The 1,134,411-nt window shown below is 41.0% G+C and overlaps 5 protein-coding genes and 1 long non-coding RNA gene across 9 annotated transcripts in view; 4 read left to right on the top strand and 2 right to left on the bottom strand.

Moving 5' to 3' along the window:
- Positions 1–22,865: 22,865 nt before the first annotated feature.
- On the bottom strand, positions 22,866–106,215 carry LOC149449997 (solute carrier family 2, facilitated glucose transporter member 11-like). 3 transcript variants are annotated; one of them, XM_089692519.1, is made up of 12 exons: positions 106,068–106,215; positions 60,059–60,157; positions 53,615–53,775; positions 51,920–52,044; positions 47,327–47,456; positions 41,599–41,747; positions 41,286–41,473; positions 33,676–33,786; positions 30,259–30,360; positions 26,285–26,360; positions 26,022–26,149; positions 22,866–23,088 (listed from the first exon to the last, which is right to left on the bottom strand). In XM_089692519.1, the coding sequence occupies exons 1-12, from the start codon at positions 106,107–106,109 to the stop codon at positions 22,903–22,905; spliced, it is 1,497 nt and encodes a 498-aa protein (XP_089548645.1). In that variant the 5' UTR covers positions 106,110–106,215; the 3' UTR covers positions 22,866–22,902. The 3 variants fall into 3 exon arrangements, with proteins under 3 accessions (XP_089548645.1, XP_089548646.1, XP_089548644.1); XM_089692520.1 differs by lacking the exon at positions 106,068–106,215 and adding an exon at positions 104,214–104,231; XM_089692518.1 differs by lacking the exon at positions 106,068–106,215 and adding an exon at positions 65,971–66,039.
- A 70,701-nt stretch (positions 106,216–176,916) lies between these two features.
- Positions 176,917–242,214, top strand: LOC149449996 (tetratricopeptide repeat protein 28-like). Its single transcript, XM_089692517.1, has 2 exons — positions 176,917–177,071; positions 241,930–242,214. Exons 1-2 carry the CDS (start codon positions 177,039–177,041, stop codon positions 242,212–242,214), a joined length of 318 nt encoding a protein of 105 aa, XP_089548643.1. The 5' UTR covers positions 176,917–177,038.
- A 119,027-nt stretch (positions 242,215–361,241) lies between these two features.
- TTC28 (tetratricopeptide repeat domain 28) lies at positions 361,242–1,032,208 on the top strand. 2 transcript variants are annotated; one of them, XM_089692515.1, is made up of 22 exons: positions 361,242–362,060; positions 562,971–563,118; positions 579,764–580,036; positions 592,134–592,264; positions 688,667–689,174; positions 785,220–786,561; positions 787,767–788,290; positions 791,377–791,486; positions 796,073–796,202; positions 800,119–800,337; positions 800,829–800,994; positions 869,701–869,841; positions 941,879–942,023; positions 992,001–992,180; positions 993,535–994,255; positions 1,006,370–1,006,494; positions 1,007,534–1,007,765; positions 1,011,091–1,011,167; positions 1,016,386–1,016,409; positions 1,018,810–1,018,936; positions 1,019,308–1,019,415; positions 1,020,552–1,032,208. In XM_089692515.1, the coding sequence occupies exons 1-22, from the start codon at positions 362,034–362,036 to the stop codon at positions 1,022,132–1,022,134; spliced, it is 7,041 nt and encodes a 2,346-aa protein (XP_089548641.1). In that variant the 5' UTR covers positions 361,242–362,033; the 3' UTR covers positions 1,022,135–1,032,208. The 2 variants fall into 2 exon arrangements, with proteins under 2 accessions (XP_089548641.1, XP_089548642.1); XM_089692516.1 differs by lacking the exon at positions 1,016,386–1,016,409.
- On the bottom strand, positions 657,634–664,239 carry LOC149449995 (uncharacterized). Its single transcript, XR_016315331.1, has 2 exons — positions 663,117–664,239; positions 657,634–659,330 (listed from the first exon to the last, which is right to left on the bottom strand). It is a non-coding gene; the product is annotated as an uncharacterized LOC149449995 (long non-coding RNA).
- Positions 1,032,209–1,059,200: 26,992 nt separating the features above from the next.
- Positions 1,059,201–1,074,077, top strand: LOC149449993 (ubiquitin carboxyl-terminal hydrolase 36-like). The gene is made up of 12 exons (XM_089692511.1): positions 1,059,201–1,059,216; positions 1,061,155–1,061,280; positions 1,063,405–1,063,515; positions 1,065,313–1,065,424; positions 1,067,945–1,068,009; positions 1,068,793–1,068,863; positions 1,070,458–1,070,540; positions 1,071,040–1,071,151; positions 1,071,274–1,071,411; positions 1,072,056–1,072,156; positions 1,072,261–1,072,351; positions 1,073,961–1,074,077. Exons 1-12 carry the CDS (start codon positions 1,059,201–1,059,203, stop codon positions 1,074,075–1,074,077), a joined length of 1,143 nt encoding a protein of 380 aa, XP_089548637.1.
- Positions 1,074,078–1,110,418: 36,341 nt separating this feature from the next.
- PITPNB (phosphatidylinositol transfer protein beta) overlaps positions 1,110,419–1,134,411 on the top strand; it is a 75,502-nt gene continuing 51,509 nt past the window's right edge. The window contains exon 1 of the mRNA XM_089692514.1: positions 1,110,419–1,110,529. Coding sequence (XP_089548640.1) covers positions 1,110,510–1,110,529 — 20 coding nt within the window. The 5' untranslated portion in view covers positions 1,110,419–1,110,509. The remainder of the gene's footprint in view (positions 1,110,530–1,134,411) is intronic.

Here is a 1,134,411-nt window from a genome sequence, read left to right as displayed (position 1 = left end):
ACAGCACTTTGGGAACATCCAACTTCTTTTGCAATTACCTTTTGAGGCTTTCCCTACTTATGGAGGGTGTCAGTGATGGTTTCTGCACAACTGTCAGGTCAGCAGTATTTCCCATGATTGTGATTCCTACTGAACCAGACTGAGAGACCATTTAAAGGCTCAGGAACCCTTTGCGGGGGAGGAGCCTTGTCATGGCGGCATAGGAGAGCACGGAGCGGGTGCTCTCCGAATCACCTACACCATCCCAGATGCCTGCACAAGAGTGACCCGGGGACTTACCCACGAGCGATGGCTCTAGAGCGGATCCGGCGGCCCGGGAGTGGAGAGAGGAAGGTGTGCTGGGCGGCGGGGCTTGCTGCAGGAGGTCCGGACTGAAGTGCGGGGCTGCTGGGAGAGCGGGGAGTCACGGAACAGACACGTGGGAAACCGCAGAGCACTACTGGGAAGGGGAGAAAGCTGGCCGGCATCTGAAGTGAGAGTGAGGACGCCGGCTCGCTCCCCCCCCCCCCCTTGCAACATAAAGGAGAAGACACTTGTTTGATGGATGACCTGCTCCCCGTGTGTGTTAAGGTTATACACAGGGGAGTAGGGTCTGAGGAAGAAGACCCAGAGGAGTCCCCCTGAAGAGAGCAGTGGGAAGCTGAAGTTTGCAGCTGGTGGCTCGTGGCTGCCTCACCAGAAGAAAAAGCAACCAGAGGGTGAGTGTGAGCAGCACGACCTAGCAAATTGTGATTATATGGTGACTGTATGTTTAAAGAGGGGTGGACTCCCTGGGGAAGATTGAGTATAAGAGGAACTAGCAGCCCTGGAAGAAGGAGAACATAGTGGGAAAGTGGAAAATAACCACGTGTTGAAATCTAGATACCTGGTCTGTAGCTGTTAAACCAAGGTGGTTCCTGTATTTAATTGAATAAAACCCACAGAAGAGATGAAGAATAAAAACGTTAAAAGCAGTGGGCTAAAGGGGTCCCAAGTAGGCACGATAAAAAAAATATACGTCTCAAGGTAATGTGACCCCAGAAAGATTTCAAGATATCGGTGATAAAAGCGAGTTGGAAACGAGCTTGGAAGCTAGCCCGAGACTCTCCCTGGGAACAAAGTATAATAGCCAACAAATATTAGAGAATGTGGAGAGGAAAAATCTGGAAAGTGAACTACAAGTACCAAATAAGAAAGAGATGGCAGATATGTTCAAAAGTCTAGAAAAAACAAAACAAGAACTGACAATCATATAGAGTGATTTAGGGCAGTTGCTATTGCGGATGGAGGAGACAGAGGAAAGAATTAAAAATCATGCCCAATCTATCTCTGGTTTAGAAAAAAGGACAAAAGATATTAAGAAAGAGCAAAAAAGACTGTTGTATAGGATGGAAGTACAGGAAAACAGGGAGAGAAGGAAGAACTTTAGGGTAAAAGGTATCCCGGAGTCCGTGAAGGGAGAGGAAGTGAGAGACTTTATCTGTAAAATCCTAAACTCCATAAGAGATAGACCAGAAACAGAACAGGTAAATCTGGAAGAGGTTTTTAGAATTGGAAGGATTCAACATGGAAATGGAGAAAAGAAATCCAGAGACATAATTGTCCAATTCCAAAAGATGTGTGATAAAGAAGAGATATGGAGAAAGATTAAGGGAAGATCAAATATTAAATATGGAGAAATAAATATACAGATATTTGCAGATCTGACAACAGAGACACTTAGGAGAAGAAGATCTCTGAAACCCCTGTTAGAGCAAATGAAAAAACAAAATGTGCACTTTAGATGGGGTATTCCGGAGTGTCTAATCGGATGGAAGAATGGAATTACAGCCTACTTGAGATTTCCTGAGGATTTAAGAGACTTTTGTGATAGACTTGATTTGCAAATTATAGAAATTTCGGGTTGGGAGGAGGAGGTAGGAGATAGTGGGGCCAGAGTAAAGGAAGACTGGCAGTTAATTGGGAGAGGAAGATAGAGGATTTTTTTTTCTCTCTCTCTCTCTCTCTCCCTACTTCCTGTTCGCTCGAATGAAGTACATCTTAGTGGAATCATCTTGAGTTTATGAAATAGACAAGGGGCATCTGGGGGGGTGGGAGGTGGGAGAGGCCGTTCATGGGAGGAGCTCAACCCCAAGGTACAAAATCTATGAAGGGTTTAGATCCTCAACAGATTTATAGGCAAACTATTAGCCTAAAATGGGTGGGAGGGAGGGAGGAGGAGGGGGGAGGGCAAGCCATAGGCCTAAAGCGGAAGGGAGGGAGGGAATCGGAAGGGGAGGGGGGAGAGGGTTTTTTTAAAACTGACATCTGCCATAAAAGAAGAGATAGAGGGAAATGGAAGAAGAAAGGAGATGGTAAAATGGAAAGATGACAAATAAACAAAATATGGAGGAAATACAGTTCATAACTCACAATGTAAATGGGTTGAACTGTCCAAGTAAAAGATTTAGGTTATTTAGAGAACATAGAGCGGCCTCAGTGGTATTCTTGCAAGAAACGCACCTCGAGTTAAAAAAAAAATCTTAAGTTGAAATCTAGATACCATCCGGTTTGGTATTATGCGGATTCCCCAATTAAGAGAGCAAAGGGGGTGGCTATAGGATTTGCAAAAAATGTTAGGTTTGAACTAGAAGATAGGAATACCGATCCGGATGGGAGGTTTCTGTTTTTGAAAGGCAAATTGCAAGATATCGAGTGTACACTAGCAAATATATACTGCCCTAATAGGAAACCAGAGATGTTTTTGAAAGGGGTTTTGAAGAAATTGATGGATTTCTCTAAGGGATATTTAATAGTGGCAGGAGACTTCAACCTATGTATGGACCCACAAATAGACACAACTTCTACAGTGTCGAGAGAGGGAAACAAGTCGATGAGAATATTGAACAAGGTGATGAGAGAGAGCCAATTGGTGGATAGCTGGAGAATAGCAAATAACAGAAACAGAGACTATACCTTTTATTCTAACGCTCATAAAACATACTCCAGATTAGATTATATATTGATAGATCATCGTCTCATCGAAGATTTGTCTAGTGTTAAGATAGAACTAATGACCCTTTCGGATCATGCCCCCGTTGCATTAAAATTAAGATGGGGAGGGAGGTCGTCGGGAGGACTGACATGGAGGCTGAACGAGGCACTTCTCATGGATCAAGATACTGAACGGAAAATTAGGGAGGAGATAGGGAGATTTTTTGAGGAAAATGAAACAGGAGACGTATCAAGGGCTACAGTGTGGGAGGCGCACAAAGTATACATCAGAGGAATCCTAATTGCGATTGGGGCAAAGAAAAAAAGGGAAAGGAGAGAAAGGATTAGTGAGCTTTTAAAGGAAATAGCTGAGTTGGAACTCCTACATAAAAGTAATATAATGAAAGAGAAGAAAAAATGATAAAAAAGAGGGAAGAATTAGAGAAAGTATTGGAGGAAGAAAAAACGAGAATTTTTCATAAAATCACGGGAGAAAGATATAGATGGGGAGATAGACCGGGAAAATATTTGATGAGAACTCTGAGGAAGAAAAAAAATAGAAATTATATAGATAAAATAAAAAATTTCAAGGGAGAATTAGTCCACTCAACTAAAGAAATTGCAAAAGTTTTTAAGGATTACTATAGTAAATTATATAATATTGCCCCTAACGACCCTACAAATAAGATCAAAAAGGTAAATGAGGAGAAAAGAAGAGAATATCTAAGAAATGCAGGATTACCAAAATTAAGCGAAGAATTATTAAACTCCTTAGAATCTGAAATCTCACAGGAAGAACTAAAAACCGCATTAAAAAGCTTTAAGTCGGGGAAAAGCCCGGGCCCAGATGGGTATACTGTGAGGTACTATAAAAAATATAGTGACTTACTACTACCTAAATTAAAGAGATATATGGATGCGTTGGGAGGAGAGATGGAGATGAGACAGGAATCCCTACAGGCCCAGGTGGTTTTGATACATAAGGAAGGTAAAGATATCTCCCAGTGTTCAAGTTATAGACTGAACACAGATACGAAGTTGTATGCAAAGGTTTTAGCGAATAGGTTGAGGGATCTGATGCCAGATTGGATACATGGGGACCAGGTGGGCTTCGTCAGAGGAAGGGAGGGTCGAGATAATGGGTTGAGATCCCTGATGCTTATTCAGAAAAGTCGAACGGGAAAAAATCCAGTACTGTTGCTCTCAATAGACGCGGAGAAGGCGTTTGACAGGGTTAATTGGAGCTTCATGATGGATACGCTAGAGGCTTTGGAACTGGGTAACAGGATGAGGAGATGGATTGGAAGACTGTATGAAGGACCTTCCGCGATGATAATGGTAAATGGAGAGAGATCAGAGTCTTTTTTAATGACAAACGGAACTAGACAGGGTTGCCCACTATCCCCATTGTTGTTTGTTTTGTCATTGGAACCCTTGCTATTAACAATCAGGAAAAATATAGATATAAAGGGAATTAACGTAGGAAAGATAGAGCACAAGGTTGCCGCATTCGCGGATGGCCTATTATTCTATATTGGTAACCCTAGGATAACGCTTCCTAACCTAATGAAAACATTGAAGGAATATGGAGAATTGGCAAACCTAAAAATTAATCCGAGTAAAACAGAGATATTAAATATAAATCTTCCAAAGAGCGAAAAAGAAATGATACAGAGAGAGTTCCCCTTTATATGGAAAGATAGAGAAATAAAATATTTGGGAGTGAATCTTACTTCTTCACAGAAAAATCTTTATAAAGCAAATTATATACCATTGTTAAATGAGATTAGGGAGGAATTGAAGAGAATCGGAGGAGGAAATCCTTCGTGGTTAGGTCGTATTAACTTAATAAAAATGGTAATTCTCCCTAAGGTTTTGTATAAACTCCAAATGATTCCCATTAAACTCCCAGGGACATACTTTAGAACAATTAAGCAAATGGTAACAAGATATATATGGAAAAATAAAAAACCTAGAGTATCATATGAAGTGCTAAGTAGAAATAAAGAAAAGGGTGGGGTGGGAATGCCGGATCTCAAAAGATATTATAGAGCAGTGATCCTATCAAGAATTTTTGACTGGAAACACAATACAAAGAGTAAAAATTGGGTTACAATAGAAAATACACTTAGTGGGAAAGATTTGAGTGGGATCGTTTGGGTGTCAACACAGTTTAGAGAATTAGCTGAGAGCACAAGTTCATACACTAGGATTGTTTTGAAAGAATGGGATAGATTGCACAAACAGAGGAATTGGGATTTTAACTCACTGTTAATGCCATTAAGAAATTCAGAGTTTTTCCCCCCAGGTAAAGAGGAAATCACGGGTAAATGGATTAAGAAAGAGGATGCTCAGTTGAGAGACGTAATGGAGGGGGTAAACTTAAGAACACTAGAGGATTTGAAAAGGGAAGAAGGAGGGATTTTCACTAAGATAGATATATGGAGGTATAATCAATTAAAACAATTCATGGGGAAACTGACGAAGCCCCTTAGAATTAGAAAAGATTGGAATTTATTTGAGAAATTTTTTGAAGTTCGAGGTGATGGGAAACACAGCACTGCTAAAACATACAAAATTCTCACTGATTTAGATAGTAAGGTAAAATTAAGATATATAGAAAAATGGGAAAGGGATTTGGGGGTGGAGTGGGAGGAACATACACAAAGAAAAATATATAGAATGATACATGGAAATGTTAGCATGCGGGAGGTGGAATTGAACTATAAATGTTTAAATAGGTGGTATATCACTCCGATGGTAGAGCACAAAATGAGTGGTGAGAAACAACCTGGGTGTTGGCGAGAATGTGGAGAGGAGGGCACAACGTATCACATGTGGTGGGGGTGCCCAAAAATACAAGTTTACTGGAAAAAGGTTATAAATCAAATTAGGAATATCACTGAAATTGAGATTGGTTTGGACCCTGAAACATGCCTTTTTCATATTACAGAAATATCAATGAATAAATTTAAAGATATGGGTATAGAGTGCTACTTAAATGCAGCTAAAGGATTGATACCTAGGTTTTGGCGTAAAGTGGAGGCACCGAAGGTAGATGACTGGATAGACAGAGTGGATCAGATTGTTAGAATGGAGAAACTATACTATATACAGGAAGACAAGATGGAGGTTTATTATACAAAATGGAAGAAATGGGAGGAATTTAGAGCAAAGAAGAAAGAAGTTACTCCGTGAATAAGAATAAAGATGGGAATCAGACAGATGTCAGGGGTTTATTGAAGAGGGGTGGGAGGGAGGGGGCGTTGAGGGAAGGGGGTTAAGGGGAGAAAATGATTTGCAATAAGTGTTTTTTAGAAGAAATTTGTTATGTTGTATTTTACTACTTCTTGTGTTGGAAATACTTATATTGCTATATTTGAAAACAAATAAATATTTTAATTAAAAAGAAAAAAAAAAAAAAAAGGAACCCTTTGCAGGTGTTATGGCTTAATTAGCTGATTAGAGTGGGACACTTTGAGCCTAGAATATTGCACCTTTTCACAATATTCTAATTTTCTGAGATTGTAGATTTGGGGTTTTCATGAGCTGTAAGCCATAATCATCACAATTATTACATGAAAAGCAAGATAGTTCAAGCCGTGATTTGTCATGAGTCTATCTCATATATTAGTTTCACCTTTTAAGTTGCATTACTGAAATAAATGAACTTTTGCACGATATTCTAATTTTTCGAGTTTCACCTGTATTTATGTAAAAAGGTATGGTGGTTTATCACAATTTTGCAGGCTCACACAATTATGATGCTTCACATATTTATTGTCTGTTTATATTTTTGGCATCTTTTATATTTTTTCCAAAAATTGGGGATGATGATGTGTTTGCATATTTGACATAATAATTTTCATTTCTCAGGTTTTTTTTGTTATTAGTTATTGTAAGTTCCCTTTTAGAAAATAAAATGTTTTGGAGGTTATAATTAATCTTTAGCGTGTGTTTGTGTGTGGGGGGAAGGGGGATACAGTCCAGAGGTGAAGGGGTTAAGCAAGGCCTGTTCATAACATAACCTGATTTATACTTTACCACAGAGCTAAAATTTTCAGTAGAATAGAACTTGCTTAAAACAGAAGATAAGATCATCTCCAAAACCACTGATTCCTTTGTCGATTTTGCACTGCTCTTGTTCTCTTTGTTTTGTGTAAGATTCTGAAGGACATCAATCTAGGACACTGAAAGATGCTTACTTTATATGCTTGCTCATTTCTTGTAAATATTCTCTCCTTGGGCCCTCCCAGATTATTTGGATCTTTTGTCCCAATGGCTTGTTTAGCACTTTGATCTCAGTTTTTGGCTTTAACAGCCTGGATGTTGAAGCCCAGGTTCTGAGGGACAGGGAACTGTCAGATTTGGTTATCCCTTAAAAGCTAGGAAATCGACTTCTTCAAAGTCTACCATCACATCTGGAAGGCATATTTTTCTTGGTGCTGGTCAGAGAAACTATTTTTGGAAGTTCTCCATGAGACACACATTCTTTTCTTTATCTAGTCTGAAAAAACATCCATCCCGCACCTTAAAGTGGTAGTAAACTTGTAAAAAAAAAAAAAAAAAAAAATAACTTTCTCCCCTGAAGGTAAAGGCATAATGTGCATTGCATACTAGCACATTATGAAAGACCTACCTTGAAACAAAGATTTCCAGCAATGAGCTGTCGCCTTTGCAGAGGATTCCATCTTTACCCAGTCTTCCTTCTGGGTTTGTGGGTTGTGGCCTCTTGAATAGCCGAGCCACGATGAGGTCACGCACGGAGCTCTGAAGGAACAGAACAGATATTCCATTCCAATAGAGAACATGTGCAAGTGACGTCACCGGCTGTCAATCAAGCGAATATCTCCTAAATGGTGCAGATATTCATTTAACTTTTACATCTTATGGAAGATGCACAAACACCACAAATCTTAGCCTTAGCGGTAGTTTTTCAGAAAGCATTTGCATCTCACTCTTTAGTGAGTGTCGGTTAAGTTCTCTTGCTCATTCAGAAACCACCTTTTGAACCTATTATGGATATTCTTTTGTCTACCCTTACTTTCAAGGTTTCCTTTCTTGTTGCCATCACTTTAGTGAGATGAGCCATGAATTTGCACCTTGAAGGATACGTTTACCTTTTTGAATATGTTCCAGCATCTGCAGCTCTCCCTCTGCTGCCCTCCTCCACATGACAGCATACCGGGGATCTTCTCCCTGCACCCGTTGCCACTATTTAAAAAGAACGTGTCCGTTCATTTATACCGTCAGCCTTTGCAGCTGATGGCTTGCAGTTCTCAATGTATTGTGAGGGATCTGGTGAGCGCTCTTGTACTCTTTTGAGCTTCATGGACTGCAGTAACTGCCTGCCCATATCAAAGGTATGAACTAACCGTGTACTGACAGCCTGAAAAAGCCTGACATTGACATTGTACAATGTCAATCTGCTGATCGTGGGAGCAATGATTTACAGGCTCCCTGCAAAAAAATGTGCATTTTTTTTTTTTTTTTTAAAGTGAGTTTATCCTTTAACCTATAATGAACCTTTTCTTTTGTTGTTTTGAGGACCAATGCCTATCTTCCTCCCAAGATGTGTTTTTCTTTCAACTTAACCAGAACATTTTTTCTGCCATCCCTCTTTCCTGCCTCTAAACATTTTAAGGCAGTTTCTTTCCATTGTCTGGATGTGGTATGCACTTTTGAAGTTTATCTTTCAGCTACTGCTCCCTTTCAACTGTCTGACTCTTACTTGTTTGCCATTCCTGAAGGTACCCATAGGGGACAACCTACTTCAAGTTCCACTATTGCCAGATGGATTTGGCAGCTCAGCGTTCACACCTATGACCTGAAGAGCAAAGTTCCACCTTTCCCTGTCAAAGTACAATCCACCAGAACAGTTAGTACTTTGTGGGCTTTTCAACATCAGGCATCTGTTTCTTAGATAATGGAAGACTGCCGCCTGGACTTCTGTTCAGACTATCGTTAAGTTTTACGAAGTGAATGTTCAGGCCTCATCTGACACAGGCTTCGTTTAATCGTAAGCTTGTATAGATGGCTCTGTAGGCTTTATTTAGCTAATTCTGTTAATCTGTTGATTATTCTGGGTTTTTTGGTGCTGTCACCATATCTCAATGAACTGCTTTTGAACATCCCAATGTATCTGAATACTTCATCCTGTGTCTCTTAATGTACAAATAAGAAAATAGGATTTCTTTTTTCCTTGCTGTGAAATGCTTTTCTTGGTGTACATTTAATGGTCACAGGTCCCTCTCCCTGTTATGACCCACTACTGCTGCTGTTTGCTACAAAGCTGAGGCAGGCTGGGACTGGAAGGGGTTACACTGAGCTGTCCTTAGTGTCCAGTCCCATGAAGGCAGCAGCATAACCCAGTGTACCTTAATACTTCGTCCTGTGTCCCCTAATGTGCTCCAAGAAAAGGATTTTACGGTATGTCAAAAATCCTGTTTGTCTGCCTTTATTAGAAATATAAAAAAAAGCCTGTGAAGTATTCCCTTCTATAGTTCTCTACAAATCCATAGTCAACTGCAAAATTTTGTTTAACCAAAAGTTCAACGTCAGAGCCTGCCTTTTCCATGGATCCATAGACTACACAAAAGCAGCTGTGCATTGCATAAGCTATTGCATGTGATTACATTCTGATTTTTCATGGTGGTTTTTAGCTGCCCGTGACTGCTGGATTTTACTTCAGTATATAACAGGTTACTAATGCAGTTTACCTTTCTCACTGTTGATATATTGACAAGAAAACATTTTCTGAAGTCTAATAATTATTCTCTACATTGTGTTTATTCTATAGAGTCATGTTGGTCGCAAACGTGTACATGAAGCAGACTCGGAAGCCAGTACTTCATCATTCTCAGAGACAACAACACAACGTGAAAAGAGGGCAAAAAAATAAGACCTTTTTTTGTTGTTGTTGTACACTGTGACCTGTTGTTGTTTTGGTTTTTTTTTTATATAGCAGTTAAGCTCTGTTTTTTATACATTACTTCTTGGCGCAGTTCTATATTTTTCTAGCTGTTACTATGTGTACATACAATATTTCCTGATAAAAAAGAATGTGTATTTTTACAACTGGGCATGTGGTGTTTAATACCTAGGATATAATGTACAGTCTTGTTAGATGGGAAACCCAAGTATGGGTATGTAGAAAGGATGCTTAGATGTTGTGAACATTCAGGGAGCTTAGTGACACATACTGTAGTTCACTGTCCGAGCCAGGAGCATCAACATGTTTTTGTTGTAAATATCCATTTCTGTTAACTGCAAGTCAATGTCCACCTCAAAATCATGCCATTTGAACAAATATAATATTGTAAATCAAGGCTGAGAAAAACAAATTTTGAAAATAATATTTATTACCATTTTTATGTAAAGTTCTTAAAGGTTTGCCCAAAACTGATATATTTTGGTAGATGCTAGAAATATTAAGTACCCAATGGTTCCTTCATCTCTTGGGGACTCTGGTGGTAAGATCTCTGCCAAGTAGTTCCCAGGTATGTCTTGGATTTCTTTACGTATTTTATTTTTGGGGCTAACTCAGCCCACAAGTGTCTAACTATCACGAAAATAGTACTTTTAGGTGGTTTGGCCCTTTTGGATTTGTCACATGTATCTGCAGACACAGCTGAGAGCATCTCTTGCACAGCTGGTCCTAAATTTCCTAAATGCCCATAAACAACATTTTCACATTAGCCTTTAAACCTCGGTCACATCGATCCTGACTTTAAAATTGTGCAACTTCAATGTAAGTTGCACGATTTCAAAGTCGGGATGTCATTGCGATTTGAGATGCGATTTGCAAGACAACTCACACAGATGTCTATGCAAATCGCAACAAAAGTAGTGCATGAACTACTGTAGAAATCAGTGCGGCTCCGACCAAATTGGAACCACACTGATATGACCGCTGTAATTGCGGACAATATGGTGCAACTTGGCATGCAAATTGCAAGTCGCATGGCATGCAAATCGTATGCCAAATCGCACCCAGTGTGACCAGGGTCTTGGGTGTAGTAGATGCTTAAAAGGCTGCTGCATGCTTGATGAAACAAACTGAGTAATAATTACTATTTTCAAATTCTAGCCTTATAAAATCACATTTCCTAAAAAGGTTGCCATATGCTTCAAAGTACAAGGGTAAACAAAAACTTACTGATCCACCTTCCTTGAACTCCTAATCTAACCTAGAATCCCCTTTCTCAGGCCTAAAATCTTCTTCAGCATCAGGTGCACCAGCTCAATACTTCCCCCTAGACCTGAATAGACCATATGCAAAACTAGGGGAGAGAGGGAGGTTAGGTTAGGGCAGAAGAGGTAAGGTCAGTGGCATTGACTGACTCTATCAAAATACAGACACTGCAGTTGTGTTGTTGCTCTCATCCTGCATATTCTTTTTTACCAGGAATATAACTAGGAATAAATTAGAGTACTATAACTTGTATAGATTTTTTTTATATTTTTTTACATGTCCAATTTATGTTTCCAAATATAACCAAACCGAATGTAGAATGTGGTTCTAGACCTCAGTTTGTACAGACCACCGGGTTTATTCACAGAGGCCAAGTAAAGTCATACAAATTGCTGTAACTCCGTGCCATCAATTCAGAATCTTTCATTGCTTTGACCAATCTTTAAATCTCATTACTGTTGGCTACTTGCAGTTTGCCTTTACTCTTTGTATTGCCTTCCGGAATAATTGTGTAAATAAGTTGTGTAAATTTAGTCTTTCACTGACTGCAAATGGTGAGTGTTTTCATAATAAAGCTAGCCGTACATGTAGCAGTTGTGGGCACTGGCCCTGACTTGCACTCAGAAGCAGAAGGCCCAGTCTTTATCAAAGTTATCATACACTAAAATTTCCAGTCCTCCCTAATCAAGCCATTTGGCTCTAGTGTAAAACCTCCAGACTGTTCGCGAAACAAAAACATGTGCATGCTCACCTCATCAGGCACAGGATCTCACAATATGATACACATGCGTTGTGACATACTTTGGTGTGCTGTATATTCCTGACCCCTTCTCTCTGCCCTACCCTTGCATTCCCCAGAAGCTGTTGTTCACAGTGCACATGACTTCAGGGACAGTAGATTGATATCTTCAGGGCAGTATGCATGTATATATCCAGATTCATTGTTCTGACCAAGCTAAAGCTCTTTCTACTTCTAATGTGTAAATAAAGTTATATAATATCATTTCATTTGAGTTCAGCAACTTGTAAAAAAAGAAGAAAAAAAGTAACACCCATTTGTTGTGCCACTAAATGACTGATTTGGAGCCACTTTGGGTGCATCATAAGCATAATGCTCTGCTAATTAGAGCAAATGTGTTTTGTCTGTCCAGTGACTACTTATTTGTCTGAATTCGAAGTTCAACAACCAACAGATAGTTGGTAATCTTAAAGCAGAACTAAAGTCATAGATACTTACCTTGGCTCCCAATGGTCTAGCACCTGCGAGGTCCCTCTTTGGCATCTTATCTATGTTTTTTTTTCCAGGGTTCGTATTTCCCACGCATTTGCAGGAGTTCAGTCATCCTAGCTCACAGGCACAGTGCCAGAATGTATATTGAGCTTCGCATATACAGCTCCGTGTAGGTTTGTTATATTACGGAAGAGCCATTGCATGTCTCTTCTGCAATAAAGAGCCTGCCTGCTTTCAATTAAATAAAAAAAAAAACTAGTTCTGCTTTAAAAGATCAGATCTGCCTCCTAAATCATTTTGTCCAGTCAGCCCATAAACAAAAGCGCCATAGGACAGCTGTCTCTTAAGAGGGAAAAGGAGCCATAAGGCTTAATCCACAAAGCTTTGAAACCAGAAAAAGGCATTCTAATTTAGCCATGTGACTATAATTCTCAAATTACCTTGCAGTCAGCTGAATTGAGCCTAAAGTGACGTAACTGCTGCCGGAGCATGGCAGCATCCCTTTAGAACTGTAACCATGAATATAGGTAAGTCCTCTGGCTGTTCTGTAAAGTGGATGAGCCCATTTGCAATGTAAGCTGGCCCTATACTATACAATTAGATTGTACAATCTACTTTTACCAAAACTATGTAATATGAGGAAAAACCTAAGCAATCCATTCAATTTGCATGTGATCAGGCAGGCCCTACATAGTTGATAGCAGATCTAAAGGAGATTGTATAATATATGTTCACCAGTAGGTCCTCTAAGTTTCAGATCCAAGACAGATTTTGTTGTTTGAGATCTGAATTGCTGTGTTAGATGATGGCATATTGCCTGAAGGCAAACCGTAACTGTCATTGATTTGACTAAGCTAAACCAAAGCTGGTAAGCTGTGAAATCTTTAGAATTGTTCTTTTGTGCAATTAAATAGTGTAGGCCCTAAAATCTGGAGTGTATTAGTTTACTCCCTGATTATACAAATGAAACGCCTAGTGGATGTTATCAAGGATCCAGTAACATAAAAAGTTACTTGTGGGTATATAATAGACCAGAAGTGCTCACGTTGTTAGTGGCCCATAGGGGGAAAAAAAGGTCAAGATTAATAGATCAGTCTGCAATCCTTTTCAGTTCTCCGACAAAACTAGCTTTGTATTGTTTACAAGTTACCGCTTAGGCCTCATGCACCCGGCCATATTAACATTCTTCTGGATTTTTCTGCTTCTTCCTGGCATTGTTTTGGTGCGATATGCACGTTTACAGGCGTATGGCATTTTAAAAGTGTATGCGTATAAACTCCTTTTACTGTCTAGAATATTCAGTTATTCTTAATGCATATTTTACATGCAGGTTTGGGGGACAATGTGCATGGACGCTGGCTAAAATCGAGCTGAGTTCAGAGGCATGAAAATAAGAAATTTAAAAAACTCTAGGAGCCCTTTTAGATTTTGTGTTGACCTCGGGAGAGTAATTCATTGTGTATCGATCTTCAGAGGTCTTTTGACAGGCAGTGAGGTGGTGTTTACATGTCATCTCCTGTTTTAACACCTAGAAACCTGCACCACAACCACATGCATCGTACACAGTTGTGGTGCAGCCCCATCCTTTTAAATGGATCACATTCGGTAAGTGTTACCGTCTGCTGACAGTTGGGATAAATTTTGCTGTGCCAAAATGTACACCACCATCTTCTGCCTCTGCAGCTTAAGGAGGAGAGGGGGGGATGGTAAGAAAGCTGCTCAGTCATGTGTTTTTACCACCCACCATCTGCAAGTGTAAATTTGACCTAAAAGTGTTTTTTGCCTGTGTACATGAGGACTTGTACACTTGAATTCGTGGGATTTGTGGATCACTGTCCAAATGAATGAAATTTACTGTATCCCGTATGCTAGTAAGATTGCTTTGTGGAGGCATGACAAAGCCTTTTAAGGATCATTAGCGATCTCAAACATCAGAACACTTACACCCCCACAGACACTTTCTGTAATGTAAGCAAATAACTCCCTAGACATATATAATGTAATCCGACATCTATCACTAGGTTTCTATTATGTGACTTGTCTCTCTGACATTTTTCTTGTCAGAAAGACATTGAAAAAAATGATGCTTTAATGATGGAAAATAATTCTTCCATTGCATTCGGTTACGCTTGAAACATGCAGATTGTTCTTGTCACACCAAAACAGCGATTTCAAATGAATGCATCTGCCTTCATGTCATATAGCACAAGTTATTGGCTGCTTTGCCAAGTATGCACTTTAATAGCGTAAAGGTTTTTTTTTTTTTTGTATATAGACAGATGTTTTATGTTTTGTAAATGTTTGGCCTCTTAAAGAATCTTGGTAAACACTGAAAATGATATGCAACTTTTAACATTCACCACTGAAAACAAAACCTTCTGGTTCTAGTTCACTGAAGTAAAGTGAAGTGCTCAAATCCTTTGATGTGTGGGCTGGAGGAGAGTGTGTCCATATGTGTCATCACATATTAATACTGAATATTGCTTTCATACTCAAGACAAATACTGTATTGGTGTACTCCTGTCATACCCAACCTCTCCTTGTGAGAATGTTAGACACCTGATCGTACTGATATCAATACTTTGAATGATTTGTATTTCCTCAGGATCAGTAGCTCAGACACATTCCTGAAAATGTACAAGCTTATTCTGTGTCTGTGACTCAAAAGTATTAAAGCCAGGCAAATGGCATTTTGTGCAGGAGGCCATTATTTTAGGGATGCATTGTTCTGAATGTCCAGTAAGGTGCATAATTTAAAGCACTTAAAGTAATATGTAACATGTACTAGTGTGTACAGAAATTGGAAATGATACACCGTTATGTTTCTTGTGGCAGGTTCCGTTTGATACATATTCGGAGTTGAAATGTTCCTAAAAGCTTTTGCATATTTCTATAAACTGCTGAGAAATGTATTTTTTTCTGTTTGATGGCTCTCATTGAAAATATTTTTTTTTTTTAATAAAATGTTGGCAATAAAGTTGCACCTTGTTAAAATTTTTGAGTCTGATGTCCTCTTTACAGTTGTATTTCATTTGAGTCTGATGTCCTCTTTACAGTTGTATTTCATTTATCTAAATACAACCGGTTTTCACCGTACCACCCAGAGTGTTGAGGAGAGTTTTCAACTGAGAGGGGTTAGATCTAGTGTAGTATAATGCTGATGGTAAACAATTGTTACCACTTGCTGTTACTAAATCTCTTTTATTTCTTGCATGTTGGTGGGTGGGGAGGCAAAGTAATGTTTCTTCTGTGTACTTGGATCACTATTAAAGTGGTTGTAAAGGCTAAAGTTTTGAGCCTTCTGTGTGCAGCAGCTCCCCCAGCCCCCTCGATACTTACCTGAGCCCTATTGTGATCCAGCGTTGTGCACGACAGCCTCATCTGTCCCAGGTCTTTGCCTCCTCACTAGCTCAGACAGCAAGCAGGAGCCATTTGCTCCCGCTACTGTCCATCACAGCCAGTCAGCCAATGAGAGAGAAGGGGTGGGGTCAAGGCATGGCTGCGTGTGAATGGACACACAGAGCAGCGGGTGTCCCCATAGCAAGCTGCTTGCTTAGGGGGCGCCCAACAAAAAGGCGCCAGGAGCAACAGCAGGGGACCTGAGAAGACGATCAGGGCTGTTCTGTGCAAAACAACTGCACAAAGCAGCTAAGTATAACATGTTTTGTTATTTTACAAAAAAAAAAAAAAAATAACCTTTTAGTATTTCTTTAAACTCTCTCATATAAATAAACTTGCTGAATTTTTATTCTGCAAATTTGAGTTAACTGGCTGTCATGCTTATGCTGTTTTTGCAAGACTCAGTCCCTAACCTGGAACAAGTATGCAGATGACTTTTGCATTTAGGCTACATTTGCACAGGCATTTAAGCTGGCCATACATGGGTCGAATTCCAAAAGAATTTTCTTTCGAAAACCTATTCTAAGAATCTTCGTTCTAATTTCACACCATTGGTGGGTCACCGAAATGGCCAATTTTCGGGTGGCCATCGAATTTGAGTGATTGGGCATGTTGGAATTTTTTTGAAAAATGAACAAATTTCAAATCAATGATGGGAGAATAATGCAAGAAATCTAAACAAAAAAATAAGTGTGAGCTCTGACCTGGAAAGAAAAGAAAATTCCCAGCCACGAAAATTCTTTTCTGTAGCAACATGAGGTGACATTGAAGGCTTGGTTGGTTGAACTTCAAAATCAATGGTGGCACCATCGGAATACAAAATGCTCGAAATTTCAGCTTTCCTAAAGAAAATTTGTTCGGAATTTGACCCATGTATGGCCTGCATTAGCCACGGTTTTGTGAACAGGCACAAATAGCTGCAGTCATCAACAGCTTGTCATTACAGTGTACAAGCTTGGTGGCCACAGCCATCTGCACACCGCTGTCAATCCCAGCAGCAGGTATTAGAAGATTCCGCCCACTGGGATTCGCACCATGGTCAAATGCCCACACAAATGTAACCTAATTCTCGTTTTTGCTAAATGAATTGATGCTGTGGGTCTGTGGCTCTAAGTACGGAAGCCATTGGGGTTAATTTATTAAAGGCAAATAGGCTGTTTACTTTCTCAAGAAAAATGTTCCTTTATTTTAGTGAAGGTGATGAAAATTCACTTTGCCAATCTAGAAAAAAAAACGCAAGATATTTTTGTTTGTATACAATTGGATGATGGAAGTTAGCAAAGCTTCACCTCATTCACGAAGCTAAGGGAATTTCCTATGCAAAGTGAATAGCCTAAAATTTACTATGTAAAAAAAACTAATTCTCTCACCGCGCTAGAGAAAAACTTGTGTAGATGAAATTAATCTTAACATAAGTTATTGTTGCCACCTTTTTCCAATACCTTCAATCGGGAATCATAGGCACGACAGCGCTAGAACAAATACAAAAATTCTCAAAATATAAAGAAAAGCAGCCAGTGTCCACTGATGAACTTAACCACTTAAAGTCCAGACACTTTCACCCCCTTCCTGTCCAGGCCAATTTTCAGCTTTCACTGCTATCACACTTTGAATGACAATTGCGCGGTCATGCAACACTGTGCCCATGTGAATTTTTTAGCATTTATTTGAGACAGATTAAACTTTATTTTGGTGGTATTTATTCACCACTGGGATTTTTTTTTTTTTTTTTTGCTACCGTATATACTCGAGTATAAGCCGAGTTTTTCAGCACATTTTTTGTGCTGAAAAACGCCCCCCTCGGCTTATACTCGAGTCAACGTCTGCAGATGACATGCCGTCCCTGTCATCTGGACACAACCCCGGGATCAATCCTCGTCGGTGATTGGCCGCCGGAACTGTAGCTCAGGAGAGGCACACAGGCGCCCAATCACCGGCGAGGAGGTGGAGCTTGGAGAGGAGGAGCCGAGCGGCACCGCGAAGATCGAGCGAGTGAAGAGGAGGAGAGCGGCCGGAGAAGGAAGACATCTGACCGGTAAGTGTGTACCATGGGAGAGGGAGGGGGCGAGCGAGCCCAGGCTGGAGCAGGGGTCACCAACGATGGGGCACTATTCCTCCCCCCACTGACACCAACGATGGGGCACTATTCCTCCCACACCGACACCAATGATGGGGCACTATTCCTCCCCCCACTGACACCAACGATGGGGCACTATTCCTCCCACACTGACACCAATGATGGGGCACTATTCCTCCCCCCACTGACACCAACGATGGGGCACTATTCCTCCCCCCACTGACACCAACGATGGGGCACTATTCCTCCCACACTGACACCAATGATGGGGCACTATTCCTCCCCCCACTGACACCAACGATGGGGCACTATTCCTCCCCCCACTGACACCAACGATGGGGCACTATTCCTCCCCCCACTGACACCAACGATGGGGCACTATTCCTCCCCCCACTGACACCAACGATGGGGCACTATTCCTCCCCCCTCGGCTTATACTCGAGTCAATAGTTTTTCCCAGGTTTTTGTGGTAAAATTAGGTACCTCGGCTTATATTCGGGTCAGCTTATACTCGAGTATATACGGTATATAAATGAAAGTCCAAAAGTTGAGAAGTGTTTTTCTTACAAAATTTTGCAAATCTTTCTTCATAATTCTTTGCCAAAATGTATTCATCTATCTTTTTAGTAAAACAAATAACCCAAATTGGTTTATAACCAAAAATAATTTTTCAAACAATATTTTTATATTATTTATGTGTTGGTTTTTTATTTAACATACTGTCACCTTAGCAGTACAGTGTTCCCATAGTGACACTGTACTACTTGTGGGGGGTGATGAAGGTTTTTTTTTTTTTCTTTTTGTACACTGCTTTTACACCCGTAAAGGCTGCAGCCATTGAGACATACTGTGCGAGCTGTGATTGGTCACAGCTTGTCACATGGTACAAGGCTGTTGTGAATAGTCTTGTACCAAGTGACCTCTGTGATTATTCACAGATTTCACATGTAGTAAAACAATATCAGGAAGTGACATCTTGTTTACTACTATTCATGTGAATCACTGATTGGTCAATCAGTGGTCACATGAATCGGGACCTCGCACAGATCTGTGTTCCGCTGTTAGTACCATTCCATAAAATCCTGAGTGCAAGGCTACTTAATGCTCGGACATTAGCTTGTGTATAACAATCTTGGCGTCTCATCCATCCTGTGCTCTGTCACTTTCAGTTGACTTGGACAAAATCGTCATGATGAAACCCGACAGGGCGTGGCTGTACGGCAACCGGAAATGATGCATCAAGCCACGCAAGAAGTGACGGAGGACCAACTGGGCGAGTGCCAAGATCATCGTCATACACAAGCTAGTATTGAGCACTAAGCGGCTTTGCACTGAGGATTTTATGGAATCTGAAATGTTTTTAAGGAGTAATTAACTCTGTGCTTGTGAGTAGTTATTTAAGCAAAGAAAGTGTTTTTAGTGTTGTTGCACTATTGTGGATTTTCTTTTCTTTCTTGCAGGGGAGTACATCTGTTAGATGGAGGAGGAACAGATGACCAACCTGGTTTCCCGGAAGCGATGCATTTAAATAGAAAGCATATTAGGCCGATCATGAGAGGCAATTTGGTTTAATGAACATGTTTCCTGCGGGAAGTGGGTCTCTCTGGAGTATACAGTGAATAAGATTGTATTTTAGTGGAATACACCATATGGACATTTATCAGGTTTATCAAGAATGGACACTGGGTACTTTATTTTGGAGAATTTTTGTATTAGGCCACGCCTATGATTGCAGATTGAAGATGGTGAATAGCCTACTTTTTTTTTTAGTAAATCAACCCCAGTGCACTAGCACCCTGTCACCTTCCTCTGCTAGGAATTTGGTTTTAGGTGCAAGGAAACAGAGCAGGCAAACTAATTACTCTACCACCACCACCACCACCACTAAAAATGCACAGGCAAAAAGTATTGATAGATATGACTACAGTCTATAGATCATTTTGCAATATATAGGGTTGTTTTTACTGGCTGTTAGCTGCATAATTTGTGGGTGGCAATTTGAATGTATATTAAATGCGTCATGTAAAAGGATAAGATATTCCAACTTAATAGGTTTCCATCCTTCTAAACTCTATATTAATCTAATATAAACAGAACATTGGGAGGAGAACGTAAATTACTTCAGTGCTTTGCATGTAATGTTTGAGGATGATTCTCACCCTATTGACTTTAATACAAGCCCTCATTGACTTTTGTAGTTGAAGTGTTATGAAACCCACAACAGTAAAATCAGTCTGTATATGTAGTAAAGCATGCTTGTTACACTCACTGTGGAACCTAAGGGGTTAATCCTCTAAATTGCATAAAGGTATTTAGCAGGTTATATTTACTAAAAGAATTTCATGTCCATGTTCTGTGTACTGTAGAAGACCAGATATAGTGAATGCAGGGTCCTGGGTTAGTAACACTTTAAATCCCACTTATTGCTTGACAAGAATATGTAGAAAGCCTTACTACACTGTGTTCACAATTATTAGGCAACTGAGCTTTTTTACTAAATCATAATTTTTATGCATATTTTATGCATATTGTCCAAGCATATGCTTATTGGTTTCAAGCATATCAGGTGATGTGCATTTGTGTAATGAGGGAAGGTGTGGCCTAAAAACCCTATATCAAGATGTGCATAATTATTAGGCGGCTTCTTTTTCCTCAGGCAAAATGGGCCAAAAAAAGATTTAACTGACTCAGAAAAGTCAAACATTGTAAAAAGTGTTTCAGAGGGATTCAACACTCTTGAAATTGCTAAGATGTTGGGACGTGATCACAGAACCATCAAACGTTTTGCTGCAAATACTCAACAAGGTCACAAGAAACTTGGTGAGAAAAAGATGCAAATTATCTGCCAAAGATTTGAGAAGAATCAAGCTTGAAGCTACCAGGAACCCATTATCCTCCAGTGCTGTCATATTCCAGAACTGAAACCTACCTGGAGTGCCTAGAAGTACAAGGTGTTCAGTGCTCAGAGACATGGTCATGGTAAAAAAGGCTGAAACCCAACCACCACTGAACAAGACACAGAAGTTAAAACGTCAGGACTGGGCCAGGAAATATCTGAAGACAGATTTTCCAAAGGTTTTATGGACTGATGAGATTAGTGACTCTTGACAAACCAGATGGATGAACGTGTGGCTGGATCAGTGTTGAACCCCAGCTCCACTTTGCTTGCGTCTGAGTCGAAGTGGAGCTCTGTGCTCAAGTATGGGCTGGGATTATTAGTACATATTAAACATACTAGCACATTATATCAGTAAAACCAGCCCATACCAGTACCCTACATCCACCTTGCTGGTGTCGGAGTCTAAGTGGAGCTCTGTGCCCATTACTTATCCAGCCACAGGTCCATCTATCTGGTTTGTCAAGAATCATTCTCATCTCATCAGTCCATAAAACCTTTGAAAAATCTATCTTCAAATATTTGTTGGACCATTCATGGTGTTTTAACTTCTGTGTCTTGTTCAGTGGTGGTTGGGTTTCAGCCTTCCGTACCTTGGCTATGTCTCTGAGCACTGAACACCTTGTACTTCTGGGCACTCCAGGTAGGTTGCAGTTCTGGAATATGACAGCACTGGAGGATAATGGGTTCCTGGTAGCTTCAAGCTTGCTTTGTCTCAAATCCCTGGCAGTTAATTTGCATCTTTTTTTCTCAACACGTTTCTTGCGACCCTGTTGACTATTTGAAACAAAACGTTTGATGGTTCTGTGATCACATCCCAATATCTTGGCAATTTCAAGAGTGCTGTATCCCTCTGAAACACTTTTTACAATTTTTGACTTTTTTGAGTCAGTTAAATCTTTTTTGGCCCATTTTTCCTGAGGAAAAAAGAAGCTGCCTAATACTTATGCACATCTTGATATAGGCTGTTGATCTCCTTAGGCCACACCCTTCCCATTTCTCGGTCAGGATCATTAGCATCACTATCAACCCATCTCTGCATGCCAGGGTGCTAGGTGTAGCCCTGGATTCTGAACTATCCTTTCAGGCCCAAATCCAATCCCTGTCCAAATCAAGCTGCCTCAACCTTCACAACATCTCCAGAATACACCCCTTTTTAACCAATGATACCACAAAGCTTCTAATTCACTCCCTGGTTAATGCTTGCCTCGACTACTGCAACTCCCTCCTCATTGGCTTACCTTTACATAAGCTATCCCCCCTCCAGTCCATAATGAATACTGCTGCCAGGCTCATCCACCTTATCAACTGTTCAGTATCTGCTACCTCTCTGCCAATCCCTCCACTGGCTTCCACTTGCCCAACGAATAAAATTAAAAATACTAACAACTTACAAATCCATCCACAACTCTGCCCCCAGCTACATCACCAACCTGGTCTCAAAATATCAACCAAACCGCTCTCTTTGATCCTCCCAAGACCTTCTGCTCTCTAGTTCCCTTGTCACCTCCTCCCATGCTCGCCTCCGGGACTTCTCCCGAGCTTCTCCCATCCTATGGAACTCCCTACCCCAATCGGTCTGGCTGTCTCCTAATCTATCCACCTTTAGACGATCCGTGAAAACCTCTCTCTCTTTAAAGAAGCCTATCCTGCTTCTACCTAGTAAACCGCCATTTATTTCCTCCATCAGCTCATCCCCTCTCCCACAGCTATTACCTTTTGTATAACTCAACCCTTCCTCCTAGATTGTAAGCTCTAACGAGCAGGGCCCTCTGTTTCCTCTTGTACCAAATGGTATTGTAACTGTAATGTCTACCTTCATTTTGTAAAGTGCTGCACAAACTGTTGGCGCTATATAAATCCTGTATAATAATAATAATTACATAAATACACATCACCTGATATGCTTAGATCCAATACACATTCACGTTTATACAGCTTGGGGTTGGACACTGCATAAAAATTATGGTTTGGTCAAAAAAACCTCACTTGCCTAATAACTGCACACAGTGTACAGGTTCCCTTTACATCCAAACAATTCCAGCTGCTGTTCCATGGACCCTGTAGTTTTTTGGGGTTTGTTTTAGCACAGTACTTCAGAGATTTGCACAGCAGGTGTTTTGTAATATTCTTTAATGTATCTAGTAACAATGTCACATCATGGCATCTGCAATCTCTTGGGAATTCTCACGCCACTGACCAAAGTTCAGTTTCTGAAATTCATCTTTGATATCAAGGAATGATTTGTTCTTGGTTTCTGGTACAATGAAGTAAATAAACGTTGCTATTAAGGTGCACACCACAAGGAAAAACAGGAAGCAATACTGACCTAACCCATTCTGGAAAGAAAAGAAAAAAAATATGGATGCAGTATAGTAAAATGCAATTATCAAAATTGTAATATGACTTTTGTACAGGTATGATTAGCTGCTGTAGAGAATATTTCAGGATCAGTAGTTGGAAAAAAACCCCAAAAAACAATAAAACATATTTTGGAAGATGGTGAAAAATTTGTGAAAAGGACAACAAAGTGGTTAACACCCAACTATTTCCACAATCAAGAAAAGGCATAGGCATCACTAAAGCCATGAAGTGTAATATCAGCTTTATTGAATAAAAAAAAAAGTATCCCCTCTAGGGAAACAATTTACATTGCAATTGTTTTAGCAGAGGCATTACTTTTTGTGAGTTTGGAAGAAATTTGTAATTGAAGCGACATTTGACATTAGTTTACAAAATGTAGCAGTTATATATTTTACATCATTTTATAGCAACACATTGAGTTTTTATTATTTATTTGGAAAAAAAGGTACAGCCATTTACTCATCCCCCTGCTCCTCTAATTCACTCACTGCCTCTTCTAAAAGCCTGCAATAAGCCAGAGGACAAAATTCATGGAGTCTTGCTAGAATCTGGCATGGTGTCACTGGGGGAGAAAGCTGTTCTAATTCTTTTGTTTACTAGGAAATTAATCTTTTATCAGGTATTTACATAATTAAAGAGGTGCTGGGGAGTCAGCGTTTCTTAAAGCGGTAGTAAATTACACTTTGCAACTTATACCTGTAGGTAATGTTATAATAAAACTTACTTGTAGGTAAAATGAGTATCTTCTAAACATGCACCGCTTAGGAGATATTCCAGTGAGCAGCAACCAGTGACATCACCGGCACATGCACACTCATGCCATCCCTTCAGAGCTCTATGCCGCAGCTGTGACTCCCGTGCGCATGCACGGGCGTGACGCCATCGCGGCTCAGTCATTCAAAAGACTGGACCTGAGAACCCGAAAGGAAGACTGGGTGAGGATGGAATCCTTGTCAGCTGTGATAGCGTGTTGCTGGAGTGATCTGTTCCATAGGCCTAGTCTGACATAATGTGCTAGTATGTGATGTATACTAGCTCATTATGGCTTAAACCTACAGGGGGACCGTTTCCTTCTATTTTAGTTATTTTTTGTTAACTTTACTATAGCTTTAATACAACACTGGGACTGATCATGCGAACGCAGATCAACTTATGATTCATGCTGATATATGTGCACTGCACTAAAACCTTCAAATATTCTTAGAAATGTGACAAAACTAAATTCATACAAACCCTGCCCAAGGGGCATGAGCTGTCAAACCAACCTAAAGTCTGTATGCCATGTGCACTTAAATGAAAAGATATACAGTTGTGTTCAAAATAATAGCTATGTGTTGAAAAAAGTGAATAAAGCTCAAAACCCTTCTAATAGCTTTTATTTCCATACACAAAAATGCATTGGGAACACTGCACATTCTATTCCAAAAAAATAGCAGTGTTTGTATTCTTCTTTACCAACCCAAACAAACATTCACTATATAAACTGACAAATGTTTGAAGATTTTGCTTTCCTTTGAATCACTTAATTAATATTTAGTTGTATAAGCACTGTTTCTGAGAACTGCTGTACATCTGTGTTGCATGGAGTCAACCAACTTCTGGCACCTGTGAACAGGTATTCCAGCCCAGGATGATTGGACTACATTCCACAGTTCTTCTCTATTTCTTGGTTTTGCCTCAGGAACTGCATTTTTGATGTCACCCCACAAGTTTTCTATTGGATTAAGATCCGGGGATTGGGCTGGCCACTCCATAACGTCAATCTTGTTGGTCTGGAACCAAGATGTTGCACGTTTACTGGTGTGTTTAGGGTCGTTGTCTTGTTGGAACACCCATTTCAAGGGCATTTCCTCTTCAGCATAAGGCAGCATGACTTCTTCAAGTATTCTGATGTATTCAAACTGATCCATGATCCCTGGTATGTGATAAATAGGCCCAACACCGTAGTATGAGAAACATCCCCATATCATGATGCTTGCGCAACCATGCTTCATTGTCTTCACAGTGTACTGTGACTTGAATTCAGTGTTTGGGGTCGTCTGACAAACTGTCTCCGGCCACTAGACCCAAAAAGAACAATCTTACTTTCATCAGTCCACAAAATGTTGCGCCATTTCTCTTTAGGCCAGTCAATGTGCTCTTTGGCAAATTGTAACCTCTTCAGCACGTCTTTTTTTCAACAGTGGGACTTTGCGGGGGCTTCTTGCAGATAGCTTGGCTTCTTATAGGCGTCTTCTAATTGTAACAGTACTCACAGGTAACTTTAGACCTTCTTTGATCTTCCTGGAGCTGATTGTTGGCTGAGTCCTTGCCATTTTGGCTATTCTTCTATCCATTAGAATGGGGGTTTTTTTGCTTTCTTCCACATCTTTCAGGTTTTGGTTGCCATTTTAAAGCATTTGCGATCATTTTAGCTGAGCAGCCTATCATTTTCTGCACTTCTTTATATGTTTTCCCCTCTCCAATCAACTTTTTAATCAAGGTACGCTGTTCTTCTGAACAATTTCTGGAACGACCCATTTTCCTCAGAATTTCAGAGAGAAATGCACTGTAACCAGCATGTACAACATTTGCTGCCTTCCTTCCTTAAATAAGGGCAATAATTGCCACCTGTTTTTCAAAGAATGAATGACCTCACTAACAGAACTCCACACTGCTATTATTTTGAACATGCCCCTTTCAATTAGTGATTCAATTACACAGAATCAGCAGCATGCATGTCATGACCGTTTGGTCTGTTGGATTTCTATTACTCTACTACACCTGCTAGTAAATTATTTGCCAATTAGAAATATCATTTCTACCAAAAACAGTGATTGATCAGGTTAGTGATGTCTGACTGCTATTATTTTGAACACAACTGTACATGTAGCAACTGGAGGAGAACCATATACAAAATTATACTTACTACTATGAAAGGGAAGACCATTCCTATAGCAAAAAAGCTGGCCCAGTTTATAGATCCTCCTATCATGAATGCTCCAGCTCGTGTGGACTGTGTAAATAATTCTGCAGTTAGGGTATTTGTAACTCCACCTGTGAAATTAAAGAGAAAAATATCTTAATGATGTAATAGGACACAAAAACATGATGTATCTGTTCCTCATGCTGCAAGCTCATGGAGAGACAACAAAGTAATTTATGTAGGTATGTATGTGTAGCTTATCTTACCTGGCCCTAGACCAAAGCTCAATATAAACGCAAGTATAGCAGACATACTGAAATACGGCACCGATGAATCAGCATCCTATAGGAATGCAAAAAAGTAGAAGGTTGATATTATATGGTGCTGCAAAATATGTGGCATCACTTTACAGTAATATTGCATATAATATCTTGAACTCAGTGCACATCTTTGTCAACCTGACTGATTACACAAGTGTGAACTTTTCTCTTAGGGTCAAATAGCAGTGAACGTGACATACACCAGATTTACCTGCAGTGAATATTTGGTGAATGTGTTGGAAAGTCCATGGAATGATTAACCCCACGTGATTGGTAAATCGCACATTTGCAGCTTTATAAATATCCCCCCTAAAGTGTATATGTACATCCAACATTTATTGGTTTGCACTAATTAAAAGAGGAAGTTACTTGCTGGATCAGGGGAGTTACTAGCCAGCAGCATCTGTGTGAATGGCAGTAAAGATCCCTTACGGCTAGTAATTCCCTTGATCCAGCAATTAACTTTCTTACATAGATTTACACAAGAAAATCCTATTTTGAGTCCAATCAATTTTCCTACTTTAACTGAAGCCCTGATGAAGAGGGAGTAGTTTTAGCTCCTGAAACACCGTGGAAGGTTTTTTTTAATGCAAACCAATAAATTGTTTTGGACTTTCAATATTTGGTCTGGCGCTCCTTCCATCGGTTACATAGTTAGGCTGAAAAATTACTCTTCCATGGAATTATACCAAAAGCCGATAAAAAACCCCCAAAATAAATACCTGCATTCTCAAAAATCTAAACCTTCAGTTCATCTAGAGGAAGACAAAACACCCTTATAAAGTGTGGTCCAATTTACTCCAATAGGGCAAAAAATCCTTCATGATCCCTTATGACAGGAGATTCTCAACCTTTCTTAACAGAGGACCAGTTCTTTGTTTTTAAGACTATGGGAGGCTGGACTGCGGCCTCCTGTTTCAGTGACCACACAAAGTCGTGGAAAATCTCAATGGCTACAGAAACTACAATACATTTTCTAACCCTTACCCACTTTGTAAAAAAAGAAAAGCTTTAACTGGAGTTTTGCTTTAACTCCATTAGGATAGCTCTGACCTGCTCAAAATGGAGTGAAGATGCTCAGAAGATGACTCAATACAAGCCATACATGTTCATTGTGCAGGCATGGCCTGTACTGAAGAGGATTTTGGCCTGATAAGATCAAGCAATTCTAAGCAAGTCATGGCTGTCCTAATGGGACAAGAGATAGGCTGGGAAGTTTTTATTGCAGGTTAATTCAGGACAACAGGTAAAAAGAACCAAACGACTTCTGTTATATTTATTAGTCAGAAAAACCTCTTCTGGTCCTCTGATTAAGTTTCCCTTTCTTACGGAACCCTTGCTTTCCTGACTTTATGGATAATCCCTTCTGGCTGTCATGTCATGCCACTGTCCAACGGGACTGCCTCAGTGGCCAATAAGAATGTTATTATTGTTGGACAGGAGGGTGACAGATAGTTGTTTTGCCATAAAATTTGGAAAAGTCATGTCCCAGTATAAAGTGAAAGTAAAACTGGAAGGGACATAGAAAGGAACATTTCTGTCTACTAAAGATGGTGGTACCATATTGAAGCAATTTGAACAACACGTATATTTACAGTGTCTTGTCTTCCTCTGCATTATCTGAAGGTTTAGGGTTTTGAGAATGCAGGTATTTAATTTTTTGTGTTTGTCTTTTGGTTTAATTCCATGTCATTTCGGCATCTAACTTTGAAACACACAGTAATAAAGTAGAGCAAGGAATGGGGGGGGGGGGGGGTTCTTTGACATATATAGGAGTTGGACAAAATTATGGAAACACCAGGTAAAAGAATAAAATGGTTCCCCAATATGGTGTTGGACCGCATTTGGCATCCAAGACAGTCTGAATTCTCCTGGCAATTGAGAAATAAAAGTCTTGAAAGGTGGATAATGGAATCTGATACCACGCTTCATGCAAAAATTGTTCCAGTCCCTGCAGAGATGCTGGAGGTTGAAAATGAGCCTGAAAATTGTTCTCCAAAATTTACCATATTGGCTCTATGATATTGAGGTCCAGCGACTGAAGCGCCCAGGGAAGTGCGAGACTTCATCTGCATGCTTGTCATTTTGACATCACCAGCTGTGTAAATCGGAGCATAATCATCTTGGTCTTCAGGAATGTCTGCACCATGGGATGCAAATGGTTGGCCAAAATTTGTACATACTTGCTAGCAATGACTATCTTTCAAGGTGATGATGGGGCCTGCAGAATACCAAGATATGGCTGCGCAAACCATGATTGTGCTGCCACCATGCTTTACCATTGACATAAGACAGTCCTGGTCATAAGCTTGGAACGGCGTTCACCACATGTAAAGATGTCCGGTGGTTGGGAACAGTGTGAAGCTCAATTCATTGGACCATATTGCAGTCTTCCAATGCTCAATAGTCCACGCTTTTTGGGTGTTGCACCACTCTCTCCTCTTCTGAGCATTAATATCAGTCACTAGTGGTTGGGCAATTGTAGCTCGCCCTTGGATGTATTGCTTATGAAGTTCCCTCTGCATAGTTTTTGTGAACACACGCTTTGGAAGACTTAGGCTGAGCTCTGCAGTCCCTTTTGCAACAGTTGTTTTCTTATTCCGGGTCACAATCCTGCTCAATGTCCTTTTGTCTCTTTCGATCAGTTTACCATGTCGACCATTCTTATGCTTATCAGATGACATTTTCCTGGAAACTGTATATGCCATCACAACTTGATACTGTACCTCACGACACGCCAAATAAATTGGCAACTTCAGTCACAGAGGCACCAGCTAAGCAGACACCAACAATTTGCCCTCTTTAAAAACACATTATGTTCTGACTTTACTCTGCATTACTAGCAGCGCACACAGTCAATGACGAAAGTGAGGCTTCCCACCTGTTAGCTAGGTGTCTCATCCCACAGCTGAAGCAAATGAATGTTACATCACTTCGGCTTTGACGTGAAACATGTCACTTTCCCACCTGCAAATCATGTAGCGTTTCCATATTTTTCTCTAACCCCTGTATGTACCCATTAAGGAAATTAGGAGTCCAAACTGATTTATTGGTCTTAGCACTTACTTTTTAAATTTTTTGTACAGGTTCACTTTAATTTCCTGTTGGTATGATCTGTTATTTACCTTTTAGAATCAAATGCTCCTCCTGTGATTTGCAAGCATGTGAATTGGAGCCTCATCCACCCTGACTGTTATCACAGTGCACTATTGTAAGGAGCTCCAATAATGTTTCACTATTACATTCATAACTAGGATTTATTAGGAATAACACAACATTACGATGTTTCTAGAATCATGTGCTCCTCCTATGATTTGCAAGCATGTGAAGCCCAATCCACCCTGACTGTGCACTAATGTAAGGAGCCCCAATAATGTTTATTCTTACTTTTACATTCATAGCTACAACTTACTAGGTAAAAACACACTAGTATGATTGTGTCCCACATATGTTTGCATTAGCCTTATATACCGCCTGCATTCAGTCCTGTGATGCACTATTGGGAAAGATACAATCAACCTTTTTCTTTTTACTTCAAGTTATAGAAAAAAGCTCCTGGGGGAGAATAAGAACTTCCTATCAGAAGCTGCTCATGAGATAGAGATGTGATGGCAAACTGCAATGGGCACATGAAGTAAACAAAAGCAACTGAACAAGCAAATTCTCTGTTCACGCTGAAAAATGGGATAGTTAACTCGGTAAAGTTAAGACAAAATGCTAGTATTAAATATTAGTATTCAAATGCCTTACACAAAGCTCCCAACTGCTACCCATTTGGCGGATCAAGTCGGTACAAAGGAGCAGTAGTGGGGAAAAAACAATTGTGTATTGCATTTTTATAGCCAATACAGTTACTACAACCTGAATAATAATTCTTATTAAGGAATTACAATGAAAATTTATTATTGGAAACCTCATACCTGAAATGTCAAGGTCACGGTCATTAAAATACACCAAAATGCCATCATAGTGTATCCTCCAATTATAAGAAATCTTCTTCCTGCTTTATCTATGAGTAGTCCCTAGAAGCGGAGGACACAAGTATACATTATACATGCTGAAGTCACATCACTATTGCCAGCACCTTCTGAAAAAATATTATCACCCCAACCTGACAACACATATATCATACATGTGATGTGCATTGCATTGGCATTACCCACCATGCTGTAAAGCATTTCTGTAAACATTCTTACGCACAGGCACTAAATATAAACCTATGAGTGATTCTTATACTGACCTGTGATGTGTGTCAGCAGGTACTAAGATTGCTAGCCTATTTCTTTAACTGCTGCTATGCCCAAACAATAAATGTTCTGTGATTCAGTTTTGTTGAAAAAAAAAAATATCCTCCAAGTGAACTGCAGAAAACATGGAAGCTATTCAATCAAACTATACAAAAACAAAAACTAGTAAACATTATTTCTTTTTTAAATTAAAAAAAAAAAATAATAATGTAAACTCCTTTCTCAAACTGACTTCTAAGAGGGCTTTCATAAACTACCACTTGACACGTCTCAGTGTGGTATTAAAAACAGAGCATCATAAGCATCCATTTAACTAAGAAGCAACTTAGAAAGTATCTTTGCTAAAAATGTTGTGCCTTTGAAGGGGATGCTTCTAATTTTGCTAAAAGCTCTGTGCTAACTTCTGCCGATTATTCAAACAGGAAACTATATTTCTGAGGGTGAACTGTATAGAAAAAATGCAGAATTTTCAACAGTTGGTTTGTGTGGCAATGTATATGCAAAACAAACAACTAAAATGAGATGATAATCTCCATTCACAATGGTTAGCAGAGATTGTCATGTAGATACAGTATAATCTAGTCTGCCATGTACATTATTCAAGCTTAACTGACTTGACCTGACTGTATATGACCAGTTTCTCTTTCACAAGGTGATTGGGATTTCATTAGTAGGCCCCCTTTATTATTCAGGGTCTTGGTGTGCAAGATATATATTCCAAACTGATATAATAATGGCATGTTAACTCGATTAATGGGTGTTTATGTTTGCTAAGTTCATCTTTAACTATTAAACAATTTAGTGGTCACTGGAATTGATTTTGTTTAACTCTACTATCCCAAGCACAGATCTTGCATTAGCATAAGGCAGCATAGGCAAAGAGCTTGCAACTGGAGGGCTGCCGGCTGCAGCACTGTGTGCTTCCTCACTGACTACAACAGCTAGGCGAACATTGGTGGCACAGCCAGACCTTGCTGGCCGGGATCCAGTACCCGCACTCCATCAATCTGTCCCTGCACCTCAGTGAGCGAGACAATCCCATCTCCTCCATACATCATCTAATACCCCACCCAATCTCCCCTAGGGACAGGGACCCCATCTCCAGACCATGCTGGCTTTCAAGGCTGGAGTTAACCACTTTAGGGTGCCAGGATGAGTAAAATCTGAAATCACATGGGAATTTGGGGGGTGTGCAGCATTACATGTGTTGAGTCGCTGGAAGCCAGGGGGGGGGGGGCACAGCAGTACTAGTACAGAGTCATTGGAGGATGGAGGGAGGGTACAACAGTACCACTGCAGGGGTCACTGGAGGCCGGGGGGAAAGTACAGTAAAATCAGTGTGGGGTGTCTGGAGGACAGGGAGGGGTCTAGCAGTACCAGTGTGGTGTGGCTGGAGGGCACAGAAGTACCAGCACGGGGCTGATGGAGGCCATGGGGGTACATCAGTACCAGCGCAGGGTGGATGAAGGACAGGAAGGGGGTCTAGCAGTACCAGCATAGGGTGGCTGGAGGACGGAAGGAACAAAAATTCCTCGCACCAGTCCTGCCGAAACACCATTTAGATTAGAAGATCAGTTCAGCCACCAAACATCCATCTGTCAGATCTGGCCATATGCAGTAAACTGTCAAATCTGGTAAAATGCATAGATCTGTGTTAAACACGTATACTCACCTCTCTTTGTTCACAGACAGAAAATGGCACACAACATAAACTGTGTCAAGTCAGACAGTGGCTGATATAACTGTTCAAAGTGCTGCATTTGTAATTGAAAGTAAATGGCAATATTACGTGACCAGCCTCTTGCTCTGGATTTTACAACATTACAAGTGAGCAAGTGGGCCTCTTTAGAGACTTTATTTTATATTTGTTATACATGTATGGTTCTCCCTTAAAGTGGTTATAAACCCTTACATATACCCAGTGAAGTGAATAGCTTCAGGTGATACATAGATATGAAGCAAATGCTCCTTGCATCCTCCTTTACTTGTTTATCTGCAGTCTTCTCTTTTCTACATCCCTTTGAAAGTGCTGAATTCAGATAAAATCCCTCTGCATCAGAGCACAGAGGAGGGGGCATGGAGCTGCAGTTAGATCTCTTGTACAGTGTGAGAGCTGATTGGAGGAAAGGGACACACCCCTTCACACATGGGATGGGAACGAAAGGATGCAGAGCTGTGTTGTGAATAGGCAAGCTGTGTGCTAAGCTCTCCAACCTCCCCTCCCCCCATTACCATTTGTTCAGATTTCATGACTGTTTACAACCACTTTAAGGATTTCTTTGCCTCAGCTACTCCTATATGGGCAAATTGAGATAACATTTATTATTTTCAAGTAAACTGCCAGGGGTGACCTATGATGCAAGGCAGCCAATTGGCACGTTATCTAATCCTCTTAGCTGTAGAAGTTTTTTTTAATTGAAGAATAAACTGAGAAATCTTTCAGGCTATCATCAAGTGTGTGATTTCTCCCTTTGTACAGAGTTTTCAGCAAGTTTTGTATACAGACTGTTTCTAACTTTATCACATGGATGTTTCCGGGCTCTACAGACCATAAAATTAATATGCCCTTTTGCTTCTAAACACTATGCACATTTTGCAAAAGTATAACTTTGTGCACCAAATGACTCCCCTCCTCTCTTATCTGTCAAAATATCTGTCTTGCTAAAGAGTAAAGAACACCACAAAGTTCAGATTTTGGTGGCTACTGAAGAGTTAAACTAGCTAATATTAACTTACAGCTCATATGGACTCCTGGGACAAGAGTCCTGTGCTTGATTTCCTAAAAACCACATACCTGCCATAGCCAGTAAAAGGGTATCATTCTCTCCCCGTTGGGTTATTAATTCAAATTGATAAAGAATGCAGCAGAAGAAGTTGGACCACCCAAGGGCAGAAGGGAACACGAGTCCAAGGTGAGCAAAAAGGAGCAAGAGCTATGGTAAGCCGAGTTCCTTATTAGTGTCCCTGTGTGTAGCGAATTAGTAGATAACTCATCCCATTAGACTCCACTTGTATTGTAAATTTAAATTTGGGGTGAAATTGCCCTTTAGTGTGTTTAAATAATTCAGTATAATAAAACAAGTGACTTACACATGTTAAAGCTGTAATACATTCACAGACTCCAGTTCCCAGTGTAACATAGGGAATGTTGTGTTCCGGTATCCCACATTTTCTAAATACATATTCTGCGTAAAAATAAATCTGTAAAGACAAACCATAAAATAAAAGTTGCACATTTTCTAGTAATAGCATTATAAATTGTATTTCAACATTCTTGACATATTCTTCATTCATTCTCCACTGGGAAATACGTTGCTTCTCGCTCCAAGAGTGAACTATAGACACCTTGGATTGTCATGTCTGAGAATGTGCCATAAATAATGATCGGTAATAGAAGACAGACATGCATAGGTAATAAAAAAAATAAGCCATGTGGAGGAACACAAACCATGTTCAAAATATAAAGTCTGAGGGTGACAAATGTGACCTCTCTCACATTCATGGAGTAACACTAGATATCATTTTGGATTTTTGGATTTGCAGTATATAATGGATTCTGGATTTGCAGTATTTTGAAAAATTAAAATACATACCGCAAAATCCAAAAATTCTAAATGACATCAATGTGTCAATGTTACTCAATGAATGTGAAAGTGGTCACTTGTCACACTAAAGGTCTATGCGCTCTGGCTTAAAATATGCCAGTGCTCTGAGCAGAAAAAAAAACGGTAAATGTACAAGCGCTAAGGAGCATTTAGCAGCATTTTGCATTTTTTTTCTACCAGAAAATCGCTCTCAAAAATGCAAAACAGAAGGTTTTTTTTCTGCCTCTAGACCCTAAACCTAAAATATGCCTCTAAATGACCCACTGACATATAAAATAACACTGAGCTGCTACAACCGGCAAAACGCTAAACAGCTATAGGAGCAGCATTTTTGAAAGCAATGTGCATGGACCCTTAAAATTTATATTTTGAACATGATTTGTGTTCCTGGCAGCAGAGGATCTTGGGACCTGTAGTCCTATAGGCAATACATCCTGTATTCCAAAGTGCTGATTGAACTACAACTACCAGAGAGCTGGCGAAAGAGGATGATCCTGAGAAATATTCTACAGCAAGGGACTGGTTCTCACTCTTGGTACGGGATTCAGGGATGAACACAGGGGGACTGCCGTTCTCCTCCAGAGATAAATTGCTGGCCTACTGCAGCAGGACTCTGCACATCAGTTCAGCACAGCAGTGACACTGATGGCCACATTGGGATCGCATCAGGATCTCTACATCAGGACTGTCACTATCCAGTTTTCACACAGACATCCCTGCTTGCCACGCTGACAGGTGGTAACTCCACACATCCCTGCCAACCAGCCAAGAGCCTAAGCAAAAAACCCTATTCCTAGGAGGCCATGCTGTCCATAGGATTGGTGAGCGGGCAAAGGCCCAACTTCTGTCATCACTCTAGAGACACTGCATGCAGACATCTTTACACCTCAGTACCAGGTGATCTTTGCTTTAAGCAGTACCACAGTCTAGTCTGTTTAATTTAATTGAATTAAGAGTATTCACTAATGTTTATGGGCCCCCACCATTGCTAGCAGAAGACAATGGATACAACCATATCAGGAACTTTAAACATTACAGGACTCAAGTTGAAATCTCTAGATAAAAAGACCTCTTCTCCTTTAAGGCCATTACTATTCAAATTTGGGTACTTATATCTATTCATAGAGGACTATACGTTTAAATAATTCTCTGTGGGGGGCGTGGCTTGGTGCATGGAGCGATAGGCAGCACCTCTGCACAGCTCCCGGCCCGGACCTCCGCTGCAGGCTTCCTCTCTCCCTCACGGGCTCTCCTCTGCCCTCCCCATGGGCAAGAATCAACACCGACCCCCTGGAGAGCAACGGGGGGCTGGTCCGGCGGCGACATGAGCCAGTTTCTGACCCGATCCTCGGCCGAGGCCTCGGGCGCCCCAGCCTCCAAGATGGAGCTGGCACCTCTCCCCTCCTCGTCCCCCCCTAGACATAGGGCTCCCTGAAGTCCCTCATGGGGATCCCATATTGAGGGCACACAGAGGTCTTGCAGCCCTTCTCCAGTATCTCTCTGCTCTGAGGATGGCTGGGATCTGCAGTCCCACATGCGGTCCCTGCACACCTACATTAAATCTCTTCCTACAAAGGCAGATTTTGAGTTTTATGTGAAACATATTGAAAACACGTAGAAACAAGAAATTTCTGATCTTAAATAAGATATTTGTGTACGTCTGGAAGAGAATGACAATACTGCTGACGGTCTGTGTAGTGCCTTAAAATCTCATGAAGAAACCCTTAACTCCCATACGGTTTTAATACAACAACTCATGTACCAACAAGATGACATTGAGAACAGGAACAGCCGTAATAATGTACAGATCAGGGGCATACCAGAAACCATTGAATCTAAAGATTTAGCTGCAGCGGTCTTCAATCAACTACTACAGCAACCTAAAGACACCTACGTATATTGAGTTGGACCGCGTACTTCGTACTTTTGGGAGTTCCAGTTTCATTGTCGGAGGGGACTTTAACATAGCTCTCTCTCCAGACCTGGACACTTCTGTGGGTAAATCTTCTCCCTCCTTATCAGTCTTATCTCAAATTAAGTTGAATTTGCATGAATTACATTTAGTGGATGTTTGGCGCATCTAACATCCTTCGGAGTGAGACTATAGTTTTTATTCTGCAGCTCATATGTCATACAGTCGTATATATTATTTCTTTGTTTCACAGTCTTTTCTAGATTGTCGGACTTCATCCTCTCTCGGTCATTTCTTATGGTCAGACCATGCCCGATTCCATCTTACGATTCAGGACCAACCATTGTCTTCGCGTCGCTTTTCGTGGAGTTTGAACGATATCCTGCTCAAAGATTCTCTATGCATCGGAGGTCGCAAAGACTATACAAGACTTTGTTTTTGACCACACATTGGACACTACTGGCCCTCTTACTCAATGGGAGACCCTCAAATGTGTTCTTATTAAACATGGCTCTCACTTTAAAAAAGCTTGAACTACTGAGATGCGTCCTTGCGCTTCTAGAACCTTCCCACAACCGTACGTTAGACCCGTTGCTCGCAATGGACTTATCTAACGCTCGTAGAGACTTACTCCAACTTTTAGATTCTTCCTCCTTTGTTGCACGAGACAAAGCACGCAACACTCATTACTCCCTAATAAATGTGGCCAACACCTAGCGCGTGTACTCCACTCCCGCCTGTCCCGTCGCCCGATCCAGCACATCAAGGCGCCTGACAATACTAAAAACTCTACCACAATAAGGGAATCTCTTCTGCGTTTGAGCGCTATTCTCAACTTTATAATCTACCCTTGGCGAATCCTGATGCTCCTTCTGTTTCTTCCCTGCCGGCTATGTCTCAATACATTGCAGAGATGCTGTTGCCTATTCTAGATGCCTAAGATACATTGGATCTAGAAGAGCCCTTCTTGATTATGGAAGTTCTTGGGGCAAATAACGCCCTGAAAACTAGTAAGTGCCCAGGACCGGACGGGCTTACCCAGTGATTTTACAAAATATTTGCCGCCCAACTGGCCCCGCTCCTGGCCCAAGCTTTTTTTTTTTTCCAAAAAACAAAGTTTATTGAAAACAAGATACAAGTTATCACACGAAAATGGACAGATGAAGTGTACATAGGACATACAGCAAAGCATGTATCATACAAAGGTAAATGAGGTCCAACGCAAAACCAAACAGTGTGGATGAACTAGGCCACGACAGGGTTGTGCCTGTAATATTTAGGTAGGCTTGTCAAGTGCTAAAAAGAAAGAGACGTTTGGCCTCCTACCATATTGTCTTGCGGTAAAAATCTGTAGGGGGAAGACGAGCAAATACGATACCTAAGTAGAAGTCAATACTACAGAATACGATGATGCTGGCCCAAGCTTTTAATGTTATCGACGATCTGAACGTGCCTTCACCAGTTTTTTTGTCTGCCAATATTTCGATTATCCCTAAGCCGGGTAAAGACCCTTCTTTTTGCGGTAGCTATCGTCCAATTCTCTACTTAATCTGGACGTTAAGCTTTTTGCTAAACTAGCAAACCACCTTTCCCCTTTTCTACCAACCTTGATCCACCATGATCAGGTTGGCTTTGTCCCTGGTCACAAAGCTAGGGATAATACTTCTAAAACAATCTGTCTTTTCTCTTATATCAAGCAATACGGCATAAAGGCTTGCCTCCTTTCATTTGATGCTAAGAAGGCGTTCGATCGCGTTGACTGGAGTTTTCTACGTCTTACCTTGGAACAGATCGGTTTGGGTTCGCAATTCCTCGCTCAGATTATGTCCCTCTATTCTCATCCTTCAGCGTCTGTCCTGGTAAATGGTACGGTTTCTTTGCCCTTCCCCATATTGAATGGGACTAGACAAGGTTGTCCCCCCTCACTTCTTCTCTTTGTTTTAGTAATGGAACATCTTGCAAGAGCCATACGAGCTAATGACTCAATCTTGGGTATCCACACTCCCTCTGCACATCACAAATTATCCTTATACGCAGACGACTTTCTAGGTACATTCAACAGACACTTATTTCCCTCCCCAGTCTTTTCCACGAATTCCATAGATTTGATTTTTTCAGTAACTTCAAACTTAATATCTCTAAAACAGAGGCTTTGAATATTTTTTTACCTGCCCATGTGTGGGCGAACCTACGCTCTAATTTCTCTTTTCAATGGCGACCAAAGGCTATTATGTACCCGGGGGTCATGATTTCTGCTTATCTTAATGCTCTATATTCCTTTAATTTCTTACCCTTACTTTCACATATCCGAAAAGATCTGGCTTTATGGGGTGCTTCAGTGCTGCCCTGGTTAGGCCGCATCAACACCCTCAAGATGGATACCTTACCTAAGTTACTATACATTTTTCAGACTGTACTGATCATTGTCCCTAGAAGCTTCTTCCTCTACGCTCCCTTCCGATTAGATTTATTTGGCACCGTGGGTTCTCAAGGTTAAAATATAGGTTACTTACTTACCCGAAACTTGGAGGCGGAGTTGATTTACCAGACTTTGAGTTATATTATAGAGCCACGTTGCTAGCCAGGATGCTTGATTGGTTTCCCAGACCCTTCTGTAAAATCTCTTGTATGATAGAACAAGATCTTTCTCAGGTTCATCTTCGGGCATTACCATGGGATAGCCAGGACTATCGGCGTTTTCCCGGCCTGTCCCCATTGACTTTGGCTGTAGTGCGGGTGTGGTATAAAAAGGGCATCCTCTTATCTTCTGATCCCTCTCCCTTATCACCCCTATTTGATAACCCTGCTCTTCCTCAAGGGTTGGGCTCTTCTACCATCAGACCCTTTACACGCGCCTCCTGATCCGTAGCTCGAGACTTCATCTGGCCCCAATTGGGTTTTCCGCTCCTTCGGGGTAGGCCTAGGGATTGGTTGACCACTTTACATCTATCCTCATTTTGCAAGCACTTATACTCTTCCTCCTACACTCATCGTCCACTCTCTGAGATTGAACGGCTGTGCTCCCTCTCTGAACCACCGAAACATGTCCTAGCTTCCCACTATAAAGTGCTACACAATGCTGTTCATTCTGTACTCCCTCCCTACACCAAGGCGTGGGCTCGAGACCTAGGTACAGAAATATTGGCTGAGGACTGGTCCACGTCGTTCCACTTCACTCATAAATCGTCTATTTCTTGTTATGCACAAGAGAAGAACATTAAGCTCCTTTCTCGATGGTACAGGGACCCCCTCTCCCTACACATGTTTCCTTCTACACCTAATCTCTGCTGGCGCTGTAATAAAGCTGTTGGTGCATAGCTTCATATTTGGTGAGATTGTGATCAAATACAACCCTTCTGGTGACAGGTCTTTGCTGTATATGACAGGATCCATGGTGAATCCTTGGCCCCTTCGCTGGAAATTTCTCTCCTCTCTATATTACCGGGATCACTGGAAGTGCACAAGAAAGGTTTGTTGCGTTTCTTTCCATCTGCGGCCCGCCAATTGATACCCCTCTTTTGGAAAACAGCCACTCCCCCACCTCTTCCGATGTGGGTTTCTGTGCTTAATAATACCATGCATATGGAGGAAATGCTGGCATTTGCCAATGATACCTATGATAAACATAAGTTACTGTGGCCAGTCTGGCTCCATTTCTCCTTCTCTCCGAGATATGTCTTCTCTATGTGTTCCCCTGTCGTGCCCTAGTGGAGTTGAGCCTTGCTCCCCGATTCATTTTGGCATGTCCACCAGTTGGGCCCTGCGGTCTGCACCAGGGTGCAGGCGGCAGGGTCACTCCGGTGGGATTCTGGTGGAGGGCCACCTTGATTCTGCTTTTTGCCGTTTCCATCTCCCAACCCTCTCTTCTCCTCCTTCACTATCTTTACCACTGGCCTCTCTTTTTTCTCTTCTTTTTATACTTTTTTTTCTCAGTTTGGGTTTATACTCTCGGTTATACGGAGTGCTCTCATTTTGTTCTGTACATCTCACCCGGGGATACCGCCCCGAAACTATGGTTTGTCATATCTCTGTAATGTGTTATTGATCCTTCCATCTTGCTGTTGTATCCCCATGGATCATAGCCACACCTGTGATGTTTTTCTGCTCATTTACTTGTACATGTTATTATTTCTCATGCTTTGTTCTGTTAAATGTGAGTGAAATAGAAGATAAATTTGCCTTTAAATAATTTTCTGTGTTCCCCATTGGTGGTCCAGATATAGCCAGATATAGTCAACAAGCCTTTTCTTCCCCCTCTTGCTGCCATTGTTGCAGTTAAATGGTTGATGCTTACTACTCATGAGTGTATGATCTGTTAAACATTGCCAATTGATTATTCCTATTTTACCAGTGTTTTATTTGTATGCATTAACTGGGGATGTATATCCTAAACCCATTATTTCTGTGGCCAACGTTTATGAAAACAAGTTTATTATAGAGGTGTTACTAAAGAATTGTGTCTCTTGTGTTATTATTCTATACTGTTGAAATATGTCTGAACCCAGAGTGTCAGAGGTGTGGGGAAGTTTGCAAAGTCATGGCAGCCACTGGGGACAAGCATTATCAAGCTGCCCCTGCGGGGTTAACACAACACACACACACACGCACACACACACACAATCTGGATTGAAAGCAAGAATTTGAGCAAATAAAAAGACAAATGCTAACATTTTACTGATCTTGTGTTTGATATCTCAGTCAGGAAAGCCCTCTGTCTTGGAGGCAAGCTGTTTTTGTGAGCAGCTTATATTGAAGCATAAGAACTCCCCTTAAAGAACCATGAACATCACTACTGAGAGTAATTGTGATATTTTCCTTTTTTTTTTTTTCCCCCCTCAATTATTTTTTCCAGATTCTACCCTTTCCTGTACTGCTTCCTGGGAAATGAAAAAAAAAAACCGAAGAGAACTGAAAGTTCTTTATCATTATTTTATTTACAGAATCCCACAGAAACCTGCACTATAAACCTTAGGGCTTGTGTCATCAGTTTGAGACATATCTGAGATCGTTCAAAAATTCATTAACAGGTGTATTTCACCTCCTTCTGACCTGCATTCAAACTGTTTCAAGCATGTTTTGCATTCCCATCAACTTATAAAGAAATATAAAACCCAATTGAAGTGGCTAAAAGCTCAATCACACAGGCCCTCAGATGTTGGCATAAATCCCTTGTACATACTTACTGCATTGATCCCGCAAAGCTGCTGTCCCATGTTGACAATGATAACTGATATAAGCTGCCATTTTATCGTCCGATCGAAGAACAACTCAAGTATTTTTTTGGGTTTCTCACCATTTAAAGCTTGTGATTCTTTTTGTATATCATCCATCTCCATCTGATAATGGGTTGAACCATAAAAGGTTTTCAATGCTAGGAAAAACAAATATGTGGACTTTCAGGCTGTATTATTTTATGGGATACATAGACTATGTTTTTAGGTAATGATCAATAAAAAAAAGATTTGGATGTTTAAAACTGCATGTTTTTCAGTTTACCTTTTTGACACTGATATTCATCTTTTCTGTCAATGAGAAGGTATCTGGGGCTCTCCGGGAAGAACGGCAAGGCAATCAGCTGTAGAAGAGCCGGTATGGCACATGAAGCCAGCAATAAAGACCATGTGTTCTTGCGGCCCAGTATTTCCCTGATAAATACACATGGCAGATACATGGTTACTAATCTTGCATCATGAATAAAGTATTCAGTAATAGTTTTTTTTTTTAACCACTGCTAGTCCGGACACTTTCAACCCCTTCCAGTCCAATTTTCAGCTTTCAGTGCTGTTGCACTTTGAATGACAATTGCATGGTCATGCTACACTGTGCCCAAATAAAATTTTCAGCATTTTTTTGAGACAGATGGAACTTTTGGTGATATTTGTTCACCACTGGGATTTTATATTTTTGCTATATAAATGAAAAAAGACTGAAAAGTTTGAAAAAAAATTGTTTTTCTTATAAACTTTTGCAAATAATCTCTCTTCATAAATCTTGGCCAACATGTATTCTGCTACCTTTTTGGTAAACCCAAATCAGTTTATAGAAAAATAATGAATTAAAAAAATTTTTTACATTTTGTTTATGTTTTTTTTTTCCATACTGTCACCCTAGCAGTAGTGTCACCATAGTGACACTGTACTACTTGTGGGGGGTGAGAAACATTTAAAAAAATATAAACATTTTTACACTGCAATTGTACATACAAATATGGACGCGAACATCCATTTTGGTAAAGACCCACCATCTTGTATCATTTCTCACTCTAAATCAGCTCCCCCTCCCTCTCTGTTGAGTGACACGTGGTCCTTGTTTGCTGGGTTCAGGACACAGTTGGATATCTTTCATGGTTGTAAACCCAATTAGCCGATGCCAGGGTGTCTGGCAAACTCTTGCTCTGAAGCTGATCGTAAAGCCATAAACCCGGCAGTCACTGGACTTCAAAAGCATTCCAGGATAGCAGTAAAACATATATCCCATGTAAAAACCACTTTTTGTAACTTAAAATAGGGAATACATGCAATCGAACAAAGCATATATTCGGATAGCTCAGTTTAATGCGAGTCGCCTGATATCTTACACCCCTAGTTAAAGTCTACAGGAGAGTAGAAATCCATATAGTTCTAGCTGAAATAGCAAGATATGGCATATTTGATGTCTGGACGTTCAAGATATCATTCTGCATATTAATCTACTAGTGGCTAGGCTGCTACATGTACCTAGGGAAGGTTATTGACCATGATATAAACTGGGAGGGATTTGGTCATAACCTGAGTTCCCCGCCAAAACACCCCTCCCCAAATGAGGCGATTGGTTCTCTGCTTTAAGGAGACACCCTGCTGGGTTCCTAGAAAAAGGGTGTTATGCTTGGAGCAGTAAGTTGAAGAGATCTCCCTTTTAACCACTTCCCGACCGGCCGTTGTATATAAACGGCCGGACGGTGGCAGTGCAGGGTCAGGTGGCCATTTATAAATGCCCTCCCCGAACCCTGCTTGTGCGCGCTCCCTTGGAGCGCGCAGCACTGCGGTCCGGTGCCCGCTGTGTCCTCCGGACACAGTGGAACACTGATCGTCGGACGGGACCTCTGTACGAGGTCCCGATCATGTGATCACTGATTGGCCAATCAGTGATCACATGCAAAGTAGTAAGCAAGATGTCACTTGTGACATCTTGCTTACTACGTGTGAAATCTGTGAATGATCACAGAGGTCACATGATACAAGGCTATTCACAGCAGCCTTGTACCATGTGACAAGCTGTGACCAATCACAGCTCACTCAGTACTTCTCAATGACTGCAAGAATGCAGACAAAGAGAAAGAGAAATGATTGCTTTTACATCCTATATGGGTGTAAAAGCAATCAGTGTAAAAAAAAAAAAAAAAAAAATCTTCATCACCCCCCACAAATAGCACAGTGTCACCATGGTGACACTGTACTGCTAGGGTAACAGTATGTAAAAAATAAATAAATAAATTATACAGAAATTTTATAGCACCAATTTGCACAGTGCTTTGCATTCCAAAGGCAGACAGTGCAGTTACAAGACAATAAAATATATGAGGGTGAAGAGGGCCCTGCTCATAAGAGCTTATAATCTAATATATTTTAAATGATAAAAAGGTGGATCCCCCCCCAACTTTGCAAATTTTTTTTTATTTTGATAATGTTGCTGCTTATTCTGACCTGTAAAAAAAAAAAAAAAAAAAAAAAATATATATATATATATATATATATATATATATAATCTAAATTCTGATGTGCAACAGAGCTTACTTGGAAATGAATAAGGCACATGTAATTCACACCCTGCACTTAACTCACCTATATTAATTTGCGTTCTATTGGAGAAAAAAAAATCCAATCCCTATTATTCTACTTTTATCTTTAACAATATACTCATTCTCCATATCTACTGATTCATCTTCATGAATTTTACAAAATGGCATGAATAGTTACAAAGAGGCCTGCTAAAAGGAATGGCACTGCTCACTTTGGATCTACATGCATGTACCAGGAAGCTCTATCAATGATGGGGTGTAATACTCTCTCTACGCCTTAGTCCCCTCTGTCTTCATACATACTGCAGACAAAACTAAAATGAATAACATGTAGTGGTCATTCATCTGCTATTTCATAAATTCTATTTGCTACATCAGGGTCCCTGCATCAGAAGCATTACTAGTATTGGAGTCAAGTCAAAGTATAGCTTTGCTGAAATAACATCACTTTCTTATTTCAGCATCTTGAGTCTGGTAACTTTTTTACCTGGTTGCATTAATTTAGTATACTGTGATTTCTGATAGGATCAAACACTGTACCTCTGTGTTCCAATTTGTTTAGTGCATCCAGACTTCTATCCAGACTTTTATTATGATAAAACACATAGGAAGTGTTAATGCACTGTAATCTAACCACAGTATTGGTTTTCTGCCAAGCCTTGTTCTCTTCAAATGGATCTATCAACAGAAGTCACACTTTATATGAATCAGTAGGGAACCAGGCAAATTACTCAACTGAAAATTGAGTTAGAACTATTTCAGTCTTGAAATGAATTAAATGTCTGCTCCACATGTGATCTACAGTCTAGATCACCTTGTCTCTGGCTACCAGTGAAGGTCGAGTGTTACAAAGCTACTAGTGAAAGCCCAGTGTTCTTTTCCTCCCACTCCCCACAGTGTTCCGGGACACATGACAGAAGACCGTTGGACCATTCACGTTCCGCATGCGCAGTGGGCACCCAGCTGTGAAGCCACAAGATGTCACAGCCAGGTTCCCACAGTTAAGATGCAAAGTGAAAAAAACAAGAAGCGCACCAACCTTGCGCATTACCTCAGTAACCAAAATTTATTAGTAAAGGAATGGTACTCACAAACAGCGAATAAAAACAGGCATGTACCGTATTTTTCGCCGTATAAGACGCACCTGACCATAAGACGCACCTAGGTTTTAGAGGCAGAAAACAGGGAAAAAAAATTCTGAACTAATGGACTGCAGACACATTACAGGAGATGACCAGAGACTGCGGACAGCACAGGGATGACCAGAGACTGCGGACAGCACAGGGATGACCAGAGACTGCGGACAGCACAGGGATGACCAGAGACTGCGGACAGCACAGGGATGACCAGAGACTGCGGACAGTACAGATGACTGCTGACCTTTGGGGAAGTGGGGAGCGGGTACCTGAATTTGATAGGTACCCGCTCTTACTTCTGCAGAGTTTTTGTTTGATCTTACCTGTTCCTCGATCCAGCCGCGCGCTGTCTTCCCGGCTTCTGTAATGGCGCTCGGCATGACAGCCGGGTGCCCAGTGCGTATGAGTGAGAAGCACTTGCACTTTGTGATTGGTCCGGCGGCTTCTGGGATCTGTCATGTGTCCCAGGTACCGCCTTACCATTCACAAAGCGCACCGCTTCTCGCGCATGCGCACTGGGCACCCGGCTGTCATGCCCAGTGCCCACACTACAGAAGCCGGGAAGACAGCACGCCGCTGGATAGAGGAACAGGTAAGGTCCCGCTGCAGAGCTGAGTGGCCGGCCTGGTATTCTGACACGGCCGCGGTGGAAATACCGGACCGGCTGCTCCATATTCGCCTTATAAGACGCACTGACATTTCCCCCCCAGTTTTGGGGAAGAAAAAGTGTGTCTTATACGGCGAAAAATACGGTAAGTCCTCCAAGGGACTTCAGAGACAAGAGGCCAGCGCGAATCCCATCATGGGGGTAGACACTCAGTACAGCTGACGCGTTTCGAAGGTCGTACCTTCTTCCTCAGAGCTGCTCTGAGGAAGTTGTTTGTGAGTACCATTCCTTTACTAATACATTTTGGTTACTGAGGTAATGCGCAAGGTTGGTGCGCTTCTTGTTTTTTTCACTTTGCAGTATTGTTCGGGCTTCCCCAGCTTTGTTTTGGAGCTGCACGACCTTTCATGCTCTGGTGGTCGTTTCGTTTGGGTTTGATTTCACCTACTCGCCACCGGCCTGGGTCCTGGAGTGCAGGAGGAATCGTATTTTTTCCCACAGTTAAGATGCCGGCACTGAGGACGGCCAGTGAACCCGGGTAGGGTAAACACACCACTAGATCGAAGGACAGGTGAGTGGCTGTTTGTTTAAAAAGTCAGTTTTTTTAGCTGCTGACTTATTTTTCCCACAGAGACTGGAGCTCTGCTTTAAGACAGGGAACCTTCACATATATTCACCCTCAGTTCCTAATTTATAGTTTTGCTTAGGTTACCTTTTTACCATCATGTACATCAAAGTATTTACACAACACATGTTCACCATTTCACTGTAATAATTGCTCAAAGTTTATGGGAAAACCCTTTTAAAAGTTGCCCCTTGTTCTATAAAGGGATACTTCCCAGCAAATTTTAGCAATGTTCCTTTATTTGCATACAAAACATGCTACCTAAAGTCCCCCTTCCAGTATACACTGGAGTATATAAAGTCCCCCTTCCAGTATACACTGGGGTAATGGAATTTTTTTTAGGCTTTTACAACTGGATGAACAGAGCTATACATTGATGGACAGACATACCTGGGTGAATTCTCAGGTAAAACAAGGCCTTCTTGGTTTTAGGAAAAAAGTCACACCAACCTTGCAAAACTCCACCTTAAGTAACCAAACATCTCAAAGTCACTGGGGTTCCAACCTGAGTGAATGGGTCTCTCAGTGACGTTGGGCATGGGTTAATTTAACAGATTGATGCCAGATTTTGTTCTTATCACAAACCAGCATTCATAAAATTTTCATTTAAAGTGGCTGCATTAAGGTAAAAAAAAGTCCCAGCAGTTGTATCCGCCCCCTAACCTACCTAAATACTTACCTAAGTCCTATCTTGATCCAGTGCTGTGCCTGTCTGCAGCGGAGCTCTCCTTACAGGATATGGAGGCAGCAGCGGGACCAGGGAGCAGAGCGATGGGGCTGAGCCGCCCTGTGTGTATCTATGAACTTTCACAGCCTGGCTTGGGAGCGAGCCCACAGGTGCACCACAATAGAAAGTGGTTATCTATGGGGGCACACAGAGATGAGAAGGAGTGGAGAGCGCCGGTGGCAAACCCAGAAGAGAAGGTTTGGCTTTCCTCTCTGCAATACCATTACACAGAGCAGATAAGTTTACTATGTTTATTAATTAAAAAAAAAAGGATCATCTTTTACAAACTTATTTAAAGGCGGTACAATACTCTTGAAGAAATGTAACATTTGTAATATGAGACTGTGCATACCGTAAACCAATAACTTGTCCTGTTAGGATTCCACCAGTTAAGAATACATTAATGCCCACTGTAGCAAGGCCTCTGATTTTTTTGGGAGCGATTTCTCCGAGATACAATGGCTGCACACAGATACCAACACCTGAAAAACATAAAATTAACTGAAATAAAAGAAAAGACCTTGTCAGATTCTCGGTGTCAATTTTTTAGATGCAGGTGAGAAAATTTATTTGAATACTGTCTGAAGAAACAGTCCTACCTTGTTTGTCTGTTCCATTTGATTTCATGGACCATCCCAATGAGTATTACAGTACTATTCTGCTTTAATTGTAGACAATATATTTATAAAAGATTGGAAAGAGGTATCCCCAGACAAGTCTGTTCTGTGTTGTATGTGCAGTCCTAATGTCTGAAATCACCAACTTTCAGATGTATATAGAAAAGAAGATTAGGACTGCACACACAACACAGAGGTACCTGGACACGTCATGGGGCTCTCAAATACTCTTGTAAACATATGCAGTGAACTAGACTGGAGAGGTCCTCTTTCTGAATATTACAAAGCTAATAAAATCCCTGATTACATAACAGGCAATGAAATGGAATGGAATATTAACCTGGAAATGAACAGCTATTACCTGCAAGATTTTGTTGAAAATGGATATCTGCCTGTGAAATGTTAAAGCTATCAGGCTAGTGACAGGTTTATTAAACTGCCTGTTTTATTAATGGTAAACAAGGGACACTAAGCAGTAAGTTTAGGAAGGGTAGAGGGCCCTTATGGTGAATCCAGCATAACATTTTCTCAGTTTTGTAAATAAGCAGCTTGAATTTAAGGCATATTATAAAAGCCCAACTCTAGTGTACCTGAAAGATCAAATTCCACATAAATATTTATATATTATATGTCTGTTCAGCCCAAGACATATTTATGCTTTCAGTAGTTACTCATGGAGAAAAATCACCAGTTGTTCTTATCTCTTGGAGGAAAGAGCTGACAAAGCTTCCCCAAAGTATTTCCGGTTTCTTTTACCTCTGTCATGGGTCCCCCTTTCATACCTGGACTTCCTAGTTCTTTATATGGAGATCTAATGGAAGTCTGCAACACCATAATTGCTCTGCAACTGTCATATCAATTGGGTGGGATTAGGAGTTCCAATAGGTTTATCTTCCCGATGGACTCACTGAGAAATGGAAGTCAGTATGTGATTTAATCTTCCAGCAACCACATAACCACCCATCCATCTAAATATCAGACTTGGCTGTAGGCGGTTCTTAAATAATATATTTACAGAGATAAAAGTAGACAATTGCAACTCATAACAACATTATGATTCTTAATTGTGAGTTGCTTCAATTTGCCTTTGGATTGCTTTGAGCTACTTCTGTATTGCTTTTGCATACACTTTGACTTGAGGAAGATGTAAATAAAGGCCCATATACATGAGCCCTTTAAAAGGAGTTGTGTGCCACCTGTACTGTTCTAGAATGCATACTGCACCCTGCTCACTTGCTCTATAGAGTTCAAACACTAGTGTGCATACTCATCAAATTCCAATGATGGCCACTACTCCAGCCTGCAAGAAAGTCAATATATAATCAGGACATTGTTCTTGCAAATCTGATCACAGGATCCCATAGGAGACACCACCAGTTTGATGGTAAATCATTCTGACTCCTTAATGTCATGCCACGATAAGGGGTTCTGGGCAAAATTCCAACAAAGTGTCAGTGCCCACACTAAGTATGAGCACCACTGTGATTGGACCTAAGCATATTCATGTGCTGGCAGGTGACACTCTAGTCACTGCATTTGTGTATGCATTTTTTCCTGGTATCCATAGGGTTAATTACGTGCAGTGGTATGTCAGCTGCAGGTAAGGTCACTTTTCATTGCAAAGGTGAGTGTTCCCCGAGGCATAGAGACTTTTGGTCGGATTGGAATGCAAGGGAGGCCACGCATCCTATGATGTGCTCGTTAGTGGAGAAGGGAGTCCACCTGTAACAAGGAAGTGTTAAAAGCCAGTTCAAGGAATGGGAAGAGTTTGAGCCAAAAAGGTATGCCTCACCATTGTACAAACTCACTATGGAATAGTCTAACCATTTTCCAGCTTAAGCTACCTCAAAAAGAACTGTTTACATTAAGACAGTGGATTCATTGTGGAATATCAGTTGTAATGGAATTGACTGTGTAAATGACATCTACTATGCTGAGCTATGTAACATCTTTGTGTAACCTAGTGAACTAAACTCAGTGAAAGACTTTTGCTTATTCCACAAGTCTGGCGACTTAATAAAGATTAGCTGATGTGTGCCAACACAGTGCATGTAATGCGGGGAATGCAGTTTAATTAAATAAGAGGGTTTCAAGTGTAGCACCATCTACTGTGCTACTAGTATTAGTGTAGGAAAATGTATTGTGGTGCGACTCATGGAAGCTGAGCGAGTCTGTAATTAGGTCGGGTTACTGCAGTTTAGGCAGGATGACTCCACAGATGCAAGTCTCTGGTACATCCCCCTGGGCCTAGGAGTTTGGAGAGACTTCTAGAAGTTATGGGGGTGAAGGCAAGAAGGGGCTGATCTGCATACTTGAGGGAACTTGGCCAATCCCCAGGCAAAATGTCCTGTCAGGATGGCCAGGTCAGCCCTTAAATATGCTGGAAGATGGAATGCTGAGGAGGCTGTTAGTGGCCTAGGAGAGATCCCCTAGATTTAGGGGGTCTTTACCTCCAGGCTGGGCTCAAGCAGGCTTGGGGAGATCTTATCAACAGCGTAGTTTGAGGATGAATCTCGCCTACGGAGTAAAAGGGAGCAACGAGGACAGAGTAAGTACATCAACACATCCAGGGATTCACAAGGGGAGAGACTGGAACATGATGCCAGCTTTCAAAGGACAGTGCTATGCTTAACCATTTATTCATGTCCTGGGAGATCTTCAGAGCAGCCAGGAGGGCTGGTGTTGTCTGCAGGCTGTGAAGCAGGTCTATAGGAGAGAGGAGATGCTTCTGCACGTAGTTTGCAAAAATCTGTGCTAAGTTTCAAAGGGGGCCTGAGAGTTCCTAGTCCGTAAAGGGATTTTGCTACTGATCCATAAAGACTGACCGTATCCAGGGATGAGAACAGTCCAGGAACTTTCACTGTACATAGGAAGGAAGTTGTCCCTGTGCATTGCTTCAGTCAAGTTGGACATCCCATAATCCCTATTAACCCACCCAAGTTATTTCCCTTAACAAAAGAAAAAAAAAAAAAAACAAGCTCAGAGACTATTTCATTGTGTCTGGACAAAAGTAGAGAGAAATGCTTGTGGCCTGGCTGAGCAGGGGAACCAGTTACTAGTGGCACTCAGGAGGGTAGGGTCACACAAGTGCTTGTGTAACATTGGTATGCAGAAGAGAAGCCAGTTTAAAACGGGGATGGTGGTGGCTAGTGAAGGATGGTTCTAGATGGAAAGGTGGTTGCTGTACATCTAAACATGCCCTTTTCAGTGGTGGGTCCCTATTCTACAGAAACAGAAATGTTTTATGGTGTTCCCCTTCAAACCATGGGTTGGAGCAAGACAAGTATGCTGTGCTGAAGAACCGGTGGAAAGTATTCTGCTCTGTTGACCTCAAAATGATCTGTAGTCTGGGGACAGGTAGAAACAGACCAACATCACCAGATGAAAAAGATGCAGTCCTTTTGGTGTGGGGCCTGGTTGGGTGATTTAACATATGGGCATCTGCAGATGGTAATTCAGGATAGGTTCACAGCTCTGCGCGTAGGGAAGGTGCTCCAAACCACATGTGCATCCCAATCCAGAAAAAAGAAACGTGCTGCACTTTAGCCTTAATGCAGCGGGTGCCATTAATTCTTGAAGAATCGGGAACTTTCTTTCCTGATGTTTCTCGTGAGTAGGGCAGCCCATTGAAATGACTGGGCTGCCCTACCTGTGACATGCATGCAAATACGCATGCACATATCTGAATAGAGCCTTACACGCATTATCGCTGTAGTAGGGCAGGCAGCACATTTATTTTTTATTTCAGGTACTTATATAGCGCCGGCAATTTACGCAGCGCTTTTACATTTACATTTTTGCATTCACATCAGTCCCTAACCCTCAAGGGGTGTACAATCTAAGGTCCCTAACTCACATTCATATACAAGGGCCAATTTAGACAGGATCCAATTAACCTACCAGCATGTCTTTGGAGTGTGGGAGGAAACCGGAGTACCCGGAGGAAACCCACACAGGCACAGGGAGAACATGCACACTCCAGGCAGGAGGTGCCGTGGCTGGGATTCGAACCAACGACCCTAGTACTGCCAGGTGGAAGTGCCAACCATTTAGCCACTGTGCTGCCCAACATGCAGCATGGTTCCCCTGTGTCGCCAGGCAGTGGTGCACATTGGTGGCCCTCCCTCTCCTACAACTCGTTTCTTTTTTTCATTTTGTTCTTTGACCCACCCACTTATATTGGCAGTGTTATTGTTGTCATACAGCCCTACACCTGTAATACATTATAAATATAATTAAAACATGACAGTTATGAACAAAACAACATTCTTTTTCTGTGTATGAAATATTCTCACTGCCACTTCATCATGCATGCATATGTGATTTACCTGCATTCAATCCTATAAGGAATCTCCCAACTATCAGAAGCTCATATAATCTGGCCGGTTGTGCAATTCCCATGAAGAGAGCAGCTAGAATTGCTACAACATTATTCACCAATAAAACCTGCTTCCTGCAAAATACAAGAACACATAGTTTAAGCAAAGAATTACAAATCCTGCACAAGAATATATGTACAAACATCTAATTACTGTTTTCAAGTTCTCTGCTGTATGGGGAATTATAATATTTTTTTTTTACTAATGTGCGTCTTGTTTTTTTAGTTTTAGTGATACAGTTGCTTTATTATAACATTGTGGTGCAGAGCCTTTCTAAAATGTTTTGGAATATACATCCCGTGACTTTCTTGAAAATTCCGAAGTCGCTATTCAAGGTATGGGAAAAAATGATATTCATTGAAATGATGGGCCTCCTGTCTCATTTTACATCAGTAAGTCAAATTATTTTGGTTACCTATTGGAGCATAAATCTTTTTTTTTTTTATTCAATATATACAAGCTACAGTATATAAGTTATACTTTGGATTGTGATCATCACCATGGTTAACTAGACTGCAGGCTGGCCAATGCTTTTGTTGAACAATATATGCTCTTAAAGCAACCTAATCACAATATAACAGTACTCACTAACAATTAGTTTAGTGTTACTGCTGGACCCCCTGCCTGTGTTGAATTGGGAATACATATAGCATAATTATGGATTACATATACACTCACTGGCCACTTTATTAGGTATACCTGTTCAATTGCTTGGTAACACAAATTGCTAATCAGCCAATCACATGGCAGCAACTCAATGCATTTGGGCATGTAGACGTGGTGAAGACAACTTGCTGAAGTTCAAACCGGGTATCAGATTGGGGAAGAAAGGGGATTTAAGTGACTTTGAACGTGGCATGGTTGTTGGTGCCAGACGAGGTGGTCTGAGTGTTTCAAAAACTGCTGATCTACTGGAATTTTCATGTACAACCATCTCTAGGGTTTACAGAGAATGGTCGGAAAAAGAGAAAATATCCAGTGAGCAGAAGTTGACATCAACAAAGCATTTTTGTACACACACAGGAGACTGAGCAGACTGGTTGCTGTGACATTCAGATGGTAGGGTCAGAATTTGGCATAAACAACATTGAAGCATGGATCCATCCTGCCTTGTATCAATGGTTCAGGCTGGTGGTGATGTAATGGTATGGGGGATATTTTCTTGGCACTAGCAAGGTGTACCTAATAAATCGGCCGGTGAGTGTACATTATAAAGGATTGCCACACATGTCAACACATTACACATGTTGACTAGGCTAGTGGTTTATATCAAAACTAATGGTCAGAGCATACAAAATTTATACTAACACAATAGAAGTATAGGAATACAAAATATGTATTTAAATGGAGGGCGCTGGATGGACTGGGGGGTCACTGTAGGTTTTGGGGGGCACTGTATGACCTGTGTTGGTAATAGTTGCAGGGCTTGTCAAAGCTCTAATAAAATCTTTTATTCGCTACTACTGTCTCGGTGAGTTGGAGGGTCCAGTTAAGATGAGACACCAATGGGAGCAGCTGGAGGACCCAACAACCAGCAGGCACTCCATAGGGAGCCAGTTCTACATTTGTTGAAAAACTCACTATTTACTAGATTTTCTGTGTGTACTACAACTAAACACTGAGTTACACAAGGACTTTACTCACCTACCAAACTTTGCTGCTGCGTGTCCACCTACAAATGTTCCAATAAGGCCACCAAGTGTAAACACTGAAGCTATAACTGACCAAATAAGTGTCAAGAGACTTTCATCCAATTGGGACTGGTACCGTGCATGCCAGGTATCATTGAGGAAATTGTGTATATGCTGTGAAAAGATAGACAACTTTAATCTGAAGCTACTGATAGGCAATGGCAGGCTTAACAGCTATGCAATAAATATTATATATATATATATATATATATATATTTGTATTCAGCCTTTAAAGGCCTACCTAGATTTACTGACCTGCAACTACTATCATCGTTACAAATGAAGTACAGATTAATCAAAAATATTTTTTTTACACTCCATTGCCAAGGCAGACCTACAGAGATGTGATAAATACACGTCAGAAAGAAAAAAGAGGGAGAGATCTTCACTAAACTAGATGAATTGCGGTATTTTCAATTGAGGTGTTTTGTTGGAAGTTTGCCAAAACCTTTAAGGACAAAAGATAATTGGAATTTGTTCAAAAAGGTATTGGGAACACAAGGTGATGGGAAACACGGGATTACTAAAGTTTATAAAATACTCACTGAATTAGACACAAACACAAAGCCAACATATATAACAAAATGGGAAATGGATATGGGAGTTGTGATAGATGAGGAAAAGCAGAGGAGAATGTATAGATTAATTCACAAGAACATTTCTATGAGAGAAGTAGAGATGAACTATAAGTGTTTGACAAGATGGCACAATAAACCAAATGTAGAAAATAAGATATGTGGAGAGAGTTCACCACTGTGTTGGAGGGGATGTGGAGAAGTAGGCACTATATTCCATATATGGTGGGGATGCCCAAAAATCCAGATATTCTGGAAAACAATAATCCACTTGATAGGAAAATTGACAGAAATAGATATAGATCTAGACCCAGAAGTATGTATTTTGCATAATATGGATATAACAGTAAATAAATATAAAAAATCAGGGATATGGTACTATATAAATGCTGCAAAAGCTCTGATACCCAAGTTCTGGCGGCGAATAGAGATACCGAAGGAAGAGGACTGGATTGAAAGAGTTGAGCAGATCAAAAAGATGGAAAGGTTGTGTCATATCCAAGAAGATAGGATGGAGGCTTATTATGGGAAATGGGAGAACTGGGAAAAAGCTAGATTATATATGAAGTATAGGAAAGAATAAAGAAAACAACAGAAAAACTTCACTTGCTGATATAAGAAGATGCAGAGAAAAGGTAGGATAGGCAGAGGGGATTTGGGGTGGGGGGCGGAGCTGGGGGGGAAATGTTGTATAGAGTAAATAAAGTAGAAATGTTGGATATTATAATATTATAGAATATATTTTTATATATATATATCTACATTGTGTTGATGAAATGTATTTAAAATGGAAAATTAATAAATATTTAAATTATAAAAAAAAAAAAAGAGACTTTCATCCAATTGGGACTGGTACCGTGCATGCCAGGTATCATTGAGGAAATTGTGTATATGCTGTGAAAAGATAGACAACTTTAATCTGAAGCTACTGATAGGCAATGGCAAGCTCAACAGCTATGCAATAAATATTATATATATATATATATATATATATATATATATATATATATTTGTATTCAGCCTTTAAAGGCCTACCTAGATTTACTGACCTGCAACTACTATCATCGTTACAAATGAAGTACAGATTAATCAAAAATAATTTTTTTACACTCCATTGCCAAGGCAGACCTACAGAGATGCGATAAATACACGTCACTTTTGTGGAAAATCAAAGCAAGCTACAGAGTAGAGCAATATTACTTAACTCTTGTTGGACCAACTTTGTTCATGTGTAAAAACACCAAAATGAAGACAGTGACCTATGGTACTGACGGACGGAATCTAATATAATTAAAATCTTTAAAATGTAGCTGTTTTAGGAGGTATTTAAAGCTGAGCTCCATGCAAACTAAATACACCAGTAAAAAAACACACACACACACACATATATATATATAGCTGTCTGTGCCCCCATTAGGGAGATTCACCCTCTCTATTTGTACCGTTTACCATTATCATTGATAGTAAAAGAAACCCCAAATTTTGGGTTGACCCTAGAAAAGTAATATAGGGGAACAATTTCAATGGGGACACTAGTACTGGTGTCCTGGGGGAGTACAAGGGATTCCCTTAATTTGAAGAGATTTTTTTCCTCACTTTCTGTGTTGGCTATAGGACAGGAAGTGAAGGTAAATCTCCCCAATGGGACACAGATGGCTAAAAATAAATTGACAGGGTTATAACTCTCCATTATCCAAAAAAAGTTTTGCCTGTAGCTCTACTTTAAAGGTACTTTGAACAATTCATTTGAAATGCAGGTGATATTGTTTTAATAAAAATACACTATATTGGCAAAAGTATTGGGACGCCTGTCTTTACACACACATGAACTTTAATGGCATCCCAGTGTTAGTCCGTAGGGTTCAATATTGAGTTGGCCCACCCTTTGCAGCTATAACAGCTTCAACTCTTCTTGGAAGGCTGTCCACAAGGTTTAGGAGTGTGTCTATGGGAATGTTTGACCATTCTTCCAGAAGCGCATTTGTGAGGTCAGGCATTGATGTCGGATGAGAAGGCCTGGCTTGCAGTCTCTGCTCTAATTCGTCCCAAAGATGTTCTATCGGGTTGAGATCACCACTCTATGCAGGCCAGCAAGTTCCTCCATCCCAAACTCTCTCATCCATGTCTTTATGGACCTTCTTTTGAGCACTGGAGTGCAGTCATGTTGGAACGGGAAGGGGCCATCTCTAAAACTGTTCTCACAAAGTTGAGAGCATGAAATTGTCCAAAATGTCTTGGCATGCTAACACCTTAAGAGCTCCCTTCACTGGGACTAAGGGGCCAAGCCCAATTGAGAAATAACCTCACACCATAATCCCCCTCCTCAAAAGTTTACACTTGGCACAATGCAGTCAGGCAAGTACAGTTCTGGCAACCGCCAAACCCAGCCACGTCCATCAGATTGGCATACAGTAAAAGCGTGATTCTTGACTCCAGAGCACACATCTTCACTGCTCTAGAGCCCAGTGTCAGTAAGCTTTACACCACTGCTTCCAACTCTTTGCATTGCACTTAGTGATATAAGTCTTGGACGCAGCTGATCGGCCATGGAAACCCATTCCATGAAGCTCTCTACATGTTGTTGTGCTAATCTGAAGGCCACATGAAGTTTGGAGGTCTTCAGCTATTGACTCTGCAGACAGTTGGCAATTTCTGCGCACTTCAGCATGTGCTGACTTTGCTCTGTCATTTTACGTGGCCTACCACTTTGTGGCTGAGTTGCTGTTGTTCAAAGTTGCTTCCACTTTGTTATAATACCACTAACAGTTGACCGTGGAATATTTAATAGCAAGGAAATTTCAAGGATAGACTTGCACAGGTGGCAACTTATCACAGTGCCTTGCTTGAATTCACTGAGCTCCTGAAGAGAAACCCATTCTTTCACAAATGTTTGTAGAAGCAGTCTGCATGCCTAGGCGCTTGATTTTATACACCTGTGGCCATGGAGGTGATTGGAACACCTGAATCCAATGATTTGGAGGGCTGTCCCAATACTTTACAATATAGTGTATATTAGCATTCACTGGAGTTTTTGACAATGTGCCTGGAGTTAAGCTTTAAAAGCACCCAGCAACATTACATTTAAGTTGAACATTTTCAGCTAACAAAAATCTGCTGCCCATCCACATGGCAGGTATTAATTTTTTTTAAAGCAGAACTATACTCCTCTCCACTCCATCGATGAAGTGTCCCAGAGTTCCCTCACCTGCTGACATCTTTGGTCATTTTATTGGCTGGGTTAAGAAGACATCACATGTGCGGAAGTGCACTCATCTTGTCAGAAGCCAAAATTGTGCACAGAGTTGCATGTGCCCAGCTCAGTGAACAGTGTGGAAAGGCAGGTAAAAAGATGGAACGCAGAAAAGACATTGTAACAGTACGTCTCTTCTGCATTAAAAAACTGCATATATTGTTTTTTAAATTAAATATCAACTTTAACATCTGGTGGGTGGTATGGCCTGGCCAGACGGATCTTTCTCCTCTAAATTAAATTCCATACTATTAATTTTATTGCACCATACGCGTGCACGAGATCTTCCTACAGGACTGCAGTCTCTTGCCTTTTGTAAATCTAATAATCTGCTTCAAACATTTGCCCTTATGCAAAAAAACTGGAACAAAGTAGGGCTTCATATACACTAGCCTACCATGACCATGGCAGTGGGAAAACGCAAAACGTGACAAACGTGATTCTTCAATGTTCAGAAGAGAAAGGTTTAACTAACCTAAAACGCATCAGTTCCTAAACTCTGCTAAAAGCCCATGTGTACATGGATACATAGTAGGCTTTTATAGAGTTAAGTTTTAGGAGGTAAAAAAATGCCAAATGTTCCTAAATTCAAGTTTAGATGCTGCTAGTGTACATAAAGCCTTAGACAGATGCAAAAGGTTACTGTCACATGTTAGCCTGCAATTTCTTGTTTGTGCATTCTTACTTTCTTGCTGCAGTGCTTTTCCTGATTCCCTTCACATGTGTGGTTTGTCTGTGCTCACCTATGGGCATCGCCTGCTTTTCTCTGGGTTTTATTTCCTTCCCTTCCATCAGTTCCTGGCCCGCCTCCTAGTTTGTCTACATAAGACATGCTCAGTCTAACCCACTTGGCCTGAGCAAACTGTCAAGCACCTGTGGTAGTGAGCCCTTGTAGATTGTCAACTCGGGGTTCCCCATGGCGTGGAGTCTAAGCCCCAACCTACTTTTTCACCAGAGCCCCTGATGGTGGGGATGAACTTGCAGCAAGCTAGAACCATGTCGCGGCCCCCAGGTACGCCCAGCTGAGGATTCGGAGACCACTCGTGTGAGCAGAGTACACTGGCAGGAGACAACAGGAAATCTGATAGACTAGCCGAGGTTAGGACAGGTGGAAAACAAGCACAGTCGGTGAATGAAGCCAGGGATGGTACACGTGTAGTCAGATACAGGATACAGGAGTTGCAACAAACAGAAGCTCAGAGAACTAAGAAGTTGCTCAGGCAAAGTGGCCTAGACTGAGCATGTCTTATATAGACAAAACAAACTAGGAGGCGGGCCAGGAAGTGATGGAAGGGAAGGAAATAAAACCCAGAGAATAGCAGGCAATGCCCATAGGTTGGCACAGACAAACCACACATTTGAAGGGAATCAGGAAAAGCACTGGAGCAAGGAGGTAAGAATGCACAAACAAGAAACTGCACGCTAAGTGGAGGGACCAATGAATCACCAATCATTTTCTGATATTTTCTAACAGATCTCCAATACCTGTTTCAGAGCTTATCATAAAAATCTTTTTACCCCGTCTATGTACAATATATGTAACTCCACCATGCAGTGAAAGACCACTGCAGTTCTTATGAATGATCTTTAATTTCCTTCAGCATATGAAAATTTTGAAAGGTTTCATATCCTGGTGTTATGCAATGCTGCTAATCATTTATCTTGAGGGTCTCCTGATCAGAGTGGCTGAGAAATGGGAGGCTGATGTTGGTACCTTGACAGAAGACCAATGGGAGATGGCTGTGCAGGCTGTACCACTATGCTCATTCAACCACCCACAGAGGCTTACCCAAATACACATTCTACTAGGCTCCCACTACACCCCCTCAAAGCTCTTCAAAATGGACCAGGTTCAGGACCTCTGAATGCCATCACTGCCATAGGAAACATGGAGATCCTGTACACTTATTGTGGCACTGTCCCAAACCTCTACAGGGAGGGAGTAGTGAACAAGTTAGACTATTCTCTAATATCCAGGTTGATCCAAAACAGTGTTTCTTGGATATACTGGATTCCTTTGAAGATCAAGAATTTCCCAGAGAGGCTTTTACCAGAGCCTTGTTCAGACCTGTAAGCTTAGATTAGTGCTCTGAAAGTCTGAAAATCCATCCACACTCACACTAACTGAATGGATTAAACATGTTGGTGATACATTTAACAAAAAAAAGACACTGCCCTGATAAATTTGAAAAAATATGGTCAAATTGGCAAGATACTCAAGGCCTAAGCCAATTGGATCAAGTGACTGGTAGGCTAGGAATTCATGCAGGAAAGGCTGACTTAGCTTGATATTTTGTTTGCGCCTTCTCTGGGGTTGCCTATATTTAACTTAGTATGCCTCTTAATAACAACAGGTACATGTGTATCTCTACTTTCATATTATTACTTGGTTGAATGCACAGGACCTTACATCCTTTGTATTCTGTATTTTGCTAAGATTACCCTAGATCTATATTTGTAAAAGATACATTTTTTGTAAAATCTTCATAGCAAAGTTTTCTCTGATCTAAAAAAAAATCCACTTTAATGTAAAAACACTGAACACACCTGAAGCTGTGTTTGTTTGACTTACTATTGTAGGTGCATTGATAATTGATAGATTATATCCATACTGGAAAGTTCCTCCTATTCCTACTGCGCATATGGCCCCAAAAAGTTTGCTGCTTGGAAGCTATGGAGACAGGAAGTAAATATAAATGACATAACCTTAAATGTTATTACTATCGCAGTTGCGCTCAAAAGTTTGCATACCCTTGGAGAATTGGTAATATACAGTATGTACCATTTGTAAAGAAAACATGAGTGAGCAAGCAAGACACATTTCTTTTATTTCTTATGGGATTCATATTCAACTGTAGGTCATACCAGAATAGCACAATCATAAAACAAAACATGGCAAAAAGTAAATAAATGAAATAAGCCCTGTTCAAAAATCTGCATAGCCTTAGTTCTTAATACTGTGTATTGCCCCTGCAGTGTTTTGTAATAGTTGTTTATGAGGCCCATAATTCTTGCAGGTGGTATAGCTGACCATTCATCCTGGCCTAATGCCTCTAGGTCATGCAAAGTCTTTGGTCATCTTGCATAAACTGCACATTTAAGATCTTTCCAGAGTGGCTTGATGAAATTAAGGTCAGGAGACTGTGATGGCCACTCCAGAACCTTCACCTTTTTCTGCTGTAATCGTTGGAGGGTCAGCTTGGCCTTGTGCTTAGGGTCATTGTCATGCTGGAAAGTCCAAAAGTGTCCCATGCGTAGCTTTCGTGCAGAAGAATGCCTGCCAGTATTTTCTGATTACATGCTGCATTAATCTTGCCATCAATTTGCACAAGATATCCTGTGCCTTTAGAGCTCACACCCCCCAAAACATCAGTGACCCACCACTATGCTTCACATTTGGGATGGTATTCTTGTTGCTAAAGGCCTTGTTGACCTCTCTCCAAACATAGCTTTTGTGGTGGTGATCATAATGCTCCATTTTGGTCTCGTCACTCCAGATTACATGTGCCAGATGTTGTGAGGTGTGTCAAAGTGTTGTCGGGCATATTGTAACCAGGCTTTTTTGTGGCATTGGCACAGTAAAGGCTTCTTTCTGGCAACTCGACCATGCAGCTAATTTCTTTAAAGTATTGTCATATTGTGCTCCTTGAAACAACCACACTGGCTTTTTCCATGGCAGCCTGTATTGCTCCTGAGGTTATCTGCGGGTTTTTCTTTGTATCCCAGGCAATTCTTCTGGCAATTGTGGCTGCAATCTTTTTTGGTCTAAATAACGGTCACTTCCCCAGTCTATAACTGGCCTTCACAACAAGGAGCACATGGATGGGCAACGCATGTCAAACAACAAAAAAGAAAAAAATTCCCAACTCTAACTTGCCAGCCAGCCTGGAAGGGAGGGCAGGGGGAGGTGGAAGGGAAAGAAAGGGAGGGAGGGAAGGGTGGAAGGAAGGAAAGAAGAAAGAAAGGGAGGGAGGGAAGGGTGGCAGGAAGGAAAGAAGAAAGAAAGGGAGGGAGGGAAGGGTGGCAGGAAGGAAAGAAGAAAGAAAGGGAGGGAAGGGTGGAAGGAAGGAACGAAGAAAGAAAGGGAACGAGGGAAGGGTGGACGGAAGGAAAGAAGAAAGAAAGGGAGGGAGGGAAGGGTGGAAGGAAGGAAAGAAGAAAGAAAGAAAGGGAGGGAAGGGTGGAAGGAAAGAAGAAAGACAGGGAGGGAGGGAAGGGTGGAAGGAAGGAAAGAAGAAAGAAAGGGAGGGAGGGAAGGGTGGAAGGAAGGAAAGAAGAAAGAAAGGGAGGGAGGGAAGGGTGGAAGGAAGGCAAGAAGAAAGAAAGAAAGGGAGGGAGGGAAGGGTGGAAGGAAGGAAGGAAAGAAGAAAGAAAGGGAGGGAGGGAAGGGTGGAAGGAAGGAAAGAAAAAAGAAAGGGAGGGAGGGAGGGAGGGAGGGGAAGGAAGGAAGGAAGGGAGGAAGGAAGGGAAGGAGGGAGGAAGGGAGGAAGAAAGGAAGGAAAAAAGGAAGGAAGAAAGGGAGGAAGGAAAGAAGAAAAAAAAGGGAGGGAAGGGTGGAAGGAAGGAAGAAAGAAAGGGAGGGAAGGAAGGGTGGAAGGAAGGAAGAAAGAAAAGGGAGGGAGGGAAGGGTGGAAGAAAGGAAGTAAGAAAGGGAGGGAGGGAAGGGTGGAAGGAAGGAAGAAAGAAAGAGAGGGAGGGAGGGAGGGAGGGAGGGAAGGGTGGAAGGAAAGAAGAAAGAAAGGGAGGGAGGGAAGGGTGGAAGGAAGGAAGGAAGAAAGAAAGGGAGGGAGGGAAGGGTGGAAGGAAAGAAGAAAGAAAGGGAGGGAGGGAAGGGTGGAAGGAAAGAGGAAAGAAAGGGAAGGGTGGAAGAAAGGAAGGAAGAGAGGAAGGAAGAAAGGAAGGGAGGAAGAAAGGGAGGAAGAAAGGGAGGAAGAAAGGGAGGAAGAAAGGGAGGGAAGGGTGGAAGGAAAGAAGAAAGAAAGGGAGGGAGGGAGGGAAGGGTGGAAGGAAGGAAGAAAGGGAGGGAGTGAAGGGTGGAAGGAAGGAAGAAAGGAAGGAAGAAGGGTAGGGAGGGAGGGAAGGGTGGAGGGAAGGAAGGAAGAGAGGGTGGAGGAAAGGGAGGAAGGGAGGGGTGGAAGGAATGGAGGGAGGGGTGGAAGGAAGTTGAAGGATGGATGGAAGGGTGGGAGGGGAGGGAGAGTAGGGTAGGGGGTGGGAAGGAAGGGAGGGGCAGAAGAAAGAAAGGAGAGGGAGGGGTTGGGAGAAATTAAGGGAAGGGAGGGGCGAAAGGAGGGAAGGGAGGGGCGGAAGGAAGGGTGAAGGAAAAAGGAGGGAAGGGAGGGTGAAAGGAGGGAAGGGTGGGTGAAAGGAGGGAAGAAAGGGATGGAAGAGAGGGAGGGAAGAGAGGGGAAAGAAGGGAGGGGAAGGAAGAGAGGGGAAGGAAGGGCAGGTGGAAGGAAGAGAGGGCGTGTGGAAAGAAGGGAGGGCGGGTGGAAGGAAGGGAGGGAGTGGTAGGGTGGAAGGAAGGGAGGGAGGGGTAGGGTGGAAGGAAGGAAGGGAGGGAGGGGAAGGGAGGGAGGGGTAGGGTGGAAGTAAGGAAGGAAGGAAGGAAGGAAGGAAGGAAGGGAGAGGTAGGGTGGAAGGAAGGAAGGGAGGGGTAGGGTGGAAGGAAGGAAGGGAGGGATAGGGTGGAAGGGAGGGAGGGAGGGAGGGAGGGGAAGGAAGGGAGGGTGGAAGGGAGGGTGTAAGGAATGGGAAGGGAAGGAAGGAAGGGGAAGGGTGGAAGGGAGGGAGGGAGGGGAAGGGAGAGAGGGAGGGGAAAGGAGAGAGGGAGGGGAAAGGAGAGAAGGAGGGGAAAGGAGAGAGGGAGGGGAAGGGAGGGAAAGGCTGGAAGGAAGGGAGGGAGGGGAAGGGTGGAAGGAAGGGAGGTTGGGGAGGGGAAGGGTGGAAGGAAGGGGAAGGTTGGAAGGAAGAGAGGGAGGGAGGCAAAGGGAGGAAGGAAGGAAGGGAGGGGTGGAAGGAAGGGATTGGAAGGGTGGAAGGAAGGGAGCAGAAGGGTGGAAGGAAGGGAGGGAGGGGAAGGATGGGAGGGAGGGGATGAAGGATGGGAGGGAGGGGAAGGAGGGGAAGGAGGGAAGGATGGGAGGGAGGAAGGGAGGGAGGGGAAGGATGGGAGGAAAGGATGGGAGGGAGGGGGGGGGGGATGGGAGGGAGGGGAAGGAGGGAGGGGAAGGATGGGAAGGAGGGAAGGATGGGAGGGAAGGAAGGATGGGAGGGAAGGAAGGATGGAAGGAAGGATGGAAGGATGGGAGGGAAGGAATGATGGGAGGGAAGGATGGGAGGGGAAGGATGGGAGAAGGATGGGAGGGGGGAGGGAGGGAAGGGAGGGAGGGAAGGATGGGAAGGAAGGATGGCAAGGAGGGAGGGGTAGGGTGGAAGGAAGGGAGGGAGGGGTAGGGTGGGATGAGAGAGAGGGAGAAAGGGAAGGAAGGATAGGAAGGATGGGAGGGAAGGATGGGAGGGAGGAAGGGAAGGAAGGATGGGAAGGATGGGAGGGGAAGGATGGGAGGGGAAGGATGGGAGGGAAGTATGGGAGGGAGGGAAGGATGGGAGGGAGGGAGGGAGGGGAAGGATGGGATGGGAAGGATGGGAGGAAGGGAGGAAGTGAGGGAGGGAGGATGGGAGGGGGGGAGGGAGGAAGTGAGGGGTGGAAGGAAGGAAGGAAGGTTAGGTCAAACTTACCATGACTCCTACAGAAGCATCAGAGCTGTGACTGTCGGCTGCTGTATTCAGTTTCCCGCGGCTCCCAGCCACACACCTCTGAAGCTGCACAGACTGGACTGTGGTCGTGCACAGTGAAGAGGCAGAGCCGATTTAGTCTCTCTCCCCTCTTCTCCTATTGGTGCCGAGGATGGAGGGAGGGACGGGACTGCTTGGCAGTGAGAAGAACACAGCAGCTGGAACACAGTGGCGGTGGGAGGAGCGGCAGTGGGAGGGAGAGAGGCGAAAGAAAACCATTCTGTGCAGCGGTGGAGGTGGCAAGCAGTGCCAGGGCTAGGGGTGTGTGGGAGGGGCGGCGGTGGTTGTGGCAGCGATCTCCTGTATAGCTTTCAATGAAGCAGCTGGAAGCTACTTTTCCTCCGCTCCCTCCTGTGGCTTCCAGCTGCTTCATTGAAAGCCATACAGGAGATCGTTGCCTGTCACCACCGCCACCCCTCCCACACACCCACCACCGCTGTGTTCCCAGACTTCCCGCCACTGTGTTCTTCCTACTGCCCAGCCCAAATTTCGAGGCCTGCAGCCAGGGATGGATGACAAATCTCCTCTGGGGGTTGGGGGGTTCAGACCCCCTCCCTTATCTACGCCCCTGCCCTAGTCCCCCCTTTTTTCTTACCCGAGCCAGATCTGACACAGCAATGTGCACAAGAGCAGTGGCTCTAGCCGCTGTCTCCCTCCTCACTGGACAGATTGATAGCTATTGGCTCCCGCTGCTATCATTCAAATGCTGTGATACGACAGTGGGGGCAGGGCCCGAACCACCTGCTGTGTGTCAATGAACGCATTCAGGATGGCTTGGGAATGAGCCTGCATGGGCTCCATGGGGGCACCCACCAAGAAGGAGGGGCCTGGAGTGCTGGCAGGGGACCCCAGAAGAGGAAGATCGGGCTGCTCTGTGCAAAAGCATTGTAAGGTAAACAGTGTGATGACTTATAACAGTAGTCTCCAAACTGCGGCCTGGGGGCCGAATGTGGCACTTTGCTTGCTTTTATCTGGCCCTTGGGGCACTATGTAATTTACTGACACCAATGAATACCAATGATGGGGCACAGTTCCCAGCAATGACACCAACAATGGGGCATAGTTCATCCCAATGATACCAAGAATGGGGCCCAATGACACCAATGATGGGACCCAATTTCTTCCAATGACACCATCAATGGGGCACAAGTCCTCTCACTAACACAAAAGATGGGGCATTGTTTACTCCCACTGATGCCGGGACATTTTCCGGTCCAGCCCCCTTAAAGTCCGTAAGACTGTAAACTGGCCCTTTGCTTAGAAAGTTTAACTTATAACAACGCATGCACAAAAACAAATACCTTATCTAAGGTCATTTGTTTTAAATAAATATTCTCATTATTGATATGGTCAATAATCAGATCTTTTATCCCAATACTACACGCTCCTTGAGAGGAGGTGAACCTACAATAAATGTTAATACAGTAGGCAGTTACCTTATCAAAAGCAGACAAATACAACAAATAGAGCAAAATGAAACAACTACTCAAGCAGAACACTACTTCTGTAAAAACAGTGTCACACTACACCTCCACCTCCCAGTGACAGAAAGGTGCAATAAAATAGTCCATGAATGATATTTGTTTGGCTGAATGGTTCAAATTAGACAGTCAATGAGAGTTCAGTAGCTGAAACCACCACCTTGCATCAAAGTGATCCACACTCCCCTCTTGTCACCTCACTCACCACCATTTTTTGCTTCTCATTAAAATGATTCGCAAAATAAGCTTGGTTCTCCATAACACAGTGCCGGTTCCATCCCTGGTTAGCAATCTCCAATCAGATGATCTTTAATTCTGCTAAAACACAAAGAGGACAAAAAGAATCCTCATAGTGTAATCCCTTTCAAAAGCTTTATTAAAATCTGCCCCTTAAAATAACACGCGCAGAATTTACAAAATATTTTCGCCTGTCATTCACATAATCAGATTCAGACCGTGTGATTAAATGGAAGCCATATCTCACCACGCTACCGGGATCAGTGTCAATTCCTGCAGTCATTGCGGCGTCACTTCATCTTTGCCGTTTTTTTTTTTTTTAAATATTTTTTAAATATATGCTTCAGATTTTTTTAACATAAAAAAAAGTAATTTTAACATATATTTTTACAAATATTTGTAAATACATTCCAAAAATGTAGATTTGTATGATTAAATTTTGTAATAAAACCATATATTATTGTTATTATACAGGATTTATATAGAGCCAACAGTTTGCTCAGCGCTTTACAATATAACAGTAGACAATACAGTTCAATACAAGACGGTTAGGAGGGCCCTGCTCCTTGGAGCTTACAATCTATCTATCTATCTATCTATCTATCTATCTATCTATCTATCTATCTATTGAAATATATTGAATACTGCCAAAATTGTAGCATTTCAAATATAGGTCAATATATTTGGGAAGAATATTTTAAAAATATATTTCAAATATATTTTATTTTTCTTCCATATGGGTACCTACATGGAACACTTGCAGAGATAGCAACAGATCTGTACACCCATGTGAGTGAGGGCTTACACAAGCAAAACATTTTACTCTTAAGCTGGCCATACAAAAAAATTTGTCTGGTTCAGCAGGGACCGGCTGAATTTTGATCCATGGATGGGCACCCTGGTTATCGGTCTACCAATCAATGTCTATACAGGCACATGATAAGGGGGTAATTTTTTTCGTTCAACACGCAGGTTAGATTACAGACTTTATTTTACCTTTCCAGTAATTTACCTTGATAAAAAACACAATACCCTAGTTGTTTGACGTAAAGCCCACCTCACATTTTCTAAAAATAGAAAAGAGGGACATATTTTACCACAAAGTATGCATGTAAGGGACAGACACCTATCATACCCCCAATTATGTGAACCCTAAATAATTTATGGGCAAGACACACAAAAAAACATTCAGTCAAAAATATTTAATTTTCTCATGTATTTATTAATATCAATATAGGTGCCAAATCTATGTATATTTGCCTTGGGTGCAAATTTTAGGCCTTTATCTAAAATTTTAATCTCATCTTGAGTAAGGGTTACCGAGCTAATGTTATAAATGCCCTCCCCTATACATCTTTCCTTTTCCTTTTGTTGTCTCCCCTTGGTTCCTTCCCCTGTTCCTCTGGGCTTTTCTGTTCCTCTCTTCCCAGAGAAAATGGTCTCTCTGTTTCCCTTCTGTACTGATTTGGATAAGTAAAATTCCCCTGTGCCCCTCTCCCCCAACCCTGTTGGTAAAAGGGGTTTCTTGGATATGATCCTGGTGGCCTTCCCCTGTGTCCTCTTGGAAAAAAATTTCCATTCCTAGGCCTGCCACTATACTGTTGGGGATTATTCCAACCATCTAGTGGTTGGAACCTATTCTGAACTGGAATTTGGAAATGATTATTATAGGAGCTCCTTGAGACCCCATTTCCTCTTCCCTTACTCCTCCATGGGGAGTGGTATTGTCCTCTTTGTATATCCATGGCCATATTCCTACCCTTCTCATCTATCTTTTTACCTTTGGAAAGTTCATTATTATGCATGCCATTTTTCATAGGTGAGTTGGCTGCTGTAGAATTTGTAGATTGGCAATTCTCTTGTATAATATCTTGCCACTTATATATGTTATTGTTTTTGTAATCCCCCATATCTCTGATATACTTCTTATGTTTCCTTTTTTTTTACTTCTAAATCTTTTTTGTCCAGTTGCTCATGTAATTTCTTAGATAAATCATCATAATCTTTCTGATCTTTACATCCTTCAATCTTCATTTTTAGTTCATTAAGTTGGGATTCTATTATCAACTTTCTCTTTTTCCTCTCCATTAACATATTAGTAGCTGTTTTTCACATGTGTGAAAAATATTCATCCATTCTTGATTTGATTCCTCATCCGCTAGGCCATCATTTGGGCCCAAATCCCATCTAAGGCGCCTCGGGATAATATCCTCCTCTAAGTATTTTTCCAAGGTTACAACATCACACCATAGCTGTATCTTCTTCTCCATATTATACCCTATTTTCTTCATCAAGTGTTCTAAATTACCATCTGACACCATATGTGCAGTGGAGAATACTTCCTCTAGGTCAACTTCCCTTGAATTAATATAATTGAATATATCCATGACCCACCGTGAAATAATACACTCCCCAGTGTATATAATATATAGATGTGAAATGCGGTATCCCTTACCCTAATAAACTAACCCAATATTCATAAAAAAAACTTTCACCTTTGAAAGTGCCAGTAATCAAATAATAATATGAATAAATCCCCACCTTGTAAACCCAACCTGGGTCTTTTAACAGGTCTTTAAATTATTGTCAGTAGACTCATCTTCAAGTATCAGTGGGCAGTTTTTTATGCAGTGTACTTTCATATATAATGTCCATATAACATTTTTTTTGCTTGCTCTGTACGGTTTAAACATGGTATGAAAAATAACCACTGGGTGGTGCTCCTAGACAATCCTCTTACAATGTATGTTGGTTTCCATGCTGTGGAGTCTGTTCACTCCAAAATCAAATGTTAAAAGCAAACAAAATCTTTCAGTACTTACTAAAAACAAATGTCAAGCCGTCAAATGTACTGAGCATTTTTGTACAAATTCCGTTGAAAATTTATCAGTGTATACCCAGCTTTAGACAGTGGGGGGGGGGGGTCTCTCGCCTATTTATATGAACAAAGGCCCCGAAATGGAGGGACAATTTAAAACTGTGAAAAAAATGTATATACAGTCAGGTCCATAAATATTGGGACAATGACACAATTCTAACATTTTTGGCTCTATACACCACCACAATGGATTTGAAATGAAACGAACAAGATGTGCTTTAACTGCTGACTGTCAGCTTTAATTTGGGGGTATTTACATCCAAATCAGGTGAACGGTGTAGGAATTACATCAGTTTGCATATGTGCCTCCCACTTGTTAAGGGACCAAAAGTATTGGTACAAAATCATCATCATAAATCAAACTTTCACGTTTTAATACTTGGTTGCAAATCCTTTGCAGTCAATTACAGCCTGAAGTCTGGAACGCATAGACATCACCAGACGCTGGGTTTCATCCCTAGTGATGCTCTGTCAGGCCTCTACTGCAACTGTCTTCAGTTCCTGCTTGTTCTTGGGGCATTTTCCCTTCAGTTTTGTCTTCAGCAAGTGAAATGCACGCACAATCGGATTCAGGTCAGGTGATTGACTTGGCCATTGCATAACATTCCACTTCTTTCCCTTAAAAAACTCTTTGGTTGCTTTTGCAGTATGCTTTGGGTCATTGTCCATCTGCACTGTGAAGCGGCATCCAATGAGTTCTGAAGCATTTGGCTGAATATGAGCAGATAATATTGCCCAAAATACTTCAAAATTCACCCTGCTGCTTTTGTCAGCAGTCACATCATCAATAAATACAAGAGAAGCAGTTCCATTGGCAGCCATACATGCCAACGCCATGACACTACCACCACCATGCTTCACTGATGAGGTGGTATGCTTAGGATCATGAGCAGTTCCTTTCCTTCTCCATACTCTTCTCTTCCCATCACTCTGGTACAAGTTGATCTTGGTCTCATCTGTCCATAGGATGTTGCTGCGGAGCTGTGAAGGCTTTTTTAGATGTCGTTTGGCAAACTATAATCTGGCCTTCTTGTTTTTGAAGTACACCAATGGTTTACATCTTGTGGTGAACCCTCTGTATTCACTCCGGTGAAGTCTTCTCATGATTGTTGACTTTGACACACATACACCTACCTCCTGGAGAGTGTTCTTGATCTGGCCAGCTGTTGTGAAGGGTGTTTTATTCACCAGGGAAAGAATTCTTCGGTCATCCACCACAGTTGTTATCCGTGGCCTTCCAGGTCTTTTGGTGTTGCTGAGCTCACCGGAGCGTTCCTTCTTTTTAAGAATGTTCCAAACAGTTGTTTTGGCCACGCCTAATGTTTTTGCTATCTCTCTGATGGGTTTGTTTTGTTTTTTCAGCCTAATGATGGCTTGCTTCACTGATAGTGACAGCTCTTCGGATCTCATCTTGAGAGTTGACAGCAACAGATTGCAAATGCAAATAGCACACTTGAAATTAACTCTGGACCTTTTATCTGCTCATTGTAATTGGGATAATGAGGGAATAATGCACACCTGGCCATGGGAACAGCTGAGAAGCCAATTGTCCCATTACTTTTGGTCCCTTAACAAGTGGGAGGCACATATGCAAACTGTTGTAATTCCTACACCGTTCACCTGATTTGGATGTAAATACCCTCAAATTAAAGCTGACAGTCTGCAGTTAAAGCACACGTTGTTCGTTTCAGTTCAAATCCATTGTGGTGGTGTATAGAGACAAAAATGTTAGAATTGTGTCGATGTCCCAATATTTATGGACCTGACTGTATATACGCCGAGGAACAGACGTATTTGAACACCCTGTGATTTTGCAAGTTCTCCCACTTAGAAATCATGGAGGGGGCTGAAATTCACATTGTAGGTGCATTCCCACTCTGAGAGACAGGATTTTTTTTTAAAAATTCAGGAAATCACATTGTATGATTTTTAAAGAATTTATTTGTCTTGCACTGCTGAACATAAGTATTTGAACACCTAAGAAACAGCAAGAATTCTGGCTCTCAAAGACCTGTTACTGTGCCTTTAAAAAGTCCACCTCTACTCCACTCATTAATCTAACTTAGTAGCACCTGTCTGAGCTCTTTAAAGACACCTGTCCACCCCACAGTCAGTCAGACGCCAACTACTACCATGGGCAAGACCAAAGAGCTGTCAAAAGACACCAGAGACAAAATTGTGGACCTCCACAAGGCTGGAAAGGGCTACGGGGCATGGCCAAGCAGCTAGGTGAAAATAGATCAATTGTTGGAGCAATTTACAGAAAATGGAAGAGGCTAAAGATGACTGCCAGTCTCCCTCAGACTGGGGCTCCATGCAAGATCTCACCTCGTGGGGTATCACTGATGATAAGAAAGGTGAGGAATCAGCCCAGAACTACAAGGGAGGAGCTGGTCAATGACATGAAGAGAGCTGGGACCACAGTTTCAAAGGTCACTGTTGGTAGAACACTACCCCGTCATGGTTTCAAATCATGCATTGCACGGAAGGGTCCCCTGCTCAAGTCATCACATGTCCAGGCCCGTCTGAAGTTTGCCAATGACCATCTGAATGATCCAGAGGAGGCATGGGAGAAAGTCATGTGGTCAGATGAGACCAAAGTAGAACTTTTTGGTCTAAACTTCACTTGTCGTGTTTGGAGGAAAAAGAAGGATGGGTTGCATCCCAAGAACACCATCCCTACTGTGAAGCATGGGTGTGGTAACATCATGCTTTAGGGGTGCTTTTCTGCGAAGGGGACAGGACGACTGCACTGTATTAAGGAGAGGATGAATGGGGCCATTTATTGTGAGATTTTAAACAACAACCTCCTTCCCTCAGTTAGAGCATTGAAGATGGGTCGTGGCTGGGTCTTCCAACATGACAACAACCCGAAGCACACAGCCAGGATAACCAAGGAGTGGCTCCGTAAGAAGCATATCAAGGTTCTGGAGTGGCCTAGCCAGTCTCCAGACTTAAATCCAACATCTTTGGAGGGAGCTGAAACTCTCTGTTGCTCAGCGACAGCCTCGAAACCTGACAGATCTAGAGGAGATCTGTGTGGATGAGTGGGCCAAAATCCCTGTTGCAGTGTGTGCAAACCTGGTCAAGAACTACAGGAAACGTTTGACCTCCGTAATTGCAAACAAAGGCTTCTGTACCAAATATTAACCCTGATTTTCTCAGGTGTTCAATACTTATGTTCAGCAGTGCAAGACAAATAAATTCTTTAAAAATCAAACAATGTGATTTCCTAAATTTTTTAAAAACAATTCTGTCTCTCAGAGTGGGAATGCACCTACAATGTGAATTTCAGACCCCTCCATGATTTTTAAGTGGGAGAGCTTGCAAAATCGCAGGGTGTTCAAATACTTCTGTTCCTCACTGTATATATATATATATATATATATATATATATATATATATATATATACACACACACACACACACACACACACACATGTTGATGAGATCTGATTGGTTTACATTTAACAATTTTTTTAATGAAAAAAAAAGTTTCTATGTATAGTTTGAAAATATAAATGTATATAGGGTAAGCCATATTTGCTCACTATGTACACTATTGCAGATCTATACAATAGCTGTGTTTTACTGCTTCTCACCATATGAGTTCGTAGACTCACTCGAAACAATGCATTTCCTTCATGGCTAACATTTTTCAACAACTGTTAAAGTGGAACTAAACCCATTTAACGGTTTCCCAAAAAAAGTTATTTTCAAGGCATGCTGTGAATGATAACTCTCAATTTCTTGAGCTGTCAACTGTCAAGCCTGCAAGTGGCTGGTGTCATAAGTGATCACATGTGCAGCATCGTGGCAACTGGTCCAACATGTGTCATGTTGCCAACAGAGACTAAGATGGCAGCTTCCTTGGCTGTAAAGTAGAGGAGGGTTTAGTTCCACTTTAAGCAAAAAGGTGGAATGAAGTTCTGTAAATAACAGTCAAATCAGTATTCACATTAAAGTGTTACTAAACCCAGGACCCTGCATTCACTATATCTGGTCTTCCACAGTACACACAACATGGAAATGCAATTATTTCAGTAAATATAAACTGCGAAATACCTTTTCTCTTGGCTTCAATCAGTGTTCATCCAAGCACTAGCTAAAGCTTGTAGGAGGATATTTCTTTCTATAATATCGGAAATACACGGTGTTCCTACTATATATATATATATATATATATATATATATATATATATAAAATAAATACCCTAAATGCAGATAAACACTTTTCACCCCAAAAAGTGTATGAATCAAATATAAATATAAAGTGCTGATTGCTATAAATAAACAATATAATTCCAAATCATAATACATATAATATAAAAAGTTCGATAAGAATCCTTGATAATAATAGTGTTCAAAGAAATAGTTCTCCAAAGAAAAAGTCCACAGAATAACTTCCAGCAAAATGATAATTCCAAAGTGTTTCAGGAGATCAAACCTCAAAGGAAAGAGAACTCACATAGTGTAAAACCATAAATATACATGGGATCAAAAGAACATCACTGCAAACGCACGTGAATCACACTAAACCACACGTGATCACTAATAAAGGTGAGTATTAGTGTGAACTTGTGCATGAGAACACTAGTGACACTTGCATGCAGTGTTCATACTGTGAAAAATGTGTCCACTTCTAAGTATAAGGATTGAATACCCTTACCAGAGCATGGATTTAAACCAACATGTAAAAATCCCAATCAAGAGACCGCCTTGTGGGTTCAGTAAATGGAACACTATTCCTCCATCCATACATAGCTTCACTCAATGCCACTGAACAGGCTATATTGGTGCAGTTCATAAAGACTCATCCAATACTACTTCTCTGTAAAGGCTTTATGATTAAGTCAGATGACGAAACGCATCAAAGGGAAGTGACGTCAAGATGCACAGCATAGCCGGAAGTTACTGGACGGCCATCTTGGATCCTAAGGATCTGCAGAGGGTCTGGCTGTTTTTTATTGCTTTCTATATGACTTTTTGTTATTCAATAAAATGTATCTGGTTAATGATGAGCCTATCATTGCCGGGTTTTTGGTGGCATTATCCAGAATCAATTGCTTACAGAGAAGTAGTATTGGATGAGTCTTTATGAACTGCACCAATATAGCCTGTTCAGTGGCATTGAGTGAAGCTATGTATGGATGGAGGAATAGTGTTCCATTTACTGAATCCACTTCTCTTTCCTTTGAGGTTTAATCTCCTGAAACACTTTGGAATTATCATTTTGCTGGAAGTTATTCTGTGGACTGTTTCTTTGGAGAACGATTTCTTTGGACACTATTATTTATCAAGGATTCTTATTGAACTTTTTATATTATATGTATTATGATTTGGAATTATGTAGTTTTTTTTATAGCAATCAGCACTTTATATTTATATTTGATATTTCTTTCTGCTCTAGGAGGATACAAAATCCCTGACCTCTGTCTGGACAGTGCTGATTGGCCCTGTGCTGATCACATGCACTCTCCTGAGAAAAAAAGACCTCTAGCAATACACACCAAGCTGAGCAAATGCAAAATGCCTGTGGTTCAGTCTGTCTTATCAGGAGATAAGAGGTGGTCACTTGAAAAAGGGGAGGAACAGAGAAGAAAGGATCAAAGGGCCTTTCTAAACAATGCAGAGGATTAACCCCTTAGGTTCCACAATCAGTATAACAAAGATGCTTTACTGCATATACAGACTGATTTTACTTTTGTGTGTTTAGTAACATTTTAAGGTAGAAATATGTCCTCCCATTTCAAAATATGTGCTGCAGCATATACAGTATTTTTTTTCCATTTTGGATAGAGTGAGGTAGAGTTATGTCTGTTTTTTTTGCCATCTGCATCCCATTGGGGAGATTTCTCTTAATTTCCTGTCCCATAGCCAAAACAGGAAGTGAGAGAAAATCTCTACAAATTAAGGGAAATCCTTCAGGACCCCCAGGTCTCCAAAATTAGTGTCCCCCCTCCATTACCTTTCTAAAGTGAGGGAATTCCTTGTTGTCCCCAGAACTATCCCCATTAGAAGATTTCTCTTCTATTGCTGTTCTGAGGACAACCCAAAATTTGGGATTTTCTTTCACTTGGACTTATGGTGACAATGGTAAATATGACAGACAGAAAGGGCGAATCTCCTCAATGGGGGCACAGAAAGCAATAAAAAGGTATGCTTTAATCCATCTCCACTATCCAAAACTTAACAAAAAAATCCATTACTTATACTTAGCCAGGTATTTGGCTAAAAATGGAGAGTTATCTGGTTAACGGTTGTTTCCAATAGGTGGAGGGAGTTAATGAGCAGGAAGAGTTCAATAGACTGAGTCAGGCAGCACTGCACTGTGGAAACTGTAGTCCAGAGGAGAGATTCTACTGTGGTAACCCAGAACTTTTGAACTACATTCCCCAGAGAGAGATTGCCAGGAGGAGGGGAAAGAGCTGCATTTTCCTGGGCTAAAATAACTTCCTTTTGCTATGTGGGAGATGGGAGAGTGCACATTACTGTCCAGTGTGCACTATTGCTTGTTACTTATCAGCAGCCTGACTGGGATCTGGAGTTCTGAGTGTTGATAGCCAGAGTTATCTGGGTGCAGAGTGGAGGAAAGACTGATCGCTGTAGGTGACTGAATTGTGAGCTGCAATATTGCTAGGACTGGTCAGCTGCCGCTACAGTGACACCATTTGCTGCTAAAAAGACTGAGCCCTAGTAGCTTTACTCGCTGACTGCAGGTTTTACTGTGACTGTACTCATGTGCACCACCGGGAAAACTGGGCCCCAACGCAAGCTGATAGGACTGCTGTCTCCATAGCTGCTCCACAATTTTCCTTAAAAAACACACTTGATATATAATATTAATAGAAAAAACAAAGCCATACTTCTCCCTTCTTTTAGAAAGAAGAAGAAAAAGAGATGAAAACCATGTTTTATAAGGGAAAAAAAACATGACATTGCAGTACTAAATGTCATGCAGATCTTGCTTGGTTTCTAAACTGAAAATGGTTTGCCCTAAAAATACTCTGCACTTACCATTTAACAAAAACAAGAAGATGTAGTGTACAAGGAAATTCAAATATTTAAATTTTATCACAATTATCACTGCCTCTGGTCAGTGGACATGAAAAGGTGACTTGTCCGTGTAAATGTAGTCAAAACTGGATCTCCGATTAAAATTTAAGAGCAAATTGAGTTAGAGGGAGGATCCTGGTTGGAGGTAAACTGTACATGAAACTATAAGGCCCCTTTCACATAGGGCAGGCTTCGATTAGGTCAGCCAGGGATCTGTCATCTAATCCACTGATCAGAGCAGAGTGGGCGGATGACAGATCTGTATCTGCTCAGTTTCTGCAAAGCGGACATGGACAGTACCCGCTGTGCTCTATGGGCGGCTCGGAATAAACAGACTCCGCTGTCTGTTTACACCCAACGGCCCTCTGATCCGATCGACCTAGATCAAGGGGTGTGGATCCCCTTCCAGACCAGATCAGATTGGAGGTAGGCTTGTGTACATGGACACAAGTCTGTTTTACACCCACCGGTCCATGGGGTGAATGGAGGGTCCAATTGGATCCACCTAAAGTTATTGAAACAGAGGAAGAACCAGAGTATGGCTTTCATTTGTTATGATGACCACATGGTCAAAAGTAGTTTTGGTGGCAAAAAGTTTGCATCCAGCTCAGGAAATATCCCCAACAGCATACATGTTCATTCCCTTTTCCTGGCAACATGATGCTGAATTGCTCATTCTGTATACAATATCTTTATACAAGGTTGTTTGCACGAGTGAACATGACTGGGCAAAGTAGATTATCTGCAGAATGTAGCTTATAATTGATGTATGTATTTTTGAATGATCGATTAATAGTAGGGATAAGGTTCAGGTTTTCTGCTGCAGCCTAGCATATGTACTTTTGGACGATCAATTAATAGTAGGGATAAGGTTCAGGTTTTCTGCTACAGCATAGCTTCCTGTGCTTTTTGTTTGACAATAGCTTGTTTTTTTACCCTACACATGGTTACAATGTAAAAATATTGACTCCCCATAAACTTCAATGGGGTTCACCGCAAAGTTCACAAACTTTGAGCAAGATCTGCAAAACTGTTCACGAGTCCAGGCAGATTAGCTCATCCCTAATTAATATATGGGTATGTGAAAATTAGTTAACTGTTAACTATAAAATAGGTTTCCAAAATTAATATTAAAATAGGTGTGGGGAAAAAAACTTTTGTATTAAACATACACAATGGGTAAATTCTCATTTCTCATGTTTGTAAAAATATATTGTTTTAATAATTAAAAAAAAATTATTAATGCGATTTTTTTAATTGATGGAAAACTCCAATTTTATATAATTTAAATGTTAATTTTTTAATATATTTATTTAAAAATAATAAATACAGTATGTGGATATATATAGTATTGTACTGTTCTTTTTTAAACTGCAGTCATATATGGCTACAATGGAGAGAGAGTACATTTCATATGATTAGCTCTATTAGCTCTGCGGTTATCCTCTTATTACAACACTGATTGTGTGATTATGGCAGGCAGACACCCCACTTAGAACTCAAGAAGAAAGAAGCCAGTGGAATCCATGAATCAGCTGGAAGAGAACAGCAGCTGGTTTGCAATGAGATCTGCAAAAAAAATCCAAGTATATAATAGACAAAAACAGGGTGTTTTTTAACAGTGACATTATTATTATTATTATACAGTATTTATAAAGCGCCAATAGTTCGCTCAGCACTGTACATTACAGAGGGGGACAGAACATGTGACAGAACAATACCAATACAATGCAAAACATGAGGGGATTGAGGGCCCTGCTCTTTCGAGCTTACAATCTAGGAAGGAGGGGATGGTGGCACAGGAGGAGATAGCTGTGGGGGATGGAGTGGTAAGAAGAGTGGAGGAGGTCTGCAAGTTAGCAGGGGGTTGGGTAGGCTTCCCTGAAGAGATAGGTTTTGAGGGTGCACCTAAGGGAGAGGAGAGTAGGTGATAATCTGATGGGTTGGGGCAGGGAGTTCCAGAGGATGGGTGACACCCTGGAGAAGTCCTGGAGGCGGGCATTGGAGGAGGAGACCAGGGAACTAGAGAGAAGGAGGTCTTGTGAGGAGCGGAGTGTGCATGCTGGGCGGTACTTGGATATTAGGTCAGTGATGTAGTTCGGGGCAGTATGGTGGACAGCTTTGTACGTCAGTGTTAGGATTTTGAATTTGATCCGTTGCGCAATCGGAAGCCAGTGGAGGGATTGGCAGAGGGTGGTGGTGGAAACGGAGCGGTTGGAAAGGTGAATGAGTCTGGCAGCCGTATTCAGGATCGACTGAAGCGGGGATAGCCAGCGGCAAGGCAGGCCAGTGAGGAGGGAGTTGCAGTAGTCGAATCGTGATATGATGAGGAAGTGGATGAGCTGTTTACTGGTTTCTGGGGTTAGGAACGTGCGTATTTTGGCGATGTTGCGGAGGTGGAGTCTGCACGAGTTTGTTAAAGATTGGACTTGGGGCTGGAAGGATAGGTTGGAGTCCAGAATGACACCAAGTACTCTGGCCTGCGGGGTGGGTTTGATGGTGGCATTGTTGGATGTGATGGAAAAGTCAATGGGGGGTGGTGTCCGGGCTGGGGGGAAGACAAGAAACTCAGTTTTGGAGAGGTTCAGTTTAAGGAAGTGGAGTGACATCCAGTCTGATATGTCGCTCAGTAGGTGTGTGATTCGGGGCGGAGACCGAGGGGGTGAGGTGGGGGGTTGAGAGATAGATTTGTGTGTTGTCGGCATAGTGGTGGTAGTTGAAGCCGTGAGAGTGTATGAGTTGGCCAAGGGAGGAGGTGTAGATGGAGAAGAGAAGGGGCCCGAGGACAGAGCCTTGAGGGACCCCAACAGAGAGGGGGAGTGAGGGGGAGGTGGTAGCATTATAGGTAATGCTGAAAGAGCGTTGTGACAGGTAGGATGAGAGCCAGGAGAGAGCAGAATCTCTGAGGCTGAGGGAGTGTAGTTTTTTGAGGAGGAGGGGGTGGTCGACTGTGTCGAAGGCCACAGAGAGGTCAAGGAGTAGGAGCACTGAATAGTGGCCATTAGCTTTTGCGGTTAGCAGGTAGTTGGAGAGTTTGAGTAAGGGGTTGGGGAGAATAGTCGGACGCAGTGAGCCTCGAAGGAGGAGAAGGATAGAGAGGGGGGGTTTGGAAGGACTCGGAAGGTGCTCTGCGGTGACAGGAGCAGACCAACCCCACCACATTTACGACCGTTAGGCCTGGGTGAGTGGGTCCAGGTGAGACCTCCGTAGGAGAGTGCAGCAGAGGAGGTAGAGTCAGTGGGCTGGATCCAGGTTTCCGTAATCGCTAGGAGGTTGAGTGAGCGGGAAACAAAGAGGTCGTGGATGGCGGTAAGCTTGTTGCACACCGATCGGGCATTCAGGAGTGCACATGAAAACGGGGGGGGGGGGGATTTTAGGGAGCAGGGGGACAGATACTAAGTTGCGGGGGTTGCGGCAGGACGTGGAGGCGGGAGGGTGTTGTGCGGGTGAGGGAGGTGGTGGAGGGCCAGGATTCGGGGAGATTTCCCCCGCGGTTAGGAGGAGGAGAAGGGTGATAAAGGTGGCATGGGAGCCGGATGTGCAGGAGCGTGAGAAACTACTAGTGGAGGTGTTTGGGTCAGTGGGAGAGTGGAGTAATAGGAGGAGGTGGTGGGTGCCGTAGAGGGGCGAAGGAAGCAGTGAGGACACAATATACAATTGTTTGGGAGGGGCAGAGGGATATAGTGAATGGATTTTGGGAACGGAGGAGAGGAAAATGAGAAGGAGGAGGCATTTTGGGGAGGTGACGAGAGCAGTAGTAGGGAGATGATAGCAATGAGGGGGAGATGTACAAGTTTTGGGGTGGAGCAGAGGGGTAAAGAAATGAGATTTGGGAACAGAGGATAGTAATATGATAAGGAGAAGAGGGGGCGTATTATATAAAGGTACACGAAGTGGGACTCAGGTATGTAAGAGAGGTTTCCCAGGGTGTATGCTTGCAGTCTGTCCAGCATGCAGTAGAGTTTCTTGCAGTTGTTGTGTCTTCCTGCTGCTTAAGTTCTCCTGCTTTAGTTCAATTGCTGTGTTTAACTGCTTCGCACTCAACTCAACGCAACACTAAATCAAAAGCAGCACCCCCATCAGAGACTGTGCCCCCCATCAGTGACGGGGCACTGTTCCTCCCACTGACACCATAAATGAGGAACTAATTACCCCTCTGGCAACAACAATAGGGCACTGTTCCTCCCACCAACAGCAGCAACAGGACACTGTTACTCTCGCTGATACCAGAAATGGGGAACTAATTACCCCACTGGCACCAACAATGGGACATTGTTCCTCCCACTGACCACCAAACCTAGGGTATTGTTTACTCCCACTGATGTCAGGGCATTTTCTACTCCCAATGGCCACAATCCGGCCCCCCTAAAGTTTGAAGGGCAGTAAACTGGCCCTTTGTCTCAAAGGTTTGGAGACCCCTGTTCTAGAGGAAGCCATCACATAAGTAGATATTAGCTAGTTGTTGTCCTTTATTAAACAAAGTGGAACATAGCCAGAAAAATCCTGCAAGTTTCTGCCATTCAAGCCTTAATCATGGCTTAGGTTGACCCATGATTGAGACTTGAAAAGTTGAAATCGCATTCCTTTTTATGTCTGTATTCCATTTTGTTTGTTAAAGAACAGCTGCTAGGTGATATCTACTGATGTGCTGGCTTCCTCTAGAAGTTTGTATATTGTGCTAGGTTCCCAGAGACCATTCAGCCTGAGCACTGGGTTTTGAGAGTTGGAATTGTTGAGATCCCCAGGAGTTGCAGCGCTGCTCTATTTGTCCCACATTGACAGGCTGGATTGACTGTCCCCAATACCTAGAAATGGCATGGGCGTGGAAAAAAGATGGCACACATAGGTGAATGTATCCCCAATTTAGACGGTAGGTTAGAAGAAAGAGAAGCTCGAATGACAAGTTGAGGAGATTGTTTTCGGCTGGAGATGGGCTTTAAGCAATTGGCTGCTTACATGGCTGCAGAACACAGCAGGACGCAGCAATGTAAAAATGAAAATGCCCACCTAGGGAGAGGTGCATTAAAGTTCCTGTATGGAAAAAGTTCACTTTAAATTTTCTTTCCATGAACAGCATTTATAGGAACACAATATCCATTCACAAATATTATTTTTCACCAAGTGGATTCCTTCTGTGCGTTTCAACAGTTATTGTATTTTCTATATTGTGGCAGCTCTGCATGTACTGGGCAAGTCTGGCCTAACATAGACAATACTGGCAGCACTTAGGAAAGAATTATAAAACTGAAGCTGCTTCCCACTGTCTGCTCTTATAGTTTGTTTCTTTCCAATTTTATGGATGATGAACAGAAAAATCAAAGAGAGGATTCCTAGGGCTAGTGAACGTCAGACAACGAAATGTTCCAATTAAATGCCTCTGTTTTCAAATTGCCATGCAGAGAAGAGAGGCACTGCTCATTTATCTTATGATTGTCACATGCTGGACAGAAATCTAAAGCTCTTCAAGAAATATAAGTATTGTAAAATATATCTGGTAGTATTCTGTATGCTTAGTGTGTGCAAATTAGGAGTTATCATTTCCTTTAAGTGTATGTAAATGCAAACAATGTACATATCATACTGTGACACTAGACGCTATTAAAAACATAAAAAAAAAATAGATATCTTTTTTTATGCCAGTATTTGCTGTGGTAGCGTAATTTCTGCCCCCTTCCACTCCCACAGCTGGGGGAGGAGACTGCAGAAGATGCTTGGTGGCTTCTGCTGATGACATACGATGAGCTCCATGGTAATACTAATCTGTTCTTCTGCTGTCTACCAAACTGTTGAGGCTGGACAGGGACATGGCACCTGAATCTGACTACAGGTTTACAGGCAGCCTTGCATTGGAGTAGCCTGCTGTAGATTCCAAGTCAGGAGAACGGATGCCAACTGACCACGCTAGGATATATCTGCTTCTGTGCCTAGCATGGTCAGTTTGAAAAAGCAACCAAGAGGAACTACAAAGATCACCAGTTATTTAGCAAAAAAACATACAGGCTACATTAAATAGAACTACACTGCTCAAAAAAAAGGAACACTTTGAAAAAACATCTGATCTCAATGGGGAAAAATATCATGCAGTATATCTATACTGATATGGACTGGGTAATAAGTTAGGAATGTAAGGATGCCCCATCGTTTGATGGAAATGAAAATTATCAGCCTACAGAGAACTGAATTCAAAGATACCCAGAAAATCGAAGTGAAAAATGATGCAGTAGGCTAGTCCAACTCAAAATGGTACTCAGTAGTTTGTATGGCCCCCACGTGCTTGTATGTATGCCTGACAACGTCGGTGCATGCTCCTAATGAGACGACGGATGGTGTCCTGGGGTATTTCCTCCCAGATCTGGACCAGGGCATCACTGAGCTCCAGGAGAGGTGCAACCCAGCGTGGTCGGATGGAACGAAACATGATATCCCGGAGGTGTTCTATTATTTTTAGGTCAGGCAAGTGTGGGGGCCATTCAATGGTATCAATTCCTTCATCCTCCAGGAACTGACTGCATACTTTCGCCACATGAGGCCGGGCATTGTCGTGCACCATGAGGAACCCAAGACCCACTGCACCAGCATAGGGTCTGACAATGGGTCCAGGGATTTCATCCCAATATCTAATGGCATTCAAGGTGCCATTGTCTAGCCTGTACAGCTCTGCACCTCTCTCTAAGGATATGGCTTCCCAGACCATCACTAACCCACCACCAAAACGGTCATGCTAAATGATGTTACAGGCAGCATAATGTTCTCTATTGCTTCTCCAGACCCTTTCACGTCTGTCACATGTGCTCATCTGTTTAAAGCACAGGGCGCCAGTGGCAGACCTGCCAATTCTGGTGTTCAATGGAAAATGCCAGTCAAGCTTACCCTAGTACTGCCAGGTGGAAGTGCTAACCATTTAGCCACTGTGCTGCCTATGAAGTTTATTCTTGGGGCAATGATATTTGTTCACTACATATGTAGGCTCTGTTTACTGCTTAGTATAGCTCTACATTGCTGTGTGTTAATCCTCTTACCTTTCTGCAAGAATTTTTAAAAAGAGCCTTCTAATTGGAAACAATAGACTTTATTCACTTTCTAATTACATAAAAAAAACATTATGCTACTCGTAGCCACAGACTAGGCAATGTACGTTGCCTTTGAGTTAGATCACATTGGGATTAGCATTTTTTCCCTTTTTTTTTGTTCATTGCAAGCACAAATTAATAGGCTGACACATGCCATAGTGATTCATACTGGTCCAGAGTCATGCAAACTTTAAATCATCTACATACCCACAGGGAGAACATGCAAATTTCAGGCAGGCGGTGCTGTGGTTGGGATTTGAACCCACAACCCTATTCCTGCCAAGCAGAAGTGCTAACTATTTAGCCACTGTGCTGCACCAATTTAACCTTCTTGGAAGATGTGCCAAGAAAAAGCCTTTGCTGCTTCAAATAAAAACATTGGAGCAAGAGTACAGTTTTCCTTTGAACATACTGTATGAACAAGTCTGTGAATAACTGATACTTAAATTTTACTTTTATCTGGAATGAATATGTACCTACTTTGCTGTATGCTGCTTTTCTGCTATTAAACAATTATTCAAATTTTGAGGAAAACCAATAAAATTATTGTGAAAGAATTTATGAGCAAAGGCCAGACTTCTGGAACAATGTGTTATGAACTGATGATTCAAAGATTTTGCCACAGTAACATGTAGCCAGGTGCTTGGCTAGAGAAAAAAGCTACTACAAAGACACTGTCCTGCAGCTGCTTGTTTGCCTATACAAGACTTCTATGCTGGCTTTCAGTGCCATTCAGCACCCATCCAACAGATGGAGCTGGTGGGCATAGAGGACTTGAGAGTCTTTGATGCATACACTGAACTTTGGGAAATGTAGTGTGAGAAGAGGATCTTGCATAACAGTAGATAAAGTGATGGACTGCAACTCCCAGATACACACTCATAAAGTAGAACCATAGGCAAAACTTTTTTTTTGTTTTGGATAGAGCAAGGAAGGTCCATAACCCCTGGCAGATTTTTTTTCGCCATCTGTGTCCCATTGGGGAGATTTACGATCACTTCCTGTCTCATAGCCAAATCGGAAGTGAAAGGAAATCCCTGCAAATTAAAGGAATTCCTTGGGGACTCCCAGGTCGCGAGAACTAGTGTTTCCATTGGAAAATTTCCACTCTATTACTTTTCAGGGGACAACCGAAGAGTTGGGTTTTTCTTTTACTTTCAATGATAATGATAAATAGGACAAATAGAGAGGGGAAATCTCCCTAACAAGGGCACAGACAGCAGAAAAATTGACAGGAGTTCTAATCACTCTCCACTCTATCCAAAACTAAAACTAAAATTGCCTTTAGTTATACTTTAACCCCTTGACGCCAAGCATACACAAATTAGTTGCCTCACAGAACTGGGCTTTTTCTGTGGGGCCACTAATTGGCTTACCTGTCTTTGTACTGGGAGTGCACCCACAAAGACCGGGTGTCAGTGAGAGCCCTGGGTCTTGTTCTAACGATCGGGACCCAGGTCTCAATGTGATAGCCTCTGACTGACTATCATAGTGATCAGTCACTGTGAAGCCTGCCCCCCAAATAATATTAAAATAAAATAAATAAAAATACCTAGATCAAAGTTTGATCTAGGTCAGTGCCAGGGTTAGTGTTTGGGTCAGGGTCATGGTCAATATTTTTTTTTTTGTCATGATTTTTTTTTTAATGTTTAAATTAGTATCAGTGTCAGCGGCAGGATAAAAAAAAAAAAAAAGCAAAATGCACGCTATTGTTCTGGGCTGTACTACGGATACAAACAACAACTACCATACACACATGTGGTATCGCTCCGATTGTCAGGAGCAGCAGAATTTAGTTTGGGTTGGTTATGGTAGTAGCAAGAAATATACAGCTAAATTAAAACATCTCTTTTACTATTTTGGGTCAGTTTTTCTTTGATAATAAAAAAAACAAATCTGGAGATATTCATGATCATTTACCACCAAATTAAAGCCCAATTTATTCTGAAAAAATGTATAATTCACCTGTATGCACAAAGTAGTTGTGATGATATGTACGGTTTTGCTAACACATGTCAAAGTTGCAAAATTGTGCTTAGGCTTTAAGATTTGTTTACCCTTAGGTGTGAAGGGGTTAAAGCAAGAGATGAGAGAGAGAGAGAGAGAGAGAGAGAGAGAGAGAGAGAGAGAGAGACCTTTCCTCTTGCTGTGAGGGGATGGGAGTATGCACTAAACACTGTTAACTTGTGTGCTGAAGACTGGATTTGCTCCAGGCAGACCCAGAAGTGAACTAACATCTGAGCAGCAGGATTAAAAGTTGCCGTATTGCTGGGGCGGGTGAAGGGTCATTGTTGATCTCTCACTGCTAGCAGAGACAGAGCACATAAGGACTGGACATTTGAATAGCAGCCTTTATCACTGCATGCAGACTTTACTGGAACTGGACTTATATGCAGGGCTGGGACAAGAGGGGGGTGGCAGGAGGGGCAGCTGCCCCAGGCACAGTGTGGAAGGGAGCGCCAGGTTGTGAGCGTGCTGAAGAATCTGTGGACAAAATACTTGGGCTGTTACAGCACTCTATGCTCCAGCTGAAGACTTGCTAAAAACAGAGGCGAGAGTGTGCCAATACCAATTGCCGGCTTCCTTTCTAGGCTGCCTGGCTGGAATGGGGCTGTAACAGTAGGAGCTACAGGACAGGTGGGTGGTAAGCAAGACACCAAACTCTGCAGCCCTGATCACCGTTTCCTGCCCAGCAGTCATAGGAGCTCAGCCCAGGGCAAACTGAGGATAACAAAGGATGGATTCCAGATTGCATATTCTCTTCCTGTGAGCCCCAGCCTGTTCTGCTTTCCAGACTGTAGAAATGGGTGCTGTAAACCTGCCCTACACCTTGCAATGCAGGTTTAATGAAAGAGAAAGTCAAATCTTAAATAGGTTAGAAATATGCTGTGTAATCTTTTAGATTGTAAGCTCCAAGGAGCAGGGCCCTCCTAACCCACTTGCATTGATCTGTATTGTTGCTGTATTGCCTCCCGTTATATTGTAAAGAGCTGAGCAAACTGCTGGCACTATATAAATCCTGTATATTAATAATAAACCACATACACACTATAACTTATTAAAAATCATTTTTTATAAATAAGATATAGTATATATAATATAGTAAGGTGCAGCGTATGTGGAATACATCTAGTAGAGCCTGAAAAATCCAAGTACATTCCTAACCTATTCAAAAATATGAAAAGAAACAGCAAGGAATGTGGTGCCATAATACAGCACACCTCCAGGAAGATAAAAAAAAAAGTCCACCCCTGCAGTGCTGGAGGGAAATAGCTTCTTTTACTTATTTGATTCCATGCTCCATCCAGCTCCAGTGCTCTCTTCCTCCACCCAAAGCCTCAGCAACATCACATAGCACACAGGAACATTAACCCTGTATGGTATGATGAGGCGGCCGGAGTGTGACCACAGCCACTCACAACTTATACAGAAGCTGCAGAGAACAAATCATAACGGTGGAGGGAGCCTACTGTAGCGAGGAATAAAATAAAGCTCAGCACACATGGATCAAAATTCTTACAGTTCAGCAGGGACTAGCTGAATCATGATCTCTGTGTAGCCTGCCTCTTAGACAGAAGCCAATTGTCATATCAGCTTCTGTAGAATGGGATTGCTGGAAAAATTTTGTTCAATCATTGACTTGCAGCCAATCAGCTGCAGCACTGATCTGTATATTCTGACAGCAGAAGGTCCCCACTGTTAGAATACAATGTCTCAGCAGAGAGGATTTCTGCATTGATCTCTCTTGTGTGGCTTCAGGAATCTGTTACTTTTTTTTTAAATTCAGCTCACTTGCTGAACAAAAAATCTATGCATGCGTACTAGGGCACTGCAAGGGTAGATTTTTTTACTTTCATGCAGTTGAAATTTGATCCTTTGTTATGAAAGAGAACATAAGAGAAGACATTTGGGTCATAAATGGGTGGTTCCTATGTACTGTATATATGTGAGTATGTATGTGCATGTATATATGTAGGTGTGAAATACCTCATAGGGCGTACTGCTGAGTACAAGGATGTATATACTCCTGGTCTATGCATGCTGTAGTTTACCCACTTTTAACTCCTGCACAATGTATATAACATATTCTTCACCCCTGTACTCTGTACATTATCCGATCCTGATTCCTGTACTCTGATTCTTGCACTTTGTAATTTATTCAGTCCTGACCTTAGCACTTTATACGTAGATGTAATGATCAGGTGTGGTTATCAGGCATGGGTTGGTCATGATTGGTAATGCAAATTGTGGTGGAAGAAGTTATTTTATTTGTGAAGATAACTCATAACTGAAGAAATGTTTTAAGTGGAAATGAGATTATCATTTGGAAATATTTTCACACATTGATGTTCATGGACATTATATTTATAATGCTGATGATTATGTAAAGCATTAGTATTGTATTTTGGCACATAGTATTTATGAATATAGTGAAGCATGGCACTTTGATGGTTATATATAGAGATGAGCGAATTATTCAAAAATTCGATTCGGCTGATTCGCCGAATTTGCGGAAGAAATTCGATTCGATGCGAATTTATTCGCTGCGAATTTAACTTATTAAAAGGGTTTCTAGGCTTCAGAGAGCCTTTATATTAGTGCAGAACACTGTACCTTTAATTTAAATGCCCTTGGAGTCTGCTGGGGAAGAGAAATAATACTGTCAGTCAGTATGACATGCAGATGAGTGCCGTCGATCTTAGAATCACCGCACACTTCACTCATTTGGGCAGTCACGGGGCACGAAGAAGAAGAAGAAGAAGAAGAAGAAGAAGAATGAAAAGAAGAAGAAGAATGAAAAGAAGAATGAGAAGAATGAAAAGAAGAATGAAAAGAAGAAGAAGAAGAATGAAAAGAAGAATGAGAAGAAGAATGAAAAGAATAATGAAAAGAAGAATGAGAAGAATGAAAAGAAGAAGAAGAAGAATGAAAAGAAGAAGAAGAAGAAGAATGAAAAGAAGAATGAAAAGAAGAAGAAGAAGAATGAAAAGAAGAAGAAGAAGAATGAAAAGAAGAATGAGAAGAAGAATGAAAAGAAGAATGAAAAGAAGAATGAGAAGAATGAAAAGAAGAATGAAAAGAAGAAGAAGAAGAATGAAAAGAAGAAGAATGAAAAGAAGAAGAAGAAGAATGAAAAGAAGAAGAATGAAAAGAAGAAGAAGAATGAAAAGAAGAATGAGAAGAAGAATGAAAAGAAGAATGAAAAGAAGAATGAAAAGAAGAATGAAAAGAAGAAGAAGAAGAATGAAAAGAAGAATGAAAAGAAGAAGAAGAAGAAGAATGAAAAGAAGAATGAAAAGAAGAAGAAGAAGAATGAAAAGAAGAAGAGGAAGAATGAAAAGAAGAATGAGAAGAAGAATGAAAAGAAGAATGAGAAGAATGAAAAGAAGAATGAAAAGAAGAAGAAGAAGAATGAAAAGAAGAATGAAAAGAAGAAGAAGAAGAATGAAAAGAAGAATGAAAAGAAGAAGAAGAAGAATGAAAAGAAGAAGAAGAAGAATGAAAAGAAGAATGAGAAGAAGAATGAAAAGAAGAATGAGAAGAATGAAAAGAAGAATGAAAAGAAGAAGAAGAAGAAGAATGAAAAGAAGAATGAAAAGAAGAAGAAGAATGAAAAGAAGAAGAAGAAGAAGAAGAATGAAAAGAAGAATGAGAAGAAGAATGAAAAGAAGAATGAAAAGAAGAATGAGAAGAAGAATGAAAAGAAGAATGAAAAGAAGAATGAGAAGAATGAAAAGAAGAATGAAAAGAAGAAGAAGAAGAATGAAAAGAAGAAGAAGAATGAGAAGAAGAATGAAAAGAAGAAGAAGAAGAATGAAAAGAAGAAGAAGAAGAAGAATGAAAAGAAGAAGAAGAATGAAAAGAAGAAGAATTCCAGTACAGCAAAAAGTGTATCTGCAGAGAGCTCCGCTATTTCTGACAGTTCTCTGACAGTTCCTTCACATTTACAGCGGTTGAAACATTGTATCTATTTGTTTCCGAATAAAAACATCTGTATCCTAAATGGAAACAAATAGATACAATGTTTCAACCGCTGTAAATGTGAAGGAACTGTCAGAGAACTGTCAGAAATAGCGGAGCTCTCTGCAGGGACACTTTTTGCCGGCTGTAGAAGGGATGAAAATCGGCCGATCGGGAAAAATTCGATTTGTGCATCCGAAGTTTGCTAATTTTCGGATTCGGTGCGAATCAAATTTTTCCTAATATTCTAAACGAATTCCACTTCGCCAAGTTCGATTCGCTCATCTCTAGTTATATATATATATATATGAGTTAATGCATTTATATGAGAGTGTGATTAGTGTGGGCGATTCACATTATTGTTTAGATTTATTTACTGGTAGGAGCTCACAATATTCCCTGGTTTTTAATATGGGCATAAAAGTTATTACAGCACTGAATACCATTGCTGTTGATGTTATCTGTGCCATTGTTTAATGCTGATTTGCATATTACCATGTATAGATTAATCTAAACATATAGATCCTTATCGTAAAGTACTACAATATAGTAACATCTTGGTCAAAGAAATTGTGTTTGCCTTACTCTCTACTTGTTCCCATATGTACATATTGACATTTAGTTTAATCCTTTACAGTATAACTCATTTCTTTTTTCCTAAGCAGCCTGGTGTTTGCTTCCTGATACCGGACTTTAATGTGTACAGGCTATGTATACTTGTGTTAGTAATAGTGATGCAATATGCTTTATGCTTAACCTGGTGTGTTAGAGGGGCTGAGGTCCTTCCATGAGTCGAGGCAAAGAACAGAGAACACAATTTACCAAGCAGCTCCTGCAGTTGGAGCACTACAAAAAGTAGACATGTTTGCCACAAACTGAAGAAACCATTGCAAGAGAAACACCTCATATCAACTGTGAAGCATGGTGGCAGAAATGTTAAGGTTTGGGGCTTGCAGTCATCAAGTCTATGTATTCTGCATCCTATCAAAGCATTTGATTAGAATCCAAGCCTATCTGTCCAAAAAAGGTAAAGTTAAACCAGAAATGGATCTCTTCCATTCAATTACTTTTTTCAAGGATTTATGAACATACATGAAAACAAGTATCAGTCAATGAGGGTGTTTAAACAAGATTAAAATATGATGCAATGACAATCTGGAATTAAGAATGCCATAATTATAGTCTACAGTATGTTGACAATACCATTCAAAGGAAAATCCCATAAAGCATCTTAATGGTGCTATGGTGGCAAGCTAGAGAGGTAAGACGTTAAGAGGAATGGAGGGCAATCTAGGGAATCAAAGAAGCCAGGAATTGCAGGAGAAATCTACAGGGGGTGGACATTAGGTGCTCATTAGCCAGACAGAATAGTCTAGTTGGCTAGAGGAAATATTCGGATGGTCAGGAGTGAGTGGTCAAAGTCCCTAGGTATGTACTGTTCAATCCAGGGGTTTTAGACACATTCAAACGTACACAATTTGTCCTTCAGGATCTCAGACATTTTTGCATTCAAGCGCTACCGTGTAATTTTATTCTTCAGCTGTGCTACCATGCAGTGGAGGACGACCAAGCTTTGGGTAGAACTTGTTTCACTTCAAAAAAAGGAGAGTAAGCAGTGCCTAACACTGCTACACAGTACAGTGCCTACGTTTCAACTTTAGTAGGGCTTCCCTAGGATCTTTCAAAATTTTTTCCCTCACAGAGTGCAGACCATCTGGTATACCCTGCTCCAAAATCTCTTGATGCAAGGAAAGGTCCACAATATGTGGAGGAGTCTGGAAGCCCCTGAATCATAGTACTGACACTGAAGGGGTCATTTTTGCCGGTCACTTTGTGACCATGTACGAACACATAATTAGCATAAGATTCGTTTCTATAGTTGAGGCATTTATTAAGCAGTGGGATGTGTTATACTAGGAAATGGATCTTTTAATACGATAATGATCGGACTGACATGAGCAATCCATCAAGGGCTGGCTCACAAAAAAGAAATCTCATTTCTGCTACAGGGGGCAATGCCAGCTTCTGAGGCAAAGGATGTACATTCTTCTTTCACAGTACACAATTACAGCTAGTGATATTTTGCTGCATAAATCATTCATCAGGAAATATTTCCTTGCGATTTCATTAATGTATATCACAATTATCTGTAGACAATATTTAAATGGAGATCTAATTCTTGCCTGTTCAAGTAAGTAGAAAAGGTAGACAATTTCCAAGTGTACATACTTTTCACAAGACTGTAAGGCTATGTTCACTAATGCGGTTGCCACTGCCACGCCTCTGATAAGTGATCCTTTGTTGGTGAGGAGGCGAGGCGATACACCTCATCTCCTGCTTTAACCCTGTAAAAACCACACCACCATGCTGCAACAAAGTGCAGCTTCCAGGTTATTTTCTTAAAGCTTAATTGAACAAGCTGAAGTTAGAAGTTGATTGGCTAACATTCACAGACTAACCTAAATTTTGTACTCTCCAGTTTTAGCAAATCAACCTCTATGAGACTCTCACCGTTACCTATATTTTGTTACTGTATATAGCATAGCACATGGAAACAACATGCACATATTTTTGTTTTTCCGGAATGATCAACTTTCACCAGATTTTCTCTTTCTTGAAGTTATTCGGAACAGCTGATTCTAGACATTAAATACTTACTAAGAAATGAGATTTCATGTTTTTAAGGTTGGTGATACACAGCACAAGGTTTTTTATGAAGAGAAAAAGGACATGTTACCTCAGAGACATGCAGGGAAGTATAGCAGATAACCTGATATCTCTGATGAAGAATAAATAGAATAACCAGTAGCCTGGACATGTCTAAATGTCACAAATTAATCTAAATGACTAATTTATTGGCTGAAAGACTGGTGTTTATATAGAGTCATGCAGTGAAATTGGTATTTTTCCAAACAGCCTGAGGCCCAGTGTAATAATGGAAACCACAGTTCCATATATCCATGAGTGTAGATCATTATGATGAGTTAAAACTTAACTCCAGGGAAAACCATAATGCTTCTTTGCCCGTGTACTGCAAGCAAAAGCTATTTAGGTGTAGGAGACCTCAAAAAGCACTTGTACTTACTCAGTCCTGGTCTCCGCAGCCTCTTCCCCCCCTACCCATAGCCCTGCGTTGGATGTATGGAGTAAAGATGCCAAGAGACAATCTACTGCCCAGCCGTAGGAGAGCGTTGGCTGCCAGGGGAGCAGAGGGTTGGGTAAGAAAAAAGTGCTTTTCGTGCTCACCAGCATTTAACCCTTACAGTATAAGACAACAGCACTGCAAGGGAGCATTTTTTTCCCCTCATGGAGATTGGCTTTAAAGTGATATTAAAGGCTTAATTTAAAAAAAAAAATAACAAAGACATCATACTTACCTGCTGTGTGCAGTGGTTTTGCACAGAGCAGCCCAGATCCTCTTCTTCTCAGGCTGCGCTCCTTGCTCCTCCCTCTTGTCGGGTGGCCCCACAGCAAGCAGCTTGCTATGGTTGCACCCGCTACTCCGTGTTTGCATTCACAAACAGAGCCGCAGCTTGGCCCTGCCCCCTCTCATTGGCTCACTGGCTGTGATTGACAGCAGCGGGAACCAATGGCATGGGTAAAAAACCTTGACCCTTTTCAACCACTTTAAGGCTGCCCCAGGCATCATAAGCAAATATGCCCTAAAATTGGTGAATGGGCATTGCTGCCCCCAATGCATGCAAAGCTTGACAAACTGCAAATCATAGTAGATGCATGATCTGCTGGCAGGTCTAACCTTCCTTCTATTACTCTATCCAAAACTACAAGAAAAGTCTTGGCTTTACATACATGTTAATATAAATTTCTGCTATTGTGCTCTTATTATTGAATGAACACTAATATATCATCAAAATATAGTAGCTTGATTACCCTCTAATCACAATGTAGTGTAAACATAATACCAAACCCCAAAAAAAAAAATTGTAATCATCCCAAAAATTTTTTTTAAATAAAATAAAATAATAAAATAATAAAAAAATAAAAATAAAGATATTAAAAATAAAAAAACACCATACAAGCACCAAAAAAAAAAAAAAAAAAAAAAAAAAAAAAAGGTCCAAAAAAGAGTCCCAAATTAAGAGTCCCAAATTTTTCCAATCTTTATCTGTGATATCTTAATTCTTCATATCTTCCAACATTCTTAGTGATATACTTCAAACCCGATCTTCATATACCTCAAGAAAAAAGAGCTCAACATGTGTGATATCTTCAAAGAAAAAAGGTATCTAAACAACCGTGCCACACGTGTTTCATGCACATAGAAATAAATGTGCCACCATAACCGTGAGAATAAAGATAACCCTCAACCTTAGGAGTCAATCCACTGCATACCACCAAAGGGAGTTCATAGTTACCCTCAAAATGGTATCAGGGGTCTGAGTATTTCTTTCCACTTTATAGATATTCCTTCAGCCTTTCCAGCCACTTCCCACAGACATTCAAGTAAGATGACATCAGCTTCACAAACGGTATATTCCCAATCCTTCCTCTCCTCACAAGTGTACAGATTGCCACACTATCACACTCCCGAGGGAGGAACGGTTGCCGTGAGTTCCCAGTACCTCAAAGCCCCACGAGGATTCCTCGTGGGGCTTTGAGCTGATGTCATCTTACTTGAATGTCTGTGGGAAGTGGCTGGAAAGGCTGAAGGAATATCTATAAAGTGGAAAGAAATACTCAGACCCCTGATACCATTTTGAGGGTAACTATGAACTCCCTTTGGTGGTATGCAGTGGATTGACTCCTAAGGTTGAGGGTTATCTTTTTTCTCACGGTTATGGTGGCACATTTATTTCTATGTGCATGAAACACGTGTGGCACGGTTGTTTAGATACCTTTTTTCTTTGAAGATATCACACAAGTTGAGCTCTTTTTTCTTGAGGTATATGAAGATCGGGTTTGAAGTATATCACTAAGAATGTTGGAAGATATGAAGAATTAAGATATCACAGATAAAGATTGGAAAAATTTGGGACTCTTAATTTGGGACTCTTTTTTGGACCTTTTTTTTTTTTTTTTTTTGGTGTTTGTATGGTGTTTTTTTATTTTTAATATCTTTATTTTTATTTTTTTATTATTTTATTATTTTATTTTATTTAAAAATTTTTTTTGGGATGATTACAATTTTTTTTGGGGTTTGGTATTATGTTTACACTACATTGTGATTAGAGGGTAATCAAGCTACTATATTTTGATGATTTTTGTACTTCAGGGGAAGGATTGTGTTAGTAACTTGGTGGGGATTCTACTTTGGGAAAGGATAGTGCTATTTCTTTAAACACTAATATATGCATAAAGAAATTAGGTAAAATCCTCAGATTGGACAAATATTATCCAGGTTTTCTGTAACACAGCTATACCAAACCCAAAGGCTGCCTTTTTTTGTGCTTTAATACGTCTAATTTTGCATGATCACGTCTATTCTTGTATGTTAGTGCATCAATATACCACCAACTGTAATGATCCAGTAAACACATGTAGCGCTACCCCCAAAGGAGACGCTTGATAATTTTGGGTTCACTGTTCTGCAACCCAGCTCCAAGAACAACCTCAGTCCCTCTGACACACCTGGTTAAATTAGATAACTGTGAACAAAAGTGCTAACTAATAAATAATATTTTACTAGAGACAGTAAAGTCAGCAGGTGACAAAAATTGTAAACTGCAGGTACCAAATTGTAGGGTTTAGCATGGGACAGAATCACATCAATATGCAATAAATGACTGGAATAATGAACCCGGCTGTAGGGCCAGCAGACCCCAGGTAGACCTGTGATCCCAGGAGCAAGAGGGGAAAAAAAGACCTTTTGTCAGTCAGTTCCCTCTAAGCCCTGATGCTACAGGCAAGAAAAAGCATGATAAAACACAGTATATGAAACCTTGGTAAGAGTTCCCCTTTAAAAAAAGCAATTGCTACATTAGAAGAAGAAACGGGTTAACAAGTGACAGACTCTGCAAGCTGAATCCTTTGAGTGGAGAAGTCCTTGAGATAAGGTTGTCTGCGGTCTTCAGCTAGCTATGAAAGGGGCCAGAGGTATTACTGTGCAATGGCAATCAGCAAAGTGAATAGAATAGACAAGGTAGTTCCCGTCAAAGCCCTTTAAGTGGATAAGGGTGTAACAGTGTCTGCTTGCAGTGTCTCTGAGTGGAATATTAAACAGTAAGGTGGGCCTCAGCCTGCTCACCAATCTTGGAGATATACAGGCTCTCGTAGGAAGCGTGCTCCAGAACAGGCTTTTGAAGGTCTCCAGCCAGATGAAAGAAGCCTGACTGGCAACCTGATGACCCAAGGACTCAGCAATGTCTGTGTGGGTGTCTCTAGTGGTAGCCCAAGTAGCCACACTGCTGATGAGGTGCCTGTGGCTGCAGATCTGCACCTAGTGATGGAGTTTGCCAGCAGAAAGGGTGTCTGCTCTATCCAGGCAGCAAAGGCCACACACCAACAGGTAAGGGGGAAGATAGCTTCCTGCTCCTACAGTTGTGTATCCCATGTCCCCTCTGCACAGTCCTCTCACCTTGGAATCCTCTCCCTGATGGCTTCCAGCCAGCGTGGTCCTCTCTTCTTTCAATCAGGTCACACTCTGCCTCTTCCCCAGAGCATGCTGGGCTTGTAGTTTTTTCTACCTGTGGAATAGGGCCTGCCAGTCTCCGGGATTACATGTTCCATAATCCACTGGTCCTCCCCCTGATTGGTCTTCCTCTGCTCCTTGCTGATTGGTCCCCCTTGCAGCCAATGGGGAACCAACACAGAGTCCTCAGCTACTGAAAAAGGCAGGGAGAAGAGCGAGCAGCAAGTGGGAGTTATGCAGAACCCACAGCCACTCTCCTCCGCTTTCATCTCCTGCTCTGCTGACAGGACCAAGGGGGGCTGAGCGGGGAGACACACTGATAGCAAAAAAAAATAATTATATATATATATACATATATATATATATATATATATATATATATATATATATATACACATACCGTTGTGTTCAAAATAATAGCAGTCAGACATCACTAACCTGATCAATCACTGTTTTTGGTAGAAATGATATTTCTACATGGCAAATAATTTACTAGCAGGTGTAGTAGAGTAATAGAAATCCAACAGACATGACATGCATGCATGCTGCCGATTGTGTAATTGAATCACTAATTGAAAGGGGCATGTTCAAAATAATAGCAGTGTGGAGTTCTATTAGTGAGGTCATTCATTCTTTGAAAAACAGGTGGCAATTATTGCCCTTATTTAAGGAAGGAAGGCAGCAAATGTTGTACATGCTAGTTACAGTGCATTTCTCTCTGAAATTCAGAGGAAAATGGGTCGTTCCAGACATTGTTCAGAAGAACAGCATACCTTGATTAAAAAGTTGATTGGAGAGGGGAAAACATATAAAGAAGTGCAGAAAACGATAGGCTGCTCAGCTAAAATGATTGCAAATGCTTTAAAATGGCAACCAAAACCTGAAAGATGTCGAAGAAAGCGAAAAACTACCATTCAAATGGATAGAAGAATAGCCAAAATGGCAAGGACTCAGCCAACAATCAGCTCCAGGAAGATCAAAGAAGGTCTAAAGTTACCTGTGAGTACTGTTACAATTAGAAGACACCTATGTGAAGCCAAGCTATCTGCAAGAAGCCCCCGCAAAGTCCCACTGTTGAAAAAAAGACATGAGCTGAAGAGGTTACAATTTGCCAAAGAGCACATTGACTGGCCTAAAGAGAAATGGCGCAACATTTTGTGGACTGATGAAAGTAAGATTGTTCTTTTTGGGTCTAGTGGCCGGAGACAGTTTGTCAGACGACCCCCAAACACTGAATTCAAGCCACAGTACACTGTGAAGAAAGTGAAGCATGGTGGCGCAAGCATCATGATATGGGGATGTTTCTCATACTACGGTGTTGGGCCTATTTATCGCATACCAGTAATCATGGATCAGTTTGAATACATCAGAATACTTGAAGAGGTCATGCTGCCTTATGCTGAAGAGGAAATGCCCTTGAAATGGGTGTTCCAACAAGGCAACGACTCCAAACACACCAGTAAACGTGCAACATCTTGGTTCCAGACCAACAAGATTGACGTTATGAAGTGGCCAGCCCAATCCCCGGATCTTAATCCAATAGAAAACATGTGAGGTGACATCAAAAATGCAGTTTCTGAGGCAAAACCAAGAAATAGAGAAGAACTGTGGAATGTAGTCCAATCATCCTGGGCTGGAATACCTGTTCATAGGTGCCAGAAGTTGGTTGACTCCATGCAACACAGATGTACAGCAGTTCTCAGAAACAGTGCTTATACAACTAAATATTAATTAAGTGATTCAAAGGAAAGCAAAATATTCAAACATTTTTCAGTTTATATAGTGAATGTTTGAGTTTGTAAAGAAGAATACAAACACTGCTATTTTTTTTGTCTAATATTCACTTTTCTTCAATTTTTTTAGAGGAACAACACACGTTTGATATATTTTTCTTCATGTTTTGATTTGGAATAGAATGTGTAGTGTTCCCAATGCATTTGTGTGTATGGAAATAAAAGCTATTAGAAGGATTTTGAGCTTTATTCACTTTTTTCAACACACTGCTATTATTTTGAACACAACTGTATATGTGTATATATATATATATATATATATATATATATAATAAAGGCACATTTATTTGCAGCAAACAAATGTGCATTTATTATTTTTGTGCAATTGCCAAGCTCCTTTGACTCTTCCTCCAGCTTCTTCTATGTACAGACTTTCAGACTTAGACTTTAGAGAGCTAGAGAAAGTGTCAATGGTCTACAAGTGCGTTGAACAGTCAACTTGTGTTCAAATGAGAACTACAAAATTTGTCTACTGTGGTGGCAGACAGCACTTGCAGTTCATTCTTTCACAGATCTCTGTATTCAGTCACTGATATCTGCAAATTTCAAACGTGACAGCTACTGCAGGGGAGAAGAACCCCTGCACGTTGTCACGGGGAGTGGTGACTCCCATTTGCACGTTACATGCTAAATACAGTGGAGCAAGTGGACTGACCCTTTTATAAGGGATGGTTACCTTTATAACATTCCTTTGGCATTCCAAGCTTTCTGTGCTCCATGAAATACTTCAGTTGAATTACTAAAGGTAAACAGGCTGCTCAATTTGCAAGGCTTTTCTCTCTTTGTAAAGCAAATGATCCCATAGCTTAGTGAATCAGTTGAAACTCTGCTGACTTCCATCATTGAACTATGTGTTTTTTTCTCTCACCTGCACTTGCATATTCTTTGCAAAGTACATTTTTGCCACAATCACTAAGCTAAGGGAAGATTTCCATGAAGTGAACAACCTATTTGTAAATAAACCCCAATGCATCCATTTGGACCCCTCTTGGCTGTGAAAGTGTTCAACTTGAGTGGCCCTGGCCCTGCCATGGCACCACCTGCCTGGAGTTTGCATGTTCTCCCTGTGCCTGCGTGGGTTTCCTCCGGGTACTCCGGTTTCCTCCCACACTCCAAAGACATGCTGGTAGGTTAATTGGATCCTGTTTAAATTGGCCCTAGTATGTGTATGTATGAATGTGAGTTAGGGACATTAGATTGTATGCCCCTTGAGGGTTAGGAACTGATGTGAATGTACAATATATATATATGTGTATAAGCGCTGCGTAAATTGACGGCGCTATATAAGTACCTGAAATAAATAATAAATAACTTGACTGCCAGTGAGTTACCACTTGGGATGCAGTAGCAGAACTGTTGATAGGAATTGTTTTCAGCGGTAGGAAAAACTGCAATAGTGGGCAAAGCTTTTGGAATTGCAATTTATAAGCAGTTGAAGACGGATTCATCAGCACTAGAGGTCTTTTGTACTGTAGGTGTTTGGTGAGTGACTGCCAGGCAGCTGACAATGACTGTATTCTGACCATCATATGTCAGTTAAATGTAGAATTGGGAGTATCAGGGAATTCTTTGGTTATCTGAATGAAGGCCAAGAACCCTTCTTCTGAATGACTGACCAACAAACTCCAGCATTCATTAATCCAGACAGGTCCCTTATTAATGAGCCCTTTCTATATTTCAAACAGAGGTTATCAAAGGAGCTCATTCCCTAAAGCACACACACAGAAAGCAGTATTTCTTCAGGGTCAATTCATTTTCCATCTGGCTAGTCGTTCGTGTGATAGTTTCAAGCAATTAATCCTAGGATCTTGGTCTAATTTCAGAAATGAAAAGTAATGTCTACATTCCTGACGGATTACTCACTGCAGTTATATAAACCAGCAAGTGGAGGTACAGAAAAAAGACTGTATAACGTCTAGTAAGCCATCACTTTAGTGAAATATTAGAAAGTTAAATTAATTGTATTTTTCAAGGAAATAACTGGCTGTGTTATGGCAGATTAGCTAAACCATCATCAGGGAATTTTGGATAGAATTTGTTAGATAACATTAGTTAAATTGCTGTGAAAATTAAACATTTCCCTTGCATATACAGAAAGGAAAAGGGCATGGTGAATATTATAATACAATTTCTGCTTTCTCTGCAGAGCTACAGTGCGTATTTCCAAAACAGAAGGACTATTGACTGCTATCGTGGACCTACATTATAGCACTAAAAGGTACTTTAGAACTACAGTTTGGTGCCTGCTGTAAAGCCACCCTCAATCCATGTGTATGGTTTGCCATTGCAAGAGCTATTACAAAGAACTGCAAATAACCAATTTAAATTTAAAGTTGAAATCCAGTGCGTCACTGTCACGTGCTCCCTGATAAAGTCAAGTAAATGTAAGTGCAATATATTTTTAATAAATGTTTGAAGTTTTATCCACTTACTACACCATATGAGGCATATTCCCTTTTGGGTGAGATAACAATTACCATCCTAAACGGTGGAATCTTTAAAGCTATCCTAACATCCAGTAAAGGAAAGGAAGAGTGGACAGTCCCTAGTGGTTGGAGGAGATAGAGACTAACAATGGAAATATTTTAACTTACTTGCAGTACAATACTAATTGGAGGTGAGAGTTCTGAGAGCACTGAGGTGGCACTATGATGTATGAAATTCACATGAAGAACGGATCTATATCATATGGTGTTGGATCACGCATTTCCTGGAATTTAATTAATTTTATATTTATTTATTTTTTCCTTTGTTATTATTAGGCACATTGTTATGAGTTTATTCACTATGGCTTTTTAGCATTTGATTGATTGATGTTTTATGCTTTTATTATTTACATGTTTGTATTTACATGTTTGTATAATCTCCTGCTAGCAGTGCTAATACCGGATAATGGATCATCCAGCAAACAACCATCAGGCAAGCAACTTTTAGATTTTGACTGGATAATGACTAACTATAGCAAGAAAATATTCACATGCATTCCTGAATATTAATGAATATATATAGGTTCTTGGTTGTTGGCCATTTCATCCACAAGTAAATAATCAAATAGAGAAACTACCTAAGTATCAATATATCAATAGATAGAAGTTATTACCTTATGCTAGTTATCTTAGATTGTAAGCTCCAAGGACCAGGGCCCTCCTAAAGCGCTGAGCAAACTGTTGGCGCTATATAAATCATGTATAATAAAATAATAATAATCAAATCAGAAGTATTATAAATAGTATTAATTAGTATTATTATTATACAGGATTTATATAGTGCCAACAGTTTTCGCAGCACTTTACAATATAAGGGAGACAGTACAATTACAATACATTTCAGTACAGAAGGAATATGAGGGTCCTGCTCGTGGAGCTTACAATCTAAAGGGTATTATAAATAGTATTATAAATATTATTGTAAATTGTGATGTTTACATACACAGATATCTATACAGGCGTACATTGGTTTACGAACGCCTTGGTTAACATAATTTTCGGTTTACAAATTAAAATCCATTGAAAATAATGCCTCGGTTTATGAATTTTTTTCGCAATACAAACGGATTAATTGGTTTTCAATGCATTTACGATTTTTTTTTAATCATGTCCCTGCACAGTATTTATGCCTTTAAAGTACACTTTATGAAGAGTTTTTAAAAGATAAAATACTTTTTTTTTTTTAACTTTTTTCTGACCTCTGGAACAGATTAATTGATTTTCAATGCATTCCTATTGGAAACCGCGTTTTGGTTTACAAATCTTTCGCAATAGGAAACGTCCCGCAGAACGCATTAAATTCGTAAACCGAGGTACACCTGTGTATGTATGTATGTATGTATATATATATATATATATATATATATATATATATATATATATATATTAGAGGTCACAGAAGGTAAACATATGTAAATTCACTGGAACTGTTGTTATTACCCTAATGCCGATATACGGCCAAGAGTCATATTCATTGGCATACTATTGATAGGCGTTTCCTAGCCAGGGGCATGCAGTGCCATATATCTTAGATAAAGTAAGAGTATGCCAGGGTTCAATTTACAAGGACAATTTATCCTAGTAAATGACAGATACAGTATATGACTTCATGTCATACTACTAACACAAGAAGAATATTATGACTAGAATGCTTAAAGGAGGTAGATAGTGGAACCATGTTTTATTCCAACAAATGTGACTGCTGATTTTGTTGTCCAGCTTGTATTGTTCAGATGATATCTTTATCCTATATATGTTTGGGATGCGTAATTTTAGCACTATAGTGGAGAGTTATACAACAGCCGTAACCTTACCACACACACACAGGCCAGCATTGTAAGGAATGCATCTTATCAGTAACCTTTATTAAAGAAATAAATGATCAAGAATGCTTAATTTTTTTTTTTTTTTTATAATCTTTACGGTTTAACTATTAGGGCTCACGTACACTGGGAATTGGAATGTCTTCTCTGAATGCCCTGGCAGGAAAAAGCCACGCATTGCACACACATCCAGGCATTTGAGCATTTATGGTTTCCACTGGCCAATATATTAAATTATTCTGGCCATTGAAATGAATGAACGCTCAAGCGCTAAATGCGTCTAAAGAGAGTTTAGACACATTTAGATACAAACGCTCCTCTCCTGAATGCACCTGTGATGGGTTTTTTTTGCCTGCAAATGCTTTTTCTAATACACCTGTAAAAGCCTATGTGTGCATGGACACATGGGCTAACATAGAAACATGTTTATAGGCAGAAAGGAAAAAAGTCAAACACCTGTAAAGAAGTGTTTTTCAAGTCCTCTGCGTATGAGCCCTTGGTAATGCTACATAAATCTTAAAGCTATGCCTTGTACACCCTACATGCACATGTATAGTTCAACCCATGCCTATTCAACTTTCCATTGAGGACTATGGAGCTGTACAGTACAATACTGACTTGTCCCAGCACATCAGCCGAGTTCAAACAGAAATGTTTTTAAACCAATGGATCACTCATGGTACTCGTTCCCTGATGTTATCATTTATGATCAATAAATAGATCACCTAAAAGTGGTTTTAAAGGTACAAGGTTTTTTTTTTTACTTTATTGCATTCTATGGATTAAGGTCTGCGTACAGCTCCTCAGCACACAGTACACAGGAACAGAGCTGAGGCTGTCAATCACAGGCTGTGTGCGGGCCGTCCCCCATATGTCACCTTTTTTCCCTTGGTGTCAGGAAAACGCGTCCGAAGAAAATCATGCTGATAGCAGAGGAATAATGCAGCAGACAGAAATTACACTTAGGGGTTTATTTACGAAGGCTGGTTCACTCAGAATCGTGTGCAGCTGCGCATGGTAGCCAATCAGATTCTAACCTCAGCTTGTTTAATTAAGCTTTAGCAATAAAACATGTAAGCTGATTGGTTTCTATGCAGAAGTGCATGAGATTCTGGGTGAACCAGCTTTAGTAAATAAACCCCTTAGCGCTCGTAATTGAGACAAGTACACACTATATGCTTTGTTCATATTTCATGTCAGAGAACTACAACCATGTTAAGTCTCTAGGACATTCATTTTAACTGTGAAACAGTCTCCAAGCAACAGCTGATTAACTTTCTTTTTTGTAAAGGTCAGTTGCTCAGTTAGAAATATGTACTATACATCTCTACAATGTGCACTTGTAAACACAATTAACACCTAGGTAGTATATGCAAAAAAAAAAAGATCACCATTGGATGTATTACAATTGAAGTACTGTGCTTAATATACAGTGTACACCAAAGTGCTGACACAATTTTTAATATATAGTATACACCAAAATGCTCACACAATTCTTAACCTCCCTGGCGGTATTCCCGAGTGTAGCTCGGGGTAAAGTTTCAGTACCACAAACGGTAACCCCGAGCTACACTCAGGAATACCATGCGGTGCTGCTCCACGATCCCTCGATCACTTACCTTGTTCTGCGCTCCCACGATGTCCCTCCTGCAGTGTCCCCGGCAATGTAATCCGGCGGATGCCGGCATCTGTCATCTGGTTTCCGTCCCCTGCGAACGTCGGGACGTACGGGGACGGAACGACAGGAAATTTGAAAATGACAAAAAGTGACATTCACTAAAATCACTAAAATCACATAGTAAAACATTACTGTACCAACCCATTTCACATACATTTTGTCCCTAGTGCTTTGTCCTGCGCCCTGCCTGCATTTTTACTGTTCTTTCTGCCTGGAAACTGAGAAATGTCCATGGCGTCCAAAAAGCGTCCCTTTAGGTCAAAAGACCAGCTAGAGAACAGCGATAGTAAATTAGAACTACTTGCAGAATTGAGTGATAATGATTTGTGGGGAAATTCGTCATCAGACACTGAAAACGATTTTGCGACTTTGCTCAGTGATGTGCGAACTTGGCGCTATATCTCAAATTTCAGTGTTTTGGTTTGATTATATTATTGAATTAAATGTATTATTATATTATTATTTTTTATGATTATTTATTAAATTATAATTTATGATTTCGTGTTTCAAGTTTTATCCTACCCGGGATGTTTACTAGACTCTTTTTCGGACAGATTTCTGTGAGTTATTCCTAAGAATTACAGGCCTACAATATAAAACGCCAAATTTCCATGCAAAATAATGGTACTGCTTTCAGCACCAAAAATCTGAAATAATCATACTGCCAGGGAGGTTAATATATAGTATACACCAAAATGCTGACACATTTCTTAATATATAGTATACACCAAAATGCTGACACAAAATTCTTAATATATAGTATACACTTACTTAACATACAGTATACACCAACATGCTGACACAATTCTTAATATATAGTATACACTGACTTAATATACAGTATACACCAAAATGCCGACACCAGGGGCGGACTGACCATTCAAGTGTATGATCCAAACGCACACGTTCCTGCGAGACTCCGAAACGTTGCCTTGCTGTAACTATGTGATGGTTTATTAAAACCTTTGGACCCATATTGGTGATCCTCGGTGTGCTGGTGACATTTTTCCCGGACTGACCATTCAGGCACTGCCCGAGGGTCTGGGGTTAGTAGGGGGCCCCATGAGATTCCCCTTGTACCTTTCATAGGCTTTTTTGGGTGTGGTTTGAGTGTGGGTAAGGACACAGGGGCCCCATGATCCCCTATTGCTCGGGGGCCCCATGAGTTATCAGTCCACCCCTGGCTGACACTATTCTTAATATATAGTATACACTGACCTTATATACAATATACACCAAAATGCTGACACAATTCTTAATATATAGTATACACTGACTTAATCTACAATATATACCAAAATGCTGACACTATTCTTAATATACAGTATACACTGATTTAATATACAGTATACACCAACATGCAAGTATACACTGAATTAATATACAGTATACACCAAAATGCTCACAAAATTCTTAATATACAGTATACACTGACTTAACATACAGTATACACCAAACTGCTGATACAATTCTTAATATACAGTATACACAAATGCTGACACTATTCTTAATTTACAGTATACACTGATTTAATATACAGTATACACCAAAATGCTGACACAATTCTTAATATACAGTATACACTGACTTAACATACAGTATACACCAAATTGCTGACACAATTCTTAATATACAGTATACACAAATGCTGACACTATTCTTAATTTACAGTATACACTGATTTAATATACAGTATACACCAAAATGCTGACACAATTCTTAATATACAGTATACGACTTAGTATACAGTATACACCAAAATGCTGACAAGTCTTAATATACAGTATACACTGACTTAATATACAGTATACACCAAAATGCTTACATAATTCCTACATATAGTAAAATTGTGAAAGCTACGGATAAAATGATTGAAAATATATATGGAATGTAATGCGTGGGCTTTAACATAAAGGCTACAATAAATAAAATAAAAGGGTATATAAAGACCAGATTCTCCAAACGTATTCCAATGTTTTGGTTTGTTTTTGCTACACAGCTTTACAGGATTTCAGAGTGAATGATGGTTCTCTATGTGAATTGTTGATAATAAAATATGTATTATATTGTCTGTGTTACCTATAGCCACCAATCCATCACTTGTCATTTTTCTATCCTGAGATTGAAAATGACAGCTAAAATCGGAATCTTCTGGGCAGTGCAGGCATTCTAACATTTTCATGGGTAAGGTGATTGTAGCCTTTTGTAACAACACAATTAAATACTGTTTTACTTGCATTATCAGTTAATGTTTTTGGGACAAGTTTTTGGAGGTTTATCCCATTCTCTTTGTTGAAAGCACTACTGAAAAAAGGTGTTGCATACAGTCGTTAACTATGTTGGCCCGGTTTCTTAGAAAACAACTCTGATGAGCGTGCTTTGGATACGTATTCGAGACATAAAATAGGAACAAGACAGAAATCCATGTGTGTGAAATGAACAAAGGTCTAGAATATGCTGAATATGACTTCCAGCTATAGCTATAAATGGTAACTTGAGATAAACCATCACTCATTCATCCATATCTCCCATACGGTATATATCCACCACTTACCTGGCTTCTGCTCCTCTAATGTATCATAGACTAGGCGTTCAGCAATCCATGTGTATGAGATAAACACGCATCTACAATGAACACAACTTGACTTCCAGCTAGAACTGTAAATGGTTCCTTGTGATCAGCCATCACTCATTCATTCACATCTCTCATACAGTATAATCGGCCACTTACCCGGCTTCCACTCCTCTTGTGCATCAAAGGCTGATACTCCATGGCTGGGGACAGTGTTGCTTCAGTGCTACTTCTTTATCTAACTGGAGAAATGTCTGTGCCCTTCTCTCTCTTTTAGAAAGATTTCACCCAGTGAAAACAATATCCAGTATTATACTAGTGGAATAAACCATGCATGTTAAAATGGATCATGCAAACATAATTTAACACAAGATGCTTTGACAACAACAACCAAAGCATGTTATTTTTTAAGTCATTTGAGTCTGTAAGGATACATGGTTAATTAGTTCCAAAAAAGAAATATATCATACCTTGATTATACCCATCTTATTACAGGATTGGATGTGACCTTAACAGCACATGTGAAGTTTTCATGTGATAGTCACTGCACAAGGTTTATCCTAGGGCTATTTTTTTTTTTAAACCTCTTCAGTTTCAAAGTTCATGCACAGGGAGGATAGTGAGCCAACTTTTTTTTTTTAGAACTGTGATCATCATTTTAGATGTCTGTGAATGATTGAAAGATGCACAGCAGAAATATCCAAACTTTTAATACCGTCCAAAGTTTTTGAATTACTCCCAAATCATTAAAACCTGAGAAAAGAAAATTAACACAAAACTTTAATTACCAATTATGTTATAAAAAAATATCAATTAAGAATTTTTACTGGTTGTTGTGGGCAACTGACCCATCTTTGTTTTTTCACCTTTCAACTTTTTTCATGTCTGGTTTTTCTTTTCTCTGGTTTTATTAATCAGCGTAAGGTAGAAAATGGAAGATGCATAAAAGGCCCTGAGAGTTTTATCTTTAGAGAAAAAACTTTAGATGGAAGTTATCTTTTTACCTTTTTTTGCTAACTTCAGACACAAATTGAGAATTGGTGTGCTCCGAACTAACTTATGAAATATTTTTCATCGATCACTGACCCTTTCAGGAGGCAGGAACAGGAAAATTTCCTGTTCCAGTAAATGGACTCTCTATGGATAGACCCTCCTTTCTGGACCCTTTGCGTGGGTGTATGGTCCTGGCCTTTGGGATTGTTGCCTTGCTAAATTCAGGGCTGTTCCCAAGGGTGACACCATTGCTGTGCAACTTTCTTGCATATACAGTAGATTCTGCCTGACTTTAATCTGTTCCCGCCCGGCCAATAGCAAAATGACAGCCAAGCGGAACTCTCGCCAATCCGGGTGGGCGTCATATGACATCCTCCCCAGATCGCACTTCCTGCGTGCCCTATATGATCGCACCTCCTGCGTGCCCTTGGGGCCGTGTTGTGGTGAGATCTGTCACTGGCTGTGTTCCTTGGACACAATGGATGACAGATCTGTGTACCGGCCCGTTACCAGGACCATATGACCAATCACAGCAGGTCACATGACCATTGTAAACAATGGATAGCTTCCCTTCATGCCATCCATTATATATACAATTGTGTCACTAGCTGTGACTGGTCACAGTAATCACATCATACAAACTGGGCCAATCACAGCCCATCTGTGTCATGTAATTAGCTGTGGCCAATCACAGCTAAACACAACAAAAATACCTAAATGAATCGATTCCATTCAGTTAAATGCTTGCTTATAGCAATGAAATTCTTTGATATAAGCAATGATGTGTTAAAAAAAATGCTGATCACTTCCTCAGAGTAGTGTAATGTTACTATGGTAACATTATACTGCGCTGGTCACAGTGTGTTATGAAAAAAAAAAAAAAAATTTTAAAAAATAGTAAAAGCATTAAAAAAAAAAAAAATTATTATTATTATTTTTGTACTGTCACCAGTCAGTCTCCCTGATCACCGCCATACCAGCTATATGATGAATACCTCAGACTGTCTACTTTGCAAAAAGGGGTCATTTGGGGGATATCTGTATTGGTCGTAACATTTTTGGGCCTCACAAAATTAGATTGGCCTTCAGAAATTCAACTTTGGGAACATGTTACATACTCCAACCATTAGTAGGGTGGAACATGTTCCCACCACTGCAGCTGCTGCTCACTGGTGCAATGCTTTCCAGGGTAAAAAAAGTAAATGCACATTTTTTTACATGCAAAAAATTGTGAACTTATCATTTAATGCATTTTATTGCCTCTGAACATGCAGGCCCTGTTTTCTGTATGGCAGCTTCTGATTTATTAACCACCTGCTGAAATCTCAGTGCTCTGATGTGGGAGGCTGCATTGCTTGTATCCCATTAGTAGTAGTTAACCCTTTAGGGGTTTCATACCAAAGAAGCTAAATTCCTTTTGCACTAATTTTTTTTTTAATGCTTTGGGAAACTTCAGCAGCTGCAGTTTGAAGTTGAAATGTAATTTTTAGTATCTTTAAGGGCCAGTTCACACTATAGAAATGCAGTCCAGATGCTTTCTGGGTGCATTTCTGCATGCACGTTTTCGATTTTTTCCCCTCTCTTTTTCATGTGTTACAGTGCAATTTTGATGTGTTTTGCCATGTTCCAGTACTGTTCAGTGCAGAAACAATTCAGCATGTTCTACTTTTTTTTGTGAACTGAAACATACCGCACTGGCATAAACTATGCCATTGGAACCCATATAACCTACTGTATTTTAATGCAGAAAAAAAGCTTCACTGGGCTGCAACTGGTGTGAACTGGTCCTAAAGCAGTGTTTCTCAACTCCAGTCCTCATGGACCCCCAACAGGTCATGTTTTCAGGATTTCCCACAGATGAAACAGCTGTGGTAATTACTAAGGCAGTGAAACTGATCAAATCACCTGTGCAAAATAATGGAAATCCTGAAAACATGACCTGTTGGGGGTCCATGAGGACTGGAGTTGAGAAACACTGTCCTAAAGGATGAGTTCACCTGTTATAAAGCAAAAATAAATGCACATTTTCTTGCAGGTAAAAAAAATGTGCATTTAGTATTTTTTTTACACTGGAGCCTGTAAAGCATTGCTAATCGCGGGTGCAATGCCAGGCGCCTGTATTTCCCGTTAGGGCAGGCAGTTACTGTGCCCTCACAGTTTGTTGAGAACTACAAGCCAACAGTACTTATAGATCATTCCTTCACAGAAATATGTGAATGAATGACACGGCCATATGGGCAGAGCCCCGCATGGCCACTGTGTTTTTCATTGTGACAGCTGGTGCACTGTCACAGGGAGGGGGGCAGGGAGGGGAGAGGAGGCAGGAACTGGAACACGTTAGTGTTCCACCCTAAATACAGGTGGAACATGTAGCATGTTCCAAAGGTGAACTTGGCCTTTACATTTCTTGATGGTTTGAGCAGCAATTGTACATGTTATATCATTTTTCTTAATGTAGACTTCTTTAAACTTACTGAGCATCCCTGTTTAACAGGGATTCATTTTTTACTGCAACTGGTCTTGTGTAGCCAGCAGTCTAATCTCTCAATTCTATGATTGCTGTGATGCAGATAAGTAGTTGATGAGCTGCTGATGAAGTCCTTGTGTATCTAGCAGTCCAATCCAGCACAGTTCAGAATATGCTATTTCTGCTGCTAGACCCATATGGAAGAAAAATATATTTGAAATATATTTAAAAAATATTCTTCCCAAATATATTGACATATATTTGAAATGCTACAAGAGATATATATAAAGATATATATATATATATATATATATATATATATATCATACACATATAAATCACATATACTGCATGCTGAAATGCGTTTTTATTACAAAATCTATCAAACATATTTTTAAAACTACATTTCAGACATACTGTATGTCTTTAAAAATACAAATCTACATTTTTGGAATGCATTTACAAATATATGTAAAAATATATGTTAAAATGACTTTTTGTATGTTAAAAAAAATCTGAATGCCTGATATTGCCCAGGACCATGGTCTCAGACTTTGGGCACTCTCTGTCCATAGGGTTTTTCTCCAACAATAGACATGCACCACACTATCTCACATGCAATGGCGGACTTAAATGGCAGACTTAGTAGAAAATCTGATCAAAAGTCACAGAGCGGCTTCATACCGTCTCTTCTGGAGTCCCCTGCTGACACGGTTTGCTACTCCTTTTCTCTGAGTTCAGCTTGTTATGGGGTCACTCATGCGGGCAAGCTTACGAGCTGGGCTGTGTGCATCCCTAGACACACACAGCATTGCTTGGCCCCACCCCTGCTCCCTCTTCACAAGATTTGATTGACAGCAGCAGGAGCCAATGGTTCCCGCTGCTGCCTTTGTATCCTGGTAATAGAGGAAAAGAAAACAGCACTGCTGCAGATGGGCATAGCACTGGATCGAAAGAGGAGCCAGGTAAGTATTTAACGGGGGCAGTAGCTGGGGAGGAGCTGATCATGAAAGATTTTTTTTACCTTAATGCACAGAATGCATTGGGGTAAAAAAGCTTATGTCTTTTGATCCACTTGGCATGGCATGGCAGCATAGGATCCCTTCCAGGTTTTGAGTAGGCTAGTCATAGGACATGTGGACTGGATCAGACTCAGAATTTATGGGAGAGGGGTCCTATGGGGTAAATCAGGAAATATAAATTGCAGTTGGTATGTTTCAATGTAACAATTTTCCACCGTGGTGGTTTTAGTGGAATTTCAGTGACAGCTGATAGTTACAAGGCATAGCTACATTTGCTTTTCATTTAATATAATCCATTTAAGGGGGGTTACTTGATTGCTAGATATTCTTATGGTAGCTGACACAGGACCAGCAGTTGCTGAGAAATTACCTGGGCACATAGCAGTGAAAACATTTGTAATTAGGGAAAGGTTAGAATCTCTTTTAAGCTTTTATTGCTATCTGGCAATGGTTGTCACTGTAACAAGAATTGAAGGGAAATTCTCCAAATGGGGGCACAGATATAGAAATCCAAGGCTGGCTATACATTATACCATTTTCTTATACAGTTTATCCTTTAGATTTACCAAAACCATATAATATCATTTCAAACCTAAACACTTTCAATTTGTATGCAATCAGGCAAACCAGTTGAACTACATAGTTGAAGGTAAATCTAAAGCTCCGTTCACATCAATTTGTTTTTCAGTGGTTTTTGCAGAAACGTGTTACAGTCCATTTAACATAGTTTCCTATGGAACATGTTCACATCTATGCTTTTTTGAGCTGCTGCATTTTTGGAAAGGGTCAAGGACTTTCTTAAAAGCAAAAAGCAGAATTTTTGCTACAATAGAGTTCAATGGAGAATCTGCTGAAATGCATGATAGTGTGTTTTTGCAGTGTTTTGCATTTTGCAAAAAAAAAAATTCCACTTAAAAAAAAAAAAGAACAAAACACAAAACGTGGCAAAAACACGTATAGAAAAACGCACTGCAAAACAGACAAAAAGCAAACTGCATAGGTGTGAATGGAGCCTTAATATCCTAGCTGTTTTGCTACAATAGAGTGCAATGGAGAAGCTGCTGAAATGCATAGCAGTGCATTTTTGCCACGTTTTTGCCATGTTTTGCATTTTTAATCTGCCCAGCAACAAAAAAATTTCCACTTTATAAAAAAAAAGAGCTGAACAAAACAGTAAAAATGCACAAAAATGTGGCAAAAACACGTGTAGAAAAACCTCAAAACAAACTGCGAAAAGCACTGCAAAACAAACAAGAAGCAAACTGAATAGGTGTGAACGGGGCCTAAAGGAAATTGAACAAGAAAATTGGACCATGTATGGCCAGCTTAACCCTTCCAAATTCAATCCAAAACTAAAACAAAAAAAACTTTGGATGAAGTTGAATATTAATGAGTAACCGCAGTGTTGCTCAGTTCAGATGGTTGGCAGGGCTTCCAAGCAAAACTTCATATCAAGTTGGTCTATTTGAAGTGACTTGCTACCTAAAAGCAAACATTTATTTTATATTGCAGCTTACCAATTCTTAGATGTGATGGCTATTAGTTTTCTTTTTTAGTCCTCATGCACACTTGACGTTTTTACAGCTGCTGTTTTTGGCTTCTGATGTTTTTTTCTACAGCTAGTAAACCCCCCAGCATGTTATCCTATGTGTCCATGCACACAGACTGCAATCAACGTTTTTTGGCAGGGACGTTTAATTGGCAGGAAAAAAAATAAAACAGGACTAGTGGGTTTCTAGAGGAGTTTTTTTAGCTGTGACACTGTAAAATGCTGCAAACCAGCATTTTTGGACTTTTTTCTTAACCAAACAAAAAAATGGGGGGGGGGGGTAAAAAAAACCTGCTAAAAATGCAAACGTGGAAAAACGCTGCTAAAAGCCGCTAGACGCTAATGCAAAAACACTCAAAAAAGCTGAAAAACTAAAATTTTTAACGTGACTTTACACAGCTAATGTTACCAGCGTTATCAAAATGTCCAGTGTGCATGAGGACTAATGCAGGCCATAGATGGGTCGAAAATCGGCCGATTTTTCGGCCGAAAATAAAATCAGCCGATTTTCGGATCATTAGTGGGCGATTTGGTCGGCTGTTTTTCGGTATTTTGGCCGTTTTTTTTCCGGTAAAGTTGGAAAAAAATCGGCCGATTTTGCCGATCGGCCGATTTTCGCGGCAATAATGGGCAAATCGGCTGATTTTTTTACCGATAAAAAATCTGCGCATGAGCAGTGACCTGCAAGAGGAAGACAAAAAGAAGAAAAAGAAGAAGAGGATGAAGATGAAGAGGAAGAAGTAGAAGAAGAAGAGGATGATGATGATGATGAAGAGGAAGAAGAAGAAGAAGAAGAAGAGGATGATGATGATGAAGAGGAAGAAGAAGTAGAAGAAGAAGAAGAGGACGATGATGAAGAGGAAGAAGTAGAAGAAGAAGAGGATGATGATGATGAAGAGGAAGAAGAAGTAGAAGAAGAAGAGGAAGAGGATGATGATGATGAAGAGGAAGAAGAAGTAGAAGAAGAAGAAGAAGAAGAAGAGGATGAAGATGATGAAGAGGAAGAAGAAGTAGAAGAAGAGGATGATGAAGAGGTAGAAGAAGTAGAAGAAGAGGATGATGATGATGAAGAGGAAGAAGAAGTAGAAGAAGAGGATGATGATGATGAAGAGGAAGAAGAAGAGGATGATGATGACGAAGAAGAAGAGGATGATGATGATGATGATGAAAAAGAAGAAGAAGAGGATGACGATGAAGAAGAAGAAGAGGAGGATGATGAAGCAGGAGAAGAAGAAGAAGAATAAAAAATTAGAGGAATTCCAGTACGGCAAAAAGTGTCCCTGCAGAGAGCTCCGCTATTTCTTTGACAGTTCTCTGACAGTTCCTTGACATTTACAGAGGTTGCAACATTGTATCTATTTGTTTCCGAATAAAAACATCTGTATCCTAAATGGAAACAAATAGATACAATGTTGCAACCTCTGTAAATGTCAAGGAACTGTCAGAGAACTGTCAAAGAAATAGCAGAGCTCTCTGCAGGGACACTTTTTGCCGGCTCTAGACGGGATGAAAATCGGCCGATTTTTTTTTTTTTACCATTGATGGTAACGTTGGCCGCTTGAACGACCGATTTTTTGTTTTTTAAAAGAAAAATCTGCCGTTTTTCTCCCCATCTATGGCCTGCATTAGGCTTTCTCTTTTCTATTTTCATCAGGTGATCCCATCAATAAGTCTGCTGTTTTTCAAAGAAAGAAGCTCTCTTCCAGATGTATCTGTTTAACAGGGATGGGTTTAACCATTCAACATTGGCAGTAGTGCTTATACAGTATGTATAGTATTTATGCAAACCTTTATCCCAAAAGGAAAAAAAAAACATGCATTATCTGATTATAAAGTGTTTGCTGGAGTTTTTCTTTCATCTGTTAGTGTATCTAAATATGCTAGTATATTTAACAGCCCCCCTCCCCTTTCCCAGACTGACAACACTGCTGTCTGTTGTGCCGTTGTGCCCCCTGTGCTGTATTGTAGCATGGGGATACTCCAATTCAGGTGGTGTGTTACTGACCTGATAACCAGGTGAAAACAGAGGGAAAAGGCCTAAACAATGAACACTAATGCAGCCAGCACATCTAATGATTGGTAAGCTGCAATATATTACATTTTATGGTTTGGGGTTTACTACCACTTTAACAATAATTTCTATAGTCTTATACTGTATGTCCATTAAGGCTAGGTTCACACCTATGCAGGTTGCATTTGAGCTGTTTCTGCACCGCTTTGCGTTTTTGCACAAGCTTTATTGCCACGTTTTGCGTTTTTTTTTTCTTATTGCTAGGCAGATATAAAACGCAAAATGCATCAAAAACGTGGCAAAAATACAGCAAAAAATGTGTCAAAAACACAATACATGCTTTTCTGCAGCATTTCCATTGAAACCTATAGAATCAAAAATGCAACTTTTTTATGTTCAAAAAAGTCAGTTAAAATTAAATAAATGCAGCAAACATCATGATATCCCTGACCATTAATAGTTAATGTAGAAGTAACCTTTTGCATTGATGGTCATTGTTTGCAGAAGATCAATTAATCATTGCTTACTGTCCAAGGAACCGCTAGCAACCTCAGGCAGCAACTTAAGCAGGCCATACATGGGTCGAATTCCGAACAATTTTTCTATCGAAAATCAAAAACATTGTTCCGTAATCCGATGGTGCCACCAATGATTTCGAAAATCGGTAATTATTCACAAATTTTCCAGCATGCCCAATAAACGAAATGGGGAGGAAGCACAAAAATCGTCCGGTGCAATTGCCCCACTAACAGAGTGAAAATCATCCGATTATTCTTAGGTCCCATGTATGGCCGGCCTTAGGGTTCCAGGACACCATTGTTGAGAAATGCTGAACAAGACTCTTACCTCAAGTTAAGGATAATAGCGTAGATGGGGAAGGAATCACTGCTGGACTACCTTGTGTGTAGTGCTTAGTTTGTACCTACAATAAATGAGATAAAAACACGTAAACTTAAAAACTGATCCAAACCATTACAGTATGTACATGTATGTATGTGTATGTGTGGGAAGTGCCCATGTGGAGATGGGGAGAGAATGCACACTTATGTCCCATATGGCTAAGAATATATAAAAAGAAAAGCGCCACACTAAATAACAAACTATGTGTCAGCAGCAACTCCTACCAAAAAAATTATATATGTGTAAAAATTCATCTGGCAAAGTGAACAAACCTATCAAAAGAGTATGCGCTAAAAAGAAAAAATATATATACATATGTATATCACAATATATTAAGTGTCCAAAATAAATATATTAGTATCCAAATCAAGTTATCTTCTGTGACTTCATAACACTGTGAAAAATCCACCACCAAATGAATTAAATGAACTCACCAGAGCTATATGCTGATCAAACTATAGACCAGCAATAGCGCTTGTGCTCTGGGAGTGATGAATAAACGGTGTCCAGATAATAGATGTGGTAGTACTCAATCACTTCCAGGTAAGTAGTAATAAGCAGCATGAGGAATAGCATATCTCTACCAAGGCAAATACTCTGCAGCCAAGGGTCTCATGGTAAATCTCTCCACTTGATATCATACCTCCATATATCCATACAACACATTCAGGGACAAAAAAGAAAACATGATGGTGCAGTATGTTTTGAAAGCATTTATATATTTAATAAAACTCAAAAAACTCAGAAACAAGGTGTCCAGACAGACACCAGCTTGAATCACAATGCACAAACACAGAGGTGATGGACGAACCCCGCTCACCGCGGATCACCTCCGACAAACAATGGGAAAGAACGTTCTGATGTCCACATCGAGTAGGCCACGCCCAACGCGTTTCGTCACCACGACGTCATCAAGGGGCATATGGCTAAGGGCTGGTTCACACCAGACCAGACCAATGTGCTCTGCGATCCGGCTGAGCTCAGCACAATGATTATGCGAGCTTGGCAGATCATACTGTTTTTTTTTTTTAAACAAACTATTGTGAGGTCACAAAAAGTTAATTTGCTGGCCACACCCTGTGAGACAGTGCAATATTTTTTATCATTATTAAGTGCCATCAACTCAAGTCTGACCCCTGGCAACTTGATGAATAAGAGTTCTAAAAAGAAGTTGGCTTTGTCCTAGTCTGGCAAGATCCTCCAGTGTCATCCCTACAGCTGTACTCAATGTGTCCACCCATCTAGGATACGGTCTCCCTCATTTGCTGGTTCCTTCGATCTTCCCAAACATTATTTCCTTCGCCAGGGATCTCTCTCTTCTGACAGTGTGACCAAAATATGACAGTCGCAACTTCATCATTTGGGCTTCTTGTCACATAGCCGGTTTGATCCTATCGAAAATTGATCTATTAGTTTTATGGGCTGTCCACAGCACACATAAAATTCTTCTCCAGCATCAAAGCTCAAATGAGTCGATCTTCTTTCTATCTTGTTTGTACAAGGACAAGTCTGATCTTTGTTTTTAGTGTAATTTCTTTGCATTTGAAAATTTAGTTGCGAGTCTTCATAGTGTAGCTACCAAGTGCTATTCTGCGGGTTAGATCATCACTGCTAGTTGCTTCCTTGTTTATGAGAGAGCCCAGGGGAATAAAATGGTTTGATTCTATTCTGTCACCGTCAAGCTCAAAATTGTCATCATTTTCTGTGTTCTTGACTTTCATCATGTTTACATAAAATTCTAATCCCATGTTGCAACCTTTGGCTTGAACTTTTCTCACTAGATAAAGCATATCTTTTTTGTTGCTGGTGATGAGCATTGTGTCATCTGCATAGTGTGGTTGTTTTTTTTTCTCCGGCCAACTTTGATACCATCAGACTCTTCTTCCAAATTTAGTTTTCTGAAAATGAGAATCTGCTGAAATGCATGGTAGTGCGTTTTTGCTGTGTTTTTGCAGTGTTTTGCATTTTGCAAAATAAAATTCCACTTAAAAAAAAAAAGAGCTGTACAAAACACAAAACGTGGCAAAAACGCATGTAAAAAAACGCACAGCAAAACGGAAAAAAAACAAACTGCATAGGTGTGAACGGAGCCTTAATGTCCTGAAAAGCTAGACTGGTTTTTCCTTTAAGTGTGCAGCCTCAATTTTCTAAAAAATATCATTGAGATATCTTTCTTTATCTTTACAAACTTAGCATTGAAACATTTGATTAATTTGTGATACATTTACTCTATCACCAGAAATCAATACAATCAGTAAAAAAGTATGGACAGTACTTTTTATCAGCGCACTGTGCCTGCACACCACCACAATGCAGTGGTGTCAACCAACCACACAAGGCCTTGTCCATGTGATGGGACTGCTCTGGAATAGCTGCCCAATGCAGTCCCACTGCATCTGTGTGAACCAACCCTAGCAGAGGCATATGCCGAAACACCAGTAAGATAACTGGAGCTGTGGGGGGGACACTCATGGTGAAATAAAAGTAATGGAACAAATGCTGAAACAATAAGACAACAATAAATATATATAAAACATATAAAATGTGTTACATAAAGTTCATAAAGTCCATAGTATAGGCACTAGCAGTGGCAGCTCTCCATAGAGCGAAGCAATACTCTGTAGGAAATATAAAAGAACATAAGGGGGCGCCAACCTAAGTGCAGTAGGTTAATTCATTTATTAAAATGTAATAGCCAATAGCTACTCACAAAGATAGAAGAATAGTAAGCATCTAAGTTAATCCTCAGCTTGGCCAGTGGGAGGCTGATGATGTCAGCCTGAACCTGGATCCCAGAGGCGGAGTAGAGTGAGGGCCATCAGCTATCAGCAGTGGGGACGCTAGAAACCAGCGCCGTAACCAGCGCAGAGTCCAGACCGGGCGGGCAACCAATGGGAGGGCAAGGCGGATCAGGTGACGCATTTCAAAACATCCGCTTCTTCTTCAGACCTGACTCTTACTCTACTCCACCTCTGGGATCTGGGCTCAAGCTGACACCATCGACCCCCCACTGACTCAGCCGAGGATTAACTTAGATGCTTACTATTCTCCTATCTTTGTGAGTAGCTATTGGCTATTACATTTTAATAAATGATTTTAACCTTCTGCACTTAGGTTGGCGCCCCTTGTGTTCTTTTAAATGCCGAAACACAAAGCTGATGTTAAGGCAGAGCTGTCCGTAAATATGGCACTTCTGCACACAGATATGAATTAACTCCTTGTAATCCATGGCACGTTTCCTTAACTTTTTTACTCTGTACACTTTGGATAACAGTTCCCATTACATTTCTCTCTTCTGTGCAGCATTATGAGTCAGTGCCTCAGAGCTTGCACCGGACGCAACCAGCCCAGTTACTCGTCACCTTATCCCAGTCACACTGATTCATATGTTAAACTTGAATCCTAGTAAACTTGATTCTGTACGTCACCCATTCTTATTGTTTCTGAGGCCTCACTTCATCTTCTGTGACTTCCAGGCTGGGTCCCTAGGATGCCCTGTGCCATGATGCTAGTCCCATGTTGGGGTACAAGTCGCTAGGGAAGGAGCCTAAGCACATAAGCTCCTTAACTACCAGGGCCTTCTGTTACCTATGCCAAGTCACGTCCACTTCCCGACTGGCTGGATAGATGACCAGACCAGTGTTTCTCAAACATTTTACCTTGGAGGAACCCTTGACAAAAAGTTTGAGATTTCAGGGAACCCCTGAAGTAATGTTCAAATCTACAGCTCATGCAACATTGGTCTGATCAGTGAGCTGTTGACATACAGAAACAATTAATTTTTGAAAATAGCATTAAATACTAGAATAAGGACGGCGGCTGGTACTCCCAGACGAAAATAAGGCATTCATTAGTGTCATTCCCAAACCTCTTAAGGACGCCTCAATGGTTTCTAATTATCACCCTATCTCCTTGATTAATTGCGATTTAAAGATTCTTAGTAAAATCCTGGCCCTACGCCTCCATAAATTTTTGGCCCTATATATTCATGATGACCAGTCAGGATTCATAAGTGGTCGACAAACGTCGGACCAAATTCGTCGAACTCTAGCCATTTGTCAGCTGTGCAGTGCAATTGGGACAGATCCTCACAGAGGAAAATCCTATTATTATCACTAGATATCCAGAAAGCATTTGACAGTCTGTCTTGGGACTACTTGTTTCGGATGTTAGATAAGTTTGGGTTTGGCCCTTATTTTACGACGCTATTACGGGCACTATATTCCAATCCGTCCGCTCAAGTTTCCATTTGTGGATATAAATCAGCCTCGTTTTCGATAGAACGAGGAACTAGACAGGGACGTCCTCTTTCTCCATTACTGTTTGCTTTGGCAATGGAACCACTTGCGATTGCAATCTGCTTTGATCCCACCATCTCAGGCGTCCGCTGTGGTCAACGGGATCATAAATGCACCTTATTCGCGGATGATGTTCTTATGTATATATCTAATCCTCAAACGTCTTTACCTGGTTTCCTCCACCTGTTTCATCGTTTCTCTGAGGCCTCTGGTCTTACACTTAACTCTTCTAAAACGGTTGCCTTAAATATCTTGTTACCTGCCTCGGAGGTTCATTACCTCCAGGACAATTTTGATTTCCAGTGGGCCTCTAGTTCTCTCCCCTATTTGGGGGTTCACCTCACAAAATCTATCTCAACGTTATATAAGACCAATTATCTCCCACTTTTCGAACGACTTAAATCGGACTTACTGGACTTGCAGGATCTCCCACTTTCCTGGTTTGTTAGAAGTAATTCTATTAAAATGACCTTTTTACCGCGACTATTTCCGGACGTTACCAATCATGGTCCCCAAACGGGAACTGCTACTATTACAGGCAGCTGTCTCTAGATTTGTTTGGAGGGGAAGACGCCCTAGGATTAACAAGTCTACCTTATTCTCTCTAAAGAGGCATGGCGGTTTGGGACTTCCCAATCTTTTGGCCTACTTTCAGGCGGCTCAAATAGCAGTTATCTTGCACTACGGTCAGGGGGTACGTCCCCCAGTGGGTTGGGATTGAGGCTTTATCATGCCATCCGTATGCTATTGGTACTCTCATGTGGCTTCCCAGTCGACTGAGTCCTCCTATTTTGTGTCCTACTCTATCCTATTCGTTAACGGTGTGGGATAGATGGCGAGCTCGCAAACCTTTCTTCCCCCCGCATACCCCATTGGCTCCAGTATTTTGTAATCCTGAGTTTGTTCCGGGTTTATCTCCATCGGTGTTCCAATGGTGGTTGAATAAGGGTTTGCTGCGTATCTGAGACTATCTAGATGGGTTTCGCCCTCGGTCTCTTCAACATTTTTTGACAGAGTATCAGATGTCTCCCCGGGAAATATTTCGCTATTACCAACTGAGCTCTTTTATCACTAGCAAACTTAGATTACTCTCAGAACCTTGCGCACTTACTCCCCTCGAGGTCTCCTGCGGGGCAACTGGGATAATGAGAGGTCGTTTATCCATTATTTATGCTTCCATTGTTGACCCCCTCGCTAAATTATCCTACATGACCCAATGGGAGGGGGATTTGAATAGCTCATTAGACCTGGATACTTGGCGGAATGTGGCCCATACTTTATCAAAAATCTTGATTAATACTGATCTTATCGATTCTAATTATAAAACGCTACTTCGCTGGTATCAGGTTCCCACGCGCCTTGCTAAAATGTACCCCTCAGTATCGTCTAGTTGTTTCCGGCGTTGTGGTCAAGAGGGTACTATGTTCCATGTTTGGTGGAAATGTCCGATAGTGAGTAGGTTCTGGATCCACATTTTTAATTTTATCTATTCAGTAACAGGAATTAATATTCGTAGATCACCGGAAGTAGCCTTATTTCATTTACTACCCACTGACGTTCCCAAAAAATCAAATTTTAAATTACCATAGCTAGAAGTTGGAAAACATCTAATCCTGAAAATGAATTAAACAAATTAAACATTTAACGAAACAAAATTATTCAAATAACAAAATAAAAAAAAAATTATTTTGTTCTGCACATGTCTACCTGTTATAGAGTGACAATTGTCCCAGCTGGGCTCCTGCTTTGTTACTCTGCTACATATACTCTTGATGGCAACTAAAGGTTGCCAAGCTGATACACATTGTACAGGTATGGCCCATTATTGTCACTATCAGAAAGCCTGTCCAGAGCAACGATGTGCAGGCAGTAACAGAGCAAATGCATGTAGACAGGATGTGGCTAAATGGAGACTGAAGGAGTCCCCATTTATGCTTGAGCATGTGCATATCCAGGAAACTGGAGGCATTTTTTCTGCGTCATGCATTTTTCACACAACTTGTATTAAAGGCGCAGAATCATAGACTTGGCCTCACAAACTTTTAAATTGGAGCGCATGAAATATGCAACTAAACACACGTTTCAAAAGCATTTTTTTTTTGAAGCCCAAAAAGGTTACTTATGCTCCAAAGAAGCTTATGCTCTTTTTCAAGCTTCATGCAACAGGCGACACGTGACTCAACACAGGCCCACTAGGAATAATGAGATTCTTCATCGTGATCATTGTTATGCTTCGAGGATTGTGCAACAGAATGCTTAGGAGTAAATGGGGGGCCAAGATGCAAAGCTTGGAAAAAAAATATAAAATGATAATTATTTATGATACACCTCTTTAGCAAACTAAATGTCCTCCAGGTAGATTTTATCCCTTTTTAAAGAAATTTTAGCAAAATTAACAGAGAAAACAATCAAACATATATGGAATTTCAATGATGCTTAAAAATTTGTAGTAATCTACTATATAATAAGTTGAAGCCTATTTTAAAGATACAGTGGGGTAATAATCTTCCACAACATGTGTAGTGTTGGTTTGGAATTAAGTGTGCATTGTGCATGGAAATCTTTTTTTTTTTTTTTATGCCCCTGGGTCAACTGTGCTTTCGCAACCATTGGTTTATAGCCCTGATACAGGCTAAACAGTATGGAGCCTCTGTCAGTGCATTGTAGTGCTATTCATTTTCAGTAACACCCCAAAGCACTAAGGCAATGTACATGTGCTGCTGTGCACCCCTACAAATGGTAACACACTGCCATGCATTGTGGTGAGCTGTATTTTCAAATAAGGATGCATGTCTTTTTTTTTTTTTTTTAATGTTTTGATGCATTTGAAACCCATTCATTTGCATGAGTTGTCTATCATAACAAATAGATGGCATCAACACAGTTTGCATTGATTACAAAGTATGTCATTAGCACTTCCTAGACCAGTGGTCTCCAAACTGTGGCCTGGGGCTGGATGTGGCCCTTTGCTTGCCTTTTTCTGGCCCTTTGAGTACTATACCATCCACTGACTCAATGGGACATCATTTCTCCAAATGACACCAACAATGGGGCAATATTCCTCCTAATGACACCAATGATGGGGCACAATTCCTCCAATCGAAACCAATGATGGGGCACAATTCCTCCCAATGACACTAGTGCTGGGGCACTATTCCTCTTCTAATACCAAAAATGGAGCCTTGCTTACTTCCACTGATGCCAATACATTTTTCTACTCCCACTTGCCTGAGTTTGGCCCCTTAATGTCTAAAGGACAGTAAACCAGCCCTTCGTGTAGAAAGTTTGGAGACCCCTACCCTAGACCGTAAAAGGCAATTTATCGATCACAATTGCAAAGCAGCTTTTAGAAGTACTTTGCGGGTTTCCTTGTACTTCAAAGTGCTGCTTTGCTAACATGATCAATAAATTACCTTTTAAGTTCTAAGACTTGCCAGTGACATACCCTGTAAACATGACCCCATTCAGCCACCATTTTAATAGATTATCGTTTGGTGGCTGTGACCTCGTACCTCCCTCATTTAGTAAGGCTATCTATCGTAGGTAGGGGAAGGCTTGGGCAGTTCACTTTTAATAAATAAAAATTGTGTACAGGTTTACCTAAAATGTTGGGAGGTATGTTATAGTACCTTCTAGCTGTCAACAGCTATAAAGAGAACATATATACTGTATATTCGTTGTAATGAAATTCCTGGATATCATGCAGGTCATGACTGGGGATGGTTTGTTGATAGAGATGGAGCCAGAGCCCCCAAATAAACAGCTTTAGTTTCTGGTCCTTATAAAACTTCAATTTAAATCTGCTAAAGTGTCCAGAATGATTTTGGTGATATTAACAATGGATTGGTTGATCTTATGCTAAACTATTAAAGTGCTACTAAACCTAGGACCCTGCATTCACTATATCTGGTCTCCCACAGTACACAGAATTTGGAAGTGCAATTATTTTAGTAAATATAAATTGCTAAATACCTTTTCTCACCAGCAGTTGGAACAGTCTTGTGACTTCTATCAGTGTCCAGCAGAGCACTAGTTAAAGCTTGTAGGAGGAGTTTTCATTCTGTTCTAGGAGGATGCAGAACCCCTGACCTCTGTCTAGACAGTGCTGATTGGCCCTGTGCTGATCACATGCACTCTCTCAAGAAAAAAAAAACCTCTCTGGAAATAAACACCAAGCTGAGCATGTGCAGAGTGACTCCACACAATATGTCTTATCAGGAGATAAGACTATCACTAGGCCTTGATATTAGCAGCCAACAAATATCGGCTAATACAGAGATGGAGACAGAGCTACAAATACCAAACAAAAAAGAAATGGCAGAAATGTTCAAAGATCTAGAGAAAACAATAAAACAAGAAATTGTAAATATTCGAAATGATTTGGGACACCTTTTGGTGAGAGTGGAAGAAACGGAGGAAAAAGTCAAAAATCAGTCCCAAATTATTGCCGAATTGGAAAAAGAAATAATTAACATGGGGAAAGCCCAAGAAAAACTGCTTTATAAGGCTGAGATACAAGAAAATAGGAACAGGAGGAGAAATATTAGGATACGTGGAGTCCCAGAGAATTCTAAAGGAGAAAATTTGCAAGAGATGGTCTGTAAAATATTAAATTCCATAATGGACAGCACTAGTATGGAAAAAACTAAAATAGAAGGAATCTCTAGACAAGGAAAATTCCAAGGAAATTCGGGAAAGGACAGGCCACGAGATATACTTGTCAAATTTTGTGAATTCTTAGATAAAGATAAAATTTGGAAGAGGATAAAGGGAAAAGCAGTAATTATGTACGAAGGAAAGGACTTACAGATATATGCGGACTTGTCACCAGAGACTTTATGGAGAAGGAGAACCCTTAGACCTCTATTGGAAAGATTGAAAGAACAAAAGGTGCAATATAGATGGGGGACTCCTGAGTGCCTAATAGGATGGAGAAGTGGAAATACAGCATATCTTAGGTTCCCAGAAGATTTGAAAAATTTTTGCGACAGACTCAATCTACAAAGAATGGAGATTCCTGGCTGGGAAGAAGAACACTGGGAAATTAGAACGAAAAGAAAAGAGGACTGGCAATTGGTTGATGGGGGGGGGCGGGGGGGGGGAGGGAGAGAGAGAAATAGTGTGTTTTTTTTTTTTTTTTTTTTGTCTCTCTCTCTCGCCCTCCTGTCTCCCTCCGCCTTGTCCCTGCCGCCCTCAAACCACTGTTATTGAGATATTTTGGTAGGACTTAGGGGTTAAAGGGGAGGGGGGGAAGGGTGGAAAGCTGTCCAGGGCTGGAGTTTTGCCCCTATAGATTAAATCAAAAGTGGATAGTATTACCACAAATGATCGGTAGGCAATCAATAGGCCTAAAAAGAGGGGAGGGGGAGGAAGGGGGGTGGGATGGGAAAATGGGTGGGAGGGGGGAGGGGATGGGAGTTGGGTGGGACGGGAGTTGGGAGGGAGGGTGGGGAGGAGGTATTGGGTTAATACTCTGCAGGACAGAAGGGACAAAGAGGAAGAGGCATCTGGAAGAGAGACGGAGTTAAGTGGGAAAGATGGAAGAAATACAGTTTATAACTTATAATGTGAATGGGCTGAGTTGTCCAGGGAAGAGGTTTAGGTTGTTTAATGAGTTACATCATAGGGCGACGTCAGTGGTATTTTTACAGGAGACGCATTTTGAGATAGAGGCAAATGTGAAATTGAAATCTAAACACTACCCAATATGGTACTATGCAGATTCTCCAATTAAAAGAGCAAAAGGGGTTGCAATAGGTTTGGCAAAGAATATGAGATTTGAGCTGGAGGATAGAAGAACCGACCCGGAGGGGAGGTTTTTATTCTTAAAAGGTAGACTTCAGGGGATAGAGTGTACTTTAGCCAATATATACTGCCCTAATAAAAACCCGGAGATATATATGAAGGGCCTGTTGAAAAAATTAATGGAATTCAAAAAAGGGCGCTTGATAGTAGCTGGAGACCTAAATTTCTGTATGGATCCACAAAGGGATAATACCTCTTCTGTGCAGAGAGAGGGGAGTAGGTCCCTGAGAGCTTTGAAGAAAGCGATGTATGAATGTCAACTAGTGGATACCTGGAGAATAACGCATATGAAAGACAGAGACTATACCTTCTTCTCTAATGCACATGAGATATACTCGAGATTAGATTACATCTTAATAGACCATCAACTTATAGATCACCTGGTTAAAATTGACATAGAGACAAGGACGTTCTCGGACCATGCTCCGGTCGTAATGAAAATGGGATGGGGAAGAAGGTGGACTGGAGGATTAGGGTGGAGGTTAAATGAGGTTCTTCTTCTAGATGAGGAGGTAGTTCAGAAAATCGAGGAAGAGATTAAGGTATACTTTAAGGAGAACGAAACAGAGGAAGTATCGATAGCCACAGTCTGGGAAAGCCATAAGGTATTCATAAGAGGAATCTTGATTGCGGCAGGAGCAAGGAAAAAAAAGGAAAGAAGAGAGAGGGTCAGTGGGCTATTAAAAGAAATATTGGATTTAGAGCAGATACATAAAAAGAAAATAACAAATGATACGAGACAGAAGTTATTGGATAAAAAAGATGAACTAGAGAGGTTGATGGATGAGGAGAAGAGAAGAGTATACAACAGGGTTATGAACGAGAGATATAGATGGGGGGACAGACCAGGAAGATATCTAATGAGAGCTTTGAATAAAAAGAAAAATAGGAACTATATAGAAAAGATAAAAAGCTCAAAGGGGGAGTTGGTCCACTCAAATAAAGAGATTATTAAAGTGTTTACGGAGTATTATAAAAAGTTATATAATATTAGTCCCCAAGGCCCTCTAAAAGAAACTCAAGAGGGAATTAAGAAAAAAAAGATGACATACTTAAAAAATGCGGGATTACCAAAACTAAGTGAAGCAAAGTTGAATTCCTTAGACGCAGAAATTTCCCAGGAAGAAATTAAAACAGCATTAAAAAGCACAGGGGGGGGAAAAAGCCCAGGCCCGGATGGTTATACAGTTAAGTACTATAAGAAATTTAGTGAAGTACTGTTACCCAAGCTGGAGAAATATATGAATGCTCTGGGAGGTGGGATGGAAGTGAGGAGAGAATCCCTACAGGCCCATGTAGTGCTTATTCACAAGGAGGGAAAAGATCCATCTCAGTGCTCCAGCTATAGACCTATCTCATTATTGAACACTGACACTAAACTATATGCAAAGGTGTTAGCAAACAGGTTGAGGGACTTGATGCCTGAATGGATACATGGAGATCAGGTGGGCTTTGTACCGGGGAGAGAAGGTAGAGATAACGGCTTGAGAACCCTCATGCTTATCCAGAAAAGTAGAAAAGGGAAAGCCCCGGTGGTGCTCTTGTCGATTGACGCAGAGAAGGCATTCGATAGAGTGGACTGGGGCTTTATGATGGACAACTTAAAAGTCCTGGGGATAGGCGATAGAATGCGAGAGTGGATAAGTAAATTATATAGGGAGCCTACTGCAATCATCACGGTAAATGGGGAGAGATCAGAACCCATTGGAATGTCTAATGGTACAAGACAAGGTTGCCCACTATCCCCCCTGCTATATGTATTGTCACTCGAACCCTTGTTGTCAATAATAAGAAATAGTGGATCGGTAAAGGGAATTCAGATAGAATCCATAGAGCATAGAGTAGCGGCCTTTGCGGACGACTTATTGTTCTATGTGGGGAACCCCCGAATAACTCTCCCAAATATAATGAAGATTCTGAAGGAGTACGGTGAACTATCAAATTTAAAAAAAGGAGATAAGAGGGGGCACTGGAAGAAGGAGAGGATCAGAAAAGTCAGGATAAAGCAGCATTTTTACTCAATGCAGAGAATTCACCCCTTAGGTTCCACAATGAGTATAACAAGCATGCTATACTGCATATACAGACTGATTTTACTGTTTTTAGTAATATTTATTTCAGGCACTTATATAGCGCCGTCAATTTACACAGCACTTTACATATATATATTGTACATTCACATCAGTCCCTAATCCTGAAGGAGTGTACAATCTATGGTCCCTAACTAACATTCATACATACACATACTAGGGCCAATTTAGACAGGATCCAATTAACCTACCAACATGTCTTTGGAGTGTGGGAGGAAACCTGAGTACCCAGAGGAAACCCACACAGGCACAGGGAGAACATGCAAACTCCAAGCGGGTGGTGCCATGGCTGGGATTCGAACCAACAACCCTAGTGCTGCCAGGCAGAAGTGCTAACCATTTAGCCACTGTAATACTTTAAGGCCTACTCCAATGAGATAATACATATTTGTGGAATATTACTACTAGAGATGAGCGAATTATTCAAAAATTCGATTCGACTGATTCGGCGAATTCGTGAAAAAATTTCGATTCGAGTGGAATATATTCGCTGCGAATTTAACTTATAAAAGGGTGTTTCTAGGCTTCAGAGAGCCTTTATATTAGTGCAGAACACTGTACCTTTAATTTAAATGCCCTTGGAGTCTGCTGGGGAAGAGAAATAATACTGTCAGTCAGTATGACATGCAGATGAGTGCCGTCGATCTTAGAATCACCGCACACTTCACTCATTTGGGCAGTCACGGGGCCAAAACCAGAGTGTGGAGCCACAGTGTGGCGGTGGAGGCAGCAGCAATGGGAGGCCATACAGCACCCTATGACAAAAATGGAACCCACCAGCAGTGTGAGGAGACCTGAAAGTGGCACATGGCAGAGTGTGGCGATGGAGACAGCAGCAATGGGAGGCCGTACAGGGACCCATGAGAGACTCTGGACCTGGCAGCAGCATGAGGAGGCGGTACAGGGGCCCATGACAGATTACGGGCCTGGCAGCAGCATGAGGAGTTGGTACGGGGGCCCATGGCAGATTACGGGCCTGGCAGCAGCAATGGGAGGCCGTACAGGGACCCATGACACACTCTGGACCTGGCAGCAGCATGAGGAGGCGGTACAGGGGCCCATGACAGATTACGGGCCTGGCAGCAGCATGAGGAGTCGGTACGGGGGTCCATGACACACTCTGGACCTGGCAGCAGCATGAGGAGGCGGTACAGGGGCGCATGACAGATTACGAGCCTGGCAGCAGCAACTTGGACAGGAGGACGTTCAGCTTCTGCACCGTCGGGTGCGTGCTCGCAAACTGTTGTCTCTTGGAAACGGATTCCAAGAAAGACTGCTGACGGAATCCGTGAAGAGGAGTAGCAGGAGAAGGAGCATCTGAAAGAGCAAAATATGCCAACAAGCGACAACAGGGGCCCATGACAGATTACGGGCCTGGCAGCAGCATGAGGAGTCGGTACGGGGGCCCATGGCAGATTACGGGCCTGGCAGCAGCAATGGGAGGCCTGTAATCTGCCAGCACCCTATGACAAAAAATGGAACACACCAGCAGTGTGTGAGGAGACCTGAAAGTGGCACATGGCAGAGTGTGGCGATGGAGACAGCAGCAATGGGAGGCCGTACAGGGACCCATGAGACACTCTGGACCTGGCAGCAGCATGAAGAGGCGGTACAGGGGCCCATGGCAGATTACGAGCCTGGCAGCAGCTATGGGAGGCCCGTAATCTGCCAGCACCCTATGACAAAAAATGGAACACACCAGCAGTGTGAGGAGACCTGAAAGTGGCACATGTTTGGGGCATGATTCATGGCGGATTTAATCAGTTGTGTCAGGAACTGGTGGTTTGAAATCCAGACTAATCCACGCCTGATTCATTTTCACAAACGTGAGTCTCTCCACACTTTGGGTGGACAGTCGTGTCCTCCGCGGAGTTACAATACCTCCTGCCGCACTAAACACGTGCTCCGATGCCACGCTACTGGCCGGGCATGACAGCCTTTCAAGGGCAAATTCAGCTAGTTGGGGCCAAAGGTCAAGTTTCGTTGCCCAGTAGTCAAGGGGATTGTCTACCTCGGTTGGCAGGGTGCTGTCCAAGTAGGCCCAAGCCTGTTGTTTGAGGTCCTGCTCCAGGTCCACCTGATGCTGCTGCTGCTGCGGCTGGTTAGTAGTTTCCTCACTGCGCTGGTGAAGAAAGCTACTCATCATCGACTGCAGACTGAGGCAGCCGCTGCTGGTGGAGCTGCCACTGCTCCTACCACCCCACCCCTCCCCTGCTGCCATGGCAGCGGAACGCGAGCACACAGGGCCCACAGTGTCTGAGGATGGACGTTGGCGCAGAAAGGCAGAGACCAACTGACTACATAGGTGGTTTTTATAGTACGTTATTTTGGCCTCCCTCTCAGCAGGTGTGAAAAAGGCCACCATTTTTGAACGGTAGCGAGGGTCCAACAAGGTGGACAGCCAAAAGTCATCCCTCTGTCTGATGGTTATTATTCGGCTGTCGCTACGCAAGCAAGCGAGCATGCTATGGGCCATTTGTGCCAAGGAATGTGAGGGACTCCCTGCCTCCATCTCCACAGCATACTGCCACGGTGCGTCTGGGTCCTCTGTCTCCTCCTCCTCCTCCTCTACCAGATGCTCCTGCTCCTCCACTCCTGTCCGCTGAGTGGAAAAACCACCCATTTCACTCAATAATTCCTGAGCACCAATGTCCTCCTCTACCTCCTCCTCTTCTTCCTGTCCTGCCCCCACAGGGGTCATGTGGCGTTGAGATTTGTGCGCCACGTCTACCGCACCCTGACCAGCCATTGTTAACAGCATTTGTTCCAGGACGTGCAACAGAGGAATGACGTCGTTCATCCCATAGTCCTGCCGACTCACGAATAGCGTGGCCTCCTCAAAGGGCCTGAGCAAGCGGCAGGTGTCACGCATGAGCTGCCAATGGCTGACATCTAAGTTACACAGGGAGTACCTTTATCCGCTTGTAACATCAGGAAATCTGTGATGGCCTTTCGCTGTTCGTAAAGGCGGTCTAACATATGTAGGGTTGAATTCCACCTTGTTGCAACGTCACAGCATGAGGAGTCGGTACGGGGGCCCATGGCAGATTACGGGCCTGGCAGCAGCAATGGGAGGCCCGTAATCTGCCAGCACCCTATGACAAAAAATGTAACACACCAGCAGTGTGAGGAGACCTGAAAGTGGCACATGGCAGAGTGTGGCGATGGAGACAGCAGCAATGGGAGGCCGTACAGGGACCCATGAGAGACTCTGGACCTGGCAGCAGCATGAGGAGGCGGTACTGGGGCCCATGGCAGATTACGGGCCTGGCAGCAGCAATGGGAGGCCCGTAATCTGCCAGCACCCTATGACAAAAAATGGAACACACCAGCAGTGTGAGGAGACCTGAAAGTGGCACATGGCATGAGACACTGTGGACCTGGCAGCAGCATGAGGAGGCGGTACAGGGGCCCATGGCAGATTAGGGGCCTGGCAGCAGCAATGGGAGGCCCGTAATCTGCCAGCACCCTATGACAAAAAATGGAACACACCAGCAGTGTGTGAGGAGACCTGAAAGTGGCACATGGCAGAGTGTGGCGATGGAGACAGCAGCAATGGGAGGCCGTACAGGGACCCATGAGAGACTCTGGACCTGGCAGCAGCATGAGGAGGCGACACAGGGGCCCATGGCAGATTAGGGGCCTGGCAGCAGCAATGGGAGGCCCGTAATCTGCCAGCACCCTATGACAAAAAATGGAACACACCAGCAGTGTGTGAGGAGACCTGAAAGTGGCACATGGCAGAGTGTGGCGATGGAGACAGCAGCAATGGGAGGCCGTACAGGGACCCATGAGAGACTCTGGACCTGGCAGCAGCATGAGGAGGCAGTACAGGGGCCCATGGCAGATTAGGGGCCTGGCAGCAGCAATGGGAGGCCCGTAATCTGCCAGCACCCTATGACAAAAAATGGAACACACCAGCAGTGTGTGAGGAGACCTGAAAGTGGCACATGGCAGAGTGTGGCGATGGAGACAGCAGCAATGGGAGGCCGTACAGGGACCCATGAGAGACTCTGGACCTGGCAGCAGCATGAGGAGGCGGTACAGGGGCCCATGGCAGATTAGGGGCCTGGCAGCAGCAATGGGAGGCCCGTAATCTGCCAGCACCCTATGACAAAAAATGGAACACACCAGCAGTGTGAGGAGACCTGAAAGTGGCACATGGCATGAGACACTGTGGACCTGGCAGCAGCATGAGGAGGCGGTACAGGGGCCCATGGCAGATTAGGGGCCTGGCAGCAGCAATGGGAGGCCCGTAATCTGCCAGCACCCTATGACAAAAAATGGAACACACCAGCAGTGTGTGAGGAGACCTGAAAGTGGCACATGGCAGAGTGTGGCGATGGAGACAGCAGCAATGGGAGGCCGTACAGGGACCCATGAGAGACTCTGGACCTGGCAGCAGCATGAGGAGGCGGTACAGGGGCCCATGGCAGATTAGGGGCCTGGCAGCAGCAATGGGAGGCCCGTAATCTGCCAGCACCCTATGACAAAAAATGGAACACACCAGCAGTGTGTGAGGAGACCTGAAAGTGGCACATGGCAGAGTGTGGCGATGGAGACAGCAGCAATGGGAGGCCGTACAGGGACCCATGAGAGACTCTGGACCTGGCAGCAGCATGAGGAGGCGGTACAGGGGCCCATGGCAGATTAGGGGCCTGGCAGAAGCAATGGGAGGCCCGTAATCTGCCAGCACCCTATGACAAAAAATGGAACACACCAGCAGTGTGAGGAGACCTGAAAGTGGCACATGGCATGAGACACTGTGGACCTGGCAGCAGCATGAGGAGGCGGTACAGGGGCCCATGGCAGATTAGGGACCTGGCAGCAGCAATGGGAGGCCCGTAATCTGCCAGCACCCTATGACAAAAAATGGAACACACCAGCAGTGTGTGAGGAGACCTGAAAGTGGCACATGGCAGAGTGTGGCGATGGAGACAGCAGCAATGGGAGGCCGTACAGGGACCCATGAGAGACTCTGGACCTGGCAGCAGCATGAGGAGGCAGTACAGGGGCCCATGGCAGATTAGGGGCCTGGCAGCAGCAATGGGAGGCCCGTAATCTGCCAGCACCCTATGACAAAAAATGGAACACACCAGCAGTGTGTGAGGAGACCTGAAAGTGGCACATGGCAGAGTGTGGCGATGGAGACAGCAGCAATGGGAGGCCGTACAGGGACCCATGAGAGACTCTGGACCTGGCAGCAGCATGAGGAGGCGGTACAGGGGCCCATGGCAGATTAGGGGCCTGGCAGCAGCAATGGGAGGCCCGTAATCTGCCAGCACCCTATGACAAAAAATGGAACACACCAGCAGTGTGAGGAGACCTGAAAGTGGCACATGGCATGAGACACTGTGGACCTGGCAGCAGCATGAGGAGGCGGTACAGGGGCCCATGGCAGATTAGGGGCCTGGCAGCAGCAATGGGAGGCCCGTAATCTGCCAGCACCCTATGACAAAAAATGGAACACACCAGCAGTGTGTGAGAAGACCTGAAAGTGGCACATGGCAGAGTGTGGCGATGGAGACAGCAGCAATGGGAGGCCGTACAGGGACCCATGAGAGACTCTGGACCTGGCAGCAGCATGAGGAGGCGGTACAGGGGCCCATGGCAGATTAGGGGCCTGGCAGCAGCAATGGGAGGCCCGTAATCTGCCAGCACCCTATGACAAAAAATGGAACACACCAGCAGTGTGTGAGGAGACCTGAAAGTGGCACATGGCAGAGTGTGGCGATGGAGACAGCAGCAATGGGAGGCCGTACAGGGACCCATGAGAGACTCTGGACCTGGCAGCAGCATGAGGAGGCGGTACAGGGGCCCATGGCAGATTAGGGGCCTGGCAGAAGCAATGGGAGGCCCGTAATCTGCCAGCACCCTATGACAAAAAATGGAACACACCAGCAGTGTGAGGAGACCTGAAAGTGGCACATGGCATGAGACACTGTGGACCTGGCAGCAGCATGAGGAGGCGGTACAGGGGCCCATGGCAGATTAGGGGCCTGGCAGCAGCAATGGGAGGCCCGTAATCTGCCAGCACCCTATGACAAAAAATGGAACACACCAGCAGTGTGTGAGGAGACCTGAAAGTAGCACATGGCAGAGTGTGGCGATGGAGACAGCAGCAATGGGAGGCCGTACAGGGACCCATGAGAGACTCTGGACCTGGCAGCAGCATGAGGAGGCGGTACAGGGGCCCATGGCAGATTAGGGGCCTGGCAGCAGCAATGGGAGGCCCGTAATCTGCCAGCACCCTATGACAAAAAATGGAACACACCAGCAGTGTGTGAGGAGACCTGAAAGTGGCACATGGCAGAGTGTGGCGATGGAGACAGCAGCAATGGGAGGCCGTACAGGGACCCATGAGAGACTCTGGACCTGGCAGCAGCATGAGGAGGCGGTACAGGGGCCCATGGCAGATTAGGGGCCTGGCAGCAGCTATGGGAGGCCCGTAATCTGCCAGCACCCTATGACAAAAAATGGAACACACCAGCAGTGTGAGGAGACCTGAAAGTGGTACATGGCAGAGTGTGGCGATGGAGACAGCAGCAATGGGAGGCCGTACAGGGACCCATGAGACACTGTGGACCTGGCAGCAGCATGAGGAGGCGGTACAGGGGCCCATGGCAGATTAGGGGCCTGGCAGCAGCTATGGGAGGCCCGTAATCTGCCAGCACCCTATGACAAAAAATGGAACACACCAGCAGTGTGAGGAGACCTGAAAGTGGCACATGGCATGAGACACTGTGGACCTGGCAGCAGCATGAGGAGGCGGTACAGGGGCCCATGGCAGATTAGGGGCCTGGCAGCAGCAATGAAAGGCTCGTAATCTGCCAGCACCCTATGACAAAAAATGGAACACACCAGCAGTGTGTGAGGAGACCTGAAAGTGGCACATGGCAGAGTGTGGCGATGGAGACAGCAGCAATGGGAGGCCGTACAGGGACCCATGAGAGACTCTGGACCTGGCAGCAGCATGAGGAGGCGGTACAGGGGCCCATGGCAGATTAGGGGCCTGGCAGCAGCTATGGGAGGCCCGTAATCTGCCAGCACCCTATGACAAAAAATGGAACACACCAGCAATGTGTGAGGAGACCTGAAAGTGGCACATGGCAGAGTGTGGCGATGGAGACAGCAGCAATGGGAGGCCGTACAGGGACCCATGAGAGACTCTGGACCTGGCAGCAGCATGAGGAGGCGGTACAGGGGCCCATGGCAGATTAGGGGCCTGGCAGCAGCAATGGGAGGCCCGTAATCTGCCAGCACCCTATGACAAAAAATGGAACACACCAGCAGTGTGTGAGGAGACCTGAAAGTGGCACATGGCAGAGTGTGGCGATGGAGACAGCAGCAATGGGAGGCCGTACAGGGACCCATGAGAGACTCTGGACCTGGCAGCAGCATGAGGAGGCGGTACAGGGGCCCATGGCAGATTAGGGGCCTGGCAGCAGCTATGGGAGGCCCGTAATCTGCCAGTACCCTGTGACAAAAAATGGAACACACCAGCAGTGTGTGAGGAGACCTGAAAGTGGCACATGGCAGAGTGTGGCGATGGAGACAGCAGCAATGGGAGGCCGTACAGGGACCCATGAGAGACTCTGGACCTGGCAGCAGCATGAGGAGGCGGTACAGGGGCCCATGGCAGATTAGGGGCCTGGCAGCAGCTATGGGAGGCCCGTAATCTGCCAGCACCCTATGACAAAAAATGGAACACACCAGCAGTGTGTGAGGAGACCTGAAAGTGGCACATGGCAGAGTGTGGCGATGGAGACAGCAGCAATGGGAGGCCGTACAGGGACCCATGAGAGACTCTGGACCTGGCAGCAGCATGAGGAGGCGGTACAGGGGCCCATGGCAGATTAGGGGCCTGGCAGCAGCTATGGGAGGCCCGTAATCTGCCAGCACCCTATGACAAAAAATGGAACACACCAGCAGTGTGAGGAGACCTGAAAGTGGCACATGGCATGAGACACTGTGGACCTGGCAGCAGCATGAGGAGGCGGTACAGGGGCCCATGGCAGATTAGGGGCCTGGCAGCAGCAATGGGAGGCCCGTAATCTGCCAGCACCCTATGACAAAAAATGGAATACACCAGCAGTGTGTGAGGAGACCTGAAAGTGGCACATGGCAGAGTGTGGCGATGGAGACAGCAGCAATGGGAGGCCGTACAGGGACCCATGAGAGACTCTGGACCTGGCAGCAGCATGAGGAGGCGGTACAGGGGCCCATGGCAGATTAGGGGCCTGGCAGCAGCAATGGGAGGCCCGTAATCTGCCAGCACCCTGTGACAAAAAATGGAACACACCAGCAGTGTGAGGAGACCTGAAAGTGGCACATGGCAGAGTGTGGCGATGGAGACAGCAGCAATGGGAGGCCGTACAGGGACCCATGAGAGACTCTGGACCTGGCAGCAGCATGAGGAGGCGGTACAGGGGCCCATGGCAGATTAGGGGCCTGGCAGCAGCAATGGGAGGCCCGTAATCTGCCAGCACCCTATGACAAAAAATGGAACACACCAGCAGTGTGAGGAGACCTGAAAGTGGCACATGGCATGAGACACTGTGGACCTGGCAGCAACATGAGGAGGCGGTACAGGGGCCCATGGCAGATTAGGGGCCTGGCAGCAGCAATGGGAGGCCCGTAATCTGCCAGCACCCTATGACAAAAAATGGAACACACCAGCAGTGTGTGAGGAGACCTGAAAGTGGCACATGGCAGAGTGTGGCGATGGAGACAGCAGCAATGGGAGGCCGTACAGGGACCCATGAGAGACTCTGGACCTGGCAGCAGCATGAGGAGGCGGTACAGGGGCCCATGGCAGATTAGGGGCCTGGCAGCAGCTATGGGAGGCCTGTAATCTGCCAGCACCCTATGACAAAAAATGGAACACACCAGCAGTGTGTGAGGAGACCTGAAAGTGGCACATGGCAGAGTGTGGCGATGGAGACAGCAGCAATGGGAGGCCGTACAGGGACCCATGAGAGACTCTGGACCTGGCAGCAGCATGAGGAGGCGGTACAGGGGCCCATGGCAGATTAGGGGCCTGGCAGCAGCTATGGGAGGCCCGTAATCTGCCAGCACCCTATGACAAAAAATGGAACACACCAGCAGTGTGTGAGGAGACCTGAAAGTGGCACATGGCAGAGTGTGGCGATGGAGACAGCAGCAATGGGAGGCCGTACAGGGACCCTTGAGAGACTCTGGACCTGGCAGCAGCATGAGGAGGCGGTACAGGGGCCCATGGCAGATTAGGGGCCTGGCAGCAGCTATGGGAGGCCCGTAATCTGCCAGCACCCTATGACAAAAAATGGAACACACCAGCAGTGTGAGGAGACCTGAAAGTGGCACATGGCAGAGTGTGGCGATGGAGACAGCAGCAATGGGAGGCCGTACAGGGACCCATGAGACACTGTGGACCTGGCAGCAGCATGAGGAGGCGGTACAGGGGCCCATGGCAGATTAGGGGCCTGGCAGCAGCTATGGGAGGCCCGTAATCTGCCAGCACCCTATGACAAAAAATGGAACACACCAGCAGTGTGAGGAGACCTGAAAGTGGCACATGGCATGAGACACTGTGGACCTGGCAGCAGCATGAGGAGGCGGTACAGGGGCCCATGGCAGATTAGGGGCCTGGCAGCAGCAATGGGAGGCCCGTAATCTGCCAGCACCCTATGACAAAAAATGGAATACACCAGCAGTGTGTGAGGAGACCTGAAAGTGGCACATGGCAGAGTGTGGCGATGGAGACAGCAGCAATGGGAGGCCGTACAGGGACCCATGAGAGACTCTGGACCTGGCAGCAGCATGAGGAGGCGGTACAGGGGCCCATGGCAGATTAGGGGCCTGGCAGCAGCAATGGGAGGCCCGTAATCTGCCAGCACCCTGTGACAAAAAATGGAACACACCAGCAGTGTGAGGAGACCTGAAAGTGGCACATGGCAGAGTGTGGCGATGGAGACAGCAGCAATGGGAGGCCGTACAGGGACCCATGAGAGACTCTGGACCTGGCAGCAGCATGAGGAGGCGGTACAGGGGCCCATGGCAGATTAGGGGCCTGGCAGCAGCAATGGGAGGCCCGTAATCTGCCAGCACCCTATGACAAAAAATGGAACACACCAGCAGTGTGAGGAGACCTGAAAGTGGCACATGGCATGAGACACTGTGGACCTGGCAGCAACACGAGGAGGCGGTACAGGGGCCCATGGCAGATTAGGGGCCTGGCAGCAGCAATGGGAGGCCCGTAATCTGCCAGCACCCTATGACAAAAAATGGAACACACCAGCAGTGTGTGAGGAGACCTGAAAGTGGCACATGGCAGAGTGTGGCGATGGAGACAGCAGCAATGGGAGGCCGTACAGGGACCCATGACACACTCTGCACCTGGCAGCAGCATGAGGAGGCGGTACAGGGGCCCATGGCAGATTAGGGGCCTGGCAGCAGCTATGGGAGGCCCGTAATCTGCCAGCACCCTATGACAAAAAATGGAACACACCAGCAGTGTGAGGAGACCTGAAAGTGGCACATGTTTGGGGCATGATTCATGGCGGATTTAGTCAGTTGTGTCAGGAACTGGTGGTTTGAAATCCAGACTAATCCACGCCTGATTCATTTTCACAAACGTGAGTCTCTCCACACTTTGGGTGGACAGTCGTGTCCTCCGCGGAGTTACAATACCTCCTGCCGCACTAAACACGCGCTCCGATGCCACGCTACTGGCCGGGCATGACAGCCTTTCAAGGGCAAATTCAGCTAGTTGGGGCCAAAGGTCAAGTTTCGTTGCCCAGTAGTCAAGGGGATTGTCTACCTCGGTTGGCAGGGTGCTGTCCAAGTAGGCCCAAGCCTGTTGTTTGAGGTCCTGCTCCAGGTCCACCTGATGCTGCTGCTGCTGCGGCTGGTTAGTAGTTTCCTCACTGCGCTGGTGAAGAAAGCTACTCATCATCGACTGCAGACTGAGGCAGCCACTGCTGGTGGAGCTGCCACTGCTCCTACCACCCCACCCCTCCCCTGCTGCCATGGCAGTGGAACGCGAGCGCACAGGGCCCACAGTGTCTGAGGATGGACGTTGGCGCAGAAAGGCAGAGACCAACTGACTACATAGGTGGTTTTTATAGTACGTTATTTTGGCCTCCCTCTCAGCAGGTGTGAAAAAGGCCACCATTTTTGAACGGTAGCGAGGGTCCAACAAGGTGGACAGCCAAAAGTCATCCCTCTGTCTGATGGTTATTATTCGGCTGTCGCTACGCAAGCAACCGAGCATGCTATGGGCCATTTGTGCCAAGGAATGCGAGGGACTCCCTGCCTCCATCTCCACAGCATACTGCCACGGTGCGTCTGGGTCCTCTGTCTCCTCCTCCTCCTCCTCTACCAGATGCTCCTGCTCCTCCACTCCTGTCCACTGAGTGGAAAAACCACCCATTTCACTCAATAATTCCTGAGCACAAATGTCCTCCTCTACCTCCTCCTCTTCTTCCTGTCCTGCCCCCACAGGGGTCATGTGGCGTTGAGATCTGTGCGCCACGTCTACCGCACCCTGACCAGCCATTGTTAACAGCATTTGTTCCAGGACGTGCAACAGAGGAATGACGTCGTTCATCCCATAGTCCTGCCGACTCACGAATAGCGTGGCCTCCTCAAAGGGCCTGAGCAAGCGCCAGGTGTCACGCATGAGCTGCCAATGGCTGACATCAAAGTTACACAGGGGAGTACCTTTATCCGCTTGTAACATCAGGAAATCGGTGATGGCCTTTCGCTGTTCGTAAAGGCGGTCTAACATGTGTAGGGTTGAATTCCACCTTGTTGCAACGTCGCAGATCAGGCGATGCTGTGGAATTCCGTTCTGCCGCTGCAGCTCAAGGAGGGTGTGCTTTGCGGTGTAGGAATGGCTGAAATGCATGCAAAGTTTACGTGACATTTTAAGGATGTCTTGCAGTGTGATGGTGGATTTTAGGAACCGCTTGACAACCAGATTGAACACGTGAGCCATGCATGGCGCATGGCACAACCTTCCTTGACGCAGAGCAGACACCATGTTCTTTCCGTTGTCGGTCAACATGGTTCCGATTTTCAGTTTGCGCGGAGACAGCCATCTGTCGATTTCTCTGTTCATTACACTGAGAAGTTCCTCCCCTGTGTGACTACGTTCGCCAAGGCATACCAGGTGCAGCACAGCGTGACACCGTTGCGCCCTGCACATGTGATATGCCGGTCGGGTAATGGGACTTGGCACGGGGGTGGCGGCTGAGGACACGAAGGAAGAAGAGGTGGTAGAGGCGGACATCTTTTGTGGACCAAGGACGTGCAAACGTGGAGGCAAAAGCGGCGTGACCTGTCCAAGTTGCTGGTGCGGCTGTGACGGCACCACGTTCACCCAGTGGGCCGTAAATGACATGTACTGTCCCTGACCGTAGTTACAGCTCCACACGTCGGCGCTGCCGTGCACTTTGGCAGAGACCGACATGCTCAAAGACTGGCCCACCATCTCTTCTACATGTGAATGCACTGCCTTTTTGGCGAAGAAATGACGGCTTGGCACTCTCCACCGCGTCATCTCCAAGCCATCATTTCTCGGAAAGGTGCTGAGTCCACCACTTGGAAAGGGAGGGACTGCAGCACCAGCAACTTGGACAGGAGGACGTTCAGCTTTTGCACCGTCGGGTGCGTGCTCGCAAACTGTTGTCTCTTGGAAACGGATTCCAAGAAAGACTGCTGACGGAATCCGTGAAGAGGAGTAGCAGGAGAAGGAGCATCTGAACGAGCGGAAGATGCCAACGAGCGACAACTCCCCTCAGCAGAGGTGTTGGAGCCTTGACTGGCTGATAGAGGGCGATTGACGTCGGGTGACGGAGCAAGTAACGGAGCGGGTGATGGAGCGGGGGCTGGGGCAGGCAGAACCGCCGTATCTTTATCACGGTTTTCCCAGGCCACCAAATGGCGACGCTGCATATGCTGCCGCAACGCTGTAGTCCCAACATGGGCCCCCTGGCCACGCTTGACTTTCTGGCCACATAGTCGACATACGGCTACGTTTACTTCCTCGGGCGGCTTGACAAAAAATTGCCACACCGCCGAGTAGGAAACTTTGCCCCCGATACTCCTCACTGGCTGACTGCTACTTCCTCCGTGCACACCGGCACCACTACTGGCCGTGGTGGTAGGCTGCAGTGGAGCTGGTGCTCTACTCCGTGGCCGTTTGCCTCCACTGACACTGCTGCGAACCTGCTGCCTCCTGGGCAACCCACCGACTGTTTTGCTCACTGCCAAGCTGCCACCCTCTTCTCCTGATGATGCGGAAGCAATAGCCTGATGACGACGAGGCTGCCAAGTGCGATCAGCCTCATCATCATCAATTAGGGTCTCCGCCTCACTACTAGCCCCCTCGGCTGCGTGTGGGTCAGGAGACAGACCTGTCTCTAGACCGGCTACCGAGCCACTCTCCTCGCCACTACTTCTTCGCCTGGCTGCTGAAGAGGCGGATGTCTCCCCCCGTTCCTGACCGCCCTCTGTTAGCTCTTCCTCACTGTACAGTGGGGCTGAGCCCACAGCATGCGATACTTCGCTTGGTGAGGGAACACCAAAGGACAGGGGCAGGTCGAGGACACGTGATTTCAGTGGGCTTGCTCCCGGGCCATGCCAACTAACGGTTGTGTCTGACGTACCCACCGACCGTTGGCTGTAGGTGTCAGAGGTGACCTGGGAAGAGGAAGACGACCGAGCCAACCAATCGATGACGGCAGGGTTGTCGGTGGAGACACGACCGCTGGATGACACCGGGAGCAATGGCCTCTGGCTGCGACTAGTGCTGCCTCGACCCCTTCCTCTGCTGCCACGTCTGCTCGCTCCTAAAACATTGCCTCCTCTGCCACTCCTCTGCATGTTGTCTGACATACTCTTTAATTAAACGATTCTGTGTCCCTGAGTAACAGTTCTGTGTCCCTGAGTAACAATTCTGTGTCTGTCCCTGAGTAACAATTCTGTGTCCCTGAGTAACAATTCTGTGTCCCTCAGTAACAATTCTGTGTCCCTCAGTAACAATTCTGTGTCCCTGAGTAACAATTCTGTGTCCCTCAGTAACAATTCTGTGTCCCTCAGTAACAATTCTGTGTCCCTGAGTAACAATTCTGTGTCCCTCAGTAACAATTCTGTGTCTGTCCCTGAGTAACAATTCTGTGTCCCTCAGTAACAATTCTGTGTCCCTCAGTAACAATTCTGTGTCCCTGAGTAACAATTCTGTGTCCCTCAGTAACAATTCTGTGTCCCTCAGTAACAATTCTGTGTCTGTCCCTGAGTAACAATTCTGTGTCTGTCCCTGAGTAACAATTCTGTGTCCCTCAGTAACAATTCTGTGTCCCTCAGTAACAATTCGGTGTCCCTGAGTAACACTTCTGTGTCCCTCAGTAACAATTCTGTGTCCCTCAGTAACAATTCTGTGTCCCTGAGTAACAATTCCGTGTCCCTCAGTAACAATTCTGTGTCCCTCAGTAACAATTCTGTGTCCCTGAGTAACAATTCTGTGTCCCTCAGTAACAATTCTGTGTCTGTCCCTGAGTAACAATTCTGTGTCTGTCCCTGAGTAACAATTCTGTGTCCCTCAGTAACAATTCTGTGTCCCTCAGTAACAATTCTGTGTCTGTCCCTGAGTAACAATTCTGTGTCTGTCCCTGAGTAACAATTCTGTGTCCCTCAGTAACAATTCTGTGTCCCTCAGTAACAATTCTGTGTCTGTCCCTGAGTAACAATTCTGTGTCCCTCAGTAACAATTCTGTGTCCCTCAGTAACAATTCTGTGTCCCTCAGTAACAATTCTGTGTCTGTCCCTGAGTAACAATTCTGTGTCTGTCCCTGAGTAACAATTCTGTGTCCCTCAGTAACAATTCTGTGTCCCTCAGTAACAATTCTGTGTCCCTGAGTAACAATTCTGTGTCCCTGAGTAACAATTCTGTGTCCCTCAGTAACAATTCTGTGTCCCTGAGTAACAATTCTGTGTCCCTCAGTAACAATTCTGTGTCCCTCAGTAACAATTCTGTGTCTGTCCCTGAGTAACAATTCTGTGTCTGTCCCTCAGTAACAATTCTGTGTCCCTCAGTAACAATTCTGTGTCCCTCAGTAACAATTCTGTGTCCCTGAGTAACAATTCTGTGTCCCTCAGTAACAATTCTGTGTCCCTCAGTAACAATTCTGTGTCTGTCCCTGAGTAACAATTCTGTGTCTGTCCCTGAGTAACAATTCTGTGTCCCTAAGTAACGTTTCTGTGGCCCTAAGTAACGGTTCTGTGTCCCTGAGTAACAATTCTGTGTCTGTCCCTGAGTAACAATTCTGTGTCTGTCCCTGAGTAACAATTCTGTGTCTGTCCCTGAGTAACAATTCTGTGTCCTTCAGTAACAATTCTGTGTCCCTCAGTAACAATTCTGTGTCTGTCCCTGAGTAACAATTCTGTGTCCCTAAGTAACGTTTCTGTGGCCCTAAGTAACGGTTCTGTGTCCCTCAGTAACAATTCTGTGTCTGTCCCTGAGTAACAATTCTGTGTCCCTAAGTAACGTTTCTGTGGCCCTAAGTAACGGTTCTGTGTCCCTCAGTAACAATTCTGTGTCCCTCAGTAACAATTCTGTGTCTGTCCCTGAGTAACAATTCTGTGTCCCTAAGTAACGTTTCTGTGGCCCTAAGTAACGGTTCTGTGGCCCTAAGTAACGTTTCTGTAGCCCTAAGTACCGTTTCTGTGGCCCTAAGTAATGTTTCTGTGGCCCTAAGTAACGGTTCTGTGTCCCTCAGTAACAATTCTGTGTCCCTCAGTAACAATTCTGTGTCTGTCCCTGAGTAACAATTCTGTGTCCCTAAGTAACGTTTCTGTGACCCTAAGTAACGATTCTGTGGCCCTAAGTAACGGTTCTGTGGCCCTCAGTAACAATTCTGTGTCCCTCAGTAACAATTCTGTGTCCCTCAGTAACAATTCTGTGTCTGTCCCTAAGTAACAATTCTGTGGCCCTAAGTAACGTTTCTGTGGCCCTAAGTAACGTTTCTGTGGCCCTAAGTAACGATTCTGTGGCCCTAAGTAACGATTCTGTGGCCCTAAGTAACGTTTCTGTGGCCCTAAGTAACGATTCTGTGGCCCTAAGTAACGTTTCTGTGGCCCTAAGTAACGTTTCTGTGGCCCTAAGTAACGTTTCTGTGGCCCTAAGTAACGAATCCGTGGCCCTAAGTAACGATTCTGTGTCCCTAAGTAACGTTTCTGTGGCCCTAAGTAATGTTTCTGTGTCCCTAAGTAACGTTTCTCTGGCCCTAAGTAACGTTTCTCTGGCCCTAAGTATCGTTTCTCTGGCCCTAAGTAACGTTTCTGTGTCCCTAACTCTCTCCCTCAATACAGCCAGGTCTGCCTCTGTTGAATGACTGGAGGCAAATGGAGAATTCTAAAATGGCCGCCATTTATAGCTCGACCATTACACAGTGCTGGCTGGCTGGCTGCTGATTGGCTAATGCGATCACATGTCATGAATGAATGCATTATGGGTCAGCGCACCTTGTCTGCGCGCCTTCCTAGACATCCCCGCTCCGTCGCCGCACATGTCGCCGCCATTTTAGGAAAAATTTCCTAATATTCGAAACGAATTCCACTTCGCCTAGTTCGATTCGCTCATCTCTAATTACTACTTAGAAGGTTAACTGTTCCTGTTTTTAATGAACAGTCCTAGATTTTGCCTGTAGGACTGTGCCTGCTTTTAACATTGACCAACTGCATAATAAAAAGTGAATGGCTATTTTAGGGTGATGAAGCAATGGATGAGGATGTGAAAGGGCATGCCGATGGTAGGTGCAGGCACATTATGGTCCCTTATGACTTAGTTTGAGTAAGCCTGCATTTAGTACTGTTAGAGATGATATATAAAGCCCTACAGAACGAACAGTACACAGTCCACGTGTGTTTTTCTGCTTGCTTTACTGCAACTAGGAAACTTTATTTTATAGAAAAGACACATTTTTACCACAGATGCAAATACAAACTTATAAACACTGCCATCTCCTGGTTGAAGAATATATCTCTACTGAATACTGATGTAGTTGTTGCATAAAATACATGAACACTGTATGCCAACAAGTACACATAGCACCTTTTAAAGTAACAAGAAATCTGATAGCTGTAAACACTCATTACAACATAGATATTCCAAATTGAGAAAAATTGGGCAGTAAACTTTGAACAATAGGAAAAGAGAGCATATCTATTTATTCATCACTAATGTCCTCAACAAAGGTACAGGTATGATTGGTTTATTCAAGGACAAATGCATGTCTTGTTACCTGATGTCCCTGGTGGGACATCTTCCTGTCTTTTCCCAGCTTAAGAAAGACTGTACATGGCTTGATATAGGCAAGCAATGCCCTGATTTGATAATGGTTTGTAGCAATCAGATCATATACATGTGGATGGATGAGGACTTTTTATTATCGTTAATGATCTTTACCGCATAAAAAGAGGTTCCAAACATACTGGCAAATGTCATTTTGACTAAAAGTTGATGGCCTTTTTTAGCAGAAAAATAGAAAATAAAACATACAGTGGTTACCCACAGTTTCGAACACGTTCATGCCTCAAAAGTAAAAAAAAACAAAAAAACAATTTATACTCACACAATAAAAGCACTGCTGGATGGGGATAAGTGTCACCAGGGGCGGACTGACCATTTGGAAACCCGGGCACTGCCCTAGGGCCCGGAGTCAGTAGGGGACCCCATGAGATGCCCCTGGTACCTTTTTCATAGGCTTTTTTGAGTTTGGGCAAGGACACAGGGGCCCCATGATTCCCTATTGCCCGGGGGCCCCATGAGTTGTCAGTCCACCCCTGAGTGTCACTGTGTGTGTGGGAGGATTGAGGGGTTCTGGAGGGGGTTAGGGTGCTCTGCAGCTGACTTGGTAACCATGTTGTAGAGGATGAGGTTTCAGGAGGGGGCTACAGTCTCTTCAAGAGTCTGGCTTTGTAGGGGCACTGTGGGAGACTGGAGGGCATTGCAGGAGCTAGGAAGCACTGTGGGAAGTTTGGATGAATGGTGGGATGCATGTAAAGGTTGGGGGCACTATGGTGTGCTGGAAGCTCTGCAGCAGGCTGGGGATATTGTGGTAAAATGGAGGGCACTGTGGAAGGTTGGGGGGCTAAGGGCTCTCAGGGGGCCTGAGGGCACAGTGGGTGGTTGCAGGGAACTCAAAGCAATTATGGGAGGTCGATGGCACTATGGGAGCTAGAAGGCACTATGGTTAAGGGATCTGAGCTGGCTGTAGACCAGGGAAGAAGGAGGCCGTGGCCCGGCAGCAGGCTATTGCCCGGTGGTTGAGGACCACTGTACTAGACAAACTAGAAAAAAAATCAGTGAGCCATTAGACAAACAGATGTCTCCCTGTCTGTCCTTCCCAGTAGAATATTTTCATGGCCACCCAAAGACCAAGGCCAGCCATTTCTAGGTGTATTTATTTTAATCCGTAACAGATTTTACTGTGATCCCCATGTTTGACTAATTATACTAAACACTTAATCTGGAACCAGACATATTGGTTCCTGATCTTTTTTCCAGGACCTGAGGCTTTAAGATTCACCCTGATCCCTAAATCAAGTGATTTCACAACGTACAACATTATTTTTAAAAATAAGGGATGTTTACTACAGTTTCCCTGTTTCAAAGAAGCCATTCAATGATTATCTTTTTACGATGTACAACTTGTGAACCATAATCAAAACCACAATATAACATTGCAGTACATATGCAGCAGAGAACTATTATTTGAGTAAAACTAGAATTGTTTTTTATGTGTATTGAAAAAACGCCGCTGGTTTAATGTAACATCACCAGCAGATGGCAGCATTGTACAGTTTACAACCTCCAACCAATCCATGTCTGTTCTCTGCAGTTAAAATTTGCTATGCATGGTAAGAATACCATATAATTATTTTGCATGGGGAATGAAATGCAATAGTAATAATTGTTATGTTAGTCTTGGTAAACTGTTGTAATCAAATTCGACACTGACATTTCAATTCATAGTTTCTATTGGGGACATAGCATGGCCTCTGTATCTTGTATGCATTCAAATGATTCTGTTTCAGCATAAAAGAAAACCTTTTATTACGATACATGGAAATATATTTGTCTGGAAAAAAAATTACTATAATGCTGTTGTCACTTTTTTTTATCATAACATAGTACATGCAAATGTATAGAGTCAGAAGCTGAGTTTGAACTCCCCATTAAACAGTATCACTAATAAGAGAACCCAATTCCTGACCATGTGAAAGAGTACTATGCAGTGAAGTCCGGGGTCCTTAAAGTAAATCTCTCATGGGAGAAATGTGGGAGCTGCCACTGCTGACCTTTCTCCGAAAACGCTAGACATCCTGGATTCTATATTCTCTGCATTACTGACCTTGAAAATTTGTGAAAAAGATTAGAGAAAAACCATACTTACACTATATTGTGAAAAGTATTGCGACACTCCTCCAAATCATTGAATGCAGGTGTTCCAATCACTTCCAGGCATGCAGCCTGCTTCTACAAACATTTGTGAAAGAATGGGTCGCTCTCAGGAGCTCAATAAATTCAAGTGTGGTACCGTGATAGGTTGCCACTTGTGCAATAAGTCCATCCATGAAATGTCCTTGCTACTAAATATTCCACGGTCAACTGGAAGTGGTATTATAACAAAGTGGAAGCAACTGGGAACAACAGCAACTCAGCCACAAAGTGGTAGGCCATGTAAACTGAGACAGAGTGGGGTCAGCGCATGCTGAAGCGCCCAGCACGCAGAAGTCGCCAACTGTCTGCAGAGTCAATAGCTAAAGGCCTCCAAATTTCATGTGGCCTTCAGATTAGCACAACAACAGTGTGTAGAGTGCTTCATGGAAAATTTCCATGGCCGAGCAGCTGCATCCAAGCCTTATATCACCAAGTGCAATGCAAACGTTGGATGCAGTGGTGTAAAGCATTCCGCTACTGGACTCTAGAGCAGTGGAGATGTGTTCTTTAGAGTGACGAATCATGCTTCTCTGTCTGGAAATCTGATGGACGTGTCTGGGTTTGATGCTTGCCAGCACTTGCCTGACTGCTTTGTGCCAAGTGTACAGTTTGGTGGAGGGGGGATTATGGTGTGGGGTTGTTTTTCAGAGGTCGGGCTTGGCCCCTTAGTTCCAATGAAGGGAACTCTAAAGGCATCAGCATACCAAGACATTTTGGACAATTTCATGCTCTCAAATTTGTGGGAACAGTTTGGGGATGGCCCCTTCCTGTTCCAACATGACTGCGTACCAGTGCACAAAGCAAGGTTCATAAAGACATGGATGAGCGAGTTTGGGGTGGAGGAACTTGACTGGCCTGCACAGAGTCCTGACCTCAACCCCATAGAACACCTTTGGGATACGTTAGAGTGGAGACTGAGAGCCAGGCATTTTCATCTTACACCAGTGCCTGACCTTACAAATGCGCTTCTGGAAGAATGATCAAACATTCCCATAGACACACTCCTAAACCTTGTGGACAGCCTTCCCAGAAGAGTTGAAGCTGTTATAGCTGCAATGGGTGGGCCAACTCAATATTGAACACTACAGACTAAGATTGGGATGCAATTAAAGTTCATGTGTGTGTAAAGGCAGGCGTCCCAATACTTTTGGCAATATAGTGTATAATGGATTAGTGACTAAGGCAGGGGTCTCCAAACTTCGTAAACAAGGGGATAGTGTACTTTAGGAGGGCCGGACTGTGGGAGTAGAAAATGCCCCAGTAACAGCGGGAGTCCACAATGTCTCAGAGTTGATGGTCAGCAGGATTTAAAAAATTAGACAGCACATGTGGTCAGTAGAAGGAGTGATAGTGCCTCATTGTTTGTGTCAGTGAAAGGAATAGTGCTCCGTCATTGGTGTCAGTGGGAGGAATAGTGCCCTGGCATTGGTGTCAGTGGGAGGAATAGTGCCTCAAGGGCCAGACAAAGGTAAGCAAAGTTTGGAGACCACTGGACCAAAGGTAACCACAGTTTGGAGACCACTGGACTGAGGTATTGGCAAAAAGGGGTCAGTATGACAGCAAGGCAGCCAGCATTTTCAGAAGGTGAGTCCATGATTAAAACACTTGTGTTTTTCTCATGACAGGTGTCCTTAAAGTCTAAGTGTAGCTGAAATTAAAAAAAAAATCAGCACAAGGGACATAACCTACAGTCAGTAGGATGTCCCCTTGTGCTAATTCCTCTTCTGATAATCACCCTCTGTCCATGCCCCCCGTGGCCATAATCTTCCAAGACATCAAGGGTTAATACATCTAAGGGGCTGCCACGAGCTCTCATCAAGCTCTCATCCATCCCTTCTGCCTGCCTCTGCCATTCAAATATGCACAGAATCTGAACTACAGGTTTTTTGAATGATATACTTTATGAACAGAGGAGAATCTGACCTTGATCTAGTGGTTGTGACAGCCCCTTGCTGCTCCGGAAAATGATGGCTGCAGGGCTGGGGCATGGATGGAAGACTTTCTACTCACAGAAGAGAAATCTGCACAAGGGACACACCCTATGGACTGCAACTTATGTCTTTTCAGCTGATTTTTCTGTTTTTTATTTTAGTTACACTTAGGCTTTAAAGCAAAGCTGTGGTCTGCAACTGAAAAATTGTGGACCTTCTTCCTCATAATCTTCTTTACATTGTACATTGAGCAGCCCATGTACAGTGTACAATGCTGGTATCTGCTGGGTGCCGGGATAAATGTCTTCACCAGTAAGGGAGCTTCTGCATGTTACATTGCTGGATCAGCGGGCAGACGGCAGTATAGGGATGAGTCTAGTTCCATTTTTAAGACCTTGTTTACATGGTAGGCCAAGGTGTATTATAAACAGATGATTTCAATGCTGACAGCGCATGTATCCCAATTCACTGGAAGTCCTCCTTGCCCCCTACAGTGAGTCAATGGGTCAAGTCTGATCCTCTGAGAGGAACTCACTCAAGATGCCTGTTTTTAAGGATGTGGTTTTATTGGACTTAATTTATCTTCTCAAATAGATACAAAGAACTAATGGAATCTTGCTCTGCGTAGGCTGGTATTCAACAGGTAAGGAACTCTCTTCCCCCATCCTCACCCTTTCCTTCCCCCTTTTTTTCAACTCTTTTCTTCCCTTTCTTTCCCTCTTTATCTGTCTTATTTATTTATTTCAGGTACTTATATAGCCCCGTCAATTTGCGCAGCGCTTTACATACATATATTGTACACTCACATCAGTCCCTAACCCTCAAGGAGCGTACAATCTAAAGTCCCTAACTCACATTCATACATACACATACTAGGGACCAATTTTATGTCTTCATATTATACCAAAAAATTGGAGGGATACCTTGTGTCCACCCGCTAGCAACACATTTTTCCATTCTGGACAAATCGTCATTGTTCCAGTCTTGACAATTACCTCCTGACCTGATTGTTCTACAAGATATTCTATGACTTTTGTATATTTCCTATTAATTATATCATAGGGTCTTTTGTATTAGTTGTCCATCTACATTGTCATGCCTGATGTTACTGTTGTCGCTATAAAGTGTTAATAAACCCAGGACCCTGCATTCACTATATCTGTTCTCCTACAGTACACAGAGCATGGAAATGCAATTATTTTAGTAAATATAAACTGCTTAATACTGTTTCTCATCAGCACTTAGAGCAGTCTTGTGACTTCTATCAGTGTCCAGCAGAGCACTAGTTAAAGCTTGTAAGAGGAGTTTTCATTCTGTTCTAGGAGGATGCAGAACCTCTGACCTCTGTATGGACAGTGCTGATTGGCCCTATGCTGATCACATGCACTCTCCCAAGACAAAAAAAACCCTCTCTAGCAATACACACCAAGCTGAGCATGTGCAGAGTGACTCCACACGATATGTCTTATCAGGAGATAAGAGGGGGACACTGGAAGAAGGGGAGGATCAGAGAAGTCAGGATCAAACATCCTTTTACACAATGCAGAGGATTAACCCCTTAGGTTCCATAATGAGTATAACAAGCATGCTTTACTGCATATACAGACTGATTTTACTGTTGTGGGTTTAGTAACACTTTAAAGAATTAAAAAAAAAGATGGTTGGAGTACAGTGAAAATTATACTACCTGTTGCATTTGCAGATGAAATGCCACCAAATGTGACCCATTTAAGTGCATGCGACTGTATCAAAACTACTTTGCAACAGTGCGGGTGCAGCACAGTGCTGCAGGCTTTCAATGGTTAGCATATCGCCTCCAATCCACTTGTCAAATCCCTCTATACATGATCCACTGTGGATCGCTTTTTCAGACGGGTCGCAAACACTACCACAGTTCTAAATGAGGACTAAATAAAAGGTGGCAGCAATCTGATTATCACTGCTGATTTTGTCAGGAAGAAAGTGCTTGTGCAGGGTATCAGTTCTCTGTACACCACCACCAAGAGACAGATTTACTTTGAACAGTCAGTACACTTCTAAAATAACTTTGCTATTCTATGTAGACAATTTTAGCACGGCTCCAAATATAACCTTTTGCATTTTCCTTTTTCTGATTGTTTGAATGCGCTACTGATATCATCAATGGTGTTGTCAGCCCAAAATGGTTCCTGCATATTTCTTAACCACTTGCCCTCCAGAGGATTTACCCCCCCCCCCTTCCTTTTTTGGGAAAAAATACACTTTAGTGAATTTTAATGCACAAAACATAATATAATAACCAATTGTTTGGTAAAACATAAAAGATGTTACACCGAGTAAATAGATACCTAACGTCACACTTTAAAATTGCACATGTTCATGAAACGGCGCCAAACTACAGTACTTACAAAATCTCCATAAGCGAAGTTTATAAGCCTTTACAGGTTACAAGTTTAGTGTTATACAGGAGGTCTGGTGCTAGAATTACTGCTCTCGCTATAACGTTCATGACGATGCCTCACGTGTGTGGTGTGAACACTGATGACATCTGTATGTGTGGCCAAAGTATGCGTTCACCTTTGTGCGCAAGTGCGGTGGGACAGGAGTGCTTTACTTTTTTTTAATTTTATTTACATTTTTTTACTTTTACAATGGCTCTTTAATTTTTAAAATCACTTTTATGGCTATCACAAAGGATGAACAACATCCTTTGCAATAGCTGGAGTAGGGACAGATCTTCTTTATGGAGTGATCCTTATAAGCATCTGATCAAACCAAGATCGGTTTGATCAGATGCTTTCATAAGCCAGTAATGATGAAACCAGTGACAAACTACCATAGAGATGATCATGGACATTCTGGTCCTTGATCGTCTCTATGGTAAGCCAACAGAACTACCGGCTTCAGTCCCAGGCTCCCTGGTGGAACAGAAGAGTCTGGAAAGTTGCCAGAAGGCAGCCTGGGGGAGGGGGAACCACCTGTAAAACCGAGGACCTTGCATTCAGTATATCTGGTCTCCCACAGAACACACATGGAAATGCAATTATTTCAGTAAATATAAACAGCTAAGTACCTTTTCTCATCAGCAGTTAGAGCAGACTTCTATCAGTGTCCAACTGAATACTGGTAAAGCTTGTAGGAGGAGCTTTCATTCTCCTCTAACGAGGGGCGGACTGACAACTCATGGGGCCCCCGGGCAATAGGGGATCATGGGGCCCCTGTGTCCATGCCCAAACTCAAAAAAGCCTATGAAAAAGGTACCAGGGGCATCTCATGGGGCCCCCTACTGACCCCGGGCCCTCGGGCAGTGCCCGAGTTTCCAAATGGTCAGTCCGCCCCTGCCTCTAACTGTCTTATAAGGGTGCATAACCCCTAGCCATACACTCTATACTGAGCATGTGCAGAGGGACTCCTAGAGCTCAGTAGAAGGATCGGGGACAGTAGAAGAAGGGGAGGATCAGAGAAGACAGAATCAAACAGCCTTTTTACACAAAGCGGAGGATTAACCCCTTAGGTTCCACAGTGAGTATACGTATACTTTACTGCCTATTCAGACTGATTTTACTGTTGTGGGTTCAGTAACACTTTAAAACCCATCGCCAGCTGAAAAAAAAAGACCACTTCAATCTGGTGATGTATGGGTATGTTGCTGAGGCTCAAGTGGTAATTTTTTTAAATTTTTTTCTTGAAGCTTTCGTTCTCAATTGTCCCCCAACCGCACTGCTGTATTATTTTTCTTCCTGTTCTGCCACGACCTATGGAGTCCTGTGTGAATCTCTGCAATGTGAATACTTCTGCACTGTACTACAACTGTACGTGCAGCTTTTCAGAGGACTGCACGCATAGCCAGCAAAAGAAGGATATAGAGTTGCTATCAATCACTGCTGTGGAGGGGGAGAGAAGGTGTAGATTTTGTTCTTTGTCTCTCTTGCACTGGCTGTGTGTGTGGTGCTCTGAACAGCTGCACATATAATTATAGCCACTTGCATCTGCCCTATAGCAGTTTTACTGCTACAGGGCAGCCCTCCAGTGCAAAATCGTTTATATAATATATATGTGAATGTGCACTTCCGCCTTACGGGGGCGTGCACGTGCTGCTGACAGATCATTTCTGCTGTGGACTGTCACAGCAGAAGCCGATCTGCGAGTCCCGGTGAACAGATCTTCGTCAGCACCAGCAGATCATTTGGCAAGGTGCAAAAAGAGAACCCTGCCTAAGTTTACATAGGTAGAGCTCTGTTGGGAAAGGGAAGGGTGATCAATTGTGTGTCCCTGCAGAGCTGGGAACACAATCCATCACTTCCTCTTGTACCAGCACCACCTAGTGTACATCGAGCACATAGCTAAGCACGCACAACCCTTTTATCACCCTAGATGTTAATCCCTTCCGAACCAGTGTCATTAGTACAGTGATCAGTGTACATTTTTAGCATTGATCACTGTATTAGTGTCACCCAGTTCCCACAAAGTGTCAGTTAGTGTAAAAATATCCACCACAATATCGCAGTCCCGCTGTAAGTCACTTATCTCCGCCATTACTAGTATTAAAAAAAAATTCCAGTATATGTCCCATAGTTTGTAGATGCTATAACTTTTGTGCAAACGAATAAATATACGCATATTGTGATTTTTTTTTGTACCAAAAATATGTAGCAGAATACATTTTGGCTTAAATTTCTATAGAAATTAGATTTTTAAAATTTTTTGGGATATGTTTTATAGTAGAAAATAAACAATATTGTGTTTTTTTTCAAAATTGTTGCTTTTTTTGTTTATAAACGCAAAAAATAAAAACCGCAGAGGTGATCAAATACCACCAAAATAAAGCTCTATTTGTGAGACAAAAAGGACTTTATGTATAGTGTTGCATGACCGCGCAATTATCAGATAAAGTAATGCAGCGCTGTATGGCAAAAAATGGCCTGGTCAGGAAGGGGGGTAAATCTTCCGAGGCTGAAGTGGATAGTACAGAAGGGGAGCACACACATTGCAAAGACTCACACAGGACTCCATAGGTCCCTGGGGGCACAGGGTGAAAGGTAATATAGTGGCGTGGCCAGGGGACAACTAAAACAGGAAGCTCCAAAGGTGGAAATAACTGTAAGATAAAAATTCAAATGCATGTGAGTTATGTTATTTTTATCTGATTTTAGAAAAGAAAATTATAAAATAGATGAACTAAATCTATTACATTTTGTGTGTCTGTATATATATTATGTACTGCATTATTTATTTTTATTTAAGGTACTTATATAGCTCTATCAATTTACATATATATCGTACATTCACATCAGTCCCTAACCCTCAAGAGGCATACAATCTTTTATACATACACATACTAGGGCCAGTTTAGACAGGATCCAATTAACCTACCAGCATATCTTTGGAGCATGGGAGGAAACCCACACAGGCACAGGGAGAACATGCAAACTCCAGGCAGGTGGTGCCATGGTTGAGATTCAAACCAACAACCCTAGTACTGCCAGGTGGAAGTGCTAACCATGTAGCCACTGTGCTGCTATTGCTGTATATACTTGGGGCAATGATATTTGTTCACTACATATGTAGGCTCTGTTTACTGCTTAGTATAGCTCTACATTGCTGTGTGTTAATCCTCTTACCTTTCTGCAAGAATTTTAAAAAGAGCCTTCTAATTGGAAACAATAGACTTTATTCACTTTCTAATGACATAAAAAACCCATTATGCTACTCGTAGCCACAGACTAGGCAATGTACGTTGCCATTGAGTTAGATCACATTGGGATTAGCATTTTTTTCTTTTTTTTTTCGTTCATTGCAAGCACAAATTAATATGCTGACACATGCCACTGGTCCAAAGTCAGACAAACTTTAAATCATCTACATACAGTGCATAGAGGTGAAGACATTTAAGCCAACCAATCACGGATGTAAATTTGGCCGAATTTCGATCCATATATGGGCAGGCTGGTTGGGTTTTTTTCTTGATCAATCAGCGGCTGGCTCTAGCTGGCAGCACTGATCGGTGTATCAGTCTCCCCACTGTCAAAATACAAAAACTCAGCGGGAGTGATTCCCCGATCCCCACATTCAAATTGGATAGAGGTGAAGACATTTAAGCCACCCAATCATGGATGGAAATTTGGCCGAATTTCGATCCATATATGGGCAGGCTGGTTGTACAGAAGTTAATCTACTGATCGACTTCTGTACAACCAGCCTGTTGGGTTTTTTTCTTGATCGATCAGTGCCAGCGGCTGGCTCTAGCTGGCAGCACTGATCGGTGTATCTGTCTCCCCACTGTCAAAATACAAAAACTCAGCGGGAGCGATTCCCCAATCCCCACATTCAAATTGGACTTTTTTTTCCAGCTCACTGGATGTATGGGCTGCTTTAATTGTGTTTACAAATGTGTTTACAAAGTTAATTCAACAGAGGCCTCTTTTAGTCCTAGCTTAAGTAGCCCCCTTTTTCACAGCACTCAATGGATTTTGTGACATCTGTCATATGAATGGGGATCTGTACAGGAACAGAAAAGTCCACAGTGGTATGTTTATTGTGGTTTGACAATCTAATATTGCTCCCATAGCAGATCATGTGCTTGCACCAATTAAATCCACATTTTATTGCAATGCATAGATCCTTTCTTAGGGAAATAATTGATATAAAAAGAAATAACATACTTTCTTTTAAGGTTCTACTCTCTAGAAAATGTAGCATTTCAAAACTGTGGCAAAAATAAATCAATAAATAGCAATCACAATACATGCTTTTTCAGCTGGCGAATGCAAGTTTATTAAAGCTTAAAGTGTTACTAAACCCACAACAGTAAAATCAGTCTGTATTTGCAATAAAGCATGCTTGTTATACTCACTGTGGAACTTAAGGGGTTAATCATCTGCATTGTGTAAAAAAGCTGTTTGATCCTGTCTTCTCTGATCCTCCCCTTCTTCCAGTGTCCCCCTCTTATCTCCTGATAAGACACATGCTCAGTTTGGTGTGTATTGATAGTGTTTTTTTTTTCGTGGGAGAGGGCATGTGATCAGGCCAGGGTCAATCAGCACTGTCCAGACAGAGGGTCAGGGGTTCTGCATCCTCCTAGCGCAGAAATAAAACTCCTCCTTCAAGCTTTAACATGTGCTCTGCTGGACACTGAAAGAAGTCACAAGACTGCTATATACTGCTGATGAGAAAAGGTATTTAGCAGTTTATATTTACTAACATAATTGCATTTCCATGTTCTGTGTACTGTGGGAGACCAGCTATGGTGAATGCAGTGTCCTGGGTTTAGGAACACTTTAAGTTTAGTGAATAATTTTTTTTTTTCCTTAAATCAGCTTCAGGGACGATACTTACAGTGAATGAAAAGTGTCCCTTGTGTTACTGGCTGCTAGTTTCTTTTAAATCATCATTACTCTGCCCCCCAGATACTTCTTCAGCTGTGATATTCCAGTACTGCTGAGAATGATACGAGCCGCTGACCTATGACAGGCAAAAATGCTGACTATGCCCACCCTTTTTCGCCTCTGCCTCCTTCATTAATAAAAGCTGTACTATTCCATGCCATAATAAAAAGTGTTCTATGAATGGAGGATGTGTGAATGAATGAGAGGTCCAGGGCCGGACTGACCATTTGGAAACTCGGGCACTGCCCGAGGTCCCGGGGTCAGTAGGGGGCCCCATGAGATGCCCTGGTACATTTTTCATAGGCTTTTTTGAGTTTGGGCATGGACACAGGGGCCCCATGATCCCCTACTGCCGGGGGCCCCATGAGTTGTCAGTCCGCCCCTGGAGAGGTCCCTCTCCTCCATTCATAGAACACTCTTCATTATGGAAACTAATAGTACAGCTTTTAATGAAACGGGTGTGGAAAGGACAGGCACAGTTGGCACGTTTGCTAAGTCCACATGACAAATCCAGATGCTTGTTTTAAGCAGCACAAGTGACACTTTTCATTCATTGTAAGTACCATCCTGTTGCTGATTCCCTGATTTTAAGGGCTCGTTCACACTAGGCTGTTTTGCCAACGCTTGCCAAACGCCCCTATAGCGTTTGGCAAGCGTTGGTCCGGTGTTTGCGGAGCGTTTTTAACGCTCGGCAAACGCTCCGCAAACGCCGCATGCGCGGTTTAGTGGCGGTTGCTAGGCGTTTGCCGAGCGTTAATAACGCCCCACAAACGCCTATAATGCATTTGAGTGGTGTTACCACTCCGCAAACACCCCGCAACCGCGTCGCAACCGCACCGCAAACGCCGGCCGGGCGTTTGCGGAGCGGCACCATAGACGAGAATAGGAGGCTTCAAAGCCTCCTGACTCGACCAGAGGCGTCCGTTTTGCCGTGACGCAACGCGACGCAAACGCTCCTGTTAGAACAGCACCATGTGCTGTAATGTGCAGAATTGGCAGAGGCGTTTGGGAAGCGGTAAAAACGCTTCCCAAACGCCTCTCTGCCGCCTGCACACAAGGCTAGTGTGAACGTAGCCTAAGTGTTACATTTTGCACAGGCTCTTCAGGTAAACTAGTAAAACAAAACAGAGTGATCCAGATAGTGAAGAAGAAATAAAGATACGAGGGGCGTTCAAGTCAAACTGGGACTTTTCATTTTACTGGTATAAAAAGGGATGGCAGTGTGGCAGTACTACATGCAGTAGTAAGTGACAAGTGTGTCCTATTACTGATAGGGGGCGCACATGTCACAGGCCAGTCCAGAGACCATTAATCAAGATGGCAGACAACAGTGTTAGTGCGTGCATGGTACAGTGTGTGGTGGTGAAGTTTCTTGTGAATAAAGACATATAACCCTTGGATATCTACAGAAGACTTCAAGCACAGTACGGTGATGAGACCCCCAGCTGCAGAAAGACATTTGAATGGTGTAAACGTTTCAAAGATGGCCGTACATCCATCAGTGATGATCCCGACCATGCTGGTTCACAGCCCACACCAGTCATTCCTGTGAACATTCAGTGCATGGAACTCCTGATCCTGGATAATCGATGCATAACCTGTCGTGAAATTGCACAAGAGACCCATCTTTCTGTGGGAACAGTGAACACAATGATGACGAAGTGAAGCAGGCTGTCCTAGGATGGTTCAGGCATACTGACAAATCTTTCTATGCCGAAGTTTTCCCAGACATTAGTTAAACGCTGGGATTGGTGTATAAATATAGCTGGGGAGTATGTAAAAAAATAAATGCCGATTCCACCCCTTGAAATTTGTAGTTTTATTGTATAAACTCAAAAGTTTGACTTGAACGCCCCTCGTGTATTGCACAAAGTAGTGACTTGATCAGAGAATGTAACCAGGTCAAGCAGTTTCCTCTGCATGGCAGGTCACCGTAAAGATGCAGTAACTTTTACTTCTTGAAAGTTGACAAAAGGAGAGATAATTAGCATGTGGTGGTGGAAAAAACTGAGAATGGCAGTAAGGAAACCAGGGGTGAAACTGTCAAAACTCATCCAGAATAGTAAGCACTGCATGGGGGCGAGTTTGCAGCCTAGACAAACATATCTCCATTTAAAGTGGTTGTAAAGCTAAAGGTTTTTTAACTGAATGCATAGTCTGCATTAAGGTGAAAACCATTTATGCACAGCTCCCCCCAGTCCCCCTAAATATTTACCTGAGCCCGATCTCGATCCGGTGCTGTGCCCAAGAGTAGCAGCGCTCTCCCTCCTCACTGGACTCAGCTAGGGCAGTGGGAGCCATTGACTCCTGTTGCTCTCAATCCAGTCCAGTGACAAGGGAGCGAGGGGCAGGGCTATGTCGCACTTTGTGGGTCAACAGACACATACTGCGCAGCTCGGGACTGAGCCTGCACGTGTGCCATCATAGGCTTCCTATGGTGGTACATGAAGAAAAGGAGGAGCAGGAATGCCAGTGGGGGAACCACAGAAGAGGAGGATCCGAGCTGCTCTGTGCAAAACCATTTTTGTTATTAAAAAAAAGAAATTTTACACTCACTTTAATTGTTTAGTTACCCTGCCCATTTATTACAGTAAGCTCATTAAACACCCTGTTTTGCCCTGATCATAACTGATGCCAATTTGCCAATTTGCTTTACAAACTATCCAATATCTCCCTAATGGTAGCTCCATGCATATGGGATTGCTTTTAAAAAAAATATTAGATAATTATTTTGAGTAAACCTGTGATTAATTTCACATATTCTTAAGAAGGGTACATATATCTTAAAACAAGCCCTCATTGACTTTTCTAGCTGTAGGTACTGTGGAGTAATTTATCCTAAAACTTTACAGCATAAACACAGAAGTCTTAAGATAGGCGAAGCTGCTGAGAGAATGACTTCAGTGCTTCTGTTGTAAATTTTTAATTGCTCCACAGTGCCTGTAGCCATAGAGGTCAGCGATGGCTTGTTTTAAAATGTATTTAATGTTTGTTAAGAATATATAAGTATTTGATTGCTCCTAACCTAGTTACAGTTCACATAAATCTCATTAATAATGAACACACAAAGCATACGTAGAAGTAATTACATGCCCTTTTTATGTATATTTCACAACGTAGATTGAAAAAAATGAGCCAACTGTTGCTCCCGAGGTAGGTGGTTTGGTTTTTCTGGTCTCTAAGTGTAAATACAGTATGTAGATGTCACTAGAAGGAATGAAAATACATACATATAAAGTCTCTGTTTCTTAGTTTTAATCACAACATTACTAAATGGTAGTGTTGGGCTTGATGTTTGAGTTGAACATAAGTTCGACTCAAACATCAGCCGTTCGTGTGTTCAGTGTACACACAAACGGTAAGGGCATTCAGCAGGCGGTTCGCCCACCGCTCCTCACAATGCATTGCACCCTGACAGCGCATTGTGATTGGCCAAATCATAGTGCATGATGACGTCTCAAAGGGATGGGGTGACCCTGCCCTCTTGTGACATCATCACAGTATTTAAGCACTCTCATCCCAGCTCTTTTTTTTCTTTTTTCCTGTTGGTGGTGGCGGAAGGCATCGTGATTGATGTTGGATCTACTTCTGTTTTTAATAAAGGACTTGTCAAAGACTATCTGCTGTAATTGTTTTACACTAGACTTTTTTTTTGTGAATGAGTAGTGGTACCATGTATCCCATACTCATTCACATGGTGGGGTGGGATCTAGGGACCCCCTTGTTAAAAGGGGCTTCAAGATTCTGATAAACCACCAGCCACAGTTGTGAGGAAGAGGCCCTTGTCTCCATCAAAATGGGGACAAGGTACTTTGGGGGGGAGCCCCCCTTCCCCAAAGCACCCCCCATGTTGAGGGCATGTGACCTGGTATGGTTTGAGGGGGGCACTTGCTTGTCCCTGCTTTTCATGACTTTCCGGCTGCATGATTGGATAAGGGTCTGATATGGATTTTGGGGGAGGCCCCCATGTTATTTCCACTCAAAATCCATACCACACCCGAAGGGCTTGGTATGGACGGTGGGGACCCCATGCATTTTTTTTTAAATTTTAATTGCCGGCCAATGCCAGCAATTCTTTTTACATTCAGCTGCCAGTGGGGAACCCTGCTGACAGCTGAAACATTAAAGAATGTATTCACTACTAAAATGCAGGTGTTTGCCCCATCACTACTAAATGGCTATTTTTCAAGATGTATAAAGTATTATAAAGTCACGTAACCCACTTGTAAATGTCTATAGGTAATTTTTCTTTATTACAGCCTGGGAGTACTAGGGTCGTTGGTTTGAATCCCAACCACAGCACCACCTGCCTGCATGTTCTCCCTGTGCGTGCGTGGGTTTCCTCCCACACTCCAAAGACATGCTGGTAACAGGGGCGGACTGACAACTCATGAGGCCCCTGAGCAAAAGGGGATCATGGGGCCCCTTTATCCTCACCCACACTCAAACCACACCCAAAAAAGCCTATGAAAGGTACCCGCAGCATCTTATGGGGCCCCCTACTGACCCCAGGCCCTCGGCCAGTGCCCGAGGGCCCGGATGGTCAGTCCGCCCCTGGCTGGTAGGTTAATTAGATTCCGTCTAAATTGGCCCTAGTATGTGTATGTATGAATGTAAGTTAGGGACTTTAGATTGTACACCCCTTGAGGGTCAGGGACTGATGTGAATGTATATTATGTATGTAAAGCGCTGCATAAATTGACGGCGCTATATAAGTACCTGTAATAAATAAATAAAAATTACAGGTATTTATAGAATTCCAACAATTTATGCAACATTTCACATACTGTGCATTCACATCAGTCCCTGCCCCCAAAAAGCTTACAATCTAAGCCATTGTGCTGCCCATATTTACATACATTATGTTAGTTGATAGCAACAAATTTCGGTGTAGATTTGGCAAATAACTTAAACATTTAAACAATAAAAATGTATTTTGTCAAACGACTTGTATTATTTTAATGCACTGGAAAAGCTCTCATCTCTGTACCCCACACACAGGGTAAAACAATTTGGTTCAAAAAATTGTTACATTACCAGCCTGGTCCTATGTTATTGGTTTAATATTCTCTGTGGATCTCAGCAATGCTCACTGTGTCTGGGTAAGTACTGATAGAAATGAAATTAATCTGATCTGTTTACCTGCTGTATTACTTAATGTATTCATTAAGGGACTGAGACAAGAAAGGTGCAGAACCTAATTTGTATGATTTAGATGAGAAATCTGTCTTCTGGGGAGTGAATGATAAAACAGATATCACTCAGGAGGAAGAAGGAAATGGGAAGATATATTGGATGTTATAACCTGCTAGCTAGTAATGTGCTTTCAATATAAAAGTTATATTTCTTATGAAAAGGTGATATAATATTAGAAGTCATAGTTTAGTCATATTTCCATGATGTCAGGATGTTTATAGGCTGTAAGTTCCAACATAGAATCATTTAGATTAGACCCTTACTGTTCCTGAAGTGATTGTCCCCTTTGAAGGATCATTTTTATTTATTTAGTAAAAAAATATTTAATTTTACAGATAATAAATATAAGGGATACTTATGACACTTGTGTCACAGAGCCTTATGGTTTTCTAAAAAGAGGACAGTATAGAACTGTTTCTTTTCAGTGTCCAATCATCTCTGATTGAAAAACGAGTCATTACTTTTGATTAATTCAGTTGTGTGTGAAAATTTAACTCTGAGCTACTAAACTCTGCAAACAGCAGACTGTTCCCACTCAATCCATACCAGGCCCTTCTGATATGGTTCAGATTTTGAGTAGAACTACTGTACATGCCAAAATAAAACAAAAACCCACGTTGGCTCCCCACCAAAGTCAATACCAGACCCTTAGGTGTGGTCTGAATTTTCAGGTGAACCTCACGCCAAAATGTAAAAAAATGGTGTGGGGTCCCCCAAAATCCATGCTAGACCCTTATCTAGGCATGTAGCCCGGTAGGCCAGGAAAGGTGGGGGACAAGTGATTCCCCACCCTGCTCCTGAACCATACCAGGTCACATGCCCTCAACATGGCATGCTGATGGGCATGTGGGTCTCTTCCCCACAATCCTGAGCGGTGATTGTGCGAGTCTGCGGTCAGGGAGCTTATCAGAATCTGGAAGCCCCCTTTAACAGCGTATGAGTCATGGTTGTTAAGAAAGCGGCAGCCACCAGCTCCTTAACAACTAGCTATTCTTCACAATGAATTTGGATTGTATCTAAAATATTGAATCCTTCCAATAAAAACCAATCTAAGAAACAAATGCAGAAGATACAAAATGAATCCCGAAAGTGAATCTGTTCAACATAATGAATCTGATGAAACAAAAACGAAGCAAAATGAAAATCTCAGCCATGCACATGTCTAGAAAACACATGAGCCTTGCGCTCCACCTGGTAAATTGAAATATTACATATTAAAGCGGAGCTCCATCCGAAAGGGGAAGTTCTGCTTTAAGGACTGCTTCCCTGCTCCCCATTAAGGATTGGCACTTTTGGTGGGCGGGGGGGGAACGGGTACCCGAATTTGACAGGTACACGCTCCCACTTCTGGCCCAATCGCCTAGGCGACCAGAAGCTGAAGGTGTCCTCCCTCCCTCTCTGTAGTCTTTTGGGACACGTGACAGGTCCCAGAAGACTACAGGACCTTTCATGAAGTGCAGCGCTACTCGGGCATGCGCAGTGGGTACCCAGCTGTGAAGCCGCAAGCTATCACAGCCGAGTGCCCACACTGAAGATGCCGGCCTTCTAGAATACAGGACGGCCAGTAAAACGAGCTGCGAGGGACAGGTAAGTGGCTGTTTTTTAAAAGTTAGCAGCTACAGTTTTTGTAGCTGCTGACTCTTATTTTTTGACAGGGTGAGTGGAACTCCGCTTTAATATACAGCATTTCATGATGTAGTGAGGATTATATAGATTTTGACCAGCTTGTATCTTTACATGCAACCCACCCCGAAAGTTGCTAATGACACAAAGCTATTATCAGGGGACTTTAGAGGTGCTACAGTGATGATAACAATTTCTATAAAAATGTGGATTTTATTTATACACAATTCCATGAATATTAATATACATTTTTTCAGAGGTACTTGACAGAAACTTTTCAAACCATCTTTTAAATGTTATTCCTGAACAAAACAAATATAATATGCCTCAGAAGTACATGATATTCCGAAGCAAAGTGCTCTAATGTGTTATATAATATATCTAATATATTTAAACGAATCTCATGTCTAAATTTGTTTAAAAGTCCAAGATTCTCTATTGACAGAAAAGCTAACTTTGGTCCCATTTGCTTTGCTTTTCAGTATTTTAAAGTAAAGTCCAGGTAAACACTTGAAATTCACAGATGTGAACTTTTCTGCATTGCAGTTTGTGTTGTGGTTTGCATTTTTACTCCGTTTTTTGATGTGTTTTGCGTTTTTTTTTTTTTTAATTTTTTAAATTTTCCTCATTATAGACAGATTTAAAATTCAAAACGCAACATAAATGCATCAAAAGCACAGCAAAAACGCACTACATGCTTTTCTGCAGCATTTCCATTGAAGTCTATAGAACCAAAAACTCAACTTTTTGTGGTCAAAAAGTCCCTGACCATTTCCAGAAAACACACCGGGTGAAAATGATTCAGACTGGTAGCACTGTGCAAATCAGCAAATCAATAGATCGTATTGGCTCATATTACTTCCCTCCCCAGTTTGAGTCCTGTTGCACAAGGAATTATGGGAAGCTAAAATTAAGACAGATTCAGGTAGTATTAGTATATAACATATGTTTGCTGCTGTTTGTTTAATTCTAGACTAGACAAAATACAAAATTCCATTAATAGCATGTACTAGATAGAGTTAACGTTTTACTAAACCCATGACCCTGCATTCACTATATCTGGTCTCCCACAGTGCACACAACATGCAAATGCAATGATTTTAGTACATACAGACTGCTAAATACCTTTTCTCATCAGCAATTATTATTATTATACAGGATTTATATAGCACCAATAGTTTCCTCAGCGCTTTACAGTATAAAGGGAGACAATACAGCAACAATACAGTTCAATACAAGAGGGACAGGAGGGCCCTGCTCCTTGGAGCTTAGAGCAGTCTTGTGACTTCTATCAGGTCCAGTAGAGCACTGATTAAAGCTTGTAGGAGGAGTTATCATTCTTCTCTGACTGTCCTATGAGGCTGTATAACCCCTGGCCCGCTGTCTGGACAGTGCTGATTGGCTGTGCTGATCACATTCACTCTCCCAAGAAAAAAAAACCTCTTTAGCAATACACACCAAATTGAGCATGTGCAGCTTTCCCCCAAGGCTCTGTTTTATCAGTGGATTGATTGGGGACAGTAGAAGGGGAGGATCAGAGAAGACAGTATCAAACATCCTTTTTACACAATGGGGTTCTATAGTGAGTAATACAAGCATGCTTTACTGCATATACAGACTGATTTTACTGTTTTGGGTTTAGTAACACTTTAACACTCCCATGTTGCTCTAATCTTCTGCTTCCCCAAAAACTCTTGTGCAAGTTTGTAACTTAAAGTGCCACTAAACTATGGTTTAAAAAATAATTCCATGCATGTATTTTTAACTCAAAACGTAACCTTGCTCTCAGGCTCCTCCAAATCCCCAAATTCCTTTTTTTGTTGCTTTGATCTGACTCCCTGTTAAAGGGTAACTATGTGCGTTCCCCATGGTCCCACTGTATGTAGGAACATAACCACCCTCTCTTGCTTGCTCTAAGATGAACTAGGGACTATGTCAGGAGTAGGCATCCTTTGAGAAGTGGATATCTACTGAACAACATGAAAGAGATCAAAGATCACTGGGGTTCTACACTCTTTTAAAAAACAAAAAATAAATTAACTAGCAAGTTTATAATATAAACTTGTTTCAATCATAAACCACCTCCAAAACAAATACAACTAAAACTCCCCCACAACACAAACAAAACCCTCCCCTGAAGGTGTAACAAATTATATATGTGAAAGTGTTTAACAAAACAAAATTTAAACAACAACCGTGAAGTCCATCAATTAGTCCATCAACTATTACCCCTAACTACCCTAAAACATGTTTCTATCTAGAATAGATAGAATAGATATATAGGCATATTTGGTGGGTTTGCCCTAGAATCATAAAATGCTTGATCAGGGTCTATCATAATGTTTACATGGTATTGGACAGAAATTTCCACTAGAACCCACAAGAGGTCTGCTTTAACCTTCAACCCAGTGGTTGCACCCATAATAACTTTAAGGTTTTGAGCTCCTGATCTTCAGCTTCACCTTCACTACTGCCAGTCAGACACTGGGCATTGTGGTCTGGTGCCCTCACAATTGAACATGTCAGACAGAACATGTTCGTGCAAAACTTGTGGCCATCCTTTATGATAAGGTTAAAAAACAAAAAAAGATATGGATTCCTTGGACAAAGCACTATTTCCTGATAGACTCAACCAACATTCGGTGTGCCAATTAAAGTAGTAGAGTACTAAGTTTTATATATGACAGTATGGCTTCAGGCTCAGTGGTGTCCAGTTCCCTATGGACCCCACCACCGGTGGTTCTGTCTTAGCTTCAGGGGTGGGACAAGGGGAGGGACGGAGGGGTGGCTGTCCTAGGCATTGTGGTATCATGTGGTTTGTGTGTCTGTGTGTTTGTGTGTGTGTGTGTGTGTGGGTGGGGGGGGGGGTTCTGCAAGGAGATTGGGGGGAGGAGATTTGTGTTGGGAGGTAGAATTTGGGGGGCGGCAAGGAGTAAAAATTTTTCTTGAAGGGGAAATTTGTGAATGTGTGCTAGGAGTGATGATTTGGGGGTATTTGTGTCGGGAGGGGAGATGGGCAATGTGGGAAAAGGAGGAGGAATTTGGGGGTTTCTGCTAGAAAAGGTGATACGGTGGCGGGGGGAGGGAATTTGTGCTAGGAGGGGAAATATTTTGGTGGGGAGATTTGTACTAGTAAGGATGATTGGGGGTATTTGTGGTAGCAGGGGAAATGTGAGAGTAGATAATTTGTGCTAGGAGGGGGATTTGTGCTGGGAGGAGAGATTTGGAGTGGGAGGAGAGAGGACGTGTATTTTTGCTGGCTCATAATGCTCAAACATCCTGGGGGGGGTGACTCAGTTTGGAATGTTTGCCTTGGGCTCTAGATGACCTAGAACTGCTTGGCTTCATGGGTTATAGCGGGAGCAGCAACAATAGGTGCACACTGTGGGCACTGGACCTCAGCCTTCCCCCAATTGTTATCACAGCTGGGCCAGCTGAAGCCCCAAAATCCCATGCACCTAGGCTAAACACTGACTCCTTAAGCAGTTTCAACATGCCTAAAAAATTGTGAGAGCATTGGGAGAGAGTCAAATGTTCTCCCACACCTGGAAATACTTTTCTATTGTCTGAGTTATGGCAAGTGGGAGAGGCAGCACTGGTGTGCATGGCAGGTAAGTACTTATAACGGAGGAAGCTAGTAATGTAGTAAACCTTTACCTTGAATTAGTAATGTAAAGGTTTGCTTTAAAGCAAACCTGTCATAACAGAAAAACTGAGCTGGCATTGCTTGATAATACTTGCTGCATGTAGCAATATGTTATATGCTGTGTATGGCCTCTAGGGGTCTCACTACTTAGATACTGGTACAACTGTGTTATTGCCTCTCTTTGGTTGTAGTTCTAGGGCAGACACATGTATAATGGCAGCTAGAAGCACCTAATAAAATGTCTCCTGTTAACTACAGTGTGTGAGCATCTGAGCAGGATCGACTAACAGAACATGGTGGCAGCTGGGCACTGAACCTCTGAATAGCAAGTCTTCTGTCTACAAATACAGATTGTGTGACACTGGAACTGTACAGAGAATCAGCAACTGTAAGTACAGAGTCCCTATCAGACTGCACTATGGAGAGTGGCCTGAAACCCCCTCAGAGACTGGATGTCACTTCTTCCAATCTCTCACAGACATGGAGACACTGGAAGGAAGAGTTTACTCTGTATGTGGACCTGACAGTGGCACCCAGAGATGAGCAGAGGGAAGTAAAGCTGTTTTATTACTTGATTGGGGAAAAAGGCAGAGAACTAGCCGAGACCCTGCTCACAGACAGCATGGCACTGACAGACATACTGCAAGCATTTGATAAGCACTGTGACCCCAAAAAGAATGAGACGGTGGAGAGATACAAGTTCTTCTCAAGGAATCAGGAGATTGGGGACAGTGTGGACAGATATGTGACAGAGCTGAGGAGACTGGCTGCAACCTGTGGATTTGGGGACATCAGGGACTCCCTTATCCGAGACAGGATAGTGTGTGGCATCAGAGACTCTCACCTCAGAGAAAGATTACTGAGGGAGGAAGAGCTGGCGCTGGAGAAATGTATACAAATCTGCAGGGCTGCAGAGCTGACTAAAGACAGGCTGAAGATGATGGAGGGCACCAGTGATGCCTCAGTACATGCAGTATCTGTGAAAGGCAGAGCAAGGTCCAGGCTCCCTGTGAGCTCAGTCCAGTGTAAATACTGTGGCAAAAGACATGAAAGAGACAAAGAGAAATGTCCAGCGTATGGGGAGTCCTGCAGGACTTGTGGCAAGATGAACCACTTTTCAGCTGTGTGCAGATTCAAAACCAGCAAACAGTACAGACAAGTCCACACAGTGACCCAGGACACAGACGAGGACAGCACAGAGGGCATCACATGGCTGCAGCTGCAGTCTGCAACAGAGAACGTCAATGTTGTCAAACAGCCAGTAGCCAATGATGCAAAGCAGCTCTTTGCCATATTTATGGTGGATGAACAGCCCATAAGATTTCAGCTGGATTGTGGAGCAAGTTGCAATGTCATTCCATTTACTCTGCTTAACAAACAGGTTCCCATTGAGCCCACTGATAAGGTACTGGTCATGTACAACAAAAGTGTTCTGAAACCCATGGGAACATGCAAGCTAAAATTAAGAAATCCACGTAACAGAAAGAGCTACAGAGTGGAGTTTACTGTGTTGCAGGAGGACGATCACATTCCTTTGCTGGGAGTTAAAGCAGTTCAGGCGATGGACTTAATAAAGGTGCAGTCCCATAACATCATGGCTCTGGAAGTTTCTGACAATACTCAAAATCCTACACAAAAGGCAGAATACATTTTGGATTTTCACCACATAAAAACAGAGTATGCTGATTTATTTGAAGGTGATGGGTGCCTGGAAGGTAAATACAAACTAGAAATTGATCACACAATACAGCCTACCAGACTGCCTACAAGAAGAGTACCTGTAGCCTTAATGCAACCGCTTAAAGAGGAACTGCAGGATTTGCACAGCAGAGGTATGATAGCACCAGTACAGGAAAGCACAGACTGGATAAGCAGTTTGGTGATAGTGAAAAAACCATCAGGCAAGTTAAGAATATGCATTGATCCTAAGCCACTGAACAAGGCCCTTAAAAGAAATCACTATCCAATGCCAACAATAGAAGATATTCTACCAGATCTATCAAAGGCTAAAATATTTTCGGTATGTGAGGTGAAAAATGGGTTCTGGCACGTGGAACTGGATAAAGAATCAAGTTTATTAACAGCATTTTCTTCCCCATTTGGACGCTATAAGTGGCTGAGAATGCCAATGGGATTAAGCCCAGCTCCAGAAGTGTTCCAACAAAAATTGATGCAAGCTTTGGAAGGACTGTCTGGAGTAAAAATAATAGCAGACGATATACTAATAGTTGGGGAAGGTGATGATCTAGAATCCGCAACAAAGGATCACGATAAAAAGATGATACAATTCTTAGACAGATGTAGAAAAAAACAAATCAAACTGAACCTGGAAAAATTCAAACTAAAAATGACAGAAGTACCATATATTGGACATCTTCTTACCTCAAATGGTGTTAAAGTCGATCCAGAGAAGGTGAGGGCGATACAGGACATGCCGACACCTACAGATATACGTGGAGTACAACGATTCCTGGGCATGGTGAATTATCTTTCCAAATTTTGCAAGCATTTATCAGACATGTGTGAGCCACTGAGACAGCTAACTCACAAAGACGTACTCTGGGAATGGACAGAAAGCCATGAAACTGCTTTTCAGTCAGTGAAAAATGCTATTGCAGACGCAGCAACGCTAAAATATTTTGATCCAGATCAAGCAGTGGTAGTACAATGTGATGCCTCAGAAACCGGCCTTGGAGCCACACTAATGCAGGATAAACAGCCAATCACATATGCAAGCAGAGCGTTAACTCTAACAGAGCAAGGCTATGCTCAAATCGAGAAGGAACTACTAGCTGTAGTATTTGGGTTAGAGAAATTTCACCAGTACACCTACGGTCGACAAGTGGTGGTGCATTCAGATCACAAGCCTTTAGAAAGTATTACAAAGAAGCCACTACTGAATGCCCCAAAAAGACTGCAGCGTATGCTGTTAAGGCTTCAGAAATATGATTTTAACATTTGTTACTGTCCAGGGAAGGATTTACCTATTGCAGATGCCCTAAGCAGAGCTTACTTACCCATCACAAATGAAGAAGAAAAAGACATTGAAAGCATCAATATGTGTGAATATCTGTCTGTCTCAAAAGACAGACTGAAACAAATACAGACCTGCACAGTGGAAGATAAAACTCTACAGATCCTATCGACTGTCATCTTGAAGGGATGGCCAAAACACAAGCAGCATGCTCCAATGGAGGTTTCTCCATTTTTTCACATAAGAGATAAACTCTCTGTGCAGCATGGAATCATCTTTAAAGGAGAAAGAGCTGTCATACCACAATCACTTAGAAGAGACATTATAGAAAGATTGCACTCGACTCACTTAGGTGTAGAAGGATGTCTACGTCGTGCACGAGAATATGTTTATTGGCCTGGAATGAATGACCACATAAAAAACTTTATAGCACAGTGTGAAATATGTGCATCGTGCAATGATAAGCAACCCAAAGAGACATTGCAACCACATACAATTCCAAACAGACCATGGTCAAAAGTAGGAACAGATCTGTTCACGTGGAACGACAAGGAATATCTGGTAACTGTGGACTATTTTTCCAACTTCTGGGAGATAGACTACTTACAGGACACAAGGGCCAAAACAGTAATTAAAAAACTCAAGGCCCATTTTGCCAGATATGGCATTCCGGATATTGTGTTCTCTGACAACGCCGCTCAATTTACATCGGAAGAATTCAAAAAATTCAGGGAGAGGTGGGAATTTGAGCACCAGACATCATCTCCTGGATATCCGCAGAGTAATGGTAAAGCCGAGTCAGCAGTAAAAACAGCCAAAAGACTCATGCAAAAGGCAAAACAGGCAGGTACAGAGATATACCTGTCTATACTGGACCACAGAAACACACCCACACAAGGCCTAGACACCAGTCCAGCACAGTGGCTTATGAGTAGACGTACAAGGACTCTCCTACCAACTGCAGGTCAACTACTAAAGCCAAAGCTTGTGGGCAATGTTAAAGCCAAACTAACGAAGAATCAAGATAGGCAAGCTTTCTATTATAATAAATCTGCAAAAGATCTGCCTGTTCTCCAGAGCAATGACAATGTACGGATTCAGCCAATAGGGAAATATGACAAACACTGGAAAAAAGCGAAGGTTGTACAGAAATTGGGACCACGGTCCTATGAAATTATAACAGAGGAAGGAAGAAGATGGAGGAGAAATCGGAGACATCTGAGAAAAACACAAGAAGGAGATGATACAGGGCCCTGGGAACAGTATATGGACACTCAAAGCGATGAGACTATGAATACCAGCAACAAAGAAACAGGAACTGCTGAGGAGCATAGGGAGGTCTCTAGGCAGAGAGAGACAGTCCCAGAAAATAGACTGCCAGAATCAGAAGAAACCTCATATGTTACGCGAGCTGGCAGAACAATCAGAAAGCCGGCTCACCTCAAGGATTATATCTAATTTATAGCTATGTTCTACTTCACCATTTTGTGTTTGTTATATTTCATTGTTCTTTTATTTAAAAGCTGTATGTTATATGCTGTGTATGGCCTCTAGGGGTCTCACTACTTAGATACTGGTACAACTGTGTTATTGCCTCTCTTTGGTTGTAGTTCTAGGGCAGACACATGTATAATGGCAGCTAGAAGCACCTAATAAAATGTCTCCTGTTAACTACAGTGTGTGAGCATCTGAGCAGGATCGACTAACAGAACACTGCATAGCTGTTGTATTGTCCAGCTCCTTCAGAGTCACTTATTGGAAAAAGTATTTAGATGGGGAAACGAGAGAAAAGAGGTCTATCTTTGCATATTAGTTCTAGGTCAAAGACTCAACGTACTGAAGTTGTAGAGTCAGTATGACAGCCAGGCAAACAGTACTTTTAGAAGAAAGTTGAACAATGGTGAACTCCAGGTTTCTCTAAAGAGAGGCTTTGTTTATATCAAGCTGAGGTTGTTTTTTTATGTTTTAGGACAAATGCAAGCTGGGTATTCCGGACATATGTTCCTGAATGCATGGGGTCCTAAATACGAGCATCACTGCACAAAAGCATTGGGATTGGACTTACAGTACCTAGTTCTCCAGTTGCATGTAACTAGGGATGCATCAATACTTTGAATACGAGTACCAATACTTTCAGGCAAGCACTCGCTGATACTGAGTATCGATACTTGTGTGATTTGCGTCAATACAAAAGGTATGGACACAAATTGCACCGCAAAGAATAGCATGCGAATTGAATCGCACCACATTCCTATTCAAATCACATGCTATTCTATGCTGTGCAATTTGCATCCATACATTTTGTATTGATGCAAATCGCACCGCAAAGTATGGGTTTCAGGTATCGGGAGAATTTTCATGAGTACAATTACTTGTATACATACTTGGCATTTGTACTGAAACCAATACCAGTATCAGTACCAGTGCATCACTACATGTGACCTTAAAGACATATTTCTAAGCATATCTTGGCACATTTAACTTGCTTGTTGGCAACATGGTGCATTGTTAATAAATTGCTGTACCGGATTTACTGGTGATTACTTTAAGGGATAAAACTGCTACCTTGCCTAAGGCCCTTTTTGGCTTTTAAGCATATCTAAACTCAAAAGAAAATATTCAATGGATTGCAGATATCTGTTCTACCCCATGTATTGGAGATGAAGAGAGGAATCAATTTTTAAAGGAAATCTATGGTCACAGTACATACTTTCATTGTATAACATCAGCGTTGTAATGAGGAAAGATTAGAGGAACTGAATTTATTCTCTCTTGAGAAGAGAAGATTAAGGGGGGATATGATCAACATGTATAAATACATCAGTGGTTCATACAGTGAAATCGGTGTAGAGCTATTCAACCTGAGGTCATCACAGAGGACAAGAAGGCACTATTCACGTCTGGAGGAAAAGAAATTTAATCTCCAAACACGGAAAGGTTTCTTCAAAGTACGAGCTGTGAAAATGTGGAGTAGACTCCCTCAAGAGTTGGTTCTGGCCAGCTCAGTGGATTGCTTTAAAAAAGGCATGGATTCTTTCTTAGATACACAGAATATAGCTGGATACTAACATTTATAGGTAAAGTTAATCCAGGGAATATCTGATTGCCTCTCGGGGGATCAGGAAGGATTTTTTAACCTGAAGAAGCAAATTGGATCATGCTTTGCTGTTTTCTTTGCCTTCCTCTGGATCAACTGTGGGTGTAGGATTAAAACTTTTTTTCTATGGTTGAACTGGATGGACTTTTGTCCTTTTTTAGCCAGACTAACTATGTAATGGCAATACAAACAATAGTTAAATTTGACATCCCAATATGAGCTTACTTGAAATAAATCCTTTCTACATTAGATTTAAAAGTATTATGTACCTCATATTAAATTGCTGGTGCAGCTGTGATGATATCTGTTCTGCCTCCAGCCAGAAAATCCATTAAGCTGTCCAGCCTGCAACATCAAATTTGACCACTAGTTAGAGCCAGTAATAAATGTACTGTTTTACAGAACCTAGAGACTATTTAGATGAGAGTTAATAAAAATTCCCATAATTCAGAGAGAAAGGAAAGAGATGCATCTTGAGAGCTCAGACTCCATCTTAGAAACTGTGAGAGAAGGAACCAGCTGTCAGAGCATATGATGGACTAAGACTTGCATCCCTTTGCATCCCCTAAAGGCAGCATCACTGGTGAGAATCACTTATCACCATCTATATCCTAACTATACCTTGGTCATGAACAGGGTAAAACCTTCCAGAGCTGAAGTAGTTTTTAAACTAAAAAACAGGTATTCAGGCCCCACATTAAACACCTTTAGAAGGGATAAAACCAGAATTTTTACTTTACACAGCAGACATCCAGTCCTTGGATAACCATCATTAGAGATCATTTATTTGTATAGAGCATAAGCCAACATTTTTTTTACCTAGAGTTCTGCTTTAAAAGTTAAGGTCACCTTTCTGACCATGTTCCATGTTACACCAATAGTTAGGGTTTAACATGAAACTGACACCCCCACCCACACACACTTATAGAACTTGGGTGTTCTCCTCCTGGCTGGCTCCTGTCACATTTGAAATTGGCGCGGCTATGTGTGGCTCCACCTGCACAGTCACATCATTAAAGGACAAGTTCAACTTTTAGCAAAATATATTAAATGCACATTTTTTTGGAGGTAAAAAAATGTGCATTTATTATTTTTTGTTTCTGGAGCCTCTAAAACTTTACACCAGCAGATCGTTGGTGAAATGCAGGTCTCCATACATCATACAGGCAAGCAGATACTCACTGACAGGAAGATTCAATGAACTACCACGGCGTTCCACAACATTGTGGTAGTTTATTGAGAACTAGAACACGACAGTCGCAAAGCTGCCGGGACTTGTACTTTTCTCATTCACAGAATACTGTGAATGAGTGACTTGACCGTGCCGGCAGAGCCCCACGCGGTGCCTTTTTTAAAAATTGTGACAGCTGGCGAGGGGAGAAGATCCCCCACTAGCTGTCACAACAGGGGGAGATCAGGGAATGCAGGATATGGGTGTAACGTAACATGTTACAGAAAGTGAACTTATCCTCTACTTCACAGGAACCTGTTAATGAAAAAACTACAAATCTCTTCTGCCACCCTGGCACAGGGAATGTAGTTCTCAGTGGATCACAAGTGCGACGACGTCTCCTCATTGTAGTCCATTGATATTTTCTCCAGCTCTGTAACCTCTGTACCTAGATATGGACCTGAGCCTGGAGGAATAGTGTGTAGGAACTAGAACATTGCATCTGCCATCCACTTTTTGCGATTGTAAAGCTTTGCAAGCTCAAGAAAGGCAAACATTGGCTTTCTGAGAAATGAGTACAATTTTTTTTGAAAAAAATAAAATTCTTTAAAAAAAGGATGGGATATGCTTCTAAATGCACAACATATATATGGCTACCAATATTTATAATGAATAAAAGTGTAGAATTTTAGTCCCTGTTGGAGGACATTAGACCTCACTTTACAAGACCTCATGCACACAGGATATTTTTTCTTCCCAGGATGTCCCGAAAGCTGCATTTTGCAAGCATTTTTAAGTGCATCAAGCAGCTGGATGTTCATTCATTCCACTGGCCAGAATATCAATTTATTCTGGCCAATGAAAAGAATGCACGCGAAAGTGCTCCTGCTGCTGTCAATCAAATGCAATGAAGAGGAAGTGGGGACGGGCCTAAGTTCCCCTGTGTGTGTCTGTGGAGCAAACGACTTGAGGAGGAGGAGCCAAGATCGCCAACGAGGGACCCAAGAAGAGGAGGATAGGGGCTGCTTTCAATCGTATGCGGTGAGTTTAACCTGTTTGTCATTTTTATTTTAATAAACATTTTGAGTTTAGTAACACTTTAACCGCTTTCCCGCCGCCCTTCCAGATATACTGCTACAGAGCGGCGGGGGTGCGCAAAATCACATATATATGTGATTTTGCAGTTCTGGGTAGGGGGCGCACGCAAGCCACGCGCGTGCCCTACCTGTGCTGCTATTCATGGCCTGCCGGCACCTGGTGATTGCGGAGCATTACCGACAGAGGGAGAGAACTGTATGTAAACTATACAGTTCTCTCCCTTGCCAGCTCCTGTACACTGCTTTGTATGACTCTACATAGCAGAGCCATACAAAGCAGTGTGCTTACAGTTGAAAGCACTAACACAGCTCACAGTAAAACAGCACACAGTTAACCCTTTGATCGCCCCACATGCCCAGTGCCATTAGTACAGTGTCAGTGCTTTTTATTAGCACTGATCACTGTATTGATGTCACTGGTGATGTGAGTGACACCAAGTCAGTTCCCCCCAGTGTCAGAATGCCCACTGCAGTCCTGCTATAAGTTGCTGATCGCCACCATTACTAATAAAAATTAAAAAAAACAAAACAAATCCCAGTGTATATACCGCCATTCGTAAACACTATAACTTTCACGTAAACCAATTCATTTACACGTATTGGGATTTTTTTTAGCATAAACATGATGCAGAACCAATTTTGGCCTAAATTTTTTTTTAAAGTTTTTTTACTGGACATGTTTATTAGCAAAAAGTAAAAAAAAAATTTTCTCAAAATTGTCGGTCTTTTTTGGTTAGGAAGGGGGGCAAATGCTCTACAGGACAAGTGAGTGTGCATGAGGCCTATGGGTTTTTAGCTACCTTTGCATCAACTGCAGGGTTAGACCAAGATCACATGTATCTGTGTCTTTTGTCTGTCTTTTAGTGTGTTTTGTAACGTGTTGTAGCATGTTCACACATTTCTATTATTCTATTGCAAAGATATAATATAATAATGCAAAGAAAATCAGACATTTTTCAAATTGCAGTGCAATACACTATAGAGATCCGAACAGACTTATTAAATAACATGAAAAACGAGGGCTCTAACATAAGAGCCTGAAAGCATTGGCATGCGGACACCATCCCTCTATATTTAAAATTAAATTTAAAAAAAAAATTCTCCTCAGAAATAGGTAGGAAGTAGGTTAGGACCCCTTTAAGAAATCAGATAAGGAAAAAAGTAAAAAGAGATTAAGCACTTGACCATGGAAAAAAGCAGGAAAATCACGTGACCTTGGAACATTCTGGAATATTGGGGGCTCATTATATAAAGGCACCCCGTGACTGAATTCTCCACAGTTGGTCAGAGTTGGCCAACGGGCTCCCCACCCTCCTTCCCTTGTTACAAGGCACTATTTATGTGGTTTGTGTCACCTTTTCTATAGAAAAGGGGGACTTATTGATAGAATTATTTCAGATGGCTCGAGTCCTTAAAGACTGAGCACGTTTATTCATGGTTGATAATTAAAGTGTAAGATTTTTGAATAAATTATTTTGCAAATTTAATTTATGTTATTATTATTATTATACAGTATTTCTAAAGCACCAACAGTTTGCTCAGCGCTGTACATTACAATGGGAGACAGAACATGTGACAGTAAAATAACAATACAATGCGATACATGAGGGGTTCGAGGAGTTATGTGTAATTACCAATAAAAGTGCCGCGTCCAAAAGTTTTATGCCAAAAAAGAAATGTCGTGTGTGTGTCATTGTTTGAAATGAATTTATTTAAGTATAGTTATTTGAGGAAGAGGGATATAGTGCGGCCTGCATTCCCATGCATTGTCCTACTTTACTACATATGTGACAAAATACCAAGGTGTGAACAGGGCCTGAGGACTCCAGTGCTGCAAGGTGTTTTTTTTTTCTTTTTTGGCTAAACTCAATAGACATGCACTTTATTTTATTTTCAAAAAAGCTATACAAGCCTTTCCATTTATGCTATGACCGTTTTAATTTCACGACACACTATAGTAAATCAGGCCCTATGGATGGTGTTAGCTGAGGAAAGCCAAGCCATGTTTGCACAGCAGTAGTTGCAGTGAGTCCTCTCCAGCAGGCTCAGGCCTGGGTCTCAGCACACTTTGCACTGCTTCTGTTGCCTGGGTTTCTTTGCTCAATGCAGAACGTAACTGAACTCCAGCAGAGCTGAGCTCATTGTTTGACTTTGCAGGGAAAATTGAAACCTCTTTCCGCCCTCCCCTCCTCCTCCACCTCCTCCTTGGAAAGGGGGGGGTGAGACTTGGCTACGAGAAAAGGATGTGAAAATATGGCGAACTTTTCCTGGGAAATGCTCAGGACGAAACCGTTACTTGTAAGAGTGTGCTAGAGAGCTGCGCAACAGGAGCCTGTGTGACCTGTAGAAGTTTCCTCAGCACATTGCCATGGCCTGTATTGTCAGCCCTGCCATTACTGCCTGAGGAACAATGGAGCAACAGGCTGTAAAGAGGAGAGAAAGGGTAGGATGCAGTAAACTTCTTTGTTGACTTTTTAATTAACCCCTGTAGTGCTATCTTGCTAACTTGATTATTGCTGCCTTGGTCAGTCAATGGGTTGGCGACCCAGCTGAAGAGAGATGGTGAGCGGTGCTTTTCTGTGGACATTGTACACCTTTGTGTACAGGACAGGCAATGCTCCCTTCTAAAGTTCACTTCTAACAATGCAATAGAGGTGTATGTGTTGTCTCCAGTGACCGCAGTGCTGTCAGGGTCAAGACATTCTGTGATCTATCACCCTACTTCAAGGATTCCTGAGGTTCAACTGAGTACTGCCCGTGATACTTTTTTTTTATTCAAATTTTCAGGACAAGCTTTTGGAGTGTTCCCTTCTTTTTGATCCAAGCAGTATTTGGGAATACCCTGAAAACTTGTCCTGAAATAGTGTTAATATAAATCGTATCATGGACCATACCATTTTGTTGCAAGTGCACTAATACGGTTACAATCACCTCAAGCATGAGGTTAAACTTGTGGCCTGCATGATATCAAGAGAGAGGGAAAACGGAGGGGGGGTCCACCATGTGGGCTTACCGGTGAAGATGTACTTTTACGGACATTGAAGCCTCTTGGAACTCTGCTCGTTGCTGGACATGGGATAACTAAACTTCTTCTGTCTAGCTCTGCCCTTGGACTTGTACAGTAAGCTCAAGAACAAGGTCAAGGGATGCTGAAGAGTTAGAGAGTGAGCTTACTGTCTAATGAAGGTGGGAGAGATGTAGTGAAAACACTGTCAATGACAGAGAGAGACTACCATAATGCTAGCTCAGTGTATGGCTCTGAAAATGCCAGGGAACTACAAGCCCCAGAAGGCCATGTTAGCTTCTGGCTGCCAGTGTTTGCTGGGGTATATAGTTCCACTACAAGTACCGCTAGCCTAGCATTGGCAAGAACAGAGCACTGAGCATGACAGTATTAGAGAGAGTGTATTGGCAGTGTTAGGTCAACACTGAGTAACATAATGAGGTAATATGATGCGTGTTTGCTTGTATCAAGAATTGGAATAACTGTCATGGAGAGTTCACTGCTAAAAAAGGCTTACTGATTGACTATTAATTCACATTTTAGGAAAATGCATTACCATATGACCTAATCAAAATCATCAACATACCTTCTGCCTTCTATGTCTTCTACCTTTTTATTTGTTCCCTCACTTTTTTAGAATGTAAGCTTTATGGGCTAGTGTTGTGGCTGTTACTTGTTTACCTTTAGAATACAAAAATGTACAATTTATCTTTTGCACACTTGCGTTGTACTGTACTTAATATTGATTTATGTGGGATAATTTAAGCTGTTTAGGGTTCATATTGGTTAAACGTTAGGGTGAGAGCTGGGTATTAAGGTATCAGCCAAGGGTGGAGTTGAGTGTTATGTAACAGGTAAAAGGTTGAGTATTATTATTATATTATATATATTATTCAGGTAAGGCGCGGGTTAAGAGCGTTTAAGTAAGGTGTGGATTAAAGTGGTTCTAAATGCAGGTTTTATACCTTAAAGAATTCTCTTCATTAGGCCCCTTTCACATTGATGGTCCAATCGGGTCCGCCTGTCAGTTTTTCATTGAACCTCTATGGACCAGTGGGTATCACCAGACAAGTTTCCGCTGACACCCGTCGGCATCCGATCCGATCCTGTACGCCAAAAACAGACAGATGGAATCCCATCTGTCTGCTGTCTGGTGGATTGGATTGGATGGAAATGGACAGGTGGTCCATTTCCATCCGACCGCCCCATAGAAGACAGCGGGCAGTGTCTGTGTCCACTGCTGCAGCGGAGCAGACACGGATCTGTCATCTTCCAGCTCAGCGGGGTTCAGCGGAAAGATCCCCCGCTGAGCAGGCGGATCCACTGACAGGTCCTCCCCATCTGAAAGGGGCCTTAAAGTGAAAAACCTTCTCTACAGCAGCAGAGCGGACACAGACCTGTCATCCTCCTGCTCAGCGGGGATCAGTGGAGAGATCCCCGGCAGAGTGTTAGGATTTAGGTAGGAGGAGGGTTGAGTGTTAGGGTTTGGTTCGCAGTAGAGTTCGGTTAGGGTTCAGATACGAGCAGGATTGAGTGTTAAGATTCAAAAAAAGGAAGTGTTGAATGGTAAAGGGTAACTCTATATTCATGGGAAAAAATATAGCAAATAAAAAAAGAATATAGTATATACAATTGCTATACAAGCCATGTTGTAATTTAATGTTAATAAAAATGACCTTTCCTTTTTATTCTGCAGTGCTGTAGTTTTCTGTAAATTCAATGCAGTATGGTGACCTGGAGATGTTCTATACACAGTTGGTGTGCCAAACACCCCCAGAGATATAACCTGCTTGTGTGATTAGCTCACTGATTTTGTCTTAGTCTGCACTAAGATGCAATGCAGATTTTAGGCGTCCTGTGCAATAAAAATGTGAATTTTGGCAAGATACTACCAAAGGGTTGACCATGTCTAAAGGGATGCAGACACTACATTTTCCCTCATCAGCTGATTAATAAAGAACCAGACCGTTCCATTCAGAATAAGAGTGTAGTTAGCGGCGGACTGACCATTCGAGCATTCAGGCACTGCCCGAGGGCCCGGGGTCAGTAGGGGGCCCCATGAAATGCCCCTGGTACCTTTTTATAGGCTTTTTTGGGTATGCTTTGAGTGCGGGCAAGGACACAGGGGTCCCATGATCCCCTATTGTTTAGGGGCCCCATGAGTTGTCAGTCCGCCCCTGAGTGTAATCAATCTGGTGAAACAAACAGCAACACAAGGTAGAAATCCTCCACAAAGCTCAAATCCCTGCAATGTACATTGATCTCACAGAGGGATTTTCTTTCTGAACAATAGTGTTACTCTTTAAGGTTTGGGTTGGGGGAAGATTGAGTGTTAATGGGTAAGCAAAGCCTAACAATAACTATTCTTAAAAATGTTCTCCCCCCTCCTCCTTCCTATCTTGCCTAACCTGTATAGAAAAAGATTTACCTATTTTTAATCCTAATCCAGACAAGTGATCCAGCAGCTCCAACTCTCCTGTGTCAGTGAGCAGCTGCTGCAGGGGAGAGGAGGGAGCAACGACAACAGCTAGACTGTAGGAACCTATGGGTGCCATCACCGCTCCTGGAATTCACAGCCATTGTCGAGAGCTCCCACAGCTGCAGGAGAACCTGACTGGAGTGGATTGAAAGTAGATAGGTGCAAAGATCTTTTTTACAGTGGTTAAGCAGGATAGGTAGGCAGAGAGGGAGGTAATAGGTGTAAGAAGAGTTATAGTTGGGGTTTTCTTCCACTTTAATGTAAAATTTAAACTTTTCTTCACACCAGGTAGTAGAGTTTTTGTTGTACTTCCAGCCTGCTATGGCTATGAGAGCTGTGGCTCAAGTGTTGTTGTTTATACAATTTTGTGAATGGGTCACAGACTACAAAGCATCCTGTGACTAGACAAGAGGAGAGGAGGGGTGGATAAATTACACTAATATGGGCTCCCATAGCCACAGCAGGCCATATATATGGTGAAAACTGTACTATTTGACCCTAATTCTTACAATATCTAACAGTCATCTCAACATTGGATAAACCTCAGCATAGGTAACATTTTTGTATACACAACAGAACAGATAAACGTCTCTCTGCCTGGAAAGGCTCTCTGTAGACCAACTTCAGCACCACCAGGGTGTCCATACATGGATCGAAACCTGGCTGGTCCCTGCTGAACCAGATGAATTTTGATGCATGTATGGCTAGCTTTGGTATTGTCATAAGGCGTGTGCTTCGAGATGAAGTGCATGATATTTTGCACTTCATCTCACGCATGCGCAGTATCACAGACATTTTCTCTTAATGTTGGTACAGGAATGGATACCCAGGCAGCACAGAAGCAGGACAAAAACAGGTAAGTATGAAAAAAAGGCACAAGGAGGTAGGCAAGAATGATTGATTATTTCCTCCCTATTCAGGTATATAGATTCATAGAGTAAGGATGGGGGGTAGGGTGTGTTGTTGTCTTTAAGTTCGATAATTTAATACATTTCCATTGCTCTCCCAACTTTTTCAAATAGCTACTCTGTAAAACCTGACCACTTTGAAGGAGAGATGCTTGCAATAGTTCAGAGCCGCGACATATTCATATACACCTTAGTAACACATACAGTACATGACTCCATCCACCATTTATCGCACTACCGTGAGACAGATTTCAAGAGTGCAATCAGTGATACGGTTTATAAATGACAATGACTATGTATCCATTCCTTAATCCATCCATTCCTCTATCCATCAATTCATCCATCTTTCCATGCCTTCCTTCCTTCTTCCATCCATCATGTATCCATCCATCTCTCTGTACTTTTTTACACATAAGACCTCTACAGCATCCAATCCGTTTCACATTCCCAATTCAGATGGAATGAAAGGGAAAATCTGATGGACTTCCATGGGCAACAAGAGCTGTTCCATTTGCGTTGGGCCAGAGCTTGAGTGCCATTCATTAGTATGAAGCTGATCTATTTAGTATGAGAGGAATGAACTGCATGTTAAATAGGAAGCCCGGGGAGCAAAAGGGTCTCTGAGAAGGGTCTTAGCCAGATCCAAAGAAACAAAGCGTAGACTGACAGACCATATTCAAAGAAGATAAATGTGATGGGAAGTAGAGAAAGCGAATCCATAGGTAACACTGGGCCTCACTTATCAAAGGTGTCTGAAAGGAACCCGTGGCAAGGAATCAGAAGGCAACTTAGAGAATGAGAGAGGAGGTATGAATCATCACTGGGGGCAACCAAGACATAGTCGGAAACATTTTGAAATGTTTATCAGAAACACAATATTGGGTTGATTTACTAAAGGCAAATAGACTGTTTACTTTGCAGGGGAATTTTCCCCAGTGAATGAAGTGAAGACGCTCATGACTTACATCATCCAATCATGTGCAAGCAAAAATTATGTTTTTTTTTATTTTCCTTGCACATGATTGGGTATTCTTTGCAAAGTGGATTTTCACCACATTCACTAAACTAAGGAAAAAAATCTAAACAGCCTGTTTGCCTTGACTAAGTTAACTCCACTGTCTCAGAATGCTGTCAAACATGGTAGAGCCTTTAGAGTTCATGAACACAGACACAGAGGGCCGTATACTCTCAAGGACTGTATCATTGATGGGCTGATAGATGGCTGTATGCCTGTAAGGTCTGGTTCACACTGGTGCGACTTCAGATGTGATCTGAGTTGCACAGAATCGCATGACAATGGAAATCACATTGTTTTCAATGCTGCCCATTCATACCAATATGATTCAACATAGAGTGATTTTGAAAAAGGTTCCTGTACTACTTTGATGTGATTCCAGTACGGTTTTGGCCCATAGAATATTAAAACTTTATCAAAGTTGCATCCAAGTAGCACTACATAATCACACTGAAAGTTGGATCAAAATCTAATCTCAGCAGTGTGAACCTAGCCTTACTACACATCCAGATGGTTACTGCATATAGGGATGGATGAGTGGCTCGGATATGTTGGTGCGGGCAGACAGCCATAGCATCTGCCAGTCTATCATTGAATATGTACAAAAATACCTGTGATTCCTGATTTTCACCTTACCTCTCCACCTCTTCCAATCAAAGAACACCTGTATTCATTAAAAAAATACAATGTGTTCTCTAAATGGTAGATGTGCTGACTCCCTATGTTCTGTGTGTGGAGAACTTCAGCAAGACAACTATCACTGTATTAATGCCAACTGCCACAGTGATTTCCAGCTTCTCCTTCAGCCCATCAGGTATAAGATATTAAGCTTGCATTGTGCCAAGCTGGAGCAATGTAAGTAATACAGATCATTCCTGATGTGCGACTTTAAACAAAAAAAGGAAATTTGGGGACTGTTTTGGCCATACTTCTCCTGTGGGTTACAGGAGGGCACTTCTTCCTGCTTTCTTGTGATCCATATTCAGCTGACAGTGGGGTAAAACATCACAGAGCTGGTTTAGGCTCTGCAGGGATACTGACAATAATGTCAGGATCTGCCCAGATGCCTGAAGGACAGCTGGCTCAGCCTCTCAGCATGCCACTGAGAGCATAAGCCAGCTACTCCCATCCCCTCCACAGTCTGATACTCCAGTGAGCACTGGAGGGGCAGAACACAGAGCAGGGACTGACAGAGTGAACCCGAATTCTAAGCGATCAGTGGACTTTGATTGCTCTTTTCTCAGTGCAGGACTGGCTGGGAGATAGCTGCAGCATCGAATCAATGTTGCAGTCATCTAGGTGAGTATGTAGGTTTATTATTTTGGTTTCCCGATCTCTTTTAATACATGAAAAGTATTTTTTGCATTTTAAAATGCTCATGTCCAGTTAATGCTACATAGTTATTAAAGTGATACTAAACCCAGGACCCTGCATTCACTATATCTGATCTCCCACAGTGCACAGAACAGGGAAATGCAATCATTTTAGTAAATATAAAATAAAATACCTGCTCATCAGCAGTTAGAGCAGTCAGGTGACTTCTATCAGTGTCTAGCTGAGCACTGGTTAAAGCTTGTAGGAGGAGTTTTCATTCTCCCCTGATTGTCCTATGAGGTTGCAGGACCCCTGATCCTCTATCTGGACAGTGCTGAGTGGCCCTGTGCTGAACACATGCACTCTCCCAAGAAAAAAAACCTCTCAAGCAGTACACACCAAACTGAGCATGTTTAGCTTGCCCACAAGGCTCTGTTCTATTAGCAGATGAATTGGGGACAGTAGAAGAAGGGAAAGATCAAATAAGACAGGATCAAACATGTGTTTTACACAATGCAGAGGATTAACCCCTTAGGTTCCACAGTGAGTATAACAAGCATGCTTTACTGCATATACAGACTGATTTTACTGCTGTGGGTTTAGTAACACTTTAATGGGAAACAAAATGATATGTAACAGAAATGCTTGTACTTTTCCAACGAAAAATCTTCAATATAGGCTTAACCCTGGTATCTGTTGGTTATCCCTTCTAGACATCTTGATGTATTTTAGGAAAATATTTGATAATCTCCTGCACACTCATAGTGTTGCAATTTTACTTGAATCCCGTATTTTATCTGTGAGCCGGTTTTAAGCTGCACCCTTTAGCCAACTGCTGAACTGTTGTGCCTTTATACAGTGCAATGATACTACAAATACATTCATTCTTAATTCTTAATAGACAAGCTGATGATTAAATTAGCTGATTTACTGCCTGCCAGTATGGCACATGTCCACTTATGACCAGGGGCGGACTGACAACTCATGGGGCCCCCGGGCAATAGGGGATCATGGGGCCCCTGTGTCCTTGCCCAAACTCAAAAAAGCCTATGAAAAAGGTACCAGGGGCATCTCATGGGGCCCCGTACTGACCCCGGGCCCTCGGGCAGTGCCCGAGTTTCCAAATGGTCAGTCCGCCGTTGCTTATGACTGATGTGCGGGCCATCTCTGTATCACAAATAAGTGTTCACTAAGTAAAAGAACTTCAAAGTAGAACTACAGGGCAACATACTGACAACAATGAACAAATGCTTCACACAGCTTAAACCGTATCTAAAGCCCAAATAAAAAACATAATGTATTGCAGCATTCCAGTTCTTAGATGTATGGCTGCATTAGTTTTAATTTTTTTCCGGTATTTTTCTTTTTTTCACTTGAAAATATCACACTTCCTTTCCCTTCATGTCTACACTCATTTCTCCATTGTACCAATGGAGGGAACTATGGTTGTGACACAGGCTGTCTGTCTTTGTGTATCTCCTCTAAATGGTGAAATGATGGGATTAGTAGCTAAAAAAAATAGGATGTTTGTGCTTTCTATTCAGCCCACAAGACATGACAAGGATGCTACTTTCCTGGCAAGGTCAAACGGTATTTTCTGTACTTTTAGAACAGTTCTTAGCTTCAAAAATGAAAACAAATGCAACCACTGCATCTAATGAGTGGGAAACTGCAATATATAACATTTTTATTTTTAGCTTTATGCACTTTGATATTGCCCAGGTGACCCCCCTCCCCTCGCTACCAGTCATAGAAAAAATTTGCCCCAGGCCTTTAAAGAACTAAAAAAAAAAGGTTTTTGGCTGGAACTGGCTCATATTTGTATTTTATTAGTTGTTCTTCATAATTTGTTTAGTATGCAGTGATACCACATCCACTTCAATACCGGGCACTTTTACCCTCTTCCTGCCCAAGACAATTTTCAGCTTTCTGCATTCTCACTATGACAATGGTCATGCAACACTGTACCCATAAAAAATGTTATTTTGTTCACACAATAGAGCTTTCTTTTGGTGGTATTTAATCACCGCTGAGTTTTTTATTGTTTGCTAAATAAACAAAAAAAACAAACTTTTGGGGGAAAAAATGTGTTTTTCTTCATTTCTGATGTAAAATTTTGCAAATAAATAAAGTTTCTTCATAAATTTAGGTCAAAATGTATTCTGCTACATTTCTTTGGTGAAAATAACCCAACTTAGTGTATATTATTTAGTCTGTAGGAAAGTTAGACTGTAGGTAGATAGAGACCACAAACTATGGTATATATATCTGACAATCGATCAATCCTGATGTGCTGACGGCTCATTTCTTGAGGCCTGAAAAAGCCAGGATAGTTCAAATACCCCCCCAAATGACCAATTTTTGTCAAATAGACAGTCCAATGTATTTAGTAAGAGACATGGCAAGTTTTTGGAAGTTGTAATTTTTCTGTCACAATTTTTTGGAAAATGGAGAAATTAAAAAGAAGAGGAGATTAAGGGGGGATATGATCAACATGTATAAATACATTAGTGGTTCATATAGTGAACTCGGTGTAGAGCTATTCACCCTGAGGTCATCACAGAGGACAAAGGGGCACTCTTTATGTCTGGAGGAAAAGAAATTTAATCTACAAATATGGAAAGGTTTCTTCACAGTACGAGCTGTAAAAATGTGGAATAGACTCCCTCAAGAGTTGATTCTGGCCAGCTCAGTGGATTGCTTTAAAAAAAGGCCCGGATTCTTTCTTGGATACACCGAATATAGCTAGATAGTAACATTTATAGGTAAAGTTGATCCAGGGAATATCCGATTGCTTCTCGAGGGATCAGGAAGGAATTTTTTCTCCTGCAGAAGCAAATTGGATCATGCTTTGCTGTTTTTTTTTTGCCTTCCTCTGGATCAACTGTGGGTGTAGGATTATAACTTTTTTTTTTGAGGGCTGGTAAAACCCTTTGGTCGAGCTGTGTTTTTCCTGCTCCTCATCTTCTCCCCCTTTAGCTGGTAAGGTAACAGCCAGGGATTTACACATTGTCAACCCCCTGTTGCGTTCCAGGGGGACTATTGCCCACCGAAAGTGACCCATTCAAGTGAAAAGCAAAGCAAGTGTGAATGAGTCCTTTGTGTCAGTGAGGTTGAGGTTTTGTGTAGATGGCATCATTCTGAGACACTTCTAAGATCATGTAAAATTTATTTATACCTGCATCAGACCTGCAGCTGACCTCCTTGTTGCAAACGTGCGCACCAGGGACTGACGCAGTCCTCCATTTTGTTTGACCTTTAAGTAATAAATCTTTCCTTCTGAAAGTGTTGAACTGTTTTATATAGCGCTTTATTGCAAATTATGAATTCCTGCCTCTAAAGAGAACGCTACTGTGTTTGTTTAACCCTCCTTAGAACTGTGTTATACAGACGATTACCTCAACCATTATAGTGTTATAACTGATATCACAGAGTTTCCTCTTTCTCTGTACAAAAAGGAGGTATGGCAGTGTGAAGGGTTAATTGCATAATTAACCTGACCCAGTAACAATCGCTCAGGCTGCCGGTACATCGATTGTGGTCCAATTAGCTGGAAAATTGTTCTGCAGGGTGCAGCTGGGTGTGGCATTGTTACGCACGTTTTAGATCGGCTAGGCCTTCGGTCACAAGTTTGGTGAGAAGGGCTGGGGTCTGACGCCGCGATCGTGACACTCCTGATCTGCATTTGACCTGCTGCAAGCAGATTTGTAATCCTATAGACTTGTATGGGAAAGCAAGACCCATTTGAAGTGAACAAATGTCAACACAGGTTCTTAGCATTTACAGTGATTCTGGCAAATTGGAGTTCAGCTGCTGATTAAACAACAAGCATTGTTTGGAGCTCCATACAGAATTTGCCAGCTTCAGTATCTACTCTTATTATCAAGTACAGCTGCTAGTGATCATGGTACACCAGACAATTGGGTGTGCATATAAGGCTCCATGCACACTGGGTGTTTTAATAACACTGGTAGTGTTAGCCGTGTTAAGTCACGTTAAAAACACAAGTTTTTCAGTGTTTTTTAGCAGGTTTTCAGTAGCGTTTAGCCGTGTGTTTTTTTTAGTGGTTTTTTTTTGCTCAAAAAAGGTCTAAATATGATGGTTTGCTGCGTTGTACCACGTTTTACTGCGTTTTTCAGTGTTCGAGCATTTTTACAGCTTAAAAACTCCTCTAGAAACCCACTAGTTCTGGGGGGTTTTTCCAGCCAAAAAATGCCCTGCCAAAAATGCTGATTACAGCCTATGTGTGCATGGACACATAGGATAACATGCTGGGGAGTTTACTTACTGTAGAAAAAAAATGCCAAAAGCCAAAAAGAGCAGCTATAAGTCCTCATGCACACTTGAAGTTTTACAGTTGCTGACATTTTTTTCTACAGCTAGTAAACCCCCAGCATGTTATCCTATGTGTCCATGCACACATAGACTGTAATCAATGTTTTTTGGCTGGGACATTTTTTGGCTGGAAAAAAACCCAGGACTAGTGGGTTTCTAGAGGAGTTTGTTAGCTGTAAAAATGCTCTAACGCTGAAAAACGCGCCAAAACGCAGTAAAATGCCGCAAACTGGCGTTTTTGGACTTTTTTGATCAAAAAATAAATATTTGTTTAAATATAAAAATGCAAGAAAACGCAAATGCTGAAAAACAAGGGAAAAACGCCACGAATCATGGCTAAACGCTAATGCAAAAATGCTAAAAAAAGATGAAAAACTCACGTTTTTAACGTGACTGTACACAGCTAACGTTACCAGCGCTATCAAAATGTCCAGTGTGCATGAGGGCTAAAAACATCCAGTGTGCATGAGGACTAAGAATTACTGAAGTCCTATACAGCAGCAACTATGTAGCCAGCATAAATCCCTTGGGAAAATAACTAGGAAGATATCTGTAGCTGCTTCAAAGTTGTCCAAGTGAAAAAGACCTAAGAATTGCATTGCAACTAACCAAGATGTTCTTTCTGGCCCAGTTTTTAAAAAGAGATGATCTACATATTGGACAGTCTTGATTCATTTACCTAAAAGAATGAAAGATCAATACCCGGACACACAAATATTTGAAATTCTTTATGTTTGTATGCCTTAACCACTTCCACTTTTACCCCCTTCCTGACCAGGGCAATTTTCAGCTTTCAGCGCTATCACACTTTGAATGACAATTGCGCGGTCATGCAACACTGTACCCAAATGAATTTTTTACCATTTTTTTTGAGACAGATAAAACTTTATTTTGGTGGTATTTATTCACCGCTGGGATTTTTATTTTTTTTGCTATGTAAATGAAAATGTCCAAAAATTTTGAAAAAAAGTGTTTTTTTTATAAAATTTTGCAAATAAATAATATTTCATCACAAATCTTGGCCAAAGTGTATTCCGTTATCTTTTTAGTAAAAAAAAATCCAAATTAGTTTATAACCAAAAATTATAATTTTTAAACATTTTTTTTTACATTTTTATTTTATTTTTTTATATTATTATTTTTTATTTTTTTTTACATACTGTCACCCTAGCAGTACAGTGTCACCATGGTGACACTGTACTACTTGTGGGGGGTGATGAAGATTTTTTTGTTTTTTTTTACACTGATTGCTTTTACACCCATATAGGAGGTAAAAGCAATCATTTCTCTTTCTCTCTGTCTGCATTCTTGCAGTCATTGAGAAGTACTGAGTGAGCTGTGATTGGTCACAGCTTGTCACATGGTACAAGGCTGTTGTGAATAGCCTTGTACCATGTGACCTCTGTGATCATTCACAGATTTCACACGTAGTAAGCAATGATGTCACAAGTGACATCTTGCTTACTACTTTGCATGTGATCACTGATTGGCCAATCAGTGATCACATGATCGGGATCTCGTACAGAGGTCCCGTCCGGCGATCGGTGTTCCACTGTGTCCGGAGGACACAGCGGGCACAGGATCATGGTGCTGCGCGCTCCCAGGGAGCGCGCACAAGCAGGGTGCGGGGATGCCGTTTATAAACAGCCACCCGACCCTGCAGTGCCACCGTCCGGCCGTTTATATGCAACGGCCAGTCGGGAAGTGGTTAAAGTGGTTGTAAAGCTCAGAAAAGATATATGACATAATATTATTATTATTATACAGTATTTATATAGCGCCAAAAGGTTTGCTCAGCGCTGTATATTATAGTGGGGAACTGAACTAAGCATACATTTCTATAGTGCGTACTTGTCTCAATTCACAGTACTCAAGTGTCATTCCTGTCTGCTGCCTCATTCCTCTGCTGTCAGCATGAGTTACTTCTGATGAGTTTTCCTAACACCAAGAGAAACATAGTGACATAAGAGGGCACAGCCTGTGATTAACAGCTTCAGCTCTGTTCTGAGTGAGGAGGGGTGTGTCCATTCCCTCCAATCAGCTCTCAGAGCTCACTTTACTGATGTAACTTCAGATCCCCACCCCCTGCTTTTCAGAGTTGAGAGATCCTTTGTAAATCCTACATTTTGAATGGATGTAAAGAGCTATAGATAAACAGGTACATTTTTTTTTCATCTCTGTGTATCACCTGAGGCCAATCATTTCACTGGGTATATGTAAGGGTTTACAACCATTTTAACAAAGACATCTACAGGTTGGAAATGTTTGCTTATTACCCCTTGGAAACTTCTATAGTCACACATGACCCCAGTCTCTAGAACTGTTGCTGGAGGCACATGTACACAATCTCATGTTGGCACACGCTTTTGCACATTAGAGAACAACGTCATTTCCACTAGCTCTTATCGGCACAGCAGAGAAATGCAAATAGTGTGATAAAAATGTTCTTAAGCTGGCCATACACAGAGTGAATTTTGGCCAGCTGCTGATGAACTGGCAAAAATTGAGCTGTAGGTGGATCTCCTATCACCTCCCACCCAACATCCTTTGATATGAAAATCAAAGGATCAGGACAGGAAACTGTTGGCTAAACAAGGGCTTAATCCAATCAGACACAGCCAGGTATTCTGACAGCCACAGGTCCTGGCTGTCAGGATACAATATACAGCATATTGCTCCACCTATGGAAAATCTTACAGTTTATGGCTAGCCTTAGTGACATTAGCATGTACATCAAATGGAGGGAGCAGAATCAAGAAAACATTTGCCTGAATGGGCTAATGAAAATCTTTAGTGCTTGTGTAGAAGGGTGTTGCTTTCCTGCGTTTGACACGCACAGCAAACAAAGATCATCAGATTTCTATTTACTTCAATGGTGCATTGTGGATGACAGTTCTGAGGCCGCATTTGATCTGCTTTATGTTTCTTTTTTTAATGCACCAGATCTTATGTATTTATTTACATTGTGTTTTAGATTCAATCTCATATTGGAGTAGTTCTGTGGTCAAATATAAAAGGCATCATTTGACAACAAAATCTGTGTACAAAAGGCCTTAGACTTAGGGGGTAAAAGTAGGCGTTTGAGCCATGTTTCTACTGCCCCCAGTCACACCACTTAAGCTGCAAAAGCTGTGGTACTGGGTTCCACTGATACATTCAACTGACAGTGCTGCCATCCAAAGTCAACTGATTCAAGTGGAGAAGGCCTTGCTGCAACAGTAAGCCAGATGCTAGGCTCATGTTTGTGGTGCACAATTTCCAAAAAAGTTTGTTCGGCTGTCAAAACTCCCCCAAAAACAGGCCTAATTGACGGTCAGCTGCAACCTGTGCCACTCCATGAAAAGTGATCAGCCATGGATCGCTTTTCACTGACCAACTCAGGTGTAAATGAGCTCTTCTATTTAGAGCTGGTACTTGCTATGTTGGAAGGAGGTGTGATAACTTAGATACCTGAAATGGATTTAGCACTATGTTCCAAGGAGCCACTGTAGTTTAACCGGTTCTTTCCCAAAACAAGTGCAGTGGCAGACAGGCACACAGCAACAGTTCATTCACTCTTGGCTCAGTAATCAATCTAAGGGAGATCTTTTTAGGATTTTTATCACTGAAGAACTTGGATGGGGTGTAGGGTCATATGGGAGACTCAAGATTCACTGAATAATTGCAGGAGGACACTCCACTTTGCTGAGCCTCCCTGAACAGTCTCCATACAGAAACAAGTATAGATGGCAGAACTGAGTCCTTTTTAAAAGCGATCCCAGTCAGGATGACCATTGGGTAAAGTCACTAGGACCCTGAGCTCAGGCCAGTACTCACAATGTCATTGGATCACTAGATGCCTCCTTTCAGTATCTACCAGGCACTCTTCATTTAGCTCTCCAGACCAGGTATTTAGGTGACGGATCCCTTAATTAGCTTCAAAGAAAAAAAGGATCTTAATAGTAGCCCCCCCAGTTATATCATATATATGGAACCTAGATGAATATGCAGCAGTTCCACCTTTCTGCCCAGAGGGGCAGAGCCCCTCAGGATGGGGACTCCTCCTGCAGTGTTAAACACAGGAGTAGGACAGGGCTGCTCCAGGCCTCAGACTATTTATGTGCCCTTTAGCCACCTACTGGGCACACCAGGGATTGGCTGAAGATCCTTAAATATTCAGACTGCTCATTTGACTTTTCAGCCCACTATGATTCTGGAATCCTCTAGAATACAGGTGAAACAATCAAACCTACAGCCTGCGAAACACAGAACAGCCCAAAGTAATTAACAACCGTTCCACTGATTACAGAGGTGCCAAAAAGAAGTAAACTTACCCAACATCCTAGCAATCTAACTAGGAGGGTGCTACATCAAAATGATTTTTGGGTGATGCTGAAGTGTTATCTATACCAGGAAAGTTTTTTTACACTGCAAATGGTTCACATATTATCATCATAATGACTAAAATATATTAACACTGATAATTGTATGCAAAGATAAAACAACTGTTTTTTTTGTTATTATCAGTGTAAAATGTATGCATAGATCAGGACATTTTAATTGTTTTACTGCAGAATGCAGATGTTATCACTGTAGCTTTCCTTCCCCTGTCACGACTTATTACTTACCTTAGAAGAAGTGGCTTCTATCCAATCAGATGTCATCCTCTTTTGCGCACAAGGCTCTGCTACTTTTTTGTACAATATAGTAAGATAATATAGTTTAACCTATTATTTTCCATTGTGTATACCAGCTGTACTTTGTTCTGAGACAACTGAAACAGATGTAACAGAAGGCAGATACCAAAATCAGAAATTGGATTAGTATTCCAGGAAACTGGCTTTTAGAGTTCAGAACATAATCCTAAGGTTTCAATAAAATGTTTCTATCTTCTACATTTCTTAATTTGGAAAAAAATTAAACTCATTCATGATCTATAATTGTCTATACATTTACTATTAGCTGTGGGGGGGATTTACTAAAACTGAAGCACTCAGAATCTGGTGCAGCTATGTATGGTAGCCAATCAGCTTCTAACATCGGCTTGTTCAATAAGCTTTGACGAAAAAACCCTGGAAGTTTGTTAGTTTCTATGCAGAGCTGCACTAGATTCTGCATGCACCAGTTTTGGTAAATCTCCTGAGGTCCTTGAACAGCTAATTAAGATTGACAACAGGGAAATACTTTGCACCCAGTTCTCCTGTGCCATTCCACCTTTTTACTTGTTATTAGGTTGCAGGGGGCTCCTGCTGTCCTTGGTTGATAGAATGCAGACAGACTCTGCCACCTAGGATCCTTGGTTAGTAGGATGGTGGTAGCCTCTGCAACCTAGCATCCTTGGTTACTATGATGCAGACATCTCTGCCACCTAGCATTCTTGTTTGCTATAATGCAAATGGCACCTTCCTCCTAGTGTTCTCTGTTGCTAGGATGCAGGTGGCCTCTGCCTCACAGCATTATTGGTTAGTAGGACTGAGGTGGCTTCTGACACCTAGAGTCCTTGGTTGCTAGAATGCAAGTGGATCCTGCCTTCTAGTGATCTTGGTTGCTAGGATGCAGGTGGCTTTTGCCTCCCAGCAATATGGGTTACTACTACACAGGTGGCCTATGCCATCTATCATTCTTGGTTGCTAGGATGCAGGTTGCTGGGCTCTACAGATTGATTGTTTGTAATGCTTTTGGGCATCTGCCTGCATCCTAGCAACTAGGGATTCTCTGCAACAGGGGTCACCTGTGTCCTATCGACCAATAAGAGGGGATGAAGCAAGGGAACTGACATGCCATCTTGCCCTGCATACCTAGCGATGGTGGTTGTCTCAAGAAATTGTCTGGTTCCTCAGAAAAGTGCTGTCAATCATAATTAATTAAATGTCCATCTCCTTGCTAGATATGCGGTCTGCCTGCTGGCTGTCATCCACACCTTCTCAGCAAAGAGATACATGCAGTTTGTTGCCCAGGAAACAAGAGCAAAAAAAAAAGTGTAGCAAGACTTCTTCTTTAAGATCTGCCCTCACTGCATAGTCTTTGGTGAAATGCAAATGCAATTGTACTGGTGTTCTGTGATATACTCAGAAAAAGTCTCCTACTTGAGTATATGCTGTATAGGTAGATATGTTTTATTATATTTATTTATACATTATTCTTTGTCAAAACAGCCTGTGGCTTAAAAAGATTATTCCACTGAATAAGACATTGTCACAATGACAGAACTCATTTACTGGTTTCATACTTTCCCATGCTACCTACAGACATATGTTGATGATGATTGTCCATACATGCCAGATTTGGACACTTTCTAATGAACGATCATTCAACAGCATTGCACATTAACAATTCCCATTTACCTGCTATGGAGAAAGGATGGTGAGGGAATTGCTGTAGAAACCCCTGACATCTCCCAATACCAATAGCCATTTCTGATAGTATAGGTCTCATTAGGAGCAAGGGTCCCTATGATAATTTTGTTAATCCCATTTACCATCAATACACCCTCTCAGATTGTAGGTGCAGAGCATTTAACATTTGGGGTTGCTATTAGCGTAGCTTTATTTACATAGTGACTTCAGGCAAGATACACTATATTGCCAAAAGTATTGGGATGCTGTCTTTACACGCACATGAACTTTAATGGCATTCCAGTCTTAGTCCGTAGGGTTCAATATTGAGTTGACCCACTCTTTGACGCTATAACAGCTTCAACTCTTCAGGGAAGGCTGTCCATAAGGTTTAGGAGTGTGTCTATGGGAATGTTTGACCATTCTTCCAGAAGCGCATTTGTGCGGTCAGGCACTGATGTCGGACAAGAAGGCCTGGATTGCAGTCTCCACTCTAATTCATCCCAAAGGTGTTCTATGGGGATGAGGTCAGGACTCTGTGCAGGCCAGTCAAGTTCCTCCACCCCAAATTCACTCATCCATGTCTTTATGGACCTTGTTTTGTGCACTGGTGCGCAGTCATGCTGGAACAGGAAGGGCCATCCCCAAACTGTTCCCACAAAGTTAAAAGCATGAAATTGTCCAAAATGTCTAGGTATGCTGACGCCTTAAGAGTTCCCTTCACTGAAACTAAGGAGCCAAGCCTAATATGTGAAAAACAACCCCACACCCTAGTCCCCCCTCCTCCAAACTTTACACTTGGCACAATGCAGTCAGGCAAGTACCATTCTCCTGGCAACTGCCAAACCCAGACATGTCCAATCAAGGTATAATTCACCTGGATACACAAAGTAGTTGTGATGATATGTACAGTTTTACTAACACATGTCAACGTTGCAGAATTGTGCTTAGGCATTAACATTCCACTTGTTTTACCTTTAGGCCCGAAGGGGTTAATAACATTTAATGAAAGGAGATCTATACAGCATACACTTTCAGTTTATAACCTCAGCATTGTGTTAGGACTACTAACAATAGTTATTTTTGACAATTCGGTATAAGCTTACTTTTTTTCCACAACTTGGACCCCCTGTATGCTTTGCAGCTTCTCCTCTACTATTTATTTTCAATTTCTAAGGACTACATGTCCCATGGTACCTTGCTGACTGCAATCAGTAATTCCTGTACTTACTTCTCCTCCTGAAACTCCTCTCAGCATATGTCGTTCAGAAGGCAGGCTCTGTGAAATGTGTGACACAGCAGAGCCTACTCATAGCTCATAGTGAATAAGGGTCACAGAATTCAAGGAAGTAAATGTGTGGAGGTCTTCACAAAGTAAGTTTACAAACTTCAAGATCATTCAGATTAATAGGAATATAGAAAAAACTGAAATACACTGTGGAAATGATTATATGATTTTACAGTAGATACAAGTTTTTTTAACAGTTGATAGGGAGAGGCAGAGGCAGAAAATTGAAAGAGAACTACGAAAATGTTTCTTCAGTTTATCTAAAACAGGAATATCCACACTTTCTAAACCAAGGGCCAGATTACTGTCCTTCAGACTTGAGGGGGGCTGTAGCCAGTGGGAGTAGAAAATGCCCTGGAGTAAAGAACGCCTCAGGCTTGGTTGTCAGTATAGGAAAATTACATAGCACCTGTGGCCAGTAGGAAGAAGAATAGTGCCCTATCGTTGTTATTGGTGGGGGGAATATTGCCAATTGTTGATATCAGTGGGAGGTATAGTGTCGCATCGTTGGTGTCAGTGGGAGGTATAGTGCCCCATCTTTGGTGTCAGTGGGAGGTATAGTGCCCCACCATTGGTATCAGTGGGAGTAATAGTGCCCCATCATTGGTATGAGTTGGAAGAATAGTGCCCCAATGTTGGTGTCAGTGGGAGGCATAGTGTACCATCATTGTTGTCAGTGGGAGGTATAGTGCTCTATCATTAGTGTCAGTGGGAAGCATAGTACCACTTCATTGGTGTCAGTGGAAAAAATATTGCTACCGAATTGGTGTCAGTGGGAGGCGTAGTGCCGCATTGTTGGAGTCAGTGTGAGGTATAGTTCCCCATTGTTGATTTTAGTGGTAGGCATGGTGCCCCATCATTGCTATCGGTGGGAGGAATATTGTCCCATCCTTGGTGTCAGTGGAAGGCATAATGCCCCATCCTTGGTGTCAGTGGGAGGGATAGTGCCCTATCATTGGTGTCAGTAGAAGGAATAGTGCTCCATCATTGGTGTCAGTGGGAGAAATAGTGCCTCATTGTTGGTGTCAGTGGGAGACATAGTGCCCCATCATTGGTTTCAGTGGGAGGTATAGTGCTCCATCATTGGTGTTAGTGGGAGGAATAGTGCCCCACCATTGGAGTCAGTGGGAAGAAAAGTGTTTTGCATCAGTGTGAAGAATAATGTCCCAAGGGCCAGATAGAGGCAAGGAAAGGGACACATCTGGCCCACAGGCTGCACTTTGGAGACCCATGATCTAAAAGAACAAAATTCTAACAGTGTATGTGGTTCATGAGTGGGAAAAATTTAGCTTTTTGTAAAATGCATGTGCTAGAATAACATTCATACGGAAGTAGTTTGTTGTCGCGAAAAATCATTTACATTTTTTAAAATCAATATGTATAGTATAGGATTGTATTAAAGATTAATGCAAATACATTTAGACATATAGGGGTTGATTTACTAAAACTGTAGAGTGCAAATCTGGTGCAGCTGTGCATGGCAGCCAATCAGCTTCTAACTTCAGCTTGTTCAATAAGGCTTTGACAAAAAAAACCTGGAAGCTGATTGGTCTCTGTGTTGAGCTCCACCAGATTTGGCACTGTCAAGTGTTAGTAAATCAACACCTGTGTGTATGTGCATAATTATTATTATTATTATATTATTATTATACAGGATTTATATAGCGCCGTTTGCTCAGCGCTTTACAATATAATGGGAGACAATACAGCAACAATACAGTTGGAAACTCGGGCACTGCCCGAGGGCCCGGGGTCAGTAGGGGGCCCCATGAAATGCCCCTGGTACCTTTTTCATAGGCTTTTTTGAGTTTGGGCAAGGACACAGGGGCCCCATGATCCCCTATTGCCCAGAGTTAGGAGGGCCCTGCTCCTTGGAGCTTACTTAGATTTATGATTATGTTCTAGCATATTGCAGTAAGCCCTGGTTCACATGTGGGGCGCGTTTGACCGGACGTGGCAGCCCATTCATTTGAATGGGCTGCTGTGCCTTTGTTTTTTGCAAAAAAAAAAGTACATGAACCTTTTTAAAAATGCAACTGCAGGGAAATCACGTGGTCTTTTTGACCATGCGATTTCTCTGTGGTTCTCGCACCCACAAACATGCTACAGGCTGAGATGCGTGGGAGTGCCTTTTAGAATGAATGGCATCTCGTAAGAGCAGTGCGATGTGGCTGCGGGTGGTTGCAGATGCTGGAATGGATGTGATTCTCGCACCCACAACCAGCCTGCACGGTGTGAACCAGGGATGATATCACTATAAACCCATAGACCATTTACTTAGAATGTACATATACTGACAAAATACTCATAAATATGCAAAATACCTAAAAATGTAATCATATTTTGTATTGCAGTGGTCTTTCTTTGATTTAATTGAATGCTCTGCCTCTGATGAACGATTTTTCAGAAGTACATACAAACATTTAATCGATAATCTAATGGTGTATTGCCAGCATTGCTTGAAATAGTCTTTGCTGCAATAACTGGTGCATGGCACCTTCAATTGACCGGTCCTTCTGACCCTTCACTTGTGACCTTTGCTGTCTAGACAAGGAAAGCACTGCAGAGGGAGTCCTGGTGTGATAGAACAGAACATTTTCGGTTCATATATCAAAGTTTACATGTCTGGCTCTAGTTGACCCTTACATAGAAAAAGAGAATTGTGCACTTTACTTGCAGTCCCTTGTGAGTGCCGCCTGCGTTTTGTCATTGTTTCTGTATTGTTTTCATATGTCTTCAAGTTCCTGTTGTTCTTCTGGGTCCATTAGCATTGGCTTTGATTGCTAGAAGTCTCTATAGCTTTCATGTCTCTATGTGCATGCAAATCCTCTTATCACTGAGTCCTTATCTCTGTAATTCTGTATCCCTGGATTGTGAATTATGGCAACAACCACAGTGCACACAGACTGAAGCAAACAGGAGGTGACATGGTCTAGGTACATTAGTCCTTCTTTCAATAATCCCCTTTTTTATTACCAATCATGGTGCTTTTTGCCTTTAAAGAAGACATTTTTGTGAGCTCAGCTGCCTTTGTCTGTTATAAGTACTGGCACAAAGCTCTGCCATAGCGACGTTGACCTCTCTGAGCATTTACTATGAAGTCTCACGCTCTTCCGTTAATGAGGAATACTGTTTAACAAGCTGTCACAAGTCCTGCAAACCTGATATACTGGGAAATTAGTAAATGGCATTTGCGTTTTCGGAATAGAAGTGGAAACCCTGGGCTGCCCCTTAGCGGTGGCCAAGAGTAACGATGCTGCATTTTCAAACTTCTATTGGGTATTTACAATGGTTTTCTATTACATATGCAGTTTTCTTCTGGAACAAAGACCAGAAGTGTGGCATGTTCCTGACCACTGGAGCAAAGCTCTGTTGGTTGAATGGCTGAGATCCCGGAGGAGGCAGCACACATCAGTCCTAAAGACGTTTCCTGTGTTTTCAGTAGAAGTAGTATACTCATTCAGTATGGGACACCAGCACTGTGTTCCCCCAGGAAGACCTGGTGTAAGAAAACGTACTGTCATCAGTGCTTTCTAACATATTTATTTTATATCTTTTTTGCAGTAAAGTTAATAGGCAACTTGTGTTTATAGCCAGGAGCTTGTCTAGGTGTCATTCTTGACACCTGCACCATAACAACCAATGGTTCTGTGCTGCCTAGCACAAGGTTACTGAGCTTCTGTGAGGACGGGGTCTCACATATCAACACTCCAGCCTCTATACTGCTTTCCCTACCAAGTGCCACCCGAGGTAGTGACCTCACTTTGCCTCAGTTCCACCCCCCCAACAAGTGCCATCCAGGGGCGGACTGACCATTTGGAAACTCGGGCACTGCCCGAGGGCCCGGGGACAGTAGGGGGTCCCATGAGATGCTCCTGGTACCCTTTTCATAGGTTTTTTTGAGTTTGGGCAAGGACACAGGGGCCCCATGATCCCCTATTGCCCGGGGGCCCCATGAGTTGTCAGTCCGCCCCTGGTGCCATCTGAGGTAGTCACCTCAGTGCTGCCCAAGGTGATTAGCTCACTTTACCTCAGTGCTGCTCCCTCTACCCCCACCAAGTGCATCCTGAGCCTGGTTACAATATGCCCGACAACAGCTTGACACGCCTCATCTGGCTTTTTTGTGGCATTGCATACTAAAGGCTTCTTTCTAGCAATTCAATTGTGCAGCTGATTTTTGTCTCAAGTCTCATTGTATTGTGCTTCTTGAAACATCCACACCATCTTTTTCCAGAGCACATTGTATTTCTCATGAGGTTACCTGGGGGTTTTCCTTTTATCCCGAATAATTCTTCTGGCAGTTGTGGCTGCAATCTTTCTTGGTCTACCTGACTTTGGCTTGGTATGAAGAGATCCCCAAACTTTCCACTTCTTAATAGGTGATTGAACAGTACTGACTGGCATATTCCAGGCTTTGGATATCTTTTTATATCCTTTTCCATCTATATAAAGTTCAATTACCTTGTTGTGCAGGTCTTTTGGCAGTTCTTTTCTACCCTGCTCAGTGCATCCATGTGAGAGCTGGCAAACCGATTGACTATTTATATACAGACACAAGCCACAGATGTGTGAAATTAACCTTTAATTGCCATTTTAACCTGTGTGTGTCTGTATCAAAGCTAGACATTCCAGTGTGTGTAAACTATTGATGAGGGCCAGTGATTTCTGTTAGCATTATGATTTACAAAGGAACCAAACAACTATGTAATAGTAAATGGTTTTATATGACCACTATCCTTAAATAAAAGACAGTTTTTTAGCATCATCATTCATATTTTTTAAATATAAATGCCAAAATTTCATGATTTCTGACACGGTATGCAAACCATTGGAGCACAACTGTGTATTGCGTACAGTGCCAATCATTTGTCCCTGTATGTAGGTAAACACTTAGATGCCCATTGATTTTGGGAGCAGCTGTATGCAACGCTGCATAAACATCCACCTATTCACAAATGTACAGATCTATGCGCCCGTGTGAATGAACCCTTAGACCAGGGTTTTTGAACTAGGGTTCCTCCAGAGGTTGCCAGGGGTTTCTTGAGAAATGAGCAATTTTTGCCTCTCAGGTAAGTTCCCACTGATACCACTGATCTTTTAGCAATCTGTAAGGGGTAATTCTTCTCAGTGACCACAAGTGTAAGGAGCATTCTTATCTCCATCACACTAATGTATCATGAATTGTAGAAATAGTAATTTTTTAGCAGGGGTTCCCTGAGACCGGAAAGTTATGTCAAAGGTTCATCTGCATTGAAAAGGTTGAGAAAGGCTGCCTTAGACTGTTCTTATCTGTATTTCAACTGTGTATTTAGCTGTTGCCATGACTTTTAAAAGATAATTGTACCTCCAGAATGCAGGTCACCTGCTCCAATATTTACCACTGTCTCCAGTCCAGCGAGTTTTACTGTGTGGCCCTGCCTTATAGGATAAGTACAGCCAAAGCTTTTTTGGTTGTACCTCTCCTGTGGATCACAACAGTGAAGTTCGTTCTGCACTCCTGTGACCTGTTTTGAGATGACAGGAGACTGAAATCCGCTGTCGGCTGACATCACTCAGCCGGTCCAGGCTGGGGAAGATCCCAACTTTGATGTGAAGCTCTGAAAGCCTTAGCCAGCCATCCCCCCCCCCCTTCACAGCCCAGCACTCCAGTGAGCATGGGGGCGAGGATGGGCTGAGCAGAGAGTGTTGACTGACAGTCTCGCTCTCTGCTCAGAGTGGCTGTGAGAACTCAGCGATCATGTGATCACTGAGTTCTCATCCTTAGAACCAATGGGGGACAGATGCAGCATCCACCTAGGTAAGTATAAATAGGGAAAAAAAGGCCATACTTCTCTTTTAAGCTCCACAGCCACAGCCCTAGTGCTGAAAGCATCCCTATTGTCCATTGTCATTCTGCATACTCAATGTGGCCTCATTCATTCCTACGGGGTGCCATACTTTTGTCAGCTCCAGCAATCTTTTAGAGTGTGGCTTTCTCCATTGGAATAAATAGTGTAGACAACCCAGCAAAAAAGCTTTTGGAAGGCTGTGTGGCTGTTGGTGGTGGCGCACAATGTAGATCTCTGGAATTGGGAAAAGGTAAGTATTGGTCCAGGTGGGCTGCACTCTAAGTAATGGTCACATGCATTAAAGGATAACTTGTTCCAAAGGTACAATAATGATTTAAGTGGGCTCAGCTTACCTTGTACAGTGAGACTAGGTCTATGTTTGCTTTATCTTCTGAGTGTACAAGTATCCTCAGTTCCCAAGTGATCTGTTATTCAATTTAAACTACAACTTCCATGGTTGATATTTGGCGCACTTTCTCCTGCCCTCTACCTTCCTATTGGCTAGTGGGGCCTTTGATGAAAAGGGACACATGGCAAATGTGTTAGGCATCTTATTCAGTTGTCATATTATGACCTGTTCCATTTTCTGATGTATTGACATGTCAATGTCGATGTCATCTAGACACAGTGATATATTGTGACCTTGCTTTGTTTGAATAGATTGAATCCCATTGTACACCCATTTCGCCAGTTACAAAGTAGATCTTATGGGGTAAAGTGGTCCTTTTCCCTGTTGTCTCCCTTGTTAAAAGCAGACACCAGAGGTCTCTGACAGCATTTTCCCCTTCCTCCACTGCTGCATAAATATGCATGCTCAGCAGAGAGATGTGTATAGAGCTGCCACAGATAAGGAAGCCCGAGGGTAGTCAGATCATGCCTTCTTGTTTATCTATTCTATGATTTGGCCAGTCTGAAAATGTGCCTACTGGGGAAGAGATAGGCTGTTGGATCTCTTGCTGACATTTTAATTCTTGATATTTAATTATATTATGCATTAAAAAAAATACAATACTTTTTCTGTAAGATACCATTAGCACTTCCATCAAAATGTTGTGTGAAAAATGGGCTGTCTGTAATGAATAACACAATAACGTTCGGCATTGTTCGTGTAGGGTTTAACAGTTTCATTAGTGTAATGTCTAGCTCATTGATCTGAAAGGATCAGCTTTGTGATGGACTGGCAATAAGGGACAGTCCTAGACTGGAATTATGCCTCCATTTGTTCACAGGCAGGTCCGTTGCTTTATTTCCCAGGAGTGCCAGTAATCTGGGAGAAATAAAGTTTTCCCATGTATATAGGTTAGAATGAATGTAACTGTGCCCTAGGAAGGGTGTCCTTTAACTTTTCCCATAATACTCAGGTTATTTCCTTCATTTCTTTTTCATCTGAATGTTGGCATATTACAATCATTCTGTAGACTGTAAGGCAGAAATTCAGCTAAAATGGCAAATAGAATTCCAAAAAGGATATTAGCAATAGAGTGTTGTACTGTGTTAGGTACGGCTAGTAGTAGGAATGGCAAAACGTAGGCAATACCATTCCTGCATCTAAGTGAATGTACATTATATTATTTTTATCTTTTATTTTATTTCAGGTACTTATATAGCGCCGTCAAGTTACGCACCGCTTTACATATATATTGTACATTCACATCAGTCCCTAAACCTCAAGGGATGTACAATCTAAGGTCCCTAACTCACATTCATATACAAGGGCCAATTTACACAGGATCCAATTAACCTACCAGCATGTCTTTGGAGTGTGGGAGGAAACCAGAGTACCCCGAGGAAACCCACGCAGGCACAGGGAGAACATGCAAACTCCAGGCAGGAGGTGCCATGTCTGGGATTTGAACCAACGACCCTAGTACTGCCAGGCGGAAGTGCTAACCATATATGATCAAAAGGTTGTAGACACCTGATAATCTCTCATGCTACAACCCCTCATAATTATTGAGTTACCAAGCAATTGAATAGGTGTACCTAATAAAGTGGTCGATGAGTGTATACTGTATATTGTACAAACTAGACATGTTCATGGCGGAAATTTTTGTTTCCTTTTGTTTCAGATGCATTTATTCTTTGAAGTATTTAGTTTTGTTATGTTGAACCTGATGGACCTAGATGCTAACAGATGCACATATATTGCAATCAATTTTTGCTTCACGTAATCATGGGTCAAAAATGGATTGACGGACTACCTGTGTGAAATGGGCCTAATACCTTATAGTTACCTAAACTGTAGCTCCATGGAGGTCTTCACTGTATGGTATTCCAGGTGCCATACAGCCTTGCTACAAACTTTTCCCATTCCTGCATGAGCAGCTCAGGCTTAATAGACTACAATGTAAGCCATATCAGTAGGTTGATGGATTGTTGATGGGCATTCCTTTGAAGCCTAGGTCTAGGAATGTGCATGGAGCACAGTTCAAAATGGGAAGACTTTAAAAAAGGCTGTGCAGCAACAGGCAGACCACACAGCACGTCAGGAAAGTATGACCTATGACAGACATGTGCAGCACAGGGATGTGAGTGGCAGCAAGAGATAGTGCACCTTAAAATTCACTTATACTTTAAGACAGAGGTTCCCAACCTCAGTCCTTAAGTACCCTATATAGGCCATGTTTTGGAAATTTCACTTAAATAAAATAGTTGCCATTAATGCCAACACATTGACATTGATTTAAAGTACCCGTGAATTATGAAGAAAATCCTGAAAACATGATCTGTTGGGGATATTTGAGGATTGAAGTAGAGAACCACTACTTTAGCGCATTTTGATACCAGATGTGATGGTACAACCCCACCACAAGGCAAGGAAAAATGTTCACACCTTTCTGATGCAGTACAGCATGTAGTACTTTTTCAGTGCACCATGGTGCATTGCAATGAACTGCACCACATGGTGCTGTGGATAATAGAACTTAACCTCTTCACGCCGGCTCCTCCCGGCCCTTTAAGGGGTTTCAGACACGGGGCTGGGTTTTAGGGTCATGTGACCGCTGTAATTTCACTGTCACGGCAGTCACATGATCGGAAAAGGTCCCAGTCACAAGGGGAGATCGAGACCTTTCTGTAAGACACTGACATTTGTGCTGGGAGCGCTCTCAGCACATATGTGTTTTTAAATAGTACGCAAATATGCGGATGCTCGGCGTAAAGGTCTAGCCGCCGAGAGGCCGCATATTTGCGTAGGTCAGCGTCAAGGGGTTAATAAACAATTTGATAATCTTAATTTTAAAATGTAATAGTATGATGCACTGGGATCAGCACAGCAGCACCACGGTTATCCTACTGTACATCAGTGCCAGCTTGCGCCAAAATGGAGTTTTTCATTTAAACCCCTACTCCCTACTTAACCAGAAATGCCATTTTTCCTCTTTAGTTTGTATTATTTTTCCTTGGCCCAAGCCAGAATGATGTGTCCCTGGTCCTAAAGCCCCCTGAAATACTTATATCACATCTCCTAGGGGACCTCAGGTCCCAGCACACAGAGCGACTAGAGGGTGGGTCCAATGCGTCAATGGTAGCTGGCTGCCTGAACGCAGTAGAGGCTGCCATCTGAAGAGGACAAAGATGCTTGCACCATCTATGTTACTTGAACAGCAGATTACAGCGGAACCTCGCCGAATTCACTGTGTGAATGAGTATGTATTTTAAGGACAATGCAGCAATACTGGTAAGAGGGGAAAACAAAAAGAAATGTGGAGAATTAAGCACAACTTTAAATTAAAAGGTCACAATAGTTGTTTTCTCCCTCGACCCCCCCCCCCCCCAATGACTGAATTCACACCTGAGTGATTTTCTGCTTGAAGCTCTAAAATGCTCAACAAGGCAAATCCCATTCATTACAATGGCCCCTGTCCATATCTGAGCGTTCTGTCGCCTGTAGCAAAATGCCAGTCACTCAAACCACTACTTGAGCTTCTTTTTGGCAGATTGGAGGAAGATTGGTCCTCATGGGAATACCTGAAAATGTGCGACATGAGCGTTTTCCAAGTGTTTTGTTGTGCATTTTCTGTTCAAAGAGCAGCTTTTCACCCCTAATATTCACCTCTCCTCCCCCTAATGCTTTCTATTTGCTAAATGCTACAGTGCTCATTTTACTAGACCACTGAAAGGAAGCAGATAATGTTGCTAATCATCAGATCTCCTACAAAAACAGTAGAGCTCTTCTAAAACCATCTGAAATGATCCCAATGTTGCCAACCTATCAGATTGAAATTCACTGACACAACACCAACATTTTACTGGCACAGTCAATTTTTACTGGTATTTCCAAAAGTTGAAAAATTACAGTTTTAGGTACAAATTTCAGTATTTAGGCTACAAACAAGTGCTATTTGCAATTAGCAATGTGATTTAACTGTTTCTGCGCCACCCTACAGCAGAAATACTGCTACAGGGCGTCACGGGTGCACAAAATCACGTATATATACCCACGCCACCATTCGCGGCCTTGGCTGTCAATCACCAGGTCCCGGCTGGTGATTCCCCGCCAGCACCCGGCAATCTCTGAGTATTACCGACTGAGGTATAACCTGTATGTAAACAATACAGATCTCTCCCCTGTCAGCTCCTGCACACTGCTTTGTATGGCTCTGCATAGCAGAATGCATAGCAGAGCTATACAAAGCAGTGTGCTTAAAGTGAAATACACACACAGCCCACATAGTAAAACAGCACACAGTCAACCCTTTGATTGCCCCTCATGTTAACCCTTTCCTGCCCAGTGCCATTAATACAGCGTCAGTGCTTTTTATTAGCACTGATCACTGTATTGGTGTCACTGGGGATGTCAGTGACACCAAGTCAGTTCCCCCCAGTGTCAAAATGCTCGCCATAGTCTCGATATAAGTCACTGACCGCCGTCATTACTAGTAAAAAAAATTTCCAGTATATATACCACCATTTGTAAACGCTATAACTTTTACGTGAACCAATTAATATACAAGTATTGGGATTTTTTTTTTAGCAAAAACATTATTATTAAACAGGATGTATATAGCGCCAACAGTTTGCGCAGCGCTTTACAAAATTAAGGTAGACATTCCAGTTACAATACAATTTGGTACAAGAGAAAACAGAGGGCCCTGCTCGTTAGAGATTACAATCTAGGAACAAGGCATTTAGCAGAATACATTTTGGCCTAAATTTATGACGAAGTTGGATTTTTAAATTTTTTTACTGGATATGTTTAATAGCAAAAAATATTGTTGATTTTTTTCAAAATTGTCGGTCTTTGGTCATTTATTACGCAAAAAATAGAAAACCGCACAGTGGATCAAATACCACCGATAGAAAGTTCTATATGTGGGAAAAAAAGGATGTGCATTTCATTTGGGTGCAGTCTTGCATGACCGCGCAATTGTCAGTTAAAGTAACACAGTGCCGTATCGCGAAAAATGGCCTGGTCAGGAAGGGGGGTAAATCCTCTGGAGGGCAAGTGATTAAGGTAAATATTTAGGCAAAAAAACATATTTCTTATTTTATTTTCTTTATAGTAGGTAAGTAGCTCAGGGATAGGACTCAGGAGGGCAAGAAATTAGAATGGGCAGACACTCACATGAAATTGACTCACAGTGACATTATGAGCAGTGTGCAGCAGCACAGATGATGATGACATCTCACTGACATGACATGTCCCCTCCTGAGTCACAGTGACAGTCTCTCTCCACACCAGGTGGTCCCTTCAGTCTATTCCAGTCCAAACAGCATTGACAGTTTCACTCTCGGCATGCCTTGTTCCTGTCTCGCAGAATCGCACACGAGGCTCTGGCCGCTCCGCTCAGCTCCCTTGCACCATAACATCATATGACTCTCTAAGGCACCACCTCCGCCAGACCCGCCCCCCAGCGTCACCATCCAAACACAATGTAGCAGGCACTCGGATGGTCTCATTTGGCTCTGGACTGGAATTGCACACACGCAGATCCGAGCTGAACGTTACAGCCAAATTTTTAACTGGCAACCTTTTCCTGTCACTGGCCAGGGGCGGACTGACGATTTGGAAACTCAGCACTGCCCGAGGGCCTGGGGTTAGTAGGGGGCCCCATGAGATGCCCCAGTACCTTTTTCATAGGCTTTTTTGAGTTTGGGCAAGGACACAGGGGCCCCATGATCCCCTATTGCCCGGGGGCCCCATGAGTTGTCAGTCCGCCCCTGTCACTGGCATTTACCGGCAGATGAGAAATGCCTATTTTTTACTGGCTGCCAGTAAGAAATACTGATGGTTGACAACACTGAATGATCGTTGGGTCCCATACTGGATCCCATTTTGGCATCATTGCTTAAAATTAGTTTATATTGTGTACCACATAATATGACATATGAGGTTAGGTGACATAGGTGACAAGCACCTGTAACTCTATTAATATGTACAGATCTATTAATATGTAAGCTTTTTTTGAAAAAATAACTAAATGTCCATTTTTTTAATATAAATGATACATTCTTTATATTTTAGGTGCTGTATCCCTTGAAATTATTTTGTTGCTCCTGATACAAAACAGTGCTCCCTGTCTATTACATTCTGAATTACCTCCTATTTGAAATGGGGCAGGGAAACATTTTCCTGAGTAATTGCCTGACATAACTGCCACAAGCAACACAGATGATAGGTTGCACAAAAATCCCATATACAAAGATAATGCTTTGGTTAAGCTTCCAGTCATTTTTGATGGAGGAGGTGGAAAAAAATGTTAATGGTCCTTAATATGTCACAGTCTTGGCTTGGCTCAATTTTCCCAGTAGCACTACAGTTTGCATGTAGCATGACTAACGCAGAAAAAGAAAGAAGTGCGGAACACACAAAGCAAATGCCTGAGAACCAGTCTGGAGTAATGATATATTTCATTTTATGAGAAATTTCTTTTTATTGCGTATCTGAAATAAGGATCAGCCTGAAGGGAGGAAAAAGTAATATACAGATCACTTAGATTCAATGGAAAGCATTGTAATTACAGCAAATATTATTTTGTACTTTATTTGGAATTGCCTATTGCTGTTCTGCAAATCTTAAGAATACAATGCGGGGTGCATGATAAAAAAAATTGCATAGCAATTGGCCCAGTGAAAAAGCATGCACATTCATCATGTGCAAATGTGGCAAACAATGAATGTTATTAGGCTTTTGGTGTGCTGGACAGATTATTTTCTTTGATTTAAAATACCACTTATGGCCACTATAAGGAATTACCTTTTATCCACAGCATCATCTAGTGGCCAAGTCATGTTTAAAAAAAGGTGTGTGTGGGTTCCCCAAAGTTCTGAGTTTTAAGGGGGAACCAATAAACCCCATCTCATGAACCATATCAGGCCACCCTCCCTCCATGCCCTGGGAGACCACATGCCCTCCATGTAAATAAGTAAGTGGCACATATTAACCCTAATCATTCACCAAAACACAACTCATTCACAAAACAAGAATTTGAAAAGTCCTTAAAAAAAAGTCTCACAATGTACATCCACCATCAAGCACGTTGTCTAGCAACGCAGGCCCACACAAATTTACCGGTAGTAAATTGACACTTTTGTATAAAACACAAACATATCAGGTGATAAGCATTTGTGAATTGTCCTGAGTCTTCTTTTCCCAACACACTCTGTACATTCCACCACTCTTCCATTTATTAAGTTGTAACTGGGGCAGAAAATGTGCAATGCAAAAAAAACGAAACAAATCTTTAAGCACAGTCTGTCCTGTTAGTGTCCAATTTTATATACTCCTGTTCCATGGAAACACCTTTCTTCCACCAGTTATTATGACCCATTAATATAAATGGGTCAGATGCTAGCAGCATAAGGATTAAAAATAGGCTGAGAGCATTCCATTTAACCTGCAAGTTGGATAGGAAATTCCTGCAAGTAATGTCACTTTGAAAATCTAATAATGGCTATAAACAGGCAGATATCTCTTCGACAACAAGGCAAGGTATGGAAAGATGTCTGCTGTAGCATAGGGACCTGTTTTCTTTTCTCATTCAGAAACAAGAAAAAAAGGGTCAGCCAAGTTGCACAAAAAAAAGTTCAAAAAGTTGAGAAATCTCTGGAAATGATGAGTCAATTTTGCTTTTTGTGATGTCCCATAATGCACTGATCCTCACCTAAGCATAATATTGCCTATTGAATTAGGGACAGGGCGAGTTTATTTAAGTACCTGTCTACTGTCACCCATTATTATCTGTTAGTTGCCTGATAACTACAATGTACACATATCAATAGAACTTTGGGTGCCACTCCAGGTTTCAATGTCCAAGTCTGGTGACTCACACTGAGGATGCTGGCTTGAAAAGAGACCATCCTGGCCCGTCCTGGCCCCTGATTGCCCTACACCAACAAGATCAGATAGCCATTAGAAGGAAATCAGCCTCAGCCCAGCTCCATCCAGGCCAAGCCCTGGTCATGGAGGTCCTCCATGAATAAGCATTGGGTGTGGGGCAAAATGCATTAGTGGCATGGTATGGATGTAGCTGGGCTAAGGCTGCTCTCATTCTAATGACTGCCTGTTGTTGGTGTGGGCTTACTTCTCTTCTGCACAATGTACACTTTGTTATATTGTAGGAGAAATAACATAATACAGTTCTTTTGGCTTAGTTATGATTTCTACAGTTCACTAGAAACAGTATTGATTAGTTATTATTTTTGGAGTTTTGACTCATTCTGTGAGAGCTAAAAGCCATTGTTTTAGAATTCCAACATTTTATTCCTGAGCTAAACATTTTTTTAAATTATTTATTTATTTATTTGCCCTTGGGCTCGTAAAATAACAATGCAGTTATTATTTTGAATCTCGATAAATTCGGACATGCAGCCTTGATGGACAAGGTTTGGATGCATGGGTTCCATTAGCAGGATAAATTAACATTTCATTCTATTCACTAAAACCTCTGCTTTGTTGCAATAAAAAGTCAGCCATACCAAGGTTGATGTTTTGTCATTGTAAATACAACTTCTGGGAACTGCTGATTCTCAGAATAATATCTGAGGCCATCGGAAATGTAAATTCTGATTTAAACAGTATGCCTTCCTAATCCTCAAGTCTCATTGCGTGCAATACTCACATATGAGCTTATTAACCACTTGCCTACCAGGCACTTATACCCCCTTCCTTACCAGGCCAATTTTCAGCTTTCAGCGCTGCCGCACTTTGATTGACAATTGCGCGGTCATGCAACATTGTACCCATATGAAATTTTGATCATTTTTTTCTCACAAATAGAGCTTTCTTTTGATGGTATTTAATCGCCACTGGGCGCTTTACTTTTTGCGCTATAAATTAAAAAAAGTGCAAAAAATTTGAAAAAAAAAAAAAAAGTTTATTTGTTTCTTTTATAAAATTTTTCAAACAGGTATTTTTTCTCCTTCACTGATTTGCGTTGATGAGGCGGCACTGATGGGCACTGATAGGCGGCACTAAAGGGCACTGATAGGCAGTACTAATGAGGTGGCACGGATAGGCGGCACTGATAGACAGCACTAATTAGGGGTCACGGATAGGCGGCACTGATATGCAGCACTGATAGGCGGCACTGATAGGTGACACTGATGATGGGTACTGATAGACGGCACTGACTGGCATCACTTCTGGGCACTGACTGGCGGCACTGACTGGCACAACCCCTGGGCACTGACTGGTGGCACTGACTGGCAGCACTGCTGGGCTGCACTGGTGGGTGGCACTGGTGGGCAGCACTGGTGGGTGGGCACAGGTGGGTGGCACTGGTGGGCACAGGTGGGTGGCACTGGTGGGCACAAATGGGTGGGCACAGGTGGGTGGCACTGCTGGGCACATGTAGGTGGCACTTCTGGGCACAGGTAGGTGGCACTGCAGAGTGGCACAGGTGGGGGCACTGCTGGGCACAGGTGGGGGCACTGCTGGGCACAGGTGGGGGCACTGCTGGGAACGGGTGGGCGGGGCTAGTGGGCGCACTGCTGGGCGGAACTTGCGGGTGTCACTGCTGGGCACCGATCATCAGGGCACTGATCATCAGTGCCCTGATGATCGGTGCCGATCCCCGCTCTGACAACTGCCGGTTCTCGGCAGTACTTTCCTCACGATCTGACAGCGTGAGGAAAGTGCAGCCGAGAACCGGCACTTGCATTTCCCTGTCATCAGCGTGTCATTGGACACCGCTGATCACGTGGTAAAAAGCCAGTGGGATCGGCCTTTCACCACATCACGTGATCAGCTGTGTCCGTAGGACACAGCGATCACGGAGATCGCCGGGTGCGCGCCCCCTGGGGCGCGCAGGAGAGCGCGTTCTGGGAGGACGTCATATGACGTCCACTCAGAACTGGCCGGCCGCGGTGAAGCCGTCATTCGGCTATGCGCGGTCGGCAAGAAGTTAAAGAAACAAGAACAGCAGTGATTAGGTGCACAGTGCAGCAAAGGACAAGCACTAACCGGAAATGTGTGTCCTTGTTCACCAGATATATGAGGGAATATGCAACCTGAAGAAGCCCAAGGAGGCTAGTAATTTCACTTGATGTTTATTAAAGTTGGATCAGTAAAAAAAATATTAATTGGTTGCTCTCAGTTAATGCCAGTTATGTTATTGATTTAGCACATTGATGTATAAGCAGTAGCACCCTATTATATGAATATTAGGACTTATTAAAAAAAAAAAGCCCTTCTTAGTGTCTCTGCATTGGAGTAACACTAGGACCCAGTGCTGAATGTATTGTGTATGAATTGTTTATGAAACTGTATTCATCTAGTAGAATCGAACTGGATATGCAATAAATCTGGAAAGACAGAGCCATGAGTACAGCACAGGACATCACAAATCAGGAAAGCAATACCGCTGCTAGACAGCCCAGACAGTGGTCATTCAGCTCACTAAAATTATATGTTATTTTCATGAGCATTTCAAAAGCAGGTTTTCATTGTTGACGATCTGATTAGGACAAACAGTGAAAGCATGCAAGGATTTCCATGTGTTTGGCCAAGCTACAATTCTTCTGCCCTGACACAGAAACGCAAACTCATTATAAGAGAATGGTTAGAAAATACTCTCACATCTTCTTCATAGAACTACATCAAAATCCAGCTCATACTGGCTAAATATCATTACCTATGTGAATTCTTACTGTATATCTCAAATAAAATGTACTACAAATGTGACAGAATGCATTCTTTCATATATTCAATCATTATGTAGTTGTTTAAGTAGTCAGGTTGAACAAAGAAATGTTAATGGAAAGACAAAGTAAATTAAAAAAAACTTTCAATATCTTGCATCCTCAGAACCCTAAATTAATGTGTGTAGATATGAAAAAATATTGTTTTTATTTTTTTTACACATTGTGGGGACAAGTCTTCTTTTTTATTGACCTGCACTATCCTACTTAACACCCAGCCTAGGCTTGGAAACACTTACAAAATGGCTTTTCATGACACCCAAGGCTTGCAACTGTACAGAGCTAGGAGCAGATAGAGGAACAGCTTTCCAGAGTTAATTATACTCTTACCTTGGCCACACTGTCATCTTCTTTGCTGGAGTCATTAAGGCATCAACCTCTCTCTCTCTCTCTCTCTCTCTCTCTCTCTCTCTCTCTCTCTCTCTCTCAGCATGGGCTGTACTCTACTTTAAAAGGTGGTTTCCCCTCCCCCTAAAAAATGTTATTTCTAAAGGAGAGGGAAGAGGTAAAATTATGTAAAATGTAAATGGGAGTGCAAGAAATGCAATAAGAAATGCAAGGGAGCAATCAGGGTGGCTAAAAGAGAATATGAGAAACATATTGCTACAGCAAGTAAGACAAATCCATAACATTTCTTCAAATATATAAATAGTACAAAGGTTATAAAAGAACAGGTAGGTCCCATAGTGGATGAATACGGGAAGCTGGTCATAACTGACAGGGAAATGAGAAATGTATTAAAGTGGTTGTAAAGGCTGAAGTTTTTTTACCTTCATGCATTCTACGCATAATGGCAAGAAACCTTTTGTGTGCTGCTTCCCCTTCAGCCCCCCCCCCCCCCCCCCGGAGCCCTTTCTCGATCCAGTGATGTGCACGAGAGCCATGGCTGTCCAGGGACTCTCTCTCTTCTTTGGCTGAGACAGCAGTGGGAGCCATTGGCTTCCACTGCTGTCAGTCACAGCCAGTGAGCCAACGAGGAGAGAACAGGGTAGATCATAGAGCCGGGCTTGGGAGTGAGCACATACCAGTGCCCCCTTAGCAAGCGGCTTGCTATTGGGGGCACTGGTCAAGGGGGAGGACCCAGGAGCGCTTGCAGGGGACCCTAAAAGAAAAGGATCAGGGCTGCTGTGTGCAAAACCATTGCACAGAGCAGGTAAGTAGAATTTGTCTTTTTTTTTTTAGCCAAACATTAAATATTACTTTAAATCAGTTTTTTTCTCTTCAGTTATTACAGATGGGTTTAATTGTTGTAACAGTAATACTACTTATGCTTCACCAAAGGTACCTCTGTGATTAACTGAAAACCAGAAACTAGAGAAACCTCATGTAAACAAATCACCAGGTGCAGATGGCTTACACCCAGGAGATCTTAGGGAACTTACCTTAGATTGTAGACCCCTTGAGAGTTAGGGACTGATGTGAATGTACAAAATATGTATATAAAGCACTGCGTAACTTGACAGTGCTATAGAAGTAACTGAAATAAATAAATAAACTTAGCTCAGCTATAGCTAAGCTGCTATTTCTAATTTTTGAGGATACCCTATTAACTGGAATTACACCAACTAATTGGCATAGAGCAAACGTGGTACCAATTTCCAAAAAAGATTCGAGATGTATACCAGGAAATTTTAGACCAGTCAGCCTAGTCAACCCAGTCAAGACATTTGATACTGTACCTCATAAACATTTCATAAGGTCTGTTGGAGTTGTTGAAATTGTACTTACAGGGATGGGAAACTGATTACATGAACGGGTCCAGAGAATAGTGATAAGTGACTCTCTAAATGGTGTAAAGCTGTGAGTGATGTGCCCTACTCCTGTACAAAATACTGGTTCAGCCTCAGCTTAAATATGCAGTTCAGTTTTTGTCACCAATCCTCAGGAAAGACATTGTTGGCTTAGAGAGGGTCCAGCGAAGGGCAACAAAAAACTTTAAGATGTCTTCCTCAGGAAGCAGAATTTATATGTCTGTATGAATTTTTAGAGAATACAAATAACACACATACACACATAGGTTGAACTGGATGGATCTGTCATTTTTCAACCTTATAAACTATGTAACTATGAGTGAAGGTTATATATCTTGCTTCTTATGCTTCTTAGACAGTTGGCACCATTGGAAGATTTCCCCTCACTTCATGTCCTAGTGACAACTGTAAATTTGGGATTTTCTATCACCTCATGTTCCTATAGCAATGGTCACCAGGACAAGTAATGCACCTCTCCAGTGGGGACACAGACAGTAAAAAAAACCCAAAAAAACTTACAGTGGTTTAAAAAAATAAAACAAATGTTTGGCTGTGACAGGCTAAGGCTTTATAAAAAGACAAAATAATTTCAGTTTATGTAAATCATTATTATGTGCTTACCAAGTTTCTGTGAATTTACATTTTTAGAAAAAAGAATAGAAAGTTAAATATCAGAAAATGAGTATGTTGGACATTGTATATTGAATTAATCATTGTCTCGAAAATTAATCATTATCTCAAATGTATGGAGGCAGGACATCAAAATGCATATCCAGTTCGATTCTACTAGAAATATTTATGAAAAAAAATATATTGCATGGTATATATGCATATCTCCACAATTTGTAATTATTTGGATGCTTGCTATTTTGATTTGTGTTATTATAACATTCAAACTAATGGACAAATTGATATGTGGTGTTTTTCCCCTAATCCTTGAAGGGGTTGGTCTACATTTGCCCTTTTTAATGTCTTTTTAGTATACAAACCTCAAACTATGATAATTTGGTTGAACCACCTAGTAAGCACTATTTTTATTGGTAAAAAGCTTATAATGCGGTTATAGGAGAATGGCCACAGTGTTCAAGCTGTTCAGGTAAGCTCGTGAACACACAGCAGAAGACAACTACTGTTAGTTGAGAAGAAGAAAATGATGCTACTCTTGGTACAGGCTTCAATACCTGATGGCTGAACACTGGAATAATGCTGCCTGGTCACAACATGCAGATGGTGATACTATAGCATGCACAATATGTATCCATAGATCCATCATATCCCATGTCAGCAGTCTATAGGCAGGTGCAGTCTACTTTTTCCATTGCAGATAACACTCAACCACAGCTGCTTGGCAGAGGGAGAGGAAGTCAAGAGGAACAATGCTCCTCCCTGGTTTCCAGGGTCACTGGGGGAGCTATCTGGTTGGATGCTGCTGCCCCATATGACTCTGGTGGCCATCTTGGGTCAGGCAGAGTCTATTTAAGACGCTGGCTTCCGAGTTTGGCATGCATTTTGCAAGTGGGTAGCTTAGGGACAGGTCACCCATCTATTAGGGAAAGTGAATAAGGGTAGGGAAAGGTTCCAGACGAGTAGGGACAGGACAGGGACCCTCCATCCTTCTTGGAATCCTCCCACTTGGGTGCAGACTGGCCATGCCACATTCTGCCCTCCGAGACAGATGCTGCCAGCATGCTCCAGACCTGCTTCATTCTCCATTGGTGTTTCATCCTGTGACTGTTCCTAGTTGGGTATCTTCCCATTGGGTTGTTTGTGAGTTGAAATTTGACTTTATTACACGTTCTGTTCTCGCAACTGGACTCACTGCCACTGCACCACACTGCACCTCCCCACGAGTCCAGGCTGATAGTGATGGTGCAGTGTTGTGAAGAATATTTTAATAGCATGTAGCCACCCTGTCATCAGTGGTGTACAGCAATTTAGCTTTCCTGGGTAGTAGTTTGCTGAGGACAATTTGTAGTTTTTCTCATTTGGTTTCTTCCCTATGTTTAGGATTGTTGCAGCTCCCTACTGCCACCCCTGCGTGTCACTGGCACTCAGGGAAAAAGTTATGGGGTGGTAAAAATCTTGTGCTATTGAGCTTTGGTGTCCTCTCTGGCTACCAATAAGAGGTTCATGCAGCTGGTACAGGGTTTAAGAGTTTGGGGAGTGTCCTGGTGAGCTTTTTACCCCCAGCTTTGGTCTGGGGAGGTACATTCAAGTATTTTTGCTGCCTGGGCCTGAGTCACCTTTGGGGCCTAGCACAGAATTCCTTGAGCTGTCCTGCCTGGTTCAGGAGGGTCTAGCTTTCAAGGTTGCAGCGCCAGATTGAAATACTGCTGTTGTGGGATCAGTGTCCGCTCAGAGGATCCTGGCACTCCCTTGGACATAGAAAGATGCTGGAACATACCCACGGTTTGACTCTGGTATTCTACAGACAGTGTTCTTAATGATTACCTGAACATTTTTATTTTGCAGTACACCTTGGTCATTTTCTATGCACTGTGTCTGCGGGAGTGTGGTGGAGTCTGGAAGCCATGTTGCTATTGTAGCCCTAAACCCTAACTCTCTTTCCCTGAGAGCTGGAGCAATAAAACTTGAAAAAGACTAAAGTGAATGGTGCTCTTTGTTGCTGTATCTATCTTCACTGTGGCCATGGATCCATCCTGGGGGAATGCTATCCCTCTCCCTGCGCTGGATGTACATCCACCACTCTACCCCAGCCACAAGTGATTCTACAAGCACATTAGACCCTTCAGTACAAATCAGCATGGCATGAATTGCCCCCTTGATTAGTTCTTTACGTGAACCTAATAATGTTGCACTGAATGCACGTACTGGTAACAATTTTAGTCTGTATATGAGCTATCAATACACCATACAGGGGCATATTTACCATAAGGCAAACAAGGCACGTGCCTAGGGTGGCATTTTTCAGGGAAGCAGCACCTCCCCCCAGAAGAAGGAATGAAATAAGGGACATGCGCACCATGGGAACCAAGTGGGATCCGAGAGAGGCTGTAGGCTGCTTGATGGTGTATGTAGAGCCTGGCTCACGTTCCTGGGGATGTCCAGAGCTGTGAAGATAAGTGTCTCTCTATTGCTGCGAGTGGGGGTAGTGGAAGGCTCTCCCGAGTGGGGGGCAGGGGTATTGTTGGTCAATGTCAAGCTCTGTCCGCAGAAGGGGGAAGGGGGGCTTGTGTTAGTCGGTGTCCGTGTGGGCACACAATTTTTGTGTTGCCTAGGCCTAAATTACACCACTAACACCATATCTCACTAGTTATTATTATTATACAGGATTTATAAAGCGCCAATAGTTTGCGCAGCACTTTACAATATAAGGGAGACAGTACAATTACAATACATTTCAGTACAGAAATAATAGGAGGGCCCTGCTCGTGGAGTTTACAATCTAAAGGATTAAAGTTAGCATGTAATCACTTGGGCTAACTACCTGGATGATTTAAATCTCATGCTAAACCACAACTCGTGCTGCAGACTAGATGTTTGTGAACAAAAGATTAAATCGCTCAGCATGAGATTATGCTTGCCTCAGTAGTTTGACTTTTAGCCAGATATTTGTTAGTTTGTTAAAATAAAAAATTTTATACAATATTATGTTCATGTAGTTAAAGCAAAATCCATGGTTTGGCATGGAAGGAAATCATATACTGTATGAACTTGTCATGGCTCTGACCATAGTATATAGAATTTAAAGGGAACTTAACTATGTTTCATTTTTGTTTCCTGTGTGTATCTTTGATTCTGGTTTTAAATACAGGTCCCATCTACCAATCTTCAGGGCAAACCTTGGCCCCAGAACTAAGCAACTGAGGTGCTCTTATTGGACATATGGAAGGGATGGGTTAAAGTAGAAATGTGGCCAGGCTATGGACATTCAAGTATATACTTATTCTTAGCAAGCCGTAAATGAGCTTTAAGGCTGCATTTACAGTTGAGCTGAGCATCTTTGATTGTTTTACAGCCTTTTTTTATAGAGGTGGTATACAGGCATTTTTGTGGGCATCTGAGGCCAAAGTGTTTCAAGCAAATGTGAATAGGCACAATTGACCGTAGGATTTAGGATGTTGAGCATGTAGCTTTCGTTGAAATGTGAACAAAACATAGAAATGTAGCACTGCCCCCTTAGGAGTCGCTAAAGTATTGGGTCCCCCCTATAGTCCTGCACAGCCAGGCAATGCACATTTCCACATTAACGTGCATCCAGGAGACAGGAACCAGTCCTTGAACTTTGTTTTAAAGTTTTATTAGGGGATTTGAACTGGGATATGGTTAGGGGTGTACACGATGCCCAATGGAACTGTGAAACAGAGGACAACTTCCTGGAACTATATACAAGTTTTTACAGCAAAATCCTCTTCTTGGAAAATCTAGCCAGCATCTCTGGATGTACCACCCCAGACCTCAGATACTTCTTTATCCGGCTGCCTGGAGGAAAACCATAACAGGGGATCCAGTCCCTGTCACTTCAAAGCAAGATAGCCTCAGTTAGTCGCTTATCTAATTTCCCACCAGAGTGCTCCTTCACAGTAGTGTATGTAGATTTTGTGCTGCCCTAGACAACACAAACATTTTGCGCCCCCCCTCCAATGAGAGAGCGAGAGAATTCAGTAAGTGTGTGTATGTATATATGATTCTCTCTCTCCCTTTCTTTCTCTTCTCTCTCTCTTCCCCCCTCTCTCTTCCCTCTCTCTTTCTCCCTCTCACTCCCCCTCTCTCTCTTCCCCCTCCCTCCACCCCCTCTCCCCTTTCTCTCTCTCTCCTCCCTCTCTTTTTCCCCATCTCTCTCTTCCCCCTCTCTCTCCCCCCTCCCCCCCCTCTCTCTTTTCCCTCTCCCTCCTCCCTCTCTTTCTCCCTCTCTCTTTCTCCCTCTCTCTTCCCTCTCTCTCTCACCCCTCTTTCTCCCCCTCTCTCTTCTCTCTCCCTCTTTCTCTCTCCCTCCTTCTCTCTCTCTTGCTCTCTCTCTCTTCCTTCCCTCTCTCTCTTCCCTATGTCTTCCCTTTATCTATCTCTCTCTTCCCTCTCTCTCTCTATCTCTCTCTTCACTTTCTCTCTTCCCTTTCTCTCTCTCTTCCTTCTCTCTTCCCTTTCTCTCTTCCCTTTGTCTCTCTCTTCCCCTTCTTTCCCTCTTCCCTTCCTCTCTCTTCTCCCTTTCTCTCTCTTCTTCCCTCTCTCTCCCCGTTCTCTCTCTCTCTCTTCCCCTTTTCTCTCTCTCTTCCCATTTTCTCTCTTTTCCCTCTCTCTTTCCTCTCTCTTCCATTTTTCTCTCTCTTCCATCTCTCTCTCTTCCTTCTCTCTCTCTCCCCCTCTCCCCTTTCTCTCTCTCTCTCTCTCTCTCCCCCCCTCTATCTCTCTTCCCTCTTCCTCTCTCCCTCTCCCCCCCCCTTCTTTATCTTCCTTCTCTCTCTCTCTTCCTTCCCTCTCTCTCTTCCCCCTCTTTCTCCCTCTCTCTCTTTCTCTCCCCCCCTCTCTCTCTCCCCTCATTCTTTCTCCCTCTCTCTATCTCCCTCTTCTCTCTCTCTTCCTCCTTCTCTATCTCTTCCCCCCTCTCCCCCCCCTTCCTCAGATCCTATGGGACCACCCCCCCTAAGGGCTGCTGATCTCCGGGCAGCAGGAAGGGGGGGAGGTATATGCAGTCCCATATGATCTGTCAGTGTGTAATGTTCTGGATGGATGACAGGAGGGAGAGCCCACAGAAGACAACACAGCTCACCTCCTCCGGGCTCTTTCATCTCCGCCACTTCTTCTCTCCCTGCTCCAGGCTGTCCCCTGGTCCTCGCTCGTCAGCTGCACGGTAGATACACCTCTGCTCCTTCCCCTATCTGGACAAAGGGGTCCTCCTTCCAAGATCCTCCTGTCTGGAGGTGAGCTCCTCTCCCATCTGAGCCCCCTCCCAGGCTCCTGCTCTCCAGTCTCACATCCTCATCTTCCACCCAAACTCTCCTCCAACTCTCCTGCTGCTGAGCAGGCTCAGTTACTCTTAAAGACAGTCCTGGCCCCTTGCCAAGTCTCCTGTTGGGGATTGGCCAGAATCCTCTAATAGTACAGACCAGCCACTCCTCACCTTTTCCCACTGCTTCTAGATCTTTCTCCAAAGTTCTACAGCAGAGGGAAATCCCAGACAGCTGGTTTGCAGAGCCTCTCAGCTCTGATTTGAATTTGACCTGCCTGGCTATCACACCCAGGCTGCTACTCAGCCTCCTGACTAGCAATTAGAGCTAGAGCTCCCCCTAGCTACCTTAGAGGGTGCTACAGAAACATAGAAGAGTGACAGCAAAAAAAAAAAAACCAAGTGATCCATCAAGTCTGCCCCATTTTTTTCTTTATTGAACCCTGTCACTGCGTCCACTGTTAAAAAAAAAAAAAAATTGCACAAAACCTAGATACAGATTAGATTGTCTCAGTTAGCACTGTCTGTGCAGGAGTCTCTTTTTACTTGTGAACCTTGTATCTGTAATCCTGGAAAGCTAACTGAGACAGGTTTGCAAAGGTCTGCAACAGAATTACATCTGGAGAGAGACAGATTGTCCCTCAAAACAGACACACATTTCAGCAGTGGTTAGGAGCAGATTTTTATTCTGTTGCAGGGCTACATAAGAGCAGCAGAGGGAGGAATTTATAAATGAAGCTGCTTAATTATAAAAAGTAAGTTTTTTAATCTGTCTCACATCTGTTGTTTAGAATAGCCTTATTTGCAACAGAATTAAAGTGGTTGTAAATGCTCAGATTTAAAAAAAAAACCAAACACACATGTTATACTTACCTGCTCCATGCAATGGTATTGCATAGAACGGCCCTGAATCTTCTCTTCTGGGGTCTCCCACTGGTGATCTAGGCTCCACCTCTTCTTGGTGAGCCCCCATAGGAAGTAATTTCTATCGACACACACAGTGTAGCCCTGCGCCGCCCCTGCTTTCTCTTTAAAGGATTTGATTGACCGCAGCCTCATAGGCCTGAGGAAGTCAATTGATGATGAAACGCGTCAGTAGGAAGTGACATCAGACACAAACTGTGGCAGCCATTGTAGAGAAGGTCTGTTGCATCTACAGTTCATGTAAGCAGAATTGTATGTAATAAAGCACTATTTTATATATAGTGCTGCACTACAGCTCTCCTATTTTAATTACATGCATCAGGAGTGTGCGGAATGGTGGAGCTCAGAGAAGAGTTTGCACTATAAGCACAGCGGAGAGTTTCTTTTGAGAGGTGCATTTACAACTGACCTCTGGTAAGGTGCATGACGTGGAGGGGTATATAAGTACCTGTAATAAATAAATAAATTGCTGTTGAAGGTTTGTTTACTGCTTTTCTTGTTATCATTAACAAAATTCCATACAAATTACTTAGCACCACAAATACTTAGTTCTGTATTATCTATAAGTAGCGGTACTGGGAGGTGGGTAAGGGATGGAAGCAATGGACTGTGTTCGGAGGTGGGTAGGAGGCCGATATAAGTACTGACTCAGACGGGGATAGTTCCTGCACTTATTCTCTGAGAAAAAAAGCCCTGCTTAAAGTATATCAAGGCCTGGAATTGGATAGCAGGCATCCTAAGATGCTACATCATACCTGTATTTTGCAGGTCTAGGCGAAAAGTAGAAATCAATAATCCTATAATATTCTTCAATGTTATGCAATTAACTAAAACTAAATATGCAATTAAGGATGAATGTTTTTACATTGTTCAGAATTGGCATGTCAATTACTTTTAATAACACATTGTTACTTACCCTAATATAATCAATATAACAATAAATAGTATGCTATGTAATTTTTAGCTCCTAGTCCACTCTGTTCTGCATTGCCAGTTTTCACTGCAGCACAATATTTTGACTAATGTGACAGCCGGAGAGAATTTTTGCCTTTTTGTCTATCCATGGAGTGCCTATAAATTTTTATAAAAGAGCTAATAATTGGCAGACTATGTAGAAATGGATATTCTCTGGCAAACTAGTAGATGTGTGTAGCTGCACAGAATCTTTTGTGAGTGCTTATTGTTTAAGTAGGACTAAGCTCAAAAATTGAAAACAATATGGAAAGCATCGATTCATCCATGAGGGAGTGGCAGATCAGAGTTTTACAAAGGCCAGCTTTGGCCACACAGTAAATCTGATATTATGAAAATTTGGTATCTAAGTGTGCTAACAAATGCAAAACAAAATACTCAGTAACATAGATAACTGGTTCGCTAAAGAAAGAAATAAAACTTTTGTGATTTTTTTATTATTACTTTGTACGAATAGACATCACTTCAGAGGGCCCCTTTCACACGGGGCAGATTCTTTTCCAAACATCAGAGGATCCACTCACAGATCTCCTGCTGATGAGAGCAGAACAGGTGGATGACACATCTATGTCTGCTCAGATTCTGCAGAATGGACACGGACAGAACCCACCCTGCGGGAGTAAAAGGTTCCACTGTCCGTTTACACCCATTTGCCCTCTGATCTGATCTGCCTAAACAGAAAACGATGGATCCCCTTCCATTTTTTTTGTGTTAGCAGACCAGATCGGACCCAGAGGTAGGACACAAGTCTGTTTACACCTGCCTTTCCATAGAAATGCATGGACCTTCCAAACAGGTCCACCTGAGAAACTGACAGGTAGATCTGATCGGATTGCCCATCTGATAGGAGCCTATGACTGATCTGTACAGCAGAAGCAAGTAATTGACATTTCACATACAAAACATTTTTCACTGACATCCAGTCTAGATTATGAGCTTTAATTCTGCCCTTTTACCTAAAAATAAAATCCTTTTATTATTTTACAGGATTTTACCTATAATATCTTTAAGTTAAACTCTAGGCAGGAAACAGAATACTACAGCTTTGTAATTGTTATTAAAGACCTGTGTTCATGGGCTTTGGAGTAGTGTCAGTTGAGTTAGTTTGACAGTTTGAGGAGTTTCCGAAATCTTTGAGGTAGATTTAGCCTGCAGTTGACCTCCATGCAACTTACTTTTGACCTGCTTCAGATGGGTTTTGGGTTACTATAGACTTGTGTAGGAAAGCAAAACCCACTTAAAGTGAACAAAAGCCCCTAAATGTATTTTTTAATGCAAGCAATGTAAGTACCTGAATTTGACCTGTTATCAACCTCTTGCAGTCCCTGTACAGCAGGGCTGAAGTGTGAGAGGAAGAAGCAGCAAAAGGAGCCATTTAGTTCATGTGCTGACAAGAAGTATGCTGATAGGAGAACGCAGAATGACAGAGAGTTGAACTCATCACTGTGCTGCTTCTCCTTTCATTGTCCAATAACAGGTTGGAGCAAGTCCAGAATGACCTGGGCTCAAAGGAGAACGGGATGAATGATACTGGTAATCAGACTGAGAGCATCTAATGGCAAAAAAAAAGTATAACCAGGGAAACCTCTGGATTGAAGCTTACTTTTGCAGCATAAACTGGTTTTTTGTAATCTTTTAATGAGGTATTTATTTTTATTGTTTTATTTCTGGCTGGAGTTTTGCTTTAATATCCTGAAAATTATATATATATTTTTAACTGACTTAATAACTCTATATTGGCTATTAAAACTTTTGCAGTCATAATTGTTAATGAACGAAGGCAACTTTTCATCTGGTATTTATGTATTTTTAAGCATGCCTTCGCTTCAGAGAATTTTATGTGTCTATGGCGCTTAATAAAAGGAGGTTGAATCTGATATTTTATGAATAAATTTTGGTTTTTTGGCTACTTTCACACTGAGGAGTTTTTGAAGAGTTTTTCTGGTAAAAAAAGCGTGTGAAAAGCTCAAGAAAAATGCTTCCCTGTGTATGTGAATGTATATATATGTATGTTTTCACACTGAGATGTTGCACTTGCGGTGCAGTGTAAAAACTCCTTTGGGGCATGTTTGGTGAGTTAATAAAATGCTCCAAAAACATCTCTTCCCATTGAAATCAATGGAAAAATGCCTGAAAAGCGCCTGAAAAACCCCTCTGGGAAGCATTTTTGGTGCAGTTTTTAAGTCGTGTTCTTTAAAAACGCTCAGAAAGTGCAGCAAAAGCACAGTAAAAACGCCTATGCGCTTTTGTTGTGTTTTTTCAGCGGATTAGTGTGAAAGTAGCCTATTAGGTGGGGCACTTGTCTAAGTCATTTCTTATGTATTTCAACAAGAATGCAAGTAAATCCCATACAATCTATAATGTAAATAACTTTCATGTATAGGTGTACTCAGCACCACCTCCCTATATAACAATAAAACTCCACAATCCCCCAAAACCAGTATGGGACTTTTAAGGTGCTGTCAACCTCGGGAATAAACACAGAACCACTTGTTGAAAATGTATTAATTTAATTAGGATGAAAATCTGAAACCAATTTAAAATATTAGTCATATCATATAGTCCTTAGCCATAGCACCAGACACCCGTTTCATTCCTCCCTCACAGTAAACACATAAAGTATAACAACAGAAACACTCCAGTATTCCAGAGACATGGGACAGCCAAGGATGCTGTGTGTCAACGCGTTTTGCGGGCTGTTCTTCTTCAGAAGCCCTTATTGAGGCATTGGTAACAAGAAAAGTATATTTCAATACATTCAATATTCCAAGCTTGCACAATAAGTGTTTCTTATACTTTTTACTACTTAGAGCTAGTCTGCATAACAATAGGTGACGCTGCCATATCACGGAGAAGGAGGTAAAGAACGACACACCATTCCAGATCTGCAGTCCCCAACATGGGCAAACATATACATGGGAGCTAACACAACTGAGGCATCGCATCTTGTTCTAATTTTAATATTTAACCTACACAGAATTACCACCTCTCCTGCAATAATACAACACATAAGAGATTTATACCTCAGTAGACTCTGGTGGTGGAACAGCTATGGGGCTGAAAACTACCTTTGACAATCTGCTCTTCTTTCAGCTGGGAGTTATCACATGCAGTCATACGGTCCACATAGACATAATGACTATCATAAAAGCGGTAATATCAAGTGACGATCACGTGACACCTAAGGGTAGCAAAAATACAGCAAACTCAATTACACTGCAGGATATGTAGCAAAAAAACAACTGCTAATATGCACAGATAGATGTAATTGTTTTAGTGACCACTAACCACACCGTGCGGCTTTGCCGTTAGCCTCTTGGTGCCCATATTATGACTGATAACATAGAGTGATAGTTTCTCGTAAAGTCAATCCTGTCTGCCTGCATCTCTTCTATGAACAATGATAGGGTCTGTCTACAGATGACTTTTTTTTTAACCAGAGAATAAAGGCAATCAGCACTGCTTATTTCAGGCGACCATCAGAACAATTGCTCTGGAAGAATTTTAGCTACATATATCTAATCGATCTGAAGAGATAAGAAAATGTAATCCTCATATCTAATAGTGTCTATTTTATGTATGCCGCCCTTCATCCCAAGTGTGTAAAGTTATTACACTGAGATTAGCTGATAAATATAAGTATCTATTTAGCAAGAATCTCAGTGGAATCAAATGCATATAATCTGTTTTAGCAGTCCATTTTAAAGTTGATGATATCACTGCGCAAACTACTTACATAGATAAGACTGTTTTCTCTGAAAAGAGGTTATTAGGAAATGTTGTTTGTAGACAGGATTCCAAAGGGGATTGTATGCCATTGCGGCAACCGTTTCTAAAAATATGGCAAATCTATTGTGAAGGATAGTTTTCTGCTCATGCCCATTCTTCATTGGGTGTCCTGTTGAGATCTATAGATGTTGCACAAGCAGTGCAGGACAACCTCATTCATTCCCTATAGAGGTCCAACAGTACTATAGGCCAGCAGGAGAGCTGTTCCTTCTGCTGCTATTCATATGAAAGCACATAATTAAAGGGTATTTCCACTTTTACAGTCACATTTGAGAAAACCCTGCTATATGTTTTTTATGTATTCCCATAGCATATTAAAAAAAATTTAAAAATGTTTCGTACCTTTTAGGCTTCATGCACACAGGGTGTCTGTTTAGCCCCTCTGAATGCCTGAACTCCTGGCAAGAGAAAAGCTGCTTAAAAAACATGGTAAAAGCAGCATATTGCACACACGTTTAGGCACGTCTAGGCATGTCAAGTGTTTGATGATAATGGATTCCGTTGGCAAGAATATTTATTTATTCTGGCTACTGGAATGCATTAATGCTCAAACGCTAGACACATCTAGCATTCGGGTTCATTTAGACACGTTTACACGCTTTTATGCCTGTTAGCAATTATTCTGCTCTTCCACTCCTCTACTGAATGTCACTTTTTATCCTGTAAATGCTCCTCTTCTAACCACTTGCCCTCCTGAGGATTTACTCCTCTTCCTGACCAGGCCATTTTTTGCGTAACGGCGCTGCATTACTTTAACTGATGATTGCGCAGTTATGCAATGCTGCTCCCAAATTAAGTTTACCTCCTTTTTTCCCACGAATTGAGCTTTCTTTTGGTGGTATTTGATCGCCTGTGCGCTTTTAATTTTTTGCACTATAAAAAAAAAGGCCAACAATTTTGAGAACAAACAGCATTTTTGACTTTTTGCTAGTAAACATGTCCAGTAAAACAATTCAAAAAATCTAATTTCTTCATAAATTTATGCCAAAATGTATTCTGCTACATGTCTTTGCTAAAAAAAAATCCCAATAGGTGTAAATTAATTGGTTTATGTGAAAGTCATAGCATTTACAAATGGCAATATAGATAGCACTTACACTGAACTAATGGTACTGGGCAGGATGGGGTTAACATGAGGGGTGATCAAAGGGTTAACTGTTTGCAGGGGGTGTTTTACTAGGGGGCCGTGTCAATGTGCTTCACTGTAAGCACATTGCTTTGGGTTGTTGTGCTGTGCACAGCCATCCAAAGCAGTGTGCCCGAGCTGACAGGGAGGAGAACTGTTAGTAAACAAAAAAGTCCTCCTCCCCATCACAGATCCTCGGTAATCACCAGGCGCTGGCGAGAGATCTGGTGATTGACAGCCGAGGCCGTGAATGGCAGCGTGGGGAGGGCTCGCACACGGCTCACGCGCAATCCCTACCCAGAAATGCAAAATTACTTATATATACATGATTTTGCACACCCGTGCCGCCCTGTATCAGTATTTCTGCTATAGGGTGGTCGGGAAGCGGCTAATATGCCTCTAAATGCATGGACAGAAAGGCTTACATAGAGGTGCTTTTATGGGCTGGAAAAAAAACGCCAAACACTTGTAAAAATTGTGTTATTGAGCCCATTGTACATGATATGTTTCTAAGGTGGTGTCATGGCTGATTCTATGAATTTCTGGACATTCTCACAGTGTCTTTGTCCCCACACAGAGTGAGCTATACTGTACCTCATTAACATACAATGCAGGAGGATGATCTATACATTTGTATCCCTTTGTCAAGACACAATGTTCAAATCTAGTTTACAGCTGATTATGAAGAATTGTGAACACAATACAGTTGAGGTTAATCATGTTAATTATTACTCCACAGTCCCCTCCTAAACATTACACAGCAGGGAATGTAAGAGAAGAGCATGTAAGGCTTTTCAAGCAAGTCAAAACACTTAAAAAGGTAACCAGCATTTATTTATATAATATCCTTCTAAATTATGCTATATTAATGTAACACATATAAAGCAGGTGTTATCCAAATCTGGCTACAAAAGTGGAAATTGACTTTAAGTGTATCTGTACCTTGCCCCGCAGGGCTTTAATGTTGGATTTTGTAGCACTTACCTTTGCTTTGCTGTCCCACTGCATGATTCCAATGCCAGGAGAGAACATAAAGTATGGGTACTTTGGGGTGCAGGGGAAGTAACAATACTGGTCCTTTTCCCTGTATTAGCTCAAAGATTTTCTTAAAGTGTTACTAAACCCAGGACCCTGCATTCACTCTATCTGGTCTCCAACAGTACGCAGAACATGGAAATGCAATTATTTTAGTAAATACAAACTGCTAAATGCCTTTTATGATCAACAGTTAGATTCGTCTTGTGACTTCTATCTGTGTCCAGCAGAACACTGGTTAAGCTTGTAGGAGGAGTTTTCTTTTTGCTTTAGGAGGATGCAAAACCCCTGACCTCTGTCTGGACAGTGCTGATTGGCCCTGTGCTGATCACATGCACTCTCCCAAGAAAAAAAAAAAACCTCTCTAGCAATACACACCAAACTGAGCATGTGCAGAGTGTCTCCACACAATATGTCTTGGGAGGTAGACACTGGAAGAAGAGGAGGATCAGAGAAGTCAGGATCAAACAGCGTTTTTACACAATGCAGCGGATTAACCCCTTAGCTTCCACAATGAGTATAACAAGCATGCTTTACTGCATATACAGACTGATTTTACTGTTGTGGGTTTAGTAACACTTTAAAGCTAACAGAAGACCTCTTATCCTCTTATCCTCACGCCTGGCAGCAAAGAGAACAGCAAACAGAAAAGGTAATTTAAGTATAAGCTATAGTGTGGACTGGCCAGAATGTGCAAAGTTCACTTAAAGCCTGAAATCCAGGCAGATTTATTTTTAATTGCACTATTGTTAGGTACCTGTCTTGATAGCATTCTTCTGTCATCAGCCTCATGTTTTCTACTACAAAGCAGCACTCTGTACTGGGAAAAGGAAAGCTATCACTATGAACCAATCAGGCTCTCCTGCATTGCACATGTGCTGACAAGGAACGCGCTTACTAGCAGAGAAATCAGGATCGGTGGAGGGAAGAGCTCATCAGTGTGCTGCTACTCCATCACTGTCCACTCAGATAGCTGATTGTCCTGGATCAAGCTGTGTTACCTTTGCAGTGAAGATCTAGGGACCTGCATCTGCTTTCTGACAGGAGTGGTAGTGTAGGGTCTTATTGTTATTCACATAGTAGGATTTACTTTGAATTCCCTTATGTTAGGTGCCATTCACTTGGGTCCAAGTCCTAGTGACTTGATGGATGAGATATCTAAAGAGAAGTTAACTTTGTGCTAGTCTTGCAAGATCTTCCAGTGTCATCTCCACAGCTATGGTCAATGTGTCTAACCATCTAGCAGCCGGTTTCCTTCTTTGCCTAGTTCCTTCGATCTTCCAAAACATTATTTCCTTCTCCAGTGACCTCTCTTTTTTGACAATGTGACCAAAATAGGACAGCTGTAACTTCATCATTTGGTCTTCTAGTGACATACCCGGTTTGATCTCTTCATAAATTGATCTATCATTTCTTTGGGCTGTCCATGGCATGCCTAAAATCTTTCTCCAGCACCAAATTGCCATTCAGGTCTCTACACATTCTTGTTCCTTTGATACAGAACCACTTTACAGATATTCCTGCTGAGAGGGTTGCTGAACAGTATTCCCTGCCACTCATACTTGCTTACTGAGGGGTATATAAAAGATTGTAGGAGGGGCCTATGATGGTTGGGTAGCTGGAATGAGATTGAAGTAGAACTCCATTTTACACATGGGGCTTGCACAGAAGACAAAATGTGAGTGAACTCGGAGCTGGGTTACACGTTCCCCATGGGGACTCATCTGGACTACTCCCTATGGAGAAAGGAAGAAAGACACGGCACCCCTTATTTGGGAAGAATATGTAGCAGGAATCTTATATGAGGACGTTAGTCTCTCCAGAAGAGCTTTATTGTGTGGAACCTTACAAGAGTATGAGCTGCAGAAGTAGCTGAAAAGTAGCAGATGCTTCTGTAGATGTTGAAAGTTATTGGAAATGTACAGTAAAGTGTTTATCTTTTTAAATATGCAATTCCAGCCTGGACTGTTATTTCTTCCTGGGGCAGTTCTTTGTATCACAAATCGGTGTGTGTTGACAAAGGAACAGATGTTGGCAAAGAGTGTGGGCTTCATAGTGGGATTATAATCTGGTCGGGCAAATTTGGGCCTTGCCTGGAGTTCACAAGGGGCTGATGCTGTCTCCCTGTTATCACAGTTAGAGAAGTGGGAACTCTGGGAACCCTATATAAAAGTTTGTAGTCAAGCCATGCTTACTGCCCTAAGCTGAAGATGCTGTACAGAAATGGTTTACTGGTAGTATGAGGTTACCCCTGTGTGTCCTGCTACATTTACAGTAGGGTCACATGAATGGCTTAATAGTCATTCATATATATTCCTTAACCTAAATGATAGCTAAATACACTGACCCTTCAGTTTTTGTATGGGCAACCTATTGCTCTTTTACCTTTTATTTTAACCATTATTGGGATTAATTGGGCAGTTTACCATTTTGTAAAAGGAACATATTACCTGATATAAACATTTCTGGGCATATCTTTACCCATAGGATGGTACAAGATAAAGTAAATACCAGTAAACCCCTGTTCATGTGCTCTTCTCCAAGTGGGAAGCATAGAAGGTATGTGAACAGGGGTGGACTGACAACTCATGGGGCCTCCAGGCAATAGGGGATCATGGGGCCCCTATGTCCTCGCCCACACTCAAACTACACCCAAAAAAGCCTATGAAAGGTACCAGGGTCATATCATGGGGCCCCCTGCTGACCCCGGGCCCTCGGGCAGTGCCCGAGTTCCAAAATGGTCAGTCTGTCCCCGTATGTGAAACGTGCAGATTTGCCTGCCAACACGTAAATCCAGAGATAAAGCTGTACACATGAGCAAATTTTTCAGATCATCAAAACACATTGAGATGGTTGTTTGCTTGCATGTAATTTATATTCATCATTACACAAATAATTGGCAAGACACATTGTAGCCAATTTCTTACAGAGTGAAATGTAAAAGTCCTCACTGTAAAATAAAAATGATAGCATTAGTCTCTCTTGAAGCAAGAAATGAGCATGAGGTACAGCTGGAAGGAAATACAGTAAATGCAATCTATGCAGAACGGTTGTATTGAGGCTGAAGCACAATATACATACATTAAATCTCCTGAAGGATCACTAACTAAAGCTCTTTTTCTTTTTTTTAGTATCTTACACATTTTCCGACTATTTAGTCACTTGAGCATAGAGAAAATGCTGTTTTAGAATAGATTACATACATATATAGATAGGTGTGATGTAAATGGAATACGTTCCCTGGAAATATAGGCTAGAATTTTGGAAGTCACTTCTTTTCAAAAAAGGCAAACCAATCATTTAGAAATATTCACTTTGCCTAATGGAAATTGCTACTGTCATCTAAAATGATTGCATGTTAGATTTGACACCATAATAGCCCTAAATTGTAAGCCAGAAATGGACAATAAATAGGACTCTGTACATTAGGATGGCCCCAGATGCAGCTTTATACGGTATATTCTGCATGGCATGACTACATGCAATGCTTGCATGAGTACAGGGTATTATCAATGGTATAAGTTATAAATGATTTTTAACTAAATACAACTTTGTCGAACATACTGTTGTTAACGTTAAAAGCAGTCTGTATTTACTGTGAAAAATATATTAACCCCTTACTGTGCACAGGAAGAGAAAACACACACACAGAATTGTTGCAATAAAGATCTCTTGTCTATTGAGAATGTTACAACGGCTTTAGTACAGCTTATAGATAGGAATTAGATCACGTGCCAGTTGGCTGGACAATACACTTCTATGTCTTAGTAGGCGCTCAAGGTCACAGCTGGCTATGCGCCTAGGTATAATGTTATCTCAGTTTTTCTCATGAGAACGCAGCTGAAGAAAAGAATTTATAGAAAAACCCTGTGGGATTAACAAATATAAAATTATTATTATTATACGGGATTTATAAATCTCCAACAGTTTGCGCAGCGCTTTACAAAATGAAGGTAGATATTACAATTACAAGACAATTTTGGTACAAGAGGAATCAGAGGGCCCTGCTCATTAGAGCTTACAATCTAGGAGATAAAGTCTTTAAAGCATAGCTCTGAGCGAACTTGCTCACTGTTTGAGGTACAGTATCTCACAGAAGTGAGTACATCCCTCACATTTTTGTAAATATTTTATGTCTTTTCATGTGACAACACTAAAGAAATGACACTTTGCTACAATGTAAAGTAATGAGTGTACAGCTGGTATAGCAGTGTAAATTTGCTGCCCTCAAAATAACTCAACACACAGCAATTAATGTCTAAACTGCTGGCAACAAAAGTGAGTACACCCATAAGTGAAAATGTCCAAATTGGGCTCAAAGTGTCAATATTTTGTGTGGCCACCATTATTTTCCAGCACTGCCTTGGGCATGGCGTTCACCAGAGCTTCACAGGTTGCCACTGGAGTCCTTGTAACACTAATGAATCACATGACACCGGGGAGGGAAAATGGCTAATTGGGCCCAATTTGGACATTTTCACTTAGGGGTGTACTCACTTTTGTTGCCAGCAGTTTAGACATTAATGGCTGTGTGTTGAGTTATTCTGAGGGCAGCAAATTTACACTGCTATACAAGCTGTACACTCACTACTTTACATTGTAGGGAACTATGAAGGCCAACATGTACTGTGACATACTGAAGCAGAGCATGATCCCCTTCTTTCGGAGACTGGACCGCAGGGCAGTATTCCAACATAACGACCCCAAACACACCTCAAAGATGACCACTACCTTGCTAAAAAAGCTGAGGGTAAAGGTGATGGACTGGCCAAGCATGTCTCCAGACCTAAACCCTATTGAGCATCTGTGTGGCATCCACAAATGGAAGGTGGAGCAGCGCAAGGTCTCTAACATCCACCAGCTCCGTGATGTCATCATGGAGGAGTGGAAGAGGACTCCAGTGGCAACCTGTGAAGCTCTGGTGAACTCCATGCCCAAGGCAGTGCTGGAAAATAATGGTGGCCACACAAAATATTGACACTTTGGGCCCAATTTGGACATTTTCACTTAGGGGTGTACTCACTTTTGTTGCCAGCGGTTTAGACATTAATGGCTGTGTGTTGTGTTATGTTGAGGGGACAGCAAATTTACACTGTTATACAAGCTGTACACTCTCTACTTTACATTGTAGCAAAGTGTAATTTTTTCAGTGTTTTCACATAAAAAGATATATTAAAATATTTACAAAATGTGAGGTGTGTACTCACTTCTGTGAGATACTATATTTTACATTAATTAACTCTAAAAATTTGGGTTGTGGCCCCCTAAAACATTGGTGCCAGGAAATATCCAAAGCATTCCACTATTTTAAGTCCTGTTGGTTTTTCTTCCCTGTTGTTTGATTCTGGTATAAGATATGAAAAGAAGCATGCTTTGACATTTATTTATTGATTGGTTGTACAAGTCCCATCTGCTTTGGGCTGTGCTCAACAGCCCTCCCCCCCAACTGCTGCTTTTAAGGATTCCTACCTACATGTCCTAGTAAAATACCTTGGGTTGTGATGACCTGGGCAAAACAGTACAGTATGATACAGACAAAGCTCAAATGGTCCATCAAAAGACTATCAACGTGACCCTTACAGAAGAGTGCCACCCTTTCTTGGTAATTGTTCCTGTATGTAAATAAAAAAATACATACTAGTCTGTGAAGTCTATTTCCAGCAATTTTTACTTCCAGCCCAAAGTTCTTCCTCAGGGCTCTGTTCCTGGGTATAATGTTATCTCAGGGCTCTGTTCCAAAAGATCATACGATTTCCCTGTGGCTGCATTTTAAAAAAAAAGGCGCAGGAACCTTTTTCCTGCATGAAACACTTGTACCAAAAGTCATCCAGTACCCAGCTTTAGGTTCCTTTCACATGGAGTGCAGACAATTCCAATCATCAGGGGATCTGTGAGCAGATTGTCTACTGATTGGAGACTCAGTTGCTCAGTTTCTACAAAGCTGAGGGAAAACCTGTCAGGTATATGGGCGGCGTAAATGGACTCTGCTCTCTGTTTACATCATGCTACCTCCAATCCGGTCCACAAAAATGCTGCACAGTCCTATTTTTCCCAAATCTGTATGGACCCGGAGGTAGATGGGTGTAAAAAGACACAAGACACTGAAAAACTGACCTGATCAGAAGGCCCATGTGAAAGGGGCTTTAGTGTATCTTTATACCATTTTTGTAGACTTCAAAGCTGAATTTTGAGTAACTTCACAAGTCTACATAAATAAGATCCTGGCATGTCACAATATACAGCAACAGTGTTTTTTATGTAAGCTGGACCTTTAATTATTAAAATAACACTAAACTCGGATTATAAAAAAAAACAATTCAAGTGTGTATTCTTAACTCAAAAAAGTAACTGCCGTTGTTCTCAGCCTCCTACATATCTAATTTTTTTTTCTTCTGCTCCTCCAATGTTTTGGGGTTTTTTTTGCAGCTGTCATACAACTTCCTTTAGAGCAGTGTTTCTCAACTCCAGTCCTCATGGACCCCCAACAGGTCATGTTTTCAGGATTTCCATTATTTTGCACAGGTGATTTGATCAGTTTCACTGCCTTAGTAATTACCACAGCTGTTTCATCTGAGGGAAATCCTGAAAACATGACCTGTTGGGGGTCCATGAGGACTGGAGTTGAGAAACACTGCTTTAGAGGGTGGCTACGTTCTTTCTCCATGGTTTCACTGCATGTAGCAGCGTAGCCACCCAGTGCATATGACCATAACTAACATGTGCTGTGCATTCCAAATGATGGTGGGAGGTGATGATAATTGGGAGGAAAAGGGGAGGTTCAGGAGCTCACAGACGACATTACAAGGAGGCAGAAAAACACAGTAAGGCTAGTTCCACACCTATGTAGTTGGTGTTTGATCCGTTTCTACATTACGTTTTGTACATGCGGTTTTTACGCCTTTTATGATGCGTTTTGTATTTTTTTTAAATAAAAGTTTCTTGTTGCTAGGCAGATTTAGAATGCAAAAGGCATATAAAATGCAGCAAAAACGTACTACATGCTTTTCTACAGTGTTTCCATTGACGTCTATAAAACCAAAAAAATCCCTGACCCTTTCCAAAAAATGAACCAGGTGAAAACGCATAGATGTGAATGTGTCGCATAGGATCCTAGATTATAAGCTCCATAGAGCAGGGCCCTCCTATCCCTCTTGTATTGAACTGTATTGTTACTGTATTGTCTCCCATTAAAGCGCTGAGCAAACTGTTGGCACTATATAAATCCTGTATAATGATAATAATAGGAAATCATGTTAAATGGACTGCAGTGTGTTTCTGCAAAATGCTGCGGAAAACGCTTAGCTGTGAACCTAGGGTAAGAAACAATTTAATGAAAACCAGAAACCATGACTATTAACAATGGATGTATATTTATTATGTTTGGGTAATAAGGATTTTGCTTAATGTCACTTTTAAAAGCTATCCTTGCAGGTAGGAGGAGGCATTTCCTTAGTCTCCTCTCCAGCAGTATTTAGAATTCTACTTTTTTCCAAGTCACAAGATAAAAGGCTGCAGCAGGGGCTGATCTGTGTCAGACAGATCGAGAACTGCACAGGCCCAGCGAGAACTGCACAGGCAAAAAGGATTGTGATACATTATTGTGCCATCTCTGAGTTGGCACCTCAGTCTAGGAAGCAGATGGTGACTTTGGATAATGCCTAAACAAAGGTGGAAGCATCTTAAAATTAGTTGAAGGAGAGTACTGTGATCTTTGTGAGAGATGATTAAATACACACTCATTACTTGGCATGCAAGCAATTAACAAAAGTATAACTGACGCTAGGTCCGCTTTAAGATACAGAAAACATCCGCCATGTCCTCACTTACTAGTTTAATGATATTTTCCAGTTAATCAGCTAAAGCAAGTACTGAGAAGTCGTCATTTTTGGAAAACAGTACATGAAAATAATTAGTGGCAAAGGTTCCTAAGTGCTGGGATTTGTTTGCAGCTTTAAATTCAGGTGTATAACCAAAAACAAATCCTTCTATGGAGTGTGGAGGATTATCTGTACAGCTGTACAATCAGTTCTGCGTTTATATAATCTCACTTAATTCATTAAAATTTCCACTGAGATTACAAAGCGTGATTAATGTTACCTCGTCTTTCCAACCATAATGATTTTGTGATACATTCAGATGTTTCCCTGTCTATCATAGGGGTTGACAAGCATTTAATTGTCTTGTAACAAACTGCTGCGCCATACAGCAAATGTTATGAATTCACAACTTTTCAAATGTGATTGCACATTCAGCTGTTTGTGTTCATTTGAATGTGAGTATGAATGCCCTAATTAGAACAAACATCAGATGCTATGTGAAATGTTCAAAACTTCCCATTATATTGGTTTTCTTTGGTGCTGTTCAACTCCCCGCCACTTCGACACTCCCATTCTTATCCCATCCCAACCCCATCTGATTTGTCTTGTGTTTGCAGGGGGAATATTACACAGATTTGTATTATCATTCATAGAGCAGTAGTAAACATTTATAAGGCTAGGTTCACAGTTTGTGTTTGAGCCATTTCTGCATTGTGTTTTGCGTCACGTTTTGCATTTTTGTTTTTGATGCGTTTTGTGTTTTTTTTTTTCTTGTTGCTAGGCAGATTAAGAATGCAAAATGCATCAAAAACACATCAAAAATGCACTACATGCTTTTCTGCAGCGTTTCCATTGAAGTCCATAGAACAAAAAACGCAACTCTTTGCATTCAAAAGAGTCCCTGACCCTTTCCAGAAAACGAACGGGTGAAAATGCGGAGATGTGAACGTGTCTCATAGGAAATCATGTTAAATGGACTATACTGCTTTTCTGCAAAACGCTGCGGAAAATGCTTAGGTGTGAACCTAGGGTTACACAGGTTTTTTTTAGCTATATGGAAACTTTTAGAAGTTTTTGAGCGATCTTTCTGTTTACTCCAAACACAAAATCATCCTGTCTTTGCATGTGCACTGACACTTATCTACTCACTAGTGCAGTGATCATAACAGGCTAGCTGGTCATGGAGATGGGAAAATGATGGCTTGTGAACCAGCTTCACCTCTTACAACAATGCTCAGGTGTGCAAACATTTTTGTTTAGTACCAGTTTACACCAATGAGTTGCAGTCAGGGGCGGACTGACAACTCATGGGGCCCCCGGGCAATAGGGGATCATGGGGCCCCTGTGTCCTTGCCCAAACTCAAAAAAGCCTATGAAAAAGGTACCAGGGGCATCTCATGGGGCCCCCTACTGACCCTGGGCCCTCGGGCAGTGCCTGAGTTTCCAAATGGTCAGTCCGCCCCTGGTTGCAGTAGTGCATTTGCGTTTAATGTGCTGTCTTTGTATGCTAATGTGTTTTAAGTAATGCCCTGTAGACACATTTAGAATATCGGACAAATGAGCGTCTGTTTTTTTTCCCCTCATATTATTTTATTTATTACAGGTATTTGTATAGCACCATTAAGTTATGCAGCGCTTTACACACACACACACATATACAGTCAGGTCCATAAATATTGGGACATCGACACAATTCTAACATTTTTGGCTCTATACACCACCACAATGGATTTTAAATGAAACGAACAAGATGTGCTTTAACTGCAGACTGTCAGCTTTAATTTGAGGGTATTTACATCCAACTCAGGTGAACGGTGTCAGAATTACAACAGTTTGCATATGTGCCTCCCACTTGTTAAGGGACCAAAAGTAATGGGACAATTGGCTTCTCAGCTGTTCCATGGCCAAGTGTGTGTTATTCCCTCATTATCCCAATTACAATGAGCAGATAAAAGGTCCGGAGTTCATTTCAAGTGTGCTATTTGCATTTGGAATCTGTTGCTGTCAACTCTCAAGATGAGATCCAAAGAGCTGTCACTAACAGTGAAGCAAGCCATCATTAGGCTGAAAAAACAAAAAAACCCATCAGAGAGATAGCAAAAACATTAGGCGTGGTCAAAACAACTGTTTGGAACATTCTTAAAAAGAAGGAATGCACCGGTGAGCTCAGCAACACCAAAAGACCCGGAAGTCCACGGAAAACAACTGTGGTGGATGACCGAAGAATTCTTTTCCTGATGAAGAACACTCTCCATGAGGTAGGTGTATGTGTGTCAAAGTAAACAATCAAGAGAAGACTTCACCAGAGTGAATACAGAGGGTTCACCACAAGATGTAAACCATTGGTGAGCCTCAAAAACAGGAAGGCCAGATTAGAGTTTGCCAAAGGACATCTAAAAAAGCCTTCACAGTTCTGGAACAACATCCTATGGACAGATGAGACCAAGATCAACTTGTACCAGAGTGATGGGAAGAGAAGAGTATGGAGAAGGAAAGGAACTGCTCATGATCCTAAGCATACCACCTCATCAGGGAAGTATGGTGGTGGTAGTGTCATGGCGTGGGCATGTATGGCTGCCAATGGAACTGGTTCTCTTGTATTTATTGATGATGTGACTGCTGACAAAAGCAGCAGGATGAATTCTGAAGTGCAATATTATCTGCTCCTATTCAGCCAAATGCTTCAGAACTCATTGGACGCCGCTTCACAGTGCAGATGGACAATGACCCAAAGAATACTGCAAAAGCAAACAAAGAATTTTTTAAGGGAAAGAAGTGGAATGTTATGCAATGGCCAAGTCAATCACCTGACCTGAATCTGATTGAGCATGCATTTCACTTGCTGAAGACAAAACTGAAAGGAAAATGCCCCAAGAACAAGCAGGAACCGAAGACAGTTGCAGTAGAGGCCTGGCAGAGCATCACCAGGGATGGAACCCAGTGTCTGGTGATGTCTATGCATTCCAGACTTCCGGCTGTAATTGACAGCAAAGGATTTGCAACCAAGTATTAAAAAGTGAAGGTTTGATTTATGATTATTATTCTGTCCCATTACTTTTAGTCCCTTAACAAGTGGGAGGCACATATGCAAACTGTTGTAATTCCAACACCTGATTTGGATGTAAATACCCTCAAATTAAAGCTGACAGTCTGCAGTTAAAGCACATCTTGTTCGTTTCATTTCAAATCCATTGTGGTGGTGTATAGAGCCAAACATGTTAGAATTGTGTCGATGTCCCAATATTTATGGACCTGACTGTATATATATTGTACATTCACATCAGTCCCTAACCCTCAAGAGACGTACAATCTAAGGTCCCTAACATACATTCATATACTAGGGTCAATTTAGACAGGATCCAATTAACCTTCCAGCATGTCTTTGGAGTAAAGGAGGAGAGCGTGCAAACTCCAGGCAGGTGGTGCCGTGGTTGGGATTCAAACCAAAGACCCTAGCACTGCCAGGCGGAAGTGCTAACCATTTAGCCACTGTGCTGCTCAAAAGTGAAAAGGTTACGAAAGTTATTCTATAAAGGATAAGTTCACCTTTGGGAACATGTTACATGTTCCACTCGTTTTTAGGGTGGACTATGTAACATGTTCCCATAGCCGCAGTCGCCGCACACTGCCCCTTGAAGTCTCCCTGTACTGTCAGATTTGAAAACAGCGTGGCTGTGTGGGGCTACACCCACACGGCCGCATCAATTCATTCACGGACTTCCGTGTATTTTTGAAGGACAGATTTATATTGGTTGAAGTCTTGCGGGGTCTTAGTCTTACGCCATAAATGCTCAAGAGCAGGGCTAAGTTTTTTGAGGCGTCTGGTATTGTCTGTTTGCCAGGGCTGTAACAGTCTCTCTCTCATATAACTTTTCACTGACACCAATGATCTTTTTTGACCTTTTTTAGACATCTGTAAGGGTGGAATTCTTCCCAATTACCACAAGCATAGGGAGCATTCTTCCCAATGACTATCACACTAATATATCATGAGCTGTAGATATAGTATTTTGTAACAGGGGTTCTCTGAGACCAGAAAGTTATTTCAAGGATTCCTGTGCTGAAAAGGTTGAGAAAGGATGATCAATACCCATGAGATTATCTATAAGCACCTAAAAGACAATCCTCTCATTATCTGCTGCTATTGATCTGCATGCTAATAATTACCCTGAGGAACATAAAAACTATAAAAAACTGAAGCAAAGAAAATTGCTACAATGTGAAGTAGTTGCTTTTAGACACTGACCAGGTCTCATCTATTTTCAGTGGGAAAATTAAACAAGGAACGTGTTTGTTGATGTTTGCAATAGTGTAAATAATTCCTCAATTTCTTCAATTTTTACATCAGTTAATGAGTGTATTCATACATTTCCATTTAGTGAAACAGTAATTGGAAATGTAATGTTTGGACATTTTAAGAACTAAAGATGACAAACTATCTATTCATGGAATATATTGAAAGCCTGTATTTTTCAAGAGTTCAGTCAGAATTTGTTTTGCCTGCTTGGCTTGTTTTGCTTACGCTCAGAAAAATATACTATTATGAGGTTATATTTAAAGTTAAGTAGTAGTTATGTCAAACCAATGATGACATACACCTTTGGTGTGCTGCCTGTTTCCTAATGAAGGCACTGGTTTTAATTTGGTGCTAGTAAAATAGCTTGGAAAGTTGGACACTCTTTTTACTGACTACAAGGATTGAAAAATATTTTTACTAAGAATATGGCACATATCATCTTTATCACCATTGCTCATTGGGCACCAGTGCTGTACACAATAATACATGATACCTTTTTTCAGGTTTTGCATGGTATCAGTGTTTACACAGAGTGTTACAATCTTCTACTGAATTATCATGATGATGAAAAATATTCCATGCTTAAAAAGAAAGTATATTATGCATGCATTTTTTATTTACTTGTTCAGGACTATAACATTTAGTTTTACTTTTCTTTTACTTTTAGTTAGGTTAACATCAACTTTTGAAGATTATTTTACTTTATTATTATTATACAGGATTTATATAGTGCCAACAGTGTGCTCTGTGCTTTACAATATAAAGACAGACAGTACAGCAACAATACAGTTCAATACAAGAGGGTTAGGAGGGCCCTGCTCCTGGGAGCTTTCACTCTAAGAGGGAGGGGCTGGTGGTATAAAAGGTAGTAACTGTGGGGGATGAACTGATAGGAGAAATTAGAAGTTTTGGTTATTAGTTGAAGGCAGGATAGGCTTCCCTGAAGAGATAGGTTTTCAGAGACCGCCTAAAAGTGGGCAGAGTAGGCGATAGTCGCATAGATTGGGTTAGAGAGTTCCAGAGCATGGGGGAGGCGCTGGAGAAGTCCTGTAGACGAGCCTGGGAGGAGGAGACAAGGGAGCTCGAGAGCAGGAGGTCATGGGAAGAGCGAAGAGGACGATTTGGGTGATATTTGGAAACAAGATTGGTGATGTAATTTGGGGCAGAGTTATACATATTTATGACAGGAACCTCCTTAGCACCATGACTTTTTAATACTGTGCTGTGAACAGCCTGTGTTGTGGCAAGCTTCAATAACTGGATATCAGATTACATAAAACAGATTAACAAATTGGTGAGTAAATGGAGGGACATACACCAGATTCCTTTCATAGCAAAGGTAGCCTCAGTCTGGATTTTTTTTTATCTGCTGGAGCAGTAAAAAACTGCAGAAAGTCCAGCATATCTCGCCAACCCAGTATTATGGAAGTACTCTGTATTAAATGTGTATGTGCAGAATAAAGATTTTCAACAAATAATAAGTAAATTACGTAAAAAAAAGTTTGTGTTTTTTTAAAACTAGTATTCATTGCAATAAAAAGTAATAAATAAAATAATTATTTAATGTTTCACTTTAATAATGTACTTTCAACCATAGTAGGTTATTCTGCTGCATTTAAGTCTATATTGTAGCTATTATTTGTGTCTATGTTTTTACTAGTCTTATATTGTATTGCTCCCAATGCTCTATGAGAAAGAGGTGCAAGCCCCTTGTATGCTCCAGGCAGTCTAGTGGGAGCTTCCACAGGGCTGAAGATTCTTTTCTCACCCATGGCAGTACTAGGTACCTGAGTGGCCAAGCTCCTAAGGTTTTATGTAGGAAGAAGGGGTGTAAAGTCCCATGCTTCCCTATGGTATATTTTTAACTCCTGGTTGAATGGTGTGTTGTCGGAGTAATTATAGGTAGAGTATAGGCAGATGGTGGAGCAGCTATTAAAGTTAAACTGCTCTTTCCTGCATAGGTGAAAGTCAGGTATGCTTTAAATTATATCAAATGAAACTACAGCATCATAAACGCTGATTACATTACACAATTAAATATTTTTTTATTTATTACAGCCTCCAGGCATCTCAGCCAAATCCTTTGGAGGGAAAGTGGTTGAAAATTCCATTCTTGGCAAAGAAGAATTCATAGAAAAAGTACGCCAGAGCAATGAAGCCTGTAAAAATGGAGACTTCGAACTGGCCATTGAACTGTACAGCGAGACTTTGCAGGTTGACCCCCAGAACTGTATTTTGTACAGCAACAGATCTGCTGCTTTCTTGAAAATTCAGAAATATGAAAAGGCTTTGGATGATGCAATCAAAGCACGACTTCTGAATCCAAAATGGCCAAAGGTATGAGATATTTTTAGATTTCATTTTGATAAATGGGGGCACAGAAATTGTTGTAAATTAGGAAGTATCAGGCCTTTTTTGGTGCAATTGGACCCTAAATTTGTAAAAGGGCAACATTTTCATTCTTTTCACTTTCTGAAAAAGCCCTAAGGGAAGACCTTTTACCAGCATATCCTAGTTTACCAGCAAAACTAGGATATGCTGGTACTTTTACCAGCATATCCTAGTTTTGTAGAATTCTGCAGGCACATAGATCTGTGTGGTCAAAAAGAATGGACATTGGAATTGTTCCAGGAGAAAATAATTAAAAAGCCAATCTCAATGCAACTTAAATCAACCTACAGAGACAATAAAATCCCTCTTCTACACAATTTGTGATTTCGCCTGAAATGCTATGTTTTGGCCATTTTCAGCCTATTTTACGCCCTAGGCAAGACCGGCTACTTGAAACCCCCCCCCGTGTGGATACTGACTGGGGATCTGGGAGCAAGTGGTGGTGTTGTGCTCAGCATGGCTTACATGACACCTCATTGGCTGAATTTTTCATGGATTGGCTGAAGTTTGTAGGAGACGGCTTCGTCTGCAGCTAACATCATCCAATCCTACAGTGGTATGCGGAAGGTTGGTGCAGTGTGTGGAGAATAGGGCAGCCATCAGAAAGTTTGAGGCCCTTTATAAAGCTTTTGGCCTGGGTCCCCCGGGCTTGACCCCCTTACATCAGAGCTTACCCCTTTCATTAGGGTCCCCAAAGTTCCTCCCCTTCAGGGTCTCCAGAGTCCCCTCTCCTTAAATCAGGGTCCCCAGAGTTCCTCTCCTTTACATCAGGATTCCCAGAGTTTGCCCTTGAATCAGAGACCCCACTTACATTAGGAACCCAAAGTCCCCCCCTTACACCATGGTCCCCATAGCCCCCACCTACATCGGGGTCCCCTGGAACTCCCCTCCTTAAATCAGGATCCCCACAGTCCCCTCTTACATCAGGGTCTCCATCATCTCCCCTCCTTATATCAGGGACCCCAGAGTTCCTCTTTACATCAGAGTCCCCCAAAGTCATCCCCCTTACATCAGGGTCCCTAAAGCTCCCCTTGCTTCATGGTTCACAGAGCCCCCTTACATCAGGGTCCCTAAAGCGACCTTACATCAGGGTCCCTAAAAATCCCCTTACATAAGGATCCCTAAAGCAACCTTATACCAGGGTCCCCAAAACCCCCTTACATCATAGTCCTTAAAGCCTATTCCCCTTCAATAGGGTCCCTAAAGTTAGAAAGGAAGAGCAGAGTGGGGTAAAGAGAGGTTTTAGAGAATAGTTGGGGTAGTGGAAGGGAGAAGGGGGTACTGTGAAGACCCCAGCTTACAGGATTCGTTCCTACTCATTGCAGCAATTGGCTACAGGACAGGTGGAAGCTGGACAGCTGGGCCTTGGGACTGGATAGGTTTGAAGGAGGAACTTCCTCCTCCTCAAAATGCTGGGGCCTAGGAGAGGGGCAAGCACGTGATTGGTTGCTAGAACATGGACGGTCCTAGCAACCAAACCCTAGTGCTGAGAACAGAGGGTGGCAGTGCATGCTCTCAGCTGCCATATGTTCAGGGACAGCTCTAATTGTTGCACAGCCTGCGCTGTTGCTGAGTGGTGTGGCTGTGGCAGCAGGGACGATGACTGGGTATTTGGGCAGGACACTCTGGAAGGGTTTTAGGCTCAGCAACAACTGGCCGTGGTTGCACCCTAGGCAGCACTGGTGCCCTAGGTGGCTGTTTAGTTTGCTGGCCCTGGCCATTTCCCCCCCTCCTGCTGTGCCAAATTTTTCTGAAGAGTAACCATGATAATGATATATTTATAGAGATACACAGGAGGTGGAAGGGGACAACTTCTTAAATAAAATTAATATTTGCATTATAGGGCTTTCTATTCCCAAAGTTGGAGTGTTTATAGGGTGTTCTAGGGTAACCCTGTTTTCAGACACTTTGTTACTGGAGGCAAGTAACTGCTTAGGAGGCTTAAAACCAGTACATGAACAATTTAATTGTAATAAAATAGATTAATATTAACAAATGATATATGAAAATTTTGCAAATGATCATTTTTATGCTAATATAAATGATTTGATTAATTTTCCAAATATCAGAAATGTTCTTCATGTCACGAACCATTTTTTTCAGAATGATAAAAGGAACTATGCAGGGCTACTTATGAAATATTTTTATGTCCCCCTTATCTACTTCAGTTTTGGATAGTTTAATGCTTCAGCTTGAGTCAGGGGTCTGAGTTTTTTTTTAATTCTATTACTGTTATGAACTCCTGGAAGTCATGATTGATTCTATTTACATTAGTTGGTTAATAGGTTGATATTTTGGTAAACTGGACAATCATTTACTTGTATAACTATTTCAGATTAAAAATAATCTACAAGGATAAGATTGTTAGCATGTGCATATAGTATGTGGACCTAGGAGGTCAGGATTTATGAACTGAACCATACAGAACATTATCTTTCTTTGTGATTTGCTTTTGTGAACAAATTTGTTTGAAAAAAATCTGAATTTTATATCTATCACTACCTTTTATAAAAAGAAGGAAAGTTACTGTAAAACAGTTGAACATGATTGTTCTGTCTCATAACTCATAAATCATGGCTATGCATTACATTTTAAAAATTTTGCAGGAATAAAAAAATATATATATAATTACATTTGAATAATGACTATGCATTTTGTTGCTGGTCTTTAAATTGTTTTGGCTGATTTTTTTTTTTTGTACCCCCAGCTACCATTTTATAACAAATGCTAAAGGAGACTTTGACATACAACAGACACTATCATGTCTGTTTCCTACACAGTTCTTATCAGCTGCATGCTATTACCTGCTTACTATCACATGCTCTATGGGGCTAGTTGGCAGCTTAAAAGAAACCTGTACTGAGAAAAATACAGAGAATGCCTTTGCTGACCTTCTAAAAAGGCTAGTTGCCTGGTCGTTTCAGGTTTCTTTAAAGGAGTCTGATTGTCCTGGCGACAATGTCAATTAACAGCCACAGACACTGCCAGACAAGGGGAAAAGTTGGGAAATCAGTCCAATTCCCACTAATTAGATGGTACTAGAGGTGTCAGCAGTACACCTCTCCTCCTCTGAACTGGCTAACAGGACAGCTTATGCATCCAAAGCATTTTCATTAAGGAATGAAGCTGAGACCCAAGACATAATTTTCGTACAGTTATAGAAACTTGCTGCGTAACATAACGTGACCATTCCTGTTTTGGCACCCAGCTGGCATACCACAAACAGTCATGATACAGAGGACTAAAGTTGGTCAAATTGGACCTGCATGTCCAACCACTCCTTTAATGTCTTTGGCAGCCTAATAATGTCTTAGTCTACCTACATATGAGATAAACTTCTGAATCAAAAGCTATTGTCAAACATTGGTTCATCTAAGAAATCGTTTCTATGAAGGATCTTTCATAGGTAAATGTAAATTTAATAAAAAACTAAATTGTTTTATGTATTTTGGTGAGTTTCCATCTTAGGATAGCCAAGCAATTATATTATATTATATATATATTATATTTCCTGTATCTAGAATCAGCATATTATATTATCTGACGCCATTGTGTCTGTATTTTTAAACTATTGATCACAGAGAAGATTGTTAAAGTTTATGGACATATTAAATCATCATAGCAGATATACTGCTACAGGGTGGCACCTGTGCGCAAAATGATGCATATATATACGTGATTTTGCATTTCCGGGTAGGGGGTGCTTGCGAGCCATGTACGCACCCCACCCTTGCTGCCATTCACGGCCACGGATGTCAATCACCGGGTCTCGGATGGTAATTACCGACAATCACTGACAGGGAAGAAGACAGTTTTGTTTACAAACAGTCTTCCTCCCTGTCAGCTTGAGCACACTGCTCTGGATGGCTGTGCACAGTACAGCCATCCGGATCAGTGTGCTTACAGCAAAGCATCCCCCCCCTAGTAAAACACTCCCAGCACATAGTTAACCCTTTGATCACCCCTCACAGTAACCCCTTCCTGCCCAGTGCCATTAGTACAGTGTCAGTGCTTTTATTAGCACTGATCACTGTATTGGTGTCACTGGGGATGTCAGTGACACCAAGTTAGTTCCCTCCCAGTGTCAGAATGTCCGCAGCCCCGCTAAAAGTTGCTGATCGCCGCCATTACTAGTTGAAAAAAAAAATCCCAGTATCTATACCGCCATTTTTAAATGCTATAACTTTCACGTAAACCAATTAATTTACACGTATTGGCAAAGACATGTCGCAGAATACATTTTGACCTAAATTTATGATGAAATTAGATTTTTAAAATTTTTTTACTGGACATGTTTAATAGCAAAAAGTCCAAAATATAGTTTTTTTCCTCAAAATTGTCGGTCTTTTTTTGCTTATAGCGCAAACAATAAAAAGCACACAGGCAATCAAATATCACCAAAAGAAAGCTCAATTTGTGGGAAAAAAAAGGATGTAAATTTCATTTGGATGCAGTATTGTATGACCGTGCAATTGTCAGTTAAAGTAATGCAGCGCCGTAACACAAAAAATGGCCTAGTCAGGAAGGGGGGTAAATCCTCTGGAAGGCAAGTGGTTAAAGCAGAACTAGGCAGCATTTGAGCACCAAAAATCAAAAACGCTATTTAATTCATTTTTAATATTCAAAGCAAACTCCCCCACCCATCTACGTCTCCATACTTTATTTTGCTGAGAAATCATGTTGAAATCTAAAACCTAGTATTTCTGGCCATGGCCTTCTTGAGTAAGGTCAGATTATTTATTTCCTGAAATCCATCTTCCTTTAGCTCAGGCATGCAGGCAGGAGGGTATGCACAGCTGAGAAAACCCCTCCTCCCCTCCTGAAGACACCTGAGATGTATGACATCATTTGCCTAGACATGGAAACCAGGAAGTAACTTAAGAAATGTAAAAAAAGGTTTAAAACAAGTAAATATTATATATGGTCCTTATCTATTTACTAATGATCGCAGCATAAAGAATAACAATAGTCAATGTTGATTGAGAGAGTGAAGCTCCACTTTAAAGATATTTTGCACATCTGGAGAGGACTGCCCTGTGTTTGTGGGGTTAGGCCTACAATTTTGTCAGTTTAATAAAATGATGCATGTGGCATTCTTCTAATCTATCACAGTACCTAGTGTAGGAGGTAAATGTATTTCAGATTTGTGTCCTGAAAATAAAATGATAAATCAAATGTTACAATGTACAGTATATGCTACAAATAAATATTACAATTTGTAGCTTGTCAGGAGAGAAACAGTGGTGCTGCAACTCCCAACTTTCTTCTGAAAATGCTAAATGTTCTAGCTGTTATGTTGACCCTCTGTATCAATTCTTTCTGAGTTACTTTTAATTGATTAATTAATTAACAATTAATTTCAATTAGTTAATTGAGATCAGGAAACTTAACGGTCTATGCATAATAAATGTACATCCCTCATGAATAATTACCATGCTCTGCCTAATAGGTTTATTTCCTAGGATAGTCAGCTTTATCTAGTTACCACACTGTAGTATTTTGATAATTGAGGTATTTCAGGAAAATACTATGGCCACTAGATGGAGCTGACAATCATAGGAAATAAAGGTAGTAGGTAAATTGCTGGAATTATTTGTGATGGCTGTGCTAATGCTTGAGTTATTCACAAAGCAATTTTTGTTAAATACCAAAATATTTATATTTCTACTTGTTCTGGATCTTAACACCCTGGTCAAATCGATTCAACTTCCAGTCGCACAATTTCAAAGTCGGATGGTATTCTGACTTGAGGTGCGACCTGCAAGACATCTGCGGCTTGTCTATGCAAGTCGTACCCAAAGTAGTGCATGCACTTCTTTAGAAACCGGTGCGGAATCTCACCGATATGACCGCTGTAATTGTGGACTATAGGTTGCGACTTTCCATGCGATTTGCAAGACGCATAGCATGGCAAATCGCATGCTAAGTTGCACCTGGTGGGACCGGGGTATAAAAGTATTAATGAAGCTTTACTGTGAAAGCCAGAAACAACTCAGTTTGAGTTAGTATTCCATTGTTTTGCTTTTTCTAGAGCAGAAATAAATGCAGCACCACATTTACTGCTCATGAAACACACATATGCTGCTGTTTGTACTTGGAAGTATATGTGTTTGATACAAAGCATTTGGTATTTTGGAAGATCTCTCATTGATTTCATAAAGGTTTTTTTTTACTTCGGTGATAAAATCCTGAATTCTTCTTCCACTGGACTCTGCATTCTGTGTTAATTAAAAAAGAAAAAAAAGATTCCCTGGCATCCCTGACATCAAAATGAATGGTGCAGGTTGTAGCACAGATGTTTTACCTGTATATCTATAAGGAAGCCAAGGATGCTTTCTTTCATATAACAATGGCACCAGGGGTGTTGCTAGAATTTTATAAGACTTAAGCCTACCTTGGACAGGCTGCTGTTAATGATGGCCAAATCATGACTGCAGCTTCATAGGTCGTAGTTAAAGCATACCAGTTGTTAAATCAAAAGTCAAATTCAGTTGTCAGTATAAGTGTCAGAAATATACAGGAAAGCCAGAGCAACTTCTGGTGGCACTACAATTCACAGGCAAGGATAATCCCACTCTGCGGTATGTTCCTCGTCTCGGTTTGTTCCTGTGAGCCTGCCTTACTTGGGACCTATGATTCCCTAATCCTGCTGCCTGTTCCTTTCTGTGTCCAGTAACCTTTCCAATCTTGTACTGCCTTTACCCGTCCTTAAAGTGTTACTAAACCCACAACAGTAAAACCAGTCTGTATATGCAGTAAAGCATTTTTGTTATACTCACTATGGAACCTAAGGGGTTAACCCTCCACATTGTAAAAATAATGTTCTCCTTCTTCTACTATCCCCAATCCATTTGCTGATAGCGCAGAGCCTTGGGGGCAACCTGCACATGCTCATTTTGGTGTTTATTGCTAGAGAGTTTTTGTTTTACTTGGGAGAGGGCCAATCGGCACTGTCCAGACACTCATAGGAGAGAATGAAAACTCCAACTACAAGCTTTAACCAGTGCTCGGCTGGACACTGATAGAAGTCACAAGACTGCTCCAACTGCTGCTGATGAGAAAATGTATTTATAGTTTATATTTAATTAAAATAATTGCATTTCCATGTTGTGTGTACTGTGGGAGACCAGATATACTGAATGCAGGGTCCTGGGTTTGGTACACTTTAACTTCATTCTCTCACCATCCTACCTTCCCAGCTGATAATGTTTGATCTTTTTCCCTTCTACCTAATGAAAACTCTATGAATGGAGATTTATTTGCAAGCTCTCCATTAATAGAGTACATTTTGTTTCAGGAAATGAAAGCGCAGTATTTATGAATGGAGCAGAGGTGCGGAAAGAACAGGCATAGGGATTGATTTACTAAAGAAAAATAGACCTTGCACTTTGCAGGTACAGTTGATCCAGAGCTTTGTAAATGAGGTAAAGCTCTACTTTGCAAAGAATACCCAATCACGTGCAAGGAAAATAAAAAAAACAGCATTTTTTGCTTTCAAGTGATTGGATGATGGAAGTCAGCAGAGCTTCTGCTCATTTACTAAGCTCTGGGGCAACTGCTCTTGCAAAGTGCACAGTCTATTTTCCTTTAGTAAATCAACCCCATAGTCAGCATTTTTGACGAGTGACAGGAAAAGGTCCAGTATAGTGGCTCGTATTGACCCTCGCAGCACCAGAAAACATGGCAGCCACCAGCACAAGGGAAAATTTGTATTCAATGCAAGTGCTGCCTTTGTTGCTGATTTTTAAAAAATATTTGATTAAACTTAAGATTAAACATTATGTGGAGGTTCCTGCAAAGTTGTGGGCAATGTGACCTCAAGCTCTAGGTGGTCATATAGTTGCCACCTGGCTGGTGTTTTCAGGATGGTAAAAATGGGACTTGTTCCCAGTATTATTAGGAAAGAGATAAAAGAAAATGCAGCAGCTTCACATGGAACCCTGCATAGCAGCATTGTTATTGGTGGCAAATCAGTGATATTGCAGGGGCTCCTACAAAGAGTGCCTGTCTGTACCTAGCCCCAATGCCAATAAAAGCCCTGGACTAAAGAAATGGTGATTTACAAGCTGATAGACATGGATCAACCAGGTTTGAAAAATAACAATAGTTTTCATGTTTATCATGAAGGTTCATTGAGTTTTTAAAATATTATTTGATTGAATAACATTTTTAATATGGATGTATTTACTATGTGTTCTATGGATTTGTCAGCTCGTCACAATAAAACAAAAAATAACTGTTACTTTATCCTTTTTTCATGCAGAAAAAAGATTGGCAATTTACGTTTTGTGCATTTGACCGCTGCTTTTTATATACATTTTTCAAAGCATGTACAAGATTTTCCATCCATCCATTCTTCCACTGGAATTTTGACACAGAAGAAAAATGCTGTGGAAAGCAGCAGGGAGTCTAAGTCAAAACTGTAGCTCAGTTTATTGGGAAATAAGAAATGGAGAATTAGACATATCATTGCCAGGAGAGGAATAGTACATTAACATGGCACATTTGTGGTCTGCCCTAGCACAGTGAAGAGTTCATACAAAGGTGATTCCATTTTATTATACAAAGCTGAGATATAGATTAGGTGTCAGCAGCCCCTGCTGTTTCATTGAAAGTAACCATTCTTAGCTGAGCCTAGACTTTTCTATACCTCTTAAAGAGGTTTTTAGTGAATTTTATAATAAAAAGGTAGTGGATTTCTCAGTATAAATAGCACCCCCAAGAGTGTCCCATATGTTATTATGGGAGGAAATCTGTGCCTGCTTATGTGACTTGTGTGCTGAAAAGTCAGGCTGGCTGTCAAGAACCCAACTAACAACTACAATATGACCCACATCCTTGCATGGCATTTCTGGCATCCAAACCAATGCTGCTCATGCTGTTCAGTTTGATTGGTTACCAGTAATGCAGCTCCAGTGCTGCAATTAAAGTGTTACTAAACCCAGGACCCTGCATTCACTATATCTGGTCTCCTACAGTACACAGAACACGGAAATGCAATTATTTTAGCAATTATAAACTGCTAAATACCTTTTCTCATCTGCAGTTGTGACTTTTATCAGTGTCCAGCAGAGCACTGGTTAAAGCTTGTAGGAGGAGTTTTATTTCTGCTCTGGAAGAATGCAGACCCCCTGACCTCTGTCTGGACAGTGCTGATTGGCCCTGTGCTGCTCACATGCACTCTCCCAAGAAAAACAAAAACTCTTGCGCAATACACACCAAACTGAACATGTGCACAGTGTCTCCATACAATATGGCTGCATAAGTGGAAATTGACTTTAAGTGTATCTGTACCTTGCCCCGCAGGGCTTTAATGTTGGCTTTTGTAGCACTTACCTTTGCTTTGCTGTCCCACTGCATGATTCCAATGCCAGGAGAGAACACAAAATATGGGTACTTTGGGGTGCGGGGGAAGTAACAATACTGGTCCTTTTCCCTGGATTCGCTCAAAGATTATCTTAAAGTGTTACTAAACCCAGGACCCTGCATTCAATCTATCTGGTCTCCAACAGTACACAGAACATGGAAATGCTATTATTTTAGTATATACAAGCTGCTAAATGCCTTTTATGATCAAAAGTTAGAGCAGTCTTGTGACTTCTATCAGTTTCCAGCAGAGGAGGATGCAAAACCCCTGATCTCTGTCTGGACAGTGTTGATTGACCCTGTGCTGATCACATGCACTCTCCCAAGACAAAAAAAAAAACCCTCTCTAGCAATACACACCAAACTGAGCATGTGCAGAGTGTCTCCACACAATATGTCTTATCAGGAGATGGAAGAAGGGGGGGATCAGAGAAGTCAGGATCAAACCGCGTTTTACCACAATGCAGAGGATTGACCCCTTAGCTTCCACAGTGAGTATAACAAGCATGCTTTACTGCATATACAGACTGATTTTACTGTTGTGGGTTTAGTAACACTTTAAAGCTAACAGAAGACCTCTTATCCTCACGCCTGGCAGCAAAGAGAACAGCAAACAGAAAAGGTAATTTATGTATAAGCTGTAGTGTGGACTGGCCAGAATGTGCAAAGTTCACTTAAAACCTGAAATCCAGGCAGATTTATTTTTAATTGCACTATTGTTAGGTACCTAATTTTGTCTTGATAGCATTCTTCTGTTATCAGCCTCATATTTCTACTACAAAGCAGCACTCTGTACTGGGAAAAGGAAAGCTATCACTATGAACCAATCAGGCTCTCCTGCATTGCACATGTGCGGACAATGGACGCTCTTACTAGCAGAGAAATCAGGATCGGTGGAGGGAAGAGCTCATCAGTGTGCTGCTGCTCCATCACTGTCCACTCAGATAGCTGATTGTTGTGGATCAAGCTGTGTTACCTTTGCAGTGAAGATCTAGGGACCTGCATCTGCTTTCTGACAGGAGTGGTAGTGTAGGGTCCTATTGTTATTCACATAGTAGGATTTACTTTGAATTCCCTTATGTTATGTGCCATCAACTCGAGTCCTAAAGACCTGATGGATGAGATATCTAAAGAGAAGTTGACTTTGTGCTAGTCTTGCAAGATCTTCCAGTGTCATCTCCACAGCTATGGTCAATGTGTCCAACCATCTAGCAGCCGGTTTCCTTCTTTGCCTAGTTCCTTCGATCTTCCAAAATATTATCTCCTTCTCCAGTGACCTCTCTTTTTTGACAATGTGACCAAAATAGGACAGCTGTAACTTCATCATTTGGTCTTCTAGTGACATACCCGGTTTGATCTCTTCATAAATTGATCTATCATTTCTTTGGGCTGTCCATGGCATGCCTAAAATCCTTCTCCAGCACCAAATTGCCATTCATGTCTCTACACATTCTTGTTCCTTTGATACAGAACCACTTTACAGATATTCCTGCTGAGAGGGTTGCTGAACAGTATTCCCTGCCACTCATACTTGCTTACTGAGGCTTACTGTGCTACTCTTGCAAGATTTTCCACTGTCATCTCCACAGCTGTGGTCAATGTGTCCAACCATCTAGTAGCCAGTATCCTTCTTTGCCTAGTTACTTTGATCTTCCAAAATATTATTTCCTTCTCCAGTGACTTCTCTAGCAATACACATCAAACTAACGATGTGCAAACTGTCTCCACACATGTCTTATCAAGAGATAAGAGGGGGACACTGGAAGAAGGGGAGGATCAGAGAAGTCAGGATCAAAAAGCATTTTTACACAATACAGAGGATTAACCCCTTAGGTTTCACAGTGAGCATATCAAGCATGCTTTACTGCATATACAGACTGATTTTACTATTGTGGTTTAGTAACACTTTAACCTTTAACTTGTCAACCAACTGAACTGTAGATCAGCTAGCCCAGTGGCTAAATGGTTAGTACTTCTGCCTGTCAGCGCTAGGGTTGTTGGTTTGAATCCCAATCACAGCACCACCTGCTTGAGTATTGCATGTTCTCCCTGTGCCTGCCTGGGTTTCCTCTGGGTACTCTGGTTTCCTCCCACACTCCAAAGACATGCTGGTAGGTTAATTGGCTTCTGTCTATATTGGTCCTAGTATGTGTATGTATGAATGTGAGTTAGGGACCTTAGATTGTACACTCCTTGAGGGTTAGGGACTGATGTGAATTTACAATATATAAGTGCTGCATAAATTGACAGTGCTATATAAGTACCTGTAATTAATAAATAATTCATATATGCAAGGTGGTTACCTTGGGGAGATGGTTGCCTGTTAGCAACAATTGACCTGCCTTTCTAGTGCACAAAATTCACACTATCTTTGTGTCAAAAATCTTTTTTTTTATTTATTCTGGAACAGCAGTTCTAATTAGCTACACTCAGCAAACAATCAATAAAACTGGTTCCTCATCTTTGTAGTCCCAAAATATTATAGTCTTCTGTTACCATACACATGCACTAGCCGAAGTGAACCAGAATCCTGAAAATCGATCCACGGTGGATTGCTCTTCAGAGGGTCAGTGCTAGTTTAAGATACAACATAGTTAATGCAGTCTGCAACTAGCATTACTACTGCTGTTTTTGTTTTTTTTCATCTCGCCCCTTCCAACATAATTTTTATCACCTGCAAAACCTGTCAGATCCAATGATTTTCCACTTGCTTTAAAAGGGTGTTACTCTGTTCATTATACAGTTAAACTGCACAGAAGTGCTGTCACTCTGAAGAAAAGGTAGCTTACTGGAATAAGATATCAGCTTTAAAATAAGCTCTGGGTTCAGTTCAAACACCCACATGGTCTGCAGTTAGAGAAAATGATGAACTAATGAGCTGCTCCAGTCTATAGCAACTGATTACCAACAATGCACTTCCTGGCATGTGAATTGTGTTGAGGTTCCTTAGAAGGGTCAGTCATGGGGGTTTTATTATTTTCCAGCCTTCTCCATATAAAAGTCAGAATTCGCGGTAACCATTTGTCAGTTTGTGTTGGAGGAAACATGAAGTAGATAGGTCAGATCAGAGTGGTTGCAGGGAGAAAGAGTTTCTACCATCCTATGCAGTGCCACTGAAGTTCTATATCTAGATGTTTAGATTAAAATCTGGCTAGTGTCTTTCCTGTTCTAAATGCAGCCAAGTAAAAGTGCTTAAATACTGTGAAAGGAGTCTCTATAATATTTTGCTGTCCTTTTTTAGTTAAATGTACTCTAATATTAATTGTTTGATTAAAAGTTGACTGGTATCTCTCCTGTTAAAAATGTGTAAAAGTGATTAGATACTGTGCATGGAGTTTCAACAATATTTTGCTAGCTTTTTTCAGTGAAATATATACACTATGATGTAGATTTTTGGAATAAAAGCTGGTGGTATCTCTCCTGTTCAAAATGCAACCAAATAAAAGTACTTATAAACTGTGCATGAAGTCACTGCAATATTTTGCTAGCTCTTTTTAGTTAAATATGCACTATAATGTTTATTGATTTATAAATTGACTTGTTCCTCTCTTGTTGAAAATGTGCCTAGTAAAAGTGCCTAAATGCTGTGCATAGTCACTACAATATTTTGCTAGCTTTTCCAGTGAAATATACACACTAATGTTGATTTTTGGATTAAAAGCTGGTTGGCATCTTTCCTGTTCAAAATGCGGCCTAGTAAGAGTATTTAAATACTGTGCAATGTTCTTCTGTCTTATTTCTGTGGCTATGGTGTCTCTCCTGTTCCAAATGTACCCTAGAAAAAGTGGTTAAATACTTTGACACTACACTATGGTGACATGTTGGACCACCTCCAGCCAGTGCTTCATCCATGATACCCAATAGTTCATGAATTTGAATGCAAAGGCTTGTACCCAAAAAAGCTGCACACCCTCACCCCAGAATGTTATAATTTAAATTCTCAGTCACAAATTTCCAGTTGCAGTGAAGACCTGCATAAGCAGGCCCAAAATACAATGCTAGCAGGTGAGAAGGGGTCAGGAACTTATATGGAAGGGGTTGCAGCACAAAGAAATTGGTCAAATAGATTTTCTAAGTATGTAAATAACATGTAAAACATTACGGTATGTTCCCCCTGCTGGATTTTTGCTCTATTATATCTTTTGGAGAATGCAGCATGAGTTGCTGAAACATGCAAAAGTGGGGAGACCACATTAAACACCCAAACAGACAGGAACAGAGTTGGAAATTATGGAGGGGAAATTTCACTGTGGGGGTGTCCAAAACATATAAGAAACCAAAGGTTGACTCCGCCCACAAGGCTCCACCTGTAACTAAAATATCACTATTGTGGGGAAAGTCCATTTAAAATGTAACTAAAGGCAAAACGTTTTTCTTCTTTTTGGATAGTGTAAGGGAGGGTTATAATCCCATCAGTTTTTTTTCCATCTTTGCCCCGTTGGGGAGATTTGCCTTTGCTTCTTTTTTCATAACCAAAACAGGAAGTGAGAGGACATTCCACCATAGTGAGAGAATCCCAGTGTGTCAACAGTGTGTTTCCTCATTTGGAAGATATCCCCGTATTAGTGTTCTAATGTCAACCCAAAATTCGATATTTTCTTTTTACTTTCACTTTCAATTATAACAGTAAACAGGACAAATAGGGTGAATATCCCTAATGGGGACACAGGCATCAATAAAAACTGAAAGATGTTCTAATCCCAACCACTGTATCCATAACAAAAAAAAGGTTTTGCCTTTAGTTACACTTTAACACAATACAGGCAACATATTTCTCGGTTGTGAGGTTGGAAAGTAGGTTAGAAAAAATATCCCAAAGAGAAGGGAGTTCCCATCTTAGACATTGTCTGCAGAACAGAAAATCGCCATTGGACGTTTCTTTTTATCTCTTGTACTGGGGACAACTCTTACATTCTGGATTTCTCATAATTTTCTTTCTTGGTAACAACGGCCACCAACAGCATTGAAAACAGCGTTAAAAACTTGACAGAGGGTTCTGTCTTTCCTTTCCCACTCTATCCAAAAGGAACATAAAAGGTTTTGTCTCAAGATACACTTTAACTAAGTTCTTTTCTGATGTACAGTACAGTATAGAGGTGGTGACATGTCTGTTGGTTGTGAAGTGTGATCAGTTAGAGAGAAGTCTGATGGCCATTACAGGAGTAATGAGGGAGTTCTTGCACATTATTAGGTTTGCCTGACAAATGTGTCATAGATCATTTTTCTTTCTTTGCTGTTGCTTGGATCAATAGCAACTGCAGCGTGAGATAAGTATCAGCCAATTCCTCCTTAACACTTCTAAAGTGTGCTCCGTTTTCATTCTCTTGCACAGTGGTTTTCTAATGAGAATACAGTTGTCTTCTGACACTTCTTTATTGAAATGATTTGAATAATACTTCTTTATAGGAGCAGGACCTAGTTAGACAATGTTGTTACAGAATTATTGAGGACTTTGTAGTCAAACCTCTTTATAGACAAACCATTCTTAAAGAAGACCTCACTAAATACATCTTACATTGGGGGTCACGCTAAATTCATCTGTTACATTGCTTGAAATTGCTACATAAAAAAAAGAAAAAAAGTGAGTGTAAGAACAGTGTGCAACTAAACCACCTAACTTTATTTTACCCACATTCACAACACCCCCTATGTCAGTAGATACAATTAAATATTCGCATATATAGGTCTACTATGCTGTTGTTGTCTAATTTTACACTGCTGTGTTCTCTACAGTATCTTAATTCTTGCAGTTAAACCTCAGTCTGTGATCTTTTTCTCTTGCAAATTTGGACCTATCCTTGCTCATTAAAATTGTCCTTCTACTGGCCAAGTTTAACCCTACTGTATTATATGCAGCCCCTAATTATTAGTAAAACCTCTGCTTGTACTCAGGAATAAGGACCAATGAGACTAAATGCATCTTACATTGGGGATCACGCTAAATGCATCTTTTACATTGCTTGAAATTGCTGCATAGCTTTACCCCTTCACGCCTAAGGGTAAAACAAATCTTAACGCCTAAGCACAATTTTGCAACGTTGACATGCGTTAGTAAAACCGTACATATCATCACAACTACTTTGTACATCCAGGTGAAGTATACCTTGTTTTTTTCAGGACAAATTGGGCTTTCATTTTGTGGTAAATGGTAATGGATATCTCCTGAATTTTTGTTATTATCAAAGGAAAATTGGCCCAAAATAGTAAAAAAAAAATATTTTTTTTAAATTTAGCTGTGTGTTTTTTGTTACTACCATAACCTACCACCAAAGAACAACCCAAAACACATTTTTCAGCTCTTGATGATCACAGTGATACCATATATGTGTATGTTATTTGTTTTTTGTACCCGTAGTACAGCCCAGAAACAACAGTGCGTATTTTGTTTTTTTGTTTACCTAAAACACACTGACACTGACACTAATACCAATATTTTTTTTACAAAAATCCTGACCTTTGACCCTGACCTTTTGATCTTGACATTTGACCCTGACCTTGACCCAAACACCCTGGCACTGAACTAGATCAAAACCTTGATCTAGGTATTTTTTCTTTTATTTTTTAACATTTATTGATTTATATTCATTTTTATTTTTAAATTTTTTTTCTAACAAACAATTTTTTCCCCCCTCTATGCCAGAAGTTAGAGAGATACAATGTATCTCTCTCCTCCATATATAGAGAGAGAAAAAAAAACAAAGGGGGGCCGATCAGTCACTGTGATAGCCAATCAGAGGCTATCACAGGGATCATGTGACCTGGAATCGGGAGTCCCAGGTCCCGATCATTAGAACGGGACCCAGGACTCTCAGTGACACCCCGGTCTTTGTGCTGACAGCGTGCTGTGCAGCGCTCCCCCAGCATCAAGACAGGTATGCAAATTTGCGGCCCCATGGAATAAAGCCCAGTTCTGTGAGGCCGCATATTTGTGTGATGTCGGCGTCAAGGGGTTAAAGAAAAAAAGTGAGTGTAAAAACAGTATGCAACTGAACCACCTAACTTTATTTTACCCACATTCACAACACCCCCTATGTCAGTAGGTAAATTAAATATTTGCGTATACCAGTTAGGTCTACTATGCCAAATAAACTTGCCCTACTGTCATCTAATTTTACACTGCTGTGTCTTCTGCAGTATCTTAATTCTTGCAGTTAAACCTCAGCTTGTGCTCCTTTTCTCTTGTGAATTTGGACCTATCCTTGCTCATTAAAATTGTCCTTCTACTGGCCAAGTTTAACCCTACTGTATTATCTGCAGCCCCTAGTTTTTATAAAACCCCTGCTTGTACTTTTTGTCTCTAGTATATTTTGGCCTATTATGCCTAAATAACCCTGTCCTGATACTGGCCAGTTTTTCACTTCTGTATCCTCTGCAGTATCCTAATGCATGTAGTAAAGCCCCAGTCTATGCATTCGTGTTTTTTAAAAATTCTCCTTTGCAGCAGTGTGAATAGACCTTTTCCCTGCAATACAGTAATTCTTAAAATGTTTTTCTGCATTGGTACATGTTCCCCATGGCAGTGTCCAGCTTTCTATGCGTTTTTATGACTTATTAACCTTTAGTATGCGTATTAGTCTTAAAAATGGTAAGAATTTAACTGCAGAATTCAGCCTCCATGGACTTCAGTCAGATTCACCTCTAAGTTCAGGTTAAACCCAGATCATTATAACCTATCAATACATGCTGTAATACATTGTGAGCATTCTCACTTTGCCAGTAGAGCATTCATTTTCTGTAGATTGCCAAAAACCTGCTTGATCCTGATGTGTGCTGTCCCTTGTCCCTGTCTGTACCTCAGCTGGAGCCTGAGTTTGTGTAGGCCAGTCGTTGGCTTACCTAGTGTGCATGCTTCATTTTCAGTTCCCTTCTAAGCCGTTCATCTCCTCCTCTTTCTTATTTGGGCAGCACATGTGACTTTAGAAAGGGAGAATGTCACCAGCACATTGAGGATCACCAATATGGGTCCGAAAGTTTTAATAAACGATCACATAGTTACAGCAAAGCAATGTTTTGGAGTCTTGCAGGACCCCTTCATCCACACAACCAATTTTAACGCAGGAACGTGTGCGTTTGGATTGTACACTTGCATGTGACTTTAGAGTCACACATTTGGGCGTATACACACTGGTAAATGGCAGTCCACTCCCTCCCTCCTTCTTCATGCTCTCGTATTGCTAAACACAATGGATATAAGATAGTGATTGATGGAGGCTTCACCTCCCTGTTAGTCCCAGCACATACACACATAGACAAAGGCTGGAGGGGCATGACAGAGCCTGTGATTGACAGAACCGCCTTCATATATCTTTACTGTGTGAACAAAGTGAAAGTTATTGTCAATCAACTTAAACTCATGATAAAGCCCACACTTGCCTGATGTCACAGAGCCACTGCAGGCTCTGAAAGGATCCTGACAAATATTTTATTTATTTCCCACATTTCTCCTATAAAAATCAGGGGGATCTAGTTCCTGCACGCCTTGCTAAAATGTATCCATCAGTATCACCTAATTGCTTTTGACATTGCGGACAAGAGGGCACTATGCTCCATATCTGGTGGAAATGTCCTTAGTGAATAGATTTTGGATCCGAATGTTTAACTTCATTTACTTGGTAGCAGGAATTAATATTTGTAGATCACCGGAAGTAGCTTTATTTCATTTGCTGCCCGCTAACATTCCCAAGAAATCAAATAAATGAATTCTTTACCTCTTATTAGCGGCACGTGTTACCATAGCTAGATGCTGGAGACAATCGTCAATTCCGCTAGACAGGGTTAAACAAAAACTTAATTGGATAATGATAAATGATAAACTTCCGAGCATTGTCAATAATGATACTTCTAAATTTGAGGTTACGTGGGAACCATGGATCAGATATATCTCTATTACTTAATAGAACTACGGCTGACCCTCTCTTCTTTTTCCCTTTTCTTTCTTTTTTTTTCTTTTCTTTTTTCTCCCCCCCCCCCCCCTTCTTTTCTGACTTATCCTGGGTCTTTTTTTTTTCGATTTTTCTATCTTTAATCTTTTTTTCGGTTTTCCTATTGTTGTTAAATATCTATATGAGACTGCCTATGCTTACTGAACGATGGAACATTTGCTACCCTATGGGGATGGTGTTTCCTGTTTACAACATCATCGACTAATGTTTTCTCACGTGCCTATATATTTTATGAACGTTTGTTCACCCCAACTCACCATGTAGGTGGGCAATGTTTCTATTTCTGTGTATACCAATTTTTCAATAAAAATATTGAAATATAAAAATCAGGGGGATCCCACAACCTGGCTCACCCTTCACATGTAAATGAGTCAGGGTCACACAGTATCCTTCTTTATTCAGAAAAACAATGTAAATAGTAAATAAGATACCACACTGTTTGTTAAAAAATAAAAAAAAGGAAAGAAAAAAATCCAGTGACACATCCAATTATGCCACCCACTTTCTACAACTGGCAGCTCCCAGCTTATTTAATACTTCCATCTTTGTGAATGAATAGGACTATCATGTACCCCTTGCTTATTTACATTTGTTTAAAGAGATGCTTCCAGATTACAATAAACCCCCCCCAACACACACACACACTCACAGATGCTCACAACCACCAGCTCAGTATTGTTGGGAAGAGGCCATTGTCATCATCAACATGGGGACAAGGTGCTTTACCAGGGGGGTCCCGGGTATGGTGGGCACCTCCACTTTCCTGGCTGGTCAGGATGCATGTCCAAATAAGGGTCTGGCATAGAATTTGAGGAGGATCTCACATCTTATTTTTATGTTCGTTTTTTTCTTTGAGTAGGTCCCACTCAATACCCATGTCAAGCGTAAGGACCTGGTATGTATTTTTAGAGGGAATCAGCTTTTTAACTTTTTTTTTTTTTTTTTTTTGCGAGGGTGACTGTCATTTACATGCATATGGCTATACAGGGGCCATACAGTATGCAAGGCCTATGTAATCATTCTCATGGGACTCGCAGCTGCCATACACTGCCACCCATTGAGATAAATAAGATGTATATGTCATGGTTTGCGCAAAGCACCTGCATGTGCCTAGATGTATACAGATAAAGCATGAATGCAGCATATGTCTATGTGTGTGCCTTATCCAATCCTTGTCACATAAGTGCATACAGATACAGCTTCTAATTCATCTCAATGGGAGGCTATACAAGGTGTGCCCTCTGTAAAGTTGTGTGCATGAAGCCAAAATGTAAGTTTTGCTGCAGTAGGTTGTAAAAATCGGGAGTGCCATTTATTTATTTATTTCAGGTACTTGTATAGCGCCGTCAATTTACGAAGCGCTTTACATACATATATTGTTCATTCACATCCGTACCTAACCAGGGGCGGACTGACCATTTGGAAACCTGGGCACTGCCTGAGGGCCCGGGGTCAGTAGGGGGCTTCATGAGATGCCCCTGTTACCTTTTTCATAGGCTTTTTTGAGTTTGGGCAAGGACACAGGGGCCCCATGATCCCCTATTGCCCGGGGGCCCCATGAGTTGTCAGTCTGCCCCTGTCCCTAACCCGTACAATCTAAAGTCCCTAACTCACATTCATACATACAGTGGGGCAAAAAAGTATTTAGTCAGCCACCAATTGTGCAAGTTCTCCCACTTAAAAAGATGAGAGAGGCCTGTAATTGGCATCATAGGTAGACCTCAACTATGAGAGACAAAATGAGAAAAAAAATCCAGACAATCACATTGGATGATTTGGAAAGAATTTATTTGCAAATTATGGTGGAAAATAAGTATTTGGTCAATATCAAAAGTTCATCTCAATACTTTATATATCCTTTGTTGGCAATGACAGAGGTCAAACGTTTCTTCACAAGGTTGGCACACACTGTTGCTGGTATGTTGGCCCATTCCTCCATGCAGATCTCCTCTAGAGCAGTGATGATTTGGGGCTGTCGCTGGGCAACACGGACTTTCAACTCCTTCCAAAGGTTTTCTATGGGGTTGAGATCTGGAGACTGGCTAGGCCACTCCAGGACCTTGAAATGCTTCTTACGAAGCCACTCCTTCGTTGCCCGGGCGGTATGTTTGGGATCATTGTCATGTTGGAAGACCCAGCCACATTTCATCTTCAATGCCCTTGCTGATAGAAGGAGGTTTGCACTCAAAATCTCACGATACATGGCCCCATTCATTCTGTCCTGTACATGGATCAGTCGTCCTGGTCCCTTTGCAGAGAAACAGCCCCCAAGCATGATGTTGCCACCCCATGCTTCACAGTAGGTATGGTGTTCTTTGGATGCAACTCAGCATTCTTTCTCCTCCAAACACGACGAGTTGTGTTTCTACCAAACAGTTCTATTTTGGTTTCATCTGACCATATGACATTCTCCCAATCCTCTTCTGGATCATCCAAATGCTCTCTAGCAAACTTCAGACGGGCCCGGACATGTACTGGCTTAAGCAGGGGGACACGTCTGACACTGCAGGATCTGAGTCCCTGGCGGCGTAGTGTGTTACTGATGGTAACCTTTGTTACATTGGTCCCAGCCCTCTGCAGGTCATTCACTAGGTCCCCCCTGTGGTCTTGGGATTTTTGCTCACCGTTCTTGTGATCATTTTGACCCCAGGGGGTGAGATCTTGCGTGGAGCCCCAGATTGAGGGAGATTATCAGTGGTCTTGTTTGTCTTCCATTTTCTAATTATTGCTCCCACAGTTGCTTTGTTCACACCAAGCTGCTTGCCTATTTCAGATTCAGTCTTCCCAGCCTGGTGCAGGTATACAATTTTGTTTCTGGTGTCCTTCGACAGCTCTTTGGTCTTCACCATAGTGGAGTTTGGAGTGTGACTGTTTGAGGTTGTGGACAGGTGTCTTTTATACTGATAATAAGTTCAAACAGGTGCCATTGATACAGGTAATGAGTGCAGGACAGAGGAGCCTCTTAAAGAAGAAGGTACAGGTCTGTGAGAGCCAGAAATCTTGCTTGTTTGTAGGTGACCAAATACTTATTTTCCACCATAATTTGCAAATAAATTCTTTCCAAATCAGCCAATGTGATTGGATTTTTTTTCTCATTTTGTCTCTCATAGTTGAGATCTACCTATGATGCCAATTACAGGCCTCTCTCATCTTTTTAAGTGGGAGAACTTGCACAATTGGTGGCTGACTAAATACTTTTTTGCCCCACTGTATACATACTAGGGCCAATTTAGAGAGGAGCCAATTAACCTACCAGCATGTCTTTGGAGTGTGGCAGGAAACCGGAGTACCCGGAGGAAACCCACTCAGTCACAGGTAGAACATGCAAACTCCAGGCAGGTGGTGCCGGGGTTGGGATTCGAACCAGCGACCCTAGTACTGCCAGGCGGAAGTGCCATTTGTTGTCTAATAGCCTAGAAAATCTAGAAAATTCCTATGACTCTTTTTAAAATTTGGCCTCCAATTGGAGTTTGGATTTGACAAACCTGTCTCGATTCGAACCCAGATATGTTCTGCTCATCCCTAGTTTCAACTATTCCAAACGCTATCCAAAGCAAAAAAAAGTTTTTGGCTAAAAATAACTTTTTTTAGTAACTGGTATTTTTTTATTTTCTTTTATCAGAGTTTTTTGTGCTAAGCGGGTACAAAAGTCAGGTTTCTAAATCAGGTATGTTAATTGAGTCACTGTTTGCAGCAGTCCTAAAGCTGACCATACATGGATCAGCAGGGACCGGCCAAATTTTGATCCATGTTTGCGCAAGCTGGTTGTACACAAGTCAATCTATGGATCGACGTGTGTACAACCAGCCTATTGGAAACGTTTATCTCGATCAGTGTATTCTGATGGCAAGGAAGTCCCTCTGCTGTCAGAATACAATAGTGTAGCGGGAGGGATTCCCTCATCCACATCAAGTGTGTGGATGTGGGAATCGAGTAATTTTCTTTCTTTCAACCCACGCAAAAAATGACAAAAAAGTGTATGACCAGCCTTAGAGGATCTTCAGAAACACAGTATTATGTCTGGTAAACTTCAGAAACTCTTCAGTAAAGAGTATCTAAAAATATGTTTAAAGTTATTTTTGGAAAATATATTTAAAAATATTAACAATTTTTTTAATTGTAAACATGAAATATTTTTCTGTCTTTTGTAAGCTAGAAATAAAGTCTTTACTTTTGCTTAACTTTGAAAGTTTGTACTTGCTACTGTTGAATACGGTTGTTGAAGGTGACTATTTAAAACATGTTAGAAATATGTTATGATCACTCCCAGAGGTCATGTCATGCAAGGGATATTTGTAGAGATTGCACCATACATACAGTTTCTTGATTCACCTTGCCAGCAGCCAAGTTTTCAATAAATTTGTTCTGTGCACACAGTAGCCATAATCGTTCTGAGTAGAACTGAGCTATATACCTGATGCATAAAACTGGTTTACAAAAAAAGGGATATTAATCCTGGAAGGTAATGTACTCCAATGATTATTAGCAACTTTTACTTTATGATTCAACTTTTAATGATTATTACAGGAGTTTGAAAAAAATGTATAAAACAAAGATATACTTTTCTCTTTCTAGTGTGTTTATTTATTCTTATGATTTAAAAAAAATTGCAACTGATGTGAAATTGACACTGTAAATATGCATGTTTGATTTGTTTTCTTCTTCCCATGCCTTTCTATTATTCTAGCACCCTCTAGTGGCTAGATGCATGTATGCAATGTTATGCTCATGATAGTGTAATAAAAGTCAAAAATCCTTCTTAAGAAAGAAATTTCATTATGTTAAAGGGAAAAACATAGTGTATGTACAGTGAGTTTTTTTGCTTGTAGGTATTAATTATTATTAATGTAATAATATTATCAGTACTTAAAGGGCATTCGTTCTATTTTCATATTTTATGAGCTGTCTTTTCAATATTATTTTGACAGTAATTCACGCACAGGATTGTCATTTCTTTTTCCAGTCGATCTTTGCATATCAGAAAACAGCATTTAACAATTTAACCTTGCATTCTCACCTAAGCAGAGCGTATTCCTAGTGAGTTTAAATTGTTGTGCCAGCGTTTTTTTGTACATGTATCAAGCTTCCGGGGTTGAACAAGGAGGGGAGGGGCAGGGGAGCAGTTCTAGAGGAAAAGAAGAGTTCTTCAGGTGCAAAATGCACAAAATTAGGCATATCATGCATTTACAGGTGCACCCTTTGAAGTCTAGGGGCCCAAAATAACTGAATACGCTAAAAAAAGCTCGTATACTTTTTGAGCTCAGGGCAGCTGAATATACAAGTGTGAACAGCCACAATTTAAAAACATTCTTCATGTTGAGCATTCTTCATGTTGAGCATTGCCAGGTGTAGGGAACAAGCTGAAAAACACTCAAGTGCAAATGGGGGATAAAGCCGGCCATGCATGGATTGAAATTCAGCTGGTTCAGCAAGGAACTGCCAAATTTTGATCCATGTATAAAAATTGACTTCTGTTCAACCAGCCTGTTGGAAAATTTCCACTTGAATTCCGCTGCAAGCTATAACCTGTAGCACTGATCTGTGTATTCTGATGGCAGGGAAGTGTTCCCACTGTCAGAATACATAGAAACTGCAGGGAGGATTCTTCCATCCACATCAAATGTGAGGATGGGGTAATCAGGTCATTTTTTTGTCTAAATTGCTGGTTGAACAAACAAAAACTATCTAATGTATGGCCAGCTTTAGAGAACTACTAATATACAGCTACTCACATGGTAAGTCTCATAGAAATGATTTGCTCTCAATTAGGTTGGACAGACAAATAGGCCATATACACACAGAGGATTAAAAAAAAACACAGCTGTTAGAGACATTTGACTTTTTTTTGCCTATTCTGTCCTTGCTAAACATTCCTTTAGACCAGGAGTGTCAAACTCCATTTCATTGCGGGCCCTATCAGCATTATGATTGCCCTCAAAGGGCCGGTTGTATCTGTAAGACTAGATGTCCAGAGCACCCCACCGCCCCGTTACATCAGATATCAAGAATCCCACACCTTCCCTAACATCACCGTGCACCCCATTTGGGGGCAGAGCTGGAAAGCAGAAAGTGCAGGGTCTGGACGAGGACCAGAGGAGGTGGAGGAGTGGAGTCAGTTACCAGAGTCTGCTGAATGCGGAGACCAGGGGAGGCAGAGAGGAGGGGGTGCTGCAGCTGCATTGAGAAGTGCAGGATTTGGCAGAGGAGTTCTATTCTCCTCTCTGCTGCCATCTACTGAGTCAAGGTGGGGCCGGAGACAAGGGGGTACTTGCAAGAAGAGGTGCAAGGGCCACTTGAAATGGCCTGGAGGACTGGATTTGGCCCACTGGCCTTGTGTTTGACACCTGTGCGTTAGACTGTAAGCTCCACGCGCAAGGCTGTCCTATTCCTTCTGTACTGAAATGTATTGTAATTGGACTGTCTCCCTTTATATTGTAAAGTGCTGCGCAAACTATTGGCTCTAAATAAATCTTGTATAATAATAATTTCCCTTTGTGTAACATGATATGCAGCTAAATCAGGGCTTGAAATTTCCACTCGCCTGCTCGCCAATGGCGAGTGGAATTTATGGTGGGGGCGAGTGTGTCCCCCAGGGCGTCTTGCTGAGCAGGCTCAGAGCTCAGGCCAGATCTGTCATTGGCACTGGGAGCCGTCAGACTGCTCAATAGCTGAGCGCAGTGAAAGCAAAGCAAGGAGTGTGTGCTGTGCTCTCTGCCTCCCCCTAGAGTGCAGTACCCGGCTCTGTGAGTGAACAACGAAATACTGCAACTTTTTATGGGTGTGTGTGTACGTGTGTGTGTATGTGTCTGTGTATGCATGTACAATTGTACATGTGTCTGTGTGTATGTACATGTGTGTATCTTTAGATGTGTCTGCGTGTATGTACATGTATGTGTGTGTGTACAGGTGTCTCTGTGTGTGTTTGTTGGTGACGAGTAACTCTAAGACCTGGCTAGTAGCTCAGGACTTGAAATTTTAAGCCCTGAGCTAAACCCTCCTATTCTGAAATAGGCCAGACTGATGTAATTTTTAAGCTTTATTAACAAAACGGGGTTTCTAATACTATTGAAAAAAAAACAGAAGGGAAATACAGATCATCCTTGTATGAAACATACAGAAAACACAATGAAATGATTGGGCTGTAGATGGCAATAAGTCTATGCTCACCAGCGATGCTACCTGTAGAGAATGTAAGTTTAATCCACATCATGTGCTGCAGATATGATGGCTGGTTTCCTCTCTCCCTCAGTTCTTAAAATGGAGACTGAGCTCCCAGGATGGACCTGTTTCCTTTTCTTACAACAAATTAATTTTTATTAAGGTTAAACAGTCTGTAGTTTCTGTAAAACAGTACATTTATTTTGGGCTCCATCTAGTGGACAAATTTAATATTACATAATGATTTCCCCTGTGGAAGGCAGAACACTCCCTTTAAACGCCCCTTTATGTTAACCTATCTGTCCTTGCATTTACAGGTGTTTAGAAGCAGGAGTGTTTAGAGAATTTCTTTGGAGCAAATTTAAACTTAAGATTCAATAAATAGTTTTTGTTGTTTAGAATAACTTGCACTGTGCAATTAGGGGACTGATGAAGGGACAGTTTTTGGTTTTTTTTTTGCTTACAATTATCAACTTTTATTTGTTCATGTAAAACCTTTATCCCAAAAGAAAAAAACTGTTACTGCTTATAAAGTATTAGCTGTTTAAAGGTGCCCATGTACTCCTTCATCCAGAGTGGGGGCACTCTAATACAGGAGGTGTGTTACTGGCCAGATCACCAAATGAAAACAGAGGGAAAAAAGAAAACTAATGCAGCCACCACAACTAAAGATTGGTAAGCTGCAATATGTTAATTGTTTTTGTTTATTACTACTTTAGGACAGACAGTGTGTATATCTTGTTTATAACTGATAATGAAGATTTGGCAGCATAGTACATACGGGGCCATTTATGGTAAACATAACTCCACAACCTTCTCATTAAAGGCATTGTACAAAACAAAATATTTCATTGTTATAACTAGGTATTAGTGTAGTTTTATTCCCTGTTTCATTGGTTTTGCCTTATCTTGTAATGATAGGCTCCCATGCTGTGGCTGCAGTATGTAGAATCATGGCTGATTGGTTCTCATGTCCATGGTTGGCTATAGCTATCTTGTCCCTATTCGCCAAGGGGACAGGACAACTTTCTGCTCCTGGTTACACAGCGCCCAATGTATGTGTTGCCACCTGCTTGTGTCACATTACAAATCTGAGAGTGCTAATGTAATAAAAAAAAATCTTCCGGTTGTTTGTCTGTGAATGCTCTGACTGCTTGTGTCTGTTTCAGATCTAATTACTATTAAGCTTTCATCTGTACCAGCGCTAGACTGAGAGACCCAGGGATTGTGGGATATGTAATGTCTTCACAGGAAATATCGGTTCTCACACTACAGACAGAAGTCATGCATTCATCTGTGCAGTGCAATATTGTATTCCTCATGTTTGAACACAAACAAAAACTTCTGACACTGAAATGTAAAGATTTACTCTACTTTAGGCTGTACATACAGGACAACTACATGACCAATGCTCATCTTAGGCGGGTGAAAAACACAAGGTCCTGGTAGGAAGGTTCACAAGAGCTATAAAGAAGAACTCCCCCCCCCCCCACATGTTTTGGATTATGTTGTGTTATGTGCAGGGGCGGACTGACCATTTGGGAACTCGGGCACTGCCCGAGGGCCCGAGGTCAGTAGGGGGCCCCATGAGATGCCCCTGATACCTTTCATAGGCTTTTTTGGGTGTGGTTTGAGTGTGGGCGAGGACACAGGGGCCCCATGATCCCCTATTGCCCGGGGGCCCCATGAGTTGTCAGTCCGCCCCTGGTTATGTGTAACTTACCCAGCCAGGTGGGACGGGGGAGGGTAGTGTATCTAAAGAATGATGGTCCAGTTTAAAATCACATAGGAGAGGAAAGCTAAGTAAGACTTCTCAGCAAGTATAAAAGTAAACAGGGTGGTTTAAATATATATATATTTATTTACATTTATGCTATGTGAGTAGGAACATGTAAGAAATATAAGGTAGGTGGACACAGGCAGCTATTAATAGGCACTGGGGTAGTGGCATTGGACTGTTACCCACTTGCCTACTGGGCACTTTTACCCCCTCCGTGCCCAGGCCAATGTTCAGCTTTCAGTGCTGTTGCACTTTGCATGACAATTGCGCAGTCATGCAACACTGTACCCATATGAAATTATTTTTCACACAAATACAGCTTTCTTTTGGTGGTATTTAATTGCCACTGGGTGTTTTATTTTTTGCACTATAAACAAAAAAATAGCAAACAAATTGAAGAAAAAAAGTTTTTCTTTGTTTCTATTATAAAATTTAGCAAACAGGTAATTTTTATACTTCACTGATGTGCGTTGATGAGGCTGCACTGATAGGCAGCACTGATGGACACTCATAGGCAGCACTGATGGGCACTGATGAGGTGGCATGGATAGGCAGCACTAATGGGCACTGATAGGCTGCATTGATGAGGTGGCACTGATGAGGCAGCACTGGTGGGCATTGATGAGGAGGCACTGATGATGCTGCACTGCTATGCAGAAATGATGGGCACTGATAGGCGGCAGTGACTGACGGCACTGACTGGTGGCACTGCTGGGCTCCACTGCTGGGCATCGATGGGCACAACTGCTGGGCACTGGTGGATGGCACTGATGGGCACTGCTGGGTGGCACTGCTGGGCACTGATGAGGTGGCATTGGTGAGGCACTGATGATGCTGCACTGATATGCAGCAATGATGGGCACTGGTAGGCAGCACTCATGGGCACTGACAGGTGGCACTGATAGGCAGCACTGACTGACTGCACTGACTGGCAGCTCTGCTGGGTGCCACTGCTGGGTGCCACTCTTGGGCATTGATGGGTGCAACTGCTGGGCAGCACTGCTGGGTGGCACTGCTGGGCACTGCTGGGCAATGATGGAAACTGGTGGGTGGCACTGCTGGGTGGCACTGCTGGGCTCTGGTGGGTAGCAATGCTGGGCACTGGTGGGTGGCACTGATGACCAGGGACATTTGCCGGTTATTGGCAGTACATTCCTCATGCTGTGACAATGTGAGGAAAATGCTGCGGATAACCGGTAACTGTATATACTTTGTGACACAGCTGATCACGTGATAAAAGGCCGCTGTGATTGTGAGTCAATGAGGAGAGAGTGGGGGCATGGCCAAGCTTCAGCTCTGTGTGTGAATGGACATGCAGAACAGCAAGCCTGTTTGGGTGCCCCCAGAACAAGCTGCTTGCTCTGGGGGCACTTGGCAGGAGGGAGGGGCCAGGAGCATGGGCCGAGGACTCAAGAAAAGGAGATCGGGGCTGCTCTGTGCAAAACCACTGCACAGAGCGGGTAAGTATGACCTGTTTATTTTTTTTTTATTGCCTTTAATATCACTTTATTATGTGTAGTCTGGAGGAAAGAAAAGAAAGTAAAGACATGACTGAAACTTTTAGCAGTGATCACATGGTACAGACAGGGCCAATCACAACCCACCTGTACCATGTGATTAGCTGTGGCCAGTCACAGCTCATCACAATAATACAACTGAATGAATACATTTAATTCAGTAAAAATGGCGATCATAATGTGTAAAAAAAAATCCTAATCAATTCCCCAGAGTAGTACAACATTGTGTAAAATCTTAAAACAAGAAAAAAAATTTAATTAAAAATAATAAAAAAATTGAAAATAAAATCATTAATAAAATTGTTTTTCTTACTGTCACCAGTCAATGTCCCTGAAGAACACTACACCAGTTATATAATAACTGCTGTACTGCACTGGTATGTAAAAAAAAATTGTGAATTTTTTTATTTCACAAATTCAAAAAACTCGCCATACTAAATATCTTGGACTCTCTACTTTCCAAAAGGGGGTCATTCGGGGGATATTTATACTGTACTGACATTTTTGACCCTCAGGAAATGAGACAGGCTGTCAGTACATCAGGATTGATTGTTTTTTAGACTCTATAACATTCCTACAGACTAAATAATAAACACCGGTTTGGGCTATTTTCACAAATGAAATGTAGCAGAATACATTTTGGTGTAAATTTATGAAGAACAATTATTTATTTGTAAAACGTTATAACAGAAACAAACAAAAACATGTTTTTTCTTTCAAAAAGTTTGTTTATTTTTTCATTTACGTAGAAAAATATAAAAAAAAAACAGTTTCTTTACCACCAAACAAAGCTCTATTTGTGTGAATAAAATAATTAAAATTTCATATGGGTACAGTGTTGCATGATCGCATTATTGTCATTCAAAGTGCAACAGCGATAAAAGGTAGTGAATTAGTCAACAGTAAGCGGATTCAAACATGCTTGGGACAAATATATATATATATATATATATATATATATATATATATATATATATATACACACATACATACATACAGTGCTCAGCATAAATGACTACACCCCTTTTGAAAAGTAAGATTGTAATCAATATCTCCATGAACACAAGAAACATTTACAAAATGTTGTCAAAACTGATTTATAGAACATTTGTTTAGCTACATACATGAGAGTAAGGTTAATATTATAACTTAGAATACAAAATCTTCAGTTTTACTCAAATTAGTATAGTGAATACACCCCACACTTAGTATTTTGTATGACCTCCATGATTTGTAAGTACAGCACCAAGTCTTCTAGGCATGGAATTAACAAGTTGGTGACATATTGCAACAGCTATCTTTTTCCATTCTTCAAGAACAACCTCTTTTAGAGCCTGGATGATGGATGGAGAATGATGCTCGGCTTGTCTCTTCAGAATTCCTCATAGGTGTTTGATTGGGTTCAGATGAGGAACCATACTTGGCCACTGAATCACTTTCATCCTGTTCTTCAGAAATGCAACTGTGGCCTTAGATGTGTGTTTTGGATCATTGTCCTGTTGGATAAGTGCACGACGACCAAGAGCACGGAGTGATGGTAGCATCTTCTCTTTCAATATAGAGCAGTACATCTGTGAATTAATGATACTATCAATGAAATGCAACTCCTCAACACCAGCAGCACTCATGCAGCTCCACAGAAGGACATTGCCACCACCATGTTTCACTGTAGGCACCAGGCATTTTTCTTTGTACTCTTCACCTTTGCGACTCCATACAGTTTTGAAGCCATTAGTTCCAAAAACATTTATCTTGGTTCCATCACTCCAGAATACAGAGTCCCAGTAGTCTTCTTCTTTTTCAGCAAGGGCCCTGGCAAATTCTAGGTGGGCTTTTTTGTGCATGCGCTTTAGGAGAGGCTTCCTTCGTGGACAACACCCATGCATGCCATTCCTCTGCAGTGTACGCCGCGTTATGTCATGGGACACAATCGCTCCAGTTTGGCTTTTCACTTCTTTAGCTAACTGCAGTGAACTTGCATGGCGATTTTCTTCAACCCTTCTCATCAGAAGACGCTCCTGTCGAGGTGTTAACTTCTGTGGACAGCCTAGATGTCTCTGTGAGATGATTGCAGTTCCATCTCTGTTTAATTTTTGTATCACTTTTGCTACCGTATTCTGACTGATAAGTAAAGCTTTTCTTTTCTTTTTGTAGGCTTCACCTTTCCTGTGTAAAGAAATTATTTTCTTTCTCAGGTCTTGTGATATTTCTCTTCCATGTGGTGCCATTGCTGACAACATGATATGGGAAGGGGTTTTCTTTGTTAAGCAAAGGCCTTTTATAATCAACTGTCTGCTGGACACCTGTTTAATGAATAATTAGACTCGCCTCTACTTGAATTCTTGTTAATTAGGATTTTTTTGTCTTAAATTTAGCTTTTCTCTTAAGACTTTTATTGGGGTGAGTAGCAAAAATACTTTTTTTGTGTGCAAATGACCAAATCTTGTTTGTAATCAATGGCCCGTATAGTATAGTGTCCCATTGAAAAGGATGATTCTGAAAGGAAAGTAAAGGTTTTCCGAAAAATCTGTTGCGGTGTACTCATTTATGCTGAGCACTGTATGTATGTATGTATTGTGAGGGATTAGCTCACTAGCAGGTTGTGCTTGACCCCCTGGATGGGTCAGAACACCATAAAAAGAGGCTCAGCACGACAGCAGGTACTTGGTGAATAAGTTTTGTGCTTTTATTTACAAAGTCCAGTGAACGCACGGTGCATAAAAAAAAACCAGTAAAACAAACAAAACAGAAAATAAAGCCTGGCCACACTGGGCTACTAACTACAACACACAGTTTTCCTATCTAGCAGTCTGTATGCAGCCTACCACTGCTCAGACCCAGGGGGTTCACACAAAAATCACAATGATTGTTTCTCACCATAGGTTGGTTTGGTTGCTCCCCAGTCTGTCTTACAGAGCCAACTGACTTCTGTCAAATAGGCATGGCCACACATGGATCGAAATTTGATCCATCCATGGCCAGCTTTAGTATTTGAAAATAATCTTCTTGTCAGTGGGTCTTTCTGTTCAGTGCCAGTTAATTGAGGGGGTCAGTTCAGCTTGTTTTTAGGCAATCAGATGGAAGGAAACATTTGTCAGAAGTATGCTGCATGAAAATTGGGACTTCACAAATTTAAAGTCTGACCATTAACAACTGCTGTTGTGTTGGCCTTAAAATATTGCTGCTGCTTTGTAACCCTGACAGGGTTATCATAAGAACATACAGATCTGCCTCTTTTCATAAAGCATATAAAGTCGTCTTTGTTGCTGTGAAGCTGATTTGCACATATAACTCACAAGATTAGTATATTTAGAATGAATCTTAACCGCTTAAGGACCGCCCTATAGCAGATATACTGCTACAGGGCGGCACCTGTGCACAGAATCACATATATATACGTAAATTTGCATTTCTGGGTAGTGGGTGTGTGCAAGCAGATATCAATCACCGGGTTCCAGCTGGTAATTACCCGCCAGCGTCCAGTGCTAACCGACAATCACTGACGGGGAGGAAGATTGTTTTGTTTACAAACAATCTTCCTCCCTGTCACCTCGAGCACACTGCTCGGGATGGCTGTGCACAATACAGCCATTCCGATCAGTGTGCTTACAGTGAATTACACATCCCCGACCCCTAGTAAAACGCTCCAAGCACACAGTTAACCCTTTGATTGCCCCTTACATTAACCCCTTCCTGCCCAGTGCCATTAGTACAGTGTCAGTGCCTTTTTTTTAGCTGTATTGATGTCACTGGGGTGTCAGTGACACCAAGTTAGTTCCCCCCAGTGTCAGAATATCCACCACAGTCCCGCAGTCCCGCTGAAAGTTGCTGATCACTGCCATTACTAGTAGAAAAAAAAATCCCATTATCTATACCACCATTTTGTAAACGCTATAACTTTCACATAAACCAATTAATTTACACATATTGGGACTTTTTTTTTAGGAAAGACATCTCGCAAAATACATTGTTGCCTAAATTTATGACGAAATTAGATTTTTTTTTTTTACTGGACCTGTTTAATAGCAAAAAGTCCAAAATATTGTTTTTTTTCTCAAAATTGTCAGTATTTTTTTGCTTATAGTGCAAAAAATAAAAAACACAGAGGTGATCAAATACCACCGAAAAAAGCTCTATTTGTGGGAAAAAAGGACGTACATTTTATTTGGGTGCAGCGTTGCATGACTGCGCAATTGTCAGTTAAGGTAACCCAGCGCCTTAATGCAAAAAATGGCCTGGTCAGGAAGGGGGGTAAATTCTCAGGAGGGCAAGTGGTTAAACTCTGTCTTTTGTTTCCATAATCTTAGAACAGTGGTGTTGCAATCAAAAGTTCAGTGACGTGAAAAAAAAGTTTTTTTTAATGAGTGATATTGTTGAAGTAATTGAATGTAAATTTAAATATTAATAAGATTTTTCACATAAAAGAGACCGTCACCAGACAAATCATTTCAACATGTTTCATGTTATTAATATAATTATACTTACATCTTTCACAGTTTATATACCTGTAAAAGCCTTGCTTGAGTGGATGCCCAAAATTTCCAAGGTTGCTGCTGGGCTCCACCATCTTGGAAGTAATATCAGCACCCACAGAGATGTCCCTCAAGTGACACTATTCCTCCAGATAAATAAAAGATTATGTGGGAGGTGAGGGTGGGGTAAACATAGGGGCAGAGGAGCTGGGCCAGCACATAAAAGTAATTAGACATGCAAGGAGGGTTGGGACTGTGCTTGCAATTGTGGAGTAGTCAAATTCTAAGTTCAAAGGCACATTGCAATAAATATTGTTTATTGTTTATGAACAGGCAAAATTGAGCATTTAAAAAACTTGTTTTTTTTCTGTGCTTTTACCTCAAATTTTTACATTGGTGGCAGGATGCCTAAACTAAAAGTGGACTTCTGCTTGAGATCCTGCTTACACAGTTCTTTTGTTTTGCTAGAACATAAAAGTTTCTCAGTAACATCAAATAGATAGACTTGGTGGTTATGTGGATTTGGAGGTCAACTGGGTGTCTTTAAAAGGACCATAGTAAGCAGGCACCAATTCTAGTGGGCAGATGATCTCATCACCTTGCATTCTAGCACACCATTGCCCACACTTTACTTCTGGGTGGCTTGGCTTTTGAGAGTCTTGCTCTTTGCTATGCAGATAGTATGCATTGGTTTGGTGAATGGAAAGGAAGCAAAATAAACTTTTTGCAGAGACCACAAATATGCTTAACCCAGGTCTAAAGGGTTTTAATTTGTACGAAATATCCTTTTCCATCCCATCATGGACAGAGCAGATTGTCAAGCCAGGACAAAGATATGTGGGCTTCCAGCAATTATGACCAATAGAGGAAAATGCCTAGTGAAATACACAGGCTGTTCTTTTCTGAAAAGAGGAACAGGAGGCAAATATATATATGTAGCATTACCCCCTTGAGGGCTGCTGGATTTTTGTTGAGCCCCCCTAGGCTGTGCACAGCCAGGCAACACAGATTTTCCACACTTTCTCCAGAGTCAGTAAAACAGTCCTTTTTATCTTGTTTTTGGTTGTTCGTATTAGGTCTTACCAACTTGGATGGAGTCTCGGGGTATATGAGACACCCAAGGAACTGTAACACTTGAGGACAACTTATTAGCAAAAAAATTTACAAAGATGTGGACAAACATCACCGATAGTCTTAGTAAAGAGCCCTGAGTCTCCTTTGGTGTACCTCCTCAGACCCCAGATGAACCTTCCCGTCATATACCCGACTGTCCTGATGGTATCCCTGAGCAAGGGATTCCAGAATCTACTGTGAATCAGTCTAAGATGAAAACTAGTTGAATGTTGTACCTGACTGCCCTCTCCCTTCTGTGGCCCCTGGGCTGTAGAAGTACTCACATGGTCCTTTTCCTGTAGCTCAGTGGGTTGCAGCTGCTTTAAGGCCTTAGGTTGGGCTGGCTCCTTCCCTGCTGATAGGTTGTCCTCCCTAGTAGACTGTGGTACAGTGGAGATTCTTCTGTCTTCTTCAGCCTCTAGGTAAGCCCCCCTCCCAGGCTCCACGCTCTAGCACCTTACTTCAGTTCTTCCAACTGACTCTAGCAATCCCTTGCTGTTTAGGCTGTCTCACATTTAAGGGCTGTCCTAGTCACCAGACCAGGCCTAATGCCTTGGAATTGGCCAGGTTCCCTTAAACATGCAAATCCAGGCCTCTCCTCCTCCACCCCTCTTCCAGAAAGTTCCAGCAGTTTCTAGATGAGTGGGAGGACTCCAGAAGCCCTGACCTGTAGAACCTCCCAGCCTGCTCTGAGTTAACCTCACTGCCTCACTCCAGACTGACTATCCAAACCTCTGGCTAACCAAGAAAAAATCCTACCTACTTAGAGGGTGCTACATATAGTATATACAAGTTTAAGACCTGTGTACACATATACTGTATATTTTCAGCATCTTTCTCTGAGTTTAGTGAACCCAAATGTTCAGGTAGAACACAGAGCACAAGCACAAGTAAAGTAACCTCCCGATAATTCTCACACTGACTATTTTAATAGTCTTTTCCCAAATATTATAACTACTGACTTTCAATATAAGGACACTCACTTGTTCAGGGATCCAGTGATGTCCTCACCTGAGCAGATTCTTCAACCGATTTCAGGTGCAGATCCTGGCATCTTAAGTAAGGGAACCGGCAGTGAAGCCTTGCGGCTTCACAGCCGGTTTCCTACTGTGCATGTTCAAAGAGCGCTGCTCTTTGTAAATGGTCCTGCAGTATTATGGGACCTGTGAAGTGGGACCTGTGAAGAAAGGGAGGGGGCGAACTTAAGTCTCAGATCGCTGAGACTGCAACCAAGCCAAATATGGATTAAAAGTCTATTTTGAACTATGTTGTTACCCCAATATTTCATATTCCTGAAATGTGCCTGCTGTACCATGCACCTGCATAAAATGATCCTGTTTTCTTTGTATTGCTTACTTTGTGTGAAATCCCTGGTGTTCCTACCAGTCCCTCTGCTTTCCTATTAAAAAATGACCACACTAGGCATGAGAACACAGTGTGATCAGTTCTCTAGCTGTGCTGCTCTCCTCCAGTGATTAGACTTGTGCTGACATCCCTCCCCCTTTTATGCACAACCTTTCACTGGGAAGACCTGTATGCTGTTGTTTCTCCTTCCCTTGCTCTCTGAGCTCCTTTTGCAAAGGGTATCCCGCGAACAAAGGGTATAGGATCACTCATAAAAAAGGGGGAAAAGGTATTTATAAAGTTTTGTATATGTATACACAAATGTTTTGCCTTTCCTTTCTATCTTAAACTGAATGGGTTGTTTTACAAGGTGAGGGTTTACACATACTTCAACTGGATTGGACTGTTGTGAAGGTGGCAGTAGAGATGTTGGAGGCTCAAGGCAAGAGGTAGGGCACAATTTCCTTTCCAGCATATGAATTGGGTGTAATGGTTAGTATAATCTTTTATCTAGAATGCTGCTTGGCAGTATTTTTTTTTTTTAGCAGACTCTTTTTCAACTTTTGTTTTCTGTTCTTTTGGTAGAACATATTTCTTTTTTCATGAGTGATGAGTTTTATACTGGAGGTTTCCTTGTATTTTAGAGTCCCATCACAGCTTTATTAGCCTGACTGAACAAATGCATCAATTTAGTTTCCATGGCAACTTTTGCTCCTTCATCTCCTATCCAGTGTTCTGGGAAATATTATTGCCAGCTGGCATGTGAAGTGTAAGCATTTGTACATATTTCATCCCCCACATTGGTTGTTTAGTAACATTAGTATTAGCAGAGGCAAATAAGTTTTTGGGTTAATAAAAGCCATGCCATTTATATTGGCTAGGAATTCACTGTATTTCAACCAAGCATTATTATTTTAGAATTTGTACTGAAGCGGTAGAACAATATGAAAGTATGTCTATTTTCATAAGTCTGCTTAAAGAAGCTATGATGCCCAGTCTGAAGTCTACATGATCAGTGAAACGAATACATAATACATTTGTACCCCCCCCCAAGCCCTGGAAGCATGGTGGTACCCAACAAACAGGGTAGGTAGATCTCTTAGGCATAGTGGGGTATGTAAACAGATGGGCAGCAGTCACTTTTAGTTGAAAACACAAATAGGATTTTATTACTCCCTTTCTATCGGAGAGAAGGTTACCTTTGCAGATGCCCATGACTTCCAAAGAACTCCATCAATTCCTTGTCACAATTCAGGAAAAGAACCTTAAAGTCGAGGACAACACTATGAGATAGGTGGTGGTGGTGGGAGGTCAACCGAATCTGAGAGGCCAAAGCCAATGTTCACCACAGCAACTGAGAATAAAAGATCAGGGCTCAAGAAGGGAGGAGTCAAAACCAGGTGACAAGAAATTATCCACCCAGGGCTGCCAGACATTAAGGCTACGTTCACACTAGCCTTGTGTGCAGGCGGCAGAGAGGCGTTTGGGAAGCGTTTTTACCGCTTCCCAAACGCCTCTGCCAATTCTGCACATTACAGCACATGGTGCTGTTCTAACAGGAGCGTTTGCGTCGCGTCGCGTTGCGTCGCGGCAAAACGGACACCTCTGGTCGAGTCAGGAGGCTTTGAAGCCTCCTATTCTCGTCTATGGTGCCGCTCCGCAAACGCCCGGCCGGCGTTTGCGGTGCGGTTGCGACGCGGTTGCGGGGTGTTTGCGGAGCGGTAACACCACTCAAATGCATTATAGGCATTTGTGGGGCGTTATTAACGCTCGGCAAACGCCTAGCAACCGCCGCTAAACCGCGCATGCGGCGTTTGCGGAGAGTTTGCCGAGCGTTAAAAACGCTCCGCAAACACCGGACCAACGCTTGCCAAACGCTATAGGGGCGTTTGGCAAGCGTTGGCAAAACAGCCTAGTGTGAACGAGCCCTTAGATGCTTAGTATGTAACTGTGTCTGTGATGGTAGCCTCAATCTTGCTATGAATCATTACCTGTGTTACTCTGTTCTTGGTCTCTAATGTGCAGAGGGTAGAGGTCTTCCAGCCCTCTGCAATAGTTTGTTAGAAGCTGTCAATATCTGTATTACAAGTTTCACTTGGCTCTCATAAGATCATGAGCACAAGGGCTTAGTAAAGTTAATGCAGTATCTGGGGCTATTTTGGTTTTAAATAAAACAGATATGATTTTAAAAATCTCTGTCCAAAATTTTTGCAGGTCAGGCAAAAACCACCATATGAGGGCATGAATGCCTCGTTCTCCACATTTCCGAAAGCACTTGGGAGAGTATGTGGGTATCAATTTAATGATAGCAGGTTGCCAATACCTATGGATCCACTTCTGCTTTTGTTGGGCATTTGTGATATGATTGGCACTGCACAGCACACTAGACTGATTCTGTTTTATATCTTTTATTATGCAAGGAAAGCTATTTTGCTGAAATGGAAGGTATCGGACCTCCCTTCAATATCCCAATGGAGCAGTTTAATTAACAATGTCCTTCCATTATACAAACTTACCTACATGGGCTGCAACTGCCCCAAAACATTTCACAAGGTGTGGAACTCTGGAACTTTATTGTTTTTTTTCCTCATTCTATCTTACCCAAACCCACAATCCACCCCCCCCCCCTTCGCCCTCCTACCCTTCTTTCTCCCCCTACGCTCTTTTACCCTTCCTCCCCTCCTCTTCTCTCTCCCTTTATCCCCTTTTTTAATGTTTGCTACATATAGCTCTTTTGACTGTGTACACTTTTCTACCCCCTTATGTATCTACCCTCAGAGATTTCAAGAGTGAATTTGTTATCAGCTTAACTTTATTGTATGAAATAACGCAATAGCAAATATTTTACCACTTGCATATGCCATGATTGTTTAGACCTTGAAATGTGATCAGCTGCTATGTCTATGTCTGTCTGCACTAATTGTGTGTCAGAACTTCTGTTGTCCCTTATGTCCTTCTCCCTTTGTGCCAGTATGGTTGTTTTATTACTGTTACTGTTTTGTACTGTTCTTTAAAGAAAATGCTCAATGCACTACACTGTTAAAAAAATGTAATTATTCTCGCCAGGAACAAACACCAACACTGTTAAACCTTTTTAATTTGTTTCAACAACAAAGCAGTTCAATAAGGATGATTTGGTTGTGGCCCACATGTCATCCCAATCCTCATGCTCCAACTGCACTCCTAAGTCCAAAGCCCATTTATCAGCATAGGTAGGCAAGGGAGAAGTCTCGAGCATATAATTTAGGAATGATGTCAGGGGCATGTGGGTCTGATGCACAATACGGTTCTGTTTATGAGATCAAATTGGCCACGGATATATGAGGCAAAAAAAATGAGATATTTGCAAATAGCTCCGGCGCCCTGCACCCCATCCCCTGCCATCTGCCACCATCCAGGCCCCTGAGCCTGCCGCCGAGGTCCCCACCAACACCCTGAAGGGGCCCCGGGACCCTCCATCCCTCCGGCGTTGCCCCGACGGGCCGAAGCGGCTTGAGGCCTACCGAGGCACCCAAAGCCGCGGTGTTTCCTGCCGGCCGTGGCCAGAATCGCGGCCGCGGCGGGACGCCTCCGCTCCTCGGGGAAGCTGCCACCATCCCCTCCGGTCCTACAGACACCCAGGAGGGGTCCGTTTCCACCTCAACATCCCAGGACACCAGGTACTCCATCAGGGGCACCCACTACTCACCAGGGGCCCAGCCGCCATCACACCACTAGCCACCAGGGACACAAAACAGGGGCACCCACTTCCCACCAGAGACTGCAAGCCACTAGGGACCCTAGGCTACCATCCCACCGGGGACTGCAAGCCCACCATCCCACCTGGGACTGCCACTATTCTACCAGGGACCCAAACAGGGGCGCCCACTACCCACCAGGGGGCCCAGCCACCATCACACCGCAAGCCACCAGGGCCACAATCAGGGGCACCCACTACCCACCAGGGATTGCAAGCCACTAGGGACCCCAGGCTACTATCCCACCGGGGACTGCAAGCCCACCATCCCACCTGGGACCGCCACTATCCCTCCAGGGATCGTAAGCCCACCATCCCACCAGGGACTCAAACAGGGGCACCCACTACCCACCAGGGACTGCAAACCACCAAGGACCCTAGGCTACTATCCCACCTGGGATTGCAAGCCCACCACCCAACCAGGAACCACCAGCCCACCACCCCGCCCTCTGGCGCACTGTCCCTCTGGCAAAACTCGGGCGACTCCTGGCCTACCACGACCCCTGAAGCCGCGGCCTCTCCTACCAGCCACAGCAGACCACGGAGGAGCGTGAACCGCGAAGGGCTGAGGATCGCTGCCGCGACGCCCCGCTCCAGGTCCCGCAGATTGAAGGAAACAGCAACCACCCCCGCTGGCACAAAGAGGGCAGGCCGCCACCGGCCCCGACTGGGGAAGCCACCGCTGCCACATCTCCTCCCTACCGTGCTCCACTCAACCGTGCCCCGGCCCCGCACAACCCTGAGCGCCCACCAACGCCTAGCCCATTCCGGACATCTGCCTGCACCACCTCCTGACGCCAGCCAACACCACCTCCTGACGCCGGCATACACCACCTCCTGACGCCGGGCCTACACCACCTCCTGACGCCGGGCCTTCAGCACCCCCTGACACCGGGCCCTCAGCACCCCCTGACACCGGGCCCTCAGCACCCCCTGACACCGGGCCCTCAGCACCCCCTGACACCGGGCCCTCAGCACCCCCTGACACCGGGCCCTCAGCACCCCCTGACACCAGGTCCTCTGCGCCTCCTGCCACCGGGTCCTCTGCGCCTCCTGATGCCGGGTCCTCAGCTACTCCTGACGCTGGGCCCTCAACACCTCCCATCGCCGGGCCCTCAACACCTCCTGACGCCGGGCCCTCATCACCCCCCGAAGCTGTGCACTCAACACCTCCCGATGCTGGGCCTTCAGCACCCCTGATGTCGGGCCTACAACACCTCCAATCTCCACGTCCCACGGCTCGTCCAGCCACCGCACCACTGTGCCCACTGACGCCGTGCCACAACACCCGCGGACGCCGGTCTACAGCACCCACAGATGCAACCAGCCAGCTGCGGCCCCAGCCGCCCACCACTCCCACTCCCCTCCTACGATTGGACACTGATGAACTCTGACATGGCATAAAGGACTCTCCCCATCCTCACGTCCTGACTGAAACCTCCCTCCTCTTTGACCCGATCAGCATTCTGCCCACCCTAGCATGGCACCTGCACTCCTCCTCGGTCTCCTCTCCTCCATCCCCAAACTTGCCTCCCTCTACCCCCCTACTCCCCCAAAACAGCTCTACATCGCACCCTCACTTCTTCCTTCCCCCCTCTACGGCTCTCACCACCTCCACCTGATACTCCACTCCCCCGCCAACCCACATGCCACCACCATCAGACCCACGCGCTCCTGCACCTCCCATTCCCATGCCACCTTCCTCACCCTCCTCCTTCTCCTAACCGCCGGTGACATCTCCCTGAACCCTGGCCCCCCATCTCCCCACTCCCTCTCCCGGCACCCCCCCACTCACACCAACCACTGCAACCCCCTCAATCTCATATCTGTCCCCCTCCTCCCTACATCCACCCCTCCCCTCCCCTCTCGGTTGCACTCTTGAACGCCCGTTCGGTTTGCAACAAGCTCACCACCATCCACGACCTCTTTGTCTCCCACTCCCTCAACCTCCTAGCGGTCACCGAAACCTGGATCCAAGCCACTGACTCCACCTCCCCTGCCTCCCTTTTCTATGGACGTCTCGTCTGGACCCATTCACCCAGGCGAAGTGGGCCAGAGGCGGAGGGGTCGGTATGCTCCTACCCCCGCTGAGCACCTTCCAGGTCCTCCCTAACCCCCCCTCCCTATCCTTCTCCTCCTTCGAGGCCCACTGCATCCGGCTCTTCTCTCCCACCCCTCTGAGGATTGCGGTAATCTATCGGCCTCCTGGTTCCGCATCCCCCTTCCTAGAGGACTTTGCCGCCTGGCTTCCCTTCTTCCTCTCCTCCGAGCTACCGACCATCATCCTAGGCGACTTCAATATCCCGATCAACGCCAACAGCCTGGCTACTTCCCAACTCCTCCTTCTAACCTCCTCCTACGCGCTCACACAGCACACACAGTCCTTCACCCACTCCAATGGAAACACCCTGGACCTCGTTTTCTCCCACCTCTGCACCCCCCACGACTTCACTAACACCCCCTTTCCCCTCTCTGCCCACCACCTCCTCACATTCTCCATCTCCCCCTCCCTCAACTCCCCCCCCCCCCCGAAGCGTCTAACCATCACCCGCAATCTGAACCCCACCCATCTCCACCTGGCAGCTGACTGTCTGTATGACAGTATCCTCCCTCTGTCATGCCCTGACCTGGCCACTACTGCATACAACGACTCACTGTCAGCTGCCCTTGACTCCCTGGCACCCCTAAGCACACGTAACATTAGACCCCGACCGCTTCAACCCTGGCAAAATGACCACACGAAATGCCTCAAACGACGCAGTCGCGCACTGGAGCAAAATCAGATCGCCTCTCGCATTCTCCCTCTACAAAGCCACCTACCTCGCCTACACCATCTCCGTCCACGCCGCCAAGCAAGCCTATTTCATAACCCTTATCAACACCCTCTCCACCTGTCCTCACCGGCTTATCTCCACCTTCAAATCCCTGCTCTCTCCCCCCCCCCACCTCCACCCAGCACCTCACTCACCGCCCACGAGATTGCCAATCACTTCCAAAACAAGATTGACGCAATCCGTAAGGACATTGTCAACTCACAATCCACCTCTCCACCCAGCCTCCCGCCCTCCTCCAACCCCGCAACCCTCCCCTGACCTCATAGCTGCACTACCCCCCACTATACCCAATGCCCCGCACACCATCACCTCCCCAACACTCCGCTCCTTCAGTCCAACTACCTCTGAGGAGGTCTCTAAGGTCTTCACTGAAGCCCACCTCACCACCTGCCCCTTGGACCCTATCCCCTCACAGCTCCTCCAGTCACCCCCCCCTCCATCATTCGCTCCCTCACCCACATCTTCAATCTCTCCCTCTCCACTGGCACCTTCCCCTCCCCTCTAAAGCACGCACACATCACCCCCATACTCAAAAAACCCTCCCTTGACCCCACTAACCTTAACAACCTTAGACCCATCTCCCTCCTGCCTTTCACTTCCAAGCTCCTTGAGCGCCTGGCCTACAATCGCTTAAGCGCCCACATCACTGATAACCTCCTTGCCCCCCTACAGTCTGGCTTCCGTCCCCTGCGCTCCACCAAAACCACCCTACTTAAAATCACCAACGACCTCCTAACCGCCAAAGCCAATGGCCACTATTCTATCCTCCTCGAACTCTCCGCTGTTTTCGACACTGTTGACCACCCTCTCCTCCTTGCCAAACTGCACTCCCTCAGGGACGCTGCTCCCTCCTGGTTCTCCTCCTACCTTTCTCAACGCTCCTTCAGCGTCACCTACAACACTGCCACCTCCCCCTCCCTCCCCCTCTGTGTCAGGGTCCCCCAAGGCTCTGTCCTCGGGCCCCTTCTCTTCTCCATCTATACCTCCTCCCTTGGCAAACTTATTCACTCCCACGGCTTCAATAACCACCTCTATGCCGACAACACCCAAATTTACCTCTCCACCCCCTCACGTCACCCCCTCACTCTCTGTCCGCATCGCCCACCTCCTAAACGACATATCAGACTGGATGTCGCTCCATTTCCTCAAACTTAACCTTTCCAAAACCGAGCTCCTGGTCTTCCCCCCACCCCGCACCCCCCATTCTCTCCATCACTACTAACAACGCCACCATCTCTCCCACCCCACACGCCAAAGTCCTGGGTGTCACCCTGGACTCGAACCTTTCCTTCCTACCTCACGTCCAATTACTATCAAGATCATGCAGGCTCCACCTCCGCAACATCTCCAAGATACGCACATTCCTCACCCCCGACACCACCAAACAACTCGTACACTCCCTCATCATCTCACGCCTGGACTATTGCAATTCCCTTCTCACTGGCCTACCCAAACGAATGCTATCCCCACTCCAGTCGATCCTAAACTCCGCGGCGAGACTCATCCACCTCACCAACCACTCCACATCTGCCTCTCCCCTCTGCCAATCCCTTCATTGGCTCCCGATTGCCAAACGCATCAAATTCAAACTGCTAACTCTGACCTACAAAGCCATTCACAACGCCGCCCCAAACTACATAACTGACCTGATACCCAAATACTACCCTACCCGTGCCCTCCGCTCCTCACAGGACCTCCTACTCTCTAGCTCCCTGGTCTCCTCCTCCCACGCCCGATTGCAGGACTTCTCTAGGACTTCCCCCATCCTCTGGAACTCCCTCCCCCAATCCATCAGACTGTCACCTACCCTCCTCACCTTCAGGCGCACCCTGAAACCCCTCCTCTTCAGAGAAGCCTACCCCAACCTCACCTAACACCTAACCTCACCTAACAACTAACCTCCTCCACTCCTCCCACCACTCCATCCCCCACAGCCATTTCCTCCTGTACCACCTTCCCCTCCCTCCTAGATTGTAAGCTCATAAGAGCAGGGCCCTCGAACCCCTCGTGTATTGTATTGTTACTGTCTTGTCTCATGTTCTGTTCTCCCTGCTACTGTACAGTGCTGAGCAAACCCTTTGGCGCTATATAAATACTGTATAATAATAATAATAATCTCTCGTCCTGGAATATGTGCTTGGTCTTGAAGGACCGGGAAAGGTTTAAGGGCCGTGGAAGATACTAGATCACACAGGCTTGTTAAATGTAACTTTTTCCAATGTTGAAATGAAATTGGATTAGAGTAGGCAGGACAAACGGATGGATGTTTATAAAAAGATACCAGAAGGAAGTGAGGTGACATTAGCTTAAAGGGGCCTTTAAGTTTATCCCAAAGGGAAAGTGAATGTGCCTGGCTATGCAGGAGCCATAAGTAATAAGAAGGGACCCCTATGGGAAGCAGTCAGAATCTCAGAGGATCTTAGGTAACAAGGTCATCTTAGCAGCTGTTATTCATCCTAGCCAAGAAACATATAGGGGTTGCAAGCTAGCCATTAAGGCAGTGAGGTGTGAATGCATCAACAGATAATTAGTGTGAAATAGCATAGATGGACAACTTGTCAGTATAATTATGAGGTGGGGGATTGAGGTAGTAGCCCATTGAAATGGGAAAATATCTTACAATGCAGCTACCTCCACTTATGGTAGGGACACATTAACAGCCTTTGATTGATGTTGATTGACTTACAAATCTGAAATTGAAGCAAAGTAGTCTAAAACTTTCAACAAATTGGGTAGTGTGGGGGGAGGTGACATTATCAGCAAATAGATAGAGTTTAAGATGACATTATGCATATTCAATTCCCTAGATGTATGGGTTAGCTTGGATCATTAATGCCAATGGCTCAATAGAAAGAGCGAATAAAAGGGATAAGAATGGGCAGCCCCGTCAAGTACCCTGAACTATGGGAAGCTGTTTTGAGTGAAAACATTAATATTTAATATATGCTGGGGTTGGTTATAAAGGGAGAGTACTCACTGGAGGAATTAGGGGCCAAAGATCCATTTCTGTAGAAAAAAATGTAAATAATCCCATGAAACGGTGTCAAAAGCGTTCTTTATGTATAAGGACAATAGATATAGTGGGATATGTCTTTTACGTGCTAAATGCTGTAGTCTGATATTGTTGCTCATTTGATGGTGTGGGATAAAGCCTACTTGGTCCTTATGAAGTTCAAGAGGCTTTTAGTTGCTTTAATTGGTTATAATTCCATCACATTTAGTTACAATATTTAAAACCATTCTGGAATCTCTCACTTTTTGGTTTGGGGCTAATTTCTGTATGTTTATACTTTTGAGTTGTTTCTGGGTACCATTTGAGGTAGACCTGTTATCTTGGGAGCTGCCTTACCAGAGCAAGTGAGTTTATTTGAAAACTTCCTTGCATTTGATCGTATGACTAAGCATTGAAATAAGTAACTGTAGCTCATTATATGGTCTATGCAGGCTACATAATAAAGTTGGGTTTTTGCTTGATCAAACACTAGACTGGAGGAAATGTTTGGTCTAAGCAACTATGCGTTAAGCTTGTTGCAGTTAAGAAACTGCTGATATAAAAGAAAAAAAAATCATCCGGTGAGTGTTAGCTCTAAGAGTAAAAATTTTATGAAATTGGTCAGAAGTGGATGGTCATAAATGATCATGCTGTCAAAATTGGTCCTTGAAGAAGATGGGCTACAGGCATGAAAGAATAAAGAAATATGCAGGGTTGGAGTAATCATTAAAGGAGATATTTCAAAGAGTTCAAGCCAATCTTATTTGTTCATGTGATATTGCTAAGTGATGTGAACATAGGTCTACGCAGTGGGTTCCGGAAGAGCTGCAAAACTACTCCACTTCATCCAAGATGGAAAAGTGTTAGGAAAAGGTCTGTTTTATGTAAATACCATTTATATCTTGGAAGGCCAAGATTAATCTGAGTAAAAGAACAATTATCGAAGAAGTTTAGGAAGATAAAATATCTATAGAGATGTATGGATCCAATATTCTTAGAGACTAAACTATTTTGTTTTCTAATAGAGTGATTTAATGTTATTGATCAGTTTAAGGAGTATCTTGAGTTAAACAGGATTAGGCCACAGGAACTCTTGTGGCCAGCAAAGTATAGCAGACACACCTGATATAAGCTTTAGAACACATACTACTTCCTTCTTTCTTTCTTCCATGATGATTGAACTCAGTCCATGTGCCAAATGAGTGCCAGGGGAATTTTGGCAGTGACTTGGTCCACTCCAGGTTCGTTTCCATTCTTAAAGGATCTTATCACACTCTTCAGCTCATTGACTGCTGACTAACTGTCAAAGAATGATGGATTCTCTGGCAGGTCGAAGAGTGGTGGCTCTGGTGGTGGTCCCTGGGGTGGATCATTCTGGTACTGCTCAAATATGACATGTTTGTTTCTTTTGAAGTTATACACTAGATCCAGGAACTTGTCTGAAATCTATGCCCAGTGACAAATGGCTAGACACAGGTGGGTGGCATATTTCAGGATGGACTCTGATTTCTGTTTTTCTTCTGCATCAACATCATTTGATGGTTTGAGCTCTACAAAATTTATTGGATAGGGTGATTTTGAATTCTTGTCTAAACACACCGTGTCCCTCAGATATGTCTGGTAAAGGTGCCTTGCACTTTGCCTGTTTTAACCCCAGCTGTACATATGCTCAGACGAGGTAGTAGTCAGATCCTCAGTCCAGCCCTCGCATTGCATGCATATCTTTTAGCAACAAGCAGAATCAAGGGCTGATCATGATGTAGTACATCACCTTGTAAGGTGGTGTTTGTTAGGGAGTTGAAAGTAACTGTTTCCCACTGTCAGATTGATTAAAGCAGTGAAGGACAGCAGACACAGTATGTTGTCAGTATTCTCACCTAGGCCAAAACTGACCAGCATTCTTTCTGTCCGGTACCATCTACACTACATTGAGCATTGAAATCCCCCACCAGAATGATCAGCTCTGTGTGTGGGATCAAATCCAGCATGTGTTGGAGCTGGTTTTAAATGTTGTCCTTGGCTGCATCTGGGTTGGTCTTGGTGAAGGTGTAACTGGATGGAATATGGGTCTTGACCAGGGGCGGACTGGCCATTTGGAAACTCGGGCACCGCCTGAGGGCCCGGGGTCAGTAGGGGGCCCCATGAGATGCCCCCGGTACCTTTTTCATAGGCTTTTTTGCGTTTGGGCAAGTACACAGGGGCCACATGATCCCCTATTGCCCGGGGGCCCCATGAGTTGTCAGTCTGCCCCTGGTCTTGACTGTGCCAATTAGGGTGAGAACTGCTAGAAAATTTGATATTGATTTGAAGGCAATTACACTTCTGGCAGCCCCTTTGCTACCATGAAGCAGATTCCAGCTTCTTGTTTTTCACCACCAGAGTAGAATAGCACCATTGTTTTATCAATCTTTCATGGTTAGCTGGTCAGTTTTACAGATTCAGTGAGACATAGTATGAATACAGAAGCTATCAAGATTTTACATTTTAACAATTCCACGGCGATAATTTCCTTTTGTCCGACATGGTGTCCAGTTCGTACATTCCATTCAACAATGCACATTACCAGCTTTGGTGTCATAAATCTGATTCTTTGGTCAGTAGCCCACTCTTACCAGTACCTAAGGTCCCCAGTACTTGTGCAATGGCTGCTACAGATGTAGCAGTGTACGCGAATGAGTTTGTTTGAAATTCCATTACTTGCCTGGCCTCTCTTGTTTCTCAGTTCTGTTAACCTCAGCAGAGTGACCAACTCCTCTTTTTTTCAGCCAGGCATGAGTCTGTTCTTGGCATAAATTTTGCTAATAGCAGTAATATTTACACATTTGAATCTCTATGGAAGACTGCAACATATCAGTTAATTAAATAAACTAAAAGCTTTTTGTCTAGACCACGGATTGCCATCACTGGTGGTGGTAGGAGGGGCTAGCTATCTGACAAAGCTGCTTAGGAAACACAGCACTGATTTCAACAGGGACAAGTGTCATGTGCACAGGACCCCATGGGAAATTTAACATGCCACAAAAGGGTGACATTTCTTCTTTTAGTTTGCCACTTGTACATTTAAGTGCATGTAGAGTAAAATCTCTTTATCTTGCCTTTTGTGCCAAAACAAGAAATGATCTCATGTAAATGGAGCAGCCTGACACTGTCCCATATCACCATTCTCAAGGGAAATAGTGACCAGATAGGTTACAGGACTTTAGAGAACTTTATTTGATTTGTATAATCCCAATATGGGAATGTATACATTTACTGCATCTAATGTCACAGGGACACTTTATTCATTTAACCAATCTTATTTAGTTCCAAAGCTCTTAACCGTTATCTGGCATTTATGGTGAGCATAATGCTACATCTGATGTCTGCCTACCTTGAGACCTTGATGCAGCAGTGTGTCAAAGTGTGATCCAGAAAAAGTATTCTCACTTTTGAAAAAAAAATTATGCATTTTTGCAGAGATTGCAAAAGATCCATTCAGAAAACTAGCACTAAGAAGGCTAATCCAAATAGGATGTAAATTTGCTAGCACTGACCTTTTGGAATGGATATTTCTGGGATCTTTTAATGTTAAAAGTTGCCTTTGCATGATTGGTTTAACAACAGTTCTGAGCCTGGTTTGTACTTATTCCAGGCTTGTTCTTTATGATATGTTCATGTATAGAATTAAGAATGCAGCTGGAGAAGTTAATTTGTAGTGCAACCTTTTTCCTAAGGCTACATATCTCATTCATACATTCATATGTGTTTTTCATGTGGTAAAAATGTGGTATGTTTTTGATGCTTTTTAGACATGTCCTACACATGTTTAACATGTGTTCCCATTCATCCCTAGAGGAGATATGCTACACTAAAAACCACACCAAAGATGAAGCAAACAATTCTTTTTTTAACCATCCATACAAAATGTATATAAGTGAATGTAGGCTTCTCTTAGTTCTGTCAAGTGAAAGGGTGGGCATTCTTAAAAAGAACAATATATACCTGTCTGCCTTTCAACAAGTCATGACTTGCCAGGACCTTCCACGATCTTCTTACAAATACAGTTGACCAGTGGCAGCAGTACAGTATGGTCAGTACAGAGAACTCTTTTAACTCCATTGTCCACTGAAATGGTAATGTTTCTTAATATCTCCTTGTGTGATGGCCATTTTTAATGATGGAAGTGCTAGCTGTGGTCACAACCATTGACTCACTTGCTTGCAGTACTTCAAGCCATGTGTGGCCAACTTAATGCACAAAACAATGCAGTGAGTAATCATTATTTATAAGAAGTGATAAAGGAAGGAGAAGTCATACATTTAGCATTATCATTGTATTCCAGGTGGTTCTCCCACTAATTGGGCTTGTTCAAAAGCACTGTGAAATGCTCAAATAGGTTAATGCGGGATTAGTGGTAATCTTGTTACATAGTTAAATCTCCCAGCTATTGATGTCTATAAACTAAGCATGTCCTGTGATTAATCAAAAATGTGTTAATGGGATGATGGTGGCCTAGTGTATGCTTTAATTTTCCTTTCTTTTGCCTTTAGTTCTATCTGAAAAGACATATGACTCATATATTAATCAGCTTTATTAATTCATGGAACATTGTTAGTTACTTTCACTGTTGTAAAAGGTGCTAGTCGAAGTCTCCCCTGCAATTTCCAGTGGGCAATTTATATACATATACAGTTGCAAGAAAAAGTATGTGAACCCCTTGGGATTATGTGGAGTTTTGCATGAATTGGGAATAAAATGTGCTCTGAACGTCATCTAAGTCACAACAATAGAAGAACACAGTCTGCTGAACATAATACTACACAAACATTAGATGTTGCCATGGTTTAATTGCACATAACATGTAAACATTCACAGTGCAGGGAGGAAAAAGTATGTGAGGCCCTAGCTTAATGACTTCTCCCAGAGCTAATTGGAGCCAGGAGTGAGCCAACCTTGACTCCAATCAGTGTGATGATATTGGATGTGTTGCTGACAGCTGTCCTGCCCTTAAAAAACACACACCTGTTTTAGGTTTACTGGTTTCAAGAAGCACTGTCTGATGTGAACCATGCCTCGTAGAAAAGAGCTCCCAGAAGACCTACGATCAAGAATTGTTGGCTTGCATGAAGCTGGAAAGTGTTACAAAAGTATCTCCAAAAGCCTTGATGTTCATGTGTCCACGGTAAGACAGACTGTCTACAAATGGAGAAAGTTTAGCACTGTTGCTACTCTCCCTAGGCGTGGTCGTCCTGTAAAAATGACTGCAAGAGCACAGCGCAGAATGCTGCATGAGGTAAAGAAGAATCCCAGAGTGTCAGCTAAAGACCTACAGAAATCTCTGGCACATGCTAACATTTTTGTTGACACATCTACAATAAGGAAAACATTAAACAAGAATGGAGTACATGGGAGAACACCACGGAGGAAGCCATTGCTGTCCAAAAAGAATATTGTAGCACGTTTGAAGTTTGCAAAAGAGCACCTGGATGTTCCACAGCACTACTGGCAAAATATACTGTGGACAGATGAAACCAAGATTGAGTTGTTTGGGAAGAACACACAACACTATGTGTGGAGAAAAAAAGGCACAGCACACCAACATCAAAACCTCATCCCCACTGTAAAACATGGCGGAGGGAGCATCATGGTTTGGGGCTGCTTTGCTGCCTCAGGGCCTGGACGGATTGTTGTCATTGATGGGAAAATGAATTCCAGAGTTTATCAAGACATTTTGCAGGAAAACGTACGACCATCTGTCCGCCAACTGAAGCTCCGCAGAGGATGGGTGATGCAACAGGACAATGACCCAAAGCATACAAGTAATTCAACAAAACAATGGCTGCAACAGCACAGAATACGCCTTCAGGAGTGGCCCAGTCAGAGTCCTGACCTCAACCCGATTGAAATGCTGTGGCATGACCTTAAGAGAGTGATTCACACCAGACATCCCAAGAATATTGCTACACTGAAACAGTTTTGTGAAGAGGAGTGGTCCAAAATTACTCCAGATCGTTGTGCAGGTCTGATCTGCAACTACAGGAAATGTTTGGTTAAGGTTATTGCTGCCAAAGGAGGGTCAACCAGTTATTAAGTCCAAAGGTTCACATACTTTTTCCTCCCTGCACTGTGAATGTTTACATGTTATGTGCAATTAAACCATGGCAACATCTAATGTTTGTGTAGTATTATGTTCAGCAGACTGTGTTCTTCTATTGTTGAGACTTAGATGACGTTCAGAGCACATTTTATGCCCAATTCATGCAAAACTCCACGTAATCCCAAGGGGTTCACATACTTTTTCTTGCAACTGTATATATGAAATATACTATACTATAAAAATCTAAAATACTAGTGAAAAGTGGTTTTACTGTATGCCCTCTTGCTTTGTAGAGTAGTTGTTCCCTCTTATAGCCAGGAAAGGCAGTGTTATAGGTGGGAAACACATCTGTTCTTTAGGCTATAAACATTTGTATTTTATATTATTTATTTATATATTGCCTGCGTATTATACAGTGCTTTACAGATAACAGAAAACCATTCACATGTATCCCTGTTCCTGGCAGAGATTACAACCAACCAGTATGTTTTAGAGCTGTGGGAAGAATTTGAATCAAATGGAGAAAGCCAAAGAACCACAAAGTGAACATACAAACTGCATGCAGATTGTTTCCCTGGTGAAAAGTGTTCCATGACACTAGCTGGATGGAGTACTAATTGCTTAGCCTTTTGCTGCTGCTTAGGAAGTGGTACCATATAACTTTCATCAAGAAGAAGACCAACTTGCCTCCAAGAGTAATGATGAGTGAATCAATTTGTGCAAATCTAATAATGATCTATCCACTGTTCCCCAAATCACTGTGTTCACTTGTCTCATTGTTGGGCTTTCCCGTGATCTCTTGCAAAACTGCTTGCCCACAGACAGTAATTGGGGTGAAATTAACATCCCCTAGAGAAGAACGGACTACATTTCATGTTTTGTATAGGTGAGGGTGTGCTAGGCAGGCAGATGGCTCACAGTCCCAGGAGCTGACAATTTATTTCTGAAATCAGTGTAGTAAAAAAAGAAGAGGTTTGTTAGGCCGGCAGATGGCTCACAGTCTCAGGAGCTGACAATTTATTTCCAAAATCAGTGTAGTAAAAAAAGGAGAGGCTTGTTTTGCCAGAACAGGTTTTTCCCAGGAGCTGGCACACTATTGTCGAACTGGGTGTACTAAAAATTACACTTATTCAGGAAAATTTGGTGTTTGATTTGATATTTTGATTTGACATTGCTGTTTAATTTATTTCAGACTTGATTTCACATTGCTGTTTAAATCTATTTCAAAACTAAGTGTACTAAAATCTGCATTTTCTGGGAACAAAAAAGGCCTGCAAAAGATTTTACTGTTTTAATCTCAGGATCTGACTATCTATATCCAAGGGTAGTACAGTATGGTTACTTTCACACTAATCTTAGAAAAAACACAGGAAAATAGGCATTTTTACCATGTTTTGCTGCATTTTACTGCTCTTTTTTACATGACATTGCGGGTGTGTTTTTGCATTTTTGCCGCATTTTTCATTTATTTCAATTGAGAGGTGCGTTTTTTTTTTACCACACCAAAACTGCAACAAGCAGAAAAATTCACTTGACCCACAACGGATCAGTGTGGAGAGTTCCATAGGAATACATGGTCACACATTTTTTTCCTGCATTTTTAAAAGCAAAAGCAGAAGAAAAACAGGTCAGTGTGAAAGCAGCCTAAAAGCTGCATTTTTGTGTTGTAGAAAAATGCTATTTATTTAGGTTTGTTTTCCCGAAGTTTACTTTACTATTCAAGGCCCATAAGCTGATTCTAGTTTATTTCAAATCTTGGAGCACTAACAGCTGCACTTTTTGATGGGAAATCAGAGGCCTGTTTTAAAAAAATATTTCACTGTTCCACTCCTACACGCTGATCACTCATCTCTATCAAGAAGTCAGCAGACCTGCTTGAAAGGGTCATGTCACAGCTGCTAGAGCCAGTCCTGTAGCAGATTATGTCAAAATTATAGAAGAAATCAGCATTTAGGCAGGCTACACATATAAAAATATAAATTTGGTTGGTCAGTTTCACCAACAGCTTTTGTAATATGAAGTTTTTTCTGGTTAACCATATTGTGAATGTTTTATTTAGGATGGGCCCAAGCACTACATATTTGGTCAAAGATTTTCTAAATTAGCCTTTGAGAAAGTATGTGTATCCAGCCTTATTCTGAACATACACTATACACTTTTTACAACTTTCTATGCAGAGCAAAGTAAAAAAGTTTCACTTAATTCCCACTCACCAGCAGCATATATCCTCATTTCCTCATTCCTTTTGAAGCCTACACAAAGCTTTCTTACCCTATCTGGTAGCCAAACAACGCAGTAACGCAGGAGCAAAGAGAGCTGAGTATATGGCTTAAGTAAGGAGGCTGTAAAGGTACACTGCTACTATAGTAAATATTTTACACCAAGACATGCTTGCAAAAAAAGTTTGTAAAACTTCTCTTTCCTGCTGCCTGTACCACCAAACCCCTCTCCAAAGCTGAGGGATCTTTAGCTAAAGTCTAAAAGTGCCCCAACACTTCTAGGAGTGTCAATCTTCTAGGTTCCATGCAGCTCCTACTGGTTCCTCCCACTAATTTCCACTTCACAACCTGCAATGAGTTATACAATGACCATTTTTTGGGACAGTTTCTGGGATGTTTGTTGTAATCATCAATGAATCATACACTCTTGACTTGTTGACTGTCATAATTCTTTAAATGTAGATACAGTACTCTACAAAATACACCTTACACCAAACAATTGAGTACTGTCCGTGATACCTTACACCAAAGAAATTTTCCACACAGAGTGTGCGCTTGTGGATCTGTATCTTTTTCACTGATTTTTTTTCTGGTTAGTAAAATAATAATAATGGAATAGCTGAGGGAATTGGATTTGGTATGTATATGTTGAGAGTGGTGTTAATTTTTACATCAAATTTTAGTCATAGTCTTTTGACTGAAATGCCATTTATTTTTAGTCGTATTTTAGTCATCTGAATTGTTTTAGTTTTAGTCATATTTTAGTCAACTAAAATCTCCAGTACATTTTAGTTGACTAAAATCTCCCATGTTTTAGTTAACCAAAATCATTTTAGTCAACTACAATTTACTGGGTTTAGCTAAATTGTAATGCATTATTTAAGCATTTCCAAACTCATTATATACTCCTGGAGTAAAAAAATAACGTTCTTGTTTATGGTATTAATGTTTGAACATGCACTACAGACACAGATTTAGCCATTGTGATATATAACCAGTGTTAATTTTGACGTAAAATTTTGATTTAGTTTTTGTCTAAATTGTAATTGTAGTTTTAGTCGTATTTTAGTCATCTGAATTGTTTTAATTTTAATCGTGTTTTAGTCGACTAAAATAGTATTAATTATTTGATGAAAATATTTTAGTTGACGAAATTAACAATGGTGGAGAATGAATAGACAAAAATAATGTTACCAGGAATGCACCTTGCACCATTCAGAGCCAGTTACAAATGTGTTTACTGGGACTCTTGCACCTACATTACCTTTAAATGATGATGACCAGTGAGTAATGAAAAAATGCCAAAGTTAGCTCATCAGATAATAGTTTTCTTTAAAAATATTAGAGTAATAAATAAAATGCCACAAAGCATAGGCAAACTTGGAGCAGTTTTTCCTTTTCTTCCACTCATGATAGGCCGCAGTACAAAGAAGCAAGCCCAGTCAGTGGATAAAGGTTATAATGTCAAACCAGCAAGACTGTTATTCTTCAGGACTGGACCTTCAAGCAGAGCATATAATTTTACAGACTTAATGAATTGGCTGAACAGAATGACATACCATGAAGGTATATTATCTCAGAAGAAATATGAGCGGCTTCTGCTGCTGAACTGACTCCTCTGTGTTTTTTCTCAGTCACAGTTGTATTAAATGGATTTCTTAGAAAGTTTTATTGTGGAAGAAAGTATTGAATAGTTTTTTTCACTGCATCCATTGATTTGTGCACATAGACAGTAAACGTAGGAGCTAAGATGATGTTGCTGCATTCGTATTGATCTTTGGTCGGGTGGAGTTGGTAAGTGAGATGCATGTTATACTCATTCTGAGATTTGAGCACATTTTAATGTACCTTTTTGTGTATGTATAGATGGATACATAAATAGGACACTTTCTCTTCTGTAGAATTATGAGCCAAGTCCTTGTACAAGTAAAAGAGTGAACTATGAGTTGTAGCAGTAACTTGACCAGATGGATCTTCCTCTCTGAGCAGTCCAAGCAAAGTCTTTTTAACTAAGAATTAAATAGACTGAGCTCTTCAGGACACTGGACACTTTGTCCCCTTTAAACACACAGCTGACTCTGTAACACCAGAGGGGTGGCAACAGCACAAAGTCTCTAGGATCTCTCACAACTGTCTGTACTCACAAATGTCTTTAGACGATTGGTTGTCTCCCTCCAATGTCTTCCAGACACTTTCTCCCTGTGATACCAGACCAAATCCACAGACGACAGGCCCCTCTGTCAGCTCCAGCTACTTTCAGCAAAACCCGCCCCCCCAGCTCACGCAGCTGGGACCATGATGATCAGAAAATACATGGCAGATGACCTGGGGGGCAATCAGCCCCCCAGGCTGTGATCTCTTCCTCAGGGACAATTCTGTTCAGGTCTCAAACTATTTATACAGTTTCCCAACACCCATCTGTGCAATCTTCCCACAAGTAATGGCTGAGACAGTATAAATATTCATGCTGCTCATTTGCCTTAAGCAGGCCATAGATGGGTCGAAAATCGGCTGATTTATCAGTCAAAAAAAAAATTGTCCGATTTTCGGATCGTTAGTGGGTTAATATATCAGCCGTTTTTCGGGATTTTGGCACATTTTTTTTATTGGTAAAGTTGGAAAAAAATCGGCCGATTTTCGCGGCAATGATGGGCAAATCGGCCAATCTTTTTACCGATGAAAAATCTGCGCATGAGCTGTGACCTGCAAGAAGAAGAAAAAGAAGAAGAAGAAATAGAAGCAGAAGTAATAGAAGAAGAGATATAGAAGAAGAAATAGAAGAAGAGGAAGAAGAAGAAGAAGAAAAATAATAAGAATTCCAGTCCGCTATTATATTTGACATGAAAAAGTATTGCGGTTACAACAATGTATCTATTTGTATCCTAATAAAAACATCTGCATCCGAAATGGATACAAATAGATACATTGTTGCAACCGCTATACTTTTTCATGTCAAATATAATAGTAGAGCTCTCTGCAGGGACAGAAGTAATTAAATGCTGGCTGTAGACAGGACGAAAATTGGACAATTTTTTTTTCGGTTGGTGGTAATTAGAGATGAGCGAATTATTCAAAAATTTGATTCGGCTGATTTGCCGAATTTGAGGAAGAAATTCGATTCGATGCAAATTTATTCGCTACGAATTTAACTTATAAAAAGGGTTTCTAGGCTTCAGAGAGCCTTTATATTAGTGCAGAACACTGTACCTTTAATTTAAATGCCCTTGGAGATGAGGAAGGAGAAGGAGAAGGAGAAGGATGAGAAGAAGGAGAAGGAGAAGGATGAGAAGAAGAAGGATGAGAAGAAGGAGAAGGATGAGAAGAAGGAGAAGGATGAGAAGAAGGAGAAGGAGAAGGATGAGAAGAAGGAGAAGGATGAGAAGAAGGAGAAGGAGAAGGATGAGAAGAAGGAGAAGGATGAGAAGAAGGAGAAGGATGAGAAGAAGGAGAAGGATGAGAAGAAGGAGAAGGATGAGAAGAAGAAGAAGGATGAGAAGAAGGAGAAGGATGAGAAGAAGAAGAAGGATGAGAAGAAGAAGAAGGATGAGAAGAAGGAGAAGGATGAGAAGAAGGATGAGAAGAAGAAGAAGGATGAGAAGAAGGAGAAGGATGAGAAGAAGAAGAAGGATGAGAAGAAGGAGAATTCCAAGCCGGCAAAAAGTGTATCTGCAGAGCTCCGCTATTTCTTAGCGGAGCTCTGCAGATACACTTAGCGGAGCTCTGCAGATACACTTTTTGCCGCTTTGGAATTCTTCTTATTTTCATCCTACTTCTTCTTCTTCATCCTCATCCTCATCCTCAGAAGAAGAAGAAGAGGATGAGGATGAAGAAGAAGAAGAAGTAGGATGAAAATAAGAAGAATTCCAAGCCGGCAAAAAGTGTATCTGCAGAGCTCCGCTAAGTGTATCTGCAGAGCTCCGCTATTTCTGACAGTTCTCTGACATTCACATTTACAGCGGTTGAAACATTGTATCTATTTGTTTCCATTTATGGAAACAAATAGATACAATGTTTCAACCGCTGTAAATGTGAATGTCAGAGAACTGTCAGAAATAGAGGAGCTCTGCAGATACACTTTTTGCCGGCTTGGAATTCTTCTTATTTTCATCCTACTTCTTCTTCTTCTTCTTCATCCTCATCCTCAGAAGAAGAATGAAAAGAAGAAGAAGAAGAATGAAAAGAAGAATGAAAAGAAGAAGAAGAAGAAAAAAGAAGAAGAAGAAGAATGAAAAGAAGAATGAGAAGAATGAAAAGATTCTTCTTCTTTTCATTCTTCTTTTCATTCTTCTTCTTCTTTTCATTCTTCTTCTTCTTTTCATTCTTCTTTTCATTCTTCTTTTCATTCTTCTCATTCTTCTTTTCATTCTTCTTCTCATTCTTCTTTTCATTCTTCTTCTCATTCTTCTTTTCATTCTTCTTCTTTTCATTCTTCTTTTCATTCTTCTCATTCTTCTTTTCATTCTTCTTTTCATTCTTCTTCTTTTCATTCTTCTTCTTCTTTTCATTCTTCTTTTCATTCTTCTTTTCATTCTTCTCATTCTTCTTTTCATTCTTCTTCTCATTCTTCTTTTCATTCTTCTTTTCATTCTTCTTCTTCTTCTTTTCATTCTTCTTCTTCTTTTCATTCTTCTTCTTCTTTTCATTCTTCTTTTCATTCTTCTCATTCTTCTTTTCATTCTTCTTTTCATTCTTCTTCTCATTCTTCTTTTCATGAAGAAGAAAAGAAGAATGAGAAGAATGAAAAGAAGAATGAAAAGAAGAATGAAAAGAAGAAGAAGAAGAAGAATGAAAAGAAGAATGAAAAGAAGAAGAAGAATGAAAAGAAGAATGAGAAGAATGAAAAGAAGAATGAGAAGAATGAAAAGAAGAAGAAGAAGAATGAAAAGAAGAAGAAGAAGAATGAAAAGAAGAATGAAAAGAAGAAGAATGAAAAGAAGAATGAAAAGAAGAAGAAGAAGAATGAAAAGAAGAATGAAAAGAAGAATGAGAAGAATGAAAAGATTCTTCTTCTTCTTCTTCTTCTTTTCATTCTTCTTTTCATTCTTCTTCTTCTTTTCATTCTTCTTCTTCTTCTTTTCATTCTTCTTTTCATTCTTCTCATTCTTCTTTTCATTCTTCTTCTCATTCTTCTTTTCATTCTTCTTCTCATTCTTCTTTTCATTCTTCTTCTTCTTTTCATTCTTCTTTTCATTCTTCTTTTCATTCTTCTTTTCATTCTTCTTTTCATTCTTCTTCTCATTCTTCTTTTCATTCTTCTTCTCATTCTTCTTTTCATTCTTCTTTTCATTCTTCTTTTCATTCTTCTTCTCATTCTTCTTTTCATTCTTCTTCTTCTTTTCATTCTTCTTCTCATTCTTCTTTTCATGAAGAAGAAAAGAAGAATGAAAAGAAGAATGAGAAGAAGAATGAAAAGAAGAATGAGAAGAAGAATGAAGAGAAGAATGAAGAGAAGAATGAAAAGAAGAATGAGAAGAATGAAAAGAAGAAGAAGAAGAATGAAAAGAAGAAGAATGAAAAGAAGAATGAAAAGAAGAAGAAGAATGAAAAGAAGAAGAAGAATGAAAAGAAGAAGAATGAAAAGAAGAAGAAGAATGAAAAGAAGAAGAAGAATGAAAAGAAGAAGAAGAAGAATGAAAAGAAGAAGAAGAATGAAAAGAAGAATGAAAAGAAGAAGAAGAATGAAAAGAAGAAGAAGAATGAAAAGAAGAAGAAGAAGAAGAAGAATGAAAAGAAGAATGAAGAAGAAGAATGAAGAAGAAGAATGAAAAGAAGAATGAAAAGAAGAATGAAAAGAAGAATGAGAAGAATGAAAAGAAGAAGAATGAAAAGAAGAAGAAGAATGAAAAGAATGAAAAGAAGAAGAAGAATGAAAAGAAGAAGAATGAAAAGAAGAATGAAAAGAAGAAGAAGAATGAAAAGAAGAAGAAGAAGAAGAATGAAAAGAATGAGAAGAATGAAAAGATTCTTCTTCTTCTTTTCATTCTTCTTTTCATTCTTCTTCTTCTTTTCATTCTTCTTTTCATTCTTCTCATTCTTCTTCTCATTCTTCTTTTCATTCCTCTTCTCATTCTTCTTTTCATTCTTCTTCTTCTTTTCATTCTTCTTTTCATTCTTCTCATTCTTCTTTTCATTCTTCTTTTCATTCTTCTTATCATTCTTCTTTTCATTCTTCTTCTTCTTTTCATTCTTCTTTCATTCTTCTTCTTTTCATTCTTCTTCTTCTTCTTCTTCTTTTCATTCTTCTTTTCATTCTTATCATTCTTCTTTTCATTCTTCTCATTCTTCTTCTCATTCTTCTTTTCATTCTTCTTCTCATTCTTCTTTTCATTCTTCTTCTTCTTTTCATTCTTCTTTTCATTCTTCTCATTCTTCTTTTCATTCTTCTTTTCATTCTTCTTCTCATTCTTCTTTTCATGAAGAAGAAAAGAAGAATGAGAAGAATGAAAAGAAGAATGAAAAGAAGAAGAATGAACAGAAGAATGAAAAGAAGAATGAGAAGAATGAAAAGAAGAATGAAAAGAAGTATTCCAGTACAGCAAAAAGTGTATCTGCAGAGAGCTCCGCTATTTCTGACAGTTCTCTGACAGTTCCTTCACATTTACAGCGGTTGAAACATTGTATCTGTTTCCGAATAAAAACATCTGTATCCTAAATGGAAACAAATAGATACAATGTTTCAACCGCTGTACATGTGAAGGAACTGTCAGAGAACTGTCAGAAATAGCGGAGCTCTCTGCAGGGACACTTTTGCCGGCTGATCGGGAAAAATCCGATTCGCGCACCCGAAGTATGCTAATATTCGGATTCGCCGCGAATCAAATTTTTCCTGAAATTCGAAACGAATTCCACTTCACCTGGTTCGATTTGCTCATCTCTAGTGGTAATGTTGGCCTATTGAACGACCGATTTTTCATTTTTGTTAAAAAAACGGCCGGTTTTCGATCCATCTATGGCCTGCATAACTCTACACCTATGTCCCAGAACCATCCAGCGAGTTCTAGAAGGCAGAAGGCGTAATAAAACCTGCAGCCTGTGAAACACAGAACAGACCTAAACAATCACAAACAGCCACACTGATTACAGTGAGCCAAACTAAATGTATCTAACAAAAAGAATGTAGCTCCACTGGATACAGAATCCAGAACTAAATCCACCTAATCCTAGTGCCTATCTAGGGGGGTGCTACAAGTGTAATAAGAATGTATAGTAGGTAAGAGTAAAAACTCAACCCCAATGTTTCCTACTCACAGGGTACATAAATGAGTGAAATGTGAGTACTAATTTGCATGTATCACATCCCCCTTAGGGGTTGCTGTTGAATTTTTAATTGTTTGGGTTCCCCAATAGTCCTGCATTGCCAGTCCTTTAACATTCTCTCACAGCCATGCATCCATAGACAGGAAATCAGTCATTGAGTGTTGGTTTTGTTGTTTTTATATGAGGGATTGAACTTGTATGGGGTATAGGGGTGTATAGGGGTGTATGAGGGGTGTAATAGGATGCCCAATTAAACTGATTATCAAGGACAACTTCATGAACTATGTATAACGTTCTCCTTTAAGGCCTCACATAGTCAATGTTGGAGTGCTAGCCAGCAGCTCCATTAGTAATACTCCAGACCCCAGATGAACTGCCCCTCCACCCAACAGTCTGTAAGTAGTCTTTTCTCATCCTGAGCAAGAGGATCTGGATCCTGTTCCCTCAATCGGTACATAGTCACTAGAAGGGGGCTAATCTGGTTTCCCACCAGAGTGCTCCTTCCACTATCCACCCAGGGGGTGTAGGTGTACTCACTCAGGTGTCTCTCCTGCATAGCTTGTGGATGGCTGCAGTTTCCAGGCTTGATAGCTGGATGGCTCCCTCCTGCCACACAGGGGATCTTCTCCCAGGGAACCAGTGAGTTCTCCTCTTCTGAACCAGGCTCACAGGCAGGCTCCATCCCAGCAGGCCTCCTGGCAGCCCTACTTCACCAACCTCACATCTCTCTCCTCTCTACTTCACTCTACAGGACCATTCACAAAAGCGTTACTCGCGCATGCACAATGGGCACCTGACTGTGAAGTCGCAAGCTGTCACAGCCACGCGCCCACACTGAAGATGCCGGGGACAGAAGACGGCTGGTGAAACCAGCCATGGCAAGGACACTGTCGGATTGGGGGACAGGTAAGTATCTGTATTTTAAAAGTCAGCAGCTACAGTTATTGTAGCTGCTGAATTTTATTTTTTTTTATTCAACTGGAACTCCGCTTTAAGGAGTCCAGCCCCCTTCCAACCTCCTGTTGGGGACTGGCTAAAGTCCCCAAAGAAGTGCAGAAAGCTACTCTTCCGATTCATCCACTGCCTCCAAGGCCCTCCCTGAGAACCTCAGAGCGGGGGGGGGGGGGGGGGAAATTCCAGAGAGCCTGGCCTACAGAGTCTCTCAGCCCTTAGACAAATTTGACCCCTCTGGCTATTACACCTGAGCTGCTAACAGTTCCTGACTAACCATTAGGGATTCTAAACCCCCCCCCTAGTGTAACTAGAAGGGTGTTACATCCAATAGAAGGGAAAAGAGGGGTTAGTACTGATGCACATTTTGATGTACTCCCTAGCTCCTAATATTATTATACAGTATTTATATAGCGCCAACAGTTTGCTCAGCGCTGTACATTATAATGGGAGACAGTACACGAGACAGTACAGTAACAATACAATACACGAGGGGTTCGAGGGCCCTGCTCCTTGGAGCTTACAATCTAGGAGGGAGGGGATAGTGGTACAGGAGGAAATAGCTGTAGGGGATGGAGTGGTAGGAAGAGTGGAGGAGATCGGCAGTTAGGTAAGGGCGGGGTAGGCTTCCCTGAAGAGATGGGTTTTCAGGGTGTGCCTAAAGGTGAGGAGCTCCTAGATAAATAGGCTCTATAAGCTCCATTGTATCGGCATGGTTTATCTGCAGTATGTGGTTCTGTGTATAAAAGGCATTATTGAGGGGATCCTCCGTGTTTCTTCACAGTGGGGTCAAAAGCAGTGGGCACATTTACCTTTTGTTTAGTTGTCCCTTATGATTTAAAGTTTCAGGCACTCTTAAAAAAAAAACAAACAAACAAAAAATGTATATTTCAATGCAAGAAATAAAACATAAAACGTAATTACATATACCCTGTATACAAATGCAGATTTTTTAGTATGGGCTTGTTGAGCGTGCATTTATAGTGATGTGAATTGTTCTTTTGTTTCAGACAGGCATTATGTGATAGCTTTAAACTGTTTTATAAGTACATAAAGTTCCTGTAGTGAGTTACTGTATTGACCACATTAGCAGCGTTTACCTCATCCCTTTAGTGGTGAAGTCTGCATTTTCTTATGCTTTTTCGATGTAAATAGTGTCTGAGTGTCTTGAAAGCCATGACGAGCTGCACATCTGTAACTGTTTAAGGGAGTGTTCTTGTGTACTCTAAATGATATTTCGCAACTCATCAGCGCTATAAAAAGTTCTGGTACATGCAAAGCCTGTATCGGTTGTCAGCAAACTTAAGAGCATTGCTGCGCTAATTTGTCTCCAGCTGCCGTGAACCCTCGAAAGAGAAAGACGACTGTACATGCCAAGGAGGCTCACATATTTGTTAACGATAAAACAACCCACGCTGTTAAAATTGGCCCAGCATTACACAAGCCCAGACCTGCACATGAAGTGGCTATTTGATAGTGTATCTTACAGTTAATGACTGTGAATCCAGCACATCAGTAAGTTACAGTGTTCAGATGAAAAATATAATAACCAGTAACGATTCCCTAGTACTCTCAGGCATTACAGTAAATGACTGCATATTTTATTTTTCTCAATTAAAAATGTAGACAAAGCAATTGCTTTTTAAAGTGGACCTTGCATCAAAATGTGTGGCCCACTTATCTTGAGCCCCCCCATGTAGAAATTCAAATGGAAAGCATAAAATTTAAAAAATCAGATGTGTCTAGGCAACAGTGTAGTTACTGGACCTTCCTACAAGATATTGGAAACGTTGAAGATCCCAAAATCCACGGCAATGTCAGAGTGTCTTATTACAGGATCCCACAGTGAGGGACAATGACAGTGGATGGGAAATAAGGGGAGTAATTTCATCCTCTCCTAGGCTTGTGGTCTCCAAACTGTGGCATGTGAGTCAAATTGTAGCCCATTGTTTGAGCTTATCTGACTCTTGGGACACTGTTCCTTCAACCGAAACGAGGCACTATTGATCTCACTGACACCTGCAATTAGACACCATTCCTTTCACTGACACCCACAGTGGGGCACTTTGCCTTCCCCTGACACCCACTGTGGGGCACCATACCTCCCACTGACATCAATGATAAAGCACCATTCCTCCCACTGACACCCACAGTGGTGCAGTATTCCTTGTACTGACACCAACAATGGTAGACTATTCCTCTTCCTACTGATCAGGGACACTACGTAAATTTTTTTACTCCCACTGACCACCAAGCCCAAGGCCTTGTCTACTCTCCGTAATGCTGGGGCATTTTGTGCTCCCACTGTCCACAGTCTGACCTCCTAAGGTCTGAAGTATACTATACTGGCACGTTGTTTAGAAGGTTTGGAGACCCGTGGCCTAGGTAAAACCCACCAGGAGTTTTACATTTTTCTTCCAATGGTTTATGTGATTTCAATTAGGGAGTTTAATGGCTAGGGGCAGGAGGCTTCATACAAAGACTACTTTAGGTCTTTAGTCCAAACGACTGGTGATTGTACCTGATCATAACAATAAAATGGCCATACAAACTAAATAAGAAAAATATTAAAACTCAGATCATGGCTTGTGAGCTCACCTCTCTAAACATAAAAACTCCCCAGCAGTCAGATAATATGTCCAATAAATAAATTGAGATCAAGCTTACATGGAGAATGACTACATCCATCCTCCTTAAAGATGCAGTAACAAAAATGTATGCAAACTTGCATTTCTGTGTTAACATTTTAGAAGCAGGTATCATTTAGGTTCCTTTTAATGGTTAAAAGACATGTTGATAAAAATGTGTATTTGGTAGTTTATGGCAATCAGAGAACACTTTGGGGTTAATTTACTAAGAGTAGAGAGTGCAAAATCTGGTGCAGCGGTACATAGTAGCCAATCAGCTTCTAACTTCAGCTTGTTCAATTAGGCTTTCATAATAAAACCTGGATGTTGATTGGTTTCTATGCAGAGCTGCACCAGATTTTGCATTCTCCAGTTTTAGTAAATCAACCCCACTGTATTCATCATGAAAATGCAGTGTTCCCTAAACAGCCCCGAGCGAGCTAACACCTGTGTTCAAAAAGCTCAAGGGCAGCCGCTCAGCACAGGACCCGGGATCTAGTAGAGATTACTGTATTAGCGTTGCCTAGCAGGGATATCACAGTTATGGCATATTGCATACTTACTGGTCCAAGCTGATCCAATGTAACTATGTAAAAATTGCCATACCTGGAATCCAGGTTTAACGTTTGCAGTTTGTATGACTACTTTCTGTCATTTTCCAATGATCTGCTCAATTTGTCTTAGCACTACGCCTCTAAAATTATAATATCTATTCCTGTTAAACCTTTTCCACACTTTAATCTCCTAGTTGTTCCATGGTGACATTCATAGAGAATAAGGCCAGCATTTTAAGCAAACCTTGAGAAAGCCTTAGATTTCCTACTTTCAAAATACACTAGAACCTATATTAGTCGAACAATCAAATGGGGTGGCTGCTGTGTACCTATTGCAATGTTTATTAATGTCAAGAGGAGACTGTGGAATAGGGTGGAGGCATAACTGTCTCCTTGCCTAGGGCTCTTTTCTGCTCTAATCCATCTCTAGTCACCATGCATGCACTGCACTGTAATGTCAGGTAAAGATTGTCACCATATGTGATAATGTTGGCTTGGCAGGAGCCACACTATTGTTCTTAGACCTTTACAGTATAAAGACACCTTTTTACAGCTCTACATATAGTTTTGATATCCTGATGAATATATTCAACATAGTAAAATGTTTCCTTAATTGATAGATAAAACTGCACATATGAAGGTTTTACTGCTCAGAATTAAAGAAATACTTTCATTTCCTGCACATAGTGGCTTTTCTGCTACATTATGTTGACATTTACTATTGAGCGATAAAATAAAGACAGTCTGATGGATCAAAGTAATACACGGAACCAGGCTGTGTCCTAATCAATGTTACATTAAATTCTTCAGTTTGATTGAGTGTAAATAAGTGACTCTGCGGATTTACCATGTAGCTGTGCAATTATGTTGACATTTTAACAGCCAAAGCGAAACCTGCCATGGAAACCATTGGATTGCCTAGGTCATTAACGGTATAAATGTGTCGGCTACAAACTGCTACTTGAAATCCAGACACTCGACTGTGAGATGCTGCTTCTCACCCAGAAGAACATATTAGCACATCGTGATGCATAGAGCACCTCCGATTGATATTTGTAGAGATTTCTGATACTACGTTCAAAGCGGACTTTAAATAACATTGTGGCTCAATGGGTACTGAATAATTCAAGACTTTCCTGGTAATAAGTTCCCAATAAAGCTGAAGTGGTGCCCAGTGATTCTGTCAGGAGGGGCATATTAAGGCTGAACGTCAGGCAGATATAAAAGACACGCATTAATGTAGCTCTATATTCATTAATAAATAATTAAAGTCATTTTTTAAGGCAACTGGTGTTAGTACCTTTATTTGACTAGGTAACTGCTTCTATACAGCAGCAATCTTAGAAAAGGAGGGGGTGAGGACTTGGAACAGATCAGAAATAGTGTGCAGAATTCAGATGTGTTGACAGCTTAAATACAAAAAACAGGATTTTGTTATCTCTTGCACCACAGTATTAGATTAGGAAAGGCATGGCCTGCACTGTGATAGAAGGAGCGACCAATGACCTCATAAGTATGCCCCTGCTCCTTCATTGTCCAACCAGAAAACAGGAGTGTGTTCTTGAGCGAACTGCACTACTGCTGCTATAGTAGGGGTCAAGGACCTTGCTGTGCTGTCTGACAGGGTGCTTAAATTGCCAAACTGACTGCACGAATCCTTTGGCAGGTAAAGCAGTTACATATATCAAATTCAAATGTGCACTTAGCGGCTTTCAAATTTAATAATATTTGTCCTGGAAGGATTGTCCAGAAGGGTTCCTTACATCTCTGATATTACTGCAAAGTCCCATTCGCCTACTGTCATAGGTGGGTCTGCCTTTCTTTTTAATCCTTTGAAAATGTAGGAAGAATGAAACTTTAGAGTGAGAATTTCCAGAAATGGCCACTCTGCTGATGAGACCTATCAAAAAACTGAAATAACAGTTTTGGGTTGCTTGACAATTTAATGGCACTTTGATGTTTTACTTCTCAAAACAAGCCATGAACATGAATAGTTGTCACTTTATTGTGCTTTTTATGTGAGTGCCAACAGTGCAACCACATGGGGATCATTGATCACCGTACAAATTATGAGAACACTGCATTTGCCATGCAGATCAATGCAACTGAGGTTAAAAGGTTAAGCCTACATATATCTGATACTGAAGTGCTGAAAATGAATGGAGCAAAATGGAAGAAATTGTTTGAGACATGAGTATAGAACATATTCAGTTTGAAATTTCTTAAGTCAATGTACCTTTGCTCTGAAAATCGAACGGTGACCGTGCATAGCCCAATAGTTGAAAGCGACATGCAAGATTTGGGTATAATTTATTGCAACCAAGAGACGATCGGCCTGTGTACAGGTCAACCAGGGAATCATTAGGAATGTACCTACATTTTTAAAGTGCTTGGTTTTGTAAGTAGACTCTAACCATTTTCTTTTCAATGCAGAAAGGGGAATGCACCTTTGACTACACATGCATCACTTATACACAACTATGTCAGGGAAAGCATTGCAGCAGGCCTTGGTGCTCTGGGGCTACAATCAAAGCTCCATCTACTATATACAGTAAACAGGCAAAACATTGTATTTTCTATTTAGAGCAGTTGCTATCTGAGGGGGCATTAAATGTACTTGTTGGTGGGTGCAGCGTGGTGCGGCGGCAGTAAATACACTGAGTCCAGTTGCAATTAACTAAAGTCGTACTTAAGGAATGGCCCAAAGATACAAACAGCCCAGCTGGAGGGCACCCAACTGGGAACACTCAAAACTCTGTTCAAACTTGTACATTGGAATAGGTTATGATGCACCAACAGAGTCTGTCTCTAGGGGCAGATTGCGGCCTGGCCAATCTGAGCCCAATAGGGAGGATTTCAATGCAGGATGGGGTGTCCCTGGCCTCTCCCTGCTCATCTAGAACCTTTCCCTACTGCTAGTCACTCTTCCTGACAGATGGGTGAACTATCCCTTCGCTATCCACTTGCCAGAAAAAGCATGTAAAAGCTCAGGGGCAGGCTCAGCTGATCCAAGATGGTTGCCAGGGTTACATGAATGCAGAGTAGCCAACCAGGACATTGTCTAGGGGGCCAAGGAAGCCATAGAGAAAACAGGTTTGACTTCCTCTCCAGCTGCAGTACTGCTTCGGCCAAGCACCACCTACAATGAAGAACAGAGACTGCACCTCCCTACATACGTTCTATTTTCTTCCTGCTTTACAAATGCACCATGCTGTGACCCTAAGCTAACAATTCCAAATAGTTATTTATCACATCTACTTTTACTGCCTCCTACTGTCCTGATATGCGCAATATACAAGAACTACTCTTCATAAGATTAAGAAACAAATAGTCCCAGAATGCACTGAATGTGACCTCAATCATTTACTACCTGTCTTATTACACTACCTGTTGTAGTCAGTGGCAGAGAGGAGGAGTCAGTGACTTTCTGCCTCCCTTTTAGCTTGTCACCTGAAACAAGATGTTTTTCCTTTTTATAGTTGGTGGACTTCTGTTCTCAATAGGATGTATTGCCATTTTACAAATTATAGATTCTCAAAGCATACCGGTGTCCTATGTAGGGTAAAAAATGGGTGGCTCACTCCCACCACTGCTAGTTGTCTATCTATATGGCCACACTTTCCTTTTGGGCATACTGGTACATTACTGTGACAGCTCCTGAAACCAGGAACTAGAACATTCTTGTAATGTCACCAGGTGGCAAGTTATCAGGAACCATGAACCAAGCAGAGTCAGAAAGTGCAGTTAAATTCACACCTTCAATTGCCTCCCACCCGCCATATAAGGTATTGATGGGCGGGTGGCGGTTCTTTCATTCTGGGAGGACGTCATATGATGTCCTCCCACTCTAACTGCGCATGCGCGGCTCCGGGGGCACGCAGCGATCGGTGGTGCGCTGTGTCCCTAGGACACAGCAGCTCACCAATCACTGTAAAGAGCCAATGACGTCAGCTCTGTCATGTGATCAGCTGTGTCCAATCACAGCTGATCACATGTAAATAGGAAATGCTGGTTATCGGCAGTCCTCTCCTCCCGCTGACAGCTCGTGAGGAGAGGAGAGCCAGTAATCTGTATTCCTCAGAGGGGACATCTACACTGATCATCAGGGCACTGATGATCTGTGCCCTGATGATCAGTGTAGCCCCATCAGTGTTACCTGTCAGTGTCCATCAATGCCACCTGTAAGTGCCCATCAATGCCACATACCAGTGCCCATCAGTGCACATCAATGCCACATATCAGTACCTACCAGTGCACATCAATGCCACATATCAGTGCCCATCAGAGCTGCCTTTCAGTGCCACCTATCAGTGCCAGTCAGTGTTGCCAATCAGTGCCAGTCAGTGTCACCAATCAGTGCCACCTATCAGTGCCAGTCAGTGCTGCCTATCAGTTCCAATCTGTGCCGCCTAACAGTTCCAATCAGTGCCAGTCCGTGCCGCCTATCAATGCCACCTATCAGTGCCCATCAGTGCCACCTATCAGTGCCATATATGAGTGCTGCCTTTCAGTGCCCATGAGTGATGCCTGTCAATGCCCACAAGTGATACCTGTCAATGCCAATCAGTGCCACCTATCAGTGCCCATCAGTGCTGCCTATCAGTTCCCATCACTGCAGCCTCATTAGCACACATCAGTGAAGGAGACAAATTACTTATTTACAAAATGTTCAGTCTTTTTTAGTTTGCTTAGAAAAAAAATAAAAACCCCAGTGATGATTAAATACCACCAAAAGAAAGCTCTATCTGTCTAAAAAAAATGATAAAAATTTTGTTTGGGTACAGTTCTGCATGACCGCGCAATTGTCATTCAAAGTGCGACAGCGCTGAAAGCTGAAAATTGGCCTGGGCAATAAGGGGCTAAAAGTTCCCAGTAGGCTAGTGGTTATTAATGAAATAGCAAATATAACATAGATCAGAAATGTAGTCAACACAGAAGCCAGGGTTTGGATGCCAGAGCAGGTTATCAGACAAGCCAGAGTCAGGAAATCCAGAAGTCATCGTAGTCAGGAGCCAAAAATCAGGAACAGGAATCGGAAAAGAAGTCAGCCAAACCTAGTTGTGCAAAGGAACAAAGGCAGGACCACAACAGAGATCATAGTCCAAGCAAGGGCAAAGAGGAAATGAGCTAAGCTGCTAAAATAACAAAAAGGGCTGGCTGTAGGTTGGACTAATGAGGCAGGTAATGGTATCCAGGTAAGTCACTGTGGAAATGAGTTGCTGGTAATTAACTGATAGCTGAGCAGCTTCTGAGCACTGAAAGAAAAGAACTGTCCGTTAAGCAGCAGGAGCCCAGCCCTGATACAAGTGCATGTACATGTGAAATTTCTGCCAGTCGTTGTGAGTTTGCTTGCATGCTATCCCAAATGTTGACTGCTCCTTTGGTTACACCTTCCCAGATTCCCTCTAAAACCCATCTTTCCTTTTTCTAATTTGTACACTTGTACAAAAGTTGACATTTTGGTACTTCACTTTGGCTGTTTGTCAGCTGCCTGTCACCATTGTCGCAGACCTGAACATTGTAAACAAGGAATGCATTTTAGCAAAACAGATACCTTTTTATGAAGATGCCTGGCTCAGATTAGACAATCTTCATACTTCACATCTCAAAGGATCCCAAAACACCAATAGTTGACTCAAAGTCCACATAAAATTGTGATACGTTATGGACACTTCTTTTGACACTTCTTTTTTTAACATTGGGTTGGTGACCATTTTGGAGAAGTATTATCTTTATTCTCTGGTATGGATGAGAAACTTGCTGACATGGCTAGCATAGTGAAAGATACCTTCATGTTTGATGACTAGTGATGTCAAAGGTTGACAGAGGATGCCAAAGATAAGAATATTTTTTACAGCTGTTTATGCGGCTATTCATGCAAGTCATGCTTTATGCTTTGCTTTATGAGCTCTTGACTTGAAGCTTTTTTGTTGGCAGAGGCTGGGATTTCTCCCAGTTTTATTAGGCTCAGGCTCATCAATGAATGATACCATGGAGTCTTAATTCTAGTACGGGTCATTACCAGGTCATGGCAGAGGCCAGTGAGGCTGTCACAAGGTTGCTCTTTCCAATGTTTTTCTTTGGTAGAGATAAGGAACAAGAGACAAGACCGAATGATGTGCAATTTTTATATAGTACTATACTGTGTTACTGTGTGTATATTATATATGTGTGTGTGTGTGTATGTGTGTGTGTGTGTGTGTATTTTTTATTTATTTGTTTTAATCATACATATAATATATATATATATATATATATATATATATATATATATATACCGTATTTTCCGGCGTATAAGACGACTGGGCGTATAAGACGACCCCCTACTTTTCCTGTTAAAATATAGGGTTTGGGCTATACTCGCCGTATAAGACTACCCCTCTTCCAACGCACACCAAATAAAAATTAAAAAACATCAGATTTGATTTCAATATGGTATGCTATTTCAGTATGGTATTCCAATGATGGGGTGCTATTCCTCCCACTGACACCAATGATGGGGCACTATTTCTCCCACTGACACCAATGATGGGACACTATTCCTCCCACTGACACCAATGATGGTGCCCCATCATTAGTGTCAGTGTGTGAGGAATAGTGTCCCATCATTAGTGTCAGTGGGAGGAATAGTACTCCATCAGTGTCAGTGGGAGAAATAGTGCCCCATCATTGGTGTCAGTGGGAAGAATCGTGCCCCATCATTGGTGTCTGTGGGAGGAATAGTGTCCCATCATTGGTGTCAGTGGGAGGAATAGTGCCCCATCATTGGTGTCAGATCGAGGAATCATGCCCCATCATTGGTGTCAGAGCGACGAATCGTGCCCCATCATTGGTGTCAGTGGGAGGAATAGCGCCCCATCATTGGTGTCAGTGGGAGGAATCATGCCCCATCATTGGTATCAGTGGCAGGAATAGTGCCCCATCATTGGTATCAGTGGGAGGAATAGTGGCCCATCATTGGTATCAGTGGGAGGAATAGTGCCCCATTTTTGGTGTCAGTGGGAGGAATAGTACCCAATCATTGGTGTCAGTGGGAGGAATAGTGCCCCATCATTGGTATCAGTGGGAGGAATAGTGGCCCATCATTGATATCAGTGGGAGGAATACTGCCCCGTCATTAGTATCAGTGGGGGGAATAGTGCCCCATCTTTGATGTCAGTGGGAGGAATCGTGCCCCGTCATTGGTGTCAGTGGGAGGAATCGTGCCCCGTCATTGGTGTCAGTGGGAGGAATAGTGTCCCAACATTGGTGTCAGTGGGAGGAATACTACCCCATCATTGGTGTCAGTGGGGGAAGGAATAGTATTCCATCATTGGTGTCAGTGGGGGGTGGAATAGTGCCCCATCATTGGTGTCAGTGGGGGGGAATAGTGCCCCATCTTTGGTGTCAGTGGGGGGGGAGAAATAGTGCCCCATCGTTGGTGTCAGTGGGGGGAGGAATAGTGCCCCATCGTTGGTGTCAGTGGGGGGGAGGAATAATGCCCCATCATTAATATCAGTGACACCAATGATGGGGCACTATTCCTCCCACTGACACCAATGACACTTGCTGACCCCTGTTCCAGTATGGTGCTGCTGCAGCCAGCATATGTGGTTGCAGCAGCACCTCTGCACGGCACACTTACTGGCCGCTCCCTCACTCGGTTTTCGCGGGGCCGCTCGGCTCCACCTCCTTGATGGTGATTGGCCGCCTGTGTGCCTTTCCTGAGCTACAGTTCTAGCGGCCAATCACCGGTGAGGAGGCGGAGCTGAGCGGCCTCGCGAACATCCAGCGGCCGAACTGAATGAAGGAGCAGCCGTGTTTCCTGGACTGGATTGTCGTGGGACTGGGACCGGAGCCAGGTAAGAAACAGCAGCCCCCTGCCCACCCCTGTACTTAGTGTCCCTTCCGTTGGAAGGGGGGGGGCGGCGGCACCGTGCCGCCCCCCTAAAAAGTGCCGCCCTGACACCAAGTGTCAGCATGCAGTATACCGGTGTATAAGACGACCCCCGACTTTTGAGAAGATTTTCAAGGGTTAAAAAGTCGTCTTATACGCCGGAAAATACGGTATATATATGGTAATCATTATAAATATACTTACTGTGTATGTCAGTTGTCATTATTATTATTATTATTACTACGAGTTTATATAGCGCCAAAGGGTTTGCTCAGCGCTGTACAATAGGGGGGGACAATACATGGCACAGTACAACAAAGACAGACAGCGTACGAGGGGTAAGAGGGCCCTACTCTTACGAGCTTGTCATGAATAGTAATGATAATAATACACTGTGAGGTTTATTTACTAAAACTGGTGAGTGCAAAATCTGGTGCAGCTGTGCATGGTAGCCAATCAGCTTCTAACGTCTGCTTGTTCAAGCTTTGATAATAGAAAACTGGCAGCTGATTGGTTTCTATGCAGAGCTGCACCAGATTTTGCACTCACAGGTTTTAGTAGATCAACCCCTTTATATTTAGATCACCTGTCCTATGAAATAATATAGCCATTCCTAAAATCATATAACAAAAACAAAGCTTAAAATAGTTGAATAATATATTTTTTTAATTATTATAAAAATAGGGGAACTGCTAGTGTTTACACAAACATACCTTGTAGCTAATTATCATGATCATGCTTTACTGGGCTTTTTATGCCTTCCTCTGGATCAACTTGATTTTCTATTTGCATGCGTGTGTTTTTTTTTCTCTGAACAGGATGAACTTGTGTCTTTTTTCAACCAGATTAACTATGTAACTATGTATTTGACCTCATCTCTAGTTGCCCAGGATTTTCAGCCTTGGCTTCATGTGACTTTGGTAGTTGTTTTCCTTTTTCTACCACCACATGCTCATCAGGGATGAAAAGAGGCTTCCCTTTTAATCAAAGGATGTGAAAAACCCATTTAAAATCGCATCAACCAAATAACCTTTGTTGTTTGTTTAAAGAAGTAAAATCCTCAACTACTGAAACCAACCCCTGGCATCGATTGATGCCAAGCCCGTCTATCTGGAATGGAAACAACTCCACACAATGTAGCTTTTCAATTTGTGTGTTGTTGTACACAGAACCTATCCATCTGGCCATACTTGCGGCAATCTTCAGTCAGCTTTATCCACTTTTGATCCACTTGGGATCTCAAACATTATTGTATAATGTAATCACTAGAAAGTAGGCAGTCTAACACCCATGAGTTTAATTGGCCAAAATAATTTGATCAATTGTGAGGTCAAAATTGAAAAATAAATTGACATCTTCAATAAAGAAGGAAAATTGTGATTAAATTAAAATGGGATGGAAATGGGGAAAAGTAATCTGATTCTTCTACCATGTTCAATCAGGGTAATTTAAGTTTTATATCCGAGTGATAATTCAAAACCACCACAGTAAAAGCCTAGTACACATGTAAGCCGTGTACCGGGGTGGGCTCCCCAGGATACAGTGAAGTCACGAACGAGGAAGGCAACCCCAACACCAGCTTTTGCCACAACAGAATTTTACTTAGATGTGGCAAATAAACACAACCACAAATGCTGGGAACATACAATAAATTTACATACACCCAGCCCAAAGGCTGAGACCCTTGTGCTGCACAGCACGGCGCCTTCTGATGGATGACGGTAGAAAGTGAAGTAATTTATCTACTGGCGGGCACAACTAAGCTGCCACACCTTACCTGTTATTACCCTAAAAGAGCAGGAATCATGTATGGGTGTATGGTATGGGCTAGCCTGCGGTGCAGCACACCAGCTTACAATCTTACACAAATCTACAGTATTCCCCCTCCCATAACTGGTCCTGTAGCATGTGCCTGAGTATTCCTTCTGAGCAAAACGCCAGTCTGGCTTGAGTTTGTGGGATTTTATCAGCTCTCCAATGTGAAATGTCACTTTAAGTTGTGGAGTCCTTCCAATGATCAGTAACAACACTTGTGGCCTGACACAAACAGAGACCCTAACTAACTAACTAACTATAGGCCTGTCTCAGTCTCTGGAGGCGCCAACACTGAAATGAGGTGCGTGCATGATCTTACCGACCCGGGTCTGCCTTGCATTCGCTGGTGATTCAGAACAGAACAAATGTCTCTCCAACAAGCATGCGATCTCATCAGCCTTTCTGGCAGCGATCATCCTTTCTCTGAACAGGATCAGCATCTTGAACACCATCAGCTTCACTAGCTGCAGTTCTCACACCTGGATGCCAACGGATTCTCTGCTCACATGGCTCTTTTCCTTCACCATCATCAAAACATGGCTGCAGTCTCTCTTCCTGTTCACTCAGCTCCCATGTGTAAAACCCCACCCCTTCCAGAATATAGAAATATCTATACAGTCTGAGGCTCTGTTAGAAAAACAGTGACATCTTGTGGCTAAATCGCAGAATGTCAGTAAAACATTTCAAAACATTTAATTTACAATGAGAGCTGTTTCCCCATCTCACACACACAATCAGAACATACCACTTTGAAAGTGATCGTAGGATAATCTGATCGTTAGTACACAGTTTTCATCCGAAATTATTAAAAACATTTTTTCTCATACAATACCAGATCATACTATTTTTGCTTAATCAGTATAGTTTTCATCTGAAAATACAATACAAATACAATACAATACATTACATCACTTCCAAATTTGTATTCTGTCGTAGAAGAATTTTCGTAACTTAATTTCTTCATTTTAGATATGAGGCTAGCATGCAAAAAAAAAAACGGACGATCGTTCATCCAATATTCTCATTGTGTGTATGGACTGCTTTGTGGTTTTCATAAAAAATTAAAGTGAAGGCTTGATGTATAGATCAAATTGCCAGGTATATTGCCAGCTTTAGAAGCTGTTCATGCTTGGTGAACTTTACTGCATGAAAATCCAAAATAGAAATGCCATTGTTTCTTATGTGGATGGTTCACATCTATGCAATACATAGGGGAAGAGTTACTAAAACTGGACCGCTCATAATCTGGTGCAGCTGTGGTCTCCCACAGGACTTTTTTTGTAGTGGGTATGTGGGGGAGCGCATTGAATGTATGTAGTACCAAGGGGTGCTGGGGTCTGTTGGAATGGCTATTGATGATGGCTGCTGGGGGATCTGTTAAGGCTGGAGGGGATCTATTTTTGCTGGGTATCTGTAGTTGCTGGTTAGATCTTTTGTTGCTGGTGGGGGATCTATTGTTGCTAGGGGTAGGTCTTATATTTCTGGGGGGATCAATTGTTGCTTGGAGGGATATACTGTTACGGGAGGGATCTATTGTTGCTGACTGCTGGAGGGTCTGTTGATGCTGGGTGTCTATTATTGCTGGTTGCAGGGGATCTATTTTACTGCTTTTCTTGTTATCAAATTTTATACAAATTATTTAGCACCAAAAAATGATATTCATTTCTGTATTTTTTAAATGGGTGGTACTGGGGGGTGGGTAGGGGTTAAAACCAAGGAACGGTGCTTGGAGGTGGGTAGGGCAGAGGCGAAAGGGTGACTTGGAAAGGGAGAGTTCCTGCACCAGTTCTTTAAGAAAAAAAGTCCTGATCTCCTCTGTTGTGTTTTTAACCGCTTTAGCTCTGCCCCACAGCAGAAATACTGATACAGGGCGGCAGTTGTGCGCAAAATCACGTATATATGTGATTTTGCATTTCCGGGTTCCTGCCGGTGAATACTTACTGGTGATTGCTGAGGATCTCTGATGGGGGGGAGGGAGAACTGTTCGTAAACAAAACAGTTCTCCTCCATGTCAGCTCCTGCACACTACTTTGCATAGCTCTACATAGCACAGCCATGCAAAGCAGTGAAGCACAAACACAGAACATGATGTAAAACAGCACACAGCACACAGTTAACCCTTTTGTTCGCCCCGCATGTTAACCCCTTCATGCTCAGTACCATTAGTACAGTGTCAGTGCTTTTATTAGCACTGATCACTGTATTTGTATCACTGGGGATGTCAGTGACACCAAGTCAGTTCCCCCCAGTGTCAGAATGCCTGCCGCAGTCCCGCTATAAGTCACTATATCGCCACTATTATTAGTAAAAAAAAAGCCCTGTATATATACCGCCATTTGTAAAGGCTATAAATTTCACGGAAACCAATTAATTTATACGTATTGGGATTTTTTTTTTTAGCAAAGACATGTAGCAGAATAGATTTTGGCCTAAATGTATGATGAAATTAGATTTTTCAAATTTTTTTACTGGACATGTTTAATGGCAAAAAGTCAAAAATATTGTTTTTTTTCTCAAAATTGTGTTTTTTTTCTATAGCGCAAAAAAAAAAATAATGCACAGGCGATCACATACCACTGAAAGAAAGCTCTATTCGTGGGGAAAAAAGGATGTAAATTTCATTTGGGTGCAGCGTTGCATGACTGCGCAATTGTCAGTTAACGCAAAGTAACGCAACGCCGTAACACAGAAAATGGCCTGGTCAGGAAGGGGGTAAATCTTCAGGAGGGCAAGTGGGTAAAGGGCAACTATAACAGCCTATTCACAACCAAAATGTTGGCCTTGCCATGTGCGCATGAGGGCATATGTAGGTGTGCATGAGCCCTTGGGTTTCTTCAGCAACTAAATACACTGCAGATCAGCCCTTCCTTGGATTCTTCATTCACTGTTATGGAAGTGAAATAAGACGATACTACACTTCAAGCTTCTTTATCAGTCATTTCAGCAGCTCCATATGTAGAGGAGTTACATGCTGCAAGTAATAATGGGAAAAGCTGTAACATGCAGAGTTACATCCCCAAGGGTGGCGGTGCTCCTTGCAGCATTTAGCAACCTACTGAGTAGACATCCTCCTTCTGTAGTTTTAAACTTGCATGATCTCTGCAGGATAATATGAATATTCTTTTTGATAACATCTGTGGGAAATCTCCGCAAGCGACCTTTATAGCTATCACACCAGCTCTCTGCCTTTCTCGAGTAATGTGGTGTCAAGTATTTAACCAGTGATCTTCCTGTGAATTATGTCTTTGTTTCTCCTCCTCCATGCGCAGAATTGAGTGTTTGATATGCGACTATCAGTGACACATGAGCTGTGCAGAAAAATGAAATGAAAGCTGGTACTTACAGTCGTGGGCAGAGCGATGATCTATTTCTCCTTTGTGACATACGCTTTATAGCATCACCCACCTGGACAACAGATGTAGCAGCAGCTGTTCTGGAACCAAGGGCATTGTATACATTTTTACATGATTTCACTAAAATTAGTCATGTACACCACTCAGATCTTACTATGCAGATTTGTTTTCTTCATTGAATATCATGCAACCAGAGCGCTTTGGATTTTGAGCTTGCCAAGTCACGTGTTAAAGGGGTCCTCGGGTTAAAGAGAAATGTAACAGCTGCTTCTGTGTAGTAATATGGGGACAATAATTGTTCTCTGGTAATTCTGTTCTAGCTAAATGGTTAGTATTAAATGTGAACTCCAGGAAAACCGCTAAATACACAGATGAAATACATAAAGCAGAGCTGTTATACCTGACTAAATAATGTGTATTTCTATCCAGTTCTGAGATTTACACAGCTCTGCTATACAGCACAACCAAGTCAACAAGTCAGCACAGTGGCTAAATGGTTAGCACTTCCATCTGGCAGTACTAGGGTCGTTGGTTCGAATCCCAGCCACGGAGTTTGCATGTTCTCCCTGTGCCTGCGTGGTTTTACTCCGGTTTCCTCCAACACTCCAAAGACATGCTGGTATGTTAATTGGCTCCTGTCTAAATTGGCCCTAATATGTGTATGAATGAATGTAAGTTAGGGACCTTAGATTGTACGCTCCTTGAGGGTTAGGGACTGATGTGAATGTACAATTTATATGTGTAAAGCACTGCGTAAAATTGACGGCGCTATATAATTACCTGAAATAAATAAATAAATAGCAAGTCAACACACTTTTTTTTACCTGAACCCAGGAGCCTGCATTCACTGTATCTCCCAGAGTACACAGAACATGGAAATGCAGTTACTTTAGTAACTATAAACTGCTAAATACTAGACCAAAAAGTTGTGGCCGAAATGAAAAAAAAAGCACCGATACAGGTGCCAAAAAACCCCTCCCCTCGCTGTTGCCGCTGCCCACCCGCTGCTTTGTAGTTCTCAGCCTTACATGAGAAACCATCAATCCCGGCGCTGGGCATAGAGATAAATGAAGGAAAGATGGCCGCCACTCATCTCTACGCCCTTGGAGGACTGATGCAATGTCACTTCCCGTTCTGGCCATTTTTGTTTTTTTTTAAAGCACTAGATCAATGCTTTTTTTTTATCTAATGCTTTACATTGCATGCATTCCTTGCGATAAGAATAAAAGTGATTACATTTTTTTAAAAAGGGACAGTGCAAACCCCCCCCCCCATTAAATAAATAATAAAGTGCCCCCGTCCCCCCGTGCTCGCACGTACTAGTGAGCGCATATGTAGGCCACGCCCACATATGTAAACGGTGTTCAAACCACATACGTGAGGTATCGCCATGAACATCGGAGCAAGAGCAATAATTCTAGCACTAGACCTCCTCTGTAACTTTACACTGCTAACCTGTAGTCATTTTGAAAGCATCACCCATGGAGATTTTTAAGTACCGCAGTTTCACGCCATTTCACAAGCGTGCATAATTTTAAAGCGTAACATGTTGGGTATCTATTTACTTGCCATAACATCCTCTTTCATATTTTACAAAAAAATTGGGGTATATATTGTTTTTTTTTTTTATCCGTGTATTTTTTCTAAAATATATATATTCATTTTTAAAAACTGCGTATTTCGGTTTCAGTTTTTCAGCCATGTACATTTTGAATTTTCGGATTTGGCACCAGAATTTTCATTTTGGTGCACCACTACTAAACACCTTTTCTCATCAGTGGTATATAGCGGTCACTGACTTCTAACAGTGTCTGGCCGAGCACTGGTTCCTTCTTTTGGGAGGAGTTTTCATTTTCCTCTGCTGTGTCCTCTGAGGCTGCATGACCTCTGACCCTCTGTCCGGACAGCGATGATTGGCCCTATGCTGATCACATGCACCCTCCCAAAAAAAACCTCTCTAGCAATACACACCAAACACAGCATGTGCAGACTTGCCACCACTGCTCTGTACTATCAGCAGATGGATTGGGGACAGTAAAAGAAGGGGAGGATTGGAGAAGACAGGCTCAAACAGCCTTTTTACATAATGCAAAGGATTAACTCCTTAGGTTCCACCGTGAGTATAATAAACATGCTTTATTGCTTATACAGACTGATTTAAGTGTTGTGGGTTTAGTAAAACTATTGTACTGTACTTATGCAAGATTTTCTAGGGCATTATTACAATAAAGGCAGATGGACTCCAGTGAATCATCTGCACTTACTTAAGATGGCCATGACCAGAAATGCTATAGGGTGTTTTTCCAAGCGTTTTTTAAAAAAAATAAATCATGGAGACGTGGATGGATGGGTGAGTTTGCTATTAAAAACAATTTAACCGCTTCCCCTCTGCCCTAGAGCAGAAGTACTGCTACAGGGCAGCAGGGCTATGCAAAATCATGTACATATATGTGATTTCCATTCTGGGTAGTGGGCGTGTGTGCGCATCGCCCTGCCCGCGCAGCCATTGGTGGCTACAGATGTCAATCACCAGGTCCCGGCCGGAAATTCCCCCTTGGCACCCGGCGATCACCGAAAAACACTGACAGGGGAGAGACCTGTGTGTAAACAATACATATCTCTCTCCTGCCAGGAATAACATGCTGCTGTGTATTTCTCTGCACAGCAGCATGCTTCCCTAGTAAAACACACACAGCACGCACAGTAAAACAGCACACAGTTAACCCTTTGATCGCCCCAGATGTTAACCCCTTTTTGCCCAGTGTCATTAGTACAGTGTCAGTGCTTTTTATTAGCACTGATCACTGTATTAGTGTCATTGGGATGTCAGTGGCAGTTATTCAGTTCTCAGGCAGTGTCAGAATGCTCACTGCGGTCCCGCTAGAAGTCGCTGATTGCTGCAATTACTAGTATAAAAAAAAAAATTCCAGTATATATACTGCCATTTGTAGACGCTATAACTTTCATGTAAACCAATTAATTTACACGTATTGGGATTTTTTTTAGCAAAAACATGAAGCAGAATGCATTGTGGCCTAAATTTATGACGAAATTAGATTTTTTAAATTTTTTTATTGGATATGTTTTATAGCAAAAAATCAAAAATATTGTTTTTTTTTTCCAAAATAGTTTTTTTGGTTAATAGCGCAAAAAGAAAAACAGCAGAGGTGATCAAATACCACTGAAAGAAAGCTCTATTTGTGGGAAAAAAGGACATAAATGTAATTTATGTACAGCGTTGCAAGACTGCGCAATTGTCAGTTAAAGTATCACAGTGCCGTATCTTAAAAAATGGCCTGGTCAGGAAAGGGGGTATATCCTCAGGAGGGTTTTCAGTTTGTGGTGCTCAAATACAGTTTAGTTCTGCTCTAAGTAACCCCTACAGTTCTCCCTACCCCTTAATCTGTGACTGGACAGTGAAAGGAGAAGCAGAAGACAGATAAGCTTGTCTGTTTGTTTGCCTTGCTCTCTATCCCCACTATCAGCATGCTCCTTGTACTACAACACAACTGATTGCTGCCTTGTGTTGCTTCTCTTCCTCATAGTCCGAGCCCTGCTCTACAGGAACTGTAAGAGGCTTGATACCAAGTCAAATTCAGGCACTTACCCAGCTTGCATTTAGAAATACCCTAAGTATGGGGGCTGATTATGGTAACTAAAACTGGAGCACTCAGAATCTGGTGTAGCTGAGCATGGTAGCCAATGAGCTTCTAACTTCAGCTTGTTCAGTTAAGCTTTAGCAATAAAACTTGGAATCTGATTGGTTTCTATGCAGAGTTGCAGCAGATTTTGCACTTTCCAGCTGTAGGCTCCATGCACATTAGCGTTTTTATAAGCTAAAAATACGCTGTATAAAACACGCTGGTAATAGTGTTTTTAGTAGCTTTTCAGTAGCATTTAGAAGCGTTAGCATTTTATTAGCTTTTTTACCTTTAGTACCTAACCCCCTATGTGTTTATATTTACAAAGCTGCAATCATTTTTACTTTTTATAGCTGCCTGGGATTCAGCTTTGAACTCTAAACTCACACACAGACCCGGAAAGTAAATAGCTATTTTTTTGCATCTGCCCTTTGTTTTTTTAAAAGCAATGAAAGCTGAGACCACACTTACTTGTTACATGTAATGCATTTGCAAGCACAAGAGAACCCTCCCTCACCAAATTTTACAGCCCAACTCCTGGAAAAGTAAACAATCTATGTCTGAACACTGCAAGGATTAAATGCTCGTTTAGGTCTAGGGCACTTGGAAAAGCACTTTTACTTACCCAAACCTCCGCTCCCCTGGCAGACAGTGCTCCCCTATGCTCAGGCAGTGGACCAGTTGGTGACCTCATGTCCATTGCAGAGCTTTGGACCCTGTGTCTTGATGAAGTCAGGGGCAACTGTCTGCCAGAGCATAGGGGAGAAGAAGATGCAAGGACTGGTCTTACAGCATGGAGGAGCATGGAGGAGTATGGAGGAGCAGAGGATCGGGTAAAAAAGTGCTTTTTGCAGTCCTCTAGTCATAAATGAGCATTTAACACTTGCAGTGAGGGGGCAACTCCACTCTAAGGGAGCATTTTTACTTCCCCAGAATTCAGCTGTAAAGAAACTTGGAGGCTGCCATTACTCAACTCTCCTTCTGGAAGTGCTGTTTGCCTGACTTTCATCATGGGGTACTTTCTTCAATAACTGACCAAGCACAAATATACAAATAAGCTTTTTATGACTTTCTCTAATGTTGGCCATACACGGTGCAATAAAACTGAATGATTGAGGTTCAATTTGACAAAATGATCAATGCAACCAAGCGATGAGCGTTTTGATAGTGATGGTTTCCACCATAGACCCAAGTTGATCAGTTGTGATGGAAAAAATTGATTGTACAACCATTTTTTCACCCTTGTGAATTACTTATGATTGATCTACATGTAAATAAACATGTCCCTTAGGGTGTGAAAAAACACCTTCAATCGGTTCCCTACCATCAATTTTTCTTCGCAACAACCGATTAAATTGGTTTATTTGAAACCGTCACTAGCTTTCTCGCATTGCTTGGTAATGCCTTTTTTTTCTTGCTCCATTGATGTCTGGCTTGATTGTTTTGTTAAATTGTCCATCGATCATTCTGTTTTATTGCACTGTGTATGGCCACCATAAGTTTACTGACCTGTATGCGTTCTCAGAAAATACTGAAAACAATTATTATTATTATTATTATTGTTATACAGTATTTATATAGCGCCAAAAAGTTTGCTCAGCGCTGAACATTATAGTGGGAGACAGAACATGAGACAATATAGTAACAATACAATACACGAGGGGTTTGAGGGCCCTGCTCCTTGGAGCTTGCAATCTAGGAGGGAGGGGATAGTGGTACAGGAGGAAATGGCTGGGTTAGTAGTTTGAATTTTATGCGTTGGGCAATCGGAGGCCAGTGGAGGGAATGACAGAGGGGGGTGACGGGTACGGAGCGGTTGGTAAGGTGGATGGGTCTGGCCGCAGAGTTCTGGATAGACTGAAGCGGGGATAGTCTGTGATGAGGTAGGCTGGTGAGGAGGGAGTTGCAGTAGTCGAGTCGTGAGATAATAAGGGAGTGAACGAGTTGTTTAGTAGTGTCTGAGGTTAGGAACGAACCTATTTTGGAGATGTTGCGGAGGTGGAGCCTGCATGAGTTTGCCAGCGATTGGACATGGGGCTGGAGGAACAGATTGGAGTCTAGAGTGACACCTAGAACTTTGGTTTGCGGGTCGGGACTGATGGTGGCATTATTGGTCGTGATGGAGAGGTTAGTAAGAGGTGTGGGCTGGGGGGAAAACTAGGAGCTCGGTTTTGGAAAGGTTTAATTGGCGGAAGTGGAGTGACATCCAGTCTGATATATCGTTCAGTAGGCAGGTGATTCGGGCGGAGACTGTAGGGGTGAGGCGAGGTGTAGAGAGGTGTGTGTGTGTGTGTGTGTGTGTGTGTGTATATATATATATATATATATATATATATATATATACACCATTCTTTTAGATCCAGTGACATAATCTATGCTTTTCTATGCAGTGCAGGCAGGTCATGGCTGTTGGAAGGGCTCAGATGGGTTTTAAACAGTTCCCTGAAAATATCACAACACTCTGCCTCAGTACTCCTCTTAAAGCAGGTCATACTTGGGTCAAAATTTGGCTGTTTCAACATGGACCAACCAAATTTCAATCCATGTATGGGCAGGGTGGTTGTACAGAAACTGATCAGTAGACCGCCTTGTTGAATTTTTGCTGTGCAATCAGTGCTGCCCGCTATAGCCAACAGCACTGATTAGTTTATTCTGTTGTGGAAGTCTCCCCGCTGTCAGAATACAATAGCTCGGTGGGGAGTATTCCCCATCCACCTCAATAGTATGGATGAGGGTGTAGCACCCTTCTAGAAAAGCCAGCGAGAGCTAGTTCTTTTTTTTTTTTTTGTTAGAGGCTGAATACCAGCCTGTTGCAATAGTCAGAGGGTCAGATTTGGGTCAGGGTTAAGAGGCTTTGCAGATCAGCTCACTGATACATCTCCCTGATCTAGAGACTTGGAAAAGTCCCAAAAACCTCAGTGGTCGGGGGTGAAGAGGTCTGCACTCTCAAGGGATTCTGACCAATCCCCAAGCAGAAGGCTTGGCATGGGGTCAGGGCAGCCCTTAAGAGTGATTGAGCCTGCTTAGTAGGAGGGAGAGTTCGGGTGCAAGATGTGAGAGCATGAGCTGGAGAGTAGACCCTGGGAGAAGGCCCAGGGAAGTGGCCTGCCTCCAGGAGAGTTGCTGAAAGAAGGAAAGCTGAACCTCTCTAGCCCCCTGAGAAAGTACCATATGTGGAGCTAAGGAAGGAGCTAGCCCAGCTGAAGGCCTGAAAGCAGCTGCCGACCTGCAACTTATGGAGGAGGGACAGCGAGTACTTCTAAACCCCCTGGATGGAAATAGGGGAGAGGGCATTTGCGTGGGAAACCTGACTAGCCCCAGCTGGACTGTACTTTTAAAGTGTCAGACCCTATATCCCCTTGTCCAGGGATATCTACACCAGGGGAGGCTGACCCTCAATTATTGAAAAAAAACTACAACCCAGTGAATGAAAGGGGCAGGTCTGAACAGTCACGCTATGGAGGAAAGCCCTAGATGATGCTGGACATCCTATAGCAAATAAATGAAGCAGACTCTATCTGACTCTATCTGACACGCTTCTATTGCACACTGTGAAAGGCTCATAATGTACACTGAGTGAGTAATTTCAGTACAGGAGAGGAGCCTGTACAACTGTACAAGACTGAAAGGAAGGATTTCAGCTTTGAAATGCTTGAATGAAAGATGTCTAATAGATTCCTTCATCCACAGTTCGGATCGTTCAATCTTTGCTGCTGTTATTGTATTCTGACAGTTAGCACCTGAGGCTGTCAGAATACCTGTACAGTGACTTCATCCGATTGGATGCAATCACTGTTTGGCTAACAACGTTCCACTCAGCTCCTACAAAAATCAAGTGAAAATGGGGTGGTGCAAACAGGGCCATCTACAGCTCAACTTTCAGTGGATGTAGCAGCAATATTATTTTAAAATAGCCTTTTAGGTCCCGTTCATAGTATGTGAAAGAGAAACACCCAATACATATTGCTTACACGTGTTGAATATTTCAATTCACAGATATCAGGACCAAACAGATATAGAGTTGTATGTCTTCATATACTGTACATGTTTGGTTGGCATTCTGTTATGGCAGGACAAAATTGCCATCAGTGTCTGTTTGTTTACCACCCCACTCAGTGTGTCCCCATGCTGCATCTGACAGCCAGAGCTGACCACAGCCTGCAATCACTTGCTTCTGAATTCAATGTCCATATGAGTCTTAGTTATGGTATAAATCAGTGGTCTCTAAACTGTAACCCGTGGATCAGATGGAGCCCTTTGCTAGCCTTTATCCAGCCCTTGAACCACTATTTCTCTCACTGAAATAAAGCATTATTCCTCCTAATGACGCCAACGACAAGACACCATTTCTTTTACTGACACCAACTTTGGAGCATAATTCCTACTGATACCAAATGATGGGGCCCTAATCCTTCCACCGACAATGAGGCATACTTCTTTCCATTGATTTAAATGTTGGAACACTATTCCTTGCATTGACACCAAAGATGGGGCACTGTTCCTCCCACTGATACCAACGATGGGGCCCTGTTCCTTCTACTGACACCAACAATGAGGCATAATTCCTGCCATTGATAACAATGTTGAAATACTATTCCTTGCACTGACACCAAAGATGGGGTACTGTTCCTCCCACTGTTACCAACGATGGGGCCCTGTTCCTTCCACTGACACCAACAATGAGGCATAATTCCTCCCATTGATAACAATGTTGAAACACTATTCCTTGCACTGACACCAAAGATTGGGGACTGTTCCTCCCACTGATACCAACAATGTGGCTCTTTTTCTACCACTGACAACATCAATGGGGCACTATTCCTCCCATTTACACCAATAATGGAGAACTATTTCTTATGCTGACACCAACAATGGGGACCTATTAATCATCGCTGACAACGATTGGGACCTATTCCTCCCACTGAAACCAATGGTGAGGCACTATTCCAACCAATGACACCAACGATGAGGCATTATTCTTCCCACTGACACCAACAATGAGGCATTATTCTTCCCACTGACACCAACGATGAGGCACTTTTCTTTACACTTACATTACCGGTGGGGCACTATTACACCGACTGATACCATTGATGAGGCACTGTTCCTCCCTTTGACACCCACGATGCACTATTCCTCCTGGTAATACCAATGTTGGAGCACTTTCTACTCACAATGGCCACAGTCTCCCCCCCCCCCCCTTAAAATCTGAGGGACAGCAAACTGGCCCTTCGTACAGAAATTTTGGAGATCCCTGGTATAAATCGTGTGATGTAAATATACAATATGTAAAGTGCTGCATACGTTGTTGGTGCTATATAAATATGTGTACCACATAAACAAATTCATTTTACATATATTGGATCATTTTAGGCCATCCTCTTCTGTGTTACAGCTATACCATTGTAGCGGTGCCCTATATTGTGCCAAGCATGGCATAACATGTTTTCCCTTTAACATTTTATTTGTCCTTTGATATAGTTCTATATTGTTACATTCTTCAGAAAAAAACAACCACTAGTGTTGCAGGTCTCAAGGGAAATTAAAACACGTAGCATACCATTCAAACTGCACTGGGTGGGGGATGTCAGTGCGTACAGTGGAAATCCCAGTAGCACAATTGCTATATTTCAGGTTTTAGATTTACCTCTTATAAAGCAATAAAGGTATCTACTAGGCACATTCTGAAGATTTTTTTCTGGATATTTATATTAAACGTTAATAAGTTATAAGGACAGTGGATGCCTTCCATTTGTATTTACTATAATGCCTGGTTTGCTGACATCAAGTGATAGCAGTGATAGGTGGGTAAGGTCTCAGCAAACTTCTTAGATGTGCAAAGTCAAAGACTGATGCTTGACTGTAAACATGTCACACACATACAGATGATCACCAATCATTTTCTCTTATGGTGTGGGTTCATGTACGTGAGCACTTGCTCTGTGTAAGCTCTCTTTGCAGGGTGAAGGCTTGGTAGACCGTAGAATTTGAATCAACCAGTAGCTGGAGATAAACCCCTTGCTGAGCATTTGTTTTAGCAGCAGCAGTTTGTTGTAAATGAGGTGCCTGATACAAAAATGAAAATGTTAAGCTATCAAGAGATTACAAAATATTCTGTGCAATGTAGTTAGATCTCATGGAACCCTTTGGCTTGCACTGTAGAGAAACAATGAGAGGGAGCGATGGTCAAAAGGTGGTAGTCCTATCTCTTACTGCCTTCCTTTCTTTGGTGGCATATTTAAATGCATTTATATCCTCCAGGTTTATATCCTCCTGGTCCTTTGCACTGGTAAACACATTTCAAGTGCACAAATACAACCACATGGTATTTGTGCTATGCCATGAGTAGCCAGGGCTTTTATGCATAGCTCCCATTTGTCCCTCATTTGGAGGGACTGTCCCTCTTTTGAGACCAAATCCCCCTGTCTCTTGTGCAGCATCAGTTGTCCCTCTTTTTGGTTTGAGGTGTTCACCACTATTCAAAATGCATATTTTCTGGCAATGTTATGCTGCACTAAAAATTTTAGCCAACCTCTACATTAGTGCATTTGTTATTTTGAAAAGCCAATATAAAGGAAAAAAAACACTGGTGTGGTTAAGCAAACCATTTTCTGCATGTTAGATCTTTGCAGTCCGTTTGACTAGGGATATGTCCTTTGCTTACTTACTGAGGTTGATTTACTAAAACTGGAGCACACAGAATCTGGTGCAGCTGTGTATGGTAGACAATCAGCTTCTAACTTCAGCTTCAGTTCATTTAAACTTTGACAATAAAACCTGGAAGCTGATTGGTTTCTGTGCACAGCTGCACCAGATTTTGCACGCTTCAGTTTTAGTAAATCAACCCCACTGTGTGCTAAAAGGTGTCCCTTTTTTCATTTCAGAAAATTGGGCGGTATGGGTGTACAAGATGTGCCTGTATACATATATTTCAAAATGTGAGGGTATTGAGGAGTGAACAGGGTCAATATAATGACATATAAAGAGAACTTGTGATTATACCAAGTGGCATGCATTTGCAATTACAGATCTTTAAAACATTGATTATTCAATATAGGTTTTTACACAGCTCCAACAAATTACGCAGTTGTTTACATCATTCCCTGCTCTCAAGGAGCTTACAATCTCAGGTCTTATCTCACATACATGGGCGTATCATCAGGGGTTGCAGAGGTCACAATTGTGACCCTGTGTTTAGCTCCAGAGGGCCCGTGGCTCCCTGGTGTCATCTTTTATGCTGCATTTTTCTCCCACAAAATCCTGGAGACAGAATCCAGGTCTGATCCGCCTTGTGTCTCCCAGGGCCCTATCTGAGCTCTGCAATTCATTCCCAAGTTTCCAGTTTGCCTTCTCCCCAGACCCCAGTCTACACCCCTCCGCTGCTCTCATTGGCTGGGGAAAAGTCATGTGTGGCGAGTTTCCTGAGCATACAGTGAGTTGCTTCTCTGTCACACAAAACAGTGAGGCAGGAGGAGAGCACTGCCTGAAAGTTGGGACAGGACCACTAAAACTTAGGTAAGAGACACTGCTCTGCTCAGGTCACTCACTTAACATGGATTTTCTGTACCTCCTCACCTTAGGGGTGTTTGCTCATGTGGGACAGCTTGGAGCAGACACACTGCCCCCCACAGCACTTGGCCTGCCAACACTTACAGAAAAATTATTTTAAAAAACCCTTAACACCTCCTGAGGGGCCCCAAGCGGCTGCATGTTCCAGGGACCCCAGATTTTATTATTTTATTTTGTCAATTTGAGCAGCATGGGGGGGATGTCATTACCAGGATGGTGGGGGTCAGGGGGCATGTCATTACCATGTTGGTGTGGGAAGGGGGGAGCATGTCATTACTAGGAAGGTGGGGGGAGGATGTCATTACCAGGATGGTGGGGGGGAAGGGGGACACGTCATTACCAGGATGGTGGGGGTATACCTCTGTGCAGGGGTATTTAAAAGAATTGGAGAGGTATGTCAAAATTGGATAGTTTCTACCCTCTCAATATGTAAATATAACTCTGAAATAACTAATTCGCCACTTGGAGTATCCTGGCATGCAGTGGGATTATTTTGGCATGCGGTGGAAGTGGTAGGTGCTAGTGGGGGGCCCCTGGTCAACTTCTGCATCGGGGCCCACAATCTTCAAGCTACGCCTCTGATCTCATACATATACTAGGGCCAATTAACCTAGCAGCATGTATTTGAAGTGTGGGAGCAACCTCTTGCAAGCACAAGAAGAACATACAAACTGCATGAGGATGTAGTCCTCTTTTGGGGGGTTATGAGAAATGGCCTTCCCCAAACTTGTAGGTAAATCCGAAAAGCAGAAACTTAGATAAGTGGAAAAGTACATTTGATAATAAAGTTGGCAGTGCCTCCACCCAGGGCAGGGCTTCTGTGAACAGAAGGGATTCCCTTCCTGGGAAATTAAGCACTGTTAGTCACTGTGTTGCCCCAGACATAAAGTCACAAGTCATTTATGTTTCCATCTCTGTTTGCATGAAAACTGATTCTACCTACCTACCTACCACCGCCTCCCCTATCTACAGCCGCCGCAGAGAGAAGCGAAGCAGCAACCACCCCCACCGGCACCGAGAGGGTAAGCCACTGCTACCACATCTGCTTCCCTGCTCCCCACCATGTACCACACAGCCATACCCCTGCCACCACTCAGCCCCGGGCCCCGTCCAATCCGGTGGAGGCGGGCCTGCTACGCGGCCTCCAGCACCCCCTGACGCCAGGCCATACAACTCCTACGATCGCCGGACCCTACCGCTCCCACAGACGCTGGGCCCCTTAGCACCCTCATTCGCTGGCCTGCAGCATCCACACGCAGTGGCCCACAACACCCACTGACGCTGGGCCCTACTGCGCCTACCAACGCCTAGCCCACTCCACCTCCAGACTTCGGCCTACACCACCTCCTGATGCCGGGCCCTCAGCACCTCCTGACGCCGGGCCCTCAGCACTCCCTGACGCCGGGCCCTCAGCACACCCTGACGCCGGGCCCTTAGCACCCCCTGGCGCTGGGCCTACAGCACCTCCAGACACCGAGCTGTCAGCACCTCCAGACACCGAGCCGTCAGCATCCCCAGACGCCATGCCCTACAGCACCCCCAGACACCGCTCCCTACAGCTCATCCAGTCACCGAGCCACTGTACCCACTGACGCCGTGCCACAGCACCCACAGACGCCAGCCTACAGTACCCACAGACTGCAACTAGCCAGCTGCTGATCCAGCCGCCCACCACTCTCACTCTCCTCCTACAGATGGACACAGATGAACTACGCCACAACGTGACAGACTCTCCGCATCATCACGCCCTGATATGAAACCTCTCACCTCCCTGATCTGACCAGCACTCCGCTCACCCTAACATGCCACCCGCACTCCTCCTCCTCCTCGTATTACTCTCCTCCATTCCCAAAATCGCCTCCCTCTACCCTCCTACTCCCCCAAAACAGCTCTACATTGCTCCTTCACTTCTTCCTTCTCCCCACTACGGCTCCCACCACCTCCTCCTAATACTCCACTCTCCCGCCGACCCACGCACCACCACTAGCGGATCCACACGCTCCTGCACATCCCGTTCCCATGCCACCTTCCTCACCCTTCTCCTAACCGCCGGTGACATCTCCCCGAACCCTGGCCCCCCACCTCTCCACTCCCCCTCTAGGCACCCTCCTGCTCTCGCCAGCCGCCGCAACTCCCTCAACCTCATACCCGTCCCCCTCCTCCCCGTATCCACCCATCCTCTCTCGGTTGCACTCCTGAACGCCCATTCGGTTTGCATCAAGCGCACCGCCATCCATGACCTCTTTGTCTCCCACTCCCTCAACCTCCTAGAGGTCACCGAAACCTGGATCCAACCCACTGACTCCACCTCCCCTGCAGAACCCACCTATGGAGGCCTCTTCTGGATCCACTCACCCAGACCGAGTGGTCGCAGAGGCGGCGGGGTCGGCATGCTCCTGTCACCGCTGAGCACCTTCCAGGTCCTCCTTAACCCCCCCTCCCTATCCTTCTCCTCCTTTGAGGCCCACTGCATCCGGCTCTTCTCTCCCATGACTTTGCCGCCTTCTTCCTCTCCTCTGAGCTACCGATCATCATCCTCAGGGACTTCAATATCCCCATCAACGTCAACAACCCGGCTACTTCCCAACTGCTCCTAACTTCCTCTTTCGCGCTCACACAGTGCACACAGTCCTCCACCCACACCGATGGGAACAACCTGGACCTCGTCTTCCCCCACCTCTGCACCCTCCACAACTTCACTAACACCCCCTTCCCCCTCTCTGACCACCACCTCCTCACATTTTCCATCTCCCCCTCCTCTAACCCCCCCCCCAAAGCGCCAAACCATCACCAGCCGTAACCTCCACATTCTGAAACCGGCCCATCTCCACTCGGCAGCTGACCATCTGTACGACAGTATCCTTCCACTGTCATGCCCTGACCTGGCCACTACTGCGTACAAAGACTCACTGTCAGCTGCCCTAGACTCCCTGGCACCCCTATCCACGCGTAACATCAGACCCCGACCGCTTCAACCCTGGCAGAATGACCATACAAAATGTGTCAGGGCTCCGGGAATGACCAGAGGTGTGCGGACCGACACAGGGAAACACAGACTTCAGGTATAGCGTGTAAAACAATATAATTTATTAAGGCAACACAAACATAAACGCAGTGCAACAAACCAAACCCAAAACTAACACAAATACGTACAACAAGGTGCAACAAACCCAAACCTTAACTGATATATATATATATATATAAATATGGAGCACAACGTAGTCAGGCGGGCCGGGTCGGTAGCTAACGGGCAGACAAGGTACAAGGAGTAGGCAGAAGATTTGTCAGGAGTAGCCGAGGTCAGTGCAGGCAGAGTTCAAGCAGAGTCAGGATCAAGCAGGAAGCAGACAGGATGCAGGTACAGGGGCTCATGGGAACAATACACCAAGGCCCTGACTGCAGGCCTGGCCATTCCTTAAATACACCTCCTGCAATCAGCCTCAGGTGATGGCTTGATTGCAGGAGTGAGCTTCTGGCTGCTGAGAGCACCCGCTGGCCAGCCCTGGTACTGCAGCCCACAAGGCAGGTGAGTCCCATCACCATTGGCGAATCCATTCCTGACAAAATGTCTCAAACGACGCAGTCGCGCGCTGGAGCGATTATGGCGCAAAAGCAGATCCCTTCGTGCATTCTCCCTGTACAAATCCGCCTTCCTCACCTACACCAGCTCCCTCCACGCCGCCAAGCAAGCCTATTTCGTAACCCTCATCAACACCCTCTCCACCTGTCCTCGCCGGCTCTTCTCCACTTTCAAATCCCTGCTCTCTCCCCCCCCCCCCACCTCCACTCAGTACCTCACTCACCGCCCACGAGATTGCCAGTGATTTCCAAAACAAGATTGACACAATCCATAAGGACATTGTCAATTCACAATCTACCTCTCCACCTAGCCTCCCTCCCTCCATCACCCCCTCAACTCTCCCCTTGCAACCGCACCGCCCCCCACCATACCTAACGCCCCGCACACTACAACCTCCCCAACACTCCGCTCCTTCAGCCCTGCTACCACTGAAGAGGTCACCAAGGTCTTCACTGAAGCCCGCTTCACCACTTGCCCCCTGGACCCTATCCCCTCACAACTCCTCCAGTCACCTCCCTCCTCCATCATTCGCTCCCTCACCCACATCTTCAATCTCTCCCTCTCTACTGGCACATTCCCCTCCACCCTAAAGCACGCATACATCACCCCCATACTCAAAAAACCCTCTCTTGACCCCACGGACCTAAACAACCTTAGACCCATCTCCCTGCTGCCACTCACTTCCAAGCTCCTTGAGCGCTTAGCCTACAATCGCCTAAGTGCCCACCTCACTGGTAACAACCTCCTTGATCCACTACTGTCTGACATCTGTCCCCTACACTCCACCGAATCCGCCCTACTTAAAATCACTAACGACCTGCTAACCGCCAAAGCTAATGGCCACTACTCAGTCCTCCTGCTCCTCGACCTCTCCGCGGCCTTCAACACAGCCGACCACCCCCTCCTCCTTACTAAACTGCACTCCTTTGGCATCAGGGACGCTGCTCTCTCCTGGTTCTCCTCCTACCTATCCCAACGCTCATTCAGCGTTACCTATAACGCTGCCACCTCCCCCTCTCTCCCCCTCTCTGTTGGTGTCCCCCAAGGCTCTGTCCTTGGACCCCTCCTCTTCTCCATCTACACCTCCTCCCTTGGCAAACTGATACATTCTCATGGCTTCAACTATCACCTCTATGCCGACGACACATATCAGACTGGATGTTGCTCCATTTCCTCAAGTTAAACCTGTCCAAAACCGAGCTCCTAGTCTTCCCGCCAGCCCGCGCCCCCCCCATCCTCTCCATCACGACTAGCAACGCCACCATCAATCCCACCCCACACCTCAAAGTCCTGGGTGTCACCCTGGACTCAAACCTTTCTTTCCAACCTCATGTCCAATCACTATCAAAGTCATGCAGGCTCCACCTCTGCAACATCTCCAAGATACGTACGTTCCTCACCCCAGACACTACTAAACAACTCGTACACTCCCTCATTATCTCACGCCTGGACTACTGCAACTTCCTTCTCACTGGCCTACCCAAACAAATGCTATCCCCACTCCAGTCTATCCTGCACTCAGCGGCTAGACTCATCCACCTCACCAACCGCTCCACATCTGCCACCCCCCTCTGCCTATCCCTTCACTGGCTCCCGATTGCCCAACGTATTAAATTCAAACTACTAACTCTGACATACAAAGCCATTCACAACGCTGCCCCAAACTACCTAACCGACCTGATACCCAAATACCACCCTACCTGTGCCCTTCACTCCTCACAGGACCTCCTACTCTCCAGCTCCCTGGTCTCCTCCTTCCATGCCCGACTACAGGACTTCTCCAGGACTTGCCCCATCCTCTGGAACTCCCTACCCCAATCCATCAGACTATCACCTACCCTCCTCACCTTCAGGTGCACCCTGAAAACCCACCTCTTCAGGGAAGCCTACCCCGCCCCCACCTAACAACCGATCTCCTCCACTCCTCCTACCACTCCATCCCCCACAGCCACTTCCTCCTGTACCACTATCCCCTCCCTCCTAGATTGTAAGCTCGAAAGAGCAGGGCTCTCGAACCCCTTGTGTATTGTATTGTACTGTTTTGTCTCATGTTCTATTCCCCCCGCTATTGTACAGAGCTGAGCAAACCCTTTGGCGCTATATTCCTAGATTGTAAGCTTGAAAGAGTAGGGCCCTCTTACCCCTCGTACGCTGTCTGTTTTTGTTTTACTGTGCCATGTATTGTCCCCCCTATTGTACAGCGCTGAGCAAACCCTTTGGCGCTATATAAACTCGATGTAATAATAATAATATAAATACTGTATAATAATAATAATAATCGATTCTACTTTTTAAATTTTGTCAGTCTATATGTTGCTTTTTTATAATAGTGTAGAAATTATAGACAAATGTTAGATTGTTCCAGACCTGATAGGGGGTTGTTGCATACCACACTGCCCCACAATTCAACAAGGACCACATGGAATGTAGATAAATCTATTAAATATCCAGGACCACTCTTGCACATCATAAACACAGCTGACATTAAAAGTACAACCCCCAATCATAAAGGTTTTATTTTCATGGTCCCAGGATAAATGATTGATCCCAATGTATTCACCCTTAGGCACATCCACACTGATCAAACTGTGCACCTGCACCTCTTCTAGTGAATAGGGGGAGGAAATACTGGTTACATGAGCACAGCATATTGCTTCAAATGGTAAGATGACTTTATTGAATCAATTGAATTTAAATAAAAATTGGGCAAGCTAAAAAAAAGACATTTCCCAGTAGAATTGACTAAACATGTACAAATTATTTTGTTCAGCAAAAGTCAGGCATTGTTCTTTGTAGATGATCAAGATAAACGTCATGTCACATAGCTGCAACTTATAGCTTCATCAAGTGAAGCTTCATCATTATTGCCATCAGTTTGGATATGGTGGTGGTTGTGCGTTCTTGGAAATAACCAAATTTGCAAGCCATGGCTACTGATTCTCCAAATGTTCATTGAGCTCATGAAATGGATAAAACCTTTTTTCTTATTAAAATGACAATTTGTTTTACAGTAGAAATCCATTGAAGGATTGCTCCCTTTTCTTAGTTAAAGGGTTAGATAACTCAAAACTATTTAATTTTTTTGTAGATGCCAAAGAATAAAACCACCCAACAATTTCCTTAATTACTCAGGAACTCTGCTGGTGGAATATCTGCCCTTGAGGTCTTGGATCTGAATGCATTTTGCGGCCATTACTGAGGGTTTCTCACCCTCCCTGTTGGTTTTTAAAAATTGTATAACTTATGGAGCATGCAACACGAATTGCTGGACAATGCAGTGGTAAGCTGGAGCACTCAAAACTCCCATGTAGGCAGAAACAAGAGCTTTGATAAGCAGATCTCATGGTTTTAGTATCCAAGACTTATGAGAAACTGGAAGTGGATTCTGTCACTAGACTCCAACTATAAATAAAATACACTGCCTCTCTGAATTGTATTATATACTCCCAGTGTACTGAACCTGCAGAGCTTCTGTCATTTCAACGCACATTGGGGGGTATTTACTAAAACCCAAGAGTGCAAAATCTGGTGCAACTTTGCATAGAAACCAGTCAGCTTCCAGGTTTTAATGCCAAAGCTTATATGAACAAGATGAAGTTAGCCACTTATTGGCTACCATGCACAGCTGCACCAGATTCTGAGTGCACCAGTTTTAGTAAATCCCCTCCATGATTTGTTACCCATACAATTCAGCATTATTATATAGAATGCCGAAATGTTTTGTATTTGATGAACAACTGTATGAGCACCTTTGGTAATGTTTGTGTATTGTCATCCATACCGTATATACTATATATATTTATGTATCAAACACTGGACCAGAGTGATTCTGAAGATATGCGTACACATTACCAATACCCATGATTGTGATATCTATGGTTTATCATAAAGAGCATAGCTGCAGATCTCTTTGGAGATAAAAGGCTGTTGGCTGCAGAGGTTTTTTGTGGCCAATATCCAGCTGTTTTGCTACCATAACAATGGTAGATCTCATGGTTTTAGTATCCAAGACCTATGAGAAACTGATGATGACTGATATTTATCAAAGCATGCATACAAGCTTCCATAATGTCTGCTAAGAAGATAGTCAATGTCCCTAGGTAGTTTTAAACTGGATTTGTTTTTCGAACGTTTGTATGGAAATTCAGAAAAATAGTTCGGCAGAGCATTCAATAGTAACATGAAAGTGTTTCTAAACCCAGGACCCTGCATTCGCTATGTCTGGTCTCCCACAGTACACAGAATATGGAAATGGAATTATTTTAGTAAATATAAACTGCTAAATACTTTTTCTCATCAGCAGTTAGAGCAGTCTTGTGACTTCTATCATTGTCCAGCAGAGCACTGGTTAAAGCTTGTTGGAGGAGTTTTCATCCTCCCCTGATTGTCCTATGAAGCTGCAGAACTCCTAACCCTCTGTCTGGACAGTGAGGATTGGCCCTGTGCTAATCACATGCACTCTCCCAAGAAAAAACCCCCCAGCAATATACACTAAACTGAGCATGTTCAGCTTCCCCAAGGCTCTGTTCTATCCGCAGATGGATGGAGGACAGTAGAAGAAGAGAAGTATCATAGCAGACAGGATCAAACAGTCGTTTTTGCACAATGTGGAGTATTAACCCCTTAGGTTCCACAGTGAGTATAACAAGCATGCTTTACTGCATATACAGGCTGAGTTTACTGTTGTTGGTTTAGTAACAATTTAAGGACTTGACAAATTTCATATAAAAACCTTGAAACTTTTAATTTGATTGTCATGCCAATGTTTTGAATTCTTTTGATTTCTGGATGCACATGTGCACTAGATCATGTACGATTTTTCACGAATACCACATTCACAGTTAGAATTTTCTTCACTTCAGAAAAATCATCAATTTGACCCCATTAACTATTAGAAAAATGGAGTTATGGTCAGACAATTTATTTTTCCAAACGAAAACCCTGCTAGCTTAATAGTGGACTACTCATAGAAACGGACAAGTATGACAACAATTGTTGGCAAAGCAGATGTTGTTTCTCTGTCACCTCTGTGAATGGATACATGGAGAGGTGCAATTAGGTAAACAATAGATTACACAGCATGATCAATTGCAAATACTGTATTTCAATAAAGAAGCAAGCCTTGCTTTATAAATTGCATGCCTCCAACAGCTCTTTATGTGATTTTGTTGAAGGATCCAGCTATTGTTTTTTCATCACACTGCTGTAGCGTCACAATGTAGGTCTCTTGTTTGTTTGTGCTCCGCTGAAACCGTAAATGAAGCCTCATATGTCCTTGCCTTCTAGATTAGATCAAGACCTCTCAGAGGTCAGGCCTGTGAGCCAAAGGTCATATGTTGTCTACTTTACGTGACTTCTCTATTGTTATTATTTTAATTGCCTTATTTTGACTGTCAGGCACAGATGCTGAGTGGGTGGAATCAGGTTTAATCTTGCTAGTCTAGCATATCATTTCAGTCCCATCTTCCCAACTAAATCCTGTAGCTGTAATGCACTTCCATTATAAACTCCTACAGAGACGGGCTCAAACACCAACCGCAGACTGACATCACACCGTATCACTGCATTATCTCTGCATCCGTTACTGTTACATCCATCCATGAGTGTAAACATGTTAATTCAGTACTAGAGATTTCTGCATGTCCTGAAGCCATTTCAGGGACATACAATACAATCGTTGTACATAATTAACTTTCATATAAGTGAGCATGGTGACACCACAGTGTAAAATTTGCATTATAATTTATTTAGAAGGAGGTAAAATATTCAAGAGTGATGACACAAGGTGATGCTGTGCCATGTTGATTTACTGATGAACAACAGATAAAGATTCCAAACTGTCTCTGTAGCTAACAGTCACATGACACCGATATAAAGATTATACATGTGTTGTGTATATACATTCATATACACACACATACAAGCCCAACTTCAGGATCAGCAACCCCCCCACCCACCTGTCTAACTAACTGCTGGTATGAAAAAAAAAACCAAACTATCCAGTTGGTTTTCGGTTGTAAAATCGTACATACTCTAAAGCACAAAAAAATGAACGAAGCCAGCGCTCAAATCTTCATGCTGACTAGGGGTACTGTAAAGCTACGTTCACACTAGCTTTGTCAGCAGGCGTCAGACAGGCATTTGGGAAACGTTTTTAACGCTTCTCAAATGCCTATGAAAATTCTGCACATGGCAGCACGCAGTGCTGTTCACACTGAAGCGTTAGCGTCGTGTCGCGGCAATACTGACGCCTCATGTCGAGTCAGGAGGAGTTGAAGCCTCCTATTCAAGTCTATGATGACGCTCTTCAAATGCCTGGCAGGCGTTTGCAGAGCATTAATACCATTTAACTTCATTATAGGCGTTTGTGGTGCGGTTTTAACACTTGGCAAATGCCTATCAGCTGCCTCAAAACCGCATATAGGGCATTTGGGGAGCATTTGAGGAGCGTTAAAAACGCTTCCCAAACGCCTGTCTAACGCCTGACAAACGCTATAAGGGCGTTTGGAAAGAATTAGAACTAAAGTCAAGTGTGAACAAGCCCTAACTGTCATTCATTGAGGTGCGACCTTTAGAAGATCAGGAAATCTTGATTCTGGTAAAGAAAAGCAAAACAGGGTGCACTTTCTGAAGAAGGGAGCACGTCTCCTGAAACGCGTTAGCTTACCTCAATAAGGGTCTACCGTCACTTTGGACCGTCACCATTGACTCTTTATCTCTGTATTTATCTCCCTTTGGTTTGTAGATATGTATTTTTATGCTTTTAAATAAACTCGTGTTTCACCATAGTAATGCGCCCTGTTTTGCCATACTCTACGTGAATCCAAAAATTCAAAACACTGGCATGATAATCAAATGACAAGTTTCACGGTTTTTATATGACATTCTTCAAGTGCCTAATGATACTATTGAATGCTCTGCTGAATGATTTTTCTGAATTCTGTGCAAACATTTGAATGAATTTCACTGATGTATGGCCAGTTAAAAACTAGCTAGGGGCATTGGCTGCCAGTTGCATCTAACCTCAAAATGTATCTTCTTAGCAGACATTATGGAAATGTGTATGCATGCTTTGATAAATATCAGTCATTAAGTGTTCTTGCATGGCAAGACCACTTCCTGTTATCTCACATATATATTCTTATTATTATAGCCAAATTCACCACCCTAACTCCTCCCACAGTTTTTACACTACATAGACAGTAATATACTGAAACGTGCGGATTGTTCCCGATTGGTGTGCTATTACTTTGTGTAACGTTTCGCCGAATGGTTCACAAAATATCGTTGTTTTTGTGGTGAAATAGCTGAAAAATCAGGAGAATATTTCTAAACTGCCACCACTCCCTCATTTTCAAGCCCACCTACACAAATCTTATATCAAAACGTTCAGCTATCCCTGCTGCCACTAAAAATGTCCACAGCTAAGCCATAGTCCTGATAGTTTTCACAATATGACCATTTGTTTGCAACTCACGCTGCCCATTACATTCATTGAAACTCCACTCTAGCCACCTCAAATTTGAAGGGCAATTTCTAAACTGCGACTGTGCCTTCATTTTTAATATTTCAGAGACATACTATGCATCAAAATGTAGGTCTGGGTCTTGTGATTCTCACAATATAAAGCTCTTCGGTGTAGGATTTTTAAACTACAACCGTATGAAGATGGCAACTGCCAGTGAAGTGAGCAAGTTGGAGCAGTTTGTTTTTAACCACTCTTCTCTGCCCTTGCTGTAGAGTGAGTTGCCATACGAACCCAGGTGTGTGAGCAGGCAGCAGAGTGACAAAAGCTAGAGTTTACTATCTTTACTTACTCCAAACACTCCACACAGTTACTCTACCCACTCCATAAAGTTACTCTGCCCAGTCCAACCTTTTCACAGTTACTCCAGCCACTCCAACCACACAACAGTCACTCAAGCCACTCCACCCACTCCAGTTGTAGACTACTGGTGGAGGCAAGAACACTTCACACAATTTCCCCAGAAATTGTAGCTTTTCTAGTTATTATTATTATTATACAGGATTTATAGAGCGCCAACAGTTTGAGCTGCGCTTTACAATATAAAGGGAGACAATACAGTTACAATACAATAAATTACAAGAGGGTTAAGTGGGCCCTGCTCATAACAGTTTACAATCTGCTAGGGTGGGGCAGGTGGTTTGGGGGATGAGCTGATGGAAGTGTTAATCATTTAGTTGAAGGCGTGATAGACTTCTCTAAAGAGATGAGTTTTCAGGGATCACCTAGTAGGGGATAGCCCGACAGTTTGAGGTAGAGAGTTACAGAGGATGCGAGAGGCTTTGGTGAAGTCCTGGAGACGAGCATGGGAGGAGGAGACAAGGTAGCCTAATAGCAGGAGGTCATGAGAGGAGCGGAGAGGACGGTTTGGGTAATATATGGAAACAAGATTGGTGATGTAGCTTGGGGCAGAGTTGTGAATGGCTTTGTATGTTATCAATAGCTTTGTATGTTTTTTTATATGAAATTCTTCAAACCCCTAATGATACTATTGAATGCTCTGCTGAATGATGTTACTGAAATCTGTGCAAACATTTGAATGAAACTTAAGTGATATATGGACAGCTAAAAACTAGCTATGGACATTGGCTACCAGTTGCATCTAACCTCCAAATGTATCTTCTAAGCAGACATTATGGAAGCTTTTTTGCATGCTTTAATAAATACTGGTCATTATTAGTATTATTATACAGGATTTATTTAGCGCTTTACAATATAGAGGGAGACAGTACAGTTACAATACAATAAAATACAAGAGGGTTAAGTGGGCTCTGCTCATAACAGCTTACAAGCTAATAGGGTGGCGCAAGTGGTACAAAAGTTTATAACTGTGGGGGATAAGGTGATGGAAGTGATAAACGTTTAGTTGGAGGCGTGATAGGCTTCTCTGAAGAGATGAGTTTTCGGGGATCGCCTGAAAGCAACCAGAGTAGAGAATAGCTGGACAGATTGCTGTAAAGTGTTCCAGGGGATGGGAGAGGCTCTGGTGAAGTTCTGGAGATGAGCATAGGAGGAGGAGACAAGGGAGCTTGAGAGCAGGAGGTCATGAGAAGAGCGGAGAGGACAGTTTGGGTGATATTTGGAGACAAGTTTGGTGATGTAGCTCGGGGCAGAGTTGTGAAAGGCTTTGTATGTTATCATCATAGGCACCATTGTTGTGGTAGCAAAACAACCGGCTATTGGCCTAGAAATTCCAATGCAGCCAACAGCCCTTTATCTCCAAAGAGATCTACAGGTATTGTCTTTATGATGCCCCATAAATAAAATCAATCATGGGTATTGCTAATGTGTAGGCATACATTCAGAACCACTCACACCCAGTGTCTGATATATAAAACATTTCTATATACCCAGTATGGATGACATTGAGCACATTTTACTAAAAATGCTCACACTCTACGCATTGGTTTGCAAAATATAAAACATTTCAGCATTTTGTGAAATAATGCTAGATTGTATGGGTAACAAAGAAATAACGTGCTCTGAAATGACAGAAACTCTGTAAGTTTAATACACTTGAAGTGTCAAGGGTCTTCTATTGCTACCAGGCAACTGCTAGATATGCAGATACATATGAACAGTGGTGGTCAGCCATGGATAATGTCAGCCTGTCATTGCTTTGTACAGGCTTCTTAGCCACAGTTGTTCATACTGTATACCTGTGATTTCCAGCCACAGGAACCTGCTGATTCTTGGTGCAGGAATTCGCTGCCCAGCCCTAACCACAGGTGTGAGTAAAGCCTTACACTGCCCTGTTTCCAACATTCCTTTAGAAAGTGTTTTGGAATTTTACACCTTTGTTTCAAAGTAATAATTGAACATATGTATTATGTAACCCACATACAAACCATACATATACTGTAGATGGAAATAACGTTCTGATTTATTTTTGTCTGTAACCAATAACTGTCACTGTGCACACCAGACACCACTCCGTTTATGTCTAAGTCCCCTGGCCTTTTGTCATGTATTTAGAAACATGATGCTTGGGAAGGATTCTGCTTGCTCTCCTCCTGCTTGTAAAGTGTTATCTTGTTTTACAGTTACATATCTGTGTATGTTCTGGGGAATTAGACACATACGAAATATCCCTATGTCATGTCTATAAATCGGTCATATTTTTTCTTTTACAACTACATTCTTTCATAATTAGCAGAATTCTCTTGAGTCCTTAAATCAATGGAAATGACATATACAATTATACTGAATATAAAACTCTCTAGTTTTACAAGTTATTTTCAGAATCCCATAATATACACAACGACAATGCATCATGGTAATTAACTTTATGCATATGCTTATGTAAATTCACACAATTAGTGAAAACAGCGTGTAGAAATATACATTTAAAGCTGAACCCTTGGGTAAGCACATATTGTCTAGATACAAGAGACATGTATTCTTATTTGGATATTTTGTACTTTGTGTATTTCTTCCAGATCTGTGCTATAAAGACCAGTCAGAGCTGCTCTTTCTTCTGGTGCAGAGTGACTGGTCTTGTATCCACCCCCTCTTGTAGTTTCCAGAAGGCAGTAGGTGGAGCCTGCTGGCTTCCTCTGACAGATCTGCTCATAGGCTATGTGCAGCACAGTGATGTCACTGCTAATTTAACAATGGAATCTGGGTTTGCAAAGGCGTATGGTGCTTTCAGAATAGATTATATCCAGTGTGGTTGGGACCTCTGGTTTGATCAGTAAAAGTAGACTTTTTTCTCATTTGGTGGGCAAAGTAAACGTGAAAACATATTTTTTTTTAACAATCTGAAATGTATGCATTTTTTTGCTCCTATACTTTGTTTACTTGTTTAAGTATTCACTTAATTTCTGGAAGGTTTTACCCCCTTCATGACCAGGCCATTTCTTGCTATTCGGCACTGAGCTATTTTAACTGGTGATTGTGCGGTCATGAAACACTGTACCCAAATGAAATTTATATGATTTTTTTCACACAAATAGAACTTTCCTTTGGTTGTATTTGATGACCACTGGGTTTTTTAATCTTTTATTATATAAACGAAAAAAGACTGAAAAAAAAACCCTAATAGTTTTTATTTTCTGTTGTAAAACATATCCAATAATAAAAAAATACAATTTGTTCATAAATTTAGGCCAAAATGTATTCTGCTACATGTCTTTGCTAAAAAAAAATCCCAATACGTGTAAATTAATTGGTTTACGTGAAAGTTAGAGCGTCTACTAATGGTGGTATATGTATATATATATATATATATATATATATATATATATATATATATACTGAATTTTTTTTTTTTATACTATAAGCGGATTTTTATTGGTTTGTGTGAAAGCTATAGCTTCTACAAATGATGGTATATATACTGGAATGTTTATTTTAATACTAGCAATAGCACTGATCGGCGACTTACAGTGGGACTCTGATAGTGCGGAAGGCTATCTGACACTAACTGACACTTTGTGGTAACTGGCTAACTCACACTCACATCACCAGGAAACCCTAAAGAAGTCACGTGATCTGATGCAATGGGTTGGGAGGAGTCGGTGATGTCACACCGTATACCCGTATTGTGCAGGTGGCCATCTTGTTGAAGGTTATCCCATTGTAAAAGCCCTACACTGCAATATAGGAAGTTTTTTTAAATAGAAATAATATATTTTTAGCAGAGAGCACTATATACTCTTCTTTTCTTTGAGCTTTTTATTATCCTGGACTTTTTGGAGGATGGAAGTGGATTGTGGAGCTATTGAATACTGAAGTGGAGATCGCAGTTGTGGCTTATTAGAACCCCAATTAAAGGGGAAGGTGCATATGACCTAATTACAGTCAGGTCTGGTCACAAGTTCTAAAGTTCTTGAAGATTAGCATTTTGGAAAATTTATAGTGTACACACGGTCGATATCAAGTACACGTGGACAATTATTTGTTTGTGGTTTAATATTATTTATTTTATTTTTAGAGACACTTTGAGGATTTAAAGGAACGTACACAGACATTGTCCCTTTTTTTCTTGCTTTATTGTGTATTATGCTGCCTGTGTATTTTGGTTTTCACTTTATATTTATTTGGGCATATATTCACACGATACACGTTTGCTAAGTACTCTATGGCACTATTTATATGTTTTCTAGTGACACTAATACAGAGATCAGTGCTAATAATATATACTGCCACTGTACTAATGACACTGGCTGGGAAGGAATTAACATATAGGGGGTTAACTATGCACCTAACAAGTGTAATGTGTGCTGCTTTTACTAAGCAATGTCACTTTACAGGGAGAAAAAAAACAGCTACATCGTTGCTGTCAGTAGAGAGCCCTGTGTTCCCACATGGAAGAAAAATATATTTGAATATATTTGAAATGCTACAATTTTGGCCATATTTAATAAATTCCAAAATTTGTTTCAAGAAATATATATATATATAGAGATATATATATATCTATATTAAAATGCGTTTTTATTACAAAATATATGAAAAGTATTTTTAAAAATACATTTCAGATATGCTGTATGTCTTTAAAAATACAAATCTACATTTTTGGAATGCATTTACAAATATATGTTAAAATTAAATATTGTAAAGCACTGAGCAAACTGTTGGCGCTATATAAATCCTGTATAATAATAATAATAATAATAATAATAATAATAAATTAAATATATTTTTTAAAATGTATTTTTAAAAATATTTTTTATATATTTTGTAATAAAAACGTATTCAACATCCAGTATATATTTATTGAAATATATTTTGAAATATATTGAATATGGCCAAAATTGTAGCATTTCAAATATATGTCAATATATGGGAAGAATATTTTTAAAATATATTTCAAATATATTTTTCTTCCATATGGGTTGTTTATTGCTGATCATGGGTCCCAGCCATAAATCATTGGTCGGGACCCACTGATCAGCTTATGCTGTAGTGAATGACAGCACAGCCTGGGCTGTGGGAGGAGGCCCCCCTAAAGAGGCATCATACAGCAGTAAAAATCTTACAAAGGTTCAAACCCTTCCACACGCTTTTCAAAACTAGCATGGAATATTTTACAGTATCTCTGAATAATTGATATTCAATTATTAGACAATTAATAGCATTCGTTCAATACCAAAAAAGTAACCTAGTCCTCTCTGGAATGTGAGCATAGCTAGCATATCTGAGCTCTGTCCTTACCTACTCAGAACAAGCAAAAGCCATAAAATCTATAATAATACAGTATATACTGTATATACAAGGGCAGGGTTTGCTCAAAGCTATTGCCTTTCCTGTCTGAAAACCCTTCCTAAACTGCCATTACACAGCTTAGGACACACAGAGGACTTTTCTACTACATATTTTTTTTTACGAATGGCTACACATTTTTGGAAGGCTACAATTTCTTATTGTGTAGTTTATATTTACTAGTTTTTTAAAATATTTTAGGCAGGCCATAGATGAATTGATTGTCTTTCCTTCCACCATGGCTCAATTCCCCTATAAATACAATCAGTGTTGATGGGGGAATCCCTCCCGCAGCTCTGTTGTGTTTTTCCTGCCGGGAACCTTCCTGGCTGTCAGAGTACAATGATTACTGCTAGCGGCTATAGCCGCCGGCAGTATTCATATGTAAAAAATCTGACAAGTTGGTTGTATCCAAGTCGACTTGGGCACAATCTGCCTATGGATGGATAGATGTTTGTCAAGCACACAAATGTTTTACACCTACACAGTAAATTTGTTTTCTTTTTAATTCACCTTAGGGGTAATTTACTAAACTGTGAAGGGTTCCACAAAAATACTACTTGATCTATCTATTTAGAGGGCCAATATTTATAAACTGCTGGGGAAGTCCATTTGGATGTAACACATAGGGCGGAGCATACATGCATTGACATAACTAGCTGCTGTCTCAGGATTCAGAGCAGTGGCACACAAATGAGTTTTAATGAGATGACTTTTTGTTGATGCTTAATTTGGATGTACTATTTGTTTTTAATAAACTATTCTACACTATGAGCTTGCATCCCTTATTTTTGGGAGTGGTAGAGAGACACTGCCCCTAGGATTTCTTGAGAGCAGCCTAGAGTGACAACCATAGCTCCCTCCATAGACACAGTGGAGGAGTGATGTATCCACCTAGGGACAGGGAGTGTATTATTTGCAGGAGTACCAGGCGAAAATAAAGCAAAAGAAAAATAATGCAGTCACTCTACCAAGGACTAATAAGCTGCAATATATTATATTTTTGTTTTTTGGTTAGATACACTTTAATAATTGGAAAATGCTGATGGCTTAATCACCAACATCCTAATATAACTGTTTGAAGCTCCCATGTTGAGCACTGTCTATCTTGGCACCGAGCATGTGCAAATTAGTGGCCCCACTGGACTGGGCATTTTTCCATGGGGTCGCTAATTTTTGTACCGGTCTTTGTGCTGGGAGCGCGCCACATGGTGCACTCCCAGCACAAAGACCAGGATGTCAGTGAGAGCCTTCGGGTCTCGTTTTAAAGATTGGGAACCAGAACTCCCGATTCCGGGTCACATGATCACTGTGAAAGACTCTGATTGGATATCACAGTGATCAGTCACTGTGAAGCCCGCCTCCTTGCTTTCTTTCTCAGAATGGAGTAGAGAGATACATTGTATCTCTCTCTGTGCTCTTAGAGAGGAAAAAAGTGTTTGTGAAAAAAAATAAATTAATTAAATAAAAATAATATTAAAATAAAAAATAAATAAAATAAAAATACCTAGATCAAGGTTTGATCTAGGTCATTGCCAGGGTTAGTGTTTGGGTCAAGGACATGGTCAAAGGTCAATGTCAGGGTCAATTGTCAGGGTCTGAATTTTTTTTGTTGTCATGTTTTTTTTTGTAGTTTTTAAATTAGTATCAGTGTCAGTATAAAAAAAGCAAAATGCGCACTATTGTTTCTGGGCCGTACTATGGGTACAAACAACAACTAACATACACATATGTGGTATTGCTGTGATCATCAGGGGCAGGAGAATTATTTTGGGTTGTTCTTTGGTGGCTGGTTGTGGTAGTAGCAAGAAATATACAACTAAATAATTTTATGTTTTTTTTTTACTATTTTGGGTCAGTTTTCCTTTGATAATAAAAAAAATCAGGAGATATCCATTACCATTTACCACCAAATGAAAGCCCAATTTGTCCTGAAACAAACAAGGTATAATCCACCTGGATGCACAAAGTATTTGTGATGATATGTACAGTTGTGCTAACACATGTCAAAATTGTACTTAGGCTTTAATTTTTGTTTTACTCTTAGGCATGAAGGGGTTAAGATAACACCACCTATCATGATATCGAAGTTGATTTGTTCTTTGTAACATAGAGTAAATAAAACATTCCAACAATTAAACATGGAACCTTTAACTAAATGTAGTAGATGGGTAGAGCTGAAAACTAAGGTGCAGAGATCTCAATCTCCAAATCCCTGAGAGCCCTACAAGCTAGTAGTATGCTCTTACTGAAATGTCAAATGGCTTTGAATGATTGGATGTCATTCTTGCCCAGGTAATTTTCTTTTGATTCTATTATACCTGTCAACCCTAAATAGTTTACTATAGATACTATCAATTTTATTAGTCTTGTATTACACTTCTGTAATAACGCAGCACAAAGAGCAAAGTGCAGTACATGTAGTGACCAATCACGTTTCACATTAATTTTTTTTACTTTTGGGCAGTTAAACAATAAAAAAATCTTTCATGACTGTTTTCTAGGTGTTGCAAATTGCTGTTTGCCTTATGATATAAGCCTGCAGATGATAGATCTTTAAAGCACAAAACATCTCGGCGTTTTTACAGCATAACATTACAGAGGGGGTTTAGGATAACTCATCTCAGAGCCATCACAAGTAGTTTTTCCTGGCAAGACAGCCTCTCCTTGATTTTATTGCTGATTATATTAATACGATCCTAAGTTCAAGCTGGCAATTCAGAGCTGTGATCTATTTCAGCTCACAGGTTGTTCTGTACCATAATTGGAGTTGCTGTATATTGTTGTAATTTATTTTTATAGATAATTACCTATTGTCCTGCCATATCAGTTAAATCATACTTTGGGTGTAATTGAAAGCAGAAAATGTATTGGGAAGCATACATCTGGTATCATGGTACTGTTTACGTTAATACTGCAGCTTTAATCGGTGCAATCTGTGAACGCACACATAAAGGACAGGAGCCTATTTTTTTTATCATTAAAAAGGTATAACTAGTAAAGTTGGCCATAGAGTTTTCACAGCTGGCCATAGATTAAAGGACCATTGGAAATGCAGCCATGACCATCTCATGTTTTCTGCTATGGTAACATAGTTACATAGTAAGTCTGGCTGAAAAAAGACAAAAGTCCATCCAGTTCAACGATAGAAAAAAAAAAGTTATAATCCTATACCCACAGTTGATCCAGAGGAAGGCAAACCCCCCCCCCCCCCAGCAAAGCATGATCCAATTTGCTCCTGCTGGGAAAAAAAAATTCCTTCCTGATCCCAAGAGAGGCAATCGGATATTCCCTGGATCAACTTTACCTATAAATGTTAGTATCCATTTATATTCTGTGTATCTAAGAATGAAAAGATAGAGAATGAATGCATGAATCATGTGAGTGTTTTGACTATGAAAAGGGGCAGAAGACTTCATTCCTTGTAGATATTCTCAGTGGTTGCATATCATAGGGAAACCATAACCATCAGAGACTTTCTGAGGTAGTGTCATAGATATTAAGCAGGGTCAGGTGACTATCATCTATCTTCAAAGGGCACCATTTTGCTTTTATTTAAAAATGGTTACACTGAGATGATATTTGGGTAACAGACAGTAGAACACATTGCCTAGATGTCTAGATGCCTGCTTGAAAATGTGTACTGAGCAGGTGGTCCCTGCAAGAGCTAAATGTGGCTAGGAAAATATGAAGATACAGTGACAGCATGGTAACCCAATGGGGCCTATTTATAAAAGAAAGGCTGAAATGCGATTCGGATTCATAACGTATTACTTGTTTGTTGACTTTGTTGACAGCTTTGGCCTTTACTCATAAAATTGTGATCTACAGACAGGTGAAGGTGAAGACCGTATATGTGGTGAAGGAAACACTGAAGATGGCTGCATTTTAAATACTTATGTATGCTACTTAGAGAAGAAAGTATTGTGTGCTTCCAAAGAGAGTGTATTTTGAGTTAATATTGTAGTATTTATCTTTAGGTAATATTTAAGGTGACATCTAAATTTTAAATGCTTACTCTTACATTTTTCCTAATGGGTCCCTGTCCAATCTTTAGGCAGACGGCCTTTACAGTATGTGCATACCTTTACCACAGATTTACCTCTTTGACCAAAGTTAGTATTTAGTCTTTCTTGTTGTAGCTCTAGGTTGTTTGCTAAGTCTGGTCATGAATGGTCATGGATTTTGGGTGAATAGCAGTGGTACACACACACTGGTGAGCTCTTACTGGAATCTGTGTCCAATATTCCTTGTTCAGGTGGATGCTGGATATGGAAGAGCATTCAGTTCCCAGGTTCTTTGGACTGCCATCCAAATGCTTTCTTGGTGGAAAGGCCCACCAAGATACAAGGACAAACCCTGAAAATACAGACATGTGTATTCAGCTGTCTAGAGCAGAGCTACAGAATTTGGGGGCATTTGGTAGGGGAACAAAATGTGGTAATTGCTTCTTTTGGTAACCAGGTGAACAAGACCTTCTTGTGCAAGTGAAAGGATGTCACCCCTTCTGCTGCAATTTCTTCAATGTAAGACAAATGCATGAAACATGGAGGAAAATAGACACTTACAATCACTGTTAGGCATGTTCTGTTTCAAATGCCAATATATGCAATGACATATCTCTTTAACCCAGTCTATGTGGGCAATATGGTCGCTTGCCAATGTAGCATAATCCACGGGCAGCTTAACTCTTCAATAAGACACAGAAATTGAATCCAGCATGGTGGTACTTCAGATACTGGAAGTACACTAGAAAGGGTGTTTTCCCAGTCTTTTGAAGCTCAAAAATACAGTGACTTACCTAATTCCTGGCTGTAATTAGAAAGCAGAACTAACCTGAGCAGTAGAGGAAGAGGTAGGGAGTGTCTAGTCACTGATCTTATCAGAAAATACTGACATATAATTTGCATTCTTCATGATTTGTATTCTGCATGAAAGCTGTGCATGGGATACTTGTGGACTTTTCAGCACAACAATGATCATAAGCACAAGGCCAAGTTGACTCTTCAGTGGTTACAGCAGAAAAAGGAGAAAGGTTCTGGACTGGCCATCACAGTCTCCTGACTTTAATATCATCAAACCACTCTTGGGAGATCTCAAACGTGTGGTTCACACAAGACGATCAAAGACTTTGCATGACCTGGAGACATATGGCTAAGACAAATTGGCAGCTATACCACCTACGAGAATTCAGGGCCTTATAGACAACTATTACAAAAGACTGCACACTGTCATTGATATTAAAGGGGGCAATACACAGTATTAAGAGCTAAGGGTATGTAGACTTTGAATAGGGGTCATTTCATTTGTTTACTTGTTGCCATGTTTTCTTTTATGATTGTGCCATTATGTTATGACGTAAAGTTGAATATGAATCCCATAAGAAATAAAATAAAGTGTTCTGCCTGCTCACATGTTTTCTTTAAAAATGGTACATACTGTATATTACCAATTCTCTAAGTGTATGCAAACTTTTGAGCACAGGCAAATAAGGATGCATTTAGGGCAGTGTTTCTCAATTCCAGTCCTCATGGACCCCCAACAGGTCATGTTTTCAGGATTTCCATTATTTTGCACAGGTGATTTGATCAGTTTCACTGCCTTAGTAATTACCACAGCTGTTTCATCTGAGGGAAATCCTGAAAACATGACCTGTTGGGGGTCCATGAGGATTGGAGTTGAGAAACACTGATTTAGGGGTACGTAGGCTGTGATATTGAGTTTTTCTGATGGTTGTATGTGTTCCTTATCACACACAAAAGAATGTACAGAAAAGGGAATTCAACTTTTACTATGCATATATGGCGTTCCACTGGTAACATGGAGAAAGGGCATGTGTCTTACTGCTTTTTTCCCCTACTGAGATAATGAGTCAACTGTTCATCCATGGTTAGCCTTTCACATACAAGAAACCACTGGGTGATTTTACCTTCCAACAGCCACCCATGATCAAACAAAGTAAAGATTTTATTTTCATGATGTGTTTCTGGGACAGAGTGTGAAGAGAAATCTCCCCAATGGGACACAGACAGCAAAAAACCCCAAAACAACTGACAGGAGTTTCACCCACTTTATCCAAAACTAAACAAAACCATGTTTGGCTTCACATATCATTTATTAACACTTTCGGCAAATTTATCCTTTAAATTTTGCCTATCGTAGGCTTACAGAAAACATGCTACACTGCAGGAACAATTAATAGAAAATGCAGTACACATTAATGTCAGCAAATTTCCTATTCATTAAAAAACCTTTGTACAAATAAAACGTAACGTGTTATTTATAAGTGATTACATTCCCCAAGTGTTTATATTAAACAAAACATTAGAGAACGTGTCAGAAATATTATTTCAAAAAGTGCTGGCAAATTATTTTTCGAGTAGCGTTTACTATTCCATTATTCATTGGGAGACGCGTAGGTTGGTAAGGCCGATAAAGATTGTGCCTGGACATGAAAACACAGTGGTATATGCTATAATCCATCCACGCTGAAAGCAGTCATTCAGACAGAAAGTGATTGCTTACCAGGGGTTCTCGTATCAGAGTAAATATTTTAAACTCGCACAGTATCTGCAGTTTTCTGTCAGACTGCCCAATTATACTTTCTTTTTGCTACATACAGCTTGACAAAGGTTACCAGATCAGCCGTATAAATGGAAGCACATATGAATTAGGTTTGCTACACTGATTCACAACAAAGAATTCACATGTGTGTACCTTTCGTGTGATGTCAGCGCGTAGATTACTGGCGTTCTAGACTTGATCCTAATACATTTGCTTTTATATATATTCTTATATAGAGTAAATAACAGATAATGTTGACACTTGCTACATAATTTAACCTATCCGATCATTCTCTAAATTGGCATTATTATATTGCTATTTATGTAGCTGTAGCGCCCTCCTCTAGTTAGGCTGCTAGGTTCAATTTAGTTTTGGCTTCACTGTAATCAATGGTGCAGTGATCTACTGTTTTTGTCTGGTCAGAGTTTTCTAAACTGTTTTATTCTTCCCGCCGGCTTTTGAAAGATGCTTACAAAATATAGAGCAGGATGAGTCAAATGGCCAGTTTGAATATTTTTCAAGCCTCAGCCAATCCCTAGAAGGAGGTTTCCAAAAGGTGGCTGGAGGAGGTGATAAATGTTTGGGAGGCCTTTCTGGAAGTGCTCTTTCCTCTCCAGGAAGGGTTCCAGTTCTCCTGGGTCTGCTGCCCCTGTGAGATAGTTAGTGAAACAAGGAACTGCAGTCCAGGCCCCAGCAATTGCAGTCCTGGTCTGGAGAAGGATCTTTTGTCTCCCTGACTGAGGAACTACTTGTGAATGCTGGGTGGCAGACAGCTCCTGGGACATTGTGAGTAAAGACCCTTCTATCACTTGGGTGTGCAAGTGCTTGAAGGGAACTAAGTGCCAGAAGATGCTATATGGACTGGCACTACTTTTATAGAGTCCTAGATATACTGGCCATCCCTTGTTTCCTCCAGAAAAGGCTGCTTAGAGGAAATTAGTGAGAAGCTGTCCTCCTGTTATTTCTGCTATCATTTGGGTATCCTGATCCCTGAACCTCTCGCCTGTTTAAGTTATTCAACAATAAATTCTAAAACGACACCCCCCTACATTGAGTTTGTATTGTTGGTGTACATAAAACTGCGTCTGTGGCAGCCAGCCTCTGTACTAGCAATGGAGGACTGAGTTTATTCTCAGTGGCCCCTCCAGGGGTGAGCGCTACATAGTAAAACAGTTTACCATAATTTACAACAGCCTTGTGAATCTGAGTTTGTTATAAGGCTGTGTCTGAACAGTTCATAACCTCCAAGCAATCAATCCAAGCATTGCTTGTGATAATCAGACATTTTGGGGGGGTTAATGACCAAGCAATAAAAAAGCATGTACATGTATAAGTTTAAGTGGAACTTCACTTAGAAGCGAACACTCCGCTCATCCTCCACTTCCACCCTATTACTGAAACATTATTTTCGTTTTTTCCTTTGTGTGTGAGTACCTGCTCCCACTGCATTTCTTGACTAGGCGAGAATGACGGACGTTTGGCCAAGCCCCCTCCCCTCCTGCAGCCTCCTGAAACATGTCCTTAGGAGGCTGTGGGACCAGTCTGATCTCGCACATTCACAGTCAGGAGCCAACTGTGAAACAACAGACAGTCAGAGCCAGCTCCCACAGCCAAGATGGTGGCACCAGGGATCTAAAGCTGATCTCTTGGACTGGTGAGGTTTTTTTTTGTTTTTTTTAAGAGTTTAGTTCCTTTTTAATTTCTCCCAGGCCCTTTTCAATCTGTTTGGAAAATGTGTCATCCCTAAATTATTAGGCCTGGTTCACTAAATTGTGAAGTGAGAGGACGTTGGTCTATGAGTTTGAAATACTAAAAGCAAATAGACTGCTCTCTTTGAAGGGGAAGTTGCACTTTTTACGGGAATTTGCATTAATGCTTACTGGGTGTAGTCAAGACACGTTTTGTAAAGAATACCCAATTACATGCAAGGAGAATTAAAAAATAGCATTTTTGTTTGCACGCACTTGGATGATGTAATTTAGTAAGGCTTCACCTCATTCACTAAGTTCTGGGGAAAATTCCCTTGCAATGTGCAACTTCCCTTGCAGAGTGAACAGAGCCTTTTGTAATTCTACTCCTTAGTGTTTTTTAAATATCTACTCAAGTAAAGCAGAAGCTCTACTTTTTAAAGTCCTAGGAAATCAATTCAACTTTAGCATTGTCATCCTTTCCTGCAAACTCCTGAATTGGACTATACGTTTCTATGCCAGTGCACAGTGCACTGGCTCATTTTGCCATGGTCACTGTTGTAATACTGTATTGCTCAACCACCTCTAGAACATGCACACATCCGAAGGAAGTTCCTACACAGAGCCTATGGGATGTACAGCTCAGGGAACTAAAATGTATACAAAGTGAGCGGAAAACTGAATTTTTGTAAAAAGAAATTTACAATCCCATTTTACTTAAATCGGAGCTCCACCCAAAAGGGGAAGTTCCACTTTAAGCCTAGGCAATCAGAAGCGGAAGTTATCCTCCTACCCTCCCCCCTCCCCATAGTCTTCTGGGACACGCGACAGGTCCCAGAACACTATGGGGCCATTCACAAAGCGCAGCGCTTCTCGCGCATGCGCAGTGGGCACCCAGCTGTGAAGCTGCAAACTGTCACAGCTGAGTGCCCACACTGAAGATGCCGGTGCCAGGGAGAGAAGGCGGCCTGTGAAACCAGCGGACAGGTAAGTGTCTGTATTTTAAAAGTCAGCAGCTACAGTTTTTGTAGCTGCTGACTTTATATTTTTTTTTCCAGGTGGAACTCCGCTTTAAAGTACTCAAGTGCACAAGTAAGGATTATTTTTTGAGAACTTTTTTCTACTTTAAGTCACCGGTCACATCACAGCAATTTAAAATCGCATGGTTTGTGTGCAATTTCAGCGCAATTTCATGTGCGATTTCTAAAGACTTGATTGCTGCTTGTGAACATTTTCAACGATTTCTTGCAATTTGCAGTGCGATTTCCATTGTATTCTATGTATGTGAAATTGCAACAAAACTTCAGAAAAAGTAATGCAAGAACTACTTTAAAATCGCACTGCAGCAAATGTTAAGACACTGACATTCACATTCATTAGATGCGATTTCAGGTGCAATTTCAATTCCCAAATCGCACCTGAAAGTGCACTGGTATGACCAGGCACTAAAGCATCCTTTGAGCAGGCTTCTAGGTATGCCATGAATCTGTCTGCACATTAGCCTGAGACTGCATAACTGGAGTACACATGACGCAATGACATGCCACTGGTGTATTGCAAGGTTGTAAGTTAACATTGTGAATCTGGAAGTGTTAGGGCTAAAACATCAGCTAAATAATGCTACACAAAAAAATAGAAATGATACAGTTATTAGGGATACAGGCTGTATGTGCAGAAATCATTTAAACTATGACTATTGAGTTTAATTCCACTCTTACTGTTTCTTACATTACCTTATATTTTATCATATCAATCATATCATATCAATATTAGAGAGTGCAAGATACCTACAGTATAAAGGATCTGCTGAAGTCTGCCATGCATAACCAGCATTAGTATGACAATTAAAGTGCATGTTCCTGACTTTGGCACAGAAAAAAAACTGACTTCAGCTGATTCAGCAGTTTCATTAGCAGTGCCATTGAAAGGACACGTGTTATGTATATTGATCTCATTAATTTTCAGATAATGGCTTTGTTTCTTTGTAATCCATTGGGGTACTATCATAGTGAGTTTTTTTAATGCAAAATTTGAGAATTGTACGTGAAAAAGAACTAGACAGTATTACCCAGGTATGAGGCAGCTTCTGACTCACTTCCCTATCAGTGCTACATGCTTGGTAATTGGCTGCTTAGATACCACCAGGTGTGGGGAGGTAGATAGTCTTCAGCAACTGTGTAAGCTCCAACTTAACTGGAACCCACAGGGCTTCTCCCCAAAGTCTTCCCTAACCCCTCAGAGTCTTCCCTATCCCTTTCAGGAGAAACATCTTCCTCTGTCTTATCTAGGGAGGATTTCTCTGCTACTGTGTCTGAGTTTATGGGGAAAAAGTCCTAGACCCCCAAATCTACACTTTTCAGAGTTGGGGACATCTGTTGGCCTTTGCGGTCATTTGGTTTAAGTTCATTTCAGATCTATCAAACATGCTCACTGTCTCTAAGTGAACCTTCCCTTTGGTCTGTTCACTGCCCTTTGGAGCTAACCCCGTGTTCACCAAGGAGCTAAGCCCTGTTCTTGCTGTGCTTCACTATCAGGGAAAATCTTGTTGACCTTCTTTTGCGGGATCGGTTAGCACATCTCATTACTTGGAATATTTGGACCTGGTCTTGCATACTTCCCTGGTGGCCTCCTTCAAATCAATTCCATATACCCAATTTCACTCGTGACTCAGCATTCTGTTAGTCTCAGGACCCTTGCATACACCTGACCCACAAATCCAGGCTTACCTTGGCCTGGTGGATCATAAGTCGAACACTATCAGAAAAATTCTTCCCATTCACATTTTTGGAGAGAATTTTGTGTCTGATCAGCTCCCAGGGACAGTTTAACCGCATCCTGACCGCCCTATAGCAAAATACTGCTACAGGGCGGCACAGGTGCGCAAAATTCTGTATATATACATGATTTTGCACTTCCAGGTAGGGGTGCGCCCTAACTGCACAGCCATCCAAAGCAGTGTGCTTACAGTGAAGCACACAGACACCACCCCCTAGTAAAACACACCCAGCACACAGTTAACCCTCTGATCGCCCCTCATGTTAATGCCTTCTTGCCCCGTGACATTAGTACAGTGTCAGTGCTTTTTTTTTTTTTAGCACTGATCACTGTATTAGTGTCACTGGGGATGTCAGTGGCACTAAGTCAGTCCCCGCCATGCCCTCCACAGTCCCGCAGTCCTGCTATAAGTCTCTGATCACCGCCATTACTATTAAAAATAAACATGCCAGTATATATATACCGCCATTTGTAAACGCTATAACTTTCACGTAAACCAATTAATTTACACGTATTGGGATTTTTTTTTAGCAAAGACATATCGCAGAATACATTTTGGCCTAAATTTATGACGAAATTTGATTTTTTAAATTTTTTTTCTGGACATATTTAATAGCAAAATGTCAAAAATATTGTTTTTTTCTCAAAATTGTTGGTGGTTTTTTATAGCACAAAAAATAAACAATGCACAGGAGATCAAATACCACCGAAAGAAAGTAAAATTTGTGGGAACAAAAGGACTTACATTTAATTTGGGTGCAGTGTTGCATGTCCGCGCAATTGATCAGACTATTCCTTCCACGTTTGTCAGTATATTGTATGTGTTTGTTTTATGATGTCAGATGTTTCCTATAGGACTGTACTGTACATAGTAGGAGTGGGAAGGTGAAAACCGCTGTACTGTATATAGCAGGACTGAGGAGGTGAAGACTTCTATACTGTACATAGTAGGACTGGGGAGGTGAAGACCTCTATACTGCACATAGCAAGACTTGGAAGGTGAAGACCTCTATACTGTACATAGTAGGACTGGGGAGGTGAAGACCTCTGTACTATGCATAGTAGGACTGGGAAGGTGAAGACCTCTGTACTGTACATAGCAGGGCTTGGGAGGTGAAGACCTCTATACTGCACACAACAAGACTTGGTAGGTGATGCCCTCTGTACTATACATATTAGGACTGGGGAGGTGAAGACCTCTGTACTGTATATAGTAGGACTGTGAAAGTGAAGACCTCTGTACCGTACATAGCTGGACTTGGGAGGTGAAGCCCTCTGTACTATACATAGTAGGACTGGGGAGGTGAAGACCACTCTACTGTACATAGTAGGACTAGGAAGGTGAAGATCTCTGTACTGTACATAGTAGGATTGGGGAGATGATGTCCTCTATACTGTACATAGTAGGACTGGGGAGGTGAAGACCTCTGTACTGTATATAGTAGAACTGGGGAGGTGAAGACCTTTATACTCTACATACTAGGATTGGGGAGATGAATACCTCTATATTGTACATAGTAGGACTGGGGAGGTGAAGACCACTATATTGCACGTAGCAAGACTTGGAAGGTGAAGACCTCTACACTGCACATAGCAAGACTTGGAAGGTGAAGACGTCTATACTGCACATAGCAAGACTTGGAATGTGAAGACCTCTATACTGCACATGGCAAGACTCAGAAGGTGAACACCTCTATACTGCACATAGCAAGACTCAGAAGGTGAAGACCTCTATACTGCACATAGCAAGACTTGGAAGGTGAACACCTCTATACTGCACATAGCAAGACTTGGAAGGTGCTATACATAGTAGGACTGGGGAGGCAAAGCCCTCTGTACAGTACATAGGGGCTGATGAAGAGACTAGCAGTAAGACCCTGCAGGCTGCTGCAATGTCTTGAACAGAACAGTGCGGGCTCTGCATATACTAGAAGGGAAGGAAGTCATTAGTGTAGAGGAGTACATTTTGTTGCTGTTGCAGGATTTCCTTCCAGCATTTCCCAAGTAAAAATCCCTGTGTTTTTTTTCTGCTAGGTTTGTTTTTGTTTCTGTTTTCAGTTTATTAAGACGCGTGAATTGTTCACGCAGAACCTTTCCTGCACACATTGTACAAATTGAAGACAAGCAGCGGAGCCAGGTTTTTTTCTTCCTCTTATGGAACTGTATCCTGGAATGTACTTTTTTTGGGAGAAAGATGCGAGGAGAAGGCTGCAGTCCTTCGCCTACAACTGCAAAGCTTGCAGAGGATAGTGGATTTTAAAGGGGAGAACATTGAGTGCTACTGGAAGATGACAAAATCCCATCTACGCTGTGCAGCTTGAGAGTACAGGACACTTTCACATCTTGGATTGCAGATGTAAGGCATTTATGACAAAAGGCAATTCTGGGCTTCAAAAGCTACAGCTCATCCATTTCACTTTGCCTTTTTCCTTAACATGATCAAATGTTAGACTCTCCCCCACGCTCTAAAACCTTTACTGATTTCCTCAAATCGCTTCTTCTACATTTTTAACCTTTTTTTCCTCTCTCTCTCTGGATTTGATTAAACTAAACTGGGATCGAAGTCTCTTTTGTTCCTCTGATTGGGTTTTGACTTTTTTCATAATTTTTTTTCTTTTCAAAAAAAGTAAATATGCAACATATTTAAAGGAGCAGGAAGCATGACTGTCAGCAACTGTAAAATTCCCACGTCTACAACCGTCTCTCACGTCTCTTGATGCCCAACAATTTTACGTCCAAATATGATGAAATGGCAGCCCCGGAAGAAGGTAAGTTGAAACTAAGAGCGAGCCGCTCTCTTCGTTTATTATATTATTGTGGTGCCTTTTCAGATGCCTGCCCCATTTCCAGTCCAAATTCATTGCAGTGTTTTGTCGTTAGCGTTCAGACGCTCCAATAACTTTCTGCATTTTTCCTTTCCTCCCTCCCCCCTTTCCCGTCTTATGTGTGTTGGCAGGGCAGCTGAAATCCGTGCTTGTGAAATTTTCAGTGTAATATCAGTTTAATCCATGTAATGCTCTGGGGTTGAGAAGGGGCGTCCAACTGTTGTTTCTACAAAAGGGATCTCACACTAAGAAGCCCTAATCAGTGCAGGATTATGGGTAATTCTCGTTGGCACCAGCAGATTTTTCTTTGCTCTCATTTGCCGAAGAGAAAAGTTTGCAAGAGAGAAAATCTGTATCATTACGGATATCAGTATGGTCATTTGTACAGCAGGGACAATACCCCCCTTTCAGGGAATCATACCTTAACCTGTTATTTAACTTCTACGGCTCAGCAAGTAATCCCGGCTTCCTTAAGAGCCATTGATGCCCTCTGTCATATACTAAGAGGTCTCTTGTTGTGATTGTTCAGTCCCTAAGCCACTTGTAAGAGAAGGACAATTCACAATCTCTGCATTTCCACTCCTGAATATTCTAGGATGTCTGATAATCAATGCATTTTTGCTAGCTAGCTTCATGCGTAAATTGACTGTGATGTATATAAGTTTGTCATATTGCGCCCAGCAGTTATTAACTCTTTAAAAAAGCAAGGGTTAATGTCTTTTTCTTGGAGAGTTTCTCTCGGGGCCCACTGGGGGGCGAGCAGCAGATGTAACAATGGAACATATGTTTTCTTAATAGATCTAAAGCAAATAGTAGCATGACTAACACTTTTGGCTTACATACCAGCGTTGGAAAAAAGGTTAAATGTCTGCTTGAAAGATGCTTACTTTGTTCAGTATATTCTGCGTGTTGCTGAGTTTCAAGCAGGCAATGCGAAAGCTGTGGCCCTACGCTCAAGAAATAATTCATTTAAATCATGTCTACAGTGAAAAGGTATAACATATCAAAGCGGACCACAAACATAGACTGTAAGTGAGAAAATTGCCCCCGGCAATAAAATTCCAGGGGAACTGGACTCATAGCAGCACCTATCCGGTAATACTGGTGACCCGACTGGGCCAGTTTATCCTCTTTTGGAAAATCAGCTTGGAAAAGAAATATTAATTAGCAGCACTTTTTGTAGATGGGTTAGAAAAAGTCGAACAGGCGTGACGCTTATTGTCATCTCTCCTGGTAATTAGAGGCTCGTACAGAATAAAGGGGGAGAGTGCTCTGCAGTGATCGCATTGTTTGATGATACGTACTGTAACATGTTGCTACTTCTGAATAGAGCACTCTTGTCAGCATTGTGGACCAGCATGGGAGGCTTCACACTGACATGCAGATGGAGTTAGAAGTTGGCACCTATAATTCTCCTACATAGTAGATACTACTCATTATTAATCGGAATAAACTATTTATTTTTAATATAAATGGGCAAACACAATAAATTGGGATAGAACTTTTTATCACATAATGGTGGACATTTGTGTTGTTTTAAATTATATATGATTGGTAGTGATGGGTGTAATTTTTGTAGATTTTACTATCTATCAATCAGATAGATAGATAGATAGATAGATAGATAGATAGATAGATGTTTTAAATTATATATGATGTGTAGTGGTGGGTGTCATTTTTTTAAATTTCACTATGGTGGACATTTGTGTTGTTTTAAATTGTATATGATGCGTAGTGATGGGTGTAAGATTTCACTATCTATCAGTCAATCAGATAGATAGATATATTGTTTTATGTTTACTAATTTAATCATTTACCTACCATAGATAGATAGATAGATAGATAGATAGAATTATGTTCAACCGTTACTTACTAAGGAAGTTCAAATCTGAATGAATGACTATATTAAATATTATTGAAATGAATTGCAATAAATGTAAATATAATACATTTAAATAATAATAGGCAACCCATTTTTCTGCTAGTTGGTAGCATTTATTTGCACAACAAAGGATATTTATGTACTTTAATAGAAGAAATATTTTTTGCAATATGAATGTTTGGCATTCTTTCAAAGAAAACTGTACATTTGGTGATACTCCGTTATCATAAGCTTACTGGTTTCTGTGTTATCTGACTCCTTATCCTCCTTCACATCCTATTACACATGCAGTAGTGTGTCCAGCAGAGTGTCCAATAGAGCCATTCTTTATATGTACATACAAATATAGATCAGTTATGAGAACCAGGGTGAAGGAAAATGGTGTTTTCCACTACAACCAATCATATTTTTACCGTCATTGTATTACTGCAGCTGAAATGTTGCTGTGGGCAATGATACTGTGCTTGCACTGTACGAGTGTTTATAGATGAGCTCTAATGTCTGTAAGGATAAGAAAAGATGTTCTTGTCCCATTTTCAGGTTAGGACCATTTCACACGTGAGCGTTTTAGGAAAGCGAAGAAAAATCCTGGTTGCTGCATCTTTGATGTGTTTCATAAAAATGCAAGTTATATAGAGATCACTGGTACCTAAAATGCATGTAAAATGCACCACACAGATGTGAACCAGCCTTTCAAGTCTTGTGGTGCTTTAAAGATTATATAAAGGTGCCCTATGCCCATTTAATAACCTAAGATAGGATTCCTGTCTCAGAAAAAACTTAAGTAAATCCGACCATATACATGTACAGGTAAATGTGACAACTAAACCTTTCACACTGTACAGCAGATGAGATAAGCGGTTGTACAGTGATCACTCTGATAAAAGTTTACACCTTACTGTGGTTTTCCATGCAAGAAATGCAATATTTGAGCAGCAGAAGGCTAAATTTTCCACATACATTGTTGTCAGCATCTGAGGTTTAGGTCTTGCCTATATTTTGGTTGGTCTTAGATTACATGCATTATTTTTACATCAGTGGAACAAATGTCTGTAATGATCAGTTCACCCAACAATGACATTTAAAGTAGAAGTCCAGGCTAGAACTAACAAAGCTTAAAATGAGTCCCACCCCTTATAGCTCTTATACTAACTACCCTGTAGAAGGAAGTTGCATATACTTACCTTTCTCAGAGCACTCTGGCCCAGTCATGTGATCTCCCCAGCAGCCGGCTTCAGGAGAGAGGAGAAAGTGTTGACAATGGATGGAATGCCTGGGTGGTGACTTCACCCATAAGTGGGGCATTTGTTGTATGCTGTCATGCCTTTCCCCAGAAGCTGGCCACTAGGAGCCAATCACACGATCACACCGGAGAACCCTGAGAATAGATGAGTATATGCATCTTCCTTTTACGTGGTATTTAACCCTCCCTTTTAGATTGTAAGCTCTAACGAGCATTATCCTGCATTAATTTGTTTTGTAATTGTACTGTCTGCCCTTATGTTGTAAAGTGATGCGTAAACTGTTGACACTTTATAAATCCTGTATAATAATAATAATAATTGGTATAGGTGTTAGAAAGTGGGTGGGAGTGGTTTTATGCTTAGATCGTTCTTGCTCGAACTTCTACTTTAAATTATAAGTGGATCCTAGTAGGTTGAGTCTGGCTTCTTGCATGTTGCCTTGATTCTTTAATGTGTTCCTAGCCACATGGGAATGTTAGGCATTTCCCTGCATCTTTTCTTGTTCTAGCATCTCCTATTTCATTGCCCATATTGGAAAATATGTTCAGACTTTTACTCATGCCCAGATATCCCACCAAAAGACTTCCCAAGAGATAAAAGAACCCATCATGTGGTTTAATTTTGCAGCATCTACCAAAAACTGATCTATACATTTTGGGTGGCATGACCCTTTAATTAACTTGCTGTGTATAAGCTCTTTTTTTTATTTTCTTATTATCTGACACCCTCATGTGTGCCCATATGTCTTTCTATATTATTCCACATTGCTATTTACCGTAGCAGTGTTGTGCTAAGCATTATGCAGAAAGTCATAATGAAATCCAACTTTTTAAATTACTTGTGCAGTCATTTGAGGGTTTGAGCGTTATGTTTGAATGCATCTGTCTACAAGCCATGCTGATAACTCGTCTGTCAGTCTACTGTAGTGTGACAGATGTTTGTCTCTCTGATTGATACATACATATTCATGTCACAGTGGCCAACTATAATAATGTAGGCCTATGTTTCCTCATGTTTCCAGGAGTTTCACATCAGATGGAATGAACACTCACACATTATTAGAATTGATACCATTTCAATGTGGAACTGTTTATAGAGATTCTAAAGAGTTCAGGCGGTGTGCCTGGTTTTACACTTCATGGTGAGGGTGAGGAAAAGCGAGCAAAAGAAAAAATGTGAGGATTGCAGTTACAGATTCCTAAGAGATGGAAGCTTTGCATTTTGGCTACACTTAATAAACGTACCCACCGTTTCCTATTAGTGGCTTACCATCTGTAGAGAATGTAATGCACACAATAATGCCTGTATGACACTTACTGTACTGTGGTCATTAAAACAGGATGACTCTAATGGAATGGTATAAATGAAGAGAGTTGCAGGTATCACATGGTTTTGGTGAGATATGTCATTCAGTTGATTATAGTTGCTTTGTGTTGAATATATTTGGTTTTATCTTGATACACTTCTACAAATTCATCTTCTACATTTGTAATGGTGAACATTTGTACAGGAACAGAAATCCAAAATTTTCAGTTGTTACTAGTACAAGAAGTAAGAGTAAGGTTAGATTCACATATGTGCGGGTGGTGCCGCTGCAGATCCGCACTAAAATCTGTGCAGCCGCACCACCTACACAAAAGAATGCGGACCCATGGACAGGTGCCATTAGTTCTAATGGCACGCCGCCCGCACTGGAAATCGCAACCGTACCCGGAACCGAGGTTCCCGTTCGGGCTGCATTTTCAGAAGAAGTGCAGGGACTTCTTCCCTGCGTGTCCCGGGCACGGGAGTCCACTCAAATGAATGGGCTCTTGTGTCCATGCAAAACGCAGAACGCAGGAACGTGTATATGTGAACCAGGGGTAAATCTTCCAGTGGTAACAACCTTTCTGGAGACAGTCGTCTAAAAGGGGATTTCCCAAAAAACTTTGGAGAGACTGTTACAAGGACAAGAACTGATGGAACATATCTTCATCTCTACTGGAGACAGCAACAAAATCATGTTGGACCTGTTTACATCTATGTATTGTTCTGATGTATTGATTGAAACACATGTGAACCCTCATTGACATGCCTTAATGTGCGTGTCACTCACTTTTAATGCACGTTGCAATGCTCCTTCTATTGATTCATATCTGTGTCCTCCTGTCCCAGTTGCACATCTTCTTATCCTGTGTCACATGAATATAGAGTGAGGGGGCAAACACTCCAGTCACAGACAGCAAAAAAAAAAAAGGTGGGTTTTAAGCTTTTCCCCACTGTGTTCAAAACTTGAAACGTTTTGGCTGGAGTTACACTTCATTGAGGAACACACAGATGCCCCTGAGCTTAATGAAGAATGTACAACATGTTAATACAGTGAGGTGGATATATGCTCAAATGTTGACATAGCGTTATTTTACAGTTTTATTGACATTTATAGCAAGGATGCACTGCTTACCCTTTCTGGAGAAAATGCTGCTCCAGGTTCCCTTGAAAGTCTAGATATGTGTTATGTGATCTCTTTTGAATGGGAAGAGCAATGTTCAGATTGGTTGATCTCCTCTTTATGTGGCCATGTACCAAGCCTTTAAGCACATGACCAACACCGAAGAGAGCATAGAGCAGCATTTACCAAAAATAACGTAAATATTTCAGAATTTGGAATTTCAGCGAGATTGATGCTTATATACAGTCTTCTGTGAAAGAAAAAGTTGGTTGGGCATGTTTATTGCCCTCTGGTTCTACTTCTGGTGTCAATCATTTGCCTGCATTGTTTTATGGTTCAAGGGTGGGGGCACCACCCCCTTGCCCGTTTTGGAGGCATTTTTTTTTTGGCCCCTGAGTGGCCTTTGGGGCTCCTTTTCTCCCTTTATTCTTATATATGAATCTCAGTCAATCTCAGGTGCGGGTTAGTTAAACTTATTTAATTTTGTCTGTTGTTGGAGTGTAGTTCACTCTCTAGGCCTTGATCATCGAGAGCTGCACTTATCATTGCTTTCCTAACAGACAGTATTGGAATTGAGGCACCCTCACCTGGTTTCCTTTTTGTCTTTTTATCTATTGTTATTGGCCTTATTAAAGGCCTATTTGCATATGGTATGTATGCTTCCAGTTTTAAACAGTTTCGAACAACTTTCTGTCGCTGACCTTGTGATCTGTTCACGGTTCTGTATATATATTTTTTTATTCAATAAAAATATTGTGAAGTTGAATAGTAAGCCGGCCATACATGGATCTAAATTCGTCAGGGACTGGTCAAATTTTTATACATATATGGACTAGCTGTTAGTACAGAAGTTGATCTATCTGTACAACCTGTCTGTTGGGTTTTCCTCAAATGATCAGTGCAACCGACTAAAGCTGGCAACACCGATCATCGCTGGCAGGGAGTGATTCCACCATCCAGATTGAATGTGTGGATGGGGGAATCGGTTCCTTTTTTTTTTCCGTTCAACCAGCTGATTGAATGAAAAAAAAGAATCATCTATGGCCTGCCTTACTTTCTCTGGCGGGAAGTCATATTCTTTGTTTCTTCCACAGTTACCAGCACCATTGCTATCCTATACTTCTTGTTGTGTTAGATAGCACGTTCCCTGCTGGAAATGCATAGAGTAAATTCTTTATTTGTCAGTCTCAGCAAGATTATTAAATAGTTTTTTTTAATATTAAAATTTTTTTTTTGGCCATTGGTAAGTACCGTATTTTTCGCTCCATAAGATGCACTTTTTCCCCCCAAAAAAGGGGGAAAATGTCAGTGCGTCTTATGGAGCAAATGTAAAGTGGCCGGTCTGGTATTTCTGCCACCACCATGTCAGAGTATCGGGCCGGCTGCTCAGCTCTTCTCTCCTGCAGGACCTTACCTGTTCCTCGCTCCAGCGCTGCAATCTTCCTGCGGCGACTTCTGTGACAGCCGGGTGCCCACTGCGCATGCGCGAGGAGCGCTGCGCTTTATGAATGGTCCGGTGTCTTCTGGGACACATGACAGATCCCAGAAGGCTACGAGCCATTCACAAAGTGCAGCGCTTCTCGCGCATGCGCAGTGGGCACCCGGCTGTCACAGAAGCTGGCGCGGGAAGAAGGAAGGAAGGACAACTCCACGGAAGTGGGAGCGGGTACCTGACAAATTCAGGTACCTGTTCCCCCTCCCTTCCCAAAGGTCCCAGTCTCTGGTAATCTCCTTTACTGTCTGCAGTCTCTGGTCATCCCCTGTACTGTCTGCAGTCTCTGGTCATCTGTACTATGTCCGCAGTCTCTAGTCATTCCCTGTACTATGTCCGCAGTCTCTGGTCATTCCCTGTACTATGTCCGCAGTCTCTGGTCATCTCCTGTACTATGTCCGCAGTCTCTGGTCATCTCCTGTACTATGTCCGCAGTCTCTGGTCATCTCCTGTACTATGTCTGCAGTCTCTGGTCATCTCCTGTACTATGTCCGCAGTCTCTGGTCATCTCCTGTACTGTGTCCGCAGTCTCTGGTCATCTCCTGTACTGTGTCCGCAGTCTCTGGTCATCCCCTGTACTGTGTCCGCAGTCTCTGGTCATCTCCTGTACTGTGTCCGCAGTCTCTGGTCATCTCCTGTCCTATGTCCGCAGTCTCTGGTCATCCTCTGTCTGCAGTCCATTGGTTCAGAATATTTTTTTTCTTGTTTTTCTCCTTGGCGTATCTTATGGTCAGGTGCATCTTATGGAGCGAAAAATACGGTACATTTTTTTAGTAGCTGTGAAATTCACAAAAGTTTTGTGTCCCTCATAATGCGTTTGCATCTAATAAACATGCTACTTTGACACATTTTCTAATTCTTACAGCAAAGGTTTCAATTTTAAAATTAGCATTCTTCCTATATTAAAATTAGCATTACTGAAGCTCCAGATACTATGCCATACTGGAAAAAGATGTTATCACTTTAGTCAGAAGAAAACATTTTCTTCTTAAACCATCCATTGCTTGTCATGTGCTCCATAAGTTGCCTGTGTGATCTGCACTTGCGCTTATTCATAGAGATCAATAATCTCTGCCTGAACACCTGCCATCCATCAACATTATGATAGATTAACGTGCTGGGATAAAAACAAGGTATATTTTATCAACTGCTTAACAGAATTGAAATGTGAGATCTAATAGATTTAAAACTTTATTTTCCCAGTGAGAAAGGGTTGACCCTAAAGTGCTTTACTAAATGTGTATAGTATGGATGTTGATCTTGTGTACTTTTCTATCATTTGTTACACTTCTCTTCAAAATATGAATAATATATATATTAAAAAAAAAACGTATTCATGACATGCACAAAGTATACTGAATAGCTGCAATAAATTACTAAAATCGATTTACAGAGTTTTTTTATACAACCGATAAAATAATTTTTTTTTGCCCAACTGTTCATAGAGAGCTGAATGCTGATTAGTTGCTTAGTTTTTGTAGCAATTTAGCTTCATCAAATATTAAGGTTTTTTTGGCCTGTGTTTGATTGTTACTACAAATTGTAGTTTATTTTTTTCTGCCAAGCTGCTTTTAGCTTAAACCCAGTAGCAGTCTGTAATCCATTACACACTGAATTAAAGTTATGCCAACTTGTTTTGTGAATGATCTCATTCCACCCCATATGTATTCGTATCTCTATTTCTGACATTTTTAGATTTATATGCTTTTATTCCCTACCTCTTCCCACTCATGGAAAACAATCATCTGAACATCATTTTTGCTCAGATCATAAATCTCTTATCTTCTGTTCCAGCAGCCATTATGATGCATGTAACATTTCTCAAAAAATAACTGGCACCTACAGAACTCCCTCTTTTGATCTGCAGTTAAAAATGGTCTACTTAAATTATTTATATTTGCCTGACCTCTTCAGCTTCCAAGCATTCCAATCTTACTTTGACTTCCCAGCACATCTCCATCTTTTCCCAGATAACTAGAGAGTAAATCTGTGATCAGGACTTCTTTTTCCTAAGGCTTTACGTGTTTCACCATCACTTCCTGGGACCTCTGGTCCATGCATATTTATCATCCTGATGTGCCACGTGTCTGTGTTATTACTGCAGCAAGAGTGCTGAGGTTACACTCTGCCAAGGACTTTCTGCGTTAACTCTTTGTGGGGAGTACTGCAATTAAAATACATCCAAATTCCTTTACCAATGTCTTATGTTAGCCGTTAGTTTATAATGCTATAATGGTATTAATGTCTGTTGTGATTTCCACATAATGACGACTTGGTGCAGAATACCCCCCCCCCCTTTGATGTTGAGGCCTCTGTTTAAAATTAAAGGTCATCTGCCCAACATAAAAGGAAATGTAAACCCAATCACTAAAATCGCATATAGGCTTAAAGTGTTATTAAACCCAGGACCCTGCATTCACTATATCTGGTCTCCCCAGGGGCGGACTGACAACTCATGGGGCCCCCGGGCAATAGGGGATCATGGGGCCCCTGTGTCCTTGCCCATACTCAAAGCACACCCAAAAAAGCCTATAAAAGGTACCAGGGGCATTTCCTGGGGCCCCCTACAGTGCCTGAGTGCTCGAATGGTCAGTCCGCCCCTGGGTCTCCCACAGTACACAGAACATGAAAGTGCAATTATTTTAGTAAATATAAACTGCTAAATACCTTTTTTCATCAGCAGTATATAGCAGTCTTGTGACTTCTATCAGTGTTCACCAGAGCACTGGTTAAAGCTTGTAGGAGGAATTTTCATTCTCCCCTATGAGACTGCAGGACCCCTGACCTCTCTCTGGACAGTGCTGATTGGCCCTGTGCTGATCACATGCACTCTTCCAAGAAAGAAAGGGAACAGAGAAGAAGGGGGAGGAACAGAGAAGAAAGGATCAAATATCCATTTTACATAATGCGGAGGATTACCTCCTTAGGTTCCACAGTGAGTATATCAAGCATGCTTTACTGCATATACAGACTGATTTTACTGTTGTGGGTTTAGTAACACTTTAATATGTTAAAGTAGACCTTGCTCTTCAGGCAAGGTCCACTTATCCAATGTGGACCCCCTCCTTCTCCCTTAAATGATACATAAAAAAACTTGTTTGAGAGGGAAAATAGATAATATATACACCTTTCTCCAGCTTACGAAATGGGTGTCTTCATCCTCATGCCAACAAGACGTCTGGGAATGCTGCGGAGCCCAAGTCTCTCAAAAAGACAATGCAGCACAGTGCAGGATCATTTTTTTGTGAGATTTGGGGGGGGGGGGGGGCTCAACAATCTCTGAGATCTGTCCAGAAGGAGAAGGAGCACCTAGGTGCTGCAGAAGAACCTGAGGAAAGGTAGGTATATCATTTTTTCCCTCACAGTTTTTGTCTTTTTTGTACTCTCGTCCATTTTCAGGAGCGAGAGGGGAGGCACTTTGAATAAGCGCAGCTTGTCAATGAGGCAGGCGCAAGGTCTGCTTTAACCGCTTCCTGTCCGCCCTATAGCAGCAATACTGGTACAGAGCGGCACAGGTGCACAAAATCATGTATATATACTTGATTTTGCATTTACGGGTAGGGGGCGCGCGCCCTACCCGTGCCACTATTCGCTGTCTCAGCTGTCAATCACCAGATCCTGGCCGGTGATTACTTGCTGGCACCCAGTGATCAAGGAGCATTACCAACGGAGGGAGAAAACTGTATGCAAACAATACAGTTCTCTCTGCTGTCAGCTCCTGCACACTGCTATGCATGGCTTTGCATAGCAGTGTGCTAGCAGTGAAGCACAGACACACAGCACACAGTAAAACAGTGCCCATCACACAGTTAACCATTTAATCACCCCACATGTTAACCCCTAAGCCCTTCCCGCCCAGTACCATTAGTACAGTGTCAGTGCTTTTTATTAGCACTGATCACTGTATTGGTGTCACTGGCGATGTCAGTGACATCAAATCAGTTCCCCCCAGTGTCAGAATGCCCGCTGCAGTCCTGCAGTCCCGCTATCAGTCGCTGATCACCATTATTAGTAACAATAAAAAAACAAAATCCCAGTATATATACTGCCATTTTTAAATGCTATAACATTCACATAAACCATATAATTTACACGTATTGGGATTTTTTATTTTATCAAAGACATGTAGCAGAATACATTTTGGCCTAAATTTATGACGAAATTAGATTTTTTTCAATTTTTTTACTGGACATGTTTAATAGCAAGAAGTCAAAAATATTTTTTTTCTCAAAATTGTCGGTCTTTTTTTTACAGCGCAAAAAATAATACCACCGAAAGAAAGCTCTATTTGTGGGGAAAAAAGGCCGTAAATTTCATTTAGGTGCAGCATTGCAAGATTGCACAATTGTCAGTCAAAGTAACGCAGCGCCGTAACGCACAAAATGGCCTGGTCAGGAAGGGGGGTAAATCCTCTAGAGGGAAAGTGGTTAAAGGATAGGTTCACCTTTTGGACAAAATTAATAAATGCACATTTTTTTGCAGGTAAAAAAATGTACATTTATTATTTTTGTCTGCAGGAGCCTGGAACGCATTGCACCAGTGATCAATAGATTGCTGTTGCCATGCAGGTCTCCTGCAGACCTGTCAGAATATCTGCTTGTCATACGGGATGTATGGACAAGCAGAAATTCTGACAGGAAGCTTCAATTAACTACCACAGCGCACCACAGCACTGTAGTAGTTCATTGAAAATTACAAGCCCACAGCCGCTAAGGCTGTCAGGACTTGCAGTTCATTCATTCACTGAAGTCCGAAAATGAATGACGTGGCCGTGTGGGCCATTTTCAAATTTGACAGATAGTGTAGGGAAACTTCTCCCTGTACTACCTGTCAGAGGGAGGGGGGCAGTGGGCATGGCTGCAACTATGGGAACATGTTTCCTAAAAACGGGTGGAACATGTAACATGTTCCAAAAGCGAACTTATCCTTTAATGTAATTTTAATACCATCATATTTTAAAGCGGTATTAAACGCAAAACTAAAAATGTAATATATTGCAGCTTACCGATCATTAGATGTGGTGGCTTTGTTAGTTTATTGAGGATTTCTTCCCTTTGTTTTCACCTGGTGCTCTGGCCAGTAACACACCTCCTGTATTTGAGTTCCCTCACTCTGGATGAATAAGCATAGTGGGCACCTTTGGGCTGCAGCACTGTCAGTCTGCAGGGGAAGGAAGTGTTAGATGCACTAGCAGATTTAGATACACTAACAAATTGAAGCCATACTCCAGCTAATACTTTATAGGCAGCTACAGCAACTGTTTTATTTCCTTTTTCAGATAACGGTTTTATATAAATATATCATTCCAGTAACTGCTAGAGAGCTTTCCTGTTGAAAAACAACAGACTGACTTGCTGGATCACCAGATGAACATAGAAGAAAGAAAGTCTTAAAAAGGAGTCAAATGTAGCCATCAAATCTATGTATTGGTAAACAGCAATATAATAAATGTTTGCTTTTGGGTTTAATGTCGCTTTGAAATCCTCACCTTTCATTCAAATAATACCTGATGATTCTTTTGTGAAGATCCTTGTTCGGTCACTGTCTACTATGGTGTGACAGTGCCATGTTTCTGTCTCCAAATTGCCCTCCTGAGTTGTACTTCTGTCACATTCACTTCCAGTGGAAAGAATAAGCAGGGTGGCATTGTGTAGGTTTGCATTGCTCATTTGTATTTCCTTTCCCCTATTGATGCCAACAGGAAGCCCATCCTGAGCAATGATATGCATCTGCCATTGGAGTGCATGCAAATAAAGAGAAACTGGGTGCAAAGAGTCTGCCGATGATCAGCCATTTAAAGCATAAAAGGAATGACATGAACAAGAACATGAAAACAGCGTATGTCTCATTAAAAAAAAATTGAGCAAGACAGATTTTTTTTCCTGGATTGGGGCCCATTCAAATAGGTTGTGGTAACAGCATACTGCAATGCACAATTTGCTGTAAATGGGCCCTTAGGGTTTACGCCTACTATAACATTAGGAACTTGCAGATGATTTTATGTTCAATTCTTTTTGAATACGAGGTACAAATAAAAAAAATAACAAAAAATATTCAATATTTTCCATCTAACCCCTTAGAAAAAAATAAAAAAAAAATGACGTATCATAGTTTAGAAATGCCACTGAAAAATGTGTGTTATGGGAAATAGAAAGATGATATAAGTTGTATGTTAAGAAATGAACTGAATGCAGTTGAAGCCTTTCTGAATGTTTTATGTTGTACTTGCTATGTAAGGTTGGGCCACTCCATCAATGCAGCCTATCGAGAAAAAAATCAAGCTTAATGGCATTTAAGTAGAGCTCCTCCTTTTCTGCTCAGGACTCATTTGTATTTCCTCTCCCCTATTGTCGCCATCAGGAAGCCCACCCTAAGCAATGATAGGCACCTGCCACTGGAGTGTATGCAAATAAAGAGGAACTGGGTGCAAAGAGGCTGCAGATGATCAGCCTTGTAAAGCATAAAAGGATGGGAAAAAACATGAAAACTGTAAATGTCTCATTAAAAAAAAAAAAAATATGAGCAAGACAGATTTTTTTTTCCTGGATTGGGGCCCATTCAGATAATGTAGGTTAGGTAACTCAGCATACTGCAATGCACAATTTGGTGTAAATGGGCCCTTAGGGTTTACTCCTACTATAACATTAGGAATTTGCAAATGATCTTATGTTATACCTTGATGAATACAAGGTATGAATGAAAAATAACAAAAAATATTACATATTTTCCATCTAAACCCTTAGAAAAAAAAACTAAAATAAGCCATATCACTGAAAAATGTATTATGGAAAGTAGAAAGATGATATAAGTGTATGTTAACTGAACTGAATGCAATTGAAGCCTTTCTGAATGTTCTATGTTGTACTTGCAATGCTAGGGTAGGCCACTCCGTCAATGCAGCCTATCGAGAAAAAAATCAAGCTTGACAGCAATTAAGTAGAGCTCCTCCTTTTCTGCCCAGGACTCTGTACTAATATTGCGATTATGTAATCACTGGGGAGCAATGGTTGACATAGAAACTACAAACCCTGGCTAAGCTTCAGCACTATTAGAAAAGGGTACACTGGAGAAATTCACGTACTGTGTACACTTAAGTTCCTAGAAGCAGTCTGATTATCTGGGGTCATGCAATCCAGGTTTCCAAATAAAGAAATAAATGTATAAAACTAAAAACGTGTATTTAGATTAACTTTTTTTTCAACAATGTGATTGTTTATTGTGTGTGTGTGTGTATATATATATATACACACACATATACACTATATTGCCAAAAGTATTGGGACGCCTGCCCTTGCACACACATAAACTTTAATGGCATCCCAATCTTAGTCTGTAGGGTTCAATATTGAGTTGGCCCACCCTTTGCAGATATAACAGCTTCAACTCTTCTGGGAAGACTGTCCACAAAGTTTAGGACAGTGTCTACGGCACAGGTGTCAAACTGGTGGCCCTCTAACTGTTCCCAAACTACAAACCCCATGAGGCATTGCAAGATTGACAGTTAAATGCATGACTCCGAAATGCAGAGGCATGATGGGACTTGTAGTTTTGCAACAGCTGGAGGGGCGCCAGTTTGACACCCCTGGACTATGGGAATGTTTGACCATTCTTCCAGAAGCACATTTTTGAGGTCACGCACTGATGTTGGATGAGAAGGCCTGGATCGCAGTATCCATTCTAATTCATCTCAAAGGTGTTTTGTCAGGTTGAGGTCAGCACTCTGTGCAGGCCAATTAAGTTCATCCACCCCAAACTCACTCATCCGTGTCTTTATGGACCTTGCTTTGTACACTGGTATACAGTCATGTTGGAACAGGAAGGGACCATCCCCAAACTGTTCCCACAAAGTTGGGAGTATAAAATTGTCCAAAATGTCTCAGTATGCTGACGCCTTAAGAGTTCCCTTCACTGGAACTAAGAGGCTAAAGCCAACCCCACACCATAATCCCCCCTCCACCAAATTTTACACTTGGCACAATGCAGTCAGGCAAGTACCGTTCTCCTGGCAACCACCAAACCCAGACACGTCCATCAGATTGCCAGACAGAGAAGTGTGATTGGTCACTCCAGAGAACACATTTCTACTGCTCTAGAGTGCAGTGGCGGCGTGCTTTACACCACTGCTTGTGACGCTTTGCATTACACTTGGTGATGTAAGGCTTGGATGCAGCGGCTCGGCCATGGAAACCCATTACATGATGCTCTCTATGCACTGCTGGTGTGCTAATCTGAAGGCCACACGAAGTTTGGAGGTCTTTAGCTATTGACTCTGCAGATATTTTGTGACTTCTGTGCACTTCAGCATGCGCTGACCCTGCTTTGTCATTTTGTGTGGCCTATCACTTCATTGCTGAGTTGCTGTTGTTCCCAGCTGCTTCCACTTTGTTACAACACCACTAACAGCTGACTGTGGAATATTTAGTAGTAAGGAAATTTCATGGATGGACTTATTGCACAGGTGGCAACCTATCACTGTACCACACTAGAATTCACTGAGCTCCTGAGAGTGACCCATTCTTTCACAAATGTTTGTAGATGCAGTCTGCATGCCTAGGTGCTTGATTTTATACACCTGTCACCATGGAGGTGATTGGAACACCCGAATCCAGAGATTTGGAGGGGTGTCCCAATACGTTTGGCAATATAGTGTGTATGTATGTGTGTGTATATATATATATATATATATATATATATATATATATATATATATATATAAAAGCACATAAAGTACATACACACAACCACACTGTACACAATACTGTATATACACAACATGTAGATACAAGGAATGTATAGGTGATAAGGTTCCTCATATAATTCAAGCTAGGCCATTATCCAGACATGCAGACTCATGTACCATGCCAGGCCACATGCCAAGAAGCGCTGGGTAAATATCTTGTAAAGAGGAACAACAAAGCTTCTCTCCTCCGTTGCAAGACACCTTGTTCCCATGTTGAGGGCACAAGGGCCTCTTTCCTATATATATGCAGTCCCCAAAAGATTGTGGGGGTCTGTAAAAGAGAATGTATAGAAACCTGGTCCCTTCTTTCTTAATCCCTCCCCCCGCAGAGGAATGAATTCAGGGGTATATTAGTACCCTTTACCCATTCCCACTATGGTCCCTTTCACAAGGCTACTGTAATTGGGTCTGCCTATCTGTCTTTTAGTAGGATTTGATCAGACTATCCTTTGCCCTCTATGGAGCAGCACTTTGTAAATGGACATCCACCTGCATCTGATCTGCAAAAAACAGACGGATGGGGATTCATTCCCCATCCGTCCAGCAGGTCGAAAGTCAGTCAGATGTAAACAGACAGGTGGTCTGTTTACATCCGAGCACTCATAAAGGAAAGCTGGCTGTGTCAGCTGTGCATAAGCAGAGCAGACACGGACCTGTCATCAGCCTGCTTGACTGATCCACTGCTAAGCAGAGTGATCTGCTGGCAGAGTCCTCCCATGTGAAAGACCCCTTCGAGTTAAATTTAAAACAAAAAGTGTGGCAAAGTCATTGAAAAAAAGGTCAATCACATTGTCCAGTCCTGTAAATCCAGCATTAATCCCAAAGACCTGCCTTCCACCAATGTCTCCCATCCATGTGGTTGATGATGGATTTACATTGTGAGACATTGTTTACATATTTTTTTATTTTCACTGCAGGACTTTTTCATGGTGTAGGTGTCTTTTTTTCTCATTTTTGTGGAGAATGAGTAAAAAAGTGTACTACTGGGGCATGTAGGGCACCCATGTTATAAAGAGGGCTTTCAGATTGATTGCAGATCCCCCCCCCATAGAACTCCCCTCATCCCCTTAGTGACAAGATGTGGGGAGGAGTCCCTGGTTCTCTCAATATGGGGGGGGGGGTTGGCCTCCCTTGCAAGGTACCTTCCCAATGTTAAAAGGAAGGTGGCCTAGTATGGTTCAGAAATGGGATTGCAAACTTGCTGTCCACCCTGGTTACTCAGACTGTATGCATGAATAATGGCCTGTTATGAGATTTTAGGGGAATAACACACCATTTTTTTTTTGTTTTTTTTTACAAGTACTGTCCCTTGCAAAAACATGGAGTTACCCTTAAAATTAATATGATACCCTTATCTGGGTATGCAGACTCACCAACCCTTCCAAGATACCTTGTCCCCATTGGGAACAGTCCAGGGCCTCGTCCCCACATCTGGTCACCAAGAGGATGTGGAGGTTTGTAGGGCTTTTATCAGAATCTGAACGCCAGCTTTATAATAAATGGGTGGGCACCCTGGTATCCACCCAAAGGTCAATGAATATGGAGTACATTAGTACTCCTTATTACTCATTCTCAAAAATTTTCAAAAATAAAGTTATCCACACAGGATGTCATTTATTGCAATTAAAAAAAAAAGGTAAATAATGGTCCAAGATTTAACTCTATCATCAATCACATTTCCCAACAATGTAGATTACAATGAACTGCCAAAGGCCTTATCGTTATCATGCAACAGTTCAGTGGTAAATTTTTTCTTGGCCACTAAAGTTCAACTGAACATTTGAAAAGTACAGGGCAGAGCGTATTGACAGGAGGGGGATGGGCTAAGTGCCAGACAGAATTTGAAATCTGGGCTTTGGATCCAGGGACCCCACAAGGGCACAGAACATGATTGGATGATTAAATAAAATAATTACCTGCACTACAGAAAAATGAATAGCTAAAAAAAGTATGGTTCCCAATGAGATCACTTAACTTCAATTGTAACACACAACTAAAGGTTTGAAGTAAATCAAACATCATACGGCTTTTTCACTTATCAGTTTGCAAAACACAGGACAGTTCTAAATATTGGCATGTGTGACTTGGTCAACGTAACAAAACTAAGAAGGCCAATTACAGGCAATAAACTGGAGCAACAATCTGCAACTCTCCTTAATGAATGATTCAACTGTTAAAACATCCTAATAAATTTCGTATCTAAAGACAAAAATGTATTTCACTAGCACAGAAACTTTGTAATGAACATACAGTATTGTTGGGGGAAAAAAAAAAATCTAATTTAGCATTTTGCATTTTTTACCTTCCCAAGAAAATTTTGACTATACTGGGAAAATATTTCCTCAATATTCCATCTTGGTCGATTACTTTAATAACATTACGTTAGCTTACATTTCATAATATTATTATAAAATGGAATAAAATATACATATTATTTACAAGTAATAAAGAAACCAGGTCTCTTTCATAGCTTGTGTGAGCCATTGTATGCATTGTGTGAGGTTCCAGCTTTGTTTGGGTGGAAGTAGAATTTGTGCCAGAACAGGGTGGTAGCTCCTCAGTTCCATGACTATTTGCACCAAGTAATTGCTTTATGGTTTCCCATTGTGTGCCAGCCTATGTTGTTCTGCCAGCCTATGGTGTTCTGTGTATCCTTACTGTCTCATAGATTGCTGTTTGCCGAGCCATTTATTGACTTGCCTGTCATAGTAGGAAACGTGTGAGGACCGTGAGATTTTAATATACTGTAAATTGTTCATTTCAAACTGTGCTCCTTTGTGGTGAGATATAATCAGACTGCTGGTTTTGCTCAAACACTATTCAATTGCTTTGCTTTTTTTTTTGAAAACCCATACTGATGTTTGGCATATGATAATGTTATTGCATGGCTAGGCTGTATTCTCTTTACCAAGCAAAAATATTATAGGAGCCTCTTTATTACATTTTTTCTTTTTTTTTTCTTCTATTTTGATATTGTCAATTATTTCATTTTCATTTTTGCCTTTTATTGGGTATTTCAGTATTTAATATAGATTTTTGGGAAAGGTCATTACATTGTGTAGGTTAAAAAAAACCTGACACAAACCTGGACAATTCAAACTGATTATATAATAAAATTCATAAGCAGGGGTCACCTTCTGTGACAGTTATCAGTATATCCAAAGATGTGGACAGCTGAAGTTATATAAAAATCTCAACTTCAATATTAGTCCCCACTTTGTGCATGTTCCTATTAGTTAATGAGGCAGCTCATTATATAAAAACACAATGGAAGGGGTCAGACCAAGAATATTAATTCAGCTACCTATAATCTTGATGATATTGTGGTTTCACTGAAAGTAATTCAGAATTTGTGATAATCTGTTCAGCTTGAATTGCCCAGGTTTGTGACTGATTTATTTAATTTATCCTTAAGACTTTAAACAGCAGTACTGATCTAATTCCAAAATGATTGTTTTCCCCATTTACTAATTTAACATTTGTGTGAACACTAAATGCTGCAATTGCTGCTTGTCTTTTAAGAACATTAAGGTATATTTAAAAGATTTGCAACCCATCTTGGCCTGCTGAATTGTAGGTTATGAAGGCAGACTGATAAGAACAGGCCAAGATGCTTAGGTATTTATAGACTGAGCTTTTTCCTTTTGGATTCCAAGGAATTCACGGGCAATGCAAGAATATATAAACACTCATCATCATGCTCATGGTCTTCCTTGGATTTTCCTTAACAGCTTCCCATCCAACTTATAGCAGAAATACTGCTACAGGGCGTCATGGACGCACTAAATCACGGGTGCACACGAGGCTCGCCCGCATCCTACCCGCGCCACCATTCGCGGCCATGGCTGTCAATCACCGGTCCCAGCCGGTGATTACTCACCGGCACCCGGTGATTGCCAAGGATCTCCGACTGGGAGGAGAACTGTTTGTAAACAAAACAGTTCTCCCTGTCAGCTCGTGCACACTGCTTTGCATGGCTGTGCACAGCACAGTCATACAAAGCAGTGTGCTTGCAGTGAAGCACAAACACGTGGCCCCAGTAAAACACACCCAGCACACAGTTAACCCTTAGATCGTCCCTCATGTTAACCCCTTCATGCCCAGTGCCATTAGTACAGTGTCAGTGTGTTTTTTTTTTTTTTAGCACTGATCACTGTATTAGTGTCACTGGGGATGTCAGTGGCACCAAGTCAGTCCCCCCCATGCCCTCCGCAGTCCCGCAGTCCTGCTATAAGTCGCTGATCACTTCCATTACTATTAAAAATAAAAATGCCAGTATATATACCGCCATTTGTAAACGCTATAACTTTCATGTAAACCAATTAATTTACACGTATTGGGATTTTTTTTTAGCAAAGACATGTCGCAGAATACATTTTGGCCTAAATTTATGACGAAATTAGATTTTTTAAATTTTCTTACTGGACATGTTTAATAGCAAAATGTCAAAAATATTGTTTTTTTCTCAAAATTGTTGGTGGTTTTTTATAGCACAAAAAAAATAAAAAATGCACAGGAGATCAAATACCACCGAAAGAAAGTAAACATTTGTGGGACCAAAAGGACTTACATTTAATTTGGGTGCAGTGTTGCATGAACGCGCAATTGTCAGTTAAAGTAATGCAGCGCAGTAATGCAAAAAATGGCCTGGTCAGGAAGGGGTAAAAATCCTCAGGAGGGCAAGTGGTTAAGATGAATGTTAAAGCCTTGCTGAAGTTAATATGGCATTCTTCGAATTGTAAGCTTCTGTGGGGTTTGGGGTTTATGTGATTGATTAGGTGGTCTCTGCAAAGCTGGATGTGCTTTATAAATAAGTAAAATAATTAGACAGTTAGAAAGTGGGTTATTTACTAAAACTGGAAGGTGCAAAATCTGGTGCAACTCTGCATAGAAATCAGTCAGCTTCCAGGTTTTATTGCTAAAGCCTAATTGAACAAGCTGAAGTTAGAAGCTGATTGGCTACTATGCACAGCTGCACCAGTTTTAGTAAATCTTCCCCATAGTGTTCATTAACACATTATTATTATTATTATTATATAGGATTTATATAGTGTCAACAGTTTGCTCAGCACTTTACAATCTAACGGGAGACAATACAGCAATAATACAGTTCAATACAAGAGGGATAGGAGGGCCCTGCTCCTTGGAGCTTACAATCTAGGATAGTTGGTAAGGTTGAATAAAGACAGAGTTCAGCCAATTCAACCAGTGTGGATATGTGTGCTCATGTCCAAAACTCATATCCTATATCCCTGCATATTGTGTTTATTAAGATGCCCATCTAAGAGTTTTTTTTAAACTATCAATACTTCCTGCTGACACCACTGATTGCGGAAGTGAGTTCCATATCCTTACCGCCCTGACAGTGAAAAACCCTCTACGGAGTTTGAGGCTAAACCGCTTCTCCTCCAACTTCATTGAGTGGCCCCATATCTTCTTATATTCCCTAAGACAGAATAGTTTATTCCTTGTGGTAGAATCATAATTGAGGTATGTGTATATTGGTATCATATCCCCTCTCAAGCGTCTCTTTTCCAGGAAGAATAAGTTTTAATGTCTGTAGCCTTTCCTCATAACTGAAGTCCCCCGGTCCCTTATTAACTTTTGCCCTTCTCTGTACTCTCTCCAGTTCTAGCACATCCTTTCTGAGGGGAGATAAAATACCCCTCAGAATGTATCAAATGCCTTTTGTTTTAATCCTTTTACTTGAAAATGGGATTATTGATATACACATTCTCAATTACCAGACTAGATGCATACAACAATATAGGTTTCACTTGAAATGCAGCAAAATGTGGTAAAAATATATCAAGGGGCTGTATGTAAGTACAGTATGTCTAGGTAGCAATGATAATGGGAAGAATTATTCATCCTTTCTTACAAAATTATTTACTAACTGCCTATACAAATAGAATGAAATGAGCTTGTAGGGTCCCCAGTTCCTCACGTAGGGTATATTTTGCCACAATTTCCTTGATGGGATCAGCCAAAAATGCATATCGCTATACATGAATTTTTGTATAAAGGTAGCAATGCCTACAATACAGTGTACAATAAAAATGGGCTGTAAGGAACTAAGGGAAAAGTGTAAGCAAAAATAGCCAAATATGTTGTATAGAGGTTTTGTAGCTATCCTCTTTCCATTATTACTGAAAAAAAAATGTTCTTTTTTAGTCAGGTTAATATGTAATATTGCATGTTAACATTCTACAGTCCTTCAGTTTCAGCAATTTCAGTTTTTAGGTATGTTGATGTTTACAGAACATAAAAAAGAACTATACCCCTACTCCTTGTTCATTTACTTTTTAGCCTCATTAACTTTTTTGCAGCCTAAAAACATACTCGCACGCACAGTGAATTCAGCATTATCCTGCTGTGATTTGAGGTTCCCCTATAACAAGTTGGGTCCCATTCTGCCATCTTCCTTTGTAAATCATCTGGTACAAGCTGTCTCTTTGGGCTCTTGCAGCCAGCTCCCTGATGATGTGCATCAGGTCTTCCCTCCTCCAACCACTGTATGCAAGCTGGCATTTCCAGGGGTGGATTCACAAAAAAAGGATAAACAAACATAAACATACAAAATGTATCAGGTTTTCCTAATTAAGGATTGGGGGGATTGCAATGATGTAAAGAGCAATTTAGCTGTGACGGTTTTCTTTAAACTGATCATCACAGCATTTCCGGATACCTTAGCAGACAGCTCAGTTGGCGGATTGATCAAACAGACTTGTAAAGCAAGTGTTGCTTTCTGTGATCTTGCTTTAGCTGTCCCACACTGCTCTGAGAATTCTTTGTCATGTATTAAAGCATCACTATCATTGCCCAAAATAGTAGGTCCCTGCAAAAGAAGGGAGTGCACTTTCGGAAGATGATGCAGGATGCAAGTATAGTACTTAGGGCTGCCACCTCTTCCCTTTAAAACTGAACACATATTAATTACACAGATTCTGAGGCTAATTTAATGCATCATGCATCACTCCCAAAAGTGTTTAGCTGCTGAAAAGTCTGTCAGAGGCTGCAACACCTAAGAAGAACAAAGACAGGAGGTACTGGCAGCTGGAGAGGTACCCCTGCTTTTCACAGGTAGCTGCTATTTAGGATTTTTCGGATGATAACATTACTACTTAAAATGTTTAATTTCTAAAAAAAAAGATTGTATGTAAATAATTAAAAAACAACTGTTTAAACTTAACAAAAACTACATTTACACAAAACCACAGTAGTTTTCTTTTAATCAGTGCGGCACAGTGGCTTAGTGGTTAGCACGTCTGCCTTGCAGTAAATGGGTCATGGGTTCGATTCCTGACCATGGTGCCTCCTGCATGGAGTTTGCATGTTCTCCCTGTGCTTGTGTGGGTGTGCTCTGGTTTCCTCCCACACTCCAAAGCAGGGGTGGACTGACAACTCATGGGGCCCCTGGGCAATAGGGGATCATGGGGCCCCTTTGTCCTTGCCCAAACTCAAAAAAGCCCATGAAAAAGGTACCAGGGGCATCTCATGAGGCCCCCTACTGACCCCAGGCCCTTGGGCAGTGCCTGAGTTTCCAAATGGTCAGTCTGCCCCTGCTCCAAAGATGTGCTGGTAGGTTAATTGGATCCTGTCTAAATTGGCCCTAATATGTGTATGTATGAATGTGAGTTAGGGACCTTCGATTGTACACCCCTTGAGGGTTAGGGACTGATGGGAATGTTCAATATTCAATGTTCAATATATGTGTAAAGCGCTGCGTAAATTGACAGCACTGTATAAGTACCTGAAATAAATAATCAGAAGCTGACCATACAAAAGAGCTAAAGTGCTTTACTCTACATTTTTTCATGTGGTGTTAGATTTAAGCACTAGAGATGTAAGGACTAAATAAGTGGGATTCTATTTAACTGGGACAATATTTAACAAAATAGTTCACCTTCTAGAACATACAGACAATACAGTGATAATGACAAGATCAGAAGAGTGCCTTGTGGAAATGATGAAGAGTGTACCTCAAAGAACTAATAAAGCAGGTCTGAAAGTGAGCTGTATAAAGGCTGAATATATAACAGCCTCCAGAAAAAAAACAAGATGAAAACAACTGATGATCTGAAGGCCATGTACTGAAGCTTCTGTTGAACTCAGTCTTTCAGGCATGTGAGAACTCTAATAACTAAAGATAATAATATACAGGCAACAAAACAACCTAGGATATCTAGAGTACAATGCTGCTGCTTTAAAATAAATGATATATTTCGGTTAAAATCTGCATCTAGAACATACAGAGTGGTGATAAAACCAATAGTAACTTATTCAATAGAAATGTTAAGTCTATTTAAAAATGTGTACTTAGGAAAGAAAAAAGAGGTGAATATAAAGCAAGAAAATTGAGAATAGAAACAGGTAGCGCCAATTAGTGTCAGATTAACTGCTGCACTATCACAGTCACATTTTAAGACATTGATCACCATCATTGCAAGTATAAAAAATGAATAAATAAAAATTCCAGTATATAAGCCATAGTTTGTAGTATAAATTTCACCCATACAACCAATGTACACTTTTTGGGATATTTTTTTTCTCTTGTTCAAATATTTTATTGGCATTTTAACAAGGAGGAAGAGAAGGGACATTAGAGATAAACATTTCTCAAACATAAGCTTATAATAATAGGCAATAATGACAGTAGAGTCTTTACATAAAAAAAGGGGGAGAGGAGGGGAATGGTGAATTGACAATATGACAGTTTTAAGGAACATAAGATGGGTAAGGCTAATAGCTTAGGTACATACAAAATTTTAATAGGTAAATGGGCGCGCTCCCCAATGATTCGTAAGGGGACCATAACATAGGAGTGTAGAGTTATACAGGATGGTTAGGGGAAAATAAAAAGGAGAAGGATAGGTCAGGGAGGTCAGAGGGAGAGTGGAGAGGGGTGAGAAGGGGTAAGTGACTCCACAGTTAGCAGCAGTAAATGGAGGAGTATGCAAGATTGGTAGGAAATGGTACCAGAATAATATGGAGTATTTATCATGGGTTCAGAAGTGAGTCGTCAAAGTTTGGTGGGAGGAAGCGCTCTACCCAGGGGTTCCAAACATTTCGGAATTTAGGGATAGTATCTAGAATTGTGGCTTCCACTTTAGCGTGAATCATAGCCTGGGTAACTCTATTTTTAACTACTGCAATGCTTAGAGAGGAGATTTCCAAGACTTAGCTATGACCTGCTTGGCTGCCGTGGTAACTTGTAGAATAAGTTTGAATTGTGAGTTGGTTATACCAGGGGGGCGTAACTTGAGCAGTACAGTAACCGGGTTCGGCTGGAGTGTTTTTGTGCTAAGTTTAGACAGTATACCAAAGATGTCTGCCCAAAAGGCTTGGGCGATTGGGCAATCCCACTATATATGGAAATGCGTACCTAGGTCTACACAACCTCTAAGGCAAGTGGGGGAATAATTAGGTGTATACTTTGCAATTCTCGTTGGGACAAGGTACCAACGGGTTAGGACTTTATAGTTGGTTTCTAGAGCTACAATATTATGCAATGATGACTTAGTATTGGACCAGATATGGTCCCAGTCAGAAGGCTCTAGTTGCCGGCCAAGGTCCGCTTTCCATTTGCGAGTGTATGAGGGGGGTGATGTGGTGACCGAAGTTGTAAGAAGGGAGTACAGGCATGAGATGAGGCCTCGTCTATGGGGGTCTTTGTGACAAGCCCGTTCAAAGGGAGACATGGTGTTCGCTTGATTGATTGCTGTGGTGTATGGAGCGTAGAAATATTTAAATTGTAAGTATCGGAATATCGGAGGCTGGAAGTTCATATGTTTTACGCAATGAGGTAAAGGGTTTAAATTTGTTCCTAAGCATGAAGTGATGGGCCCTGAGAAGGTTGGCTGAGGTCCATTGTTTGAATACGTGTGGTGAAGACCATGCTGGGGGAAAGGCTGGGTTTCGGAGATATGAGAGCAGGGGATTATGTGGCGATTGTAAAAAATAGCAGGATATCAGTTTATCCCAAAGCAACAAAAAGTGAGATGTGATGGGGTTTGTTATCGAGTGGTGGTCTATAGGTCTTAACCATAGTAGGTAAGCAGTAGACAGGGGGTCGCATTCTATGGATTCGAGGATAACCCATTGAGGGATTTTGTGGGTCGTGTGATATTTTGGCAGTTGCGCTAAGTGTTCCGCCTGGTAATACTTGCTAATATCTGGGAGACCTAGTTTGGGGCGATACAGGGTTGAGCGGGGTACATGGGGTCAGACCTTGCCCCAGATGTAGGAAAATATCCGACGCTGTAAGGTGCGAAGGTAATGGGTGGGTACCGAGATTGGGAGAACTCTGAAAAGGTATAAAATTTTGGGGAGGATTGACATTTTCACGACTGCTATTCTGCCTAGCCATGCAGGCGGTAGAGAGGACCATTTGGTCATAAGAGCAGTTAGATGGGCTAACATAGGGGAGTAGTTGGCAGGGTATAGATCTGAGACATTGGGGGTCAGTTTTATACCCAGGAAGGGAATAGAACATTGTGACCAGGAGAACGGAAGTATACATTTCAAATGGGCCAGATCTTTAGGGGGAAGGGAGATATTGAGTGCTATTGATTTTTGGGGATGCATTTGAAGGCCTGAGTGTGAGCCAAACCTCTCAAGGAGTTGGAGGAGAGAAGGAGAAGAAGTCAAAGGGGAGGTGAGAAAAAGTAAAACGTTGTCTGCACATAGACATAATTTGTGAAGGGAGCCTCCTATCTCGAGTCCATGAATATCCGGACTGGCGCATTCCCCTCCCCCCTAAAGCACGCGCACATCACCCCCATACTCAAAAAACCCTCCCTGGACCCCACCGACCTGAACAACCTTAGGCCCATCTCCCTGCTGCCATTTACATCCAAGCTCCTTGAGCGCTTAGTCTACAATCGCCTAAGCTCCCACCTCACTGACAACAACCTCCTCGATCCACTACAGTCTGGCTTCCATCCCCTACACTCCACTGAAACCACCCTACTCAAAATCACTAATGACCTGTTAACCGCCAAAGCTAATGGCCACTACTCAGTCCTCCTACTCCTCGACCTCTCCGCGGCCTTCGACACAGTTGACCACCCCCTCCTCCTTAATAAACTACACTCCCTTGGAATTAGAGACTCCGCTCTCTCCTGGCTCTCCTCCTATCTATCCCAACGCTCCTTCAGCATTACCTATAATGCTACCACCTCCCCCTCTCTCTCCCTCTCTGTCGGGGTCCCCCAAGGCTCTGTATTTGGGCCCCTTCTCTTCTCCATCTACACCTCCTCCCTCGGCAAACTGATACACTCCCACGGCTTCAACTATCACCTCTACGCCGATGACACGCAAATTTACCTCTCCACCCCTCACCTCACCCCCTCAGTCTCCGCCCGTATCACCCACCTACTGAACGACATATCAGACTGGATGTCGCTCCATTTCCTCAAATTGAACCTTTCCAAAACCGAGCTCCTAATTTTCCCCCCAGCCCGCACCCCCCCATCCTCTCCATCACGACCAACAACACCACCATCAGTCCCACCCCACAAGCCAAAGTCCTAGGTGTCACTCTAGACTCAAACCTGTCCTTCCAACCCCATGTCCAATCGCTGACAAACTCATGCAGGCTCCACCTCCGCAACATCTCCAAAATACGTACGTTCCTAACCCCAGACACTACTAAACAACTCGTTCACTCCCTTATTATCTCACGTCTGGACTACTGCAACTCCCTTCTCACCAGCCTACCCCAATACAGGCTATCCCCGCTTCAGTCTATCCTGAACTCAGTGGCCAGACTCATCCACCTTACCAATCGCTCCGCTTCTGCCACCCCCCTCTGTCATTCCCTCCACTGGCTTCCGATTGCCCAATGCATTAAATTCAAACTACTAACATTGACATACAAAGCCATTCATAACGCTGCCCCAAATTACCTCAACGACCTGATACCCAAATACCACCCAACCCGTACTCTTCGCTCCTCACAAGACCTCCTACTTTCTAGCTCCCTGGTCTCCTCCTCCCATGCCCGACTGCAGGACTTCTCCAGGACTTCCCCCATCCTCTGGAACTCACTACCCCAATCCATCAGACTGTCACCTACCCTCCTCACCTTTAGGCACACCCTGAAAAACCATCTCTTCAGGGAAGCCTACCCCACTATCGCCTAACACCCGATCTCCTCCACTCCTCCTATCACTCCATCCCCCACAGCCACTTCCTCCTGTACCACTATCTCCTCCCTCCTGGATTGTAAGCTCAAAAGAGCAGGGCCCTTGAACCCCTCATGTATTGTTTTGTTACTGTATTGTCTCATGTACTGTCCCACACTATAATGTACAGCGCTGAGCAAACCTTTTTTTCGCTATATAAATACTGTATAATAATCCGGGTTGGCCCTAATCAGAATGGCCAACATTTCTATGGCCAAGGCAAAGAGAAGAGGGGACAGGGGGCAACCCTCTCTGATGCCACGGAAAATTGGGAATTGACCAGACCGATGTCCGAGATACCTGATTCTGGCCAAGGGTTCGCGATAGAGTGAGAAGATCCAGGTTACAAAGTGAGGGCCAAAGCCCCAGTGACGCAGAATGTAGTGCAGGTATGGCCACGAGACTGTGTCAAATGCCTTCTGGATGTCTAAGGACAGGAAACAGGTGGGAATATTGCAAGATTTAGCTATGTGTGCTAGGAGAGTTGCGTGGCGGACGTTGTCTCCGGCTTGTTGGGTTGGAATGAAGCCCACTTGGACATTATGAATTAGGGATCCTATACACGAGTTGAGGCACGTGGATAAAATTTTAGCTAGTAATTTGATGTCTATATTGAGGAGGGAGATTGGCCTATAATTGGACCATTGTGTGTTGTCCGACTTCAGTTTTGGGATCATTGAGATGTTGGCTTGCACTGTTTCTGGGTTAAAGGTTTGGCCCAATAGTATGGCATTGAAGGCATTAGTAAGAACAGGCGTAAGGAGGTGGACAAATTTTTTGTAGTATGTGGCGGAAAAGCCATCGGGTCCTGGGCGTTTACGTAGCTTTAAGAATTTGATAGCATTTAGGGTTTCAGTTGGGGTGATGGGATGCTCTAGTGCTGTCAGTTGGTGTTCCGAGAGCTTTGGGAAGGTGAAGGGGGCCAAGAGGGTGTCAGCCTGGGAAGGGTCAAAGGGTGTGGAGGAAGAATAGAGGCGTGAGAGGTGTTTGTGGAAGACTTGTATGATGCGTTCCGGATTACTAGTGGGGTTGCCAGAGGATGTGCGTAATCAAATGGGTTTGGTGATCTGATCAAGCCTACGGAGCCAAAGAGCTAAGAAGGTGCCAGGCTTATTGGCTTTTGTATAATATTTATGCTGGGATCTGTGAAGTGAGAGCTCCGCCTGGTCCGTGAAGAGAAGATCAAGGGCCAATCGGGACCGTTCCAGCGCTTTTCGGTTTGCTGGGGAGGGGGTCGTCTGGAAGGCTTGATGAGATTGGTCATAGGTTTGTTCTAGGAGAAGGCGTTGTTGTCTTTTCTCTTTATTTAAAAAGGATGCTTTGCTAATGCAGAACCCGCGAAGTACAGGTTTATGGGCTTCCCAAAGTAGGAGAGGGGAGATGTCAGGGGTTTGGTTTAGAGATGAGTAGTTTTTGAGCGCAGTTTCGCTATCTGAGCAATGTGTCGGCTCTGTTAAGAGGTTGTCATTGATGATCCAGGAGGAATCAGGGGGGATGGGGCCGAGGAGGCAATGGAAGTGAGTACAGCACAGTGATCTGACCAGGGAATTGGGAGGATTTTGGAGGCCAATAATCGGGGGGGAGGAGCTAGCAGTCATGTAGATGTGATCTATTCTTGAGACTGTGCTATGAGGGTGGGAATAGAAGGTATATTGGCGCTTTATTGGGTCAAGTTCTCTCCAGGTATCTATCATGGAGTAACATTGTAGTATGGCTTGGAAGGTTTGTTTGGGGGGGGGGGGGGGGGGAGGGTGAGGAGACTTGTCTAGGAAGGGGTATAAGGTACAATTTGAATCTCCGCAAACTAACAGTGTACCATGTTTATGGTGGTCAATGACCGATAATAGGTGGGAGAGAAACGGTAAGGGACCTTGGTTCGGGGTGTAGTATGTTGCGATGGTGACTTCAACGTCCAGAAGTTGCCCGGTTAGCAGGAGGTAACAACCTTCAGGATCTTTAATCTCAGTATGCAATGTGAAGGGTGTCGTACGGTGGAAGGCAATGAGTACCTCTCTGTGTTTGGTAGCGGTGGAGGCTGTGTAGAACTGTGGGTAGCGGGGGCCAAAGAATTTGGGAGTGGAGGAAGGAGTGTAGTGTGTCTCTTGAAGGCAGACTATATGAGCTTTATGTGATGCAATGGAGTGGAATACCTTGTTGCGTTTCTGTGGCATGTTAAGGCCCTGAACATTCAGGGTGAGAATATTTAAGGAACCCATGGGAGGAGTGTGTAGCGAACCAGATAGTAGGGTGTTACCAGCTGGAAGGGAATATGGTAGTCATGGTAGGAAGCAATAGGGTGAGATAAGGAGTTAAACAAAGTTGTGGAGTCATGTAGGGGGGAAGGATAGAGTTAGGGGAAGGTATCAGGAGGGGGATGTAGGGGGCCATACTAGGCCAAGGAGATGGTCCCCGGAGTCACCTGGAAATCGGGTGGTCTAGGGAACAGTAGTAGCCCAAATACTATCAAAAACTCGATACCAAAGGGGCTAGTAGTTGGTGCACAGGTACGTGGGCCGCGGGGAAGACAGCAGATAGACAGATGTATGGCGGTGAGATACTGGGGAAAAAAAAAACATTAAGGTTGGCTCACGGAGGAGTCAGGGGGTCCTCGGCTCAGGCGGCACCGGCTATCTAGGTAAGCCAGTAGTGGTGAGAGGATATAGTCTCCCGTGTCGCCCGAACCGAGGTCCCTATACATAAATTCAAACATAACTGTTTAAAAATTAGTCCAACAAGTAGCATATAAGGCACAACAAGCTCTCAACAATATAAGAGAGAGAAAAGGAAAGATGACCTTTAACTTGCTGGACAACAGGAAAGAGTTTTCTCAGTACATGTTAAAACATTGGTAAAAAAGAAAGAAAAAGGAAGAAAGTTGAAAAATATCAAAATACCGATATGAGCCCTGAGGTCTAACATAAGGATATGGATGCTTAACGTCTGCATCTGGGTGAGAGATGAGGAGAACAGACACTATGGGTGTCAACTACTGCGATGGTGGAGTTACACTTTGTTGTGTGTATGCGGTAGGGTAAAAGGTGATTGGTGAGATTCAGTCTATGGAATCTTGTGGAGACGGAGCAGGTGATGAAAAACACCCTCGTTTGTGGGTGTTGAGTTGACCATTGACGTGGTGTGTAGGGTGAGGTTTCTGTGGTGAACAGGACGCTGAATGCCGTCTGGAGCCTTCTGATGGTGTTGTTGGTGGGTGTAGCTGGAGGTTCCGCAGGGTTTCCATTAACACGTCAGGGGTCTTACAGATGTAGCCTCGGGCCTGATAGCGGAAACGCACTGCGAAGGGGAAGCTCCATTTATATGGTATACCATGTTGTTGGAGCGCCTGTAGATGAGGTTTCATGGCCCTGCATTTGGCGATGGTAGTGGGGCAGAGGTCTTGAAACAGCTGGTAGGTGTGACCTTGGAACGTGAGGGATTCTGCGTTGCGGGCTGCTTGTAGGAGTTGTTCTTTAGTGCGAAAAAAGTGGAGTTTGGCTATGATATCGCTTGGTGGGCCATCGGTGCGTCGTGCAGCTAAAGCCCTATGAGTCCTGTCCATTTCCAGGTGTTCCATTGGGATTGCGGGGGCGAGCGATTGGACGTCAATGACTGACTCAGGAAGGCCGCAGATTCGTAAATTTGAGCGCCTAGCCCGATTTTCAAAGTCCTCTAGACGTGTTTGCAGTGTCGCGTTTTCGTCACGCAGAAGGTCAAGGTCATCTGCATGTGTCTGAAGTGAGGCGTCGAGGTCATCCACTTTCTGTTCCAGGTCAGCAGTGCATTGCCCCAGTTCGCGGATTTCTCTGGACAGCTTGTCAGTGATGAGGTCAGAAGTCTGTTTCAGGGCTTTGTGTAGCATTTTTTCAAAGCGCCTGAGAAGGTCAGGAGAAGTAAGATCAGGAGTAGAGGCGTGTATGGGGGTCTCTGGGTCAATATCTGACTCACCCTCAGATGTGCAAGGATGGCTTGGCTGCTCTGCCTGCAGGGCTGCATAGGTCTGTGCAGCTTTCTTGCTGCTAGGAGAGGGTGCTGTGGCCATTTTGGAGGAGGCTTGAGCCAGGGCCTCCTTGATGGGTTTGCTGGACGGCGGAGCTTGGTGCCGGGACGCTCTCCTGACCATGCTGGCGTGTGGCAGTGTGGTTGCTATGGCAACCGGAGCTGTTTATATGATGGTGCGGGCCAGGATCTATATACGGGCAGCTGTCTTCCCTTCGGCCTTACGGAGCCTCAGGGACACATGTCTGTCCCGTTGGCCGCGCATGCGCACTCCTGGGATATTTTTTTTACCAAACACATGTAGCAGAATACATTTTGGCCTAAATTTGTGAAGAGATTAGATTTTTTTATTGGATATTTTTTATAACAGAAAGTTGTTATTGGTATTTTTTCATTTATAAAATAAAGCTTAAAAAACACAGTGGGGATCAAAAAGAACCAAAAGAAAGCTCTATTTGTGTGAAAATTCCCAATGAAAGTAGGCAGTGCTCTAGTGGTTAAGTGTTTGATTTTCTCTACATTTTATCTATCCCAGACATTGCTTCCTCTTAGGTGATTGTTGGAGGATATGATATTTTGCATGCTGTTGCTTTGAGTAGAGGGAGTCTTTTGGCGATTCCTGCTATGGACCTTTTTAGTGGTGGACCTAAAGCACAGTGCCCTGGCACACAGGTTACAAAGGAGCCTTTCCAGCATATCACTTATTTGTTAAGGAAATTGCATTTAATTTTAAAACTGCAGCTCCTAGGTCAGGTACACTGCTTGTAGTTGAAGTAATTCTACCTGTTTACCTTTTCATTACAATCACAGATTAGAAAGTGCTTTACAGCTCATAAGCACAGTCTATAGGAATTAGAGCCTCAAGAAGTGCCAATTTTGTGACCCATTGGACCATAACCATATTGTTCAGTTTGACTGTTTATTATAGTGTATATTGAAGTATTGTGTATGTGTTGTGTACCATATGCAAGTTTCAATACAAAGCAAGATAGTACTGAGATGCTGAATGCTCATTATGCCGACTGTGCAGCTTCTGTGCTGTATTTGGATTTAATTTTAATTTTTGGATTTTATTGTCATTTGCTTCATGCTTTTTCCAGGACAGTGAATCAGAGAGATTGGCATGACAGCCAGGCAACAAACTTTTTTTATTTAGAGAAAGGTCAATAATGGCAGTGTAGATCTTTCTCTTAGTACCACTTTCCCCTACAGCACATCTAAACTCAAAAAGTAAAGATTTGTTGTGTTGTGGGGAACATCTACAGGTAATAATCATGTCTAAGCTGTATCCTAAAAAATTTACTTTTTTTGTCTGGGTTTCCTCTCAAAAATTATAGTGTAGTTTAGAATACTTCATGGTATTTGAGGATAAATTGGAATTCATGTGTGTAGCTATATATTGGCAGTGTAAAATTAAAAGTGTATGTAAACTCCAACAATGAACTTCAGGAATCAAAGCCCTGCTTCTACCTGTCTGCCCACCTCCACAAAGAGAAAAAGTACAGAACAAGGCACTGTAGGACAGTAATGAAGAAAATATCAGCTGCAGGGACAGCACAGGCAGCATCTGTAATTAATCCTTTGCCTTCATCTTGCCTTTTTTTGTGGTACAACTTCGAGCATTTAGTTCTTCTTTAAAGCGGAGCTCCAGGTTCCCCCAAAAAAATTAAAAGTCAGCAGCTACAAATACTGTAGCTGCTGACTTTTAATATAAGGACGCTCTCCTGTGCAGGGATCCAGCGATGTCCTCACCCGAGTTGATTCTTCAGTAGGCTTAGGGTGTAGAGGCCAGCATTTTAAAGTGGAAGTAAACCCACATTTGTATCTTTACCTTATAATAAAGCTTACCTGTAGGTAAAATGAATATCTCCTAAACGTGCACCGTTTAGGAGATATTAGCTCTTTATGAAAGCCGGTGCATGTGCTCTGAAGGAACAACATACCCATGCCATTCCTTCAGACACTGTGTCGTGGCCCAAGAACGAGTGACTTCATCGTGGCTTGGCCAGTCAGATGGGCGGAATTCGCAAACCTGGAAGGAAGACAGGGTGAAGATGGAAGCCCAGTCAACATTGACAGCGCGCCACTGAAGGGCTTTGTTTTAAGGCAGGTCTTTCATAATGTGCTAGTATGCGATGCATACTAGCACATTATGACATCACCATGCAGGGGATTTTTTTTTTTTTTAAAGTTGCAATTTACTACTGCCTCAAGTAAGAGAAACCAGCAGTAAAGCCTTGCGGCTTCACAACCGGGTTTCTTACTGCACATGCACAAAACACACTGCGCTTTGTGAATGGGTTGCAGTCTTCTGGGACCTGTGAAGTGTTCCAGAAGGCTGCGGGGGGAAGGAAGGGAGCCGAACTTCTGTCTCAGATCGCCACGCCGCAAAAAGTGCAAAATGTGGCAGTGAAGGGGGGAAGCAGACAAGCAGCATTTCCCCTTTTGGGTGAAGTTTCGCTTTAAGGTCTCACTCATCTGATATATCCAGCCAAAGTGTTGAGTCTATATGTTTGAACAGAATAAAAGTTCAGCAGTATTGTATAAATTGGACACAAAGTCTTATTGACAGACAAAAATCATTTGCATGCACAAGGCTTTACAAATAATGAGATGCAAACCTTGGTAATTACACTTATGCAGTTTCCCATTAGCCCCAGATAATTGCTTATAATTATAATTTTTTTGCCAGAAAATTAATCTGCTTTTTACAGACTTAATTGTTATTGCTAGTGATTGTGATTTCCGTTTATTAGACAAAAGCTTCATTCTACAACGGTCAGTGTGCTCAGCCTTGACTTCCTAACTTGTATATGGCTACTTTGCATATTTAAAACATGTACAAGAGCTATTTATATTGCTGTTTCCTGTAGCAGTATATGAAGACATTCTGAAATCAGATATGCATCATTGTAGGTTTAATTGAGTGAAATAAAATTAGAGTACATTTTACAGGTTATTGTGTAAATTAGCATTGTGGAATTAAGGGAAATAGAGCTGCACCGTGACTGCATTCCCTATAAATTCATTCTCCTTATGTTTAAATCACACTATCTACACACATTTCTTTCTACTGCATCCATTTTCTCTCTATATGTCGCCTTAGGCTTGGTTTGTTTCGAAAATTGCTTCGTTTCTCTACCATCCTCTATATTTCAGCTGCAACTGTTCACTTTGGCTGCCTCTTCCTCCAGGACCTCTGTTACGCTGTAATGTGTTGGAACAACCACCAGCTAAATGACCTCGTTTGTTGCAAATACTGTACAATTTGATAAAATTCTAAATACACAACATTATAAGAAATTTGAAAAAGTTGAAAATTCCTGCCACAAAATGGCATTTGGTCCTCTGTAGCCTATTCCAGCCTTTTTTTAATTATTATTATTATTATTATTATTATTATAGCTCCGTCAATTTATGCAGCTCTTTACATATACTGTATATTGTACTTTCACATCAGTCTTTGCTCTCAAGGAGCTTACAATCTAAGACACCCAACTCACATTCATACATACACATACTAGTAACAATTTAGACAGGAGCCAATTAACCTACCAGCATGTCTTAGTTGTGTGAGAGGAGACTGGAGTCCCTGGAAGAAACCCACACAGGCACAGGGAGAAACCCACGCAGGCACATGGAGAACAGGCAGGTGGTGCCATGGTAGGAATTCGATCTTAAAGTGGGTGTTAAAAGTGAATCATTAATAAACTAGGTATAACTGAGCCACAAGAGGTTGCATCTAATGGCACAATTCAATGTGAGTGCATCCAATATTAGATTAATATCCTTCAATGTGTTCAAGCTTCTTCTTCTGTATTATTTTCTTACTTGTATGTATTCATGGTTCTAAGCATACCCACCTGGGGGCATGTCTTTCATTTGAGCATTTGGCACTCCAGGTATTTTGGTGTAGTGGGAACACCAAGTGCTCCGCTATGTGAAGGCTTGACAGGCTGACTTCCTTATTTCCAGTATAGATCAGTTGTTCTATGATGGCTGCTAATAGGCGAAATATTGGATGGGACAAAGAAATTGATTTTAGTCACATGACATTAAGGGTACATTGTTTAAAAATCATTACTGAAGTTTTGCTATTTTTTTTAGAAATCTCTTTGAAAAACATCCCCCTAGCATTTCTAGCCATGGCCATCTTGAGTAAGTACAGATGATTCATGTAGCATTAACTTGCTGGAATCCATTTGCCATTGGCTCAGGCATGCAGGCTCTTTTTTGCAAACTCCAGGACTAAAATATCCTATTTAGACTGGCCATACATTATACAATTTTCTTTTACAATGTTCATTTCGATTTACCAAACCTACATAATATGAGGTCCAACCTAAACACTTTCAATTTGTAAGCGATCAGGCAGACCCTTGCACTACATAGTTGAAGGTAAATCTAAAGAAAATTGAATAAGAAAATTGTGTAGTGTATGGCCAGCCTTAGCATCCCTTTCTCTGTAATATTTATGAGGGGGCCAGGGAGATAATGTTTACCATAATTAACCCTGCCTGTACTGTACTGGCAGACCTCATTATCAGTCATAAACTAAAAATTTTGACTTTTGCATTGTGTATTAATGAGGGGAAGCTCCGTTTGTCTCCATACTGTGTGGGGACAGACTTCACTGTAAAATTGTTCAGAGAAACATGCAGTCTGCCCAGTGGCCAAACAAAAATCCATAGAAGTTTTATAAATCTTATATTTAATACAGACATATAGTGGGCTGTTCCTACATTTTACTGCAAAAGTGGAAATACACTTTAAAGCAGAATCTTAAAATTACTAAATACTGGACTTTAGTTTGAAAGGAAATCAGACACTCATCTAAAAAAAAATTTAACTGGCAGACTCATACAATAGAAGAACTAATATATTCACCTCTGCGGTGGCCCATGTCTCTTACCTTCCCTTCCTTTCGAGCAAAATGCTCACGGGAATAGAGGGTCAATTCCATCAATGTGTTTCACCTACCTTATTGATCCTCACAGGGTTGGGTAGGCAGGTGAACAAGGTGCATTTCTGTCATTTTGTGCGATGCTGGGAGGGTAGAGCTAGAGCTTAAAGGGTTAGTTCACATTTTCAGAAAAAAATTAAAAGGTGAACAAACACTCTATACCCTCCTGGTCCCACTCTGTGAGTGATGAGCAGTCAGTGCTCAAGCATGCAGTGTAGAGGTCCAGGGATTTGAAATCCCCACTCTTCTCGCTCTTCTTTCTGTAGGGTTTCACTGGCCTTTGCTGGCCAATCAGAACCATTCTTTTCTGTACCAGAAGCCCAGAAGAAGGAAGGGGAGAAGAGCGGGATTTTCAAATTCCTGGACCACTGCACCGATTGTATGGGCACTAAGAACTCATACATGGAGGTAAGTACAACGAGGACTGGGGGGTAGAGTGGGGAAGGTGTAGGGTGTTAGTTCACCTTTTAATTTTTTCCAAGTTAAAGGAAAGACCTAGGATAAACAGAAGTGTCTGTCTTTACGAAGTTTTCCTGAAGTCTACAGGTAAATGAAGGCACTTTGTGTTGCATGTTGTGTAGATAGCTTTGACTGAAGACTGATTTATTTTAAACCCTGATGATCGGGTTCCCTCTGGACATCTGGCCTGCAATGTTCTATGTACAAGACAGCACTCATATGATTAAAGATTGCTCTATACTGATGGAGCCACTGACCTCCATCACATGCTCTCTGAAATGCAATATCCCTACACTACACACTGACTCCAAATTGATATGGTTTGTAGTTTCATTCCTTAATTGTCACACATGGTTAAAGGCATGTAGGAATTTGTCTCCAAATCAAGTGACCCACTTTCTGTTATGCAGCCATTCACCATTAAAGTGTTAAGTCCACAGATGTTTGGCTGACTTTGCAGCGGTGTATTTTTCTCATGCATGAGAAAGTATCCTAATTCTGCCTGCAGATATGTGCATATTTAAATACGACTTAAACAGGAATGCAGACTTCATATAAAAATTTCCACAAACAGTGGACCGTTTCCTGATTTAAGCAGTCTGTAAAAGGTGCAGAGGTTGTGTTATTACTTGTGCTTTACCTTCTTTTTTTTACTTGGTGATGACTGAAAAACTTCCTGACTCACACATTTTATATACTACTATGCCAAACATGTATATATATGACAGTAGGTTGGATCTGACACATTATGCCAATCACAGCACCCCTGCCCTGTGCTCTGGTTGGGAACAAAGGACTGTGACACTGCTGTATTGCCTGTGCTGTATGATTTCAGCTCAGCAACACTGGGAAACCAGCCCTAGGAAACACAATGTATTCTACATGGCTTTCACTAGGTGTGTGCTCACCTCTTACTGTGCCAGGGAATTTTTCTCCACTTTTTATGGGCAACAAAAGCTTAATAACTTCACCATAAAGTAGCTGCAACACAGAGCTGAGCTCAGAACATGCCAGAAGAGAATCAATCCATTACGCACATGGTAAATCATCTAAACCAGCTGAGTTTTCAACACTTTCCCTGTTGGGGAGACTTTGCAGGGTAGCCATTAACAAGAATGGATGCCCCAGCTGTCAGTCTCTTCAAGCACTGTTGTTCTTAGCATGTCAAGAAGTCAGGCATAAACCAAGGTAGTGTTGAGTTTAAAGTTACTTTGCTGTTTGTGGGTAGGAGGAATCGACATGTTCTCCTTTGGCTCCATGCACACTGGCACAAATGCCAGTTCCGTTGGCAGAAAAACAACACTCATGTAGAGCATTTTTGTACACAGTTTGAGTTTAGGAGTGTTTAGCATTTTTCTACCAGAATGTTCCAATCAAAAATACAATCCAGAAGGGTTTTTTTTTCCTGCCTCTAAACACTGAGCCTAAAATATGCCTCTAATCGTCCTAATGTGCATGGACACATAGGATAACATTGAGCTGCTTCTACAGGCAAAACAAAAAACTCCTTTACAAGCAACGATTTTTAAGCCAGTGTGCATGGAAACTTTTTAGTTACAGTTATATGGGCTATTTTAGAATAATGGCAATTCCATTTTTCCCTATTTTAGCACAAAGTACCCCCTACCTACAAACTCCACTTTGTAAACAACAGTGTAATCTTTTTTTCTTGCCTACAGTGCTTGGCAGGCTGAAGTCTATAAATTGCTCCTAAGTGTAAATGGTCCTAACTGCATAGTTCTGTATTTATGTTCAGTCGATCCTTTGATTTACACAACCCTGCCACCCTGCATAGACAATTTGGTGACTTCATTTTTCTAAATTACAATAAAGTAATTCAGTTTTGCCACTAGCTTGCTCATTGGGCAGTGAAAGATCATCACCATACATGAGGTCACCCCACTGCTCTGTCAGATGTCCCTTCCAGCAAACTTCCATTTTTAGATTCATAACATTAAACAATGTAATATTTCCCAGTGGATTTACTGAACCTCCATTCCCCAATCCTTCTGTGATTGCTAGCAGCTAACTTGAGGACTGACTGAATCCCTTTAGCTATCCTTATAATAAAATCAATTATATTCATGTATGGTACAGACACATGCTCAGGTGCTATAATTACTACTGCTGCCCATATTCAAAATTAAAAAAGGCATCTTGTGACACTGCATTTTGGCTGCTAGAGTTGCCATCTCCTGTGCCTCTACCCCCTCACTCTTGGTATGGACCCAGATTCTTAACCACTTACGATATGGCACTGCGTTACTTTAATTGACAATTGCGTGGCCATGGAACGCTGCACTCAAATGAAATTTATGTCCTTTTTTTCCCACAAATGGAGCTTTCTTTCAGTGGTATATGATCACCTCTGCGGTTTTTATTTTTTTGCACTATAAACAAAAAATACTGACAATTTTGAAAAAAAAAACCCCAATATTTTTAACTTTTTGCTCTAAAACATATCCAGTAAAAATATTTTAAAAACTTTGTCAAATTTAGGCCAAAATGTATTCTGCTACATGGCTTTGCTTAAAAAATGTTTTTATATTTTTTTCATATATATATATATATATATATATATATATATATATATATATATATATATATATATGCAAGAAAAAGTATGTGAACCCCTTGGGATTATGTGGAGTTTTGCATGAATTGGGCATAAAATGTGCTCTGAACGTCATCTAAGTCACAACAATAGAAGAACACAGTCTGCTGAACATAATACTACACAAACATTAGATGTTGCCATGGTTTAATTGCACATAACATGTAAACATTCACAGTGCAGGGAGGAAAAAGTATGTGAACCTTTGGACTTAATAACTGCTTGACCCTCCTTTGGCAGCAAAAAACCGCAACCAAACGTTTCCTGTAGTTGCAGATCAGACCTGCACAACGATCTGGAGTAATTTTGGACCACTCCTCTTCACAAAACTGCTTCAGTGTAGCAATATTCTTGGGATGTCTGGTGTGAATCGCTCTCTTAAGGTCATGCCACAGCATTTCAATCCGGTTGAGGTCAGGACTCTGACTGGGCCACTCCAGAAGGCGTATTCTGTGGTGTTGCAGCCATTGTTTTGTTGAATTACTTGTATGCTTTGGGTCATTGTCCTGTTGCATCTCCCATCCTCAACAGTGCTAAACTTTCTCCATTTGTAGACAGTCTGTCTTACCGTGGACACATGAACATCAAGGCTTTTGGAGATACTTTTGTAACCCTTTCCAGCTTCATGCAAGTCAACAATTCTTGATCGTAGGTCTTCTGAGAGCTCTTTTCTGCGAGGCATGGTTCACATCAGACAGTGCTTCTTGAAACCAGTAAACCCAAAACAGGTGTGTGTTTTTTAAGGGCAGGACAGCTGTCAGCAACACATCCAATATCATCACACTGATTGGAGTCAAGGTTGGCTCACTCCTGGCTCCAATTAGTTCTGGGAGAAGTCATTAAGCTAGGGCCTCACATACTGTTTCTTCCCTGCACTGTGAATGTTTACATGTTATGTGCAATTAAACCATGGCAACATCTAATGTTTGTGTACTATTATGTTCAGCAGACTGTGTTCTTCTATTGTTGTGACTTAGATGACGTTCAGAGCACATTTTATGTCCAATTCATGCAAAACTCCACGTAATCCCAAGGGGTTCACATACTTTTTCTTGCAACTGTATATATATGACTGGTTGTCAGTTTTTATTCACAGGTTTGCAAAAAATATCAGAAACAAACAAAACAGCAAAATAAACCCTTGCCATCCAGGCACTAACTAAACATAGAGCTTTCCCTCTCTTACTGGTGAAGGGCTTCTCCCTGTCACCAACAAAACCATAAGCAAACCTTGTCTCTTGTGGTATAACAATCACTTCCAAGCACAGCTCTCTCAGAATGATTCTCTGAGTCCCGGGCCACACGAGCGACTCCTTGCTCCAGCCCTGTCTTATTTATACCACCTTTTGGTGGTCACCAGTGGAGCACAAACTCCGGTCCAGAACCACCTCTGTCATTGTGGCCCCGAAAACCCGGAGTGGACTCCACCTAAAGTTCAAAGTATGACATCATGCGAGGTGACACATAGCGTCCATCCATCACCTTGCCGATCATACTGTCACAATATATATATGTATACTGTATATATATGTATATGTGATTTTGTGCAGCTCTGCCGCCCTGTATCAGTAGTTCTGCTATAGGCGCAGTCGGGTAGCGCTTAATGACATAACGGTGATGTCATTAAGGTCCACACTACCTGGACTTGTTGGCTGGCATATAGTGATACTGCAAACTTTCGAACCCTTCTCAACTTATATCTCATCCTGCTTTTTGCTTTAGGTGTGTCATTGGGCTTTCTCTGTGTGGATAGAGCATACCTTAGAACCTCTATTACCTAGAACTGAAGTGTCTGGCCTTCCCTAGTGTTATATTATTAGAAATTCTGTATATAGCCTTACAGAACGGACAGTTCACATGTGCTTTTCTGCTTCACTGCAACAAGGAAACAGGAAACTTTATTCAGAGAAAATACATAGAGAATGCTATAGATGTAGCTACAAATGTATAAACACTGCAATCTGCTGGTTAAGAATACATCTCTACTGAATAGTGATGTAGTTGTTGCACAAAATACATAAACACTGTATTCCAACATATTTGTGTCATTCTCATAGTCCCCTTCCTCCCATTTTTTATGTTGCTGATATCATTATTCTGTTTTGTTATATAATGTATATAAGGCCTTTTCAGTTGTTCCCGAAGCCCTACACTTGCCTGTTCAGATGTACAGATTGCACCTGTGTATGGCTTTCAACTCTCTTCTGTTAAATCATTTATGTGAATTATTCTTGTTTCACTTACCTATTTTATTATATTTTAATATGGTATAGTGTGCATCTGTAAATTATCCTTTAAAATTTGTTTGAATAAAAAGTTATTTGCCAATAATTACTACTGCTTAGGCTTTGGCAGGCAAGTTACTAGGGCTATTTAAATGTATACACAAATACATGTGTGCCACCAGGAACCTATGCTGTAAAATAAGCAGCCTGGGCAGGGTGTCCATAACTTCATAGGGGTCAGCTATGGCTAGCAAGTAGACCAACAATTCAATAACTGGACAGGGTAGTACTACTGTGCCACTGGGAACACAAAAGGCAACTAGCTGTGCACAAAAATCCTCGTGGAGGTAGTGTCAAATGCAATGTCAGGAGTTGAAATGAAGTCAGGATAGCTGGAGTTAAAGTTTAGTCAAGATATTTGCCAATAAAGTCAGCCTAGGAAACAGTAGAATTAAGCTGGCCATACGCGACTGGAATTTCATTCAAAATTAATTGTTTTTGAAATGTTCTTTCGATTTTCTAACAGTTAATTTGTTCCACACACTAACTAATTAACACTAGTTAATGTGCTCTACATTTATGAGCTAAGAAATGTTACAGCAGTTAACCAGAGTGGCTTAAGAGATACCATTACTAAGAGGTCAGTCCACTCAGGGGGCACTCCTGCTGCTACATGAAAGACCACTAATAATGGGATGCAATATACATAAATCTCTACAATCATAATTGACAAAAAAGAAAACTGGATGTGTTTCAGACAGCAGTTGCTCAGATATTAGCTCACCTACATATTTCCCGTTGCTCATTGCTCTGGCTCATCAGTTAAGCCCAAAAGGTCTAAATCATTACAATAAGTCCTAAAACATTTATTGGCTTTCTGTATTAAGTTTTTTACATAACTATATTAAAAAAATATATAATTTGTACTCATGATATGTTTATTTTGAGGTGTAGAAATATATCAGTTGAAAACAGCATAAAGTTTCCCTCTAATTTTTTTTGCCCTGAAGGCAATTGTGAGTAAGCATATTATTATACTAGTCTGAATAATATAATGTAAGATTACATCAGCACACGAAGGCTGAGCTCCTTTCTTGTAATTGGTGTGCTTTCATACCTACATTATGTATTGAAATATTTTTTCTTTCTTCCTTGATGTTGCTTTGACACTTCCCTCCAGGGCAATGCAATGTGATTGAGAGGGTAGCCTACAAATTTCATGTAATTCACTGCTCACATGAGAAATAACTGCTTTGTCTCCCAGATGTTTTGACATTAGGGTAATTTATTTGAAAACTGTCTGCATTTTTAGAAAAGGTAATCTGTACCCGCAGCATGTGCAGTGAATTAATAGAACAATGTCTGCTGAAGTGCATGTTTTAGACTATTGATTTCAAGATGTTTAATGGCAAATATGATTTTTCTTAATGTATGGCTCTGTTGTGTATTCTTTTGCTTTCATGTTAACGTAACTCTTTTATTCTCGTTGAATAATAGATGAGTTGAAGGTAATCCATTGCGGTTTGGTTTAGAAGTTGGTTATCCACTTTTTTTTATATCAGTATGTTTTTAAAAAGTTTTAAAAAGTATGTAACTAAATATTTGTTAAATTGATTCCCCTTTAAAAAAAAATACTTATTAAATTTAGAGAAATAAATGTTAGTATAAATGATTTATAAGCAAGACGAAAAAAAAAAGTACATAAGTATTGTTTAGCTTAACATAAATGCCAGGAACTGAACGGCCTCCAGCTGGCATGAAAGTATATACCTGCTCTCATACAGTATGTGTACTTAGGGTTGTGAGGGCAGCAATTTTCCCTGCTACTAGAATTGCTACTTATTAGAAATTCCTATTCATTTGGTAACTTAGCTTACAGTTCCAAATAATTATTCATACAGCACCTATATATTATGCAGCTTATCTAGACATATTTTCTTTTGGACTACACAGTAATTTCTGGTACCAAAAGAGCTTTATTGGCATAACGAGATAAAATGTACACAAATATATTATGCGTAGACATAAATACAACATCCATGAAGTAGGATAACATCATGGACCCACGCAGGGGTCTCAAATAACAGTTTTGTAAAGAAGTTGCCAATATGATCTATTACAGTAGTGATAAGGTCACATATACTATCATGTGGCTTAAGCTTCATGGTGAACAGTGCCCTGATAATAGGATAAACCCACACAATACTTAGGTCAGCTACGCAATGCAGGAAGAAGATGGAAATAAAGTTATACTAAAGCTTCCTTGTTTTAATAAAATAACAAACATGTCATACTTACCTGCTCTGTGCTGTAGTTTTGCACACAGCTGCCGATTATCATCTTTTCAGGTCCCCTGCTGGCGCTCCTGGCTCTTCCCCCTCAAGCAGTGCCCCCAGAGAAAGCTGCTTGCCTTGGGGGCACCACTGCGTGCTCAATCCTGAGCCGCTGCTCTATGCGTCCATAAGACACATAGAGCCATGCCTGGGCCCACACCTGCCCTTTTCTCATTGACTCACTGACTGTGACTGACAGCAGCGGGAGCTAATCGGCTCCTGTTGCTGTCTCAGCCAATGAGGAGGGAGAGTCCCCATACAGCTGAGACTATTGTGAACATCGCTGGATCGGAGGGGGCTCAGGTAAGGATTGGGGGGGGGACTGGGGGGACTGCTACACTCAGAAGGTTTTTTACCTTCATGCATGAAGGTAAAAAACCTTGAGCCTTTAGAACCACTTTAAGAAGAGGAATTGTCCTGAAAGCGTGGGACTACACGTAATTTCATTAAAATAAGTCTGGTTATCATTTGCCATTTGGTGTAAAGTGTGTTGAGCCTACAAAGAACATATGTTCTGTGCATTATAGGGAGGAGATTCCTACCAACTGGCTTTGTACATGGTTTACTTAGCCCAGCAAATCTGTCTTTCCTTCAAATGTACAATCCTAGATGATGATTGGTGCACATGCTCACTGAGTCAAGTGTGACCATTACTCCAAACTGTAAGTTCAACACTTCATTGGAACCACCTTGTATTTATTCGGAGAGCAGGACAATGGCAAATTGCAAAACCCACAAAGACTCTAACATGTGCGTCAGTGCTTCAGTGGAACCTGTCAGGATAGAGATTTGGGAGTTGCCATGCCTAGCTTGTTTTTAAAGGCACGGTCATCTTTTTGGGGTTTTTGGACTAGGGAAGGGTTAAACTCCATCAGGATATTTGATATTGCTGTCTGTATCCCCACTAAGGTGATTCACCTTGTCTATCTGTCCAGGCGACTATTTGCAGAACAGAGAGTAATGGAGATCCTAAATTTTACAGTTGTCACTGAAAAAAAAGGTAAATGGAAATTCTCCTGTTCTGGAAAAAACGTCCTAGGATGCATTTTCCCCCTTTCGTTTCTCTCACTTACTATAGTGTCTCTAGTGCAGGAAGTAAAGGCAAATCTCCCAGATGGAACATACACAGTAAAAAGAAAAAAACTCTCAGGACTTCTATCCTTCTCTTTATCCAAAATGTAAACAAATGTTTTTGCTTTACCCATTAAAACCTATCTTTAGGTTTTTCCCCTTACCCAGTCCTTTTCTTCACCAGCAGCCAATACTCCCTGAATTGTACATGATAACCTTGGAGAACCTGCAACCACTGGAACATGGGAGAGAAGATGTTGTGGGGACAAGTTTTATAGCACAGAGGATCGGGTAACAAAATTGTGCTTTTTCTGGTACTCCAGACCTAATTGAACAACCCTTGCAAAGCAGGGCAAACCACTGCAAGGGAGGATTTTTGTTTTCCCCAGAGTTCAGCTTTAACAAAGATCGCCAGAGCCGTTTGTTAAAATTTTGTCAAATCACATCTTTCTTTCATTTACCCATTAAATATATTGTTAATTGATTGTATTATTTATTTTAGTTGTTTCACACAAAATGTTAAAAGGGAAACTTGAAAAAATGTTTATTTGGTAACTGAGTTTTTTGATGTTTGTCAAGGGATTGAAAATCTTGCCGGAAAATATGACTCATGTGTTGTGCATGCTTGACAACTGCATTGACAATAACATGAAAAGAAAATATTGCCCCCCTACAAAACAGATTTGGAACTAAAAGTACATGGCTTCATTGTTTTTTGTGTGAATCATTCTGTATATTTAGTGCTCCTTGAAGTTCTTGTAAATAAACTAGGATGATTTTTTTTTCAGATTGTGTTATGCAGCATTTAAAGGGATACTGTCATTTTGCCCTGGCGGTGTCTTTGCAAAGTTCTCTTCTCTCCATTCACTGACACTCACCTTGCCTGTGCTCCCACACCATTCTTTTCTCCTTTGCAACTGGTGATGGTGATCTTTTCCAACATGACAATGCTTGTGAATAGCAGCCAATCACTAGGCTTGTGCACTGTAACGCAACAGAGGAAGTGACATCACTGATCCCCCTAGTGCCTGACACCAGCTGACACTGGGAATTTTCGTGTTGGCTGCAGAGGAGGAAAGAGCTGCAGGGGAGTGCTGACAAGGTGAGCATTAGTGGGACAGAGGGGTCTCTTTGCAAAGACACTGTCGCTTTGTCCTAAGTGAGTAGAATGCAATGGTCTCTTTAAAGTAGACACAAAAATGGAAGCTCCTCTTATCTGTCTCCTCCCCGTCTCTCACTGCCAGTTTCCTTTAGTCGAGGTGGCGGTGCAAGCACTCAACAGCCAATTGTAGAATCGGCTCCGGGTGAGGACAAGGCTGGATGCCTGGACAGGTAGATGCCCTAATATTAATAGTCAGCAGCTACAGTATTTGCCAGGGGCCAGAACTCTGCTATAAGTCTTAAAGATATTAGAGCTAGGCACATTTTACCAATGCACCCAAGTCGAGTGCTAGTTATAGGTATTTGATAAATGAATATCAGTTGGGTTTTTTTGATAATGATATTGATTTTCATGCTGGAACATCTCACTCTAGGAAGGGGAGCTTTTGGTACCTGTAGTTTAGGTGACAAGGTAAGTGCAGGATTGCTGGAATAAATTTAGTTATGGCTTAGGTTATGGTTAAGTTAGAGTGAAGGATTAAAGCAGCACTCTTTGTTTTGCCAATAAATACTTCATACATGACAAAGGATTTCCAAAGCCCTAAAACAAGCTGGCTTTGCAGTTTCTTTTGCTAGAACTTAACCTGGTACTGACCCTGTCTAAAGGGACTGATGTGATTACTCATACCAGTTCTGCAAATAAGGAACATCTTTCAGCTCAACTGAAAGCAAAAGATGTACAAAATCATAATATGTTCTCCTTAAGGCTTCTTTCCCATGAAGTGGTGTCTGCTTGGCAGGGGATCCATGAGCAGATTTCCTGCTGAATCAGAACTGAACTGGCTAAGTTTGTGCCCGGTGGACACAGGTTGACCCATAACAACTATATGGGTGGCCAGATGTAAATGGACTCCAGTGTTTATTTACATCAGGTTACCTCCAATCTGTCACTTTTAGATCCAGAAAAATGGAAAAGGATGCAGTCATTTTCCTTTTTTTTTTCTGGACCTGGATGGACTTGGAGGTAGGCAGGTGTAAATGTACACAAGTCCATTTACACCCTCCTGTCCTGACAGACAGATATGATCAAAATCCCTGTGTGAAAGGGCTCTAAGGGTTAAAACTGAACTTCAAACAAATAGATAAATAGATATTTGAAATACAAGGTCTTGTCACCTCACTGCCCCCAGCCTGTTAATGGACAGTGAAGGATCAGTTGTTCATGTTGCACTGTTCTCCTGTCAACATGTTCTTTGTCAGCACACGTGATTGGCTCCTAGTGCTGCTGCTGTACCTCCCATTCTGAGTGCTTCTGTATGTAAGGCTGATACTAAGTCAAATTCAAGTACTTATACTAGTTGCATTTAAAAAAAAAAAAAAAAAACATTTTGTAATTGAGTTAATGATTTTTTTATGTGGTTGAAGTTCACCTTTAAGGCTAGAATGGAAATGAAATAGCCCCTCATTACCCACCCCAACACTGTAATTAAAAATACACCCCTCTGTTCAAACACGTTCATTTTGGAGGCTGACAGACTTACATCACTCTTTATCACATGAACGTCCCTCTTTTTAGAGAACTTTCACTGGAGCCAGCTGGGCACAGTACAGAGATTTTTAATAGTTATTCAGATAACTGGTTTCCAGATTGATTCATACTATATGGTGGAAAACACACACTCTTGGATACATTATTAAAACTATACTTAAAGTGAATCTATTTTTTTCCCATGCTTTTAGCACCCTATGAAGCATGTATGTATCTTCTACACTCTCTGTCCCACCGGAATTCGCTGTAGGCCAAACGAGATTTCTGTGCATGTTTGTTTACAAACTCAACATTACTGATGGACTTACATCCCCCCCCACTCCAGTGGGACAGCATTTGGTTCTTGAAATTGGCCATTGAAGTCAACAGTACTGTGGGGATGTTGGTTACATGTGGTGTTGGGTATGTCTCTGGTGCTTGGTTGGGAAATTAAGTGAATACAGGGAAAGCAAGTACATGTTCCTTGAGTCCTTACATTGTAAGTTTGATATTTTTCTCTGAATAAGAATACGAGTTCACTTTAACTGTTACAGTGGCACATTTCCTGCCTTTTATTTTGACTATCACTATCTGAAGATTCTTTTAATGAGCCTGTAGACAGACTTGAATAGCTCCAGATCTAATGACTAAGCTGTGAGTTACACAAGACAGAAGAGAGGCCATGAACCTCTGAAATGAACTTCATTTAATTTATGCCTCCAAGTTTGATGCTAGTTATTATCAAATCATTCAAGTGCATTTCATTAGTGATATTTTTAAAGGATGCCATGATACTATAATAAGGTTGCTACAAATCACTGATGGTAGGCCTTAAAAAGTTCCAATCAGGCAGTCCTAAAGTTTATATGATTCATTAACTTTGATAATGTGAGTTCCTGAAATCGGATATTATTTCCTTTCATGCATAACAGGCAAATCAGCCATGGAGAAGCAAAGCATAATCTAATTGAAGCACATTATAAGTATTTTATGTCTTATAAAAACATTTGCTATTTTAAGGAGTGGGCATGACCTACTGAAAACTAGGACATCCTTTTATTAAGAAAAAACCCCCAAAAACAATAAAAAGTGTAACAGCTAAGTTAAGCAGACTGAGTGTTTGTAGTTTTGATTAGAACATCAACAATACTGAAAAATAAAAGATCCATTATCTACAACAACCTATTTACTAACAGGATTTAGACTTGGGGTTTCTAAACTTAAGAAAATCTATCTAAACCCAAAAACAAAAATGTTATATATTGCAGTTTACCGATTCTTAGATGTGGTGGCTGCATTTGTTTTGTAGGCGTTTCCCTTTTATTTTCCTTTAATGATTCCTCTTGCCAGTATGTCTGGTTTTTTTTCAACTTCCTTCAACAGACCAAACTGTCAAGCAAAGGTGTCAGAGGCATAAGACAAACCATTTATCACTGACAGAGGTGCTTACAATGGTCAGTGTTTTTTCATTTAGTTAGAGTGGAGCTAAACTAACCTTTTCTTCAAAGGCACTCGTCCCTTTCCAGCATTTTCTTCTGGGTGCTGGTCTTTGGCTGATGTGGGATGAAGTCATTCATACATATACACAGGAGTCAGTCATCTCGGCATACAGGGACAGTGTCAGAAATGTAAGCTGAGCTGCGCATTCGCTGACATCACTCGATATGGTCGGATTTCACGCAAGAGCCTGGATTGGCACCTGGCTAAGGCACTCAATGAGCTGTTAAAAGCCTGAGCCACCTACTCCCGCCCTCTGGAGTCTGATCACTCAGTTCTCACCCTTAGACCCAATGTGAAGTATGATTTAAAAAAAACATACTTCTCTTTTAAGGAATGAAGTTTTGTATTTGGGTTTAATACCACTTTAATCCACAGACCCAAATAAGAAACTACTAACCGCACCATTACCGTACTAGGACCCAATATGAGAATTATTACCAACTTGTCAGCAAAACCAAACATAGACAAATTACACATTGTGCTCACTCTTCACTGAGAGACATACATTCTTTGTTATACTTTCTTTTTACATTTTCTATTAGCACAGAAAAATGATTGTTTTTCCTCAGAACCTAGTCTGTGTTATTCCCACCATCTCTCATGTACCATAGTCTTCATATGTGTCCATTTCGTAAATCTTAATAGTTTATTTTTTTCTACAGGCTGTGAGAGGGGTGGTGGTGTTGTAGATGGGAATATTTATTACATTTTCATCCTATAGAGATGAACACTCTCTGTGTTACATTAACCACATTGTTTATGGACCAAGTCTCAGATGATGGTATTAAACGAAACATAGATAAAGTGTGCTATATCACTCACTACTTAGCTTGGATACACTAAGCTACGTTTTCTACAAAGTAATGTGGTTATCCATCTTAAACACGTCTGTGACCCAATTTGACACTGAATTAGAGCATCACCCTTTTTTTTCCTCTCTAAGTTTAAGCCTAAGCTTAGTCAACATAAAAAAAGCACAAGGGACATTACATACTATTAATCTGATGTGTCATTTGTTTTGCTGGCTCTTGTATTCATTGAAACCTTCCTCCATTGAGCCGCACTCCCATTGCTGTAATACTCTGGTGTGGAAGGGATAATAAACATGACGGACCTATGACAGGCACTCAAAAGAGTGTCCATCTATTCCTGCCCTGTCCATCCCCCTCCCTTATTAATTTAAATCTGAACATTTTTGCTCTCCAAGTAGTTAGATTACATTTTTCAAAATCTGTTATCTTTCGACTTTGAGCATACCAACAATTTTGTTCAGGTTCCCTACACCATTAGTTGAAATACAACCCCAATCTATAATTGGGCGACCACCACACTTCACAGTAAGCTGTAGCCAAGCATTATTCTTTTTTATTCCAACTCATCCTCTGATTTACTGGTGCCTTTGTGAACCAAATATTTCAGATTTGAATTTATCGATCCATACCATCAAGGCTTTTTTTCAACTGGAACTTGGTGGAACTCCACCACCTCTGGCTCAGGCCCTCTGCTCCCTGCTCACCACTATCACTTATAACACAGAAGTCCAGTTTCTGTGTTGACAAGTGACAGCTTGTCTCCCAACGGCTCCCACAGATCTGATCTCCTAAGCGGCTCCCACTGAGTGCAGAATGGGGACATGGGGGATACAGATGCCAGGGGTGCAGTGCAGAAGTCAACACCCCCACTAGATGATCTCCCTGCAAGTGAGAGCCACCTACAGTCTGCAGGGAGGTACTAGAGTCAGCTGGGTGCTTCAGCTTAATGTAACAACAAAAGTAAGACGTGCAAGATGGTGGAGCTTTTAAGGAGGTGGGGAGAAGAAGGGGGCAGTGGAAGGGGCTTGCTGCAGACACTAGAGCTGAAGAGGGATGAAAGTGAGATGGATGGCGGATGCAGAGGTAAGCAGCTGTGGAAAAAGGCTGAACTTTGCACTATGTATGAAGCACACCCCTGAACTGTGCATTTTATATGTAGCGCACCCCGAACTCTGTACATACCAGACCCTTGAAGTCTGTACTCAGTGTGCAACCCCCCCCCCCCCAAACTCTGCACTCTGTATGTAATGCACTCCTGGTATTTAATACCCATCTGAGATCCTAACACTGTTAGTGAAATTTGACCACGCTCACTATTCGATCCAGTTTGGAGTGTGTGTGTGTGTGTGTGGGGGGGGGGGGGGTTGAGGGTTGTGGTTGAATTTCTGCATCTATTTTCGGAGGAAAAAAGGCTCTGTGTACCATCCGTAAGATCCTCTGACACTGGTTGTTGCTTCATACTTTATGGTCTTGTGCATATTGCAGTCTCTTTCATTGAGATTGAATTGGATTCTTAGCTGAGACCTGACCTAAAAGACAATTTTAGAAGACCTTTTCCATACTATTTTGAAGCCAGATGGTTCTGCCAGATGCTGAGGGAGAATATCACTGGATTTCCTTCCTTGACTTAAAGAACTGACCTTTAATTACAGTTTGCCAGATGAAGACAGCTTTTTGGATCTTCCACTGTGTTTGCTGTCTTCAACATGCCCAGTTTCTTCAAATTTCATTATGACAGCTTTAAACCACATCATGACAATCCAATAGTTTGGTTGGCTATTGCTCCCTGTCTATAGTCTTGTTGCTCTAATAATTTTATAGCTGTTTTCTTTTAGCCTTTCAGCAGGATATCTGTAAAGTTGTTGGTGAACAAAGAAAACTCTTATTTTTTCATTGTATTACTGTTTTTTTTAATATATATTTGAATGCCAATTAGGGTTTTTTGTATCTAGCAAAAAAATACACACTTGCTGCTCTCATATATAGCTTTAAATGTGATTTTAGGTGGCAGCTTAGGACTTTTGCAAAGTACTGTAAGTCATGAATCTCACAGTGCCTTCCTGTCCAATTCACATGAAATTCGGTGCGGTGCAGTTTGAGGCCATTCATTTTGAATCTGCTCAGAATGCCCTGCTTGGACCAAAAGTAGTGCATGCACACTTCAACTGAAACAAATGGTACATTTATACCATGCGATCCGGTGCAGGCAAACATACTGTGTTTGTGACCTGCATTTAGGTGCCATTAACTTAACATCAGGGGCGGACTGACCATTTGGAAACTCGGGCACCGCCCGAGGGCCCGGGGTCAGTATGGAGCCCCATGAGATGCCCCTGGTATCTTTTTCATAGGCTTTTTTGAGTTTGGGCAAGGACACAGGGGCCCCATGATCCCCTATTGCCCGGGGGCCCCATGAGTTGTCAGTCCGCCCCTGCTTAACATTGATATCTACTGCAGATAGCAACTGCAGTGTGTTTTAAATATGGTGCGGAAAACAAGAATGTATTGTGGGTTTCCCATACCGCTTTCTAGTGTGAACCGCATTAAGTGAGAGTTGCTCTAAAACAATGTAATTGGGCATGAGTAACTTAAAGCCGGGGTAAGGATTCTGCAACAGGATAGCTTTGTAGCAAGTCCCAGGGTGAGGCGCTGTAGCAGGGGCTTATTTGTGAAGAAGAATCACACAGCCACCAGGAATACTTTAATTGTGTCATCTCTGAGCCAGCATCTCAGTGCAGCAGTCCATAATGCCCCTGGATAGTTCCTGAACAAAGATGTTCCTTCCTTCTGGAGAAAAAACATATGGATGCATTTTCATGGAGTACTGTGATTTCTGTGAGAGGTAATACATAGCTATAAGATTTAAAATGAGACTTTACATAGCATGCTTACACATAAACAACATAGGGAGACTACTTAAAAAAACTTGAAGGAATTAATATTAAATGGCCAAGCCCAGAGACAGTGGGATTTGGGGGTGTAGCTGTTGGAGGATTTTGATAGACTTTAGTGATGGATCAAGGCACATGGTGTGATAACTCATAACCAGAGCACTTTTATTCAAGATTGGGAATAGGCCAGGTAAGACCAAATCCCAGACCTGAGCAGCAAAATGCCACCAACCCCCTTTGATGACACCCTGCTTGTAAAGTCCTGGCATTCATTGACCGGACTTCTCACTGAGAGGGTGGAGAAGCCCTTAAGAATCGGTTCACAAATGTATTGAATTGGATGCATTTTGAACCGCTTTCAATTTGCAGGACATGTGACATACCATTGGTTTTATTGTGGCCGTTCACATATGTCTGGTGCAACCGGAGTGTGGATTCAGTGCAAATTGAAAAAGAGTCCTGTCAGTTTTCTGAGCACTGTGGTCCGGCTCAGGTGTAAGTTCAGTCTCATTGACTTCTATGGGAGCACTTCTGAATTGCACATGTCATCAATTATGAACAGGATAAAATCTTGACCTGATCCTGATGTAAACCTGACCTGATCTCAGATCATGGATGTATAATTTATATCCAGGCTCATGTGTAAGTTCAGTCTCATTGACTTCTATGGGAGCAGTTCTGAATTCAGGTGTAAGTTCAGTCTCATTGACTTCTATGGGAGCAGTTCTGAATTCAGGTGTAAGTTCAGTCTCATTGACTTCTATGGGAGCACTTCTGAATTGCACATGTCATCAATTGTGAATAGGATAAAATCTTGACCTGATCCTGGTGTAAACCTGACTTGAACAACTACTTTGTCAATTAGTTGTGAAAACCGAGCTTGGATTCACACCTATTTATGTATGAATCCACACTGAAATAGGCAATCGGCTTTAGCACAGGCTATGGTGTGGATAATTTACCATTGCTGCAATAGCAGTAAGTGCATTTGTCTTGGATCTAAATTATACATCCATGATCTGAGATGCTATCCAATGACTTTGTTTTGTCACCATGGCGCACTCGTACATTAATAGAATTTTCCTGTGTGTGTTCATGAAAACCAATAACTGTAATCATGTAGAATATAGATTTAATGGAATAAAAGCCTAGAAGAAATGGAATAATTCTATTTAAGCCTCAACGCTTTGGTTTGTTTGTCTGAAGCATGCACTATTTGGCAATGGTAAAAAAAAAACCTGCAATGCCTAAGAGATTTGCTATATTCCAGGAAAGTGTCAGCATTCTTTATTGTTTCTTAGCGGCAGCATATAGTATTCAGATTGCGTGAAATTCATGGAGTGCGTACACTCCGCCGGAGACTTGTCACAACACACAGCAGGTGGTAGTTATCCATTATTGAAAGTAGTGATTAAACAGAGCTGTTGCCATTTCTCTCTCATTGTTGCAGTCATTATGAATAACAATTCCTGACAGCACCTGTTAATATGCTATAATTCTTGTCAATCTTTGTGCGCAGTTTGGCTGCAGTGGTTTTGTGCTTTTCATCGCAGTGCAATTAACTGTGCCTATGAATTCCATGTCATTAACAGTCCAGACATGGCTTGTTCAGATATTGTGCAAACTGTAGGAGTCATTTCTTTATGGCGCTACCAAGGTGTGTGCTGGCAGCCTGTGGCATGAGGGAGGAGCTTTGGCAACTCAGAGCAAGAGGTAAATTGACTAGAAACTAGACTAGACCGTAAAATAATCAGAATCAGTAGAGAAATGCAAAATAGAAATGTCTGATGTGGTCACTGTATCCCAGTATAAAACCAACCATAGATTATACAAATATTATACAAAGAAAATTGCTTGAATCCCTTTTGCAGCGCTGTTGTGGTCAACCGGCAGGGAGCCTTCCCTACCAGTAGAACACAACGATCTCTGCTAGCTGTGATCGCTTGTAACAAAAATGACAGGCTGTACAGAAGTTGATCCATCAACAACCAGCCTGTCCATAGATAGACCATCTATGGCCAGCTTAATACCAAACGCTGCAGGATGTATTGCAGGAATTAGGCACTTTTGTATTAAAGTGTTACTAAACCCAGGACCCTGCATTTCCAATATCTGGTCTCCCACAGTACACACAACATGGAAGTGCAATTATTTTGGTAAATATAAACTGCTAAATAGCTTTTCTCATCAGAAGTTAGAGCAGTGTTGTGGCTTCTAACAGTGTTCAGCCAAGCACTAGCTAAAGCTTATAAGTTTTCTTTCTGCTTTAGGAGGATGCAAAACCTCTGAGCTCTATCTGAACAGTGCTGATTGGCCCTGTGCTGATCACATGCACTCTCCCAAGAAAAAAAAAAACCTTGCTAGCAATACACTCCAAAATGAGCATGTGCAAAATGCCTACATTTCAGTCTGTCTTATCAGGGTATAAGAGGTGTTTCCTTAAATAAAGGGAGGAACAGAGCAATTAGGAACAAATGGCCTATTTATACAATACAGAAGATTAAGCCCTTAGGTTCCACAGTTAGTATAACAAGCATGCTTTACTGCATATACAGACTGATTTTACTGTTGTGGGTTTAGTCACACTTTAATTCCATCAGTAGGTACTCATTGATCTTAGATGTATAGTGCCTGATCCTGCTGGTTTCACCAATATTGGGTTAGGTTTGTCAAACGTGCACACTTGTGAATTTTAAAGTTACGTGTCTATTCTCATGTTTGGCTCAATAACAATGGTGAGGTTGATTTACTAAAGGAAGTTCTAAAAAATAATTTTCACTATCTTGTGAATGTATCTAGTAAATGAGTTGACACAAGATAAAAATTCACATGGCAACGAATACCCACTCATGTGCGAGAAAAAGTTTTTAAAAAATCACTTCAATTACTAAGATTATTATTATTATTATTATTATTATACAGTATTTATAAAGCGCCAATACTTCGCTCAGTGCTGTACATTACAAAGGGGGACAGAACATGTGACAGAACAATACCAATACAATGCAAAACATGAGGGGATTGAGGGTCCTGCTCTTTCGAGCTTACAATCAGTGAATTTTCACTTAGATTAGTGAAAGAGGGGAAGTTGTTCTGACCTCAATAATCCAATCAAGTGCAAGCAAAATTCCTGTTTTTACAGTTTTCCTTGCACATAATTTGGTATACTTTGCAAAGTGAATGTTCACTTTGTTTCACCTCCTTCACTAAGATAAGTAAATACTCTCTTTGCAAATTAAAAAATTTGTTTTGAGGGTCAATCAAGACCATCTGTTCTGGTGCACTGGCTGGGCATGGGCATTAACACATTTGTTTTCAAATCAACATGCTTTGTGATAAGGTAGCCAATACAAAACAATGCCCTACCAGTGTCCCGGAATGGACCACAAATTATGCATAATTTTTTCTGATGCATCGTACTAAAACGCACGGTAGTGATTTACCATGCATTGTGGTGTAAAAGGTGCATTGGGTTGCCCTTGACAATTAACATGCTAACATATATAATGTGGGTTAATGTGCAATGTGCTTAATGTGGTTGTTAACTTGCACTTTCCTGAAAAGCACCAAGCCACAGAGATCTGAATGAACCCTGAAAGTGAACGTGCTCTACTCCTCTAGTAAAGTGGGGTCAACATCCATGACAAGATTTTCTGTACTTGACTACGCCATAAAGTTTACATAGATGGTTGGCAGTAATTGTATATGACTTAGCAATCTGATAGAACCCAGACCTGGGCAAATTGCAGCTCTAGGGCCACAGCTGGCCCTTTAGCTGTCCCCATCCAGCCCTATTCAGCCTTCGATGCCTACACTGTCAGCATGCCTCTCTGAACCTGTCAGCTTCCTCTGACAGATGTCAATGTGGAGAGCAGCAAAGGCTGGAAGGATAGAGACAGAGGAGCTTACCGGTACAGCGGGGAGGCCTGGTTTTGGTGAGAGAGTGTTGCTTAGGAGATGTCTCAACTCTCTCCCTCGACTGTGCTACCCAAGCAAGTTCTTCCTGTGTTAGCTCCTGCATGCTGCAAATCCCTATTCTTCAATATAGGTCAGAATCTGCAGAAATCCCTGCTTTACCCATCTCGGGCTCTCTCCTTTCAGTCACCTCTTCACCACCTGATTCAGCCCTTTTGTACTCACTTGTGGCATGGCCTCATTAAACTCAGTGGGTAAATTTGACAAGCGGTGCCACTTGATAAACTCGCCACTCCAAGTTAAAAATGCCATGGCATGTTCTGCTGTTATTTTACAGTTTGTGTGGATGGCCGGGGAGGTATGGTAAAACCACAACTCAGCCGTCCATTTTTACCACCTACTGCCGTTCTGTTTGAAAGAGACCTATTTTATACCTTTTATTCCTAGTGCAAGGTGTTTGTTTTCTTTATGTTTACACTTACGGACCTTCCCAGGACCAATGTTAATATTGAGAAGAATTAAAGAAGAACGCCGGGAATTTTTTTCATTTCCCATGCAGTGGGGCTGTGCCCACACTTGATGGATTAACTGCTCGTCTTTGTCTAGGAGAGAGGAGAGCTGAGATATACTCACCTAATCCACAGGTCCTCCCAGCACATTATTGGTCCCCACCGCTCTTTCCTCCCTGCAGTCTAGCAGTCTTGTGTGGTGGACCATTCCTGATGTCATATGCCCATAGACCAGCTCTGGACTTGAGGATGGCCAGAACAGTCCACCGCTGGACATGGGGGAATTCTGTTTTCTGGAGGATCGAAGGATCAGGTGAGTATAGGCTCTGTGTTTGCCCCAAGTTCTACTTTAAGTTCAGCCCTCCACAACAGTCCCAGTTTCTCATGTGGCCTCTTGGGAAAATTAATTACCCACCCTTGCAATAGACAAGTTTGACAATTCAGTTGTTGATAGTGGTAGAAAAGGCAAAAAGATTTACCATACAACCATATGAAGCGTTGACAGTAAGCCATCTTGGCAAGTGTATTCTGGGTTCCAAGACCCATCTTTCTCCCTTACCAGCCTTCTACAAGATGCTGGTCATTTGCTGTATGTGCTTATGTTGTTGATAGTGATTGCAAACTGTATCAGTAATTTATGAACACTAGATTATGCTGTTGTACATAATGGCCAGCCAGTTTTATTTTTTCATTGTTCATCTAGAAAAACCTCAGAGTCTGTTTTATATGTAATAAGGTACTCCCCTTTGTTTACTTTTCTAATAATATCTATTTAGTCTCTTTTACAGGTACGTGTCCAAAATATTACATGATCCTTCCTCCCCCGCTCCTTAGCCTTTTTTCTCAGTGTTTTCCTTTTGCTTTTTTTAAGCTGGGACTTTGATCTTTGTGGATATCCTTTATTGGAATAACAGTTTTCTGACCCCCTGGCTCTGAGTCCAGACAGTTTTTCTGTCAAGCTGTGTTTTTTTCCTGTTGGTCAAGTACAAAACTATTTATAATTTTCACTTGATCAATGCTTCTTTGTCTGCTTTTTTTTTCTTTGTAGTACATTTTGCTTTTCTCTGTATTCTTTCGGCAAGGTTGAAATAGATCATTTCGACAAAAGTGAATTTAAAGGGGTCACATGACTTTCCAAACAAAGTTTCTTTCGTGTAAAATAAATAATCATTGGTGTTTGATCTTATTTCTAACTTCTTCATTATTCTTTTTACAATATACCAGACTTTCTATATTCAGCCATGTATACTAGAACTGTACGGATTGTGTTTGTTAGTACAGTAGTGGATGCAACCAATTTATTTAAGACTGAATTTTTTTCAATGCGAAGTATGTAGAAAATATAAAGAATGCTGATACCTTTCCAGAATTCAGGAGGACAGGTAAAAGATGACACAGTTTATTTAGAAAGTGTATTTATACTATATCATTTTGCGTCATTAGCTCCAGTATATATAACCAATGTTGCATTAGATCACTATCAAAGAACAATGCCTGGTAACAAATGAAATTCATAATTATACTAATAATACTACCCACTATAATTACATAAAATTCCTCATAGTTTACCTTATGCAGGCCATAGATGGGTCGTTAATCATCCAATTTTTCGGCCGAAAGAAAAATCGGCCGATTTTCGTACCGTTATTGGATTAGTTCGTTGGCCATTTTTCGTGTATTTTGCACTTTCAGATTATCGGTTATGTTGGGAAATTTGTGGCCTATTTGGACGATCGGCCGATTTTCCCAGCAATGATGGCCAAATTGGACGATCGTTTTAACAATAAAAAATCTGCGCATGAGCTGTGACCTGAAAGGGACAGAAGTTATGGGGTGAACTTTATGATTTAGTCGGACGATTTTTTTATTCGTTGGTGATAACGTCGGCCGAGTGAACAACTGATTTTTCGTTTATCGTTCGAAAAATCGGACGATGTTCGACCCGTCTATGGCCTGCATAAATCTGAGTTTTATATAATTAATTTGAGCCAGAGTACAGGCAGGTTACTGCCCAGCTCTCTTTGACCAAGAGACAGTGAGCAAGGTGTGTACAATGGGCAAATTTCAGAATACCTGGCCTACACATTCACAGGAATTTGGTGTCTTTAGAACACCCAACTTACAACAACAAATTAAATGGAAAATATATTGTATTTCAGGGAATGTGCATTCTAAGTTATTGCAGTGCTTACCTATAAAGTGGTAGTAAACTTCAGAAATTAAAAAAAATGTGGACCCCCATATGTGCTAGTATGCACTGCATACTAACACATAATGAAAGACTTACCTTATAACAAAGCCTTCTAGCAGGGCACACTGTCATTGTTGACAGCGCTTCCATTGTTCCTTGTGGGTTTGCGGGCTCTGGCTGTTTGAATGGCTGGGCAGCTCTGACGTCACTCCCGTGCACGTTTAGGAGACATTCACCGGACCTACAAGTAAGCTTTATAATAGGCTTACTTGTAAGTATAAGTTAAAAAGCAGAGTTTACTACCACTCTAAGTCATTTTAATTGGTTTTCCCATTCCTATAAACTCCCTCTTGACTATTTCTTATTATATTGAAATATACACATCTGTAGATTAGCCTGTAGAAGGAGCTCTTAGTTGCACAGTGCCATTACTGTGTCTCTTAACAATTGCCATGATATCAATCAAATAAGTAATACATAGACTTGCATTATGGGAAAAAAAAGTAAAGAATAACCATTTTGCAGCACTGGGCTGAAAAAAAATGCAATGAGCCAATATGGCCACATACAGTTAAATATATCATTGTAAGTTATATATAAAAACAAGTTTTAAAAAGTTACCATATATTGATAACTTTTTTTACATCAAGCTGATCTCTTTTACATGTTTATCTAAAAAAAGAACCCTGAAAAGCGTATATGTTCACTTTAACACATAGAAACATAGAGCCAATGAGACGTTATTGAGAATGACAGACTTCAGGGCCAGTGTTCTTGCTGTGTGATCTTAAGGAAATCCATTACCATTTAGACTTTACAAGAACTAATACACTCACTCAGTCTTATGCACATTTACATTCATTAGTTTAGCCAATGACTTGAGGTGCTTTAGCACAGAAGCTGAAATATTCCTGTCCATTCTAGTCACACACACATACATTTATTGATTAACACAATCAATCCACAGCAGTTTCGCACTTAAACTGAGCTTACTCATGCCAAAGGACTAAATTGTTTAAATGTACTTTATCAGACAGCCAAGCAGTCCCAGAGCTGCTTAAGAAAATGTTTAACTGTGCATGGATACTGAAGATATGTTGTGTGGATATTAAAATGAAGGAGTGTATGCATTACTATTCCTCCTTTGCGCTACAGTCCATGAAGGGCTTTAACCTTCTGAACAATTCCAGCCCAACCTACACTCAGATATTCCATCTTGTTATCCCTATGGAGCCAATGTGACCTGGGTAGGAGCGTAGGACCCAGTTACAGCCTTCATGTTCCTTCAGTAAACTAGGGAGTTAGCAAAAATGATCAGAGCTGTTCACCCGCCTGTGCCAAGAGAGGATGCACTTTTAAGCGTATGGGTTCATTGGATGAGCCATGCCAGTACAGACATCTTATGCACCCTGTCTGTTCATTTTTATGTAAAGATACTACACCTGACATCTGAATTTCTTTTATTCTCCAGAATAAACCCTCATTTATAAGACCAAAAACTCTCATGGTTATCTTCCTCTCATGTTTTCTTGAAGACTCCTGATCTGATGTTGTCATTGTCCAGGTTTATAAGCCTTATGACACCATTGGTTTCCACATTGTAAGGCAAATGATGAGTTTTAGTTTCTGCTGAGACTGCTTGTTTTAGAAACATTTTGCAAAGCTAAGTAGCGTCACATTTATAATCTATTGTAAGGCTCGCCTCTCCTATTAATGTACGTCGTCATCACTGATCCAAGAACCTTGAACCTCTGAGAGCATTTGTAAAAGGCTCAGTTCAGCTGAACAATTCCTCCTTTTTCAAATTTGTCATGTCGAAGTTGAAAAAAAAAATTTGCTTTTTCTCTAACTCCCCTTAATTATAAGATCTTTATAAGGTTTTATAACATCTTTCCTGAAGTCTTCCAAGACTCAAATTAACATATTAATGTCATCTACATATGTAAGCCTCTGTGGTATTCACCCCAGTAAGCTGGGAAAATATCACCTTGACTCATAGTTTAGTAGGCTTTAAATGTGTTTAATACTTCTCCATTCTTTGCCTTAGATGTTATCTTCCAGAGAATAATTCGAGCTTTAAAACCTTTAAATTCATTAAAATATTTCTGTATGTTGAAGCTGCCTTTTAGTCTGTTCTTTTTTTTTGGGGGGGCGGGGGGGGACAACAAATGCACTAATCACATGCAATCATGTAATGATATAATGATATCTATACCATGTCCTGCAAATTTTGGCATATTGTAAAAATCCTCATTAACTTTCAAAGCTGTCAATATTCCCCCTAAGCTGTTGCTAGTGTGAAGATTTGTACCACTCGCCCGCCCCCTTCTGTCCTCTCTGTCATTCAGAGACCTAATACTACTATTTTCCCACAATGCAATACATTTTGTGAATGGCCACTGGAGATCCTGTTATTACACTCCTCCTCCATTTAAAGACCATGATGCATTGTGGGAGAATGGTAGTATGAGGTCTCTGAATGGCGGAAGGTGGCGAGCAACACAACTATTCACATTAGCAGCAGCTGCTGTTAAACCATACAGAACCAGAATATGTCCACTACGGGCAATATCCGGCAGCTAGGAAGGTGGCACTAAGAAGTTTTCAAGAAGCAGCAGCCTGAAAGACATAGAATGCACACCATTACCCATAATGACCTATTTGGTACTGTAAACTTCAGCTTCAATATTATATTAAGACCATTTCTCTATGATTAGCTTCACCATGAAATACTGGTGGCCAGTAGAGCTATTAGTTCTGAGGCAGCATTGATCGTATGCTAGAAGATATTCCATGTGTTGTGAAGTATTAATGGTCATATTCTGGCTAAAATCTTGTATATTGCACCAGACATGCCATGATAATTTCACACTCAGCTTTACCATAGATTTTATGTATAGTACTCAATTGTCTGATTCCTAGATTCATAATGGCTTTATGTAAATAAAATGTTAGCTGATCTCTAATTTGTCATTTCAGTTGTTGTCTTCACCTGGGGCTTTATGGTTTTTAAGGTCTCTTTAACCTTCCTCTAGGGAAGGAAATGGAACTGTTTCATCACTCATCCCTTACCCGTCCATTCATTGCATGGTCCTTTCTACCTCTTTTGGCACTTCCTGAGCCTGTTCTCATCTTCCATATTGATGTTCTGTAGATGGCGGAAGTCCTCCATCTTACTGCTGTGGATGTGGCATGAGGCTAGAAATCCTTTCCTACATCTTTACCCTTATATAAAATTCCCGAATTTGTATACTATTGTGCTCAAGCTAGCCGTTGTTTCTCCTTCTTGCTATTTTTTCTGATACATTGCTTATCAGTCTTGCCTCTGTCTAAACTGTTCCCTGGTAGCTCTATTTGTCCTTTGCATCATTTGTCTTCTAGGTTCATTTCTCTTCTGCACTTTCTGCTAGAACTCTTCATCAAACATGACCTGAGATTTTACTAGTTTCCTTACACTGGGGATTTTATCATTTTTTTATTTGTTTCTTTCTCTTAGCATTCCATTGTCATTGTGTACTTCCCTCTGTACAAATTTTAGTTTATTTGATGTTCATTTCAGGCTTGTTTTGTTGGACTATATCTGCATACTTTGAGGCTTTAAAGTATATGTAAACCCAATCTTTAAAATCTCATATACATTTTTAACATGTTAATGTCATTTCAGAAGGCATTTTCAATATTTTAAAATCTGCAGCTTTTTTTAAAATGATAGCAGGTTGTTCTATCTTACAGGTCTTCATGCAGGCACTTCCTGTTATAGGAGAACAATGCTCTGGCCCATGTCGCTTTATTGGGCTTTTGTACTCTCACCCCATCACAAAGGCTTCTAATGGTGACTACAAGTAACTTTTTCAGCACACTTGGTCCAGTGTTGTCACCATCAGACAACATGCATTGAGAAATTCCATGTAGTCATTGCTGGGGTGCTTGCATGTAGACAGGAAATAACTGCAAGGACACTTCAATAGATCAGATAAGAATAAGGGCAATTATTTATGAACTGCTTAAGGCAGATCATAGACAATGGTTGCACGAGAATGCTTGATTCCCCCATCAACGCAGTCGTTGTTGGGGGAATCCCTCCCGCAGAGCTATCATGTTCTCCCGGAATTGGGGGAGCAGACCCTGCCGGGAGAACACTGTGATTATTGCTAGCGGCTATAGCAGCTGGCAATAATTTCATCAAAAGTTTGAAAGGCTGGTTGTATCCAAGTCACACAACAATCGAATTGGGTGAAGTCAGCCTGCCCATAGATGGTTTGAATCAGCCGGTCCCTGCTGAACCTGAAGATTGGAACCATCTATTGCCGCCTTATGTCATATCTACCTGTGATTTTTATCCTTATTCTGTAAACAGCTATTAGTTGTCTTTGCTCATACGGGGAATTAACTGGAGACTCTTTCTGTACCACTACAGTAAATGATCTGTGTATTTCAGGTTACTTAATAACTGGGACACCGTGTGATTTTTATAAATATCTTATTTTGGAAGCCACATATTTTCAGCGATCATGGTACTACCCACTGCAATATCTATCGGTATATATCAAATTTGAAACTATTAAAAATTCATACCTGCAATTTTCTTTAAAGCCTCTTCCTATCTTGACGTTAATAAAGTGTTCTGAATTCAAGTTCTATGATATTAAAACATCATGTTTAGTCAATCCGCAAATCTGCTTGGTACCACAATGCTCATTTTATGTTACATACGGCACGCTGCTCCACTCTTTATTCTTTACTCTACAAACTGCTATGCTGTACCTTTTTACATTCACTGGCCACATTATTAGGTACACCTGTTCAATTGCTGGTAACACAAACTGCTAATCAGCCAATCACATGACTCTCAATGCATTTAAACATGTAAATATGGTAAAGACAACTTGCTGAAGTTCAAACCAAGCATCAGAAAGGGGATTTAAGTGACTTTGAACATGGCATGGTTGTTGGTGCCAAACTGGCTGGTCTGAGTATTTAAAAAACTGCTGATCTACTTGGATTTTCACTCACAACCATCTCTGAACGGCAATTGTGTGTAAATAAAATGCCTTGTAGATGTCAGAGGTTAGAGGAGAATAGGCAGACTGGTTGCTGCGACATTCAGATGGTAAAGTCAGAATTTGGTGTAAACAAAATTAAAGCATGGACCCATCCTGCCATGTATCAATGGTCCAGGCTGGTGGTGGTGGTGTAATGGTGTGGAGGATATTTTCTTGGCACTAGCAAGGTGTACCTAATAAAGTGGCCAGTGAGTGTATACTGTGCACAGCTCTACTCTGCATACATTGCTCCTCTCTGAACTTCAGGCTCTAATTTCCATTACTCTGCACTCTACATTATAAACTCCACCCCACTTCAATCTGTATATTCCTGTATGTTCTGTAATCCACATTTCTATACTGCTGTACAATGTAACCTGCCTCCCCTCTGCCTCATGAAACATTGTATTATTTATTACAGATATTTACATAGTACCACCTTATTTATGCAGCTTTTTATATATAGTGTACATGCACATCAGTTTCTGTCCTCCAGGAGCTAATGGTCCCTAAGATTACCTACATCACATACATACATACACATACTAGGGCCAATTTAGACAGGAACCATCTTACCTATGGTCACGTATGAAGGAACTGGAGTACCTGTAGGAAAGCCACGCAAGCACAGAAAGAACATGCAAACTCCATGCAGGTGGTGTTGTGATTGGGATTTGAACTGATGGCCCTAATACTGCAGAAGAGTTAACCACTGCTGTGCCGTGCATTCATCATTGTGCCAAATGGCTGCACCTTTGCTAGTGTATATTTATATAGATGCAAAGAAACCTTTTGCATAACAGTATTTATGATGTATTTATAACAAGATATCTGTTCTGCCTCCACTCTTAGTTGCAGACAATACATTTTTGAAAAAACTGATACAAACACTAGTAAACAAAATGGTTGCCAGTCCGCATGCAGCCATATCATTTAGACAGAGAGCGTGTTGTGACTAGACTGCCTGACACTTTGTTTTATTTAGTAGAGAAAGACTAAAAAACAAGCATTCTAATCATAAGTACATAACGAATATTCCACAGTTAGTTTAGCACTTGAAAGAACACAAGCTATGTAATGCACATGCTTACTTATTCATATTGTGCTAATTATAGTGCTGTTTGACAGCATAAAAATGTGCTTTCCATGCCATTACAATTCTAGTCTGTGGCCTTACAAGAACCTAATTTCTCTCCTTTATAAATATCTCTTTAAATGACAGAACTAGGGAAGTGATCTTAGCTTTGTAAATGCTGCTTTATGTGCTGACCAGGCTTCATTGTGGGGGTTGCCATGTATCCCTTGTGTTTCAGTAGAATGCTTTGTAATTACACATTGCACAATCAGCAGCAGCTCTGAAAAAAAAAAAAGACCAAATGGTGTTTGTGGTAATTTTACTCTCCTAAATTCACATTGTGGTGCAGCAAAGACTTCAAATTTTGCATGAGATAGGAGGTCATTTACAGGCTAGGGACAGCTTGAATGTCTGCCAATAAGCCTTGGAAAAGGGAGGTCTCTCTACTTAATGCAGCTTCAAAAGCTCTTCTGTTGAGAGCTGAAAAAGGTTAAATGGGGTCCCTGGTGAGACAGCAGGTGTAAATTGGCTGGAGCAAAGTATTGATAAAGAACATTGGCATAATGAGACCTGACATGAACAAATGTTGGTAGCACTTACATTCTAGAACTAACCATCATGTTCGATAACGTAGACACCGGAATAAGTTTAATTCTAGCTAAATCAATGTACTGTGGTCATGATTCCTTTTTGTGGTCTTTAAGTAACATGACAGGGTAAACAATTTGTCGCAGTTAAGCACTTAACTATTTATTTTAGTGTTCATAAATGGTTATAAACTGACTACCTAATGTGTAGCTCCTACTGCTCGATGGCAGGTGCTGTCTCCACTCTATGAAGGCACATCAATAAAAGACATGGAATGTTGTCTGGTGAAATCCCTAAAGTGTTCATTTGTGATATGTGGCTATTGGCCAGACTGCTGGGATCTGTAAAGGGAACTATAAGCTTACCTATACGGAGAGGATGAGCTTGCTCATTTACTCAGTTAAAGGGTCTGTCTTTCTTTTGCTTGATTTTGGTGCATGCTCAGACGACTCTTGTTTTTCAGGAATGGAACTAATTTATTAGTGCTCATACAAGACAAGTATATATACTCCCTGATGTTTTCTGTTCTTAGACCAAACAATCCAATTATAGGCACTTGTTTTAAAGGATAAGACACCTCTTGACCTGAATAAATAAGTCAATACTTCTTATATAGTGTGTGCAGAGCCTCATCTAGATCACTACTGCTCGATTTTTCACAAGAAATACCATTCTGACATTTTAACCACGGTGCATGTAGTCTAGATTTCATTAAATGTAATAAATGACCCTGTAAATTTGCTCTTTCAAGCTGTCATTTTAGAACAAGATCTTAAGAAAAAACTGAGGAGTCTAGACAGTAAAGAATAATGTCGGCACCATTACTAAAAAAACAAAAAGTTCAAGGAAAAGTGTTCTCCCTTTGGTTTTATAGCTAGAACACAAAGTTCGGAATGTCTTCTATTTCAGAATGTCTTCTATTTTGTATCTAGTTCTGTATGTAGCAAAATGCACAGGGGTAAGGGATCTTGATCTTCTTTATAGTAAACTACTGTCACTTCCAGGTAACATGACAACATTAAACAATATGTAGTGGCTTCCCTAGACCTGTCACCTCTGCTCTGGGTCTTGAGTGTTATGTTCACTATGGATTATCACAGCTGTGGCAGCTGAGACTCCTGTTCCTATGCCACTGCCTGATAAAACAATAGATTATGCCTTCAAGAATTATATTCACCTACAACAACAAAAAAAAAAGAAAATCGTTTTTTTTTTCTTGTCTGGTTTCAATGTCAGAAATATAATGCGTTTCTCTCCTTTGATTGCTGTCTATTGACTGTGGCAAGTTTTCAAATAGCACATAATATCATATGGTATCCAGACCGTAGAGCTTGTGGCTTGAATATTAAAATCTTCTCAGGGAGTTGCTAGCGTTAAAGCTAGACTATAGTCTCAAAAAACTAAATACACAATTGGAATACGTATGTGTGAACTGTTTTACCTGCCAAAAGATTTGTAATCCTGTTCATCCTTGAGTTTCACTCATCCCTGCCAGACAGTATAACCAGGTCTATGACCTTATTTTCTCTGCTGCGGTTAAAATATCTGGTTTTGTAGTGCATGTCCCAAATACTAAAATTGCTGGTTCCTTTTAGTATGAACATTTATGCAAATAGGCTTTTTGTATTGCTCAAAAACACACCTCTGTGCATGGTAATTCTGCCGCTTCTGTTTATGCACACCCATAACTGCAGGTTACCTGACAGAGCCCACACAACTAGATTTTCCTGCATGTCTAATATGTTATGGACTCCATTCACTGTCTATATGTGAAGGGTATATCTCAGTAGTGAGCAATGGAGACAGAAAGCACTGTCAATCATGTCCTTGAATGGGTGGGCTTAAGTGAAAGGAAAATTTTTGTGCACTATAAGGCAGTACTTCTCAGGAGGCCCTTTGTCAAACAATTTGTACTAATTTCATTGGGTAACAAGTACCCTCTGGTGAGAACACTGTGTGTGCTTAGGGAATGGTATCACCCAGCGATAGGTAGAGGGGAACAGACTTGTTAATGCACTATGCAGAGTTTGGATTGCAAGTAAGAGCAACCATAACTCATTTAAAGCAGTGTAACAGCTGTGAAGACATCATGGTTAGTTACTAACTTTTTTGCCAGGTAGCCCCATCCCTTAATATTGCACCTGACTCCTTTCAGCTGGGTGAGAAGTGATCAGAGGCAGTGAGGTACAGTGACTGGTGAAGTATCTCAGATAAGTGGACAATGCTCACATTCACCACCAACAAAAGGAGGTGCAGAGGACTGACCAGCAACAATGGTAAACTACTCCACTGACCACTTTTCAGAAATAGGTTGGATGATTCTTAAATCATATAGCTGGGAAGTGAGAAGGCAAATTCATTGTGGCTGTCACACCCACAACACTATTGGATATTGAGGAAGAAGCCCCTTTTCTCCTTTTTAGCCTGGTGTTCTCCTCCTTCTAGTCCTGGTGTTTTTGCACACTTGCTCCTGCAAGATCTCTCCTCTCTATCAGAAGGACTCAGGGTTAGTACTCTTTTTTTTTTTTTTTTTTAATTTTCCATTTTAAGCATTTTTCCCTTCTGTTCACTTGGATTTTATGCTGTGAGGGCTCTCATACCTATGGTTATCTCATCTCATCAGGTAACATCCTTTCTTGTCATTGACCTTTTTACTTGAATCAAGGATTAGGAGTGTTAAGCCTAAGCCTCCTGCAGTTGACCGTCTGGTCCTTCCTTTGGACATACAAGGTCTGTCTAAAGTTAATTTCCCTGAAGTCAAGGCTTAGTTATATTTGGCTTGAGATTTAACTGAATGGTCTCTGCACTGGGCATGGTATGTCTTTTTGAAGTTCCTCTTAGGGATCTGTTTTTTGTTCTGAGACTTGGCCCAGCACATTTTCCTTAATCACCACATTAGTTGTTATTTTCTCCTATTTGAGTAGTGTGTTTTTTCCACCTGTTCTTTTGGTGGATGTTTGTTGGCCTTTCACTGGTTGAGGCCCATCGTTCATTCAGATAACAGTTTCCCCCTAGCAGTGATTGTCTATTCTGGTCTAGAACACCAGGTTGGTCTTCGGTGCTCTCTACTTGGTCATGGCAATGTTCATATTTTGCTTGGTCCTTTCTTCATCTAGCCTTGATTTAGGCATCTTTCCAGTAGCCACTGCCCATCCCTCATTTTAACTGCTTTTGGACTTCCTGACTGTTTAGGAATTCCTATGTTCCTCAATGGACATGATAGAAAGTAAGGTTTTTGTACTTGCCAAGTCCAATGAGGGACATAGGTTCCATCCTTCTGTATTATTGGCATTTGGGTACTGCTGGCTCACAAAAGTGAGGTTGACAGTTGCTGTTATACAGGGGCAGGCTTCAATGTTTTTTGTATGCCAGAATCCCAACCTCTTTTGTAGCATAATAATTTGACTGTTTAAGAATTCCTGAATTTCTCTGTCCTCCAGTGGACTTTAAGAAAAAGATTTTCCAGTAAGGTTAAATAATGTATTTTTATTCACAGCACCGGGCTGGCTTACAGGGTTTACAGGGATACCATTTTCTCTTCCAGTCTAAATCATGTTGTACATCGATTAACAAGAGGCTGATGCCAAGACAGGTTGAAGTTCTATTTTGAAATAAATTTAAAGATTTCTATTGATTATCAAATGTTGGATAAAATGTTTCAATATTTGCCTGTGGCTCTGAATTAAGCTCACATTGCATGCAAGGGTAAACAGTGCTCCCTCTTCGCCAACAAAATGATGATCACTTGCGTGTGCATTTTTGTGCAAGCGTGAATGCATGGATACACCACAGTGCTCAGTGGAAAGACTTGCAAAGGAAGTTCAGTTAGCAAGTAAATAACTGAGAAAAAAGATATTTTTTGCACTTAATGAACAAGAGTTAGGGTTTAGATAAACTTCAGAAATCCATAACAGTCATCCTGGGTACATGCATATATACTGACCAGTCTTTCCAGTAGATAAGCTGGTTCTGCCCCTCCTATTCAATATGATACTGAGCCAATCAGAGTGGTGTAGGAGGTAGAAATGTATATACTGTACAGGGGCGGACTGACCATTTGGAAACTCGGGCACTGTCCGAGGGCCCGGGGTCAGTAGGGGGCCCCATGAGATGCCCCTGGTACCTTTTTCATAGGCTTTTTTGAGTTTGGGCAAGGACACAGGGGCCCCATGATCCCCTATTGCCCTGAGGCCCCATGAGTTGTCAGTATGTCTCTGATACTGTATATAGTCTTCAAAAAGTTTCTGCACTTTTCTTTTTGAGCACAAAAAAGTGCAGAAACTTTTTGAAGAACACTGGTATATATGTTATCTACTATAGAAACTGAATTTAACATATCATAAAAAGTATCTAAATGAATATGTTTCATTCTAAAATCTTTTTTTTACCACCTCTTGTGAGGTAATCTGATGTACTTCGGGTGTTGGCTGGTAACATCCACACAGATGAGTAGTAATCATTGGTACTTTTAGTACCTGCAGTCCCCTCCAGATATATGTGTGTATTTCACTGCACACATATGCACTTAATGTTCAGTTTTAATTAAAGCATATTTAGACACAAATGCAAAAATTTAATATACTGCAGTTTAGATCTTGAGAAGCAGTGGCTGTACTTGTTTTTACCCTTTATTTTAATCAAAAAAACATATCCTGTCCCTAGGTGACTACACTCAGTTCTTCACTGTGTCACTGGAAGGTGCCATGGTTGTCAAATGGCCTTTCCTTTAAATGGTGTGTTGGTGCATTAGTAGTTAAAGTGACACTGAAACTTTTTTTTTTTTCCTTAGATAACAAACATGTCTATGCTTACCTGCTCTGTACAGTGGTTTTTCACAAAGCAACCCCGGTACTCTTCTTTTCAGGTCCCCACCAGCGCTCCTCCCCCTCAAGCAGCTCGCCCTGGGTGCAACGCTGCATGCTTGTCCCTGAGCCGCTGCTCTATGCCGTCCATAAGACACGTAGAGCTGCGTCTTGGCCACGCCTCCCCCTGTTTTCTCCTCATTGGCTCACTGGCTGTCTCAGCCAATGAGAAGGAAGAGTCCCCAGACAGCAGAGGCTGTTGAGAATGCCACTGGCTCGGAAGGGGCTCAAGTAAAGATTGGGGGGCTGGGGGGGCCTCTGCACACAGAAGGTTTTTTACCTTCATGCATACACTACATAAAGGGAAATAACCTTGAGCCTTTACAACCACTTTAACACAAGAAAAATAGGGATGCTTTCTCTCCAGGTTACCAAAAGTGACAAGGATGCTATATTTCTGGCAAGATCAACAGGTATTTTTTGAACTTACATAAATTAGTGAAGCGCTATATCAACCTAATTCATAACCATAGATAAATTCATGCTAATTGTGCCACTTGTGTCAACATAATAGTTCTCAGTGATAAATGACCCATAAACAGGAGTGTATCCTTATGGTGAAATTATTACACAAAAATAAAGTGAATATATTTCCAGTGATAAAAAATATCATGTGCATAAACAATATATTCAATCCTAATAATCATTCAATATATTACCATATAAATGTGAATCACAAATACAAAAAAAATCAGTGAATGATCAAAATGTAAAGTCCATGCAAGTGAAACTGTGTTAAAAAGGTGATCTTCACTCTGGTGAATAAATCCTCAAATGGCAGCAATGCCTGCTCATCTCCACACAATGACCAACACAGGGCCAAACGGCTAATAATCTCCTCTGTACCAGATCCTCATAAATATGTTCCTCATCCAGGGACCACAAGGTAAATGGAGACTCCTCCCCCAGCGTATCTATTCCGCTCCACCTCCACTCAATGGCATATAAGTGAGACACAAAAAGATCCTTCCATAGTGCAATGATGTTTATTTGTAAGTAAATATAGAATAAAATTGCACTCACATGTATTCCCCTAGAACATCAGCCTGCCACCACATCCCATGGGTGTACTGCATGGAACCTGGGGAAACCAAAATGGCCGCTGCGTCCGGACATGCGTCACCTCGTGACCGGAAATGGTGTACCAACGCGTTGCGTCACGTGTGTTGTGACTTCATCAGGGAATACATGTGAGTGCAATTTTATTCTATATTTACTTACAAATAAACATCATTGCACTATGGAAGGATCTTTTTGTGTCTCACTTATATGCCATTGAGTGGAGGTGGAGCGGAATAGATACGCTGGGGGAGGAGTCTCCATTTACCTTGTGGTCCCTGGATGAGGAACATATTTATGAGGATCTGGTACAGAGGAGATTATTAGCCGTTTGGCCCTGTGTGGGTCATTGTGTGGAGGTGAGCAGGCATTGCTGCCATTTGAGGATTTATTCACCAGAGTGAAGATCACCTTTTTAACACAGTTTCACTTGCATGGACTTTACATTTTGATCATTCACTGATTTTTTTTGTATTTGTGATTCACATTTATATGGTAATATATTGAATGATTATTAGGATTGAATATATTGTTTATGCACATGATATTTTTTATCACTGGAAATATATTCCCTTTATTTTTGTGTAATAATTTCACCAAAAGGATATACTCCTGTTTATGGGTCATTTATCACAGAGCACTATTATGTTGACACAAGTGGCACAATTAGCATGAATTTATCTATGGTTATGATTTAGGTGGATATAGAGCTTCACTAATTTATGTATGTTTATTTAACACTTATTGGTCTAAGTTGAGTGGTAGTAGCTATAATTATAGGGATCACATCCATATAAAGCGCAGGAGGACATCCTCATTTATTTTTTTGAACTTGCTGAAAATTTTCCTGCTAAAAATTAACAAATACAGCCATCACATGTATGCGCTGGTAAGCTGCAATATATAATTTTTTGGTTTTTGTTTAAATATGCATAAGGCTAGGTTCACACGTATGCTGCTCTACCTCCTGAAATGCAGGGAAAAGGTACCTGCAGCATTTTAGATATCGCAGCCCACATGGGAACCGTAAGTGCAGTGCGGGAGTGGTTTGCAGTGCGTGTGGTGTGCCATTAGGATAATGGCACCCACACTCACCCAGCACCATTTCTGTGTGGGTGGCTGTGGGAACAGGTATGGACCCGCAGTGGGAACCATCCGCACAGATGTGAACCAAGCCTCAGTCAGGATAAGGCATCCCTGCTGCAATTCCAGAGATCAACAACCCCGAAAGTGATGAATTACATAGATATGTGTACTATCCTTAATAGCCTATCACTGTGCCATATTAGATCTAAGGTCTTATCTGATAGGAATGACATTTACTATTTACTATTGTTCAAAGATAAAATATTGTTACCATTCGGTGACATGCACAGATATATCTGATGGATCTTACTTATAGAAAAATCTCCTTGCATACAACACTCCATATATTTGTTTCTTACATGAACTTTACCATGTTTTCTGTGGCTCTGCAGAAAATAGACTCAGTTAATCTGGTCATACTATAAAATATCCTTGTTTAACAGTCCCCAGGTTTCCCCTGGTTAGCAGTGATTTTTACTACTAGAATTTCCCTGGGGTTGTACACTAGTACATGACCACATGCACCATTTTTATTGCTACCATAGTCAGTTAGTCTTTTTTTAACTACCATACTTTTATTTCGCAATAAGAGACATTCATTATTTAGATGCTTATATAAAATCAGCTATCTTGTAATGTTTCAAAATTTGTTTTCATTCTCTCACTGTTACTTTTAATCATGGATATAAAAATGTTAACTGTGTGCACTAGAAGAAGTCGTGGTAGTGATGGAACTTTAGAGATGAAAGGTTCTGGATAGGGTGGAGAGAACTGACCTATGATCTCTGCAGTCCACATCATGACTTGGTGTTGATTTACTAAAACTGGAGAGTGCAAAATCTGGTGTAGCTCTGCATAAAAACCAATCAGCTTCCAGGTTTTTTTGTCAAAGCAACAAGCTGAAGTTAGAAGCTAATTGGCTACCATGCAGAGCTGCACCAGATTTAGCTCTCTCCAGTTTTAGTAAATCAACCTCCATGTTTCTTCTTAGTTGATATGAGCAAAAAACAAGCTTCCTCAGCCTATTTAGCTTTATTTCTTGTGTTCATTAGAATTCAGACTATTGTTTCCTATTTCAAACAATCCCCCTACAGGTTAAAGGAATTTTTGTACTGAGGAACCATGGAGAATTGCAATTCTGACCTTTGCTTCGAAAATGCCTGCTGCTTGACTGTCCTGTTGGCTCTCTGGCTTTAATACTTTCTAATTCATTGAACCAGAACAAGCATGCATATCAGGAAGGTATGGGTGTCCAAACTCCTGTTTTGCCCTAAATACCAACTCAGAAAGTATTGAAGCCATAGGATTTGCATACCAGCCATCCAGCTGGTAGGAAAACGCATGCAAGAAAGACAATGCTCTTTCTTCCGAGGCCCACATGACGGAGCTTCCAGCCATGTGTGCACATCAAATATGCTGAGAAAGCCTATTCTTTGCCCAAGATAAGCTTTGCTTGTATCGGCCAAGGGCAAATAAGGCAATAATCAATCTTACTGGGACTACTTGCCGTTTGGGTGGCTGTGCCCTGAAATGTAATCTGGAGCCCTAACAGAGTTTCTTGAAAAGATGGAGCACACGCTGCTTGATTCATTTTGTTGCCTTAGAAAAACACAGCAATGGCCTCTGGGTTCATAGCTATTTAGGGAGGAAAATATTCTGCTTTACTAAAGGTGGCAATGCATTCTTTCACTGTTTATTGAAAGCACATGGACACTGTAATGGCATAGCTTCTGCTAATTCTTAATGGCTAAAAGAGAAGTGACCTCAGATATCTTTACAAGATTTTGGCTTTTAATGTTCTGAATAAGAAAATGAACTCGATTAATAACAGACTTGGTTACATAAGAACACTTTATAGGAGCTGTATTTAAATCTAGCTATGTGATGTTTTAAAATATGTTGGCAGATCCATTATTATTTTTATGCACGTTTAATGCAGTGTATACAGGAATTTACACTAAGTGTACACTACATACATTTGCAAGAAATTAAAGGTGAGCCCCGAAAAATGAAACCATACCCATTCTGAGCTATATTAGTGTATTGCTAACAGGAACCTAACATCATGACATGCTTATTAGCAATGGGGGTGTTTGGGGTGACAATAACATTTTGCAGTAGAGTCTGTTTACAGCAGAGGCACCCAGCCATTTCTATCTCCAGTTGGAGAGATTTTCACAAACTCCAGCCCAGCCGTAAAGTATGTTTAAGGGCTCCTTGCCCAATTTTATGGGCAGCACAGTGGCTTGCACCTCTGCCTAGCAGCACTAGTAGTTGGTTCAAATCCCAAACATGGATCTTCCGAAACCTTTGAGAATGAGAAAGGATTGGAATTTGTTTGAGAGGCTGTTGGAATCACGTGGAGATGGGAAACGGGGCACAGCAAAAGTGTATAAGATTCTCACTGAGCTAGACACACACACAAAGTCAATGCACATAGTAAACTGGGAAAGGGATATAGGAATAGAGATAGATGAAGACAAACAAAGGAAAATATATAGACTAACACACGAGAATATAAGCATGAGAGAGGTGGAGGTAAACTATACTGTAAGTGTTTAACAAGATGGCACATTGCACCAAACGTTGAATATAAGATGAGTGGGGAGAATACACCAGAGTGTTGGTGGGGGTGTGGAAAGATAGGTACGTTATATCATATATGGTGGGAGTGCCCAAAGATTCAAGGTTTCTGGGAGACAATAGTTCATTTGATTGGGATGGTCTCTGGGACAAAGATAGGTTTGGACCCAGAGTTGTGTCTACTACATAGTTCAGAGCTATCAGTGAATAAATACAAGGATTCGGGTATATGATACTATCTGAATGCGGCAAAGGGTCTGATACCTAAGTTCTGGCATAGTTCAGAGGTGCCGAGAGAAGAGGATTGGCTGGAAAGAGTGAACCAGATAAATAGGATGGAGAAATTGTATTATATGCAAGAAGACAAGATGGGGTTATGTTATAGGAGGTGGAGACAGTGGGAAGATTTTGTGTCCAAGGTGAAAAATATGTAGTAGAGTGGGATAGCAGAAAGTACATATTATTTAGGAAAAGATGTAACGAGAAATGCAGAGTGGGTGGTTTTACTTGTGGGGGGAGGTTGGTTTTTCAGGGAGGGTGGGGGTATTAGTTAGGGGGGGTGGGGGGTGAAGGGAATAAAGATAGTAAGGGAATAAAGATTGAAAGGGATATAATTAAGGGTTTGGATATATCTGAAAGTTTTGTATGTTATATGAGAGTAATGATAAAATTAGTATTTTATATAGAAAATGAATAAATATTTAAATAAAAAAAAAAAATCCCAACCATGGCACTACCTGCCTGGAGTTTGTATGTTCTCTCTGTGCCTGCATGGATTTCCTCCCACACTCCAAAGACATGCTGGTAGGTTAATTGGCTTCTGTCTAAATTGGCCCTAGTATATGTATGTATGAATGTGAGTTAGGAACCTTAGATTGTACGCTCCTCGAAGAATAGGGACTGATGTGAATGTACAATATATATGTAAAGTGCTGCATGGTGGTGCTATATAAGTACCTGAAATAGATAAAGAAGTTTAAAAAAAAGGTATTACACAAAGGGGTTACCCTCACAGGAGTTTTTCAACAGTTCTCTGCCAGACACAAATCTACAGCCTCTTGGCTTTTGGTTATAGCACCACTGCTCCAACCTTAAGCCTTGGAACCACTGCCTTCCTCTTCAGACAGTCCTTTCCACATTTGTATACATAGTTTGGCTGCTACTACACTGGCTAGCCATCACTCCTCTATATTAAGTGATAACACGCACAATGTTTATTATTTATTTATTTATTTATTTATTTATCGAGTTTATATAGCGCCAAAGGGTTTGCTCAGCGCTGTACAATAGAGGGGGGACAATACATGAAACAGTACAGTAACATCAAACAGCACACAAGGGGTAAGAGGGCCCTACTCTTTCGAGCTTACAATCTAGGAGGGAGGGGGTAGAGGTACAGGAGGAAACGGCTGTGGGGGATGGAGTGGTAGGAGGAGGGAAGGGCAGCGGCTGTTAGGTGAGGGTGGGGTAGGCTTCCCTGAAGAGGTGGGTTTTCAGGGAGCGCCTGAAGGTGAGGAGGGAAGGTGACAGTCTGATGGATTGGGGTAGTGAGTTCCAGAGGATGGGGGAGGACCTGGAGAAGTCTTGCAGTCGTGCGTGGGAGGAGGAGACCATGGAGCAAGATAGAAGGAGGTCCTGTGAAGAGCGAAGGGTACGGGTAGGGTGGTACTTGGGAATCAGGTCGGTGAGGTAGTTAGGGGCAGTGTTGTGAATGGCTTTATAGGTCAGAGTGAGCAGTTTGAATTTAATGCGTTGGGCAATGGGGAGCCAGTGGAGGGAGAGGCAGAGGGGGGTGGCAGAGGTGGAGCGGCTGGTGAGGTGGATGAGTCTGGCAGCTGAGTTCAGGATGGTCTGAAGCGGGGAGAGTTTGCACTGGGGTAGGCCGATGAGGAGGGAGTTGCAGTAGTCCAGGCGTGAGATAATCAGGGAGTGAACGAGTAGTTTAGTGGTGTCTGGGGTAAGGAAGGAGCGTATTTTGGCGATGTTGCGAAGGTGGAGCCTGCATGTATTTGTGAGTGATTTGACATGAGGTTGGAAGGAAAGGTTTGAGTCCAGAATGACGCCAAGGACCTTGGCTTGCTGGGCGGGATTGATGGTGGCGTTGTTGGTAGTGATGGAAAGGATGGGGGGGGGGGCATGGGAAGGGGGAAAGACGAGAAGCTCGGTTTTGGAGAGGTTGAGTTTGAGGAAATGGAGCGACATCCATTCAGAGATGTCGTTTAGGAGGTGAGTGATGCGGGCGGAGAATGTGGGGGTGAGGTGAGGGGTGGATAGGTAGATTTGAGTATCATCAGCATAGAGGTGGTAGTTGAAGCCGTGGGAGTGTATGAGTTTGCCAAGGGAGGAGGTGTAGATGGAGAAGAGAAGGGGTCCAAGGACAGAGCCCTGGGGAACCCCAACAGAGAGGGGGAGGGAAGAGGAGGTGGCGCCGTTGTAGGAAACGCTGAAGGAGCGTTGGGATAGATAGGACAATTACTTGGGATAGATAGGTTTATTACTTTTGTCTCTGTATATCTAAGTAGAAATCAACTGTAAGGTAAAGCCAGGTCATCAGCTGGAAGTGTAATATGTCCTTTTCATTGAACCTCATGCAGTAGTTTCTGAGAGCCAATCATGACCTGCTTGTAACTTTCCACATCAGTGTTATTAGTTCAATTTGTCCTTATACGTCTTCTGCAGCACACATCCCCCAGCCATTTCCGCAGAGTGAACGCAAGATTATTTTCTTTTATACTGCAGAATCAAACGTACGTGTCCAGAAATAAAGAAAGGTTAAAGCTGTCAACTTCTTTCAAAAAGTTAGTTTTCAGCATTTCCGTTTATTTGTGCGAATGAATATGTTCAGGCTGTAAGGAAGAAAATAGTGAGATAAATATTTGAAGCCATAATAGTTTTATTATGACTCCTGTTGGTCTGCAAGACAAGAGCCATTTTTCACTAGTAGCGACTGCATCGCTCTCTCTTGCAGGCCTTTGTTCTGCAGACAGATATAAAAAAGTGGTGGTGTATATCTCACCTCCTAAGTGGAGCTTCCAAGCAATCACAGAGAAGCAATATCCATTTTGTTTCATTATTGTTGTAAAACAGTTGTTTTATTTGTGTGCTTCTTTCAACCTTGAGCTCCTGGGATTACTTAAGTAAGACATTTAGAAGCACAGACAGATCTAGCATTTAGAATGGCCCGGCATATGAATAGCCTGGATGTGTTGGTGGTCATTTATTAACGTACAGCAATGTGTCAGATATATAAAGGCAAAATATGAATTTCAGCAGGTTACACTTACTCTTATTATGGCCTATAAGAGACCATTCGCAAGCCAAGAAATGCTATAGTTATGCTATACTGAAAGTGTGTGCCAAAAATTGGAAACATATATTTGAAATATTCCCTAAATGCAAAGTAATCCTAATTGTATAACAACCTTACTAATGAAACCATTTATCGCTCTTTATTGTAACCACTACTTTTGGTAATCATAACATGGCTGCATGGAACGACCATTTTCCATTTTAGCCATTTTTTTTTCCGTATTTTAGGGTGAACAGATTCAAACCCAAAACAAATAATCTAGTTCTGGGAGGTGAATAATTAGTGCAAGAAAATGGTTTCTATAGCATCTGTTCATCTGCACGGTCTTTTATTGAAACAAAGGGGTAGACTAATGCTATCCTACTACCATGATGGATTATTAACAAATAACCTAAATTGCAGTCTGTCGTGAAGCTAATTAGATGCTCTGTGTTTGTCTGTCTAATAAATATGGAATCATCTGAACTATGAACATCAATTTAATCAGAATTGGAGCCGGTGTCTACACAGATGTTGTTCTCTTGTGATTTTATTACAAAGCAGTGATTGAAGGAGATCTTGTTAAAGAGAACCTGTCACATTGTTTTAACTTTAGAGGGAACATACCCACCATTCCCCCCACTGCTGTCTCATGACTAATCTTTTAGTAATCCGCTGTCAGATCAGTTTGCAACATTGGCCCCAGAATTTAGCTGAGGCTGGGACGGCACAAAGCAGCTGTCAAGGAGAAAAGCTGTGTTTGGGCATAGCCACTGATTGGCTGGTTTTGTACTCAGTTTCACAGAGCATGTTTGATGCCTCTGCACCTGGGCCTGAAGCTTAGAAAGTATTTGATAGCTGATTAGTGATTGGCCGGCAAGGAGTAAAAATTAGGTTGGCTTCAATTTAGACTTTGGGTTTACTTTATTACAAATATTACCAATAAAATACTGGCACCTTTATTATTATAGAAATCTTATCCTGTGTGCCCAGCGTTCTCAACAATCCCAGAAGCTCTCACTAGAGGTTTGAAGTAGGAGCTTTGCCATGGCCATGTGTTTTCAAACAAACCAATGATGGTAAAGCCTTTTCATTGGTTTTTTAGATAATTGAGGGAGCTAATGACTAAATTGGGTAACTCACTGGACGGTAAAGAATGTGGGTAATTAGTTTTACAGTAGGGTAGAGCTCAGAAAGGACATGGCCATGGAGTAATGAGCATTTGTAATAAAATGGCAGGAGGTACAGTCTCTAAATAATGTCATTTTCAAACCATAGAATGCAACATTGTTTATGAATCACAAGACTGACTAAACAGATATAAAATGTTTCAGCCAATAAAACAGTTTAAATATATGCATTTCAAATTTGTCATTAGTTGTTTGGCTGCATTTTCACTTTCAAGGCAAAGTCCGCTTTATTAGTTAGACAGCATATGCAGAAATGGAACTCCAGTATATCACAATGCACTGTGCCATTTTACAATACAGTGTTATGTGATTGGCACACCTGTAGGCCTCTGCTAGCACACCTAAAGCCTTCCAGATATACTCCTATATTGTTTGTTTTTGCTTATGGAATACACCAGACCTTGGATGCTCTTTCTCAGGATCACGTGCCTTTTTTTCAAAAGCTGGCACATGCATAGTGCACACTCTCTGTGCCTATCCTGGCAACTCTGAGGCATTAAAGAGAGCACTCGCAAAGGAAAGTGAGTCAGCACTATGTATGTGTATGCTTTTGAAAAAGAGCTGTGTGCTTCTGTGATTCTGGGAATGACCATCCAAGCTCTGCTTTGTCCCTGAAGCTATCTGGGATGAAGGTAAACAATATAAGAGCATATTCAGCAGGCTTTGGATATGCCATTCACATTATATTTTGCAAAATGGCACATTGCATTTTTATATACTGAAGCCCTTTGTCTACATGGGTAGTTTTACTCATAAGGTGGACTGTCTTTAATTTCAGATGACAATATGGTAATTTACTATTTTATTAAATGGAATCTGTCACAAAGAAACACCTGTGTGATTAGGCTGTGATAGAAGCAGGCATTCCCAAACTTGTGTACCTCATGTGTAAGACTTATTTCAATGAGTACCAAGAAAAAGAAAGGCTGTTTCTATTACAACCTAATCACACAGGTGTTTCTTTGTGATATAGCCCCATTCATTTGTGGAATTGGATTATTAAACAATAAAAAAGTGGCTTGGTTATTGATTTTATTATTGCGCTGACACAGCTACAATCACTGCTCTAGCGAGCTCCATACTAATAACTGTAGGTATAGGGAATATAGGCTTACTGTTGTATAATGATCACTAGAGCATTTCCTAGAGAGGTGTCAGAAGCCAGTAGAAGCAACATTGTTAATGTTTCATTGTGTCCAATGCTGAGTGTTTCATTAAAGGGAGCTTCAGATTGCTTCTTACTGAACAAGAAAAAATAGATCATATATGGAGTTTGATATGGTTCATTATGTTTCAAGAGAATTAATTCTATTCCAGCTATGAGACAGCTTATTCACCAACATTCTTCTAAGCAGGGGATTGTGTCTAGCAAGAATGAAAAACACTTAAAACATTTTTATTGATGAAACAAAGGAAAATAAAGAAGCACATGCTATTTTTCTTGCATGTGTAATTAACTCTGGTGCTGGCTTGCCTTTGAATATGTGCTTTGCCATTTCTATATTAAATTGTAATAACAAGACAGAAGTCTTGGAGCTCAAAACCCTGGTTTTATGTTCCACAGTTCTCTTTACCATACGACTTAAGACATATTCTTGGCTCTTCTGTGTTACTCTCTACTAACATATGCAGCCTTTGCCAAAAACATATATTAGTAGCCATGTATAATGAGAATGTTAATTATTTTCTTTAATTAATTATGGTACTAATCATCTTGCTGAATAAATATCAATTATTATATAAGCAGTATTATAGAAAAACAACGTAAATGAAAAAATATACTGAAAACTAGGACCATCAAGAGTTTGAATGTTTTTTTTATGCATTCTTTATTGTTATGAACCATGTGAAGTTGCACATTGGTTTACAGTGAACCTTTAGCGTTGCATACATAGATACATATTATTGTAGTCATTAGTTTTTTTTTAACAATCCAAGAAAAAAAGTTGCAAGCAATTTATTAATACAAGACAGCCATACCTGTATTATGACCCTTGGAAATATATGATACATCAATACAAAGAAATCATAACTGGGTGTTTAAAAAAAAGAGTATGAAAAACCGTAGTTACTGCAAGTGGGTCATGATTGGCATGGGAAAAGCAAAGCATGGACAGGGAAATAGTGTGAGAACTGGGGGAAGAATGGGTAGAAGAGAAAGAGTCCTAGAGGGGTTAGTTAGGTATAAGGGATGAAAGGAGGATTTGCATTGTTTTAGGTTTCAGATCATATAAATTAGAATGACAATATATCTTGACTATGGAACATAAATATTACCACTTAATACTGGAATCATTACTAAGAAGGGATTAGCAGGTGGTTTGCAGCCCCCCCAGAATGCACTTTTATAGCACTGGTTTATTTTCAAATCTGTTTTTTAATAAAAAATAGAAAACTCTTTACCCTTATCCTACTGTATTCCTTTTCTCTGGAGCCAAAATTGAATTATGTACCATTCCAAACCTCTAAATGTTGTGATATTTGCTGAAAGAAAAAGCAATTGCATTGCCTCTGAGACCTTGCTTACCATTACAATCTACACTGTTTTTCCACAAATCTAGGCCTGCCCTTCCCCCTTCTCATTTCTATAGGGGTAGCTGAAAAAATCTTTGTGCTTTGTGCTGTGACTATATGTGCATGTGTCTGTTCTGACTGTGTTTGAATGTATTCCCCGGTTTGCGTGTGTGAATCTGTGTCTGCTTTGATGGTGTATAGGGGGGAATAAACTCTGCAAGTAAGGGGGGGGGGGAGCAGACAGGAAGTTTGAACTCAAGAAACCTCAAGTGCTTCTGACAGGAAACAGGAAATGCTCTTTTCTTTTTATAACGTACAGGTTTACTTTTGATTGACCAGGGGGGACCACTTGCTATGAATGCTTCCTTTTTATCTTTTTAGTTCAGTATAAGATGTATACTCATCATTATTATTATTATACAGGATTTATATTGCGCCTATAGTTTGCACAGCGCTTTACATTACAATGGGAGACAGTACAGGAGACAGTACAGTAACAATACACAAGGGGTTTGAGGGCCCTGCCCCTTGGAGCTTACAATCATTATTCTCTTAGCTAAAACACAAAGTGAATGAGCATATGTGAAGTGTCAAGTCTGGGCTACACTTGCCAATTTTTACGGACAAGTGCATTGATGCCTGATTTGTAACCGTATTCACTACTTATATAGTTGTTACAGTTTATTGAATATCACGAAGGGCGCGTCATTTATTGTCCCAAATGAAAAACCCAGCCTTGCCGACTGGTAGAGAAGATAGGACTGACCACCACCTTAATCACTTCACAATTACAAGTGCTTGCAAACATACTAAGAAGGTAGGACCAAACGTTGCCAACTTCACAAATTCAAGTGGCTGATAACATGTTGAGAAGATAGTATTAACCCCTACTGACTTCACAAACCCAAGTGCCTGCAAACATGCTGAGATGATAGGACTAGTACCACTGATTTCACAAATACAAGTTCCTGCAAACATGCCAAGAAGATAGGACTAGCCACTGCTGACTTTACAAACCCAAGTACATGCAAACAAACTGAGAAGATAGAACTAACTACCACTGACTTCACAAACAGAACTGCCTGCAAACATGATGACAAGATAGGACTAACCATTGCTGACTTCACAAATGCAAATGCCTGCAAACGTACTGAGAAGGTAGGACCACCACTAACAAATTCATACATGCAAGTGCCTGCAAACGTGCTGAGAAGGTAGGACCACCCACTAACAAATTCATAAATACAAGTACCTGCAAATATACTAAGAAGGTAGAGCCACCCACTACCAACTTCCAAATACAAGTTCCTGCAAACATGCTGAGAAGATAGAACTAACCACCACTGACTTCACAAATACAAGTTCCTGCAAACATGCCAAGAAGATAGGACTAGCCACTGCTGACTTTACAAACCCAAGTACATGCAAACAAACTGAGAAGATAGAACTAACTACCACTGACTTCACAAACAGAATTGCCTGCAAACATGATGACAAGATAGGACTAACCATTGCTGACTTCACAAATGCAAATGCCTGCAAACGTACTGAGAAGGTAGGACCACCACTAACAAATTCATAAATGCAAGTGCCTGCAAACGTGCTGAGAAGGTAGGACCACCCACTAACAAATTCATAAATACAAGTACCTGCAAATATACTAAGAAGGTAGAGCCACCCACTACCAACTTCCAAATACAAGTTCCTGCAAACATCCTGAGAAGATAGAACTAACCACCACTGACTGTACAAATACAAGTTCCTGCAAACATGCTGAGAAGATAGAACTAACCACCACTGACTTTACAAATACAAGTTCCTGCAAACATGCTGAGAATATAGAACTAACCACCACTGACTTCACAAATACAAGTTCCTGCAAACATGCTGAGAAGATAGAACTAACCACCACTGACTTTACAAATACAAGTGCCTGCAAACATACTAAGAAGGTAGAACCACCTACTACCAACTTCAGAAATACAAGCGCTTGCAAACACTCTGGGAGGATAGAACTTGCCACTACTGCTGACTTCACTAATACAAGTGCCTGCAAATGTACTGAGAAGGTAAAGCTAACCACTGCTGACTTCACAAATACCAATAATAAACAATTTTCTTAGGCTCCATGCACATTGTCTTAAAAAAAAAACCGCCAGTGCTCTTGGCAGAAAAAAAGCTAATTTTGAGCATTTTATTGTACTAGCATTTAGGAACATTTAGCACCATTTAGGAGTGTTTAGTGTTTTTTTTCTTCCAGAAAAACAGACTCAAAAACACAAAACAGAAGGGTTTTTTTTGCCTCTAAACACTTAAAAATGCTTAAAAATTCCTCTAGACTACCTAAAGTGCATGGACACATAAGATGGCATTCGTTGCTTCTACAGGCAAAATGCTAAACCTATCTAAGAGCAGTGTTTCTTTAGGCCATTGTGCATGGTGCCTCAGATAGACAGCTTTCTGAGCAGCTACAACCCCCTTTATCTCTCCTAAAATGACTGTTTATGTAATTTATCCAGCGGCAAATCTGGCTTCACAGAAGCAGAAAACCTTCTGAATCAATTAGCAGAAGCAAATTTGGACCTATATGGATCAGACAGAGCCACTGACTTAACTGTACACAGGACAGACCAGGCAGCATAAGCATCAGGCTGCACTTGGCAAAAGAGCATATAGTTAATTGGCAGCTCGTAATAGGCACATTGCAGAAGACACTAGACACAATGTGAAGGGCCTCGAGCAACACATGGCAGGGCAGATCTCTCCTCACACAGGCTGGAAATTTTGGCTTTATCACTTTTACTTTAAGAAGTTGGATGTTGAAGCACAATATTGCAGCCAATATTACTGCCTATTGCCTGCATAGAACTTTTTTCAGACATGGCAAGTCTTTGTAATAATGATTTAGTTGGCTTGCAACTCAAACTTGTGCTATGCCAGATCTTTCCAGCCCCACCAAAAGTACTTGGGGTCTCAGGATTACTGCAGAAGCAGAGCAGGATCCTCCTATCTCTAATGTCCAGTATGCTTGTCAAGTGAAAGAGGAACTCTAAAACAGAGCCTTCACCAAATGTATACAAAAGGCAAGCTTGAGGGTCGGCTTTATATGGAAACCATTTATTTTCTTTCCTGACTGTTAAAATCTTAAGCTTAGATGTTTTCATCTTGTATATAGCGTATTTTACTTTGTGATACTTGATATAATGATAAAAATGGAATATATTTAGTATTTCAAACCTTTAAGAATAAAAGGCTGGCCTAAGAGCACAATGATCAGTAGATTCTTCTTCCTGACTTAGTTTCCTTTTGTACTGTGATCTGACTTTCGCTGACCTTAATGCTAAAGCCTCATACACACTGACAAACTGACAGATTTGCTGAGAGCACTGATTGGAAACTGATCGGTAGACCTTTTTCAGTCATGCCGGTCGAACGTCCTGTTTCTGTTGGATCGGCTGCTGTACACATGTTCCGAATGTCGGTCAGTTCCTGTTGATCCACCCGATATTCAGCCTGTCTCATCACTTGTGTTAAATAGCTGCTGCAGATAAGCCTCTTACCAGTCAAGATGTTAAACATATAGCTGAGCCCGTCTTGTTTTATTGAAAACAACAGGAACTCAGGAACAGGAAATGACATCATAACCATGTGGTTCCAGTACATTAAACATGGTACTTTGACATAATGTCAGAAAGACTAAGCGCACTACAATATATGAGAATGGTTGTTTTACCTGTCTATATAAACAGCATGCTAACATGTTGCTATTCCACTCTCCAATGTGTCTTGTAAGGACACACTGGCACACTAGCAAAGCTTAACCACAAAATCAAGGAAAATTGGGCCCCTATAAAAAGTAAAACTATATCAAGGAGGGTGGATTTTTTTTCTGGTGAATAATGGGTGTATTGTGATGTGTACCCTCATGCCTCATGCAGGATGTTTACTTTTACTTTTTTTTTAAAGTGAACTTAAATTCAGAAATTGACTTTAGATTTGCCATTCCCCTTTGATGACATAAAAAGGCTGCCTGCCCCTCCTTTTGCTGCACCGCTTTCATATATCAGTTGCGGCAGAGTATGGGTTTGGGGTATCGCATATACTCTCATTGACTGCTCAAGCAGACTTTTGCTTTAAAGTGTTACTAAACCCACAACAGTAACATCAGTCTGTTATATGCAGTAAAGCATGCTTGTTATACTCACTGTGGAACCTAAGGGGTTAATCCTGTGCATTGTGTAAAAAGGATGTTTGATCCTGACTTCTCTGATCCTCCCCTTCTTCTACTGTCCCCAATCCATCTTCTGATAAAAGATGACGTGTCATATCAGAAAACCACTAATTTATATGTGATGCTGCCTAATAACTATGTCCACAGGCACCTGTCAGTAGGAACGGGCTGCTATAAATAAGGCTCACCAGGAACAAGATAGTCTCCAATAGTGTGGTATTTATTAAAAAGTATGGATAAAAACACTCAACAGAGAAAACAATAATAAACTGCTTACATGTGAAGCCGCTACTGACCTGGGATCGTGCAGCGGCGTGACGTCAGCACTGAAAACTCCTCCCCCCAAGGAGGATGCACATGCATTGCCAATGTACATGCATTTCAGCTCACAAAAACATGGTAACACACTACTGTGCATTTTGAGTTGCTACCTTTCAAAAAAGAAGTGCATGCATGTTTTTTGGTACATTTTAATGTGCTACGGTGCCAAATCATATGAAGGGGCTGTCCTAACACAGTGTGCATTAGCATGTTTTGTGTTAATGCAGTGCAGAGGTACCAGTGTAGTCTTAGAGATTAAAGGGCAATTATACTGGTAATATTTTGTTTGCTCTTCATAGTTGTGAATACTGCGACATACAAAAAATAAAACAGGCATATAAAATAGTTGTCAAATATGTGCTTAACATGCAGTTATTGTTACTTAAAAAGCTATGATACATCAGCAATTAATCAACCCAAGCGCTGGAACTCCACTTGAAATGAGCTTCCCTGATTGTCTGATAGACAGTATGTTTTGTCATTTCTTTCTTTCCTTCTAAAATCAATGGCATATGACACTGGTGTTTGCAGAACAATGACGCTGAGACTCTTGGGACACAAACTAGAAAAATGTTCAGTGTCTGCAATTCAGACAGAAGCCAATAAATCCACATTTGAGTTGTGTGAAGTCCTAAATTACTGCTATGTGGTCATTTCTGAAGAAGTATCTAATATATTTATACATATACACACATTATATATTGACAGGAACAGAAAGATCAGGGGAGCTGTGTCCAGAGATCACTGGTCTCACAAGATAGTGGCACCTTGACAAACCTTTCTTATAAGTAGTGCTGGAATGATAACTGCAGTGACAAAAAGACAATAGCAGGAGCGTCCAGGAGTTTGCTCTCTGTGACCTGGAAGGTAATTGAAATGACTAAATCTAGATATTTGTCAAGATATTGTGCCCACACTAGATCTGAGGGCATTGTTTCCTCTGAATGATTGCTTCTGGTGTCCTGAGACTGATAAAGGCAGTTTTATACTATAGGGGCGTTAAGAGTATACCAGTAGACACATCTTTTGTGTCACTTAAAGCAGCAGCAAACCAAAAAGCAAACATTTGTTATACTGCAGCTCACCAAATCTTAGATGTTACCAGGGCCAGATCTAGCTGATCTGATGTGGGGGTGCAGTAGAAAAGGTCAGGGGGGCAGGGGATGGAAGGTCAGCAGGACGGTGTAAAAAAACAGAAATCAGTAGGGCAGAGTACAGTTGGTTAGCAGGGCGGTGTCATATGTATGGATGTGGGAACTGAATTTTTTTTTGTTCAACCCGCTGGTTGAACAAAAAAAAAGACTAATGTATGGGCTGCCTTACCGCAACCTACCCTAAAGTGTAAGTTCACTTTAAAGAAAATCTGTAAGGTGAGATAACACTGCACCTTTCCCACACTCCCCTTGTCCCGCTGTACTTATCTCGCATGATCCTGTTCTGTCAGGTTCACACATGCCACTCCACAGTTCAGGGGATTTGCAATCCCTATGGCTTAATCTCCTTCCTGTACTGTGCAGCCAGTATGGACCAGATGGATTCTAATTGGTCAGCACTGTCACATGAACGGCACTGACCAATCAGAATCTGTCTTGCCCTTCCTGTCAGCACTGCAAGGAGAGGAGAGAAAGCCACATGGATTTCAAACCTCCTGGTTAGTGGAGCATGCAAGAGCCTGACAGCGCAGGATTGTGGGAGGTAAGAACAGCGGGACGGGGTGGGGATGGGAAGGGGTCCAGTGTTCGGTCATCTTACAGATTTTCCATAAAGGTGAACTTACAGCACACTTTAAAGCAGAACTCCATTAAAACCAACAACAGTTGGGGCAATGAACACCTTGATCAGGTCTATGTACAGCATTTTGTATAAAGTACATGGGTCAGGAGTAAGTAAAAACAAAACAAACAAATAATATATAGAATTCAGCAGTCAGGATGAGCGCCATGTTCATATCAGAGTTCTCCCTTATATCAAAATCCACAGTATTCCCCCTACACATCAGAGTCCGCCTTAAATTTGTGTCTTCAAAGCCCCACCTTACATCAGAGTCCGCAGAGTCCCACCTTACATTAGAATCTGCAGAGTCTCATCTTACAGCAGAGTATCGCCCCTTACATCAGAGCACAGCACAGTGCCTCTTTCAACACTGGTGGGTGGGTGGCTGGCATGAAAAGGCATTAAAAAAATTCCCTTGTTGCTGGTTCTTAACTGCGAATGTACAGATCTAGAGCCAGCCAATTAGCGAACTGCCAGGTTCGGCCGAAACTCATGCGGTGGAGCGTGTGAATATAAACCATACCTGATAAGTGCCATGATGTCACTGTACAGGTGCACACTCAGACCCGCACTGCTTCCTGTTCTGAGGCCAAGCCTGACAATTCTCTAATAGGATGGCTTCATAACTGAGCATGTGCAGTACAGAGCTGATGACAAGGGGATTTTTTAGGGGCTCTTTTCTCTTGTCTGTATTGATGGACAGGAGAAAAGTGCCTGTTTTTTTTTAAAAACCATCTGTAAATTTACAGACGGTTGGCAACACACTGCTGGGGTGTACACATGCTGCCACTGTGATTCTTTGTTTCATGGTTTCTGTTGCTCTCTGTGGGCACAGTGCCTGATAACTGTGTTCTATTCAAGAGAATGGGGCTGCTCTGCAAGCACCTACCAACAGCATGCAATGCATGTGGATGCAGTGTGCTAATATGGGGTCCCAGGGGTTAAAGCAGGTGGTGAGGAGGTGATAAAACATCTCCTCTCTGCCTGCCAAATGCTCTCTGAAGAGTGAGCTGAACACAGTTTGCTCTTCAGAGACCAAAGTTAGTGTGAAGGAGCTCTTAAAGGAATTCTGGGCAGGACAGGGTTAAACAAAAGCATCACAAATGTGTAAGTTAAAAATCTATCAGTTTATCCAACTAGCCATCTACCAATAGTACTTGACATGAAATCAACTCTGCAAGTTTGTGAAACCATCTAGAACAGGGAGGGGGAGAGAAGGGAGGAATATGGGAACAGGTCAGTCATAGAGCAGTGCTCAGTGTTCAGCATCATCTATCATGCAGAGAGGATGTAGCTTCCAAGTGCGGTACTTCATATCTCCCACCCACATCCCCTTTCTGAGGCACTGCAGAGGAGGGGGGAGAGCTCGAGGTCTGGGGTCTGTGACACACTGAAACTTGGCAGATGCAGCCAGCCACCTAGGGTTGCCACCTCATCCTTTTAAAACCAAGCACACATTTATTGCACAGGTTCTGTGGCTGATTAAGGTGGTAATTAAACTCACGTGATGCCATATCTACAATGAATTTGCCTCAGAAGCTGTGTAATTAAAATGTATTTGGTTTTAAAGGGATGAGGTGGCAACCCTACAGCCACCCCTACAGGCTGCTTCCCTGACCAACGGTTTGGCAACCCTGCCTGGGCACAGTATCCATGGGGGGCCAGTGGACTAGCACTGAGGAAGAGCGAACTGTCCCTCAAAACACGTCAGCCATCTGAGGGTCTTCTCGAGGTTTTTGAGTTGACCTGGTTGCTTTGAGATTATGATGCTTTTGATACATAATTGTGAGTATATTTTGGTGTTTCAATTAAAGTTTTATACTCAGTTAATGCACTAGTCTGGTGCGCCCTTTCTTTCATTGTTTTTGCAGGTTACATTTGGGTTCCCCCCGACCCTTAGAGAGCAGCAAGGCCTGTGCGGGAGATGGATGCCTAAAGACCTGTACTATTTACATCATCCCACAACTCTTTCTCTGTTTTTTCCTTTGATCCATGGGGGGTTGCCTGGTTGGGCACAGCTGAAATCTTGGGGGTGGGCCCACTTCAGCACCCCCCTAGATTCAGCCATGGATAGGCTACATTAGTTTTCTTTCCTTTATTTCATCTGGTGATCCATTCAGCAAATCTGCCCACACATGGGTCAGTTTGTTTTGTTCAGCCAGCTGGTTGAATGAAAAGGAATGACCCCAATTCTGTGTCAATCCTTCTGGCTTTATCTTTGTATTCTAACAGCAGGGAGATTCTCCTGCCTCCCACTGTAAGCATCAGAGCCTATCGGTTGCAGCATTGATCGTACTGAAATTTTCCAGCAGTCCCTGTAGTAGGGTTTAGAATTAGATCTTATGATAGATATCAGAAAAGGCATGAGCGTACATCATGTCACTGATCTGTCTCTTTCAGATTTCAGCTAGCTTGGTTCAAGCTGTTATCACCTACAAGGTAGGCAAACCTTTCAAAATCTGCTCCACCCTTGATTTGCAAGTGTGTGAATTGTGATGATTTGATTTGGCCTACTGTCAGTCTCTTCTAGGCTTATAGACTTCATAAATTACAGGGAACATCAGCACGGATAAATCAAAATTCAGCTGTGCATTTATGTAAAATAGAGGCAGCAATTTACATGTAAATGCATGTTTTTTGCATTGGACATTTTTTTCCAACCTTCTCTGATATAAATGCCTGGAAAGATCATATTCTCAGCTGTTCATAACAAGATTACACTGAACGATAATTTTTTTCTCATCTGGAATCTCATATGGCACAGCCAGTAACAAGCAGCTGGCTAGAATTGTTCTGTGCAGGGAAACAGGGTGAAGGTGGAAAATGAGAAGGTCATGATAATGTGAAAGGACAATGAGAGAATGGAAATATGCTGGAGATAAGTTGCGGACACTTCCTGCTCAGATGTTATTTTACATTAGGAGTGTGGAGAAGATACTTTTCTGCATTAAGCATTACAAGTAGCCTGTCCTAACCTTGTGTGTTCTGTTTACCACGTTATTATTTCTTATGGGACAAATGTCATATTCATTATGTCCATTATCAATCAGAATATAAAGCAATCAGGTATACTATAAAGCAGCCCATAGATTAAACAGTTTTTTTTTTTTTGTTCAACCAGCGAGTTGAATGAAAAAAACTGACTTGATTCCCCCATTTCTACACTCAGTGTGGATGGTGGAATCCTCCCCGCTGACCTATTGTATTCTGACAGTGGGAGACTTTCCTGTTATCAGAATACACTCATCAACTTTGCAGGCTATAGCCTGTGGTACTGATTGGGGAAAATGCAACAGAGCCAATACATGGCCCAAATTCATAAGTGCCTATGCATGGATCGAAATTCTACTGGACCCTACTGAACTCCTGGGTGAATTTCAATCTATGTATGACAACCTTGAGATGATGTGTTATGGGCTTTAGGCAAAATACATCACACCACTTTAAGGAACCATGCTTTTAGGGGGTCAAAAACCCAACCTCTTTCACAATTTTAAAATAAATTATTTTATATGAAAAAGCTCCACTCTCAATTTACAAAGCAACGCAAAACAAAAAAGAAAAAAAATATATATACATATACACTATATTGCCAAAAGTATTGGGACACCTGCCTTTACACACACATGAACTTTAATTGCATCCCATTCTTAGTCCGTAGGGTTCAATATTGAGTTGTCCCACCCTTTGCAGCTATAACAGCTTCAACTCTTCTGGGAAGGCTGTCCACAAGGTTTAGGAGTGTCTATGGGAATTTTTGACCATTCTTCCAGAAGCACATTTGTGAGGTCAGGCACTGATGTCGGACAAGGAGGCTCATCTCATAGTCCCTGCTCTAATTTATCGCTAAAGTATTCTATCAGGTTGAGGTCAGGACTCCACCCAAACTCACTCATCCATGTGTTTATGAACCTTGCTTTGTGCACTGGTGCACAGTAATTTTGGAAAAGGAAGGGGTCATCCCCACAAAGTTGGGAGCATGAAATTGTCCAAAATGTCTTCGTATACTGACATCTTAAGAATTCTCTTCACTGAAACTAAGGGGTCAAGCCCAACCCCTAAAAAACAACCCACACCATAATCCCCCCTCCACCAAACTCTACACTTCGCACAATGCAGTAAGGCACGTACCGTTCTCCTGGCAACCACTAAACCCAGACATGGTCATTGGATTGCCAGATATAGAAGCGTGATTCGTCACTCCAGAGAACACGTCTCCACTACTCTAAAGTCCAGTGGCGGTGTGCTTTACACCACTGCATTTGATGCTTTGCATTGCAGTTGGTGGTGTAAGGCTTGGATGCAGCTGCTCGGCCGCAAAAACCCATTCCATGAAGCTCTCTACACACTGTTATTGTGCTAATCTGAAGGCCACACAAAGTTTGGAGGTCTTTAGCTATTGACTTTACAGACAGTTGGCAATTTCTGCTGTGTGCTTCAGCATCATTTTACGTGGTTTTTGTTGTTCCCAGTTGCTTCCACTTTGTTATAATACCATTAACAGTTAACCTTGGAATATTTAGTAGCAAGGAAATTTCATGGATGGATTTATTACACAGGTGGCAACCTATCATGATACAAATATATATGTGTTAAAAAAAGAGAGCTAACCGTCAATAATAAAACATATACAGCAGGTATAAGATGTGTATCCTCTTATATATAAATCAAAACATCTATGTAAATCAAAAATCTTGGGGTATGTTATGACCAATGTATGTGAGTAGTTCTGGATCACTGTTAAGTTATGTTATAGCTATTTTTATATAACAGTAGGCTCATAATTCATGGCAACAATCTTAGATTATAAGCTCCCTGAGGGTTAGGGACTGATGTGAATGTACAATATATATGTAAAGCGCTGCGTAAATTGACAGCGCTATATAAGTACTTGTAATAATAATAACAATTCTAAGCACTGTTATACTACACATATGTACTAATATTATTCATATTTCTATACAGTAAATAAAACCATATAGAATCTTTAATGTGTGCATACATAGTAGGAGTGGAGCACTGATAGTAAAATATCAAGAATTTTATAAATGCACTAAAGATAAGCCATCATCATTCCCCTAAATGATCAATCACTAGAGTTCCATGGTGGCGTATTTAAATATACCACATGATAATCCTACTAATGTGGTACAACCTATCTAATTCCAAAATCAAATGTTTTATATATTGCAGCTTGGGTGGCTCTTCTATCTATGGAGGAGCAACTGAGAAGCCCTTGGTCAGCAGCATTGTCTGAAGATGGTAGTAGATATAGATGGACTTTACATAACTGATTAACAGATTAAAGCCAAACTCCAGATAACACTTTTTAGGCAGTTATAGGAACTGTTTCCTTTTGGGATAAAGGTGCTACATAAATGAGAAAGTCGTCAGGTACACTGGACTTGTTAACGTTGCTGTTAGGGGTGTCTGGCTTTTATTTTTTCTGTCATTAAACATTCCGCATGTTAGTCTATGTGTCTATGCACACATAGGCGTTTAGAAGCAGAAAAAAAACCCCACTGCCAGGGCGTCCAGGAGCAGCAGTGTTTAAGCAGAAAAAAATGCTTCATGCATATAAATGTGTGTATGCGTGTCTAAACGCACGTTAATGCTAGAAGCATCAAGCACTTGAGCGTTAATTCATATCACTAGCCAGAATAAATTATTATTCTGGCCAGTGAAATTAATTAATGGCCAAGTGCTTGACACCACTAAACGTGTCTAGACTGTATATGCCAGGGGCGGACTGACAACTCATGGGGCCCCAGGGCAATAGGGGATCATAGGGACTCTGTGTCCTCTCCCACACTCAAACCACACCCAGAAAAGCCTATGAAAGGTACCAGGGACATCTCATGGGGCCCCCTACTGACCCCGGGCCCTCGGGCAGTGCCCGAGTTCCCCAATGGTCAGTCCGCCCCTGGTATATGCACACATCTTGTTTCTGCCAAAACGCTGCTGCCAAGATAGGGAGATGGGCAAATGACCTGTGCGCATGAAACCTAATAGCTGACCATTGTAAGCACCCCTGACAGTGTTAAATGTTTTTTCTCAACCCTTTAGTGTCCATATTTGCTACACAGCTTGGTTGGTTAACCCTTTGAGGACCATAAGATTACAGAACGCCAAAAGAATCAATGTTTTTGTTTTTAAAGTTCGTACACTTTAGTTGCTGTAACTAAGCCATTTCATGAAATAATTGGCAAAAAGCTAGATCCATTTGTTGATAAGAACTAATATTTTGACTCAAACCAAAACAAAAAAAACGTATTTTAAGTTCTTAATCAGATGATACAGGCAATTAAAAACATGGGACAAATACGTCCCTTGGTCCTCAAAGGGTTAAAGTAAGTTGAAAAATAACAGCAGGATCAACAGGTAAAAAAAACTAAGTTGTGGGGGGGGGGAGTTTGACTCAGCAAAACAACTGTTTTGTTAATGCTATTGACAGACTACATTTTTATGTCATTTTTTATTTTGCCTTTAGTATAATAGTATAATACCTTATTAATTATATCTACCATGTGAAAGAAGTCCTAAAATCAAAAACTAGGGCTGATGCCAGAGGTGCTCCCACATGTTTTGCAGTCCTCAACACTTCATCAGGAACCCATCTAATAATTGTAAATGTATTTAGAGATTAGAGTGGTCCCATGATACCAATAAGGATGTGTATAGATTTTTTTTAAATGATAATGTGGAGTGTCGTGCTTTTTCACATAATAAGAGTCATCATAGAATGGTGGTATTTTATTTATCATTTAACATGTTCTGTTCTTATAGAAATGACGTTATCTTGTCCTGAAATGATTGATTTAATCATTATCAGGTGATGATGGAGATATCTGTGGACACTATGGGGTTGATTTACTAAAAGAAGAACAAAATCTGGTGCAACTGTGCATGGTAGCCAATTGGCTTCTAACTTCAGCTTGTTCAGTGACCCTAGGTTCATACCCAAGTGTTTTTTGCAGCGTTTTGCAGAAATGCAGTACAGTCCATTTAACATGATTTCCTATGGGACATGTTCACATCTCCGCATTTTCACTTGGTGCAATTTTTTAAAAGAGTCAGGGACTTTTTTGAACGCAAAAAGTTGCATTTTTGGTTCTATATACTTCAATGGCAATGCTGCAGAAAAAAAATGTAGTGCGTTTTTGCATTTTAAATCTACCTAGCAACAAAAAAATATATAAAAATGCTGCAAAAACACAGGCGCAAAAACACAAAACGCAGTGCAGAAACGTCTCAAACGCAACCTGCATAGGTGAACCTAGCCTTAAGCTTTTAAACAAAAAACTGGAAGCTGATCGGAGCATACAGAGCTGCAACAAATTTGGCACTCTCGAGTTATAGTAAGTCAACCCCGATAAGACCTCAGCAGGCACTCCAATGGATAAATCTCTACAGGAAAAGTGCACATAGTTTGTACATGCATCACCTCCATAGAATATGCACGTTTGGCACCTAAAATGTCATTTGAACATAGTGCCATGCCTGTTTTGGTTTTACGAATTGATGGACTTTTTATAAACAACCGATGACAGACCCTCTCTGTTCTTCTGAAGTGACTACTGGAGTGCACTACCTGCACTTTGATTCAGCACTGAATCCTTATACTACCACTTCCTTTGATTAGTGTAAGGTGCCTTACTGCTGTGAGCAGATGTTTAATATATTGTGCAGGTGATATGGCAGCTTATAGTAAGAAACAGAATTACAGTGTAGACACCCTATATGTACGTGCTGTCATTTTTATTAGGCGTTCTACTTTAAATTAGGCTGCAGATTTCACAGATTTACCATGACTCTTTATACAGCTGGCAACCCTGTGGGCTTTTTTCCATTTAAAAACAGATCTGTAGTTTCCTTAAAGAAAATGTGTTTGTCATTTGTTTTATTTTTTCTAGTTAGCTAAACAATTTGAAAGTCAATTTGATGGAAATAATATTATGTATTTGTGTTAAGGTTTTAAATATCTTGTTGTTACGTACAATTTGTAATTTTACACACACGTATATGTATTTTTTTTTATATAAATGCACAATCTGCTTCTGTACAATGATTTTGTTCTATTGCTCTTTGCAACAAAGCTAGTCTTTTAGGTGATCAACTCATTGAACATAGTATTTCCCAACAAGCAATGAGGCAGAGTGATTGCAATTAAAAGCACTATTTCCTCATGTGGTTAAACCAACACTCTATACAGTGACATAATAAGTATCTGAAAATGTGTAAGTCACCATCACCATCACCTATTACTTTAAAGAATATCTCTACACAAAACATTTGATTAATTTTGAAAAGTGTAAGGAAGGTTTAGACCCTCTCTCAAGTTTTTATTGCTGTCAATGTCCGTCTTGGAAAGAGTCACAACTCTGTCCTAATAACCTGAAACAGAAAGAGTGGGGGTATACAAACTTTTAGGAGTTGGTCCTCAGAACAAAAAGTAAGTTGAAAACTTCCCTTGGGGAAACCTAGTCGGATGACAACCATCTAAAAGGGAATTCCTCTTACTTAAGGAGATTTCCTCTAACTACCTATTGTGTTTCTGGGACAAGAAGAAAAGGGAATTTTCCCAAAATGGTAAACAAACAGCAAAAGTTAACCTGGGAGGATTTTTATCCCCTCCCTACTCTATTCAAAACTAAAAAAGAGAAAAAGTTTTGGCTATATATACATTTTAAAGTGGTTATAAAGGCAGAAGGTTTTTACCTTCATGCATTCTATGCATGAAGATAAAAAAAACCTTATGTGTGCAGCAGCTCCCCCAATACTTTCTTGAGTCCCATCGCGATCCAGCAATGTTCACGAGAGCCTCGGCTGTCCTGGGTCTCTGCCTCCTCATTGGCTCCCGCTGCTGTCAATCACAGCCAGGGATCAATGAGGAGAGGGGGCCGGGCTGAGCCGCTGCTCCATGTGTGACTAGACACACAGAGCAGCGGCTTGGGAGCATGCCTGCTCGGGTGCCCCCATTGGAAACAAAGCACCTGACAGAAGGGAGGAGCAAGGAGCACTAGCGGGGGATCAAAGAAGAGGAAGATTGGGGCTGCTCTGTGCAAAACCATTACACAGAGCAGGTAAGTATGACATGTTTGTTAATTTAAAAAAAGCAAAAAAAAACAAACAAGCCTTTAGTATCACTTTAAGGTATTGCAATAGTAACTTAAATATGTGCTTGCTGGAAATACGCCATACCTTCCCTTCAAATTAGATTCTAATGTGATTCAAGGGTGCAACATGCAGTAGACCAAATCTCTCTCTCTCTTTCTCTCTTTTCAGTCACAATTTGATGTTCTAACTTTATGATGCTGCAGTAATGACTCTACACTTCCGTATGGGTTTTGCTTTTTTTTTTTTTTTTTACTAGACTGAGATTATCATCTCATTAGAATTAAAACATCATAATCTCATATTACCAGAACTAAATATTTAGCTATTGAAATGTAATTTATTTGTGTTTTTGCATTGTTCCTGCTCCAGTGAATGGAAGGGCTATGATTTAGAACTATGACCTTGTGTTCTGAGTCTGTTGCAATCCACAAACTATCATGATATTTACAGCCTAATAAGAGCTGCATCTGTGTTTTTGTACCATTGTAAGTAGTAAATCGTGTTGGTGGTGATGAACAATTTTGGAAGTTAATTATATGACCCAGGGCGGCTTATATAAAAGTTGATTCCAGAAATGAGGTATTGCTGAGTAGCTGGAATGAACCTAATATTTCATTTCTAAGTAGTGTAAACCAAGAATATTGCAATTACCAAGGCAAGGGGCTGTGCTGCTTTCCAATGTAAAACTCCATCTAAGCAAACTTTTTGAAGTATCTCTTGTTATTAGGTGGCATATATCACCTTGTTTAAACTTGTTAGACCCAATACGAGTTACTCTGCTCTAAGTTACAATTTTAAAAACATCATAAATACAATCCCCGACTCAGCCATAGCTGTTAAAAAATCCATAAATTCCCTGGACTATAGCCATGAAAAAGGATTTGCTGTAAAATCACATTTAATCTTGTGTTAGTGATATAGCACAAAAGTTTCTGGGCTCATCAAGCATTATATGCTTTTATGTTTTTTGATCACTTGACCTAGTCCCCTATGGTTTCGAAAAAAGGCAGGAAGCTTAAAGTATTTCCACCTTAGCAGTTAACTTTGAAAACTCCCACTATATGTTTATGTGTTATGCACCTATATAGTATCTTTTTGGCTCTTTATTTCCCTGGTCTTCCTGACAAATAAATTCATCTTTAACCAGTTGCTGCCCGCTTACAGTACATTTACTGCAGGTGGGCAGCACAGGCAGGCTGGATCACATGCATGTACGTCATGCAGTTTGGGGCATGTAGAGAATCGCTCCTGTGACCACTGTGCCCACAGGATGCAGTGGATTACAGCTCCCGGTAACTGGCCACTTTGAGCAGCCCAGGAATCATGTGACTGCATAGCAATCACATGGTCACAATGTCAACAAAGCTGTTATGAATACATTTCATTCAATACAGCTGTGATTTCTATAGAGTAATTTTTTGATTGGCTTACAGCTATCACATGGTGCCTGAGCCAATCATAGCACTCTGTACCATGTAATAGCTGCAGGCCAATCACAGCACACAATAATAATCACAGCTGTTAGAAATGTAACCCATTCATGAAAGTTCAAAGCATTGCTGTTAACAGTGATCATCACTGTAACAACAATCAAAGATCAAAAAAAGATCAAAAAAAAAGATCACCCCCTCAGAGTAGTACAGTGTCACTATGGTGACACTGAACTACTCTGATGAAAGTATGTAAAAAATAGTAAAAAAAGAAAACAATGTTTAAAAAAAGTTTAAAAAAATTATTACTTTTTTTACATACTGTCACCAGTCAGTAACTCTGATCACTGCCACACCAGTCATATGATGACGCTGTACTGCACTGGTGACTCTATGTAAAAAAATGTGAAAAAACCTAATTTTATTTAATTCCTTCAACTTCAAAAAACTTGCCATGCCTCTTACTAAATACCTTGAACTGTCGACTTTCCAAAAAAGGGTTATTTAACCTCTTCCCTACTGCGATATAGGCAAAAGATGGCTACAGCACAGTTGTCTAGTTCTGGGAGGATGTCCCTGGACGTCCTCCCAGAACTCTCCCCCAGCGGCACGCAACCGGCACTGCTGGTGATCGCTGTGTCCTATGGACATAGCTGATCACGTGATATGGTAAACCGCGAATCACAGTGCCCTTTTACCACGTGATCAGCTGTGTCCAATGACACAGTAGATCACCGGGTAAATACAGTTGCCGGTTATTGGCTGCACTTTCCTAACGCTGTCACAGAGTGAGGAAAGTACTGCCGATAATCGGCAATTGTCAGAGAAGTGATTGGCGCTGATCATCAGGGCACTGATGATCAGTGCCCAGCTGTGCCACCCACCTGTGCCACCCACCTGTACCCATCACTGCCACCCACCTGTGCCCATCAGTGCAACACATGTGTGCCCTGCAGTGCCACCCACCTGTGCCCATCAGTACCACACACCTGTGCCCATCAGTACCACCCACCTGTGCCCTGCAGTGCACCTACCTGTGCCCAGCAATGCCACCCACCTGTGCCCAGCAGTGTCTAGCAGTGCCACCCACCTGTGCCCAGCAGTACCACCCATCAGTGCTGCCCAGCAGTGCCACCTGCCAGTGCTGCCCAGCAATGTCAGTCAGTGCCACCCATCAGTGCCCATCAGTGCTGCCCAACAGTGCCGCCTATCAGTGCCCATCAGTGCTGCCTGTCAGTGCAGCATCATCAGTGCCAGCTCATCAGTGCCACCTATCAATGCCGCCGATCAGTACCTCCTATTGGTGCCAATCAGTGCCCATCAGTGCTGCCTATTAGTGCCCATCAGTGCTGCCTATCAGTGCAGCCTCATCAACACACATCAGATAAAAATTACCTGTTTGCAAAATTTTATAATTGAAGCAAAGAAAAACTTTTTTTTTCAAATGTTTTGCTTTTTTTTGTTTATAGCGCAAAAAATAAAACACCCAGTGGTGATTAAATACCACCAAAAGAAAGCTCTATTTGTGTGAAAAAAATTATAAACATTTCATATGGGTACAGTGTTGCATGACCACACAATTGTCATTCAGAGTGCGACAGCACTGAAAGCTGAAAATTGGCCTGGGCAGGAAGGGGGTATAAGTGCCCAGTAGGCAAGTGGTTAAAGGGTATTTTTACTATCCTAGCAAGAAATACTATCCTCAAGAAATAGCATACTTTTGTAGATGCTATAACTTTCACACAAACCAATTAATATACAGTTATTGGGTTTTGGGTTTTTTTTTTAGCAAGACATGTAGCAGAATACATTTTGGTCTAAATTTTTGAAGAAATTTGATTTTATTGGATATGTTTTATATAACAGAAAGTATAAAATATTGAGGTTTTTTTCAAAACTGTCAGTATTTTTTCATTTATATAGCAAAAAAAAAAAAAAAAACAGAGGTGATCAAATACCACCAAAAGAAAGCACTATTTATGTGAAAAGAATGATATAAATTTAATTTAGGTACAGTGTTGCATGACTTAGCAGTGGCCAACAGCACAGTGCTGAATAGCAAAAATGGCCTGGTCATGAAGGGGGTAAAACCTTCCTTGAGGGCAAGTAATTAAATCTTTATGGATCACGAAACCTCCCCAAACCTTGGTGACTAAACCATATCCTAATGTATTACTGATACCTAGTCTCTTTAGTACATTTTGTGCTAAAATATAACTTTCTGTTCTTCTATATTTCTTTTTTTCATCAATTTATTATAGTAGATAGTTTCACCTCTTCTCTTTATGTGGTTATTTGGAGTGTATAACCGGCACGCAATTTGCTCTTCCAGTGCAATTTACCCCCCTTCTGTTCTGAATGTGATTTTTCTTGAGAATTGTATATTAGAAATATAGAGATGATTTGACCGAGCTCCTCAGCAGACCCTATCCTCCTGCTGGAAGAATATATGCAATTTACAGGTAAAACAAGAACATGTAATGTGCGTGTATTATGTACATGATTTCCTTAGAATTTTGAATTGCTTTTTTCTGAATCACATAATATAGAAACTAGTTTACATACTGTTATACTTTTCTTTAGTAGATGCCGATTGAAATCATTAAAAGATGCATTAGGTTATAGAATTAGCTATGAATTGATTACAGTTTCAAGCTTTGCCTTGTACCACAGGGATGCCACTTGCTCCTAGTTAGTTTTTAGGCTGGCTGGGCAGTCTGAAATCTTTTTTTAAAGGTGCATCTTTGGCTCCTTGCCCATCAAAACGCTTGTGGGAACTTAAAATCGCTTGGGATAGGACTTCAAACCTATTGGCAAGGGGGGCATGAACATGAAAGTAATGTATCTATTATACTCATCTCTTTCCACTCCACATATCAATGCCCCATGTAATATGCATTCTACTCTCTAGATGCCTCCAGTATACAGTATATGGGAAGTAGTCTTTCAATATCACGTATCAATCTCAATGTTGGAGAGTAGTTAAACAGATGAAATGACTTCTTTCTGTCATCCAGGTCATTTCTTTCTAGAAGCAAGTGATACAAAAATACAATAAACCATTGAAGAATTTCTAGCTTCTGTAAGGGGGAGGAACAGCTGTTTGCCTGTATTCACTTAACAATTGAATGCTGCAAGACATCAATGTGAGAACACAAATCATTAAACTGCTTTTCTTTGATTGCTTTGCCTTTTATATCCTCCAAGTATGGAGGATGGGTAGCCATGCGATTGGAAGCTATCCACATTGTAATGGGATGCCTTCTGTCTGCTTACAGGTTATGGATGCATGCTGGGCACAACCATGAAACTGTCCATAGAGAGGACCACTAATGAATATTACAATACTTTATTTGGAAAGAGGCACTCACTCATTTGCCTCCTGCATTGCTACAGTGTAATTGAAGATTAAATCCAGAACCATTTGCAACTATTAAACCTTAGTTACATTAGATATACGGCCCTACTTGTCCTTTAAAAGAAAGGTGATTAGAGGGACACATGAAATACATGCACAGGCATAGGCACACATGCTCATTAACTCTCATTTGCTAATTCTCTGAGATCATAGACATAGTGGGTACACTCCTTTAATTATTATTTCACTCATTCACCAAGTCCACAGACATTTCCACACTTACTCTTTCATTCGCCAAGATCACAGACATATGTACACTCACTAATTCACTTTTTAATTCACCATGATCACAGACATATGTACACTTAGTCGCCAAGATCACAGACATTTGCACATTCACTCACTCATTCACCAAGTCCACAGACATATGCACATTTACTCATTCATAGACATATGTACCCTCACTTATTCATTCACCAAGATAGCAGACATATGTACAATCACTAATCCACTTATTCATTCACCAAGATCACAGGCATATGTACAGTCACTAATTCACTTATTCATTCACCAAGATCGTAGACATATTTACACTCTGTTGCTAAGATCACAGACGTGCACATTCACTCATTCATTCACCAATATCACAGACATATGTACACTCAGTCACCAAGATCACAGACATACAGTATGTGCCCTCACTAGCCAATATCACAGACATGTACAATCACTTATCAAGATCACAGACATATGTGCACTCACTCTTTCATGCATTCATTCACCAAGATTACAGACATATATACACTCAGTCACCAAGATCACAGACATATGCGCACTCACACTTTCACATATTCATTTACCAAGATCACAGACATAGGTTTACTCACTAGCCAAAATCACAGGCATAAGTACACTCAGTCACCAAGATCACAGAAATACAGTATATGCCTTCACTCTTTCACACCTTCATTCACCAAGATCACAGACATACTGTATGTATACTCACTAGCCAAGATCGCAGACATATGTACACTCACTCACCAACATCACAGACATATGTACACTCACTCTCCAACATCACAGACATATGCGCATTCACTCTTTCATGCATTCATTCACCAAGATCACAGACATATGTACACTCAGTCACCAAGATAATAGACATATGCGCACTCACACTTTCACACATTCATTCATCAAGATCACAGACATATGTGTACTCACTAGCCAATATCACAGACATATGTGTACTCACTCATTCATTCTCCAAGATTACAGACATATGCACACTTACTCATTCGTTCATTCACCAGAATTACAGAGATACTGTATATATACTCATTCACCAGGATCACAGATGTATGTATACCAACTCTCCAAGATCACAGACATATGCACACTCATTCATTCACCAGGATCACAGATATATGTACACTCAGTCGCCAAGATCACAGACATATGCACAATCACTCTTTCACCCATTCATTCACCAAACTCCCAGACATACAGTATGTACACTCAGTCGACAAGATCAAAGACAAATGCTCAATCACTCATTCATTTACCAAGATTGCAAATGTATGTACACTCAGTTGCCAAGATCACAGACATATGCACATTCACTCATTCATTCGCCAAGATCACAGACATAGGTACACTCAGTTGCTAAGACCACAGATATATGCACATTCACTCACTCATTCGCCAAGATCACAAACATAGGTACACTCAGTTGCCAAGACCACAGACATATGCACATTCACTCATTCATTCACCAAGATTGCAGACATAGGTACACTCAGTTGCTAAGACCACAGATATACACATTCACTCACTCATTCGCCAAGATCACAGACATAGGTACACTCAGTTGCCAAGATTGCAGACATATGCACATTCACTCGCTAGTTTATTCACCACAATCACAGACATCTCTGACTGGACAGTAAAAATGCAACAGTACACTGAGATCAACAATTTAGCTCCTTCTGACAGTCACCTAAATGTAAAATTACTTTGAATGAATGCGCTGCAAATGCGAAGCATTCATCAATAAGCAGTTAAATCATACAATGGCATACATTTAAATGCCGCACGTAGTTTGGCTATTACTTCGTTTCACCTACCTCAAAATAAGAAATGGGTGCATGCAAAGCATTTCCAGACAAAACTGTTTTTTTCTAACCATTCCCATTCTGCTACAAAAGTGATTTATTTGCTGCATGCATTTCTTGTGGACAGATTTTCCTGATTTGGTAATCTCTATCACTGGCTCAAGATGTAAGGGAAATCCTCCCCAACAGGGACACAGGCAGCAATAAAGATCTGATAGGGGTTCTAGCATATGCTTTAAAAAAAAAATTTTGGCTGGAGATTTGTATTAATTCTAGCTAGCTGTGTGTTACAGAAGCGACCATATTTCGCGCTCCATAAGACGCACCTGACCATAAGACGCACCTAGATTTTAGAGGAAAACAAGAAAAAAATATTCTGCAGACACAGTACAGGAGATGACCAGAGACTGCGGACATAGTACAGGAGATGACCAGAGACTGCGGACACAGTACAGGGGATGACCAGAGACTGCGGACATAGTACAGGAGATGACCGGAGACTGCGGACACAGTAAAGGAGATGACCAGAGACTGCGGGCACAGTACAGGAGATGACCAGAGACTGCGGACACAGTACAGGAGATGACCAGAGACTGCGGACACAGTACAGGAGATGACCATAGACTGCGGACACAGTACAGGAGATGACCATAGACTGCAGACACAGTACAGGAGATGACCAGAGACTGCAGACACAGTACAGGAGATGACCAGAGACTGTGGACACAGTACAGGAGATGACCAGAGACTGCGGACATAGTACAGGGAAAATACCAGGGACATAGTACAGATGACCAGAGACTGCGGACCTTTGAGGAGGGAGGGGGAGTGGGTACCTGAATTTGACAGGTACCCGCTCCAACTTCCGCAGAGTTGTCCTTCCCTCTTCTTCCCGCGCCCCGGCTTCTGTGACAGCTGGGTGCCCAATGCGCAAGTGCGAGAAGTGCTGCACTTTGTGATTGGCCCGGCGCCTTCTGGGACCTGTCATGTGTCCCAGAAGACACCGGACCATTCACAAAGCGCAGCGCTTCTCACGCATGCACAGTGGGCACCCGGCTGTCACAGAAGCCGGTGCGGGAAGACTACAGTGCTGGAGCGAGGAACAGGTAAGGTCCTGCAGGAGAGAAGAGCTGAGCGGCCGGCCCGATACTCTGACATGGTGGCGGCAGAAATACCGGACCGGCCGCTTTATATTCGCTCCATAAGATGCACTGACATTTCCCCCCCTTTTTTTGGGGGAAAAAAGTGCGTCTTATGGAGCGAAAAATACGGTACTTCCTAAGGGCTATCTATCTACACTTCAAGAGGTAATAAACCCCAAATCAAAAAATATAATATATTGCAGCTTATCAATCAATAGACATGGTAGCTGCATTAGTTTTCTTTTTTTCTAAGCTTTTTCCTTTTATTTTCACCTGGTGATTTGGGGTTTATTTACTAAAGCTGGTTCACTCAGAATCTGGTGCATCTGTGCATGGTAGCCAATCAGCTTCTAACCCCAGCTTGTTCATTTATGATTTAAGGCCGGCCATACACTGGTCAATTTCTGAACGATTTTTCGTTAGGAAAGCAACCTAAGAATAATCGACCGATTTTCGCTCTGTTAGTGGGGCATTGGCACCAGCCAATTTTCGTGGTTCCTCCCCATTTTGTGCATCGGGCATGTTGGAAAATTTGTGAAAAACGACTGATTTTCGAAATCATTGGTGGCACCATCGGATTACAGAATGAACAACATTTTATATTTGTAATCGGAAAATCATTCAGAAATAGACCCATGTATGGTTTGCTTAACAATAAAACCTGGAAGCTGATTGATTTCTTTGCAGAAGTGCATGAGATTCTGAGTGAACCAACTTTAATAAATAAATCCCCTTCTGTATAACCCTAGGTTCACACCCAAGTGCTTTCTGCAGTGTTTTGCAGAAACTCAGTACAGTCCATTTTACATGATTTCCTAAAGGACAGGTTCACATCTCTGCGTTTTCACCCGGTGTGTTTTTTTGGAAAAGGTCAGGGACTTTTTTGAATGCAAAACCTTGTGTTTTTGGTTCTATAGACTTCAATGGGAATGCTGCAGAAAAGCATGTATTATGTTTTTGCTGCATTTTTTTATGCATTTTACGTTGAAAATCTGCCTAGCAACAAGAAAAAAACGTGAAACGCATCAAAAACGCAAGTACAAAAATGCATCAAACGCAACCTGCATAGGTGTGAACCCAGCCTTAGAGTTCCCCCATCATCCTGGATGAAAGAGCACAGGGGGCACATTTGGGCAGCAGCATTGTAAGTTTGGGGGGAGGGAAGTGTTAGATGTGCTAGCAGATTTGAATACACTAACAAATTGAAGCCACATTCCAGCTAACATTATATAAAGAGTTACCTTAAACAGTTTTTCCCCTTTTTGGATAAAGGTTTTACATCGATAAATAAAACTGATCATTGCAAGCAACCCTGCTGGCGAAGTGCTTGTCTCATCCCTGTAACTGCTATATCTGCAGGACAGCTTGTTCGTTTGAAAAACAACAGGCTTACTGGTCAGATCTATGGAAAGAGAAGTAAAAAAGCCTAAAAAAGAAAATAGTCATCACATCTAAGAATTGTGAAGCTTCAATATAATAAATGTTTGCTTTTGGGTTTAATACTTCTTTAAGTACCCCTAGACTGAATGAACAGCATTTCTTGTAAAGTTGCTAGTAAAATGGCTATGTGCAGAATTGTTTTTAGCTCTCTTCAAGTCTTATTTTTTAACAAGTTGATGTTCTGTGGTCCCAAAATGCAAGAGTAATTTTAAATGTGCCTGAAATATTCATTGCTTGAAGGTTTTATATTTACATCTGAAGCTCAATATAACTGAACCAATATTGAAATGGCTGTAAAAATGATCTTCTCTTGAGATAAGTGAGGATTTTTATCTTTAGAAAGACCTTTTATTTTATTATCGCTGTGGGGATTTGCTGTCTGTTTATGAAGCCTCTAAAAGGAAAGGTTTCCTAATTATATTTGTTGCAGGGATTCTAATTAGTGCAGATGTAAAATTACTGAAAATTATAAGTGTTTGTATTGTCCTTAAAGGAAATGGGGGGAATTGAAGCTTTAAATTCTACAAGACAGCTTTTTGAAAGACCGGTAAAATGGCTTATCCTTAGGTACTTTGACATTTTACCATAAGTGGCTGAATAAGTAGCACTATTGAAGCTCTTCAAAACCAATGCACTTTGCTTGTTGATCAGGGTTGATAAGCTTCACTAGTTCTTTGGTAGACAGAGCATGGCCTTAGCTGATGGACAGCTGGTTTGGGACGTTGGGGCAGCTATAAGCCTTTCAAGCTCTCTCCCAGGGGCTCTGCTGACACCTCTGCTAAGGGACTTTTAAAGTAATGAATTAGTGCTTGTCAAGCCAATGAATAGATAGTGGAACAGGGTGCAATAAGGACACACTGGTACTTTGGAATGGTTGGAATAGGTTAACGACAGCATTGTGAGAATACAACATTCTGTAAAAAAAAAAGATAGTAGTAGATCAGTGTGGGTTATATAATGATTTTGTTTGTTTTTGCAGTTCTCAGAAGGAGATGGTTTTATTACCAATACTTTGTCTTGATACTATTGTTGCACTTGCCTAAATGGTGATTACACTGAAGACTTTGGTGATTAGTTAGCACACATTATAATTCTTTGTGTGCTTTAAACCTCAACTTCAAGCACAAAGCTAAATGCACAGATATAGGGGTTGATTTACTAAAGGCAAATAGACTGTGCACTTTGCAAGAGCAATTGCTCCAGAGCTTAGTAAATGAGCAGAAGCTCTGCTGACTTCCATCATCCAATCATGTGCAAGCAAAAGTGCTTTTATTCAATTTTCCTTGATTGGGTATTACTTGTAAAGTGAATCTTTATGTCATTTACAAAGCTCTGGAGCAATTGCACTTGCAGAGTGCAACTGCAGCTTGTATGGTGCACAGTCTATTTGCCTATAGTAAATCAACCCCATAATGTATTATATGTTGGCTGTTTTACCTGCCAAAGGATTTGTAGCTCTTTCCATCCAGTTCTGAAATATACATAGCTCTGCCACACAGCAGAGTCTGCCAGGGCAGTATTCCTGATTTTTATTCTGAGCTGTGGTTAAAGTGGTTGTAAAGGCAGAAGGGTTTTTAATGCATGAAGGTAAAAAACCTTCTGTGTGCTGCTCCCCCCATAGCCCCCCTAAAACTCACCTGAGCTCCCTCTCGATCCAGGGGTGTTCACAAGAGCTGTCCCAGGACTCCACCTCCTCATTGGCTCAAACAACAGCGGGAGCCATTGAGAAGGTGAGGATAGAGCAGGGGGGTGGGGCCAAGGCATTGGCTCTATGTGTCTTATGGATGCACAGAGCTGGGCTCGAGAGTGAGCACACACCAGTGCCCCCATAGCAAGCTGCTTGGGGGCACTGGTAAAGGGGGAGGAGGCAGGAGACCCGAAAAGAAAAGGATCTGGGCTGCTCTGTGCAAAATCACTGCAGAGAGCAAGTGACTATAACATTTTTTTTTATATAGCCAAACCTTTAATACCACTTTAAGTAAAGCAACCCATAGATTACGCTATTTTCTTTCCTTCTTCTTAGGGTTGAAAGGAAAGAAAATCACATCAATACAGTCAGTGTAGATGGGGAAATGCCCCCTGCAGCGCTGTTGTGTTTGGCCAGTGGTGGCCTTGCCTGTCAGCAGAACAAGAACACAATGATCACTGCTGACGGCTATATCCGCCAGCAGTGGTCATATGAAAAAATATGACAGGCTGTTTGCATTGAAGTTGAACGATGGCTCATTTTCAGTACAACCAGCCTGCCCAAGGATGAACCGAGATTTGATCCATCTATAACTGCACATGCAAATCTGACACATTTAGGAGTGTGGGATACCTGCAGCAGCCAGAGGTCAGCAATTTGTTGCAGTTTTAACACACAGGCAACTGGAAAGGTATTTAACTTCTTTTACATGTAGGCTTTGCTCCCGGTATTGACAGCATCACTTCAAAGTTTTTTAGGTGAACCTGCCCTTTGTCTATACTTGAAAGAGTAACAATTCTTCTTTATAGGAGGCGCTGTAAAATATCTGCAGTAGCCACCCCCCGAGCAGGAACCTTAAGAAATACCCAATATACAGGATGGGGCACTCTCTCTTCCTTCCCTTAATACAGTGCAGATTCCTTGATTGTAGATAGGCTCTAGAGTTACCACATGGGAGTGGGGAGAAGCTCCTGAAGTCCTGTGTAAGCCAAACATGCCCAGGAATTTTGGGTGCTCAATTACAGCCAGTGAGCCAATGAGGAGAGATCAGAGGGTGAGTCAGAGCCGTGGAGGGGCCGATCCGTGGCTCTTTGTGTCTTATTGATACATATAGCCATGCTTGAGAGTGAGCACGCACTAGTGCCCCCATAGCAAGCGGCTTGCTATTGAGGGCGCTGGTCAAGGGGAGGAGCCAGGAGCACCATTCTAGTGTTGGTAGCAGCTTGTAGTAGATTATGGCAGTGGGTGAGTACAGGGAAGGGAAGTGCACATACCTTTTGGTGCCTCGTAAAAAGCAAAGCTGTAACTTTGTAGGAAAGTATTTGGCTGGCATCTCTATGCTTGCTGAATCTGATGCTCTTTGCTCATGTGTTTTAGGAATGATTGTGCATGTTATGAACGAGACCATGAAATAAGGTCAAAGCAACTCAGGACTTACCGAAGCAACTCAGCAAAAAGAAACACCAGCAATCATACAGATATTCCTATACATAGGCTCAGATTTCCTGCCAATTCCTTTGTCGTCCCAGTCATTTGCCTTTTTGGCACAAATTCTCTGTGCTTCCTCTTGCCATTGCTGTTGCTAAGTGACTGATCAGAAAAGTGGCATAGGGAAATAAGAAAAAAAAATGTAATTTCTGAATCCTATCCACTCTATGATTAGCATACTTCCTGAAGATTTCATATGATACATCAAAGCAATCTTAAAGCCCAACTCAGGCCACAATCATTTTGAGAGCCTTAGTGGGCTTAGTAAAGTTATGGGAATGCAAGACCCACTTGGAGCAAACAAAGGCCGGTAAGCACAGGTCCTAAATCTATCAAGAGGGGCATCTGTTCTTGTGACAACTGCAAAACCAGTTTACCTCACTTTGTATTGATTTCCTTTAATTTCCTGTTGTGTCTCCAGGAGAGAAATCTCCCTGATTTTCACCAAAAACCAGGATATTGGAACAAATGTTTTCAGTGATTGTAAAAATGCAACGTAGATAGCTGGTGTTTGCTACTGGCTTACCAGATTTCTGCTTTCTGTACATGTTATTTTATAGGTTCTTCTGTTACTTCCAACAGACCAAAAAACTTTGTTTTCCACTGACTAATGAACTATGCAAATGTAATGTAAAGCACATAAAGCTCTTGTAGAATTATCATGTTGGATAGAAATAACAACCATCATCAAGCTTTTCTGATTCTTGTAGCCAGCTGGTATGTACCATCTTCAGTAACGGTCATACATTTCTTATATGGAGAGAAGCCCAATTAAAACCCAGCAATAAATACAGGGATCTCTAGGGTACTGTATATCTTGTGTTGTAATGAAAGATCTAGTAAATGAGCTGGAATGCATGTAAAAGAGCCTTAAATGCAACATAAAAAGCAGAGCTGTAGGCCCTGTGATGTTTATCTGCTGACAACATGTACTTTTACCTGGGAGGCATAAGTATGTTTATAAGACAACATGATTAATGCTATGACACCTGCTGTTACATTTCACTGATGAATGGGATCCTCTTGATTTTCATTAACTTCACTCAACTCTTTTTGATGATAACAACTGTCAGTTTCAGGAAAATGTAAACCTAAAACACCCCATAAAAGTGCGTATGGTATTTCTGGAAATACTGAGCTGGTTAGTGTCAGCGGAAGAAATGAAGATTACAGTGCATGCACTGCCAGTATTGTTTGAAGTAATTAAACATTTTAAATGTGAAACATAAAGTAAAGCATATGTTATTGTAAAGTGTAAATAAGAAAATTGGTGATATTTAGGTCTTCTAGTAAAACTACATATGATACTTAAAGCGGAGCTCCACACAAAAGGGGAAGTTCCACTGTAAGGCCTCCTCCACTGCCGCTCCTGTTAATGAAATGGTACTTTTGGGGAGGGGGGGCAGGTATCTGATTTTAACAGGAACCCGCTCCCACTTCTACTCTGACCGCTTAGGTAATCGTAGCGGAAGTTCTCCCCCTTCGCAGTTCTCTGGGACACATCCCAGAAGACTTTGGGACCATTCACGCGACCATTCATTACAACTTGAAGCCCACAGGTAAGTTGCTGGGGGATGAGCTGATGGAGAAAATAAAGTGCAGTTTTTAGAGGAGGTAGAATAGGCTGAAGACGTGTTTTCAGGGATCGTCTAAAAGTAGACAGAGTAGGAGACAGTCGTACAGAGTTCTGTAGGGAAGTCTGTAGGATGGGACAGGCTCGGTAGAAGTCCTGGAGGCGAGCATGGGAGGAGATGACAAGGGGACTAGAGAACAGGAGGTCTTGGGAGGAATGAAAAGAACAATTAAGTTGGTATTTTGAGAATAGGTTAGTGATACAGCCAGGGGGCCGAGTTGTTGTTGTTAGTATTCTGAATTTAATTCGGTGGGTGAGCAGAAGCCAGTGGAGGCATTGGCAGAGAGGAAACGATAGAAAACAAACAGCTTTTATTGCCAAAGTTTAGTTGAATAAGCTGACATTAGTAGCTGATTGGCTACAGAGCACAGCTCAACCAGATTCTGAGTGCACCAGTTTTAGTTAATTTCCCCCAAAGTGAGGAAACATATTTCAATTAGCCAACAAAATTAAATATAGTTGTTTCTAAGGCTTACCAACTATACCAAAACATTTTTGGCTGGAGATCCTTTGATTTAGTGCTAGACAAAAGGAAATGGTGACACCGCTTCACTTCTTTGGTTTCCAGCTATGTCATACAACTATCAAAGCAAAAATTAAAATGAAAACATGCTATTGGAAGCACCATGCTGCTTCCTTACTTGTAGAGCTTTCTTTGGACTGTAGAAAACATCATTCAAGAGCCAGCAGAAAAAAAGAAGGGTGTATGTTACTTAAAGTGTTTGTAAACCCTTACATATACCCAGTGAAGTGACTGGCCTCAGGTGATACACAGAGATTAAACAAATCCTCTTACACAGGTTGTACCTGTTTATCTGCAGTCTTCTCTGCTCTACATCTGTTCAAAGTGCTGAATTCATAAAGCTTGTCTGAGAGTTCAGAAAAAAGGGGCCAGAGAGCTGAAGTTACACACTGCTGTGTTCAGTGAGGAGAACTCTGAGAGCTAATTAAAGGGAAGACACCCACCCCTCTTCACACAGCTCACAGGAACAGACCTGAGGCTGTCACTCTGCTAGAGATCCCTCCCCGTCACCATTTTCTCATGATGTCAGGAAAACTTGTCACAAGTGAATCCTGCTGAGAGCAGAGGAATGACACTTAGTGCTCCTAACTGAGACAAGTACACACTATAGAGGGATGTGCTTTGTTCATGTTTCAGGTCTGAGGTTAACAACCACTTGAAACTACAAAAAGTTCTGTGATTATCCTTATAAGCCCCTGCTTTGCACCCCTTCTCTTTTACACTTGTGGATGCTTTTACCTATAAGACTCAGAACCATCTAGATAAATAAAAATATGTTGAACATTTCAACTCCTGCCGACATTGACTTTTTAATATTGTGAGGAATTCTTTAGGGAACAGATTTACCAAGGCTGGATTCACATAGGTGTCCATTTATGACACAGAGAACAGCTGCGATTCAGAGGATCGCAGCTATTCTCTGGTCATTCACAGTATATGACACTCAGGAGATCAGCGGAGAATATGTTCAGCCCTTTACTGGAGATCTGTGTTCTCCCTCCAGATTCTCCAGCCCAGAAGTTGGAGAATCGGAGGGACCGCAAACTAAGCAGAGATAATTTACCTCTGTTTAGTAAACTGATCTTTTACTGTAATCTCGTGAGATTATAGTAAAATCAGCCATTTTCCAGCGTTTGTAGACTGTTCTCCAGCATTTGTAGATCGTTCTCCCTTCGTTCGGAGAACTGATCTACACCGCTTCATAAACGGCATTCACAGGAGAACTGTATTCTCCGAGAATGCCGGAGAACTGAGCAGCGATCTATTACTCCTGGTTCATAAACGGACACCATAGACATCAAAAGGAGGTGTTTGAAAGGAAGGCAGTTTAATCCAAACATATAGGGCCAAAGTTGTAAATTGACCTAAAAAGCTCAGTTCAAGTATGTGGTCAGGGGAGCAATATAGTCTGCCACAATTGCCTGAATGTTGGTCCTGAAGTTAATTATGTTACACAGCCCTGTCATTGAGACTCCCAACAGTATGAACAGAATGATTTGAAAGCCATTAGAATGATGCTCTTCTGTTCCAATGTCTGTCTCTGATATGGAGGACTTTTTGAAGTATTAGGGTCCATGCACACTGGCTTAAAAAATGCAGATGTTTAGTGTTTTTTGTACTAGTGTTTAGGCATCTTTAGCATTTTTTTTCTGCCAGAAAACTGCTCTAAAAAAACCCAAATAGAAGAGTTTTTTCTGCCTATAAACACTGAGCTTAAAATATACTTTTAAACATCCTAATGTGCATGGACACATAGGATAACATTGAGCTTCCTGTAGAAGCAGTGTTTTTTAAGTTCAATGTGCATGGACCCTTAGAGGTTTTTACAATTTGAGCTAAGTTTAGCTTCTTGGGTTTAGATGCTTTGATTTGGTAGTGTAATATGTTACGAATGACCTTAATGGAGCTAGGCTATTATAGATTTTTTCAGCATCTTTCCCAGCTAATAAAATTTGTGCTCTATTAGTCGTGGAAGCAATTCTACATGTGTGTTGTCAGTTTAGAGTAAGCAGTTGGGCTCCTTTTATGTATAAACAGTTAGCAAACTGAGAAATGTTGCCTTGTTAATTAACCCTGTAATCAAACCTTTTAGGCATTTTGGAGTTACAGTACCACCTGGGATATTTAACTGAACTGATGCCTTAAGAGTCACATAAGTGAAGGTAAATTGGAATATATTAAAATGCAAAGTCCCCTCCCTGGAGATACAGATTAATGAGAGGACCTTCACGTTTGATCTGTTTGGGGACTGGAGATGCTTAGATGGAATACACATTGGGTAGAGCAGAAAGAACTTCTTTAGATTGGAAGCAAAAAAAGAAACAGATGGCAATTACTTACATCAACAAAAAGCAATAGATCTGCATTGATGTAAATCTTGAAATCAATTTTTAATTTGATGAATATCATCATATTACACCTACCTCTTCAAATGCATATATGAAAGGAATTTGAGATTTAAAAAGACTTCAAAAGATGAGCCTTTTCCGGTTACGCATTTAATGCGCTCTAATCACTTTGAGGAAAAAAAAAACAGGGCATGGGTTATAACAATTTGCAAGTGTTTGAAAATATTATGTATGTTTAATTACATATATCTATATCAAGATCTAATTAAATGAAGTATCTGTGTATTTATTAGGGGAGCCACAATTTTGTCCTGGACCCCATATCACTATCAGCTCTTCAAGCCTTTAGTTGAGAGAGAAGAATTCAGACATTTATTTAGCTTGTCTGATTTACTAATGTGTATGTATTTACAGCAGTGCACTGATGCTCTATGAGCAAGTAAATTCTTTTCTCGTGGAATCTTTTATTCCTCAACAATGCACACAGGCATCAAATATTTGTAGAATTTATTAAACAAGGGTTATTTTGCATTCCAGAGTTTAAACATACACCAGCTAAGTACTAAGGTTTTCAGGTCTATCAAAGCGCTGATAGCATTTTAGATACGTATACCATATAGGAATAAAACCGCTACAAGTGTGCATGGCTATTCTTTAAAAAGCATTAGAGAACAGGTGGGTTTGAACTACACATGCACTGATTTTTGTGTGTGTGATTACAAGGTCAAGAGCTAGTCAGCGTATGAGATTCTATAAGCTAGCACTTGGAATATTCGTACATGTGCCGGCATTTGCATATGACTGTATAGCATACGTTTTTTTCCTATAGGCATTTTAGCTGGTGTTTGTGTGTTTCATTTCATTGAACATTTGGCATGTGCATTCTACGGTGCACCCCATAGGAATTGGGAGCAGAAAGACAAGAATTGTTTTAATATTACATAGCAAACAAAGCTTGCATGCATTAAACATCAGTGCATGATCTAGATAGGTTTATGAATCAAAATTGCACATGTCAGTGAATGGACACACATGTGGGTCCATGATTCTACAGTACCCTATGCATTTTATCTCTGTTCATGTTTATTTTATCTTGGAAATTGGCCTTACCAAGTACTAAGAGGAGTTTTTTTTCAGCTGGTTGCTCTTACTAAAGTGCTCTACATAGCAACTTCCCACTTTATGACAGGATATTCCCAGTCATGCTCACTTTCCCTCTTCATCAGCTGTTCAGGCCCGAATACCCGTAGTCTCTTCAATTCAGGAACTCCCTCTCTCAATCCTGCCAGAACACAAGCTATATGCCTAGACCTTGCTTCCCCACAAATGCAGGTGCATTCCATTGCTTCATCTCCAACACATAAGCCACAATGTCCATTGCTCTGGCACGAGTTGGTGACTATGTGTATACCGAATAATTCAGTATATAATACACTGGTTATATAATGGGTTTTGAATTCTACTAAGCTGTTTTTTATTGAAATATTGTCACCCTGATTCAAATAAAGTTTTAAGAAAGGAATTAGTAACGTGCAGATGCAAAAGAAATAGACCTATACTTTAAAAGTGAAGATTTACTATTTTTTTTGGAATATATAGAATTTTATTTTTGCCTAAAAACTGATTTGAAAAGTCTACATTTTTCATTTAATTCCTCCAAAAAAAGCAATGCACTTACTGATGTGTGAGAGTACCTAGGCACTCATGTTCTGAAGCCTAATAGCGGTGTATCTTCAGAATGAGATCGTCTAAGGTCATTCTCATGAGATTTGAAGTGTTATTGGTGGTAATACTAATGTGTAGATCAATATTCTCATGCGAGCTTGCTGGAGAGAAACCATCTATTTTTTACCCACCTCAGCTGCTGCTTCTTTATTTTCTTACCATCAACTGTCATCAGTGGGGTGGGTCTAATATGAGGAAGTAAAGTCCTGCTCCTGTACCAAGATGGCCACCTACACAGAGACATCGTGCAAAACAAGGCATGGTATAGCAGCAAGGGGGAAATGACCAGCCACAGGGATCCTACAGGCAAAACTAGTGATTAGTCAGCTTGGCCTTTTGGGCATGTGATCCAACATGCAAGGACTATAATTTGGGCTAAGTTACAGGGTTAATTAACAATCCACAGCCTCACACCACATGGCCAGCAATTGAGCTTTATGAGATGTCTGTTTGACATCTCAATAAAGTTCATTAAAAAAGTGTGATGCGCTAATATCTGCGCATCATCACTGCACTCATCTCGACTGCACACCAGCTGTACAATGCAACAGCTGGTGTGAACGAGCCCTTATAGAACGTGTCATTAATAATTGATCTCAATATGGCAGTTCATTGGACAGCATGGGGACTGTTTTAAATGTTTTCACACCAAATTCAAATAACTTTCATCAAAGATTCATACATTTTTATTGGCTTTAATTGGAAAAATGTGGGAATCTTGGGTGAAAGTTGTATGAATTGTGTGTGAAATTTTTTTTATAAACAGATTGCGTGTGTGTCTATCCCTTCTATTTTTACATTTTATGTTATACATAAAATGAAAAGCATTATTCGGAAAAAAACATATTAGGTGGAACAGGAGTGAAATATATTAATAGTCATGTTACATTTTCTTAATTATCCTAAATATAAATGTGAATATGAAATTGGAAGTAAAGTAAAATTGGTGTTAAAGTGTAATTAAACACAGACTATGAAAAGCTGTCATTGGTGGCTAAGCGGTTAACACTTCCACCTTGCAGCCATGGGGTTGTTGGTTCAAATCCCAAACACAGTACTACCTACCTGGAGTTTGTATGTTCTGCCTATGTAGGTCCCCCCCACACTCCAAAGACATACTAGTAGGTAAATTGGCCCTAGTATGTGAGTTGGGTGCCTTAGACTGTAAGCTCCTTGAAGCCAAAGACTGATGTGAATATATATGTAAAGTGCTGTGCAAATTGCCAGCGCTATATACAAGTAAGTACCTGTCATAAATAAAGTACATGATATATAACAGAGTGTGTATACTCACAAAGCCACTAAAGTGTTTGTTTTGTGTAGAGGGAAGTATACTGTGTTGATCCTGTTGTGCTCTTTCCCTCCCTCCTTGTCTGTGTCCCCAGTACAGCCTGAGAGCTGTGTAGACCAGCGGTTGCCACATCTACTGAGCATGCTCCTTTTTTCAGTTCCCCTCTACACTTTTTATTTCCTGCTTTTTCTTATCTTTGCAGCCTGATATAGAGTCACATATGTGGGCATATACACAGCTGTAAATGACACTCCTCTCTTTCCCTTCTCCTGCTTGTCTTCCTATTGCTAAACACTATGATGGTGGCATACAGTATGCTGATTGATTTCATTCACTAAGAAACTCACAAAAAAGCTTAGCTTTATTATAAATCAGTATTAAGCATATCAAATGCAAAACAATACACATTTGAAGTTCAATAAAGATTTATAGGGAGCCGTAAAACATTTTTAAAAATATTTATCATTTAATTGGAATTGCTGTTCTGAAACGTTTTTGGTTTTTTTTGTCACGTGAATGCCACAGTCCCAGTCAGGGATGGCCAGACACAGGCTTATAGTGCAGACATGCTCTGCTGATGTAGAGAGCATACATCAGCAGAGTATTAGAAGCCCCTCCATAAGATCTTTCCTTGCAGATGCTAAATAACAGGGAAAGATTATGTGACAGCACACGTATAAGGTACTTAGAGGGTTTTTTTTTAATAAAAGACAGTGGCATGATATATGATGCATGTGAATGAATTATGGCAATTAACACTTTTCTGTTTAGTATCTCTTTAATTTTGAAGAGCAGGTAAAAAAGGACATGAACTATGGGTCATATGATCACCATATACCTCAAAACACAGTCTGTTCTTAGTTAAAGTGTGTTTGTATAAGTGTCTATATTATTATGATCATATTATCATAATTATCACAACTGAACAGAGTGAATTCTTTCTTGAGTTGCTGGGTCAGAGTTTAATGGGTTAGCATGTCTTGTGTGTAAATTGCACTTTACCCATGACTGGTATGCACGGAAAGCCAAACATGGCCTGGATCTGATCTTTGTACATGGACCTGGTGGCTGATATGTGCTGCAGTGCTTTGAAAGCAAATGAAATAGATCACTGAGCCTTCCTAATGCAGCAGCAGACTAGCTGTGGGGGTGGAAAGGTCTGTACTGTGATACAGCTAATGTCTAATACAGCATAGTGTGGAATACACTTACATCAGCAATGATGTTATCTGTTTTTACAATGATGCAATTGGCTTCTCTAATTCTCACACATTTGCTTCTCCACCGAGAAGCTTAATGAGTTATTGATAGGGTTGTAGTTGAAAATAAGCGTCTGAATCAAGTTATTATAAGATCTTCTCTTTCTAAAAGTGAAACAGGATCCTAAATCTGATTAGTGCTCAACACATGTTCACGGGCAACCAGTCTTCATGGTTTAGCCATAAAATGACTTCATTTTTTTCATTTATATCCCATAAGATGTGTTTAATAAACCTAGTTCTCACCATAAAACAGTATGGCTGATTACCCAGTTAATCCTATATTAATCTTTGAAGGTTAGACATTGAATATTATCAATTATACTACAGTCCACTCCATGCTACCAAAGCCAGTGACTAAAGTGTGTATATGCATGGCTTTTGTTAGCTTCTTGAAGACTTGTTGTTCGTGTTCTACAATAAGAATCTATATACCTGAAGCAGAAGAGTAAAGTATCTCTAAAGCCGAATTAAAAAAACACCATGTTTTGATAGACTAGGGAAACTACCAGGTCACTATCATCAACCTGCCCTGTAGACTCAACCGTTCAATGTGAAAGAATTCTGCTCTAAGACAGTTGTCATGGAAGCAAGTGGCCCCACTGGATGATTTCCCTGTATTCCTACTCCAATGGCAACTCAACATTTTGGATTCACCCTCAATTCATTCTCTACAACTAGTGATCAGTTAGAGAAAGTGAATCTCCTTAAAGGTGACACAGACAGTAATACAAACTTGACAGTGGTTCTTAAGTCTCACCACACTATCCAGATGTAAAACAAAAGCTTTAGCCTTTAGGTATATGTAAGGATGTTGTAATCAGGCCTCAGGCTGTAATATATGCAGGCATATGATAGATGTGATCTATTTAACCATTAGCAATTTATTTTTGGTCAATCCAAATGCATTGCTGCTGCCACCATGCCCTTTAAGTGATGGAGGCAGGCTTCCTCTGTGATCACTGTGATTGGCTACAATGTTATAGACACCTTCTAATACAACAATACAATATAACTGCTTTTGCTTAGTTTCAGAAATGATCTTTCTTACCTTTTTTACAAGGTCAAAGCTCTGTCATGTGACTATGCATCTCTTCTTCCTGATACTGGGGCAAGATGCATTCTGTGCTTGAGCAGGCAGCGTGTTAAAGAGCCAGGCTGTGATTTTGAGGGGATGCTTGGCATAGGCAGGCTGTGATTGGTCAGGGATGTGAAAGCTGAGCAAACTACCCAATGCAGGCATTCAGTGTGTCTGCACAGAGTCCTGTACCTCCGAATGGCCAACCAAAGCATGAAAACTGAACATGCCAGCACATATCAGCTTCTGCGCTTTGTATGGTCAGTTTAGAACAAAGAAGAAGGGTGACTGGCATTATCATCCAGGTACTTCAGATGAAAGAAGCACTTGAAAATAATAGACCGAGATTTATAACATACATGTATGTGAACACACCCATAGAAAAAATAAATATAACAAAGCATACACCTACATACAAGTAGGGAGAAGCTTAAACCTATGTAGGCTTTGTCCTTGTTTTTTAACTTTCTTCCTGTCTGGTAAAATGCCATCCATACTACAGAAAGTGAAGGGAAATCTCTCTAATAGAGCTCCGTATAAAACTCAACAGAGGTTCTAACCTTTCTTCTTTCTATCTGAAAAGTAAGTTTTGGGTATATTCACTTTAAAAGTAGATGGGGCCTTAAGACAATGTCTTTTCTGCTTCCATCCTTTGGTGTCACCCTTAGTCGTCTTGTCTGTAAGACAGGCTATTCTTATAATAATAATTAAAATAATAATATTAATACAAATAGTAATAATTTCTGTTTAACTTATACAAAATATGTCATTAATGTGAAATACTTCTTTAATTTGCACAGTCTCAAAGTTCCTTGTTGAAAGATTGATAATTTATCAGCTTTGGCCTCCATTGTAGTTAAGTGTTCCACCTCAAGTGTTTTTGGCAATGTGCCCAGTGTTGTGCCCACTGTCCCTCTTGCCATGTTTCTGGCTACTTGCCCAGCATAATGTAACAAAATTATGTTTCCGCTGGTAATACTGCCTTTGTATTCATTTTTTGGTCACAATGGCTCCTGACTGTTGCTCAGTCTAAAAGCTAGAACAGAATCATTCACCGAAGAACTTGGATTATGTCCTAAACAGTATGCACACATGAATAAAAGACTGGTGAGATACTGCAGATGATGTAGTCATTTAATCCTCATATAAATATAATTTTCATTATTGCTGCTTGTAATAGAGTAAGATAACTTGCTCAGGTTAGCTCTTTAGACATTAGGAACCTGGTCATGCAAACTTACAGAGTGGATTTACCATAAGTGTTTGTGTACTTGACATCAAACACTGAATAACTTTCCCATGTGATGATTTGTCAAAGATTATACTGAAGTATCTAGGAATATTAAAACACATGGGATTCCTTTTTAAAAACTAGTACAAAGAAAACTGAAGGTGATCAACCAATGAGATTTCACTTGTCCAAGAACTCTAGGTAAAGCACTCGTTGGCGTGTTGCTGATTTTCAATGCATTGTTTGGAAGAAAGAATTATGCAGCATATCGATTTTGGCCTGTAGCAGGAAATGACTCAAGCGATGTACTGCTTCTGTAAGTTCCAGACAGCATGGTAATCAGTAGTCACAATGCACTTTGATTGAAAGTGACCGTGCGAGATTAGAAATATTGGTGTTTTATTTTCTAACTTGTTTTTTAATATTGCAATCCTGTCTTTACTGGCTATTGAGGCACAGACCTGGGACAAGAAAGCAGGACAGAAGATCAAACTTTGTATGCTTATTCTAGGTCATTGACTCAATAGGTACTAAAGCCCAGAACATTTTTACAACCCTCAAGCCTGCAGCCAAAAAATATAGAGGCTCTTATATTTCTCTCACCCTAGGCTCACTTTTGTACTTGCTGCATCCCCAATATGGGCAATATTCATTGTACTGCCACTGCAGCAGCTAACATAAAATATGTCTACACCTTCCCTCTCCATCCCCAAAATATGAGGAATGTGCTCATTTTGTTCAGGGGATGGAATAACACAGAGTAAGGCCCCTTTCACATGGGCGGTTGTTCTGCTGCTTGTAAATGCATGTTTTTTTTATGTTGAAATTTCAACACTCCTGGCACAGAGATCACTTGTGTTTGTACATTGCATTTATCTGCGGTTACGTGTGTTTACATGCAGCTGCGTTTAGCTGCTGTAGTAAATTTTTGCCTTTTCCTTAGCAACTGTTTACTTATTTTTCCTTTGTACTGTGATTAACTGAGTTTATGTACATATAGCTGCAGTACATTGCTCCTGGATGCTGTCAACTTTTTTTTTCCTGAACGCATAAAACCGTATGTTATGAAAACGTTGCTAAATGCGGTGTGTGAATGGATCCATGATGTAGTGTAGTTGGGGTGGGCACTGTTCCACATAGATTGCTGAGCCATGCCTTCCCTAGTAATGGTTTCTCTCCCTGCTAACCATGTGGTTCCTGCGTGTAGCGATGCTGTTTTGTTGGGTTGGGTCCAGCTCCCCTTCTCTTACTGTGCTGTGCCTTCCTTAATAATGATTACTATCTTTGCTCACCATGTGATCCCTGTGTCCAGCAATGCTGTGTGGTTGGGGAGAGCACTGCTCCTCTTTTCTTTCTATGCTATGCCTTACATAGTAATTATTTCTTTCTCTGCTCACCATGTGGTTCCTGTGTCCATTTATGCTGTGTTTTTGGGTTGGGCACAGCTCCACTTCCTTTGCAGTGCTGTGCCTTCCATTGTAATTGTTTCTTTCTCTGCTCTCCATGTGGTTCCTGTGTCCATTGATGCTGTGTTGTTGGGTTGGGCACAGCTCCCCTTCCCTTGCTATGCTCTGCCTTCCATAGTAATGGTTTCTCTCTCTGCTCACTATGTGATTCCTGTGCCCAATGTACTGTGTTGTTGGGTTGGGTACAACTCTCCTTCATTTGCTATGCTTTGCCTACCCTAGTAATGGTTACTATCTCAGCTCCCCATGTGGTCCATGAATCCAATGATGCTGTGTGGGTATTGCTGCCCTCCTTTTGCTGTGCTTTGCTTTCCCCTGGTAATGGTTACTATCTCAGTTAATAATGACAGAATTATGCAGATTGGGGCTCAGCCTTTACTGTGCGATTTGTACAGATTTATCACATGCTCTAATTACCTGCCTACTCTCCATGAAACTAACAGCAGGACTTTAAACACCTTAATTAGCTACTTTATGCTATGTAGATGTAGGGCTGTTTTCTGATGAATAATAATGCCAATGGATTTAAAGACAAACGGGTTAAAGACAAATGCCAACAATTGCTCTGTCCCATACTGTGATAAAGATTTTACTATTCTTGCTTGCCCTACATAATCCCAAACTTACAAAGACTATGGGGATGTCAAGTCAATAAGCCATGAAAATTACTTCATCGTGCAGTTGAAAACTTTAGCAGATTTAAATGTGTTCCTTTTTTACTTCAAGTCATTAACCTCCTTTTTACAAGGAACATACATTAAAGCTGACTAGAGCTTTATTTTAGTGACGCCCTGTGTTAAGGACAGAAGAGGTTCAACGTACGAACACTTTAGTGCAGTTGGCTTTAATTAGACTTATCAGTTTCTTGGTTTTTATTCACAGTTATAATCAATTTAAATTACAGCTGTTGTTTAAAAATTAGCGACAGAGAATGAAGGATTATAGGTACCCACCACTAGCGTTTGAAAGCACTCACTTAAAGGCACACTTTCAGTAATTAAAAAAAAAAAGTTATCACACCATTATGATGACCACTAAATGCTTATAGCATTTTTAGATTCCACTAAAAATCTTTGATCTATCAGTGTCCCCTTGCGATATACAGTAACTGTTCATATATTGCAGCTTACAAGTTCACATATATGGTGACTGTATTGCTCTTCTTTTTTCAGGCTAAATACATTTTATGCAACCACTAAAAAAAAATTATTATCTTACCAAATTTCCAGTTTCCAGTAACTTCCTGTGCACTCAGCTGTCCTATGGGGGAATGGAGAAAGGGAGAGGAATGTGGGTAAACTAAGGGATCTTGTCGAATCCATTCACTGAATGTTTAGTTTTCTGTGAGAAGAATACAAGGCATTTTGTTAATGGACGAGGGGAGAGGAAAAGGGGTGTGAGTGACTCAATCCTTCATTGTATCCTAACCAGAACTATCAATCTCTGTACCTGATGCTCATGGCTGGCAACAATATCTGGTATGGATACAACTAGTATTTTTAGCATCCCCAGCCACCATCGAAACCTAGTTTACAAGTATTAGAGGTAACTTTTCTGGGCCAAGCAAGAAAAAGGCATCCTTCACACCATATGTGCAACAAAACTGGTGGAACAAACACAGATTTGACCTTCTCAGAGTATTTTGGGCTTGTTAATACTGTGCAGAGATGTGCATTTTTCTAATGTACAATTGTTTTCTAGGGGCCCTGTTCACATCATAACGCGGGTGCCATGTGAGTTTTTCCTTGGTAAACAAAAATATGCAACACAAAAAGTCTTTGCAAGGGCACAAAGAAAACTAGTGTTTTCTATGTGCCCTGTTTACACCACAACGTTGTTTTTGTGTTTTTTTTCTTGCTGCACAGAAAACTGTGTTGCATATTTCTGCACAGAAAAAATCCACACATGATTGTAAGGTGACCAGGGTATACAGAGAACAATTTTTTTGTTTATTCCATTGGAGACACAGGTGTACAAAAAAGCTAATCTATGCACATAGTGGGAATGAGGCCTAAAAAAGTAATTTTTTGCTGGAATTCCGCCTTATTTTTTTTTTTTTGGTTTTGAGTTTAGATATGGTTTATTTCTGAAGACCAAGGACTTCAGTTCTCTGACAACGAGAATTGCTTTTCTAGTAAGTCTAAGCAGAAACCTTTTAAACTCTGAATCACGTTTGTGCCCTGTCTAAATACCTGCGACAGACAACATCCCTCTGTATAATGACACACCATCAAAGCTGCAGATAATAGAGATTTGCACATATTATATGCGTCAAACTCCACTGCTTTGGCGTTTATTATACGAATGTTAAAACATGAAAACAAAGAGGGCACAAATGCCTGGCGCATTACCTTAAAACAATTTATAGAAAATAAAAGACAAAGGTTTTACTCATGAACCAAGTAGGTAATTGGCATGTGGTTGCATAAGCACTCAATGTAGACCGCTCTTCACCTCCAACTGAAGACAAGATGGTGTTAGCAGCTGACGCGTTTCGGGGGCCCTGTCCTCTTCCTCAGAGCAAGGCTCACACATTGTGTGTTTATGCAACCACATGCTAATTACCTACTTGGTTTGTGAGTAAAACCTTTGTCCTTTATTTTCTGTAAATTGTTTTAAGGTAATGCTGTAGGCATTGGCGCCATGTTTGTTTTCATATTTTTGTGCAGTGTTGGATTTCCCTGGTCTGAAGAGAGCTGCACTGCCATTTCTTTCTAGTCCTGGTTGTGAAAAGTTCATTGAATCACACCGAGAGCGATGGTATCCATTTCTGAGCGCTAAGTGTCAAGTTTGACAATATTTGTACTTGATATGAATGTTACATGTACAAGTGAAAATAGTGACGCATTCCACTCAGTACGTGATCAAGTGCTGTGATAATCAATACATCTCAGAACATGCAATTATAACACATGTAACCATTAACACATATAACTTTATAAACATACAGTATATCTTGTGGATATAATGTGAATCTTCTCAAAAAAGCTGCACATTCAATACAAAGTCCCAATAGATAACACGTGAATCAAACCGGAACTTCCATGCAACAAATGATAAACACCATTAAAGACAGTGAATCAGCAATCTGGTGATGCCATCCACACATGCCACCCAGGTGCACTTATGGATGTGCCCTCACCTCCTGCGATGGACCTCAGCACTATATAAGAAGTTTAGTAGAGCTTTAAGAAACATTCTGCACAGATTTCCTCTCCAGATATAGCTCTTTCATTAAGAGATTCAGATGATCACATATAAACATGGAAGAGACGTCATAGTATGTATTACTTATTTTATTAAAACCTTTTTAAAATAATATACTCACTTTTAAAACAAAGATGCAATAATTCACAAAGGTAAATCTGAATCCACAATTGTTACCACACTCTGCAATGTTGTCACAGTCCTGCCTAGCCTGATGACGTCAGTGACATACGCTCACTGGCACGTTGCGTCCCTCTGGACTTTTTTCAGAGGTAGCTATATGTAAGATGTTTCAAGGAGATTTAAACTGAAACATTTTAATCTAATATAGGCTTTAACTTTTTCAGGCACTTCCTGTTATAGAGTGACTAAAAATGTAAGACTATCAATCATGTAGCTCATTACAATTTGTAATAAAAATAGTTGCCAAGTAGCTGGTACAGATACAAAAAGGCTGCTATACTGGTAATAACCTACATAATAGCTCACAACTTTCTTGCTGGAGGCATATCAGTCTGTATGCCCGATTGCTGGCTGTCTTACGCATAGGTTAGGGCTGCTCTTGCTGTGTGCAAGTATAATCTCCACAGATTCATATAGCAGCACACCCAAAGCCATTGATTGGTGACTGTGTTTATAGCTGATCATTAGATATTACACCACTGTTATCACTGCTTGCATGCACACTCAGCATGTCACTGCATTCCCATACTGAGTACTGTAACCTGCAATGAATGCGCCCATGATGTCACAAGAGAATAAGGCACTATTTTAAAATGAAAAACTAATAGTGTTGTTACTGAACATGGGGAAAGTGAACTAAGGGTCAAAAGTAGCCAGGATCCTGAAGTTCAGCTTTAAGTGTCAATTTACAATTAATAGATAACCGACGTGCCAGTGCACAATAGCATGCCATATTTGTGTAGTTTGTTTTAAATTTTGGCACTCATAGTTGTACTGCTAATGACAGTGAAAATAGAAAAAATAAAAGTCAGCAGCTACAAAAACTGTAGCTGCTGACTTTTAAATATGGACACTTACCTGTCCCTCGATCCCGCGGTGTCCCCCCCCCCCCCCCGCAGCCTGTTTCACTGGCCATCCAGTGTTCCTGGTATCTTCAGTGTTGGCACTGCGTGCGTGAGTAACACTGCGTTGTCTGAATGGTCCCGTAGTCTTCTGGGACCTGTCACATGTCCCAGAAGACTACTGGGAGGAAGGGGGGGGGGAGTCAACTTATGCTTCTGATCACCTGGGTGATCGCAGCAGAAGTGGGAGTGGGGGACCTGTTCTTAAAGTACAACTTCCCGTTTTGGGTGGACCTCTGCTTTAAACTCATAAACCATTATTAAGTGATGCACACAAAAAACCTGTTCATATTTAGCAATAAAATGTGCTGAACTGTAAGCTGGGCTTCAGATGTCTGATCAGTCCCAAATACTGCACCTTCAGACCTCAGATTAGCTTCAATCCCTTCACCTTCACATCTCAGTTGAGCCACATTTCCTACACCTTCAAACTTCAGTTCAACTCCAAATTCGTGCATCTTAGACCTTAGATTGACCTTAATTTAAGTACCTTCAGACCTCACATCTGCTCCAGTTCACTCCTCAGATCAACCACAATTCCAGCACCTTCACACCTCAAACTAGCCCAAATCCATGAACCTTCACACGTCAGATCAGCCCTAATTCCTGCACCTGTACAACCCAGATAACCCCCAAAAGATGCATTTCCAGACACCTCAGATCAGCTTCAATTTCTGCACCCCCAGACCTCACATCAGCCCAAATTAATACATCTCCAGACCTCAGATCAGCTCCCATTTATGCACTTTCGGGCTTCAATTTATGCACATTCACACATCAGATCAGCCCCAATTCCTGCCCCTTCAAACATCAGATCAGCCCCAAATTTTGAAATTTTAGATCTGCGATCAGTCCCAGTTCTTACATCTCCAAACCTCAGATCAGCCACAAGTCCTATACATTCATACACATTAGCCCTAGTTCCTGCACCTTTTCAACCAATTCATGTACCTTCAGGCTTCAGAACATCCCCAATTATGAACTGTGAGAAAAGCAGTGGATTGACATGCATACCTGCTGCAGCTTGCAGTTTCACTCAAGAGGGTAGTTGGGCAGGTTTCTTCAAGTACACCAATATCTGCAGTCACCAATAGGTCTGCACTGGCTCTGGGTGGAGGGCTGGCACTTGATTGTTGGTGACGTCAGGGAGGGGGTTGGCTGCTACCCATAAGGGTAGACCAGGCTTTGTAAATCACAGCCACCAAAACCAAACCAAAACACCAGACTGTCATAGATTGCTAATCCCTGTTCTATCCACAAATCATTCTGATTTTGGTCAGATGCTGATTTGAACCTTGTACAGTTTACTTGTTTTCCATCAATGCACAATAGAGGATAAAACATTGTTTCTGGTCTCTGTGTCTTCTGAGACTACTATGATGTATTTCCCTTTTCATATAGGTACAGGTAAGATGCCCAGCAGTCACTTAATGGTTTGTTACTGTGGAGCAATAAAGCGTATGGGGTTTAGAATGGTTAAATGTATATTCATGCATTTAAAACCAACTGTATCCATGCAGTTTACATCCTGGAAGGCATGTTCAGGAAATCCTCAATGGAAAATAAACATCTAGGTGAAGTAACGAATGGTAAACTAATAGCCAATTACATGTAGTGTCATTCTGTCGCTTCTAGCATTAGCAAGATATTATCTTCTATCAAAAGGACATAGGCTAATGGCAAAGAAGTATAATTCAGCCTTCGGAGTACCGATAAGGCCTACATGTGAATATGCAGTACAGTTTAGGATGGTAGCTTAGAAAATAAATGACCTCTAGCTGGAGTGTGTATAGAGGTTAAGTGATAAGAAAAAAAGGAATAAACTGAACTAACAGCACAGAGAAATTGCAATAAGGACTTTACAGAGCATGGTTATGCAGTTATCTTTCTTAAAGAAATAAATTGCTACTATATTCTCAGTATTTCAAAGCAAAGCAAAAACCACATTATACCCATATACTGTACAAGGTAATCTGATCACCCATATGGTACTAATAAACCCTTTTTAGCTGAAATATCCATCAACAGTCCAACACCTTTTCTCTATGTGTAGGTACTTGTCAGGAAACCTGTACCTAAGCCTGGCCATGGCTTAGCTTTGGCTTGGTACATTTACTGTAGCTCCTGGGCCTTGTTTTAAGCTCATAGGCCTTGATGTTGAAAAACAAACTTGATTGAGTGCAATTTTGTCCTCATATCTCTTACCATTCATTACCTTAGAATGGATACGTTTGTATTTCTAGCTGTAGATTCATGAAACATCAGATTCATGTACTTGACTATGAATTAAGATGTATTGTGTTAACTCATCATTTACTTTATAATATAATCTACAAGGCAGTGTTATTGTGTCAAGACAGCTTTAGCTGATCAGGGGAAGTAAGAACTGTTAATTGCATTATGTATAGCATTTAGCACGCCCTATGGGCCTCCGGGAGCAGCTGCTGCCTCTGTGACCCCAGTTCCTACAGCATTGTGTTGCAGGGACTGTCTTAGGTCTCACCTCATTTAATCTCTGGGGCCAAAAACATCATGAAAACTTCACCACTGGCTCTTGTGTTGGATCTTGGTGACAGCTTCAGTCTAACATTTGTTTTCTTTTTAGGTTTCTTTGTATTGTCAGCATTATGCAGCAGCAGGCTCATGTTTCTATTACATTGTAAATGACTTTGGTGTAAAGCTTGTATTCTTGCTAATTGAATTGCAGGCTCCCCTTATGAGCATTAGTTTGCTTGTTTTGGAAATGGTGGAATAAAGCATAGTATGACTGCAACATTAACAATCACCATCAAGACTGTAAACAGAGTGGAACACTGCAGTGCATGAACATACTTCAAGATGTGGGCTCAGTGTACATTTACAAAGCAGTGTTAATGAACATTGCCATGCTACTGTCTTGTAATAGAGAATAAATTAGTGTTTAAAGCCTACTTACACAGAGCTACATGTTATTACAATGATGCATGCAAGCTATGTACAGACTGACTTGGCATTAAAGTTATATTTTTAATCATTCAGTAAGGGACACGGGATCAGAAGAATTCTAAGACATCTGTCTGCAGGAGAATTGGATACTTGCAAGTAAAAAAATAAGTTGTCAGTTAGCTGTAACCCCTACCACTGCCAACATTCTTCAGTTTCTTGCTAGTGTCTAAAAAGAAAGAATTTCTTTTAATTTGTCTGCACTGTCAAGAAGGTGTGGGGCTGGCCTGCAATGTGACCTTTGGGCACTGGGCTCTGCTAGTGGCACTCTCCAGACACTGTACTAAGTTAGCTGCAGAGTGTTTAACAGGTTCAGGGCTGTGATAAACCCATCTCATAGAATTCTATCTCTGTAGATTCCACTGGGAGTGTGTATGTGAAAAGGGTGAAGACTTTCTAGAATGTAATTGTTGTGCCTTGCCTGGGCACCTTCCAGTGCTTACACAGTCTGCCCATTATAAGGTGCCATACAGACAATTATAAGTGTGTACTTGGCCTTTTCTCTGTTCATGAAGCCTGACGTGTTAGGGGTAACCCTGCTATTCCCTTTGGGGTACTATTGTGAGTTGCTAGTCCTCTGTACTTGTTCTACTGTGCTCACTAGCTATTCCCATCGTGGTATACCTGGACAACCTCTTGCTGAGAAAACATTTTGCTCAGGCCTTGGCGTTTAATATCCAAAAGATATTCAGATCCTTCAGAGGTTCTTTTGGATCCTACATCTTTAGAAGTCTGCTCTGGAACAAATTAATTGCAGGGTATCTAGTATATTAAATACTGTTCAGTCCACGTTCAGACTTTACAGTTAAAGAACATTCCACTCTCTGCGTTTGCACAAGAGTTCTGGGCTTTATTGTGGTTTCCTTCAAAGCAGCTAATTTCCTATTGCCCAGTTTCACTTCAGATTGTTGCAACTCAACATTCTGGCTTTAAATTCAATGATTCAGCTGTCACCCAGGTTGTCTCTAGCCTGGTGGCTCATATATCAAGCACTGATGCCAGGGAAGGTTTGTTTACTCAGGCTGGCATCGGTCATTAAAACGTTCCAAACCAAACAGGCATGGGTGAGGTCCTGGACACCCTTGCTAGTGCACCTGGCTGCCAGAGGAAGCTTGTCTCCCCATCAACATTCTGAAAATACCAGTGATTCAGTTGTCCTTTCAACAATGGACCTCTTGATTACAGGGTTATGCAATCCAGATTTGGTAAAGTGATGCCAGAGCAGTGATGTATGTCAGTCATCAATTGGGAACCAGAAGCTTTGCAACTCTAAGAGAGGCCAATCAGATTCTAACTTGGTGAGAACTTTATCTTCCGGCCTTATTTGAAATATGCATCACAGTCGTGGAAACTTGGTTGGCAGGCTTTTTCATTTGACAACAAAGTCCTGGTCTTGGGATAGGTGGCTATCTGATTCCGTTATTCCTATACTCCTGAAAGCCAGGAATGTAATCTTTTCAGTAGCTCTACTATTGCACCTTGAAATCAAACTCGAATTAGTGTGAGGCAGGGAAATTTCAACCCTGGAAAAACTCCATGGTAGGTATCTTGACATTCACCCACTCTGGTCTGGATCAACATCTGGCCTTGACTACTATCAAAAGACAGATTGTGGCTTTAGCAAATCTTTTTGAATGTTGCTTGCCTTTCAAAACATTCATTGGTGTAAGCATTTGCACAGGGTGTTGCTCTCATCATTTCACCTGTGTCCTTGGGAAACTCTTCAGAAAACTGCTGTTTGCACTTATCAGGGATCGGCCCCTAGCTTCTCTAGGTTTCACAATTTCTTGCGACTTAAGAAGGAAGTGGCAAATTCAATAAAGCAAATATTATATGACAAATTAAATAATCTTTGTAATGGCAGATTTATGGCCATGTAAATACCTTGGGGCATCCAGTGCATTCACTTTTAATGTTTAAAATCCTGAAAAATTAAGTTTAATTATTCGTATTTCAGTTTTAATATTTGGGAAGTTGGTCAAATGGAACAAGCAAGATCGAAAGCTCTTATCAAAATTTGATAGGGTCTGTTAAGGAAAAGCGCTTGTGGTCTCTACAGCTTCACAGCTGTCACCATCCTAATAGTCCCAATATTTTGTTTCCAACAGAGGTAGGCTTGTCACCATGGCCACCCAAATATGGTAACATTTTGAGCATAGACTACTTGTTCCTAGCCAGCATTTCAAAACCTATTTACAAACAGTCATCGTTTCAGTAAACCAATTAACCATATGTAAAAGCAAGCCAACAACGAAACCATTTTCATAGCATGGTTCCTTTAAGACTTGGAGCAGAAAACATAGTGAAATATGATTTTGCCTTCATCTAACTAATGATACATCATCTTTCTGTAAACCCTTTTCAATTATTCCTATTTGTCTTCCGCAACCTCTATAAGATTTTCTTTTGTTTCGTTAGAATATGTGAATATGGATTTGTGAATTTCTGTTTATTTTTATCTTGTTTTCATCCCTGCAAGCTAAATACATTGTTGCCTTATAAATAAAAGATCAAGATAATAACAATATAGGTCTCTGTGCTGCTAGCGGATATACACATTGCACCACTGACTGTCTCCTAAATAGCTTCTGCAGATCGTCGCAGTACACGGCACAGCTCGCATGTGCTCAGTATCTATTGCTTGCTGGCTGATACATGAGTGTGTAGGCTTTGTAATAAGCAAGCCCTCTGAGACTCTTAACATTACTGCGACACTGAAACACACAAACACAGCACATTCACACTTTCAAGCTGCAAGATGTAAGCAGCTCAATGCAGCTGGCTTACCAAGACTGTCTGCTGCTGTCAAATATTCTAACATGTATGAAACTGATCATATGTACATGTTTAAACTAACTAGATTTTCTCATCTGTAGAAGGTGCCATGGTTAGAAATATACAGACTGCGTGAATGCTATGCAGAATATGAAATGTACTGAAAAGAAAGCATTCACATTTCATCTTTAATAAGCTTTATGCTCATTTCACATCAAAGGTTACGGAATGACACATGGGATTATAGCTGAGTATGCGTAATGTTTCCATCACTAGAGAACAAACAGCAGAATTTATGAATTAAACAAAAGCGCAATCTTACTCGTGGTGACCAAAGGAGTGATTTTCATTTTCTGAACTGCATACTTGTATAGCTTAAGTTTTTGTTCATAAATAAATTCACCTACTTTTGTTGTTCACATAAGTAAATGGTATTTATCACCAAGGGATTGATTTACCAAAAGGAAATAGGCTGTTCACTTTGCAAGGAGAGCCTAAAGTGATATGAAAGTCAACATTTTTTTTTTTATAACATAAAAAGATGTTCTACTTACCTGCTCTGTGAAAGGATATTGCACAGAGAGGTCACTTACCTCCTCTTTTTCGGTTCCCTTCTCTGCTCCTCTTCCCTGAGTGCCCCCTCAGCAAGCTGTGTGCTGAGGGGCACCCATGTGCCATCCATAGACACACACAGCCTGGCTCGCCATGTCCTCCATTCCCTCCTCTCTGCGTTTGACTGACAGGAGCAGGAGCCTATGGCTCCCGCTGCTCTCAGAGTCTTCTCAGAGTGTTCAGCAGAGCTTCAAGAAGACTGGATTGAGTAAGAATCAAATGTTTAGGGCTGGGGGGACAGGTATTGAAAGTTTTTTTTTTACCATAATGCAGAGAACGCATTAAGGTAAACAAAATCCTTTTGTGTTTAGAACCACTTTAGTGAAAGTGATGAAATTTCACTTTGCAAAGAATCACATGCAAGGACAAAAAAAAAACCTGCATTTTTGTTTGCAAGTAATTGGATGATGGAAGTCAGCAGAGATTCTCCTCATTAAATAACTGCTTGCCCGCGCACCCTAAAGCAGAAATACTGCTACAGGGTGGCACAGCTGCACAAAAACACGTATATATACGATTTTTCATTTCTGAGTAGGGGGTCCACGCCACCATTGGCGGCTTCAGCTTCCCCGCCAGCACCTGGCGATCGCTGAGTATCACTGACGGGGCAGAGGTCTGTATGTAAACAATACGAATCTCTACCCTGTCAGCTCCAGCACACTGCTTTGTATTGTTCTGCATAGCAGAGCAATACAAAGCAATGTGCTGAGACAGTAAAACACACACACAGCACACAGTAAAACAGCACACAGTTAACCCTTTGATCGCCCCAGATGTTAACCCCTTCCTGCCCCGTGTCATTAGTACAGTGTCAGTTCTTTTTATTAGTGTCACTGGGGATGTCAGTGGCAGTTAATCAGTGTCAGTTAGTGTCAGAATGCCTGCCGCAGTTCCGCAGTCCTGCTATAAGTCGCTGATCGCCGCCATTACTAGTATTAAAAAAAAAAATCCAGTATATATACCGCCATTTGTAGACGCTATAACTTTTACGGAAATCAATTAATTTGCACATTTTACATACAATTTTTTTTTTAGCAAAGACATGTAGCAGAATATATTTTGACCTAAATTTATGACGAAATTTGTTTTTTTTTTATTTTTTTACTGGACATGTTTAGCAAAAAGTAAAAAATATTGTTTTTTTGTTTATAGCGCAGCAAATAAAAAATGCAGAGGCAATCAAATAGACTTGAAAGATAGGTACATTTGTGGGGAAAATAGGACATAAATTTCATTTGGGTGCAGAGTCGCATGACCGCGCAATTGTCAGTTAAAGTAATGCAGTGCTGTATCGCAAAAAATGGCCTGGTCAGGAAGGGGGGTAAATCCTCAGGAGGGCAAGTGGTTAAGCTCTTGGGAATATTCCCAGGGAAAGAACAACTTCTCTTGCAAAGTGAACAGCCAATTTGCCTTTAGTAAATCAACCCCTTTGGAACAAAATGTTACAGAACTCAATTGGCCAAAATCAGGAGCCTGATAGTATGACAGTAGGTGAAAATGCTCAAAATGTGTTAGATGCCAAATGCTCAAATGTTTTTCATCTAGTTTGTAGGGGGAAGAAGAGTACTACTTAGCATGCGCCACTTTCACCTGGTAGGTCCCAACAGCTCCAGTGATGCAATCCATTAGCTGTCAGCTTATGGCTATCCTTAGTTGTACAGCCTTACCATTTCCCTACTGCGTTGAGCAGCTTACAATTGCTAAATGGTATTTATTTCATATTTTATTGTGGGATGGTCATAATTATATGTCTAAAAGCCACGATTGGCCAAGTGATTAATACATTATGAGGGTCACTTATTCAAACAATTTGTTAGTGCAGCATCTGGATGTAATATGTGCCACATCCTGTGTGAGCTGTACTAGTCACTTCCCTCATTTAGATGCACTGAATGTATTTGAAACATCTGCCTGAATTATTTATTTAATCATTTACTCCGAAGCTTTAGATGCAGGGATTTTGCAGTGCTTCCTTTATTTGAGTTCCTAAAGATCAGTCTGATTTTTGTTTCTTGGTTTCCTTTGAGATGTCACCCATGGCATCTGTGTATCTTTAATATGTGTTACTGAGGGCTGTTCACAGCTTTTTTCAGTTTCCAGGGCCTGCATCTGGTTCTATGTTTTGCTACACCCTTGTGATGCAGAAGCTGGGCATAGGTCTCAGAACTGGAACACACATCATCATTTACAGCTACCTAACCTTAGTGAACGAGGTGAAGCTCTGCCGACTTCCATCATCCAATCATATGCAAACAAAACTACATTTTGTTTTTATATTTTTCTTGCATGTGATTGTGTATTCTTTGCAAATTGAATTTCTACCACTTTCAGTAAGATAAAGGGAACATGCCTTTGCAAAGTGAAACTTCCCTTGCAAATTAAACAGCCATTTTGCCTTTAGTAAATCAACCCCTATGCCTGCAATCAGACCTGGAATGCCTGGAATGTACAGCCTCCCCTCCCCTTCCTGTCACAAGCACAGAATCCATTGTGGAAGGAAGGGGAGAGCTAGGTATAAATTGTGGACAGTGCTGCAGTGCACAAATTACAGTGCCCCTTGCCAGATCACAGTGCCAATACCTGATTACAGCCCGTTCCTGATTATAGCCAGTGCTTGATTGCAGCCAGTGCTTGTGTTTCCAGTTTGCTTATCACAGCCAGTGTCGGTGTTTCCAGTTTGCTGATCACATGCAGTGCTTGTGTTCATGTTTGCTAATCACAGCCAGTGTCAGTGTTTCCAATTTTGTTTATCACAGCCAGTGCCAGTGTTTCCAGTGTTGCTGTACTCAGCCAGTGCCAGTGTTTATCCTTTTACCTTGGGGTGTCTTCTTTCCAATTGTGGTCATTTTCCAGTTATTTCTACTGTTCTGGCAATTCTGGGCCTACAAAAAATATGAAAGGTAATGAGGAAATCAGATGGGTAATTTATGCTTCCTGAAAGTCAGAAGGTGCTCCTTAGATTTTGGACCTCCCTATGCAGCTAGGCCGCAAAAAGGTCCCACATATGTAGCATCTCCATGCTCAAGAGGATTTGCAGACTTTGTTTGGATATGAGCATCTTTGAAATTACACCCCCAAAGGACTCACCAAGCCTCTTCCCAAATACTTTGGGGGCACATGCTTTTCAAAAAAGGTCATTTTAGGAGTGTCTGTACTGTCCTGGCATTTTAGGGCCTGGGCAAATGCAAGAGGCATTCAGAACCTCAGGGTTCTTAATTTCAAGTGCATATACCAAAGTTTGTAGACTCCATGGGGTTGATTTACTAGAGGCAAATAGACTGTTCACTTTGCAAGTGCAGTTGGATTCTGCAAGGAATTTGCTCCAGAGCTTAGTAAATAAGGGAAAGATCTACTGACTTTCATCATCCAGTCATGTGCAAGCAAAAATGCAGGGTTTTTCTTCCTTACATGTGATTTTTGTATTGTGAAGTGGAGGTTCTCCTCACTTACTAAGCTCTGGAGCAAATTATCTTGCAGAGTGCAAATGCACTTGCAAAGTGAACAGTCTTTCTGCCTTAAGTAAATCAACCACTATAACTTTGAAAAAAAAAGTTTATAGTTTGTGTCTGTTTCAAAGAAATACAAGAGAATACATTTTGGTTTAAACTTATGATGAAAGATGTTCATTTGATATGTTTTGCAACAGAAAGTGACATTTTTTTAAATCATAAAGCAAAAAAAACCCTATGGTTATTTAAGACCATCAAAAGGAAAGCTATATCTGTCTCAAACATGATATGAAAAGCATTTGGCTACAGTGTTGCATGACAGAGTAATTGTCAGTCAAACTACCACAGCACTGAAAACTGAAAAATGGCCTGGCAATTAAGGGGTTGTAACATTCTGGTATTGAGGTGCTTAATGAGACAAACATGCTCAGATTTTAAAGCTTAAACAAGAAACTTAAAATCTACTTTATTATGGTGTATGCATAGATCCTAGAATTGTATAAAATGCACAGCGTATGAACAGTTTTAAATTACTAGGTATTTGTAAGGTATATCACTGTCATGTGTGATATTGTCATACTACACAACATTATAGTTACTGAAATTCACCTAAGAAACAAATTTCAAGGGTTAATTTGGGTATCAGTTTCCTCCTGCAGTATATTGCTGCTGCATCACATCAACAATTTTGTGAATTATTGTGTTCTTCCTCTTATCTGTCTTGTCATAAAGATATGTCACTCAAAGGCATTGCCACTTTTATTGTGGCAACAGGAGAGAGCTTTCGGAGATCTACAAATCCAATGACAGCTGTTTTTTTTCCTCTCTGCAATCTGTATGTATTGTTAAGGAGTAAATTACATTTTGTATTAAAATAAAACTTACTTTGAATCACAATTGCATACGTTAGTTATAGTTTTTTTTATTACTAAATGTGTGTTACATGTGTAGTAAGCTTCTACGACAATAGCTTCAAATAGCCAAATATACAATGGCAAAATTGATATTACAGATGCATATGGTAGTCTGTGTGAACAAATACAAATATTTAAAATGGGAATGCCCTCTAAAGATTGAGAGTGGACAGGGCATGGTATGACAGACACTTTCGATCCATTCAGCTTGGGATTTCCTCCATAGAATGAGGCTGGAGGAAACAAGGCATGACAGACAATGTAGGCCTTTGAGCCTGCTTTACCATCCATATACTGAGACTGAAAAGAGCATTGTAAGGCAGACATTGTAGAGCCTTTCAGCCTGTGTTGTCTCCCACAGACTGAGGCTGGAAGGAGCATTGTAAGAGAGATAAGATATATAATTTGTCCTGGGGATTCCTCCATAGAATGGGGTGGCAAGGAACAAGTCATAACAGACACTGTCGGCCATTGAGTATGGTTTTCTCTTTGTTGACTGAAACTGGAAAGAACATTGTATGGTAGACACTGTAGAGCCTTTCAGCCTGTGTTGTCCTCCAAAGACTGAGGCTGGAAAGAGTATGGTATGACAAACATTGTAGAGCCTTCCAGCCTGGTTTGTCCTCCATAGAATGAGGCTGGAATGAGAATGGTTTTGTAAACACTGTAGAGACTGATGATGGAGGGAGCATGGTATGATCGACATTTTGGAGCCTGAGTTGTTTTCCTTTTGAGACTGCAACTGGAAAGAGCGTAGTTGAAAGACACTGTAAGGCCTTTGATACTGAGTTGTCGTCTATGGACTGAGACTAGAAAGAGCATTGTATGGCAGACACTACAGAGCCTTTCATCCTGTGTTGTTATCCACAGACTGAGGCTGGAAAGAGTATGGTAGGGCAGACACCTTAAGCAGGCCATAGATGGATCGAAATTTGACCATTTCAGCAGGGACCGACCAAATGTTGATCCATCTACGTCCGTTTCTGCTCAGCAGAGACTGATTTTGTTCTCCAACACTTGGTTATGGTTTGGGGAATCTGTTTGTTTTCTGTTTGGCCCACTGACTGAACAAAAAAAATATTGATCTATGGGCAACTTTCATTCTAGGTTGTCCTTCATAAATTGAGGCTGGAGTAAACACAATATGGTGGTCACTTCAAAAACTTCTAGTTCGCAAAACAGTGAAGAAAACTGTTGAGAATTTTGGGGATGATTAATTTAAAATGTTGTTTAGATTAGCATCTAGGACAGAGTAAGGTAATACAAATCATTAAAACACATTTCATGGAAGTATGCCTTATGAATCTGTACAGATTACATGCACGCTGTTTTAAAATGAAACAAGGGTTGGTTTGAAAGTATGCATGAAATTTGTGTTATGTGGCATGTAACTGCATTGATTTACATAGGTTCATAGTCAGCTGGGAAGAATCATAAATTATGCAACAACATAAGCACAGATGGAGATATTAGAAGCCACAAAATAGCTAGAGCTTTATCTGCAATCAGTTTCTCGTTGCATTCTTATATTGGAATTTAGCAAATGTATACTCAAACCCAGGATCTTTTGTCTGGATTTATGTTTTTCTGGCTGGGAGGTTTTTGTGTAAACCATGTAAAATTACTGGAGTAATTCACCACCTTTTAACCTGGTAATCCCTTCCTAATTAAATTGTTTATCAGTGTTGGTAACTATGTAGAAAACGATTGGTTGTTGTTTCTTTTTGGATTCAAAACTATTCTAAGGCACTGAAAAAGCATGTTATCTTTCATTGCATTTTACAAACATTTTTCACACATTGTAAAGGATATTGTGGTGTTTGTAGGTACTGAAAACTCTTGTCAGATCTAACAGTGAGGAATTAATCTCCTTAGACTACAATGGTGGAGACAAGCACTTCAATATACTAGAAAAATGCTTCATGCAGCAGAATTTCAAAATGCCCCACAGCACAACATCCTATTGTGGATAGTCCCAATTGAAAACAATGTAATAGTTCTTGTCCAGGAACCAGTAATCTGCCCGGCTCTAAATCTGGCCATATACATTAGATGGTGGTCAGACATGACATGATCTGAAAGTGAAAGTGTCATAAACAACCTTCCAGCACATAGACATCCACTCTTGTACCATATAAACCTGTATGCTTGTGTACCCCTAACATCGCTCTTATTTTAGGTGAGTGATTGCTATCACTTAAAAAACAAAAAAAAAATTAACCAGATCAGTTTTTTCTTATCCCTGGGATCTGTTACATGCCAAGGTCTAAAAATAACCATATTTTCATCATCTAATCCTGATATAATCAACAGCCTTTGTAATTTTTTACGTGTGCTTTATGGTTCCAACTACACTAGCGTTGTTTATAAGCTCAAAAAACGAATGAAAAAAAACGCTGGATGAAAAACACTGACAATAGCGTTTTCATGGTGGCTTATAGTAGCATTTTAGTAGCAATTAGTAGCGTTTAGCCACATTCAGCGGTTTTTTTTTTCTGGCTGGAAAACACTCCCAAAAACTCTACAAAAACAATTTTTTTTTCTGCTCCTTAACGCTTAAAGTGTTACTAAGCCCAGGACCTTGCATTCACTATATCTGGTCTCCCACAGTACACAGAACATAGAAGTACAATTAATTTAGTAAATATACACTGCTAAGTACCTTGTCTCATCAGCAGTTAGAGCAGTCTTGTGCCTTATATCAGTGTCCCTCCAAGTACATGTTAAAGCTTGTAGGAGTTTTTTTTTTTTTCAACTTTAGGAGGATGCAGGACCCCTGACCTCTGCTTGGACTGTGCTGATCGACACTGTGCTGATCACATGCACTTTCCCAAGGAAAAAAAAAACACTTTTCTAGCAATACATACCAAACTGAGTATGTGCAGAGTGACTCCACACAATATGTCTTATCAGGAGATAAGAGGGGGGCAGTGGAAGAAGAGGAGGATCAGAGAAGTCAGGATCAAACAGCATTTTTACACAATGCAGAGAATTATCCCTTTGGTTCCACGGTGAGTATAACAAGCATGCTTTACCGCATATACAGATTGATTTTACTGTTGTGGGTTTAGTAACACTTTAAGTTTGAAAAAATGTTTCTGGCATAAAATAGTGTGCATGGACACATAGGATAACACTAGCTCCTAGGAGCAGAAAAAAATGCTCATAATAGCTCTTTGGAGCTTTAAAAAATGCTAGTTTGCACAGAGCCTCAGAAGTCAGATTTTGAATAAATAAATCCTCCAAAATCATGTTATAATAAGGTTCACTGCTCTAAAGCCTGCAACCCTGTATTCTGACCAAATTAAGTGGGCTGGGTTTTTGAGATGAAGTGGTTACATGATGTGGGAGGGCTAATAGATCTTAAACTATACCTATCATGAAATATGAGGGGTACTCTTGCCATTGTAGTAGTCCAAGAACATGCCCGCTAGTAATATTTGAACACATACTGCAAGCTCTACAGACATAAAATATTATGTTAAAAATGCCAATACTAAAAGGTTTCCCATAATCAAAGTAGATCAGAGATCACCAAGTCAATAACCTCTGGCCTTCCTCCCTCAACTCCACGTCCCTCTAAACTCAAAGAAACACTTTACTCAAAAGTGGAATTAAATAGCTGTAAGGTCTTTTATTATGAAACAACATAGAAGTAAATAACAAACATAACATTACACATGCAAGTCCTTGAAGGTACCATATAACGAAAATCTTGTGTCTCTGCACCAATTAGTTATGTCTTGAGCCACAAAACATTGGGAACTATTCCAGGTGACTTCAAGCACCTTACTGGTCTACAACTACCTGGTCGCTATTAGTTGACCGGACCAACTAGAGAACATCATACCTAAGATGGGTCCCCACCTTTTTCCAAAAATACTAGACTTTAGCAACTTTCAAGGACCCAAAAAACAGGAAAACTTCCATTACTACCATAATCCTGGCAACACTCCTCCCTATCACTCCATTTCTTCAGCCAATCCAGTAAGTACTATTACTTCCCTCACTCTTTTAGAACAAGTAACCTCACTCTACTTCGTTCCCCCTCCACCCTGTCATGTCTGCCCTGTGCATAATTCATTTCATTCACAGCTCCAAGCCTGCCTGTCTCATTCATGCCGTTTTTTGGAAATTTGAATATGAATGGTGATGCAGGAAGCAGAGACTGATTAAGTTACACAGCACAGACTTCAGGAAATACTATTCCACTGGTATTCTACTAACCCTGTGAGGTGCACTCTGAAATATGCATACAGGGTATTGAACAGAGATTAAGTTACAATTTATGGAGTAAACGTTTTTAGCAGAGTCACTTTTTTTAATTGATAGCATTAATAACTGATTGCTTTATATGCTGCCTGCAAATGCTTTGTAAATCTAACAAATAGGGATATAAACAAAGTAATAGTTGATAAAATAACATTACATAACTGTTTCTGTACAGGACTCAGATTGCTCCTAACACTTACAAATTCTGTTAATTTCTTTTTTTTTTCTCTTTTTTTAAATTTCTTTCTTTTCCTTTCAAGACAATATGGCTACAGAGGGGGATCACTTCCACTCATGTGGAATAATCTGATTCTTTTCAGCACTTTCTGTAGACTGTGATGATCCACTTGCTTGTGAATTTGACACATTACTATCTATTGTGTATGGATGACTAGAGTAAACTGCTGGTTGAAAAGTTCATCCCCAATTGTTCTCCATCATATGGAAACTGTCATTCAGCCCTGGTGCTTCTCTTTCCAGCTATATAAAACAGACACTTGACCATTAGTAGGATGGGCAACCATCTGTCTTATTTGGACTGGTGCAAGTATGCAGCAGTCAGTGGGAAACTATTAGCTGGGTCAGAGTTTCATTGAAAAAAATTGCAAATCTGGCTTCTGGATTACTACTTATGTCTAAATCAGTGTTTATCAACCTTTTTTCAGTCAAGGTGCCCTGTAAACTCATGCTCAGTCTCAAGGCACACCAATCTAAAGGGTGCCATACATGGATCGAAATTCACCCGCTTCAGCAGGGATGGGATGATTTTAATCCATGTATGGGTAGGCTGGTTGTACAGAAGTTGACCTATCAATTGACTTATTTACAACCTACCTGTCAGAAAGTAACTTATAGTAACGTCAAAGGGGAAAAGCCAAAACCCAGAGGAAATAGTTAGCACAGCAGAAGTTTAACCTTAAAGGTTATTTGATACAGGGACAGTGACATAGTTAGACACCTGGAGACAAGGGGATAGGCTTTATATCCAGCCACAAATTGAAGATACTGTAGTTTATTGGCCTGCTCAGCCTATAACAGCTACCTTTCCTGGAAATATTTATATGCTTCATCCATACTTAGGTGTCCCACTGCTTAATAAACCCCTCCCTGTATTTATGGCAGACCAGGTACAAGAGCCTGAGCAGTGCAAGAGATTAGGGACCTTAGTAGATGGGCTTTTGTTTTAGTCCAAGGGATTTTGCATTCCCATAGAAGTTCATTTGAGCAAGCTGAATGGAGGTCAGAAGGAAGTCAAATGCACTTGTCAATGAATTCTGAATGACTTGTATGGGAATTCAAAATCTGTTGGTCTTGAACAAAAGCCCATCTCTGAAGGTCCATAGTCTCTTGCAGTGTTCAGACTCTTGTACCTAGTCTGCCATAGATACAGAGAGAGGTCCCAAGCTGTCTGACCAGTTATGTATAGGCAGAGGTACCAAGAAGAGATTGGACTATGAGATTCAAATGGGAAACACAGAGAATAAAAGCAGGGCTAGGAAGGCTTAAAGCTACTAATAAGAGTTGATAAATAAACTAAGCAAAAAAGGGGATGGGGTAGGATGGAAAGCAGATGTTTCTAAAACCCAATGCTGAGAAGCTTGAACTGCAGAAACAACAAGTCTCCAGAAAATGGTGATGGAAACCCTTGAATACACAAAGGCCAAGAGGCAGTACTCACACATTGGTGGCATTAATGCAGAGGCACAAAACAGATATAAAGAGCAAGTATTAGAGGGAATAATACCAGATGGAGGTATGTACAGACAGAATAGCACATCAATTAGAGGAATTACACAGAGATACAGGCATCAAACATATAGTTTTTAGCCATGTATTTTAGAATGTGTTATGCATTTTCAAGAATGTGTTTTTGCCAAGTATTTTTTTTAGAAAACAAGGGATCTAATTATTTAATCAGAGACCACACATGAATTTCTTAATTTTGAGTATTCCACTAATTTAGTGTTACAACACAAGTATGAATCAGCAGTACCTGATTTTATTGGTAGGATGGGTTGTTCTCTAAATAAAGTTCCATAAGGAGTAGTGACATATTTACTTTTGTAGTGTGTCTTTGCAGAGCTCCTTTACAAACCACTCAAAGTTCCTATAGGTTATGAGTTGAAAAATAATGCCTTCTACAATCAATACTAAGGAAATTCAATAGGTTACATAGGTATCAAGCACTGGCTTGTGGAGGGAGGCATGCCACCATTCCCATTACTATAATGCCTATACAGGGACAATTTGTGGAGTGGTGGGGGCACTCTGCAGTGAAGAACTTAAATTATTTGTTGCCACCTAATGGTGTGCAGTGTTATTTTCTAAACATTTTCAATGAGAACAGGATTTCTTTAAATCATGTCTTTTATGCAACCATATACCTTTGCATCCACAGGATTGTTTAGATCATGTCTTTTATAGAACCAAACACTTTTGCATTCAAAGGAATGCTTTAAATCATGTCCGTTATAAAATCATATACCTTTACAGTACGTCCACAGAAACTCAATAAAAAATGTATTTTTTTTCAATTCCAGAAGATCAGCAGCACATTTAGAAACTATCTGACATTTGAGATGTGCTCAGAAATGTGGCGTCATAATGGCAGTCCGTGGCTGCTCTTTTGGAACACTGCCGAGGTAATGATAAGAATAAAGAGTGGTGCTACACTTCATACATGGCTGTTTACATGCCAGCACCCAGCGTACTGAACGTCCAGGTTGCGAGAAAGGGCACTCTAATACACAGAACTGCTGTGCAAGCAGAAGGTAAATGCAGAAACAGCTGGTGATCAAATATTTCCTTTTCAGCTGTTTAATGTAGCTATAGACATACAGTAGAAACATGGAAACGTAGAAGGGGTGATGGCAGAAAAAAACCAAGTGGCCCATACTCTTTTTTTTTTTTTTTTGAGTATACAGTATATGTCCATCCCAAGCATGTCTAAATTCACTTACTGTTGAATGACTCAGCACCTCTGCTGACAGTCTATTCCAAGCATCAACCACATTTTTGGTAAAAAAATCCTTTCCTCCTGCTGGTTTGAGGTCATGTCTTCATGTTCTTGATATGGGCTTCATATTGAAAATACTGATATCCTGAACCGTATTCACTCCCTTGATGTATTTTCATTCTTTCCTGCAGACTGTACATATTAAGTTCCTGAAGTCTCTCCTGAAAGGATTTATCTCTCAGACCTTTTACAATTTTTGTATCCCATCTCTGGACTCATTCTATCCCATCAATATCCTTTTGTATGTGGGGCCCCCAAATCCGGACACAGTATTCTAAATAAGATCTAACTAAAGATCTATATAGAGGAATCAGGACCTCCTTTCTCCTGTTGCTGACCCCTTTAGTGATCCTATATATTCACTTTTCCCACTGTGTGGCCACACTGTTTACTTATTTTGCAATCATTTGACATAGGTGCCCCCAAAACGTTTTCCTCTATAGTGCTGGTCAACACTGTACCCTCCTTATTGTACTCTTATCAAAGGATTCTTTCTCCCTAGGTTTCCCAAGCTAGATTCAAAGGTCTTTTGTACCCAACTTTGGGGTTATAAGGATCGATTCTTTAACATGTAATATGCTCTAGGAAAAATGTAAGCAGTTCTTGTAGTGGTGTTCTAACATTGTTGCTCTGAAATCTAGAACAGTCTTTTTTAACCAGGGTGCCTTGAGTATTCTTTAGGGGTGCCTTGGCAAAATGTCTAAAAATTGTCCAAAACTTGTATTCAAGCTAAGGGGTAGAACAAGCCTGCCAGTTACATAAAGCCACAATGTGCACCATTACAACCTTCAGCTGCCGGCGTCCTGACAACCAATGATATCATCAGTTGATACAGAGCATATCGGTTGCCTGCACAGCATCCTTGTTTGACCGTCCCCTGCCCCTCTCCATCAGTGCTGGGCTCACATTAGCTCAGTGATGGAGAAAAACTGAGGGAGACGAGAAACACTGGGATACTAGTTAGTACCAGTTTGCAAAAGGGTATTTATTTGGAAGAATAAATCACCTCTGCCGTTGGGTGTCCTACATGTGTGGATGTTGCTGCATTATATAAAACTATTCGAATAGTTTGTTACATTTTAGAATGGAGTCCCTCAAGACTCTATAATTTTAACTGGTGCCTCGGAACTGTCCATAATTTTAGAGGGTGCCTTGACATTGTCTATAATTTTAAATGGTGCCTTGACCGAAAAAAGGTTGAGAAACACTGATCTAGAAGATATGTACTGAGAGAGGAGAAAAGGGTTTTAGGTTTTGTTAATAATCCTTTCTGTAAATATTTGCTGTACTAATTCAGTTCCTTTTAGTGCCAAATGATTGTTAGAATCCTTGGATTTACATTCAGCTATATTTATTAGCCATGAGAACAGAGTAGAGCAAATAGTCAAATTTCATTTCATTTCCTACAGGCTTCAGTCAGAAAAAGTTGACATCAGCATCAGAGGAAGCAGCTGGACGCAGGCTTTCTGCAAAGTGAAGGAGAAAAGTTTAAGGAGATGGAGCTGAGTTGTCAGTAAATATTAATCAAGATAAATGTCATCAGGTTGATTTGCAGTAATAGTTGTCTAGTGATTCATGGCATCAAATGTGCAATCCCTCCTAGGACCAATGTGACTTAATGCCATGACATGTTTAAGATGTATCATCTACTTGATTTATGTCTACTTTACCCAACCCTAATGCCTATCCATATTTTATTAGAGTGTTACTTGATTTCCTTTGACTGCTGCGGCACATTTCTGTCTGATGTCACTGGATTACTGGCACAGTTTAATGACCTCCACAGTATAAGCTACTTAATGTACCCTTAATGTCATGTACACAATTTTAAACCAAACATAAAAACCACAGTGGATGGCCACTCATGGAAGTTGGCCACGCATTAGACTTACTGGGGTTGATTTACTAAAGGTAAATATACTGTGCACTTCAAGTGCAGTTGCTTTATATCCGAGGGGAAGTTCTGAAATGAGGTGAAGCTCTGCTGATTTCTTTCATCCAATCATGTGCAAGGAAAAATGCTGTTTTTTTATTTTTTTTGCATGTTCCCCTCAGATGGAAAGCAACTGTACTTTTGGTGCACTTCCATGTGCACTTGGAGCGCTTGCAGTGCACTGCCTATTTCCCTTTAGTAAATGAACCCCAGTGTGTGTATACAGTTTTATCTAACCTATCCCCTTTCACACTCATACAAATGAACCTTTTGGCATGCCCCAATGATAAAAGCCAGTGTTTGTGGTGTGAACTGACAGACACCCTTCAAAGACAAATAAAAGGTATTAAAGCTTTTAAAGTGGTATTAAACTCAAAACCAAAAAGTGATATTCTGCAACTTACCAATCATTAGATGAGGCGTCTGCATCAATTTTCTTTTTTAGGGGCTTTTCCCCTCTGTTTTCACCTGGTTATCTGGTCAGTAACTTGCCTATATTAAAGTGCCTGCACTCTGGTTGAAGGAACACAGGGGCACTTTTGGACAACAGCATTGTCAATCTGTGGGGAGAGGGGTGTTAGATGCACCAGCAGATTTAGATACACTAACAAACTGAAACCACACTTCAGCTCACACTGCAGTTACAGCAACAGTTTTTTTGTCCTTTTGAGTTAAAGTGTTACTAAACCCAGGAGCCTGCATGCACTATATCTGGTCTCCCACAGTACACAGAACAGGGAAATGCAATTATTTTCATAAATATAAATGGCTGAATACCTTTTCTCAACAGCAGTTAGAGCAGTCTTATGACTTCTGTCAGTGTCCAGCAGGGCACTGGTTAAAGCTTGTAGGAGGAGTTTTCTTTTTGCTCTAGGAGGTGTGAAACCCCTGACCCTTTGTCTGGACAATGCTGATTGGCCCTGTGCTGATCATATGCACCCTTGAAAGAAAAAAAAAACAACCTCTCTAACAATGCACACCAAACTGAGCATGTGCATATGACTACGGATTCAGTCTGTATCAGGTGGACATTTCATCAAGAGGAGCGGCAGAGAAGAAAGGATCAAACATCCGTTTTACACAATGCAGAGGATTAACCCCTTAGGTTCCACAGTGAGTATAACAAGCATGCTTTCTTGCATATACAGACTGATTTTACTGTTGTGGGTTTAGCAACACTTTAAAGGTTGTACATAAATAAGTAAAAGCTGATCATTGTGCGCACCCCTGTGAGTGCTAATTGGTTTGTTTCAACACTCGGGCACAAGAGCCCATTCATTTGAATGAGCTGCCATGCCCCAGAACACGCAGAAAAGAAGTCCCTGCACTATTTTTTAAATCGCAGCCTGCACAGGAACCAAGGTTCCCAGTACAGTTGTGATTTCCAGTGCAGGCGGAGTGCCATTAGGATTATTGGCACCCACCCACGGGTCCCGCATTTCTCTATGTGGGTGGTTGCGGCTGCTAGTATTTGTGTGGGTCCTGCAGCGGCACCACCTGCACAGATCTCAACCGAGCCTAACTGATACATCTGCAGGAGAGGTTGTTCTGTTAAAAAACATCATACTTATTGGCCAGATTACCAGGTGAAAATAAAGGAGAGGAAGCCTAAAATAGAAACCTAATGTATCAATCACATCCAACAAATGGCAAGCTGCAGTATAATAAATGTTTGCTTTTGGGTTTATTACTGCTTTAAAAAATGATTAGTAAGCTCGCCCCAGTTTTAACTGATAATTTCAAAGATTAGACATAAACCTATGTGTTCTGGTTATTTAATATAAAAAAGTTAGGTTGTCATATAACATGTACTCTAATCAGGTCCAGATTTGCCCCTCTAGACCAACTGTATTGTGCCATCCCCATGCTAGTCAACCTTAGTATAATGCTAACAAGATTAGACGTTGAAGCCAGTCAACGTGAGAGAAGTAGGAGGCAGAGAGGCTTATAGGGATAGTTTACCCGCTCTGTATGATTACAGAAAGAACTAAAAGAGAAAGGGCGTATTCTACCAGCAGTATGGTCATAGGTATATGGGCCCATATTGATTAAAATGTGAGTTCACTAGTCCATCAACAAAAAAAGTGCAAATTCTCCAGTGACAATGAGGACCAGGCTGCATTGCTTAGGCAGAAAGAGTGCCAGTCAGGAATCTCTTATATGAAAGAATGCCTTAATGACATCAAGATGAAGTGTGCTACCCCTGACAGCCCTGCCACCCTGGAACCACAGAAAATGGTGACTATGCAGAAATCCAGTCCTGGATCTAAAGTTAATGATCTAGATCTTTTTCTTGCCCCTTGCCCATTTCTGAGTCTTGCTAACAAAATATCTCCTGCCTAGGTACAGCTGGCATGTGTGATTACTGTATACTCATTTATCTATTTTAACTGTTTTATATAGTTAAAGTGTTACTATTATTTATTTCAGGTACTTATATAGCGCTTTACATATATAGTGCTTTACATATATATATTGTACATTCACATCAGTCACTAACCCTCAAGGGGCATACAATCTAAGGTCCCTAACTCACATTCATACATACACATACTAGGGCCAATTTAGACAGGAGCCAATTAACCTACCAGCATATCTTTGGAGTGTGGGAGGAAACCAGAGTACCCAGAGGAAACCCATGCAGGCACAGGGAGAGCATGTAAACTCCAGGCAGGTGGTGCCATAGTTGGGATTTGAACCAAAGACCCTAGTTCTGCCAGGCAAAAGTGCTAACCATTTAGCCACTGTGCCACCCACTAAACCCACAACAGTAATATCAGTCTGCAGTAAAGCTTGCTTGTTATACTCACTGTGGAACCTAAGGGGTTAATCCTCTGCATTGTGTAAAAAGGATGTTTGATCCTGTCTTCTTTGATCTTCCCCTTTTTTTTACTGTCCCCAATCCATCTGCTGATAAAACAGAGCCTTGGGGCAAGCTGTACATGTTCAGTTTGGTGTGTATTGCTAGAGAGTTTTTTTTTCTTGGAAGGGTACATGTGACGAGCACAGGGCCAATCTGCACTATCCAGACAGAGGGTCAGGGGTCCTGCAGCCTCATAGAGCAATGAAAACTCCTCCTACAAGCTTTAACCAGTGCTCAGCTGGACACTGATTAAGTCACAAGACTGCTATATACTGCTGATAAGAAAAGTTATTCAGCAGCAGGGGAGGACTGACAACTCATGGGGCCCCCGGGCAATAGGGGATCATGGGACCCCTGTGTCCTTGCCCAAACTCAAAAAAGCCTATGAAAAAGGTACCGGGGCATCTCATGGGGCCCCCTACTGACCCCCGGGCAATAGGGGATCATGGGGCCCCTGTGACCTTGCCCAAACTAAAAAAAGCCTATGAAAAAGATACCAGGGGCATCTCATGGGACCCCCTACTGACCTCGGGCCCTTGGGCAGTGCCCGAGTTTCCAAATGGTCAGTCCGCCCCTGTTCAGCAGTTTATATTTACTGAAATAATTGCATTTTCATGTTCTGTGTACTGTGGGAGATCAGATATAGTGAATGCAGGGTAATTTGTTTAGTAACATTTTAAGTGGAGCAATATGCATGAATAACATCTGGACTACAACAGATCCAGCTCTGATCTCTTTGATAAACTATGGACGGGTAGATTTTTAAATACCCATCTGTTTAGTGATATACCAAAAAAGATGTCAAATAAACAAGTTGTAAATATTTTCTTTCATATTCAATCTGTAATTACAGTAATTCGGGCCTATTCATGCTATGCATTGTGGTCAGTGAATATAGTGAATGCAGGGTCCTGGGTTTAGTAACACTTTAAAGGAAGTCTGTAGTAGGGAAGCATGATGGTTGCCATACACTAGATTTACAACTCAGATCAGGGGTTCTGACATCACTCTGACTTTTCTGATCTGCATACTTATTGCATTTCATTGTTTTTCAAGTGTTGAATCCAGAGAAAGCCAGGCAACTAGCATGTTCAGAAGAAGTTTAGCAATGGCATCCGGTTCTTAGGGCTCATGTACATGGAGTGTTTGGAAAACTCTTCTGAGAGATGGAAACTGACTGTTGGAAAACGTAGGTTAAAAAATGTCAGTTTAGCCGCGTTTGCGTTTAGAAGCGTTTTTAAAAGATAACCTCAGGAGACCTTCCCAAATGCCCAGAATGCACTGAAAAACAGTACAAAATTAACTGTTTCAGACATTTTGAGAGAAATAGAGAGAGCAGAAGCAGAGAGAGCAGTATGTGTTGAGATTACCTGTCTTTTCTGGTTGTATTCACTATTCCATCATGAGCATAATGCAGCACGTTCTACCATTTTTTCCTTCACGCAAAACCTGGAACTGACTGTGCTGGTGTACTAGGTCCATTTGAATACATGGAAAACACTTTGCATGCATTTCTGATGATGAAAAAAGGCTCTGGACAACATCTGGACATGGAACAGTTAAAAAACGCTTCTAAACGCAAACACTTATAAATGCGGTTAACCGTGTTTACAAGTGTTTGCATTTGAAACGCTGATAAAATCTACACCTGAATGCAAGTGTGGTGCTTTAAAAAAAAATGACTGTAAACTCAACTGCCTGTAAACGACTATGAACGACTATGTGTACATGGACACATAGGAAAACATTAGGGAGAGTTCAGGGGCTGCTGCAAAAAAACGCTGAACAGCTCCTGAACGTCAGTTTATCAGCTGCAGTGTACATGAGCCCTTAGTACAGGCTTCCTTTAATTGTAATAACTTGTGAGAAAACATGATAAAAGCTTAGTCTAAAGGAAGTAAGAACCCCTTTACTGAGTCTCTGCTGGGATACAACATCTGGCATGCAGGTTTTGAGCTTTACTACTGACCAGAACCACTGTTGGATTGTACCCCTAATCCCAGTGTGCCTGTGGCAAACTAAACTTTGCTTTTTCAGCTAAGTTGGTATTGCCATGCCCTTAATGAATTATCCTTTTATTTAGGTACAAGATACAGAAATGCTATGACATTTGTAAATTGTAGAGGTTTAATCCCCACGTCAGCCAGTTGTGAATGGAAATCTACAACTACGACACATGATGCGTGAGGACGTCAGTTTCTCTGTGTAGTACAGCTCCTTAGAGAAATTTCTGTCCAGATGAAACCTTTTGCATTTCCGTGTCCTCATTGGCCATCTTAAAGAGAACTAAAGTTTACTTTATTTCTCCTGATCATGTTTATTTAGGAAGATCGAGTACATTATTTGCCTTCGAGATTAAGTCATTCTGCTGGAAACGGTCAGTTCCTCACTACTGAAACACTACCCCATTATTTACAAAGAGATTGTTTATTTTCGTGGAACTGCACTAGCTATTTGTTTGGCAAATTTTTTTCTAGCAAGGGGAAATACACAGTACTTTTTCCATTATACACTAGTGCCTTTCTTGCCAAATATGGGACATCCAACACAGTTGAAAGCAGAGAGACTCAGATTTCTTGGTCTCATTAAGAATGCATCAGGCAGAAACTGGATTTCCTATTTTGGTATTTATGTAGGAGAACAGAGAGGAGCACGTTTGTAGGAGAATAAACAATGGTTGACTGAAGATCTTCATAGAACTCTGTAACCAATATGGTTTCTATGTAAAGGTATAATAGTCACTTGCTTTACCGGCATTTTGGTGGCTTTAGTGTCATTTTTAACATACATTCTGAAGTTCGTATGAAGGTTTTCAGTTTTGGAGGGGAGGCGGATCTGGATAAAGACAGGATCTCAGTGAAAACACTGTAACCAACTCAGAACCAGTGAGATATTTATAGACATGTTGCACGTGTTTTGAATTAAAATGAATTCATTTTCCTTGTAATCACATTTCTGATCTCCCTGTCCGCATTCCACAAATCCCACAGCAAGGGGATTTTAGCCTGACTTTCCCAGGTTAAAACTTTTGAGAAAAAAATAGTTTATGCAGAAAGTGACAGAAAAAGAAGCATCTCAGAGCTTTTGGATCCTTCAAAAGTATTTACATAGGGTTAAATGTATTTCTAAAAAACAGGATTTGTTTCTGTGGCTATGCTTTACGCTTTTACCAACAGAGCTAATATTAAACTAGATTTTCTGTTCCACAATAATTATAATACGGCAGTCATAATGTAGCGGACAGTTAGGGCTCATGTACACTGCAGCTGATAAACTCACATTTAGGAACTGTTCCAGCTGCCCCTGAACTCTCCCTAATGTTTTCCTATATGTCCATGTACACATCTTCGTTTACAGGCATTTGAGTTTACAGTCAAGAAAACTTGCGTTCAGCAGTCGATTTTATCAGCGTTTCAAACGTAGAACACTTGTAAACATGGCTAAACGCGGCAAATCGCGTTTAAAAGCGTTTGCGTCTGAAATTTTTTTTAACTCTTCCAGTTCTCTATGTGTCCAGAGCCTTTTAGCATGAAAAAATGCATGCAAAGTGTTTTCAAGGTACTCAGATGGACAAAACACTGAACACAGGATGTTCCTACCAAGCTTGTTACACATTGTAATGGCCAATTCACATCTCAGACCTCTCCCACCCTTGGAAACAAAAGATATGTTAATGACCATTCACACCTCAAATTCCTCATGAAGACCCCCTGCCAGGTGGCCTTAATGACTCACTCCAGACCCCTTTCCCATCCTTGGAAACAAAAGAAATGTTAATGAGCAACTCACACCTACTGCTGTTTCTGCTTCTAGTCTCTCTATTTCTTGGAAATAGTCTGAAATAGTTAATAATTTACCACTTTTCAGTGCATTCTGGGCATTTGGGAGCTTATCGTGTGCGTATCTTTAAAAAACGCTTCTAAACGCGAACGCACATAAACGCGTTATGCAAACACGGCTAAACAGACGTTTTTTAACCTACGTTTTCCAGCAGTCAGTTTCCATCATTCAGAAGTCTCCCATGTACATGGGGCCTTACAACAACCTCCAAATGTGGAAAGAACAAGCCAATGTCACCAGGGGTATCTTACCTCGAACATACAATGGCTTTTTGTTTGACAAAAATAAAAGATTAAAATGGAACTTTACCCAAAAGAGAAAGTTCCGTTTTTTTTGCCTCCTTCCCCTCCTCTTTAACTTTTGGCACTTTTTTTGGGGGGGGGGGCGGATACCTGGTTTTGCCTCTTCCATCCAGATCGCCTAGGCCATGGGTGCAAACTGGTGGCCCTCCAGCTGTTGCGAAACTCCCATCATGCCTCTGCCTTTGGGAGTCATGCTTGTAACTGTCGATCTTGCAATGCCTCATGGGACTTGTAGTTTGGCAACCGCTGGAGGGCCACCAGTTTGACACCCTTGGCCTAGGCAATCTAAGCAAAAATCCACCCCCCCCCCTTTGCCTGCAGCATCCCGAGACATGTCACAGGTCCCAGAAGGCTATGGGACTATTCACAAAGTGCAGCGCAGCACATGCATGCGCGCGCAATGGGAAGCCGACTGTGAAGACACGAGGAGTCACAGCCAGCTTCCCAGACTAACCATGCCGGCGTCAGGGCCCCAAAGACCGTTGGAGAGCAGGCACTTGTGAGGATGGCTCTGGATCCTTGGACAAGTAAGTATCCTTTTATTAAAAGTCAGCAGCTTCAGTATTTGTAACTGAATTTTAATTTTTTCTTTTTAGGGTGAAGATCATTTTTAAGGCTACATTCACAGTAGCCTGCATGGTAAAACACAGCATTTTACTATGCAGCATCAGCACATTTCAGCACATAGTACTGCTTGTTTTTCTTGATTTTTTTTCAACTTTATGTAAAGTGTGACGTAGTTCAACTTTATTTAAAGTGTCATTGCATTGCTCTGTTGTGCGTTGACATGCAAAGTTATCTAGTGCATTGTGGAAAAATGCAAACATTAGCCATGCATTGTACTTGGCGATGTATTACTACGACTGTCATTTAGAGCATAGGCTTTGGGGGATGCTCACACAGTGTTGAGGAAGCCTGCTGAGGATTCAGGTCATTATTGCACCCTATTCCTCTACCCCTAGACTGTTTTTCTGCAATTCCCAGCATTTGACTTAAAAGCATAAGACTCAATTTTGTTTGGTTTAGGTAGACTGTCTCACTGGGGAAGATTTTCCCTCACTTCCTATTCTGAAGACATGACAATTAGTCCACCTTGTGCAATCAGAGAAACCTTTGCATTCATTTATTAAAAGAAAAGCATTCTCTGAATGGCACCTGTGCCGAGCAGCCGACCTCCTGTGTTCAGAATGCATCGAGCTGGCCATTCAGTATAAGACATTGAAGCAAGTGGAGGTCACTGGAGTAGGACTGTTTACTACCAGCTTCCAGTGGCATTGGGCAGGTATGGTATATACATAGTTACATTGGTCCAAACTGGACCAATGTAGCTATGTAGAAAATATCCATACCTGGAATTCTTTTTTAATAAATACAATAGTACATCTGGAATGTTGGTATGAAAATAACCCCAAAGTGAAGTAGGTAGTGAAAAATATATAATAACTGAACTAATACAGTCCATCTCCACAGCGTGATCCTTTCATCTCAAAAGACTTAATAATGGCATGCAATGCCAAGCTGTGGTTTCTAAAGTGAGCAAAATCCTCTCTTGTATTAAAAGAGGTATAGACTCCAGAGAGAGAGAGATATCATATTACTCCTGTACAAATCATTAGTAAGACCTCATCTGGAATATGCAGTTCAATTTTGTGCACCAATTCACAAAAAGAACATTGGGGAACTGGAGAAAGTACAGAGAAGGGCAACCAAACTGATAAGAGGCATGGAGGAGATCAGCTATGAGGAAAGATTAGAGGAACTGAATGTATTCTCTCTTGAGAAGAGGAGATTAAAGGGGATATGATCAACATGTATAAATACATCAGTGGTTCATGTGAACTTGGTGTAGAGTTATTCACCCTGAGGTCATCACAGAGGACAAGGGGGCACTCTTTATGTCTGGAGGAAAAGAAATTTAATCTCCAAACACGGAAAGGTTTCTTCACAGTGAGAGCTGTGAAAATGTGGAATAGACTCCCTCAAGAGTTGGTTCTGGCCAGCTCAGCGGATTGCTTTAAAAAAGGCCTGGATTCTTTCTTAGATACACAGAATATAACTGGATACTTACATTTATAGGTAAAGTTGATCCAGGGAATATCCGATTGCCTCTCGGGGGATCAGGAAGGAATTGTTTCCCCTGCAGGAGCAAATTGGACCATGCTTTGCTGAGATTTTTTTGCCTTCCTCTTGATCAATTGTGGGTATAGGAATATAACTTTTTTTTTTTTTTTTAATGGTTGAACTGGATGGACTTTTGTCTTTTTTCAGCCAGACTAACTATGTAGCTAACTATGTAACTATGTGACTAATGCTGTAAAAATCTTCCTTTTTTCATATATAGTGCACCTCCACCAACACTGACACCAGTTGTGCTCTCACCAGAAATGCCCGTAGCGAATAGGGAAGAATGGAAATAGCGCAGGGCATACATGACTAGGCCCAGAGTGGTTGGGAACGGAAAGGGTTAAAAATTTAGCTCCAAGGGGTGGGGAATGGGATTGGGAATAATTGGATTGGCAGACGTGGAGTGTAGGAGGTGTCTGTGGCACCGTAGGGTGGGGGTTGCTGCGGAAGGGGCGTCATTGCAGCTGGATGAGTGCAAGGACCTGAGCTTCCCTCCCGCCCTCCCTGTTAGGTTAGGTATCGGGTCTTGTCCGGGGGCAGGTGCGCGGGTAACTCGAGCACAAATGCAAAATAACAAAAATAATTCAAAAAAAAAAAAACCCTGGTTGGTGGGGTGGGTTTTATGTTGGTTCGTGGGCGGTTGTTGGTCTTTGGAGGCGGTTCTCATCTTGGAAGGAAAACAATGGTGTGGGACCCCATCCGTGGTATGGGGGGCCCGGTGGATATTCCCAGTTAACCAAGGTTTAGCTGGAAGGTGGTGGTGCTGCACTGCGGACGGTATGGTTGTCTCCGAGCTGGTTGGTTGCGGCTGGAGGCCTAGTGTATAGGGTTGTCCGCAGGTGCATTTTGGATCGTTTGTGGGTGCCTTTGAAGACCAACAACAATTCTTTGGTTTCGTTAAGGAACGGTTGATGTATGTAAATTGTGAAGTTGTTAATAAAAGGCCATGTTGGCCATTTACTCCAAAAATGGTGTCATGTTTTTGTAACGTTTATTTGGTTAAGGGGGGGGGGGGGTTTGGGGTGGTATGGATAGGCAATGGTGGAAGTAGGAGTGGACAAGCCTATCTATGGTGCAGTAGTCATGAAATTTTTGACCTCACAACTAAGTTTGGTCAAAAATGCTTTGCATCCTTTATGTGAACATATAGCGATGGTATAACTTCAACAAAGATTCTCCTTCACTGTTGATTCAGCTCCTTCCTTCTCCTCTGCTCAGCACATATAAAAAATACATAGGCAAATCAATAGTGCTTTATAGTTTAAAAACTGTCATTTTATTAAAATACACAATAGCCACTCATATGATACAGGTGCTCCATTGTACCCAATATTGCACGTATAAGAAAATATATAAAACGTAGCTGACACCCTCTGGTAGTGCAAGTTAGGTTGTGACAGTTGTGACACTCGGCTCGGAACTACTCATGAACAGTTCCGGTCCGAAGTCGGGCAAGACCATCCAAGTGTCTTTGGGCAGCAGCAGCGGCAGGGCGGGTCTGGCGGAGACGGTGCCTGAGTGTGTCATGTGATGTCATGGTGCAAAGTAACTGAGCGGGGCGATTGGAGCCTTGTGTCTGGGTCTGCGGGACAGGAGCAAGGCAAGCCGGGAGTGGGACTGTCAGGGCTGTTTGGACTGGAGTGAACTGAAGGGACCACCTGGTGTGGAGTGAGACTGTCACTCTGACTCAAGAGCGGACATGTCATGTTGGTGAGGTGTCATCATCATCTGTGCTGCCGCACACTGTTGTCATTGTCACTGTGAGAGTAAATTTCATGTGTGTGTGTCTGCCCATTCTAATTTCTTGCCTTCCTCCTGAGTCCTGTCCCTGTGCTACTTACTAACTATATTAACCACTTCAATACCAGGCACTTTTACCCCCTTCCTGCCCAGGCTAATTATCAGCTTTCAGTGTTGTCGCACTTTGAATGACAATTGCGCAGTCATGCAACACTGTACCCATAAAAAAATTATAATTTTTTTCACACAAATAGAGCTTTCTTTTGGTGGTATTTAATCACCACTGGGTTTTTCATTTTTTTCTAAATAAACAAAAAAAAACCTGAAACTTTTGAAAAAAAACTCCTCTTTCTTTGTTTTTGTTATGTAATTTTGCAAATAAATAAAATTTCTTCATAAATTGAGGTCAAAATGTATTCTACTATATTTCTTTGGTGAAAATACCCCAAATTAGTGTATATTATTTAGTCTGTAGGAAAGTTATAGAGTCCACAAACCATGGTATACAGTATATATCTGACAACCGATCAATCAATGTACTGACGGCCAATCTCATTTCTTGAGCCCCGAAAACACCAGCATAGTACAAATACTCCCCAAATTACCCATTTTTGGAAAATAGACAGTCCAAGGTATTTAGTAAGAGGCATGGTGAGTTTTTTGGAGGTTGTAATTTTTTGTTACAATTTTTTGGAAAATGTTGAAATTAAAAAAAGAAAATCACTATATTTTTTTATTTTTACATATTGTCACCAGTCCAGTACAGCATGATTATATAACTGGTGTGACGGTGGTCAGGGACACTGACTGGTGACAGTATGTTAAAAAAAATAAAAATAATTTAATTTTTATTTTTATTCAAATTTGTCTATTTTTTTATAAAATGTTTTTCTTTTTTTTTACTATTTTTTTCAACACAATGTGACCAAAGCAATACAATGTATCAATAGTAACATTGAGCTACTCTGGGCAAGTGATCAGGATTTTTTTTTATGATTGCTAATACTAATTTCATTGATATTTGCAATCATTGTTACTGAATGAAACTGATTCATTCAGTCTTTTGTTGTGATTAGCTTTGATTGGGCAAAGCTCATCTCATGATACAGATGGGCTGTGATTGGCCCTGTCTGTACCAAGTGACTGCTTTGATCAATCACAGCTAACAACACAATTGTATACAATGAATGGCATGACAGGAAGCCATCCATTGATTACAATTGACATGTGATCTGCTGTAATTGGTCACAGTGGTCACATGACAATGGCAACGGGTCGGTGTAGTGATATGTCATCGGCTGTGTCCCATGGATGACAGCACCGCTGCGCAGCCTCGTGGCTGCGTTAACGGCTGCTTTTGAAAGGACATCATATGACAGCCAGCCACAACGGTGAGTGTCCCGCCTGGCCATTAATCTGCTATAGGCCAGGCGGGAAGGTGTTAAAAATAAAATAAGAAATATGTTTTTGTCTTAATATCTACCTTAAATCACATTTCTAATTGCATATTGTAATTGTTTGTAGCCTAAGTACTGAAATTTGCACCTAAAAACTACAATTTTTTTACTTTTGGAGATGCCAGTAAATACTTGGCTGTTGTTAGTGAAAATCAATCCGGTAGGTTGGCAACACTGCTCAGTGTTCATAAAAATGGTATATTACCAGCACAGGCCTAGAAAGCCAGTTTTCAAATCGAATTGCTCATGTGCACAATATGTGTATAAAGGATTGTTCAGAAGTCTTATTATTGATCTCTGAAGATTCAGATTCCTGCATGTAGAGCTAATTTTAGATGCAGCAGTCTTAAAAAAAAAGTCAATATAAATGCAGAAATTGCACATAAATGATTTGTTACTTTTACTTTATAATACATTATGTATAGGATGAACATCATCTTTGGCTTCTGCTATTTATTAGTTTTGTAGGTCAACATTTTTTTCCTCTGCATTTATCTGTTTTAAATCCAAGCTCTTTTCTCATGGAGTCTTCCACAGAGCTGTTCTCCGTGAACGTAATATGAGCAGAACCAGTGTGATTTGTGACAGAGACCGTGGAGAATTTTATTTCTTTTTACTTTCAGTGTTGTTTACCTTTTGTGAGATCATAGGCTTAAAAGCAGAAAATCTGTATTTATAAAAAAAAAAACATTTTCAGAAGTCTTAAAATAGCCTGTCCTAAGAAATCACATTTTTAAAGGAAACAAGTGCAAATGTCGGTCAATACTTATGAAAATATTAGTTGTCTGACTGTTATGTTGACCCCATTGAGTCACTGGCACATAAAAAACAAGCAGATGAGGAAAGTCACACAAAAGACTAAAGACCTTGTATAGAGAAGCAAAAGAGTCAGCATGATAGCCAGGCAAGCAGCATTTTCAGATGGGAGGTCATTCATAATAGCCTCTTTGTTGCTTTCATGACAGGGTTCCTTTAAATCTCAGTCAGATTCAGGGGCGGACTGACAACTCATGGGGCCCCTGGGCAATAGGGGATCATGGAGCCCCTTTATCCTTGCCAACACCCAAAAAAGCCTATGAAAAAGCCATTGAATGGTACCAGGGGCATCTCATGGGGCCCCCTACTGGCCCCGGGCCCTCGGGCAGTGCCTGAGCATTCGAATGGTCAGTCTGCCCCTGGTCAGATTATACTAGTATAGCAGCCAGGAGGAGAAATGAGCAAGTTTGCATGATGATGATGTCAGTATATGAAAATGTATATTGATCATACCGTTATACCCAAGGCCCCATTATTTTACTACACTGTCTCACATTTGCATTGACAGGATTGTAGATGATGAGAGGAGTTGTGTGCTTAGATAGAAGAAGTGCCTAGTCACTGTGCCAGCCTGGGCCACTTCTCACCCTACACCATTGCCTTACTATTATTATTTAAAAGTGGTCAAAAAAGTGGAAATTGCAGTTCAATTTTTCTAAATGTTAAATAATGAGCCTAGGAAAAAAGAATCCCTTGAGAGAGTATAACATTGGGGGTACATTGTTGGCCAGCACTTCAGAGGAAAAGGACTTGAGGGTACTGATTTCAGATGGTTGCAAAATGAGCAAACAGTGTGGTCAGGCAGTGGGGAAAGCGAATAGAATTCTAGGATTTAGGACCAGCAGGAGGAAGGGGTCCTGAGTCCCCTATATAGATCTTTCGTTAGACCTCATTTAGAATACTGTGTCCAGTTCTGGAGACCTCACTTACAAAAATATATTCACAAGATAGAACGAGTGCAGAGACGGGTAGCAAATATGTTGAAAGGTCTGGGGAATAAAACATATCAAGAGTGACTTCAGGAACTTAACGTACAATCCGGAGGAAAGAAGATAAAGGGGAGACATGATTGAAACCTTTAAATACATCAAGGGGGTGAAACCAAAATCAGGAACATGGGGACCTGACCTTAACCGATTTCCAACCACCCTATAGCAGAAATACTGCTACAGGGCGGCACGGGTGCGCTAAATCACGTATATATACATGATTTTGCATTTCCAGGTAGGGCCATTCGCGGCCGCGGCTGTCAATTACCGGATCCCAGATGGTGATTACTCACCGGCGCTCAGTGATTTATGAGGATCTCCGATGGGGAGGAGAACTGTTTTGTTTACTAACAGTTCTCCTCCCTGTCAGCTCGGGCACACTGCTTTGGATGGCTGAGCACAGCACAGACATCAAAAGCAGTGTGATTACAGTGAAGCAAACTGACACAGCCCCCTAGTAAAACACTCCCAGCACACAGTTAACCCTTTGATCGTCCCTCATGTTAACCCCTTCCTGCCAATTGCCATTAGTACAGTGTCAGTGCTTTTTTTTAGCACTGATCACTGTATTGGTGTCACTGGGGATGTCAGTGACACCAAGTCAGTTCCCTTCAGTGTCAGAATGCCTGCTGCAGTCCCGCTATAAGTCACTGATCACCACCATTACCAGTAAAAGAAAAAAACATTCCAGTATATATACCACCATTTGTAAACGCTATAACTTTCATGTAAACCAAATAATTAATTTTTTTTAGCAAAGACATGTAGCAGAATACATTTTGGCCTAAATTTATGTCAAAATTAGATTTTTTAAATTTTTTTACTGGACATGTTTAATAGAAAAAAGTCAAAAATATTGTTTGTTTTTCAAAATTGTTGGTTCTTTTTTCTTTTATAGCGCAAAAAATAAAAAACGCACAGGCGATCAAATACCACAGAAACAAAAGCTCAATTTGTGGGGAAAAAAGGACGTAAGTTTAATTTGGGTGCAGCGTTGCATGACAGCGCAATTGTCAGTTAAAATAACGCAGCGCCGTAACGCAGACAATGGCCTTGTCAAAAAGGGAGGTAAATCCTCTGGAGGGCAAGTGGTTAATCTAACTGGAGGAAGGTTCAAAACTAATCTCAGAAAGTCTATTTTATTGAAAGAGTAGTTTATGCTTGGAATAAACTTCCAGCAGAGGTAGTGAGCCAGTGAACAGTAAATAGCTTCAAATATGCATGGGACAAACATAGATCTATACTCAGGCAAGTTATCAAAAAAAAAAACCAAGACAAAAACAAAGCAAAACCACCCCACCCCCCCCCTCCAGAGTGCAGAGTAAATGTTTATGGGAGTGGTTTCATGATTATCAGTCAGCTGTTGCACCTGCAGGTCCCTAATGAGGAATGTGGCTGGGTCTGCATCCTTTTAGATGTGTTTTCCCTTTGGGAGTATCTCACCAAAAATTAAATTTTTGTTGCAGGGGATGCCAAAAATTTGATTTGTATCTTAGTGCAGACTTCAGCGAAAATCAGTAAGCCAATCATACAAGCAGGAAATTACATTTCCTGGGGGAATACTGTACACCAGCGGTCTCCAAACTGCAGCCCAGGGGCTGGATATGGCCCTTTGCCCGTCTTTATCTGGCCCTTGGGGTATTACTCCACCAATGATGGAGCACCAATTGCCCTACTAACAGCATCAATGGGGCAGTATTCTTCTCACTGATATCAACAATGGGGAGCTTTTCCTCCCATTAAAAACAATGATGGCACTGATGCCGGGGCATTCTCTACTCCCACTGGCCACAGTCCGGCCCCCCTAAAGCCTGAAGCACTGTAAACTGGCCCTTTGCTTAGAGAGTTTGGAGACCCCTGCTGTACACCATTTGTGTACAGAACACTTCCAGGTAGCCATATTGCACTGCATTTACAGAAAATTACAGCACTGTGGAATGAAAAGGAAAGGTAATTTTTATTAACAGTCAATTACAATATGACTTCTGTCACAGTTGTATACGCTATGTTTAATATATATATATTTTTTTATTTGCTCATTTTTTTCCTACGAAAGTGGAATTACCCTTTAAGGCTTACTTGCCCCACCACTTGCACCACTATTCTGTATTATTTTGATGAGCAGTGATAGCTGAAGAGTCTTCGGCATCTGACACACTTGTGGGCATGTTGGGTGCCTAGTTGCCCCCTCATGGTTCCATGTGTTGCCCCCAGCATCATGTAAGGACACAATAGTTACATTGGGGCTGGCGGATGGAACCGTGGAGCCTAGCTGGGTACCAGGCACATGAGTCACTTTATAACAATTATCTCCCCATCATTTTTATCTGACTCCACAATTGAACTCGATGTGTCCTGTAGGCTTTACCTCCTCTTATCTTCCTAACACAGGTGTCATTAATCAAAAGTTCACCTCAACTGTGGGCCACCAAACCGTTTATCATGTAGAATATACAATGTAATATCTATGAATTGAACAAGCAATGATATAAATAACAAAAATATACTTTTAAATCAAATATAAAATATAAAAATTTGCTAAAAGCTTTTGTAAAAAAATATACTTTTAGCTCCAAATTATATCCATATCATATTTGGCTGTCACTGGCCAAAAAGCAATACATGTGTGGATCTTAAAAGTGTACTTTCTGGTATCGCATTTTTTTTTGTTCTTACTTTATAGTGAAATAAAAAAACCCAGAGACATACAATGATATCCTTTTGTTTTTAATATTAATGTTGCATTGGGAATGATTAGGTTTTAAAAGTGTGGCTGGCTCATGCTCCATGCCTGCAAGTCATTCGGTAGAGGTCTGATGAAGATCTTATAAGGCTTTGTAGCATAGCACACGCTTCTCTAGACTGGGAACATCAGCATAATCCTTTGAGGTAGCCATTTTGGTCAGTGTATTATAAATATTCAATTACTTGCAGGTTTTTCCTTAATACAGAACACAAACATGTGAAAGTGCCACAAGCTTATCTTTTGAAAGTATAATAGGCTTATGGTGGCTCCAAATTCTATCCTCGAGCCATAAATAGAAGACATAAAGCATAAAAAAATTATTTTTAGTTCTACTCATTGATCTATTTAAATCTTTGTAGATGCAGTTTATAGCCCAGAATGACGCAGATTCACTGGTTTGTTTTCCTGAAATAAGGAATGTGTCGTGATCATATATCAGAGTGCATGGTGACGGCATGGTTTATAATCAACTCCACTCGATTGCCAGTGTTGCTGTTTTTAGAAGAAAAATGTTTCCTAGCATAACTGTGGTTTCAGTGAGGATTTGAAGGCTAATATGTCAGAAGCTTTGTACTTGACCATGACTTTGAAACAGTCAGTGATCTTAGTGAAGTTGTATGTGCCCCCATATCCTGTACACTTAGGCTTGGTCCACTCTAATGCAATGTGATTTTGGCACGATTTTTAGTGCGATTATTTAGTGTGACTTTGATGTGACATGGTTGCGTTTTTGCATGAGGCCAAGTCACACCAAAGTTAAGTTACACCAAAGTAGCACAGGAAACTTTTTCAAAATTTCACAATGCTAACCTTGGATTGAGCACTCTTTCCCCTCATTACATCCAGCTGGCATTGGCCGCCTATGATTGATGCGCAAGGTGGTTCCGAGCCCATGTAACCTCCCTCATCCCCTTTCTGCCCCTCTGCTTTTGCCTTTTCTTCTCTTTACTTCCTTTTTCTTACTCTTGGGGTCGCTAACCCCATGTTCTTTTTTTATTTGTATTGAGTTGCACCACAATTTTTTATATTGTTCTAGTTTTAACTGGCACTATACTGTGTTTCCAATTATGGGATGCTTCATCCTTAGCCTCTGTGTGGGCAAAATTGGTGCAAATTTTTTCTGCCTTCAAAAAGGCAATAAAAATTATTGAACCAAAATCTCACGGTGTTGAGTCACATTGTTGTGAATGGGCACCGTTGATAATAATGTGATTTCCCTTGTCATATGATTCTGCGTGACTCAGAAATGGCATTAGTGTCAAGGCAAACATAAAAATAAATATATGCAGTTCATCTCTGCAATACGTACACATATCCCCATGTTTTATCCCTTTATACAAAACAGTGGACAGGCATCACGTATCAAAAAAAGGGAAGATAATACCCAGTTCAACTTGCCAACCAGCTAGCCAACAACCAAATTAAGCTGTCTAACAATGTGTGTTTAAAAACAGGGGTTTAGTTAGCACACATTTGCAAATACATACCTAAGCCACAGAGCCACAACACGGCACCCCGATATTCTGTGGTCCTAACTCTACAAATTTTGAGAGCCCTCATAGTAGAGGCAATGCATTTAATGGATAGACCAAGGGCAGGTGAACCTGAGGGAGCCCACCCCTCCTTAAAGGCACGGGAGCGCACTGGACACCCAGCATATAGCATAATGGCAACAAAAAATTTGTAGCGTAAGGACCACAGAATATTGGGGTGCCATAACGTGGCTCCGTGGCTTAAGAATGTATTTGCAATTGTGTGCTAACTAAACCCCTGTTTTTAAACGCACATTGTTAGACAGGTTGTTGGCTAGCTGGCTGGCAAGTTTAACTGGATATTTTCTTCTCTAATTACTCTGTAGTCCATCAGAAAAACTAAGAGAGCTCTTTGAGATAACATAGGAAGTGAGCACTAGACACAGAACAGCTCTCAAAATCTGAGTGGTTCAACAGTTTTTCTTTAGACATATCAGACACGTATAACAAAATGCTTCCAAAGGTGCATTAAACAAGAAGAGAACAAAGAGAGAAGCACAATAGGGTTTAGATACACTTCAAGGAACAATTTACCTTCCAACCTAGGTTTTTCTATCAGACACAGTACAATGATAGTGGTCCTATGGGTAAAGTAGAACTTCACCCTAAAGGAAATGTTTCACTTTCTGTCCTCCTGCCCCCTCCTCTACCAAATAAGGCACATTACAATTTTTTTGGGGGAGTGGGTACTTAGTTTTGCTAAGTACCCACTGCCCCCTCGCCTAGGCAACCTGAGCGGAAGTTCGGCTCGCCCACTCTTTGCTCTCAGACACATCACAGGGCCCAGAAGGCTGCGGGACCATTCACAAAGCGCAGCGCAGCTCATGCATAATGGGAATCCGGCTGTGAAGCTGAAAGGAGTCACAACCAAATTCCCTTGGTAAACATGCCGGCCCAAAGACCGAAGAAGAACCAGCCCAGGTGAGGACAACGCTGGATCCCTGGACAGGTAAGTGTCCTTTTATTTGTATCAGTATTTGTAGCTGTTGACTTTTAGCTTTTTCTTTCTAGAGTGAAAATCCTCTTTAAGATGAAATGAAAAACACAAATTTTTATACTTCTTATATTAGAGATTACCTCTACATGTACTATAATACACACATTCAATACACAAGAAGAGGTATGTAGAGTGCGATACCCAGAGAAGTGCTTTGGAAGATAGACTTTCAAGTGGCAGATCAGTGGGTATAGGATACAGAGATGTTTGTTAGTTATACGCTACACTCACCTACTGCTTTTCCTCCAATTTTTCTAAGGCCCTTTCAGCAGCTGATTTAATCACTTTCCGAGTATGCAGTTTCTTTATCTATTATTCCTTGTTTGTGTACCTGTTTAAGCTGGTGCCATGACCGCTGTTTCAGGGTGGCTCTTTTTTCTTGCACCATCCTATGGAGTCATTACTGCATTCAGGGACTGAGAGCTGTGTCTCCCTACACTGTGTGCATCAATAGCAACACATAGCTCAGTAACCTAGGATGGCAAGGCACTCCTCTGCTCCTCCCTACTCTTCCCCTTCCCTTCTCCAAGCAAATAGAGCTGAGATTGCACTGTCCACTTTTAACTTTTTCCTGTAATATCCAGAAGTTCAGGGAAGCAGCACTGAGACAGCAGGGCCAGAAGAACTGAAAGTTGTAAACTGTCAGTACTGGGATAAGAATTTTTACAAATTGTTTACTAGAGAATGTTTATTTGATTGCTTTCAATGTGTTGCGAGACATAGTGCCAAAGATCTTTTGGCCCTACTTCTCCTATGGATTACTGGAGTGCACTTAGTTCTGCACTCCTGTGACCCATTTCCAGCTGACAGCGGGCTAAAGCAAAGTGTCGGCTGATGTCACTCAGCTGGTCCAGGTGCTGGAAAGCTCCCAACTTTAATGTCTGGATCCACCCAAATTCCTGACTGGCCGCTGGCTTGGCCTCTCAACATGCCACTGAGAGCCTGAGCCAGTGGCTCCATCCCCTCCCAAGGCCAGCAGTCTAGTGAGCACTGGAGGGGCAGAGCAGAAAGATGGTGGCTGACAGTCACTGCTTTCTGCTCGCTGGAGACTGAGAACCGAGAAATCAGTGGTCTTTGATCGCTCAGTTGCATTCATCCAGATGCTGCATCCACTCAGATGAGTATGACTGGGAAAAAAAAAACAAAAAGCAAATGCAGTTCACCCTTGAGGTGCTGGAGCAACCGTACTGCAAAGGAGAATTTTCAATTTTAAAAGTTTTTCAGATTTTAAAAATACTCTTTTCTTCTTCATAAGAGACTTGACTTGCCACAATATACAGTATCATTTTAGTATAATCCTAAAGTGGTAGTAAACTCTCTTCATAAAAAATTTGCTGACAGGCAAGGTTTTTATAACAGAAGAGACCCTAAGCCAGGACCCGCACTAGAATCGGATCGCATGGGTATTCACACCCATGTGATCCAATTCTGCACATCACACTGCATTTTGTGAACTGATTTCAGGGTGTTGTTAACTTAACATACACACCAGCTGCGGTTCGCATGAACGGGGTACGATCGTGATGAAGTGTGGAATTTGCACAGAAACCTGTGTGAATTCCGCACCGCATCAGTGTGAACCCAGGCTACAGGTCTCTTCTGTCATAAATGCCCCCACCCCTGCCTGTCAGAATGTAATGCAATCTGAGCTGCGCATGCGCAGCTCAGCCTGCATTTACGGCCCGCTCTGTGAGCCTCTGTAGTATGACGGGTTGTGGTGATGTCACCACAGCCCAGCGAATCAAGCAGACAAAGATTTGGATTTTCAAAGTAGGACCAGGGTAACATGGAAATTCCCGGGACTCTTTGGGAGCCATGACATTCCAGCATTGGAGGTCTCCGTTTGTAGATAAGTGCAGTGCACACTAGTACCTTATGGCTTACACCTGCAGGGCAGGGTGGCCCATTATTTTAGTTTATGATAGAGACTTTAAGAAAAGCTATGCCATTTATGAGCAAAAAGGAGTTCTAGTCAAGTAAATGTTCTTAGGCCAAAATGAAATCACCAGTGTGTTGCAGGTAGGTGAAAGCATTTTTTCACTCTCCTCTGCCCCTCTGGTTACTCAGGCTGTACATTGTAACTTTGTAGCAGGTCACAAACTGAGAGGCTTTAGAAGGGGATTCATCAGTGTCAGACATGTGGAAACATATGCGATAACTGCACAGGCACAAGGACTGTGCCATCTCTGAGCCAGATAATCGGTTCCAGAGGTAGTTGCTGAACTTGGATAGTGGCTGAAGACTGAAGACGGCTCTGTCCTTATGAAAAGAAAGCTGAAGGTATTGTCAGTTACAAGTGGACTAACATGAAAAAATACATTTGATGATACACATGATGCTAGGTCCACTTTAACATGCTAGATGAAGAATGCTGATAATGCAGAAATACTATAATATATGTAGATCTGGAAACTCTTATTCATCTCCCTATAGAATTGTGTACCAACCCATTTCAAGGAACTGCCAATGGCCATAACTGTTCTCTGATGACAAAACTTGGCATTGGATATCTATTGGAAATTGCCACTGATGGCTCTATATTCCGTTGGGGAATTGTATCTTTTCATGATTGGAATCAAAGAAATAATAACTATCGTAATGTACTAGGGTAGGTTTTTGAAAATATTTATAGAAGAGAAGGTATGATGTCAGATTAATGGCTGGACTGTAATCGTCCTTTATATGTCACGGAGAGGTTTAAATGTCATATTAATGACCTTGTCCAGGATATGAAACACAAAGTCTCCTTTGCTTAAACTCTAGGGGAATTAGAGCTGTCAATCAGCATCATGCTTCACTAAGGGAAAAATACATGATGGTATTCATGGGAATGGCAGTTGACAAGGTCTGTAGCAACTACTGACTTTCCTCTATTAGTCAGGAACAATTGACATACTGGCCGGTGGTTAAGAGAGAACAGGTGCAATATCTCCGTTACTGGGTGACATCTGCACAATGAAAATGCCTTCTTTGTCTTGAACTCCAATATGACTCATAATTGGGCTTGAATGTCTACTTAAATCAATCAGCCGTTCCAACCTAGAACTTGGACTTTGCTGCTGGAGGACTGAATGCTTCACAGTAGATGACAAAGGGAAGCGCATTTGCCTGTAGTATGCAATCTGATATTGTGTGCTTGATGTCAGCCTGTGACAGTTCAGTATGGCAAATGCCACTTTGGGTGTCAAGGGTCATTCAAGAACATCATTTTTCATTAGCTTTAATATTTCATTTGTGCTCATCTATTTAGCCAGAGCAAATTTTATTTTCTTTGTTTATATTACAAAGTAAAGTAAATGTAATTTACCGGCTTGATTTCTCACAGTAGCCGCATGGCTGCTTCAGACGCCTTACAATAGTAATGGCGGTTAATGGAATAAAATCAGCTTCTATCCAATTAATTAGAAATTGCCCTGCGATCACTGTTTGCTAATGGAAAGCAGATAGATATTTATGTTCACAAATGTGCCTTGTCACCTCTGATTTTAAGCAATGCCATGCTTTCTTTTTGTTTCCCGGAGAACAGAGGACCTGTCTCTTGAAAAACAGGCACAGATAATGATAACAGATCTCGCCCATTGTACAAGCTATTTGTGCCATATGTTTTTTATTGGGGCTTAATTGTATTAGAGATCACAATATGTTTTGATAGCGTGTAATGGAGAATAATGTTTAACAATACGAGTCAATTAATTCGCTTGCATTAGATAATGCACATTGAGAGCCTTGCCTAACAGAGGACTAGTATTATGGGAGTTGTACCCAAAAAGGCAAGCAAAAGATCAAAAGGACTCACACCCAGGATTGCTTGTGTATTTAATGACTGGTGGGTTAAAAAAGAGAAAGCACAGATCCTCAGAATGAATGAAGCAGGGAGATCCTTGCACTGCAGGACCTTATGTACAATTTTCTCTCCAGCAAGGAAAGCAGGAACGAGTACAATAGTGACATCACCAAACCTCACTCCAAATCTCACAGCAGTGCCTTAGATAGCACTGCACATATAGTATACAGCTATGATGCTGTAGTCACATGCAATGCATTGCTGTTATTCAGGAAGAATTCAAGACAAAAGGTAAATCTTTTTAAGGGCACTGCTTAGGCACAATTTACATTTCTAGATGTTCTCTATAAAATTGAGAATTTTAGTTTTTTCACTTCAAGGGTTTGTTCACACCAGAATGCAGTACAGGAAATCCGTGTTCCATGAGTGTTTTCCACACAGTGTTTGAAACGCACCGGTTGTGCTATCTGTTGTGGGTGTCAATATATTCCAAACAACACTCCAAACGCAGATCCCATGGTATCGCATTAACATGCAATTTGTTGTAGTGCGTATTTGAAAAGTAGTTCATGCAATATTTTTTTGTGTAATCCAGTGTGATTTCAGCCCATTGAAATGAATGAGTTGCACAGGAATCATACAGAAATGCAGACCGCATGTGATTCAGGTGTGAACCGGCCCTAAAGGCATAATAAACCTTCCTACTTTCTCCTTGTGTTTTTCACCTATATACAATGTGCATTGATCATGAAGTTTCATGGTGTCATTTGTTGCCTTGTATACACAACGTATAGTAGAGTAAATCTTCACATTCTTTTGTCAGCAGTTTTGGTTTGTGTGAATATGTGTGGCATTCCACATGCACTGCTCAAGCTTACAGTCATGGCCAAAAATCTTGGCACCCCTGCATTTCTGTCAGAAAACGCACCACTTCGCCCAGAAGATTGTTGCAATTACAAATGTTTCAGCATTCTTTTATTTATTTATTTTGTTTGTATTGGTATGACACAAAAAAGTGGAGAAACACAAAGCCAAATCTGACACATTTCACGCAAAACCCCAAAACTGGACTGGACGAAATTATTGGTGCCTTCTCACAATTGTGAGAAATAATTGCATTTCAAGTTTGTGATCTCCTGTAATTTGTAATTAAAGCCACCTGAATTATGAATTAACAGGTGCTGACAATATAGAAATCACACTGGCAACCAGTTAACCACTTGCCCTCCAGAGGATTTCTCCCTCCTTCCTGACCAGGACAATTTTTGTGATACGGCACTGTGTTACTCTAACTGACAAGTGCGCGGTCATGCAATGCTGTACATAAATGAAATGTATGTACTTTTTTTTCATAAATAGAGCTTTCTTTCAGTGGTATTTGATCACCTCTGCGTTTTTTATTTTTTGCGCTATAAACAAAAAAGACCCCCAATTTTGAAAAAAATAAAAACTATATTTTTAACTTTTTGCTATAAAACATATCCAGTAAAAAAAATGTAAAACATCTAATTTCTTCTTAAATTTAGGCCAAAAATGTATTCTGCTTCATGTCTTTGCTAAAAAAATCCCAATATTTGTAAATTAATTGGTTTATGTGAAAGTTATAGCGGCTACAAATGGCAGTATATATACTGGAATTTTAAAAAAAATATTTATATACTAGTAATGGCGGCGATCAGAGACTTATAACGGGACTGCGGCAGGCATTCTGACACTGGGAGGAACTGACTAACTGCCACTGACATCCCAGTGACACTAATGCAGCAATCAGTGCTAATAAAAAGCACTGACACTGTACTAATGACACTGAGCAGGAAGGGGTTAACACAAAGGGTTAACTGTGTGCTGTGCGTGTTTACTATGTAAACATGCTACTGTGTATTTCTCTGCTGTGCAGAGAAATACACAGCACCATGTTACTAGTAGCAGGAGAGAAACCTGTGTTGTATCATACAGGCCTCTCCCCTGTCAGTGTTGCTCAGCTTTTGCCGGGTGCCGGTGGGGAATCTCCGGCCGGGACCCGGTGATCGACATGGCACATGCCCCCTACCCAGAAATTCAAAATCATGTGTATATATATATATATATATACATGATTTTGCACATCCCTGCCACCCTGTAGCAGTAGTTCTGCGAAAGGGGGTTGGGAAGCAGTTAAAATGGTGAAAAATGGATTCAACCTTTCTCTTGTGTGTCTCTGTGTGCCACATGGAGCATGGAGGAGAGAAAGTGCAGCAAAGAATTGTCTGAGGATTTGAAAACAAAAATTGTGGAAAAACATGGATAATCTCCAACTCCAGATATTTTAATGTTACTGTGTCCACTGTGCGCAACATTGTCAAGACATTTACAGCCCATGGCATTGTAGGCTCCAAACTCCTTCAGACTTGACATGAGGCTTCATTTTTGAAGCGAAGTGACGCTGTACATGAAACACTAACTCTTCATGTTTTGATAATGTGAACAGCACTGTGTGCTGTCCAGAGTATCATTTGCATAGGCTGTAAGCTCCAAGGAGCAGAGCCCTCCTATCCCTCTTGTATTGAACTGTACTGTTGCTGTATTGTCTCCCGTTCTATTGTAAAAGCTGAGCAAACTGTTGGCTCTATATAAATCCTGTATAATAATAATAGGAGTGTTAAAACGCCCCTCAAACGCCTGCTTTCAATGTCAGTGTGAACTAGGCCTAAGTGCCTTTACAGTATATTATCTGTTATGTTGACCATTCAGGTTGCACCAACAGGCGTCTGTTGTGCATGTACACAGGACCACTTTATTGCAAAGTCTGCCTCCACCAAGCAAAGAAAAAAATTTAAGCAATGTAGAGTTTGCCTTACTATTGGAAACACAGATTTTTACCCTGCAGGCAAATCTCAGCGTTTCATCCATTTTCTCAATATAAAAAGAAGTCAGCCTTTTAACTGTGTTTGCCACGATGAAAATGTCACCTGCCTTAGGTTATCATGTCATAGCATGTTCTTTAGTTTTTATGTCAGGTCTGTTATCTCTGTTCTCATTTAAGAAGATAGCTTCATCTACATCTATGCACTGGAAGTTGATCAAAGAGATGCCAATCCTTTATACAAATGCCCTCTACCTTGTTCACATCCAGCTTGATCAATTCTCTGCTTGAGCGCTTTTTGTACTGAATGGATCATCGATAAACATTTCAGCTTGTTGATTTTCATTTCATCATCATTATCACTCGTTCCTTAACTTACTGCCTGATTTATTTTAAGTCCTCATGCACACTGGACATTTTTACAGCTGCTGTTTTTGGCTTTTGCCATGTTTTTATACAGCCGGTAAACTCCCCAGCGTGTTATCCTATGTGTTTGTGCACACATAGAATTTAACCTCCCTAGCGGTCTGGTTATGTCCATATTTCTGTGCTCAAAGCGGTACATTTTATTTGCATGGAAATATGTTTTTTTTCATTGTAGGCCTGTAATTTTTAGGAATAACTCACTGAAATCTGTCTGAACAAGAGTCTAGTAAACATCCCGGGTATGTTAAAATTTGAAACACGAAATCATAAATTATATTAATAAATAATCATAAAAAATAATAACATAATAATAAATTTAATTCAATACTATAATCAAACCAAACACACTGAAATTTGAAATATAGCGCCAAGTTCGCACATCGCTGAGCAAAGTCGCAAAATCATTTTCAGTGTCTGATGATGAATTTCCCCACAAATCATTATCACTCAATTCTGCAAGTAGTTCTAATTTACTATCGCTGTTCTCTAGCTGGTCTAAAACTGCTTTTGACCTAAAGGGATGCTTTTTGGACGCCATGGACATTTCTCAGTTTCCAGGCCGAAAGAACAGTAAAAATGCAGGCAGGGCACAGGACAAAGCACTAGGGACAAAATGTATGTGAAATGGTTTGATACAGTAATGTTTTACTATGTGATTTTAGAGAATGTCACTTTTTGTCATTTTAAAATTTCCCGCCGTTCCGTCCCCGTACGTCCCGACGTCGCAGGGGACGGAACCCAGAAGACAGATGCCGGCATGTGCTGGAGGACATTACAGGGGACACTGCAGGAGGGACATTGCGGGAGCGCAGGACAAGGTAAGTGAAGAAGAGATCCCGGAGCAACGCCGCATGGTAAGCCCGAGTATAGCTCGGGGTTACCACTTGTGGTACTGAAACTTTACCCCGAGCTACACTCGGGAATACCGCCAGGGAGGTTAATCAGCGGTTTTTGGCAGGGGCGATTTGTGGCTGGAAAAAAAAGTCAGAACTAGTGGATTTCTAGAGGAGTCTTTTATCTGTAAAAATGCTCTAACATTGGTAAACATGGAAAAATGCGTTAAAGTGCGACAAACCTGCATTTTTGGGCTTTTTTTGAGCAAAAATTCTATTTTTTGTATGAAAAAAACACTAAAAAATGCAAACATGGGAAAAGTGAGAAAACGCGGCTAAACGCTAATGCAAAAACACTAAAAGTGTGAAAAAACTTTTTTAACGTTGACTTTATACAGTTAACGCTACCGGCATTTTAAAATGCCCAGTGTGCATGAAGACTTAGGAGGGCTTAGATCTCCTGCACATATCTTAAACTGTATGTCTAGCAATAGATATCTTTAAGATGCCCAGGCCCAATCTCAAACTCTCATTTGTACTCCTAGGCTTTAGTTACATCCTAATAAAAAAGGCAAAGTGGCTTTAACAGCTGAAAGCGGAACTTTCTTTCTTTTTTCACAAGAGATGATCACAGAAAGTCTCTCCATTGGTAGTCCAACTGTTGCTCCGTGCACACTTCCTTCTCTGCATGAGTGAGAGGCCAGGATGAGAAGTTCTGATGCCCATGTAGGCCTCTGGAAAGGGATTGCACAATATACATGTGTGTGCACTTGATAGAGGTTTTAGATGCCTGATCCCAGAAAATTAACAGTGGCATAGGGCACTGTGGCTTTTTAGACCAGCGGTCTCTAGACTTTCTAAACAAAGGGCCAGTTTACTGTTTTTCAGATTTTAGGGGAACCAGACTGTGCTCAGTGGGAGAAGAAAAAGGCCCAGCATCAATAGGAGTAAACAATATCTCAGGCTTGGTGGTTTATGGGAGTAAAAAAATTGCATAGCGCCTGTTGTCAATAGGAGAGGTAATAGTGCCTCATTGTTGGTTTCAGTGGGAAGAATAGTGCCTCATCAATGGTGGCAGTGCAAGGAATAGTGTCCCATTGTTAGTGTCAGTGGGAAGAAAAGTGCCCCATCATTGGTGGGATTGGAAGTAATAGTGCCCCAACATTGGAGTCAGTGGGAGAAATTATTCCCCATCAATGGTGTCAGTGGAAGAATAGTGCCCCATCTATGGTGCCAATGGGAGGAATAGTGCACCATCATTTGTGTCAGTGGAAGAAATAGTACCCCATCATTGATGTCAATTGGAAGAACAGTGCCCCATCAATGGTGATAGTGAAAGCATTAGTGCCCTATCATTTGTTTGAATGGGAGAAACTGTGCCCCAATATTGGTGTTTATGGGGGAATGGTGCCTCATTGTTGGTGTCAGTGGGAGGAATAGTGCCTTAAATCGGTGGGAGAAACTGGGCCCCAATATTGGTGTCTATGGAGGAATGGTGCCTCATTGTTGTTGTCAGTGGGAGGAATAGTGCCTTAAAGCGGTGGGAGGAATAGAGCCCCAAGGGCCAGGTCAGGGCAAACAAAGGACTGCAGTTTGGAGACCACTGCTTTAGAATGCGAGCAATAAAGGGCCAGCACAGAGGACGCAGGGAATTATAGTGTTTATAATTTTTTTGCCAAGACATTTTTAAAAATACAGATCAGTAGTTATAGTTCAACTTTAAGACGTTACGCCATCACAGTTCCCTCACTAGGGTGGGGCATTTAGGGCATTTAAGCCATTTAGGGCCCCGTTCACACCATTGCATATTATGTACGCTACAATTTAGGATCACAATGTGCTAAAAGCACATAAAACTAGTTACCATTATAATCTATAAAGCTCTTCTCACATTAGTGTGTTGCATTGGAAGGTAGTGTGTTTGTTTTTAAGAATTCTGCTTGCTGCATCTTTTGCACATTACATTTAAATGCTATGCGATAAAAATGTTCAAAAAACACATTGGGGCTGATTTATTAAAACTAGAGAGTGGAGAGACCAATCAACTTCTAGGGTCTTTTTTTTGTCAAAGCTTAATTGAACAAGCTGAAGTTAAAATCCAATTGGCTGCCATGCACAGCTATACCAGATTTTGCACTCTCCAGTTTCAGTAATTCAGCCATGAAATTTAAAGTAATTTTTTTAATACAGGAGTGTGAATGGGCCCTAAGGAAATAGCACCCTATAGGGAGGGTTTTATTTGTACCTCAATTACCTTGCCGGCAGCTGAAATGCCAGTGTGAGATGACCCTAAAGCTGGTCATACACAAGTAGAATTAAATTTTTTAAAAATTCGCTTTGTTTTTTTTAATACATTGGAGCAAAACAGCATTTTTAACTGAAATTCTTTTATTCTATTACAGGTATTTATATAGTGCTGTCAATGTACGCAGTGCTTTACATATATATTGTACATTCACATCAGTCCCTAACCCTCAAGGAGTGTACAATCTAAGGTCCCTAACCTACATTCATACATACACATACTAGGGCCAATTTAGACAGGATCCAATTAACTTACCAGCATGTCTTTGGAGTGTGGGAGGACACGCAAGCAGGCAAACTTCAGGCAGGTGGTGCTGTGGTTGGGATTTGAACCAACCACCCCTAGTACTGCTAAGCAGAAGTGCTAACCATTTATCCACTGTGCTGCCCAGTACTGAAAGTCCAACTGATTATGGTTTTTGTTTAGAAAAAAAAGGTACTTATTGTAATCTATATATAAATAAACAACCAGTGCCATGGAAATTATATAAAACAGCTGCAAAACCTAGCCTATAAACTTATAGGATATACAAAACTTCAAAAAAAATTCAAAAACATTTCACTCCGTGAGGACGTCGATGACGAAAAGCTTAGGGCGGTGCCTTTGGATGTGAGGTTCAGAATACTCCTGGTTTGTCTGCACGTAGCATGTGCATGTTTGGCTGGGTCTGAGTCGCCTGTATTATTACACATGCTGTCTATGCTGGTGTCAGTCTGGGACACCTTGCTTGTAAGTGCATTTCTTCATTAAAGTTTGATGCTTTTTAAAACATACTGCACCATGATTGTTCGCTTTTTTCTTTTGAGTGACGGTCTGATTATCTCTCAGTTTGGATACTAAATTACCTTTGGAGTGGATTTTCAACTTTGTAGCACATCATCTGTTGGAGTTCATCCCTCGTTTCTTCAGTGTTGTTGTCACCATATTATTCATTTCTCCCAGAATAGTACTATATGCTGGTTTTTCAACAATCAGCATATTACTCTGGTGAGTTCTATTTAACCATTTTTGGTGGTGGATTTACTTGGTGATGAATTATTTTGGACATTATTGATTTTTTGAACTTTTGGACATTTTTGTTTTTGCTGATTTTATTTTGATTTAAAATATTGTTTCTTATTGTTTTGTTACACTTTTGTATGTATTTAAGCGCAACCTATTTTTTTGAACTTGTTGTAATCTGCATGTGCACCCTGAGAAAAGAATGTTGAAAGTAGAAAGAAAATAATTGCAGTCGAATTAAACTTTTAAGGGTTTTCATACAAAATTTTTCAAGTCCATAATCGTGCTGTTGAATAGTTGGCAAATTATTTTTTCTGAGTTTACATATGTACACTCCATTGAAATTCTACTGGTGTATGACCAGCTTAGGAGCTGTTCTGCACAAATTTGGACAGTTGAACTGTGAACACCACTTTCAGAATATGGAAACTAGTGGAATGGTTCCACTGCCTTACTGAACCTCCTCGAACAATAGAGCAGAAGGGCATTGTGGCCGAACAGATGTTTTACAAAGAGAAGACAAAGAACAAGCATAAGTGTTCAGCCCTCTCCAAATTTTCTAGTAAAAGGGGTGGCATTTCTTTTAGCAATTGTTTTAAGGCTCAATCTGGTCCAGGCGCTCTGCAAGAGTAACAAATGAATTGAAACTGTGTGACTTTTCTATATGTCACACAAGAAGGCATGTTGGTGTCTTGGAATTAATTGCTTTGGGTTTTTTCTTTTATTCATTGCTCTGAATGAAGCATTCTTTGCTTTCATAGACCTCGGTATGGGGCGTATTTAGAAAGCAAACATTCACTGTATGTCCAGGTACATGTGTTTTGAAAGACAGTGTATGATCCACCACCAGTGAATGTTTTGTAAATTTGAAGTAGGGTCATTCACATCAGCAGCCACCTTATACACTGTGCTGATGCGTCATAATTTAAAAATGATTAAAATGTCCCAAAGTGGTGCGAACTGAACTCATATGAATCGAGGCAAATTGCCTTGTGTATGCCTTGGATTGAGTTGGGCAAGGCTGCCTGTGCTATGGTGTGCATGAGCCCTTATGAAATGTTTCCATGTATAAAATTGAAGGAAAAGGAAATTGTTTACACTGCTGAGAGCAACCAATGAGGGGTATTTTTCTATAAGCTAAACTAATGGTGCACCCAAATTAAAATTCTGGACTGAAATCAAAAATTCAAGATGCACTTGACCGAAACTGAAATGGACAGTTTTTTTTAAAAAGATATATTTTTATATATAATTGTATTATATTCGACTTTTTAATTAAAATATTTATTTAAATGAATATGAATTCAAAAATACATCCCAGTAACGTAAAATAACTTTTATTGAAAGTAACACAGAAAATTTGGACAGAAAATATTTTTTTTTTCTATGGGCAATACGCTGATAACACTATTTATTTATTATTATAAATTTAAAGTAACATACAACAATTGGACAGAAAATAAAATGAAATATATATATAGAATTAAAAAACCTAAATTGAGGCATTTTTGCATTGAAATCAATAGTGTTCATTTCTGCACTGAAATCGATGGGACACGGTTTTGCATTGAAGTCAATGGGACGCGATTTTGCATTGACTTTAATAGGACATAATTTTGCATTGAAGACGTTGTGACTCTGTCCCTGTTGGGTCTGTCACAGATGCGGTTTTGCATTGAAGTCAATGGGATTGCGATTTTGCATTGAAGTCAATAGGGGGCATTTTGCAGTGAGGTCAATAGGGGGCATTTTGCATTGAAGTCAATGGGACATGATTTTTGCATTGAAGACAATGGGATGCACTTTTTGCAACAAAGTCAATAGAACGCAATCTTGCATAAAAGTCAGTTACCATCGGCACCTTTCTTTTTCTATCCGCAAACCGACAATAACCCTATTTTCGGCTGATAAGTTTTGGTGGCCAATATATCAGTGCAAGTGTATAGTCCAAGCGCACACGTTCCTGCGTTAAAAATGGCTGTGTGTATAAGTGGGTGCTGCAGCGACCATCGGCTGGAACCGAACAAAATCTCCAAGGAAAAATGTCACCAGCACACCAAGGATCATCAATATGGGTCCAAAGGTTTTAATGAACGATCACATACTTACAGCAAGGCAACATTTCGGAGTCTCGCAGGACCCCTTCATCAGGCATGTGACCTATCTATCAGTGCATCGCTAAGTTAAGCTGTACTATGTAAATCAATAGCTGGAATCCTCAGCACCCAAAATGTAAGAAAAGCATAAGAAAAAAAAATATTTCCTTTTCCCTCCTACTACATATCCTGCCTAACCTTTGTTAAATAGATGCATTTACTTGCCTATTTTTAATCCGCTCTGGTCCAGTCATGTGATCCTATAGCTCCTGCTCCCCTGTGTCATTGAGCAGTTACTGCATTGGAGAGGATTGAGCACTGACAACACCTGGGCCAAAGGAGCCTATGGGTGACATCACCACTCCCTAAATTAACAGCTGTTATCAAGCTCTCCCTGAGCCTGGGCTGCAGGCCCACATGAGCAGACCAGAGCAGATTTAAGATAGGTATGTTCACACATCTTTTTTTTTTTTTTTTAGACAGGTCAGGCAGGATAGGTAGGAGGAAGTGGGAAGGGATATTTTTAAGAATTGTTAGATCTAGGCATTTGCTTTAATAGTAGACAATAAGAGGAAAACACATACGCTTTCACAGACACTGGTGACATGATGGCAGCATGGCCGGATCTAGGGGGGGGGGGTTGCTGGGGTGGACTATCCCCCCCCCCCCAGATCTCAGTTGTGCCCACCCAAAGCCAGCAGCACACCTCCACCACATGACTCTGTGGCCGGCTTCTGAACTCCTGCTCCCGGGCAATGCAGTGCAGTGGCAGAGGCGCACTGGGAGATTCAGCAGATCCCTTCTTCTTCTTCTAAAAGAAGACAAATGCACACCAATAAAGTGTTGCATTGAAGTAAATCTTTTTACCTTAGTACAGAACTTTCACCGCATGCAGCCTTGTTTACTGTCAGGATCTCCGATGCTGCTGAACGTTCACTGCACACACTGACAGTCATCCCAGAATTTGATAGCAGTGATCGTTCATCTCTGCTTGCAGGACCTGTCAGTCTTCACTGCATAGACGGTCAGCCCAGCAGTCAATAAACTATGTGCAATGAAAGTTCTGTTATCAGGTGAGTTGGTTTACTTTTGCTTAACCTTTTATTTTTGTGCATTCATTTGCTTGGCTACTTATAGGCTAGCCACACATTAAAGCCAGCCATAGTTGAATTGAATCTCAGCTGGTTCAGCAGGGATGGGTAGAGATTCAATCCATCTGTGGACAAGCTGGTTGTACCCAAGTCGATCCATCGATCGGCTTGGGTACAATCAGCATGTCAGATTTTTTACATGCAATTACAATCAGTGGCCATAACCATTAGCAATGTTCATTGTGTTCTTCCTGCAGGGAAGGCTCCCTGCTGGCAGAACACAACAGAGCTGCGAGAGATTGATGAGGGAATTGAGCAATTTTATTTCCTGCAACCCATGGTGGAAGGAAAGAAAATCAAATCATCTATGGCTTGCCTAAGCAATTTTCTTTCCTTTTAACCAGGGGTAGAAGCAGTAGGTTTGGATCAAAATTCATACAGTTCAGCAGGAACCAGCTCAATTTAAATCTGTCTATGGCCAACTTTAGAAGCGCCCCCTTCCTTTTATCTCTCATTCTTGTTGTCTTTAATTCAAAAATGGCTCTAAGGACCATGATGTACAGAGGAGGAGGGACCCTGATTTAGAGGGGGGACTCTGGGGACCTGATGTAGCTAGGGAGATTCTGGGGACCCTCCTTTAAGGGAGTGACTCTAGAAGCACTGATTTAAGGGGGGGCTCTGGGGACCCTGATGTAAGAGAGGGTGACTCTGGAGACTCTGACATAGTGGAGTGACTCTGGGGACCCTCTTGTACGGTGGGTGGTTTTGGGGACCCTGATGTATGGGGGGGATTGGGGGACCCTAAAGTAAGGCTGAGGAACCACAGGGAACCCGATGTAAGGAGGGGACACCAAGAACCCTGATGCTGGGAAGGTGACTCTAGGGACCTTGATGTTGGGAGGGGCTCTGATGTTGGGAGGGGCTCTGGGTATCCTGATGTAAGGGGAAGCACTCTGATGTAGGAAGGGGACTATGTTTGAGGGAAAACTCTGATTGGGATTCTTGATGTAAGGAGGGAATCTGATGTGAACAGGTAGGCTTGTTCTGATGCTGCACACTATATGTTGTTTTGATGTTATTTACTCCTGACCCCTGCACTCTATACATTATGTTGTACATTACATATACCTGACCAAAGTGTTCACTGTCCCAACAGTTGCTGGTTTTAATGAAATTCTTATTTAAGGTAGGATCAGACAGACAAAGTAGTCGCTTTTAGTGTGCAGAAAAGCATATGCGATGGAAACGTTTACATTTTAAAAGTGATCTTTCGTTCTGAGGTTTATGTGTATCTGTAAGACTGCCACTTGTGAGTGTTTTGTAATATTTTGTGGTATTTTGTAGTTTTTTATGGGTACAAGAACTGTAGTATATGTGTGCAAAGTACACAGTGGCAAGGCACAGATTCTGTTTAATCATCCCCCTTTAAGCTCCTCCCACTGTTGGGCAAAATCTGTCCTCTGCCTCATCTACTACTGACCTTTGAACTCTACATCACTTACTACTGACCCCTGTCCTCCAACCTGCTGACCATTGTAAACTGCCCTACATACTGCTAACCTTATCCTCTGCCCTACTGACCCCCTGTACATTGCCCTGATGACCTCCTATCCTCTGCCCCCCTGAAATTTTTCACTGCACCCCCACATTAGATCTGGCCATGGATGGCAGGATGGAAGCTACTATTCAATACCTTTATTACACTCAACGTGATGATTCAGTTACCCATGTGCATCATGTCTATGCATGCATGGGGAGGCTTTTGGTACCCACACTAATAACCTGGCCCAGACTAACAGCCTGGCAGTTTTGGCATTTGTCAGAAACGCTGGACTGTCTGTGATCTCCTGTGGGTTCATCTGTCTCAGCTGGCTAATACTAAGCAAAAGGAATTGTATCCTATGAACAGTGTGCACACAAAGCAGTGTTTAGTAAAATATTACATACTGGTCAAATGTTGCAAACCACCGGCATCTCAATGCAATCCAGGTTGCTTTGCCATTAGTGACTGATGTGGATAACAGGCTTAACTAAGCAATAGCAAGAGCGGCACTGCAGCTAATGACAGGCTAATCTGTCAGCACTTAGTAAACACCTCTGGTTATAGTTGGCATTTTTAAGTTAATTTGGTGTTCATTTACTTACAGAGTCATTAATGAGTGCTCGATCCTTGACAATCCCAGTCTTCCAGCTCAGGTTTGCAGATCTGTATTCATTTGCTACATAGGTATTCATTGATGATGCTCAAAACACAATGTGGACTCCTTTGCACTATATTTCACAGATACGTTCTATATTTCGTTTGTCCTTATTTAAACTATGGGCAACTGAAAGTTCCCCACACATCTCAAGGACAGACGAGTGTGGTTTCACCATATTCCCTAATTTTCCTTTATATGTTATTTATTAACATATAGTACATACATACACTTTGGACGAAAACCCAACTTTATATTTTACTCTGTATAATACCTGCATCTCCAGCCTAAACCGCGTACTTATAGCAGCTGGAATATGTTGTAGGGCAATAACAGAATGGCTATTTTTGTTAATTGTTTTTTTAAATTATTGTTTAAAAAATAAAAATAAATCCATACTCACAACATGTTGCTAATGAAAAAAAGACAGAATGCATACGTTTTAAACATGATGTATTCTTTGATATTGAATGAATATTTACGTGCCAGGTTCTTTTATCATTAACATGGTGAAGCACAGTGGGGGCTGGAGCCAATACTATGTAGATTAGTTTTTACTCCTCTGTTACATTACTTGGAGAGTGAATTATTTGTCTGGAGGTTCTCTTTCTCATGAATGAAAATCTATTAGCTCTTGATTTATTTTATATATAGGTTTTCTAATGTTACACAATACCTTTAAACATGTGTTTTAGGTTTTGGTGACCCTAAAGATGACATACCGTGCAATTTTAAATTATCCTTTTGTGTCCTGTCTTTGACAGGTATTTTTATTAAAAATGAGTACATGCAAACATTTCAGGTCTAATTGCCACATGTATGTTTTCATCTGAAAGCAGTAATATTATGTTTCTACTGAAAGAGAAAATGCTAGCAAAACAATGTATTAAGAGGAACCAGTTGACCTCAGGAAGGTTTTACCCCTTTCATAAACAGGTCATTTTTTGCTATTCAGCATTGTTCTACTTTAACTGCCCTTTCCTTGGTCATGCAACACTGCACCCCAATTACATTTTTATAATTTTTTTCACAAAATAGAGCTTTCTTTTGGAGGTATTTGATCATCACTGTTTTTTTTTAATATAAATAAAAATACTGTAAATTTTGAAAACAAAACAATATTTTCTACTTTCTTGAATTTAATAAATTTAGGTCAAAATGTATTCTGCTACATGTCTTTTGTAAACAAAAATAAATGTATTTAAACCACTTTCCGCCCTGCCACTGTACATTTACTGCAGTGGGGCACCATGGGCAGGCACAGTCACAGCCATAGCAGCCAAATTCCATGCTTCATTAGATAACTAGGTTTCTTGCTTAATAAGAAATATGCAACTGTACTAGCTGCAAAGGGTAACTGCTCTACTTTTTCTCCAGCTTTGTTTATTTTTTCAACTTCAACAGATATTTATATAATATGGGCAATTAGAACATAGTAATAGGGCAGTATTGCAATATATGGGATTATTATTATTATTATTTGGGAATTTATATAGTGGTAAAAGCTTGCACGAAATACAGGGAGACAGTACACGTACAAAAAAAAACTTTAAAACAAGAGGGTTAGGAGGGCCCTGCTTGACAGAGCTTACTATCTAATAGGGAGTTACAAAAGGACATAACTGTGAGGGATGAACTGATGGAGAAAGTGAAAGTTCAGTTTTTGGGATGTAAAGAATTGCAGTAGATCACCTCCAAGCACAGGCTCCTTGATCAAACTGGTTGTAAATATTTAGATGGTCTTGCTTTATTTGTTGATGATGCATTGCTGTAAATTGCTGCCAATTGAGAACAGTGGAGTGCAGTGTTTTTTGTCCTATACATTTATATTATTTAATAACTTTTTATTAATAGAAATATTTTTCAGTACAAAAAGTGCCTATAAAAATATGCAACGAGATTTGTTTACAATATTATTCATAGAACACTGGTATTTACAACCAGTATTAAAGTGGCACAATAATAATGGTCAACAAAACAAAAAAACAAAAAAGAAGCGAAGGAGATGTCTTAAGAACTACAATATCTGGTACACTTTTCTCATAAAAACATAAGTAGTTAAGAACGTGTAAGGTCAAGGAAGGCACAAAAGGATAGACCGAAAGTATAGAAATTAATAAAAAGGAGGGGCAAGGTGGGGGAATGATATAGTGTTAGTGTCAGGGATCTCCTCGATCCCTGCCGCGATGGTCCCGGCGCAGGCGCAGTGCACCGCCCTGTGCAGGGACACGGGCACTAGGTCCGGGCCGGCCGCGGCGTTCGAGTTCGCGCATGCGCAGTAGAAGCCGCGGCCGCCCACTGGGCACCAATGGCAGCGCAGGGCGGGATATTTAAATGGCCCTGAGCTGTCATTCAGTGCCTTCTGGTCTTCCCTGCATCCTGTGAACCTGTGATCCTGTGCCCCTTGTAAGTTTTGACCCGGATTGTACCTGACCTTGCTGCTTTCTCCTGCTCTGACCCTTGCTTTGCCTGACCTCTCTCCTGAATGCCCCCTATTGGATTTGACCTGCTGTTGCTGACCTGGCGTGTGACCCGACCATTCTATGCCCGCTGCCTTGTACCTTGCCGTCCTCTCTGTTACCGACCCGGCCCGTCTGACCTTGCTCATCCATCCATCCATCCCTTGCAGCGGGGTCTTCTGACCTCTTCACATCAGACTCTTCCCCGTGGGAGCCCCTTGCGCATACTACTACCACTGACGGGCGCACCCAGTAGTCACGACCTGGTCTCAGGGAGCTCCAAGTCCATCCCCTCCATCAGGGGCCCTGGTGAACAAGCACCCTGGGACTTAGACTCCATGCGCTGGGGACGCCTATTCAGTGGAGTGCTAGTAGTACCGCCGGGCGGTCCCTTACAGTACCAGAAGGCCATGACTGAGTCTAGAGGAGGTCCCTCGCCGCTGGAGGAGATCTGCAGGCACCTGTCCAATTTGACACAGGCCGTATCGGCCCTGCAGGATAGATGCCAGCAGATTGAAACTCAATTCCAGACCTGCACTATATCCGTTCCCGCCCCACAGGCCACGGTCCCCGCACCTCCAGCCGTAGCAGCCCCTGTGCTGGTGTCTGGGGCATCCGCACCACTCCCGGCGGCCGACCCCCGAGTACCCTTACCGGAACGTTTCCACGGGGACCGCACACGCTTCAGATCATTCCGCGAGTCCTGCCTCCTCTATTTTGAGCTACAACCCCGAACCTTCGTGACTGAATCCGTGAAGGTGGGGTTCGTCATCTCCCTCCTGCAGGGTGAACCCCAAGACTGGGCCCATCGATTAAGGGGAAAAAATGACCCTCACCTCAGTTCGGTTGACAGTTTTTTTGATGCTATGGCCATCCTTTATGATGACCCGCAGCGGGCAGCTTCTGCTGAAGCTACTCTGTACACGCTCCGGCAAGGCCGCCGAGCGGCCGAGGAGTACGCATCTGAATTTAGGCGGTGGATGGGGGATACTCGCTGGAACGAGTTCGCACTCCTGCATCAGTTCCGTATTGGCCTATCAGATGGCCTGAAAGACGAGCTCGCCCGGGTGGAGGTACCTGAGACTTTAGAGGACTTAATAGCACTGACCATTAAAATTGACCGTAGACTGCGGGAACGCAGGTTTGAGAGGTCCGGCCAGGGTCATGGAAATCCCTGGGGATCATTTCAAGGTCCCAGTCAAACACCTAGACCAATCATCCAAAACCGGCCACCTGGAGACAACCCCGAACCCATGCAGCTCGGCCTGGCACGGCCTAAACTATCCCCAGAGGAACATCTGCGCAGACGATCCCAGAACCTGTGCCTCTATTGTGGCGAAGCTGGTCATATGGCACGTTCCTGCCCGCAGAAAATGAGTAAGTGCACCTCTTCTTCCTTATCCATTGGCAATGTTGGTCCATCCCAATACTTAGTGGTACCCCTTTCCTTTCAGCTTCCAGAAAGGACCGTGGAAGTATCGGCCATAATTGACTCTGGGGCATGCAGCTGCTTCTTGGATATTAATTTTGCTCACCAGCAGGGTATTCCCCTTCAATTGAAACAGAAGGGGTTCAATATTTATTTGGCCGACAGTTCCCGGATAAAATCGGGGGTAGTGAACCAGGAAACCCCCTCCATCACCACTGTCATTGCCGGCCAGCACCAGGAACTCCTCCGCCTGGATGCTATAGCTTCACCCCTCTTCCCAGTCATTCTGGGGCTCCCATGGTTACGGGCCCATAACCCCCAGATTGACTGGGAGACCGGAGTAATCACGTTCCCTTCCCCATACTGTCGGATATACTGCCGCACTCCGGGCCCGGGGGCCCCCCAAATCCTCCTGTGCTCTGAGGGGGAAGCTGAATTAAAACAAGTAATCCCTGCAGTCTACCATGGGTTTCTAGATGTGTTCAGCAAATGGGGAGCCGATACTCTACCCCCCCACCGCCCTTATGACTGCCCCATTGACCTGTTACCCGGCTCAGAAATTCCTTTTGGGCGAATCTTCCCCCTTTCAGAGCCCGAATTGGGGGCTCTAAAGGAATATATCGAGGACAGCCTCCAGAAGGGGTTCATCCGCCACTCCACTTCACCGGCGGGGGCGGGAATCTTCTTTGTTGAAAAGAAAGATAAAACCTTAAGGCCGTGCATCGATTACAGGGAATTGAACAGGGTCACGATAAAAAACCGTTACCCACTACCGTTAGTACCAGAGCTGTTCCAAAGTCTAAAGTCAGCAGTGGTTTTTACCAAGCTGGATCTGAGGGGGGCGTACAACTTGATTCGCATAAGGGAGGGGGACGAGTGGAAGACGGCCTTCCGCACCCGCTTCGGTCATTTTGAATATCTGGTCATGCCGTTCGGGTTGTGCAATGCTCCGGCCACTTTTCAACACTTTGTAAATGATATTTTTAGGGACTTTCTGGATGTCTTTGTGATCGTTTATTTAGACGATATTCTGATTTTCTCCCCGTCTTTGGGGGAACACAGAATACATGTAGCAAAAGTATTGGGGCGGTTGCGGCAGCATGGGTTGTACGCCAAGGCAGAAAAATGTTGTTTTGAACAATCCAGCATTGCCTTCTTGGGCCTGATTATCTCCACCGCGGGGGTCGCGATGGATCCCCAGAAGGTCGCTGCAATACTGGATTGGCCTGAACCCACAGACAGGAAAGGCGTCCAACGATTTATCGGCTTTGCAAATTTTTACCGGAAGTTCATCAAGAACTTCTCGGGTCTGGTCTCCCCCATTACTCAGCTAACCAAGCTGGGAACCCGATTCAGATGGACACCAGAAGCGCAGGGAGCTTTCGAAGTCTTGAAGAAGCTGTTCACTTCGGCACCCATTTTGGGTCACCCAGACGCCGCTCTGCCCTATATCTTGGAGGTAGATGCGTCGGAGAATGCGGTAGGCTCCATCCTCTCCCAACGAAAAGGCACCAAGGAACTGCTCCACCCTGTAGCGTTCTTCTCACGGAAGCTTACCCCAGCGGAGAGGAACTATGATATCGGTGATCGAGAGCTACTAGCGATCAAAACGGCGTTAGAGGAATGGAGGTACCTGCTGGAAGGTGCGGTGCACCCCATCTTAATATTTACTGACCACAAGAACTTAGAGTATCTGAGAACCGCCAAGCGTCTACGCCCGCGACAGGCGAGATGGGCACTATTCTTCTCAAGATTCAACTTCCACATTACGTACCGGCCGGGATCGAAGAACACTAAGCCGGATGCGTTATCACGGATGTACGAAGATGCCAAGGAGACCCCAGTACCCGACACCATCCTGTCCTCGGGTAACTTCTTGGTCCTTCAGTCGGGCCTTTGTTCCAGGCTAATGGAAGCATCCACAAACTTCTCTACCCCAGGCGGAGGGCCGCTCCAGAACAAAGGGGGACTCCTATGGAGGGAAGATCGAATTGTGGTGCTGGACGAAGCCCGAACCCTGGTCTTGGGGCATTGCCACGACCACCCGATGGCGGGGCACTTTGGCCCAGAAAAGACCCTGGAACTTCTCCGACGCTCATTCTGGTGGCCAGACATGGCTAAGGATTGTAAGGGCTATGTAAGGTCCTGTGTCACCTGCCAGAAGAACAAGCCATCAAGAAACAAGGTTTGGGGTCTGCTGCGACCCTTACCTATTCCTGAACGGCCTTGGCAAAAGATCTCATTAGACTTTATAGTCGAGCTTCCGCCATCCCGAGACCACACGGCAATCCTGGTAGTCGTGGACCGCTTGTCCAAGATGGCCCACTTCATCCCGTTGAAGAAAACCCCCTCGGCGGCCGAGACCGCGCGAGTCTTCATTCGTGAGGTAGTCAGGTTGCATGGGGTCCCCGAAGACATTGTCTCGGACCGAGGGGTCCAGTTCACATCCAGATTCTGGAGAGCACTGTGCAAGGCCCTGGACATCAAATTATCTCTCTCCTCTGCGTTCCACCCTCAAACTAACGGTCAAACCGAAAGGACCAATCAGACCTTGGAGCAATACTTGAGATGCTATACCTCGTTTACTCAAGATGACTGGCTGCCACTTCTACCTCTAGCGGAATTTGCGTATAACAACGCCCGCCACTCAGCAACAGGGCAGTCCCCGTTCTTTGCCAACTATGGCTTTCACCCAGTCTTCCTCCCGGATTTGGTGTCGGAATGCCCAGTACCAGCAACACAAGATGTGGTAACGTTCTTCGCTGCGAACAATAAGAAGCTTCAAGTGGCCATCAGTCGGGCCCAGGAAGACTACAGGAAAGCATCCAACAGGAAACGGAGGGGAGATCTGGTATTGCGGCCTGGGGAGAAGGTTTGGCTGGCGACGTCCAATTTAAAGATGCTTTGCCCGTCAAAGAAATTGGGACCCAAATTTATAGGCCCCTTCTGCATTAAACGGATGGTTAACGAAGTAGCCTACGAACTCGCCCTCCCTGACACGCTCAAGATCCACCCGGTCTTCCATGTGTCCCTGCTGAAGCCAGTGGTCCCAGATGCCTTCCCTGACCGGGAATCTAGACCCCCGGAAGCGGTAACGGTCGAAGGAGAAGAAGAGTTTGAGGTTGAAACGATCCTGAAGTGTCGGAGGAGGGGAGGCCAGACCCAATTCCTTATCAAATGGAAGGGCTATGGCCCTGAGGACAATTCTTGGGAACCAGCCCATAATGTCCATGCACCCAGACTTGTCCGGGGGTTCTTTCGCGATCACCCGTGGTGGAGAGATCGGGTGGGCATCCGGAGGCTGCCCGTAGGGGGGGGGCAATGTCAGGGATCTCCTCGATCCCTGCCGCGATGGTCCCGGCGCAGGCGCAGTGCACCGCCCTGTGCAGGGACACGGGCACTAGGTCCGGGCCGGCCGCGGCGTTCGAGTTCGCGCATGCGCAGTAGAAGCCGCGGCCGCCCACTGGGCACCAATGGCAGCGCAGGGCGGGATATTTAAATGGCCCTGAGCTGTCATTCAGTGCCTTCTGGTCTTCCCTGCATCCTGTGAACCTGTGATCCTGTGCCCCTTGTAAGTTTTGACCCGGATTGTACCTGACCTTGCTGCTTTCTCCTGCTCTGACCCTTGCTTTGCCTGACCTCTCTCCTGAATGCCCCCTATTGGATTTGACCTGCTGTTGCTGACCTGGCGTGTGACCCGACCATTCTATGCCCGCTGCCTTGTACCTTGCCGTCCTCTCTGTTACCGACCCGGCCCGTCTGACCTTGCTCATCCATCCATCCATCCCTTGCAGCGGGGTCTTCTGACCTCCTCACATCAGACTCTTCCCCGTGGGAGCCCCTTGCGCATACTACTACCACTGACGGGCGCACCCAGTAGTCACGACCTGGTCTCAGGGAGCTCCAAGTCCATCCCCACCATCAGGGGCCCTGGTGAACAAGCACCCTGGGACTTAGACTCCGTGCGCTGGGGACGCCTATTCAGTGGAGTGCTAGTAGTACCGCCGGGCGGTCCCTTACAGTTAGATTTTGCATAATACTGACTCGTCTAATTCAGGAAGTTTCAGAAGCCCTAATTTCTAGATAAGACAGACGCATATTTTAGTAAAGGCAGAGGGAGATTGACGCTGGTCGTATGTAAGTTCTTCCCCTTTCATTATGCAAAATCTAACACTATATCATTCCCCCCCTTGCCCCTTTTATGAGAAAAGCATATCTTACCTATGTTTTAAAAGCATTGCTTCAGTGAGATCACTTTTTACATTCTTGTACATTTAGCATTAAAAATGAATCCTATGCAGGGCTACTGTTAGAAACCATGGGGCCCCATACAGTCAACCTTACAGGGCCCTATAAATAGAAAATCCCCCTATGGAACTTTAATGCAGCAAACGCATCATTACAGATGTACTCAACGGGAACTTTTTTAATCATTCTTTATTACATAGAAATATTGGTATTAGATACATTAACTTTAACTTTAAAAACATTGGCTCTGATAGCTATTGCAAGGATATTTTCCATCACATTACAACAAAATTCCCAAAAATTACACCGACGCATTTCGATCATTCCACTTTTTGATCTTCAGGGGGCATAAATACAAAGAAAGTTTCTAAATAAACATATTAGAAATAAGTGGTCATTTGCATTTAGCATTTTTATTTATAAATAGCATTCATATAATTACCATGTTGGTACTTACAAGGGAACTGAGCAGTCAATATTAATCAGAGCATGTAAAATATATAGACACAGCGCCAATAAATTATATATAAAGCTGCAAACCTAACCAAAGAAAAGGTAAGTGACAAAAAATATATAAAGGAATGCACTAAATACCAAATCACATGAAAATGCAGATAATATATTGTTATTATTATTATTATACAGTATTTATGTAGCGCCAAAGGGTTTGCTCAGCGCTGTACAATAGTAAGGGGGACAGAACATGAGACAAGACAGTAACAATCTCTCTTTCAAGCTTACAATCTAGGAGGGAGGGGAAAATGGTACAGGAGGAAATGGCTGTGGGGGATGGAGTGGTGGGAGGAGTGGAGGAGGTCAGTTGTTAGGTGAGGGTGGGGTAGGCTTCCCTGAAGAGGTGGGTTTTCAGTGTGCGCCTGAAGGTGAGGAGGGTAGGTGACAGTCGGATGGATTGGGGTAGGGAGTTCCAGAGGATGGGGGAAGTCCTGGAGAAATCCGGCAATCGGGCGTGGGAGGAGGAGATCAGGGAGCTAGAGAGTAGGAGGTCCTGTGAGGAGCGAAGAGCATGGGTAGGGTAGTATTTGGGTATCAGGTCGGTTAGGTAGTTTGGGGCGGCGCTGTGAATGGCTTTGTAGGTCAGAGTTAACAGTTTGAATTTGATGCGTTGGGCAATCGGGAGCCAGTGAAGGGATTGGCAGAGGGGGGTGGCAGATGTGGAGCGGTTGGTGAGGTGGATGAGTCTAGCCGCTGAGTTCAGGATAGACTGGAGTGGGGATAGCGTTTGTTTGGGTAGGCCAGTGAGAAGGGAGTTGCAGTAGTCCAGGCGTGAAATGATGAAGGAGTGTACGAGTTGTTTAGTGGTGTCTGGGGTGAGGAATGTACGTATCTTGGAGATGTTGCGGAGGTGGAGCCTGCATGATCTTGATAGTAATTGGACATGATGTAGGAAGGAAAGGTTCGAGTCCAGGGTGACACCCAGGACTTTGGCATGTGGGGTGGGAGTGATGGTGGCGTTGTTAGTAGTGATGGAGAGGATGGGGGGGGCGCGGGTTGGGGGGAAGACCAGGAGCTCAGTTTTGGACAGGTTTAATTTGAGGAAATGGAGCGACATCCAGTCTGATATGTTGTTCAGGAGGTGGGCGATGCGGAGGGAGAGGGGCTGAGATGGGGGGTGGAGAGGTAAATTTGTGTGTCGTCGGCACAGAGGTGGTAATTGAAGCCGAGGGAGTGTATTAGTTTGCCAAGGGAGGAGGTGTAGATGGAGAAGAGAAGGGGCCCGAGGACAGAGCCTTGGGGGACTCCGACAGAGAGGGGGAGGTGGCAGTGTTATAGGTGATGCTGAAGGAGCGTTGGGATAGGTAGGAGGAGAACCAGGAGAGAGCAGCGTCCCTAATGCCAAGGGAGTGCAGTTTAGTAAGGAGGAGGGGGTGGTCGACAGTGTCAAAAGCCGCGGAGAGGTCAAGGAGCAGGAGGACAGAGTAATGGCCATTAGCTTTGGCGGTTAGCAGGTCGTTGGTGATTTTAAGTAGGGCGGTTTCGGTGGAGTGTAGGGGATGGAAGCCAGACTGTAGAGGATCAAGGAGGTTGTTATCAGTGAGGTGGGCGCTTAGGCGATTGTAGGCCAGGCGCTCAAGGAGCTTGGAAGTGAATGGTAGCAGGGAGATGGGTCTAAGGTTGTTCAGGTCAGTGGGGTCAAGGGAGGGTTTTTTGAGTATGGGGGTGATGTGCGCGTGCTTTAGAGGGGAGGGAAAAGTGCCAGTGGAGAGGGAGAGATTGGAGATGTGGGTGAGGGAGGGAATGATGGAGGGGGGGGGGTGACTGGAGGAGCTGTGAGGGGATAGGGTCCAGGGGGCAGGTGGTGAGGCGGGCTTCGGTGAAGACCATAGAGACCTCCTGAGGGGTAGCTGGGCTGAAGGAGCGGAGCGTTGGGGAAGTGATAGGCGATGGCGGCTTACCCTCTCCGTGCCAGTGGGGGTGGTTGCTGCTTCCTTGTATCTGCGGAGCCCGGGGCGGGGCGTCTCGGCGACGATCCTCGGCCCTCCGTGGTTCGCGGTCCTCTGTGGTCTGCCGCAGCCGGTAGGAAAGGCCGCGGCTTCAGGGGTCGTGGTAGGCCACGAGTCGCCGGATCTCCGCCGGAGGGACAGCGCTCCGGAAGGCAGGGTTGTGGGCTTACGGTTCCTGGTGGGGTGGTGGGCGTGTGATCCCAGGTGGGGTGGTGGGTTAGCGATCCCTGGTGGGATGGTGGGCTTGCGATCCCTGGTGGGATAGTAGCCTAAGGTCCCTGGTGGGTAGTGGGTGCCCCTGTTTGTGTCCCTGGTGGCTAGCGGTGGGATGGCACCTGGGCTCTCTGGGCTTCCTGGTGGGGTAGTGAGTGCCCCTGAAAGAGGACCTGGTGTCCCGGAACGTCAGGATGGCAGCAGACCCCTCCTGGGTGTCAGTAGGACCGGTGGGGATGGTGGCAGCTTCCCCGGAGGAGCGGAGGCGTCCCACCGCGGCCGCGATCCTCGCCGCGATTCCGGCCACGGCCGGCATGAAACACCGCGGCTTCGGGTGCCGTGGTAGGCCTCAAGCCGCCTCGGTCCACCGGAGCTCTGCCAGAGGGATGGAGTGTCCAGGGCCTCTTCAGGGTGTTGGTGGGGACCTCGGTGGCAGCTCAGGGGGCCAGATGGTGGCGTATGGCAGCGGATGGAGTGCGGGGGCGCTGAAGCTGGCATTCATGCGGCTGCTCCGGGCGCCATCTTGGTAGAAATACATAAATAAAATAAAAAATATATTTATAAATGTCCGTAATTCATATATAAGTCCAAACACCAATATATGTGATTAAAAAATCTCTTAAACAAGAAAAAACACTGTGTAGCAAAATCCACCACCGAATGAAATGGGTAAACTCACCAGACCTATTTGCTGATCAAATTATAAATCATCAAAAATAACATTTGCTCTGGGAACGATGATCTGTTGGAGTATCCAGGAGCAATAGACTGCAATCAGCCAAATCAGCACACATGGAACAGCCTAAACTGCAAGTGGTCATCATGCCTTCAAAACTTTGGAAATGCTCGGGGAATCAAAGAAGGGAGGTAGTGATTCTCTATTTGCATACTGTAAACATGCTTGTAGATGCGGCGCCCAAATTCCTTGATACTCGATTTTCTGTTATGACCTTACAGGGCCCTCCCCCTTTACTATGCTGCAGATATGAATGAACACAGTGAGTGATCGGTATCAATCACTCATTGTGTTCATTCAGGAAAGGAAGGGGCTAGTAAATGTGTCCTTTCCCCACTCTCCATCCTGAAGGATCCTATTGTGTGCTTGCAGCTGCCGGTGGTAAGGAGTGGAGGGATGCCCACAGCACTGCGGGGGTGGGGGCACACAAAGGGACAGCAGGGGGAAATGTGTAGCGCACTGGGAGGGTGATGGGTGCAGGGTGGGGGGGGGGTGATGGGGGGGTAATTACTGGAACCGAACCCCTGTATGGCTCTCTCTGCAGCAGCTGAAATCCAGCAGGAGAGAGAGAAAAAGCCAGCTTTCAGCTACTCCAGACAGAGTCATACATGTGATCGGTTTCAGTAATTGACCCCCCCCCCGCCATGTTGATCATCCTCCTCTCCCACATCCGATTCACTCAGCTGCCTGAGTCCCCTTGCTGGCCTGGGACCTATACAGGAGGCCTGGTGGTGCCCCCTTATCCACTGCCATGATCCTATGTCCAATTGGGATCTGGATGTCAGATAGGCAAGACATAAATTCAGTTGGCTTAGTGATCCATTGCCCAAATCTTCTAAATTTGTCTGTCTATACATACATGAATAGGATAAAAGTATGAATTCTTAGCATTGGCATTTAGAGGCTGGATCAGATGAAGCAAGACCAGTGTTGTTATAACATTTATGAGATAGTTGACATAGCCATCAAACATGTACAAAATTATTAAATAAAGCCCTTTAGCTAGACATGTGCATGAGAAAATACCGTTTGATTTTTATGGTTCTTGAAGTATTTTGGTTATTACTCCAAGAGTTCATGGATCAATATAACAGTGTTGGGTTCAGTGTCTCTGTCTGTGTGTTACCAAAATCAATACATATTATGATGCCATGTCTGCAAATATGGGAGCTTTTATGCAGCACTAGGTGGAATAAAGGGAGTCTAATCATTTGAAAATAGCAATGCCTAGATTTATTTAGGGTGCAACTTAAAGTGAACCTGTGCCAAGACTATGCAGACTAAAGTATTTATATATTCTAAACAACTAGAAAGTGCACTTTAAAACATGCCATAATTCAACTCTGTAGCTATAAAAATTGTAGAGATACTTATCTTCACATTCACAATAGAAGCACTGGGGAGTCAGCTATATCTCTATTATTAAAATTATTGCAATTTCATTACTCATTTACAATTTTTATTATTCATTTTATTAAAGATGTTTAAGGTGTACTATATAGGCCTGGACATTAGGGGGTAGATTTACTAGAATTCAGAATCTGGTGCAGCTGTGCAGGTAGCCAATCAGATTCTAAGCTTTGACAATAAAACCTGGAAGCTGGTTTCTGTGCAGAGCTGCATCAGATTTTGCATGCTCCAGTTTCAGTAAATCAACCTCTAAGTGTGTTAATGTATATGTAAAACCAATTAATAAACATCTTATATGAGATACATTAATACCTGGTAGCCTTGCAATAAAAAGCCCTGTTGAGGCACTTCCTGTTATGAGGTGACAACCCTCATTTGGGAACCATCTACCAACTGTGTTCCTGTGTTGTCACCCTTTTACATGCTTTTGATGGAGACTACAAATATCTGTTTCAACACATATTAGACAGGCATGGTCTGCTCTTGTCGGTGTGATGAAATGCGTAATTATTATTATACAGGATTTATATAGCGCCGACAGTTTGCTCAGCGCTTTACAATATAATGGGAGACAATACAGCAATGATACAGTTCAATAAAAGAGGGATTTAAGGGTCCTGCTCCTTGGAGCTTACAATCTAGGAGGGAGGGGCTAGTGGTACAAAAGGTAGTAACTGAGTTAGTGTAATGAGAAATGCTATGCAGCAGAGGCTGCAGGAGAGTAACATCACTGGTATGCACCAATACATGGAAAAAAAGCTGAAAAGTATTTTATTAATAACATAAAAATAAGAATATTTTCTTTTACATACTGAGCTTTAGCTTTGTCTCATTGTTTAGTGAATTCAACAACCCCCTATATAATATCATACTTCCCATTAGCACAGAGCCCTCTAAGACTAGTCATGTGATACTAACCAAGCTGTTTTATATCTTATTGTCCACCTCTCCCAAGTATTTGAATAAAGGTTTGTTTATAAAAAATGTTATTGTGAATAAACTTGCAGTGCCTAGGACAATACATTTACCATATAATACCAACCCTCCATGCTTGTATAGCAGCTCAGGCAACATCCATACACATGAAATATATATTAGGGTGCCATACAATAGATGAATCGCCTTGTCTCTTGGTTCTATTCATAAATAGCGAGCATTGGCTGACTCCACACCAGTTATCCAGTTTATTAGTCAGGGATTACCTGTCTGACTTGTAGTGGAGTGGACACAGTGACACTGAATGGCAGACCAGTGCTCCAGGGTTCCCTTAGGGCTGGGAATGATAACCACATTTACCTTGCTTGCCATTGTTTTCCTATTTCTCTATCCATCAGTGTATTACTGGATAATATTACATTTCATTTGAAATAAAAACTGCAAAATCGGTAGCGGCTTGATTAACATTGATTGTCGAGTGAAGACTGATACGAACAAATAAACCATTATCCAAGGGGATCATAGCAGTTATAGTTTTTGTTCATTTTATTGATCTGTTCTACTTTTTTTCATTGTGCTATATGGTGAATAAATATGAGATCAGAAAGTGCTTGCTGGCAGACAGACGCTGAAATGAATACATCACTTAAGCATGGCAGAAAATGAGCACAATGCCTTCACTGCCGCAGCATAAAAGATAAGAAATAAATCCTAAAGGACAAGGTAATTAAAGACAGCGAGACTTTTATGATGTCACTCGGTACAATTCCATGAAAGGGCGATAATGTCAAATAAATTTGTACTTTGATAGCAGATCTATGTAGACGTCATTGAGATTCTTGATAAGATTAAGCTCAATAACTGCAGTACGCATAAACCAAACATATAACGTGTTGGGGAGCTTATCTTTGCTTATCTTCGTGAGTGGCATATGTCTGAAGAACTGATCTTGTAACAGACAATGATATTATGAATAAACACTTTGTAATACACAATAGTATGAATGATTGAAATAAATGTGATTTGGAGGGGAACCAAAGAAAACAGTATTGCCCAAACAATGGGGGTTACTAGCCTGAAAAATCTACAACCTGTTCCACTCGTGTAGTAAGTCATTACCCAATCACTCTTTGTGAAGCCCAGAGAACTAATCCGAAAAGTATATCTATCTGCTGATTGGAGAGCTATAGAGCTGACTCAGCAAGGGGTGTTTTGGACCTCTGCAGGGAGACCACTGGTCCAACACAGAGAGCAAGGATCCTCCTCTGCATGGAGACCACTGGTCTTACACAGAGATCAAGGATCCACATCTGCAGGGAGACCACTGGTCCTATACAGAGAGCAAGGATCCTCCTCTGCAACATGCTGGCAGGAAACATACCTTTTTCCAGAGAAAACAAATTCCAAAACTTTGAACACCTTTAGCTTTGGTACACCTTGAATGTGCTGTATGTAGTATATCTAAAACTAAAAGTTTAGTTGGCTTTTACCTAACTTTTCTCAATTTTACCCCATTCTCCTTTTTATAAAAACTTACTGTTACTTGCTGTTCACAGTAATTTGCTGCATTTTATTAACATATTATTATAATAATACTATCCACATTTCTGCCATTATCATTTAAAGTGGGAATAAACTCCAAATGGACACTTGTACCTACAGGCAAGCTTACCTGTAGGTACAAGGAATATCTCATAAATGTGCACCGTTTAGGAGATATTTAGTGTCCCTGCAGCTGGTGACGTCTGACCCGTGCCGTTCCTTTAGAGTTCTGTGGCACGGCTGAGTCTCCCGCCATGCTGTCATCGCAGCTTGGCCAGTCAAGGAGCCAGAGCCCGTGAACCTGGAAGGAAGACCAGGGGAAGATGGAAGCCCTGTCAGTGGTGACAGTGCACCGCTGGAGGGCTTTGTTACTTAGTTACGTCTTTCATAATGTGCTAGTATAGAATGCATACAAGCACGTTAAGACACAACCTTGCAGGAAGAAGTTTTTTTTTTTCTTTAAAAAGTCAAGTTTACTACCGCTTTAAAGTGACACAAACTCTGGTTTGAAAAAAATTCTATATAAGTATGCTCTCTTTACTCAAAAGCCTACTTTCTGTTGCTCTTAGTCTCCTCCAAGTCCCATATTCCATTTTTTTTTTTTTGCTTCTGTCATCCGACTTCCTGTTAGAGGGAGGCTATGTTCCTTCTCCATGGTCCCACTGTTAGTAGCAGCATGACCACTCTCTCTTTTTCCCACTCCCAAGATGGACTAGGGACTATATACTAAGCGATTTGTAGTATTTATTTCTGTTTTTGCCTGCACAATTATACCATGTTTTGCTACATTGACCAAACATAATTCAGAGTTTTCAGTTGAGGGACACTCAAGGAGGTATCTTTTTACTATTTTTCACAAGTTTTGATGCATTTGTACACCTTTTTATTGCTTGTGTTTTCCACAAGCATAATTTTATGTGTTTATATACTGAAACAGTGGCAAAAACCCATAAAAGAAAGTTAAATCTACTGAAATAAAATGCCAGATTTCCCCAGCTGCTTTCTAAATAGCCTCCAAAGATTATATGTTGTGCATAAATATGCCACATGTATATTCCAGAAATGTCATTGAGATAACCAGTCTCTACTGCCTGTAATTGTTTCATTATCGTAGTGGGATTTTGTATTAGCTCTGATTGCTAAAATGTAATATTTCTCTTGTCTTTAGGCATACTTCAGACAGGGTGTTGCCCTTCAGTATCTTGGTCGCCATGCAGATGCCCTGGCTGCGTTTGCATCCGGATTGGCTCAGGATCCCAAGAGTCTACAGCTGCTGCTAGGCATGGTGGAAGCAGCAATGAAATCCCCTATGAGAGGTGAGTGTTGTTCATTGCACTATGAACATGTGCAGTGTGACAGACCCAACTGGGATAGGGGCTATTGAAGGAGACTAGGGGCTAGTCTTCTACCCCCTGATTGTCGCCCATGGAGAGAACAGATCATCCTCTAATGATGGACAACAGCGTGATGAATTCTTTGTGCCTAGTCCCCTCCAAAAGCCCCGGCCCATGTTGGGTCTGTCACATTCAGTATCTGTTGTCTGCTGTATAAGAACAGAATTCCCTGGTTCTGTTGCTAAGCCCTTGTCACTTATCTTCTCCCAGTTCAACAAGACTTTGTCAGTGGCCAATAAAGATGTTATTATTAGCCTCCCTGGAGGTATTCCCGAGTGTAGCTCTTTAGGTCAAAATCGGTTTTAGACCAGCTAGAGAACAGCGATAGTAAATCAGAACCACTTGCAGAACTGAGTGATAATGATTCGTGGGGAAATTCATCATCAGACACTGAAAACGATTTTGTGACTTTGCTCAGCGATGTGCGAACTTGGTGCTCTATTTCAAATTTCAGTGTTTTTGGTTATTTATTAAATTATAATTTATGATTTCGTGTTTCAAATTTTAACATACCCGGGATGTTTACTAGACTCTTGTTTGGACAGATTTCAGTGAGTTATTGCTAAAAATTACAGGCCTACAATAAAAAAATACATATTTCCATGCAAAAAAATGTACCGCTTTGAGCACAGATATATGGACATAATCAGACCGCTAGGGAGGCTACACAGAGGATACATAGGTGAGCTAGTTTAGCTTCAAGTCAAGAAAGTCTTTAATTGAGTAACCTGCTACACATAGATGCATAGAGAATGGGTTTCTGTCTCCAAAGCCCAATAGCAAGCACCTGTGGTGTCTGCTCTTGGACAGGATTTTTTGATGTATTGGAAGCCCTTTTAAAACTCTCAAAATACTGCATGTTAACATTTGTGTAGTAATGAACAGTAATGAGGTGTGAAGAGGGCCTAAAACAGCTGACAGTTTTCCCTTAAGGGCTAGTTCACATAGACATTTGGTACAAGAGTTTATCAAACACCTCATTCCTTTATGAATTAATGACATACATTTTATGATGAATTCAACAAGTGTTTTTGATGCCTGTCAGCAATTTGTTATTTAAACCACTGCCTCCTGAATCCTAGCAAATAAACATCAGAAGCTTCTCAAACTCTTCCCAACTGATAAGCAGCTATTGAAAGCTTGTCTCAAACAGGAAAATGTGCTAAAATTCCCTTACATTCACAAGATTATGCAAAGCATTTTGGAAGTGTTTTAAATGTTTCCCAAAGGCTTACCAAATGCCTGCTATTAATGCCTATGTGAACAGGCCCTGAGGGATGACTGGCATAGTGCCCGCCAGAAAAGAGGAGGAACGTTTTCTTTTTTAAAAAGCAAATTAGATCTGATAGAGTTTAGAAGAATTTACATTTACATGTTGCAGTAATAGAAACCATTAGCAATGCATTGTTTCCGTGTGAATAAAATACATGCCCAGTCTAAGGCTATACTCAGTATATGGTTAATTTACTAAAGGCAAACAGGCTGTTTACTTTCTAGGGACATTTTCAAAAGAGGTTAATGAATGTGGTAAAATTTTGCTGTACAAAGAATATCCAATCACATGCAAGAAAGAAAAATATCTTTTTTTTGCTTGCTCATGAATAGATGATGGGAGTCAGCGGAGCTTCACTTCATTCACTAAGCTCTTGTGTAAATTCCCTTTCAAAGTAAACAGCTTATTCACCTTTAGTAAATCAACCCCTCTGTCTCTGGATGACCTCTGTTGTTGAAATTCTGTCTCATCCCTCTTGTCCAGCCTTTCTCAAAACTTTCCGAAACAGAGGAACCCTTAAAAACGCTTTCCAATCTCAGGGCACCCTTGCTAAAAATGACTAAATCTACAAATCCTGATACATTAGTGTGATAGTCAGTGGGAAGAATGGTCCTTATTCCTGTGTTCATTGGGAATAATTCCCCCTTACAGATAGTTCATAGAATCAATCTGAGAAGCAGAAATTTCTCATTGCTCAAGGACCACTAGCAACCTCTGAAGGAACCCTAGCTGAGAAATCCTGCTCAAGTCTCCAAGCAACACACATTTAATACAAATCAAACAGTGTAAAACGTTCAGCAAAAGCAACCAATAATAATTCTGCATCTAAGAGCAGTCAGGACAATGAGTGATGACTTCTGATTGGTTTTCGAAGCTGTTGCACTTTGCTTATTGCTCCGTACCTTAAAAAAAAGTCCAAGTTATGGATATTTCTGACAAAATGGCACTCCAGTTGTATGATCTCACTGCCCCCACCCCCCTTTTTAATACATTAAACAGTATGAACTAAAAGAAGAGACATAGTTTAGATTTGGATTTACAGATTTCTCTTCTTGACTGTGTCATGTCAGATATTTAATAGATTTTGTTGCTAAGACCTCAGTTTTGTTTTGTCATGCGTCTTTGTCATCAATAGGTTTGCTAGATCACATTAGTATGGAAAAAGCTGATAGATGTCTGCATTAAGTTTTTCCTTCCATAAACTCTAAACATCTTAGACTTTATTTCCAGCTATCTATTATGTTCCTGTGTTTACCCCATTCATCTTAGCTTTTTTTAATCCACCATTTATCATTTTTGCAGCTGAATTGCGGGAAGATCTTTTAGCGTAATACACAGGTTTGGCCTCTGCCAGTTGTTGGGGATGAAGTCTGCAGACTTTGTTTCCTGAAATAGGCCCCATATAACTATTTTCCAATCTGCTGGAATCAAGATGATAAATAGACGCCACAATAAGAAATGTAGGTGTGTGTTGCTGAACATAGTTTTCAGTTACACGGTGTCACAGGCTTTCAAATAAATCTTTCTTTTTTCAGAAATTATAATTAGGCACCACTCTAAAACTTAAAGGGTTAGATCACCTTTACCAAAAAAAATGACTATGCAGATAAGGAGCATCTATAAATGAAAACAAAAAATGCTTACTTTTGACTAAAGTTGAATAATGCCCTTGCTATAGGTGTAGGCCATTTACATACTGTAACTCCTAAATCCTGGCCTGAGAACTCCCAGGACTTTGCTAAACAAGGCGTAGCTATTATTGTTCACCTCCATCATCACAGGAGTAATCTCTTTCTCTGATTCAAACCTCCTTACATCATTCGCTCCTGTGATGGTGGAAGTGAGCAGCAATAGCTATGTCTTGCTTAACAACGTCCTGGAAGTTTTCAGATCAGGCTTGATTAGGTATGTAAATGGTCTACATCGATGTCAACTGATGTGAATGTACAATATATATAGGTAAAGCACTGCGTAAATTGATGGCGCTATAGAAGTACCTGAAATAAATAAATAAATAAATATCAAAGGCATTAATCAGCTTTAGTCAAAACTGCTCAGTTTGTTTTTATCAACAGACACCCTTATCTGCATAGGCAGTTTTTTTGGTAAAGGTGCAGTAACCCTTTAAGTATACACAAAGCAAATTTTGGGCTGACTCCTAATGAATTGGCTTCAATTCAAGCTGTGAGTGGACCTGCCTGTACCCTTTTACCTGAAAATTGAGAACATTGTTGGATGAACAGCAGCTGCATCCATACAGGAGTAGCCAATGTCTGGGCAGCAGATGCCAGCTGTCAGAATACAATACCTGACAAGAGAGGTTTCTCCATACATACAAATCTATGAATTTCTCTCATTCAGCCATGGGGCTACAGTAGATAAATCTTACAGTGTATGGCCAGCTTTAGAGAATCAGCCCATTTCCTAAAGCTAATTCATTACCAGGTAGGGCCTATGGGCTGAATCAATTTGGTGCTTTATTTATCAAGGTGCTTGTGATCTTTGTGTATCGAACTTGCTAGGGTTCTAGGACCTGACATTGCATATAAGTTAAATTAGAATAACAGTAATCTTTTAAAATTAATTTAATGAAAATATATTTTAATTTAAAAAAATGAATTCAGCAGCGCTCCTGTAAAATTAAATCAGCTTGGCTGGACTGCATACTATGAGGCTAGAATGTCTGGACTGTGTATTATGACAGGAGCACTGCTGTACTGTAGTATGACACTAGCACTGTGGACTGTGTAATATGATACAAGTACTGCTGGATTGTGACACTGCTGGACTGTGTAATATGACACAAGTACTATTGGATTGTGTAATATGACAAATGTAATTCAGGACTGTGTAATATGACATTGACACTGCTGGACATTGTAATATGATACAAGCACTTTAGGACTGTGTAGTATGATACAAGTACTGCTGGATTGTGTAATATGACAACCATCATTTTGGAGTGCATAAGATGACATCAACACTGCTGGACTGTGTAATGTAACATCCATAATTGTGGACGGTGTATTATTACATTGACACTGCTAGACTGTGTAATATGATACAAATACTGCTGGATTGTGTAATATGACAATCATAAATTTGGACTGTATAATATGATATCAACACTACTGGACTGTGTAACATGACACAAACACTTTTGGATTGTGTAATATTATGTAAGCACTTTTAGACTGTGTAATAGGATACAAGTACTGTTAGATTGTGTAATATGTCATCTGTAATTGTGGACTGTGTAATATGACATTGACACTGCTGGACATTGTAATATGATGCAAGCACTTTTGGACTGTGTAGTATGATACAGAAATTGCTGGCTTGTGTAATGTGACAACAGTAATTCTGGACTATAATATGACATCAACATTGTTGGACTGTGTAATATGACACAAACACTTTTGGACTAAGTAAAATGATACAAACACTTTTGCACTGTGTAAAATGATACAAGTACTTCTGGATTGTGTAACATGGCGGAAATACTGCTGGATTGTGTAATGTGACAACAGTAATTTTGGATTGTGTAATATGACATCAACACTGGTAGACTGTTTAAGATGACATCAACACTGCTGGACTGTGTAATGTGACATCTGTAATTGTGGACTGTGTAATATGACATTGACACCGCTAGACTGTGTAATATGATACAAGTACTACTGGATTGTGTAATGTGACAGCCGCAATTCTGGACTGCATAATATGACATTGACACTGCTGGACAGTGTAATATGTTGCAAGCACTTTTGGACTGTGTAATACGATACAAATACTGCTGGATTGTGTAATGTGACAATAGTAACTCTGGACTGTGTAATATGACATCAACACTGCTTTACAGTGTAATATGATACAAGTACAGCTGGATTGTGTAATATGACAACCATAATTATGGACTGTGTAATATGACATTGACACTGCTAGACTGTGTAATATGACACAAACCCTACTGGACAGTGCAACAGGATTCAAGTACTGCTGAATTGTGTAATATGAGAACAGTATTTATGTAATATGACTTTGACACTGCTAGACTGTGTAATATGACACAAGTACTACTGGATTGTGTAATGTGACAACCGTAATTCTGGACTGCATAATATGACATTGACACTGCTGGACAGTGTAATATGATGCAAGCACTTTTGCACTGTGTAATATGATACAATTACTGCTGAATTGTGTAATGTGACAATAGTAATTCCGGACTGCTGGACTGTGTAATATGACACAAACCCTACTGGACAGTGCATTATGGTACAAGTACTGCTGGACTGTGTAATATGACAACAGTAATTCTGTACTGCGTAACATGACATTGACACTGCTGGACTGTGTAATATGACACAAACCCTACTGGACAGTGTAATATGATACAAGTACTGCTGAATTGTGTAATATGACAACAGTAATTCTGTACTGCGTACCATGACATTGACACTGCTGGACTGTGTAATATGACACAAACCCTACTGGACAGTGCATTATGATACAAGTACTGCTGAATTGTGAAATATGACAACAGTAACTGCGTAATATGACTTTGACACTACGGGACAGTTTAACATGACACAAGCACTTTTGGACTGTGCAATGTGACACAAGCCCCACAGGTCTGTGTACTATGATGTGAGCATTGCTGAACTATGTAATATGACATTACTGCTTGACTGTGATTACTAGTTTTTTACCTAGATAGAAGTTTTTTTTGAGCCAGGTATTAAAATTGTAAGGGAAAAATTCCATATATTGATAATGCAGGAAACTTTTCCCTCTTCACACAAGTTGTTTGTTTGCTTGTGATAATAAGGCTTACTTTGCCACTTTTAGCGTACTACAGTCTAATCAGATTCCAATCCATTAGTAAATCTCAGAGCTTGGAAGGGGAGAGATAGTTGACATCGCACATCACGTGATTATCACAGCTGGATCTCTACATGTTCTAACAGATGGACACAAAGATTTCTGCCAATTTGCAACTGGCAGTAGGTAGGGTCATGCTCTTCATGTATAATACATTTTATTTTGTATAGCTAAGAAAGCAATATAGATCCTACTGTGAGAATATCATTTTTTCATGCAAGGACCATCTGAAGTGTAAACACTTTCAGATATTTCACAGATATTATTTTGGTTATTGACACAAAGATGCAGAGATGTCTATGTTTAGCCAAATTGCTTATCCTTAGATAAAGCTTTCCTTTGTTTCATTTGTATGTACTAAATAAAATGGTGAAAAAGAACACCGGATGACAAGAGGGCGTGTAGTTGTCACATAAAATAGGTCGTTTTTTTTTCTCCTGCAATTTAATTGTAGTCTGAAATTTGCCCCAACAGTTTTCATCAGTTTTATCTTTACTCATGCAGAGTCATTGACTCATAAGAAGAGTCATACCAATCCTCTGACATCACCAGTGCTGCAGCTGTCTATCCATATCACTGTGCAAACAAATTTAGCAGTTGATGGATTCAAAGTATAACAAGCTGGATAAATAAAATTCTCTTCCTTTACAGGCACACATTGCATTTTTATTGGCATTAAATACACCGCATGGCTTATTTCTTTCCTTGTTTTTCCAGTTTCTTAAACTGCTGATTGCCATTTGATAACACCAGTACATATACGTATGAGCTTAGCAACCAATCAGAATCCATCTGGAAATGTCTTGGTGTCCGTTAAGACTTTTTTCAATGAGTTATGTGCTTTGCACATTGAGCCCAACTCATTGAATAGCTTATTGAACTAGACTTCAGAAAGCTAAAAAAGGATGATCGTAATACACATTAATCCCATTCTGTGAATTTTGCTCAAAAAATGATCTATAACAGCTTCATTTGATAATGGATTTTAGTTGCCTTCATTCAAAGTGACTTCTTTTATACATCATAAAAAGATAGCTTCCATTATAAGTTAGGCAACCCTAACTGCCCCCTATGCCCTCCCCTGGCTTTTGTGGTAAAAAAAAGAACAGTAAAGAACAGTCACTAGCTCTGCAAAGCAGGAAGCAGGGCCTTCTTGTGTAATAAGCAAATATGCTTACCAAAATCCTGTGTACACATATTTTATGACATACATAATATTACGTAGTGAAAAAGTTAGTAACCCATATTAAAAAGATATCTACCTCAAGCTGATCGATGTTACATGTTTATGTAAACAACGTTTAAAATATCACGGATTCAGTTGGTGTTTTTTTACTGAGGGACACAGAATTTTAGGAATTTTTGACTAGTTCACTTCTCTGCCTGAAGGGTTTGAAATAAGCCCATGGCTGCAGTAGCAGCCATGAACTTGTTTCTGTTGTGTTCCGTGAGCTCCGGGCTTTAATCTAAAAAATTATCTGGGTGATCTTCCCCACTTAACCCCATTCCCTGCCTCTCCCAAGGGCCTACAATATCCATTTCCCAATCTCCTACAATATCCATTTCCCAATCTCCTTTGCTGTGTGTGAAAATGAATGCACTCAGCTGTGAGTGAGGGTTTCAGGCTTTTACGCTGTTAGAATTCTGGTTCAAATGCCACTTAATAAAAAAATCCCTTTTAAAGGGAAAAACTATCATGTTGTCAGAAGAGCCTCAAGATTCTACTGGTTGTTTCCAGTCCTCATAAAAGCTCTAAAAGACCCAAGGCCTAGAACAGCAGGCTGATCCTCTAAATGTAGGATAGTACGTACTATATCTGTCAGGTTCAAATGAACCCTTTGTAAATTTCATCTGCAGATGGCTCAAAAACAACTTTAACAAGTTGAAGAGTTTTAGGACTCAGCATCAGAGATGCTAACAGAGGATTCAGGTTCTGAGATGGAGGATTAGAGTCTCTGCATGCACATTACATCAGTAATTGAGCTCAAACGAACAAAAAGTCCAAAGCAGACATAAAGATTCTTGTGGACACAGAGAATGCCTAACCAGACCTGAAGAAGATTCTAGTGAGGATGACACTTTCATAATAGGAGTCCTAGGATCAAGATTGCAGGCATTGGTTTCTTTTTGGGGATGCCGAGAAAATGTCCCTAGAACTAGTAGAGGAACAGGGGCGGACTGACCATTTGGAAACTCGGACACTATGGGCTGAGGTCACCCACTGCAGCAGGACTGTCAACTGTCAGGCAAACCCAAGCAGCTGGTGTTGATGAGGGTCACAGGTGTGAGTCACTGGAGGCAGGCAGTGCAACAAGACCAGAGACTGGATGATCCCATGGTACTTGGGACAGAAGTGGGAGAAGCAGCTGGATAATACTTCCTGTGGGCTGATCGGTGGGAGAAAGAGCACCTGCACACAACAGTCCACCTAATTGATGATGGCTTGAGTCCCCCAACTTTACCCTTACTGTAAATCAAACAGTAATGGTTGGAATTTTAAAAACAAAATGTACAACTGTACCATAGTAAAGGAGCTGCCAGTGCTTCAGCCCAGCCAACCTTAGTTACAAGGGGCCCTTCAGAATTACAGAGTCACACCAGAGGTTCAGCCACGACTCTGGACCCAGATAGTGCTCTGTGGGTAGTGAACACAGTACACAAAGGCCACAATGCAGAGCTCAGTGCCCAAAGGTCACATTCCAAGTTAACTCTGATTTTTCCAGTCTGACAGGGTCTGAGTATGACCTCCAAAGCTGTTGCTGAGGATACAATGATCCAGAAAGTTGCTTTGTAGAGAGACTAGCTCAGGCAGCGTTTTGGAAGTGTTCATTGAAGTCACCAATGAAAAACAAATATCTGCAGCATCCTGACTATCATGATTGAAGTCAGCAGATAAAAATAAGAATAATAAGAGTAGGAAAATAATAGTTAAACTGAATAAAAGGCTTGCAAACACTAGGACACTGGGAGTTTGAGGTGGATTTGGTTTAAACTTTTTTTGTTTGATGGTGTCCCAAACTCTTGTAGGTGGCAGTATAACCCAAGTGCTTAAGAATTCCTGAAATTCCATGTCCGTCAATGGACGATAAAACATCTTGCAATAATGTCTTGACTACTTTGTCGTACAAGTATTTATTTTGAAACAACAGTTTTAAATAGTTTCAACAGTTTTAGGAGGTGGCAGCTTCAGCTTCTAGCTGTAATTTCTTAATGCTATAAAATGTTAAATTGAAAAGATAATAACCACCGGAGGCAAGCCGACTTGAAAAAAAGGAACTAATTTTAAAGGGTATGTTCAGCATAGGCCCAGTTTGAACAGAACATAAGTTATTACACCTGACATTTCAGTAACTCTCACTTTCAGACACATTAAAATCTAATATGATCATTTCTTCAGTATACATCCCTAATTCCCACACCTGATATTTTTTGATAGCATTCAACAATCTCTGTTTATTGGCAACAGAAATCGAGCCTATTTTTCCTGTTGATTTATTTATTTAGCACTGTGATTTAAGGTATGGACCCAAGTTCATGTGAGAATAAAAACAGCTTAGAAAGAAATGGAAAGGCAAATGTTACACGGCAACAAGTATCTCAAGGGCTCTCTACTAGACTCTCTTTCCACACGTGTTTCATATAAAGGCTGTGAAGTAAAAGAGTTGGTATAGTGCTATAATCACTTAAAAGAAATATTATAACTATAAATCACTAAGCATAAACTGGGATAACAATGCTGTAATGGCTTTAAGGTCATAATAATAAAGGACAATCACAATGTAAATGGAGTTCAATTCTGTATTGATCTGGAGATAATCAGTTTGAGAATCTCCCTACCTTTCTACATTAGTGTGCTATCTTCTGTATAAATGACTGTGCAGTTTACAGCTACAGTGTTCCTGTCAGTCTCTCACTGCTTATCACGCACATGCAGGGACACTGCAACATTCATTGCTTAAGGGTTCAGCAAAAGTATTGATTTCAGCTATTGTATAGACTTGACTTAGCTCTACGGTGCTATAGTATCACTGACACTAGTGTTTGTCTGTGTGATTATATAGATTATAAAGCCAATGTCGCCGTTTTTTCTTTAACCCGCCGTGACCGGGGGTATTTTATTCCTTCTTGTTCTTGTTGCTTGAAATCTGTTATTTTAAACTAGATAGATACAAACTGGACTGGAATAATGTAACACAACCTTTTTCAACTAGGGTGCTTTGAAGTTTTTTTCAAGGGTGCCTAAAAATTGCCCAAAAATTGTATACAAGCCAGCGGGTGAATCAAGCCTGCCTTCTAGTTACACAAAGCCATAGGTTTTCATTGTGCACCATTACGACCTTCTAGCCGCCGGCTTCCTAACAGCCAATGACATCATCACTTGATATGGAGGATATCGGTTGCCTGCACAGCATCCTTGTTTGACCCTCCCCTGCCCCTCTTTGTCAGTAATGGGGTCAGATTAGCTGAGTGATAGAGAGAAACTGAGGGAGAGGAGAAATATTGGAATACTATTCAGTATCAATGCGCAGTGTATTTGCTTTGGAAGAATAAATCCCCTCTTACATTGGGTGTTCTGCATGTGTGGGTGTTTCTGCATTAGGTAGAACTATTAGAATTGTTTTTTTTTACATTTTAGAATTATTATTATACAGGATTTATAAAGCAACAACAGTTTGCTCAGCTCTTTACAATATAACGGGAGACAATACAACAACAATACAGTTCAATACAAAAGGGTTAGGAGGGCCCTGCTCCTTGGAGCTTACAATCTAAGAGGGAGGGGAATGGGGTGCCTTGAGACTGTCCATAATTTTAAAGGGTGACTAAAGATTGTTCACAACTTCAAAGGGTGCCTTGATTGAAAAGAGGTAGAGAAACACTGATGTAACAACATGGCCTTCTTCACCTCAAACTGCAATGCTGGCCACTGCTAATGCGGGTTTTGCCAGTAGCACGACCGATCTGAGCACCGCAAACTATACTAACAACATGTGCATCAGCTAACAAATAAGCAGTGAAAGCTTCTCTACAATGAACATTTTTGGCATTGATCAAGCTATTTTACCAGTAAGTGCTTGGAAGAAGAATTGTGTGACTTAAAATTTGAATTAGCAGCTCCGATGGCCATAATGAGAACAGACTCATATTAGATCATTTTTCATAACATAAACACCTACCTGTTTATTGTTGACCTAAGAACTCACCTAGAATTTAAACTTCAATAGTTTAGGTTTTTTTTTTCTTTTTATTGTAGAAGGTTTAAATCCTCTCTCAGGTATTTTATTGCTTTCTGTGTTTCTGCTCTCCCAAGACACAAAAAAAGCAAGCAAGTCTCCTCAACTGGAAAAACAGAAGGCAAAAATTTCTTCCGTTCACTGGATGTGCATATACAATATTTATTCCACATTCTCATAGCTCCCCGTTATTGCCCACAGGTGAGAAATCATTAATAACATATAAAGCCATTTACAACGCCCCAAATTACATCACCAATTTTGTCTCCAAATATCATCCAAACCGTTATCTTCGCTCTTCCCAAGACCTCCTGCACTCTAGCTCCCTTGTCTCCCCCTCTCATGCTCATCTCCAGAACTTCTCCAGAGCCTCTCCCATCCTCTGGAACTCTCTACCCCAATCTGTCCAACTATCACCTACTCTGTCCATTTTTAGGCAATCCTTGAAAACCTATCTCTTTAGGGAAGCATATCCTGCCTTCAGCTAATTATGGACTCTTCTTTTTCTCCCATCAGTTCATCCCCAACAGGTATTACCTTTTGTTCCACCAGCCCCTCCCTATTAGATTGTAAGCTCCCAGGAGCAAGGCCCTCCTAATCCAATTGTATTGAACAGTATCATTGCTGTATTGTCTCCCTTTATATTGTAAAGCTCTGAGCAAACTGTTGACGCTATAAAAATCCTGTATAATAATAATAATAAGAAGAAGTATTTGTGAGGAGTTATTTATATTTAAATCAACAGAAGGTTGAAGCAAAAATGTACCCACCTGTTTGCTTGTGCCAGTATAATAATTTATGCTCCATACATGGGGAGACTGATTATGCTTCTATTATTCAACAAGCTTTACAAGTGTATGATGGGCTTTCTGCTACTTGTTATTTTTTATCATAATCAGTGTTACCTTTCATGGGAGAGAACTGTTGATTTCTCTTTCTACATTACAGATGTCACTAGCAGTTGCAAGCCTGTATTATGATTAGTGTCTCATTCAGGTCAATGTATGTGGTTAGATTAGCAGATGTTATTTAGAAATACTGCAATATCTCATGCAAGGTAGAAGTGATTCTTTGTCCCTCAGTTAACAAGACTAAAAAGACTCCTATATCAGCATAGGGAGGAAGAAGATGTAAAATCTGTTTAGACACTATTTGTACCAGTGACATGCTGGGAACCACTGTGATTAATTCTGTGCCTCTTCAGTTAGAAACCATTAGCCTGCCCATGTCAATCCCAGATTCATTTTTGTCAATATACCTAAGCACATGCATTTGCTAAAGTTAAACTCAAGGCAGATATAAAAGACACAAATTAATACAGTTCTTTGTCCATTGACACATCATTTTTTTAATGGAAGCAATAGAAGTATCCGAATTTGACATGGTACCAGCCACTTGCAGTCCTTGTATAGCAGAGCTTAGAGTGGTAGAGGAAGAAGCAACACAGGGAGCAAACCAATTTATATGCTAAAAAGAAGCATGCTAGGAGAGAGCAGAGTGATAGAGCGTTGATTTCATCACTGTGCTACTTCTCCTTTCACAGTCTAGTCACAGGCTGGGGACAGATTCATGACAGCCTGGGCTCAGGGGAAGTGGATTGAAAAATACTAACTATCATTCTACAGGGTAGACAGAGAACATCTAGTACTCTGGGGGGAGACAGCTCCTGACTGGATATGAATATTGCAGAAAAAAGCTGCCTTTATTATGTTATCCTAATGGGATGTTCTATTACTGCAGTTCTGCTTTAACTGCTAACTGAAAGCTTAAGCCTATAATCACAACATTATAGGCATTTTCCCAACTGCATTAAAAATGAACAACTAATAACAAAGAGCAAATTCGTAGGAATTCTGATACTTTCAAAGAATTAGTAATCTACTAAAGTGGAAGTCCAGACAACTTTTTTTTTCTTTTCTTTTGGATAGATGAAGAACAGTTGGTACGTTTTTTATAGCTATAATAAAAATATAATTGTATATGTTGGGGAGATTGCTATTTATATCTTAACCAAGTGACTCCACAGGAAAAGAGGGGAAATATCCATATCTGGAACACATAAAATGATAGGTTCTAAGCCTTCCTAAAGTTCTTCTAAAATCTTCACTTTAAAAACACTTTAACGCTTTTGGGCAGTATTTAAATAATTATTAAATTAATTATTACTTTATTAAATTGTGCCGAGAGGCTTAAATAAATAAGCCTCTCAACACAATTTAATAAAATAATAACTCATTTAATAATTAATTGATTAATGTCCAAAAGTGTTACCCCTGGTTTACATCTGTGTGGTTGGTGCTGCTGTGGATCCGCACAAAAATCCATGCAGCCGCACCACCCACACAGAGGAATGCGGATACGCAGGCGGGTGCCATTAATTCAAAAAGTCCAAAATATTGTTTTTTTTCTCAAAATTGTCAGACTTTTTTTTATAGTGCAAAAAATAAAAAATGCACAGGCGATCAAATACCACCGAAAGAAAGCTCAATTTGTGGGAAAAGAAGGATGTAAATTTCATTTATGTACCATATTGCATGACCGCGCAATTTTTCATTAAACTAGCGCAGCGCTGTATAGCAAAAAAAAAAATTGCAGTATCTATACCATAGTTTGTAGACACTATAACTTTCACACAAAGCAATCAATATACACTTATTGGGATTTTTTTTTACCAAAAACATGTAGCAGAATACATTTTAGCCTAAATTTATAACTAACTTTGAGTTTACTATATATTTTTTATAGCTGAAAGTAAAAAATAAAGTTTTTCTTCAAAATGTTTGGTCTTTTTTTGTTTATAGCGTGAAAAATAAAAAGCGCACAGGTGATCAAATACCACCAAAAGAAAGCTCTATTTGTGTGAAAAAAAGGCCGTAAATTTTGTTTGGGTGTAGCATTGCATGACCGCGCAATTATCAGTTGAATTAGTGCAGCGCCGAGTAGCAAAAAGAGGCCTGGTCAGGAAGGGGGGTAAATCCTCAGGAGGGCAAGTGGTTAAAGCTTATGGTGCTTGTATTAGTAAATAGTAGTAAATAGATAGGAAGGTATATTCTATTTTTTCTTGTTCTAAACTTTTTTTTACATTTCTTCAGTTGCTTCCTGGTTTCTGGCCTAGGCCAGAATGATGTCATATGTCCCATGAATCTTCATGGGCATTTTTTTCTATCATTTGGAGTAGGGGAGGAGGGGTTTTCTCAGTTAAGCAGACTCTCTTGCCTGCATGCCTGAGCTAAAGGCAGATGCTAGGTGAATGTGATGGTGTTGCAGCCCATAGCTCTTCTCTATGTATTTCATCACAGTTTCTCCAGTTCTGGCCTCCAGCAAACAATGTTCCAGCACACTGAAAGGTATCTCAGCCTCAGCACACAGCCACACTCCTCCTGCACTGCACTCACACTGACTGTCCTCATGTGGAATGTCAATGGAATGTTTTTTATTACCAGCAGATTTTATTTCTTTTGATGATATGGTGTAGGTTTATATATGTGTAGGGCAACACAGAAGATATATGTTGACTTCACATACATACCATGAGCAGTGGATTAAAACAGATAGGAAAACACAAGTTGAACCAAATACCAATTTTCTGGGATTAGTGGAAAATACTCCTACGTTATTATCAGCTAATACATGTAAACACAATAAATTGTGTAATTTTTATTGTCACTACTGGGCTGTTGTATGGATAGTAATGTATTGTTTTATGTTGTAATAAATATGGTATTAACATTTTGTATTTTATTATTTCATACACACATGCTAAAACAAGTTGGAGTTGCTCCACTGAAAGCAATCTAATCTGCACTCTTTGGTGCTGATAACAAAAGATTGCATGGGGAGCAACTGCCACAATGGTACAGACTGAGACAGGAGATTTTAAGAGCAAACCCTGTAACAATTTAATAATCATGATGGCATACATATGTATACTTTATGGTGTGTCTAAAGCTTAGAGATGTTATGGTTCTCCACTTGCATTTGTCCTTCTACAATCTACATAGTCATGTGTGCTGTGAAGGAATTATGTACCATTTTTCCCTTTAGTACCCTCTTTGTCACACTGATTAGCTATGCACTCACATTATTTCATTGGTGCTTACTGTAATCCACAAGGACCACTAGCCAGCCAATTTTTAATGAGATCCATGTTTGTTCAGGTAGATCTGTCTAAATCATGACACTGCTGACTGCTGTGTTTGTCATCAAGCACTTATATCCTGGAAAACAAGAATTGTTAGGGGTCTATAAGGACAGACTTTAAGATCTGCAGAGCTACGTTGACGGAGCAAAGGAGCCTTTAACCATCTGCGCAGGTCGTAACAGCTTATTGAAATGCAACCTTAAACTGAAGCTCATAAAATAGACCACTTGCCACATTACAAATTGACCTCTTTTTGACCATTGCTCTTGTTTTGCTGACTTCATTTCTGGAAGCATTATTTGTTAGTGAAAAATATATTTAGGGTGTTAAGGTAACAGTTTTCATGAGTTTAACAGTAGAATGGTGCATTTATGAATATGACATAATGCTGGGTGATAACACTTTATCAAACCAACAGGATTTATTTTTCTGTATAGGAATATCCATATTTAGGGCAATCATGCCCAGCCTTTTGCTTTAAGTGCCTTACAAAGCAGCAGATATACAGCTTGTTGAAGAAGGGACTCCTAAAGTTTCAATGTAAAGTTTGGCATACAGTAAATGTATTAGTTGGTTTACTATCAGTCATATATATGTGTAAGCAAAACTGGCACTACCCAAATAGATGGTGACTGTTTTGTCCATTTTTTTATAGTGAAATAAATGACGTCCTACTATCTTCCAGAAGTCAAGGAACAATTATGCTAAATATTAACCATACAGTATAGAATAGACTTGGTATCATAAACATGCCTAAAATACTTTTTACTTCTGTATGTAATTTATTTTTGTTTTTTGCATTAACATGTCAAGAACATGCAAGAACATGTCAAGCTGGAGTTTTTGTGACTACTAGTCTGCTATTTAAACTGAATAATTTTATCTTACTGATTCTGGACCCTTTACATTGTATTACTTTATTCTCTTGTGTTATATTTTTAATTAAACTAAATTTTGGCCGTTATCATACATTGAACTACAGTATGTTACATTATTTCTCATTAATGACAGTTTTTGTTTCTCTTTTTTTATCAGAGTCTTTGGAACCTACTTACCAGCAACTTCAGAAGATGAAACTGGACAAGAGCCCATTTGTGGTGGTGTCAGTGATTGGTCAAGAACTTTTAACTGCAGGACATCATGGTGCTTCAGTGGTTGTGTTAGAAGCTGCACTGAAAATTGGGACTTGCAGTCTAAAACTGAGGGGTTCAGTGTTTTCTGCCCTAAGCAGTGCTTACTGGTCTCTTGGAAACACAGAGAAGAGCACAGGATATATGCAACAGGACTTGGACGTAGCAAAGACACTAGGTACATCTGAATATTGGTTTGCATTTGTGTTAATCTAGCATAAGTACAATGCTTCTTTAAAGCTGGACTGCAGGCACACAGATGAGAATATATATATATATATATATATATATATATATATATATACACATACACACACTCACCGGCTACTTTATTAGGTATACCTTGCTAGTGCCAATAAAATATCCCCCACACCATTACACCACCACCACCAGCCTGAATCATTGACACAAGGCAGGATAGATCCATGCTTTCATGTTGTTTACTCCGAATCCTGACCCTAACATCTGAATGTCGCAGCAACCAGTCTGCCCATCCTCCTCTGACCTCTGACATCAATAAGGTCATCCATGCAACGGCCACTAACTGGATATTTTCTCTTTTTCGGACCATTCTCTGTAAACTCTAGAGATGGTTGTGCCTGAAAATCCCAGTAGATCAGCAGTTTTTGAAATACACAGACCAGCCCGTCTGGCACCAACAACCATGTCATGTTCAAAATCACCTAAACCCACCTTCTTCCCCATTCTGATGCTCAGTTTGAAGTTCAGCAAATCATCTTCACCATGTCTACATGCCTAAATGTGCTGAGTTGCTGCCATGTGATTGGCTGAGTAACAAATTGTGTTACAAAGCAATTGAACAGGTGTACCTAATAAAGTGACCAGTGAATGTGTGTGTGTGTGTATATATATATATATATATATATATATACTGATATTTACAGAACTGAGACTTGCAAAGCCTTGCCAGATAGAACAGCCATTAGATAGTGAAGAAGAAGTAGCAGACTCAGCTCTGTCTCTCTGTTCTTTCCTCCCATCAGTGTGTTCCTTGTTTACACATGAGCACTGCAGCAAAGGTGATTGGCTCATTGTATTTTTTCTCCCTTAACCATTTTTTAGCAGCCCAAATCTGAAAAATCTGGACCCTGGCCAACAGTACCTAGCACATCATGCACAAGGCCAGGTGAAAAGATAGTGGGACTGCAAAGAACATATTGCTGTAATTTCAGATCTACTTGAACTTGATGGAGGTAGGACAGGAGGAAAAAGAATGTGGAACTCACATAGGGCACCTACAGCTCCTTGACCAGCAGTTACTGGGTGGGCATCCAGAAGCATTGCACAGAACTTCTTCTAGTGGGCATAGCCCAACAAACCAAAAGGTGTGAGTGTAACCCTGTTCTAGTGTTGACCCTAACTGAGAAGCAAATATCTTCCCAGGTCTTCAAGGCTTGCCTTAAAGGGAGGGAAAATGCCCTCTAGGCCTAGGTCGCAGTCTTGACCAGGCACCTAGCTTTCCTTGACCTTAAACCAGACACCCAGCTTTCTCATAATCACAATCTCCTCAGGAAATGAGAGAAAAAGGATACCCTCTACCAGGAAATATTATTATTATACAGGATTTATATAGCGCCGACAGTTTGCGCAGCGCATTGGCACAAAAGCTGTTCCAGAACATTACATTCCTGTTTTCTCATAGCAAAGCAGACAGGACTCTGTGCACCAACCCTTGACATGATACTCTGGAGCATTGTGAACAGAATAGCTGGCAGGTGATATTATTAAGATCATCCCTGGATGCAATGCTTTGCAAGATAAAACTGACAATTGGGAAAAGAAATACAGCAAGGCTGCTAGAAAACACACTTTTGCATACAATATATTTTATTACATGATACATTTATTGTATGTGAAATATTTCAGAATTCTATGGTACCTTTGTTTAATATGTCTGTAAATACAAAGGTGTCATTTATTAGACATCATGTCACCGGTCAATTTATTAGCAAAAACTCCTCTCTGCGTGCACCAACGTCATTAAATCACAGCCTCCCGTTTTACAAGACTTGTCATTTCTCAGGATAGATTTTTACATTTTTGAGGGGGACTTTACCACCATTTAGTAACCTCTCCCATCCCACCTTTCTGCTGTGTGGCTATGTAAATAGATTTTACAAGCCATGTATTACAAACGTGCATGGCGGGGATGTCAACCTCCAGTGACCCAAGGCAGTGCAATTTGGCTGTTTGTAGCCATTAAATGGCAATTTAATGGGTTAGTGCTGACGTCTGTCAGAGAGACCCGTCTGGAGTCTATAAAACTACTCATGCTAAAATCAGTAAGAGTGATTCTGCGTCAGAAAATCTCCAAGATTTGCTTTTCTCAGCAATACGCTCTGACATATTCGCATAATTACTCATTCTCTTTTTGGTTACTTTAGCATTTTCAAAAGGTTTGCATGAATTTTATATTTCCTATTGTATTACATTTTTATTAAATTTTTCATAGTAACCTAGATTGCCTATAACATCCATTTCTGTGTTTGCTCCCATTCGCTTTTCCACACCAGCAAAATACATAAATATTCTACAATCTGATTATTAAGAAATCATTATTTGCTATGGAAAACTTCCTCTTTACATGACTTTTTCTTTTCTTTAGCTTTCAGAATAGTTTTTTTTAAATTAGAAATTAAAAATACAGTGCAAAGGTTTACATTTGTATGAATCCACTAAGCCACCATATGGTTTAAACAGGAACAATTTTATGTAAATACAACTTTTAGTTACTTAGCATCAGTATAATAACAAAACAGTTACACCTTTGGATTTTTTTGTGAGCTACTGTTAACAAGATAACAGGTTTTGTGAATGTAATGGTTATACAGTGGGTATAGAAAAGAATAACCCCCCCTTTAAAAGAATCACGTTTTGTTGCTTTGCAACCTGAAATGAAGACAGGCTGTCAGGAATGGACTCACCACAGGTGGTGCTGGGGCTCACCTGCCTTGTGGGCTGCAGTACCAGTGCTGGCCAGCGGGTGCTCTCAGCAGCCAGAATCTCACTCCTGCAGTCAAGCCATCACCTGAGGCTGATTGCAAGAGGTGTATTTAAGCAGGACCAGGCCTGCAATCAGGGCCTTGGTGTTTGTTCCCATGAGCCCCTGTACCTGCATCCTGTCTGCTTCCTGTCTGATATTCCTGCCTGATCGTGACTCTGCTAGAACTCTGCCTATATCGACCCCGGCTATTCCTGACCACTCTCCTGCCTGCTCCTTTGTACCTTGTCTGCCCGATAGTTACCGACCCGGCCTGCCTGACTACGCTTGTGTTCCCGCACATATTGTGATCTATTGGAGGTTTGGTTTTTGCACTGTGTGTTTGGGTGTACTGTATAGTCTTAATAAATTATATTGTTTTACACCATACTTGAAGCCTGCGTTTCCCTGTGTCAGTCCACACATCTCTGGTCATACCCGGATCCCTGACACAGACACAATTTTTGTTTTATCCAGCTGTATTTACTCAGTGCACCTTTTAACATCCAAGTGAATAATATAACAGCAACATGTCAGAAGAAAATTAAAAAAATTCACAATCAGAATCACTGAGTTGGAAAAAGGATCACCCCGTTGCATCAGTATTTTGATGAAGCACCTTTTGCTTTGATTACAGCCTTTAATCTGTTGGGATATGTCTCTACTAACTTTGCACATCTAGACTTTGCAATATTTGCCCACTCTTCTTTGCAGAACTGCTCAAGTTCAGTTAAATTTGATGGTGATCTTTTGTAAACTGCAGTCTTCAAGTCATTCCACAGAATTTCAATGGGGTTTAAGTCTGGGCTCTGAGAATGCACAGACATTTACCTTTTTTGTCCTTCAACCACTGTGTGGTCATTTTGGCTGTGTGCTTGGGGTCATTGGCATGTTGGAAGGTAAACCTTCTTCCCATTGACAACTTTCTGGCAGAGGGCAGCAGATTTTCCTCAAGAATTTGATGGTATTTTGCTCCATGCGTTTTTCCATCTATCCTGACTAGTGCTCCAGTCCCTGCTGCAGAGAAACACCCCCATAACAGGACATTATCACTTCCATGCTTTACTGCAGGAATGGTGGTATTTGGATGGTGAGATTTATTGGATTTCCGCCAGACATATTGTATAATGTTGAGGGCAAATAATTCCATTTTAGTCTCATCTGACCATAACACCTTTTTCCATGTGGTCTCAGAATCTTCAAGGTGCATTTGGGCAAAGCTCAGTCATGACTGCATGTGGCCTTTCATAAGGACTGGCTTTTTTCTTGCAACTCTCCCATACAAGCCACATTTCTGGAGAATTTGTGATATTGCTGTCACATGCACACAATGACCACTCTTTGTCATAAATTCCTGTAACTGCTTCAGAGTTGTTATAGGCCTCTTGGTAGCCTCTCTGACTAGTTTCCTCCTGGCTCTTTTATCCAGTTTGGAGTTACGTCCTGATCCAGGGAGGGTCTGTGTTGTACCAAATACCTTCCACTTCTAAATAATAGACTTCACTGTGCTTCTAGGCATTGATAAAGCCTTTGAAATTTTTTTGTATCCATCTCCTGACTTGTGTCTGTCCACAACTTTATACCAGAGTTCTTTTGACAGTGCCTTGCCACCCATAGTTGATTGTTTGCCTCAGTTGCGCTACTGGGGACTGAAATGCTCCAGGAAAACTCTTTTCATGCTGAGCTAATCAAAATGACCACAGCTGAACAGAGCTGAAAGTCAAATGGCTTTGTGTGACATTGGGAAGGTGATTAGCTACACCTGACTGAGTTTCCAAGTAATTTTTAGGAGGGGGTGATCCTTTTTTCAACTCAGTGATTTTGTTTTTGAATTTTTTTTTCCTGACATGTTGTTGTTATATCTTTCACTTGGATATTGTAAGAGGCAGTAAATATAGCTGGATAAAACAAAAAAATGTGTCTTCATTGCAGGCTGCCCCACATGGAAGAAAAATATATTTGAAATATATTTTAAAAATATTCTTCCCAAATATATTGACATATGTTTGAAATGCTACAATTGTGGCCATATTCAATATATTTCAAAATATATTTAAATAAATATATATATGTGTGTATATATATATATATATATATATATATATATATATATATATATACTGCATGTTGAAATGCATTTTTATTACAAAATATATGAAAAATATTTTTAAAAATACATTTCAAATATACTGTATGTCTTTAAAAATACAAATCTACATTTTTGGAATGCATTTACAAATATATATATGTTAAAAAAAAATCTTAAGAACATATTTTAAAAAAATATTTTTAAAAATATATATTTTTTAAATATAGCCTTCAGATTTTTTTATAACATAAAAAGTCATTTTAAAAGTAATTTTAACATATATTTTTACATGTATTTGTAAATGCATTCCAAAAATGTAGATTTGCATTTTTAAAGACATACAGTATATTCAAAATGAATTTTTAAAAATATCTTTCATATATTTTGTAATAAAAACACAGTCAACATGCAGTATATACATATATATATATATATATATATATATATATATATATATATATATATATATATATATATATATATATATATACAGTGGGGCAAAAAAGTATTTAGTCAGCCACCAATTGTGCAAGTTCTCCCACTTAAAAAGGTGAGAGAGGCCTGTAATTGGCATCATAGGTAGACCTCAACTATGAGAGACAAAATGAGAAAAAAAATCCTGACAATCATATTGGCTGATTTGGAAAGAATTTATTTGCAAATGATGGTGGAAAGTAAGTATTTGGTCACCTACAAACAAGCAAGATTTCTGGCTCTCACAGACCTGTACCTTCTTCTTTAAGAGGCTCCTCTGTCCTGCACTCATTACCTGTATCAATGGCACCTGTTTGAACTTGTTATCAGTATAAAAGACACCTGTCCACAACCTCAAACAGTCACACTCCAAACTCCACTATGCTGAAGACCAAAGAGCTGTCGAAGGACACCAGAAAAAAAATTGTAGACCTGCACAGGCTGGGAAGACGGAATCTGCAATAGGAAAGCAGCTTGGTGTGAACAAATCAACTGTGGGAGCAATAATTAGAAAATGGAAGACATACAAGACCACTGATAATCTCCCTCGATCTGGGGCTCCATGCAAGATCTCACCCCGTGGGGTCAGAATGATCACAAGAACGGTGAGCAAAAATCCCAGGACCACAAGGGGGGACCTAGTGAATGACCTGCAGAGAGCTGGGACCAACATAACAAAGGCTACCATCAGTAACACACTACGCCGCGAGGGACTCAGATCCTGCAGTGCCAGACGTGTCCCCCTGCTTAAGCCAGTACATGTCCGGGCCCGTCTGAAGTTTGCTAGAGAGTATTTGGATGATCCAGAAGAGGATTGGGAGAATATCATATGGTCAGATGAAACCAAAATAGAACTGTTTGGTAGAAACACAACTCGTCGTGTTTGGAGGAGAGAGAATGCTGAGTTGCATCCAAAGAACACCATACCTACTGTGAAGCATGGGGGTGGCAACATCATGCTTTGGGGCTGTTTCTCCGCAAAGGGACCAGGACGACTGATCCATGTACAGGACAGAATGAATGGGGCCATGTATCGTGAGATTTTGAGTGCAAACCTCCTTCCATCAGTAAGGGCATTGAAGATGAAACGTGGCTGGGTTCTCCCAACATGACAATGATCCCAAACATACCGCCCGGGCAACGAAGGAGTGGCTTCGTAAGAAGCATTTGAAGGTCCTGGAGTGGCCTAGCCAGTCTCTAGATCTCAACCTCATGGAAAACCTTTGGAGGGAGTTGAAAGTCCGTGTTCCCCAGCGACAGCCCCAAAACATCACTGCTCTAGAGGAGATCTGCATGGAGGAATTGGCCAACATACCAGCAACAGTGTGTGCCAACCTTGTGAAGACTTACAGGAAATGTTTGACCTCTGTCATTGCCAACAAAGGATATATAACAAAGTATTGAGATGAACTTTTGATATTGACCAAATACTTATTTTCCACCATAATTTGCAAATAAATTCTTTCCAAATCAGCCAATGTGATTGTCTAGATTTTTTTTTCTCATTTTGTCTCTCATAGTTGAGGTCTACCTATGATGCCAATTACAGGCCTCTCTCATCTTTTTAAGTGGGAGAACTTGCACAATTGGTGGCTGACTAAATACTTTTTTGCCCCACGGTATATATAATTTTATTTTTTATTTTTTTAAATATATTGAATATGGCCAAAATTATAGCATTTCAAATATATGGCAATATTTTTAAAATGTATTTCAAATATATTTTTCTTCCATATGGGGCAAAGCAACAAAATGTGATTATTTTAAACGGGGGTGATTCTTTTCTATACCCACTGTATATCTGAGTGTCTGTAAACCTATACATTACTTAATATATTATATACTGAAAGCTATTTGCTGATATGCACACATGTAAGATACAAGACCATTCTTTCAGAACAGAAAGGAAATTACCTAAGCTGTGCTTTCTGAATTATTCATGTTAACACCTATAGGCAGTTTGCATGAATCAGAAATTATAATTGGAAATGAAACAAAGTAAAATGTATTACAAGGTAACTATAAAATATTTTATGTTACAGACATTTTGTTGGTTTAAACTAGCCAAATACATTAGATGATGGTCATTTGGAAAAGAAATACTAGCAAAAGATTTTATTGACACACACTTAAACTTTTTAGGGCTCGTTCACACCATGGTGCAGAGACTTCAGTTTTTCTGCACGCGTTCTGCAAGGGCACCATGGAATCAATTGTTCTCTATGTGCCCTGTTGACACCACTGGTATCAGGTGCACATTTTTGCTGTGTAGGAATGTGCAACATGTATAAAACTTATTGAAGTGCACATGAAAACTGATGTAAATTAATGTCTCTGCAAGTAAAATCTGCACGTCAGTTTCCATCTGTTTTTCTGCATGTATGGTGTGAACGAGGCCTTAGGAATATTCTACAGTATATATTGTGTATGAACTGAGGCACTAGGCTTACCTATAACCATATAAAAGAGAATTGGGGATTCAAGCAAAAGTTTACAACTCCATATACCGAATAGTCTTCCAACCTTGGTGCTGTATTTCATTCCTTAAAGTCCACCTGTTTTGCCTTATGACACTTATAGTGATTTCTTATATTGCAAGGATGGAAAATTAATGGGTCAAGTTAGCTCTAGCAGCTGCCATATCTTTGTCCTCTTTTGAGAAAGATCTTGAATATGAAATTTTAAATGTATCCCAAAGTTGTCATTATTACAAGATCCAAGAACAGGGTTTACTGTTAGAGCCCTACTCGTTCATAACATTTGTTTTTGGTCCAATTTTTGTTTTACAGTTGACAGTGCTAAATATTTCCATAGAAATTTGACAACCTATCCCTGGTAGTATTGAAAACAATAAGCAAGGCACAGGCTATGCAAAATCTCTATTTATGTGGGTGGATTGGGCTTGACGTGATGCTGGAAATGTGGTACAAGCTTTTATGAAGGCATTCAATGCACTTTTATTATGACTAGCTAACTGCAGGCCCAAAGCATTTATCTCAAGTAAGGGCAAAAAATTCATTTTGGTGAGCCTAGGGCAAAGTTCTGGAACCCAGGTGTGTAATTTCACGTATTTTCCAAATATTAGCCATTACCCATTATCCTACAATGCAGCTTATCCGGTCAATAAAAATACACACTCTTTCTTTGTGGGACCCAATATAAAAGAGCTGGAGCTGAAATTGGAGAAAGTTAGGGAAATCTGGAAGTGTGCATCTGGTTGGGCACCCTGGGCACATGTATGAGACTGCTCTAGTCTGTAGCTGTGTGTATGTGCAGGCATCCTATGATACCTGTATGTAGCTGGAAATAGGTTTACTTTAACACAGCAAATGATTGGTGACTTACTTAAAGGGGCGGACTGACAACTCATAGGGCCCCCGGGCAATAGGGGATCATGGGGCCCCTGTGTCCTTGCCCAAACTCAAAAAAAGCCTATGAAAAAGGTACCAGGGGCATCACATGGGGCCCCCTACTGACCCCAGGCCCTCGGGCAGTGTCCGAGTTTCCAAATGGTCAGTCCGCCCCTGCCTGCCAGATCACTTCAGGTGCAGGTATAACAAAAAAAACAAAAACTGCCTATACTGTTTAAAGGATAAGTTCACCTTTTAACAAAAAATAATAAATGCACATTTTTTGCAGGTAAAAAAATGTGCATTTACTATTCTTTGTTTCGGAAGCCTGTAAAGCATTGCACCAGCGATCATCAAATTGCTGGTGTCATGCAAGACTCCTGCAGACCTGTCAGTGTATCTGTGTGCCCATACATCATACGAGCAAGCAGATAAACACTGACAGGAAGAATTAATGAACTACCACAGTGCTCAACAGTGCCATGGTAGTTCATTGAGAACTACAAACTAACAGCCACAAAGACTGGCGGAACATGTAGTTTTCCCATTCACAGAATACTGTGAATGAGCGATGTGGCTGGGCAGGTGGAGCCCCACACAGCCAATTTTTTAAAAAAAATTGTATCAGCTAGCGGGAGGAGAAGCTCCCCCGCTAGCTGTCAAAATGGGGCATCGGTGGTGGTGGGGGTCCTTTCGCAACATGTTACACTCTGAATACGGGTGTAATATGTAACATGTTATGAAAGGTGAACTTATCCTTTAACCACTTCAAGTCCGGACACTTTTACCCCCTTCCTGTCCAGGCCAACTTTCAGCTTTCAGAGCTATCACACTATGAATGACAATTGCACGGTCATGCAACACTGTACCCATATGAATTTTTTAGAATTTTTTGAGACAGATAAAACTTTATTTTGGTGGTATTTATTCACCACTGGGATTTTTACTTTTTTTTGCTATATAAATGAAAAAGTCCCAAAATTTTGAAAAAAAGTGTTTTTCTTATAAAATTTTGCAAATAGTTTTTCTTCATAAATCTTGGCCACAATTTATTTAGTTATCTTGTATAAATAGCATCTTCACATCCCTCTGGCACCCAGCAGATCTAAGCTACAATTAAGGGGAAGATTTGCATGCAGAGTAGTGACCTCTCTCATACATTTGTGTGAATAAAGTCTGGCCCAAGTATCAACAGAGTGGCATATTCATTTAGAGTGAAAGGAGTAGTCCCTTAGTGTATGATGATGAAGAGGTTCTTTAACCACCTCCCGTCCGGCCATTGCATATAAACAGAAGGACGGTGGCAGTGCAGGGGCGGGTGGCCATTTGTAAACGGCCTCCCCGCCTCCTGCTTGTGCACGCTCCTTGAGAGCACGCAGCACCGTGATCCAGTGCCTGCTGTGTCCACTGGACACAGTGGAACACCGATCGTCATACGGGACCTCTGTGCGAGGTCCCAATCATGTCATCACTGACTGGCCAATCAGTGATCACATGCAGAGTAGTCAGGAAGATGTCACTTCTGACCATGGTGACACTGTACTGCTAGGGTGACAGTATGTGAAAAAAAAACATAAATAATATAAAAATGTAAAAAAAAAAGTTTAAAAATTATAATTTTTGGTTATAAACTAATTTGGGTTATTTTTTTTTTAACTAAAAAGATAACGGAATACATTTTGGCCAAGATTTATGATGAAATATTATTTATTTGCAAAATTTTATTAAAAAAAAAAACTTTTTTTCAAACATTTTGGACATTTTCATTTACATAGCAAAAATAATAAAAATCCCAGTGGTGAATAAATACCACCAAAATAAAGTTTTACCTGTCTCGAAAAAATTTAAAAAAATTCATATGGGTACAGTGTTGCATGATCGTGCAATTGTCATACAAAGTGTGATAGCACTGAAAGATGAAAATTGGCCTGGACAGGAAGGGGGTGAAAGTGTCTGGACTTGAAGTGGCTAAGGGTAGAAAAGTTCAGAGCAAGGTCAAAATAAGATTGATGGTACTTATCATGCTGTAGGCATCAAGGCAAATGTATCTGAGAGACCGGGGAGTGTGGAGAAGGCCCTTCCTGACCGGTTTTGCCGATACAACCGGCTGCTTCAGAGGTAGGCTTGAATTTGTTTGGCATGCCTGACTAGACTGGGCTCCTAAAATGACCATCTGGCATCTACCGCACATGTGTGAAGTGGCGTGACATCATGGCGTGACATCACATGCATCTGTGGTATGATAAAGATAGATTGAAGAAAACAATAAATGCAGCAAAAAGCAGAAAGCCTCCCAGATGCCAGCCTAAAGATTTAGTGGTGCTTAGGACTCTTGGCTTCAGCAAAATGGCAGCCTCCAACAAGAGGAAACAGGAACAATGCAGAAGGCAATTTACAGAACACACTATTTGTAGTAGCATAATTATTATTGTGGAGTGTATGTTCCTTGATAAAGAATATTATTTTGTATCAAATTGTTATGGATAAAGTTCCACTTTACCTGCCAGCAAACACCTTTATCAAGCTAGTGTTTCAACTACCAAACATTATTCAGTATTGCTTTAAATCATGGGCGGACTGAAAACTCATGGGGCCCCTGGGCAATAGGGGATCATGGGGCCCAAACTCAAAAATGCCTATGAAAACGGTAGCAGGGGCATCTCATGGGGCCCCCTACTGACCCCGGGCCCTCGGGCAGTGCCCGAGTTTCCAAATGGCCAGTCTGCCCCTGCTTTAAATTTAGAGTAAGCCTTTCCTTAGAGAAATATGGAAGCTTCCATTGTTGACACCAGTAATGGCAGCCACCTTGTTACTTTGGAAAATGTTCCTTCTAAATGGAAGAATAAAAAAAAAAAAAAAAAAGATCCGGATCAGAACTGGTACAGAATTGTTTACTTATTACTAGGTAACACTACAATGCAGTTGAATAATGTGATACTTTTTATTTGTACTACGGTAATAGTTCATGTTTCTGGACAAGTGTTCAATAGTTCCCCTCTCTTCTTCAGGTCAAGCAGTACTGGTATATCTTGTGTATGGTTTTAATGTTTCTCTTAAGCAAGCTAACATACGCCTAATTATGAAACATATGGAGAATACGTGGCTATTATTACTGCATGAAGCAGCTAAAACATCATCCACCTGTTACGTTGCTATTTCCTGCAAATACAATGAGATTGCTATTATGTCACCAGCTTATTCTGTCACTATGTAGCAGCAGCTGCACTACTACATGTCTGTGTTGTGTCATTTCTATTTGGATACAGCTAGCTAATTGAGTTCAGAGTGAGAGAGTGAACAATATAATGGACATTTGGAATATTGGCTAGTTTTTAATATGTATTGTATTGATGCAATCCAGGTGACCAGACTGGAGAGTGCCGTGCCTATGGGAATCTAGGATCTGCATTCTTTTCCAAAGGAAACTTTCGGGAGGCACTTACTAACCACAGGCATCAGTTAGTTCTCGCCATGAAGCTAAAGGAGAGAGAGGTAAGAAGTCCATTTTTGACAGTTTAAGCAGGCTTAGCGATGAATGACTGGAGGACTTTGATTTTCTTCACTGTATTTGACATCAGTTCTTGTCACACTTTGATTTGTAGAGCTCAGCCAGCGTTGTATATGACATAGACCACTGAGCAGCCTATATTTTGGTGTTCTTCACAATACTATACATTTCTAGTCACATGACACTGCCCTTTTAAACAGACAAGCATGTGATTGCTTTTCTGTGTTTTATCGCAGGTACTAGAAAAAGGAGTTTGCAGTGAGCTGTAAAGGAGGGAAATATGGGAAGAAGGGTTACATTTACATTTTTTGTTTACCTAGGGATCCGTGTAGATTGTGCATTACCACCCACTTGCTAATGTGCGGTATGTCACACATTATATGCACTGCACTGACACCCCATTCATTTTAAATGGGCTGACCAATCATAACAATGTCTATATAACAGATATGTACTTTTTGTTGGGGTAGATCACATCTGTGTGTTGTAGTGCACATAAATGCATCGGCCATGTGGGGTGTTTTGTAGGTGCAATTCAAAATGAACATTGTGGTAACACAGTAAAATATAACCACAATGCATAGCATGAATAGGCCCTAATTACTGTGATTACAGACTGAATATGAAAGAAAATATTTACAACTTGATTGACATCTCTTTTGGTACATCACTAAACACATGGGTATTTAAAACTCCACCCGTCCATAGTTTATTAAGAAGATCAGAGCTGGATCTGTTGTAGTCCAGATCTTATTCATGCATATTGATCCACTTAAAGTGTTACTAAACCCAGGACCCTGTATTCACTATGTGGCTCTGAGGAAGGTCCTCGAAACGTGTTAGCCTATTGGATGTCTACACTCCCCATTGTGGACAGTAATTTGTTTTCACAAAGCTGTTCTTTCATGATATGCCTTTGACTTTACTGTCGTTTGTGAGTACAATACCTATTTTTATCTCTTATTAAACATTTTTTAAGGTAATGTACTAGGCTGGTGCGCCCTCTGTTTGTTTTTTCTCCCTGCATTCACTATATCTGGTCTCCCACAGTACACAGAACATGGAAATGCATTTGTTTTAGTAAATATAAACTGCTAAATACCTTTTCTCATCCGCAGTTAGAGCAGCCTTGTGACCTCTATCAGTATCCAGCAGAGCACTGGTAGGAGGAGTTTTCATTCTCTCCTGATTGTCCTATAAGGCTGCAAGACACCTGACCTCTGTCTGGACAGTGGTGATTGGCTGTGTGCTGATCACATGCACTCTCCCCTCCAAAAAAACTCTAGCAATACACACAAAACTGAGCATGTGCAGCTTGCCCCCAAGGCTCTCTTCTATCAGCAGATGACTTGGGGACTGCAAAAAGAAGGGGAGGATCAGAGAAGGCAGAATGAAACATGCTTTTTACACATTGTAGAGGATTAACCCTTTAGGTTCCACAGTGAGTATACCAAGCATGCTTTACTGCATATACAGACTGATTTTACTGTTGTGGGTTGTATTGTTTGCATACAACAGCAAAAATAGATAAATGAGTATACAGTAATCACACATGGCAGCTGTACCTAGGCAGGAGATATTAAGTTAGCAAGACTCAGAAATGGGCAAGGGGCAAGAAAAAGATCTAGATCACATTACTTTAGATCCAGGACTGGATTTCTGCATAGTCACCATTTTCTGTGGTTCCAGGGTGGCAGGGCTGTCAGGGGTAGCACACTTCATCTTGATATCATTAAGACATTCTTTCATATAAGAGATTCCTGACTGACACTCTTTCTGCCAAAGCAATGCAGCCTGGTCCTCATTGTCACTGGAGAATTTGCACTTTTTTTGTTGATGGACTATTCTGTGAACTCACATTTTAATCAATATGCGCCCATATACCTATGACCATACTGCTGGTAGAATACGCCCTTTCTTTTTTAGTTCTTTCTGTAATGATACAGAGCGGGTAAACTGTCCCTATAAGCCTCTCTGCCTCCTACTTCTCTCACGTTGACTGGCTTCAACGTCTAATCTTGTTTAAGAATATATGTAGACCAAATCTTCAGAAATCCACTCCACGTTTGTTGTTCTAGTTTGTGATTTCTGTAGGATTATGGGTTGCTCATGGGGCCCCCTACTGACCCCGGGCCCTCGGGCAGTGCCCGAGTTTCCAAATGGTCAGTCCGCCCCTGGTCCAGACCAGCTTTTTATTTATATGGATGCGCCTAGCCATTTGAAAAACTATTTAAAAAAAAAAAGTCTGTAAAAGCCTATATGCAAGTGCAGTAAGCCATTGCAACTAATACAAATGCATCTTTTTTTGCTCATGTAATGTGACATATCATTGGACACCATTTACTACTGCACTGTGCACATGATCATTGCACTTTATAGTTAAAGTAAACTTGTACTGGGAGAACTACTGAGTCAACTACTACTGACCTTTCCTTCTGAACATGCATATTACCTGGCTGTCATGCTTATACATTGGTATTAATATTCTGAGTGACTGACCTGCAACACATATTTATTTATTAATGCTTTATTAATGTTTTACAGCAGTGGCTCAAAAGCCAGGGTCAGCCAGGTAACTGCTTTTTTCAGTAGGATGTCAGCAATGGCAGCCTCTATATTTCCTTCAGTTTAGATGTCCTTTAAATAACGCATATATTTGTTGTTATTTTAAATGCTTAGTTGGGCAGGTGATATTTTTTTTCTTTGTGATTTAATTGTACAGTAATTAATTGAACGGGAACTTGACCTTTGCCCTACTGATACATTTTACCCCATTTTGGCCAATCCATATTTTTTTATTTTATTAAAGATATTCTACCAGCAATTGCTATGCAAGGGGTTGAAACTCTGTGTTTATAATCAAGTTCAATACCATGGACAGCCTTCATCAGCGGATGAATGGATTCTTGTTATTTAACCACTCCTGAGGATTTACCCTTCCTTCCTGACCAGGCCAGGGCGTTAGGGTGCTGTGTTACTTTAACTTACAATTGCGCGGTCATGCAACGCTGCACCCAAATGAAATTTACGTCCTTTTTTTCCCACGTATTGAGCTTTTGATCACCTATGTGTTTTTTATTTTTTGCGCTACAAAAAAAAAAGACTGACAATTTTGAGAAAAAAACTATATTTTTTACTTTTTGCTATTAAACATGTTCAGTAAAACAATTTTGAAAATCAAATTTCGGCATAAATTTAGGCCAAAATGTATTCTGCTACATGTCTTTGCTGAAAAAAAATCCCAATACGTGTAAATTAATTGGTCTACCTGAAAGTTATAGCATTTACAAATGGCGGCGATCACCGGGTGCAGGCGAATGATCACTGGCCCGGGACTTGGTGATTGACAGCTGTGGCTGCAAATGGCAACGCAGATAGGGCCCCCTACCCGGAGATGAAAAATCATGTATATATACGTTATTTTGCGCACCTGTGCCGCCCTGTAGCAGTATATCTGCTATAGGGCAGTCGGCAAGCGGTTAATAAAATTCACAACCCCATACAAATGCATATACTCATACTATCAAGATTCACCATGGCAAGGTTCGATCTAGCAATATTAGCCCTGCAAATATTTTATAATACATAGGGTGAATCTGGCTAGAAAATTGTGGAAGAATCACCCATCAAATCTGACATATATACATATTTTTTCACAGAAAAAATTTCGAAGCCAATTTCTTCATAAATACACCCCTTTATTTTCATATATTGTGGTTTAACATTTTAACAATGATAGTAGAGACTCCCTTGCCTGTATTTAGTGTAGAACCCTCTGTGGCCTTTGTCTGCCCTATTGCATGTAAACATACCTAAGGTTTAACTCCAGTTTTGTTAAGAAAAAAACATCTTCTTTGAGTAAAATGTATACTATGTACATGCAAAGATTTTTACAAAAATTTTTGCAGTTTCATGATTTTCTCTGTTCTGAAGAAATTGCTGTTTGTTTCTCTATATCCAGTCTCAAACTAATTTCTGTATAGGAGAGTCAGCTTTCATTATAACTTGCTGAGTAACCCCAGTGTTGTATTGAGGAAAGCTTTAAGGATGAATTTTGCATGAATTTTGCTGCATTTCAAGTTGAAATCACATTATTTGTATGATATGGTTCACATTTATTTATTTAGTTTATTGTTTTTTAAAATGTAATGTTCGGTTCACATGTTACCACAACATGAATGCATAGGTGTCCATAGTTACTCCATCCTTTTTGAAAGCAATGAGCCCAAAGGAGTATCTCACCAAAAATAAATTTCCTTTTGCAAGGAATGTCTTAACTGTCACTTATTCTGTATAGTGTTATAGAGAATAATCCAGGTTACCATATTGCAAAGAAGAAACATCTAATAAGCAGTATGACACTCTATACAGTAATAGTCCTCAATCTTCCATGTTGACTTATACTGTTTGTTAATAAAACCAGAAGACTGAGGACATAATGAAATAGATTACTGTAGGAGACAGCTCAAGTTTGAAAGTGAGTTTTGCAGCCTGAGCTGATTTTTATTTGCACCTGGGCCATTTCTAAAAAAATAGCTAAAGCCGGTCATAGGAGGAGATAGCAGTAATCATCGTGTTCTGCTGGCATGGATGGCTCCCAGCATCATGCATCATGGCTTTGTTGATGGAGAATCTAGTGATTTTCAGCCTTTGGTTGCAGGAAAACAAATTTGCTCTTTTATATTTTTTCTTTTTTTAAGGAAATCTCTTCAGAAGCTGAAATTTTTGTAAAATGTGTTAATAGTTTAAATGTCCAAGTTGATGAATGTTTGTATACTAAAACAATTTTCCTGAAATTCAAACTATGTGCAGATATTGTATCACATGGAGTCAAACCTAATTAGATCCTGGGAATAAATTATCCATTTCAGTATAAGTAGATTGATACGGGATATGCATACCGTCATCTGTATGATTTATGCAGCAAATTATTAGCAGTCTTAAAAGCTGGAGACATCTGCAGCAAAGCTGCTATGTCATTCGAGAAGGCATGGCATCCTTGAGTATAAATATGCATTCACAAACTTTACATCACCACTTATCCTCCAGATGCAGCGCTAGATTATCCAGCCCTTCCTTTCTAGTGGATGAAGTGCATATGAGACTTTCATTACAACATACTGTTAGAAGCTAGAACCTAGTCTGTGCACTCTGGCCCTAGAAAGAGCCGTCTGATATCACAATGGCCTGACACTGTACAGTAAGGTCAGCCATAGACAACACTACTATCTTTTATGTTTATTTTACTATCTTTTACTTATTACTATCTTTTATGTATATTTGCTGAAAAATCAATGCATTAATAGTCACCACCAATCTATTCATTGTCAACAGTATTTGCTGCTTAAAGCACACGTACAGTGTGCATGCTCTTTATCCCTTTCCAAAAAAAAAAAAAAAACGCATTGTCAATATAATGACCTTTATTAGTCTTTGATTGTGATGTACATAATTAGAAAGTATGGAATCACATCGCTGCCCAGCACTTAATTAGTTCACTTTAAGTCATGCTTCAGTGGAGTGATAAAGCAAACATGATTTATAATTGCATTGTGCATGAAAAACAAAGGCAACTTATAACATGAAAACTTGAATCAAATAAGAGAACACCCACTCGTATCTAAATTAAACCCATTAATTATATTACAGCCATTAGCTTATACAGGCCTTCTTAATGTGCACTTTTCAAACCCATGTTCTCAGCTCCATATAATTTTTTTTTTTTTGACAGGCTTCGAGTAGAAAGCAGATGATTAGTAAGAAAGCACTGCCACTGCCACTAAACTCCACATAGGCTATATTGCCAAAAGTATTGGGACACCTGTCTTTACATGCACATGAACTTTAATGGCATCCCAGTCATAGTCCATAGGGTTCAATATTGAGTTGGCCCACCTTTTGCAGCTTTAACAGTTTCAACTCTTCTGGGAAGGCTGTCCACAAGGTTTAGGAATGTGTCTATGGGAATGTTTAACCATTCTTCAAGAAGTACATTTAGGTCAGGCACTAATGTCAGATGAGAAGACCCATCTTGTAGTCTCCACTCTAATTCATCCCAAAGGTGTTCTATCAGGTTGGGGCCAGGACTCCGCCCCAAACTCGCTCACCAATGTCTTTATGGATCTTGCTTTGCGCACTGGTGCACAGTCATGTTGGAACAGGAAGGGGCCATCCCCAAACTGTTCCCACAAAGTTGGGAGCATGAAATTGTCCAAAATGTCTTGGTATGCTGACACCTTAAGAGTTACCTTCACTGGAACTAAGGGGGCAAAGCCCAACCCCTGCAAAACAACCCCAAACCATAATCCCCCCTCCACCAAACTTTACACTTGGCACAATGCAGTCAGGCAAGTACTGTTCTCCTGGCAACTGCCGGGCCCAGACACGTCCATCAGATTGCCAGACAGAGAAGAGTGATTTGTCACTCCAGAGAACACGTCTCTACTGCTCTAGAGTCCAGTGGTGGCGTGCTTTACACTGCTGCTTGCAACACTTGGCATTGCACTTGGTGATGTAAGGCTTGGATGCAGCTGCTCAGCCATGGAAACCCATTCCATGAAGGTCTCTATGCACTGTTGTTGTGCTAATCTGAAGGCTACATATGAAAGAAGTTTGGAGATCCTTAGCTATTGACTCTGCAGACAGTTGGTGACTTATGCGCACTGTGCACTTCAGCATGCGGTGACCCCACTCTGTCATTTTACGTGGCCTACAACTTCATAGCTGAGTTTCTGTTGTTCCCAGTTGCTTCCACTTTGTTATAATACCACTAACAGTTGACCGTGGAATATTTAGTAACAAGGAAATTTCATTGATGGACTTATTGCACAGGTGGCAAACTATCATGGTACCACACTTGAATTCACTGAGCTCCTGAGAGTGACCCATTCTTTTATAAATGTTTGTAGAAGCAGTCTGCATGCCTAGGTGCTTGATTTTATATACATGTGGCCATGAAGGTGATGGAAACACCTGAATCCAATGAATTGGAGGGGTGTCCCAATACTTTTGGCAGTATAGTGTAGCTTAAGTGGTGATCAGTGGATTGGGGTGACGTTTAAGCAGCAGCTCATGAATGCAGGGTTCTGGATAATTTAAAGTGGTTGTAAAGGTATTTTTAAATTCAAATAATAAACCTGTTATATTTACCCGCTTACAGCCCCCTGCCTCCTCTTCTGGCAACCGGCACTCTCTGCTCCTCCTTTTCCGTGTGTGCCCCCATAGTATGCCTCTTGCTATGGGGGAACACGTGCGGGCACACTCCTGAGCCAGGCAGTGTGCATCCCTAGATACAAACAGTGCAGCTTGGCCCTGCCCTCTGCTTCCTCCTCACAGGATTTTACAGACAGTGGCAGAAGCTGCCCTCAGCAAACACCATGAGCAGGAAGAGACGAGAGACCAGCTGCAGCTGGGCACAGCACTTGATCAATACAGGATTCAGGTAAGTGTTTAGGGGGTGGGGGGCACGCAGCAAGTGCTATTCAGGGAATGCATTAAGGTACAAAAAAGGTTTTAACTTTAGAACAACTTTAAACCCTGCTTTAGTTTCTATTAAATTAGTCTCTCATTGCTGGAGTGTTCTTTAAAACAGATGCTGGAAAGTTAACGTGTATAACCAAAGCTTTTCTTTTAAACTTTTGGATAACAGAAAAAAGAAACCCCAGCCAATTATACTTTTTATGTATTTCCATGCTCTTTCTGTCCTGGGGATACAACAAGAAATGAGAGGAAACCTCTCCAAAGGGAGGGAAGTTTAGTTCTCTTCTTAGATAGATGTACAGTAATTGGTATGAGTGTACTCTCATCTCCAATTGTTTTGGTGACAAGTGTAAAATTGTGAATTTCCATCACAGTGACAATGGACACCATGAAAAATAGAGGAGGTGAATCAACATAGCAGGGACACAGACAGCAATACAAATTTGACAAGAGTTCAAACACTTCACTATCCTATCTAAAACTAAAAAAATAGTTTGGGTCATGTACTTTATACACTGTAACCTACCTGACAGGCACATATTTTTAGGGGTCTGCACATCTTGGTCACTGGTACGATTTTTTAAATTCTGTTCACTCTGTTTCTTTTAAAGTTTTGACAATGCAAGATTATTAATATAGATAAATATATACACATACTCATGTTAACAATAAAATATCAATAACAGGTCCACACATCAATTATGGAGTATCAAAATAAATATTGACCTTTCCCAAATGACACAGAAGGAGATTAACATTGTTGGGTGGGAAATCCAGTGGCATTTGTATGAAAACTATGATATATATTAATCTGAATTTTGATACTGCTTAAAGTGGGACTTCACTCTCTCAATCAACACTGACTTTTTATTCCTTATGCTGCTAGTATTAGTAAATACACAAGAAGATATGTTTTATTTACTTGTTTCAAACTTTGTTTTTTAATTTCTTTAGTTACTTTCTGGTTTCTATGCCTAGGCAACTGATGTCATACACCCCAGGAGTCTTCAAGGAAGGTGAAGAGGCTTTCTGACCTAAACACACCCTCCTGCCTGCATGCCTGAGCTAAGGGCAGATGGATTTCAATAACTAAATACTGCATGAATCATCTGCCCTTATTTAAGATGGCCACGACCAGAAATGCTAGAGGGGTGTTTTTCTAAGCCAGATAAAACATGGAGACATGGATGGATGGGGGAGATTGCTTGGAATATGAAAAATTAAATAAATCGTGCTTTTGGTTTGTGGTGCTCAGATGCAGAGTAGCTCCACTTTAGGTATTTAGCAAGGTAGGAATAGGAAGGATTCTAAAAGGTCTCTGGATAGCTTGAGTATTATAATTTATTTTATCTGCTTTACCTGTCTAAAGTGAAAGGAAAGCAGAAGATGGATAGAGAATAATGGAAAAAACTATGGAAAATTCAATAGGGTTATAGCATGCAGGGAAAGGGATGGTGGAAGGGGTGGTATGTTTAGAAGGATGGGAGGAGGAATGCCCTATCTCTGGGGGTTAGTCAGCCTTCTGGTCTTTATCATAAACTTAGGGCTCTACCGTTACATTGTGAGTAAGCTATTTTTGGACTCCAAATTTGTAGAAATTTCTCATGTTCATCTTTTGAGATAGCTGGTAAATGTTTGCTGACCATTGTGCCATTTATTCATGTTTTAACCTCTTGGTAGCTGAGTGCGAGTGATTTTCCTTATTTAGCTATGGTTTGCATGATTTGACTGTTGTGGTATTGAAACCCACACTCCAAAGACATGCTGGGAGGTTAATTAGCTCCTGTCTAAATTGGCCCTAGTATGTGTATGTATGAATATGAGTTAGGGACCTTAGATTGTAAGCTCCTTGAGGGCAGGGACTTATGTGACTGTATGTACAGTGCGTGCAAATTGTCGGTGCTGTATAAATACTTGTAATAAATAAATAATAAATATAAGCATGATCATTTTTGTTGTGTTATGATAGATATTCTGAATTGATTTATTTAGGGGGGCTTTAATAAGGTCTCTGAACAGGTTACAAATCCATATAGTGTGTATCAATGAACAAAGCCTAACCCTGAGCCTTCTGGCTTTGGAACATGACCACCACATATGTAGCATATATATATATATATATATATATATATATATATATATATATATGAGCTCCCTCTTGTCCATAGCCTCAGAAGCAAAGGGATAAATAATTAGGGACATACTTAGAATTTATGAGCACACGTTAGATGCCAACAAAATAGAACTTTATAAGATTTTCATGGATCCAGAATATTTAAAGAGTTCTCAGTCTTGGAAGATCAGATTTCCCCCAATCCTCAGACCTGAGATAGTTGCATTCAATTATTTTTACCAACATAACATGTCACCTTTGGGAGATTTCTTGGAGGAGCATAGAAATGCTTGTATGAGAGAGATGAGTCTAGGAGAATGGAAAGCAGTTTGGAGTTTACTCTCAAAACCAATGAGAACTAGCAGGGTTTCAGTATTAGATAAAAGAGAAGCAGCCTAATAACATAATGTAGCTTCAGCATATGTATCAGAAAAGTTCCTGAGTAAGCGTGTCATGTTTTTCTCAGTGGTAAGGAGAGGTATCTGCAAAGCCCTTTTGAGTCTATCATTTACAGGAATTGGATAAAATTATAGAAACACCAAGTAAAAGAGCAAAATTGTTTCATAATATGGTATTGGACCACCTTTGGCATCCAAGACAGCTTGAATTCTCCTGGGAATTGACAAATATAAGTTTTTGATGGGGGATAATGAAATCTGCTACAACTCTTCATGCAAAAATCATTCCAGATATTGCAGAGATGCCGGAGGCAGAAAACGTGCCTAACTTTGTTCTCCAAAATTGACCACAGTGGCTCTATGATATTGAGTCCTGCTGACTGCGGCACCCAGGGAAGGTGCAAGACTTCATCTGCATGCTCGTAAAACCACAATTTGACAACACCATCTGTGTGAATTGGAGCATTATCGACTTGGTAAATGGAGCTGTCTTCTGGAGATGGTTGGCCAACATTTGTACATAGACACTGGAAGTGACTCTACCTTTCAAGGTGATGACAGGGCCTGCAAAATACCAAGATATGACTGCCCAAACAATGATTGCGCCATCACTTTACTGTTGTCAGTCCTTGCCATAAGTTTGGGACGGTGTTCGCCACATGTAAACATGTCCAGTGGTTGGGAACAGTGTGAAGATCGATTCATTGGATCATACTAATGTCTTCCATTGATCGATAGTCCATGATTTATGGGTGTTGCACCACTCTCTCTTTTTCTGAGCATTAATTTTGGTAACTAGTGGTTTGGCAATTGCAGCTCACCCGTGAATGTTTTGGAGTTATCTCTGCACAGTGTTTGTGAACACAAGCTTTGGAAGACAGATTGAGCTCTGTAGTCACTTTTGCAGCAGTTGTTTTCTTATTTTGGGTCACAATCCTGCACAATGTCTTTTTGTCTCCTTCAGTCAGTTGAGATTGTTGACTGCGCTTATGCTTATCAGACTACGTTTTCATGAAAACTGTATATGCCGTCATAACCTTTGAACCTACTGTACCTTGTGATACAGCAAATACATTGACAGTCACAAACAGTCATAGAGGCACCAGCTAAGTAGACACCAATAATATGTCCTCTTTGAAACTTAATAAGCTGTGACATGACTCCGTATTACTAGCAGTGCACAGAGTAAATGACGAAAGTGAGGCTTCCCACCTGTTAGCTAGGTGCCTCATCACAAAAGAATGTTACATCACTTCCGCTTTCAAAGTGAAACATGTCGTCACTTTCACACCTGAAAATCATATAGTGTTTCCATATTTTTGTCCAACCCCTGTATATCTTTTAGGAGTCTCCTGTCCAGGTGGATACATAGGGCATCTCACTAAACCCAGCAAGGGTAGTGAGACAAGGTCTCCAGAATATTTTATAGAGTCCAATACCTTAAAGTTGAAGTTCAGTCAAATCCTAAATTTAAACCTGCTCCCACTCCCATTCTAAGCCCTATACCAGGGGTAGGCAACCTGCGGCTCTCCAGCTGTTGCAGGACTACAAGTTCCATCATGCCTCTGCAAGTCATAGCTGTAACTGTCAGTTTTGTAATGTTGCAATGCCTCATGGGAAATGTAGTTCCACAACAGCTAGAGAGCCACAGGTTGCCTACCCCTGCCCTATACTAACTAGCCTGTAGGGGAAAGATGTGTATACTTACATAATCTAAGGATGCTCTGATCCGGTCACATGATTTCCCCAGCAGCCGGCTTTAGTGAAGAGGAGAGACCGCCGACAACAGCTGCAATGCCTATGCAGTGAAGTCACCCATAGATGTACCTATTGGTAGCTGTCCCTCCTCCACCCTGAAGGTGGCGCTGGGAGCTGACCACCTTAACTGGATAGAGTGCCCAGGGAGTAGGTAAGTATTCACATCTTTTCTCTGCAGGCTAGTTAGTATAGGGGGTGGGATCAGGTTTAAGATTAGATAGGAATTGACTGGACCTCTACTTTAAGTGAGCCTGTTGGAGAATGGCTCAGTGATGATGATCTTAGATGGAGTGGAAGCCAGATTAAAAAAAGATTGTGACAGGATCACAACCTATTGCACATAGTATCTTTTTTTAATTACAGAGGATGCGATAGCATTCAAAGATGGGCACTGAATCAAGAAATAATGCATTGACCAGGCACAATAGCAACCAGAAGACTGACTGCAGAAAAAGACCAAATGTCTATCGATCCCGTCCTTCTTTGTTTGTTTTTAATCTTTTTGTCTTTGTATAGACCAGGGGCTGACTGACCATTTGGAAACTCGGGCACTGCCCGAGGGCCCGGGGTCAGTAGGGGGCCCCATGAGATGCCCCTGGTACCTTTTTCATAGGCTTTTTTGAGTTTGGGCAAGGACACAAGGGCCCCATGATCCCCTATTGCCCAGGGGCCCCATGAGTTGTCAGTCCGCCCCTGGTATAGACCTATGTTTATCACAAGCAAGTTCAAATTCATTACCTGCTGACTGACCTACTGCTTCTACTGGATGTCTGCTCCAACCATAAGCTACCTTTTTGGTAAAACAATACTTTCTGATAAGGTTCGTTTTGAACTTCCCTTCCGTTAGTTTAAGTTATATTGAACATAGAGTGTCTGTTCTCCGTTGCCTCTGCAGTCCCGATAATAACTTTCTCTCTCTCTTCTCCCAATGTCCAATTTCTTTTTGTATCTACAAAAATCTACCTTTGTTTTACCAGGGGCTTTGGCATATGTGTAAGAATCCTTCAAAAAAGATTATTTTCCTCCAGCTGGTCAAATGATTAAATGACATTGACAACAAACAGTTATTTGACCTACTTGAAAGCTGAAACTTTTGAAATTCTTTTTTGGAAACGGCCCTAGGAAATTAGTTGTGCGATTCTGGTGACTTCATCTAGACCACAAGCTGTCCTAAGTATATAAAATTGTTGTCATTGGCATACTTAAAAGAGATTTGTGTAACACATGCATTTTCTTCATGGTTCTTGCTCTGCTGACTGATGTGAATTCCATTTCACTCTTGCTTGTTTTTTTTTTTTTCTTTTTTTTTGATATACTACAGTAATGAGATTGCTGCCCAACTGGCTTAATTGTTACAAGCTAATGAATGCTTATTTTTTCCACTACCTCCGACAAATATGCGGGGAACTTGGCTCAAAAGTTAAGCCTTATTCCTGGCAGCACAGTGACTGACTGGCTGCTTCTACATACTCCACTCCACATCCCTTCTACTTTTTCTCATTCAACCATCAGGATATTTTAAGAAGGTGAAGTTCAAGAACAACGCTCTGTGTCTGCTGACTTACATGGCATGATGGAATTTGTAGTTCAAGAGCCGTTGGAAAAGATTCCATACGTTATTGCTACGCAATAATGTAGTTACATACCATTCAGTGCATTAGGAAAAAAATTTAACTGGTAATTAAAAATACCTGTGTTGATTGTATTAGCAGCAGGGCATATTTTCCCGCATGGCAAACAAGGCGTTTGCTGTGGGTGACATTTTTTGGGGGCAGCGCTGCCCCCCGGAAAAGGGGACACTGGTTGTTCTGCACAGGTTCCTGAGTTTTCCAAGGAGCACCAGGGCTGGGCAGAAGAGCAGACTTCAGGAAAGGTATGACGGTTTGTCACTCTTCCTCTCTCCTTCTCTCTTGGGAAGAGGGGGGGTTGGGGTGGGCGAGCGAGCAGGCAGGAAAGTAGGCAAGGGGGGGGGGTGGCGTGGCTAAATACATTACTGATTAGCAGCACTACTACAATGATCTCCACTAGCTTCTGGGCTCTGTCTTGAGCTGCTGCCATGCTGCTTACTGAACACAGGAGGTTGCCCACTTAAGGAATCCAAGGTCTTCCCTGATTGGATGAAGTGGAGAGGTAGAGTGACATCACGCCCTACACCTTGTCCATTCAGAGAAAGCTTTTCATGTAGCACTCAGGACAATGTAACATACAACTACTACATGGCACAGAGTTTAGCAGTCAGGAAAATACAATGTACAACATGCATTGGGGTTGATTTACTAATAGCAAATATACTGTGCACTGCAGGTGCAGTTGCTTCAGAGCTTAGTAAATGAGATAAAGATTCACTTTGCAAAGAATACCCAATTACATGCAAGGAAAATACAAAAACAGCATTTTTGATTGCACACGACTGGATGATAGAAATCAGCTACGCATCCCTTAATTTCAGAGCTTCCCCTCAGATCCAGAGCAACTGCACTTGCAGTGCACAGACTCTTTGCCTTTAGTAAATCAACTCCTCAGTGTAAAGTGCAGCAGTAAGGAGAATGTATGATATGGCCTCTTAACCTCCCTGGAGGCATTTCCGAGTGTAGCTCGAGGTAAAGTTTCAGCACCACAAGCGGTAATACCCTGCAGTGCTGCTCTGGGATCTCTTCATCACTTACCTTGTCCTGCGCTCCCGCGATGTCCCCCCTGCAGTGTCCCCGGCAATGTCCTCTGGACGATGCCGTCATCCGTCTTCTGGATTCCGTTCCCTGCGTCGTCAGGACGTACAGGGACGGAACGGCGGGAAATTTAAAAATGTGAAAAAGTGACGTTCACTAAATACACTAAAATCACATAGTAAAACATTACTGTATCAAAGCATTTCACATACATTTTGTCCCTAGTGCTTTGTCCTGTGCCCTGCCTGCATTTTTACTGTTCTTTCTGCCTAGAAACTGAGAAACGTCCATGGCTTCCAAAAAGCGTCCCTTTAGGTCAAAATTGGTTTTAGACCAGCTAGAGAACAGCGATAGTAAATTAGAACCAATTGCAGAATTGAGTGATAATGATTCGTGGAGAAATTCGTCATCAGACACGGAAAACGATTTTGTGACTTTGCTAGTGATGTGCGAACTTGGCGCTATATTTCAAATTTCAGTGTTTTTGGTTTGATTATATTATTGAATTAAATGTATTATTATTATTTATGAATTTTTATTAAATTATAATTTATGATTTTGTGTTTCAAATTTTATCCTACCCGGGATTTTTACTAGACTCTTGTTCGGACAGATTTCAGTGAGTTATTCCTAAAAATTACAGGCCTACAATAAAAAAATACATATTTCCATGCAAAAAAATGTACCGCTTTGAGCACAGAAATACTGACATAATCAGACCGCTAGGGAGGCTACTTTGCTGGTCAGTGGGATGAAAAAAGGTCCCAGTCCTAACTGTGAAAAAAAGCCCTGTAGTCAGTGATGGGGGTGCCTTAAAATCAGTGGTCCCTGTGAAGAAAAATATGCCCTGGGATTATTGGGAGGAAGAAATTCTCAGTGTTGATGGTCAGGGAGAAAGAATTCCTGGTGTGATAGCAGGACAAGTTGCCTAATATTGATGGTCAATTGGAGGAAAAAATGCTCCTTGTCCGTGATGAATGAGGTGGGGGGAAAAGTATTGCCCAGCAAGGTGTGGTGTTGAACAACAGTGCCCAGTATGGGGTGGGAAAGAATAATAATACCCAGTGGGAAATGGGGGACAACATGAGAACCCAGCAGGGGTAAAAAAAAACAGTGGTGTCCAGTAGGCACCAGTGGTGTATTTAGGTGTTGTGCTGCCCTAGGCAACACAAAAATCGTCAGCTGCTGACACCCCCTCCCCCCACTTCCCTGCCCAGTGCTATCATCCCCCAGAAAAATGCCGCCTCGTGCTAAATACGCCCCTGCTCTCCACCAAGTATAGACACCCCCCCTCCCCCAGTACAGACCCCCTCTCCACCAAGTATAGACCCCCCTCCCCACCAGGTATAGACCCCCCTCAGTACAGACCTCCCCTTCCTGAGTACAGACCTCATTCCCCACTAAGTATAGATCCCCCTCCCTCAGTATAGACCTCCCTCCCACTAAGTACAGACCCTTTTCCATCACTATAGACCCCCTTCTCTCAGTAGAGACCCCCCTCCACTTGTGCTAGTAGGGAGGTGGGGGGTGGGATATGTGCTGGGGGGGGCACTTTGGGAGGGGAGAGGGCTTGTGCTCTTGTGTGAGTTCGGATTTCAAATCCAAAACCAACTTCTAGCATAGATCCACTCCCCTCCCAAGGTGCCCCCCCCCCAGCATATATCCTCTTGAACCCCCCAATCAGTCATTTTTTTTAACTCCCCCCCCTAGTCACTCTGTCCCCCTCCTCTGCCCAGGAACAATATAAGAAAATTGGTACAGACCTCAGATTAGCACAGACATGCACAGCGGTGTCTCTCCTCCTCCTGTGTACATGTAGACAGCGGAGGAGAGGGAGGCGGCTTCAGTGCGCTCTGCTGGTAGCCAGCCGGGGACAGAGCTGCCGATCAGTGTCGATGGTGTGGTGTTTGCTCTGGTGCCCCTACCAATGGACCCTGCTTTGGTCTACCTCCCCATAGCAACACCACTGCACACACAATGAGCAGAGCTGAGTGCCGGCTGTTTTGAGTCCCAACACTCAGATCACTCTGATCAGTGGAGGCTCCTTCCTCATCCGGCCACTCAGCGCTTCCTCTCTGTGGGCTGTGATCTGGATGTGTGTGCCCTGCAGATATCAGCTCTCGTGTGCACTGCCACGTCCTGTGTCACTTCTGCTGTGGGAGAGGTGCCACCCCTCTGAAAAATTCCGCCCTAGGCAAATGCCTTGTTTGCCTCACAGTAAATACGCCCCTGGTAGGCACTATTGTTCCTCCCTGCTCCTGCCACTGCCAATACCATACAGACTCTGGGTATGACCAAACCTGGTACCACACCTACACCTAGAAGAAAGTACAGGAGGTCAGGCTTATTTATTAATTATAGCTCTCCCCCGTTTCTGATGAACTCTTTCTAGGACTGGCCTAAAGCCCCGTACACATGATGAGAATATGAAACAAATGGTTGTCCGTTTTTTTTTCATTCTAGTCTTATATCTAAAATGAAGAGGTTACTAAACTTACAAATATTCTTGTACAACAGAATAAAAATTTGTAAGTGATGTAATGTATTATGTTGTATTTGTTTTGTATTTTCGGATGAAAACTGCAGTGATTAACCACTTGACTACCGGGCACTTTTACCCCCTTCCTGCCCAGGTCAATCTTCAATTTTCAGCTCTGTTGCACTTTGAATGACAATTGCGCGGTAATGCAACATTGTACCTATATGAAATTTTTATAATTTTTTTCAAACAAATAGAGCTTTTGTTTGATGGTATTTGATCACCTTTTTTTAGTTTTTGCATTATAAACGAAAAAAGAGCGAACATTTTGGAAAAAAAAGGTTTTCTTTTGTTTCTATTATAACATTTTGCAAACAGGTAAATTTTCTCCTTCACTGATGTGCGCTGATGAGGCTGCATTGATAGGTAGCACTGATGGGCACTGATAGGCTGCTCTGATGAGGCGGCACCAGTGGACATTGAGGAGGAGGCACTGATGATGCTGCACTGATATGTGGCGCTGATAGGAACTGATAGGCAGCACTGAAGGGCACTACTAGGTAGCACTGAAGGGCACTGACTGGCAGCACTGACTGGCAGCACTAATGCGCAAAATTTGGCAGCAATGATGGGCAGCATTGCTAGGCACTGATGGGCAGCACTGCTGGGCACCGATGGACAGCTCTGTTGGGCACTTTTGGGACTGCACTGATAATCAGGGCACTGATTATCGTGAAAAGGGCCTGGAGAAGCCTTGGAGAAGGTTATGCTGCCTGTAACATCCTTCAGAAGACCATTTTGGTGGTGGGTCAGTGATGGTCTGGGGAGGCATATCCATGGAGGGATGCACAGACCTCTACAGGCTAGATAATGGCACCCTGACTGCCATTAGGTATCAGGATGAAATCCTTGGACCCATTGTCAGACCTTACGCTGGTGCAGTCAGTCCTGGGTTCCTCCTCGTGCACGACAATGCCCGGTCTCATGTAGCGAAAGTATGCAGGCAGTTCCTGGAGGATGAAGGAATTCATACCATTGAATGGCCTCCAAGCTCACCTAAACTAAATCCAATAGAACACCTCTGGTATATCATGTTTCGGTCCATCCGACGCCACCAGGTTGCACCTTAGACTGTCCAGGAGCTCAGTGATGCCCTGGTCCAGATTTGGGAGGAAATACCCCAGGACACCACGTCTCATTAGGAGCATGCCCCGATCTTGTCAGGCATGCTTACAAGCACGTGGGGGCTATACGAACTACTGAGTACCATTTTTAGTTGCTGCAATGAAATTTCAGCAAAATGGACTAGCCTGCTGCATAACTTTTTCACTTTGATTTTCGGATGTCTTTGAATTCACTCCTCTGTAGGTTGATCCTTTTCATTTCCATCAAACGATGGGCCATCCCTACATTCCCAAAACATTACCCAGTCCATATCCGTATAGATATCCAGCATGCAATTTTTCCCCATTGAGATCTGATGTGTTTTCTAAGTGTTCCTTTAATATTTTTGAACAGTGTATTTACATAGCGGTCAGCCGTGATTGGACACAGCTGATCACAGGACAAAAGGCTGCTGTGAGTGACCTTTTACCATGTCATGTGATCAGCTGTGTCCAAAGCACACAGAAATCACAGACAGCACCGGGTGCGTGCCGCTAGGGCCGTGCGGAGGGTGCATTCTGGGAGGACGTCATATGAAGCCCTCCCAGAACTGGACTACGGCTCTGCAGCCGTCATTCGACTATAGCGCGGTAGTAAAGTGGTTAAATCAAACAATCTGATATAGTACAAGAAAACTTTTAGTGCTTGTCCCTTCAAATAATTTAGGATGAAAGATTTGTACTAACTATCAGATTACTGTACTATGGCTTGGAAAGTGGTATTTTCCATACGATTTTCTGATTGTGTGCTAGTCTTAAGACAAAAAATTATATTTTAGTATTGTGTGGCTTGGTGTTACTGAGTATGCTTAGAGTTAAGTATCTATATACTTTATCTTCTTTCCAGTTTGTATGAGGCATCGGGCTAAAGGGCATGGAAAAATGAATAAAATAAAAAGGTGGTAAGCAGCCATATTAACAAATGAGGTGGCAGCAGTTTTCTATTGCTGGTTAGAAGTTAAATAAAGAAAATTTCATCTGATTGGCTGCTATAATTAACATTTCCTCCAACCCTTTGATGTTAACTTCTGCAGCTGCTATTTAAAAGCCTGTACTAATGGAATAAATAAGTTGTTATTGCTGACCTCAGAAAACACTTATTGCCTGCTATCAGTATATGTTACTTTTCAGTGTAGGAAAAGCAGCACAAGCAGTTTTGGGGCACATGGTTGTCAGACAATAATGCCCTATCATAAGGTTTTGCTCATGCTAAAATGCTCCTATAACCTTAATTCCCTACCATGTCAACCTAAAGTGGTTGTAAACCTCTGACAAGAAAATTGAACAGATTGTATCCCTCTGTAGTGTGTGCTGGTCACAATCCAGAGCACTAGGTGTCATTTCTGTCTGCTGCTCGTTCCTCTGGTTTGCACGACTGACTTCTGACAAGTTTTTCTTATGTTAAGAGATAAAAAGGTGACAGGGGAGGGAGCTCCAATGCACATCCTGTGATTGACAGCCTCAGCTCTGTTACTGTGCGCTGTGTGAAGGGGGTGGTCCCTTCCCTCTGATCTGAGCTCTGCAGAGTGTAACGTCAGCTCCCCTCCTCCTACTTCCTGAAAGTTTGGACAAGCTGTATAAATTCTGCACTTTGAACAGCTGTAGAGAAGAGATGGCTGCAGATAAACAGGTACAATTCATGTAGGAGGATTTGTTTCATCTCTGTGTATGACCTGAGGCCAATGACTTCACTGGGTAATTGTAAGGGTTTGCAACCACTTTATGAAAACCCCTCAGCAAGTAAACTTGTTATCACAACTTCTATAATATTTTTTATTTACAAAAATATGAAATTAGGCACCTAAATACCTTTTTTTGCTTATTTTTGAGAAGTAATATGATCACTATAATTTTATTTGTCATGGAAGCTTTGAGAGCTGTGGACTGAGATTCTTTCCTGAGCATGTTTACCACTTTCTGTCTCAAGCTGATTATAGAAGACTGCATTGATACAGCATCCTGTAGTCAGAGTGTGAGAGTGCACATGTCAGGTTGACAACTCTGATACAGGAATCATACCCTGTGGTTAGCTTTGTCATATGCTACCCAGATGAGAAACATACTGGCAGGATCAGCAGGTATTTCTACTAAAGAGACACTAAATACGCACTGTTTAATTTGCAGTATCTATTCTCTTTCTGTATGGGGTTGATGGCTCTGTAATTATTTTAATTAAAAAAAATCTAAGTACCTTTTTCCTAATTGATATACAGCTGTCACATGACCCAGCTCTCTCGCAGCCTGTGTGCAGGAGAACATAAGCATATGAGGAGCTTCTAGACCTCTGCCGCTGGTCACATGTTAAAAAAAATCCTTTGTGATACAGAATAAAAAAAAATATTAATATGAATAAATTGTTTTAAATCGTCAAACAACTATATATTTGAAATCAAATCTTTATTTGTTTTTGCAATAACATGGTGTGAGTGGATTTCTGCCAGTTACAGGCTGTGTCACACCTCTTAAGCCTGTGTTTCAGAATAAGAGGAAGGTAAAGCCTCCATCAATCAAGATGTAATATTCCACTCCTATTGTGTTTAGCTGGTTAGTGGGCATGGAAGAGTGGACTGTCATTTACAACTGTGTATATGCCCACATGTGTGCCTCTAAAGTCACACAGGCTGCTCAGATGTGATCAGGAAGAAATTCTCAGCATAGAAACTCACTGAAAACTGAGCATCTGCAGTATCTGCCAACACTGATCTGCATAATCCCCAGCTGTATTGGGGACGTGGACAGAAGGGGGAGATAGAGAACAGCAGGATCAAGTTTTTTGCAGGTTACAGGCAATGAATCCCATAGTGACTAAGTATGAATAGCATGTAATATAGCATTTATTGATAGTTCTTAATGATGCCAATTTATTGACACTTTAAAGAAACATAGAAAAAGAATGAACATTTACACTGGGAATACTGAGAGAAACCATGTAAAAAGCAAATATTTCTTCAGTTTTAAAATAATACGCACCTTTCCTCTGCCTAAGGATTCCAACAACATTATGGCTGTCATGTTTTCAATAACTCCAATACGTTCTGAATCACTAATCTAGAACAAGCAGATCAAGGGATCTGTCTATACTGGCAGCCATTTCTCTCAATATAGGTATCCTCTACTATACAATAAATCTCTGCTTGTTGTTGTTGGTTGTGTTTGTGTGGAATATTTTCTGGGTCTTGAAAGACTAATGGCCACTTGACCAGAACAAAATGGAAACTGGAGCAGACAACACCTGAAAATGCCTTGTTTCAGCTGAGCAATCCCTTCATGTACAAACACATGGCTTTAATAGACTGGATGAAATCTGTGAGATTGTGAATAAAAATGTGCTGTCATTTGAAGAAACACCAGGAGTACAGTGGAAAATGTAAAAAAATCCCCAGCAATACAATGAGATATAATGACTTTCACAGAATAATAGAAAGAGCCAATGGCAGATTCGATTTCATAAATCTTTGTTTCTCAAGCACTAAGCTACAAATACCTATTTGAGGCTTCACTGGTTTATCGTCAGCAAATCCAGGCTTGGCAAAACAAAAGCAAAAATAATAGTGTAATATGTCAACACTCTCAAAGATTCTGAATAATACTGCCATGATCTGCTGTCTCATTCCACATATTTTATTTGCTTATTAAAAGCTCAGGAATCTCCAGATCATTGGCAAAAGCTATATTTTTGGCCTGAACACAAGGTGCACCTGCTTTATTTTTCTCCTTGTAAGTTGTCAACATAAAATGTTTGCTTTTCTTGACAGCAAGTCATGCTATAATATATTAACACGAATAACTGCAGAATCAAGTAAATCATTTTTTGCTGTGTATTGTCCTAGCAGCCAAGTACTATGTGTATGGTAACATTGTTTTGCTGGTCAGTGATATCAATTAATGAAGAATATATAGCTGGCAGAATTTTTAAATAATTCTTGAGTTACAACGTGCTGCTGATTGACAAATGGCAGCAAATTCCCACTTCATCAAAAAGGCAAAAATAATAGAATGGGACTTTTGAGGCACACCATTATACAGTAAAATTCCATTTTATTGTATCCATATATAAAAAACAAATCACAATACAACATCAATTCCACTAAAATTGTTGCAACAGTTTAGCATGATAAAACATACAGTGGGGATCAAAAGTTTGGGCACCCCAGCTAAAAATTTGTATTAATGTGCATAAAGAAGCCAAGGAAAGATGGAAAAATCTCCAAAAGGCATCAAATTACAGATTAGACATTCTTATAATATGTCAACAAAAGTTAGATTTTATTTCCATCATTTACACTTTCAAAATAACAGAAAACAAAAAAATGGCGTCTGCCATTTTGGGAACCCTGCAGAATTTATAGCATGCACTGACCCCTTTGCCAAGCTGAGACCTGCCAGTGTCATGGATTGTTCTCAATCATCGTCTGGGCAGACCAGGTGATGTCAATCTCAAAGGTTTTAAATGCCCAGACTCATCTGACCTTGCCCCAACAATCAGCACCATGGGTTCTTCTAAGCAGTTGTCTAGAAAACTGAAACTGAAAATAGTTGACGCTCACAAAGCTGGAGAAGGCTATAAGAAGATAGCAAAGTGTTTTCAGATGTCAATATCCTCTGTTCGGAATGTAATTAAGAAATGGCAGTCATTAGGAACAGTGGAAGTTAAAGCAAGATCTGGAAGACCAAGAAAAATATCAGACAGAACAGCTCGTAGGATTGTGAGAAAAACCATTCAAAACCCACGTTTGACTGCACGATCCCTCCAGAAAGATCTGGCAGACACTGGAGTTGTGGTACACTATTCCACTATAAAGAGATACTTGTATAAATATGGTCTTCATGGAAGAGTCATCAGAAGAAAACCTCTTCTACGTCCTCACCACAAAAATCATCGTTTGAACTTTGCAAATGAACATATAGACAAGCCTGATGCATTTTGGAAACAAGTTCTGTTGACCGATGAGGTTAAAATTTAACTTTTTGGCCGGAATGAGCAAAGGTACGTTTGGAGAAGAAGGGGCACAGAATTTAATGAAAAGAACCTCTGTCCAACTGTTAAGCATGGGGTTGGATCAATCATGCTTTGGGGTTGTTTTGCAGCCAGTGGCACAGGGAACATCTCACGAGTAGAAGGAAAAATGGATTCAATAAAATTACAGCAAATTTTGGATGGTAACTTGATGCCATCTGTGAAAAAGCTGAAGTTAAAGAGAGGATGGCTTCTACAAATGGATAATGATCCTAAACACACCTCGAAATCCACGGGGGATTACATCAAGAGGCGTAAACTGAAGGTTTTGCCATGGCCTTCACAATCTCCTGACCTCAACATCTATCTATGGATAGACCTTAAAAGAGCAGTGCGTGACAGACAGCCCAGAAATCTCAGAGAACTGGAAGACTTTTGTAAGGAAGAATGGGCAAAGATACCTCAAACAAGAATTGAAAGACTCTTGGCTGGCTACAAAAAGCGTTTACAAGCTGTGATACTTGCCAAAGGGGGCAGTACAAGATATTAACTCTGCAGGGTGCCCAAACTTTTGCAGACGCCATTTTTTTGTTTTCTGTTATTTTGAAAGTGTAAATGATGGAAATAAAATCTAACTTTTGTTGACATATTATAAGAATGTCTAATCTGTAATTTGATGCCTTTTGGAGATTTTTCCATCTTTCCTTGGCTTCTTTATGCACATTAATACAAATTTTTAGCTGGGGTGCCCAAACTTTCGATCCCCACTGTATATTTCACTCATAGGATACATCAAATTCAAGAAGTAATATATATGAAGCTGGCCCAATGCATTTCTTGGACAAAGTCCTCTTCTTCAGGAGCCAATCTATACATCAAAATTCTGGGAGAGCATAAATAGTCTGCCCGTGAAATAATGGCAGTAACTATACTGAGCCCCTATTCTCCAAAAAAGTTCAAGGAGGACAATTGACAGAATGCCATCCTATCCCAGAAGAGATCTTAAAGGTTCAAAGGATCCACCCAAGGATTTTAGGATTTCCATATAATTTTACCGTGGTCCAAAACCAGTTGATAATAGGATCAAGTCATAATTCTCCCCTCCAGGGAATCTTAAACAATCCAAAATATTCTATCATACAGGGATATACATTGTACTTTCCCACAACTTCAAGAAAAACCATTCAAAATCTGCCATGAAAGATCTTCACTGACCATTTCAATGTCCTATGTCAAATATATTCAACCCACAGATACATCTACCACTCAGTCAACACAGCGAGAAAGAGGAGAGAAATTCCCACTTCAGTAGAGGAGTGTAGATGACAGTTCAGAGGCTACGCCTGACCTGCTTTGTGCTACTCTTCTTCAGATGCAGATGGTCCTATTAAGGTGCATTTGTACTGCAGGTAAAACAGTGAAGCCTTTGTTAATCTCCATATTTTCCAATCCAATGCTGTGACAGACCCAACCAGGACAGGGGCTTTTGGAGGGAACTAGGGGCTAGCCTTCTACCCACTTATTATGGCCCATGGAGAGAGCAGATCATTCTCTATTGATGGAGGACAATGCGATGAACGCAAGAGTGAAGCTTGGATTAAAGACAATACAGCTTCCCTTCTGGAGTGAATGGAATGGTTTATTATCAATATATATTATTAATATATATATATTATATTATTATTGTTATTATTATTAGTATTATTATTTTATATACTACTGTATTGTACCTTTTTTGGAAATGATCAGATTCAAACCTGACTTGGAGCTTTAAATCTGATTAGTGTTAAACAAAGCAGAGAGAGATAAAAAGGATGCAGGAATCAGACTTGCTAATTCAGCATGTAAGGTATTTTAGAAAGTTGGTATTTGCAAAGGATCTTCTGGGCACATTAAGCAGGTGTTCTGGCACTGTAAAGGTTAGATGTGGTAACATATGTTTTGCTTATTACAAATTTAGTATAAGGATATTAAAGCAGAACTGAACAGTATCCAAGCACCACAAATAAAATAATTTTTTAATATTCAAAGAAAAAGCACCCATCCATACAGTAGGAAATTTGAAACTCACAGAAATATTTCTCTGGATGCCTTAAAAAATATGGTGGCAAGTCATATTTATAATGGTGGTGTTGATAGACTTTGATGCAGTGTGAAGGGTCTTCTCATCAACCAGCGAGGACCATATCAGGGTTCATGTTTGGGCCTGCTCAACCAGGCACATGTGTTAGCTCCATTCCCCATTTTCCTTCTTGCAGAAGCCTCTTACCAGTCTGGATGATGTTGTTCATCCCTTAATACGACAGTAAAGACCAGTCTCTAAGAGATGGCTATCATTCAGATTCAGGGGAGTGATGCCATATGGGAGAGATCCTTTGATCATTTTGAATAGAGATCCTTTGAACTTATTGAATGCTTTACACTGCACTGTTGGGGTACTGGATTTGGTAAGCCTCCCTTTGACTTTTGGGTGATGGAAAAAAGCATTGTCTGCGTTGGTGGAAGTTCACTTTATTTATTGAACTACGTGGAATCTCCATTTTAGTTTGTCAGTTAAGTTGACTTTATGATTTATTCACTGTGATTACAATCTATTACTTTATTCTCACAGCGTTGCATTTTTTTCTGTAAGAGTTTATAGTTTGCTAATTAAGTGGGCATTATGATTCAATCACCGCGGACACTATTTTATCATTGCATTTTATTTCATTTTATTAACTATTGATTATCACTACATTACACCTTTTGTATATGAATTTTATAGCATTTATATATGTGAATTTTTTTATATATTTGTTGTTTTTGCACTTTATGCTATGGTAACAATTTTATGGTGACTAATTTATGACTTTTGAGAAGCAGTATATAATTGGTATCACTGACACTGCAATTCATTTTTTTACTGTACACTAGGGACCAGGATATATCATTCCAAAGCTACCGGCTGCACTAAGGCAAGACATAGATTATGCAATTTTCTTTCCTTCCACCCGAAGTGAAAAGAAAACTACTCAATTACCCCATCAATGCAGTGTTGATGGAGGAATCCCTCTTACAGCGCTGTTGTGTTCTGCCAGCGGGGAGCTTTCCCTGCCAACAGAACCAGTGGCACAAATCACTTGGGAAAAACCAGACAGGCTGGTTGTACACAAGTTGATCAATAAATCAACATGTGTACAACCAGGGTGCCCATACATGGGTTGAAATTCAGGTAGTCCCTGCTGAACCGCCAGAATTGTGATGCTTTGTATGGCTGGCTTAACTAGCACACCAGCGCAGACATTTGGTCTTTTAAACTCTCCCCAATGCACGTGTGGCAGTGCACACCAGTGAACCATATAGGCATTGTGGTACAGCTTGTTGAAAAAAGCTATATTGTGGAGGTTGTGGGCTGCCATAACATCACACACAATAATGTGAAAAATAGCATGGCCTGAGGTTTTATGTATTTATGTGGTCATTGAACTCTTTGATGAATGCTCATGTGATTATTATCATTCCAGTTTAAAGAGGGATCCATAGGACTTCTTCCTATGATTATTTTTTATTATGCGTGCTCCTTGTTTGACAAACTAATACAAGAGCATTGTACAGAAAGCCCAGCATTGGTATTATGACCTATGGCGGACAGCTGAGAGGGAGTACCATTCTGAAATCACAACCACCTGATCACTTGAACACAAAGCAAGCAGTGAAAGAGACAAGGTTATCACATTCACCATGTTATCCATCTTACTGCTTTTAATTAAAGCGGTAAAGTGAAAAGGAAGTGAAAGAAGTATATTAAAATAGATTCTCAGGTTAATATCAAATACAGGGGAAATGACAGGATGAAAAAATAATCAGCTGAAGCACAAGCTTGAGGAAAAGGTTCTTTTGTACACCAAATCTTTCCTACTGACACTAATTTAAAACTGAATAGGAAAAATTCTAAGGGCGCCTGAAATGGTATCAGTTTATTATTTAAAATACATGCATTGGTAATGTGCATAGCTTCAGCATGAGCAGCACTGCATTGACTGGTAGTCAGCCATAGACCCCAGTATAGTATACTGGTTAACAGTGTATTTAGAAGACATTTTAAGTACACTATATTGCCAAAAGTATTGGGACTCCCCTCCAAATCATTGGATTCAGGTGTTCCAATCACCTTCCTAACCACAGATGTATAAAATCAAGCACCTAGGAATGCAGACTGCTTCTACAAACATTTGTGAAAGATTGGGTCGCTCTCAGGAGCTCAGTGAATTCAAGCGTGGTAGGGTGATAGGTTGCCACCTGTGCAATAAGTCCATCTGTGAAATTTCCTTGCTACTAAATATTCAACGGTCAACTGTTAGTGGTATTATAACAAAGTGGAAGCAACTGGGAACAACAGTAACTCAGCCACAAAGTGGTAGGCCACATAAAATGACAGAGCAAAGTCAGCACATGCTGAAGCACACAGTGTGCAGAAGTCGCCAACTGGTTTCAGAGTCAATAGCTAAATACCTCCAAACTTCGTGTGGCCTTCAGATTAGAACAACAACAGTGTGTAGAGAGCTTCTTGGAATGGATTTCCATGGCTGAGCAGATGCATCCAAGCCTTACATCACCAAGTGCAATGCAAAGCGTTGGATGCAGTGGTGTAAAGCACGCCGCCACTGGACTCTAGAGCAGTGGAGACATCTTTTTTGGAGTGACGAATCACACTTCTCTGTCTGGAAATCTGATGGACATGTCTGGGTTTGGTGGTTGCTAGGAGAACAGTACTTGCCTGACTGCCTTTTGCCAAGTGTAAAGTTTGGTGGAGGGGGGATTATGGTGTGGGGTTGTTTTTCAGGGGTTGGGCTTGGCCCTTAGTTTCAGTGAAGGGAACTCTTAAGGCGTCAGCATACCAAGACATATTGGACAATTTCATGTTCCTAACTTTGTGGGTACAGTTTGGGGATGTCCCCTTCCTGTTCCAACATGACTGTGCAAAGAAAGGTCTATAAAGACATGGATGAGCGAGTTTGGGGTGGAGGAACTTGACTGGCCTCCACAGAGTTTGGACCTCAACCCGACAGAACACCTTTGGGATGAATTAGAGTGGAGACTGCGAGCCAGGCTTTCTTGTCCGATATCAGTACCTGACCTCTCAAATGTTCTTCTGGAAGAATGGCCAAACATTCCCATAGACACCCTCCTAAACCTTGTGGACAGCCTTCCCAGAAAAGTTGAAGCTGTTAAAGCTGCAAAGGGTGAGCCAACTCAATATTGAACCCTACAGACTAAGACTGGAATGACATTGTCAGAGATCCCGGGCGCTCGGCGGTGCGCGCATGCGCAGATTGCCGATCCGTCCGAGCCATCGAGCACAGAGTCCTCGGCGATCGCGGTGGCGGCCGCGCATGCGCACTAGCGATCGCGGCCGCACCAATGGGAGAACAGGGCCCTCTATTTAAACCTGCCCTGTGCATCTCCAAGTTGCCGCAAGGTCTTGTTCCTGTTCCTGTAGTACGTTTCCTTGTTGCCAAACTCTGCCTGTTCTGATTTATGCTGACCCTCTCCTGCTCTGACCCCGGCTCGTCCCTGACCATCCTTCTGCCTGATCCTCGGTACCGCGCTGCCTGCTACCTGCTGAACCTGGCTTGTGACCCCGACCATTCTCTGCTTGCTCCTCCTGTACCACGCTGCCCGCACGATACCGACCCGGCTAGTCTGACCTCGCTCACTCCTAGCAGTCATCCATTCATCCCGCTCGGATCAGGACCTGTCATCCCCTTCACAGCAGGCTCATCCCGGGCACACACCCTCAGCGGGACTCATCTGCCACCTCCGGGGGTGCCCAGGGGCGCGACCTGGTCCCAGTCTTGCACCAAGTCCATCCCCACCATCAGGGGCTCTGGTGAAAAGGCAGACTGGGACTTAGACTCCGCGTCCTGGGAAACCCCGTGCTGTGGACCACTAGAGATCCCGTTGGGCGGAGCCTGACAGACATTAAAGTTCAGGTGTGTGTAAAGGCAGGTGTCTCAATACTTTTGGCAATATAGTGTATATTTTATGTGAATGTTGGGGATGGCTAATTAGGACAGGTGTGGTGTTAAGGCAATTATTTTACCTGTATTCAGTTGTGCATACAGCTTTTCAAGGGAAAGGCTGCTCATGATAGCAATGGTGGTGAGAAAACTAATGATGCTCTCAGTCAGTGCACATGGACATCAGAGCTTTCTATGAACTATCTTCTTTTAGCGGAAGCTTGGCTGGTGCTGTTTGTAGAGCTCATTAAACATTATGGGACCCGCTTCAGTTAATGTACACAGTAAACATTCCACTTAAAGGAAAATCATAGTGCGTTAGATCTTCACTCAACCCTTGGACAAAGATGTTCAGAGAGAGGTAGGTGAAGGGGATGAGACACTTCTCTGATTTATTCTCATTCACTTGTGTGCATAAATTTAAGCTTTATTTATTTCACATGTGAAAGTGAGCCTAACTTGCTGGCAAATGTGTTTATATTAATGTGCATTGTTTCATATTTACTGGACTAAAATAATTTTCTTTTAGTACTGACCATAACAAAAATAAAAGAAATATACTCAAAATCACTATATAGTGTTTCTCTGAGAGCACAATCCTTTATGAACAATTATTGTTACAAGCGATGTGCACATTTTAATTCTGTTAAGTGGGTAGTGAATGGAACCTAGCACAATTAAAACATGGGATTATGGGAGCCTTTCTCAACCTTTTTACACCAGAGGAACCCATAAAATAGTTTTAGGCCTGTTGGAATTCTTACTAAAACCAATCAGGGTCAGTGGTAAGAATGTCCCTTACCTTGGTAGTTATTATACAGGATTTATATAGCGCCAACAGTTTGCTCAGCGCTTTACAATATAACGGGAGATGATACAGCAACAATACAGTTCAATACAAGAGGGTTAGGAGGTTAGGGAAGAATACTTGCCACCCTTACAGACAGTTGCAAAATATATGGTGTCATGCTTCTGGCTCTGCCAAATGGTGTTGGCCATGGAATTGTGCAGGCACCCTCATTGGAGGCCAATAATCCACAGCTTAAGGAATGTCTAACAACTTCTGAAGGAACCCTAGGGTTTTATGGAACTCTGGTTGAGAATGGCTAGATTATGACATATGCTTATGTACTCAAAATAAGTCAAAGGGCTAAGCCCCTGGATTTTGACAATTAATAACAGTAACACATGTCAATATGGACCAAAATCTCTGAGGAATGTTTCCAACACCTTGTTGAATCTATGCCACAAAGAATTAAGGTAGTTCTGAAGGCAAAAGGGGGTCCAACTCGCTACTAGCAAGGTGTACCTAGTAAAGTGGCTGGTGAGCGTATAATAATATTTGTAACTATGGAAATTGCAAAATTATGGAAAGTCTATTTACTGAGTATAAAAGAAAGCCTGATATTTATTATGCCAGCAAAACAATTTTTTATAGTTGCACACATTAATACAAAGTATTGGGATTTCATATTTACATATTTATTGACATTACATTTAGTATATATAACCCTTACAAGAAAATGATATAAATAAAACAAAAGTGATTCGATAGCTCACACACAAAGCATGACAAATATATTTTTAAAAATGCCTTTTCAGATTCAGACACTTCATGTTCGTGGCTTAAGAGAATTAAATCTTATGTGGGAAGAAAGTGTCGCTTTGTATTTTGCGCTTGATGGAATGACTTGAATGTTCTGTTTTTTTTTAATAACATTTTATATCAGTAAGCAACATGAAAGAGTTCCTGAAGAATCTGTCTTTAATTCATTGTACAGCCAAGTCATATGCTCCAGACCAAAGCAAAGTGGTTTGGTTAAAGTATATGTGAATCCTCACTTTGTAAAACAATCCATTCAGTTTAAAATAGAAATGAAAGGCAACACATTGAGGTTTATTTACTAAAGCTGGAGAGTGCAAAATCAGGCATAGAAACCAATCAGTTTCTAACCTCAGCTTGTTCAATTAAGATTTGGCAATACAACCTGGAAGCGGATTGGTTTCTATGCAGAAGTGAGTCTTATTTTGCACTATCCAGCTTTAGTAAATAAACCTCATTATGTACATATACATATTCCCTCTGTTCACAGCTGTATAAGGATCCCAGAGAAATGGTGGAGGAGAAACAGCAATACACTGATCTTCCCAATGAATGGCTGTGCAGAAAAGGGGAGTGGGAGTTAGCACAAGCCTGGTCAATGGTGCAAAGCAAGCAGGCTGAGTTCTCAGCACAGCTAGAAAGCTGATCATGCTGTGCTCTCTGCCTAGCTTGGTCAGATTTTTTTTTTTCACACAAAGGAAGCATTTTTTATACAAGTGCATGATATAACAGGCACAATCGGGAATATGAAATGTTGGGGTTACTTATTCATTATTAACTTTTTTTCTTAACAAATAAGACCCTGATCTTTTCTCTTTTTAGTAACTTTATAGTTTTTGAGACGCTGACTTGGAATAAGTATGCATGCTTATTCTGGATAAGTGACTCATAAAATACTAAAACTAGAAGCAGCCAAATGAATAGGCTGCAATGGTAGCCTCCATGTTTCACTTAAGGGTCCATTTAAAAAGCAGCAATACCACACCATAAAGAATAAGACCCCCCCCCCCCCCCGTGCTTGAATGGACAATCCCTACCCTAAGCTGCTAACACCTACCTTTAACCACAAAGTGAAAATAACTACATAAAAATGGCGCAGCACTAAATAAATACTAACATGTGCACCAATATATACAAAAATTAAATATATAAATCAGTACATATATAAATAACGTGTCAACACATGTAAGTGAATTAGCAGAAACTTTACAGTGAAACCCCAGCCACATGTATATCCCCAATCTGGGGGATCAAATGAAAGGGAACCATGTGATTCCCTACTCGGGAACGCAATTATATAAACACAAGTGCAAGTGTACAAACATCAAAAAACACAATAGTGATAAATCATAAATGTCCACTCAAATGAAAGTCCACAAAATTCTCTAATTCGTGCACACAGATAAATCATGTGTAGATTGAATCAGCACAACGTGAGCTGAATATAGTGCCAAACAACTTGTGATTATGAATCCTTAAGTGGCCAGAGTGCCCGCTCACCTCCTTACAGTGACCACAAGGGCCAGCTCGCTTTATGTATTAACCACGCTTTCACAGGAACTACCACGTCACCAACAAGGACCCTCCTGGATACTCCAGAAGACTTAGTACTCCTCCTGAGCTCTCCAATCACCTGGTACTCTCCTTGCTGCTCTTGATTTCTCACATGTGTGTTTGTCTGTGCTCACCTGACAGGTTTATAACCTGATTAGTTTATAACCAAAAATTATAATTTTTCAAAAACATTTTTTACAATTTAATTTAATTTTTTTATATTATTATTTATGTTTTTTTTAACATACTGTCACCCTAGCAGTACAGTGTCACCATAGGACACTGTACTACTTGTGGGGGGTGATGAAGATTTTTTTTTTACACTGATTGCTTTTGCACCCTTAAGGGCTGTAAAAGCAATTATTTCTCCTTCTCCCTGGCTGAATTCTTGCAGCCATTGAGAAATACAGTGCAAGCTGTGATTGGTCACAGATTGTCACATGATACAAGGCTGTTGTGAATAGCCTTGTACCATGTGACTTCTGTGATCATTCACAGATTTCACTAGTAGTAAGCATTGATGTCATAAGTGACATCTTGCTTACTACTATTCATGTGATCACTGATTGGTCACACAGAGGTCCCGTACAGCGATTCGGTGTTTCCAGGGAGCACGCACAGGCAGGGAAATGGGAGGACGTTTATAAACGGCCACCCGCCCCTGCACTGCTCCTGTCCGGCCATTTATGTACATGGGCTGGACGGGAAGTGGTTAAGTAGTTTGCCCCCCTTAACCCCAGTGACAGAATTGCTTCATTTCTGTAGTCAAAGTTTTAGCCCGGAAGACAAAATTCCTTTCCAAATCGAAAACACTAGGGAATGCATTAAAAGTAAAATAGCAAAAGGGTTATATTTGCAAAACAGGCACTAAGGGTCATGTTTTGCAAATATAACCATACTGTATGAAAATGGACTTTCACCTTAAGTACCAGTGAAAATGCTTCCAAGCCCATCTTGGCAGCCGCGTTCTATGTTGTACACAGTATAACAAAGTGTTATACATAAAGGTTATAGAATGCACAGGAACAGCTGTTACAAGCCTCAACTATGAACATTTGGCACTGGGCATGTATAAATTCCCACTTTTTTTCTAACATTCTCGCTAAATGTCACAAATAAATAGTTCAGATGGAATGCACAACATCACAGCATAGCCTATAAGAATACCATGTGGATTTAAAAATAGAAATACAAAGTTAAGTGATTTAATATGTTTTTTGCTGTGCCCCTGGCGATCAAGTTCTCAAATACTAACTGACGTGGCATTTGAATTCTTGGCTTGGAGATACTACGCAGAAATGCTTTTCTGTCTCCTGGGTTGTCTCTCATATCCGAGGATGTACAAACAGCAAGAGGACTTATGGGAAAAAGGAAAGGAGCAACATGAAAATGAGTGATTGCACCATACTGTTTCAGGAAGACTGTTACAAACTCGGAATGTGCTGCATGCTGCAGAATATATCGGAAATTCATTTTGTACTTTTACTTTTCAAAATAAAGAACTTCATTAAAATATACCTCAGAGCCGTGCAGGATTCCAGACATAAGACATATAGAAATAACAACTTTTAATAACCCTCGATGTGGCTATAAATCAAATGTCATTGCTTGCACAGATCAATGAAAGTGGTATTTGAAACCCTTGGGGTATCATGGAATCAGGGCATTGTTTTGTATCAGTAAAAAAAAAAATATTTTCCAAGAAGTTTGTTTCTTTTTATTCTTTGACCAAACCATATTTTGGCTTGAACAAATAAAATGTTAAAAGTCATCCTTGAAATCAGTCTTAGCACTGGTCCACATCGGTGTGACTTGTGCAATTTGACAGTTTCACCCTGTTGACAGTATCGCACCCTTTTGTTAGCAATGGAACCATTCAAATCGGTGTGACTCTGACTGTGCTTTGCCGCACCAATTTGAAAAAAAGGTTCCTGCAATATTTTTTTTGTGATTTCAGAGGCGACTTGCATAGACATCTGTGCATGAAGCTGCACAGATTTCTGCCAAGTCGCACCTGCGGCTTTGAAATAATGCGACTTCAGGTGAAGTCGCACGATTTCAAAGTTAGGTCCAGTGTGGATCAGGGTTTAAAGCAGATATGGAAGTGTTTACACATGTCCATGTTAACATACTAGAATGCATAAGTAAAATGTAACAGCAGATTGTAAATGTTTACCATCCATGGAGAATTTGCTGCTTCAGTTTCCCTCTAGTGCTTTTCACATAAGCAAATGCCTAGACAGAACTCTTGAGCAGAACTTTCTCTAAGAAGGAAATTCCTACTATTACACAGCTACACCATCAACTCTGCTTTGGGTTAACATTTGAATGTATCTGTGGTTTAACCCCTTGGGGCTGGCACCTCCCGACCCTTTACCCACTTGACAACCGGGCTATAGCTGAATGACGGCTACAGCATGGTTGTCCAGTTCTGGGAGGGCGACATATGACGTCCTCCCAGAACGCCCCCCCACGCCCCCAGAGGTGCGCACCTGGCTCTGTCTGTGATCGCTGTGTCCTACAGACACAGCTGATCACATAACAAGGTAAAAAGCCAATCACAAAGTAAATACAGTTGCCAGTTATCGGCAGCACTTTCCTCACGCTGTCTCAGTGTGAGGAAAGTACTGCTGATAACCGGCAAGTGTCACAGAGGACATCTGCACTGATAATCAAGACTGGGGCAGTGGCCATTTTTTGTACTGATCAATGCTCTGATTATAAGTGCAGCCCCAAAAGTGCCCATCAGTGCCCCCCATTCATGCTCAACAGTGCCACCCATCAGTGCCCAGCAGTGCCGCCCTTCAGTGACACCAAGCAGTGCTGACCATCAGTGCCGCCAGTCAGTGATGTCAGCCATTGCCCATCAATGCCGCTTATCAGTGCCCATCATTGTTGCCTATCAGTGCCCATCAGTGCTGCATATCAGTGCATCATCATCAGTGCTTCCTCATCAATTCCCACCAGTGTCGCCACATCAGTGCAGACTATTAGTGCCCATCATAGCTCCCTTTAAGTGCCACCTCATCAGTGCCCATCAGTGCCACCTATAAGTGCCCAACAGTTCTGCCTATCAGTGCAGTCTCATCAACGCACATCAGTGGAGGAGAACATTTACCTGTTTGCAAAATTTTATAATAGAGACAAAAAAAACTTATTTTTTTTCAAATTGTTTGCTCTTTTTTCCTTTATAGTGCAAAAAATAAAACCCCCTGTGGAGATTAAACACCACCAAAAGAAAGCTCTATTTGTGTGAAAACAAATTATTACGGGTACAGTGTTGCATGACTGCACAGTTGTCATTCACAGTGCAACAGCACTGAAATCTGAAAATTGGCCTGGGCAGGAAGGGGGTAAAAGTGCCCGATAGGCAAGTGGTTAAGGGGTTTGTGATGCTAGGAGGCAGGATAGGGGTTTAGGATCATGTAAGTACCATGATCAGAAAGGTCCCGATTGCAAGTAGCAGCAAATGCTCCGTGAAAGCGCAGGGCATGCACTCTCAACACGTGTTTTTACTTTGGGTATGCAAATATGCAGCCTCTCGGTGTCAGGGCCCAGCCTCTGAGAGTCCACATATTTGCGTATGATCAGTGCCAACAGGTTAAGATGGCCAGAGATAGACCTGTAGCCTAGTTCATCAAAAACTTTCCCGAACCTGTATACATTGTACCTTCACATAGTTTTATGCATCCCCAGAGCAACCTAGAACCTGGGACCACTATTAAGCAAACTGTGACCAGTGGCAGGAGCTAGGGTTGCCACCTCATCCCTTTAAACCTGAACACATTAATTACACAGGTTCTGAGGCTAATTTCATGTGGATAAAGTACTAAGTGAGACTAATGACCACTAATGCAAAGAGCAAAGTGAGCTTGCATGGTTACAATTTGGCCTCACCCCTCCCATCCCTCTTTCCTCCATGCTAACTATTGAGGTCACTGAAAACAGTTAGTAGCTGAAAACTGGGCGCAGGGGTGGAAGGGAGAGGACCGGAGCACAATAATGCCAGCTGTGGTTACAATTTACATAATATATCACTACAAGTAATGAGGCTCCCAGGACACTCTGGAAATAAACAGAGGATGTGATGAGGAACCTGAAGATGACTTCTGTACAAAGCAGAGGCCAGTTTAGGATTATTCAGATGCTATAAAGTGGAACTGCACTGCAGCTGAGCTCCACAAACCCAAAACACTATCTAATTCATTTTTATTATTCCGAGCAAACTCTTCCATCCATCCATGTCTCCATGCTTTATTTTGCTGAGAAATCAGTTTGAAAAACACCCTCTAGCTTTTCTAACAGAGGCTATCTTGAGTAAGGGCACATGATTCATGCAACATTTACTTCCTGGCATCCATCTGCCCTTGGCTCAGGCATGCAGACTGGAGGACATTTGTAGCTGAGAAAACCCCTCCTCCCTCCCGAAGACTTCTGGGTTGTATGACATCATTTGTCTAGACCAGGAAACTAGGAAGTAACTGAAGAAATATTTTTAAAAAGTCAGTTTACCCACTTGCCCTCCAGAGGATTTACCTCCCTTCCTGACCAGGCCATTTTCTGCGATATGGGGCCTTGCTATTTTAACTGACAGTTGCACGGTCATGCAGCGCTGCAACCAAATTAAATTTACGTCCTTTTTTTCCCACAAATAGAGCTTTCTTTCAGTGGTATTTGATCACCTTTGCATTTTTATTTTGTGCGCTATAAACAAAAAAATCACCGACAATTTTAAAAAAAACAACCAATATTTTTTACTTTTTGCTATAAAAGATATCCAGTAAAAAAAAATCTAATTTCTTCATAAATTTAGGCCAAAATGTATTCTGCTACATGTCTTTGCTAGAAAAATCCCAATATGTGTAATTTAATTGGTTTATGTGAAAGTTATAGTGTTTACAAATGGCGGTATATATACTGGAATTTTTATTTTTAAATTTTTTATACTAGTAATGGCGGCGATTGGTGACTTATAACCGGACTGTATTCTAACACTAGGTGGGAGCTGACTAAATGCCATTGACATCCCAATGACACTAATACAGTGTTCAGTGCTAATAAAAAGCACTGACACTGTACTAATGACACTTCACAGGAAGGGGTTAACATGTGGGGTTATCAAAGGGTTAACTGTGTGCTGTCTTACTATGTGTGCTGTGTGTGTTAACTTGGGAAACATGCTGCTATGTATTTCTCTGCTGTACAGAGAAATACACAGCAGCATGTTATTGCTGGCAGGAGAGAAACCTGTGTTGTTTACATACAGGTCTCTCCTCTGTCACTGTTTCTCAGGGATCTTCAGGGACTGGAGGAAAATCTCCACGTGCACTCCCTTCCCAGGAATGCAAATCATGTATATATACATGACTTTGCGCAGCCCTGCCGCCCTGTAGCAGTGTTTCTGCTATAGGGCGGAGGGCAACTGGTTAAAACAACTGTGATATACTTTCTGATATAATGATATAATAATGATATAGTGATAAAATCTCCTAAATAATGATAGCAGCATAAGGATTCAAAATAGTCAATGTTGATTGAGAGTGAAGGTCTGCTTTAAGTGGACCATTAAGTGAAACCTTGAGGCTACCATTGCAGCCTATTCACTTACCTGAAATAAGCATGCATACTTGTCCCAGGTCAGTGCTTGAAAAACTATTGGACTAGCATGACAGCCTGGCAATGAGTATTTTCTGAATGGAGGTCAGTCCAGTAAATATAATATACATTCCAATCTATTTACTAATTTTGGCAGCATAAGGATTAAAAATAATCAATGTTGACTGAGAGAGTGAAGTTCTGCTTTAAAGACTGACCTACCCTCTCTGAGGGTCCGATGTTGGGTGGATTTTGGTATTGTAAAGTGTACTGGGGGGATTCATATGCATTTCTGGGGGGTGTATGGTTTTTTTTTTTTGGAAGTGCTGGATTACTTAGATTTTTATAGTATCTGTCCAGGGGGACAAGAATTAATGGCAGCTGGGGGGATTGGGAAGATCTCTCTACCTGTGCACTGAGAAATCTATAATAGGGGTTCATATGCAGTTGGATCAGTGAACTGTTTATGCCATCAATCAAATAATACTGCAGCTGTGTTAAGTCACCACTCCATTTACCTTAATCCACTCTATATAATCCAGTTCACAGAGCTCCTCCGGCATTCAGTAGGAGGGTGTTTCCTGCAGCATGTCCTATCTCATGGTTTCTCTCTCTCTGCTTGCTGTATTCCCAATCAGATGTATGCTTTCATGAATCAGAGGTTTAAAGTGTTACTAAACCCAGGACCCTGCATTCACTATGCCTGGTACCCCACAGAACACACTATGAAAATGCAATTATTTTAGTAAATATAAACTGCTAAATACATTTTCTCAGCTGCAGTTAGAGCAGTCCTGTGACTTCTATCAGTGTCCAGCAGAGCACTAGTTAAAGCTTGTAGGAGGTGTTTTCTTTCTGCTCTAGGAGGATTTAGAACCCCTGTCTTCTGTTTGGACAGTGCTGATTGTCCCTGTGCTGATCACTTGCACTCTCCCAAGAAAAAAAAAAAAACCTTTCTAGCAATACACACCAAACTGAGCATGTGCAGAGTATAACGAGCATGTTTTACTGCATATACAGACTAATTTTACTGTTGTGGGTTTAGTAACACTTTAAATCTGATTGGTGCTTGTGTTATTGAAGACTTTTCATATTGAGGATACAGTATCTTATTCACTGCGCTGTGAAAAGGCCTCTTTACCACCCTAAAATCCCGAAGTGGCAAACGAGAAGCAGAAAACAAGCCATGCTCATTACCTTTTGGAAAATATTACTTCACCCTACTGGAGCTTCTGACAATGTCCATCACGTAAAACGGTAATAAACCCAACAGCAAACCTTTATTATATTGCAGCTTACCAATTCTTAGATGTGATGGCTAAATTAGTTTCCCGTTTTCGTCTGATGATTTAGCCAGCAACTCTGCTGGCTCTGCAGCAGAATGTATCAGCTAACATGGCTGAGACAATCCATTTACTACTGGCAAAGGTGATTGAAATGATCAGCTTTTATTTATTCATGTAAAACCTTTATTCCAAAAGGAAAATAAATGTTTGCTGTAACTGCTTATAAAGTGTTAGCTGGAGTTCGGCTTCAATTTGTTAGTGTTTTCAATTCTGATAATAAATGTAACACTCCCATACCCCTAGACTGACAATGCTGCTGTCTGCTGTGTCCTGTATTTATTTCTCCAGAGTGGTGTCTCATTAGTACAATGACCATATTTTTTTCATATATTTGTAGGTATTTTTCAGATATTTTTAGGTATTGGAGGGTGATGGGGAAGTGGGCAGGGGGGTCGGGGAGGGACTTGTAAAAACATGTTTTTTTCTTATTTTTTTCTTAAGCTTCCAGGATGATATATTATATACTGTAAAAGGTGTACTTAAGGGTGGTGAGGTTTCATTTACAAAGCAGACAAGGATGAGGAAAAGGCAAATGATCCTCATACACTGTCACCTGTATTCCTCTGCTGTAGATCATGACATTAAAGTAGCCTCTTGAACTTATATGGGGTTGATTTACTAAAGGCAAACAGGTTGTTTACTTGCAAGGAATTGGCCCAGAGTTTTGTGAATGAGGTGAAGCTTTGCTGACTTCCATCATCCAATCATGTGCAAGCAAATATTTTTTTATTTCCATGCACATGATTGGGAATATTTTGCAAAGTGAAACTTTATCTCATTCACTAAGCTCTGAGACAAGTTCCTTTGCAAAGTGCAACTTCTCTTGCAAAGTGACCGGCCTATTTGCCTTTAGTAAATCAACCCCACTGACTCAGGTGCTAGGGAAACATTTTGACAACATGGCATCACACAATTAGCTAGACTAAAATGGAATAAGGGTAGAAAAGTTCATGCACAAGACAGATTTCTTTGATGCCACCTTATGTGACAAGAGTTACATGGAGAATGAGCATTTGTTTTTGTATTCATAGGCCAACTTGCATTATAGCAAACACTCTATATTCACACTTATGCCTTTTAATGCACTGTGGGTGCTGTGTGCATTTAGTTTTAGACATAGATTCCATTCATTAGTATGTAACACATTTTGCTGGAAATCACGCCAAAGATGCACAACCTTTTCCAATGTACCACACCAGCATGCACCAAGCGCACATTGATGTTACCAATATGCTTGAGCAAGATCAAAAGAGCCTACGTTAGATACTTTTAAAAAACGGTGATGGTCAAAGGATTATGATAAATAATTATGTGTAAAAAAGTTATATTGTATTAAGGTTAATATTTAAATAAAGCTAGCCACTGAAATTGAATATGTCATTTCAATTTCTTTTGAAAATGGCTTTGTATCCAAACAAATTCTCTTTGCCCAAAAAGCAAAGACATGGAAGTCGTAAATTATTGTAATATCATGATAATCTGCCTCCTTGTTTCCCGTTTATGTAAAATAATGTTTGATGAGCTTTCATCTCTGCAAGCTCCAAGTGACATGCGGATATAATATGTGTAAATAGAAAAGGGCATTTGAAAATATCTTTTAGATTCCCAGAGCAAAACTGTAGATTAAAATGGGAAAAAAGTGTCACCAATAGGAGTCAGAAAATAAGCATGCTTTTATATGATACCATCTCAAAGGTTTGCAACCCCAGGTGGCCATACACCCAAGGGATTCAATGTGACAGCACAAACATACTCTATATATTTCAGAATGCAATTAGTATGCATTTTATTTGATGTGACAGTAAAATAATTGAAATATTAAAACAAAGTGATACCACAATGGACGGCATAATCAAATTATATAATGTCTTCAATCTTCTGCTGCATATTAGATATTGTAACTTAATATGCTCATAAAAGAATTCCAGAGTTATGATATAATTTATTGTTTAATCATACAGTCACTGCCAGTGCATTCTTATCAGCCACCCCTGGGCAGCCTCTTCTTTGTCTCTGCAAAACTAGATCTAGTGTTATGGATCTTCACTGTATTTAGCCATCTGCTGCAAGGAAATTGCACTTATTAGCTGCAGGTAGCTTGCACTCGCTTGTACCTGCTCTATAAACTTCCAATCTCCTACATCATGAGGACATGTGATAACTACCTACTGTAGCCTGTGACATGGGTCAGCATGATCTCTCTTTAACTGCCATCAATGATTCTTTAGTAGCATTATCAAACAGGTTGCTGGCAGTAAATCTTGCATTGTTGTTTGTTAAAACAGTGCAAAAAGTAATGGGGCTTGTGCAGAGCAACCAAACAAATTCAGCTTGCCTTAGTTTTTAAAGGAAATGCCTCTTCCTAGTTGAAATGGATTATGGAATTTAGCATCTTAAAATTGCTGGGGGTTGATTTTCTAAAGTAAAATAGGATGGTCATGTTGCAAGGGAACTTGCACTTTGCAAGGGATTTATCTCTACAGTTTAGTGAAGGTGGTGAAACAGCATTTTTGCTTGCATGTGAATGGATTATGGAAGTCAGCAGAACCAAGTTCTGGGAAAAATTACTTTGTAAAGTGCAACTTTTCTTGTAAACAGACAATTTGCCTTTAGTACATCAAACCTACTGTTTCTACGGCAAAAAAGACCAGTTAGAATTTGTTCTCACCAATAACACAAGTGAGGAATTGAAATACATGAAAAATGGTTCTAGCACTTGGGTCGTTGGTATGAATCCCAACCATGGAAATACCTTCATAGAGTTTGCATGTTCTTCCTCTGCCTGCATGGGTTTTCTGCAGGTATCTTCTTTCCTCCCACACTCCAATGACATGCTGGTAAGTTAATTGGTTCCTGTTTAAATTGGCCCTAGTATGTGTATGTATGAATGTGAGTTAGGGACCTGTCTAAATTTTCCCTAGTATGTATGAATGTGAGTTTCTTGTAACTAGTCAATTTGCCTTTAGTACATCAAACCTACTGTTTCTACTGCTTTGCCGAAAAGGCCAGTTAGAATGTGTTCTCACCAATAATGCAAGTGAGGAATTGAAATACATGAAAAATGGTTCTAACACTTCGGCCGTTGATTTGAATCCCAACCATGGAAATACTTCATAGAGTTTGCATGTTCTTCCTCTGCCTGCATGGGTTTTCTGCAGGTATCCTATTTGCTCCCACACTCCAAAGATATGCTGGTAAGTTAATTGGTTCCTGTCTAAATTGGCCCTAGTATGTGTATGTATGAATGTGAGTTAGGGACCTTAGATTGTAAGCTCCTGGGGGGCAGGGACTAATGTGGATGTATAATATAATATGTAAAGCACTGCTTAAACTGACAGAGCTATATAGGTACCTGTAATAAATAAATAATAAGAATAAAAAGTATTTATCTTGGTTTTTTTTCTTGGGGGGGTGTTATTTAATCCAAAACTGTTATTTTAGTTAGAGTTGAATGCCGATGGGATATTTTGTTTATCATGAGACTCCGGTCGTTTGGTTGATGTGGTTTATGCAGTTCATAAGTACTTTTTGGCAACCTATAAATATGTATAGGAGAAGAAACAGAGCTAGTGAAATGTTTATATACAGTGAGTATCACAAGCTGGATGCAATTTGAGGGCTTCATGTGGCTGAAGTGCCAAGAACTTGTTACTCAACCACTGTAACTGGGCCCTGGTTGACCAAATCCTCTTTTTTTCCAAAATTAGCGGTGTTCCATTGGCTATATGTTGGGCCCTACAATTAGGAGTGCAGTGTCCTTCTCATTTTACATATCTATTAGCTTATAACATCCCATGTACTTTTCTTTTGCAGAAATATTACAGATAATGGACTGTGTGTGGGTTCCACTTCAGTAGTTTTTCATATAAAACATGCTGTTATTTATTAGTTATTAATTTATTTTATGCTTGAAATGTGGATGTGCTCAGCATATATATTACAGGCTTCAGCTTGTGTGGTTCAGTGTACTGGTTAATTACAGTATACAATAAGACTTGTTATGGTGGATGGCACTTTGGCTTTCCACTATATTATAATCAACATAAATTCTTGCAAGCTTTCTTTTTTTCCACATGGTGTTTTCTAGGGCAGAGAACACTGTGGTTATTACATATTCATATACTTACATCTCATTTCTGTTTTTAGCCTGTGCAGTAGACCAAAATTAAATACTGCCAAATGTTTGCCAGTACAATTTGAGAAATGGTGGGTAGGAAGTAACGTGTATGCTTTTACTGTATTTGTGTGGCTGTGCATATTATTTAGTTCCATGTCTATATGTATGCGTATCCCTGTTGAGACTGCAATGGTCCATCATACGTTATTCCAATCTACTATGTAGAGTAAATGTAAAAAAAATGTGCAGTTTTTCCTTGCTATTGGTTCAGCAGACATCCTGAATTGTGAAAAGCCAAATCTGTGAGGAATTGAAACAGAATCTGATTTTCTTTGTGTGTTATTGACCTACAAATAGTTTTTTAGCCCCTAAGGAAACCTGTCACAAGATGGCTATGTTTTCTGCCAATACTGACCAGCTTCTGAAAATGCTTGTTTCCTTGCTGTCATTGTCAGTTGGGTAGTTTTAATACTCCTTGGGTCAGTAACCTGGGAGATTTATGACAATTACGAAAATAGGTTTTAGTCTGTGATACTTTATGGCGGGGCTGTCACACTAAGTAAAACATATAAAATAAATGAATATTTATCTTTCTCATCCCAAGACGTGCTGCCCAGCCTGAAGTCTTGATGGTGCTTGGTGTTCATCATGATAAGGTTGGAGCTCCATTATTCTCAATTATCAGATTGGAATGATGCTCATGCACCATATAAAATGAATTTAATGAAAGAAAATGAATGAAATATTTCTGTATATTTTGCCATGCTCTTCACCCCCATTATTAACCTCCATGCATTTTTCAAAGTATTATTGGTACTGATACTGCTAGTTCACCAAAAGCTTAATATGCCCCAATGTTCACAACAAAACATTTCTTCCTACTGCATTTATATCTGGACATCATTGTAAATGTATATTTGGGGGGAAAAAAATGAATGATGTTTTATCTGTTATTCCACAATTGGTTGTTCCTAGTGAACCTCTCAAACTTGTTCATCCTACACATTTTATGAGATCAGTAGAATATTCCTGAATGATGAAACCAGTCTACCGTAGTTTTGGGGGGAAATGTATTGTGCCTGGCATGGTGGACCTCCTGGAGTCCTGAAAATGGGAACTTCAAGGTTCTCAGTTGGTACTTAAAACACGGGTTGATTCAACAGTCACTATAAATGCTGCACTCATGACTTCTTAGTTCATGCCGTCTAAATGAGTTATCTGTCCATCGCTTCAACCTGTAATAAGTGCCAGGAGCTTTTGCTGTTGAAAGCATCTCCGTTACCCTAATAGGCAGCAGCAAAGCATTAAACATGAGGAATAGCTAGATCTGTGAAGCAAAGCACAGCATGATACTGTGACAGATGCCAAAGAAGGAGGGGAATGTCAGCTGTGAGGGAGAGATAAAGTGCTGGTAGAGAGATGATGTAAAACGTGTTCATTGGTGCTTTTAATCATTACACTTACACTGAAAGCACTTGGCTTGCAATTGTGGAGAAGTGCTCCAATATGGCCCATCTGTTTTGCATATATTACATTAAACCCAAATAGGAGAATTTTACAACGTAAAATGTTAAGTGAAAAATAGATTAATTACATGCCATAAATAGAAGTACATCATCTTGTTTCTTTTACTGATTATATATATTTTCACTGATTTTTATAGATAGGGCTTCAATGGGGAACTTGTTATGTGTGTTCTTGCTTGACTTTGGTTTTTTTTTTTATTTCAAAGGTAACAGAGTGAAAACATATTAAATGATATAATACTATTGCTGCAGAATACAGACATGAATAATGGTATTATGAAAAGGAGCTTACACCAGAGCACAGAGGGATGGTTCATATGTGGTGTTTTTGCAGTGACACAGGAGTGATGGAGTTATTAACAATTCTGAAAAAGCATCTGTTGCATTGGTGATAGACCTTTCCGTGTAAAAATGTCAGTGTTTTGATGCAGAACGTGAATAATGCTGAAATATGGGATGATCAAACATAATTTGAAGGGCATTCTAATATTGTAGTTTGAAAATTAAAAATTTGCTTTTGTTTACATTATAATCACATAACCAAACATTGGTTCCCTGCACAAAAAAGCACATATGAGCAAAGCATGTACATCACTTACCTTTCTTCTAAATGGATCTTCGGTACAAACTGGTACAATAATGTATGTCATAGGTACAATTTGTTTTAGTTATTATAGACTGTATAATAATATGTGTATTGAAAGCTGGTCTATTAGTTAGGTTAGTCTTAGTCTTCCCTGGTGCCCAACCTGTGGCCTGAAGGAAACATGTAGCCCTTTGGTATGTGATGTGCAGTCCTCAGACCTCAGCAGTCTGTAGTGGGAACATTGATTAGGGTAACAGCAGTGATCTCTACAAACCTCATGTAACATGTTCCCAGTTTCGCATTGTCTTCTGCAGCATATCCCCAGCCAAAAATGTAGCATGTCCACACTCTCTGACCCTCCTTTCCTCTATTAGGTCTGCAGTTTCTTATAGTCCTCTCAAGCATTACATATATTAAACATTAAGTGCGGCCCTTTGGTGATGTCAGGGGCCACACTTGAGACCCCCTGTAGCTCATAGGCTGACAAACACTGGTCTACATGTCAAAACCACCAGCACTTACTATGTATTACATTCATGCAAGTCTACAAAGAAGATTCCTTTAAAGATGGTGCTGCCCCAATGGCTGGGTCTTTATTTACTGAGCAGCACGTCTTGTAATCTGAACTTACTTTCAAGTCTGCTGCTGTACACTAGGGTTGATTTACTTAAACGGGAGAGTACAACATCTGGGGCAGCTCTGCATAGAAATCAATCAGCTTCCAGGTTTTTTTGTCAAAGCTTAATTAAACAAGCTCAACTTAGAAGCTGATTGGCTACCATGTGCAGCTGTACCAGATTTTGCACTCTCCGGTTTTAGTAAATCAACCCCTAGAGCAACTTGCCTTTGGCTTCCTTGAGGTTTACAAGACTTTAAAAGAGAGTATTCACAGGTGGTTTCATAATTGTCCTTGATTACTGAATTTATCATATCTACACAGCACCTTTTCAGTACTAAACTGTCCTCCTCAGCCCAAGGCCTTAGTCTGTAAAATGTTATAGAGCCTAGCCAAGGATTTATTTGTTTCTGTAGCATTTAGAAAACTTCAAGTATTACATGCCCCTTGTATTCCAACAGCAGATTGCATCATTTATTTTTTGTAACATGCAAAAATACAAGTAATATAGTTCATGGGCATGCTCCTGATAATTTAAGAGTAGGTTTATTGCATATTTTACATTTGAAACACAATCAGATTTCATTTCAAAAGACTTAGGCTAATACTACTGACCAGGACTTTTACTACTGTCAGGTTTCTTGTAAGGATTAAGATTGAGTTTAGTGTGCTAAAACTGTATTTTTTTAACACATTAATCCTACAATCACTCTTTGTTCAGTAACTTGTAAAATCCCCTTTATGTGGTTATCATGTGGTCTGTAATATCAAAGAACTATTATATAAGATGGATTAGATGTATAAAATGTGTTTAGGGTTCATTCACAAGCAAGTTAAATGGGGGCACAATACAAGCTAAATGGAGGCATTGTGCATAGCCCATGGACAATGTTTTAAGATGTCTGTGACAATATATCTGACATTTTCCTGACATGTATATCATAGGAATTCTGCAAAAAATTACATGCCTGAGAGGAACACGCTAAGTGACCTTTGAAAACTTCCACACCAAAAAACAAGTATTTTCTTTTCGTTTTATATTTTTTGCTAAATTTGTTATTTTACATGGCCTTTTGTCTGTTTTCAAAGCAAGAGCGTTTTTTTCTTTTTATATAATGCAAAAATGTTCAGCCTTTGCAAATTTTATACATAACTCCAAAACTGATCCTGAAGAAAAGTGCTACCAGAGAAAGAAAGAAAAATCAGATTGATGGACTATAAAGAACAGTGGACTATAAAATCATTCCAAGATCTTTCTTGTAATCTGCCTGGTGAACTGGTTGAATGCCATTGCTTGCCATACACCGTTTATCAGACACCCTCAGGAAATGCTGTGGATTCAGATTTACCTTAGCCAAAGAAATTAATTACGGTATCTACTAAGCTGCATAGTCTCACATCATCAGTCTATATTACTGGTTAACACCACGTTAAAGTACACCTTTCAGTAACTTTGCATATTTCCATGAATAAATTCCTGACTTGTCACAATATAGAGCAATAGTGTCACTTTTTCAAAAAAGAAAATCTCTTTTATAACAAATCAGCCCCTCAGTTCCAGGCAAATGACTGTACCTAGTCCAAAATTATTGTGACCCCATTTGATTACCTAGAGCACATCTCCAAGAGCCCATCGATCTGCTCTGGTTATCCACTACATATGGGCGTCTATAGTGCTCATCCAGGCTTGCAATACTAAAGAGCTGATCCGATCTTTCTGTTAAAAAAAAGTGTGATCCGAAGATGCCTAGGTGTTTATTGGTACCCTATTTTTGGAGAGAAAAGAAAAGAAGATGAAGGCATTGTCAAACGGAAATAGTATGATCTCTGTAAGAGGTAATAAAGACCTGTCAGTGTTACACTTACATGTTAGGTAGCATGCATGTACTAAATATATTATACTGAATACTAGGGCAACTTTAAAGCTGCTAGGTTAAGATGTGAAGCGGCCTCAACCCAGGATCCGCCAAGGCCACTGACACGTTTTCCCTGCCCACAGGACTTAGAGGTCATAGAGATCACTATGGGGGTTATTTGCTAAAACTGGAGAGTGCAAACTGGTGCAGCTGTGCATAGAAACCAATCAGCTCCCCAGTTTTATTGTCAAAACTTAGCTGAACAAGCTGAAGTTAGAAGCTGATTGGCTACCATGCACATCTGCACTACATTCTGAATGCTCCAGTTTTAGTAAATCTCTTCCTGTATGATTAAACCCTGTGGGCGAGATAGAATGTGTAGGGGGTGTGACCTGGGAGGAGCCTAGGCTGAGGCCTTTTCGTATCTTAACCTAGCATGCAGGATGTCAGGAGTGCAGCATCTTGAGATCACACATTAGTATAGTATGCCAAAACTATTTTATCAGTCAACTGCAGTCTGAAGCATCGTATTAGACTCCTTTTCCACCAGTGATCACTTAGCAGAAGCTGGTCTGGGTCAGACATTTGAAAGAACAGCCATGAACTGCAGAGGCACTAGGATTCTCACCAGTGTCTTTTCAGAATTAGATGCTGACCCTGGAAAATGTCTGGAGAGAAAAGTGAATGAAGGCATTGTCAATTGGAAATTGTGTGATCCCTATAAGATGTAATAAAGACCTGTCAGTGTTACACTTACATGTTAGGTAGCATGCATGTACCAAATAGATTGAACTGAATACTAGGTCAACTTTAAAGCCCATTTCCAGGCTATTTTGTTTGTTGTTTTAAAAATAAAAAAGTCGCTCTGGCTGAAGTACTCACCTCCAATTCGGGTGTTGTACCCTGCAGCAGCTCTTCTCTGCCACAAGATGTTCTCACTCTTCCAAGTGAAATGACCCTCAACATTACTCAACCTGGAAGACAGAAGATATACTGTGAGTGCAGAGCATTGGAAGACAGAATATATACTGTGAGTGCAGGGCATTGGCAGACAGAAGATATACTGTGAGTGCATGGCATTGGAAGACAGAAGATACACTGTGAGTGCATGACAATGGAAGACAGAAGATACACTGTGAGTGCAGGGCATTGGCAGACAGAAGATATACTGTGAGTGCATGACAATGGAAGACAGAAAATACACTGTGAGTGCATGGCATTGGAAGACAGAAGATATACTGTGAGTGCATGGCATTGGAAGACAGAAGATATACTGTGAGTGCAGGGCATTGGCAGACAGAAGATATACTGTGAGTGCAGGGCATTGGAAGACAGAAGATATACTGTGAGTGCATGGCATTGGAAGACAGAAGATATACTGTGAGTGCATGGCATTGGAAGACATAAGATACACTGTGAGTGCATGGCATTGGAAGACAGAAGATATACTGTGAGTGCAGGGCATTGGCAGACAGAAGATATACTGTGAGTGCAGGGCATTGGAAGACAGAAGATATACTGTGAGTGCAGGGCATTGGAAGACAGAAGATATACTGTGAGTGCAGGGCATTGGAAGACAGAAGATATACTGTGAGTGCATGACAATGGAAGACAGAAAATATACTGTGAGTGCAGGGCATTGGAAGACAGAAGATATACTGTGAGTGCATGGCATTGGAAGACAGAAGATATACTGTGAGTGCATGGCAATGGAAGACAGAAGATACACTGTGAGTGCAGGGCATTGGAAGACAGAAGATATACTGTGAGTGCATGGCATTGGAAGACACAAGATATACTGTGAGTGCATGGCATTGGAAGACACAAGATATACTGTGAGTGCAGGGCATTGGAAGACAGAAAATATACTGTGAGTGCAGGGCAATGGAAGACAGAAGATATACTGTGAGTGCATGGCATTGGAAGACAGAAGATATACTGTGAGTGCAGGGCATTGGAAGACAGAAGATACACTGTGAGTGCATGGCATTGGAAGACAGAAGATATACTGTGAGTGCATGGCATTGGAAGACAGAAGATATACTGTGAGTGCAGGGCATTGGAAGACAGAAAATATACTGTGAGTGCAGGGCAATGGAAGACAGAAGATACACTGTGAGTGCAGGGCATTGGAAGACAGAAGATACACTGTGAGTGCAGGGCAATGGAAGACAGAATATATACTAGAAACACTCTCTGCATTATTGAGGGCTATCCAGCCTGGAGAAGAAGAAATGAGAATAAGAATCCAGTAATCCTGATCAGCCTGCAGAAAAAGAAAAGGTATGTATAAAAAGATAAAAAAAATTATAAAACACAGCTTTTGGGGGAAAATTGGGAGGTGGGCAGTTACACATGACGAAAGGCATGAAACACTTGTCATTATTATGAATAATGTTTTGAGTTGCAAATCTCCCCAGTATGTTGAACCATTTCTCTGCTGCAAGTTTAGAGCCATTACAGGGTGATGTGCAGTGCAAGAACTAGTACAATATTTGAGTTGGAAGCTGAACCCATGGCCAGTTAAATGGCTCTATTTTGAGTCTTTGAATGAATCCTGCTAGGAGCGCCACCCTTATATTTTGGAAATGCATATCTTCATTCTTAGAGTTTGGTTTATTATAAATAATCATATACTGTGGAGGGCCTTACTGGTTCATTGAAAGGTAGGTTTTTCATATGTACAACAGCATGGGTTCCCTGATGAAAATATAAAAAATGTTTTATCAAGGCAGATTGTAATTGAAGGGGTCCAGACCAGTGATTGAAGGGGATTCCACTTTAATATGCAGCAGTTGTCTCCCAGGACCTTTTTTGTAATTATTTATTCATTTTTTCCCATAGGGACACAGTAAGTATTCTATTTACAGACACATGGCTGTGGTTTTTAGCTTTCGTTGTCTCCTATTGCTAAAAGTCATTATGTAAAATAATGACCTGTATAACTTAGTGAGCTGAGCCTGTACTTAGACGTGAAGAATAAACTATGCACTTCAACTAAACAATATTTGTTTGCCTTTAAGTATTGATCTGAAATATACAACCTACAGTCATTGTAGCAAAAAATATATGCTACTTCCAGCAATTACAAGAGCCAGGTACAGTACTGCCATTCCTCCCCTCCATATGACAATGGCCTTTTCACATGTAAATTTAAAGGTCTCTTGTGGATGCATGAGTAAGAGAAGCTCATGTAGACAGTTAATGGATGTTAAGGTACATGACAGCTGTCTCAAATCACTTCAGGTTATCTCTTTGACCACCACTAAGGTCTTCAGATAGATCCTGCTGTGAAAAATAATTGCCTGTTTCTACAAGCCCCCACATTAACTGCTCAGGCAGTAGACCCAGTTCCATCTCTTTGAAAGGAATGGTAAATTTCCTCTTAATTGGGTAAATATGATGATCAATACCATATATCATTTACACTACAGTGCTTAGCTATGGATGGCAATTTTCAATTACTCAGAGATCTGCTTTCATGGTACTGTGTCATTGAATAACCTGTTTTATATAGATGGTGAGGAATATAATAGTAAAATATACAGGTCTACGGACACAATGCCAGTAAAGGGTAAATTCAGCTGCCAGCTGATTTCTCTCATTGAAAACTGTTTGTATTTCATATGTTGCTTTAAAAGCTCTTTTCACAGCATCTCACTGTTTATACACCAAACAAACCTTGATGGATTAAGAGCATATACTAGTGCAAACATTGTCGGCTAGCTTTAGACAGAGCTCTCTGGAGAAGTACTTAAAAACTGAGTATTTGATAGATCCAGAAAAGTGCCTCCCTATGTAAGCTTATGATCTGATATGAAAGTAGTGTATGCTTTTGTTGCATTCTCATATCTCAGTTATAAAGTGTGTTGTATTTCTAAGTTTTATGAACTATTGCAAGTAAGTTGCCATTGTAACAAGAAAAAGTCAAACACGAGATCATTGATATGAGTTTGCAGGGTTCGTAAAAAGCAAGTTTACTCAACTTCCATTGATAAACTGATTTAAAATTTGCATTTGTGTTGGGAATAATTCAAAATCATTGCCCTTTCCTAGATTTTCAAAAATCAATGTGAAATATTATCAATCCTTCAGTTTCGGCAACACATAGAACTTCCTAAGGAATGCTACAGTATGTGGCTCACTCAGTTAAATGTGAAATGTAAACAGCAATCAGTCACAATGAACTGTCAATTACTGTACTGAGCTGCCCTCATACAACTAAAGTCCAATAAATCATGGGTTACAATACTTTTTCTACCATTATTTGCTATATTTTACTGAATTTGCTTGCGTAAATGTAAAGAAGACATACCTGCACAGTGAGACCCATTGATGATTGACTGAGGGAAACTGGGGGCTTTTGGGTCCCGTTGCTGACTGGCTTGGGGAAATTTGGGGGCTTCTAGGTCCCATTGCTGATTGGCTGAGGGAAACTGTAGCCTTCTGAGTCCCGTTGTTGATTGACTAAGAAAAAACAGGGTCTTCTGAATATCAGTGATACCTATGTTTTCCTAAACCATTAGCTGTACCTATATGGAAGAAAAATATATTTGAAATATATTTTAAAAATATTCTTTCCAAAAATATTCTTCCCAAATATATAGAAAAAAAATCTGAATATATTTAAAAAATATATATTTTTAAATATATTCTTCAGATTTTTTAAACATATAAAAAAGTAATTTTAACATACATTTTTACATATATTTGTAAATGCATTCCAAAAATGTAGATTTGTATTTTTAAAGACATACAGTATATTTGAAATGTATTTTGAAATTTTGTTTTTCATATATTTTGTAATAAAAACGCATTTCAAAATGCAGTGTGTGTGTGTGTGTGTATATATATATATATATATATATATATATATATATATATATATTGAATATGGCCAAAATTGTAGCATTTCAAATATATGGCAATACATTTGGGAAGAATATTTTTTAAATATATTTTAAATATATGTTTCTTCCATATGGGTATTTTTATTGAGAAAAGACTACATACATACTTCATATATGCAGATAAAGCACACTCAAACTTGATTTTCGTGTTTTTGAAAAGCAATGCTTACCTGTTGAACATACTGTATATTTCTATAGAAGCCCTGCACTTGTTTGACTAATTACACTTGTGATTGACTTGCCCATAGCATCATCCTACAGGAGCTAAGGCAGACTATTACAAGTATGTCAATGACTTTGCTGTGCAAGATAAAGATTATGGACAAGTCCTGTTAGAGATCCAGGGCAAAAAAAGATTAAACATCTCAATGACAATATCCTATGGTGGTTTCTTCAAGTCTGCTCCCTTAAGTGATGTCAGCTTGTGACTTCAGCAGAGGTGCTTAGTGTTTTCAGCACCCAACCGGTAATAAAGGGAAAGAAGCTGGGCTTCTCCCGTTGGCCTCTCTTTTAATTAATTTATCTTCTCTGCAGGCTGCAGCCAAGAGGGAGAATTAATGATTTAAAGATATGCAGACATGAGAATACTGTATAGCGCATAGCTAGCATCAGCTATCTTACAAGAGAGGTACACCATAATTTCTGGAAACGCGTGAGCAGTTATATCCCTTTAGTTTCCTGCATGTTCTGGGAGACCAGCCCAGATTCTGCTCAAGGAGGAGAATAATTTTTCCTGTAACCTGATGTAAAAATATGCTTTGCTCCTGTCATTAGTGAAAAAATGCATGACATGTATTCAGCTATGGACCATAGCTTCACTTAACATACTAATTTAACCTTTCACTAAGTAATGTCACACAGGAGGTGGAAGAGTTGACCCTTCATTATATAAACAAAGAAGACAGAGATTCATCAGTAAACAGTAGTAGAAAATGTGCAGCCTTGGCATTTTGAAAAGTTATAATCTGTTTTTTTGGTTCTCCAATCAGATTTAGAATATGAGAAAAGGCATTGATAGCAATACTATTATCCTTGGCAATTAGTCAAATATAATAATTTCGTAAGCATGTAGGCACATATACACACAGATATTTATTCAGCCTTTTTCTGTATAATAACCAAATTAACAAATGTAGCACTACCCCCATAGGGCTGCTTGATAATGCTTGTCCCCAGTGGTTGCCTTGACCTTGCAAGCCTCCCGACATCTCTAACACTCTGGGTTCAGACATATTTCAACAGTATGGAATAATATTGCAAGAGACACAATTATTTAGTAACACCTCAAAAGATTAGACCACAGAATGAATGTTTAGGGAGTACATCCCCAGTTAATGCATTAAAAGCAAAACACTGATAAAATGGAAATAACCAAATAGCAATGGTTAACAGATTATCCGGTCACAAATAGTATGTGGTAACAATGGCTGGGGGGAGATGCACACAAGTTTTTTACTTTATTGCAGAGAATGCATTACAAAATCTGTCTTTACAGCCATTTTAAAACAACAGTGCAAAAGCAATTTTTTAACAAAAATCAAAACCAGATATCTCTGGTCCTTGCAGGAGAAGGTTCAAGGTCTTAAGGCTAGGTTCGCACTAGCCTGCACACTGCAGGCTGGCTGCAGGTGTGAGAATTGATGTGATTCCTGCACCTGCAGCCAAACTGAGCTGATCTTGTGACATGCGTGAGGCTGCCATTCATTCTGAATAGCACCTCCATGCATCTCAGCCTGCATGGGTGCATAAACCGCAGAGAAACCGCATGGTCAAAAAGACTGTGCGGTTTCCCTGTGGCCATGTTTTTAAAAAGGTGCATGCAACTTTTTTATGTGGTTCACGCAGCACAGCAGCCCATTCAAATGAATAGACTGCCATGCTTGAGCAAACATGGGCCACGTGCTCCGCACTAGTGTGAACCAGGGGTAAAACTCACAGTAATATACCTTGGTGAAGGATTCTAGACTTCCATATGCATATGCACATCAGCATTGCATAAGTATTTTAAGTAAATGTGGTAAAGGGCAATTTTGCAACATAAGCTAAGATCTCCAGTACCTCCAAGGAAACTAACTTTAGTTAATGTCTGGAACAATATGTCTGTAATGGTTTTCATTTTCCAGGTCATGATATAGTTTGAAACATGGTCTGGAACAACTATATGTTCTTTAGCAGCCTTCTCCATCAGCTATTACATTACAGAATGAAAACTTTAAATGGGCATTTTCCAAACAGCTTAACAATTTGTGATATAATAAACGTTTAATACATTCAGATGAAGAGAAGAGTTCAAGATCCAGTACCAAGATGATAGAGTAATTGATCCAAAACTAATGGTAATCCTAACATAGGAAGACTCAAAGTGATTTGTGGAGGGAGACAGTGCTTTACACACAGACAGTTTTGGAGATGGTGGCAAATTGTCAGCTTGATAAATGGAAAGTTGGGATAAGCTGCCTATTTCAACTATGTGCGAGAACTACAAGTGATTATTCACAGAAGAAAACGTGCTGTCTCCATTAAAATAGCTCTGTGGTTTCTATATGTCTAGGATCTTACAGCTCTGGTACAGTCAGGGTTCTGCAGTAAAATTGTTTGTGCTCAATGCAACGGTTAAAAGCCTTCTTTAGTTTTGCTGTTATATTTGGTGGTGTGTTCAAGAGCAAAAAAGCTATTTAATACATTTTTAATAATTAAATAAAGAAGGGAAATCTCTGTTTGTATTCACTTGTACACTTAAAGTGGTTCTAAAGGCAAACTTTTTTTACTTTTTTTTATGCATAAAGATAAAAAACCTTCTGTGTTCTGCTCACCCCACAGCCCCCCTAATACTCACCCGAGCCCCCTCTCGATCCAGCGATGTGCACAAGAGCCTTGGCTATCCCGGGACTCCCTTTTCTCATTGGCTGAGACAGCAGTGAGAGTCGTTGGCTCCGACTGCTGTCAATCACAGCTAATGAGGAGAGACTGGGTGGCAGGGCCAAGCTGTAGCTTTATGTGACTGCTCTAGTTTTTAAAAATTTTCCCCAACGTACTTGTCTTTATATATGTATCTTAGTGCTGGCTTCTCCATAAAATACAGTAGGGACCACACTATACAAAGTGCCTTAATATATTTGCTATTTTATGCAGTTTAGGATGTCTGTGTTTGTAGAATCAGACACTACTTGGATTTCTCTTCCTGACTGAGTGCTGGGGAAAGTTTGTATTTAGAATGCAGTTAATGCTCACTTCCATTGTGAACCTCCTAAGCTTGTTCTAAAGTTGGCTATATACAGAGTGAGCACAAAAACTCTACTTGATTTCAAGTAGTTATAAAATCAAAACTTATTGGAGTATGTTTACAAATATGGTAATGGAAGATATATTAACTCAAAAAATTTATTTTTTTGTCCCACATAATCTCCATGCACGCCTCATACCACCAGAGGGTAGTGAAATCCAACATGCTGCTCATCCAACAGCAATGCAGCATTTTTTGCCGGAATCTCCAATCGTTAATGGAAAATGATGATATCCTGCTGTAAAAAGATCATTTTCAGTAATGAGGTGACCTTCCACTTAAGTGGAAAGGTCAACAGGCACAATGTAAGGATATGAGGGAGGGAGAATCCACATGCCACCCTGGAGGTTGAACATGACTTTACAAAAATGTATGTGTTTTGTGCTGTATCAGAGCGGACAGCCCATTTATGTATGAGGGACATAATATTACTGGCCAAAGTTACCAACCGATACCACATGAAACTTTGAGTTGATGCAACTGTAGCCACCAATGTGTAAGAATATTCCAGTAAAGTTACATTCTATATCTATTTGAAATCAACAACTGTTTTTGTGCTCACCCTATACAATACTATTAGGTTTTCAAATGAAAAATTTTGTATGAAAATTCTCTGTATGTTTGATGGCTAGACAACAGTTGTTCAAATTTCTTTCGCTTTTAACTTTCAATTTTGGAATGAATGGATAAATGAGAACCACATTCAATGTTAGAAATTTGTTAATTTGAGAAAAAAATTTCATCCTGCTCCTTCGAATTTTCTTGTCACTATGGTAAAAAAAACCATCAATTTGATCCCACTAACCATTAGAAAATTAACCAAGGTTCCTAAAATGAAACATTTCTAATGATTCTACTAGTGTTCATGCAACTTAAGTTGAGTGCAAAACCACTATTACAGTCTTTCTTTATGTTAGTGTTATGTCAGCTGTATTGTGTATTATTCACACTGACAATCCTTAGAATTTTTTGTTTTTGCAGCATTACAGAAATGTATGATGATTATAATAATATTCTGCTTTTGCTTTAAAACAATGGATGTCATGTTATCTAGAGTGTAGTCTTTACTTCTTGGAATATCTATATTAAAGAGTTGTCGTTCGATGAGCCATCCTGGCAGTAGCCATGCAAAACATCAAAATCAATTTGTGAAAGTTCACTTTGGCTACCCAATCATGCTTGATGAAAAAAAAAATTGGTATCTTTGCAAGTATATAATTGGTTGATTTTAGTAATATTTATTTCATTTATTTATTTATAGGTTTGGTGAACATTCACTTTACACTTAGAAAAGTCTCTATTCCTTGTGTAAGCCAAACCCAATGTACCTCTAAGCCCAACTGCTAGATAGTGATGACTGTATTTTACTTTGGCCCTCAACATCAAATTTTTGCCAAAAATGTATTGTCTTCTCCATATTGTTACACACACAGTGGGGACACTGATAGTCACACAGACAGTGCAGAAGTAGGGACGTTTTGTATCTGGAGGTGGTGGAACATGATGGGGATTCACTGACACTCGTTCCCCATCAGGTCCACTCTCCCCTTGGGATTCACAGCAGGCAGTGGGTGAATCCTTAGCCTGCTATTTGCCATAGAATCCTCCCACTGCCTGCTGTCAATTACAAGGAGAGAATGAACCTGATGGAGAACTAATGTGTCATCCCTCCATCAGGTTCCACCCATTACAGCATCACTAGTTGCTAGGGGGCTGCTGGGTGTGAACTTGACCGCATCCTTAACAACCAGTGACAGGGAGGGGGACTGGGGGCAAATATGTTGCTCTGCTACACTTCATACAGGGACTTCATGCACTTTGTGAATATGGTGTAGACAATTTTAGAGGCAAAAATATCTTTACTAGTTTTACGAAATGTCAAGAAGAGACAAAACCACTTTTAAGTATTGTCAGCCATGGACATGAGGCCTAATCACAGTCTGAGTATCACAGCGTCAAAGATAAAGTACCAGGTTAATACATAAATATAAAGAGACAAAGTAAACTAGACCCCAAGAATTGGTCTCAGGTTCCGAGCCCTCAAACACTACCCCAACTTCTAAATTAGGCTGGTGAACAATAGGTCTTCATTGTGATGATTAAATCAACTGCCTATATCAGCAAGATGTAGCGTGGCACAATAAAATAACAAAAGAGGAAACAGAAGAAAGGAAACTAGAGAGAGAGGAGCAATTACCAAGTGGGAGTAAAGTGGAAAAATAGAAAGAAAGATAAGAAAAAGGAAATAGAGTGTGAGCAAGTCTTGAGGACCAGAGCAGCTAGGAAAATGAGCTACCAATCAGAGGGTGATACCTAAACCAACCAGTTGTCAGGGCAAACATGGGAATTCAAGAAAGATGCCTCCTGTAAGTTGGGCTAGGCTGAAGCAACGCATCCGCAGTTTCTGGTGTTGATGATTTATAAGGGCCATAGTGCAAGAAAAGCATTGATAGGGAGTTATTGAATTCCCCCGCTTGTCTTTCTATTTTTTTCTCCTTATAGAAGCAAATAGCAGAGGAATATGATGGTAGACAAATCTTCAAATTTTGGGCAATGCACGGATTTTCATGGCAGTGAATTAGGTATAAAATCACCCACAGTACATGCTTGTTCATTATTTGCAGCTTGTTAAAAAAGAATTTTTTAAGAGAAATGTATACTGAGAGATGTATGTAGGCTGGCATTGTTGACGTCTTAAATATGGCAGTTGCCTGGCTGTCCCTGGCTTCAGGATCTTCAGAGTCACTGACCAGGAACAAGCATACAACCAATAAATCAGAACTTCTGCGCCTGGTCAGTATTTCCACTGGATTTGCATAACAGCCAGTCAAATATCACTTTTAGAATTACAGGTCAGCAGTGGGAGCCATGATATTTCTCAGAGCACAGATTTCCTTTAAGAGCCATTCTTACATGGTCTTATAATGAGATCCCTATTTGACATTTTTAGCTATTCAGGTTCATATTTACTAGATATTTTGAGTTCCTGTACATAAGTCCTACAAAATTCTCATTCTGCTATTTCCTCTTCCATATGTATTTTTGAGCAGTACTGAGAGAAAATAATTAGATTCCCATGATTCAATGGCTGAATGACAACACTGAACTGATGCACCTTTTTGCTACAATATAATGGTTCTGGTTGGCTGGCTGTTTCCTGCAACGTCCTGTAAATGCCTGACTAACTTATTTTGAGGCTGAACATGAACTAAGTCAGAATTCTCAGTCTAAGCAAGAGCCTGCAGTTAAAGAGGAGCTCCATCCTCCACACACACCTGCCCCCCCTTTTTAATCCTTTCTCATCTTTTTTGCAAGGTTATCTATGCACTCAACATGTCCAGCAAGCCCAACATTGTCCTGCAGATCTGCCGCTGCACGCCTGAACCCGCATCATAACTATTGTCCTTGATTACGTCAACAGGCACCAGCTTTCTCTTCTAGGTGCTGGCAGCCAGCCCCTGATTACAGTGCCTTGAAAAAGTATTCATACCCCTTGACATTTTCCACATTTTGTCATGTTACAGCCAAAAACATAAATGTATTTTATGTGATAGACTAACACAAAGTGGCACATAATTGTGAAGTGGAAGGAAAATGATAAATGGTTTTCAAATTTTTTCAAAAATAAATAACTGAAAAGTGTGGAGTGCATTTGTATTCAGTCCACCTACATGCAATTTAATCTCAGTATAAATATATCTGTTCTGTGAAGTCCTCAGAGGTTTGTTAGAGAACATTAGTGAACAAGCACCATCATGAAGGCCAAGGAACACACCAGACAGGTCAGGGATAAAGTTGTGGATAATTTTAGAGCAGGGTTAGGTTATTAAAAATATATCTCAAGCTTTGAACATTTCACAGAGCACTGTTCAATTCATGGAAAAATGGAAAGAGTATGGCACAACATGGCCGTCCACCTAAAGTGACAGGCCGGGCAAGGAGAGCATTAATCAGAGAAGTAGCCAAGAGGCCCATGGTAACTCTGGAGGAGCTTCAGAGATCCACAGCTCAGGTGGGAGAATCTGTCCACAGGACAACTATTAGTCGAGCACTCCACAAATCTGGCCTTTATGGAATAGTGCCAAGAAGAAAGCCATTGCTGAAAGCAAGACATAAGAAGTTCCGTTTGCAGTTTGTGAGAAGCCATGTGGGGGACACAGAAAACATGTGGAAGAAGGTGCTCTGGTCAGATGAGACCAAAATTGAACTTTTTGGCCTAAAAGCAAAATGATATGTGTGGCAGAAAACTAACACTGCACATCACCCTGACTACACCATCCCCACCGTGAAACACGGTGGTGGCAGCATTATGTTGTGGGGATGCTTTTCTTCAGCAGGGACAGGCAAGCTGTTCAGAGTTGATGGGAAGATGGATGGAGCCATATACAAAGCAATCTTAGAAGAAAACCTGTTAAAGTCTGCAAAAGACTTGAGATTGGGGCGGAGGTTCATCTTCCAGCAGGATGACAACCCTAAACATACAGCCAGAGCTACAATGGAATGGTTTAGAATATTCATGTGTTAGAATGGCCCAGTCAAAGTCCAGACCTAAATACAATTAAGAGTCTGTGGCAAGACTTGATAATTGCTGTTCACAGAAACTCTCCGTCCAATCTGACAGAGCTTGAGCTATTTTGTAAAGAAGAATGGGCAAAAATGTCACTCTCTAGATGTGCAAAGCTGGTAGAGACATACCCAAAAGACTTGCAGCTGTAGTTGCAGCAAAAGATGGTTCTACAAAGTATGGACTCAGGGGGGCCAAATACAAATGCACGCCACATTTTCAGATATTTATTTCTTTAAAAATTTTAAAACCATTTATAATTTTCCTTCCACTTCACAATTATGTGCCACTTTGTGTTGGCCTATCACATAACATCCCAATAAAATACATTTATGTTTTGGGCCATAACATGACAAAATGTGGAAAATTTCAAGGGGTATGAATACTTTTTCAAGGCACTGTATATGCCACATGGCATTGGTAACCCAAGAGGCTGCAGGCAGCTTGGGATGCATAATTTCTGCTTAGGTAAGAAAGGCAGAAGCACTGGCTTGGTACCTCAAAAAAAAGTTATTAAAAAAATTCAGAATAATCTCCAGTTCTGTGAAAGGAGGGAGAATAAACTAAAATATGCAAAGGACAAAAAGAGAGAGAAGGTCCACTTTTAGAAATATTCCTATATAAGAAAAAAAATTAACAACACTTTTCACAGTCAGGTATCAGCACACAAACACTCCCAAATTTACTTATTATATGGCTTAACATTACAAACTGAAAAATAATTAAAACCATGTACATTAGTGAATTTGCATCCCATCTTCTGTGAACCCCAATTAATGTATTAGACAAGATCTCTCCATTAAGTAGTAATCTATTAGTAAAGCAGTAAATTATTAAGGAATTTGAATGCCATATTTTTTGTAAAAAAAATCATGTTTTGCCAGACAGTGTGTAGGCTTTATTTATGTATTAGCTTGTGACATTTAAGAAATTATGCTGCCTAATAACACTGTCTAGATTAAGCCTGGCACTCATAGCCTAGCAGATACACAAGAGGCACATTTTGATGTATTTTTTTCATTAACTTGCAAGTACAAAGGTAGATTTGTCAGGATCACAGAGGTCCCTAGTGTTGACAGTAGTACGATTCAGTCCCAGAAGTGGTGTCACTGAGATAATGGCTAAACAAGGTAAAAAATGAGGTCTGCTGAAATGAATTGCTTTAGGAGCCACTTGGTAGTAACATAATGTCACCTGGTTCTTTATATTCATATATTCTCTGGCTTATCTGCAGTGCTGAGTTGGTGATGCACGTATATAGATTTTGGTCACTGGTGCCACGACCCTTTCAGTAATCATTTGCCCAGCATTCATTTTGCCAAAGTGGTCATAGCAGTAGGTTGATGATTCAGTGCTAACAAGTTTTCCAAAGTATTGAAAGTCTGACCTTAATCACAGAATTCTTCATGTACTGTAGTATACTTTAATGTAGGAAAAATCACAAATGGCATGAGTTGGGAGTTTGAAGTCACAGTGGTAATCTGCAACGTGTCTGTCAGTTGCTATTTCATCATTAGTAAGTAAAGATTTGCCTCTGTTCCCTCAGCATAAAGGCAGAAATACTGTACTCATTAATACTGTTTTAACTTGCCCTTTTAAAATTACTCCCAAGCAGTAAATCATAGTACAGACCTATTTGGTACCTGAGTCCAGTAAAGCATAGTTATGTAGCACTACCCCCTTAGGAGTCGCCGAAGTCTTGGGTCCCCCTATAGTCCTGCACAGTCAGGCAACACGCACTTCCTTCACTCAGATTTGCATCCAGGAGACAGTAACCAGTTCTTGAGCTTTGTTTTGAAGTTTTATTAGGGGAATTAGAACTTGGATGGGGTAAGGGCTGTATGGGATGCCCAAGGGAAATGGCAACAGAGAACAAACTCCTTAGCAACTATGTACAAGTCTTGACAGCAAAAAGTCTCGTTTGGAGAGCTAGTCAGCTTCTCCTGTTCTACCACCCCAGACCCCAGATGAATCCAAGGGCAGCACAGTAGCTAAATGGTTAGCACTTCCGCCTGGCAGTACTAGGTCGTTGGTTCGAATCCCAACCACGGCACCACCTGCCTGGAGTTTGCATGTTCTCCCTGTGCCTGCGTAGGTTTCCTATGGGTACTCCGGTTTCCTCCCACACTCTAAAAGACATGCTGGTAGGCAAGTTGGCTCCTGTCTAAATTGGCCCTAGTAAGTGTATGAATGAATGTGAGTTAGGGACCTTAGATTGTACGCTCCTTGAGGGTTAGGGACTGATGTGAATGTACAATATATATGTAAAAGCACTGTGTAAATTGACGACGCTATATAAGTACCTGAAATAAATAAATAAATAAAATCCTATGCTCATCCAGCTGTACTTGGTGATTCCCTGGGCAGGGGATCCAGTGCCTGCCCTTGCAGTGTGAACAGTCCTGGCATAAAGGGGTCATCCAGTTTCCCACCAGAGTGCCTCCTTCCTATACTCACTCAGTCCTTCTCCTGTGCTGCTTGTGGCTGATAGCAGGCCTGTTGGCTGGGCCGTTCCTTCCCGGCTGCATAGGTGGTCCTCTCATTGGGGTCCTGAGCTTTCCTTCCTCTGCCTGTAGGTGAGCTCCTCTCCATCTGCCCCTCCTCCACCCCCAGGCTCCTGCTCTGCAGTCTCACTTTTCCATCTTCCACCCAAACTCTACAGGTTCTCTCACTTTTAAGAGCTGTCCTGGCTCCATGATAAGCCTCCTGTTGGGGATGGGCCAGGATCCCTCAAAAGTGCAGATCAGCCACCCCTTACCTCCACTCACTGCTTCTAGATCTTTCTCCAAAGTGGGGGAAGTCTAAGAGAACTGGTCTGCAGAACCTCTCAGCCCCTGACCACAATTTGTCCTCTCTGACTATCACATCTGTCCCCCAAAAACATGTTAGCCTTTTTCTGCAATGAGCCGACTGTATCATTCAACTTTTTGTTAGATGCTCTCATCAGACTGTATGTGAAGGTAATCATTTCGGAGCAGCTACTGTGACCCTATTTTTGAAAGAGTTGAAAGAGTCATGCTAATCCTTGCTTTTTATTAAGTTAGTCTTTGACCTGGAAAAAGCATGCAGCCAGTGAAATGTCAACACATTTGAGGTGCACATGTTTATTCAATGTCAGTGACTTTCTAAGGTTCAGTTCACACTACTGCGACCTGAAAATCATGTGACTTATGGTGAAACATTGGCAGGGCGACTTCCTGGTGATTTGCTGGTGACTTGATGCAACTTGAGTGCGACTTTGTTGTGACTTGATGTGTGACTTTCATGCCATGTGGATTTGCCTGGGTAATATTCCTGTAATGTTGGATCCAAATCACCTAATTATCTCCACTGAAACTGCTTTACTAAAATTCACTAATGATCTACTAACTGCTAAAACCAATGGCCACTACTCCATACTCTTACTACTTGACCTCTCCGCGGCTTTTCATACTGTTGACCATCCCCTCCTCCTCAAAAAACTCCACTCTCTTGGCCTCCGAGACTCTGCTCTCTCCTGGTTATCCTCCTACCTATCGCAGTGCTCCTTCAGCGTTACCTATAACTCTGGCTCCTCCTCTCCACTCGCTCTTTCTGTAGGGGTCCCTCAAGGTTCTGTCCTTGGACCCTTACTATTCTCCATCTACACCTCCTCCCTTGGTCACTTGATAAACTCCCATGGCTTTAAGTACCATCTCTATGCTGATGACTCACAAATCTATCTTTCTACTCCTCACCTCACCCCTTTAGTCTCCTCTTGCCTTACTAACCTACTAAGTGACATATTGGCATGGATGTCACTCCACTTCCTAAAACTCAATCTTTACAGAACTGAGCTCTTAGTATTCCCTCCAGCCCATGACTCCTCCCCTGACTTCTCCATCAAGATCAATAACACAACCATCAGTTCCTCCCGTCATGCCAGGGTGCTAGGTGTAATCCTAGACTCCCATCTGTCCTTTCAGCCCCAAATCCAATCGCTGTCCAAATCTTGTAGACTTCACCTCCGCAACATCTCCAAGATACGCCCGTTCTTAACCTCGGAAACTACTAAGCAACTTATTCACTCCCTGGTTATCACTTGCCTTGACTATTGTAGCTCCCTCCTCATTGGCCTACCTTATCGCAGGCTATCCCCTCTTCAGTCCATCATGAATGCTGCTGCCAGACTCATCCACCTTACTAACCGTTCCGTATTTGCCACCCCTCTCTGCCAATCCCTCCACTGGCTTCCCATTGCCCAACGAATAAAAGTCAAAACCTTAACAATAACATATAAAGCCATTTATAACTCTGCCCCAAATTACATCACCAATCTTGTCTCCAAATATCACCTAAACCGTCCTCTCCGCTCCTCGCACGACCTCCTGCTCTCTAGCTCCCTTGTCTCCTCCTCCCATGCTCGTCTCCAGGACTTCTCCAGAGCTTCCCCCATCCTCTGGAATTCTCTACCCCAATTTATCAGACTATTGCCTACTCTGCTCACTTTTAGGCGATCTCTGAAAACCTATTTCTTCAGGGAAGCCTATCCTGCCCTCAGCTAATAATGAAATATTCGACTCCTCCTACCAGTCCACCCCCCACAGTTACTACCTTTTGTACCACTAGCCTCTCCCTCCTAGATTGTAAGCTCCAAGGAGCAGGGCCCTCCTAACCCTCCTGTATTGAACTGTATTGTTGCTGTATTGTCTCCCGTTATATTGTAAAGTGCTGAGCAAACTGTTAACGCTATATGTTAGATTTTTAGACACATATAATACTGCTTCTAGTGTCTTGAGGCGATTATGAATGAAAGAGCCATTGTAATAAAAAATGAAGTGTGATTTTATTCTATCACACAATGGTGTCAAATAAACAATGTAAAGCGTATTATGAACAGTTCCATCTAGATGAAACTACTGTAAAACTGACAAGTGAAAGTTCAAAGAAAAAGTCACCATTATCTGTCATGGCTGTTCTTGCCATGTGCGATTCTCATGTCCTTGTCCAACTCAAAGTCCGAGAGAGAAGGCGGAAGTGACGTTAATGATGATCTCTTGTCTTGCAGCACCTGTTGCAGCTTCTCAGACGTGTGTTTGCAAGAGTCATGTTGCTTGTGTGTATCAGAGAGAGTGTGTGAGCGTGAGTGTGTGTGTCCCTTGTCCGTTCCGATGGTCTTTTATGAGGCAAATGTACGTCATAGTTAGTGATCATAATACCTTCTATGGAAAGTATTACTGCTTAGCAAAGCCAATTCATAAAAGGGAAAGATGCTATACATATGATGTTTGATGGACAGGAACATATGTATGCTGATGTACCAATGATGTAACCCTTAGCTATATATTTAAAAGATAGTATAGCTTAAGAACATATCAATGTATAATCACTAAACTATATATGTATCAGTGTTAGAGACGTATACTAAATATACACAGAAAATACGTAATGTAATAGTAAGTCACTTCTAATAACCTTGACATAACTACCAAATACTTTTAACCAACTATCTCTAAATATAGTCTACTCAACTTTCAACTGGTATATACTATTTCAGCTTAACTTGTATATCTTTTGGTCTCAGCTATAATTGAAGAATAGTAAATACTACCATTTGTCACAGACCACTTACATATATTAATATTAATTATGACTAATCATAAAAACCAAATATTTTGCAAACTTGCCATTAATATAAGTGCCGAATCATAATTTAGATTTAACATGTCCCCCTTATTATGATTAGTTCAAAATTAATGCCAAATCAATGCACACTTCATTCATGTCCCATACACACCGTCTTATACCAAATGATCGTACATATTCCTCATAACTGGACCAATCAAAAATAACTTTCCTTCAAAACTCTATACCTAATCTTTCAGTTTCTCTTCCTAAAAATTCTTAATCATAATGTTAATTGATATATGATAATATAGTAATAATAATAATAAAAATAAAAATAATAATTAATGTATTATATTTCCATATTTGTATAATATTTTAAGGTTCCGGAAATATACTTTCCATTCTAAAATGTGTCATACGTTTATATTGCTCCTATAAGAGTAATATGTTTCTTGTATCTTTTAACAAAAGATATTCTAATAACTGGAATAACTCTATGAAGTTTTAACCAAAAAATATTCCGTATATGAATATGTAAAAAATAAAAAATAATAATAATAATAATATCCCAATATGGATGTAAGTATCGGAATAAAAGGATCATTACAATGTATATGTGACCTATAACAATATTTTCAATAATAAATTGTTTTATCACTAATAAATAGATTTCCTCTTGATGAATCTTTTCTTCATGCAATGTCTATAAAATATCTTCGTTAAGTTCTGTAAAGTAGAAACATCTTTGTTGAACGCAATAAATCAGTCACAAGTGTGAAGTATTAAGCTCTTGTTCAATCTTCTTCCATATGAAGAACTCTTCTTTAACGTTCAAATTCCTTCACGTTGGCTTGTAGGAGATTGTTACGCTTCATATTTGATTTTAGATGTCATTTCTGTAAAGAAATGCAGTATCATTACTTTGGCACAAACATTGCATTATTCTTGCACCTATTTGAACAAATATGAAAGATTATGGAACAATCAGTGTATGAGTTTGAAACACATATTGTGAAGTATCATTACTTCCTATTTCCTTTTACAGAAAACTTCTATATATCAATCAAAATACTGTCCTAATCCTGTCTGAAATGACCTAAACTAGAATACAAAAGTAGTGTGTTATTTAGGTATGACAGGACGCAATATTTCATCATAGGTCATGACCGCAAAACCCTGTTTTATTAAACAAAGAAAGGTTTTGTATCACCCCAGAGATGACAAAGGTTTATGCCTTTGTTCTCATCCCTACAATATTAGAAATATGCGTAGCTGTTTTCTGTGCTGATGTCATTATTCTGGTGTTAGAGTGTTCTTCAATAATACATGTGTTGCTGTGAATGTGAGGTAGAGACTTGTCTGATACAGCTGTACCTATCACAATGTGTTTGGCTAACAGTGCTCTTATCCACTGAGGATACTTTTCACGGCATTCTCTGAATGTATCTTCCTCAAGAATTCTTCTTAGTGAACTGTCAGGAGACTGTAATATGATACTATGTGACTTTACTGTGCTTTGTGAAGCTTTGATTGCATAAAAGAAACTCAACAGTTGTTGTGCCTCTGATGTAAAAGTTCTTTCCAATAGTGATAAATTTCTGGAGAAGTAACTAATTAGTCTCTCATTACCTTCTTTTAATTGAGACAAAGTTATTGAAATTGCATTATCAGATACATGAGTTTTCACAACAAAAGGAGCATTGGAACAAACCTCAATAGTACCTAATGCTGGCGCATTCTGCAAATCCTTTTTCAACACTTTTAAAGCATTATTCTCATTTGGACCCCATTGGTCAACTAAGTTATTTTTACTCTTCAAAAGATGATATAATGGCTTAACTTTCTCTGCGAAACCATGTATAAACTCTTTGCAATGATTTATGTTTTTCAAAAATTGTTGCAATGCTTTATGTGTTGTAGGAACTGGAATGGCAGTGATAGCTCTGACTGTTTCCTGCAATAATTGTCTCTTTCCTTGACTAATCTGCATGTGAAAGCATTTCACCTGACTTTTCATCAGCTGAATCCTTTCTGGGTTTAATTTAAGACCTGCATCCTGTAACAACATAAATAGCTCAGACAAAAGAGTAATATGTTCGTTAACATTCTGCGTACTTAGCATAATTGTATTTACATGCTGAAAAATGCATTCTGGCCTTGAAAATTGTGATAGAATTTTTTCTATGGACTCATGGACTATACCATCACTGATGTCTAAACCAGCTACTAATCGAGTGAATGCATAGGTCTCTTTCTGAAACTTAAAAGCTAGCTTGTATTGACAACTTTTAGCTATGGGGATCGAAAAATGACTGTTATCGATTTCCAAAACAGAAAACACTTTGGATTCGGCCTTTAAATGTAACTTGATATTAGAATGATCAGGAACAACTGCTTTGTTATTTGTGATATGTTTATTCAGTGTCCTGAAATCAACTGACAAAGAATATGAATTGTCAGCATTTTTGATAGGCCAAATACAGTTATTTACCACTGATTGTGTATTCTTTAAAATCCCAAGTTGTACAAACTCTTGAATAATGGCAGAAAGTGGTCCTATTGATTCTTGTGGTAACTCATACTGATTTAGGGGTATAGGATCCTTTCCCTCAATATTCAATTCTGTATCTTTCAAAGTTCCTATGTCATTTTTAAATTTTGACCACAAACTTGGAAAACGTTGTACCACTTCTTGTAAAGCATAATTACCATCAATATCAGGCCATTTTTGTGCTGTAAACATTTTAGAGTTGAAACCAACATCACTGTATATAGAAGGATCCATTAACATTGATTTGGGCCTAGAAGGGTTCCTCCAAATAACTTTCGTCATAATATCAATAATCCACTTTTGCTTATTGATAAAATCAATGCCAAGAATATTCTCGGTGGCATTACTATACCAAATATCAATGTTAGTTTTCACTAGCCCAGGTATTTCAAATGTTACATTGGGCACCTGTCTAGCAGTGGAATGACCTGTATTATTAAAACCTTTTATTTTACACATGGGTGAATTTGGTTTCACAGGTACGTTTTCTCTGGTCAGATTAATCTCAGATCCGCTGTCAATTAGGAATTTGATCTTTTTACCATTTAGTAATCCGTCTATAAAAGGCCTTCCATTGTCATCCAATACAATTGGAGCGACAAATTCTAACGATATCGGGGATGAGTGTGGACGTGATTCTATTTTTGGAACTGGTAATAAACCATTTCTGTCAGTGACAGCCCTTCTCACCATGTTGTCAGAACAGTTGTTTCTAGTCAAAGTATGAATTTGTTTAACTGTTGAAGCAGAAGGCAATTCAGTTAAATTTTTATCATTACACAGCACAGAAGGTTGTACAAAAGCTGCATTTTCACTTTTTATCTCCATATTCTTTATTTGTGCTTCAAATTTAAACTTCCAACAATGGCGTCTGATATGACCTTGTTTATGACAGTGAAAGCATGTGGTATGCTCTTTATGACTCGCTTGCTTGCATCTGTCGTTGTCATTCTTACTGGGACCTGTAGTTCCTGGCATAACTGTAATCTGACTGTTTTTGTCACTTTGAAGCGCAGCTACCTCATAAGTGATATTGTTATTTTTCAATTTTCTTCGAATTTTATCAATGAAACTTACTATGTCATTCAAATTTTGTTTTTCCTCTGCTATGACAATGGTTACTGGGTCTAAATACGTGAATTTCTTTACAAAAGCTTTGATCATAGCTGAGTCTTCCTCATTTTCTACTCCAAATATAATTTTATATGCTTTGGAAAACTTATTCTTAAATTCAAAAGGGTCTTCGTCAGCAGTGGTCTGAAGTAATTCTAGCATTTCTACAGAAGGTACGTCTTCACCTGTTGAACATAACAGCAATTGTCGCAGTCTGTCTGTCGCGTCATTATGTTTTTTCTGATCTTTATCGTTAACAACAGAATTTTTAATGCGAGACATAAATTTAATTGGTAGCCACATCGGAAATAAATAATTTATGTCATGATCTGAAATCTGATGGCATTTGACATGCATTTCATATATTTCCATGTTGCTATAAATATCTTTATCTGGATCATAAGCAGGGATGTCTTTTAAAACTTTCATTAATTGATTATGTATTTGCAACTTAAGTTTTGCAGTTTTACATAACAATTCTTTATGTTTAATTTGTGTTTCGTCATCAGAGTCAATATCCGAACTTTCAGAGATAGCGGACAGGCGTGGCTCTGGTTTTGAATCACTCTGTTTGTCATCTGTGTTTATCATGGCAACCTGTTTACTGTCATTCTGCAGTCTTAACAAAAGATTTGTCTTTGAGTCAATTTGTTTCTCAAGATTTTCTATGTAATTACAGAAAATGTCACAGTTTGGGCAACTAGGAGCATCTTGAGACAAATTTTCATGCTGTACAGTGCTACATTTTGTCTGTTTTAATGTACAAGCTTTTTTAACAGATAAATCAACATTCAAAATCATTTTGTTGAATATTCTTACTAAATTTAAGATGTTAGATATCTTCTTACGCTGTCTGTGCACAGTAAATTTAGATTTATCTATCTGAATATTGGCCTGTAAACATTCGTTATACATATAGTGCCATAGCTGACTGTCTTCAGGATATAAAGAAACATCTTTAAATTCTAACTTGCTTTCATTAACTAAGTCATCAATAAATTCCATAATTGTTACTCACCGTAATCAGAAGATTTTCTCGTTTGACCCGGCTCAATCACTGGAATTCTCGTCCAAGTCTGTTTTAATCGCCTGTTCTGCTAGGTACTTTTCACCGTGTTTTTCCCAAAACTTGACAATCACAGAATCGTGCGTTTTTCCCCCTTAACAAGGTATGGGAAAAACCGTAGAAAAAACGTTCGGCGGTGGCTGGCTCACCAAAATGTTAGATTTTTAGACACATATAATACTGCTTCTAGTGTCTTGAGGCGATTATGAATGAAAGAGCCATTGTAATAAAAAATGAAGTGTGATTTTATTCTATCACACAATGGTGTCAAATAAACAATGTAAAGCGTATTATGAACAGTTCCATCTAGATGAAACTACTGTAAAACTGACAAGTGAAAGTTCAAAGAAAAAGTCACCATTATCTGTCATGGCTGTTCTTGCCATGTGCGATTCTCATGTCCTTGTCCAACTCAAAGTCCGAGAGAGAAGGCGGAAGTGACGTTAATGATGATCTCTTGTCTTGCAGCACCTGTTGCAGCTTCTCAGACGTGTGTTTGCAAGAGTCATGTTGCTTGTGTGTATCAGAGAGAGTGTGTGAGCGTGAGTGTGTGTGTCCCTTGTCCGTTCCGATGGTCTTTTATGAGGCAAATGTACGTCATAGTTAGTGATCATAATACCTTCTATGGAAAGTATTACTGCTTAGCAAAGCCAATTCATAAAAGGGAAAGATGCTATACATATGATGTTTGATGGACAGGAACATATGTATGCTGATGTACCAATGATGTAACCCTTAGCTATATATTTAAAAGATAGTATAGCTTAAGAACATATCAATGTATAATCACTAAACTATATATGTATCAGTGTTAGAGACGTATACTAAATATACACAGAAAATACGTAATGTAATAGTAAGTCACTTCTAATAACCTTGACATAACTACCAAATACTTTTAACCAACTATCTCTAAATATAGTCTACTCAACTTTCAACTGGTATATACTATTTCAGCTTAACTTGTATATCTTTTGGTCTCAGCTATAATTGAAGAATAGTAAATACTACCATTTGTCACAGACCACTTACATATATTAATATTAATTATGACTAATCATAAAAACCAAATATTTTGCAAACTTGCCATTAATATAAGTGCCGAATCATAATTTAGATTTAACACTATATAAATCCTGTATAATAATATTTATAGATGAAGATCTGATTTGGAGGCGACTTCCATTAAAGTCTATAGATGCAAGTCAGACAGAAGTCACCTTGAAGTAGCACAGGAACCTTTTCTAAAGTCGGGGCAACTTCAGTAGTACCAATTAGGACAGCTTTCCTTGACTATCATGGGATTTCACATGTCATGCTACATGCTGTCTCACAAGTCGGATCCCAAGTCGTGGCTGTGTGAACCAAGCCTAAGTAGTGAAGCAAGGATCAGCATTCACCTTTAAAAACCAGTCAACATTAGCGGACCTAATATTACTTTCCCGGCGTCTTATTTCAGTGTTTCTTTCCAGGCTTCTTATTTCAATATTTCTTCCCAGGCTTCTTTGAATGCCAAGATGAAGGTAGGGGTTTAGAATTACTACTTGCAGAGTCTATGTATGTATTCTTTGAGAAATGAAATTATTGTGTGCTCAGTGGCAGTATTTATTTGTCTGTGAATAGAAGGTATTCAGCAGCAGGATATATGGTTGGCATTTCATTCTTCAAAAGTGCACATGTAATTTTGCAGACTACAACAGACTGTGAATGAAATAGGTAGGAAAGTCTGGTATTGCCATTCTAGGAATAGCTAAAGTGTTACTAAACCCACAACAGTAAAATCAGTTTGTATATGCAGTAAAGCATGCTTGTTATACTCACTGTGGAACCTAAGGGGTTAATCCTCTGCATTGTGATCCTGTCTTCTCTGATCCTCTCCTTCTTCTACTGTCCCAAATCCATCTGCTGATCATACAGAGCTCTAGAAGTCACTCTGCACATGCACAGTTTAGTGTGTATTGCAAGAGTTTTTTTTCCTTTGGGAGCGTGCATGTGATCGGCACAGGGCCAATCAGCACTGCCCATAAAGAGGGTCAGGAGTTATGCAGCCTCATAGGACAATCAGGGGAGAATGAAAACTCCTCCTACAAGATTAACCAGTGCTCAGCTGGACACTGATAGGAGTCACAAGACTGCTATATACTGCTGATGAGAAAGGGTATTTAGCAGTTTATATTTACAAAATAATTGCATTTCCATTTTGTGTGTACTGTGGGAGACCAGATATAGTGAATGCGGGGTCCTGGGTTTAGTAACACTTTAATTGTTTAGACTATTTAGAAAAAGTGATAGGAACAAGCATGAACAATTTTCTCGTAAGACAAAATAATGAACAAATTCTCATTTAGTCAGTTCAGTATTTGCCTGTAAAAAATCGAGTGACCAAGACCGTGCAGGATCAGGAACGCAAAAACAACACAGAAGGAAAAATGGCAATGAAAACAATCTTTTTGTCTACAAGAAAATGCTTCTAAATATGAAAAAATATCCTTTTCAGCATAGAAATATGCATAATAGCAATAACGGAGTGATATTCTTCTTGCTACAATTTGGCAAGTATCTGCAGAGGGGTCACACATACATGACACCACTTCTGATTACATGCTGTTATGTTACTACGCACACGGGAAGTTACACTGGATTGTATGAGAATTTTCATATGCTTAGTAACAATTGAGTGCTGTTCGTGATACTTTTTTTATTTGCACTAACATACAATTTTGAGGACAAGCTTTCAAGGAGTGTCCCCTTCTTCAGGTCCAAGCAGTACTATACAAATAGTACTGCTTGGACCTTGAAGAAGGGGACACTCCCCGAAAGCTTGTCCTCAAAATTGTATGTTAGTGCAAATAAAAAAAGTATCACGAACAGCACTCAATTGTTTCTGTTACAAATGCACAAATACGGCTACAATCACCTCAAGCATATGCTTAGTAACACTCTTGTACTCGATATGAGACTAGCATGCAAAAAAACCATGAACGATCATCTGAAATTCTCAGTGTGTACTAGGCTTTAGTCCTTTAGTTTGTGTGCTTGGCATGTCCTATTGGTCCTTTATATACTAGTAGTAAAGTGTACATGACTGTCATCACTGTTTTCTCTGTATTCCACTTCCTGGGATTACAGGAGGTGTCAATTTTTTAAGAAACTTTACGGTGACTGATTCTTGTTCAATAGCCAGTACCTAAGATAATATCCCACTAATTTTTCTAAAGCACTTTTATATCTGGCTAGGAAGTTGATAGCAAGGTACTAGTTATCATCGGCTCCTCCGACTAGTAAGCAATGGATAGATTATGTAAATTCTTTACTCCTGCGGGAGAAACTCGCGTACCAACATCGCAATGCTTATCAAACGTTCCAGCAGGTATGGCAGGGTTGGCTGGATACACCTCGGCTCGCCCCTCCTCAATTGATAGTGACCGACTTCTGCAGGTGTGACATTTTATATCAGGTGTGTGGCTCCACTCTTCCCCTTGGGGGAGGTCATTTCCATCTCCCATTCTTTCTGATGAGATGTCTCGGGTGAACCAGAGGTTATTGTTGATGTTTTTTTTTTTATTGTTTGAAGGCATGTTTTGGGCTTTGTTCATTTCCCCCATTTCTGTTTGCATCTGGATGGGAAGGAATACAAAGTAAAAATGAAAAACCAAGTTATAGGCAAGAACATTTTGGATACTTGTGGCTTCTGTTTTGTTTGATTCTATTTCTGTTATTCTGTCCATTATGGGATCTGCATATCCACATTGTTCTATTTATGTGTAATACTGCTGTTGCAGTATTGTTATTGTGGATTCTGTAAGTACTAACATTTTCTCTATTATCTTGACAATAAAAGTTGTTTGGATTTAAAAAAAAAAATTGAATGGCATTCACTTGTATAACAGGCTATGTGCAGCATGTGCGACTACCCAGGTGCAGGAAAGCAATGGGAAATTTGCACTAGGCATAGAAAATGCCTATAAATGTCCATGCGCATGAACCCTAACAGCAAAGGCACTGAAACCTGTCTCTATGACAGCAGATCTTACCAGCTTGCCAGCTCTAAACATCTAAACATCCAGCAGTATTTCTAAGCTGTTTGAAATTACCTGAGACCCAACTTAAAGTGTTACTAAACCCACAACAGTAAAATCAGTCTGTATATGCAGTAAAGCATGCTTGTTATACTCGCTATGGAACCTAAGTGGTTAATCCTCTGCGTTGTGTAAAAATGCATAGCAGAGCCATACAAAGCAGTGTGCTTACAGTTGAAAGCACACACAGCCCACATAGTAAAACACACACAGCACACAGTTAACCCTTTCATTGACCCAGATGTTAATTCCTTCCTGCCCAGTGTCATTAGTATAGTGTCATTGCTTTTTATTATCACTGATCACTGTATTGGTTTCTCTGGGGATATCAGTGACACCAAGTCAGTTCCCCCCAGTGTCAGAATGCCCGCTGCAGTCCCGCATTCCCGCTATAAGTCACTAATCACCTCCATTACTAGTGAAAAAAAAAATCCCAGTATATATACCGCCATTTGTAAAAGCTATAACTTTCACGTAAACCAATTAATTTACACGGATTACATTTTGGCCTAAATTTAGGACGAAATTTGATTTTTACAATTTTTTTACTGGACATGTTTAATAGCAAAAAGTAGAAAATATTGTTTTTTTTCTCAAAATTGTTGGTCTATTTTTTTTTTGTTTAGAGCAAAAATAAAAAAAACTCACAGACGATCAAATACCACTGAAAGAAAGTTCTGTTCGTGGGGAAAAAAGGACATAAATTTAATTTGGATGCAGCTTTGCATGACCGCACAATTGTCAGTTAAAGTAATGCAGTGCCATAACGTAAGAAATGGCCTGGTCAGGAAGGGGGTAAATCCTCTGCAGGGCAAGTGGCTAAGTAGGGCTGCCTTTGCAAAAATTAAAAAGTGGGCACACATAGAATGGTGGCAATACTTAACAGCTACTAGTGTCAGCGAGTCCTAGAATGGAATGTTAACCATTAGCTTAAGCTCTGGTTCAAACATATGTGGTGCAGGAAATGCTGCGATCCCTGTGCATTTCCCACACTGCATTGTAATCACAGTATGTTAGGGATCTGCTGCAGGTGTCAATATAAAATGAATGACATCCCAAATGCATCACAATTACAGTGCAGTTTGCACACACCAGATCGCATGCTAAAAAAGGTGCCTGCACTTCTCTGATGCAGTTTTCTAAATGGAGACATTTGTTCCACTTTAAATCTTTCTAGTAATTAAACAAGTGAAATACTTTGAATCAGCCTTTCTCAACCTGCCTGCTTCATAGTAAAGCTTGAAATAATTTTCAGGTCTCAGAGAAGCCCTGCTAAAAATTATTATATCTACAACAGACAGTACATTAGCATGACCAGTAATGTGTAGAAAGATTATAAGGAATTGTGGCATGCCACAGAATTTGACACCCCCAGATGGATCATTTTTAGCACACTCCTGCTCTATAGACCAAATATTTTAATATTTATGAAATTAAACATACTGTCCAAAAAAGAAATACAGACAGTGAAAATTGTAGTGTCTCCTTACACAGTCTGTGGTCAATACAGTGCCCCCCTACTTTGATGTTCATTATAGGAAGGAGATAAAACAACCAATGCTTAAAGTGGTTGTAAACCTCAGTCATGAAATATAAACAAAACATATCCCTCTATACAGTGTGTACTTGTCTCAGTCCAGAACACTAAATGTCTTTTCTCCTTGTTGCCTTGCTCCTCTGCTGTAAGCACGAGTCACTTCTGGCAAGTTTGCCTGACACCAAGAGAAAAATGGTGACAGGGGAGGGACCGCCTGAAGATTGACAGCCTCAGCTCTGTTCCTGAGTGCTGTGTGAAGGGGGGGGGGGGGTGTTGTTTTCCTACAATCAGCTCTCAGAGCTCTCCTCACTGATGTAACTTCAGCTCTCCGCCCCCTGCTTTTCAGAGCTGAGAGATCCTGCGTAAATTCTGCACTTTGACTGTAGGGGACAGATTTCTGTAGATAAACAGGTACAAACTATGTAGGATGATTTGTTTCATCTGTGTATTACCTAAGGCCAGTCACTTCACTGTGTATATGTAAGGGTTTTCAACCACTTTAAGGGACTCCTAGCAGCATTTGGAGGAGCCATAGTGTGTGAAGCATCCTCCTAGATAGGTGCTAGGATAAGTAGATTATAGTTGGTTCCTCTGGTTAACAGGAGAATTTTTAGGAAAATCTAATTAGGCTTTCTGCTTAACGGAGAGTTGCAATTGTTTAGTACTGGCTGCATAGTGTTTTCAAGTGCTGCTAGTACTACCTCTGTTTTCTTCTGTATCTAAGCAACTTAGGAAGGTTCTGGATGTATAGGTGAAACTCATGCAAAACACAGTACTATTAACACAGAACACAGACTAATAATGCCTATCCAGCCAATCCCAGGGAGTGCTGCCCTGAGGAATACTGGGTGAAGGTATTTATTCTTTGGGTATTTTGAGCCCTTGCTCTTTCCAGGAGTGGATTATATCAAGCCAGGGGAGTACACGTGGCCTCCCCAGGCAGTTGCTGCCATGTGGCCTCAAGTGGGCGACCTGAGGGCCTGAAGTAAGAGAAAGAGTGACCCTGGTTCTTCAGCAAGCTGACTGAGGGGAGCTGTCTGGTGTCACTGGAGGACATCGCTTGGAAGATTGAAAGGAGACTACCATTCAGTCTTCGGGCCTTGTGAGTACAGACACTGAGGGACCTTGGGGATTCTGTGTGCTTTACTACCCCTCTGGTGCTTTATAGTCAGGGAAACTTTATATTATGTCTGTGGATGACTACTGTTTTTTTACTTTGGAGAATAACATAATAATTTTTGTGATACAAATGGTGGCAGAAAATGTTGGAACACTTAACCTGGAACTAAAGTTCTGTCTGAGTGCAGAGAGAGGCTAATGCCGTTGATCATGGACTGTGCAGGAGTGCCACTACCACATCCATTTTAAAACATTATGATGATTACAACACAAAAAGAAGGAACATTGCTGACATCACAGAGGCTTCATATCATATCTAAGCAGTTATCACTTTACAGAAAATGACATACTTTCACAAATTTCACCTATATGAAAAGGTTAAACAGGAAATAAATATTATTCACGCAAGGTCCGCATTAAGTAAATACCGTCTGTAAGTTTTTTTGTTTCATCTGTAAATCATTTGCCACTTATTGTAAAGATTAAAACAACGAACCAAGTAATATATATTAAGGCTTAGTAGAAAATGGATCCGCTACTACAATTGTTCTGGTCAATAAGCACAATTTCATTTCTTTATAGTTTACATTTCCTTGCATGGGAGCTGAGCCAGAAGGAAATGTTGGCAAACACGTAGGAGGTCTAGGAGCAGGACTCGATGCAGTTTATTCATTTAATTATAGAATGCATAGCAAGCAAAGCGTTTTCATGTAAAAATAAATGTAATTCTTGTAGGATATGTAGGCTTTTTTCATTCTCTTTGTTTCCAAAATCAGAAAATAATGAACGCATGATACCAGGAGTAGCGTTGCAAATTAGTATCTTACGATAATTCATTGATTTACTTGTATAGTATGTGCAGTGATTACAGCAGTTAGCAGTATTATAATGCTAATAATATGAATGCACACAATCAGACTCAGTGATTACCAGATAACTAGACTCATAAAACATATTAAACTTAAAGGACCACAGTTATCACAAAAAAATATTGTATTTTGCTACCTCTATACTATTATTGCCAGTTATAAGGCTGGCCATGCATAGATCAGGTTTTTTTTTGGTCAGCTACTGGGCTGATTGAAAAAACATAGCAGATTTCCCCATCCACACAAGAGAGGTGGATAAAGGAATCCTCCTCACTTTGTTACTATATTCTGACAGTGGGGACTCCTCTACTGTCAGAATACACTGATCAACGATGCAGCCGATCGACTGCAGTGGTGATTGAAGGAAAATTTATGAATACGCTGGTTAGATCGAAGCTGATCTGTAGATTGACGTCTCTGTAATGGGAACAGCCACAACTGGATTGAAATTCAGCCGGACCCTGCTGAACTGACTCTATTTTGATACATCTATGGTCAGCTTAATAGTATTTAGTACATCATGTATTTAGTACCTCATATGCAGACCAAGCTGTCCTGCAAAATGACAGTGACAGATGTTGGAACAAAAATTACAAGGGGTGCTTGAATAGTTTCAGTTACATTGTTTACTGTACTCCTGCACTTAATCCCAAAATATGAGCCAGCAATGTAGTATCAATACATTTTACTTTAGCTAGTTTAGCAAGCTTGGGTCATATGGGCTAGTGTTGTGCTTTATATGCAGTCCAATTCAAGTATCATAGGGAGATAAAATAAATTATTATTATACAGGATTTATATAGCACAGACAGCTTTACAAAATAAAGGGAGACAATACAGCAGCAACACAGGTCAATACAAGAGGGTTAGGAGGGCCCTGCTCCTTGGAGCTTACAATCTAAGAGGAAGGGGCTGGTGGTACAAAAGGTAATAACTGTGGGGGATGGACTGGTATTATTATTATCTGAAGGCAGGATAGGCTTCCCTGAAAAAAAGAGAGAGGTTTTCAGAGATCGCCTAAAAGTGGGCAGAGTAGGCGATAGTCTGATAGATTGGGGTAGAGAGTTCCAGAGAATGGGGGAGGCTCTGGAGAAGTCCTGCAGATGAGCATGGGAGGAGGAGACAAGGGAGCTAGAGAGCAGGAGGTCGTGGGAGGAGCGGAGAGGACGGTTTGGGTGATATTTGGAGACAAGAATGATGATGTAATTTGGGGCAGAGTTATAAATGGTTCTATATGTGATTGTTAATGTTTTGAATTTTATCCGTTGGGCAATGGGAAGCCAGTGTAGGGATTGGCAGAGAGGGATGGCAGATATGGAACGGTTAGTAAGATGGATGAGTCTGGCAGCAGCATTCATGATAGACTGAAGAGGGGTTAGCCGGCGATTAGGTAGGCCAATGAGGAGGGAGTTACAATAGTCAAGGCGAGAGATAACCAGAGAGTGCATAAGTTGCTTAGTAGTTTCCGAGGTTAAGAACGGGCGTATCTTGGAGATGTTGCAGAGGTGAAGTCTACAAGATTTGGACAGCGATTGGATTTGGGGCTGAAAGGACAGATGGGAGTTTAGGATTACACCTAGTACCCTGGCATGAGGGGAGGAACTGATGGTTGTATTAATGATCTTGATGGAGAAGTCAGGGGAGGGGGCACGGGCTGGAGGGAATAGTATGAGCTCAGTTTTCAAAAGATTGAGTTTGAGGAAGTGGAGTGACATTCATGCCGATATGTCACTTAGTAGGTTAGTAATGTGAAAGGAGACTGAAGGGGTGAGGTGAGGAGTAGAAAGATAGATTTGTGTGTCATCAGCATAGTGATGGTACTTAAAGCCATGGGAGTTTATCAAGTGACCAAGGGAGGAGGTGTAGATGGAGAAGAGAAGGAGTCCAAGGACAGAACCTTGAGGGACCCCTACAGAAAGAGGATTGCCCTGGATGAAGCATGGGGTCATATTTATGACCACCCCAACAGAATTTTATACTTGCCTTCTCTTTAATACTTGACTGCTCTGTTCTGTTGCTGGGAGCAAATTGGCACACCTAGTACTGCTGGATTGGAGGGGACATGTGACATTATTACCTTATCTATAGTGACAGCAATGGTGCTAGGTGATTTGAGGTAGGGTTCACATATGTGCGGGGCCGGTTTGCAGCTTGATTTCATGCCCCGTTTAGTGCGACATCATTCAGCGGTTCAGGTGCGATTCAGATGCAAATTGTTAAACTGTATGACATTTCAAATCGCATCTGAACCAGGCCTGAAAATTCTACCTGATTCTATTTGGAATCGCACTGCAGCGAGCCCGCACATATTTGAACCAGCTCCATAGAAAAGTATTTTGGCTTATGAATCGAATGTGGTTCAAAATGTATCCAATGTGCGTATGCGAACCAGGGCTGAAACACACAGCTCTGTCACATGGGAGTTTTCATCCTTATATAAGCTTTAACTCACAACCCATTACTAAAGATGGCCCAGCCAAACACCATCGAGCAAAAGAAAAGTATGTATATACTTCTGTTGTGGCTACCATTGAAATGCACCTCTTGCTTTGCTTTGTATGGGGCAAGGCAAAGGTTTACTTTAAAAGCAGCAGACCTCAAAATTAGACCTCAAATGACCACTCTGGTGTATTTGACAGCCTTTTTAATATCTCTCATGTTAGCTGGAAAGAGAAGGGGTTACTTTTGTATAGCTAAGAAAGGTTCTTGTATATTTATGAGTAGCCCATCTTGTTCTCTGTAATATAAAACATGTTTACCATGCTGCCAAAGAAACTTGCACGTAGGCAATATATATTGCACAATATCTGCACAATTTTTCTTATTTGGCTAACATTTTCATTGCTAGTTTGAATTGTGTGCTTTTCCAACTTATGCTTGCATTGGCTTAGGATGGCATGCCCCATCTTGCATTTTACATAATCCTAGACTTAAGTAGGATTTTCTTTTTCATAATATATTACATGTAATTTAATTTTCTGAAGACTATGCAAGTCTCCTAGGCATTTAAAATCTTATTGCATCAATCCTCTTTATTAGCTGTGTGATCATTCTGGGCATAGTTCATTCATACCTATAACTAATGTCATCTTTATTTTAATATTAATGTTAGTGTAGCTTGTCTTTTTAAATCAAAACCTACAGACAGTATTGAAAGATTGATATATTGAAAGCTAGCCAGCAGAACTGACCTTATCATTCTATAGCCTACTAGAAATTCAGCATGAATAGGTGTGGTCAAGGCTGGGATAATATGACAAAATCAAGTCCAGCTCTGGCCTACATTTTATATTACTTTGGAAAGTAAGGTTGTTTATTGGCATCTGTGTTCCTACTGGGGAAAATTCCTCCTACTCCCTGTCATTATAGGAAGAAATTAGGTGTTTTCCCAACACAGACAAAACTAAAAACTAATTTTTAGGAGAGTGGGTGAGGGTTAAATCTTTTGAAAATGTTTTTATTCCTTTCTGTGTCTTCCAATCACATCCACACCCCAGTTTATTATTTTATTTATTACAGATATTTACATACAGTATGTGTATATTGTACATTCACATCAGTCCCTGCCCTCAAGGAGCTTACAATCTAATGTCCCAAACTCATATTCATACACATACTAGGGCCAATTTAGATGAAAGCCAAGTAATCGACCAGCATATATTTAGAGTGTGGGAGAAAACCAGAGTGCCAGTTGAAAACCTGCCCAGGCAGAACATGCAAACTCCAGGCATGTAGTGCCGGGGTTGGGGTTCAAACCGATAACCCTAGTACTGCCAGACAGAAAAGATAACCACTTAGCCACTATTGTTTTTTGCATGTGTTTCACAGGGACAGCAAGTAAGGGAAAACCTTCTCAATGGGGTCAGACACAGGACTGAAAACTTTACAGAATCTTTACTCCTTCTCATGTCCAGAAAAAAATGGCTAAAGTTATTTAGCTGCATTTAAAAAAATGAACAAATGAAGAATTGTTGCTTTTAGTTCCCAGTAAGGTTTCTTCTTTCATTCACAGTAAAATGAAAAAAAGACCCAAATCAGTTGGTTAAATTTTCACAAATCACCACCAAGCTGTTGAGATTTTTTACATTAATAACGAATAAAGAAATAGTTTAAACCCGCATTAAACATCTTCGGTAAACCATTGTAGTGGAATAACCTAGTTTTAATATGTTTTTAATCCTGCCATTAAGCCTAAACTTTGGGTCTCCCAAAGTTTCATTTATTTCCCATGGGCTTTTTGGGAAATTTGGGGTAGAATCTTAGAATACCCATATCTTCAGATTATGATTTCATTTGTCACCAGAAATCATTTAGAACTGGGAAATCCTAATTTGTTGTTCAAATGACAGACTGAATTGGTAAATATAACATATAACCGTAAATACTGCATGGACATTTTTACATTTTCTCCTTTGCATAACTTTATTGGAAGCCAGGGCTGCTTAGGTGTGACAATGAAGAAAGATTCCCCTACTTAGCAGTCAGTTGGAGAAAAAACCATGGCAAGGTATGGCATATCACTTTTTGTCAGCAAACCTAGAATTCCACACTGAGAAGCAGCAAGTTGTTACTACCTGATGTGCCCAGTAGTGTGAGTGGTAGGAGGTTTTTGTCATCTGAAAATACAGGCGTAAAAGTCAGTTCTTATATATCGCTATCATTTTCAGGCTGCTTATTAGCTGCTTTCAAGAAAAGCTCCTGAACAATGGTATAGAGTAGACAGACTCTTCCACAGTATTCCTTTCCTATAAATATAAAGCACTTACAGAACTGTACAAACTTTTTGTTATGCAGTAAAATCTAGTGGTTCTATTTGGATATGGAGGGAAAAACTATGGCTTAAGCAATGGCACATACATAGTTTCATCCTCAGGTTTTTTTTTAAAGTCTTTGTGAAGCACAAGGTCACCTTCCAGTTTGGAATTACTACCTGCCAGTGGCACACGTAAAAATCTGCCATCAATATAATAAGTGGAACTGGGAATGTCATTGCAATACTTTATTTATTGCCTAAGCCATGCTGAAATTTTACGTGGTTTCATGTTCACTAAGAATACAGAGCTAAGATTGCACTGCATAGCTGCCACGTGTGCTGTGTTCTGTGCATTGTTAGCTTACAAAAATATACTTTTATAAATAAGCAGCGAAGGTATATTACTGTATAATTTTTAGATCTAGAGTTGGAAGTTTTGATATAGCTAAATTTGATAGCCAGTCTTGAAATACAGAGTTCAAATGAAAGACAAGCTAACTATATTTATTGGAGATACCTACTAGATAACAGCATATAGGCCTGTCCATAATAACCTGTATACTGCAGTTTATAGGAACTGCTCTTTTATTTCTGGCATTTAAGGTCTACTCATTGGGGTTGACTTACTAAAGAAACAGAGCCTGTTAATGTATATTCCCTTACTTTAATAAGTAAGGGGAACCTCGGATCAATTTGTGTACCCAACTATATCCAAGATAAATTTAAATAATACATTTTTTAATGGCCCATAATTGGATGATTGATGTGAACAAGAGTTTTATGCCTAAGAGTCTTATGCCTAACGAATGCCTTATTCGTTAGGCATAAACGCTTTACTTTACTTAGGGAACTGTTTTTATTCTTTTTGTAAATCAAGTCCATTGGCAAGGTATACTGTATATAGGAGTGCTTATTAATTGCTGATAGCGAGATGCCAGTGATTTTTGGATTGTTTTCTGATTGCTGGTACCACTGAGCAATGGCATACCTACTCTGCTGCTTTGTTCAGTATGTAATATAAATGCCCACTGAATGGTAACCTCAGTAGAACTATCAATTCAGAAGTACCAATGCTGTAAACTGCAAATCTAAATATATAATTGGCCAAATGATCTGATAACTATAACCATAGTTTAATAAATACGTGCACAGTTAGAAGCAATAATGCAAAGCAGGTTTAGAATGACAAAAAAGACTATCATACACTGCAGAATAATGAAAGCTGCACAATAATGGATTATTATTGGCAATGTCCATGTGACCCATCAGGGTAACATGGCTGCTTAGCAAAGTCTTTATAAGATGCTATAGAGTCAAGCTGAAAATCCCTACTTCAGCAAAACACTACAGTACACAGCTCTCTTCTCCTCATAAACAGCATCCCCTACTGTGAAGGCCAAGTGATCTCTGGTAACATAGGTGAACAGCTGGAGGAAGCCCAGGCTCAAGAACGAAGCACCACCCCATTGAAACTGAAGTACACTGATGGCAGTGGGGAGGTGCTTACTACAGTAACTAGGTCTTCCTGAGAAGTTATGTGCTATTAGGTTCTTGCTTTACTGCCCACGTGCTGACTCCAACAATGAAGGGCCTCTTATCTGGCTACATATCACTTACCCAGCTACATTTGACTCACCAGATGTGGCCTCTCAGAGCTGCTTAGGGAGGTAGGCAGAGAAACCTATCTTCCTTGGGTTTGTCCAGGAACCCAGGAAGTTGTAGGATTGGGAGATAAAGAAGCCTGGGAATAGGCAAGGTGACTAAATCAGCATTTGACTACAAATGCTTGTATTTTGCAAACTAATTTGTTACTATATGGTAAGATTAAAAATGGGGTGCATAATATATTACAGGTACTTGTATAGCACCAACAATTTACACAGTGCTTTACATATATATTGCACATTCACGGTCCCTGCCCTCCAGGAGCTTACAATCTAAGGTTATTAACTCACATTCATACATACTAGGGACAATTTACTTACCAGCATGTCTTTAGAGTGTGGGAGGCACCCCACACAGACAGAATATGCAAACTCTGTGCAGGTAGTGCAATGGTTGGATTTCAAAGCAATGACCCTAGAGCTGCAAGGCAGACATGCCAACTGCTTAGCCACTGTGCTGCCTGTAATGACCTGATTTACAGAGAAGATCTGGTGTCACAAGATTCACATACATACTCTTCAGAGATACACTTGCACTTGCTGAGCTATGCTATAATAATGGCATATAGAGGGTGGCTACACCAATCCTGAGCTTTCCTTCTCCTGTAAGCCCATATAAAAATGGCCACCTCCTACCCATTTTCTTAACATGTTTGCCCTCCTTGTAAGCCTGATGTCTGTTTTCAGAGTGTATGTGGCAAGTCAGGTTTCAGATAAGAGCAACAGTTGAAAAACTATTGATTCCCACAGGGAATGCACAAGTGAGCTGTATATATTTATCTGGAATTTCTCTTTTAAATAAAATTTACATCACAGGATAGTTATCAAGGCTTTACTTCCACAAGCAGTTGCTAAGCATAATTCGTTAAACAGTTAATTGAAAAAGGTATTTAAATGTTGCATTGTAATAATTACAATTAATTTACAGTAGGTGAATGCTATTTAAAGCAACACACATACATATCTCAGCTTCACACATTCCAGGTTTAATTGCTGTCTCTGTTGACACAGAGGTTAACCAAATGGTTTGCATGAATTATTCATGGATTGCACTGATTATTATGGCATAATTTTTCCACTAAAACACAAACCAACTGAAGCTGAAATATATGCTCTTAGCTGTTGCTGACAGACTCATTTGGAAATTTTCCTGCATGTTTTCCAGATTTTTTGCTCTAATAATCACTATCTTATGGAGAGACTCATATGTATGGATAATCCATACACAGATGATGTATTGCCCTTGATGACTATGTAGGATATCAATTTGAAGAGCCATCTGAGAGCTGCATGTGGATGGCTTGCTAACATACATGATGTTAACTATCTTGCAAGTAACTGAAAATTTAATATAAATGTATTTTAGAAATAGAGACTGAATATATACATAAAAGGCAGTGTTACAATAGGTATGTTCTGCAAAACTGATTTTAAAGGGAAAATTGCCTTATATCATCATTTAGGTTTGTATTTTAATGTCATTTAATATAGCTTTTACATGTTTACATGCATGCTCATTCATATTTATGTAATAAATGTAGAGGTTTGAAGATTAGCCACAACAAAGAACTATTAGTTGATCAAAGTTATTACTCATGTAGTGCAGACCTTCTGGTTGGACCCAGGTTCTGATCCCTTAATGGAGCAAGTAGCCAGACACAGGGTATTTTCAGCCAGGTAGGTTAAATCCTACAGGCAGTAATCAGGCAGATAGTGTTCATTTTTTTGTTGTTGCTTTATTTGTTTTGTAGAAGTGAGATAGGGATTGGGAGCAGCTTTTGATGCCCAGAACTAAACAATTTGAATGAGGACACTATCTTGGAATGGTTCTGCACAAAATCAGCACAGGGGGCGCTTCCTCTACCAGTGCAGCCCTGGCAGCAGGTCTGGAACAGTCTCTCTGGGGAGGCATACATGCAACAGTCTCTTAGGAATTCTCTGAGGCCTCACTGTGGTCCAGGCCCTCTTCCAACGTCAGCTGACACTGGCACAAAAGTATCCCAGAAAGATCGTCTTTAGATGTTGCCATGGTTTTCCTGAGACTTTGGTGTGATCCCTCAGCTCCTTGGTGAGCTAGAATCATCTGGGACTTCTTAAGGCTTTTCCTTTCTAAGTCTTGGAAACTTTAACAGCACTTCCAGGCTGGGTCAGTCTCCAGCAGGCAAAGGACATGCTACTTTCTGCTCCAGCTGTATAGAGCTTCAGCTCTGACTCTACCTTCTCCGCCCATTATGTTTCAGAGATTTCTGGAAAGATGGGGGGGGGCAGGCAAGCCTGCAGATGCAGAACCCAGCGGAGGCAAAACACAATCCCATCTCCACTGACTACAGCACATAAGGTGTGTTAGCCTCCTTGTTGTAGCAACAAAATTAAATGAAAAATAAAAGTAAAAATTTACACTTTGTACTGCTCACTATATAAGCTCGTTAACATCTGAGTATGGCTAAGAAAACTGGACCTTGCTCTTATCTTAGTAGGACCCTTCCTGATATCTCTGGGGATTCTTTTCACTGGTAAATGTAATAAAACTGAGTTGATGGAGAGCAACACCTTAAACTTTATGTGCAAATCCTTTATAAGAGATAATGTTAGTTTTAGGTAATGCCAAATAAATATTTCATCAGGAATAGTGCAGTTTTGACAGTATGATTGTGATAAAATGTGTTACTGTAATGCCTGATCTCTGCCTGGGTACAGGAGGAATGTACAGGAAACGTACATAATGCATATGACCTACACAGTCACTCTTCGTAAATAATTTCATGCTATGTACTTTCTATTTTGTGCTTCAAGACACAGAAATCCATTAATACATGTGATAGTGGTTCTATGTCCATGGCCCCATTCCTTCTGACAGAAGTACAATTTCACTAATCCTTCCCAGTCTTCTCTCAGACCTGCTGTCTCTTCACAAGCAGCTAATTCTTGAAATGGAATTTAAGAGTAAAGGGAATTATTTATTTTTAAGATAAACGACATGAAACTCTACTGCTCTGAAGTAGGCATGCGATGATGTCACAGTGGCAGCTGGCTAGGCTCTTTAATGGTGCTGGTGTTATACAATATATGTTACTCGAGAATGCAGAGGAATTTTACTACAGGGCAATTCGTTTAATACCAGTGAACAGTAAGCTCATGTTTGCTTTAAGTACTATGTCAGGATGGAAGGACATTAAAGGAAAAATTGTAAGCTAGATATGTATCCTATTTTGAAGACCAAGCATTTTTGAAATTACCAACTGCAGTTACTGGTTTATATTTGTTAAATTCAAATACTGCAGAAAATAATGTTAGTGTTAAGAGATGTCTGAAGGTGCATTTATTTTGGACCAGTTAAGCAAAGGGACATTACTAGATCAGGTACTGTAAGTTGGATTTAAGTAGACCTAAAATGGTTTGCATGCAGGTAGAAGACATTTTACCTCCTAGGACTGGATAGTTAGTAGCAGGAGTGGAAATGGGGCAGCCTTGATTATCCTTCCCTCACATGCTTTGCTCCTTCCCCCTCCCCTATTCATCAGGTTGCTTTTGGAAAAACTACCATTAGATATTTTTTATACTCACATAAGTCAGCCGTCTGTGTCCCTCATGAGCACTACTCCTGGGAGTAACAGCTGGTAAATGCAACACTGCTGTAGACCAGTCCTATTTTCTCAATGTCGACTCTCCAGTGAAGTCTTCTGAGGACCCTACTACTGGACAATGTCCACTTCACCCAGACAGTGACTTGGACACCCAAAGAAGGACCTTTCTTCTCTGCAGGAAAGAAGATAGGAGACTCTGGAGCTGGATCATTATGTGACTGTGAATTTAGGTGTGCATATAGAGAATGGCTATGTTTTAATGACTAACTAGGGGTGGGTGGAAAGAAAGGATAAGGGGGTGTGCCCTAGTGCCTAGAGTTCAGCTTTACCATTAAAAAGCATAACCAGACAGGATACAATTAGATAGGCCAAAAGGACCTAAAAAGCTCTCCACAGCTCTCTGAAGCACAGTAGAACCTTTTATATATATATATATATATATATATATATATATATATATATATATATATATATGTAACTGCTGCATCACAGCAGTGTTGTGTAAATCAACTGTGTATCCAAAACCACTGGTTTGATAAACATAAACTCCTTTTTTCTATACTTGTGATAGAATGAGACGTGTAAATACCTTCTTTTCTTTGAACAGGGGGCTATCAAAAAATGGAGCACACATCCTAGTAGAAGCAAAAATATATTAGATATACTATAAAATATAGTATATACAAAAACTGGACATGAAGGCTGAAGTTGCAGTATTATTATTTATAGGGTATACTTATAAAAAATAAATGTACTTTCCATGAAAGTATACATAACGTAGCTGAAAATATTCAATTTATGATAAAAAAAAGTACTCCTGTGAGAGACAAAATGGATTTCTGTAGTCAGCCTGTCACTTCTGCCACCTCTTGTATGGATGTAGTAGAAAACTGTGTGCAATCTGCTTTCACAGCTATTTTTAAGCAGTTTTAGCTACATGGATGGATTTACAATTAGACATATTGCGAACGGTGCTACAGAATCTGGGAATCTGCAGATTTGTGGTTTCATATGGAAAAAAAGGCATTGTTAGAAAATACATGTTCCCCATTTTTTGCCTGCAGAATTTCTGACACTCAGAATACGTATTGCATCCACACACATTATTTATTGCAGTTATCCCAAACCAGTATATAGTGACAGATACAGTACATCTGTATCAGCTCCTTCTGATGGTGCTTTATCAGCTTTATAATTTCATTTAATGTTTATATTTTAATAACGCTGCTTGAATCCCTGGTGCATTATATACTTGTCATAAACTGCATGCCAATCAAAAGTCATCCTATTCATATCTGTTTTAAAGTTTTTAATGTTGCTATTTAAACAGCCAAAGTACATTGTATTAGTTTTGGATTAAGTGGAGGAGGATTTGAACCTCTGTTAAGTTGTTATTTCTAGTGTAATAGGTCAAAGAGAGTGCCACATGAAAATCTAAGGTCCTTGCTATATCTACTTTGAACACTAACACTGACGGTTCTCTATAATATACTCTACATGCAGGTCACTCTGCATAGGAGTACTTTTGAGTCCACTTAACATTTTGCCATTTCATCCAGCCCTGAAGGGGGGGGAGTGTTGTGTGGACCCTCAAATACTTTCCTGAAATGCGTTGGATGTGCTTTGCTCTGCTTGTTGAGCAAAAAACATTGGACGCCTAAGGATTTTTCATTTGGTACACATTGAGAGCCTAAGTTAGTCCTTCCTGCCCTCTCCACAGCCAGTGAGTGTTGGAGGGGCAGAACAGAGAGGTGGTGACTGACAGTCACTGCTCTCTGCTTAGAATGAACCTGAAAACTGAGCAATGGGCAGGGTTTGATCGCTCAGTTCTCTGGGTAGAGCCGGAGGGGGACTGCTGCAGCTGGGATCAGTGCTGCAGCCATCTGAGTGAGTATGATTTTTTTTTTTGTTTGCCATTCCCATATTTTTCTTTTAAGAAATTTGAAGGCAAAGTCATCTGTCAGTTTTCTTTCTTATACTGTAAATAAATAAATAATGACTACGCTACAGAATATGCTGCGCACTTAACCTCAGTGGCCACTGAGGTCCAAAGACATAACTTGTACAACTGATAAAAATAACAGTATCCTAGGTGAACAATACAGTATGCATAACCTTACTAGTAAAATACCATGGTAAACAGTATTTTTAAAAGTTGTAGAATTCCCCAAAAAGTAATTATTTAAGTTTCCTAAAAGCCTGTTGTCTGTAATCATAAAATACTTTCAGGCTGAAGTAGTTCCTTTATAGCTAGCTCTTTAGTCTTCATGTTTAGAATCTAATTTCCATGGTATACTGGATGAAAGATGGGTTCATTTTGATAAACAACACAATTTTACATTTGAGAATACATCCATATAAGTCTGGGTCTCTGAAGGTCCAAGGCTTGGGAAATTATATTGAAAATCCAAAATAGCCTAATCAGATTTCTCCACTTGTAAATAAAGAAGTATTTGTGAGACTCTCGGCTAGGTCGAAAATTGCTCAGCCATAATTTAATTTAAATAGAAGCCTATCACTTTACCCCAAAATAAGCAAAAATAATATTGATTTTACAGCGCTCTAAGTCATTACAATTTGTCAGCTTTTATGTTGTAATTAAATTGCCTCGGGGAAGCCTAGTGTAGTTTTTCAATTTCAGAAGCTGGTAAAGGTAGTGTGTCTTGCCAACTTCCGTATCTAATTAGCTATAAATTGTTTTTTATAGCTAATCTGTTACTGCTTCTTCTTGAAAAAGAAAGATTGTTTGTTTATTAATCTCTTACTTTCCTTAAACAGAGTGCACTCAGATTTATTCAGGAAAATGGTGGCCTGCTTTTTTTGTGCTATGAGCTATAATTTATTGCATCTTCTTACTGCTACACAGTCTGCTATGTGTCTTCTTGAAATATTGTGTATTCTTCAAAAGGGAAATACATAGAAGAAAACAATATTAGGTACTTTATTGTTCTAGCACGCACCTGGAGACCACAACTACTCTGTTAGCTGTGCTTATGTAAATGAAAACAAAGCAAAAAAGACATCTCTCCGTGGTTCTTTTTGTGGGTTAAAACATTTCTAGTTTTTCCTTACCTGTTGAAAAGATTGAGAGTCTTCCAGGTTCCATTTGCCACCTGTAACAGGAAAACTAAGCACCTATAACAAATTAGATTACCTCCACTATATCTGATAAAAGTGAACACAGTGTTGAACCTATAGTAAGATTTTGGGATTTTCTTTATTGAAGAGTATCTTGGTGTTGTTTAGTCAATGTTTTGTTGTTTTTCAGTGTCAATGAACTTATATGTCACCTACGGATTTTTTCAAAAGGGAAAATGTTTTAAAGGTCAAATAATTTCTTACCAAAACGCAATTTTCTCATTTCAGTTAATGATATTTAAGGTTTAGTTGTCTTAAATATAAAAGGAGGTGTAATTACTAAGCCCATATTCATGCAAAAGATGTCCCCTTTTTATTTTTATTTCCCTTGTTTTTGATATGGTTCTTTTTGTGGATTCCAAAATTTTTAGTTTTTCCTTACCTGTTAAAAAAGACTGACAGGTGAGCAGGTTCTTTTTGCCACCAGTAACAGGAAAACTAAGCACCTATAACAAATGAAAAAACCTACATGGACACAATGTTGAATCTACAGTAAGATTTTGAGATTTTCTTCATTGAAGAGTATCTTGGATATGTTTAGTCAACGTTTTGTTCTTCAGTGTCAATCAACACATATGTCCCCTACAGATTTTTTTAAAAGGCAAAATGTTTTAGAGGTCAAATAATTTCTTACCAAAATGCAAATATCTAATTTCAGTTAATGATATTTAAGGTTTAGACTCCTTAAATATAAAATGAGGTGTAGTTACTAAGCCCATATTTACGTAAAAGATGTCCCCTTTTCATTTTTATTTCCCCTGTGTTTGATATGGAGTAAAAAATGTCTAGTTTTTCCTTGACAAAAAGACTGAGAGGTTAGAAGGTTCCTTTTGCCACCTGTAACAGGTAAACTAAACACAAATAACTAATAAGATTACCTCCACTATATCTGATAAAACACCTATGTGGGCATAATATTGAACCTACAGTAAGATTTTGGGATTTTCTTTATTGAAGAGTATCTTGGAGATGTTTAGTCAACGTTTTGTGACCTGGGGTCCCCAAGGGATTCTTTTAATTTGCAGGGATTTCCTCTCACTTTCTGTTTTGGCTAAGAGAAGGGAAATCTCCCCAAATAACATTGTTGTATTTTTCATTGGTGGAAGAAGGGTATTTATATACTTGGGTAATTTTTATACTATTTTCATTCAGTATTTGACATTTATAAAGATATTTTGTATTTACTTCATTGACCTTAGTTGTTTTTGATACACCATGTGTGTCCTGTGAAAGCAGCTTCCCTTTGACTGGTATTCCAATCACTGTAGCCTCAATTTTACAGAAGCACCAAAGATGTTAAAGTTGTTTTCTGAAGCAGCATAGTTCATCTGATTTTATTAGACCTGAAAACTTTAACATATATATGTAAAAGGAGTTGATTATTTCTTTTCAAACCAGCTTGCATTTTAATGTCACATAGGTAGATATTAAATCAAATAGACATAGTATTAACAGCCTCTAAATCCTCTTAGAGCAGTTGTTCAGGATATCTAGATAGGTACCAGAGTTAGACCCAACGCACTTCTTAATTAGCTCCCAGTAACAGACATTGTCAGATACACCCCCCATTGGAGTGGGAGAATAGGAAACTCACTTTCACTAAGTGAAAAAGGTATTTTGAGCCATTTCCAAGCAAAAATCAATCACAGTCCATAACTTACAAGGGGTAAGGGACTATAAAGAGACACAAATCTGTGAAACTTTAAGTTTACTTGGTTTTGTTACATGAGAACACCTTTTTTTAGTCACTCTTGAGAATATAAATGACCAAACTGTCCATCAGAACATGGGGCTTTGTTTTAATTATTTAAAATATTATCTGAAATAACCATTTCTTTTTTATTTTATTGGGACATATTCATTGCTTCTACATAAAATGCATAATTCCAGCTACTTCGGTTTAATTTTAGTGTTTAATTTTTATTGTTAACCATGAAAAAGGCAAGATAAGCTCTTCACAGGGCCATGGATTAAGAGTCCAATAAAACATATTTCTGGAAGAAATATTATACTTTTATTATTAATAATAATCAAGCTCAGGAGTGATCATCATCTTCACCGTTAAGGCTTTCTTAGGAGAAATTGTCTCATTCTAGAATTCATCTTTTTTATGGGCATATTTTCAGTATCTTATAGATTAAATCCCTTCCTGAACAGGCAAGTCATCCAATGTATTACTATATATCCTAACATGAGGCAAACTGCAATTATAGGATGGCAGCTGTAATGGGTGGAATTTCCGTTACAATGAGCAATTGGTTGCAGGCTTTATATTTCAGCATTACTGAAAAGCAAAAACACTTTGCCCTTTATTTAATACTAAAGTGCAAAAAACAATAGTGTGCAGTGGCCCATGACTACCAATCAAAAATCAGCGTTTAAAGTGTTACTAAACCCAGGACCCTGCATTCACTATCTCTGGTCTCCCACAGTACACAGAACATGGAAATGCATTTGTTTTAGTAAATACCTTTTATTATCAGCAGTTAGAGCAGTCTTGTGACTTCTGTCAGTGTCCAGCAGAGCACTAGTTAAAGCTTGTAGCAGGAGTTTTCATTATGCTCTAGATGGATGCAGGACCCCTGAACTCTGTCTGGATAGTGCTAATTGGCCCTGTGCTGATCACTTGCACTCTCCCATGAAAAAAAAACTCTCTCTACTAATACACAACAAACTGAGCATGTGCAGAGTGACTCCAAACCTCTGTTCTACCAGGAGATATTTAGGGGACAATGGAAAAGGGGGAGAAGGGGAGAATCAGAACATGGAAATGCAATTTTTTTAGTAAATATAAACTGATAAATACCTTTTCCCATCAGCAGTTAGAGCAGTCTTGTGACTTCTATCAGCGCCCAGCCGAGCACTGATTAAAGCTTGTAAGAGGAGTTTAGTTTTGCTCTAGGAGGATGCAGAACCCCTGACCTCTGTCTGGACAGTACTGATTGGCCCTGTGCTGATCACATGCACTCTACCAAGAAACAAAAAAAGCCTCTCTACCAGTACACACCAAACTGAGCATGTGCACATTGACTGCGCACGATATGTCTTAACAGGAAATAAGAGGGGGACACTGAAAGAAGGGGAGGATCAGAGAAGTCAGGATCAAATATCCTTTTTACACAATGTGGAGAATTAACCCTTTAGGTTCCACAGTGAGTATAACAAGTATGCTTTACTGCATATACAGACTGATTTTACTCTTGTGGGTTTAGTAACACTTTAACAGTTTAATGTTTCCAAACAAACAAAAGACTAATTCTAATTGGTTCTTACACGTTACTGTTGGTCGCACAATGCACAGTGCCCTTTGCTCTTAGTTTTTTGTCATTACTGATGCGTGCAGACCAGGGTAAGATCATTTCTGATACGCTTATGTAGTTGATTTGCTAAAGCCCCCCTGATTAGTTCCTGATGTCAAGGCAATGTCTGTGTACAAGTAAACTAATGTTGGGATCCCAGTGCAGGAAGGCTTGGTGTTTGGTGCAGAGGGTCCTGATGCAGGAGAGGTGAGCATGCAAACAATGAGTTTCCCTTACTTAAGGGTTATTATTACAGGAAGGGTTAGAGGTATACAGAGGGTTAGGGTGAGGGCGCTTTAGCATACGGCATTGCTCCTTGTGTCATAAACTACAAGCATGTAGTTTAATGTGGAATTCCAATATCTAACATCAGAATTTTGGAAAGTACTTCCTACTGCATACCTTTTATCCAAGTACTTCTATAACTTTTACTGATGGTACCTTCTAAATGCGTGTACATATCACTAAGAGATCCTTTATGTTTTGGAATAGTAAAAATATACCTGCTAATTTGCAGTTTGTATGATTTATTATCTTTTTTTGATATTGAAATTTTATTTTGCAAATTTACTCCTCTGAGTACATATACCACTTTTGAGAAATTATGGTTTACTACTAAAAAATACTTCCACTTAAAGTGGTGGTAGGCCTCTAACATGAAGAATAAAGAAAGCATCTCCCTCTATAATGTGTGCTTGTCTCGATCTAGAGCAAGTGTATTTTTTGTCTGCTGCCTCATTCCTCTGCTATATGCATGAGTCACTTCTGACAAGTTTTCCTGACACCAAGAGAAATAAGGTGACTGGGTATCTCCAGCACACAGTCTGTGATTGACAGCCTCAGCTCTGTTCCTGTGTGCTGTACTTTGGGGAAGTTTCCTTTCACTTTCTGTTGTGAGTTCATGAAAAATAACTATATTATATTCAAAACAAAAAAAAATTAGGTGTTGCCTTTAAATATATGATTGGTACTAACCTGGACTGTATTTGTCATTTGACTCTATCAAATAAGCCTGCACATCATTCTTTAATGTAAATAGCAATATTAGAATAAAACTTGCCTGTAAATATACTGTGTTGTTTCTCTGTGCTTATTAAAGATCAGTTCCACTTAAAGGTCAACTTCACCTTTATTTCCATTTGACATAGTTGTTGGAAAGTGGAAAGATGGTGTCACACTCTCCAGAGTTTTCACTGTGTAAAATAAATGTAGAAAGAATTAATAAATACAAGGCAGTGACATTTCATTATGGTCCTGAGGGAAAGAAAGAGACATTGACTTCTGATGAACATTTATTCAATGGTGTTTCAGTCCAGCAGTGCCCGTCCAAAACTGAAATATCCCTTTTGTGTGGCATCATTGTTTGTTGTGTTTTGCTGCAATGTGTTGATCATTTTGTTGCTGTATTACTTATGCTGCATTTCTATTTAATTCACAAGTCTATTTTCTTATTTTTGTAGGCAGCATCATCTGCTTTAAGCAGTTTAGGTCATGTCTACACAGCAATTGGTGACTACCCCAATGCACTGGCAAGCCACAAGCAGTGCGTTCTCCTGGCTAAACAATCCAAAGATGAACTGTCTGAAGCACGAGAGCTGGGAAACATGGGAGCAGTCTACATTGCAATGGGGGACTTTGAAAACGCAGTCCATTGTCATGAACAACATTTAAAGATTGCAAAGGACCTTGGCAACAAACGGGAAGAAGCCCGGGCATATAGTAACCTTGGCAGTGCCTATCACTATAGAAGAAACTTTGACAAAGCAATGTCGTACCATAATCATGTTTTGGAACTTGCACAAGAGTTATCAGAAAAGGCTATTGAGATGCGAGCCTACGCAGGCTTAGGCCACGCTGCACGCTGTATGCAAGACTTAGAGAGAGCTAAACAGTATCATGAACAGCAGCTAGGAATTGCAGAAAGTCTCAAAGACCGGGCGGCTGAGGGTAGAGCATCTTCAAATTTAGGTAAGATCTGTACATTCATTTATACTCCAACTGAATTTTAAATATAATGTCTTTGCATATCTGATTAATTTCTAAGTCATTATTCAGCGAATTCACTTACTGCATTGTCATAGTTACAGAAGTGTATACTGTATATAATGGTTACTGGTCACTTAACTACAGGAGCTGTGATGTCAAAATTTGTATAAAGGTAATTTTTGCGTGATAGAATTGAGTAATGAGGACTACAATATTGCAGGGGATCATACCAAAGAAAAGCAACAAGCTCAGAGTAGTTACAGAACCTAAAACTAGCATAATCCGTCTAGCAATACTAGGGTTGTTGGTTCGAATCACAACTATGACATTATCTGCCTGGAGTTTGCATGTTCTCTTTGTGCCTGTTTTGGTTTCCTCCAGGTAGTCTGGTTTCCTTCCACACTCCAAAGACATGCTGGCAGGTTAATTGGATCCTGTCTAATTTGCTCTAGTATGTGTATGTATGAATGTGAGTTAAAGGTCTTAGATTGTAAACTCCTTGAGGGCAGGGACTGATGTGAATGTACAATATATATGTAAAGCGCTACGTAAATTGACAGCGCTATATAAGTACTTGTAATAAATAAAATAAGTAATAATACAATGCTACATTATAAGTGTAGCATTTATATATCCACACATCTCATGTCATATGGGCCTAGGGCAAATCAAGTCCTCTGTCCATCCATCAATAAAAATGACTATAAATTGTTTGGTTACAATCAAGGGGATTTTACAAAAAAATAGATTGGTTTAGTACAGTGGGAGCTCCCACTGTACTAAACCATTCCCACAGTCCTTTGCAGACTGAAAATAAGCCACGCATTGTATTTAAAACAGATCTGTAGCCACCACAGTAAAGATATATTTGTATTTTTAATGCTGTATTTGAAATACAGGGCAAGGGGGAAATCTGTGACCACCCTGTTCAGAATCCCCTGTGAGAGAGGACTGTGTAACTGCCAACACACACCATCCCTTATCCTCAGCAACATTACATTTACACACCATTGCCAGTGTGTTTTCCTGAATCCTCCTTTGGACCAGTGTCTGTTTTGCCACCCTATAACCAAACACATTGGAAGGGTATTGGGAGTGCTATTCTTCCCCAAAGGGCAAGCCATTTTTTAAGGAGGACTCCACACCACGGGGCTTTCTTTCAGCAGAAAGCCCAGGAACACTGTAATCTTATTTTCTCACTCACTATACTGCATACCATTTAAGATAGAAGTGCTAAACACATCCGGCTCTTCACCAGCTTACCTGGTCTACCCTTGACGCCATACCATGTACACATGTAAAAAGCTTTCACTTCCATGACCTAATAGCCAGACTTACAGGACAATCTATGCTACAGAGCTCTCCACATTGAGAATGAGCCAGAAGGTGAGGGATACATAAAACACTAGTCCTCCCTCCATAGGGGCACCAATCCCACCACAGTCTCTCACATCCTTTACCAGCTGGCTGCCATTTTTTGTATAGAAGTGTCCCAACCCAAAATGTTTGTTAGTGTTGCTCACTCTGGTATGCTTAACCACAAAGGTTACTCTGTTACACTGATTTTGCAGGAGCTCAAAGCCTTTAGCCCCGAGGGTTCAATGGCTTTATCTCCCATTTTATACGCCCTTGTGATACACCAAGGTCACACTTTATTCTCTCGCTTAACATATTACATCTCAGAAAGTAACACAGACAACTCTTCCTTGGTTAAACTTTTTACTTGTAGACTTGATAAATTTACGTTAACATTTCACATCATTCTTCATCCCCATACGAACGCAATTGATAGTAGACTTTTGGCTGTGTGTTTTCCATAGAGGTCGATTGGCTGGGCTCCTGGAATAATGTACTGTCACTAGCAGTTTACAGAATAGGTGTATAGAGAACTCATGCGGCCGATACTTGAGTTGAAAGATTGTCCATAAACATTAGGGTCCACGACACAGTGAGCACTTCTTACTGCACTTCTCCCATATCAGACCCCCCCCCCCCAGATATATATATATATATATATATATCTACAAGGGACCAATTCTAAAACATAATTCCAACCAGTAAAAGGTGAAGCATGACATTTTCAAGATGGCTGCTGTTCAGCTTTTCTGGTCACACTAAAATAATAGTTTCCCAAGCTCATGGACAGCAATCTATAACTGCTAATCCCTATATTAAATATAAAAAGAAAAAGCATTGGGAGAGGAAACCAATGTGGCCAACATTTATTATGGTATACTAAGGAGCACTGTTTCAGCAGTTTAAAGCGAAACGTCATCCAAAAGGGGATGTTCTGCTTGCCTACCTCCTCCCTCCACTTTATGTTTTGGCACTTGTTTATTATTGGGTAGGGAGCTGGTACCTGGATTTTACAGGTATCCAATCCCATTTCTGGGATCACCAAGGTGATAGAAGTGGAGGTTTGGTCCCCCCCTTCCCCAACAGCCTTCTGGGAAACATCACAGGTCACAGAAAGCCGTGGGACCATTCACAAAGTTCAGCGCAATCATGTGCAGTGGGAATCTGGCTGTGAAGCCGCAAGCAGTCACAGTAGGCTTCCTAAAGTAAACATGTGAGTGCCTGGACCTGAAGTCAGCTGAAGAGCTGGCTCAGGTGATCCATAGACAGGTAAGTGTCATATTATTAAAAGTCAGCAGCTACAGTATTTGCAGCTGCTGACTTTTAATTTTTTTATTTTTAGGCTGCAGAACCGCTTTAAGGTCATCAAACAAAAAAAATTGTGATGGACACTAGGGGGTCGATAAGGCAAATAGGCTGCTCACTTTGAAAGGAACGTTGTACTTTACAATAAAATTTTCCTACAGTTTATTGAATGAGGTGCAGCTCTGCTGACTTCCATCATAAAATCATGTGCAAGCAAAAATCTTTTTTTTTCTTGCACGTGGTTGGATGTTCTCTGCAAAGTGGAACACATTTACAAGGTTCTAAAGCAAATTCCCATGCAAAGTGAAACTTTCCTTGCAAAGTGAACAACCTATTTGCCTTTAGAAAATCATCTCTTAATCCTCTTTTAATATGACTATAGTTGACATGCTTTCTTTTGACCATCTACTCTACTTATTAGGCTCACAATCTAGTGTTACTGTGGCTAGGCCAGCATGCATCACCTGCTTAAGACACACAGAACCTGATATGTAATGTCCTAGTACACTCTATGGTGCACGGCCACTGGCCATTATATTGCATTATATTGAGTTATGCATATTACTTGCTCCCAGTATTGTCTCTGCTCCGATAGGGCCAAAGCATTTTAAGAATGTTTTGCTGACTGTGTTAAATTCAAAGATTTCATTATAATATTTGCACAATTGGGTGCATTCAGAATAGGCTGCTAAGTTAAAGAAATCTCATCCTCGTCATCTATTTTTTATGCATGAGTTTAGCAAATATGTTACAAATGAGACGACTATTAAATTGGATTCAAGTGCGTTACTTATTATTTTGTTTTTCCACATGCTATTGATCAAATGGTTCACAGTGGTATTCCTGAAATGTAATAATAGACGTGTCTCAGAATATTAGTAGCACAGCGATTTTTATTAATAGCAGCCTTTGTTTTTCCGTTTTAGCTCTCTCAGCCCAAATTCCAAATCTAAAGGGAATTGCTGTGAAGTGTATGTGTGTGTCTGTGTGTATTTCTGTGTGTTCAATGCTTATTGTAAATTCTACAGTGTAATTACTTGCTTCAATGTTCTTCATTATTGTCTTTATTTTAATTGTTGCTGTGATGTTCTCTTTATAATATGCTCTTCTAAGTGCTTTACAGTATGTATTACACTATTTAAACATTTATAGGAAGGAGCAAAATTAAAAAGCATAATATTAATATTATTATTATACAGGATTTTTATAGCGACAACAGTTTGCATACCGCTTTACAAAATAGTTGTACAAAATAGTAATAGACCTGTTTATTGACTTTAGATGCCCATACAGCAAGATCTTCTTAGCTAACCTAAATTTGTGATTAGGGAATTGAGTTAGATACTCCAGAACTACAGTGAAGGAAATAAGTATTTGATCCCCTGTTGATTTTGAATGTTTGCCCACTCACAAAGAACTGATCAGTCTAAAAATCGAATGGTAGGTGTATTGTAACACTGAGAGACAGAATAGCAACAAAAAATTCAAAAGAAAGCCATGTATACAAATTATGCACTTATTTGCATGTTCATGAGGGAAATAAGTATTTGATCTCCTTCACAAAACATGACTTAGGACCTTAATGTGTTTCTTCTTGAGTCACTCCTTTCTTGCCTTGGCCATGTGTTTCCACAACCCAATATTTGACGGTGCATTGCCCCGTCCATCATCCGTTTGATGTGGTGCAGTTGTCCTGTCCCCTTAGCAGAAAAACACCCCCAAAGCAGAATGTTTCTACCACCATGTTTGACAGTTGGGATGGTGTTCTTGGGGTCATAGGCAGCAGTCCTCCTCCTCCAAACACTGCGAGTTGAGTTAATGCCAAAGAGCTCGATTTTGGTCTCATCTGACCACAACACTTTCAACCAGTCCTCCTCTGCATCATTCAGATGTTCAGTGGCAAACTTCAGATGGGCCTGGACATGTGCTTTCTTGAGTGTATTACCAATTGTTTTCTTGGTGACTGTGGTCCCAGCTGCCTGGAGATCATTGGCAAGATCCTCACGTGTAGTTCTGGGATGATTCTTCACTGTTCCCATGATCATTGACACTCCACGAGGTGAGATCTTGCATGGTGCACCAGACCTAGGGAGACTGACAGTTGTTTTGTGTTTCTTCCATTTGCGAATGATTGCACCAACTGTTGTCACCTTCTCACCAAGCTGCTTGGCGATAGTTTGGTAGCCCAGTCCAGCCTTGTGTAGGTCTACAATCTTGTCCATAACATCCTTGGACAGCTCTTTGGTCTTTGCCATGGTGGAGAGTTTAGAATCTGATTGTTTGATTGCTCCTGCGGACAGGTGTCTTTTATACAGGTAACACAATGAGATTAGCAGCACTCCCCTTAAGAGACTGCTTCTAATCTCAGTTTGTTACTTGTATGAAAGAGACCTAGAAGCCAGAAATCCTGCTGAATGATAGAGGATCAAATACTTATTTCCCTCATGAACATGCAAATCAGTGCATAATTTGTTAGACATGCATTTTTTTTTTATTTTTTGTTGCTATTCTGTCTTCAGTGTTACAATACACCTACCATTCAATTTTTAGACTGATAATTTTTTTGTGAGTGGGCAAACATTCAAAATTAGCAGGGGATCAAATACTTATTTCTTTCACTGTATGTACAAATAGGAGGACATTTTCACTTCTGTATAACTAAGAGCCAAGTTCTTGTACCATTAAATGAGTGGACTAAGTGTTGTAGCAGTAGCTTGAGGAGATTAATCTTCCTCTCTGAACAGTCCAAACAAAGTCCTTTCACTATAGACTGAGCTGTTCAGGACACTTTGTCCACTTTATAAACACAGCTGACTCTCTAAAACCAGAGGGGTGGCAACAGCACACAGTCTCTAGGATCTCTCACTATTGTCTGTACTCACAAATGTCTTCAGACATTTGACTGCTTCCTTCCAATGCCTTCCAGACACTTTCTTCTTATGATACCTGATCAGATCCACAGACGACAGGTCCCTCAATCACCTCCAGCAACGTCTAGCAAAACCCACCCCCCAACTTGTGCAGCTGAGATCTCCAAAATAAGCAAACACATGACAAGTGGCCTGGGGGGGGGGGGGGGCTGTGGTCTCCTCCTCAGGGATAATTCTGTTCCAGGTCTGAAACTATTTATACAGTTTCCCAGCACCCATCTGTGCAATCTTCCCACAGGGATTGGCTAAGACAGTATAAATATCCACGCTGCCTATTTGCCTTACTCCACACCTATGTCCCAGAACCATCCAGTGAGTTCTAGAAGGCAGAAGGCGTAATCAAACCTGCAGCCTGTGAAACACAGAACAGACCTATACAATCACCAACAGCCGAACTGATTACAGCAAGCCAAACTAAATTTGCCTAAGAACAAGAATGCAGCTCCACTGGATACAGTGAGCCAGAACTACATTTACCTAATCCTAGCACATATGTAGGAGGGGGCTTCATGGGTGGACTGGACAGTTTTGCTTTGTATATTTCTAGTGTGTGCTCGAAACAACAGAAGAGGTTTTGCAATGAATACATGTGGCTATCGCATTACCTGAACTTTTGCCTGTTATGAGAATATTCTGTTAAATGCTGAGAATAATACATATTCACTAAGGAAATGGAAAGTGTGTTAACCCCTGGCACATACTCCAACAGGGAAGGAACAAACAAAAGAAAGGTCTGCATCTATCAAACATGCCTGAAAGGGAAAGTATAATTGTTTTCATTGAGCACATATTTTTAAAGCAAATGGATTGTGGATTTGACTATCCTCTTTATAAACTTTCTCTTACTGTACGTGTTTATTGTATTGTAATAAATATAGAGATCTGTTGATTAGCCACTAGAGGTAGCTCTCAGTGCAATTACTCTAAAGATTTAAACACAAAAAAATTTAAACTGAACTCCAGCAAAAGCAGTGTCTAAATGTATTTAGTCAAAACATGAAGCAGCACCAAACCCAACCAAATTTTGAGCAAAAATAAAAATACATATAAAAACAAATATAGGCAGCTGCCTCTTTAAGTGAAACAACACTTTACATGAATGTGCAATTGATAAAAGTAGGCGCTCACCAAAATAGTGCAATTGTGATAATCATACAAAATAGATATCAATCAACATAACATAAATATTAAATACTGTGTCACGTTTTTTGTGACATGTTATTTTATATTTATGTTATGTTGATTCAAATCTATTTTGTATGATTATCACGATTGCACTATTTTGGTGAGCGCCTACTTTTATCAATTGCACATTCGTCTAAATGTATTTGCCATTTGTATTCTTCCTTGAATCGTGTTGTTCTTTGTGTATTTCTTCCAGATCTGTGATGTAAGTGTGAAATTGTTCCTTGCTGCAGGGGCTTAAAGTGTTACTAAAATCAGTCTGTATATGCAGTAAAGCATGCATAGAACATGCCTATAAATGTCCATGCACATGAACCCTAACAGCAAAGGCACTGAAACCTTAGGTTTCTCTATGAGAGCAGATCTTACCAGCTCTAAAGATCTAAACATCCAGCAGGTATTTCTAAGCTGTTAGAAATTCCCTGAAACCCAACTTAAAGTGTTACTAAACCCACAACAGTAAAATCAGTCTGTGTAGGCAGTAAAGCATGCTTGTTATACTCACTGTGGAACCTAAGGGGTTAATCCTCTGTATTGAGTAAAAGGCTATTTGATCCTTTCTTCTCTGCCCCTCCTCTTGTTGAAATGACCACCTGATACAGTCTGAATCCGTGGTCGCATGCACATGCTCATTTTGGTGTGTATCTCTAGAGAGGTTTTTTTTTCTTGGGAGGGTGCATGTGATCAGCACAGGACTAACCAGCATTGTCCAGACAGAGGGTCAGGGGTTTCACATCCTCCTAGAGCAGAAAGAAAACTCCTCCTATAAGCTTTAACCAGTGATCTGCTGAAGTCACAAGATTGCTCTAACTGCTGATGAGAAAAGGTATTTAGCAGTTTATATTTACTAAAATAATTGCATTTCCATGTTGTGTGTAATGTGGGAGACCAGATATATTGAATGCAGGGTCCTGGGTTTAGTAATACTTTAATGAAGACCAATCAATGCTGCTCTCTCTCCTTGTACGGGGTGACTGGTCTTGTCGCCGCCCTCCTCCTGTAGTTTTCTGTATGCAGCCTGCAGTGGGTGGGGCATGATGAGTCCCTCCCACAGTTCTGCTCTCTGCACAGGCTATATACAGCACAGTGATATTATTGCTACATTTACAAAGTAATGTCTGGGTTTCCAAAAGCATTTGGTGCACACAAAGTGGATTTGTTATCTAAGTGGCTCTTGAGAAATATATCTGATTGAAACTATGTTCACGTTTAAGTTTTGGATAGACTGGTTAATAGTTAAAAAGTCAGGATTGTATTGCTTTCTGTGTCTCATTGGGGAATTTTCCCTTCACTTCCTGTCCTGGACATTCAATAACAGGATAGGACAGAAGTTTTCATTTTCAGTTTCTATAACTAATAATATTGATCTATTGCTCCATATTGTCAGCAAGCAATAGATACCTATTGCAGTTATCTGCAAGGGAAGGCCAGGCAGAGCTGGATCAGTTTTAAAGGGTTTAAGTATGAATTCTGCATTCATATTCCCTGCATACATTCTATCGTAAATTGCTGTGTAAATATCTTTTTTCAAAGGTTTTCTAAGCGGTCATGTGACTGCAAAGCTACAGCTCCTTATTGTAATTGTGTAGCTGGAGTGTGAGCTCTCTCCTGCCGACATAGCCTAGAGTTATGGACGCCGGTGGGTGATGTCACTGCTGTAGGTGATTCAGCCCCACTGTCAGCCCTGCACATTTACATAGAGAAGACAGAGGATTTATAGGAAAATGTATGCAAAACAATGGGGAGGCAACATTTAATGTTGGTTTATTTGTAAGTCTTTCTTTCTACTTTAACTTCAAAGAAATGCAGACATTGCTTATTGTTAAACCAGTGCTAAAACATTTTAAAACGCATGGACATCAAACTCTCATTTAAAGCAGAACTAAACCATCTCATCCTTCACAGCTTAGCCTTTGTTCGATCTGCAGTTGCCTAGGCACTGCACGTGTAATCAGTTATGACATCAGCCATTTGATAGCTTGACAGTTTGGTTGGGAGCTCAGGCAACTGTGATCTTTATCAGTCATAACACGCCTTTAACCATTTCCCGACAGCCGTATAGCAGAACTACTGCTATAGGGCGGCAGGGCTGTGCAAAATCACGTATACATACGTGCGTTTGTATTTCCAGGTAGGGGGAGCATGCACCGCCCTACTTGTGCCGCCATTGGCGGCCACAGCTGTCGATCACTGGGTCCTGGCTGGAAATTCCCTGCCGGTACCTGGCGATCACCGAGGTACAGTGACAGGGGAGAGGTCTGTATGTAAACAATACAGATCTCTCCCCTGTTAGGACCGGTGCAGAGCAATACAAAGCAGCATGCTTACACAGTAAAACACACACAGCACACACAGTAAAACAGCATACAGTTAACCCTTTGATTGCCCCAGATGTTAACCCCTTCCTGCTCAGTGTCATTAGTACAGTGTCAGAGCTTTTTATTAGCACTGATCACTGTATTAGTATCACTGGGAATGACAGTGGCAGTTAGTCAGTTCCCCCCAGTGTCAGAATGCCCGCTGCAGTCCCGCTATAAGTCGCTGATCGACGCCATTACTAGTATATAAAAAAAAATTCCAGTATATAGCAGTCCCGCTATAAGTCGCTGATCGACGCCATTACTAGTATATAAAAAAAATTCCAGTATATATACTGCTATGTGTAGACACTAGAACTTTCACGTAAACCAATTAATTTACATGTATTGGGATTTTTTTTAGAAAAGACATGTCACAGAATACATTTTGGCCTAAATTTACGACGAAATTTGATTTTTTTTTAAATTTTTTACTGTATGTTTTATAGCAAAAAATCAAAAATACTGTTTTTTTTTTCAAAATTGTCGGCCTTTATTTGTTTATCACGCAAAAAATAAAAACCGCACAAGTGATCAAATACCAACAAAAGAAAGCTCTATTTGTGGGGAAAAAAAGGGACATATATTTCATTAGGGTACAACGTTGCATGACCGTACAATTGTCAGTTAAAGTAATGCAGCGCCGTATTGCAAAAAATGGCCTGGTCAGGAAGGCGGGTAAATCCTCTGGAGGGCAAGTAACTATTTTGGGAAACAGTTATATCTGTGGTTGGAGTTCCACTTTCAGTGAGGGAAATATCATTTGAGAATTTCAGCAATCATAAACCTGTAAAAATGTTGCCATACTCCAGGATAAGCAGATTTTTTCTGAATACAAGAGGCTTGTGTATTCTTATTTGAATCTGGGTGTGCTCTTTGATCTTTTTTCTAGATCTTTATACTAATCCAACATAAATCCTTGCCTCTGTGCAGGCTTCCTGCAATAAAGACCAGTCACTGGTCACTCTCTCTTTGTGCAGGGTGACTGGTCTTGTATCCACCCCCTCCTGAAGGTCCCTAGGTCCCTCCCAATGCTTTGCTGTGTGCACAGACTTTGTACAGTGCAGTGATGATATCACTACTACTTTTAGTAGGTAATAACTGAATTTCAAAAGGCATTGGTGCACTCAAATTAGATTTTTATCATTTGTGGTTACTGTGGTTACTGAGGAGGACATATTGACAAGAAAATACTTTTTTTTTTTCTTTTGTTTTCACCAGCATGTCTCCTTATGGGTGGCCTACCTAGACTCTTAAGGGTCTGTATAGCAGTGTTTTCACACAAGATTCATTAATTGTATAGAATCTTATGTGATAATGAGTGAATCTTGAGTAAAAGTTGGCTCAGCTCATTGACAAATAGAAATACTTGTATTAATATTAATGACAGAAACTGTATTAGGAATTTCTTAATATAACTGGATAGCTCTGATATTGCTCACAGAGGATTTATCTATAAATATACATGTCTATAAATATATTACGTCAGCCCAGGGATGCCAGTCCCAAGATGCTAAATTGAAACTGAAAAAATAGAAATGGATTAAAGCTGTCTTAACCCCTTTAAAGGATTTATGGTTAGAGTACCTTGTGGTTGATTTACTAAAGGTAAATAGGCTGCTCACTTTGCAAGGGAATTTTCCCTTAGCATAGTGAATGTGGTGAAAATGAACATTGTGAAAAATAACCAATTATGATGGAAGTCAGCAAAGCTTAATTCACTAAGCTAAGAGAAAAATCCCTTGCAAAGTGAGCAGCCTATTTACCTTTAGTAAATCAAACCCATTGAATCTGTAAAATATTTTGATAGTTTACGTGTTACACAAAAACATAGCAAAATGAACCACCTCCTAAGTAATTGGAAGATTCTCCTAGATTTAAACTACAAGTGGTTTTATTGATTGCTATGCAAATGCCTACATTATTCAATTCACTTAGGCGTTCAAGCATCACAAAATAGGAATAATTAACAGAGGCATTTCATTTTCTAGTTAGTGACCCCGAGAGCACCTTGGCTGTTTTCAGCTGACAGAGTGTGGTGGAAGAGGATATTACTCTGTGTATTACTGTTTTGTGTCTTCACTAGATCAATGTCACTTATCTACACTCACTAACAGAGCACACTTTTCTTGTACAAGCCTATAGATGCACCCTTCAAAAATCCTACAAAATCTGCAAGACTAATGCAGTTAATTAAAAAAAATCCAAATCAGTTTGCCTGTCATTTCACACAGAATTAGTATGTCTTGATTAGATGAATTGCAAATCTATGCAGTTCTCTAAAAATTCTCTGTTAAATAGAGGTCAGAGAGGAACTAAATTGTTCTCAACCACTGTGCGTAAAAATGACCCCATTGTTAACAGCAGACACGTTAATATTGGTGGCCATTAATATGGCCTCAAGGTGACAACCAGGGCAAAGTCATGCTTTTCAATACATTTTCATTGTTACAAATATTCATATACAGGCATACCTCGGTTTACGAATTTAATGCGCTCTCCGGGACATTTCGTATTGCGAAAAATTTGTAACACAGTTTCCCATAGGAATGCATTGAAAACCAATTAATCCGTTCCGGAGGTTAGAAAAAAGTAAAAAAAAAGTCCTTTATCTGTTCAAAAGTCTTTATAAAGTGCACTCTAAAGACATAAATACTGTACAGGGACATGATTAAAAATTTCCAGAATGGCTCCAAAACTCGATGCAAAAACCACTCCAACACCTTCACACTCGATGCCACATGCTACACACAGACTTCAGCATGCACGGGTTCAGCGCTATAAACCTCCCAGGCGCAATTCATCCTGGGGAAGCTTGCTTTGCATTGGAAAAAAAAATTGTAAATGCACTGAAAACCAATTAATCTGTTCCGGAGGTCAGAAAAAAGTCGAAAAAGTCTTATCTGTTCAAAACTCTTTATAAAGTGCACTTTAAAGGAACAGGGCCGGCGCTATAAACCTCCCAGGCGCAATACATTCTGGGGAAACTTGCTTTGTATTGCAAAACAAATTCATAAACCAAGGCATTATTATTAGCAATGGATTTTCATTCGTAAACCAAAAATATGTTAACCGAGGTGTTCCTAAACCGAGGTACACCTGTATGTGTTTCTGTTATGTATTCCTTTTGGTTATTTCCAAAGGTATCAGAACATTTTCTTCATTTAGTGCTGTTTTGAATCTCTTTTCTTTAAAATGCATAGAAGAACGTACCTGCTTGAGATTATGAACAGTGGCATTGCAATTTCTATTTTGTTATAAAAATGCAACATGTTGTACCATTCATCTGCATTTTTTAGAACTTTGTAGCCAATGGTAAACAAGTAAAATGTAGAGTCAGTGTTCATTCCATTGCACGTTCTCTTCAATGACCAGTGGAAAAACTACTTGAAAGTGGACTAATGAGAGAACAAAAATGGTGGCATCTTTAAAAGAGGGATTAAAAACTGATTGAAGTAGGATTACTGTTTGTACACCTAATGTGTTGCATTAATCAAACAGATGAATATGTCATGGAATCAAAAGTGTACACAATGTGTGATAAATACATCATACATCCAAAAAAAGTACTCCAAAATCCCCACGTGGGAATGTTTACATGAATATAATTGTTTCCAAAAAAGAGTCCAAAAGATAACACCGTGAGTCCCACACCAAAAAGACATTGCTGGAGGCTTACTGGAAGTATATGACTCTCAAGTTATAGAGAAGTCATATGACGCATGGCACAATCACAACTACTAATCGGCAGGCTCAAGCTTCCATCTATGGATTAATGGCTAGGAAGATAGAGGGATACATCAATATGAATATTTGTCTCCGGTCAACATTTGATATGTATATACATGTTAAAAAGAGAAGGGAGGCTGGACGCTCCACATAGTGTAAAATCCAACAAACCTTTTTATTAAAATAAAAAAATGTACTTACAAATATGAAAATATTACAGTGCTGTATACTGAACCCTCACAAACAGCTAAAACACACTTCTGGGGACACTTGTGAAACTGTGATAACATCAAGGCACGGAGCTCTGCTGTTCGTATGTTGTCAGAGTTGGCATCTTCCATGAGGGGGGATTACGACAGCAGTAATACAATCTCATATTTCTGTTAGCCTTCAAGTAGTAAATCAGACTAAAGGCAAAGTAGGGGAGGGATATAGCCCCTCTCATTTGTTTTTTTGGGGGGGATTTATGTCCTGTTGAAGCAATTTCCCTTCACTTCCTGTGTCATAGCCAAAACAGGAAGTTAGAGGACGTTTCTCTAAAGTGAGTGAGTCTGTGGTTATCTCTATTGTCCCCATTAGAACATTACTCCTCTATTCCTGTTCTGGTGAAAACCCAGAAAAATGTGGAATTTTCTTTCATTTTCACGCTTGGCAATCACAGTTGCCAGGACAAATAGAAATGAATCACTCCATATAACCATATTATCCTCTTGCAGTTCCAGAGCTCAGATTGGGAAAGGAAGGGAAAGAACAAAGAACTAAGCAGCTGTAAGGAGAGCTCGTTAGTATGCTTCTCCTTTCACTGTCCAGCCACAGGCAGGGGAATACACATGCCTTTAAAAGAACTTGCCTCCTCAAAATGTGCCTTTGGACCCTGCAGAAGTCTGTTTGCAAATACTTCCTGAATGTCAAATTTGAATAGAGTTGGATATGACCCCTTGTAAGAATGATAAAGATGTCCCATTCTTCTTCCATGGATGAATGTGACATTGGTACAGGTTTTTCCTCCTTGGAAAAAAAATGGACCCATTTAATGCTTAAGTGTGGGCACAGGTAAGTAGACTAGCATCCATCTATACCTGCCCGCCTCTGGTCAAGTCAGTTAAAGTGCACCAGAGGGCAAACTTTTTCTGCTGTCAGTCTGATGGACCTGAATGGACCTGGAGATGGGCCAGTATAAGCAGATGCAAGTCCTCTAACCATAGAGATGTACTTCTATCCATTTTGATCCATGTAGAAATAAAAAAAGATTAACAAATGGACAAACGAACGACCAGTGTGAAAGGGCCCTTATAGTTCTTGAAATGACTATTTTTGCACCAAACAAATTCTTTATAGCCTTGTTTATGTCCTTCTAGCACAACTTGATCATTTCATGCTCGTGGAAATGAAACTTCATAGTTATGAAAATAGAAAAGAATGACCCTATATGCTAAGGACCCATGGTTATCAATATTTACAGCAAATGTTATCTGGCCCTGTGACTTACTGTATGTCTTCAAAGTAAAATTCAGTGGAAACAGCAGCATTGTTAATTTTTTAAGCAGATTTGTTGGAATGGTACTTAAAATGGAATCTCTGGTGAATTGTAGAATTGGAGATGAACAAATAAAAACAGAACGCAGCTGTTGGTGTGATCTAAGGGGGATATGATATTGCTCTGTGAATCTGAAAGCTGAATGTAACAAACTAGATGCGTGTTGCAAGTTCTCAGACCTGTACAACAGGGAAATCTGGATTTCTACCAGAAGCCACGTGCTGTCATCATTGGGAGAGCAGATGGCTTCAGAGATTCTGGCATGTAGAATACTGTTCTACCTTGTTTGATAGCTTTAGGGGGATTTGGAAAATTGCTAATAATGGGCTTTATCTGGAGTCTCTGGTATACATTTAATTGGTCTGTATTGTAATTATGTTTCTTCATATCAAATGATTGTATTACATACACGTGACACAAAACAATTAAGATATTAAAAACATATTTTTTCACTTTTATTTCTCAAAGTATAACAAAAAGAAACAAGAACCAGTCCTAGTGATGTAATTAGGATTAGAATTTAGCATGTAATACTTTTGGTGCCAGTTAGGAAAGTGTTTGTAAGGATTAGTTGGTGATTTTAGGGGTTAAAGTATATGTAAACCTGATTTTGTAAAGCAACCCATTCAATTTAAAATAAGAATGAAAGGCAAAACATTTATTTATACATATAAAAAAAATTACAAATACCCTTTTTCCATTTTTAATATGTGATCACATGCCCTCTGTTCTCAGCTGCGTAAGAGCTGGGGGGAGGGAACAACAACACACTGAACTTACCAGTAAAAGGCTGTCTGTGTGTGTGTGTGGGGTGGGGGGGTCAGGACAAGTCTGATCATTGGAGCAGAGTAGGCTGAGTTCCCAGCACAGCTAGAGAACTGACCACGCTGTGCTCTCCTGCTTAGTGTGATCAGTTTTTAATAGGAAAGCAGAGGGACAGGCAGGAACACCTCCCGGCCATTTAAGAGGTTTCAGAAACTGGGAGGTGGGGCAGGGTTTTATGGTCATGTGACAGCAGTGATTCGCTGTCACAGTGGTCACATGTTCGGAAAAGGTCCCGATCGCTGTTGATGATAGTTTTAATGTGAGTGGGCATTTTTATTTGATTTAAATCAAATATTTATCATCACCTACTACACAATGGAAGAGTTTTTTTCTCTCACCCTGTGGGGTGTGAGATATTTTTAACAGAAAACCTTCCTGTGAAGCCTGTTTTTCATTTGGAGAGCAACTACAGGTCCCAGAATCACCTGCCACAGTTGGAGTAGGATCCTGGGAGATCCTGAAAGTGAAGTGGCCCGTTGGGGTGCAGAAGGGAAGTGAGGAGGCAGTCTAGCCATTTGAGGATCTGAGTGTGCTGACACATTCACAGCTACCTTTACCACATTTTGTTGCATGGTGTTTGAAGCACAAGTTTATGGACATTGTTTTGGATTTATGTTGTGTTTGATCACGTTTGTTCACTTCATCACTTAATACCCTATTTAGGGGTTCTTCTGATTTATCATTTAGTTGTCACATGGTTTTTAGTTGTTGCATTAATCACTGTATATAGAGCACCAAGTTGGTACATTATTCACTGCATATTAGAGCACCAATGTTTGGTCACGTGATTTATTTACCATTTTTTGTGGCACGTTTTATATCATATTTGGTTATTTATTGGCTGGGGGGTTTGGGGGGTTATCAGAGCGCTGCACTATAGTTGTTTGTATTGTTGATCACTGTTAAGGTATCAGTTTGAGTGTCAGCCGCTGTATGTTGTAGGTTACTTCCATAAGCGCAAGAGAATTTTTTATCATTGTTGTGTATAATACACACTAAATTGAGCATGTGCAGAATGGCTACAGTTCAGTCTGTCTTATCAGGAGATAAGACATGGGCATTTAAACAAGAGGAGGAGCAGAGAAGTGAGAATCAAATGGCCTTTTTACACAATGCAGAGGATTAACCCCTTAGGATCCACAGTGAGTATAACAAGCGTGCTTTACTTCATATACAGACTGATTTTACTGTTGTGGGCTTAGTAACACTTTAACTGTTAGGTAGTGAGCTAATCTTCAGGTCAGGGTAGTGTTAACTGTCAGGGTGAGGTGAAAGTTTTGGGGGAGGTCAGTTGGATAGCTGTACACAATTTAATTTACATCTATCCTGTTTTTTGTCCTCTTTCTGCTCTGTTCATGTAGGGAAGAATTTATAGGCAAGTAGAAAGGGGGTATTGAAAACTGGAGCAAAGAGTGGTGGAGCAACCAGTCAAATGACTTATTTCTGATGGCAGTTGATAAATTATTAAGGACAGCAGCTACTCTCCTGCTTTGTCACTGCTGTTGTTTTCATAAAGCACCCCCATGGGCTCTACTTGTCAGATCCAGGTCTTCCACCACTGTGGTATATCTACAGCATACTGACAGACAGAAAAGTGTAAACACTTATGAAAGATGATTACTGGATTGTTAGTGCAGTTCTAACCACACTTCATTCAAAATTAAAACATTATTGGATGTAGTTTTTCATAACAATGCTTTCTAATTTTAATATAAAGCTAGCAGTCAATGGACAGTTTGGGAAGGGTTCTCATAACTAAAGCTAGTACGTTTCCTAGTATTAGCAGAGGTTTACTAAATGGCTAAAAACAGAGGATTTATATTGGTTTGGAATAAAGCAACAGTGAACATCTGCATGTGGATCGGTGCAGCATGGTACGGTGACAGTAACTACAATGGGGGTGATTTACTAAAAGCGAATAGTCTGTGCACTGCAAGTGCAGTTGCTCTAGATCTGAGGGGAAACTCTAAAACGAGGGGAAGTTTTGATGATTTCTATCGTGCAATCACATGCAAGCATAAATGCTGTTTTTATTTATTTTCCTTGCATGTGTTTGGGTATTCTTTGCAAAGTGAAGCTTTACCTCATTTACTAAGCTCTGGAGCATGTGCACTTGCAGCGCACAGACTATTTGCCTGTAGTAAATCAACCCCAGTTAGACCGGTTGCAAAACTTGTATTAAAGGAACAGCCCAAAGATAGAAACAGTCCAGTGGGAGGGACCCTGTCTGGGAACACGCACAGTTCTGTCAAACTTGTAGATTGGAGAGGTTCTGATGCACCGACGGCATCTGTCTCAAAGCCTGAGCCCAATGGGGAGGATTCCGTGGCAGAATGGTGTGTCCATAGCTTGTCCCTACTTGTCCAGAAACTTTCCCTACCATTATTCACTCTCCATGACAAATGGGTACACTGTCCCAGTGCTATCCACTCGCCAAAAAGCGCACCAAAGCCTGAGGACAGGTACTTAAAAAGGCTCTGCTGACCCAAGATGGCCACTGGGGTCACCTGGATTCAGTGTAGCCAACTAAAATACTGCCCAGGGGACCAGGGACACCATAGAGAAACCAGGTTCCTCTTGACTCTCTCTCCCGCTGCAGTACCACTCTGAGTGAGCACCACCCACAGTGGAAAACAGAGACTGCACCTGCTTACATGCAGATCAACAGATCTGATCCCATGGAGTAACATTTCAAAAGTTTACTGCTAAACCCATGGTGCCCAACCTGCAGCTCATTGGCTCTTATTGTGCAGTCCTTGGGACTCCTGAAGATATTTGTTTGTGTTTTCCTTACCTAGGTGATTACTCAGGCCAGTGAAGGAATTCTTTTCTTTCAATTGGCTTCCAGTGAAAAAAGAGTTTATTTCTGTCAAACTGTCCCACCTTTTTGTGTTGTCTATCCTTTAAACATCCCTTGGTCAAAAGGGTTATATGATTATTGAAAGGGAGTTTGGTATCAAGCCTTACTTCCTGGCAACAAGAGATGTGGGGCCGGTCATTTGTGTCATTGAATCTATTTAATGGAAATGTTCATTGATACATCATACAAAAATGAAAGTATAATCATCAATTGTGACGCTTAAGTAGTATAGTTCCCAAATACCCCCAGTTATGAATAGATTGGAACAAACTATTTACAGTGGTTGTACTTGGACCGTCAATTCTGTCAAACCAATTATTATTTTTGGTTGATGTTTTTAACATAGGGATATGTGAAAATTTGGTGAGCTAGGTGACCCCCCTTTCTTTAATAAAAGAAAATTAGTAGATGAACAAAAGGTGGGGTAGCATTAGACCTGTATGATGTGGTACAGGTTGAACTGTACACTTAAAATTTAAATCTTAAACCCAAAACAAATATGTGCTATATTGACACTAACCAGTCCTTAGATGTGGTAAATATACTCATTTTCAGTTTTTCCCTTTAATTGTCACCTGGTCATCCTGCCAGTAAAACATTTCCAAAGGTGACAATGCTCACTTACCATACTGTATTGCCATAACATAGGGTGAAGGTGATCTGTAGTCCAAAGAGGGAACTAGGCAAGGCTAACATCACTGAGGTTTCAGTTCAGCACAGGCACAGTGCACAGTTTTGAGCTCAAGCTCACTGGATTTCTGGCAGGATTACAGTAACACCTCCAGTGGTATATTTATCAGAGCAAATAAGAGAAGTTGATTGTCAGGTTGTACATATGCTGTGATAACTAACCTTATTTTGGCCTAATTATCCCCAAGTGGAGGGAACGGTTGACCGCTCCTTTGTTACTATAAAAATGATTACAACAGTGAGAATATATTGAAGAGTAAATATCATGAGGCTTAACCAGTCAGTGGCACCTGAGCACTGAAACATTAGGAAACCTTCTAAGATTTATATGACATATTTCTCCGTAATGTTTCTTATAAATGGTTACCCTATTTCAAATTAAACCTTCCAGCTGTAGTTTTACTGCATATTGCCTGAAGGAAGCTGTACAATCAAAACATAAAACAACCACTTTTAATGCAGTAGAGTAATATCAGTTTTTTTCTCAAAAGGATCAGTGTCTCCATAGCCTCTTTATAACAATTAGTGGTTTAATTTTTTCTAGCTTTTCAGCTGACACAAAGACTGACCAGAGACTGGCAGATGAATCGTATAGAAGGACATCCAGAGTGAAATCTGTCATTGAATGCAGCAGTACCCATTGCACTTTATCAGTGCATGTGGTAGTACACACGCGGTGTAGTAATTAATTTCCTCTTCTCTGTGAAGAGTCATTCTTATTGCTCATAGATTTTTTTCACAAGGTAAAAATCTTTTTATGTGATAATGAGTAAGTCTATCTGAACTGCTCATAAGTACCTCCTTGAGTAGCCCTCCATGGCCTGATAACAGAGCAGATCACACTGTAGGACTGATGGGGGGCATTGGTGTTTTATTTGTAGACAAACTAAAGGCTCATTCTTGGATGTGGTGCCCTGCTTCAGACCGCTCTTCAGAGGGCATGTGACAGGTGATAATTAGGTGATATATAGCCCTCTCACTGCCTATTTAAACCTCTTACACCCTGCAAAATGCCACAACTGTGTGCATGGCAAAGCTGCCTTTGCAGGGGAGCAGATGGAGGCACTAATATCACAGCTCAGCCATGCATTTTTACGGCCTTCCCCACCCCAACCACATGTGTAAGTGAGGCCTAAGGCTGCCAATATACGAGGCCTAAGACTGGCCCACGTGCCTTCGAACACAGCGGATGACAAATGAGTATACTGGGCCACTGCTGGTACTATATGATCGCTGTGACCAATCACAGCAGATCACATGGCAATTGTACACAATAAATGGATTCCATTTATTGTATACTATTGTGTTGATCTCTGTGATTAGTCACAGTGATCACATGGTACAGACAGGGCCAATCACAGCCCATCTGTACCATGTGATTCGCTGTGGCCAATCACAGCTAATCACAATAGTACACACTGAACAAATGATGTCTCCTAGATTGTAAGCTCGAAAGAGCAGGGCCCTCGAACCCCTCGTGTATTGTCTTGTTACTGTATTGTCTCATGTTCTGTCCCCCACTATAATTTACAGCGCTGAGCAAACCTTTCTGGCGCTATATAAATACTGTATAATAATATTATAATAATAATGTCATTCAGAAAAATGGCTAAGCAATCATAGCATGTTAAAAAAAATCCTGATTATTATTATTATTATTATTATTCAGTATTTATAAAGCGCCAATAGTTCGCTCAGCGCTGTACATTACAAAGGGGGACAGAACATGTGACAGAACAATACCAATACAATGCAAAACATGAGGGGATCGAGGGCCCTGCTCTTTCAAGCTTACAATCTAGGAGGGAGGGGATGGTGGCACAGGAGGAGATAGCTGTGGGGGATGGAGTGGTAGGAAGAGTGGAGGAGGTCGGCAAGTTAGCAGGGGGCGGGGTAGGCTTCCCTGAAGAGATGGGTTTTCAGGGTGCGCCTAAAGGAGAGGAGAGTAGGTGATAATCTGATGGGTTGGGGCAGGGAGTTCCAGAGGATGGGTGACACCCTGGAGAAGTCCTGGAGGCGGGCATGGGAGGAGGAGACCAGGGAACTAGAGAGAAGGAGGTCTTGTGAGGAGCGGAGTGTGCGTGCTGGGCGGTACTTGGATATTAGGTCAGTGATGTAGTTCGGGGCAGTATGGTGGACAGCTTTGTACGTCAGTGTTAGGATTTTGAATTTGATCCGTTGCGCAATCGGAAGCCAGTGGAGGGATTGGCAGAGGGGGGTGGCGGAAACGGAGCGGTTGGAAAGGTGAATGAGTCTGGCAGCCGTATTCAGGATGGACTGAAGCGGGGATAGCCAGCGGCGAGGCAGGCCAGTGAGGAGGGAGTTGCAGTAGTCGAGTCGCGATATGATGAGGGAGTGGATGAGCTGTTTAGTGGTTTCTGGAGTTAGGAACGTGCGGATTTTGGCGATGTTGCGGAGGTGGAGTCTGCATGAGTTTGTTAAAGAGTGGACTTGGGGCTGGAAGGATAGGTTGGAGTCCAAAATGACACCAAGTACTCTGGCCTGCGGGGCGGGTTTGATGGTGGCGTTGTTGGACATGATGGAGAAGTCAATGGGGGGTGGTGTCCGGGCTGGAGGGAAGACAAGAAACTCGGTTTTGGAGAGGTTCAGTTTAAGGAAGTGGAGCGACATCCAGTCTGATATGTCGCTCAACAGGTGTGTGATTCGGGCGGAGACCGAGGGGGTGAGGTGGGGGGTTGAGAGATAGATTTGTGTGTCGTCGGCATAGAGGTGGTAGTTGAAGCCGTGAGAGTGTATGAGTTGGCCAAGGGAGGAGGTGTAGATGGAGAAGAGAAGGGGCCCGAGGACAGAGCCTTGGGGGACCCCAACAGAGAGGGGGAGTGAGAGGGAGGTGGTGGCATTATAGGTAACGCTGAAAGAGCGTTGTGACAGGTAGGATGAGAGCCAGGAGAGAGCAGAATCTCTGAGGCCGAGGGAGTGTAGTTTTTTGAGGAGGAGGGGGTGGTCGACTGTGTCAAAGGCCGCAGAGAGGTCAAGGAGTAGGAGCACTGAATAGTGGCCATTAGCTTTGGCGGTTAGCAGGTCGTTGGAGAGTTTGAGTAAGGCAGTTTCGGTGGAGTGTAGGGGACGGAAGCCGGACTGTAGGGGATCGAGGAGGTTGTTGTCGTTGAGGTGAGAGCATAGGCGGGCGTAGACTAGGCGCTCGAGGAGTTTAGATGTAAATGGGAGCAGGGAGATGGGTCTGAGGTTGTTCGGGTCATTGGGGTCCAGGGAGGGCTTTTTAAGTATGGGGGTGATGTGTGCATGTTTCAGAGGGGAAGGGAAAGTGCCGGAGGAGAGGGAGAGATTGAAGATGTGGGTGAGGGAGCGTAGGATGGAGGGGGAGGGAGGTTGTAGGAGTTGTGTGGGGATAGGGTCAAGGGGGCAGGTGGTGAGGCGGGCATCAGAGAGGATCTTGGAGACTTCTTCGATGGTAGTAAGGTCAAAGGTGCGGAGTGTTGGGGGAGCTTCAGTATGAGGAATGTAGGGTGGGGTGGGAGAGGAGGTCAGAGCAGTGGTGGGGCCGTGGGAGAGGGGTGTAGAGGGGGTAGCTGAGTGAGGGGGAAGGGGGTTGGAGGGAGTTTGAGCAGCGACGAAGTCCCTGTGGGTTATGTCGAGGGGGAGGGGGGATGAGGGGGTAGCTGTGTGAGAGGGGACGGGTTGAGAAGGCGTGCGAGTTGCGGCAATGTCCTTGCGAATTGTGTCAATCTTGTTTTTGAAGTAATTGGCGATCACCTCCCCAAAGTAATACAGTGTAATTATGGTAACAGTGTATTGTTCTGGTCACAGTATGTAAAAAAAAAAAGTTGTAAAAAAAAGTAATAATTAAGAAAAAATGTAAAAAAGTATTACTTTTTTTACATACTATCAGCAGTCAGTGTCTCTGATCACTGCCACACCAGTTTTATGATGATGTTGCACTGCACTGGAAACAGTATATGCAAATAAAATTGTGAAAAAACACAGTATTGAAACGGTTCAGAATGAACACTTGTTCAAATTTTTAATCCCTACTGGGGTCAAATTGATGTTTGTTTTTAGACTGCAGCTAGGAGAAAAAGTAAGCATGATGGCAAATTATTCTCAGATAGATGGATTTCTAATAGCGTATGTGGTTTTTATTTGAGAAATTACTTTCATTTCAAAATTGAATGTTGAAAGCAAACAAAATTTTAGAGTACTTTCGAACGACATTTGTATGAATGTTTGTTTGAAAATCTACCAGTGTATGGACAGCTTTACCGTAGTAACACAAGAATGTGCAGATCATTGACTGCATGCTGTTACTGAGAACAGAGAAAAATAAAGATCATCCAATAGTGTGACAGCAAAGAAGTCTATGTTCAGAAAAAACTAACCAATCATATACAGTATATTCATGTCTCTATACAGGCATTAAATGGGTCCTGTGAAAGAATATGTTCATGTGGTGCAACGCTAAGTTTTTCTTCACTCTGAATGAAAAGCAAATGTTTTCAGGTGATTTCATCTTCAGAAGAAAAAAATGTATAAAAAAAAGAAAGTGTAACACACATTAACCTTATAGTTATCAGCTACTTGGTGTGTAAGTCCTGCTGTGATTTGATCTGGATTTGACTGCTGCTTCGTATTAAAGGGACATAGGTCAATTGTGTAAGTGTACAAGTATGTTTTCTGAAGCCGTTTTCGTCTATAATCTCCTTACCTCTCCAGAGTTTGTAATGTAGTTAATACTCCGTGGAGACCATGGTGTACAAGTGCTCAACATGGGTGCCTTTAGAAGAGGTTAAGGAACTGGCAGTAATGAAAAGCAGAGATTTGTCCTCTCCAAGACCAATAACTCTTGTGTTTCATGGCTTGTAGATATCACAAATGGTTCTAATTGTTAGGTGCTGACATGTTCTACCAGTTAGTATAGCCCACAACACACACACACACTGGAAGATTTATCGTCAGAATGTGTGTTGGTTTATGAAACTATTGCAGAGGATGTATAAAGCGTTTATGTTTGAAAGCTATTCATTACATTATTAATGACTTAAAAAGACAATCCTTACGGCTGTTTTAATTTTAAAGGAAAGCAGATGAGTCTTTGGCTGTGGTGGTACTTAGGAAGGCAGCACTATAACTCTTTGTAGATTAGACTACTATGACGTTTCATGGCCTTTTTTAATGAATATGCTGCTGTGGTCTGCACATAATATGTCACAGCTAAGAGGATCCCTCAGTCATCATTAGTTTTAGAATCCTAATAAAAATGCTAATAGAAAAACAAAAACCTAATTTAGGATAAGCTCCAAAAAAAAATAACAAGTATTGCAGATGGAAGTGTTAACAGAAATGTATGGTTCATATTTATTTCATTTGTGTAGTAATACATGGTAAAGGCTAAAGCCCAGTTCCTGGCTTTGTTCCCTGTCCCCCAACCAATCCCCTCCCCAACCTAAGTCCCCTTGGGTGTTTTTTATGCTTTTTTTAATACTTACCTTTTCCAGATGTCTTTAGCTGGACTAATACTTTTATATGGCTGAACTCTTAAGCCGGCCATACACAGGTTGAATTTCGAAAGAATTGTCTTTCGAAAATCTTTTCTAAGAATTTTAGTTTGAATTTCGCACCATTAGTGGGTCACAGAAATGGCTAATTTTCGTGTGACCATCAAATTTGAGTGATCGGGCAAGTTGGAAATTTTTTGAAAAACGAACAAATTTCAAATCAATGATGGAAGAATTGTGCAAGAAATATAAACGAGAAAGGTGAGCATGAGCTGTGACCTGGAAAGAAAAGTAAATTCTTGACCACGAACATTCTTTCCTGTAGCAACATGAAGTGAAATTGAAGGCTTGGTTGGTTGAATTTGGAAATCAATGGTGTCACCATCGGATTACAAAATGCATGAAAATTCAGATTTTCTAAAGAAAATTCATTTGGAATTCGACCCGTGCATGGCCTGCATTAGTAAGAACATGTTGATACATAAGTTTGTATATGATCATTGACAAAAAAGGTTTAGACGAGTGTTTGATACAAATATGACATATTTGTCTCCTTGGGATTATTCCAGCTCCATGCATAAAATATCAGAATCAGATAAATCCCTTAGAAAGTTGATAGCCTGAAGGCTGATGGCTAAGGGCTCATGTACACTGGGTGTTTGGAAAATTCTTCTGAAAGATGGAAACTGACTGTTTGTGAACCGCGTTTATGCACATTTATGGGCGTTTGCGTTTAGAAGCATTTTTAAAAGATAACCTCCCAAATGCCCAGTATGCACTGAAAAATAGTAAAAAATTAACTATTTCAGACATTTTGAGAGGGATAGAGAAAGCAGAAGCAGAGAGAGCAGTATGTTTTGAGATGACCTGTCTTTTCTGGTTGTATTCACTATGGATCCCATCATGAGCATAATGCAGCACGTTCTACCATTTTTTCCTTCACGCAAAACCTGCAACTGACTGCGCTGGTGTATTGGGTCCATTTGAATACATGGAAAATGCTTTGCATGCATTTCTGATGATGAAAAAAGTCTCTGGACAGCATCTGGATAAGGAACAGTTAAAAAACGCTTCTAAACGCAAACACTTATAAACACTGTTAATTGTGTTTACAAGTGTTTACACGCGTTTACAAGTGTTTGAAACGCCAGCAAAATCTACTCCTGAACGCAAGTTTGGTGCGTTAAAAAAAACGACTGTAAACTCAACTCCCTGTAAACAACTGTAAGGGCTATGTGTACATGGACACATAGGAAAATATTAGGGAGAGTTCAGGGGCTGCTGAAAAAATGCTGAACTGCTCCTGAACGTCAGTTTAGGAGCTGCAGTGTACATGAGCACTAACAGAATCAGGCTATTCTCTTGAAGTATTATGTGCACCTTAAAGGGAAAACAAAGGATCCCCCAACACCACCAGTATCACCCAGTGTCTCCAACAAAAACAGCAATACCAAGCTGGAAGAAAAACACTGTGTTGGCTCTGGACAGCCTTTGCAGCGTAAACAGCATTTGTGCTGTTATAGCAGCATGTCTACTGACCTCTGCACATTTTGTGCTGATTTGAAAATATTTGGAATGAATTGGGATTATATTTGTTTTAGACCCCTTCCTTTGTTATTTTCAGTGTATAATTCTTTGAAGTCCTATATTGCTGCGTGTAGATTGTATGTGCATTGCTAGCTATGTATTATGAGTACAGCAATAGCTACGTATGTGTTGGTGACATATTCAGGTTGTAACAACATTTCCAGACTGGCTTCTGTCTCTATGCATATATATAGCTGACAGCTTTTGTAAACCCTGGTGCTACAGAATGCAAGTCATTTCTAAACATTTGTCATAATAAAGCAGTAAATAAAGTACCATCTGTAATTCTTTCCTCTTAATGCCTTTATATCATGTAGCTATATTTAAGACCAACTGTTTTCAAAAGGTTTTATTGGAACCCTATTATTCCTCCAGAAGTTTCTAAGGGTTCCACGAGTTGTTGCGTATGAGCTTCCATCTGATGGTGCCTGTGTAGTTCCAGCTCCAACACCACTTGGCAAAGCCAGCAGAATGACAGCAATTATATTTTTACCTGTATGTAAGGGTGGCATTCTGACCACCACTGGAATGGGAGATTTTTCCCAATAACCGGTAATGTAAGGCGCATTATTCCCACTGACCACTAATGTAAGGAGCATTTCCCAATGACCGCCTATGAATTAATCTTATCAGGGGTTCGCTGAGACCTGAAGATACTTTAGAGTGACTAGAAGAGATCAAGTGCCTCAGAAACTGCAGGTTGAAGAATGAGCAAGAAGAGCACTTCCTAGCTATCATGGCTCCTAGCTGATTTATTTCTTAAAGTGCTATTAAAGGCATATTTTAAAAAAATGAGCAAACACATCATACTTACCTGCTCTGAGCAGTGGTTTTACACAGAGCAGCCCCGATCCTCCTGCTGCTGTCTCAGCCAGTGAGGAAGGAGAGCCGATGCTCTTATGCACATCATTGGATCTCAATGGGGCGCAGGTAAGTATTAGGGGGACTGAGGAGGCTGCTGCACACAGAAGGTCATTTAATAAAGTTAAAGTGATACTAAAGGTTCAGCTTAAAAAAAAAAATACATGTCATACTTACCTGCTCTGTGCAATGGTTTTGCACAGAGCAACCCCCATCCTCCTCTTCTCTGGTCCCCTATTGGTGATCCTTGCTCCTTCCCCCCTCTGTGTGCCCCCAGAGCAAGCTACCTGCTCTGGGGGCATTCACGTGTGTTTGCTCCTGCGCCAATGGCTCTCACTGCTGTGTCTTAGCCAATGAGGAAGGAGAGACCCAGGAGAGTCACTGCTCTCATGCACAATGCTGAATCGAGATCGGGCTCAGGTAAGTATTTGGGGAGCTTAGGGGGGAGCTGCACACTGAAGGTTTTTAACCTTCATGCATAGAATGCATGAAAGTAAAAAAAGTTGAGCCTTTACAACCATTTTAAGCCCGGGTTCACATATATGTGGTGTGGTATATTGCATGTGATTTGCACAGGAACCGCACCGCATTCCTGTGCAAATAACATGCGATTTGTGTGCGGTGCGATTGCAGTTATACATTTTGTATGGCTCTAATCACACCTCACCCGCACCAAAAAGGTGCAGGACCCTTTTTTTGGTCCGCACTAGAATTGGAGCGCATGGGTATTCACACTTATGCGATCCGATTCTGCACATTGCATTATTTGTGGACCGATTTCGGGGTGTTGTTAACTTAACATACACACCCGCAGCGGTTCACATGAACGGGGTGCGATTCCGATGCAGTGCGGAGTTCTCACAGAAAACGCTGGGAATTTTGCACCGCATCAGTGTGAACCCAGGCTAAAGGTGGATTCATATTTTGCAATGTAGCCTCAAAAGCACTGCAGACATGATTAGTAGATACATAGGCTCCTATGGACTATTCCTCTAGCCGCGGGTCTGTATGGAGGCACGCACCTTTGGTGCTGCAGAAAAGAGTCAATGGACTACGTCACTGTACTTGTGCTACACTGAATACTACAAATACTACAAGTTTATTTTGTATATAATTGCAAGAGATGAGTAAATGGGTATCGCTGTACTTTTAGCAGCCAAGTAGCGCAATAAATGAGTAAATCGCTTCTTGCAGGAGACAAGGAGGAAAGCAAGCAGAAAGGAGACAATGCAATGAGACAGGGAGAAGGTGAAGAGGTCAGGAGGTGACCTTGATGACTGCAGTCAGCCAAACAGCTGTGAAGCATCTTTTGCTGCTGGCAGAGTGAACAGATGTCATGGCAGGAAAGGGGGAGTTACAATATGAACATGGATTTTGGCTACTTATGTATAGAACACATTTGTTGGAAGCAAATAGACCCTGGCAAGTAATGTAGATAATTATTACAGCCTACCAGGGAAATTAATTCTTGTTTAATGGCATCTTGGTTTGAACTGTCAGTTGACCTTATTGCTTATTTCTGTGTATCAATAATGCTTATTGCAGTCCTGTCTTGTGCTACAGATACTGGCCAAATGTATTGCTAACTCCATTGGTGCAGCTGCATTCCCATGCTTGTTGTCCAATATTTGTTTCTGCAAACTATGGTAAAATGACATTTTATTTTTCAGAAAAATTTAGACAGAGGGGTTGATTTATTACAACTGGAGAGTGCAAAATGGTGCAGCTCTGCATAGAAACCAATCAGCATTCAGGTTTTATTGTCAAAGCTTAATTGAACAAGCTGAAGTTAAAAGCTGATTGGATACCATGCACAGCTGCACCAGATTTTGCTCTCTGCTGTTTTAGTAAATCAACCCCATAGTTTCTCATTTTCTCAATTTACGCCACGCTTTTTATATATATATATATATATATATATATATATTGTAAAGCGCTGAGCAAACTGTTGGCACTATATAAATCCTGTATAATAATAATAATATTATTGTACATTCACATCAGTCCCTAACCCTCAAGGGGTGTACAATCTAAAGTCCCTAACTCGCATTCATACATAAACATACTAGGGCCATTTTAGACAGGAGCCAATTAACCTAACATCAACCGTTTGCACAGCACTTTACAAAATGAAGGTAGTCATTACAGTTCCAATACAATTTGGTACAAGAGGAAACAGAGGGCCCGGCTCGTTGGAGCTTACAATCTAGGAGGATCCAATTAACCTACCAGCATGTCTTTGGAGTGTGGCAGGAAACCGGAGTTCCCGGTGGAAACCCACGCAGGCACAGGGAGAACATGCAAACTTCAGCCAGGTGGTGCCGTGGTTGGGATTCGAACCAACGACCCTAGAACTGCCAGGCAGAAGAGTTGTGATTTCATTTAAAAATAAAATGTAGTCAATTTACCAAGTATGGCCAAGCATAATCACATTTTTTACCTACATTCAGTGGTATTGTATTTAACTAGTACATTAGAAAATGTTCCACTAATCACATGTCCATTAAAGTTGGTAGCAACAAATACTAATTTGTGTTTAGTCTAAGTTTACTGCAAGTTTTACACAAAATACAAAGACGTTCAATAAAGAGCATCAAAATTAGAATTACAGAATAGGAACACGATCAGGCGGTATGTGGAAAAATAAAAATAAAAAGCAAATCAAATAAACATTAAAGAATGACCTGGGACCGGGGGTCGGCAGTATGCAGTACAGAATATAAAGCCTGTGTCCGTACAGAAAATGGTATACCAAGAAATAGGCCGTGGTAAAACTCCTTCACCATAAAGTAATAGGGACAATGAATAGCTACCTAAATATATAGGAGCCAAAGAATGTGGGTATGTTGAAAATAGGCCTGAGGGAGAATGGACGAAACATCAGGGGAAGGGCCAACCTACCACCCCACCAATTAAAAAAGCAAACCAATTCATTCACACGTATTGGGATTTTTTTTTTAGCAAAGTCATGTAATAGAATACATTTTGGCCTAATTTTATGATGAAATTTGATTTTTAAATTTTTTTAATTGGATGTTTTATAGCAAAAAGTCAAAAGTATTGTCTTTTTTTCAAAATGTAAAAAAAAATGTTTTGTTTACAGCGCAAAAAATAAAAATGCAGAGATGATCAAATACCACCAAAAGAAAGATCTATTTGTGGGAAAAAGGGGCATAAATTTCATTTATGTACAGCGTTGCATGACTGTCACAAAAAATGGCCTGGTCAGGAATGGGGGTAAATCCTCTGGAGAGCAAGTGGTTAACAACTACTGAGATATCAGTTTATCAGTGATAGATGGAGTTCATTGCTTTCATTCTCTTTTTTGGTTGAATGGGGAAAGATTAGAACATTTGCCTGGTTCTTGCTGCTATCCAAGGCTACTCTGAAGAGATTGTCTCAAATGTCCCAAAGACAGTGGTTTGACTAGAAGAACTGAGGGAGTATATCCAATATCAACACAGACAGAAATAAAAATGTTCTTTTTAGTAGAGCAGGGAAGGCTAGAACCCTTCTCATCTTTTTACTGCTGTTGGTGTCCCTGTTGTGCAACCCAGCTGATGGAGTTTTCCTGATTTGATGGTGACCTGAAGTTTCCTTTTACTTTTCCATGAACTTCTTTCTTGTCATTTAACTAAGTACCAGGCAGCAGCCACAGAGATTTACTAAAACTGGAGAGTGCAAAATCTGCGGCAGCTCCGCCAGGTTTCATTGTTCAAGCTTAACCACTTCAGCTCTGGAAGGTTTCACCCCCTTCATGACCCTGACATTTTTTGCTATTCAGCAGTGCGCTATTTTTCCTGGTAATTTTGTGGTCATGCAATGCTGTTCCCAAACAAAATTTATATTTTTACACAAATAGAGCTTTCTTTTGGTGGTATTTGATCATCACTGTGTTTTTTATTATGTAAATGAAAAAAGACTGAACATTTTGAAAAAAAAAAATTTTTTACTTTCTGCTATAAAACATATCCAATACAAAAATTAAAAAAAATCTAATTTCTTCATAAATGGAGGCCAAAATGTATTCTGCTACATGTCTTTGGTAATTAGAAATCCCAATAAGTGTATATTGATTGGTTTGTGTGAAAGGTATAGCATCTACAAACTGTGATATACAGTATATACTGGAATTTTTTTTTTAAATGACTAAAGGTGGTAATCAGTGGCTTATAGTGGGACTGTGATAGTGCAGTGGGCACTATCACAGTCCCACACTCTGACACTAACTGATACTGGGTGGGAACTGACTAACTGACACTGACATCTCCATGACACTAATACAATGATCAGTGATAATACTATACACTGTCACTGTACAAATGATGCTGGTTGGGAAGGGGTTAACATCTTGGGTAATCAAGGGGTTAAATGTATACCTAACAAGTGTGAATTAGTGTAATGTGTGCTGATCTTTACTAAAAATACTTTTGTTTCTTTTCTCTGCTTTACAGGCAGATGAAACAGAGATTATTCCCTCTGTACAGAGCCCTGTGTTGAATGTCAACACAGGGCTCTGGGCTGTGATTGGACGCAGCCGATCAGCAGGTCCCGGCCATGAATCATTGGCCAGGACCTGCTGACAAACTCCCACTGTGTACAATCACAGAGGGAGTTGTCAGCCGGGAGCGCACGCTCATGTTCTCTGTACCCAGAAAAGGCCAATGACGTACAGGTACGGGCCACCCATCTGCAGTACATTGTGGGCAGGTGGTCTGCAAGTGGTTGAATAAGCTGAAGTTATAAATTGATTGGCTACCATGCACAGCCTCACCAGATTCTGAGTGCTCCAGTTTTAGTAAACCTCCCCCATTAGGTATAAGACATCACAGATGACCTATTTTGAACATTTGGCCAGTATATAAAATACTCCTGTACTACTGCAGCCCAAAAAATAAAATAAATACATGTTTGGTATGGTTGATACCAGTTAGTTGGGCCTGCATCATTTTCGTTTAGAAGCCGTCTCCTCTGTGTCTCTTCTAAAACATAGTTATGAGTAAAATTTCATCAAGAGAGCCAAGGCTGGCTCTGTACACCTAGGAGTAAGACAGATGTGATGCAGGTTGTAATATTCTCTTGTAAGATGTATTCACCAGAGGCCTCAATAAACTGAATAATCCAGTTACAATGCTACATTGGTTACATTTTTATGGGCTCTGAAGTAGATGAATCCAGAAAACACTGCAGTAGATGCTATCAAACTGTCAGAGGTGTTGGATGTTATAAGTGTGGGGAAATTTAGGTCATCTACAGTAATGCACAGAAGTGCGAAGAAGGAATTTTTATGTTTGAAACTTTTATATCACATTTACATATGTAGAAAAGTTACTTTATAGTAATTATGGGCTTTATGTGACTGGCACAGACAGATGTCTGAATTAGCTTTTCTGATAAGTCTGTTGTATTTTTATAGCCAGACATAGAGTGGAACATCTTTGACAAATGTCTTAAGTATTTTATTTTCTGGGTGAGTGAAGCCTGCTAATCTGGCCTGTAGTAATTTATTAACGACACGCCATTAATTGTTTCCATATGCAATTCCTTGCAGGGTGCCTTAATTTGCTGCTTCATTCAAGCAATACTGAAGGTTCATTCACTCTGACGACCATATGCTAAAATTCATATGTTGTAATTTGTTCCCTTTACTTTAACATTTTTTCCTTTTAGCATAAATACAGTTAGGGATAAATACACAGAAATAATTTTATGGGGGGCTAAATAACTCTTCATACATTCTTGTCTGTACTCACATACCCGCTTTATAAAATTAGAACACTATGATGTGCCCACAGCAGCCAATCAGATCTGAGCATTTCACTCTTCAGTTTATTACATAAAAGTTAACAATTGATTGGTTGAGTGTAGATGACGGCTACAAGTATTTGTAAACTCCGTTACGACAAGATTTATTATTTTATTTTATTACAGGTACTTATTCAGCGCCGTCAATTTACGCAGCGCTTTACATATATATTATACATTCACATCAGTCCCGAACCCTCAATGGGCGTACAATCTAAGGTAGATTTACCATGTTATCGTCATTTTCAAACTTTTTTGGACACTGCGTACTTCTTGATTCTTCCCGAATTGGGTGACAACATTTAGTCTTTGTCTCCCAGTTGTTCCTCTGAGTTATCACTCGCAAACTCTTCCAAGGGGGACTACAAACAACATTGCTGATGCATGACCCACAGTCATATTTTCAACACCAGGGAGCCATTTACAGAGACTTGCTGGAGCACATGTGGGTAGACAGGAAGTGTCTGCAATTTGCCTGCAAGAAATCAACAATGTTGATATGCAACAAAGGGCAAAAAAAATTGAAATTGCTAATTTATGTATAGGTTACGGTTTTGCTGAGCACAGTTGAAAGAACCACAGTAGGAGTTGGAATTATGTAGATGCTTTGTATAAGAGCCAATTGTACAGGTACACAGTGTAACCACTGCTGATATGGTGTAGACCGAAAAGCAGCAGGTGAAGGGTCTTAATGGCTGTCTTGAAATAGGCCTGAAGCAAATGGGGCTCAGGCTACTTCATGATCGCTTTCCGTCATGGCTTCACCTACGTAACATCTGTAAAATTCACCCCTTTTTATCTAATGAAACTACCAATCTACTCAATCACTCCCTTGTTATTCCCTCTTCAGTGTATCATGAATGCTGCTGCCAGACTCATCTACAGTTGTGACCAAAATTATTCAACCCCCAATGCTGTAAAGGGGTTTAGGGACTATAGTGTACATTTGGAATTGTATTCAGAATCAAATCCTACAAGGACGTTGTAACTACCCAAATGCAACTAAAATGACATCAATTGTTTATGTAATACAGTAGTAAATGGTTCTTATGTGGTTTCTTCATTGCCACAATTATTCAACCCCTTAAAGACTACCACTCTGAAGAACAGAGGTTCATACAGGTGCTTTCCATCAGGTATTGAAAACACCTGTGGATGTCACCGAGCAGCAATCAAGCATAATAAGCACCAATTAGGCAGCTTTAAAATGACTGTGATACTCAGCTCCTTCTAGACATTTACTGGTGTGGTTACAAACATGGTGAAGGCAAGAGAATGGTCCAGGAAGACAAGAGAAGAGGTGATTTCTCTTCACAGGAAGGGCAATGGCTATAAGAAGATTGCAAAGATGTTAAACATACCAAGAGACACCTTAGGAAGCATCATTCGCAAATTCAAGGCAAAGGGCACTGTTGAAACGCTACCTGGTCGTGGCAGAAAGAAGATGCTGACTTCGACTGCTGTGCGCTACCTGAAGCGTAGAGTGGAGAGAAGTCCCCGTGTGACTGCTGAGGAACTGAGAAAAGATTTGTCAGATGTGGGTACAGAAGTTTCAGCCCAGACAATAAGACGCACACTGCGTAATGAAGGCCTCCGTGCCAGAACTCCCAGGCGTACCCCCTTGCTGTCTCCAAAGAATAAGAAGAGTCGACTGCAGTATGCCAAAAGCCATGTGGACAAACCACAAAAGTTGTGGGATAGTGTTCTGTGGACTGATGAAACAAAATTAGAACTGTTTGGGCCCATGGATCAACGCTATGTTTGGAGGAGGAAGAACAAGGCCTATGATGAAAAGAACACCTTGCCTACTGTGAAGCATGGTGGAGGGTCAATCATGCTTTGGGGCTGTTTTGCTTCTGCAGGTACAGGGAAGCTTCAGCGTGTGCAAGGTACCATGAATTCTCTTCAGTACCAGGAGATATTGGATGGAAACGTGATGCAGTCCGTCACACACCTGAGGCTTGGGAGACGTTGGACCTTTCAACAGGACAATGATCCCAAGCATACCTCCAAGTCCACTAGAGCATGGTTGCAGAGGAAAGGCTGGAACATTTTGGAGTGGCCATCGCAGTCACCAGACTTAAATCCGATTGAGAACCTCTGGTGGGACTTAAAGAAAGCAGTTGCAGTGCGCAAGCCTAAGAATGTGACTGAACTGGAGGCCTTTGCCCATGAAGAATGGGCGAAGATACCCGTAGATCGCTGCAAGACACTTGTGTCAAGCTATGCTTCACGTTTAAAAGCTGTTATAACTGTAAAAGGATGCTGTACTAAGTACTAAGATTGAATGTCACTTGGGGGTTGAATAAAACTGATAATGCTGTGAGCACAGAAAAGACATTTGTGGTTATTTCATTATAACTGTTATGTTATATTTGTCTGACCTACAAGTGCCTCTTTAATGTAAATGTAAGCAAGATGACTGAATGATCAAAAGCAATGTCAAACTGGCCAAAACACTCAATTTCAGTGGGGGTTGAATAATTTTGGTCACAACTGTACCTTATCAACTACTCATTGTCTGCAATCCCTCTCTGCCAATCCCTCCACTGTCTTCTTATTGCCCAGCATCCTAAATTCAAAATACTAACAACATAACAACAATACTAACAACAACATACAAAGCCATTAGTAACTCTGTCCTGATCTACATCACCAACCTTGTCTCCAAATATCGCTCAAACCATTTGTCCTGCTCCTCCCAAGACCTCCTGCTCTCAAGTGCTCTTGTCTCCTCCTCCCATGCTCATCTTTAGGACTTCTCCAGAGCCTCTCCCATTCTCTGGATCTCTCTACCTGTCCAGCTGTAATCTGTCTGGCTATCTCCTACTCTGTCCACTTTAAGGTGATCCCTGAAAACTCTCTTCAGAGAAGAATATAATGCCTCCAACTAACAACTGAATTTTCAATTCTTCCATTCAGCTCATCCCCCCCCCCCGTTAACCTTTTGTACCTTTTGCCCAAACCTACTAGATTGTAAATTGTGCAGGGCCCTCTTAACCCGCTTGCGTTTTATTGGATTGTATCTGTACTGTTTCCCTTTAGATTTTAAAGCACTGCACAAACTGTTGGCACTTTATTATGCCTGGTTCACATCTATGCAGGTTGTGGTTGATGCATTTTCCTGGTGCAATTTTTGTTTTTCCATACACATTTTGACAAGTTTTTACTGTGCTTTGCAATTTAAATTTTTAGGAGGTATTTGTTGTCTTGCGGGAGCAGTTAGTTTCGTATGCGTTTTCACTGCATTTTTATTGAAGGAACTATAAACGCAACCTGCTGCAAGAAAAAAGGCCCCCGACCCTTTCCAGAAAATGCACAGATGTGAACAAGACCCATAGGAAACCATGTTAAATGGGCTGTAGTGCATTTCTGCAAAACTGTAAACGCACTGAAAAATGCAACTTGGACTTTATAATCCAATGTGGTCCCCTTTATTTGGTAATAAAGTGAATGATACAACTTCTTGCCCATTTATTTCTACGTCTGGAACTGGACATAGTCATCCAGAAGTGTCCAAGAAAAAAGGTTTCTTATTGGGGTTATCCCATATAACTATGTTACTAGGCATGGTCCTTTACATTAAATGACTGGGTTTTATATAGATCATCTTTTTACTAACTTGAAAGGCCCTTTAAAGCAGCCCTTTCATCATTTTGTGCAATTTAATTGACATTTCCTTTGTGGATAATATGCAGTCAGCTTGTATTATTGTCATGTTCAGTTCATCAGTATCATTGGATGTGAATTGTAAAGACTGTTCTTTGTGCCTCTGGTAGGTGTCCATAGATACACAGTACATATTTGTATATTTATCAATACATATACAATCAATACAGGTGCTTTCAATTTACTTTTGGGTCAATGTATATTGTATGCATTTACTAGATGGGTTTCATTTAACCTTATGGTAGTTACACCTAAAATAAACTATTTACTAATGTCATATAGAACGATACAGCCACATATTTTCAAGATTATAGGGGCATTGAAGTGCAGCTAAAGGGAAAACCTTTTTTCTTAGTTTTGCATTGAGTGAAGAAGGATTAGAAACCCTGTCATGTTTTTTCACCCCTCTATTTGACCTGTATACTGTTACCACCAAGCGTGAAAGCAAAGGGACATCTCAAATTTTGGATTGTCACTAGAACAGTAATAGAGGTGAAATCAACCAATGTGCAGTAAAGGCTTCTTTCTGGCAACTTAACCATGCAGCTCATTTTTGTATGGTCGTATTGTGCTCCTTCAAAACAACAACACTGTCTTTTTCCACAGCAGCCTGTATTTCTCTTGTGATTACCTGTGGGTTTTTCTTTGTATCCCAAACAATTCTTCTGGTGATTGTGGCTGCAATCTTTTTTGCTCTACCTGTACTTGGTTTGGTATCGAGATCTCAGAATTTTCCATTTAATAATAAGTGATTTAAAAGTACTGACTGGCATATTCAAGGCTTTGGATATCTTTTTATGTCCTTTTCCGTGTTTATAAAGTTGTATTACCATATTACGCAGGTCTTTTGACAGTTCTTTCTTATCCCCATGGCTTAGTATCTAGCCTGTTCAGTGCATCCATGTGAGAGCTAACAAACTCATTGACTACTTATACACAGACACTAATTGCAATTTAAAAACCACAGATGTGGGAAATGAACCTTTAATTGCCATTTAACCTGTGTGTGTCACCTTGTGTGTCTGTATCAAGGCTAAACATGCCAGGATATGTAAACCTTTGATCAGGGCCAGTTGGGTGATTTCTGTTGTCATTATGATTTAAAAAGGAGCCAAAAAAACTACAGTTGCAAGAAAAAGTATGTGAAACCCTTGGGATTACGTGGAGTTTTGCATGAATTGGGCATAAAATGTGCTCTGAACGTCATCTAAGTCACAACAATAGAAGAACACAGTCTGCTGAACATAATACTACACAAACATTAGATGTTGCCATGGTTTAATTGCACATAACATGTAAACATTCACAGTGCAGGGAGGAAAAAGTATGTGAACCTTTGGATTTAATAACTGGTTGACCCTCCTTTGGCAGCAATAACCTCAACCAAACGTTTCCTGTAGTTGCAGATCAGACCTGCACAACGATCTGGAGTAATTTTGGACCACTCCTCTTCACAAAACTGTTTCAGTGTAGCAATATTCTTGGGATGTCTGGTGTGAATCGCTCTCTTAAGGTCATGCCACAGCATTTCAATCGAGTTGAGGTCAGGACTCTGACTGGGCCACTCCAGAAGGCGTATTCTGTGCTGTTGCAGCCATTGTTTTGTTGAATTACTTGTATGCTTTGGGTCATTGTCCTGTTGCATCACCCATCCTCTGCGGAGCTTCAGTTGGCGGACAGATGGTTGTATGTTTTCCTGCAAAATGTCTTGATAAACTCTGGAATTCATTTTCCCATCAATGACAACAATCCGTCCAGGCCCTGAGGCAGCAAAGCAGCCCCAAACCATGATGCTCCCTCCGCCATGTTTTACAGTGGGGATGATGTTTTGATGTTGGTGCGCTGTGCCTTTTTTTTCTCCACACATAGTGTTGTGTGTTCTTCCCAAACAACTCAATCTTGGTTTCATCAGTCCACAGCATATTTTGCCAGTAGTGCTGTGGAACATCCAGGTGCTCTTTTGCAAACTTCAAACGTGCTGCAATATTCTTTTTGGACAGCAATGGCTTCCTCCGTGGTGTCCTCCCATGTACTCCATTCTTGTTTAATGTTTTCCTTATTGTAGATGTGTCAACAACAATGTTAGCATGTGCCAGAGATTTCTGTAGGTCTTTAGCTGACACTCTGGGATTCTTCTTTACCTCATGCAGCATTCTGCGCTGTGCTCTCGCAGTCATTTTTACAGGACGACCATGCCTAGGGAGAGTAGCAACAGTGCTAAACTTTCTCCATTTGTAGACAGTCTGTCTTACCGTGGACACATGAACATCAAGACTTTTGGAGATACTTCTGTAACCCTTTCCAGCTTCATGCAAGTCAACAATTCTTGATCGTACGTCTTCTGAGAGCTCTTTTCTGCGAGGCATGGTTCACATCAGACAGTGCTTCTTGATACCAGTAAACCCAAAACAGGTGTGTGTTTTTTAAGGGCAGGACAGCTGTCAGCAGCACATCCAATATCATCACACTGATTGGAGTCCAGGTTGGCTCACTCCTGGCTCCAATTAGCTCTGGGAGAAGTCATTAAGCTAGGGCCTCACATACTTTTTCCTCCCTGCACTGTGAATGTTTACATGTTATGTGCAATTAAACCATGGCAACATCTAATGTTTGTGTAGTATTATGTTCAGCAGACTGTGTTCTTCTATTGTTGTGACTTAGATGACGTTCAGAGCACATTTTATGCCCAATTCATGCAAAACTCCACATAATCCCAAGGGGTTCACATACTTTTTCTTGCAACTGTATGTGATAATAATTGGCTTCATATGATCACTATCCTTAAATAAAAGACATACTTTTTTTGTTTTAGAACAATGCTAGGTGTCAAAGCCAGGTCTTTTTTTAGTGCCATCAATTTACACAGCACTTTACATATATATTGTACATTCACATCAGTCCCTATCCCTCAAGGAGTGTACAATCTAAGGTCCCTAACTCACATTTATGCATACATACATACATACATACTAATGCCAATTTACCTACCAGCATGTCTTTGGAGAGTGGAAAGAAACTGGAATACCAGGAAGAAACCCACACAGGCACAGGGAGAACATGCAAACTCCAGGCAGGTGGTGCTGTGGCTGGGATTTGACCCAATGACCCTAGTGCTGGCAGGAAGAAGTGCTAACTATTTAGCCATTGTGCTGCCCCATTATATATGTATTATTTATTACAGGTACTAATGTAGCACAATCAATTTACACAGTGCTTTACAGATACACCATATTGCCAAAAGTATTGGGGCACCTGCCTTTATACACACATGAAGTTTAATGGCATTCCAGTCTTAGTCTGTAAGGTTCAAAATTGAGTTGGCCCACCCTTTGCAGCTATAACAGCTTCAACTCTTCTGGGAAGGTTGTCCACAAGATGTAAGAGTGTGTCTATGGGAACGTTTGACCATTCTTCCAGAAGAGCGAGGTCAGGCACTAATGTCGGACGAGAAGGCCTGGCTCACAGTCTCCACTCTAATTTATCCCAAAGGTGTTCTATTGGGTTGAGGTCAGAACTCTGTGCATGCCAGTCAAGTTCCTCCACCCCAAACTCACTCACTCATGTCTATATGGACCTTTGTTTGCACAGTCATGTTGGAACAGGAAGGGGACATCCCCAAACTATTCCCACAAAGTTGGGAACATGAAATTGTCCAATATGTCTTGGCATGCTGACACCTTAAGAGTTCCCTTCACTGGAACCAAGAAGCCAAGCCCAACCACTGAAAAACAACCCCACACCATAATCCCCCCTCCACGAAACTTTACATTTGCCACAATACAGTAAGGCAAGTACTGTTCTCCTGGCAACCCAGACACGTCCATTGGATTGCCAGACTGAGAAGTGTGATTCGTCACTCCAGAAAACACGTCTCCACTACTCTAGAGTCCAGTGGTGGCATGCTTTACACCACTGCATCCGACGCATTGCACTGCACTTGGTGATGTAAGGCTTGGATGCAGCTGCTTGGCCATGGAAATCCATTCCATCAAGTTCTCTACACACTGTTGTGCTAATCTGAAGGCCACACAAAGTTTGGAGGTCTTTAGCTATTGATTCTGAAGACAGTTTATGACTTCTGTGCACTGTGCGCTTCAGCATGCGCTGACCCCGCTCTGTCATTTTACGTGGTCTACCACTTTGTGGCTGAGTTGCTGTTGTTCCCAGTTTCTTCCACTTTGTTATAATACCACTAACAGTTGACCGTGGAATATTTAGTAGCAAGGAAATGTCACGGATTGACTTATTGCACAAGTGGCACGCTTGAATTCACTGAGCTCCTGAGAGCAACCTATTCTTTCACAAACATTTGTAGAAGCAACCTGCATGTTATGGTGCTTGATTTTGCGCATCTGTGGCCATGGAGGTGATTGAAACACCTGAATCCAATGATTTTCAGCGGTGTCCCAATACATTTGGCAATATAGTGTATATATTGTACATTTACATCAGTCCCTGCCCTTAAGGAGCTTACAATCTAAAGTTCCTAACTCACTTTCAAACATACATGTACACATTTGCATTTACATATACTCTGAACACGTCTAAAGGCATGTAAAGGCATCTAACTCAAGTACATTTAAATGCAAAATGACATGATCTAGGAAGCATAACATTTTATTATTCTTAACAAATAATTTCTCCAGCCTTTAAAGTGGTTGTAAACCTCAGATATGAAATACGAACAAAGCATATTCCTCTATATTGTGTACTTGTCCCAATTAAGAGCACTAAGTGTCATTTCTGTCAGCTGCTTTGTTTCTCTGCTATCTGCATGAGTCAGTTCTGACAAGTTTTCCTGACACCAAGAGGTAAAATAGTGATGGGGCGGGACCTCCCGCACACAGCCTGTGATTGAGAGCCTCAGCTTTGTTCCTGTGTGCTGTGTGAAGGGAGGTGTGTCCCTTCTCTCCAATCCGCTCTCAAAGCTTTCCTCACTGAGCTCTGCAGAGTGTAATTTCAACTGTCCACTCCCTTTTTTCTGAACTCTCAGACACACTATATAAATTCAGCGTTTTAAACAGATATAGAGAAGATAATACTGCAGATAAACAGGTACAACTTATGTAGGAGGATTTGTTTCATCTCTGTGTAACACCTGTGGCTAGTCACTTCACTGGATATATATAAGGGTTTACAACCACTTTAAGCAAACCAAAAGCAAGAAGCTAGTGTAACTGTAACCTTTGGGCAATCCTTTCTGCAGTGCAGCCAATTCAGCCCTTATCATTTGAAGTGGAGCACTGCAGTTAAAAATCAGGTGGGGAAGTAAATGCCACTGAGGCTTGTTTATTCTGCCTTTCTTGTGTCAAACTATATTTGTCTGTGTGTCTGTCACTGCTGCTTGAATTGTTTTTTTTACGTATGGCCAAATAAAAATTAACTCTCGCTATGTATTATCATGTTCTGTAAACTGTAAAATATACATATAGCTAGACTGTGCTGTGGTAATGCTGAACAGAACTATAGTTCTTTGTAAGGCAGGGGGTATCTGATCACTGACCACTGGTACACACAAGGCAGTGCAGTCCTCATCTATAGCTGTACTGAGAAGCACAGGCTTTTTGACATCTAGACATTTTTATGGGTTCTTATGCTGGTGTTTAAATGAGGTCTGAATTTTATGGCAGCTGACAGTAAATCAAACTTAGTAATTTACACTATACTACAAAAAGGAATAACAAGCATTGAATTATTATTTTATTACTTATTTTACTTTGTATCTTTCCTAATCTTTGTATACATTTAAATTATTTCTTTTACTGTGATTTGCCTACAACTTGTATCAGAATGAACCAGCTATTGCTGAATAGAGCAATTTACATATTTTTGAGTGTACTTGGCAATCACAATTACTTTCTTCCTGCATTTGTTGTACATCTAGAGCCTGGGTTAGCTCCCTATTTTCAGCAATTTGAATTTCCTCCATGCTCACTTCATTAAGCCAAGTTATTCCTTTATAATCTGCAGCACCACAGGAGTTACAGAACAAGCTCAAACAAAAATGCTTTGCCAGTAATTGAAAAGCAATATAATAAGGCTGGTCTAACGATACCATATATTGTCATATAGCGAACATATATTTTGTCCTTCCACTGCAAATTATTTTTGCTGCTGAAAAGTGTGTCCTGCTGCTACAGTAGTTATAGCTGTAGGTGATGGGTGGAAAATAAAAAACAAGAAAAGGCAAGGAGAATGGAAGCATTAAACATTACCTCTGCTATTATACAGAACCAAATGCATGACATAAATAAGATTTATAATGTCATAAGCTGAGAAAACTACCCAACTGCCTTAGGATGTAGTAAACTGAACAGAAGGCTCTTAAAATACAATCGACCTACAAAAAAAATAAAAAAGGTTTCGGGCTGGTTTTATTTCTGGTGATATGAATAAATCAGCATGATAGACCTTTGCAAGACACGTAATTAACAGTTACTTCTTTTGGATTCTGATCTGTTTGACTATATTGAAAGGTCAATGACAAAAATCCTACCCCCAGAAATGATTATAGTAAAATAATTACATTATTTATTACAACACTTAAGGTGATTGTAATGGTATTAGTGTACTATACCAACAATAATGTTGAATACTGTCCACAACTTTACTATTTGTCCTAACAGTTCTATTTTCAGGACAAGCTTTCTAGGCCTACTCCCTTCTTCTAAGGTGTAAGTAGTACTCCTTACAACACAGTTGTTCATTACTGGTAAACTGATAGTACAAAGGCATATTACCAAAACTAAAGTGGGCCTGACATCAGATTTTTTTTTTTCATTTTAATTGTAGGACTAAGTGATTATTAAAGTAGTTCTAATTGCTTGATTTTTTTAAATGTAAAATAATAAACACATCATACTTACCTGTTCTGTGCAACAGTTTTGCACAGATCAGCCTTGATCCTCCTCTTCTCAGATCCTAGCTCCTCTCCCTTGCCAAGTTCCCCCAGAGCAAGCTGCTTGCTCTGGGGGCACTCGTATGTGCTTGCTTCCGAGCTGCCTCTGTGTGCCAGTGGGACATACAGAGCAAAGTTAAGTCCAGCCCCCTGCTCCCTCCTCACTGGGAGGCTCCTGCTGCTGTGTCAGAGCCATTGCCGAAAGAGAGACCCAGGAGAGCCTCTGTTCTCGTGCACATCGCTGGATTGAGATCAAGCTCAGGTAAGTATTAGGGTGGCTGCACACTGAAGGTTAGAAACCTTCAGCCTTTAGAACCAACTTAAATGGAAGACTTACAGGTATTTATTTCCTCTTACAGAGATCATGGTACTCCCCCTGACAATTCCTTTATCTGCTTTTCTCTTGAGAAGGACAGAGACATATTTTTTCAGACATCTACCAGGGTCAGAATCTATGGCCTCCACTGAGATGCAGGATCATAGACCTCTGCACACCTGCAATGGCTATTATCAGAAATCTTACCTTCAGCATTGTATTCCCTACATTGTTGAGAATACCGCAGCTGGAGCAAGAGTCCCTTGTTTGGTTTATATTAGTTGAACTAAATGCTGATTTAGGAATTTTCTGACAGATATAAGAAGCCAATGAGTGACTGATAACTAGCCACTCAACACTGAAATATATTGTGCAAGTGAACCTAGGCTTTAAAGAACATTTTGCAACTAATTTCCTTCCCATTACTACTTATGACCATGGACTCTTTTTATATGTGCAGTTGTCAAAATAAAATAAAAATCAACTCTCAAAGGTTTATCTGGAAAATGTCTCAATATTCTTCTCCATGAGACATTATGTTTAATGCATGGAGATTTGTATTCAATTCCTTGTGTACCTGCAAGTTCTAGTGATGGAAATATGACCTTGCCTATGGTATATAGCCAGAGCTGGATTTCAGATATGTAGACATAGGCCTCAGTGTTCTTTTCTGACCAACAATATCTGGGGCTGAGCTCCCAGTAACTCTTTTTATAAAATACATGCATATACAGCTATATCACAAATGATGAAAGAGAATGCTTTACAACAGTAGTGGCACTGCCAGAAACTGCCGCCATTGCCTGAAACGAATTTGAACTTTCTTTTGCGTATACAATGTATATATCCCCTCTTGTTTTGAGAAAAGAGTGTTGTGCAATGTGATCTTTTGAAGTTGTACCTGCAGGTAAGCCTATAATAAAGCTTACCTGTAGGTACAGTGAATATCTCTTAAATTTGTGTTTAGGAGATTTTCACACTGGATGCAGATGGTGACATCCCCGGCGCATGCACTCTGAACAGGTATGCCGATCCTTCAGATCTGTGTGCCGTAAACCGTGGCTGCTGTGCGCATATATGGGAGTAATGTCATTGCGTCTCGTTGTCTTTTTTTTTTCTCTCATGAAAAGCAGCTGTTTACTACCACTTTACCATATGAAATAACATAGCTCCAATTAAAGTTTAGATAAATGACTTATGCATTAAAATGAAAAAAGAAAAATTCTTCATGGGGTCCCCATGTCTCTACATATGGAAAAACATTTAGATTAGATGTTATTGGTGAGCATGGCATGGGTTACACTTCCAATGATCTTAAAGTAAGGCATCAAATTATTAGGAGATCAGTTAATTTTGAATATTAGTTGCCCTTCAAACTTCACTAACAGAGATGTTTTTCTAGTATGCATTATATCAAAACAAAGACTAAATAACAAAGCTGCAACATTTTAAATACGTAAATGAATTGATGAATACAAGCTCTCAGTACACACTAATTACATTTTTTCTTGTATAATAAAAATTTAACGGGCATTTATTCCCTTTAACAGATGCAGACATAGATGTCCAACTGAGATCTAATTTCTTTTACTTCTTTCAGCTTACTGTTTTTACTTTGCATCGGTGTCAGCAATTCTCTTATAAGCCCTGTGGATCCGTGCCCAGGCTTCATTGTAGCAATCTGCAATATTTATAACAATGCTGCTGCTGCTGCTACCACTATTACAACTATTCCTACGACTAATAATAATAAAATGATCCTTATTTAAAGTGCCTATTTTAAACAGTTTGTGTGCCTCTTGTTTTCTTTTCCCTTTGCCATATTTAGCAGCAATTCAAAGTTTAAGGTTCTAATTCTGCTAAAATATTTTTGTGCAGTAAAATATTTTCCCTTGAATATATATTAGTATAAAAAGCAAATACCAAAGCTGTGTATACTTGGATGCTTTTTTTTAAAGCATAATAAACACTACATACATTTTTAACATACATTATGCTACACATTTTTGTCTATAGTTTGACTTTGCTCCCTTCTCCAAAAATGTCACACAATTTTATGTTGATCATTGAGTTTTTCTGAATTCCAGGAGTTGGTTGGTATCCAAAGAGGAGTACCAAATTACCCAACAATACATATATATCAGATAGAATACATAGATATCTGCATAGAAAAGTTTATACAATGATGAAGAAAAATAGTTAGGTATAAAAACAATTGAGTACTATCCATAATACTTTTTTTATCTGCATTATTATTATTATTATACAGTATTTATAAAGCGCCAATAGTTCGCTCAGTGCTGTACATTACAAAGGGGGACAGAACAAAATTTTTAGGGCGTTTACCTCCTTCGTTAAGGTCCACACAATACTAACATCCAAAGTTTTAGAAGGATTATGAAGACAATCTCCTGAGGAAAAAAAACACAAAAAACATACACAACAATGGTAATTAAACTTGAGTTAATGAGATACAGCAGGGAGAGAGTTATGGAATGTGAGGAGTGTAGTGTCACAGGTGAGAGAGGTTGTAAATCTGTTGGATAGTGCATTGGAAAGCTGAAGTCCACATTTAGTCGATTATCTTTTGTTTCAAATAGAATTATTTTTTTTAGTTCAAAATTTTTCTTTCCTGACTAGTTTTGAAGTTCCCTCTAAGAACCAAAACATTCATGTCTTCCATAGTGTGGTCTGGTTTTGAGAAACGATGTTCACGGGTTGGCAGAAATCATCTTCCTTATGTTCCTTAATGGCGTGGCTGTGTAAATTCATTCTTTTTCGTGATTTATGTCCTGTTTCAGCAGTGTAAGATTCCTTGTTGCATTTTTTGCATTGATTGAGGTATACAACACACCACGTTGGTGAAATTTAGGCCTATAAGACCCCCTAAAAAAGATTTGGTCACACCAACTAACTTTGGAAGTCTCATAATTAGTTGAAACTCCCATGGAGTACCAATACATTTTTTATAACATAATGGAAATAATATGCCACCCCTGCAAACCTGACAAGAAAAGGTTGCCCACCAAACCATACAGACTAGACAAGGAAACTATTAATCAGAGATGCTACAAAAACACAACAGATAACACTGAAGGAGCTACAAAGATCCACATTGGAGATGAGAATATCTGTCCCTAACATGAGTTAAGCTGCAAGCTGCACAAAATGGGGCTTTATGGTGGAATGGTGAGAAAAAGAACAATGCTTTAAGAATACACATGTGGAGTTTTGAAACTGCATGTGGGACTTTTTAGCCATCATGGGACATGCTATGTGTGGCATAAACCCATTACCCTGAGAATACCATCCCCAAATTGAAGCATGGTGGTGGTAGCATCATGCTTTGGGATGCTTTTGATGGACAGGGACTGGAAAACTGGTCAGCGTTGAAGGAAAGATGGCAGGCAGTAATACAGGGAAATTCTGAAGAAGTCCTGTTTCCATCTGCCAGAGATCTGAGACTGGGATGGAGGTTCACCTTGCAGGAAAATGAGCCTAAAAATACTCCCACTCCATACACCGGAGCAAGGATAAAAAATTACAGTAAACATTTTGGAATGGCCCAGTCTGAGCCAAGACCTTTATCCAATTAAGAATCTGTGGCATGATGTGAATGTTGTTGTACGCCATCACAATCCATGTAACTTGAAGGAACTCGAGCAGTTTTGCCTTGAAGAGCTACTAGAGACATCATTCCCCAAGAACCTTGCAGTTGTAATTGCAGCAAATGGTGGGTCTACACAGTATTGTTAACTTCTGAAGGGAGGAAGGGATACTTATGTACACTCAAGGTGCATCCTAAAGCAATATTAAACCCCCCCTCCCCCCAAAAAAAATGTTATATATATATATATAATTGCAGCTTACCAATTCTTAGATGGGGTGGTGGCTTTAATTTTCTTCTTTCCTTTTTTCACCTGGTGAACCAGCCACTAAGTCTGATATTTTTTTTATGATTTACCACTGAGAGGGGTGCCTATAATTATCACTTTCTATTTATTGGGGAACCTTCATTCCAAAAGCAAAAAAAGCTGTCACTGTAACTGCTTACAAAGTGTCATCTGGAGTTCAGCTTCAATTCATTAGTCAAGTCCATCTAACTCTTTTAGGCTAACACTACCCTCCCCCAGACTGACAATGTGTTATCAAAAAGGTGTCTGCTTTACTATCTCATCCAGAATGCAGACACCGTAAGACAGGAAGTGTGTTACTGGCTGGATCACCAGGTGAAATAATGGAAAAAATCCTGAAAAAAGAAAATGAATTCAGCCACCATATCTAAAGATTGGTAAGCTGCAATATATTCAATTTTTGTTTTGGGGTTTAATACTGCTTTAATTATTGTTTATATTACAATATAAAATATTTGACTCCTTCAAAGTCATTGATATGCTGTGTACATAACATGGTACCAAGCCCCCAAAATCCAATTTAACTACAGGTTGTAATGGAACAATGTTAGGGGGAAGGGTGAATACTTTCTCAAGGCACTATGCTGTTTTTTTTTCTTTTCCTTGCACATGATTGGGTATTCTTTGCAAAGTGAATTTTCACCACATTGATGAAGGGAAAATTGGGAAAATTGCCTTGAAAAGGGAACAGTCTAATTGCCTTTAAGAAATCTGCCACATTGTGTAGTGACAGATTTGCTATAGGAAAAACTAATGTTGCTGTATCAACACTGGCTCTTTCATTGTCTGTAAAAGTACAATGGATAACTGCAGAGAACTTCTGTAGTCTACTCAAGTCTACTCTGATCGCTATAATGATGATGGTGAGGTGAAGTTAGAAATTACGAGTTATGTGTATGGTATGCAGATCATTCACCACCTTTGACACTGATTAATGCAAAATCATCAGCCTTTGTCTGTTTTAATATGGAAACAGATTACTTTTTATGTTACTCCTGAAAAGGTTTTGTGAACTTTGTGAAAGTCAACTGAAAGCTTAGATACACATTTGAATATATAGCAAGGTCATCAGAACAATTCAACAGCCCAAATTATTGACATTCAAATTTTAGTAGTCAAATTCTGCTTATGAATCATATTCATGATCACTTATCACTGTTGCCAAAATACCTGAAGATAATTATCTCAGGCAAAGATTGCCTTTTGCAAGGATAAAAGACGATACCCAGGCCATTAGCTTCTGACACCGTTATCAGATATATTTCTAAATTTGTAGTACAGTATACATTACTGCAAATGAACAACCTCTCACAATGAATATCAAGAAGATGTAAGCCTTGTAAGCACATTTTGCAAAGATAAAGCCATAAACACACACAGATCTTCAAACTCTCCTTGTTTTTCTGGGGCAGTCCAGGTTTTAGGACCTCTGAAAGCACAGAAAAGGAAAGTGACTTTATATTACTGAAACATATTTAATTTGGTGGGAGATGGGGGGAATCACACTTAAAGTGATTGTAAACCTCAGACATAAAATATGAACAAAGCATATCCCATTATAGTGAGTACTTGTCTTGATCCAGAGCACTACGTGTCATTTCAGTCTGTTGCTTTGGTTCATTGCTATCAGCATGAATCTCTTCTGACAAGTTTTCCTGACACCAAGAGAAAAAAAGGTGACAGCGGAGGGACCTCTGGCTGATTGACAGCCTCAGCTCTGTTCCTGTGTGCTGTTTGGAGGCGTGTGTGCCCCTTCCCTCCAATCCGCTCCCATAGCTCTCCTCACTGATGTAACTTCAGCTCTCCGCCCCTTGCTTTTCAGAGCTGAGAAATCCTGAGTAAATTCTTCACTTTGAATGAATGTAGGGAACAGACTGCTTTAGATAAACAGATACAACTTATGTAGGAGGGTTTGTTTCATCTCTGTGTATCACCTGAGGCCAATCACTTCACAGGATATATGGAAGGGTTTACAGACCGCATTAATGTTTTAGATCTTTAAATATATTAATGCTGAATAGTGATGGGCTTTATGTTTGAGTCGAACGTAAGTTAGACTCGAACATGGGCCGTTTGTGTGTTCAGCGTTCAATTGTAAGGGCGTTCGGCGGGCTGTTCACCTGCTTTGCCCCGCAATGCACTGTGCCATTTTTTTTTTATTTTGGTGTGGGGCTCCCCCCTCCCATCCATACCAAGCCCTTCGGGATGTTTTTTAAGAAGAATGTTTAATTGTCGGACAATGCCGACAATTCTTTTGACATTCAGCTATCAGCGGGGAAACCTGCTGGCAGCTGAAAAATTAAAGAATGTTTCACTACTAAAATACCGCTTGACTTAATAATATAAGTCATGCCATATTTTAGTAGCTGAGCAGGATCTTACCGCAAACTCAGATTTGGTAAGTAATTTCTTAGTGAATTGTCTCTATTCGCGGTCAAATTTTCAGTAGGTTTGAATGTTTGACCGCAAACCGAACTGGAGGGGGGGGGGGGGGATACCGACCCATCACTAATGCTGAACTCTAGACAGAAAGAAGACACAATGGGGTTGATTTACTAAAACCGGAGAGTGCAAAATCTGGTGCAGCTCTTCATAGAAACAAATCAGCTCCTGATGCGTGATGTTAGGGACCTACTTTCATATCCGGTGGACTTGCCCGGTAGCCTGAGCCTTTTGGGTTGAACTTTTTCATATATTATCCAGGCTCTTTACGAAATCAACACCTGACCCAATTGTAGCCCTCCTAAATCTGCGCCCTTCCAGCATTTCTAAGCCTCAATTTAAACTCCTCTTGTAGGTCACCACAGCAGCTAAACATATCATAGCCATATTGTGGAAATCTCTGTCTTTGTGTATTGTAGCAGCTAGGAACAAGGTTACACAGCCTATGATTCACGCTAAAGTGGAAGCCACCATCCTAGACACCATCCCTAGGTTTTTGTCAATCTGGACCCCATAGGTGGAACATTTACTCCGACCGAACTTTGACGATTCATTACTCCTTCCTTAAAATTTCCTAATCCACTACTTTGGCCATCCATTATACATTGATATGGTCTTGAGTCTCTCTATTCCCCTCTAGAAGTCACACGTTCTCTCTTCCCTTCTTCTATTACTTCTTCAATCTCTCTTACTCGTCCCCCTTCTACCCTACTCCCCCCTGTCCCATTTTTACTACCTCATATGGAACCCTCATATGATTATGGGGACCGGAGCCCCCTTTCTGTTGTATACCAGGATCCTGTCTGCCAGTATACCGTTATATCTCTTTATGTTTTCCTGCAGTTCCATACAACCCGTTTTCATATGTATACCCCCCACTTCAATAGGACAACATTTCTGCCTGTTTACATTTGTATCTATGTACACATATGGATTTTCCTAAACCTGTATTTCCCTGCCTTTGAAAATAATAAAATGTTTGAACAAGAAACAAATCAGCTCCCAGTTTTTCTTTTTTTTTATTTGTCAAAGCGTAATTGGAAAAGCAGAAGCTAAGAGCTGATTGGCTATCATGTACAGTTGCACCAGATTTTGCACTCTCCAGTTTTAGTAAATCAACCCAAATGTATTGCAGCTCTGTATTTAATGAAATGAATACATCTGTGATTGTATTTTTAAATGTAAGCAGTGTAATACCTAAATTTGACTTGATCTTGCAGTCTCTGTACAGCTGACCTCAAACTGGGGGATAGAAAAACAGGATTTTGATCTAATCAGTTGTCAAGTAACCGCAAAACTTCAGCTCCTCAGTGTAAATGTGGTGGGCCAACAACAGAGCTGGATAACATAGCAGAGAGATCACCCCAACATTTGGGGTGAAAATTATGTACAGCTTTCTATACACTAGTTACTAGGGTAAAGAAGTATGTTTGGCATTCCAGAATCCAATGGTCATTTTGTTATAGCCTAAAAAATAGCATCTTTACTGGATTGCTAATTTACAGTGTAAGGGCTTGTTCACACCAGTAGCTGTGTTGGAACGCAGCCACTGGTGCACAGTAGAATGAAAGCAGTGCCAATACCTTGATCACAGTGCATAGTACTGTTTCCTTTTTTTGGAAAAAGACTTTATTCGAAATTATCATTCATTGGCTGTAGTGTGGTGCAAGGCAGTGAATTGCGCCACACTGAGCTGCGCTGAAAAATTAGTGCATGTGGTTCTCTTTTCAGCACAAACCACTGCAACGCAGCCAGGTAGGAGACAAAGCATTCTGCCTTGTGTTGCAGTGGGACTGCAGTGGAATAGCCCCCCAATGCAGTCCTACTACACCTGGCATGCACAGGTCCTTAACCTCCTTGGCGGTATTCCCGAGTGTAGCTCGGGGTAACATTTCAGTACCACAAACGGTAACCCCGAGCTACACTCGGGAATACCATGCGGCACTGCTCCGGCATTTGTTCTTCACTTACCTTACCCTGCGCTCCCGCGATGTGTCCCCTGCAGCGTCCCCGGCCATCTCTCCGGCCGATGCCGGCATCCGGCTTCTGTGTCCTGTCCCTGTGACGTCGGGACGTACGGGCGCCGCTGGCGGCGGGAAATTTAAAAATTTTAAAAAATGTCTTTTTTTTTTTTTACATTTTACATAGTAAAACATTGCTGCCTCAACCCATTTCACATACATTTTGTCCCTAATGCTTTGTCCTGTGCCCTGCCTGCATTTTGTCTGTTCTTTCTGCCTGGAAACTGAGAAATGTCCATGGCGTCCAAAAAGTGTCCCTTTAGGTCAAAAGCGGTTTTAGATCAGCTAGGAGAACAGCGATAGTAAATCAGAACCACTTGCAGAATAGAGTGATAATGATTCGTGGGGGAAATTCGTCATCAGACACTGAAAACGATTTTGCGACTTTGCTCAGCAATGTGCTAACTTGGCGCTATATTTCACATTTCAGTGTTTTTGGTTTGATTATATTATTGAATTAAATGTAATATTATTATATTATTTTTTATGATTATTTATTAAATTATAATTTATGATTACGTGTTTCAAATTTTATCCTACCCGGGATGTTTACTAGACTCTTGTTCGGACAGATTTCAGTGAGTTATTCCTAAAAATTACAGGCCTACAATAAAAAAAACTACATATTTCCATGCAAAAAAATGGTACCGCTTTCAGCACCAAAAATCGGAAAGAATCATACCGCCAAGGAGGTTAAGCATATCCTACTCCAAAAAACAATATTTTGTAATATTTTGCAGTTATTACTAGTTCTTAAGGAAGGTGGCTTCATTAGTGTTTTTTTCCCTTTATTTTCACCTGAAAATAACACTTTACCTGTTCCTAGGTGATTACCTTCACTCCTCCACTGTATCTATAAAGGGAGCTGTAGTTGTCACCTAGACTGGACGTGACAAGGGGAATGGTGAAATTAGCAGGTTTCAGAAGGATACCACTTTCAGTTCAGCTCACAAGAAGTAACAAGGATGCTGCATTTTTGACAATATCAACAATTTTCTGTATTTCCTTAGAATGTTTTAAGCTGCAATAAATTACATGTTTGTTCTAAGGTTTAGCTATCCTTTAAAAATCCCACCCATGGAACTCCACACCTTTGACCGGTCAGGTTTTGTAATGGTTCCCTTAGACTTAGAAAGGTATCTGGAAAGGTATGGTGTTGGTTTGTTATGGTTTCCTTTAGGGATGCACCAATACTGTTTTTTTTTATCGGCGAGTATGAGTACCGATACTTGTGCTCAAGTACTCGCCGATCGATACCGATTACCGATACATTTGCCATAAAAAATGAATGGCTTGAACCCTAATTTCCATTTTCCATTTATGTGGCTTGCTCTGTATTCAAAAGCCTTGGGAGAGGTAATATACCTGTGCTGTATTTTTCTCTATAAACTTTCTGTGTTGTAAACTATTTTCAAGGTAGGTTATTCATTCCAATTTGCGTTTTGCATGAAATGTGGATAGAAAGTGATTTAGTAAGCTAAGTTTCAGGATGTGAACTCAAACTGTCAGCCCTAATTATGAAGTTCCCTTTTCTTGCATTTTCAAATTGGTTCATGTCACATATGACAATGTAGAAAAAATCAAGCCAGTAAATGAATAGCCACTGGTTGGCAGTTTACATGTGACTGCAGACATCTGAGTTCCGAGGGAAAGCAGCAAGTGGTCCCACATGTAACGGTTCATCCCTCAATGCTGCTGCGCAAAGGGTTTTTGAAATGAAGGATATAAATCATTAGCACTGCATCTCTAGATCCCTTAAGCTCCTTTGTAGCATCCAGTCTTTTATCTTTCAGCTGCCGATAGATGCACTTCAAAGAAGATCTTGCCCTTACATCAACTGCTCATTCAAAAGGAAATTTAGTTCTTAGGTGTGTAGACATTGTAATAAATAAATCATTCATTAATTGAGATCAAATGAGCATAAGAAAAGTTATTGCAGCTACTCAGATCACAATCCATTGGAAGGAAAATGTGTGTAATTTCAGTCATTTGTTGTTAAATTGAAAGATTAATGAACTACAACCTTCAATAAATACATTATCAGTTATGTACTCTAAAAATGTGGATACTTTCTTAATAATTCATAGGTTTGTTTACTTTATATGTCAAGAATGTGTTCTCCTAATAGGCAAATCATGAATTTTGTCTGTACAGAACGTTCACTTTGAAAATACTGACATTCCATTTACTTAGGATAAGCTGATTTCACTTAAAGGGTAACTTCACCCTAAAGGATTCTACTCGGATTGCACTTCAGACTGCAATAGACAGGTGATGAGGAGACGTTGTATCTACTTGTCACCTCCTGTTTTAACCCCTAATTACAGACAACTGCATGCATTGTGCACTGTTACGGGGCAGTTACAGCACTTCACCTTTCACTTGAATGAGTTACACTTGGCAGGCAGTACCGCTGCACCTGTGAAGTAAAGCATCATGACCGCAACTTGTGTACACCCTTCCCTGGGCTGTTGCCTCATCTGCTCAACCGTGGGGTTTTATCGCCCTTCAATTGACAGTCTAAACAAGGCCTTAGGGTTTATGTATGCTTTAAATTGTAAGAGTCTCCCTCCGGGTACCATACATTTCTGCTTTTAAACCATGTCTAAAGCCATTTTTTTTAAATTTTAGATAGAGTAAGGAATATTTATAACCCTTGGCAAGTTTTTTATGCTGTCTGTGTAACATTGAAGGATTCTTTTTCATTGCTTGGCTTGAGACACACCACAAAGCATAGGAAATCCTGTTTTTAGGCAGTTAACACCAGGATATGTCTCCATTAACAGCTTTGCCTCTAGTTCCTGCTCTATATTTTAGATTTTTCTTCACTTTAAATCTCAGTGACAATGAGCACTAGGACACATAGTTGAACTGGACACAAGGCACAACAAAAAACCTGACAGATGGTCTAACCTTTCACCACTCTCTTTAACCCTTCCCGCTGCCGCCTCCTAGAACTTTAATTTTTTTGTATTAAATTTTTTAAACGTTTTTTTTTTAAATGTGTTTTGTTTTTCTTTCATCAGATTAGTTTAGTGTCACTGTAGTGACATTTTTATATATATACATATATATATATATTTATTTATTTTTGTACACTTTGATTGCTGTTACAGTGATGATCACTGTAACAGCAATGTTTCAAACTGTCATGAATGGGTTACATTCATTGCAGTTGTGATTACTATTGTGTGTTGTGATTGGCCCAGGTGCCATGTGATAGCTGTGGGCCAATCACAGCATCACTATAGGAATCACAGCTGTTATGAATAACATTCATAACAGCTTTTCTGACATGGTGATCATGTAAACGCATAGGGATCACATGACCCCTCAGCTACTCAAAGTGGCCAGGTACCAGGAGCCATAATCTGCTGTGTCCGGTGGACTCAGTGTTTACAGGAGCAGTGCTCTTTGCACCCCTCAGTGGGTGGTGTACATGTACAGTGAAGGAAATAAGTATTTGATCCCCTGCTGATTTTGAATGTTTGCCCACTCACAAAGAAATGATCAGTCTAAAAATTGCATGGTAGGTGTATTGTAACACTGAGAGACAGAATAGCAACAAAATATTCAAAAGAAATGCATGTCTAACAAATTATGCACTGATTTGCATGTTCATGAGGGAAATACGTATTTGATCCCCTATCATTCAGCAGGATTTCTGGCTACCAGGTGTCTTTCATACAGGTAACAAGCTGAGATTAGAAGCAGTCTCTTAAAGGGAGTGCTACTAATCTCATTTTGTTACCTGTATAAAAGACACCTGTCCACAGGAGCAATCAAACAATCAGATTTCAAACTCTCCACCATGGCAAAGACCAAAGAGCTGTCCAAGGATGTCAGGGACAAGATTGTAGACCTACACAAGGCTGGACTGGGCTACCAAACTATCGCCAAGCAGCTTAGTGAGAAGGTGACAACTTTTGGTGCAATCGTTCGCAAATGGAAGAAACACAAAACAACTGTCAGTCTCCCTAGGTCTGGTGCACCATGCAGGATCTCACCTCGTGGGGTGTCAATGATCATGAGAGCAGTGAGGAATCATTACAGAACTGCATGTGAAGATCTTGTCAATGATCTCCAGGCAGCTGGGACCACAGTCACCAAGAAAACATTTGGTAACACATTATGCCGACAAGGATTGAAATCCTGCAGTGCCCGCAAGGTCCCTCTGCTCAAGAAAGCACATGTTCAGGCCCGTCTGAAGTTTGCCACTGAACATCTGAATGATGCAGAGGTGAACTGGTTGAAAGTGTTGTGGTCAGATGAGACCAAAATCGAGCTCTTTGGCATCAACTCAACTCGCCGTGTTTGGAGAAGGAGGAATGCTGCCTATGACCCCAAGAACACCATCCCAACTGTCAAACGTGGTGGTGGAAACATTCTGCTTTGGGGGTGTTTTTCTGTTAAGGGGACAGAACAACTGCACCACATCAAAGGGACAATGGACGGGGCAATGTACCATCAAATCTTGGATGAGAACCTTCTTCCCTCAGCCAGGGCATTGAAAATGGGTCGTGGATGGATGTTCCAGCATGACAATGACTCAGCACACACGGCCAAGGCAACAAAGGAGTGGTTCAAAAAGAAGCACATTGCATACTAGCATATAATGAAAGACTAACCTGAAAACAAAGCCATTCAGCGCTGATAGAACTTCCATCTTCACCTGGTCTTCCTTCTGGGTTCACAGGCTGCAACTGATTGAATGGCGAAGCCATGATGACGTCACACCCATGCATGCATGTGGGAGTCACGGTGGCAGCACAGCTCTCAACGGATGGCATGTCGTCCATTGAGAGCACAGTGCGCATGTGCCGGTGACCTCACCGGCTGCAGCTAAAGTAAATATCTCTTAAACTGTGCATGTTATTATTATTATTATTATTATACAGTATTTATATAGCGCCAACAGTTTGCTCAGCGCTGTACATTATATTGGCAGATAGTACACGAGACAGCACAGTAACAATACAATACAATACACGAGGGGTTTGAGGGCCCTGCTCCTTGGAGCTTACAATCTAGGAGGGAGGGGAGAGTGGTACAGGTGGAAATAGCTGTGGGGGATGGAGTGGTGGGAAGAACGGAGGAGATCGGCAATTAGGTGAGGGCGGGGTAGGCTTCTCTGAAGAGATGGGTTTTCAGGGTGCGCCTCAAGGTGAGGACAGAAGGTGACAGTCTGATGGATTGGGGTAGTGAGTTCAAGAGGATGGGGGAAGCCCTGGAGAAGTCCTGGAGATGGGCATGGAAGGAGGAGACCAGGGAACTAGAGAGTAGGAGGTCTTGTGAGGAGTGGAGAGTACATTTTGGGTGGTATATGGATATCAGGTTGGTGATGTAGTTTGGGGCAGTGTTATGAACAGCTTTGTATGTCAATGTTAATAATTAGAATTTTATGCGTTGGGCAATCGGAAGCCAGTGGAGGGATTGGCAGAGGGGGGAGGCGAATACGGAGTGGTTAGTAAGGTGGATGAGTCTGGCCGCAGAATTCAGGATAGACTGAAGCGGGGATAGCCTGTGATGAGGTAGGCCGGTGAGGAGGGAGTTACAGTAGTCAAGTCGTGATATAATAAGGGAGTGAATGAGTTGCTCTGTAGTTTCTGGAGTTAGGAATGGACGTATTTTGGAGATGTTGTGGAGGTGGAGTCTCCATGAGTTTGTCAGTGATTGGACCTGTGGCTGGAAAGACAGATTGGAGTCTAGAATGACACCTAGTACTCTGGCTTGCAGGGTGGGGCTGATGTGATGTTTAGGAGATATTTACTGTATGTACAGCTAAGCATTCATATAGGCTTACCTGTAGGTATAAGATAAACAAGCAGACTTTACTATCACTTTAAATAAGTTTAAGTGTTACTAAACCCAGGACCCTGCATTCACTATATCTGGTCTCCCACAGTGCGCACAACATGGAAATGCAATTATTTTAGTAAATATAAACTGCTAAATACCATTTCTCATCAGCAGTTAACCTGTTCACGCCGGCCGCACACAAATGTGGGTCCTCCCGGCACCTGGGCCAAGATGCCGAGCGGCTGCACATTTGTGTGCAATTAAGAAAAACATATGTGCTGAGAGCGCGCGCTCCCAGCACACATGTCCAGTACTCACGTAAAGGTCCCCATCTCCTCTTTCGATCGGGACCTTTCCCGATCATGTGACCGCCATGACAGCGAATCACGGCAGTCACATGTCCCTAAAACCCTGCCCTGCCTCCTGGCTTCTGAAACCCTTAAAGGGCCGGGAGACGCCGGCGCCAAGGAGTTAAATCAGTCTTGTGCCTTCAGCAGAACATTGGTTAAAGCTTGTAGGAGGAGTTTTATTTCTGCTCTAGGAGGATGTGAAACTCCTGACCCTCTGTCTGGACAGTGCTGATTGGCCCTGTGCTGATCACATGCACTCTCCTAAGAAAAAAAGAAAACCCCTCTAGCAATACACACCAAACTGAGCATTTGTATGTGACTACGGATTCAGTCTGTATCAGGTGGTAATTTCAACAAGAGGAGGGGCAGGGAGGAAAGGATCAAACAGCCTTTTTACACAATGCAGAGGATTAACCCCTTAGGTTCCACTGTGAGTATAACAAGCATGCTTTACTGCATATACAGACTGATTTTACTGTTGTGCTTTTAGTAACACTTTAAGAAAGTGGAATGGTAACTTAGCTTTTTTTAAACAAGGTGAGAATATGTTCACTACAGTTACCCAATGCAAGCAAAATTCTGGATTTTTTATACTGTATCTCTTTTACATGAGTGGTTATTCAAATTAACGCCCGTTAGCAACCTATCAACTGAACATTGGGTTTGCTAAGTAAGCCACCTGTACTCTCTTAGTAAATCAACCCCAATAAATGGTGTTCATGTTCCAGGGTCAATGTTCAGGATCATTCCATATCCAGGGATTTGCTTGTTATCTATTTTATTTCATAAAATGTGTTGTGAACATTCATACATTGCTTACTATAGCATTATGTTGCATGATTATTATTATTATACAGGATTTATATAGCTCCAACAGTTTGCTCAGGACTTTACAATATAAAGGGAGACAATACAGCAACAATACAGTTCAATACAAGAGGGTTAGGAGGGCCCTGCTCCTTGGAGCTTACAATCTAACAAAGTGGGTTTATATTAAAGCATGTAAGAGATTTCATTCGAATAAGTGACCCAGGTTTCCTGCATGAAAATCCATAAAAGTCAGTGTGGAGAGGCTGAAATGCAGTCCATTGTAAAGGCTTTTCTTGTTGTTCTGAAACATAAGATTAAGTGGAAGCTTACAATCAAAGAAAAGCAGAGAGTATTACTGATCCCTGCAGTGAGAGATACCGCTCTTTGTGTGCTTAATCTCATTTAAAGAGTGCAGCCTCTACCCTGATTTTCTATTGGAACATCCTCATTGGCAGTGCTTTATATTAGCTTGCTGGATGTGAAATGGAGAATCAATTAAGCCCAGGGACTAAACAGAAGACAGGAAGAAAACATATGTCCACAGCATGATGAGGAAAGCAAGCTTTTGCCTAACATGCTTATGTGCAGTTCAGCACAAAGCAAGAACAAAGAAAATGTTTCTAGTCTCAGTTTATAGAATAATATGCAGCTCTTAGTATTTGGGGCCCCTTTTTTAGGGACGATTGGGGGTTCAGTAGCATGTATCTAATGCAATTAAAGCTGATATGTTGAATGCCACATATACAAAGCCTTTAAAATGTTAAACTATTCAACTGACAGTGATTTAAATTAAAATAATTTTGGATTTACAAGACTCTCTTGACTGTGTAGCTTGTGTTAATGCTTGCCCTACATGGTTTGTTTTTGTTGACCCATGTTTTCTCTCTCTTTAATTCTGTGGGGGCCTCCTTAACACCTCTGAAACACATCTGAACTGCACATCCATTAATTTGTGTTTATACATGAGTCTAATGTGATTACAGATTAAGAAATGCTGGTGCAGTGTTCTGCTTTACTTGCTTAAAAGATGTCAACCACGACTCCCAACAACATGTTACTTAAAGCAATGCTAAAGGTTGATTTTCTTTTGTGGAAAATAACAAACATGTTATACTTACCTGCTGTATGTAGTGGTTTTGCACAGTGCAGCCTTGATCCTCCTCTTCTCGGGTCCCCTGTCGGCGCTCCTGGCTTCTCCTTTCTGTTGGGTGCCCCCATAGCAAGCAACTAGCTATGGGGGCACCCACGCAGGCTGTTCCCAAGCCACTGCTCCGTGTGTCCATTCACACATGGAGCCATGGCATGCCCCTCCGCTCTCTCCTCATTGGCTGACTGGCTGTGATTGACTGCAGCTGGAGCCAATGGCTACCACTTGCTGTCTCAGCCAAAGAGGAGGCAAAGACGTGGGACAGCTGAGGCTGTTGTGCATATCAATGAATCGTGATGGGGCTCAGGTAAGTATTGAGGGGGCTGGGGGCACTGCTGCACACAGAAGATTTTTGTACCTTCATGCATAGAATTAATGAAGGTAAAAAACTTTCAGCCTTTACAATCACTTTGAAGTGGTTGTAAAGACAGGGTTTTTTTTACCTGATCTTGATCCAACACTGTGCCTGAGAGAAGCAGCTCTCTCCTCTCTCTCACTCCTCACTGGACCTGGAGGCAGCAGCAGGAGCCATTGGCTGTCAATGAAATCAAGTAAGGAGAGAACAGAGGGTGGGGCCGAGCCCTGCTATCTGTGTCAATGGACACACACAGCCTGGCACGCGATCGTGCCCGCATAAGTGCCCTCATAGCAAGCAGCTTGCTATGGGGCACTCGGAAGTGAGGAAAAGCCAGGATCACTGGCAGGGGGCCCCAGAAGAGGACTGCTCTGTGCTAAACCATTGCAAAGAGCAGGTAAGTATGACAGATGTTATTAAAAAAAAAACATTACCTTTATAATTTATTTTATAATTTATTTAATGAAGGGAATTTAGTACTAATATTTTTTTCTATATTGTACATGATATATAAAGAAATGTAATTGATAAATGAATACCGATCTCCCACACAACTTCCATGTAAGCAAGTGAGACCTTGAATCCATGATGTTGCTTGGTGAAGCCTGATCATTGATGTCTAATTACATTCTTAATACTCTGCTGTAGCTGAATGGCTGGGTTGCAATATCGGGTTTTACTTTCAGGTGGCAACTAAAATTTGTGAAGCAGTCCACACTCTAAACCCAAACTCTTCAATCAACATCCACCACTGTGTAATTGCTTCAAGCCACTTTTGTGATGAATCCACTATATATAATTCACCACTATTTTCACTCGGTGCTTATAGGTGTGCGCTCACCTCAGTAGATGGACCCCTAAATCACGAAGGTCTAGAACTTCAATTTCCCCACAGGGGTTAAATTTCCTTTGGCATTGTCTTTTTTTAAAATCATAGCTCAAACCCAGGAAACAAAACGAAAGCTCATAATGCTAATGGAAGAATACTTAAAAGTACACTGAACACTCACATAAAATGGTTAAAAGTAGCATATATTATTCCATCTGAATCGGAAACCTTATCCCCAGGACACACTTAGCCCTTCAATGCATCATCTGACAGCAATGGATTCCAGTACTAAGCTCTACTGTACTTGGTGTAATGATATCATCTGGAAACTCCACCTTACGCGTTACGTCCTACGGGACCTAGTCAGAGGTACCGCAATGATGCAAAGAGAGGGGCTGGTGTAATGACAACAGTGCCCTTCCCTGCAACATTACACTGTGAGTGAAAGGGCTTTGTGATGGTACCCCTTCAGGGAACCGGTGCCTAACATTTAGAGGATCTCCCCAGTCTCAAGCTGGACGTCATTCAATCCAGAAGTCTGAAGGCATCTCGTGATGAAAATGTATTCCTGTGGAGAGCTATGGACTGAAGATGACTATTGTATTCTGAACTGATTTTTCTATATGTAGCACCTGCTGGAGGACTGTTTTGTTGAAAATAAACATTTGCATGGAGCTGGGCTTTAACTGATATGCAAAAATAGTAAAAGAAAAAAGCTTTGTAAAATGGTAATGTGTAAATCTCTTGATTTACTATTCAGACTTTGTATCTCTAGTTAGTTTTCAAGGCATGCATTCTTCTCAAGGTATATACATTTTTCTTGTATTACTTTCTCTTAGTGGAATACAGCAAAATGTCAGTTGTTAAAGATTATTGTTAGGTCAGCAAATACTAAAAATATTTTGAATAGTTAACATGGAAATGTCATTGAAATGATGGACGAGGAAGTGTCCTTCTGTATCAATAACCGTTGCAATCATTTACAGCACGGATGCACATGATGATGTTGTAATTGAGCAAGGAACATAAATAATGTTTTGAAATGGAACAGAAATGATAGAAAAGCTTATATATTAAGTCAATGATTTGAACTGCAGTGGTTATTATCAGAGACTTAATGTTGTGTCATTTACACACCTGAATAAAGATTTGTGAACAAAGAAGACAGCCATTTTAATCATTGGAGGATTGCAGTTGGAGTCTGTTGCTCGGTTTATTGCAGATGGGAGAGGTTAGGGAATTAGGGCATGTAACATTTCCTGAGGCAGCAATGAAAAGAATGTACAGGTGAAAACCAAATACTGAATAATCAATGCAGATCCTCTAAACAGGGCAGAAGTCACAACTGAAAATATATTTAGGGTTGTAACAATTTAAATGTATACCACAATTTGTTTTAATAATAATCATTGTAACCTACTGTATGCCATTACTACAAAAATTTATTTATAATGAATGGCTTGAAAATCATAGTATATTAGTCTGCAAACAGATATGATCTTCCCATAAGTCTTCATAGAGTTTAAAGTGTAACCTTTGATAGTAGGATTGTAAGATTTAGACACCATCTGCCACATTGTACAAACAACCAAAGTTAAGCTGGCTACACTAGTAGAATTTTGTTTGAAATGTTTCATTTAAGAACATTAGTTGGGTTTTCTAATCATTATTGGGGTCAGATTTTTTCATGAGCAAATGAATATCTAACAGTAAATGTGTTTTTTGTTTGGTGAAGTTCATTCATTTCAAAACTGAATGTTAAAAACAAAGTTTTTTCTAACAACATTAATAATGCCGTCAAGTGTACATCTACATGTTCATTTTAGAAACTACTAGCTAACAGCCAGCTTTATTTAAAGGAATTAGAAACCTTCCTACCTGCACCCTGTGTTTTTCACCAGAAGATGTGCATTGATCATGTTTTCATGGTATCATTAGTTGCTCTGTACACACAGCCTATAGTAGAGTAAATTTTCACAATCTGGTGTCAGCAGGTTCTGCCTGTGTTCAAACATGAGGCATGCTGCATGGCACTGCACAGACTAATGCATGACCTCTGTCTGTAGTCTGAGAACTGACACTTCCTGTGACAAAACTGTATATCCCACAGTCCCTGGGTCTCTCAGTCTAGTGTTCTACAGGTGAAAACTGCATAGCAGCTAGATATGAAAACAGACACAAGCAGGTAGATCAATGAAGAGAATAACTGTGGTCCATCACATTAGTACTCCCACATTTGTGATGCAACACAGAGGAATTGGCGAGGCATTGACTGGACGCTGTCTAACCTGGAAAAAGAAATTGCCTATCCCTTTAGTGAATATGGACAAGATAGGTGAATGAATAGATGGGCAATCAATCAAGTTGACAGTACAAACTACAGCCACAACATGTGAGCCCATCATTACAAGGTAAGGCAAACAAACAGCACAGGGAGAACAACTACACTATTACCTTGTTAAATCAACAAAACATTTGAAAGTGTTCAATGCTTTTGAAACTATCACCTATCCCATGCTGGGCAAAGTGATTATGTTTCTGTAAAAGGCCTCCTCGTCGCCCCCCCCCCCCACACACACACACACACCACACACCCTTATATTCATTTTGCCCATGCTCCTTTCTCTGTTGCAACCACCAAGAGTACTTCCAGGTATGGAGAAGCATATGGGGGCATATGGGGGAAGGTGGACAAGGGGTGTCCCTTTGTAGAGATACTGTCACTTTGTGTTTCATGGAACATGATCATGTCACTTTAAAAGTTCTTATGTTCTCAGTAAACCTCTTGAAGCCTCAGTATGCATAGCAACAATAAATTAAAACTCAGAAACCCTTTCACTGAAGGTAGTGTTAATAAGTGCATCAACCCATATAGGTAAGCTGCTCATTAAATCTCAAATATCTGGTATAGTTTTCCTCATAGTAACATAAAGGGGTTGCTCTCACTGGCCATATAGCCGTATATGACATTTTCTCCAAACAGCAGCAATTATTCATTCCTTTTACTATTCTGCTTGTCTGAACTTTCTGGATAACAGGTTTCCAGATGTATTAATGGATCATGTTTAGTTCCACATTAATGTGTATTTGTCAGTAAAAAGTGTGTGTTGAAGCAACGTGAGAGATACCACTCTAGAGGTTATTTATGCCACTACCATCAAACTGTAAAATCCTGACCTTTATCAATGCTAGTAAAATGGCCAGTCTCCTGAGACGAAAATGTTAGTGTTATAAACCAAACAAATTGACCCTTCATAAAATTGCCCTTTTGCACAGGTGTCTAACATTTAACAATTGAACCCTTAGTGACCCAGAAGTAAATTTAATTTTCCATGTGTTTCACAAAGGCTTTGAGCCATTCTGTAATTTAACAAGCTGTGTACCATGTAACATATATTTATATCTTATATGTAAAATACAGACTGTACAAAAACCTCTAGGATATACACTGCAGGAAACCTAACTGCATCCATATGTTTCATATGAGCAAAATATGCAACCCCAGGCAGATAGCACCTGCTTAGAATGTAATTAAGCACATTTGATATGACTAATTAGAAAAATGAAATTGCAATGGTTGTTATAGGCTGTCTTTCTGTGGGGCCCAAAAGGGCATCTGTGTACGCTCATGGAATTTTTTCGTTGTTATGAATCTTAAAAGTGAAGAATGTCCAGTTGTAATAAAGAGTTGTACTTCCTGATATCATCAGGTAATAGAAAACAGACTTCAGTTGGCTATAGAGGGGTTTTAAAACATAATTAATTATATATTTATAGACAGTACTATATATACAATAAAATCAGAGAATTGTCAAAATTAGTATAAAAAGGTAGAATGTATGCATAGTAGAATAGGAACATCCTGGTTGTACTCCTGTTCTTACTCATAGTATAGTAGAAAAGGAACATTCTGGTTGTACTCCTGTTCTTACTCATAGTATAGTAGAATAGGAACATCCTGGTTGTACTCCTGTTCTTACTCATAGTATAGTAGAAAAGGAACATCCTGGTTGTACTCCTGTTCTTATTCATAGTATAGTAGAAAAGGAACATCCTGGTTGTACTCCTGTTCTTACTCATAGTATAGTAGAAAAGGAACATTCTGGTTGTACTCCTGTTCTTACTCATAGTATAGTAGAAAAGGAATATCCTGGTTGTACTCCTGTTCTTACTCATAGTATAGTAGAAAAGGAACATTCTGGTTGTACTCCTGTTCTTACTCATAGTATAGTAGAAAAGGAACATTCTGGTTGTACTCCTGTTCTTATCCATAGTACAGTAGAAAAGGAACATCCTGGTTATACTCCTGTTCTTACTGCCTTAGTCCACTGTCGGTCACATAATTTGCATGGAATGACTTGTCCCTGTCTGCTCTCTGTGTCCAGTGGAGGCATGTGCCTATGTCTGATAAAGTGGTCACTATTTTCTCTGTTGTCACTATCCCTTTCTTTGATTAGCTTGAGACGTATCATTTCCAGGACAGTTGGAACTCTGTTATGAAACTCTACATAGCGGAGAAAGTGGAAAAGGCCAACTATGGGGCCACTGGACACATGAAGAGACTTGATTCAGGCCAACTTTGGTTGGGGGAAGGAGCATAGTGAGCGCAGAAGTAGAAGATGCTAATCAGAAGAAACCAATAACACTGGATAGAAGAAGAACAGTGAGCACAGAGGAAGAAGAAACTGCTAATAACACTGGGGAGAAGGAGAATAGTGAGCACAGAAGAAGAAACTGATAACACTGAAGAGAAGGAGAATAGTGAGCACAGAAGAAGAATAAACCATTGGAATAAAACATTGGAGAGAAGGAGAATAGTGAGCACAGAAGAAGAAACTGATAACACTGGAGAGAAGAATAGTGAGCACAGAAGAAGAAACCGATAACACTGGAGAGAAGGAGAATAGTGAGCTCAGAAGAAGAAACCGATAACACTGGAGAGAAGAATAGTGAGCACAGAAGAAGAAACCGATAACACCGGAGAGAAAGAGAATAGTGAGCACAGAAGAAGAAGAAACCGATAACACTGGAGTGAAGGAGAATAATGAGCGTAGAAGAAGAAACCGATAACACTGGAGTGAAGGAGAATAATGAGCGTAGAAGAAGAAACCGATAACACTGGAGAGAAGGAGAATAGTGAGCACAGAAGAAGAATAAACCATTGGAATAAAACATTGGAGAGAAGGAGAATAGTGAGCACAGAAGAAGAAGCCGATAACACTGGAGAGAAGAATAGTGAGCACAGAAGAAGAAGCCGATAACACTGGAGAGAAGAATAGTGAGCACAGAAGAAGAAACCGATAACACTGGAGAGAAGGAGAATAGTGAGCACAGAAGAAGAAGAAACCGATAACACTGGAGAGAAGGAGAATAGTGAGCACAGAAGAAGAAGAAACCGATAACACTGGAGAGAAGGAGAATAATGAGCGTAGAAGAAGAAACTGATAACTGGGGAGAAGGAGCATAGTGAGCACAAATGAAGGAGAGACTTGTAACAGAGGGAAGAAGGAGCATAATGAGCACAGAAAAGAGACAATGCTATTACAGAGGAGAAAGGGGCATAGTGAATAGAGAAGGAAACAATGATAACACTGGGAAAAAGGAGGATAGTGCACATAGAAGAAGAAAAATAATGACAGTGAGGGCAAGGAGTAGAGCAGTCTTAGCAGAGACTGAAAGGGTAGCAGACAATCAGGTGACTTCCAGGGACAAATTGAAAGAAGTCACCATTGCGAATGAGTCCTAAGAATGGGGAAGCAGGATACTGAGGAGAACAGAATGGGAGGTGGTGCTTGCTTTTTCTAGACGTAAACCTGCATGTATGCAAGAATCATGTAGCACCCTAACAGGGAATCCTAATATTCATTAAATGTCTACTGCTACTATATCTACTCTATAGGCACACATACATATAGCTGATCGGTATCATAAATAGGACATCTTGATTTTAATAAACATCTGTCCACAAAGCGGTGAGATACAGTAGAATTTCAAATAGCATCCTTTTTTTAATTTGAGGGCTTAGAGATTTGCATGACTGAAGAATTTGCCATAGAGGTTTCTACAGACACATTTCTCGCCAGCTGTATAATCGACCTCTTTTTCATGAGCCACGTTCTCCTGAACACTGATAATCTTCATTGATTTGTTCAAACAGGCAGATGATTTAATTTTCCATCTGTGCAATCTTGTTTGAATGCTTCATTCCAACTGTTTTTTTAAACCTCCAAATCTACAGCTGTAACTGTTCATAAAAAAGTACATTATGACTTACCTTCTAATATGTCAGTTTATTTTTCACTTAGTATCTTCGGCATCAGGGTGAACAAGAAAATAAAATATTTCATCATACTATGTTTATGTAAAAAATATAAGATAGACTGCAGGGATGTTGACTATAAATCCTAGTATAACATCTGCATTTAAATTTTATTACATAGAGTACAGTGTAAAAATATCTAAATGGATATGCATTTGGATGTTTGGATTTGATTTTGTGGCTTAATACTGAAAATTGTAAAACAGATGTATGTCACCGTCCTAATGGTGTTCAGGGAAACAAATAGGTACCTTGCACCTTCTAACCTTTCAGCCGGTCACTACATTTGACAATTATGCCTGTAATATTGGTTTCTCATGTGCTGTCATGTATATTTTAGGTAGCAGTAATGCTAAACCAGAAAGTAGCAGACAGATCTTACTGCATAGCAGAGGTGTGTATTACAAGAACGGCTGGTCAAAATATGCATTTCTGCTGAGTATTATGCAGTTTAACTAAAGTTTCACTTTGAGATTGGGATTTTTGTTTGACCTTTGGGCTACGAAAGCAAGAAATACAAGAAACCAGGTTTGAACTAATGGTGAATTACAGGGCGTTCCCTGAACTGAAAAAGCGTATCCCTTTTCTGAAACTTCTTTTTTAGATTTGTTTTTCCTTTATTTTTTTCCTGGTGATCCAGCCAGTAAGAACTCATTCACATGGGCAGAAAAAAGTTGCCTTTAGATGTGTACAGCAGATAGTTTTGTACACATCTAAACCCAACACTATAGTAATCAATAACCCCATACACATAGATGCATCTACATATTAAAAATGTGTGCTGCGTTTAGCTGTACATAAAAAATGCTGCAGATACACACTTGGATCCACAGATTTTATGGGAAATAAATGGGCATAAACGTGTGTACTTTAGGCACATATTTTCCACAGGATCTTCTAGCTCTGCCAGGAAGAACCTTTTGTCCATGCATAAAATATGTGTATGTCCATGTAATGAGCCCTAAATCTGTTATTTTTCAATTTACTTTAAGTGCCAGTTCACATACTGTATGTCTGGTGCACTGGTGATGCAGATTCAGTGCAGATTGAAAAAGAGTCTAGACCTTTTTCTGAGCAGTGCGGTCCAGTTCAGGTGCGGGTTACAGGCTATTGACTTCTATGGAACCGGTTTCTAAACTGCATAAGTGTGAACAGGGTAAAATTCTGACCTAATCCTGTCCTGAATCTGATGTAAACCTGACCAGAACTGCTGCACAACAATTGTGTCAATTAGCTGTGCAACCTGAGCTTCAATCGGCACCGCACGTGTGAATTGACTCTAACAGACCAAGCTGTCCAGACAAAAGAGACCATTTAAGACTGACGGGGAGCATACAATGATCATCTTTTCTTTATTTATGTAAAACCTTTATCCCAAAAGGAAAAAAAACTGTAAGTTCTTATAAAGTGTTAACTGGAGTTCAAATATAATTTGTTAGGCAAGTCCATCTGCTGGTACATCTAACACTACTCTACCAGTGGTTGAGAATGCTATGTTCAAAGGTGTCTGCTTTACTATTTCATCCAGAATGCAGATGCTCTTAAGACAAGAAGTGTGTTACTGGCCTGATCACCAGGTGAAATAAAGAAAAAAAGTCTTAAAAAAAGAAACCTAATGCAGCCACCATATCTAAGGATTGGCAAACTGTAATATAATGCATTTTGTTTTTTGGGTGTAATTCCGATTTCGTTTTGTTCCATGTAGTCTACAGTGCCTTTTGCCTACCAACACATCTACCCAATTTAACTCTGATTCTTTTCTCTTTTACCACCCCATTCACAGAATCACTCCTGTGATCACAACATAAGCTGGTATTTGTTCACCAACAAATAATTATGGACAGCTTTAGTAATCTGAGTGTTGCAATCAGTGCATTGTCTCTTTAAGAAAAACAAAGTTAGAATAAATAAATTATAATAAGGCCGTTTTTAGCAGTGCAGCATTCCTTTTTTCCAACTCCCCAAAATATATTATGGACATGCAGAGCCAGTGCTAGATTATTTTGTGCCCTAGGCAAGACCAGCTACTTGCACCCTCCTAAAAAAAATTAACATAAACATTTTTAAAAACAGTAGAAAATATTAAATCAACAAAACATGAAACTGCTAAAAAAAAATTAATTTGCAAAAATAGGCTCTGACAGATCCCAGGCTGGAATTCCCCAGGCAATTGGGGGACAGCAGGCAGCCCAGCCCATACACACAGAGAGAACACCTGAACTGAGTGTTCTCACACAGTGACAGATCTGACACAACACACCACCACCAACACTGACACAGATCAGCAGGCCCAGCAGGCATTAGAAGAGCAGGCTGTGGAATCGTGATAATGTCATCACTCACTGACACATTGTGCATGTGATGGATGGCCGGCCGGGTCACACAGACATGAGACATCAGGGTCAGACATTACCTTCCTCATCAGGCACAGCTCCACCTCCGCTGAAGAATGGGAAGAGAAGGGTTGGAACTCCACAGTGATCAGCAGCCGCCAGCTGGCTTGCAGTAAGTCACTGAGTCTGAGAGGAACACTGGAAGGAGCGGCAGCTCAGCTACTGGCCCCAGACACCCGGCATCTTACCCTGTCTTTTCTTCCACCCCCTTTACCGCCCCTCCCTTCAGCTGAAGGATCATTCATGATGTGGTGGCGTCCCACACAGAGAATGTTGCACCCAGGCACCCCTAGTGGCATTCCTTTTTTTCCTGTTAGTATTATTGAAAGATTCTTACACACATTCATCTTTACACCCTTAGGACTCATGCACCACCCTCTTCTCTGCTCTTCTTCCAATTTTCACAGTCTTTACCCCCAAGGCTGTTTCTTTTTGCTTACTGTGACACTGGCGGTTCTTAAGGCCAGTTACTTTATTTGTATAGGGTCCATCGAGTGACATTCCACTCAATGTTACTCATGCATTTTCATGGCCCATTACCTGCTACGTTTCACAGCATACTCCTTTGGAATGAACAAATCTAGTAAAGATTGTTCGCCGGAAATTTCATTGTTCACAGGAATCATTTAAAAAAAGGGCATGGGTAGCAGAGCACTACCATGGGGAACATGTACCAATACATACATTTTCCTATTAAAAATAAGGTTCAGCGGGAAAGAATAATTTAATGTGGCTAAAAGGGCAACATTCAAATTTCTTCAAGTAACATGCATGGGGATGCCACACAAAAAATTCAAAGTTAACAGCTACAAATACTGTAGCTGCTGACTTTTAAAAAAGGGGCAGTTACTTGTCCAGGGATCCAGTGCGGATCTCACCCTGGCCAGTACTTCGCTGGTCTTCGAGTCCCTGGCTCCAGCATGTTTATTGTGAGAAGCCAGCTGTGACTCCTGGCTTCACAGTCAACTTCCCTCTGCTCATGTGCAAGCCGCATTGCGCTGTGTGAATGGTCCTGCAGCCTTCTGGGATCTATGATGTATCCCAATAGGTTGAGGGAAGGTCCAGACTTCCAGTAGAATCACCTAGGGGATCCGACCAAAAGGGGGAGCTGGTGCCTACAACAATTTGTTACCCTCCCACACCCAAAAAATGCCAAAAAAGGATACGGGGGGAGGCATAAAGTGGAACTTCACCTTTGGGGTGAAGTTCCGCTTTAAATCTGCATGATAGACAGTGCTCCATTCTGCACATTGTGCAATACTTCTCCACACTGCTCTAAGCTATATATCCCCTTTTGTCCCTATATTTTGCCCCTTCTGATTCCCCAATCTCAGAATACCTTAATTATTACAGTTCCTCCTTTGGCCAAATGGGTAAACATTTGCTAGTTTTTTTTGGAAGGCATCCTTTTTACACTGCCTGGACCTTTTCTAGAAAATAAAATTAATCAGGTTTAACCTGTCAATGAAAACAATGTTAATTAAAACATTGCTGGATGATGAATAATTTATATGTCCTGTGTTTTCTTTGTTATAAAGAAGATTTCTTACAGCCTGAAGGTATCATTATACCTTTTGTTTTTTGGAGAGCTACATTTCTCAATTAGCAATGTTTACAATGCATCTATTATAGAAGGAAGAAGAATAAGGAAGTCAAATTATTTTTTTGAGAACAAAATTGTTTTGAAACAAATTCCTTCCTAGTAGAATTTACTGTGAGTTAATCAAAAGTCATTCAAATTCATGGACTAAGTTTACTAAAGTATAAAGATTATTTGTCATCGCAGCTTTTTTTTTTACTCAATGGACACTGATAATAACAGTCACACAGCTGACAATAATAGCAATAACCACAGCTTTACAGTTTAGTAAATTAAATTTCATGACTGGAACTTAAAGTGCCAGCCTTTGATGATTGATTTTGTGCTTAAAAAGGCCTAATTCTAATGCTTTTCAATATCCATTCTGTGCCTTTGTATCCCCATTTTAGGTTTCAAAACCTTACAAGAATCTCCAGTTATTGTTATGCTTAGATTCATCGACCTTGTATGTTTCTGTAGAAAGTAAATGAATAAACCTCCTAGTAATGCTATTATTAGGCTGCAGCTAGAGGGAGCTCTAATGATTTGTAGTGTGAGTTCAGGAGACTAAGAAGCAATAAGCTCACATAAAACTCGGAATGAGCAAGTGAGCACTTGTTTCCTGTTCTCCTCTTGTACAGGTTAGGCACACATGGCTGAAGCTGTCTTAGTTAAAGTGGTAGTAAACATGTTTTTTTTTCATATTTTACCTACAGGTCAGCTTATAATAAAGCTTACCTGTAGGTAAAATGAATGTCTCCTAACTTGCACCATTTAGGAGATATCCTCTTTTTTTTAAGCTGGCGCATGCGCTCTGAAATAACGGCATACCAGTGCTGTTCCATCAGTGCTGTGTGCTGTGGCCCGGGACTCCTGCACACATGCGAACCTGGAATGAAAATCCGAATGGTGATGGAAACCTCTGCAGTGATGCGATGCATACTAGCACATTTGACATTACCTTGCAGGGGACTTTTTCTTTTCTGTGCTTTACTACCGCTTTAAGTTTTCTGTTTGTTAGGACACTCCCTTTCTATTTTTATTATCCTATATGTTAGTAATGGTAACTCTCTAGCACAAAGAGATGTGCTTTTCTATGTGGCCTGTGCTGCACTATAAAGAAAGTAATTGTCTGTATTAATTGATCCATTTCTGTTTGTCAAATCAACTCGGAATGAGCAAGTAGGCAACCTGTGTTTTCTGTTCTCCTCTTGATACAGATACTGCAGGCTGCATCTTTGTCATACCTCACACTCAGATCACTAATTGTTTTCTTTTTTTCTAAGTGATCACATGACCTTTGTTCTCAGTTGCATAAGGGGCTGAGAAAGATAGGGTTGGAAAAACAGCAGAACACCGATCCTCCCAAATAATTTGTTCTGCAAAGGGGCGTGTAAGCACAAGCACAAGTCAGAAAACTGACCACACTAGGATGGATGTACTTCTATGTGTAGTGTGGTCATTTTGTAACAAGAAAGCAGGGGGACTGGCAGAATCAGCAGGTATTTCACACAAAGGAAGCAATACAAAGAGAACAGCATAGCCTTAACTTAAGTACATGGTACAACAGACACATATCTGGAATATGAAATGTTGGGGTAACATATTCTTTAACCAGTTGCCGCCTGGCCTATAGCCAGATGGTGGCCGGGCGAGCAGCTCGTCCCTCCTGGTGGACGCCATATGGCGTCCTTTCAGGCATGCGCAGTGTGCCTGCCCACAGGGCCACTCTGCGGCGTGATCTGTCACCGGCCATGTACCTCGGACACGGTTGATGACAGATCTGTGTACTGACCCCTTTTCCAGTACCATGTGACCTGCTGTGACCAATCACAGCAGGTCACATGGCAGTTGTATACAATGGATGGCTTCCTTTCATACCATCCATTGTATACAAGTGTGTCTAGCTGTGAATGGTCACAGCGATCACATGCACAAGCTGGGCCAATTACAGCCCAGCTGTGTCATGTGATTAGCCGTGGCCAAATCACAGCTAAGCACAAAAAAAAAACCCTGAATGAATCGATTTCATTCAGGTAAATGCTTGCTTATAGCAAAGTCAATCTTTGCTATAAGCAAATTGTGTAAAAAAAAATAAATACTGATCACTTCCCCAAAGTAGTACAATGTTACTATGGTAACATTATACTACTTTGGTCATAGTGAAATAAAAAAAAAGTCTTAAAAAAAGAGAAAAAAATGTAATAAAAAATTTAAACCAATAAAAAAATTTAAATTTTTTTTTTAAATTTAAAAAAAAATTTTCGTACCGTCACCAGTCCCTGATCACCGCCATGCCAGTTATATGATGACGCTGTACTGCACTGGTGACAGTATGTAAAAAAAAAATAGTGAAAATTGTTTTTCAAATTTTTTCATTTTCCGAAAATTATGACAAAAAAATTACAACTTCAAAAAACTCGCCATGCCTCTTATGAAATACGTCGGACTGTCTGCTTTGCAAAAAGTGGTCATTTGGGGGATATCTGTACTGTTCTGACATTCTTGGACCTCAAGAAATTATTTATTTGCAAACTTTTATAACAGAAACAAAGAAAAACGTGTTTTTATTTTCAAAACGTTCGGTCTGTTTTTGTTAATTTAACAAAAAATAAAACCCCCTAGTGGTGATTAAATACCACCAAAAGAAACCTCTAGTTGTGTGAAGAAAATGATAAAATTTTAGTTTGAGTACAATGTTGTATGACCGTGCAACTGTCATTCAAAGTGTGAGAGCGCTGACACCTGAAAAATGGCCTGTGTAGGAAGGGGGTAAAAGTGCCCTGTATGGAAGCGGTTAACATAGAATAGTATATAGTGTTTTTACGGATTGTTTACTGATTTAATATGTTTAAGACTAACATTTTTATTTGTAATCAGGAAAATATAAAAAAATGCATTTGAAAACGTATACAGTATATACCATATGTAGCATGGAATATGTCATGATGGGGTTTATATGGAAAACTATAAAGCAAGAATACAGAATAACAGGAGGAGATGTAGTATGTATTGTAAATATTTTGTGTAGGAAAATAGCATATTGTCTTTCTTAAGCCAGCTTGAGAACTTGAGCCACTGCCATTCTGGCCCCAGTTGACTATAGACAGTATGTAGTAAAGGAGTAATTGCTCAGCAGTCCAGAAGACTAAGCCAAACAAATCTTGGAAAATGCTAAATATGCAGTACAGACAACAAATTGCAGTTTCTTGTTGCCCAGTACATGTTTTAAAAGGTCTGCGTGTCTGCAGATAAATGTTAATTTGAATATCTCCAAAGTGTATTTGATATATAACATGCTGACATTTAAAGGAGAAAAGGAACATATGCTTGTGTAGTAGAGTATTTATTAAAAAATATCTGTAAAAGACTAAGAGCTCGCCCCTTCTTCTGTCTATGAAGTGTGAAATGCCCCTGCCCCGTCCTCTACCCTTCTACATTGCCACGTTCGTATTTCTTAATGGTTACAATCTACATAGTATAAAAATAACACAGGGAAACATCTGTGCTGCTAATTCTTCCAAACATTTAGCCAATGGTGGGTACTGTTCACATTGCAAAAGATATATATATATATATATATATTATTTTTGTTTGTTTTTATACACAGTATATGTTTGTATGTTATTTCATTGATAGTGAGTTTTTGGTGGGGCATGAAGAATTGCGTCATACTCTTTTTCTAGTAATACCTTAAAAAGCCCTCCAAAGGGAATTTACCTCTTCTACAGATTAACCACTTGAGTACCAGCCTGTAATCCCCTTTGTCAGGTCTGTCTGGGTTTGACTGACAACATTGTACTCAAATGATTTGATATATTTTTTTTAAGCGAGAGCTTTCTTTTGCTGATATTTAATAACCATATTTTTTACTATAAAAAAAACCTTTGAAAAATAATGTTGCCCTTACTTTCTTTTAAAACTAAAATGCAAGAAAAGAACAAAAGCCCCTGAAATGACCTTTTTATTTGGAAAGTAGACACCCTAAGGTGATCTTTTTTTTGCCATGATTTTTTAGAAAAGAAGAAACATGCTGGTACTGGGGGAGGGGGTTTAAAAACAGAACTTGAGAATGGTGCACTATATACATTAATATACAGGTTATACACCGAGGAAGGATGAATGTTAATGTACTGGTCACATACAGTGGCAGGATGGGAAGGAAGGGCATAATGTTTAGATGTGCAGAATAAGGAAGGTGGGGGGTTAATATACAGGTCATGTGGAGACAGCATGGAGATAGTATGTGTAGGAGAGGAGGAGGACGTGAAAGGGTTAAAAACAAAATTATTCATTCTTCAGCTTCTGATCCATTCTTTCTTTCTCCATTCACAGGTACTCCAGCTCTCTTCTTTCCCTGTTGTAAGGGAAACAGGAGGGATCAACACAGTAAACAGTACCATGTGATTGCTATGATAACCAATCACAGCGATTGCATGGTACTCAACCCTTTGGATCAGCTTGGTACAATGTCTTTGTGTATTGGGCTGTCCAATGACAGATCAGTACACAGAGATTACCGGGCGGATTTGCCACCCAGTAGCTATTTATACAGTGTTTTATATAAAGCGCATTGGGCAAATAAAAGACTGCCAATCTGATCTGCCAATAGAAGAGGGGTTACGCCCTTCAATGTATATTTGTAAAAGCAGTGAAGGTGCTAAAATACATATATTAGGTTTGTCACCTCCTTGAGTATGCACTTCAGCTCATGTTTATATATAACAAAAGTTGCTGAACAGAATTTCTAATCACTTGTCAGGTAAAACAGTATTCCAACTGCCTATTTAAGCAGGCCATACATGGGTCAAATTCCAAATGATTTTTTGATCGAAAACATTGTTCGTTCTGTAATCCGATGGTGCCACCAATGATTTAGAAAATCTGACGTTTTTCACGAATATTCCAGCATGCCCGATAAACAAAATGGGGAGAAACCACGAAAATTGGCCTGTGCCATTGACCCACTAACAGGTCTTAGGTCCAATTTTCGAATAACAAATCGTTCGATCAACCCATGTATGGCCAGTCTTAGTTTCAAGTTTACCTGGAAATGTCTGACACTGTGCCTATTATACTCCCTCTGAGCTCTGACATTAGGTATATTGAAGTCAGTTGGAAGAGAGGAAGGAGTGCTGGAGAGGTAGGTATTATATGTTGCGGTGGCGCTGATGGTGGGTGCTGTAAATTTTGTAGGGCCTTACAATTTTTTTAATATAAATAGTTTTAATAAAACAAGAATAAACCATGTTCTCTCTGTACAAGTAGATCAGAGACTTAGTAGATGTAGAAAAACGATACATGTATTTGTTATTCATGATCCAAAGCTTCATTCAATATAAATATATTGGATTTCCTTGTCTGTGGCCTAATTTGATCAGAGACAAGTCATGACTACACAACAATCTATTGACTTACAAAAGTAGCCATTTTGTTGTTATTTTTGGTTGCAGGGTTTGTCTGTAATATAAAGGGAAAAGAGGGAAAGTGACGGTCATTGTTAAGGTCAAATCACTGCAATTAATCTTAAAGATTAGTAAAAACTCCATCAACCTAAGGGGATTAGGGCTCTTTTAATAGCTAATGATTGTTTTTAATAGCCAGTTTGATATGATAAGAAATTTGCATTTATCCAAAACCAGTATAGTGTGTAGCAGGAAAAGATATTTTAGATGAATGAGATGGATTTCCCATCACAATAAAGCCATACACAAGGGACAGGGCAAGGCAAACTAAGCAGAGACTTATAGGTAGGACTGCGCAGATATTGACTCTCTTCTAGAAAACAAAGGTACCTAGGAGATAGCTACTTCAATATTAACATTGATCTAAAAATTCCACTCTGACTTATATTGTTGCTTGACTTGCTGTATGATTATTGTAGTATTTATATACCTTTCAGCAGGGAAAAACTGGCAACTGTAAGTCATAAAGGGGAAACTGTTATTACCTACAAGTATTCATTTTTTATAGAAAATTATTCAAGTAATTTATGTACACAAAATCTTATAGACAAATGAACAGTGGAAAATTAGCTATTTAAATGGTTTCTCAGTAATGTAATTGTCCATTACTTTTAAAGACAATAAAAAAAACAGCACAAGGGACATGGGCTGCTATTAACATGGTGCCCTTTGTGCTGCTAGCTGCTTAATTTCTTAAAATCCTTATCCTCCGACCCCTCCCCCCACTACCACCACATAATATTTTGGTGTTGTGGGGGATAATAGAACTGAGGGAGCTGTGACAGGAACTCATCAAAGAGCCTGACTTTGCTCTGCCATTCACAGAACCCAAAAAACAGCTTCTATGAATGAAGCATGATCTATGAATGGAGAGAGCAGACCTTTCAATCATCTGGCTGTCCTCCATTCATAGATCATGGTTTATTCATAGAAGCTGTAGTATAGACAGACAAGGACCATGGATGGGTTCTTTTGATGTGTGCTCCTTCAGCTCTATTAACCACCACTACACCAGAAGATTGTAGTAGTGGGGGTGGAGGGGGCTTGCAGGGTGAAGATTTTAAGGAATCCAGGAGCCAACAATGCAAGGGACACATCAGAATAATAGGATGTAATGTCACTTGTGCTGATTTTTTTTTTGTATTATTTTGTCAAAACTAAGGCTTTAATGTTTTATTATAATATAGAATTGGTATATGTTAAAGCATATCTAAACCCAAGAGATAGAATATAATATATTGTACTTGTTCTTAGATGTTTAGATGTGCTGGCTGCAGAAAATGCTTAGCAAAAAATACCTACTGATCTTGCCAGAAATGCAATATCCTTGTTGCTTCATTTGAGCTAAAAAGACAGCAAAATGTATTGTAATCTTTCTTGTGAAAACTACCAAACCCATCAACTATTATTCCAGAGAGAAGAGCAAAGGCAGACGTGTTTAAAGTGGTAGTAAAGTCTTTTTTTTTCCTTTGTACCTACAGGTAAGCATATAATAAGGCTTACCTGTAGGTACAGTAAATATCTGCGGACGTGGCTGCCACGTGCCTGTGTGGGAGTAACGTCATTGTGGCTCAGCCAGTCAAACGGCTGCAGCCCTTGAACCCAGAAGGAAGACCAGGTGAAGATGGAAGCTGATGGAAGCCCCTGGAGGGCTTTGTTTTCAAGTAAGTCTTTCATGATGTGCTAATATGTCATGCATACTAGCACATTATGCTCTTAACTTGCAGGGAGATTTTTTGGTTGCAATTTTTTGCGAGACCAGAAATCCCTTGTTTAGCAAATCAGACTAGAAACTGCTTAACCCCAGGCATTTATTTGGCAAGTACTTATTTACCTAAACTTCTTTCTGTTATCTGTGCTGTTGTGCTCTGTATATATATATATATATATATGTATATATATATATATATATATATATATATATATATGTTACATCTTCTTTCTGTAAATATTTGTACTGCACCCTTTTAACCTTTTGGTAGTAAATCTTGCTTTCTGAAAGTGTTGAATTGTTTCTATAGCTCTTAATTGCAATTTACGAATCCCTGCCTCTAAAAAGAACACTACTATGAGTGTTTAACCCACTGTATAACCGGTCTGTAGAGATAGTGGTATACTGTCAATTAACCAATCATTCCGAGTGTATTGCTGAGTTTCCTCTTTCTCTGTATAAAAAGGAGGTGGTGGCAGTGTGAAAGGTTAATTGCGTAATTAACCAGACCCAGTAACAAGCACATTCAGGCTGCCGGTACATCGATTGTGGTCCAATTAGCTGGAAAATCATTGTGCAGGGTGCAGCTGGGTGTGGCATTGTTACGCATGTGACAGCGCGGTTTTAGATTGGCTAGTCCTTCGGTCACGAGTTTAGTGAGAAGGGCTGGGGTCTGACGCCGCGCCCGTGACATGTGGGGATTTAGTGAAAAACTGAATTATAGCAGCTTTGTATCCTAATTTCAGAATTCATTAATATTCAGTAATTGCCAACTTGGCCTTAGTTCTGAAATACTTCTTAAAGTGGCTGTGGCAGTTGGCTAAAAGGATATAAGATAGTGGGACCTCCAAAAACAAGAGGTTTTATATGCCTATCTTTACCATTTTCTGTTCTGCTATGCTCTGTTCAAGAGCTATGGCCACCTAAAGAATAAACGATGCTTGATCAGAACTTTCAGATGTAGTCCACCGCCACTTCCTTTTACTGGCTCCTAAGTCATTGCAGGACACAATGGTGATGTAGGTGGAAGAAACTACAGAACAGAGAGAGAAGATTATAGGAATATGTAAGGGAGGCAGGGGAATTTTGTCATACAAGCTACAGAGTCAAGTAGTCATTGTGATGAGATTTCTACTAACTTCCTGTTGTCCTTCAAGAACAGGAAATAAAGGGAAATCACCCAAATTTCCCACAGCAATGGAATATACAGTAGTTTGGTGAATTAAATAAATATGCAGTGTTTTAGTAGGCAGTAGATACATGCTCATGCAATAAAAGCTGAATACATGTAAATACAATCTGCCAGACATAAGACAAATCTGTTTTGCAGTTATAGAATGTGAAAGATGTATTTGAATCTCTGAAACTTTAGCCGAAAGCAGCCTGTCAGCTCTGCAAGTTGTTGAACCAATTGGTATCGATAATCAAATATAGACAGACATGAAAAAAATTGTTACTTAGTCTAAGTAGTGAGTATTTGGATTTCCAAGTACTCTTTTTAGGTCACATAATTACTTTAAAGTAAGCTTTCTCCCTTTTTACTACAGAGGAATATTTCAGGTCTCATAGAACCCCTGATAAAAAAATATTATATCTACAGATAGTTCATTAGCATGATAAGCAATTTGTATCCATTCAAAGTCCAGAATTGATAACATTTGTATGAGCGTTCAGAAAGCATGGGGTGGAGAACTGAAGTTACACACTGCACAGCTCAGTGAGGAGAGCTGATTGGAGGGAAGGGACACACCTCCTTCACAAAGGCTGTCAATCCCAGGCTGTGTGCTGGAGCTCCCATCCTTGTCACCTTTTTTATCTTGGTGTCGGAAGTGACTCATGCTGATAGCAGAGGAACAAAGCAGCAGACAGAAACATGTAGGTGTTGATTTACTAAAGGCAAATAGACTGTGAACTTTGCAAAGTACAGTTGCACTCTGCAATAGCAGTTGCTCCAAAGCATAGTAAATGGCAGAAGCTCTGCTGACCTCCATCATCCAATCATGTGCAAGCAAAAATGCTGTTTTTAGAGATGAGCGAATTTCTCAAAAATTCGATTCGGCTGATTCGGCGAATTCCAGTGTGAAATTCGATTCGATGCGAATTTCTTCGCTACGAAGATGACTTATAAAAAGGGTTTCTAGGCTTCAGAGAGCCTTTAAATTAGTGCAGAACACTGTACCTTTAATTTAAATGCCCTTGGAGATGAGGAAAGAGAAGGAGAAGGAGAAGGATGAGAAGAAGGAGAAGGATGAGAAGAAGGAGAAGGAGAAGGATGAGAAGAAGGAGAAGGAGAAGGATGAGAAGAAGGAGAAGGAGAAGGATGAGAAGAAGGAGAAGGAGAAGGATGAGAAGAAGGAGAAGGAGAAGGATGAGAAGAAGGAGAAGGATGAGGAGAAGAAGGATGAGACGAAGGAGAAGGAGAAGGATGAGAAGAAGGAGAAGGATGAGAAGAAAGAGAAGGATGAGAAGGAGAAGGAGAAGGATGAGAAGAAGGAGAAGGATGAGAAGAAGGATGAGAAGAAGGAGAAGGATGAGAAGAAGGAGAAGGATGAGAAGAAGGAGAAGGAGAAGGATGAGAAGAAGGAGAAGGAGAAGGATGAGAAGAAGGAGAAGGATGAGAAGAAGGATGAGAAGAAGGAGAAGGATGAGAAGAAGGAGAAGGATGAGAAGAAGAAGGAGAAGGATGAGAAGAAGGAGAAGGATGAGAAGAAGGAGAAGGATGAGAAGAAGGAGAAGGAGAAGGATGAGAAGAAGGAGAAGGATGAGAAGAAGGAGAAGGATGAGAAGAAGGAGAAGGAGAAGGATGAGAAGAAGGAGAAGGAGAAGGATGAGAAGAAGGAGAAGGAGAAGGATGAGGAGAAGGAGAAGGATGAGAAGAAGGAGAAGGATGAGAAGAAGGAGAAGGAGAAGGATGAGAAGAAGGAGAAGGAGAAGGATGAGGAGAAGGAGAAGGATGAGAAGAAGGAGAAGGATGAGAAGAAGGAGAAGGAGAAGGATGAGAAGAAGGAGAAGGAGAAGGATGAGAAGATGGAGAAGGAGAAGGATGAGAAGAAGGAGAAGGAGAAGGATGAGAAGAAGGAGAAGGAGAAGGATGAGAAGAAGGAGTAGGATGAGGAGAAGGAGAAGGATGAGAAGAAGGAGAAGGATGAGAAGAAGGAGAAGGATGAGAAGAAGGAGAAGGATGAGAAGAAGGAGAAGGAGAAGGATGAGAAGAAGGAGAAGGATGAGAAGAAGGAGAAGGAGAAGCAGAAGGAGAAGGATGAGAAGAAGGAAAAGGAGAAGGATGAGAAGATGGAGAAGGAGAAGGATGAGAAGAAGGAGAAGGATAAGGATGAGAAGAAGGAGAAGGAGAAGGATGAGAAGAAGGAGAAGGATGAGAAGGAGAAGGATGAGAAGAAGGAGAAGGAGAAGGATGAGAAGAAGGAGAAGGATGAGAAGAAGGAGAAGGATGAGAAGAAGGAGAAGGATGAGAAGAAGGAGAAGGAGAAGGATGAGAAGAAGGAGAAGGAGAAGGATGAGAAGAAGGAGAAGGAGAAGGATGAGGAGAAGGAGAAGGATGAGAAGAAGGAGAAGGATGAGAAGAAGGAGAAGGAGAAGGATGAGAAGAAGGAGAAGGAGAAGGATGAGGAGAAGGAGAAGGATGAGAAGAAGGAGAAGGATGAGAAGAAGGAGAAGGAGAAGGATGAGAAGAAGGAGAAGGATGAGAAGAAGGAGAAGGAGAAGGATGAGAAGATGGAGAAGGAGAAGGATGAGAAGAAGGAGAAGGAGAAGGATGAGAAGAAGGAGAAGGAGAAGGATGAGAAGAAGGAGTAGGATGAGGAGAAGGAGAAGGATGAGAAGAAGGAGAAGGATGAGAAGAAGGAGAAGGATGAGAAGAAGGAGAAGGATGAGAAGAAGGAGAAGGAGAAGGATGAGAAGAAGGAGAAGGATGAGAAGAAGGAGAAGGAGAAGGAGAAGCAGAAGGAGAAGGATGAGAAGAAGGAAAAGGAGAAGGATGAGAAGATGGAGAAGGAGAAGGATGAGAAGAAGGAGAAGGAGAAGGATGAGAAGAAGGAGAAGGAGAAGGATGAGAAGATGGAGAAGGAGAAGGATGAGAAGAAGGAGAAGGAGAAGGATGAGAAGAAGGAGAAGGAGAAGGATGAGAAGAAGGAGAAGGAGAAGGATGAGAAGAAGGAGAAGGATGAGAAGAAGGAGAAGGATGAGAAGAAGGATGAGAAGAAGGAGAAGGATGAGAAGAAGGAGAAGGAGAAGGATGAGAAGAAGGAGAAGGATGAGAAGAAGGAGAAGGATGAGAAGAAGGATGAGAAGAAGGATGAGAAGAAGGATGAGAAGAAGGAGAAGGATGAGAAGAAGGACAGTTCTGTGACAGTTTCTGTCTATTTCTTACAGTTCTGGGACATTCACTCCATACAGCTGTTTCAACCGCTGTATGGAGGGAATGTCATGGAACTGTCAGAAATAGACTATTAATGACAGTTCTGGGACTGTTCTTCCATGCAGCGGTTGAAACATTGTATGTATTTGTTTCCATAAATGGATCCATTTATGGAAACAAATACATACAATGTTTCAACCGCTGTATGGAAGGACAGTCCCAGAACTGTCATTAATAGTCTATTTCTGACAGTTCTATGACATTCCCTCCATACAGCGGTTGAAACAGCTGTATAGAGTGAATGTCCCAGAACTGTCAGAAATAGACTATTTATGACAGTTCTGGGACTGTCCTTCCATACAGCGGTTGAAACATTGTATCTATTTTTTTCCATAAATGACATTCTGCAAATACACTTAGAGGAGCGCTGCAGATACACTTTTTGCCGGCTTGGAATTAATCTTATTTTCATCCTACTTCTTCTTCTTCATCCTCATCCTCATAAGAAGAAAAAGAAGAAGTAGGATGAAAATAAGAATAATTCCAAGCCGGCAAAAAGTGTATCTGCAGCGCTCCTCTAAGTGTATCTGCAGAATGTCATTTATGGAAAAAAATAGATACAATGTTTCAACCGCTGTATGGAGTGAATGTCCCAGAACTGTCATAAATAGTCTATTTCTGACAGTTCTGGGACATTCACTCCATACAGCTGTTTCAACCGCTGTATGGAGGGAATGTCATAGAACTGTCAGAAATAGACTATTAATGACAGTTCTGGGACTGTCCTTCCATACAGCGGTTGAAACATTGTATCTATTTGTTTCCATAAATGGATCCATTTATGGAAACAAATAGATACAATGTTTCAACCGCTGTATGGAAGGACAGTCCCAGAACTGTCATTAATAGTCTATTTCTGACAGTTCTATGACATTCCCTCCATACAGCGGTTGAAACAGCTGTATGGAGTGAATGTCCCAGAACTGTCAGAAATAGACTATTTATGACAGTTCTGGGACTGTCCTTCCATACAGCGGTTGACACATTGTATCTATTTTTTTCCATAAATGACATTCTGCAAATACACTTAGAGGAGCGCTGCAGATACACTTTTTGCCGGCTTGGAATTAATCTTATTTTCATCCTACTTCTTCTTCTTCATCCTCATCCTCATAAGAAGAAAAAGAAGAAGTAGGATGAAAATAAGAATAATTCCAAGCCGGCAAAAAGTGTATCTGCAGCGCTCCTCTAAGTGTATCTGCAGAATGTCATTTATGGAAAAAAATAGATACAATGTTTCAACCGCTGTATGGAGTGAATGTCCCAGAACTGTCATAAATAGTCTATTTCTGACAGTTCTGGGACATTCACTCCATACAGCTGTTTCAACCGCTGTATGGAGGGAATGTCATAGAACTGTCAGAAATAGACTATTAATGACAGTTCTGGGACTGTCCTTCCATACAGCGGTTGAAACATTGTATCTATTTGTTTCCATAAATGGATCCATTTATGGAAACAAATAGATACAATGTTTCAACCCCTGTATGGAAGGACAGTCCCAGAACTGTCATTAATAGTCTATTTCTGACAGTTCTATGACATTCCCTCCATACAGCGGTTGAAACAGCTGTATGGAGTGAATGTCCCAGAACTGTCAGAAATAGACTATTTATGACAGTTCTGGGACATTCCCTCCATACAGCGGTTTCCGGCAAAAAGTGTATGTGCAGAGTTCCTCTATTCTGCAGATACACTTAGAGGAGCTCTGCAGATACACTTAGAGGAGCTCTGCACATACACTTTTTGCCGGCTTGGAATTATTCTTATTTTCATCCTACTTCTTCTTCTTCTTCTTCTTCATCCTCATCCTCATCCTCTTCTTCTTCTTCTGAGGATGAGGATGAGGATGAAGAAGAAGAAGTAGGATGAAAATAAGATTAATTCCAAGCCGGCAAAAAGTGTATGTGCAGAGCTCCTCTAAGTGTATCTGCAGAGCTCCTCTAAGTGTATCTGCAGAATAGAGGAACTCTGCACATACACTTTTTGCCGGCTTGCAATTATTCTTATTTTCATCCTACTTCTTCTTCTTCTTCTTCTTCTTCATCCTCTTCTTCTTCTTCTGAGGATGAGGATAAAGAAGAAGAAGAAGAAGAAGAAGTAGGATGAAAATAAGATTAATTCCAAACAGGCAAAAAGTGTATGTGCAGAGCTCCTCTAAGTGTATCTGCAGAATAGAGGAACTCTGCACATACACTTTTTGCCGGCTTGGAATTATTCTTATTTTCATCCTACTGCTTCTTTTTCTTCTTCATCCTCATCCTCATCCTCAGAAGAAGAGGATGAGGATGAGGATGAAGAAGAAGAAGATGAAGAAGAAGAAGAAGTAGGATGAAAAGAAGAATAATTCCAAGCCGGCAAAAAGTGTATGTGCAGAGTTCCTCTATTTCTGACAGTTCTCTCACAGCTTCTTCACATGTACAGCGGTTGAAACATCTGTATCCTAAATGGAAACTAATAGATACAAATTGTATCTATTAGTTTCCATTTAGGATACAGATGTTTCAACCGCTGTACATGTGAAGAAGCTGTGAGAGAACTGTCAGAAATAGAGGAACTCTGCACATACACTTTTTGCCGGCTTGGAATTATTCTTCTTTTCATCCTACTTCTTCTTCTTCTTCTTCTTCTTCTTCATCCTCATCCTCATCCTCTTCTTCTGAGGATGAAGATGAAGAAGAAGAAGAAGTAGGATGAAAAGAAGAATAATTCCAAGCCGGCAAAAAGTGTATGTGCAGAGTTCCTCTATTTCTGACAGTTCTCTCACAGCTTCTTCACATGAACAGTGGTTGAAACATCTGTATCCTAAATGGAAACTAATAGATACAATGTTTCAACCGCTAAACATGTGTTCCTTCTGTCAGAGAACTGTCAGAAATAGCGGAGCTCACTGCAGGGACACTTTTGCCGGCTGATCGGGAAATGTTCGATTCGCGCACCCGAAGTAGGCAAAATTTCGGTTTCGCCGCGAATCGAATATTTCCTGAAATTCGACTCGAATTCCGGTTCGCCTGGTTCGATTCGCTCATCTCTAGCTGTTTTTTCAATTTTCCTTGCACATATTTGGGTATTCTTTGTAAAGTGAAGCTTTACCTCATATACTAAGCTCTGATGCTACTGCACTTGCAGAGTGCAACTGCACTTTGTAAAGTGCACAGTCTATGTGCCTTTAGTAAATCAACCCCTTAGTTTTCAGGATTGGAACAAGTTCGTAGTTCATGTCAGAGGTTTACAACCATCTTAAACATTTAACATTTAACTGATGTATTTGAAAACCAAAGCCAATGATTTTTCAACCTCTCTCTCTGCTCTATAAAGAAATATTTTTTCAGTAATAATTATGAAAGGAAATTAACCACTTGCCCCCCAGAGGATTTACCCCCCTTCCTGACCAGGCCATTTTTTGCGTTACAGAGCTTCGTTACTTTAGCTGACAATTGAGTGGTCATGCAACGCTGCACCCAAATGAAATTGACGTCCTTTTTTCCCCACAAATAGAGCTTTCTTTCAGTGGTATTTGATCACCTGTGCATTTTTTATTTTTTGCGGTAAAAAAGACCAACTATTTTGAGAAAAAAAACAATATTTTTGACTTTTACTATTAAACAAATCCAGTAAAAAAATTTAAAAAATCTAATTTTGTCTAAATTTTGGCCAAAATCTATTCTGCTACGTCTTTTCTAAAACAAAATCCCAATATGTGTAAATTAATTGGTTTACGTGAAAGTTATAGCGTTTCTTTCCAACAGGGTCATACATATGCATATTATAGTCTGTTAGGACGTGAGTGGGCATTTTTATTGTTTATTTCCTAATAAAATTACTGTATTAGGCTATGGAGGATTTCTATTTGTGTTTCTGAGTATGACCCTGTGGGAAATTGGTATTACCAGAATAATCAGTGGCTGGAGGAGATCTGGATGACAGCGGTCTGATGTGGTATCCAGTACGGTCTTTTAGACAAGGTGGCTCCTGAGGGATACGCGCTATATACAACAAAGTGTGCTGGCCCTTGAGGTCATTGCAAGGAGGTGAGAGGGCACTCAGACCACTTTAGGATTGTGACACCAGTGGCACTCTCACGTTTATGAAGATTTTACACTTGTGTTTGAAGTGGACTGTATGTGAACTCACTATTACCACTTATTGAGTGTGCTACACTTGCACGGTTTTGTGTATTTGCTCTGGAACCACTGTATGCTCACTGAATCACCCATTGGCTCCCCTTATGATTGGGGTTATTGAAGGGGAGTTTTTGCGTTTATTTACCTGTGTGTTCTTTATGTGCATTCATTTGTCGGTTAAGTATTTTGTATTGGTAAGATTTGCACATATATACATTATGTTATCATGACCTAGCGCTACACCATACAGTTATTTAAAAAGATCACTAGGTTAGTTGATTGGAGAAGCTCCACTATTCCCACACCATTGGCTTTTTATTATTATTATTATACGGTATTCATAAAGCGCCAATAGTTCGCTCAGCGCTGTACATTACATTTGGTGAATAATGATGCCAGAACTATATGGGCAACCATCCAGCAATCCTGGAACCTTCTAAAGAAAACCTAGGGTATCGTGGATCCCTATACATAAATTAACATAAAAATGAACAGAAATAATTATTAGGAAAATCTGTTTTAAATCATGTGTGTGTGTGTTATTGTGGTATTGATATATGCACATCCATGTGCAACTGGTACATGTAAAGGATAGTAATGAAAAATAATAAAATTAGCACAACATCCATAATATCTTGCATTTGCATCTAGTAAATATTCATGAAATTCAGCAAAACATTCCAGCAGATTAATTAACTTTGTATAATTAGTATTCCTACTTATCTATAGTATTTTAATTCATTTGTAATTAAATAACTCCCAAATGATTGAATGGATTAGCTGTAAGAAAATTAAAGTTCAATCCCTTATATATTTAATCTGATATTCTTACATCCTATGTTACACACTGTAGGTTAAAAGATCAGTTCTACAATAACAGTACCAATGTATTGGAGAGCATATTAGTTCAAACATAGATCTTTTGTACTATCAGAATTTTAGTTTTTGCTTTATAAAAGTTTCTAATCAATGCAAATAAGAAAAGCTGAAATACCTGCATTCTGTAGAAAATACAATTTCGTTTATGTATTTAGTTATTTAAAGGGGTAGTTTACCTTCACCAAAGAACTGCCTTTGCAGGTAAGGGGCATCTGTGGATAAAAACAGTGTGTCTCTGACTAAAGTTGAACAATGCTCTTGATATAGGTGTAGGCCATTTATGTACCTTACGTGCACCTCTGCGGTTTATATTTTTTTGTGCTATAAACAAGAACAGACCGACAATTTTGAAAAAAAAAACAATATTTTTGACTTTTTGCTATAAAACATATCCAGTAAAAAAATTTAAAAATCACATTTCGTCATAAATTTAGGCCAAAATGTATTCTGCTATATGTGTTTGCTAAAAAAAATCCCAATACGTGTAAATTAATTGGTTTACACGAAAGTTATAGTGTCTGCAAATGGCAGAATAAATACTGGAATTTTTTTTTTTAATACTAGTAATGGCGGCAATCAGTGACTTATAGCGGGCATACTGGACTGCAGTGGGCATTCTGACACTGTGGGAGAACGGACTAACTGCCACTAATATCCCCAGTGACACTAATACAGTGATCAGTGCTAATAAAAAGTACTGACACTGTATTAATGACACTGGGCAGGAAGGGGTTAACAACTGGGGCGATCAAAGTGTTAACTGTGTGCTGTGTGTGTTTCACATCATATGATGTGTGTGTTTTACTCTCTAAGCATGCTGCTTTGTATTGTTCTGCTATGCTATGCAGAGTAATACAAAGCAGCATGCTGGTGCTGACAGGGGAGAGATCTGTATTGTTTACATATAGACCTCTCTCCTGTCAGTGTTTCTCAGCGATTGCCGGGTACTGGCGGGGAATCTCCAACCGGGACCCGATGATCAACAGCTGTGGCCACCAAGGGACACTGTGGGTAGGGCGGCGCGTGCCCCCTACCTGGAAATACAAAATCATGTATATATACGTGATTTTGTGCAGCCCTGCCAGCCTGTAGCAGTAGTTCTGCTATAGGGTGGTCAGGAAGCAGTTAAAGTTCTGTATATCTAAAACTAAAACCTTTATTTCATTTAGGATAGAGTAGGGTAGGTTGAAACCCCTGTCAAGTTTTTTTTTTCCTTTAGTGTCCTACTGGTGATATTTCTTTTCACTTTCTGTGCTGTAGACACAACAAGAATTGAAAGGAAAAATCCTTCAAAGTAAGGGATATTCCCTCTTAGACAGTTGTCATCCAAAGTGTCATTTTTTTTAAATATTTCCCCTATAATCCTGCTTTGATGGAAAATTTGGATTTTCCCTCAATTTCATTTCCTGTGACAATGATCCAATGGTCGCTTGGACAGAGGACTAGAGAGTAAATCTTCTTGCTGGGGTCACAGGCAGCAAAATGGAGGATGATGCTCATATAAATGTGGGCTTAAAAATATTGATTACAATATTAACAGAAAGTTGAACTCCTTTACATGTTTACTTAGAATCCCCTTTAAACATGTAAATGCAGGTACCTTTACATGCAGAAGAGTGATTTGAGAAGAATCAGGCCCTGTTCACATCTCTCAGTTTGGGATTTTGGGCAGAAGTGCTGGAAATCTACCCACGATCGTGTGACAATTACTGAACAACATGCAGTGCGTTTTTGGGTGCCATTATCCCTTAATGGCATCCCAAATGGAATACAATTCTGCCGCAATTGTCATGCAAGAGGATCGCGCTGCAGTCGCGTCAAGCCACACCTTTCAAAATTATGTGAAGCTTGTTACTTGAAAAGATTCCATGTCTTCTTTTCAGTGAATGGGCTACCATAGGCAACACGCAAAAAACATGGGACAATCACCTGTCAAAGTGGCATAGCAGGAACTATTGTTCCCTTTATGGGAAAGTGTGAGTGTAGCCTCAAGTTTGGGTATGCTTCCTAGATCAGTTTCTCCTGCGGTTAAATAAAACAAATGCAGGATGCTTGGGTGAATAAGGGATTGCAGATATTGATGTTATAATATTGGTGAAAACTGATCTCATTTACATGTTTATGTAGAATCTCCATTAAGACTGGTGACTGTGCGATTGACAGCAAGAAGCAATAGAGCCCCAACTGGTTCAGAACACTGACTTTCCCCCTTTAACCCCCAGAACATGGAATGACAGGAAGTTGTATGATTTATTTAAATTAATACATAACTGGATTACATGGTGTTTTTATTCAATATCTGCCTGGAGTTCAGTTCTTTGCATGGAAAATTCCACTGTGTTTGTAGGCCAGTTTGGGAATACAAGCTTTCCAGCATATTTTTGATTTGGCGTGGTACTTTGCATTGGGTACATCTGGTGAAGTTTCAGCTGCCAGAGGGCACCTGTGTACAAGATGTCCATATCATTTCAATTGTTCACGTGTAATCTAATGTGCTACAAAGGCCACTGTAAGACAATCTTTGTCATTGGACCTATTATCATGTAATTACAAGTAAGCCTGTAAGCTGTGAATTTTTTGGGTACTGCTTGTATCGTTAACTTTGTCCATTACATTGACGATCTTATCTAAAGGACATTAGCTTTAATTTTTTTTTTGAACAATGATAGAAGTTATAGCATTTATGTATTTTCTTTACTTCTCTACTATATTCAGAACAACAAAAAAAACCCTCTTACAGAAAAACATGAACTATCGCAAATATAGGTTACAAGCAAACATCTGGTACCACCAAGTTTCAGACAGCTGGTTTACAGCTGTGCTGTGAATACAGCCCTATATAGCAGGATCTGAGATTACAAACACAGCTGAATGAATCAGGAAAGGGACGGTACTCATTCTGTTGTCTCATATAGTTGGATCTTCAGTCTTTAGTAGCAGCTATCAGGTGTAGACCTAGTCTTGGGCTTGCTTGTCAGGTTAAATGCAGGCCACTTCTGACTATGCTGTTATGTATGGTCAGTTGTGTACAAAAGGGCATTCTTATGTACATATATTCATGGTGGAATATGCTGCACTGATTTTTGATCATATGACATTTTTTTTAGATATATTCTAATGTCTACTGCTTTTTATATAAGATTTTAAAGTGATATTAAACTAAACATGTCATACTTACCTGCTCTGTGCAGTGATTTTGCACAGAGAAGCCCGATCCTCCTCTTCTCGGGTCCCCTGCCGGTACACCTGGCCCCTCCATCCTGCCCTGATGGGGTGGGGCCAAGCCGCGGCTCTGTGTGTAAATGGACGAGCAGAGCAGCAACTTGGGAGCAAGCTTCTGTTTGGGTACCCCCAGAGCAAAGTAGTTTTCTATGGGGGCACCCAAACAGAGGCTTGCTCCCAAGTTGCTGCTCTGTGTGTAAATGGACACTCAGAGCAGCAACTTGGGAGCAAGCCTGTTTGGTTTCGGTTGGCCCCACCCCATCTCTTTTCTCAATGGCTCACTGGCTGTGATTGACAGCAGCGGGAGCCAGTGGCTCAGCCAACGAGAAGGGAGAGTCCCCAGAGAGCCAAGGCTCATGTGCAAATCGCTGGGGGCTCAGCTAAATATAGGGGGGGGCTGCTGCACACAAAAGGTTTTTTACCTTCACACATAGAATGCATGAAGGTAAAAAAACCTTGAGCCTTCACAACCACTTTAAGGCCCCTTTAGGAAAGCAATCCTATTACCTATTAATCCTCTTCATGATTTATTCTGCAATAATATCTGGCTTTACACGGGTTTGCATGCTTTCCCTGGAAAGTCAGATTTTGTCTTTGGAAATATTTAACTCAGAGTGTTTATTTACCTGAGTGGCATAATTGTGGAACCTTTTGGTTTACCAAGACAGCAGTAGGAAGCTTTAATTACATCATTGCATTTGACAAACTAAAGAAGTCTGGGAAAGAGTGTTATAGATGAGGTTCATAATAGCATATATGCATTCTGATTAACACAAATGGAACCTTCTGCTGGGAAAAGGCTTTTAATTGCATAATAACATGAACAGTGATTGAGAAATGAAGAGAGCAGAGTAGACAGTCTACAATACACCTCGTCCATGCTTCATAAATGGGAGCTGTGTGTCCACAAGAAAAGCATTTGGATTTTATGCTTAGAGTAGTGTCCAGAATGAAATATTTGGTGTAAAAGTCACCTCTACACAATGAACCTTTGGGGGTTGGTTTACTAAAACTGCATGGTGCAAAATCTGGTGCAGCTTCTAGGTTTTATTGTCAAAGCTTAATGCAGAAGCAGATTTATGCAAAATACCAAAATAACTATGAGGAAGTCTCTAGTATGTGCAACCTTTTATTGACAGTGTTGAATTAAAGAGGAACTCAATTAGGCCATATTTACATAAACAGGTCATATAAACACTGTAAAATGTCGGAAAATTATGATGTGGAAATGTACTGCTTCAGGTAATTGCAGAAATTAGAGAATGTTTTCCTGATTGAGCCATTTCGTGATCAGTCGGGGAATGTTGTTATGTCTTTAGGCCTTTCTCCCACACGTTTGCTGAGTTTTCCTTGTTTAAGGGTTGATTGGCCAGGGTGGATTTCATCATTTGATTGCTCTTGTTGTGAACAGAATGTTTTTCCTCTCTTCTCCATAGGAACAAGTGTGTAAATTCAACACCTGATGTGTGCACATATACTGTATGTTTCTACAGCACTTGATGGACCACACCATACAAGGGCCTGCTTGTTAACCACTTGCCCTTCAGAGGATTTACCCCCATTCCTGACCATGCTATTTTTTGCGATACAGTGTGCGTTATTTTAACTGACAATTGCACGGTCATGCAAAGCTGCACCCAAATGAAATGTATGTCCTTTTTTCTCACAAATGGAGCTTCATTTTGGTGGTATTTGATCGCCTGTGCGTTTTTTATTTTTTTGTGCTATAAACAAAAAAAGGCCGACAATTTTGAAAAAAACCCCAAAACAATATTTTTGACTTTTTGCTATTAAACATATCCAGTAATAAAATAAAAAAAATTTGAAAAAATCAAATTCTATCATAAATTTAGGCCAAAATGTATTCTGCTACATGTCTTTGCTAAAAAAAATCCCAATATGTGTAAACTAATTGGTTTACATGAAAGTTATAGCGTCTACAAATGGCAGTATATATACTGGAACTTTTTACTTATTTATTTTTTATACTAGTAATGCGGCGATCAGCCACTTATAGCAGGACTATGGGACTGTGGCAGGCATTTTGACACTGGGAATACCCGAAAATACAAAATCATGTATATATACATGATTTTGCGCAGCCCTGCTGCCTTGTAGCAGTAGTTCTGCTCTAGGGCTGTCAGGAAGCGGTTAATATCTCTGGTCACTTCCATGTGCCTCCTTATAGGTATACAGTGCAAAAAATCTAAAAAAGATAGGAAGACCATGCCATTTCTTAGGCATGACATTGTTGAAAAAATTCTAAAGTGGGAAATGAAAGCTCAGCTATTGTGATGCAATACTGATTCCCATATTCTGCTTATGCAAGCACTGCTGTCAGGCAGCGTGATTTATTGTAGGTAATGGGGATAGACAACCATGTTTTCAAGTTGTCACATACAGGTGTAGGTAATAAGTGCTCTCCTATTGCACGGAATGGAGATAGGAGTGTTATTGCCAGGTATTTTTGGATGTTTTTGACTTCTTATTTTAGAATAATATTGTGCATTTTCAAAGTTCTTCACTAAAATACAATTGTCAAAGGCTAACTGTTGGTGCTGCTTTTTTACACCTTTACTTACGAATGCTGTTACAGCATATGAGTGGAGGAAGCCATAACAGCCAGATTTTTAATTCTGGTTTAGGACAACCAGAACAATAAAAGAACAATAAAAGATTTTTGCTAATTTGTTTCTGTCAGTTGCTGTACTTAAAACCTGCTCTTTGCCATACTAAAATAAGCTTGATTGTGTTTACATTTTTCATAACTAGCATTAACTTCAAAGGAACCAATAGACTGTGGTTGGTTTACTAAAACAGTAGAGAATGTGCACATTGCAGAGAGAATGTGCAAGGAAAAAAAAAATCAATTTTCAAAACTAAGCACATTATTTCAAGTAAGCATTGATTAACTTATTTACTAAGCCTAGTGAACATTCATGTTTCTGAATGTATATTCTATACTTTCTAATGCCATATCCATTTACCTTGGAAAATGTCACATTTATGTTTACATCGGTACTGAGATAGGAATAGAAAGCTATTTTGACCTAAAAAGCACATTTTTCTGTATGTGACTATAACTTCCTAAGCACCCACTTCCCAATTTAAGTTATTTGGTAACTGTACAGATTTGGTAATGCATTGGAGATCCAACACCTACAGTACTGTATACCAAGGCTGCAGTACACAATATAGCTCTAGTAGAATGAAGCTGAACCAATCACACAAGCTTAGATACATGTTTTTATCATGTCAGATTTGCTGGAAAATGGCAGTTACTGATTTAGGCCTGGGCTTTATTTTTTTTTGCTGACACTAAACATTTGATTATTCAAAATCATCCTAATGTTATGATAGTATCTGGTTTCCATAGGGCTGGTTCACACCACATTTCAAGCATTATGGCATCTGTGTTGAGATATGGTAAAATGCTTTATGTCAATTTTGATTCATGTTTTCAATGGATTTGCAGTGCGTTTACTTGCAGTATGTGTATGTTTTTGTTGCTCTGCATTGAGCTGTGCTATCTTGTGGTGTGTTGTATGCTTATTTTCTGTGGGACTGCAAGAAAAAGGACATCCGCTGTACTCTTCAATCTTTATTAAGTGTAGATAAAATCAACATCACAGACAATGTCAGGAACAGCAAGGGTTAGCATGTTTCTTAACCAGTTTTTATCAGTTTTTCCATCCACTTAACCACTTGAGTCCCAGAGCCATTTTTTCAGTTTTTTTAATTTTTGGTTTACATGATTAAAAAATAATTTTAGGCCTGAAGATTACGTAAAACCCCCAAGCTATATATATTTTCTGAAAGTAGACACTTAGAGAATACATTTGTGGTAGTTCCAATTCTAAGTTACAAGTTTTATAAAATGCAATATTTCAGTGAAAAATACACTAAAGTTAAATTTAGGGTACACAAACACAATAATTTACCCAATTTTATTGGTAACTTGGTTACTTCAGTGGTGGGGCCAAATGACAACTCCTTCTTGGAGCTATAAAGTAAAGAATAAAAAAGCTGGCAATTGCATTTACATTATGTGATGAAAAACTGATGTAAACTGATCAGTTTGTTTCTGTGAAAAATTACATTTAAAGCCGGCAATGACAGTTAGTGCCAGGAAATGAAGGAGCCTGTCAGTATACTGCTCCCTCATTCTATATACTGCTCCTCTCCTGCCTTTCTTTGCCCCCCTCTATCTACAGTACACACAGCCCCACCAACCACTCGCCCTATGCACCCCCCCAGCCACTTGATTCAATCTGCTTTTTTTTTCTTCTTTTGCTTACTTTCTGCTGTCAGTGGGAATCTCCTAACAACCAATGCAAAAATGGACTGTTTGTCCGTTTACATCTGTTTATCTTTTTTAACAGACCAAAACCAGGACTTCTGATCCACTTAAAAAAATGGATGTGGATGCATGCAAATGAAAATGGATGTAAACAGATGATCACTTCTTTACATCCGTTTTTCCATAAAGGGGCGTTGATGTCCGTTTTTCATCCGTCAAAGGATTGATGAAAAACGGACAAACAGTCCGCAAGTGTGAAAGGGGCTGCTCTGCATGTAAACAAATCTGAAATAGATCCCATTTACTCTACAGCATTCTTAAATAAACTGAATTATGCATTTGATAGATTTTTGGACTGAAATTCAGAAAGATAGTTAAGTATCTAGATGAAGCAGTAAGACAAATTGCTCTTTCAGAATGTGTTTCAAGGGAACCATAAAATAATCATTTTGCACATTTTTCTTGTATGTAAAAACGATGTCACAAATGATTTCTACTGTAATTAAATATGCTAAGTTAAAATCAATGTTTTGTTGCTTTGCTTTACAGGAATAATTCATCAGATGAAAGGAGACTTTGATACTGCACTAAAATTACACAAGGCTCACCTTTCGATTGCCCAGGAATTAAATGATTATGCAGCTCAAGGCAGGGCTTATGGTAATATGGGGAATGCCTACAATGCGCTTGGAATGTATGACCAGGCTGTTAAGTATCATCGGCAAGAACTTCAGATATCAATGGAGGTCAACGACAGAGCTTCTCAAGCTTCTACACATGGGAATTTGGCTGTTGCATATCAAGCTTTGGGTGCTCATGATAGAGCTTTACAACACTACCAAAACCATCTGAACATTGCTCGGGAACTAAGGGACATTCAGAGTGAAGCTCGAGCTCTAAGCAATCTTGGGAATTTTCACTGCTCTCGAGGTGAATACATGCAAGCAGTACCTTTCTATGAACAGTACTTGAGAATATCACCTGAACTGCAAGACATGGAAGGAGAGGGTAAAGTGTGTCACAATCTTGGCTATGCTTATTATTGCCTAGGAAATTACCAGGATGCTGTAAAATACTATGAACAGGATTTGGCATTAGCAAAGGATCTCCATGACAAACTAAGCCAAGCTAAGGCATATTGTAACTTGGGCCTTGCATTTAAGGCACTATTGAACTATAATAAAGCTGAAGAATGCCAGAAATACCTTTTGTCATTGGCACAGTCTTTGAATAATTCTCAAGCAAAGTTCCGCGCTCTTGGGAATCTTGGCGATATTTTTGTTGCTAAGAAAGATGTAAATGGTGCAATAAAATTTTACGAACAGCAACTAGGTTTAGCTCATCAAGTCAAGGACAGGCGGCTAGAGGCTAGTGCTTATGCTGCTTTAGGTAGTGCTTACAGAATGATACAAAAATATGACAAAGCATTGGGATATCATACACAGGAGCTTGAGGTCTTCCAAGAATTAAATGAATTGCCAGGAGAATGCAGAGCTCATGGTCACCTTGCTGCTGTATATATGTCTCTTGAGAAGTACACTATGGCCTTCAAATGCTATGAGGAACAGCTTGAGCTGGGGCAAAAGCTTAAAGACCCTGCGATAGAAGCTCAGGTGTATGGGAATATGGGCATCACTAAAATGAACATGAATGTCATGGAGGAGGCTATTGGTTATTTTGAACAGCAGTTAGCCATGCTACAGCAATTGAGTGGAAATGACTCTATCCTTGACAGAGGTCGTGCATATGGAAACTTGGGAGATTGTTATGATGCCCTTGGAGACTATGAAGAAGCAATAAAATATTATGAGCAGTATTTATCTGTGGCTCAGAGCTTGAACCGACTTCAAGATCAGTCCAAAGCATACAGGGGACTCGGAAATGGACACAGGTATGAAAAAGGAATATTTGCAAATGAATGGTATACTTTCTGCATTTTAGGTCTTCCTAAGAGCAATACACAGAATGCTTGTTGAACACTTTTTCTTTGCAATCCTTTTGCAGTGTTTCCAGAAGCATGGGGCTGTAATCACTATCAGTGATACATATACTCATTCTGGGTAGTTCATGGTGGGGGTTTAGCAGCTTCCAATAGCCATTAAACAGAGTAGGGTGATTAATTCTCACAGCAGATGTGTCTGCTATTGTAAGCTTTAGTGATAGAGACAGCAGTGTTTTGATTGGATGCTGGTACTATCAGTGAGCAAGAGTGTCAGAATCTGTATCAAAATCACAGGAATATATGACAGAGAGGCTATGCAGAGATCAAACGTTGAGCTCTGCACTTGTAACCCCTTTATGGATCTAAGCAGTTTTTAAATTTTAGAGGCTTGTTGATTCATCAATAACTTGGTTAACACTTAAGATAAAAAAGAAATTTACTTTTTTTGGACTATATCTTAAAGATCCATGGAGTGCTGGCAATATACATACTTGTGTCTATGATGTTACCAGTGTCCTGCTGATAGTTGCTGCAACACATTTTTATTTATGACTATTTCCAGGAATGTTTGTGATCGGAATATTATATATGGTCTACTAAAAAAATTAGAAAACAAATAAATTAAAATTAAAAAATATACAGTATATTGTATATATATTATTGGGGGATACAAAGAGAAAAGAAAATAGCAGGAAAAAAAATGCCAAGGTGATTAAAGGCAGGAAGAAATTAAATAGGCTGATTTGGGTTACTTGTGACCCAAGGTTTTTTACTGACATCATATGCAGATCAAGTGTCACCCCTTTGATCTGCCATGAATGAAGCAGAGAAGTTACAACTAAATAATAATGCAAATGGTACATCATAACTTTCAGGTGTGGAAAGATCATTGTATTAAAAGTGTATTAAAATGGTTTGTCTGTGCTCCAACTTTGGAATATTCAGATATGCACCGCTTAATACCTCATTTTAAATAGTATGCATATGTTTTCTTGTACAGTATATGCCACATTTTAGTTTATCACTTTAGCCCTTTAGTCCTTTAAAAGTCAGAAGTGTTTAATTCAGTAATCCAAAAACTATAATTTAGTATGTGGCTTACACTGTATGTTGACACATCTCCTTTTTACACACTTTTTTTTTAATTGCTGTAGGTCCATGGGAAATTTACAACAGTCTCTTGTATGCTTTGAAAAAAGACTTGTGGTCGCTCATGAACTTGGAGAGACATCAAACAAAGCCCAAGCATATGGAGAACTTGGAAATTTGCACAGTCAGCTAGGAAACTATGAGCAAGCGATATCCTGCCTAGAACGTCAACTGAACATTGCCAGAGAAATGAAAGATCAGATACTGGAGAGTGATGCAGCCTGTGGTCTGGGTGGAGTCTACCAACAAATGGGAGAGTTTGATACTGCACTACAGTACCATCAGCTGGACTTACAGATAGCTGAAGAAACCAACAATCCATCTTGCCAAGCTCGAGCTTATGGAAATCTGGGACTTACTTATGAATCTCTGGGTAACTTTGAAAGAGCAGTAGTTTATCAGGAACAGCACCTTAGCATTGCAGCAGAAATGAACGACCTGGTAGCAAAGACAGTGGCCTATAGTAGCTTAGGAAGAACGCATCATGCTTTACAGAATTATTCCCAAGCAGTAATGTACTTGCAAGAAGGTGAGTAATTAGCAGGTAATGATCACTTACGTTAAAGGAGATACATACATAAACAGGATGTGATTTAACAGACCAGGCCACCTTCTTCCATTGCTCTGTGGTCTAGTTTGCTGGACTTATGCGTATGTGCCCAGTGTAGGCTCTTTTGGCTGTGGACATGGATCAGCATTTTAAAATTTAAATAAAATGCTGATGTGACATCCTAAGATGGACTTGTAGGAAGGCATGGTTATACAAATACTGATTGGCCTGCTACTCAACCTGGCCTGCTTTAAGGGTCGCGCTTTTTCGTCCCACCCAAGAACGCCCTGTGGGTGGGGCGAAACGCGTTGACGCACTTCCGGTCTGCCGTCATCTTGGCCTACGTCACTTCCGGTATTTGGAACGCACGCCGACTTTTGCGGTTCAAGCAGCCATTTTTGAGGTGGAAAGCTGGTCATCCTCTACAGTGATCCTTAAAGCGTGAGATCCCTATATTTACAATTTGGAAACTTGTTCCTTTGAAGCCTTTGAGGCTATTAAACAAGGCCTGTTATTTTATTGAAACATGTGAGTGTCCTTATTCTATGGATTTATATGGTATTGAGTGGCAGTATTACACTATGTAGCCTTTCTTTCCTTGCACATTATTGAGGATTCCATGGAGAAGTAGAGTGGAGTCGATTGCTGTATCTAAGCAGGGTGAAGGCGAATTGAGTTCCTCCTGAGGGGCTATAGGATCCCTTATATCCTATGAGGCTTATTACTCACCTCCATCTGGTGAGTGCGATCAATATTATTTTTCACGTGGTGATTAGGTGGAAGCCCATTTTGGAACATTGTCTTGAAAATCCTTTTGGGAAAATAAGGACTTATGTTTGAAATATAATATATATATTGTTGCACGGACATTTATTTGTGATTATTTTTATTTATTTAATTTTTGCGCTGTTTTTTTGTGTTATTTATGATTGGTGGTTTTCACTGGTGCACAGCTGCATAATTGTATACTTTCTTTGATTGGCGCTGGGATTCTTTTAGTTTGTTAGAATTGCAGAATGCTGGCATTAATGGGCAGAAACTGAAAATTGTGTCTATTGTTCCTTTAAGATGCATGAAGTCTATCTGAACCTTAACCAGGAATTTCTCTTATTTGCTCCATGCTGGTTTTTATAAAAGTACAATTGAAAGTGTTTTTTATTCTGTTTGATAAGTGCAAAATTGTTCCTGTGGATCCTGACAGATATCTAGTGAGCCAATAATGTTCAGTTCACTTTGGGGTAGATTTACTAAAACTGGAGCATTCAGAATCTGGTGCAGCTGTGCATGGTAGCCAATCAGCGTCTAACTTCAGCTTGCTCAGTTGAGCTTTCACAATAAAATCTAGAAGCTCAATTATTTGTATGGAGAGTTGCATCAGATTTTACACTCTTCAGTTTTACTAAATCGGCCCCTTTGTCTGTTCTGCACTCTTATTAGAATCGCTCCCAGTGCTCTCTGTGAACTTTACTAAATCTATTAGAAAATGTGTTTTTATTGCTCTTTGACTTCCCCTCACTTTCTGTTCTGTCTGAGAAATAGACAGGTGGTGCAGAGAAGTCTCCCAAATGGGAACACAGCAATAAAATTTTGACAGAAGTTCTAACACTTTCTTCTCTATTAAAAAAAAGTAGGAGTTTGACCTGTAGTTGGGCTTTAATTGCTTTTTTGTCTCTGTTGGGAAGAATTTTCCTCACTTTCCACTGACACATAGATAACAGTTAAAATGTGATAGAGGTTTCCTATTCTTTTTACAAAAAAAGAAAAAAAAAATGATTTGTTGATGTATGTGTCCCCATTGACTTTCCTTTAAGTTTATGCCACATAGACATGTTAGACAGTGAGGGGAAATCTTTTTAAGAAATAATGTCCAATGCCCTTGATTTAAAGTGATTGTAAATGTACAAAATACTTACTTGCTCTGTGTAATGGTTTTGCACTGAGAAGCCCTGATTCTGTTCTCGGGTCCTACTCTGGCAACCCCCCCACACTTGTCAAGCACTCCCCTAGACAAGTTGATTGCTCTGGGGGCACTCGTTCATGCGTGCTCGCTCCCTAGCTGGCCCTGTCTGTCCATAAGATACACAGAGCTTGGCTCAGCCCTACTCCCACTCCCTCTTCACAGACTGTGATTGACAGCAGCAGGAGCCAATGGCTCCTACTGCTGGGTCTTTGTCAATGAGGAGGGAAAGACCTGGGAGAGCCACTGCTCTCGTGCACATCGCTGGATCAAAATTGGACTCAGGTAAGTATTGGGGGCTGAGGGGGGAGCTGCACACTGAAGTGTGTTTACCTTCATGCATAGTGTACACAGAGGTAAAAAACCTTCAGCCTTTAGAACAACTTTAATTTTCTTCAACAAAATGGTGTCCGTCTGCACACAGACACTAACTCCCTGTTGCATAAGTGTAATGAGATGTGTAAAACATGTTTTCAGCTCCTGTTCTCCACCTGTAGAGGACTTCTCAGAGGTGTTTTGCTCTTTTCGGGGCTTAATCATAGGGGCCTTTGGTCATTTAAGGTAGCTATACACGGCTTAATATTGCCTTGTTCAGAAAGTCAGAGGACTTCCCCATTCACACTTACGGTACATGCACACTGGATGCGGATAACAATTGCCCTGGATATTTTTCTTTTGACAGCAAAACAAAGGTTGGCGCTGGTAAACGTGTGTAGAGGAGCGTTTACAACCTCTAAACTCTGCTGCTCCTAAACTCTGGTAAAAGCCTATGTGTGTATTGACCCCTAAGCTTTTACTGAGTTGAGTTCAGGGGGTTTAGGAGCAGCAGTGTGCATGAGGCCTAACAGCCTGCTATTGTATTCAGGCAGCCACAGCATACACAACTGCCTAAATACAGTGGTGTTTGTGAACAATGACTACACTTGTTAAAATGCAGCCATTGTTTAGCCAATGATTTCCCACCCAGCTCAGTCAATTTTCAGATTGACTTTTTTCACTTCGGTAATGATTTCATGATCAGTTCAGCATGAATCAGCCAAAATTCAAGGTGTCTACGGTCAACCTTAATCATTACCTTACATTCTCTCTGTTTTTATCTTGCACAAAGGTTTGAGATTAGCAGAACAGCTGTCCCGCAGAGAGGATGAAGCCAAAATTAGACATCGCCTCGGACTCTCTCTTTGGGCTAGTGGGAATTTGGAAGAAGCTCAACACCAGGTTAGTGCCCATAACATTCAATAAACAGTAAATATGCATAAGAGAAATATTAGGTTATGTTTTACACTGCCTGATATACTGTAGATAGATGACTAGAAAATTTAAATATAGTCAAAGGTGGTCGAAACAGATTCTGAATTTAATTTTGAATCATAGTTTAAAGAGGAGTGATGTTTGAAGGTCAGTTGTCCATAAAAACAATTTGAAGTAATCTTTTACGCATCTAATTACAGTAAACTAAAACTTCACTGACTGCTATGGGTTTACAAAGTAAAATAGCAGCCAGTCAGAAATTAATTTTAAAGCTGAACTCCAGGCATATATAGAAGCACATGCATATGCAGCCCTACATTCATTATACACTCATTGGTCACTTTATTAGGTACATCTTGCTAGTTCTATGTTGGACCCCCTTTTGCCTTCAGAACTGCCTTAATTCTTCATAGCATAGATTCAGAATGGTGTTGGAAACATTTCTGAGAGATTTTGATTCATATTGACATGATAGCATCACGCAGTTGCTGCAGATTTGTTGGCTGCACATCCATGATGTGAATCTCTCGTTCCACCACATCCCAAAGGTGCTCTATTGGATTGAGATTTGGTGACTGTGGAGACCATTGGAGTACAGTGAACTCATTGTCATGTTCAAGAAACCAGTCTGAGATGATTTGAGCTTTGTGACATTATCCTGCTGGAAGTAGCCATCAGAAGATGGGAACACTGTAGTCATAAAGGGATAAACATGGCCAGCAACAATACTCAGGTAGGCCATGGCGTTCAAACAATGCTAAATTGGTACTAAGGGACCCAAAGTGTGCCAAGAAAATATCCCCCAAACCATTACACCACCACCAGCCTGAACCGTTGATACAAAGCAGATTGAATCCATGCTTTCATGTTGTTTACACCAAATTCTGACCCTACCATCGAGATTCATCAGACCAGGCAACATTTTTCCGATCTGCTCTTTTTGGTGAGCCTGTGCATGTTGTAGCCTCCATTTCCTGTTCTTAGCTGACAGGAGTGGCACCCAGTGTGGTCTTCTGCTGCTGTGGCCCATCTGCTTCGATGTGTTCTGCTTAAAGAGATGGTATTCTTCATACCTTGGTTGTAACGAGTGGTTATTTGAGTTACTGTTGCCTTTCTATCATCTCCAACCAGTCTGCCCATTCTCCTCTGACCTCTGACATCAAGAAGGAATTTTCATCCACACAACTGCCTCTCACTGGATATTTTCTCTTTTTTGGACAGTTCTCTGTAAACACTAGAGATGGTTGTATGTGAAAATCCCAGTAGATCAGCAGTTTGTGAAACTCAGACTGGCCCGTCTGGCACCAACAACCATGCCACGTTCAAAGTCACTTAAATCCCCTTTCTTCCTCATTCTGAAATTGAAATTTCAGCAAGTCATCTTCACCACGTCTAAATGCCTAAATGCATTGAGTTGCTGTCATGCTAATTAGCAATTTGTGTTACCAAGCAATTGAACAGGTGTACCTAATAAAGAGGCTGGTGAGTGTACATCATTACATGTATATTTTTTAAAATGAATAGTGTAGGTTTATTCATTTGACTTGATATCAGCTCTTTCCAGTCTGCTATACAGCAGCACTGTACACCTGGTCAGCAGCTAACCACGTGTGCTTCAAGCAAGTGTATTGACAAGGAGCATGCTCATAGGGAGAGAGATCAGAGTAAGTAGAGGGATGACTCCAACTGTCTGCTTCTATCGTCTCATTATCCAGTCAGAAGGCAAGGGGTGGACAGGGGCACCACTATATACTTTAACTGCATGTGGCATCATACAGCTGACTGTGCTGTGTGAATGGGCTGTGTAATGTTCAGAACTTGATGGTAACAAGCACAAATCCTTTGACAGTAAAACACCTCTCATATATATATTTATCTGTGTACTTAGCTGTTAGCCTGGAATTCAGCTTTAAACACTCTAGTGTTGACAGGACTTTTTTTCTGTGCAGTTATAGTGTGTGCACCATGTTTTAAAGCCTTTATTATGGCAATAAATTAAATGTCAAAATGACTGAATTTTTGGATCTGAACTATCAGTTTTCTATATTAAAGGAAATCCCTGACAACAATAATTTTTAATGCAAAAGTTTCAATGTTAGCATTGGAATAAGTGGCATATGTGTACTGTGTGGAGCACATTGGATCATGCTTTATTGGTGCTTTTTTGCCTTCCTCTGGATCAACTATGTAACCACTGTTTATGATCTTCTATTGATAATGTGGTATGACATCATCTGTGTTCAGGCTGTTACACTTCTAAGTTTGCTATGATTTTTTACTTTTAATTTGTGTGATATTCCTTTTTGTAGATGTACAACTATCACGTGTACAAAGTTGTGTTTCGTTGTTCAATATGAATCAAAATCTAAAGATTTCCCAGAATTTTGAAATATCTTTAAAAGCAAATAGCATGCAACAAAGCACCACCAGATTGAATCAAATATTAACTCCCAGAACTGATATCTTAGTGTTTGGTGTGTAGTGACCCCTACAGTCATCTTTCTTTCATCTACTTTTTGCAATCTTTATTGGGCCATCAACTGGAGACAGTGAATGTAACTTTTCCTGGTGAGCATTTGCCATCTAGTGCTGTAAAAACCCCTCTAATGGAATCCCTATAGAAACAAATGTCACAATATAGTCTTCAAAGCATGGTACTTTGGCAGAATGCCAGGCTTTGATTAGCTTAATTCAGCTCAGATATTATAGTGCATTTTACTGCACCCATTTATCAAGAGTACTAAAGTAACATAAGGAGAATTGTAAATGAAACATGTACTAAGAGGATTATAAAGGGCATTAATCTCCAAACAGCGGCCTAGGGGCCGGATGTGGCCCTTTGCTTACTCTTACCTGGCCCTTGGGGCAATATTTCATCCTCTGACATCATTTGTGGGGCATAATTGGCACCAGTGACACCAATGAAGGGGCATAATTCCTTTCAATTATACCAACAATGGAGCTCAGCTCCTCTCAATGACACCAGTGATGGGGCTCAATTCCTCCCAGTGACACAGATGAGGTATGATTTTTCACACCCAATGACACCAATGATGGGGCATAATTCCTCTCACTGACATAAAAGATGAGACATTGGTTACTCCCACTGAAGCCAGGGAATTTTCTACTTCCAATAGCCACAGTCTTCTCCCCCTAAAGTCTGATGGACAGTAAACTGGCCCTTTGTTTTGAAAGTTTGGAAACTCCTGATGTAGGGTATAATTTCAGACTGCTCCTAGTGCAAATGCCAGCTGCCTGACTGTCATTGGGTTTAATATTCTTTATATCACTGACTTAGAATGAGCCTGCAGGTAAGGAAATCACAATAAAGTTAGCCACCTGATCTGAATACTTGTGTTAGGTCAAAGACTTTACAAAATACCTACACTGACAGTATTATAACAGCAATGCATTTGCCATTTTCAGGAGTGGTCAGCAATGTCAACCTACTTTTTGTAGAATGGATTTTCTTAAAGGACAACTTAACTTTTAACAAAGTTTTCCTTTTATGTACCTCCCCTCTCTCTTAAGTGATGCATAGATAGTAAAATACTCACCTTCATTCTGGGAACCATACAGCCTTTGTAGCTAAAGAAGTCAGCCACATTCATTTCCTACTTCATATGCCCGCCACTTCCCCATTCACTTGAGCTGTGTGCATGCACTATTGAAGCTAGTGAAGAACAAGGGTAAGTATGTATGTAGATGCCAAGGTACTCACAAAAGTGTCTTAACCTTCCACCTAAACAAGGTAATTACCAACCTGATGCACAGAGATCTAACTGGCTTCATGCTGTGAAAAGGCACGGATATTAACTTGCGTAGATCGTTCACCAATATTGCTCATTGCATTGGCTCTTGAGCTCCTGGAATGGTGGCTTCTCTTGATGCTTAGAAGGCCTTTGACTCGGGGGGTAGGGAATACTTGTGGATGGTCTTACGTAAATTTGGGCTTGAGCTCAATTTCATCTCATTTGTATGACTCCTGTATTCCACCCCCATCACCAGAGTTCGAGCTCTACTAAGAGGGGTGGGGGAAACAGGATAAGTTCACTAAAAATAAAGTTTTCCTTTCAACAAACAGATGTTTTTGTAGAACAGAATTAAGTGTTTAAAATAATTAGATTCCTCAGCCCAATCTTTAGTAGAAAAAACAAAAGACTAATAATTTTCAGATAGTATTCTGCATTGAAAAGTTCCTGTATGGTGTTCCACTTGCAGCATGCTAGGCCCATGTGTTCCACTGAATCCTTTTCTTTTCCTCTAGTGGAAAATATTGCGCTAGAAATAGAGCATATTCACTTAACATTCCTGCCATTTTATGGTTTATGTTTCAGAAATGTAGCATAATCAATATACATAAAAAGAAAACATACTACGCACTGTAAATAAATATACCACAGCATCTGCTCTTTCTTTAGCGCAGCTTCCATAATTCCAGTTTAATTACAGTGGTATGAAGTGACCAAAATAGCCACAATCCCTCAAGGAGGCTTCAATTACAAGACAGGTTGTCAAATATTTAATGAGCAAACTGTTTTCTCTGGTTTCAGCTTTACCGAGCTTCAGCGTTATTTGAAACAATAAGACACGAAGCCCAGCTCAGCACTGATTATAAGCTCTCTCTCTTCGATCTACAAACCTCGTCATACCAGGCTCTGCAGCGTGTACTCATCAGTCTTGGTAAGAGGAGCTACATTATTTGGTCGTGGAGAAGGACTGTTGTCATGACAGTTAAAGTGGACCTGACATACACGTGTAACTCATTGCTGCTTTTAAATCATTAAATCTGAATTTGTCTTCAGCTGGGGTTGTTAACGGCAAAAGAATGATAACTATAGCTGACTTTATGGACCTTTCCCTAAATCACATTATCAGGGACCATTATTCCTTTAGACTGCTACAGTGCTGCTGATTTGGTCTTCTCTGCCCATATCATGAATAAGAAAGCAGGTCTGGTAAGGGGAAATATGTAGCTTATTTTTTTCTTTTTTTTTGCTGTTATTAGATTATGTGTGTGTTGCTCAAAATTCAGGTTTCAGGCTCTCTCCTGCCACAACCAAAAATGTAAATTGGACAAGCAGCACATTCTAAACATTACAAAATAAGTCCAAATGAATGTGACAAACTACCACTAGCTGTAATTTGTATGCTGTAGTAGGATTTATGGCATGTACACTTTGTTTTTCAGTGCACTGACTTTGTTGTGAAATACTGTATATCCTTCTTGTTTCGGTAGGAAGCACACAATATAAACTCATCAAAGTGATTTTCAAGCTGCTAGAGTTGAAAATGGTTAGAAACCCCAGTCATTTTTTTTGTCTGTGTCATTGGGAAGATTTTCTTTCAATTTCTGTCTGGGAGACACAATAGGAAGTGAGAGTAATTTTATGCCAAGCTAGGGGAAGTCACCTATTAGACAGTTGGCATGTATAAAAATATAAATAAATATAGAAGGTAGCCATCAATTTTTGATACTACCATATTTTGGACAGCATAGAAAAGGAGAAGATATGGTTTCAATCACAATTCACACATCAAGATCCCTCTACCCTTTCAATCGTGGTTGCAAAGCACCAGAAAAAAATGGTGAGACCTGGAGAAATCAGTGGCTGACTTTTGACTAAAAGGTGAAACTTACATAACAGTAAGTGCACTGTTTAGTCCGCAAGTTTTGGGAAACTGATGGAGCAGATTTTGAAAGAACCAAAATGTTTACATACCCAATTTTATTTGTAAAAACCATGAATATGAGAAAGAAAAATGAAAGCAGAGCAAGACACTGCCTGATTTTTTCACAGCAGTAGTCTTGTAGAAAAATACCATTGCCATATTGGGTTTCAGCTTGTAATACACAATGTCATATCAAACATAGTTATTAAATGGACCTTCACCTTTCCTGATTACATGGCCAGAAATGTGTAATTTCTTAATCTGTAAGTAGTGTTGTATTTTTTTCTTCCAATAAAATGACTCAAGACAGCCATGGATACTTAAAGTATGTCTTTGAAACTTGGTAACACTTGATTCATACCAGATTTAGAGCAATAAAACAAGCTTTGATAGATTGTTCTCGGCTACCAGCGTGGTATCACATGAAAATGTTATTAGGTTGCATTCTTATAGATTTATAGCATGTTGACATACCTAGACATTAGACTAAGTTACACTTGTATGAAGGAGGGGCTCCTTTATTTGCTGGTAGCATGGGTGGGTGAGAAGGAAGATTTAAAGTAGATCTAAACCCTATTTGGATAGCAGTAAATGATATGACAGCACTGGGTATTATAAACAACTGCCATTTTCTTTTTTTAATAAAATACTTCTTTCACCTTTTTTTATAGTCTTATTTGGCATCTCAGTGCTGCTGATCTCCTCTAGCCTCTTTAAGGTGCTTCTTGACTACATGTACTTACTGAATCATTGCTTTACGACAGGCTTTAAACAGTGACAGTGGTTGGTGGCACATGTATAATTTGTATGAGCATGACTGCTCCCAGTCCCCACCAGACGCACATAGGACAGGGAAACAACCCAGATTTAGGAAGATTGAGATCACCTTTTGAAATTACATTGAGGTTGCATCCAAAAAAGAGCTGAGTGTCTTCGTCATTTTAGATGCTTTTTTTTTCATTTGTACAGGTGTTTTTAGCACTTTTGCAGGTGTCCCAGGCCTCAGCATTTTTTTTTCAAATAGATTTTAGCCAATGGAAAACTAGATAGGGGGAAAAAATTCACACTTTTTTGGAGCCTTTTTACATATTTTACATACTCCCAGTTGCAAACTATGGGGGCCAAAATGCTTGAAGTTACGAAGCTTTTAGCTGAAAAGGTTTTAGCTGAAAGGAAGCTTCAGATGACTCTGCACTTATGTGTGAACAGACACAATTGAAAACCATGGGATTCTGGATGTTAAGCATTTTGGAGCCTCAGGATTCAAAATGCTTTGGTGTGAATGGAACCTAAAATATCAGAACTGATATAGGATGTTAGGTACTGAGTTTAGATCTACTTTAATGCTATGTTAGATCAGTACATTGTCATTAAAACAACTTTTCTCTGCTGTAATACTGAAATACAATGCTACAAAGATTTCATCTGAGTTCCTCTTTCAAGTGTATTATTTAATGTAAATCTAAAGCAAAAACGTTTTTGTTGTCTTGGATGGAGTGGTGATGGATTAGTACCAGGGGCGGACTGACCATTCGTGCACTCGGACACTGCCCAAGGGCCCGGGGTCAGTAGGGGGCTCCATGAGATGCCCCTAGTACCTTTCATAGGCTTTTTTGGGTGTGGTTTGAGTGTGGGTGAGGACATAGGGGCCCCATGATCCCCTATTGCCCGGGGGCCCCATGAGTTGTCATTCCACCCCTGATTAGTATCACCTCAAATTTTGTTATACAGTCTAATGAAAGCACCAAACAAATGCCCAAGAGTCCAATGTTTTTAATGATAAAATTCTTCATAGCAGAAAAGAAGCCAATGTGTTTTGCGGACCAAATAGGTTCCTCCCTCAAATCTCAGCATCTTTTCTTCTATTTAACACTCCATGAGGGCACAGAACTCTTTTTTTAAATACATGTGTTAACACAGGCATAACATGCTTTTTGAACTGTTTCAAGCAAAAAAACACAGATCTATTTGGTATTTGCTTATCTGAGTCCATTTAAACACTCAAAATTCCTGAGCCCTGAAGGGGGGAGTCTGTTTTGCCCCTGAAACACACTTGATTTTTTCTGCTTTGAACTCATTTTAAAAACTCTGGACTCTTGGATGTTTGTTTGGCATTTTCATTGGACCATATTGTGTTTTCCCTGGGGAAATTTACCATCTCTCTTTGTCCTGGTGACTATTGTCATGTGACTGAAGAGAAGCAAAATCCAAAATTTTGAGTTGTCACCAGAAAAGGAATAGAAGGGGAAGTCTTCCAATAGGGACACCTGTCTTGGTTGTTACTGTGTAAGGGAATTTACCTCACTCTAAAGAAGTTTTCTCTTACGCTCTGTTGTGTCTACAGTTTAGCCATTCCCTACTCTACCCAAAATGAAAAAAAAACATGATTTACGAAAGATATTACAGTATAATAGTAATGGTAATCCAAATAGTAATCCATTTCCCCACTTCCACATACTAGTGAAATTCCTAGGCAGTATATGCCAGCAAAGCACCTGCCCTGAAATATGTATTTGGTCAGGAAGCAGAGGATCACTGCAATCAGAAGCTTTTTTAATGGAAATTTACCCTGATTACAGATTTCTATAAAAAAAAGTAGAGGTAAATAACACCTCTGCAAAGCCATATTTAGTTGCATCACTGTGCTATAACCTTAATGGCTGACCCGTTTGCAGAAAAATCCAGCATCTTTTATTGTTGAACCTACTGACTTCAGTAAATCCATCTCATTGTCTGCATTGGTGGCTTTATTTTCAGCTGAGTGATTTTCCAGTTCCTCACAAGTTTTGTAGGACTGTAGTCAAAAATGTTCTTTCACTTATTTTCCTCTATTATAAGCCTCTATCTGAGGCTAACATAATGATTTTGGTGGTTGACTTTAATTGGTTTACCATGTATGCTTATGCAACTTTAATATATTCTTCAGGACATCATGATGAAGCTTTGGCAGTTGCAGAAAGAGGAAGAACTCGAGCTTTTGCAGACCTTCTTGTTGAGCGACAGACTGGCCAGCAAGATTCTGATCCATACTCTCCTGTGACTATTGACCAAATCTTGGAGACAATTAATGGCCAGCGAGGATTGGTGCTCTACTACTCACTAGCTGCTGGTTATCTTTACAGCTGGTTACTGGCTCCTGGTTCAGGTGAGAGAAGAGATGTATTTTATTCTTTCCTATTCTAGCTGTCACTTCAATGTGAAGCATATCATTGTGAAAGAGTTACAAAGCTATAATGCATTTTGGGTCTCTTCTCAAAGATTTAATGAAATACATTTTGATCTAGATCAAGCTATAGATAATTGGATGTCTAAATTATGACACATTTTTAAACAGTTTCTCCAGCCCTGTTCTCTCAATAATTAAACAGTTGAACTCAAAGTTTGTGGCTTGAAATAAAATGCTGACTCTTCATGAAAATCAAAACTAAGACCTCATACACAATGGATATTGAAGAACTGAAATGATTCCAGGTTTAGCAAGGCAGGAATATATTCAGGTCACTTGGTATTACAGTTTGCTGTGTACACTGCAATTGCACAAATGGCAACCACAAAGAATTTTAATTCATGCAAATAATTTAGAGAAATTAACTCTGATGTTTTTTCACCTTTTCGTTTTCTATTTTTTATTTGCAGGAATTTTGAAGTTTCATGAATGCTATCTGGGAGACTCATCACTGGAAAATACCAGCGATTTTACTGAATCTGGAAGTATGTGTTTTCAAGGATCGAATAGTTCAGTTCTAGAGCAATACATAGCAAATGTCCGTGAAACATTAGGAGTGGACTCTTACTACACAAGGTATGTAATTTGACAACTGAGGGCTATGGGAGATCTTTTGCAGTAATGTAATCCTCTGCAATCTTTATCTCTAATACCACTTATTTACAGATGTGACATGTCAGTCAAAATCCCTCGGGTTTCAACCAATACATAGTCTGATGGCTGCATATAAAGGAAACCTGTACTCTAAAAAGTACAAAGACTTTTATTGCTGACATTCATCAAAGAATACTAGTTGTCATAGTTGGTTATCTGTGGCTCCAATACTGCCTTGGTTCCTGACATGGAACAAGCAGGCAAATTAGAAAGTAAGAACTTTGCATTTTGTTCCAGGTTAGAAAGTAATAAAGCCATTGGACTAGCATGGCAACCAAGCATCTAGCCTTTCCAGTTCAGCAAATGCAGCCTTTGTATTCTCTCAGTACATTTTTTAATTTGGCTACAGTATATAGCTGGAAGATAGTGGGTCTTTTAAGCATGGCTTTCATAGTACTGTAGTTATGCTAAATGTTGTTTCTCTAAATAAAAACAAATTTACTGCATTGTAATAATTAACATCATAGCAATCTGTAACTGTCCAAACTAGGTAGACATATTAAGGCTCCTTTCACACGAGGCTGATTTTGGATCCGCTCAGGAGAGCAGGTATGGGCAGCCAGGTGTAAACGGACTCTGCTGTCCATTTACACCCAACTACCCTCTGATATGATCCACCTAAACGGAAGAAGACGGATTCCCTTCTGCCTGTCCATAGAGGTGAATGGACCATCCTGACCATCTGATCAGACCTGCCATGTGAAGGGGGCCTTAAGCATAATTATGCTAATTTTTTATGATTTTTTTTATATAATTTCCCCACTTATTTATGGCAAATGTGTCACAATTAAGACTATTTCTGTCTGGAAATCTTGTTGTGTTGTAGATACGAGAAGGTGATGTAAGCCATTAAGTTTTTTTTTAGTAAATTCGGTCTCCTTAGCTGTTGGCTCCTTTCAGGGCATAAACATAGGACTTAAGGCCCAATTAAAGTCACAGAAATAGATATGCAGTCTGTGTGCAATTTTGGGCCTCATGCACATAGGACATAAAAAGCGCTGCTTTTACAGATTTTTGACCATTTTTTTCAGTCTCTAAATGCACCTCTATGTCAGCCTGTGAGGCCATACACAAATAGGCATCTACAGGTGTATTAGAAGAGGAGCATTTAGGATCAAAATGTGTGCATTCAGGAGTGACATTTGAACAAAAAAAAAATGCTGAATGCACCTAAATCAATAAATAATCGTATCCTTGTGCGCTGCTATGAATATAACACGACACTGTGTACTAAAACAAAATAAACACAGTGTAATGTGCTTAAATTCCCCACCAAAAATATATATATGCTCTATATTTGTGCAATATATGTGCATATATATATAAGAGGGAACAACCAAAACAAAAAATGAATGTGAGCCAGCAGCAATGCACTCAATGGACTATCATGCCAGTCACCAAGCCTATAATGAAACACAAATTAGTTAGAAAACAAAACATATGTTAAATGATATCAAACTATAATGATATTGTAGTATACATAACCAAATGTGCATGTATTAACACAACATTTAAACAATCAACTTTCCAATGATGATATAGTGTGCATAAATAAATGTCCATATAGTGGCATGAAACATCAACCTTTCAGGATATCTGTACAGCCACAATTTTCACCTCCATGCTCCACATGTAAATAAATGTTGGTGCACCACTACAACCATGTGTTCTCTCACGTTAGTGAACTGTTCGGTCTGTGAGCGCTTATGTCCCTATATCAGGAAAGAACTCTCCTTTCCACCCGGGGCCATGGCTTCAATCGCGGATGACCTCTTCTCCAAAAACTTAGGTACAAATAACCTTATTCTAGAAGATGGAGATCACTTACACTTTACAGAGGATGAGGAATGTCAGCTGTTTTCCAAAGCCTCTCTGGAGCTCATTCTGATCTCTCTGCAGCACACACCATGCAATCAGCAGTCCTCTGTACTCCTCGTTCAGAGCCCCGGGTGGAAAGGAGAGTTCTGTCCCGATGTAGGGACATAAGCGCTTACAGACCAAACACTTTGTTGGAGGTCATATCTTAAAGGTGAGAGCACACCTGGTGGTAGTGGGTGGTGCAACAAAATTTATCTGCATGTAAAGCATGGAGGTGAAAATCACGGTTGAACGCACACTCCTAAACACTCCTAAACACTAGCTTTAGAATTTATTCTATCCGATGGCCAGAATTATTATTCTGGCCAATGAAATGAAAGAATGCTTGATGCATCTAAACGTGCATAAGCAGCTTTAAGCTCGTTTTGCAGCTGCTTTTTCCTCAGCTGTCTGTGACTAGGCAAAAAGAATGAAAGCTTAAAGCAGAGCTCCACCCAAAAGGGGAAGTTCTGCTTTTAGACTTTGTCCCCCGAATTTGACAGTTACCCACTCCCACTTCCGCTGTGATCTCCTAGGCGATCAGAAGTGGAAGTTGCCCCCCCCCCCGTAGTCTTCTGAGACACGTGACAGGTCCCAGGGGCCATTCACAAAGTGCAGTGCTTCTCGCGCATGCGCAGTGGGCACCCGGCTGTGAAGCCGCAAGCTGTCACAGCCAGGTGCCCACACTGAAGATCCTGGCACCAGGGAGAGAAGTCAGCCTGTGAAACCAACGGTGGTGAGGACACCACTGGACCGAGGGATAGGTAAGTGTCTGTATTTTAAAAGTCAGCAGCTACAGTTTTTGTAGCTGCTGACTTTTATTTTTTGTTTTCAGATGGAACTCCGCTTTAACTCCTCCCAAGAGCCATCCCACTGCTTGCATCAGGCTCTTGAAAGGAGTACTGAAGAGTACTGAAGAAGGGTTTTGTGACATTTTCAGGAAGCTATGTGTAGCACACTACTAACTCCTCCCACTATTCATGATCTGCCTGAATTGCATAGAAAAATACAGAAACCCAGTGATGACTTCACTGGGACTAAAATAAGTTATGTAATGAAAATAAAACAAAAAGGTTTTATTTAAAATGATTGAATTAACATGTTGATAAGATGGACAGAAAGGAACCAGGCATGGCAAAATATAAGTACTTTTACTCAAAGGAAAGGATTTTATATAGTAAAATCATTGTGATCATTTTGTGTGAGTTACTGCATTTGTCAATACTACACAAAATACTAAAGTATTGGGCATATCGGTAGCTTATCTACAAGGTGTACAATGCCTTCACTAAATGCCAACTATGTAAAACAGGTAGAATTAATTGTTTCCTAAACTATACTTAGAAGAATGGTTGGGTGTTTTTTTTTTCTTTTTTTTGGGAGGGCACCTACGCGCAACAGTCCGAGATAATATGAACGTTTTTCACTAAAGTTCATACATACGAATTCATACACCCAAACCCCAGCAATATAAATCAGATCAAAGCAGTAAGCACAGGTCAAAGGAGACTACATTTCTTTTTTTTTCTGTAGTAGTGGAGAAAATAAAAGTTGGATGTATTCAGCCAATCATATTATAAAATGTTTTCAGTCAGTTAAAGGCTAAGTTCATATTTTGAAAAAAAAAAGAGAGAATTGCACCCGTGGTCAGAAGATCGTGGAGGCTCCTGTAGCCTCTCAGGATAGCTGTCTGCTCATGCCCCCGTACAGGAAGGCAGTTACTTGGGAGCAGGAAGATCAATGAACTACAAGAGCGCTCACCATCACCCATGCAGTTCATTGAGAACTACAAGCCATCAGTCGCAATGGGTATTTATTCACAGGAAACTGTGAATGAATGGTGCGGCCGTGTGGGTGAAAATTGTGACAGTGGGTGTGGCGAGAAGATCCCCCATCCGCTGTCACAGGGAGGGGAGGATTAGGGGGAGAAAGAGTGCAGGCTGAACATGTTACATGTTACACCCTAAATACGGGTGTAAAGTATAACATATTGAGATAGGTGAACGTAGCCTATAAATATGAAATGTTCTGTATACATATTATGTAGAGTAGCATCTTTAGGCTCCCTTTTCATGTGTCCCTCTGTCTTATTTGTTTCTTTGCTGTAAAAAGCACTTTTTTTCACATTTCAGTGATACAAGTTGAAATTTAAACAGAAACTAAAAGGCCAGGAGAACCCCTTGTTGGACAGCTTAGTTTAGGTAGGTCAAAGACAGCTATTGCTACACTATATTGCCAAAAGTATTGGGACGCCCCTCCAAATCATTGGATTCAGGTGTTTCAATCACCTCCATGGCCAGAGGTGTATAAAATCAAGCACCTAGGCATGCAGACTTCTTCTACAAACATTTGTGAAAGAATGGGTCGCTCTCAGGAGTTCAGTGAATTCAAGTGTGGTACCGTGATAGGCTGGCATCTATGCAATAAGTCCATCCATGAAATTTCCTTGCTACTAAATATTCCACGGTCAACTGTTAGTGGTATTATAACAAAGTGCAAGCAACTGGGAACAACAGCAACTCAGCCACAAAGTGGTAGGCCATGTAAAATACAGAGTGGGGTCACCGCATGCTGAAGCGCACAGTGCACAGAAGTCGCCAACTGTTTGCAGATTCAATAGCTAAAGACCTCCAAACTTCATGTGGTCTTCAGATTAGCACAACAATAGTGCATAGAGAGCTTCATGGATTTGGTTTCCATGGCCGAGCAGCTGCATCCAAGCCTTACAATACCAAGTGCAATGCAAAGCTTCAGATGCAGTGGTGTAAAGCATGCTGCCACTGGACTCTAGAGCAGTGTAGACATGTTCTCTGGAGTCAAGAATCACACTTCTCTGTCTGGCAATCTGATGGACGTGTCTGGGTTTGGTGGTTGCCAGGAGAAAGGCACTTGCCTGACTGCGTTGTGCCAAGTGTAAAGTTTGGAGTAGGGGGGATTATGGTGTGGGGTTGTTTTTCAGGGGTTGGGCTTGGCCCCTTAGTTCCATTGAAGGGAACTCTTAAGGCATCAGCATACCAAGACGCATTTGGACAATTTCATGCTCCCAACTTTGTGGGAGCAGTTTGGAGATGGCCCCTTCCTGTTCCAACATGACTGCGTACCAGTACACAAAGTAAGGTCCATAAAGACATGGATAAGTGAGTTTGGGGCGGAAGAACTTGACTTGTCTCACCTTGACCTGACCTCAACCTGACATTTAGGCTGAATTAGAGGGGAGACTGCGAGCCAGGCCTTCTTGTCCGACATCAGTGCCTGACTTCACAATTGCACTTCTGAAGAATGGGCAAACATTCCCATAAACACACCTTGTGAGCAGCCTTCCAAGAAGAGTTGAAGCTGTTCTAGCTGCAAAGGGTGGGCCAGCTCAGTATTGAACCCTACGGACTAAGACTGGGATGCCATTAAAGTTCATGTGCGTGTAAAGGCAAGCGTCCCATTACTTTTGACAATGCAGTGTATGTTACTTCTGTAGATATCCCACAGTGCTCTGGGTATCCTTTGTCATTAATTTTAGAAACAAAGATAGTATACTGTATATAGCAGTGGATAATGTATAAAATATTAGTTTAAAAACATGCACACATTTCAATAATAAAAACCAGAGCTATTATTGTTTTTTTTAGGTTAGCAATTCATAGGCAAATCTTTCTTTTGTTGCAGCCAAAAAAACAAACAAGCAGAACAGTACATTTTGTAACAATTTCCCTAGTAAACAATTCTACTGACAGAGTGGTATTACTAGAGGCACACTGCATTACTAGGTGAGCAAACCCATCTGTAAAGAGTATAATTTCATCATAGTACATATTGTGCATATAACATTGGATAGAAAGCAGAGTCCAGACTTTTCAGCTATAGTTTAATGACTAATACACTGTATGTTTGAAACATAATAGCATATTCTCACTGGGGCTCATCTATGAAGAATGATGTACAGAGCCTGTTATAATACACTATTTGGATATGCAGCAAATAAATCTACAGAAGCTTCTTCTTTCATTAACAAAAAAGTATTTTCCTTGGCTATCTACAGTTTCCTCATTCGTTAACAAAAGAGTATTTCTCTGGCCTGTCAGCCAGCTGATAAATCCATTTCCTCTTTGATGTTTCTTTTAAGGTTTCAGGTTTACAAGGGCCTAGGAGTCCAATATATAGAAGCTCAAAATTTATTAAAGTGGACCTATACTTAGATGGTAACATAAAATTTGTATATAATTTGTAAGGCCCCACATGGCTTACAGATAATAGTTTAGACTTTATTAAAGTACAACGTATTTTGGCCCCTCTATCAATTTCTTTCACGTATCCCAACAAAACTGTCAGCATAGCTTTATGTTAATATTTAAGTGTAGGTCCTCTTTAAGGCCTCTGGGCTTGTTTACACTAGTGGTAGGGGGCCATAAAAACAGGCAGTTGACCTGCATTTTTACTGCCCACTAAACCCTCTCCCCCCTTAAATTGCAATGGCAGCTGGGAGGGGTTATACACATCATCCCCCATATCTCATTTGGTAGGCATTACCACTGTTGAATGTGACCAACTCAAATGAAAGAGGTTGTTCTGCAACCACCTTGCAACAGTGTGCAATGCACATGGTGACAGCGGCGTGGGGCAGCATTTACAGGGTTACATCAGGCGGTGAGAAGACAACATATTGCCCCCTTACCACCTGTCAAACGCCTCTGAAAAGTCATGCATTGCAGATTATATTTCAGAGGGGTGGCAGGGCCTACACTGGTCAACATTGCCCCTGTTTCAAGACCAGGTTTTTTCAAGCTGTCTACTAACCATCAAGTTTGTTCCCAGCTTTGTTTAATATGAAATTAAGTCTAAGTCTATTCCTACCTTCTTTACAATTACCTGAGAAGGAATGCTGTTAATTGCAAGGTAATGACCGTTGTAAATTTTGATTATGTTCTCGACTCAGTTTTTTTAGTAATGGTGTTGATAAGTGACATTAAAGTAGACTTAGCATTAGATCTATTTTTATGTCAATTGCATGCATGCTAATTAATGTGCAACTGTAAGATTTAGGAGCATCTTTCCTTTTAATAAATAATTTGAATATCACTTTGCTTGCTTTACTGTCCTGAAGCAAACAGAGTACAGTTCACATTTGTAAAAGTTTATAACTGGCAGTGGGTTTTTTTTTTCAGTTTTAATTTTTTTATACAGCAGCCATATCATTGCTTCATAAATGGAGCCTTTTGATGTATTTATTACTTTTCACAGAATTCAAAGTATTCAATCTAAAATTGCTTTTTCTAATCAGAAGGATGGATCCATCTTAATTCAGGCATTATATAAGGTCATCATTTACTTCCTTGACAGAGATGGTGGCTGAGTGATGACAGTCATGAAAACCCTGGTTCCTTTTGGCTTTTGGCTGTGTTCATAAATATAAACATAATGTGGTTAGGTAGCAGCCCTTAGGTTTTATGCTAAAGTGCTATCTTCACAAGTTCAAAAGCAAATATACTGTATTATACTAGGGCACAAAATTACACCAAAAATTACATAGTGCAAAATTAAAGGCAACAATACTTACCTATGTTGCAACGGAATAATTCCCATGAAGTCCATTGCTGGCACCAGCATCTTCTCCCAGGCTTCTTCCAGGTACCAATCTTCGGCTGTCTTGATTGGCTGGTACATTCTGCAGAGGATTATGAACATTAAGTTTATTTTATTGCAAAAAAGGCATTGCTCAACTCATCTGCAATAAAGAGTCTGCTAGTTTGTAAGTTTTTATTTTTTGCCTTTTAGTTCTGCTTTAAATGATTTATTGGTACAAACATACTCAAATTTTATATAAACAGATTACAAACAATCCATATCCAATTTCACCAGTCATGAATGGGAAACACATCTCATAGAGATATCCACTTCATCAGGACCCTTTAGCGAAATAGAAGGCAAATACAATTAAAAATCATAAATTATAATAAAAATAATAAAATGAAATGCAGATGCAACCCCACAATAAAAAATATCACATACCTCACATACAAAACTGTCTTCATAAAAACAATACATACATTTAATAATAGATCCATACTGCACGTTCAATGTAACCCTAAAAAGCATTCAAAAACCATATGGACCATGGAAAGAAACTATTTTGCAGCCTGCGGGTACGAGAGGAAATACTTCTAAACCACCTGCCAGAAGGCAACACTATGAACACGGCTTTCACAGGATGAGAACTATGTTTCCGAATATTACTAGCTCTCTGAAGGTTCCTCCCCTACCCCAGTTCTTCAATACTTGGTAAATTTAGCCCTTTAATATTTTTCTGCACTGTTTTTTATTACCCTGCTTGTTTTTGTCATGAACTGTGCACATCCCTTTGCCACAGAGAGATATGATAAACTATCACACTCTCAATGCCAGCCTTATTGAAGCTGAGGAGGACCTGCACCTAGATTGTAAGCTCTAACGAGCAGGGCCCTCTGTTTCCTCTTGTACTAAATTGTATTGTAAATGTAATGTCTACATTCATTTTGTAAAGCGCTGCGCAAACTGTTGGCACTATATAAATCCTGTATAATAATAATAAAAATGCTTGTCCTCCACAGCTTCCTCAAAAAGTACAGTATCTGATAAACCTTACCCACCAGACAAGATATGTGCCCTGTCCATGACAGATCCTCCATAATTATTATTCCCAAAAAAGTCCTTTACCCTCTTGACCTCCACCACATCAATCGCAACCTGCTCATAACTAGTCTCCCCACTTCTCCTAAAATCTACAGTTATTTCCTTTGTCTTATCCACATGTAACTTTCAATTATTCTCTCTGCACCGACCCACAAGGTTTTTTATATCCTACCAATATGCAGCCTTGTCGTCATCCCTTATTCTCCCAACTGGTATGGTGTCAACTTCAAATCGCCCTCGAAGCAAAAGGTGCAATCATGAGTATATAAGGAAAACAAAAAGGGTCTTCACACACAACCCTGTGACATCCCTATACTAAGGGAAAGCATTGCTGGGAAGCAGCTACCAACCTTTACCCTCTGCTGCCTATTGGCCAGGAAATCAAATCTCCAGTTACAAATGGTTGGGTTTAGATGTTTTAGTGGTCTGATGCTTAGTCTAAAATAAAACTTTTCCAAGTACCAGGGGCACATACCAGTTTTTATTTTGCCTAATGATCCATTAGTGCATGGGGGTTGATTTACTAAAACTGGAGAGTGCAAAATATGGTGTAGCTCTGCATAGAAACAAATCAGCTTCCAGTTTTTTTTTTGTCAAAGCTTAATTGAACAAGCTGAAGTTAGAAGCTGATTGGCTACCATGCACAAACGCACCAGATTTTGCATTCTCCAATTTTAGTAAATCAATCCTATGGTTTGTTATGTGAGTATGCAGATTATTTTTGGTCTCTATATAATAAGCACAGGGTTTTTTTGGGAGCTGCCATCTAACATTTCCTCTGTGAGAATGCAATGCTAATGTTTTGTGACCTAACTGTATGTATTACTATTTTAGACTATGCATTATACCACTACAATTTCTGTGACTTTTTTTTTTTTTTAATTTTGCTAAGGGTCTTTATGGAGTCAATTTCGCTACAAAGCACATTAACCATTTCTGATTGCTGAAGTGGAATATAGATAAAATAAAGTTGTGAATCTTGTATTTTTTTTAGTGGTTAGGATTGTGTGTTGTACCAAGTGGCTTTAATCTCTTTATATGAAATTTATGTTATGTTTATACTCTTTCTATATCTGGTGTCATTTTGGTTTGCTTCAGAGTACTATCATTTAATGTCCCATACTACAATACACTATTTTACCTGTATTCACAAATATTTGACAGCCTTTCATTTTGACACTTAGGGGAAGGAAGACAAAGGAAATGCTTTTTGCCTGGTGCAGACTAATAACATATTTTCACTCTAGGCAAAGTCATTTTTATACTGAATTGCACATTTAAAAAAAAATATTGTTGCTGAGTAAGGCTAGATAATGTATGGAAAGCAATGGGATTCACAAATGCGTGGGCACCTAACCTGAAGCTCTATACCACAGCTGTTTGCAGAACCATATGGTCATTTGAGTGCATACCCAGTCATACATCTATGTCATGTAGCAGGTGTACTGCCAGATTGCAGTTGGATCAATGGTTGTCCATACAATGGTTGTGCACGTATATTTTTACACCTATCTGATATATTGGTTACCATTTTTTGGTGTGGAGAACCTCTTCGTTTCTACAAAGTGTACTGTGTGGTCAAAGGGGCCCAGTAGTGTTGAAAAACATTGTGCAGCTTAGAAAAATGTAGCTTAGCTTACATGCCATACTTATAGGCCAATTGCTGCTTACCCAAAGCTTGGCCAAAAAACTACTATCCTGACCAATCCCTACCTTCTTAGCATAGAAGCTGCAACCTTTTTGCCAAGAAAAAAGGTCACTGTGCATGTGCCAGTTCGCAAACAGGGAAAACTCTTGTTCCTGTGATGCTGGGGGAGCTCAATAGCCAATGTATCCCAGCTTTTATGCCAGAACAAGGTGAATCAGTCAGGATGCTAGTTTTTTGGCCAGACTTTGGGTAACCCACACTTGACCTAAAGGTATGGGCATGTGAACAAAGTTAATCGTACATTTAAACTACTGGAGCCCCTTGACCATACAGTACCTGATTTAGATTCTTTATATGGTGAAGAAATTCAGTTTTTACAATCAGACATACATGTGATATTAACATTCTTAGTATCAGAAAACAGTAAACATATCCAGTTAATGAACATTAAGAATTCAATTTCAGAAAGAGAACAGTAATCCAAACAGAAAGGGGAACTAAACCTTTAAAGATGATTTCTAGATTTAGATAGTATATACATAGTTACATTGGTCCAGCTTGGACCACTATAACTACAGTGGGGCAAAAAAGTGTTTAGCCAGCCACCAATTGTGCAAGTTCTCCCACTTAAAAAGATGAGAGAGGCCTGTAATTGGCATCACAGGTAGACCTCAACTATGAGAGACAAAATGAGAGACAAAATCCAGACAATCACATTGGCTGATTTGGAAAGAATTTATTTGCAAATTATGGTGGAAAATAAGTATTTGGTAACCTCTCTCATCTTTTTAAGTGGGAGAACTTGCACAATTGGTGGCTGACTAAATACTTTTTTGCCCCACTGTATGTACTGTATGTACCACACCTGGCCGATCCCCTGGAAGCTGGAAATCACTGTAGCAGGCAGATTTCCAGCCTCAGTCTAGAGGGATCCCACAGCAATGGTATATGCATAGTTACAATGGCCCACAGAGTGTAACTGTAAACATATAAACAGCTGGAATTTGTTTTAGAGTTTAATGGTTCTGCCTATACAAGGTCAATTTTAAATTAAAGTATTGTATATACTTTCCTTCAGAAAACAAATACATGTACTTCAAGGCCGCATTCGCACAGGCATTTAGCCACGGTGCGAATCCCAGCAGCAGGAATCTACTGATTCCTGCTGCTGGGAGTGACAGCTGCGTGTGGACTGCAGATGATTGCTGGCTGGGCAAACAGGCATAAATATCCGCGGCTGCCAACAGCCTGTCATTACGGTGTATGGGCTTGGCAGCCACTGCTACCCGCACGTAGCTGTCAATCCCAGCAGCAGAAATCAGTAGATTCCTGCTGCTGAGATTCACACCATGGCTAAATGCCAATGAGAATGTAGCCCTATATACTCAGCTCATATACATATCATACTATCCCAATATACACCAACTTACTTAATTTCTATGGTATTTCAAGTACTAGCTGAAATGCTTGCATATGCTAGATAGTGTAGTCTACATTTGCCAAGCACAGCAGAGTTCTGCTCGTGTCATGTGATGTAGTAGAGGTCCTGTGCGCTCCAATATGCTGGCTCATCAGACACAAAGTCTCATCTTCCCTCTAATTGTTCTTGATTTCAAGCTTGTGATACTCCTGAATACAAAATGACCCATTTCAAGTCAGCAGCAGCAATACAGAGTGCAGGGGAAGGCCTTTTATAATGTAAACAGAAACAAAATATATTTGGCAGCCAAGCAGCATGCAGGAAAAGTCGGTAAAAAAGTGCATAATTTGCTGTTTTAGCCTGACAGCTGGTACATATTCTGTCTGAGCTGTTCCTCCAGGGGATTTTTATTCAGAAAAGAGATATCCACCTAGATCTGAAAGAGATATCTGACAAAAGCACTTTGCACGCAAACACGATTATATTTAATGACACCAGCTCTGCACTTTTACTATCATCACACGCCACGTGCACATTTCACTGAGATTGCAGTCTGCTGCTGCTTCCTGCGTGGTATTATGCTGCTTTTATTGTGTTTTATTCCTGCTTGATTCAAAGTAAACAGTGTTCCATCATATTGAAAGGGAAGGTATGTCTAAGGTAGGCTAGAACATGTGGTGCCTGTCAAAGGAGAAGTCCCTGATAACTGTGATTTACATTTTTATGTTGTCATTGCTGTGCCAGATTCACGTATGATGTGTCTACTAGATGTGGAGGGGGGCATATATTATAAACAGCAGCCTGCAAGCATCTGTCTGGGGGACAGGCTCCAAGACTTTGATACCCCACGCACAAAACAAGTGTTAAACTCTCTTTATTACATTAAAAATTAACACTGTGTGGTGAGAATCCACTGCATTATAAACAGGTATTATCATAGATGAGTGCATACAATAAAGATCTAAAAACTATGAACCGTATGGGTTCGTATATCCTATCTTCCTAAAATGGGAAAAGCCTTTAATACTCCACAAACAAAAGGAGTGTTAAACACTCTGTATTACATTAAAAATTAACAATGTGGTGAGAATCCACTGCATTATAAATAGAGATGAGCGAAGAAATGAAAAATTCGATTCGACTGATTCGGCGAATTCGTGGACAATATTCGATTCGAGTCGAATAAATTCGCTGTGAATTTAACTTAAAAAAGGGTGTTTCTAGGCTTCAGAGAGACTTAATATTAGTGCAGAACACTGTACCTTTAATTTAAATGCCCTTGGAGTCTGCTGGGGAAGAGAAATAATACTGTCAGTCAGTATGACATGCAGATGAGTGCCGTCGATCTTAGAATCACCGCACACTTCACTCATTTGGGCAGTCACGGGGCCAAAACCAGAGTGTGGAGCCACAGTGTGGCGGTGGAGGCAGCAGCAATGGGAGGCCATACAGCACCCTATGACAAAAATGGAAACCACCAGCAGTGTGAGGAGACCTGAAAGTGGCACATGGCAGAGTGTGGCGATAGAGACAGCAGCAATGGGAGGCCGTACAGGGACCCATGACACACTCTGGACCTGGCAGCAGCATGAGGAGGCGGTACAGGGGCCCATGACAGATTACGGGCCTGGCAGCAGCATGAGGAGTCGGTACAGGGGCCCATGGCAGATTACGGGCCTGGCAGCAGCAATGGGAGGCCGTACAGGGACCCATGACACACTCTGGACCTGGCAGCAGCATGGGGAGGCGGTACAGGGGCCCATGACAGATTACGGGCCTGGCAGCAGCATGAGGAGTCGGTACGGGGGCCCATGACACACTCTGGACCTGGCAGCAGCATGAGGAGGCGGTACAGGGGCGCATGACAGATTACGAGCCTGGCAGCAGCAACTTGGACAGGAGGACGTTCAGCTTCTGCACCGTCGGGTGCGTGCTCGCAAACTGTTGTCTCTTGGAAACGGATTCCAAGAAAGACTGCTGACGGAATCCGTGAAGAGGAGTAGCAGGAGAAGGAGCATCTGAACGAGCGGAATATGCCAACAAGCGACAACAGTGGCCCATGACAGATTACGGGCCTGGCAGCAGCATGAGGAGTCGGTACGGGGGCCCATGGCAGATTACGGGCCTGGCAGCAGCTATGGGAGGCCCGTAATCTGCCAGCACCCTATGACAAAAAATGGAACCCACCAGCAGTGTGAGGAGACCTGAAAGTGGCACATGGCAGAGTGTGGCGATGGAGACAGCAGCAATGGGAGGCCGTACAGGGACCCATGAGAGACTCTGGACCTGGCAGCAGCATGAGGAGGCGGTATAGGGGCCCATGGCAGATTAGGGGCCTGGCAGCAGCTATGGGAGGCCCGTAATCTGCCAGCACCCTATGACAAAAAATGGAACACACCAGCAGTGTGAGGAGACCTGAAAGTGGCACATGGCAGAGTGTGGCGATGGAGGCAGCAGCAATGGGAGGCCGTACAGGGACCCATGAGAGACTCTGGACTTGGCAGCAGCATGAGGAGGCGGTATAGGGGCCCATGGCAGATTAGGGGCCTGGCAGCAGCTATGGGAGGCCCGTAATCTGCCAGCACCCTATGACAAAAAATGGAACACACCAGCAGTGTGAGGAGACCTGAAAGTGGCACATGTTTGGGGCATGATTCATGGCGGATTTAGTCAGTTGTGTCAGGAACTGGTGGTTTGAAATCCAGACTAATCCACGCCTGATTCATTTTCACAAACGTGAGTCTCTCCACACTTTGGGTGGACAGTCGTGTCCTCCGCGGAGTTGCAATACCTCCTGCCGCACTAAACACGCGCTCCGATGCCACGCTACTGGCCGGGCATGACAGCCTTTCAAGGGCAAATTCAGCTAGTTGGGGCCAAAGGTCAAGTTTCGTTGCCCAGTAGTCAAGGGGATTGTCTACCTCGGTTGGCAGGGTGCTGTCCAAGTAGGCCTAAGCCTGTTGTTTGAGGTCCTGCTCCAGGTCCACCTGATGCTGCTGCTGCTGCTGCGGCTGGTTAGTAGTTTCCTCACTGCGCTGGTGAAGAAAGCTACTCATCATCGACTGCAGACTGAGGCAGCCGCTGCTGGTGGAGCTGCCACTGCTCCTACCACCCCACCCCTCCCCTGCTGCCATGGCAGCGGAACACGAGCGCACAGGGCCCACAGTGTCTGAGGATGGACGTTGGCGCAGACAGGCAGAGACCAGCTGACTACATAGGTGTTTTTTATAGTACGTTATTTTGGCCTCCCTCTCAGCAGGTGTGAAAAAGGCCACCATTTTTGAACGGTAGCGAGGGTCCAACAAGGTGGACAGCCAAAAGTCATCCCTCTGTCTGATGGTTATTATTCGGCTGTCGCTACGCAAGCAACCGAGCATGCTATGGGCCATTTGTGCCAAGGAATGCGAGGGACTCCCTGCCTCCATCTCCACAGCATACTGCCACGGTGCGTCTAGGTCCTCTGTCTCCTCTTCCTCCTCCTCTACCAGATGCTCCTGCTCCTCCACTCCTGTCCGCTGAGTGGAAAAACCACCCATTTCACTCAATAATTCCTGAGCACCAATGTCCTCCTCTACCTCCTCCTCTTCTTCCAGTCCTGCCCCCACAGGGGCCATGTGGCGTTGAGATCTGTGCGCCACGTCTACCGCACCCTGACCAGCCATTGTTAACAGCATTTGTTCCAGGACGTGCAACAGAGGAATGACGTCGTTCATCCCATAGTCCTGCCGACTCACGAATAGCGTGGCCTCCTCAAAGGGCCTGAGCAAGCGCAGGTGTCACGCATGAGCTGCCAATGGCTGACATCTAAGTTACACAGGGAGTACCTTTATCTGCTTTTAACATCAGGAAATCTGTGATGGCCTTTTGCTGTTCGTAAAGGCGGTCTAACATATGTAGGGTTGAATTCCACCTTGTTGCAACGTCACAGCATGAGGAGTCGGTATAGGGGCCCATGGCAGATTAGGGGCCTGGCAGCAGTTATGGGAGGCCCATAATCTGCCAGCACCCTATGACAAAAAATGGAACACACCAGCAGTGTGAGGAGACCTGAAAGTGGCACATGGCAGAGTGTGGCGATGGAGACAGCAGCAATGGGAGGCCGTACAGGGACCCATGAGAGACTCTGGACCTGGCAGCAGCATGAGGAGGCGGTATATAGGGGCCTACGGCAGATTAGGGGCCTGGCAGCAGCTATAGGAGGCCCGTAATCTGCCTGCACCCTATGTCAAAAAATTTAACACACCAGCAGTGTGAAGAGACCTGAAAGTGGCACATGGCAGCAGAGTGTGGCGATGGAGACAGCAGCAATGGGAGGCCGTACAGGGACCATGACAGACTATGGACTTGGCAGCAGCATGAGGAGGCGGTATATAGGGGCCCATGGCAGATTAGGGGCCTGGCAGCAGCTATGTGAGGCCCGTAATCTGCCTGCACCCTATGTCAAAAAATTTAACACACCAGCAGTGTGAAGAGACCTGAAAGTGGCACATGGCAGCAGAGTGTGGCGATGGAGACAGCAGCAATGGGAGACCGTACAGGGACCATGACAGACTCTGGACTTGGCAGCAGCATGAGGAGGCGGTATATAGGGGCCCATGGCAGATTAGGGGCCTGGCAGCAGCTATGTGAGGCCCGTAATCTGCCTGCACCCTATGTCAAAAAATTTAACACACCAGCAGTGTGAAGAGACCTGAAAGTGGCACATGGCAGCAGAGTGTGGCGATGGAGACAGCAGCAATGGGAGGCCGTACAGGGACCATGACAGACTATGGACTTGGCAGCAGCATGAGGAGGCGGTATATAGGGGCCCATGGCAGATTAGGGGCCTGGCAGCAGCTATGTGAGGCCCGTAATCTGCCTGCACCCTATGTCAAAAAATTTAACACACCAGCAGTGTGAAGAGACCTGAAAGTGGCACATGGCAGCAGAGTGTGGCGATGGAGAAAGCAGCAATGGGAGGCCGTACAGGGACCCATGAGAGACTCTGGACCTGGCAGCAGCATGAGGAGGCGGTATATAGGGGCCTATGGCAGATTAGGGGCCTGGCAGCAGCTATGTGAGGCCCGTAATCTGCCTGCACCCTATGTCAAAAAATTAAACACACCAGCAGTGTGAAGAGACCTGAAAGTGGCACATGGCATGAGAGACTCTGGACCTGGCAGCAGCAGGAGGAGGCGGTATAGGGGCCCATGGCTGATTAGGGGCCTGGCAGCAGCTATGTGAGGCCCGTTATCTTGCAGCACCCTATGTCAAAAAATTTAACACACCAGCAGTGTGAAGAGACCTGAAAGTGGCACATGGCAGCAGAGTGTGGCGATGGAGACAGCAGCAATGGGAGGCCGTACAGGGACCCATGAGAGACTCTGGACCTGGCAGCAGCAGGAGGAGGTGGTATATAGGGGCCCATGGCAGATTAGGGGCCTGGCAGCAGCTATGTGAGGCCCGTAATCTGCCTGCACCCTATGTCAAAAAATTTAACACACCAGCAGTGTGAAGAGACCTGAAAGTGGCACATGGCAGCAGAGTGTGGCGATGGAGACAGCAGCAATGGGAGGCCGTACAGGGACCATGACAGACTCTGGACTTGGCAGCAGCATGAGGAGGCGGTATATAGGGGCCCATGGCAGATTAGGGGCCTGGCAGCAGCTATGTGAGGCCCGTAATCTGCCTGCACCCTATGTCAAAAAATTTAACACACCAGCAGTGTGAAGAGACCTGAAAGTGGCACATGGCAGCAGAGTGTGGCGATGGAGACAGCAGCAATGGGAGGCCGTACAGGGACCATGACAGACTCTGGACTTGGCAGCAGCATGAGGAGGCGGTATATAGGGGCCTATGGCAGATTAGGGGCCTGGCAGCAGCTATGTGAGGCCCGTAATCTGCCTGCACCCTATGTCAAAAAATTTAACACACCAGCAGTGTGAAGAGACCTGAAAGTGGCACATGGCAGCAGAGTGTGGCGATGGAGACAGCAGCAATGGGAGGCCGTACAGGGACCATGACAGACTCTGGACTTGGCAGCAGCATGAGGAGGCGGTATATAGGGGCCCATGGCAGATTAGGGGCCTGGCAGCAGCTATGTGAGGCCCGTAATCTGCCTGCACCCTATGTCAAAAAATTTAACACACCAGCAGTGTGAAGAGACCTGAAAGTGGCACATGGCAGCAGAGTGTGGCGATGGAGACAGCAGCAATGGGAGGCCGTACAGGGACCATGACAGACTATGGACTTGGCAGCAGCATGAGGAGGCGGTATATAGGGGCCCATGGCAGATTAGGGGCCTGGCAGCAGCTATGTGAGGACCGTAATCTGCCTGCACCCTATGTCAAAAAATTTAACACACCAGCAGTGTGAAGAGACCTGAAAGTGGCACATGGCAGCAGAGTGTGGCGATGGAGAAAGCAGCAATGGGAGGCCGTACAGGGACCCATGAGAGACTCTGGACCTGGCAGCAGCATGAGGAGGCGGTATATAGGGGCCTATGGCAGATTAGGGGCCTGGCAGCAGCTATGTGAGGCCCGTAATCTGCCTGCACCCTATGTCAAAAAATTAAACACACCAGCAGTGTGAAGAGACCTGAAAGTGGCACATGGCATGAGAGACTCTGGACCTGGCAGCAGCAGGAGGAGGCGGTATAGGGGCCCATGGCTGATTAGGGGCCTGGCAGCAGCTATGTGAGGCCCGTTATCTTGCAGCACCCTATGTCAAAAAATTTAACACACCAGCAGTGTGAAGAGACCTGAAAGTGGCACATGGCAGCAGAGTGTGGCGATGGAGACAGCAGCAATGGGAGGCCGTACAGGGACCCATGAGAGACTCTGGACCTGGCAGCAGCAGGAGGAGGTGGTATATAGGGGCCCATGGCAGATTAGGGGCCTGGCAGCAGCTATGTGAGGCCCGTAATCTGCCTGCACCCTATGTCAAAAAATTTAACACACCAGCAGTGTGAAGAGACCTGAAAGTGGCACATGGCAGCAGAGTGTGGCGATGGAGACAGCAGCAATGGGAGGCCGTACAGGGACCATGACAGACTCTGGACTTGGCAGCAGCATGAGGAGGCGGTATATAGGGGCCCATGGCAGATTAGGGGCCTGGCAGCAGCTATGTGAGGCCCGTAATCTGCCTGCACCCTATGTCAAAAAATTTAACACACCAGCAGTGTGAAGAGACCTGAAAGTGGCACATGGCAGCAGAGTGTGGCGATGGAGACAGCAGCAATGGGAGGCCGTACAGGGACCATGACAGACTCTGGACTTGGCAGCAGCATGAGGAGGCGGTATATAGGGGCCTATGGCAGATTAGGGGCCTGGCAGCAGCTATGTGAGGCCCGTAATCTGCCTGCACCCTATGTCAAAAAATTTAACACACCAGCAGTGTGAAGAGACCTGAAAGTGGCACATGGCAGCAGAGTGTGGCGATGGAGACAGCAGCAATGGGAGGCCGTACAGGGACCATGACAGACTCTGGACTTGGCAGCAGCATGAGGAGGCGGTATATAGGGGCCCATGGCAGATTAGGGGCCTGGCAGCAGCTATGTGAGGCCCGTAATCTGCCTGCACCCTATGTCAAAAAATTTAACACACCAGCAGTGTGAAGAGACCTGAAAGTGGCACATGGCAGCAGAGTGTGGCGATGGAGACAGCAGCAATGGGAGGCCGTACAGGGACCATGACAGACTATGGACTTGGCAGCAGCATGAGGAGGCGGTATATAGGGGCCCATGGCAGATTAGGGGCCTGGCAGCAGCTATGTGAGGACCGTAATCTGCCTGCACCCTATGTCAAAAAATTTAACACACCAGCAGTGTGAAGAGACCTGAAAGTGGCACATGGCAGCAGAGTGTGGCGATGGAGAAAGCAGCAATGGGAGGCCGTACAGGGACCCATGAGAGACTCTGGACCTGGCAGCAGCATGAGGAGGCGGTATATAGGGGCCTATGGCAGATTAGGGGCCTGGCAGCAGCTATGTGAGGCCCGTAATCTGCCTGCACCCTATGTCAAAAAATTAAACACACCAGCAGTGTGAAGAGACCTGAAAGTGGCACATGGCATGAGAGACTCTGGACCTGGCAGCAGCAGGAGGAGGCGGTATAGGGGCCCATGGCTGATTAGGGGCCTGGCAGCAGCTATGTGAGGCCCGTTATCTTGCAGCACCCTATGTCAAAAAATTTAACACACCAGCAGTGTGAAGAGACCTGAAAGTGGCACATGGCAGCAGAGTGTGGCGATGGAGACAGCAGCAATGGGAGGCCGTACAGGGACCCATGAGAGACTCTGGACCTGGCAGCAGCAGGAGGAGGTGGTATATAGGGGCCCATGGCAGATTAGGGGCCTGGCAGCAGCTATGTGAGGCCCGTAATCTGCCTGCACCCTATGTCAAAAAATTTAACACACCAGCAGTGTGAAGAGACCTGAAAGTGGCACATGGCAGCAGAGTGTGGCGATGGAGACAGCAGCAATGGGAGGCCGTACAGGGACCATGACAGACTCTGGACTTGGCAGCAGCATGAGGAGGCGGTATATAGGGGCCCATGGCAGATTAGGGGCCTGGCAGCAGCTATGTGAGGCCCGTAATCTGCCTGCACCCTATGTCAAAAAATTTAACACACCAGCAGTGTGAAGAGACCTGAAAGTGGCACATGGCAGCAGAGTGTGGCGATGGAGACAGCAGCAATGGGAGGCCGTACAGGGACCATGACAGACTCTGGACTTGGCAGCAGCATGAGGAGGCGGTATATAGGGGCCTATGGCAGATTAGGGGCCTGGCAGCAGCTATGTGAGGCCCGTAATCTGCCTGCACCCTATGTCAAAAAATTTAACACACCAGCAGTGTGAAGAGACCTGAAAGTGGCACATGGCAGCAGAGTGTGGCGATGGAGACAGCAGCAATGGGAGGCCGTACAGGGACCATGACAGACTCTGGACTTGGCAGCAGCATGAGGAGGCGGTATATAGGGGCCCATGGCAGATTAGGGGCCTGGCAGCAGCTATGTGAGGCCCGTAATCTGCCTGCACCCTATGTCAAAAAATTTAACACACCAGCAGTGTGAAGAGACCTGAAAGTGGCACATGGCAGCAGAGTGTGGCGATGGAGACAGCAGCAATGGGAGGCCGTACAGGGACCATGACAGACTATGGACTTGGCAGCAGCATGAGGAGGCGGTATATAGGGGCCCATGGCAGATTAGGGGCCTGGCAGCAGCTATGTGAGGCCCGTAATCTGCCTGCACCCTATGTCAAAAAATTTAACACACCAGCAGTGTGAAGAGACCTGAAAGTGGCACATGGCAGCAGAGTGTGGCGATGGAGAAAGCAGCAACGGGAGGCCGTACAGGGACCCATGAGAGACTCTGGACCTGGCAGCAGCATGAGGAGGCGGTATATAGGGGCCTATGGCAGATTAGGGGCCTGGCAGCAGCTATGTGAGGCCCGTAATCTGCCTGCACCCTATGTCAAAAAATTAAACACACCAGCAGTGTGAAGAGACCTGAAAGTGGCACATGGCATGAGAGACTCTGGACCTGGCAGCAGCAGGAGGAGGCGGTATAGGGGCCCATGGCTGATTAGGGGCCTGGCAGCAGCTATGTGAGGCCCGTTATCTTGCAGCACCCTATGTCAAAAAATTTAACACACCAGCAGTGTGAAGAGACCTGAAAGTGGCACATGGCAGCAGAGTGTGGCGATGGAGAAAGCAGCAATGGGAGGCCGTACAGGGACCCATGAGAGACTCTGGACCTGGCAGCAGCATGAGGAGGCGGTATATAGGGGCCTATGGCAGATTAGGGGCCTGGCAGCAGCTATGTGAGGCCCGTAATCTGCCTGCACCCTATGTCAAAAAATTCTACACACCAGCAGTGTGTGAGGAGACCTGAAAGTGGCACATGGCAGAGTGTGGCGATGGAGACAGCAGCAATGGGAGGCCATACAGGGACCCATGACAGACTCTGGACTTGGCAGCAGCATGAGGAGGCGGTATATAGGGGCCCATAGCAGATTAGGGGCCTGGCAGCAGCTATAGGAGGCCCGTAATCTGCCAGCACCCTATGTCAAAAAATTAAACACACCAGCAGTGTGAGGAGACCTGAAAGTGGCACATGTTTGAGGCATGATTCATGGCGGATTTAGTCAGTTGTGTCAGGAACTGGTGGTTTGAAATCCAGACTAATCCACGCCTGATTCATTTTCACAAACGTGAGTCTCTCCACACTTTGGGTGGACAGTCGTGTCCTCCGCGGAGTTACAATACCTCCTGCCGCACTAAACACGCGCTCCGATGCCACGCTACTGGCCGGGCATGACAGCCTTTCAAGGGCAAATTCAGCTAGTTGGGGCCAAAGGTCAAGTTTCGTTGCCCAGTAGTCAAGGGGATTGTCTACCTCGGTTGGCAGGGTGCTGTCCAAGTAGGCCCAAGCCTGTTGTTTGAGCTCCTGCTCCAGGTCCACCTGATGCTGCTGCTGCTGCTGCGGCTGGTTAGTAGTTTCCTCACTGCGCTGGTGAAGAAAGCTACTCATCATCGACTGCAGACTGAGGCAGCCACTGCTGGTGGAGCTGCCACTGCTCCTACCACCCCACCCCTCCCCTGCTGCCATGCCAGCGGAACGCGAGCGCACAGGGCCCACAGTGTCTGAGGATGGACGTTGGCGCACAAAGGCAGAGACCAACTGACTACATAGGTGGTTTTTATAGTACGTAATTTTGGCCTCCCTCTCAGCAGGTGTGAAAAAGGCCACCATTTTGGACCGGTAGCGAGGGTCCAACAAGGTGGACAGCCAAAAGTCATCCCTCTGTCTGATGGTTATTATTCGGCTGTCGCTACGCAAGCAACCGAGCATGCTATGGGCCATTTGTGCCAAGGAATGCGAGGGACTCCCTGCCTCCATCTCCACAGCATACTGCCACGGTGCGTCTGGGTCCTCTGTCTCCTCCTCCTCCTCCTCTACCAGATGCTCCTGCTCCTCCACTCCTGTCCGCTGAGTGGAAAAACCACCCATTTCACTCAATAATTCCTGAGCACAAATGTCCTCCTCTACCTCCTCCTCTTCTTCCTGTCCTGCCCCCACAGGGGTCATGTGGCGTTGAGATCTGTGCGCCACGTCTACCGCACCCTGACCAGCCATTGTTAACAGCATTTGTTCCAGGACGTGCAACAGAGGAATGACGTCGTTCATCCCATAGTCCTGCCGACTCACGAATAGCGTGGCCTCCTCAAAGGGCCTGAGCAAGCGGCAGGTGTCACGCATGAGCTGCCAATGGCTGACATCTAAGTTACACAGGGGAGTACCTTTATCCGCTTGTAACATCAGGAAATCGGTGATGGCCTTTCGCTGCTCGTAAAGGCGGTCTAACATGTGTAGGGTTGAATTCCACCTTGTTGCAACGTCGCAGATCAGGCGATGCTGTGGAATTCCGTTCTGCCGCTGCAGCTCAATGAGGGTGTTCTTTGCGGTGTAGGAATGGCTGAAATGCATGCACAGTTTACGTGACATTTTAAGGATGTCTTGCAGTGGGATGGTGGATTTTAGGAACCGCTTGACAACCAGATTGAACACGTGAGCCATGCATGGCGCATGGCACAACCTTCCTTGACGCAGAGCAGACACCATGTTCTTTCCGTTGTCAGTCAACATGGTTCCGATTTTTAGTTTGCGCGGAGACAGCCATCTGTCGATTTCTCTGTTCATTACACTCAGCAGTTCCTCCCCTGTGTGACTACGTTCGCCAAGGCATACCAGGTGCAGCACAGCGTGACACCGTTGCGCCCTGCACATGTGATATGCCGGTCGGGTAATGGGACTTGGCACGGGGGTGGCGGCTGAGGACACGGCGGAAAAAGAGGTGGTAGAGGCGGACATGCTTGCTGGACCAAGGACGTGCAAACGTGGAGGCAAAAGCGTCGTGACCTGTCCAAGTTGCTGGTGCGGCTGTGCCGGCACCACGTTCACCCAGTGGGCCGTAAATGACATGTACTGTCCCTGACCGTAGTTACAGCTCCACACGTCGGCGCTGCCGTGCACTTTGGCAGAGACCGACATGCTCAAAGACTGGCCCACCATCTCTTCTACATGTGAATGCAGGGCTGGCACTGCCTTTTGGGCAAAGAAATGACGGCTTGGCACTCTCCACCGCGGCGCGGCACAAGCCATCATTTCTCGGAAAGGTGCTGAGTCCACCAGTTGGAAAGGGAGGGACTGCAGCACCAGCAACTTGGACAGGAGGACGTTCAGCTTTTGCACCGTCGGGTGCGTGCTCGCAAACTGTTGTCTCTTGGATACGGATTCCAAGAAAGACTGTTGACGGAATCCGAGAAGAGGAGTAGCAGGAGAAGGAGCATCTGAACGAGCGGAAGATGCCAATGAGCGACAACTCCCCTCAGCAGAGGTGTTGGAGCCTTGACTGGCTGATAGAGGGCGATTGACGACGTCGGGTGACGGAGCAAGTAACGGAGCGGGTGATGGAGCGGGGGCTGGGGCAGGCAGAACCGCCGTATGTTTATCACGGTTTTCCCAGGCCACCGAATGGTGACGCTGCATATGCTGACGCAACGCTGTAGTCCCAACATGGGCCCCCTGGCCACGCTTGCATTTCTGGCCACATAGTCGACATACGGCTACATTTACTTCCTCGGGCGGCTTGAGGAAAAATTGCCACACCACCGAGTAGGAAACTTTGCCCCCGCTACTCTTCACTGGCTGACTGCTACTTCCTCCGTGCGCACCGGCACCACTACTGGCCGTGGTGGTAGGCTGCAGTGGAGCTGGTGCTCTACTCCGTGGACGTTTGGCTCCACTGACACTGATGCGACCCTGCTGCTGTCTCCTGGGCAACCCACCGACTGTTTTGCTCGCTGCCAAGCTGCCACCCTCTTCTCCTGATGATGCGGAAGAAATTGCCTGATGACGACGAGGCTGCCAAGTGCGATCAACCTCCTCATCATCAAGTAGGGTCTCCGCCTCACTACTAGCCCCCTCGGCTGCGTCTGGGTCAGGAGACAGACCTGTCTCTAGACCGGCTACCGAGCCACTCTCCTCGCCAGTACTTGTTCGCTTGGCTGCTGAAAAGGCCGATGTCTCCCCCCGTTCCTGACCGCCCTCTGTTAGCTCTTCCTCACTGTACAGTGGGGCTGAGCCCACAGCATGCGATACTTCGCTTGGTGAGGGAACAGCAAAGGACAGGGGCAGGTAGAGGACACGTGATTTCAGTGGGCTTGGTCCCGGGCCATGCCAACTAACGGTTGTGTCTGACGTACCCACCGACCGTTGGCTGTAGGTGTCAGAGGTGACCTGGGAAGAGGAAGACGACCGAGCCAACCAATCAATGACGGCAGGGTTGTCGGTGGAGACACGACCGCTGGATGACACCGGGAGCACTGGCCTCTGGCTGCGAATACTGCTGCCTCGACCCCTTCCTCTGCTGCCACGTCTGCTCGCTCCTAAAACATTGCCTCCTCTGCCACTCCTCTGCATGTTGTCTGACATACTATTTAATTCAACGATTAGGTGTCCCTGAGTAACAATTCTCTGGCACTCAGTAACAATTCTGTCTGTCCCTGAGTATGAATTCTGTGGCCCTGAGTAACAATTCTGTGTCTGTGCGAGTAACAATTCTGTGTCTGTGCGAGTAACAATTCTGTGTCTGTGCAAGTAACAATTTTGTGTCTGTGCGAGTAACAATTCTCTGGCACTCAGTAACAATTCTGTCTGTCCCTGAGTAACAATTCTCTGGCACTCAGTAACAATTCTGTCTGTCCCTGAGTAACAATTCTCTGGCACTCAGTAACAATTCTGTCTGTCCCTGAGTAACAATTCTCTGGCACTCAGTAACAATTCTGTCTGTCCCTGAGTATGAATTCTGTGGCCCTGAGTAACAATTCTGTGTCTGCGCGAGTAACAATTCTGTGTCTGTGCAAGTAACAATTTTGTGTCTGTGCAAGTAACAATTTTGTGTCTGTGCGAGTAACAATTCTCTGGCACTCAGTAACAATTCTGTCTGTCCCTGAGTAACAATTCTCTGGCACTCAGTAACAATTCTGTCTGTCCCTGAGTAACAATTCTCTGGCACTCAGTAACAATTCTGTCTGTCCCTGAGTATGAATTCTGTGGCCCTGAGTAACAATTCTGTGTCTGTGCGAGTAACAATTCTGTGTCTGTGCAAGTAACAATTTTGTGTCTGTGAGAGTAACAATTCTCTGGCACTCAGTAACAATTCTGTCTGTCCCTGAGTAACAATTCTCTGGCACTCAGTAACAATTCTGTCTGTCCCTGAGTAACAATTCTCTGGCACTCAGTAACAATTCTGTCTGTCCCTGAGTAACAATTCTCTGGCACTCAGTAACAATTCTGTCTGTCCCTGAGTATGAATTCTGTGGCCCTGAGTAACAATTCTGTGTCTGCGCGAGTAACAATTCTGTGTCTGTGCAAGTAACAATTTTGTGTCTGTGCAAGTAACAATTTTGTGTCTGTGCGAGTAACAATTCTCTGGCACTCAGTAACAATTCTGTCTGTCCCTGAGTAACAATTCTCTGGCACTCAGTAACAATTCTGTCTGTCCCTGAGTAACAATTCTCTGGCACTCAGTAACAATTCTGTCTGTCCCTGAGTAACAATTCTCTGGCACTCAGTAACAATTGTGTGTCTGTGCAAGTAACAATTCTGTGTCTGTGCAAGTAACAATTTTGTGTCTGTGAGAGTAACAATTCTCTGGCACTCAGTAACAATTCTGTCTGTCCCTGAGTAACAATTCTCTGGCACTCAGTAACAATTCTGTCTGTCCCTGAGTATGAATTCTGTGGCCCTGAGTAACAATTCTGTCTCTGTGCGAGTAACAATTCTGTGTCTGTGCAAGTAACAATTTTGTGTCTGTGAGAGTAACAATTCTCTGGCACTCAGTAACAATTCTGTCTGTCCCTGAGTAACAATTCTCTGGCACTCAGTAACAATTCTGTCTTCCCTGAGTAACAATTCTCTGGCACTCAGTAACAATTCTGTCTGTCCCTGAGTATGAATTCTGTGGCCCTGAGTAACAATTCTGTCTCTGTGCGAGTAACAATTCTGTGTCTGTGCAAGTAACAATTTTGTGTCTGTGAGAGTAACAATTCTCTGGCACTCAGTAACAATTCTGTCTGTCCCTGAGTAACAATTCTCTGGCACTCAGTAACAATTCTGTCTGTCCCTGAGTATGAATTCTGTGGCCCTGAGTAACAATTGTGTGTCTGTGCAAGTAACAATTCTGTGTCTGTGCAAGTAACAATTTTGTGTCTGTGAGAGTAACAATTCTCTGGCACTCAGTAACAATTCTGTCTGTCCCTGAGTAACAATTCTCTGGCACTCAGTAACAATTCTGTCTGTCCCTGAGTAACAATTCTGTCTGTCCCTGAGTATGAATTCTGTGGCCCTGAGTAAGAATTCTCTGGCACTCAGTAACAATTCTGTCTGTCCCTGAGTATGAATTCTGTGGCCCTGAGTAACAATTGTGTGTCTGTGCAAGTAACAATTCTGTGTCTGTGCAAGTAACAATTTTGTGTCTGTGAGAGTAACAATTCTCTGGCACTCAGTAACAATTCTGTCTGTCCCTGAGTAACAATTCTCTGGCACTCAGTAACAATTCTGTCTGTCCCTGAGTATGAATTCTGTGGCCCTGAGTAACAATTCTGTCTCTGTGCGAGTAACAATTCTGTCTCTGTGCGAGTAACAATTCTGTGTCTGTGCAAGTAACAATTTTGTGTCTGTGAGAGTAACAATTCTCTGGCACTCAGTAACAATTCTGTCTGTCCCTGAGTAAGAATTCTCTGGCACTCAGTAACAATTCTGTCTGTCCCTGAGTAACAATTCTCTGGCACTCAGTAACAATTCTGTCTGTCCCTGAGTAACAATTCTGTCTGTCCCTGAGTATGAATTCTGTGGCCCTGAGTAAGAATTCTCTGGCACTCAGTAACAATTCTGTCTGTCCCTGAGTATGAATTCTGTGGCCCTGAGTAACAATTGTGTGTCTGTGCAAGTAACAATTCTGTGTCTGTGCAAGTAACAATTTTGTGTCTGTGAGAGTAACAATTCTCTGGCACTCAGTAACAATTCTGTCTGTCCCTGAGTAACAATTCTCTGGCACTCAGTAACAATTCTGTCTGTCCCTGAGTAACAATTCTCTGGCACTCAGTAACAATTCTGTCTGTCCCTGAGTAACAATTCTGTCTGTCCCTGAGTATGAATTCTGTGGCCCTGAGTAAGAATTCTCTGGCACTCAGTAACAATTCTGTCTGTCCCTGAGTATGAATTCTGTGGCCCTGAGTAACAATTGTGTGTCTGTGCAAGTAACAATTCTGTGTCTGTGCAAGTAACAATTTTGTGTCTGTGAGAGTAACAATTCTCTGGCACTCAGTAACAATTCTGTCTGTCCCTGAGTAACAATTCTCTGGCACTCAGTAACAATTCTGTCTGTCCCTGAGTAACAATTCTCTGGCACTCAGTAACAATTCTGTCTGTCCCTGAGTAACAATTCTCTGGCACTCAGTAACAATTCTGTCTGTCCCTGAGTAACAATTCTCTGGCACTCAGTAACAATTCTGTCTGTCCCTGAGTAACAATTCTCTGGCACTCAGTAACAATTCTGTCTGTCCCTGAGTAACAATTCTGTCTGTCCCTGAGTATGAATTCTGTGGCCCTGAGTAAGAATTCTCTGGCACTCAGTAACAATTCTGTCTGTCCCTGAGTATGAATTCTGTGGCCCTGAGTAACAATTGTGTGTCTGTGCAAGTAACAATTCTGTGTCTGTGCAAGTAACAATTTTGTGTCTGTGAGAGTAACAATTCTCTGGCACTCAGTAACAATTCTGTCTGTCCCTGAGTAACAATTCTCTGGCACTCAGTAACAATTCTGTCTGTCCCTGAGTATGAATTCTGTGGCCCTGAGTAACAATTGTGTGTCTGTGCGAGTAACAATTCTGTGTCTGTGCAAGTAACAATTTTGTGTCTGTGAGAGTAACAATTCTCTGGCACTCAGTAACAATTCTGTCTGTCCCTGAGTAAGAATTCTCTGGCACTCAGTAACAATTCTGTCTGTCCCTGAGTAACAATTCTCTGGCACTCAGTAACAATTCTGTCTGTCCCTGAGTAACAATTCTGTCTGTCCCTGAGTATGAATTCTGTGGCCCTGAGTAAGAATTCTCTGGCACTCAGTAACAATTCTGTCTGTCCCTGAGTATGAATTCTGTGGCCCTGAGTAACAATTGTGTGTCTGTGCAAGTAACAATTCTGTGTCTGTGCAAGTAACAATTTTGTGTCTGTGAGAGTAACAATTCTCTGGCACTCAGTAACAATTCTGTCTGTCCCTGAGTAACAATTCTCTGGCACTCAGTAACAATTCTGTCTGTCCCTGAGTAACAATTCTCTGGCACTCAGTAACAATTCTGTCTGTCCCTGAGTAACAATTCTCTGGCACTCAGTAACAATTCTGTCTGTCCCTGAGTAACAATTCTGTCTGTCCCTGAGAATGAATTCTGTGGCCCTGAGTAAGAATTCTCTGGCACTCAGTAACAATTCTGTCTGTCCCTGAGTAACAATTCTCTGGCACTCAGTAACAATTCTGTCTGTCCCTGAGTAAAAATTCTGTGGCCCTAATAACGTTTCTGTGGCCCTAAGTAACAATTCTCTGGCACTGAGTAACAATTCTGTCTGTCCCTGAGTATGAATTCTGTGGCCCTAACTAGCGTTTCTTTGTCCCTAAATAACGATTCTGTGGCCCTCATTAACAAGTCTGTGTCCCTGAGTAATGGTTCTCTGTCCCTAAGTAACTTCTCTCTGTCCCCAATTCTCGTTTCTGTGGCCCTAACTCTGTCCCTGTCCCTAGTACAGAGCGGTCTGCCTCTGTTCAATGACTGCAGGCAAATGAAGATTTCCAAAATGGCCGCTATATATACCTCGACCATTACACAGTGCTGGCTGGCTGGCTGCTGATTGGCTGATGCGATCACATGTCGTTGAGGAATGCATTATGGGGCAGCGCGCCTTGTCTGCGCGCCTTCCCCGACATCCCCGCTCCGTCGCCGCACATGTCAGCCGCCATTTTCGGAAAAATTTCGATTCGCGCGTCCGAATTAGGATGTTTTTCGGATTCGGCACGAATCGAAATTTTTCCGATATTCGACTCGAATTCCACTTCGGATACTTCGATTCGCTCATCTCTAATTATAAACATGTATAATAATCGATGAGCTCATATAATAGAGATCGAAATAACATAAACTACTGTATATAGGTTCATATGTCCTAACTTCCTAAGATGGCAAATGTATTTGATACTTCCCACACAAAACAAGTGTAAAACACCCCATATTACATTACAGATTAACACTGTGTGGTGAGAATCCACTATGTTATAAACAGATCGAATCATCAAATCATGAGTGCATACAATAGAGATCTAAAAAAACATGAACCATGTGGGTTTATAAATCCTGACTTCCTAGGATGGGAAAAGCCTTTTATACTCCACATGCAAAACAAGTGTCAAACACTGCGTATCACATTAAAAGTTAACACTATGTGGTAAGAATCTTATCTATATTCAAAACAGATAGGATCATAGATGAACTCATATAATAAAGAACTAAATAACATGACCTATATGGGTTCATACATTGTAACTTCCTAAAATTAGAAAAACAGAAAAAGCCTTTTATACTCCACATGAAAAGATTAAAACAATCAGCACCACATTAAAAACTAACACTGACACCCCCATTTTACATATGGCGATCTATGCAAATATAACACTTCCTAACATCTATGCAATTGGAGGGAGTCTTGTCCTACCTGGAAGCCATCCTATCATTCAAGCAACTGTGCCAAAATACCACCCAAATTTGTCACGCATTGTTGGTTTCTTACTCCCTGATCAATACAATGCCTGATGGCTATGTTCCTCCTTTCTTACAGTAATGGGAACAGAACTTGGGCAGGGCGTTTACGAGTAAACAGAGGGGCCATGTACTCTTATTTGCTCATCATTCTTCTATATCCAGTAGACACCAAGAGGCTGGGCAAAAATTATTGACATGCTGATACAGGATGCCAACCCTCCTACATAAGATCTTCTCGACAGTTTTGCCTCTCTTTTGGTGTTTTCAGTAGGATACCGGTACGCTTTTGCACATTTTTTGGTCATGTGCCAAGTTGCATCCCTTGTGGGAGGGAGTCCAGTGACTGATCGATTACCATTTTTTTTTTTATAGAGGACTGTCCAGAGCGGTTCCTACTACACATCATTCTGCTCTCCAGGCGCAGATATAAGAGATCCCTCCTGATTCACTTGCTCATTGTGGCCAATATCTGTATTCCAGAGAAATGGTGAAACTGATCCTCCTACTATAGGTCAAGGGTAAACTAAATATATGATATGGAACGCCTAATGGTGGCTATGAAACTCAATTCAAAAGAACTTGGTTTAATTGGCACGAATTCCAGTACTCACAGGAAAACGCTACATTTCTGTCCAAACCACTCACTCAGGCATCCCTGAAAGGGGCTCATGTCAATGGAGGGTTTTGTGAAAGCATGTTTTAGGCTGCAGACTTTTAGAATCGCTTCCAACTACTCTTTATCCTTTCAAACTCCTCCCTCAGTCCCTTTCCCCATTCTTCTCTCCACCCCCCCCCCTTTTATTTTATTTCTCTCCCTCTGACTTCCTCTCCTAGTTTTTCCATATCTGACATATTTGTCTTCCCTCTGACTTCTCTTCTCTCTTTACTCTAGGGTCATTTTTAACCCCTCATCTATTACATCCCTTTATTGAAAATATGTCTTTTCAAGCATGGCAGAGTCTGTTACTTCTTTGGTCTTAAGGAGGATTTTGCAGGGGTGAAAAGCTTACCCCTTTTATTGCACATGCAGTAATATCACATTTCTGCTGTCCATTACAGTTAATGTATTCTCTCCATGTAACTTCATATGTCACCAATATGTGCTATGTGTGGATCTTGATGGTTATTGTTTGATGTTCATTCTTCATATATTTCTGAAAGATGAAATAAAACTTATAAATGTAAAAAAAAAACAATGTGTGGTGAGAAACAACAGTTATAGAAACAGGTAAAAGCTAGACTCATAGATGAGCTCATGTAATAGAGATATACTGTAAATAACATGAGCTTTATAGGTTCATATATTCTAACTGATTACAATGTAAAAAAATGAAACCCTTTTGCATGTTAGTTTTTAAGCAAATTGCTTGCTTTTTCTAAACAGCCATCAATACACACATGCTGCAGTTGAGAGTTGATGCCTTTGCACACACCCATAGTGGTCAACATCACAGTGCTGTCCATAGAGGCAGAGTTTAGTCTTGATACTGAAGTTACAAATACAGTAGATATTTTCAGGCAGAGGTAGGGTGCACTACATGACAACCTTTGGCTTATGCCAATTCTTTAAATCATGGTCTCCAAACTCAATGGAAGGACCACACTATACAATTTACACAATTTCATAGGCTGAAAAAAAAATCACTTTTATAAATGAACAAATCAAATGTAAATGAATAAGTTTTACTTGTTTTTTTTTTCTTTTTTGTGATCAGCATAATATGATTTAGAACAATAGAAAATAACTTCAGAGTCCCTTCTTACATCAGAGTCCCCTCCACAGCCTGCTTACATTAGAAACCCCCCTTATATGAGAATAACAGACCAGAGTTCCCCTTTACATCGCAATCCCCATCAAAGTCCCCTCTTGCATCAGACTGTTGGATAAAATATTGCAGTGGCCCGGATTTGACCCGCTGCCCGCAGGTTGGAGACCGCTTCTTAATATTAACAAACACAATTTTTTTTTCAAATTGGACTGTTCTATAAGGGTTGAGAGAATATACAGTGGATATAAAAAGTCTACACACTCCTCTTAAAATGTCAGGTTTCTGTAATGTAAAAAAAATGAGACAAAGATAAATATTTTCACAACTTTTAATGACCTATAAACTGTACATCTCAATTGAAAAACAAACTGAAATCTTTTAGGGGGGGATGTAAACATAAAAAACTAAAATAATGTGGTTGTATAAGTGTGCACACCCTGGGGATGTAGCTGTGTTCAGAATTAAGCACTCACATTCAAAATCCTGTTAAATAAGAGTCAGTACACACCTGTCATCATTTAAAGTGCCTCTGATTAACCCCAAATAAAGTTCAGCTGTTCTAGTAGGTCTTTCCTGACATTTTCTTAGCCGCATCCTACAGCAAAAGCCATGGTCCGCAGAGAGCTTCCAAAGCATCAGAGGGATTATTGGTAAAAGGTATTGTTAAAAGGTATCAGTCAGGAGAAGGGTACAAAAGAATTTCCAAGGCATTAGATATACCATGGAACACAGTGATGACAGTCATCATCAAGTGCAGAAACTATGGCGCAACAGTGACATTACTAAGAACTGGATGTCCCTCTAAAATTGATGAAAATACGAGAAGAAATCTAGTCTGGGAGGCTGCCAAGAGGCCTAAAGCAACATTAAAGGAGCTGCAGGAAAATCTGGCAAGTACTGTCTGTGTGGTACATGTGACAACAATCTCCCATATTCTTCATATGTCTGGGCTGTGGGGTACAGTGGCAAGATGGAAGCCTTTTCTTATGAAGAAAAACATCCAAGCCCAGCTAAATTTTGCAAACACACATCCAAAGTCTCCCGAAAATGTGGGAAAATGTGTTATGGTCTGATGAAACCAAGGTTGAACTTTTTCATCATAATTCCAAAAGATATGTTTGGCACAAAAACAACACTGCACATCACCAAAAGAACACCGTACCCACAGTGAAGCATGGTGGTGGCAGCATCATGTTTTGGAGCTGTTTTTCTACAGCTGGAATTGGGGCCTTATTCAAAGTAGGGGGAATTATGAACAGTTCCAAATACCAGTCAATATTGGCACAAAACCTTCAGATTTCTGCTAGAAAGCTGAACATGAAGAGGAACTTCATCTTTCAGCATGACAACGACCCAAAGCATACATCCAAATCAACAAAGGAATGGCATCACCAGAAGAAGATTAAAGTTTTGGAATGGCCCAGACAGAGTCCAGACCTGAATCCGATCAAAAATCTGTGGGGTGATCTGAAGAAGGCTGTGCAGAGGAGATGCCCCCGCAATCTGACAGTTTTGGAGTGTTTTTGCAAGGAAGAGTAGGCAAATATTGCCAAGCCAAGATGTGCCATGCTGATAGGCTCATACCCAAAAAGACTGAGTGCTGTAATAAAATCAAAAGGTGCTTCAAAATCAAAAGTATTAGTTTAAGGGTGTGCAACCACATTATTTTAGTTTTTTATGTTTACTCCACCCCCCAAAAGATTTCAGTTTGTTTTTCAGTTGAGTGGTACAGTTTATAGGTCACATTAAAGGTGGAGAAATTTCTGAAATGATTTATCTTTGTCTCATTTTTTTACATCACCGAAACCTGACATTTTAATAGGGGTGTTTAGACTTTTTATATCCACTGTACCCTAATAAAGCTAGGTTCACATTTGTACGTTGCGGGAATATGTGCGAAATTGCGCGCACAACACACCTTGTTAACACAGTAGCATACGTGTGTGTTTTTCACATGTAGGGCAACCCATTGAAATAAATAGGCTGCCTTAAAATTGACACACGTGTCGTCTCACCTGCATATGTATACCTGAAGTCTTACAGTCTTAGAAACATGGCACCATGACAGTAAGTGGCGGGAAATCTTTTCTAATGCAGTCTGGGAGAGCAGTAAAAATCTAAGTGATTCTAATCCTTGTGATGCTAATCCTTGGATACTGTATCTGAAATTAAGAAAAAATTTGTTTTGGCTAAACAAACACTTTTATGTTTTTACTAAAGAATAAATGACTACAATAAATTCTGTGTTTTATATTAGCACGAAGTTCAGCTTTAATTTATGTGTGCATATCATGAAAAAAAAAAAGTGCAAACGACCAGAAGTAGGCCCTGTGTACATGAATGTTTTTAATGCTGCTCCTAGGGGTGTCTGGCATTATTTTTCTGCCTCTAAAGTACCCTGCATGATGGTCTCTGTGTCTAGGCACACAAATGCTTTTAATGGAGTATAGAGGCAGAAATAAAAACACTGTCAGCGTGTCCAAGAGCAGCTGCGTTTCGGCAGAAAAAATGCTCAACCCGCCTAAAGTGTCTAAACCAGCGGTTCTCAACCTGGGGGTCGCGACCCCTTTGGGGGTCGAACGACGCTTCCACAGGGGTCGCCTAAGACCATCGGAAAACACATATTTCCGATGGTCTTAGGAACCGAGACACCGCTCCTCGCCGCCGCCGCCGCCACCGCCGTCTCCAGGTGTGGGCGGGATGACATGCCGCCCCTGTCATCTGGACACACCTCGAGATCAATCCTCGCCTGTGATTGGCCGCCGGCACTGTAGCTCAGGAGAGGCACACAGGCGGCCAATCACCGGCAAGGAGGTGGAGCTTGGAGAGGAGGAGCCGAGCGGCACCGCGAAGATCGAGCGAGTGAAGAGGAGGAGAGCGGCCGGAGAAGGAAGACATCTGACAGGTAAGTGTCGGTACCATGGGAGAGGGAGGGAGCGAGCGAGCCCAGGCTGGAGCAGGGGTCTGCAAGGTAAGTATCATTGGTGTCAGTGGGAATAGTGCCCCATCATTGGTGTCACTAATACCAATGATGGGGCACTATTCCTCCCACTGACACCAACGATGGGACACTATTCCTCCCACTGACACCAATGATGGGGCACTATTCCTCCCCCAAATGACATCAACGATGGGGCACTATTCCTCCCCCACTGACACCAAGGATGGGGCACGATTCCTCCCCCCACTGACACCAACGATGGGGCACGATTCCTCCCCCCACTGACACCAAGGATGGGGCACTATTCCTCCCCCCACTGACACCAAGGATGGGGCACTATTCCTCCCCCTACTGACACCAAGGATGGGGCACTATTCCTCCCCCCACTGACACCAAGGATGGGGCACTATTCCTCCCCCCACTGACACCAAGGATGGGGCACTATTCCTCCCCCCACTGACACCTATGATGGGGCACTATTCCCCCCACTGACACCAAGGATGGGGCACTATTCCCCCCACTGACACCAATGATGGGGCACTATTCCCCCCACTGACACCTATGATGGGGCACTATTCCTCCCCCCACTGACACCAATGATGGGGCACTATTCCTCCTCCCACTGACACCAATGATGGGGCACTATTCCTCCCACTGACAGCAATGATGGGGCACTATTCCTCCCACTGATACCAATGATGGGGCACTATTCCTCCCACTGATACCGATGATGAGGCACTATTCCTCCCACTGACACCGATGATGGGGCACTATTCCTCCCACTGACACCGATGATGGGGCACTATTCCTCCCACTGATACCGATGATGGGGCACTATTCCTCCCACTGACACCGATGATGGGGCACTATTCCTCCCACTGACACCGATGATGGGGCACTATTCCTCCCACTGACACCGATGATGGGGCACTATTCCTCCCACTGACACCGATGATGGGGCACTATTCCTCCCACTGACACCGATGATGGGGCACTATTCCTCCCACTGACACCGATGATGGGGCACTATTCCTCCCACTGACACCGATGATGGGGCACTATTCCTCCCACTGACACCGATGACGGGGCACTATTCCTCACACTGATACCGATGACGAGGCACTATTCCTCCCACTGACACCGATGACGGGGCACTATTCCTCCCACTGACACCAATGACGGGGCACTATTCCTCCCACTGACACCAATGACGGGGCACTATTCCTCCCACTGATACCAATGACGGGGCACTATTCCTCCCACTGACACCAATGATCGGGCACTATTCCTCCCACTGATACCAATGATGGGACACTATTCCTCCCACTGATACCAATGATGGGGCACTATTCCCCCCCACTGACACCAATGATGGGGCACTATTCCTCCCACTGATACCAATGATGAGGCACTATTCCTCCCACTGATACCAATGATGGGGCACTATTCCTCCCACTGACACCAATGATGGGACACTATTCCTCACACTGACACCAATGATGGGGCACTATTCCTCCCACTGATACCAATGACGGGGCACTATTCCTCCCACTGACACCAATGACGAGGCACTATTCCTCCCACTGACACCAATGATGGGGCACTATTCCTACTACTGATACCAATGACGGGGCACTATTCCTCCCACTGACACCAATGACGGGGCACTATTCCTCCCACTGACACCAATGACGGGGCACTATTCCTCCCACTGACACCAATGACGGGGCACTATTCCTCCCACTGACACCAATGACGGGGCACTATTCCTCCCACTGACACCAATGAAGGGGGCACTATTCCTCCCACTGACACCAATGACGGGGCACTATTCCTCCCACTGATACCAATGATGGGGCACTATTCCTCCCAATGACACCAATGACGTGGCACTATTCCTCCTACTGCAAAATTACAGTTATGAAGTAGCAACGAAAATAATTTTATGGTTGGGGGTCACCACAACATGAGGAACTGTATTAAGGGGTCGCGGCGCTAGAAAGGTTGAGAACCACTGGTCTAAACACATTTATTTATTACAGGTACTTCTATAGTACTTTGTGGGAACAGTTTGGGAATGGCCCCTTCCTGTTCCAACATTTCTGCGCACCAGTGAACAAAGCAAGGTCCATAAAGACATGGATGAGCAAGTTTGGTTTGGAGGAACTTGACTGGCCTGCACAGAGTCCTGACCTCAACCCGGTAGAACACTTTTGGGATGAATTAGAGCAGAGACTGTGAGCCAGGCTTCTCGTCTGACATCAGTACCTGACCTCACAAATGCGCTTCTGGAAGAATGGTCAAACATTCCCAAAGACACACTCCTAAAACTTCTGGACATCCTTCTCAGAAGAGTTGAAGCTGTTATAGCTGCAAAGGGTGGGCCAACTCAATATTGAACCCTATGGACTAAGACTGGGATTCCATTACAGTTCATGTGCATGTAACGGCAGGCATCCTAATACTTTTGGTAATAAAGTGTATATGTACATTCACATCAGTCCCTGCCCTCAAGGTGCTTATATTCTAAGGTCCCTAACCCAGATTCATACTGAGTCCAATTTAGACAGGAGCCAGTTAACCTACCAGCATGTCTTTGGAATGTGTGAGGAAACCAGATTACTCAGAGGAAATCCACGAAGGCTCAGGGAGAAAATGCAAACTCCAGGCAGGTAGTGTCATTGTTGGGATTTGAACCAACAACCCAAGTGTTGCTAGGTGGAAGTGCTAACCACTTAGCCACTGTGCTGCCCACATGTTAATGTTAAGGGTGTTTAGAGCTTGAGCCTTTATTCATTTCAATGGCCAGAATAAATTGTTATTGTGTTTGTGCCAAAACGCCACTGCCAGGAGGAAAGGTGTCTATGAGAGATGGCCAAATCATCCTGTGTGCATAAGGCCTTAAATTCACCTGTGCTAAAGGGCGCACAAATGTGGCAATTGGCCAATGGCTCTCCATCCATGAAGCTACTACTGGGCATGCCAGGTTGATATATTTTTCCTTTTTTTCAAATACAGTGTATTGAAGGATGTAGGTGTAGTGAAGCATGTTGCTGTGGAAAACCAGCAAAACTGCCAGCAGAGCAGATTTTAATTGGTTTACTTATCTCTATTTAGAAACCATTTTCTATTGTGGCTTTCTAAAAAATGAAGATCAAACAGAATGCCTTATAGTCAACCTTCGCTGATCTGTGTGGAGTAATGTATTCCAAGAACTGCAGGACAATGAGGTGTTTTGCTGAGTCTATATAGCTTTAATATCGGTTATTTATCAAATTCCATGACTGCATCAACACATAAAGGTGGACAAGAAAGGTCAACTTAAGTTTTCATTGCATGTGTCATTTTTGTATAGCTCTCCTATAACTCGGGCTTATTTTTACTATGACAATTTGCTGCTTCAGCTTTCTAAAGCTAAGCTAATATAGTATGAAACGAGATCCGTATAGTAGGTGTCCATACAAAGAATATTATTTCACCTAAAATTCTGCTTACTCCTTAGTAAGAGCACCGTTCCTAACGCCTAAAATTACAAAGAGAGACAGAGAGGTTTAGCTTTGTAATCTCTTTGCCTAATTCCTAAGAAGTAAACTTCAGTTTCAATACAAAAATCACCACAAAATTAAAATCTATAAAATAACAATAAGCCTGAGTCTTTATCAGGTTTGGATGTGTAAGACTATCCTCCTGCTTGTGATACTTTTTTTTTATATGTGTATTGTGAACTTCTTTTTTCACTGAAGTGTCATTTGCAAGCTGAATTTTAAAAAGAGAAGTTTGGGGATAGTATTTTTCCCCCAAATTATAGTTACCCAGGTGAATGCAGCATCGGTCCAATGCTACAACTGTCCCATGCCAAGTGTGAGAACTCAGCGATCACATTACCGCTCGTGGTTGACAGACATTCTCTTGTTACATATAGGGTAACCACACACAGTTGTAAGACAGAAGAATATTTCACTGAGACTCATGGCTGGTGGATACTTGCCCATCCTTGAACTCACTGGCACCTCTAGTATTTTTCTCTCTAGTATGTGATTTGAACAACTTGGACTAGTGGTACACCTGCTGCTAAATCATTCCTTCAGGATCAAAGCCATCCTAAAAACAGAATTTCCAGTGGTTGGCAGTAAATGTAGCAGTAAGCAGTACTTCAGTAAGAGTCTGAACTTTGGCTCATGTTAAAGGGCCATTTTCGTGGAACTTTAATTTTGACAATTTAAGTTTTGGAACAACTGTGTGTAAGTATGACAGCAGATAACCTTATAGAATGGACGTTTTTGTCTTGTAGCGCATTATCCTCCAGTGTCACACACGTCTCTTATGAACAGATGAAGTGTTAAGCCTAGAGTCTAACCACACTGCAAATTCCATATTACTGTGGTCTATAAAAATCTTCAGGAATCAGGTGACAATTTTGAGAACAGCCTTAGCTATGTGTTATGTAATTAATATACAGAAAAGTGTTTAAAACTCCACCTGTCCATGGAAGAACTTATATATAATCAGACGACACATATAAATTCCCAAACATTGTTGCATCTGCTTGTTAGGAAAAGTAGTCATCTTAAAGCCTAAATGTAATCAAATAAAAAAAAATACATCAGCACAAGGGACATAATTTACAGTCAATGTGATGTGTCTCAAGTGCTGATGGGTCACCTCCCTAATTTGGTGCCAGTCCACCTTCTCTATTTTTATATTGGAGGAGATTTACTAAAACTGGAGTGTGCATTTGCATAGAAACCAATCAGCATTCAGGTTTTATTATCAAAGCTTAAAGATTATGTAAACCCAACTTTTCAATTTCCTGATGTACTATGTACTTGTATGAAAGAGTATCCTGTTCTCTTTGTATTGTTTCCTTTGTGTGAAATTCATGTCTTTCCTGTTAGTCCCTTTGCTTTCCTATTAAAAAACATTAGGCATGAGAGCACAGCATGGTCAGATCTCTAGCTGTGATAGGAACTCAGCCTACTCTCCTTCAATGATCAGAGTTATGCTGATATGCCCCCCTGCACAGCCATTCACTGGGAAGACCAGTGTTCTGCGGTTTCTCCACCCTCACCTCTCTATGCAGCTGAGAACAGAGGGTATGTGATCAATTAGAAAAAAAGGGTGAGAAAAGGTATTTATAAAGTGTATGTATATATATATATATATATATATATATATATACACATGTGTTACCTTTCATTTCTATTTTGAACTATATGGGTTGTTTATAAGGTGGGGGTTTACATATACTTTAATTGAACAAGGTGTAGTTAGAAGCTGATTGGCTACCATGCACAGGTGCACCTGATTCTATGTACTCCAGTTTTAGTAAATCCCCCCCGAACCTCATTGTTTTTCATTCACAAAAGCTATAATACAGCTTCTATGAATAGAGGCGATAGGTGGAAAGGGTGGGCATAGCTGGCACTATTGATGAGTGCATATGACAGGGCACTATTAACCCCCGCTGCATCAGAAGATTACGGTGGTAGGGGGAATCAGAGGGTGGAAGGTTTCAACTAAATCCGCAACCAGCAGCACAGGGAACACATTGTGTGGACTTTCAGTAATGTCCCTTGTGCAGATTTTTTTAAAAACCTTTTTAGACTAACTAAAGACTTTAAAGAGGAGTTCCACCCAAAAGGGGAAGTTCCGCTTTAATGCTTTGTCCCCCACTCCCCATTAAGGATTGGCATCTTTATGGAGGAGGTACCCGAATTTGACAGGTAACCGCTCCCACTTCCGCTGTGATCGCCTAGGCGATCGGAAGCGGAAGTTGTCCTCCCTCCCTCCCTATAGTTTTCTGGGACACGTGACAGGTCCCAGAAGACTACGGGGCCATTCACAAAGCGCAAAGCTTCTCACGCATGCGTAGTGGGCACTCGGCTGTGAAGCCGCAAGCTGTCACAGCTGGGTGCTCACACTAAAGATGTCCATACCAGGAAGAGAAGATGGTCGGTGAACCCAGAGGTGGTGAGGACACCGCTGGACCAAGGGACAGGTAAGTGGCTGTATTTTAAAAGTCAGCAGCTACAGTTTTTGTAGCTGCTCACCTTTTTTTTTTTTTTTTCAGCTGGAACTCCGCTTTAAGTTAACAACAGTGAATAAAACCATATGAATCAGTCAGCTGACAGATGCAGCAGTAAATTATTAACAGCATGAATCTAATTATTGTGTCTTTGTGGCAGAGGAGCAATGTGGGAGCTTTTGGCTATTTCTTCTCATCATGAAGAAACAGAGTCACTGTGCCAAACTTTGGGCTGGTTCAGCAGGGACTGGATGAATTTCAATAAATGTTTGTCCATGCCTGTTCAACAGAAGTCGTTTGTTAGATTCACTTTTGTCAAATAGGCTTGTTGGAAAATGTTTTTCGGTTGGCCAGTGGAGAGTCCTGATATCAGAATATAATGTCCCAGCAAGAGGATTCCTCCATCCACCTCATTTGTGTGGAAGGAGAAATCCGTTTGTTTTTTTTTTTCCTTCATCCCACTGGCTGATCGAAAAAAAAAAATGCAGTAATCTATGGCCAGCCTATGTGTGACCCAGGATTTTACATTAATAAAGTTTCTGATGTTGCACTCTGTGATGTGCACTTGCGTGTACAATGCCCCTGGCTGCACAACTAACCCTTCCTGAGGGGTCTGCCGTATGCATTTTTAAAAGTAAGTTTCCTTTATAGCTTATGCTAAAAGTGAAACCGAAGATCCAAAATGGTTTTCCAGCTTGTACAGTTCCAGATACTCAGGATGAGGAATATCCCTAAGAGTTTTGGCTTATTATGCTTGGAAGAAACAGTGGATTTCCTGTGAACCTATGTCTTCCACCACAGAAATTACAGTATGCCAAAACAATCAAGTGCTTCTTGCATGCCAAAGAATTAAGTCCATTCTTGGCTTTTCAACCTGTGCTTAAAGTGTGAAAAATACCTCATTTTATGGTTTTCCTGAAATCGATTTTTTTTTAGAGAGAATAAAACATGACTTGCACATTCATTCTTATAGAGATTTATTTATAAATACTGATGGAACCCCTAATTTTCTTTGCCTAGCAGGACTTTTATATTCTCTTCTTGGTAGTGACAATAAAAACATATAATGCTTGGTGGCCTAATGAACAGTCTGGGGACAGAATAATTCACGTTTGGTATAATAGATTATTAACAGGGGCCTGATTCCTTATGCAACTCAAGCAGTGGCTGATTATTCCCAACATGTTTCTCACTTATGTTTAGGGCTCTTATGGAAAAACCTGCTGAAAGTTGTCAATTTGTTCTTCTACTGTGGCCCTGTCTGATATAGTTAGTTAATCTGATCAGTAGAGCTTTGGACTCTAGGAAATGTATTAGAGAACCATTTGAAATACTGATCTTTAATGTGAGTTTCTTTATTTTTAATGAGTTGTGTGTGAATTATAGTCAGTTGTTTGAAAATGAGGACCACTGATTACAAACACAGTACTACACTCTTAAAATGGTAGTAAAGTCACTTTATTTAAATTTGCTGACAAGCAGGGTTTTTATAACAGAAGAGACCCTAGTGGTCTCTTCTGTCATAAATGGCTCTGAGGAAGGGACAAGGCCTGGAAATACGCCAGTCGATTGGATCTTTTGTATGTTCTACCATAAGTTGTTATGCTCTGGGTGCTGGAACTTTCGGTTGTATTGTGACAATCTGTGACATGTCAGTTGGTTTGTGAGCATAATACTATGTTTTTATCAATAAAGTGAAGCCTTGAGGAGGCTGGTGCGTCCTCTTCTTTTCTCTATCTTTCTAGTATCCATAGACATTCCTCAGTCTTTGAGAGGGCAGCAAGACGTGACTTATCCAGGAGATCCAGGAGTGAAGTCTAGCCAATTGTCATTAGCTTGGGTCACTTTTGAGTGCAGGAGACTGTGTGGATGTATCCACTTTGTGTTTGTTATACAGTCATGGCCGAAATTGTTGGCACCCTTGATATTTCTCCAGGAAATCATGTATTTCTCACGAAACGTATTGCATTAACACATGTTTTGCTATACACATGTTTATTCCCTTTGTGTGTATTGGGACAAAACAAAAAAAGGGAGGAAAGAAAGCAAATTCGACATAATGTCACACAAACCTCCAAAAATGGGCTGGACAAAAGTATTGGCACCCTTTCACAACTGCGGATAAATAAGAATGTTACAAGCATGTGATGCTCCTGTAAACTCACCTGGGGCAAGTAACAGGTGTGGGCAATATAGAAATCACACCTGAAAGCAGATAAAAAGGAGAGACGTTCACTTAACCTTTGCATTGTGTGTCTGTCTGTGCCACACTAAGCATGGACAACAGAAAGAGGAGACGAGAACTGTCTGAGGACCTGAGAACCAAAATTGTGGCAAAATATCAACAATCTCAAGGTTACAAGTCCATCTCCAGAGAACTAGATTTGCCTTTGTCCACAGTGCGCAACATTATCAAGAAGTTTGCAACCCATGGCACTGTAGCTAATCTCCCTGGTCGTGGACGGATGAGGAAAATTGATGAAAGATTGCAACGCAGAATAGTCCGGATGGTGGATAAGCAGCCCCAAACATGTTCCAAAGACATTCAAGCTGTCCTGCAGGCTCAGGGAGCATCAGTGTCAGCGCGAACTATCCGTCGACATTTAAATGAAATGAAACGCTATGGCAGGAGACCCAGGAGGACCCCACTGCTGACACAGAGACATAAAAAAGCAAGACTACAGTTTGCCAAAATGTACTTGAGTAAGCCAAAAGCCTTCTGGGAAAACGTCTTGTGGACAGATGAGACCAAGATAGAGCTTTTCGGTAAAGCACATCATTCTACTGTTTACCGAAAACGGAATGAGGCCTACAAAGAACAAAACACAGTACCTACGGTAAAATATGGTGGAGGTTCAATGATGTTTTGGGGTTGTTTTGCTGCCTCTGGCACTGGGTGCCTTGACTGTGTGCAAGGCATCATGAAATCTGAGGATTACCAAAGGATTTTGGGTCGCACTGTAGGGCCCAGTGTCAGAAAGCTGGGTTTGCGTCCAAGATCCTGGGTCTTCCAGCAGGACAATGACCCCAAACATACGTCAAAAAGCACTCAGAAATGGATGGCAAAGAAGTGCTGGAGAGTTCTGAAGTGGCCAGCAATGAGCCCAGATCTAAATCCCATTGAACACCTGTGGAGAGATCTTAAAATTGCTGTTGGGAAAAGGTGTCCTTCCAATAAGAGAGACCTGGAGCTGTTTGCAAAGGAAGAGTGGTCCAAAATTCCGGGTGAGAGGTGTCAGAAGCTTATTGATGGTTATAGGAAGCGACTGATTTCAGTTATGTTTTCCAAAGGGTGTGCAACCAAATATTAAGTTAAGGGTGCCAATACTTTTGTCCAGCCCATTTTTGGGGTTTTGTGTGACATTATGTCATATTTGCTTTTCTGCCTCTGTTTTATATTTGTTCCAATACATACAAAGGGAATAAACATGTGTATAGCAAAACATGTGTTAATGCAATACCTTTTTTGTGTGAAATACTTGATTTTCAGGAAAAATATCAAGGGTGCCAACAATTTCGGCCATGACTGTATATACCTCCCCTGCCTGTTAGTGATAATATGATTTGAGCCGCACATGCGGAGCTCACGTCACTTTTATGGCCCTCTCTGTGTGCCATGGTAAGTGATGCAGTCCAGCCATTCAAGCGGCCAAAGATAGAGAACCCAGAAGGAAGACCGGGTGAAGATGGACCAAGGGGACCATTGAGAGCACTGCACTGGAGGGTTTGCTTGTGGGTAAGTCTGTTATACTGTGCTAATATGTGGTGCATACTAGTACATGACTTAAACCTGCAGGGGGCCCAGCTTTTTTATTTTTAAAAATTATTTACTACCACTTTAAAGCTGAACTCCGGAAAACTAAAACTCCTCCCTTGCAGTGCAGCTGCACTTGCGATACAGGAGTTCCCTGCTTGTTTATGTCTAGGGAATGATGGAAAGCAGTTTTACTTACTTGATCTTCCACTCATGCACACTCTTTAAAGCTGCTAGACTGGTCCCTGCAGCCTCTACTCCTATGCACTCCAACGGTCTAACGTGTCTCGTGATCATAGCCTTGGATATGAGGGTGTCAAGGGACATTCCACTGCTGGAGGGGTGTGCTGTTTGCCAGGTAGCGGATGATGCGTTAAGTAAAAGTGCTCTTACTGTCTCCTAGACTCAAACATTACCTGCTCGCTTAATGTTCTCCAGTCTTTCTGTGTCACTGCTCAAATTAGCAGACCTCTACATAGCCCTTGCAAGTCTTCTGAAGCAAGAGGTTATCACCCCAATTCCTCTATTGGAAGGTTTTCAGTTTCAAGGCTCTGAATGTTTTCATTCTTCAAGTCCCAAAATTCCATTCCTGGTCTTCTGTTTAGCAGTGTCCAATCCTCTTGTAGGTGTCCTAATAACCCAATTGTATCTTAATTCTGTGTATTCCAATGAACATCCAAGAAAGCAATTTTACATTGAGTAAAAAAAAATAATTTTTGGTCTGCAGTGCTACACTTTTAATTATTATTATGTGTCTTGGTGGCTCTGTATCCTGCTGTTATCAAAAAATAATTAACAACTATTGCACCCACAAAATCTAATTTTTGGAAATGTAAACAGTGTAAGTAGCTGAATTTGCCATGTTAGCAACCCCGTGTACAGCAGAGCTTAGATTGGGACTAATAGAAGCAGCAAGAGGGTCCCATCAGCTGGGCTGCAGTGCTCATGTGCCAACAAGGGACATAATGATAGGAAGAGAGAGCAAAGTGACATAGAGATGAGCTCATCATTAGTTCACTGCTTCTCTTTTAACTGTTCAATCACAAGCTGGAGGAAGGACAAGACCTGTAAGGTTTACATAACAGCATCACAGAAAAATCAGGTCTCCTGCCCTGTCAGACATGACTGTACTGTGTGGCAGCATTGTTTAAATCTCAGGTCTGGATGGACCGATATGCAAATTCTTTGGCAGATTAAAAGCTCCCATATATGTGTATTCTGTTTGCCTGGGCTTCAGCTTTAAAGTACAAGTAAACCTACAAATAATTAGCAAAATATGTCAGTAAAGTATCCATACTTGCATAACCTACACAGAAAATGAAAAATTTGACATTGGTGTAATTTTTATGTTGTGTTTTGCTCTATGTCTTGTTCATTTTTGGTTTAGAGGATGCTTAACAATAGCAGTTGACAGTATTCTCAGCTGTGGGATAAAAATAAATTCCACCTCACTTTTAAGTATAAACAGTTCTGATAACTTCCTAAAACTTTAACATTATTCCCCATGAATGTTACTACAACTCTTAACAGCTTCCCGACCACCCTATTGCAGAAATACTGCTATACGGCGGCATGGGTATATACGTGATTTTGCATTTCAGGGTAGGGGCGCGTGCGAGACGGCACCCGGTGATTTCCAAGGATCTCCGACGGGGAGGAAAACTGTTTTGTTTACTAACAGTTCTCCTCCCTGTCAGCTCAGCACACTGCACAGCACAGCCATCCAAAGCAGTGTGATTACAGTGAGGCACACTGACACCACCCCCTAGTAAAACACTCCCAGCACACAGTTAACCCTTTGATCGCCCCTTGGGTTAACCCCTTCCTGCCCAGTGCCATTAGTACAGTGACAGTGCTTTTTTTTAGCACTGATCACTGTATTGGTGTCATTGGGGATGTCAGTGACACCAAGTCAGTTCCCGCAAGTGTCAGACTGTCCGCCGCAGTCCCACTATAAGTCGCTGATTGCTGCCAATACTAGTAAAAAAAATATCCCAGTATATATACCGCCATTTGTAAACGCTATAATGTTCACGTAAACCAATTCATTTACATGTATAGGAATTTTTGCTTAGCAAAGACATGTAGCAGAATACATTTTGGCCTACATTTATGATTAAATTTTTTCTTATAGAGCAAAAAATAACGCACAGGCGATCACGTTTTTCTACATGTATTCTGCAAGAGCACGAAGAAAACAATTGTTCTCTATGTGCCTTGTTCACACCACATTAGTATCCTGTGCAGATTTTTTCTGCCAACAATCTGCAACACGTATGCAGTTTGGGGGTTTTTTTGTCCTTGCAGAGAATTTATGTTACATATCTCTGCACAGAAAAAATCTGCACAGGATACCAGTGTTATGGCGTGAACAGGACACAGCAAACAATTATTTTAATAATTATAAAAAAATTATAATTATAAATATGCACGTCTTTACACATGGTGTGAACAAGCCTATGCAAGTCAAATCTGTGTGTTTTTTTCATCAGTTTTATGCACGCATGGCATGAACAAGGCCCTAGTTTCATTCATCCCATTACTAGTGTAAGACTAAACCTCCAGGTACTGAAACTTACAGTCCTGGTTCTCATACAGTGCATATGGTGAAGGATAGTGGGTCGCTCACACTCCATCTTGTCCACTCCAAAACAATTTGTATTCTTTTTATAGGATACAAGGCATTCTGAGATTGGATGAGGGGAGATCAAGACATTCAGCGCCCCTTCCCTCACACAAATCCTTCAGGGGTTCTAACCCCTCTCCAGTCTATCCAAAGCTAAAAAACGTATATGTCAGATATGGCCTTTTAGCTATTCATATTTTTTGGTGGAAATTACTTCAGCTAGAATGCCCTTTCAGGCTTTGGAGTAGATAGATAGTGGAGGGTCCTTCTGTTTCTTACATTAGAACAATCAGTCATGCCACTGAGCCATCAGGCCATCCATGTTTGTAATAGGTCCTCTCCTCTTGGAATGGACTTCTATTAAACAAATGTAAATCCTCTTTGTGAAAACTAACCTATAACATGCTTACCGGTGCCTTTAGGTTTGCTCATCAAAAAGACTGAAAATACAACTTGTAAATACCATTTGTCCCCAATTTGAATAGAGATCAATTGACTGACACCTTCTTTTCTCAGCTCCCAGATACAAGTTTTTTGGGTGGTGACTAATATTAATCCAGCCACAGACGATGTGATTTTCTTTCCTCCTACCACAGGATTAGGTTGATGAAGAAATCTGTCCCATTGAGTTATTGTGTTCTCCTGGTAGGGGTGTGGGGGGGAGTTGTACCTGCCAGGAGAACACAGTGATTATTGCTATAGCCACTGGAAATAATCACATGAAAAAAACAATGTGCTGGTTGTACCCAAGTCGCACAACAATCAAATTGGGTACAATTTCTCCATAGATGGCTCGATAGGCTGAACCGGATGAGATTAAAACCATCTATGGCCAGCTTTAGTGATAATTCACTGTTAATCAAGCACTTCAGGCTGGCCAGTCATAGTTGCCTGTGCACTCAGAGCCTGAACACAAGAGTTCTGTGCATTGGAGTGCCCACGGGAGGGGACTAACAATGCTGCCACCCTGTGGTTAGTGTTGTCACTGTCTCCCAGCATGCAGGATGCTTGCAGGACCAATGGTGTATGTAAAATAAAGGGTTCAATTTAAGTAAAACATAATTGTTGGGTTTACAAACACATTAATGAATTAGCTGGGTCCTAGATTATTATTATTTATAATATTATTTATATTATTTAAATAGTATTATCATATTCTGCTTGCTTGGCTACACTCACAGTCCTGTGACTGAGCAACCCATACCATTTAATGGCTACACCCTTTGCCTCCAAAGCCCATTTATTATTAGGGCTATTGTGGGTACTATGGTAAAAACTATTTATTATTAGGTCACTGAAATTGAGTTTTGTGTGTATTAAAAAGCTGACATTTGTATGACATGGTTTTATTAAATGTAGTCCATCACAGAATCACTGACAAGGGTTTAATACAGAAATAATGAGCATATCGATATTGTTATGTACATGCAACTTTCCCGAGCTTTAATGTAATTTTGTGTAATATTTGATACCACTCTTTACTCAAAATTCAAGTCAGAGTTTTAGTGGAAAACAGGCATTATTGTTACCATCAAGAACATTTCATTACACTTTCAATTGCTTTTGGTATTTTGTAACATCCAGTGTTCAGGGAAATTAGTGGGAATACATCATTTTAATAGTCAGGAAAAGTCTTTGCAAAAAGTGCTCTTAGGTTCATAAGCGTTTTATGGCCATAAGAACTATATACATTTGTATAAAAGCAGTGCATCTTTCTGTTAGGTCATTTATAATGTGCCATCAAACAGGCACAGACCACTGTGACATCCATACTGAAAAATTAAAAGCAAACGTACGAGCAATGAAAAAGCACTTTGTTCTGTATGTGTTTTTGTGTTGCTCCTGTATTTCTTATGTTGTATTTGATTTGTAGGCATTTGATATTTGATCTATAAAGAGCTTCCAGCACCTCTAATCTCTTGCCTCTGATACATGCATTTCCCAGAATGCCATTTGCTTACCCCTACTGTCTTGATTGTGCATTGCCTTTCTGCTTTTATTTGAAAGGATACAATAAAAAGATAACATGCTTCTTTGTCCATTGCAAAGATAACATCATGATATAAATAATTCTGTATTCTTATATTGTGCTTCAAATGGAGGTTGGGTTTTTGGCACCTCCATGTTATATCGCATTAATCACCTGTCATTTGGCTTTTCACACCCCTCCTAAATATCAGCCCTAGTGTTTGTTCCATCTGTAAGAAGCAAGTCCTCCCTGTAAAGGATACACGCCCGCCTTTATGTTCATTGTCACTGAATTGTACAGAATTATTTTAGCATACTCTAGAGCCATGGCTTATCAGAGAGGGGGAGCCCTTCAGACAGACAAATAATATGTTTTTTTCCTTATCAGCTGTAAGGAATGTAGTGATAAAGCTGAGGTTAAATTATTGTAACATGCTCCAGAGAGCCTGCCAGGTCTCTGTGTACAAACGATATTGAAGCCGCTATCCTTTCTCATCCTCTCTCATCCTCTCTCATTTTGCTTTGTTGTAATTTTTGAACTCTTCTTCATGTTGTCAGATCTCAAATACCAGTTCAATCAGAAAATAATTCAGGTGTTATTTTAGCTACAAATCCCCATGGAAGATTTTCTGGAATTTGAAGTTCGTTGTATGATTTGTTGTCAATACTACAAGCTTTAGATAGCATGCCTATATACAAGGTTAAGGTCTGATGACTTATGATCTTTGGGGAATGGTCTGCAAAGATGTGAAAAAAATAAGACTTCTTGTTTGGCTGGATTATTAGGGCAAAGTGAAATCTGAGTTGACCTGCTCAACATAGTGACCCATGATGATGATTTATGATACTGAGATAGTGCAGGTATTCATTGGATGCTTCTGCTGCTGAAGGTGGGACTTCTACTATAAACCTAGACATCAGAAAAATTGAGTGTTATATTAGTGGAAAATACAGCATAGGAAGAATATTCCTCTCAATTGGGCGTTTATGTCACTCACCAGGATGTAGTATTTCCAAAGTGGAGTGCAAATGATTCATAAAACAAAGAGCATATTTTTGCTATTTTAATACATTGAGGTCTGCTCTGGGGCCAAGGAAAGCAAAATTGGTGGCCAAGGGGCTAAATTGAGGGTAGACAGTGCTGGAAGGTCATTATGCTTTATTGGAGGTTCTACGGTCCCTGAAATCAGTGTTGAATTAGTCCAAAGTATGGCAGTTCTCATTGTAGGTATTCACTGTGGCCAAAAAACATTAAAATGTCTTTTCTGAATGAGAATAAACTGATTTACAAAAAATAAACTAAAGAAATAAACACACATTAGAACAAAACAAATTTATAAGACAACTCAACTTAAAAGGTAATTGTATTTTATAAAAAAAATCTTTTTTTTTGTTTTATTTTGAAGAGAACCCTTGTCGGGTTCCCATGTTTATGTCCCTGTAGAGATTTATCTTCTTCGTTTGTCTTGGTGACCACTGTCACCAGGACTGAAAGTGAGGAAGAATCCAAAATTTTATGGTGTCAGCAGAACAGGAATAGAGGGCGAATTATCTAATGGGGACACTTATTCCAGTGACAGCTGTCCTGTAGAAGACTTCCCTCTCACATCCTGTTACATTTTTAGGACACAAAGTGAATGAATTTCCCCCCAATGAGACAGAGGTTTCACAGTTCAGCATACATACTGTATATTATATCTATTCTCCTAATGTTATGTAAAACTCTCCTTGCAGAGTTTTCTTTATTTTTTGGACAGCTGAGAATAAGCTGCAAATACTCAGCTTGCCCGTTCTTTCAGGCATCCTTGCCATGCTAGGATCTTCAGAAAACCCTCTCGGAATGAAGTGAGACTCAAGTCATAGCATGACATCAGGCTTAAGTCCCCCATGTGATTGACAGTTTGCTTCCAGTAAGCCAAAGCGTTATTCTGTACATTTGAGTGATTTTGTGATGAGGTTTGTTGTGGGCAGAAGTGTGGATGGAGAAAAAAGGTGCTGGAACAAATCAGAAATGTCAGCAGCTTCAGTAGGAGCATGGACAATGTGGATTATATTATTATTCTGGGTAAGACTGCAAATGTTGCCATAATTACCATGCAGAAGACATTTGCAAAACATAAACAATGGGGTTTGAGGTTTAGATGCTGTTGAGAGAGAGCTTTATTTCTACTTTAACTATACATATTTTTCAGACAGAGTAGGGATGGATTACAGCCTACCATCTAAATTTTGCTGTCCATGTCCCTGCTGGGGAGATTTACTCTCCTTTTTTTTGCTGACCATTATCACCAGGACTAAGAGTGAAGTAAGATCCAAAATTTGGAGTTGTCACTGGAGACGGTGGTGATAGGAAATCCTCCGGTGGGGACATTTGCTGTTCTCTTGCTGTCGTGAGATTTCCTTTTACTTACTGTGGTGTCTACAAGGCAGATGTAAAGGGAAATTGCCCAGTGCAGTGCTATGACTTCAAGAACAGTACTTATGTTACTTTTTCATTTTGCTTAATGGTACAATGTTCAGAAAATTATTGTAGTTATTGCAGGTACTTATATTGCATCATCAATTTATATATTATTCATTCACTTCAATCCCTGCCCTCAAGGAGTTTATAATCTATGGTCCCTAACTTAAACATATTAGGGGCAATTTACCTACCAGCATGTTTTTGGAGTGTGGGAGGAAACCAGAGTAAACCCACACAGGCAAAGCGAGAACATGTAAAAGATATAGCTGTTTCAGCAATTGGATGCATGATCACTAGTGTGAATTAAAATACTCAGAGATATTATTTGCTTTTACAAAACAAAGTGCTTTTAAACTAAGGGTAGGACCTGCACTCCAATTTGTTGTTTTTATTAGACTTTGTTCAGCTTTAGTCACTGGGGACGTGTAGATAAACCCACACAGGCAAAGCGAGAACATGCAAACTCCATGCAGCTAGTGCCATGGTTACGATTTGAACCGATGACCCTAGTGGTACCATGCAGAAGTGCTAACCACATAGCCACTGTGCTTCTGAGAATGGGTGTTTTTTTTTCTATATTCAGTTACGGCACTACACATTTGTTATTTATTATTATTTTAAAAAATATGCAACAGATATAGCTGTTTCAGCAATTGGATGCATGATCACTAGTCCATGTGAATTAAAATACTCAGAGATATTATTTGCTTTTACATCACAAAGTGCTTTTTAAACTAAGGGTAGGACCTGCACTCCAATTTGTTGTTTTTATTAGACTTTGTTCAGCTTTAGTCATAGGGGACATGTAGATAAAGAAGTAGAGACAAACTGAATATTCATTCTGAAAAGGGAATGTGCACTTAGCTTAGTAAGATAGGTGAACTTGTGTTCATTTTTAACCCTTTTTTGCCCAAGAGTTATTGACATCTAGATGCCCAGGCCAACAGCATGTGTCTGTTACCTTCATAATAACTCTGACTAATTTAGACACCAATCAATTTTATGTTTTTTTAACCCCTTCTCAACGCCACTTTACAGCCAATTAAGAGGTTCTCGATGCAAGTATGCATCAGGATCGTTCAGGCCCCCCCCCCCCCCAGTAAATGTGCTGGGAGCGCGCAGGGTGCATGCTCTCAGCACAAGAAGATGTTTACATAAAGCCACATATATGCGGCCTCTCAGTGGGTGGGAAATGCCTACAGCCAGTGGGGAGAGGTTAAAGACATACACGTATAAATAAAAAAGACTAGTTAAAAAATAGTAAATAAAATATATTTTGTACACTGTTTAAATAAAAGCTCTGTCTGTTTTTTTACTTCATTTTGTTTTTATGTTAAAGGATAGAATAACTAAAGTATTAAACCTATGGGGCTTTTCATAGAAGTCTCCAGCTTGCATGCGGTTACCATGTCATAGCTAACATACTGATCACGTCGGCTGGTGGCTGTCAAGGAGGAGAAACACTTGTAAACATATTCCCAATACAGGGCATCATTCTGGGGATCGTTTATATACAGATGTGGGCAGGGAAGGTTTAATATCCAATCATGTAGAATAGAAATGAAAAACAAAATGTTTTGCTTGCACATAATGAAATGTTTGAAGTGAACACAGCTTCACTATATTCTCATAGCTAAGTTAATTGTCTTTGCTCTCCTAGTAAGTCAACCACACACTACATGTTTGTCATCAGATACTGTATTAAGTTATATAGTATTCTAGACTGTATATAATATGAGACACTTAAAAGCTGTGTTTACTCTAAACCATTGTTCAGTTGTATGAGGCTTTCTGACAAGCCTACAGTGCTAGTAAAGTCAAATAGAAAAATAAAATCCGGTCCCCCCTGCAAGTTACCGCATACTAGCACAATATGAAAGACTTACCTGTAAAATGAAGCCCTCCAGAGGCGCTCTGTCACCACTGACAAGCATTCCATCTTCACCTGGTATTCCTTCTGGGTTCACATGTTCTGGCTGTTTGAATGGCCTAGCTGTGATGACTTCATGTGCACAGTAGTCTCTGCCACGGCACAGAGCTCTGGATCAACGGCACATTCACTATGCCCTCAATTCAGAGGAAAGTGCGCATGTGCCAGTGATGCCACCGGCTGCAAAACATGTGAATATCTCCTAAGCGTGCAACGTAACGATATAACAAATGATCCAAATTGATTGGGATCCATTCGTTTTTATTATAGTGAGTATAGCATAAATATTCTAATAAGATTCTTTTTGTATTGGGGTAGAATTTGATGGACCATTCATTTAATTTGTATGTGCGCAGCTCAACAAACAAAGTCAGTTGGGAATGGGGAAATGAATTCAACTTCATAACATAACAAATGAATGCATAATAATTACGATAAAATGAATATAGCCAATCTCCCAAAATAACAAAAGAATAACAGAACTTCTGAAAATACGAGACGATTCGGACCAACGAATATATGCTCTCCTGAGATAACGACTTGTTCCAATAACGAATCATTGTAACAAAATGAAACAAAATGATTTACTTAACGAATGGAACCTAAATAAAAAAAAATTTACATTGTGCACATGTCTAGCAACTGCCACACTGAAAGTGTTACTAAACCCACAACAGTCTATATGCAGTAAAGCATGCTTGATATACTCACTGTGGAACCTAAGGGTTAATCCACTGCAATGTGTAAAAATGCTGTTCGATCCTGACTTCTGTGATCCTTTCCTTCCAGTGCCCTCCTCTTATCTCCTGATAAGATATATCGTGTGGAGACACTCTGCACATGCTCAATTTTGTGTGTATTGCTAGAGAGGTTTTTTTTCTTTGGAGAGTGCATGTGATCAGCACAGAGCCAATCAGCACTGTCCATACATAGGTCAGGGGTTCTGAATCCTCCTAGAGCAGAAAGAACACTCCTCCTACAAGCTTCAACCAGTGCTCAGCTGGACACTGATTGAAGTCACACGACTGCTCTAACTGCTGATGAGAAAAGGTATTTAACAGTTTATATTTCCTAAAATAATAGCATATCCATGTAGTATGTACTGTGGGAGACCAGATAGAGCGAATGCAGGGTCCTGGGTTTAGTAACACGTTAAGAATTGCTAAGCTGCAATATATTACTGTATTTTTGTTTTGGGGTTTAGATTTTAAGCTTACTCTGCTCCCTCTTCCCAGCAGTGACTCAGCATCCTTCCAGCCTTCTAATCTCTTATAAAACACAGAGCAGGGGCTCTGGGAAGGGGAAGCAGGGAGCAGATAGAGCTGATTTATATGAATTTAATGGTACATTACTCCACAGTGCCTGCTGCTACAGAGGTCAGTGAGGATTTGTTTGAAAGACCATATTTGTTCAGAATGTATAAATACGTAAATGCCATATTCTGGTCACATGCCTACTTTAAATTAGAATGTATGTTACATGAAGGACACCAAAATGCAATACAATTCTGCTAGCTTAAAAAAGTAAATAATAATTTGCCTGTAAAGTCATGAGAGGGAATCAGAGGGACAGAAAGTGTTGGGAAATCTCTCCAGTGGTCACAGGGACAGCAACAAAACACCTTTTGACATTTAAGTTGGACCTTCATTTCCCAGAGACCTCATGCTTCTCATTTCTTGCCCTGACTACATGGATATACAGTTGTGTTCAAAATAATATCAGTGTGTTGAAAAAAGTGAATAAAGCTCAAAATCCTTCTAATAGCTTTTATTTCCATACACACAAATGCATTGGGAACACTACACATTCTATTCCAAATCAAAACATGAAGAAAAATATATCAAATTTGTGTTGTTCCTCTAAACAAATTGAAGAAAACTGAATATTAGACTTCAAAAAAATAGCAGTGTTTGTATTCTTCTTTACAAACTCAAACATTCACTATATAAACTGAAAAATATTTGAAGATTTTGCTTTCCTTTGAATCACTTAATTAATATTTAGTTGTATAAGCACTGTTTCTGAGAACTGCTGTACATCTGTGTTGCATGGAGTCAACCAACTTCCAGCCCAGGATGATTGGACTACATTCCACAGTTCTCTATTTCTTGGTTTTGCCTCAGAAACTGAATTTTTGATGTCACCCCACAAGTTTTCTATTGGATTAAGATCCGGGGATTGGGCTGGCCACTCCATAACGTCAATCTTGTTGGTCTGGAACCAAGATGTTGCACATTTACTGGTGTGTTTGGGGTCGTTGTCTTGTTGGAACACCCATTTCAAGGGCATTTCCTCTTCAGCATAAGGCAGCATGACCTCTTCAAGTATTCTGATGTATTCAAACTGATCCGTGATATCTGGTATGAGATAAATAGGCCCAACACCATAGTATGATAAACATCCCCATATCATGATGCTTGCGCAACCATGCTTCACTGTCTTCACAGTGTACTGTGGCTTGAATTCAGTGTTTGGGGTCGTCTGACAAACTGTCTCCGGCCACTAGACCCAAAAAGGACAATCTTACTTTCATCAGTCCACAAAATGTTGCGCCATTTCTCTTTAGGCCAGTCAATGTGCTCTTTGGCAAATTGTAACCTCTTCAGCACATGTCTTTTTTTCAACAGTGGGACTTTGCGGGGGCTTCTTGCAGATAGCTTGGCTTCACATAGGCATCTTCTATTTGTAACAGTACTCACAGGTAACTTTAGACCTTCTTTGATCTTCCTGGAGCTGATTGTTGGCTGAGTCCTTGCCATTTTGGCTATTCTTCTATCCATTCGAATGGTAGTTTTTTCCGCTTTCTTCCATGTCTTTCAGGTTTTGGTTGCCATTTTAAAGCATTTGCGATCATTTTAGCTTAGCAGCTTATCATTTTCTGCACTTCTTTATATGTTTTCCCCTCTCCAATCAACTTTTTAATCAAGGTACGCTGTTCTTCTGAACAATGTCTGGAACGACCCATTTTCCTCAGAATTTCAGAGAGAAATGCACTGCAAACAGCATGTACAACATTTGCTGCCTTCCTTCCTTAAATAAGGGCAATAATTTCCACCTGTTTTTCAAAGAATGAATGACCTCACTAATAGAACACTGTTATTATTTTGAACATGCCCCTTTCAATTAGTGATACAATTACACAGAATCAGCAGCATGCATGTCATGACTGTTGGGTCTGTTGGATTTCTATTACTCTACTACACCTGCTAGTAAATTATTTGCCATGTAGAAATATCATTTCTACCAAAAACAGTGATTGATCAGGTTAGTGATGTCTGACTGCTATTACTTTGAACAAAACTGTACATCTAAGGAGAAATGCCTTCAATGAGGTCACAAATAGCAATACAAATTTGAAAAAAGTCTGAACCATTCTCTACACTTCAAAACTGAAGCTGGTTATAGATGGTTTATTTTTTTTTTCTGTTGGGTCAGAGAGCTGAAAAAAAAATACAGATTCCTCTATTCACATGAGCAAGGTGGATAGAGGAATTTCTACCCCCACCAGGACATTGTACTATGATATCTGGACTCTCTGATATCAGACTACACTGATAAATGGCTGCAGCTGCTGATCAATAAAAGGTGTTTCAGCTTGTCCATTTACCAATCAACTTCTGTTGAACAGGTACAGCCACACACAGATCACAATTTAGCCAGTCCCTGCTGAACTGGCCAAATTTTGAACCATTTATGGCCCATGCAAAACAAAAACGTTTTCTCTTGAGTTGGGCCTCTATAAGTTTTACTCTGCTGCCAGAGTATTTTTAGGACTTTGGACTACTTTCTTCATATCCAAATTATGCTTTACATATTTGATCAGTAAAATATGGTCAAAAACCTTCTTTCTGTGGATTAAAAGCTTGCTCTGTGATAGTTGTGAATATTTATACAGCCATTAAGAACATCATATGAGTTTGAGAGGCTTAAGTCTCTTATCTGCACTTCCATTCTCCTATAAGGTTTCTCTATATAAACATTAGCTTTTCTGGTTCAGCAGTCCGAAACTGAACCTCAACAGGGCACATTGAAAGCTGTTCTAGAAATATTGCAGATGCGGGAGACTGGCGTGTCAGCTTCCCCATCCCCAAGTCACTTTGAGTCCAAATAAGAAGGATATTTTCTGTGATGCGCAGCTGTGTGATTGATGCTTGAAAACCATTTACATGTATTCAGTTCAGAGACCCAGTGTTGGCTTGCAGGTTTCTTTCAGAAACAGAAGAGGAAATGATTGCATTAATTGTAGACCTCCAGTAGGCATGATAATGTAAGCATATCTATGCAAAGCCCTTTTATTTCCTTTGCCTTTTTTTTTTCAAATCGTGCCTACTTTTTCAAGAAAAATAAATCACCATCTGCTTCATTTATCTTTTGGTCCAAATGCATACAAATAATATTTGTACTTGTAATTTGTACTGGTTGTTGACCATTTTAAGCTGAACTTGAACAGAATAGATCCATTGCTCAGTTTTGACACTAAAGCATAGTAATAATAAAATCTGATGGCTAACATATGTCGTTTGTGTGTACTTAATAAACTATTCTTTCTTATCTTTTGGCAGAGATAAATTATATTTTAATGATGTGTCATTTTGATGCAGTTAATCTTCATGCTTAGCTGTGGATGGCAAAGCTCGGTTGACCCTCTCTTTGTTTTGCCGAGACTGGAAATTAATTAAACATTGCCATTTCTTTTTCGATTTCTGTTGTAGCAACTGACCTGTAATCAAATTGTTTGTGCGCCTGCTTTTAATGATACAGTTTACTAGACGACATGGTTTCATGTGCATTCACTTGCAGATTCTTTTAAATTTTAATGCTGTGCCAGCGCAGTCACACAGGGCAAAGTGTGTATGTCTGCAAAGGAAATTTAAAAGGAAGTGGGGGAAGAGGGGGGGGGGGGACCAGGGAAATCAGAAATGTGCCTTATTGTGGATTTTTTTAGAACAAAGCCATCCGTCCGTTTCAACAGAAATTGGGGGCTAGTAATAGGTCGGATTACATTTTTCTGTTTCAGTCTATGTGGGAAGTGGTGACTTATGATCAGAAACAATTACTAACAAGATTTATTTGAAGGTTGATGTATTTTGTAGGATGTGGAAGTAATGTTCATTTTTATAGGTAATCAGGTGGAAACTCAACTTTACAGAACTCTGCAAGATTCATTTGACCTTTTGATTTATACTTGGAGTTGTTACATTGGGAATTGGGTTATGTAGCAGTTCATCTAGTTCATAGACATGGTTGAATATAGGCGTATAAGTGATATTCCATCAGGGTTTAGGCATTATGTGGCTTTCTAGCTCTAGAAGAACTACAGTTCTCAGTATTACCCAATAGGTAGCACTCACATGTACCCATAGATTCACCGTGTAGGCAACTCAGCACTCTTTACCTACCAAAAATATTTTTAAATTGCACATATATACATTTACAAGGGACATTCAAGTCAAATAAGGACTTTGAGTTTATATAATGGACAAATTTCAAGTGGAAACTGCATTTATTTTATTACATACTCCCCTGCTACATTTATACACTTTTCCCAGCATTTAACTAATGTCTGGAAAGCTTCAGCATAGAAAGATTTGTCAGTATGCCTGAACCATCCTAGGACACCCTGGAACTCTTTTAGGAGTCCAATTTCATGACAAGTTATGCGTTGATTATGCAGGATAAGGGGTTCCACATGCTGAATGTTCACAGGAATGACTGCTATGAGCTGGGAAATACCATGGCCTGGGATTGTCACTAATGGACGTACAGCCATATTTGAAATGTTTACACCATTCAAATGTCTTACTGTGGCTTAGCATCTCATCACCATAGTGTGCTTGGAGTCTTCTGTAGATATCTGCAGGTTTTACACCTTTGTTCACAAGAAACTTCATCACCACATGCTGTACCATGCACGTACTAACACTGTTGTCTGCCATCTTGATTAATGGTCTCTGGACTGGCCTGCGACATGTGTGCCCCTTATTAGTAATAGGACACGCTCGGCACTTACTACTGCATGTAGTACCACCACTCTAGCATCCCTTTTTATACCTGTAAAATTAAAAGTCCTGCTTTGACTTGAATGCCGTGTGTATATATATATATATATATATATATATATATTACAAAAAAAGGGCATAAGTAAATGCCAATTTACTGTACTATTTCACATGCAAATGCAGCAACATTTAATTTAGGTAATTACTATAAAAATACTGATGATAAATGTAATGTTTAAATAGATCAACACCCAATCACTAAAATTCTCATACAAGCTTTAGTATGTGAATGTCATTTCAGAAGTTGTTTTTAATTTTTTTTAAATATGTAGTTTTCATAAAACTATTACCTGGTGGTCCTATCATGAAGGACCTTGTTGAGACACTTCCAATTATGGGGTGATAACTGTCTTCCAGTTTTGCTCTTGAGATGTCATCTATTATACGTACCCCAATGGAGACTACAAGTGACTATGATGACTCATTTTTGCAGTCGTGATCCACTATTTTCATCAATAAACACACTTTTTGTAATGATGTTTCATCAACTTTGGAGCTAGTACATGTAGACAGGAAGCAGCAGCACTGAAATGAAAAAAGAAAGACAAAATGTAGCAGTTGTTTGATAAATAGTGCTTTAACAAATAAAGGACATCCAGTTCGGGTGTAGGTATACTTTTCTATCTTAGGTACAAATATAGCTACATTTTACTAAGGAAGCCAATATAAGAAACACTGATGATAACTTTAATGTTAGGTGGAAGTTTGAGAACTATACTGATGCAACATAGGGATACTGTGGTTTGAATTTACTAAAGGCACATAGACTGTGCACTCTCAAAGTGCAGTTACGCTCATTTTTAGTGTGCACATCCAATTGCATGCAAGCAAAAAATGTTTTTTTTATTTACCTTGCACCTGATTTGGTATCCTTTACAAAGTGAATCTTCATCATATTAATTAAGCTCTGGGGAAAATTGGTGCACAGTCTGTTTGCCTTTAGTAAATCCACCCCTACATGTTTTATATGCATTTTATTATATTTTAGATATAATGCTCCAAGTTAAGTAAAAGAGTACAGTGATACAGATCGCACCTGAACCTATGGTTGAGGCCAGATTTACATGGTCACTATACAGAAGACACATGGCACAGCACATTGGCTAAATGGTTAGCACTTCCTCCTGGCAGTACTAGGGTTGTTGGTTCAAATCCCAGCCACGGCACCTCCTACCAGGAGTTTGCATGTTCTCTCTGTGCCTGCGTGGGTTTCCCCCGGGTACCCCAGTTTCCTCCTACATCCAAAGACATGGTGGTAGGTTAATTGGATCCTGTCTAAATTGGCCCTTGTATATGAATGTGAGTTAGGGACCTTAGATTGTACGCCCCTTGTGGGTTAGGGACTGATGTGAATGTACAATATATATGTAAAGCTCTGCGCAAATTGACGGAGCTATATAAGTACCTGAAATAAATAAATCTTACTCTTCTTTTTGAAAGCACCACAATGCAATGCACATAATCTGCATTGCAGTCCACTGTAATGCAGATGAATAGTTTTATTGCATTGGGGTGCCATTTACAATAAATCTAAATGAATGGCACCACAATCCACTGATATGTGCTTGGGTTGTGGTACTGTAAGGGTTTGATTTACTAAAACTGGAGAGTGCAAAACCTGCTGCAGCTCTGCATAGAAACCAATCAATTTCCATTTTTTTTTCAAAGCTTCATTGAACAAGCTGAAGTTAGAAGCTGATTGGCTACCATGCACAGCTGCATCAGATTTTGCACTCTCCAGTTTTAGTAAATCATCCCCTATGTGTTACTGCAACACAAAGGTGTAAAGTTGTCCTGCTTTGCTGAAATATGGGCAGGGTTTTGTGGACTTGACCACAGTTAGGGTGGCCATATCTTGCTCAAAATATAATTATACAAAATGATGTTGTTTATACAGTATACTGTACATGTTAACTATTTACGGGCTATGTCAGATTTCACCTCTAAAATAGCTTTTACTTTTAATTTGGTGTTATTACATCTGAGACCATACTAAGGTCATTTAATAAAGTTAAAGTGATACTAAAGATTCAGCTTAAAAAAAACCAAAAACAAACAAATTTGTCATACTTACCTGGCCTGTGCAATGGTTTTGCACAGAGCAGCTCCGATCCTCCTCTTCTTGTGTCCCTCGCTGGTGATCCTTGCTCCTTCCCCCTCTGAGTGCCCCCAGAGCAAACTGCTTGCTCTGGGAGCATTTGCACATGTTCATTCCTGAGCCAATGGTGCTCACTGCTGAGTCTTAGCCAGTGAGGAAGGAGAGACCCAGCAGAGCCACTGTTCTCATGCACAATGCTGGATCGAGGAAAGTATTTGGGGGGCTAAGGGAGGGGGGAGCTGCACACTGAAGGTTTTTAACCTTCATGCATAGAGTGCATGAAGGTAAAACAACCTCCAACCTTTACAAACACTTTAATTTCTCAGTGATTGAATATTATGACAGAATTGTTTACATTTAAGTTAATCACACATATTACAATCTGTTTTTACAATATCGGTACATTCTCACACAGTCACAATTATGTAGTACAAGAGCCTATCCGTCCATTATATATTCAGTTCGCAAGGTCCTTTTACTGCAAATTTGTTGGTAAATTAAGGATTCTAGAATTTGACTGAAATATGTGTGGCTAGCTGTAGACAAAATTACCCTTATTCATACCACGTCTGCTTGAATCCTAATTTTTATGTATAAAAGTGATAATATTTCTTTGTTATTTAACTGGAAAGGATTATGGCCAGATCCAGTAGGTACTTTATAGGAAATATATTTGTTTTGCACCTAACCATTTCCTTTCATCTAATAAAAACAAGATAGCACATTGGTGAGTTTGCAGGTTCCCAGATGTCTGTGCTAGAAAGTCATATTTTTTGTGGACATAAAAGAAATTAATATATAATACAGAGATCTGGGCCATTCATCTTGAATCTTTTTTTATTTCGAAGGTCACAATACATTTCTTGATTCATTGAAAGGAACATTATTGCCTAAGCTCTCAAACTCTGCTAATAGCAGTTCTTGTGTTCTCTCAAAGGAATAGTTCTCTATATTAAAGTGACTGGGATGATGAAATTCTATGTCTGCCCTGAACACAAGTTTACAACAACCCTAAAACTTCCAGAGATGACTTCATTTATTTTAAGTCATAAGCAAGAGCAAAGGAAGGTGCTCAAAGATGGGGTAGATGGAAGACCTTTTAAAAGCTTTACTCAAGGCAACAATACATATATGAGAGCTGTTTAATTTGCACAAAGATTTGTACTTCTGTCCATCCTGTCCTGTTATTTCCCTGCTCCTAGTGTGTGAATGGATAGTGAAGCAGAAGCAGATTGATAAGCTCATCTTTGTCACTCTACTCTCTCCTCCTAGCAGTATGTTCCTTGTAAGCGCATGATCACTGCAGCTCAACTGATTGGCTCCATGGTGCTGTGTTTCCAGCTCCCATTCTGTGTTCTGCTGTAGAGTGACTGCAAAATGCTGATACCTAGTAGAAATTCAGGCGTCTGCACCAGTTGCTTTTAATAATACACAGTGATTTTTTTTTATATGGTGTCATGGAAATTTTGTATTGTTGGTCGAACTTTAAATGTGTCATATATGAGTGTTATTCATATGTCTCTCGTGTGGCTTAATTAAAGCTCTGAAGGCTGCAATTGGGCCATGCGCATGTACAATGTATGTATTACAGTACTCAGCTTGGTAATGGATGAGATGGCAGATCTGCGCTTATAGACCGGCGTGTATACCACCACGGCATTCGATGCGAATGTCGCTGGCAGTAGACCGTGGGCCTGTATCCACATATCAGCAGCATAGTACCACATGGGCTTCATAACGCAAGGCGCCAAGCGGTGTGAACTCCACGTGTAGGCTTATGCATATCTTACAACCCATTACCAACTTGAAACTGTATCTTGGATGGATGTGTTTTAATAAAGATCGTATCGGGCCCATCCAGGTACAGACTGGTGTTTAGCTTAGGGAATACTTGTACAAAGGATTTGCATGCCAATGGGAGCTAGTAGGACAGGAAATATGACCTCAGATGGCTCATGGGGGGGAAGGGGAGGAAGTCTGCTGACCTCAGATGGCTCATGGGGGGGAAGGGGAGGAAGTCTGCTGACCTCAGAAGGCTCATGGGGGAGGACCAGTGATAGATAATAGGAAAGGCTATGCTCCAATCGGAATGTACATCCTGTGTATAGGCACTCCCCATTGCATTGTTCGGTGGGAGGGGATTGACTTTATTCATGTGGGGGGCATGTGGGTATTTTTAATAAAACCAAAGGCTGAGTCTAAAACCAGCCCGGATGTGAATTCAACCATCATCCTGAGAGTGTCGTTTGATCATTCTAGGGTAACGGAGCTCCATCATCCCCACATTTCAACAGAAGCTAAAAGTAGTTGGATGGGCAGGAATCGTGTAGTTTAGCTACAGTCGTGGTAAGCGAGATTCACACAGCTTTATGGGGGATTTCTGCGCATCCAACTGCGAGTACTAACGGTAAGGAGAAATTCGTTAAAGCGAATTTCCAAGACAATGGTGACAACAAAAGTTTCTGTTTCATATTGTGTCCTATGCCTGCTCACTGGAGAATAATCAGCAGCTTGATTATTCTAATTGATTAGGCAGTTAGCAAGCTGAAGACAAAGTAAAGGAAGCTGTAAACTGTCCTGGAAACATGGTTGCCATCAGCCTGGCTACGTATTGTGGCAAAAGTGTGGGAATACAACACGATTACAGATCCTTTGTCAAGTAAAACAGTTGTCATCTACTTCAACATTTCTTATTTATGTTAGTCTTATTAGTTTTAAATGCCATTTTTGTAGCTATTAAAATACATTTTTATACAGAGTTTAGTGTTTTAAAGTAGGTTAGTCAGAAAACAAGCACATTTATGAACATCACAGGCTAAAAGAACCAATTATATTAGAAACGTCTGTGAAAAACATCTAAAACTAACTGCATCCTCAAAGACTAACTCTGGGACATCAGAGCTACTCTGTGCATCAGTAAAATGTAAGCGCAGGCCAGGGCATTATTAAGATGCCCCTTCAGAGGACGACTCCATGACTCCCTGCCAGGGGTGGACTGACAACTCATGGGGCCCCTGTGTCCTTGCCCAAACTCAAAAAAGCCTATGAAAAAGGTACCAGGGGCATCTCATGGGGCCCCCTACTAACTCTGGGCCCTTGGGCAATGCCCGAGTTTCTAAATGGTCAGTCCTCCCCTCCTCCCTGCACTGACAGCATGTCTTTAGTCTTCCTGGGTTGAATGATGCTGGGAGTTCTTCAAACCAGAAGACTGTGGTAGAAAAGGGGTACTATGTGGAACAGCATTGAACGAGAGTAAGCATTGCTACAAGAGCTGATTTTCTTTACCTCAAGAATTACTTAAAAAAGTTTAAAGTATATCTAAAGTTTTGTGCTTTTTTTATGGGTTGATAGAGTAGAGAATGGGTAAAGCCCTTATCAGTTTTTTTTGCCTAGGTCTCATTGGTGTGATTTCCCTATCCTGTCCTGGAGACACAACAGTACATTAGAAAAAAATCTCTCCAAAGTAAGGGAAAATCCCCTTTTTATTGTCACCAGGTCAGGTGCCATCTGTGCAAGTTTTCACCTCAATTCTTGTTCAGGTGAAACTTTTCATTTTTGGATTACCTATCCAAAAAATGGTCTTGGTGATAATGGTCACCAAGACCAAAAATAAGAGAGTGGATCTCCCCAACATAGACAAAGACAGAGATTATAACCTTTCTCTGCTCTATCCAAGGCCACATATTTTGGAATATACTGTACACCTAATCATTTATGTATTTTAAAACAGATGAGGATACATTTTGAAATGGACCAATGATGTTGATGTTTTAAGTATTATAAATATATTTTCTTCTGTTAGTTAATTGGAGATGTTTGTTGTCATTGAGCTGCAGCTCTTTTCCGGATGGAAGACACAGAGCAGTCCACTGAGACAAATAACGGCTTGGGAAGCAGTAAAACACCACTAGGCATGCTGTAAAGACTAATTTGACAGCATGAGTGATAATGCACTCAACTTTTTTCACCATAAACTTTTTATTTACAAGCTAGAGTGCATCTGTACCTACTTCTTGCTCTGGGAAATCAGCAGCTTCTATACAATGTTGTTGCTTTTTTTAAGTACATTCCAGTTTACCAATAAATCAGTTACTGGTACAGCAATCTGGAGTACAGCTGACACAGGCTCAGAAAGTGGTTCTAGGTTACACCCCCATGAGCTGAATCAAACGTTTCCTGTCCTTATTCAATAGGAGCTATTTTTTTCTGTGCTCATTTTTTAGGGAAGTACCTTTCAGCAACCAATTAGCATTCAGTTTGCTTAAGTAATGAATTCTGAACCAGTTAAGGCGATATAATTACTATGTTGAAGACTACCTAAGCTTTGCCTTCACCAGTCTTAGTTGCATAAATAGTTTTGGTTCATAGATCAGCATATCTCCAGTGAAATTCATAGTACAGTGGCATGAAGGATATTTTGTGTTAGCATGCATAATTTAGTGCACTTCATGAATCTTAAAGTATTGATGAGTTTGCCAAGTTACATCGGGTTTAAGAAGTAGAAACAAAGCATGAGAAACATGTCACACTTGCTGCATGTCTGCACTGTCAGTTTGGAATCCACTGAGATATCATACGCAGTGGTTACATAATCCTGTTGTTTGAAATATTCTAAGAACTGGTGTCATCAGTCTGGTCCCTTGATCTTTGGGGAAAGAACATTATGTGTTGATTCTAATCAGCGAGGCAGTGCTCTCTATATTTTTTTAAAGCTGCCCTAGTCTTACCATATTGGCAGAAGCATTGCTGCCTTGGGTTAGGTACCTGCCAAATACCCAGACTGTAGGTATATTGTAGTGCTTAGATTTTGAAGCAGCTATTTATAATTAAAGATTGAGAGTACCCAAACTCATAAGCACCATCACCTTCACCATCACCTACATTTGAGGCATTTTTTTCCTAATCCATGGTTGTGCAATAAGAAAAATTTAATTAAGTAATGTTTTGGGCAGGGGCAGGCTGACCATTCGAGCACTTGGGCACTGCCCGAGGGCCCGGGGTCAGTAGGGGGCCCCATGACATGCCCCTGGTACCTTTCATTGGCTTTTTTGGGTGTGGGTGAGGACACAGGGGTCCCATGATCCCCTATTGCCCGGGGGCCCCATGAGTTGTTAGTCTGCCCCTGGTTTTGGGTATTAGGGCAAGTTGGGTTATTTTAATGAGACTTATTCAGAGCTGTATTGTGGTAACAAGGTGATGTTTTAATGACCTAGTAGTAGGACAAACATTACAATATAAGCAAATCTAAAAATAACCAACATGTAGTAATCATTCAGAAAAAAAAATTCAACTTGATTAAGGATTATACTGCCCAGGAGGGCTTCATAAGGAAAGCATTTGGTGTGTTGAACCAAAGATTAGTAATAAATGACCTAGTAGTAGAAAAAAACATTACAATATAAGCAAATCTAAAAATAACCAACATTTAGAAATCATCCAGATACAATTTCAAGTCTATTTGGGGTTGTACAGCCTAGGAGGGCTTCATAAGGAAAGCTTTCGATGTGCTGAGCCACAGTTTGCCAATCAGATCAATTCTTTAAAAAAACTTTAAATGCAATCAAGAATGATGATCAATATGATACATGTTTACAAATGCATGCTGGTTAAAATCAGCCCGATTTCAAACTTTTTTCATTTCATTAGCATGTATTTTTAGTGTTAGGTTTAGAATACATAGACCTCCATGTACAGTTTAATTCCTGCATACTGTATATAAACATATGCATGCAATAAATGTATTGCATTTTCATGTCCTGTACTGGCAAACACAGTTTGTACCTTTACATTGCTACATGCTGCAAATTTGATGAAGCAGTGCACAAGCTTGGCACCACAGGTCTGAAAGACATTGGGGACCTTTCTTTGCATGTATTTGCCCACAAATAATGTAGAAAGACTGGCACAGAGTTGGGTAGTTGCAGTATCACCATTTTAATAAAAACTCAGAAAGTTAGACAATAATAATATTGACACAGTTACTTTTATGACACTTTGCTTATTTGCATTCACTGCGGTCTTTTGAAGCAGATTAAATGAATTTAAATATTTAACTTCTTATACAGTATATCTGCTTTGTAGTTTGCTTCTAGTTGGCCCATTTTGTAAAAACAAAAATCACAGAGCCACTGGAATTGGAGCTGTGTTTAGTAGGGGTTCCACATGCTATCTGCATCCTGTACTAACTACCAAATGTAATCCTTTTCATTATAATGAGGCATGTTCACCACATTAATAGGGCAACAGCTATGCTAGCCTAGTGGCCTGTTCATGGTTTCATACAAAACACCCTAAATATTTGAATTCATTTCCAGATTTTTTTATGTATTGTTTTGCAAAGAGCACCGATCTTCAGCAGCAATGCATTTTATGCTCTTGCAGTGTACAAAGAGGTTGCTTACTCAGATGTAGCCTGTTTATTGGATACTTTATCACTTTTTAACATCCTTCTGACTTTATTGCTTGGAGTGATATAATTTCCTATAAGCATGTCTTTAAAGGAAAGCAAATTAAATCCTGTCAAGCATTTTAAGACGTAATGTGGTCTGTTTTTATCTCCAGGACTTGTGCAAGCAGTGAAACCGAGAGTGAGGCTGGAGATTACATGGACCAGCAATACGATGACCTTAACAATAAAATGAATTTGGTGACAGATCCAACTGGATTCCTGAGGATGGTCAGCAGGAACAACACATTCAACAGGTACAATGTACTACAAGGAGGTTAATGTAAAATGGTGCATGTTTTTTGCACCTCCTTATAACCAGTTCATTGTAAAATGGCCACTGACTTATGTCAGCTTTGCCCGTGCAATTCCCGTGATACGAGTTTTAAAGCAAGTCAATTAGTGTAGACATTTCTGCAGCTGCAGAGGAACGACACTCCATAAAATGCAAATGTTATTATTATGAAATTGTTCTTTATCTCAACTATTATGAGAGCCCTACATAACTCACTGTGGAACATAATTGGCTTCCGTGAGCAGATCTAATTATCCATAGAGCAGCAATCTGTTCTGCTCCGTCATATTTTACATTACTGCCTGTAGCGGCCATCCCTGGTTACTGGTGAATCTGGAGGATCTGTGCATGACTCTTAGTATTTTGGAGAGGTGAACAGTAACACAATGAAGCTTATCTAGTAGTATTCTAAAGTGCACTGATGTGTAGTTATCCTTAGCAACCAATTAGATTTCTTCTGTCCTCTGTTTAACCACTTGCCCTCCAGAGGATTTACCCCCCTTCCTGATCAGGCCATTTTTTGCGATACGGCGCTGCTTACTTTAACTGACAATTGTCATGCAATGCTGTACATAAATTAAATGAAATTTATGTCCTTTTTTCCCCACAAATAGAGCTTTCTTTCAGTGGTATTTGATCGCCTCCGTGGTTTTTATTTTTGTGCTATAAACAAAAAAAGTCCAACAATTTTTAAAAAAACTATATTTTTGACTTTTTGCTATAAAACATATCCAATAAAAAAAATTAAAAAAAATAATTTCTTCATAAATGTAGGTCAAAATGTCTTTTTCTATGTCTTTGCTAGAAATAATCCCAATCCATGTAAATTAATTGGTTTACGTAAAAGTTATAACGTCTACAAATGGCGGTATATACTGGAATTCTTACCTTTTTTTATACTAGTAATGGTGGCTATCAGCGACTTATAGCGGGACTGTGGTGTGCATTCTGACACTGGGGTTGAACTAACTAACTGCCATTGAAATCCCCAGTGACAATGATACAGTGATCAGTGCTAATAAAAAGCACTGACACTGTACTAATGACACTGGGCAGGAAGGGGATAACATCTGGGGTAATCAAAGGGTTAACCATGTGCTGTGTGTGTTTTACATTATGTGCTGTGTGTGTTTTACCAGGGAGACATGCTGCTTTGTATTTCTCTACTGTGCAGAGAAATACAAAGCAGCATGCCCTTGCTGACAGGAGAGAGACCTGTGTTGTTTACAAACAGGTATGTCCCCTGTCAGCTTTACCTGACAATCACCAGATCGGGATTGAGTCGGGACCCAGTGATTGATATTCCTAGCCGCCAATAGCAGGCACAGGTAGGGCGGTGCGCACGCACCCCTTACCCAGAAATGCAATATATATATATTTATATATACATGTGTATATGTATGTAATTTTGCGCAGCCCTGCTGCCCTGTATCAGTACTTCTACTATAGGGCCGCGGGCAAGCGGTTAAAGCACTTAGAATAATGATTTTATTTGGGTGACAATTGTCTCTGCAAATGACTTTAACCTACCTAGTCTAGCCCACAGTCTACCTAAACCTTACTTACCTGTCTTGGTAACAGACATGGTGTTAAACAGGACACTCTGAAGCTTCAATATACTTTTTTTCATGTTATTTTAATAGAAATAGCTTAAATGTTCATACATTAACCATATAATACAGAAAATATGTCTATTTGACTGCATCCAAACATATAGTAAGATTATGCGACTTGTACATTCTTGAGTAAATGGGAAAAAATGATTGGGTGTCCAATGTTCATTATACACAAGAATTTAGTAGACTTACCGTAATACTGTTTTTAATAACTGTTGTGGTTCATGCCTATCAAGAGAACTTTTTTTATTGCTTGGGTTATAGTAGATGCTGTAGTAAATACTAGAGTAAATGAAGTTTTGAACATTATCGGCAAACATATAAATCATTTCAGCACAAGTGTAATGATGCCCCCGTTTCCTTGAAATACTTGGACTATACAGTAAGTAGGTATGAAAGTAGCTTCCACTTTATAAAACTATGCTAACGTAGTTCATACATGGGCCAATTTGTCAATTATTATTATTATTATAATACAGGATTTATATAGCGCCAACGGTTTGCTCGGCGCTTTACATTATAGTGGGAGACAATACAGTAACAATACAGTTCAATACAAGAGGGAATTGAGGGCCCTGCTCCTTGGAGCTTACAGTCAATGAAAATGAAAGGCTATATAATCTGTTGGAAAAGTTGGACCTACTGGGATGGTCATTATCACCATTTTCCAGTTTTATCTGACAGACTCATAATGTTTTTTTTCAACTAAAACTCAAAAGAAACATTTCAGGCTATGCAGCGATCCTAATTTACATCATATGTCCTTATTTTTTTAAGATGGTATCCCTGAGCAACTTCAAAATGTTGATTTTCTTCTTTCAAAGTCTCTAAGACCAAAACTCCTTAACTCCTTCCCGCTGTCCACATGCATATATGAGGCTTCTCAGTGGGTGGGCCTTCATGCTGAGAGGCCTCGTTTATGCGCAACCAAAAAAAACAACTGTGCCAAGAGCGTGCACCATGTGCACTACGGCACAGTTACCAGAAGCTAAAGGAACGCTACTGATCTCTACTTTCTGAATATGTGACCGCTGTGACTGCCAATCACGGTGGACACATGATCACAAACCCCGCCCCGCTTCTTGACATCTAAAACCCTTAAAAATCTGGGAGGCGCCAGCACCAACAGGTTAAAGTTCAGCTTCAGATAAAACTTTTTCATTTGTTTTGGACATAGACTTATAGATTAGAGATTTTGTTAGGTTTGTGTTTGCTGTCTGTGTCGCTGTTGGGCAGCTTTTCCTTGAATTTCTGTCAAGACATGACATTATAGAAAATCTCTCATATAGGGACATGGGGAAAAAAATGTTTTTTGTAGAATGGAAAAGGATTCAATTTTTTTTTTTTTTGCTGTTGGTGCATTCTCACCCCACTATTCCTTATCCTGGAGTCACAGACACAGGAAGTGAAGGGAACTTTGACCATAGTCATGGGCAGAAGGAAAAATGTAACTCATCCCCTATCTGTGACCCCATTAGACAATATAGAGTGCAGCTCCAAGCACCAAGGATACAAGTTCAGTAATCTACTGCATGCGGGTGTCGGCATCTAAGATGCTCATCCAAGCTCACTAAATATAAGAGACGCTACACTCCTTACAGCCCAAGTATTACATTAAGTCCAAAAACAGCTTCTGCCTGGGCTCCCCCCAAGCCACACCCACTGACACATTTCACCCTGCCAACAGGGCTTAGTCATGGAGGTCTTCCCCTTTCTATCCAAAACTAGAAAGAAAAATATGGCTTGAATATGTCTTTATCAAGGATCTTCTTATGCCTTCTAATCAATATAGACCCTACAGCCTCTCAGTTAATGAATATGGTGTTATCTATGCTGTAAGTGATAATACCACCAGGTCACTCATGATGATGTCACCAAACTTTGGACTGACCTCAGCTTTGCGAACAAATCCCCAAAGCTACATAAATAATTTATAGTGTGCATAAATAAATGGGATAAAGCCAAACTTGCTGTAAAGTGCCATATAAATAAGAAATGTGTGGGTCTGTTTACTTAATAGCCATACATGTTCACAAATGAATATACTGTTTATTAATAAATACATAGAAATAAAAAGGTTATATTCTGAAAGTATACTTTTCACAAACTGTAGTGCTACGTATACATAGACATACTTAACCTTGGCTCTTCAAAATGTCTTTCTTCAGAAAAAATAAGCTAATATTTGTCCTCTGATTTGAATAATGCCTTATTTATGTTTATTATGCATACTTGTGTTTTTTATTTAAACCTCCTTTTAATCTGTTCATACATTAACTTGTATACCTAAAAGCCACGTGTGCAATGAGCATGTAGAACATTGTTTTGACTCATCCAAATGAATGCACAATGAATGAAAGGTTAGATGCTTTTTAATATGTTAATGTCTTAAATATTCCACGTTCTATCAGCTCTAAAAGCATTTTAAAACATGAGCTGGCATACTTTAATGCAATTCAGCATACATGCTTTTTTTAAAGCAGAAAATAATTGACCACTAAAGACAAACAGAAAGTGCCCAATTTCTGCATATTCTGCATTCAGGTAAAAAAACACGGTAATAATTGGGTGTGTGAGTGATAATGAGCCCTTACAAGCAGTAGTACTGCCTGATTTGAGTTTGTGGTGAATAAGTGCAATTCCTATTTAGTTTATTATTGAGTTGTTTTTTTTTCTTTTTTCAACAGAAGGGACAGTAGTTACATTTAATTTGTGACCCTTTTGCTGTTGGCAGCTGTAATAGCTGAATTCCTCTGTCCTCTGCCTTCTTCCCATACCCCACAAGGAATGGAGGAGGCAGAACCTTTGTTCATCCGCCCGTCCTCCATTCATAGCTTTTCATTCATGGAAGCTATAGTACAACTTCTATAAATGGCGGAAAGGGCATGCATAGTTGGCACTCTATTAACCCCTGCAGCAATGGAAGATTACAGCTGCCAGGTATGAAGGGAGGGCGGAGGATTTCACCTATGACAGCCAGCATCAACACAAGGGACACTTAAGATTAAATGTGAGTACTGTCTCTTATGCTGATATTTTTTTTTGTAAGCTTTACCTTAACGTAGGCTTTAAAGCTGAATACCAGACAAATAGCTAAATATAGAGAGATGCATTCATGCAGCTGTTTTACCTGTCAAAATATTTTTATTTTTGTCTATCCATTCACAAGATGTGCATGGTCCTGCTAGACCATACAGACAGGCTGATGACCTTACTCTTTTCTGCCAGAGTGAAACAGTAAAGCCCGGTCACTTCCTTACCCATGGCTTGTAATTGGAAAGTGAATACGAAGGAGCAGTTCAACAGAGCTACACCTCGGCTCACTCTGCTGTCTGCTCCTGTCAGTAGAGTTGTGCTTGATGTTCGAGTCGAACATCAGCTGTTCGTGTGTTCGACGAGCACTTGAACTGTAAGGACGTTCTGTGGGCTGTTCACCTGCCACGCCCCACAATGCACTGCATCCTGACAGTGCATTGTGATTGGCCAAAGCAATGCACCTGACCACAAGTCAGGTGCAATGCTTTGGCCAATCACAGTGCATGATGATGTCACAAGGGGGTGGGGCCACCTGGTGATGTCAACTGGGTGACCTCGCCCCCTTGTGACGTCATCACAGTATTTAAGAACTGTAAGGCCGATGCAGCTGTCAGATGGCGGGAGCCAGCGTTGAGAGCAGAGCAGTTTTGTTTCTCTCTTTTTTCAGGTCGGCGGTAGTGGCGGATCTACTTCGGGGGACTTTTTGTTATTTTTGTTTTTAACAAAGGACTTGTCAAAGACTGTCTTCTGTCATTTTTTACACTACATTTTTTTTTTGTGAATGAGTAGCAGTACCATGTATTCCATAGTCTTTCACATTGGGGGGAGGGCGGGATCCAGATTCCGATAAGCCCCCGCCCACAGACCCCCACAACCACAGGCCTTGGTTGTGGGGAAGATGCCCTTGTCCCCATCAACATGGGGACAAGGTGCTCTGGGGGGAGCCCCTCCTGCCCCAAAGCACCCCCGCATGTTGAGAGCATGTGTCCTGGTATGGTTCAGGAGGGGGGGGGCGCTCAATCCTCCCCCCCCCCTTTTCGGACCTGCTGGGCTGCATGGGCTGCATACTCTGATAAGGGTCTGGTAATGATTTTGGGGGGATCCTCACACCCCATTTTTAAAAAAGTTTTAATTGCCAGCAATTCTTTTTACATTCAGCTGTTAGCGGGGAATCACTGAAACAGTAAAGAATGTTTTTACTACTAAAATACCGCATGACTTAATAATATAACTCATGCGGCATTTTAGTAGCTGTGCAGTATCTTAATGCATACTCAGATGTGGTAAGATACCGCTCAGTAAATTGTCCCGGTTCCAAGTTTGCAATCCATCTTTCATTAGATTTAAATGTTTGACCACAAACCAAACGTGGGGGTGTTCAGCCCATCACTACCTGTCAGTATGGTCTTTGCCAGCACTTGTGCATGGGACATAATTGCACTCAACAGATAACAGAAGGCTGATATCAACTGAAATTCAGGTTCCTACACCAGCTGCATTCACAAAAAATATATATATATATATATATATATATATATATATTAACATATGTAACTGCATTCATTAGTTTTTTATATCTGCCTGGAGATCAGTGTTTATTATAAAGCTTAAAGTGGTTGTAAACCTCTAAAATGAAAAATGAACAGAGCATATCCCTCTATAGTGTGTACTAGCCTCAGTCCAAAGCTGCAAGTGTCATTTCTGTCTTGTCTCTCTTCCCTCTGCTATCTGCATTAGTCACCTCTGACAGGTTACCCCTGCACTGCAGAATCTTAGATGATAACCCAGCCCCCCCCCCCCCCTCCAGCACACAGAAGGTGATTGGCAGTCTCAGCTGTGCATAAGACCCATAAGCATCTGTAATAGAGGATACATCTTTTTCTCCACACAGATCTCAGATTACACTCAGCTCTGCTCTATCTGCTATGCAGTGGGTGATGTCAGATCCCTGTCTGCTGGAGCTGAGAAAAAGCCCTTGATCTGTATGTTTAAGAAGGCTATAGAGGAGAGAGGGCTGCAAATAAACAGGTAAAACATATGTAGGATGATGTATTTAATCTCTGTCACCTGAGGCCAATCAGTTCATTGGACATATAAAAGGGTATACAACCACTTTAAGCAAACCTAGATGCAATCTTATACTAACCTATTTTGCTGTCCTATAATTAAAACACAATCTAATAATTACCCATGAGCAGCTCTGGTTTTTCACCGACTATTGGCAATCCAAACACAACTTTGGAGGTGGAGTATGTGCATTTTGAAATGATTCTGTTCAGGTAGAGCCATTTTGGAAGATGAAGTAAGCCCAAAGCTGATAGCAAGTATTATGCAGTTTCATAGCAATTTATGATATAGGACAGAGATGGACAATACAACTTAGGTTTTCTTTAAAAGTGCTCTCAATGAATAGAAGTGGAGCACAGTGCTGCAGCTATGAAGTGCCAGTCCCTACATGTATAGGTATATATACCCCAGCCTCCCAAATCTGCATGGCCAACTTTTGGGACGTTTTAACATGCAACATTTCAGCACTTTCTGAAGCTTGGCTGCCCCTTCCTATCCTCTACTGGTTCCTAATGGCCAATAGGATGATTATCATAGTGATAAGTCAACAAGAATGTGGAGGGTGAAGTTTTGCTGATAGCTTGAAAACTATCTGGAAATTGTGGTCATATCAGGTAAGTTTAGGGGGACTGCTGTAGGTATGCACAGGTACGTCTAAGTGTCCGTACTTCATACCTGCACTAGTTTGCCCCCCCAGTGACAGAGGTCATAGACATCACAGGATGATCAGATGAACAGGCATAATTTGACCAAATGAAATTATATTTCATTGATCAATCAGGCAGTCAAATCCTGCCTGTGGATAACTTTTCAGATCACAGAATGTTTTACTGATAAGAAACTGCCACACTCCACCATGTAGAGACTTTTAGATATTACAATAAAGAGAAATGGGGTTAACAGAAATGTTATTTTAATGTAAAAAATTGGCTTATCTTGAAGCATCAAACAGCAACATTGACTCCATCAGAATGTCAATTAGTCCTGCTGATTTTGAAACTAAGCTCCTAATGATAATGATATTTTTTAATGAATTGCTACAAGGTGCAATTTTTTTTTTTTTTTCATAAAATTGCATTTGAAATTTTTTTTTACTGTATTCTTTTCTTGTATCTTTTATGAGAACAAATTATCATTAAATAAATCTTTCCTGAAACTTTTGGTCACGTCGTGTTCACCTTCAGACCTATGCGTTAACACTTATCATTTAAAGATTCACTATTCTTTATTCTTAAGGGAAACATAATTCTGCTTGACTTGAGGTTGTCATGGCAACAAAACAGCTCATTAGCTATTCTCCTGCTTGTGTGTGAGGCTCATTAATTTATACATTAATTGTTGTAATGCGGATGAGATGGCTGTGTTTTCCCTGGCATCTTTTACACCATGTAGATTTTGGAAAGCAAGTTAGTCTAGTCGGTTGGAGTTTAGCCGTTTCTATCTCCTATGTAGGAAAACATTGGTCCATTAACTTTCATGGCTGGGCGATAACCTTTTATTGAATCCAGCTTTAATAGGGGTGAAAAAATACCTGTCTGCAAGACAAATTAAATTTGTCTGACCAGAGGGTAGTGAAGCTTCGCTTGTTCATTGCGGTGGGAGTACACCGGTTGTGAAAGAACACCGGCAGTAGCTAGAAACATGCCATGTCATTCTCTGTACCAGTTAAGATATTCCAACTTTAGTCACAATATTCTACAACAAAATTGTGGTCAGGAATTCTAATTTGTTTATGATAGTGGTACTCTTAATACTGCATATATATATATAGCAAGAATACATATATAGCCTTAAAAGCATACATCTCAGCATCGTGACCCAAGAAAAGGAGCATTTTAGAATGACACTGTGTTTTTGCCAAGGTGGCAGTATTGATTGTTGTAGATGTGTATTGTTACTATGAATGTTGATGGATGAAGGAGTTTATTTTTGTCCATATTTTCATTATAAAATTTTGGGAGATATTCAGCCCTGATTTAATTTTTAAAATCTAAATTGTATTTTCAGTCTACATTCTGGACAGTGTAGGGTAGATTTACTAAAGGCAAATAGGCTGTTCACTTTGCAAGGGAAGTTGCACTTTATTTCCCAGTGCTTAGTGAATGAGACAAAGATTTGCTAACTTCCATCATCCAATCAATGAAAATGAAAATTGCTGTTTTTTAATATTTTCCTAGCACGTAATTGGGTGTTTTTTGCAAAGTGAAGTTTCACCCCATTCACTAAGTTCCCTCACTAACCCTTGCACAGTGAACAGCCTTTATGCCTTTAGTAAATCCACTCATATGAAAAGTGGAACACCATAATTACAAGTGAAAGAATTTCTTGCACTAAAAACAATTAGAAACATTAGAAACTTTTCTTTACGTTTAGCAAATCATCACACATGCCAAAGCAAAGGTTATTTTATCACATTTAGTTCCTACAGTTAGAAATGTATTCAGAAATATAAATATGCTCGTAAATTAGGTATATATCTATAAAGCAGTGGCTGTGACATTTACCAAATACTCACTGCAGGTGAATCTTCTTGCATTAAATTACAGGAAATGAATAAAGTGTAAATGAATAAATCTAAATCCAAAATCAAAACAGTAATATATTGCAGATTACTACTCCTTGGTGTAGTAGCTGTATTTATTTTCTTCAAGCTTCTATTGCATTATTTTCAGCTGGTAATCATGCAGATAAACCACTTCCTGTCCATGGGTGGCTACGTCTTCCCTCCTTTGTATCTATGGGGGGAGCCATGGCTGTCATCCTAGGCTGCTCTCCCGATATGGTCCCTTCATCTCCATTATATGGGGGGCAGAGCAATTATTAGTTTACAGAGGATATCTAGAAAGGAAGATATTCAGTGAAGCTTCACAGCACTGTGGTAGTTCATTGAGGACTACAAGCTGACAGCTGCTAAGGCTGCCGGGACTAAGTCTCCCATTCACAGATGACTGTGATTGAGTGACGCGGTTGTGTGGGTGGAGTCTCGCAAGGCCACTTTTTAAAAAAAATTTGACAACTAGCGAGGGGGGAGAAGATGCCCTGCTAGCTGTCAAAGCGGAGATCGGGGGGGAGTGGGGAGTGGTCTGATTGTAACATGTTACAGTCATGGCCGAAATTGTTGGCACCCTTGATATTTCTCCAGGAAATCATGTATTTCTCACGAAACGTATTGCATTAACACATGTTTTGCTATACACATGTTTATTCCCTTTGTGTGTATTGGGACAAAACAAAAAAAGGGAGGAAAGAAAGCAAATTCGACATAATGTCACACAAACCTCCAAAAATGGGCTGGACAAAAGTATTGGCACCCTTTCACAACTGCGGATAAATAAGAATGTTACAAGCATGTGATGCTCCTGTAAACTCACCTGGGGCAAGTAACAGGTGTGGGCAATATAGAAATCACACCTGAAAGCAGATAAAAAGGAGAGACGTTCACTTAACCTTTGCATTGTGTGTCTGTCTGTGCCACACTAAGCATGGACAACAGAAAGAGGAGACGAGAACTGTCTGAGGACCTGAGAACCAAAATTGTGGCAAAATATCAACAATCTCAAGGTTACAAGTCCATCTCCAGAGAACTAGATTTGCCTTTGTCCACAGTGCGCAACATTATCAAGAAGTTTGCAACCCATGGCACTGTAGCTAATCTCCCTGGTCGTGGACGGATGAGGAAAATTGATGAAAGATTGCAACGCAGAATAGTCCGGATGGTGGATAAGCAGCCCCAAACATGTTCCAAAGACATTCAAGCTGTCCTGCAGGCTCAGGGAGCATCAGTGTCAGCGCGAACTATCCGTCGACATTTAAATGAAATGAAACGCTATGGCAGGAGACCCAGGAGGACCCCACTGCTGACACAGAGACATAAAAAAGCAAGACTACAGTTTGCCAAAATGTACTTGAGTAAGCCAAAAGCCTTCTGGGAAAACGTCTTGTGGACAGATGAGACCAAGATAGAGCTTTTCGGTAAAGCACATCATTCTACTGTTTACCGAAAACGGAATGAGGCCTACAAAGAACAAAACACAGTACCTACGGTAAAATATGGTGGAGGTTCAATGATGTTTTGGGGTTGTTTTGCTGCCTCTGGCACTGGGTGCCTTGACTGTGTGCAAGGCATCATGAAATCTGAGGATTACCAAAGGATTTTGGGTCGCACTGTAGGGCCCAGTGTCAGAAAGCTGGGTTTGCGTCCAAGATCCTGGGTCTTCCAGCAGGACAATGACCTCAAACATACGTCAAAAAGCACTCAGAAATGGATGGCAAAGAAGCGCTGGAGAGTTCTGAAGTGGCCAGCAATGAGCCCAGATCTAAATCCCATTGAACACCTGTGGAGAGATCTTAAAATTGCTGTTGGGAAAAGGTGTCCTTCCAATAAGAGAGACCTGGAGCTGTTTGCAAAGGAAGAGTGGTCCAAAATTCCGGGTGAGAGGTGTCAGAAGCTTATTGATGGTTATAGGAAGCGACTGATTTCAGTTATGTTTTCCAAAGGGTGTGCAACCAAATATTAAGTTAAGGGTGCCAATACTTTTGTCCAGCCCATTTTTGGGGTTTTGTGTGACATTATGTCATATTTGCTTTTCTGCCTCTGTTTTATATTTGTTCCAATACATACAAAGGGAATAAACATGTGTATAGCAAAACATGTGTTAATGCAATACCTTTTTTGTGTGAAATACTTGATTTTCAGGAAAAATATCAAGGGTGCCAACAATTTCGGCCATGACTGTACATGTTACACCCTGAATATGGGTGTAACATGTTACGAAAGGTGAACTTATCCTTTAACCACCTGTGAATGTTTGATGAATGTCACATTTAGTGCTTTATAAATATCACCCACAGTGTTATAACAAATTACACTGTGCAGTAACACACAATAAAGTAATTCATTTGTACAACCATACCATAAATTATTAAAAACTAAAATGTGATTGGGCACCTTGGGTTACCAACCCCACCCCTTAAAAAAGGATCTCTAGAGAAAGGCAGAGGGTCTCCTCTGATTGAGGGTGAATTAAATGTGCAAGATATTCAGTTTGTAATACATTGAGTTGCATTTATGTGAGAGTTTTTCTTTTCTCTGCAGAAGTCTAGCTACAATATTTTTTCTTTCCTTAACAAATGTTACATTGAAAAGTTAGGTCTCGAATAAATGACCACAAGACAGAGAAAGAGGGACTGCATGACTAGGTTAAAAAGGGAGTGTAGACACAGGAAGAGTTTTGGTAATTTAAAGGATGCCAGAAGGTGGGGTACTTACTTGATTGGTGTGGATGGACAGGAACAGGTGAGGTTTTCAAGGGGTTGCAGGCAGGAGGGTCCTGGGAGAGTTTCAGTTGGAGGATGGCATAAATCACGGGACCTCCCCCCTTAACCATTTACTTTGTTTTTTTTGCTCCTATTGTTGGTCGTGGGTTGATTTCAGTTGAGACATTCAGTCTTGGCAGCTGGATAGGTTCAAGGTTCTAGAAGGTGGGCAGTTGGTTTAATGTGAATCAGTAGGGACCCATTTTAGGCCCTCATTTTTATATGTTTATGGTAGTAAATGACATTACTGGCAATTGTCCCTCAGTCGGTGTGGTGTGGCATGGCTGGAGACCTCCTTCATGGGTTTTCACAGGTACTAGATTAAAATTGCCTACAAGGACCTTGAGGCTCCAGTATACATTTATTATTGAAGGTTATTCAGTTTTTTGGTTATTTGTTATTATATTTCAGCAAAAAAGTGGCTGCTGTGGCCATTAATACTCCAATTGGTGTTTGTGTGCTTTATTTAGATAGGGTGGTGTGGTGGAGGGATGGCCAGGCAGCATAAGTTCTAGAGATTCAACCTTAATACCCTAGTCATGCATTACAGAATGTTGTGCTGCATTTAAATGGAGTATGTTCCTATTTCACAAATCACATCCTAATGCAACATTTTAGAGTGAACAGAGCCTATAAAAAACAATAGATTTCTGCTTAGTATTGCATTGGGCCTGTGTCTTGCAGGCGTGAATGGGCCTTGATGCAGATAGTTGGTAAAGTCAGTGTTCTTGAAATATTTGCTTAATTTCTTCTTAAACTGAGACTAGAGCCATTGAATTGGCAAAAACTCTACCAATTTAAGGCACCGTGTTGCCTTCCTTGATCTCATTCTACAGCATATTGATATTCAGAACATTTCCAGGTGAGTAATATATCAAATGCTGTGTGGTGTAATTGAACGTTATTGCATACTGTAGATGTACTCAGAAGTGTTCCAAATACAGTGAGTGCTGTATGTATGCAAATGTATATCTGCTGTAATGCAGCTGCTCTACAGCAGTGCATTGAAGTTAGAAAATATTCCCAGTGGATCTTTGTTTTAGTATTTCTACATTGCCAGGCGGACAGGGGAACAAACATTTAGCTTGCAATTCTTGGGATAAATCAGTATCCATGTTTATTCAATTACAGTATCTGGACGTCATCTGGCAAACATCTGCTGTTTATGTCCGTACAGACCAGATTTTCTTGATGAATCTAACAGCTAAATTAGCTGGAGGAGCGCCAGGTGTCGCGGGATGCTCCTATCACCAGCAGTTTCATCATTATGGGAACATCTCCATGAAGATATTTCACACATAATTATTTAATCACTTAATTTGTAGAAAAGGGAAAAGTACCATTATCACTTGTTTCCTTATGAAAACCTTCACTTAGCACGCACTCTGCAATTACCATATAATATCCTTCTTCCTATTTGAAAAGTCAAATTTGTCATAAAGTGGTCACAGACTGTCTAAACCACGAATCAAGTTAAGAATGGATGGAATTTAAAATGAAAATTAATGTTTCACTTGCTGTGATCCAGGTTTTGAACATATTAACAATACTGAAAGGTGGCCTGGCAGAAAGTTTTGTCAGATATCTGTGTATAATTATCCGTAGACATTAGATGCTGATTGGACCATTAAACTGCCTGTTATGATCTCACATAAATGTGCTATGCAACCATATATAACATTTCAGTCTGGGTGATAAACTTTTATCTCAGCAGAGCTTGGCTAAGGGTAATTGCTGGAAGTCTGGATATTCCAATGATGCCCCAACTGTTCAGTCTTCTAAAAATTGCAAGTATTGGACTTTTATCATCTAATGTCCTTGAATGTTTTTCAGTGAATCTATATAGCACAGTCTGATACATACCTACCCTGCTCTTCCCTACTATCCTGTTTGCGTGCCAGAGAAAGAAGAGTGTGTAGGCTCAGTGTCATTCTGTATTGGAGCTTGCATAGGGTCAAGGCTTTTACCCTCACTGCTACATGATAAGTGAATTGGCTGCTTAGGTGCTATGAGCACAGCATCATGGGAAGAGGGTCACATGTTACCCCATACCAGGAGACACATGGGGGTGTGCTGTGAAGGGATTGGTGTGTGGGGAGAGTAGTATCTGCTAAAATGACAGGTGCACAGAATGGCCCCAGTTACTATGAATATATAATTACAAGCAACATTTTGTGGGATTTTTGTTTGTTTGTTTTTGAAGTAAAGCAAAAATGGCTACAAAATAAAATGTGCATTACTATCCCCTGCAGGAGTCGCTTGCTAATTTTGGCTCTCCGTTCTGTCCCTTGACTTCAAGAGCAAACTCAGCCACACCTGGTGGAGTGAAAGTTATTGCAAGCGCATACAGGAACACAAGTGTAGATACCTTTAACATGGTTGTGAATTAGTACCAGAAAATAGACACAAGGCCACTTAGTGATAAATAAACTTAATGCATTGACTCGGGTTGGAATAAATGGTGGTTTGAGTATAAATGAACACACACAAAGAAGGTTCAGATACCACTAGACTGGAATTAACTCCTGATAGGCAAAGTCAGCAATAACCAGTGCATATAAGCCATAACTGCAAAGTGAATAATGATACTATACCTTGTCTAGAGTGCACTCTAGGAGAATGGCTAGGATATAGTGCAATGCCCCCTGAGAGAGGTACCTCTTAGTATTAGCAATAGGTAAAGGTCTCTGTGTAACAAAAAAGTATCTAAAAAAGTAGTGAGCGCAAAGAAAAAGTGTATAAAAAAGTAGCTAGCACAAAGTGCTGCAACCCTCCTATTCTGCTAAACATGAAAGCATATACAAAAGGTGCAGCGCTTGAGTGTAAAATAAATAAAGAATATAAATAATGTCTGTGTAAAGAAACTAAAATCAGATAACACATATCACAAATAAAGTCCACAAAGTGCAGTGTCCATCAGTGTTGTAAAAATCAATGGTGACCAGCAAAATGAGGTGACATCCATGACAGGTGCATTTGTGACAATCCTCCACCGCTATGCATTCACCAGAAGTTAGGAACAAATAGTCCTAACTTTTCAGCCAGCTAGTGTTGGGGCCCAGTTGTACCATTGGTGCTCATGAGAATAGTCCCAGTCAAGCCTGCAGGCAGCAATAGGGATACTTGATGGCTGTATGGTCAGTTCCTAAAAGGCTCAGTCTCTCTAGCAATGGATAATAAATCCCCACAACAGCAGCTCACCAGTCCCAGTGATATTGCAGCTCCCCGTCCAATCACATACACAGAGATTAGTCCACTCTCTGCTCTGCACCCAAGTGACTCTGGCTGTTGGCACACCTGGACTGACTCAGCATTCTGGATCCTACTCAAGACCAGTCCAGCACCACAGGGCAGCAGCTACAGAGAGCAGCTGCCGCCAGTGTTTCTCCCAGTCTCAATTCTTAGCCAAACCGCTGGCTACACATGGATGGTATGTTTAATTATTATTAATAATAATAATAATAATATATATATATATATATATAGTAAATATATGCAAAATATACAGATTTATCTGGTGTATACATTCCTTTCAGTATTAAACAACATCTTGGGTATAAAAGTGGATTTTATAAGCCTATAAAGTGAACCTGACCTGGCCTAAAACATTCCTAGGCAAATGTGCATGTATTAAAGAGATATAATGAATAATTTAAAATGGCCTACACTATATTGCCAAAAGTATTGGGACGCCCGCCTTTACATGCACATACAGCTTTAATTGCATCCTAGTCTTAATCCGTAGGGTTCAATATTGAGTTGACCCACCCTTTGCAGCTATAACAGCTTCAACTCTTCTGGGAAGGCTGTCCACAATATTTAGGAGTGTGTCTATGGGAATGTTTGACCATTCTTCCAGAAGCGTATTTTGAGATCAGGCACTGTCTCGCAGTATCTGCTCTAATTCATCCCAAAGCTGTTCTGTTGGGATGAGGTCTGTTGGGTTGTGCCAGTCAAGTTCCTTCACCCCAAACTCGCTCATCTGTGTCTTTATAGACCTTGCTTTGTGCACTGGTGCGCAGTCATGTTGGAACAGGAAGGGTCCATCCCCAAGCTGTTCCCTCAAAATTGGGAGCATGAAATTGTCCAAAATGTCTTGGTATGCTGACTCCTTAAGAGTTCTCTTCACTGAAACTAAGGGGCAAGCCCTTTCACCTCTGAAAAACAACCCCACACCATAATCCCCCTCCACCAAACTTTACACTTGGCACAATGCAGTCAGAGAAGTATCGTTCTCCTGGCAACTGCCAAACCCAGTCACGTCCATTGGATTGCCAGACAGAGAAGCGTGATTCTTCACTCCAGAGAAAACATCTCCACTGCTCTAGAGTCCAGCGGCAACTTGCTTTACACCACTGCTTCCTTCTCCTTGCATTACACTTTGTTATGTAAGGCTTGGTGTCAACCTATCACGGTACCACGCTTGAATTCACTGAGCTCCTGAGAGAGACCCATCTTTTTACAAATGTTTGTAGAAGCAGTCTGCATACCTAGGTGCTTGATTTTATACACCTGTGTCCACGGAGATGATTGGAACACCTAAATCCAATGATTTGGAGGGGTGTCCCAATATGTTTGACAATATAGTGTATGTATTGGTCAGCAGAAAAAAAAATATGTTTATAGGTTCGCTAATGTAATGCATGTTTCCCGAATGACATGTTGATGTATTTTCTTTTGTCTGAGGTATAAGTATTCTAGACATGCATATCTGTATTGTACAGAGCAAAATGCGTTTGTTTAAAAGTGTATCTCCCTTTAATGGTAAAGTGGATTTTCAGACGATTGTACCATCATAGCCAGTGCGCATTATCATTTTTCTGTCCTCATTACCTGCTTCTTAAGTGCATTGCTTTGGAAATACTTTGAAATGCAGCAGTGTTTCCAACGAAGCAAGATTTATATCAACCGCGGGCTCTATTTCTACTTTCTGACTATTTTCAAACACATAAATTTCCCTTTTTTTGACAGGTAGATCGGATTTATGTCTGCGAACAGTCTATTTATAAAGCCTCTATCTCTGTTTTCCTGCTTTCAGTATTACTAGTTCTTAAAGTTTCAGGCCATGAAATTTCTATGCAAGCACAAAATGTTATCTTCAGTTCAGTTATACATTATCTGATAAATACTTGGGCTGCTGGTAAACATTCCACATTTCTGTAGTATATATGGGAAAAACTGTAAGTGGATGCCATAGCCTCTAACATTTCCATTTCCATGAATCATCAAGATGAAATAACATAGGGCTTTCTTGAAATAACTTTGTCCGTAACTCACAGAAGAAAGCTAATGCCAAGCAGCAGATTACAGTGATCATGCCATTGACCATTATCTCTGCTTGTGGTTTTGTTCAGTCATCCAGGCTTATTGGAAAGTAATGATACAGGAGACTCAATGAAACTCAAATATTTCATACACCTGTATATTTTCATGCAGATCTGGCTGATCTATGAAGAATCTTGCAGCACAGGAATTCAGACAGTTAGGATTTTAGGATATGTATTTATATTTTGAATTCCCCTGATAATGTTTTTTTGGGAAATAGGCTCTGGAAGCAAAATGGTCACATTTCCAAAGCATGTAAACATAGTGGTACCTTCATATTTTCCTTTTCTGATGTTTCAAAGTATCTCTTTTTTCCAAGAAATCTGCATTTTAGACAGAATAGGAATAAGCAGTGTTGTTACTGTTATGAAAATTTGGACTTTTTGTCAAAAGTTTATCGCTAAAGCAGCCCATAGATCATGTGAATTTCTTTCCTGCAACCACAGGATCGGGATCGCTCCAGAGTCTGGACTGGCTGAGTGGTATCAGCTGACAGCATACTTTAGCCTGCTGTGGGCCCAAAGCGGGTCACAGGAGTGCAGAAAGAAGTGCACTCCTCTGATTCATAGGAGAAGCAGGGCCACACAAGCTTTGGCCAAACTTTTCCTTTAAATTTTCAGGACAAGCTTATGGGGGTACCCCCTTTTTCTAAGGACCAAGCAGACTGCATACTTCAGAAAAATAAATCTAAAATACATATATTTGTTTATATTTTTTTTTCAGAGTAAACCCCTATAACATAAGAAAAACATTCAGATTTTAGAAATTACTTTTGTTGTTTGTTTACTATTGTTTTTATATTATTATTATTATTATTATACAGTATTTATAAAGCGCCAACATAGCTTTGGTCATGTACTGTTTTAACATATTATATTTTCTTGTTTCTTGTAATGTACAGCTCAGCGCTGTACATTACAATGGGAGAGAATACATGCGACAGTACAATAACAATACAATGCGATACAAGAGGGGTTCGAGGGCCCTGCTATTTTGAGCTTACAATGTAGGAGGGAGGGGATAGTGGTACAGGAGGAGATAGCTGTGGAGGATGAAGTGGTAGGAAGAGTGGAGGAGGTCTGAAATTAGCAGGGGGTGGGGTAGGCTTCCCTGAAGAGGTGGGTTTTCAGGGTGCGCCTAAAGGAGAGGATTGTAGGTGATAGCCTGATGGGTTGGGGTAGGGAGTTCCAGAGGATTGGAGACACCCTGGAGAAATCCTGGGGGTGGGCATGGGAGGAGGAGACCAGGGAACTAGAGAGGAGGAGGTCTTGTGAGGAGCGTGTTGGGTGGTACCTGGATACCAGGTCGGTGATGTAACTTGGGGCAGTATGGTGGACAGCCTTGTACATCAGTGTTAGGATTATATGTATGTGTGTGTTTTCTAGAAAAAAACAAGAAAATATAATATGTTAAAACAGTACATGACCAAAGCTACTGTATGTGGACTGCCCTCCATTTTATTGCGTTTAGGTGTTTCCAGTGAAAGGTACTGTTATAATAGTAGAATTAGTGGATGAACACCACAAAATCAATCACATCCACTGCTAAACTAACAGAGGCTTAAGCTACAGTCCTGCATCTTGGCCATGCCCCTCTAATGTGTTTCATTTTGATTGGGCTTAGTTGCAGAAGACCGCAGAGGTGATGACCAGAATGCAGGGATTATAGTTGAAGCCTCTGTTATCTTGCCAGTGGATGTGGTTGATCTATGTGGTTTTCACCCCCTAGTTTTGACATTGTGATTGTTCCATGGAGTTAAACATGCTCCATGCTCCTTGAAGGGCTGACACCCACCATTAAGGGGAACTGATGGAAGGACAAATGGGAGGTGTTTCAGTGGCACTGTTTGGTCACAGCTTCCATAGATATTTTAGACAACTGTTCACCTCCAACCTTGGTGAAACAGTTTGTGGAAGGTCACTTTATGTACCATCATAACTGTGATCCTGTGTTCAAGGCCAGCTCCATAAAGATATGGCTTAACTAGTCTGGTATAGAGATACTCAAGTTTCCAGTACTGAACGCTGACCTGAACCTTACAGAACACCGTTGGGATGAAATAGAATGCTAATTGTGAGCCTGGTCTACTTTCTTGTCCAACATCAGTGGCTGACAAATGTTCTTTTTTTGCTGAACGGGCACGCTTTCCCACAGACACAGACGGTTTTGGAATGGGAAGTCAAAGAACTAATATAGGTGTGATGATCAAGTGTCCACAAACGTTTGGCCACATAATGTTTGTTTATTGTGCATAATAGCCATTGGTGCCCTATTCCAAGCTAACTCCTAGGCAACACTGAGCAATGCCTAGGTACAGTTGCTGCTTATCTTTTAGAGAGTAAACTTGTTTACTACAACTGTTTACTGTTAAATAGTTAAAGTTTGTAAAAAGCATTTATTTACAAAATCTTAAAACAGCACTGCGCAATCTGTCTTAAGCCTAGTACACACAATCAGAAAATCGTATGAAAAATACCACTTTCGAAGCAATCGTACAATAATCTGATCGTTAGTACACATCTTTCTTCCGGAATTATTTGAAGGAACAAGCACAAAAATGTTTCTCGTACAATACCAGATCGTACGATTTTCCTGTAATCGGTACTACTATACAAATACTATACAAACACCAAATTTTTATTCTGTCATACAAGAATTTTCATAATTTTAGTAACCTCTTCACTTTTGATATGAGACTAGCATGCAACAAAAACAGATGACCATTCACTGGATATTCTCATTGTCTGTATGTTGTGTACGTAAAATTCATTATTCAGTACAAGGCCCAAATCCCTCTCCAATCCACACATATGAAACACTGACAACGCCTTCCAGAAGTTAGCTTTACTCAAACTTTTTGAAACCTGGGATAATTCTGAGAAATAAGCAAGCATTCAACAGCTATCTTTCATTTTTCCAATAATTTTTTATTAAAATAGTTGAAATGGATACAAATGAAAACCATCTCAGTTTCAAATGTGGACATCATAAACAGCTATCTTACTTTCAAATGCTTGAGGTTTTTACCCATCTACCTTGTTGCCTTCCCTGTACAGTAGCATTATGTGCTAAATGGCATCATGTTAATTTGTACCTGCACTCCTGCTAAAACAAAGTAAATTAACTACGGGAATGAAAGTAGAACTAAAGGAAACCGTTTTTTCATTTTGAATAGAGTAAGGCAGGGTTATAACCTTTTGAGGTTTATTTTAACTGTGGAGATTTCCCTTCTCCCTATTCCATGACCAAAATGAAGTGAGAAAACATTCCACTAAAGCAGTGTTTCTCAACTCCAGTCCTCATGGACCCCCAACAGGTCATGTTCTCAGGATTTCCCTCAGATGAAACAGCTGTGGAAATTACTAAGGCAGTGAAACTGATCAAATCACCTGTGCAAAATAATGGAAATCCTGAAAACATGACCTGTTGGGGGTCCATGAGGACTGGAGTTGAGAAACACTGCACTAAAGGGAGGGAATCCCTGGTTGTCACTAGGATCAACATGGGAAAATAACCCACTATTCTTGTTTTGCAGAGTACCCAAAATGTGGTATTTTCTTTTACTTTCACGTGATAGTAAACGATAAACAGGACAAATAGAGAGAGTGAATCTCCATAACAGGGGCACAGACAGCATCTTCTAATCCCTCTCCACTCCATCCATAATTTACAAAAAAAATGTTGCCTTTAGTTATACTTCAAATACTGAGGGTGCCCAGTGGTGCCTGCACATACAGAGATCCCTCAAACCACAGAATGCTTCAGAAGTTTGTCTTTTAGGCTTTTTTAATTCTCTTCCTCAGCTTTGCATATGGTCAATGTGAAAGATGGCCTCAATGACTGATGGAAAGGATCAAGAAGTTGAAGGGCGTAATCCCCAACATTGTCTTCAAGACAGATCACTATTTACAAAAAAGAAGATCCTTAATTTTAGGGCTCTAGATGCTCTCTGAAGAGATCTCAGGATATGTGCAAACACCCCCAGGTGCCAGCATTTAATTCTGTTGATCAGTTTACTTTGATTTAGTGCAGTGCAGATTCAATAATAAGCAATCAGTTTGAACTGATTAAACTTAAACAGTTAAGTACTAAGTGCTGTACTTAGATTAAGTTAATTACTTAATTGTCAAATGATTTGAAATTATACGATACAGGCACTCCTGCCATAAAGTACAGACAGGTTTATAGCACGGTTAAGCGAAAAATCAGACCTAGGATTTAACCATCTTGCTTGTTATCAGATAATGAAGGAGCCACATACTGCTAAGGTCTTAAGCTTTCTTCTCTTAGAAATCTTTAAGTATTATACTGAAGGCAAGGCAATACTGGGGGCTAATTCCTTGGGAGATTTAATAGTCTTTTTTAATCTGCTCAGAGTTTAGCTTTTGTATATTGATAACCAGTTGGGAAATATATTCTGTTTGTATTATGATATAGTCCGCTTTATCAATGCTCTGTTCTAAGACAGCAAATTCTTCTTAGTGTGGTAATAACAGCTTGGGTAATGGAGGATGCAAAACAACGATGTATTCAGCAACACAGGTCAGTGCAACTTGGCCACACATATATCCTTGCAACAAGGGGCTGAAGACATAAATTAGTTAAACAGTCCATACACCCAGATGCCTTCAGTCAACAGGGGATGACCAGTGATGTATGTATGTCCCTTGCAATCCAGCCATGTGTGACTCTGGACAGTCAAGATCATTGGAGCAGAGCTAATCTTACTTTGGAGAATATAGGAAGTGTATTTCTCAAATGTTAGCTCATTCTTCATATGTCCTTTTCTAATATTTGTGTTTGCAAGACCAGATACTGCCATCACCAACATAATTATCTTTGCTGGTGCTGCCTGGTATAAGTATATTTTGTATTGATTAGTTTAGATCTGCCGTCTACTCATACATTTTTTTATTATAATTAATGTCTATTGTATTTAAAATAAATCATACAAATTAGTTTTATTGATTATTTGGTTTAGTTTTGTGACTATTTAGCCTTTTGAAAATTAACTTCTCAACCTTAAACTGTCTATACTTTGTTTAGTGTATATCATCCATGCAGCCCATGGGATAAAATATTTGGTGCTTATTTACTAACAATTTTAAACAGAGTGGCCATTTATGCTAATTTTACTCAATGTAGGTGTCTCTTAATTAGATCTGTGAGGAACACTGAACTTCTCAAATAGAGGACAACTCGTGACAAAGGAACTGCCAATCTCACACCGCGGTGTCACTTGTGTAACAATGCCACCCTCAGCTGCACCCTGCACAGAGATTTTCCAGCTCGCGGGACCACAATCTAGGTGTCAGCAGCCTGAGAGCGATTGTCACTTAGGTTAATTACGCAATTAACTCTTTAAACTGCCACCACCTCCTCTTTACTGAGAAGGAGGAAACTCACAATCTTAGCAATAACGCTATGATTTTAGCATAAACGTCTGCAACACACACTGTCACCACAGACAGGTATATTCAGAAAATTATTATATACAGTAGCACTCTTCAAGAGACAGGGATTCTTTAGTTTGCATTAAAAGCCTTTTGAGATAGTTTTAACACTTTTCAAAATAGGGTTTAATAATGAAAAGGTCAAATGGTACAATTAAAATATTTACTGAAAAAAGATATCAAGAGAACAATAATGCAACAGAGAAATAAAAGGAGGTGAAAATGTAGAATGCTTGCAAAGTCCTTGGTTTTAGCAGAGTCCAATAGTCCAAGCAAAAACATTGCCGTGGCTTTCTTGGGTGTTCCTTGGTTGATGTTAAGACGAGAGCTTCTTTCGCAGGTCTTGTCATCCTCCTTTCTGTGATATCAAAGGGGTGTCGCCAGAGATCATCTGACCAATAATCCAGTTTAAGGGATGGTTGCTGGGAGGCCACCACGTTTACGACCAATTCCCAAATACAGTTTTACACTAATATTTATAAATTCCAATACATGCAGGTAGTATTCTAGAAACTGACAGAATATTATTCATAATTATATTTCGTATCCAGGGATACCAAACACAGCATACCTCTGTCACTCAGGAGGAAGGAGACTGCTTTATCTCCTTTCGTGTGTGCTAACATAGTCCTGTATGACTTATACTTATACCTATGAATTGTGTATGAATTGTTATGTTGTGGAATAGACATTTTATGGCACGCTATGCATTCCTAGAGCTTTAATGGCCTTACAGGTTATTTGTGACAGGCTTGACTGAGTTATTATGGTTTTTACGATAGGGCAGAGGGAAGAGTTTTTCATGGTTTGTGGAAACAGATATCCTGCCAAGACTATTTAGCTGTTTACAGCTGGCATTCATGATTGGATGGTGGCGTCTATTGTGTTTTAGTTAAGATAAGAGGCTGTTTTGAAGTGTGTTAAAGGTTACAGCTACATATTACATAGTTTTCAAGAGGAGGGAGGGAGTAAGGTCCCTGCGCATGAAAACAAAATGGCTGAGACCTTAATAAGATAGCTGTCACATACAGCTTCCATGTCCCTATTGCACACAATCATGAGAAGGTCCAGTATGGCAACCAGGTGACTTTGGAAGATACTAGAAGGCTCTTTCAGAGTTGTTAGTTGGCCAATGCCAGCCTGCTTTTAAAGTTTCATTCTACCCAAAATTGATATTTGAATTTGTGGATAGTTGATTTACCCACTGACTCCTTTTATCTATCAGTTACTCTCTTTATTGGTTTCCAACTTATTTCCCTTTCCTCCTATCAACTCCCACTCCTTTTGTGATAAATAAACTCGATAAAGTAAAGCAACAATCCAGCCAAGAGAGTTGGGTCCCTTAATAATGTTTGCAGTAGGTAAGCAGGCCAGTAGATTTGGCCACTGAAGTCCTTAGATTTAATAGAAGCGGCTAATTGACTAATGTAGTCAATGTCTACCAAAAAACTGGAATTATTGAGCCTTTTAGAAGACAGGTAAATATCCCACTGATAACAAAGTTAGCTCAAATGCACCTTATGTGACTTGGTGTGCCTTTATACACCTAAGTTGCATTTACTCCCAGTCTGGAACTACCAGAGCTTGTCTTTTATATCTTTATACATTTTATATAACAATTATATGATGGTGACAGAAATTGTTTGATGCTTCAGTATTCCTTATGTCCAAGTCTCTTTAGATTTACAGTAGGTATTAGGAAAGGAGAGGAATGACACTGATATTTATGGTATATGTACTCGACACACCATAGTGCATAAACTATGCAGATAATTGTTGTAGTGTTATTAGGTCACAAATTAGAGTGCGCCTTGACAGATCATTCCATTGCTCACCTTGCAGAAACCAGGGTAAAAATATTCACTAAAGCATCCAGTAATGAATGAACCACTGCTGCTGAATAAACTGGGAAAGGATGCTGAAAGCTTTAGGATAGAGCACCTAATATATTTGATGTAAGAGATTTGTTATCATGTGTAGTTGTTGCATTGTATATTTATTATTAGTATAATACAGTGCTGTACCTTTTCATAATTGGAAAACATCACTTTAGCTAGTGTTGTTTATGGAATAGTCTTCCTGTTGATTATGTGTAGCTTGTAGTATAAAGATAGAATAAAATACAAGCTGAAAGACTGTGTTCAAATTTAGTAAAATTATACTGATATATAGATTTATTATAATAACGCAATAATAATATTACAGTATATACTGGTAGTATGCAAATATTTTAATAAACAAAGATGGAAGCAGCAGAAAAGATATAAAGAAGGAAAAAAACCTTACTCATAGACATGTCTTCAGGTTGCATAACAAAAACAGGTTCAAGTGGATGAAAGTCCCATAGGAAGCAGTCCTACCCTGGCCAAGGGTTAGGTCTGCACCATTACAGTAGCCTGATGGAAAAAGGCAGCGCTGAAGATCCAAGGAAACCATCGTGTAGTGTCAAATAGGAGCCTGTCAGTGCCCACCCTTGGAATTGACATCAGGTAATAGGAACACATTTCAGGGAGGGCCTAATCTTTGACACCAACACATGGTCCTCCTGTTTGACACCAAAACACCTCTCATTTCCATTGCTTCATCAGGATAGTGTAATGAAGCACACCTAGCCCCACGCCAGGGCGGGAATATGGGTCATTCATCCACTTGAGCCTGTTTATATGCCACCCAAACACATCTGTAATGAGGTTTTTTTTTCTTTTTAACCTTTTTTGTTATCAATATATTTTAGTCAACATACTGCATCCAATATTTTGCACTTCTTCTCTCTCTGTTTTTGCATGTAATTGGGAGCCCACACTCCTCTTCAAGCAAGCTGGCAGCATTGGATCTTTAGTTAGTGTTAGGTGTTTTGCTTGTTTATTTAGTACTTGGGCTTACCTCCTAGCTACATACCCAGGAGTCTATATTATTATATGAGAGTCGTTGTGTTAACCTCCATTCAGACTAGTCTAACTAATTTTGTTACACTTTGTCTGAAGGTTGGTCTTTATTTATACATTCATATTTCCTTGTTGTGGTGCAGCTGAGCGCCATTAGCAAAGATTTTTTGTTTTCTCCGACAAATATTTTAATTAATTTCCAGAGGAACAAACGATTCAGGGGTTAAAGCTGTACTAAAAGTTTAACCCTCAGTCATTCTGTCCATTAGCAGAGTGAGCAGATCCCAATGGACATTTATAATCTGGTCAGTAACACAACAAATGCAGCCAGAATAGGTGAAATTTGACTGCTTGTTCATGATTTTAGGTTCATACACACAAATATTTGTAGTCAGTTTAGCCTGAACATCTGGTAATTATTGTGATCCAATTAAAAGCCACTTATTTGAGTAGGAAGAAGCAGAAAATTCACTATTCTGCAAAGACTATTAAAAATGAACTTCAGACGGATATAAAATATACAAATTAATGCAGTTCTCTAATGATTAAATGTATTTTTTTTATTGCAAGCACTGTATGTACTTGAATATCACCTGGTGTCAACATCTATCAGCCCCTGCACAGGAAAGATCAGACATAGAGAGGGGGACGAAGCACAAGGATCCTTCCAGTTGTACTGCAGTGATCCTGTGCTACAAGGGACATGCTCATAGGAGAGAGAATGGTGACAGAGGGATGAGCTGCTGTCTGCTGCTCTTTTTGTCTCTGTCCAGTCACAGGCTTGGGAATGGACAAGACTTGTGTGTGTTACTTAACTGCAGCAGTAAACAATCCGGTCTGCTACCTTACCAGAGGAAGCTGTCATGGGTGGGGGAGCTGTGCAGATGTCAGTACTGGAGGGACAGAAATACATATCCTTCGGCAGGTGAAAATGTATTTCACCTGTGTATTTGTCTCATGCCTAGTGATTCAGATATGTTCAACATAAGAATATATTACGTCGACTTTTCTGGTGTGAACCATATAACATAACATTTATAACATAAATGTGCAGTAGATAGGTGTTAAAGTGATAGTAAAAACAATATATTAATAATAAAATATGTTATTCTTACTTGCTCTGTGAAACGAGATTGCACAGATTGGTCTCTAACCTTCTCTTTGGTGGTTCCCCCATCACTGTCCGCTGCTTCTTTTTGCACGTACAAATGAGTTGGGGGTTGAGATGCATGGGGTGCCATTAGGAATGAATGACAGCCTCTACAGTGCAGCGTGATTTGGCTGCAGGTGGGTGCGGGAACTGCCGCGATTTCCGTACCTACAACCACCCATTCAAGTATGAACCTAGCCTCAATTCACAAAGTTCTATGAGCTTATTTCACAGTGTTCATTTTATTATCTTAGTATAATTGCCTCATTAGAAAAGCTTAGCTTACATGCAAAAATATGGCATATTTATGATTTTTTTTACATACGTAACTATAATGAGCAATTATACTTCATCAATCTTTAGTTAATCTCATTAAAAAGTACATGTAAAGCCAAAACATTCTGGTTTTGGATATTTTTGGGAAGAGATAAACCTCTGTGGTTTCTGTAGCCCCTGTGTCCCATTTTTTAGATTTCCCCTCATTTTCAGTACAATAGACACAACAGGAAGTAAAAAAAAAAAGTCCCTCCAAAGTAAGGGAGCAAGTGTCCCTATTGGAAGATGTTCCCTCTATTTCTGTTTGAGTAACAACTCTCAACTCACTTTCAGTCCTGGTGACAGCAGTCACCATCACAAATGGTGACCTTTCCCTAGTCTATGAAAAACTAAAAACAAAGTTTTACTTTGTGTATGGTTTATTTTGTCTCCATTTCAAATGCTTCCTTTCTCTACTCTTCTCAATACACGCATCATAGAAGCGTACAATTAACAATTCCCACACAACAGCCAGAAGCTAGCAACAGCGAGGAGCAAAAACCCTTACAGTATTTTTAGAAAAAATGTATATAATGTACATGTAACCTGGACTGTAGCTGATACCTGCTGTGGAACCTCTTCCTTTGTTGCTGTTGTATTATCCTTCTGCAGTATGGACAGGATTAACCTCCTTGGCGGTATGATTCTTTCAGATTTTTTTGCTGAAAGCGGTACCATTTTATGCATGGAAATATGTAGTTTTTTATTGTAGGCCTGTAATTTTTAGGAATAACTCACTGAAATCTGTACGAACAAGAGTCTATTAAACATCCCGGGTAGGATAAAATTTGAAACACGAAATCATAAATTATAATTTAATAAATAATCATAAAAAAATAATAATATAATAATAATAATAAATTTAATTCAATAATATAATCAAACAAAAAACACTGAAATTTGAAATACAGAGGCAAATTCGCACATCGCTGAGCAAAGTCGCAAAATAGTTTTCAGTGTCTGATGACGAATTTCCCCACGAATCATTATCACTCAATTCTGCAAGTGGTTCTGATTTACTATCGCTGTTTTAAAACCGCTTTTGACGTAAAGGGACGCTTTTTGGACGCCATGGACTTTTCTAAGTTTCCAGGCAGAAAGAACATTCAAAATGCAGGCAGGGCACAAGACAAAGCACTCGGGACAAAATATATGTGAAATGCATTGAAACAGCAATGACAGCAAAAATGCCTTTTTTTAAAAATTTCAAATTTCCCGCCGGTTCTGGTGCCCGTACCTCCCGACGTCACAGCGACCGGAACACAGAAGCCGGATGCCGGCATCGGCCAGAGGAGATGGCCGGGGACGCTGCAGGGGACACATCGCGGGATCGAAGGACAAGGTAAGTGCTGCAGGGACCCTAGAGCAACGCCGCAGGGTAAGCCCGAGTGTAGCTCGGGGTTACCGCTTTTGGTATAGAAATTTTACCCCGAGCTACACTCGGGAATACCGCTAAGGAGGTTAAACTGAATATTCATTAACGCAGAAGTGCAGCAGCTATCTTTAAGGAGACCACTTTGCAATGCTTGTCTATGGAGTGTCTCCAGTGCAGGAGTCAGCCATCTTAGCTGGGTCTGGATCGTGGGATTGGCTGATACAACAGAGCAAGCAGAAGTGGTCTATAGGATGCTGGGGAATGTAGTTACTAACATAGTACAACCATGGCCCTGGGAGGAAGAGACGAACTACATCTCAAAGAGGGCCAAGGGGACTGATATACCAAATTGGAGAAAACTGGGAGAGACATATGGAGACAAAGTGAAGTAAGGGGAGGGAAGGTAAGGGCTGCTGCTGCTGTGTGGAGACAGTGCCTATAAGGGAAGAAAAGCCAGAAGCCAGTGGGACAGTGTGCTGTGCTCCTGGATAAAGGGATCTCTGTTGTGCCATCAACCTTTAAAATGCAGAGAGGAAGCCACTGTGAGGAGCACATGCTACTGCAACCATTTCCTATGCTGAGCAGCTGAGAAAGAGCACCACAAGGTTGTAGGAAAGAGGGGACAGTGGTGTGCTGCCAGAGTTTGCTGGAGCTACCTGATGTTGTGCTGCTCAGGAGAAGAATGCTGATCAGAGGCTGCTACTGCCATCATACTCCATGCAATGCTACATGTGGGGGATCTGGATCCTGAGAGCCTGTAATGGAGATTATTGTTTTGAGTCCATAAGGAGAGGACCACCGGCTACTCTTGTTGGGCACTATCTGGTGCAAACGTATGTGGAAATGCCTGGAGTTTGGAGAGTGTCTACTGTAATTAGAGGCCTCTTGGCAACTGACATTTCTTGTTTTCTTGCTACGTGACATAGTTCTGCCCTTGTGGGGGTGTCTTATCTCCTCTTTATTTAGAAACAATCCAGTGCCCCTTTTGATTACAAAGACTGTACTGGAGAGCATCCCTACCGCTTGTGAGGAAGGAAAGGAGAGGACTGTCTTGAAGCAAGCAGGTTTGTAGGGAAAAGACTGGGCTGCTGCTGGCTGAATGGAACTTTGTCATAGCTGACCAGGATTGGGAGAGACTGCTCATTGCACAGTGTGAGATGTGATTTGGATGCCTCTTGTGATCAGACTGTACTAGAGAGCACTTCCACAACTTGTAAGGAAGGAAAAGAGGGACTGTCTCAGTAGGACTGAAAGAGAGATTAGAGCAACTGCTATCCCTGTCTGCCCTGAACTTGGCTTTTAATGAACTAGAGCACATGTCCTGGGACCCAGAAGAGGATGCCCTGGTTCTGGAAAGAGACTAACATCATTCTTTTTAAATCATTCAATGGCCAGTGTGCAAAAATGGGGACTGTTATGGCAAGTTAGGACTGTCTTTATATACCATTGCTAGGTAAATGAGGTTCAGTTTTGTTAATTACTGCTAGTCAGAACACTGCAGGTGTTTAACCATATCTCTCAGAATAACTGTATTGTCCTATTGATTATTTATATAAGTACACTTGCTAATCCTTTCTTCATTTAGGCTATGCTTGGCCCAATACATTTTATAAAATACCTCAAGGTGTGTCAGTAAGTGCTGGTTGAGCAAGGTTTGTCATCTTCAGGTGTGCAGAGAAATCACAAAACAATTCCGCAGCACATCTGGGGGTAGCATACATACATATGGGACATTGAACTCATCCATGTAATAACACTTATACTGGATTAATGACTCACTAATGAACATATGGATAGCTGGATCTTCTGGAGTTTGCCCAGATTTGTTTGGTTTGTATCTATTCAGCATAACCTGTAGTCCTCTGTTTAAACTATATATTGAACTAGCCACTATTATTAACATCTCTAAGATATGTTACTGAAAAAAATTTGGGATTATTTAATTCTTATATACAATGTCCTTGGGTTTGCGTGTTTTGTTATTTTAGAACAGATTGTTCTTTTAATTAGTAACATATCCCTTCTCTGTTTATTGTGGAAGACAATGTCTCCTTGTAGAGCAGTTTTTTATATCGCTTTGAAAGTTTGATTTTCCTTTAATGGCTTGACATATGCACCGGAATATTGCTTAATCAGTGGGTGGTCTATGTGGCATTTAAGAACAGAGCTAATTAGACAAAGACTTTGGAGAACTAGAAAGCGTGACATAAGAAAAGAGACAATTCATCCGTGGTTTTTTGGTGACTATTTAATAATTTGACTTTCAGCCTTATGCATCACCAACTGCAATGCTTATTATACATATATGCTATAGGAAGAGATGCTGTCAAAAAGATAAAGGTTTTGTTTTGTGTTTTTAATCTGTTTGAAGTGTAAGAAAATCTTGTGCGTTTCCAGTGTGTCAGTCATGCAGAACTGGTATAAATATATTAAATTTGAAAGTTTGATGTTCTTGAAATAATGTGCAGGTGACACTTATTGAAATTTCACATTCCTGTTTTCTCTCATTTCAGAAAAAACACTTTAAAAAAATGCTTTATGCCATTTACACTTATCTTTCGAGATATCCAATAAAAGATTTGACCTTGGCTCCCCTTTTTTTATTACAAAAGTCATACTTTGTCTTTTTATAAAAGCTATCACTTGCAGTAACGTTCCTCTGTCCTCCGGCACATTTTTGCAAGGAATCTCTGATGAGAAATCAGGTGTAGGGCCAGGGTATAATGCGGTTCAATAAAACAAGGATGAAAATGCATCATCTGCAGTGCTATAAAATAGCCAATACATTCTAGAAACCCGTGCAATAATATTATGTTAATGATATTCCAAGTATGTGAAGAACTTTTTGGCAGTTGAAGATGCTCAAAGTTACATTATACTTGATTCCGGAACACGTTAAATGGTACTGCTGCACATGAGATAGCAGATAAATGTTTAGAATAATCTGACCACAGTGACCAATGGTTCATTCTTTTTCCCCTAGAACTGATACAAATTAGCAGCACACTGTGATAATGAGAATGATAATGAGCTATCAATCAAAAACTTCCAGTCTGGCTAATAAGTAGGAGCATCTTGTAATTTACCTGCAGAGGTCACCTGAAATCCACAGATGTCTTGACTGTAGGAATTTTGAAGGTATATTATGTGTTGATTTTAAAACACAATTCCACTGAAAACGTTGTTTTTGTAGGTAAGGGTAAAACCTCTGTAAGGTTTTCATTGCTGTTTCTGTAGTGATTGGGAAGATTTTTCTTCACTTCTGGTGTGTTCACCAAAATCACTGCAGCAGGGGCATATACAGCATTAAAACTTCTTTTAGCCCTCATGTACACTGGACATTTTGATAACACTGGTAACGTTAGCTGTGTAAAGTCAGTTTTTTGGCTTTTTTTAATGTTTTTGCAGCATTTTTCAGCGTTACAGCGGTTTTACAGCTAAAAAACTCCTCTAGAAACCCACTAGTCCTGGGCTTTTTTCCAGCCAAAAAACATCCCAGCCAAAAAATGTTGATTACAGTCTATGTGTGCATGGACATATAGATAACATGCTGGGGGGTTTACTAGCTGTAGACAAAAACATCAAAAGCCAAAAACAGCCACTGTAAAAACGTCAAGTGTGCGTGAGGATGTGGGGAAAGTGAAAATCTCTGTAAGGATCACCAGAACAAAATGTTAAATAAAATCTTCCTAACAGGGACACAGAATGTTATGACAACATGACAGAGTTTTAAACTCTTCCCCACTGTAACCAAAATCAAAAAATGTGTAGTCCCCCAACTATTGTCACACCTTCCCACCTGGAGGCTCCCCCAGTATGTATGCTATGCCTTTTTTAAAATAAATGTACCTCTTTCTAATATCTTTTGGCCAGTTAAGTGGCACTCTGGGTCTTCTTCCTCACCCAACCCTCCCCAGGGGTGAACAGTCCTCAGAGATGCAGAGAGCAAACCTAATGTGATTACATCATCACCACTCTCGGAATCCATACACTTTGATTGAAGGGCATTGTGGTGATGCCCCTTGAGGGGCAAGGCCATGAAATACTGTATTCATGATATGCATTATTTAACCCAGAATACTAAGGATATTTTGTAACCAGAAAGAATTACTGTTGGGGACAGCTCCGAGTTCAAGGTGAGTTTTGAAGACTGAGCTGGGGGTTTTTTAACTGCCTGAGGGCTCATTTTTTTATATTAAAAAAAAAAGCCTAAATCTGGTATTTTATTCTTTAAATGGTACCCCAGCCAGTGCAAAAAGGCAGCTCAGACTGCAATCCTTACCCTCGAGCCAGAACTGTCTCCATCAGTACATAGTAAATTTTTTCAGCACAAGATGTCCTTAGTCTTCCCAGTTGAATGATGACTAGTATCAATTAAATGAAAGAATAGGGACTGATACTGTGAGTGCAGGACATCATGAGACTTCCTCCTGATGAGGTGTCTCCACAAATGCCCTTCACTTATAGTGTTCTGATGCCAAGAGTGGTGTTGACATCATAAGAGGGCTACTCAGTGCCCAAGGATAGACAAAGAAGAGGACCAAGCACATCAAGTGATCAGCCTTAAGACTTCTAAGTATAAAAAAAAAGAAAAAATTACTTTCAGGGGGCCCTCTGGAGCAATGGTTGTCCCACAGCTGTACTTTCAGGGTTATTCATGTAAAAAATTATTATACAGTATTTATAAAGCGCCAATGGTTCGCTCAGTGCTGTACATTGCAAAGGGGGACAGAACATGTGACAGAACAATACCAATACAATGCAAAACATGAGGGGATCGAGGGCCCTGCTCTTTCGAGCCTACAATCTAGGAGGGAGGGGATGGTTGCACAGGAGGAGATAGCTGTGGGGGATGGAGTGGTAGGAAGAGTGGAGGAGGTTGGCAAGTTAGCAGGGGGTGGGGTAGGCTTCCCTGAAGAGATGGGTTTTCAGGGTGTGCCTAAAGGAGAGGAGAGTAGGTGATAATCTGATAGGTTGGGACAGGGAGTTCCAGAGGATGGGAGACACCCTGGAGAAGTCCTGGAGGCGGGCATGGGAGGAGGAGACCAGGGAACTAGAGAGAAGGATTATACAGGATTTATATTGTGCCAACAGTTTGTGCAGCGCTTTACAAAATGAAGGTAGACATTACAGTTACAATACAATTTGGTACAAGAGGAAACAGAGGGCCCTGCTCGTTAGAGCTTACAATCTCGGAGGAAGGGTGGAGTGATACAAATGGTAATAGCTGTGGGGGGATGAGCTGATGGAGGAAATAAATGGTGGTTTACTAGGAAAAAGCAGGATAGGCTTCTTTAACGAGAAAGGTTTTCAGGCATCATCTAAAGGTGGATAGATTAGGAGACAGCCGGACAGATTGGGGTAGAGAGTTCTATAGGATGGGAGAAGCTCCTTCACACCCCCATTGCTGCTGTATTTGTCAAATATACTAGGCAGAATTAAATATATATCTTCTTTCTATCACTAATGTGACTAGATTAAGTAAAACCATTGAATGCTTGTGAATTTCCAAGCCATTTAATATGTTTTTTTTTTCAGAAGACAGGGTTGTTACTGGTTTCTCATCTGTTAACAACTAATGCAATCCATATACAAGAGTGTGGCATGTGTTAAATATCAATTTAGAGGTTTAGTAGCACTTTAAATGGAAGATATTATGCTGGCTTCTTGTTAATGTTGCAAGATGTTTAAATAGGGGAATGTGTGTTGTAAAATGAAGCATCAGCAGCCCGGCTGGACATTAGCTTTATTTAAGTGCTTTCTTGTTTCTATTAAAAAGTGAATCTGGCATGACCTTTTATATACCTTAACTGTTACTGCTGCAGTGCCTAGAAATACACGTGTTATTGTTATAGTCACCTTTCGTGTCCTTGTGAATTGCTTGATTCCTAGGCAAAGACTCCCAATGTAACCAGTTGCAGACTCTGGACGTGTTAGACACGCCCAAAGAAATGTCATCATTGTACACAGGGGGTGTGTAACACGTCCAGTCCTTCTGCTTTGCTGCCAGGACCTCCCCTGTCCCAGTACTCAGAAATTCAGCTCTGAATAATCAAAGTAACATTGCCGAGTACCCAGAGAATGTTCTGACAGCTGGAGCTGTCAAAAAAAGTCCTCATGCACACTGGGCATTTTAAAAATACCAGTAGCGTTAGCTATATAAAGTCATTTTTGCATTAGTGTTTAGCCGCATTTTTCCACGTTTGTGTTTTTTTACACAAAAAAAGTAAAATTTTGGCTAAAAAAAAATGCCGGTTTGCTGCGTTTACCAGTGTTAGAGCATTTTTACAGCTAAAAAACTCCTCTAGAAACCCACTAGCTCTTGGTTTTTTTTCCGAAAAACGCCCCTGACAAAAAAGGTGATTAAAGCCTATGTGTGCATGGACACATAAGATGACATAACACAAGATATGAGGCGAGAGCAGATAATATGGTAGCCGCTAGCACAACAGGCAAGGTAACAAATCCACAGTAATCAATTTAAATGTAAGTGCAGCACTAAAGCATAAGTGACAAATGCAAGCATAAAGTGCTTATGTGAATAGAAGTGTTCATACAATATTGCAATGAAATAAATCAAATAAAATGTCTCCGATCACATAGAATCATAAAATCATAAAAAAACTCTAAAATTCTAAAATAGTGGATAGTCCGTGGCACTGCTGGTCACAGAAGTGCCAAGTGATATATGTGGGCTTATTTAGAAATAATGGTGATTATACATAGTCCGTGGCAGCATACCAAAATGGCCGCCATTCCGAGCTCCAGCTGTGGCGGCGTGTCGTCAGTAAGTAAGGCTCCACTCAACGCATTTTGTGTGCATGCACGTCTTCAGGGGCAAGCTTACTCAAACGTGCCCCTGAAGATGTGAAAGTGTATAGTCCAAGCGCACACGTTCCTGCGTTAAAAATGGCTGTGTGTATAAGTGGGTGCTGCAGCGACCGTCGAATGGAACCTTACAAAATCAGCAAGGAAAAATGTCATGAGCACACCAAGGATCACCAATATGGGTCCAAAGGTTTTAATGAACAATCACATAGTTACAGCAAGGCAACGTTTCATAGTCTCGCAGGACGCCTTCATCAGGCATGTGACGATCACATGCCTGATGTAGGGGTCCTGTGAGACTCCGAAACGTTGCCTTGCTGTAACTATGTGATCGTTCATTAAAACCTTGGACCCATATTGGTGATCCTTGGTGTGCTGGTGACATTTTTCCTTCCTGAAGATGTGAATGCTCACAAAACGCATTGGGTGGAGCCTTACGTGCTGACAACATGCTGCCACGGCTGCAGTTCAGAGCTGTGGCCATTTTGATATGCTTTTATGCATTTAACTCTTTGCTGTATCCACGTGGATTGCTTTTAACTATTTACAATAAAATACTACACTATATTGCCATACCTTCGGCTGCTGTGGTGAGCTTCTCCCCCTAGGAGGATCCTTTGCTGGTTCTGCATAGCCCTGACCCTGGAGAAGTCCAGTCCCTATTTATGGTTTCCTGAGACCCCCCCATAAATATCAGCATTAACGCTATTATACAAGTAGCGTTTTGGTGAGTGCACATCCATATAAGGTGGGGGATTACTATGTTGGATCATGAGCACCCTTGAGAATCCCAGCTGGTATTGCTGCACCTTGTAGTTCCATGAACACCGGGCATTGCTGTGACCTGTAGTGCCACAGACTATGTATAATCACTAATATTGCTAAATTAGCCCACATATATCACTTGGCACTTCTGTGACCTGCAGTGCCACGGACTATCTACTATTTCTATTCAGAATTTTAGAGTTTATTACAATTTTATGATTCTATGTGATCTGAGACATTTTATTTGATTTATTTCACGGGAATATTGTATGAACACTTCTATTCACATAAGTCCAGTGTGCATGAGGACTAAAGCAGCCTGGCAATGTTTATCAGCAACATTGCTCAAAAGAATCATTGTTTCATGTTGTATCTGTTTATTCATCTACAGATCAAAGGGAGTAACTTTGATCTGCAGAGGAAGTCAGTTAAAGCAACCTGACAAGTTAAAGGATAAGTTCACGTTTGGGAAAATGTTACATGTTCCACCTGTTTTTAGGTTGGAACATGTAACGTTCCTAATGCTGTAGTGACATAGCAGGGTCTCAGAAGATAGAAGAAAATGTCAGGGAGCAGGGCATAGTGCTGTTTAGGAGTGGGGCTTAGTGTTGACTTGGCCAGAGGTCAGGACATTGTGTAGAACATGGGCTTGAAATAGGTTTTAGTTTCACACATTTGCAAATATACAGTATGTGAAAGCCACAGTGCCTTGCCAAGGCTCCTCTGTATACTGCAGTCCTAAACCTATACTTTTCAGAATCTCCCAAGTTGGAGCACATATAGCAGTGGATAGATTAACCACTTGCCTACTTGGCACTTTTACCCACTTCCTGCCCAGATCAATTTTCAGGTTTCAGTGCTGTCGCACTTTGAATGACAATTGCGTGGTCATGCAACACTGCTAAATTTTTATAATTTTTTTTAGACAAATAGAGCTTTCTTTTGGTGGAATTTTATCACCACTGGGGTTTTTATTTGTTGCTAAAAAAAGTTGTTCTTAGTTTCTGTTATAAAGTTTTGCAAATAAGTGATTTTTCTCCTTCACTGATGTGCGCTGATGAGGCTGCACTGATGGGCACTGATAGACTGCACTGATGGGCACTGATGAGGAGGTACTGAAGAGGCTGCACCAATATATGCCACTGATGGGCACTGATAGGCGACACTGATGGGCACTGACTATCATCACTGAAGAAGCACTGATAGCGAGTACAGATGGGCACTGATAGCAAGCACAGATGAGCACTGAAAGCCAACACAGATGGGCACTGATAGCCAGCACAGATGGTCACTGAAAGCCAGTACAAATGGGCACTGAAAGCCAGCACTGATGGGGCTACACTGTTCATCAGGACACTGATCATCAGTGACCTGATGATCAGTGTAGGTGTCCCCCTGAGAAATGCCACTTAACGGCTCTCCTCTCGCGCTGTCAGTGCAAGGAGAGGACTGCCGATACCCGTCATTTCCTATTTACACTGTGAGCAGCTGTGACTGGACACAGCTGGTCACATGGTAAAAGGCAGTTCTGATTGGCCTTTTACTTGGACATGTGATCAGCTGTGTCCGAAGGCCCCCTGGGGGGGAAGGGTTCGGGGAAGACGTCCATGGACTATGGCTATAGCGCGGTCAGGAAGTAGTTAAGGACAGGTGTGCCTGGAGGGTGCCCACTCCTTTTTAAAGGCACAGGGACATACTGGACACCCAGCAAGAGCACAATGGCAGCTGAAGGTATCCAATGTATCCCCACAACAGTGATTATATACACTAATAGATTCATTAACCGCATGGTTTTACCATTTTAGCTACCTGATATTTAACTAGAAAAAGGATACTTTCCACCTAACACTGTACGATTATTGAAAGATTTTGTTGATTTTGAAGTGTTGTTAGCCACCATAAAAGCTTGCAAGTGTGTGCAGGTGCAGGACTTACCAGACATATGAGAATACATGATCCCAGTTGTGGGTTCCACATAAACAATGGCTTCTTCTACACAAATAAATAACATGTAGAAATATAAATTTTACAAGATTCTCTAAATTAAGCTAAAAGCTTTAATTTTCTTGCAAATTATTTGGCAATGTTTATAGCATCATAATACAACAGTTTAAAGGAAACATTTGTGAACCCTTCCTTTGGAATTCAGCATAAATGACTCCTAATGTGATTCTTCATCTAAGTCATACTAATAAAAAGAAACAGTTTTTGCCTAACAAAGATCAGGCAGAACATTTTACAGTGCCATACTTCATTAAAAATAAGACAGATTAAACAATGAGGGTTATTGAAGGAAAAAAATATGTGAACCTCTAGGATAATAACTTCTTGAAAGGGGGGTAATTAGGATTAGAAAATTCGGCTAATGAGTCTGTTGTTAAAAGTAGTCAAGCTGTTCAGTTGACTTGTATAAAAACATGCAATTTTGGTTATAGCATACTTGTTTTAAAGTACAACATGACCCTGCCAGAAAAGATTTTAGAATTCCACAGAAACAAAAAATTCAAAAGTGCAAAAATGCAAAAAACATTTGTCGCTATAGGTCCATTGTTAGGTAACGACTGTCATGCATAAATCAGTGTATTTCATAAAATCAGACAGGAGACAAAAAATAATAGAGTGACAGAGTCCACAGGTAATCTAAGCACTAGATAAGTTCTGTATTCACGAGTCTACCATAATAAAAAATGCTGAGCAAGTGTCTTGTTCTTAAGAGATAACAGGATGAAACCATTACAATTTTCAAAAGCAATTTTCAGCTCATCTTACCATTCCTAAACACTGTGTAAATGTCTCACAGTATTGCTGGAACAATGTTCTGTTTACAATGAGACAAATGTTGAACTGTTTGGCAAATGCTCACCCCAACTGTGAAGCATGGTGGTGAATGTATAATGATGTAGGGCTCATGTAAACCAAATAGCTTACATGAGTTCCAAGTTATATTAAAAATTCAACACTGAATATCAAAGCAACTGTCTGGGATTGAAACCTCAATGGAAGTTCAAATGCAACATAACACTGATCCTGAATACATAAATAAATCATCAAAAGAGTGGCTAACATAAGACGTTGTATATTTTTTTAAATGGACAATTCAGAGTCCTGGTCTTCTTCTTGGCAGGTCTCCCAAGCAAGAGATCAAACAAAGTACATGAACTGAAACAGTTTTGTATACAGAAATGGCGAAAATACATCCCTAATGCTTAACAGGTCCAATTATCTGCTGCAGGAATTGGTTAAGGGTTGTGCAGATATTAGTATAAGGGTTCCCACATTTTTTCCATCATTGACCTTGATTGTTTAAGCCATTTGCTCGATAAAGCCATAGCAGTGTGTAAAATGTTGTGTGTCTTTGTTAAGTAACAAAACCCTTATTTATTACCATGATGATCAGATCATATTTCCGAATGCCTTTGATGCATAGATTCCTGAGGGTTCACAAACTTTCTTTCACTACCGATTGTAGGATTTCCAAATCCCTGGTTCTAATGAACATACCTGCCCTTGAGGGAAGAGCGGTGGGGGCTGTCCATGCTGGCACATGCAATGATGGATAGCATATTGATAGTGGAGGTGTTAGGCCCTGATCTGTGACCCCTGACCACTCTCAAACTGCTTGCAGATGGTAACGCATATTTTACTTTTCACAACCCCTGACAGACAAATAAAATGTCACATTCACATAGCGTTCATTTGTTCTCTGTTGCTTGAACATGTGTGAGCTTTATGGTCATGAGAATACACAAAGCATGCTATAGCAGACTGAAATTAGATTTTCTTACACTAAAATGGCCAAGCCTATGAAGTCTCTGTAATATGATTAGTAAAAGAAAATTCATATCAAATGCAATGCTTATGTTTTGCAGTAACTGTCATTGCACTGCAGTATAATAATTTAGGTAATGTATGTATGTATTTATTATTATTATTATTATTATTATTATTATTATACAGGATTTATATAGCACCAACAGTTTGCACAGCGCTTTACAAAATTAAAGTAGACATTCCAGTTACAATACAATTTAGTACAAGAGGAAACAGAGGGCCCTGCTCGTTAGAGCTTACAATCTAGGAGGAAGGGCTGAGTGATACAAAAGGTAATAGCTGAGGGGGGATGAGCTGATGGAGGAAATAAATGGTGGTTTACTAGGTAGAAGCAGGATAGGCTTCTTTAAAGAGAAAGGTTTTCAGGGATCGTCTAAAGGTGGATAGATTAGGAGACAGCAAGACAGATTGGGGTAGGGAGTTCTATAGGATAGGAGAAGCTCGGGAGAAGTCCTGGAGGTGAGCATGGGAAGAGGTGACACGGGAACTAGAGAGCAGAAGGTCTTGGGAGGATCGAAGAGAGTGGTTTGGTTGATATTTTGAGATCAGGTTGGTGATGTAGCTGGGGTCAGAGTTGTGAATGACTTTGTAAGTTGTTGTTAGTAGTTTGAATTTTATTTGTTGAGCGAGTAAAAGCCAGTGGAGGGATTGGCAGAGAGGGGTAGCAGACACTGAACGGTTGGTAAGGTGGATGAGCCTGGCAGCAGTATTCGTGATGGACTGGAGGGGGTATAGCCTATGTAAAGGCAAACCAATGAGGAGGGTGTTGCAGTAGTCGAGGCGAGAGATGATCAGGGAGTGAATTAGGAGCTTTGTGGTATCATTGGTTAAAAAGGGGCATATTCTGGAGATGTTGCGGAGGTTGAGGCGGCATGATTTGGACAGGGTATAGGTAAAGTAGGGTATAGGTAAAGTTTATTTATAGGTAAAGTTGATCCAGGGAATATCCAATTGCCTGTCGGGGGATCAGGAGGGAATTTTTTCCCCTGCAGGAGCAAATTGGATCATGCTTTGCTGGGTTTTTTTTCCTTCCTCTGGATCAACTGTGGGCATAGGATTATAACTTTTTTTTTTTTTAATGGTTTAACTGGATGGACTTTTGTCTTTTTTCAGCCAGACGAACTATGTAACTATGTATGGGTACAGAAAAGAATACACAATAAAAGCATTTCATCCAGGGGATTCTCTATGATATCTCTTTACCCCTTTTGCATTGATGTATGGTCTGATATAATGCTCGATCAGGTAGGGATTGTGTCCTTTGCTACATGGAGCTAATGCTCAGCTAAACAAGCAGTCCAGACTGTAAAGAGCCAGAGGGGTTGTTCCAGACACCATTAAATCAATAACATTTTACTTTAATTTAATTTTGGTGTTCTCCTCATTAGTGGGGGCCAGTTGGACTAAATGAGTCATGTTTGGATCCCTGGAGTCACTGTTCAGAGACAGCAAATGCAGCCCTTTACTCTATGTTCTTGTTTTTGAGAATGACTCTAGATTTCTGAACATGCTGTATACTGTAGCTTAATTTAAAGTCTAAAAATATCCACAGCAAAGGGAGTGAGGTTGTTTTAAAGTGAGAATGAAAGCAGTATTAAAATCAAAAGCAAAAATATTATATATTACAGCTTCAGAGGATTTACCCCCCTTCCTGACCAGGAAATTTTTTGTGATATGGCGCTGCATTACTTTAACTGACAATTGAGTGGTCATGCAACATTGAAATTTATGTCCTTTTTTCCCACAAATAGAGCTTTCTTTCGGTGGTATTTGATCACCTGTGCGTCTTTTATTTTTATTATAAACAAGAAAGAGCAACAATTTTGAAAAAAAAAACCAATATTTTGACTTTTTGCTATAAAACATATCCAGTAAAAAAATGTTTCAAATAAAATGTCTTCATAAATATAGGCTAAAATGTATTCTGCTACGTCTTTGTTAAAAAAAAAATCCCAATACGTGTAAATTAATTGGTTTCCATGAAAGTTATAACATCTACATATGGCGGTATATATACTGGAATTTTAATTTTATTTATTTGTTTTACTAGTAAATGCGGTGGTCAGCTACTTATTGAGGGACTGCGGCGGGCATTCTGACACCCGGGGGGGGGGAAAGACTAACTGGCATTGACATCTCCAGTGACACTAAAACAGTGATCAGGGCTAATAAAAAGCACTGACACTGTACTAAGGACACTGGGCAGGATGGGGTTAACATCTGGAGTGATCAAAGGGTTAGCCTTGTGCTGTGTTGTGTTTTACTGTGTGTGCTGTTTTACTATGTAGACAAGCTGCTTTGTATTGTTCTACTGTGCAGAACAATACAAAGCAGCCTGCAGGTGCTGACAGGGGAGAGATCTGTGTTGTTAACATGCAGACCTCTCCCCTATCAGCTCCGGGCGTTATTCAACTTTGGACAAGCTGTACAGTTTGTTTTTATCTACAGGTGCCCCTTACCTGCAGGGGTAATTTTTTGGTAAAGGTGAACTAATATTTTAAGCTTGCCATAAAGATTGAAAACTCACAAATGTGGAGCAAATGCTTTACTGAATTCTCCTCACTGTCATTACCTAAAACAATGCAAATACATTTCTTGCTGTAGAAATATAAAAGGCACTTACTGTTGCTTTCCATCTTGGGTCAATAAGTGTCCCTCTATATAAAGCAAAAGTTTAAAGTGATTGTAAAAGCTCACATATACCTAGTAAAGTGACTAGCTTCAGGTGATATGCAGAGATGAAATAAATTATCCTGCATAAGTTGTACCTGGTTATCTGTGGCCATTTGTTTTTCAGTACAGCCTCCTAAAACACACATTTTACACAACATCTCTCAGCTCTGAAAAAAGGGGGCGGGGATCTGAAGTCTCACACTGCAGATGTGCTTTGTTTATATTTGATGTCTGAGGTTTAAAACCTCTTTGAACAAAAAATTATTTTGCTTCTTTAGCTGCAGTCACATTACTTACCTGCTATGAAGTATCTCTCACATCTGTCAAGCAGCTGGGTCCTATAGAAATCGATTGTCCATTGATTGTAAGCTCCAACGAGCAGGGCCTTCCTAACCCTCTTGTATTGAACTGTATTGTTGCTGTATTGTCTCCCGTTATATTGTAAAGTGCTGAGCAAACTGTTGGCGCTATATAAATCCTGTATAATAATAATAATAATGATAGGTTTCCTTCCTGTCTCCAAGCTTCCAGTGCTGAGGGGGTTAATAGTTCTGATTCTTTGTGAGTTTCAGTGATAAAGATCCGACGGCTGCCCCCTCTTTCTTCCTTCCTCCATTGATAAGAGCCTGTGGATTGATTATACCAGGAGCGCATTGACAACTCATGGGGCCCCCAGGCAATAGGGGATCATGGGGCCCCTGTGTCCTTGCCCAAACTCAAAAAAGTCTATGAAAAAGGTACCAGGGGCATCTCATGGTGCCCCCTACTGACCATGGGCCCTCGGGCAGTGCCCAAGTTTCCAAATGGTCAGTCCGCCCCTGGATTATATTGTATGTAACATGATCTGTGAATGGAAGGGAGTCTGATGAATGACAGGATTCTCTCCTCCATTCACAGATCCTGTTACATGCAGCATAATCAATGCACAGGCTTTTCTCAATGGAGGAAGGAGGGGACGGATCCTTGATGGATCTTTTTTTGCTGCAGCTTACAGAAGATGTGTAGATATTAATTCCCTCAGTGCAGAAAGTTTAGAGACCAGAAGGAAACCTGTCATCATTGCACTGAAGATGTCTACAGGATACATCTGCTTGGCAGATGTGAGACATTCTTCACTACAGGTAAGTAATGTGATGACAGCTATAGGAGGAATCTCCAACATTTCCCGGTTGTGTCAGAGACCTGCTCAGTTATGCACTCTTCTTTTAGGAGATATACTGTTTGTTTTTATTGCCAGTTGTAATAAGCAAGATGCTAAAAAATAATCTCCAAGGCCAGTTCAGCTATCACTTTGTGGGAACGAGCGTTCTTGCTTGCGATTTTAAAAGCACGATTTACAGGTATTTCTGCGTGTCGCACATAGAGCTGCCCACGCACTTCTATTCTATGGGTTGCCCAAAAGAGGCTCCTGCTCGTTTTTTGAGTGTCAAGCCTAATGCGATTTTTAAATATGCGTTTTGCTGTGACTGCTGCATGATTCTGTCACATGATAAATGTCACAGAATCATACAGCTTACTGGCACCCAAACACATGCCTCGTGTTTTGCTGCGATTTGGAATTTCAGGCAGAATTGCGGCCATTCTGCCTATGATTTTTGGATTACCGAATGTGAATACAGCCTTGTGGTCTCTTTGCTCTTTTTCACTCTAGATGCCCTGCTTTGCTTTTTGTATATTTTTAAATGTAACAAAATACATGAACAGTAGATAATACTGTATATTGTTATTTTTTAGTAGACCCTGTTTATACCAAAGGCCTGTGTGTTACATTTTGAGTGCATTGACCTGCATTTTGCCATTTAAATCAATAAATGAAACCTGCAATGTAATGCGTGTCATTGAAGCACACATTAATGCATATATTTTGGTGCGCACCTATGAAAGATGTAGCTTTACATTGTTTTTGTAAAATTGAGCAAACCAAAAATTCCCACTAGTCCACACAGCAGTTCATCTTACTATGCTACAATGACTTGAACATTTATGTGCACAGACAGTTGTCTGAAACAATCGGAGTTATGCATATTGAATCATTCTTGTCAATGCATGGATACCCTTACCTAAAGATTTCTTTATTCTGTATATTTTTGTTTTCCACTTTAAAGCTGAACTCCAGGCAAATATTGCAGATAAAACCCAAATTAAATACCTATAAGAGAGCTATTTTACCTTTCCAAATGATTTCTATCTCTGTCCGTACAGTTCTGACTGTTACACAGCTCCACCACACAGGGCAACCCTGTCTGGCAGGGCAGAAAATCTGACTCTTTGCTGCAACTAATTAATTATTTAACCACTTGCCTACAGGGCACTTATACCTCCTTCCTGTCCAGGCCAATTTTCAGCTTTCATTGCTGTCACAATTTGAATGACAATTGCGCGGTCATGCAACACTGTACCCATATGACATTTTTATAATTTTCTTTGAGACAGAGCTTTATTTTGGTGGTATTTAATCACCTCTGGTTTTTTATTTTTGCTAAACAAACCAAAAACAACTGAAATTTTTTCTTAGTTTCTGTTATAAAATGTTGTAAATACAGTAAGTGCTTTTTCTCCTTCACTGCTGTGCTAATGAGGCTGCAGTGATGGGCACTGATAGGTGGCACTGATGGGCATTGATGAGGAGGCACTGGTAGATGGCACTGATGGGCATTGACAGGCATCACTGATGGGCACTGAAAGGCAGCACTCATATGGCACCGATAGGCGGCACTATTAGGCGGCACTGACTGGCACTGTTAGGTGGCACTGACTGGTACTGTTAGGTGGCACTGATAGGCAGCACTGACGGGCACTGATAGGCGGCACTGATGCACACTGATAGGCAGCACTGGCTTGCACTGATAGACTGCAGTGATAGGTGGCACTGATTGGCAGCACTGACAGGCGGCACTGACTGCCATTGATAGGTGGCACTGACTGGCACTGATGGGTGGCACTGAAAGGCAGCTCAGATGGGCACTGATATGTGGCATTAATGTGGCACTGATGGGCACTGGCAGGTGGCATGGATGAGCACTGACAGCTGGCACTGATGGACACTGACAGGTGGCACTGATGGAGCTACACTGGTCATCAGGTCACACTGATCATCAGTGCCCTCATGATCAGTGTAGATGTCCCCTCTGAGGAATGCCGATTACCGGCTCTCCTCTTCTCACGAGCTGTGAGCGTGCCGATAACTGGCATTTACTTATTTACATGCGATCAGCTGTGATTGGACACAGCTGATCACATGACAGAGACAGAGCTCTTTCCATTGATCAGTGATCCGCTGTGTCCCAGGGACACAGCGTACCACCGATCGCCATGCTGTGTGCCCCCGGGGGCGCATATGCGCAGTTAGAGTGGGAGGACATCATATGACGTCTTCCCAGAATGAGAGAACCGCCTTGCACCCATCATTTCCTTATATGGCGGGTGGGAGGCAGTTAAGGTCTTGTCCCTCCCCCAGCCTGTGAATGGACAGTGAAAGGAGAAGCAGCAGACTAATGAGCTCATCTTTCTGTTATGTACTATCAGCATGTTCCATGGTAACACATAATCACTACAGCACAGTGGACTACCTCTTTTGCCTCTTCTCCCTCTCTCAGTCTGAGCTTTGGTGTACAGTTTATGGCAAGAGGCTGGTACCAAGTCAAGTTCAGGTACTTACACTGATTGCATAAAAAAAAAAACATCTATGGGCAGGCTCCTGGCAGGAACTGCTCCCGATGCCACCCTTGCTGGGAATACTCCACAGCAGTGGTGTATTTAGGTTTTGTGCTGCCCTAGGCAACACAAAAATCAGACACGCCCCCCCCGGCCTGACACTGACCAACACCAGACCACCCCCACCCACAGAGACAGCCTGGCAGTGACCAACAACACTCCTGCCTCATTCCCACCCCCACCCAAGAGAGCCTTCCACTAACACCCACCCCCAGCGAAAAAGAGAAAGACACACCTTCACAGCTCTGGACAACCCCAGGAATGACAATTAGGCTCTGCAGACACCATCAAGCAGCCCGCAGCCTCTCTTGGATCCCACGTGGTCCTCATGCCACAAATGTCCCTTCTTCTAGGGGGCAGTGCAGCCCCTCTAAAAAATGCCACCCTAGGCAAATGCCTTGTGTGCCTTGTGGTAAATACGCCCCTACTCCATAGGAGGGATTCCCCCCAGGGGGGAATCAAGTGATTCTCTTTCCTACAACCACAAAAATCAGATAATCTGTGACCTACCTTAGCTTCAAGCAATACAGCCACTTTATCACAGTTACATTTTTAAAATGGCCATAAGAATAGGTTGTAGTCTGACCTGACAACCTGACCTTGAACTGTGTTTGGGCCATTAAAAATCACAATGAATTACCCTGGGGTACCAAAGCTGCCAGAAGACTAGATTTCGTACTTTAATGATTTCATCTTTCTGCTGTAGTGCAGATTACATTGCTGATCACAGACTATAGAATGTCATTCCAATGTACATTTTGTGAAAAGATAGCCATGAGATGATCAGACGGTTTTGCTAAGTCTTACTATACACCCTGTTCCAAATTATTATGCAAATGATATTTTTCTCATTTACCTAAATAATTGATGTAAATAACAGTCAGCATAATTCTCATGTTATCAACTATTAAGAGTACAATTCAAATTTTATTGAACAAACCTCCTAATGATAACAGTATATTTTTTAAACATAAAACACTTCCAATGCACTGTTCCAAATTATTACGCACAGTAAGTTTCAAAACACTTTATAGGTTGTAAAGAACTGAAAATTGTCATTTGTTGTGTTTGCAGCATATGTACTGAAATCTAAAGCTATTTCAATCAAACTTGTAACAACATTTTTACATTTTTAACAGGTCACGTTACATTGTAACATAGGACCACTTATTTGATAGCAGCTTCACAAGTCTTGCATCCATTGAACTTGTGAGTTTTTGGACAGTTTTTGCTTGAATTTGTTTGCAGTATGTCAGAATAGCCTCCCAGAGCTGCTGTTTGGATGTAAACTGCCTCCCACCCTCATAGATCTTTTGCTTGAGGATGCTGCAAAGGTTCTCAATAGGATTGAGGTCAGGGGAGGATGGAGGCCACACCATGACTTTCTCTCCTTTTATCCCCATAACAGCCATTGATGCAGAAGTATTATTTGCAGCCCGAGATGGTGCATTGTCATGCATGAAGATGATTTTATTACGGAAAGCATAGTTCTTCCTTCTGTACCAGGGAAGAAAGTGGTCAGTCATAAACTCCACATACTTTGCAGAGGTCATCTTTACACCTTCGGGGACCCTAAAGGGGCTGACCAGCTCTGTTCCCATGATTCCGGCCCAACACATGACTCCTCCACCACCTTGCTGACGTCGCAGCCTTGTTGGAACAGGGTGGCTGTCCACCAACCATCCACTACTCTATCCATCTGGACCATCCAGGGTTGCACGGCACTCATCAGTGAACAGGACTGTTTGAAAATTAGTCTTCATGTATTTTTCTGCCCAATGCAGCAGTTTCTGTTTGTGAGCATTGGTTAGTGGTGGCTGAATAGAAGGTTTATGCACAGTTGCAAGACTCTGGAGGACTCTACACCTTGATGTCCGTGGGACTCCAGAGGCACCAGCAGCTTCAAATATCTGTTTGCTGCTATACAATGGTATTTTAGCAGCTGCTCTCTTGATCCGATGCATGGATCTGGCAGAAATCTTCCTCAATGTGCCTTTATCTGCACGAACCCGTCTATGCTCTGAATCAGCCACAAATCTCTTAATAGTGCGATAATCACGCCTAAGTTTTTGTGAAATATCTAATGTTTTCACACCTCGTCCAAGGCATTGAACTATTTCACTCTTTTCGGCAGCAGAGAGATCCTTTTTCTTCCCCATATTGCTTGAAAATGGTGCTGTGCTTAATAATGTGGAACACCCTCCTTTAGTAGTTTTTCCTTAAATTGGGCTCACCTGCCAATCTAATTATCACAGGTGTCCAAGATTGTTTTCAGTGATCAAAAGAGCCCTAACACACAATGCCATCCATGAGTTAAAATGAAAAACAAAATATTTCATCTTTGTGACACTTAAATAGAATTTGCATAATAATTTGGAACACGGTGTATATGGAAAGTGACGTTATATCAATTAATTTACTAAAGGCAATTAGGCTGGTCATTTTGCATAGAAATTTTCACTTAGCTTAGTGAATGTGGTGAACCATTCGCATGCAAGAAAAAAACAAAAAAACAGTGACTTGCTTACACATGGCTGGTTAATAGAAGTCAGCTTGGTTTTACCTCATTTAGTCAGCTAAGGGAGAATTCCCTTGTAAAGTGAACAGCCTATTTACCTTCATTAGATACACTCCATAGAATCCGGATTTTACAGCTAGAGTCACTATATTTCAATGCATGTGAAAGAGTTATCAGATTGCTAGAAGCCCTGCTAATCTGATGCAACCCTGACAGCAGTGCATACACAGCATTAATCTCTTCTCCATAGAAGAGCGAAGAGCGCAGCTTGCTCCAAATGGAGATGATCAAACATGTTCTCTGCTCCAGAGTATGGTCTGATTACTGAAAGCCATGCTCCTATTTGGAAGCCGTGTTTGCTGTTATTGGGCCATTGTATTCATAATAATGCCATTTGTATCCTAGATAAAGATCTTTCTGTAATCTTACATGTGCTTATGTTGTATAACTGTGAGCTCTACCTATCTCTGCTCTATATCTAGTGAACAAACAGATCCACTAAAACTAACCACCATTAGATTAACGTCTTACCATACCAATATAAATGTGTAGAGGTGGTGGCTTTCAAACAACATACACCTTTGTATGGTATCCTTAATTCCATTGCTGGCCATATGTGTGAAAAGCCACATAGTATGGATGGACACCAATCCCAAAACATATGGAAACATATGGAACAAAATTGTTTGCATCAATAAGTCAAAGGAGCCTTTCAGCATTGATTGCATTGAGCTCCAGCAGGTCAAACAACATCCTGCTGCTAAAATAGAGATAAACTGCAACTGCATTGATGCTGGACACATTCATAAACAGAAGTAAGAAGCTTGTACAGCATGCACTTGTAGGCTGGTGCAGGTAGCTAGTCTCCTGCTTGGTGGTTCTGTTCCAGATTAGTGTCTAGTTACAGAAGATAGTGGCATCAGGTGCTAGGCCTCTTTTAGTTAGAGCTCTCCTGTAGTGATTTAATTTGTGAATCAGTGCCCACATACAGGGCTGCTAACCACGGGGCCCCATACAGCTGAGCTGACGGCCCCTCTAAAAAAAAAAAAAAAAAAAACAGTTCACGATGCTTCAGTTATTAATGAAACAATGAGTGATCGCTACCAATCGCTCATTGTGTTCATTCAGGAAAGAAAGGGCTGCTAAATATGACCTATTTACTGGGCCCATCCCCCACTCTCCATTAGGAAGGAATCTGCTGTGTGCTTGCAGCTGCTGGTGGGAAGTATAGGGGGGAAGCCAGCAGCACAGCGGGGGGGGGGCACATGGGGGGGGGCCTGGGCAGCAGAGGGAAACGTATGGTGCACAGGGAGGGTGACCTGTGCAGTGGGGGGGAGGGGGAGCATTTACTGGAACAGATCCCCTGTATGTCTATCTCTGTAGCAGCTGGGAGGGAGAGGAGAAGAATCCAGCTTTCAGCTGCTGCAAAAAGAGCCATACAGGGGATCGTTTACAATAATTCCATGCCATGCTGATCATCCCCTCCCTACCCACATCCAATTCACCCAGATGCCTGGGCCCCCCTACTGGTGGTACGCCCTTATCCACAGCCCTGCCCACGAATAAGCGAGGTTGGGAGCAGCCCTAGTGCAGTTGGGGCATGGGAGCCAAACACCTCACATCTATGCATATGTACCAGCAAGTGTAGGCCTTGGGCAGGACTGGAGGATGATGAGAGGTAGACCTGCACCCAGGAGAGACAGCTGTGGACTTCCTGCCCCTTATAGAGGTGGGGCTAGGGCAGGTTGAAAAAGGCATTTTAGGCCTGACCAAGAGCTCCCTGTATGAAGCTATCCCCCTGGAGGATCCCAAGAAAGTTGTACCTATGAAGGAAGTGACTGCAGAGATCTTATCCAGTGTATACTAACCCCAGGTGGAAAGAAACAGTTTCAGGGAAGATGCCTTACTTTAACGGTTGCATGTGTCGCATGTGTCTGCTGTGGACCGTCCACTAAATGTGATGCACTCTGTATTGTCAAGTGAGCCTGGATAGTATGTTGATATGCTGTGACTGTTTATGCCATTTTCCAAGTACCACCAGTAAAGTGCAGCAACTCTATTTATGTGTGAACATTCCTTCCTTTGGGGATATAAAGGTCATCGGCCATGATTGTGTGAAGGCCTTTGGCGTGGAGTGGGGCACAACATGGTGGAGGGTACAGCCTTAGCATTGTTTTAGTAAGGTGAAGAGAGGGGCATGGACTTGTGCTTATGGCACCAGCTAACTGTCCCTCTTACACACTTGTGATAAAAGTGCTTGTCATCTGACAAATATATCATCCGAGAGTCTGATCATTACATTCAGAATGATGAGATCCTTCAAGTGGAGCTATTTAGAGGCTGCAGCAATATTCCAATGGTATCAGTATGAAATGGAATTTAATATCTTTAAAACCTTTCTTTACCATCATAAAAGAAACATTTTATTAAGTGCCCAGATTATGTGCCAATTTGTCTCAAGTACTTGGAAAATTATGTAAATCTATTCAGAGTACCCCTTCTGTCTTTATGTGTATAAATGTTGATCAAACACTCAGAGAGATACAGAAAAAGAATGAATCCAAAGTTATTTAATGGTGCAATGCTACACACTACACGCTCATTTTTTCCTATTACCTAGGTTTTCTTTTTAATAGAGTAAAGGTCAACATTAAATGAATCGCCATGCAAAGTTTTCCATGTGGTTGTGATTAAATGGAAATTCCATGTCAGATTATTTCAACACAGATGTCAGATTATTATAACAGTAGCAGATTGTTCAGGCTGTACACCTATGTAACTTATTTTCAGATGTTCTCAATGATTTGTTCAGCCCGTAAAAGACAATCAGGCAGGTTAATGCTACTCCTCTGCTATCATCTGTTGCGACACCTATACCTGAGCCTCAGATGTTAGATTGCAGTCATACTGGAGGCATGAAAGGATAGTCCAGAAATCATTTTTACTAGTAATCTTACTGCTTTAGAGACCATGTTTAGGCTATAGGTGAGACCAGAGGTGTATTTACCACAAGGCAAACAAGGCATTTGCCTAGGGTGGCATTTTTCAGGGGGGCAGCACTGCCCCTCAGGGAGAAGAAGGGAAACACGTGGCATGGGGACCTGGTGGATTCTGAGAGAGGCTGCGGGTTTCATGACGGTGTATGCACACCCCCGACTCTCATTCCCGGGGATGTCCAGAGCTGTGAAGGTGAGTAATATTCTCTCTCTCTCTTTGGCTGGTGTACGGGGGCAGTGGTAGTGGAAGGCTCTCTCGGGTGGGGGGCAGGGTATTGTTGGTCGATGTCAGGCTCTCCCTGTGGAGGGGGTGGTGCCCATTTTTGTGTTGCCTAGGGCAGCACAAAACCTAAATACACCACTGGGTGAGATAATGCAGATTGTCCTGAATATGTCTTCATCTTGGGACAAGGATAGCAATATCTGCAAAGGGTAGCAACAAAGGTAATCAACTGGTACATTTATTTATTTTATTTATTACACATACTTATATAGTGCTGTCAATTTACACAGTGCTTTACATATATATTGTACATTCATATCAGTCCCTAACCCTCAGGAAAGATGAAATGGGGGGGGGGTGTACTATTATTGATATAATGATCATACTATGTCCAGTTGAACTCTGTTTTAACAGTCCATGGAATGCCTCTTTTTCCTGCCGTTACAATCATTTACATTCTATTTAGGGGAGTATAGGTGCAGTTGGTGAATATTGTTCATTGTGCATATAGATTATGAACACGGTATAAAGGCAAGTATAGTTTGTTTAGTGAAATTGTACTCTGCAAGTGAATTTACCTAGATCTTAGTGAATGTGGTGAAGTCTCACTTTGCAAAGAATACCTAACTCCATATAATGTGGATTAAAAAAAAAAAAATGCTGGCACATGATTGGATGATGGCAGTCAGCAGAGCACCTCATTGACTAAGCTCCCTTGCAAAATGTAACTGCACTTGCAAAGTGAACAGTCAATCTGCCTTTAGTAAATCAACCCCAATGGATTTGTTCTGTCTAAAATATGTTATTAATTTAGTTCAGGTACTTATATAGTGCCATCAATTTTCACAGTGCGTTACATATATATATTGTACATTCATATCATTTCCTAACCCTCAAGGGGTGTACAATCTAAGGTTCCTAACATACATTCATACATACACATATTAGGGTCAATTTAGAGAGGATCCAACTGACCTAACAAACCCATGCAGGCACAGGGAGAACATGCAAACTCCTGGCAGGTGGTGCCATGGTTGGGATATGAACCAACAACCCTAGTACTGCCAGGTGGAAATACTAACCACTTAGCCACTGTGCTGCCCCAGAACACAATAAGTAACCCCTGGACTTGGGCTTACCTAGGGAAACCAACCTCAAACTGTACATACATAGTTGGATTGTGCCCACCCTATTGGGCCTATAAAAGAAAACAAAAACTAAAATGCAAGGTCTGCTTTTTATATAATGGCCTCTCCCCATTGAAAGAGTCAGCATTATAGCTATTTGAAAAAAAAAAAAACCTGAAAAAAGTTAGAAAGCCACTTAAGTGATGTTAACTTTATGATTGACAATCCTATTAATATCCTCACAACTCTGAGTGTCCAAAACCCAGCAAAACAACATACTTGCACTGTGCTAGAGTGTTTTCTCTTGAGATTTAGGATTCTTAGTTTCCTTTCTAGTGTAGAAGTTGGGTGTAAGGTAAGTATATTTTAGAACATTTTTCTTTACAGGTGTTTCTTTAGTGCAAGGTCCACTTTAAAGGGGAAGACAACTGAAAATAGATTTTTCTAAATCCTTTTGGTTTCAGATCTCTCAGAACTTAATAGAGATGGCTTCTTCTTCACCAATACTGCTAAGAAAGTCAAACTTGGATTTTTGGGGGTTATTATACTAATTGGGCTTGTTTTGTTACATCCCTAGTGATCAGCCTGGTTTTCTGATGAAAATCAAAATCATTTTAAAAGCAGAACTGAAATTAAATTTACCTCTTGGTTTTCATATATATCTATATATATCTATATATAGATATATATAGAAATATATATTTTAAACTTAGCTCCTTTCAAATCAGGCATAATCTGGTGTTTCTCTTAGGGCGTATTTCCATTTTGCATAGAGAAACCCAAACAACGCAGACACAACACAGACACTGCAAGGAAAATTCTGTAGCATTGTTTTTAATGTTACAAAATGCAAAACACATGTAAACCAGATGTAAATGACATGTAAAACAAATGCGTTTTTAAAAAGTGCACCAGAGGAAAAGAGCCCTCAAAATGGCCACATGCATAAAAGATTTTTTTCAGTTGTCAAATTCCAACAATTATTTTGCTAGGGGCCATATCCATAATGTTTAAAAAGCCCTTTCAATCCTACCCATGTTTACTAATATGCCATGCTTGGGCATTTACTGTGATTTTGCCACTCCTCTGAAGTCGAAGAACAGTAGACTATTGAGCAAAAAAATTCCAAAGCAAGTAGTAAACTTTCTTCCAACAGAGGATTACCAATGTTATCTTCTGTGCATGTCAGTGCTTGAAGTTGAATTGTGAACACAAAAATGTTTATTAACCACTTGCCCTCCAGAGGATTTACCCCCCCCCCCCCATGTTTTGCGTTACGGCACTGCTTTACTTTTAACTGACAATTGCGTGGTTATGCAATGCTGCACCCAAATGACATTTGCGTCCTTTTTTCCTCACAAATAGAGCTTTCTTTTGGTGGTATTTGATCATCTCTGTGTTTTTTATTTTTTGCGCTATAAAAAAAAAGACCGACAATTGTGAGAAAAAAACTATATTTTTGATGTTTTGCTATTAAACATGTCCTGAAAAAAATTTGAAAAAATCAAATTTCATCATAAATATAGGCCAATATGTATTCTGCTCCATGTCTGATATAAAAAATCCCAATACGTGTAAATTAATTGGTTTACGTGAAAGTTATAACGTTTACAAACGGCAGTATATATACTGGGAATTTTTTTCTACTAGTAATAGTGGCGATCAGCGACTTATAGCGGGGACTGTGGCAGGCATTCTGACACTGGGAGGAACTGATTTGGTGTCCCTGACATCCCCAGTGACACCCATGTAGTGATCAGTGCTAATAAAAAGCACTGACACTGTACTAATGGCACTGGGCAGGAAGGGGTTAACATGCGGGGCTACCTGTGGCTGTTTCACAGTAAGCTGTGTCTGTGCTTTCAACTGTAAGCACACTGCTTTGTACGGCTCTGCTATGCAGAGCCGTACAAAGCAGTGAGCAGGAGCTGACAGGGGAGAGAACTGTACAGTTCTCTCCCCATTGGTAATACTTGGTGATCACTGGGTGCCGGCGAGTAATCACTGGCATGCGCCCCCTACCCAGAAATACAAAATCATGTGTATATATATGTGATTTTGCACTCCCCTGCTACCCTGTAACAGTATTTCTGCTATAGGGCTGCTGAAAACTACAGGAGGGGGTGGAGACAAGACCAGCCACCTTGTGCAAACAGAAAGAGCAGCACTGACCAGTTTTTATTACAGGAAGCTACAGAGGATAGTTTTGCACTGTATTACTGCACAGATCTAGAATAATTACAAAAAACCACCCCAAGATTCAAGGAAGAATACACTTGGCAAATGTATGTAGATAACATTTGTTTATAACAGAGCTCAGCTTTAATGCCTAAGTGTAGCCAAAAAAAATCAGCACAAGGAACATGCTGCAATTTATAATCAGTGGGATGTCTTTTGTACTGGTGACTTTTCTGTTAGATGAAATCCTAATCCATCGATGTCCCACCCCTCCAGCTACTGTAATCCTTCTGTGCTGCAGGAGGTAATAGAACATTGGCCGCTGTCACAGGCTCTCATCAAAAGTGCCTGACTATGCCTGTGTTTTCTGCCTAGCTACTCCTTTCATAGAAGCCATACAGCTCCTATGAATGAAACAGGTTCTATGAATGGAAGACAGGTGGATGATTGAAAGGTCTTCCCCCTCCATTCAAAGATCACCTTTTATTTCAAGATCATGCCCATATTTGACCATATATCTCTGGTTCTACTGAATGTGTTTCGCTGTAGGTAACCACTTGGCATCTTATATATATTTAATATATATTTACTTTGAATTGCTGGGGTTTATGACAAGTTTACTTTAAAACAAAACTGGCATTTATTATTATTATCATCAAAATGAAGGTAGATATTACAGTTACAATACAATTTGGTACAAGAGGAAACAGAGGGCCCTACTCATTAGAGCTTACAATCTAAGATATTACAGGTACTTATATAATGCCATCATTTTATGCAGCGTTTTATATATATATATATATATATATATATATTGTACCTTCGCCTCAGCCCCTGCCCTCAAGGAGCTTACAACATAAGGTCCCTAACTCACATTTATACATATGAGGGCCAATGCAGACAGGAGCCAATTAACCTACCAGCATGTCTTTAAGTGTGGGAGGAAACTGGAGTACGCATAGGAAACCCAGACAGGCAAAGGAAGAGCATACAAGCTCCAGGCAGGTAGCCGTGGAAATTTATGTTGGTAAAAAATTTCTGATTGTTATCATGACCCTTCACTGCTTAATGGGTTGCTGTCATGAAACAAGCATCCAGAACTTATGGTTTGATTTTTTTTTATATATAACTAGCTGCATACTTACTCCAGCTCTGTGACTCACTAGACAGTGAAACCATGGTCAGGATGCCATTAAAAATGGCATTAAAAATGTTAGCAATGCCATCTCCATATTCCCTCACTGATTCTCCTTAATGGCAATAAAAGGTTTAAATTTGCATATTTGCAATTAAAGTGTCCTAGATTTCTTTATTAATCAAATTGTATAGGCATGGCTAAACTTTCCACCAAACCTCTACATCACGGGTGTCCAACTTTGTGACTTTCCTGGGCCACATTGGAGGAAGAGGAATTGTCTTGGGCCACACATGAAATACACTAACAGTAAGGATATGATGAGCAGAAAAAGTCGGGCAGATCAGAAGTTACTGATCATTGATATTGATAATGTACCAATCTGAGTAATAAAACTTCATATTATGTAATATTTTTATTATAAAAGTAAAAGAGGCAACATAAAACTAGTGTGATATTTGTTTTTGATAAACGTACACATCAATATCTGGTTCGATAGATGTGTTAGCAGTTCTCAATAAATTCTCAAATTGCTCATCAGATTGTTTCATCCTTGAAAATAGTTGCTCCCAAATACAGGTGCTGCTGAAAACTGATAACATGAATAAGACGTGATTGTGAACAGAGTTTTTTCTGTTTCTTTGGGAAGATAAAGTTCAATGAAAAGACACTGTAATTTTTTCTTCGGCCATATGTGTTTGCTAAGTGTGAACGCATTTTTACAAAAATTTTTTTTTTTTTTTAACTCAACATCTTAAGTAAGCTTACGATTTTTTAGGGGGGCTGCAATCATCTAGTGGGCCGCAGTTTGGACACCCCTGTTGTAAACCATGTCTCAGCATTAATTATTTCTTTTACCTTCTTTCTGTTGTGAGAAACAACTCTTATTAATGTCATCACCAAGATTCTAAAATTCTTGTAGGGACACTTGCTGGGAGCTCAGTTCCTATTGATGTTTGTATACCCCCCAGAACTATGCTTCCCAGGAACACTTTCCCTACACAGTGTTTGACAGTAAAGGAAGCATCATGGTTCTACTGGGAAAGAAATCAATGTATGTATGTAGAGCTGGACAGAGGGTAGGAGGAGACCAGCAAAGGAGAATTCAGGCTTGGATTTTCAGAGCAACAAAGGCACTGTTGTGAGCCCCTGGATCTAGGAGCTCACTGAATTTCTGGAAGGATCACCAGTTATTTTTCTGTACTTGCAGTGTTTTAAAGAGATAAAACAAGGGGAAACCAGCATGCATTGCAGAGATATCATAGAGCCAGGGAAGAGTAAAGTATCGAGTGTTTGCACAGAAACTAAACAGATTAATAATACAACACCTGCATTAATCAAAGGCCTCATGTACACATGAACTCCTCTAGACGTTAAGTTCTCCTGGCAGCAGAAAAAACACTAAAAGTGGGAAAAATGCATGTAAACACGGTACTGCGTTTAGCCACATTTTTCTCACATTTAGCGTTTATTCATTTGATTGGCCAGAATATTTTCCATTGACATGGATAAATGGCCTACAAACTAGCATTTACCCATGATTACACATGTTTTTGCCATGCTTAGCGTTTTTGGCCAAAACGTTCCTCTCCTGAATACGATTCTTCTGTGTTCAGGAGAGGAATGTTTAACTGCCCCTAAACTCTGCTGCTCCTAAATTCTGCTAAAAGCCTATGGGGTTGATCTACTAAAGGTAAATATACTGTGCACTGCAGGTGCATCACAAATGCATCTGCAAGTGCACTGTAAGCACAGTTGCTTTAGATCTGAGGGGACACTCTGAAATGAGGCAAAGCTCTGCTGATTTCTTTCATCGAATTTTTCGATGCAAGCAAAAATGCTTTTTTTTAATTTTCCTTACATGTTCCCCTCAGATCTAGAGCAACTACATTTTCAGTGCACAGCCTATTTCCCTTCAGTAAATCAACTCCTGTGTGTACATTGACATATAGGCTTTTAATGAGTTGAGTTCAGGGGCACGTTTAGGAGCAGCAGTGTTCATGAGTCCTTAAAAGTCCCAATTACAGGACTTTAATACAATGCATTTACATCCAAATTAAAATACAGAACAAAACCCCCAAATTCAGTATGAACTCCAAGTTAAATAAGCCAAAAAAATTATTATGGGTAAAAAAAAATCTGAATTGCTCAGTAGTTGTGCTGCACCTCCCAGTTACGTGTTATGGCAAAGTGCACCAATCTCAGATGTGATGAAGCTCAGTGCAATGTAATTCTTCTGCTTTGCCATTCAGTGAAAGAGACAGGCAGAGAGCATAGAGAAGGTGATGATTTATACTGCTCTTCTATATTTGAACTAATAAAAGAATATCCTTGGTGAGGCAAACTGATAAATGCAGGGATACAATGATGTGATCATCTCTTTTAAAATGAAACAATCTCTACTGATTAGACATATCAATTCTCCTATAATAGATGGTGCGCCTTTAATTATTTAATGGCCAGTATTCAGCTAAGCAGTGCCATCTTCTGGAAGATAACATGATTTAAAACGCTTTCAACGCTATTCGGTAATTACTACAATTTATGATAAACCTTTAATCTGCCTGCTTTGACTCAAGGAATTAGAGTGGTTATATATTTATATAGTGGTTTTAAAGTTGATTACATTGATGGGATATTATCCCATTGGTGCTTCACAGGCATTTTAGTGCAAATCAAAATCCAGTAGAGAGGCATCAAGAAGTGCTGGGAATGTGAGCAGTATATGAACCATTCCTTTTAAGTGTTGAAGTTTATTCCTACCACTCAGCTTAATATTGCTTTTAGCACCTTTTATTTCATCCCTACTCCCTGCTTACAGGTCAGTTTCCTATACACCATAATAAGCACTCTATACTTAAATATGCATGAAGAGAGGTCTATCTATCTATCTATCTATCTATCTATCTATCTATCTATCTATCAATCTAAATATAGTAGACTATTTTTAATAAATATGACCTTAAAATGATATAGGGACTTTCTTTAATTGGGGGAAAAAGCAAAACACGGAGTGAATAAATTTTTTGGATTGCAAATACCATTTCACTGCAAAAAAAAATCTGCGAAAGTAGATACATTGCAATATGTAATATATATATATATATATATATATATATATATATAGATACACTATACTATTTTATATATATATATATATATATATATATATATTGCAATGTATCTACTTTAGTAGATTTCTTTTTTTTTTTGCAGTTAAATGGTATTTGCAATTCAAAAATGCATTCACGCCGTGTTTTGCTTTTTCCCCCCCTATTAAAGAAAGTCCCTATATCATTTTAAGGTCATATTTATTAAACATAGTCTACTCCAGATACATTTTTTTTCTGGATTTGACTTCATTTATCAGCATTCATCCTGCTTCTTGGGGAAGTTATAAAATTTGCTCTGCTGGGTACTGGGAGCAAATGCCAGCTTATGCAAAATACTGTTTTAGGCTAATATTCTAAGTTTCATTGAGTCATATGTGCAGCTAATGTGAGTAGTGACAAGCAAGTAGGATTAAGTATATAGGGTATTTCACAGGAGTCAACTGGAACTCCCTAAACAACAATTAATAATTAAAAAAACATTAAATTATTTAAAAGCAATTGGTGCAGTGAAATGCAGCATTGGAATTAAAAAAAAAATACTCGATAATATTGATGGAATTCTCTGTGCAGAAGGTGACCTTGTAGTTGGGTGAATGGTGGTGGAATAGGTTAGGTCAGACAGATGCATGGGAGAATGTTAATGGAAGTACCTTTTATGCATTTGGGACATCTTTCAATAGGCATTTGGGAGCAAAAAAATGGTAAATGATTGGTGAATCAATTATTCACTGCTTTAATAAACTGAACTCCATGAAAACAGCTAAATACTTCAAATATATAAATGATTGCTATTTTACCTGCCACAGGATTTGTACAGTATTTCTGTCCATCCAGTTCTGAGATTTATGCAGCTAATTCACACAGCACACTAACGCCTGGCAGGACAACAGACCAGACTTTTCTCTGTTGCAGTTAAACTGTTTAGAAACCCAACAAACAAATGTGTAATCTATTGCTGACTTCCAGTTCTCAGATGGGATTGGCTGCATTAGCTTTCTTTTCCTTTTATTTTCACCTGGTGATCCTGCCAGTAACACACTTTTTGTCATAGGGGAAAATACTAACTCACTGTATTTTATCCATGGAGAAGCAGCGTTGTCACCCCAGGACAGATGTGTGTTAGGACTAGAAAAGACCCCCCCCCCCCACTAACCTCCTCTGGCACACAATGTGTTCATGCAGCCATTGCATCCCAATAGACAGAAACGGGACTGCCTGCAAACAAATGTAGGGAAGGCCTGTGTATCCAGTGCAGGTAAAGACGGCCCTTTGCATGGATGTACTCTTATACTGATACTAAATACACACTGTTTAATTTACATTATTCCTTCTGTTTCTGTATGTGGATGATGGCTCCATAATTATTTTAATTAAAAAAAAAAACATCTAAGTACTTTTTTCAAATCAATATACAGCTGTCATGTGACCCAGATCTTTCCTAGCCTGTCTACAGGTAAACATAAGCAAGATGAGCTTCTAGTTCTCTGCTGCTGGTCACATATTCAAAATATAAAAAAACAGCCTTTGAAATACAGAGTGAAAATAAATAAATAATATCAATAAACTGTTTTAATTTGGCATACGAATATATATTTGAAATCAAATCTATATTATTTTGTAGAAATACCATGGTGTGGGTGGATATTTGCCAGTCACAGGCTGTATCACACCCCTCCAGCCTGTGTCTTAGAATAGGAAGAAGGTGATTCCTCCATTGATCTACATGTAATACATTCTATTTAGCTGGTTAGTGGACATGGAGAAGGAGAGAGGGAGTGGGCTGTCATTTACCACTGTGTTTACGCCTACTTGTGTGACTCTGTAGTCACATGGGCTGCTCAGATGTCATAGGGAGGAAATGCTCAGAGTAGAAACTCGCTGAAAACTGAGCATGCCCAAAGTTGCCGCTACGGCTGCAAAATCCCTTGGTGAATCGGGGACATGAACAGAAGGTGGAGATAGAGAGCAGCAGGATCAACCAGGTTTTTTGCAGAATACAGAAAATGAATCTCATAGTGGCTGAGTGAGTATCAACAGCATGTAATCAGCATTTATTCACAGTTTTTATGATGTGGGTTTAGTGACACTTTAAAGTATAAGTTCACATTTTGACCAAAAATAATAAATGCACATTTTTTTGAAGGTAAACAAAATGTGTATTTATTATTTTTGGTTGCAGGAGTCTGTAAAGCATAGCACCAGTTATCAGCAGATTGCTGGTGCCATGCAGATCTCCTGCAGACCTGTCAGAATATTTGCTTCCTGTATGGGATGTATGGGCAAGCAGATATACTGACAGGGAGATTCAATGAACTAGCACGGTATTCCACAGCACTGTGGTAGTTCATTGAGAATTACAAGCCGAATGCCATTAAGGCTATCGGTACCTGTAGTCCATTCATTTACAGAACACCGCAAGATGTTACTTTTCACTCAGATCCAATAGGAAAGGATATCTGCTATCTTTTGCAGTGCTTGTGCATGTGGAGAGATTGCAATGTGTCCTCTTGGCTGGATCATCCAATAGGGCACCTGCAGTTATCAGCTTGTCTCCAAACCCTCTTTACAAGATTTCAGGCTCTGCTGCGGCAGCAAGTGCAAATAAAAAAGTGCAGACTGCCAACTATTCATGAAATCAATTCATTTGCACTTACAATATTTTAAAAGGAAAAGTTCATAGTAAAATCCATGAATTCCCTGAAGTCAACTATAAGGAAACCCACATCAGAATATGTCCAGGAGCTTTGATATGCAAATTTCCTTTTAAATGGTGCAAGAGGAACTGCAGACTGTGAGGGGTAGAGGTGTTATTTTATACTGACTTTTACTTGGGAGTGTTTGCTGTTTTAACATATGTTGCTACCTTGCTTTTAACCTGAATTTCACACTTTCTGATGTAAAAACCTAAGTCTCTTGCCTCTCATGCTACTAAACACTGCACCAATTATAACGAATTGCCCCCCCCCCCCTCCAAGGTCCACTAGGAGTCCATAACAGTGGTAGTCATAGCTCCCAACTGTCCCTGATTTCGAGGGACTGTCCCTCATTTAAAACAAAGTCCCTCTGTCCCTCCTATCTCATCATTTGTCCCTCATTTTGGTCTATATTGTTGTATATAAAATGCACTATTTATCTATCAAAAGGTGCTTTACAGTACTAAACCTTTCACCCAATGTCTAAATTGCTACATTTGTAAATTTCAAAAGCCAATATAAAGGAATAGTAATAGTAATTCCTAGGAATAGAGGTAAAAAAAACACTTGTGGGTTTAACCCACATTGCAGAAGTCTCCTGTAAGAGGGGTGTGGTAGGGGTGTGCCCTATGCTTACATACTTTTGCCAAAATGTGCCCCTCATTCCCATCTTAGAAAGTTGGGAGGTATGGGTAATGTCAATCTTCTTGGTCCCTTTGCAGCTCACACTGGTTTCTCTTAGTGACTTCCACAGGGTACAGTAGTAGTGTGGAAGTCAGTAGAAGAAACCCAGTGAGACTTGTGGGGGACCAAAGAGACCAACCACATGATAGAAGCTGATGATTTTCAATGAGCAGTGAGCTGTGGTAAAAAGTAGCATTTTACTGCAATGCAGAGGAAGGCATCACGAGACACCACACTGCTATGCGCAGACTTGAATGAAGTGACATGAAGTGTCATTCTGTGTACTTTAAAGAAGAAAAAAATATATTTTTCCATGCAGTGGGGCTGTGCCTGCATTGTATGGGTTAACTGCTTGTTTTGTCCAGAGGTGCAAGGAAAAGCTATACTTACCCAATCCTCCGGAAAACCACGCTCCCCTGTGTCCAGTGGTGGACTGTTCCTGCCGTCCTCATGTCTAGAGCTGTTCTTTGGGCATGATGTTGTCAGGAACAGCCCATTCTCAAGACCACTAGCATGCAGGGGGGCAGGAGTGTTGGGGACTGATTTTGTGCTTGGAGGATCAGCAGAGTAGGTAAGTATTTCTGCTCTGAAATTCCATAGACAAAAACGAGCAGTTAACCCATGCAGTACGGGTACAGACCCACTGCATGGGAATATTAAAATTTTGCTCTGAGTTCTTCTTTAAATAAAAGAAAAAAGGAATAAACAGTATGATGTGCTGAAATGCACATTGTACCACCCCCTTGCTGTATATTACTGCACTCAAAAACTGACAGCTGCCTGCATGCTAAAAATGAACGTTTACCATTTGGGAAGTTGAAACATTCCTTAAAACTTTTTTATTCTTTGTTTCTTACTTGCGGTTTATCATTTACAATTTACACCTGGAAAGTAGACTCAGCCAGTGCCTGGTTTGTGTAGGAAATCAATAGCAGTCTCAGAAAAGTATACTTGACTATAGAGACAAAGAAGATGCTGTCTCAGCATCAGTACAGCAAGTGAAGCAATAAAACCTCCCTTCACGATAAAAGAAACCATTACTTATTCTGGAGCTCTTTATATTGAGATAAGAGAGAGAATTGGCCTTTTTCTTACTTAAGGAGAAAGCTATCCAGCCATAATGCCTTGTTAAACGTTTTTCTTTAAAACTGTTCACCAACTTGCCATTTTTCACTTAGGATATCTTTTTTCAAATAAATCATATGCATGGCTAGACCAGAACCATAATATTTGTTGTTTATTTAAAAACAAAAATCGAATTTCTTGTTATATTGAATAGGCATTGAAATGTGGATACCATAATCTGCTCTACCTTGAGTCACTGTGAGTCGAAACAACTGGCAGATTGTACCCCCGATGCTTGCTCACTTTAAAGTAGAACTATGGCCTCCCATAATAATGAAATGTGCTCCACAATTTAATCATAAGTGTATCTGGACATAGTTTTTTTCTACAAAGTCCCACAAATCCCTGCTGAACCTGCCAATGATGTCTACCTAATGCATCTTCCTGTGATAGTGTGGCAACAATGCTGCACTGCCCTTGAATTCAGAACAGAGTTGCCAGTCTCATGTAGATTGTGCCTACTTGCAATGATGTATTGAATTTTCAATCTATCACTTTATCTCAAGATGAATTGAATCAGTTGCTAAAATTATTGCAATTTCCATTGTCTTCTCACTTTACTCTAGTACTCTTTAGTACTTTAATGAACAAAAAAACTTTTATACATAGACTTACTTTACTGAAGCATTATAAAGATTCTAAAGTGGAAAATCACTTCACTGAGGGTTCTGCAATGCATACCAATATCAATTTGGGTTAAGTTCCATTCCCCTCAGTGGAACCGATATGATTTGAAGTTTCCATTTTTTATGATTTACAGTCACTTTATGAAGAATCAGCTCATTGTATCCCTTCAAGGCTGTCCACTACTTCTTCCTCTTCTTCTTTAAAGGATAGCAAATACTATATACATTCACTGGTCACTTTATTAGGTACACCTGTTCAATTGCTTGGTAAAACAAACTGTTAGTCAGCGAATCAAATGGCAGCAAGTCAATGCATTTAGGCATGTAGACGTGGTGAAGACGACTTGCTGAAGTTCAAACCAAGCATCAGAATAGGAAAGAAAGGGAATTTAAGTGACTTTATTTATTTCAGGTACTTATATAGCGCCGTCAATTTACGCAGCGCTTTACATATATATATATATATTGTACATTCACATCAGTCTCCAACCCTCAAGGGGTATACAATCTAAGGTCCCTAACTCACATACATACACATACTAGGGACAATTTAGACAGGATCCAATTCACCTACCAGCATGTCTTTGGAGTGTGGGAGGAAACCGGAGTACCCAGAGGAAACCCACGCAGGCACAGGGAGAGCATGCAAACTCCAGGCAGGTGGTGCCATGGTTGGGATTTGAACCAACGACCCTAGTATTGCCAGGCGGAAGTGCTAACCATTTAGTCACTGTGCTGCCCCACTTTGAACGTGGTATGGTTGTTGGTGCCAGATGGGTTGGTCTGAGTATTTAAAAAACTGCTGATCTACTGGGATTTTCATGCACAGCTATCTCCAGGGTTTACAGAGAATGGTCCGAAAAATAAAAAAAATATCCAGTGAGCGGCAGTTGGGTGGATGAAAACGACTTGTTGATGTCAGAGGTCAGAGGAGAATAGGCATTTGATTTCAGCTGCAACATTCAGATGGTAGGGTCAGAATTTGGTGTAAACATGAAAGCATGGATCCATCCTGCGTTGTATCAATGGTTTAGGTTGGTGGTGGTGTAATGGTATGGGGGATATTTTCTTGGCACTAGCAAGGTGTACCTAATAAAGTGGCAAGGTGAGTGTATATCAGATCTGGTAGATCTAAACGTTTCTATCAGGGGCGGACTGACAACTCATGGGGCCCCCGGGCAATAGGGGATTATGGGGCCCCTGTGTCCTTGCCCAAACTCAAAAAAGCCTATGAAAAAGGTACCAGGGGCATCTCATGGGGCCCCCCACTGACCCCGGGCCCTTGGGCAGTGCCCGAGTTTCCAAATGGTCAGTCCGCCCCTGGCTCCTATGATATGGTTTTTGGTAAATCTAAAGCACATTTCTCAAGAAAATCGTATCATGTATGGCCAGCCATAGTCCATGTACGTGTAAAGGCCGGCCGACCAATACTTTTGGCAGTTTAGTGTACAGGGGTGGACTGACAACTCATGGGGCCCCCGAGCAATAGGGGATCATGGGGCCCCTGTGTCCTTGCCCAAACTCAAAAAGCCTATGAAAAGGGTACCAGGGGCATCTCATGGGGCCCCCTACTGACCTCGGGCCTTCGGGCAGTGCCTGAGTTTCCAAATGGTCAGTCCACCCCTGGTTTCTATTAAAGAGAGGACAGATTTCAACCAGTTCAAGGTGAATTTAAAGTTGTGGACACATTTCAGAAACAACTTTTGCACATAAAATTGAGAAATTGAGCATCCCCTCAAATAAAATCAGAAACTTAACATTGAATGAATGGAACACACAAAAATCTTTGGAACAAAATCCAAAGCTAACGCCTCGGAAGACTGATAAAGGTGGAGTAGCTGTTGCCCTCAATACCCATGAGACATCTTGCACATGGCTTCAGGAGGGCCATACAGTGTACATTCAAGCATATTTCTCTGCCTGGGAGTAACAAATGGGTAGTACAGTCATGTGCAGCCAGTCTATACAATCAATGGCAATCTTCTTGGAGCTGCTGCTTTGTGGGTATATATGCAGATCTCATTGTTTTAATGCATACAAGGACTTGAGCACTGCCCCAAACTCAGAGCCTCTGTATTCAGGGCAGTATGTAAGTCTCAGTAAGGATTACTATTCTCTATGCCCTCTCAAAGTCTAATATACTGGTTAACAACCCTATCCTTTCCTCTTATAAGGGGTACAAGATAGGTGTGCTAAAGCTAAAGCTTTGCTAAAGAAATAGAGTTCCTTGCCCTTAACAAACAACAATTGGAGCACTTCATATGCATTTCCTTGGGCAAATACCTGAATGAATAGGCCTACATGCCAATGATTTAATATTATTTTTCCACAATTCAGGCCCTGCCCTGCCAATTTTCTATACTACACTAAACTTAATTCTGATGCCATTAGATTTGGTCTCCAAACTCTGGCACAGGGGCTACATACAGCCATTTGCTTGGCTTTATCCGCCCCTTGGGGCACTATTTCTCTCACTGACATCAATGATGGGGCACCATTCCCCTCCAATGACACTGACAATGGGGAACTATTCCTGACACTGACTGATACCAGCAATGAGGCGCTGTTCCTCCAACTGATACCAACAACAGGCACTATTCCTCCCACTAAAACCAGTAATGGGGTTTTGCTTACTCCCATTGATGGCAGGGCCTTTTCTACTCCCAGCTGCCACAATCTACCCCCCTTAAATCCTGAACAGTAAACTGGCCCTTTGTTTAAAAAATGTGGAGACCCTTTCCTTAGATGGACATTATTTTGTACTTTTTATACACAAAAGTGGGCTGCTGTGTTTGTTATGACAGGTATGCTTTTGGATAAGATAGTTGCTGCACTTTATGGATCGATGCAACGTTTATAATACAAAAATGCATTATTTAGAAGTTCAGTGAGGTGCAGATGGAAATATATCAGATATAACAGATTAAAAGAAAATGCATGCCTCTCTAAATGCTGAACCTTACACGTCTTTTGTTCGTTACAAAATATTATCAGTATCCAGATTGCCATTAACTATTAAGTAAAATGTTCAGTCATAATTATCTCTGACTTTGTACCTTACATCTGTACAGGTAATGGCTTAATATTGCGGGCAGTATTTCAATAATGAACTTTTCAAAGTGCGAAGATGGGAAAACACGCATGTATTATTCTTCATTTTACTGCGTTTCTGTCCTGTCCTCTTCAGATTGTCATAGCAACCCACATTACAGCAGTCTTCCTGCGAAATTTACTGTCTAGCTAGGAGGTGAATTCAGATAAGATTCTCATAATTTTCATAATTGAAACCTCTAATAAAAATATTCAGGGTTACATTGAAGGAAATTAAAATTAGAGCATATTATGAGACCCTTTTCAGAAAGATATTTAAAAAATGATTATTTTAGAACATATTTGTATTATGTTCTGGATAATTTTCTTATTCTATTTGTACAGTTGTTTTACAAAAAATGTTATGTAAGTATTGACAGAAGCAAGGAAAAACAGTGTTGTGCACCCTGCCTCACAATGAAGGCTGCACAAGCCACAATGTTTTTCTTAGTTTTGGATAGCATGGGGAAGGGTTAGAACCCCTATCAGGTTTTTCCTGCTTTTCTGGGATCTGGTAGAGAAATGTGCCCCTACTTCTTGTCCTGCTAACAACATTTTACCAGACAACAAGTGAAGAAAACTCTCCAACAGCCTCATGACCTGTTGCAGATTTCCCCTTACTTCCTGTCTTGGTGAAACCATTGTCAGCAGGGAAGGACGTGAGGGTAAATCTCCTAATGGAGCCCCAAATAGCAGAAGAAAACTGACAGGAGTTCTAATCCTCCCCTACGCTATCGAAAGCTAGAAAACGGTTTTGGCTTGAAATTTACTTTAATCACTTCAATACCGGGCACTTTTACCCATTTCTGTCCAGGCCAATTTTCAGCTTTCAGTGCTGTCACACTTTGAATGACTATTGTGCGGTCATGCAACACTGTATCCAAACTAAATTTTTATCATTTTGTTCACACAAATAGAGATTTCTTTTGGTGCTATTTGATCACAACTGGGTTTTTATCTTTTGCTTTTCTTCGTTTCTGTTATAAAATTTTGCAAATGAATAATTGATCTTCTTAAATGTAGGCCAAAATGTATTCTGCTACATTTATTTGGTGAAAATAACCCAAATCAGTGTATATTATTTATTCTATAGGATGGTTATAAAGTCCACAAACTATGATATATATCTGAAAATCCATCAATCCTGCTCTACTGACTGCCAATCTAATTTCTTGAGACCCAAAAATGGCAGGATGGTACAGATATCCCCCAAATTACCCCTTTTTGGAAAGTAGACAGTCTGAGGTATTTAGTAAGAGGCATGATGAGTTTTTGAAGTTGTAATTTTTTGGTCATAATTATTTGGAAAATGAAGAACTGAAAAAATAATTCACAATTGTAAGGATGAAATGAAAGGAAGCCATCCATTGTTTACAATTGTCATGTGACCTGCTGTGATTGGCACGTGGTACCAGCAACAGGCTGGTACACAAATCACTCATCGACTGTGTTCGATGCACACAGCCCGTCAAGGCGGCAACCTGTGAGGACATCTTATGACATGCACGCAGGTTGACGAAAGTACCGCCAGGCCTATAGTAAAATGACGGCTGGGCAGGACGTTTGTTGATCCGCATGGATGTCATATGATGTCCCCACAGTTTGCCGCCTCGACCGGCTGTGTCCATCTATCATAGTCAATGAGTGATCTGTGTACCCCCATTGCCGATTTAATTGAATTGTTTAATTGAATACTGTAAAAACAGATTGTATTATTTAGTGCAAAGTTAAGGCCAAACTTATTTTAATTACACCCAAAATCTGTTTTAGGGTACTAGGTTGTGGGAGAGTTAGGTTGTGTGGTCAACTGTCGTGACTCTTTAGACCTGCTTTGGGCCTGCTTTAGGTTGTGCTTAATACAACTAGAATAGTTCTCTTGTCCACCGCTTGAAAGATTGATTGAAAATTTACTCCGCAAAGAGCAAATTCACTTCACTCAGTGACAGAGGTGAAGTTGTAATGGCTTTCATCATCCAGTTATGTGCAAGCAATAACTGTATTTTTTTTTTAATTGCTTTAGCGCATGACTGGGTATTCTTTGAACATGCTCTACTCCTTCAGTTAATGACCCTGAGTGTCTTTTCCATATAACTGAATCTAATATCTTAGCATTGCCCTGGTAACGTGCATACAAGATGAGATATAGCTTACACAAAGGAGTACCCTAAACTTTACACCAATGGAGCTTACTAATGAGTAATGACAAAATAATGTGTATGAGAATTCACCAGCAATCCAGCAGATCTGATGACTCAACCCATTTTGCAGGATATCATTGTGAATGTGATAAGATGTGATGGGAAGGATGTGATAAGATAATGAAGGCACACTAATAAGGTCATTCAGTATGCCATCATTATATGTGATTCATGCTCATCTTCAGGATATCTCCCCATTCTCTGGAACTCTTTACTCCAATTCACCTGGCTATCTCATATTCTTTCCACCTTTAGGTGAACCCTGAAAGCTCACCTCTTTGGGGAAGTCTATCCTGCCTCTACTTAAAATAACTGTTCTTCTACCTTCTCTATCAGCTTATGCCTTACAGTATATATAGTACATTCACATCAGTCCCTAACCCTCAAGTAGCGTACAATCTAAGGTCCCTAACTCCCATTCATACATACACATACTAGGTCCAATTTAGACAGCAGCCAATTAACCTACCAGCATGTCTTTGGAGTGTAGGAAGAAGCCAGAGTACCCAGAGGAAACCCACGCAGGCACAGGGAGAACATGCAAACTAGAGGCAGTTGGTGACGTGGTTGGGATTTGAACCAACAACCCTAGTGCCACTGTGCTGCCCTGTGTTTTTGTAAAGGGCTGCTCAAACTGTTGGCATTATATAAATATTCTATTATAATAACAATAGTAATATTCCTTATGGCCCATTCACTTACTGGGCTCGGGACATTTTATCTGAGGCAACTGTCTGCAGAAGCCTTTGTAAGTTTGAAAGTTTGAAAAACAACAACCCCTCCCCCCCCAAAAAAAAACAACAACAAAACAAAATGGGAAGACTCGATGGACCAATCTGTTTTTTTCTGCTGTCACTTTCCTATGTTTCTATGATATGATTATTAGTATTGTTGTGGGAACAGGAGTACATTGACAGGTAGAGAATGCAACTCCTACAATCCAAACAAATTTCCCGCAGCAACTTGATTCTCCCAGAGAGTAGCCAACAAAGTCCTTAAGAGTCCAACAAAGCACTTACAAAATAATATAATAATCAGAAACCTCCAGAGAACCCAGAGTACTTCTGTCATACATTAGCAAGCATATAGGCAATCCACCCCTCCAGCATATATGTCCAATCTATAATATGCCCCTAGGTATCTCTCATGCAAGCTATAATGTGCGTTATATTGTATTCTAGACCTTTCTTCCATAATATATTTCTTTATCAATCAAAATCTTTACTTGATATACAGTTTCTTTCCTCATTTACGAAGATATAAAGGCAGCTGATTGGTTGACCAAACACTTTTGATCCTAACATGAGGCTATTATAGTGTTTACAACCCTCGTTGCTTATGACAGTAAACAAATGCCCATTTGACCAATTAATGAGCATAGAAAGATAGAAAGACAGTGCAAATTCTATAAATCTTGATGACTTACCTTGTAATGTAAATTAACTTCTACCTATCTATGCAAGTACATTCAAGTATATATATTTTTATATATATATATATATACATACATATATATAAATTACACATACACCATACATATCCTACAGATATGTTTAGAAAAAACATTAGAGTATCATGTATTGCACATGGCGTATTCCAGATGGCTACAGTTCAGCTTTAGCTACAGAATAGTGCCATCTTAAGGGGAAATCCCAAAACTGAAGAGAATAATGTCCAGCAGAATAGAATCTTTGTCCCAAACAAAAGCTGGAGATGAATTTGGAAAGCCCCCAAGCATAAAAACTATATGGTCCTGTCATCCATAAATTTCTAAGCCAACGTTGAAACATGTGAAACCTATATTGTCATAATACCTTAAGGTGGTCATAGTATTATCATAATAATGTTACATTTATTTATATTTTATATATGATGTATGTTCTTCGGTAAACTTGCATACAACATGTAATTCACTAGATGTTCACTTTTTCTGTTCACTTTTAGAAGTTGCCAAAGTATGACAAGCTTGTTTAGTAACACTATGTCTCCGGTGAAAGACAACACCTCATCCTTGCCCCGAAAACAAAGCTGTCTCAACAAGCCACCTCTGCGCGCCCTATATGATCTGCTGCTGGCTCCAATGGAAGGGGTAAGGCTATTACATCCATCCATGTTCCAGTTTTCTGCTGGGTAGTTGATTTTGTTCTATGCTTTAGACCAGGGGTCTCCAAACTTTGTAAACAAAGGGCCAGTTTATTGCCCTTCAGACTTTAGGGGGGCCGGACTGTAGCCAACGGGGGTGGAAATTTTCTTGAAATCAGTGGAATCCTGGAAACATTGCAACATTTGGTATAAAGGAGAGGAATGGTGCCCCATAATTGGTATCAGTGGGAGGAAGAGTGCCCCATCATTGGTATCAGTGGGAGGACTAGTGCCCCATCATTGGTATCAGTGGGAGGACTAGTGCCCCATCATTGGTCACAGTGGGAGGACTAGTGCCCCATCATTGGTATCAGTGGGAGGACTAGTGCCCCATCATTGGTCACAGTGGGAGGACTAGTGCCCCATCATTGGTGTCAGTAGGAGAAATAGTGTTCCATTGTTGTTATCAGTGGGAGATATTGTGCCCCATTGTTGATGTCAGTTGGCATAATTGTGTTTCATATCAGTGAGAAGAATAGTGTCCCAAGGGCCAGATAAAGGCAAGCAAAGGGCTGCATTTGGCCTTTGGGCTGCAGTTTGGAGATCATTGCTTTAGACAAAATTCAAGATTTCAAATTTTTCTGTGCTTTAGCCCGGGTTCACACTTGTGCAGTGCGGTATACCGCATGTGATTCACACAGGAACCACATCGCATTCCTGTGCAAATCACATGTGAATTGTGTGCGGTGTGATTGGAGCCATACAGTTTGTATGGCTCAAATCGCACTGCATCCGCACCAAAAAGGTGAAGGACCCTTTTTCGATCCGATTCTGCACATCACACCGTGTTTTACAGACTGATTTTGGGGTGTTGTTAACTTAACATACACACATCATCAATTGTGATGCGGTGCGGAATTTGCACAGAAAACTCTGCGAATTCCACACCGCATCTGTATAAGTTTGGGATTAGAGTTGAATTATGATTTGATTAAGATAGATATTCACTGGCAGCAAATTGGCTTGATTTTCTACAAGATTAAGCCTGGGTTCACACTTATGCGGTGTGGAATTCGTAGTGTTTTCTGTGCGATTCTACACCGCATCACAATCGCACCCCATTCAAGTGAACCGCTGCAGCTGTGTATGTTAAGTTAACAACACCCCAAAATCGATCCGCAAAATGCGGTGTGATGTGCAGAATTGGATTGCATGGGTGTGAATACCCATGCGATCCTATTCTAGTGCAAACCAAAAAAAGGGTCCTGCACCTTTTCGGTGCAGATGCGGTGCGATTTGTTCCATACAAAATGTATGGCTCCAATCGCACCGCACACAATTAACACGTGATTTGTATAGGAATGTGAACCCGGGCTTAGTCTCACATTTTTAATTGGTTTTTATATGTTAAAGACATATTTCAGCTTTTGAAATATAAAATTTAACAAAGAAAAAATGTGCATTTAATATTTTTTTTTGCACTGGAGCACTGCAGCCAATATGAGTGCATTGTGGGTGCAATAAATAGACTCCTGCGGACTATTCCTTAGGCCCCAGGACCTTAAGGAGGTTATAGGGCTGTAGTTAGTAAACTGGCCTACAAGTGCAGTGACGTCAGCTGCCTCATGATGTGGTGAAGTCTCTCTGCTGCTGTAGGAGATGAGACTTGTAGTCTTTCAATTCCAGATCCTGTAAATGAATCTGTGAATGGATGACATGGCAATATGAGGAGAGCCACACAGAGCTGCACTAAATTCAAATGAAAAAAGGGTGCTCCAGGGAGAAGAACCCAGGAAATTGGGGGTAGGGGTCGGGGTTGATGGTTGGGAACTGGGGAATGTGACCATGTTTCATGTTACTTCAAATATGTGTGTAAAATGAAACATGACCAGAAAAGTGACCTATTCTTTTAAAGAGACTCTATCTAAAAGAAAAAAAATCAAACCTGAAATACTTTGCAATAGGGCCTGGAGGCTCTTGTTTCCTACCTCCTCTCTTTTTCAGTGTTGCGGCCATTGTCAGAATATTCAACAAGAGGAAGGTAAGAAGACAAAGGTGACAGAGATTGACCTTCTTGCATGGTGCTTTAGGTTTGATTTTTTTTTTTAATTAACAAAGTCTCCTTAAACTTGTGCAAATCAAAAATATAGGCAAGAATCTCTTCCCTGAACAGTATCAGGCTGTTAGGTGTTCAGGCTGGTATCACCATAGCAAAGGGGGAGTGAGTGTGCAGGCTTTCCTGCTATGGTGACAGTACCTCTATATTCAGGTGACTGAAAGTCAATGCAAGCCTTCGGCAGGCAACCTTCCTGGGTCTTTTCCATCTTTGAAAATTGATATGAGAACACTATAGGTACTCTTTATTGATTTAACAGTTGTCAATGTACGAGGATTTATTCTTGGATTGTAAGCTCCAAGGAGCAGTGCCCTCCTAACCCTCTTGTATTGAACTGTATCATTGCTGTATTGTCTCCCGTTATATTGTAAAGCGCTGAGCAAACTGTTGGCACTATATAAATCCTGTATAATAATAATAATAATAATATTATTGTTGTTATTATTATTATTTTTTTTTTAATGGCAAGTCCCTTTTCACAGTCGCAGTAACTAAGTAATTATGTAACTGCAAAAAGTAACTTAATTTTAAATAAAATAGTTTTAATTTTATTATTCATAAAGCAAAGGATTATCAGAATTCCCTGCCCTAGTCTAGGTCTCTGTTGAAAAAAAAAATTCCATCTGGGGTTACAGATAGTAAGCAAGTGATCCAAAGAGAATTTAAAAAACTATGCTCACCTCTAGTAATGATGGTGCAACAATAAGTTGACTAAAAAGAAATGAAATTTCTGGGAAATCAGTACACTAAGATTTCAGCCCTCCTATTCTTTAGGACGTTTAAAAGAAACTATTGACATGACCAGCATTCTATTCCTAATTCGTGTTTATTTCTATATTGTAACTTGAATAAGAAAACATTGAAAAGGAAAAATGTAACACTTTTACAGTATCTACCAACAAGACATGATATGCAAAATGTATCCTAATGCTGTACTCGTTGACTTTCAGGCTACTTTGCCCTATTTATTATTTCATTTTGCGGTAGTAGAAGTTACAACTCAATTTCCACTTAATGAACTCTAGAGGGAGCCAAGCAACTAATATTTATCTCAGCAATATATAGAATTGGTTGGTGCAGCTATTCTGAACCATGGAAGCAGCCATGTAACTGTTACTAAAACTTAAGAAGATTTTCATTTACAAACATGATATGAGAAATCATTAGTAAAGTGTAGAATATATTACTAAATACAGAAATAAGAGGCTAGCATTAGTTACACTTTCTTTGCTATAAGGAATAGTGCTGTATTTAGTGTAGTCGTGAAAGGGATACTAATGCTAAAACAGAATCACAAATCAACTAAAAAGAAGACAAGGCAGTCCTGAAATTTTACAAATTTTACATATACAGATTTACACCTTACTGTACATCGTCAGAATAAAAGAAGACACAAGTCCAAGAATTTTAACCAATAGAAAAAATGATTAAGTCAATTCAAAACCTCCATATACAGAACCCTATAACCACAGTTGATCTAGAGGCATGCTAAAAAGCCTTTTAAAGCATGACCCGATTACCTCCAACATAGGGAAAAAAACTTTCCTGAACCCCTAGGAAATCAGATACAGTATTATCTGGATCAGCAATCACTGGTGCTACTACTTAAAAATGTAATAGACAGTTCTTTGTATTTAGTAAAGTTAGTAGTTTTTATAAACTAACAACTGAGCTGGTTAAAACTAGTTCCCAAGGGATTCTTTTCCACATTTTCACACCTCTAAGGGCTCATGTACACTGCAGCTGGTAAACTGAAGTTTAGGAGCAGCTGAGCGTTTTTTTCAGCAGCCCCTGAACTCTCCTTTATGTTTCCCTATGTGTCCATGTACACATAGGCGTTTATAGTAGTTTACAGGCAGTTGAGTTTACAGGCATTTGCTGGAAAGCACAAAAATTGCATTCAGGAGTAGAGTTTACCGGCGTTTCAAATGCCAAATGCTTGTAAACATGTGTAAACGCGTTTACACTCATTTCCGTTTAGACTCTTTTTTTGGCTGGTCCATATCCAGATGCTGTCCAGTGCCTTTTTTCTTCATCAAAAATGCATGCACAGCTTTTTTCCATGTATTCAAATGGACCTAGCACACCAGTGCAGTCAGTTCCAGTAAAGGAAAAAATGGTAGAACGTGTTTCATTATGCTCATGATGGGATCCATAGTGAATACAACCAGAAAAGACAGGTAATCTCAACACATACTGCTCTCTCTGCTTCTGCTCTTTCTATTTCTCTCAAAATGTCTGAAATAGTTAATCATTTACTATTTTTCAGTGCATTCTGGGCATTTGGGAGAGTCTCCTGAGGTTATCTTTTAAAAAAGCTTCTGAATGCAAACGCACATAAACGCGGCTAAACGCGCATAAACGCTGTAGGTAAACTCAGTTAAACTGATGTTTTCAACCTATGTTATCTAGCAGTCAGTTTGCAGCGGTCAGAAGAGTTTTTCAAATGTCCCGTGTACATGAGCCCTAAGGCATGTTGCACAGAAGTTTAAAGTTTTTTACTGATCTGAAATATGATGCATTATTGTCTGTGGGACACCGCATACAGCTGAGTAAAGATCATACAGTGTCAACATACAGTGTTGAGTACAGAGCAGTAAAACAATAATAGAAAATTTTCCATTTGAGTGTAGTAATTTACTTGTGTGTTTAGGCCCCTTGTATATGAGCGTCAAAAGTTACTGATTTTTGCTTAGGAATTTGTGACATCCATGTGCAAGGCGCCACAATACTGGCAATGAAGAAGAATTTTACCCATCTATACATTTACACACCTACTAGCCCACAGGTGTCAAACTGGTGGCCCTCCAGCTGTTCCCAAACTACAAGTCCCATGAGGCATTGCAAGAATAACAGTAACAAGCATGACTTCCAAAGGCAGAGGCATGATGGGACTTGTAGTTTGGCAACAGCTGGAGGGCTGCCAACTTGACACCCCTGTACTAACCTATACTCGCTTATATTCAACATTACTCAGGTCTTTGCAAACAGTTTTTGGCCCCTTGCACACAGACATCACAAGTTCCTGAATAAACATCAGTAAATTATGATGCAAGGGACCTAAACATCAAGAAATTATGATGCTCGTGTGCAAGGGGCCTTACTGTGAAAAAGCCTATTTTCCCCAGATGTATAGACTGCCCCCTTGCCATTTGCAATGACCTTAAAGTAAAAAAAAACAAAGTTCACTATATGGACCACTTACTGTATGTATTTATACATGATGATGCTATCTCCTCCTTACTCGCCTCTTCCTAAGATATAATACATTCAATTTAGCTAATCTTTCTTCATGCTGAAGTTCCTCATTCTTATCAGTGTACTGTCCTTCTCTGCACTCTCTACAGTTTCCTAACATTCTCTTTGTGAACTTCTGCCAAAAACAGAGCTGCCTGTTCCAAATGAAGTCTTACTTATGATTTGTACAGGGGCAAGATTATGTTTGTCTTTCTGGAGTCTACAGTATATCTCTTTCAATAAAAGCAAGTGTGTTGCTTGCATTAGAGACTGCAACTTGGCATTGCATTCTAATATTAAAGTGGTTCCAAAGGCAGAAAGTGTTTAACCTTTAATGCATTCTATGGATTAGGGTGAAAAACTTTCTGGGTGCAGATCCTCCCTCAGCCCCCCTTATACTTACCTGAGCCCCATCTCACTCCAGCGATGTGCATGAGAGCAGCAGCTCTCCTGGGTCTCTCTCTCTTCATTGGCTCACACAGCAGCTGTCAATCAAAGCCAGTGAGCCAGTGCAGGGAGAGCAGGAGGGTGGGGCAGAGTCCCGCTCTGTGTCCATTCACAGGAGTGCATCTCGGGAGTGAGTCTGATCGAGTGCCCCATAGCAAGAGGCTCGCTATTGGGGGCACTCTGCAGGAGGGAGGAGCCAGGACCACCAGCTGGGGACCCAACAAGAAGAGAATTTGGGCCACTCTGTGCAAAACCATTACACAGAGCAGGTAAGTATAACATGTTTGTTATTTAAAAAAACAAAATAACAACCTTTAGAATCACTTTAAGTGATAAGTGATTTAAGTATGATCTACCATGACACCCAGATCCTTCTCCACCACTGACTCCCCCAGCTGCTCTTCTCCAATGCATGCAGTTTTCTAGCCCCCCCAAGTGCATAACCTTACATTTAACAACCTTAACCACTTGCCTACGGGCACTTTCACCCCTTTCCTGCCCAGGCCAATTTTCAGCTTTCAGCGCTGTCGCACCTTGAATGACAATTACGCTGTCATGCAACATTGTACCCAAACTAAATTTGTATCATTGTTTTTAGACAAATAGAGCTTTCTTTATGTGATATTTAATCAACACTGGGGTTTTTATTTTTTTGTTAAACAAACAAAAAAAAAAACAAAAAGAAGGTTTTCATAGTTTCTGTTATAAAGTTTTGTTAATAAGTGATTTTTCTCCTTTACTAATGATCCCTGATGAGGCTGCACTGATGGACACTGATAAGGAGGTACTGATGAGGCTGCACTGTATGCGACACTGATGGGCATTGATAGGCGGCCTTGATAGGCAACATCGATGGTAACTGACGGGCATCACTGATGGGCACTGACAGCCAGCACTGATGGGCACTGACAGCCAGCACTAAGGAGGCACTGATTGCCAGCACTGATGGGTACTGATAGCCAGCACTGATGGGTACTGATAGCCAACACTGATGGGAACTGATACAAAGCGCTGATGGGCACTGATGGGGCTATATTGATCATCAGGGCACTGATGATCAGTGTAGAGTTCCCCTCTGAGAAATTCCACTTACCGACTCTCCTCTCCTCAATTTTTGGTTAAAATATAAAAGATGAGGTTGCATTGAGTAAAAAAATATCAAACATTCCATGTCTTAAAATTGTGTGTGCCTGCAATATGGCCAAAAACTATGATGCCCAAAAATCACCTTAGGTGACGCTTTAAAAGCTTTTACAGCTCATCAATTTAGAGTTAACTAGGAGCTTTTGTTCTGTTATTGTTCTCACTCTGACAATAGTGGCGATATTTCACATTTGTGGTGTGACTGCAGTTTACATACACATGCACACCCTGGGCTTTCGTTTCTCTTTGTGCAGGTGTGCGGGGAAACGGGGGTTACAGCTATATTTTTTATTATTTTATATTTTATTTTGATTTTAATTTTTAAAACTGTTTTTCTTTTATTTAAGTTTGTTTTTACGTGATTGCTATCAAAAGGAGTTAATAACATTGGGCAGGTGGCAGGTACTGGAGACATTAGGGGTTTAATAGACCCAAGTGTCTCCCCTGCCTTTCACACCATGTAACCAAGCACAGATCGGCTTGGTTAGATGTGTCCCCTGGCTGTACTGGCCAGGAAAGGGTGCATCTGAAACCTGAAGTGACATCACTTTCAATTTCACTGTTTGCATGTGAGATCGAGGCATGGATTTGCCTCAGTCTCACAGCACTCTCCCTCCCTAGCTGGTGGATGTGTTCCTGGGCACTGGTAAGAGCGGTAGATCCTGGGAACCATGGAATGGGCGCTAGCGGAAGGGGGGGGGGGGACATCACATTGCCAGCTCCATGAACATGATCTGCAGCTATAGAGCACATCACTTTCACTTTCAAGCCAACAGTCAGCTGCATTAGGCAAGTTAGGGGGCCGTGAGACCCCTGTAAGCACGACTGCCTAATTTGTCTAATTAAAGAGCCACCTCTGTATCCAACGCAGTGCGACTGCAGAACCTCCAGTGCTGAACTACACTTTGTGCTGCCACCTCTCACCAACTTCCTGCTATTCCTGAAAGATCGAGCCCACCCATGCTCACTTGCCACACTGTATAAGGCAGGAAGGCTGGGAGAGAATTATTGCAGGAGATTCCAGAGACCTAACAGTGGCCTCCACACTCCTCATCTGTGCCCTCCCTCTCTAGCCACCTCACCCTTCTCCCATCACACACTTCACACATACTGTCACCCAACTTTCCTGCACTAAACACTTCATGTAAGTAGAAACCTGTGCCACTTAATCCTGCTTCTAGCCAAAACATTCCACCATCCCTACTGTCATCTATCAACAGTCCCAGCTGTCTCCACTATCAATAGTAGGGACAAGCCCCAAATGTTGTCAAACTTGGTTTCTCAAGAACATTGCAGATTATGCCTGTACAAAAATTGTCCTTGTTTTATACCCATTACACTCCTCTCCTACACATGCTTGCCATCGCCATACCCTCCAAACTTCTTCCCAGTACTCGTCTTCTACACATACTCTCCACTGTATTACCCTACTCACTACCCTACTCCTCTCTTCATTCCTTTGCATACTGACCACTGTAATACCCTACTCACTACCCTACTCCCTTCATTCCTTTGCATACTGTCCACTGTAATACCCTACTCACTACCCTACTCCCTTCATTCCTGCACATACTGTCCACTGTAATACCCTACTCACTACCCTACTCCTTTCATTCCTGAACATACTGTCCACTGTAATACCCTACTCACTACCCTACTCCCTTCATTCCTTCACATACTGTCCACTGTAATATCCTACTCACTACCCTACTCCCTTCATTCCTGAGCATACTATCCACTGTAATATCCTACTCACTACCCTACTCCCTTCATTCATTTGCATACTGTCCACTGTAATACCCTACTCACTACCCTACTCCCTTCATTCCTGCACATACTGTCCACTGTAATATACTACTCACTACCCTACTCCTTTCATTCCTTCACATACTGACCACTGTAATACCCTACTCACTACCCTACTCCCTTCATTCCTTCACATACTGTCCACTGTAATACCCTACTCACTACCCTACTCCCTTCATTCCTTCACATACTGTCCACTGTAATACCCTACTCACTAACCTACTCCCTTCATTCCTGCACATACTGTCCACTGTAATACCCTACTCACTACCCTACTCCCTTCATTCCTGCACATACTGTCCACTGTAATACCCTACTCACTACCCTACTCCCTTCATTCCTGCACATACTGTCCACTGTAATACCCTACTCACTACCCTACTCCCTTCATTCCTGCACATACTGTCCACTGTAATACCCTACTCACTACCCTACTGCCTTCACTCCTGCACATACTGTCATACCCTCCTCACATCTTTTCTGCACATACCGCCTGTGGTCATACTCTCTGAACTCATTGTATCTATTAAAACAGTTTACTACATTTATTGTTCCTATTCTTGTTTCTTCCCTATTCTAAAATGGGCACACTTTTGTAAGTTGAGAATACAATTATGAACTGAAGAATCAGGAAGGAATGGGGGTGATTTACCAAAGGAGTAGAGGCTGTTCACTTTGGTTTGTGTATGTGCAATTTACAAAGTGAAATCTGCCATAAAACTATAAAACTGTGTTCATGTACGAGGGAAATAAACAGTACGTTTGTTGCACATCATTGGCTGATTGAAGTACAGGATAGCTTCACCACTTTGCTTACTCACTAGTCTCTATAACTTTGTTAAAGTATATGTAAACCCTTACCTTGTAAATCAACCCAATGAAAAGTAAAACATTTGTGTATAGATATAAAATAACTACAAATACCCTTTTTTCACATTTTTGTAAATGATCACATACCCTCTGTTCTCAGCTAAATAGATAGCTGGGGTAGGAGAACACTGGAGTACACTGATCTTCTCAGTGAAAAGCTGCGCAGGGGGGTGTCAAGACAAGTCTGATCATTGGAGAAGAACAGGGTGAGTTCCCAGCACAGCTAGAGAACTGAACACAATGTGCTTTCCTGCCTAGTGTGGTTAGTTTTTAATAGGAAAGCAGAGGGACTGACAGGGACAGCAGGGCTTTCAGACAAAGTTAGCAATACATAATAAGAGAACAAGATACTTTTTTATACAACTACATGGTACAGCAGGCAGATATCAGGAATATGAAATGTTGGGTTTACATATTCTTTAAATCAACCCAGTAGAGTGGTTTGGAGATTTATTTAAATATTGCTTGGATAATACCTGAAGTTGCTGGAAAATGAACTCCTAACCACAAAATTCTTTCTCAGGCAAAAGCTCTCACAATTATGTTTCCACTTACAGTGCCCATCTATTTAGTAATCTGGTAAAATGATCTCTTTCATGAAAGTATAGTGATTTGTAACGAAAATACAATATTCAATTTGATATGGGTTCCTAGTTGTAGTGTACAGAATCATTAAATGAAACCAATTTAATTTCCCTGGTTACCAATCTGTTCTTCTCATTTACCCAACCATAGACATTTAGCTTGTGGCTGCACTTTTTTACCCAACATTTTCTCATTCTGCAAAAGTGTGTGTGTGTGTGTGTGTGTGTGTGTGTATATATATATATATATATATATATATATAATTTATTTATTTAACATAGAGTGGGTTAGTTGATGATTTTGTCAACCTGTACAATTTTCCAGCTGTTTTCCTGAAGAAAAACTGCCTATATTTTCTTCAGAGTATACACTATATTGCCAACAGTACTGGGACTCCTGTCCTTACACGTACATGAACTTTGATGGCATTTAATGGCAATATTGAGTTGGCCCACCCTTTGCAGCTATAACAGCTTCAACTCTTCTGGGAAGGCTGCCCACAAGGTTTAGGAGTGTGTCTATGGGAATATTTGACCATTCTTCCAGAAGTGCATTTGTGAGGTCAGGAACTAATGTCGGATGAGAAGGCCTGGCTTGCAGTCTCCACTCTAATACATCCCAAAGGTGTTCTGTCGGGTTGAGGTCAGGACTTTGCTTTGTGCACTGGTGCATAGTCATGTTGGAACAGGAAAGGGCCATCCCCAAACTGTTTCCACAAAGTTGGGAGCATGAAATTGTCCAAAATGTCTTGGTATGCTGATGCCTTAAGAGTTCCCTTCACTGGAACTAAGGTGCCAAGCCCAACACCTGAAAAAAAAACCCACACTATAATCCCCCCTTCACCAAACTTTACACTTGGCACAATGCAGTCAGGCAAGTACCATTCTCCTGGCAACCACCAAATCCAGACATATCCATTGGATTGCCAGACAGAAGTGTGAATTGTGACTCCAGAGAACACATCTCCACTGCTCTAGAGTCCAGTGGTGGCGTGCTTTATGCCACTGCATCCGATGCTTTGCATTGCTCTTGGTGATGTAAGGCTTGGATGCAGCTGCTCGGCCATGGAAACCCATTCCACGAAGGTCTCTGTGTACTGTTGTTGTGCTAATCAGAAGGCCACATGAGCTTTGGAGGTCTTTAGCTATTGATTCTGCAGACAGTTGGTGACATTTGCGCACTGTGCGCTTCATCATGGGCTGTCCCCACTCTGTCATTTTTCATGGCTGAGTTGCTGTTGTTCCCAGTTGCTTCCACTTTGTTATAATACCAGTAACAGTTGACTGTGGAATATTTAGTAGCAAGGAAATGTCATGGATGGACTTATTGTAGAGGTGGTAACCTATCATGGTACCACTCATTCACTGAGCTCCTGCGAATGACCCATTCTTTCCAAAATGCATCCCTAGGCGCTTGATTTTATACCCCTCTGGCCATTCAGGTGATTGGAACACCTGCATCCAATGATTTGGAGGGGTGTCCCAATACTTTTCGCAATATAGTGTATGTTAATCCTGCTTTGTGATGTCAGTAGGTAACTGCTCACATGTTGTGTTTGGCTTAATCTGCTGTAAAGTTATATATATTTATTATTTATTTATTTCAGGTACTTCTATAGTGCCATCAATTTACGCAGTGCTTTTACATACATGTATTGTACATTCACATCAGTCCCTAACTCTCAAAGAGTGTACAATCTAAAGTCCCTAACTCATTTTCATACATACACTTACTAGGGCCAATTTGACAGGAGCCAATTAACCTACCAGCATGTCCTTGGCAGTGTAGAAGGAAACCGGAGTACCTGGAGGAAACCCATGCAGTCACAGGAGAACATGCAAACCCCAGGCAGGTAGTACCGTGGTTGGGATTCAAACCAGCAACCCTAGTACTGCCAAGCAGAAGTGCTAACCTTTTAGCCACTATGCTGCCTATATATATATATATATATATATATATATATATATAGATATATCTATATATATATAGATATATCTATATATATATATATTGTATATACAGTTGTGTTCAAATAATAGCAGTCAGACATCACTAACCTGATCAATCACTGTTTTTGGTAGAAATGATATTTCTACATGGCAAATAATTTACTAGCAGGTGTAGTAGAGTAATAGAAATCCAACAGACCCAACAGTCATGACATGCATGCTGCTGATTCTGTGTAATTGAATCACTAATTGAAACGGGCATGTTCAAAATAATAGCAGTGTGGAGTTCTATTAGTGAGGTCATTCATTCTTTGAAAAACAGGTGGCAATTATTGCCCTTATTTAAGGAAGGAAGGCAGCAAATGTTGTACATGCCGGTTACAGTGCATTTCTCTCTGAAATTCTGAGGAAAATGGGTCGTTCCAGACATTGTTCAGAAGAACAGTGTACCTTGATTAAAAAGTTGATTGGAGAGGGGAAAACATATAAAGAAGTGCAGAAAATGATAGGCTTCTCAGCTAAAATGATCGCAAATGCTTTAAAATGGCAACCAAAACCTGAAAGATGTGGAAGAAAGCAAAAAACTACCATTCGAATGGATAGAAGAATAGCCAAAATGGCAAGGACTCAGCCAACAATCAGCTCCAGGAAGATCAAAGAAGGTCTAAAGTTACCTGTGAGTACTGTTACAATTAGAAGACACCTATGTGAAGCCAAGCTATCTGCAAGAAGCCCCTGCAAAGTCCCACTGTTGAAAAAAAGATGTTCTGAAGAGGTTACAATTTGTCAAAGAGCACATTGACTGGCCCAAAGAGAAATGGCGCAACATTTTGTGGACTGATGAAAGTTAGATTGTTCTTTTTGGGTCTAGTGGCCGGAGACAGTTTGTCAGACGACCCCCAAACACTGAATTCAAGCCACAGTACACTGTAAAGACAGTGAAGCATGGTTGTGCAAGCATCATGATATGGGGATGTTTCTCATACTATGGTGTTGGGCCTATTTATCGCATACCAGGGATCATGGATCAGTTTGAATACATCAGAATACTTGAAGAGGTCATGCTGCCTTATGCTGAAGAGGAAATGCCCTTGAAATGGGTGTTCCAACAAGACAACGATCCCAAACACACCAGTAAATGTGCAACATCTTGGTTCCAGACCAACAAGATTGACGTTATGGAGTGGCCAGCCCAATCCCCGGATCTTAATCCAATAGAAAACTTGTGGGGTGACATCAAAAATGCAGTTTCTGAGGCAAAACCAAGAAATAGAGAAGAACTGTGGAATGTAGTCCAATCATCCTGGGCTGGAATACCTGTTCACAGGTGCCAGAAGTTGGTTGACTCCATGCAACACAGATGTACAGCAGTTCTCAGAAACAGTGCTTATACAACGAAATATTAATTAACCACTTCCCGACCGGCCATTGTATATAAACGGCCGGACGGTGGCACTGCAGGGTCGGGTGGCCGTCTATAAACGGCCTCCCCGCACCCTGCTTGTGCGCGCTCCCTGGGAGCGCGCAGCACCGCGATCCGGTGCCCGCTGTGTCCTCCGGACACAGTGAAACACCGATCGTCGGACGGGACCTCTGTACGAGGTCCCGATCATGTGATCGCTGATTGGCCAATCAGTGATCACATGCAAAGTAGTAAGCAAGATGTCACTTCTGACATCATTGCTTACTATGTGTGAAATCTGTGAATGATCACAGAGGTCACATGGTACAAGGCTATTCACAAAAGCCTTGTACCATGTGACAAGCTGTGACCAATCACAGCTCACTCTGTATTTCTCAGTGAGTGCAGGAATGCACACAGAGAGAAAGAGAAATGATTGCTTTTACATCCTATATGGGTGTAAAAGCAATCAGTGTAAAAAAAAAAAAAAAATCTTTATCACCCCTCACAAGTAGTACAGTGTCACCATGGTGACACTGTACTGCTAGGGTGACAGTATGTAAAAAAAAAATAAAAATAAAAAATAATAATATAAAAAAATAAAATAAAAAGTAAAAAAAATGTTTAAAAATTATAATTTTTGCTTATAAACTAATTTGGATTTTTTTTTTTACTAAAAAGATAACGGAATAAATTTTGGCTAAGATTTATGATGAAATATTATTTATTTGCAAAATTTTATAAAAAAAACACTTTTTTAAAAAAATTTTGGACATTTCATTTACATAGCAAAAAAAATACAAATCCCAGTGGTGAATAAATACCACCAAAATAAAGCTTTATCTATCTAAAAAAATGGTAAAAAATTCATTTGGGTACAGTGTTGCATGACCGCGCAATTGTCATTCAAAGTGTGATAGCGCTAAAAGCTGAAAAATTGCCCTGGTCAGGAAGGGGGTAAAAGTGTCCGGACTGGAAGTGGTTAAGTGATTCAAAGGAAAGCAAAATCTTCAAACATTTTTCAGTTTATATAGTGAATGTTTGAGTTTGTAAAGAAGAATACAAACACTGCTATTTTTTTGAACAGTCTAATATTCACTTTTCTTCAATTTTTTTTAGAGGAACAACACAAATTTGGTATATTTCCCTTCATGTTTTGATTTGGAATAGAATGTGTAGTGTTCCCAATGCATTTGTGTGTATGGAAATAAAAGCTATTAGAAGGATTTTGAGCTTTATTCACTTTTTTCAACACACTGCTATTATTTTTAACACAACTGTGTGTATATATATATATATATATATATATATATATATATATATATATATATATATATATGCATTTTTTTGGTGTCATGCCACTCCCCTATGAGCCGTCTATATTAGTCTATTTTTTAGAGCCATAAACCTCTGACATAAGGTTTTCTTTATTATAGAACATTTTGCATTGCTGAAATATTTTGTTGTAGTTCGGCAAACTGAATTGTGTTCAATATGCTCCATGTGGTCTTGTTACTGCTTTATCTTGTGCCAGAATAGCCCCATATCAGCGTATCCTTTCTCTGCATCTCCAAGCCTTGTTTGAAACTTTGAAGTAGCGAAATATTATTTGGATAGTTTAAATATGACTCAATCTGTTGCATACCACCCTTTGGCTATCCTCCTGTAGAATTATGATTCCCTGTGTGATTTCTGGCTTCTGGACAAGGCTTTTCTATGAAAGTGCCAAAAAGAATTTTACATGTGAACATTAAGCTACATGTGTTTAGAATCGAGGTAACATTTAAATGAAATTTCTTGCACACTGTCTAAGCCTGTTTTCAATGAATCAGTGTCACATGCTCAGTTTATCAACAATTCATGTGTTAGTGCTAATATGAAGGCTTTTCTGTCTGTGACCTGTAGGTCAATATCTCCTACCGAAATAAAATACATATGAACATATTTAAAAGGAATGGCATAATGGAGCTGTCAGCTGTGCACAGCAACCAATCCAAATGATTCTTTCGCTGATACCAGTGAACACAAATCTACCTGGTCAATGTGGGTTACTGTACTTTTTCATGTTATCTTGTCTCTCTAAATTGCTCTAAAAAAAAAACTGTTTTCAAAGTGCATATTAATGCTATCATAGTTAGAATTTGTGTTTAAAGCTGAAATCTAGACATGCAGCTAAACATAGAGATGAAATACAGGGGTTGGACAAAAAAATGGAAACACTACATAAATTGATGTGATATTTTTGTGCTTCCGCTGTGTGATGAGACACCTAGCTAAGAGGTGGGAAGCCTCACTTTCGCCATTCACTGCATGCACTGCTAGTAACACAAAGTCATGTCAGAGTTTACTGAGCATCAGAGAGGGCAAATTGTTGGTGCCCGCTTAGCTGGTGCCTCTGTGACAACGTTACTGGACAGGCTGCATCTACTCCTAGCTTTTAATTAGCCTTCACCTGCCAGACCCTTATAGTCAGGGTTGGATGCATAATGCAAATATCGCTTCACTGTGAAGCTGAAGCAAATTAGGGTGTCCGTTTATGACACACAGAGAATAACTGCGATTCAACGGATCTCAGCTATTCTCTGGTCATTCACAGTTTATGACACTCAGGAGATCATGTCAGCCCTTCTCTGGAGATCTGTGTTCTCCCTCCAGATTCTCCAGCCCAGAGCTGGAGAATCAGAGGGACCGCAAACTAAGCAGAGATAATTTACCTCTGCTTAGTAAACTGATCTTTTACTATAATCTCACGAGATTATAGTAAAATCAGCCGTTTTCCAGAGTTTGTAGACCGTTCTCCCTTCGTTCGGAGAACTTCTTCATAAACTACATTCACAGGACAACTGAGTTGCCAGAGAACTGAGCAGCGATCATTTACCGCTGGTTCATAAACGGACACCTAGGTGCTATATATGCAGTATGTGGTACAAGTAAGCATAGACTGCACACCACTATGTCATTGGTCACAAAATTAGGCTGAGTGGGTTCCTTGAAGCAGGCAACCTATACATTTTGTTGCCTATAGACAGAGTCCATGCCTTACAGTGGGCCCTGTTAATGGCATAATTACTTACTTCTTACTTTTAAATATATTTATAAACAATATAGGGTCTGGAATTAAAAATCCCATTTCAGTGTTTGCAGATGACACCAAGCTGTGCAGTGGAATAACCTCTTTACAGGATGTCTTGAACTTACAAGCCGACCTCAATGCACTGTTTAATTGGGCAACTTTGTGGCAAATGAGGTTTAATGTTGATAAATGTAAGGTTATGCACTTGGGGGCTAAGAATATGCATGCATCATACATACTGGGGGGGTACAACTGGGGGAATCAATGGTGGAGAAGGATCTGGGAGTTCTGGTAGATCATAAGCTTAATAATGACATGCAATGCCAAGCTGCAGTTTCTAAAGTAAGCAAAATCCTCTCTTGTATTAAAAGAGGTATAGACTCCAGAGAGAGAGATATCATTCTACCCCTGTACAAATCATTAGTAAGACCTCAGTTCAGTTTTGGGCACCAATTCACAAAAAGAACATTGGGGAACTGGAGAAAGTACAGAGAAGGGCAACCAAACTGATAAGAGGCATGGAGGAGCTCAGCTATGCAGAAAGATTAGAGGAACTGAATTTATTCTCTCTTGAGAAGAGGAGATTAAGGGGGGATATGATCAACATGTATAAATACATCAGTGGTTCATATAGTGAACTCGGTTATTCACCCTGAGGTCATCACAGAGGACAAGGGGGCACATTTTCTTATGTCTGGAAGAAAAGAAATGTAATCTCCAAACACGGAAAGGTTTCTTCACAGTAAGAGTTGTGAAAATGTGGAATAAACTCCCTCAAGAGTTGGTTCTGGCCAGCTCAGTGGATTGCTTTAGAAAAGGCCTGGATTCTTTCTTAGATACACAGAATATAACTGGATACTAAGATTTATAGGTAAAGTTGATCCAGGGAATATCCGATTGCCTCTCGGGGGATCAGGAAGGATTTTTCCCCCTGCAGGAGCAAATTGGATCATGCTTTGCTGGGGTTTTTTTTTGCCTTCCTCTGGATCAACTGTGGGTATAGGATTATAACTTTTTTTTTTAAATGGTTGAACTGGATGGACTTTTGTCTTTTTTCAGCCAGACTAACTATGTAACTATATATAATCGTTATTCATCTCAGCAAAATTGATTTCAGAACTGGATTGAGACCACAGTCTTTGGATCTAGATGTTAATAAGAATGTAAATCACTGAAATACAAGAGTGTAAATCACTTACTCCCCTCCATCTTCCTAAACAATGATCATAAGGCCTCATGCACACTAGGATTTTGCTCAGCTCTTCTGAATGCCTTTTCTCCTAGCAGGAGAAAAGCAGTGTAAAAAAAGATCGCCTACAGCTGCGTTTTGCAAACTTGTTTAGATCCTCATTCATTCCAGGGGCCAAATTATTAATTTATTCTGGACACTGGAATGAATGAATGCTCAAGTGCTAAACATGCTTACCATTTAGGCACATTGGGTGTTTTTTTTCTACTAAAACACTGCTATCATGAACGTGGAAGTGATGGGTTTTTTTTCTATCTACAAATGCTCCTGCCTCTATATGCCTGTAAATATCAACATAAAGGGCATTTAGAGGCAGGAAAAAAGGTTAAACACCCTTATAAGCAGTATTTTTGACACCCAATGTGCACGAGGCCTTACATTGTGTCAGATTTTCTCTACTGCAGTTAAAGCCGGCTATAGATGGATCAAATCTCAGCCAGTTCAGCAGAGACTGGCTGAGATTTGATCCATGTATTGGCAGGGTGATTGTACAAAGACCGATCCATCGATTGACTTGAGTACAACTGGCCTGTTGGACTTTTAGCTCGTGAATTCTGCCTGCAGCTATAGCCGCTTGCAGTGAGTATTGCGTCCTCCCAGCACGGAAGGCTCCCCATGCCCCCCCACCAGCAGAACTCAATAGCACCGCGGGTGGGCTTTCTGTATGATTTTCTTTCCTTCCATCCATGGTGGAAGAAAAGAAAATCAAGTAATCTATGACTTGTCTAAGCAGAACTGCTAGGGTACCTTCCTGCCCCAACCTAGAGATTGGACAATGAAGAAGAAGCAAAAGACTGATGAACACATCTCTATCCCTCTGCTCTTTCTTCTTATCAACATATTATTTGTCAGCACATATGCAACAGATCCTGATTATCACTTAATGCTCCCCTCCATCTCCCGGTCCTGCTCTGTAGAGGATTCCGAGAGGGCCATACAAAGTGAAGTATGCGTAATTACACTAGTTGCATTTATTATTATTATTATTATTATTATTATTATTATACAGGATTTATATAGCGCCAACAGTTTGCTCAGCGCTTTACAATATAACTGGAGACAATACAGCAACAATACAGTTCAATACAAGAGGGTTAGGAGGGCCCTGCTCCTTGGAGCTTACAATCTAAAAGTATTATTATACAGGATTTATATAGCGCCAACAGTTTTCTCAGCGCTTTACAATATAACGGGAGACAATACAGTAACAATACAGTTTAATACAAGAGGGAATTGAGGGCCCTGCTCCTTGGAGCTTACAGTCTAGGAGTATACTATACCTTATGATTTTTTTTTAACTAATACATAACTTCAGTGATTGCTGTTTTACATCTGCCTGGAGTTCAGCTTTAATTAAAATATCTAATATTTATAATTATGCAATTATGGGAGGGAGCATGCACAGTATGCTTCTTCAACAGTCATGCCATAGTAAACATTTCCTGGCATGCACCACAGGATCCTAATTGAATGCTATGGTTTGCAAGATGCCGTGCGTATCTATATCTTCATAGTATATACAGTATACAGTATAGGAAGGATAACAGAGATAAAGCTTTATGTGTAAAATTTGCATGTTTCAGGCTTTTGGTAGCAGCTACTGATGGCTCATACCATGGAAAGATTTATTCAGTTTTTGGCAGCCAGTAACGTTATGGTGCCAGCCAGCAAGACACAAATGTCAAGAAATCCAATAAATGGTGCTACAAGTAAATATGTTATTTCAAATGTAAAAACACACAATGGAACTAGTGGTGGAAATTCAGCAGACTTTTCCAAACGGAATGTTTAGGCAGTATATACAACTATATGATCTATAAAGAGAAAATAATCCCAAAAATATTGTGCGAGCACAACCATCATTGTAGAACCAGTTTTAATTCTAAATCCTGTGTAACATATGAATTCCTTGAGGCTGTGTTGGATGAGCGGTTTGGCATTCATGTACCTTGTAACTCACTGATGAAACCATGTTTTCCAGCAGCAGTTTGGCAGCCATTTCTGTATCATTAACCACTTTAATGATTTACTATACAGCATCACTGACCAAGAGAGGCTTTCACATTTCCAATAGAAAACCTCTGCACAAAGGGATTGCTGAAAGATGACTTCTCCAGAGCCAGTTATGCCATAGTGTCTGAGAAAAACACACACACACCATTACAACTCATGCAAAAAAAAAAAAAACCCTATCAAAAAAATGCCAACTGCTCAGTCATAGACACACCAGTAGATATAATGGATAGGTATGGTGGGAATGCCCTTAGTTGGAAGATATAATTAGCAGTAACTCCCTATGCTGACTGAAGCCTGCTGTATTTTTTTTTTTTAGGGTTAGAAAATTGTTTAATAATAGAAAGTTGCTGTTATAGGTTTTGAGGGAAGGGCAGGTAAGCCTATATTTTGGCATACCAGGGTTACTATAATCTGCTAAATATAATACGCTGATGAAAAATATTGTCTATAGTACTTACCTATAAGGGTCCGTTTACACTTGCAGTTAGAGGGTGTTAAAAAAACATAGTTGAACTTTGTTTTTACTGCCCCCCAACTCCTCCCCTTTAACCACTTGCCTACCAGGCACCTCTACCCCCTTCCTGCCCAGGCCAATTTTCAGCTTTCAGTGCATTCGCATTTTGAATGACAAGTGTGCAGCACTGTGCCCAAACAAAATTTTTAGCATTTTGTTTGAGACAGATAGAGCTTTCTTTTGGTGGTATTTAATCACCACTGGGGTTTTTTATTTTTTGCTAACAAAATAAAAAAGACTTAAAATTTTGAAAAAAAAAAAAAAGTTTTTTCTTAGTTCTGTTATAAAATGTTGTAAATAAGTAATTTTTTCTCCTTCACTGATGTGTGCTAATGAGGCTGCACTGATGGGCACTGATAGGCTGCTCTGATGGGCACTGATAGGCGGCACTGATGAGGAAGCACTGATAGGTGGCACTGATGGGCATTGACAGGCATCACTGATGGGCACTGAAAGGCAGCATTCATATATGGCACTGATGGGCACTGATAGGCGGCACTGGCTGGCACTGATAGGTGGCAGTGATTGGAACTGTTAGGTGGCACTGATGGGCACTGATAGGCAGCACTGACGGGCACTGATAGTTGGCACTGAAAGGAAGCTCTGATGGCACTGATATGTGGCATTGATATGCACTGATGGGCACTGGTACGTGGCATTGATGGGCACTTACAGGATGCATTGATGGGCACTGACAGGTGGCAATGATGGGGCTACACTGATAATCAGGGCACTGATGATCAGCCCCTTGATGATCATTGTAGATGTCCCCTTTGAGGAATGCCGATTACCGGCTTTCCTCTCCTCATGTGCTGTCAGCTTGGACACAGCTGATCACATGACAGAGCCGACGTCATAGGCTCTTTACTCTGATCAGTGATCCGCTATGTCTCAGGGACACAGCACACCACCGATCGCTGCACAGCGTGCCCCCTGGTTAGAGTGGGAGGATGTCATATCACATTCTCCCAGAACAAGAGAACCGCTGCCCGTCTATAATTTCCTTATATGGCGGGCAGGAGGTGGTTAAGCTGCCAAGTCAGCTGACAGGGGTGTACATATGCTGCAGTGAGGAAAAAAATTATCGCCACCCCCACAGCCCCCCAATCACATTTAACAGGCAGTGCTGTATGCCAAACATGATCCATTCAGCTGAGTAGGGCTGCACTGCATTTGCCCTCAAAGTGCATGTAATGCATGCAGTTGCAGTATGGTGGTGTAAGCCTTAAGTATATGTAAACCCTCATCTTGTAAAATAACCCATTCAGTATAAAATAGAAATGAAAGGCAAAATATTTGTGTATTGATATAAAAAAACATTATATACAGTATATCTTTTTTTAATAGATGATCATATACCATCTGTTCTTAGCATCAAAAGGAGTTCAGGGAGGAGATACAGCAGCACACTGATCTTTCCAGTGAATGGCTGTGTAGGAGGGGGGTATGTCAGCAGAAGTCTGACCATTGGAGCAGAGCAGACTGAGTTACAGCACAGCTAGAAAACTGACCATATTGCAGGAATATGAACTTTTGGGTTGACATATTCTTTAAGAATTAAAACAAGCAGTGAGTTGACATAATGGCTCCTCACCACCTGTAAAAACACCCTTTGAAAAGATATCTGCTATGGAATGCTCTTCAGAAGGAGAGGCTCATATAAACGAACCCTAAAGCAGTCTAATGGGAATGAGGGATCTGGTGTATTTCTGTCTCCATAGGTGCACATGATGAGCAGAGAGACGCACGATAGCACAGACAGCAGGAAAAGTCTGCTCATTCACATGATCAGAAACTGCACTGACCAGCTCTGCCAACCCCCGAGGATGCTTGCAGTAACAAAGTGTAGGAATTCAGCACATAGTGGTGAAAATCAATTCCTGGCCAGGACTCGGTGATCATCGGTGTAGCTGAGAGGGGAGAGACCTGTGTGTAAACAACACAGATCTCTCTCCTGTCAGCATGGACGTGCTGCTTTCTAGCTCTCTGCACAGCAGAGAGATAGAAATCAGCAGGTTTCCTTAATAAAACAGCACATAGTACACAATAAAAACACTCCCTAACACACAGTTAACCCCTTTTATCGCCCCAGATGTTAACCCCTTCCTGCCCAGTGTTATTAGTACAGTGTCAGTGCTTTTTATTAGCACTGATCACTGTATTAGTGTCAATGGAGATGTCAGCGGCAGTTCCCACCCAGTGTCAGAATGCCCACCAAAGTCCCGCAGTCCTAAGTCATAAGTCGCTGATTGCCGCCATTACTAGTATTAATAAAAATTCCAGTACATATACCGCCATTCATAGATGCTATAACTTTCATGTAGACCAATTAATTTACACGTATTGAGATGTTCTTTTTAGCAAAGACATGTAGCAGAATACATTTTGGCCTAAATTTATGCCAAAATTAAATTATTTTAAATTTTTTATTGGATAAGTTTTATAGCAGAAAGTCCAAAATATATTTTTTTTAATTTTCAGTCTTTTTTTGCTTATAGCACAAAAAATAAAAAATGTAGAGGTGATCAAATACCACTGAAAGAAATCTCTATTTGTGGGAAAAAAATACATAAATTTCATTTATGTACAGCATTGCATGACCGTGCAATTGTCAGTTAAAATAACGCAATGCTGTATTGCAAAAAATGGCCTGGTCGGGGGGAGTAAATCTTCTGGAGGACAAGTGGTTAAATGAGTAAAAAAGTTGGCCTCTCAACACTGTGGGCTGGCAAACAGATTTAATATTTTAGTTTGGGTTTGTGAAGCCGGATCACAGCTCCTTGACACTCTAGAAAAGCATATATCACCTTTTAATTTGTTTATACTATATGTATCTTTCCCAGGGGCGGACTGACAACTCATGGGGCCCCTGGGCAATAGGGGATCATGGGGCCCCTGTGTCCTTACCCAAACTCAAAAAAGCCTATGAAAAAGGTACCAGGGGCATCTCATGGGGCCCCCTACTGACCCCGGGCCCTCGGGCAGTGCCCGAGTTTCCAGATGGTCAGTCCGCCCCTGTAATTCCTTCCTGAACAGTTGTGATTTACAAACAGGCATGCATACATTTTGTCCATAATAAGTAGATAATTGTTGATCAGAAACGTGCATTGGGATAAATAATATTTCCATTGCCTTAGTGTCGGTACATCCAGTCTTATAGGAAGCACTACAATCTATTACCGAAGGTTTGTATGAATACATTAAAATAATAATTGCTTTGGGATTATGGTTTTGCAAAACGTACCTTAAAATACAAAAACCTTAATTTACATCTGTATCTTGTAAATTGAAAGAGTACAAAGCATGCACTATATACTGATTCTTTTGCATGAGCTGTGGTTTCCTTCTTAGTTCATTGTGTGTTTCCTTCTGTAAAAAGAATGGATGGAAATAGATTGTGCTAAGGAAGCCTGAGGTCAGTGGTAAGATTTATTACCCTCTTATTTTAAATCCACTCCTAGATCTCTTCTTTACAGCATAATCTCCACTGTAAAACTTCCTCAATCCAGTAAGCAGGGGGCAGCATGACAACACACTTGCATTGTTCTCTGTCCTGAAAAAAAAATAGATATATTCTTGTGTCATGCTGTCAGAACAATACAAATACGAATGCAGACAGGAATGCACTTTCTTTACCCCCGAGGAACATAGCATTATATGTGTTTTCGTTTGTTTATTATTCTTCCCATTCATTTGTATTACCATTATTTTTACAGTTTTCAAAATTGTTAATGCACAAATTTGTTAGGGTATTAAATATATATTATAGTTTAATTTGCTGGTTTTACATTTGTAGGGTGTATGTAAACCCAAAATGTATTTTTTTTATGTTTGACACTGGACGGATCACAATATACAGTTAAGCAATTTTTTTTTTGTGCATCTATTACCTGGAGATCTTTACCAGCATATTTTGTTGCAGGCTAACAACGCTAAACTGCTGCCTGGCAAATGAGCAGCAGTGTTGTCATTCTGCTGTGCACGCTATTTTAGTTGGCAATTGGGCTGCCTATCAGGTCTGTTGGATAGGCAGCCCAATGGCCAACTAAAGGAACTCACGTGGCAGGCTGACTATGCTGCTGTTGATTGCAAGGCAGTGGCTTAGTCATACCTGCCAAATTTGGAACTTAAAGCGGAGCTCCACCTAAAAGGGGAAGTTTCGGTTTAAAGCTTTGTCCCCTGCTCCCCATTAAGGATTGGCACCTTTGGAGAGCGGGTACCTGAATTTGACAGGTACCCGCTCCCACTTCTGCTACAGTCGCCTAGGAGATCGGAAGCAGAAGTTGTCCCCCCCCCCTCCCTCCCTGTAGTCTTCTGGGACATGTGACAGGTCCCAGGAGACTACGGGGCCATTCACAAAGTGCAGCGCTTCTCACGCATGAGCAGTGGGCACCCGGCAGTGAAGCCGCAAGCTGTCACAACCTGTTGCCCACACTGAAGATGCTGGCACCAGGGAGAGAAGACGGCCGCTGAAACCAGCGGTGATGAGGACACCACTGGACCAAGGGACTGGCTGTATTTTAAAGGTCAGCAGCTACAGTTTTTGTAGCTACTGACATTTTTTTTTCAGGTGGAACTCCGCTTTAAAGAGGAACTCCACCTTCCAAGGCAATAATATTATGGTAATGTATATAAATTGTTCCCGCGTGTAATCAAAACAAATACGTACTTACTGGTTTATAGGGTTAAACCGATTGTAAAGTCTAATTTTTTTGTTATTTTAAAATAACAAACATGTCTATACTTACCTGCTGGTGCAGTGGATTTGCACATAGCAGCCCAGATCCTCCTCTTCTTGGGTTCCCCTCGGGTACTCCTGGCCCTCCCTCCTGTTGCGTGCCCCCACAGCAAGCTGCTTGCTGTGGCGGCACCCAAGCAGGCTCGGTGTCCATTGACACATGGAGCCGCTGCTTGGCTCCACCCCCTCTCCCTCCTCATTGGCTTACTGACTGTGATTAATTCTGTCAGCCAATGAGGAGAGGGAGTCCCAGGATTGCCGAGACTCCAGTGATCATCACTGGAACGAGAAGGGGCTTAGTGAGTATTGGGGGGCTGCTGCACAGAGAAGGTGTTTTACCATCATGCATAGAATGCATGAAGGTAAAAATCCTTCTACCTTTACAACCAACTTCACAAAGCAGGTAAGTATGATATGTTTGTTATTTTTTACAAAAAAAGTTTTAACTTTATTATCACTTTAATTGGACAAGCTGAGGTTATAAGCTGATTGGTTACCATGCACAGCTGAAACAGATTCTGAGCGCTCCAGTTGTAGTAAATCTACCCCACAGGATCTTTTGGACTTGGCAGAAACCAAGGCGTATCTGCACATGCGTGACATTCTGCTAACCCCTCACACATACGTAGACACTCTGTGGGTCTCTACCAGATCCTATAGATCCCAGAGTGGGTTTGTGCATCTGCAAGATCATACTACTTATGGAATTGTCACATGGGGGAAGATTCTGGAAGCAAGGGCTTAAAAACATATTTATTGTTTAAATGTTTTTTCCCTTCATGTGAGAGGGAAGGGTGGAGGAAGTCAGAGGACAGGAAGTCAGATTTCTGGGTGGAGGTCCGCTCTAAGAATGACGGACATGATTGGACAGAGAAGACATGTGGTATGAAGTGCATACCATGGCAAAAATGAGCATGGATTAATATGCTGAATATTGGACATGGCTTAAAAGAGCTTGGTAAATAGAGTCTAAACTGTGTACAGTATACACTGTACACAGCCCGCACTCTGTAAAGCTGGGCTTCCTTCCTCTTTTGCTGTCCCAGCTTTCATGTTGTTCAGTAAGTGTCATTTTTGTATCTATTCAGAAGTCCTGGAACTGCAGCCAACCAGGAAAGGTCTGGCACTGTCACATGCCAGTACCAGAACTTTCCTATTGGCTGACGGTTCAGAACTTTTTAATGGTTACAAGTTTCAGAACTTTTGAATGGTTACAAGTTAGAATGATAGAGTACATTGAACAGCATATCAGCTGTCATTTCAGCTGTCATTTCACCTTCCTTGCAATCACTGCTGGGCAATGAGGTGTTCCAAGACACTGCTCGGGTTCATTTAACTGGATGACTTGTGTCAAAATTCAGGACAGTCCCACAGAATCCAGGACTTTTGGAAGATATTGTGACAAACGTAGTTTCAGACCTCTGTCCTTTTCACTAACTTGTAACAAATGACTGGTCAACCTCTCACCGCACTGTCACTGATACACAATAATGACACTCTAAGCCCTACCCTGCACAAAGATTTTCCATCTCACGGGATCACAATATAAGTGCCAAGAGACTGAGAGCGATTGTCACTGGGTTTAGTTAACTAAGCAATTAACCCTTTAAACTGCCACCATCTACTTTACCGGAAAGTAGGAAACTTTCACAAAATTAGCAGTAACAATTAATATTTTAAAATAAATGTCTGTACACACATTGTCACCACAGACAAGTATATTCAGAGATTTGTCGAAGCCTCTTCAAGAGACAAGGATTGTTTGTGTTAGGCATTAGAGACAATTTTAACACTTTTCAAATTATAGTTTAATAATGAAAAGGTAAAAATAACATTTTTACAAAAAGGTGTTACAAAGAAACAGAGACAATAATGCAACAGAGGACAAAAAAGGAGTTGAACATAAAGATACTTGCAAGTCTTGGTTTCAGCAGACTTCAGTCAATGCGCAAGGTGATACAGTATAACGGCTCTCATAACTTGACAGATCTTCCTTGGTTTGATGGTACACGAGAGCTGTCAACTATGGTTGCAGTCCACTTTTCTTTGGCATCAAGGGGGCGTTGACAGAGACCATCTGTCCAGTCGTGGGATGTCATTGCATTTATGAGTGTATCCCAGATACAATTTTCAAGCGGGCAAGTCAGACATGGGGCAATGGGATGTGTGTTGGATTTAGATTCTGCTAGTCCTATTAACAGACTGATAAGAGATGTCTGGCATGCAACTAAGAGGTCATGGATTGTGTAAACTGAAAGGAGGAGGGAGGGGAAGATCACTGCAGCTATGTCTTCTTATGACAAGATGGCATGGGAGATTTGTGATCTGAACAAAGTGGCTGCCACGCTCACAGCTATCCATATGCCCAGTACGCACTATCATTACAGTCATGGCTTAGAATTGTCAGTCTTCACCTGGTAGTGCTGTTTCTGACAGCATCTCCAGGTAAGAAACATTGCAGTACTTTGCTATTATCTGGGAGCCACAGCCTCTGCCTTCTGTGAGGAGGAATGTAACTCATATTATGGGTTGAGGTACAAGTATACTAGGGTCCTGATGAAGCTGATTGAGATCTACCCATCTGCGAAACACATTGACATCATGGGGTTTATTTACTAAACCTGGTTGACTCAGAATCTTGTCCACTTCTGCATAAAAACCAATCAGCTTCCAGGTTTTATTGCTGAAGCTTAACTGAACATGCTAAGGTTAGAAGCTGACTGGCTACCATGCACAGGTGCCCAAGATTCTGAGTCAACCAGGTTTAGTAAATAAACCCCCATACGTCAGTGACGTCATGGATGTCCATGACCCATCGGAGTAGCACACACCTGTGATGAGAGAAGCTACAGATGTTATACACTATAGTGTGGAGTATATACATGGCGGCATAGTGGAGTGGCAGGTCACTCATGTGAGACTATCCTTGAGCCTGCAAAGGCAACTAAAGACACAGCACTACAGTGAGTAAGGAGCAGAAAGGGTGAGCAGTCACTATATCACAGCATTAGTCTGATGGAGTGTTACCAAGTTCTGCTTGATACTACAGTATGTGCGATATAGCACTTCACTGAGGAGGGACAGTTACTAACAACAGGGTGAGTGAATCTATATAAACCAACCTTTTCTCTAAATGGACTAAAACCCCTATCTCACGTATAATACCCACTTCCTAGAGAAAAATTCAAATAAACCACTATAAATCACACAAGTCCAAAGATTAAAGTGTCTCCAAAGAAAAAAAGAGACACTTTAATCTTTGGACTTGTGTGGTTTATAGTGGTTTATTTGAATTTTTCATTAGGCAGTGGGTATTATACATGAGATAGGGGTTTGAGTCCATTTAGAGAAAAGGTTGATTTATATATATTCACTTTCAAGGGTGGAAATTTGACATTTCTTGGGTGTATCTAGTGAGAGTTTATCTAGTTATATAGGGTGAGTGAATCTGCACCGATTCTGTTGACGGGTAGTGAGTGATTACGCCCTGTCAATCTACATAACAGGCTGGTGGTCTAACTTCTGTGCTTGATCATCTATACTCACCTGAATTTCCTGCTATATGAACTTGCCAGTACACATTGTTGCGAATTTCAAGTCTTTTTTTTAATCAAGTCACAGGCTGCATGCCGTTTACACCACACGCCTGTGTCATATCTCCTATGATTTCCATAGTGGAATTGTATATACCATCCTGCTAGTTACTGGAACTTTATACCAGATTTTCAGTGACTATCTTCAGATTTGTATTTATCATCCTTATTAGGAATCATTGGACTAACTTTGACACCATAGTTCACAACTATTTATCCTGGGGGGATAGTCCAGTGGGTCACATTTAGTATTACAGATAACTAGAAATGTTGCTGTTTATTACTAGTTCATTATAGTTTTGGCCATACCGTGATGCCATTTTTTATTTTTATTTATTTTTTGGTGTTACAGACAACGTTGTCTGAAGTGTGGTGATACTGTATCACCGATTGTATATATAGTACTGTATATCGATTGATTTTTGTGTCTAATTGGCAATTGTTGCTTTTATATTTTTGATACGCAATAAAATTATATCTTTATATACACCTTGTGTGTGATAGTTTACCGCATGGTCCGTTTATGTAGCCGCTTTGGTGAACAGGAATGCAACTCACCAGGTGAAATTAAAAAGACAATTTAATTCCTGAATTTTTTAATGTATGACAGAATGAAAGTTATTCATGTATTTCAGGAGGCCAATGTTTTGAAAGTCTTGTAGCAAGTCTAGTACTCTAGAGAACATGTAATCATGTTTGTGTTTCTGCCTCCATGTGAACTCTGGGAAATAGGACGCCAATGTCAATAATGTCTTTTGGTCCCTTGTGCAGTAGGCCTTGGTGGCTTTGAGAATGGACATATATCATAAATATGACTCAACAGATGATGTATCAGAGTGATCTTACTAAAAAAAATAGGAGAACTTTTTTCTCAGGCACTAGTCAGTTTCAGACTTTTAGGGAAGGTTTAAATCTGATTAAGATTAGTACATCACGCCTTTTGTTCTTTGTCCAGAATTCTCTTATAAATGACATCTGCTGGATATAGTGGATTCTTGTAGTAAAAAGTGTCTCCCACTTACTAAGGTTATTGTATAACACTTAATCTGTAGACTAGTTCCTTGAAAGTGAATCATACCTGTTTAGTAATTCCACCATACTAGTGATGGTATGTGGCCTGAAGAGTAGATAATGCTGTTGGATAATGGAAGGTTCTTATATCTTAGTTATTAGCTGAAGTGACACAAGAAAAATGTATAGCAATCATGCCATTTTTGTGTAAAAAAAAAAGTAAAGATTTTCTCCTCTATAGTAGGAAGAAATATTACTTCCTAAAATAGAACAGGATGATCTGCCATAAATAAATACGTAAACGCACAAACAAAGATTTCCCCAGAAAATTCTGCTAGGTGTTTGTTACTTTTTATATGCATATAAAATAAAAGTCATATATGGTACTAGCAAAAGTGTGAAAGACTAATATATTTCTGTAGAGTTCAGCTGCTTCTGTAGTGCTGTCCTTGGTTAGATGTTTGTATTGATTTCAACATAGAGCAAGAAAAGACCCTAGTGTGTAACATTTACCATTTATGTTTCACAAGGGACAAATCCTGATTGCTTTCTTCAGCCAATATTTGTGATGTCAACCTAGATCAATAACTAGCAGTGATTCAAGGAGCTGCTGCTGATATGAACTGAAACTTGACTTGCGCTCTTGCACAGCATACTTGCACATTGTATTAAAGTGGTTGTAAAGGCTGAAGGTTGTTTTTACCTTTATATATTCATATTTTATTTATTTTATGCATGAATGTAAAAAAATCTTCTGTGTGCTGCTCTCCCCACAGCCCCCCCCCCCCCAGTACTCACCTAAGCCCCCTCTCAATCCAGCAATCTATCAAGGAGCAGCTTACTATTGGGGGCACTGGTGAAGGGGGGGGGGGCAGGAGCACCAGCAGGGGACCCAAGAAGAAAAAAATTGGGGATACTCTGTGCAAAATCACTGCACAGAGCAGGTAAGTATGACATGTTCATTTTTGTTTTTTTTAAAACGAACTTTCAGTATCACTTTAAACTTACCTAACGCTGGAAATATACTAGTAGACTTTGGTATGAATGTTTATATGAACGTTCAAACGAACAACTGTATGAAATTTCTCATTACATTTGATGATTTGACAAATGATGTTAAAAAGTACTTCAAAATTTCATTTGTTTTTAACATTCAGTCTTGGAATTAATGTAATTTCCCAAACAAAAAACACATTTACTGTGTTTCCATCCTACTACTTTGACTTTTCTTGTCAATATTGTTGAAAATGAACATTGATTTGACTTCCCTAATGATTAGATAGTGGAATAAACTTCTGAAAATGAAACATTTTGAACAAAATTCTACTAGTGTATGGCCAGCCTTAGTGTGCCCTCCTCGAGTGATGACAACTCTATGCTTGATGTTGCTGCTGCATCATTGCCATCTCCTCTACTTTCTATGCATCTGTAATCCTCTTTCTTTAGCCAATAGGTGGCCAGCGATGCATACGCTCTGGACCCTGCATAGGCAGTGTACACACAAAAATTTCTAGGAGAAAGGGAAAGGAACATTTTTCCAGAAGAGACATACAAAGCCTCTTCTATCGAAGAGTCTACCTATTAGCATTTATTTTTATTATTTAAAACTTCAGTTCTGCTTTCAGGAAAGGTTGTCTCCAGTATCAAAAAAATACCAGCAATGTAAGCAGCTCATTTGCTATACTAATCTCAGCATTTCCTGTAAAAGCCAAGCTTGGTCATGCCTTCTTCCATCTCTCTGGTTTTCGATCATTCCTATCTTCTTAATGTGCCAAAATAAAGGCATAGGAGGTGGGCAGGGCTGCCAACCATAACTATTACAGGGAAGGTTTTAACTGTCTGTATCTAAATCTACTAATTTGAGTTTTCTCTTCTTATACATAGCTTCTTCATATTCTCAGTGTTCCCAGGCATATTTCCCTGCTAAACAGACCAGGGATCCCTGTTTTACTGCACTCCCACTGTAGTAAACCATACCGGATCACAAGTGAACTGCATTCAGGACCACCTTTTCCAAGTGGTCCTGAGTGCAGTTCGATTAACCGATCGTGGGCATGGTTGGGAGCACTCATACTACACAAATGACATGGCCCAAGGGCTGAACCGAACCTGGGGTCGGTTAAAAGTGCAGTCTAAGACTACCATCCTCTGAAGCTACACTTTTTTCTCTGTTGAGTCTGAAGTATGCCTCTTGACATCTCCCTGATTTTCTTGTCTAAACAGCAGTTGTGCATGTAGACACAGATCTGTGGAAAAACTATGCAAGCTATGGTATTGGATGAGTTTTGGCATCAACCTGCCATATGCTTTAAATTCTCATCAGATTTCTTTCTTATTTTATTTACATGAACATCTGCTTTCATTTTCAAGTTTTAAACACCTCATTGATCACTATGATATGTGATATAAGAAGCATAAATCAGGAAGTATCTGAACAGAAAAGATAATATAAAAGGCTATCAAAACGTTCATAAAATGACATAGAAGCAATTCGGCAAAACACATGCTCTTATTTGTCTTCAAACATTATTACATTGTTTTCAATGAATGTGTCCCTGTAGTACTTCTTTACACAGATCCCATTTAAAAAGACACTTTGACCATGTGTTGACAGCAAACATCACGTGTAATAAGAACATTCTTTTCCTCATCAATCTACTGTGATAGCTTGTTTATAAACTGTTGACTCTATATCCTGTAAATCCTTTACAATAATAATTTTGGGACAAACGTTTGGTGGATTCCTCATGACCTGTCACCAACATTCTGGATACCTATTGTACTCATATGAACTTCATTCACACAGAAGCCAATAAGAGAAAATCTAGGTGTATGGTAGAGACAATCTTCGGAATATAGCCTAAAAAAGGATTACTTTACCATAAAATATGCTGCCCTGGTTGAAAGGGGTAATTCTATTAAATTAGAGATCTCCTTTCATACAGATAAGTTTCCTGTATGTGATTCATGTCTCATCTCTGTATAATTTTAAATGCTAAACAATATATACAGTAGTTGTAGCTAAAGCAAGCCTATGTTTAATTTCCCACCATTCCCTCACTCCCGGTTACATTCACCTTTCTTTTCTCCCCAACTATCTATTCCTTCCCCTGCATGGAAGAGAATAGGCTCTTTGTATGAAGTTTCAATGGACACATGCTTGTGGAGGCTGAATATCCCAGTTGACTGTTGCACTGGCAAGGCTGATTCTAGTCCAACTTAAACGGGTTGTAAAGGCGCAACCTTTACCTTCATACATTCTATGTGTGCAGCAGCGCCCCTAGCTCCCCCAAAACTTACCTGAGCCCCATCTCGATCCAGCAATCTGCACAAGAGCATCGGCTTTCCCTGGTTTCTCCCTCCTCTTTGGCTGAGACAAAAGCGATAGTCATTGGCTCCCACCTACTGTCAATCACAGCCAGTGAGCCAATGAGGAGAGAGTGGGGGCAAGGCCAGGCCATGCTCCATGTGTGAATGGACACAGAGAGCAGTGGCTTGAGAGCGAGACTGCTTGGGTGCCCCCATATCAAGCAGCTAGCTATGGGGGCACTAAGCCTGCAGCACTGGTGGGGGACCTGAGAAGAGGAGGATTGCACAGAGCCAGTAAGTATCATGCATTTGTTATTTAAGAAAAAGAAAAGCCTTTAGGGCCACTTCACAATACAAAAACGAACTCCGGATGCATTCCGGATACATTTTTGCTTACAGTTCTCACCAAGCGCAGTACTGGTGCAGTTTTGATGCAGTTTGCTATGTTCCAGTATGGTTCTGTGTAGAAAGAATGCAGCATGTTATACTTTTTTTTCTACACCAGAAACTTACTGAAAGTGACTGCACCGGTGTGAATTAGGGCCATTGGAATACATAGAAAATATTGTACATGCATTTTTGTTGCAGAAAAAAAATGCACTGGACTGCATTTAGTGTGATCTATCCCTTAATATCACTTTAAGACTGTGCATTAAAGGGTTACATTACCCCAGCTAAATTAGGTAAATGTCACATACACCTTGCAGATAGGATTTTTAGGAATGATTTAATTAAAATTGGCCAATTTTTTGACATTACAAGAACAATGTAACTGGTTTAAGTGTATGGCTTAAAATACACTTAAATATTAAACCCAAAACCAAAAATTTAATATATTGCAGCTTACCAATCATCAGATGTGGTGGCTGCATTCATTTTCTTTGTTTAGGGTCTTCCCCCTATGTTTCTACCTACTGATCTGACCAGTAACACACCTCCTGTATTAGAGTGCCTCCAAAACAAAAAACAGACTTACTAGCTGGATCACCAATTGAAAATAAAGGAAAGAAAGTCTAAAAAAGAAAACTAATGCAGCCATCACATCTGAGAATTGGTAATCTACAATATAATAATTTTTTTATGGGTTTAATACCGCTTTAAGCTTTTTTCAATAAATATACAACACAATTCACCCAGTGAGCTGGTTTTCTATCCTCTCATGTCACAACTACTGGCATAATTCATTTAGGTTGTCTTAAATTATAGTGACAGGTTTTTGCCCGGTTTTATATTGCTGACCACAAGATGGGAAGTGTGTTTGTGAGTTTAAAAAAAACCCACAAAAACATAAAAACACAGCACATGAGATCATAATAAATTCATGATGCTTCAAATCATAGCTACATATGTAACCAGCACTGCTTGTACAAGGTTACTTTACCATATGCTTGAGATGAGAACGCTTTTAAAATGCATTTCGGCTTTATGAGAAAGCATTTGAAGTTGTATAATATTATGTGGGAATTAGTTTTCTACTCTGTATACTAAAAGTGAGACTCGGAGGAGTAATCATTGTGCTTTATGGGAGAATACACCTGATTTCATTCCGTCCTGCTATATGAAAAATAATTTATTAGGTCGGCGGCATTAAAAGGCAGACTTATTACTGAAGAGCAGACGGTTTGGCAAATCATGCTGCTTGCCTTTTGTTCCCACTGTAATAGTGTATGTCTCCTTTCAGCTTCTGAGTGGAATAAAGTTTGACAGACATGTCTTTTTTTTATGGAGGAAAATGCTCTGTCAATGGTTTGGACTACATTCAATTGCTTGTGTTTTCATCTTGGGTTATTTTAATCTACTAAGTGCAGTATAATAAAAATTATACATAAAAAGACACTGTGCATATCATTTGCCATGTATAAGAGCAACCTGAAAGCACAATGTTCATAAACCAAAGAAAGAAAATGATGACATTACAAGCAGTGGAATCACTTACGGGGGGGACAGTGGTTGCAAAATAATTTTTTGCACTACAAGTTGTCTTAAGTATGACTTGCACTCCCATAAATTGCAGTTCTAGGAATAAAGTGAAGTAAACCACAATAGACAATCAGAAATCCGTTTTAATTATTAGAATTACGTGAAGTAAACCACAGTAATTTAATTATTATTAATGATGACTAGAAGGAAATATATTGTATTTTGCTATTGCTGTATATGTGTTGTTTTAAAACTGTATTCTTCTCATTGGGAATATTTTGTATTGCAGTTATTGTGGACCTCTCAGTAATATTACATATCTGCATTAAAAAAATTCCTGATATGTTTCAATATACAGCAACAGTAAAATTATTTTGAAAAAAAAATTCTGTACTCTTAAACTATAGGCAAAACTTTTCTTTTTAATTTTGGATAGAGTAAAGGAGGGTTATAACCTCTGTCAGATTTTTTTTTCACCATCTGCGTCCCATTGCGGAGATTTCCCTTCACTTCCTGTTCCATCGGCAAATAGGAAGTGAGAGGAAATCCCTCCAAATTAAGGAAAATCCTTGGGGACCCACCAGAATTAGTGTCCCCATTGGAAGATTTCCCCTCTATTACTTTTTTGGGGACAAAATTTTTGTTTTTCTTTTACTTTCACTTTCAATGATAATGGTAAACAGGACAAATAGAGATGGTGAATCTCTTTAATGGGGGCACAGACATCAATAAAAACTGAAAGGCATTCAAATCCCTCTCCACTCTATCCAAAACTAAAATAAAAGTTTTTCCTTTAGTTATACTTTAATTATTAAAAAGCAGGTCTTGAGTTCTGATCTTGTGATTTGCCTTGGCAAAGATTTTGTGGTCCCTTTATTATGCAGATGGTAGAATCTGTTTTCTTACATGTAGCTGATCTCCCTGTGTCCTTAGTACAGTCCTTGGGGAAAAAAAAACTGTTGAGTTGCCAGAGCATTATTATGACCTTGAGTATAGTTATACATATTTATGCACGCATATTAATTAGATTACATCTGTGGTATCTTTTCTTCAAAAACGTAGTTTTTCTAATCTCTCCTTACATGTGAACACTCATATATTTACGTATATTATCTCTATTACTCACGCTTGTTTATATCTCCTAAAGAGAAGATAATGGTGTTAAAAAAATCAACACTTAAAATAATATACATTGTAGGTTGTTATGGATTACTTGCCATTGTACATTACTACTTCTCCTAGTAGACATGTACATTTCATTGTGTTTCAATTCGTTTTTCAGATCAAATCTCCGAATGGACATAGTGACAAATTTACTGATTTCCGAATCAAAAAAAATTGATAACGAAATTAACAAATACATGTTTAGGTGATGTCACATGATGCAATAGTAGTTTGGACCCATGGGGAAATGAATTTAATTTTCAAATTAGTTCGATGATTCGGATTCGGATAATATAAGGATACGAATTTCAGTCCATTTATTACATCGGATGCACATGATGCCAGTCGATATTGCCCAATCAGCAAATGCCATTTCTTTTGGTGGGTTGGACTAGCATCCAAAAATATTAAATTCCTTCTCATTCGAAACTGTCCAATTCGATAATATATCAAATATATAGCAATCTTATGGGAAAAAAACTGCTAAATTTTTTCGAGTCCACCCAGATCAAAGAATATACAAAATTAATGCCAAAGATACGAAATGAATTACAAAAACGAGTCAGGTAACGAAAAAGGAAACAAAAATTTCCAGCATGCGCATGTCTATCTCTTAGCATGACCTTATTAAATACAGTAAGTCATATTGTAGAAGAGCAAACCTAGTCTTATTTCAGTTCCATTGAAGATTAGAGGCTTTCTAAATAAAATGTTTTGCCCATGCATGGTGGTCCCATGGCACAATAAACTCTTTATGCATTATACACAGCCAGATGGTGATTTTACTGGGTTGGCAGTGCATACACTCCCAGCTTTTTTCCATCTGACTGTGTACTGTAAGGCCAGGGCTGCCATTTCAGATGGCCACTCATGGACAGTGGGGTAATTCCAACTTGGCAATACCAATAGCTGGCATAACAGAACACGAGTTATGGAGTCGCTGCATAGTAGACGTGTATGAATTTACCATATGATCTACATTAGGGTCGTTTATTTATTTTTTCTCTAGTTATTATGTAGTAGATACATTTTTATCATAAAATTGTTTGTTCTTACTTAAATAGTTTTGAATGTTTAGCAAAGCTAAAATGATACTTTTTTGTGCTGTTTATTATTAAAATAGCTACAAGAGTGAAAATGGTATATTTTGCCTGCAGTAATTGTATTTATTTGATCTAATGATCAGAACTAAAATGTTCCTACTTTATTATTGTTAGAAGTATGATTCAGTTCAGTTCAGTTAAATTTTAGTTGCAAGCCATCCCCATATTTGTTCAAGTAATGCTGTTTTGTACATCAAAAAGATCAAAAACCCCTCTGTTACCTAAAATGCTATTGTTAACAGCTTTTATCCACAGACACTGAGCATGAATTAAGTGGTATTGTACCCTTGGCATGATACCAGTATTTGATTGAATTTTTGCCTTGGGTGATCTATACGCTATGGTTCCTCAAAGCGCTGTGTCCTTTGCTGTCATCATCTAAGCAACACTTTCACTGACTGCGTCTTTAAGAAGTGCACAGCATAGAACATAAAACATCACCAAAAATTAAATCAAATCCCATTTCATCCCTCAAGCAGAAAAAAAAAACTTCATTTGTAAAGCTTCCAACATCTAAATGAGAGCAAATATATATGTATGACTGTAGGTTATCAGCTAAAAAATAATTTATGTCTCTTGTGGTTATTGAGGAGACAAGGAAAAATAAATGAAGACAATACAAGCCAAGGGTTTTACATAATTCTCACAAAAGACCTCAGTATGTATATAGGCATAGTGCCCTGGGCCCCTGACTGAGTCCATCTGAGTTTAGTTTTTTGCCAAACAGTAATTTTGTTAATTCTCTAAAACTGTTGAGCTGGTCATATCGTTTTTTGTTTGTGATAAAAACAGATAATGAATCTTCAAACATGAAGAAAAAGAGAGCAAGCGAGTTTAGTTGCACATGTGACATAGGTCTTCCCTAGACAAATTTGTGGTCCTGAGGTCACAGCATGACTGGGTGTTTCAAGCAGATTGAAAATATTATTGCTTTGAAAGAAAATTGTGCTGAAATAGATTTTTTTAAGGTTGCTATTGAGTATTTGGATAGACAGTTGTGGGCAGGGCTTATTCACCCTGTACATGGGGGTACCTCTTCTTGTGAACGTGCTTACTAATGCCCGGGACCAGACGGGGCCACATTCATATGTGAAAGTCATCATTTTGGCAGCAACCTGGCTTAGAGGTGAGCTGCTCACCTTGTGCATCTGTATAGCCCCCTGCAACTTCCTTATGTAAGACTCTTCATCCCATATCACTGCACACCTCATCTTCCAGAATGTATCATTTAGGAGGGGCATCACTGAGCCTTTGTCCCACTCCATCAGTCCAGCATTACTCTGCCACCTCACTCCCAGTGACAGAATGGGGTCCCACTGTGCACTAAGTGCAGACCTCGTGCATGCACTAGATTAACTCCTTCAGCTCTCCGTACCACTGGCTAGGTTCATGGGGTCTCTGTACCATGGGTTCAGTCCCAATTTGAGGAACCGACCACTAGAGAGGGAGTCAGAGTACCAACCCTCTCCCTACCGGAGGACCTGTCACCCACGCCTGGTACCACTTTTCACTGTCTGGCTGCTATTACATTCCCACCAGTTCGTGGTTACCTATAACAATCATTCTGTTCTTACACTTCATTCTGTGTGTGCTTTACAGACCCTGTTCTTTCAATACGCCATGTGCCTTCATGCATCTCTTTGAATAACTTCAGACCAGGCTTGAAGCAAGTGATAAACTTTACTGGAAGTCTTAAGCAATATAGTCCAACATTGCAAAATCACACTTTCTTCCTAACTAATTAATTCCGGTGCATACCTTCTCCATAGTAGAGATCCAGAAGTGATAGTGTCCTGGTTAGGGAGTCCCCATCAGTGTGCCCCAAATGCTGCTAGCAATTACATCTGTTGGCTTGACCTCCACATTCTTCTTATACAGGGTGGCTCTCTCAAGCCAAGATTCCCCCTGTTTATTTACAGCACAGGGTGGAGGGCAGAGCCCAGGAAAACACAGGGTTAGCCTAGCCCCTTCCCACTTAGCCTACAAAACTTAAACTTCCTTAAGCCCAACACTTGTAAGCATCTCCTTACACACTGGTATTCTAACGGCCTATTCTGATGAGCTTTTGTTCATATCGGATTTTTTCAGGGTTTTCCATTCAGATATGGATAGATCTATGGGAATGCAAAACTTCAGAAGGTTAGGAGGAGGCCAGTTGCAGGTCAGATGAACTTAAATAAATAAATTTTGAATGATCTCAAAAGTATCCCAAACTTATATCAAACTGAGGCCACCAACACAAGTTCAAAGTACATCAACAAATTCAGAACATAAAGTGTGACACCCTTTCTTTGTAGTGACTGCATTAGGGAAAGGAGAGAATTTGGTATACTGGTGGCCCAATCTGGTCATTGAATTCCAGGAAAGATGTACGAGGGAGTAAGGAACGTTCACTTTGTTTAGCAAATAAGGTGGAGCTGCATTTACTTTAATCCAGTCGTGTACAATGTAAAATTGTGTATTTCAAGTGAACATAACTTTATTTTGTTCACTAAGTGAGCATTCAACATGTGCTTTACTAAGTGACATTCTCTTAAGTGAGGGCATCGGTCTGCCTGACCTGGTACTATACTATATAGTCTTACATCTATCCAGTGTAGTGTCCTGTTGTGCTTTGCCACAGACCAAAATATATGCACACATTGAACAGGACACTTCCCTGGTTGCATTTTCCGTCCTTCCTTGGGTTCCGATTGGTTCCTGTGTCTGTTCATTCCTGAAACATAGTAAACTGTCTTTATAGTGCTTCAGTTTGTGAATGAACCAGAAACCACTCAGCACAGAGCGCTTGCTATTCATTCACTGCCCAGTGCAGCTGAGGCTGCAGAGAAAGGAATTGAGGAATTTATATCCTTATTTCCTTCCTCTTACTCAAAAGTGAGACATTAGGGGTCTGTTTAGACCCCAGGGCTGTTAAAAAAATTAAAAAAATTTCTAAAAAAGTAAAATAAAATTCTAAAAAAAGTAAACATTTTTTAATAAATAATTTTAGAAAAATGAAAGGCTCGTTCACATGTGCTTTGCTCTCTGAAAAAATTATATTTGGATCACTCTTCAGAGAGCAGTTGACAGGCAGTGAGGAGTTACATCGTCTCCTCACCGCTTGTTTTAACCCCTCACTAGCACAGCAGCACTTTCAGAGTAGTGCTAGTCACCTGAATGGGCCTTGTTCAACAGGGGTAACATTTTTGCCATGGCATAGCATCGCAGCAGTAGCATGTGCACACCCCTAGACACTGCCTCCATTGTTAAAGGTGGTAGCAGTTGGTGGTAAAAGCACAGCTCAAACATTGGGGTTTTATCACCCCCCCCCCACACACACACACCTCATGTGTGAATGAGCTCTAAGGATTCCTGTTACTCTAAAGGGCTGTACATGTGCACTCTCATGCCTGTCAAATTATGACCCGCGTCTATGCTCGTACAGCTGCTGCATGCCCATAGCGTTACATAGGCTGACTGCACACAGCTCCAGGTAGCTCCAAACCACTGTACAGGCCACAGCACCCATGCAAATGAGCCCCAAGACTTAATTCGCATTTATTAACTCAATACAATTTTATCTTTTAAATTTAGGAGGTCTTCTAATAATAATTTTAGTGTATTTATAGCGAAAATATACTTTAATATTTTTGAGGTGGGGGGCTGTCAGGTAGGCTGTATGGGGCCCCATAATTTCTAACAGCAGCCCTGACCACAACAACCGAGTTCATAAGCGTGCACATGGGCCAGGTGTGCCTAGGCACACCCTGATTACCAGGGTTGCCTACCGTCTGGGGGGCTGGCTGAGTTAGTCCAAACTGAGTGTCTGTGGCACTCTCTCTCACACAGACGGGGAGAGGAGAGAGGGCCCGATCTGCTCCTTTTCCTCCTGCTGCTACCTTTCTATGTCTGCCCAAACGCTAATCTATGGCGTGCTGTGTCTCAGAAACAAATGTGTGGGCGGGAAATTTGAAGCCCAGCAATTGGAAGATGGTGGATGAAAGGTGCCAATACCTGACCCTCCATTCTCAGGTAAGTGAGCTCACCATCCACTGTCTGTGACTGAAGTCTCCCTCCCTTCTCTCTCCTGCCTCAGAGTGAGTGAGTACAGTACGATAATGGGGACTCAGATGTAAGGAGTGCTCTGCAGACTCTGATGTAAGGGGGGCTTTGGGAACCCTGATTTGAGGGGGAATGTTAGGATCTCTAATGTAAGTGGGGGCTTTGGTGAGCAGAAACCCCCTTACATTGGAGTTCCCCTTTACACCAGGGTCCACAGCATTCTACCTTAAAAACACAAATTCCCATATGTAAAGTGTTTGGGTTTGGCGTGAAGAAAAAGTGTCAACCCTATGTATTTCACCATTATAAATAGCTGTTTTTCTTCAGTCAGGCTATAAGTTAACCTGTCATGCAACTGGGACAGTTCATCTTTTGGCAAAACTTGCTTTTTTATTTTTTCCATAGATTGGGGAAAGGTCAGACCCTTTGTCAAGTTGCTGCCTAACCACTGCTAATAAAACTCACATTTTTATTTTTAACTGTTACTTCTCAACTTATCATTTTACTCAAGGTTGCTTCAGCAAAGAAAGTGTTAGAAATACATTTTACGAAAGTGTGTGCCTCAGATGTTATTATTACCCAGTGCTCCCTTTGATAAAATTCCTATGGGAAAACCAACACTGAGAATTGATGGTGTTGAAGGCAACCTAAGATAGATCTAAGACCACAGTATCACATTCTTTAGTCAGCAAAATATTCTCTGTTGGAGTTAATTAGATTTTAAATTATTCACAAGGACATTGTAGGATGCAGGTCACTCTGTTACAAGTTGTTTGAAAACTAGAAAAAAAAAAGAGCAGCACTGAAGGATTTTCATTAGGTGGTGCGGGTCATTGAAAGTACAGTAGCAGTAAAAAAAAAAAAAAGAAGACAAATTAAAATAAAATTTCTGATGTTCCTCTGTATGTTTCAAGATTTTGTCTGAAAAAAAAAACCTTAGTCTGGTGAGGCCACAAAGATCTATTAATACATGACAGATTTTGATCACGTTCTCCCATTGTCCTGCAAATGCACAGGACTCCCCCTCTAAAGCAGCTTGTTTCAACCAGGGATCTGTGGAATCCTTGGGGATTGCTAGGGGTTTATTGATCAATGAACAATTTCTGGCTCTCAGATAGGTAACCACTGACATCAATGATCTTTTAAGCTCTCTATAGGAGAGTTATTGTTCCCCCTGAACACTATGTTCTCACTGTTCACCAATGTTAGATGCATTCTTTCCACTGACCATCAGTGTAATGGGGCCCTTCCCCCACTGACCACCAGTGTAAAGGGTCCTTCTCCCAGTGATCACAAATGTAACAGGGCCCTTCCTCTACTTACCACCAATGTAAGAGGGCACTACACAGATTACCAATTTAAGGATGCACTATACTGACAACTAACTACCAGCGTAAATGGGTCCTTCTCCACTGATCACCAATGTACATTGTAAAAGGGTACTACACTGCCAAACACCAACACAACCAATGTAAGGTACCATTTTACCGACCACTTATGTAAGGATGCACCATGATGACCGCTAGTATAAGTGAACACTATACTGACCACCAATGTAAAAAGCACTATACTGGCTACCAATGCAAGGGAGCATTTTGCTTACCACTAGTGTAAGGGGGCCCTCTCCTAATGACCATAAAAGTAAGAGGGTCCCCCTTCCACTGACCACCAATGTATGGAGACGCTACGCTGACCACCAGTGTAAGGAAGCACCACACTGACAACTAATGTAAAATGGCACTACACTGACCACTAATGTAAGGGGACACTATACTTACCACCAATGTAAGGGGATCCTTCTCCACTGAACAGCAATGTGAGGAAACACTACAATTTTGATTGTGTGTGTTTCCTTTTTGCCCATTTATTTATTATTTATTTCATTTCCAAATACTATGATCCTATGTAGCCTGGCTGATGGTGCTGTTCAGCAGATTTTTCCTTCCCTGGCCGTTGGTGGAAATCTTGACAGGAAGAGAGGAGGTGGTGATTGATGGGCTTTTTAGCTATGAAGAGTGCAGAGAGAGACAGGGGGGAGAGAGAGAGAGAGACCGAGAAGAGAGCCGCAAGGGGCTGCTGTGCAGGAGACTGCTGTGTGGGCAGAGCAAGCTGGTAGGTGGAAAGACTGAGTGCTACATACCATGGCTGTGTGTGGAACAGAAGAACCACGAGGGGAACCAGGCTGCAGAGAGTACTGTTGTGCTAAGAGGGAGGACAGTGTTGTAATGTAAGTCAAAGGAGCTTTCTGGACATGAATCACAGGTGCAAGCTTCAGAATGTGGTGTGACCACTAACCTTGGGGAAGATGTCTATACAGTATCAGTAGTGAGAGGCCTTTTGGCCACCTGTACATGTGCTAAGCTTGCCTGCTGTTGCTGAATGTTGCTGCCACCAGGAGAATCTGCCCAGAACACTTTGGGGGTGTTTGCTTGTGGATTACAAATACTCACCCTTTAGGTGTGAGCAAGAATATAAGAGCCTCGCCATCTGTAGACTTCAAATTTGTTCCTCCACTGGCAAGTGGTGTAGATAAGATACAACACCTTGCTATTGGCATTCTTTATTAATGGTGGTTTCTCATGACTGTTTTTGCTGTTTAATTTGATCAATCTGTTCCTTTTATTTAACTTTGTGTGTTCTGGTCAGGCCCTCCACAGGCTATTTATGGGAACAAAGCATACTAGTGTGACTGCGCTGGTTATCACCTTGGTGTCCTATAACATGTCAAAGTTACTGTGATCAGATATGTGCTACCATTGTTCTCTTGTCCTGGCCCTATTTAAACCCATTGCATTGTTACTGGTGTGTCAGTAAGTGTCAGGTTCAGGTCAGGAGAGGTCTCCACTGGGGGGCAAAAGAAGGACCCAGCATCTTTGGGAGTCAGAGCTACACATATAAAACAACATAGAGTGCCAAATATGCAAACTATACCACATTCCCAATTATTTAATTGTTAATTTACTGTAGGGTGAGGTATATAAATTATTAGCAGGGGTTTCTTGAGACCTGAAAGTTATTTCAAGGGTTCCAACATGTTAAAAGGGTTGAGAAAGACAGCTTTAAAGCTACTGTGAATAATTAATATGCAAAACCAGTTAGAGAAAATTTGTCACCTGCAGATTAATGTTTTGCACACACAGCAAGTCAGCAATTAGAATGACATATTTCTGCCTCTTGTAAGTTTCTGCATCAATGTTTTAATGTTGTAACAATTTCACTCTGAGCATGGCCATACTGAAAAATTCTCTGCAGCTTTTAAGCACAGAGAAACACATCCAAGTAGCCACCATCCTCTTTTTTTTCATGTAACAGCCATCAATGGTAATATGTATCAGTATGAGTTTACAAAAAGGGGAACTTGCCACCAATTTTCATCACACTGTCCCCCAAGCCCCACAATTGCCAGATCCGCATTCGCCAGACACTGACCAACACATTTCATACACTAATTTCAGTTACTGAAACTGTGTGCTCATAGGAACTTTCCCTTAAGCTTTTTAATCTCTAATGAGTGTAAGGAATAGAGGAAGCTGCACTACTTGAAAATGACTTAAACTTTAGTGTTTCTGCTGTGAACTTTGAGAATAAATTGTTCCACAATACCTACAGCTACAGATGGCAGCGAAGGTTTGTTTTAAAGCTTATTTATTGCTTATTCTGAATATGGTAACACTTAAATGTCCATAATCTGGACACAAGAAGACAAAATAAATCTATAGCTCCCATCTGTCCCAAATTTGGAGGGGCTATCTCTTTTGAAGTAAAGTGCATCTGTACCTCTTTCCTCCTCAATTGTCCCTCATTTTAGTTTTAATGTATGTACCTATAGAAAAAATGCACTATTTATCTATCGAAAAAAGTGTTTACAGTGCTAAACCTTTCATCCAATTATGATATTATTGCATTTTTAAATTTTAAAAGCCAGTATAAAGGAATAGTAGTTAAACCTGAAGTCACCTTTCCATTCTCTTGTTTATTGGTCTATACAGCCGAACAGTACAAACATAAGCAGACTACATGCTGCCTCTAAAGCCTCTAGCACACAGATGTAATAATTTACTGATGTTTGTATTTAGGATCTTGTTGACAGAAAGATCCTAAGTCAGATGTGTCCATAAACCTGGGTTCATATATGTGTGGTACGGCATATCGCATGTGTTTCGCACACGAACCGCACCGCGTTCCTGTGCAAATCACATGCAAATTCTGTGCGGTGCAATTTGAGCCATACATTTTGTATGGCTCAAAGTGCACCGCATCCGCACCAAAAAGGTGCAGGACCCTTTTTTTGGTCCGCGCTAGAATCAAATTGCATCGGTATTCACACCCATGCAATCCGATTCTGCACATCGCACCACATTTTGCGGACCGCTTTTTTAGCTTAACATACACACCCGCAGCGGTTCACATGAACAGGGAGCGATTCTGATGCGGTGCAGAATTCGCTCAGAAACCGCTGCGAATTCCGCACCACGTCAGTGTGAACCCGGGCTTAAGATGTTGTGTATACACATGTATAGGCACGTAAAAGTGCTTATGCTTATGCACTCAATAAATACTTCTTCCTTTGCAGTTCTGCATTATAGACAGGTATACATGAGTATGCATATAAACTACGCTTGAATTTTAAAATTTTCTATTTTTTTAAACTGATCTGTACTCATTGCTTTATTACTGATGTTTATGCAGCTGTGTGTATTGTTCCATAGACAATAATGCACCTGTATTCAGATCAGTAATAAAGTGGCATTTTTTACTTGTGTGTGCAAGAGGCCTAATAGTGCATTCTAGTAATGCCCCAAGAGGCAGAGCTAGTACAAAAGGCATTGTCGTCCAGGTGTGCCCAATGCAGCATGTTGTCAGATAATTTAATTCTGTGTATTCTTTTCTGAAGCAAGTATGATTTACAATAAACAATAGCATACTCTTTTACTATTTGCAAGGTAAATAACTAGAAGGCTCCATACACACTGGTTTAGAAGAACGCCAATGCTCTTGGCAGGAAAAAAAACACTAATTTTGAGAATTTTGTGTACTAGTGTTTAGGAATGTTTAGCAGCATTTAGGAACATTTCGTGTTTTTTTCTGCCAAAAAAACTTTCTCAAATTGAAAAACTAGACTACCTAATGTGCATGCACACATAGGATAACATTAGTTGCTTCTATTGGCAAAACACTAAACTCCTCTAGGAGCAGAGTTTTTTTTAAGCTGGTATGCATGGAGATGAAAGATGCATTTTATAATAAAGCAAAAAAAAAATAATTCACCTGTACAAATATTTAATTAATGCCCAAACTGTCTATAATGCAGTCTGAATCTGATTGCTATTCACCACTTTGTATCTGTGTTATGTTTTTACTATTGCAGAAAAAAAAGAAAGCCAACATGATGGACATATTTATTTATGTATAAACATTTCAGTTATTTAATATGTATTATGCAGGTCAGCAATACATGCTTTTTTGATATATGTTACTGTCAGATGTTGCCCCTATTTGCTTTGTAATGCTGTGCATGTTTGTCTTATCAGCTCTCTTGTGTACTATAATACTATAAATCTACTCCCCCCCCCCCTACATTAGTATGTACGGTTATATAATTTGTAAAGAGCGTAGGTATTTTTTCCCTCTGCTGCATAAATATTAATATATTTGCATGGTCTGATTTTAAGGAATTTATTTTACCTAATGACTGTAAATGGGATGAAAATGCAAATGCTCTTTGTTATTCCATTTGCGCAGCTCTTGCATGCCGCCTCCGTAAAGCACAAGAGCAAACCTCAGGGGTTTCTTCTAAATTGGAACTCTGGGTAGGCACTTGTCACTATGACTTACAGTAGCTGCTAAAAGTTACCTGGAGCTAATGCTTTGAGAGCACTAAGTCAAACGTAATATAGAAGGAAAATATTTCTGGAGAACACTTCCCAGTAGTGGGAAGATACTTCTTGTCAGCTCATACTGTGCAAGGAGAGGAAAGATTGAGCAAATGCTGGTAAATTTAGCTTCAGAGAACGGAAGCAAGTTCACCGTGGGCTTTGGTCTATGGATGCCTCCCTAAAGGAATCATTGGTTTTTGTAAACAATTTGTCAGAATGGAGTGAAGAGGTTTCTCATGAAGTCTCCTGAGGCTGCTTAATGTCACCATGCCTGACCCTAAATCTCTTTCTCTAGCACATTCGCCAATGTAAGCTAGAGATGCAAAATGAGCACAAGTAGGATATTCCAGTAAATTATGTACATTTCTTGGGAACACATCAGCACCGCTCTAAATATGATGTGTTAGGCTATCATGCCATGATTATGTATGACACTATGTGCCAGTGATTCTCAGCTTGGAGTGGGTTTAAAATATCCAGCAAAACACTATATATTGTAAAGAATAAACAATGAAATGCTAATACACTTCTGGAATTGAGGTTATTGTTTTCCAAATGGTCACGTTTAGAAAAGACCAGCTATTTTTAAGGGGGACACCATCATTCGTTTATTTTATTTTTTTTTAACCTTCAACACTAAAGGGAATCTCGTATTTATTTGGTTGTGTTCAAGACTAAAATAATAATAATAATATATAGTATAATATTTTTACTAAGGAAATATGAAAGGTTGCATATGCATAGTGATATGAGTAGTGACTGTCATGTACATCAGTGACATGTGGCAAATAATGATGTGGTAGAAAACCTGGAGTTGCTATTCGATCATTCCACATCTGCAGCCATTAAAGTGGTTTTAAATCTCGGATGTGAAATATGAAGAAAGCATATCCTTCTATAGTATGTGCTTTAAGAGCACCAAGTGTCATTTCTGTCTGCTGCTTTGTTCCTCTGCTATCAGCATTAAACACTTCTGACAAGTTTTCCTGACACTAAGGGGTTTATTTACTAAAGCTGGAGAGTCCAAAATCAGACTCCCTTCTGCATAGAAACCAATCAGCTTCCAGGTTTCATTGCCAAAGCTTCATTGAACAAGCTGAGGTTAGAAGCTGATTGGTTTCTATGCAGAAGGGAGTCTGATTTTGGACTCTCCAGCTTTAGTAAATAAACCCCTAAGGTTCCATGTACACTGCAGCTGATAAACTCACGTTTAGGAGCTTTTCTGCGTTTTTTTTTTCAGCAGCCCCTGAACTCTCCATAATGTTTTCCTATGTGTCCATGTACACATAGTCGTTTACAGACAGTTGAGTTTAGAATCGTTTTTTTGAACGCACCAAACTTGCGTTCTGGAGTAGATTTTATCAGCATTGCAAACACCAAATGCTTGTAAACGCGGCTAACCTCGTTCATAAGTGTTTGCATTTGGAAATTTTTTTTAACTCTTCCATTTCCAGATGCTGTCCAGAGCCTTTTTTCATCATGAATAATGCATGTAAAGTGTTTTCCCGGTACTCAAATGGACCTAGTACACCATACTTTGAAAGAAAATATGTTAGACACTGCTGCAATAATTTCTGCACAGAAATGAGCTGGAACACATCCAAACACCACAAAAAAAAAGACAGCTAATCTCAACAAATACTGCTCTCTCTGCTTCTGCTCTCTCTATTTCTCTCAAAATGTCTGAAATAGTACATTTTTTACCATTTTTCAGTGCATTCTGGGCATTTTGGAAGGTCTCCTGAGGGTATCTTTAAAAAACACTTCTAAACGCAAACGCGCATAAACGCAGTATGCAAACGTGGCTAAACAGATGTTTTTTAACCTACATTTTCCAGCAGTCAGTTTCCATCGTTCAGAAGTGTCCTGTGTATATGGAGCCTTAGAGAAAAATGGTGACAGGGGAGGGAGCTACAGCAGATTGACAGCCTCAGCTCTGTTCCTGTGAGCTGTGTGGAGGGGGGGTGTCTCTTCCCTCCAATCAGCTCTCAGAGCTCTCCTCACTGAGCTCTACAGAGTATTATTGTTATTATACAGTATTTATAAGCGCCAATAGTTAGCTCAGCGCTGTACATTACAATATGATTTCAGCTCTCCACCCCCTTTTTTGTGAACTCTCAGACAAGCTTTATAAATTCATAACTTTAAATGACTGTAGAGAAGGGAAGACTGTAGCTAGACAGGTGCAACTTATGTAGGAGGGTTTGTTTAATCTCTGTGTATCACCTGAGGCAAGTCACTTCACTGGGTATTTGTAAGGGTTTACAACCACTTTAAAGGATAAGTTCACATTTACAAAAAAAATGAAATGCACATTTTTTTTTTTTTGCAGGTAAAAAAATATGCATTTATGATTTTGTCTTGTTAGGAGACTGTAAAGCATTGTACCCACAAGCAGCAAGTTGTGGGTGTAATGACATGGTACTGCCATCTTGTCTGTGTAGCTGTCTGTCCATGCAAACTATCCAGAGTGCTCACTAGCTCCCTGGTAGTTTTCACAATCACAGACAACTGTGCTTGATTTACTGAAATTTTCTAAATTCAGTTTGTTTAATTAAGCTTTGATATTAAAACCTGGAAGCTGATTAGTTACTATGCAGAGCTGCACCAGAGTTTGCACCCTCCAGTTTTAGTAAATGAACCCCACTGTGAATGAATGATGAAGCCAGGTGGGGGAAATGAGTGTAACATGTATGTTACAAAATGTGAACTTATCCTTTAAGCCCACAAGGTAGGATTCAACATAATGAGTGAACTAATAATAAACCATTTACAGATAAAACTTTACAGTGAATATTTTCATTTTTATTTCCTTTAAGGGATTAATGCATTCGAGTGGTCCAGTGGGCAGACATCGCCAACTAGTGCTGGTCTTGGAAGGAGAACTTTACCTCATCCCATTTGCTCTGCTAAAGGGTAGCTCATCCAACGAGTATCTTTATGAACGCTTCAGTCTGATTGCTGTTCCCTCCATCCGATCTCTGAACATAAATTCGAAGGTAAGAACCAAGTATATTTGATTTAGTTCTGTCTGCAAATTTATGATTCATACAGATGAATAGCTCCAGGTTGATTTCATTTTCTGACAGTGCTAAAAGCAGAAGTGAAGTTCTAACTGTTTAAAGTAGAATTGTAGGCAAACGGCTCAATCTCTGCCACCTTTGTGCTTTCACCCTTTGTCAGCAAGCTGATTGTGCTGCATGCAGTTCTTTAATGTAAATACATTAGAGACCTACAGTGTGGAAAGCCCATATTATTTTATTTGTAGACAAATTATTAAAGAGGTTCTAAATCTGTAAGGTTTTTTTACTTTAATGCATTCTATGCATTAAGGTAAAAACACTTCTGTACTGCAGGATCCCTCTCAGCCCCCTTAAACTTACCTGAGCCTGATCTCGATCCAGTGCTGTGCACGAGAGCAGCAGCTCTCTGCACTCTCTACCTCCCCACAGGGCAGATTGATAGCAGCGGTAGCCAATTTCTGTGACAAGTGAGCAAGGGGCGGGGCAGAGCCACACTGGCTGTGTCTATAGATGCTTTCTATGGGGGCACTCGCTGAAGAGGAGGTGCCAGGAAAACGGTGGGGGACCCCAGAAGAAGTGGATCGGGGCTGCTCTTTGCAATACCATTGTGCAAAGCAGGTAGGTATAACATGTTTATTATTTCAATTAAAAAAAATTAAGCTTTAATGTCACTTGCTGCAACCTTTTGCCAACTTATGCCATTGTCCCACCAATGTCCTTTGCCACAGATATTTTTGAATGTGCAGCTATAATGATCTCTATACATAGAGATATACATAGTAGTATTAGAGATATCCTAGCTTATACTCCGTTACAGCTGTAGGGAAGAGGAATAGTGAAATTTCATCTGGTGGGTACAATGTGATTATGTGACCTGAAGATAAGAGATTGTGTGGGAGGACTGATAGCAAAGAATCCCAGATCAAGGTGAATATGTCAAGTAAGCTGGCCATATATGAAGCACATTTGGAGCTGTGGGTGACCCTATTGGCATTCTCCCACCCAACATCCTTCAATCTGAATTTCGAAGGAGACAAGTACAAAATTGTCCTATTAAATGCAGCCACTGTTTGAGTATTCTGACAGCCGGGAGTTCTGGCTATAAGAATACATAGCCAGCTAGAGAGATTCCTTCATCCACACTGTTTAACTTGGATGGGAGAATCAATGCAAAGCTGAACGAGAGAAATCTTACAGTACATAGCTCGCTTGTCATGTTACAGAGAAGAAAATTGTAATGTGACTCAAGAATAAGCATTGATGGTTGGTACAGATCTATTTTTATGTACATTAATAATTCAGAGTTCTTCTTGGCATGTCTATTTTACAGTCTCATTTACGGAAGAATGTTCCCTTATATTCAAGTTCTACCTCCATGGCTGCTGTTATTGGAAATCCTAAACTTCCTCCATCGGTGATGGATAGATGGCTGTGGGGACCAATGCCCTCAGCAGAAGAAGAAGCCTACATGGTATCTGAATTGTTGGGTTGTCAGCCTCTTGTTGGCTCTTCAGCCACAAAAGACAAAGTGATGAGCGCACTCACACAAGCTGAATGTGTCCACTTTGCCACCCACATCTCATGGAAACTTGCAGCTTTAATACTAACTCCAAACAGCGAGAACAACTCTGGAACAAATAAAAGCACCTTTGGAAATACCTACACCATTCCTGAGTCTTTACAGATGCAGGATGATGCCAGTGATGTTGAAAGCATATCAGACTGTCCACCCCTTCAGGAATTCCTCCTGACAGCGGCAGATGTCCTGGATCTCAGGCTTCCTGTAAAACTAGTGGTTCTTGGATCTTATCAGGAATCCAGCAACAAAGTTACAGCAGATGGAGCTATTGGCTTGACGCGGGCCTTCTTGGCTGCCGGAGCTCAGTGTGTCCTTATATCTCTATGGCCTGTGCCTGTTGCTGCCTCAAAAATGTTTGTCCATGCCTTTTATTCGGCACTCCTGAATGGAATGAAAGCAAGTGCATCCCTGTCTGAGGCAATGAAAACAGTACAGAGCAGTAAGCAATACTCACATCCATCAAACTGGGCAGGTATGATAATTACTTTGTGTCTGCATTGTACATCATTTTTATTAGATACAGCTGTTATCCGTGTCATTTGTAACTGTGCCTCGCTACTTGACATTACATTTGCAGTATATCTTGAATTGTCATCACCTCTTCCAAGTGCTACAGTGAAAAACTTGGGAGCCTAATATCTCTGACAGAATCTGATTATCATCTGAGAATATGTATGTTCAGAGACAGTCCTTGAGTGATTTTCAAAAATACATAAGGGCTTTCCAGTTCCACACATAACACTGCTTTCATTTTTTTAAGTAGTCATTTAGTCATCAGCATTCATATCCCTCAGAGGATTTTTTTTAATAAAAACAACTTTTCATGTAACATTAGTAAGTCATTGCCAATCAAGAAAGGCTCTTAAAGTATAACTAAAGGCAAAACTTTTTTTTAGTTTTGGATAGAGTGGAGATGGATTAGAATGCCTGTCAGTTTTTATTGCTGTGCCCCCGTTAGGGAGATTTACCCTCTTTATTTGTCCTGTTTATCATTGTCATTGAAAGTGAAAGTAAAAGAAAATTCCAAATTTGAGTTGTCCTCAGAAAAGTAATGGAAGGGAAATCTTCCAATGGGGCTCCCAATAATTTGCTGGGAATTCTGCTCACTTCCTGTTTCGCTATGGGGCAGGAAGTGAAGAGAAATATCCGTAATGGGACATAGATGGCAAAACAAATATGACAGAGGTTGTAGCCCTCCCTTTCTCTATCCAGAATGAAAAAAGATTTTCTTATAGTTCTACTGTAAACTAAACCTGAGGAATATACAGGCTACCATTTTTTTCCTCCCTGGCCCTCGCTGTCATGTTGACCCAATGACTTCAGCCCTTCCGGAGTCACTGATCTCGAACAAGTGTGCAGCAAGTGAAGCTAGACCTCCAGATTTGTATACTAGTTATGGAGCCACTGTTCAGAATTACAGCCAGGGAACTAGCCTATTTTAATGGAGGTACGCAATAGCAGTCTGCATATTACTCCAGGCACAGGTTTTTTGGAACATGGCAAGGGCCCGTGGCAAACGCAACTTGTTACCTTAAGCTGAACTGTGTAAATATACTCAACTACAATGTCAGTGTTTTACACTTCCTCATGTAATTGCAGATTTATTTTAATCCTATATAAAGAGTCACTTGAAAAAGATTTGCATTTTCCTTTGGAAAATTTTTACGGTGATCATAGCTGCTTGGTTTATTACTGAGTACAATGGATGGTGAAACATCTGCCCATCCTTGAGTGAGCTGTGCCCACCAGGACTTGACGGGATCCACTTCTAAATGTATCCATCATGTGTTAGAGAGGCTCACACAGTAATAGAAAATGTATATTATATAGGGCACGCTTGTTAGAGCCCAACCTCTGTAGCTGTAGGATAAAGGTGCCAGACGGATATCAGGGATGGATGGGAGCAATAACACTGAGGCAGCTCTTCTTAGAGTGGAAGAAAGGTTCTAATGCAGTAACATGAAAAAGAGAGGAAGGCGCCTCTAAGTGCAGTATAGACAATTTATTAGTGAACAATAGATGAAATGCACTTACAAGATAAATAGTTAAAAAGATTCATTGTGTGGTGTGTTAAGATCCAGGTGAGACATCCAGTTGTCCAACAGCATGCTCAGTCTATAGGATCAGGAAGTATGAACTAGGATGTGTCTGTGTATCAAGATGAGGCTTGGAGAGCAGCATCAGATGTAGGAGGTGAAGGGGAGCTAACGCGTTTCTGAGCATGCTCAGCAGGCTCCTTCTTCAGACCACGAGACCGCAAGGTCTGAAGAAGGAGCCTACTGAGCATGCTCCAAAGCGCGTTACCACCTCCTTCACCTCCTACATCCGACGCTGCTCTCCAAGCCTCATCTTGATACACAGACACATCCTAGTTCATACTTCCTGATCCTACGGACTGAGCTGCTGCTGGACGTCTGGATGTCTCACTTGGATCTTAACACCACATGATGAGTCTTTTTAACTATTTATCTTGTAAGTGCAATTCATCTATTGTTCACAAATACATTGTCTATACTGCACTTAGAGGCGCCTTCCTCTCTTTTTCATGCTCACATAGTAATAGCTCTGTTCCTTTTGATCCACAAAAGAAGTACAGTACAATTACAAAGGCATTTTCCAACATTTTAGAAGATATCCTGAGTGATAACTATGACTTCTTCATGTAAGCATTAAATAAGCATGCCCTTACACTACTCGATTGTTGCAATCTTCAGTGGAGTCATCTTTGTCAAAAGATGCATTCGCTTGTTTCAAAAGACTTTCAGCTGATAGGAAGAGGAAACTGCTGCTTACTGAAGCAATACTTTGGACCATGTTTATATTTTTTTAACCCCTTTACACCAGTGAGAGCCAGGGCTTTAAATGGTCTGTGACATCCAAGACTGGTAGGCAGGGCTCCCAATCATGAGGCACTGTGATAGGCTGCATAGTGCTGATGTCATCAGGAGTCCATCCTACCACTTTTTCGATTTTTGATGACAGATCAGTCACAGTTCTATGGGCACTGATGGAGCACACCCCAGAACAAGGCAGCGACACATACAATATATCCAGTCATTGGACATTAAAGCCCAATTTAAATTAATGGTTAAAAAGGACCTGTGCTGTGGAATCTTTGCAATCAGGTTGCAAAAGATGTTCACCAATATTGCCTGTAGACACCCTATAACTGGTCTTTTCCCCATTACTGACTTACCATGCCTAACTCCACAGTATGTCTTTCTGTGGCAATGGCATATTTAGTAGAGGAGCAGGGCTTTGCTTCCTTATGTCAGAGCTGCTCCTCTAATGATGGGTAACCTCTGGTGACAAAATATTCAAGAAGGAAAAGTGGTGGAATCACAGATATTCAAAATAAATGAAGAAGAAACGGTAAGATCCTTGGCCAGCCCATCCCTAGGTATAATGTTCTCTCCATCAAGGAGAACAGTGAGCAGTACAATAGTGACATCACCAAATTTTAGGGAAACAGTCATAGGCACAGTGCATGAAGTGATATCACCCTGCAGATATACAGCTATGGGTCAACTGAACAGGAGTACCTAGGTACCATCATAGAAGTGCACTACTATTTTTCAAGAGTGGTTGAAGACAAGGGGCAAATCTTTCAGGGTGCTGCATGGCACAATTAATTTCTTCAGATTTTCCCTAAAAAATACGCAAACTCCACTTTTTGAGTTCACACCTGCTTTAAAGTGCCCATACACGACCTGAAGTCATTTTAGAACCAGGTCTAAATAGGCAATTCCAGACCAGTCTATCCATTTTGATCAGGCTATCCAGAAACATGACAGAATATAAGTAAGAAGATACTAAGTAGTATTTTTTATTGCTTTGACCATGTTATTTTCATAATGTTTACTGTGGCTGGTATGGATATTGAGGGAACACAAAGGTAACAATATTGAAGTTATAATTTTGTGGAAAGTAATGTCACTTTCAATGCACACATGGAGTTAAACATTGCAGGAGTCAGGAATGATAGCCATGGCTTTTCAAGTATTCATCTATGATTACAGTGATGGACCAATCTTTTGATTACTGTGGTGATTTGCTTATCTTGACCTATTGTTACTACATGTTAGCCCAGTCTAGAGGTGATATTTACAGGCATTCTAAGAAGCCGTATTCTTCCTTTTTTACTGTATATCATTAACGACACTCAAGGAAAATCCAGTTTCCCTGTCAGACAAGAGTCTTTCCATAGATTTCTGTAATGCAGACCTCTGCAGAGCTGACATCAGCCTAGGATGCAGATATTGCTCATCACTCATACTAGCCTCACAAAGAGGAGCTGCTGTGATTTACATGCAACCATTTACATCATCACTTCTACTGCAAATAGGCTAATAAATGCGAGAAAAGCTGTATAGATCTCTTATATTGGAGTAAATAATGAGCATGTATCCAAGTGCTAACGTGTTAGGTATGTTGATTCTGTTAGGTTCAACTCCAGGTTTTTTTGTTATTCTATATAGACTGGGAAAGGGTTAAAACCTTTGTCAGGTGTCTTTTCACTCACACCCAATGGCAGGGAAATCCCTCAACAGACAACAATACAAAACAGGGTGAAAATGCAATTTTGTGTCCTTGCTGTCAGAGTTTGTCTGTCTCAGAATCAACTGTGCCCCTCATTTCTTGTCCTAGTGTCACTGTAGGGCAGCCCACGCAGTCATTTTTTTTTTTGTATGCGAACAAAAAAAGAAGGCAACAGCGCTGGGTGGAGAAGCGAATGCTTATTACCCCTATGGATAAACAGTGCCACGTCCCTAATTCGGTTCACTAAAAAAAACTGGCCATAGTCAAGGACTTTATGGGCACCACACCAAAATTTCCTTAAGGCTTGGTTCACACCTATGCTTTTTGCTTTTGACCTGTTTTACAATGGTTTTACATAGTGCTGTGCTTTTTTTACATGCACGTTTTTAACCGCGTTTTGTTTTGTTTTTTTCACTTTTTTTTGTTGAAGTGGACATTTTGTTGTTGCTGGGCAGAAATAAATTGCATTACACGACAGAAAACATGGCAGAAACGCACTACATACATTTCAACAGCTTCTCCACTAAACTCTATTGTAGCAGAAATGCTGCTTTTTGCATTTAAAAAAGTCCCTGACCCTTTCCAAAAACTCAGCAGCTCAAAAAAGCAAAGATGTGAACATGTCCCGTAGGAAAACATGTTAAGTGGACTGTAGTGTGTTTCTGCAAAAAACAGTAAAAAACGCATTGATGTGAACCAGGGGTAAAAGAGTACAATCTTTAATTCTGCACATTTAAAACAGCATTAAAAGTTAATTAAAATACAACTCAAAGTAGCATCTTGCACCCGTATGTTGGTGGCCCCACACTGTAAAGAAGAAAATTCGCAATACCCCAGTTGCAGGCATGTAATAATCATCATCTGGTTAACATATATAACATAGGGTGCCATCATTCATGCACATAAAGCTCGACATGTTTCTCATTGTTGTTCTGCTTCTTTAGGAGCAGAAGGTGCACAAATAATATTGCTACAAACAACTTCAGTGGAGGGAGGATCAACCCAGACCCTCCCAAGTTCCCACAAGCAATGGTGTATTTAGGTTTTGTGCTGCCTTACCCAACACAAAAAACGTCTGCCCCAACGGAAAACACAACCCCCCCTTCCCCCTCCCTCCAACAACATCCCTGCCCCCCACCCGGGAGAGCCTTCCACTACCCCCTCCCCCCCCCCCGGCGATAGAGGGACGCTCATCTTCACAGCCCTGGACATTCCCGGGAATAGGAGCCAGGCTCTACATACACCATGAAGCAGTCCGCAGCCTCTCTCAGATCCCACCTGGTTCTGATGGTGCGTGTGTCCCTTCTTTCATTTCTTCTTCTAGGGGGAGGTGCTGCCCCCCTAAAAAATGCCGCCCTAGGCAAGTGCCTTGTTTGCCTTGTGGTAAATACGCCCCTGCCCACAAGGCATAAAGATATACAAGAAAAAAGAGGGAAAACTTCTTCAATCTTTCCTGGTGGTCTTTCCCTTGAGACAGGCACCACTTCCTCATACACAACTATACAAATTCCAATAGGTATATTAGGAAGGTACGATGCACAATCATCCATAGCAATCTGGGGTCCACCAACACAAGTACTTATATACAAGGACAGAGCCCAAAAAAGAGCCAATCCACAGAAATCTGTAACACTCCACCATCACGTCTGGGATTCCCCATCTGAGCCAGTGCACTCTTGTATATCTTTATGCCTTATGGGACCTGGTGAGGGTCTGGTTTGATCCTTGTAGCGTACCACCAGTGGAATCATTTTCTCAACTGATGTTGTTTGTAGCAATATAATCTGTGCATCTTCCTCTCCTGAAGAAAAGGAACAACAACGTGAAACATGTCAAGCTTTATGTGCATGGATGGTGGTACCCTCTGTTATATATGCTTACCAGATGATGATTATTACATACAAGTTTTTTTCTCTATAGTGTGGAGCCACCACCCTAACTGACATAAGGGTGCAAGATGCTACTTTGAGTTGTATTTTAATTAAGTTTTATTGCTGTTTTAAATGTGCATGAATAAAGATTGTACTCTTTTCAGGAAAATTAGGTGTGGTGCCTATAAAGCAGTCCAAGGTTTTTTTTTTTTCCGCATCATTTTGTTTTGTTCATCCAGCGAATGAAAAAAAATATCCAGTTCCTCCATCCGCACATTCAGAATGGATGGGGGAATCCTCTTGCTGTGCTATTGTGTTTTGAAGGCGGGGAAAATTCTCTACCATTAGAATACAATTATCAGTTTTGCCAGTTATAGCTGGTGACACTGATCAAAAAGAAAAAACCTGGATGTACCAAAGTTGATTGGTAGATCGATTTGTGTAGAACCAGGGTGCCCATACATAGTTGAAATTCGGCCAGTCTCTGCTGATGTGGCTGAATTTCGATCCATGTATGACTGGCTTAATGGATCTAACCTTTTAACCCTAATTTACCTGAAAACAGTAAACAGGCTGGACATATTATTATTATTATACAGTATTTATATAGTATTTATATAGCGCTAAAAGGTTTACTCAGCGCTGTACATTATATTGGGGGACAGAACATGAGACAATACAGTAACAAAACAAATCACGAGGGATTCAAGGGCCCTGCTCTTTCGAGCTTACAATCTAGGAGGGAGGGGATAGTTGTACAGGAGGAAGTGGCTGTGGGGGATGGAGTGGTAGGAGGAGTGGAGGAGATCGGCTGTTATGTGAGGGCGGGGTAGGCTTCCCTGAAGAGATGGGTTTTCAGGGTGCGCCTAAAGGTGAGGAGGGTAGGTGACAGTCTGATGGATTGGGGTAGAGAGTTCCAGAGGATGGGGGAAGTCTTGGAGAAGTCCTGCAGTCGGGCGTGGGAGGTGGAGACCAGGGAGCTAGAAAGTAGGAGGTCTTGTGAGGAGCGAAGATTATGGGTAGGGTGGTATTTGGGTATCAGGTCGGTGAGGTAGTTTGGGACAGCATTATGAATGGCTTTGTATGTCTGTGTTAGAAGTTTGAATTTAATGCGTTGGGCAATCGGGAGCCAGTGGAGGGAATGACAGAGGGGGGTGGCAGAAGTGGAGCGGTTGGTAAGGTGGATGAGTCTGGCCGCTGAGTTCAGGATAGACTGAAGCGGGGATAGTCTGTGATGAGGTAGGCCGGTGAGAAGGGAGTTGCAGTAGTCCAGACGTGAGATAATAAGGGAGTGAATGAGTTGTTTAGTAGTGTTTGGGGTTAGGAACATACGTATTTTGGAGATGCTGCGGAGGTGGAGCCTGCATGAGTTTGCCAACGATTGGACATGGGGTTGGAAGGACAGGTTTGAGTCTAGGGTGACACCTAGGACTTTGGCTTGCGGGGTGGGACGGATGGTGGCGTTGTTGGTCGTGATGGAGAGAGTGGGGGGGGGGGGGCACGGGCTGGGGGGAAAATCAGGAGCTTGGTTTTGGAAAGGTTCAATTTGAGGAAATGGAGCGACATCCAGTCTGATATGTCGACATATGATCAGTTATGGAGTATTTGTAAATTATCACCAGTTCTATAAAAAAAAAAAACCCGAATGACCTGTTTGTGAGGTAGACTAGATTGCAATAAAGCCATCCCTTTTGTATATATTGATTATTATTGCTATTTCAACTTAAAGACTTTAACAGTCATGACACTCATTGCCACTAAAAGGCTGTATACACAGCTGTATCTGCTGAATGGTATTAAGCCTGCCACTGAATGTTCTAATAATGCCATGCGCTCAATGTCTATAATTACATGATTTAATCGAACAAAGTTTAGATATTTCAAAGTGGTCAAAGGTCAGGCGGCTGTGCAAACATATGAGCGAACAAGACAAATGTTGAACACCGTGTACTCAGTCGATTTTTCCACAAAGGAAAAAATAAGACAAGGTCTCTGCAATATTGCATACACAGAAGGAATATATCACAGACAATTGGCAAGTTATCGAATTGCTAAAGACAAAAGAAAATGAGAGACCTAATCACAGACTGTTTGCAGGAAAAAGTGCAAAATAATATAGCAAAGCCCGTACGTATAATTGGTTGAGAAACTAACCGAAACCAAAAGTTTTCTGGGCTGTTTCAAATATAGGGATATTTGAAACGTAGTAGTACCACTGAGCTGACCATATGCTAATAGACTAACAATTCTACATTTAATGACTGTCATTTAAAAGTTTCAAAATTTAGTTTGCTTTTAACATTTTGGAATGAATGTAATGTCTTGAATAAAAACTGCATACTCCGTAAAAAATTAATTTGCTCAAGAAAAATTTTCCATCCTGTTCCTTTTGAATGTTCTCTTCACTGTGGTCAAAAACGCATGTTAATTTGACCCCACCAGCAATAAGAAAATTGTATGAACTTTCTTAAAACAAAACATTTCTAAAGAAATGCTGCTAGTGTATGGCCAGCTTTAGACATAGCAGATCACATACGAGTATATGACCTTGTGGCATGAGCATATTGGACGCTCAACACATAAGAGCCATTGTTGGATATGTTCAGCTTTATGGAAAAAAAAAAGTGCAGAAAAAAGTGCATTTATTATTTATTTGAGTAGAAGCTTGGAAAGCATTGCACCTGTGATCAGCAGAATCCTGCAGACATGTTCTCTGGCTTTCAGCCCATACTTATGTAGGAGCTTTCTGTTTTGTAAGCTGGAAGACATGTCTGTGGACTACAAGAGCACTCATCATTGCCCTCACAGCCCATTGAATCTACAAGTCCATTTGCCGTGGTAGGAGAAGAACCCCACCATGCTGTAGGGGAAGGGGGATCACTAGGAGAGCAGCAGGAGATGAAACATGTTACGCGTGAAACCTGCAACATGTCCCAAAGGTGAACTTAACCTTTAAAATCATATAGGAGTTGTGTCTAAAGGACAGCAAGTAGAAGAATCTGCCTGTCACATACCTCAATTTTTTTTTCAATTATCCTCTGTGGCCATAAATTAATTACTTATACACAAGGCTTTTTTTCAGCAGGAACGTGGGGGAACTCAGTTTCGGCACCTCCAGTGCTAAATGTATGTAATGGCAAGGAGTGCTGGGGTGTGCTGGAGAGTCTATTGATGGTGGCTGCTAGGGGATCTATTATTGCTGGGGGAGGAAGAATCTCTTGATGAGGGAAGGGTTTATTTTTGCTGAAGAGTCAATTGTTGCTGGGAGGGATCTATTGTTGAGGGAGGGGTCAGTAGTTGATGCTTGCTGAGTGATCTATTGTTGCTGGTGGGAGTATATCATTGCTGGAGTGGGTCTACTGTTGCTAGGGGTTCTTTTATTGCTGTACAGCAGGATATCTTTTTTACTACTTTATTTGTTTTCTTGAGCAAATTCCATACAAATTACTTAACACCACAAAATAATTGGTTCTGTATTCAATAAAGGAGAGATACTGGTAGGAGGGTAGGCAGTGAACCAAAGGATGGTGCTTGTAGGTAGGTAGGGGGCAGAGACAAGGGGTGGCTCGGAAAGAGGGAGTTCCTGCACCTATTCTCTGAAAAAAAAAAGCCCTGCTTATACAGGAGTGTTTTATTAATCTACATCTTCCGTTTTTGTAAGGCAGGCACCCCAAATTGGAGCCTGTGATATAGGTGAAATGTCCCTAGTAATATCAGAAGCTGTGTTTGTGTCATTTTATAGAGTAGAGGGTTGACAACTCTAAGAACACTTAAGCAAAGAATCTGCACTGTAACATAATGCAGAAAATTCAGCAAATTAAATTATTGATCGGAATGCTTTCAAGCTGAGAAATTCTTGCTTATTGCCTCTCATAAGTTAACTGAAACATAATGAGACTGAAAAGGTTATAATCAATATTTCAAAGTAACCTGTTTATTAACTGGAAAATTAAATGAGTATCACACATGGGACACTGAAAGAATGGGTATAGCAAACAGACACTTTATTTTTCTATGATTATAATTACAAATAAACATAATAACGTATTATAGAGATCCCCATCAATGTCTATTAGTGAGGTTTTATAGTCTTTGATGTCTAAGGAGATTGATTGCTAAATTGGGCTAGATTTAATTGTTTATACACTGTAGAATGAATGACCAGTTAATACAGGACTGTCATTTTAGAAAATGCCTGAAAATAATTTAAGGCACAGAATTAATAGGGCCAACAGGATGAAACTGATATTTTGGTTATACAGTACATGCACTGATTGCCCATTGAAAAACTGTGCTCATACTCCAGGCTGCAAAATATGACTGCTAAGTAAATCTTGGTTTCAAAAAGCACTAAATTGTTTGTCTGTGTCAAAAACAGAGCAATAGATGAGTGTTTTTCTTTTTTTTTTTTTAGACCAAAATTTACAGAGCAGAGTTACATTATGCACATTTTTCTGTATATTAGTGTGATTTTGAGAGGTAGGTTGTACCTCTTCACACTACTGCCACATAATATTCATAGCTGACAAGATTTAGATGTCTTATGGATGCTGGTGGCAAAATATTACTCCTTCTGCCATCCTAGTGTCATAGCAGTAGTTTTACTCCTTTTTCTGCAAATAAAAAGCCTAATTTTAGAGATTCCCTACATTGACCTCAATAGCTGGGTGAATCAAGTACCTGACGTGCAGAGATCTTGCCACTGGAATCCCTGAGAAGTAGCACAAATGTGGGTGTCTGGGTTTGCTGAGGTCTAATCAAAACCGAAAAATACTGTTTTGGTGTACATATCATTTAAAACATCTTGACTGAACTCAAAAAGTTTTGGTATTTTGGTGTACAAATCCTTTAAAACATCTTGACTGAAGTCAAAAAGTGAAGATTTAGGGAACAGTTAGAAATGTTAATTGCGCCTAAACAGTACCCTAGACGTGTACATTTTATCTTTAATTCCTCCCGAAAATAACCAATGCACCCCCTGTGCCAGGAGCCTCATAGTTGTATATCTGTAGTGTGAGGCGCTGCTTCCTCTGACTGCTAGTCCTAAAATATGTGTAGTAAGATTTGGTTAAGTCACTTTTGTACAGCATCTGTTCTTTTGGCTGGTACCTGAAAGTGGTACCTGAGGACCTAAAGTGCAAGGATCTTTCTACTTCTCTCTGATAGTCTGTACTTCCTCAAATTCTCCTCCTGATTCTTAAATAGTACCACCAGTCAATAATTAGGACAGCTCAGACATGAGGAAGTAAAACCCTGCCTCTATCAAGATCGCCACCTACACGCAGAGATATGCTGCAAATCAAGACATAAGTCAATAATGTGGAAAGGAACAGCTACATTGAGCCAACAGGCAATGGAGACAATTAGTGTTCTGAGCTCTGCTTGACTTTTTTTGGGCTCCGTTCAGGTCCTCCTAAAGTACATCACAATAAACCATGTAACCCAAGGAAACTAAGATCCAGAAGGTTTTAATACTGCATGCTCTGATTAGGTAATTGAACATGTTGATAGTTAAGATTCACGAGACTGTGATTAACTTGTTTCAATGAAGAATCGCTGATCTCTGATATAACACCCTTGTATCCAAATGCTTACACATACCCCATACCTGACAATGCAGGGTTTTTTTTTAATAAGCTCCTCCATGCCTGTACACATTGCTCTGCAGTCAACAATGTATAGCCAGACAGATGATAAGGAGCCAATCAAGTTGATTTACTAAAACTGGAGAGTGCAAAATCTGGGGCAGCTCTGCATAGTAACCAATCAGCTTCCAGGTTTTTTTTGTTGTCAAAGCTTAATTGAACAAGCTGAAGTTAGAAGCTGATTGGCTGCCATGCACAGCTGCACCAGGTTTTGCACTCTCCAGTTTTGTAAATCAACCGTAGTTTGTCTGGTTCATGTAAGCTTGTTTGATGGAGAATCATGGACAAACATGAGCAAATGCTAACCCCCAACAGTGGGACCAGTAGCGCAGAATCTAGCTAAAAATGTGTATGTTTGTGTGGACTTTGGAGCATTTTGTACTTAGAAATTTAAAAATTCCACAAAATAAGGAGAACAAACATAATCACCCATGTCAACACTAGGCAATGTATTACCAATAAAGCTTGTTCTAGATCAGATTGATATGTGTTGCAGTTCTTATTATAATTAATTATGACAATGTTGTATAGGATACATGCTTATTGGAAGTGATGTAAAGCTGAACAGTCCATCATCACTGATCGGTCAAGCCTTATCTGAGATCCTCCAGAACCCTGACCGTGCAAGAGATGCTCTTAGAGTTTTGTTGCATCTGGTAAGATTTTTTTCACTTGGTTATAAATGATGTAATGTTTTCTTTTTTTTACTCAAAAGAGTTAAAGTACACCATTACTTCAGAGAGTTGCGTGTTTGTCATGCAGCACTTCTCCTCTTTAATTCTACCTTGCTATTTGTATTACCTTAGTGCACTTAAGGTGCCCAAAACTGTAGAGAGTGGTCAAACATGCAGGCCTGATCGGACTGCCCTCAGGGACTGGCGTTACTTGACTATCATAAATACAGGAAGGCTCAACTTGACCAACCTTTCTGATATGTAGAGAGAAACAAAAGATTCTCATCAAGAGGAAACACTGGTGTGTTTCTAAGCTATAGCTATTTCCCCAAAGACAATGGTATCTGTGTGGCAGTCTTTTCAGCAGATCTGGCAACTGTAATGTCATGCCTATAGGTACCTTTAGGCTGTTTAGAGAATTTGAATGGATATACTGCATGAGGCCAGAGATCACAATTCCCAGTCTTTGCAAACTAATGGAGCTGTAGATCGGGCTGAACCCTTGAGGCTCTGCTCTATAATCTATAGGGCATGGTCAAACCAGAAAAGCATATTATGTTTTCTTTTTTAACTTTATTCATTTATAAATTAAATATTTTTTTGAAGACGATAAGACAGCCTTTTTGTCCCTCAGGGCATAAGCATGGACCTCAGTGCAGGCCGCCTCTATGAAAAGATGGTGGCGCTGTCACCAATCAACAATGATATTAGGCAGGCATTCTGGGGGCACAACTAGGATTTGTATAAAGGAAACTCTGTGTTCCAATCAAAATATCAGTATTAAACATTGAAAAGGCTTTTGTTAAAATGATTCCAGGACAGTTTTTTTTTACATACATGTTTTAAGTATTTTTGAAAAGCACAACAAAGTTACAGCAGTTGTGCCGAGGATGCTCGGTTTTAATTTACATTGCTGGGGTGTATTGCCTCACTGTTCCCTGGACAGGTTTTCTTGAAAGCTGGGGTGTTCTTGTTTTTGAACTTTCATGATATAACTCACCATTTCTTTTTTGTTGTGTAGGTGGAGAAATCTTTGCAGAGGATTCAGAATGGACAACGGAACTCAATGTACACTTCCCAGCAGAGTGTGGAAAATAAAGTAGGTGGAGTACAAGGCTGGCAGTCACTGCTGACAGCTGTAGGGTTTCGCCTTGACCCACCAGCAAGTGGTCTCCCTGCCGCAGTTTTTTTCCCCACATCTGACCCCGGTGATCGTCTACAACAGTGTAGTACAACCATACAGTCCCTCTTGGGTAAGGATTTTCTTTTGGAAGCAATATGTTTTCCAGAACAATACACATGAGATAAAATGAATTCAGCAAAAGTAAGCAGATGGCTAGACATAGTCTATTACACCTTAATTAAACTTTCTAATTACCAGTAAAAGCTAAGAAAGGAGCAATAGCTAAACCAGTGTCAGCAATAACAGCTACCTGAAATTAATGTCAGGTGAAAACACAATGTGGTTGACTTACTAATAGCAAATAGGATGTTTGCCTTGCAAGGGAAGTTTCACTTTGCAAAGGAATGTCTCCAGAGCTTAGCGAATGCGGGGAAACTTCACTTTGCAGAGAATACCCAATCATGTACAAAAAAAAAAAAACAGCATGCTTTCTTGCCCATGATTGGGTGGTGGAAATCAGCAGAGCTTCACCTCATTTACTAAGCTCTAGGGTTAATTATTTTAGGGCAGCACAGTGGCTAAATGGTTAGCACTTCCACCTGGCAGTACTAGGGTCGTTGGTTTGAATCCCAACCACGGCACCACCTGCCTGGAGTTTGCATGTTCTCCCTGTGCCTGCGTGGGTTTCCTCCAGGTATTCCAGTTACTTCCCACAATCCAAAGACATGCTGGTAGGTTAATTGGCTCGTGTCTAAATTGTCCCTAGTATGTGTATGTATGAATGTCAGTTAGGGACCTTAGATTGTACGCCCCTTGAGGGATAGGGACTGATGTGAATATACAATATATATGTAAAGCACTGCGTAAATTGATGGTGCTATAGAAGTACCTGTAATAAATAAATTAAATAATCTTACAAGGTCAATTCCCTTTCAAAGTGAACAGTCCATCGGCCTTTAGCAAATCAACCCCAATATCTTGCTATAAATTACCCTATCTACTGTATATAAATAACATCTATGATGATGCCTACTTACAGACAATCTGTAAACGAATGTCTATTTCAAACAAAATTACAATTCTACCTAAGGTTGCACTACTGAAAAGGGTCTTGCCATTAACGTTTTGCACAATCTGGTGTCTGTGTACAAGTGTAAAGAGAGAGCTCTCTGTTAGAAACACATTATTGTTTTATGGACATTTTTACTCAGCTGTTTATCGATCCACACTGTGGATTGCCAGACACACTGAGTGATTGTAGCATTGTAACTACGTTTCCTTGTTTTCATTTGTTTATTGGGTAACATTATAAACTATGTAAAAGCACATTTGCCACAACATTGGGCAGATGAATAAAACTTTTTCCAGCCATTTTATTCTAAAGGTATAGGACCACAATTGTCAGACCCTTTTCATTTATCTTTTTGCCAAATTGTACAGGGGTTAGACAAAAAAATGGAAACACTACATGATTTGCAGGTGGGAAGGTGTCGTTTTGCGTTGAAAGCGAAGGTGATGTAACACTCTTTTGCCTCTGCTGTGTGATGAGACACCTAGCTAACAGGTGGGAAGCCTCCCTTTTATCATTCTCTGTGTGCGCTGCTAGTGATACGGAGTCATTTCAGAGCTCTGTTCTTCAAAGAGCGCAGATTGTCAGTGCCCACTTAGCTGGCTCCGTTGCCAATTTATTTGCAGTGTCACGAGGTACAGTATCAGAGGTTATGACAGCATATACAGTTTCCAAGAAAATGCATAAGCATGGTCGACATGGTCAATTGACTGATAGAAACAAAAGGACATTGCACAGAATTGGGACCAGAAAAAAGAAAACAACTTCTGCAAAAGTGACTGCAGAGCTCAACCTAATTCTGCCTTTTCTTTCTTTCTCTTTCTTTCTTTCTTTCTCTTTCATTTTTTTTTTTACAAGCAGGCAGTATAAGGACTGGTTTTAACCATTTGCCGCCCGCCCTATGGCCGAATGGCAGGCGGCAAATGTCATCAGCGTTTCGGGTGGACGCCATATGGCGGCCTCCCGCACATGCGCAGATTGCGCTCCTGCAGAGCGGCGCTATCTGTCACCGGCCGTGTACCTCGGACACGGCCGATGACAGATCTGAGTATCGGGCCCTTTGCCGGTACCATGTGACCTGCTGTGACCAATCACAGCAGGTCATATGACAGTTGTATACAATGGATGGCTTCATTCATGCCATCCATTGTATACTACTGCCTAGCTGTGAATGGTCACAGCTAATCACATGCACATGTCATGTGATTAGCTGTGGCCAAATCACAGCTAAGCACAAAAAAAAAAAAAAAAACCCTGAATGAATCGATGTCATTCAGGTAAATGCTTGCTTATAGCAAAGTAATTCTTTGCTATAAGCAAATTGTGTAAAAAAAAAAATAAATACTGATCACTTCCCAAAGTAGTACAATGTTACTATGGTAACATTGTACTACTTTGGTCATAGTGAAATATGAAAAAAAATCTTAAAAAAAAAAAAAAGAAAGAAAAAAATATATACATTTTTTTTTATACTGTCACCAGTCAGTGTCCCTGATCACCGCCATGCCAGGTATATGATGATGCTGTACTGCACTGGTGACAATATGTAAAAAAAAATTGTGAAACTAATTTTTTTAATTTGTTAATTTTCCAAAAAATTATGACAAAAAAAATACAACTTCAAAAAACTCGCCATGCCTCTCATGAAGTACGTTGGACTGTCTACTTTGCAAAAAGGGGTCATTTGGGGATATCTGTACTGTTCTGACATTCTTGGACCTCAAGAAATAAGATAGGCTGTCAGTACTTCAGGATTGATCAATTTTCAGATCTATACCATAGTTTGTGAACTCTATAACTTTCCTACAAACTAAAAAATACATCCTAATTTGGGTTATTTTCACCAAAGACATGTAGCAGAATACATCTTGGCCTAAATTTATGAAGAACAATTATTTATTTGCAAACTTTTATAACAGAAACAAAGAAAAACTTTTTTTTTTTCAAAATTTTTGGTCTTTTTTTGTTAATTTAGCAAAAAATAAAAACCCCAGAGGTGATTAAATACCACCAAAAGAAAGCTCTAGTTGTGTGAAGAAAATGATAAAATTTTAGTTTGGGTACAATGTTGTATGACCGTGCAATTGTCATTCAAAGTGTGAGAGCGCTGAAACCTGAAAAATGGCCTGGGCAGGAAGGTGTAAAATTGCCCAGTATTGAATTGGTTAAAGAGAGTGATCACTGTGCCAGTCACAGGCTATCATGTATATGTATGAATGTGAGTTAGGGACCTTAAGTTGTACACCCCTTGAGGGTTAGGGACTGATGTGAATGTACAATATATATGTAAAGCACTGCAAAAATTTACAGCGCTATATAAGTACCTGAAATAAAATTAAAAAAAAAATTCAAGCATTAGGGTGATTAACTTGTCATTGCATTTCAGGTTTGCCTCATGCAGCACTTCAGGCTCTTTGTAAACTCATCACCGCTTCCGAAACTGGAGAACAGCTGATTAATCGGGTAAGTTGGATTTCCTCTGGCATCTTATTTAATATCATTTTGTATGTTCCTCACAAATGGAACCCATGAAATTCTTAGCAAACCACTGGAAAACCATGCATTCTTTTCAGACTAATAGGCTTACTTGTCCATGCAAGTAAAGTAACTCACAAAGTGACAGGAGAACCTTTTCTGACCATTCAGTTGCTCACTGACTTGTTGTTGTGGGTTACTGCACTTAGTATATTCTCATCATCTTGAGGTCTTATGCTGACGTTGTGTAGAAAAAGCAGAAGTGAAGCCTACCACAGTGACATGGGTTGCTATGGGCAAAAATTGTCTTTTATTACACCAGCCCTTCTCTGTTTTATATTTTCTTACATCTATATTTCAGTATAATTTGATTTATTAATCCACTGTAACTCTTGCTAACACCCTTGAAGCCAACACCATTAGTGCATGGGAAATTGCAGGCATGGTTGTGAGCAGAGTGATCAATATTATTGCTTTATGAATAATCTATAATTCTGCATCACGTGTCTACAGCTGTCCATCACATTGCATATAATCTGATCTGTGTATGTCCTTGCAAGCACAGTAGAGGCAGTTCTCATTCATGATTGGTGTGCCTGTCTAAAACTATGGGGTCTAGATTTACAACCGGAGCTGCTGGTTGTATTTGCATGCTGTCTGTGTTGTAGTCTAAAGAGCTGCACTGAGAGCAAGTACAGCATGACTGGGCAGCATTGAACTACTGTCTGTGTTTCTTCCCTTTGCCTTTCCAAAGCTAGTCAACCACAACATAGCCAAATATATATTTTCCTACATCACCCACTGACGAGGCTTTTTTAATAGTGCAGTAACCCATTGCACATGTTAATACATATCTATTAACATACGACTCACAAGACATTATGGAATTGGCTGCAGAGGCTGTATCTATTGTGACATTTCCCTGATTCCACTAGTATTCAATGGGGTAAATGAAGTAAAGAGGAATTACCCCTTCAGTGGATAGATATTTTGTAATAATGAGTATGTCTCAGTTCAAATAAGTGCTTAAAGTGTTTCTAAACCCACAACAGTAAAATCAGTCTGTATATGCAGTAAAGCATGCTTGTTATACTCACTGTGGAACCTAAGGGGTTAATCCTCTGCATTGTGTAAAAAGGATGTTTGATCCTGACTTCTCTGATCCTCCCCTTCTTCCAGTGTTCCCCTCTTGTCTCCTGATAAGACATATGTGGAGAAACCCTGCACATGCTCAGTTTGATGTGCATTGCTAGAGAGGTTTTTTTTTTTCTTGGGAGAGTGCATGTGATCAGCACAGGGCCAGTCAGCACAGTCCAGACAGAGGTCAGGGGTCCTGCATCCTCCTAGAGCAGAAATAAAACTCCTCCTACAAGCTTTAACCAGTGCTCAGCCAGACACTGATAGAAGTCACAAGATTGCTCTAACTGATGATGAGAAAAGGTATTTAGCAGTTTATATTTACTAAAATAATTGCACTTCCATGTTATGTGTACTGTGGGAGGCAGGGTCCTGGATTTAGTAACACTTTAAAGCAGTACTAAACCCAAAAGCAAACATTTACTATATTGCAACTTCTTAGATGTGATGGCTGCATTGGTTTTAAGTTTTCTTTTTTTTTCACCTGCTGATTCTGCCAGAAAGTCTATTGTTTTTCAACAGAACAAGCTCACAGAGCGTGGAGACAAACCATTTACAATTCATAAGGGTTTCTTACAATGATCAGCTTTTATGTATTTACATAATACCTTTATCCCAAAAGAGAAATAAAAATGGTGCAGTTACTGCCTGTGTACTGTAACTGCAGTGTAAGCTGGAGTTTGGCTTCAATCTGTTAGTGTATCTAAATCTGCTAGTACGTCTAACACTCCCCTCCCCCAAGACTGACAATGCTGCTGTCCAAAGAAACCCCTATGAATCTTCATCCAGCATGTAGGCACTCTAATACAGGAGGTGTTTAACTGGCCAGATCACCAGGTGAAAACAAAGGGGAAAGCTTTAAAAAGAAAATAAACGCAGCCACCCCGTCTAATGATTGGTAAACTGCAGTATATTACATATTTGGTTTTGAGTTTAATACTGCTTTAATCGTTCTCTGAAGTCAGCCCTTACATGCCCTAGGTATTGGAAGCAATGCTTGAATCAGTTGCATTGCTTGGAAATGCAGTATAAGGTCACAGTAAACTGCAATACATTTTTTTCTTGGGTTTGGATACACTTTAAGCCTGCCTAAACCTTATATACATTTTATCTAATTATGTAATGATGACAAAATAGACTGCTTTCTATTTTAATGATGAGCATCTTATAAAACATCAAAAAGATGAAAAATATATGTCACAAATTGCTTAAAAAAATAACGTCTGGGGTGGGAGGCATTTGTTGGGCTGCTCAGCAGAAAGAATGATTTGCAGTTAGTGGCAGGTGCTGAGCATTATGGGGTTTATTTACTAAAGCTGGTTCTCTCAGAATCTGGTGCAGCTTCTAACCTCTATATATATATATATATATATATATATATATATTGTATGTTGAAATGTGTTTTTATTACAAAATATATGAAAAATATTTTTCAAATATATTATATGTCTTTAAAAATACAAATCTACATTTTTGAAATGCATTTACATATATATGTAAAAATATATGTTAAAATAACTTTTTTATATGTTAAAAAAAATCTGCAGAATATATCATTTTAAATATATTCTTCAGATTTTTTTTAACATAAAAAAGTAATTTAACTTATATTTGTAAATGTATTTGAAATGTATTTTAAAAATATTTTTCATATATCTTGTAATAAAAACACATTTCAACATACAGTATATATATACATATTTATTGAAATATATTTTGAAATATATTGAATATGGCCAAAATTGTAGCATTTCAAATATATGTCAATATATTTGGGAAGAATATTTTTAAAATATATTTCAATTATATTTTTCTTTCATATGGGTAATTAGCTACTCCCTGTTCAGACCTGTGATCACAGAACCTGATAAACCTGACTGTGGTTCTGGGATGTTATATAAACGGGTGTTTAGAAATGCAAATAAATCTGTCCCTAGCATGAAAGAGACACTTGGCTGGGTTTGTCCTCCAGGCCAAAGGTCCTCCCCATGTGATGTGCAAAGTTCAGAAACAATAGTGACCTACAGAAAAGTGCTTTCTAACCCATATGACCATAAGATTCATTTTGGCTGTCTCCTAGGTGTCATTGAAGTTTGCACTTCATATCGGTTTATTTAGTGAATAAGCCCATTACCCTTAACACAATATGAAGATGTCTGAAGCTTTTAAAATGAAAGACAATTATGTTACAAGTAGGTTTGCCGTAAGACACCTGAAAGGAGTTACATTGGTGGTGACATAGGGGTTGATTTACTAAAACTGAAGAGTGCAAAATCTGGTACAGCTCTGCAAAGAAAACAATCAGCTTCCAGGTTTTCTTTGTCAAATCTAAAAGTGGTTCTTCACCATGAAAAAAAAAATTTAAAGCCAGCAGCTACAAATACTGTAGCTGCTGACTTTTAATTATAGGACACTTACCTGTCCAGGGATCAAGTGCTGTCCTTGCCCTATCTGGCACTTTGTCTGCTTTCAGGCCGCCATGTTTAGTTTGGGAAACCGACTGTGACTGCTGGCTGCTTCACGGCCAGCTTCCCACAGTGTGTGTGTACGCTACAATGCACTGCGATTTTTGTATGGTCCCTCAGCTTTCTGGAACCTATAACATGTCCCTGAAGACTGGAGGGTAAGGAAGGGAGGCCGAACTTCCGCTTGGACCACCTCAGCGGGTTTTGACAAGTACCCACCCCTCCACCCCAAAAAATAAAAAGGAGGCAGAAAGTGGAATTTCCCTTTTTGGGTGAAGTTCCGCTTTAATTGAACAGGCTGAAGTTAGAAGCTGATTGGCTACCAAGCACAGTTGATCAGATTTTGCACTCTCCAGTTTTAGTAAATCAACTCTATAGTAGATTTAACATGAAGGAAATCACTGCTCCAGGTGAGACACCATCAGCCTTGCACAGTTCCCGTGTGGGTGTCCACCATGGCTCGCCACCACAATACTGTGAGAAAAGAAAGGATTGGCTGTATCCCATCGTAGAGCCATTCAGTCATTTATTCCATCAATTTCCAAAGGACAGCATAAGGATACAAAGTAGCAGTATGTTGTTGACACATTTCACACAACAATAATGGATAAGCACAGCTTTGTAGAAAAAAAAAAAACAGGGCGCACTCTCCTCGTGCATTAATACAATATACAAAAATGTATTAAAAAGATGCAAACATACTCACAAGCCATAAAGGGAGTTCGACTCCCCAAACACGTTAGCACTTTACCCGAGGATGCATGCTGTCCGCGATTGGCAACTTTGACTTCTTGTCTCTGTTTTTATGACCTTTATGGCTTGTATGTTTTTGCATCTTTTTAATACATTTTTGGTTATTGCATTAATGCAGGAGGAGAGTGCGCCCTGTTTTTGTTTTTTTTCTGCTAGTATCAAGATTCCCCAATCTATCAAGGGCGGCACCTCAGCAAGTGCACGGTTCCATTTTGAGTGCAGCAAGAGAGATTTGCACGCCGGTTTCTGGTTGCCATTGAAGCACAGCTTTGTGTGAAATGTGTCAACAACATACTGCTACTTTGTATACTTATGCTGTCCTTTGGAAGATTGATGGAATAGATTATTGAATAAGTTATTGAAAATCTCTACAGTGGTATGCAGCCAATCCTGTCTTTTCTCATGGTAGATTTAAATACGGTTGTCGATAATTTCCTACATACATATACCCCAAAATTAGAAGCTGTGGAAAGTTATAGCATTCAGTCAGAATAATTGCTTTCATTCTCTTGTCTAGTCTCTCCTTGCTGTGGTATACTGAACCTTTGCATGTTGCCGCTTTGTTGGATAGGTAAACCTGCTTTGGGCTCATATGGTGACATTTGGTACTGGGGAAGGGGTAGGACAGAAAGAACGGCAATTTCTGTGACATTAAGTTTGTCAGCTTTCAATGATCTTCCAGGTGCTTATTGTGGATGCATGACCGTTTATAGCTAATCTCTCTCAGCATGAACACAAATGAATGAACATGTTGCACTATAACCTTTGCTTGCATTTTAAGGCTTATTTTCTCTTTTCTTTTTCCTGTGCTTAATTTTATTTTTCTGCTTGTAATCTGCTGGCTTCTGAAGGCTGTTAAAAATATGGTTGGAGTGGTAAGTACATGACAAATTTAGATTCACTAATTAATCAGACAGTCAGTATTATCCCATCTCTTTCTTGTCTATGTACAGTAAAATAAACACAGATACGGGCGTTCTAGTGATACAAAATAACAAAACAGAACAATCCAACTCTTGGGAGCTTAATAGCAGATCTTGGCAACTCTCGCTGACAGGTAGTCAGTTTGACAGATTACCGTGAATTCTACAACATACATTTTGTTCACATTACTTGTTGCCAGATTGAACCAAACTTTGCTTTTCCAGGACAATTTGTTGGGAAGTCTGAAACGTTTGCAGGATAAAACTAGGAATGTCTGAAACATTGAAAATATACCTAAAGTAACTTTGTAGGGTAGGTGAGAGTTAAAACCGTCAGCAATCTATGGTGTCCTTTTATCATACAGCAGTAAATGATCGCTGCTCAGTTCTCCGGCATTCTCAGAGAAGAGAGTTCTCCTCTGAATGCCTTTTTATGAAGCGGTGTAGATCACTTCTCTGAATGAGGAGAGAAGCGATCTACAAATGCTTGAACGCTGGAAAATGGCTGCTGTTACTGTAATCTCGCGAGGTTACAGTAAGAGATCAGTCAAACACCGTTTACTAAACAGCTGTAGATTATCGCTGCTTCATTTGCGGTTCCGCTGATTCTCTAGCTCTGGGCTGGAGAATCTGGAGGGAGAACACAGATCTCCAGTGAAGGGCTGATATAGCTCCTTCATATACTGGCCATCTGTTTGCTGAGATGATCAATGGAGAACATGTTTTCCGCTGATCATCTCTGTTTCCTAAACCACTAATGATCGGAGATCAGCAATGATCCTTAGGATCGCCGCTGATCTCTGTTTCATAAAAGGACACATGTCTCATTAGGTAGATTTATCTTCAAGTGAGAGGACATGCTTTTAACGAGAAATCTTCTTGTCATGGGAACAAGTGTCCCAGTAGAAGATTTCTCTGGAGTTTGTGGCAACTCAAAATTTTGGATTTACTCTTGCTTTCATTCCTTGTAATACCAGGGATGAGGACAATTAACCTCTTCATTGGCAGTACTCCCGTCCAACCGTTTATCGACATGGACTGGACAGGAGTGCTGCCGATGCGGGTGGATGTTTCTAAGCGTCCCCTCGCATCCATTGCCTATTTTTTAAACGAGTTTCCTCCTCAATAACAGGAAGTTGATGCTCTTGGGGGTGTGTAATAGTTGCTGCCATAGTTTCAAATTGAAAATGTGAATTTATTTGCCATTTTAGAAAAGCATTGCTGGCTATAGATTGAAATGAAAAGATAATATTTGTTAATATTAAAATGGCTTGTATAGCAACCATATAATACATTTTCTAGTTATACCAGAAGTGGAGTTTTCCCTTAGATCAGTGGTCTCCAAACTATGGCTCTCCAGGTGTTGAGGAACTGCAAGTCCCATGAGGCCTTGCAAGACTCTGACAACCACAGGCAAGACTCCCAACAGCTGGAGGGCCTAGTTTGGAGACCCCTGCTTTAGATAAATGTATAGTTGCTTCATCTATATTAGTTCATATTTACTTTTTAAAAAGAGAATTGCATGTCCTTCAGTAGGTAAAACTGTTCATGCACATGTATTTCCACTTTTAGATGTTTGCTTGGAGCTTAGCATTAAAGTTGAACTTTGGTCAGTTGCAAAAATTCTCCTTTGGTAACTAAACCCATATAAGTTTAGGTTCACACCTATGCAGGTTGCATTTGTTGCGTTTCTGCATTGAGTTTTCGCAGTTGCGATTTTGCTGCCTTTTTTGATGCGTTCTGCCTTTTTGTTTTTTTCTTTCATTTTGTTTTATTGTTCTTGTTGCTAGGCAGATTTTAAACACAAAACGCATCAAAAATCCAACAAAAATGAAATACATGCTTTTCTGCAGCATTCCCATTGAAGTCTATAAAAACAAAAACGCAATGTTAAATGGACTGTACTGCGTTCATGCAAAATGCACAAAGCTGCAGAAAACGCATAGGTGTGAACCTAGGGTAAAACTGTAATGCTTGTTTGGTCTGGGGACATAAAACAGAGAGGAATGCTTACTATTTCCTAGCAGCCTGAGGGACACTTGTAGCCAAGCATTTAAGTTTATGGTGGTAACTTGGAAAAATGATACCATCCGACTGTTGGATTGTGCCTAAAACTAGCACATGGGTTTGGAAAATCATGGTATTATTTGCACTCCTGACCAACCTACATGTTATTAGCCAGTGACATAGAATATGGTTAAGCCATTGTATCAGTATGATTTAGGGAACTAAATCTCAGAAGAGGTTAGTCATGGCAGCCTCCATGCTTCTTCTCTGCTGGCTTCTTTTATTCTTTGGTGTACCCATGATCACAGTATGATCATTGTTTCCTTATTTTCTTTTCTTCTTTAGCTCCATCAGGTCCTGGTTCAGTTGCAGACAGACAAGGAACATGACTTTTCTACAGTCCCAATCCAGGTGTCCATCAGTGTTCAGCTTTGGAGATTACCTGGATGCCATGAGTTTTTAGCAGCACTAGGTATGTCATTTAAAAAAAAAAAAAAACTGAAAAAGCCACGTCTGCCTTTTACCAGTGTTTAGGTAAAATTCCTCACCCTAGTGCAGAAATGAAGACATTGGGTAAGGAATGACAGCTGCTTCTTCTATCAATGAATATGCTAAAGATTTAAAGTATAATTCTACGTTTGCAGTCAAATTTTACAAAACCCCACTACATGTTTGTGTTGCCATTCACATAGCATACCTGAAAAAACACATTTGTACACACAGTGTTAAAGATATATAGTCATATATACAGGTTTCTACATATATCAGTTTATTGTTGTATGTTGATGATATGTTGATCTTTAACACTCCTTTAATTTGAATCATATTTTGTCCTTCTTTCAGGTTTTGATTTGTGTGAGGTGGGCCAGGAAGAAGTCATTCTGAAAACTGGCAAACAAGCCAACAAAAGAACAATGCAATTTGCTCTGCAATCACTCTTGGCTCTTTTTGGTACTATTTTATTATGTAATGTTTGTGATTTAGACATTAACCAGATGACCAAAACTAGTGAGTGCTCAGCATTTTTAGTTCCTTGATCTCCCCATAGTTTCAGCAATATTCCAGTGCTGATTCCATGGACAATGATAATTCCTGCAGCATATAGCACAAGAAGGAGATGATTTAAAACAGAGAGGACATGCTAAAACATTGCAATGATTACTGCACACTCCGATCTGCATCTTACATTTAATTCAGGTGGAATAAGGTCAATTGTATATTGCAAACATTCCAACAAGATCCAAACAGGCCCGGCAGGTGAGCACAGCTGACCGGAGCCACTTACAAAACACACAGCAGTGATTCTGTAGCTTGGAGAGGTGTTGGAGTGTGGCCTGGCCAATCCAACCTATCTGGAAGGCTTCTATAGTCAGAATAATGTAGTCCCTGCACTTTCCCTACTCCTGCGGAACCTTTCGCTGCCACTAAGTGCTGTCTCTAACAGGCGGGGAACCTGCCCCTACACTAGTCACTCGCACAATGTGCACCAACTCAGGGGGCTAGGGGCTTAAATAAATGTTGCCCTCACCCAAGATGGCCACTGAGCTCACATGGGGCCCAGTGTCCAATCAGACAGCTGCTCCCAGGTTACCATAGGAAACCATAGTGGAACTAAGTTCTCAGGACTTCCTTTCCCTTTTTGTGTTGGGCAGACTGCACCTGCCTACATGCGAAGTGTTCTCAGCCTGTTGATGCAAAGAAAACTCCACGATAGATGCCAAAGTCATATGACAATTTTCCTTCTCTTCTTCCAAGAATTTTTTTTGTTCTTGTTTTACCAAAATGAATGGGACTTCACTTGCTTGAGAGTTCTAAGGCAAGCAAAGCTGAAAGCTCATTCACAAAGCACAATACTGTGTTCTATTATTTTCTTCTTTAAAGCCTTTAGGCCATACTGCTGCTTTTTAGCCACCTAGTGCAGATATTTAAGATGTTTTTCAATGGCTTTTTTGATATTTGCTTAGGCTTCATTCATACTATACTTTTTATGAGAACATGCGTTACTTGTTTTAAGAACAGTTACAAAAACTCCTGTGTACATTGATTTCATTCAAAAATATTCACAAATCATTTTTTTTTTTTTTTAGATTCTACTGAGCTTCCAAAACGCCTTAGTCTTGACAGCTCTTCGTCACTTGAATCACTGGCATCTGCACAGTCTGTGTCTAACCCAATGTCACTAGGGTATCCTGGCCATCCATTCTCTCCATCCTGTCCAGATAGTTTGGCTTCAGATGCTATCTCAGTATACAGTCTAAGTTCCATTGCTTCGTCGATGAGTTTTGTCTCTAAACCAGATTGCTTACCTGAAGGAGAACATAAACTACGTCAAGACCTTGACAGACCAAAAAATATTTATTCTCTCAGGACCTCAGCTAGAGGCCAGTCTTCCCCACAAAGCCAGATGTCATTAGGCAAAGAAGAACAGGAAGAGTATGAGGGATTTTCCATAATAAGCAATGAACCTCTTTTGTCATACACAGAAAGCCTTGATCCAAATCTTAGACAAGGCATCATTCAGGAAACAATACAAGTTTCTGTAAACCCAAAGGGCAGTATAAGCACACCTAACTCACCCGTTAAACTAGCTCTGATTCCAAGTCCAAACTCACCATTCCAAAAAGTTGGAAAACTTGCAAGCTCTGATACTGGGGAATCAGATCAGTCCAGTACAGAAACAGACAGTACAGTTAAATCTCAAGAAGAAAACAATCCTAAACTCAATCCTGAAGAGCTGGCTCAAAAGATTTTAGAAGAGACTCAAAGCCATTTGATTGCTGTTGAACGTCTTCAAAGAAGTGGAAGTTTGAACAAAACAAGTCATTCACCTGATGGTGCTACAACACCAAATGGCAGTTCTTTGTTCAGGTCTTCAGAAACAAGCGCTTTTAGTAGACCTGTCCAGAAAGGGATGCCGTCTCCAGTTACTGTGAAACCAAAGCCTCCAACTAGAAGTTCCTCTCTTCAGAAGGTGAGCTCAGGGTATAACAGCCCAGCAAACTCTGAAACCTCTCTAAAAGAAGCAGCAAGTCTCCACAGTAACCAGCCTTCCCCAAGTTCAGATTCTCCCCATTTCAAATTGAAATATCCTAGCTCCCCGTACAGTTCCCATATTTCAAGATCTCCTCGAAATATATCCCCAAGCTCAGGTCATCAATCTCCTGCAGGAAGTACCTCATCTCCAGCGCTTTCATACTCCTCTGCTGGTTCTGCCCGATCAAGTCCCGCTGATGCTCCAGATTTGGATAAATTAAAACTTGCTGCAATTGATGAAAAGGTGAAGGCTATTCACAATCTGAAGATGTTCTGGACAAGTAGCTCCCAGCATACATCAGGTCCAATCAAAATACTGCGTGGAACTCCAGGAACAATGACTTCAAAGAAAGACGTTCTTAGCTTGTTAAATCTGTCTCCACGACATAACAAAAAAGAAGAGGCTGTAGATAATCTTGAACTTAAGGAACTATCTGCTCAGAAAAAGCAGGTTGATGCTACACAGCCAAATCCACCAAATGGACACAAACACTCAGAAAACATTAATGTAGCAAATATAACTCAATCTACCCCGTCTATTAACATGCCTGCTTCTCTACGCAGCTTAAAACTGTCCTCTGGAAATGGGTACAAGTTCCTTTCACCAGGGAGATTTTTTCCTTCTTCAAAATGTTGAACTGTCTTTTATACAACTTTTAAGCTTGTATTGCCATTTGTATATTGTTTATGTCCAAATGCCTTCATAAGTGACAGACTAAAATATTACATGCGAAGCAGAGGTTATAATGGTTGTCATTAAATCATAGGGTGAGGATGCTTCTAAGGTTTACCAAAAATTACATTCTGATGTACTTGTGTATAAAAATAACCATTCAGTAGCAACTTAGGTAATCACAATAAATTAAAAAAAAAAATATCTAAAGTTGGATTAATATTTTCCAAGATTGTTTTCCATTTTTAAATAACCAGAGAGAAGTAATTATCATTGTTTGTATTTTAGTAATGGTTTTCTAGAACAGTAGACCAACACTGTTTTACTACTTTAGGTATTGTGGTTCCTTGGGTAAATACTTCATGTTAGACATTTCAAGCATTGCATAGTGAATTATATTTATTTTTCGTAGGTAGGAAAAGCTCTTATGTGATCTGATCTCAAAGTGTGTGTCAACCCTAAGCCTCTGTTCAATATGTTTAGCATAATGCTTCACTGTATACAATTTTCTTTTACAATTTTGTTTAACCACTTTAGGATTTCTGACATATATCCTACATCCTGCCTTGTAGTGCTGAACAGCTGCCTGATCACTTTTACACGCAAACAATGTGCTGCCCCCTCTGTGGTTCCCAGGCTCTCCTGCTCTTCCCAGGAGTCTAAGACCACAATAGACACTGTCAGGACAGTGAGCTGGAATACATCAAAGAACATCCTTTGCAAAGTGTCCTCTGCTGAGTGTAGACCTGGAAGCACTCATCTCTGAGCACTTTCAGGTTTGCAGCTGTCATAATTGCAACTGCAAATCTTGGTAAACAGCATATCAAGCACAGTCTCAACACCGTTTTCATGTGTGCACACAGTTTTGTCATATTTGGTACCTATTGACTCAACACAACCTCGGCTTTAATTTTTTCCAAAATTGTGTGCATTAAAATTTATTTTAGTGTATTTTTTATTGAAACTATAGAATTTATAAAAAGTTGCGCAAATATTGTGTAAAATAAAAAATTGCAGCTACCAACTTTTTATTCTTTAGGGTCTCTGCGTTCAGAAAATATGTTTTGGGATATTAAGTAATTTTCTAGCCAGAAATGAAAATTTTACTATGTGTAGAAAGTGGTTAGGTCTGTTGCAAAGTTTCTTTCTTGGAGATCCTGACATTAACAGTACATACCATAGCAGGTTGACAACACTTACTCACTGACTCGCAGTTAGCAGCAGTATGAGCTCCTTTAGTTGGTCATTGGGCTGCTTATCTGCTTACATAGATCTGTTAGGCAGCCCAACAGGCAACTGAAGAGAACACATGACAAGCTGACAAATCTGAAGCTAATTGAGAGGCAGTGGCTTAGGGACTCTGATTACAGTGAGACTTGATGCCAAACTGAAAAATAGATTTTGGGTTTACATAACCTTATGTGTTGTTTACAAAGGCTATGTACAGAGACAAAAAGTAAAATGCAAAGTGTAGAAACCCACAACAGTAATTACAATTTCACTTTAGGTCAGGGAGCAATGAATTGTGATCAGCTGCTGTGGGTAACTTTTATATTTAATACTGTTTTTTGCCTTATTTAAAAAAAAAGCTTGTATGACCATCTACATGATTTTATGCTCTCTGAGTATAAGCCACTTCCAAGCAAGGAATCTCATTTGCTGCTTGAGTGGACATTTATGTAGATATGCATATAGTGTACCTGGTAGATCACAGGTAGGCAATGGCTGCATTTTCACCATAGCACCCCAAGAAGGGAGTTGTGCTTTGTGAGTACCCCCAAGAACTGTCCTTAGTGGCACTGGGCATTTGAGAGAGAGCCATAGAACACTAGAGTATGGATTATGTTGGTCATTCTCAATATATCCCACACTAAATCATGGGCAGAACCCAATAAGTAGTCTTTAGCGTGAGGTCAGCTGGCCACTTCCTCTAAGCCACCCCTGGAGAGATTTGTACAGACAGTCATTCGTAAGGTCCATTTGGGCAGGAAAGTCCTGTTTGTGGTAAGAAGAAGTAATGAATTTGACCTCTAAAACATTGTGTTTGATAATTACTATGGGCCCTATGTATCATCAGGTTCTTATTAAGGTCTGGTTAGGACAGGTTTTTGTCACTGTTTTTATTTTAAAATTTATTTTAATCAAAAGTAAAATGTAGCTTTTCAATTACAGTTTTTTTAATTTGTTTATTATACCATAAAGCTTATTTTATGCAGAATCATTCGTTCAAACATATTTAGTGATGAAGAAATCTTATCATAATTTACCCAAAATCTGTAATTAACTCTAAAACCCATTCTAAGAATAAATAGGATATATTTTCTATGAATCTGAGCTTGAAAACCAAGGCATTCTCTTCTGTTTTATTTATACATGTGTCAAAACACAGTTGATGAATCTTCTATAAAAAAAACATCTGACAAAAAAGACAAACTGATTGATGTCAAGATAAATACTAAGTTTGTTTCTATAATCCTCCAAAGATTACTAATTGCAGGTATGATAATCAGAGAAGTTTTCCAGCATGATGAGGTAAACATTAATATCCGTGTATCTTACTGACAGCAAAGTAAATCCAAATATTAAGAAATGGGCCTAAGGAGCTATTTTAGTTTAATGCTAATGGGGTGACATAATCATTTGTTGCACTTTGGTTGATTTGATTTACCAGCAAGGCTACAACTTTTTGAGAATAAAATCACCACTGATTTAGTTATAATTGGCACTGAAATCATTTTGAGACTTTAATGAAAATTAATTAATTAAAGGTGATCATTGTGTAAGTGCTGTTTTTCCAAGGCATAAATGTTAATGGTCATGGCACAATATGTCATTTAAAGTAGAACTATAGGTAAAACTTTTTTTTTCTTTCTCAACCTTTTCAAAACAGAGGAACCCTTGAAATAACTTTCGGGCCCCAGGGAACCCCTGCTAAAATTACTATATCTACAACTCATGATACATTAGTGTGATAGTCAGTGGAAAGAAGGCTTCATACACCTGTGGTCATTGGGAAAAAACGACCCCCTTACAGATAGCTAAAAAGATCAATGATGTCAGTGGGAACTTATCTGAGAGACAGAAATTGCTCATTGCTCAAGGAACCCCAAGTAACCTCTGAAGGAACCCTATGATTCCATTGAACCCTGGTTGAGAACTCCTGTTAGATTTTTTTGTCACCATCTGTGTCCCATTGCGGAGATTTGTCTACACTTCCTGTCCCATAGCCAATCAGGAAGTGAGAGGAAATCCTTACAAATTAAGGGAGTTTTTTTGGAAACCCCCAGTTTACCAGAACTAGCATTCCCATTGGAAGATTTCTCCTCTATTACTTTTCTGGGGGAAAACCCAAAACTTGGGATTTTCTTTTATTTCACTTCAATAATAATGGTAAACAGGACACATAGAGAGGGCAAATCTCCCTAACAGGGGCACAGACAGCTATAAAAACCTGACAGGTGTTCTAATCCACCTCTACTCTAGCCAAAAAAAAAAAGTTTTGCCTTTAGTTATACTTTAAAGAGTGCCTTTATTATTTATTGTAAGTTCGTTTTATAATCTACCTGAAGAGTTATCAAGCACCATCTGTAATCATAAAAAAGTTTAAAGGTGCTATGTCCTGCAAGATACAAGCTTTCATGCTATCACCAACTACAACCAAGCGGCTGTCCAGTGATTTCTTTTTTCCGCATACTGGTGGGGAGGCAGCCTTATCAGGGTGCTTCTGCATTCTTTTCCTAAAGTTTATGTACAGAAACACCTGATCAGGAAGTTATCTGCCATGCACACACACCAATACATTAGTTTTAGAAAGCATTACACCCAATCAGGTTGTTAGATTAGGGAAATATTATATCTATGGGTTACTTAACTTGGCTCTTCATCATTGCCCTTTGCAGTCCTGCAGAGAATACGTCTGTTGGTGTTGGTTTGATTGCATGTAAACTAATATCAAGCTAGGAAAAGTTAAGACTGGCTTAGCAGTATGTTCCATGTTTAATCTATAGCTGCCTTAGCAATGCTCCCCCACCACCCCAAGCTGCAGGCACAATTTCCTGAACAGGTTATGACTTTCGCAAAAGTAAAAGGTGCTCGGTGCTATGTACTTCCCACCATCCTTATGTGACGCTACTCAAGCTTGGTGCACTAGATCCACTGCAGTTCATCAAACATAAAATGGTTAGTTTTCATTATCTCAATGTGAGAAAGTGTCCAGCGGCAGTTTTTGTCTCATGGGGACCAATGTTTTATAAATGTACATGTTAGCCAGAATGGTAAAAGCAGCTGAGTCTTGTGTTGTCCTAGAATTACACTGAATCACTTGCCTACCGGGCACTTTTACCCCCTTCCTGCTCAGATCAATTTTCAGGTTTCAGCACTGTCATACTTTGAATGACAATTGCGCAGTCATGCAACACTGTACCCAAACTAAATTTTAAGCATTTTTTTAGACAAATAGAGCTTTCTTTTGGTGGTATTTATTCACCACTGGGGTTTTTATTTTTTGCTAAACAAACTAAAAAAGACCAAAAATTTTGAAAAAAATGTTTTTCTTAGTTTCTGTTATAAAGTTTTGTAAATAAGCAATTTTTCTCCTTCACTGATGGGCACTGATAGGCTGCACTGATGGGCACTGATGAGGAGTCACTGATGGGCACTGATGTGGCTGCACTAATGGGCACTGTTAGGTGACATTCATCGGCACTGTTAGGCGGCACTGATGGGCAGCACTCATAGGCGGCACTGATTAACTGATGGGCACTGATTGCCAGCACAGATGGGCATTAATGGCCGCACTGATGGGACTACACTGATCACCAGGACACCAATGATCAGTGCCCTGATGATCAGTGTAGATGTCCCCCTACGAAATGCCGCTTACCGACTCTCTTCTCCTCACGCGCTGTCAGCGTGAGGAGAGGACTGCCGATAATCTGCATTTCCTATTTACCCGGTAATCAGCTGATCACATGGTAAAAGCGGCTGTGATTGGCCCGTTCTGTAGCCATGTGATCAGCTGTGTCCAAAGGACACCGCGATCACAGTTCACGTGCAGTGTGGTTCTGGAAGGACGTCCATGGACGCCCTTCCAGTACTAGTCGACCACGCTGTAGCTGTCTTTCAGCTATAGAGCGGTTGGGAACTGGTTAAAGGATAAGCTCACCTTTGGGAACATGTAACATGTTCCCACTCCTGCATCTGCTGCCTTTAGCGACAGCATGTGAGGGATCTTCTCCCCCCTAGCTGTCACTATTGCCCGCCCTCTTCAACCTCTGCTGTATGTCATAGAAGAATGAAGCCCAGCTGCATCATTCATTCACAGAGTTCTGTGAATGGGAAACTACAAGTACCAACAGCCTTTGTGGCTGTCGGTTTATAGTTCTTAATGAACTACCGGGACACTGTTGAGTGCTCTGGTAGTTCATTGTCTCTTCCTGTCGGAGTATATCTATCTGCTCATAGGAGGTACAAGCAGACAGATACAATGACAAGTCTGCAGGAGTCTGCATGATCTGCTGATCACGGGTGCATGGTTTACAGTGGTCTCCAAACTGCGGCCCTCTGCATGCTTCTATCCGGCCCTCGGGGTGCTATTCCTCCCACTGACACCAACAAGTAGGCACAATTTCTTCCACTGGTACCAACAATGGGGCATTTTTCCTTCCACTGACACCAATGATGGGGCACAATTCCTCCCACTGATTTAACAATTAGATACTATTTCTCCAACTAATACCAAGGATGGGGCACTATTCCTCCAACAAATACCAAGGATGGGGCACTATTCCTTCCTCTAATACCAATGATGGGGCACTTTTCATTCCAGTGCCACCAATGATGGGGCACTATTCCTCCCCCTGTGACCAATGATGGGGCGTCATTCCTCCCACTGTCACCAATGTTGGGACACCATTCCTCCCACTGTCACCAATAATGGGGTATCATTCCTCCCATTATCACCAATGATGGGGCACCATTCCTCCCACTATTACCAATGATGGGGCACTATTTCTCCCACTAATAACCATGATGGGGCACTATTCCTCCCTAATAACTATGATGGGGCACTATTCCTCCCTAATAACCATGATGGGGCACTATTCCTCCCACTAATAACAATGATGGGGTACTGTTCCTCCCACTAATAACAATGATGGGGCACTATTCCTCCCACTAATAACAATGATGGGGCACTATTCCTCCCACTAATAACAATGATGGGGCACTATTCCTCCCACTAATAACAATGATGGGGCACTATTCCTCCCACTAATAACAATGATGGGGCACTATTCCACCCACTAATAACAATGATGGGGCACTATTCCACCCACTAATAACAATGATGGGGCACTATTCCACCCACTAATAACAATGATGGGGCACTATTCCTCCCACTAATAACCACGATGGGGCACTATTCCACCCACTAATAACCACAATAGGGCACTATTCCACCCACTAATAACCACGATGGGGCACTATTCCACCCACTAATAACCATGATGGGGCACTATTCCACCCACTAATAACCACGATGGGGCACTATTCCACCCACTAATAACAATGATGGGGCACTATTCCACCCACTAATAACAATGATGGGGCACTATTCCACCCACTAATAACCACGATGGGGCACTATTCCACCCACTAATAACCACGATGGGGCACTATTCCTCCCACTAATAACCATGATGGGGCAATATTCCTCCCACTAATACCAATGACTGGACACTATTCCTCCTATTCCCCACATTCCACTGACTACAAGCACTATGTCATTTTTTTTTTACTCCTACTGACGCTGGGACATTTTCTACTCAACATTGGCCACTCCGGCCCTCCTAAAGTCAGGAGGACAGTAACCCATCCCTTTGTTTAGAATGTTTGGAGACCCTGCTTTACAAGCTCCTAGTAAAAAAAAAAAATAGTAAATGCATATTTTTTAATCTGCAAAAATATGTGCATTTATTGTTTTTTTTAAAAAAAAGTGAACGTGTCCTTTAAAATTGAGCTCCAGGAAAAGAGGTAAATACGCAGTTGGTATAAATATATGTTTTACCTGAAAACTGGTTTGTATTCCTGTACATCCAGTCCTGAGAATACCACAGTTCAGTTAAACAGCACAGTCTTGTCTAACAGGAGGAGGAGATCCAATTTTTATCTTCTGAAGTTAGGTAACACCTTTTTAAGTATTGTTACTCCCACATCCTGTGACTGGATGATGAAAAGAAAAACAGAACCCTGATAAGCTCATCCCTGTCACTCTGATCTCTCCTCCTATCCGCATGCTCTTTGTTAGCTGATAAGAACTTCAGTACAACTGGCTTTTTGTGCCGCTTCTTTCTTTACTAATCTAAACTCTGGCTGATACCAGGTCAAATTCAGGTCTTTACACTACTTGCATTAGAAAAATAAATGAAATTATGTATTAATGAACACAGTTCTACATTTGTTTCCATTGTTTATAGATGCCCCAGAGGATGGTCACACCTACCCTGGTTTTCTGGAGAGTTACAACCAGTCAAAGAATTAGGCCATACAGGAGTTCATGTCAAAAATACTTACATGACAAACAAACTAAATTCCCAGCATGCTTTCTAGCTAGCCTGAAAACAAACCAAATTGACTCTGTCCAACAATTCACATTAAAACAGAGGGTTTGCTGCACACATTTGCAAATATACTGTATGTAGAAGCTGCAGTGCCCATGCCAAGGCTCCTCTGCATACTGCCGTCTGACCTCTAAATATTTTTTAGATTCTCCAAGTTGGAGCATATATAGCAGTAGAAAAATGACGGTCAAGTTTGGCTGGAGTGAGCCCACTCCTCCTTAAAGGCACAAGGACACACTGGATGTCCAACAAGCGCACAGTGGCAGCTGAAGGCATCCAATGCAAGCTATACAAAAAGACAGCAACCACCCCAATATATAACTAGCTTTTTCAGTAAGGTCCACATGGAAGGGTAATGCACATCATAAACAAACAAAAATTTCCCAACACACTTACTAGCCAGCCTGCAAACAAACCAAAATTGTTGTCCAACAATTCCCATTAAAACAAAGGGTTTCGTTTGGCAAATTTGCAAATCTATCTGAAAGCCAAGATGCCCACACCAAGGAGCACCTAGCTGCAAAGGCTACTTATAAATTGGGGTGGTTGCCATCTTTTTGTATAGTTTGTTAAAAAATATTTACTGGCATCTTTTTTTGGGTGCCAGTCTTCTGATGTCTTTGATTGGCCATTTTGGAATGAATCCAGTCCCACCCATACCTTAAAGTCATTCAGAGTTGCTATCGTGCCTGAAAAGTAAACTGAGCTGCGCATACTGCAGGAGATTGCAAACAGGCAGGTAAGTTTATTTTATTGCAGAAAAGACACTTTTTAAAAATTATTATTATACAGGATTTATATAGCGCCAACAGTTTGCGCAGCGCTTTACAAAATGAAGGTAGACATTCCAGTTACAATACAATTTGGCACAAGAGGAAAGAGAGGGCCCTGCTCGTTAGAGCTTACAATCTAGGACACAAGTGTCAATCTGGCGGCCCTCCAGCTGTTGCAGAACTACAAGTCATATGAGGCATTGCAAGGCTGACAGGTATAAGAATGACTCCCACAAGCAGAACCATGATGGGGCTTGTAGCTGTAGGGCCATCAGTTTGACACCCCTTATTTAGGAGATGTACTTAAGTAAATGCAGTAGCTGCGATAAAGTGCCCGACCAGTCACAATTCCATTTATTTGAACTATAGTTTCTCTTTAACCGAGAGTGAATTTGATGCCATGAGGAGCAATTGTCAGCTTTTAACATTTTTGAAAGGCTCTGCAAAAAATGAGGACACATCCCTATTTTTCCACAGAAAAGAAAAGAGTCTGCTCAATGAAACATTGGTTCAGTTTTGGTATCAACAAAATCAGTAGAATGACCCAGCATAACCCAATATAGCTTTTCATGGTGATACCGACAACATGGAACTTTATTACAGAATACAGAATGACTTCAGATATAATCACAATGGTTTCATGAGTGTTTGCAGAATTATGCACTTTAATCTCATTGTATACTGACTGTAATATATGATCTAGAGATTCTGCCACTGGCTGAAAAGACTCATTCTATGGAATAGCAATGGCGTACAATAATACATAGGAATCCTGATGACTTTCTTCTATGACATATAGCAGAGGTTGGAATTTGATCTCCAGCAGTTGTTGATCCGCCGAGCATGGTGGGAGTTCTAGTTCCACCACGGCAGAGGAAGTCCTAACTCTGCATTAGGACCACAGAACTCTACATAAGAGAACCCTGCTTCCTTGAAATGTTTTAGTCACTGATCAGTTTACAAAACCACTTTTTGTATTTGTATTTTGTAGCTCTGAGCTTGACACTGTTGTATTCACATATCCCTATGCAAAAACATTTTGATCCCTTTGAATAATCAGGGGCTGTTGATAGTATTAATTGCAGAGACTTCCATGATCCGAGTGGAATACAAAAACCTGTAAATAGAACTTTGTTTAGAAAAAGAAAAAAAAAAGCTGCATGCATGTTTTGTGAACTAAACCCTTGAAATCCATCCGTGTTTGTGTAGCAGTGGGTTTGGCGATAGATGATCTTTACTATTCTGTAAGGAGAACTTTTCACTCATATCAAGACTGCGAATATCCTAACAAGCTGTCGTTTTCAGAGCGTCCCCTGTATCTGTGTGTCTGATCTCTTTTGACTTTGTAAATTAAACAATGTTTTGTTTTTTTTTCCTGGGCAGCACTAAACTTTTTTATATAATATAAAATTTACCTTGTACAAAGTATTTCATATTTTTTATTGAAACTGCAAAAAGGCATTTGGCCTATCTCTTTGTGATTTGTGTTTATTAAAGCATGAAACTATATATGATGTGTCATATACCAGATACAATGCTAAAACATTGTTGAAGCCATATTTGTCTTTTTTCTATGGTGCTGCGTTTTCCCTACCTGGCAGTATGAAGTCATTATCATGATCTGAATAAAGCAATTGGAAAACACACTCTTTTCATGTATAATTCATCTGTCAGTTTCAGAGAGATATTACAGTCATGCATACCAAAATGTGCTCCGTCTTCTTTGTAAGGGGAACTTCAAGTGACACTAAATGATATCCTTAGTTTTTAAAAAAAATAACATCCACTGCCTAACGGCCTTGAAATCTATTTTTCATTAAATTATTTCTTACTGTGTTTTTCTGTCTCCTTGTAATGTTCTCTGCAAGCTCCCGAACCTCTTCTTTCCTCCCTCACTTACTTGTTTGGAACAAGCAGTGCACATGACCGCAATTAATGTTCTCTATGAACTCTATGACTCTTGTCCATCTCAGGCAGGGCTTGTGCTTCCACTAGGCGGCCACCTAGGGCACACTGTCACCTAGGGGAGCCTGGGCAGTGGGACACCGCCACGCCATGAATGATCCTCCAGCTGAGGGGAGGGGCAGCAGAGAGGAGAGAATAGACAAGGACAGAGAAAGATGTTTGGGGCCAGTGTAGCAGCTGAGCTGTCACTCCTTCCAGTGTTCCTCTCAGACTCAGTCCCTTACTGCAAGCTGGCTGGCGGCTGCTTATCACTGGAATTCCAGCCCTTCTCTTCCCATTCATTAGCGGAGGCGGAGCTGCAGAGGAAGGTAATGTTTGACTCTGATGTCTTTGTGAGTGTCACCCTGCCGGACATCCATCACATGTGCAATGTGTCAGGGAGCGATGACATCATCACAATCCCACAGCCTGCTCTTCTAGCGCCTGTTGGGCCTGCTGGTCTGTGTCATTGTTGGTGGTGTGTTGTGTTGGATCTGTCACTGTGTGGGATCGCTCAGTTCAGGTGTTCTCTGTGTGTGTGTGTGTGTGTGTGTGTGTGTGTGTGTGTGTGTGTGTGGGCTGCCAGCTGTCCCAGCGTTTTACCTCCCCCCATTGCCTGGGGAATTCCAGCCTGGGATCTGTCAGAGTGTGGATCCATCATCCTCCACTCACTGTAACTGTCACCCTGCCACTGCCAGCCACAGATACAGTCCATCTGCAACACTGATTTTGTGGTGGCATTGCATGGCATTTATTTTTGCAAATTAAAAGACATTTAGCAGTTTCATGTTTTGGTCATTTTATTTTTAATGTTTTTTTTCGGGGGGGCGGGGGGGAAGGGCGCAAGTAGCTGGTCTTGCCTAGAGCGTAAAATAGTCTAGCACCAGCCCTGATCTCAAGAGCAAGCAAGAGAGGGTGGCTACATTCCTGCATACACTGGGGCCATGGAAAATGAATGCAGCCATCCTCTAACAGGAAGCTGGATCACACCAGCAGCAATAACAAAAAAAATGGAAATTTGGAGACTTGAAGGCGGCTGTGAGCAACAGAAGGTACTTTTTTCAGCTACAAATACATAATTGAATAGAATTGGTTATTTTTAAACCAGAGTTTAGTGCCACTTTAAAAGTGAACTTCAACCAAACAAATAAATGTACATGTATAGGAGATATTTTAATTTCTGTCCAGCTATTCCTGAGATTTACACAGTCCTGCCAGACAGTACAACCAAGATGGTGGCCTGATTTTTCAGAAGATGAACTCTGGAAGGCAGGCAGAGAACAAAAGACTAGTCACCAAATTTGCCTGTGGTGTCCTTGCATCTGATCTTTCCTCTGTTCCTAATATACCAGGTCTTGTGCCTGCTTTGTATCTCTACATGGGTCACCCATTTTGGAAGAAGCAGGGCTTTGCTTCCTTCTGTCACAGTCTCCAGCAAAGAGTTTAGTGAGAAGTAACATCACCAAATTTCACTCAAGATTTGCTAAGACTAGCATTCAGAGGCAGCAGTGCCTATGTTATTGCAGACATAGAGCTATAGGGATGTAGGGACAGGAAGTGCACTGATATTTTTCAGGACAAATTCCTACAAAAAGGTAGATTTTTCATGATACTGCTTGGGCACAATTAACATTTCTAGATGTTCCCTATAATATAGCAAATCTTTACATTCTGAGGTCTGTTCCACTTTAAGCAATACAGCTAGGTCACCTCCCTGTCCCCAGCCTGTGATTGGACAGTGAGGGAGTAGCAGAATGCTGATAAGTTATCAATCTGTTCTCCCCTCCTGTTAGCATGTTCCTTATCAACACATGTACATTTAGCAGAGCCTGATTGGCTCCTAGTCCTTCTCCTTCCTTTCCCATCCTAAGGCCCTGTTCACATCTCGCGATTTGGGATTGCAGATAGAACCACTGAGATTTTACCTGTGATTCCAAACTGAGTGTCAATCGCAGCACAACGCACTATGCATGATAATGGTACCCCAAACAAGATGCGATTCTGCCATGAATGTCACGCAACAATCGTGGCAAAATGTTCCTTTAAAAAAATCACAAAACTTGACTCTAAAAAAGAAGCTTCTGTTGTGGATGACAAACACGCGTAGAGAAGCCCATTCAAGTGAATGGGCTGGCCCTATATAGCACACAAAACTGTGCGCAAAGCACTCGTTCCCGTAATGCGATATGCAAATGGATCTTAGTGCTGCTGTACAGGTGATTACATAACGTTGAATCAGGTCCTTCATTCCTTCATAAAGATTTCATAATATATTACAGTATTCAATGGTGTATGTTCATATCTTCCTGGTATTCAGCCGTAAGTGTCAGCATATTAATTTTCTGACTTATCAATAGGCCATTGTTTTTCACATATAAAAATGGTTACAAGGGAACTCTGTAAACAGCTTGGATAGTTAGGCTGCAGAAGAATATCCTACTGTCCCCTTAAAACCCACAGCTCTATTACTTTTGCACTTCTGATATGTGTATTTATTTATTATTTCAGGTACTTATATAGCTCTGTCAATTTATGTAGCAGTTTTACATATATATTGTACATTCACATCAGTCCTTAACCCTCAAGGGGTGTACAATCTAAGGTCCCTAACTTACATTCATACATACACATACTAGGTACAATTTAGACAGGATCCAATTAACCTGCCAGCATGTCTCTGGAGTGTGGGAGGAAACTGGAGTACCCAAAGGAAACCCCCTCAGACACAGGGAGAACATGCAAACTCCAGGCAGGTGGTGCTGTGGTTGGGATTTGAACCAACACCCCTAGTACTGCCAGGTGGAAGTGCTAACCATTTAGCCACTGTGCTGTCCATGTAACAAAAGTCTAATGGATTTCTATGAGATAAGCACAAACTGGATGCTATAGTTCCACCTCACAATTCATTAAGGAGTTAAAGCTGCTCAAACTGTTAAAACTCCATGCAAATATAAAACAAAGTTCACAACTGTCTCTGATTTGGATGGACTGTCCCCCCATTCTTCCTATTTGTCCTTCTTTTTGGTCTGATTTGATTGTCTAAAATGCCCCAATATCAAAAACATGGAGGAACTTGTGCCAAAATCCCAATTAATAATATTTAGGAACTACATTTTTGTGGTGGGACTTGGGTGGGGGCGGATCATGGAGAGCAGACAGTGTTTTTAGTGTGGGGCTGACTAAATCTACAAACTGGTACTCTTTGTAAGTATGGTACATTGTTAATGTTTTAAAATATTGGATGAAACATACAGTATAAGTTATAACTAAAAAGTTTGTATATTTTAGATGTTCAGTGCTTCAAAACATGTTGGGTTTTCCATACAAATAACGCCATATGTCTTGCAAGATCTGTTAGCATTATGACGTTTAATTGAACAGAGAGAGTAACTTTATCTTCTTGCATAAGGAATGTGTAATAATTGCCAACCTTCTTGATTTTATGTGTAATGTTTTTTTTTAAATTTGTACAATAAAAATTGAAGGCTTTTATATAAAACACAATTTGTGTCAGAAATTCTGGTATACACTGGTGCTTAAAAAGTCGCACCACAAAAATGTAGTTCCTAAATATTGGCTATAAAATCCATTATTAAATTACTAAAAATGTTATACAACTCTAATTCTTTCATCCAGACTCTATATTATTGCATGTATTACTTTTAAAACCCGTACAGAGGAAAAGAAGTGGTGAACACTGTGCACTTGTGGGTTCAAACAATCATTTCCTGTGTATTAACTCTTCATGGTCCACATAAAGGGAGCGTGTCTTATGCCTACCTACCTTTTGCTAAAAAGGTGTCCCTCTTTCTTGTCCCAGAGGTAAGGTAATACACACCAAGAAATGCAGTTATAAATAATGCTTCACTTAAATGATTGAGCCTTAATATACGGCTCCTGTAATCCCCCCCGCCCCGTGCTGCAAACAGAACAAAAACATGAAGGTCAACATGCTAACTATGTTAGCACTTATCTGAGTTACAGCAACATTTCAAGAACAAAATAATTGAACCAAATATAATGTAATTATACTATTTTAACACTAGAGGGCAGAATTGTGTAGTCCCATGAAAAACAGTGCAGTAGGAACCTGAATGCTAAAGAGCGCACTCACAGGGTTAGCCTAGAGTAGACCACAAACTATGTTCTTTAACTACTAAATACATATATGAAAATGACAAGAAATAGAATGTATTCATTTTTTGACCCATATAGGAAAGAAAATATGTAAAGATGTAAATAAGAAAACACACACATATATATATATATATATATATATTGTATAGATAGATATTAATATATAAATCATACATGTTAAAGATGGAATCCCCAGTTCTTGGATTACCAATACACTGTACATGTAAAGGCATGTTGCTAAAGGATGTGTGATCAACATTATGTATGAATCATTGCCTGTGTGTAAAGAAACCCAAAAAAAAAGGGGGTGGGCATCATCTGACATTGCGTTACGTCTACAGCAGTGGTCTCCAAACTGCATCCCGGAGGCTAGATGCAGCCCTTTTGCTAGCCTTATGTGGCCCTTGGGTCACTGTTCCTCTCATTGGTACAGGACATTATTCCTCCTACTTACACTAATGACGGGGTGCTATTACTCCCTCCACCAATTTTGGGGCACAATTCCTCCCACTGACACCAACAATGGGACATTGTTCCTCCCACTGACACCACTTTTGGGGCACTATTCCTTCCACTGATACCATCAATGGAGCACTATTCCTCCCATTGACAGCAATGATGGGACACTATTCCTCCCACTGATACCAATTTTAGGGCACTATTCCTCCCACTGATACCATAGATCAGGGGTGGGTAACTGTGGCCCTCCAGCTGTTGGTGAACTACAAGTCCCATCATGCCTCTGCCTTTTTGAGTCATGCTTGTAACTGTCAGTTTTGCAATGCCTCGTGGGACTTGTAGTTCTACAACAGCTGGGGGGCCACAGTTGCCCACCCCTGCCATAGATGGTGCACTGTTCCTCCCATTGACACCAATGATGGGACACTATTCCTCCCACTGATACCAATTTTGGGGTACTATGCCTCCCACTGACACCAGTGATGGGGCACTAGTCCTCCCACTGACACCAATTTTGGGGCACTATTTCTCCCCACTGATACCGACAATGGGGCACTATTCCTCCCACTGATACCATCAATGGGGCATTATTCCTCCCCTCCCACTGATACCATCAATGGAGTACTACTCCTCCCACTGACACCAACGATGGGCCACCATTCCTACCACTGATACAAATGATGGGGCACCATTCCTACCACTGATACAAATGATGAGGTACTATTCCTCCCACTGACACCAATATTGGGGCACTATTCCTCCCACTGACACCAACAATGGGGCACTATTCCTTCCACTGACACCAGCTTTTGGCCCCCTAAAGTCTGAAGGATAGTGAACTCGCCCTTAGTTTAGAAAGTATGGAGGCCCCTGGCAGGGCTGCTGACAGCAGTATGGGGCCCCATACAGCCAACCTGGAAGCCCCCCCACCAAAACAAAAAAACAGCTTACTATGCTTTAGGTATGAAAGAACACAGTGAGTGATCAGTACCAATCACTTAATGTGTTCATTCAGAAAAGGAAGGGGCAATTACTGGAACCGATCCCCTGTTTGGCTCTCTCTACAGCAGCTGAAAGCCAGCTGGAGGGAGAGGAGAATAAGCCAGCTTTCAGCTGCTGCAGAGAGAGCCATATAGGGTATAGGTTCCAGTAATTGCCCCTCCACTGTGCTGATCACCTTCCCTGCCCACACCTGATTCACCTACAGTAACTGTCTGGCCCCCCTGCTGGCCTGGGCCCCATACAGGAGGACTGGTGGTACCCCCTTATCTGGGCCCCTGGTATATAGGATAGGAAGGAAAGCAAAATCTTGCTATCAGAGGAAAGAATTTAGATAAATATAAGTCTTTGTTTTGCAACCCACAGATTGGGCCCCACATACAAGGGATCAATAAGTGTTCAGAAGAGTTGTTTAGGGTATGATCATATCTAAAGCTAGAGAATTCAAACTGAGCAGTTCATGAAAATGACCAGTAGATCAAGAAGCATAGTCACCAAAGGTTAAAGTGGTTGTAAACCCTTACATATACCCAGTGAAATGACTGGCCTCAGGTGATACACAGAGATGAAACAAATCATCCTACATCAATTGTACCTGTTTATCTGCAGTCTTATATTCTCTACATCTGTTCAAAATACAGAAATAGAGCTTTTCTGAGAGGTCAGAAAAAAGGGGGTGGAGAGCTGAAGTCAAATTCTGCAGAACCTATTGAGGAGAGCTCTGAGAGCTGATTGGAGGGAATGGACACACCCCCTTCCTCCACACTGCTCACAGGAACAGAGCTGAGGCTGTCAATCAGCTGCAGCTCCCTCCCCTGTCACCTTTTTTCTTTTGGTGTCAGGATAACTTGTCAGAAGTGATTCATGCTGATAGCAGAGGAAAGAGGCAGAAGACAGAAATTACACCTAGTGCTCTTAATAAAGACAAGTACACACTATAGAGGGATATACTTTGTTCATAGTTCATATCTGAGGTTTACAACCACTTTAAAGTGGTTGTAAAGGCTCAACGTTTTTTACCTTCATGTATTCTATGGTTAAAAAGGTAAAAAAAACCTTCTCTGTGCAGCATCCCCCCCCCCCCCCCAGCCCCCCTAATACTCACCTATGCCCCCTCTCAATTCAGTAATGAGCACTGGAGTCTCAGCTATCCTGGAACTCCCTCTTCTCATTGGCTGAGATAGAAGTGGGAGCTATTGGCTCCCACTGCTGTCAATCACAGCCAGTGAGCCAATGAGAAGAGAGAGGGGGTGGGACTGAGCCCGGACAGCGGAGCAGTGGATGCCCCCATAGTAAACTGCTTGCTGTGGGGGCACCCAACAGTAGGGAGGGACCAGGAGAGCCTGCAGGGGACCCAAGAAGAGAAGAATCCGGGCTGCTCTGTACAAAATCACTGCACACAGCAGGTAAGTATAGACAAGTTTGTTATTTTTCCTTAAAAAAAGCACAGCCTTTAGAATCAATTTATGTTAAAGCCTAAATGGGTGACATAGGGGGAGTTTGTTAAATCTCTGCTTGTAGCACACCATCCTGTGACAAAGATCAAACCTTTGATGCAGCTCAGTAGTGTGACACACATTGGGGGAGATGTACTAAACCCGGAGCACTCAGAATCTGGTGCAGGTGTACATGGCAGCCAATCAGCTTCTAACTTCAGCTTATTTGATTAAGCTTTGGCAATACAACCTGGAAACTGATTGGTTTCCCTGCAGGACTGAGCCTGATTGTGCACTCTCCAGTTTTAGTAAATAAACACTACTGTGTTTGAAGACAGACATTGGGGTTGATTTACTAAAACTTGTGCAGCGGTGCATAGAAATCTCCCAGGTTTTCCTTTCAAAGTTTAACTGGACAAGCTGAGGCTAGGAGCTGAAGCTTTGTTTCATTGTTGCATCTGATCTACTCCATGCACTTTCAGCCAATTCCTGACAATATGCACTCTCTCCAGGGTCTGCAGCACATCATTGCTCTGGATGGGATTACAATAGCAGCAAAAGTGGACCATTTCTGCACAATGTTTACCTGGGGGGAATGTGACAGGAGGACTCAGGAACACAGTTGGGAGACAGTTGTTACACTTTAACAGAGGAGATCAAAGACCTCAATGAATGGGTTAACAAGTACTATGGACAGCACAGTAGCTGAATGGTTAGCACTTCCACCTGGCAGTACTAGAGGTGTTGGGTCAAATCCCAACCATGGCACTACCTGCCTGGAGTTTGCATATTCTCCCTGTGCCTGTGTGGGTTTCCCCCAGGTACTCTGGTTTCCTCCCACACTCCAAAGACATGCTGGTAGGTGAATTGGCTCCTCTCTAAATTGGCCCTAGTATGTGTATGTATGAATGTAAGTTAGGGACCTTAGATTGTAAACTCCTTGAGGGTTAGGGACTGATATGAATGTACAATATATATATAAAGCACTGTGTAAATTGATGGCACTATATAAGTACCTGAAATATAATACCTAGTACTCTTTAAATAAAAGGTGCATATTTGAAAAATAATAAAAGATTGGAATTTACATTAACATGTTAATGCTTACAGGAGATTTTAGGGGTTTAGTGATACTTTAAATGCAGATCCTAAAATTTACTGTAAAAGTTGAAGGGAAATTCCAATTGAAAAAATAATAATAAATGAATTGATAAAAATACAAGGCTTCTCCCAAATGGCAGAATAGCACTCAGCCCAGCTCTCTTTAATTCTGGCAGCAGACAGAAAGTTGTCCGTACTGCTGCCAAAACACAGCACTGCTTACTATGTGTAGCTAATACTTCACGTGGCCAAGACAAACTATTTCAAGTTACAGCCATGGCCATGTCTCATGTTACATCAATTTTCATAGGATTTGAGCTGCCTATACATGTGAGTCTACTTAGTAATCACCTTGACATGCAGTTGTCACTGAAGGAAACCACTAAATTTGAATTGTGGATCAACTGTGGGTATAGGATTATAACTTTTTTTTTTTTAATGGTTGGACTGGAAGGACGTTTGTCTTTTTTCAGCCAGACTATGTTACTATGTAACTCGAAAGGCTCTCTTTAAACTACCAGGTTTGTCACTGGTACCAGAGCTATTTTTCTGAACACATGTTGAAATGCACATTTTAGGCCTGAAGATTAGTTAACCTCCTCAATCATCATAGGCTGTCTTAAAGCAGAGACCCTGGAGAATAAAATGGTGTTGATTGCAATTTTGTATATCACATGATATTAGGGCACATTTAGTACACACAAACACAATTTTTTGGTAAAATATAAAAGATGAAGTTGCGACAAGTAAATGGATACCAAACATATAATGAAAAGATAGTGAACCGTTCCTCAAGTTATAGCTAAATCATATATATAATATACACTAACCTGCATTATTGCATTAAGTCTATGTGCTACTAATAAAGTGCCAGAGCAAAAGACAAATAAATACATACATTTGAAAATTCATATATATACAGGTGAAACTCGAAAAATTAGAATATTGTGCAAAAGTTCATTTATTTCAGTAATGCAACTTAAAAGGTGAAACTAATATATGAGATAGACTCATTACATGCAAAGCAAGATAGTTCAAGCCGTGATTTGTCATCATTGTGATGATTATGGCTTACAGCTCATGAAAACCCCAAATCCACAATCTCAGAAAATTTGAATATTGTGAAAAGGTGCAATATTCTAGGCTCAAAGTGTCCCACTCTAATCAGATAATTAAGCCTTAACACCTCAAAGGGTTCCTGAGCCTTTAAATGGTCTCTCAGCCTGGTTCAGTAGGAATCACAATCATGGGAAAGACTGCTGACCTGACAGTTGTGCAGAAAACCATCATTGACACCCTCCATAAGGAGGGAAAGCCTCAAAAGGTAATTGCAAAAGAAGATGGATGTTCCCAAAGTGCTATATCAAAGCACATTAATATAATGTTATGTGGAAGGGAAAAGTGTGGAAGAAAAAGGTGCACAAGCAGCAGGGATGACCGCAGCCTGGAGAGGATTGTCAGGAAAAGGCCATTCAAAAGTGTAGGGGACTTTCACAAGGAGTGGACTGAGGCTGGAGTCAGTGCATCAAAAGCCACTACACACAGACGGATCCTGGACATGGCCTTCAAATGTCGTATTCCTCTTGTCCCGCTCCTGAACAACAAACAACATCAGAAGCGTCTTACCTGGGCTAAAGAAAAACAGACCTGGTTTGTTGCTCAGTGGTCCAAAGTCCTCTTTTCTGATGAGAGCAACTTTTGCATCTCATTTGGAAACCAAGGACCCAGAGTATGGAGGAAGAATGGAGAAGCACACACTGCAAGATGCTTGAAGTTTCCACAGTCTGTGTTGATTTGGGGAGCCATGTCATCTGCTGGTGTTAGTCCACTGTGCTTCATTAAGTCCAGGGTCAACGCAGCCATCTACCAGGAGATTTTGGAGCACTTCATGCTTCCTTCCGCAGACGAGCTTTATGGGGATGCTGACTTCATTTTCCAGCAGGACTTGGCACCTGCCCACACTGCAAAAAGCACCAAAACCTGGTTCAATGTCCGTGGGATTACTGTACTTGATTGGCCAGCAAACTCGCCTGACCTGAACCCCATAAAGAATTTATGGGGCATTGCCAAGAGAAAGATGAGAGACATGAGACCGAACAATGCAGAAGAGCTGAAGGCTGCTATTGAAGCATCCTGGTCTTCCATAACACCTCAGCAGTGCCACAGGCTGATAGCTTACATGCCACGCTGCAGTGAGCCAGTAGTTGCTGCAAATGGGGCCCAAACCAAGTACTGAGTACATATGCATGCTTATACTTTTCAGAGGTCCAATATTATTCTATGTACAATCCTTGTTTTATTGAATGCATGTAATATTCTAATTTTCTGAGATTGTGGATTTGGGGTTTTCATGAGCTGTAAGCCATAATCATCACAATTATGACAAATCACGGCTTGAACTATCTTGCTTTGCATGTAATGAGTCTATCTCATATATTAGTTTCACCTTTTAAGTTGCATTACTAAAATAAATGAACTTTTGCACGATAGTCTAATTTTTCGAGTTTCACCTGTATATATATATATATATATATATATATATATATACACAGTATATATACACACACACATAAAATGTGAGCAAATGTGCATCAAATTATCAATATCATGCAATCAATAAAGTGTCCAAACACTTCAAATTTCACGTGCATAATCCATAAAAAAAGAATCCCATTAAAAGTGAACAAATGTTCCGTGCCTACGATAATAATATATTCACTGTTCAGAAATCACCACCTGCTCAATAATAAGTGTACCCTTCACTTTTACGGTTGGACCCCACTTATATAATTGGAGGTCTAACACGGGCGGACTGACAACTCATGGGGCCTCCGGGCAATAGGGGATCATGGGGCCCCTGTGTCCTTGCCCAAACTCAAAAAAGCCTATGAAAAAGGTACCAGGGGCATCTCATGGGGCCCCCTACTGACCCCGGGCCCTCGGGCAGTGCCCAAGTTTCCAAATGGTCAGTCCGCCCCTGAGGTCTAATACCGCTCAGGATATATCCTGTACTCCACTCCAGGCACTTTTCCAAGATGGCAACCTATCAGGTTTCAGACCTGATACATACTCAAAAATTCAAAAAGACAGAAGTGCAAAAAGTTCCATAGTGTGAAACTGATATATATTTTTTTATGTAAGCCTTTGAGAAAATCCGATGTGGATGCAGTGCATCAACTGGGTGGGCAACCTGTCATCACGTTGAGAAGTGCATAGGCGCCATCTTGGATTCCAGGCAGTGAATGCACACCTGTGGTTGCTAGCCACTATACACGATCTTTATTGGGAAATTTTGTGAGTGCAATTTGTTCTTTTATTTTCTAAATAAATTTATTGGTTTCACACTATGGAGCTTTTTCCACTTCTGTCTTTTTGAATTGTTGGGCATGTTATACTGTGGGTCTAGAATCTGATGAGTTGCCATCCTTGGAAAAGTGCCTGGAGTGGAGTTACAGGATATATCCCAAACAGTACTAGACCCTATATAAGTGGGGTCCAACTGTACAGTTGAGGGTACACCTATTATTGAGCACGGTGGTGATTTATAAACACAGTGAAGATATTTAGAATATTTGTGCGCTTTTAACAGGGCTCTTTTTTTTATGCACCATGCACATGGAATTTGAAGTGTTTGGACACTTTATTGATTGCCATTGCATGCTATTGATAATAGCTATTGATAATTTCATGCACATTTGCACACATTTTGTACATATATATATATATTATATATACACTGTACATACTGTATATATATATATATACCGGTATATAGTATATATATGAATTTGCACATTTATGTTTTGTCTTTTATTATGTTACTTTATTAGTAACACATAGATTGAACGCAATAATGCAGGTCATAATATGGTATATATGTGATTTAGTTATATCTTGATGAGCGCTTCATTATATTTTTATGATGTTTTCTTACACACATTGGTGGGAGCAGCACTTTACAATTATTTACACAATTTCTATGAGAATAGTAGCGTGGGGATTTTACTTTGTGTATTGATATCAAAGTCAAATCCTAAAAGTGCACTTGCTTGTGAAATGGCAAAATACTAAAGAGGTAACCATGAATGATGGCCCTAGAACTATTGCTCTCACTTCCACATTAACAGTGATACCTCACATGGTAGAATCGCTGTTTTCACATGTAGTTGCATCTGTTGCATGTGTGTATGTTCTTATGTGTGTACGCGGTTGCAGGGGACTTTAATAAAGGTACATAATTACATAGTTAGTCTGGCTGAAAAAAGACAAAAGTCCATCCAGTTCAACCATTAAAAAAAAAGTATTTGTATTTTCTTATTTATTTTATGTTACATAATTTTTTTAAACTTTTATTTTTTAGATTTTACAGTTAACTTTATTGCTATTGCATAGCGGGGCAAAAGCACTGTAATGACAAGTTCTCTAATTGAGACATTGGGGGTTTATTAGACCCCTAATGTCACAGATTGTGCTCTATTAACTGCTTTCCCAGCTGCAGAAATGACAGCGCAGAACTGGGAAGTGAAGTAGTATACATCACTTTCATTTGCATTAACCAGAGGGGAATCTGATCTCTCTTCTTTCCACTTGCCATGCCAGTTATGGACCCACAGATTGGACAGCAGAACGTGGATTAAATGACAGATGTGGATGAATGGGGGATCAGTACCTTCACTAGGGCGTGGAAGTGACTGGATGGCTATAAAACCCACTGTTGGCTTAACAAATTAAAAATCCTTTTTTTCCAGCCTCCATCTATAAGTGGCACTAGTAGACAAGTGGTTAATGTTTTATAAATGATACGATCAACAAAATATTTTTCTTAATGATGAAAAAGCTAGCAGGGGTGTCAATCAAATCCCAATTCCTTATAATGAAGAACACTACATAAATATTCCTATTTGGAGTTGGCAGACTTTCTCAGAGAAGATGAGCAGTCTCAGCACATTTTGAATGTACGGCTGAAGACGTTCACTTGGTAGATATGGCGAGCGGCATCATGCAGAAGAAGGTCACTTACTGCTCCAAGGGAGATGGGTTTATTCTGTGGCCGAGAGCCTAACACGCATGTGCATAGACAAGAAGGAAAACATAATAAGCACCACTTTTATCTGTCACCCCTGATTACACACAGACAGCTGTCTCCTGAAGGAATGGTTCTTGCTGTTGCTGACAACTTTGATTTTGTAAATAAACATAGCACCACAATTTTCAAATATGGTTAATACGACACAAAAACAAGAAGATGAATTGAATGATAGCTTGCAAAATTAACAAGGCAACATGAGCTTCGTTGATTATATAAAAATGCTATTCAAGTGATTCTAGTAAAGAAAATTTGCTTTTCTTAATGTTGCCGCTTGATCAAAACTGTCAAAGAAGTCAAATTTCCCAGAATCGTCATGCTCCTATAATTAGGACACTGCCGTTCCCATGGGGCTATGCAAAGCATCCCCTGCAAGTCCGAAGGTTTCCAGCACCAAGAGGTTACTGCACCTCCAGTCTTTCTCAACTTAGGTTGCTTTCTGGGTTCATCAGGGGTGCTGTCTAACACACAACACAAATATGCATGGTGCCACATACATGCGTTTGCTGGGAGTGTGCTTGATCACGTACCTTCAGCGCCATAGACAGCTTCTGGGCTCAGAATAATGAATGGGAGCCAGTAAATCCAACTCCCCAGTAAACCAAACTCCCCAGTATATCCAACTCCCCAGTAAATCCAACTCCCCAGTAAACCCAACTCCCCAGTAAACCCAACTCCCCAGTATATCCAACTCCCCAGTAAATCCCATCCCCAGTAAATCCAACTCCCCAGTATATCCAACTCCCCAGTAAACCCAACTCCCCAGTAAACCCAACTCCCCAGTATATCCAACTCCCCAGTAAATCCCATCCCCAGTAAATCCAACTCCCCAGTAAATCCAACTCTCAATCACAGTGACTACTAGTGTTAGAATGCAACCTGTACTGTTTCTCTTCTGTGTGGAGAAAATGACACATCAAGGGGAGTTTATCAAAACTGGAGCAGACAGAAATTGAAGAAGCTGTGCATGGCGATCAGCCAGCTTCTAAGCTTTCATTTTTAAAGCCTAAAGTATAACTAAAGGCAAAACTTTTTTTTAGTTTTGGATAGAGTGTAGAGGGATAGGAGCACCTGCCAGGTTGTTATTGCTTTCTGTACCCCCGTTAGGGAGATTTACCCTCTCTATTTGTCCAGTTTACCATTATCATTGAAAGTGAAAGTAAAAGAAAATCACAAATTTTGGGTTGTCCCCAGAAAAGTAATAGAGGGGAAATCTTCTAATGGGGAGACTAGTTCTGGTGACCTGGGGGTACTGTGACTGAAAGCAGGTACTGTAAAGATACTAATAAACCGCTAATGCTCCTAAATACTTCTAAAACACTAACAAAATGCTACTACAATCTGGAACAAAAAATGCTATTATCAGCGTTTTTCATGCAGTTTTTTTTCTAGTGTTTTTTAAGCTTTCAAAAACTGCTACTGTGCATGAATCTTCAGCCTAGGTTCACACTATTGCCAGTGCGGCACATCACATGTGATTCGCACAGGAACCACACTGCACTCCTGTGCAAATCATATGCAATGTCTGTGATGCGATTTGAGCCATACATTTTGTATGGCTCAGATCGCATTGTATCTGCACCAAAAAAGGTGCAGGACCCTTTTTTCTTTCCCACACCTGAACACCCATGTGATGCAAATTTTAGTAATCGCACTGCATTTTGCGATCTGTTTTAGGGTTTCGTTAATTTAACATTGACACCCGTATCAGATCGCATGGACACCGTGCGATTGCAATGTGGTGCGGGTAACGCACAGGTTTCGCTGCATTTCCCACACTGCATTAGTGTGAACCAGGGCTCAAGGTTTCTGACAATTTAAAAAAATTACAATCTGTGGCCAGATCTATGTAAATTATCGCTGGGTCACTGAACAGTTCCCTGCTCTGTTCTGGTGTCGTAGATGATTAACTTCCCTAGCGGTCTGGTTATGTCCATATTTCTGTGCTCAAAGCGGTACATTTTTTTTGCATGGAAATATGTAGTTTTTTTATTGTAGGCCTGTCATTTTTAGGAATAACTCACTGAACTCTGTCCGAACAAGAGTCTAGTAAACATCCCGGGTATTAAAATTTGAAACACAAAATTATAAATTATAATTTAATAAATAATCATAAAAAATAATAATATAATAATAAAAAATTTAATTCAATAATATAATCAAACCAAAAACACTGAAATTTGAAATAGAGCGTCAAGTTTGCACATCACTGAGCAAAGTCGCAAAATCGTTTTCAGTGTCTGATGACGAATTTCTCCACGAATCATTATCACTCAATTCTGCAAGTGGTTCTAATTTACTATCGCTGTTCTCTAGCTGGTCTAAAACTGCTTTGACCTAAAGGGACGCTTTTTGGACGCCATGGACATTTCTCAGTTTCCAGGCAGAAAGAACAGTAAAAATGAAGGCAGGGCACAGGACAAAGCACTAGGGACAAAATGTATGTGAAATGGTTTGGTATAGTAATGTTTTACTATGTGATTTTAGTGAATTTAGAGAATGTCACTTTTTGTCATTTTCAGATTTCCCGCCGTTCCGTCCCCTGTACGTCCCGACGTCGCAGGGGACAGAACCCAGAAGACAGATGCCAGAACCCGTCAGGGGACATTACAGGGGACACTGCAGGAGGGACATCGTGGGAGCGCAGGACAAGGTAAGAGAACAACAGATCCTGGAGCAGAGACGCATGGTATTCCTGAGTGTAGCTCGGGGTTACCGCTTGTGGTACTGAAACTTTACCCCAAGCTACACTCAGGAATACCGCCAGGGAGGCTATGAATGGGCAAGGCTCCTACGTCAGGACTTGACAAGAAAACATTGTGGGGGAGATGTACTAAAACTGGTGCACTCAGAATCTGGTGCACCTGCATATGGTAGCCAATCAGCTTCAGCTTGTTCAATTAAGCTTTGGCAATAAAACCTGGATGCTGATTGGTTTCTATAAAGAGCTGCACCAGATTTGGCACTCTTAACTTTTAGTAAATAACCCCCTGTTTACTCAGTCTTTGTAAACTTGCAGAACAAATGGTCTAGTGCTGCACTGGATTCAGGCTCCTTGGTGTCACAACTGCACAGAATCCTCTAATATAAGTTATGGTGAGTGGACCGGCATCCAAACAGATTTTGGCAGATCCCCCCTTTGCAGGCGATCGACTGCTATGATGCTGATGCACAGGAGGCAAATATTTTTTTATCGCAGCCATGTAAAGGTGGAGAGCCCCGCCATAAGGCTGGCCTTTCCTTCATGTGCCATATAAAAACTATTCATTCTCAAAGGAACTGACAAGAGTACCAAGAACCCCCTCTTCAAAATTCTCCAAGCACCTGCTCTTGGCAAGCTAAGTCCACTAAACTAACGGAGGAGCCCCCATTAAAGCAGAAGAACTACACTGCATCTGAGCACCACAAAGCAAAAATGCTAGTTAATTAATTCTTAACCACTTGCCTTCTGGCAAGTTTACCCCCCTTCCTGACCAGGCCATTTCTTGCAATATGGCACTGCGCTACTTTAGCTGACAATTACGCATTCATGCAACGCTGCACCCAAATTAAATTTATGCCCTTTTTTCCCACAAATGAAGCTTTCTTTCAGTGGTATTTGTTCACCTCTGCGTTCTTATTTTTTGTACTATCAACAAAAAAAGACCAACTATTTTGAAAAAAAAAACAATATTTGATAAATAATAAAAAAATTAAATCAAATTTTGTCATAAATTTAGGCCAATATGTATTCTGCTACATGTCTTTGCTAACAAAAAAATCCCAATACGTGTATTTAATTGGTTTACGTGAAAGTTTACAAATGGTGGTATATATAGTGGAGGTTTTTTTTTTTTTTTCAATACTAGTAATGGCGGCGATCAGCGACTTAAAGTGAGATAAGTGCTAATAAAAAGTACTGACACTGTACTAATGACACTGTGCAGGAAGAAGTTAACATCTGGGGTGATCAAAGGGTTAACTGTGCTCTTTTGCTGTGTGTGTGTGTTTTATAGTGTAAGCAGATTGCTTTGTATGGCTCTGCTACGCAGTACAATACAAAGCAGTGTGCAGGAGCATTGTTTACATACAGATCTCTCCCCGTCTGTGATATTCGGTGATCGCCAGATGCTGGCAGGGGCTCACCAGCCGGGTCCCGGTGAGCAACAGCTGAAGCCGCCAATGGAGGCCGACCTGCGCCCCCTACCCAGAAAATGCTAAATCACACACATATATATATATATATATATATATATATATATTAGTATATATTTGATTTTTGCGCAGCCCTGTAGCAGTATTTCTGCTATAGGATGTCGGGCAAGCGGTTAAGGAAGAAAAAGCTGCCAAACAAGGTAATGGCTCAAGTTCAAGCTGGGAGAGCTTCAGAAATCCAAACTCTTTAACAGGGTGCAGCTCTGCAGAGTTCCTCTATTTAGGCACCTATAAACTCAGAATCTGCCAATCCTTTTGCACCTTTCCCAGTACTTCCTTAAAATGGTTCCAAATTTAAAATATTTTTTATCTTAAAGTGATTCTAAAGGCTTAGTTTTTTTTGTTTAATTAACAAACATGTCTATAATTACCTACTGTGTACAGTGGTTTTGCACAGAGCAGCCCGAATCCTCTTCTCACCCCCGCTGGTGCTCCTGGCCCATCCACCTACTGGGTGCCCCCACAGCAAGCAGCTTGCTATGGGGACACCCGAGCATGCGCACTCCCCAGCCTCAGCTCCGTGTGTCCATTCACACACGGAGCCATGGCTTGGCCCTGCCCCCTCTCTCTTCTCACTGGCTACAGAGCAGACATAGAGCTATCCACTCTCCTCAAATGGCGGTCGGATAAAAACGGACCGCCTGTCCGTTTTCATCCAAAGGACGAAAGGGGAATTGGATCCCTATCTGTCCCTTTTTGGCAGATCGGTTCGGATATCAGCGGGTGTAAACGGACACATATCAGTTTATACCCTCCTCTCCATAAAGAAAAATGGAGGTTCCGATCGGGTCCGCCTGAAAAAAGGTAGGAGGAGCTGATCAGAGTGTATGTGTGGAAATGCCCTTACACAGAACAGGTAAGTACGACATGTTTGTTAGAAAAAAAAAACAAGGCCTTTTAACCACTTGCCGGCCAGTTCTGGGAGGGCGTCATATGACGTCTCAGAGGGCGCGCATACGGCAATCGCTGTGTCCTATGGACACAGCTGATCAAGGGATGTGGTAAAAGGCCAATCACAGCGGCCTTTTACCACGTGATTAGCTGTGTCCAATGACACCACAGATCACCGGTTAATGCCGTTGCCATTTATCGGCTGCACTTTCCTCACACTGTGACAGCGTGAGGAAAGTGCAGCCGATGACCGGCAATTGTCAGAGGACGGATCGGCACCGATCATCAGGGCACTGATGATCAGTGCTGCCCAGCAGTGCCGCCAGTCAGTGCCATCAGTCAGTGCCACCCTTTAGTGCCCATCAGTGCTGCCTATCCGTGCTGCCTATCAGTGCCGCCTATCAGTACCCATCGGTGCCACCTATCAGTGCTGCCTATCAGTCCAGCCTCATCAACACACATCAGTGAAGAAGAAAAAATTAACTGTTTGCAAAATTTTATAATAGAAAAAAATAAACTTTTTTTTTTTAATTTATGTTCTTTTTTTCTTTATAGTGCAAAAAATAAAACACCCAGCGGCAAGTACATACCACCAAAAGAAAGCTCTATTTGTGTGAAAAAAATGATAAAAATTTCATATGGGTACAGTGTTGCATGATCGCGCAATTATCATTCAAAATGCGACAGCGTTAAAAGCTGAAAATTGGCCTGGGCACGAACCCAAGTGGTTAATAGCTCTTTAAGCTTCATAAAATGAAAATACATGTAAATGTCTAACAATGTATACACATACATTTACATGAGTTTTTTAAATGCATTTTAATGCTGGTAAGTGGAATTTACTAAGACTGGCACGGACAGTATTTGGCAACCAATCACCACCTAGCTTTAAATTTCAAAGCTAAACAGTAAAAGCTGAAGCTAGATGTTGATTAGTTACTACGTACAGCTGCTCCAGAACCTGTCCATAGCATACAAAATGTGTCAGAATATGTCTGAATTCAAATGTTTTTATGTGTTACTACGTGTATTTTGTGTAGTGTGCCCTTAACCAGTTAGTACGATTATAAAAATATGTTTTCTTTTCAGTGATCCTCTCTGCAACACTTTATCTCAGTCATCTCCACCCTTTTTGCCAACAGCTCTTACACTAGAACAATATTTTAAAAGGAAAACATTCAAAACATTTGCTTTACGTTCAGCCCAGTGAGCAAGTAAATCTTTTACATTTCAGAATGCATGTACAGTATGTGTTTAGATATGTTCTCTGTATTATACTATATGACCCTGCTTCTTGGCTTCTATGACCTCCAAATCTTACAAAATATGGAGTAGGAGGTTTGGCTTTTGACAGCTTGATTAAGTTATATCTAAAGCCAAACTTTTTTTTTTTAGTGTTGGATAGAGTAGGGAAAGTTTTTTGTTAGGTTTTTTTCTTCGCTCTGTGGAAAACTGGAACACTCAGAATCTGGTGCAGTTGTGCATAGTAACCAATCAGCTTCTAACTTTAGCTTTTTCAATTAAGCTTTAACAATAAAAGCTGGAAGCTTTCTATGCACAGCTGCACCAGATTCTGTATGCTCCAGTTTTAGCAAATCTCCCCCTATGTGTCCCATTGTGGAGAATTAACCATAGACACAACAGGTAACTAAGAGGAAATTGCTGCAAAACAAGAGAAACACTCAGCTTTTCCCATTCTATTCCAGTTCTAGTAACAACTCAACATTTTGCAATTTAACATCACTTTCAGTCCTGTAACAATGGTCACCAGGGCAAACGTAGAGGGTAGATCTCCATAGTGGGAACAGAAACATCAGTACCAACCTTACAGAGATTCTAACTCTCCCTACTCTATCCATAAAGTTGATAGTAGAACTTCGGACAGGCATTCATTAATTTACATATTGTTAATTCAATAATTTACATATTGTTAGCAGTAAAAATGCTTTAAAATGTGTCCTTGCTTTCCTCTGTATTTGCAGTCACCATGGAGTTGTTCATCCTCAACTTTCCAAGAAATCTTTTGTGGTTCTGCCCATGTCACAAAAAAGATCTTGTTAATGCCCCCTCATAATGACACATGCTGGACATAGGCGCTCCAGGAAGGATCCTCCCACACTGAAGAACGGACCTTTTCAGGTACGTTTTTTGGTATTTGGGCCTTTTTTTAGTGTGTTGTGTGTTTTTATTTAATTGGATATTGCTAGGGCAATAGATGGATATATATATATATATATATATATATATAGCCAAGCGTATTGGGACGCCTACACGCACATAAACTATAATGGCATCTCATTCTTAGTCTTGGCCCACCCTTTGCAGCTATAACAGCTTCAACTTTTCTGGAAAAGCCACAAGGTTTAGGAGTGTGTCTATGGGAATGTTTGGCCATTCTTCCAGAAGTGCATTTATGAAGGTCAGGCACTGATGTCGGATGAGAAGGCCTGCCTCGCAGTCTCCCCTCTAATTCATCCCAAAGTTGTTCTATCGGGTTGAAGTCAGGACTCTGTGCAGGCCAATCAAGTTCCTCCACCCTAATCTCCTTCCACCATGTCTTTATGGACCTTGCTTTGTGCACTGGTGCACAGTCATGTTGGTACAGGAAGGGGCCATCAGCAAACTGTTCCCACAAAGTTGGGAGCATGAAATTGTCCAAAATGTCTTGGTATGCTGACGCCTTAAGAGTTCCCTTCACTAGAACTAAGGGGCCAAGCCCAACCCCTGAAAAACAACCCCACACCATAATCTCCCCTCCACTACACATGCGTGTTACAATGCAATCAGACAAGTACCTTTTCTCCCTGCAACTGCCAAACCCAGAAACATCCATTGGATTGCCAGATAGAAAAGCATGGCTCGTCACTCCAGAGAACATTTCTCCACTGCTCTAGAGTCCAGTGGTGGCGTGCCTTACACCACTGCATCCAACACTTTGCATTGCACTTGGTGATGTAAGGCTTGGATGCAGCTGCTTGGCCATGGAAACCCATTCCATGAAGGTTTTTACACACTGTTGTTGTGCTAATCTGAAGGCTACATGAAGTTTGGAGGTCTTTAGCGATTGACTCTGCAGAGAGTTGTCGACTTCTGAGCATTACAGCATGCACTGACCCCGCTCAGTCATTTTTATGTGGCATACCACTTTATATATAATTTAGTAACAAGGAATATTTAGCAGCAAAGAAATTTCACGGATGGATTTATTGCACAGGTGGCAACCTATTACGGTACCATGTTTGAATTCACTGAGCTCCTTAGAGTGACCTATTCTTTCCCAAATTTTTGTAGAAGCAGTCTACATGCCTAGATGCTTGATTTTATATACCTGTGGCCATGGAGGTGATTGAAACACCTGAATCCAATGATTTGAAGGGGTGTCCCAATACTTTTGGCAATATAGTGTGTGTGTGTATATGTGTGTGTATATATATATATATATTTTTTTTTTTTTACCCACACACGCGCGTGCGCACACACACTCACCGACCACTTTATTACTAGTACCAGGTTGGACCCCCTGTTGCCTTCAGAACTACCTTAATTCTTCATGACATAGATTCAACAAGGTGTTGAAAACATTCCTCAGAGATTTTGGTCCATATTGACATGGTAGCATTAAGCAGTTGCTGCAGATTTGTCGGCTGCACATCCATGATGTAAATCTCTCCCACACCATTACACCACCACCACCTCCAGCCTGAACCATTGATACAAGGGAGGATAGATCCATGCTTTCATGTTGTTTACACCAAACTCTGACCCTACCATTTGCATGTCGCAGCTGAACCATTCTTCCCATTCTCCTCTGACATCAACAAGGCATTTTTGTCCACACAACTGCTGCTCACTGGATATTTTCTCTTTATCTGACCATTCTCTGTAAACCTTACAGATTGTTGTGTGTGAAAATCCCAGTAGATCAGCAGTTTTTGAAATACTCAGACCAGCCCGTCTGGCACCAACAACCATGCCATGTTCAAAATCACTTAAATACCCTTTCTGATGCTCGGCTTGAACTTCAGCAAGTCATCTTCGCCATGTCTAGATGCCTAAATGCGTTGGGTTGCTGCTATTTGTGTTACCAAGCAATTGAACGTGTGTGTGTGTTTTCTGCCACCTTCAGCACTGAATGTATGTAATGGCAGGGGGTGCTGGGTGTGTTGGAGGGTCTGTTGTCTACTGTGACAATAGACCCTCCAACACCCCCTGCCATTACATACATTCAGTGCTGAAGGTGCCAGAACCTACACACACACACGTTCAATTGCTTGGTAACACAAATTGCTAATCAGCCAATCACATAGCAGTGACTGGAGGAGAACGGTCTTTGCATGGTGGTCTATTGTTGCTGAAGAGGGATCTATTGTTGCTGGAAGAAATCCACTGTTAAGGTAGGGGGTCTATTGTTTGCTGATTGGAGATCTGTCATTGTGGGGGTCCATTGTTGCTGGCTACAGGGTATATATTTTACTGATTTTCTTTATCATTAACAAATTCCATACAAAATGATACTTGGCTCTGTATTCTCTAAAAGGAGCGATATTGGGAGGTGGGTAGAGGTTGGAACCAAGGGATGGTGCTCTGAGGGGAGCAGGGGGCAGAAACAAGGCGTCACTCAGAAAGGGGGAATTCCTGCACCTATTCACTGAGAAACAGCACACACACACAAACACACATACACATGTGTATATTTATTTATTTATTTATTTATTTATGTATATTTATTTATGTATTTATGTATTTTTTAGAGCAGAACATTTTGTTTTTATTTTGTTTTCTCATGGAAGTGTTAAAGTGGTTCTAAAGGCTGAAGGTTTTTTTTTTGTACCTTAATGCAATCTTTGAATTAAGGTACTTACCCTTATACTTACCTGAGCCCCATCTCAGTCCAGTAATGTGTACAAGAGCAGCAGCTCTTTCCACTCTCTTCTTCCCCATAGGCTCAGAGACAGTAACGGGAGCCATTGGCTCCCGCTGCTGTCAATCACAGGCAGTGAGCATGGAGTGAGAGGCCGAGCCAAGCTGGTTGCTAAGGTGGGCAGTTGGCAAGGGGGAGGAGCCAGAAGCTTTGTAAGGGGACCTGAGGAGAGGTGGATCAATGAAAAACTATTGCACAAAGCAGGTAAGTATAACATGTTTCTAATTAAAATACAAAAAACAAAAAATCAATGGGTTTACATGTACATTAAGCTGGCCATAGATGAGTGTTTCTTTTTTTTTTGTTCAGTCAGGAGACTGAAGGGGAAAAAAGCCCCACAGATTTCTTGATCCACACAGACTAGGAGAATGGAGGAATCTCTCCTATCAATACATTTTATTCTGACAGCGGGACTTTGCACTGTCAAAATACAGTGATCAACAGCTGCAGCCATTGATCAACAAACGTTTTGTTTTTTTAATTTGTCCATTCGACAGAAGTCGACCTGCGGCACTGCAGTGATATCTCTCTCTCATACATCCTGAGGCCGGTGACTGAGCCACAGTTTGGAGGAAGAGGTGACTAACTGAGCAGAGGAAGGCTGCACCAGGCAGGAGGGCATCAGTTATTAAAGACAAAGAGGCTGTTCACTTTGCAAGGGAAGTTGCACTCTTCATGGGAATTTTCCCCAAAACTTAGTGAATGAGGTGAAGCTCTGCCATCATCCAATCATGTGTATGCAAAAATGCAGTTTTCTAATTTTTCTTTGCATGTGATTGGGTACTCTGGGGCAACTTCCCTTGCAAAGTGAACAGCCTATTTGCCTTCAAACAAATTAGCAACACAGTGGGGTTGATTTACGATGTCCCCAGTGAGTTCTCAGTGGATAGTACTTGCCATTTCTAATCGTTATTTAGGGCACTTTCACACGGGAGGTTTGCGTTTCGCTCAGCAAGGAGTCTGCTTATAGATTCCCTGCTGATTGGAGTAGAGCGGGGTAGATGACAGGTCTGTGTCTGCTCAGTTTCTGCAGAATGGGCACGGACAGAGCCCGCTCTGCTGTCTGTTTACACCCAGCTGCCTCTGATCCGGTCTGCCCAAATCGAGGAGGAATGCGGCCCTCTCTAATTTTTTTTAGCGGGCCTGATTGAATCTGGAGGTAGGCAAGTGTAAAAGGACACAAGTCCGTTTATACCTGCCGGTCCATAGGAATGCATGTACCTTCTGATAAACTGACAGGCAGACCTGGTCAGATCTCCCACGTGACATGGCCCTTTAAATTTATAAAAATCTGTGCTCAGTGAAAAGTGTATAAATACTTATAATCCTTCAGACAGCTGCACTCATCAGTATTTGAATAACAGATAACAAAAGAACAAAATGAAAAACATTGTTGTGCTATCCCTTTTTATAATGGCATAACTACAGTCAGTCCAAAAACTAATGTGAAAGAAATACTAGTGACTAAAACTGACAATTCCATAGGTGAACTTCATCATGTGTGGGGGGGAAAAAAATTATATATTTTCCATATGTGACCATCAAAGTGCAAATCTTGTTCAACGGTGACCCCAAAAAAACACAATAGCAGCTTACCAGATGATTAGTCCCCTGATAATACGGTCTAACAGCACTTAAGTTATGTCAGGGACACTAACGGCCACTCCACATGTGAGGTTTTGCTGCAAACATCGGAGTGAGAGCAATAATTCTTGGGCCATCATTCACAAATAACTCTACAATGATAACCTGTAAAGGCTTTTAAAGTTTCACGTGGACTTTTTCGGTACTGTAGCTTGTCACCATTTCACAGGCACAATTTTAAATCTTGACATGTGTCTATTTACTTGATGCAACGTCATCTTTATTTTACAAAAAAAATGGGTATTACATTGTGTTTGTGTGTACTAAAATTAATTTAAGTGTATTTTTTTTTCTTAAAATTGGCATTTGATAAACAGTGCAAATGTCTGATGCTGACTTTTACCCTGTGTGTGTGAAAAATATCAAACATGCCCCAGACTGTAAGGGGTTAACAAATTCAAACCTTCAAAAACAAAAATAGTCCATAAATAAATCAGTGGAAAACCATAATAAAAATGTGTCCTTCAAAAATTATATAGTCACGCAGTGAAAGTTCCAAAAATCCTGGTGTTAAAGCCTTCCAAATGGCTCCCCCGCAGGGGCGGACTGACAACTCATGGGGCCCCCGAGAAATAGGGGATCATGGGGCCCCTGTGTCCTTGCCCAAACTCAAAAAAGCCTATGAAAAAGGTAACAGGGGCATCTCATGGGGCCCCCTACTGACCCCGTGCCCTCGGGCAGTGCCTGAGTTTCCAAATGGTCAGTCCGCCCCTGCTCCCCCGGACAAAAAAAACCTCAAAAGAAAAGAAAATTCATATGAAGCATTATCCCTGATAAATCATCAAATAAATACACTGGATAAGTAAAGGAATACACTTATTCAAATGAATACACTTAGTCAAACCGTATCAAACCAAAAAAACACAAAAAGCACACAAGATCACTGACAGTGAAAAAGTGAATAAATGTGTCAAACGTGACAATGAATCAAACAAGTGCAAAAAAGCATCCAGCAACAGGTGTCAGTAACTGTGTTCACTTCTATTGTGTAAGGAGTAAATACCCTTACCAAATATAATTAATAAACACGCCTTTAGAACCATCAATCTAAGATAAATTCCACAGAGTGTACTCCACCGAGGAGATCCTTTTATGATACCATCACAGTTATATGGATGAAATCCTGATTTCATCTGGATATTCCTTTATCCTCTACTACCAAGCACCACCGATGCCCATCATATATGAAACAGAATATAGTGTAAAACCACCAAACACCATTAAAATATACTTTATTAATGTGCTTACACTTTAATTCATCTTTAAAAATGCCTTTAAACAGAGATCAAACCTCTAGGAACGTCCTGGTATCCTCCACATGTGTTTAGAGAGGATTTGCCAGTAACCAAGATGGCCACACCGTCACTTCCGGTTCCGCTGTGCATCCCTTATGATTAAGGCATCCCTTATGATTAACCTCCCTGGTGGTATTCCCGAGTGTAGCTCGGGGTAGAGTTTCAGTACCAAAAGCAGTAACCCCGAGCTACACTCGGGAATACCATGCGGCGTTGCTCAGGGATTCCCTGCAGCGCTTACCTTGTCCTTCGCTCCCGCGATGTCCCTCCTGCAGCGTCCCCGGCCATCTCCTCCGGCCGATGCCGGCATCCAGCTTCCGTGTTACGGTCCCTGTGACGTCGGGACGTACGGGGGCCGGAACCGGTGGCAAATTTAAAAATTTTAAAAACTGTCATTTTTTTGTAAATGAATATTACATAGCAAAACATTGCTGTTTCAAAGCATTTCACATACTTTTTGTTCCTACTGCTTTGTCCTGTGCCCTGCCTGCATTTTGACTGTTCTTTCTGCCTGGAAACTTAGAAAAGTCCATGGCGTCCAAAAGGCGTCCCTTTAGGTCACAAGTGGTTTTAGACCGACTAGAGAACAGCGATAGTAAATTAGAACCACTTGCAGAATTGAGTGATAATGATTTGTGGGGAAATTCATCATCAGACACTAAAAACGATTCTGCGACTTTGCTCAGTGATGTGCAAACTTGGCGCTTTATTTCAAATTTCAGTGTTTTTGGTTTGATTATATTATTGAATTAAATGTATTATTATTATTATTTTTATGATTATTATATTATTATTTTTATGATTATTTAATAAATTATAATTTATGATTTCGTGTTTCAAGTTTTATCATATCCGGAATGTATACTAGACTCTTGTTCAGACAGATTTCAGTGAGTTATTCCTAAAAATTACAGGCCTACAATAAAAAAACTACATATTTCCATGCAAAATAATGGTACCGCTTTCAGCACCAAAAATCTGAAATAATCATACCGCCAGGGAGGTTAAGTCCAATGACGAAATGCGTCAAGGGAAGTGACGTCAGACGCACAGCCGAACCGGAAGTGACGGAGCGACCATCTTGGTTACTGGCAAATCCTCTCTAAACACATGTGGAGGATACCAGGACGTTCCTAGATCTCTGTTTAAAGGCGTTTTTAAAGATGAATTAAAGTGTAAGCACATTAATAAAGTATATTTTAATGGCGTTTGGCAGTTTTACACTATATTCTGTTTCATACATGATGGGCATCGGTGGAGCTTGGTAGTAGAGGGTAAAGGAATATTCAGATGAAGTCAGGATTTTATCTATAAGGCTGTGATGGTATCATAAAAGGATCTCCTCAGTGGAGTACACTCTGTGGAATTTATCTTAGATTGATGGTTCTAAAGGCGTGTTTATTAATTATATTTGGTAAGGGTATTTACTCCTTACACAATAGAAGTGAACACAGTTACTGACACCTGTTGCTGGATGCTTTTTTGCACTTGTTTGATTCACTGTCATGTTTGACACATTTATTCACTTTTTCACTGTCAGTGATCTCGTGTGCTTTTTGTGTTTTTTGGTTTGATATGGTTTGACTAAGTGTATTCATTTACTTATCCAGTGTATTTATTTGATGATTTATCAGGGATAATGCACTATATGAATTTTCTTTTCTTTTGAGGTTTTCTTTGTCCAGGGGAGCCATTTGGAAGGCTTTAACACCAGGATTTTTGGAACTTTTACTGAGTGACTATATCATTTTTGAAGGACACATTTTTATTATGGTTTTCCACTGATTTATATTTGGACTATTTTTGTTTTTGAATTTATTTCATTTGATACATGCTTGGAGATTTATATATGGTATAGGTAGCATATAATTATTCACATACTGTCACACTTTTAGGTTGAAAGTGTTCAATTCTGCTATTGAGTATACTTTTAGATTTAGATTTATTTAGGGGATACCGTACATTCAGATATTAAATTAAAATCTTGTGACATTTGGGAAGGGGTACAAAAATTCAAATGACAGTCAGGAAGGGGTTAACAACTGTCAATGACTGTGACAGTCAGGAAGGGGTTAACAAATTCAAATCTTGTGACAGTGAAAGTCAGGAAGGGGTTAACAAATTCAAATTTTATGAGCTATTTTTAGAATCTGGCTGTGATGTCATCAAAAGTTGACTGGGTATGTAGCACACAGAGTCGCATAGCTCAGAATTCTAGTAGTTTCTTTGGTGTCAGCCATGTGATGCAGTGGTGAGAAGGTTCCACACTTTGCCCCTGTAGAAGCTTTATAATATATCAGCCAAGATGGTATAGCATAGGGACATAGGCACTAAGAGTCTGTAGAAAGTTAATAACAATTAATAATTACCGATGCTTATATACTAATCATATTATTTATTTATTTTTTTAGAAAGGGTATTAGAGTCTCAAAGAAACTTTTTTAAAATTTCTTTAAAAAAAACATCGCAATGGCATGGCAGCAAGCATCAAACGTTGCAGCTGGTCTCCAAAACCTTGGCAACACTTGCTTTGCCAACTCTGTTCTGCAATGCCTTACTCATACTCGACCACTCGCAGACTACATGCTCACTTGTGAGCATTCTCAGAACTGTAAGTATAGTTTTCCACAACTTTGTACCTCTCATAGCTGTTGGGTGATTGTAGCTCTCATACAAAGACAACCTGCTACTGTTTAGTTCTTATTAATTGATGGTCACTGTTAACTGTCATTGAAGTCCATGCTTTCTTATAGTATGATGAGAATCAATGATTGATCAGCAGAAGATTGTGCAATCAGATTAAAATAATGAGGGAACACTATCCACTCTGCTTGACTATGCACACTGCATTCATAGACTGTCAGCCATAGTGTGGAGCTGGAAGTGCCCCATAAAGTGGGGGAGGGGGAAAACCAGTCATGTGACTTTGACAGATCCCATGACCCAGTTCTCCTCTCGGCTATTTTTATTTATTACACTCATTCATTTTTACTGTGCTCCTCCAGCTTTAAGACTACCAACCCTAGGTTCACACTTGTGCATTTGAATGGGCTCTGGTGGCTGCGTTTCTTGCAAAAAAAGTGGTTGCAAGGAAATTGCATGGCGCTTTTGTACTTTGCGATTTCCCTGTGGTTCCCGCACCCACAAACACCCAGGTTTAGATGCGTCGGGGTGCTATTAAGAATGAATGGCAGCCCCGCACATCTCTAAAGAGCAGCTTGTGTTGGCTGCAGGTGGTTGCGGGTGTGGGAACAGCTCCGATTCCCGCACCCGCAACTACCCCTAACAGTGTGAACCTAGCTTAAAGCCCATTGAGTGCAAAGCACATTTGTAAATAACACTAACGTGCTTTATGAATGTGCAGTGTTTTTTTTTTCCAAAGCAGCAGTATAGCAGAAGTGTGATTGTACTGCTTCTTTATGCAATTCAATACCGGGCAATTTTACACCTTCCTGCCCAGGCCAGTTTTCAGGTTTCAGCGCTCTCACACTTTGAATGACAATTGCACGGTCATACAACATTGTACCCAAACTAAAATTTTATCATTTTCTTCACACAACTAGAGCTTTCTTTTGGTGGTATTTAATCACCGCTGGGGTTTTTATTTTTTGCTAAATTAACAAAAAATACCAAAAATTTTGAAAAAAACACACGTTTTTCTTTGTTTCTGTTATAAAAGTTTGCAAATAAATAATTGTTCTTCATAAATTTAGGCCGAGATGTATTCTGCTACATGTCTTTGGTGAAAATAACCCAAATTAGGATGTATTTTTTAGTTTGTAGGAAAGTTATAGAGTTCACAAACTATGGTATAGATCTGAATATTGATCAGTCCTGAAGTACTGACAGCCAATCTACTTTCTTGAGGTCCAAGAATGTCAGAATAGTACAGATATCCCCCAAATGACCCCTTTTTGCAAAGTAGACAGTCCGACATACTTCATAAGAGGCATGTCGAGTTTTTTGAAGTTGTATTTTTTTTGTCATAATTTTTCGGAAAATGAAAAAATTTTAAAAATTTGTAACATTGTACTACTTTGGGGAAGTGATCAGTATTTTTTTTTTTTTTTTTACACAATTTGCTTATAGCAAAGAATTACTTTGCTATAAGCAAGCATTTACCTGAATTACATCGATTCATTCAGGGTTTTTTTTTTTTTTTTGTGTTTAGCTGTGATTTGGCCACAGCTAATCACATGACATGTGCATGTGATTAGCTGTGACCATTCACAGCTAGACACTAGTATACAATGGATGGCATGAATGAAGCCATCCATTGTATACAACTGTCATGTGACCTGCTGTGATTGGTCACAGCAGGTCACATGGTACCGGCAAAGGGGGCCGATACTCAGATCTGTCATCGGCCGTGTCCGAGGTACACGGCCGGTGACAGATCGTGCTGCAGGAGTGCAATCTGCGCATGTGCAGGAGGATGCCATATGGCGTCCACCCGGAACGCTGATGACATTTGATGGCCGCCATTCGGCCATAGGGTGGGCGGCAAATGGTTAAACGTGTACCCCCTAATGTTTTAGCTATGTTTAGACCTGGTGAATTGAGGCACTCAATAGTGCTGGCCACACAGGTTCCAATCTGCTTTAGACAACAAGAGAGTACAAGGATCCTGACACTGTGTTTATGAAGACCTACATTTGTGTGTGTTTCTTTTTATTTAATTTTTTTGTTGTTTTTTACCTGTCTTTATTATCATTTTAAATCTCTTTGATTTTAGGCCATTTGAAGAGGTTCTGCATGATGTGTACAATGGAAGTGCACATGAGAATGGCTTTCAGTAATTCAGGCAATGTTATGATTCCGGATATAGTCATCAATCAACTACCAAGTAAGTACTCTTTCTTCACTGCACACTGACAATATGAATGTCTCAGTGTCAGATGTTATAACTATGACCCATTAGAACTGGTCTGATGATTTGAGGAAACTCCTAGGTTGCTGTGTACCTGTAAGGCGTTGGCACATACCTGTTAAAGGAAAAGTTTACCTTTTGCCCAAAAATAATAAATGCGCATTTTTTTTGCAGGTTAAAAAATGTTGCATTTATTATTTTTGGTTGCAGGAGCATGTAAAGCATTGCACCAGTGCTCAGCAGATCACTGATGCCATGCAGGTCTCCTGCAGATCTGTCAGTATATCTGCATTGGGATGTACAGGCAAGCAGATATACTAAGAGGAAGATTCAATGAACTACCATGGCACTCCACAATGCTGTGGTAGTTCAATAAGAACTACAACCTGAATGTCGCTAAGGATTTCAGGACTTGTAGTTCATTCATTCACAGAACACTGTGAATGAATGACGCTGCAGTGTGGGCGGAGCACTGCATGGCTGCACTGTTTTTAAATCGGACAGCTAGTACTGAGAACTCCCCATACTTCTGTCACGGAGGGGGGGGGACAGCAGGCAGTGGCTGTAGCATTGGGAACATGTTACATGTTCCACACTATAAAAACAGGTGGAATGTGTAACATGTTCCCAAAGGTGAACTTATCCTTTAAGAGGGAACTCTGAGCAGAAACAGTAAAAACACTATTGTAAAATACACATGTGGGAATGTGCCTTAGGCCTTATGCACACTTGGGTTCAAAAATGCTTGTTGTACAGATGTTTGACAATTTTTTTCTTTTTTGTTTTTCCTGTAAACTTCCCTCCATGTTACCTATGTGAGTTGAGGCAGAAAAAAAACACTACTTGCAAAAATGTGGCTTAGGGGCATTTGTGAAGCTGCTTTTTCTCCTTCCAGGAGGAAGGCATTTAAAAGAGCCCCAGTGTGCATGAGGCCATACAGACAGCAGTTCCTCTATAGAATTTTAGCAACATGCATTTTGAAATGGCACAGACCAGTTCTAATGGTTACCACTGCAAACTGACACAGAAGATGCAGCTAACATGACCCTTCCAATATATTCCAATCTTCTATTTAGAACACAAATCTTTAGGCATTCCCTTTGCGGCTTATTATTTTTAACTTTAAGAGCCAAATCATACTTTGTACGCTCATACGACCATTATATGCATTAGTGCACTGCAGTTTCATTCATTTTGAAGGGCAGACCAACACAGTAAGGCAATGCAGCTCTGAGGCACATGTGTTGCATTATAATAGATAGTGAAAGCTTCTGTGCGTTGTGGTATGCCACAGTGATAAAATGCTGCATGTCAAGTTTTTTTGGGTTTTTTCGTCCTCTCTGAATGAATGAATAGGGTGCTTTAACATAACACACGTGCTCGATACAACTAGTGTTACTGCACATACTGTGTAAATGGGCCCTAAGAAAATCTGAAAGAAAGTATCTCCTCACTGGGTTCCTTCACCGCTCCATTGGATCGGTGGGTCTAGTCCCTGTAAACTTTCTATCAGACAGTGTTGGAGTTTATACTGGGTTAACAACCTGCTCCTCCTCTTGCACATGACAGTGTTTGGGCCTGGTAATCGACTGATCATGCTGGAAGTGTGTGGGGGAGAGCAAGCTTTTAAAAGAACCGGTTAACCTGAATCGTCCACATGACAAATTCTCTTTACCTAGTCTCTTTTAAGCCATCTATTAGTATGAGTATGTTATAATGTGATCTTAATATTTTATAATGTATCTTCACGGTTTTTCTTTTTTTTTCTTTTAGACATTGCACAGCACTTTCAACTGGGTCAGCAGGAAGATGCTCATGAATTTCTGATGAATGCTATTGATAAAATGCGGAATTCATGCATCTATGATATTCCATTTGAGTTAAGGTAAGATTCATTTACTCTAGATACCAGTGGGGTTCAGGTATACAGTTACCTGGAGGGTACATAAAAAAAACTACATAATCAACAAAAGAATCTTCTTCTCCAGTCGGACATGCATACCAAAAATACAATTAACTCTTAGGCAGGCCATAGCTTATACAATTTTCTCTCCTTCTACCATGGGTGGGAGGAAAGAAAATTGCTTGATTCCCCCATCAACACAGTCAGTGTTGATGAGGGAAACCCTCACGTGGAGTTATTGTGTTCTGACAGTGTATAGCCTACCCTGCTGACAGAATACAGCACCATGGGTGGGAGGAAAGAAAATTGCTTGATTCCCCCATCAACGCAGTCAGTGTTGATGAGGGAATCCCTCACGTGGAGTTATTGTGTTCTGACAGTGTAGAGCCTACCCTGCTGACAGAATACAGTACCATGGGTGGGAGGAAAGAAAATTGCTTGATTCCCCCATCAACACAGTCAGTGTTGATGAGGGAATCCCTCACGTGGAGTTATTGTGTTCTGACAGTGTAGAGCCTACCCTGCTGACAGAATACAATGATTAGTCCTGCACTAATTGTTCAGAAAAAAACAGGCTGCTTGTACTCAAGTCGCTCGATATATATCAACTTGTGTACAGCCAGGGTGCCCATACATGGATTGAAATTCGGCCGGTTCAGCAGGGAATTTTGATGCATGGATGGCCGGCTTTAGAAAGATCGCAGACTCTGACAAACCCTGACCTTATGTCAGTTACACATCAGACTATCAATCAAAAATTTTTAACTTCGAATCTAGACATTTCCCACCAATAAAAACCCCTTAGGGTTATCCATTGAGATCAGCAGCTCTCCTTAGGAAAACTCAGGTATTCTGCAATCTTAAGCTGGCCACATGCTAGTAGATTTTTAAATGAACTTCATACACATATTCATACAAAAATTCTCAGTACATTTGACGACTGGACAAATGTCATTGGAAAGTACTTCAACATTTTGTTTGCTTGGAACATTCAATTTTGGAGTGAATGAAATTCCCCAAACAAAAACCACATTCACTGTTAGAAATATGCTCATTTTGGAAAAATTTTCCATCCTGCTCCTTTGAATTTTATTGTCATTGTGGTAGATGAACATTGATTTTGACCCCCCTAAGGATTACAAAATCGAATAAATGTTCTCTAAATGAAAACATTTGAACAAAACTCTACTTCAGTATGACCAGCTTTACTCGCACTGCAGAAATGTTGTGGAGACATGTTATGGATATCCCAAAAATGGAGTGAACCTGACCAAACTAACAATAAGATTCCTAAATATGTTAAGGTCCGATCTCTATTACTGAAGTCTGTAGAAACCAAGCATCAGCCCTCTACTAAAATCCCTTTTTTAACATAGAATATATTCCTATTTTACTGGTCGTAACCTGGCTTAGAATATTATTATTATACAGTATTTATATAGTGCCAACAGTTTGCTCAGCGCTGTACATTACAATGGGAGACAGTACATGAGACAGTACAGTGACAATTCAATGCGATACACGAGGGGTTCGAGGGCCCTGCTCCTTGGAGCTTACAATCTAGGAGGGAGGGGATAGTGGTACTGGAAGAAAAAGCTGTGGGGGATGGAGTGTTAGGAAGAGTGGAGGAGATCGGCAATTAGCTGAGGGCGGGGTAGGCTTCCCTGAAGAGATGGGTTTTCAGGTTGCGCCTAAAGGAGAGGAGAGTAGGTGATAGTCTGATGGATTGGGGTAGGGAGTTCCAGAGGATGAGGGAAGCCCTGGAGAAATCCTGGAGACGGGCATGGTAGGAGGAGACCAGGGAACTAGAGAGTGGGAGGTCTTGTGAGGAGCGCAGAGTATGTTTTGGGTGGTATTTGGATATCAGATTGGTGATGTAGTTTGGGGCAGTGTTATGAACAGCCTTGTACATCAGTGTTAGCATTTTGAATTTTATCTGTTGGGCAATCGGAAGCCAGTGGAGGGATTGGCAGAGGGGGGTGGTGGATACAGAGCAGTTAGTAAGGTGGATGAGTCTGGCCGCAGTATTCAGGATAGACAGAAGCGGGGATAGCCTGTGGGAAGGTAAGCCGGTGAGGAGGGAGTTACAATAGTCAAGTTGTGATATGATAAGGGAGTGAATGAGTTGCTTAGTAGTTTCCGGGGTTAGGAACAGACTTTTTTGGAGATGTCGCGGAGGTGGAGTCTACATGAGTTTGAATATAGTAATTTTCTGTAAAACAAATGTATATGCTTTTCTGTAAAACAAATGTATATGCTTTTCTGCATGTCACTGATAACTATACAGAGAATGCCTGCCTTACGGCTTCTGTTACCGTTTGGGCTTTAAAGGAACATTTTGCTTACATTTTGGGGTGCTAGTTCACAGGTCCAGACCTAAACAGGATCACATTCACACTTCGAAATAATAACTGCTAAGTTCAATTCTGTGTATTTTGACTAAGACTAATTTGTAAAAGGAGTTAAAGTGCAATTTAATTTTTTTTTTTTTTTGTCCTTTAGCACTTTCCAAAGAAAAAGTTCCAACTTGGTGGACAGCCTTTTTTCAGGCTCTCTGAGATCACAACGTAAGTTGATATACTACCATATTTCATTGCATTGCTTTATTTAGAAAATTCTTTGAAGACGCTCTTTACCAGGGTTTTCCAACCTGCGACCCACATGTGGCCCAAGATGGCAAAGAAATGCAGCTCAACACAACATCATTAACTTACTTGAATGGGGATTTTTTTTGGGGGGGAGGGGACTTTGTAAAAATGCAGTTACGCTTAGCGAACACATGCGGTCAAAGAAAAATTTGACAGTCTTTTTAATGGACTGTTAGAAGATTTATCTTCCCAAAGAAAATGTCCCACTATTCACAATCAAGCCTTATTCATGTAATTTGTTTTTGGCAGCTGCTATATTTGCGAGCAACTGTTTTCAAGGATGACGTACAAGGGCAAAATTAGAACCAATATGTCTGATGAGCACCTTGAGAATTCATTGAGATTTGTTACTACATCCATCAAACCAGATATTGATGCGTTAGTTTATCAAAAATGGTGTAAAATATTGCACTAGTTTTAATGTTTCTCTTTTACTTTTATAAGATATTACAAAAAATGAAGTTTTATTACTTAGGTACATTACATATATCAGTGATTGTTAATTGTAATCTGCCTGACATTTTCTGCTCATCAGCTATCCTTATTGTTAGTGTATTTTATATCTGGCCCAAATCAATTCCTCTTCTTCCAATGTGGCCAGGAAAGTCAAAAGGTTGGACACCCCTGATCAACACGTTTTAAATTAATTTTTTGTTCAAATATATTAACAGTGCTAACTAAACATTTTTTTTTCTGTTGCAGTGGTTTGTCAGAATTGTAAGTACACATCTGACAGATATGAAGAATTCTTTGACATCGCACTGGACATTAATGTAAATATCAGATCTACTAATTTATTATCTTATAATTTAGCATTTTCGTTTCTTCCTATACATTAGAGGTCAAATTACAATTCTAGGGCACACCACAGAAGTAGCTTATTCATTTTTTTTATTTGTATGACGTTAATTAAAACAAAAAATACAGGGATCGATTTGTGAAAGATTCAATGGGAAATTTGCAAAGTGATTACTTTCCTGACTTTCATCTAGATAGCACAACATTCATCTGGCATTCCTTATTCACATTCACCCTATTTACTATAGGATGAATTCAGCATTGACTAAACCACCATGGAACTTTTGCAGTAGCTGTGAAGTACAGTGTATAGCTCTTGCTATGCAGATATATCTGCCAACAATTGCTCTCCATGGTGCTGCACTAGAAGGATTACCTGTCCCTTCTGTTAGACTGCTTTTATTGTTTTGTTTATATTGAACACAGAGTCAGCACTCTTTTTATAGACAATCATTAAATTTTCAGTAGAAAATGAAAAGGTTCCATAACTCAACCAGAAGAATTTTAGTAAAAGATAGGTTGGAGGAATTTTAGAAGAAAGTGCAGGAAAGGTAACATTCACACTTTTCTTACATAGGATGAATGTTAAAGTAGACATTTTCCTTTTGAAGAGCAGAAAATGCCAAATGTCAGGGATTGTAATTTTCACAGGGCAGATTTTTGTAGAATCCTAGACAAATTTTCAATATTTTGGCTTTATACATTGGGTAAATGTTCACCAAAGAATTATGAGCAATTATTGGGTGAAATGACCATTGAATCATTGGTAAATATCCCCCATATATTAGGTTTCAGACTATATGCAGTACAAGCTGTGTCAACTCTAGTATGCTTCACCCCAATTTGTGAAACAAACTTTGGGTATATTTGAACTGCTACTAGATTTAGGTCCTGCATTATAATGTAAAACAGTCAGTAACCCACAAAAAAGTTACATTGACCTATTTCATCATATATGACAAATGTTAGGTTGTTGTTAACCTTTCTGTAAGTTTTTTAAATTTAAAAAAAAAAGTAATCTGACACAGCATAACAGTTTTGAAACAAGTCTTAAAATGGAACTAAAGGTAACACTTTTTTCATGTTGAATAGAGTAAGGGAGGGTTATAACACCTGTTTAGATTTTTTTTTTTTGCCATCTGTGTCCTGTAAAGGAAATTTCCCCTCACTTCCTGTCTCCTTGCCAAAATAGAAAGTGAGAGGATATCCCTACAAAGTGAGAAAATCTTGGTGTGTCACCAGGGTCACCAGAACTAGTGTCCTTAGTGGAAGATTTCCTCTCTATTACTGTTCTGGGGACATCCCAAAATTTGGGTTTTTCTTTTACTTTCATTTCGATGATAATGGTAAACAGGAGAAATAAAGAGGGTGAATCTCCCTATTGGGGCCACAGACAGCAATAAAAACCTGACAGGTGTTCTAATCCCTCTCTGCTCTATCCAAAACTAAAAAAAAAAAGTTTTGCCCCTGCAGTTACAATTTAAGTTTGACCTCTGCTTATTGAAAACTATGTTTTATGTATTGTTATCACCGCTAACACGAAATACTAATGAATATTTTTTTTTTCAGCGTTCAGATACGGTTTCACAAGCTTTAAAAGAGTTTGTGAAAGTTGAAATATTGGAAGTAGACAACGCATACAGATGCAGCCAGTAAGTCTTTTTTTGTGGTTATTCAGTCATATACAGTCTATATATCTGTAGAAGATATGTAGCAGTGGAGGATGAAGAAAGTGTCCAAACCATTTTATTATGGGCTCCCATTCTATCCATAAGGGCACTCAAGAATATATTTTGTTTGTATTTTTCCAATAAGTACTCATTCACACCCTAATCCAATGTAACCCAATGAAATTAAAACGCATGTGTGTTTTTCTAAGCTTGAGTCGTTTAAGTCATTTTTATTTTGTTTATTGGGCATTGTAGTGCAGTGATGCAATGTGAATGTATATGTGCCAAAACTCTCTAATGCAGAGTGTTATGTGAACTGCCATAATTGAAAACAATGCGATTTGTCCTGTCATTGCACTGGGATTGCATTGAGCAATGCAGTCCAGTCACACATGGTGTGAATGAGCCCTATCTTTAGTTTCAAGTTCTAATATATTTAGCTTTGTAGCTATAGTCTAATTAACAATTTTTGCTTTCTTAGGTGCAACCAGTTGGTGACAGCCAAAAAGAGGAGCACCATCCATGAGGCTCCAAACATAGTAACACTGTCCCTGAAGAGATTCGATGTGTTCACTGGATCAAAACTGACAAAGGTAAGACTCTAGAGTGAATTATAGACTTTCCACAATGAGATCTCCTATTGTGTCATATTTGAAAATTTTCATAATTTTTTTTTTCTAATCATATTACTTATTGCATTGTTCTTTTGTTTCAGAAAATAAAGTACACCAAGACTCTTAACATCCGACAGTACACCTCAAGTCGCAAGAAGGCCATCGCATACGATTTATATGGTGTACTCGTCCACAGCGGCTACAGTTGTCACAGTGGACACTATTATGCCTATGTTAGGGTATTATTTTATATATGGAAATATTTTTAGGCTTTTGTGTATATATCAGATAGCATCTTCAACAACTTGCTATGTATATACAGCTGTTGGCCAAAGAGTTAGAATATAGGGCTTACATTATCTAGTATTCAATCACAAACTCAGCTGATGTAGAGGTTTGTGCCATATCTACTAGTTCACCTGGAACTTCAAGAACCGTTCCAACATTTCAGTTTTTATCCTAGAATGTGCAGATTTTTATATCCAACCAACACTATTAAAATATCCCTCTTCTATGTAATTTTATTATAGCAAATTTCTAAGGCACAAAAAATTATGTTTACTGTTACAAAGTTAACTTGGCTGCATTACGACTTGTGCCATTTTAATTGAGCTTCACACAACTCTATTTTTGGTCCAGAGGAAGGTAATATAAATCCTTTGGGCAACTGAAGAAACAAGGGTAGTTTTGATCAATTTCCTCAATCAAATAATTTCCATATTGACAATATCACAAATATATTTGTGTAGATTACTACTTGTAGACACATTTACTCAAACTTGCCCCAATATAATAAATATGTTGATTGTTCGATGTTGTGCTGAATTATTGCCTTTTTTGTGTGCTTGTTAATCAAGTTTTTCATTTATTTTTTTTATTTCAGGCCAGAGATGATCAATGGTACCTAATGAACGATGCAGAGGTAACCCCATGCAACATTAAGACGGTCCTAAACCAGGAGGCCTATTTGCTCTTTTACATGAGGTATGCTTTATCACAATATGATTTGAGATGCAGTTTACTGTGAACTTTTTATTCTTTTTATTATTTCATGTTACCATTTTTACTAATTCATTTATCTGTCTTAGATCACCTACTGAGCAATGCAGAGTGCAACCAACCAGATGCTCCAGAAGGGCCAAATCTCCTGATCAAACAATTGTTGAACCACGCAAGAAGGTAAGGAATCATCATAACAATACATGTGAACTTTCTCATATCTGCAAAAGAACACTGAATGACAGAAGGTTCTTGCTGACACTGTTATCACTGATATATCAATTTCTATCACTGATATATCAATCTAGCTCACCTAAGAGGGTTATTTGCCAAATAACTGTATCCCTGTGAAAGGGAATTCTCCATATTTTCCTGTGTAGAATCCAGTGCATGGTGGGTATGGAAATGCTGATGCATAATTTGGGGTCATGTATAGTAAACTCTTATAACCTTTTTCACCTGTAGCACCCTCCTATTCAGCTAGGGGGAGCTAGATTCGTTTTTTTTTAAATAGAGGCTGAGTAGCAGCCTGGTGCAATGGTCAGGGGGTCAAATTTTCAATCAGGGCTGAGAGGCTCTGCAGACTGGCTCTCTGAGACTTCCCCCTGCACTAGAACTTTGAAGAATGTTCTAGAAGCAGAGGTAGAGTGACTAGTCTGCACTCTCAAGGGATCCTGGCCAATCCCGAACAGGAGGCTTGGCATGGGGCCAGGAGAGTCCATAAGAGTGACAGAGCCTGCTCAGCAGCAGGAAGAGTTCAGCTGGAAAATGGAGAGGAAGTGAGAGGCTGGAGAGCAGGAGCCTAGGTGGCCAAGATAGAGAGGGGCTCACCTACAGGTGGAGGATTTTGGAAGGAGGAAAGCTCAGGACTTCACCGGCTCCCGGAGTGAGAGCCACCTATGCAGCAGGGAAGGAGCGGCCCAGCTAGAAGGCCTGGTAGCAGCCACTGACCCATTAGCAGCATAGGAGACGGACTGAGTGAGTAGACCTGCACCCACTGGGCTAGTAAGGGGAAAGAGGCACTCTAGTGGGAAACTAGATTAGCTTTCTTACCCGGGACTGTTTTACACTGCAGTGACAGGCACTGGATACCTTGCCCAGGGATTCACCCAGAACAGAAGGATTATGAAAATCTGGAGTCTGGGTTGGTACTACAGGAAATTCTGGCTAGCTCTCCAGAAGATAATTTTTGCTATAAAGACTTGTATATAGTTCCAGGAAAGTTTGTCCTCTGTTGCCATTACCATCAGGCATCCCATACACCCTTTACCCCATTCAAGTTGAATTCCCCTAAAAAAAAATAAAAAAGAACAAGCTCGAGGACTGGTCATGGTCTCCTGAATGCAAGTCTGTGTGGAAGATGTGTGTTGGCTGGCTGTGCAGGACTATAGGGGGACCCAAAACTCAGCAACTCCTAAGAGGGTAGTGCTACACACCCATTTCTTAAACATTTGCCTTCAAATGACTTAATATTAGTGGTGGACCATTTGCAGTACATCAGTTTGGTTAGTTTAGTGACCGATTATGTATTCCATGATGAAAAATGTACCCCAGAGATTTTAAAGACCAATAAAAAAAAAGAATTGTTAATAACATGCTCAGCCAAATTATCTGTAGCCTTGCTGAATGCTCCTATATAGGTTAACAAGTTGTAGTTTAAAGTAAACATGAGGGTTTTCTGTTTTGGAGCATAAAAAAGGTGAATTTTAAAATATTTGATTTTTCTAGATCTATACCTTCAGCTGATGCATAGGTGCATTTTTAAAAATGTTTTTTTCTTTCTTTTTAGAATGCGACATCTCTGAGTAAAGACCGAAAACAAAAACCTTGCTCCAACACCACAGCAGCTTCAGTTAGTACCAAGACTAAAAGGAAAGCAAGGCAAGACAGTCCCATGGAACAGTGAATATACCTTTTTGTATAAACCAAATAAAATCCCACTAGTGAATAAAATAGATAAATAAAATAAAATTAAAATATATAAACCATAAAGTGTCCAAGCAAATTGTAATCTCAAAATGTGTCCAATAAAGTCCAAAGTCCAAAACTCAATCCAGTAGGAAGGATTAAAATCTTATTTGATCAACGAAAAACCTCGAAAAAAAAAATAATAATCTATAGTGCATTAACTTCAAAACATAAATCCACTCCAATCAGTGCAATAGCAAACCACTCCAAATGTGCAAAAGCACACAAAAAAAAACAAAATAATTTATATATACAGTATATATTATATAAACAAATAAATAGAAATCTATGTTATATATTCTTAAAGCCGAAAAAAGCTCCAAAACCGTGAGCACTCCATGATCACTCCAATATAGTGTGCACTCTGTGATCCCACACACAGTAATATTAAATACTATTACCCTCTGTGAGCATTAATATACACAGTCAATACTCTGGAATCGGACTTCTTCTATTCCTTCATTTCAGGGGTATTCCTCCAAAATCCTCATAAAGACAAGAAGGCTCTTACACATCTCTCAGAGTATAGGGACAAATTTATTCCAAAAACTTACATTTAAAAACTTGATTTCCAGCTCTCTCAATGGCTCTGTATCAGCTTTCCAAACAATGGCAAAAACCATGTATAAACAATCAACAAAATGGCCACGGCGACACTTCCGGTTAACGTGCTTGCGTCTTGACGTCACCTCCCCAAACACGTTTCGTCACTTCCGGACTTCATCTGAAGGGATCCCATGGAACGCCCGCCCTGTGAAGAAGATGAAGACAGACTCAGACTCCGATTCTGATTTCCAACATCAAGAGACAATGGAAGAGTCAACTGAACCTTGCTACACCATAGCAGCATTAGTTACCACCAGGACTGGTGTGAATAAACGGAAAGCAAGGAAAGACAGTCCCATGGAATGCCCTGTGAAGAAGAGGAAGACAGACTCTGACTCCGTTTCTGCTTTCCAACATCAAGCGGAAAAGGAAGAGTCAATCAAACCTTGCTACAACACCAGAGCAGCATCAGCTACTACCAAGACTGGTGTGAATAAACGGAAAGCAAGGCAAGGCTGTCCCATGGAATGCTCTGTCAAGAACAGGAAGACAGACTCGGGCTCCGATTCTGCTTTCCAACATCAAGACACAAAGGAAGAGTCAATCAAACCTTGCTACAACACCAGAGCAGCATCAGCTACTACCAAGACTGGTGTGAATAAACAGAAAGCAAGGCAAAACTGTCCCATGGAACTCCCTGTCAAGAACAGGAAGACTAAGACTCCAATTCTGCTTTCCAACATCAAGAGACAAAGGAAGAGTCAATCAAACTTTGTTACAACACCAGAGCAGCATTAGTTAGTACGAATCTGCAGTACTTGCTTGCTGCTCTGAATGTAAATTACAAGAAAAACGCATATGAGATTTTCCTGCTTTATTGCGCATTTTTTGCAGCAGTGGTTTGTTTTTTATGCGCTTTTGATGTGTTTACGTTTTTCCCCCATATCTCTGGCCCTTGACACTTCCCACAAGTGACTGGAGAGTCTGCCCAAATATAACAAAATCCAGGGCCTGTGCAAGGATTTTTGTCTACATAGGCGAAGATGCATTTGATGCTACAACATCATATCAGCATCAGTTAGCACCAGTATTGATGTGAATAAATGGAAAGCAAGGCAAGGCAGCCCATGGAACACCCTATCAAGCTTGGAATGCAAAGCCACAAGCACTTGAAAATTCGGTAAGAGGTCAAGAAAGTAATGTTTTCCATTACTAGTGAAAAAAAAGATTCACTACTGCAGGAAAGTCATTAATTCATTAAAAGATAAGCTCACTTTTAGGAGCATGTTACACCCATATTTAAGGTGTAACATGTACTCACCTCCTCCCACTAGCCAGTGGCGTATCATTCATTAGTGCAAAGTGTGCAGTGCACAAGGGCCCTGAGAGGGATGGGGCCCAATGTGCTTTGACCCACTCTGCACCCATGGATGAGACGAGCCTTGATTCTCAGTCACACACATATCTTGTTGCTGGAGCTGAGAGCTGCTGTCCGGGGGCAGGTACTGCTTTTCTGAGAAGACAGAGGTGGGAGAACTAGGAAGCCTGAGAATGGGGAGGACTGTGAAGCCAGAGGATGGGGCTGTGAGGCCTGAGGATTGGGGGTGGAGAATGGGGAAGCCTGTTCAACCTGAGGATGGGGGTTGGGGAATGGGGAACACTGAGGATGAGGGGGAAGACTGTGCAGTATGAGGGTGGGGAAGGGGGAAGACTGAGGATGGGGGGGTGGGACTGTTCAACCGGAAGGATGTAGGGGGACTGTGCAGACTGGGGAGGGGGTTGGGGAGAATTTGCAGACTGAGGATGGGGGGAGACTGTACAGCCTCAGGATTGGGGATGGGGGGCTGGGCAGACTAAAGATGGGAAGGACTGTGCAAACTGAGGATGGAGAGGATGGGGCAGACTGAGGAGGGGGGGAGACTGTGGTGCACCTGAGGAGGGGGGGATAGGGAAGACTGAGGATGGGGGGAGGATGACTGTTCAGTCTGAGGATGGAAGAGGACTGTGCAGATTGAGGATTGGGGGGGGGGGAGACTGTGGTGCAACCTGAGGATGGGGGGGAAGACTGAGGATGGGGGGAGGATGACTGTTCAGTCTGAGGATGGAGGGGGACTGTGCAGATTGAGGATGGGGGGTGAGGAACAGGAAAGACTTAAGATGGGGGGGGGGACTGTGGTGCAGCCTGAGGATGTGGAGGGGGAAGGGAAGGGAAGACTGAGGATGGCGGGGAGGATGACTGTTCAGTCTGAGGACAGGGGGAGACTGTGCAAACTGAGGATGGGAAGGACGGGGCAGGCTGAGGATGGGGGGGGAACTGTGGTGCAGCCTGAGGATGGGGGGGAGAGGGAAGACTGAAGATGGGGGGAGGATGACTGTTCAGTCTGAGGATGGAGGGGGACTGTGCAGATTGAGGATGGGGGGTGAGGAACGGGGAGGACTGAGGATGAGGGGGGGAGACTGTGTTGCAGCCTGAGGAAGGGGGGGGAGAAGGGGGGGAAGACTGAGGATGGGGGGGAGGATGACTGTTCAGTCTGAGGACGGGGGGAGACTGTGCAAACTGAGGATGGGGAGGACGGGGCAGCCTGTGGATGGGGAGGGGAGACTGTGGTGCAGCCTGAGGATGGGAGAAGGGAGACTGAGGATGGCGGGGGGACACTAGAGCAGGCTGAGGATGGGGGGAGAATGACTGTTCAGTCTGAGGATGGAGGGGACTGTGCGGACTTAGGATGGGGGGGGTCCTGTGAAGCCTAAAGAGGGGGGGGACAATGTGCAGATTGCGGATAGGGGGGGACTGTGAAGACTGAGGATGGAGGGACCATCCTCGGTCGGCACAGTCACCCCCCCTCAGGTTTCACAGTCCTCCCATTCTCATTCTCAGACCTTACAGTCACACCTCATCCTCTGACTTCACAGCCTGCCTCATCCTCTGGCTTTACAGCCCCCCATTCTCAGGCTTCTTAGCTCCCCCCACCTCATTCTTCTTGGCCAACCTCCAGCTCATCTGCACAGTCCATCCTCCCTCCCTAGGTTTACAGACAGCACCAGGCTCAAGTACATCTTTCACAGGCATGGGAGATTTCTTTCTTCTGGGCTCAAGTGGATGGCATCAGTGCCCCACCCCCCGAAAGAAGCAATACCCACCCTTAGACAGCCGCTCTCAGCTCCAGCAACAGGATCTGTGTGTGACTGAGTATCGAGTCACACAGATCCTCTGTGACAGAATCCAGGGAAAGGGAAGTAAGAGTAGCAGCTCCAGTGCTTCAGGCTTGTCTCATCCATGGGTGCAGAGTTGGTCAGAGCATGATTTCAGAAAACTCACCTATCTATCGCAAAAAAATTGCATTTATTTATTTTAAAGGTGAGCTTATCCTTTAAAGAAGTGGGGCCAAAGCTCTTCTAGCCCTACTTCCCCTCTGGGTCGCAGAAGTGCACTTTGTTCTGCACTGTGACCATGGGTTAGGTATGGATTTTGGGGTGGGACCCCACATTTTTTTAACCAACATTAAATGAATGACTTCCTGTGCAAATAGTTTGCCTGTTCTGAATATTATTATTCTTTTTAAGACTAATGATCCAGGGAGTCATCTGAATGCCTTTGAAAGAAAAGTATGGGTTTTGAAAAAAATAAACATCCATACCCACCTAAATGCCAGGGACCAATGGCTTTTAAAGTAATGATTTCCCTAACTGGAATAAATTAGATTTCCTGTTGCTACAGTAAGAAAGTCATCAATTAATTGTTGGTTAAACACCTGTGCATTCCTGTATAGGTACACATGGTTATGTACGCTGTGTGTGAACAAGGCCTTACTCCTTCAGAGGGGAGGATTGTATCTGGGGGTTGCCTTTTTTTAAAGTGGTCTTCTAAAGGTTCTAAAATCCCCCTGCAGACCCCAACTACTGGAACAGTGTTGTGGAGAAGAGACCCTCATCTTCATCAACATGTCGACAAGGTACATTGCCAAAGGCCCCCCCTTCCTGCAAAGGGAGTGGGCATGTAGCTTTTGTTTTTTTCACTGGAGACTGGAACTCCATTTTTAAGAGCTCTATAAATTTACACTTTAAGAATAATAATCCAGGGAGTTATCCAATCACCTTTAAGGGGTCAGGAAGGAATTCTTTCCCTAATTAGAACAAATAGGATTCCAATGTATTAGGGTTTTTGGCCTTCCTCTGGATGTTCATGGGGTTAAGAGTTCTATAAATTCTCTCTTCAAGAAAAATAATCCAGGGAGTTATCCGATCGCCTTTAAGGGGGCAGGAAGGAAGTTTTTCCTTAATTAGAACAAACAAGATTCCAGTTTATTAGGGTTTTTGCCTTCCTCTGGATTTGTTTGAGTTTAAGAGCTCTATAAATTCACTCTTCAAGAATAAAGGGAGTTATTTGATTGCCTTTAATGGGTCAGGAAGGAATTTTTTTCCCTAACTGGAACAATCGAAAGTCCAATTTATTATTTTTTAAATTAAAAATAACGAACTTGGCATACTTACCTGCTCTGTGCAATGGTTTTTCACAGAGCAGTCCTGATCCTTTTCAGGAAGTTTTGAAACGCATCACCTGACCCGTCCTCGCACCCCTATTGGTTGCCCTCTGGTTCCGGACTGCCATGCGTTCCACGCTGGTTACTCACCTTGTGAGTAGCGATTTGGCTAATTTTATCAATAAACTTTTTACACATACTGCACTTAGGTTGGCGCCCCCTTGTGTTTTTCTTATATTACTACAGACTCTGCTTCACTCTATGGGGAGCTGCTACCGCTAGTGCCTATATTATGGACTTCATGGACTTGTTTTAAATGTTTCTTATTCATGTGTTTTTACTATTTTATCTGTTGCGATAATACTGGGCTATGATCTTCTCTCAGCTCCAAATTCTTACATTACATTACAGTGCGGCAGCTATAGACCTATATCATTATTAAACATAGACACAAAACTATACGCTAAAGTACTAGCAACTAGGATGAAAGAGCTGATGCCGCATTGGATACACTTAGATCAAGTGGGATTCATTCAAGGCAGAGAAGGGAAGGACAATGGTCTGAGATCACTACTCCTTCTGCAAAAAATGAGAGAGAAGTTGCCGACGGTAATCCTGATGATTGATGCTGAAAAAGCTTTCGACAAGGGATTTATGATAGACACGTTGGAGACACTAGGACTAGGACCCAAAATGTTGAAGTGGATAAAAGGGCCATATAGTGGCCCATCAGCATCTGTAAAGGTCAATGGGTCCCTATCAGTTTTTTTAAAATGTATAATGGTACGAGGGATGTCCACTTTCCCCTTTGATATTAGTAATATCCCTGGAACCACTATTAGCGATGTTAAGAAAGAGTGTAGATGTAATAGGAATTAAGACAGGTAACATGGAACATAAGGTAGCGGCATACGCAGATTACATGCTGTTTTATATTGTAAACCCTATATTAACATTACCTAATTTAATGAGATTACTAAAATACTATAGAGAGTTATCAAATTTGAAAATTAACCCCTCAAAGTCAGAGATATTAAATTTTAATGTTCCAAAGATAGAGAAACTGATTTTACAAAAAGATTTTCCTTTCACATGGAGGGAAAGAGAAGTTATTTAGGAATAAAGCTAACTTCCTCAATAAAGAACCTATATCATGCAAACTATATTCCTCTAATAAACGAAATAAAGGATGAATTGAGGAAAATCTCAACAGTATGGCTTTCCTGGATAGGTCGTATAAATATGGTAAAGACAGTAATAGTACCAAAAATCTTGTGTAAGTTTCCCATGCTCCCAATACATATACCAGGGTCTTTCTTTGTGGCATTAAAAAAAATTATACGTGGGTATATATGGGTAAATAAGAAACCAAGAGTTAAATATGAAGTTTTGTGTAATGATAAAGGGAAAGTTTAAATTTGCCTAATTTTAGGAAATACTATATCTCAGTGTTATTATCACAAATAGTAGATTGGACACACAATTCATAAGGGAAATGTTGAGTAAAAATGGAAGGTGTATTAAGTAAGGCACAATTATAAAGGATTATCTGGTTGCCACATAAGTTTTGTATAATGGATGAAAATACTAGCACTTTAACACAGAAGCTATTAAGGGTTTGGGATGTAATGCACAAGCAAATGGGATGGAAGTATAAGTCAATATTAATACTACTGGTTTGTATGGAGTTTTTTTCCACCAGGGAAAGATAATATTTCAGGGAAATGGATAAAAGATAGAAATGCACGTTTAAAGGATATAGTAGAGAAGGGGAAATTATGTTCTTTCCAAGATTTAAAGAGTAAAAAAGATTTATTTTTCACATTAGATGAGTGGCGGTATTATCAACACATTGTGTTGCAATGCTTCCAAAACCACTGAGGACGGTTGAGGACATGTATCCATTTGAAAAAATGTTGAGCTCAGATATAGTTCAAAAACATGCCACCTCTAGGATCTATAAGACCCTTATTGAATTGGCTGGATCTGATCCTCCATTGTTAGAGAAATGGGAGAAGGAACTTGGAACAAAATTGAATGAGCAACAAAAAAACTAAATATTTAAATTGACACATGGGGTGATGAATATTAACACAGTTGAAATGAGCTATAACTGTTTAGTGAGATAGTATATTAAACCTAATGCAGCACATAAACAACTACCAGCAGTTTCATTTTTATGTTGGAGGGGGTGTAAGGGAACAATGCCACATATATGGTGGGATTGTCCTAAAACAGAAGTTGTGGCAAGAAATAATTCAATATGCACAGGTAATATTGGGGATCATCATACAGAAAGATCCGTGGGTTTGTTTGTTCCATAAATCTGAGATCCCAGTGAATCAATACAAGAATAGGGTACTATATCATTTAATTAATGCGGCCAAAGGACTTATCCCCAAATTTTGGCAAGTACAAGAGCCCCCAAAAATAAAGGATTGGATAAATAGAGCTGATTATTTAAATTTTTATATATGATGGAGGAGCATTGATCTCTTCCATATTAATAGTTTTCCATTACATAAAGCGGAACTAAACCCTCTTCTTCTTTACAGTCATGGAAGCTGCCATCTTAGCCTTTGATTGATCTGCGTTTGCCATGGTGCTACACATGTGATCAGTTATGACATCAGTCATTTGATTGATTGATAGTTCGGTTGATTGACAGTTTGGTTGAGAGTACAGTTATCATTCACGTCATGCTTTGAATGTAACTGATTTGAGAAGCAGTTAAATCCACTTGGGTTTAGTTCTACTTTAAGGCTAAGTTGTCATGTGTACGGGTGATTAATGCTGGCGTAATGCACCTGTTCTTGCAGCCATAGCAAACCCAGAAAAAAAGTAGGAGAGGTGTATGGGTGCCATTAATGCAAATGACACGCTTCACGCACTGGAAATCGCTTCTCCTATGGGCTGCTATTTCTGAAATGCAGGAACCTTTACCCTGCATTTCAGGAGGCACAGCATCCCATTCAAATGAATAGACTGCTGTGCTTGTGTAAACCACGGCTCATAGAGCTGCTCTTATGTGAACCTAGCATAACTCTACACATATAAAACACAATATAACTCATAAATAAAATAAGACTATTAAAACCACTATTAATTCTCCATGTATCATAGGGAACCTTACTGAAGCCATAATACCCACTTTACAATCACACTATAGCCAGATGACGGCTACGGCACCATTGTCCAGTTCTGGGAGGGCGTCATGTGAAGTCCTCCCAGATGGCGCCAACCACATGCCCCCAGCGGCGCGCACCCAGCTCTGTCAGTGATTGCTGATCGCATGACTAGGTGAAAGACAATCACAGCAGCCTTTTACCATGTGATCAGCTGTGTCCAATGACAGAGCAGATCACAAATTAAATACAGTTGACGGTTACTGGCAGCACTCTCCTCACGCTGTCACAGCGTGAGGAAAGTACTGCTGATGACCATCAAATGTCCCAGAGCAGGTCTGCACTGATAATCAGGGCACTGATTATTAGTGCCGCCCATCAGTGCCGTCAGTCAGTGCCGCCTATCATTGCTGCATATCAGTGCACCATCATCAGTGCCTTCTCATCAATGCCCACCAATGCTGCCTCATCAGTGCCACCTCATCAGTGCAGCCTCATCAGCGCATATCAGTGAAGGAGAAAAATTAATGCACTATAGAGCAGCGTTTCTCAAGGGGATGGGGACCACTTGCAGGCACAGCCTCCCCCCACCTGGGCTTCCAGCCAGCTGCAGATCTCTTAACCCCAGGCCCCTCTGAGATCCTTCAGCCTGCACAGTGCCACTTAACTTCCCACAGTGCTCCTAGCCTACTGTAGAACCTGTAGCCCTTCATAGTGCCCCAGCCTCCAACAATGTCCCACAGTGAACCCAACATCACATAGTGCTCCCCAGCCCCCTCCAAAGATCTCATATCCTACAAGTCCACCAAGTCTGCTGCAAAGACCCCTAATGCCCTTCAAAACACCCATCCCCCCTTACAGTGACACCCAGTCCCATCCAGAGACTTCCAGCATTTCAATACATCCTGTATTTTGTATTCTCATACTTTTAATGTGTGAGTATAAACTTTTCTTTTTACTGTTGGGGCATATTAGCTTTGAAAGAATTCATCGGCACTTGGTCTCTAAAAGGTTGAGAACCACTGCCATGAGGGACCACATGAATTATTCACATACTGTAAATATATGCAAATATTAATGCACAACTAATTATTTGCCAGAGAAAACTTAAAATTCAATCCCATTATGGCCAGCATATAAAAACACTCCCTTCCATTTCCTTTATTTTAAATTGGAGCCCTTCCACTATCCATTCCATTAACTTTAATAAGCTGGGGTCCCTATTGTGACGGTCTCTGAAATGTTTTAAGACTATGATTTTTAAAAATGTTTTTAATATTATGTTCTCCAATCCTTCCAGTAGTAGGCCTCGCATACTGCAGCCCACAAGGGCATTAAAAGTTGAGCCACAAGAGATGATGAATCTCTTTATTTATTAGTACTGAGCCTCATTCACATAGGCATACTACAGTGTACACCTGTGCAAGGGCTGTGTTTACCTGCACAGTAGGCAGTCACATTTCTGTCAATTAGGAGTGCAGTGGCTGCATGGACACGGCCAGTACTTCCAATTTAATATCTGTGCGGGTGCATGAATCTAAACACACACTGTCTATCATCCACAGGGAGGGCAGCAGTGCTCGTTCCAGGGTTGCGCATTCAATGCTGGGTGCATCTTGTCTTGTGCAGTATGCATTGGGGAGGACAATTGTGTGTTCAGAACAATTTGTATGAGAGTACAATGAAAGAATACAAATTTAAAGCCATGGATCATACAGCCACTGATGTTCGCTAGGCTGCCACAGTGTTGCCCATCTGAGTGCATCGCACCATTTACTTTTTCTTTACAAAAACAATTTTCATCCGTAGCATTTCAACACAAATCTATTCACTGCGGCTGCATTGCAATGTGGTGGGTCATGTTGCAACAAGTTATATTTCATTTATTGGAGGCATCAGCTAAAATGATGAACCAGCTGGCTTCCAATATGTGTAGGGATGAGTTCAGGAGTGTTTGGTATATCGGGTATATAATCTTTCTGTAGCATGGTCCTGGTTAGTGGCTGGACCTGCACCTGTGGTTCTCCTACAGCTTGTGTCTTTCTGCCTCATGTTGGCACTATATCCAATGGAACATTTGCATTTTGCAGGGACTGGCCATAGAGGGATCACTTTGACGCAGTTGGCCAGAATAAAGTGATTGTAAACTCAATGTTTTTTTATTTTTCAATAACAGGTTTAAATAACAGGTGAAATTGCACGGAGCGGCTCCAAACCTTCCCTTCTCAGTGTGCCACCATAAGAAATCAATCTTAATCTTTAATCCCGAGTCATGCTGCCCGTGTCCATAGACACTGACAACATGGCTTGCATCCCCCCCCCAACCCCAGCTCCTTTGGACATCAGCGGGAGCCAATGGCCTCCACTGTCTCAGCAAAGTCTGTGACACCAGGAAGTAGTGAGATCAGCTGTACATGGCACTGGATCAAATGAGGGCTCAAGTAATTATAAGGTGTGGGGAATGGGTGATACTTTTACCCAAACATTAGAACCACTTTAAACATGTATTGCAATGTATGTAAACTAAAAATTCCTGTTTTTGTGCAAAGTTTGCCCACATTTTAGTGTTAAAATGTGATCACACCCCTTAGCACTTAATGGATTATATATGTATAAACTATTGGGATTTGAGCACAGATATATCTTGTGTCTGTTGCATGGTCCAGGTCAGTGGCTAGACAGACATAAGCTGTAGAAGAGCCACAGGTACCTGTCTGCCCCATGTTAGCACTATATCCACTGGAGCATTTGCATTTTGCAGAGCAGAGTGGGAACTGGCCAGAGGGGGATTACTTTGATGGTTGGCCAGCTTACACATGTATTGCAATGTATGGGAACTAAGAATCCATGTTTTTGTGCAAAGTTTGCAAGAAAGGGTATATAGCAGTGTGTAGAGGGTTCATTCAGAATTTTTAGAGGATATTAGTCAATACCCATGTCTAGTGAAAGTGAGTCTGAAAACCTTGGAAAATCTGTTTCTTTTTTAGACCAACAAAATGGAGAACCTCCTCATATCCATCAATCACAGATGGGAAGAGGATCCAAAAAGAAAGTAGAGGAATCCTTAAAAAACAAACATCAGGAGGACAAGGGCAGAACAAGAAGTCAGAGGAGGTAGCAGAAGAGAATATTCATGACAAAAAGGTAATTAATTTGGCCAATTTTCCACTCAAAAGGGAACATATCTCTCTATTAAACAAAGGTATGTCCTTCTCACCAGTGACCCCCATGGACGAGTTCGAGGTATTCAAGGATGTGAACTTATTTCTAAGAAAAGTCTTCTTGAGAATGATACATGGTAATCCTACCATTTTGGAGGATATGGCCTCCGACTTGTCCATGGAGGACCGCAAGATACTGGATATGTTGATATCTCTCATAGAGGAAAATGAGGATGGTGATGAAAGTATAACAGACTTGGATAATTCCAACAATATAATTAGAAAGGTTGATCTAAATATTAGATCGACAAAAATGCCGAAAATTCGTTCCAATATGAGGATCTCGACATTTCTAGATTTTGTTGCTGATGACCTTAAAAATCTTGAGTGGAAAATGCCAATTGGCGATAACCTTACCAAAAAAGAAAGAAAAGCTCTTAAAGAACTAAAAGAGACCAAAGATATTGTCATTAAGAGAAGTGATAAAGGGGGCAATGTAGTGATTTTGAATGAACAAGACTATGTCAGGGAGGTGAAGCGCTTATTGAGTGACTCATCCACATATAGGAAAGTGACTGCAAATCCTTTCCATCTGGTGGTTAAAAAATTAAATTCCATTTTGACACTAGGAAAAGAAGTGGGCTTGTTAACTAAGAAAGAATATGACTATTTGAGAACTGAAGAATTCAATCACCCTACGTTTTACATTATTCCTAAAATACATAAAAACCAAGAAAACCCTCCAGGTAGACCTATTGTTTCAGCCATTAATGGTCCCCTAGATAAAACAGGGAAGTATATAGATTTGTTTCTTAAGGATATGGTTCCGAATCTCCCCTCCTATGTGAGGGACACTAAGGATGTGTTGGCTAAGATTGAAAATATGACCATTAAGGATAACTCCATTCTAGTGGGAATAGATGTGGAATCACTTTACACCTCTATCCCACATGAATGTGGCGTGAGATCAGTTTCCTATTTTCTTGAAAAAACATATCCTACTTTGGGAGGACAGAATGAATTCATTAGTGAGTTATTGGAGTTTGCTTTAAAACATAACTTTTTTCAATTTAACAATACCTTCTATCAACAAACTAGAGGTACTAGTATGGGAGCACCATGGGCTCCGGCCTACGCATGTCTCCACTTGGGGTTTTGGGAGGAACAGGTTGTCTTTAAATCATCAAGATTTCTTGCTAATGTCCAGATCTGGTTAAGATATATAGATGATGTGTTCCTTGTGTGGCAAGGAACATCTGAGGAATTAAAATCATTTTTGGGAGAGTTAAATCAGAACTCCTTCAATATTGGACTTACATATATATGTGACGAAAGATGTATTTCTTTTCTGGATCTGGAGATTAGACTTGAAAATGGAAAACTCCTCACTAAGACATATAGGAAACCTACTGCTGCCAATACCCTATTAGAGGCAAGAAGCTACCATCCACGTTCACTGATCTCAGGGATTCCAGTGGGACAGTTTTTGAGATGTCGGAGAAACTGCTCAAACATCAATGATTTTAAAATGGAAGCTCAGGATCTCTATAGAAGATTTAGGGAAAGGGGGTATTCCCACTCCCAAATTAGAAATGCTCGGAGACGGGCATATCAAACTGATCGTGAGGATTTATTATCTACCAAAAAGGAAGTGAAGGCTAGATTGAGTGATCAGCCTGTGAGAATGATTACCCAATTTGGAGCTCAATGGCAAGATGTTAAATTAATATTGGAAAAACACTGGAAGATTCTTACTCAATGCCCCAGGTTGAGCAAGATTGTAGGTGAACGTCCCCAGATGGTAGCAAGAAGAGCACCAAATCTTGGTGACCTCCTTATTCATTCAGATTATCAACCATTAAAACGAACAACATGGTTAAAATCACGTACCAAGGGGATGTTTAAATGTGGAAAATGTCAAATCTGCAAATATGTGGATCGCACGGATTCCTTTTATGATTCAGGAAATAACACTCACTATAAGATTCAGAGTCTTATAAACTGTTCCACAGTAAGGGTATTATATATCTTAACCTGTCCCTGTAAAAAGATGTATGTAGGTAAGACTAAAAGACAACTTAAAGTAAGAATTGGTGAACACTTTAGAGATATTAGATCAAATGATCCTGATAGTAACCTTGCCCAACATTACGCTAAATATCATGGAGGTAAACTGGACGGCACTAAAGTAAAAGGTTTCTATGCACTGCACTTCCCACAGAGGAGAGGTGATTTTGATAGAGAACTGCTTAAAAAGGAGAAACATTGGATATATAAACTTGATACACTGTACCCTAAGGGGTTAAATGTGGAGTGTGATCTCCAAGTGTTTTTGGAAAAATAGGTTTATGGGACTATGTACCGGTGTTGGGAATATTAATGAAAATATGGATGATCTTATGATATGAGTTTTTTATATAGCTCTAAACAATGCAAAAGGACTTACTATCTGGTTAAATGTCCCTTAATACCTTCTGTCTCTGAACAATGACCATACCATAGGATGGATGTTAAAAAACTGGGGTATTTCTGTTATTATGACCCTCATGTGAATTTTCAGATTATATTGCCATCTTGTGGTATTTGTTGGTATTTTCTGATAATTGATATTGTCTCCCCCAAAAAACCCGATTCAGTAGATGGAACTGTTGATTCTCTGATTTACTGCCATGTGGCGGTTAGTTGATGGCATTTCTCAGTTTTTCTTAATGGCTGGAATTGCGATAAACCTGTGTATATTGGGAATATTAACGTAAATATGGATGACATTACGATATGAGTTTTTTATATAGCTCTAAATAATGCAAAAGGACTCACTGTCTGGTTATATGTCCCTTAATACCTTTCGTCTCTGAACAATAACCATACCATAGGATGGATGTAAAAAACTGGGGTATTTTTGTTATAATGACCCTCATGTGAATTTTCAGATTATATTGCCATCTTGTGGTATTTGTTGGTATCTTTTGATAATTGATATTGTCTCCCCAAGAACCCGATTCAGTGGATGGAATTCATGATTCTTTGATTTATATCGCCATCTCCTGGTTAAAGTGTGATAAAAACCCCAACAGACTGGTATATGTAATTTATGACCTTTGATTAATATATGTTTTGGTTAAAATATCAAGCCTCTCCCCTCTCTGTGGACTCCAGCCGCCTGCCTTTTTAATTTTAATTTAGACCAGTAGCTGTGCTAAGTATTTAGCCCCCCCCCTTGTTTTCTTCCATTAGGAACAACTGCAGGTCACCTCTTTTGCATAAATGGGTGGGTCTTTACCCACTATAAATAGGATATTGAAATGCAGCTGTCCCATTGGTCCTGACGAAGCTGAGTGAGATACGCCCATCGGCGAAACGCGTTGACGTCATACGTCAGATACGTCACTTCCGGTCATGCGCACTAGGTGGAACGCACGCTGACCCATAAGGAGGAAGCCATCTTCACATGCCATGAGGCAAGCGTGAGCAGTACAGGCGCTGAGAGGGGGCTGGAACCCGCGGTATATCGGCGGATGTCAGCGGTGGTTCCTGGGCCTCTGTGGCCGTGTTTGGCAATATCCATGAAGGACATTTCTTTCATTCCCTTTATCCACGGCACAGGTGGTGAGTGGATTGTTACAGGACATTAGATATACGGTCCTCTGTGATCAATATGACCTACATATCTTATTGAGTGCAAGCTCTGTCAGTGACTTCCCACATTATTTGTTTCACTACAGGATGGGGACATTATGGTGCTTTGTGTAGGATACAGGACATACCGCATATAGCTCAACAGGCAGAAGATTCCTTGGGATATGTTTTGCTTTTCCTACAAAGGGTGGTGTGTAGTCCACATACAGTGGTGAAGACACCATTTCAAGCAGAGTGCTGCAATCTGCACCTTTTCTCCCATCCTGGGAATAAATGGGGCTTATTTCCATTCAAGAGCTTTATGATACAGCTGTTCACATAACAGATGAACGGGCCCCAACCACGTGTGCCGGCACAGGAATGTATTGCATCATATATGTGACATTTATGTCTTTTTCCAAACAGGCCTGAGGCTTACTGTTCCCCTCTTTACGCTTATTGTGCTTACCGCATTTCATACATGTGATATACGTATATCCATAGTATAATTTTTGGATTCCCTGTTCGGGATTCACCATTATGATATTGGTGTAAATTCATTATTTAATATTATGGTATACCTATGGTATAATTTTTGGATACACCTCTTCAGGGAAGTGTTTACCTATGTGTTTGTACTACAGAGATATTAGACTCTTGCAGTCACTTTTTCTGTTGCACATACATTTAGACCGGTCTTGATGTCATTTTATATGGTTTTAGGTCTGTGTGTTATTGTCTCATACTGAGGTGATGGTAAACCAGGCCGAATGCCCATATGTCATATTTATATCTGTGTAATAAAGCATAATTTTTGGAAAATTTTCTGAGTGTCACGGTCTGTTCATAATGTAGCCGCTTTTCTGTGAATCTCTTTTCACAAACCCCCCTTTTTTGAATTATTAGTCAATACCCGCCTGAGCTCTCCTGCCAGGAAGCTGTTATTGTGGAGAGCCTATCCTAAGCAGCCAAGGTATTCCCTGCATCACAGCCGCATGTATACAAGGGACGTGCATATGCATGGCTCCAGGGTGGGAAATGCTTCAGCTGCTTATGGTTATTGGTGGTCTGCAGTGACAGCTTTCTGGTGGGATAGCTTAGGTGGGTTCAGACTAGTATCTGAACATGACTGAGCTCATCTCTGCTCTTGTGGTCTACTCAGTTTACAAGAGATTTTAAAAGCTGGTGACATCTCCTCCCCCTCATGGTGGTGTTTTGGGGGTTCCTAGATAGGACATAGTGTAGAGGGTTATTTGAAATGGAGGGTTGTGTGGGTTGGGGGTTATGAGGTGGAAATGTTACCCACAGGGTAGGTCATAGGAATGTCCATATTACAAAGTAAAAGTACATTTGCTGTCTGGATATTGTGCCTTTTATTGAGAATCAATACATTTTGAAGATTTTTAAAAAACAAGCAAGGAGTTGAGGATCATCTTTCTTCATGGGTCATAGGAATGTGCCTTTACAACAGTCTGAACCTGATAATACAGACTTTCCCCTGGCAATCAGAACATTCATGGGAGCTCAGTTTCAGGCTATGATGTCCCCCATAGAGGTTGAACATTCTCCTGACAGAGCTCGGAACTCTTATAATTTTGACAGAATATTTCTTTTATGAGTTTTAGTCATCAGCAGTAAGCTCAGTGCAAGTAAATAATAGGAAGCCTAGTGGTTTTTTCATACTATTTTTCCAGAGCTGTGTTGATCTGTGGCTGCAATATCAACCACCGAGGACTTTTCAGGCCTTTGCAATTGACAGTTTTGCAGATAGACATATGAAGTGTCTGGGAGTCTCTAGGGATACCATCTTCAGGCTTGTTTAAAAGAGCCGAGTGGGCATTTTTAGGTTTATTGATCATGATGACTGAGTAGATCAGGGCACAAATTCTCATCCAAAAGTTTTTGATTTTGGGGAAATCCACCAAGTATGGAACATAGTGCCAATATGCCCACATCTTTCAAAGCATAGAAAAGAGGTCTCAGGATAAATTCTGGCAAATTGTATGGGTACCAGGTACAAATGAGAGCGGACTCCACCAGTGACACATTCAGCATACTTTTATGTATCCTGAAGATCAAGAAATTCCAATCAATCAAAAAAAATCAAATTGCTACCTGTCTGAATCATACAACTATTTTCAAAAACTGTTCTCGTGGTAATGTTGGCTGTTCCTTTATTGACTTTATGGAGAAAAAAAAGTCACACCATTTTCAACTGATGAAGGAGGTGGTGAGTGGCACATTTACTCACACCTGGCAGACACGCTGGACACATATGAAGGTAGGATTCTGCCTATAGAAGTCCATATGCAGCTGATGCCTCATGGACTCCTCACAAGCCAGTCATCACTCCAGGATAGTGACTGTATATTTTGCATCCAGGTGGCAGCAAGCTGCATATTTCTTCAATATCTGAGGACACGGCACCCATGTCTAAGGACTTTATTATAATCATTTCCACTGCCCTAAGTGGGCCTACCACTCTATTATCGCATGATACATTTTGAGACTGTGTCTCTGAGTCCCAGGAATCGGCCTTGCAAGCTATCCGGATTGCAATTAGTTCCTTAATCACCACTATCTTGAAACAGGCATCCACATGCGGAATATATACAATACATGGACATGTAGGCTATTTTTTTTATTGTATATCCTTCCCAGCTGAGCTCCTTTTTCCATGAAAGTAGAGGTTACACTTATTCAACTTTGGTCTATGAAGGGAAATGTGTGTTTCTCCATTTTATATTTTGTCTAGAGAATTAAATATATAGTTGTGTGTCAGTTATGAGCTATAGGCCTGCACCCATGTATTCTTTTAAATCTAGTTCTGCTCAAGGCATGAAAACTAACCAATTATTTCTTTGTACTAACAGCACCTGTTTATGCCATGATATAGTTAAAAGTCAATTACTACTGTTCCATGGGAAAATAACTGTTGGTTACTTGTAACTGATTCAAGGTCTGAGAAATCTAAATTGTTCACGTTCACAGCCTTGACAAGTATCCAGTGAAATGTTATTCTATGGTTTTCTTTGCTACAATATAAGAAGAAGAATCTATGAATAAAGTTTCAGATTGCTGTCTGCAAGACTTTGTGTGTGCGTGAAAAAATCTCTTCCTTACAGAGAGCAGTCTCTTGGATCCAACGGGGGCTGAAACCTACCAGTGGTCATTAGAGGCACAAATCCCTTTCAGATTGGGGGCTCGTCTCGGGATCGGAGAGTCATCCTATCCAGTAAGTATTTGATTTATATTTTCTGATATTTACCGTGACTAGGCTCTGGCTGAGTTCCGATGCCCACATACTTTGGAAGTATGTTTTAATGAGAGGGTATAGTGTAAAAGATTGCCGGCCGGCATAAGTACTTTTGGGAAGTACTTAAAGGACATTGGATATCCAGAAAATGTGTATGTACTTTTGGGAAGTACTTTAAGGACACTGGATGTCCAGAAAATGTGTATGTACTTTTGGGAAGTACTTTAAGGACATTGGATGTCCAGAAAACGTGTATGTACTTTTGGGAAGTACTTTGAGGACATTGGATGTCCAGAAAATAATGTATATGTACTTTTGGTAAGTACTTTAAGGACATTGGATGTACAGGGACATTGGTTGTCCGGGAAATAAGAAAATATTGACACTGGTAGGTTTTGGGCTGCCAAAATTCTGTTGCTTATCTTTCTGTCGCGTAAAGTATAAGATAATTTGTTGTGTGACACCGATGTCCAGGTGGTAAGTGTATGGACCGGTAGTTACGGATTAAAAGTTTTGCAAATGATTTGTCCTGAATGTGTATGCGGACTACTTTTTAATCATCGTATTCCTGGAGGTTACCTTGTGAATAAGGTAGAAAAAGGATATAAACAGATTAGGCAAAAGACTTTTCTTTGATCAAGGTACTCCTAAAATACAGACAGAAAGGGTAAATTTACATTGTCCAGTAGAATTTCAAGAGGGACTTACAGTGGAAGAAGTTAAAAGACAGGTTAGAGACAAAGGATATTATTATATAGAGTGTCCTTTTCAGGGTACAGAGTAGGAAAAGTTGTGTATTCTCTCTCTCTCTCTCTCTCTGTCTTTCTATATTCTTTGTGATAAGAGTGATAATTGGTCACAGATCACTCAATCCGAGAAGGTACACAAGTGACTAGATTCACTTTTTGGGAAGACGCATCTGAGGGAAACCCCAGGTGGCAGTCGAGCACTGTGAATCACTTTCACTTTTGTTTTCTTCTGAATCTGTAAAATCTTTTAGAATAGACAGAATGGGACAAGTTAAGAGTAAAAATACACCTTGTCCCGAACAAGGGGAGACATGTAAGGATTTTGTAGCACGGATTTGTGGAACTAATTATTATTTTATAAATCCATGGGTAGATAATTTAGGGGGATGGACTAAAGCAATGGGCAGTTCAAGTCCGTTCCCGAGAACAGGAGATAATGACATCTTTCACATGGATATGATACAAACAATACCCTCTGTCTAAAGAGGAAGGAATGACGCCCATCATTACACACTTCCTAGAGAAGGGAATTTTAAGGGAAACAATATCTCCCTACAATACGCCCATAAATCCAGTAAAGAAAAGTGATGGCAGTTATCGTTTTGTCCAGGATTTGTGGGCAATAAATAGCCTAGTGGTCCCCATTGCCCCGGTGGTGCCTGATGTGCCATCTCTGCTCACGGCTATACCATCTGATGCTGAATGTTTTTTAGTAATTGACTTAGCAAATGCATTTTTTAGTGTCCCAGAGACACAGCTCATTTTTTTCTTTCTGTTTTCGGAACCGCCAGATGACCTGGTGTAGAATGCCCCAGGGCTTTGTAGATTCCCCTGCAGTCTACTCAATTGTCCTCTATGCCACTCTGAGGTGGTGAACACCGGCCCATGGGTCAGTCCTGCTACAGTACATGGACAACATCCTCCCTACAAAAGAGGCCGGCCTGAGGGATGGGGAGAGTTTGTTGAAATGTCTTTTTGAAGGTGGACACAAAGGGGTTTATTTACTAAACCTGGTTGACTCAGAATCTTGTCCACTTCTGCATAAAAACCAATCAGCTTCCAGGTTTTATTGCTGAAGCTTAACTGAACATGCTGAGGTTAGAAGCTGATTGGCTACCATGCACAGGTGCCCAAGATTCTGAGTCAACCAGGTTTAGTAAATAAACCCCAAAGTGTCAAAGAAAAAACTACAATGGTGTAAAACAAGTGTTGAATATCTGGGTTTTGTGCTTACAAAGGGGGAAAGGAAAGTCAGTCCAAAGAGAGCTGTGGCTCTCTTGGGTCTTGCCCGCCCACAAACCAGGAAAGACATGCTCTCCTTTCTTGGAGCCATTGGTTACTGCTGCCAGTGGATACCTGACTGTTCCTATTATGACAACTTGTTGAGACAAGCCACAACCCGGGAAATGTCAGAAATTGTTAAGTGGTCAGATGACATGGTTGATGTATATGTGTATTTGAAAAATGCAATGGTGACTGCCCCTGGCCTCGGCCTCCCTGACTATGTAAAAATGTTTCATGTGTATGCAAGGGATAATTGTAAGACCATGGCCGGTGTACTTGCCCAAGAGCACAGAGGCAGACTTCGCCCTGTAGCTTTTTTCTCAAAAATGGTGCCAGTTCAGGTCCAAGGCATGCCTGCGTGTCTCAGAGCATTAGCATCTTGCGTGATGGCAGTTGAGATGGCTATGTCATTCACCTTAGGACACCCAACGACATTGCACACTACACATAATGTAGCTATTTTGCTAAAAAATATACACACTCAGCACATGTCCTCCCAGAGACTGAGCAGCTATGAGGTCATTCTTTTGTCCAATCCTAATCTCACCATCAAATATGCGTCAGCCACCTCAGGCCCTGCTCCCATTCTTAATGCTCTGTTAGGATTAAAGGGAGAAGATTTAGTAAAAGATGAGAAAGGCCTCTTTCTCAAAGAGGGGAAGCCATGCATCCCTGAGGCTAGTGCTCCCCTGTTCATAGAACAATACCATGGAGTAGGACACAGGGGCTGGCAAAACACCTGTGAAGTTTTATTACAAGATTTTTACATTGCAGGTCTCCCCAAATTAGTGAAGGCTTTTGTATCCAGATGCATTGTTTGTATCCGTAATAATCCAAACATACCAAATAAGCCTAAGCATGAGCATCTACAATACCCTACCACTCCTTTCACACACCTTCAAATTGATTTTACACACATGCCAAAGATAGGAAAGAAGCAAGAATATCTTTTGGTGATTTTAGATGTGTTTTCTAGGTGGGTAGAAGCTTTCAAGACTACAAAGGAAGATGCCCAGACAGTTGTCTGTATCCTCACACAGGAAATTATTGGGGGTGCCCTCTACAGATCAATTCAGACAATGGTCCTGCTTTCACCTCAAAAGTTTGTCAGGGACTAGTGAGAGCCCTAAAAATCGAGTGGAAATTTCACATTCCCTATCACCCACAGAGTTCAGGGATTGTAGAAAGAATGAACAGGACTGTAAAAGATAAACTGAGGAAAGCAACTGGGGGTACTTTTGTCGGCTGGACAAAGCTACTTCCAATTGTATTAGCAGAAATTAGGATGACACCGAATAAAGTGACGGGATATTCTCCGTTTGAAGTATTGATGGGGAGACCGTTCCCCACCCCATGGGCTAGAACACCACTATTGTTAGAATCAGGAGATTTAGAGCAGATCAGGGAAGAGTATGTCCGTAAATTGATTGAAACTTTGGATATGGTTGAAAGAAATGTTGCTCGCACCTCTCCTTTTTCTTCACAGGTCCCTACACATCCTTTCCAGGTTGGTGATATCGTAGTGGTCAAGCAGCTAGCCCAGAACAAAAAGGCCAGATACCCATTCGGACCAGAGACCATAGTGATCGCAGTGACTAGGACCGCTGTCCTAGTAGAAGGTCAGCAAGCCTGGATCCATGCCAGCTGGGTGAAAAGAGTTAAGGTGGCAAAAGACAAAGACACAGGCACAGGAGAGGACCAGGACAAGGTGTTGCCTATTAAAGGAGGTGAAGCAGGTGATACAAATCCTCAAAGAGTGAGTGAAGCCGGTAACAAAGTCTCTGAAAATAATCAAGATGAGCATTCTATTAGCCAAGGACTCTGGCGAACTATGGATTCTGCTGGGACTGATTACCTTTTTACTGTTTACCCCAATATGGATAGTGACTAACTGTATATACTCCCCAGAGGATCTGGGTGCTGTTCAGGTTATATGTGGTAACAACAACAATGATAATACCACCTCAGAAAATGCACACCCAATACACACTAGGACCAAAAGAGAAACCAATATACCAGCACAGAAACCACAGGTTGCTATTACCAGAGAGGGGAAGGTTATTACATTGTGGTTCGACTCTTCTAACACCCATGTTGCTACCTTTTCCTTCACCTATGAAGACCTCACAGAAAAAGGGGATGAAGAGAGAAGCAGAAAAAGGGCGCACAAGAGGGAGGGAATAGGTTACATTTGTGTAACTGATGATTATTGGGGGAGTAACTGTGATTATTGGGGAGCAGTGGGATGGAACATAGGAACTGACTGGGGATACAAACCTGACACGGCCATAAATAAGAAGGACAAGAACCAAAAATCCCTCATAAATAGAATGACTCTTACCAAGCCCAATGTCAAATATACGCTTACCATAGAAAATCCCAGCCCTAGTGATTCGGGAATGTATGTATTTGGATTATACTGGGGAGGGGGTATATCGGGCACAAGGGGGCAATTTAAGATACAAGACATGTATAACAACAATGATTACAATCCCCTGAGGCCACACATCAGTACTCTTAGGGATATGATTGCCATTGCTGATCCTTCTTTCGAAGATACCATGGCAGCGGAGACGGGATTTTTAGATGTAAATCTTTGGTTAGAATGGATGAGGTACAGTGCCCTGCAGCACAACAAGTCTAATTGTTATGTCTGTGGAGCAGCCAGACCCCATGTGGGAACAGTGCCACTAAACCTTCCTGAAGATGTTGAAGAATGTTTCCTAAGTCTTTTTACAAGAACACATAACAAAAATGCTTCCTGTGAAACCTGGAAAACAAAGTATTCCATAGTCACCAAAAACCCCAAACCAGGCAAAGGCTTGCAAATTTACCCAGGGAATTATACCTGCTATAGAGGAGTGGCAAGAAAGAGAAGTTTGGGAAATTTTACAAAAGGTTTTTGTCACACATACAGCAACATTTCATCTACGCTTTTACAGAATCAGACACAATTTTTAGGTGATATTTACTGGATTTGTGGTGATGGTAAGATCAGGTCTAGATTGGAGAAGGAGTGGTCTGTTGAGTGTGCTTTGGCCAAAGCTATTATGCCCCTGCATATCTTTTGTGAAATTCCCTCTGAGATCCCTGGAGATATAGCAGGAGGCACCCAGAGGCACAAGAGGGAGACCCCGATGGGTAGTTTTGACCCACATGTTTATGAAGACGCCATAGGGGTTCCAAGAGGGGTCCCAGATGAGTTTAAAGCCAGGGACCAGGTCAAAGCGGGTTTTGAGTCAATCATTCCAACCATCACCATCAACAAGAATGTTGATTGGATAAATTATATATTACAATCAGCAGAGGTTTGTCAACTACACCAGGGACGCATTGAAGGGGATAGCAGAACAGTTGCAGGCTGACTCCACCATGACCTTCCAAAATCGTATGGCCTTAGATATGATGCTTGCAGAAAAGGGTGGTGTGTGTGCAATGGTAAAAGGAACCGGTACTTGCTGTACCTACATTCCAGACAACACTGGGCCAAATGGTAAGGTCACTATGGCTTTAAAAAAAAAGTCTGATCTGTCGGAAGAGTTGAAAAGGAATTCAGGGATCCATGGGATCAGTATTTTGGGTGGCTCAAGGGATGGAAGCAGGTGCTAGCACAAATAGGGGTGATTATTGTAGTCACCCTGATACTCATAGCCCTGATAGTGTGCTGCGTGATTCCCTGTATAAAGAGGCTTATGAACAAAGGTATAGATATGACAATGTATGAGGAAGAAATCCAAGAACAAACTGCTCCACTGAACCCAAAACCTAAGGAGTACCACAGTTATCTAGCCAAATACAGAAAGAAGCAGCAAAAGAACTATGTTGTATAAGGGGGAATAAAAATCATGTATGTAAATAGTGATTTACGAGGGGATTGAAGGGAAATGTGTGTTTCTCCATTTTATATTTTGTCTAGAGAATTAAATATATAGTTGTGTGTCAGTTATGTGCTATAGGCCTGCACCCATGTATTCTTTTAAATCTAGTTCTGCTCAAGGCATGAAAACTAATCAATTATTTCTTTGTACTAACAGCACCTGTTTCTGCCATGATATAGTTAAAAGTCAATTACTACTGTTCCATGGGAAAATAACTGTTGGTTACTTGTAACTGATTCAAGGTCTGAGAAATCTAAATTGTTCACGTTCACAGCCTTGACAAGTATCCAGTGAAATCTTATTCTATGGTTTTCTTTGCTACAATATAAGAAGAAGAATCTATGAATAAAGTTTCAGATTGCTGTCTGGAAGGCATTGTGTGTGTGTGAAAAAATCTCTTCCTTACAGAGAGCAGTCTCTTGGATCCAACGGGGGCCCGAAACCTACCAGTCGTCATTAGAGGCACAAATCCCTTTCAGTCTATGCATTGATATTGCATTTATGTATGATACATGGTGGTGCACCACAATGTGTTTTGCCGTATGAGCAAAAGACTGTGAGTCGTTGTTTGTACAGCATATTACATTGTATGGCCTAGTCATGATGTCTCTTTTTTATTTTTATTTTTTGGTTTAATGTTTTTTGTACTGTAATATATTGAGGTGATGGCTATTTGCAGTCTTTACTCAATGTTTCACATTGCTATTTTGCTAATAGAAGCATAGTTTGATTACAAGTTGAGTATCGCATTGTCCTTTATGTAACCGCTTTTTCTTGTGAATTTCTTGTTCACATTGGTTTTTTGTAGTCGTTTTTGGTTATTGGGTAATACATTATACTAGCGATACCTATTACCTTCAATGCCTCCATTTTTTATGGTATAAAAGTCATATTCTGAGCCTGATTCTGTCAATGAGGCTTCCCCTTCGCTCTCATCTGACATGTTCAGAATTCTGTAGGCCTCTTCATTAGAGTACCTTTTGTTGGATATTTTAGCCGCTAAATTTATAGGTGCCTAGCCTAGGAAAAAGAGCACCTGACTAACAGGGACTGCATGAAGCACTACAAAAAATATGTACCTACAAGTTAAAGCAGAGATCAGGCCTGATCTTGCTAACCCGGCAGTTTTTTGTGCAATGTATCAAGTGACAGCGATCTACTGACACTGAACTTGCTGGGGGAGAAGGGGGGAGGGTTAAGCGTACGGGCTAAACGCAGGTGCTGTGGCTGATCCTGCTAACACTGCCTTTTTGGGGACATTATACTATTGCGAACGCTGGTATAGTTCTGATCTGATCAAAGATATATTGATCCGTTCAGACACTATACTAGCAATGGAGGTTTATTGTGTATGTGAGTGTGTTCCTGGCAATCAGAGGGTTAAATGTTATGACTAATGTAGTGGCAGGTAATCTGACGCTATCTGGGAAGGATGCTAACTGATGCCAACGCTAGCTGAAGTCACCTGTGACACTAAAACCGTGATCAATAAAAAAATCTGTACACTGTACTAATGACACTGGTGACACGGCAGTGAAGGGGTTAACTGGGCGGTGATCAGGGGGTTAAATGTGACCTAGCTGTGCTTTTACTGTAAGGTGTAGTGCTTTTGACTCATGTGGATCTGCTTTCTTCTCTCTCTAGAACAGAATGTGCTCCAGGGAGGGAAGATTGCATAAGTTATCTGTGATAGGGCACGATCACTCCACAGATTCAGACCAAACATCACTGGCCTGAATCGCTGAATGATTGATTCAGCATGGAATCACAGCACTGACTAGGTTAGTGCGCGTGCGTGCCCCCTACCCGCGGTCTTGGCAGGATCGCGGATCATGTGTATACAGTAGACATGATTTTGCGCAGGGAGTCTGCAAAACTGCTATAGGGTGGATGGCAACTGGTTAAGATCGGTGCAAAAAAAATTAACACATATACAGTATGTAAATAAACTGTCAGAGCCTGCAATTGAACCTGGGCCTTCTGCGGTGAGAGACAGTGTTTCTTCTCACTGAGCCACCTGGAATGCTGGACAGCTCCCTTGACAATTCTTTGGATGATCCTGCCTTTGCCCTGTTTTGTCTTGAACCTTGAACTCCTTGCTCCTCCCATGAACTTCCTATACAAGCCATGTCTCTGCACTTCCTGGTGGCTCAGTGAGAAGAAACACTATCTCTCACCGCAGAAGGCCCAGGTTCAATTCCAGGCTCTGACATAAACAGGAATATATGTAAGCCACCCACTCCATAATCTACCAGTCAATTCCGTAAGATAAAAAGGATGAATCTTCAATCGTGACAAATCATATTCCAGTGCCAGATTTCTACCACGTCACCAATCCACCACTTAGTGCAGTACCTGCTCACCTCTAATTTTTTTACCTAGATAGGTCAAATACGCTTTGTTATGTGGTACTTTCAGATCCACCATCCAGCTATTAGTGCTAACTTCCCATAGTATGTCGCTTTAGGAGAGAGGGTTAAGCTGCCTCCAATCACAGTGTGGCTCAGACATGGAATAGAGAAATTCTCATTGTGCAACACCATAGCAAGCTTTCCACTATTTATTAGTAATATTTAAACTGCCCTCACATGTATAAAAAAAAACAACATTTTAATCAGTATTATATTGTATGACAAAAGGCTTTCATCACATTTCCAGCTTTACATACAAACCGGAAGTGACGTCACCGACTCCGCCTGCCATGTTGCGTCACTGGTCATGTTACTTCCTCAGGGTAGATGAGTTATTATTTAAAATGTTTATGTTTGGGAGGTCCAACATGGCAACTTTACAGAACTGGAACTTAAAAGCCTCCTATTTTGGTCAAGAGATCTGGCCCACGCTTAACACAACTGCGAATCTCTGCATCTAATCTTTACTTCTACTTCGTGACTTATCTCTTCTAATAAACTTAAAAGAGAGGACCATGCCTGCTCAATATACACTCACAGGCTGCTTTATTAGGTACACCTGTTCAATTGCTTGGTAACACAAATTTGTAAGCAGCCAATCACTTGTCAGCAGCTCAATGCATTTAGGCATCTAGACGTGGTGAAGGCAACTTGCTGAAGTTCAAACTGAGATTCAGCATGGCTATGGAACGATTTTCACTGTAAACCCTAGAGATGGTTGTGCATGAAAATCCCAGTAGATCAGCAGTTCTTGAAATACTCAGATCAGCCCAACTGGCACCAACAACCATACAACGTTCAAAGTCACTTAAATCCCCTTTCTTCCACATTCTGATGCTCGGTTTGAACTTCAGCAAGTCATCTTCACAACATCTACAGTACATGCCTAAATGCATTGAGATGCTGCCATGTGATTGGCTATTTAGCAATTTGTGTTACCAAGCAATTGAAAATGTGTACCTAATAATATGGCTGGTGAGTGTATGTCAGCGTGGCCACTTTTAGTCTCTAAGAGGGGCACATGTGATAGGGTGACAATGCAGGAGCATCATTGAGTGACAAGGGCAGAGCATTATAACCTCATAACAGGAAGGACCTGAACAGGAACCTTCATGGCAGGATTACCACATATTCTGCAAGTGAAAGCTTCAGAATTAAAAAAATTGAAACATTTCCTTAACCACTTGCCCTCTGGAAGAATTTACCCCCTTCATGACCAGAGCATTTTTGCTATTTAGCACTGTGCTACTTTAACTGACAATTACATGGTTGTGCGACACTGTACCCAAATGACATTTATATCATTTTTTTTCACACAAATAGAACTTTCTTTTGGTGGTATGTGATCACCATTGGGTTTTTTATTTTATTAATACATAAATAAAAAAAGACTGAAAATTTTGAAAAAACCCCAAAACAATATGTTTTACTTTCTGCTATAAAACATTCCAATAAAAAAATAAAAAACAAAATCAAATTTCTTCATAAATTTTGGCCAAAATGTATTCTGCTACATATTTTTGGTAAAAAAAATCTAAATAAGTGTACAGTATATTGATTGGTTTGTGCGACAGTTAGAACGTCTACAAACTTTGGGATATATGCTATCATTTTTATTTATTTTTATACTACACCGCGTTCCAAATTATTATGCAAATTCTATTTAAGTGTCACAAAGATGAAATATTTTGTTTTTCAGTGTAACTCATGGATGGCATTGTGTGTTAGGGCTCTTTTGATCACTGAAAACAATCTCGGACACCTGTGATAATTAGATTGGCAGGTGAGCCCAATTTAAGGAAAAACTACTAAAGGAGGATGTTCCACATTATTAAGCAGAGCACCATTTTCAAGCAATATGGGGAAGAAAAAGGATCTCTCTGCTGCCGAAAAGAGTGAAATAGTTCAATGCCTTGGACGAGGTGTGAAAACATTAGATATTTCACAAAAACTTAAGTGTGATCATCGCACTATTAAGAGATTTGTGGCTGATTCAGAGCACAGACGGGTTTGTGCAGATAAAGGCACATTGAGGAAGATTTCTGCCAGATCCATGCATCGGATCAAGAGAGCAGCTGCTAAAATATCATTACATAGCAGCAAACAGATATTTGAAGCTGCTGGTGCCTCTGGAGTCCCACGGACATATCAAGGTGTAGAGTCCTCCAGAGTCTTGCAACTGTGCATAAACCTTCTATTTGGCCACCACTAACCAATGCTCACAAGCAGAAACGGCTGCATTGGGCAGAAAAATACATGAAGACTAATTTTCAAACAGTCCTTTTCACTGATGAGTGCCGTGAACGGTCCTGGATGGTCCAGATGGATAGAGTAGTGGCTGGTTAGTGGACGGCCACCCTGTTGCAACAAGGCTGCGATGTCAGCAAAGCGGTGGTGGAGTCATGTTTTGGGCCGGAATTGTGGGAACAGAGCTGGTCGGCCCCTTTAGGGTCCCCGAAGGTGTAAAGATGACCTCTGCAAAGTATGTGGAGTTTATGACTGACCACTTTCTTCCCTGGTACAGAAGGAAGAACTATGCTTTCCGTAATAAAATCATATTCATGCATGACAATGCACCATCTCAGGCTGCAAAGAATACCTCTGCATCAATGGCTGTTATGGGGATAAAAGGAGAGAAAGTCATGGTTTGGCCTCCCTCCTCCCCTGACCTCAATCCTATTGAGAACCTTTGGAGCATCCTCAAGCAAAAGATCTATGAGGGTGGGAGGCAATTTACATCCAAACAGCAGCTCTGGGAGGCTATTCTGACATCTTGCAAACAAATTCAAGCAGAAACTGTCCAAAAACTCACAAGTTCAATGGATGCAAGACTTGTGAAGCTGCTATCAGATAAGGGGTCCTATGTTACAATGTAATGTGACCTGTTAAAATGTTTAAAAAGTTAAAATGTTGTTAAAAGTTTGATTGAAATAGCTTTTGATTTCAGTAAATATGCTGCAAACACAACAAATGACAACTTTCAGTTCTTTACAACCTATAAAGTGTTTTGAAACGTACTCTGCGTAATAATTTGGAACAGTGCATTGGAAGTTTTTTATTTAAAAAAAAAATACTGTTATAATTAGGAGGTTTGTTCGATAAAATTTGAATTGTACTCTTAATAGTTGAAAACATGAGAATTATGCTGACTGTTATTTACATCAATTATTTAGGTCAATGAGAAAAATATCATTTGCATAATAATTTGGAACACGGTGTAGTAATGGCGGCTATCAGTGACTTATAGTGGGACTGTGATCGTATGGTGGGCAATCTAATACTGACACTTTTGACACTTTGCGGGAACCAGTGACTCTAATACAGTGATCAGTGCTAATAATATACACTGACACTGTACTAATGACACTGGCTGGGATGGGGTTAACATCTAGGGGCACTCAAAGAGTTAACCGTGTGCCTAACAGTGTTTGGTGCATTAACTGTGTGCTGTTTTTACTAAGGGATGTGCCAGTTTTTTTGCAGGGAAACAAAAACCTGAACATCCCCACTGACAGTACAGCGCTCTGTGTTGTTTGCATTCACAGGCTCTGTCCTCTTCACAGTGGGTCCCGGCTGATAATCACTGGCTGGGACCTGCTGATTGGCTTGTGTTTTGACTAATCACAGCACAGCTGGGGCGGTGGACCCATGCGCCCCCTACCCGGAAAGGTTATGTCAGGATAACATAGACAGGATGTAGACAGGAGAAAAGAGCAGAGAGATGACCACATCAATGAGCCACTGATCCCTCACTATCCAATCACAGGCAAGGCCAGATCAGCAAAACCGCCTGTATTGCTTTCATTGTAGTAGAGAAAACTGTAGTCAGAAATATAACTCAGGAATGTTCAATTTATATAGCCCAATGCCCGAGGCATGTAGTTCTGGGTGCCTGGCAGGTAGTTTTTTTAATCCTTTAGCCCAGCTGCGGTCAAGCAGCAGGGCTCCCCTGTTAGGTGGAACCATTTGGGCGGCTGCACTGCCGCCCGATTGCTTCCACACAGCCCACTACAGTGCCAGCCTCCGCCCCCTGCCCACTATGTCTCCTGGGCTTCGCTTGCCCATCTGCGGGCCTTGGACCAGTTCAGTGGGTGCCGGCAGGTATAGGGGAGGGAGGAGAGTGGACACATCCACTCCCCTCCCCTTCTTGTTCTAACCCGGAAGTGACATTGTGACATCACTTCCAGGTCACCGTTGACAGATTTCCCATTCATCGAGGCCGGGAAAGAATGTAATGCAGTGCGATGTGCAATGCATTACATCCAGTGCAGCACAAGGGAGACACCCATAGTCTTTTAGATCTCAGATGTCACAATAAAGAGAACCTGTCACCAAAAATCATCACATAGGTGACTGAATGTTATGAAAAAAAAGTTAAGTAAACAAATTTTTTTTAATTATAAAAATGAAAACGTTACATCCAAACACATACCCCCCCCCCCAAAAAAAAATTGAGGCCCTCCCACCCCCACATATATACGCATGTACAAATGCAAATGCACACACTGGGCACCTACACACACATATCGCCGCGCATGCCAAAATGAAATCAATAATTCCAGCACCAGACCTCAACACTAAGCTGATGACCTATAAAGGGCTTATAAACGTCGCCTATAGAAAATATAGGGTACTGAAGTTTTCACCATTTCATGAGCGCACACAAATCTAAGGTTTGACATGCTGGATATCCATTTACTCAGTGTAATCTCATTTTTTATATTTTACAAAAAAATTGGGTAATTTATCGCTTTTTTGTGCCCTAAAACTAACTTAACCCGTACACAAATATGCAGCCCCACGGAAAAAAGCACAATTCATATTTTGTTACGTTGGCGTCAAGGGGTTAAGTGTATTTTTTGCTGAAATTTTGCATTTTTACTAGACCTTTGTGGTCATACCATGTGACAGAAAAATTGCAACTACCATTATTTTATTCTCTAGGGTCTCTTCTTTCAGAAAATATATAATATTTGGGGGTGTTGTGTAATCTTTAATCCTAAAATGATTTTTTAAATGTGCAAAAAAACGCAAAAATGGCTCTGGCAGCGAAAGGGTAAAAGATAAGCTGGACACTCCCCTTTTCTGGCGAGTACCCAATCAGTGCTCATTACACTGCAAGATCTATTCCCTCCCTGCTAGTGCCCATGTGCGGTGCCTGGAGACAGGCAGGGAGGGGAGGAGAGGCGAGATAAACAGCGCAATGGTAAAATATTTAACATTTAAGTCACCGTAAAGCCCCTTTTGTTTTTAAAAGCCCCAGACTAAGGCTGGCCATACATTATACAATTATCTGCAGATTTTCTGCCCAATTTCCTTTAGATTTACCTTCAACTATGTAGTGCAAGGGCCTGCCTAATTGGATACAACTGAAAGTGTTGTTTAGGTTTGTCCTCCTATTATATAGTTTTTGGTAAATCTAAACCAAAAATCTGCAGATAATTGTATAATGTATGGCCAGCCTAAGAGCACTTCAGATTTAAATACAAGTTTTGATTAAATGTATTTATTTTTTTTATCTGGACAACAAGTAGTTTTTTCAAAAATGTTCACACCCCTGTAACTATGCTGTCTGGTAGGGGTAACTGACTCTCAAAAATGGCTGAGCAGAATTATAAACAGATAATAGATAAGAATTCCAATTTTGAATGTAGCTGTTTGCCTACAGATATGCTTTAACCACTTGATGTCAGACTGCAATACCCCTTCATTACCAGGCCTTCATTACTCTGTCATGCAGCACTGTACACAAGTGAATGTTACATTTTTTTTGAGACAGATAGAACTTTATTTTGGTGGTATTTAAAGTGGAAATTTACTCTCCCAATCAACACTGAACATGTTTAATCCACATGCTGCAGCATTAGTAAATAGATAGGAAAGTATATCACATTTACTTGTTTTAAACTTTTTTTTAACATTTCTTTCAGTTACTTCCTGGTTTCTGGCCTAGTAAAATGATGTCATACATCCCAGTCGTCTTTAGGAGAGGAGGAGGAGCTTTCCGAGCTAAGCACATCCTTCTGCCTGCATGCCTCAGCTAGGGGCAGATGGATTCCAGGAAGTAAATGCTACATGAGTCATCTGCCCTAGAGACATGGACATGGATGGATGGGGGAGCTTGCTTTAAATATTAAAAATGAATGAAATAGTGTTTCTGGTTTAGAGCGCTCAGACGTAGTGAAGTTCCACTGGGTTTACCAATACCAATTACCAATTACCAATGGGTTTTTTTTAATTTTTTTACTATAACGCTGCATTTTTGGTGAACGTTTAAGAAATTGCACCAAAATCACACTTCCCCATTGAAATTAATGTAAAACACATCAAAAACGCACCGCGTTTGCATTTTTGGTGCCCATTTTTGTCACAGGAGCAGGCAACCAAAAGCACTGGAAAAGCATCAAAAACACGTACAGTCATGGCCGAAATTGTTGGCACCCTTGATATTTTTCCTGAAAATCAAGTATTTCACACAAAAAAGGTATTGCATTAACACATGTTTTGCTATACACATGTTTATTCCCTTTGTATGTATTGGAACAAATATAAAACAGAGGCAGAAAAGCAAATATGACATAATGTCACACAAAACCCCAAAAATGGGCTGGACAAAAGTATTGGCACCCTTAACTTAATATTTGGTTGCACACCCTTTGGAAAACATAACTGAAATCAGTCGCTTCCTATAACCATCAATAAGCTTCTGACACCTCTCACCCGGAATTTTGGACCACTCTTCCTTTGCAAACAGCTCCAGGTCTCTCTTATTGGAAGGACACCTTTTCCCAACAGCAATTTTAAGATCTCTCCACAGGTGTTCAATGGGATTTAGATCTGGGCTCATTGCTGGCCACTTCAGAACTCTCCAGCGCTTCTTTGCCATCCATTTCTGAGTGCTTTTTGACGTATGTTTGGGGTCATTGTCCTGCTGGAAGACCCAGGATCTTGGACGCAAACCCAGCTTTCTGACACTGGGCCCTACAGTGCGACCCAAAATCCTTTGGTAATCCTCAGATTTCATGATGCCTTGCACACAGTCAAGGCACCCAGTGCCAGAGGCAGCAAAACAACCCCAAAACATCATTGAACCTCCACCATATTTTACCGTAGGTACTGTGTTTTGTTCTTTGTAGGCCTCATTCCGTTTTCGGTAAACAGTAGAATGATGTGCTTTACCGAAAAGCTCTATCTTGGTCTCATCTGTCCACAAGACGTTTTCCCAGAAGGCTTTTGGCTTACTCAAGTACATTTTGGCAAACTGTAGTCTTGCTTTTTTATGTCTCTGTGTCAGCAGTGGGGTCCTCCTGGGTCTCCTGCCATAGCGTTTCATTTCATTTAAATGTCGACGGATAGTTCGCGCTGACACTGATGCTCCCTGAGCCTGCAAGACAGCTTGAATGTCTTTGGAACATGTTTGGGGCTGCTTATCCACCATCCGGACTATTCTGCGTTGCAATCTTTCATCAATTTTCCTCATCCGTCCACGACCAGGGAGATTAGCTACAGTGCCATGGGTTGCAAACTTCTTGATAATGTTGCGCACTGTGGACAAAGGCAAATCTAGTTCTCTGGAGATGGACTTGTAACCTTGAGATTGTTGATATTTTGCCACAATTTTGGTTCTCAGGTCCTCAGACAGTTCTCGTCTCCTCTTTCTGTTGTCCATGCTTAGTGTGGCACAGACAGACACACAATGCAAAGGTTAAGTGAACGTCTCTCCTTTTTATCTGCTTTCAGGTGTGATTTCTATATTGCCCACACCTGTTACTTGCCCCAGGTGAGTTTACAGGAGCATCACATGCTTGTAACATTCTTATTTATCCGCAGTTGTGAAAGGGTGCCAATACTTTTGTCCAGCCCATTTTTGGAGGTTTGTGTGACATTATGTCGAATTTGCTTTCTTTCCTCCCTTTTTTTGTTTTGTCCCAATACACACAAAGGGAATAAACATGTGTATAGCAAAACATGTGTTAATGCAATACGTTTCGTGAGAAATACATGATTTCCTGGAGAAATATCAAGGGTGCCAACAATTTCGGCCATGACTGTATGTGTTTTTAACCACATTTTTGCACATCAAGCATTGTGAAAGCTGCCTAAAAAAGATAAAAAAAGGCCAAAAATGTAAAATAAATATTTCCCTTACTTGCTGTTATAATGAAAATGCCAGAATAGTATGAACCCCCCCCCCCTTTAATGGAAAGTAGACACTCTCAGGTGATCTCATTTTATGCTACAATTTTTTTGGAAAGGAAAGAAAATGCTGGTACTGGTATTATTTGTTTATGATGTTAAAGTTCATTACATAAAAAAGGTGGAGTGGAGGTCACAGACTTAAGGCCCCATGTGCACGGGACACTTCTGAACGATGGAAGTTGACTGCTGGAAACGTAGGTTAAAAAATGTCTGTTTAGCCGCGTTTGCATAACGCGTTTTTGTGCGTTTATGTGTGTTTGCGTTTAGAAGCGCTTTTTCAAAGATAAGAACAGGAGAACCTCACAAATGTCCAGAATGCACTGAAAAGTGGTAAATTATTAACTATTTCAGACTGTTTCAGAGAAATACAGAGAGTAGAAGCAGAGACAGCAGTAAGTGTTGAGATAATTAGGTGGGAGTTGCTCATTAACATTTCTTTTGTTTCCAAGGGTGGAATAGGTGTCTGGTGGAGTGAGTCATTAAGGTCACCTGGCAGGGGGTCTTCACGAGGAATTTGAGGTGTGAATGGTCATTTGTTTCCAAGGGTGGGTGTGGATTGGTCATTACAATGTGTGACAAGCTTGGTAGGAACATCCTGTGTTCAGTGTTTTGTTCATCTGAGTACCTTGAAAAAACGCTTTGCATGCATTTTTCATGCTGAAAAAAGGCTCTGGACAGCATCAGGAACTGGAAGAGTTAAACAAAAAATTCAAACGCAAATGCTTATAAAAGTGATTTGCCGCGTTTAGAGTTTGAAAGACTGATAAAAATCGACGTCTGAACGCAAGTTTGTTGCGTTAAAAAAAACGACTGTAAACTCAACTGCCTGTAAGCGCCTGTAAACGAAGATGTGTACATGGACACATAGGAAAACATTAGGGGGAGTTCAGGGGCTGCTGAACAAAATGCTGACCAGCTCCTAAACGTGAGTTTATCAGCTGCAGTGTACATGAGCCCTTACTGTCCACTCTGCAGCCATTGATTGTTACATTGAAGTTCACTAAAACAAAAAGTACTGCCTGGACCTTGAAGAAGGGGACATACCACGAAAGCTTGTCTTCAAAATTGGATGTTAGTGCAAATAAAAAAAGTATCACGTCAGTACTCAATTGTTTCTGACTAAAACAAAAACAAAGTTGGAGTGGAGGTGACATGTTTCCTGTCCAGAGTGGAGCTCCAGTCTGCAGCCACACCCCCTTGAAAAGTATACACAGCAAGTATGTGACAGGAAATATGTGACCTCCACTTCCTTGAGTTATGTCTATTGGTTGTTTGTTACAGTAAAGTTCGTGCAATAAAAAAAAAAGTTGAGTGGAGGTCACATGTTTCCTGGCGAGTGGAGCTCTGCTTTCAACAAAAAAAAGGGAATGGGAGCCACGTGTTTCCTATAAAAAAAATGGAGCTCCATTCCGCAGCCAGATCCCTTCTCTCTCCACACACAGCCCGGACACATGCCAGCTTTCCAGCAAATCAGCGCTCTATGGGCGCTGCTTCAAGAATCACTGGGCGGAGCTGCGCGCTCAGGCCGTGACCTGGGACCAATGAAGAAGCTGACGGGCGTGGTTCCGTGCGCTGGGTGGGCGTGTCCCAGCGCAGCGTCCTCTCTCCCGGAAAGCGTCGTGTGACGTCGGTGCCGCACAGGAGCTGCGGCGGTCGCTGCGGAGAATGGTGTTAATCAAGGAATTGTAAGTGCCGGGCCGGGAGGCGGCGGGGGAGCGGGCTGTCCGGGAATGGCTGTTGTCAGGGAGGAGGGCGGCCGGGCTCCTGGGGGTGGGGTGCGGTGCCGGGTGTCTGGCTCTCTTCCATCACTGACACTGCACTCTGATTCACCTGACTGGCGTCATCACACTGACAGCACAGACAGGGACGGTGTGCAGGCTCCCTGTGTGTGTTCCGGGCAGATCATCCCCCATGGTGGACACAGTCCATGGACTCCCCCTGGTGTGCTCACTTCTACAGGCTCTCACTGACTCCTCCAAGGATTGTTCTCGCCAGAACTTCTGGCCTGTGTCCCCCTTGGGCAGATTTGCTCTCACTTCCTGTCCTGTTGTCACTGCTGATAGGCCCAGGGAACACAACAAAGCACATCAAGTAGAGCAGTGTGGGGTTTAAGCCCCTGTCAACTTGTTATAGCTCCATGTCTTCCAGACTGGGTGACACCTGCACCCTCTTAATCCTTGTCATGGTGTCACCGGGATAATTCGTGAGAGAGAGCCGCCCCAGTGTTGACACACACTATAAACTTTTTACACAAAACAAAGTCTTTTGGCAGATGGTGGGTTTTAAAGTGTCCTTCCAGTAAACCTGATTACATTAACCACTTGTCCTCCAGAGGATTTACACCCCCCCCCCCTTCCTGACCAGGCCATTTCTTGCAGGATGGCACTGTTACTTTGACAATTGTGCGGTCATGCAACGCTGCGCCCAAATGAAATTTATGTCCTGTTTTTCCCACAAATGGAGCTTTCTTTCGGTGGTATTTGATCACCTCTGCATTTTTATTTTTTGTGCTATAAACAAAAAAAGACTGACATTTTGAAAAAAAAAAAAACAATATTTGACTTTTTGCTATAAAACATCCAGTAAAAAGTTTAAAAACAAAATTTCTTCATAAATTTAGGCCAAAATGTATTCTGCTACATGTCTTTGCTAAAACAAATCCCAATACGTGTAAATGAATTGGTTTATGTGAAAGTCATAGCATCTACAAATGGCGGTATATATGCTGAGATTTTTATTTTTCTTACACTAGTAACAGCAGTGATCAGTGACTTATAGAGGGACTGTGGTGGGCATTCTGACACTGGGGGGGGGACTGAATAACTGCCACTGACATCCCCAGTGACACTAAGCCTGCGGTCACATCAAAGCCGATTTTGAAATCGCGGACTTACAGTGACATCAGACATCATAGACACATCATAGATACAGATGTCTATATAAACCACACCAAAAGTAGTGAAATGCACTACTTTAGAAATCGGTGCGGCTCTGACCAAGTCAGAACCGCACCGATATGACCGCTGTAATAGCGGATGATAGGGTGCGACGTGGCATATAATTTGCAAATCGCATGCCAAGTCGCACTTGATGTGACCGGGTGTAATACAGTGATAAGTTCTAATAAAAAGCACGGACACTGTACTAATGACACTGGGCAGGAAGGGGTTAATATCTGGGGCGATCTGTGTGCTGTTTCACTATGGACACATGCTGTTTTGTATCTCTCTGCTGTTTGTTTGCACACAGGTCTCTCCCAGCTTTCCCTGAGGATCACCGAGTGCCGGACGGGACCCGGTGATTGGCATCCCTAGCCACCAATAGAAGTGCGGGTAGGGTGGCGGGCCCAGCCCTGCCACCCTGTAGCAGTACTTCTACTAAAGGGTGGCGGGCAAGCGGTTAAAGTGGAATTCCAGGCTAGAACTAACTAAGCTTAAAGTGATATTAAAGTCTTGTGTTTTTTTTTTTTTTGTCATACTTACCTGCTGTGTGCAGTGGTTTTGCACAGAGCAATCCCCGATCCTCCTCTTCTCAGGTCCCTCGCTGATGCTCTTGGTCCCTCCCTTATGCCGTGCGCCACCACAGCAAGGAGCTTGCTCTGGAGGCACCCAAGCAAGCGTGCTCTTGAGCCATAGCTCTGCATGTCCATTCACACACACAGCTGCAGCTCAGCCTCGCCCCCTCCCTCTCCTGATTGGCTTTCTGGCTGTGATTGACAGCAGCGGGAGCCAATAGCTCCTTAATTGGATGAGAGTCCCCAGAGAACCAAGGGTCTTTTTGTTGTGTGTTTGAGGAGATTTCCCTACACAGGTCCTGGCGACACAACAGGAAGTGAAAGGAAATCTCCCCAAAGTGAGAGGAAAGAACTTAATCTCAATTCACACTACTGCTACCTGAAAGTCATGCGGCTTTGCCAGGCAACTTGAGCACAACTCTGAAGCAACTTTCAGGGAATGCTTGGGTCATCTTCCTGTATTGTCGGATCTAAATGGCATCAATATAGATGAGGATCCAACTTGAAGTCTACTTCTATTAAAGTGGATTTTTACCTAAAAGTGGAAGCTCCACATGTTTGTCACCCACCCCCTCCCATCACTGCCATATTTGGCACCTTTTGGGGGAGAGGATACCTGGTTTTGACAGGTCAAACTTTCGCCCAGTTGGCCGCAGCGAAGTGAGCTGGAAGTTCGGTCCCCCTCCTTCCTCCTGCAGTATTCTGGGACACTTCACAGGTCCCAGAAGACTGCTGGATCAATCTGGATACACAGCGTGTCTCGCGCATGCGCAGTGGACACCCGGCTGTGAAGCCGCAAGCTGTCACAGCCTGGTGTCCACAGTTGAGATGCCGGAGGGAGGGAAGGGATGGCGCAGGTGAGCACATCGCTGAATTGAGGGACAGGTAAGTGTGTATTTATTTAAAGTCCGCATTTACAGTTTTTGTAGCTGCTGGCTTTTAATAAACACAAAACTGACTGGATCTCCGCTTTAAAGTATATGGTCACAAGTCAGATGGAAGTCACTTTGAAGTAGTACAGGAACCTTTTCTACAGTTGGAGCGACTTCCGTAGTGCTAATTAAGACCGCTGTCATTGACCAACGTGGGATTTCACGTCATGCGACTGGGGGTCTCACAAGTCAGATCGCAAGTCACGGCAGTGTGAACCGAACCTAAAGGTAGAATTGAAGGTAAAACACGTTTTATTTTTGCATAGAATAACGGCCAGTTCACACTATAGAAACACAGTCCAGAAGCCTTCGGGATGCGTTTTTGATGCGCTCCGGCACGTTTTTTATGTATTCCAGTTCATTTTTCCTCTTGTTTTTTCTTCAGTTTAAATAGGGACATGTGCATTTTTGGTGCTTTCCGGTGCATTGTGCCTTTTACCACATTCCAGTACAGTTTTGTGCAGAAAAAAAATGCATGTTCTACTTTTTTTTTTTTTTTTTTTTTTTCTGCAACTCGAAACTGGAATTTAAAGCACTGATGTGAACTATGACATTGACAACCATATAACCTACCTTCTGTGCATTTTGGATACAGAAAAAAGCAACTGAAATGCATGTAGTGTGCACTGGCCCTAAAGGAGGGTTACAATTACAACCCCTGTCAGTTTTGTGTCCCATCAGGGAGATCTCCCTAGTGTGAAAACCTACAGCAATAGAAATGTGACAGGGGTTCTTATCCCTCTCCATTCTACCCAAAACAAGAAAACCATTGACTTTTAAAGTGATACTAAAGGTTCCATTTTTTTATAAAACAACAAACATGTTACGCTTACCTGCTGTATGTAGTGGTTTTGTACAGTGAAGCCTGAATCCTCCTCTTCTCGGGTCCCCTACTGGTGCTCCTGGCACCTCCTTTCTGTCGGGTGCCCCCATAGCAAGCAGCTTGCTATGGGGGCACCCGAGCAGGCCTTTCCCAAGCCACTGCTCTGTGTGTCCATTCACACATGGAGTTACAGCTTGGTCCCGTCCCCTCTCTCTTCATTGGCTGACTGGCTCTGATTGCCAGCAGCAGGAGCTGAAGGCTCCCGCTGGCTGTCTCAGCCAATGAGGAGGCTAAGGTAAGTAATGAGCAGGCTGGGCACTGCTGCACACAGAAGATTTTTTACCTTCATGCGTAGGATGCATGAAGGTAAAAAACCTTCAGCCTTTACATCCACTTTAAGGGCCTGTGTCAGTGGGCTTTGGGCTTGTGTGGATGGGGAAATGCAACGTGATTTTAGGTAGGTTATGCTTGCATTTGAGATGTTCACAGTTCATTGATTGTTACATGTGTCTTGCCGGTCACCTCCTTCTCACATTTGACTTCTACACTACGTTAAAGTGTTACTAAACCCACAACAGTAAAATCAGTCTGTATATACAATAAAGCATGCTTGTTATACTCGCTATGGAACCTAAGGGGTTAAGCCTCCGCATTGTGTAAAAAGGCTGTTTGGTTCTGTCTTCTCTGGTCCTCCCCTTCTACTGTCCCCTATCCATCTGCTGTTGGACAGAGCCTTGGGGACAAGCTGTACATGCTTAGTTTGGTGTGTGTTTCTAGACATTTTTATTTTCTTGGGAGAATGCATGTGATCAGCACAGGGCCAATCAGTACTGTCTAGACAGAGGGTCAGGGGCTATGCAGTCTCATAGGACAATCAGGGGAGAATGAAGAATCCTAAAAGCTTTAACCAGTGCTCTGCTGGACACTGATAGAAGTCACAAGACTGCTCTAACTGCTGATGAGAAAAGATATTTAGCAGTTTTATATTTACTAAAATAATTGCGTTTCCATATGGTGTGTACTGTGAGAGACCAGATATAGTGAATGCAGGGTCCTGGATTTGGTAACACTTAAAGGCTACATTCACACAGATGACTAGCTCTGGGGTTAATGACAATGGTGGGATTCTTCTGATTTCCTGTTGCTGTGAGAGGCTAGCTGCAGCCATGTTTACTCTAAGGACAGGTTGCCGGCAGCCACGGCTGTCCACACAGCTAGCGATCACTGCAGCTAATCCCTGTGACCGCTGGCAGCCTGTCATGGTGAACAGGTTCAGCTGCCACAGCTAACCTCTCGCAGCAGGAAATCCGAAGATTTCTGCCACTGCAGTTCACACCGGGTCAAATCGCCAGTGTGAACTGCATGCTTTGAGCTGCCTTTACATTCCAGATGACTTGTATAGGGTAAGAAGCAGTTCAAAAGCCTGTCCACACAGCCCCCCTAGTTGTCACCAGAACAATACTTTCTATTGAATGATTTACCCCTCACCCCTTGCTCTGGTGACATCTAGAACATTTTGGATCTCCTATCAGCTTTTGTCCCAGTGACAGTGGTCACCAGAACCAATAGAGTGAATAGCACTCGCCCCTGTGGGGGCGAAGACAATAAAATCCTGACACAGGTCCTAACCCTTCTCCGATCTATCCAAAACTGAAAGATATTTTGAGGTTGGGAATACTTTTGGGATAACTCCTGTAAGTACAGTGATCTTTTAGGGCCCATTTACTGTTATGATAGAATACGTGTTGTGTGCTAATAAAACTAGTGTCCTTTCCCATCTCTGTGCTGCAGTGTAGTGTTGAGAAGAATATGACGTGTTTGGATTCCCATAGAAGTCAATAATAGCACATCAAAACACACGTTTTGATACATTGGCAACATGTATAAACAAGCCGTGGTCAATGGCTGTTGTCAGTATCCACTATAAATTCTAAATTCAGGAATGCATTAAAAAGACTCATCAAAGCACATGTTGGTGTGTGACAACACACCGACCTCAGGATCATTGAAGCTAGAGAGAGCCAGATAATTAGCCTTTATTTATTTATTTCAGGTACTTATATGGTGCTGTCAATTTTACGCAGTGCTTTACATATTTATTGTACATTCACATCAGTCCCTAACCCTCAAGGGTGTACAATCTAAAGTCCCTACTCTCACATTCATACATATACATACTAGGGACAATTTAGACAGTAGCCAATTAACCTACATGCATGTCTTTGGAGTGTGGGAGGAAACTGGAGTACCTGGAGGAAACCCACGCAGTCACAGGGAGAACATGCAAACTCCAGGCAGGTGGTGCCGGGGTTGGGATTCGAACCAGTGACTCTAGTACTGCCAGGCGGAAGTGCTAACCATTTAGCCACTGTGCTGCCCATTACTTTTCAGAAGTAGATCAGCAATGTGTCTCCATTGGGCAGATTTAGGCTTAGTTCACACTAGCCTGATTCAGTGGCGCGACTTTCAGTGCAACTTTGGAGACCGACTTTGATATGACTTTTTACACTCTGTGGCATTGAAGTCGTAACCGTGTCAGACCAAAGTAGTGCAGAAACCTTTTGTAAAGTCGAGCCGATTTGTGTAGTATCAGTCAAGACTGTTGTCATAGGGAAACATTGAATTTCGCATGTCATCTTTCTTGGGGTCTGACATGTTGGATCGTTTGTCGCAGCTGTGTAAACCTAGGCTTACTCTCACTTCCTGTCTTGGTGTCGCTGCTAATAGGCCCAGGGAACACAACAAAGCACATTGAGTAGAGCAGTGTGGAGTTTAAACCTCTGTCAACCTTTTATTGCTCTGTGTCTTCCGGTCTGGGTGACATCTGCACCCTCTGAATCCTCAGCATGGTGTCACCAGGACAGTTCAGGAGTCAGAACCTTCCCAGTGTGGACACACACCATAAACTTAACACTAATAATTTTTACACTATTTAAAAAATAAAAATGTCTTGTGGCAGACGGTGGGCTTTAAAATGTCCCTCCAGTAAACCTGATTACATTAAAGTGGAATTCCAGACTAGAACCAACTAGACTTAAAACTGCTGCTATCAGTTTTTAATCCCTATTCCATCTTCCCTCTAGAAGGACATAGTGTGTGACAATGCGCCGACCTCAGGATCATCCTGAAGCTAGAGACAGCCAGATAGCTAGCATTTTCAGAAGGAAATCAGGAACGGCAGCTCCTATTTTCTCCCTTGATTCCTTTTAAATTGTTATTAAACGCTGCTGATTTTTTTTCTTTTTAATTGGCAACCAGATGGTTTATTCCATAATGTGCTGCATATTATACAGGATTTATATATCGGCAACAGTTTATGCAGTGCTTCAAAACATAAGGGCAAACAGTACAATTACAATACAAATTAATACCAGAGGGATCAGATGGCCTTGCTGGTTGGGGCTTACAATCTAAGGCTCAGTTCACACTAGCTTTGTTAGCAGGAGTCAGACAGGCATTTGGGAAGCGTTTTTAATGCCTCTCAAACGCCTATGAAAATTCTGCACATGTCAGTAGACAGTGCTGTTCACACTGACGCCTTGGGGTTTATTTACTAAAGCTGGAGAGTCCAAAATTTGACTCCCTTCTGCATAGAAACCAATCAGCTTCCAGGTTTCATTGCCAAAGCTTCATTGAACAAGCTGAGGTTAGAAGCTGATTGGTTTCTAGGCAGAAGGGAGTCTGATTTTGGACTCTCCAGCTTTAGTAAATAAACCCCCTTGTGTCGAGTCAGGAGGAGTTGAAGCCTCCCATTCAAGTCTATGGTGCAGCTCCGCAAATGCCTGGCAGGTGGTTGCGGGGCGTTAATACCATTTAACTTCATTATAGGCATTTTTGGTGCGGTTTTAACGCTTGGCAAATGCCTATCAAGTGCCTCAAAACCACGCATGGGGTGTTTGGGGAGTGTTAAAAAAGCTTCCCAAACGCCTGTCTAACGCTATAGGGGCGTTTGGCAAGAGTTAGAAATAAAGTCAAGTATGAACGAGCCCTGAGAGGGAGGGTCATTGATACTAAAGGTAATAACTAGGGGATCGGCTGATGGAGAAAATACATGTACAGTTGCTAGGTGGGGGCAGGATAGGCCTCTCTGAAGAGATAAGTTTTTAGGGATGGTCTAAAAGTGGGCAGAGTAGGAGGTAGCCAGGCACATTGGGGAAGGGAGTTCCAGAGTATGGGAGCAGCTCTGGAGAAGTCCTAGAGATGACAAGGGAGCTAGAGAACAGGAGTTCTTGGCAGGAGCGAAGAGAAAAATTGGTCAGTATTTTGAGACAAGGTTAGTGATGTAGCTGGGGGCTGAGTCGCACCTTATAAAAGGCATACCTGTCAAATGAAGCCCTCCAGTGCTGTGCTGTCATTGCTCCAACTGGTTCCAGGTGCTTCCGCCTTTGCCTAGTCTTCCTTTAAGTATTGCTTTCACCAGTCACTTCAATGATTGGGCTGTGACGGTGTCAGTCCTGCGCATGTGCCTGCGTGTCACTTCACCACAACACCGAACAAGTGCCATAAATGTGGTGTGAGCTGAGCATACGCAGCTCAGATTATATTACTGTTGACAGGCCAGCAGAGGCATTTATGACAGAAGAGACCACTAAGATCTCTTGTTATAAAAAGCTTGTCGCTGGTTTTCAATAGTTGACTTCAGTCTTTAATAAAACCAGATTACCCAGCTAAGCCTCGCTTACCTCTTCCCGCTGTGTTGGCTGTTTGTATTTCTTGACGCATTCTATATATTCCCAAGTGTGAGGACTGGTGTTTTATGTGGTAGGTTGGAGTTTCTGTTAGGAGAACCTTTTCGGATGGCTTGTTTGTCCCATCCAGCATTGAAGTCTGAATCCTACAAGGGGTGCTTATTGCAAGGCAGGTATACTGCTTTACAGGTCTGCTCTGCCCCAGGCCTAAAGTTGCTGTTGTGTGTGTTGTGACAACCCCTAGCAATGAAAGGAAGCCTTGTCTGTGTTTGATAACCACCATCATGACAGGTTGTCTTAAAAAAAAAAAAAAAACCTGTCTCATTTCCTATTCGGAGCAGAGTGGTTGATTTTCTGGGTATAGGGGTTTACTGTCCTTAAGTGTAAGGTGGGTGGTTAAAGGGTAACTCCACTTTTGTGAAAAAAAAATGCAAATTAAAAAAAACAACAAATATAGCATATACGATTGCAACACAAGTCATATTGTAATTGAATGTTATTAAAAATTACCTTTTTTTTTTTTCAATCTACAGCGCTTTAATCTGTAAAATGCAATGGCTACCTAGAGGTGTTCTGTACACTGGTGTACGGAACGCTCCCCAGATATGTAATTTCCTGCTTGTGTGTTTGGCTCACTGGTTTTTCCAGAAGTCTGCACTAAGATACAAGTAAACTTTTGGGCATCCCCTGCAACAAAAAGTCATTTTTGGTTAGACACTTCCAAAGGAAATCATGTCTAAAGGGATGCAGACCCTGCAGTTTTCCTCCAGTAGATCACTGCAGGTGCAGCAGCTGATTGATAATTATGAAGATTCACTCTGCACATGGACACAAACAAACAGCTATTCCTTCAGAATAACAAAAGGTAGGAATCTGCAACAAACTTTGTTAAAATCCCTGCAATGTACATAGATCACCCAGAGGGGAAAATTTTGTTTTTTTTTCTCAAAAAAAGTGGAGTTATTCTTTAGGTGTTTGGTATAGGATGGTAGCAGCATGTAAGGCAGGTCATAGATGCATTGAAATTTGGCTGGCTGACTTTTGATCCATGTGTGGCTGTCCTTGCTTGACAGAAGTTGATCATTTGATCAACTGCTGTCAAAAGGACAACTGTGGCTGCAATGGTTGAACAGTGTATTCTTAGAGCGGTGGTCCTGCTTTCAAAATACAATGGCTGGGTGGGGGGATTCCTCCATCCATCTGGTTTGTGTGGATGCAGGAACCTGTTAGTTGTGTTTTTCCTTCACTCTTAGCCTTCTTACACTGGTGCTTTCCATATTTTACCAGGGTGTAATTTGGTTCATCACTATGGGTACCTGGAAACTGTGATGTAAGAACATCAGGCATTCTTGGCAGAAAAAAACGCAAGGATGGGCTGTACAGCACTTGCATGTGTTTGCACATATGCGTGCACACGCAAAAAAAACTCTTCTAGCTTTTTTTTTAAAATGGTGCTCCACCCAAAAGAGGAAGTTCCACTTTAAGGCTTTGTCGGCCGCTCCCCATTAAGAATTGGCACCTTTAGGGAGAGGTGGTACCCGAATTTGACAGGTACCCGCTCCCACTTACGCTGCGGCCCTTTGCTTTTATCTGGCCTTTGGGGCACTATTTAATTGACTGATACCAATGAAAGGCAAATTCCTCCTAATTACACCAATGATGGGCAAATTCTTACCAATGAGATAAATGATGGGGCATTAGATTGTAAGCTCCAAGGAGCAGGGCCCTCTTAACCCTCTTGTATTGAACTGTATTATTACTGTCTCCCTTTATATTGTAAAGTGCTGAGCAAACTGTTGGCGCTATATAAATCCTGTATAATAATATAATACCCCCCAATGACACCAACAGTGGGGCCCAATGACACCAATGAAGGGGCACAATACCTCCTAATGACACCAATGATGAGGCACAATTCCTCCCACTGTCACACAATGATAGGAGATTGTTTACTCCCAGTGAAGCTGGGACATTTTGTATTCCCGTTGACCATAGTCCGGCCCCCCTAAAGACTGAAGGGCCGCAAACTGGCCCTTTGTTTTGAAAGTTTGGAGACCCCTGGCCTAGGCGATTGGAAGCTGAAATTGTCTGCCCCGCGCCCCCTCCTCGTAGTCTTCTTGGACACAAAGACTCTAGGACCATTCACAAAGCACAGCGCTACTTGCGCATGCGCAGTGGGCACACTGAAAATGCCGGCGCCAAGGAGATAGGACGGTCAACCCGGCTGGTGTGAGGACCAGCAGCTACAGTTTTTGTAGCTGCTGACTTTTCTTTATTTTTTTTAATTCCCACTGGACTTCCGCTTTAAGTGTGTATAGCTCATAAAAATACTGACTGGTAATGCATATTTCTGTATTTTTATTTTGTTGATCTGTACACGGCACCTGTATTGAACACAATAAAAACACACTTTCACTCCCAGCACTCAGAGATCCACTACTGTTGAATATAGCCAACGTACCTACCTATGGACTTCACTGGAAATGCATAGCTGATGCAGCCCCCCTCATATGGGGGATCCAGTCGCAGCTACAAAACAAATGAGTAGTCAGGCGCAAGCACCTGGTGCATTACCAAAAGGTTTTTCTTAAAATCAATATCAAAGCAGATGGGTACTAACAAAGGTGAAGAATAAAGATCGCATAAAAACCATGAGATGCCACACAGTGTAGGAGAAATGTGTCCCAACATGAAACTCTGCTAGGCTGGCAAGCTGATGCATTTTGGGGGCGCACCTCCTTCCTCAGAGCTAAACTTACCAGCATTGACATGTCCAAGTATATATACAGGTACACATGTCTACTAAATGGCCTCTACAATTATCCTACCAGGGGTACATTGAAAACAATGGTCTGCATTTACATAAAAAACAAAAACACCTTTTTAGGCCTCTTAAACACGGCTGCCTAAAAATGCAAATTCCCTCATAGTAGTAATATTGTACCAAATACCTGAATTTTCGGCATTTGTGGTGCAAAGTGCCTCTAAAGAGACCTTTTTTTTTTCTTTTTTTTTTTTTATAATTCCTTTATCAAAGACAGTCGATTTACAAAGGATTATAAGGCACAGTTATTTGGAATACAAGACTTGTCTGCATGTTGAAGAGACCTGTAACAATGCCCAAGATGGTACAACAACTTTACAGAAATGTAGGACATTTTGATAAGGAATGTCCAGGAACGTTGCATATATAAACGAGAGTATAAGTGGATAAGCCAGGTAGGAAGACATAGACCAAATTAAGCACACACCAGGGCAAGCTGTAACTTAAAGGGACTTTTTTTAAAACTTTGAGCTGCACACAGCGACTATTCTGAAGAACATCATGTTCACTAAGGGTTTGCCAAGCATTTAAAGAGACCCTACCACCAACTTAAACAAATGTTCTTTCTATAAATTATTTTCCCAAGTTATCTTCCAGGACAGCTTATATGAGAGAGGCTCCTCACACCAGGAAACACATAATCCACTTTTATAAAAAGAAAAAACAACATGGCCCCTGGTCACCAGTTCTGTGTGTTTCCTCTGATCATGTAAGATACATCCCTAGTTTGTTCTTATTGCTATCGGGCCATCATGCTGGGGCAGGGGCCTTCTGAGTGTGGTCATCCATTTGGTAAGACGTGGGTCTTGGGATATGAACACCACTCAGGCTCTCCAGAACTTTTGGGTTCTTTTACAAATTGCTTGTGCTGGTGAGGTCTTCCATCAAGCTGTCCAGTAACTCATTCAGGGGAGATTGGTTGCAACCTGTGGCAGATAAGAACCAGGGGCTCTATTTCCTAAGGGAGCAGAACCATGTGTATTTGTACCTACTTAGGGAGGCTGTGGTTTGGTTCTCTGTCAGTCACTGGCCATGCTACAGAGAGGATGCGGATTGTAATGTCTCTGGGATCCCTGGGGTGGGGGAATGATGTCACTTGCAGTGTGCCTTTGAAAGAGTACATTTCCTACCACAGTTTTCTCCCTGCAGGTCAGCTAGGGATGGGCCCAGCCTAGAAAATGTGCGCCAGCCTGCTAGGAACCTGTTACCACACTGGTCCAATCATAAGTGGATGAGGCATCCGCAGCCGCTTGTACACATGCAAGTGCAGGGTGAGAAATGCACAACCCAGGTACAGAGCCTGTGCTCCTGTCCTTGTATATTTAACTTCTGCTGTACGGGTGAGTCTTTACAGCCGGTGCATACTCATTCATATTCTGTGAGCGGTCTGCATGCAGCTCAAAAATAAAAGGCTCGGGAAGCTGCATGGGGCTGAGCACCTGTGTGAATGTAGCCTATGGCCTTGTTCACATGGAGTGATTATCTGCATGCACCGTGCAGGCCATCTGGTACACAGGTGTTGTTTGCATCCACATGCCGGCGTCCCATTGTTGTCTTTTGGGACATGTTCCTGCACGGACACAGCCGCTTTGTCCCAATATAACATGTAGGTGTGTGTGGATCTCCAAACTCACCCTGTGTGCATTTAGGGATATGCATCTGCCGTGTACCCAGTAAGCATTAATGTGACGCCGCCATGGGGATTTATGCAACACCTGTGTATCCCCTTGCTGGTAAAAGACAGCCCTGCACAGGGCACCCATGTGAACAGAGCCTAAGACCCTTACAATCTGAATAAACAGTGCCTGTGTTTATTAGACTTTATTAAAGAGAACAGCCAAAGCTCTTTTGGCTGTTCTGTGGATCACAGGAGTGCAGTTTGATCTGCACTCCTGTGACCCGTTTTCATGTCATTCAGCCGGTCCAGGCTGGGGAAAGATCCCGACTTTAAAGTCGGGATCCAACCACAGTCCGGAGCTGAGCCTCTCAGCGAGCCACTCCCTCCCCCTCCACAGCCCAGCACTCCAGTGAGTGGGGCAAAGCAGACAGCATTGATCTTGGGTACGCTCTGTTATTAAAGGTCATGCTGCTTTGAATGCCCCTCTCGCTACTATCTTACTATCTATTAAAAAGGAGCTCTTTATTTGGATAGCCAAACTGTGATAGATCTTTAATAGATAGAACAATGTCACACCGACCTCGTAAAGCGGAGTTCCAGTCACATTAAAAATCTTGAGTCAGCAGCTACAAAAACTGTAGCTGCTGACTTTTAAAAAACAGCCACTTACCTGTCCCTCGATCCTGCGGTGTCCTCCCCGCAGCCTGCTTCACCGGCCGTCCGGTATCTTCAGTGTGGGTACCCGGCTGTGACAGCTTGCAGCTTGCGCGGGTAGTGCTGCGCTTTCTGAATGGTCGCGTACTGTTCTGGGCCCTTTCACGTTTCCCAGAAGACTACGGAGAGGAAGGGGAGGGGTGGGGAGGACAACTTCCACTTCCGATCGCCTAGGCGAACGCAGTGGAAGTGGGAGCAGGTACCTGTCAATTTCGGGTACCCCCCCCAAAGGTGCCAATCCATAACCTCTGCACACCGGCACCTCGTGACCCTTTAAGGGGTTTCAGACGCCGGGAGTTTATGGTCATCTGACTGCCGTGATTCGCTGTCACGGCAGTCACATGATCGGAAAAGGTCCCGATTGCAAGGGGAGATCGGGACCTTTCTGCGAGACACCGACATATGTGCAGGGCGCGCGCTCTCAGCACATATGTGTTTTCAAATGGTATGCAAGTATGCGACTGCTCGGTGTCAAGGCCCAGCCGCCAAGAGGCTGCATATTTGTGTATGGTCAGCGTCAAGGGGTTAATGTGGAGCGGGGGGACCAGTCTTTAAAACGGAAACTTTCCCTTTTGGGTGGAGCTCCGCTTTAAAGTATATATAAACCCCACCTTGTAAAACAACCCATACAGTTCAAATTGAAATGAAATGCAAAACATTTGTATATAGCTATAAAAAGCACTGTAAATGTCGTTTTTTTTTTTTTTTTCCCCCCTTTCTTATATGTGATCACATTCCCTCTGTTCTCAACTGCATAAGAGCTGGGGGAGGAGAAACAGCAGGGCTCTTGTCGTGTGTGTGTGTGTGTGTGTGTGTGTGTGTGTGTGTGTGTGTGTGTGTGTGTGTGTGTGTGTGTGTGTGTGTGTGTGTGTGTGTGTGTGTGTGTGTGTGTGTGTGTGTGTGTGTGTGTGTGTGTGTGTGGGTGGGTGGGTGGGTGGGTGGGTGGGTGGCAGACAGGCAGAGTTCCCAGCACAGCTAGAGAACTGACCATGCTGTGCTCTCCTGCTTAGTGTAGTCAGATTTTAATAGGAAAGCAGAGGGACTAGCAGGAACACCACAGATTTCACACAAAGGAAGCAATACAGAGAGAACAGGGTACTTTTTCATACATGTACATGGTACAGCAGGCACATATCAGGAATATGAATTGTTGGGTTTATAGTGATCATGATCATTTAGCGTGAAATATGCAGGCAGTGAAACACTCACCAGCCTACATGTGTCGCTCCCTTGATGGCTGTCAGTCAATCTGAGCAAACGGTAATGCTTTTATGTGTATCTTCAGAACCATAGAATATAAGGATCTGCAGTAAAGGTTGCTAGAATCCTTGCATTGTCCATTGCAGGGAGCTGTTTTTTGTCTTACTGTTTTACTTATACCAAATTTGGTAATTCTCTGTAGCAATATCCGTCTCACACACATAAATATGTCATGTATCATCCCATTTCTGAAAAAGTCTGTTTTAGAAACCTACATATGCGGGTAAATCCAGTCATTTCTTAGATCCTTAGTTTTGGCACACATCCACTTTATTGTACTACTGTATACAGAATAATCTGATTTCCAGGAAATCTTTCTCAGTACACAACTTTATCATGTCAGCTAGGCATTTCCAAGTGAAATGTATTTTTCTTTTTAGCAGGGTGTTTCATGTCACTACAGTGTTTGCTAGAGACCTGCTAAAGGCTAATCTTTATGCTTAGAACCCAACTCAGACCTGAGTCCCCACATACTAGACACACAACCCAATCCCTGTTGGCTTCTTGTTGGGTATTCTGCATGCATTTGTGGTTTCCACAAGGGTCATGTATTTTGCAAGTACCCATTGCTATTTGCTTTCATGCAGGTCTCTAGTGTATGAATATACAGTTAGTCTCAGACTGGTATAAGATAAGCAGTCATTTATTCTTGTGTGTGTGTGTGTGTTTATTCCTGAATTGCCTGAGGAAGTGTGCAATACTTGACACACAAATATATTATTTTACTAGTTTTGCTGTATTACACAAATAAATGTCATTAGAAGAATATGTAGGCTGCAATTGTGGACTTCCTAGAAATGATTGTATCATAGCTGTCTCGGGCATTAGTATTTTTGCCTCATTAACATGTGCATACTTAAAGCGGAACTACACTTTATCTGATCACCACCAACCAAAAGCGCTATTTAATTCATTTTTAATATTCAAAGCAAACTCATCCATCCATTCATGTCTTCATGCTTTATTTTGCTGGGAAATCACTTTGAAAAACACCCCTTAGCATTTACTTCTTGGAATCCATCTGCCCTTAGCTTAGGCATACAGGTAGGAGGGTGTGCTTAGCTGAATAGACCCTCCTAAAGACTCCTGAAATATGACATCATTTCATTTGCCTAGGCCTGGAAACGGGAAAGTAAATGAAATGGAAAAAAAGCCATTTATGACAAGTAAATATGATAAACTTTCCTATAAGGATTAAAATAGTCCAAGTTGAGAGTAAAGTTCTGCTTTAAGTACACTTGTGTGAGGGCCATGTTTTGTCTGCAGGGGATGCTCTTGTGCCAGGCAGTCATAGTCACAGCAATTGGGACCCAGCAGCTGTTTCAATGCAGCCACAGCATTCCAATTGAACTGTATTCTGGCGGAATACACTAATCAGCACTGAAGCTGATTGGCTACAAGCGCTGATTGACCAAAAATATATCAACAGTTCTTTTCTTTTCTGGAGGAGTTGATCACTAGATCAACTCCTCTCAAATGGGAACAGCCATACATGGATTGAAATTCATCTGGTTTCTGCTGAACCAGTCAAATTTTGATCCATGTATAGCCAGCTTAGAAGGAGAATTCCTACACTTTGGGGAGAGTTCCTCTAACCTCCTCTTGTTTCTCTGGAACAGGAAGTGAAGGGAAATTTCTCCAGTGGCACAGAGCAGAAAGTAACCTGGCAGGGTTTTTAATCTCTAATAAAACTGCACGTTAATTACCAGGGGCCTAAGCAGAAGTTTCATTATCCCAGCACAGCCAATTAGGGTGGGTAAAAGATGCTGAACCCAGACGACCAGGTGAAGAGGTCAGCTGGTGGTTATGGAGCGATGAGAAACATCATGGTGTTGGCATTCCTGACCATATTTTCACATTTCTGAAAAGACCTGGGGGTTCTGCTGCATATTTTAGTTAGTAAGGACCTAATACATCAGTAATAAATCTGAATCTTCAGGGTAGTCTCTCTCAACCTTTTCAACATGGAAGGAACCCTTGAAGTAACTTTCTAGTCACACGGAACCCCTTCTAAATATTTATATAGCTACAACTCCTGATACACTAGTGTGATAATCAGTGGGAAGAATGCTCCTTGTGCTTGTAGTCATTGGGAATAGTTACCCCCTTACAGATAAACATCAATGAGGGGAGTTTTACTAAAACTGGTGCACTCAGAATCTGGTGCAGCTGTGCATGGTAGCCAATCGGCTTCCAGCATCAGCTTGTTCAATTAACCTTTGGCAATAAAACCTGGAAGCTGATTGGTTTCTATGCAGAGTAAAAAACAAACATAGTGTCAGTGGGAATGTATCTAAGGGCAGAAATTGCTCAATGCTCAAGGAACCCCCTAGCAACCTTTATAGGAACCCTGGTTGAGAAATCCTTCTTGTTTCTACCAAGCATTAATAGTTCTCTTTAAGAGGTTACTCCAGTCTTTATTATATTATGACAGGCTAACCTCTAAAAGATGTATAATTATTCATTGTCAAGGGTTGGGAGACAGTGAGGTCATGTGGTTCACAGAGCAGCAACTATGACTCCTGGCTCTCAAGCTAAAATTAAATCTGTTTTGAGAGATATTTAAAAGCTGCCAGACTGGCTGCCTCTGGCTTTAACCTCTTCACGCCAACCAAACGCAAATGTGCGGCCTCCCGGTGTCTGGGCGTAGACGCCAAGCGGCCGCACATTTGCGTTCTATTAAAAAAGAACGTATGTGCTCAGAGCGTGCGCCCTCAGCGCACATGTCTGGTACTCACGGAAAGGTCCCGATCTCTTCTTTCGATCGGGACCTTTACCGATCATGTGACGGCGTGTCACAGCGGTCACATGACGCTAAACCCCGCCCCACCTCCCGGCTTCTGAAACCTTTAAAGGGTCGGGAGGCACGGCGCGAGGGGTTAATATTTTGAGGGCAAGTTCACACTGTGTCAGTTGAGTTGTGCTCACACTACCCCGCATATATGGTGTTATGAGGGCATGTAGGAATTATGAAAACATTCGTGGTGTGAACCCAACTCAATGAACATGGAGTGAACAAGCCCTACAGACTCAACGCAAGTATGCAGGTGTAGGGGCCTGACTTCCTTTGTATGCTTCTTTTGGGACAAATAGTCTGTTCTATTATAACAGTCAGACTGAATATTCAGATTTGTGCATAATCTTGTTCATGGCTGTCCTTCATAAATTTTTTGGCAACACGGACAAGAAAATGACAAAGACTGGGGGCTAAAGAATAAGTTCCCCTTTGGGAACATCACATGTTACACCTGTTTTTATGGTGGAACATGCAACATGTTCCCGCTCCTGCAGCTCTCCCCCCCAATCCTCCTGAGACAGTGGGCTCAGGATCTTCTCCCCACATCTGCTGTCACAAATTGAAAAGGGCACGGCCATACTGGGATCTGTCCACATGGCCACGTCATTCATTGACCGTTATGAATGTAAATATAGTAAGAAGTGAGCGCTATCCAAAATCAGCTAAGTACTCAAAGTAACCAATATAGACTTACAGCAGAATAATAACAATAGTGCAGCGCTTTATGAAAATAAGAAAACTGATAAAAAGTCTGATATTAAAAGTCTGTTTTCATAAAAAACGTGCCAGGTGACTGGTAGTAATCAATGGTGGTGATCCATGAAGAATAGCAGAAATGCACACTCACCAGAAAGTAAATAAGTATATGCGGTGTATAACATAGCTCCAAGATCCTCAATCAGGAAGAAAAGGTCTGGTCAGAATGGGTCAATCCTCCCTCAGAAATGTATTCAAGACTTGCGAAGAAATGATGTAACCCAGATCCAGGTAACCAGAGGTCTCCTATAGTTGGATGAATGGAAGGGCTTGCCTGTTTACAGGGGGTCATCCTCCTCTTGGTATAGTGCCTGGAATCGTGGTACATGGCCCTGCAAAAAGGAACTCCTCTTAAGGAGTCAGGGAAGGACGCCCATAGTGTAGTATGGTAGAAAAAATTGCTTTATTGAGAAAAAAGTAACGGGTTGCAAACATGTGTCATCCAGGTATAGAAGATAAACTAACCCTAGGATATTAAAAGATGGCCGCCGGGCCTCCACGTGGCTCCGGCGGCGTAGCGTCACGACGTCCGAGCTCCTCCTTATGCATTATGTGCGCACGCATTTCATCAGTGGGATGGAACCAGTGACCGCCAACCGCGGCATGGCGTCACTGGTTCCATCCCTCTGATGAAGTGTGTGCGCACGTAATGCATAAGGAGGAGCCCGGACGTCGTGACGCTACGCCGCCGGAGCCACGTGGAGGCCCGGCGGCCATCTTTTAATATCCTAGGGTTAGTTTATCTTCTATACCTGGATGACACATGTTTGCAAACCGTTACTTTTTTTTCTCAATAAAGCATATTTTTCTACCATACTACACTATGGGCGTCCTTCCCTGACTCCTTGAGAGGAGTTCCTTTTTGCAGGGCCCTGTACCACGATTCCAGGCACTATACCAAGAGGAGGATGACCCCCTGTAAACAGGCAACCCCTTCCATTCTTCATGGATCACCACCATTGATTACTACCAGTCACCTGGCACGTTTTTTATGAAAACAGACTTTTAATATCAGACTTTTTATCAGTTTTATTTCTTGTTTTCATTCAAGCGCTGCACTATTGTTATTAGTTATGAATGAATGCCTACAAGTACCATCAACCCTTGTGGCTTGTAGTTCTCAATGAGCTGCAAGGGTGCTGGTGCCCGTTCTAGTAGTCCATTGAGCTTCCTGGACTGAAGTGTCTGCCCATATCGGACGTAAGAGCAGACCGCTACACTGACAGTCTGCAGGAGCCTGACCTTCCACTCGTGATCTGGTGCAATGCTTCACAGGCTCCTAAAGAAGAAAAATTTAAACTGCACATTTATTTACCTGCAAAAAAATGTGGATTTATTACTTTTTATAAAGGTGACCTTATCCTTAAATATTTTGCTTCTAAAAGTAATATTCCAGCGTTCTATGGGGTGTCTAATAATAATTTCCGCAGTGGGTGTATGGTGTACATAAGAACAAGGTGATAGAATGCACTAGCTTGTATCCTACTTGCTGGCAAGAAGACTTGAGCAACTATGGTAAAAATCCGTTTTGAAGTTGGGAATATCTACTTCGGGAGAGCACAAGGAAATATTAGTTGTCATAGATGGCATATGTTCCAAGATGAGACTTTTTATTAGGATTCTGATCAGATTTATAAACATAGGAGCTTGGAATCCTGGGAAATGTGAAGCCCTTACCTGTTGCCAATATTCAGGTTTTGTCTGTCACTGGTAAAAAAAAAAAAAAGTTTGGATTTCTGATGTTATGGACAACTAAACACTTCTGGATTCCTTGCTCCCGAGGATATTACATAAAATAGTAGTTATGTGTTCCCACAGCAACCGCTTTCATTATTTTGCACTATATCCGCAGTGATAGGCAATATCTTATAGATCTTAGTGGGTAGAACTAATCATAGATGGATTGAAATTAGTCTGGTTGAGCAGGGGCTGGCTGAATTTTGATCCATATATAGCCATTCACATGCATGAGAAGTTAATCTAACGATCAACTTCTTATGAACGGGAGTGTTGGAAAATGTTGCTTCGATCAACATGTGCAGCCAATCAGCTACAGTGCTGATCAATGTGTTCTGCCAGCAGCAGAGTCTCCGCTGTCAGAATACAGTGACAGCGGGGAGGATTCCTCCATCCACCTTGAATGTGTGGTTGAGGGAATCTGTTAAATTTTTTTTTTTTGTTCAGTCCACAGGGCTGGTGTAATGTATGGTAAGCTTTACATTGCATTTTATTCTCCCTCTGTCTTTTTTTTTTTTTTTTTTTTTTTTTGTAAGTGGTTGTAAAGGCTCATGTTTTTTATGCATGAAAGTAAAAAACCTTCTGAGTGCAGCAGTCTCCCCAGCCCCCTCAATACTTACCTGAGGCCCCATCGTGATCCAGTGATGTGCACGAGAGCCTTGCCTCCGGAGACAGCAGCGGGAGCCATAATGGACTCTCAAGGAATAAGGCTCTTGTTTTGGCTGATACCCAATTAACACTTTTACTATCATTCCTTATATTAGGAAGCAACTATTGCTATGTGTGACAGCCCAGGTACGTTGTCTGTGCCCCCTCTCACTACAAGACTTTATGCTGACTGTAATAGCTTAGAGGTGACAAGGAGAATTATGTTTTACATTGTTGAATTTTTCTGTCTGGTTCAGACCTGCTCAGGCATGGAATAGCTAAGAGAGGCTGTTTTCTACAGTACGAGTAGAGAAGGGGACAAGTTAAATCATAAAGATCAGTAAGCAAACCCAACCAAAAACCCAATGGGTAAAATCTCATAAAGCATCATGCTGAAGTGACCCTGTTATTAAATCTAGAATCTCCACAAAAGACTAAAGCCTTCCTACAACCCATGCTGTCAGAACACGACTTTGTTCACAAGAAACCTTCATGTGTGTGTGGGTACTTCTGAGCTTGTGGATCCCCAGTGTCCTTCTGTAGTGTTCAGTGGTTTCCTGCCGACCTTCACATCACTACTGTTCCTTTATAATGTCTGGAGTTCAACAGGAGGTGGTTACGTTGCAGCTTGGACAAATGGAGAGCATTCTGAATGTAAGAGCAAGCAGTTTTTGTTTACTGCTTCCAACCTTGGGCATTTTTTAAAAGTGGTTGAAATATGAACAAAGCATATCCCTCCTAAAGTGTATTTGTTTCAGTCTAGAGAACAAGTGTCATTTCTGTCTGCTGCCTTGTTCCTCCACTAACTGCATGAGTCACTTCTGACAAGTCTTCCTGACACCAAGAGGTAAAAAATATGGGAGGGATCTCCAGCACACAGCCTTTGATTGATAGCCTCAGCTCTGTTCCTGTGTGCTGTGTGAAAGGGAGTGTGCCCCTTCTCTCCAATCAATTATCACTGAGCTGTATAGAGTGTAACTTCGGCTTCCTGCACCTTGCTTTCTGAAAACTCAGACAAGCTGTACAAATTATGCACTTTGAACAGCTGTAGAGAAGATTGTAGATAAACAGGTATGACTTGTGCAGGAGAATTTGTTTCATCTCTGTGTATCACCTGAGGCTAGTCACTTCACTGGGTATATGTAAGAGTTTACAACCAGTTTAATTTTTGTAAATAGTCACTTTAAGTATTTTTACATGCTTCTGTTTTATAGTGTATCTGAACCCAAAACCAAAAAAGTTTATTACAGCTTACCAGGGTTCATTTGGTTTTAACTTTCAAGATTTCTTTCCTTTTTTTCCTTACTTGGTAATTCTGCAGTTAACACGCTTCCTGTCACCAGGTGGCTACACTCACTTATTCTAGTCTAGATATGAAGGGAGGTTGTCGCAAGGCTGTATTCCTGACTACAAATGTGTCTTTCTCTTCATTACATGGGGTGATGGAATTGGTCATTTACTGCTTGAAGTTACAAGGAAACTGCATTTTTTGGGCGGAGATACAGCTTACCACCTTTTATATTTTTGTTCTTAGGTTTAGATAGTATATCAACTGTATGAAAACTATTTTATGTTATCTTACCTTAAAGTGACACTAAACAATATTGTTATTCTCCAAAAAGAATTCATACACATTCACTGATTAATGCCTCTGTAATCTACGCTGCTCAAAAAAAAATTAAAGGAACAATTTGAAAACACATCAGATCTCAATGGGGAAAAATAATACATTTGGAGGAGGATGTGATCAACAGAAGGTACATTTTTTTTAGTTAAGCATAAAATGTATTTTTTTAACCACTTGACAACCAGGCTATAGCCGAATGACAGCTACAGCTCGGTTGTCCAGTGGCCTTTTAGCATGTGATCAGCTGTGTCCAATGACACAGCAGATCACCGGGTAAATGCAGTTGCCGCTTGTCGGCTGCACTTTCCTCAAAGTTGTCAGAGTGTGAGGAAAGTACTGCCGATAACCGGCAATTGTCAGAAAACAGATCGCCACTGATCACCAGGGCATTGATAAGTGGCCTGATGATCAGTGCCACCCACCTGTGCCCGGCAGTGCCACCAGTCAGTGCCGCCTCATCAATGCACATCAGTGAAAGAGAAAATCAACTAAATTGTTTCGTTTTTTGTTTTTTCTAGTATTATCACTGATTAAGGTATTAATATTCACATTACATTTTTATTATATTTTTTATGGTAAAGCGCTGCACTAATAATATTGTTTGGCACAGTAGTGAAAGAGAAAAATTACCTGTTTGCAAAATTTTATAATAGAAACAAAGAAAATCTTTTTATTTATTTTTTTTAATTTTTTGTTTGTTTGTAGCGCAAAAAATAAACACCACCAAAAGAAAGCTCTATGTGAAGAAAAAAAAAAAAAAGATAAAAATGTCATATGGGTACAGTGTTGCATGACTGCACAATTGTTATTCAAAGTGCGACAACGCTGAAAGCTGAAAATTGGCCTGGGCAGGAAGGGGGTATAAGTTCCCAGTAGGCAAGTGGTTAAACCAGAATTTAATGGCACTTTTTTATTATCCTGAATTTAAGAAAGGTTTTAACACTGGGAGTTTGTGCAGTGTGATCATAGTACACCAATAGGCCTCTAGCATGTGTTTCATGGACACCTGTGATTAGGGAAATAGTTGAGCTGCCACTGCTGACCTCTGCAGCGTCAGTAATGAGTCATTGACCCAGAACAAGTATGTAAACAGTGATGTAGAAATTCCTGATCTTTAAAGCCAAAGCTCTCCAAAGCATTGGAGCCAGTGGATCAGCTTGACAGCCAGACATCCAGCATTATCAGAAGGTCATCAATGGTAGTCTATCTTTCTGAAGGACCATGGCATGGATATAAAAGAAAGAAGGTACATAATCTATCGCAGGAGTGATGAAACTTGGTCATAGTTGAGTTAACAGACAGATGACACAGAAATCTATAAGGTAAATAGCAGGGGGTGTGTCTGTTTCCTTGTCACACAAAAGGTCTATTCACGTCAGCCAGCACTTTATAATGCAGCTGGGGTGCACCACACTGTTCTTTTTTTATAAAAAAAAAAAAAACTTTATTAAAATGTCACACAGGAATTTCATAAACTTCAATTGGCCGTCACACAGTGTGAGGCGGTGCGCACTGTGCCCACACACCACTGCAAAACAGTGATATGAATCAGGCACACAGGAGATGAAGCATTTTGCCTTGTCATGCGGTGGGACTGTGCTGGAAAAACAGCCCAGCTCAGTCCCCACT

Source organism: Staurois parvus, unplaced genomic scaffold (assembly GCF_062004578.1).
Source record: "Staurois parvus isolate SC_StPar_1 unplaced genomic scaffold, SC_StPar_1.0 ptg000589l, whole genome shotgun sequence".
Classification (NCBI taxonomy): domain Eukaryota; kingdom Metazoa; phylum Chordata; class Amphibia; order Anura; family Ranidae; genus Staurois; species Staurois parvus.
The sequence above is the reverse complement of the archived record's forward strand: the minus strand, read 5'-3'. Positions and strand labels throughout refer to the sequence as shown.

What these genes read in the sequence shown, in the direction of transcription:
- LOC149449997 (XM_089692518.1), bottom strand. Translation starts at nt 66,024, where the DNA reads ATGGAGAACCAAGCTTATTTTGCGAATCATTTTAATGAGAAGCAAAAA. An exon ending in TGAATATCAGTGTCAAAAAG is followed by an intron (nt 41,474 to 41,598) that starts GTAAACTGAAAA and finishes TGTTTTTCCTAG; the next exon opens with CATTGAAAACCTTTTATGGT. An exon ending in TGGTCTTCCCTTTCATAGTA is followed by an intron (nt 23,089 to 26,021) that starts GTAAGTATAATT and finishes TTTTCTTTCCAG; the next exon opens with AATGGGTTAGGTCAGTATTG.
- LOC149449996 (XM_089692517.1), top strand. Translation starts at nt 177,039, where the DNA reads ATGGAGCAACAGGCTGTAAAGAGGAGAGAAAGG. An exon ending in CTGTAAAGAGGAGAGAAAGG is followed by an intron (nt 177,072 to 241,929) that starts GTAGGATGCAGT and finishes TATTTATTACAG; the next exon opens with CCTCCAGGCATCTCAGCCAA.
- TTC28 (XM_089692515.1), top strand. Translation starts at nt 362,034, where the DNA reads ATGATGAAATGGCAGCCCCGGAAGAAG. An exon ending in TGCTGGCTCCAATGGAAGGG is followed by an intron (nt 942,024 to 992,000) that starts GTAAGGCTATTA and finishes ATTTCCTTTAAG; the next exon opens with GGATTAATGCATTCGAGTGG. An exon ending in CTCTGAACATAAATTCGAAG is followed by an intron (nt 992,181 to 993,534) that starts GTAAGAACCAAG and finishes TCTATTTTACAG; the next exon opens with TCTCATTTACGGAAGAATGT.
- LOC149449993 (XM_089692511.1), top strand. An exon ending in ACATCGCACTGGACATTAAT is followed by an intron (nt 1,068,864 to 1,070,457) that starts GTAAATATCAGA and finishes TTTTTTTTTCAG; the next exon opens with CGTTCAGATACGGTTTCACA. An exon ending in TTGTTGAACCACGCAAGAAG is followed by an intron (nt 1,072,352 to 1,073,960) that starts GTAAGGAATCAT and finishes CTTTCTTTTTAG; the next exon opens with AATGCGACATCTCTGAGTAA.